Here is a 1,114,288-nt window from a genome sequence, read left to right as displayed (position 1 = left end):
GGTCACTGTCTGTGTGGAGTCTGCACGTCCTCCCCCTGTGTGCGTGGGTTTCCTCCGGGTGCTCCGGTTTCCTCCCACAGTCCAAAGATGTGCGGGTTAGGTGGATTGGCCATGCTAAATTGCCCGTAGTGTCCTAAAAAGTAAGGTTAAGGGGGGAGTTGTTGGGTTACGGGTATAGGGTGGATACGTGGGTTTGAGTAGGGTGATCATGGCTCGGCACAACATTGAGGGCCGAAGGGCCTGTTCTGTGCTGTACTGTTCTATGTTCTATGTTCTATTCTCATGTGGAGCTTTTTTTCAATGCATTTTATTCAAACTTGTATCAAAGTAGGTTGCAGCAAATAAACACCCCGGGAAACATTCTTCCCAACAGTCAACTATATAGTGTGTACAGATTTTTCTCCTTTTTCACCCGCCCCCACCCCCATCACCCACACCCCCTCACCCCCTGCGACGAACAACTCCTCAAACACAGTCACAAACATCCCCCACCTTTTCTCAAACTCCCCTGCTGAGCCCCTGAACTCATACTTTATCTTCTCTAGCCGCAGAAAGTCATACAGGTCACCCCACCATGATGCTACCCCCGGTGGCGATGCCGACCGCCACTCCAGCAAAATTTGTCGCCATGTAATCAGAGAGGCGAAGGCCATGACATCGGCCTTCCTCCTCTCCATGAGCTCTGGCTTCTCTGAGGCCCCAAATATCGCCACCAAAGGGTCCGGGTCCACCTCCTCCTCCACTATTCTGGCTAAGACACTCCCGCCCAGAATCTTCCCAATTTGTCGCAATCCCAAAACCTGTGCGTGTGATTCGCTGGCCCCATCCACACCTCTCACACTCATCTGCTACCCTCTGAAAGAACCCACTCATTCTCACCCGAGTCATATGCACCCTGTGCACCACCTTAAACTGTATCAGGCTCATCCTTGCACAAGAGGAGGTCCCGTTTACCCTACACAGTGCCTCACTCCATACTCCCCAATTGATCTCCATTCCCAACTCCGCATCCCATTTCTCCTTGATCTTCACCAGCCGCTTGCCTCCCTGCTCCCCCAGCCACTTATATATATCCCCAATTGTTCCCTCCCCTTTCACATCCGGAAGCAGCAGTCGCTCCAGCAGGGTGTATCCCGGCAATCTAGAGAACCCCTTCCAGACCTTTCGTGCAAAGTCCCTAACCTGTAGATACCTGAACTCACTACCCCTCGGCAGCTCTACCCTCTCCCTTAGCTCCTCCAGACTGGCAAACCCTTCCTCCAAATACAAATCCCTCACTTTGACCAGCCCCACTTCCCTCCACCTCCTGTATACACTATCCACCTCCCCCCAGCTCAAACTCATGATTCTCACACAGTGGCGTTAGCAGCAACATCCACCCTAAAATGCCTCCTCAGCTGATTCCATATCTGCATCGTGGACTGCACCACTGGGCTCCCTGAATACCTACTCGGAGCCATTGGCAATGCTGCCGTCACCATAGCTCTCTAACTAGACCCCTTACAAGATTCCTCCTCCACCCTAACCCACCCTTCTCCTTCCCACCACCGCCGCACCTTGTCCACATTCGCCGCCCAATAATAAGAAGCAAGTTTGGCAACGCCAACACCCCCCCTTGCTGCCTCTGCCTCTGTAGCAGGACCCTCCCCACCCTCGGCACCTTCCCTGACCATACAAAGTCAGAGATGATCGTGTCCACTTTCCGAAAAAAGGCCTTTGGTATAATGATTGGGAGAGCCTGAAAGATAAACAAGAACCTCGGCATAATATTTATTTTCACCACTTGGACCCTCCCCGCTAACGTTAAGTGCAGTGTATCCCACCTCTTGAGATCTTCCCTGGCCTCCTCCTCCAGCTTCGTTAAGTTCCGCTTATGGAGATCCATCCATTCCCTAGCTACCTGAATCCCCAAGTACCTAAACCTATCCCTCGCTACCGTAAATGGCATCCCCCCTAAATTAGCCCGCTGTGCCAGCTCATTCACTGGAATACCTCACTTTTCCCTACATACAGCTTGTATCCCAAGAAGCCTCCAAACCTCCCCAACAGGCTCATAATCCTTACCATACTCTGCAACGGATCTGAAACATGCAGCAAGTGGTCATCGACATAGAGCGACACCTGAAGCTCCCTCTGTCCCCTCATTATCCCCCGCCACTCTACCGACCCCCTGAGAGCCATTGCCAATGGCTCTATGGCCAGTGCAAACAGCAGCGGCGACAGCGGGCACCCCTGCCTTTGTACCTCTGTGTAACTCAAAGCTTCGTGAGCTCATATCATTCGTCCTCACCCTCGCACTTAGCGCCACATACAGCAACTGCACCCATGCCACAAATCTTGGCCCAAACCCAAACCTTCCCAAAACTTTGAACAAGTACCGCCACTCCACCTGATCAAATGCTTTCTGCGCGTCCATGGACACCACCATCTCTGGTACCAGAGCCCTCGACGGATTAATCACCACATTCAACAGCCGTCTTATATTATTCGCAAGCTGCCTGCCCTTCAGGAAGCCTGTTTGATCTTCTGCAACCACCCCCGGAATACATCCTCCATCCTCCCCACCAACAACTTAGCCAATACTTTCACATCCACGTTCACTAGTGATATGGGTCTATACGACTCACATTCCACCGGAGCCTTCCCTTTTTTGGGAATTAGTATGATTACTGCCTGCTTCATCGTCTCCGGAAACTCCCTCTTCTCCAGTGCTTCATTAAATGCCCCCAACAGATGTGGTGCCAGGTCGGCCGCAAATTCCTTATAAAATTCTGCCAGGTACCCATCCAGCCCAGGGGCCTTCCCCCAACTTCATCCCCCTGATACCTACAGCACCTTCCTGAGCCTCAGGGGCTCTTCCAACGGCTGCCTCCAGGGCCGGCTCAAGGCACCGGCAACTCGGGCAGTCGCCCGGGGCGCCATGTGCTTGGGGGCGCCAGAGACTCGGGTCCCGCGCATGCGCAGTTGGGGCGGTGCCAACCAGCGCATGCGCGGTGGCTGCCCTCCCCCAGGGCGGCCCCCCCCCCTCGGTCCGCCAACCCCTCGGTCCGCCGCCCCCTCGGTCCGCCCCCCGCTCGGTCTGCTCCCCCCGCCCCCCCCCTCGGTCCGCTCCCCCCGCCCCCCCCCCTCGGTCCCCCCCACCCCCCCCTCGGGTCCGCCCCCCCCCGCCCCCCCCCCCTCGGGTCCCCCCCACCCCCCCCCCTCGGGTCCGCCCCCCCTCGGGTCCGCCCCCCCGCCCCCCCTCGGGTCCGCCCCCCCTGCCCCCCCTCGGCCCCGCCCCCCTCCCTCGCCGCCCCCCCCCCCCAAGGGCGCCGAAGTTCAGCTTGCCCGGGGTGCCAGCAACCCTAGGGCCGGCGCTGGCTGCCTCTTTCCTTCCTCCACCTGGGGAAATTCCAGCTCATCCAGAAACCACCCCTCTCCCCCCGGGTCTGCCTCATTACGTCCCTGGTAATACTCTCTAAATGCCTCCTTTATCTTCCCTGGCTCCGACACCTTCCCCAACCCCAGTTATCTTTAATATTTCCCTGAATGCAGCCTCCCTCCGCAGCTGGTACACCAGCATGCGGCTTGCATTCTCCCCATACTCGTATTGCACCCCTCTTGCCCTACGCAGTTGCCCTACCGCCCTCCCCATTGTCAGCCTATCAAATTGCCCCTGCAACATTTTCTCCTCGCCAATCCCTCCACGGTGGGCACCCTCGAATATTCCCTGTCCACCTCCACTATCTCGCTCATTAGAAGGTCATGTTCCGCCCTCCTTTCCTTATTCGCACGAACCGTAAATGAGATAATTTCTCCCGGACCACTGCCTTCAGTGCTTCCCAAAAAATGCCTGCTGACACCTCTCCATTCTGATTGAACTCCACATAATCCCTAATCGCCAACCACACCTTATCACAAAAACCTCCATCCGCCAACAACCCCGAGTCAAACCTCCACCCCGGCCTCTACTCTCGTCCCGTACTGAACCGAATATCCAGCCAGTGGGGTACATGGTCCGAGATAACTATCCCCTCATACTCTGCCCCCTCCACCCCAACCAAAATCTCTCAACTCACTACAAAGTAATCCAGCCCTGAATACACCTATAGACGTGTGAAAAGAAGGAATACTCCCTTCCCCCTGGGTTCTGAAAGCGCTATGGATCCACCATACCCATCCTCTCCATAACCCCCCCCCCCCCCCCAGCTCCCTTGCCATTCGTACCCTGCCCATCGACCTGGGCTCAATCTATCTACCCTCGGCTCTAGGGCATAGTTAAAATCTCCTCCCATGATCAACTGGTACGTGGCCAAATCCGGGGTTGCTGCCAGCAACCCCCTCATAAAATGTACATCATCCCAATTTGGGGCATACACATTTACCAACACTACCGGTGCCCCTTCCAATACCCCACTCGCAATCACATATTTCCCACCTGGATCTCTCACCTTCTTCGCACTCACAAATCCCATTTTTTTGCTCATTAAAATCGCCACACCCCTCGATTTCAAATCAAACCCCGAGTAAAAAACCTGCGGGACACATCCCTGGTCCTTCACATGGAGGTGTGTCTCCGCTTTCAAGCTCCTGAGGGGCACGAACACCTGCGACCTTTTAACCGGCCCATTCAGTCCCCGGACGTTCCACGTTACAAACCTTAACGTGGCTTGCGCCTCCAATCCCCTCTACCATCCGTCATCTTCCCCACTTAACTCCTGCCCCTTTAATTCCACTCTGTACCTAGCCCATCCCAGATGGCCCCTTTCTTCGCCCTTGACCATGTCATCTCACACCCCCTGCCGCATCGCAGAAACTCCCCCCCCCCCCGGCTTTTCCCCTTCCCCTTTTTCTCCCCCCACTGCCCCTTTCCCCCCTCCCCCCGGCCACCTCCTTGGCCTTCTCCCCCACCACCTCACTTCAGTTCACCAGCATAACCTGCTAGCGTGGCTGCCCCTGCCCAAAGGCACATCCTAATGACCTTGCCCTCCCTCTCCCTCCCCTCACTTCTCAGCTCCAAGAAGAAGGCCTCCTGCTGGCCTTACCCTCCCCCACCCAAACAAGGACTTCTCCTGAACTCCAGGTAGCCTTCTCCAAAAGCAAACAAACAGATGTTAAACACAAACAGTCCCATAAAACAAGAGGGGGGATGGGAACATCCATCCCCCCATAAACGTTTCACTCCTACAACTCCTTACAATCTCAACATTGACCCCCCCCACCCACAAAAAAGGCGAAAATCCCCCAATCCCTGCACCCACTTCAAACATGCTCCCGATCATTACATAGTACCAGCACCCCGGTTCCCAGGCATTGTCCGCTCAGTTCACCCCCAGTTTATGCTCCTTAATGAAGTCTGCTGCCACTTCTGGGGTCTCGAAATAATACTCGTGGCCTCCGAACGTCACCCATAATATTGCCAGGTAGTGCACCCCAAACCTGATCTGCTGCCGGTACGGCACATCCTTCACCTTGTTGAAACCTGCCCACCGTTTTGCCAACTCGGCTCCAATGTCCTGATAAATCTGGACGTTATTTCCCTCCCAGTCGCAGTTACGCTTCTCCCGGGCCCACTGTAGGATTTTCTCTTTCTCCACAGGTTTATGGAGTCTCACGATCACCGCCCGCGGTGTCTCCCCACCCCGAGGCTTTTGCCTCAGAGACCTTGTGCTCGGTCCACTTCAGGTGCCTTACCCAGTACCCCTTCTGTTACCAGACCCTCCAGCATCTTCAAGACGTACCTCGTGGCACTCACACCTTCCCCTCCTTCACGCAGGCCCACTATTCGCAGGTTCTGCCTTCTCAAGGTATTCTCCTGCTCCTCCACCTTTGCCCTCAGCGTTCTACAATGGTCTCCTAGGAGCCCCACCTCTGCCTCCAGAGCCACCACACGATCGCTGTGGTCCGAGATCACTCCTTCAATCTCCCAAATCTGTGACCCCTGCACCTCCAAACACCTCTCCATCCGATCCAATGTACCCTTCAAGGGTGCCACAGCTTCTGCAATGGCCTTTGCATGATCCTCATGCATTTCTTTCCTCTGTTTATGGAATTCCTCCTTGTTCAAAGTAATCAGTTCCTGTATCTGGGGCCTTACAGCTTGCCTCTCCCCCGCCTGCATGCTGGAAGAGACTGTCTGTGAAGCACAAAACTGTTTCAACTTTCCCGCCAAACTTCTCACTGTTTTCTGCCGGGTCCGGTGATCAGAAGACATACCATTCCAGGGGTAAAGAACTCCTCTAACATTCACCTCCGCCTTTTCATCAAAATCCCACCCAGATCTGGGTAAAAAGAGCCCTTTTCTATGACTTTGAACAGGAACAGCCCTTTATGCGACCAATCACTCCGTGGTCAGAAGCAGAAGTTCCATGTGGAGCTTAAATGTCAACATGAAGCAGTTAGGTCAAATGCCCTGGTTCTGTGCGGCAAGTTCTCTGTGACTGAAGCGTCGGAGAGCTGATTTTTGGCTGCAGCTGAATTGTTTGACTTTGTTAACTGCAGGAGTTCTGGAATGATGGATATGTTACTGTGTTTACCATTGAGGTTACAAAAGTGTTATGGGCCAGGGTTTAGATAACCCCACAGTGTATCATGGAGTTCACCTGACCCACAACTTTTAATAGATTGTGGTATTGGGCGCACACGGCCCGATCTACAGGTGTAGTACAGCAGAAATGGAAAAGTATTAGCTCAGTATTAGCTCAGTATTAGCTGGTTTAGCTCACTGGGCTAAATCGCTGGCTTTTAAAGCAGACCAAGCAGGCCAGCAGCACGGTTCGATTCCCGTACCAGCCTCCCCGGTTCAGGCGCCGGAATGTGGCGACTAGAGGCTTTTCACAGTAACTTCATTGAAGCCTACTCGTGACAATAAGCGATTTTCATTTTCATTTTTCATTTCATTTCATAAAGCAAAACAATGTTTATTCTCTGAACTCAAGTTAACCTTTTTAAAACGTACAGTGAACATCTTAGCAACCATCAATTCTAATATAACCCCCAAAGAATACAATGCTAAGTAATCCTTAAGCTGTCCTTTTAACATACATAAGTCTTTAAAAAAACCTTTAAACAGAAGCATATCAGGTTAAAGTCACTACTGAGAGCAGTTATTAGTTTTAAATCACCAAAGGATCGATTTACAGTTTTTAGATTACAGAGAAAGAGACTAATACCCCTTCTGGCTGTGACTGCAGCTACCCAACTCTGAAAACAAAACTGAAACACACCCTGCAGCAAACAACCTAAAATGAAAGTAAAAAGCTGACAGACAGCTCAGCTCCACCCACTCTCTGACTTCACTGCAGTAATAAACACCCATTTCTTAAAGGTACTCATACTACAGATATTTATATACACACCCATTTATAAGCACCCATTTCTTAAAGGTACCCTCATATGACAAAAGTAACAGCAAGCCGTTAGCAAAGACCTGTGGAAAGATAAAAATATGGCAAAGGAGGTAAGGGTCAAGGGAGTGCTGCAGATTGTGGGTATTCCAGAATGAGATGTCATACCTCAGTGTGATTGAAGTGGAGTATGTAGGGAGGCTACAGTTCAGTAGGTAGTGTTACGACACCCTGGGCTAGTGCGTGGTCAATGCCAGCCTCACATGACCTGGAGTCACAACACAATTGAATTAACCAATAATTCTTCGAAAAATACCCAAAGTCTTTGGCCCTTGGCTGCCCAATGATTACAGTCACCAGGTTTGTAAATGTAAACAATGACCTTTTATTGATAACAAAAACGATAATGAAATATGCAACGAATACAACTGGTTATCTAATTCCTAATTCCCCACTTTAACTTGGCCTGTGGTAAAGGCGGGGAATCTTATAGAGCCCAGTCTTTGGCCCCCGAGGGAGTCGTAACAAATTGTATATTGATTAAGTGTTTAATTGTATTTAGGTGGGGGTCATTAACTGGAGAGTCCCCTGTGTACATAGATATTGGGACAGGCTGAAAATTGGATGTTGGATCTTGAGGCATAAAATATGTAATTGTATCTCTGTAGGTAAAAGCTTATGATGTATAAAGGGTAGGCTTCACTTGTATTATTCGCTGCCTAGTTATATCCTTTATTACAATTGAGACACTAAGGAATGAATACTCCAGGTCTTTGTCCATTTTCCTCAATGATGCCTTCATTCTGCAACAATTCTCAATTTCTCCATTTTTAACCCAGAACAAAAAGTGTCAGACTGACTGTTTGGAGTCATTAGGCATCACTCTGCACTGGTTCACAGTTCCTATAATGAACCCAGGCACAGATGCTGAGCACCGATTCAGTGAAAAGACATTTAGATATCAGAGTTCCCATAAGCACACCAGAGACATGTTCAAACAAAGCTTCAGAGGCTGAGACCAATCTGGTGGTCCCCTGCAGTATAGTTCTACAGTAAATCTCCATACTTGTATTGGTGTACTGCAATGCTACATTGCGATACCAGTCATAGGGCCAAGCCATGCAGGAAGAACCCCAGGAGCAAGATGAAGAAGTAATGAAGAAGATAAAGTCTGAGCTATACTGCCATAACTGTCAGGGCAAAAATTATTGAGATTCTTCGAAGCAAGCCCTCTCCCATCCCAGCGTGATACTTTCCCAATATTTAACACAGCTTCTGAATGGCCTTCAAGTCTATCATCTCACTATAGCCGGTTCAAAGTTGACTCTGCAGAGGTTTTGCCTCAATGCGAGTGGAGTTTGTTTCAAGACCAATGTCAGCGTTTATGAGATGGTCCTTCCATTGAACCCAGAGGATGTAACAGAGGGATTGCTGATGGAATCTCTCTTGCACCCTAAGTTGCCACTGATGCACACAAGCATACAAGTTAGGAGAAGGAGTAGGCCTCACTACACCTCAAGGATTCTCTGTGGTTCAATAAGACCATGGCTGATCTAATTTTAACCCCAACTTCATATTCCAACTACCACCAATAACCTTTCACCTCTTGCTTATCAAAAATCTATCTACTTCTGCCTTAAAGATATTCAAAGATTCTGCCTCAACCACCTTTTAAGGAAGAGAATTCTAAATCCCCACAACAGTCTGAGAGAAAATAAATGTCCTCATCTCTGTCTTAAATGGGCGAACTGTTATTTATAAACAATGGCCTCGGTTCTAGATTTTCCCACAAGAAGAAAAGCCATTTCCGTATCAATGCTGTCAAGGATCATATATGTTTCAATTATTTCACCTCTTACTCTTCTAAACTCCAACAATACAAGCCTAGCCTGTCCAACGTTTGCTCAAAAGACAACCTGCTCATTCGTGTCCACGTCTCAATGAAGCACAGGTACATGATGCTGACAACTGCTCTGTATACTAGGACTTTTGTTTACTTGTTGTCAAATACTTGCTGCATATTTTGTAGATGGCTGAAATGGTGCACTGATCCAGTTTTGAATCGCCTTTTGAGAGTGGTAGCTCCCAACATATTCAAGGTCTCTCTTTCAACATATATGAGAGGTGGATATTTGGTTGACCAGGTGTGCAGTGATATATGAGTTTTGTTTTGGTAGCAGTCAAGGCAGGCTGCGTTTCCTGTATGCAGAATTGAAGAGATCGAGAGTATCTTGCAAATACGGTGCAGAGTGAGACTTGACACTGCAATCATCCTCAAACTGAGGTAGGGAGATAATTCTTGAATGTAGGCCACACCCTTGAGATCCTTCACTCTCCAGCAGGGCAAAGATGTAAGCTCTCCCTTCGGCCAGTAGTTTCTTGGGCCGTCTTATAGAATTTACAGTGTAGAAGGAGGCGATTCGGCCCATCAAGTCTGCACCGGCCCTTGGAAAGAGCACCCTACTCAAGCCCACACCTCCACCCAATTCCTGTAACCCAGTAACCCCACCCCACCTTTTGGACACCAAGTGCAATTGATCATGGCCAATCCACCTAACCTACACATCTTTGGGCTGTGGGAGGAAACCGGAGCACCCGGAAGAATCCCACGCAGACACAGGGAGAACATGCAGACTCCACACAGACAGTGACCCAAGCCGGGAATTGAACCTGGGACCCTGGGGCTGTGAAACAACTGTGCTAACCACAATGCTATCGTGCTGCCCATCTGTTATTCATGCTCCTGTCCTCTTATGCTCGCTGATTCCCTTTAGCCCACCCTTTGCTGTATCTATAGTGTCAGACTCTGAGTTGGTGCCTCCTATGGTAGGTTTGGGTGGTACTGTGCTACCAAATGTGATGCCTACTGCTAAATCTTCTTCTGTATTTTGTTGACTTGAAAGATAAAGAAAAGAAAGAAAGGCATTACATAATGGGCGGGATTCTCTGTTGGCTGACACCGGAATTGGGAAACGCGATTGGGCAGCGAATGAGTTCTGACGCCAAAATTACAGCTGATGAGGGAGAGGAGGTGGGATACGGGGAGATGCAACCATGGGCTGTTGGTCCTGACATTGACTAGGCTGGCTAACTGGGGGGGAAGGGAACCCTGCCAGGGCAGGGGGGGGGGGGGGCGGCAGGGGTGCCGTTGGGCCGTGATGACCCCCCCCGGCTCTTGGTTGGTGTCGTGGCACGGACCGCCATTGCTTTTGCTGCAAGGCAGCCATCTTGCTTCATACCCCACTGAGCACCCACCTTGGCTCCTGGTTCCGCAGAGTGTCACTAGTGTATAGGTGCTTCCATGCACGCACTCCAGGCCCCACTCTCCCACCCCCACCAACCCCTCACTCCACCCTCCCTCCGCTCTACCACCAACCCAAGCGGCCGCCACCCACCAGGGGGGCCACACATGGCCCACCCAAGGGCAACACTCACAACAGCCTCTACAGGGGGGCAGCGGACAGGGCCACGGAGCATACCAGCGGCATGATCGAGCAGTACTTCGGCATCATGAAGATGCAGTTCAAGTGCCTGGACTGCTCTGGTGGGTACCGCCAGTATGGTGTTGGGAGTGTCGCCCACATTGTGGTGGCCTGCTGCATCGCACAGCAGAGGGGCAATATGCTAGCGGAGGATGAATGCCAGACCTTGTCCATCAAGGAAGATGGGGGGGGAGGACGAGGATGGGCAGGACATGGGACCCAGGCAGGCTCGGGAGGCCGCACAACATGTTCGCCAAGCCAACACGCACGTGACGCTCTGATCGCCTCCAGGTTCACCGCAACTGGACGGGGTGGGGGCAGGGGACCTGGCCAGGGGTACGGACACTGCATCCCAGCCCCACTTCCCACCCCTTATCCCGACAACTCCCCTGCCTGCAACCCCCTCCGTGATTCCTACCTGTCTCACTACAGGGTGTGGGCCCTGGTTTGGCAGTATCTGCACGTCTGGTCGTTGGGATGGAGATGGAGGATAATGACAACCCGCTCTGCGTTGAGCTCTGGTGCTCCGAATTCTTCAACAACGTGTAACTGCTGTCCACGGTAGCACTTTCCACCGTCCACCTGGGTGATCCCTGCACATGAGCTGGCCATTCCATCACAACGTCCCTTCAATTCCCAGGGGTGGCGGAGGTGGGGACAGTGGGGGGGGGGGGGGGGGGGGGGGGACCAGAGCAGTGAGCAGTGGCTGAACTGTGGACCCTGAACCAAGCCCACCCCCAAGGTCTGACAGTTTCTCCCCTCCTCCCCACACCAGTGCCTCCTATGTGGCCAGCCGAGACCAGCGAACCACTCGCACCCTTCTGACAGAGCACCAAGGGAGGTTGTAACATTGTGTATAGGTGTTTAATATGAAAACATACATACAGATTCATGTCCTAGCCCCAACAAATAACTGCCCTGCACCTGTGCCAACTTAACTAGCTTTGCAGGCCCTAATGCTACACCTAGGTGGATCCCCAGACGGTACATCAGGAGTAAAGGTGTGCTGTGATTCCCGCCCGTGACCTGGGTCTCCTTTGGAGGTATACTTTTGACGAAAAGATGTAGTTGAAGGTCAGAGGTGTAGTTTCCACCAGGAGTGGTATGTCCGCTGGTTACCAAACCCGGCAGAAGACGGTGAGAGAGCTGGCCAAAGAGTTGGAGGAAACCTGTGCTGCAGTAACCAGTGGAAGGATGGCAGAGGGGGAATCATAGAATCTACAGTGCAGAAGGAGGCCATTTGGCACATCAAATCTGCACCAGCCTTTGGAAAGAGCACCCTACGCCTCTATCGTAGCCCCATAATCCCACCTAACCTTTTCGACATTAAGGGGCAATTTAGCAGGGCCAATCCACGTAATGTGCACATCTCTGGACTGTGGTAGGAAACAGGAGCACCCAGAGGAACCCCATGCACACACGGGAAGAATGTGCAAACTCCACACAGTCACCTGAGGCCGGAATTGAACCCGGGACCCTGGAGCTGTGAGGCAGCAGTGCTAATCACTGTGCCATCGTGCAGCAGGAAGGACTGGTGCAAGGTGGAAAGCCCCAGATGGAGCAGTTGATGGCTTTTATTAAAGAGGAATTCCACCAGCAGAGGAAGGAGATGTGGGAGGACCGCTCGAAGGCCATCGAAGGAGCTGTGGTACCCCTGAAGAGTTCGGTGGAGCGGGTGGAGAAATGTTTGGAGGTGCAGGGGTCGCAGATCCGAGAGATCAAAGGAGTGATCTCAGATCACAGTGATCGTGTGGTGGCACTGGAGGTGGAGGTGGGGATCTTAGGAGACCTTTGCAAAACATTTAGGGCAAAGGTGGAGGACCAGGAGAACACCTCGAGAAAGCAGAACCTGTGAATAGTGGGCCTGTCTGAAGGAGTAGAAGGTGTGAGTGCCACGAGGTATGGCTCGAAGATGCTGGCAGGTCTGGTGGCAGAGGGGATGCTAGATAAGGCCCCTGAAGTGGTCAGATTGCACAGGTCCCTGAGGCAGAAGCCTAGAGCTGGGGAGCCGCCATGGGCCGTGATCGTGAGACTCTACAAATTTGTGGTGAAAGAGAAGATTTTGCGTTGGGCCAGGGCGAAGTGCACTTGCGAATGGGAGGGGAACAAGGTCCAAATATATCAGGACATTGGGGCCGAGATGACAAAACGGCAGGCAGGGTTCAACAAGGCCACGGTGGTGCTGTATCGGTGTCAGATCAGATTTGGGGTGCTCTAGCCGGTGAAATTATGGGTGAACTTTGAAGGCCAGGAAATTACTTTGGGGGGGGGGGGCAAGGTGGATGCGACGTGGCGGGGGGGGAGAGATGATATGGTCAGGGGCGACGTAGGGGGCCATCTGGGTTGGGCTAGGTACAGAGTGGAATTAACAGGGCTGGAGTCAAGTGGGGAAGATGACGGACAGTAGAGGGGAATAGAGGCCTAAGCCTCCAGTCAGGGTCGTGGTGTGGAACGTTCAGGGACTTAATGGACCAGTTAAAAGATCACGGGTGTTTGCACACCTGAGGAGCTTGAAAGCAGAGGTGATCTTTTTGCAGGAGATGCACCTCCGCTTGAAGGACCAGTTGAGGTCAAGGAAGGGGAGGACTGGGCAGGTTTTCCACTTGGGGTTTGATTCAAAATCAGGGGCTGTGGCAATTTTAATGAGCAAGAAAATTGGATTTGTGAGTGCGAGGAAGTGAGGGATCCGGGTGGGGGATATGTGATTGTGAGTGAGGTATTGAAGGGGCACTGGTGGTATTGGTAAACGTGAATGCACCAAATTGGGATGATGTGGGTTTTATAAGGGGTTGCTGGCAACAATCCCGGACTTGGCCATGCACCAGTTGATTATGGGAGGAGATTTTTACAAGGAGCTGGGTGGGTTTATGGAAAGGTTGGGTATAGTGGATCCATAAAAAAATTTACAAACTGTATAGTTGATTATTGGGAAGTATGTTCCCAGGGTGTTTATATAGGCTTTAATCTACTTACTACAGAGCCAGCCTGTTACCCATTGATGAACTTTCAGTGAACTGCAGGCTGACTCTGGACAAGGGTATTTATACAGCAGCACTAGGGGGAGGAGTCGTGGGCAGAGCCAAAGGTGGAGCCCTGTACAAGCTCCTGAGCATTCCCAGAGCTACTCCCCCTAGTGGTCGGATAACGCAACTGCGCTTACAAAGATATAGTGTGAATTATCATGTCACATTCACCACATTCACCCCCTGCAAGAAGTCCGGCGTGGGTGGTGGTCTACAAAGTCAGTCGGTCGGTGGTCGAATTGTCTGCTGTGATCTGCGGAGCACCGGGGTTGCAGCCTCTTGCGGCGGCTGGATGGGTGTTGTGTGCTGGGGTACGATGGCGGACTCCACGGAGGGTTGTATCCGAGCTTCATACTCTCCTGGTTCGACCGGGGACTGGGGGCGCTGGGAGCTGGCCGGCGCGGGTGCGTGGAACTGGTGGAGCGAGCTCGCGGGCTCGGGAGCGCAAGGGGGCGGCAGCATTGGGTGTAGGGTGAGAGGTTCTTCTGTGGGGTTAGAGGGGGCACTGTATCCAGCGGGTGCCAGATCCCGGAGGGATACAGTGTCCTGACGGCCGTCAGGGAACTCGACGAATGCGTACTGGGGGTTGGAGTGGAGCAGGCGCACCTTCTCAACAATGGGGTCGGTTTTGTGCGCCCTGACGTGTTTCCTCAGAGGTACGGGGCACGGTGTCCTCAGCCATGCCGGAAGTGAGACCCCCGTGGTAGTGCCCCTGGAAAAAATGAAGAGCCTCTCGTGAGGGGTCTGATTGGTTGCTGTGCACAAAAGGGACCTAATAGCGTGAAGCGCGCCTGGGAGGGCTTCCTGCCACTGGGAGACTTGGAGCTTTCTAGACCGGAGGGTCAGTAGGACGGTCTTCCAGACCGTCACGTTCTCCCTCTCCACCTGCCCGTTCCCCCTGGGGTTGTAGCTGGTAGTCCTGCTCGAGGCAATGCCCTTGTCGAGCAGGTACTGACGCAGCTCGTCGCTCATGAAGGACGAATCCCGGTCGCTGTGTACGTAGCTGGGGAAACCAAACAGGGTGAAGATGCTATGCAGGGCCCTAATGACTGTGTGGGAGGTCATGTCGGGGCACGGGATAGCGAATGGGAAACGGGAGAACTCGTCTACGACGTTTAAAAAGTAAGCGTTCTTGTTAGTTGAGGGGAGTGGCCCTTTGAAATCAATCACGAGACGTTCAAAGGGCCTAGAAGCCTTGACCAGGTGGGCCCTGTCTGGTCTATAGAAGTGCGGTTTGCACTCCGCACAGATCGGGCAGTCCCTGGTGACCGCTTTTACCTCCTCGTTGGAGAAAGGCAGGTTTCGGGCTCTGATGTAGTGGGCGAGCCAGGTGACCCCCGGGTGGCAGAGGTCATTGTGGATGACTTTCAATCGGTCAATCTGCGCGCTGCCGCATGTCCCGCGGGATAGGGCATCCGGAGGCTCGTTGAGCTTCCCGTGTCGATACTTAATGTCGTAATTGTAGGCGGAGAGTTCGATCCTCCACCTCAGAATTTTGTCGTTTTTAGTTTTGCCCCTTTGCGAGTTGTCGAACATTAAGGCAACCGATCTTTGGTCGGTGATGAGGGTGAACCGCCTACCTGCGAGGTAGTGCCTCCAGTAACGGATAGCCTCCACAATGGCTTGTGCTTCTTTCTCGACTGAGGAGAGTCGGAGTTCTGAAGCGGAGAGGGTACGGGAGAAAAATGCGACTGGTCTCCCTGCCTGATTTAAAGTGGCTGCAAGAGCTACCTCTGAGGCGTCGCTGTCTACCTGAAATGGAGTGGATTCATCCACTGCCCGCATGACCGCTTTGGCGATGTCCTCCTTGATGCCATCGAAGGCCTGGCGTGTCTCGGCTGACAGGGGAAATCGTGTGGCCCTAAAGAGTGGGCGGGCTTTGTCCGCATATTGAGGGACTCACTGGGCGTAGTAGGAAAAGAAACCCAAGCACCGTTTGAGGGCCTTGGGGCAATGGGGGAGGGGGAGTTCTAAGAGCATACGGTCCGGGTCTGGGCCCAGGACTCCGTTTTCCACAACATAGCCGAGGATGGCTAGTCTGGTTGTGCGGAAAACGCATTTCTCCTTGTTATACATGAGATTCAGTTTCTGTGCCGTCTGGAGAAAACGGTGGAGGTTGGCGTCGTGGTCCTGCTGGTCATAGCCGCAGATGGTGACATTGTCCAAGTACGGAAACGTGGCCCGCAGCCCGTACTGGTCCACCATTCGGTCCATTGCTCGTTGGAACACCGAGACCCAATTAGTGACACCGAAAGGGACCCGGAGGAAATGGAAGAGGCGGCCATCGGCCTCGAATGCCGTGTAGTGACGGTCCTCCGGGCGGATTGGGAGCTGGTGGTATGCAAACTTCAGATCCACCGTGGAAAAGAGCCGGTACTGGGCGATCTGGTTTACCATGTCTGCAATCCTGGGGAGGGGATACGCGTCGAGGAGCGTAAATCTATTTATGGTCTGACTATAGTCGACAACCATGCAGAATTTTTCCCCGGTCTTAACGACCACCACCTGAGCTCTCCAGGGACTATTGCTGGCCTCTATAACCCCATCACTGAGTAGCCTTCGGACCTCTGCTCTGATAAATACCCTATCCTGCAGGCTGTACCGCCTGCTACGAGTGGCTACGGGTTTACAGTCCTTTGTGAGATTGGCAAAGAGAGGAGGGGGGGGATTCGCAGCGTAGCGAGGCTGCAGATAGTGAGTGGGGGCAGGGGCCCGCCGAAGCTGAGGGTGAGGCTCTTGAGGTTACATTGAAAGTCTAGGCCTAATAAGAGTGGCGTGCAGAGGTCGGGCAAAACGTAGAGTTTGAATTTTTAGTAGCTAGCGCCTCGGATTGTGAGTGTCGCGGCGGTGCGCCCCTGGATCTGGACCGAATGGTAGCCTGAAGCGAGCGAGATAGTTTGCTGCATGGGGAAAACGGGGAGCGAACAGCGTCTTACCAGGTCTGGATGTATGAAGCTCTCAGTGCTCCCGGAGTCGAAGAGGCATGGCGTTTTGTACCCGTCGATTTGGACCTCTGCCATCGAATTTCGCAGATGCTTCGGGCGTGGTTGGTCCAGAGTGACTGCACTGAGTTGCGGGTAGTCGGCGGCTCAATCAGCTGTGCTGGAGTGGCCCCGTGATGACTGCCCTCTGAGTTCATAGTCGAATTCTTCCGCAGAGTTGTCCGAGCGTGGAGATTCAGGTCGGGCCCGTGGATCGCACATGGCGGGCGGCGAGGAAGATGGCGTCCAAGATGGTGGCCCCATGAGTCGCACGTGGCCGGCCGCGTGGTGGAAGTTTGCCAAGATGGCGGCCCCCATGGATCGCACGTGGCGGGAGGGGGCGGAGTCGGGGCATAGGCCGCAGTGTTTTGAGCCCCGCGGGCCTGCGGGTGTGGGGAGCGATTACTTCGTGCCGCTGGGGAGTTGGAAGCTGGGGCCCTTTTAGCGAGGCACACTCTTGCGTAATGGCCTTTCCGCCCGCAGCTGCTGCAGGTTGCATTGCGGGCCGGGCAGTGCTGCCGCGGGTGCTGATTCTGGCCGCAGAAATGGCAGGCTGGAGCAGCATAGTGGCTGGCTGGAGCAGCATAGTGGCTGGGCTGCCACGTAGCACAGGCCTGGGGGAGTCGCTGGTCGGGGGCCCATGATTGGGTCGCGTGGTCCGCGGGGAACGCGTTAAGGCTGCGGAAGGAGACCTCCATCGTGGTAGCAGCTTCTACAGTTGTTTCTAAGTCTTGGGCCCCCTTTTCCAGGAGTCGTTGGTGCACATAATTAGACCTGAGGCCCGCTACAAAAACATCGCGTACAGCAAGTTCTCTGTGTTCAGCCGCAGTAACCGCTTGATAGTTACAGTCATTGGACAAATTATTGAGTTCCCTTGGAAATTCGGCGAGTGATTCTGTAGGCCGCTGGCGGCAAGTCGTGAATGCATGGCGTGCGTAAACTTCGTTAATGGGCCTTACATATATCTTATCGAGTACTGCTAGCGCTGCAGTATATGAACCGGCTGAGTTTAGTTGCGTAGAGATACTGTGGCTCACCCTCGCGTGCAGTAGACTTAACTTCTGTTCCTCTGTCGTTTCGGCTGTGCTCGCTTCTGCCAGATAGGCCTTAAAGCACCGCATCCAGTGGGAGAAGATTTCTTTAGCCTCTGCATCCTGCAGGTCGAGTTCCAGGCGTCCAGGCTTGAGGGCTGATTCCATGATCGATCTTGACTGTTCTTAAGTAGACTAAATTGATGGAACCATCAATTCACCAGACACGTGTTTCCGATATGAATATAGGCTTTAATCTACTTACTACAGAGCCAGCCTGTTACCTGTTGATGAACTCTCAGTGAACTGCAGGCTGACTCTGGACAAGGGTATTTATACAGCAGCACTAGGGGGAGGAGTCGTGGGCGGAGCCAAGGGTGGAGCCCTGTACAAGCTCCTGAGCAGTCCCAGAGCTACTCCCCCTTGTGGTCGGATAACGCTACTGCGCTTACAAAGATATAGTGTGAATTACCATGTTACATTCACCACACCTGCGAAGCCTCCCCCACTCCAGGGCAACCTGCACCCCCAGATACCTAAAGTGAGTCCCTGCCCTACGGAATGGCAGTCCCCCTACCCCTACCCCCACCCCCCACCGAGACACCACAAAATATTCACTCTTGTCTAGGTTCAGCTTGTACCCCGAGAAAGACCCAAATACCCGCAGTAGCTCCAATATTCCCCCTATCAACATACTCGGTTCCGACACATATAACAGCAGTCGTCGGCATATAAGGACACCCTATACTCTATCCCCCCCCGCGACTATTCCTTGCCATGCTCCCGAACTTCTTAATGCGATGGACAACGGCTCAATCGCAAGTGCAAACAGCAGGGGGGACATAGGACATCCCTGCCTCATCCCACGGTGGAGAGAAAAGTATCTCGAGCTGATGCTGTTTGTGTGGACACTTGCCCTTGGCTCCTTATATCATAGCTTTACCCAGTTCACAAATCTTGGTCCAATCCCAAACCGCTCAAGAACTGCCATCAAGTACCCCCATTCTACCCGGTCAAACGCCTTCTCGGCATCCAATGCCACAACCACTTCTGTTTCCTTCCCTTCCGCCGGTGCCATAACCACGTTCAAAACCCTCCTAATGTTCGATAAAAACTGCCTCCCTCTCACAAACCCCGTCTGATCCTCACCTCTCACCTTTGAGAGGCACTCCTCCAGCCTAACAGTGACCATCTCTCTGAAGTAGACGATAAACGGTTACAATCTCCAGTAGAACCCTTCAATTGACCCAATTAACCCAGAAGGATGTAGAGTCTTTGGAGAGGGTGCAGAGGAGATTTACCAGGATGTTGCCTGGTCTGGACGGTGTTAGCAATGTGGAGAGGCTGACTAGACTCGAACTGTTTTCATTAGAATGACGGAGGTTGAGAGGTGACCTGTTAAAGGTCTACAAGATTATGAGGGGCATGGATAGAGTGGATGGGCAGGCACTCTTTCCCAGGGTGGGGAGGTCAGTCACCAAGGGGGCATAGGTTTAAGGCCTGTGGGCAAAGTTTAAAGGAGATGTGCGAGGCAGATTTTTTACACAGAGGGTAGTGAGTGCCTGGAACGCGCTGCAGAGGAGGTTGTGGATGCAGATACATTAACGACGCTCAAAAAGCATCTTGACAAATACATGGATAGGATGGATATGGAGGGATACGGCACAAAGAAGTGCAGAGGGTTTTGGCCAAGGTTGGTATCATGACCGGTACAGGCTTGGAGGGCCAAAGGGCCTGTTCCTGTGCTGTATTGTTCTTTGTTCTCTTCCAACCCCCACATTCAAAAGGATCCTCTCTATCAAGGAAGATGGTGGTGCCACAGGGAATGCCTGGAACGTTTGTCCAACAAAATTTTGTACCTGAAAGTACCTAACCAAATCCGAGCCCGATAGCCCAAACCTCCCTTCAATTCCTCCAGGCTGGCAAAGCGCCCCACCAGGAATGGATCATATAATCTCTCCAGTCACTTCCCCTTCCACATCTCAAATATGGCATCCAATCTCACCAGCTCAAACAGGTGGTTAGCACAAATGGGGGCCAGCCTTGATACTGACCCCAATTTAAAATGTTGACAGAGTTGCCTCCACATTTTTAAAGTGGAGACAACCACCGGGTTCGATGAATACTTTGCCGGTGAGAACAGAAGAGAAACCATTGCACCCAAACTGGATTCTCTGCACAACCCAGACTCCATCTGCACCTGGGTAGACCCCGGGTTCCCACACCATCCCAACACCTTCTCTGCATTAGCTGCCAGCAATAAAATATCTGGTTCGGCCGTGCAAGACCACCCTCCAACCTGGCTTTCCTTCCCTCTGTAGAACAGCCCTCCAAATCCTCAGGGATTTGCCCGCCCATGTGAAGACCGTTATTAACTGTTCCACCCCCTGAAAGAATGATTTGGGGACAAAGACTGAAGACACTAAAATAGAAACTGAAATCATGGTAAAATGTTCATTTTAATTGACTGGATCCTACCCACCAGGGACAAAAGAAGGTTACCCCACCTTTGTAGGTCAGATTTGACCTTACTCACCAGGTGGTGTAATTCAGTTACGGAGTAGGGCTCAATCCCAAGCCACATAGGGCCCCAAATGCCTGTAGCTAGATCTGGCCAAGCGAAAAGGAATAACCCCCAGACTGGCTCCATGCCCCGGGATGCTGACTGGAAAATACTCGCTCTTCTCCCGATTTAATTGAAAAGGAACTGAAGCGCTTCAATATCCTCATGATGCACCTCGTGGTTGACACTAGGTCCTTCAAGGGACCCACAAAGCAATGCAGCATCAAGGATATTTTAAGGTGGGGAAAATGAGCTGGAGAATTCGGTTGCAGTTTCAGCATGAGAGGGAATTAAAAAGAACAGAAAAAGAAATGAGAATGCAGAAAAAATAAATGGAGGCACAGTAAAAAGGCAAAGAAATGGAGATTGATATGAGCAGGCTGGAATTACAGAGAGAGGAAAAAGCATTAGCGAGAGAGGAAAAGGTAAGAGAGAGTTCCAGGTGAAGGAACTGGAAATTAGAAGGAAGCTGCCAGGAATTAGAGGGGAGTTTACATCTTAGAATGGAACCCAATGATGATATGTTCAAATTTATACAGGTGCTCCCAAAATGTGAAGACAAGGGGATAGATACCTTTTTTTAGGGCCTTTGAGAAAATAACAACCCAAATGGAGTGGCCAAAAGAAAAGTGGATATTACCCATCTAGAGTAAATTGAACCTGTCAGAGAATTGTGACAAGGTAAAAGAGTCTATTCTGGGTGCATATGAATTGGTTCCCAAAGCATATAGGCAAAAGTTTCTGAATTTAAGCGGAAACAAATGTATGTCAAATTTGAAAGGGTTAAGCAGTACAAGTTTGATAGATGGGTATGAGCATTGGGAGTTGCAACTACCTGTGGGAAGCACGGTAGCATAGTGGTTAGCACTATGGCTTCACAGGTCCACGGTCCCAGGTTCGATTCCCGGCTTGTCTATGCGGAGTCTGCACGTTCTCCCCGTGTCTGCGTGTGTTTCCTCCGGGTGCTCCAGTTTCCTCCCACTAGTCCCGAAAGACGTGCTGTTAGGTAATTTGGACATTTTGAATTCTCCCTCTGTGAACCCAAACAGGTGCCGGAATGTGGCGACTAGGGGTTTTTCACAGTAACTTCAGTGGAGTGTTAATGTAAGCCTACTTGTGACAATAGAGATTATTATTATTATTATTATTATTACTATGAAGCCCAGTGAAAGGTCATTCTCTTAGAAGAATTTAAGAATTTCGTACCTTCTATAATAAGCCATGATGTGGAGATACCAGCATTGGACTGGGGTGGGCACAGTAAGAAGTATTTAAACACCAGATTAAAGTCTAACACAGCTCCTTCATCAGGTGAGGATTCCAAATAAACCTGTTAGTCTTTGACCTGGTGTTGTAAGACTTCTTACTGTTCTATAATAAGAACCCATGTTGAAAACCAGAGGGTGACAACTGCTAGCCAGGCAGCAATTATGGCTGACAATTGTGAGCTTATCCATCAATTTAAACCTTTGTTTCATCTCCCCCGTAATTTTAAAAACATTAGGAAGTGAGGGAGTGAAAGGAAGGCAGGTAGCCAAGGTAAAGAATGGATAGCTGGGAATGCTCCGAGACCTCCTCCTCAGACCAGGAAGGAAGCTACTGAGGGTCAAGGTGAGACTCAAAAGCTCAGATATTACCATTGTAATAAGTTGGGACATGTTCGTTCAGCATGTTGGAAGTTGCAAGGAGAGCCCATTGGATTTGTGAGAGTTCATAAGGAGAATTCTGAAAAGGGAACAACAATTGAGAATACTACAGGGCTAACTGTAGCTTTAACTGGACTTAGGAGACCTGAGGTAAACACTGGTGTGGGAGCAGGTTTGATGAATGAGGTAGGTGACAGATGTGCAGGGGTTTTCTCTAAGGGGAAGGTTACCCCATTTTCATCATTTGAGGTAGCCAAACCCATAACTCTCTTAAGGGACTGTTCTTGAAAATACAGAAAAATGTGTCATTTGAAACATGGAAGTCTGGCAATATCTGGTTTGAGAGGATATAGGGAAAGATCCCACAAAAGTTTAATAGCAGCTGCAAAGAGCAGGGTTGTAAAATGCAGATTCTTGCTCACAAACAAGCTTTAGCAAACACACAGGTCTCATGTGGTAAGCTAAAACAATGGCTCACACCTTCATGGAATGTAACTATGTCAGGAAGCATCTGAAAAAGCATGGATGAGAGTTTCAATTGCATTAAGTGACGAATGTTTAAAACAGGCAAGTCTTTCAAGTCATAACCAAGTTAAATTTTAGCATACAGCTAAAAGCAAAGTTTCACACCCTAATTGAAATAAACTCTCTTAGTAAACAGCTGGAAAGGATGGAAGATGCCCAGTCGAATTTGGTGTCAATTTTAAAGTGTAAAATTCTACGAACATCAAGTCAATTAAAAGAAAATTGGAGACGACCTGTCTACGAGAAACATCATTTAAGTCAAAATCAAAGGCAAAGTTATGAGCTGGGGACAATTGGAAAATTAAACGATTCGGAATCACAGAAATAAAAGTTAACTATTGAAACCAAAGCATTTTTTAATCAGATCTGAGAGGAGACGATATGCCCAAAATGAATAATTAGTTGTAGTAAGATGTTTACATCAAAGATACTTTTAAACTATCAAAGTGAAACAAGCCCATTTACAATAAAGTCGTTAAAACTTAATAACTCTCAGAAAGAGAATATAAACCCAGGGAGCAGCAGCAACAAGGACAGAGGACAGAGGACAGAGGAAACCAGCAACAGGAGAGAAGGGGAGGAGAACTCATAGAGAGAGAGAGAGCTCGGTCATGGGAAAGACAAGGCAAGCAGCCGAGTTTAAACAGTTATACATCTAAGGAAGGCTAGAATTTAAACAGGAGTCAGAGTCAGCTTAGAGATAGCTAGCAGAGCCAGCTCTCACAGCTCGGTGCATGGGAAGAACAGGACACAGCAACCAAGTTCACCAGCGAATACAACTCAAGAAGAGCAGATTTTAAGAAGATCGATTGCCAAGGTGGGCCTGAAGCAACCAGCAGCAGCATCCAGAAGCAAGATCTTTTTACCTTTCTGTAAAGAAAGTGTTTGCAGCTTTTAAAAGAAAAAATATAATAATAAAAATAACTTAACCTGAAAAAGTGGTTATTAGCTTACTTCACTTCCTTAATAACGCAGGACCCAGGACATCAATGCTATTAAGGGGTAAGTAGGTAAAATTCTTCGGTGAAGGTATGGGTTATACCGGGGGATAACTTGAAAAGATAGTTTGACCTGAATAGCACCCACGGAAGCCTGCATTGGAGTCAGGGAGTGAGAATCCCTGTTCACCATTTAGAATATCAACCTTTTTTTTGGTATAGGGGGAATTCTAAGAATAGTGGTGAGTTTTAAATTCATGGCGCCCAGCGTGGAGGCCTAGAATATTAGAAGTTTCTAGGTAAAGTGAGCCTAGAATATTAGAAGTTTCTAGGTAAAGCGAGGCTAGAATATTAGAAGTTTCTAGTTAAGCAGAGTAGGGGCTAGAATATTAGAAGTTTCTAGTTCCCAAGAAACGGTTGGAATATTAGAAGTTTCTAACCGGCACAAAGGCTAGAATATTAGAAGTTTCTAGTCTATGTGTGAGTCAGACTTTACCTGCCGAGTTTAGTCTGGAAAGTCATGTGTGATTGGCTTTTGTAAGGATATTCTGTGGATCGAGGGGACTGAAGCTCAGGGTGGGTGTGAAAATCAGTAGACTAGAAGATACTGACCCTGAGAAAAAGTCTGCAAGACATTTTGGTGATAGCACTAAAATCTTGCATCCGTTACTGGTAAAAGAGGCCAAAGAATAAATCATCCTCAGAGTAAGGCAGATTGTGCGGATATTTTCTGGAAAATAGGGACGCTTAGAATCTTCAGAAACCAATAACCAATCGACCCTTAACTAAAACAGGAAGATAGTGCCTTAGTCAGCCTTGGATAGGGCCCAGAAAGGGTACTTATCCTTAATTTCAGAGTGCACCTGAAAGGGACAACCAGGAACAGAAAAAAAAATCCAAAAAATGGCAATGAGAATAATCCTCTTGCTCTGAAACATGGTCAAGAGAGTTGAAACAACGAAACAAGAGTAGAAAAGCTTAACAGAGGCAAAAAAAAAACTCCTGCTGAAGTGAAACTTGTCAGCATGGAGGGGTCTCAAATTTTTGTTAAGAGTAACTGAAACCCTACAGAATAGAGGTCCAAGATCTCAGTGGATAAATGTGTGTTTAATAAGGATTTGGGAAATCCTGCAGAGTAAAGATCCAAGATCTGAGTGGATGAATGAGTGTGTGTATGTCTAATAAGGAATTGTGAATTTCTTTAAATGTTTGTACTTTTAAAAAATGTTGTGTTTTACTAAGCCGATTTTCACATAAATTGGAAGTTATAAATGGCAGGCAGAAATGTGATCGATATTATGGGATAAGTAAATCGGTATGTTCAGAACTAAATTGGTCTCAGAATAAACAGATAAAGAGTTTGTGCTGGGCAGCAGTCAGCTGCTGCAGACTTTCAAATTGCTGCGTTGAAATTGACACTGCATGGCTCCGCAGGGTCCTAGTGCCCGCCGATCACATACAGTCACTAGCAGAGATAATGATGTTTAGAATGTTAAATACATTGAAGAAGGAGCTTTAGAGAATAAAGATATTGGACCAGAATTTAGATTAGGAGAATTAATTGCAGTACCAGGAAATTAGTATCTGATTGCCGGAAAAGATTTAATACAAATTGATGCAGAAAAATAAAAATATTAAAACCAATTGATAATACAGAGGAAGTTTGGGTGAAGCTACCAACTAAGACTGCGGGGAAAATCATTTGTGAAACTGTAAAATGTAAAGACAAGATTGTTCAGATTCTGGGTACACATACAGTTGAATTAGAGAAGCATGGTGTCTGGAGCAAAAGAAATTGTATCACAATTAAAACACATAACCCAGTGAGCAAAAGAGGAGGAGTTTGAGATTCTTCGAATCTCACTCAGGGGTGCAATCACAGAGTGAGGCTTAACAGGCTTTAATTGCATGATGTACATCAATGATAAGGAAAATAAACCAGTTCAAAAAGAAATGGTGGCAAAAGAAATCCGGAAGTCCTGGAGAGGGCACTTCTGGGATAATCCAAATGAAAATAGAAAGTACAAATTAAAGAATAGGGCCCTCTCCACCATTGATCTGTTCATTTGATTTTTCAGATAAATAACAAACCAGTTCACAAGAAGGAAGAGAACTACGCTCCAGAGAAGAATCTTTTAGACAGGATTGGGGGGAAACTAATGATACAATTGGCTACATATTTGAGGGAATTAAATGACAGAACCCGGAGGAAAACGTTACGGGTTAGAAACAAATCAAAATATCAAATTATTACTGGACAGTGAAACCTCCGGTCAGACATCTCTAACTGGACATTAGCTGATGGATGATCTGTGGTTTCCACGGGGTATGTACTACACGGTGGAGTTATTAAGGGTCTCGGCAGACAGCAGCGACTGACGAGGAACCCCAACATGATAAATGACAATCATTTAAGAATTTTTGTAGCTTGATACCACGGCGGGAAAATTGTTACCAATGCGGCAAAACAATATTGCATTGAAGAGCTGTAATCGTTATAAAAATAAAAAAAAATTCATGTAAATTGATAGGGACTGCTATATATATATATATATATATATATATATATGATAAGGGGGGTAGGTGTGCCATTAAAGAACTTGATCCGCATTTCTAAACTGTGTGAATGTTTTAATAGAGGGGTAGTTTAGTGTGTTTTCTTGATTTAACTACATAGAACAATACAAATAATATTGCTGTTGTTTATATGCCATATTTAGTATGTAATGACTATTGGTCCCAAAGCCAAGAAGGGATGTTTCAATATTGTACTTTATTTCTAGTATTAAAATTGTGATAACAGTTGCAAATATGTAAAGTTGTAGCACACAGTCTATTTGTGTGGTTAGGTAATGAGTAATATGTTAAGATAAGACTTAATTTTTTTTACTGTGTATTTAACAATAGGGAGAATTTATTTGGAAAAGTGACAGTTCAATGTGGTTTTACAAATGCTGTAATGGAAAATATACACTTTCATGGTGTAAGGGAAATGATGACAGATGAAAGGGATTTGAAGGAAATTTGTCAGAAAGATATTCTCTCATGTAAACCAGGGGTTGGCAGACATACATGGTTCACGACAATGTTAGACATTAATGGGGAAGTTAGGAATACAAGCAGGATCAATTGAACCTTTTAAATTAATGAAACAAGGGAATCAGTGGGTGGTACATGATATCATAATTTACCATTCCAATCAGCGATGGAAAAGCAATTTGGATGACGGAAAAATGAGACACGTAACAGCCAGTGATGGACAAAAGACCTTTGTGGTTACTGATGGACTGAGTTGTGTGCTGTTTCTAAGGGACATGAGGAAGCTTCTACGGTGCTGCTATCCCAAGGAAGTAAAATGCTTTGGAGGTAGTGGAACACACGGAAAGCGATTATGTTACCTTCCTGAGCAACAACGGCTATGGTTCACGGTAATTGGACTTGAGGAAAAGAAAAGACTCTTATCGACACTGGTCTGAGATATGGATGCATTTACGTGTTGATTTTGGTGCACAATTTGAAATTCCAACACATGCATACAAATGACAAAGATCGGGGATATATGTTAGTACAATTGGATGGGGGGACAATTAACCAAATTATATAGTTATGTTTCAAATGTCAAGACGGGGTGTTCTTGAAAATACAGAAAAATGTGTCATTTGAAACATGGAAGTCTGGCAATATCTGGTTTGAGAGGATATAGGGAAAGATCCCACAAAAGGTTCATAGCAGCTTCAAAGAGCAGGGTTGTAAAATGCAGATTCTTGCTCACAAACAGGCTTAGCAAACACACCGGTCACATGTGGTAAGCTAAAACAATGGCTCACACCTTCATGGAATGTAACTATGTCAGGAAGCATCTGAAAAAGCATGGATGAGAGTTTCAATTGCATTAAGTGACGAATGTTTAAAACAGGCAAGTCTTTCAAGTCATAACCAAGTTAAATTTTAGCATACAGCTAAAAGCAAAGTTTCACACCCTAATTGAAATAAACTCTCTTAGTAAACAGCTGGAAAGGATGGAAGATGCCCAGTCGAATTTGGTGTCAATTTTAAAGTGTAAAATTCTACGAACATCAAGTCAATTAAAAGAAAATTGGAGACGACCTGTCTACGAGAAACATCATTTAAGTCAAAATCAAAGGCAAAGTTATGAGCTGGGGACAATTGGAAAATTAAACGATTCGGAATCACAGAAATAAAAGTTAACTATTGAAACCAAAGCATTTTTTAATCAGATCTGAGAGGAGACGATATGCCCAAAATGAATAATTAGTTGTAGTAAGATGTTTACATCAAAGATACTTTTAAACTATCAAAGTGAAACAAGCCCATTTACAATAAAGTCGTTAAAACTTAATAACTCTCAGAAAGAGAATATAAACCCAGGGAGCAGCAGCAACAAGGACAGAGGACAGAGGACAGAGGAAACCAGCAACAGGAGAGAAGGGGAGGAGAACTCATAGAGAGAGAGAGAGCTCGGTCATGGGAAAGACAAGGCAAGCAGCCAAGTTTAAACAGCTATACATCTAAGGAAGGCTAGAATTTAAACAGGAGTCAGAGTCAGCTTAGAGATAGCTAGCAGAGCCAGCTCTCACAGCTCGGTGCATGGGAAGAACAGGACACAGCAACCAAGTTCACCAGCGAATACAACTCAAGAAGAGCAGATTTTAAGAAGATCGATTGCCAAGGTGGGCCTGAAGCAACCAGCAGCAGCATCCAGAAGCAAGATCTTTTTACCTTTCTGTAAAGAAAGTGTTTGCAGCTTTTAAAAGAAAAAATATAATAATAAAAATAACTTAACCTGAAAAAGTGGTTATTAGCTTACTTCACTTCCTTAATAACGCAGGACCCAGGACATCAATGCTATTAAGGGGTAAGTAGGTAAAATTCTTCGGTGAAGGTATGGGTTATACCGGGGGATAACTTGAAAAGATAGTTTGACCTGAATAGCACCCACGGAAGCCTGCATTGGAGTCAGGGAGTGAGAATCCCTGTTCACCATTTAGAATATCAACCTTTTTTTTGGTATAGGGGGAATTCTAAGAATAGTGGTGAGTTTTAACTTCAGGACACAGGTGCTACTCAAACCCTTTGTTCCATTCATCTTAGCTTACATTGAGCTCTCTGGAGGGACTTTGTTTTCCCTCCAGAGAGCTCAATGAAAGCTAAGCTGAATGGAATAGCTGGAGATTATATCCCAGTTCCATTGTATAAAGTACAATTGGAGTGTGATTTAGTGTCAGGTCCAGTAGTTTTTGGGTGATTAAGAAATTCCCAGTGGACAGAGTACTCTTACATTTCGGGAAAGATTTGGCAGGAGTGAAGGTAGTAGCTTCACTCATGATTACAGAGACTCCGAGGGAAGTACTGCAGGTCGTACATGAGATACCAACAGTAGGGCATGTGGGAATTAGAAAAACTCATTGTTCATTAAATGACTCAAAGAATGGAATGTTGACAGACGTTGATCACAAATCAAATGAGAAGGGTAATGAATCTGATTCTGCTGATACTGATGAACCTATCTCTATGAGAGTGATTCCTCACAGAGATTTGTCAAAGATAAAATCTAGTGGAGAGCCAGGTTCTGAGAATGCCAAGACCGAAGGTGCCCCTAAGAAAGAGGAATCCAAATCTAATAGTGATAATAATGATGAAGAATCAGATGAGAGTTATGAATCTGATTTTGGTTCTGATTATGAAGTAATGATGAACTACTTAATGACCTCTCACCAACTGATCTTAAACAAATCACAGAATCAAGAAACACAGAATACTACAGTGCAGAAAAGGCAATTCAGCTCATCGAGTCTGCACCGACGCACAAAAGGCCCTGACCTGCCCATCTAATCCCACTTGCCAGCACTTGGCCCATAGCATTGAATGCAATGGCGTATCAAGCACTCATCCAGGTATGTTTTATGGGATGTGAGGCATCCTACCTCTACTACCCTCCCAGGCAGTGCATTCCAGACTTTCACCACTCTCTGGGTAAAAAAGTTTTTCCTCAAATCCTCCAACAGCAAATAAGTTTTCCAAAGTGAGGAAAGAAGACCATGAACCGGAAGAAGAAAGTGACTTGGACTTTCCTAAAAGTGATTTGTTACCACCTCTTGAAGTAAATCTATTGCCATTCACTTCAGGTGCAAATATTTTCCAGAAAATTCCTGTTGTGATGGGAAATATACCCAGTAGCATGGCACCAGTTACTCAGGATGAGGGCAACAAGGACTGTGAAGCAATACAAAGCAACCCACATCCTTTTAAAGGTCCGCAGTGCCTCTTCAAGGTAAAGGAAGCAAATAGCAAAGAGGTTGAAATAATCAGTAATTGATTCCTTTTGAAAATTAAGAGGAAGGTGGAGGAGGAACCACGCAGCGATTCGGCAACCGCACCTGTAACAAAAACCACAAAGTTCATGGAGCCAATAATGAGCAATCCTTTGATTCTGAAAGTAAAGAGGAACAGTTGAAATCTGGAAAGTACAAATTGTTTCAGTCTGTATTACTAAATGGATATAAGGGTCTGGGTTCTCCGCAGCCCCGTGCCAAAATCGCGACCAGCGCAGGGGCTGAGAATCCACTTTCCCGCCGTAATTGAGCCCGGCGCCGATCTGACGATTCTCCGGGCCCCGAAAATAGGCGTGACCACGCGGCCAGGGGCCCATTGCCAGAGGCCCGCCCAGCAAACCTCCGTTCCCAACCAGCCGGGTTCCCGACGCCGAGGAACTAACCACCTATTGCCGGTCGGGATGCTGGCTTGGCGGCTGCAGACTCAGCCGCCGTGCACATGTGCGAACTCCGAACCGGAAGTGCAGGGGCCCGTATCCGCAGCTAAAGCTGAAAGATTTACTCCAGCAGGGCATTAGCCCTTGGCAGGGCATGAATTAGATCAACCATTTTATCGGAATTTCGGGAGTAAAGCTCCACCGTTTTGACGCTGGCGTGGGGACAGAGTCTCATTTTGGGAGAATCCAATCCAGCCCAAGGACTGTGATTACAAAGAGTCCAATGAAGAGGTAAAGCCTGTAAAAGAAATAATTTTGCATATAAAGCCAACCAGCTCTATGAAAATCGACCCCTCCGCTTTACTTGTCGCTGAAAGTAACCATGTGAAGGAAAAGAGAGAATGTAAACAGTGTAGACAGAATGTAAAGCTGGAGGAGTTGAAAAATGTTTATTGGTCAAAAATGAACCAAATCGTTCCCTCAGCATTTACAATACTGCTTGTAATTTGGCTGCAGAAGATCCTCAAAATATGGATACACATTCATTGGACAATAAGAAAAGACTGACTACATTACACAAGAGACAGAAAGGCAGAAGAAACTCATTCAGGGGATCTTCTCTAATTTGGACAGTCAGAAACCTAACACAGGGAAGCACATTGTCTTTGGTTTTGAAGAGGAGAGTGAAAATAAGGCACTGTTTGACGATATCAGAGTGAGTTCTAAAACCAAAGATGCACTTTTCTGTCTTTTTGTTGAGATTGAATGCAGCTGAGTGGCTTGCTGGGCCATTTTGGAGGGCATTTAGGAGTCAACCGCATTGTTGCAGGTCTGGAGTCATATGTAGGCCAGACCAGGTAAGGATGGCAGATTTCCTTCCCTAGTGGGCATGTGGTGAGCTGGGTGGGTTTTTACAATGGTTGGCAGTAGTTTCATAGTCATCATTAGACTTTTAGTTCCAGATATTTTGTTGAGTTTAGGTTCCATCACCATGGTGGGATTCGATCCCGAGTCCCCAGATCATTATCCTGGATCCCTGGATTACTAGTCCAGCAACAGTGCCACTGTGCCACTACCTCCCCATAGGATGGGAATAGAGGGATATGGACCCTGGTAGTTTGAAAGGTTTTAGGTTCGACGGGCAGCATGGTCAGCGCAGGCTTGGAAGGCCGAAGACTCTGCTCTTGTGCTGTACTTTTCTTTGCTCTTTGTTCAAATCTATCAGCAGAAGAGTACAGAGAGAAGATACAATAAAGATACTGAGAGTGTAGACAGAGGTGGAGGGAAACACCAGTGGGCATTCTGTTAACTAATTATGATGTAGATATAAGAAAGTCTGAACCAATAAAGCCACATCCGTCTCGACTAAAACCATAGAGACTGAAATACAGTGCATGTTAGACATGTTCTGAAACAAGCAAAAATGCTGCAGTCCACAGAACATCATGTAGAATTTGAAAGATTGAAGGCCATATTAGTCGGTGAACCGATGCTGACCACCCAGGACATTTCAGACCATTTAAAATGACCATAGATTCCAGTGACCTGGGGGTAGGGCAGTGCTACTAGCCCTTCAGAATTTTGAAGTATATGTCCGCCATGACATTATCCAGTTGCGATTATAGAGAAGTTTAAAAACCAGAACGCAAGATTATTCTGTGGGAGTTTATTATTACAACAGTTCATTGTCAAAATGTAACATTTTTCTGGAAACGATAATGGCGTTGCGAGTGCTCTGTCATGGGTTTAAGTACTGACTAGTTACCAATGTAAATTTTGGGAAGGGAACTTATATAATGGGCTGGATTGGATGGATATGCGTTTGAGATTTTGCCTTGCATAACATATAATGATACGTCCGTGCTCTGACATTTCATTATTTTAGGTAGGGAGGTGTATAAGGCTCCTTCCTGATTATTCCCTTATTTCCCCATTCTTTTATTTTGCCATTATCATTTCTGACCCATGAATGATTAAGGGACAGGCATATTATGTCAAGCAGCAGAGAGAAGTGAGGAATTCAGAAGTTACAGGAGAGAACACTCTGCTAATCTCTGCTAATCTGAAGAGGAGCTTTAGACTTTTCGGCACCAGAGAGAGATGGGGTGAGACTCAGTTCAATTGATTAGCTAGTGGTCAATGAATTGGCCAAAAGGCCGTACCCTGCCCGGTAACAGTAGGTGGTTGGACCCAATCCCAGTGGGATGGTTCTCGGAGACCTGAGAGAACAGTTGAATCCTAGACACACAAATACAAGGACATGCTTTCTCCCCCTTTTCGGAAATGCTGTGAGTGAGTGCTGTATTTCTGAATCTGCAGAGAACCTGAATGAGTGAATCTACAGGGAAACCACTACAGGCTTCACCTGAAACAAAGACTCTTTTTTCCTTTTACTTATGATTTTTACCCCTTTTCTTTCCTCTGCATTTGTCTGTCTTAAATGTGCGTGTTTAGAAAGTTAAAGAGCGGAATTAGTTAATAAGTAACCAGTTGTATTTGCTGCATAGTTTATTGCCAGCCTGGTACCTTGACACTGCCACCCAGGCACCCTTTATATTAATAAAATATAATTGTGCTAATATTTAGAAACCTGGGTCACGATTCTCCGACCCCCCCCCCCCCCCCCCCCCCCCGGCCAGGCCAGAGAATCACAGGGCGGCGGCGTGAATCCCACCCCGCCGCTCTGCTGCTGGCGGCCGGATTCTCCGGCGCCGGTTTTTTGGTGGGGTGGGAATCGTGCCACGCCGGTCGGGGGCCGTTGGCAGCGGCCCCCCCGGCAATTCTCTGGCCCACGATGGGCCGAGTGGCCACCCGTTTTCGGCGGATCCCGCCGGTGTGAAATACTCCAGGTCCTTACTGGCGGGAACAGGCTCTGCAAGTGGCCTGCGGAGTCCTCGGGGGGGCGCAGGGGGATTTGGCCCCTGGGGGGGGGGGGGGGGGAGCCCCTACCATGGCCTGGCCCGTGATTAGGGCACACTGTTCCGCAGGCGGGCCTTTGCCGTGGGGGCACTCTTTCCCTCCGCGCCGGCCGCTGAAACGGTCCACCATGGCTGGCGCGGAGAAGAACCCCCTGCGTATCGGCGCTGGCTGGCGCGGCGCCAACCCCACCAGTGCCGGCCTAGCCCCTGAAGGTGAGGAGGATTCCGCACCTTCCGGGTGGCCTGATGCCGGAGTGGTTCCCGCCACTCCTCGGTGCCGGAACGGCCCGCCCCGCCGGGTAGGGGAGAATCTTGCCGCTGGTGACTGTAGAAATTGGACAGCCAAGGGCCAAAGACTTGGGTATTTTTCTAAGAATTATTGGTTAATTCACTTGTGCTGTGGTTCCAGGTCAAGTGGGGTTGGAATTGACCGCACACTCGCCCAGGGTGTTGTAACAACATGTTAATATTTCTGAAAAAAGTATTGAAGTGCCAGCTCAATTCAAGTATTTCTTAGTGATTTTATTGCATTTTTATTTGTTTATGTTGATATACTCTGTGCCTGATTTTTGTATCAGCCTTTGTATCTGCTTCACTGTAAATTATAAGTTTCCTTGCTTTATGATTTGGTTATTTTCAAACACATCATTATTAGCACAGGGATGACTATTTTAAGATACATTCATGTGTAAATGTTGATCTTCAATGTGAAAACTTAAACACATATTTTGGCCAGGCTTAATGAAATATAAATTCTTATTGGATAAGTAAATTGTTAAGTGACATGATCCCAACATATGGAATATATTTATGGTTAAGAATATTTTCCAATTGATGTGAGTTTCACAAGTTATACGATCAGGGAATTAGTTGGCAACAAGTAACAGGTGCATACTTTTAACTTAGTTACTGTAAATTTCTACTCTATTTTCTACTAGACAAGGGGCACGATTTAATGGGACAAAAACAGAATCCTGTTCAGGGCGCATTTAGCGGGGTGTTTCTCAGCACCTGCAATGCCGAGAATAACACCACTATTTAATGAAACTTTGACCTTTTTTTAAGCCTCGGTGAGGAACACACCATCGGGGCCGCATTTGTCTAATTTCCAGGAAGAGGATTCACGGCACGGTGGCACAGTGGTTAACACTGCCGCCTCACAGTGCCGAAGACCCGGATTCAATCCTGGCCCAGGTCACCATCCATGTGGCGTTTGCACATTCTTCCCGTGTTTGCGTGGGTCTCACCCCCACAACCCAAAGATATGCAGGGTAGGTGGATTGGCCACGCTAAATTGCCCCTTAATTGAAAAAGATTTTTTAAAAAAGAGTATTCACGGATTAGAGCGCCATTTTAAAATGCCGCCCTGATCTTTCGACCCCCCTCAGCCAGTCCACCAAGGCTCCTGGACCTCCCCATTGCACCCAACTACCTCTTAGTGGGTCCTCTAGCTCCTACTCATACCATCTCTTAAGGGCAAGGTACCTGATTCCTGGCACGGGCAACCTGGCACTGGGCACCTTAACCCTGCCAGAGTGGCACTGCCACGGGGCCAGGCTGGCAGTACCAAAGTGCCTGAGTGCCAGCAGGAGTGCCAGGGTACGACCATGCCCAGAGCCCGACCACCCAGAAGGTCTCTAATGCCCTGGGAGACCCCCACCCCAGGTGCCGTTACCCCTAGTCAATGTTTGTGGAAACCAGCAGTAAACGGCGCCCTGGTTGTTTCCCAGGCCCCAGGGGAATACAGCGCAGACATATCAAAATGAGCCTAATGACTCATTTAAATATGTTAATCTCGTTCTCGTTAAATCTCGCAAGATATTTTGAGTGTTGCAAATCTCATGAGCGGCTTCTTGCGTGATTCAACCACCTCATTGGATCGCCAAGTTGGGCACGACAGGGCCAATAAATCACGTCCAAGAACTCTAATTGTAATTACTGCAGTAAAAAAACAGTATATATTGTAGAGAGGGATCTGGTTAAAGAAATGGATAGCTTTCTTGCACGCAACATTAAACATATTGCACCAGACATTCAGCAGTCCTGTCTGCATTAAGTGTCAAAGCTTTGAACATATTCACATTGCCCTAATCAGATCAAAGTCTTCATTTTAAATGGAAGTCTCTAGGAAAGGGTTTGCTACAGTCTCCTGCAAAATTATTCTGCGTAATAGAATTAACCAATGATAATAAACATGAGGCATAGTTTTGCTTTGACAATCAGCTGCAGATCATTTCTGATATCTCTGCATGATTATTTCACTGTAGATAGTTGTCCATAGTAAATGGCATCATGGATCAAGAGCATGGAGAACAATGGCAGTTGGCGTCTACACTCAAGGTCTGTGCAGACACAGAAACTAAATAAAACCGTCACCAGAAATCAAAACAGTATATTTTCTAAACAGTAGGAGATACCACAAAGTGATTTCAAGGATGTAATCAAATCCCAGAATTGGATGACAGCTATTAACCTTTGGAGATTTCTTGTGGTTTGTGATGTCATCCGAACCACTTGATTAGATTACTTCCTCGTAATCACTATATTTAAAAGGCTCTCTAATTGTAAAGTGGGTCCCAGGACACTCATAGTTCCTGAAATCCTGTCTACCCCTCTGACAAGCAAGCAGGCTTGACAAAAGTTTGAGTGTTCTTAATAAAAATGTTTTGATCTTTTTAAAAACAAATCCATCAGATAAATACAAAGGGGTATGTTACTATTCAGCATAACAAGATTGAGCAGGGCTTGCTTCATCTTTTAATCCTTTTTTAAAATTCTGCTGCACAACCCATAATTATTTGATCCTGATGTCTATGATCTATGCTACGTTCCTGGAAGATCCTTGCTGAAGTTTGGCGTTGGGGAGCCAAGTTAAATCAAGAAAATCTTTGTATGATTGAGGCAGTCTGAGGCAGCCGACTGGGGCCTGGCTTGCAGTGGCTGTTTCACCGGTGAGTGGGCCACCGCTTCGGCGATGTCATTGGCATCCAGATGATGGCTGCCATTGTGAGTGAAGTTGTGAACCTTGATTTTGGCTTCATTGGTGCTCACGTTGATCCTTGGCAAGATATCTTAAAAAGAATGGAAGAAGTGAAGAAAAAAATCATGTCAGTTGAGAGGGCAGTCTCCTCGTTGGGGGTTCACCGGCTCGCCATCAGTTCTGGGAAATCCTGCTGTCTGGTATGTTGAACATCCAGCTTAATTGTGGGAGATAGGGCCAGTGAAGGAGTATCCCTGCATCTAGTCCCTCAAGGGGAGTTGGACATGAGTTCTTGGCCAAATTTGAGGACCATTAACATGCTTTCTGAATCTCGATTTGAAGGCTTAGCATTTCAAGTTCGATGGAGCACATCGTATGTAGTCTTCCAGGTTTGGGGTCGGTCAACGGTTCCGACCACTGGTCTTACGTTTTCTTCTCCTTGCTGTTTGTTGAGAAGGGTTGAAGGCAGCTGAACACAACAGGCCCTCATCACCTATCGGGTCCTAGGTTTCTTGTTACCGGCGCTTCACAATGACGACATGGTGAAGGTGCAGGGGCTTCATGAAACACTGGATGGATCCTGGATGTTCTTCAATGATCCTGTCATAAATTTGGCCTTTCCAAGCTCTGTGGATGGTTACATTATCCCGCAGTTCATCATTAATCCTGAACTTTGTTCCCTTGTGATTATACCCCTGGTTCTGTATTATTGCCTTTTATCCTTGCAAGGGTGTAGGGTCTTTGAGCACAGAGCCATTTGATGCCTGTTATCCTATTATATTGCGAAAATCATGCTGAGTTGGTTGTATGACATGAAGATTGTGCAATATTTACCTAGTTTTTGTAAATGTCCCATAATTCTGGCTTTTACACAGAGAGAGTACATTTTTTCTGTATTCTTCGCTTTATTTGTAGAAAAGATGAGTGGCGCAACAGCAGAATGCTGGGTGGATGGTTTGGTATAGAGGTGGTTGGCATGGATGTAGAAGCCCTCATTGCGGGTGAGGAAAACCCCCATTAGAACTATTCATGCCATGTTTTTCTTTTGCACTTTTGTTATTTTGGGACCATGGAATCCTTCGGAGAAGGTACGGAGAGATCATGTATCCTGGAGAAGACGGGGATCCTATATTTATGTAGTTGGCACCTCTACTGTTATTGGAATAGGAGGAAATATGTGTTGCTGCATGCCCGGGCCTGGTCGGCTAATCCTTGGATATCAGGCCTTTCTTGGGTTAGTCTTCTATATTTACTTGACTGCGCGGTGGGAATAATTTCATTTTTCACTTGATTGCGAAGGTTAGGGCAATGGCAACTGTGTTTACCTGGTTCAAATGCAGGGTGTGGTGGGTAGTGGAGTAGGTCATCCTCCCCCAAATTGACCCCTTTTGGGGGGCTCCTGGACTGCTCTCCTTCTTGAGATTTGGTTCTCCTGGGGAAGGTTGTATTTTGTTGGCTGCAGGGTGCGAGTGTAGGTCTGGGTGTTTCGGTTCAGCATTGTTAGAGCCTCTCTTTAGTCAGAGATTAGACTGAAAGGAGGAGTAGGGTGCTCTCCTCCAAGTGATCTTATATAGGGACTTCCAGACTGTACTCCACCTTGAGGTTTGGGCTCCCTGGGAGGCTACCCCTAGTATCCTTTTTGCAAAAGTGCAGATTGTTAGACCTTGCCTGAAGTCTATTGGCTAATCCTGATATTCCTCTCTTTCTGGGCTTTATCCTGGTGTCCTGTTATCCTGAGATCCTCCACTCTCTTTGGTATACTTTCATTGTTTCATTTTCCATATGAAGGGAGATGCCAACTACGCTGATTACTATGTTTGAATATTTGCTGGTCTTCTCTGTATATTTATGTGGAATAATGATCACTCTGTACTGTACCAGTCTTTGGGGATGTGTTATGTCTTGTGGTTATATGTAAAGTATTTCCCTTACAACTAATGTCTTTATGGATTTTTTCTTTATTTCTTTATTTTGGCGTTAAAGAATCCTTAACTGGCTCCCCTGATATAGTTGGAGTTGGGTGTGTTTTGGTGCATGCCCGAATATGACAGGAAAATCTTATCCTATATTTTATTTTGCTATATGAGCAATTGTTACATCTGAAGATGTGCACCGTTCTACCATGGGTTCACAGCTTTATCTTCTTCTCCCCCATCTGCATTCATGTACACTGAGGTACTTATGCTGCACTGTCCAAGTTTTGAGGGTTTGTTCCGTTATTTGTAAAATTGGAAAAACACTAATAAAGATATATATTAAAAAAAGATTCACTTGTGAAACAAAGTTGCCAGAAACAAGGGGTACAAACAGAGCCAATATCGTTGAAACCCAAGGTTTGTTGCATTATCAGGGTTGTATTACAGACCTCCAAATGGTAGGAAGAAAATGGAAGAAGAATTTTGCAGTCTGATTAGAGAACTGAATAACCAAATTTTGTGCTTGAAGTTATTAATTATCCATTTAGCGATTGGGACAGAGAGAACACAAATAGAGAAAAGGGAATTGAATGGCTAGAATATGGGCAGAATTCCCAAAGCAGTGCTAAAAAGTAGGCCTCCAAGGGTGGTACTGTTGCTAAATCTGGTTATAAATAGTAAAATAGATCAGGTAGATTTGCTTTTTGTGGGTCAGCACCATGGGAGTAGTGAAAATTATATGAAGCTTAAGATTTAAAAGCCAACCTGATGAGGGAAAACTCAATGCCAAAAAACTAGAGCACCAGGTTAGATTGACGGAGAACATAGAAAGATGAGGAGAAAACAAGATGAGGTGAGGTGGAGGGAGAAATCGACACCTCGTACTGTAGAACAACACAGGATGTGTTTTTAAAAAACTGATTGCCAAGCTTCCAAATATGCTTTTCCATCAAAAAAGAAGTAAACTACTATTAGTTTCAGAATGCAATGAATAAATGAAGAGGTTAGAACCCAATTAAACTTGAAAACGAAGCCTTTGAGGACCAAAGAATAATAATAATGAAAAATGGAAGAAGTTAAGAAAATAAGATGAGGTTAAAAATAGGAAAAGAAAAAGTAGATGGGATAAATGATAAGCATCAAAAATAATATTTTACAAGAATATCAATATAAATTTAATAGTTAAAAGTAAGGTAGGACAATTGAGAGGTAAGGATGTCAATTTGTTGATGGGCAAAAACTTGTAGAGGTACCAAACAAGTACTTTGTATCAGATTTTACCAAAAAGAAGGATATCAGACAGGATGTAAATTCTGAAGTGGTTGAGAGCAGGCTGAAAAACAGAATGATGGATAAAAAGAAAATTATTATGTCAGTTAGTAAAGCTAAAGGAAGCCAAAGTGCCAGGGCCTGACAAGGTATATCATTGAGATCAGGGAAACAATTGCAGAGGCTCTGGAAATTATGGGCTAAAATTTGTCAGAAGTCGAGAAGTTCTGCCGTAGGTATCAAAAGTGGGAGCTGATTTCTTGCCAGTAGGCAGCAGGACCGAGGGCAATAGGTTGGCAGGGGGACTGTCATCCAATTTAGGATGGCAGCCCACATCCAAGAGCTGCCAGCCCAATCAGAAGATCAACAGCTTGGCAGCTTCAATAGCATCATCATCATTAAGGCTGCAGGATGAAGGAAGGGGAACGGTCATGCTGCAGGACCATTGAAGCACAGTGTTAGCCATTGCCGCCAGGGAGACACTTCATTGGCCATGGAGGAACCATTCAGGAGGATTCTATCCCCAGATGCTACAATGGTGTATGTGGGAGTCTCCCCACACATCAGTGGTGCCTCATGGTGTGGGAAAACTGCAGGCAGGGGAGGAAACAGCCCCTTAATTGGGCAATTAAGAGGCTCAATTAGCCACCTGATGCTCTGCCACGCTGCTAACATTCCTGCTGCCGGTAATATTCCATGGCAGTAGAAAGATGTTGTGTACCTTCACCATATGACCAGCCCTCCTGCCTCCTAGCCCATCACCACAGAGCTGGTAAAATTCAGCCTTATGTTTCAGAGCTCTGTTGAGTGTGATTACTGTAGAATGGCCATTTAAAAAAATACAAAGTTAAACCACATAACAGAAACTAAACAGCAACATTAATTGGGAACATTTTAGAGTTTTTAATTAGGATAAAATGACCTTATCGCAATCTAACAAAAAGGTTTCTGAGTGCCTTTTGTGGTGGATTTTGCAGGGAGCTTCCTGTCAGCTCTGTCGGTTCCCCACCCCTATCTAACCACACCGAGTCACTTTTTCGGGCCCTGGGGAGTTTCTCCCCGGTCAAGCCCACACTTAGAATTATTTTCATTACTGGGAGCTGAACTCACTGGCCAGACCGGCTCCTCAGAGATCGAGCCGCCATTTTAAAAGGGTGCCCTGATCTCTAAGTGAGCTTGTGGATCCCCAACAACCCCCACCCATGGGCAATGTCACAGCCCACACATATGGGCAGTATCCAACACTGCTCCAATTGATGACACCCCACTATGGGGTTGCTGAGGGCCCCCTTTCCAGAACCCCCATCCTTCACCCCCCAACCATCCAGAGGCCCCTTCATATCCATACTGCGCCCCTAACTTTCATAACCCCTTTCCACCCTCCTTTCATGGGCAGAGCCCTGCTCAGGCTCTGACCTTAGGCAGTTCCACCCTGGCACCTTGGCACTGCCGCCACGACTGCAAAGTCGACAGGAGCACTGCCAGGGTGGCAGTGCCAAGGTGCCAAGCTGGCAATGCAAGGTGTCCGCATTCCAGGGAGAGGGCCAGGGGCCACCCTGCCCAGTCCCTGACCGCCTAGGCGCTTCCGATAGCTCAGGAGACCCCTTCTCCCCTGGTACCGTTCCACCTGGTCTATGTTTGTGTGGACCAGTACTGAACAGCACCCGGCTGGGGACGTCCGGCATTGCACTCCCATTCAGGCACAACGCGGGTGGCAGATAGCGCCCTTTGTCTAACCTGCATGGATTTGAAAAGGAAGAATAATGCTCATCAAGCCTTATAGGAATCTTTGGGTATATCAAACATGGTTACGAGAGTAGCAATGGACTCAGTTACAGCTTCTAGTCCCCTTTATTGGCATGGAGCCTCTGGTTCTTGTAGTCATTCAGCCTGCCAGTAGAAGACCACATTGATTGAGCTGGCAGCCTCCATATACTGCAGGAAAGTGCTCTGACAGTGAAAAAACACCAGCACCAGAATTAAATTGACCCTAAGTGGGGCTTTGATTGTCCTAATTGGCTGTTTTACTCCACGGAGCAGCAAACATTTTTTCTGGTCTTCCCTGGGAAAGGCAGCAGAGGAAGCATCCCGATATGACTGCCCCTATTTCCCACCAACCCTGTCTCCATGGGGCCACGAAAATGTAGCCCTTTACATCATTATTGTGGCTATTGTCCACCAGGCAGTGGTGCTAAAAATTTTATATTAAATTAAAATAGGAGGTATAGTTAATTCCTTCGAAGATGAAAGGAAACTTCAAAGGTGGAGAAATAGACAAAAAAGCGGCAGGTGGAATTAAATATTCGCAAATGTGAGCAGATGCATTTTGCTAAAAATAAAAACAGTAATTATACTTCAAATGGAAGTAGACTCAGTGATAGGGAAGAGCAAACAATTTTTTGGCATATGGGTTCACAGGGCATTAGAGGTAATGGGGGGGATTCTCTGCCACCTGCCACCCGTAATGGAGTTCCTGATGCGGCAGGGATCTCATGTCGGGGGAAAAAACGGGATCAGCACCCAATCTGTTTCTAATGTTCTGGGCCCCCCATTGGCAACAACATCAAGATTCGCGCCCCTTGCCAGCAGGAGGATGTAAATGGGACAACGGATTCCCCAGCGCCTCGGCCGGGATTCACACGGATGTGGACTGGTGCAAGTATTTGCCGGTGTGGTCCTGATATGGTGGACCTTGCAGTGGGCCAAGGGGATAGGTATGTTGCCATGGCCTGAAGCCTACTGGGAAATATGGCCAAGTTAAAAGAGACACTATGGCCTGATGGTATTCGTAGCAGCACCAGCAAAGTGAAGACATCAGCAAAGCCAGATGGTTAAAAAGGCTAACTCTGTATCAGCAGGAACAGCAGAAACAGTGAGGGTCTGCAGGATATGAAGTCAGGGAGTGCGCACAAGAACTGATTGGACAATGGCTGTTGCTATGCTTTAGACAGTGATTAAACGCAGACCCCTGTCTGTCATATTCCTGAGATGAAATAGGACCCCTGAGTGAGTCACAACTCTTTGAACATTCGTGACCAGAAAAGACATTGATTGATTAGTGCTGTCCTGTGAGCACATGACTGGAAGCATGAGGTCAGTGCCAGCGAGATCGGTATAAGGAGAGACAAAGATATCTCATCAGTGAAACTTTAAGAAACAGAAGAAAGAATACGGATTCCGATTCCCACTTGTGTCCGGCCAAGTGCGATTGGGTAGTGACGTCCTCCACAAATCCACTACTAGAAGTTAGATAAGTATTAACAGTTTAACCTATGCTTGTGAACTTGTAGTGGCATAAAAGAAATGTCGAATCATTTATGTGTTTTTCGATGCATTTTATGATAGAACCTCTCTTGTAGAAGTGCTAAGCATTGGGATCTTATGGCCGCAGTCTAACGGGGACAAAACAGAATCTCATTCTGGGCGGGATTAACAGAAACGGCGGGAATGATCACCCTATTGAACGGCACTATTTCTTTGGGCCTCAGCGGGGAATTCCCGCCGAGGCCAGACTCAGTTGCATTTCCTGCAGCTCTGCTCACTAGTGCTGGAAGAGATCGAGGAATCTCACAAACCCTCGACGTGACCTCCAGACCACCCAACACCCCAACTCACCTGTTGGGGAGACCTCGAGCTGCCCCGCACTCCACCTCATACAGGCCTGAACCCCTTTGTGAGCAAAATGCCACCTGGCCACCTTAGCACTGACAGACTGGCACCCATCAGGGTGCCCAGGTAGCACTGACAGGATTCCAGGCTGGCAGTGCCACAGTGCCCAAGTGGCATCAAAAGTGTCAGAGTGCCATTCTGTCCCGATTCCAACCACCTGGGGGCCTCCAATCACCTGGGAGACTCCCCCAAGTGTTGTTCCACCTGGTCTCCCCTTGTGGAGACTTGTGCTAAAGGGCGCCCAGCTGGGGTCTCCATGGCGAGGCTGATAGATCCCAGCGGTCGGTTAGATTTGGCAGAAGTATAGTTAAGCGAGCAGTTAAGCTCACTTAACTATGCATGCGTCCGAGGGATTAGGGTCAGTTAAGCCAAACCTCAACCAGCATATGTTTGCGTTAAGAAGGAGGTGGTCAAAGACAGGTACCGACCACTCCAAGCCTCAGCCAAGAGGAGGCTGTGTTGGGTTTGAACATGTTTAGATGAAATGTGAAATGGGGGTGTTGGGGTCACGGATGGTGCAATATGATAGAACGAATGCAGACATTAAGCGTGCAGTAAGAACAGAAACTATGCTTGGTCCCCCAAGACGCCCAGAGACAGCAACGCCAGGATGTCACCCGACAGATGCAAAATGCAAGGCCAGAACTTGGCGGGTTGATTCCTGGGATTGGGTCTCTAACCTTCAGAGACACACAATTGTTCGACTCTGTCCCCACATGGCTGTCATGCTGATCCTGTTTCCCTCAATCTCCCTCATCATCCTCATGGTCCAATTCTGTAGGTGGACATCAGAAATCACAAAGCCCCAGCACATGGAATCCATATTTACTGCACAGGCTTCTTTAATTCAGCCAAACAAATGATCCCCAACAATGGTGATACCGTCACCAGCCAGGGAGGGGACCATCCACGCCATCCACAGAGGGAACAGAGCTGGGGACATGGACGGCCAGCGACAGACATCCAGCTCTGCCAGATGATGGGTTCCAGATAAGGCCATATCTGCTCTGTATTTGCCAGTCACTTGATCGTGAAGTTAGGGTTGTTCTTATGTATTAGTTTAGAGTGCAACATGTATGTGTGTGTTCACTTTGTGCGAGTGTAATAAACTATTACCATATCAAACAACTTGTGTGGTCATTTGTCCACCTTATACGGGTTAAAGACTGTGGCTTACACACACACTGTGGCTTAGAAGGTAAAACAGGGGTGAGGGGGGTGTGGGTCGAGGGGGTGTGGGTCAAGGGGGTGTGGGCCGAGGGGGGTGTGGGTCAAGGAGGGTGTGGGCCAAGGGGGGTGTGGGTCAAGGGGGGGTGTGGGTGAGAAGGGTGTGGGTCGAGGGGGATGTGGGTCAAGGGGGGTGTGGGTCAAGGGGGTGTGGGTGAGAGGGGTGTGGGTCGAGGGGGGTGTGGGTCGAGGGGGATGTGGGCCAAGGGGGGTGTGGGTGAGAGGGGTGTGGGTCAAGGGGGGTGTGGGTCGAAGTGGGTGTGGGTCGAGGGGGGTGTGGGTCAAGGGAGGTGTGGGTGAGAGGGGTATGGGTTGAGGGGGATGTGGGCCAAGGGGGGTGTGGGTGAGAGGGGTGTGGGTCGAGGGGTATGTGGGCCAAGGGGGGTGTGGGTCAAGGGTGGGTGTGGGTGAGAGGGGTGTGGGTCGAGGGGGGTGTGGGTCGAGGGGGGTGTGGGTCAAGGGGGGTGTGGGTGAGAGGGGTATGGGTTGAGGGGGTGTGGGTCAAGGTGGGTGTGGGTCAAGGGGATGTGGGTCAAGGGGGTGTGGGGGAGGGGGATATGGGTCAAGGGGGGTGTGGGTCAAGGGGGGTGTGGGGGAGGGGGGTGTGGGTCAAGGGGGGTGTGGGGGAGGGTGATAACACATGTGAAATGGTGATCCACAACTACATAGGGTCTCACTTGCTCGCCCGCCGTCGACCTCCACCTCAGTGACCTTCCAGTCCTCTGGGCTGCTGACCATGTCCAGTACCCTCTGCTCAGGCATGGTGAGGAGCCGCAGGTCTGGTTGTCCCCCTCCGGTCATCTCCCACTCCTGGAGGTTGTGCGTGGCCTTTTCCTGCTTGGGGGGGGGGTGCGAGACACATACGACGACGCTGTTTGACGTTCTGACGCATGCAGCCCAGGGGTCGGGTAGGTGATAGCCTCAGTGGCCAGGGCACCCGGCCATTTTGGCTGGCATGGGTGTTGGCATGTGGGGCAGGGTGGGGGTTTGGCCATCCCCCGGGGGGGGGGGGGGGGGGGGGGGGGGAGGTGGGTAGGGTTACAGGTGTGTGGGATGGGTGTTGCCAACTCACCTTGGCCGCCCTGAGGGGGTCGTGGAGTTTCTTCTGGCACTGCTGGCCAGTCCGGAAGGCGTTGCCCACGGCGCTGACTGCATCTGCCACCTGTGGCCAGGCCATGGCAAACAGTGGCGCCTGGTGTCCCCCCTTCCTCCCAGGCCAGGGTACAGGGCCATCCTTCACTCCTCCATAGTGTCTGATGTGTTATCTGAGTTGGTCTAACATCGACTGCAACTGGATGCAGTGAAACGAGAAAAAGGCTTCCAACACAGGAGATGGTCCAACACTGTTTTATTGAACTTGCTGATTGCTGTACATAATCTGCTGTGGGTTGACACTCGATCAACCTAACTGATAACCTCCTACTGGCTTGACCAGACTAGCTCTCGACCACATGGTGATGATGTTCACTGGCTTGTGTACTGTGACTATCTCCTTAGCCGTGTCCTGTGAGAAAGGGAGAGTCTTAATGCCCTGTGGGCTTTATAGTGGTGGTGCCCTGTCTGGTGATTGGTTGTTCTGTGTCATGTGTGTTCATTGGTTATCCTGTGTGTCAATCACTGCCTGTCTGCATCTCATGATATACATGAGTGGATATTATGACAGTGTCCATGAGGGCGGATCTGGCCCCGGGGGGGGGGGGAGGGGGGGGGGAGGAGGGGGGGGGGGGGGGAGGGGGGGGTGCCCCTACGGTAGCCTGGTCAGTGATCAGGGCCCACCGATCCGCGGGCGGGCCTGTGCTGTGGGGGCACTCTTTCCCTTCGCGCCGGCTGCTGTCAACCTCTGCGATGGCCAGCGCGGAGAAGAACCCCCCTACGCATGCGCTGGGATGATGCCAGCACATGCTGGCGCTCCTGCGCATGCGCCAACTCGTGCCGGCCGGCGGAGGCCCTTGGCATGGCGCCAAGCCCTTCTGTGCCGGCTGACGCGACGCCAATCCCGCCAGCGCCAGCCTAGCCCCTGAAAGTGCGGAGGATTCTACACCTTCCGGGCGGCCCGATGCCGGAGTGATTCACGCCACTCCTCGGTGCCGGTACGGCCCACCCTGTCAGGTAGGGGAGAATCCCGCTCCTGATATTTAGATGATATCTCAGCGGAGTTTGGAATCTGCCACCTTCTGAAACTGGGACTGTTGGGCAGTAACGTCCTGAGGCCATCCCAACTGCGGGCTGCGGGCTCCTCAATGACACTCTTTTGGAGGGGGCAGATCATCCGAAAACAGGCGCTGCCCCCGATTCGATCGTAAACAGTGATTCTCCGCCCGATCGGCAATTACAATATCGGCGTCAGTCAACAGAGAATCTGGCCCTACATCTCAGTGGAGTTTGGACATCTGGCAGCTTCTGAAACTGGGACTGTTGGGCAGTAATTGCATCCAAATGTAATCCATGTGTTTGAATCTGAAACAAGGATCTTTATGTAAGATAACGTTTATATTACCGCTGCAACACTTCCTTTCTGAGACAACATTGTTATGATATCAGCAGAGACCAATAACCTTTCTATTATTTTTTGAAATCCAAATGCCCAGCACTGGTATTTACTAAAAGAATGAAGCCACAAGGCTCGCTGTTTAAAACAAACAATTGTGAGGGGACTTCCGGTGACGGCAGACAGGAGGCAGCCGCGCGTTGGAGGGCTCCCGTTCGGGAACGGCATTGTCGGGGATTGACGCCTGGTCCTAGGGGCAGCGAAGGCGGTAAAGGTCAGGAGAAAGCACAGGGAAGGGATATGTCGAGGACCAGTAAAAAAACGGCTGTGAAAACAGCTGAAAGTCGGTCGGGGAGTAGAAAGGTAGAAAGTAGAAAGGGTCACCAAGGAAAATGGAGGCTGGAGCACCAGGGGAGGCCGCATTGCTTATGGCTGAAGAAATAACTAAGGTGATGGCTGCGGAATTCGAAAGGCAGTTTACAAAATCCATGGAGACAATGAGGAAGGAGATGAGGGAGGTTTTGAGTGTGCTGGTGGAGGAGGCGATTTCCCCGGGGACGACGGCTGTGGCGAGAGCAGTGGCGGAGGTGCGGAAGCAAGGGGAGACGCTGAAGGAAGTGGAGGAGACAGTCATTGCAGCACGATGATCAACTTACCTCGATGGGGAAGGAGATGCAGAAGGTGATGGAGATTAACAAGGATCTGCGAGGAAAAATGGAAGACCTGGAAAACAGATCCAGGCAACAGAATTTGAGGATTGTGGGGCTGCCCGAAGGAGTTGAAGGGCCGAGGCCGACTGAGTATTTTGCCGCGATGCTGGCGAAACTATTGGGGGATGGGATCGTTGTTATTGTTAAGGGGATTGATTTTGTATTTGTTAGCGTTTACTGTCTGTGGGTGGGGTGTAAATTTTGAAGGAAAATGTGAAAATGGAGAATAAAAACATTTATAAAAAAAAACAATTGTTACTGCACAAAATTCAAAGAGCACTAATACCAATAACTACACTCTATCTTAAATAGTCAGTTGCATCAAAGATATTGAACAGAGTTACTAAGGGCGGATGTTTGGGACCGCAGCGCAGTAGGGGTGGGGCTGTAAAACAGGGCGAGCCGTTCAAAGGTCCATGGACTTTGATGGGACCATAAAACCCAGCTGGAGTAAAATTCCGTCCTTAGCCTCTAAACCAAACTTTTAAACACACATTTCCTTCCACACCCATTTAATTTACACCCCCAAAAAACTCAATCTTTAGCAAAATTTGGAGGATTAACCACTTGGTCTGAGTACTGTTTCAAAGATTGGCTTAAGCATTGAGATGCCTATGTCTCCTGCTTACTCCCAACAAGGTTGCACATTCAAACCTCCCGTAAACGCCCCATGGTTATAGATTCCTAGCTCAACATTGATATCACTAATAGAATCTACACCCCCCCCCCCCCCCCCACCCCCTGTAATTAACTTATTGTTTACCCTATTTTAAATACTGTTTATCACCCAAGCAACTTGGTCACAGAGGAAATAGGAGCAGGAGTAATTCATTCGGCCCTTTTTGTCTGCTCCGCCATTCATTACGATTATGGGCGATCTTCTATCTCAATGTCATGCGTTTGTTCTCTCCCTATATTCTTGATGCTTTTAGAGTCTAGAAATCTAATTCCTTCTTAAATATATTTAGTGACTTGGCCTCCATAGCCTTTCGTGGTAGAGATTTCCACAGGTTTATCACCCTCTGAATGAAGAGGTTTCTCCCTATCAAAATCCTAAATGGCTTACCCCATCTCCTGAGACTGTGACCCCCTTGTATGAAATACCCCAGCCAAAAGAAACAACATCCCTGTTAGGGTTTTATGGTTCAATTTAAAGTTATCTAACAGAATGGCAGAATATTATTTAAATGCTAGGCCAGCATTTGTTGTGCATTTCTTGTTGTCCTTGAGAAGGTGGTGGTGAGCTGCCTTCTTGAACCACTGTAGTCCTGAAGGTGTAGGTACACTCACAGTGCTGTTAGGGAGGAAGTTCCAGGATTTTGACCCAATGACAAAGAAGAAATGGTGATATATTTCCAATTCAGGATAGTGAGTGCCTTGCAGGGGAGCCTCCAGGCGGTGGTATTCCAAGTATTTGCTGCCCATATCCTTCCAGATGGTAGAGATTGTGGATTTGGAAGGTGCTGCCCGGGAAGCCTTGCTGAGTTCCTGCTGTGCATCATGTAGATGGTAGACACGGCTGCCACAATTCGAGGTGGCAGAGGGTTTGACTGTTTTTGGAAGGGGTACCAATCAAGCAGGCTGCCATGTATTTGTCCATTCAATTTGTCTAAATCAACTTGAAGCCTTTTAACATCCTCCTCACATTCCCACCAAGTTTTTTCGGCAAATTAGGAAATATCGTATTTAATTCCCCCATCCAAATCATTGATGTATATTCTGAGTAGCTGGTGCCCAAGAACAGATGCCAGCGGGAGCCCACCAGTCACTGTCTGCGGGACTCTCCGGTCTCCAATGACGAAGCCACATTCGGCAATCAGCCACACAATCCCCGTTGACACTGAAATGGGGGTGCGGCACTGCTTTTGCGATGCTCCGCCATCTCCAAAATGACATACTCGCAGAGTACACCGCACACCGTATGGAAGGCCTGCTGCCTTTTTTACCTACTATAAATATGGCAGTCAACAAGGCTGCCCTTCTTTCTTTAGATATTGATATTATATTGCTTTCAGAGTCGCCAGGTATCAAATGATACCGCCACAAGGTTCAACCAGGTATCAATCAAAGAGCTAAACAAGTTAGTTAGTTCAAGATCAATGGTACTTTATTTACACACAATATTAACTTACACATACAACATAAACACTACTAGTTAAGCTACTCCTAACAACTATAACAACCTGTACTTAACTTCAGACACCCAGCTTAGGTCAGAGGAACAGTGGCCTTTGTTCGAATCTACTGGGTCTGGAGAAGTAACTGCTGCTCAGCTGGGCTCATCCGTCTGGTAGCGGGCGTTGAACTTGGACTTGCTTCTTGTGATGCTCTGATTAGAGATGGGTGTTGCCAGAGTGCCAGGTCCAAAAGAGGAGGAGGGTGAACATTAGGCCTCGTCTGATGAGGGGGTTGGAGGGGGTAGGCTGAGGATGGGCAGGACTAGGGGCCCAGGTAGACATGGGAGGTCGCACAATGCATGCGCCAAGGCCAATGCACACGGGGCGCTCCAATCGCCCCCAGGTTCACCAACTGGAGGGGGACTAGCCCGGGGCATAGACACCACATCCAATCTTCACACCCCACAATCCCCAGGCCACTCCCCACTTGCAACCGCCTCTGTGATTCATACCTGCCTCACTATGGGGTACGGGCCCCAGGTTGGCAGTTAACAGCGTGTTTGGCCCATGTGATCGAGGATGATGACAACTCACTCTGGGATGAGCTCTGATGCTCCACATCATTAGACAACGTCTGACTCCTGCCAACGGTAGCACTTATCACCATCCACCTGAATGATCTCTGTGTGCGAGCTGTCCATCCCATCACACGGTCCCATCGAATTCCTGGGCTGGCGGGGTGGGGAGGGGGGGGCGGTTGGGGAGGTCATGGTGGGACACCGGTGGGGTGAGTGCTGGCTGAACTGCGAACCATGGGCCAAGCCCATCCACAACCTCCACCCATTCCCCCGCCACCCCTCCGCCCTCTCTGCAGTCAGCCCAGATCAGCACATTCCTCACACCCTCCTGACAGAGCACCAAGGCAGGTTGTAATGTTGTGCACAGGTGTTTGCATTGGATTGGATTTGTTTATTGTCACGTGTACCGAGGTACAGTGAAAAGCATTTTTTTGCGAGCAGCTCAACAGATCATTAAGTACATGGGAAGAAAAGGGAATAAAAGAAAATACATAATAGGGCAACACAAGATATACAGTGTAACTACATAAGCACCGGCATCGGATGAAGCATACACGGTGTAGTGTTAATGAGGTCAGTCCATGAGAGGGTCATTTAGGAGTCTGGTAGCAGCGGGGAAGAAGCTGTTTTTGAGTCTGTTCGTGCGTGTTCTCAGACTTCTGTATCTCCTGCCCGATGGAAGAAGTTGGAAGAGTGAGTAAGCCAGGTGGGGGGGTCTTTGATTATGCTGCCCGTTTTCCCCAGGCAGCAGGTGGTGTAGATGGAGTCAATGGATGGGAGGCAGGTTTGTGTGATGGACTGGGCGGTATTCACGGCTCTCTAAAGTTTTTTGCGGTCCTGGGCCAAGCAGTTGCCATACCAGGCTGTGATGCAGGCCGATAGGATGCTCTCTATAGTTCATCTGTAATGTTTTAATGTGAACAAATATATACATGTTTGTGCCCTAGCCCCTAACGCTAAACTGTGCCCTGCGCCCATGCCAACTTAACTGTTGTTTTTTTTTTCTGGCCTTATGTGCCCTAACGCTACACCCAGGTGGATCCCCAGATGGTAAATCCGGAGTGGAGGTGGCCTGCTGCAATTCCTGCCCTGCGACCTGTCCATTGGTGGACGTCTTCTAGGGCAGTCGGGCCTGGAGTGGCTCAGCTACTGTTTAGGTGTCCCAGGTGGCATGGTGACATCCTGTTTTGCCCATATGATGCGTCAAGGACAGGAGGGGGTAGTCTGAGGCACTGCAGTGTTCTGGTCAGGTCCCATCACCTCCTGCTGCTGGGTAGACCCCGGGCTACTCCATGGGCCTGGGATGCAAGCAGAGCCATCCCCTAAAGCTCCCTCGCCATCTGGTGTTGCCCATCCTGGAGGCCTGCTCTCATCTCGCGGGTCTGCGTGCTCATGGCTATGGAGCACAGGGAGTGGACCACCTCCTTCTGGGACTGCGCCACATCACGCTGCGACTGTCACCATCTTCTGGGTCTGTGCCACATCAGCCAATGACTGCGCCATCTCCCACTGAACTGGGCCACCTCCCTCTGTGTTTGTGCCACGTCAGCCAGCGCCTGGGCAATGTAGCCTGTGATAGGGGAGCACTGAACCGGGCCTTGGCCACCACCTGTACAGATTGCCGCAGGCTTTGGACATCCTCACCCATGGCCTTTGCCTCCAAGGCCTTCATTCCGGATGCCACCTGTGTGATGTTCACACAGGTGGCACGCATGGTCGGTACTACCTCCTGCTCCTGCACACGGTCTGACTCATCCAACTACACCTGCAGGCGCTGGGTGCTCGCCAACAACCCATGTAGTCCCTGGCTCTGCAACTGCATCTCTACTATAGATGGACAGGCTGTATCAGAAACCTGAAACCCATCTGAATGGCAGCTCTTCCCTGGGGCCGGCCCACCCTCCAACCGTCCACCCCCTCGGGGGTTTCTACCACCACCTTCTGTGGTGCCCTAGGAGCCTCTTCACTAGTGCCCAGCCGAGGTGAATATCTCTGGGATGGTGCAGGTTGTTGGAGACAGCTGTGACAGGAAGTCAGTGTCATACCAGGAATCGAGCTCCGGGGTATGTTGGGATGCGGGTCGAGGGCTCCCATCAGTGTCAATCGTTGTTGGTTGATACCTGGGTTCTGGCTGTTGTTGGGGCAGGGGGCAGGGGACACTAGGACCATCAACAGCAGCTCCTGCAAAATACATGTTGCATCGCTGGTCGGGGTTAGTGGGAGTGGTGGAAGGGGGTGTGGGGGTGTGTGGGGTGTCAGGGAGAGGGGAGGGGGTCTAGGGGTGATGGTGGCGTCGGAGAGGGGGTGTGGGGGTGGCGATGGGGTGGGCATGTAGGTGGTGGTGGAGAGGGGGCATAGGGGTGGTGGTAGAGCTGGTGTGGGTACGGGCATGGAGGTGGATGTGGAGGTGTGGGTGGTGTGGAGGTTGTGATGGGTGTGGGGGTGGTGGGGGTGTGGGGTGGTGGTGGAGGGGTTGACACACATGTCACTGGGCACTGCAACTCAGTGGGGTCTCACTTCTTCGTCCGATGCCGAACTCCATCCCGGCAGCTGCCCTTTCTTCAGGCCCACCGACCACATCATGTGCCCTATATTCTGCTGCGGTAAGGGGCCATGGGTTCGGCGGTCCCCCTCCAGCCGTCTCCTGTTCCCGCCGGTTGTACCCTTTTCCTGGGAGCAGGGAAAACAGAAAACGCACAATGTTAGTTAGACGATCTGACACATGCAGCCCAAAGGGTGGATAGCTGGTGGCTTCAGTGGCCAGGGCACCTGGTCATGGCGGACAGCATGGGTTCCGGCATGTGGTGCAGGTTGGGGGTTCGGTACCCTCTGGGTGGGGAGGGGGTTGTGTGGGGGTTACAGGTGTGTGGAATGAGGGGGGGTTGGTGCTCGGGGCACAGTGCTGCCTACTCACGGTGGCCATCCTGAGGAGGTCACGCAGTTTTTTCTGGCTCTGCTGACCGGTCTGGAGGCACTGGCCACCTCCGCCACCTGCACACAGGCCCGGCGAACAGCAGCAGCTGGCAGCCTTTTTCTCACCCGGGGTAGGGTTGCCAACCTCTCCTCCACGGTGTCCAGCTTGGTGAATCTCATGGCTCAGTATCTCACTGCCATCTTGTTGGCTGGGATGGTGTGTGTGGGGAGTGCAGCTTGTGTGGGAGTGTATATATAGATGTGGCTGCAGCTTGTCAGTCTCCTGAGTGCCAATCCCGAGCCTGGCGAATCCAGCTCCAATTCCCATTGGATTCGATCATGTTCCACGTGATGCCATGCTAGCCCCTTTACGGTCATTGAATAGGTTCAGGTGCAGCGCCAGTTTTACAATCATAGAGGGCAGCACGATGGCATAGTGGCTAGCACTGCTACCTCACAGCGCCGAGGCCCCAGGTTCGATCAATCACCCCATCACGCCCACACCCACCAATACCCCACACCATCCGCACCCCCACATCCATCTCCATGCCCGTACCCACACCAGCTCCACCACCACCCCTCCACCCCCTCTCCACCACCACCACCACCCTTACACGCCCACCCCATCGCCACCCCCACACCCCCTCTCCGCCACCACCATTACTCCTTGACCCCCTCGCGTTTGCACGTTCTCCCCGTGTTTGCATGGGTTTCGCATCTACAACCCAAAGATGGGCAGGGTAGGTTGATTGGCCATGCTAAATTTCCCCTTAATTGGAAAAAATGAATTGGATACTCTAAATTTTTTTTTTAAGTTTTACAATCGTAGAACTCTACTAACCCTGCCCCAGAAGCAACACATAGGCGGCATTCTCCACTTACTGACGCTGTAGAATCGCTGTAGGTACCAGATTGACATCAAATCGGGATGTACCGGCACCCTTAAAACGGCATAAATGCGATGCCCGCCGCGTGGGGTAAAGTACAATAGGCACATCATTAACAGCCCGACACCCTATTCTCCGGGGCCTCCGAGATTCATTGCCTCCGATGGGCCTAGTTCCCGACGGCACGGTTCACTTGTAGTTTCAAAAGTCGTGAACCTGGCGTCGTGGCTGTTGAGCTAGAGAGAGGAGGTAGGGAATGGCATGGAGTGACTGTGGGCTGCCGGCCCGGACACGGCCGTTCAGGCTGCAGAAAGCGGGCCCCTGCCGGGGCCGGGAGAGGGGGGGGGGGGGGAACAGGCCGAGCAGCTGGGGTGCCCCCCTACAGGACTGGGGCAATGCCCAGACACCAACTGCCATTATCCCCCCCCCCCCAGCTGAGGCGTTGGCTCCTGGGTGACAGGGGTTACCCGCTGCGGCCGTGGCTCGTACAGGCGCCTGTTAGCTTCATGCAGATGATGTGCCCACTCTGGTGGGATCAGTGCTGGAAGTCACCGTTGGGGCGATCGTTGGGGCACCGTAAGGCCAGAATGCCTGATCTGTAAATTCAGGGTAAAGTATCTGATCATTCTTTATTTTCACTTGGCTGCAAGCTCTAGAAGATGACATGGTAGCTTTATTTTACACACATTCAAAGTTTAATTACTGCAAACGGGTAATAAAAAATAAACTAGAAAATAATCCCATTTCTTACTTTGGTGAAATAAAAGAGAACTTGACCTTGAATTCACTGACTGATACATATTCAAAAATGTGTTGAAGCAGACAGCCAGATATTATTAGGAGGAGACTGGTAAATCCATTCGTACTTGGCAACTTTCCATTCAGAGGCCCATCGTGATGAATTAGCTGAAAGGTCAAAGAGCAGAAGGCTGGGTAAGTAGAGTTGATTTTTGATTTAGTACAATTTCCAGGTCCTTTACAGGAAACTCAGTAACTTTCTAAGAATGCCAATCTTAATAATCTGGGTGAATAATTAAATTAAAATTAAAATAAAATACTGCAGATGCTGGAAATACGAAATAAAAGCAGAAGTGCTGGAAAAACTCAGCAGGTCTGGCAGCATCTGTGGGGAGAGAAACAGAGTTCATGTTTCAAGTCTGAATGACTCTTCACCTTGTGCCTTCTCCTTGTAACCCCGCTCATACTTCCATTTCAGGGAACAACAAATTAACTTTTGAATGCCTCGATTGAACATGCCTCTATCATGCTCTCTGACTCTTGTTGATCAAAAATCCATCTAACTCAGCCTTGAATATATCCATGACCCAACCATGACCCGCATGATCACATACGGACTGGAAACGGTTAACTCTATTTCTCTCTTCACAGATGCTACCAGACCTGCTGAGGTTTGTCAGCATTTTCTGTTTTTAATTAAATTCATAAAGCAGGACTACATGTCCAGAACACAAGAAACTTCCAGTTAGCTTAGTGATGAAGGCAACTAAGCACATAGAGGTTAAACTTCTTGCAGTGACCTACTTGCCCGATCAGGCCACAATTTAAACTGGTACCATGTGGTCAGCCTTTAATCTATGTGCATTCAGTGAAATTCAAAATTTGGGTTCTGATGACATAATTCTGATCTAGACCTCAGATTGAAACTGCTAACAGCTGCATTTTGCACCTGGTGCCAGCCTTGCTTGGAGCACTGGGTGCAAAAGAGTAGTTATACCAATGAAGGGTCAAAAGGTAAATTGAAAATGAAATGAAAATTGCTTATTGTCATGAGTAGGCTTCAAATGAAGTTACTGTGAAAAGCCCCTAGTCCAGTCATTCCAGCGCCTGTTACTTTTTACTTTAAAAGTTTTCTTGAGGGTTGAGCAGGAACAGGAGTGCTTCTCTGGGCTTCACCAGGAAAGCTAGCACTTTCTTCCCGTAACCATAACCATAGAAGAGTCTGCGCTTAAATGAATAAATATGTGAAGTCCAACCCTAAACATTCTGCAATGTACTTGCGGTTTAAACAAGGTGAGGGTGGGGTGTCTGAAAATCCCACTCTGGAGAGGTGGATCTGTGATCATAATATTTTAATGAAATTCTATTCCCCAGTTTTTGACAGCCATTTAAATTTAATGCTGGAAAGTCAAGTTTCCCAGGCTTTGGATGGGCAACAGCTGAAGGGAAATTGGGAAGGCTGGATCAAGAAACTGTTTTTTTACAGCCCCACTTTTGGACCAGGAGGAGCAGAAGTGCTCATGTGCACACAATGCCATAATCAGCCTCCCTCCCAACTTTCTTCAGACACTCATCTCACTTTTCAGAGTCCTCCTCACCACGCTTCAATCTTGTCCATCCATCTGCCCTCCTCACCAATGCATTCTGAGACCCCATTATCCATGCCCAAATATTTTATGATTGGCAGCGACTGCCCTCATCCGCTCCTTGCTGCAGTTTTCTATAGCGCTCTTTCCTGCCTGGCAGAGACCAGACCCTCAAGCTAGCCAACTGCTGGGCAGGATTTTGAATTATAAGAATACCAGGAGTTGAGCTCCTGTCGCAAATTTCATCTAGATATCAGCATTCCCAGAATTTCCAGGATCCCTCCCCCCCCCCCCCACACTTTCCCCAACACAAACACATGCCTTCACCCCCCCCCCCCCCCCCCCCCCCCCCAGGGCCAAATGGACCCCATTAAACAGTATGCACTTCAGACGAATTAATGTATTGGTGTTCGAAGTCCATACCTTGCAAAGTCCTTTGACTATCTGGTCTGAGCTGATGATTATTCTGTTGGATGGTATTCTGTCTAACTTTGCCATATTAACTCCTTACATTCTAGAAAGCAAAATGCAAGTTAAAATTAAACATAGGCAAAAATACATCCCTGATCGGTTTCTGATCATTTATATTAAAAAAGCAAGAGATTCTTTAGCTATCAACTGACAATGGAACTTCAAGAGAATAAGATACAATTAGCAAATACTTACACATTTAGAATACTAATAGTGGGAAATTACTGGTTATTTGACATAAATTTTTTGTAAATTTGGAACTGGTCAAATAAATACTATTGAAAGGTAGAAATAGGTCAAAAGTTCCTAGAAAAGTTATGAAATCATGAGGAGAAAAGCCCAAATGATATGATTTCCAAGTAAACAAACTAATTGTAGGACAAATTGCACAGAAGAATCTTATCGCTTTTTTACTATTTTATCACCATTGAGTACATTAGGCTAAATGTGTCAGACACTAGATAAAATTGTCTGATATGGTAAATATTCCAGAACATCTCGTGAGCTGTAACTTTTCCCCAGGTACTGTGTAGTTTCACAACATCCCCACAAGTTTTCCTTATTGAGCATCTCTTATTTATAATAAGTGTTAACAACTCAAAGCAGTAGTCTTCACGTTTTGTATTCTAAGGTATATTTGATTAGATTGGAGTTTATAAACAACTCTGATTTGATTAGTTACCAAGCATCACATGTAGAATTGATGGATTACTTTGGTGGCAAACGCTTTTGATTATGGTGTTGTGCTGAGAAACTATTTGCTTGTGTGGATAGAGCACAGAATTATCTGGATTGAATTGTTTTAAATTGGATAACAAGAAGAAAAACCTTAATATACATTGTTGAGGATTTCAAACTGCAGAGATTTTGTTGGAACTGTTTCTTGCAGTTTTTTTTTAGTTTCTTCAAAACGGTCGGATAGGTCCTGTTTATTTCGTTATGCTATTGATATAATTGAAAAATGCAAAACTTGTTTCTACTATGGCCTGATAAATGGTACAACATTGTCTCAAAAGGAAAGAACTTCTAGGTTACCATGGGATTGATCAATCATTTAATTCCTTTGGAAAGTGGAACTTTTGGACTTTTTGTTGATTGTATTTTGGTTAATGCTAATACCATTAACCATCATCTATGAAGCTCTGGACCCTCTTAGTGCATCTTTCTGCACTGGAGCTAAATAGTAACTATTGGCAGATGAAAATGGATCCAATAAGTAAGGTAGAGTCCGCCCTTGTAGAAAAGTACGACTTGTATCAATTTAAGGTCATGTCATTTGAGCTTAAAATGCCTTGGGTAGATTTGAAATATTAATGGAATAGTCTTAATGGGTCTTAGAGGGGAAAACTCTTTACTCAGTTTGCTATTATTTTCTCCAAATTTTGAACAGCAGGATTTAAAACAAATCCCTGCGACAGTAAAATATACTGGCAGCTTTTTCTTAAAAGCTATATAAAAATTGCTATGTCATGTTTTACAGTTGCAGCATTTACTCTTATTTTTCCTGAAGCCTCTGAAAATGCAGTAATAAAAAGAGATTCTTGGATAATAGGATGATATTACAGCTTTGTGCCAGACACCTTGGTAATTGTACAAGCTTTGAATGTACTGCAGAAAAATGTCTGTCTTGAAAGTGGACCCAAGGGGATAACAATACTTTCAAGGTCCTTGAAAGTGAATTAATTGAGAACTTCAATAATCGGACATCCTGATTATAACCAGTCTTTTGTCATTCAGATTGATGCTAGTATATGTGATTTGGGAGATGTCCTCCGACAGGATCAGAATAATTAGGAGATTTTAACTTATGTTAGTAGGGCATTAACCAGCTCAGAATTAAATTACAACATATCAATAGCAATGCCATTTCTGTTACTGTGAGCATTAGGAAAGTGTATAGAGTCAGTGGCTGGGATTTCCTGGCCCACCAGCTCTACAAATATTCCCATTCCACACATAACAATGCCCGGAGCTGGTACGGCCGGAATATTCCACCCAGTGCCTTTCATTGGTCACACACAAATTTATTGTTTTGCAATAACCAACATGGATCAAATATGCTGTACTTTGTGGGATAAATTTCTACTGAGCTTTTCCAACTTATCCATTGCAATTTTAGCAGTAACAATACAGAAACCCTGGAGAGACTGTAAACGGCAAGTAAGCCATTTTCTAGAGGTTTTTGTAACTTTTCTGATGAGTTTGAGGCAAGTGAGCAAGAGAACCCCTGTGGAAATCACCTCCCACATCTACTCGAATTTTAACCTCTGATGGATCTCAAAAACCGTTGCTCGGCTAATAATGTACTGGCTAGATTATTTTTCATTCATTTTACAGGTGTACCAAGGTTTTGTTTGTAATGCCATTGGGTCAGAATGAGCCTTTTGGGCGCAATTATGTGGCTGAATTTTTCCCATGGGCATCCTGAAACTGATGTTGGGACTGTCTCCGGGTCCCAAGGATGTGGTTTTCTGTCATGGGACTGCCGTCTTAATTTTATACGAAGTGATCAAATAAGAAGGCACCTAAGCTTCATTGTCTGATTAGAGAAAGCTGATGAGTTCCATAGGAGGGAGCTCAGGTCGGGACAGCCCACTGCAAGGGAGGCTGTCAGCCCTCACTGTGTGACCAATGTGAGCCCTGTTGAGGCCCAGGTGACAGGAGCAATAGGGAAGCATTATAGCTGCCATTAACATCAGGGGAGTGAGACATTATGCTCAAGACAATTGGGGACATTCTTCTCCATGGATTCCGCACTCAATGGCAAGGTTTCCTGTCGTTAACGGTTAAACCGCAATCATATGTAACGTAGCCTCCACTTTCCACTGTGCAGGCATCTTCTCTTACTTGCCAGGGTATGGACAAAGTGGGATCCTGCACAATGCTGGCGGGTTTGGAGTATGTTTATGAAATGCCATCTAACTACCTCACTAATTGGCTTAACTATCTGCCAGACAAATTGCTGTTGCCAGTGCTCTGCGACCTCCAGGAAGAGTATGAGGAGGTAGGATCCCATTTGGCAGCAAGTCCGACTCTTTCATTTCAAAAATGCAATGTGCCTCTCTCCTCCAAAGCTGCATTCATAAGGCTAGGAAATTTCTGGCCATCATTTTCCTAGGATAAGACAAGATTTGTTGTTCGCAAAAGAAAGATATCCAAGCATCTATTTTAGTTAGAATTGTGCAGGCATTTTAATAAGAGTTTCTCCAGGTATTTAAATAGGAAAAGAGTTACTAAAGCAAGTGTTGGTCCTCTGGAGAGTGAGACTGGAAAATTGTTAATGTAAAAAAAGGTAAAAGTGGAAGTGCTGAACAGGTATTTTGTGGCTGTCTTCACTGTCGAAGACTTAGAAAACTCCTTGAAGATACTTGAAAATCAAGAGGTGAAGAGGACAGGGGAACCAAAAACAACTGTCAACATCTGGGAAAAGATATTGAGAAAGCCAATTGGACTAAGAGCCAACAAGTCTCCAGCACCAGGTGGCTCCATCCTAAGCTCTTAAAAGAAGAGCCTGCAGAGATAGCAGAGGGGTTGGTTATAATCTTCCAAAATTCCTCAGATTCTGGAAGGGTCCCAGTAGATTGGAAAATAGCAAATGTATCCTATTTATTCAAGAAAAGAGAGAGACGGAAAGCAGGAAACTGTAGGAAATTAGCCTAACATCTGTCATAGGCGAAGTGCTAGAGTTCATTATTGAGGAGGTTTTAGCAGGATACTTAAACAATCGTAATGGGATCAGGCTTGGTGAACATGGTTTTGTGAAAGGAGAATCATATTTAACTAATTTATTAAAGTTCTTCGAGGAAGTAATAAGCAACGTAGATAAAGGGGAACCTGTATATATGGTGTACTTGGGATTTCCAAAAGCAATTGATAAAGTGTCATTTAAAGATTAATACACAAGATAAGGTAAGAACTCATGGTATTGGGTGCAACATCTTAGGATGGGTAAAATATTGATCAGGTAAAGAGAGCGGAGAGTCTGGATAAGTGGGTCTTTTTCAGGTTGGCAAGCTAGTAGAGTTCAATAGTGATCAGTGCTGGGGCTTCAACTATTTATAATCTAATTCAATGATTTGGATGAAGGGGCCAAATATGCAGTAGCTAAATTTGTTCACGACATCATGATAGGTAGGAAATAAATTGTCAAGAGGTAAAGTGTCCACAAGTAAACATGGATAGGTTGAGTGATTAGGCAAATAATTGGCAGAGGGAGCAAACTGTGGGAAACTATGAACTTGTCCCATTTTGGCAGGAAGAATCAAAAAGCAGTATGCTATGTAAATGGTGTGAGATTGCAGAACCCAGAACAGAGGGATTTGGGTGTCCTGGCACATGAATGACAAAACGTTTGAATGCAGGCACAGCATGTGATTAGGAAGGGAAAATTGCATGTTGATGCTTATTGCATTGGAACATAAACAGTGGGAATTTTTACTGCACTGTACAGGGCATTGGTGAGACCACATCTGGAATACTATGTATAGTTTTGGTCTCCTTATTTAAAAAGGATACAATTGTGAGAAGCAGTTTAAAGAAGGTTCACTGGACTCATTCCTGGAAGAAGGGATTATCTTAAGAAAACAGGTTGAACAGGTTGGGCCTTTATCCACTGGAGTTTAGAAGAATGGCAGGCGATCAAATTGAAACATAAGATCCTGGGGAGACTTGATCGGGTGGATACCCAGAGGATGTTTCCACTTGCGGGGGAGACGAGGTGACACAGTTTAGAAATAAGTGTTATAACCTACACGAGACCCACGGGGCCAGGCCGGGCTGGGCCAATTAGGCTCCCCATGAGTCTTGTGAAATACGAGCTTCCCCGCTGAGGGGCGGAGCTCTCTCATTAGCGGGAGAGCAGATCAGGAGATAAATACCCCAGCCAGGGTGTGGGCTGGGTGCAGGTAGTCCCTTTTGTGACCAGCGTACATCTTTGTGTCACTGTTAATAAATCTTTCACGCCTTACGCTTCCTGTGTGGCGGCTCTTTGAACTTAACACTGGCGACGAGGATAGGATCCAACCCACATGTGCAAAACAGTTCGGATGCAGACCGACCCCACCTGTTATCCAAGGTTAGTAATATCATCTTGTATGTGTCCCAGAAACGCGCCCTTTTCAGCTAACTGAAGACATTTACATCAAAGATCATCAAGTTCAGCGTGGAAGATGGTATACTCCTTTGGCAGATGCGCATCATGTTTACATAGAAAGGGCAAGCCCCATCTTAGCGGACCTCTACAATGGGCATCCTAGCATGTGAAAGATAAAGATGTTCACCCGCAGTTACATGTGGTAGCCAAGTTTGGATGCGGAGATTGACCGGCTCACCCAGCAATTCAGAGTATGCCAAGATAAGCAGACCCTCCTGCCTGCAGCACCGCTTCACCCGGGGAGTGGCTGGGCTGCCCGTGGGTATGCCTCCATGCCAATTTTACCGGCCCTTTTCAGGGGCCCATGTTTCTCCTCCAAAGCTCAAAGCTCACTCCAAAGTGGCTCGCGTCCGCATAATAATAATATTCGCTTATTGTCATAAGTAGGCTTCAATTAAGTTACTGTGAAAAGCCCCTAGGCGCCACATTCCGGTGCCTGTTCGGGGAGACCGGTATGGGGATTGAACCCGCACTGCTGGCCTTGTTCTGTATTACAAGCCAGCTGTTTAGTCCACTGTGCTGAACCAGCCCCTATAACATGATGTTATAGACAACTTTGCGGATGGTGGTCGAGAAGCTTCGGTTCTCATTTAGTATTCACGGCATTCCAAAGGTACTGGTCTCTGAAATTTCATGAGGACCAATGGAGTGCACCACATATGCACTGCCCCATATCACCCCCATATCCAATGGTTTGGCCAAGCGGGCAGTCCAGACGTTCAACCATGGAATGAGCAAGCAGACCATGGGGGTCCCTCGACATACTACCACACCACACTGCATGCCGCTACCAGCATGACGCCAGCGGAACTTCCTTGGGGTTGTCGACAATATCGGGCTCGCCTTAGCCTAGCATTGCCCCATATTGCCTCAGAAAGTAGCAGCTGGGGCATTGCCCTGCCGAGCATGCCCCGCTTGAGCAGTTCATGCCAGGTGACACAGTCCATGTGAGCAATTTTGATGACGGTGCCAAGTGGATTCTAGGCACTATTATTCAGCAGATCGGGCAGGTGTTGTACCTAGTTCGTAAGAGGGATCATGAATCAAACAGGCACTTTGATCATCTCTGCAATAAGAGCTCCATAATGTGCGATGTCATTTTGGTGGGCCCGGCTCGGCCCCTGGACACCTCGGTGCCGCCGATATCACAAGCACTATCCCACGAGGGCCTCGATGCCCAGATGCCGGTTGCCGAGGATTTGGACCCCGAGATTGAGGTGCAACCACTGGATGTGGGGAGGCGGTGGTGTAGTGGTCTTGTCAGCGGACTAGTGATCCAGAGGCCCAGGGTGATTCTTTGGGCACCCTGATTCAAATCCCACCAGATGGCAAAATTTGAATTCAATAAAAATCTGGGATTAAACGTCGACTGATGACCATAAAACCATTATCGATTGTCATAAAAACCGATCTGGTTCCCTGATGTCCTTTAGCGAAGGGAATGTGCCTTCCTTGTTTAGTCCAACTCCAGACCCACAGCAACGTTCTTGACTCTTAAGTGTCCCTCTGAAAAACCTAGCAAACCACTTAGTTCAAGGGTAAATAGTGATGCCCTCTTCCCATGAATGAATATAAAAAATAAAAATATACATTGCCTTTTGACAACTCTCCTGATAACCAGCCAGTGATGGTAGTACCACCGTGACAGTCAATGATGAAAGATTGGTCACCTGACTGCTATACACCACCTGGCTCTGCACCAACGAAGCCTGAGTGGCAACCATGGGCAAAGAGTGGGGGGAATGTTGTCACCTACACGAGACCCACGGGGCCGGGCCGATCAGGCTCCCCATGAGTCTCGTGGAATACAAGCTTCCCTGTTGAGGGGGCGGAGCTCCCTCATCAGCGCGACAGCAAATCAGGATATAAAAACCCCGGCCAGAGTGTGGGCTGGGAGCGGGTCGTCCTTCTGGGACCACTGAACATAGAGTCTGCATTTCATTGTTAATGAATCATTTGCCCTTATGCTTCCCATGTGGCTGTTCCTTGAACTTAACATAAGATTTCTCCATTTTGTTACGTCTGGGCTAGTGCATGGTCAATTCCAGTTCCACATGCCCCAGAAACACAACACAAGTAATAATTTCTAGAAAAATACCCTAATTTACAGGCCATGTCAGTTTCATGACTGAGCGCGACGCGGCCGTTAGATCGCGGGAGAGGCCAAAATTAGACACCGCGCCGTGTACCGATCGGGTTGCGATCTAATCGGCCCGCTCCCATTGGTGAGAAACAAATAATCACCAATTAAAGCCAATTTCCTGACCACTAATGGCTTCCCATGATCAGCGCCGGCTCTAGGGTTGCTGGCGCCCCGGGCAAGCTGAACTTCGGTGCCCTTGGGGGGGGGGGCTGAGAGGGGGGGGCGGGGCCGAGAGGGGGGGCCGAGAGGGGGGGGCCGAAAGGGGGGGGGTCGAGGGGGGGGGGCCGAGAGGGGGGGGGGCCGAGAAGGGGGGGCCGAGAGGGGGGGGGGCGAGAGGGGGGGCGGGGCCGAGGGGGGGGGCGGGGGGGAGCGGGCCTGAGGGGGGGGCGGGGCAGGGGGAGCGGACCCGAGGGGGGGCGGGGCGGGGGGGCGGACCCGAGGGGGGGGGCGGGGTGGGGGGTGCGGACCCGAGGGGGGGGCGGGGGGACGGACCCGAGGCGGGGGGGGGGAGCGGACCGAGCGGGGGGGGCGGACCGGGGGGGGCGGACCGAGGGGACAGACCGGGGGGAGTGCGGCCACCCTGGGGGAGTGCGGCCACCGCGCATGCGCTGGTTGGCGCCGGCCCAACTGCGCATGCGCGGGACCCGAGTCTGGCGCCCCCTAGCACATGGCGCCCCGGGCGACTGCCCGAGTTGCCGGTGCCTTGAGCCAGCCCTGGGAATGTGAGTAGGGAGGGGGAACCATGGGAGACTGGAGGCTGATTGACTGTCACTCACTCTCATCAATCCCTTACAGATATTGCACAAAATGGATGATACCTTGGACTCCGCGGAAGCTGCCATCGCAGTACTGGTGGCAGACCAGGCAGCCAGATACCAGAGAAGGTGGTGGCAGCAATGTTGTCCGAGGCTCAAGGCAGAGTGTTTTTCCAGCATATTCTGTTCTCGTTTCAGATTGCAGAATCCGCAGAATTTTGTTTATTTAAAAGCTGTGCCTGCTCAATGTCAACAAAAGGCTTAATTCTTTCTTTATGATGTTCCATAATATCAGTCTTCTTTTATATTGTACTAAGTATGGGGTTAAAGATCAAATTCTGCTTTAGACAATGGCTCAGTTTGATAGGTCCGGAGTACAGATCCTATGGGGTTAATTTGGTTACCATTCAAAAACAAGCATTGAGATCACAGTGTGCACCATTTGAGTTGAATGCAGCCAGTACACAAACTTTATTTTGCTTGCTCATTATAATGATTTCTGTGTGCAACAAACACTCCCTGTGCTTTTCAATGACTGCATAAATCAGTAGGGAGACAAATATTGTATGTCGGTAGTTCTGGCCTGCAACTCTTAAAGAGGAGGAGCACTGTGGTTGCAATAAGTGCCAGAAGTTGTTCTACAAGTGAGAAGAGAACAGGCCCTATTCCACTGACAGCCTTGTTTGAAGAAAGAGAAATATCTTGTACCTTCACCAGTGGCCCTCCAGGCACATGTTCAGAGACAGTGGCTAGTGGAAGATGTCAATATAACATCTTATAACATTAATATAACTAGATTCAGTGCAGAATGAACTTCCATTAATTGTCAAGGTCGGGAAGGTGGCAGGATCAGATGGATTCCGAGTAGAGCATTACAAGAAATTTATGGACAAATTGGTGCGGCTGATGGTGGAAAGGTTTGAGGAGGCGATGGGGAAGGGGGTGCTACCAAAAACATTGGGACAGGCCTCAATCTGTTGTTAAAGAAAGTTGTTAAAGAAAGATAAGGAGCCAATGGAGTGTGGGTCATACAGGCCTATATCGCTAATGAATGTTGACGCAAATTTATTGGCGAAAGTATGGCGGCTAGGGTGGAGGGGTGCCTCCCGAAGGTGATAGGGGAGGACCACATGGGGTTCGTGAAAGGAAGGCAGCTGTTCTCAAATATTAGGAGGGTATTAAATGTAATCCTGACGTTGGCTGAAGGAAAGTAGTTGGAGGTGTGGTTGTGCTGGACAGGGAAAAGGCATTTGATCGAGTAGAATGGGGTATTTGATGGCAATTCTTGAGAGGTTTGGGATTGGGCTGAGATTCATGGAGTGGAAACAGTTATTATATAAGGAGCTGAGGGTGAGTGTCCGCAAAAATAATATGAATTTGGGTACTTTGCCCTGCACCGGTGGGCCAGGCAGGGGTGTCCTATGTCCCCTCTGTTGTTTTCATTAGCGATAGAGCCTTTGGCCATCGCTTTAAGGAGCTCAAGGCTGCGGTAGGGAACATAGGGTGTCTCTGTACGCAGATGATTTCTTGTTGTACATATCAGAGCCGAGTGCGTCGAGGGGGAACATAATGGAACTTCTCCAAAATTTGGGGTCTTTTTCAGGATTTAAATTAAACCTGGAAAAGAGTGTAGTGTCCTGGCTGGGAGTGGGGGAGGGTGTGGGAGGGCTGCCATTTCACAGGGCAGCAACCCATTACAGGGGCGCGGTTCTCCGCCCCCCCACGCCGGGTGGGAGAATAGTGGGAGGGCCTCCCGACATTTTTCACGCCCTCCCGTTATCCCCCCCCCCCCCCCCCACGCCCGCCCCACGCCACGAATCGGCGTTCGCCGTTTTTTACGGCGAGCGGTGATTCTCCAGGCCAATGGGCCGAGCAGCCGGGCCTTCACACCCGTTTCAAAACAGCAGCAACCACACCTGGTCGCTGCCATCGTGAAACGGGCGCCAGATGCCCGTTTGGGGCATCTAGGGGCCCGATTGGCACGGCAGTACCACGGCTGTGCCAAGGGGGGCACAGGCCCGCGATCGGTGCCCACCGATCGCAGGCCTTGCGTCCGTAATGGACGCACTCTTTTCCCTCCGCCGCCCGGCAAGATCAAGCCGCCACGTCTTGCGGGGCGGCTGAGGGAAAAGACGGCAACCGCGCATGCGCGTGTTGCCGCTGTCCAACCTGCGCATGCGCGGCTGACGTCACCGTGCGCGTCAGCTGGCGTGACGCTTGTCGTGCGGCCTTGACGATGGTCGTCAAGGCCGCGCCGACGGGACGCCCGGGGCCCCGCTGCTAGCCCCGCCCAGGGGGGGAGAATCGGGTCCCGGAAGTGGGCGCGGAGGCTGCCGTGGGTGACGGCCTGTCCCACGGCAGCCTTTACGATTCTCCGCATTTGCGGAGAATCTCGCCCCAGATATTTGGGGGTACAGGTGGCACGGTACAATTTTACTAGCTTGGTGGGGAGGGTGAAAGCGGATTTGGCAAGGTGGGATAGTATCTCTCTGTTACTGGCAGGTCAGGTGCAGGCGATTAAAACGAACGTGTTGCCACGATTTCTGTTTCTATTTCAGAGCTTGCTGGCCTTTTGGCCAAAGTCAATTTTTTAAGGAAGTGGACAACTCGATCACCTCATTTATTTGGAGGGGGGGGAGATAGTCAGGGTGGTCCTGCAGAGAGGGCAGCGGGAGCGGTGGTGGGGGGGGGGGGGGGCTGGGGTTGGGGTACAGCCCCCTGAATTAATTATATTACTATTGGGCGGCGAATGCTGAAAAGATGAGGAGTTGGGATGGAAGGAAGGAGTCCCAGTGGGTTAGAATGGAGGAGGGTCTGCGCAGGAAGACGGGGTGGAGGGCGTTGGTAACAGTGCCACTCCCGATGGCCCCGGGTAAATACTTTGGGAGTCCAGTGTTGTGTTATGCTTCTTCAAGTAGCATAAGCTGATTCCTTGATGTATACTCTGACAAAGGAAGGTTCAGACTTGGAGATAGGTTTAACACATTTATTGAACAGTTAACAATTCTCCTACTTGAGTTCGACTCTCTTGCTGATCTTACTGCAGTAACTCAATCTAACTAACCAGTGGATGTGATGCTTCTTGATCTGCATCTGTCTTTCTGAGTGTCACCTATGGAAAGAGAAAGAGCATGTGTGCCCTGTCCTTTTATATGGGTAGCCCCCTTGTGGTAGTGTCACCTCTGGGTGTGTCTTGACTGCCCATTGGCAGTGTCCTAGCTTACTGCCCTATTGGTTGAATGTCTGTGTGTCATGATGTCTCTGGTGCTCCCTCTAGCGTTTACTCAGTCCTAGTGTATCTATATTAACCCCTTGTGTATCTACAGTGATGCATATCAACACATCCGGAGGTGGTGGCAAAACTGAAGAGTTGGAGGCAGTTGAGGCAGCATTTTAAGCTGGCGGCTGGGTCCGGGGAGATGCCGATCAGGGGGAACTATAGGTTTGAGCCAGGGAGGCTTGACAGGAGGTTTCGGAGATAGCAGGAGAGGGGAATCAGGGTATTATAAGACTTGTTACTGGGGGGATTTTTGCGAAGTTGGAAGTGTTGGGGGAGAAACATGGACTGGGGCAAGGGGAAGGATTTAGTTACCTGTAGCTCCAAAACTTTGCTCGCATCGACCCCTTCATTATTGGAAGAGGTATTGACGGCATGGGGAATGGGGAAGGGTGGTGGTGTTGGCGATCTGTGGGTGGATTTTGGGGGAGAACGGGGTGTCTGTGGAGGGGACTAAAGCCAAGTGGGAGGAAGAGTTAGGGGAGGTCTGGAAAACGGTCTGTGGTGTGAGGTGCTCCGGAGGGTAAATGCCTCAGCCTCATGCGTAAGGTTGGATGCAGCTAAAGGTTGTATATAGGGTGCACTTCACGAGGGTGAGGATGAGTCGATTCTTCGATGGAGTGGAGGACATATGTGAACACTGTGGGAGGAGCCCCGCAAACCATGTACATATGATTCCGTCCTGTCCGAAGCTGGAGAGGTATTGGAGGGAGACTTTCAATATAATCCCGGGGGTACTGTACATGAACTTGGAACCAGGGCCCCTCAAAGCCATTTTTGGGGTGTCGGACCGGCTTGGGCTGCAGGCGGGTGAGGGGGCAGATGGTTTTTCCTTTGCATCGCTGATTGCCCAGAGGCAGGTCCTGCTGGGTGGTGGTCAGTTTCTCGCCCTGTGCCCTGGCTTGGTGGGGGGAATCCACTGGAATTTCTGACTCTCTAGAAGGTGAAGTTTAAGCTGAGGGGTGTGAAGGAACAGTTCTACAATTCATGGGGACTGTTTATTAAACACTTCCGAAAATTGGTTGCCATCGACCATTGCGGGGTTAATTGTTGTCCTTGATTACACTGTTTACTGATTGACTGTTAATTTTCATTTTTACTTGGAATATATGGGTGATGTTTGGGTTTGTAAATTGAATGGGATGCTGTTTGGGGGATTGGTATTGTATTTGTTTTTGTTTGTTTTCTTTTGTTGTTTATTTGATGAAAATGTTGAAAATTAGGAGAATAAAAAGATTTTATAAAAAATAGTCAAGGTCAATGAATGCATTTTCACATGCCATATCCTGCCAACATCACCAGTAGCCTCAGCCACTGTTCACACAATCAGGAAAAGATGGCATAAAGCCCTCCAAACCTATCTTCAGTCCTCTCCACTGAAATACATCAGCCTTCCACCAGACAAGTGTCAGCATTGGGGAGGACGCCCATCGCACTAGAAGAGACAAAGGCACACAGAAGAGGCAAGCAGAGAATGCACAAGGGAGATTGGTTTATTTTTATATGCACTTTGACATGATTTAATTTATAAACTTGGAATGTGTATTTTCTAGTGCCTTTGATCCCTACATTGCGGAAATGAAGATGGTGTGATGGTCAGAGTCGGGGCAGGGGTAAGGAGTGTGGGATTGCCGCTAACTGACAAATTGGAGCTGAGGTAAATAGAACCATTCATTCATCATTTGGTCATTCGAGCCCAGGCAGAACTGGGTTGTCTATTGCAAGCTGGCTTCTTTTTCCTCCTCCCCCTCCTGCTCCTCCTCCTCTTCCTCCACCTCCACCTCCTCCTCATCCATCTTCTTTTCCTCTCTTCCTCTCTAGCCTCTCTCGGTAACATATCAGGGAAAGGAACTGTGATGAATGGTATCAGTAGCTGCTGTAACTGTACCTTACCTTTAATACATTGGCCTTTTAAGACCGGGCTTGGAACCCTGGGGGACTCCGCCTCTGGCTCCGCCCCCAGGAAACGGTATATAAGTAGAGGCTCACTCGGCAGCATGTGGTGAGCACACCTCTCGGCTGCTGTTCAGTTCTCCGATGACTAAAGTCTTTGAATTACCAATCTTCTCTCCTGTGTCGTAATTGAGGATATCTCAATTTAATCATCAGACGCATCAAGATGGATGTGGTGGTATGATTAGCATAGCTGCCTGCCATTGGTGCAGAACACCGGCTTACCATTGGCCCTGGTCGGTCATGTGCCTTTCGACCGGTTGGTTGAGACCAGTCATGTGACGACTCCCCGATTGGTCGAGAGGCTGAGTTACACCCGCCTCCAGGGCGGAGTATAAATACCCAGTACTCCCGGCGGTCGTCCTTCTACTGTAATCCACCGCAGGGCTGACATCTAGTAGATTAAAGCCATACTTTTGTTCAGCAACTCGTCTCGCGTTCAATTGATGGTACATCAATTTAATCTACTAGAAATTTGAAGATGGATCTCCGGATCAAGCCCGAATGCCTCCACATCAGCCCGCAAACTCCGAACGCATCGGAAATCTTCAAGCATTGGCTGGCGTGTTTCGATAGCTATCTGGCAACCGCAAGCAGCTCACCCACCATGGCACAGAAGCTTCATATTCTCCATTCAAGCGTGGGCATGGCGGCCTACGCGATGATAGGGGAAGAAAAAGAACACGACGTGGCCATGGACAAGCTAAAAGGACAATTTCTTAAGCCGGTAAACCGAGTGTTCGCCCAACATCTGCTGGCTACCAGACAACAGTTCCCCGGTGAGTCCTTAGACGATTTTTACCGGGCCCTCGCTGTCCTAGGGAGGAATTGTGCCTGCCTCGAAGTTTCAGCCACTGAGCACATGGAACTTTTAATCAGAGATGCTTACGTGGCTGGGATGCAGTCCGCCGCTATCCGCCAGCGGATGCTGGAAAAAAAACGACCTCAGCCTAACTGAGGCACGGACTCTCTCCACCTCACTGGAGGTCGCCGACTTAAACGCCCGCGCCTATGTCCCCAGCCACGCTGCAGCGCCCTGGGCCTCCTGGCATGCTCCCCCCCCCCCCCCCCCCCCCGCCGCTCCCGACCCCCCTCAGGCCTGCGCCGCGGGACGCTCCGACAAGTCTGCGGGGCCCCGCTGCTATTTCTGTGGGCTTGCCAAACACCCCCGCCCGCGCTGCCCGGCCCGGTCCGCCCTTTGTAAGAGCTGTGGGAAGAAGGGTCATTTTTCGTTGGTCTGCCAGGTCAAATCGGTCGCTGCTGTGCCGCGCAGCGACCGGGGATCTCCTCCTCCGGGCCCTTCTGGGCCCTTCCAGCGCACCGTACCAATCTCCCCCCCCCCCCGCTCCCGGGCCCCTGCGCCCGGCCTGCGCGCCTCTTTGCCCCCGCTCCGATCGGCCCGCCGGCACCGCTATCCCTACCCCCAGCAACCGTGAGGGCCCTGCGGGCGCCGCCATCTTGGGCCCCGACTCCACGTGCGAGTCTTGGGCGCCGCCATCTTGGGGCCCCGACTCCACATGCGGGTCCTGGGTGCCGCCATCTTGGGGCCCCGACCCCACGTGCGGGTCCTGGGCGCTGCCATCTTGGGGCCCCCACTCCACATGCGGGTTCTGGGCGCTGCCATCTTGGGGCCCCGACTCCACGTGCGGGTCCTGGGCGCCGCCATCTTGAGGCCCCGACTCCACGTGCGGGTCCTGGGCGCCGCCATCCTGGACTGGCACACTAGGGCCTGCCAGCACCCACTCGGACGACGACTATGGATCTTCTCCACGGCTCGCGGCCATTCAGCTCGACCAGTCACGTCCACGCACGCTCGCCAAGACGACGACGCAAATCCACCTGAACGGGCACGAGACGGGCTGCCTGCTGGACTCCGGGAGCACGGAAAGCTTCGTACACCCTGACACGGTAAGACGCTGCGCGCTCCCTGTCCACCCTGTAAAACACGAAATCGAGTTAGCCTCAGGTTCGCACTCCGTCCGCATCACCGGGTGCTGCATCGCAGACCTCACGGTCCAGGGGAAGGTTTTAAAAAATTATAAACTCCTTATCTTCCCCGACCTTTGCGCACCGGCACTCCTAGGACTGGACTTCCAGTGCAACCTGCAGAGCTTGACCTTCCAATTCGGCGGCCCTATAACCCCCCTCACTGTCTGCAGCCTCGCGTCGCTCAAAGTGGACCCCCCCTCCTTGTTTGCTAATCTCACCCCCGATTGCAAACCCGTCGCGTCCCGGAGCAGACGGTATAGCGCCCAGGACCGGACATTCGTCAGGTCCGAGGTCCAGAGGTTGCTGAAGGAAGGGGTCATCGAGGCCAGCAACAGTCCCTGGCGAGCCCAAGTGCTGGTGGTCCAGACTGGGGAGAAAAACCGGATGGTCATCGATTATAGCCAGACCATCAACCGGTTTACTCAACTGGATGCGTATCCTCTCCCCCGTATTTCCGCCATGGTAAACGAGATTGCGAAATACAAAGTCTTCTCCACTGTGGACCTCAAGTCTGCCTATCACCAGCTCCCCATCCGCGCGAGGCAGATGGGCGCCTCTACCACTTCCTCAGGGTTCCATTCGGTGTCACAAACGGGGTCTCGGTCTTCCAACAGGAGATGGACCGAATGGTCGACAAGTACGGATTACGGGCTACCTCCCCGTATCTTGATAACGTCACCATCTGCGGCCATGACCAGCAGGACCATGACACCAACCTCCGAAAATTCCTCCAAACTGCAAAACTCCTTAACCTAACTTACAATAAGGATAAGTGCGTGTTTAGCACCGACCGTCTAGCCATCCTCGGCTACATAGTGCATAACGGAGTGATAGGCCCCGATCCAGAACGCATGCGCTCCCTGATGGAACTCCCTCTCCCCAATACCCTCAAATCCCTTAACCGCTGCCTGGGTTTCTTCGCTTACTATGCCCAATGGGTTCCCAATTACGCCGACAAGGCCCGTCCCCTCATTCAGTCCACGACCTTCCCGCTGTCGTCAGAGGCCTGCCAGGCCTTTAGCTGCATCAAAGCGGACATCGCAAAGGCCATGATGCGCGCCATCGACGAGTCCCTCCCCTTCCAGGTCAAGAGCGACGCATCAGAAGTTGCTCTGGCGGCCACCCTGAACCAAGCGGGCAGACCCGTGGCCTTCTTCTCCAGAACCCTCCAGGCTTCCGAACTCCGCCACGCCTCAGGGGAAAAGGAAGCCCAGGCCATAGTCGAAGCTGTGCGACATTGGAGGCACTATTTGGCTGGCAGGAGGTTTACCCTCCTCACTGACCAACGGTCAGTAGCCTTCATGTTCGATAATGCACAGAGGGGCAAGATTAAGAACGACAAGATTTACGGTGGCGGATCGAGTTGTCCACGTACAACTATGATATCTTGTATCGTCCTGGGAAGCTCAATGAGCCTCCTGATGCCCTGTCCCGCGGTACCTGCACCAGCGCGCAGATAGACCGCCTCCGCCCCCTCCACGTGGACCTCTGCCATCCAGGGGTGACCCGTTTCTATCATTTCATAAAGACCCGCAACCTGCCCTACTCCATCGAGGAAGCCAGGACAGTAACCCATGACTGCCACATCTGCGCAGAGTGCAAACCGCACTTCTACCGCCCCGAGCGCGCGCATCTGATCAAAGCATCCCGCCCCTTCGAAAGTCTCAGCATAGACTTCAAGGGGCCCCTTCCCTCTAGCAGCCGCAACATTTACTTCCTGACGGTGATCGATGAATACTCCCGCTTCCCCTTCCCATTCTCTGCCCCGACATGACCACATCGACCGTCATTAAGGCCCTCCTCTCCATCTTCTCCCTGTTCGGCTACCTCGCGTACATCCACAGCGACCGGGGGTCCTCCTTTATGAGCGACGAGCTGCGTCAATTCCTGCTCAGCAGGGGCATAGCCTCTAGCAGGATGACCAGCTATAACCCCCGGGGTAACGGTCAGGTCAAGCGGGAGAATGGTACCATCTGGAAGACCATACTACTGGCCCTCCGGTCCAGAGATCTCCCTATTTCCCGATGGAAAGAGGTTATCCCCGATGCCCTACATTCTATCCGCTCACTCCTCTGTACCACAACTAATCAGACACCTCATGAACGCCTTCTTGTTTTCCCCAGGAAGTCGTCCTCCAGATCCCCTCTCCTGACATGGCTGGCCGCCCCCGGACCCATCTTGCTCCGGAAGTATGTGCGGGTGCACAAGTCCGACCCGTTGGTGGAACAAGTCCAGTTACTCCACGCTAACCCGCAGTTTGCGTATGTGGAGTACCCAGATGGTCGGCAGGACACAGTCTCCCTCCGGGACCTGGCACCCGCCGGCGTGCGGACCAACCCCCCTTCACCACAGACCCCCCCCTGTCCTTTTTCCCCCAGCACCCCACCCAGGCCACCCCTCCCCCATCTATGGCGTCTCCCCCACCAGCCCGGGGTACGGAGACAGTTCAAGGACCATCGCTCCCGGAGTCCAGGATATCAGCTGAACCACCACCATCGGCTGAACCAACGTCACCAACTCCACTGCGGCGGTCTGCCAGGACATCACGGGCAACGAAAAGGCTGATCGAGTCCATTTAACTTCAACATCACCATGGACCTTGTACGGACACTAAGTACTGTTGCTAAATGTCTGGGCCAGTGGGAAGCCAAGGATGCATTTTTTTTCATTCTCTCCTTACTACCAGTTCTCCCCCCCCCCCCCCCCCCCCCCCCGGCTTCTTTGCTTCTTTCTCCGCAAGGGGTGAATGTGGTGGTATGATTAGCATAGCTGCCTGCCATTGGTGCAGAACACCGGCTTACCATTGGCCCTGGCCGGTCATGTGCCTCTCGACCGGTTGGTTGAGACCAGTCATGTGACGGCTCCCCGATTGGTCGAGAGGCTGAGTTAACTCTGCCTCCAGGTCGGGGTATAAATACCCAGTACTCCCGGCGGTCGTCCTTCTACTGTATCGACCGCAGGGCTAACATCTAGTAGATTAAAGCCATACGTTTGTTCAGCAACTCGTCTCGCGTTCAATTGATGGTACATCAATTTAATCTACTAGAAATTTGAAGATGGATCTCCGGATCAAGCCCGAATGCCTCCGCATCAGCCCGCAGGGCTAACATCTAGTAGATTAAAAATACTTTTGTTCAGCAACTCGTCTCGCGTTCAATTGATGGTACATCAATGGATAGCGCTCTAAAGCCGGAGAAACTCAACCTGGACACTCGGTCGCCGGAAGACCCAGAAATGTTTAAATATTGTCTCCGGTGCTTTGAGGACTATCTTGACTCCCCAGCGACTGATGTCGACGGCGCTCGCAAGCTGAGATTACTACATGCCCGGGTGGGCCACTGACTCTCCTCCGTGATCAAGAACGCTACGATCTACGAAACTGCGGTCGAGATACTGAAGAAACGCTTCATAAAGCCGATTAACGAGGTACACGCCAGACATTTGCTCTCAACCTGCAGCCAGCATTCTGGGGAAACTCTGGACGAGTACGTGGAGAAACTCACTGCGCTCGCGAGGAACTGCAACCATAAAGCAGTGACGGCAGAAACCCACATGAACTTGCATATTCGCGATGCCTTTGTGTCCGGTATCAGGTCCTCGTACATCCGGCAGCGGCTCCAAGAAGACGGGGCAAAGGATCTCCAAGGCATGATAACGCTCGCCTCTTCTCTAGAAACGGCCCACCGTAACCTCCGTACATACTCCGCGGACCCCTTCTTGATCCTCTCCAGACTTGGCCATGCTACAGGCCTGCGCGTGCGGTGATCCGCTCACTCCGGGGGTTCCCCATGCTACTTCTGTGGGCAAGGCCAGCACCCACGTCAACGTTGCCCGGCCTGCTCCGCGATCTGCAACGGCTGCGGGAAGAAAGGGCACTTCGCTAAAGTCTGCCTGGCTGGGTCCAAATGCCACAAACAAAATCCTCACCAGGCCCAGAAATCAAGCTCCCAGCCTCACAGGCCCCGCAACGCAGACGCGCGGTGGCCGGACACGCCCACTTCCAACGCGTCATCGACCTCGTACGAGTCATGGGAGTGCCATCTTGGCGGCAGCCATCTTTGAACCCCGATACGTGCGACCGACAGTGGCGGCCATTTTGTGACTCCAAGCGGCCATTTTGTGAGTCCGACTTAACCGAGGACTCTGACTACCGGCAACTAGGAGCGATCACCCTCGATCAATCGCGGCCAAAGCACCTGCGGAACTCAATGATGCGGGTGCAGATCAACGGCCACGACACTCCCTGCCTATTCGACTCCGGGTGCACGGAGAGCTTTATCCATCCAGACACGGTAACACGCTGCTCTCTGCGTACCCACCCCACCTCCCAAACTATCGCCCTCGTCTCTGGGTACCATTTGGTTCAAATCACAGGGTATTGTGTCGCTGACCTCACAATTCAAGGCGCTGAATACACCCGTTTTAAACTCTACATCCTCCCTCAACTCTGCGCCCCCCTGCTGCTCGGTCTGGACTTTCAGTGCAGCCACCGGAGCCTGACACTGAAGTTCGGCGGACCCCTGCCCCCACTCACGGTCTGCAGCCTGGCGACATTCAAAGTTGCGCCACCCCACCTCTTCGCGAACCTCACTCCCGACTGTAAGCCCGTCGCCACTAGGAGCCGCCGGTACAGTACCCAAAACATGACTTTTATCAAGTCAGAGATTCAGCGGCTACTAAAAGAGGGGGTCATAGAGGCCAGCAACAGCCCTTGGAGGGCTCAAGTATTGGTAGTCCGCTCCGGGGAAAAGCAACGAATAGTAGTAGATTATAGCTAGACCATAAACCGCTTTACGCAACTCGATGCGTATCCACTTCCCCGCATAGCAGAAATGGTGACTCAATTCGCCCAGTATCGGGTATTCTCCACGGTCGACCTAAAATCAGCCTATCATCAACTCCCTATCCGCCCAGAGGTCCGCCCCTACACGGCTTTCGAAGCAGCCGGTCGGCTGTTTCACTTCCTCAGGGTCCCTTTTGGTGTCACAAACAGAGTCTCCGTTTTCCAGAGGGCGATGAATCAAATGGTGGACCAGTCCGGCTTATGGGCTACCTTCCCGTACTTGGACAACATCACCATCTGCGGCCATGACCAGCAGGGCCACGACGCAAACCTGAGGAGGTTCCTCCAGACTGCCCGGGCCCTCAACATCACCTACAACAAAGAGAAATGCGTGTTCCACACAACCCGGCTAGTCATCCTCGGCTACGTCGTGGAAAACGGGGTCCTAGGCTCAGACCCCGACCGCGTGCATCCCCTTAAGGAACTCCCCCTCCCCCGTAGCCTCAAGGCACTCAAACGGTGCTTGGGGCTTTTCTCCTATTGTGCCCAGTGGGTCCCCAGATATGCGGACAAAGCCCGACCACTCATTAAGACCATGGTTTTTCCCCTGACGGCTGAGGCCCAGTCGGCTTTCAGCCGTATCAACGCCGACATCATCAAGGCCGCCATGTACGCGGTGGACGAAGCCATTCCCTTCCAAGTAGAAAGCGATGCATCAGACGTCACCCTGGCTGCCACCCTCAACCAGGCGGGCAGACCAGTAGCGTTCTTCTCCCGAACCCTCAACGCCTCGGAAATCCGGCACTCTGCAGTCGAGAAGGAGGCACAAGCCATAGTGGAGGCCGTGAGGCACTGGAGGCACTACCTAGCCGGTAGGAGGTTCACCCTCGTCACCGACCAACGGTCGGTCGCCTTTATGTTCGATAACGCACAACGGGGCAAAATAAAGAATGACAACATTCTGAGGTGGTGAATAGAGCTCTCCACCTATACGTACGATATTAAATATCACCCGGGGAAGCTCAACGAGCCCCCGGATGCCCTGTCCCGCAGCACGTGCGCCAACGCGCAAAAAGACCGCCTGAGAGCCATCCACGATGACCTCTGCCACCCGGGGGTCACCCGGCTTGCCCACTTCATCAAGTCCCGCAACCTATCCTACTCCACAGAGGAGGTCAAGGCCATGACTAAGGCATGCCAGATCTGTGCGGAGTGCAAACCGCAATTCTATCGACCAGACAAGGCCCGCCTGATAAAGGCCTCTGGGCCCTTTGAGCGACTAAGTGTGGACTTCAAAGGGCCTCTCCCATCCAACAACCGCAACATCTATTTCCTCACCGTTATCGATAAGTTCTCCCGCTTCCCTTTTGCTGTCCCCTGCCCCGATATGACCTCGGCCTCCGTGATCAAGGCACTGCGCAGCATCTTCACACTGTTTGGTTTCCCCGCTTATATCCACAGCGACCGGGGTACATCATTCATGAGCGATGAGCTGCGTCGGTATCTGCTCAGCAAGGGCATCGCCTCGAGCAGAACGACGAGCTATAACCCGCGGGGAAACGGGCAAGTGGAGAGGGAAAACGCGACAGTTTGGAATGCTGTCCTTCTAGCCCTACGGTCAAGGAGTCTCCCAATCGCCCGCTGGCAGGAGGTCCTACCCGATGCCCTACATTCCATTAGGTCGCTCCTCTGTACGGCCACGAATGAGACCCCTCACAATCGTTTGTTTGTCTTCCCCAGGAAGTCCACCTCTGGGGTCTCCCTTCCACCCTGGCTGACGACTCCGGGACCAGTCCTACTCCGGAGACACGTGAGGAGCCATCAAACAGATCCAATAGTCGAGAGAGTCCAACTGCTACACACGAACCCTCAATACGCCTATGTCGAGCACCCCAACGGCAGGCAGGATACCGTCTCCCTGCGAGATCTGGCACCCGCTGGCTCGCCCACCGACCACGCCGGTTTCCCCACCGACCCCCCCCCCCCCCTCCTACCGATGCTCCCCTCCCCGCACTGATTGCCGACCCCGACAGCACCCCCCCCCCCTCCCAGCCGGCGCCGGCACCGATCACCCTAGTCACCCCAGATACCCTCCCCACTCCAAGGCGGTCAAAGGCTCAGTCAACCGTGCTCTCGGATATACCACCATCGAAACCAACCGTATCCACGGCACCACCACCGAAGCGGAGAAGGTCAGCACGGACGGTCAGACCACCCACAAGACTGAACTTATAACTCCACTTCACCCCCGATGGACTATGTGTTTTTTTTAAACAGGGGGTGAATGTGATGAATGGTAACAGTAGCTGCTGTAACTGTACCTTACCTTAAATATATTGGCCCTTTAAGACCCCAGGAAACGGTATATAAGATGAGGCTCACTCGGCAGCATGTGGTGAGCACACTTCTCGGCTGCTGTTCAGTTCTCTGATGATTAAAGCCTTTGAATTACCAATCTTATCTCCTGTATCGTAATTGAGGGTATCGCAGGAACATCATTTTACTGCCTCTGCAGAGGCGGACATGTTCGCCTGTAAGAACGGTTTGGACAGGCAGCAAGAGAGGCAGTGATGAGGAAGGCACTGAGAAGGTGGAGGACACCAATGGACAACTTTGCGCGGGACTGCATCGCCTCGCTATGAACAGGGGAACCAGCTCATAGAAAGGATTGGAGAAGGCGAGTGCAGCAGAGCACAGGACAGGGTGAGGAAGAGATAGTGAGGACACTAGCAGAGCGGGCACAGGAGGGAGTCAGATTGACCCTGGGAGGGGGGGGGGTCACCACACCAGCAGGAAAGTTAACGGCAGGAGGTACGAGTGAGAAGGGTCCCCGGCGCATCTCCCACCTGGGGGAAGGCAGAGGGGTAGACAGAAGATGGAAGGGTACTGGGGGGGTGGGGGCAATGAAGGTTTGGGGGAGAACAAAACCACAGTTCGCTCTTGGAAATGTGGAACAAGGTGGTACCATAAGCAGCAACTTTGGAGGGTCCCTAAACAAAGGTAAACCGCGAAGCGGTGGGGCCCGGCTTCATGGTGAGAACAATGACTGCAGCCATTTTGGATGGTGCCCGAACAAAGGGAAACTCTGGAGTGCAGGGGTGCATCCACAATGTAAGTATGCTTGATCCTGCAAGAGGGGGGTACAGAAACCCCCCATTAGAATAATCACCTGGAACATCAGGGCACTGAGTGGCCCAGTGAAAAGATCCAGAGTCTCTACCCACCTGGAAAGTATGAAAGCTGACATTGTCTTCCTCAAGAGACGCACCTGAGGGAGAAGGACCGACCGTGAATAATGAAGGGCTGGCTGGGATACATCTACCATTTCTGCTACGGGCCGAGAGCCATGGGGTAGTCATAGTGATAAGTAAGAGGATGGTGTTTACATTGGCGAGGACAGTTACAGACCAAGGGGGATAGTATGTCATGATCAGCAGTGTCCTGGATGGGCACCAGTGGGCCAGGTGAACGTGTACACACACAACTGGGACAACATGAAATTTATAAAGAAGACCATGGCGGAAATCCCCTACATAGACGATCACTGACTGATCATGGGGGGAGGCAGGATCCATTGATTGTCAGATCAAACCCCGGAACCGGGAAAAAGGTAGGCATGGCCAGAGAACTGGGAATATTTATGGAACAGATGGGGGCAATAGATCCATGGCGGTTCATGAACACAGGTGAGAATGAATTCTCATTTTTCTTGCCAGTACACAGGTTCTACACCCATATTGACTTTGTTGTAGTGGGGTAATCGGTGCTTCCAGAGATAGAGCGGAATACTCTGCAAGAGTAATCCCGACAACACTCCATGTTACATGGACGTGGGGTTGGAGACTGGCCGTGTGATGTACCATCGATTGTACGCGAGGCGAGTGATTTACCAAAGTCTGGCTTTAATTGACTAGAACACAGCTCTGCGATCGTCTACAGTGGAAAGGGACGATCGTCAGGCGTCTGAGCATTTATATCTCGTTAATAGAGGCGTGGTTAACTCAGCCTCTCGCCCAATCGGTCGACAGGCACATGACCGACCAGGGCCAATGGTAAGCCGACGTTCTGGCCCAATGGAAGACGAGTATGCAGATCATATCACCACACCGTGCCCAAAGCCCCACATGGAGGATGGACATGGACCTCGTGGCCGACAAGGTCTTCTGCTAGAAAGTATCATAGGCCATTGGAGAGTATGTTACTAACAACCGGAATGGGGAAGTCTCAAGGTGGTACTGAAGCCTGTGATTAGAGGGGAAATTAAGGTACACAGGGACAGGGAAGAGAGGATGGCTAGGCAACAACTGATTGACTCCATCCTGGAGGTCGATAGGAGATACTTCAAGACCCTAACAATAAAGCTTCTGGTGGAGAGGAAAAAGCTACAAATGGACTTGACCTGCTATCCACTGGGAAAGCAGTGCACCAACTCCATCAGACACAGGGGACCTCCTACGAACACAAAGACAAGGCTAGCCGCCTGCTGGCTCACCAGCTGAGAAAGCAACCACCCACGAGGGCAATACTACAGGTAAAGGATAGCAGAGACAGACAGGTAGCCGAAGCAAAAAGATCAGCAAAGCGTTTGAGCCTTCTTCCAGGAACTGTTTTCCTCCGAGCCCCCCAATGGGGGCTCTGGCATGAAACAGTTCCTCGACGGACTGGACATCCCAGTCGTGGGAGACGATAGATGGAGGGGGCTGGAAGCACCACTCGGACTGGGAGAGGTAATGGAGAGCATCAACTCCATGCAGGCCGGGAAGGCGGCGGGGCCCGACAGGTTCCTGGCAGATTTCTCCAAAACGTTTGTGACGGCACTGGCGCCGCACCTGCGGGAGATGTTTGCAGACCCGCTAGTGAGGGACACCCTGCCTCCAACACTAACACAAGCCACCATATTGCTGATACCCAAAAAAGACAAAGGCCCAACGGAATGCGGATCGTACAGACCCTTTCACTGCTCAACGTAGACATGAAAATGAGGACTTCCGGTGGCGGCTATGAAGGATTAAGTCGCACATTTGGTGGCTCCCGCTCGGGTCGGAATTTTGGACCTTTTCCCCTGATATTTTATAAATTTGTTAATTTGAAAAATTGATGACAGAGGCAAATGTGAACTGAATTCCCACATCGGTGCATGGAGAGGAGGACTAGAAGCGCTCGTATAGGCAGAAACAGAAAGACAGAGAAGGCTTGGGCTGAAGCTGCACCAGGAGGAAGTATGGCAGAGGACCTGACCTCTGGTTTGTCGACGCAGCGGTCAACGGAGCAGCTGATGCAAGTTATCCAGGAGGGTTTTGCCAAGCAGAGGCAGGACTGCTTGGACCCGATTAAAGAGGCAATTTTGCGGCTGGAACTTAGATTGGATGCCCAAGATCGGGCGATCCAGAAAGTAGAGAAGGCGCTGGCTCACCAGGAGGAACATCAAACAGCGGTGGAGTTGGAGGTGGGGATGTTAAGAAACCAGCAGAAAAGGCTCCTGGAGAAGGTGGAGGACCTAGAGAACAGGTCCCGCCGGCAGAGCCTGAGGATCGTTGGGCTCCCGGAGGGAGCTCCCAAACCAGACTGATCACCTGGAATGTAAGAGGGCTCAATGGGCCGTCAAGAGGGCTCAATGGGCCGTCAGGAGGGCATGTGTGTTCGCGCATCTGAGGGGACTGAAGGCGGACGCAGGAGACGCACCATAGAGTAGCTGATCAGATTAGGTTACTAAACGGTTGGGTCAGACAGGTTTTCCACTCAGGACTGGACTCAAATACCAGAGGGGTCGTGATCCTGATCAACAAGCGAGTGGTGTTAGAGACGGGTAGAATAGCTTCCGATGGGCGAGGCCGGTACATTATGGTCAGTGGGAAATTGGAAGGGCTGCAGGTGGTATTAGTAAATGTATACGTGCCAAATTGAGACGATGTGGAGTTTATAAAGAGGATGCTGGGGAAGGTACCGGACCTAGATTCGCATAAGCTGGTCATGGGAGGAAACTTCAATACAGTTACTGACCTTGGTTTAGACCGGTCAAGCGCAAAAATGGGCAGGGTGCCAGCAATGGCTAAGGAGCTAAAAGGGAGAAGGTAGATAGGATGGAGATGGAACGACTGGTAAAGGAGATACTACAGGTCAACAGGAGGTATGTGCAGACCTCAGAGGCAGGGCTTCGAAGGGAACGTGGAGGCTACAGGCGGAGTTCAGCTTGTTAGCCACAGGGAGGGCAGTGGAGCAGCTGAGAAAGGCGAGCAGAATGCTTGCACAGCAGCTTAGAAAGAGGGAGGCAGCCAGGGAGATAGGGAAAGTAAAGGATGGAGACGGGAACCTGGTGGGAGACTCAGCAGTGGTGAATAAGGCGGTTAAGGATTTCTATAGTAGGCTGTATGGGTCGGAACCCCCGCCGGGGCCAGTGGGGTTGAGGCACTTCCTACGGGGGCTGAATTTCCTGAAGGTGGACGGGGTGCTGGTAGAAGGGCTGAGGGCCCCGATCGGGATCAAAGAGATAGTGGAGGGTCTGAAGGCTATGCAGTCGGGTAAAGTCCTGGGGCCGGACGGGTACCCAGAGGAGTTCTACAAAAAGTTCTCTGGGATATTGGGGCCGCCGTTGATGAGGACATTCAATGAGGCAAGGGAGAGAGAGCTGCTTCCCCCGACGATGTCACAGGCCACAATCTCGTTGATTCTGAAGCGGGATAAGGATCCGGAGCTGTGTGGTTCCTACAGGGTGATATCCCTATTGAATGTGGACGCCAAACTGCTGGCCAAAATTTTGCCCTCTCGGATTGAATATTGTGTTCCATACGTGATTGAGGAGGACCAGACGGGTTTGTTAAGGGAAGGCAGTTGGTGTCCAATGTAAGAAGGTTGTTAAATGCGATCATGATGTCCCCAGAAGGTAGGGAGGTGGAGGTGGTGGTCGCAATGGACGCAAACAAGGCTTTTGATTGAGTAGAATGGGAATATTTGGTTCGGATTTGGACGGGGCTTTATTGACTGGGTCAGATTACTGTATCAGGCTCCTGTGGCGAGCCAACGGACGAATAGTATGATATCGGCTATTTTAGGCTACACTGGGGGACGAGGCAGGGGTGCTCCCTCTCCTCACTGTTATTCACGCCAGCTATAGAGCCGCTGGCAATTGCGCTGAGCCTCAAGGAGCTGGAAGGAGTTGGTCTGGGGGTGGGGGACTGGAACACAGAGTCTCACTTTGCGCAGAAGACCTGCTCCTATATGTATCGGACCCAGTGGGGGGATGGATGAAATCATGAGGATTCTGGGGGAATTTGGCCGGTTCTCAGGGTACAAACTGAATATGGGGAAAAGCGAGATGTTTGTGATCCAGGCAAGGGGACAGGAGAGGCGATTGGGGGAACCTGCCTTTAGAGTGGTAGGGTGAAGTTTTAGGTATCTAGGTATCCAAGTGGTGCGGGAATAGGAACGGCTGCACAAACTTAATCTGGCCCATCTGGTGGACCAAACGAAGGACGATTTTCAGATGTGGGACGCGCTCCAACTGTCAATAGCTGGGAGGGTCCAGACGGTGAAGATGACGGTCCTTCCGAGATTCATGTTTGTGTTCCAGTGTCTCCCCATCTTTATTCCGAACTCCTTCTTTAAAAGGGTTAACAAAGTTATCGCGGGCTTTGTATGGGCGGGCAAGGCGAGTAAAAAAGGGGATGATTGAGCGGAGCCGGGAGAGGGCGGGCTGGCGCTGCCAAACTTCAGTAACTATTATTGGGCGACGAATATAGCCATGATCAGGAAGTTGGTGGTGGGGGAGGGGTTGGCATGGGAGCATGTGGAGGCACTTCATGTAAGGGCACCAGTTTGGGGGCGCTGATAATGGCACCTCTGCCGTTCCCGCCGGCACAGTACTCCACCAGCCCCGTGGTGGTGGCAGCCCTGAGAGTCTGGGGGCAAAGGAGGAGACATGTGGGAGCGGAGACTGCATAGGTCTGGTCCCCAATCTGTAATAACCACCGGTTTGCCCCGGGAAAGGTGGATGGGGTGTTTCGGAGATGGCAGAGGGCAGGAATTGAGAGGATGGGGCCTATGTTTATAGAAGGGAGCTTTCCTAGCTTGAGGGAGCTAGAGGAGAAATTCGGATTGGCGAGGGGAAACAAATTTAGGTACCTGCAGGTGCGGGACTTCCTACGTAGACAGGTCTCAACCTTCCCGCTCCTACCACCAAAGGGGATTCAGGATCGGGTAGTTTCCAGAGTGAGGGTGGGAGAAGGGAAGGTCTCCAACATCTATAAGGAGCTCATGGGGTCAGAGGGCATGCAGACTGAGGAGCTGAAGCACAAATGGGAGGAGGAGTTAGGAGGAGAGATAGAGGATGGTATCTGGGCAGATGCGTTGAGTAGAATCAACGCGTCCACAACATGTGCCAGGCTCAGCTTGATACAGTTCAAGGTCGTTCACCAGGCTCACATGACAGTGGCCCGGATGAGCAGGTTATCTGGTGTAGAAGACAGGTGTGCAAGGTGTGCAGGGGGGCAGCGAACCATGTCCATATGTTCTGGGCATGCCTGAAGCTTAGGAGATTCTGGCAGGGGTTTGCAGACGTCATGTCCATGGTGTTAAAAACAAGGGTGGCACCGATCCGGTGGTGGCGATTTTCAGGGTGTCGGACGATCCGGGAATCCAGGAGGAGAAAGAGGCAGACGTTCTGGCCTTTTCTTCCCTGGTAGCCCGGAGACGGATACTATTAGCTTGGAGGGACTCAAAGCCCCTGAAGCCGGAGACCTGGCTCACTGGCGTGGCTAGCTTTCTCTGTCTGGAGAAAATCAAGTTCACCTTGACAGAGTCACTGTTGGGGTTCGCCCAGAGGTGGCAGCCGTTCGTCGACTTCTTTGCGTGAAATTAATCATCAGCAGAAGGGGTGGGGGTTAGTTTGGTTTAGAGTAGGGGGTTAATAAAGGTGGCACCTGCAAGGGAGGTAGCAGGCTCTTTTTTCACTATGTTTATAGACATGTATATTGTTTATTTTGTCGTTGTTGCAAAACCAAAAAATACCTCAATAAAATGTTTATTAAAAAAAAATGTAGACATAAAAAAACTCGCAAAAGCCCTGGTTAAGCGACTGGAGAACTGTGTATTTGAGGTGGTCGCAGAGGACCAGACGGGCTTTGTTAAGGGTAGACAGCTAACAGCGAAAATCAGACACCCACTGCCCGTGGCCCTTAAAATTACCACACTCTGAATTTGTAAGCAAGCAACTCATTTCAGGGCAGCACTGATGATCTGTGTGGCATCTTCCAGTCAGCCACACACAAATGCATTAGAGAGGTAAAAGGGCCAACATGTATATTAATGTGGACTGGGAACAGAGAGCCAAGCACCTGGGCCATGGGCCTCTCTTGTTTAGCAGACATGCCCCCAGTGCAGGGTTTGATAGACTGCACCCACATGGCCTTACGGTCTCCATGGCATCATGCAGCACCATCTGTGAGCAGACAATGCAAATTACATAGGTGTGTGCCCATTTCCCAGTGAGCGTCCATGATAGTTACATCTTGGAGTGCTTACAGATCCCAGACTTCTTTGAATGAGAGCAGCATCTGGAGGGATGGCTCCTCGGGGATCAGGGGTACCCAATAAGGAGGTGGTTAATGGCACCAAGCAGAGGCCATAAACTGAGGTGGAGACTCACTACAATGAGACTCATGCTTCAATGCACGTGTTGGTGGAGCAGTCAATCGGACAGTTGAAGATGTGGTTCTGGTGCTTGGACCGGTCAGAGGCTGCCCTCCAATAGAGCCCCCAGGGAGGCTTCCACATTATTGTGGTCTGCTGTGCCCTCCAGAATTTGGCGCTGCAGAGGGGAGGCCACTTGGACACGGAGGAGATGGAGGAGCGCCACATCTCCTCAGATGAGGAGGAGGTTGAGGAAGGTGACGAAGGACCAACCTGCAGAGAAGCGAAGGAGGAAGGACCTTGGGCCTTGGGCAAGGCCCACATGAGCCATCAGGCTAGGATGTCTGCATAGGCTCCAGGTTTGGGGACCAGCAGAACTAGGAGTGAGAATATCTCCAACCGTGGGGACTGCTATCTACGTGTTAATGGGGTGTCAGCTGTAGGTTTCCATGATGGTGTCCTATACCACGAGCAGGGTGCTAAAGCCATTGGCTGGACTCTGCAGTAGAATGATGATAGCTTTCATTGAGGACAGAGCAATGCTCCTCCCCTCCTCAGCATTATGGCTAACTCATTCGTGATACAGAGCTGAACACATCCTGCCAAGTAAAGAGCTTAGAGCATATCATGAGGTTTAGAGCTACAGGATGAGTTCTCATTTGCTGCAGCCCCTTTTGAGGTCAGGGGTCCAGATGTCTTCCTCCAACTCACCTCCAGTGTGGGTCCGTCTTTCTATACTTTGTCAGCCCATGGCCTCCTCATCACTGCAGAAGACTGGCTGCAATAAGAGGCCTGAGTGTTGATGCTGGGGAGTGGGTTTGCCCGCAGTAATTTGTTTTCATCGGTGTGGGAGCTGGCAGCCACATAACGCTGCCACTCCCACACTGCACAGGAATGAAGCACCGAGTATGCGCAGGGGTTTGCAGAGCATGGCACCATGAAATGACAGGGTGGAGGGCAGTCTGGTAATGAACAAAGAGATGTTTATTTACAAGCGCCTATTTACAGCGGTGAGCTATCTTAACTAGTGCCTATGTTCACCCGTACCCACTTGGTGCCTCCAGTTTCCTATTCTTCCTCACTCTCACACTACACCTAGGTGTCTGCCCAGGACCACAGCTGATGCTGTGGTGGTCTGCTGCCTTCCACATCCTGTTGCCTGAGATTACCTTGGCACGTGTCCCCGGGGGTCATGGACCTTGAGAGTCTGGGCGTACTCACAAGCAGCACATGTGTTGCAGTGCTGCTCTCCACAGTGTGCGGGTCTGGAGGGGAATGTCAGATGGACTGGACAGCCCAGGGTCCCCTGGGTTGAGGGCCCCAGGCTGCGGCCCTGCCGATCCTCTTCCCTTTGGGTGCTCAGCAGCCCTAGTGCTCTTCCATGGGATAGAGGGGCAGTTGAAGTGATATCCAGAAGCCCCACTAGCCTCTGGCACAGACACTTGTGGATTCACACCAGTGCCTGCACCATGTTGGTGAAGCCCTCAACCATGGTGGTCATTAACTGAACCATGGAGCGGACATGCCCCCATCATAGAGTGCATGCCCTGGACTAAGGTCGCCACTATGGACCCCACCCTCATAGTGTTGGCTTCATTGCATTGGAGTGGCAGCACCAACTCCTGCGATAGAAGGCAATTGGACTCCTCCAGCCAGCCTTGCAGTCCCAGGAGGGATGCTGTCATCCTTTCTTGATTCTCACAATTTTGCCTTTGCAGTTTCATCAGCTCCGAGACAGAAGTTCTCAGGGGCACGTCATCAGCTGGGGTTCAGCAGTGTCCAGAGCACCAGCATCCTGCCGAGTGTGGGATCCCTCGGACATACCCGCCTCCACCTGCTGTGGATCATCAACAGTGAGGAGCTCACCATTAAGAACATAAGAACTAGGAGCAGGAGTAGGCCATCTGGCCCCTCGAGCCTGCTCCACCATTCAATGAGATCATGGCTGATCTTTTGTGGACTCAGCTCCACTTTCCAGCCCGAACACCATAACCCTTAATCCCTTTATTCTTCAAAAAACTATCTATCTTTACCTTAAAAACATGTAATGAAGGGGCCTCAACTGCTTCACTGGGCAAGGAATTCCATAGATTCACAACCCTTTGGGTGAAGAAGTTCCTCCTAAATTCAGTCCTAAATCTACTTCCCCTTATTTTGAGGCTATGCCCCCTAGTTCTGCTTTCACCTGCCAGTGGAAACAACCTGCCCGCATCTATCCTATCTATTCCCTTCATAATTTTAATGTTTCTATAAGATCCCCCCTCATCCTTCTAAATTTTAACGAGTACAGTCCCAGTCTACTCAACCTCTCCTCGTAATCCAGAAGTGACCCAGAAGCCTGTCTACTAGGTAATTCCACCGAAGTATGGGTATCTGCACTGGTGGAGGGGCAGGTGACAGATGTGGCACTTCTTCAATGGTCATATCCGAGAAGTCTCCCCCAGAGCTGCTCGGGTCTGGTGATTTCAGGGGGCACGAGGATGGCTCTGGCTGCTCGTCTAATAATAATAAGAAGAATCTTTCTTGGTGTCACAAGTAGGCTTACATTAACACTGCAATGAAGTTACTGTGAAAATCCCCAAGTCGCTGTTTTGTTACCTGTGTGGTTTGTAACATGTGCTACTCAATCCTTGGTTAGTGATGAGGTATTCTGAATCTCGATGAAGACGATTCAAACTCGTCCAGTAGTAACAAAAGGTTTATTGAGTAACTACAACAATAATTGCATGAGTTCTTTCCTTTAACTTTGATACTAGTGATAAGGTTAACAAGATCTAACTACAGGAACTATACGTAACTCCACTAGCCATCTGAACTAGTCTGCTATTGCCCTGGTCACAGTGCACCCAAGAGAGAGAAAGAGAGACCCAATGTTGTTGCCTTTTATACCCTGTTGGTCCGTCCCTCTTGTGATCATGTGGTGTTACTGATTACACATTAACCCCTTGTGTACATGCACATATAGAGATCACTACAGTCGCCACACAATGGCGCCTGTTCGGGTACACAGAGGGAGAATTCAGAATGTCCAAATTACCTAACAGCACGTCTTTTGGGACTTGCGGAATTAAACCGGAGCGCCCGGAGGAAATCCAGGCGTTCATGGGGAGAACGTGCAGACTTCGCACAGACAATGATCCAAGTCGGGAATCGAACCCGGTTTTAACCACTGTGCTATCGTACCGCCCCTGTGGGGCCACTTCTTGGATAGCAAGTACAGGACTTCCGGCTTCTGCTCCACACCATCAGGAGTCTGGCCACGGCTCATAGAACATAGAACAGTACAGCACAGAACAGGCCCTTCGGCCCTCAATGTTGTGCCGAGCCATGATCACCCTACTCAAACCCACATATCCACCCTATACCCGTAACCCAACAACCCCCCCCCCCCCCTTAAACCTTACATTTTTATTAGGACACTACGGGCAATTTAGCATGGCCAATCCACCTAACCCGCACATCTTTGGACTGTGGGAGGAAACCGGAGCACCCGGAGGAAACCCACGCACACAGGGGGAGGACGTGCAGACTCCACACAGACAGTGACCCAGCCGGGAATCGAACCTGGGACCCTGGAGCTGTGAAGCATTTATGCTAACCACCATGCTACCGTGCTGCCCCATTCTATTCTGCTCCATTCGGCTCCATTCATGAAACGTGATGCTGGGTCTCATGCTGCCATCCTCTCTCATAGATCTGGAGCAAGTGCTGGTCATTGCTGGGGAAGCGTTTATATGGAGCTCCCCAGTGATTGCAGTGATTCAGGCTCCCTGGGGCGAGCGAATCAGCGGGAGGGCGCCAAGAGCACAGGCTGATTCTTGTGAGGAGAAGAACTATTTTTTAAAAGAGGCGTAAAAGTCCGTGAGAAATCGCTCCGTTGTTCACACCGGGACTGACACGTTGCTGTTTTTGGCAAAATTCCGCCCAATGCATTTGAAATCAGGTAGACTTACAGTAATCAATGAATGAAATGGGCAGAATAAGAAAGAAATGCATCAGTTTATGACATGGTGTGAACTAGCCTTGAAATAGACTGTACAACACTATCCTTTGTTTTAAATTAAAACTAATAAATGTGTTCTGTTTCGAGGTAGAACCAGCATGAACAGGTGCTGCCTTGCTGTTGAGTGGGTCTTTTATTCCCCTTTTCTGCAGAATGTGGGCGGAGTTTCCAAAGAACAAATATCAATCCCCCATGAAAGCTGTCACTGCACTTTATCCATCATTGTAATGTTGCTTTAGGAGGGTGCTTTTTTGCAAATGTTCCAGCGATATGATTTATGGGTTCACAATGCTGTTTCTGACATTTATGTGGTGAACTACCCTTATACTTATTGCATATCAATTTGCGTACTGGAGCAAGGGTGCAGTGCATACACCGTTTTTAAAATGACTCCGATATGAATATCTAATAAACTGCTGCATAATGATCAAGTTAATTGCACAAAATATGCCTGCAGTCAAATGAGCAATTTTAGTTATTAAATTGAATAGGTAAACAACCAGTTCTAATTGACCCCATGTTTAGATGCTTCTCTAATTATTGTATTATATCTGTCACAATTCAGCTGATTGTGGGCTCCCCATATTTTAAAGACATCCGGACTCAAAGTCCACCAACACCCGCAGTTTAATTCACGGTCAGCGTGAAAAAGACATTTATAATTTCTTGTACGTAAGATATGTAATGAATGTTTTAAATATTTTTGCAAAGATAATGAAATGAAAGAAACCATAATACAGGCTAGAACACGTAACTATGGCCAAGAGATTAATTTTAAATGTGTCTTTGAAGGATTGGCCCCTGTGTTTGGTTCATTAATCCGCACATCTGATCAGATGTTTTGTGAAAAATACTTCATAACTGTATCTTTTATGGAGAATGAGGGCCTGCCCTAATCATCCTCAGTCAGCTAGATGTTTCACTTCCCCGAACCTCTGTGCCAGATTTCAGGCCATTTGTAGATTATGAGGGCACTGATTTCTCTAGAATGAAGTAACATAGGCATCGATAATCCTCCAGTGCTTCACCAAACCAAGCAAGTAAACTATTTTCAGAGGATATCAGAGACAAGGAAAATGCTATCTGTTTCTAATATGGGGATATGGTAGTACAGTGGTTATGTTACTGGACTAGTTACCCCCAAACTTTGTGTAAAAATGCCTGTGAATGGGTGTTTTATTCCATTAAAGGCACTATGTAAATACAGCTTGTTGTTGTTATGACAGCAAGGGAATTCAAATTCAATTAATTAGTGAAACATCTGGAAGACTCAGTAATGGTAAATGCGAAATGACCAGATTAATGTAAAAAAAAATCTGGTTCACTAATGCCCTCGAAGGAAGGAAATCTGCTGTATGAACCTGGTCAGGCCCACGGGGATTCAAGTCCACAGTAAAGCTGTTGACACGGAACTGCTGTCTGAAGTGGCCTAGTCAGCCACTAGGTTATATTCCTGAAGGTGGTCAACACCACCTTCCTAAGAACAATTAGAGTTGAGCAGAAAATGCTGGCCTTGTCATGATGCCTATGTCACAGTAATGAATTAAGAACAGTTGGAAGCTGTAACCAATCACTCTCGATGTCCCATTTCTCAATGTTCTCTTTCGATTATTCTCTTTGTCTACTATGTACGTACTGTGTACGTTTCCTCAGCCGCAGAAAAATATTTTTCACTGTACTTCAGTTCATGCGACAATAAATCAAATCAAATCAAAGCTTTTCTTCCCTTCCCTTTGGCAGGAATTTTTAATTCAAAAATAGACATTAATTGTACTGCAATGTAACTTTACAAATTTTAAGAATAAAGTGTGACAATTCTCAAATTGCAGGGTAGATGAGGGCAGTCATAACACAAAAGTTACTGGATTAGCTGAGAGCAGCAAACATGAGAAGGACCGGTACTGAAACTGAGATCTTCTGGTCACTATGGTCTTTGGGTCACTCAGTAGTCCCTTTACCCACAGATCCATTGAGCTATTGGGATGCTTTGTTATTTGGAAACTCATTTCATAGCTGAGCGACTTTTCTTCATTATAATATCTAATTAACATAAATTATTAGCATTGAACTCCCCAATTGGTTTAGCATGTAATTGCAATGTTCAGTTTTGTACAATGCAACACAGGCTAGGAGGTTTCTCAGTTTGATTCCACATGTGTTGAGTATCTAAATATTTTTACATATATATATAATGCACATGCATATACAATAGATAGAACTAAGCAATCCAAAAATGAATGGATAAGATCTAAGCTCTGCAGTCTTATCCAGTTATGAAGCGTGGTGCACAATTAAACAACTAACCGAGCGAGGCATATCCACAAATAACCCCATCCTCAAAGATGGGGGAGCCCAGAAGAAAAGTGCAAAAGACTAGCCTGCTGTATGTGCAACCCTCATCATCCTCATTGTCCATCTCAGTCTCCTCCTGAGGTCCTCAACATCACAGATTCCAGTCTTCAGCCAATTTGATTTACTCAATGTGACATCAAAAAATGGCTGAAGTCATTGGATTCGGAAAAGGCAATAGGTCCTGATAACATTCAGGTTCCATCTGGAAAACCTGTGGTTCAGAAACAGGCCTTTAACTACACCACTGGCCAAATAGTTCCAGTAAAGCTACAACACAGGCATCTATCTGACAATGTGAAAAATTGCTCACGTATGTCCTGTCCACTAAGAGCAAGACAAATCTAATTTGGTCAACTATGGTACCATCAGTCTGAATTATCAGGAAAGAGTGATGGCCCATATGCTTTTGTCATATGTTGGATCAATGGTCCTTTTAGGAACTAAGGGATGGATTCTCCGTTTGAGAGATTACGTGCTGACGCTGGGACTGAATGGTGGGTGTTCCAATGTCCCGACAGACTGCCGGAGCCATTCAGGACATGCGAATGGGCCAGCTGGGGTCTGTAACGACACTCGAGAGCCTAACAAGCTGCAGCTGCATATAAGCACGCCACTCTCCACACACTGTCATTCCAGCCAGGAAGATGCCACACCGGAGAGTGTGCCCGAGATTTGTGGATACAGAGCTAGAGATATTGCTGCATGCCGTGGGGGGAGTGTGGGACACCCAGTTCCCAGGGGTGGGAAGGAGACTGGCATCTGCTGACTTCAACCAGGCCTGAGCAGAATTGGCAAAGGCTGTGAAATCCATGGGCCCCACCACGAGGATCGGACAGCAGTGCAGGAAGACACTGCATGACACCCTCAGGGCAGCCGGAGTGAGTCACCAGCTCTGTGCCCCTGGCACCACCCACGACCCACAGTCCCCACTTCCATCAAGCCCCCACACCTACATGTAGCCCCCACCAGGTGGATCAGTGGGCAGTGCTGGGTGAGGGTCGGCAAATCCCAGGCCAACCAGGGTGAATCACCAGCTCCTTGCCCCTGGCACCACCCCTTCCCACACTCCCGTAACACACCCCCTCCGAGAGAGCAACCGAACCACACCCGCCAGCAGTCCATGCGCACCCCACCCTGCACCCCATGCTAACACCCATATCGCCTGTTATGGCCTGATGCCTGCACCAGGCCACCAGCTGCGGAACCCCTGTGCTGCCCTCATCTGAGTGTCTCATACTGTGCATTATCTGTCCCCCAGGAGAAGGTGGCTCACAACCGCCTGAGGTAGAAGACCGGAGGTGGCCTGCGACTCCACACTGTTGCAGAGCAGAGGGTGATGGACCTGGCAGGCAGGATGGGAGAACAGGCAGTCGTAGAGGCTGATGTTGGCTTGGGACAATCAAGTGAGTCCCCAATGCGTTGCAGTATCCCTATGGCATATGAGTCACCCCCCCTCCCCACACCATGCTGACCCGATCTCACCATGCATCTTAGGGCCTCACGGTAGCATGGTGGTTAGCATCAATGCTTCACAGCTCCAGGGTCCCAGGTTCGATTCCCGGCTGGGTCACTGTCTGTGTAGAGTCTGCACGTCCTCCCCGTGTGCGCGTGGGTTTCCTCCGGGTGCTCCGGTTTCCTCCCACAGTCCAAAGATGTGCGGGTTAGGTGGATTGGCCATGCTAAATTGCCCGCAGTGTAAGGTTAATGGGGGGATTGTTGGGTTACGGGTATACGGGTTACGTGGGTTTAAGTGGGGTGATCATTGTTCGGCACAACATCGAGGGCCGAAGGGCCTGTTCTGTGCTGTACTGTTCTATGTTCTATGTTCTATGTCTTGAGTGTTGCAGGGTCACCCCCGACACAGTAGGATCATTTGGGATCCCTTGCTCCCCACCGCAACCCTGCAACACCGGGGAGCACATGTCTGGGTTCAACACTGACTTCACGTTATTGCTGTTACTGACACCAGAGACACCTCGGTTGGGTACTTTAGTGAAGAGACTCCTGGGGCATTATTTGAAGCACATGACACACATGAAGTGGGAAATTAGGTGGAGGTAAGAACGCCCGAGGGGGTGGACAGTCGGAGGGCAGCCCAGCCCCAGGGAGTAGCTGTCCAGACGAGTCTAGCGCTTCTGGAAAGGGTGGTCCCATCTATGTTGGAGATGCAGGTGCAAAGCCAGGGTTTTATTTGGGGGGTATCAGCAACCATCTAGCATCTGAAGGTGCAGATGGAGCAGTCCAACCACCTGCAGGAGCAGGAAACGCTGGCGTCAATGTGTGCCACCCAGGTCAACACTGAAAAGGTGGCGTCCGCGTTGGAGGTCTTGGGTGCGAGGGTCAAAGCCATGTGTCAGAATGTCCAAGGCCTGGGGCACAGTGTGTGGGCAGTGGCTGAGGCACAGAACAGGGCAGCCATGTCACAGGCAGCCATGTACCAGGGCCACATGGACATTGCTGCGGCACTTCAAAGCATGGCGCAATCACAACGGTCCTTGGCTGTGGGCGTCGGGAGCATTGGTGGGGTGCTGGCAGACCTGAGACAGAAAAAGAGAGACCTGACATGATAGCCGAGTGATGTGGTACATCCCAGAGGGATGTGCTCCATGGCCATGAGACTCTGGTTGAGACGAGAGCATGCCTCCCGTACTGGCACGCTCGCTCCAGCCACACCTCTGTCCTACGGAGTAGCCCGGGGCCATTGGGAACTCCAAGGGAGGAGGAGGCGATGGGACCCTTGCTGGTGACTCCTGCAGGGATGGTGCTGGAACACTGCAACGCCTCTGAATCCCCCAAAACTGTCCCTGGCACACCCAATGGGCAGCAAGAAGAATAGAGTGGCACCAAATTACCTGTGACAGCATCCAGGCTCAGTCCCTCCAGAGGATAGGTGCCAAAGGGGACCCAGATCACAGTGCGGGGAATGCAGCAGGCTGCCTCCACATCTGATGCCCCGTCTGGGGACCCATATTGACAGAGCATTAGACATGTAAGATTAGAAAGGTAGACAACAGTTAAGTTGGCATGGGTGAATCACATAGGATATCGTTAGGGGCTAGGGCACAGTTATCGTACATAGCACTGTCACAAATAAACACCTGTTCACCGACATTCCGAACTGCCTCGGTCTTCTATTCGAAGGGTGGGCTGGGCTGTGTGCAGAGGGTGTGCTTGGTGGGGTGTGGGGATGGAGGGGGTGTGGATGGGAGGCCAGTGACGTGGGATCACTATGTGATAGGACCTACCTGTGAGTGACCCATCACCGATCATTACCCCAATAACCAACCTCCCCCAGACCCCCCACGACCCCACCCCCGGACCCCATCCTGCCTCCCCTGAATGTCTGGGGCCCATGTGATGGAATGGTCAGCACACATGCAGGGATCACCCTGACGACAAGGGAATGAGACACGCGGGCAGGAATCAGAGTCTGTCAAACGATGCAGGGCATCAGATCTCATCATGGAGCAGGACATCATCAAGCTCCGCCCCATGTACCAGACTCGCTGTTACTGCAGGCCCAGGGCCAACACCCTATGGTAAAGCTGGCGGGAAGCATGGAGGGGGTTGGAGGTACATGTGGGGGTGGGACAGGTCGGTGGAGCTGTTAGTGACCAGCCCCCCTAGTAGACGAACCTGGAGGCAATCAGGCTGTCCCGTGTGCAGCGGCCCTGATGCATACATCGTGCGGCCTCTTGTGCCTGCCCGAGCCACATGTCCTGCCCATCCCGGCCATGCTCCACATCCTCCTCATCGAACGGGTCCTGCCGTTCCTCTTCTTCCTCCTCCAGCAAGTCGCTCCTCTGTTGCACAATTTTGTGGAGGACGTAGCAGGCCACCATGATGTGGGAGACCCTCCTGGGACTATACTGGAGGGCCTCACCAGAACATTCCAGATACCTGACCGGCAGCTTGAGGACACCGATGCTCCGCTCGATGAAGCACCTGGTCGTTGCATGGGCATCATTATAGCGGTTCTCCACGTCGGTCTGGGACCTCCTAATAAGCGTTATCAGTCCCGACTGCAGCGGGTAACCCCTGTCACCCAAGAGTCAACCCCTCACCTGGGATGGGGCGCTTCGAAGATGTTGGCACCTAAGGGCCAGCTAGGAGACTGGAGATGGAGATCAGATGGCGGTCACCGCCGTGGGGCGGATCAAGTGAGGTGCGGAACACGGGTTAGCAGCTGGCCTAGGAAAGGTCATGGCTGATCGACAGGGGAGGGGAGGGGCAAGAGCCTCCCCCCCCCGACCAGACTGGTTACGTGGAATGTTTGTGGACTGGACGGGCCAGTTAAGAGAGCCCATGTGTGACAGAGGAGGTATCAATTTTGGGGCACCAATTGAGGGTGGGGGGCGGTGGCTCCCTGTGGGGGCGCTAGAGAAAACGAAGGGCGCGGGCTCGAGGTAGGCCAAAAAAGGGCGATGGCTAGTCAGCAGGGGGGGGGGGGGGGGTAGTGGGGGTTAGTCCCCCATCCAGGCTGATCACGTTAAATGTGAGGGGATTGATTGGGCCAGTCAAAAGAGCGGACGCGTTCGCGCATCTAAAGGGGTTAAAGGCAGATGTAGCAATGCTTCAGGAGACACATTTAAAGCTCGCAGATCACACGAGATTCAGAAAGGGATGGGTAGGCCAGGTGTTCCATTCAGGGCTGGATGCGAAGGCGATGGGGTAGCAATTCTGATCAGTAAGGGTGTGGCATTCGAGGCTGGGAGAATAGTGGCAGATAAAGGGGGCAGGTATATAATGGTGAGTGGAAAGTGGGAGGGGGTTCAGGTGGTGTTTGTGAACGTCTACGCTCCGAATTGGGATGATGTGGAATTTATGAGACGCATGCAAGGCAAAATCCCAGACTTAGAATCACACAACCTGATCATGGGGGGAGACTTTAACACAGTCACCGACCCCGAGCTGGACCGGTTGAAGTCCAGGACAGGGAAGCCACCAGCAGTGACTAAGGAACTGAAGGGTTTTATGGAGCAGATTTAGGGGGGGGGGGGTGGATCCCTGGAGGTTCGCGCGGCCCCCTGGAGGTTCGCGCGGCCGAGAGCGAAGGAGTTCTCTTTTTTCTCCCACGTTCATGTGGTTTATTCCGCATAGACTTCTTTGTCTTGAGCAGGGCGTTAATCCCAAAGGTGGCGGGGACAGAATACTCAGCAATCACAGTCTCGGACCATGCCCCGCACTGGGTGGATCTGCGGCTTAGTGAGGAGAGAGGGCAGCACCCACTCTGGAGACTGGATATGGGGCTGCTGGCGGATAAAGAGGTTTGTGGGTGGATAGCAGAAACGTCCAGGATTACCTGGAAACAAACGACACGGGTGAGGTAGCAGCGGCAAAAGTCTGGGAGGCTCTGAAGGCAGTTGTAAGAGGGGAACTCGATCCCATAGGGAAAAGAGAGAAAAAGCGGAGAGGGAGAAACTGGTGGAGGAGATACCCCGAGTGGACAGGAGATACGCAGAGGCCCCCGAGGCGGGGCTAGTGAGCGAGCGGCAGAGTCTGCAGGTGGAGTTTGAACTGCTGACCACAGGGAAAGCAGTAGCACAGCTGAGGAAGGCAAGGGGGGAAGTCTGTGAGTATGGGGAGAAAGCGAGTAGAATGCTGGCACACCAACTGCGAAAGAGGGAGCCGGCCCGGAAAATCAGGGGAGTAAAGAACAAGGAGGGTAACACGGTCTTGGATCCGGGGGGGGGGGGTGAACAGAGTCTTTAAGGAGTTCTATAGTAAACTATAGGAGTTGGAGCCCCCAACAGGAGCGGAAGGGATGAGGCAATTTTTGGACCAGTTGAGGTTTCCAAAGGTGGAAGAGGACCTGGTGGAGGGGCTGGGGGCCCCAATTGAATTGGAGGAGATTGTCAAGGGTATAGAGGGCATGCAATCGGGTAAAGCCCCGGGGCCGGATGATTAGCAGGTAGAATTCTATGAGAAATTTTCGGAAATATTGAGCCCACTCCTGATGAGGACCTTCAATGAGGCTAGAGAGAAAGGATCCCTCCCCCCAACAATGTCACCGGCCTTGATCTCACTCATTCTTAAATGAGGGAAGGACCCAGAACATTGCGGGTCATACAGGCCGATTTCGCTTTTAAACATGGATGCCAAATTGCTAGCTAAGATTCTGGCCACAAGAATTGAGGATTGCGTCCCAGGGGTGATAGAGAGGAAGACCGGACTGGGTTTGTTAAAGGCAGAGAACTCAATACCAATGCCCGGAGACATTTGAATAATACTATGATGCACTCAGAGGGAGGGGAGGCAGAGGTGGTAACAGCGATGGACGCAGAGAAAGCCTTTGACCAGGCGGAGTGGGAGTACCTGTGGGAAATGCTGGGGAGGTTCAGGTTTGGTGAGCGCTTTATTGGCTGGGTGAAATAGCTGTACCAGGCGCCTGTAGCAAGTGTATACACAAACCGGCTGAGGTCGGGGTACTTCGAGCTTCACCGGGGAACGAGGCAGGGATGTCCCCTCTCCCCATTACTATTTGCCCTAGCTATAGAACCACTAGCTATGGCGCTGAGAGCCTCGAGGAACTGGTGGGGTCTGGTTCGGGGGAGGGGGTGGAACATTGGATTGCCTATACACGGATGATATAAGCGGACCCCCTCCCCTCCACAACCTCCCCCAGCTCTCCCCCCCACCCCGCCCTGACCCCCTCCAGCGGTGCCCCATCCTCCTCCAAAACAGCTCTGTACACCGCTGACACCTCCCCCCCCCCCACCCCCCCAGTCCCCCCCCCCCCCCCCCCCCCCACCGTCAGCACCCCACCCAGCAATGCTGAGGCCGCCCCCTCCCGGGAAGCCCTACAGCCCCCTCCCGGCAAAATCCCGAATCCGCATGCATCCAAACACCCCTCCCCGCTCCAGCCCACACCCCGCCCCCAACCCCGCAAACCGACCCCGAAGAAACAAATCCCCCAGTGCCTCAATCCCCCTCTCCCCCCACCTCCGAAAACCTCCATCCCACCTCTCCGGCCCAAATCCGCAGCTCCCCAGAATCGGCACCCCCCCCCCCCCCCCCCCCGACCCCGCCCCCAACCCAATGCCTCCAGACTCCCAATGAAGCTATTACCACCAGAATCCCCGAGCACCTCCCTGGAGCCGGATGTTATGTCGGAAATCCTGGAAGGTAGGGTAACTCCGAGTTCAGAATTGGCAATATTTGGGGTGTCGGAAGATCCGGGGGCAAAAGGGGAGTGAGGCCGATATCCTGGCCTTCTCCTCCCTGCTGGCCCGGAGACGGATCTTGCTGAGATGGAGGGACTCGGAGCCCCCGAAGTCAGGAATGTGGGTCAGCGATATGGTCGGGTTTCTCAGTCTGGAGAAAATCAAGTTCTCTCCGAGAGGATTTGCCCGGAGTTGGCAGCCATTCATCGATTTAACAACAAAAATTGAACGTCAGCAGTAAGAGGGGAGGGGAAAGGAAAGGGCGGGGGGGGGGGGGGGGGGGGGGGGGGGGGGGAAGGAAACAGGAGGCATGGTAATGTTAAATAAGGACAGGGAACATAGTATACGAGTAATTGGGGACAGTGCGGGAGAAATGGGGGCGTGGTTTATTGTTTGTTGTTCCTTTAGGGGGTATTATGCTCATCAACCCGTGCAGTTGTTTTAGAAATGTGAACATGTTAAATTTCAAATGCTTCATTAAAATATTTTCTAAAAAAAAAGATGCTGGCACTGACAAGTGTGCCAGGTCGAAAGTGCCGTACACGCTGCCTGGTGATCAAGCGCAGGTGTGCACGACGTCACAACAAATTGAACATTCAAGTGAAAGCCAGTGCCTTTCGGGAGACGTGTATCCCATCTATCATGCCTGCGATGGTGGCGAATCCTGCTGCCCAGGCAACCTGGTGAGCTCAATCCAGACTGAAGTTGGTGATTTGTGCGCGGATGAACCTGTGAATGGACGTCTGCGAGATCCCAGACAGGATCACACAGCACCTGGAAGGATCCCGGGGCAGAAACCTTCAAGATTACCATCACTTTGACAGCCACGAGGAGCAGGTATCCTCCCCCGTACCCCGCGGATCCAGTGTGTCGTCACCTAGCACAGATGTCTCTCGGTCTCCCTGCTCAGCTGCATGCTCGGGCTGGCAGGTCCTCAAAGCACAGACACTGCCGATATACACAGGGCCTGAGGCATTGCTTCCTTCCTACATCCTCCTTGGCCTGCTGGACAGCTGGCTCTCCAGCCTCGCCTTTTGGCCCCTGCTCCTCTGGGACAGGCTCCTGTTCTGCAGGATTCTCCTCGCGCAGTCACTGCTTGTGTAGCCTCAGTGCATCTGCAAAGGCCGCCGCAGCCAGGCAGGTGCCAACCATTCCTGGATGGACTCCGAAATCCACAGCTTACAGGGAGCAGACATGTAAGCATGGTGAGCACTCCTATGCCCATGCAGGTCCAAAGAGCTACACAGTGGCCCTGGCCTGCACTGCAGCCATCTTCCATCACATGTCCTTGTCCCCTCCCCCTCCCCACTCCCACCACCACCACCTCCTGCCGTTCACCACAACACTCTGCCTTGCGTACCATGCCCCTAGCCCTGTCGGTACCTTACACTGGGAGGCCTCTAGCCTTGCCACCCATCCCTGCCGTCAGGGGTACCGGTGGCTGGCACTACCGATGCCAGCGCAATGCTCTGTGTCCTTGTCCTGCACCTTCCTGTGTGGTCTACTGAGGGTATCCTCCTTGGGTTGGCCGTGCGCTACCCTGATAGCAGCATGGCACCTGGTTGTGTGGTCAGGGGGGTGGGTGGTCACAATGTTTCACTGACCAGTGGCATGCTTGGTGGTTTGCATGCGGGTAGGACCAAAGGATGGGCTTGGGGAGGGGGCAGATACCCATTTGGTCCATAGCTGCGGTGTGCCATGGGCCCTCTTTGCGATGCACGGGTTGTGCCTACCTGACTGGGGTAGGATGGTTGGGAGCAGGGTCAAGTGGGCAGGCAGGGCTTGATAATGGCCGGGGGTCCTACAGGGTGGGCCAGCTGATAGTACCACTCACTGGTGGGGCATCCACCTGGGGGGGCAGCGTGCCAGGGTGGGTGGCAAAAGCCACGGTGCACACGCCCACTGTTCAGGATGCATTATGCTCTTCCGCTGTCCCCCTTCAATGAGGGGAAATATACAAGAAATGGCAAAACTCTTAGGAAAATAGAAAGTCAGAGAGATCTGCGCATACAGGTCCACAGATCTTTGAAAGTGGCAACACAAATAGACAAGGTAGTCAAGAAAGCATATGGAATGCTTGCCTTCATTGAATGGGACATCGAATATAAAAATTGTCTACAGTCATGTTACAGTTGTATCGAACCTTGGGACAGCTGCACTTGGAATATTGCGCACAATTCTGGTCGCCACACTACTAGAAGGATGAGGAGGCTTTGGAGATGGTGCAGAGGAGGTTTACCAGGATGTTGCCTGGTCTGGAGGGTGTTAGCTATGCAGAGAGGCTAAATAGACCCAGACTGTTTTCATTGGAATGACGGAGGTTGAGGGGCAACCTGATAGAGGTCGACAAGATTATGAGGGGCATGGATAGAGTGGATGGGCAGGCACTCTTTCCCAGGGTGGAGGTATCAGTTACCAGGGGGCATAGGTCTAAGGTCCTTGGGGCAAAGTTTAGAGGAGATGTGCGAGGCAGGTTTTTCACACAGGGTGGTGAGTGCCTGGAATGCGCTGCCAGGGGAGGTTCTGGAAGCAGATACATTCAAAAGGCATCTTGACAAATACATGGATAGGATGGGTGAATGTACCAGCAGCCAGAGACTGGAACAATGGTAGAACTTATTTAAATGCGTGACTGCAGGTACATTTGGGGAAAGACAGCAGATGCGTATACAAATTGTGTCTGTACTTCTCGCGGGTTCAGGTATTGTTTATAATATGAAATAAAGATGTATAGTGTTTTAAGTAAGGTTGTTATGAAGCAGGCTGCCAATGACACAGATGCCACAAGATTTTGAGGGCATGGCCACCTACACAGGGTTAGAAGAGGCATAATCAATGATGCAGTGACATGACTTACACAGAAAGTTCTGTGGTAAAGTCACTAGATATACAAAGGTTAAATGCAAAGATGGAACAACTTACAGGAATAAGGAAGCGAATATTAGAGAAAGCAGAGAAAGGTCTATTCTACGAGTCCAGTAGTGGTGGCTTCCCTCAAAATATGGGGGCAGTGGAGGCGGCATAATGGGGAAGTGAAGGCCTCAGTTTGGACCCCGATACGGGGCAACAACCGGTTTGCACCAGGGAGAATAGATGGTGGTTTTTTGAGTTGGCATAGGGCAGGCATCAGGCGGATGGGGGACCTTTTCCCCGACGGGAAGTTTGCGACCTTAGAGGAGTTGGAGGGGAAGTGGGGTCTCCCCCCTGGGAATACTTTCAGGTATATGCAGATTAGGGCGTTTGTTAAGCGGCAGGTGGTGAAGTTCCCGCTACTGCCGCCTAGGGGGGTGCAGGATAGGGTGCTCTCGGGGACGTGGGTCGGTGAGGGTGGGATCTCGGCAATTTATCAGGTGATGCAGGAGGGGGAGGAGGCCTCGGTGGAGGAGCTGAAAGCGAAGTGCGAGGAGGAGCTAGGGGAGGGGATCGATGAGGGGACGTGGGCGGACGCCCTGGGGAGGGTGAATTTGTCCTCTTCTTGCGCATGGCTCAGCTTAATTCAGCTGAAGGTGCTGCATAAGGCGCACATGACTGGGGCCAGGCTGAGCCGGTTCTTTGGAGGTGAGGACAGGTGTGGGAGGTGTTCGGGAGGCCCGGCGAATCACACCCACATGTTCTGGGCGTGTCCGGCATTGGAGGGGTTCTGGAAGGAGGTGGTGGGGACCTTGTCCAAGGTGGTTTGTTCCAGGGTGGAACCAGGCTGGGGGCTCGCGATCTTTGGGGTAGCATCGGAGCCGGGAGTGCAGGAGGCGAGAGAGGCCGGTACCCTGGCCTTTGCGCCTCTAGTAGCCTGGCGCAGGATTCTTTTACAGTGGAGGGACGCGAAGCCCCCGAGCCCGGAATCCTGGATTAACGACATGGCCGGGTTCATCAGGCTGGAGAGGGTCAAAAAGGGGTCGGTACAAGGGTTCTTCCGGTGGTGGCAGACTTTTCTTGATTTCCTGGTGGAGTGTTAGAGGGTGGTCAGTCTCAGCAGCAACCCGGGGGGGGGGGGGGGTTTATGGGACTGTTAAGGGGGTTTGTTTTTGCGACTATATGTTTGCTACTTTTTTTTTGTTATTACTTTATTGCTTTGTATTGGGGGGGGCTTTTCTTTGTTTTTTTTTCTATGCCTTGTTTATTTTATTGTTGGGAGAAAATTTGTTGTTGAAAAATTTGAATAAAAATTATTTTTAGAAAAAGACATTCAACAATAATTAACAAACTCATCGACCAAGAAACGGAGAAAGCCGGAAGGCTCTGACAGGGGCAGCTAAGCCACAACCTTGATCTGATCTAAAGAGAGGAGGTGCCTGCTTGAATAGACAGCCCACAACTGGCTAAGTTAGCCAAATGGCAAGGGAGGCTGGACAACTGTACTGTCAAGGGACCAGAGTATACTCAGCAATCCCCAACTGCTGGGCGAGAATGGGGTAGAGATGGTCCTGATGATCCCTATCATCACACCGGACTCAGGGCCATTCCCTCACAACCAACTGGAGAACATTGGAATCGTACGGGCTAACACCTCCCTCAGGTACTATCTCATCGAGACCTCTGCTATACGCAGGAATAATATATGGGATCTCCCTCACGGGGTGTAAACACAAAGGGGACATTACTGTGTGCCCCCACCCAGTGGGACAGGGAGCGTTGGACGAATGTGGGTTAATCAGAACTCATGGTTGTGTCTTAGAGATTACACCTGCCCCCATGCATATTAAATTTTCAGAGGAAAAGGAAAATACTGCCACTGTAACCTCCTATCGCTATAACTTTTGTACCTCTTAGGCCCACCACTATAAGCCTAGCAAGGATCATTTGAGTTAGGATTATAAAGAGCAAGAGATGGTCTGACATCTTGCAGAAACTCTGAGGGAATGAAGACTCAAGATCGGTCAATGAGTTAAGCTTTACCACGATTTAATGAAAAATCCATGCTTTAAAAAAAAGCACACAGAGGAACTACTTCAGAGTGAAAGTTGGTGGCAGAGAGTGTGGGACTGTTAGATGAGCTTACTTGAAAACTGCAGTGAATAATATCATTTAATGACAGACAGCAGAGTTAGTCAGGGAGGCAGGAATGATTGATATAAAGGCATTAAATGTGACAAAATGGGTTCGTTTGAGGGGTGATGTACGTACGGAACATCTGGGAGGTTACATGCCCCAAAGGTTGTATTAAAATGCACCCTGCAGCCCTCATATCGAATCATTATGGTCATCTGGGATTCAGTAAACTTCTTCCAGGACCAAAAGGAGGAATTGTTGGGGACATTTTCTGATACTGGACTATGATATAAATCATAGGTGGCTCTGTAACTACATTTTTGCTCCTATATTACTTTTGAATAGTTCTGCTGAGACAAAAGGTACTCATTGGGTTAGATGCCTGTTTAGAAGAGGCAATTTGTAGAAATAGATAGTGTGTACACAATGCTTGTTAATATCAGAAAGGACACAAAATGGCTGAACTAGCCACATTCCTGAACAATAAGTTACAAACTGTGTAAACTACTTCATGAGAACCAGGCGTAGGTATGTATAGAGCAGGGGTGGGCAAACTTTTGCGTGCAAGGGCCGCATTCAGAAATTCACAATTCACAAAGGGCCGCATAGTATATTAAGTAAAATAATTACTTCACCCGGTTATGATTCTGGGCGCCTCATATAGAACATAGAACAGTACAGCACAGAACAGGCCTTTCGGCCCTCGACGTTGTGCCAAGCAATGATCACCCTACTCAAGTCAACGTATCCACCCTATACCAGTAAGTAACCCAACAGCCCCCCCACCCATTAACCTTTAAAAAAAAATTAAAAAAAAAAAAAAAAAAATTTTTTTTTAAAAAATTTTTTTTTTTTTTTTTTTTTAATGACTTGGTGGGCCGCAGAAATACCTTTGGCGGGCCGCATGCGGCCCGCGGGCCGTAGTTTGCCCACCCCTGGTATAGAGAGTATTTTAACAGCCGTTGATAACAGCTTCACAGAACAAGGAATGCAATGTATTCTTAATAAGCTCAAGGTCCCCAGCTGGAGACAGGAGATATCCTTATGTTAGTCTTGAGTGACTTTTGCATGAAGTTAGGGGCGGGTAAGCCAACACCCACTTTAACTATATATATGATAACTGGGATGCTAAGAAAATTGATTAACTGCATGTAATGAATTGTGACACGAATATAGTTGATTGATTGTATGTACATGAGAATGCAACTAATTCCACCCCTTGAATCTGTATATTAACCCAATGCAAACCTTAGAGAGTATTGAGAGACTGTGTAGTTTCCAAACCTTTCTCCCAGATCTGATATAATAAACTGCTTCTTTACTCACTTAAAAAGGCCTACGTGTGAATATTTTCACCTCTAACAATGGGCATAGAGGGAGACGGCACTTGGAAGCGCTGAGTGTTGTGGCCAAGGGTGGTATCATGACCGGTATAGGCTTGGAGGGCCGAAGGGCCTGTTCCTGTGCTGTATTGTTCTTTGTTTCTGGAGATAGCACTGGCATTGCGTGCCTGCAAGGCCAATACTGCGACGACCGCAGTGGAGAGCATGGTGCACAATGTCAGCATTATGAGTGATGGTGTCCAAGGCGTGGCTCAGTGAGTGACGGCCATGGCTGAGCGCCTGAACAGCATGTCCCAATTGCTGGGGATGTGTGCCAGTCCCAGATGGACCTTGTTGAAGCGCAGCGGAGCATGTCCCAGTCTTAATTGGGCATTGCTGAGTTCCTCTGGAGCATGTCCCAATCACGGGGGGAGGTGCTCCAGTCTCAAGTGGGCACCATGCTGCAGACATTGAGGAGCCACCAGGGCTGGCAGAGCCAGATGACACAGGGGCAGCCGGGGCTAGATTCGGTTGCCCCTCCGTCCAGAGGTGAACCTCAGGGTCCTATGGGCACCAACTGGGAGGAAAGGTGCTGGGTGCCAAGCCAGAGTCACTCTACGGAGCGGCGACAGAGGCCACCAGCTCCCCTGAGACCTACCACCACGGACAATGGTGCATCTCCAAGCCAGCACCCGAAACAGGGTGGCACAGCGGGGCATGTGCCACCGACATGTGGGTCGGAGTCTTCCGGCTCCAGGGCTTTCAAAAGACGCCCGCCAGGGAAATCGAATGCCATGGGACAGGGTAAGCATCAGGCTGCCTCCACCTCTGATGTGCATCGTGGGGACACACGCTGGTCTGAATGGCCTCCTTCTGCACTGTCAGGATTCTATGAATCTTAGCTTTGTGAGAGGGGATGTGGCGTTGCCAGGATCGTTCTGATGGTGCAGGGTACCATCGACTGTACCCATGTGGCTCTGTGGGTCCCCATATCAAAGAGGAAATATTCCAAACTGCATCAAAGGACCACTGATTCCCCCTCTCTCTGCCCTGGTGTTCCAGTTCCCAGTGCTGTCAGTGAGCAGGAACCTCCTGTGATTAAGTGCAGCATCCCTTTAAGAAGACTGCCAGTAAGAGCTGGAGCTAAAAAAAACCTTGCATTTATAAAGCATTTTTCAAGATCACAGGATGTCTCAAAGCACGATTCAGTCAAACAAGTAAAGCATTGTCACTGTTGTAATGTAGGAAATACAGCAGGCAGTTTCTACAAACAAGCTCCGACAAACAGCAACATGATAATGACCAAGTAATCAGTTTTAGTGACACTGATTGAGGGAACAGTATTGGCCAAGACACAATGAAAATTTCAACTCTACTTTGTAATAGTGCCATATAGGATTGTTTAAATTTACCTGAGGCTGTTAGGGCCTCAGTTTATCATCTCACGTGAAACACTCCCTCAGTACGACACAGGAGTGTCAGCATTGATTTTGAACTTGAACCCACAACCTTCAGACTCAGAGGTAAAATTGTTGTTACCTATTGATCTACCTGCTGTAGTGATGTGTATATATAGAGATATATAAAGGGTTAATGACTACATCATAGTGTAAGACAACCACTAGATGGCAGCACTAGATTCATGTATAAATATGTGAACTCAAAGTATCTTGGGTCTCTTTGAACCAGGAGTGACTAGACAGCAGTGTGTTAGAGAGATAGATAATAGCATAGTTAGCACGTGCAGTTCAATATAGTTAATACTTTATTCTGAATTGCTTTATCACCAGTTATAGTTCTGTAAGAGTGAACAAACTCAACATTATTCAATTCTTTATTCATTAAACCTATTTGCTTTAAGTTGAAGATTGGTAGTTTCTTTAGAATCTAACCATCCAAAGAGTAACGACATATTACAAACAAGTAATATAACATGGTACCAGGCTTTGGCATCAGTAAACTAGCTGGAGTAATATAGTAAGATCAAAAACAGAAGAAAACTTTAGCAGCTATTCGACTCAAGAAGCATCACAGCAAACAAAACCTTTGAAGACAAACGACTCGATGGACAAAGCTCAGGCTCCTCGACACCTAAGGATAACTGGTAATTTGTATACAAACTGGAAGCTGTTTAAACAGCAATTTCAAATTTATCTGGAAGCATCTGATTTAACTAATGCAACCGATGCTCGCAAAATAGCATTGCTTTTAACTACGGCTGGTCAACAAGCAATAGAAATTTACAACTGTTTTCAATATTTTGCTGGTTTGATGTTATTTTTAACAAATTCGACGAGCACTGTAAGATCCAGACTACTGAGACTTTTGAATGCTTCATTTTTCATAAAAGATAAAACAAAGGGGGATCGTTTAACAGCTTTGTAACAGATCTAAGACTGCTAGCACAATTCTGTAACTTTTCAGCACTCCATGATTCTTTAATTCAGGATCAAATATTGTTTGATATCAATGATGAGCATGTCAGAGGAAGATTACTGAAACAAAAGGATTTAGCAGCCTGTAGACTGAAGGACTATGACAAAAATATAATTTCACCGATTGGGTCATGCCATTTAAAAGTCCCCAATAAGAAAACAGGAACAACACTAAGATTTGAGATTGTCAAGACAGATAAATCATCACTCTTAGAAGCCTGCAAGGAGTGACACCTAATACAGCGAATTTATACTGCAACTTTGTCTCAACGCATACTGAAAGATGATATCCAGAACATTTTAAATCATAATCCAGATGTTTTTAAAGGTATGGGTACACTGCCATTCAAGTATAAAATCATGTTAAGGGCCGATGCCAAACCTGTGGTACATCCTCCTAGGAGATTTCCTGCTCTATTAAGAGAAAGATTGAAGCAAGAATTAGAGCGACTTCAAAACCAAGGGATAATCGCATGAGTCACTAAACTGACTGATTGGGTCAGTTCGTTGGTTTGCGTGAAGAAACCGTCAGGTGATCTACGCATCTGTATTGATCCCAAGAACCTCAATAAAAACATCAGGAGGGAACACTATCCCACTCCGAAAAGAGAGATCACCAGCGAGATGGCAAATGCGCGCATCTTCACAAAAGTAGATGCATCGCAAGTTTCTGGCAAATGCAACGCAATGACTCAAGCAGACATCTCTGCACATTTAATACAACCTTTGGAAGATATTTCAATCATCTACCTTTCGGAATAATATCTGCATCTGAAATATTCCACAGAATCATGGGATAAATGACGGAAGGAATAGAAGGTGTGAGGGTATACGTAGATGACATCATAATCTGGTCATCAACAAAAGAAGAGCATATTGAGCGACTAAAACTAGCGCATAAACAAAGATGACCTTAAATTAAACCAATCCAAATGCACTTTTGGAACAAAAGGTTTTGAGCGGCAAGGGGCGGAATTCACACGCAATTGGCCGGATGGCCTGACGCCGGCGCCAAGAGCGGTGTGAACCGCTCCGGCGTCGGGCTGTACGGAAGTTGCGAAATCCTCCACACTTCCGGGGGCTAAGCCAGTGCCGGAGTGGTTGGCGCTGCGCCAACCGGCACCAAAGGGCCACCGCGATCCCACACATGCGCAGAACCACCGGCATGTTCTGATGCATGCGCAGAACCGCCGGCATGTTCTGATGCATGCGCAGAACCGCCGGCATGTTCTGATGCATGCGCAGAACCGCCGGCATGTTCTGATGCATGCGCAGAACCGCCGGCATGTTCTGGCGCATGCGCATGGGGTTTCTTCTCCGCGCCGGCCATGGCGGAGCCCTACAGAGGCCGGAGCGGAGGGAACGAGTGTACCACAGCACAGGCCCATCCGCAGATCGGTGGGCCCGATCGCAGCCAGGCCACCGTGGGGGTCCCCCCCCCCCCCGGGGCCGGATCCTCCTGCGCCCCCCCAAGGACTCCGATAGACGGCTTTCTAGCCAGGTCCCGCCGTGATGGACCATGTCCATTTCATGCCAGCAGGACTGGCCGAAAACGGCTGGCCGCTCGGCCCATCAGGGCCCAGAGAATTGCCAGGGGGGCCGCTGCCAACGGCCCCTGACCGGCGCGGCGTGATCCCCACGCCTGCCCAAAAGCCAGAGAATTCAGCCGGCATCGGAGCGGTGGGGCGGGATTCACGCCGCCCCCTGCCGATTCTCCGACCCGGCGGGAGGTCGGAGAATCCCGCCCAAGATATCTGAATGTGGTGTGCAACCAGATGATGAGAAAATTTCAGCCATTTAAGGCATGAAAGTACCAGAAGATAAGAAACAGTACGAAGATTTCTAAGCTTTGTCAACTTCTTTGGCAAATTCATCTCCAATTTGTCAACGAGGACAACAGCTCTAAGGCACTTAATCAGGAAGTCTACCCCTTTCAAGTGGGCAGAGGACCATCAGAATGAGTGGCAAGATTCACAAGTTCAACAAATGACTGCACCTAAAATAGCCTTTTTTGATCCTACCAGGGAGACAAAAATATCCACTGGTTCAAGTCAGGATGGGATAGGAGCAGTACTCCTGCAGAGAGACGACAGCTCATCTTGGGTTCCTGATGCGTATTCATCCAGAGCAATGACACCGACAGAATGTCGATATGCCCAAATCGAGAAAGAATGTCTGGAACTATTAACAGGAATATTGAAGTTCCATGACTATGTCTATGGACTTCCCACTTTCACTGTTGAGACGGATTACAGATTGTTGGTGCATATAATTGACAAGGGTTTCAGCAGGATGTTAATTGGCAAAAGATGAAACGGTCACTGCCATCTGGAGAGGAAATCCCACCTTAGAGAACTGCAGGCCAATCGGATTGGCCAGCAGGTCGGTGGTCCCAATAGTACCAGGTTCAAGCAATGACAACTGCTGGGACTACAGGGGAGGGGGTGGAGGGGTAAAGGGTTAAAGGTAGGGTACGACCTTGCGGGGAGGTGGTTCCTCTGATGGCCTCAGCAGAATACCCCACACCTCTGCCCCTCCAAGGATGGTTTTCCTCCACCTCGCCTGACAGCAGCTTGTCCAGTAAAAGCTGTTGGGCTATCCACTTGGTGTGGGTTTCACTCAATCACAGGGTGGGATGGGATGAGGCACTTAAGTTATGTTAACTTGGAAGACAGGTGGGTAGATGGGCAATGAGCAGGCCAACAGTTGCATTTACAAAGCCCTCCAACCTTCAAACCCACTGGTAGAGGGCTGTAAAATTCTGCCCAATTTAAAAGTAGCTCAAAAGTTTTTCAGCAACAATACTGCCCAGGATTAGGATCTGATCTATGGAGATTCAGTACAATATTTGACAGTAATTTTGATTTGAAAGTTAATGGCAAATGTGGCATTATCTCCCTCCAGAACTCTGCCAGCAGTCTGGTTTTATCCTGTTAATTATGCTGGCAAGCTCTACAAAGAACAAAGAAAAATTCAGCACAGGAACAGGCCCTTCGGCCCTCCAAACCTGCGCCGACCATGCTGTCCGTCTAAACTAAAATCTTCTACACTTCCGGGGTCCGTATCCCTCTATTCCCATCCTATTCATGTATTGTCAAGATGGCCCTTAAACGTCACTATTGTCCCTGCTTCCACCACCTCCTCCGGCAGCAAGTTCCAGGCACCCACTACCCTCCGTGTAAAAAACTTACCTCGTACATTTCCTCTAAACCTTGCCCCTCGCACCTTAAACCTATGTCTCCCAGTAATTGACCCCTCTACCCTGGGAAAAAGTCTCTAACTATCCACTCTGTCTATGCCCCTCATAATTTTGTAGACCTCTATCAGGTCGACCCTCAATCTCCTTCGTTCCAGTGAGAACAAACCAAGTTTATTCAACCTCTCCTCATAGCTAATGCCCTCCATACCAGGCAGCATCCTGGTAAATCTCTTCTGCACCCTCTCTAAAGCCTCCACATCCTTCTGGTAGTGTGGCAACCAGGATTGGACACTATACTCCAAGTGTAGCCTAACTAAGATTCTATACAGCTGCAACATGACTTGCCGATTTTTATACTCAATGCCCCGGCCAATGAAGGCAAGCATGCCATATGCCTTCTTGACTACCTTTTCGACCTGTGTTGCCCCTTTCAGTGACCTGTGAACCTTGATCTCTCTGATTCTCAATACTCTTGAGGGTTCTACCATTCACTGTATATTCCCTACCTGTATTAGACCTTCCAAATGCATTACCTCACATTTGTCCAGATTAAACTCCATCTGCTATCTCACCACCCAAGTCTCCAAGTGATATAAATCCTGCTGTATCCTCTGACAGTCCTCATCGCTATCCGCAATTCCACCAATCTTTGTGTCATCCGCAAACTTACTAATCAGGCCAGTTACATTTTCCTCCAAATCATTTATATATACTACAAACAGCAAAGGTCCCAGCACTGATCCTTGCAGAACACCACTAGTCACAGCCCTCCAATCAGAAAAGCACCCTTCCATTGCTATTCTCTGCCTTCTATGACCTGGCCAGTTCTGTATCCATCTTGCCAGCTCACCCCTGATCCCGTGTGACTTCACCTTTTGTACCAGTCTGCCATGAGGGACCATGTCAAAGACCTTACTGAAGTCCATATAGACAACATCCATTGCCCTACCTGCATCAATCATCTTTGTGACCTCGTCGGAAAACTCTATCAAGTTAGTGAGACACCCTTCCCCTTCACAAAACCGTGCTGCCTCTCGCTAATACGTCCATTTGCTTCCAAATGGGAGTAGATCCTGTCTCAAAGAATTCTCTCCGATAATTTCCCTACCACTGACGTAAGGCTCACAGACCTGTAGTTCCCTGGATTATCCCTCTGCCCTTCTTAAACAAAGGAACAGCATTGGATATTCTCCAGTCCTCTGGGACATCACCTGACAACAGTGAGGATCCAAAGATTTCTAGTTTTTGGTTTGAGTTCAGACATTACGGATAAATACTAATGCTGGTTCGGAACTTGCTCTTTTCTGTTTGTCATCATTTACAACAGAATGCCAAAATGCATCAGGCAGTAAAAGCAAAGACCTTGCTGTCTGACATTTAAAGACATGGGGCGGGATTCTCCGCCCTCCCGACGGGTAGGAGAATCGCCGGGGGGCTGCGTGAATCCCGCCCTGCTGGCTGCCGAATTCTCCGGCGCCGGAGTTTTGGCGGTGGCAGGAATCGTGCCGCGCCAGTCGGCAGTCGCTGGCAGTGGCCCCCCGGCGATTCTCCGGCCCGTGACGGGCCGAGTGGCCGCCCGGTTTTTTTGCCAGTCCCGCCGGCGTAAATTAGAGTAGGTCCTTACCGGCGGGACCTGGCGGCCTCCAGAGTCCTCGGCGGGGCGCGGGGGGGGGGGGGGGGGGGGGGGGGGGGGGGGGGGGGGGGGGATCTGGCCCCAGGAGGTGCTCCCACTGTGGCCTGGCCCATGATCGGGGCCCACCAATCCGTGGGCGGGCCTGTGCCATGGGGGCACTCTATTCCTCCGCATGGGCTGCTGTGGTCCTCTGCCATGGCTGACGTGGAGACGAACTCTCCTGCGCATGCGCTGGGATGACGGCAGCACACGATAGCGCTCCCGCACATGCACCAACTCGCATCGGCCGGCGGAGGCCCTTCGGCGCCGGTTGGCATGGTGCGAAGCCCCTTCCCCGCCGGCCGGCATGGCGCAAACCACTCCGGGGCCAGCCTAGCCACTGAAGGTGCGGAGGATTCTCATGTTTTATTAAAAAGCATAGAAGACCTATAACAAGTTGGATACTTATGCTGTGTGCTTTAAGTATTAATTGTTGCTGTCTGCAGGCCATCAAACCCACCATCAGGGGACTGTAAAATTCCACCCTATGTCTCAATGTTCAAGAGAAAATCATGCACACAGGAGACTTTACTGCTGGCCCACTGTGTAGTCACTCAAATGAAGAAAATATGGCAAAACTAAATGCAGGAAAGTGTGCGCGGCTAAATGGTGGGTTGTGTTCAATCCGCAGTAAACAGGACACATAGACGAAAGGTAGAAATTAACAAACAAGGTTTATTCCGATACAAATCCAAACACCTCCATGCCCCTAAGGGTCTCCTTTCCCGGCCTGCACCCAGGCTGGGGTTTTTACATACGTTGGGACTCTCCCTGTTAAGGGGAAGCCCCGCCCCCTTAAAGGGACGTTTCATATTCTGGGGAGGTCATGGGAAATGCTATGGTCCTGATCCAAGGATCTCCACTGGGGTTATAACAGTGAGATTCCGCAAAGTCAATAAAACAGGTCAATACTCAGTCAGAATTCTAATAGGAAGAATAATTATTTGTGTAAGGTGCTCAGCTGACACCCAAAGTACTGTAATATATAAAAAAGAGAAGAAAAACAAATATTTGCCTTCCTTATGAAGAATGACTCGGAGTTTTGAAAAAATAGGCAAAATGGGGCATTTTAACACAAATCAACTCTCGTGTTTTTTAATAATATGTTCTAATGACCGGAATTCTCTAGCCATTGCGATTCACTTTCACCACCAGTAGTGCACCCCCGCCTGTGGGTTTCATGGTGCGTGGGTTGGCTTCAATGGGAAATCAGATTGACAACTGACGAGAGTATAGAATCCTGCCACCAGCGAATGGCGCATCTCCAAGAAGCACTCAGCTGGGGGACTGGAGAATCCAACCCAATATATATTTAAGACATGAAAATTCCTGAGTTTACATTAATTATTCTTGCATGGCAGACATCTTGAATTTAACACTGAGAACCTGATGACTTGTAGAATAGTAGGAGCTATTGGAATGTACTCTTAAGTACAGGACGAGAAGAGTAAAAGTACTGTGACCTGAAACATCATTTACATTTTCATTGACAATTTAAAAAAAGCAAGCAAGCCCTATCTTTGAGTTGTAGCTGTTGAACCCATTACAATTGAAATGATAATATTTGAATAGTTATATTTGATCAAATTGGGTGAGAATCAATACACACAGTCTGATTATACAAAAGGCAGCATTACCGTTGCAAGATATCCCTCTCCTTCAACTAGGATTAGCAATTCTTCCATTTTTTAAAACCATTTTACCACTGTTAAAGTTTGATGAACTGCATATCTAAAGACGTTTTTCTTTTTTTGATAAACATGATTAGAGAGTAGGCGAGGTCCATTAGTACCTTATACCAGAAACCATTTGAATCAATAAAGACAGAGATTTTGGCAATGTGTTGGAAATGCTAGGCAGGTAATAAATGCATTAATATCATGAGTGTAACATATAGACACTCAAATGAATAATGCTACAACCTGTGATTATTTAAGTTATTATGGATGAGCATCTGTACAGCTCTGGAGAATTGAAGACAGGCAGTAGCCTCAATTCTCCATTACAAAGATGGCACAATTATTAGTATTAAATCTTGCCACTTAAGTGAGAAAACATTGCCACGGTTGCTGTCTTGCTGAACCCCAACGGAGTTTGATAGAGAAACCAATATATTGAATTAAACCTACTAAAGCAATGGTTTGAACTACGTACTGAGTGGGGGCATGGCTTTTTGTGTCTCTTTACTGTGAACAATCATTAGTTAAGAGCAACAGTGGCTCATTTTATGATACTTAGAAAAATAAAAGTGCTGCCTTTGTTATTTTTTTGAAAGGGTACATGCTCTTCTATGAAACATGAAACATGAAACAGTCCAAAGATGTGCGGGTTAGGTGGATTGGCCATGCTAAATTGCCCGTAGTGTCCTAAAAAAAAAGTAAGGTTAATGGGGGGGGTAGTTGGGTTACGGGTATAGGGTGGATACGTGGGTTTGAGTAGAGTGATCATGGCTCGGCACAACATTGAGGGCCGAAGGGCCTGTTCTGTGCTGTACTGTTCTATGTTCTATGTTCTATGGGCGGCTCCCAGATCACTGCCAATACGGCCAAAGGCCACTCAATATGTGGTGTGTTATGATTGCAACTGATGTTAGTATTGCACAAGTCAAATTCCAACATGGAATCTGGTTTGACAGATTCCCTGCCGGATTCTCCGCCGGCAGGATCCTCCGCTTCGCCGGCAGCACACCCACGGCCACAGATTTCCTGATGGCGTGGGGGCGGCCACAATGGGAAACCCCATTGGCCGGCTGTGGGAACTGAGAGTCCCGGTGCCGGGGGTGCACCGCGCTGGAAAACGGGGCTGGCAGGATGGAGAATCCCACCCCTTGGCTTGTTTTTTTGTTTAGAAATGTGGAGTGTGGCAGCTGACCAGATTCACAGATGTCTGCTGATTTACTTTTAACAGCAGAATAAAACATTTATTAAACAAGAAAAAAGAACTAGGGCAGGATTCTCCGGCCACGTTTGCCCGGCAACTGGACAATCCCACCTGAGATCAATGGAGCTCTTTATTGTCCGCCTCTCACCCGTGGCGTTCTTGCGGTGAGCGGTGCGGAAGGATCCAGCCCAATGTTGTACTACTCCTTCACCCACAACTATACCTTGACAGCATATTATTATTATTATGCCCCCACTGCCGGATACCATCTGACATCAAATGGCTTGGCAGAGAGGGCCATGCAGACGGTTAATTAGGGACTAAAGAAGCAGACTCCATGCTCCATGGACACCAGGTTGGCACATTTTTTCGTTCTTGTACAGGACCACGCCGCACACAGTAACTGGGGTGGCTCCCGCTGATATGCTCATGGGTCATCGGCTCTGCACCGACTTAGTTTGCTTCTTCCAGACATGGGGCGAAGATGCGCTGCAAAATGGAGTTGCAAGGGCATTGCCCGGTTCAGTGTCAACTTCTTTGACACTTCACACCAAGCACTGTTGCTTCACAACTCCAGGGCCCCAGGTTCGATTCCTGACTTGGGTCCCTGTCAGCACTGACGCTGCATGTTATCCTTGTGTCTGCGTGGGTTTCTTCCAGGTGTTCCAGTTTCCTCCCACAAGTCCTGAAAGACGTGCTGTTAAGTAATTTGGACAAATTGAATTCTCCCTCTGTGTACCCGAACAGATGCCGGAATGTGGCGACTCGGGGCTTTTCACAGTAATTTCATTGCAGTGTTAATGTAAGCCTACTTGTCATAATAAAGATTATAATTATCACCTGGCTCTCTGGGATTGTCGTCCGTCAAGCGGGACCAATCACTTAACAAGTTCGGGTCCAGGGACAACTGATGAGGTGACATTTTAAAAAACAATGGGCGCGGTTCTCCGCTCTCACGCCGGTTCGGAGAATAGCGGGCTGCGCCGATTTTCACGCCGAAGCCGGTCCGACACCCTCCCGCTATTCTCCGAATCCCGCACAAACTACACGTCGGCATTCCCGGCAAAGGCCTCGACAGACCCCCCCGACACGAGCAGAAGCCCGACTTTTTGGCCCCCCACTATTCTCCGGCCCGGATGGGCCGAAGTCCCGACGTCATCACGCAATGTTTTCATGCCGGCCAACACACCTGCTTTTGAAGTTCGTCAACCAGTCGTGCTGGCTGACGAGGGCTTCGAAGAGGTGAGCGCACCGCTCAGCGCACAGCTCAGCGCACTGCTGGAGTCTGGCCACAACGGGGAAGGCATCCCCGAGAACGGGAGGGGGGTCCAGAGCGGGGGGGGGGGGGGGAGGCGGAGGGGGGGAGTGTGGGAGACTGAGGGGGGAGTGTGGGATACTGAGGGGGGAAGTGGGAGACGTAGGGGGGAAGTGGGAGACGGAGGAGGGGAGTGTGGTAGACGGAGGAGGGGAGTGTGGGAGACTGAGGGGGGGGAGTGGTAGACGGAGGGGGGGAGTGTGAGAGACTGAGGGGGGAGTGTGGTAGACGGAGGGGGGGAGTGTGGGAGACTGAGGGGGGAGTGTGGGAGGCTGAGGGGGGAGTGTGGGAGACTGAGGGGGGAATGTGGGAGACGGAGGGGGGGAGTGTGGGAGACTGAGGGGGGAAATGGGAGACTGAGGGGGGGGAGTGTGGGAGACTGAGGGGGGAAGTGGGAGACGGAGGGGGGAAGTGGGAGACGGAGGGGGGGAGTGGGAGTGGGGGGGTAGGGAGAGAGTGAGCGAGTGACTCGCCCAACCCCGGTTACAAAATGTCTGCCCCCATGCCATGGCGTGCCGGTCATGAGGACACGGCCGCTGGTTGCCCTGTGGCATACGACCACAGGCCACTGACGCACCGGTGAAGAGGACGTAGTTAACTGCCCGTTGGATGCAGAAAGTGACCAGGGGTTAGGCTGCCCGCGTGTCAGCAACGCGACCAGGTCACCGGGACACACAGGTATCCCGTGGCAGGCGGCTGCCGAGGTGTCGACTAACCTCCGTCTAACATGTCCGTCTAACATGTGCCGTTTCTCTTCCTCCCACCACCCTTCTGTAGGTTAGCACAATGTCTGCGAACAGAACGGCTATGTTCTGCGCAGTGGTTGGGGCCGCTGCACTGCATTTGGAGATGCAGCAGCATCCACACCCACAACCCGCAGTGGATGCAGGGCCAGCTGCAGCAGCAGAGGGAAGGGCCGAGGAGTTGCCAGTCGTCGAGCAGCATGGGGAGGAGGAGGAGGGGGAGGAGGAGAGAGTGAGGGTGCAGCCACGGCGCCAGAGGCGACGACCAAGGCCGAGGGTGTACCGTGCCCGGATCTCTTTCCTAACAATGACGGACATCACCTGCAGGAGGAGACTCCGGCTGAGTAGGCGGACGGTGATACATACCTGTCACCTCGTGGCGCACCTCGCCCCACGTGGAACGGGGGAGGACACGCGATCCCGGTTGCCATCAAGATGACGGTCGCTCTTAACTTCTATGCAACCGGCTCCTTCCAGTCTCCGAGTGGGGACCTCTCTGGGATCTCCCAGTCATCGGTGCACAGGTGCATCTGGGATGTGACCGACGCCCTCTATGCCATCGCCGATCGCTACGTCACCTTTCCCAAGGACCGAGCAACTCAAGATTCACAAGCTCGTGGATTTGCCAGCGTGGCCGGGATACCGATGGTGCAGGGTGCAATCGATTGTGTTCACGTCCCCATGCGCCCGCCTGCAGGGGATAGGGAGGTCTTCACAAACAGGAGGGGGTCATACTCCATGAATATCCAGGTGGTATGCGACCCCCACATGAGGTTCATGAACGTCTGTGCAAGGTTCCCAGGGAGTGTGCATGACTCCTACATACTGGCGCAGTCGTACATCCCTGCGATGTTTGAGGGACGGCCACCCCGGCTAAAGGGCTGGTTTCTGGGCGACAGGAGTTATCCGCTGAGGTCTTGGCTGATAATGCCTATACGGAGGCCTCAGACCAATGCAGAAACCCGATACAACGAGGCCCATGCAGCAACCAGGGGTGTGGTGGAGCGCTGCCTTGGGCTCCTGAAGATGAGATTCAGGTGCCTGGACCGCTCCGGAGGGGCCCTGCAGTACCAGGCCGAAAGGGTCGCTCGCATTGTTGTGGTCTGCTGTGCGCTGCACAACATCGCTATGCAGAGGGGAGATGCCCTGCTGCAGGAGGCGGAGGGAGAAGCCAGTGGCCGTGGTGCCAGCACAGAGGAGGAGGAGGAGGAGGAGAGGGAGGAGGAGGAGGCTGGCGGAGTGGCGGGCGCAGCACGCAGACACGACCCAGGTGCTGGTGATGCCCAGGAGGCGGCACGACGGACCGAGCGAGGACGGCGGGCACGCGACGCCTTGGTGGCAGCATGGTTCACGCGTCACATGTGACGTCCCCGCTGAACACCAAACCACCATCTGCATCGCCAGTTGCGCAGAGAGTTAACATGCAACTGCCACCACCACAAACCCCCCCCCCCCCCCCCCCACCCCCAACCCACACCCCCATTCCGTGTACACTGCTCCACTTCGACATCACCCTTACCACTGGGTCCAGACGGTATAGCACAACATTGATGGCTGTGTCAGCGGGTGTGATCAGTGCCATGTGGAATGATGACAGCCCGCTCTGCAATGAGCTGTGAGCTCAGAATCGTTAGAGAGAGTCTGACCCATGGCAATAACTGAACCATCCACCTTGGTGGCCGCTGAGTTCGCCACGGACACTCCATCATGTGCCCGCGTGGGCTAGCTGTGGGAGGGGGTGGGGGGAGGGGAAGGGACTGCACACCCAGCACCAAAGTTCCACCGCTCATCAACCCCAGCGACACTCGGTCACCATCACGATCCCTGTGGCTGTGGAACAATCACACGGTATTACAAGTAAGGTGGAACAGTGCGTTTAATGTTAACAATAATTTACAGATGCCCTAGCCCCTACAACTAAACTGTGCCCTTCACCCGTGCCAACTTACTCTGTGTCTCTCTTTGTTGCCTTACGGGCCCTACCACTACGTCTAAGTGATACCACTACGTCTAAGTGATTCCCCAGATGATACAGCAGGAGTGGAGGAGGACTGCTGCGAATCGCCCCCTTCGACTTGTTTCTCCTTCGGCAAGCGTTTCCTGGGGCGACCCAGCCTTGATGGGCCAGGCTGCTCTGCGGGCGTCTCTGGTGACGTTGTGCCACCCTGCTCTGCCTGCTGCCCACCCGATGCACCAGGGATGGGACGGGGGAGGCTGAGAATTCCGGGACGTCCCGTGATGGAGTTAATGGGACGGGCCCCAAAACCTCCTCCTCCCTCAGGTACCCCGGTGGCCTCTGGGCCTCACTGTGGGACAGAGGTGCGAGCGGGGAGGTGCCCCGTCGCGCCACCGACACCTGGTGCTGCCAGTCCTGGAGGCCTGCAACAGTATTCACCAGGATCCGAAGGTTTGCAGAGACGGAGTCCAGGGAGTTAGATATTACCGCCAGGGACTGTGCGATCTCAACCTGTGAGTGCACAACGCCATCCATCACGTGTGTCAGGCGGTTGATGCTCTCCGCGACTGACTGCTGGGACTGTGCCATCGACTGCTGTGACTGTGCCATGGCATGCTGCGACTGGGCCATGACCTGCTGAGACTCGGCCAAGGCCCGCAGCGCGCCGGCAATATCACGTTGGCTCTGGCGCATTGCTGCCTGTGAGAGGGCAACCCTGTCCAGGGCCGAGGATGACGCGTGCACATTAAGCCCAATGCCTTGCATAACCTGACCCATTGCCTCCACCGCGGCTGCCACCCGTGCGGTGTCGGCCTGGGTTGCTGCCATGAGCGTCACCACTCCCTGCTCATGGACGCGGTTCGACTCCTCTAACAGCGTCTGCAGAGTCTGGAAGACAGCCCTCATCCCGTCATTGTGTCCCTGGGTTTCTTGATGCATCGGCTGTGCGGGTGGGTTGAGAAACTCCAGGAACTCGGAAAACGTCTGGGAGCCAGCTGGATGTTGGGCCTGGCCTGCCCTCCGCCAGTCTTGGCCCTCGGCTGCTCCGACCTCCACCTGCTGTACCTGCTCAGCTGTGATGTGCGACCCAGACTGTGACCCAGGAGCCTCATCACTAAATAGCCCAATCGGGGTGAGTGTCTCTGGGATGGTGGATGGTGTGGGAGATAGCTGTGCCGCAAGCTCGAGGTCGTCTTGGGTGCACGCCTCCTCTATGTCATCAGCCCAATGAGAGGCCGCAGGGCGTTCGCGGGCCATTTCTCTCTCTTGCTCTTTCGGCGCCCTCTGGGCGTCCTTCTCCACAGATTTGATGGGGGAGGATGGGACTCCCCGCTGATCGGGCACCCTCTGTCGTGCGGCCCTGGGTGCGGTGGGGGCAGATGCCTGTCTCCGCCTGGAGGCAGACAGCCCTGGTCGTTCGGCATCACGTCCTAAGGAAGAGAATGAAACGGGTTATTTAGATACGCTCGGCCGGGCGCTGGCCGGCCCTAGTGGGCAGAGTGTGAAGGGACAGAGGATGGGGGAGGTGTCCCAGTGGGCAGAGTGTGAAGGGACAGAGGATGGGGGAGGTGTCCCAGTGGGCAGAGTGTGAAGGGACAGAGGATGGGGGAGGTGTCCCAGTGGGCAGGGTGTGAAGGGACAGAGGATGGGGGAGGTGTCCCAGTGGGCAGAGTGTGAAGGTACAGAGGATGGGGGAGGTGTCCCAGTGGGCAGAGTGTGAAGGGACAGAGGATGGGGGAGGTGTCCCAGTGGGCAGAGTGTGAAGGGACAGAGGATGGGGGAGGTGCCCCAGTGGGCAGGGTGTGGAGGGACAGAGGATAGGGGAGGTATCCCAGTGGGCAGGGTTTGTGAAGGGACAGAGGATGGGGGAGGTGTCCCAGTGGGCAGGGTGTGTGAAGGGACAGAGGATGGGGGAGGTGTCCCAGTGGGCAGAGTGTGAAGGGACAGAGGATGGGGGAGGTGTCCCAGTGAGCAGAGTGTGAAGGGACAGAGGATGGGGGAGGTGCCCCAGTGGGCAGGGTGTGGAGGGACAGAGGATAGGGGAGGTGTCACAGTGGGCAGAGTGTGTGAAGGGACAGAGGATGGGGGAGGTGTCCCAGTGGGCAGGGTGTGTGAAGGGACAGAGGATGGGGGAGGTGTCCCAGTGGGCAGGGTGTGTGAAGGGACAGAGGATGGGGGAGGTGTCCCAGTGGGCAGGGTGTGTGAAGGGACAGAGGATGGGGGAGGTGTCCAAGTGGGCAGGGTGTGTGAAGGGACAGAGGATGGGGGAGGTGTGCCAGTGGGCAGAGTGTGAAGGGACAGAGGATGGGGGAGGGGGGGGGGGGGGGGGGGGGGTGTTTGTCATGCAGGGTTGTCTCACTTGGTGCAGCTCCACCAACCTCGCATTGCGCGACCTCCCAGGTGGCAGATCCCCCAACAAGGTCCAGTGCCATCTGCTCGAACGTGGTGAGGGGGTGCAGAATGGGCGAACTCCCTCCAGTCTTGTTCCGCTCACGAGTGTTGTGAGCGGTCTTGTCCTGTTGGGGGAGGGAGCACAGGTAGATCATTACAATACGGCACGTATCAGCAGGCCATTCAGATACTGGCACAGGCTGGGGGTCAAGTTGTAACAAGACCATTGCATCTCTCCAGGGGGGCCAGAGCGCTGGGTCTGTGACTACTTAGTGAACCACCCTCCACTCACTCTGCCCCAATCCCCCTCCACCCCCCGTGCCAAGGGGGGAGGTGGGTGATTAAGTAAAGGGGGGGGAGGGATGGTTGTGACCCGGGGGCACTCTCTTGGCACTTACCCTGGCAGCCCTGGTGAGGTCGTGCAGCTTTTTACGGCACTGCTCCCCAGAGCGAGAGGTCTGCCCCACAGCACTCACGGCAGCAGCCACCTCTCGCCAGGCCTGGCGCACCACGCTTGCAGGGTGGCGATGCCCTCTTCTCGGGCAGATGATGCCCCTCCTCTGCTCCACCTCATTGAGGAGCGTTTCTATGTCGGCCTCAGCAAACCTCGGCGCTGCCCTGCGTGGCTCCGACATGTTTCCCGTCCCGTTCCTGTGCTCGCCCGCGCCTTTTTACGATGTTGGGCGGCGTCACGTGGCCGTGTTCGTGGCGTCGCCGCGTTCCGACGTCATCTGGAACGTAATTGCCGCGGCCCCGTTCCTAGCCAATTTCCCGGGCGTGAATACCTCGGGAATGGGGCCGTGTCAGGCCGTCAGCAAATTCGGCTGTTTTCACGGCCGACTTCGCGATTTTCCGCGGGTGCGGAGAATCGCGCCCAATAAATTTAGAGTGTCCAATTAATTTTTTTCCAATTAAGGGGCAATTTAGCGTGGCCAATCCACCTACCCAGCACATCTTTGGGTTGTGGGGGTGAAACCCACGCAAACACGGGGAGAATGTGCAAACTCCACACGGACAGTGACCCAGAGCCGGGATCGAACCTGGGACCTCGGCGCCGTGAGGCGGCAGTGTTAATCACTGCGTCACTGTGCTGCCCTGAGATAACATTTTAATCATATTTGTTCGCGGAGATTGGTCCTTTGTGAGTTTCCTCGGAAGAATCCTGGGCTGGATTCTTCATCCCGCCACACCAGATTTCTGGTTCAGCACGCCGGCGGGATGCTCCGTTTCGGCGGCTGGTCAATGGGGTTTCCCATTGTGGGGCAGCCCCACGCTGTCGGGAAAACCCGGGCTGCCGGCAAAATGGAGCATCCCGACGGCAGAGAATCCAACCCCCTGTCTTGGATTCTCCAATTCCATTGCTGAACCAACCCTCCAGTCTGTGTTGATGCTGATATGCCCAACATTGTATCTTTGGATTCGGACATGGAGCCGCAGACGTCTGAGGTCTCGGATGCAGATTCAGTAGTTCAACCGCCTCCTGCTGATCATTCTCCATGAGGTTCCTGCCGCAGACAATGTTCCCCTTTGAGGTATCCCCTGCCTGATCCGGCGCTTTGGGGGCTCAACGTTTCACTGGAGCCGAAGAGATTCCAACGTCCTCCACCTGCTCCTCCTTCCTCCTCATCGGCTGGCAAGGGCATATTCGGACATGGGGGGAGGAATGTCATACCCTACGTGGGACTTACTTTTTAAAAAAATATTTTTATTTATGTTTTATATTTTTACACTGTTTATTTGTTAAAGATAGATGAGACGGTTACAGTTTACATGCTATTCCATTTCGGTATCACCCCACCTCCCTTCTTTCGCTGTTTCAGGGTCTTATACTTGGCCCTTTACTTCACCGTGGGTGGTTGTTCAGTGTTTATCTGTGGGCAATACCCTCCTTTTCCCTTCCCTCTCCCTATCGCTTGGCCTCCCCTCCCTTTATTTCTCCTTTTCCCATCCTGTTGTCAGCCCGCTTTTGAGAGTTCTCTTTTGTGTGGCCTTGTGTTGGCCCCTCTGGTCCCTGCGTCAGGCACTTTCTGGCCTCCACTTTATTGTTTCCTCTGTCCCTCCTCCGCCGCCCACCATTCCCTCCCCCCTCCCCATTTCTGGTGCCCTCTGTGATTCCAGTGGCTCCCGTGCATTCCCTGCTCCCCCCCCCCCACCCACCCCCGCTTTGTCAATTGTTCGCTTTGAACAGGTCTTGGAACAGGTTGGTGAATGGCCCCCACACTCTGTGGAAGCCATTTTCAGACCCTCGGATGGTGAACTTAATCTTCTCCAGGTGGAGAAATTCCGATAGGTCTGCCAGCCAGTCTGCAGCTATGGGTGGTGCTGTTGAGCTGCTGACCGACAACTGAGCAGGATTCACTGGCGGGCAATTAGGGGAGCAAAGGCAAGGACATCAGCTCCCTTCCACATAGGTAGTTTGGGCGGGTCCGATATCCCAAATACTGGGCGGGATTCTCCCCTACCCGGCGTGACGGAGGGTGCCGGCGTAGGGGAGTGGCGCCAACCACTCAGGGGTCGCGCCTCCACCAAAGGTGGGGAATTCTCCCCACCTTTGGGGGCCAGCCCCGCGCCGGAGCAGTTTGCACCGGTAGACTGGCGCAAACACCCGGCGCAGTCGGAAGCGGGGCTGGCCGAAAGGCTTTCGGCGGTCGGCGCATGCGCCGGCAGTGACGTCAGCGGCAGCTGGCCGCTGACCTCACTGCCGGCGCATGCGCGATGCGGGGTTCTCCTCCGCGTCCGCCATGGCGGAGGCCGTGGCGGCGCGGAAGGAGAAAGAGTGCCCCCACGGCACTGCCCCGCGGAGTGAGCGGGGGGCCCCGATCGCGGGCCAGGCCTCCGTGGGGGCACCCCCCCGGGTCCGATCGCCCCCCCGCCCCCCCCAGGACCCCGGGGGCCCGCTCGCGCCGCTGAGTCCGCCGTTTCCGAGGTGGTGTACACCTCGGCGGCGGGAGAAGGCCTCCCAGCGGCGGGACTTCGGCCCATCCGGGCCGGAGATTTAAGGTTAGTTGTTAAAAAAAGAAATCCCGCCGGCGCCAGCTGTTTTCACAGGCTGCCGGCGGGATTTGCACAACGCCGGTTTTTTACCGGCGGGAGAATTAGGAGACCTGCGGGAGCGGAAATCACGCCGCTTCCCGCCAATTCTCCGACCCTGCGTGGGGTCGGAGAATCCCGCCCACTGTCACTCTCGGGCGCGGCTCCACCCTCACCCGCACCACCTTGGACATTACCTCGAAGATGGCTGTCGAAAGCTGGACAAGTCTGGGACAGGCCCAGAACATGTGGGCATGGTTGACCGGGCCTCCCTGGCACAGTTCATATTTATCCTTCACCTCCAGGAAGAACCTGTTCGTTCGGCTTCTTGTCAGGTGTTCTTGGTGCACCATTTTTAGCTGCATGGGGTGGGGGGGGGGGGGGGCACAAGAGCACAGTGGTTAGCACTGTTGCTTCAGAGCGCCAGGGTACCAGGTTTGTTTCCCGGCTTGGGTCACTGTCTGTGTGGCTGTGGCTGCGTGTGTTTCCTCTGGGTGCTCCGGTTTCCTCCCACAAGCCCTGAAAGATGTGCTTGTTAGGTGAATTGGACATTCTGAATTCTCCCTCCGTTTACCCGAGCAGGTGCTGGACTGTGGCGACTAGGGAATTTTCACAAGAGCTTCATTACAGTGTTAGTGCAAGCCTACTTGTGACAATAATAAAGAATATTATTATGAGGCTTAGCCTTGCAGAGGGGGAATGTGGTGTTGGACCTGTTCAGTGCTTCGCTCCAGAGTACCCACCTTATTTCCGTCCCTAGCCCTTTCTCCCATTTTTCCCTGGTTTCATTCAGTGGGGAGCGTGTCCTTTCTAAAATTTGTCAGTAAATGTCCCCGCAGTTTCCCTTTCCCAGACTGTCTGCGTCCAGTAACTCCTCCAACATTGTGTATCTTTGGGCCTTGGGCACGTTATCGTCTCCTTACAGGGAAAGTTTTAGACTTGCAGATGTCTGGGTTCCTGACCGTTTGCCAGTTCCAGTCTCTCCATCAGTTCCTCGAGGGTCGCTAGTCTGTCCCCCGTATAAAAATCCCTAACCGTCAGTGTGTCCCCCGTCCTGTCACACCTCTTCGAGGTGACATCAAGCATGGCTGGTGGAAACCTATGGTTGCTGCAGATGGGGGCCATGGTGACACCTCGGTCAGACCGAAGTGCTGCCTCATCTGGCTCCAGGTTCTCAGGGTTGCTACCACCACTGGGTTTGTTGAGTGTTTTGCTGGCAGGGATGGGAGTGCTGCTGTGGCGAGGGCCGGGAGGATCGTTCCTGTACAGGAGGTCTCCTCCATCCTCACCCATTCCATATTTGGTTCCTTTACCCATCCCCTCATTCCCTCAGCCATGGCTGCCCTGCCCAGTGATAATATTGCAGGTTCAGGAGAGCCAGGCCTCCCGGACCTGAAATAGATTTTAACAAAATAAGGCAGACTTTGGCTGAGGTAGACTAGAAAGAGTTACTTGTGGGGAAACCTACAGAAGAACAGTGGGGGGAATTCAAAGACGAACGGGGAAGGTACAGGCCCAATATTTTCCTGCCAGGGTAATAGGAAGGTGTAACAAATCTAGAGAACCATGGACGACCAGATGCATTCAGGTTGCGATGAGAAGAAAGAGGGGCTTTTACCAAGTATAAGGGGAGCAAGTCTGCAGAGTCATTAGTGGAGCACAGAAAGTGCAGGATGGAGCTTAAGAAATCAATTAGGAGAGCAAAGAGGGCATATGAGAAAGCTCTGGTTGGTAAAAGTAGGGAAAATCCCAAGATATTCTATAAGTATATCAATGGGAAGAGGATAACCAGGGAAAGTGTAGGACCCATTAATCATAGAATTTACTGTGCAGAAGGAGGCCATTCGGCCCATCGAGTCTGCACCGGTCCTTGGAAAGAGCACCCTACTGAAGCTCACGCCTCCACCCTATCCCCGTAACCCATTAATCCCACTTAATCTTTTTGAACATTAAGGGCAATTTAACACGGCCAATCCACCTAACCTACACATCTTTGGACTGTGGAAGGAAACCGGAGCACCCGGAGGAAACCCACGCACACATGGGGAGAATGTGCAGACTCCGCACAGACAGTGACCCAAGCCAGGAATCAAACCTGGAACCCTGGAGCTGTGAAGCTTCAATGAAGTTACTGTGAAAAGCCCCTAGTCGTCACATTCTGGCGCCTGTTCGGGGAGGCTGGTACGGGAATTGAACCCACGCTGCTGCCTTGCTCTGCATTACAAGCCAGCTATTTTTTTTTTTATAAATTTAGATTACCCAATTATATTTTCCATTAAGGGGCAATTTAGCATGGCCAATACACCTACTCTGCACATTTTTGGGTTGTGGGGGCGAAACCCACGCAGACACGGGGAGAATGTGCAAACTCCACACGGACAGTGACCCAGAGCCGGGATCGAACCTGGTACCTCAGCGCCGTGAGGCGGTTGTGCTAACCACTAGGCCACCGTGCTGCCCGTCAAGCCAGCTATTTAGCCTAGTGTGCTAAAGAAGGCAAACAGGGTGATTTGATAAAGTGGATTAATAATTGACATAGTGGTAGGAAACAGAAGGTGATGATAGACGGCTGCTTGAGTCTCTGGAAGCCAGTGTCCAATGATGTACCACAGGGATTCATGCTGGGCCCCCTATTGTTTGTCATATATATGAACAACATAGATGATATTGTGGGGGGCAGGATCAGTAAGTTTGCGGATGACATAAAGATTGGCTGGGTGCTTAACAGTGAAGATTGAGTGTCTTGGATTACAGATAGATATAGGCGGGATGGTCAAATGGGCAGATAATTGGTAGATAGAATTTAACCCTGAATATTGTGAGGTAACACACTTTGGAAGGAGTAATTTAGCAAGGAAGTATACTATGAAAGGTCTGACACTGGGAAGTTCCGAAGAACAAAGGGACCTTGGTGTCTTTGCCCATAGATCACTGATGGCAGAAGGGCAGGTTAATAGGGTAGTGAAAAAGGCATATGGGACACTCGCTTTAATCAATCGGGGCATAGATTACAAAAGCGGGAGGCCTTGGGCGGAATTCTCCGCAACGGCGTCAGAGGCCGCACCTCGTTTCGTGCAACTCGGCCGCTCAAGGCGCGCCAAGAATGACGCGGCCGGCGGTGCCTAATGACGTCAGCCTCGCATGTGCAGGTTGGCCGGAGCCAACCCGCGCATGCACGGTTGCCGGCTTCCCTTCCGCTGCCCCGCAAGATGTGGTGGCTTGATCTTGCGGGGCAGCGGAGGGGAAAGAGTGCGTCTCTTGGAGATGCCGGCCCGACGATTGGTGGGCACCGATCGTGGGCCAGTCCCCTCCCGAGCACGGCCGTGGTGCTCGATCCCCTCTCCGCCCCCCACAGGCCCCAAACTCACCTTTTGCGCTATGTTCACGCCGGCAGTGACCAGGTGTGGTTGCCGCCGGCGTGAACAGGTCGGGAACGGCAGGCCGCTCAGCCCATCCGGGCCGGAGAATCACGGGTCGCCGTGAAAAACGGTGAGCGGCGATTCTCCGAGCGGCGTGTCGCCATTTTGGGGGGGGGGGGTGGTGGGAGAATCGCGGGGGGTGCCAGAGTGGCCCTCCCGCAATTCTCCCACCTGGCCTGGGCAGCGGAGAATCGCGCCCCATATTGGTGTTGTATAGAACTTTGGTGAGGCCACAGGTGGAGTACTGTGTGCAATTCTGATCGCCACATTATAGAAAGGATGTAATTGCACTGGAGGGGGTGCAGAGAAGATTCACCAGAATGTTGTCTGGGTGGAACATTTAAGTTATAAAGAGAGATTGGATAGGTTTGGGTTGTTTTTTCTGGAGCAGAGAAGACTTGGGTGACCTGATTGAGGTGTACAAGATTATGAGAGGCATGGACAGTGTGGATAGGGAGCAGCTGTTCCCCTTAGTTGAAGGGTCAGTTGCGAGGGGACACAAGTTCAAAGTGAGGGGCAGGAGGTTTAGGGGGAATTTGAGGAAAACATTTTTACCCAGAGAGTGGTGATGGTCTGGAATGTACTGCCTGGGAGGGTAGTAGAGGTAGGATGCCTCACATCCTTTAAAAAGTACCTAGATGAGTACTTGGCACGCCATAACGCCATAAGATGGAAAATTATAGGCCAATTAGCCTAACCTCGGTTGTTGGTAAAATTCTAGAATCGATCGTTAAGGATGAGATTTCTAATTTCTTGGAAGAGCAGGGTCGGATTAGAACAAGTCAACATGGATTTAGTAAGGGGAGGTCGTGCCTGACGAACCTGTTAGAATTCTTTGAGGAGGTGACAAGTAGGTTAGACCAGGGAAACCCAGTGGATGTGGTCTATCTGGATTTCCAAAAGGCCTTTGATAAGGTGCCACACAGGAGGCTGCTGAGTAAGGTGAGGGCCCATGGTGTTCGAGGTGAGCTACTGGCATGGGTTGAGGATTGGCTGTCTGACAGAAGGCAGAGAGTTGGGATAAAAGGTTCTTTTTCGGAATGGCAGCCGGTGACCAGCGGTGTCCCACAGGGTTCAGTGTTGGGGCCGCAGCTGTTCACCATATATATTAATGATCTGGATGAAGGGACTGGGGGCATTCTAGCGAAGTTTGCTGATGATACGAAGTTAGGTGGTCAGGCAGGTAGTGCTGAGGAAGTGGGGAGGCTGCAGAAGGATCTAGACAGTTTGGGAGAGTGGTGCAGGAAATGGCTGATGCATTTCAACGTGAGAAAATGTGAGGTCTTGCACTTTGGAAAAAAGAATCCAAGCATAGACTACTTTCTAAACGGTGAGAAAATTCATAATGCCAAAGTACAAAGGGATCTGGGAGTGCTAGTCGAGGATTCCCTAAAGGTAAACATGCAGGTTGAATCCGTGATTAAGAAAGCGAATGCTATGTTGTCATTTATCTCAAGAGGGTTGGAATATAAAAGCAGCGATGTGCTACTGAGCCTTTATAAGGCTCTGGTTAGGCCCCATTTGGAGTACTGTGTCCAGTTTTGGGCCCCACATCTCAGGAAGGACATACTGGCACTGGAGCGTGTCCAGCGGAGATTCACACGGATGATCCCTGGAATGGCGGGGTCTAGCATATGAGGAACGGCTGGCGTTCCTGGGATTGTATTCATTGGAGTTCAGAAGGTTAAGGGGAGATCTAATAGAAACTTACAAGATAATACATGGCTTAGAAAGGATGGACGCAAAGAAACTGTTTCCGTTAGGCGAGGAGTCGAGGACCCGTGGGCACAGCCTTAGAATTAGAGGGGGTAAATTCAAAACAGAAATGCGGAGACATTTCTTCAGCCAGAGAGTGGTGGGCCTGTGGAATTCATTGCCGCAGAGTGCAGTGGAGGCCGGGACGCTAAATGGCTTCAAGGCAGAGATAGATAAATTCTTGATGTCGCGAGGAATTAAGGGCTATGGGGAGAATGCTGGGAGGTGGAGTTGAAATGCCCATCAGCCATGATTGAATGGCGGAGTGGACTCGATGGGCCGAATGGCCTTACTTCCACTCCTATGTCTTATGGTCTTATGGTCTTATAACATTAAAGGCTATGGGCCAAGTGCTGGCAATTGGGATTAAATGGGCAGGTCAGGACCTTTCAAGCGTCAGTGCAGACTCGATGGGCTGAATTGCCTCCTCTGCACTGAAATATTCTGTGATTCTTGATTCTGTGATTTGTTCAAGATAAGTTGGTGACAGGTCAATTCAGTAATAGTTGTTTATCATTACTTCATAATCAGAACCAAAATCAGATTCAGAACTCTCATCTGGCTCTTCAACATTATTATCACTATTAGATTTGGATTCCTCTTTCTTCGGGTCACCTTCGGTCTTGGCATTCTCAGAACCTGGCTCTCCACTAGATTTTATCTTTGAAAAATCTCTTTGAGGAATCACTCTTGTATTCTGTGATTCTGTATGATTCTATGTTACTTCTCCTTTGTAGTACTGTTTTGGGGACCCAATTCTTCATGTTTTCTCTCCCCACGCAAATGCCATAATTATTTTGTCTATTGCTTGGAAAATAGCCTTGGGGATGTAGATCGGTGTAGATCTGAAGAGGAAGAGGAACCTGGGCAGTACGTTCATCTTAATTGTCTGCACTCTTGCCACCAGGGTAAGTGGCAGTATATCATATCTCAGTAGGTCCTTTTTTACTTCCTCAGCCAGACTGGTCAGATTCCACTTATGGATCAGTGTCCAGTCATGGGCTATCTGGATCCCCAGATTGCAGAATTTGCTTTGGACTATTTTAAATATGAGACCATCCAGCTCTGTCCCTTCCCCCCTCGGATTCACCAGGAATACGTTGCTCTTGCTCAGGTTGAGATTGTAGCCCAAGAAGGCTCTGACCTTTCCCAGGAGCTTTGTGATTTATTTCTTGCAGTTTTGCCAGTCCGAGATGTAGAGGAGCAGGTTATCCGCATAGACTGTGACTTTATGCTCTCTGCCCCCACTCAGATTCCCCTCCAGCGTCTCACAGGGTGATCGCCAGCGGCTGAACTGCCAGGACGAAAAAGAGCAGGGACAGCGGGCATCCCTGCCTTGTGCCCTCTCCTGCGGCCCCCCTCTCTCATACTTCCTGCTGCTAGCTTTCCCCGCTAGTATGGTTGCCCCCCTTCCAGGGTTGCTCTGACTCCCTCCTATGCCCATTCCGTTATTGTCCTCTCTGTCTCCTTCTCACCCTCCCCTGTGCTCTGCTGCACTTGCACCTTCCTTCCTATGAGCTAGTTCCTTTACTCATAGCGAGGCAGTGCAGTCCCGTGCAAAATTGGCCATCTCCTTTTTTTCTCTCTTCGTCTTCCTCACTGCTGCTTCATTTGCCTTTTGTCCAGTCCATTCATACAGATGAACTCATCCGCCTCATCCACCTTATTCTGGTACGTCATCCAGAGCCTGGCTGGGAACTACATCTTGAATTTAACATTGTTTTTGTACAGAGCCAACTTTGCATGTTTCAATTTGGCACAGCACTTTGCCTGGTCTGCCCCAATGTCCTGGCATACCCTTATCCTGTGTCCCTCCCAACTACTTACCTTCGTGTACCAAGCACAATGCAGGATCCTCTCCCGATCCTGGTATCTGTGCAGCTTGGCTATTATCGCCCTTGGCTTTTCCCCGGCCTTGGGCTTTGGTCGGAGCGACCTGTGGGCCCTGTCGATCTCCGGCAGCTTAGGGAAGCTGTCCCTTCCAACTAGGTTGCCCAGCATCCGGGCCACTATTTGGTTGGGTCTCTGCCCTCAATTCCCTCTGACAGACCCACTGTTCAAATATTTTGTCGCCTGGATTGGTTCCCTTGGTCCTTGACCTTGCCTTTCAGACTCCCCTGGGCCACCACCAACATTTTTATCTTGGTCTCCAGGGTGATGATCCAATCGCTCATGTCTGTCGATGCCGTTTCAAGTTCTTGAATCTTTCTCCCTTGGGCTACCAGCCTGCTTCCCATCCCATCGAGCGCTGTCTGCATGGTGGCCAGGGCCTTCATCACCACCATCCTGACTGCTGTTTGGATTTCCACCTTGATCTTGTTCTTCATTGCGGTCAGCTCCTTAGTTACGAACGTCTTCCAACCATCTCCAGGTTGTGGGGGAGTGTGGATTGGCCACACTTAATTGGAAAAAATGAATTGGGTATTCTAAATTCATAAAGTAAAAGCGGGATTGGCCATTTAGGACTAAGGTGAGGAGTCATTTCTTTACTCAGAGGGTTGTGAATCTTTGGAGTTGTGGATGCTCAGCCACTGAGTGTATTCAAGGCTGAGATTAATAGATTTTGGGCATTGAGAAATCCAGGGATATGAAGATAGGGCATAAAAATGGAATTGATGTGGAAAATCAGCCATAATCTTATTGAATTGAAGCGTAGGCTTGAGAAGCCGTATGGTCCATACTTGCTGCTATTTCTTACGTTCGGAATGTCAGATAAATTGCTAAATGTAAAAAAAATCTCGATACAAATTTAAGAGTGGAAATTTAGCCTGGATGTGACAAAGAACACTTGCCCCAAATCATAATCGTGAAAGTGGTGTGAAAAGAATCTTAGAAGTCGCAACTGAAATTTGGAAGGTATCAGTACGTAGAACATAGAACATAGAACATACAGTGCAGAAGTAGTCATTTTTTTTATCAGTAAACATCCAATCAAAGGCCAGCACTTTGACAGGTAAAATATTCTGACGGCAATTTTCAAGTTGTTGATTAAGATATGAGTAGCTTAGTTTGACTTGTGAGTGACTCAGCAATACAGGCCAGTAGACGGCTTTATCCCTTTTTTTCTTTATTCGTTCATGGGACGTTTGTGTCACTGGCCGGGCCAGGATTTATTGCCCATCCCTGAGGGCATTTACAAGTCAACCACATTGCCAAGGATCAGGAGTCACATGTAGGCCAGACCGGGTAAGGAACGTAGATTTCCTTCCGGAAAGGACATTAGGGAACCAGATCAGTTTTTACGACAATTAACGGTTTCATGGTCAATTATTCATTCGACTTTTGTTTCCAGATTTTTGTTGAATTTAAATTCCACCAACTGCCCTTGTGAGATTTGCACCCAGGTCCCCAGAGCTTACCCTGGGTCTCTGGATTACTAGCCCAGTGATAATACCGCTATGCCACTGCCTCCCATGAACATGGCATAAACCTCCCAGCACCAATATTAAAATTTTCAGTAACTGTTAAGAATAATAGCTCAGAAAATGATTTGTTGCAGCGTATATAATCCTGATGACTATCTATTGAACTGCTCTAGTTTTCTTTGTTGGTTGAAGATGACATCAATTATTTTTCTGATGTGTGATGATGTGCGTTTTTTGCTAATATAAATCAATGTGCCAAGGAATTTATCTTTCCATTGTCGTTCATGCTCAAAAGGGCTGGACAAGAGTGGGAGTCTCAGATGAGAATGAATGGTGAAATATGGTGGATTTTAACCTCAAGGATTTGAGTTTAAATCCAGACTGATGCAGATTTTCCCTCTCTGTAGCTCTGACATGAATGGGTTTGGACAGCCTCAATCAAGGATTTAATGAGTGTGACTGCACAGGACAAAACTACTATAATCCTGCACTAATTTCAAGGCCAAGAAGTTGGCTGGTGTGAGAAATAGAAATGTCACACTGGTAATGTAGCAGGTGCTCTTCTGAGGTTGCAGATAAGATGCTGTGTTCAGACGAAGCAGATGCAGCTTTATTCACATCTCACTATTCTGTGCTGCAATCTTTTATGTTGACACTTATTTATGTTGTCACATTGTAAAATGTTCTACTCCGCCAAGACTGACATTATTAAGCCCAAATAAATTATCTTGGCCAATGCACATACCCAATTTGTGGAATCAAAATATGCACAATAGTACTGGGAAGAAACGGGGGTAAAAGCAGATAATGATTAGAAGACCAAACAGAAGTTAATATTCCATACATTTGAATTCAGAACTGTGAGAAGGATTGCTTTCCGCTTTTATTTGTTGTCCTGCTTCTCCTCCCAAAAATAAGCCTAAAATAATGTCACTGGCAGCATTACTTCTCCAATCTTAGTGTACTGTGTCGGACCAAATACCTCTTCTAATAGTGAACTGAAATTTCCACTTAAAACTTGTCCAACTGTATTTGCACTGACGTTCCCAGAAGCAAACTGATTTTCATCTAAACGGTTTACAAGATATTGTATTTAAAAACGTCTGTGTAGATGTACAAAAACCCTAAAACCTATTAGATCAACTGCTTTAAGCAATAAAACCAATGCACATTTGTGGTTAATCATATTGCACTTATTACAGATATGTGCACACAAAGTTATAATTTTAAGGAAGATTTGGATTGATGTAGCTCCTTTCACAGCCTGGGGATGTCCCAAAGCAGATTACAGCCACTATTCACCTTGGCTGTCACTCAATGTTACCTCAACTGCAACTATTTTATCCTCAGCCCGGGACACAATAAACATTTCAATCAAATCATAACTCAAACATTTATGTTCCTCTCAAAGTTGCATTCTTTCAAGAGAAATATTTATTATTCACAACCACATTATTTGCAGCAACTTGCATTCTACTAAGAGGGGAGGCAATGGCGTAGTGGTATTATCGCTGGACTAGCAATCCAGAGATCCAAGGGAATGATCTGGGGGCCCGGGTTCAAATCCCACCACAGCAGATGGTGAAATTTGAATTCAATAAACATCTGGAATTAAATGTCTATTGATGACCATGAAACCATTACCTGGTCTGGCCTCCATGTGACTCCAGACCCACAGCAATGTGGTTGACTCTTAACTGCCCTCTGAAATGGCCCAGCAAGACATTCAGTTATATTCAACCACTATGAAAACACAGAAAAAGAATGAAACTGGACAGACCGAAACGTCAATGGCAACCCCAGACCTGTTGACCCTGCAAACTCCTCCTTATTAACATCTGGGGGCTTGTGCCAAAGTTGGGAGAGCTATCTCACAGATTAGTTAAGCAACATGCAGAAGTGGTGACACAGTGCTATACAGTCAGGAGGGAAATGCCCTGGGAGTCCTCAACATCGACTCTGGACACCATGAAGGCTCTCAGGTTTCACATGGTTGATGACCATGTACTGTCCACCATGGACTCCACCAGTTGAACACCACTTGGAGGAAGCACTGAGGCCGCAGAATATGCTCGTCAATGTCCATCAGTTGTATCACCACAGACCGAACTGGCTGGCTAGGTCATAAAGGACATAGTTGCTGGACTGGGTGGTGAGGGAACCAACAAGAGGCACACTTTCCCTCAAACTCACCAATCTGCCTGCTGCAGATGCATCTGTCCAAGACAGCAATAGGAGGACCACCGCACACTCCTTATGGAGACAACGTCCCACATTGAGGATACCTTCCATTGTGTTGTGTGGCACTAACGCCGTGCTAAATAGGACTTCGAGCAGATCTAGCACATGAAGAATGTGCTATGGGCCATCAGCAACAGCAGAATTATATTCAACCACAATCCGCAACCTCATGGCCCGGCATATCCCCCACTCTACCCTTACCACCAAGCCAGGGGATCAACCCTGGTTCAATGAAGAGTGCAGGAGCAACATCAGGCCTGAAAATGAGGTGTCAGTCTGGTGAAGCTACAACATAGGACTGCTTGTGTGCCAATCAGCATAAGCAGCAAGTAATAGACAGAGCTAATCATTTCCACAACAAATGCATCACATCTAATCTCTGTAGCCCTGCCACATCCAGCCATGAATGGTGGTGGACAATTAAATAACAGACTGGGAGGTGAAGGCTCCACAAATATCCCCATCCTCAATGATGGAAGAGAACATCTGTACAAAAGACAAGACTGAAGAATTTGCAACAATCTTCAGCCAGAAGTGCTGAGTGGATGACCCATCTCGGTCTCATCCGGAGGTCACCAGCAGCACAGAGGTCAGTCTTCAGCCAATACAATTCACTCCCCATGATATCAAGAAATGGCTGAAGCACTGGATCCTACAAAGGTTATGGGCCCTGACAATATTCCGGCAATAGTAGTGAAGACTTGTGCTCCAGAACTTTCCGGACCACTAACCAGTACAGTACAGCAAAACACTGGTCTCTACCTGGCAATGTGGAAAATTGCCTACGTGTGTCTTGTACACATGAAACAGGACAAATCCAACCCAACCAATTACCGCCCTACTCCCCATCATCAGCAAAGTGATAGAAGGAGTCATCAACAGTGCTATCAAGCGGCACTTACACAGTAATAACCTGCTCATGGACGTTCAATTTGGGTTCTGGCAGGTTCACTCAGCTCCTGACCTCATTACAGCTTGGTTCAAACATGGATAAAAGAGCTGAATGTCAGAGGTGAGGTGAGAGTGACTGCCCTTGACATAAAAACAGCATTTGACCGAGTATGGCATCAAGGGGCCCTGGCAAAATTGGAATCAATGGAATCAGTGAAAAAAATCTCCGCTGGTTGGAGTCATACCTGGTACAAAGGAAGATGGCCGTGGGGGCGATAGCTGACACATCTTCAGGATGCTGAATCACCGCCACTGGCCGCAATTTCAGCGTCGCTGTAGTGGGTCTCCGCGTCTGTCTGTGGCCACCAGACAGGTATCATCAGCCACAACCACAGTGGATAACCCCTGTTCTCCAGGAGCCAACCCATCCACCGGGGGTGCACCTCGAAGAGGCCAGGAAATGTCGAGTGTGCCAGGATGAATGCTTCATGCACACTGCCTGGCTATCGGGCGCAGACGTGCATGATGTGCATCTCATGGTCACACCAGCTGCATGTTCATGGAGTGCAGTGTCTTTCAGTTTGTAAAGACCAGCCTACGATGGGCCAGTGCTGGTAGGGCAATCACCCCTTGGACCCACGGCATTTCAGCGATGATGGCGAACCCCGCTGCCCAGGCATTCTGGTGGGCTCGGTACACATTGAATTTGATATATTGTGCACGTGATAGCACGGATGCACATGCGCACTGCGGTCGGAGAGATTCCGGACACGTCTCCCACCGCCTGGAAGGACCCTGTGGCGTAAAGGTTCAGGATGGCCATAACCTTGATGGTCACTGGGAAGGGGTGTCTACCCCCATACCACTGAGGTGCCAGGTGTGTTATGATCTGGCAGATATGTCACACTGTCCCCCTGCTCAGCCGGAGTCTCTGACGGCATGCCCAGTCCGGTAGGTCATCGAATGTCTGCTGCTGCCGATACTCACGAGGCCTGATGTAGTGTGTCCTTCCCACCTCCTCCTCAGCCTGTTAGGGGCCAGCTCCCCATCCTCACCAGCTGCCTCCTGTTCCTCTGGAGCTGGCTCTGTCACTGCCGGGTCCTCCTTGAGCAGCTCCCTCTCGTACAGCCGCAGTGCATTCCCCAGAGCTATGGCAGCCAGGATGAAACACCATTCCTGGTTGGATTCCAATAGCCATTGTCTGCAGAGGCTGAAAGTTAGACATGTTAGCATGGTGTGTACCCCCGTGCCCAACCAGGTGCAACAGACTGCACAGTGGTCCCGGTCTGCACTGCAGCCCCTGCCCCCACTCCTCCCCCCACTCCTCTGTCATCCTCACGCCCACCCCTAGCCCACCCATTCCCCTTGGCACTGCTGTCTGCACCCCTGGCCCTGTCGATGGCCCACACCATTGGGGCCTCTGGGCCCTGGCACTCGTCCCTCCTGCTAGGGGTACCATTGGCTGGCGCTACACATGCCAGCGATATGCTCTGTGGTTCCCGAATGGCAGGGGCTACTGTGGCCATTGCCCTTGGGTGGGTTGCTTGCTGCTCTGCTGCCGACGGCCAGTTGGTGGTGGGGGGGTCCGTGGGGTGTTGGGTTGGAGGTGGAGTGTGGGGTGGGGGTCACCCATATGGCCAGTGACACTCTGTATAACCACAGGTCACGGTCGGTGGTTAGTCGGGTGACCAGCAAGTTGGCTGTCTTGCCCCTTAATTGGAAGAAATAATTGGATACTCTAATACTCTAAATTTATTTTTTAGAAAATAGTTATAGCTGGTCTGATAACCCAACGACTGCCACTTTCGGGTTTTGCTCCACCCTCACCGTCAAAACATTGAACAGTACTTCAAAGAATGCTCTCCAGAACCCAACCAGTCTGGGGAATGTCCAGAACATGTGAGTGTGGATGGCCGGGCCTCCCCGGCACGGTTCACATTTGTCCTCCACCTTCGAGAAAAACCTGCTCATATCAGTTCTAGTTATGTATGGTCTTTGCATCACTTTCAGTTTCATGAGGCTTAGCCTTGCGCATGTGGAGGAGGAGTTCAGTGCTTCGCTCCAGAGTCTCCACCCTATTTCAATCCCTAGTTCTTTCCCCCCATTTTTCCCATGTCATGTCCAGTGGGGAGCCTTCTCCTTCTAGCAGTCGGCCATAAAGGTCCCCGCAGCTCCCCACACCCAAATTTCCCGCATCCAATAGTTCCTCTAACATTGAATGTTTCGCCTTCCGTGGGTATGATGTCATCTCCTTGCAGAGAAAGCTCTTTGTCTGTAGCTGTTTCAGTTCATTCCTGTTGGGTATTTGTAGTTTTACTGTCAGCTCCTCTAACGTCACTAGTATAGAACGTCCTCTGTATAGAAGTCCTTAACTGTCACCGTCATCTCCCGCATCCTGTCTCCACCTCTTAAAGGAGGCATCCATCATGGCTGGCAGAAACATATGGTTGTCACAGATGAAGGCCATAGTGGACATTGCTGTCTCATTTGGTTCCAGGATCAGAATGTAGCTACCACCACTGGGCTTGTTGAGTTTATGGCTGACGGGGATGGGGGTGCCGTAGTGTCGAGGACTCAGAAGGTAATCCCTGTGTATGAATCCTACTCCATCCTCTTCCATTCGGTTTCCGGTTCTTTCACCCATCCCCTAACTCTTTCTGCTGTGACTGCCCAGTTTTAGTATTGTACGTTTGGGAACGCCAGACTTGCTTCTTTTCTCTGAACGACCTTCTTGGGAATCCTTGGGCCCCCGCCCAACGCACACACACACACACACACACACACACACACACGTACACATACATACACAAATGCCATGATCATTTTGGCGCTGTGTTAAAGAAGGCCTTGGGATGTAGATCAGTATGGGTCTGAACAGGAAGAGGAACCTGGGTAGCATATTCATCATGATCATCTGCACCCTCCCCGCTAGGGAGAGTGGGAGTGTGTCCCAAGTCTGTTAGTCCTTTATAACTTCCTCCGTCAGACTGGTCAGGCTCCACTTGTAAATCCATGTCCTGTCGTGAGCCATTTGAATCTCCAGATAGCGGAATTTGCATTGGGCTTGTTTGAATAGTAGTCCCGTCAGCTCTGCCCCCCCCCCCCCCCCCCCCCTTTGGGTTCAATGGGAAGACTTCACTTTTGCTCATGTTGAGTTTGTAGCCCGAGAAGGCTCCAAACTCTTTGAGGAGCTCAATGATCCCTTCCATGCCCCCTTGCGGGTCCGCAGAGGAGCACGTCACCCATATAGAGTGAGACTCTGTGCTCTCTGTCTCCTCGCTGGAGTCCCTTCCAGTTTTTCACCGTTCAGAGGGCGATCGCCAGCGGCTCAACTGCCAGGGTGAGTTGGAGTGGGGCAGGGGGTATCCCTGCCTTGAGCCTCTGTGCAACTGGAAGTATTCAGAGTTGTTGGCATTGGTCCATACGTTCGCCTTGGGGCATTGTACAGGAGCTTCACCCAGGAAGTGAACCCTGTTCCAAGTCCAAACCGCTCTAGTACCTCAATGAAGTACTTCGACTCAACTCTGTCGAACGCCTTTTCTGTGTCCAGAGAGATGATCACCTCAGGTATCTCTCCTCGGATGGGGTCATTATCACGCTCAGCAGGCGTCTGATGTTTGCTGTTAGCAGTCTACCCTTAACAAAGGCCGGTACGGTCCTCTGCGACCACCTCTGGCACATAGTTCTCCAGTTGCCTGGCCAGGATGTTTGGTTGTATTTTCACATCTGCATTGGTGGATAGCAGGTTAAAGTCTTCTTGTAGCTTTTTCCTCTCCACCAGAAGCTCCACAGTCGGGGCCTCAGAGTACCGTCAGTCTAATTCCAGTGTGGAGGCAACCAGTTATTGCCTAGCCGTCTCTCTTCCCTATCCCTGCCCATTTTTTAGGTGATAATTTCTTCTCTGACCACAGGGTTCAGTCTGTGGCCTGTGATATTTTCTGGCAGAAGACCTTGTCAGCCAGGAGGGTTGTGTCCAATCTCCATTGGGGTGTGAAGTAAAAAAACTCACCACTATTCTTAGAATTCCCCCTATATCAAAAATGGTCAATAAGACATTCTAAATGGTGAACAGGGATTCTCACTCCCTGACTCCTATGCAGACGTAGGTGGGTGCTATTCGGGTCAAACTATATTTTCAAGTTATCCCCTGGTATAACCCATATCTTCATAGAAGAATGTTATCTACTTACCACTTAGTAGCATCAATCCTGGGTCCCGCGTTGCTAAGTAAGTAAAGTAGACTTTGTAATAACCACTGTTTCAGGTTAAAACTTTAAGTAATTTTTTTATTATATTTTTTATTTTAATAGATGCAATCACCGTCTTTGCAGAAATGTAAAAAGAGCTTGCTTCTGGATTCCCCTGGTTGGTTGAAAAGACCTTCAGGTCCACCTTGACAATCTTTCTTCTTTAGCTTTTGGCCTTCCTCAGATGGATTCGTTGTTCTGCTCAGTTGCTATGTTCTATTCTTCCCATGAACGAGGTATGAGAGCTGACTCTCTGGCTGTCCCCTTTTTTAGGGTTTATATTCCCCTTCGATCAGTTGTTAACTTTATATGACATTATCGTAAAGTAAATTTATTTTACTCTTTATTGTACAAGGTACCTTTAATCTGATTTAATATTACTACAACTATGTATTCATATTGAGCATGACCTCAGCTCATCAAACTCTTGATTACATTGTTTCCCTTGTGATATTCAAAAGTGCTTTGATCCCAGAGGGGTGTTACATCTGGTTTCTGTCATTTCTAAAGTTGCTTTATGATCAAATAGTGCCCTCAGCTCAGAACTCTGACTCTGATTTGGGGCTAACATGTGTTCCCGTTGTCACATGGTCTCCAGCTTCCCACATTCACCTGGTGTCAGCAGAATTTCACACCTAAACATTTGTCACCCAATTCAACTGAAGATCCTAGCAATTCTTTTTTAGCTGCTTACTAAAATAATTAACTTCAAAGAAGGTGCAAAATATTGCTTTTTTCTATTTAACTAAAAGTTTAATCTGCTGTGACTTAAAAGACGTGTCAGTTTTACAACATGAATAGTCACAAGCTGTTTTCTTAAAACCTGTTTGATAAAGACTATCTGCATCTCAAAACCTTCTTTTGCAGCTGCTGTTAACCCTTCATGGGATTTTTCCCTACATTCTGTCATATAGCCTTACCCAGGTATTGCTAGACTTCGATGTTTCAAATGACATATTTTCCCATTTTTACTTTTACACGCCGTCTTGGCTCTTAAAACATAACTATATCTTTTAGTCAATTATCCCCCCATCCAATTGTACTGACTAACATATAGCCCCAATCTTTGTCATTTGTATGTACATGTCGTGATTTTAAATTGTGCACCATAATCATTTTTAATTTTATCCATATCTCAGACCAGTGTCGACAGACTCTTTCTTCGTTCTTTCCTTAAGTCCAATCACCATGACCCATAGATGTAACTGCTCAAGAGGGTAACACAATGGCTATATCCATATGTTCCATTACCTCCAAAGCATTTTACTTCCTTGGGGTAGCAGTACCATAGAAGCTTCCTTATGTCCCTTAGAAACAGCACCCAACTCAATCTATCAGTAACCAAAAAGGTCTTTTGTCCATCACTGGCTGTCTAGTGTCCCACTTTTCTGTCATCCAAATTGCTTTCCGTTTCTCACTGGAATGGTAAATTATTATATCATGTACTATCCACTGATTCCCTTGCTTCATTAATTTATAAGGTTCAATCGATCCTGTTTCTATTCCTGACTTCCTCACATTATTGTCTCGCATTGTCCTGAACCATGTACGTCTGCCAGCCCCTGGTTTGCGTGAGATAATAACTTTCTGCCAAGCTTCCTTCAAATCCCTTTCTTCTGTTATCATTTCCCTTACCACATGAAGTGCATATTTGCCATTATAACATTTGCAACATAATAAGCCAACAGTAGTCGCAAAAACACCCCTAGGACATCAGTAGGCACATTTATACATTCAACTTTTGGGAGTACAACCCAATTGAATCCTCTTTCGTCATATCGAACTATCACTTTTTCTTCGTCCAACTAAATTCTCCCTATTGTTAAATACACAGTCAAAAAAAAAATCTTATCTTAACACATTGCTCATTACCTAACCACACAAATAGTTTGTGTGTTACAACTTTATATATTTTCAGCAGTTATCACAATTTCAACACTAAAAGATAAAGTACAATATCCACATATCCCTTTGTGGGTTTGGGACAAATAGTTATTACATACAAAATATGGCATGTTAACATCAATTTTATTCGTGATGTTGCGTGCAGTTAAATCAAGAAAGCACACTAAACTACCTCTATTATACTTTGTTGATTTATCCCATGTCTGTCCCTCTATTAAAACATTCACACAGTTTAGAAAAATCCTCACCCTTGGTGATTGCTGATCAAGTTCTTGAATGGCACACATATTCCCATTATCATACATACATAAATCCTCGTGCTGGTTCATCTGATGCTACGGCTTGCCTTCTTTCTCAATCTCTATTTAACTCTGTCAAATTCTGTTCTACTGCTTTTGGCTAGACGCTTACCAATTGTTTCTATAGACCTCACTTTTCTCTTTATGGTCCAACATCACCCAATCCTATCCTAATTGTTTTATTACTCAACTATCTGCCACCTATTTTAATTTAGTGTGCTTTAAACCTCCTTCTTATTAAAATAAACTATAAAATTCCAGCATTCTTTCCTTATCGATTGGCCATCTCTATGCCAAGCCATAGTCCCTTTCTCATACATATATAACAATCTCTAACAATATACATGACATTTCTTCCTTAATAACTATTACAGCTCTCCAATGTAATATTGTTTGCTGCATTGGTTACAATTTTCCCGCCATGGCATTAAGCTGCAAAAATTGTTAAACTATTGTCAGTTAACATGTGGGGGCTCCCCATCAGTCGCTGCTCTCTGCCAAGACCCTTAATAACTCCACTGCGTAGTACTTGGCCAATGGAGACCGCAGACCATCCATCAGCTGATGTCCAAGACACATGTCCATCAGCGATGTGTGACCGAAGGTTTCACTGCTCAGTTATAATTTGATATTTTGATTTGTTTCTAACCTGTAAAGTTTTCCTCAGGGCTCTGTCATTTGATTTTCTCAAATATATAGCCAATTGTATAATTTTTCATTCTTTCCGTTGAGTAATTTTATTGCTATGTTTGCAACATAAGTTTTGACTTTATTTAAAAATTCCCAATTTCCGGAGTAATGCAACGACTATTACTCCTACTTGTGGTTTTGTTTTGTAACGCTTTTCCTATCTTAACTTGCCCTTTCTCAGGGTCTCATTGAGTATCATTAGTTTACCCCGAATACTGTCTAAAAATCTTTAATTTATCTGATAAGTTTAGTATGTATCCCAGGTAGCTTGTAAGTGCGCCCCACATTTTAACTCATCTAACCTACTCTTAGTCCTAGCTTTTTCCCTTCCTTCTTCAAACTTGATCCTTATTTTTCTCTGGAGTGTAGTCCTCTTTCTTCGTCCGAACAAGTATGTCTGTATTATTTTTTTCCATCTGAAAAATCAAATGAACAGGTCAAGGGTGGAGAGGGCCCTATTCTTTAATTTGTATTTTCTATTTTTGTTTGGATACTCCAAAGGACTTCCGGATTTCCTTTGCCATCATTTTGTTCCTTTTTCTTTTTTGACTGGTTTGTTTTCCTTATCATTTATGTACATCATACAATTAAGGCCTGTTAAGCCTCCTCCTTCTGTCATTGCACCCCTGAGTGAAATTCGAAGAATCTCAAACTCCTCCTCTTTTGCTCGCTCAGTGATCCAATCTGGTCGAAACCTTACCCTGATACATTTCGGGTATTGCTACTGCTTTTACTTCAATTTCTTTATTTTTTTATTATGACCAGATCTTTATGAAAGGTAAGTTCCAAACATGACATTTTAACTTTATCATCTGTCCTATCAATGCTGCTAACAGGTTTTAATTCACTGTCTTCCCACTCTACATCATCACATAATACTAATAAGTGCAGTAATCCCCTGACACTCATAACCAAACATTCCTTTTTCCCTTGTCCAATTGGTTTGGGGATATGATCCATCCCATGGCACGACATCATTGCGGTGATACAGTCGCTAAACACTGTTAAGCTAATTTTTTTGTCCCCTGGTCATCCTAACATCTTTTAAACTATGTACTCCCTCACTAATTGTGACTATAAGTTTGTTACTTCTCCACAATCCTGCACATCCTTTCAGAATTACTTTGTCGTCAGCTAGGTTTTCTCTGCAGTAATTACAATCTTTCATTATCGCACCATGTACAATTACACCTCCCAGGGTCAAAATCTTATCTTGTGGTCACAAACTTTAATCATTAGTGTTGCCTGATATTTTACAAAACAATCGTGGCAAATCTGAATTCCCCAAATTTCCCTGGGAGCCGCAGCATTTCCCCATTTCTGTTGTTCCAAATGCAGTATTAAATTGCTTGAATACTCGTTATCTGCCATTCTCCTAGGTTTCATATGACTACTCCCTGTCCAAACAATTGGGCTACAAAATGCACTACATCCTTGACACAATGTTTCCTGATGTTCACAATGAATCATTTTAAACCGAGGTCCATTAATAACAGCCCTTGATCTATCATCCCATATTCTCAATTCCTTACTGATTACGTTTCTTCGTTTGCTGCCGATAGGTTGCCTATGGATTATCATAATCCCTCTATTATTATTCAATTGTGTCAGATGTTTTAATTCCGATACAATCTCTTTTGCTCCAGACAGCATACTTCTCCAATTCAACGGTATGTTTACCCAGATTTTGAACGATCTTGTCTTTACCTTTTACAGCGTCACTGATTACTTTGCCTGTGGTTTTAGTTGATAGCTTCACCCAAACGTCCTCTGTGTTATCAATTGGTTTTAACATCTTAATTTTTCCTGCATCTATTTTTATTAAATCTTTCCCTGCCATCAGATTCTCATTTCCTGATACTGCAAGTAATTCTCTTAATCTAACTTTTGGTCTAATATCTTTATTCCCTAAAGCTCCTTCTACCATGTATTTAACATTCTAAACATCATTTTTCCTGCTACTGAATATCTTGTGATGATCGGGCACTCAGACCCTGGTCGAGCTGTGCCATGTCAATTTCAACACATTAGTTTCAAAGTAATTTCCTGATACAGCTCTGGCTGCTCTCGAGTTAACTTCTTTATGTGTTTATGCTGAGACCAATTTAGTTCTGAACGTACTGATTTACTACCTCATAATACTGATCACATTTCTGCCTGCCATTTGAAATGAAAAATTATTGTCACAAGCAGGCTTCAAATAAAGTTACTGTGAAAAGCCCCTTTTCGCCTCATTCCGGCACCTGTTCGGGGAGGCTGGTACGGCAACTTCTAATTGATGTGAAACTCGGTTTTGCAAAATACAACATTTTAAAAACTCCAAACACCAAAGGAAATTCACAAATCCTTATTAAACACACACTCATTTATCCACTGAGATCTTGGACCTATATTCTGTAGGGTTTTAGGCACTCTTTTAAAATTTGAGACTCGGCTGTTCTGAAAAGTCTCTCTTATCCAGGAGTTTTTTGCCTCTGTTAATTTCTTCCACCATTGTTTCATTTCTTCAACTCTCTTGGCCGTGTTTCACAGCAAGAAGATTATTCTAACTGCCATTTTTTTGATTTCTAACTTCTGTTCCTGGTTGCCCTTTCAGGTCGACTCTGAAATTAAGGATAAGTACCCTTCCTGGGCCCAATCCAAGGGTACTAAGGCACTATCTTCCTGTTATAGTTAAGGGTCGATTGGTTATTGGTCTCTAAAGGTTTCTAGGCTTTTCCTCACAATCTGCCTCACTCCAAGGATGATTTGTTTTTTGGCCTCCTTTTACCAGTAATGGATGCAAGATTCTTAGTGCTGTCACCAATTGTCTTGCAGACTTTTTCTCAGGGTCAGTATCTTCTAGTCTACTGGTTTTCACACCCAACCTGAGTTTTATGCCCCCCCCCCCCCCCCCCACCCGATCCACAGAATCTCCTTACAAAAGTCAATCACACTTGATTTTCCAAACTAAACTCGGCAGGTAAAGTTTGACTCACACATAGACTAGAAACTTCTAATATTCTAGCCTTTGCGCCGGTTAGAAACTTCTAATATTCTAACCATTGTTTGGGAACTAGAATCTTCTAATATTCTAGCCCCTGTGTCGGTTAGAAACTTCTAATATTCTAGCCTCCACTCTGCTTAACTAGAAACTTCTAATATTCTAGCCTCGCTTTACCTAGTAACCTCTAATATTCTAGCCTCCACGCTGGGCGCCATGAAGTAAAAAACTCACCACTATTCTTAGAATTCCCCCTATACCAAAAAGGGTCGATATTCTAAATGATGAACAGGGAGTCTCACTCCCCGACCCCTATGCAGGCTTAGGTGGGTGCTATTCGGGTCAAACTATATTTTCACGTTATCCCCCGTTATAACCCATATCTTCACAGAAGAATTTTATCTACTGACCACTTAGTGGCATTGATCCTGTATCCCACATTGCTAAGTAAGTAAAGTAGAATTTGTAATAACCACTGTTTCAGGTTAAAACTTAAAGTTATTGTATTATTATATTTTTTCTTTTAAAAGAAAAAATTGTCTTTGCAGAAAAGTAAAAAGATCTTGCTTCTGGATTCCCCTGGTTGGTTGAAAAGACCTCCAGGTCCACCTTGACAATCTCTCTTCTTTAACATTTGGCCTTCCTCAGATAGATTCGCTGTTCTGCTTGGTTGCTATGTTCTATTCTTCCCATGACCGAGCTTTGAGAGCTGACTCTGCTGGCTTTCCCCTTTTTTAGGGTTTATATTCCCCTTCTAGCAGTTATTAAGTTTATATGACATTATCGTAAAGTAAATTTATTTTACTCTTGATTGTACAAGGTACCTTTAATCTGAATTATTCCTCACTTGACTATGTATTCATATTGAGCATGACTTCAGCTCATCAAACTGTTGATTACATTGTTTCGCTTGTGATGTTCAAAAGTGCTTTGATCCCAGTGGGGTTCTACGTCTGGTTTCTGTCATTTCTAAAATTGCTTGATGATCAAATAGTGCCCCCAGCTCAGAATTCTGACTCTGATTCGGGGCTAACATGTGTTCCCGTTGTCACGTCATCTACAGCTTCCCACATTCACCTGGTGTCAGCAGAATTTCACACCTAAACATTTGTCACCCAATTCAACTGAAGATCCCAGCAATTCTTTTTTAGCTGCTTACTAAAATAATTAACTTCAAAGAAGGTGCAAAATATTGTTTTTTTCTACTTAACTAAAAGTTCAATCTGTTGTGACTTAAAAGACATGTGTCAGTTTTACAGCTTGAATAGTCACAAGCTGTTTTCTTAAAGCCTGTTTGATAAAGGCTATGTACATTTCAAAACCTTCTTTTGCAGCTGCTGTTAACCCTTTGTGGGATTTTTCCCTACATTCTGTCATGTAGCCGTATCCAGGTATTGCCAGACTTCCATGTTTCAAATGACATATTTTCCCATTTTTACTTTTACAGGTATTGGGCACAGCCCTTCTTCAACCTCACATCCATGTAGTGTGGAGCGTGGTCAGAGATTACGATTGTGAAGTATTCCATTCTTATGATCCCTGGAAGCGCCAATTTCCCCACTACGAAGAAGTCAATATGGGTATAGATCCTGTGTACCTGTGAGAAGAATGAGAACTCCTTCTCTCCCAGGTGCAAGAACTTCCATGGATCCGCTGCCCCCATCTGCTCCATAAATGTCCTTTGTTCTCTTGCCATGTTAGTTGTTTTCCCCATTTTGGGGTTTGACCTGCCATTCAGCGGATCATGTACACAGTAAAAATACCCCCCCCACCCCCATGATTGGATGTGGATTTCTTTGTCGGGAATTTCCATCCTGGTCTGCTTTATAAATTCCATGCCTTCCCAGTTGGGGGTGAACATGTTCACCAGGACTTACCGGCGCCCTGTCCAGGACACCGCTGACTCTGACTTACCATTCCCTGGATCCGTAACCATCCTCATCACCGTAAACACCATCCTCTTATTTAACAGCATGGCTACCGCCTGGTTCTCATCCAGTAGCAGTCATTTTTTTTTTAAATAACCATTTTATTGAGGTTATTTTTGGCTTTGTAACAGCAGCAATATAAACAATGTACATGAAAAATAAACATAGTGCAAATACCACCTCCAACCCCAACAGGTCCGACCATTAATTAACCCCCTCAGGGGACACCCTGAGGGGGTTAATTAAGGCAAACTTAATTTTCTCCAGACAGAGAAAGCTAGCCATGTCCAATAGCCAGGTCTCTGACTTTGGGGGTTTTGAGTCCCTCCATCTAGTAATATCCACCTCCGGGCTACCAGGGATGCAAAGGCCAGAATGTCTGCCTCTTTTTCCTCCTGGATTCCCGGATCCTGCGATACCCCAAAAATCGCCACCTCTGGACTCAATGTTTTTAATACCTTGGACATGACGTCAGCAAAAAAATCCCCTGCCAAAATCCCCTCAGCTTTGGACATGCCCAGAACATGATGCCCAGATCCTCCTGCACATTTTGCGCACCTATCTTCCACCCCAAAGAATCTGCTCATCCAGGCCACTGTCATATGTGCCCAGTCAACGACCTTGAATTGAATCAGTCTGAGTCCACTCAAAGGCCCTCCTCCAGCTCTCCCCCCAGCTCCTCCTCCCACTTTCACTTCAGCTCCTCAGTCTGCATCTCCTCTGATCCCGTAAGTTCCTTATAAATGCTCCCCTCCCCTATCCATCCTCTGGAAACTACACTGTCCTGCATCCCCCTTAGCGGCAGGACTGGGAAGGTTGGTACCTGCTACACAGAAAGTCCCGCACCTGCAGATATCGAAATTTGTTTCCCCTCGCCAATGCAAACTTCTCCTCCAGCGCCCTCATACTCAGAAAGCTCCCCTCTATAAACAAGTCCCCCATCCTCTCAATCCCCGCTCTCCGCCATACGCCAGGACAGAGTGGATGGTAAGGGAGGTGGTGTTGCTCTGTTATTTAAGGATAACATCCGGGCAATAGTAAGGGATGACATTGGTGCTATGGAGGATAAGGTTGAATCCATTTGGGTGGAAATCAGGAATAGTAAGGCGAAAAAGTCACTGATAGGAGTAGTCTATCGGCCACCAAATAATAACTTATGGTGGGGCAGGCAATAAACAAAGAAATAACTGATGAATGTAGAAATGGTACAGCAGTTATCATGGGAGATTTTAATCTACATGTCGATTGGTTTAACCAGGTCGGTCAAGGTAACCTTGAGGAGGAGTTTATAGAATGTATCTGCGATAGTTTCTGAGAACAGTATGTAATGGAACCTACGAGGGAACAAGCGGTCCTAGATCTTGTCCTGTGTAATGAGACAGGATTGATTCATGATCTCATAGTTAGGGATCCTCTCGGAAGGAGCGATCACAATATGGTGGAATTTAAAATACAGATGGAGGGTGAGAAAGTAAAATCAAATACTAGTGTTTTGTGTTTAAACAAAGGAGATTACAAGGGGATGAGAGAAGAACTAGCTAAGGTAGACTGGGAGCAAAGACTTTATGGTGGAACAGTTGGGGAACAGTGGAGAACCTTCCAAGCGATTTTTCACAGTGCTCATCAAAGGTTTATACCAACAAAAAGGAAGGACGGTAGAAAAAGGGAAAATCGACCGTGGATATCTAAGGAAATAAGGGAGAGCATCAAATTGAAGGAGAAAGCATATAAAGTGGCAAAGATTGCTGGGAGATTAGAGGACTGGGAAATATTTAGGGGGCAACAGAAAGCTACCAAAAAAGCAATAAAGAAGAGTAAGATAGAGTATGAGAGTAAACTTGCTCAGAATATAAAAACAGACAGTAAAAGTTTTTACAAATATATAAAACAAAAAAGAGTGGCTAAGGTAAATATTGGTCCTTTAGAGGATGAGAAGGGAGTTTTAATAATGGGAAATGAGGAAATGGCTGAGGAACTGAACAGGTTTTTTGGGTCGGTCTTCACAGTGGAAGACACAAATAACATGCCAGCGACTGATAGAAATGAGGCTATGACAGGTGAGGACCTTGAGAGGATTGTTATCACTAAGGAGGTAGTGATGGGCAAGCTAATGGGGCTAAAGATAGACAAGTCTCCTGGCCCCGATGGAATGCATCCCAGAGTGCTAAAAGAGGTGGCTAGGGAAATTGCAGATGCACTAGTGATAATTTACCGAAATTCACTAGACTCTGGGGTGGTCCCGGTGGATTGGAAATTAGCAAACGTGACACCACTGTTTAAAAAAGGAGATAGGCAGAAAGCAGGAAATTATAGGCCAGTGAGCTTAACTTTGGTAGTAGGGAAGATGCTGGAATCTATCATCAAGGAAGAAATAGCGAGGCATCTGGATAGAAATTGTCCCATTGGGCAGACGCAGCATGGGTTCATAAAGGGCAGGTCATGCCTAACTAATTTAGTGGAATTTTTTGAGGACATTACCAGTGCAGTAGATAACGGGGAGCCGATGGATGTGGTATATCTGGATTTCCAGAAAGCCTTTGACAAGGTGCCACACAAAAGGTTGCTGCATAAGATAAAGATGCATGGCATTAAGGGTAAAGTAGTAGCATGGATAGAGGATTGGTTAATTAATAGAAAGCAAAGAGTGGGGATTAATGGGTGTTTCTCTGGTTGGCAATCAGTAGCTAGTGGTGTCCCTCAGGGATCCGTGTTGGGCCCACAATTGTTCATAATTTACATAGATGATTTGGAGTTGGGGACGAAGGGCAATGTGTCCAAGTTTGCAGATGATACTAAGATGAGTGGTAAAGCGAAAAGTGCAGAGGATACTGGAAGTCTGCAGAGGGATTTGGATAGGTTAAGTGAATGGGCTAGGGTCTGGCAGATGGAATACAATGTTGACAAATGTGAGGTTATCCATTTTGGTAGGAATAACAGCAAATGGGATTATTATTTAAACGATAAAATATTAAAGCATGCCGCTGTGCAGAGAGACTTGGGTGTGCTAGTGCATGAACGGAAGTCACAGAAGGTGCTAGTCACAGAAGGTTGGTTTACAGGTGCAACAGGTGATTAAGAAAGCAAATGGAATTTTGTCCTTCATTGCTAGAGGGATGGAGTTTAAGACGAGGGAGGTTATGTTGCAATTGTATAAGGTGTTAGTGAGGCCACACCTGGAGTATTGTGTTCAGTTTTGGTCTCCTTACTTGAGAAAGGACGTACTGGCACTAGAGGGTGTGCAGAGGAGATTCACTAGGTTAATCCCAGAGCTGAAGGGGTTGGATTATGAGGAGAGGTTGAGTAGACTGGGACTGTACTCGTTGGAATTTAGAAGGATGAGGGGGGATCTTATAGAAACATTTAAAATTATGAAGGGAATAGATAGGATAGATGCGGGCAGGTTGTTTCCACTGGCGGGTGAAAGCAGAACTAGGGGACATAGCCTCAAAATAAGGGGAAGTAGATTTAGGACTGAGTTTAGGAGGAACTTCTTCACCCAAAGGGTTGTGAATCTATGGAATTCCTTGCCCAGTGAAGCAGTTGAGGCTCCTTCATTATATGTTTTTAAGGTAAAGATAGATAGTTTTTTGAAGAATAAAGGGATTAAGGGTTATGGTGTTCGGGCCGGAAAGTGGAGCTGAGTCCACAAAAGATCAGCCATGATCTCATTGAATGGTGGAGCAGGCTCGAGGGGCCAGATGGCCTACTCCTGCTCCTAGTTCTTATGTTCTTATACTCGGAACCCCCCGTCCATCCTCTCCGTGCCAGACCGGTGATTATCGCAGATTGGGGACTAGACCGATGCTCGCACTGCTCCCACATATCTACTCCATTGCCTGTAGACTCTCAAGGCCGCCACCACCACGGGGCTAGTGGAGTACCTCACCAGCGGGAAAGGCAGAGGCACAGTTGCCAGCGCCCCAAAACTTGTGCCCTTGCAAGAAGCCGCCTCCATACGCACCCATGACGAACCACCCCCCCACCAGCCACTTCCTGCTCATAGCTATGTTAACCGCCCAGTAATAATTTCTAAAGTTCGGCAGCGCCAGCCCTCCCTCTCCCCGACTCCGCTCCAGCATCACCCTCCCCACTCGCGGGGACTTGCCCCCCCATACAAAGCCCGCTATAACTCTATTGACCTGCTTAACAAAGGACCGTGGAAAGAAGATGGGGAGACATTGAAATACAAACAGGAATCTCGGGAGGACCGTCATTTTCACCGTTTGGACTCGACCAGCTTGAGACAATGGGAGCACATCCTATCTCCGGAAGTCATCTTTCGTATGATCCACCAACCGGACCAAGTCAATTTGTGTTGCCGGCCCCAATCCCGCGCCACTTGGATACCTAGGTACCTGAAACTTTCCCCTACCAATCTAAACGGCAGTTCCCCCAGTCACCTCTCCTGACCCCCTCGTCTGGATCACAAACATCTCGCTCTTCCAGTAACAGTAATGATAGGTCTGTCCCACCCAGCCCTTCCTTACCTACAGTAGGTCCTTCTCTCTCAGGTGTGTCACTTGGAGGAAGACTACATCAGCTTTCATATTTGAAAAAATGAAATAAATGAAAATCGCTTATTGTCACGAGTAGGCTTTAATAAAGTTACTGTGAAAAGCCCCTAGTCGCCACATTCCAGTGCCTGTTCAGGGAGGCTGGTACGGGAATTGAACCGTGCTGCTGGCCTGCCTTGGTCTGCTTTAAAAGCCAGCGATTTAGCCCACTGTGCTAAACCAGGTGGGCGAAGATTCTGGATCTTTTCATTGGACCATTAAGTCCCCTGATGTTCCAGGTCTCTATTCTGATGGGTTCTTTTTGCCCCCCCCCCCCACCCCCCTCTCCTGCTGGATCAACCATACGAGGCATTGAGGGACATGACTCACTCGCTGAGGTATGTGGTGCAGTCTCATTACTCCATGGTCGAGGGCATCGAGACCCTGGTTCAGACAAGGGTGGGCCTCCAGGACTGGCAACTCCAGGTGATGGTGGAGCCTCCAGAGCTCATTCCGGCTTCACCTCTATCCCCTGGAGTAGACAGGGGAGCATCGGGCAGCCCGAGGGAGGAGAAAGTGATGGGTCCTTGCCGGTGCCTCCTGCAGGAGAAGTGCTGGAACACCTCAGTGCTACTGAATTCCCCCTACTTGACAATGGCACATTTGATGGGTAGCAGGCAGAACAGGGTGGCACCTCATCACCTGTAACACCCAAAAATCGGCTGTGTCCGTCTCTAGAGCCAGCCCTCCAGAGGACTGCCGCCAAACGCATCTCAGGTCAGGGGGTGAGATGCAGCTGATATGCTGTCTGGGGCCGCACCTGGAAGCTAGGCCCCGTAAGATAAAGAAGTTAGACACCAGTTAACTTGGCATGGGTGCAGCACATAGGTAAGGGGTCAGGGCACAATAATATAGTCACTATTAAACATCTTTTTACCAATATTCTGCCTCAATCCTGTCTGAAGGGTGTGAGGGACGGGATGGGTTGGGCATAGAGGGAATGCCGGGTGGGGGTGTGGGAGGTTGGTGATGTGATGTGTGGGTGTTGGAGGAGGCAAAGGGCGGGGCCCCAAGGACAATTGAATGTTCCACCTGAGGTCACCCTCAGAGGCAGCAGAGAACAGGGCCAGAAGTAAGAGGCCGCCTTGTAGGACTACTTACCCAGTGAGTGACCCATCACCGCTCACCAACTCCATAACCACACCCCCAACTCTCCCAAATAATATATGGGCCTGTGAGATGGAATGGCCAGCACACATGCAGCGATCACCTGGGCAGCAGTGGAATGTGGTCCTGAAGGCAGGAATCAGACTTTGTCAAATGTTGAGGAGCACCAGAGCTCATCTCACAGTGAGCCATCATCATCCTCCATCCCGTGGACAAGACCCCCTGATACTGCCTGCCAAGATCCAACACTCTGTAGTGTTGCTGGTAGGATGCTCGTAGAGGGGAGGGGTAAGGTTGGTGGTACGAAATGAAGGGAGGAGGGACAGGGCTGGTGCAGTGAAGGGAAAAATGTATGCGGCTATGGGGAAGTGGGAACCACTTGGAAGTGGGTGGGGGGTCGGAGAGTATGGAGAGGTGGGACAGAGTGTCAGAGCTTCCACTGGCCAGACATCCCAGTAAGCAAATCTGGGGCTGTTAAGGATGTCCCGTGTGCAACGGCCCTGGAGTACTCATTGGGATGCTTGCTATGCCAGGCTGGGCTCTATGCCCGGTTCTTCCTGGCCATCCTCATCCTCTTTGTCAGATGAGGCCTGGCGTTCTTCCTCCTCTGCTGCGGGATGTTGTGCAGGACACAGCAGGCCTAAACGATGAAAGAGACCCTCCTGGCGCTATATTGGAGAGCCCCACTGGAGCCATCCAGGCATCGGAAGCGTATCTTCAGGATGCCGATGCACCGTTCAATACCGCTCCTGGTTGCTGCATGAGTGACATTATAGAAATGTTCAGTATACAAAGAGTTCATGTCATGTTACAATTAACCACTAGATGGAGCTAGATGCAGTACTATATAAAGCACTGACTCTCCGACTTCGGTGGGAGAGAGTCAAGGCTGGAGTAGAGTGCATGGGAGAGATCTAGAGAGGATAGAGTACAGTTAGAGTTAGAGTGTAGAGACTAGTGTCAGTAGAGTGTAGATTACTATAATTATTGTTTACTATAGGAGTAAGTGGTCGAGCTTAATTTAAGTAGTGTAAAAAATAGTTAGCTTTGTTAATGAACTTAGCTTCTGTGGTCTTTGTGAACACTATGACATCCATCCTGATAAGAGCAGCATGAAGAATACCGCTGCAGAGCATATCCCAGTCACTGAGTAGCATCACCGAGGGCGTCGACATCTCGGTGCAGATATCAGGGAGCTGCCAGGGTTGGCAGAGCCCGATGATGCAAGGGCAGCTGGGACTCGAACCCGCTGCCCTTCCGTCCCAAGGTGAACCACAAGGCCCAATGGGCACCGACTGGGAGGGGCGCCAACCCGGACCCGTCCTCTGGAGTGGCGGCAGTGGCCACCAGCTCCCTTGAGATCCACCTCTTTGATGAGAGGTGCTCACATGCTCTGGTCCCCTTCTGGCGGAGGCATTGATGTTCGCACCCGTGCCAGCAGGAAGATACAAAGGCGTTCAAATTAATTCTCCAGGTCAGTATATGGGACAGGGCAGCAGGGCTGTGCATGTGCCATTGACAAATGAGCCAGGGCCCTCCGGCCCCAGAGTCCCCAGAGGACACCCGTCAGGGGCATCAAAGACCACGGTACGAGGTAAGCAGCTGACTGCCTCCACCTCAGATGTACATCCTGGGGATACACCTAGACACAGTGGTAGAGCTAGGAAAATCAAACATATCAAAGATCACTGAGGGCACCGGGGGAGGGAGGAGAAGGTGTGGAGGTAGGTAGGGGGTGAGGGGGAGTGAGAGTGTGGCAGGGGGAATGGGGCAGCACCATCGGGAGTGGGGAATTGTGTGACACCTGAGACACATTAAAAACCCTTGAGCACAACCAGTATGACGCCTGTCACTTTCTTCCGCTATCTGGGCCGACCTCCGAACCTTTGGCCCATCTATCCAGGAATCTCCCCTTCCCCATAGCACTCACCCACCCTCCAACCATGGACATATCCACAGAGCTGTGTCCCATCCCCTGGCTGTTTGGATGTTGCCCACCCCACTCCCTCCCTTTCGCCAGTGCCTCCCCCTCTCCCCTTCCCATGGCAGCCCACCACTCCGGAGGATTCCCCCCCAACCCAGCTGAGTGTCCCCCACTCCTACCCAGCTGAGCATTGAAGTGGCAAGTCCAGCGCACCTGGGCTCTTTGCCTGTGAAGGAAGATGGCTACTCACTTCCACGGCTCCCCGCAGAAGCCCTTCCGCCAGGTTCATGTTTTTCAAAAGGAGTACGAATTGATGCCAGCGTGACCATTTGCTGGGGAGACCATGAATCGTGGGAGGCCAATGGAAATGGCTCGCTCCCATTAATTGTATGGAAATAGGATTTTAGTGGTGATAATTGGTTTCTCGTCACGCTATGGCAAGACCCCGATTCCACCTACGTGAGCGGGCTGGTTGCAGTGCAAACTGTTTGGCACCTGACACGGTTCTCGAGCGAGAGCGCAACAAGGCCTATGTCTTGGCCAACATCAGGCTGAACCAGATTATTTTCAATATCAGTATCCTACATGACCCAGAGTTTAATTCCAACCCCTAATCCCTCTCCATTACAAAGAAAGTCTTCCATCTCCATAACATTGTCTGTCTCTGCCCTGGAATCTGCCTTCTGCTGCTGAAACCACCATCAATTCTTTGGTTTCCTCCAGAATCGCCTACAGCAACGTTCTCTTGCTGGGCCTCCTATTTTTCAACATTGTAACCTTGTGCTCATCCACAACTCAACTGCCCATCTCATAACTCATCAATCCTGTTCATCCATCACCTCTGCGTTCGCTGACCTATACGAGTTCCTGATCTACCAGTGCCTTTGCTTTAAATTGCCCATTTTTTTCAATGATCTCCATGACATTTCCCCTCCCTATCTCCTTTAACCCTCAGAGCTTTGGTGGACCTGAACTCAATCTCAATCCTCAATCGGCTGAGAGGGCCGACCACAGCTGTTACTCCCTCTGTTACCTGCTCTGGCAAATTTATTACCTGTTCTAATATCTCCATCTAGTATTGAGGTTTGTCTGATTACACACCCATCTACCTTTGGAACTTTCACAGCGAGTGGAATCTAATCTCCCTTGAATTTCTTGTGGGTGATCTTGGAGATGGTCTTCCACTAAAAGCCATCTCCAGTGGACTTCCACTCAGCAATCTCTCTCGAGGTCCCAGCCTCCCAATCTTTGGCCTGAACCTTCCTGCTTGTAAACACAGCAGAATGCAACAGCTGCTGGTTACAACTAATATGCGGCTTAGTGGTGCTATAGGTTTCTCGGAGTTAATGAAAATTGGTAAACAAAGTAGTCAAAATACTTGTTAATGTTTTAATTCAAAGACCCATTAAATAGTGTACAGTGGATAATTAAACATGTCTTCCTCAACTGTTTTTTTAAAGTTCTGATGTTAGAGACATGGGGAGATTCTCCGCCACCTGCCGCAGGTGGAGGAGTTCCTCATGCCACAGAGAATCTCGTGTCAGACATAAAACGGAATTGGTGCCATTGCAATGCTCTGGTCCCCTGCTGACGGAGGCATCGAGGTTCGAGCCCCGCGCCAGTGAGAGGATGCAAATGGGTTCAAATGAATGGGCTGGACACTGGATTCTCCATGCTTCTGGGATGCTCTGGCCCCGTCAGCCGAGATTCATGTGGTTGTGGATTTGCCAGCTTGACCCTCATGTGATGGACCATGTGGTAGACCAAGTATTTGAGCAGGTGCCCCCAAAATCCATCGGAGGGCTATCCTCCTCCCCATAATGCAAATCCTACGCATCTCACACCCATCAGGTTCCCCCACCACGCTCTCCTCTAAAAACCTCCATATCAGAGACTCCCCATTTCGGAGACCCAGATGTCTGGATTGTTTATTTTAATTTCCCTTCACGCTTGGATGCAGCTCAAGTGCCCTACTTTGAACCTAACCTCAATGTTTATAAATATCTATCTATGATTGACAGCTCCTGACGACATTAAAAGCAGTTAATTGTTTTTTGCTGAGAAAAACAGGAATTGAAAACACTTAACTTGTTTATAAACATTGATCTAAGGTTCAAAGCAGGCTACTTGAGATGCATTCAAGTGTGAAGGGGAATGAAAATAAACAATCCAGATACCTGGCACAGTCATTACACTGTGAATTGCAGCCTACTAGAAGCTTTTTCTCCTTGAAACTGAATGTGTTCTGAGGCAGCAGATGTCAGGAACAAGTAAGAGAAAAAGCAGTGTATATTCACCATTTCTCCATGGACTGCTCTTCAGCTTCTAGGTACGGGTGACTGATGTGTGTGTGTGTGGGGGGGGGGGGGGGGGGGGGGGGAGGGTGATCCTCTGATATGGGGGAGTTCTGATATGGGGGCCTCTGATGGAGGGGTCTCTGATGGAGGTGTCTCTGGTATGGGGGTGTCTGATATGGAGGGCTTTTAGTGGGTGGCTCTCTGATACGGGGTCATCTGAAGGGTGTGTCTCTGATATGAGGGGCCTTTCATGGGGGTCTCAGATATCAGGGGTCTCTAATATGGGGGTCTGGTGGGGGACCAGTGGAGGGGGTCGGGTCATGAGGGGTGGTGACCCAGCAATTCTCATAATGGGGGGTAAGGATGCCCTTATTTGTCAGCGGGGTGGGGGCAGGATTTGCATTGTGGGGTAGGGGGGCCAGTTATCGGACTCAGTAGCAGGTCACCCACTCAAAATGGCAGCCTGATAGTGCGAGTCGGAATGGAATCCCTTGCATCTTCTGTCATGCATACATTTGCATGGCAAGGGACAATGAATCGCTCCTGGCGCCAGTGCAAACGAGACGCGATTCAGTTCTGGCGAGAGAACATACTCTGCAAACAGAGAATCCAGCATATAAACTATAAATCACTGGTCATTACCACGTGACATTTATGTGGAGATTAGATTATTTTGCTCCAGTCATTGAAGTCTGAAAAATTCTGCTTGAACGTAAAATGATTTTCCACTTTACACTCCAACAAGCTTTCTTGCTAGTAATAACAACTCGATGAAACTGTGGATCAGTTATTCTAGATTTCTCTGATATGTATCGGTTTTAAGGACGTCTCAATTAATTGCCAATGGTGCATTTTCAGCTTCATAAAGGCCTGTCCTAATCCTTGTTTAAAATATCTCAACTTCTAATGGTAACCATTCTGGTGTATGGTAAGATTGCAATGACATCTTTCAGTGTTAAGTTGTCTAATTTTTTTCAGCATGATTCAACTTGACTTGGAAAAACATCAAATAACTTTTAAGACACAGTACTGCTACTACAACAGTCACAGTGTGGGAGCAGGCTGGCTGTACACTGGGTTAATATGCCTTTCTTTCATTGACAAGCATGAATCCAACCAGTTGTACCACCTTAAGGTCTTCTCTCTCCATTTTCTGTAAATATTCTGCAAGAAATAAGTTTGTGCAGTCTCAAGTGAATGCAAAGTGATTCCATAAACTCTGGGGGTGACTCTCTGGCCGCATTATGCCCAGCACAAATCCCGCTCTGTCGGGAGAATTGCTGTAGAGCCATGAAATAGGATTTGCGCTGGGTGCAAAACAGTTTGAAAATTGAAAATCGCTTATTGTCACGAGTACGCTTCAATGCAGTTACTGTGAAAATCCCCTAGTCGCCACATTCCGGCGCCTGTTCAGGGAGGCCAGTACAGGAAGTTTCCATTTCTCCCAGCCTGCATCAGTTGGCCAGAAAAGGCGAGAAACTAATCACAGTTAATTTGCATTAATTTTAATCTCATTAGTGAGATTAAAATTGAATGCAGTCACCTCCCAGTATTCTCCCACCCCACTGCTGGAAGTCACCCACGACGAATCACTACTGGTCCTTAAAAACGGGGACCAGGTGCTATGGACTCTGAGGGGGAGCAAGGAGGTGAGTACCGTTCTCCACTTACATCCAGGGAGCACAAGGGCACAGTGACCTTGGGGGAGGCCCTTCAAGCGAGCTGGAGGGGACCAGGCCAGGGGTTTGTGAAGCCTTGAAGCCTGCTTTCTCTCATGTTTAACAGCCCATGACAGGGCAAAGCACAGCTGCGGCCTGTCTGTCCTAAAATCTTCTCACAGGACAGAGACATTCTGCACCTTGTTTCTTGGAGAAGCATTTCACTCCCCTTGAAGTTTCAATAGACTCTGTGGTTTCACTGTTACAGAATGCCTGTTTATATCCCTTTGTACTTAAATACACTATGAAGGATGCATTTGTATCACCGACTTGTGGGCAGAACAAAGTAAGAGCATGACTATAATCTGCACCTATTGATGCAAGTGACACACAATGAAGTATTGGTGTTTAATAGACTAAAATGTGCCAATGTGCAACAGATCAATTTCTTTGCTTCTATTTATGCCGGTATTGGCATCCGTCCCAAGTAAAGCCGATGATATTAAAGCCATGCCAACTCTGCAAGGATGATCTTCAAAGATGTCTAGTTCTCTTTAATTTCCTGTCTCCAATTCCACTCAAAAATCTTCATCACAGAGGGCATTGTTGAGAAAGGATGTGCCTTTCCTGTGGCATGATAACCACCATTATCAAGCATCGACATTGTAATTTTATGATCAGAGGGACGAAACTACCCTGGAAATAGATATCTCGCAGAAAGATCTTGGAGCATGCATATTACAAAAAGGTAAACTGATTTATTTTGCTTCAAACTTTGTCTGGTAATGCAATCCAACTATTCCAAAATAGAGTGGCTTTAGTGTTTGGAATCATATGTTTTCATACAATCTTTTTGGAAAATGATTTGTGTTGCAGACTGGCCATAAGCCACTGGAGGTGATTTGACGAAAACCTTTGATCAGTTACTGCCAAGATTGCTATGTTTCTTGATAAAGATTGTAGGTTACGATTGTGATATCAGGTATATTGATGATCAGATACACTGAGCAGATTGCACTTGAACTTGAATATGTCCTCCAAATTGATGTGGTACATTTTTTACAATGCAAATGCCAACAGATACAAGAAGAAATGGCAAAAGATTCTATCCGTCAGAAATGATTGAGAAACATCACTGAAGGATGGACTGATTCAATTCAGTATGTCCATGAAACGGTGCGACCATTTTGACCTTACTAGGACAAGCTAGGCATTTCTCGGTGAGTTAGTTTTAATGGCAGGCAGATCATCACACGAGAATCTAAAATAACTAACCAACGCTCCAACACCCTATTGCCCTCCTCCATCCTGCCTTCTCCATTTTAATCCCTGTAGCCACCCCCGTTCCCCCTGCTGACACCCTAATTTTCCTTGAAGGAATCGATGAACGGCTTCCATCTCCAGGCAAACCCATCAACTGACCCGCTTAAGGTGAACCTGATTTTCTCCAGCCTTAGGGACTCCGCCAGGTCGCTCACCCACAACCCGAGTGGCGGCTGAGTCCCTCTATTCCAGCAAGATCCGTCTCCAGGCTACCAGGGCAGCAAAGGCCAAAACATCATCATTTCTCGCCCCCTGCACTCCTGGGTCTTCTGACACACCAAATATCACCACTCCTGGACTTGGGACCACCTTCGCCTTCAGCACCTCGGACATTATGTCGGCGAACTCCTGCCAGAACACCTTCAGTTTCGGACATGCCCAAAACATGTGAACATGGTTCGCGGGCCGCCCCACATATCACCCACACCTGACCTTAACCCCCTCAAAGAACCTACTCATCCTGGCCACCATCATGTATGCCCTACGAACTACCTTAAGTTGAACCTTGCGCACGATGAGGAGTCTGCACGTTCTTCCCGTGACTCATGGTTTCCTCCGGGTGCTCCGGTTTCCTCCCACAAGTCTCAAAAGACTTGTTAGGTAATTTGGACTTTCTGAATTCTCCCTCTGTGTACCTGAACAGGCGTCAGAATGTGGCAATAAGGGGCTTTTCACAGCAACTTCATTGCAGTGTTAATGTAAGCCTACATGTGACAATAAAGATTATTATTACTACACCTGCAAAAGGTCGCCTCCATCTGCCCTCACGCTGACCCCTTCCCCAGTACCTCACCATAGCAATGTTCGCTTCCCAATAATAATTCATTATGTTTGGCAAGGCCAGCCCACTCCCCTCCCCTGCTCCAACAGAACCATCTTAGCCTGTGGGGGTTTCCCCTGTTCACACAACCCGAGATCAAAGCATTAACTTTCCTGAAGAATGACGTTGGAACGAAGATCGGGGGGTTTGAAAGGTAAATAGAAGCCTTGGCAGCACCGTCATTTTCACTGTCCCACCAGCGACAGCAGCAGCACATCCCAACTCTTTAAATCCCCTACTCATCTGTTCCACCAACAATGCCAGATTCAATCTGTGCAGCTGTTCCCATCCCCACACCATCTGGATACCCAAATATCTGAAGCTCGCCCCCACACCTTAAACGTCAGCTCGCCTAACCTCTTCTCCTGCCCCCCGGCCTCGATCGGGAAGACCTCACTTTTCCCTTATACCCAGAAAACCGGCCAAACTCCTCCAAAATACTCATAATTCCCCTGATACCTCCCAGTGGGCCCGAGATACAAAGCATATAGCGAGACCCTGTGCTCGACCTCCCCACCTCGCCCCCCCCTCGCACTATACCTTTCTAGCTCCTTGATGCTCTAAGTGCCATTGCCAATGGTTCTACTGCCAAGGCAAAAAGCAACGGGGAAAGTGGACACCCCTGCCTTGTCCCACGGTGTAGCCCGAAGTACCCTGGGCTCACCTGATTCGTCCACATGCTCGCTACTGGCTCCAACAATCAGACCCAAACCACAAACCCCTGCCCGAACCTGAACCATCCTAACATTTAATAATTATCTTTATTATTGCCACAAGTAGCAATTAACATTACATTAACACTGCAATGACGTTACTGTGAAAATCCCCGAGTCGCCACATTCCGGCACCTGTTCGGGCACACAGAGGGAGAATTCAGAATGTCCAATTCACCTAACAAGTCCCATTCCACCCGATCAAAAGCCTTCTCTGCATCCCTTGAAACCGCCGCCTTCATGTCCTGTTCCTCTTGGGGCATCATTATCACATTTAGTAATCTTCTGACGTTCGCCAACAGTTGCCTCCCCTTTATGAACCCCGTCTGATCTTCCCCCATCACACAATTCGAGAGGCCAAGATCTTTGGCAGCAATTTGGTGTCCACATTTAGCAATGATATCGGGCGATAGGACCCACACTGCTCCGGATCTTTATATTTTTTTAGTATTAGGGAAAAGGATGCCTGCGATAATGTGTGTGTGTGGGTGGGGGGGGGGGGGGGGGGGGGCTCATTATATGCCCTCACCAGCAGGGGATCCAGGTGTCCACTGGACTTCTTTTAACATTCTACAGTAAACCCATCTGGAGCCTTCCCTGCTTGCATGTCCCCACTCGCCCAATGGGGTCTCCAGCCCCTCCACCAGGTCCTCCTCCACCGTGGGGAACTGCAACCCATCTCGGAATTGCTATATTCTCCCCCCACCCCCCCCAGGCTTGGGGCTCCAATTCGTAAAGCCTCTTGTAAAACTCCTCAAATATCCATTCACCCCCACCGGATCTTCCCTCCTGTCTCGCTCGCCACCTCCTGCTTCCTGAGTTGGCGGGCCAGCATCCTACTTGCCTTCTCCCGGTACCTGTACACTACACTCCACAACTACCCTACTGCATTCCCTGTGGACACTAACCCAAACTCCATCTGGAGCTTCTACCTCCTTCAACAATCCTGCCTCTGGGGCCTCTGACTACCTCCTGTCCAACCTTGTCACCTCTACTCATTCCACCTTTTCCATATGTGCCCAGATTGACATGAACTTACCACTGCCATGAGCGCATCCCATGTGGCGGCTAAGGCCTCACCCATATAATTCAGTTCCATGAACCTTCGAATAGCAGCCCTCATCTGCTGCACACACGCCTCATCCACTAAATATACTACATCCAGTCTCCACTGCGCGTGCCATGTCCACCTCCCCCTTCCCAGTCCACTTGCAAGTCCGCCCTGTGTGATGTTGAATACCCTGAGTCGACCCTTGCCAGCAGGGCCTTGTCCATCACAAAAATATCAATCCGAGAATACACCTTGTGTACATGGGAGAAGTACCTTCGTCCTTGGCCTCCCAAACCTCCAGAGGTCCACCCACCCACGTGCTTCATGAACCCCTTCAGCTCCTTCGCCACCATTGACAACCCCCCGACCTCGGGTTCGACCTTTCCAAACCTGGTTCAATGACCATGATCACCCGGTGCGAATTCAAGTCCGGGATCCTCCCCCAGCATTCGCCTCAGGAACTCCACATCACTCCAGTTTGGGGCATAGACATTTACCAAAACCACTGGCATCCCCTCCAGCTTCCCACTCACCATCGCGAACCTCCCTCCGGAATCTGCCACAATGTTCCCCACCTCGAACGCCACCCGTTTATCAGCACTGCTAATCCCGAATCCCTTTCCTTAGCCTAGTCTGATCTCCAATCTTCAAGTGTGTTTCTTGCAAAACGCCTTTAAGCTCCTCAAATGCGCGAACACACACAACCGTTTGACTGGCCCATTCAGCCCCCTCACGTTCCATGTGACCAACCTGGTCGGAGGGGCAACCCCCCCCCCCCCCCCCCCCCGCCGATCAATATCCTTCCTTGGGCCAGCCCCTGGCCCTTGTCACACGACCTTCCATGCCCACCCTCGGATGCCCACTGTCACCGTTCCCTTTCTTGTTGAGGCACAGCAACCACACCTTTGTCAGCAGCCTCCCCTCAACCAAACAACAGTCCCATCCCCCTCTATTACACTAACCACTGCGCTCCCATTAACTAGCCTGCCCAGCTAGCCTGGCAGCCCCTGCTCAAGGCACCTGAGCCTCCTACCCCCCCCCCCCCCCCGGATTCTCCTCTTCCCTCCCCCACTTGCATACCTCCATACCAACAATGGAATAAGAAAAAAGGTGCACTCACCCTCCAACAAAACATCTAAAAGGAGAGTTCTCCAACAAACAGAAAGCAATAAAAATAATAGGCAGAGAACCAACATCTCCTTACACCTCCGCCACAGTTCAATGTCCACCTTTTCTTGCCAGTCTATTGGCTCTGAAAAGCTCCACTGCCTCCTCCTTTACCCTCCACCATCTTCACCTGTGGTGCACCAAGAATTTCTTACTCCAACAGCTCCCTTCTTCTCAACCCACTTCTGGTCTGGGAATCCATCCACCAGCCCCACCAGCGTAGTTTAACTTTCCTCAATTACCCCTACACCTTTTTTACTGACACATTCGGCCAGAAAATGGGGAAAAGGACCCTAAGAACAGCCTCGAGCGGGAGCTGCCAAGTGTGCAACCACTCACTCCTTTGCCGCCACCGGAAGTCCAATGGGTAATAGACCTTTAATAGCATGCCATCACTTTAAGAGAATGTGATTCAGCCTCAGTTGCACTTCAGCCTGGAGCAGAGCAAACACAGCCCTGCTGATGATCTTAAGGTTTCTATCCACGTGTATATATATTGACATGTGCCAGTTTTTAATGTAAATGAACACATAGTGTGTTTGCAAATCCCTTATGAATGACTGGTGCTTTCATATTATTATAACACACATGACAAATGCAATATAATGTAAGATGACATTGGAAATTTGCAGAATGGGCAGTTAAGTGGCAAATTATAGATAAATGTTATGTGACAAAATCTGGTAACAGAAACAGAAACATCACCTATCCTTTTTAGTACCTTCATAGGCTATGGATATTATTGAAAAGACCTGCATTTATTGTCAATCCCTAACTATCCTTGAGAAGGTCTTCTTGAACTACTGAAGTCTGTGAAGTTTGATCTGTGTTGTTAGAGAGGGAGCTCCTCAATTTTGAATCAATGGCAATGAAGAATGTGTGATACATTTCCAAGTTAGAATGGTGTATGATTGGAGAGGAACATGCAGGGGGTGGTGTTCCCACATATTTGCCACCTTTGTCCCAGGCAGATGTTGTAGATCCGAAAGCACAGAGGCTGAAGAAATATAGAGTGTAGCTTTGAGACCATTTGCTGAGACTGAGAATTGGAAAATTGACCATTCACAGTCATTAGAAGATTGAGGGCAGAAGGTATCAAAGGTTTAAGATTTGCCCCAATGGGAAATGCATTCAATTGCCTCCAATAATTTCAGCAGTCAGCAATACAAACCCAACAGTTACTATTTATAGACCATGCCGTGAAATAAACACACGAGTCTGATCCAAGCCAGCCAGACTGTCAAAATTGCAACAATATCCTGGTAGAGATGGTTTTTGAAATGGTGTTTATTGGACAATCTTTAGGTAATAAATTCCATTTGTTATTTCCAACATTTTATTTTCTCACCTTATATCACTGTGATTTTGCAAGAGACAGTTTACAGTTTATTTTCATTGAATAGCTCCCTGGCAAAATAAATCAAATTTACACACATAGGAAATAAAAACTTCTATGGTAAGAAAATGCACCAAATCACTTGGAAATTCAATATTTGTTGAGAATCAAAGAAAGCACAAATTGAGCAGAGGCCAGTCACCCATCGAGCATTCCTTCCACAAATCATGTACAACTTGCTCTATTAAAGATCACACAAAAACCACCTGAACGGAAGTTCTGTAAAGTTTCTCCCTTCGTTTCCCCCAAAAGTAAATGAAATGAAACCTCAGAGTACTTGACAGTAAACCCAATATTATTTATCCTTGTCCAGTTGCCATGGCATTCCAATGTTTCAGCAGAACATGTCCTATTAATCATCTCTGTCAGTACTCATCATTATAACTCTCCATCTCATTCCTAACCGGATACTTACACAGCTCTTTTCTTTAAAAAAAAGTATTAAGAACACTTCATCATTTGAGAATCTAGTCCAGATACCCACTAATTAGTTGGGAAATACTTCTAATCTCAAACCTTGCTTGAGGCTTTGTTAAAATTAACTTATGGGAATGAAAATTGTTGGTGTACCTATTCCAGTCAGCATCAATTTGCCACACAAGTAACATAAATCTTTTATTGAATTACTTGGACATTATGTGCACAAGTTGCTATTGTAAGCTTGCATATATGTGTGTGTATAACATATATATAAATGCAAGACACTATTGTGCTTACTCTGTAGTGCCAACTGATATAAAACAAAGAGGAGGAAAGAAAACACAAAACAGTCAAAAGAACAGGGGATGCTTTTTGTCAATTAAACCGGGTAAGAAAGTTCAGACAAGATGTCTGACCTGCCATTTAGAGTCTATATTTTCTGAGAAAAATCATCCACTTTTAATGGAAAGGTGGGCATTTCACGTATTTCTTTCATTGTGGGTACACATTATTCTGGCATCATTAAAATGTAAGATTTTGAGATTAGGTATAAAACTTCATCATACAGTTCCAAAACTGTTTTTAACTCATCAGTATTAGAAAAATGTATGAAATCTAGAAACATTCAAAACTCTAAACAGGAAAAATGTGCAGGGTGCTTTCGGTTGAAAGGACTTTCACAGCTCATTTTGAAAATAATACAGCTACAAATAGAATACAGCACCTACATTGCAATACCATCAAACCCATTGCCCGGTAGAGACTGTTTCTTATTGTTATCTTCCCTCTGGAGCTGCTCTGTTTGGTTACAGAGGAGAGTCACTTGCACTCAAGATGCTCCATTCAGCAAAGTTCGGCATTTCAGTTTGATCTGAGGGACCGTGGACTCAGTCAAAAATGGATGGTACTAGAATGGAGAGATAACGGAGATCTAGAACTGAACAGGTTGTGGCTTTTTTCTTTAGAAACTGAGTACACTTAGTGGTGTCCTGGTAGTGAATTTTTCAAAATAATGAATGGGTTGGATAAGGGTATTTGTGGAGAGTGTGCATTCAGTTGTGGCAGAATACAAAACTAGGGGTCATAAATACAAGCTAGTTATTAATGGTGGAGAAATAAGGAGACATTTCCTTGCTCAGAAAATGTTTTGAGTGTAAAACTAGCTATCACAGAATGTGGTTGAGTAAAATACTTCTGATACATTCAAAACAAATTGGAATAGTACATGAAACAAAAGGGTATGGTGAAAAGGGAAAGGTATGGTGAAAAGGGAAAGTTATGGTGAATAGGGAAAGGTATGGTGAAAAGGGAAAGTTATGGTGAAAAGGGAAAGGTATGCTGAAAAGGGAAAGGTATGCTGAAAAGGGAAAGGTATGGTGAAAAGGGAACGTTATGGTGAATAGGGAAAGGTATGGTGAAAAGGGAAAGTTATGGTGAAAAGGGAAAGGTATGGTGAAAAGGGAAAGGTATGGTGAAAAGGGAAAGTTATGGTGAAAAGGGAAAGGTATGGTGAAAAGGGAAAGGTATGGTGAAAAGGGAACGGTATGGTGAAAAGGGAACGTTATGGTGAATAGGGAAAGGTATGGTGAAAAGGGAACGTTATGGTGAAAAGGGAAAGGTATGGTGAAAAGGGAACGTTATTGTGAATAGGGAAAGGTATGGTGAAAAGGGAAAGTTATGGTGAAAAGGGAAAGATATGGTGAAAAGGGAAAGGTATGGTGAAAAGGGAACGTTATTGTGAATAGGGAAAGGTATGGTGAAAAGGGAAAGTTATGGTGAAAAGGGAAAGGTATGGTGAAAAGGGAAAGGTATGGTGAAAAGGGAAAGTTATGGTGAAAAGGGAAAGGTATGGTGAAAAGCTGAGATGAAAGTAATGGAATATGAGGATACTTGTGCAGAGCACAAATATCAACACATGGTGGGCTGAATGGCCTATTTCTGTGCAGTATATTTTATGTAATTCGGTCTAAAGAGGGAGTTTACTGAGCTCAGCTTACTCTGAACTGACTCACTCCCAGGCGATTCCAGTGAAATGGGCAGGTACTCCTAGACGGAAAAGAATGCTCCATACAACTGAAAGTATAGGTGCAACAAGGAAAAAAGGGAAATCCATGATGATGAGATTCCCAACAGCAACAAATCATAGTGCAAGAACCAGATAAATTTATAATTATCATTTGTATACAGAGAGCAGGGAAATACTTTGAATAGTAAGTATTGCTTCCCTTTAATCAGCAGCATTTAGTGATTGACCTAAAGATGTGTAATGTTGGTTGCTATGTAGCTTATCAGGACAAAGATTAACTGAAGGGTTAAAGCCCCTTTCACAAAAAATTGCAAAGCGCTTTACTTTTAAATCATCCTCATCAGCTGGGAATTCCAAAATTATTCAACACATTCTAACGCAGAATTAAACAGAATTATACAATATTGGGAAAATTGTTGTATCTCAGAGAGAAAATGAGACAACCCTTCTACACTTGAGAAAAATCAATCTAATGGAAAATTGACAAACTTGTTTAATGTGTCAGCATAGGATCTGAGACACGACCCACAGAGACCTGCAGTTAGACACACTATGCAGTTACTGTCAGTTATCTTAATCTGCTCAATTACTGCATTGGCTCTCAAAGACGGCATTTACCAAATATCACTTAAATTGGCTTTTCTTTTCCTTTTGTGCTGTCTCCATATTTTTAGCATGGCCATGGAACCTTAATGCAGATTCTCTAGCTGCCCTATACAATTTATATTCCAGAACAACTATACATATTTTAAATGCACACATCCTCTTTTAGGTTCCTAGGTTCTCCTGTAAAATGGCTTACACCTTGTTGAACCCTTTGTTTTAAAACATAAATAGGTTCACACACTGCATACTACTTTTTCTTATGATAACATAAGAACTGCTAGGACATAATTATCATGTGTGAGCAAGAAAGAGTTGTACACTTATTCTCGATTCTCAAGTTTGATCACTTTTCAGAAACCTAACGTCAAAGCACTGAACTTCTTGGCTTCTGAATTTGAAAACACAACATAATGTGTACAGTCTTTTTCACAGACTAAGTTCATTTAATGACAAATATTAAGTAATAGAACAATCCAGTGTTATTCCATCAACTTTAACTATTACCTTTTGGAACACTTTTTTTGACTAAATAATTAATAAAGTGTTCAGGCATGATATTTACAACAATCGTATAACTGACAAAAGTTAGTTTTATTGTACTTTGACCATGTTATAAAAAGTATGTCTTGCACAAGCTAGTTCTGAACTTGGTGTATGTAGAAAAAGAATATACAAACAGTAATAAAATACGTCAGTCATTATTGTACATCCTGGCCACAGTTAAAGTTTGGATCTAGGGGAAAAACACTCCATTGATTCTTCTGTCTACACTGAAACCTTAACAGAGCTGTGCTAGTTTTTATCATCAGTCGTAATTGATTATTTCAAGGATGAATGAAGCTTAATAAAATGGAATTCAGATTTTTAACCAAGCTTATAATAAGATGAAATGTAATTTTAACAGAGAATATCTGAGAGAGGATTTGTTGAACAAGAGTATAACTAGATGAATTTAGTAGATGACTGTCACACCTGAAAAATCCCATTACATCTATTAGGGGCTCAGAGGTAGCAATGAGCACAAAAGCGGTTGGGGAGAAGAAATCTCTTTCACTTTAAACTTTCTGAATGCGCATTTCAGCAAATTTGATTACAGCTGCTTCAAAGAAATGTTTTTAAAAGGCAGCTGGTATCAAATTATTCACAAGACAAACTACTTTGGGCTAGAATCCATACCTGCCCCCAATTATTTTGACTTGAAGTCCATCCATGGATGTTTGCAAAATCCATGATTTCCAACTTCAAAGGGTAAAGATTGTCAGAACAGGAACATAAAGGTACTGTCTTTTGTGATTATAAGTTCAGTTCAGCAGAGTCAACTGCTTGTGATTTTCTCTTGCACTTACTGTTTACATTACTGTATTTAAGAATTACAAGAACCACAAAGTGATATTATAGAAGATTCTTCATAGCGTTATGATGCCGTTGATGTATTGGGAATCCACCCCATCTGATAGGCTCGTTCTAGTGTCCGCTTGCAGTCTTGCATCACAGTGCTGAATGTGATATGTGGGTATTCTTGAACTAGACGTTCCACTGTGTCTTCATTCACCTACAAAACATGAATTTCAAAACAGAAAAATTAAAAAAATTGAAGTCTAGCTTTTCCCCTCACATTGCACCTCGACACTACATATTCAACAGCTAATATCAGCTATCCAATATCTCATCTAGGTGGTCATTCTTCAATTATAGACCAGTCAGTGACTGTCAGCAGCTCCTGTAGTGCAACACCATGGCCTAGTCCAATACTAGCCACATCTATGTATGCGCATTTTCAATTAAGATCACTGGATAGAAGATTAGAATGATAATCCTGGCTCACTTTTCCCTTGGCATGTGAGTCATGAAGCAACTCGCACCTCCCCTCTCGGTCCATCGAATATCAGCTAACACAGCTCAGGCGGAGAATTAAGCCTTGGTGCTATGTTATGCAATGCAGATAACAACTGAGCAATCAGGATATTCTATCAAGCATATTCAAACAATGTTATGAAGCAGTAAATTAATCGATTTGACAGGACTGTAAAGATGGAAATATAATCAAGCCCGTTTAAATGTCCTAAAATGTTTTATAAATCAAACATTCCATGCAACCAAACGGAGAGCACTTAAGTATCAGGGTCAGGAAGCCAGTTGACATGAAAATAAAATGAAAAAATGAAATGAGAATCACTTATTGTCACAAGTAGGCTTCAAATTAAGTTATTGTGGAAAGCCCCTAGTCGCTAAATTCCGGAGCCTGTTCGGGGAGGCTGGTATGGGAATTGTACCCGCGCTGCTGGCCTGCCTTGGTCTGCTTTAAAAGCCAGCTATTTCGCCCTATGCTAAACCAGCCCTGTTGATTATTATCGTAATCATTTTGTTGTAAAAGACTGAAAAATCACTGCTTGGTGGCCATGTTTACTGGTACCAGCTTTTCATTCCCAGATTTTCTCGGCACGGTAGCTGCCTCAAAGCCCCAGAACCCAGTTCAATTCAAATCATGGGTGACTGTCTGTGTTGAGTTTGCACACACTGTAGATTCTATGATTCTTCCCGTGTCTGTGTGGGTTTTCTCTGGGTGCTCCGGTTTACTCCCACATAGCAATGATGAGCAGGTTAGTGGATCAGCCATGATAAATTGCCCTTAGTGTCCAAAAAGGTTAGGTGGGGTTACTGAGATATGGTGGATGTGTGGGCTTAAGTGGGGTGCTCTTTCCAAGGGCCGGTGCAGACTCGATGAGCCGAGTGGCCTCCTTCTGCACTGTAAATTCTATGAAATTGCCCCTTAGTGTCCAAAGATTAGGTGGGATTAGAGGCCAGGGGAGTGAGCCGATGTTTGGTGCTCTTTCTGAGGGTTGGTTTGGACTCGATGGGCCGAATGGGCTCCTTCTGCACTGCAGGGATTCAATGAGTCTATGATTCGATGATTTTCAAAACTGAACTCAAATTCTTAGACAACCATTTGAACTCTCATTCTTAGGAAAATTATTCCAGGCCTCTAGATTACTACTCCAGGAACATAATGACTGCACTATTATACCTCACATTGGGTTTTAGACAATTCAGGAGTCATCCACTTATTTTCTATACCACATGTTTCATGTTTACCTGCCTATTAGCATATAATTTTAATATCAAGACATTAACCTATTTTTCCTATTTTAAACAATTTACATGTTAATGCATAATTTGAATCCTCTGCCCTCATTTGCACCTTGGAGATGTTAAACTATTAATTGTTCACCTAAACTGGGCCATCTTAACACCTCATTATTCAATGTCTACAATAGTTTTCCCAATGTCATTAAAATAATCAAAGCACTAAACCTGTGCTATTATTTAAAATATAAAAACTAATTTCTTACAAAACCATATGGAATTATATAGGGTGCATGGTCCAGGTAAATGTAGAAACATCGAAACATATAAAATAGGAGCAGGAGAGGGCCATTCAGCCCTTCGAGCCTGCGCCACCATTCATTATGATCATGGCTGATCATGCAACTCAATAGTCTGCTTTCCCAAATTTTTCCTTTGATTCCCTAAGTGCTATACCTAACTGCTTCTTGAAAACATGCAATGTTTTAGCCTCAACTACTTCCTGTGGTAACAAATTCCACAGGCCGACCACTCTCTGGGTGAAGAAATTTCTCCTCATCTCTGTCCTAAATGGTCTCCCCCATATGCTTAGACTGTGACCCCTGGTTTTGGGCACATCCATCATCAGGAACATCGTTCTTGCATCTACCCTGTCTAGTCCAGTTAGAATTTTATAGGTTTCTATGAGATCCCTCATATTCTTCTGAACACCAGCGAATACAATCGTAACTGATTCAATCTCTCCTCATACGTCAGTCCTAACATCCCAGTAATCAGTCTGGTAAACCTTCTCTGTACTCCCTCTAGAGCAAGAACATCCTTCCTCAGATAAAGAGACCAAAATGGCACACAATGTTCCAGACATGGCCTCACCAAGGCCCTGTCTAATTGCAGCAAGACATCCCTGTCCCTGTACTCGACATGTAAAGTTAGTTACGTATGTCACAGGAACATGTTATGCAAATGCTCTTAAAAATCATTCGCTAAAATCCTGACTGGGAATGCTCTTACATATAATTTCAAGTTTTAGCACTTACACTTATCTTTATTAACCATCAGTCAATGTATCCAACTGCACCTGTCTTTTTTGGGAGGGGGTGCTAACGTTCATGCAAATTTTGTCACACCTTTCTATGATAGGAACAATGGACAGGCAGTGGCCAGATGTTCCAGTTAGCGGAAATGTGTCCAGCATTGTTGCTGTCTGCAAAGCTTTCTGCATCCTGACGTAACTGACTTTGATCCCAGCTGCAGTAGAAATTGGTAAGCCCAGTGATTGCAGGAGAATCACAGGAAGGAGAGATAATGCCCTCTTTATGATAATAATAATCTTCATTATTGTCACAAGTCGGCTTACATTAACACTACAATGAAGTTACTGTGAAAATACTAAGTATTTTATACACAATAGTTACCATATTTAGGTAAGGAGTGTGGGTTAATACGTGAGCGAGTGAGTGAACGGGCAGCAGATGAGAGAGTGGATAGATGTATGAGTGAGCGGGTGGGTGTGAAGGGGTGAGTGAGTGAATGATGGGCAGTCAGGCCAGGTAGGCAGTTGGGTCGGGTGGGCCTCGGTTCGGAGGGTGCTCAGGTCAGTGGTTGTCGGGTTGCGAGGTGGTCAGTTTGGGTGTACAGTCGGGTTGTGCGGTTGGGTCGGGGGCAGTCGAGTTGGGGGGCTGGGGGGCGGTGAGGGGGGGGGGGGGTGAGGAGGGGGGATGGGAGAGTCAGGTCAGGTCAGGTCGGAGGGTGATTGGGGGGTTTGGTTGTGGTGCTCAGTTCAGTTATGCTGGCTAATTTCTGAGTTACCATGTATTAACCAGCATAACATTTTCTGGGTAAGTATCCAGGCAAGTCCCACGCATCTGCGCAAGTCTCTGACTCTGGGCGGCATTCTCCCCTACCCGGCGTGACGGAGGGTCTCGGAGTAGGGGAGTGGCGCCAACCACTCAGGGGTCGCGCCTCCCCAAAGGTGGGGAATTCTCCCCACCTTTGGGGGCCAGCCCCGCGCCGGAGCGGTTGCCACCAGAAGACCGGCGCAAAAAACCGGCGCCCCCGGCAGCGGGGCTGGCTGAAAGGCTTTCGCCGGTCCGCGCATGCGCCGGCAGTGACGTCAGCGGCCAGCTGGCCGCTGACGTGACTGCCGGCGCATGCGCAATGTGGGGTTCTCTTCCACTTCCACCATGGCGGAGGCGTGGCGGACGCGGAATAAACTAGTGCAGCCAGGGCACTGGCCCGGACTCTGAGGGGGGGGCCCCGATCACGGGCCAAGCCACCGTGGGGGCACCCCCCCCCGGGGTTCGATCGCCCTCCCAGGACCCCGGGGGCCTGCTCGTGCCGCTGAGCCCGCCGTTCCAGAGGTGGTTTAAACCTCGGCGGCGGGAGAGGCCTCCCAGCGGCGGGACTTCGGCCCATCCGGGCCGGAGACTCGCCGCAGGGGCCTCTCCGATCGGAGAAGCGGAGAATCTCTGCCACGGCGGGGGCGGGATTTTAGGCGCCCCCAGGCGATTCTCCGACCCTGCTGGGGGTCGGAGAATTTCGCCCCTGATGTATAATGGAGTGAAATTATATTGAACCACTTCCTATAATGGATTTGTAGTGCCGGTGCACCTGTTCTTGTAAAAATCCTATTTATAAAACATTTGTTGAAGAGTTGCAAAACGTTTGTTGTCAAAATGGCTGGGAAAGTTAAACCTCTTCACTGTCAGGATGAGCCAGGAATTAAGACTTTTGTAATTGGCAAAAAAGGCGTAATCTGGCATTAATCTGCTCGATGTTGATGCTGACTGGCTAAAGAATTAAAAGAAACAGCAGGCGTTAGTGACTGGCTGGAGATTGGGAATGCTGAGTAAAGTTGGTATTGGATCACGGCAGTTAATAATTTACGTAAATTACTTGAATTCAGAATCTCAGGTGCTTGATGGCCGATGGAGACACAATGGCCGAAGGGCCTCTTTCTGTGCAGTAAAACTCAGACTGGCAAAATTTGCAATGACACCAAAACAGGAAGGGCAGAGTTGAGGATGCCTACCACAAAATAAAAAGGAGTTGAAAAAACATGCAAGTAGGCAGAACAATAGCAAATAAAATGCAATGTGGACAAGAGTAAAGTACTGCACAATGGAAGGTAAAACAGACTGGACACAGTGAAATTGAAAGAGATCGATGGGTCCTCACGAACCTGACACTCAACATGGTCAGTCAGCCAGAAGCACAAATCAATAATGCAAATAAAAGGTCGACCTACATAGCCAAAACAGTAGAAAGAAGTGAAATAAGTTATGATGACACTGTATAATACTCTGGTCAGACTTCACCTTAAATATTGTGTTCAGTTCTGACTACTCAAAGATAAGGGAGACTTGCAATACTAGAGACAGTGCAGTAAACAATTATGAGGCAGATTCCAAGTGTTAGGCCTGAGATGAGAGCTTGGAAAAATTGGGATCTGTCAACTTTGAAAAGGGATGACTGAGAAGTGATCTTAATAGATATAATATATATATAATATGAATATAATAAAACAGGAACAATTTACATTTACATCTCAAGGTACTTTATTAGAAATAGGGGAAAGAAGCTGAAAAATGTCAGGAACAAAGTAACAGATAGTGAGGCCAGAAAGGTAGGTTTACGTATTGTGGGTGGGATCTACCGGATACCTTATTCCCGAATGGGAGCATGATACGGACAGTAGATGCCGGGAGAGATCACTGTGGGCTTACCGACAGCCAGTACGCCTCACACAATCTACTCAGATCTCGCGAGGCATCGCGATCAGGATCCTACCCACAAGGGGCAGGACCAAACCTCGCGCACCTAATTAGGTTTAACACCCACTTAGGTGCGCTAACCGGGATCCATAGGGCTCCTAGACTCTACTGGCCTTACCAGGGAGTCCCCAGCTGTGTGTCGTTCAGGACTGGTCCACACAAACAGGCAGAATGCCACTCAGGGGTCTCCCGGGCCATCGGAGGACCCTGGATGATCAGGGATGGGCAGGGTGGGCCCCCTGCATCCCTTGAACATGGGCAGCTTGGCACTGCCAGACTGGCACCATGACACTGTCATCCTGGCACTGCAAAGGTGCCTGGGTGGCACTGAAAAACTGGTAGGAGCACTGCCAGATTGCCAGTGTGCCAAGGTGCACGGTCAAGGGTCGGGGCCTGAGGGTGGCCATGTCCATGAAAGGAGGGTGAGGGGGTTGAATGGTGGGGTCTTGGAAGGGGGGCGAAAGTGAGCATGGGACAGCCTGAAAAATGGGCCCTCAGCGACCCTATAGCAGAGGTGTCATCACTTGTGGGGGGTGGTGGTAGTGCCCATGTGTGTGGTGGTGGCATTTCCCATGGGTGGGGGACCCACAAGCCCATTTAGAGATCAGGATGCTCTTTCAAAACGGTAGCCCGATCTCGGAGGAGCCGGTCTGGCCAGTGAGTTCAGCTTCCCAGTGTTGAAAATAATTCCAAGCGGGCTCGCCTGATGAAAAACTTCACAGGGGCCAGAAAAGTGACTAAGTGTGGTTAGATAGCAGTGGGGAACTCGCCGACAGAGCTTTGGAGAAAGTCCCAGCAAAACCCGCCACAAATAACGTTTCGGGCGCGATTTAACGGAAATGTTTCGAAGTGCAGTAGTGAGCGGGACATGCCGTGAGCTTCCTCACGATTGACCCAGTGAGCCCAGCTATGAAATGTTAATTGATCCACTGAACGAGGTCACACGGGGTTCAAAATGACCACAAATGACTGACCTGCTGGCTGATTTGCTAGCATCACATGGGAGGGTTTGAACAAGTGTAGCAGAGGGATGGGAACTGGATTAATAGGTGAAATAACTAAGGGGGAACTAAAGAATAGGGCCAGTAAGTCTTAAGAGGAAGAGAAGGCAGGTGGATGTTGCTGAACACAGGGGGACTGGTGGTTTGAAATGCAGTATAACAGATGAACTTAAGAGCTTGGATTAGTATTTGGAACTATGATGTTGTTGCTATGACAGAGATTTGGTTGAGAGAGGGACAGGATTGGCAGCTAAACCTTCCAGGATTTAGATGTTCCAGATGGGATGGGGGGGGGGGGGGGGGGGGGGAAGGTTGGGTGTAAAAGGGGTGGGGGAGTTGCACTACTGGTTCAGGAGAATATCACAGCTGTACTGAGGGAGGACACCTCAGAGGGCTCATGCAGCGAGGCAATACGGGGAGAGCTCAGGAATAGGAAGGGTGCAGTCACAATGTAGGGGATTTACTACAGGTTTCTCTACAGACAGCGGGAGATAGAGGAGCAGACATGTAGGCAGATTTTAGATATGTAGGCAGATTTTAGATATGTAGGCAGATTTTGAAAAGTTGTAAAAGCAACAGGATTGTTGTGGTGGGTGATTTTAACTTCCTCTATATTGACTGGGACACACTTAGTACTAACACAGTGCTAGCTGTGTCACTTAGTACTAGCTGGTTTAGCACAGTGGGCTAATTAGCTGGCTAGTAATGCAGAACAAGGCAGCAGTGCGGGTTCAATTCCCGTACCAGCCTCCCCGAACAGGTGCCGGAATGTGGCGACTCGGGACTTTTCACAGTAACTTCATTGAAGCCTACTTGTGACAATAAGTGATTATTATTATTATTTTCTTCTGGGGGCTTGGATGGGGCAGTTTGTAAGGAGCATCCAGAAGGGCTTCTTGAAACAGTATGTAGATACTCCAACTAGGGAATACTACTCATACTAGATCTGGTATTGGGAAATGGGTCCGGCTAGGTGGTTAACGTTTCAGGAGAGGAGCATTTCGGGAAGAGTGACCATAATGAGTTTTAAAGTGGGGGAAGGCTAATTATAACAATATTCGGCAGGAACTGAAGAATCTAGATTGGGGGTGGACGTTTGAGGGTAAATCAACATCTGGCTTTCAAATGCCATTTGATAGGAATTCAGGACCACCATGTTCCTGTGAGAAAGAAGGATAAATATGGCAATTTTTCAGGAATGAGGCATATTGTGAGCCTAGTCCAAAAGAAAAAGGAAGCATTTGTAAGGGTTAGAAGACTGGGAACAGACGAAGCCTGTGAGGTACATAAGGAAAGTAGGAAGGAACTTAAGCAAGGAGACAGGAGTGTTAAAAGGAATCACGAAAACTAATTGGCAAACAGAATTAAGGAAAATCCCAAGACTTTTTTACACGTATAAAAAGAGCAAGAGGTTAGTCAGGGAAAGGGTTGACCCACTCAAAGACAGGGGCGGGAATCTATGCATAGAACCAGAGGAAATGGGTGAGGTACTGAATGAGTACTTTGCATCAGCATTCACCAAAGTGAAGGACTTGATGGATGATGAGTCTGGGGAAGGGTGTGTAGATAGTTTGGGTCACACTGAGATCAAAAACTGGGAGATGTTGGGCATCTTAAAAAACATTAAGGTAGATAAATCCCCAGATCCTGATGGAATCTACCCCAGAATACTGAGGGAGGCAAAGGAGGAAATTGCTGGACCTTGACAGAAATCGTTGTCTCCTCAGTGGCTACAGGTGAGATCCCAAAGTACTGGAGAATAGCTAAAGTTATTTCTTCATTTAAGAAGGGTAGCGATTATGATCCAGGAAATTACAGGCCAGTGAGCCGTACGTCAGTGATAGGGAAATTATTGGAGAGGATTCTTTGAGACCTGGCACTGGGACATGTCACTGGAGGACATGTCCCAGTGCCAGGTGGACCTTAATGAGATACTGCGCAATCTCAGGTGGGCATAGCCGAGGCGCTGCGTAGCACATCTCAGTCACAGGTTGGCATTGCTGGGGCACTCCAGAGAATGTTCCATCACTGAGCAGCATCGCCCAGTGTAACGGCACCGTGGTGCTGACATTGGGGAGCCACCAGGGCTGGCAGAGCCAGATGATGCAGGGGTAGCCGGGGTGCGATCCAGCTGCCCCTCCATCCTGAGGTAAACCCTAGGGCCCAATGGGGGAGGGGCACTAAGTTCCAACCTTCAGCCACCCTACGGAGTGGCGATGGTGGCCACTAACACGCCCCAAGACCACCCCCTGATAATGGCTCATCTTGGGTGGGTGGCACTCGGAACAGGGTGGCACAGCGGTGCATGTGCTGCCAGTAAGTGGACTGGAGCCCTCCGGCACCCGGCCCCCCAGAGGACATCTACCAAGGGCATTGAAGGCCACGGGATGCAGAAGGCAGCAGGCTGCCTCCAACTCTGATGTGCATCCTGGGGGATACATCTAGGTGCAGCGGTACAGCAAGAAAGGCTAAGCAGGTCAAGAATCACTGAGAAAGGGCAGCATGGCGACGCAGTGGTTAGCACTGCTGCCTCACGGCGCCAAGGTCCCAGGTTCAATCCTGGCTCTGGGTCACTGTCCGTGTGGAGTTTGCACATTCTCCCCGTGTCTGCGTGGGTTTTACGCCCACAACCCAAAGATGTGCTGGTTAGGTGGATTGGCCATGCTAAATTGCCCCTTAATTGAAAAAAAAATTAATTGGGTACTCTAAAATTTATTTAAAAAAAAGAATTACTGAGAGGGCACCTTGGGGGAAGGGGGTTTGGGGGGGGTGGTGCAATTGCAGGGGAAAGTGGTTGATGGAGGCGTTGGGAGGGGAAGGTGGGGCAGAACCATCGGGGGATTGGGACAATTGGGGACGAATATATATAGAATTTTAAAAAGGTTCCATTCCAGAAATATGACACTTCTGGCACTTTATTCCTCAATGTGGGCCAAGCACCATCCCCTGCCCCAGCTCTGGCATGGACCCACAGATGCCTGTACCTCCCCCCCCCCCCCCCCCCCCCCCCCGCCACCCCAAGGGCAAGGCACACTACGTGCAGGCGATAGGTGTGAGCAAGCACTCAGCGGACAGGCAGGGGTCAGACTATGACGTAGATTGAGGAGCACCTGCGCTCAGCTCACAGAGGGTTATCATCACCCCTTGACCTCGACAGTGACCTGCTGACAGTGCTGTCACAGTCCCATCACTCTGGAGAGATGCAACGCAGACCCTGGGAAGAAAGGAGGGAGGGGAGAAGGGAGGGAGAGGGGAATGACGGATGAGGCCACGACCTATGTGAAGCAGGTGAGGATAAGGGCCTCACTGGTCCACTAGGCTTGTTGGAGCCTCGCCGCTGCTGCCTGTCCTCCAGCTGGTCCTGTGGGTCTTCCCCGGGCTTGTCCATCAGCCCCTCCTAGTCCAGTGCTTCATCGTCCTCTGAGGTGACCACGTGTTCCTCCTCCTCCGCCTTCAGCATGGCACCTCACTGCTGTGCCAGGTTGTTGAGGGCACAGCAGACCACCACAGAACGGGTAATCCTTTGGGGGTGTACAGCAGTACAGCACCAGAGTAGTCAAGGCATTGGAACTGCATTTTGAAGAGCCCGATGCAGTGCTCAATGCAGCCTGAGTGGCCACATGGGCCTCTTCGTATTAAGTCTCAGCATCGGTCACCGGCCATCCTGGGGTGGTCCTCAAAGAGGTCAGGGAGGTCCGATTGCCCCAGGATATAGCTGTTGTGCACACTCCCTGGGAAGCGTACACACATGTGCATGATCTTCATGTGGTGGTCGCACATGAGCTCGACATTCAGAGGGTGGAACCCCTTCCTGTTGATGTAGGGCACTCTCCGATGGCCAGGTGAGTGCAAGGCGACATGCGTGCCATCCACTGCCCCTGGACCTTAAGCATCCCGGCGATGGCGGAGAGTCCTGCTACCCGGGCATCTTAGTGGGCCTGGTTCATGTCAAAATTTATATAGTTGGCTGCCCAGGCAGGCAGGGCATCCATGACCTCACGGATGCACTTGTGGGCTGTAGTTTGTGAGAGGCTGCACATGTCCCCTCTTGATCCCTGGAATAATCCTGAGACGTAAAAGGTCAGGTCTGTGGTGATCTTGAGGACCACAGGGAGCAGATATCCTCCCCGTCCATGTGGTGCCAAGTCCGCGGGATCATAGCACAGGTGCCGCACCATCTACGTATTGAGGCGGAGCCTCCTGCACCTCACGCTGTCCTTTATCTCTTCAAAAGACCAGCGACGCATGTACACCTTGGAGGGTTGCCACCTGGGTCTCTCTTTGGCCTGATGGATGGCAGGCCCCCCGGGGCTCGCTTTCTCCCCCCACTCCGAACACCGGAGCAGCAACCCCAGTGCCCTGGGATCATTCCCCAGGAGTGAAGATGGCTATTCATTTCCTCGGATCCCCATAGCAGCCATTCCGCCAGCTTCATGTTTTTAAAAAGGTGTACTGATTGGTGCCCGTGTGACCACTTGCTGGAGAGGTGGTTAGATCAAGGGAGGCCATTAGATAGGTGGGGGGGGGGGGGGGGCGCTCCCGTTAATTGTATGGAGATAGGCCGTAAGGGATGATTATTGGATTCTCGTCATGCTATGGCGGGTTCCTCATTACGCCAAGGGCACCAGTCAGTTAGATCGCAAACCAATCGGCACCCGGAGCATTTCTGGTTTTCGGCTTCTCTCGCGATCGAATGCCCTCGTTGTGCTCTCGCTTAATCGCACCGCGGCCATTAAATCATGCCCTTGGAAACTTTTCCCATTAGATTGCCCCCTGTGTCTTTTAAAAGGTTGTGAAATTGAATAATGAAGCACAGGGACAGGAGATAGTCAACCGCCAGAATTAGTGCACCTAAGTATACAGCTTTGGGCATGAAGGTGAGAAGTAGTTTCAGAAATAGGGGACTGAGGGGGGCCACACCCATGAAAGTGGGGATGAGGGTGTTTGAAGGGTGGAATTGGTGAAGGGTAGATATGAGGGGGCCTCCTAAACATTGGGAGGGGGGATGAAGGGTTGGGGTCCTGAAAGGTGGGGGGAGGGGGGCGCAAAAGGGAGAGTTGGGGAGGCCCTCAGCAGCTCATAGCGTAGTGTCTTCACTTGGGCTGATGTGGGGTAATGCCCATGAGTGTGGAGGGTGACATTACCTGTGGGTGGGGTGTGTGGGGGATCCTCAAGTTCACTTGGAGATCAGGGCACCCTTTCAAAATGGCGGCTCGATCTCTGAGGAGTGAAAATTACGTAAATGTAGGTAAATACCGGATGTAGGTAAATACTGAAAAGGCCGGCAGAAATACCCCACCGAACCCATCCAAAATGACACTTTTCCGTTAAATTGTGCCCAAGATTGGCTATTTAGTCCCTTGGACCTGTTATACCATCCATTTAGATCATAGTATCTCAGCTCCTATTTGATTCATAAACTAGGATATCTTCATCTGACATAAACACACTGATTTCAGGCTTGAAAATTTCACTTGACCCAATATCCTCAGCCTTTTGGCAGACAAAATTCCAGATTAGCACCACACTTTGCATAAGAAAATGCCTGCTGATTTCACTCGAAAATGGACTTGTTGCGATTTTAAAATTGTGTTGCCGTGTACTGAATTCCTCCGCTATTGGAAATGCCTTCTCTGTACCCTGTGTTATTTTAAACAAACCAACTAGATCATTACTCAATAATCCAAACTCCAGGGAACATAAACCAGTTTAGGTAACCTGAGGTCATCATTTAATCCTTTAAAATCTGTCATTGTTCTAATGTATTGTTGCTCCTCCAAAGCCAATAAATTTGCACTGCAGGGATTCTATGAAATCCTTTCTAAGGTCCAGTGCCCAAAATGCAATGCAGTATTTGAGATGGGGTCTGACCAAGACTCATTCGAACTGAAATATAACCATTCACTCCATTGTTCCTCCTGCTTTTCAGTGGAAAGAAGTAGTGCCTTATTAATGATTCTAGTCAGGCAGTCTGAACAATAGGGTCATGGAATATCCTGGAAAAGTCGAATTAAATGTCATTAGCATACATGTGGAAGCTGACATCAGGCCCATGGATAATATTACTGAGGGACCAAATTTAAATGCAAAAGTGGACGGGCCAAGGATAGATCAATGAGGAATTCAGCAGGTGATGGTGCAAGACATAAAAATAATTGTGGTGGATACATTTGGATATGTAGGAATGGGACTATAAAATGGAAGCCGCATGTTTGAGGACCATGAAGTAGAAATGAAGGTTAGAGTTGGAGGGCACAGTCGAATCCAATAAGCAAACAAACTGGAATATTTGGGGATGAAGCTAGTTAACTGACATTCATGTAAAATGTAAAAGAAAATCAAGCAAATTGCAAAATGGGTTGACGATTCACTGTCAGGTCATTTTACGGTCCTCAACACCGACGACTGACAATCTCCAGACGCAATTCTGCAACTCATCCGCTTCATTCTAGATCACAACGTCTTCACCTTTGACAACAAATTCTTCACCCAGATGCATGGAACAGCCATGGGGACCAAATTTGCACCTCAATATGCCAACATCTTCATGCACAAGTTTGAACAAGACTTCCTCACCACACAGGACCTGCAACCGATGTTATACACCAGATACATCGATGACATTTTTTTCCTTTGGACCCACAGCGAAGAATCACTGAAATGACTACACGATGAGATCAATAAATTCCATCCCACCATCAGACTCACCATGGACTATTCGCCAAATTCTGTTGCATTCTTGGACACACTCATCTCCATCAAGGACGGTCACCTTAGCACTTCGCTTTACCGCAAGCCCACGGATAACCTCACGATGCTCCACTTCTCCAGCTTTCACCCGAAACACATTAAAGAAGCCATCCCCTATGGACAAGCCCTCCGTATACACAGGATCTGCTCAGACGAGGAGGAGCGTAACAGACACCTACAGATGCTGAAAGATGCTCTCGTACGAACGGGATATGGCGCTCGACTCATCGATCGACAGTTCCAATGCGCCACGGCAAAAAACCGCACAGACCTCCTCAGAAGACACACACGGGACACCACTGACAGAGTACCCTTCGTCGTCCAGTACTTTCCTGGGGCGGAGAAACTACGACATCTTCTTCGCAGCCTTCAACACATCATCAATGAAGATGAACATCTTGCCAAGGTCATCCCCACACCCCCACTACTGGCCTTCAAACAACCGCGCAACCTCAAACAAACCATTGTTTGCAGCAAATTACCCAGCCTTCAGAACAGCGACCACAACATCACACAACCCTGCCAGGGCAATCTCTGCAAGACATGCCAGATCATCGACTCGGATACCACCATTACACGTGGTAACACCACCCACCAGGTACGCGGCACATACTCGTGCGACTCAACCAATGTAGTCTACCTCTTACGCTGCAGGAAAGGATGTCCCGAAGCGTGGTACATTGGCGAGACCATGCAGACACTGCGACAACGAATGAACGGGCATCGTGCAACAATCACCAGGCAGGAATGTTCCCTTCCAGTCGGGGAACACTTCAGCAGTCAAGGGCATTCAGCCTCTGATCTCCAGGTAAGCGTTCTCCAAGGCGGTCTTCAGGACACGCGACAACGCAGAATTGCCGAGCAAAAACTTATAGCTAAGTTCCGCACGCATGAGTGCGGCCTCAACAGGGATCTTGGATTCATGTCGCATTACATCCACCCCCCACCATCAGGCCTGGACTTGAAAAATCCTACCAACTGTTGGGGCTTGAGACAATTTACACCTCTTCAACCTGTGATTATCCCTCTCCCTGCATCTGTAATGATTTGATTACCTGCAAATGTCTGCATTCCAAGCATTGTCCAGCATCTCTGACTTTGTCTATATAAATGTTTCTGGAACATACCTCGCCATTCACCTGAGGAAGGAGCCGCGCTCCGAAAGCTCGTGTTTGAATCAAACCTGTTGGACTTTAACCTGGTGTTGTAAGACTTCTTACTGAGGTCATTTTAAGTTATTGCTGTGGACCCCATTTTATATAAAGCTGAAAAATTCCCCTTTCTGTTTCACGGTTTCCCCCCCATACATATTAGCTTGAGCTGGTACAGGAAACCCCAACAGAAAGAACTAGAAATATTACATCATATATGAAATCAATGCAGCAAATTACAAAAATGCATATTTTCCATTATGAACAAAGATACAATTATTCTGGACAACAAAAATTACCTTGGTTACAAATATCTGAAGTTCAAAATGAACATATTGAGCAGACTAGAAAAATAAATACTTAACATATCAACAAACATGGTTTATGATACAAGATCTCAACTTCTTAAATGTAGAAACTGGACACATAATAGAACATAGAACAGTACAGCACAGAACAGGCCCTTCGGCCCTCGATGTTGTGCCGAACAATGATCACCCTACTTAAACCCACGTAACCCGTATACCCATAACCCAACAATCCCCCCATTAACCTTACACTACGGGCAATTTAGCGCGGCCAATCCACCTAACCCGCACATCTTTGGACTGTGGGAGGAAACCGGAGCACCCGGAGGAAACCCACGCACACACGGGGAGGACGTGCAGACTCCACACAGACAGTGACCCAGCCGGGAATCGAACCTGGGACCCTGGAGCTGTGAAGCATTGATGCTAACCACCATGCTACCGTGAGGCCCCTTGAATAGAATGAGAAATTGACATGCACATACATTGACAAAATCAAAAAGATAAGATAAACCTTCTACACAATCAAACACTCATTAAATAAACTGTGGCGCGATTTAACGAGAAACAAAGTCCAGTTTTGGGTGTATTTAGCGGGGTATTTCTCGTTGCCTGCAGCGCCGGGAATGACCCTGCTTTCAAACGGGACTTTAATTTTTAGCCTAGCAGAGGAATGCCCTACCTCACTTCCTGCCAAGCTCATCAGTGCAGGAAGTGACCAGAGTGCCATTTTTAAATTCCGCCCTAATCTCTCGACACCCCCACGCCCTCGGTCCACACCCCAACCTACTTGTTCGGGGGTCCTCGAGTCAGAATACCGCTCTACCTACAGCCAAATCATCCCGGAGGCCTCCGATGGCCTGGGAGACCTCAGGTGTCATTACAGCTGGTCCACGTTTCTCTGGACCAATGCTAAATAGCGCCACGGCAAAGTCTCCCAAGTGCAAACATTTGATCCCGGGTTTTGGGAAACGACGGCACTGCCATATTTAAGTGAGTCTAACTGCTCATCCAAATATGCAAATCTGGATCATGCCCAGTGAGGCCTCTCGCGAGATTTAACAGTCTCGTTGCATCACCGAGTCGGGCACGACGAGGCCATTCTATGGCGCCATATGATATCAAATTAATTTTAAAATTGTTAACTACCTTTATCAAGAACAATGCTTGAACAGCTCAAAATGGACAACTGCAAAGGTCATTTTAAAATCAATTATGACATTTTTCTTGAATTTTCACTCACGTCATTTGCCAAATATTTGGTGTGTAAAGATTCTGATAAGACACCTGAAGCGAATGCACTCTTTGCTCAGCATATGTGCTCCATTATGTATGTGCTGGAAAGGAACTATGGATTGGGTTACTTTTGTCCAATGATATGCAAGACACATCTGGAGGTACAGTACATCATATTGAGTTATGGTAATGACCCTGGCACTATTGATTCTCTTTATTTTGGTTTAGACTTTCAAAATCTCAAAAAGCTACAGATGACGAATGCCATTTGACCTAGCCCAGTTTATCCATCCAAGTCAAACCTGCTGAACCCCTACTGCTTATTTAGCGGTAGGAATAGTTTAATCATCTTAGCATGTGCATGGGTAGTATTATAATTGTATTATAATAAACTCATTTGTTTGAACTTACTAATTGCTGTCTGGTTTATTGCTTTGAACTTGACCTTGAAACTTGTGGCGGTATCTTAACGATACCTGGCGACTCCAGAGCTAAGTAACGAAACAGAGCCAAATTGAGTGTTAAGCGCACTCACCCAGAACGTGCAACACCAGTTCCACCATTCACTAAGATCATGGCTGCTCTTCCACCTCAACTCATGTCCCATCTGATTCCCATATTTCTTGGTTCTCTTGGAGATCAAAAATTGATTGATCGTTGCCTTAAATATACCGAAGGATTAAACATCCACATTTCATCTCTAATGCTTGTTGAACGATGGAGAAATGATCTCTGTCAGTTGCAGAGGTTCTACATGAAATTAATTTAAAAGTCTTGACCTATTTGGAAATTTGGACAGTCATTTACTCAAGAGATGTCATTGTTATGAGGCTATGCCTCTTTATTTTTGAAAATATGATTTTTCAACTTTCAACTGACTGTAAATTTTGCAGTTTGAACTGAGACAGAGCAAACTGTTTAAAGATGCAAGAACACATTCCAAAGTGTAGGTAAAAAAAACACAAATCACCCTCAGCGGAGTGTGAAGAGAGAGTAATTTCCTCTAATCCAGACACCCATCAAAATTCGTAATTGTCTAAGAAAGAAACATTAAAAACGACAAGTACTGGATATTGAAACAATGGCTGCCATAGACAAACAAATCCGAAATCTCTTGGAAATACACAATGGATAAAGTCTTTTAAGACAGCGTTGGCAGTCACAACAGAGATTGCAAAGGTGTCAGAAAGGTCTTCAGCAGAAGAAACAAGCTGAGGGCTTTTTCTCTCTCCCTCTCTCTCTTTTGGAATAAGTGTGTCACCATTTCCAGAAGCCTACACTGCCAGAAACCTTCCAGTGAACTGAGGTCTCTTAATAATTGCAACATCTTCTACATCTGACCATATCCAAGAAACCAGCTAACTTAAATTGGCCAGAACATTTAAAATCTATGCCTCAAATGCAACCAAAGGACACTTAACGTAACGGCATATTATTTTACCTACTTTTTATTAGACTCTAACTCCCCTTATTTCTGAAGCGAGTGTGTGAATGGACATTGCACTTTTTTTATTTTTCTCAGATTTAGCGGCGAATAAATTTGCTCTTTTTTTGTATCATGAAACACTTGTTTGATTGGCTCCTTATTGATAATGCCTTACATAGTTACATTTGGAATTTAAGGATTTGGAAAAGGAAGTAACTTAAACCGCAGCTGTGACCAAATGCGTGGGTTGCATAGAGGGAAACCACTTCACCCTTTCTCACCTGATCATAGCAGTCATAAAGGTGACTTGTATAAAATGGGAATAATCACACTGGTGCAGCATGGGACGCAGCTCTGCATAAAAGGCACACTGTTGGGCAGAGTTGCTAATATGTCTCTCAGCCTCTGATCTGTAGTACATCTGCCTTGGAAGAGTTTGATTTACATATTAAAAATACAGGCATTGTATGTCCATTGCCAGCATCGCTCACCAATCATTATTTATTTAAAATATGTCAGCAATGGATTACAAGTTACTTATATGTTGTACAGAAAGGCAGAAGTGTTTATTAACAAAAACTAGTGGTCTATCCCATCATAGTTAGTTCATAGAATTTCTTATGAATGAGAAAAGGCAATTTAAATTTCTGATCATCAGAGTTTCAAATTCTTCTGACATTCAGGCTATCAACCACTGTGTCAATCAATAAAATCAATAACCTGATTTATAATTTAATATTGGTGAAAAGCAAGTCTTGATACCTGTACTTCATAACATAGTTCAGCTTTAATTAACTCGCAATGTACAATCTGCTTTGCTCAAGCAAGGGTTTGGATTTTCATAACTATTGATGGTGCAATTTTAATTTCGTATATAAGCCCACAACAATAAAATAAATCTAAATAAACTGACAGATGTGCAAAACGCCCAATGTCCCACACACCTACTGAATAACAGTGAAAATTATTTCCATATTAAAATACCCACACCATGCTGAAAAAACCCACAGGGGACCAGATTTTGCTGCAGCAGGGATTTGCTGTTCGTTAGACTTGAACTTGTACATTTAGGTTTTTACAACTTTTGTGTAAAGAGTTGTTGAAGTGCGAGGTGATAATGTCACAGTGAGAGGGAAACGGGGACTTTGATTCTCCGTTCCTTCATGCCGGCGTGATTCTCCGTTCGGCTGCAGTGAGTGGAAATTTGACTGTGCGTCAAATGATCCGTCCTCATTGGCAGTGGTAATGAAGCGGACTCGCAAGGAAGAAGCCCAGGACATCTGAGACCTGAACGGACATCCATAACCAAATCGTAAGATAGTGAAATTAACAGTGGAAGGACAGAGAAGGAAGTGCAAATCAGAGTGTGTGAATTTGATGTTAAGTCAGGCACAGATCAAAAACAACTTGTATCTATATTCAACTTTAACATAATAAAACACTCCAAAAGCACTTCACAGGAGCATTCTGAAGCAAAGTTGAACACTGAGCCAGATAAGGTGATTTTATGGCAGTTGGTCAAAAGTTTGGTCAATAATGTAGGTTTCAAGGGGATTATCAAAGATTTACTGATTGGTTTATTTATTGTCATTGATTGATTGAAGGAAGTACAGTATAAGTGGAGAGTTAGAGAGGTTCAGGGAGCATTCCAGACTTAGAGCCTTGGCAGCTGAAGGTGCAGCTAATGATGGAGCAGTTAACATTTTGTCAAAGGGCCAGATTAGAGGAGTACAGAAGGATGTGGAGCTGGTGAAAATTACAATGGGGAGGGGTGAGGCCATGAGGAATTTGAAAACAAGCATTAGAATTTGAAAATCAAGGTATCGCATAACTCTGAGACCGAGCACAGGAGTTACAGGAGAACACAACTTGGCGTAAGTAAGAACCCGGCAGCAGAGGTTTGGATGTCCTCATATTTATGGAGGGTACAATGTGGGTCACCAGCTAGGAATATGTCGAAATAGTCAAGTCTAGAGGCAACAAAGGCATGGGCAAGTGTGTGGCCCTAAAATGGAGTCCGGGAAGGGATGCTGGGAACAGTGGCCAATATTAATGACAAGCAGGCTGCAGCTCAGAATAAACACTAAGGCTGCAGCCCAGACTCTTGCAAATACACAGGAAAAAGACAATTTCCCGGCCATCCTGGGACAATAGGACCTGCATGTTAATTTGTCTCAGCTAATGGAAAGTCGGTCAAGCAACCACTGACTACTCTAAGTGCCAGTTAGAAATTACTAAGTTAAAATCAATATTCTCGGTTCAAAATGGTTTTACATGTACCTTCGGGACAATTGAGGAAAAGGAGGAAGAGTGGACAATTGGGCAGAGGTACAAGAGAATGCAAAAATGTACGTTATGAGAACAGAGAGTTGGGACCCGCCATCATCACTCCCACAGAAAGCCACCAACCTCTACAGAGCAAGCCGTACCCATTGCATCCCCAGATCCACCCACAGTACCGATGCACCCAGTCACCACCGAGCGACGGGTAGGGAACTACCCAGGCTCGGCCATCATCTATACAACTCCACTTACAGTGACCCAACTGTGCAATGCTTGCAACAAAATCACTACCGTTGAGCCATCTGCTGACCCACATTGCTTCTTCGAAGACATCAGGCAGCAGAAAATTATGTTAGGGCTAGACGAAAGGGAGGAAGTCAAACTTATAGTCATGTGCCTTAGCCAGTCGGTCAGATCAGTACAGTCATCTTCTCAAAATGTATCCTCAGTATTTAGCTTTTACATTATGATTAAGGTATCCCTCCCATTCCACAGAAATTCTCCAGTTAGCAGGTGAAACTGACACCAGTGAGGGCAGGCAGCCTCCCAGCAGCAGACTGTGGGGGGGGGGGGGGGGGGGTCTGTGCTTCAGTAGGGTTTATAAACCTGCCCCTCCTGAACAGCCGCCATACTGTGATGCAGCCTGCTGCAGTTGCAAGTTGTCCTGCAGAGAGGTGGCCAAGCATAGGCTTGCCAACGCTATGTGGCCCGCAGAACGATGGTTGTAATGCTTGCAAGTCAGGTCAGCAAGTGCAAGGTTTTTGACAGGGGACGGCTCCTCCAATCACTGTCTGTTTCTCTCCCTGGGTTTGCTGCTGACATGCTCACTTTCGGCAAAGTGAGTATGTGAACACAGAGTCACAGGCACTGGAGTGCGTGGGATCGTCACTCACCACACTTTCCCATTAGTTCAGCCACATTCCCTCAGCTCTTAGTTCTCTGACCCAGCTCTGGTCACTTTCCTCCCAGCTCCCTGTGCTTTGCCTTGGCTCTGGGCGCTGTCCCCAGCTCCCTGTGCTTTGGCTTGGCTCTGGGCGCTGTCCCCAGCTCCCTGTGCTTTGGCTTGGCTCTGGGCGCTGTCCCCAGCTCCCTGTGCTTTGGCTTGGCTTTTGGTGCTGTCCCCTGCTCCCTGTGCTTTGGCTTGGCTCTGGGCGCTGTCCCCAGCTCCCTGTGCTTTGGCTTGACTCTGGGTGCTGTCCTTAGCTCCCTGTGCTTTGGCTTGGCTCTCGGCGCTGTCCCCATCTCCCTGTGCTTTGGCTTGGCTCTGGGCGCTGTCCCCAGCTCCCTGTGCTTTGGCTTGACTCTGGGCGCTGTCCCCAGCTCCCTGTGCTTTGGCTTGACTCTAGTCACTTTCCTCCCAGCTCCCTGTGCTTTGCCTTGGCTCTGGGCGCTGTCCCCATCTCCCTGTGCTTTGGCTTGACTCTGGGCGCTGTCCCCAGCTCCCTGTGCTTTGGCTTGACTCTGGTCACTTTCCTCCCAGCTCCCTGTGCTTTGCCTTGGCTCTGGGCGCTGTCCCCAGCTCCCTGTGCTTTGGCTTGGCTTTGGGTGCTGTCCCCAGCTCCCTGTGCTTTGGCTTGGCTCTGGGCGCTGCCCCAGCTCCCTGTGCTTTGGTTTCACTTCTGCTGTTTCCCCGACCCCCCGTTTGTCCCGGCATTCCCCTCGGCAGGCACATGCATTTGGGTGGCTTCAGGCCTTGCCTCAGGTCTCTCTTTTCCCACCACTCTAGCCAATTTAGTGAGAGTGAGTAATTGAGTGTGGAGGTGGCGAATAGGGTAAGGGAGGGTAACTGAGTGAGAGGGCAGGTGAATGAATGTGAGATGAGAGGGTAGGTGAGTGAGGGTGGTTTACTATGAGGCTCAGTGAGGCTAAGGGTGGGTGAAAGTGAGGCACTGTGAGGGCAGGTAAAGTGTGGGTCAGCATGAGGGTACGGGATTTGTGGGTGGGCGTGTCAGAGGGTTGGTGACTGAGTGTGAGGGTATGTGGGGAATGAATGAATGAGTAAAAGGGTGGGTGTGTGTGTGGATGTGGGGAGATCAGTGTATGTGTGGGGTAATTGTGTATGTGTGTTTGGGTGTGCGTTGGGAGGGGAATGGTGGAGGGTGTGTGGGGTATGTGTATGTGGGGGTGGGTGGTTTTGTGTATGTGTGTGTTAGAGAGATTGAGAGAGCGAGATAGAGAGCAAGAGAGAGAGAGAGAAGGGGTGATGAGAGGGAGGGACGCCTATGTGTCTGGCTCCCTCCTACTCTCAGGGTTCTCATTCACCCTCATCCGCACCCATCAACAGGCCCTTCCATCCACTCTTACCATGGGTGAGGGTGAGTAAGTGAGCATCTGAGTCTCACCCTTTATCACTCCAAATGGTCATCTGTATTTTGTTAAGATCCCAGACAAGATCCCAACATTTGTTAGGATACTGGACAAGAACCCCAAACACGGTTTTTAATTTTTAAAAGTGGGGGCAAGGAGACTTCGCTCCAGGTGTGATTCCACTGACCAATAGGTATCTCTTATATGAAAAAAAACGTTATTCTTAACACAAGATTAAACACATTATCACAGAAAATAGCTTTTCAATTAACGGGTAAACCATTCTTGAAATAAAAGGAAGCCATTTCTACTATTAACTTATATCTTCTCCATTTCTAATTAAGCAAAATCCATCAAAAGTCACTTATATACAAGGTTAGCTATACACTTATATAGAAATTCCTTGGAAAGACTGCTTGAAGAGAAAAAGTGATCCTTTCAGGAAACCGCCTACAGGTTCTTCTGTCTGTATCAGACTATTGCTTAACCTGACAGCCTTCGGCAAAAGCTACTGCTCAACTTAAGGATCCTAACAAAACTCCACTGTGCTGCCTGCAACAGATCCAGCTGCTCCCATCAGTGACATCATCTTTATCCCACTCAGATTTCCTGACCTGCTTACCTAAGTCTAAACACAATGTCTCATTTATCCACCCCAGGGAACCCTCTTTCTACAAACAAAATTCCATTAGCTTTATGTAGGCAAACAATAACATGGTTGGAAGGAATGATTGTCACTTTTGCGACACCTTAATTGCGCCTTTTGCAGCCACAGAGTCCATAAGACCATAAGACATAGGAGCAGAATTAGGCCACTCAGCCCATCGAGTCTGCTCCTCCATTCAATCATAGCTGATATTTTCTTATCTCCATTCTCCTGCCTTCTCCCCATAACCCCGATCCACTGATTAATCAAGAACCTATCTTTCTCTTAAAGACACTCGGTGATTTGGCCTCACAGCCTTCTGCGGCAAAGTGTTCCACAGATTCACCACCCTCTGGCTGAAGAAATTCCTCCTCGTCTCTGTTTTAAAGGATTGTCCCTTTAGTCTAAGACGGTGTCCTCTGCTTCTAGTTTTTCCAACAAGTGGAAACATTCTGTCCATGTCCACTCTATCCAGGCCTCGCAGTATCTTGTGTTTCAATAGGATCCCCTCTCATCCTTCTAAACTCCAATGAGTACAGACCCAGAGTCCTCAAACATTCCTCACGCGACAAATTCTTCATTCCAGGGATCGTTCTTGTGAACCTCCTCTGGACCCTTTCCAAGGCCAGCACATCCTTCCTTAGATACGGGGCCCAACACTGCTCACAGTGCTCCAAATAGGGTCTGACCAGAGCCGTATACAGCCCAGAAGTACATCCCTGGTCTTGTATTCTAGCCCTCTTGACATGAATGCTAACATTGCATTTGCCTTCTTAACTGCTGACTGAACCTGCACATTAACCTTAAGAGAATCATGAACAAGGACTCCCAAGTCCCTTTGTGCTTCTAATTTCCGAAGCATTTCCCCATTGAGAAAATAGTTTATGCCTAAATTCCTCCTTCCAAAGTGCATAACCTCACACTTTTCCACATTGTATTTCATTTGCCACTTCATTGTCCAGTCTCCTAGCTTGTCCAAATCCTTCTGCAGCCCCCTGCTTCCTCAATACTACCTGTCCCTCTACAGATCTTTGTATCATCTGCAAACTTAGTCTGGATACCTTAACCTAGATCCTTTAACAGTATTACTGCACCAGATATATATATATATATATACAAACTGTATAAAAATTTCCTACATTCATCAACATTTATTACTCAATATTTAATTGTCAATTTATTGTGACTTTTTTTGCTCAGCAAGTTCTTTCTGTCCTTGCACCAGCTTTTGTTTTGAAATTCATGTTTAACCTCGTGTCAAAATTGCCAAAATTTGTTTATCGGCCTTCCGAGTGTGAGAAAAATTTAATGTGGCCCCCACATGAAAAGGTTGGACAAGCCTGGCCTAGTGCCTGTGGCCTCCTTTAGTATTTATATTTTTAAGAAAAGTTCAGAGGGATCAAGATAGGGTCCCCTCTTGAAGAGTGGGGCTGCCAATGTTTCATTGCTGCAGTGCCTGGCCATTAATTAGTCTGCCACTGCATCAGACATCTACTTCTGGTTGGGATTTGGGTCGGGTTCCAGATTTTCTCTTTTTGGGTTCCTGACCCCAGAAGAAAAACGCAGCCCAGTGCTGCAGACTAGCATGATGTGAATTTACACTCAATTTTCCACAGGTTTCCATTCGCATCACTGTAATTGGGATGGTGCCCTGCGGAAGCTACGTTTTCCATGAGAGTGCATTTCACAAAATAATGCTGAACTACATGGCTCCCTCGCCATCATACACAAGGATAAAGTCAGCTTTCAAATGTAGGCTGACAACTCAATCTCTGCAACTGCTGTTGTACTATGCTGCCTGACAGCTTTATCAAGTCCTTGATGACTTTAAATGTGCAATAACTCTCTATAGCAAGGCAAAAGCCATCTAGTTCAGTGTGTGCTGGTACCTATGTGTCTCCAGTCCTGACTCCTTCAACTAACTTTCTTGCCAGTGCAAACTGAAACCAGTGCTAAATGACACTCAGCCATGTAACCGGAAACTCAGCTTTTATTCTCACACTCGATCTGTCACAAGAACAGCCTTTTCTATTGGAAATGCTCTTATCCCAAAGTGTGTAAAATCCTCATCCTACCTCGAGAAACAATAGCATTAATTATTTTCTTTAAAACCTCCCCTCCACAACCTTCAGCTAATCCAAAAGTATGCAGTCTGAACCTTCCTCCCTCTCGTCTCAAAACATCACTTTCATTCTTGCATAACTTTACTAACTCGCTACATCACAGTAATTTCAGGATAATAGTTTGAAAATACATATTTATAAATTGTATGGTCTTCAATTCTTCTGGTTTTGGATTATTGCGCATCTCCATCGCCACATATTTGAAAGGATGCAAAAAGTAAACCAACACTGGGCAATATTTCTGGAAGGATAAAATTCAAAACGAGGGATTATTTTCACAACATGTATCAAATCTTGGTTCATCCTCGCTTAGGCACTGTGTTATTAAAAGAATGTCGAGGCACTGGTAAGTGAGTAGAGAAAATTTACAAGGATTATGCATGACTTTGCTTTTAAAGAAAGAATGGATTTATAAGTGGGTGTTGAGGGAAAAATGTCTACATTTTCAGATGATACCAAGCTAGGGAGAATAGTGAATTGTGAGGATGGCACTGAGGGACTGACAAATTGGCCAAATGGGCAGACATCTGGCAGATGAACTTCAATGCAGTGAAATGCAAGGTAATGCATTTTGGTAGAAGAAACATGGGTAGACAATATAGGCTCTATGGTACAATTTTGAGGGCAATACAGGAGCAGAGGGACCTCGGGGTTCAAGTGCATAATTCTCTGAAGCTGGGACTTCCGGTGGCAGGAATGTGCTGAAAAGTCACACATCAGGCAGCTCTCCTATGAACCCGAAAATAGGCTCTTTCACCATGGTGGAAAATAGCCCACTAATACGAAGAGTAAAAATAACCCCGAGAGAGAGAATGCTGGAAAATGCTGAATGCTGAACAAAGAGGAAAAAACAACCCCGCACTTCAACCAACATCAACACGAAGGGAGATGCTGAACAACAGCCACTCCAGAGGCAGTGAGAATCAATCAGCGGAAAAAGTCAGGACAAGCAAAAGGATGAGCTGGCAGACACAAGCGCCATCGAAACTCGGGCCTCCCAGAGCGAGCAGGGCTGATCCACCACAAAAGGAGCTCCCCCTCACCAGGGATGGTTGGAGGATGTTTCTCTCAAGGGAACTGAGAACACAGAAAGGAGACAAAAACTGACATGCAGGCTGTGGTCAGGGTGGCAGTCGTGGAAGCTCTGGCGACCATGCATGTGGCCCTGGACAAGGAGGAGAGGTGACTGAAAACCCAAGAAAACACCATAAAGGAGCTAGAGTAGGCCTCAACAGGCCAGGATGACCGGATCGCCCTGGAAAGAGAAATATTAAGGTTGGTCACGACAGCAGGAGATTCAGGATCAGGAAAACCGATCGATGGGCCAAAGCTTGTGGATTGTGGGCCTGCCATTGGGGATCGCAGGGAGAAACCCCATGGACTATGTGGCCTAAATACTGGACAATCTGGTGGGAAGTGGTAGCTTCCCCAACACACCAGAAACAGATAAAGCCCACCGGTTGTTTCATCCAAAACCCAAAGCCGGGGAACAGCCGAGTGAGATAATCGCAAAAATGTACTGGTACCAAGACCGGGAAAGAATCCTGCGCTGGGCAAGGCAAATAAATAACTGTAACGAGGAAGGTCACCGAATCAGGATCTACCAGGACATTGGGGCTGACCTGGCCAAGAACCGGGCAGAGTTCAACATGGTGAAAGCAGCCTTGTACAAGAGCAGTGCAAATGTGGAATGCTCTGCCCAGCCAAACTCTGGGTCACATTCCAGGACAGGAAGCATTTCTTCATGGCCCCTGTGGGCGTGGACACATTTGTCCTGGAGAACGGACTGGAGAAAGGGCAGCAGGGACAGTGGTGAAAAGATTATCTGAAGAGACTGTATTTACTAAATGTTAACCAACTCGCTGAACACCTTGCCCGGGGCTGCACTGCCTTGTTCTGGGGACGAGACGGGAAATAGAGGAAAGAAAGAGAGAGGACAGCAGAGCGCAGGAAAGGGTGAGGAGAATGGCCGTAACCAGCCTCATCGCAGTAAACACCAACCTCTTATTTAGCAGTATGGCTACCCCCCCCCCCGCTCTTGTAATGATAGGTCTATTCCACCCAGCTCTTCCTTCCCGTCAGTTGGTCCTTCTCCCTCAGGTGTGTCTCTTGGAGAAAGACTATGTCGATTTTCATATTTTTCAGGTCGGCAGAAAGAGATCTTCCCGGTGAACCCGCAAGGGGCAGGGGCAGAGTTGGAGGAGCTGTCCTTTAACAAGCCCAACGCAAATTCCGCTACCTGGGGATACAAATCACTCATGACTGGTCAGGGATCTACAAACGGAACCTGACCAGTCTGATGGAGGATGTAAAAAAGGACCTGCAGAGATGGGACACACTCCCACTCTCCCTGGCACGGAGAGTACTGACAATGAAGATGAACGTACTGCTAAGGATCCTCTTTCTGTTCAGATCCATCCCGATCTACACCCCAAGGCCTTCTTCAACTCATTAGAAAAACTGATCATGCCGTTTGTGTGTGTATGTGCGTGCGTTCAGGAAGGGAGAGGGGGGGGGGGGGGGGGGGAGAATGCAAGGATCCCAAAAAAGGGTTGCAGAGAACGAGAGGTGGGGGAGGGGGGGCTAGCATTCCCAAACCTTCAATATTACCACTGGGCAGCAACTGCAGAGAAGGTAAAGGGGTGGATAAAAGAGCCAGAAGCAGAGTGGGTGCATATGGAGGAGGACTCCTTCAAGGGACCTCCCTCCGGTCCTGGCCACGATGGCACTCCCATCCCCTCCGAACAAACACTCAACAAGCCCAGTAGTGATAGCAACACTCCGGTTGTGGAACCAACTGCGACAGCACTTCGGGCTAACCAAAATATCCGTTAAGGCCCCCATCTGCAACAACCACAGGTTCATGCCCGCGGCAATGGACACCACCTTCAAAAGGTGGAGATAGGACAGAGGGATGCTGACAGTTATGGACTTCAACACTGACCATACTGACAACACTCGAGCCACTAACAGAGATGTTCCAGCTGACGGGGGTAACGAACTAAGATATATGCAGTCAAACACTTCCTACATAGGGAAACAAGGGCATACCAAAGTGTACCACAACAGTCGTTGCTAGAGGACCTACTCGACGTGGACATCTTAGAGAAGGGGAACTACGGCGACCTGTATGGTGACCACTGGGGAGGGCAAACACACAACTGGATGAGACAAGAGAAAAATGGGAGGAGGACCTAGCGTTTGAAGTAGGGTGGGGACTCTGGAGCGAAGCACTGCATAGGGTCAACAATACCTCCACGTGCGCAAGGCTAAGCCTAATGCAGCTGAAAGTGATGCACAGAGCCTATACAACCCAAATGAACAGATTCTTCCCGGAGGTGGAGGATAAATGTGAACGGTGTCAAGGAGGTCCGGCCAACCACACCCACTTGTTCTGGTCTTGCCCAAGACTCGTCGGGTTCTGGACAGCCTTCTTCGAGGCAATGTCCAAAGTGATGGGGATGAGGGTGGTGCTGTGCCTGAAAGCGGCGGTCTTCGGGGTCTCAGAACAGCTAGACCTATCCAAAGCCGACGCCCTTGCCTTTGCCTCCCTAATCGCCTGCAGGAGAATCCTGCTCAGTTGGCGATCGACAGCACCACCCAAATCTGCAGAATTTTTCCAGATGGATAAAATCAAATTCACCATTCGGGGGTTGGAAGAAGGCTTCCAAAAAAATGCGGGAGCCATTCACTCAGTTGTTCGAAGATCTGATTGCAGCCAACAGCCAGTAAACCAGAGGGAGCCGAAATCTACAATGCAATAACGAATGCCAATAAAGTGGGGGGGGGGGGGGGGGGGGGGGGGGGCGGGGGGGGGAGGAGGAGGAGGAGGAAAGTGGGTGACCCAGCAGGGAATAAGCACCACTGGAGAATGCAAAACAATAAGCCACAACTAATATTAATAATCTTTATTAGTGTCACAAGTAAGCTTCACTGCAATGAAGTTACTGTAAAAACCACTTAGTCGCCACATTCCGGCGCCTGTTCGGGCACACTGAGGGAGAATGCAGAATTCACCTAACAGCCCATCTTTCGGGACTTGTGGGAGGAAACCGGAGCACCTGGAGGAAGCCCACACAGACACGGGGAGAACGTGCAGACTCCGCAAAGACAGTGACCCAAGCCGGGAATCGAACCTGGGACCCTGGCGCTGAGAAGCAACAGTGCTAACCACTGTGCTACTGTGTCATCCAGCTGATGTAAAGAGCAAAGGACAACTGATGCATGCATAAGTTTTCTTTTTCTTCTGTTGTTTTTCAATGTATGCTCACAATTGCCTTTGTCTTGTATATCTTGAAAATCCTTAATAAAAACATTGATATAAAAAAAACTAAAGGTCGGCCAAGTTGGAACCTCAGACCTGGCCTGGATCTGAAGAGTATTGTATATACCGTTACTTTGTAACAAATTGAGTTTCTCTTTAAAAAAATTCTCTGAAGGTGGTCATGCAAGTTGAAACAGTTGTTAAGGCTTATATCATCATGGGTTTATAAATAGAGGCAAAGAGTATAAAGCAAGGAAGTGATGCGACACCTCTACGAATCATTGGTCAGACTACATTTGAAATATTGTGTTCAGTTCTGGGCACCTTATTTAAGGAAGGATGTTAAAGGCCTGGAGAGAGTGCAGAGGAGATTTACTGGAATGACACCAAGAATGAGGAATTTTAGATACAAGGAAAGATTGGAGAAATTGGGCTTGTTCTCCTTGGAGCAGAGAAGATTAAGAGGCGACCTGACTGAGGTGTTCAAAATTCTGAACAATTTTGATAGGGTAAGAAGGGTATTCTGTTTCCACTAGTTGGTATGTCAGTGACTACGGGTCACAATTTCAAGATGGTCAGCAAGAGAGCTAGGGGTGAGATGAGGAGAAACTTCTTTACTCAGAGTGTTGTTGGGGTTTGGAATGCGCTGCCTGGGAGATGGTGGATGTGGATTCCATAGGAGGTTTAAAAAGAGAGCTGGATATTTATTTGAAAGTGATGAATTTAGAAGGCCATGGAGATAGGGGCTGGTTAGGGGCTGGTTTAGCTCACAAGGCTAAATCGCTGGCTTTTAAAGCAGACCAAGCAGGCCAGCAGCACGGTTCGATTCCCGTACCAGCCTCCCCGGACAGGCGCCGGAATGTGGCGACTAGGGGCTTTTCACAGTAACTTCATTGAAGCCTACTCGTGACAATAAGCGATTTTCATTTCATTTTCGATAGGGCTGGAGATGTTAATATGTACTAGATGCTGTGGTATGAAGAGGCAAGAGTTCAGCTCCTTTTTCACCAACACACCTTTAATGGTTCAAACTCACTCTGCACAGAACTCTACAGATCATCACAAGCTCCAGAGTCCACCTGAAGCCCCTTTACATGTCAGTGTCAATCATTGAACACTTAACATAAATGAGACAATCATTGAAAACTTAACATAAATGAGACAACTAATTGCAATGTATCTTAACCCATTACTTAACAGGAGAATAGGACTAGCTAAGCTGCTCTTTTGTGAGCCGGTGCAGACACGATGGGCCGAATAGCCTCCTTCTGTGCTGCAAATCAAAAAGAAAAAGGAAAAAAGGCTAAGGGGCTGGTTTAGCACAGGGCTAAATAGCTGGCTTTTAAAGCAAACCAAGGCAGGCCAGCAGCGCGGGTTCAATTCCCATACCAGCCTCCCCGAACAGGCGCCGGAATGTGGTGACTCAGGGCTTTTCACAGTAACTTTATTTGAAGCCTACTTATGACAATAAGCGATTTTCATTTCATTTTGCATTTCATAAGGGGTGGCCTAATAGAGCTTAAAATGACGAATGGTTTTGATAAAGTGTGTACAGTGTTTCCATATGTGGGGAAAATAACTAGACGCCATCAATAGAAGAAAATCGCTATGCAATTCATGAGAGAATTGAGAAGAAACTTCTTCACCCAAAGAATGGTTAGAATGTGAAACCACAGGAGTGGTTAACACGACTAGTAGCATTTAAGGGAAAGCTATACAAGTATATGAGGGAGAAAGGAATAGAGGGTTATGCTGCTATATTTAGGTGAGCAAATACGAGAAGTGGAGCATAAACATTTGCTTGGATTGGTTAGACTGAATAACCTGTTTCTGTGCCAGATACCCCAAGTAATCCTTATGTAATTCACGATTATTCTTATTTTGGATTACCTCTCATCTCCCATTCTGCCTGTTACTCTGACTGTGGATTAATACTCATCTCCTACACTCTCCATTACTCTGAATTTGGATTCTTCCCGAACTTCCACTCCCTCGCATATTCTGACCCTCAATTACTGCTCATCTCCCAAACATTAAAGAACCACAAATTGGATTATTGGTCCTTTCCTTAATAAGGCTCCAGGAGATTTTGGATTCAGCAGTTGTACAACTGTGACTGAACATCTTCAGTTATTAGGAGGGAGAAGAAAGACAAGGCTTTGCTCTATAATGTGAATTTTAAGCTAATGGCAATACTTAATCATTGGAAGAAGGAATGCTTTAAATGGCTTTCAATGTTATCAGGTATAGAAACTACTTACACACAATTACCACAAACTGATTACTGTAAATATCTACAAGCTGTTGTCTTCACTACTTTGGGTGGACATGCTGCAAGCCAAGGGACATATTTCACCCACAAATTGCTAATTCTATTGCTCTCATGCCTTGACCACAATACAATTGACCCTTCAGGCATCCCGCTGTTGTTTCTGGGCTGCTCAGTGCCTTAAGCCCTTCTTACTCCATGCAATTAGATCAACTCCTCAGAGAAATCTCCCAAGAATTCAAAGCAATAATGTGGCAATTTCAACACTGCAGCTTGCACATAAATCATTTGAAATTTATATAAGTGTTGTATCCTTTTCCCAAATAACTGGGTTATATTTAAGTAATAGTTTAATTTCAAGTTAAGATAGAGAAATACAGCACAGAACAGGCCCTTCGGCCCACGATGTTGCGCCGAACTTTTGTCCTAGGTTAATCATAGAATTTTGGACAATTTGTCATGGCCAATCCACCCAACCTGCACATCTTTGGACTGTGGGAGGAAACCGGAGTACCCGGAGGAAACCCACGCAGTCACGGGGAGGATGTGCAGACTCCGCACAGACAGTGACCCAAGTCGAAATCGAACTTGGGACCCTGGAGCTGTGAAGCAATTGTGCTATCCACAATGCTACCGTGCTGCCCTTAAGAAGTTAACCTACACTCCCTTATTCTACCCTAATCCAAGTACCTATCCAATAGCCGCTTGAAGGTCCATAAATTTTCCGACTCAACTACTACCACAGGCAGTGCATTCCATGCCCCCACTACTCTCTGGGTAAAGAACCTACCTCTGACATCCCCTCTATATCTTCCACCATTTATCTTAAATTTATGTCCCCTTGTAATGGTGTGTTCCACCCGGGGAAAAGTCTCTGACTGTCTACTCTATCTATTCCCCTGATCATCTTATAAACCTCTATCAAGTCGCCCCTCATCCTTCTCCGTTCTAATGAGAAAAGGCCTAACACCCTCAATCTTTCCTCGTATGACCTACTCTCCATTCCAGGCAACATCCTGGTAAATCTCCTTTGCACCTTTTCCAAAGCTTCCACATCCTTCCTAAAATGAGGTGACCAGAACTGCACACAGTACTCCAAATGTGGCCTGACCAAGGTTTTGTACAGCTGCATCATCACCTCACGGCTCTTAAATTCAATCCCTCTGCTAATGAACGCTAGCACACCATAGGCCTTCTTCACAGCTCTATCCACTTGAGTGGCAACTTTCAAAGAACAATGAACATAGACCCCAAGATCTCTCTGCTCCTCCACATTGCCAAGAACCCTACCATTAACCCTGTATTCCGCATTCAGATTTGTCCTTCCAAAATGGACAACCTCACACTTGTCAGGGTTAAACTCCATCTGCCACTTCTCAGCCCAGCTCTGCATTCTATCTATGTCTCTTTGAAGCCGACAACAGCCCTCCTCACTATCCACAACTCCACCAATCTTCGTATCATCTGCAAATTTACTGACCCACCCTTCAACTCCCTCATCCAAGTCGTTAATGAAAATCACAAACAGCAGAGGACCCAGAACTGATCCCTGCGGTACGCCACTGATAACTGGGCTCCAGGCTGAATATTTGCCATCCACCACAACTCTCTGTCTTCTATCGGTTAGCCAGTTTGTTATCCAACTGGCCAAATTTCCCACTATCCCATGCCTCCTTACTTTCTGCATAAGCCTACCATGGGGAACCTTATCAAATGCCTTACTAAAATCCATGTACACTACATCCACTGCTTTACCTTCATCCACATGCTTGGTCACCTCCTCAAAGAATTCAATAAGACTTGTAAGGCAAATAAATACAAATAAATCAGGGTCATAAAATGCTACATTAACATCTGGGATGCACTTTTTCTGTTATGATTTTAAAAATAAATGTTCCCTTCTCCAAAAATATCTTATTTTACAGAAAAACTAAACAAATATGTACACATATAAAACACATATGTAGACACAGGAATAAAACTACTGTGAGAATAAGGAGAAAATGAGATAGGTATTGCAGTTTCAGAAACAAAGTAAAGCAATTTTAGAAAAGGGACAGAAGAAGATGCATGAAACAGAACAAGTTAAACATCTATGGAGTATCATAAAACACCACCAAACAAGCTATTTTCAAAACACGGTTCCTGCTGGGGAAATGATACGAGTGGGATAATGTCATAACCTTAACCAAGTCCAACTTTTCTATTTTCCTGTTATTTAGCATCCTAGTATATCAATGTGCTATTATGCAATCCATATTTTTCTCAGTACCAACTTTATTCTTGTAGGTATCCAAGAAGAAACAGTAGCATTGTGGCTGTAAAATACAGCAGGAAAAGAGCCAACTGGAGGTTTTATTCCTTCTTTAGGGAAAACAAAATAATTATCACATTTCTCGTGAATTAACACCTGCCAACAAAGTCACGAGAGCACGGGGCTATAAAACATGCTTTTTGGTGGTTGTTCATTACTTTAACAAAATTGGAAAATTCTGCGCATGATTGGAGAACATTATACATCAGAAATAGATTCATCACAACACTGTTGTCAACAGTGAGCAGATTACTAAGCATTTTTCTGATTCAAAAGTCTGCATTTACAAGGCATAATCAATGGGCTGAAATTACATCACGCTAGTTGCTGATGCAAAGCCCAAACTTTTCATTGCTGTCTTAGAATAAATATCAGACCATGCTGCTCTGCATTATACATAGGATGAGGGGTGGAAGGGAAAGAATTTTGTTTTTGTTACTGTAACATTAGGCTTGCCACTTTGGATGGTGAGAGATGCTGAGAGACTGTATTTTCCCTTGATCAAATTGGAACACAAATTCCTGACATTTATACTGTACCAAAGGTGCGGAAATTGGGATTAATTTTACATGTAATATAGGGCAATATCACCATTTCTATGTAATTATTAGTGCATATAAAAATACTTTATTCTTCAGTACTGACATTTACCATCTAGGATGTAAAAAGAGTGACATTTGTCTTTGACGCTTTTTTCTAAGATGGTTACTCTGACGAGCTGAAACGGAAATAAAGGTCACGCCAACACTAATTTGATTAATAATGAATTCTTTTGATGATTTGTTATGGTTCTGATCAATCCATTCTTCTTCTATTGTGGCACTCTTGCCTAGAGGCAAATGATAATCAATGGAGTCATACAACTGCATGGTTTCGTCTGGCCTTGAAAATGCTCTGATCTTTTACAGACAGGACAGTTAACAGTTCTGCAATTCTGATTTATGCGTACCGCAAATAACTCAAACTGAGAAAAGGCTCTGGCATGAAAAATAAAAATAATGGAGAAACTGAAGCAACCCAAGTAACGATTTTTTTTTAAGCACATACAGGGCCAAATGCTTAAACAATAGATTTTCAGTGTTAACTCTGACCAGTGAATGAGAAAAGATCAGTTGATGCCAGTCAAACACAAACCATAGGGCATGATTTAACGGAAAGATCTTAAAGTGTCATTTTGGGCATGATTGGCGGGGTGTATCTCGATGGCCATACTGGCAAGAATGCAGCCCATATTTAGTGGCACTTACTGTCTAAAATGAGCCCCCATGAGCGTCTCGCTATCACTGCCTGTCTTGCTGTCTGATTTGCCATACTCACACCTCAGCGTTTCACCGCTAACAAGGGGGAGCTGGTTTTAAACATTCCTTCACCACTCACTACCAGCCAACACACAAGCATGGCAGCACACAGACCTGCTCCTCGCTTTGGAGATGTCAACCTGGAGAAGCTTCTCAACGCTGTGAATGAGAGACAGGGCATCCTATTCCCTCAAGGGCATCGGAGGGCCAGCAGCAGGGCAAACCAAAACTGCCTGGGAAGCAGTGGTGAGCGGCTGTCAGTGCAGGCAACATGACCAGGAGCACCAGCACCAATGTCAGGAGAAGATCAAAGTCCTCCACCACGCTGCAAGGAAAGTTTCTAGCTCTCTCCTGGTTTCCGTCTCTCATATCCGCTTGCCATCCCTCAAATTCCCAACACCCCCTCCTACAAATCACTGACACCTCACAGCCTCCCCACATCCAATCTCCAGTACAACCCCTTCAAGTCCAGTTGCAGTGCCCACACATGCCACCTGCTATAGATCCCCCTGATCCATCATGAGCACAGCTGTCAAAGCCCTCTCTTTGTCCCTGCTCTTTGTCCCCCGCTGGAGAAGATAGCCCATAATAAACGGGAAGGGTCAATTTGGGTGGGTGGGTGGATGGGGGAGTACCAGAGGACCTGTCCTCGCCCCCAATGGGGAACGGGCCCTGGAAATCAGGGGATTATCCAAGGGTAAAGCAGTCACCGACAACAAGGTTGGCTTGCACCGCAGAGGTGAGGATCCACTGCCACTTCACTCAGATGACTTGTCTCAAGTGAGTTGTTCATGTCAGACAAAATGATCCCTCCCTCTCACTGACCACGTGTCCATCCTCTCGCAGGATCTCCATTTGATGGGGCAGGCCATCCGGAATCGTTCCCTGCCCTGCCACCCAAGGGACCATCATGGAGGAAAGCTCCAAGGAGACTACCATTGAGGCATCACAATTATCATCCCCACTTCCACCAGCGCAGAGCCACACAACTTGGTGGGCAACATTAGTGGATAAGGCTTCTGGGGCACAATCTGGTGAGCACCACACAGTTGCTGATGCATATTAGGGGGAGGCAGGAACATCCAAGGGAGTCAGCAGTCATCCAAGTGAAATGAAAATCACTTGTCACAAGTAGACTTCAAATGAAGTTACTGTGAAAAGCCCCTAGTCGCCACATTCCGGCGCCTGTTTGGGGAGGCTGCCTTGTATATTAATGTGTGGAGACAGGCCAGCACCCTGGGGTGATGTTACACAGACCGTGAGAGCGTGGAACAGAATAGTCGGGGTGGGCGGATGAGGGAGAAGGATGGGAATGGGGCGAGGAAGGAGGGGAGAAGCCTTGTCCTATGAGAATCGGAGGAGGATGAGGGCTTCCCTGTTCCCCCGGGCATGCCGGGCCCTCGTCAGCTGTCCTTCATCCTCCGGCTCCTTCTGTGGGTCCATCCCCTCAAGGTCCTATGCACCACTCAATGACAGCATGGGTGGCAACATGGGCCTTGTTATATTGGTTCTACGTGTCAGCCTCCAGCGTCATCAGCCAGGACCTTATCAGCGGGAACTCCAAAAGCCAACCTGTCATCTTGGGGTGGTCCTCGAAGACGCTAGGGATCTCCGAGTGACCCAGGATGTAGTTGTCATGCACACTCCCTGGGAAGCATGCACACACGTGCGGATCCAGAGGCAGTGGTCTCACATGAGCTGAATATTCAGGGAGTGGAATCCCTCCCTGCTAATGAAGGTCAGCCCCTGATGCCCCCTTGTGCGCGAGTCAACATGTGTGCCATCTATTACCTCCTGGACCTGGGGCACCCCGGCGAAGGCAGAAAATCTTTCAGCCCGGACATCTTGATGAGCTTGATCCAGCCCAAAGTTATACCGGGCACCAGTGACCTCATGGATGCACTTGTGAGCTGTAGCTTGTGAAATGTCACACAAGTCTCCACTCAAGCCTTGGAATGAATCAGTGCCATAGAAATTCTGGGCTGCATTGACCTTCACGTGTCCTTGTCCTTTACAGGATGCCAAGCCCACAAGGATATGGCACAGGTGCTACACTGTCTCGTTGTTGAAAGGTTGCCTTGGAAGAGCAACAACGGTTGGATACCTTGGGACGTCGCTGACATCCCCCTCTGGGTTCCTCCTCGGCCTGACAGGTAGCCGGGTCTTCAGGGTGTGTGGCGGTCCCCTGACATGGGGTGCTGCCTGCAGCCTGAGTCAATGCTGCTGCCTTCCCTGGCATCTGGCCGCCAGGGCGTCTTCTACGGGACCGACACATTCTGTAAAGAATTGGAGGAGAGAGACGGATATTCAGTTAGGGCTTCCACCCAGGGCCCTCAAATCCCCCAAGCCTCCCCTACCCTTACATGTCCTGTTGTCTCTCAGAGTACCATCCATTGAGCCAGTGCTGGAGAACACCGCTCTGCACACTCACCCCCGGCCACATAAGGAGCCCCTAGACCCCAGACTCCTGCCTGGAACATTAAGGAGACCGTGTTCAGGTACCCTCCTCTGATCCACACACTCACCCTTTGGTTGCGAGGATATTGCTAGTGCTCGAGCCCAACTATTGAGTGTTTGATTGTTGGCTTCTGCCTCTATGGTGCTGATTCTCTCAGAGGTCAGACAAATTGTTCAGGCTTTAAAGTTTGATTGAAATGCGATACAATAATCATCGTCTGAGACATGGCACGTGTATCCATGAGAATTCACTTCAGTATAGATGGAAATTAATGCAAATTTGGGTTAATGATATCCTGCCATATTTAGGTGAGATCCAGAACTTGCCATCAGGAGCGAGTTAGCCATCATAGCTTTTCCCGCTATTTAGCAGACACAAACAGATCCGCACTAGGTGCAACGCAGTGGTTAAATCGCGCCGAAAGTTTCTTCCAGTACGCTTCAGTCCTCCATTGATATCTGCTTCATTTGACAATGTACTCCTCTCCTGATCAGCTTTACTGGGGAAGATATAAAACCTTATCAGTCACTACCTCCCAAAGTCAAGATTAATTGATCTATTGTGGTTACTTACTTCATAAAAATATATCCCAAACAAAGGGGGAGTGTTTCACGGTCCCGATTGTGATGAAACAGAGGCAGCATCGGCAACACGATGGCACAGTGGTTAGCATTCAGCCTCACAGCACGAGGGACCCAGGTTCTCTTCTGTCCTGGGTTCTCCCAGTGTCTGTGTGAGTTTCCTTCGGGTGCTCCGGTTTCCTCCCACAGTCCAAAGATGTGCAGGTTAGGTGGGGTTACGAGGATAGGGCAAGGGAATTGGCCTAGGTTTGCTGCCCTTTCAGATAGTCAGTGCAGACTCGATGGGCCAAATGGCCTCCTTCTGCATTGTAGGGATTCTATGGAAAGAAAATGGCCCCCAAGCACTGCAGCTGGAGTAACATCTGTTACTTCCCAGTGCCATTTTGTGCAGTATGCGAAAGGGCTAGAAACTAAACCCATGCCTAACAATGACCCACTTATAACATTGTTACGGTTCTGTTAAGTGTTGAACTTTAGTGGCTGTCACGTTTTACACCAGTTACATAGAGGCATGATTACATAGAGGAAGGGTTTTAAAGGTAACTAACATATTTTGCCCCATTTACTGTTCAGCCTGAGATGCTGCAGTATCAATTATTGAACCTTTGCCAATTAAGGTGGTCATGATGGTGCTGTGATTGGAAGATGTAATTAGCCATTAAACAACATGCTTTTCCTGACCGTTACTTCTGCCAGTTGGCAGGTTGCCACAAACAAGGTCAACATTGTAACGGTTGAAAAGTCTTCAGATGAGTTAAAGTATTGATCCAACAGATTAACAAGGTAGAGCACATTTTACAGAAAAATATTGCCTAGTATGATAAAAATGTCTAATTGTTAAAGTTTTTCTCATTGCTTTTATGTATTCAGTCAAGATGTTAGTTGAAAAATCTGTTCTGAAGTCAGTTTATTTATTTGGGGAGATATATCGGCCCTTCGTTGTCATTTTATAAATGCTTGAATGTTTGCACATCTGGTTTCAATAGTTAGTTCAAAGTAAATTACTGCGGATGCTGGAATCTGAAACGGAACAGAAAATGCTGGAAAATCTCAGCAAGTCTGACAGCATCTGTAGGGAGAGAAAAGAGCTAACGTTTCGAGTCCGATGACTCTTTGTCAAAGCTTGTATGATATTACATGGAATGTATCAGGTTGATGCCGTTGTGGGCTCCGCCCCTTGAGGGGATGTATAAAGAGCAGCAGCCCTGTAGGCGCCCCTCACTAGCAGAGCAGTCGCAGGCAGGCACTGTTCCAGTCGATTAAAGCCACAGTTTACATCTACTCTCTGTTTCGTGTGAATTGGTGGTCGCATCAGTACCCTAGCTATCCAACGAATACACCATATTTAGGCCTTGGTCTGCTTTGTGCACTCTGAGATTCACACAAGTAGTGCTCAGAAGTCAGTGGAGGTAGTTGCTGATTTAAATGGCTAGCTGCTTCCACGAATTGCGCAAATTCACCTACAGCCTGACTCCAATCCAGTCCCTGTGAAGATGGGAAATGCCAGGTTTGGGGGCCGGATTTATAAATTTTGTTCGTTTCCAGGATTGTCGCCACAATGGTCAACCTCTCTGTCATGGCGAAGATCCAGGCCCAACTCTCTGCATATCTGCATAATTGAAAACTCACCAGTTGTTTGGCTTACAATATTTCCTTGACTCCAGTAACGCAGGAACAATTGTGTCATTAAGTATTCCATTATACCTTATCCCTATAACCTTCATTAAAGTATCAACTAACATTATGTGGCTAACAGCTTCTGCTTTTTGAATTAACGTAATGTATTCCTGAATGTGACCCAAACAAACTGGCAGAATGGGATCAGTAGAAAACCAATGATCAGTAGTTAAAGTCATCTGTCAAGAGTGCCGATGATTTCTGACACATCTGGAGTAACTAATAAATCTGCATGACGTTTTATACATTTTTATATAGAACATTTGTGATGGGATTGAGGTCCCCTTCTCATGTGCGCGTTTTCCATATGATAATAAAGAGAAAATCTGTATTCACTGTTGATATAATTGGTTTTATACCTTTCAAATTAAGTAGTTTTGTCTGTTCACCAAGGCATTACCCTTACCTCATGCAAGCATAGCAGTTACAATAATTACATCGGTAAGAAATTATGGGTTAAAATAATGTGGCTGAAAGATAGTGTAATTTATTACTTTTAATATTTTAATATTATGAAAAGTACAAACAAGACTTTAGTAAAAGATAAAGAAAAAAGAGGGCTGCAAATATTGGCTCCTTGGCACTGTATTTTCTGCACTAAGAATTTGATTTGATTTATTATTGTCACATGTATTAGTATACAGTGAAAAGTATTGTTTCTTGCATGCTAAACAAACAATGCATACAGTAAAGAGGGAAGGAAGGAGAGACTGCAGAATATAATGTTACAGTTATAGCAAGGTATGGAGAAAAGATCAACTTAATACGAGGTATGTCCACTCAAAAGTCTGATGGCAGTAGGGAAGAAGCTGTTCTCGAGTCGGTTGGTACATGACCTCAAACGTTTCCTGAAGGAAGAAGGTGGAAGAGAGTATGTCCAGGATGCGTAGGGTCCTTAATTATGCTGGCTGCCTTTCTGAGGCAGCGGGAATTGTAGACAGAGTCAATGGGTGGGAGGCTGGTTTGCGTGATGGATTGGGCTACATTCACAACCTTTTGTAATTTCCTGGGGTCTTGGGCAGAGCAGGATCCATACCAAGCTGTGATACAACCAGAAAGAATGCTTTCTATGGTGTATCTGTACAAGATGGTGAGAGTCGTAGGTGACATGCCAAATTTCCTTAGTCTTTTGAGAAAGTAGAATCGTTAGTGGGCTTTCTTAACTATAGTGTCAGCATGTGGGGACCAAGACAGGTTGTTGGTGATCTGGACACCTAAAAACTTGAAGCTCATAACCCTTTCTACTTCGTTCCCATTGATGTAGACAGGGGCATGTTCTCCACTATGCTTCCTGAAGTTGATGACAATCTCCTGCATTTTGTTGACATTGAGGGAGAGATTATTGTTGTTGCACCAGTTCACCAGATTCTCTATCTGGTGAATAAGAATTCTGTTAAGAAGAATGCTGTTTTGGCTCTAAAATGACATTCACAAACTCTGTTAGACACCATTTTGGTGAGTTTAACGAAAGGTCAGAGAGTGTAGACATTTCTTAAGTCATAGAATTTATCATGCAGAAGGAGGCCATTCGGCCCGTCGAGTCTGCATGGCCCATGGAAAGACCACCCTACCTAAGCCCACACCTCCACCCTATTCCTGTAACCCAGTAAACCCCATCTACCCTTTTTGGACACTAAGGGTAATTTAGCATCGCCAATCCACCTAACCTGCACATCTTTGGATGACCAGAAGAATTCAGAGGAGGCAGACTGTGATGTTAATGAATGCGATTTGACTCCAGCACTGCCATTTTGGAACTCAATGGCCCCAGCTAACATCCTCTCTTAAACACACGCAGCTGAAGTCATATTCAGCAGCAGGAAGGTCACTCCTCCAATCTGACCAGCTGTGGCTCAATTTGTAGCACTCGCACTGAGTTAGAACTATCTGAGTTATAGTCCTACTCTGGGACCTGAGCACAAAAATCAAGGCTGACACCAGTGCAGTACTGAGGGAGGCCTGCAGTGTTAGAGGTGTCGTCTTTTGGATGGGACTTTAAACCGAAGCTCCGGGTGAGATTCCCAGTTTGGGAGAATATGTTCTTCTGCTGGAACTGAACTGCAACTGATTTGCAATCCCACTGGGGAGAATACATGCATGCTGAAGACTGTGAGAGATTCGCAATCAGGCCGCCATTTTGAGCGGGCAGCCCGATTGTACAGTCCCGTGGCTGGCCACTCCCGCATCACAGTTCAGTCCACCATCCCAGAATAGCTGGGCTTCCCTCAAGTATGGGGATGATCCGACCCACTCCGCCCACAGAGTCCACCTAAATAAGACCCCTCAGAGACTCCCTAGATAAAGAGTTGCCCCCAAAGACACCCCCCAGATATCCCTTGAATAAGGAGTTCCCACCAGTGACCCCCCTGCATAAGAAGCTCCTCCAGAGAAGCCCAAAATAAAGCGTCCTCCACAGAGACCCCCTGAATAAAGGGACCCGCTAAATAAAGAAACCCCTCAGCTGACCACTTCAAAAGCACTCAAGCATGAAGGGGGGTGATTAGAAAGCACTTAACTCTCTTCGAAATGGTTGATGTTTATAAACATTGTGGTTGCAGCTTCAGAGTTACTTAACAGTGAAGGAAGATGAATGAAGCAAGGTTGACAAGCAGTATGTGTGTGGAAGGTGTCAATTGCAGCCTAATAAGGGAAATGGATGAATGGCTTGCAGCTCAATGATCGGAGGAATTTTAACACAGCTGCCTTGTTTCCAGGAATTCACATGTGGTGCTTTCTTTTTCTGAGCCAGCAGGTGGATGCCTAGGTGAGTGTTACAACAGTAACTTTTTTCGCTGTCTCTGTCTGGATTGCTCCCTAACTTCCGGAAGGGGATCTCTCTTCTGAAGGACTACATGACAGGGGCCTCTTTTCTAGGCGGCATCCTGGCAGAGGCCTTCTTTCTGTGGGGTCTCGGAGGGGGGGGGCTCTTTATTTAGGAGGTCTCTTGGGGAGTGTCTCTTTATTTAGGGGCTCTCAGGGTGTGGTGGGATGGTCTGGTGGGGGTGGGATGGGCAGGTCTTACATTGTGGGATGTGGGTGGCCCTTGAATGCACTTTGGGAGTGGGAGCAATTCCCTTAACGAGTTACCCGTTTTACCCATTAAGAAGTTACCCCCTTTTGTCCACTGAGAGGTCCACCACATCAGCGCTACGTTTGGCCATACCTGTTGTAATTCTTTCCCACGTGATTCCCAGCCCAGAGAATCACGGAGGCTCAGAAAATATGGCGCGCGGTCTGCTACATGGAGGGGTGCAAACCTCAATTCTGCCACCAGCGGGGAGCCGAAGCATCGGGGACAGTGGCACTAACGCGGGATTCTCTGCCTCACCGGCGGTGCAAGGTGGAGAATCTCTTCCCTGTCTTAAAAGATCCTATGTACTATTTTGAAGAGGAGGTATGTTATCACTAGTGTCCTGGTCAATAGTGATCCCTCATTCAACATCACTAAAACAGATTATCTGGTCATTATCATAGTGCTGCTTGGAAGTTTGCTGCATGCAAATTGGGTACTGGATTTCCAAAATTACAACACCGACTACACTTCAAAACAAAAGTAATTCATTGGCTGCAAAGAGCTTTGAAATGTTCAGTGGTTGTAAAGCACAATATGAACTGAAAGTGTTTATTTTTATTTACTATTCTAATTGAAATGTTCATCAACTAAATATGTGTTTGTTACTGGTTTATTTCTATTCATTGTGGATGTGATTTCAGAAGTATTTGGTGGTTTCTAAAGTTCTTAAAAATCGCTCAGTTCTAGAGGGAGCAGTGAAATGAAAATGAAATGAAATGAAAATCGCTTATTGTCACGAGTCGGCTTCAATGAAGTTACTGTGAAAAGCCCCTAGTTGCCACATTCCGGCGCCTGTCCGGGGAGGCTGGTACGGGAACGTGTGGTACACGTTGAAGGACACTGTCTTGACCTTAAGGACTCTGCCCAAACCACTTTCCCCCAGGCATAGTTGCAGCAGTATACTTCCCTCGGCTCTCAGTATGAGATGGAGAATGAGCAGATGTGACATAGGGTAGGACAAGCTGCTGGAAAAAAGAGGAGGAGGGGGAGAAAGACTTTCAGAAGGCCCGTATATCTGCCCAAGGTGTTAAGGAAGTAATTCTCTTACATGAACCTCAGTGCGGAATAGTGCGTGAGACATCAGAAATGGCATCCTCACCAAAATCTGATACATGTCGTGCTTACAACTGCAACTTCAGAGCAGGATGAGGACAGCATCAACAGAGACAGTGACCATTAACCTTTAAACATTGGGCTCCTTCCTGGACATTTGCAACATCCCCCAGCTCAGAAACCACTGTTGCATAAGGGAGGCCTTTGGGACTCTATATTCCAAGTGACATCGAACACATTTTGTTCTCTCCTGCAAGAGTGAATGGCTTCATATTGCACACTGTCATTGATGGCACATATTATTTTGCTTTGTGGGCACCACATATCAATCACGGGATGGACCGTAGCCAAAAGGAATTCAATTTCCTCAATATCAAACTGTTTTGGCTGATATTCTGACCTCACCAGCATAGCCCTAGTCACTGACAACCAGTTGTGGAAAAGCAGCATGAGGAACAGGGAAGAGGAAGAGGAAGGGGTGAGGTGACCAACACGACCCCTTTCTGCCTGGGTTGTCAATGAATGACAATTCTGATTGTGGCGCCAGTGAAGGCAACCCAATAGCTCATGTACCAATAGCACCACACCGTACCTTCCTTCTGATTATTATAACATCATCTTGGTTACAATGCAAAAAGAAAAGCCAACACAAAATAAACATTTCAATCCAAATTTATAAATGAGACCATGCCATACTGCACACAATGGGACCTCAGTTACACAGAGAGATTGAAAAATGCTGATGTTGTTTTCCTCAGAGTAGAGAAGTTGCAATAAAGATTGTCGAAATTACGAGGAGTTTTGATAGAGCCAGTAGGGAAATGCTTTCCTCTGGCAAGTGGGTCAGTAACCAGAGGTCAGAGATTTATAATAATTGCCAACAGAACTCAAGAGAAAATGAGGAGAATTTATTTCAAACATGGGGCAGAATTTTCCTCCCCTACTGCAGCGTGCTCTGCAACGGCAGAGAACGGCTCGCCAGTGCATAGTGGCAGGATCTTCTGGTCCTGCTGTTGTCAACAGGGTTTTCCGTTGAATGCAACACTTGCCATTAATAAACCGGGGGCGTGCCATCAGCGGGACCTAAGATCCCGCCAGTGTGAATGGTCAGAAAATCCCACCCACAGTGTTGTTCAGATCCGTAACACACTACCTGAAGAAATGATCGAAGTTCCACTCCAGAGATTGAGCATAAAATCTATGTGCTGACATTCCTGTGCAATATTGTGCGAGTGCTGCACTATTGGAGGTGCCTTCTTTCCAAAGAGATGTGAAAACAAGGTCCTGTCTGTCCTGCATGGTGGTTGTAAAAAATTTCATGGCACCATTTCCCAAATAGGATACTCCTGATGTCCTGGCAAATATGTAACCCTAAACTAACATCATAAACAGACGATTTGGTTGCTAACTCATTGCTGTTTGTGGGAGATTGCCATCAACAACTTGGAAATTTCCGACATTATAACACTTCAAGAATACTTCATTGCCTATGAAGCACATTTGATAGTTGTGCAAAGCACAATATAAATTCAGTTTTTAAATGAAGTGCTATGATACAAATGTACGTCGATCTTGGGAGAGTGATCTGAGGCCTAACCTCCAGCTGATGTGACAGAAGCAACTTGAGTAAGAGGTGTCTTCAAGAGCAGCATGAAGGCCAGTCATGTAAAAAGAAAAACCTCTCTCCTTGCCCATAGCATCAGGTGTAACTGACGCATTGAGACACAATATCCTTGCATAGACAGTAAACCCTCTCTCTCTCTCGCTACATACACTAAACTGGGCCTTGTACCCAGAGGATAATAAATCAGATATCAAAGAACGACTGGTATAAAAGACAGCGTTCTCTCCATAAGGCTGTGTGAATGTTGTGCCAACATTAGGCAACCTTCAATATCCTACAAAATAGACATTGTCTACACAGAATAAATATTTTAGGTTATTTCAAGCTCAAACTTAGCATAGTCAGGAGCAAAATTATTTTTCTGCTGTGGGGATTTTATTGTTGTATTAATCTAGGGCGGGATTTAACGACCACCCCGCTGCCTGTTGTCGGCAGTGGAGGTGGCTTGTCAGCAAGATCTACCGACCCAGCCACTGTCAATGGGATTTCCTCGTTGCCGGGAAACCCGTGCGCCGGCGAGGGACCAGAATTTCCCAGCAGCGTGAATAGCCGGTAAATTCCGCCACTACTATTTGCTCTGTTGAACAATTTAGTGGGACCAGCAATTGAAAATATTCTGCCTGACTCCAAAGGTGGGGGCAGAGTTTGGAGAAAGGATTGAACAAAATAATCCTCTATTTATAGGTACAATTGAAATCTGGCTATGTGGATGAATGTTCTGGCTACATTTCAGTTTCCAAAGAAACTAGACCAAATAGACTTTAATTTTAAACTCTAAATCAGTGGGCAGGGATAGAAAAACTAAGAAAAACCAGCACCATGTAATTTACTTTTTGAAAAATAAAAAATATTTATAAGCAATATCACGAGAAACAAGACTTGCAACAGAACAGAAATATTTTGCAAGAAAATGGATAATTAGCATTTATTGTATAAACTATTTGCATTATGGATATATGTGACAAGGTACACTAAAACATTGTTCCCACGTCTTCCACTTCTCAGACCAGGTTAAATTCTACCCAGTTGATGGGCTCCTGATATGAATCACAAGGGAAATAGGTTTTGCAGACACATTGAAGTTGTCAGTGAACACGAGTGCACAGTATAACGCTGCCTTTAATCTGGCACTAATTTGACAGTTTTCCCTCTGTGAGAGCAACAATAAAAAGATGCAAGGAATATGTGCAACAGATGGTGTTATTACAAGGTCGCGTTTGAGGAATAAACATTGGGAGAATACTGTTAGAGAGTTCAAATGGATCACTGATATGCAAATAAATTTACATTTTCATGTCTTGCAGCCTGTACTATACTATATAAGGCAGGGAAATGACAGAAAAGAGGATGCAATTTAAATATTCCTGTTTCATTAAATTCCATTACAAACAGAGGTGATACGGTTCAACATCAGACTGTTTTCCAGTTGATTTGTTTCATTGAAGTAATTTAATACCCGCATATTTAAGTTGCCTTCTTGCTACAACATGACTTGAATTTAGCCATAATTCAGCGAGCAAACCTGAATTTTAATCTACCTGATGTCAGAGTGTAGACATTGCACTTCAACAAGTGAGAATTGTTAAACTCAATGCCGCAATGCTTTTCTCCCCTGCCTAATAATTTAGTATTTGCCTGTTCACTTCCACTAGCTAAGGAGATAAACAGTTTAAAAATAATTTAGTTTTCTTTATTTTCTACATAAACATTTATTGTAACAACTAATTGGATGCGCCAAATAGTGTCATGCTGCAGAATGTAACATAATGAGCCTTGCTGAATGCTTCCTCAGTACAGAGGAGAGAGCACAAGTAGAGAGCCAGTGACACATTCACTGCTATATCCTGCATTACACTTAGCAATTTGTAGGAATACAAATTTCAAACTTTCAGACAAGCTGTGCTGAGCTGAACCCTATCCTTGTTTCCCTCATCTATGTTTGCCCCACTACAATGTTGCAAATGTTTAAAGTTTATTTTACATGGTATTGTGAATGGCTTATTGCTGCTTTTCATTTGTGATTAATATCTAAACTCTTTATATTCTTTTTTGTAGCGATATCTGATAAGGAGAATGCTGCCAAAGATGCGGTGCAAAAAGTTTCATTTGTACTTCCAGCACTTGGGGCATAATATGTATCTTGCGCAGCAGACGTATGGGTGGAGATGGACAATGTTGATATCCCCATCCATTTTATAGTACATGACCACTCATCCGGTCAGTTGTGTAGGCATTCTTCAGACGTTATGTTGAAAACTGACAAGTTGTTGAGTTAAAAGATGCACCGTAGTGATCTGCTGAGGGCAGCACTCATATGGAGCCTGTGTGAGGGAAATCCTCTACAACCAGAAGAAAACTCATAGGAACAGCGAATGACTGACTTGAGAATGAAGAACTTCTTTAGGCTTAACCACATTTTGCGCAGGCTCTACTAGCCCAATTACAACAAAGTATCTGATGGCCCCTAATACCCAGACAGTCATCTGTCCAGCACAATCCATTATTGGCCAATACTGTACCTGGCCTAATTTTTCTGCTTCCTTTCTCCTGATAAAGCAGTATCCAAGACAGAGCACAAACATCTTGAATATGAAGTTGCTACAGGGCTACCAAATATTTATTTAGTACAAGTGTTCGTGCATGTCACCCCCTTTTATACACATTCTTTCTTCTTTGAATAAATTTGATTTGTGTGCAACTGAATCAGCTTCTACGCGCCCCCTTTGGAGAAAGTGATATTTTAAAACTATTTTTGGGATCCACTATGGTATTCTGTGAAGCAGGTTTGTGGGGCTTCTGGTTGTCTGTATGTGCATTTCTGACTAATTTAATTAAGCTGGGGGCTGAGTGTCAACAAAGTTGAGGACATCAAAGGGGCTAAGTGTGAAAGGCAGGACTTGAAATGAATGTGCCCAAGTTAGATGCACTACAAGTAAATAAAATTTGCATTAGGAGATAAAGTAAGTTTGCTATGTTCAGTTGTTAAATTTAAAAGGGAAGTAAAACGGGTTTACAACTTGGGAAAGGACTTAAATAATTAAGGCAATGTTATTACATTTTATTTTAACAAAAAGTGGTGACCATAGAGAAAACATGAACAATTTTTATTTCATAGGAACGATAAATTTCAAAGGAGTGTCAAGAACAATGGACTCAAACATGAAGGAGGCAGAAATATACAAAAGGAGAATGTGAGAGTTATGTTGGGAGTGACCATGTAAGAACTCCTGGAGTGTATTCTGTGCTGGGGCAGAACTGTGAAGAGGAAAAGTGAAGCACTTGCTAGCCAACACAGAAAGGTGTCTGATTGTTTCTAGAAAACATGGTTTGGTTTGGTTTTAAGATTTCCACAGCTGAATGGGAGTAAGAGAAGCTCTTCGACACACCAGCAACTGTAGAATTTGCCTTGTGGTAATATCATTGGAGTTTGAATGTGTTAAATATCTATTGTTGTTTAAGGGGTGTTTATTTGTCCATCGAACTAAGAAGAATTCTTTTTGGGAGATGTTCTGTCAGACTTGTAGCCATCTGGGATGGCCACTTACAAAGGATCCCGGGAAATATGGCCACCTGCAAAGGACCATGGGAAATATGGTCAACCCAGGACTCAGACGCTCAGAGCTTATGTATATTGGCAACTCAGATAACTAGACGCTATCGAAACCCCAGCTACTTTGCATTCTAATGGCCCATTTCCCCAGAACAAAAGACCTGTACTCAGGTAACAGATACAGAAACAGACTCATCGCGCCGCTCCCTTTGCTCAGGGAGCCCAAAAAGCCAAGGTCAATGACCGCTCAGGACACGCCCAGCCATCAAGGCACCCGCCCCTTTACTAGTCAAAATCGAAGGCAGTAATTGAAGCCTGCCGAATTATTAGGTCCAAAGCTAAGGACCGCCCAAAAGAGCGCGAAACCCCAGAGGGATAAAGAGAGACACTGCCATATGTTCAGTCTCTCTTGGCCCCGGCGCCCGGTCTCTCTTGGCCCCGACCTACGCCTAAAACCAAGTGTAGCATCACAACCAGAAGACAAGTTGAAGACCAACAATCGCTACCAGACGGATGAGCCCAGCAGAAACGAAGTCACTTCTCCAGACTCAGCCACGCAAGATCTGAACAAAGGCCTTGTTCCTCTGCATAAAGCCGGGTGCCTGAAGTTAAGTACAGGTTGTTGTGGTGTTAGGTGTCATTTAGCTTGGAGTGTTTTATGTTGCATATCGAAGTAATTCTTGTGTGTAAATAAACTATCATTGAACTTGAACTAACTAACTGGTTGTTTGGTCTTTGATCGATATCCAGTAAAACCTTGTGGTGGTATCATTTGATACCTGGCGATTCTGAAAAGCAATATCATCATTAATAACTGTCATATTAGTATCCAGTTAAAAAGAGCAACAGACTAATTTTAACTGTATAAAATAAATCTTGTGTGTTTAAGCTTCATTTTTATTTTGTTTTAATTTAATACTTAAAATTTCCAAAAGTGCTACGGGAATTTGTGGCTCCTAACTTCAGTACACTTATCTCCTTGTGGTAAAATACAAATAGAAAACTGTTGTGGTCGCTTTCCAATTTTCCGTTTGTAATTTGGTTTACATGGCACTTACCACCTCCAAGAATATAACAGCCCCTAGTGACTGAAGTCATTGAGGTAGCTGCATTCAGAATGTCAGCTGTGGCCTCCTGGGGCTGAAGTGATTCTGTCATGTCAGCCTTGGCTCAGTTAGGAGCACTCTCGCCTCTGAGTTAAAAGATTATGGATTCAGGTCCTACTGCATAGATATCAGCACATAATCGACACAGACATTCCAGTGCACTACTGAGGGATTGTTGCACTAACGGAGTTAATTGTCATCTTTCTGATAAGGCATTAGCCCTCTAAGTTGGATATAAAAGATCCCAAGGCATCATTTCAAATAAGGGCAAGGAGAACACTATGGTTCCCGTGCCAATATTTATTCCCAACCAATTTCACAATTCCGAACATACGGTCATTTTCTCATTTGATCACTATGGGACATTGCTATACAAAGAACAATGCAGCACAGGAACAGGCCCTTCAGCCCTCCAAGCCTGTGTCGATCATGTGTCCTATCCAGATCAACCAACTGTATCCTTCTTAACCCATCTGTTCATGTGTCTATCTAGCTAAGTCTTAAAGGTCGCTAACGTATATGCCTCAACCACCTCACTTGGCAGTGCATTCCAGGCCACCACCACTTTGTGTAAAAGATTTTCCCCGCACATCTTCACTGAACCTATCCCCCCTCAACTTGAACTTGTGCTCCCTTGTCATTTCCTCCCTGGGAAAAGCCTCCAAAAGTTCACCCTATCCATATCCCTCATAATTTTATAAACTTCTATCAGGTTGCCCCTCAGCCTCCGTCTCTCTAGGGAGAATAATCCCAGTTTACTCAATCTCTCCTCATAGCTAATACCCTCCATACCAGGCAACATCCTGGTGAACCTTTTCTCTACTCATCTCCAAAGCCTCTACGTCCTTCTGGTAGTGTGGTGACCAGAATTGGGCACTGTATTCCAAATGTGGCCCAACTAATGTTCCATATAGAACATACATAGAATAGTACAGCACAGAACAGGCCCTTTGGCCCTCGATGTTGTGCCGAGCATTGTCCGAAACCAAGATCAAGCTATCCCACTCCCTGTCATTCTGGTATAACTGTAACAAAATTTGATACCCCTTCTGATGAAGGCAAGCATACCATATGCTTTTGTTACCACCACTTCCACCTGTGCTGCCACTTTAAGGATCTGTGAACCTGTATGCCCAGATCTCTGTGTGTCTCTATGCTCCTGATGGTTCTGACATTTATTTTATAGCTGAATTGGATCTACCAAAATGCATCACCTCGCATTTGTCCGGGTTAAATTTCGTCTGCCATTTCTCTGCCCAATTTTGCAGCCTTTCTATATCCTGCTGCATTATCTGTCAATCCTCATCACTATCCACAACTCTTGAAATCTTAGTATCATCTGCAAACTTGCTAATCAGACCAGCTACATTTTCTTCCAAGTCATTTGTATGTATTACAAACAGCAGAGGTCCCAGTACTGATCCCTGCGGAACACCACTAGTTACAGGCCTCCATTTGGAAAAACACCCTTCCACTGCTACGCTCTGTCTTCTATGGCCAAGCCAGTTATGAATCCATCTAGCTAGTTCACCCCTGACCCCATGTGATCTTTTGCATCAGCCTGCCATGAGGGACCTTGTCAAATGCTTTACTAAAGTCCATGTAGACAACATCCACAGCCCTTCCCTCGTCACTCATTTTTGTCACCTCCTCAAAAAACTCAATTAAATTAGTGAGACATGACCTCCGTCGTACAAAACCATGCTATCTGTTGCTAATAAGACCACTCACTTACAAATGTGCATAGATACTATCTCAGAATCTTTTCCAACAATTTCACTATCACTGACACCAAGATCACTGGCCTACAATTACCCGGGTTATCCTTGCTACCCTTCTTAACTAACAGGACAACATTGTCTATCCTCCAATCCTCTGGAATCTCACCTGTGGCCAACCAGGAAACAAAGATTTCTATTAGAGACCCAATGATTTACTCTCTTGTCTCTCTCAGTAATCTGGGATAGATACCACCTGATCCTGGGGATTTGTTGACCTTAATGTTTTTTAACACACCTAACACTTCCTCCCACGTAATAACGACCTGTTCCAAAGTGTTTTCACATTCCTCTGAGACATCACCAATCAACGTGTCCTTCATTTTTGTGAAAACGGATTAAAAATACTCATTTAGGATCTCACCTACTTCCTTTGGTTCTACGCATAATTTCCCTCCTTTGTCGTTGAGTGGACCAACACTTTCTCTAGCTACCCTGTTGTTCCTAACATATGTATAAAATGCCTTTGGATTCTCCTTAATCCTGTCGGCCAAGGACATTTTGTGACTCTATTTTGCCCTCCTAACTCCCTACTTGAGCTCTTTTCTACATTCCTTGTATTCTTCAAGTGCTTCATCTGTTTTTAATTGCCTAGACCTCACGTATGCATCTTTTTTCTTTTTGACTAGACTCGCAAATTCACTGGTCGTCCATGGTTCCCGAATTCTGCCTTTCCTTTTCATCGGCACATGCCTGTCCTGCACTCTCAACAACTGCTCCTTAAAAGACTCCCACATGCCAAATGTGGATTTACCCTCAAACTGCCTCTCCCAAACAACAGCCTTTAAATCCTGCTTAATATGGTTGTAGTTAGCCTTCCCTCAATGTAGCTCCTTAACCCTAGGACAACACTCGTCCTTTTCCATGAGTGTCCGAAAACTTACAAAATTGCGGCCACTGTTCATCACATGTTCCCCCACTGCAACTTTGATGACCTGGCCAGGCTCGTTCCCTAGTACGAGGTCCAGTATAGCCCCCTCTCTCGTAGCACTATCCACATATTGTTCCAAAGAACCTTCTTGGACACATTTAACAAATTCCTAGCCCTGAGGGGTTTCCAGTCAATATGACGAAAATTAAAATCTCCCACAACAACAACTCTATTATTTCTACATCTATCCAGAATCTGCTTACATATCTGTTCTTCAACTTCTCGTGGGCTGTTGGGAGGCCTGTAGTATATCCCCATCATAGTGACTACCCCCTTCCTGTTTCTGAGTTCTACCCACAGTGCCTCTTTACTTGAGTCTTCCAAGGTGTCCTTCCTCTGTACAGCTGCAATATGTTCTCAAACCAGTATTGCAACTCGCCCACCTCTTTTACCTTCCCCTCTGTCTCGCCTAAAACACCTATGTGCAAATTGGCTACCATGATTATACATTACAATAATGACTATAGTTCAGAAATACGTTATAAGTTATCAAGCACTTTGGGATAATGTGAGATCATGAAAGGTTCTATCTAAACAATTTCTCAAGTAATAGGAAAGAGTTCTATTGTGCAATCTGGATTCCTTTCCTATGCCTTTTAAGAAAAATCTGTTTTCAAAATGACAAATGATATTTTAAATATACAAATATCTTTGTCTTTGTATGGCAAATATTCCATTGAAGCTATTTAGTTCAACCACTTTCCTGGAATGAAGTCAATACAAGTTAATTGCATCAAAAGTTCCCTCATGTCTTTGAAATGCTAAATGTATGCTAAACTTGTTCCAGGAACCAAGTTATTTGATCTGCAAGGTAAGTGTCAAAAACAATCAACTCATTAGAACGACCAGAAGTCTGAGACTTACCTGAATGTTAAAACTGATTAATAACATGGTTGCCTGTCTAATGGGAAAAAAGTCCTTTAGTGTGAAATATCACAGCCTGCTTGGAATAAATGCTTCTGATTTTCCTCATTCACCAGTTCCCAGTTTGTCTGTTTTTATCTATGTTAAAGCACTGTGAGGAGGTTTTGTACAGCAGGAGCACTCACATTACATTTGTCAAAGGCTCAGTTAAAAGAATCTGGAAAAAGTCATTGAAGGCAGAAATACAAGACTCAGCTGCCAACATGGAGAACATAAAAAATCAGAGCAGGAGCAGGCCATAAAACCCCTTAAGCCTTCCATGCCGTTCAGTAAGAGCAGGACTGATCTTTGAACTCAACTCCATTTTCCTGCCCAAACGCTTTGATTTTCTTGGAATCCAAAAATCTACTGATTTCAACCTTCATTATATTCAACAACTGAGCTTCCAAATCCCTCTGGGGTAGAAAATTCAAAAGATTCACAACCCTCTGAGTGAAAAAATTCCTCTTTAACAGCAGGGTAGCATGGTGGTTAGCATACATGCTTCACAGCTTCAGGGTCCCAGGTTCGATTCCCAGCTGGGTCACTGTCTGTGTGGAGTCTGCACGTCCTCCCCCTGTGTGCGTGGGTTTCCTCCGGGTGCTCCGGTTTCCTCCCACAGTCCAAAGATGTGCGGGTTAGGTGGATTGGCCATGCTAAATTGCCCGTAGTGTCCTAATAAAAGTAAGGGGTTGTTGCGTTACGGGTATAGGGTGGATACGTGGGTTTGAGTAGGGTGATCATGGCTCGGCACAACATTGAGGGCCGAAGGGCCTGTTCTGTGCTGTACTGTTCTATGTTCTATGTTCTAACTCAGTCCAATATGGTCAATCCCTTTTCCAGAGACTCTGCCACCTAATTCTAGACTCCCGACCCAGGGGAAACAATACTTCAGCATTTACCCAATTGTATCCTCTCATAATCCTATATCATTCATTGAGAAAACTTCACATTTTCTAATTTTCAGGGCATAGACCCACTCAATTCAACTCTCTCACCCAAGAATCAATCTAGTGAACCTGCATTGCATCCCCTCAAAGTATGTTATTGCTTGGAGACAGAGATCAGACTGGGTTTTAAACAGAGTCTCACACTTCATATACTTGGGATTTTGGACTGGCTTGTTACTTTTTGAGACAATTTAAAGTATTGCGCATTGTATTATGTGATGTTGTTAATTACTTGCTGTATTTTTTTGCTGAGTGCAATTCGCATTCTTGTAAATTGTACTTCTGACAGTTTACGTACCCCGTTCTTTCGAATAGCCAGGACAACCCTAAGAAGCCCATCAATCTTATGCAAAGTATTGTGGTGATAGGGGAATTGTTGATCCAGTGGCATGTTGGTCCCATTCACAACATATAAAAGGATGCCAATTTCTGATCATAGGAGACATCAAATCGTAGCACCTTACTCTGACCTGATTCGACAATGTTAACACTGAGCACTGAAAGCACAAAACTGTTCCTTTCCTCAGCATCGTCAGCCCTCAATTTGACAACCCAAAATTTCACCAAAGAAAAGAAAAATGAATGATGAAGGACTGGTCAATGGCCTTTTCTACAGGTAGAGTTCATTCATCTCTAGTACCTTCCTGCATTGGAGAAAGGCAGTATATCAGTGGTATTTATTAATCTTTTCCCAAATTGCACAATTGAGTAACTCAAGGGTGACTCCAATAACCTCAGGAAATATTACAGGAAACCTCCTGTGAGAAAAAACATTGTTGCCTTCAACATGAATGCTGGTTTGAAAAAGATACTAGGTAATCATGGGAGAAGGATCAATGGGTAATGCAGTCATTTTCTAATTTTATATACACCACATTTTGATTTGATGAAAAAATATTGAGGGACTCCTTCTTTAAAGTGTTATTTAACTTCTGCAATAAAACATGCATGTTCTTATAAAATAGATACATCATGACATCCCAATCAATTTGCATTGGGTTTGTGACCATTACAAAAGTGAATGTACCAGACAGCTTGTTAAGCAAGTCAATCAAACATTAACATGGCAAAGTTGTACAAATCTTAAGTGCATTCAGTGAAGCCTCTTACCTTATCACACCTCATAAGTCCCAAGTATCTAAGGGACTTGCTGGTCTGTGAGATCTGGGTGGCTCCCTTATCTGTAATTTCTTTGCACCAGCCTACATCCACTGTTTCAATGGTTTTACTGTACTGTCCAATTGCTATCAGAGCTGCAACAAATAAAGAAATTGTCAATTTCATGATTGCATGCAATCATTATAATCACATTAATACAAAGTGATAATTATCAAAAGCTAGTATTTACCAACAGCTGTCTCTCACTATTCTTAACTTGACTACTGGGAAGGGTGTGAGTGGAGCTGGAGATGGCACACTCAATAAATCCCCATTTTTCTCAAAAAGTAGCAATCAGTTCAATTTTAAATCACCAAAGAGAAAGCAACAGTCAGCAAAGTGATTAGGAGACTCACTTTACACCATAAGTGATACCAAATCTATCCGAATCATCCCAAATTATTTGTCTACCTCCTCAGAAAGAAGTGATTGAGGGAAGGATGAAGTATGAAAAGCTTGAATCACATGTAAAAGGGAAAGGAGAATTCAAAAACTTGGTTATGAAGTAAAGGATCCAGTAAATTGGACAAGAGCAGATGTCTGAAAGCAAAGAAATAACTTACATTCATATAGCCCCTTACTACAATGGACTGAAATGCCTCTGGGAATGGAAGGTATTGTGAAGTATTAATTTGAGCTTTTCATGAATTAACCATTTTATGACTGTCATGCAGGGACTTCAAAATCTGCTTACATAAAAGTTGTTTTTTTCTTTCAGGCAGCTGTTCTGTGCATGCCTTCAATATTGTACTGAGTCCCAGCCTAGCTTACATTAATTGGTTTCTGATATGGGGTCTGAGCAGAAAGTCTGACACTAAAATTATAACCACCTCATTTGTTATTTCAAGAAATCCTTCCGGAAAGCTTGTGTGGCTTCCGACCGAAGCATGGAACAGTGGACATGATTTTGAGTGCTTGAGAACATTCAAGGTTGCACCACAGCTTGGTATGGCAACTGCTTGGGGCAAGATCGCAAGAAACTGCAGAATGTAGTGAACTCAGCCCAACGCATCACACAAGCTTGCCATCCTCCCATTGATACTGTCTACACCTCCCGCTGCCTCAGGAAGGCAGACAGCATTGTCAGAGACCCCTCACACCCAGGCTTTTTCCTCTTCCACACCCTTCCATCAGGCGGATGATACAGAAGTCTGAAGACCCACACATCCAGACATAGGAACAGCTTCTTCCCCACAGCTACAAGACTCCTCAATAATTCTCCCTCGGACTGATCTGTTCCCTGTAAGAACACTATTCACAACGCCCTATGTTGCTGTTGCTCATCTATTTGCTTTATTTGGCCCTTGTTCTGCACTGTAAGCAATCACTATCTGTCAATGTACTATTTGTCAATGTACGTTGTCGATTATCCTTTTTTTCTGCAATGTATGTACTGTGTATGGTTCCCTTGGCCGCACAAAAATATTTTGCACTGTACTTCGGCACATGTGACAACAAAGGTGACAATAAATCAATCAATCAATCAATAAAGAGAAATTACAGGAGCAACATCAAACACTCTACATGACCTTCATCAATCTGACAAAGGCTTTTGCATCTATCAATTGGGAAGTGCTGTGGAAGACCCTGTCAAAGGCTACCTGGCCAGCGAAATCATCAATATCCTCTGACTCTTCCGTGACAAGATGTTGGCAACAGTCCTTACCAATGGAAATAGGCCAGAAAACATCGAGGTCAAGGCTGAAGTCCAGCAGGGGTGTGTCATTGCCTCCACCCTTTTCTCCATCTTCATCGCCACCATCCTTCACCTTGTAAAGAACAAGCTTCCCAATAGAGTGGACTTCATCTACCGGACGGACAGAAAAGCTTTCAACCTCAACCAGTTGAAATCCAAGAAGAAAATAACACTGACATCACTCGTGGAGCTTCAGCATGCAGATGGCATTGCAATCCCAACTCTCTCAGATCTCCAAGCCATGCTGGACACCTTCGCGGAAGCATACCAAAGAACTGGTCTCAGCTTCAACCTCAAGAAGACTCATGTCCTTTACCAACCTGCCCCAGGGCAAGATCCGATCTCTCCCTCCATCAAGATCAATGGAGAAACCCTACCAAACATGGAGCATTTCCCATACCTGGGGAGCCACCTCTCCTCTAAGGCTGACATCGATGCGGAGATCCAACATTATATCCAATCCGTGGATGCCACTTTTGTACACCGAAGTACGGGAATCTTGATGACTGCAACATCCAAGCTGACGCCAAGATCCTCTTGAACAAGGCGGTCGTCCTCCCAATTCTTCCATATGGCTGAGAAACATGGACTACATAGAGACACCACCTCAAGGCATTGCCGAGGTACCATCAATGCTGTCTGAGACAGTTTGTCTGCATCAGCTGGGAGGACTGGCGCACTAACATCGGTGTCCTTGAAGGAGCCAAGAGCACTAGTAGCGGGGCCACGATCATCCAAAACCAGCTCCGCTGGGCCGACCATGAGCTTAGGATGTCAGAACCTGACTGCTATAACAAATCTTCTTTGCTCAGCTGAAGGACGGCTTCTGAACAAGAGGAGGATAAAGGAAGCACTTCAAAGACATCCCTAAGATTTACCTCAAGAAATGCAACATAGACATCAACGCCTGTGAGACCCTTGCTCAGAAGACACTTACTTGGAGGAACCTCTTGATTAAAGAACACAATTCATCAAGGTCACCCAGAGGCCTGAAAAAGCAGCCAGTGATCTAGAGTCCAAGGGTCAATACCACTTCCCGGAAAACTTGCCATGTGTGAGATGGAAGATACAGCTCTATGATTGGGCTCAGCAGCCATGGAAGAACGCACAGAACCCATGACCAGTAGAACAGAATTTCTTAGGTGGACAATCATACTTGTCAGCAAGTGATTGCCAAAGAAAGAGAACTTTAAAAGTTGTTTTTTTCCTCTCAGGCAGCTGTTCTTTGCACGTCTTCGGTATTGTACTGTATCTCAGCCTAGATTATATGTTTTAGTCTCTGTCATGGGATCTGACTTTGCAGAATGTCTGACACAAAAATTATGACCACCTAATTTTTGTGATGAATGTACGAATTTTAGATATATTGTTTTATATGTATTAGGTGCAGGAAGGATTAAAAGCCTGGATTAGTATATGACCCCTGCAATCACGTTTTTAAGAATCCTGGTTCGAAATGCAGCTAGACTTTTTGAATGATGTGGAGATGCCGGTGTTGGACTGGGGTGAGCACAGTAAGAAGTCTTACAACACCAAGTTAAAGTCCAACAGGTTTGTTTCAAATCACGAGCTTTTGGAACACAGCTCCTTCCGAGGCATGGTACTTTGGCGAGACCATGCAGACACTGCGATAACAGATGAACGGACATTGTGCGACAATCACCAGGCAGGAATGTTCCCTTCCAGTCGGGGGAACACTTCAGCAGTCAAGGTCATTCAGCCTCTGATCTTCGGGTAAGTGTTCTCCAAGGCGGCCTTCAAGACGCGTGACAATGCAGAATCGCCGAGCAGAAACTTGCAGCCAAGTTCTGCACACATGAGTACGGCCTCAACCGGGACCTTGGATTCATGTCACATTACATTCACCCCACCATCTGGTCTGGGCTTGTGAAATCCTACCAACTGTCCTGGCTTGAGAAAATTTACACCTCTTTAACCTGTGATTATCCCTCTCTCCAGTCGCTCCATCTGGGCCTGTAAAGACTTAATTACCTGCAAAGACTCATATTCAAAGTATTGTCTTGCATCATGGACTTTGTCTGTATATGTGTTTCTGGAACCCACGTCTTCATTCACCTGAGGAAGGAGCTGCGCTCTGAAAGCTAGTGATTCGAAACAAACCTGTTGGACTTTAACGTGGTGTTGTAAGACTTCCTATTGTGCCCACCCCAGTCCAACACCGGCATCTCCACATCATCTAATTGTTTTGGACTTGGTTAAGTTGGTTATATTCACCACAAATAATATACACGTCTCACATATATGATTCAGGTTTAAAAAATGCCAGGCAAACATTTTTTAGTGTCGTTTTTAGGTGGCGCTCCTGCTACTTTCCTGCCTGGCATTTTGAAGGATGAGCTGTTTGCAATAACATTGTAGAACCTCTTATATCTTATCTCCGTTCCTGTACACTATTTAATAAAGTGACCAGACACATTAAACTCACTACCACATCTGTCACTATACCAGATACAGAAGAGGAAGGTAGGTCTGACTGGGTAATGGCACACTGATAGTTTATAAAAATAATTTTCTGTGGGAGATGAACATCCATTGTGCTCACTTAAACCAATACCACCATTTTAATGAAAATGGAAAAGGACCATGTTTCTAGTAAAGCTTATTTAAATATAATAACTGAGTATAATTCTGGCATTCTACAGACTTTTTTCATATCTCCAAATTCATTGATTATAAGGTTACTTTCTTAAAGAACAAAAAATGAAAATTTCCAATTTCTAAATTATCAGATCATTTTCATTCATACTAACTTCAATATCTATAACTTTGTAGAATTCCATATTGCATCATTTTGTTTTTGCTATTAAAGAACCCTGATGAAACTTAAAAAAAATGATACACTGCCTGAAGAAGTCACTAATGGTCGAGCAGGCGAAAGGATGTATTCAAATTCCTATTTCTTGGTAAAATCTGCTACAGTTGAAATATCTTTACGACTGTAGCTGTTACTGCATGAGAACACTACTGGCCTCTAATCTGATCACCAAAAAAACTACACAATAATATTTTACAAGTGGTCACACAGCCAGATATTTGTTACATAATTATAAGGATCACTCTGAACATCTCTTGAATTAGTCCAATGGGGTGCAATAATTTATGGTCCCTGACAGAACGTTGTGCAGCTACTGTGGTTTACCAGCTCAACAGTTTCCACACAATCTTCAGTCAGAAGTTTTGAAAACCCCAGTTCCAATTATTAGCATATTATGCTTTAAAATCACCAAGTTGTACAAGTGTAGATTTCCATGCTCCCTGATATGCGGAGATATAAATCTAATTCCCTTTTGAACACTTCAGTTGAACCTGCCTCCACCACACTCTCAGGCACAGCATTCCAGACTCTGACCACTCACTGTGTGAAAATGTTTTTACTCCTGTCTACGTGTACGTACATTAACCTTTTGTGTATCTACAGTGATGCATATCACCACACTTCTTTTACCAAATACTTTTAATATGTGCCCTCTCATTCACGATCCTTTCATGGGTGGAAATGGTTTCTCTCTATTCTGTCCAGATCCCTCATGACTTTGAATACCTCTCAAATCTCCTCTCTGCCTTCTCTTCTTCCAAGGAAAACAGTCCTAAACTCTATAATCTAACTTCATAATTGAAGTTCCTCATTCCTGGAACCATTATTGTGAATCCTTCTGCACTGTCTCCAATGCTTTCAATCCTTACTGAAGTGCAGCACCCAGAACTGGATGTAATACTCCAGCTGAGGCCAAACTGGTGCCTTTTACAAGTTAAACATAAACTTCTTGTCCTGGTACTCTCTGCCACTATTAACAAAGCCTAGGATGTGAAGCATGGTGGTGCAGTGGTTAGCACTGCTGCCTCATGGCACCAAGGCCGCAGGTTCGATCCCGGCTCTGGGCCACTGTCCGTGTGAAGTTTGCACATTCTCCCTGTGTTTGCTCCCTACTACCCAAAGATGTGCAGGCTAGGTGGATTGGCCACACTAAATTGACCCTTAATTGGAAAAAATGAATTGGGTACTCTAAATTTATTTTTAAAAATCAATGCCTAGGATGCATTTTACTTTATTAACTGCTCTCTCAACTTGTTCTGTTTTAATGACTTATGCACATATACAGGCAGTTCTTCTGCTCCTGTATCCACTTTAGAATTGTGCCCTTTGTTTTATATCGTCTCTCCATGTTCTTTCTCCCAAAAATGTGCCACTTCACATTTCTCTGCATTGAACTTCAGCTCCACCTTTCCGCCCATACTCCCAAGTTATCGGTGTCTTTTGAAGTTCTATGCTATCTTCTCCACAGTTCTCAATGCTTCTACGGTTTGCATCATCTGCAAACTCTGACAATTGGGGATCTTAAATCTTCCCCTAGCTTGAGAAATATCCATGAACAGTTGCTCTCTGTTTCTTGTCACTCAGCCAATTATGTATCCACGTTGCTACTGTTCCTTTTATTCCAAGAACTATAATGTTTCTCATAAGTCTGTTGTGTGGCACTGTATCAAGCACCTTTTGAAAGTCTATGTACAATGCATTCTGGCATTCCTTAATTAACCTGCATTTGTCTACCTGGCTATTAATTCTGTCCTGAATTATTGTTTCTAGAAACTTACCAACCACCGAATTGCAGGAACAAACCACACATACCCAAGTTCAAACACCTCAAGTGCAGATTGGCAAGTATCCAGGCTCAGGCGTTGCCAAATATGCACCATTTAATAAACTAAAACCATAGTGCCGAAGGACACAGCACCAAGCTTCTTGTTTAGACAGCTTTAGTACAGATGTACGATGATGTTTTTCTAACATGTTGTTACTTGAAAAAGGTACAGAAATAATGAGGTATTCAGCTAAGCTTTAGAGAATTAGTTGGCAGGAAGAAATATTTGAAACCTAACAGAAAAGTCCTTACATATAAAAGCTATTATCTTCATAATGAATTTATGTTGGTAATTATATTTTAGGTACTTATTCAAATTAACAAAAAGATTTTTTTCTTGGTGGGACTGGGAGAACATCCTTGAAAACTGTTCAAGTCCCTGGTATCTAACATTCAGCCATCACTTAATGGTTGCTTAGATAGCCCTCACTTAAATTACATCAGTAAATTTAAAATGTAAGAAGAAAGATTAAAGGCATTGCTGGACTTTGTGTGACTCGAAGGCTAGTGGCTTCCGCCTGCCATATGACTATGTCACTAATGTGTTGGGTTTTCTCCGAGGACCTCACTGTCAAACAGAATGGCTTTGGACCAATAACACTGCTCCTCATTGGCTTACCAAGACGGAAAGGAAGAAAAATAGAATGTTGCTCAAAGGCTTCAGTGTCTGAGTCGCAACACTGTGCGTAACAATATCTCAAGATTAGGGGAAGGTGACTGATTAAACAGCAGGAAGGTCTCCAAGATTGAGGAAGCTTTCACGCCACTTGGGTGTTTATAACGTTGTCTTCGCTCCTTCCCAAGGAGAGGCTGGCCCACAACCAGCCCGAGAGAAATGTAGCCGAGGGGAAGGAACATCATCACTGAAAATGCTAAGTTTGTGTGACCAGGTAGTGCAGAAAATCACAGGCAGGCTGGCATGAGAGGCTGTAGGAGGTGACAAAGATGGGCAGGGGCTTGTTAAAATATAAGAAGTGTTTGTCATAGGCAGGACTAACAACAAAAGGTGACAAAAAAGATACTAAGAGCCATATAAAAGAAGTATGCAAAGAAACTTGCAACATATATCAAAGTCAAAACAAATGTTTTTGTACAATTAAATTGGGAAATGAGTATAGTCAAGAGCAATGTTGAAACTTCAGAACAGAATATTACACATGAAGAGGGCACTTCGTAGAGTGCATACCTCAGCCCTGTTGTGTTAACTCAAAAGTTATTACAATTATGCAGCTCTTCCTTGAGGCATTCCCCAGCCTTAGCTGATGATCCGTAACTTCAAAGCTGAGAAAATAAATATTTTTATTAAGAGCTTCCATCTCACTGAGGTGGTTTCAGGCCAATCCACATCCAAAAACCTGCTCTGAAAGCTCTGTTCACATTTTGACAGCTGTGTCAAATTCCACTGCAACGGCTGAGACAGCTCATAACATTCTAAAACTATCGATAACATTCCAAAATAAAAAGGCAATTCATTACATCTCCCAATGTTAACGGATCCTCGAAAAAAAAAATCGAGAATTCCGATCTGAAACCGTGCCAAAAACTAACTAGTTCTTCCTTGGGCCATACCCTACCTGTGTACCAAGTTGTGTTAAAATTTGAGATATATTGTTTATATATAACAAACGGTCTAACAAACAGGGGCAAAAGTATGATCTGCACCTACCTTCAGTGGCATAGGTAATAAAGAAAGAACTATGTTAAGTAATTACTTTCTGTCAGTATTGGCAAGAGAGGACTTTTGCTGATAGCCCAACAAGGTGAGCTCAAACGTATGACCGGGTGATCTGTGGCATTTGAGGCAAATGTCATACTTGGGGGAGCAAAATGTGAGTTTACCAAGCAACCTCTAAAACACAAGTCTGCATTGTCAAAGTGGTCCCTGCTTATTGAATATATCCAGTGCAGCCGAATCATCCACAGTGAAATAGGTTACAGGAAGGAACATTTAACTGTAGCAAGCATGGACCACGTAGAAGTAAACAGAAATCTGAAAACTTATCACAAGAGTGGAATGCATCCCAGATGCTTAGAAAACATCATAATTAATGAAGCTGCCTTCTGGGGATCACTGAGAGTGTTAGTAGGTTTTTAACATGTTTTTACTTGTCACTGAAAATATATAACCCCAGCAAACAAAAAGCCTGTATATATAACTTTTAAAAAGTCTGTCACAAACTTTAGTGATTATTTCTGGAAGAATATTATGTGGGACATGGTCATGTTTGCTGGTTTCTTTTACATTATTAGTGAATCTCAGAGGGGTGCTTTAACTACTAATGTGCAACTTCAAGTCCTATGGTGTCAGGAAATGCACAAGTGACTTAGTTTCCCTCTAATTAACATAGTTAACTAGCACATTGGGTCTCTCATGAGAATCACGTACAAAAGGTAATTGGGCGTTGCAAAAGGATTGAAGGAAGTCAGTACAATGTTTAGATGGTTCTAACTTTTAGGCTCGCTGCCCAACAAATGCTGGCAAATCACATCCAGTAGGATGTAATGGAAATGCTCACATTCAAAATCTAAGACCAACTGCAGAGGCCAGTAACATTGTGTTGTTCCTATCTTAATTCAGATATTCTAAACTTAATTACAGAAATGAAGCAAATGCATTACAATGAGCCCTACTTAACGCTCAAAAAACAGGGTCCCATATTTGGTGTGTATAGCGGGGTATTTATCGGCACCTGCAGTGCCAAGAGCAACCCCGCTATCAAACAGGCTCTTGTTTTTTCTGGCCTTTGTCGGGAACGCCCCACCGAGGCCGCACTTACCTCACTTCCTGCACTGATGAACTCAGCTCAGCCCACCAATGTAAGATGAGGTCAGGGCGCCATTTTTAAATGCCACCCCGATCTTTCAACCCACCTTGGATAACACACTGCGGCCTCCGGACCCCCCTCCCCCCCTACTGCCCCGAATTACCTTTTAGGGGATCTGCGAGGCCACCTCACCCCACCTCTTAAGGGTAGGACACTCCTGGGCCCGATCCCTGGCTCAGGCAACCTGGTGCCTGGGCATCTTGGCAGTGCCAATCTGGCACCCTGGCAATGCTCCTGCCAGTTTGGCAGTTCCACCTGGGCACGCTGGGTAGCAACGGGAGTGCCTGAGTGCCACCCTGCCCAGAATCCGACCACCTGGCGGCCTCCAATGGGCCATCTGGGGGCCTCCAATGCCATTGTGCTTGGCCCACATTTGTGTGAACCAGTGCTAACCAGCGCCATTGCAATATCTCCCAGGTGCGGGCATTTGTTCCTGGGCCTTGGAAGAATCGGGCACAGACATATTTAAATGAGCCTAATGGCTCACTTAAATATGTTCATCTGGGCAAGATCCAGATCGCGATGTGGTCCAGGTATTGCAAGTTTTGCGACTAGCCTCTCAGCCTCATCACGTCATTGAGTCAAGCGCAATGAGGTCATTCGATCACGCCCATTATCTTTCAATGTGGGCTTGATGATAAAAGTGGATGCAAATCTGAACACACGATATATATTGTTTCATATTATCTCCAAGAAAATAGAGTCAGACTGTCAATATTTATGGTTACAAGGATGGTTCGCTATCACGGTGCACATGAACCAGTGTACAGCAATTCAACTGTTTGCCACACTTGTTTTATTTTAGGGTCTTTGCTATTTGAAAGGCCAACTACTCTTCTCTTCCCAGCAGTAACGGATGAATTAAAACATTTATTTTTTTAATAAATAATATTCATTGTCATATCCTTCTGTAACTAAGAAGGTAAACAAGCAACCTGTTCCTGAAAGAGGATCTATCATTAACTGTTGGGAGGTCTGAAAGAATGACTTGCTCTTTGATTTTTCTCTCCTTACCTATGGAGGGAACCACCAGGTCTCATCACACCACAGTGCAGCTATTCCACGAGTAATATTTGCACTGTGGAATTTTGAACACTGTAAATCAATTGAGACAGATCACATTTATTTCATTAATAATTATTGGAGAGATAGTGCATTCATCTCATCAGGTTGGGCTGGATTCAAGGCTGAGTTCCAGATGATAAAGGGCTTCTTATAATGAATTAGGTTTCCAAACGTCCAGTCATTTTCAGATACAATATGTAATATTTTGATAAATCTACTAACTTTTAGGGTTTGTAATGACTATGGAATTTATTCCTTAACCATTTTTAAAATGATTTCATTTGAATTTCTGCTGGCTGGAATTCTTTACAGGAAGGCTGTTGCTTGTTAGAAACAACATTTCATTGGTTTATGGCACTCCTGAACAGAGCAGCTGTATGCTGTCTTAATTTCTTGCAAGACAATTTGGCGCTTTTTAAATCAGTTTGAAGGAATTACTATTTCCAAATCAGGGAGAAATAGCGAGAGACTGGAAGATGGAATTTGGAAAATCATAGTCTTTGTTGGCACAGTGATAACATGACCTCTGTGGTATGACTTTTCTGGACATAGTTAAGCATCACTTCAAAGACAAAGAAGAGAAGGACACTGCTTGTGCTGGCAACACCAAGAACTTCCAGGATCTTGAGAGATGAGAAAGCTTTACATTGTCTTCATCGTCTCTTGTTAAATATATGTAAGACCTTGCTTAACAAATTATACTTGATTCATAAATACTAGTTATTCGTATCTTTTAGATCAAGCACAACCTTGCGTTAAAAATTAAGAATTTTAATATTTTTAAATTAGGAGGCTTTTATACCTTGTGACCTTAAACCTTTCATATAGATATATTTTGACAAGATACTGTTAAAGCAATAAAATCATAGAATCCCTACAGTGCAGAAGGTCATTCGGCCGATCAAGTCTGCACCGAATCGCTGAAAGAGCACCCTACCTAGGCCCACTCCCCCACCCTATCCCTGTAGCCGCACTTAACCTGCAAATCCCTGGACACTAAGGGGCAATTTAGAGTGGCCAATCCACTTTACCTGCACATTTTTGGACTGTGGGAGGAAACCCGAGCACCCGGAGGAAACCCATGCAGACACGGAGAATGTGCAAACTCCACACAGGCTGGAATTGAACCCAGGTCCCTGACACTGTGAGGCAGTAATGTTTAACACTGTGCTACCTTTACAGCTACAATTTTAGTTTATTACTGTTTTCCTGAAAAATACAACACTATTATAAATCTAAATAAAAGCTGATTATATTTATTGTGGAGATTTGTATACAACCTATATAAGCAAAGCATTCCCAAAAAAGAAAAAAACATACAGCCTCTAGGAAAGGGAAGGTTCCTAGCAACGTGAATAAAGGAAGGCTTCGATTTCTAGCACCTCGTCAATAAAAATGTCTCACATAGAATTAATTACTTGAAGTGCAATGACTTAAAGTATAATACGATTTTACATGCAGCAAAACCCCACAAATATTTAAATGAATAATAAGTTAGTGTATTTTGAAGGGTGGCTTGGTTGAGGGAAGAATAGTATCTTGAATACTGAAATAACTCTTTGCTCTTCTTCAAACTGCTTTGAGATCTCAATATTAATCTACTGGTTTTGCACCTGATTCAAGCGACTGATTCGGTCCCTCTCCCTGGCAACAGTCCAAGAGTAAACTCAGTCTGTTCACAATCTTGGTCTTGCATTTGATCCCAAGATAAGCTTCTGACCACAATTTCATGCCATCCCTAAGATGCCCATTTCTCCTTCTTTTCGCCCAATTTTGCTTTTATCTCAGCTCTTTTGCTGCTGAACCCTCATTCTTGCTTTTGTTACCTCAAGATTTGATTATTCCTATGGACTCTTAGCTGGTCTCCCACATTCTACGCTCTGTAAAATTGAGGCCTTATGAATGTCTGCTGCCCATTCCTGACTCATACCAAGCCCTGTTCACCTATCATTCTTGTGCTCCCACGTCTAATTCTCACCTGTGTTTCAAAAGCTATCCACAGCCTCCCTCCTCCGTATCTCGGTAATGTCTACCAGCTCCATAACCCTGAGATATATGCAGTCATTTAATTCTGGTCTTTCGAGCATTTCTGATTTAAATTGCTCCACCATTGGTGACTGTACCTTCAGTTGCCTGCATCCAAAGTCCTTGATTCCCTTCCTAAATCCTTTCCATCTCTCTACTCCACTTTCTTCCTTTAAGATGCTTCATTCCTTAAAACCTACTTCTTTTGGCCAAGCTTTTGACCATTTTACCTAATATCTCCTTCAGTGGCATGGTGTCATATTTTGCTTCATAGTGCTCCAGTGAAGGCCTGAGGCATTTCAATTACTTATGACACTATATAAATTTAAGTTTCTGTTGTACTGATTGTAATATCTTATCCAAAGGAAACCTGCTCTTGCAACATCTGACAATATCAATGCTGCAGTCAGCCCAGACTAGGTGCTCAAATCCTGTTGTGGCCATTGAACTCAAAAGCTGACACTGAGCCAAAATGTAGAGCTGATAAAGGTGGCAATTCTTTCAAGCCTCATACTTGAGAATTTGTATTTTCAGCCTTGCATAGTTAGACTGAGCTCAGATAATTGTATCATACTGCACTCTTCTATGATTTTGTTTTCTCCTAAACGTCTCTTCATTTTCAACCATTCCTTGACCAAGGGAATACAGAGAACATGATTTGGTTCAGTCCCTACAAGGCGGCAGCCTCGATGCGGCAGAGGCTCAGTCTTGTTTGTCCTGATTTGTGTTCGGCCTTGAGAAGGGAGGGACTGGCACATGGCACAGAGCAGACAGGGTGTGGCCTCATGGTTTAATAATGCCTCCATGCAGTTTCTCTTCCAGGGAAGGTATACTCTTCTCACTGATGGCATCAAGAGACCTTCCTGCCTGACCAAGGAAGTCTGGATGGAGATTTCAGTGGCGATCAGCAGCCATGAGATCAACAAGTGGACTTGGGTGCAATGCAGAAAGAGAAAGAATGATCTCCCCCCGCACCACCAGGAAGAGTGGAACAGAGATGTTTGATCAATATGTCTCTCTCACGAGGGCAGCAAGCAATGTGTCTCAGAAGGAGTGGGCAAGCGGGTGAAAGAAGTGTAAGGCCCACCAGCAGTTGCATCATGAGGCTTGTATGCATATGAAAGAGAGGTTGCAGGCTCATGCTTCCATCATTTATAAGTGGCATGAGAGTGGGAGCACGAACGGTATGCCTGGGGCGATGTACAGTGGTGGACTAATGAGAGGGGGATGAGGCACCTGTACCTTTCTCCAGACGCCCGCATTCTCTCTTACTTTGGTAGTTAAGTGGGCACCATCGTAAACCGAGAGGAAGGAGCACCAGCCTGCCTCTTCTGGGCGCTCCTCGTACAGTACTCTGAGGGTGAATAGCCACTCCCCAACCCATCTTCCAGTGCCTCCAGCAGCAAAGCTCAAGGAGGATACACCTGCAACCATGCAGGAGCCCCTCAGTATGCCAGAGTCCTCCATGCCTCGGTCAACTAGAGGACAATTGTCAAAATCATCTCGGGAAACGGAAACTGCACTCAGCAGCTGCCTCCAGCTCAGCTACAAATGTCAGAGTCGCACTACATCACAGTGATCATAAGCAGAAAGAACATGTAGCTGCACGATTGTGGCACCGATGTTCAAAGATTAGATTTCACTCTACATTAGCATGTGATTAAATAGTCTTGTTCACTTTAGTCATGTGTGATGGATGGTCTTGTTGTTGGGATCTGGCCAGCAGTGCCATAGATTGCAGAATAAGAATCAAACATGTATGAGCAAACGTGAAATTATGGACATCCTCGTGATTACGGTGGCAAAGATGGAGTGTCTTTGTTGGGAGACATTGTTGAGCTGCTGTTGAGTGGAGGTCCATGGATTTAAGGCCTGAAGCTGATGGTTTCTCAAAGGCATCACACCTGCTGGAATTTACTGAGAACGAAGAATTCACAGGCCTCCCTTGTGCATCTCTTCATCGCGACATCTCTGATGTAATGATGTGTTGCTGCCTATGACATGCGACGCATATCTTCCAAGCCCTGGAAGGAGCTGCTGACGTACATGTTCGCTGACGCCATAACTTTTAACTCCACTGGCATTGGGTTCTCTCCAATTCAAGGGGCTGTCAGCAATTCTGTAGGGGAGTACACAGGTAACAGCCACCCTAGATATCCTAAGATATCTAAGACATTACCTCACTGACATCTTTGGCTAATTAAGGTAAGACTAGTAGACTCTGCAATGCGCCACTGATCTGCATCATGGTTTGTTCACTCCCGACCATCCTCAGTATTTGGTTGTGCGACAGGTTGTGCCACTTCTTTGCTTCCTGGCCATTATTTGTCTGGACCTTGTCACAAGCAGGTTCACCTATTCAATTCCCCACTTTTCTCTGGAAAGCATGAGGTCTTGTCTGATCTTTATGAGTCATCTGAGTTTTCTGAATTTTCTGACTACCATCATAGGTGAATTTTCTATATTCTATACTTTCACTGTGCAGATATTCACAGCCTTTTGAAATGTCTGCTCATCGTCTAGCGATAACAAAATTTAAGTTTGTAAACAGATCAGTTTTATGATGTCATCACTATTTACGTTGAGAATCCAGTGGATTGGAAGTGGGTTTAGACAGATTGATGATTAGTAGTCGAAGACAAGGCTTCCCAAACTGTGGGTTACGACCCAGGTGTGATTTTGGGATCGCAAGCTGAGTCAGCAATGGTTGCAGTGAAGCTTGGACTGATTTTTGACAGCTACAAGACTCCTTATTAAAAAATAGCCCAATTGCTATTGCTAAAAAGCCTGTGAAAAGGTAAATGTTCATTTCATCAACTCAACCAACTCATTAGTCACTGCTAAAACCACACAAATGCATATCCTGGGTGTTAGGATAGATACAACAACCTTGTGTCCGCTTCTGTCACTACAACAGACCAAGTTGTACAAATCAGTCTATATTTTAAAGATGCATATGTGCAGTTTTAAAAGTATGTATTCATATGTACTTAAGGTTTTAGTAGCCATAACATTTTTGATGGGGAGGAAAGCTCTTTCGAACTCCATATCACGTGGTTTTGTTTCTGTTGTATAAATAACTAAAGCCTTATTGTGGTGAAAATCGTTAAACCTGGTTCTACATATAATTTGCAGTCATGTATGTCAAATGTTCTGGACATGCAGAAATCAAATTTCAAGATTTTAAGAATAAAGGAGTTATAAAGATAATTATAAAGACTTAATTATGCACAAGTCCAATTTACAACACAGATCTTACGACATAACAGATTTTAATTGAGATTATTGCAAGTATTTAGGTGATTCAAGTGCTCTCTGCACAATAATGATTGTGCAAGCTGTCTGTCTGATGCCCTCATCCCCCACCACCACCACCACCCAATGCTCCAGGGTCACGTGAAGTCTGATGCATTAAAATTGGGTCACGTCTGTGATGAATATACAAAACTGACATACTGTATTGTTTCTATTTTTGCAGTAATATTATTAAAACGTAGGTTAAAATGCTTACAGCAAGTATGTCAGCTGGAACTGTGATTAAAAGCCACTTTACCTGTTTGCAGATTGAGAGCTAATGTAATGTTATAACAGTTTGAGCCTGGCTAAACAAATCAAGGCATAACTTGTAACAAGAGGCAACACAATGTTGTGTGCTTTGAGTGCAGCTTATGTAGCTATTAGGAAGGGCCAGGTTTATCCGGGAATGGTGTTGCTTCAAGGACTCTTAGCTGAGCAGAAGATTTTCAGCATGGTCCTGAAAAAAAAGATTTCTCTCTGCATGGACTCTTCACCAAGATAAGCAAGTAAAACTTGGTTGTTAACTTTATACATAAGTGGTATTTGAAATGTATGGGTTGCTTAATTGGAATGTAGAGGCAGGTTTCAGAAAGCAAGTTAAGATGTTGTACCCGTTAACTATTTCCTTGTTGTTAATGTGTTCAAATTAAAGCTTGTTTTAATATAAAACCTGTCTGCTGGTCAGTCTTATTACTCCTGTGGTAGAATAAATGTCTTCACAGTTTTACCAAATGCAAATAGTTTGGTTTTAATCTGGGATTTTAACTAAAATTGGGTTATGGTCCGGACCCATAATACACCAAAAATTTTTTGAGATGCACTCGTCTAAGAACTTAGATTTTCATTCCATCAGTCTGGCCTGAATTCAAACTTCCAATTGAAATGGTAATTGCGCTTGCCTACCTTTTCATCTAGTTCACTTGGCTATCTTAAAAGCTTCTTTAAAAAACAATAATCAGAACGCTAATACCATGTTACCAATCATATCTGTACTATTTGCATTACAGAACTGCCCGCTATATTTCAATGATAAGAAACTTCTGGAAGCTGTTTTCATTGTTCCAAATACTTGAATCTTTTTTTCTCCCAAATTTCCTCCCTTTTTCTTTAACTCAGCACAGACCAAAGAATGATTCATAGAGTAATACAGCACAGAAAAAGCCCGTGGGTCCATCAAATCTGCATCGGTCAAAAACTACCAGCTATTTTAATCCCGTTTCCCAGCACTTGATCCATAGTCTTGTATGCACATCTAAATACTTCTTTAAAAAATATATATTTTTTCCAAATAAGGGCCAATTTAGCGTGGCCAATCCACCTACCTGCACATCTTTGTGGGGGTGAGACCCACACAGACACGGGGAGTGCATGCAAACTCCACACGGACAGTGACCCGGGGCCGGGATCGAACCCAGGTCCTCAGCGCCGTGAGGCAGCAGGGCTAACCACTGTGCCACCCCACATCTACATACTTCGAAAATGTTATGAGGGTCTCTGCCTCCACCACCCTTTCAGGCAGCGAATTCTATACTCCCACCACCTCTAAACCTCGTGGCCCTTACCTTAAATCTATGTCCCTTGGTCACTGATCCCTCCACCAAGGGAAAATTTTCTTTGTGTCTACGCTATCTATTCCCCTCATAATTCTATACATCTTAATTATGTCCACCCTCAGTCTCTTCTGCTCCAGGAAAACAATCCAAGTCTATCCAATTTCTCTTCACAACTAAAACTCTCCAGCCTAGGGAACATCCTGGTAAATCTACTTTGCACTCTTTCCAGTGCTATAACATCCCTCCTATAATGTGGATCCCAGAACTGTACCCAATACTTTAGCTGTGGCCCAACAAACGTTTTAGACAGTTCCAGCATAACCTCCCTGCTTTAAATTCTATGCCTCGCCTAATAAAAGCTGGTATACCATATGCCTTCTTAACCACTGTATCCGTCTGCTCTGCTACCTTAAGGGACAGGTGTATATCCACACCAATGTCCCTCTGATCCTCGGTGCTTCCCAGGGTCCTGCCATTTATCATGTATTCCCATGCCTTGTTTGTCCTGTCCAAGAGCATCAGACAATTATCTGAATTGAATCTAATTTGCAACTGATCAGCTCATTTAACCAGCCTGTCTATATCCTCCTGTAATCAAAGGTTATCCTCCATACTATTTACCTCCCCACCAATTTTCATTTCATCCACAAACTTACCGATCAACCCTCCTATATTCATTTCTAAATCATGTATATAAACCACACACAGCAAGGTTTACACACACCCAACTCTGATCCCAAGGGACCCCACTGGACACAAGCTTCCAGTCAGAAAAATGCTCCCGCGACCATCACCCTATGCTTCCTCCCACTCAGCCAATTTTGGATCCAATATGCCAAATTTCCTTGGATCCCTTGGGCTTTTGCCTTCTCTATCAGTCTCCGATTTGGGAACTTATCAAAAGCCTTGGTGAAGTCCAAGTAGACTACGTCGAATGCATTTCCCTCATCTACACACGTGGTCACCTCTTCGAAAAATTCAAACAAGTTGGTCACACATGACCTTCCCTTAACAAAACCATGGCAACTGCTCTTGATTAATCCCTGTCTCTCCAAATACAGATGAATTCTGTTTCTCAAAATTACTTCCAATAGTTTCCCCACCACTGAGGTTAGATTGACTGGCCTGTAGTTTTGTGATTTATTCCTTCCTTCCTTCTTAAACAAAGGTACCACATTGGCTATCCTGCAGTCCTCCGGCACCTCTCCTGTGTCAAGTCTCAGACAAGTGTTATTGCCACGCATTCCAATCAAACTGTGAGGCCTGAACACTTTGCTTGAGAACTAAGGCATCAGCACCACAGAGGCAGCAGCCAACAATCAAACACTCTAGAGCTTGGCTTCAGCAGTGGGAATATCGCCAAGACCAGAGGGAATGTGCGTTGATCAGGAGAGTGCACCGGAGCACTGTCTCCCTAATGTTCCTAATGTCCTCCCTAATGCACACGGGGCTAAATCGCTGGCTTTTAAAGCAGATCAAAGCAGGCCAGCAGCACGGTTCAATTCCCGTACCAGCCTCCCCGAACAGGCGCCGGAATATGGCGACTAGGAGCTATTCACAGTAACTTCATTGAAGCCTACTTGTGACAATAAGCGATTATTATTATGCTATGTAGCCGGGCGTGAGTACAGAGCAAGGTTTTCCAGCACAACCGACTCCCCATGGACGCTGGCACTGTGAAGCAACCGTGCGAACCACTGTGCTACCATGCTGGTGAATCAGATAGTGAGACAGCCTATCTGTCTCATGAAAGTCGTGGGAGATCATTTTTTGTTCTAAGTGCCGTTTAATACGGGCCGCGGTCTCGCTGGGTCGGCAGTCGGAAAGCACCCGGGAAGTCGTGCTCAATGAGGCACTTAGTAGTTTTCCTGTTAAATCGCACTCAATTTCACCAATTGACTACTCTGCAGGGAACCCTCTTTATATAAACAAAAATCCATTAGTCCAAACTTTTACAATACTTTAATTGCACGTCTGGTTCCCAAAAAGCCTAGCTGTCTTGCAAGCCAGTATTTTAAAAAACACTACTGCCACAGTCACATACTAACCCAGGCTTTTAACCCTTACTGCACCGAATACATATAATACAATATATATGAAATTCCTACATTCATTACAAAAGAAATAATTTAGTTATGCAAGGCCACTTGGGGATGAGCGACCATAATATGATAGAATTCTTCATCAAAATGGAGAATAGCGTAGTTAATTCTGAGACTAGGATCCTGAATCTAAATAAAGGAAACCACAATGGTATGAGGCGCATGTTGGCTGTGATGGGTTGGGAAATGTTACTTGAAGGGATGACAGGTAATGGGCAATGGGTAACATTCAAAGGGCACATGCGCGAAGTGCACCAATTGTTCATTCCTATCTGGCACAAAATAGAGTGGGAAAAGTGGCCAAACCAAGGCTTACAAGAGAAATTGGAGACAGTATTAGATCCAAGGAAGAGACATACAAATTGGCAAGAAAAAACAACAGTCCTGAGGGTTGGAAGCAGTTTAGAATTCAGCAAAAGAGGACAAAGAGATTGATTAAGAAGGGGAAAAGAGAGTATGAGTGTAAGCTTGTGGGGAACATAAAAACTGCCTGTAAAAGTTTCTACAAGTATGTGAAGAGAGAAAGATTGGTGAAGACAAATTACAGTCAGAAACAGGGAAGGTTATAATGGGGAACAAAGAAATGGCTTAGAAACTAAGTACATACTTTGGTTTTGCCTTCACAAAGGCGAACACAAAAAAAATAACCTGCCAGAAATGTTGGGGAACAAAGGGTATAGTGACAGGATGGAACTGAAGGAAATCAGTATTAGTAGGGAAATGTTGTTGGGCAAATTGATGGGATTGAAGGCCAATAAATCCCCAGGGCCTGATAATCTACATCTCAGAGTACTTAAGCAAGAGGCCCTAAGAATAGTGGATGCATTGGTGGTCATCTTCCAAGAGTCTATAGGCTCTGGAACAGTTCCTACAGATTGGAGGGTAGCAAATGTAACCCCACTATTTAAAATGGGATGTAAAGAAAAAACAAGGAATTATCGACCAGTCAGCTTGATGTTGGTAAAAGATTTAATTGCAGGTCACTTGAAAAACAGTGGCAGGATCAGACAGGGTCAGCATGGGGCTATGAAAAGGAAATCAACTCTGCAGGAGTTATTTTAGGATGTAACTAATGGAGCTGATGAGGGGGAGCCAGTAGATGTGGTTTATTTGGACTAGCAGAAGGCTTTTGACAAAGTTCTATATGAGAGATTAGCATGTAAAATTAAAGTGCATGGGATTGGGTGTAGTGTATTAAGATAGATAAAATACTGGTTGGCAGACAGCAAACAGAGTAGTGGCAGGCAGTGAGTCGTGGGTACTGCAGGGATCGGTTCTGGGACCCAGCTATTCACAATATATATTAATGATTTAGATGTGGGAACTAAATTTAATATCACCAAATTTGCAGACGACACAAAGCTGGGTGCAAGGTTAAGTTGTGAGGAGAATGCAGAGATACTTCAGTGTGATTCGGACAAGTTGAGTGAGTGGGAAAATTCAGGCAGATGCAGTATAATGTGGATAAATGTGAGGTTACCCCCTTTGGTAGCAAAACCAGAAAGATAGGTTATTATCTGAATGGCTATAAATTATGAGAGGGGCAATTGCCACGAGACCTGGGCGTCCTTGTACACCAGTCACTGAAAGTAAGTGTGCAGGTACAGCAGGAGGTAAAGAAGGCAAATGGTATGTTGGCCTTCATAGTGAGATTTGAGTACAAGAGCAGGGATGTTTTTGCTGCAGTTATACAAGGCCTTGGTGAGACCACACCTGGAATATTGTGTGCAGGTTTGGTCTCCTTATCTGAGGAAGAATATTCTTGCTATGGAGGGAGTGCAGCGAAGGTTTACCGGACTGATTTCTGGGATTGTGGGACTGAATTATGAAGAGAGATTGTATTGGTTAAGATTATATTTGTTGGAGTTGAGAATGAGCGGGGATCTCATAGAAACTGATGAAATTCGAACAGCACGAGACAGGGTAGATGCAGGAAGGATGTTCCTGATGGCGGGGGAGTCCAGAATCAGGGGTCACAGTCTAAGGATACAGGTTAAACCACTTAGGACTGAGGTGAGGAGAAATTTCTACACCTAGAGAGTGGTGAGCCTATGGAATTTGCGACCACAAAAAGTAATTGAAGCCAAAACATGGTATGTTTTCAAGAAGGAGTTAGATATAGCTCTTGGGGATAAATAAATCAAAGGATATATGAGGGGAAAGCAGGATCAGGTTATAGAGTTGATCATAGTGAATGGCAGAGCAGGTTTGAAGGGCCGAATGGCCTAATCCTGATCCTATTTTCTATGTTTCTTAACAGCAAATAAGGGTCCAATTCCCATCATGTATTTCCAAGGGTTTCATCCCCAGTTCTCATTAACAGATATTTCTTTAATACCTATTATATATTTTCACATATTGTTTTTAGGCTAAGAACAGAAAACGTGCAGCAAGCAAGGCAGTGAATGAATGGTAATCATGGGTTCAAATTTATTTTCAGTAAGAGGGTAGATTCAAAGCAGGCAGAGAATAAAAGGGAGACAGAAGTTAAAATACAGAGGCAAGCCCTGCTACAGAGGCAGAGGCAGCAGGGGGGGTTGGCGTTGCCGAACTTGCTTCAATATTATTGGGCGGCGAATGTGGACAAGGCACGGTGTGCAGGAAGTCGTACAGGTCACCCAACCAAGCCGCTACCCCCGGTGGCGATGCCGACCGCCACTCCAGCAAAATTTGTCGCCTTGTAATCAGAGAGGCGAAGACCATGACATCAGCCTTCCTCCTCTCCATGAGCTCCAGCTTCTCTGAAACACCAAATATCACCACCAAGGATCCTGGTCCACCTCTTTCTCCACTATCCTGGCTAAGGAGAAAGGGTAGAGTGGGTCAGGATGGAGGAGGAACCTTGTTTAGTTTGAGGGCTATGGTGGCAGCAGCGTTGCCAATGGCTCCGAGTAGGTATTCAGGGAGCCCAGTGGTGCAGTCCACTGTGAAGATATAGAATCAGCAGAGGAGGCATTTTAGGGTGGAAAGGATGTCGGTGCTAACACCACTGTGCGAGAATCATGGATTTGAGCCGGCGGGGATGGATAGTGTATACAGGAGGTGGAGGGACGTGGAACTGGTCAAGGTGAGGGATCTGTATTTGGAGGAAGGGTTCGCCATTCTGGAGGAGCCAAGGGGTAGTGAGTTCGGGTATCTGCAGGTTAGAGACTTTGCGCAAAATGTCTGGTGGGGGTTCCCAAGGTTGCCGGGATACACCCTGGAGCAACTGCTGCTTCCGGATGTGGAAGAGGAGAGATGAATTGGGGATATATACAGGATAAGCCTGATACAGTTTAAGGTGGTGCACAGGGTGCATATGACGCCGGCAAGGATGAGTGGGTTCTTTCAGGGGGTAGCAGATGAGTGTGAGAGATATGGATGGGGGGCCAGCGAATCATGCGCATATGTTTTAGAGTTGTGAAAAATTGAGAAGATTCTGGGCGGGAATGTTTGCGGTCTTAGCCAGGATAGTGGAGAAAGAGGTGGACCAGGATCCTTGGTGGTGATATTTGGTGTTTCAGAGAAGCTGGAGCTCATGGAGAGGAGGAAGGCTGATGTCATGGTCTTCGCCTCTCTGATTACAAGGCGACAAATTTTGCTGGAGTGGCGGTCGGCATCGCCACCGGGGGTAGTGGCTTGGTTGGGTGACCTGTACGACTTCCTGCAGTTGGAGTAGATAAGGTATGAGTTAAGGGGCTCAGCAGGGGGGTTTGAGAAAAGGTGGGGGATGTTTGTGACCGTGTTTGAGGAGCTGTTTGTCGCAGGGGGTGGGGGAAGGGGGGAGGGTGAAAAAGGGGAAAAATCTGTACAGACTGTATAGTTGATCGTTGGGAAATATATTTCCCGGGGTGTATATTTCCTGTAACCTGCTTTGATACATGCTTGTAATAAAATACATTAAAAAAATACAGTAGCAAGCAGGGTGACAAAACGTGAATGGTATCCATCTGACAAGAAAGTAAAGTGGGAAGAATGAATGGCAGGTTGCCAAAACAGTTCCTCAGATTTGAAGTTCTCATTTATGAGTTTAATTTCCTCCATCACCTTGCCCCTCCTGATTTATGCAATCTTCTCCAATGCTATAATTCTTCCCAAACTCTCCATTCCTATGCCTCCATCTTCCTCCTCCTTCAGCATAGTGCTCATTCCCTTTAATTCCCACTTTAAACCATGCTGCTTCACTCCCTCTGTCCAAAAGAACCAGCTTCCCCCAAGGAATACCTTCCCCCAAAGAAGCACCTTCCCCTGAGGAGGTACCACCCCCCCAAAGGAGCGCCTCCCCGCAAAAGAAGCACCCCACCCCCCCTCCACCTCATCACTGCCTCCAATTTCCCCTCTGAAGGACAGAATAAATAATGAGGGAATGAGCCCTATGTACTAAGTCCAATTGCATGGATGGAGCCTGAAATCCATTGTAACATTATCTTCCGTGATATATTGGTTTTTGATGCATGCTGACAGGGGAATTTCCTTTGTAAGAAAACCAACTTGGAATTCAGTGACCTTACACTGGCACTCACGGATTAGCTTAAATCATCATTTAACCAAACGCAACCTCTGACCAAACTTAAGCTTGTCAAAAACCACAGATATAAGCAAGGAGCCAATTAAGCCACCATCATGGTTTTTCTCTAAAGCTTCTCTCCAGCCTCCTTTCAAAGGGATGATGCATAACATGGAGGTGAATCTCACATCAGGAATGTATTGATCCTGCACCAATATGCTTATCGTGGTCAGAGGTTACGTGTGGGGATGACATTTAGACAAGGGACACCGATTGCAAACTTTACTCTTGAATTTGTTACCCCAGTTGATTATCATCAAATTATTGAAAGGGTGTATTATATCCGGGCAGGAGTTCAGACATGGAAATTTTATCTGATGTGAAGTGATGTACAAGTCCATGGCGGTAGTTGCCCCAGTGTCAAGATTATTTGTACCAACAAAATTTGAAGTGATCCTGATTACCTCTGTAATACTCTAAGTGGTTTTTGCAGCTGACCATGAATGAGAGTTTGAGGACATGAACAAAATGAAGATTGGTAGCCAGCTGTGAAAAAGCAGTCAAAGGGCGTGAGGGACAGGTCCAGCTGCATCCAACCTATTACCTTTCAAATCCCTTGTAGGCACTTTAATCATTATTTTGAAAGGTTGCTTGGCTTTATGAATTAATTTAGAAATAATTTCTTCCAGGATTTAATGAGATAACATGAACACAGCTTCACAAACTAAGCGATTACACTCTATGACAGTGTAGACCCACTGCTGGGCCTTTAGGCCTTTTATTTTTAATAAAGAAAACTTTGCATTGAAAATGTTTTCTCTTCAGGACTTGATAAGAAATCAATCCCAGTGAATGATCAAAGTTCCAGCAGAGAGCCAAGATCCTTTTGTCTGGGAATTCATTTATTTAACTACAGACTCCCTATCAAGCCCTGTCACAGTTCCCAATCTTCAAATGCTATCACTACAAAGAGAAAAAAGCAGGCTGATTTCAGCTAAGGTACAGCAAGTGTAAGTAAATTAAAAGTAAGGAAAGGTAACTGTAGAGTGCACTCACATTTGGTGAATAGATTTTTAACAAAGAACCTAATGGAACGACAAAAAGATTCTTTTCAATAAGGGCCGCTAGAAAAATCAACACAAAACATTCTCAAACAGTTTTCTCAAATGAAACAAGTGTAAATTTCTTTACATGGAATTTATTGCTTCACCATATAGTAAATCAGAAAATCTTTTCATATTCAGAGTCACTGACTCTGACTGTAAGAGATTTTTACTTCAGCAGATGGAATAAGTCTCTTGCTCATCCAAAAGCTGAGATACTGAAACAGAACTACAGTATAGACATGATACTAGGTTTGCTTTTATGTTGTCCCCATCAAATTTCCATACATGCAAAACAATAAATTATAGTAATTAGTATAACTAATGCAGACACTTTTACTGCAAAGTGCCTCAGATGGTGTCATATTGCTGCAATACTATTATGCTGTTAATGTTGTTCTTTTTTGTGTGTCTGAGGCTGAAAACAGGATATAATCTGCATCAGGTAATTGCTATTATAAAACTGCTGCTAATTATAGTCCATCAATAGAGATAATAAGCTTTCAGTCCCAGAAACTGTGTGATGCTTATATTGAACCTTTAATCTCGCTGGTAGCAGCTAGAATATGAATTAATAGAATGGGGCTTTGTGATCTTTTCTGTTTAAGGTCTACTACACTTTTATAATTCTTGCAGTGATTTGGAAAACAAACATGCCCTTGGCAATACAAACAGGGTAACTGCTCATTAAGCACTACTGGGAATGGGGGTTTAGGGTGGTGGTGGTGCGGGGTGGGGGGGGGGGGGGGGGGATAGCGCTGGAGAGGTACTAATGCAGCAAAACACGTATCAAATGTTACAACAATTTCAGAGCTTACGTACTGAGTAAGTAATCATCTCTGGTCGTAGGGTGCAATCTTAATGTACATTTTCACGCAGCATAAGCCTGAAATGAACATCACAATCTATGCTGTTAAATAGCATAATGCTCAGTAACAGGGAGAATATTGCATACAAATTCATAAGCCTGTAAGGAGCTTTTAGGCTCATAGTGTAGGTGTACTTCAGTTATAACTGCGAGGATTGAAAGGTATGATCCACAATGGGAGGATTATATTGCATCATTCAGCCAACAGAATGCCTCTGTGTTCAATGTCAATTTTAGCTGTGTGGATTTAACACAGCCTCAATTTACGAGAAAAGACAAGCAATTTAACAAACTTTTCTCATGGGTAGAATATATCTGCTTTCCTGCTACCTGTGATCAACTTGTTTTGTGCTGTAAGTGTAAAGTCTCAGGAAAGCAACCACTTGAAAGCGCTGTCTGTAGAAACGTTTTGATTTATTTTCCTTACTATTTAAACCTCCTACTCCCTGAAGGTTCTCCCACACACCGGGCAGGGGTATTTATGCCCAGCAGTCCTAGGAAAAGAGGGGGGGGTGGTGGATGGGTAAATCGTACTCAGGTGAGGCCACAGGGACTCTGAGGTTGCATATCCCTAGACTTCCTGTAGGGTTACAGACAGAGGCTCTTCACACATTGGTCATCAAGCATCTATCTATTCTAATCCCATTTTGCAACACTTGGGGCGCGATTCTCCGCTCCCCACGCCGGGTGGGAGAATTGCGGGAGGGCTGGGTGACTAATTTCACGCCCCCTGCGATTCTCCCACCCCCCGCTTGGAAAAATCGGCGGTCGCCGTTTTTCACGGCGACCGCCGATTCTCCAACCCGGATGGGCCGAGCGGCCTGCCGTTCGCGACCGTTTCACGACGGCGGCAACCACACCGGGTCGCTGCCGTCGTGAACATGGGCGCCAAAGGCCCATTTGAAGCTTGTGGGGGGGCGGAGAGGGGAGTGAGCACCACGTACGTGCTCGGGAGGGGACTTGCCCGCGATCGGTGCCCACCGATCGTCGGGCTGGCGTCTCCAAGAGACGCACTCTTTCCCCTCCGCCGCCCCGCAAGATCAAGCCGCCACGTCTTGCGGGGCAGCGGAGGCGAAGACGGCCACCGTGCAAGCGTGGGTTTGAGCCGTCAGCTGTCGTGTCGTCAACCGCGAATGCACGGGTTGGAGCCGGCCAACCCGCGCATGCGCGGCTGACGTCACATAGGCGCCGCCGTCGCGTCATTCTCGGCGCGCCAAGCGTCAAGGCCCGGCGGCCGAGAATAACGGAGCGCCACTCCTAGCCCCCCGGGTGGGGGTGAATACGGTGAGAGGAGCGGCCTCCGAGGCCGTCGTGAAACTCGACCGAGTTCATGACGGCCTTCACGATTTTTCCCAGGAGCGGAGAATTCCGCCCTTGGTCTGGAATGGCATTTCAAATGTTCATCTAAATGCTTCTTAAACGTTGTGTGCGTTTCCGCCTCTACCACCCTTTCAGGCAATGAGTTCCAGATTCCCACCACCCTCTGGGTGAAAAGGTTTTCCCTCAAATCCTCTCTAAATCTCCCACTCCTTACCTTAAGTCAATGCCCCCTGATTATTGACCCTTCTACTAAGAGGAAACATTTCTCCCAATCTGTGTCCTTCATAATTTTGTACACCTCAGTCAGACTGCCTCTCACCCTTCTCTGTTCCAAGGAAATAGCTCTTTCCCTGGTTGGGGTCAGTATCGTGTTCAGCATGCACCTGATGTTAGCTGAGTTAGCTGAGTATCCTTGATAAAGCCTGTCTGGTCCTCTGCGACCAACTCTAACACGCAGTTCTCCAGTCGTTTGGCCAGGAATTCTGCCGGTAATTTTGAGTCAATATTGAACATAAAGATGCGTCTGTAGGACCCACATTCAGTCGTCTTTGTCTTTCTTGGGGTATCAGCAAAATTGTGGCTTGTGCTAGCGTCAAGTTAGGGTGACCTTTGCTAGCAAGTCTGCGCATATCTCCCTCAACATCTTCCCCCCCAACTCCATCTACAAGTTTGCTGATGACACGACCGCAGTCGGTCGGATCTCAAACAACGATGAGTCACAATACAGGAGGGAGATAGAGAACCTAGTGGAGTGGTGTAACAACAACAATCTCTTCCTCAATGTCAGCAAAACTAAAGAGCTGGTCATTGACTTCAGGAAGCAAAGAGCTGTACACAGCCCTGTCTGCATCAACGGGGCCGAGGTGGAGATGGTTGATAGCTTCAAATTCCTTGGGGTGCACATCTCCAAAAATCTGCCCTGGTTCACCCACGTCGAAGCTACGACCAAGAAAGCACAACAGCGCCTATATTTCCTCAGAAAACTAAGGAAATTCGGCATGTCCACAATGACTCTTACCAACCTTTATAGGTGCACCACAGAAAGCATCCTATCTGGCTGCATTACAGCCTCGTATGGCAACTGCTCGGCCTAAGACTGGAAGAAACTACAGAGTCGTCATCAACACCGCCCAGTCCATCGCATGAACCTACCTCCTATCCACTAACTCTGTCCATACCTCCCGCTGCCTTGGGAAAGCGGGCAGCATAATCAAAGACCCCTCCACCCGGCTTACTCACTCTTCCAACTTCATCCATCGTAGAAGGTTCCCCGTGTCTGGTGGTGTTGGCGCCCTGCTTTCCTGGTGGATAGCTGATTAAAATCCATTTGCAGCTTTTTCCTCTCCGCCAGAAGCTCTACGGTCAGGGCCTCGGAGTACCATCTGTCTACCTTCAGTGTGAAGTCCACAGGTTGTTGCCTGGTTACCCTCTCTTCCCTATCTCTTTGCGCTTTGTATGTGACGATCTCGCATCTGATCACAGCCTTCAGCTGTGGCGGGTGAGACCTCCCCATTCTGGTTGTCAGTAATATACCCGTGTATAGCCTGTGATGTATTCCTGCAGAAAGCCTTGTCGGCCAGGAGAACTGTCTCCAACCTTCATGGGGGCTTTGGGCATGGCCCGGTCTCCAACTTCACATCCATGTAGTTGTGAAGCGTGGTTGGAGATTACAATCTTCGGGATGCACCGAATTTCCCGAAGCCTAACATTATTGTTGGCTTTACTCAGTATTGTGGGAAGTGTGTGTTGTGTATTAATTTATATATTCAATAAATTATAATTGATCACCTGCAGACAGCTGCAATTCAGATTTCAAGCACACAACATAAATGTTGAACAAGCTATTGGTCTGCTCTGCTTTTTAATAAAACATTTCCTTAAAGGTCAGACAGCAAGGTGCTTTTGCGGTCTAATATATTTTGCATACTGTTTTAAATGGTGTCTAATATAAAATAATTCTTAACCAGCATTGGTATTTATTCATGATGTTGGGACTCCACCAACTGCCAGTTTAATTAGCAGAATAAAACCAGATTACTGGCAGAGTAATGGGGGAAGATGCTGCCACATTTGCCATTAACCTTTGAATCAAAATTCCTGCCAAGGAATTGCCAAGGTATTGACTCTCCATATATCACATCATAACCCTTAGCAGTAGTGTCACTGAAATACTGCACTCAGCCACTTTTACATTGCTTATTTTCCTTGCCTGTGTCTCGGGAGCTTAACCTCCATAAACTTACTTATCACTCAGGAGCTGAGGTCTCCTGAGCATTGCAGAGATCCAATTAATGTATACAGGGCACACTGGCTAGGTCAGCATTTGTTGCCCGTCCCTAATTGCCCTTGAACTGAGTGGCTTGTTCGGTCATTTCAGAGAGTAGTCAAATTGTAAGTTCCTTTGGATCTGAAATCACATTTAGACCAGGGAGGGGTATCAAATTTCCAGATGGTTGTATGATCACCAGTAGTATGACCAGCATTCAATTCCAGATTTTATTAATTGATTTGCAATTCCACCAGCTGAATCTGTGTCCCACAGCATTAGCTGGGGCCTTTGGATTACCAATATCCAGTGCCATTACCACCATGTCACACTCTTTTCCTCGGAGCAGGTTGGCTCAGTTGGCTAGCATTTGGTTCAGAACAATGTCAACAGCACAGATTCGATTCCTGCTCCAGCTGAGGTAGTTGGGACCTGACTCCTTTCTTTGCCCCCAAGAGTGAAAAGCAGAGACTTCCGGTGGCGGCGATGCGGAGCTAAGCCTCACATTCGGTGGCTCCTGCTTTTTTTGGACTTTCGGGCTCTTTTAAGAGCCCGCGACGGCGCTTTTTTGACTTTTCCCCGTGGGGAAACACAGCCAGTGTGCCCAGCGACTGGTGGATGGACTGGACTCGCAGTGGAGCGGTCCAAAGGTCGGCTCTACAGCAGAGGAAGGTGAGAGGCAGAAAAGGAAAGATGGCAGCGGGCGGGGAAGCAGCAGCAGTGTGGCAGCTGTGGGCACGGGAGCAGCAGGAGCTGCTTCAGCGCTCCTTCAAGGAACTTAAAGCTGAGATCTTGGAGCCGTTTAAGGCCTCGCTGGACAAGCTGGTGGCGACTCAGACGGCTCAGGCCGCGGAGATTCGGGAGCTGCGGCATAAGGCTTAGGAGAATGAGGATGAGCTTTTGGGCCTGGCAGTGAAAGTGGAGTATCACGAGGCGCTGCACAAGAAATGGCAGGCAAGGATGGAGGAGATGGAGAACCACTCCCGCCAGAAGAATCTGCGGATTATGGGCCTCTCGGAGGGGCTGGAAGGTTCGAATTTGGAGGCCTATGTGGTCCTAATGTTGAACTCGCTGATGGGTGCGGGGCCGTTTCGTGGTCCCCTGGAGCTGGAGGGCGCCCATCGAGTGCTGCAGCGGAAGCCGAGGCCGAACGAGCCGCCCAGGGCGGTACTGGTCCGTTCTCACCGACTGGTCGACCGGGAGTGCGTGTTGAGATGGGCGAAGAAGGAGAGAAGCAGCAGGTGGGAGAACACGGACGTTAGGATTTAGCAGGACTGGAGCGCGGAGATGGCGAAGAGAAGGGCTGGCTTCAATCGAGCGAAGGGAGTGCTTCATAGGAAGGGGGTGAGGTTTGGCATTCTACAGCCGGCTCGCCTCTTGGTCACTTACAAGGACCGCCAGCTTTATTTTGGCTCTCCGGTGGAGGCCTGGGCTTTTGTCCAGGCGGAGAACTTGGACTCGAACTGAGGAAAAATGTACTTTGTTTGGAGGCTTTGCCCTCCTGGGTATCCTGTCGTTTATATTGGCTGTGTTTGCTGATTGATGTTGCCTGTTTGTTTTCGCTATTTTGGTTTTTTCGGGGATGTTTTCTGGGCTGTTGTTTATTTACTGTGGTGTTTTTTTTTGTTTTGTCCACTGGTGGGTTGGGGAGTAGTTTGTGGTCCCGATGGGTCATGTGTCCGTCTTTTTCCCACGTGTTGGGTTGAGGAGCAGAGCTCGGGTTGGAAGCGCGGGCTTTCTTCCCGTGCCGGAGGAATTGGGGGCGGGGCCAGTGCTGGTAGGGAGGGATTGGTGGCTGTGTTGCGTGGGGCGGGGGGGGGGGGGGGTTCGTGGTTATGGTGGGAGTAGCTGGGGTCAGCAGAAGTCAGCTACTCACGGAAGCACAATGCTAGGGGTAACGCAGCTAGGGGGGCCCTAGCTTGGGGGGGGGGGGGGGACCGGGTTGTTGCTGCAGGGACTGTGAGGGAATGGATGGTGAGGGGGGAGGGGGGGGTGGGAAGGGGGTCAGCCGCCGTGGGGAGCGGGCTTGGGGGGTTCCCTGGGCGCGTGGCGGGTTGAGGAAGGGCTATGGATGATCGGCGTAGGGGGAAGGGGATGGCCCCCCGGGTTCGGCTGGTCACATGGAACATGAGGGGGCTGAATGGTCCAGTGAAGCGATCCCGGGTCTTGGCTCACTTGAGGGGGCTGGGAGTGGATGTGGCTATGCTCCAGGAGACGCACCTCAGGGTTACGGATCAGGTGAGGCTAAGAAAAAGTTGGGTGGGACAGGTGTTTCACTCGGGGCTTGATGCGAAGAACTGTGGGGTGGCAATGTTGGTGGGTAAGAGCCTGTCGTTTGTTGCGTCCAAAGTGGTGGCGGATAGTGCAGGTAGATATGTGATGGTGAGTGGGAGACTTGAGGGGGAGCGGGTGGTCTTGGTTAATGTTTATGCTCCCAACTGGGACGATGCGGGCTTCATGCGGCGAATGCTGGGCCTGATCCCGGACCTGGAGACAGGGGGATTGATCCTGGGTGGGGACTTTAACACGGTGCTGGATCCGGCTCTGGATCGCTCGGTCTAGGACGGGCAGGAGGTCGGCAGCGGCCTCGGTGCTGAGGGGATTCATGGATCAGATGGGGGGGGGGGGGGGGGGGGGGGGGGTGGACCCTTGGAGGTTTTTGAAGCTGGGGGGTAGGGAGTTCTCCTTTCTCTCCTACGTTCATAAGGCGTACTCCCGGATTGATTTTTTTGTGCTTAGCAGGGCGCTAATCCCGAGAGTGGTGGGGGCGGAGTATTCGGCGATAGCCATTTCTGATCATGCTCCACATTTAGTGGATTTGGAGCTGGGGGAGGGGAAGGATCAGCGCCTGCTGGATGTGGGGCTTTGGGCAGAGGAGGAAGTGTGTGGGCGGATCCGTAGAGGCATAGAGGGGTATCTAGAAACCAATGATTTTTTTTTTTTTTTAAATTTAGATTAGCCAATTATTTTTTCCAATTAAGGGGCAATTTAGCATGGCCAATCCACCTACTCTGCACATTTTTGGGTTGTGGGGGCGAAACCCACGCAGACACGGGGAGAATGTGCAAACTCCACACGGACAGTGACCCAGAGCCGGGATCGAACCTGGGACCTCAGCGCCGTGAGGCGGTTGTGCTAACCACTAGGCCACGTGCTGCCCTTAGAAACCAATGATAACGGGGAGGTGCAAGTTGGGGTGGTTTGGGAAGCGCTGAAGGCAGTAGTCAGAGGGGAGCTGATATTTATTCGGGTGCACAGGGAGAGGGGGGAGAGGGCGGAGAGGGAGAGGCTGGTGGAGGAAATGGTAAGGGTGGATAGGAGGTATGCCGACACCCCGGAGGAGGGGCTTTTGAGGAAGCGGCGCAATCTCCAAGCGGAATTTGACATTTTAATCACCCGGAAGGCGGAGGCGCAGTGGAGGAGGGCGCAGGGAGTGGTGTATGAGTACGGGGAGAAGGCAAGTCGGATGTTGGCTCACCAGCTCCGTAAGCAGGAGGCAGCTAGAGAAATTGGGGGAGCCATGATGCAGGAGGGAACTTGGTGCGGAGTGGAAGGGACATTAATGGGGTGTTCAGATCCTTTTACGAGGGGCTGTACCGGGCGGTGCCCCCCAGGGAAGCAGGTGGGATAGACTGCTTTTTGGATAGGCTGAAGTTCCCAAGAGTAAGGGACGAGCGGGTGGAGGGTTTGGGGGCCCCAATCGAGTTGGAGGAGCTGTTGGAGGCGTTGGGAAGTATGCAGACAGGGAAAGCACCAGGGCCTGACGGGTTCCCGGTGGAATTTTACAAGAAATATTCAGATTTGCTGGGCCTTCTGCTTGTGAGGACCCTGAATGAGGCTGGGGGGGGGGGGGGGGGGGGGGGGGGGGGGGCTCTGCCCTCAATGATGTCCAGGGCAATTATCTCTTTGCTCCTGAAGCGAGACAAGGACCCCCTTCAGTGTGGGTCTTACAGGCCGATCTCGCTCCTTAACGTAGATGTCAAGTTGTTGGCAAAGGTGCTGTCCAGGAGGGTGGAGGATGTGGTCCCAAGGGTGATTCATGAGGATCAAACGGGGTTTGTAAAGGGGAGACAACTGAATGCCAACGTGCGGAGGCTCCTTAATGTCATGATGATGGCGCCGGCGGCTGGAGAGTCAGAAATAGTGGCGTCCATGGATGCGGAGAAAGCTTTTGATAGGGTGGAGTGGAGTTACCTGTGGGAGGTGTTGCGGAGGTTTGGGTTTGGTGAGGGGTTCATCAGCTGGGTGAGGTTGCTGTACAGCTCCCCGGTGGCGAGTGTGGTGACGAATGGGAGGAGGTCGTCGGACTTTCGGCTTTCCAGGGGGATGAGGCAGGGCCCCTTGTCTCCCCTGCTCTTCGCGTTAGCGATTGAGCCCCTGGCCATGGCGCTGAGGGACCCGAAGAGTTGGAGGGGGATTGTGCGGGGGGGGGGGGGGGGAGCACCGGCTGTCGCTGTACGCAGATGATCTGCTGTTGTATGTCGTGATCCGGCTGAGGTGATGCCAGAGGTGCTGAAGGTACTTGAGGAGTTTGGGGACTTTTCGGGCTATAAGCTCAATGTGGGGAAAAGTGAGCTGTTTGTCCTGCACCCGGGGGATCAGGAGAGGGAGATAGGGGAACTCCCGTTGAAGAGGGCTGAGAGGAGCTTTAGGTATCTTGGGGTCCAGGTGGCTAGGACCTGGGGGGCCATGCATAGGCTTAACTTTGAGGCTGGTGGGGCAGATGGAGGAGGAGTTTAGGAGGTGCGACGCACTACCACTTTCGTTGGCGGGCAGGGTCCAATCGATTAAGATGACGGTGCTCCCAAGGTTTTTGTTTCTTTTCCAGTGCCTCCCCATATTGATCCCAAAGGCTTTTTTCAGAAGGGTGAATAAGTCGATTCTGGGGTTCGTCTGGCCCCGAGAGTAAGGAGGGTATTTTTGGAGCGAAGAAGGGAGGTAGGGGGCCTGACGCTGTCCAACCTGTGTGGATATTATTGGGCGGCGAACGTGGCGATGATTCGCAGGTGGGTGATGGAAGGGGAGCGTGACGCATGGAAGAGATTGGAGGTGGCGTCCTGTGCGGGTATGAGTCTGGAGGCTTTGGTAACGGCCCCACTTCCACTCCCCCGGCAAAGTACTGTACGAGTCCGGTGGTGGTTGCGTCCCTTAAAATCTGGGGACAGTGGAGGCGGCATAGGGGGGAAGTGAAGGCCTCAGTTTGGGCCCCGATACGGGGCAATCACCGTTTTGCGCCGGGGAGAACGGGTGGGGGATTTGGGAGTTGGCACAGGGCAGGCATCAGACAGTTTGGGGACCTCTTCCTGGATGGGAAGTTCGCGACTCTGGAGGAGCTGGTGGGGAAGTGGAACCTCCCCCCTGGGAACGCTTTTCGGTATATGCAGGTCAGGGCATTTGTTAAGAGGCAGGTGGCGGAGTTTCCGCAGCTGCCGCCAAGGGGGGTGCAAGATAGGGTGCTTTCGGGGTCGTGAAGGAAAGATCTCGGCTATTTACCAGCTGATGCAGGAGGAGGAGGAGGCCTCATTAGAAGAGCTCAAAGTGAAGTGGGAGGAAAAGCTAGGGGAAGAGATTGAAGATGGAACGTGGTCGGATGCCCTGGAGAGGGTGAATTCCTCCACGGCTCAGCCTAATTCAGCTGAAGGTGCTGCATAGGGCTCACATGATAGCGGCAAGGATGAGCCAGTTCTTCGGAGGGGAAGACAGGTGCGGGAGGTGTTCGGGAGGCCTGGCAAACCACACCCATATGTTCTGGGCTTGTCCAGCCTTGGAGAGGTTTTGGAAGGGGGTGGCGGGGATTTTGTCGGAAGTGGTCGGGTCTAGGGTCAGGCCGGGCTGGGGGCTCGCGATCTCTGGGGTAGCTTCGGAGCCGGGAGTGCAGGAGGCGAGAGAGGCCGGTATTCTGGCCTTTGCGTCTCTAGTAGCCCGGCGCAGGATTCTGTTACAGTGGAGGGATATGCGGCCCCCGAGTTTGGAGGCCTGGATCAACGACATGGCTGGGTTCTTCAAATTGGAGAGGATGAAATTTGCACTGAGGGGGTCGGTACAGGGGTTCTTTCGGCGGTGGCGGCCCTTTCTCGACTTCCTGGCGAAGGGGTAGAGAGTGGTCGGTCTTAGCAGCAACTTGGTGGGGGGGGAGGGGCTGTGGGTTTGGGGATGGTTAGGGGGTTTGTTTTTGCGGCGGTGGGTTTGCTATGTTGTTATTTTCTTCTTTCTTGTATTGCTGTTGGTTTTTTGTTATTATTTATTTTGTGGGGGTGAGTTCTTTTCTTGTGTTGGTGTGGAAACACGCCTTGTTTGTTTTAAATTGTGGGGAGAAAATTTGTTATTGAAAAACCTGAATAAAAATTATTTTTAAAAAAAGAGTGAAAAGCAATGGCCATCCACCACTGACAAAACAACGGCCGAGGAAGAAGAAAAATATACATCATCACCAGCAATGGCTTCTCTTCCCATCCCTGTACTAACTCCAAAGTCTCCAAACAATTCAACCTACAGAGATGGAGTGAACTTCCATATTTGTACTGATGATACCCAGCTTTCCCTTTCGCCAGTTGTCCATCTCTGAGTAATCTGATGTTGTGTCCAATAGTCCATGAAACCAAATTTCCTCCAGTTAAACAGTGAAACATATTTCAGCCCTTACCTCCATACCCTTACTACTAACACCAACCCCTTCCTTAGCCACTGCCTCAGGATGAACCAGACTGTTCGAAACAAAGAATAAAGAAAGCTACAGCACAGTATCAGGTCTTTCGGCCCTCCAAGCCTGCGCCGACCATGCTGCCTGTTTAACCCTAAAGCATTTTATACTTCCGAGGCCCGTATCCCTCTATTCTCATCCTATTCATGTATTTGTCAAGACGCCTCTTAAACGTCACTATTGTACCTGCTTCTACCACCACCTATGGCAGCAAGTTCCAGGTACCCACTATCCTCAGTGTAAAAAAACTTCCCTCGTACAACTCCTCTAAACTTTGCCCCTCATACCTTAAACCTATCTCCCCTAGTAATTGACTCCTCCACCCTGGGGAAAAAGCTTCTGACTCTCCACTCTGTCCATGCTCCTCATAATTGTGCAGACTTCTGTCAGGTCACTCCTCAACCTCTGTCATTCCATTAAGAACAAACCTCTCCTCATAGCTAATCCAACCTATCCTCATAACTAAAGCCCTTCATAGCAAGCAACATCCTGGTAAACCCCTTCTGTACCCTCTCGAAAGCCTATACATCCTTCTGGCACTGTGACAACCAGAATTGAACATTGTGTTCCAAGTGTGGCCTAACTCCGATTCTTTACTGCTGCAGCATGACTTTGCTAATTTTTATACTCAATGCCCTGGCATTTGAAGGCAAGCATGCTGTATGCCTTCGTGACAACCTTCTCCACCTGCGTTGCCACTTTCAGTGCTGTGAGGACCTGTACACCTAGATCCTTCTGCCTGTCAATATTCTTAAGGGTTCTGCCACTGACTGGATGTTTTCCACCTGTATTAGACCTCCCAAACTGCATTACTTCACATTTTTCCGGATTATACTCCATTTGCCATCTCTCCACCAACGTCTCCAAATTATCTATATCCTGCTGTATCCTCTGACAATCCTCAGACCAATTACATTTTCTTCCACATCATTTGTACATACTACAAACAGCAAAGTTCCCAGCACTAATCCCTGAGGAACGCCACTAATCACAGCCCTCCATTTAGAAAAACACCCTTCCACTGCTACACTCTGTCTTCTATGACCGAGCCAGTTCTATATCCATCTTGCCAGCTCACCTCTGATCCCCTGTAACTTCACCTTCTGTACTAGTCTGCATTGAGAAACCTTGTCAAAGGCCTTACTGAAATCCATCTTGACAAGATCCACTGCCCTATCTTCATCAATCATCTTCATCACTTCCTCAGAAAACCCGATTAAGTTAGAGACACAAAACCTTCCCTTCACAAAACCATGCTGCCTCTCGCTAATACATCCACTTGCTTCCAAATGGGAGTAAATCATGCCTCGCAGAATCCTCCCCAATAGTTTCCCGACCACTGACGTTAGGCTAACCGGCCTGTAATTTCCTGGATTATCCTTACTACCTATTTTAAACAAAGGAATAACATTACCTCTTCTCCAGTCCTCTGGGACCTCACCTGCAGCCGGTGACGATACAAAGATTTCTGTCAAGGCCCTAGCAATTTCCACCCTCGGCTCCCTCAGCATTCTGGGGTCGATCCCATCAGGCCCTAGGGACTTATTGACCTTAATGCTTTTCAAGACGTGCAACACCTCCTCCTTTTTTATCTCAATGTGACCCAGATTATCTACACATCCTCCCGGACTCATCATCCATCAAGTCCTTCTCTTTGATGAATACTAATACAAAGTACTGATTGAGTACTTTGCCCATTTCCACTGGCTCCAGACTTGTATTCCCTCCCCTATCCTTGAGTGGGCCAACCCTGGCTGCTCGACTGCTCTTTATACAGATAGAAAGCCTTGGGATTTTCCTTAATCCTGTTTGCCAATGACTTTTTGCGGCCCCTTTTAGCCCTCCTGATTCCTTGCTTAGGTTTCTTCCTACTTTTCTTATATTCTTCACGTCTGTTCGTCTGTTCCCAGCCTTCGAGCCCTTTCAAATGCTTCCTTTAGATGTCCTTTTCAAAATTAAGCTGCCCAACATGACAGGTTCTTAAAAAAACAATTGTTATTTGGTCGGGGCAGAGAACTTAGATTATGCATTAACATTAAATTGATTTTAACTTATCTTTCTAAAATATCTGTTGTTCCTTATAATGCAGTTTCATACTGACATTTGGGGTTAAATTCTCCGCCATCGGGATGCTCTGTTTTGCTGGAAGACTGAGGGTTTCTCGACGGCATGGGGCTGCCCCACAATGGGAACCCCATTGACCAGCCAGCGAAACGGAGAATCCCAACAGCGTACTGAACCAGAAATCTGGCGCGGTGGGACGGAGAAACAACCCCAGGAATTATGAGCAGAAGTATGCAATTCAGTCCTTTGAGCTTGCTCCGCCATTCAATCTCAGATCATGGCTGATATCTTCCTGTTTTCATAGATAATCAGTGAATTTACAGTACAGAAGGAGGCCCATCGAGTCTGCACCGGCTTTTGGAAAGAGCATCCCACTTAAGCCCACATCTCTACACTATCCCCATAAACCAGTAACCCCACCTAACCTAAGGGCAATTGATCACGGCCAATCCACCTAACCTGCACATCTTTGACTGTGGGAGGAAACCGGAGCACCCAGGAGGAAATCCACGCAAACACGGGGAGAACGTGCAGACTCCGCACAGGCAGTGACCTAAGCCGGGAATCGAACCTGGGACCCTGGAGCTGTGAAGCAACTGTGCTACCGTGCCCCTCAAATTCACCTCCCTACCTGCTCCCCATATCCTTTTTTTATCACCCTATCCCCGTAACCCAGTAAGCCCACCTAACCTTTGAACACTAAGAGGCAATTTAGCATGGCCAATCCACTTAACCAGCACATCATTGGACTGTGGGAGGAAACCGGAGCACCTGGAAGAAATCCACGTAGATATGGGGAGAAAGTGCAAACTCCACACAGTCACCAGAGGTCAGAATAGAACCCGGGTCCCTTGCGCTGTGAAGCAGAATTGCTAACCACTGTGCCACCGTGCGGCCCCCCCAAAAGTGTTTGCATCGACTGAGGTCCACGCTCCCATCCTAACCCAGTAACCCACCTAACCTTTTGGGCACAAAGGGACAATTTACACCAGATGCAATGGTGGGATTTGAAGCCATGTCGCCAGGATTACTAGCTCAGAGACAGTACCACTACTCTGCCATCTCCACATAAAGTGGAGAATGTGAGCCTTGATCCCACTACCTCTCACATGCGAAGCGAGTGCTCTACCACTTGAACTAATTGCCCTGAAACATCTCTTGCATCCTTGGCATCCTATTCATCCTGAACTGAACCTTCAACCAACCTTCCTCTCCGTTACCAATGCAACCTATTTCTACCTTTGTACCATCCCTGTCTCAACCGCTGCCTCAGCTGTGTGCTGCTGAAACCTCATCCATTCCTTTGTTATTTCAAGATTCATCTACTCCAATACTGTCCATCTTCTGTAAACTTATGCTTGTACAAAAGCTGGCCCTTTCCGAACTTGCATTTAATCCTGCTCACCCATCATTCATGTGCTTGTTGATTTACATTGGCCACAGTTCAGCAAAGCCTTGATGGTAACATTCCCACAATTGTTTTCAAATCTCTCCATAGCCTCGCCAATCCTTTCCATAATCTCCTCCAACCCTATAATCTTCTGAGGTTTGTGCATTCCTACAATTCTGGCCTTTTGTACAACTCCAACTTAAACTGCTCCACAATTGGCAGTCAAAGCCCGAAACTCCAGTGTTCTCTCCTTCTTGAATATGCTCCTTAAAACTCACCTCTTCAACCAAGCTTTTTAAATCACTATCCAAGTCAATCTTCTTTTGTGTATTTATGTTAAACTTCCATTGATAGTTACTCCTGTAATGTGTCTGGCGTTAGTTCACTATGTTAAATGTGTTATGGGCCAGAGTTCAGAGAACCCCAAAGTGTATCATGAAGTTCACCTGACCCACAACTTTTAATAGATTGTATGGGAAGCACACGGCCCACTCTACAGGTGTGGTACAGCAGAAATGGAAAAGTATTTTTTAAAGCAAAACAATGTTTATTCTATGAACTCAAGTTAACCTTTTTAAAACATACAGTGAACATCTTAGCAACCATTAATTCAAATGCAACCCCCAAAGAATACAACACTAAGTAATCCTTAAGCTGTCCTTTTAACATCCATAAGGCTTAAAACAAAACTTTTAACAGAAGCACATCAGGTTAAAGTCACTACTGAGAGCAGTTATTAGTTTTAAATCACCAAAGTATCGATTTACAGTCTTCAGATTACAGAAAGAGAGACCCATACACCTTCTGGCTGTGACTGCAGCTATCCAGCTCTGAAAATGAAACTAAAACACACCCTTAGCAAAACAGCATGAAACAAAAGTATAAAGCTGACAGACAGCCCAGTTCCACCCACACTCTGACCTCACTGATAAACACCCATTTCTTAAGGGTACATTTCTTAAACACATGACAGGTGTTATCTAAATTTATTTGTGCAAATCCAAGTTCTTTCCTGTTCAACACCACTAGAATTAGCACATCTATTTGTGCAGGAATCGGTTCATATCATATGCCTGACCTACCTAATTTACAAAGTGATCCAATTGTTACTTTACTTCCCCGAGGATTGAATGGGCAGAGTACTTGAGGATGTTATCTCTTTCAAGCATCTGTTTCCATTCGGATCGAGCTAGGACTTTTCATAATGTTCATTTCTCTCGGCATTTTAAAACTTAAATCATGCCTCCTCTCTGTAGTAATCCACGGGAGGCAGAAGTTCCGTCACCACACCAATATTTATTTACAATAACGATATTACAGGAGCAGCTACAAACAGTGCTGCTAGCAGTCCAGTCAACTTAAGACTGGTTCACAAAGCCTACACAGGTGATTATATGGTCCCCTCAATGAGCTATCATTGAGGGAGCTCATACTCCAATTGGCCAACCAATAAAGCCAATTGGAGTTCATTACACCCCTCCCCAAGGTCCAAGGAATTCCTGCCAGCTGGCATTCCTCTGAGCGTCTTCCTGCTCCTCATGTCTGGGTCTGTCACCTCTGTGTCGTCTGCGAAGTGGGCGGGGTGTACCTTATAGGTGCCCGTCTTTTCCTTGACGACCTCCTTGGAAGTTGTTCTTCCTCCTCCTCGGGGAGAGGTGTCGCGGCGGCCTCGTCGAGTGTGTCCATCTCCGACTCTGATGACTGGATGACGGGGTCTGGAGAAATTGCTCGGGGCTGGGGTGTGGGTATCCTTTCCGTCTGGGCTATCCCAGCTTGAGGCGGTCCTGCTTCGCCTGCCTCCAGGTGTGGTTCCGCTGCCCTTATTTGGTCTAGGTGTTTCTTGAGCACCTTACCTCCTATTGAAACCACAGAGGATATGGGCCCTGTTTGGAACTCTACCGTGCCTTTGACCCACGTTGGTCCATTCCCATAATTCTTGACCCAAACCAGTGCCCCCACCTGGAAATGTCTCTGCTGCCGACTATTATCATGCCCCCTGCGTTGGGCCTCCTGATGTTTCTCCACTTTCCCCGTTAAATTTGGGAAAAGGAGACTCAGCCTCGTTCGCAGCCGCCTTCCCATTAAGAGTTCAGCTGGCGGTATGCACGTTGTCGAATGCGGTGTGGTCCTGTAATCAAACAGCCAGCGGGAGAGCTTTGTGTCTATTGATGCTGCCGGCTGCTTCTTGAGTCCCGCTTTAAGTGTCTGGACTGCTCTCTCTGCCAGGCCGTTGGTCGATGGATGGTAAGGGGCCGTTTTGATGTGACGGACTCCGTTTTCCTTCAGGAATTTTCCAAATTCCCCACTTGTGAATGCCGTTCCGTTGTCCGACACCAATACCTCCGGAAGTCCATGTGTTGCAAACGAGGCCCTGAGCTTTTCAATTGTCGATGCTGTGCTTGCCGTGTTTACCCGGTGGACGTCCACCATTTGGAGTGGGCGTCCACTATCACCAAAAACATTGAGCCCATGAAAGGGCCGGCGTGGTCAATATGCAGGCGGGTCCACAGTCTGCCTGGCCATTCCCACGGGTGCAATGGCGCCGCTGGTGGCACTCTTTGCCCCTGTTGGCACTCCTGGCACCGACGTACCAAGGCTGCTATGTCTGTGTCCAAACCTGGCCACCAAACGTAGCTTCGAGCTAGCATCTTCATTTTAGACACCCCTGGGTGTCCGTGATGTAACTCAGTTAAGATTGCCTGACGGCCCTGAGCTGGGACAATTACCCGGGCTCCCCATAATAGGATACCGTCTTCAACGGTTATTTGGTCCCTTCTGCTCCAGTATGGGTGCATCTGGGGCTCCACTGGTCTTTCCAGTTCCCCTGTTAGCAGTAAATGCTTCACCTTGGCTAAAACTGGGTCTTTTTGCGCCCACAACTGAATATGTTGTGGTCTACTGGTAGGGTGTCCAAAAAATTTAGAGTCATTACTGTCTCCTCTACTTTTGGTATTTGCGGCGGAGTGTCCGGGAGGGGGAAGTCTGCTCAAAGCATCTGCATTTGCTACTCGCGTTCCCAGTCTGTGCTCCAGAACGTATCTATATGCCGCCAGTAGCAACGGCCGGCGTTGGATTCTAGCTGATGCAATCGGGGGTATTGACTTGTCTTCTTTTAATAACCCTAATAACGCCTTATGGTCCGTCACTATGGTGAATTTCCGCCCGTACAGATACTGGTGAAATTTTTTTACTGCGAATATCACCGCCAGCCCTTCCTTCTCGATTTGGGCGTACTTCCTCTCAGCCATCGCCAAGGTCCTCGAAGCATAGGCTATTGGCCGTTCTTCCCCATTCCTTCCTCTATGGGCTAAGACGGCTCCTACCCCGTATGGGGATGCATCACAAGTGACCACCAACTCCTTCCTTGGGTCATAATGCTCTAGGACATTTTTGGATGACAGCTGTTGCTTAATGTCCCTAAATGCTCGGTTTTGGCGGGTGGACCATTTCCATTCTTGCCCCTTTTTTAGTAGCTGGTGGAGGGGTTCCAGGATGGACGCCCTATTTTCAAAAAATTTTCCATAATAGGTTACCAACCCTAGAAATGATCGTAACTCCTGAATCGTGGTGGGAGCTGGGGCTTCTTTATTGGCCTTACTCTGTCTTCTAATGGATGTAAGCCTGACTCGTCTACTTTATATCCCAGGTACGGCACTTGTGAGGCCAGAAAAACACATTTTTCCCTTTTTAGCCGTACGCCTGCCTTTGCGAAACGCCTGAGCACTTCCTCCAGGTTCCTTAAGTGTCCCCTGTTTGTCCTACCCGTGATTAAGACATCGTCCAAATAAATCGCCACCTGCGGTAGTCCCTGCAGAATATTTTCCATCGTACGCTGGAATATAGCGCAGGCTGATGACACTCCAAAAGGTAGCCTAGTATAACGAAAAAGGCCCTTCAGGGTGTTGATCGTAGCGAACCTCTGGGAGCCCTTGTCCAGTTTTAACTGCAGGTAGGCGTGGCTCATGTCTAGTTTCGTGAACAAAAGCCCACCTGCCAATTTGGCATATAGGTCGTCTATTTTCGGGATTGGGTATTTGTCCAGCAGTGCGTATTTGTTTACTGTCTGTTTGAAATCTCCACAGAGACGGATCGAGCCGTCTGGCTTCAAAATTGCTACCAACAACGCTGCCCATTCCGAGAATTGTACTGGTCTGATAATGCCGTCACGCCGTAACCTTTCTATTTCGTCATCTACTTTCTTTCTTAATGCAAAAGGTACCGGCCTGGCCTTACAAAATTTCGGAAGGGTTTCTGGGTCTACGTGCAAAGTTGCTTTGGCGCCTATAATTTCCCCCAAACCTTCCTGGAAGACCTCCGGGTATTTTTGGAGTACTCCACTCAACTGCCCGCTTCCACTCTGGAAAATTTTCATCCAATCTAATTTTAGGTCTTTCAGCCAGTTCCGTCCAATTAAGCTCGGTCCGGAGCCCTCTACTATCGTCAACGGTAATCTGAGCAATTGTTTCTCATATTCCACAGGTACATGAGTCGTGCCTAGAACTTCCAGGGATTCCCCCGTGTAGGTTTTAAGTTTTGTCAATGGTTTTGTTAGGGTTAGTGGCTGGAGTCCATCTTTGATTTTTCTAAATGCTGCCGCTCCCATTACTGATACGGCCGCACCCGTGTCTATTTCCATTATTGTCGGCCGCCCTTTCACCCGTGGGGTAATCCTAATGGGTTCTGCTTTCTTCGTTGTAATATTATATAATTGTTCCCCTTCGGAGGAGGATGGGGCATCTAGGTTGTGTACTTCCCTGCGTCCCCACCTGCTATTCCTCTTTTGCCACCTCCTTCTAGGGTTTCTGTCGTTGTTACCCCACTCTGTCTGGTGCCAGAAACGGTCCTTCTCTGTTGGGGGAGCCTCAGCCGGTACTTCCCTCTGTCTCCAGTTAGTCCTGGCAGACTTGGGGGCAGTTCTGGGGTTTTCCTTTTTCCCTCGATTCCTCAGGTTTTTCCTGAGAGCGGCTATCTGGTAGCAGGACCCGTTATGGTAGTCCCTCTCACAGGTATCTACCTCCATTGGCGTGCCCTGTAGTTCCTGCGCCCCACTTGCTGCCTTTTCTAGGGACAGTGCGAGCTGTAACGCCTGCCTCAGGTCTAGCTCCGTTTCCGCCAACAGGCGTTTCTGTATTGTGAGGTCGTTTATACCACACACTAACCGGTCCCGAAGCATTTAATTTAGCGTCGGGCCGAACTCACATTTTTCCGCCAGCCTTCTCAGGCGGGTCAAGAAATTTGTGACTGACTCCCTGTCTTCCCGCTTCGCTGTGTAGAATCTGTACCTACGCAAAATGAGGGGTGGTTTTGGGTCATAGTGCTCTTTCAACAATTCCGTTACTTCTTGGAAAGTTTTTGTGTCCGGCGCATCAGGATAAGTCAGACTACGTATAATGGCGAAAGCGGAGGGTCCGCACGCCGACAGCAGGATAAACCGTCTCCTTTCGTCCGTCAGTATATAATTTGCCCGGAAGAAGTAACACATTCTCTCCACATACTGGGACCAGTCCTCAATAGCCGGGTCGAATGCCTCTAACCTCCCAAAAAACGGCATTTTTAAAACGGCAAGGGTTACCCTCTAAGTGCGGCAGCTGGTCTCCGCAAAATTCGTAGTTTACCTCGTCGCCACTGTAGTAATCCACGGGAGGCAGGAGTTCCGTCACCACACCAATATTTATTTACAATAACGATATTACAGGAGCAGCTACAAACAGTGCTGCTAGCAGTCCAGTCATCTTAAGACCGCTCACAAAGCCTAAACAGGTGACTATATGGGCCCCCTCAATGAGCTATCATTGAGGGAGCTCATACTACAATTGGCCAACCAATAAAGCCAATTGGAGTTCATTACACTCTCAATCTTCTTTTCTTTTCGCCAATGAACACAGATGTAATTATGTGAATTGCTCTTTCCAATGCAGCTCCTGAATCAATATGGTGACTCAACTCTAAACCTCTTTGAACACCAGCTGTCAGTATTTCCTCCAATACTAATATTCAGCTAATTGGTATGTAATTCCCAGGTGCATGTCTCATTTATTTTTTGAAGTTTGGCATAGCACTGATTTCCTCAAACCAACAGATGATGTTCCTGCAACATGGAATATTAAAGATACAAACTTTTCTCACTGTCAAAATTTAAAGCCATTATTTGCAGTAGCTCCTGCAAATGAGGGTTAAGGCAATGAGATGCAGAGCCAGACAGAGCAAGAAGGCCCAAGTGTGATTTCCTTTCTGTGCTAAATTAGTCAATCTCCAAAGATGCAGTAGTAATGATAGTGCAAATAGCCTCAGCTCCTCTAAATTAGGGAGGGCAAAATCATCCAAAATTCCAGTCCTGAATGCAATCCAGAATCCTAGTTGTTGAAATTTAAAAAAAGAATTACTTGTTCATGAGATGTGGGTGTCGCAGGCAAGGCCAGCATTTATTGCCCAACCCTATTTGCCTTTGAGAGGGTGTTGGCGAATTGGAGGCCTTCTAAGGTGGAGGTGGCATAGTGGTAAAGTCACTGGACTGGTAATCCTGAGGCCCAGGCTAATGAGCTGGGGGCAAAGGTTCAAATTAATAAATCAGGAATTAAAAGATAGCTTCGGTAATGATCATCATGAAACCACTGTCGATTGTCATGAAAAACCTACCTGGACCATTAATGCCTTTCAGGGAAAGATGTCTGTCATCCTTACCTAGGTTGGATTACATGTGACTCCAGACCTAAAGCAATTTGGTTAACTCTGAAATGATCTACCAAGCTACTCGGTTGTATTAAACTGCTACAAAGTCCTAAATAATTTGCATGTTTGCCTGTCAGATAAGTAGAGGACAAATTCCTCCCCGACAGTCACGGTTACCACTCACAAAACAACCGAATGAATGATGTCAACAAGTTGAACAGATACAGTATCTTCACAAAAAGTGCTATAATGCTCAAGTGGGTGAATAGACAAAAAAAAAGATATTATGAGGAGTGAACAAAATTTTAGTCAAAGATGAGCATTTACGGAAGGTCCTGCAGAAGGCAGAGGGGCTGAAGAAGGAAATTCCACAGTGCGGGGGTGTCTGAGTGGCTGAAAGCATAGCCACAATGTGGAGAGATGGATGGAAGGATGTACAAGAGTTTGAGGAGGAGAAATGGGGAAAGACCAAACCATAAAACACAACAATGAAAATTATATGTCATTGGTCTACCTCATACGCTGCAGGAAAGGATGTCCCTGGCAGGGTTTTGTGGTGTTGTGGTTGCTGTTCTGAAGGCTGGGTAATTTGCTGCAAACAATGGTTTGTTTGAGGTTGCGCGGTTGTTTGAAGGCCAGTAGTGGGGGTGTGGGGATGACCTTGGCAAGATGTCCATCCTCGTTGATGATGTGTTGGAGGCTGCGAAGAAGATGTCGTAGTTTCTCCACCCCAGGAAAGTACTGGACGACGAAGGGTACTCTGTCATACGTCTATATGTCATTGGTCTACCTCATACGCTGCAGGAAAGGATGTCCCGAAGCGTGGTACATTGGCGAGACCATGCAGACACTGCGACAACGAATAAACGGGCATCGTGCGACTATCAACAGGCAGGACTGTTCCCTTCCAGTTGGGGAACACTTCAGCAGTCAAGGACATTCAGCCTCTGATCTCCGGGTCAGCATTCTACAAGGAGGCCTTCAGGAGACGCGACAACGCAGAATTGCTGAGCAAAAACTTATAGCTAAGTTCCGCACGCATGAATGCGGACTCAACCGGGATCTGGGATTCATGTCGCATTACATTCGGCCCCCACCAACAAGCCTGGACTTGCAGAGGCCTACCGACTGAACTGGCTTGGGACAATTCACACCTCTTTAACCTGGAGTTACCTCTCTCTCTGCATCTTTGATGATTTGATTGCCTGCAGGTGCTCGCATTCCGGGGCATCTCTGACTGTGTCTATATAAACATTTCTGGAACAAGCCTTTCCATTCACCTGAAGAAGGAGCCGTGCTCCGAAAGCTCGTGTTTGAAACAAACCTGTTGGACTTTAACCTGGTGTTGTCAGACTTCTTAATATTTGTAGGATTGAAGATTAAATTTTAAAAATAAATAAAACCTTTCAACACACATATTTAAGGTCCCTGTAATAATTTCTGCCAGACTACAATAGAATTCCTCCGATGCAATCCAACATCTAAGAAGTAAAGAAAACGTCACACTGACAGAGGTTGTTTAAAGGTTCTGATCAACATATGAAATGTCTCCTTAACATGTTCTTTAAATGAATTGTTTCTCTCGATCCAATTTCGGCCTTTGTTCAAATGGTGGCTCAAGCTAGATCTCGTTGGAGTTGGCTTCCCTCCAGCATCTGCCCAGTGCCATTCACCAGGTGTGAAAGTAGGCAGTGCATTTTAAAACACTGTTCAACTGTGAGACATCTTATTGGATCCAATGGTGCTTACAATTATCATCAACGTTATCAACATATCAACAACTTGCATTTATAGTGCAAAATTTTGATTCTCCTCAGGAGCAGACTGGGAGGTGGGGAAGCCTTCCCTCCCTCACCAATTAAGCCAGGGTTGGGAAGGTCAAGAATGGCATTCTCAACCACAGGCCAATTGAGACCAATTCATTGCCACTTAAGGACCTCATCCCACCACCGTTGGCAAAAAGTATGTATTCATGTTGTGAGGCTGCCCAGTAAAACTGGCAGTCTTCCTGTGAGCTCATAGGATGTCGCATCTGTGAGGGCACTCTATGTGTGCCCATCTGACCAAGCAGCAAGGGCCAACCCTCCACCAAAAGATCCCCCACCGACCTTCACCACCGACCCTCCTGCACCCCCTCACTGGGGTGTTCCTGACAAGCGCCGGAGAAGCCCACAAGTACACCTTGGGCTCGATACAACGGTCAAGCTACACCAGAAAAGCAGCTCGATGTGGCACAGTGTGGCCATTGAAAGCCAAGGGTTAGGGATCTTCCGGGTTCGCCACGCCTCGCGAGATACAATGCGCTCTTACAAGACTGCGATGTGAATCCCGCCCAATGTGGGCAGGGTCACTTTTTGGCTGTAAGTCTCACTCTAATGTGCATATTCCCGAGATCCCTGAGGCTTTGGGGTCTCAGGCGAGCACCATTCAACACTGGTCCCCACAAACGGGAAGCAGACGAACCAGCACTCATGGAGGTCACCCAGGGGATTGGAGGCCCCCCAGCTGCATGCCCTTTTGGTAGGGTGATGCCCTTGCACTGCTGGTGCCACCTGGGCACCCTTCCAGCACCAGCATGGCATTCTAGCAGTGTCATTTGGGTGCCAGACTGGCAATGCTACAGTGCCCAGCAGGCACCGCCAGCTGGCAAGGGCAATGCCAGGTTGTCAAGCTGACATTTTCTGCGCATGCACGATCGGGCCTGGGATGCCCAGCGTGGGTGTTGGGAGGCGTGCAGGGGCACCCGGAGATCCTCCCATAGTGTGTTTGGGCTGCGGAGATGGTCGGGGATCGTTTCCGAGGCCTTGGATATCGGTTCGACATTTAAAAAGGTGTCCCAATTTCTCGCTACACTGGGGAGTTCCGGCGAGTGGAGCTCCCCACTGTACAAAATGGAGCTATGTGTGGCTTCGACCGAGTGGTTCCTGTTCACGCCCCTTATACAATGTGAGTCGAGTTGAATAGCCATGTGTTTCTCGGCACTGTGAGCGGCAAGAAACACATGGCTAAACGCGTTCACAAGGGGAATCTGTTCCCTTTTGGGAGAACTGCTCCCCTTAACTCTGAAGCATCCTCCATGCTGGTTGGTCTGGACCTGAAGTAGTACAACAATGACCACTTCTCTTGGTGCTGCTGCTGGAACTGAAGGGCTAGTTGCCATCTGATTTCCAGCAGCTCTTAAAGACAGGATCCCTAACTTCAATGGGCAGATAACAATTAACTGCATGTTTAACACTGATGTTGGGATGTGGTGGTGTAATGGTATTGCCGCTGGACTAGTAATCCAGAGACTCAGGGAAATGCTTTGGAGACCCGGTTTCGAATATCCCCACCATGGCAGATGGATGGAATTTGAATTCAATCAAAATATCTAGAATTTAAACTCAATGATGACCATGAAACATTTGGCGATTGTCGTAAAAACCCATCTGGTTCACTAAACTCCTTTAGGGAAGGAAATCTGCCATCTTTACCTTCTCTGGCCTACTTAATGATAATAATAATCGCTTATTGTCACACGCAGACTTCAGTGAAGTTACTGTGAAAAACCCCTGGTCGCCACATTCCGGCGCCTGTTCGGTGAGGCTGGTACGAGAACCTGCGCTGCTGCCTTTTTCTGCATTACAAGCCAGCTGTATAGCCCACTGTGCTAAACCAATTCCAAATTCACAACAATATGGTTGACTCTTAACTGTCTCTTGAAACAATTCAAGGGGAAGTTAGGGATGGGCAACAAATGCTGGCCCAGCCTGCGATGCCAACATCACATGAAAGAATTTTTTTTTAAATGCAGTGGGGTTTCCAAAAATGACCATGGCGGGGCGTGTCCACGGCTTTCCAGCTGGTGGACAAGGTCACAAAACCAGAGGTTCTATCACATTACCAATATTCCAATAACCAATAAAAGGTTATTATTATTCAATGGGTCACTGATTGGCAGCCATTTGTGCTGAATTCCGTCCCTTAGCCTGGAGAGAGTGCCATGGACTATGATGCCATCTCTTGCCTTGGCTGAGAGTGTGGTGATTTTTGTCTGGGGCCTTTCTCATCTATATAGCATAGCACACCACACGATGCACTCACACACTAAATCCCAGAGGATCACTTACAAAAACTGCATTGCAAAAACCTTGTGCTACTTGGACAACGTATAAACAGAAAAATAAATAACATTCCTGATAGCTTACAGAATTAATAAAATTCAAGTTTTATTAAGTGAATCCCAGTTGTGCCATGTGCATTGGTGATCTGTTTCTATGTGACTGAACATTTATTTATCTATTTAATAAGTACCAACTCTGTCACAGTTTGTGATTAATGACAGTCTTTAGATGAATGCTTTTGTCGTGGGCAACAGAAGATCCAGTAGTAAGTGGGAGCCTCATAGGGCAGCTTTTGATGTATTGACTTTGTTGTTGTTGTTAAGAAATCAAACTTTCTTTAGTAGTCGTGAGTTGCACACAGTTATGTGATAACAGGCTGATGGCAGTTTGAACTGAAAGCCACCAAACTGTAATCCATCACCCCTTGCAACATTGCCGTATGCATTATCTCTACAGCTCAATTTATACTGAAAGGACTAGAATTAAATAATTAAGGACAAAATTCAACAACGCTATGGCGGTACAGTGGTTAGCACTGATGCCTCACAGCGCCAGGGACAGGAATTCAATTCCAACCTTGGGTGACTGCCTTGTGCGGTTTGCACGTTCTCCCCGTGTCTGCGTAGATTTCCTTTGGGTGCTCCGGTTTCGTCCCGCCGTCCAAAGATGTTCAGGTTAGGAGGACTGGCCAAGCTAAATTGCAACTTAGTGTCCAAAGATGTGCAGGCTAGGTTGGGTTATGGTGTTACGGGATAGGATGGGGAGTGGGCCTAGATTGGGTGTTCTTTCAAGAGGGTTGGTGCAGACTCGATGGCCTGAATCACCTCCTGCACTGTAGGAATTTTATGAATTCCAAAGTCCAAATGCGTGCAGGTTAGGTGGATTGGCCAAGCTAAATTGCCCGCAGTGTCCAGAAATGTGTGGGTTAGGTGGGGTTATGGGGCTGAAGGGATAGGACGGGAGCCTGGGTAGGGCGCTCTTTCAGATGGTCGGTGCAGTCTCGATGGGCCAAATGGCCTCCTTCTGCACTGTATTGGTCCTATGATATGGTTCTATTCTATGGTTTGACGGATATTTCTTAGAATGTGGGCAGTGGAATTGGGTGACTGCATAAAACAACAGATTTAATTCAAATCATACGGTTACAATCAAGAAACAAGTGGCACCAATCTAAAAATTAAATGGTTGTCGAGAATCGTCATTGATTTTAACATCCTTTTGTTTACTTCTGTTGATTTAAAAAAAGATTACTACTTTTTCCTTGAACACTGAGTATAACATGATCAGCCTTGAAGGAGTGATTGAGCTGTCAAGAGTCAAGGATTACTGTTAGCAGTGAGTTGAGACATTAATTTGAATACAGTTCAGTTTTAAATCTACTTGTTATATCATATTCCGTACATCACTGAGCATGTAACACCTGCACAGTTGTGCCAAGAATGGGGTTTAATTTTTGTCAGTAATCCGCCATAAACTGCAGCGGGAGATCAGTGGAAACACTGGAGAAATGCCTTAAGTGGTGGAAGATCAGGAGAGCACTTGTGGAAATTCAACCCATTGAAACACAGAAACTAGAAGTGGCGATTTGGCCCTTCAAGCCTACTTTGCCATTCAGTATGATCATGGTTGGTCCTCTGTCTCATACTCACTGGCTCTCCCTATATCTCTTGACACTTTCAGAGTCTAGAAATCTATTTTGTTCTCAGATAAATTCAGTGACTTGGCCTTCATAACATTCTGTGGTGGACAATTCCATAGGTTCATCACCTTCTGACTGAAGGAATTTGTCTTCATCTCAGTCCTAAATTGCCTACCCTGAGACCATGACCCCTTGTTCTAGACCCTCCCAGGCAGAGGGAACAACATCCCTGAATCCAGTCTGTCCAGCCCTATCAGAACTTTACACATTTCAATGGGAACCCCTCTCATTCTTCTAAATTCCATGAATACAGGTCCAGTTGACCCAATCGCTCCTCATACGACAATCCTGCCATCCCAGAAATCTGGTGAACCTGTGCTGCACTCCCTCTGTGGCAAGTCTATCCTTTCTTGGGTAAGGAGACCAAAATGACATGCAATACTCCAGATGTGGTCTCACCAAGGGCCTGTACAGTTGCAATAAGACATTCATGCTCCTGTACTCAAGTCCTCTTGCAATGAAGACCAACATATCATTTGCCTTCCTAACTGCTTACTGTACCTGCATGCTTGCTTTCAGTGACTGGTGTACTAGGACAGCCAGACCGTTGCAGGTCAACATTTCCCAACCTATCACCATTTAAATAATACTCCACCATTCAGTTTCTCCATCTGAAGAGGATAAATGCACATTTTTCCACATTATACTGCATCTGCCATGTATTTGCCCACTCAGTCAACTTGCCTAAATCATCTTGAAGCCTCTTTGTATCCTCCTCACCACTCACATTCTGGCCAGTTTCATGTTATCAGCAAACTTGAGTTAAGAACCTCGCTGAGGGGGACAAGAGGATAGCGTACATCTACAGATGGCTGGTGGGCACAGGAAAGCACCAATAGAAGAGGTAAAGTGGAACTGGAAGGAGGAGCTGGGCATGATGTTGGGATAGGGGTGTGGAGTGATATTATGCATAGGGTCAACACGACATCATCCTGTGCCAGGATGAGCTTTGTACAGTTCTAGGTGGTGCATAGGGCTCACATGAGGCGGGTGCAGATCAGTGGGTTCTTTGCAGAGATAAAGGGTAAGTGTGAGAGATGCTTGGGGGTGGGGGGGGTGGGGGGGGGAGGGGGTGCAGACCGACAAATCATGTCTAGATGCTTTGGTCATGTCTGCACTTGGTGGGACTCTGTGGCCGATATTTGAAATTATATCAAAAATTGTGGGGGTGCAGTTGTCGCTAGACCCACTGTTGGCAATTTTTGGGGAGCCGGAATTGCCGGAGCTGTTGGAGGGGAAGGGGGCTGAGATAGTGGCCTTTGCCACGCTGATTGCCTGGCAGAGATTTCTACTGCAGGGGGAGGTCGATGGAGCCACCGGGGGGGTGGTTGGGGAGGTTGTAGTGGCCCTGAGAGCAGTGAATGGCAGGCGGGATATAGTGGTGGGGGGGGGGGGGGGGGGGGGGGGAAGAGAGAGAGAGAGAGAGAGAGAGAGAGAGAGAGAGAGAGAGAATGTGGAACACAGGGTCTCTCTATGTGGACGATTTCCTGCTTTATGTTACGGACACGGTGGGGGGGGGGGGGGGGGGATGACCGAAATCATGGAGGTAGCAGGAGAATTTGGTTGATTTTCAGGCTATAAGTTAAATACGAGAAAGAGCGAGATGTTCATGATCCAGGCGCACAGGGGCAGGAAAGGAGACCGAAGGAGCAACCTTTTATAGTGGTTGGGAGGAGTTTTAGGTATCTGGGGATTGAAGTGGCCACGGATTGGGATAGCTTCACAAGTTAAATTTGGGCAAAGCAGTGGATCAAATGAGAAGAGATTTCCGTACATGGTACATGCTCCCACTGACGCTGGCGGGGAGGGTTCAGACGGTGAAGTTGACGGTCCTTCCGAGGCTGTTTTTCTTTTTTCAACGTCTCCCGATTTTTGTCCCAAACGCTTTTTTCAGAAGTATGAATGTGGCGATATCGAGGCTATATGAGCGGGTAAAACCTGAGAGTAAGGAGGGCACTCCTGGAACGGACTCGCGGAGAAGGGGGTTTTGCTCTCCTGAGCTTTATTAATAATTACTGGGCTGCCAAATATCGATGGTCAGGAAGTGGGTAGTGGAGGAGGGGTTGGTCTGGGAGCGGATGCAAAGGTACGAGTCTGGAGGCTTTACTGACAGCGCCCCTGCCGTTCTCGCCGGCTCGGTACTCCACAAGTCCAGTGGTGGTGGCAGCCCAAAGAGTGTGGGGGCAATGGAGGCAGCATATGAGACTGGACGGGGTGTCGGTGTGGTCACCGATCTGTGACAATCACTGGTTTGTCCCGGGGGGGCTGGATGGGGGCTTTAAGGTATGGCAGAGGGCCGGGATTGAGAGGTTTGGTGATCAATTCATCCAGGAGGGCTTTCAGACGTTGGAAACACTAGAGGAGGAATCTGATTTGCCTGGTGGAAACAGATTTTGGTACCTTCAAGTGCGGGACTTTGGATGGAGAGGTCCCAAGCTTTCCTCGCCTCCCCCTGAGGGGACTACAGGATAAAGTGCGGTCAAAACAGGGGTTGTTGGTGGGAAGGTTTCGGAGATATACAAGGAATTGGGAAGGGGCCCCTATCAGAGAGATGAAGAGGAAGTGGAATGAGGGGCTAGGAGGGCAGCTGGAAACTGAACTGTGGGGAAAAGCCTCGAAAAGGGTAAATGCATCCTCGTCTTGTGCTAGACTTAGCTTGATTCAGTTAAAGGTAGTCCACAGGGCCCACATAATGGTAGCCCGGATGAGTAGGTTCTTCGAGGAGGTGGGGGACAGATGTGGACGGTGTGGGGGTAGCCCGGCCAATCATGTTCATTCGTTTTGGGCATGTCCGAAACTGAGGGAATTCTGGCAGGTATTTGTGGATGTTATGTCAGAAGTCCTGGAAGGTAGGGTAACTCCAAGTCCAGAATTGGCAATATTTGGGGTGTCGGAGGATCCGGGGGCAAAGGGAGGGGGAAGGAGGCCCATATTCTGGCCTTCTCCTCCCCGGTGGCCTGGAAATGGATCTTACTGAGATGGAGGGACTCGGAGCCCCCGAAGTCAGGAATGTGGGTCAGCGATATGGTCGGGTTTCTCAGTCTGGAGAAAATCAAGTTCGCTCTGAGAGGATTCGCCCGGAGTTGGCAGCCATTCATCGACTTCTTTACCAAGAATTGAACGTCAGCAGTAAGGGGGGAAAGGGAAAAAGTGGGGGGGGGGGGGGGAATAGGAGGCATGGCAATGTTAAATAAGGACAGGGAACTTAGTATACGGGTAATTGGGGACAGGGCGGGAGAAGTGGGGGACGTGGTTTATTGTTTGTTGTTTTTTTAGGGGTTATTTTGTGCGCGACCCGCACAGTTGTTTTAGAAATGTCAACATGTTAAATTGTGATAATTAGAAATGGTTCAATAAAATATTTTCTAAAGAAAAGGGGATGTTGTAGAATTCCTTAAGCTGGAGAAAAATAAATTTGCCCTTTGGGGCTGGAAGGAGTGGTTCTGGAATAGATGGAGGCTATTCATGGCCCTGTTTATTGCCAGTGGGTGGGGTGGGGGTGGGGGTGGGGAGGAGAAAACAGTCCAATTATGGGGAGCTATGTTTTGACTGATTATGTGTTTATGATTATGTATGCCCTGGTTTAAATAAAAATATTAAATAAAAAAACAAGTAAAAAATACCCGCTAATGTTAAATGCGAGGATGTCCCAAAACCCAGAAGCGTAACTTGGAACACCGGTTCTTAGTGATGAATATTTTCAATTTGATATACTGTGAGAAAAGATATGCAAACCAGGGAGAAACAGACGTTTTTTGATAAATTAATATTGAATATTTATTAACTAGAAAACACACAAGATAATAATACACCAGACACTACAACAGTATACTTAGCTGATGGCTACACAAAGTTGAAATACAAACACAGTATTTCATGAAGCTACCCCATGTTCCCAACTTTCTACATTTCCTGAACTCTCAGAACCATCTCGGGCTAGATTCTCCAACCCCCCGCCGGGTCTGAGAATCCCCGGGGGGGCGGCATGAATCCCGCCCCGCCGCTCCGAACTCGGCTGCCGTACTCTCTGTTTTTTGGGCGGGGGCGGGGTTTATTCCACACCGGTCGGGGGCTGTTGGTAGCGGCCCCCCCCGGCAATTCTCCGGGCCCCGATGGGCGGAGCAGCCGTCGGTTCCTGGCCAGTCCCGCAGGCGTGAAATGGACATGGTCCATCACGGCAGGGCCTGGCTTGTAGGCCGGCTACTGAAGGCCTTGGGGGAGCGCGGGAGGATCCGGTGGCCTGGCCCGCGATCAAGGCCCACTGATCTGCGGGCGGGCCTGTGCCATGGGGGCACTCCTTCCTTCTGCACCAGCCTCTGTAGGGCTCCGCCATGGCCGGCGTGGAGAAGAATCCACCTGCGCATGCGCAGGAAATATGCCGACCAGTCTGCGCATGCACAGAACCACGCCGGCGGTTCTGCCCATGCGCCTTCAACGCCGGTTGGCGTGGCACTAAGCCCTCCGGCACCGGCCTAGCCCCCAGAAGTGCGTAGGATTCCGCAACTTCTGGTTGGCCCGACGCCAGAGTGGTTCGCGCCGTTCTTGGTGCTGGCGTCGGGCCATCCCGCCAATTGCGGGAGAACCCCGCCCTTCTTTTCCCAAACAACATCCAATATTATATAACTCTTATGAGCTAGATCCACCAGATAGTTATCACCCACAGATTATTTGTCGACTTTTGGGGAAGCCGTTTTCAGTTTCAGCGAAATAATAATCTTCTCTGTTCAAGTTTTGGATTTAGAACTGCAGCCTTTCAGCAATAACTTATTTTTGGGAAAGCCTGCTTTCTACAGTGGGGTGTGGCTATTATGGTAGCTGTTTCAACTGTGTCCCTTTCTCCAGTTACTGTGCTATGGATATATCATCCTTTCCCTTTGATGTTACCTACCCAATGGACTCGACTTTTAGCATATGCGTGCTAATTCTCTTACAGCTCCACATTTCTATACACCACTGTTTTCTCCCTAGTCACATAGGTAAACACTTGTTTTTACCACTGGTATGCTAATTCACATATCAAACTACCTCTTCAAACAGCTGCACTCATCATTCCCCTTTTATTTATTTTTTTAAAAATTCATTTGCGGGATGTAGGCATCGCTGGTTAGGACACATTTATTGCCTATCTCTAGTTGTCCTTCAGAGGTGTTAGCAAGTTGTCTTCTTAAACCGCTGCAATCCTTGAGGTGTAGGTGCACCCACTGTGCTTTAGGGAGGGAGTTCCAGGATTTTGCCCCAGCGACTGTGAAGGAACTGTGATATATTTCCAAGTCAGTGTGGTGAGTGACTTGGAGGGGCACGTCCAGGTACTGGGTTTCTCAGGTATCTGCTGCTCTTGTCCTTCTAGATGGTAGTGGTCGTGGGTTTGGAAGGTGCTGTCTAAGAAACCTTCCTGAGTTACTGCAGTGCATCTTTGCGATAGTACACATGGCTGCCACTGTTCATCGGTGATGGAGGGAGTGAATGTTTGTGCAAGGGGGAGCAATCAAGTGGCCGCTTTGTCCTGGATCGTGTCGAGTGTCATTAATGTTGTTGGCGCTGCACTCTTACAGGCAAGTGGGAAGTATTCCATCACACTTCTGACTTGTGCCTTGTAGATGGTGGACAGACTTTTTTGGGGGGGGGGGGGTTCAGGAGGTGAGTTACTCGCTGTAGGATGCCTAGCCTTTGACCTGTCCTAGTAGCCACAGTATTAATATGGCTAGTCCAGTTCAGTTTCTGATCAAAAGTCAGGATGTTATTTTATTGCAATATCATTTTTTCAAATCTTAACTTTCTTTCATTCTTAACACTTGAAAATATTACATTTGATTCCCTCACCCAAATCATTTATGTATATTGTGACTAGCTGGGGCCCAAGCACTGATCCCTGCGACACCAGACTAGTCACTGTCTGCCACTTCAAAAACTACCCATTTAAACCTACTCTCTGTTTCTTGTCTGTTAACCAATTCTTAATTCATCCCAATATACTCACAATACCATTTTAATTTTGTACACTGACCTCTTATGTGGGACTTAATCAAAAGCTTTTTGAAAATCAAAATACATCATATCCACTTGTTCACTCTTATCTATTCTACTTGTTACATCCTCAAAAAAACCTGGGGCGGAATTCTCCGCAAGGCCCGACGCCGTCGTGAAACCCGGAGAGGTTCACAACGGCGTCGGAGGCCGCTCCTCGCCCCCTATTCTCTCTCCCCCCCCCGGGGGGCTAGGATGCCGTGCCGTAAATCTCGGCCGCGGGGCCTTATCGCTGGCGTCAAGGCCCGGCGTGCCGAGAATGACGCGGCCGGCGCGCCTAATGACGTCAGCCGTGCATGCGTGGTTGCTGTCTTCCCCTCCGCTGCCCCGCAAGACGTGGCGGCTTGATCTTGCGGGGCGGCGGAGGGGAAAGAATGCGTCCCTTTGAGACGCCAGCCCGACGATCGGTGGGCACCGATCGCGGGCCAGTCCTCTCCCGAGCACGGTCGTGGTGCTCACTCCTCTCTCCGCCCCCCACAAGCCACAAACCAGCTTTTGGTGCCATGTTCACGCCGGCAGCGACCAGTTGTGGTTGCTGCCACGTGAACCGGTCGGGAACGGCAGGCCGCTCGCCCCATCAGGGTCGGAGAATCGCGGGTCGCCGTGAAAAACGGCGGCCCGCGATTCTCCGAGCGGCGTGTCGCAAAACGCGACACGTCATTTTGGGGGGGGGGGGGGGGGTGGGAGAATCGCTGGGGGTGCCAGCGCGGCCCTCCTACGATTCTCCCACCCGGTGTGGGAGCGGAGAATCACGCCCCTGATTTGCCTGTTATAAATCCATGATGACTTTGTCTAATCGCATTAATAGTTTCTAAATGTTCTGTTAATGCATCTTTTTGAATAGATTAACATTTTTCTTACTACTAACGTTGGGCTAACTTGTTTGTAATTATGTTTTCTCTCTCCCTCTTATTCTAAATAGAGGGGTTTACATTTGCCAATCTGCCAAGACTGTTCCCGAATCTACAGAATTCTGGAAGATGACAACCAATGCATCCACTATTTCTATGACTACCTCCTTTAGTTCCCTGGGATGTAGATTATCAGACTGTAAGCATTTATTGGCTTTCAGTCCCATTAATTTCTCCAGCACTTTTTTAGTCCCGCTAATTTCCTTAACTCCTTCCTTCTCACTTGACCCTTGGGTCCTTAGCGCATTTGGGAAGTTATTTGTGTCTTCCTCCAGAAAAGCAGAACAAAAGTAGTTGTTTAATTGGTCTGTCACTTCCTTGATCTCGATTATAAATTCTCCCGTTTCAGACTGTAAAGGACCTCCAGTTGTCTTCACAAATCTTTTTCTTTTATATACTTATAGAAGTCTTTATACTCCGCTGTTATGTTACTTGCAAGTTTATTCTTACTTTTCCCTTCTTAGTCAATCTCTTAGTCCTCCTTTGCTGAATTCTGAACTTCTCCCAATCCTCAGGCTTGCTACTTTTTCTAGCAACTTTATATGACACTTCTTTGGATCATTAATTTGTTTTATTAACCATGGTGAGGCCACTTTTCTTGTTATGTTTTTGCACCAGAAAGGAATCTATAAATGTTACAAGGCATTTATTTGTTGCTTATCCACCATCATGTATTTTAATGAAATTCCCCAATCTACCTTAGCCAACTCATGCCTCATATCTTTGTAGATTCCTTTGTTTAGACTGAGGACCCTAGTTTAAGATTGGACTTCTTCACTTTCCATCCTAATGAAGAATTCTATGGTCATTGTTCGCTAAAGGACCACGCACAACAGGATTATTAATTCACCCCATCTCATTGCATAATACCAAATAACATGTTCCCTAGTTGGTTCTTCAACGCATTGGTCTAAAGAAACACCTCGTACACACTCCAGGAATTCATCTGCCACAGTATTGTTGCAATACTAATTAGTCTTATCTAATCTATATGTAGATTAAAGTAATTCATGATTATTGAAGTACCCTTGTTGTATGCATCACTAATTTCCTGTTTAATGTTGTCCCTTACCTTACCACTACTGTTTGTGGGCCTCTAGATAACTCCCACTAATGTCACCCCTTGTTGCTCCTTAGCTCTATCCTGACTGATTGTGCATGGAGATTTTCTGAGCCAATATCTTCTCAAGCTCCACGTGGACAGTGACCCGGGGCGGGATCAGATCCCGGTCCTCGCCGCCTTGAGGCAGCAGTGCTAACCACTGCATCACCGTATTGCCCCATGTTACTTTATTTTTGAAATGATGAAAACGTTGACCAGGATCGTATGCAAAACTGGTGGCCCTGCTCAGTGAGTGAAAAGTTGGGGTTTGGGGTGAGTCCACATCCACCATCCAAGGAAACCACAGTTATATTTTACTGTATCAGGCAGTTAACTTAATAATTTAATAATGGGAGATGAGGAAATGGCTGAGGAACTGAACAAGTTTTTTGGATCGGTCTTCACAGTGGAAGACACAAATAACATGCCAGTGACTGATAGAAATTAGGCTATGACAGATGAGGACCTTGAGATGATTGTTATCACTAAGGAGGTAGTGATGGGCAAGCTAATAGGGCTAAAGGTGGACAAGTCTCCTGGCCCTGATGGAATGCTAAAAGAGATGGCTAAGGAAATTGCAAATGCACTAGTGATAATTTACCAAAATTCACTAGACTCTGGGGTGGTCCCGGCGGATTGGAAATTGTCAAACGTGACACCACTGTTTAAAAAAGGAGGTAGGCAGAAAGCGGGTAATTATACGCCAGTGAGCTTAACTTCGGTAGTAGGGTAGATGCTGGAAACTATCATCAAGGAAGAAATAGCGAGGCATCTGGATAGAAATTGTCCCATTGGGCAGATGCAGCATGGGTTCATAAAGGGCAGGTCGTGCCTAACTAATTTAGTGGAATTTTTTGAGGACATTACCAGTGCAGTAGATAATGGGGAGCCAATGGATGTGGTATATCTGGATTTCCAGAAAACCTTTGACAAGGTGCCACACAAAAGGTTGCTGCATAAGATAAAGATGCATGGCATTAAGGGTGAAGTAGTAGCATATATAGAGGATCGGTTAAGTAATAGAAAGCAAAGAGTGGGGATTAATGGGTGTTTCTCTGGTTGGAAATCAGAAGCAAGTGGTGTCCCTCAGGGATCAGTGTTAGGCCCACAATTGTTCACAATTTACATAGATGATTTGGAGTTGGGGACCAAGTGAAATGTGTCCAAGTTTGCAGACGACACTAAGATGAGAGGTAAAGCAAAAAGTGCAGAGGATACCGGAAGTCTGCAGAGGGATTTGGATAGGTTAAGTGAATGGGCTAGGGTCTGGCAGATGGAATACAATGTTGACAAATGCGAGGTTATCCATTTTGGTAGGAATAACAGCAAAAGGGATTATTATTTAAATGATAAAATATTAAAACATGCTGCTGTGCAGAGAGACCTGGGTGTGCTAGTGCATAAGTCGCAAAAAGTTGGTTTACAGGTGCAACAGGTGATTAAGAAGGTGAACAAAATTTTGTCCTTCATTGCTAGAGGAATGGAGTTTAAGACTAGGGAGGTTATGCTGCAATTATATAAGGTGTTAGTGAGGCCACACCTGGAGTATTGTGTTCAGTTTTGGTCTCCTTACCTGAGAAAGGACGTACTGGTGCTGTAGGGTGTGCAGAGGAGATTCACTAGGTTAATCCCAGAGCTGAAGGGGTTGGATTACGAGGAGAGGTTGAGTAGACTGGGACTGTACTCGTTGGAATTGAGAAGGATGAGGGGAGATCTTATAGAAACATATAAAATTATGAAGGGAATAGATAGGATAGATGCGGGCAGGTTGTTTCCACTGGTGGGTGAAAGCAGAACCAGGGGGCATAGCCTCAAAATAAGGGGAAGTAGATTTAGGACTGAGCTTATGAGGAACTTCTTCACCCAAAGGGTTGTGAATCTATGGAATTCCTTGCCCAGTGAAGCAGTTCAGCTCCTTCATTAAATGTTTTTAAGATAGAGATAGATAGTTTTTTGAGGAATAAAGGGATTAAGGGTTATGGTGTTCGGACCAGAAAGTGGAGCTGAGTCCACAAAAGATCAGCCATAATCTCATTGAATGGCGGAGCAGGCTCGAGGGGCCAGATGGCCTCCTCCTGCTCCTAGTTCTTATTAACTGCCTGATGTTTGGTTTTATCTCCCAAGCAAAAGTGTGTTCTGCTCCCAAGAGCTGCCAGCCAATCAGATTGCTGATATCTCTCCAGTCCCAGCAGTACCAACAATAGGATGTTTGCCTGGCCCTCCAAGAGGAGGCCCTTGACTGGCCATTAATTGACCATTTAGGCCCTCAGCTGGCCTAACGGTTGGCTTGTAATATACCAACAGAGACAGGTAAGTGACGAGGGTGATGTGTCCCCTAACAAGAGAATGCCTTTGTGTGCTCAACAAATCACGGCCTGCAGCCATCTGGGATGGCCACGTCCCAATTACAAAATGGACACTTTGCAAAGAATGCAGTGAAAATGGACAATACTGAGAAAGCAAGCAGATGCAAGGTGTGTCTGTTGATTGGAGCTGTAGCTCCCAGACAAGACTGATACTGCAAAGCCATTACCATACTCATGAGCCATCTCCGGGGACAGAAGAGTAACATTTAAGTAAACTGATATTAAGGCAGACACCCCGGCGCCAGAGGAGACTAGAACAAAGCAGGCCAACGGCCACCTAGGACACACCCAGCAATCAGGGCATCCACCCCTTTATTGGAGGAAATCGATAGGAACGATCAGGAAACGGCCCAATTAACTGGGACCAAGTTCAATGCCCGCCCAAAAGCGTGCAAAGCCCCCTTCAGGTGTAAAAAGAAGCCCCCGAGAGAGAATCGCTCTCTTGGCCTTGGCTCTCAGCGAGGAGAGACCTGCCTAGCAGCTGCACCAGAACAAGTCAGTCCAAAGTCAACGCACGCTACGAGACAGACGCTCTTATCTGCTATTCCATACCAGCTCAACCCCAGCAGCCTCAGAAGCAGACAACGGCCATTGTTCCTCTGACTGGGTGGGCGCCCAAAGTTAAGTATAGGCTTTAGTAGTAGTGATAGTCTAGTTGGTAGAGTTTTGTGCATGAGTATATTTGACTATGTGTGTAAATAAATGAGCATTGATTTCAAACTTACTAACTGGTGTATCGAGTCTTTGATCGGTATTCGGTTTTGAACCTTGTGGCGGTATCGAAAGATACCTGGCGACTCTTGAGCAAACGTAATTAGAATTAAGGAAGGCAACCATATTAACCGCCACAAACAGAACCAATTAAAGAGAGAACACAATTAGCAACAGGCCACAGAGCAAGAGAGAAAAAAATGGGGAAAAATTGAAGCTGGGGAGAGGACACAATCAAAATGAAATATGGTAAAGCAACTTTTGAAAGTAGGGATAGAGGCGGAAAGATGGAGAGATTCATAGAGAAAGTTTCAGGTAGTGGCAAAAAGAGTGACTGCAATTGAAGGAACAAAGAGAATGGGTGCCAAGGAGTAGTTCAGTTAATCAACAGTGATAAAAGGAAATATCATGATTTCCAGAAATCTAAGTAAAAGAAAACATTGGAATGCACTGACCAGGAGCATGAGATAGAATCATAGAATGTACAGTGCAGGAGGCCATTCAGACCATCGAGTCTTCACCAGCCCTTGGAAAGAACACCCTGCTCAAGCCCATGCCTCCACCCAATCCCCGTAACCCAGTAACCCCACTTAACCTTTATGGATACTGAGGGCAATTTACCATGGCCAATCCACCTAACCTGCACATCTTTGGACTGTGGGAGGAAACCGGAGCACTCAGAGGAAACCCACGCAGACACAGGGAGGACGTGCAGACTCCACACAGTGACCCAACCGGGAATCGAACTGGGACCCTGGAGCTGTGAAGCGACTGTACTAACCACTGTGCTACCGTGCTGCCCATAGATAGTAAGCAATGGAAAGAAAAAGATAAAGATACGTAGGACCCTCCCATATTGTGTTCGGGCTGGGAGGGGCGGGGGGGGGGGGGGGGAAGGTCAGTAATTGTTTCGGGGGACTCGGAGATCGGGGTGCCATTTAAAAATGGCGACCCATCTCTCACTACAATCGGGAGTTCCGGTGAGCAGAGTTCCACATTATACAAAACGGGCCCGCCTTCCCCATTCAGGCCCTTTATTCAAAGAAAGTCGCATTGCATAGCCATGTGTTTCTCGGCACTGCGAGTACCAGGAAACACGCAGATAAATGCATTCGCTCGTGGACTTTGTTCTCTTTTGGGAGAAAAACACCCAAAGAATGAGCAGTAGGAAGAGGTTAGAGAGAGGAAGAGGAATAAAGGGAGAGAAAACAGAGAGTCAGGTATTGAGAAAAGCAGAGAAAGGAAGAGAGAGGGGGACAGAGCATGAGAGATGAATGAAAAGAGAGTGAAACAAAAAGAAATGGGCTGTAGTTTAGAACAAAGAACAAAGAAAATTACAGCACAGGAACAGGCCCTTCGGCCCTCCCAGCCTGCGCCGATCCAGATCCTTTATCTAAACCTGTCTCCTATTTTCCAAGGTCTACTTCCCTCTGTTCCCACCCGTTCATATACCTGTCTAGATGCCTCTTAAATGATGCTATCGTGCCCGCCTCTACCACCTCACTGGTAAAGCGTTCCAGGCACCCACCACCCTCTGCGTAAAAGGCTTTCCACGCACATCTCCCTTAAACTTTCCCCTTCTCACCTTGAAATCGTGACCCCTTGTAACTGACACCCCCACTCTTGGGAAAAGCTTGTTGCTATCCACCCTGTCCATACCTCTCATAATTTTGTACACCTCAATCAGGTCCCCCCTCAACCTCCGTCTTTCCAACGAAAACAATCCTAATCTACTCAACCTTTCTTCATAGCTAGCACCCTCCATACCAGGCAACATCCTGGTGAACCTCCTCTGCACCCTCTCCAAAGCATCCACATCCTTCTGGTAATGTGGCGACCAGAACTGCACGCAGTATTCCAAATGTGGCCGAACCAAAGTCCTATACAACTGTAACATGACCTGCCAACTCTTGTACTCAATACCCCGTCCGATGGAGGCAAGCATGCTGTATGCCTTCTTGACCACTCCATCGACCTGCGTTGCCACCTTCAGGGTACAATGGACCTGAACTCCCAGATCTCTCTGTACATCAATTTTACCCAAGACCTTTCCATTGACCATATAGTCCGCTCTTGAATTTGATCTTCCAAAATGCATCACCTCGCATTTGCCTGGATTGAACTCCATCTGCCATTTCTCTGCCCAACTCTCCAATCTATCTATATTTTGTTGTATTCTCTGACAGTCCTCCTCGCTATCTGCAACTCCACCAATCTTTGTATCATCTGCAAACTTGCTAATCAGACCACCTATACCTTCCTCCAGGTCATTTATGTAGATTACAAACAGCAGTGGTCCGAGCACGGATCCCTGTGGAACACCACTAGTCACCCTTCTCCATTTTGAGACACTCTCTTCCACCACTACTCTCGGTCTCCGGTTACCCAGCCAGTTCTTTATCCATCTAGCTAGTACACCCTGAACCCCATACGACTTCACTTTTTCCATCAACCTGTCATGGGAAACTTTATCAGACGCCTTACTAAAGTCCATGTATATGACATCTACAGCACTTCCCTAATCAATTAACTTTGTCACTTCCTCAAAGAATTCTATTAGGTTTGTAAGACATGACCTTCCCTGCACAAAACCATGCTGCCTATCACTGATAAGTCTATTTTCTTCCAGATGTGAATAGATCCTATCCCTCAGTATCTTCTCCAACAGTTTGCCTACCACTGACGTCAAGATCGCAGGTCTATAATTCCCTGGATTATCCCTGCTACCCTTCTTTAACAAAGGGACAACATTAGCAATTCTCCAGTCCCCCGGGACCTCACCCGTGCTCAAGGATGCTGCAAAGATGCCTGTTAAGGCCCGAGCTATTTCAACCCTCGCTTCCCTCAGTAACCTGGGATAGATCCCATCCGGTCCTGGGGACTTGTCCACCTTAATGCCTTTTAGAATACCCAAAACTTCCCCCTTCCTTATGACAACTTGACCTAGAGTATGTTATGTTATGAATGCTGACTTACAAACTGTGGACCTCTAGAATTTGCTCTGGTTAATCCATCTTTGCACACTTGTGCAAAGTTTGTCTCATATCAGAAAGTGTAAAGTGCCACCTTTAAAAGCCTGTAATTTGGTCATCAGAAGGTTCAGTCTCTTGAAACGTCCAAGATTTAGCTTTTAACGACTTTACTAGAGCTGCATTGTCTGTCTAAATGTGTGCAACTAGTCATACAAATCAAATGTGAAAAAAATCACTATGCCACAAGCTGTGAGCACATATCCCACATCCCTTTTCCAGGAAATCATAACTGCAGTGTGAGTAAAGAAAATGAATATTCTGCAAACTCCACAATGGGGATAAGCCAGCCACAATAGCACATCTTGGTCACAATTGGAAAACTCAAACCACCGGATATCTTTCATAGATATAATGTTGGCTGGGCACGATCCAAGTCTATTTAACAGCTCATGACATAATCAGAGCAAAAATACACCATCTACCAGTGAGGGATTGTTCTTTCAATACAGTATGATGTTACTATACTACATTCAACTAAAATGCCATGTTCCTTCTCGGTTTCAACTGGTTTGTTCAGGAAGAAACCAATGTGATTGCTAAAAAGAACCCAGTATTTTTCACTATTAATAAGGTTTTTCACAAGCCTTCTCAACATGAGATAGTGGAGTGAAATATTTACCATTTTGAATTTAAAATATATCTTTTAAATTCTCATCCATTTTTCCCTGACAGGATTGACTATTTTCTGGTATCTCGCAAAGCAGCCATTAATCATGTGTAAGTCTGACAGAATGCTGACAGGCGATTCAATGAGGGAGACATCCCAACTAAGCCCATTCTGAACACACATGCACAATTCTAACATGGATTACTGGCCTTTCATAACTGCTAACATTGTCCCAGTGAAGGCACTGGGCGGATGGTGGGACAGTGCTTAGCGCTGCTGCCTTACAGCGCCAGGGACCCGGGTTCAATTCCGGTCTTGGGTGACTGTGTGGAGTTTGCACTTTCTCCCTATGTCTGTCTGGGTTTCCTCCTGGTGCTCCCGTTTCCTCCCCCAAAGGTCGGAGGCGGTAGTGAGGTGGTATTGTCACTGTACCAGTAAACCAGAGATCCAGAGTAATGCTCTGGGGACCCGGGTTCAAATCCCACCACTGCAGATGGTAAAATTTGAATTCAATAAAAATCTGGAATTAAAAGTATGATGATCATGAAAAACCATTGGTGATTGTTGTAAAAACCCATCTGGTTCATTAATGTCCTTTAGGGAAGGAAATCTGCCATCCTTACCTGGTCTGGCTTACATGTGACTCCAGACCCACAGCAACGTGGTTGACTCTTAACTGTCCCCTCAAGGGCAATAAATAATGGCGCAGTCTGTGATGCACACATCCCATGAGCAAATAAAAGAAGTGTGTAGTTTATTGGCCATGATATATTGACACATGGTGTCCAAACGTTCAAGTGCAGTTCAGCTTCTGACGTGGCATCCTAGTTAGGGTGCTCTTTCGGAGGGATTAGGGTAGGGTGTGGGCCTCGGTAGGGTGCTTTTTTGGAGGGTCTGTGCAGACTTGGTGGGCTGAAAGGGCTCCTTCTGCACTTTAGAGATTCTACGATTTAGGGCGGCATGGTGACACAGTGGGTAGCACTGCTGCCTCAAAGCGCAAGGACCCGGTTCAATTCCGGCCTTGGGTGACTGCCTATTTGGAGTTTGTACTTTCTCTCTGTGTCTGCGTGGGTTTCCTCCTGGTGCTCCGGTTTCCTGCCACAGTCCAAAGATGTGCAGGTTAGGTAGATTGGCCATGCAAAATTTTGCTTTAGTGTCCAGGAATGTGCGGATTAGGTGGGGTTACGGGGTTGCAGGGATAGGGCGGGAGTCTGGGTAGGGTGCTCTTTCAGAGGGTCAGTGGGGGACACCCCCTTGAAATTAACTTACCCAGACAGCATCCCAGCGTAGAATTCGTACATTGTTCTTGGTTTACTCCAAACTCAGAATCAATGGATTTCCAGACTCCAAGGGTTGGATTTTTGTTGAGGTGAGATGACTCAGGAGCCCTTTAAAAATGGTGGGCTGATCCCAATTCTGGAATTTCTGACCCCTTCCTGGGTTTCTGATATTATTATGAGCTTCATTATGTACTCGTGGCTGACAGCCTAGAAATCCTTTAGTCTGCTAAAACACCTGTACTCCAGGGAAAACACTGATTGATTGACAGCTCTGGCTCTCTGATCTATGTTGTCGACTTCACAATGTTTATTCACTCAAAATAAAGAGGTTTCAAGTTCTTGCAGTTTCATTTATTGAGACGATTAAGAGTCTGGATGATTAACATTTTTATTGAGCTGTTGTAAAAAGATTTTTTTCAGGAAAGTGTAAAGTTATCAATGAATGAATTGATTTTTAAAGCTTTTTTTAAAAACACATCCCACTGCTGCTAAACTGTTAATTGATTTTATATGGTGTATGGTGTGTAAATGGATGTGAAATTGCCATAGCTTAGTATGTGCAGCTTGAGCAGGGATAGGTTTTGCTTGGAGGATGGGGCATGAGGAGCGTGGGGGTTGAGAGCGAGAGGGTCTTTCTCTTTATAATTGGGATGACTCCCACAGCACTGAAGTAGGCCTTTTAAACAGCCCGCCTCCTCACCTGGCAGACCCTGTGGCTGTCTCTGAACTTTTTCTTGGATTGGCTGACCTGGTTGCAGCTTGTATCTGTGCCTCCACAAAGTAAATCCTGCCCCTTGTGGACACATTCTCCCTCAGCGGGTGGGAATTTTTTTGACTCCCATTACCTGGCTTAAGGATGAAAATCCAGTCCCATGTCTCCAGGTTTACAATTCAACAAAAGGAGAACTGCTGGAAACATGTTATCCACAAGTGGGTGTTAAGAACTATCACCTATCTCCATTGTTTTGCAATATCTTTAAGCTTTTAAGCCATTCTAGGTGAACAATCGCAGTTAATCATATGACCAAAATTGGCTGACACCAAGATCCTTTATTGCCCAAAGATCCAGAAAGGCCTCGGCAGTTTGAAGAGAGAAGCTCTATAAAACAGTAGCTGCAGGAAAAGGCTGTATTATCTCTGGGGAGGCAAATGGAATGCTTTTATTTCAAGGAGGCTGGGGTATATGAGTAAAGTGATGTTGCTGCAACTGTGCAAGGTTCTAGTGAGGCCACATTTAGAATACTGTGCACAGTTTTGGTCCTCGTATTTAAGGAAAGATATATTATCATTGGAAGCAATACAGAGGGGGTTTATTCGGGTGATCCCAGATATTGAGGGCTAATAATTGGATGGGTTTTCCTTTAATTCATTCATGGGAAGTGGGTGTCACACGCTGGGCCAGCATTTGTTGCCCATCCTTAATTGCCCTCGAGGGGGCAGTTAAGAGTCAACCGCATTGCTGTGGATCTGGAGTCACATGTAGGCCAGACCAAGTAAGGAAGGCAGATTTCCTTCCCTAAAGGACATTCATGAACCAGATGTGTTTTTATGACAATCGGCAATGATTTCATGGTCATCATTAGACTTTTAATTCCAGATTTTTATTATATCTGCAGTGGTGGGATTTGAACCTGGGTCCCCAGAGCATTATCTGGGTCTCTGGTTTACTAGTCCAGAGACAATACCACAATGCCATCATCTCCCCAGTCTGTTCTCCTTGGGGTTCAGAAGAATGAGAGGAGATATGATTGACACATATAAGATTCTTAGGGGGTTAGACAGGATATATGTTGGAAGGATGGTTCCACTTGTGGGAGAGCATGGACCGGAGGGCATAGTCACAGAATATAGGGGAGCTCATTTAAACCAGATTTGAGGAAGAATTTCTTCTCTCAAAGAGTAGTGAAGCCCTGGAATTCCTTACCCCAGGAATCTGTGGAGGCCGAGTCGTTGAACATTTTCTAGGCTGAGATTAAAGAACAAAGAACAATACAGCACAGAAACAGGCCCTTCGTGCCCTCCAGGCCTGCACCAGACATGATACCAACATTAGCCAAAACCCTCAGCACTTCTTTGCTGTAAAAAATAAAGATCAATAGGTTTATAATCAGTAAGAGAATTAAGCATTACGGAGAGAAGGCAGGAAAGGGGACTTAGTAAGTATTAGATCAGCCATGATCTTATTAAATGGCAGAGCAGGCTGCAATGGCCTACTCCTGTTCCTATTTCTTATGGTCTGATGGTCTTATCTGGCTTCAGCTATTTGAACTTATTTAAACTGCATTTCAAAGAGTGGAGAATATTCCTTTCTTTACTGAGCCCACAATGACTGCCCTCCTAAAATGAGGCAGCTATAGAACATAGAACAGTACAGCACAGAACAGGCCCTTCGGCCCTCGATGTTGTGCCGAGCAATGATCACCCCTACTCAAACCCACGTATCCACCCTATACCCATAACCCAACCCCCCCCCCCCCCCCCCAAACCTTACTTTTTAGGACACTACGGGCAATTTAGCATGGCCAATCCACCTAACCCGCACATCTTTGGACTGTGGGAGGAAACCGGAGCACCCGGAGGAAACCCATGCACACACGGGGAGGACGTGCAGACTCCGCACAGACAGTGACCCAGCCTGGAATCGAACTTGGGACCCTGGAGCTGTGAAGCATTTATGCTAACCACCATGCTACCGTGCTGCCCTATTCCAAAAACTATTCCAAAAACTATGTGAAGTATAAACTTCTAAAAGTGCACAATCCTCTCTCACTGAATTTGTTCTTGAGCGTGTGTACGCGTGAGTGCCGAGTGATTGATGTAGCGTTTAGATCTTCGATGCAAATACATGAATAAATAGTCCTCTTTATTTAAACCCATTAAAGTTTTCTGCTGCTATTTAAATTGACCACACACTTTGTGGGCTAGCAAACACACACACATCTGTTGCTCCAAAAACCACACTGATTGCAGACAGTGAGGAAAAGGGTATAAGGGTTTCCGTTCACTCCCAACCATGTCCACAACACAGGTAAGTTCAGCTAACAATAGTTGAAACCTGTGCTCTTCCTTGTTTACTTGACTCAACTATTTATTGGAGAATCAAAAACTATTCCATAGAATCATATCCTAAAGACCAAGAAAATTCCAGGTTCAGTTTCTGGTCTGAGTTAGACGATCCACGATAAGGCTCTGAACAAATCCTGATTTGAGTTGGAAACCCACCAAGGCTCTTTCCTGGCCTATGTGCAATATCCTTTCCCTTATCCTCTCGCCTAGCAAGGACTATATATCTGAGTATTGAAGTTTTTGATTTGTTTTTGATGTTCTCCCAATCTCTCATTGTACCTTAGTTGGAAACCTCTGAGGAACAACTCTTTATATCTGTCCTCTGAGATTTGCTTCAAGTTCTGATGGGATTTTGGATTGTGGATCCCCCGTGGAAATTCTTCCTCTCAATGACTAGGCTACCACACTAAGAAAAGTCACTGGAGAACAGTAGTTCAGGGGTAACAGTGCATATGGTTCTACCCCAAGAACAAATCATTGTCTGCGGGAGAAAAACATGAGAGGAGAAAAGTTCAACTTTCTGCAGTTCATTAAATAACTGCACGTTTTCAGAGTTGAACCTTTAAAATGCGATTGCTGTAACATTTTCTAATCCCACAGTGGCACAAACTGGTATTAGAATGTCTTGGAATTAATTCAAGTAATTCCTGAGGTGCAAGTAGTAAGACAACAGCCTCATTCAGTTGTTTCAGCAGTAGTGATTTCATCTGTTTGATGCTGCTATCCTGACTGGAATATTTTCTCATTGAAGACAAAGTTGGAAGTGGGGAGGAATAAAGGAAGTTGGTTGGATAGGTACAAAAAGCACCCAAATCAGTAAAGGTAAGCACACAGGTACAAAATGTAATCAAAAGGCTGATGTATCTGTGCTTTTATGTTAAGTTATTAAAATACTATCATAATTATTTTCTGAATGAAAGGAATGCCACATGCATTTCTAGCATGAAATTAATGTTTATACGGATCATTGCATAGCAGCTCAAATTTACAACATGCTTGGCATTGGTCTCGGTTACAGCAATTCATGTAAAAATTAATTGTACACTCAAATTACCTTGTATTGTAATTGAACGTCATCCTTCATTCTCGTTTATGTTTAAAACAGAATATCGGCCCTACTCCAGCAGAAGCCCCTGCATCTCAATCAATGATGTTCTGCAACAGGATGGAGATAAATAGGGGCTGCTTGGATCACAGGAACAAGAGTACGCCATTCAGCCCCTCAAGCCTTCTGCTGATTGAGATCAGAGCTAATCTATACCTTCGCTCCATTTATCTGTCTTGATTAATAAGGGGGTCATGGGGTTATGGGGAGAAGGCAGGAGAATGGGGATGAGAAAATATCAGCCATGATTGAATGGCGGAGCAGACTCGATGGGTCGAGTTTCCTAATTCTGCTCCTATGTCTTATGGTCTTATCGCGTTTGATCTATATGCATCAAACCCCTTTCATAAAAATCCTGCCAAGCTCAGTCTTGAACATTTCAATTGAACTATCCTCAACAGCATTTGGGGGAGTAGGGATGGGAGGAGCAAGGGTGTAGGTTCCAGCCATCCACGACTCCTTCATTCTTTTTCATTAATTCAATAGCAGCAGGGTAGCATGAAATGAAATGAAATGAAAATCGCTTATTGTCACGAGTAGACTTCAATGAAGTTACTGTGAAAAGCCCCTAGTCACCACATTCCGGCGCCTCTTCGGGGAGGCTGTTACGGGAATCGAACCGTGCTGCTGGCCTTCTTTCAAAGCCAGCGATTTAGCCCAGTGTGCTAAACAGCCCCGGGTGGTGGTTAGCATAAATGCTTCACAGCTCCAGGGTCCCAGGTTCGATTCCCGGCTGGGTCACTGTCTGTGTGGCGTCTGCATGTCCTCCCCCTGTGTGCGTGGGTTTCCTCCGGGTGCTCCGGTTTCCTCCCACAGTCCAAAGATGTGCGGGTTAGGTGGATTGGCCATGTTAAATTGCCCGTAGTGTCCTAAAAAAAGTAAGGTTAATGGGGGGGGGGGGGGGGTTGTTGGGTTACGGGTATAGGGTGGATACGTGGGTTTGAGTAGGGTGATCATGGCTCGGCACAACATCGAGGGCCGAAGGGCCTGTTCTGTGCTGTACTGTTCTATGTTCTATGTTCTAATAGCTGTTGGCTTTGCTGACTAGAACAGCATTTGTTGTCCATCCTTAATTTCCCTTGAGAAGGTAGTGGCGAGCTGCCTTTTTGAGCTGCTTGCAGTCCCTGTGGTGTCGGTACCCCACAGCGTTGTTAGGAAAAGAGTTCCAGGATTTTGACCCAGAGACAGAGAAGAGACTGCGATATGTTTCCAAGTCAGGATGGTGAGTGGCTTGGAGGGGAACTTCCAGGTGGTCATGTTCCAATGTATCAGTTGCTTGTCCTTCTAGATGGTAGAGGTCGCAGGCTTGGTAAGTGCTGTTTAAGGTACCTTTTTTCCCCAACTAAGGAGAATGGGCAATCCACCCAGCCTGTACATCTTTGAGTTGTGGGGTGAGACATGGGGAGAATGTGCAAACTCCACATGAACAGTGACCCGGGGCCAGGATCGAACCTAGTTCCTCAGCACCGTAAGGCAGCAGTGCTAAGCACTCCGACACCGTGCCAGACAGTAAGGAGCCTTGGAGAGTTCCTGCAGTGCATCTTGTGGATGCAGCATTTGTGCGTCAGTGGTGAAGGGAGTGAATGTTTGTGGATGAGGTGCCCATCAAGTGGGCTACTTTTCCCCGTATGGTGTTGAGCTTCTCAGGCAGGCGGACAGTATTCCATTATGCTCCTGAATTGTGCTGTATAGAATGTTGACAGGCTTTGGGGAGTCAGGAGGTGATTTACCTGTTGCAGATTTCCCATCCTTTGACCTGTTATTGTAGCTACAGCATTTAAATGGCTAGTCCACTCGAATTTTTGGTCAATGATAACCCCCAGATTTTCTATTATGCTGTAATGGTAATGCCATTGTAAAAGTGTTTCCTGATTTCCTTTCTAAATGGCTTAACTCTAATTTTAAGATTGTGCCCCCTTGTTCCAAAATGTCTGACAATGGACTGAATTCTGAAGCATACCTGAAGAATGGTCACTTCGATGAAGTACCAGATGGTGCCTGACACTTGTGGAAACACAGCCAGCATATGTCATCCACCCTCGAAGTGAGAGAATTAAAGAAAAAAGAAAGAAGCAGCAAATGCCAAAGATGAGAAAATCAGAACATTATTTTTTGGAGTGGGGTGGTGATGGAACAATATTTTTTAATGAGTGAAAGACCGATTCTCTTACATCTCACTTGTATTCTAACAGCTGATGCAACACTCTAGTTGAACATGACGTTCAAAGCCTTTACAGCATAATAGAACATAGAACATACAGTGCAGAAAGAGGCCATTGGGCCCATCAAGTCTGCAATGACCCACTTAAGCCCTCACTTGCACCCTATCCCCCTAACCCAATAATCCCTCCTAACCTTTTTGGACATTAAGGGAAATTTACCATGGCCAATCCACCTAACCTGCACATCTTTGGACTGTGGGAGGAAACCGGAGAACCCGGAGGAAACCCACGCAGACATGGGGAGGACTTGCAGACTCCGCTCAGACAGTGACCCAGCAGGGAATCGAACCTGGGACGCTGGTGCTGTGAAGCCTCAGTGCTAACCACTATGCTACCATGCTGAAAAGGGAGCAACAATGCAAATTGATCTTTAAAAGACAGTAAAATGTTCCAATGCTAAGAGGCAGAAGTTACAAAGTGAAGCAACACAATGAAGCTGTGGCACCTGTCAGTTACAATTTTACTTGTTTTCTATTAATACACATATGCCAGTGACTTGCAACACTGCATTTTCTAGTAATTAATGTCATTGGTCTGCCCCATAGCGGACCATGGCATCAGCTTTTGTACTGCCCAACAGAAAGTGAAATTTAGAAAATGATGTGTACCACAAATGTTTATTTTGCTGGACTCATAATTACAGAAATGATTTATATTTTCTCATCCTTCTCTGTTTGATCAAAATTCGCAGCCCAAGAAAATCAGGCTCTAAGTGACTCTGCATCTGATTTTCTTTCCCCATTGCAGTTAGGTAGTGGTGTCGACTGAGCCCCATCCCACAATGATATAAGGTTAAAGTCAGTAACTCAGCACATAGGGAAATCGATGATCGGAAGCCATTTCTGAACTTTTAAAAAAAAATTTAGATTACCCAATTATTTTTTCCAATTAAGGGGCAATGTAGCGTGGCCAATCCACCTATCCTGCACATTTTTGGGTTGTGGGGGCAAAACCCACGCAGACACGGGGAGAATGTGCAAACTCCACATGGACAGTGACCCAGAGCCGGGTTCGAACCTGGGACCTCAGCGCCGTGAGGCGGTTGTGCTAACCACTAGGCCACCGTGCTGCCCTGCCATTTCTGAACTTTAAGAATATTATTTTTTGTTATAGACAGCCCACGAGAGACTGCCATGGGTTACTTTTGGCTACTTTCGAAGGAGATCCAACTCTGATACAGGCATTGCAATCTATGAAGATATTTGTAGATGAATTTAATTATGGAATAGATTAAAAATTCTCAATTGTCAGGTGTTGTAAGGATGTATTTTTTGAAGACTGCTTTAGCAAGCTATCAGCAGGAACTCTTTGCTCAACACACAAGTGGTCTTATTGTCTTCTGGTAACCATGTATGAATGATCTTTTTAAGAAATTAATTTACAGATGTGGGCGTTGCTGGTTGGGCCAGCATTTATTGCTCATCTCTCGATAAATGTGCTGTGCTGACATCATGAGTGTTAATCAGTGTGAAGGTCATTAAGCATCAATGATAGAGTGTACTGTCAGCTAACAGAAATAAAATGAAAACTGATACTGGTCTTAATAACCCTCCATTCCCACACCCCAATCAAATTAAATTAAGCTCCTTTTTACATTATTAGAGAATCATATCCTGCTGATATTTAGGGGTGGAAGCTTCCATTCTGAAGTATAAGTTTGTATGTGATAACAGAAGTCAGAGTATGCTCTTCTGTAGGATGGAATGAATGACCACGTGAGATCATGCTTTGCATAACTCATTACTTATACTTCCTTGCAGAACATGGCAAATCTTGTGTGGAGCGAACAGAAAGACTGTTCCTCTGTTATCCTCTGTTACCTCATGGGGCGAAGATCCATATGCCATTTTTAAAGGACACCCAGATAGCCTCCCTCTCCTCCCCCTTCAGCCTGTCTTCCAGGTCCACCCTCCGCTCCAACCTTCCACTCTACTTCTCCCTCCCACCCTTTGCGCAGCCTTGTGTTACTGGCACCAGATATGAGCCAAGTTGTGAGCAGTCCCCAAGAATGCAAAAGTAGCATACACATTTCTCAAAGTTGTGGAAGAGTTGGAAAAGCGAATGATCTGATTTCTCATTGGTGGGGCAATTAATTTAGAGGAGGAACTTAATTCTGGTGAGGTGGCCTTTTATGGGTCATGAATGTAGCCACCGAAGTTGGCCATTCCCTCAATACAAAATGGAGGAATGCAAAGCTTGCAGGTTAAAATGGACAAAGTTTGCAGCACAAGCAGGGTGCACCAAGCCAATGTGTATTCTGTCTGCTAAGAGAGCAGACAGCACCGAAACAAACATTCTGCATACTAATGAGGCAATCTCCGGGATAGTTAACATAATAATGGAACGATCCCAGGGACAATGGACACAAATAGGGAAGTGATTGCAACAGTGTATGGGAAACCAGACACCCCGGCACCAGCGGGGTTCGAAGACAAAGCACCTGAAAGCCCGCCCAGTAGCCGAGAAACAGCCTCGGTATTGGGGGGATTCAAACAAATCGATTGGGAAGATACCCAATCGATTCCCAGCAGGTAGAGGGACCGCCCAAAACGGCGCGAAGCCCTGGGACCTATAAAAGACAGGTCCCAAACGTAGTTCGTTCTTCTTGACCAGCCCTCCTCTCTGGACCAGCCCTTTACCGAAGAAGACCTTGACCGAGAGAGAGGAGAGGTTTGGGACAGCAGCCGCCAGCAAGTAAGTGTCTCACAACGATCGCTACCAGAGATAGACACTCCTGACTCCTTTTTAACCCGTACCAACCTGAAGTCTGCGGACCAGTGCAGAGAAAGAGGCCTTGTCCCCTGATCCGGCAGTTCCTTTAAGATAAGTATTGGTTTATATAGTGGTAGGAATATTTAGTCATCTTAGCGTGTGCATGAGTAAATTATAATTGTAGTATAATAAACTCATTGTTTGAACTTACTAATTGGTGTATGGTTTTATTGCTTTGAACTTGACCTTGAAACTTGTGGCGGTCTCTTAACGATACCTGGCGACTCCAGAGCTAAGTAACGTAACAGAGCCAAATCGAGTGTTAAGCACACTCACCTAGAACGAGCAACATGAAGGACATGTTAATGTATGCAAAATGGCTTTCCAACATTGCTTGTCGGATGCTCAACTCGCCTTGAACCCCTGTTTAAAGTCTAGAGAACATAATTCCTATAGTTCATCCCAACGTTGCGAAAACAATTTTTGCTTCCCACCAAATTAAGTTCCCCACCTGCCATGCTTCCCGCTGCTGGCGGGACCAGAAGATTCAACCCATAATCGCATGAATTTAGATGATTAGAAATGGTTTGAGCTGGACGGCATGGTGGGGCAGTGGTGAGCTGAGGACCCAGGTTCAATCCCAGCCCTGCGTCATTGTCCATGTAGATTTTTCACATTCTCCCCGTGTCTGCATGGGTCTCACCCCTAAAACCCAAATATGTGCATGGTAAGTGGATTGGCCACGCTACAATTGCCCCTTAATTGGAAAAAAATAATTGGGTACTCTGAATTTAAAAAAAAGAAATGGTTTGAGCTTTAGTCTCATGCTATATTTTGTCACTAAATGCCTGGGATTAGAATGCTGGCTTCAAATCACTTTGTGGTTTCTCTTAGGCTTTGTACAAAGTCGATGTAATTAATACAACTTGAAGACAGTCTTGATTAAGGATGGTTTTTTTATTCTCTCAGGAGATGCAGGTGTCGCCGGCAAGGCAAATATCTGTTGCCCATCCCTAATTCCCCTTGAACTGAGTGGCTTGCATGGCCATTTCAGAGCGCAGTTAAGAGTCAACAAATTGCTGGGGTCTGAAGGCATATGTAGGCCAGACAAGGTACAAATGGCACATTTACTTCCCTAAGAGACATGTGAACTAGATGGATTTTTATGGCATGGTCGTCATTACTGAGACTAGCGTTCAGTTCCAAATGCATTAATCAAATTTTAATTTTATTAGCTACTGTTGTAGGATTTGAAACCATTTCCCCAGTGTCTGGGACTTTGGATTACTAGTCCTCTGACATTACCCCTATGCCACCATTACCATCTTCTCCCATAAAATTTGAAAAGTTCTGATTTTCATTCATGTGACAAATGTTTATTTTAATGTCATATATGCCATTATGTTGTATGTGGGAAATAATTAGTTTAAATTACAATTTAGGGATACCACTTTACAGGAATTTAAAAGATATATCAGTGTCAGAGAGGTCTCTATCGTAAGTCAAGATAGCTAATTAACGGCATCTTTAGCGTTGAGGTGATGTTTGGGGGGGTGAGGGGGGGGGGGGGTGAAAGAGTGTGTCAACTGAACTTGATTAGAAACACATCTGTGGAAGAATAAGAAATATCAGGGAGTAGTGGGTGCTCACCACCAAGAGCAATGTGACCAAGGCAATTTGCTCAAACAAGGTATCAAATGAGGTTCAAAAGCTATAAGAACCAGATTTTGATGAAAATAGATTGAATACAACAGCACTTGCACGAAGTGTGAGTGAGTACACAATTCTGAGTGAGACAAATAAAAGTACATCGATTAGTGCTTGCTGAGGCAGCACAGCAGGAAGCCTGCAGTCTTCTGGAATCAAGGGTTGTTGACAAGCAGGAACTTAGCACTGATCACCACAAGTTGCATTAAAGCTATCACAACAATGTTCATTGGCAATGAGTAAAGCTGATTAGATATTGTGATGAGTTAATCGGTCCATATTGCGCTGAAATAATGAGGTAAGACTGCCACTTCAGAAATCATTGGTGTGACCTGTGCTTAGAATACAGTGTACAGCTATGGTTACTTCAGTACAAAAAGGACATTGAGTTATTGAGAGGAAAGTTGCTATAGGCTTCGAGGCCCATAGGCTGCTCTCCCCTTTTGAGATATTTAACTCGTGGTGATTTAACTTGAGGGTCACCACATCTCAGGTGAGGGGCAATGTTAAGAAGGCGGGGCCTTCATGGATAATCGCAACCAGTATGGGAATTGAACCCGCGCTGTTGGCATCGCTCTGCATCACAAACCAGCCGTCCGGTCAACTGAGCTAACCGACCCCCGGTGCTATAGAGAGGATACAGAAGAGAACACTAGAATGATTATGGGAATTTATTATGAAGATTATGAAAGCATTATGAGGAGCAACTACATAAATTGGGCATGTTCCCTCTGGAAAGGAGAAGCTGAGAATTGACATAATTGCAGTTTAAGGATTCTAAAGAGACTAGAAAAAGTAGGCAATGAGAAGCTGTTTCACCGAATCCAGAATAACAGAATCAGCTGTCAAGGTCTGTGACTGAACCTGGGTCATGGTGGGGCATTGTAACTTCAAAGTTAATTGATGGGAACAATGGATGGAATTTTATTAACTTTGAAAATAATCTTCCATTGGGGCCAAATGTATGTCTCAACCCTGATGGTCTGTGAATCCTGCCCCCGGGTGATCTTCCCAGAAGTGACCAATTATGAGGCCGGTTCTGGAGCCCTGTCCGCTTAAGGGGGGTGGGCTGGTGCACGAGGCTGGAAGCCAGGGCTTTGAAAAGCCGGTAGAACCACTAGGAGAGGTGGGTGCTACTCAAGCAGCAAGAGTGCCTCAAAATGAATGTGCCATAATGAGGGTTCAAGCTGGAAGGCTGCTTGGAACAGATGGTAATCCCCTCTGGTGGATTTGTTTGTTCCATGGATGCAGCCTTTACTGTCCATGCTCCGTCATTGGGGAATGGATTCTCTAGCTCTGATGTCACTTGTCCTGCTGCCAGGAGGCCACCTCAACTTGCACCGCTGGGTTTAGCACTCACAAAGTTTCTGCCAGCAGGAAATCCTGGTAGAGTCCTCACACCCCCCTAATTATCCTCATAATTGCTCATTATTATCTGTCTGTCCCTGCTGGACAGATAGCTGCTTCCATCAATAAAGCACCTTCAGGCAATTACTGACCAAATGCTTACGAGGAAGATCGAGGTGACTTTGGATCTGTGGTTCCCAAAGTTCTTCACTATTGGGGTTGTCCTTGCATTATGCGAGGGTGCTGCCGGCAAATTGATTAAGGTCAATTGCTGCGACAAGTCAACAACTCCATTCTTGATGGATCACATGACTACCGGGATGGTAGAAGACAAAGTAGATAAATCTTCATCTTTTTGGTCTAACAATTCTTGGGCGGGATTCTCCAATAATGGGGCTATGTCCCCACGCCAGCGTCAAAACGCAGGCATTTCACTCTGGACTTTCTCCAATTTGCAGTGGGCAAGCAGGGTCCCGGAGTGCTTCTTACAGCTCTGGCTGCGGATACGGGGCCCTGCGCTTCCAGTCGGGAGTCCGTGCATGCGCATGGCAGTTGCCTGCGGCAGCCACCCCATGCGACATGGCGAACTCAGCCTGCGGACCAGCACCAGGAATGTAGGCCCCCCCCCGGGAGATCACACGCGCCCGTGGATCGGTGCCACCCAATCGCCTGCCTGACTGTCTGTGAGGTTCCCCCCAGTGAAGGGTCCACCCGCCCCCCACCAGGGCGGCCACTCCGGACAGGCAAAATGTGGTTAGAACCACGCCATCGGGAACCCGGCCAGTTGTCCTCGCATAATCGTCGCGGGGGCCTCTTCAATGCCTCCCTACCCTACCCGCACAGCAAAGACCGGAGAATCGCGGGAGCGGCTTTGCGCCGGATTTCAACATCAATGCTCATTCTCCGCCCCCGCGCGATTTCAGCACGGAGGCTCGGAGAATTCCGCCCCCTATGATCTGCGAGGAAGAATTCTGTTCTCAACAAGTTGGGTACTATGCATCAAGCCGCTATATCTAACTTACTGAGAACAGAGTGAGCTCAGTCTCCAACATTCAGTAACGAAGTCTGACCAAATCTACACTGGCAAACTTTTATATCACTTTCACAAGAGCTGTTGACATGTGACATGAAATGCTCTTTGAAACAAACAAAAACATCAGAAATATTTCAGTGGTTTTATAATGGAATAGAATTTATAACCACACTGACCTCACTCCCCTTAAGTTACTTTTTCTCTCAGTTGCAACTAAGAACATAGGCAAGCTCATGATTCTCCTGTTGTGATCACAAAGTATTAAAGATGACATCTGGCAGTTAGATCGCTTGGTTATTATAAACCTGCTGCTGTGCTCATTCAATTTGTTTTACTGCAAATATTGTACTATATTCTGTGTGACTGTTGTTACCTTTAGTTTCACTTGATGCCCATGTTGCTGTGACAAATGGACCGACAAGAGGCTGAAGCAGGCATTTGGTTCAGCACCAACAGACTGCGAATAAAAATCAGTTTCGTTTTAGGCAGCCAGTTTCACTGAGATTGCCATCTGAAACAGATCCTGTGCTGTACTTGTGCATTCTTGTACAGCTGTATTTTCTGACAGGAGATCAGATATTTGACATTTTTCAATGAACAGGAGTGCAGGATATGTTCACAAATTTAATTCAATTGAAAACAATGTGTCAAATTGAAGGTCAATAATGCTAACTTAAAGGAACGCTCCAGGGAAGTTCAAACTTGTGAACCTCTCTCCAATATCTGCATTTCATGAAGTGTAAATTCATCAGACTTCTTAACTCGTGAAAATAGTTAATTTATGTACCTGGGATTCTTACATTCATAACAAGGGTTCTGCACTTATCTTTTGGGAGCAATTCAATCTAGCAATAACATAAGGTTACCTGACAGCCAGAGAGAAACTGTGGAACTATTTCAAATTCAGCACTGGAGGAAACAAAACTTGATTATTAAAGTACACTGCTCTCCCACCAGGCGATATTTAAACTTTATCAGATTTTATGACTATAAAGTATTATTGGCAAATCAGCCCAAGGCCTAATGCAGAAGACTTGACATCTCATGCTTTCACTTCATTCTGCCATGCTTTCAGGCACTTTAGCGCTCTGAAAATGAACAATGAGAATGGTATGATGGCCTCAAGCAGCCTCATAGGTGGGGAAAGCTGATTGTGGAATAAAAATACATGAGAAGCTAAAAAAGGAAGTTCGGAGATAGTGTTTCCTTTTTCCAAAAACTCCCACAATCTCGATGTGAGAAAAACATGAATCACAAAAATCTAGATGAAATTAAATGAAATGAAAATCGCTAATTGTCACAAGTAGGCTTCAAATGAAGTTACTATGAAAAGTCCCTAGTCGCCACATTCCGTCGCCTGTTTGGGGAGGCTGGTACGGGAATTGAACCATGCTGCTGGCCTGCCTCGGTCTGCTTTAAAAGCCTGCTATTTAGCCCTGTGCTAAACCAGCCCCTAGTTTTGTTGCCAGAGGAGATAGACCACATCGCATCACCCACAAAACGTTTCCGTTAGTATTGCAACGATTAATAAATATTTTCATTGTTTTTTTTTCCAGCCTGTTTCTGAATACTTTTGGTTTGAAAGTAAATGCTGATGAGACCATTACACGGGGAAGCTTGACTTGGAGCATTTGCCAAATCCAGCAGGGTGAGGAAACTGATTTAAGAATATTATACGTTGGGCATGATTCTCTGGCCTCGTTGCGCTCGGGCGAGAGCATGACGAGGCCGGTGAATAGTGGGGGAGGTCAAAAACGAGAACTGCTCCGTGCGCCGAACAGTTTGCGATGGAACCAGCCGGCCCCATAGGTGAAATCTGGTTGCCGCAGTAGCGTTGCAAGAAGCTAATAATGACCATTTAAGCCCCATTTCCAGACAATTAACGGGAGCTAGCCTATTTTCAACGATCTCCCGTAACTCAGCGACCTCCCCAGAAAGTGGTCACACTGGTGCCTATTAGAACTTCTTTTTAAAAACGTGAACCTGGCGGAAGGGCTTCTGCAGGGAACCAAGGAGGTGAGTAGCCATCTTCGCTGTGTTATGGACCAGAGTTGAGAGAACCCCAAAGTGTATCATGGAGTTCACCTGCCCCATAACTTTTAATAGATTGTGGTTATAGGGAGCACACAGGCCTAGTTTACAGGTGTGATGTAACAGAGATCTACAGTACTTTTAAATTAAAACACTGTTTATTTATGAAACCAGTTAACACTTTCTAAACCCACAGTAAACACCTTAACTATCAACGCCAATAAATCCCCCAAAGAATACAGTACTCTCTAAGTAACTCTAAATCCTTCCTTGCAACATCCATAAGACAAAAATACCCTTTTTACAGAAAGACATCAGGTTTAACTTCTCTACAGAAACAGGATCTAGAGACCGTGTTTAGATTGTAGAGAGAGACTAATACACCTTTGTGCTGTGACTGCTGCTATCCAGCTCTCAAAACAAAACTAAAATGTAGCTGCCTGCTCAAAAACAAAAGTGAAAGGCAGACAGCCCAGCTCCACGCACACTCTGACATCACTGCAACCATTCGATAAACACCCATTTCTTAATGGTACACACACTACAGCTATCTGATAAACACCCATTTCTTGAAGGTACACCCACTACAACTATCTGATAAACACCAATTTCTTAAAGGTACACCCACTACAGCTATCTGATAAACACCCATTTCTTAATGGTACACCCACTATAGCTATCTGATAAACACCCTTTTCTTAAAGGTACACACACTACAGCTATCTGATAAACACCAATTTCTTAAAGGTACACCCACTACAACTATCTGATAAACACCAATTTCTTAAAGGTACACCCACTACAGCTATCTGATAAACACCCATTTCTTAAAGGTACACCCACTACAGCTATCTGATAAACACCAATTTCTTAAAGGTGCACCCACTACAGCTATCTGATAAACACTCATTTCTTAAAGATACTCTCACATGACAGCTCACAGGCAAAGAGCCCGGGAGCAGTGGGCGGGGGTGCAACCTTGCGCAGCTCCACCATGCCAACCTCTAGATCATGTGTACCCATTCCCGGGGCAATCCTTAATCATAGAATTATCATAGAATTTACAGTGCAGGAGGCCATTCGGCCCATCGGGTCTGCACTGGCTCAGTGATTGGGCACCTGCACATCTGCAGTACCTTGGCAATGTCCACCTGTGACTGCACCTCGGCCTTTCCCATCTGAGACCGCGAGATGTACTGCAGCACCTCATCAAGGTCAGCATGTTACTGGGTCATGTCTCCCAATAAGTCGGACATTCTTCTGAGGCACTCAGCCATGGCCGTCACTGACTGCACCATGTCTTGGACACCTCCACTATTGCATCTGACGTCGTGCACCAGGCTCTCCACTGTGTTTGCCACCCGAGCAGTGTTGGCCTCGGTGCCATGCATTGCCGGTGACATCTCCTGTGCTCGTAGCCTTTGGGACAGCTCCAATCCGCTATGGACCTGCTGGAGTATCGCTGACATCTCCCTCCGAATGTCCTGGCCACTCCCTAAAGAATCCATCAGCTCCAGTATCGCCTAGTTCATAGGCTCAGCATCTGGCTCGGACACAGCTGGGTTCTGCAATCCAGCAGACTTCCAATTGCTGTCTCTGGGCATTACTGCCTCCACCAGATGTGCATCAGTAAGTATGTGGTGCCCACCAGATTGTGCCACAGAAACATGACCACTAACATTGCCCACTGAGATGTGTGTATCTGTGCTGGTGAAGGGTGGGGATGACAGCTGTGATGCATTGATTGTGGCATTCTTGGAGCTCTCCTCCGAGGTGGCCTCATGAGAGGCAGGGGATGGGGCCACCCCTGATGGGCCGGCGCCATTGGCTGGAGTACCTGCGGAAGTATGGACAGGTGGTTAGTGAGAGGGATGGGTCAGCCAACCTCTGCATTGCTGACTGCTCTATCCTTGGCCACCCTCATCACCTCCGTGGCGCGTTCTTCGAAGGTTGTGAGGATTCATATGTGCGGCACCCTTCCACCAATCTGGGCCCTCTCCCAGTGATTATGGGAGAGCTTCTCCTGCGGAGACACTGAGACGGGATCATTAGCCGCACGCGTGGTTTACATTGCTGTGGGGCTGATGAAAGAAGGGTTGGGGGTGTTGAACAGGAGGGGGAAGAAGGAGGGTGAATGGAGAGTTGGGGGTCACATGAAGGGTCGGTCCAGGATGGAAAGATCTTGAGGATGTCTACTCACCTGTGCTGCCCGGTGTAGGTCACTGACCTTCTTGCGGCATTGGAGGCCTGTCCTCCTGGTATCGTTGCCCGAGCTGATGGCCGCTGCCACTTCACCCCAGGTGACACTGATTGCCCTGTGGCTCAACCTCTGGGACCGTCATGGGAACAGGACATCCCTCTTGGTCTCCAGTGCATTTAGGAGCCTCCCCAGGTCCGTACCTCCAAAATGTGGGTCCGAGTGTCTTGGCGCCATAGCTGCAAGCTGATTGGGGTTGACTGTGCAAGTGCTGTTTAATTGCTGCTATACATTGTTAGTGGGGGGCTGGCATGTGTGGTCCCAGCAAATCGACTGGTGAGCCTCCATTTGCAGCGCGAAGCCCATGGGGCCTTTATAAGTGGACCAATTAACGTAGTATTGCATTGCGGCTTCACCAGACCGAGTGCCAGAAGGTTTGCAGCAGTTCCCACTCACTACCATATTTAGAAATATTTCAGGAACATACCTGCACCAATCCACACCCATGTAAATCCTGGCTGAGAGGCCTGGGGCATCATGGGGGCCTTAAGAGTCAGGCTTCCAGCCTGTTAATCGGATGCAAATGACCCATTTGCATCTACCCGTCGGCATGGGACATGTAGCTTGCTGCCGCCGCTGGCATCGGACCGGAGGATCAGAACGGGATAGGCGCCCGCCGTCGATCCCGTGCTTAGCCTGATGCTCGATTCTCCGCCAGATTGGGAACTCCGCTGTTCGTTAGTTTTGGGGGGAATTGCCCCCTTTATGTGAGAATTAGCACTCCTTCATCACTGACATCACATTGCCATTCTAAATGAATGGATTTAAAGTTGGAGATCTGAATGACTCCAGGAGGCACAGGATATTCTTGCTTTAAGGGATGGAAACTCCGTTAGAAAGCAGTTAACCGCCTGATTGCCTTGCAATTGCATTGTACTTTCTGAAAACAGCCACTGCCACACCATTAAATTCAGCCCTTTGTTTCACTCGGTGAATTATATCCTTTAAAAAAATATATATATGTCTGTCATTAATGGAAAGGTGTCTGCTCTCAAGTTTCTATTTGGCAATACAGAATTGTAAATCTGGCTATTTCCTTTTCATGACCATTTATAATGATGCAATTCGCATTCAGAACTTGGCAGATAGAACAGAATGTAGAAAAAATTTGAAGTTATGCATTTTGATAGGAAGAATAAAGGAGTTGAATATTGTGTAAATGGAGTAGACTGCCCAAGCTTCAGCACAGAGGGATTTAGGGTCCTCACGCATAAATCACAAAAAGCTAGCACTGAAGTTCAGCAGGTAATTGGGAAAGCAAAGGGAATGCTGGCCTTCATTTCAAAGCCAAGGGAATAGTGTGCACAGAGGGAATAGCGTGCACAGAGGGGAGTGCGTGTGCAGAGGGGAGTGCATGCAGTGCAGGGGTGACTGGGTAGAGGGAACAGTGTATGCAGAATGAATAGTGTGCGCAGAATGAATAGCGTGTGCAGAAAGAATAGCGTGCGCAGAGGGAATAGTGTACGTAGAGGGAATTGCGTGCGCAGAGGGAATAGCGTGCGCAGAGGGAATAGCGTGCACAGAGGGAATAATGTACGCAGCGGGAATAGTGCATGCAGAGGGAATAGTGAGCACAGAGGAAATAGTGAGCGCAGAGGGAATAGTGAGCGCAGAGGGAATAGTGAGCACCGAGGGAATAGTGAGCGCAGAGGGAATAGTATGCGCAGAAGGAAGAGTGTACGCAGAGGGAATAATGTACGCAGAGGGAATAGTGTATGCAGTGGGGAGATGACTGCGCAGAGAGAATGGCATACACAGAGGGAATAGCATGCGCAGAGGTAATAACGTGTGCCGAGGCAATATTGTGCGCAGAGGGTGGAAGACTGTGAAGAGGGAATAATGTGCATCGAAGAGATAGCTTGCGCAGAAGGAATAGCATGTACAGCGGGGATATTGTACGCAGAGGGGAGTGTATGGAGAGGTGGTGACTGCGCAGAGGGAATAGTGTGTGTAAAGGGAATATTGTGCGCAAAGGGAATACTGTGCGCAAAGGGAATACTGTGCGCGGAGGGAACAGTGTGTGCAAAGGGGAGTGCATGCAGTGAGGGCATAACTGTTAGAGGAGATAGTGTGCACATAAGGGATTGCAGATACAAAGGGGATTGCTTGAACAAATGGAATTGCGCACGCCGAGAGGATAATGTGTGCATGGAGGAATCCATGTGCAAACAGGGCTGCTTGCAGTGAGGATTCAAGTGTGTTGAGGGGATGGAGTTCTCTTAAGGGATGAATTGTGCAGAGAGTTACCTGTGCTGAGAGGATGGCATGTGCTGTGGGAACAGTGCACACTGAGGGCATAAAGTGCAATGAGAGGATGATGTGCCGTGAGGGGTGGCGTGCCATTAGGGGATAGCGTGCCGTGAGGGGATGGCATGCTGTGAGGGGATGGAGTGCCGTGATGGGATGGGGTCAGTGAGGGGATGGCGTCAGTGAGGGGATGGTGTGCCGTTAGGGGATAGCGTGCCGTGAGGGGATGGTGTGTAGTGAGGGGATGGCGTGCCGTGAGGGGATGGTGTGCCGTGAGGGGATGGCGTGCCGTGAGGGGATGGCGTGCCGTGAGGGGATGGAGTGCCGTGAGGGGATGGAGTGCTGTGAGGGGATGGTGTGTAGTGAGGGGATGGCGTGCAGTGAGGGGATGGTGTGCCGTGAGGGGATGGCATCAGTGAGGGCATGGTGTGCAGTGAGGGGATGGCGTCAGTGAGGGGGTGGCGTCAGTGAGGGGATGGTGTGCAGTGAGGGGATGGTGTGCAGTGAGGGGATGGTGTCAGTGAGGGGATGGTGTGCCGTGAGGGGATGGCGTGCAGTGAGGGGATGGCGTCAGTGAGGGGATGGTGTGCAGTGAGGGGATGGTGTCAGTGAGGGGAAGGCGTCAGTGAAGGGATGGCATGCAGTGAGGGGATGGCGTCAGTGAGGGGAAGGCGTCAGTGAAGGGATGGCGTCAGTGAGGGGATGGCGTCAGTGAGGGGATGGCGTGCAGTGAGGGGATGTCGTGCAGTGAGGGGATGGCGTCAGTGAAGGGATGGTGTGCAGTGAGGGGATGGCGTGCCGTGAGGGGATGGCGTGCCTTGAGGGGATGGCGTGCAGTGAGGGGATGGCGCGCAGTGAGGGGATGGCGTGCAGTGAAGGGATGGCGTGCAGTGAAGGGATGGTGTGCAGTGAGGGGATGGTGTGCCATTAGGGGATAGCGTGCAGTGAAGGGATGGCGTGCAGTGAGGGGATGGCGTGCAGTGAGGGGATGGCGTGCAGTGAAGGGATGGCGTGCAGTGAGGGGGTGGCGTGCATTGAGGGGATGGTGTGCAGTGAAGGGATGGCGTGCAGTGAGGGGGTGGCGTGCAGTGAGGGGGTGGTGTGCAGTGAAGGGATGGCGTGCAGTGAAGGGATGGTGTGCAGTGAGGGGGTGGTGTGCAGTGAGGGGATGGCGTCAGTGAGGGGATGACAAACAATGCAGGGATAGAGGATGCTGAAATGATTGCACATATAACGAGGTAGCATGTGCTGAGGGGATAGCCAGGGTGATCAACTGACCCTTATTTATACAATTGGCCTGTAATTGAGACAACTGTCCTGTGTTGCATGCATCCTCATGCGTGAGCAGTTTATGCTCTTTTATAGCTCTGAAAACTCACCCACCGCCATCCCCGCGCTCTAACCCATGCTCTAATGGAGCCCCATATATCAGAATGACTTATCATTTTCTTCCTGAGAGTTGATCACCCTGGTGATAAATTGCATTAAAGGGATTGCATATTCTCATAACCAGTGAAGGTAAGTCCTATTTAGAACATTAAACATGGATTGCACTCAGTATGTAATTTTCTGGAACGGTCTTTCATTTAAAATGACTGTTAAGTTGGCTGCTAAGGGCCAGGTGACTTTTGCAATTTCTACACAAATTCTAACTCATGTCTAAGAATGCTTCTAGAAGTTTTCAAATGTGAATAGCTTTCTCAGATGCAAAGGGACCATCCTCAGCAGCTCAGTGGAAGAGTTCTAACAAACAATGACTGCCAGACAAATTGGAGCTGTGAGGATGGAATATCAAATAAGTGAGCTAATCATAGCTGTTATGTTGATTAATTGCCAATGATATTTGCCATCATGTGATGGAAACTAGCTTCTGATAACAAATTGTTTATTATTCCAAGTATCACAGAGAAATTCAAGCAGTTTACACACCATCAGCAGCAGAAAAGGCCATCCACACACACCTGATAAACCTGACGCTTGTGACATCTAAAAAGTATTCCAGACTGAATCTGATTTCAAGCCTACCTGCAAATAAACTTAATTTTGTGGTGAAAGGAAACTACACGTGATTAACATCATGACTGCTGAACATTCATCTCACATGGTACTTAAACCTTCAGGGTGAATGCATTATCCTCTTCATTTAAACCCACAAAAGCTTGCTGCTGGTATTTAAATTGCCCATATACGGCAGGGGATAACAGACATGCGTCTTTCTCTCCAAAACCACTAATTGTGGACAGTAAATGGAAGGTGTAATGGTTTCAGAACTTTCCTGACCCTGTGCGTAAGAGTGTGTTGATGGATAGCTTGCAGAAAGGTGGAATCATGTGCTGAGGGATAGTGTGCAGTGAGATGATTGCATATGTGAAGGGATTGCATGAGCAGAGGGCTTTCTTGCAGTGAGGGGATAGTGTGCGCCGAGGGGATAGCTTGTGTTGAGGGGATGATATGCAGTAAGGAAATAGTTTTCACTGGCTGTGTTGCAGGTACAGGCTCCATCAACTGAAGGTTTTTGTCACTTTTGTCATCAAAACATCTCACTTTTATTTTAAAAATCTAATGAGATTGTAATGAAAAAATAGCTCCTTGAGCTTATTGCAATGAATCCTAAGCTAATTCTTGCAACTTTATTGACTTCATACAGCTGCCGGTGTAGCTCTTTCTCCTTCATGCTTAATGTCACCTGGACACAAAAGCTGATTGTCAGAAGCCACATTCATTTGTCTGAAATCAATGACTCTGATGTGGAATTGAACAGGAAGTACTTAGTTCAGAAAATTCACTGGACAGTCAGACAATGAGGCACTTTGGCTGCTTAATAGAATTATCAGAATGAAGATACAGAGGTTTAAGTGCCTACATTTCATAGAATTTACATTCTTAGAGAGGCCACAAGACAGCCAAATCAGGTATGATTTAGTTATCTCAACTGCCATTCCATTGCACTTGGTCGTGTCTGCCTATATTCTCTGTATCCATTGCTGAAATATCAGAAAAATATTAAAATTGCAGAATCAGAAAATTAATACTGGACAGCGCAGGCTGATGAACCCCAATATAATCTGTGGCTTTTACACAGCCCGTCATGAAGTGACCAAGAGAGCCATTGTCACTAAAACTCTCTCAGTCTGGAGTCAGGTTTGTACCTCTCTGACGATCCAACGAGGTCTATCAGACCTCATTCCAATATTATACTGTGGGTTGTTCCCAACTGGATTCACTTCAGCTTGATAGCAGCTACGTTTGAATAATAAATCATAATATTAAGACAGCTCCTCTCCTTTGGCCTTGCTGGACTCCTTAATCATGTATGTAATTCTACATTTTTATAAAATGTGTAACATTCTTCAACAATTTTCCCAATCTGTGAAAGTAACCGTAATCATGCAAAGGATAGAACAGAGCACTTTCCGTCTGGTGAAAAGCTAGGAATAGTGGCAGTTCAAAGAGACCTGGGTGTTCAGGTAAATATATTATTAAAATGTTATGAACAGAAACAGAAAATGATCAATAAGACCACAAGAGCTAGGAGCAGGAGTAGGAAATTCAACCCCTCAACTCCTTTCCGCCATTCAATATCATGTCTGATCTCATCTCAGCCTCAATTCCACTTTCCTGCCCGTTCTCCATAACCCTTGAACCCATTACTAATTAAAAATCTGTTTATCTCCTCCTCAATTTATTCAGTATACCGGCATCCCCCGCACTCTGGGAAGTGAATTCCACAGATTCACGACCCTTTGAGAGAATTAATTTGCTTCATTTCGGTTTTAAATCTGCTAGCTACCCCTTATCTGAAAACTATGACTTCTCGTTCTAGATTACCGCACAAGAGGCAACACCCTCTCTAGGTCTACTTTGTCAATACCTTTTATCATCTTATATACCTCAATTAAATCGCTTCTCACTCTTTTAAACTAGAGAGATTATAGGCTTAAACTGTTCAATCTCTCTTCATAAAACAGACCCCTCATCTCTGGAATCAATCTAGTGAATCTCCTCTGAACTGCCTCAAATGCAACTACATCACTTCTCATGTTCGAGCAGTGAAGTAACTTGAATTAAAAAAGAATATTGAATCAACTTAAATGTATGCTGCAGATGCTGGAAATCTGAAATGAAAACAGAAATGCTGGAGAAACCGAACAAGTCTGGCAGCATCGATGAGAGAGATGCAGATTTAATGGGCTGGATTCTTCCGCCCCACCCGCCACAAGATTACCACGGGCAAGAGGCAGTCCATTGTCCTCGGACGGGATTCGCTGGTCGCCGGGCGAGCACGGTCGGAGAATCCTGCCCAACATTTCAAATTCTAATGACTTTTCTTCGGAACTCAAAAATAATCATAAAGGCTAATTGAATGCTGGCCTCTACACCACAAGGGCTAGAATATAAGGAGTAGGAGTCATGCTTCAGCAATAAAAAGCTCTGGTTAGACCATACTTAGGGTTTTGTGAGGAGGTCTGGGCACCCAAATATGAAGGATATATTGGCCTTGGAGAGAATGGAGTGTAGATTTATCACAATGATGCCAAAACTCCAAGGACTAAATTACACGGAGGAACTGCACTAACTAGGATTGTATTCTTTGGAATTTAAAAGGTTAAGGGTGATTTTATCAAAGTTTTCAGGGGAACAGATAGGTGTTAAAATTAAGGTTTAATCATTGTTCCGTTTTTGGGGCAAGCAGGTAGAGGCCAAAAGTCTTTATACTGCACTGCACCAGGAATGTAGGCGGAAACGTGTTCTCAAATTTGATCAACCAAGTTCATGGGTAGTTCGAACAAGGCTGGAAGATTTGCCTAGCTTCAGCTAGGGGGACAGCTCTCCAGGAAAACTCACACCATGAAAGACAGTTTTGGAATTTAAGATTTCCAGTTCTGGAAAAGGAAAAGATCATTACCAAACCCATGGGTGCAAAGAATCATTTTGGACTGATTCTGTAAGAATTGAATATCTATTAAAAGGGTAGTGTGACATATACCTGATCGTGGATTTTTCAGTTATGTTAAGTTCTGTTCTGTGGTTTTAAAGTATAAATTGTCGACAAAGATAGTGTATAATCAGTAGAGCTTTTCTTCATTTGTGGCAGTAAGCATCGTAAAACGTGACATCATGTCATGTCATTCTTTTAGTTATTAACTGGAAGTTTTAACTTTTTTTCAAGCTATTGGTCTCTATAGAGATTGTAACATAGGCTAGATAGAAAGAGAAACCATTCCTGCTGTTTGAAAAGCCTTGGAAGGGACACAGTCTAAAATTAGAGACAGACCTTCAGGAGTCAAACATTCCTACACATAAAAGTGGTAGGGGTTTTTAATCCTATTCTGCATACAACAATTTATGCTGGAATAATAGTTCATTTTAAATTTGAGATTGATAAGATTGTGTTCACTAAAGGTATTAAAGGATAATGTTAAAGGATCATAGGTCAGCCATGATTTCATTGAATGGCGGGACAGGCTTGAGGGGATAAATTGCCTCTCCATGTTCTTATGTTCAATTTCGTTAAATCTACGTGAACGTACACATATATAATAGCTTCATGAAATAAATGAATAAATATAAATCTACATAATAGCTTCATAACATTCACATATATATGAACGCATATTTACGTGTGTAACAGCTCTATATTTTGCACATGGACATTCTTGTACAGCCAATTTAAAAGAAAATCTGGATCTTAACTGGCATTAGTATTATAAGGGTAACATCACCATTAGAAAATGATTGACTTTGCTTTCCAATGCTGTATAATCAACATAAAATATACATTTTTATTTGTGCTGCAGTTTTGCAATTTCTATTGGAAAAATCACTGCATCACAAAAATGTCATTGGAAGATTTATCTGCGACATTTTGACAAACAGATCTTCCATTTTCTTTCACTTTCTAAACTGCAGCTGCAACATCTTCCCCATACCTTCTCTTTTCTATTTTATTTTCCCCCAATTCAACACTGCTGTTTTGCATTTATGTTATTTGGTCTGATTTAACAATGTGAGGTACCAACTGTTTACTGGGCTCGCACTTGCCACTCATATTTCTGTGCAGTTTTGTTGTGCAATTTCCTGTCAGCCAACCAACCAAAGAGCACAGCGCTTTCTAGCAGGGTTTTCGGGCTTGTTTGAATAGGGAAAGTCACTGTGTATCTCCCGAACTAATCATATTAAACAACCCTTACTGAACAATGTAGAGTCTGAAGCAGGAAATGTAAGATGGAATATTGAATTCATTGTAAGATCAGGGACAGGAAGTAAAAGAAAAGAAAGAGAAAGAAAAATGGGGTCAAGAGGGAGAGAGATAAAAGAGATGGAAAAAGTTTTATCATAGAATTCACAGTGCAGAAGGAGGCCACTCGGCCCATCGAGTCTGCACCAGCTCTTGGAAAGAGCACCCTACCCAAGGTCAACACCTCCACCCTATCCCCATAACCCAGTAACCCCACCCAACACTAACGGCAATTTTGGACACTAAGGGCAATTTAGCATGGCTAATCCACCTAACCTGCACATCTTTGGACTGTGGGAGGAAACCAGAGCACCCGGAGGAAACCCACGCACATTCGGGGAGGATGTACAGACTCCGCACAGACAGTGACCCAAGCCGGAATCGAACCTGGAGCTGTGAAGCAATTGTGCTATCCACAATGCTACCATGCTGCCCAATACTTTTAAAAAGTATTGAGGTTATTTTTAATTTTCAATAATAATTAAAAACTTAAGGAATGAGACTCCACATTTATACAAGTATTTGTTTTAGTACCAGAGAGGTTATTTGGTAGCAATTAAGTTTTACATTATAAGGGAATACAACATCTTTGTGTTATCAACAAATTTGATATGTAGCTCTCTATTCCATCACCTAAGCTGTTAATGAATATAATTAAAATGTTTAATATACTTCTGTAGGTATGTACCCAAATCCTTGTGGGTCACCACTAAGTTACATTGTACCAATTGGAGTGTCTGCTCATTATTTTAACTCTGTGTCCTTCACACTCAGCCAATTTCCCAACTAGGTTAACAATTTGCCTTCAATTCCATGAGTTTGAACTTTAGCCAATGGTTTTATATGAGGAAATGTCTCCAATAGCTTCTGGAAATCCATATAAACAACATCCATGGATATTTCCCTGTCCACTACTTTAATCACAACTTTAAAAAAAATTAAATCAGGTTCATCAGGTACAAACTATACCAATGAGCTGAAAATTTTCAAGGTGTTCAGTCATTCATCCTTAATTATATACTTCAGTGATTTCTTGACAACAGATGTTAGGCTAACTGGTCTATTGCTTGTTTACCTATCATCATAGCCCTTTCACCCTTGGAGAATAGTTTGGAGTGTTGGAAGGATTTGGCAAGCTGATTAACAGCCTGCTTTGAGCTATATAAACCCTCCTTCCTTAGCCAACGAGTCCTGGAATGAGACTTGAACCTGGGACCTCTCAGCTCAGAGGCAGGAATGCTACCAACTGAGACACTCAGGCTTCTAACAACAGTCTATAATGCCTGATTTTCCTCTCTCACCTTACTTAACATTCAACACTGGTAGCTTTACCATTATTTTTACAGCAAAATTGTGTTTACACTGCCCTTTCAGCTCATTTCCAAAATTACAAACACGATTGTTGTAATGGTTGACAGCTGGCTTGAACCTTGGCCAGAAATTAAATAAATCACAGCTGTAAATCACATGAAAAATAAAATGAAGTTACTTGAAGTTTACTCTCAGAGGGACACAAACAAATCTAAGCAGCATTAGAAAAGAATGCTTCAAAAATATATCGAGTTTCATCATCATTTTTCCTAATGCTACTCAATCCATTTAGTGCTATTTTAGAATAAATAAGTACTTTATGAAGCATAATGCAGATTGTGGCTGTCTGCCTGACCCAGGGATAAAACATTAATAAGTACAAGTTATGGGTTAAACCTACAGAGGTATATTAAACAGGATGACAGTGCTCAGCATCATTTACAGAAAGCTTCAGTATCACTTTCCTAACAATATTCCTGTCAATTTCACAGGGCTCAGATCTAATTTTATTTGCCAGTTAAAATGGCGTCACTCCCCCTCCCACTCCAGTTTTGCCCATCAATTTCCCAACAGTAACAACATTTTGTGAGCAAAGCTCCCAGCTCAATGCCTTAGCTTCATAGTGCTGAATGTCCATTTTGTCACCACACTCATCAGTCTTGCTTTAATTTGGTTTCACTGGTGGAAAAGACAATGTGCAGTTGACAGATTATAGCCACCAGCAAATGCTTGGTGCCTATGAGAAATATATTAAATTTTAGCCTTGAATTTCATAAATACAAAAGTGGATCAACTAACGATTTCCATTTATTCATACTTATGTCAGAACAGAGCTGCTGCAAACACAATCAAAGTCTTAGATGACAAAATGTTGAACGTTTGCAAATGTTACTGGGGCAAAGAAACACTTCCATTGTCATATTTCAGTCTGAGCCAGATAGCCTTCCAATTGTCTCTGCAGTAGACACTGTCATTTCAAATTATGCAAAAACATGGAAAGATCTACACCTAAAGGCAATCTAGAAAATTACTATGATGTGTATCTGTCAAAACATAGTCTTCCAAAAAAATGATGATTTAAATTAATTCAATTTTGATGATATTAGATTTTGTAGCGTCTCCCCCTAAAGATTGAAGCAAATCAACAGTTCTTGCTGATAGCCAATCTAATGCACCTGCCAGACTCAGTAAGGGAGATAAAGGAACAGATAGATTGAGTGACATACATACCCAAGGCCAAATTTACACAATGTCGGGAGCCAGCCATTAAAAAAAGACAGGCGGGACCCAAATGAGGGAGTCCCATTTGCCACATATCCTATTTTTGCCAGCAAAATGGGTGGGGTATGACTCACACAGGATTGAAAGCCGAACTCAACAGGGCCATTTGAAATTTGAGCTGAGCTCAAACAGACAACATTTTGGCTGACAAGGGCCTTAACTTGCAGAGTGGGATTCACAAATTGATGGAATAGGGGTAAATGTTCTTGAAAGGTGGTTAAGGCCTATCTAAGTGTTACGATCTGAAATTTTATAAAACACCTATTCTTTAAATTTGAAATAAAAATTAAACTGTCAGTTAAAGTTTTTAAAAACCCTCTTCTGGACTGCTTTGATTTACAAACTATCTGCTGCAGGTTCGAAAATAAATTACTATCTGGTCATGCAGTTTCAATAGATTTCTTAATTAACATTTCCCCACGGATTATGATGATGTCATTATGAATGCGTGGCTGAGTTTCAAAAGCTTGACATTTATCAGCAGGGTTTTCAGAGTTCAAAGTTTGATTGACAGTTTAAAGAGGATATTCAGGAATAGCTTTCTTTGATATGGAGCCTGAATAGAAGTGTGTTTCTTTTTTAGGGATTAGTCACTTCAGGTGAACATTTAAAAGCTTTGAATTGATTTCTTGTATAAAACTTTTTTTCCACCTTCAACTCCTAATGTATTAGATTGATAAATCTTTCTGCTTTCATCGCCACATGACTCCCGAGGCCTGCCCATGGAGAATGCTGGGTGAATGGTTATGGAGATGAGGTAACAGGTGGGGTGAGAGGGACCATTGGGGATGGATGGAGGTTATAGGATGTGAGAGGTGAGGACTAGAGAGCCTACCAGTGTCTAAAAAAACTAGGATACAAAGTCCCAGAGAACCGAGACGGGCCTTCTAAATTGCCCATCTCCGCACTCACCTGTCACATTGCCACTTAGGACCAGGCTTTAGAATCGGCGGGCCTTATTCAATCCCGACACCACCTCCCCGCAATGAAAATTGGGTCTAATGGGGGTCCTTTTAACTGAGGTGGATACCAAATTGGGAAATTTCCTGACTCCGCCTTCGTATCAAAAATCTGACCCTCAGAATAATGGAATTTTACAGCACAGAGGAAAGCCATATGGCCCATTATGTGTGTGCCAGCTCTTTAAAACAGCAATCTAGTTAGTCCCACTCCCCTACTCTTTCCCTCTTTGGCACTCCTTGCCACAGAGAGCTGTGGGGACAGAGTCCTTCTACATATTTATGGCTGAGATAGATAGATTATTGATTCAATATGACAGTAAGGGAGTCAAGGGCTACAGGCTAAGGGCAGAAAGTGAATGTGAGGAATGTAGGAATTTAGGATCAGCCAGGACCCTATTGGATGATGGAGCAGGTTCGAGGGGCCGAACGGCCTACTCCTGTTTCTATTTGCCTGTAATCTTTTTTCTCCAGTTTCCTTTTGAAGCCTCCTCTTGAATTCACCACCCTATCAGACAGTACATTCCAAATTCTAACCACTCATTGTGTAAAAGCGTTTTTTGCCACATCGTCTCTGGTTCTTTTGTCAGTAGTGTTAAATTAGCGGTTTGGATGCCCATCCCTTGACCCACCAGAGTAAAACCTGGAATTCAGCCAGTGGAGCCAGCTTCCTGACATACTTGCTTTGTCCATTTAACAACCCCCCTGCAACTCCACCCACACCTAATCCCAGCCGCTCATCCATGTTAAAATTTACCCAATTATAAATTACGTGCAGCGGGATAGAATTGGAGTCATGGTGGAGAGGAGGAGAATTTATAAGTGGTAAATCAGGTAATATGCTAATTTTTAAAAAAATGCTGCACATTTTAAAAGCATTCCATCAGGAAATAAATAAGCAGTATCTGGCTTGGGGTTGGTGAAGCCAAAAATGGAAGATGGGAAGCATCAGTTTTTATAGGGTTTTATAGCATCAAGTATGTTCACAAAGGGAGAATTAAACAGCAGGGTCTTTTTTGGTGATTAAACCATCCATCTAAAATGCTTCAAGTGAAGAAATGTTGCAACAGATGGATGACAGGGAGTTGTAGTTCATTCGCCGTGACCACTTAACCCTACTGGGAGGATAAGTGTATGACTATATTAGTTAATTGTTCACTGTTGCTAATGCAACCTTTACTCAGAACAATGCTGCATTAAATTGGCACACCCATGTAAAGGGGAAAGAAGTAGATTTAAAGATCTTATAAAGTGCCTTTCCTGACTACTAGACATCCCAAAGTGTTCTGCAGCCAATGAAATATCTTTTGAAGTGTATTCACTGTTGTGTCGTCGGAATGATGGCCCTCATATGCGCACAGCAGCTCCAACAAACAATGTGGTAATTACCACATAATCTAATTTACGTGATGTGGGAGTCACTGGCCCGGCCAGCATTTATTGCCCAACCCTAGTTGCCCTTCAGAAGGTGATAATGAGCTGCTTTCTTGACCGCTGCAGTCCGAGGTGTAGGTACACCCACGGTTCTGTTAGGGAGGAAGTTGATTACGGGATGAAAATAGGCAAGAAGGCTGGGGATAACTCCCCTGCTCTCCTTAAAAATAGTGCGACAGAATCTTGCAGCGGGATTCTCCCATCTGGGGACTAAGCCCTTCTGCCGGGAGAACCGGCACCAACCACTCCGGCGTCAACAGTCCCCGAAAGTGCAGGATTCTCCGCGCTTCCGGGGGCTAGGTGGACGCCGGAGGGGTTGGCGCCTCTCCAGCTGGCGCCGAAGGGACTGCATGGGTTTGCGCATGCGCCAAATGGCCGGCGTGATCTCGCGCATGCACGGAACCGCCGGCGTGTTTTGGCACATGTGCGGGAGGGGGGGGGTTCCTCCTCTCTGTTCCGGCCATGGCGAAGCCCGAAAGGGGCCAGAGCGGAAGGAAGGAGTGCCCCTACGGCACTGGCCCGCCCGCAGATTGGTGGGCCTCGATCGCGGGCCAGGCCGCCGTGGGTACCCCACCCCCCCCAGGGTCGGATCCCCTACTGCACACCCCCCATCCCCCCCGAGGACCGCCCTAGCCGACTTACCATGTCGGACCCACGCTGGCGGGACTGGCCAAAAACGGACCGCCGCTTGGCCCATCAGGGCCCGGAGAATTGCCGGGGGGGGGGGGGGCCACTGCCAATGGCCCCTGACTGGCGTGGCCTGAACCCCGCTCCCACTCGAAAAACGGCGCCGGAGAATATGGCAGCTGGCGTCAGGGTGGGATTCGCGCCGCCCCCCCCCCCCCCCCCCCCCCCCCCCGGGGATTCTTCGACCCACCCTTCCACCTGAGAGGATAGATGGGGCCTCAGTTTAATATCCCATTCAAAATACAACACCTCTGATGACACTCATCAGTAGTGTTCTGGAATGCCAGCCTCGGTTTTCCACTCAAGTCCTGAAATGGGTCTTGAACTCTCAACCTTCTGATTCAGAAGTGAGAGTGCTACCATCTGAGCTATATATGTGTTTTTTCACTTTTCTTGCATCCTTACCGATTGATCAACCAACAAACATCGTGCTTAATTTGTACGGAAACTGTTTCGCTCCTAACATGTTTGGATATGAGGAGGTACTGTGAAACAAAATAGCCTAAAAGGCTTTGTCACAACAAAAAAACTTGTATTTACATAGCACCTTTAACATAGTAAAACATCCGGGGACTTCCGATAGCAGCATGTAGGTGGAGGTCGCAGGTCGGCTGGCTCCTGTTAAAGCTTTCATTATTTGGCCCTTTTCACCCAGGTTTGGTGGCGAAAAGTTTATGTGATCAATCTCTCTGAAAAGATGCGGCAACTAAAGGATGTTGAAAACCCAGAAGAATACGTATAAAAGGTGTGAGTGATAGTCCGCCTGAGAGCTCGAGTTAGGTGTGGAGTTCTGTGGGAGGAAAGATGGCGGGAGCTGGTTCGCCGGGAGCTCTGCGTCCATTACACTGGAACAGCTGACTGAAGTGATGGCGATGGAGATTGAGCGACAGTTCGCCAAATATTTTGATAGACATTGGAAGGAGATGATGGCCTCGCTCAAGTAGTTAGTGGATGATACTCTTGCCCTGATAAAGGAGGTTTTGGGAAAGACGTCAACGGCGGTGTGGCAGCAAGGAGAGGTGTTGAGGGGGATGGAGGAGGCATTGTCTCGGCATAGCGGCCAATTCACCTCGAGGGGTAAGGCTACGTGGCAGGTGCAGAGGAGTAACAAAGGGCTGAGAGCCACGGTGGAGGACTTGGAGAACAGGCCATGAAGGCCGAATCTGAGGATTGAGGGATTGCCCGAGGGGTTGGAGGGCCAGAAGCCGATGGGAGTATTTTGTGGAGACGTTCGCCAAGTTGTTGGGGGAGGTGGAGGACCCCACCATCTGTGAGCTGGATAGGGCTCACTGGTCACTCTGGCCTAACCGAAGGCGAATGAACTACCAAGAGCTGTGATAGTCAGCTTTCATCGTTATCAGGTGAAGGAGAAAGTGCTGAGTTGGGCGAAGCAGAATCAAGAGATGAGGTGGGAGGGCGTTGATATGTATATATACCAGGATCACATAACGGAGCTGGCAAGACGGCGGGCGGCCTTTGGTAGGGCGAAGGCAGCGTTGTACAAGACCAACATGCGGTTTGGGTTGGTCTACCCAGCGAAGCGAAGAGTTACACACAACTCCAGGGACTATTACTTTGAGACGGCGGAGGAGGCGGAGGCGTTCGTGAAGGCTGAAGGACTGGGAGTGAACTGTGTTTGGACTTTTTTTTCTTTATGGTGTGGTTAGGAGGGGATAGTATGGGGGGTTATATGTTGGGATTTGTTTCCCTTTGTTAAGGGGTCTATTTTGTTGGGATTTTCAGAGGGACTGGGTATGGGGGGCTCTTTATGTTGGTGTTTTTTGGTATTGGACCTGTGGGGGAGGGGGCTCTGGCAGGAGCCACGGCCGTTGGAACCTGTGTGGACAGGTTTTCAATGGGCCTGGGGGGGGGGGGGTGTTGGCTGGGCTTAAGAAGGAGATGGGAAGAACAGATGCATGGAAGTTTTTGCATCCGTGGAGTAGAGAATATTCCTTCTTTTCACCGGTGCATAATGTGTATTCAAGGATTGGCTTCTTCATTATGGGGAAGTCATTGTTGTCAGTGTTGAGGAAAGCAGAATACTCGGTGATTGTTATCTCAAACCATGCGCTGCATTTAGTGGATGTGGTCCTGGAGAAGAAGCCAGCACAGAGGCCAGGTTGGATATGGGGCTGCTGACAGATCCAAAGATTTTGTGCAAGGATTGGAAAGGTGGTTGATGACTTTGTGGGGTTCAACAGGAATGGGGAGGTTGTGCCGTCAGTGGTTTGGGAGGCGCTGAAGGCAGTAGGAAGGGGCAAGATCATCTTATTTAAGGCTCAGGTAGACAAGGAGGCAAGAGAAGAACGGCAGCGGCTGGTGAAGGAAATTCTGGAGGGAAGTATGCTGAGGACCCCCTCCAGAACTCTTGGTGAGGAGGAAGGAATTATAGGCATGGTTTGACCTCCTGGCCACAGGGAAGGCGGTTCGGCAGTTAACGCGGGCGAAAGGAGCAGTGTAAGAATAAGGGGAGAAGGTCAGTTGTTTGCGGGTGAGCTCCGCTGGCAAGCTGCTGCAGGAGAGATTGTTCGGGTCCGGGATGGGCCAGGGGAGTTGCCGATGGCGCTGGAGCAGGTGAACAAGGCATCTGAGGAGTTTAATAAAAAGTTGTATAGGTCAGAGCGCCCAGGGAATGAGTCGGATATGAGGGATTTTGGGGGGGGGGGGGGGGGGGGGGGGGGGGGGGGGGGGGGGTCGGAGTGTCCTAGGGATGGAGAGGGAGAGGAGGCAGGGCTGGAAGACATGTTGGGGACGGAAGAGGTTCTGGAAGCGATAGGGAAGATGAAAGCGGGCAAGGCACCGGGGCTGGATGGGTTCCTCGTGAAGATTTATGAAAAGCTACTGGACAGGCTGGTGCCACTGATGCTTGAAATGCTGGCAGATGCTGTGGCTAAGGGGGTACCTCCCGGGACAGGTATCCATCGTGTTGTTTAGAGCATGTTGGTAGAGCATGGATCGTAAAGGCCAATATCTCTGCTAATGTGGATGCCAAGATCCTGGCCAAGGTGTTGGCGCTTAGGTTGGAGGAATTCTTCCTGCAAGTGAATGGGGAAGATCAGACGGGGTTCGTAAAGAGTCGGCAGTTGTCTTCGACCGTGGGGTGTTTGTTAAATGTGGTGCTCTCCCCATCAGATGGGAGGGAGCCGGAGGTGGTGGTCGTGCTGGAAATGGAGAAAGCATTTGACCGTATAGAGTGGAACTATTTGTTTGCGCACGAATGAGGTAAATTCGGGGTATTTTCAGTTACATAGGGGAACATGGCAGAGATGCCCCACGTCCCCCCTCCTGCACAGGAGATTCAGGGCTTTTTCAGGTTATAAGTTGAATTTCGAAAAGAGTGAATGTTTCCTGGTGTCTTCTCCGGGGGCAGGTGCCGGTTTGTGGGTAGTTTCATTTGGCGACTACCCACTTTAGGTACCTTGGAGTGCGGGTGGCTCAAAACTTGGCTTGGCATCGTAAATTGAATTTCACGAGCCTGGTGGGTAGGGTCAAGGCAGATTTACTGAGGTGGGACAGCCTTCTCCTATTGTTGGCAGACCAGGTGCAGGCAGTCAAAATTAATATTTTGCCATGGTTTTTATTCTTTTATCAGTGCCTGCCAGTCTTTTTGCCGAAAACATTTTTTATCGGGGTGGATCAGTTGATTCTGTCGTCTGCTTTGGCAGGTAGGTAAGGTAGCAAGGATTAGGAAGGCGGTGGTTCAGAGAGGGCAGCAGTCAGGGGGTCTGGTCCTTACAAACCTGTTGTATTATTATTGGGCGGTGAATGCCAAGGTGCGGCATTGGGGTAAGGAGCCGGAGGCTTTGTGGGTGAAGATGGAGGCAGGCAAGGGGTCGGTGTTGCAGGCGCTGGTAATAGCGCTGTTCCCTTTCGCCCCAGGGAAATACCGTAGCACAGTGGTTAGCACTGTTGCTTCACAGCTCCAGGCTTGATTCAAGGCTTGGGCCACTGTCAGTGCGGAGTCTGCACGTTCTCCCCGTGTCTGCGTGGGTTTCCTCCGGGTGCTCCGGTTTCTTCCTACCGTCCAAAGGTGTGCAGGTTAGGCGGATTGGCCATGCTAAATTGCCCTTAGTGTCCAAAAAAGGTTAGATGGGGTTACTGGGTTATGGGGATAGGGTGGAGGTGTGGGCTTAAGTAGGGTGCTCTTTCCAAGGGCCGGTATGGACTCGAGGGGCCGAATGGCCTCCTGCGCGGTCTGTTCTAAGGTCAACCCCACACCCCCACTTCAAACTACCGCGCAACCTTAAACAAACCATAGTTTGCAGCAAACAACCCAGCCTTCAGAACTGCGACCACGACACCACATGGCAATCTCTGCAAGACATGCCAGATCATCGACATGGGTACCACCATTACACGTGAGAACACCATCCACCAGGTATGCGGTACATACTCGTGCGACTCGGCCAACGTTGTCTACCTCATACGCTGCAGGAAAGGATGTCCCGAAGTGTGATGCATTGGTGAGTTCATGCAGACGCTGCGACAATGGATGAACGGATATTGTGCGACAATCACCAGGCAGTAATGTTCCTTTCCAGTCCGGGAACACTTCAGCAGTCAAGGGCATTCAGCCTCTGATCTCCGGGTAAGCGTTCTCCAAGGCGGCCTTCAGGACGCGCGACAAACCAAAATCGCCAAGCAGAAACCTATAGCCACATTCCGCACACAAGTACGGCCTCAACCGGGACCTTGGATTCATGTCGCATTACATTCATCCCCCACCATCTGGCCTGGGCTTGCGAAATCGTACCAACTGTCCGGGCTTGAGACAATTCACACCTCTTTAACCTGGGGTTACCCCTATTTCTGGATCTGTAAAGACTTAATTACCTGCAAATGCTCGCATTCAAAGCATTGTCTTGCATCTTTGATTTGTCTATATAAATGTTTCTGGAACAAACCTCTTCATTCACCTGAGGAAGGAGCAGTGCTCCAAAAGCTAGAGATTTGAAACAAACCTGTTAGACTTTGACCTGGTGTTCTTACTGTGTTCTAAGATTCTATGACTCCTATGGTGGTGGCCACGTTAAAGATATAGAGGCAATTTCGGCAGGTTAGGAGCGGGGTCAATGTTGGTCAGCGGGAATCATGGGTTTGAGCCGGCGTGGTTGGATGCTAGGGTTCGAGGATAGGAGCAGCGGGGGGTGATGGAGATGAAGGACCTATTTCTGGAGGGGCAGTTCACGAGTTTGGAGGAGTTGATGGAGATACGTTTGGGATTCCACAGGGGTGGGGTAGGGGGGCTTTAGGTAAATGCAGGGGAGAGACTTTGCAAAGAAGGTTTTTCCGACTTTTCCGGTCGTGCCACGTTCCACGTTGTTGGAGGGGTGTTGACAGTGATGGGGCTGGGGAGGGGGGGGGGTTCACCGTGGCGATTTATGGCAGGATGCTGGAGGAGGTCAAGGCGAGGTGGGAGGAGGAGCTGCGGAGAGTGAACTCTTTAACCTCGTACGAAAGGCTGGGGATGATATAGCTAAAGGTGACACACCTGACAAAGTCGAGGATGAGTCAGTTATTTGAGGGGTTGGGGGCATTTGTGGGTGGTGTGCGGCCAATCATGCACATATGTTCTGGTACTGCCCAAAGTTGGAGAGATTTTGGAGGTCATTTGTCAGCGATCTTGCACATGGACTTGGAGCCCAGTCCCCGAGGGGCCATATTTGGGGTGTCGCACTTGCCGGAGTGGCAGATGGGAGCGGGGGTAGACGTTTTAGCCTTTGCCTCGTTGATTGCACGCAAGCAGGTCCTGTTGGCATGGATGTCAGCTTCTCTGCCCTGTTCCTTCGGTATGGCTGGGGGATTTTATGGAGTTCCTGTATTTGGAGAAGGTAGTTTATTTTGAGGGGTGCGATTGAGGGGTTCCACAAGAGATGGGGTTTGTGTACACTACATTCTAAAGAGTTGGCTACCATCAGCTGCTGGCTGGGCGGGTTGGGGGGGGGGGGGGGGGGGGGGGGGGGTGGAGAGGAGTGGGTCTTTTGCTGGGTGTTATTGGGGTGTTGGAGGATTGCAGGGGAGGTCGGGGATTTTTGTTGTTTTGCTTTGTTAGGTTGTATGCTAAACATGTAAAAAATAGAATTAAAATGTTTTTTTCTAAAAAGCATAGTAAAACATCCCAAGGCACTTCACAGGAACAGTGTAAGCAAATATGGCAACAGAGCCACAAAAGATGATATTAAGAGATAGGTTTAGGGAGTACAGTGAAATAGGAAAAAGAATCAGAGAGGTTTACAAAGCCAATATATGTCAGTGAGTACAATAGTGATGGATGAACATGACTTGGACAGTTCAAGGCAACAAGCTTATCAGTCTAAACATGTCATCAGAAATAGGAGCAGGAATAGACCATTTCGATCCTTAAACCTATTCTGTCATTCAATAAGATCATGGTTAATCTGAATGTGGCCTTTACTCCACTTTTATGCCTGCTCTTTATAATTCTTGACTCTCCTGCGAGTCAGAAATCTGTTTAATTCAGCCTTGAATGTATTCAGTCGCCCAGCTTCCACTGCTCTCTGGGGAAGGGAATTCCAAAGACCAATGACCCTGAGAGAACAAATGTCTTCCCATCTTTGTCTTGACGTAGAGAGGATGTTTCCACTTGGAGAAAAAAACTAGAACTGGAAGACGCCATCTCAGACTAAAGGGACGATCCTTTAAAACTGAGATGAAGAGGAATTTCTTCAGCCAGAGGGTGGTGAATCTGTAGAACTATTTGCCGCAGAAGGCTGTGGAGGACAAATCACTGAGTGTCTTTAAAACAGAGACAGATAGGTTCTTGATTAATAAGTCAATCAAGAGTTATGCGGAGAAGGCAGGAGAATGGGGATGAGAAAAATGTCAGCCATGATTGAATGGCGGAGCAGACTCGATGGGCTGAGTGGTTTAATTCTGCTCCCATGTCTTATGATCATATGGTCTAAATGAGCTTTGAAACTGTGTTCTCCAGTTCTATATTCGCCCATGAGGTCCTGGATGTCAAATCCCATGCCTGTCAGTAGTGTCAGGCATTGCTCAGGCTGCAGCAGAATGTAACTTTGTTGCATTCAAGCTATTGACCATACATAGCAAAACACTGATGAAATGGCCCATGGGTGAGGCTGCACTACAAGTGTTGGGTTATTGCTTGAAAAATGGCTCCATTCTTAAACTCAGATGATGAAAGAATAGAAACTGCTTTCACACTATTCCCAGAGAATACAATATTTTGGAAAATTTTCCAATGTTTTCCCGATCAAATAATTCTACAACTCAACAGCGTGAAGTGTTAGCAGTGAGTGCATTTGAAAAATGTAATAGCACATCAGAATAGTTGAATGGATTTCAATTCTACTTCATGAAACTGTAAACATTGATCATGTTGAGATCTACAAGTCGATCCACTTTTTCAATGTCAATCCAATAGTTGAAATATTGCATACTCTTTTTCCCAGAATGAACTGCAACTTGACAAATATCTGTATGAAACTCTGTTTACATGAAGTTACAAAAGATACCTGCACACAATTTCACTGTGCCTGGGTGGTATGCGATTAACGGGGGCAACCAGATAGGATTCATGAGGTAAATCTGTTACTTACACACTACTGCATTGCTCCATCAATTTGTTTATCATTTTAAACTTTGACAAGGTGATGACTGCTCGCCAAAGCAGTAAATGCAATTTATGATAAAACATTATTCCAACATTGACAGTTTAAGATTTAAGTACTGTATAAGAAGGTGAATCAGAGCATATTGATATCTGGCCATCCCCAATGCTCCCAATAGTTTTAGGTATTGGTCAGACTGGAGAAAGATTGAATGCACAGTGGGCTAAACAGCTGACTTGTAATGCAGAAGGCGGCCAGCAGCGCGGGTTCAATTCCTGTACCGGCCTCCCTAAATAGGCGCCGGAATGTGACGATTGGGGCTTTTCGGAGTAACTTCATTGAAGCCTACTTGTGACAATAAGCGATTATTATTATTATGTTATGTATCCTGGGAATCAATACTGGGTCCATTTCTGCTCTTGGGTATATGGAACACAATCTGTGAATTTTCCTATGACATAAAAATAAGATATTTGGCAAATATTAGATGAAAGCAAATTACTGCAGATGCTGGAATCTGAAACGAAAGAGAAAATGCTGGAAAATATCCGATCTGTGCGCATTCAGGATCCTGACCTTCCTGTTGCTTGCCATTTTAACAAAAGACCCTGCTCCCATGCCCACATGTCTGTTCTTGGCCTGCTGCAATGTTCCAGTGAAGCTCAACGTAAACTGGAGGAACATCTCATCTTTCGGTTAGGCACGCTACAGCCTTCCGGTCTAAACATCGAATTCAACAACTTCAGATGATCAGCTCTACCCCACCTCGACCCATTTGTTTTCATCCCATTTCATTTTAACTGTCTTTTACCATTTCTTTCTTTTTTAATATATATTTAATCCTCCCCTCAATCTTACCCACCTTTCCTTAACCTTTCTCCACTTTGCTTCCCCCTTCCTCTCCCCCCACATCTACAGTTCATCCTCTGATGGTAGTTTCTCTGTTGTTTGGCCTTTCACATCTTTTGTTCTCTCTGGGACAGCCATTAGCACTCTTTCCCCTTGGCTTCTGTGGCCATTCGCACCCGGTTTCCCTGGGTTTCTGTGGCCATGACTCATCTTTCATTCTCACTCCACAGTATAAATATCTTCCACTTACTCTGTCTGTTAGCTTTGACAAAGAGTCATCGGACTCGAAACGTTAGCTCTCTTCTCTCCCCATAGATGCTGCCAGACCTGCTGAGATTTTCCAGCATTTTCTCTTTCATTTGGCAAATATTGATGAGTACAGGCAGCCAAGTTAAAGGTTCTACTAAAATGTAGGCAGGTGTGAGGTATTTGCTAACAAATACAAGGATCTTACAGCTCGTGTCGCGGCTGTGGTGGCCGTCCTGGTGGGGGGTGGGCATCAATCTCCGGAGGGCGCCTCCACAATGGCCAAGCCAGCAATTGGGGGCCACCGATCGGCAGGTGCTGCGATCTGGGAGGGGGGGGGGGGCTACCTGCTTCCACGCCAGCCTGCTGTGTGGCTCCGCCATGTTGCGTGGCTCTGGCGCGCAAACGGCTGTCACGTGCATGCGCGGACCCACGGCTGGTCGCTTGCACGCAAGCATGGACCCAAGGCAAGCAGTGCAAGGCCGCGTACGGCAGCTGGAGCAGCAGGGAGCACACCAACGCCGTGCTGGCCCCCTGCAGGCAACATAATCGCTGGGCCAAGAGGGCCGTTGACACCGTCTTGAAGCACTCCGGTGTTTACGCCGGTGTCAACAGTTAGCCGTGTTTTCAGAGAATCCGGCCCATGTTTTTGCATGTACTTGGTGTATAACTCAAACCCCCATTTTCAGCCAATACATGTTATACTCATTAATAATCAGCCTCAATTTCTCACCCCACAAATGTTTTACTTAGCAATCCTTACAACTGGGCTCAAGGGATCAAGCAGGCAATATGGACTATGATGTGAAAATGGGCAGGAATATAAGACATGTCCTGTCTTTGCACTGAATGCAGATTACATTTCTAAATGGTGATCATCACCCACACTGGCAGTTCACTTTTATACACGGCACAGAATTCAAACTATTTTTGGAGGGATTTTTTGAGTTTTCAAAGGTCAATTTATACATCAGCATACACAGAATATGTTTTTGACCTTGAAATCAATGACAAGTTGGGGGTGCAGGATAAGTGAACACAAGTTTGAATGCACCATTCTTAAAGCAACAGAAATCTATCATGGATTCCTGCAACTGGCAACTTCAACTCAGAATTAAAACAAGATTCACTTAATGGGTGTGACTTTCTATACAATCGTCTTGTGACAGTCAAGTGTCTCCGCTGGGCAGAACTTGAATAGACAAAATCTAGTCTAATTACATGTAAGATTATCATTGCTGCCAACTGACCATACCTTACTCATCAGCCCCTAATGATTGGCAATTATATCAGTAATCCAGCCATAGTAGAAGCTCATCCATCTCTTTGCTTTGAGTCTGTCACAGGTAGGAAATATCAAAGCTGCTGGCATAGGAACCGTGAGGATCCGTAATCATTTCTGATGAGGGATGAAGGACTAATTGGAGAAAAAACACATGAAGGTGGCTTGCAATCCAATTAGCACTATAGTCGCAATTAAATGCGAAGGTCTTTTTATTCTGCAGAGATTCCCCTTTGATCACATTTGTTCAAATTGACTGATCTTAAATCAGCCATTATGATTTCTGTCTATAATTAGCACAGTTCATTATAAATATCCACCTGACTTGGTACAAATAGCCCTTTTGCCATTTTGGTGATTCTCCTTTGAGATGTAGTCACTTTGGTGACTATCACATCTTTTGGTCTTTTAAAGATTAAAACCAGTTAAACTAAATCACAGAGGAAATGAAGCTGACAATAACCCTTTGTGCAGAGTTATAATTCCCAAAACAAAGGAAGTGGGTCTTGTTTGTCAGAATGTAAGGTTAATCAGGGATCCAAAGATAACACTCTTAGTGAGTCTATTGTTAATTCAGATAAAATCTCCTTCTACCCATCTGAACACATTACAAAAATTACTTCATTTGATTGTTTCTTTAACTTTTGCACTGCCTTGGTTCTAATTATTTCTTAACCCCACCCTCCCCGCGACTAGACAAGTTACATTGCCTACTCAAGCTAAATTTGTTAAACAATCATTGAATGGCTCAACTGCTGACTGGATAGTATCATAGGATCCCCCACCAATATTAAAATGGGGTAAGCGAAGGGAGAAAGGTTTTGAGTGCATAGCATTACCTCAACTACTCAGCAAAATAAGCAATGTTTCCTTTTAGCCGAATTTGGTATTTCTCCCCCTGCTAACAGGCAAGAGCAATTTTCAGACTTCCAGAAAAATGTTCTTGGGGGTCAACCAGGAATGGCATTTGATCTTTCCTCTCACTTGCATAAAGAAATGATAACAACAGCTCAGTGTGGCACAGACTGGAAACACAACGTCATGGAATAATGAAAGCTGCAGCTTCTGACTTCATGGCACTACCTGTTAGGTCTTCACTGCAGCCAACCAGCAGTTCCCTTCGACAGAACTCATTCCAGTCTCCTGGAGATTGCCATTTCCACATTTCCGTAACTTTTTCCTCCACATTTCCCTTCTTCCTCAAGTACCTTCCTTAGAATTTTTTTAATTGAATAAATACTTAGAGAAGTCAGAAATGGCTGCCTGCTGCTCACCAAAAAATAAAGTTTACGAATTCCAGAAAATGTACTTTTGGTGGAATGATGCAGTGTGCAAAATGCTTATCGCACTGACACAACAAACTACGCAATTGTTAATTCTTTGGAAATTGTTCCAAGCTATTTCTGAGAGACGTGATTTTGTACTGCATACTTTTCTTTTTGCAACATATTGGTTATCACATTGAGGTTCAATATTACTTTGTAGGATTTGATGTTGCTATTCAGACAGATAGGGAAAGAGAAAGTCTGAGGGGGTGAGAGACTGGGGGCGCAATCCATCGGCTGTGTAGCGTTCTTGCTCAAGCAGCCCTTCTGAGGTCTAGGGAGGGTTCTGCCAAGAATTACTTTGTATCACGACTTTATTGATCCCATATACGAGCCGGTTGCTTGCATCTCAGTCCGGGATGGGCCAAACTTTAATCTAGCCAGGAATTCTGTCACGGGTTTTCCAGGCGTCCTCCCAGCCATTTTGAATCGGCAACACTGGAGGATTACAGATGGTTTGGGTCGTAATGGTTCTTTGCTACATCTACAAATTCATTGAACGTTTTAGTGTCAGGCGCCACAGAATAAGTTAAACTCTTAATAATGTTGAATGTCGGGGCCCCGAAGGCTGTCAAAATTATTACTTTATGTTTGTCATCCCTTTCTATGCTGTTGGCACGGAAGAAGTAGCGCATGCATTCAGCATACTGGGGCCAGTCCTCCACATCCACATCATAAGGCCTGAGCTTCCCAAAAACGGGCATTTCCGAGTTTTTCTTTTTTCTTTGTTTCTTATTGGGGAGTTTCGAAAAGGCTGCCCAAAATTCCAGGAGCCGCGGAGTGAAAGGCCAAACTGGTTTATTTTAAACTGAAAATAAATGTTCTATCCTAGGACTATTAGGAACTGCCGGTCTGGCTCGGGGAGCTATATTTAAATGTCCCGCTGACATGTCCTAGCTGGGTAAGTCTCCGCCCACTCACCAGAGATACTTGTATTCTACAAAGCCCGTGGGGAGATCAATCAGTGATCCCCCATGGTTCTTGTGAGGGTTATTGCAGTACTCAAGTTAAAGCCAAACATTGGTGGGTCCCTGCCGGCTTCCTGACTCAACAGCAGTTTCAAATGTTTTAACCTGCTACCTACATAGTAGCCAACACATTTTGACACAGCTAATAGCTCCTCCCTCAAGTTCAGTTTTCAATTCTCAGCGTTACATTTAGTTTAGTTAAAGTTACTTCAGTTGTAGAGAAGGGAGTCCCTAAATTTGGAAGTTCTTCTCCATTGCAGAAAAAAGTGATAGGAATTAAGATTGCATGACTTTACCAGCCAGGTACAGGCATTTGGAAGTGAATAGCTTTGATGTACTAGTGTACTTGAGACCAAGATGATTGATAGAGGTCAGCCAATTCAGGTACAGCTACAAGCGAGAAAGATGAATTTACCCAGGACTAGAGGATTCAAGAAGAATGGATAGCATCTCTATGAACAAAGAACAAAGAAAAGTACAGCACAGGAACAGGCCCTTCGGCCCTCCAAGCCAGTGCCGACCGTGCTGCCCGACTAAATAAAATCTTCTGCACTTCCTGGGACCGTATCCCTCGATTCCCATCCTATTCATGTATTTATCAAGATGCCCCTTAAATGTAAAGAACAAAGAAAAAAACCAGATATTTTCCACCTTGATGGTTCAAAATGGTATTCGGGCAAAGCGACTAGTTCAAACCATGCTCATGAAGATAAAGTAATAAAAGCTGTGGAAACATCACTAACAATAACATATAGACTTATATCTAATCAATAGACTGACTGTAATGCTGTTACTGTGTCAACTATCAAATAAGTCAATCCTTAATTAATCTCACTCGTCTCATACAGATCTAAACAGTAAACTCATAATCAATGAACAGTTAATGCTGAATAACTTTGACACTACATTTAAAAAAGTTACAAAGGCAGTCCAGTAATCAATTAATCGTATCCATTAATCAAAAGAGTGATCGCGACAGCAGGAAGCACATAATACTTAAATAAACAAATCTTCATAAAAATGTCAAACCTCTGCAGAAATTATAACATTTCTACAGAAGGCACTATGATATAACTAAAAGGCTACATCCAGTCTGTATGGATGTGAGACTGGATAATAAGATAATAGAAGATAAATTAAAGTCAACGGAGATGTGGGCCTATATTTTCATCTTTGAGGTGGGAATTGCAGGTTGGGCCATTTCCTAATTTTATGATCCCCACCTCAAAGTCATTTAGTGCAAGAGAGATGGAATATAAAAGTAGGGATGTTTTGTTGTACAGAGCATTGGCGTGACCACATCTGAAGTAATATAGACAGTTTTGGACTTCTTATTTAAGAAAGGACATAATTACATTAGAAACAGTTCACTAGATTGATACCCCTCATGTGGAAGGTTAGGCAGGTTGGGCCTGTATCTATTCGAGTTAAGAAGAATGAGGCGGTCTTAGTGAAACATGTACGATCCTGAGGGGGATTGAGAGGGTATATACTAAAAGAATGTTTTCCCTTGTGGCAGAGACCAGGACTAGGCGACCCAATTTAAAAATAAGGTATCTTCCATTTAAGATAGAAATGAGGAGAATGTTTTTCTCAGAGGGTCCTGAGTCTGCAGAACTATCTCTCCCAGAGATGATTGAGGCAGGGTCATCAAAATGTTGTCAGGCAGACATAGATAGGTTCTTGACTAACAAAGGAATCAAGGGGTATCATGTTAGCAGGAGAGTGACGTTTAAGCCAGAATTGGATCAGTCATGATCTTATTGAATAGTGGAGCAGGTTCAAGGGGCCAAATGGCCTATTCATGCTACTAATTTGTTTGTTGATATGGTTGTATCTCGACAATGTATAATAACATTGTGAATTCTTTAAGATGCTCATGAAACTATCAAAGTAAACAAAGTCATTCAATAAAAACCTTTAAAGTGATCAAAAAACTGCCAAGGTAAACAAACAACCATTCATAAATCATTTCAAAAAGTGATTATTCTGCTGACTGGTTATAACAGTGTTAAGATACATAAACGTACAGTCTCTTTGTTCATGAGGGGTTTGAAGCACAGCCAAGCATGCATAATAAGATTGTATTGAATGAGTGTATCAACAACTCCTGCTGAACTGAATCCATCAGTGAGGTTTGAAACTCAGTCAAGCATTCAGAATGAATACATTAAAACCTTTTAAGTCATTTTAAGAGCCTAGCCATCTGTAGGAGCTTAAAAGCAGACGAGTGTGTCTCTGAGCAGTTAATCAATGGGAAGATTAAATCTCAGTGAACCATTGACACAATCAAACCTGAACATCATTATTATTCAATGCAGAAGGCCACTTTATCCATTGAATAATGTACTCTTATGCACCGGAACACTTTTCCACTTACTCAATGCTGGTCAATTTATGGTCATGTACTTTTGAGAACAAAGTTCCATTATCAATCACTGCATTAAAAACATGTTTAACTTATCATTCAGCATTACATTATATCATGTGAAGTTGGCAACACGGTTATAACTTAGCAGTACAAAGGATCCCAACTCCAGACTCAGTTTCCTCATGGGTCACAACTTGTCTGAGCTCCGGTGAACCCATGTCTCCTTCAGAAGCCAGCTGGGCGGCACAGGGGTTAGCACTGCTGCCTCACAGCGCCAGGGACCCGGGTTCGATTCCAACCTCAGGTAACAGTTTGTGTGGAGTTTGCACATTCGCTCCCTATCTGCGTGGGTTTCCGGGTGCTCTGGTTTACTCCCACAGTCCAAAGATGTGCAGGTTAGGTGGATTGTCCATGCAAAATGCTCCTCAGGGTGGAGTTTCAGGAATAGGTTGGGGGATTGGGCCTAGGTAGGGTGGTCTTTTGAAGGGTTGGTGCAGACACGTTGGGCCTAATGGCCTCCTTCGGCATTATAGGGATTCTATGGCCGGGATTCTCCGACCCTGCGCCGTGTCGGTGAATCCCCGGGGGGAGGCACGAATCCCGCCCCGCCGCCCCAACGCCGGCTTCCCTATTCTCTGGTGCCGTTTTTCGGGGGCCGGCGGGATTCCCGCCACGTCAGTCGGAAGCCGTTGGCAGCAGCCCCCCCCCCCCCAGCGATTCTCCGGGCCCCGAGGGGCCGAGTGGTCATCAGGTTCTGCCCAGTTACACCGGCATGAATTACTCACCTCACACATGGCGGGACCTGGCAGGTAAGGGTGCGGGGCCATCCTGGGGATCCGAGCCCAGGGGGGCACCCCCGGTGGCCTGGCCCACCATCGGGGCCCACCGATCTGCGGACAGGCTGGTTTCGTGGGGGCCTCCTTTCCTCCGTGCCGGGGCCCTGTAGGGCTCCGCCATATTTCCCTGGGGCCGGCGCAGAGAAGGGAGCCCCCACGCATGCGCGGAAATACGCCGGCCATTCTGCGCATGCGCAAGATCACGCCGGCTGTTCCGCGCATGTGTGAACTTGCGACGGCCCTTTGGGGCCGGCTGGAGCTGCGGGAACCACTCCAGAGTCAACCTAGCCCCTACGAAAGTGGAGAATTCGTCACTTTCGGGGGCCGTTGACGCCAAAGTGGTTGGCGCCGGTTTTCACGCAGGCGTGGGGATATAGCCCAATTTTTTGAGAATCCCGCCCAATCATTCTATTCCATCAAAATTGCGAGGGGTCTGAATGCCTAACCCAACAATGGAGTCGGCATCGTCTGGTGTGTTGTTTGTGGTTTTGCTATCTGCATTCTTATCAAGCACCATTAAAAATTGCTGATGACGGAGGTGGGAACGGGAATGTGGGTATCAGGTCCGGCCAACTAATTTTAAAGCCTGCCCACTTCCATTTCAACAGCGAAGGTTCATGTAAATCCGGCCCGTGGTTTCTGGGACATTATAAGGATTATAATTGGACAATACACTCAACTAATGAAGAGGTTTTGAGGAAAGAGGCACACATCCAGGACAAAGCAGCCCGGTCATTGCCACTCCATCCACAAACATTCACACTCTCCACCACTGATGTACAATGGCCGCAATGTGTACCACCTACAAAATGCATTGCAGGAACTCACCTCTTTTTCTTAGGCATTCACTCGGAGCTGAGGATGTCTTAAATAACTCACCAAGACTCCTTAGACAGCACCTTCCAAACCTGCAACCGCTGCTATCTAGAAGGACAAGGGCAGCAGACACATTGAAACACCATCACCTGCAAGTTCCTCTCCAAGCCTCACACTGTCCAGACTTGGAAATGTATCACTGTTCCTTCACTGTTACTGTGTCAAAGTCCTGTAATTCTCTCCCTAACAGCACTATGGGTGTAAGTACACCACATGAACTGCAGCAGTTCAAGAAGGCAGCTCACCACCACCTTCGCAAGGGCAATTAGGGATGGGCAATAAATGTTGGCCTAACCAGCGCCGCCCACATCCCTGTAAAAAATTGAAAAAAAAAGACAAGGAAAACCTTTGCAAATGGTCACCAATGGGAAACTACAATTCTTTGGGCATGTACTCAGGAGAGAGAAACTAGAACATCAGGTTGACTGGTTAAATTGAGGGTCACAAGGTAAGAGGGAGGCATAGGAGGAAATACACCAACAGTCTGAAAAGAAGAACCCATCCTAGATTGGAGAACAACATCAAAATGTTGACTGCTATCAAGGACCGTGAAAGTAGAGAGGCATGGTCCCCTGCACCGTAAAACATGGCAACTGAAGAAAAAAAAGAATTATTGGCACGCTCAATATTTAAGTGTTGTTGCTAACTATGACTTCACGGCTAATGATCAGTTTGTACTTCGGATTTTCTCAATTGGTCATCTCAATGCAAACATAATTTGAACTGGTTGATGCAAGACTGTTTGAGCAAAGTAATTTTTGCTTCATTTACCCCTAGGCATAAACTGGGTGGTAAACACCTGATGGTTTCTTGACAATAAGTTAAGGTGAAGAATTAAATATGAGCTTGCTTCCACTGTATCTTGTTAGAATATTGATCCCGCTTTTCTCGCAACTCATTGTGTGGAGGATCACGGCCAAGATTTTGATGTTTTCTATTTTTTTTTTTTTACTTGCTGAGTCAAAGTTCCCGGTATGTTTTGTTTTGTAAATTAAAAATAAAATCTGTTACATCTAAGTCAGGAAGAAAGAGATACCAAAAAATACACAAAGACAAGAAAAACTACCAGCAAGGAAGAAAGGATAAGATAAAAGCCTCAGAGCTGGAATGGGAAAGCCAAATAGAAGGGTTTGGGTAAAACAGAGAGAAAGAAAGACTTAAATTATTTCCAGGAACAACGTCTCAAAACCGGCAATGTTGGGACTGCGGCTTCTCCAGATTTCAGCTCTTGCTGGAATTTGGGTCAGATGGTTCGGTCAAGCCAGGTCGCGTGGGGTCAAGGGTTACTTGGAATGTGGGAATAGACTGGCATGCAAGCAGCGAAGGGGATACCGAGTCAGGCACCACAACATGCCAATATAGCACCTGGATGAATTGTCCTGGAAAGTTACTTTTTAAAACATTTACTCAATTAAAATTGAGGTGTGGCACATTCTGAAAATGTCTCGTTTTTGGATATCTTTGGATTTTTGATAGCCAGACTTGTGACACTGTACTATAATTGTCATGTGAGAGTGGCTTTAAGAAATGGATGTTTAAGCAATGTACCTTTAAGAAATGCAGTGATGTCAGAGTGTGGGTGGACCTGGGCTTTAGCTCAGCCATTTTGCTGTTTTTAGTTTCAGTTTGAGGAGACAGCTGGGAGTGTCTGTGTGTTTTGCAAGAGCTGCAGGAAGAAAACACAGAGCGGGTCTGTGGATGTCTGCAAATCCAAAGACTATAAATATATTGAATGTAACCTCATGTCTATTGTTACAGGTGAAGTCTTTTGGATGTTTGAAGGAACTTTTGAGGGATTATTTAGTATTGTATTATTTTCGGAGTTATCTTTGAAGTAAGTGGTGTTAAGTGATCAAATGTTTATTTAAAAGGTTAAGTTGAGTTCATGGAATAAACATTGTTTTGTGTTAAAAACCACGTGTCCATAATTGTAATACCACACCTGGGGAACAAGCCGTGTGCTTTAAAAGCAACAATCCATTAAACATTGGTTGGACTCCATGATACATTTTGGGGTTCTGAAAACACCTCTCCCATAACATAATCTATGAAAAGTTCAGCATGATGGAGTCAGAACTCTGGCAGCCCTTTCACCTTTGCTCATTTCCCAATGTATTTGGCTAAAAAGAAAACATTTTCTACCCTCAAAGTATTATCTTTAAAACCATCAGCATGGCAGTATTTTCTCTGAAAACAAATATAAATGGTAATTTTGGTATGTTTGCCTGTCTGCATATTCAATTGCATCACTTGTATCTTATCACCAGGAAAGTAATAATGAAGTATATCACTATTTTTATAAATATAAGTATATAAATAGCTGCGATATTTTCACAAATTCCTATGTAAAATTCAAACAAAAAAATGTCAAAAGCTTTGGGAACTCACAAGGACCATATCAAATTGAACCAAAGGAAGAATACAGTGCAACCATAGATCATTTGGATATGCATTTCTAACAATTAAAGCTTTCAAAGCAAAGTCAAAGTGTTGTCATGAAATCAATCTACAGAGCCCATTCCATTTATCCTTCTGCAATATTTGATATTGAATTATATGCAAGAACAACTTGCCAAGAACAAAGTTGCTGACAAGTGGCACACTTTTGTTCCAATTCTCACAGCACTTTTAGTTCCTCTGTTCTATTCCCAGTCAAGGAGGTACCAATTACATGAGTCCCAGCTGATCAAAAGCCATGTTAATTACAATGGAATAAGACTTTCAAACTCTTTTTGTCCAACGTACAACTGTCTGAATCCCTCAATGTAGTATTTAAACAATCTGGGAGAGCTTAACCTTCGGTAAAAACAGCAATGTGGATGAACTAAGCAACTACATGCTTTTGGAAACCAGAAAATATGAAAAGCATAATAAATAAAAGCAAAATAGAAAGCTGTAAAGCTGAAATAAAAACAGAAAATGCTAGAAAAACTCAGCATCTGTGGAGAGAGAAGCAGTGTTAACGTTTTGAGACCGCAAGACTCTTCGTCAGAACTTCATAATATTTCATACAATTTACAGTGCAGAAGGAGGCCGTTCGGCCCATTGAGTCTGCACCGGCTCTTGGAAAGAGCACCCTACCCAAGGTCAGCACCTCCACCCTAGCCCCATAACCCAGTAACCCCACCCAACACTAAGGGCAATTTTGGACACTAAGGGCAATTTATCATGGCCAATCCACCTAACCAGCACATCTTTGGACTGTGGGAGGAAACCGGAGCACCCAGAGGAAACCCACGCACACACGGGGAGGATGTGCAGACTCCGCACAGACAGTGACCCAAGCCGGAATCGAACCTGGGACACTGGAGCTGTGAAGCAATTCTGCTATCCACAATGCTACCATAATGATATGAATATCATAAGGGCATGAGATATGAATAGTACTCTGAATTGGGAACACAAGTAAAATACACTAGAAACCTATTTCATTCCATTTTGAACATCTTTTAGTCCCTGGTAAAAGAAAATCTTCAGTGGAAAATGCCCATGCGAACACTTTCTAAGATACATGTATCCTCAAATCTTTCTATATTATCAGGTTAATTAAAGGCATTACATATTATAATTGAATTGCGATTTTAAAAATCTTGAATTCAGATAGTACTCTGAATTGGGAACACAAGTAAAATACACTAGAAACCTATTTCATTCCATTTTGAACATCTTTTAGTCCCTGGTAAAAGAAAATCTTCAGTGGAAAATGCCCATGCGAACACTTTCTAAGATACATGTATCCTCAAATCTTTCTATATTATCAGGTTAATTAAAGGCATTACATATTATAATTGAATTGCGATTTTAAAAATCTTGAATTCAGCTGTTTGCTAGCACTTTGCCAGCCTAGCATTCTGTCCTGCCTTATGCCGCAGAGAATTTAATCCACCTGCGTTAAGCTTTTCTTCTTACCGTGGCAACCTGACTACCCATTATATTTCTGAATGGACTGTAATAAAAGCTGTCATTTGCAGTAAAAAGATAACATATTGGCAGCGCACCAGTTGTAATTTTTTTAACTATTCAATAAATCAAAATGAAGGGAAAATGCCAATAATGCAGAATACCAACAAGATTGCAAAGATTATAGAGATAACGAGGTAAATGAAGAAGTAGTGAATAGAATTATGGGCTTTGTTTACTTAGCTGGTCTCCTAAGACACTGCTCAAGATACAAACAATACAAAACTGTGATCTTTCTAATATTTTATCAGCCTGTTCAATTTTGCCTCCAACTTCTTTTTCTTGTACTCTCTTCTAACAGTCTAAAAAATGTTCTTAATGCTTTTGTATTTTTTTTAAAGTCAAATACTCGATCTTGCTCCTTTACTCATGAGTCTCCTTTATTAGTTCAATTTTCTCCTGCATGCCTCTCACACACACTGGACTGCATTTTAAAGGACAGACAGACTATTTGCCCCTGCTCTCTCTCCCCCACAAGTAAAGTCAGCTGGAAGCTGACACTCACCAAGGAAGCCTGCCCGACAGCCATAACATGCTGTGGGTAGTTTAAATTGTTTCACAGTGGGATTTCTGCCTCTTAGTGGGAGGAAGACCTGCTCTTGGGAGCTGCCAGATAATCCGACTGGCAAGCAGCTCCATCAGTCCTGGCAGTGCCAGAGCTCAGTAGTGAGCACTGCCAGACTGCAGGTAGAAGCCTGAAAAGGATCATGGCTGCCCTCAAAAATAGTCTGTCCACTCCTGACGGACTACTAGTGGCAGCTGTCTTTTGGTGTCAGCAGTGTATTATTCAGGTCAATCGGCTTTTTTTTAATAAACATTTTATTGAGGTATTTTTTGGTATTTATAACAACAACACAATAAACAATGTACATGGAACTATAAACAAAGTGCAAAAGTCGTCTCTCTCACTTATCTCCCTACTCCAAGCTAAACTAAACCCCCCTTCTGCTGATGATTCATTTTCAGCGAAGAAGTCGACGAACGGTTGCGAACCCTAACAGTGACCCTCTCAAAGAAAACTTGATTTTCTCCACACAGAGAAAGCTCGGTCGCCATGTCCGATAGCCAGGTCTCCAACTTCGGGGGCTTTGAGTATCCATTTCCAGGCTATCAGGGAAGCAAAGGCCAGAACGTCTGCCTCTTTCTCTTCCTGGATTCCCAGATCTTCCTACACCCCGAAAATCGCCACCTCTGGACTCAATGCCACCCTTGTTTCTAACACCGTGGACATGGCATCTGCAAACCCCTGCCAAAATCCCTAAGCTTCGGACATGCCCAGAACATGTGGACATGGTTCGCTGGTCCTCCCACACATTTTGCTTACCTGTCCTCCACCCCAAAGAATCTGCTCATCCGGGCCACTGTCATGTGAGCCCGGTGAACGATGTGGAATTGAATCAGGCTGAGACTGGCACATGTTGCGGACGCATTGACTCTGCTCAACGCGTCCGCCCATAGACCATCCTCTATCTCTCCTCCCAGCTCCTCCTCCCACATGCGCTTCAGCTCCTCGGTCTGCGCCTCCTCTGACCCCATACGTTCCTTGTAAATGTCCGAGACGCTCCCTTCTCCTACCCACCCTCTGGAAACTACCCTGTCCTGAATCCCCTTCAGCGGTAGGAGCGGGAAGGTTGACACCCGTTTACGTAAGAAGTCCCGCACCTGCAGATACCCAAATTCGTTTCCCCTTGCCAACCCACACTTCTCCTCCAGCGCATACTCAGGAAGCTCCCCTCTATAAACATATTCCCCATCCTCTCAATCCCTGCTCTCCACCATATCCAGAACCCCCATCTATACTTCCCGGGGCAAACCGGTGATTATTAGAGATTGGGGACCAGAACGATGCTTCCTCTGCTCCCACATGTCTCCTCCACTGCCCCCAGACTCTCAGGGCTGCCACCATCACGGGGCTGGTAGAGTACCGTGCCGGCGGGAACGGCAGAGGCGCAGTTAACAACGCCCCCAAACTGGCACATGTTGCGGACGCATTGACTCCACTCAACGTGTCCGCCATGAAGCCGTCTCCATACGCTCCCAGGCCGACCCCTCCCCCACCACCCACTTCCTAATCATGCCTATATTCGCCGCCCAGTAATAGTTGTTAAAATTTGGCAGCGCCAGCCTGCTTGCTCCCCAACTCCGCTCAAGCCTTACCCGCAGGGTCTTGCCCACCCAAACAAAGCCAGAGATCACTTTGTTGACCCGTTTAAAAAAGGACCGCGGAATAAAGATGGGGAGACATAGAAACACAAACAGCAATCTCGGGAGGACCGTCAACTTCACCGTCTGCACCCTCCCAGCTAATGACAACGGGAGCGTATCCCATCTCCGAGAATCGTCTTCATTTGGTCTACTAGCCGGACCAGATTTAATTTATGCAGCCGGTCCCATTCCCGCGCCACTTGAATGCCTAGGTACCTAAAGCTTCCCCCTACTAATCTAAACGGCAGCTCCCCCAATCGCCTCTCCTGTCCCCTCACCTGGACCACAAACATCTCAATTTTCCCCATATTTAGCTTATACCCCGAAAATCGGCCAAATTCACCTAGAATCCTCATGATTTTTTCCATCCCCTCTAATGGGTCCGATACATACAGAAGCAGGTCATCTGCATAGAACGAGACTCTGAGATTCACCCCCCCCCCCCCCCCACCCACCCCCCCGACCAGCCCATTGAGGCTCTCAGAGCAATTGTCAATGGCTCTATAGCTAGCGTGAACAACAGTGGGGAGAGGGGGCATCCCTGTCTCATCCCCCGGTGCAGTCTAAAATAGTCCGATGTTGTCCTATTCATCCATACACTTGCCACAGGAGCCTGATACAGCAACCTGACACAGTCAATAAAGCCCCGCCCAAATCCGAACCGTCCCAGTACCTCCCACAGATAATCCCATTCTCCCCGATCAAAAGCCTTTTCAGCATCCATAGCAATCACTACCTCCGCCTCCCTACCTTCCGGGGGCATCATGATCACATTTAACAACCTTCTTACATTGGCCACCAACTGCCTAACCTTAACAAACCCCATTTGGTCCTCCCCAATAATGTTCGGAACACAATCCTCAATCCAATTTTGGCCAGCAGTTTGCCGTCCATATTCAACAGGGATATCGGTCTGTAGGGCCCACACAGCTCCGGGTTCTTGTCCCGCTTCAAAATCAGTGAAATTGTGGCCTGTGACATCGTCGGGGGCAGCACCACTCTTTCCCTTGCTTCATTGAACATCCTCAACAACACCGGCCCCAATATCCCAGAGGACATTTTATAAAACTCCACAACGATCAAGACGATATTTTACATGTGAGTATTTGCAGGTAATTCAGTCTTTACAGGTCCAGACGGAGCGACTGAAGAGAGGGATAATCACACGTTAAAGTATCGTCTTGCATCATTGACTTTGTCTATATATGGGGTTGTGGAATCCACCTCTTCACTCACCTGATGAAGGAGCTGTGCTCCGAAAGCTAGTGTTTGAAACAAACCTGTTGGACTTTAACCCGGTGTTGTAAGACTTCTTACCATGGTCACCCCAGTCCAAGCCGGCATCTCCACATCATGGTTAAAAATTACAGATATGGCCCTTGAATACCACGGGGTGAAATGACAGTAGCTTCTCAAATTTTTGTGGTTGTAGCACCCCTTCAACCAATTCTATATTTTCATATAAAGAGAGGAATAGATTTATATAACAACTTTTTTGATGGGATTTGGGCATCACTGGCAAGGCCAATTTTTGTTGTCCATCCCTAATTGCCCTTGAACTGAGTTGTTGAGCTACTTCAGAGGGCAGCTAAGAGTCAACCACATTACTGCGAGACTGGGTAAGGACAGACAATTTCCTTCCCTTCAGGACATTCGTGAACAGGTGGCCTTTCAGGACAACTGATGAAAGTTTCATAGCCATCCTTATTGCGACTAGTTTTCATTCAAAATTTTAGTAACTCAATTTAAATTCCACCAGCTGCATGGGGGGATTTGAACTTAGGTCCCTAGAACATTAACTTGGGTTTTTTGGATTACTAATTTAGTGACATTACCAGGACACCACTGTCTCCACAACCCCCCACCCCCCCATAATAAAGATCATAATAAATCTATACCTAATATAAGCACTGCTTGGAAGACGTTTAGAAAATTTTAACTTAATAACAAACATAGCAACTCAGTTCAGCTGAAAACATCCGCATGAAGGATTTCAAATTATTTGTTCCCAGGATATGGATGTCAATGATAAGGCAGGCATTTTATTTATGAAGTGCCATAAATGTAAGCTATTTAATAATAAATTTAGGAAAAAAATCTTTACCTACAGGGTGGTTAGAATGTGGAACTCACTACCAACATTGTGGTTAAGGCAAACAGCAATGATGCATTTAAAGGAAGTTGGAGAAACACACATGGGAGTAAGGAATAAAAGGAAATATCAGTCGGGTTAGATGAAGAGAGGTGGGATGGAATATAAACACTGGACCTGTTTGGCTGAATGCCTGTTTCTGTACCATACATCCAATGTAATTGAATGTGATTGCTCTTCTAGTCACTCGCATCACTTGACTTCAATGAAACTCCCTCTAGCATTGTAAGATATTCTGTTATTTTTCATACAATGAGTCAGGCACAGGTATGGAAAAAAGATTTTGAAGAATCAAACTAAGTGAATCTTTAGAATGTGTCACTTTAAGCATTTTGCTTAATTGATAGCCCTTTGAAGCAGTCGGTTCTTTCCATGCTTTTGCAATCCATTTTCATTTAGCAAGTCTACCGATTATCATCTCCCTTACAGGAATGGCGTCAATCCATCTTCTTGTCATATTCAATAAGTTCCTAGTAAATGGTGAACTGTTGCTTCCTTCCAGGTTGTAATGAATTATGAGAAACTATTCATTTTAATTTACAGTCAGTTGTATTTGAAGTGGTGAAAACCATTTCCAGCTGTACCGCAACACACATTAAATATAAATTAATAATGTTACCCTGTCCAACTTCTTCAGCTTTCTCTCTAATATAAATTGTCTTTAAGCTGCAATAAACTGGCGTGTGCTATTTTTATAGATGTCCCCCTGTTCAATCCATAGTCCCATCCTCTCATGCTCCTTTCTCTGTCTACAAAGACATTCGACTCATCGCCAATCCTTTACCAATTCGGTTACATTGCCTGCAATTAGGAGCATGCGACAGCACAGTTAGAATAACTCTTCAATTTGTTGCTATCCTGCCTCTGTTGCTGAAAGTGCAACAACAGACTGTATGATGACCTTACCAGATGTACTATTTATTTCTCTCTTCTTACTAAGAGATACTGGGTGGGATTCTCCGGCCTCCCAGACATATGAATCGCACCGGTGGGGGGTGGCACGCCATTCACTAGCATCCGGATTCTCTGTTCCCGCCGCTGTCAATGGGAATTTCCATTGAAGCCACTGCATGCCGCCAGGAAACCGCAGGCAGGGGTGCACTGCTGGCGGGACCAGATAATTCCTCAGCCAGCGAACAGCCTGAGAATTCTGGCCACTTTTCCAAACACAAACTGCTTCGATTTGCAAGAATAACTTCATTTACCTCTAATGTAATAAAATGGCTCAAGGAATTTCACAGGAGCATTCTGAACAAAATATGGCACTAAGTCACATAAGAGATGACCAGATGATGAAAATCCTGGTCAAAGGAGTGTTTTAAAAGAGAAAATTGAGGTAAGACAGCTATCAGATTTAACAACGATGGTACAAGATTGGGGCTCGAATGCAAAATTGGGGGAAGTTATGTTTCTGTTATGTACACCCTCTGTTCAATTTTAGGCATCGTACCTCAGAAAGATTGGCCGATATTCACTGTTGTCCGCAGCGGAGTTCCAACGCTGTGGAGAATCTTGCATCGGACAAAAGGGTGCCAGATTGGTTGCACTGCCCTGATCCCCGGCTAGCGGCGGCTTTGAGGTTCGCGGCCCATGCCGGCAGGAGGATGCAAATGGATCATTTGAACCCATTTTCATCCTATTAACAGGTTGAACACCGGATTCCCCATGCCTCCGTGATGCTCCGGCACTCTTGGCCGGGATTCACACATGCATGGATTGATGCAAATATTTGCCAGCATGGCCCTGATGTGGAAGTCTGATGGGGGGTCTCTGATGGGTGATCAGTGGGAGTGTTAGGTCACTCTCATGCCTGTGCGCTGTGGAGGGGTGGCACTGCAATTGCCGTGGTGTGTGTGCGTGGGGGGGGGGGGGTCCCCAGCTCCAACAACAAAAACAACTGGAGAATGACCGGGTCCGTGGCGACGGATGCGCAAAGCGACTATCTGCAGCGCTCGGCCCGTAAAACATGGCACTGGCCACCGCCCACCAGTCCCCTTGCGGGTACCCACCCCGGCTAGCAGCACAGCTCCTGGCTGACTGTGGCAGCGCTGGACACAGTCCGCAGCCGCCAAGCCGGTTGCTGAGACAACACATCTCCTGCGCGATTAGGAACTCGGCCCATTGGCAGCGGAGCATCGGGGCAGGCCTTCAGGTGATGCGCCAACGGCGTTCCAATGGCATGTGGTGCGCAACACGATGTGCCATTTTGTAGGGGACGAAGAATAGAAAACCTCGTCAAATTGACGCTGCCCCCGATTTGGGCGTCGGAATGGATTCTTCACCTGACCGCTGATTACGGTATCGGCGTCGGACGACGGTGAATCCTGCCATAGTCTCCCAAATGGAGAATCCTGCCCGATATATTGGTCTCAGAAGCGGATGCAGTAGTGATTCACCAGAATATACCAGGGTTTAGAGGGTTGACAGAATCATAGAAATTACAGTGCAGAAGGAAGCCATTTGGCCCATCGAGTCGAATTATGGGGAAACATTACATAAATATGGCTTTAGTCTATTTAATATAGAAGACTTTAATATAGAGGGCAGCAGGGTAGCATGGTGGTTAGCATAAATGCTTCACAGCTCCAGGGTCCCAGGTTCGATTCCCGGCTGGGTCACTGTCTGTGTGGAGTCTGCACGTCCTCCCCCTGTGTGCGTGGGTTTCCTCCGGGTGCTCTGGTTTCCTCCCACAGTCCAAAGATGTGCGGGTTAGGTGGATTGGCCATGCTAAATTGCCCGTAGTGTCCTAATAAAAGTAAGGTTAAGGGGGGGGGGTTGTTGGGTTACGGGTATAGGGTGGATACATGGGTTTGAGTAGGGTGATCATGGCTCGGCACAACATTGAGGGCCGAAAGGCCTGTTCTGGGCTGTACAGTTCTATGTTCTATGACTGAACAGTGATCTTATTGACAGATTTAAAATGTTCGATCAGGTATATACAGGGAAATCTTCCTCTGCTGGGGCCATCAAGAATGAGGGGATATAATTTTAAAAATAGAGCTTTCAAGATTGAGTTTAATTTTTATTAGGTGAGGCTATCAAGGTGGATAAATTAAATTAATTTTCAGGTGAGCCATGATCTCACTGAATGGAGGAGAAGGCTCGAGGGATTGCCTGATCGATCAATTCTGGTTCCTAATTTTTCTATGCTCCTGAGAAACTCTGATTTAAGGTTGTCATATCATCTGGTCATACTTAAAGTATGACAGAAATCACATATTTGCACAAATTTACTGAAAGGTAAAGATTGCCAAAGTTGACATGGAACACAGATTTAAATGTCAGATTTGATGGCTCGATGGATAGTGGTCCCAAAGCGAATAATGTAAGAGTTGAATAAGATGTGTCTTTTGTGTAACTGGTCGGCTGGAAAGGAATACAAGAAAGTTCACGAATGATGATTCTTTCTGAATCTGTTGTGCTTTTTATGCTTCAAGTTCGATTCCTCTCACTGAATGACCATACAATGCTTCTAAAGCAGGGGTGGGCAAACTACGGCCCGCGGGCCGCATGCGGCCCGCCAAAGGTCTTTATGCGGCCCACCAAGATCAAGTCATTAAAAATAAAAATTAAAAAATGATTTTATTTTTTTTAAATAATTTCTTTTTTAATTTTAAGGTTAATGGGGCTGTTGGGTTACTGGTATAGGGTGGATACGTTGACTTGAGTAGGGTGATCATTTCTCGGCACAACATGTGTTTCATGTGAAGTTTCTACTTTAAAATATTAATTAATAAAAATTAATTGCTTTTTTTTCCTTTAAAAACCTTTTATTTTGGCTATTTTAAATATTAATTATTTTACTTAATATACTATGCGGCCCTTTAAAATTGTGAATTTCTGAATGTGGCCCTTGCACGGAAAAGTTTGCCCACCCCTGTTCTAAAGCATTCTTTTTCCCCCAAACTCTGTCGATTTTGTCTGCATCTTATAAGTAAGACAGGGAGGAACAGAGAGAGCCAGCATTTTCCATTTGGTAGATTAAGAGCATGATTTTATGCCCATGTCGGGCTTGAGCGAGAGCGCAATCAGGCCGTTAGATTGTGGGAGAGGTCAAAATCATGAATCGCACCGGCCGCTGATTGGTTTTCAATCTAACCAGCCTGCCTCCGTTTGTGAAATCAAACTCCTGCCGTGGAGTGGCGGGAAACCAGTAATGACCACTTAAAACCATTCTCCATACAATTAACGGGAATGACCCCCTATGTAACGGCCTCCTGTGATCTAACGGCCTTCCCAGCAAGTCCTCAACCATCATGCCCGGGGTCTGGGGCAGAGGATTGGTGGTCAGCCCATGTTGTGTAAGAAATGGCCAGAGGCGTCATATTTCACTGGGAATACATTCTTGCTGGTTCTGCACCACGTGATGTGTAGTGACATGAGCAGAGTGTTTGCGTGGACTTTGAGCAGATCACCATCTTGATTGTATGAGCAACATCGTGTTTGACAAGAATACAGAGTGAAGGCTCCTCCATACCTTTTCTCTTTGCGGCAACAAAGAAATATAACAAAGGGATACTCAGAACTCAGTGGCTTCACATCACAGTCACTGCATCTGAAGAATAAGACATAGGAATATGGACTTTGCGAATGCATGCAAAAGTGAAGGAGGCACAACTGCATCATATATGACATTCTTCAATGAAGGCCAATCACGTTTTCACCAGAATTGGCATTGCTAATAGGCCAAAGGGCATCCACTCATTGACCATGAGCAACTGATTGGTCATTACTGTGTCACATCAGAGATTGGAGCACACTGTTTGTTTGGGTCATGCATCTCATTGACACCTTATCATCCCATACATGGCTCCAGATGTCACATTTCTGGTATGGCATCTTGGTCATCTCAATTTTAGTTTATTTTAAGACTGTGTGGAAAGGATGATTTTCTCCAGGAGTAATTGCATGAAAAAAATAGGGCTTTGGTATTTCTAAAACAAAACCTTTTTATAAATACAATATTAAACTTTAACTCCACACCCGAAAAAGAACAGCTTATAATTACCCCTTAACTCAACTATACAATCTCCCATTAAACAACAATAAAATAAACATACAGCTCTTAATCCATCTTAAAATTTGTAGGGCACAGAGTAATACTTGCAGTACAGAACTGATTCTGGCTCTTGTTAGAACCCATTCAGACTTTGGTTGACTATCTTCAAATAACTGCTTCAACTCAGTTATTTCAGTAGCTTTCTTGTCTTCAAACAAGATTTCTCTGTCTCAAAAATACCACCATTCCTCTGTTTTAAGCTATCCTACTGGATAGTTCAAACAATCCTACTGCTTTTTCTTGAAATCTAAAAAACAAGAGTTGTCAGATCAGACTTCACTTCTAAAAGCCTCTTCTCCAGAACCCTGTCTCTCTCCGCAGCTTTCTTCAAAACTGCCTCTCTCCACAGCTTCTCAAAATGTCGCTCTGCATTCCTTGGCTCCACCCAATAATGACTGCACCTCCCATAGCTAAAAAAATAGTTCTCCCTGCAGGCTACAGAGCCCTTTAATTCCTCCGGGACTTCCACAAGCAAACCACTAGACATTAGCCCAGACTGGTAAACACATTTCTTGGTCAATTTCACATGCTGGCTGCTAAAACACTGCACAACAGAACTCTCTTTTTTTTTCAAAAACATGACCATTGCAAAATAACACATTCTAACCTCAGGCTTTTAACCCTTAAATTGCCCAAAACATTTGTAATCCAATTTTCCTAAAATCTTTCAATACTCAGAGGCAAAAGGACAAATGGATCCAGGGATCAATACAGCCTTTGTCATGGTCCTAATGTAGTGGGGGAGCCAAAGGAAGGAGATGTGACACCTAGCACAGCTCCAGCAGGAGGCCCTTCCTGAGGGACATGGTCAAGGGGAGCATGAGCAGTACGGTCAGGAGGAGAGACCCAGACAACAGAGGCAACTACTCAGACCGAGGGTCTACTGAAAAAGTGTCTCTTATTTACAGATGAGTGAGAGGCAATGTCAGGCACGGCTGGTCTTGTTCCGCGACATGGTACATCACATTTGTCACATTCTCAATTCACCTCCCTCTCATCTCAGGGGACATCCACCCACTTGCAGTGAGAACAAGCCATGCATTCAAACTTGTGGGTTCTGGAGTCATGAATCACCTGGTCATAATCTCTGCTTTGGTCTGTGGTGTCCTGCTCTCTTGAGATTGAGAGTCCATTGAGGAGAAAGAGCAATGTGAAAGAAGACTTGAAGCTTTCGCCTCCATCGAATGATGCAAACAATGCTGCAACTGAGAAGAGGACATTCCCAGGAATCTCCTCCTCCTGTGCATACCTTGGCTTCTACCACTACCACTGAGGAAACACAGATGTCGCTGGAATGTCAATGCTGATGATCTGCCCTCGCTCATTAAGGAAGACACTTTTGTAACACTTAAATCACAAACTTCAAATAAAGTTTTGAACACATCTCCCTGACATTACACAAGGTGCAAGACTAGTTCACCTGAAGTTGACATCACATAAAGGTTAATCTCACAGTGGGACACTAGCACTAAATTGGAAGATGATTAAACCTCAACATAAGAGGATTCCAATGGACAAATGCACAACGCCTTCAGTTGACCAATCATTCACATAACCATTAAATGCATTCACAAAAGTGCAATTTCTTTACAGTGACAGCATACCCATGACCCAAAACTGACATCAAAATTCCTTAACTTTCCTAACCCTACTGCTATGCCTGGGACATCTGCAGCAGAGGTAGAGGCAACCTGCTGACTGTTATGTCCTAATGTCTGTGATGATCTTGGCAGACGTCTTCTAGTGGCCAAGGCCCGGAGGGCCCTGGCCTGATAAGGGTCTTCTGCATAGGGGCAGAAGCTCCTTTAGCATCCAGAGAAGCTCGCATGGATGGGGTCACAGGCAGAAGGACTGTGAATGGACACACACGCTTGGAATAGCTTCACACCATTAGAATATCACAAGAGGAGGCTCCTGGGGTGCCCGCATGCCACCCATCCTTACTGTGGGAGCCCGAGGAGATGCTGCACCTTGAGGGAGGTCACGTGGCATGGTAGGACAGTGGTTAGCACTGTTGCTTCACAGCGCCAGGGTCACAGTGGCTTGGGTCACTCTCTGTGCAGAATCTGCACGTTCTCCCCGTGTCTGCGTGGGTTTCCTCTGGGTGCTCCGGTTTCCTCTGAAAGACGTGCTGTTAGGTAATTTGAACATTCTGAATTCTCCCTCAGTGTACCTTAACAGGCACCAGAGTGTGGCAACTAGCGGCTTTTCACAGTAACTTTGTTGCAATGTTAATGTAAGCCTACTTGTGACAATAATAAAGATTATTATTAAAAGTTTAAAAATTTGCAAAAAAAGTTTCTCCAGAACAATCTTCAGGCTAATGACTAATCTACAGTATTTCATAGTGAACAAAATAACAGACTAATGTTGAATGCCAACAACAGGAAAAAAAGAATAATGGATGCATACACCAGCGAGCGTAATTGTCACCAGATTATGAAAGAAGTGCAATGACCCGAAGTTCTAAAGCTGACTTCATTATTTTTTAAAAACATATTTCTCTGGAATAATTGCAATTTGTAGAGTTTATAATTTAAGGAAAATAATTACTCCAATAACTAAAATGGGATCATCCTTTTCATTATAATAATACTCACTTAGAAATGTTTCTGCGCTGACAATGAGATAGAACTGAACAATATAATTCGTTGATACTAAATGAACTGAACAATATAAATAGTTGAAACTATAAGAATATTGGGTCGATAACTGCATTCCTACAAATATCAGCTGAGTTCCTTTCCACAGATTTGCTGCCTAAATAAAAATCAAGCAAACAGATGAAAACTAAGCTGATCATAATTCTTCATAACAGAAAGGACACTTATTCTGACAGCTCAGTAAGACAATACAGAAATGGTGTGATACTAACCCGAATATTCGTTGAAGGTCTTGAGTTTAGATACTAGTCTATAGCGATATCACACAGACCAGTTGAGGCTACTGCAATTGGTTTCATGGGTTTAAAAATGAAAAGAAAAGTTCGAGTTTGTAACCCTGTTCGCCATTCAGTAGGCTTTGTTCAAATGTTTATGCACTGGTGTTGAACAAAATGTTTATGCACTGGTGTTGAACGAGGAACGATTAACCCATCAACACTCAGACTGTGCAGCAGCTAGAAAGCTGTGGGCAAGCAAGAAACCAACTGGAATGAAAAACAATGTGCTGAAAATATGCATACATAATGAGGCTTGGATGAGAGCCGAGACAACCATTAGTGCTAAATCAGCTGCGGCCCAGAGAAAACATTGACAGTTCAGGGTCACTGATCTCTACTGTCCATTTCACAACGTTTGTATGCACAAGTGAAGTGGTTACAAGGGTTTGTGGTTTTATTACAGATATTTTAAAGGGTCTGGATGGTTGCCTCTTTTATTAGCTTGTCGTGAAATAACTTTATTTTTCAACATAGGAGAAAGCTATGAATGAATTGCTTGTTTTGAAAGCTTTTTTCAAATGCACACCATTATACACTAAAAGGTTCATGAGTTCTGAACTACGTATAGTGGGTCAATGGGAATGGTCGACATAGGAGTCTGAGGGGCCATTGGGGATGGGCGAATGGGCAAAGCTTGGCATAGGGGCATGATGAGGACATATTGAACTTACCTTTTAAAAAGTCCCCTCACGCAGACTAGGGTTCAGGACTCCTCCAAAGGGCCGTGAACCACGGCTCTTTAAAAAGTTGGCCTGACTCCATGAAAATTTCAGCGGTGTACTTACCGTAGCAATGCAGCCAACCAGGTTGGGAGGCAGGAAGCAGGCTATTGACAGGAACCAGCCTGCACTCTCTAAAGGCGCTACCAAAAACCAGACAGCCTGGGAATGGGGACAGGATTCCCAGAATTGGGACCTGTCTGTAATTTTGGAAGGACTCCCGAGTCATCTGACTCAGTAAAAACCCAGGCTATACAGTCCATGTTTTCGTATGAAAGTTCTGTTTGCATTTTTATTTAAAGTAATGCAAATATCTTTCATAAAAGCCAAACTAACAGGTCAGCATAGCAGTGTACAGTCACTCCTTTACAAATCTCATCACTTTCTACAACATGAGTGAAAGTTTGAGCAATTGGTAAACGCCAGTTCACAAAAAAAAAGGCAGTTCTCAGAGGATTACATTATTTCTTTGAGAACAAAAATAAAAGCTGACCTTGTCAAATTGATTGACAGCATGGCACAATATCTCAGGTGTTTCTGGCTCACCACTGGACCGTAAGTACTTCTTTAAAGACAAGGTAGATCAATTGTACAATCAGCAACAATGTGGGGTTTAAGTCAAAGATGTGAAAATTTTGAATTGCTACCATTCAAAATGTAGAACTAGGATACTGCAACAGTACCAGCTTTAAAGGATAATTTTAAACATTTTTTTATAAACAGATTCTTTGCAAGCAGTATTATTGGCAGGGCAAAACAACATGGTGAATTTCACTCCTACTTTGAGCTGTGGCATAACAGATACAATTTTTGACTCTGAATCCCACTTCAGAGACTTGAGTGCATAAACTAGGCTGGAACTCCTGGGCAGCAATTAAAAACACGATAAAAAATATATAGGAGCAGCAAAAGGTCAAACAGCTCATCAAGCCAGCTCTGTGATTTAATAAGATCATGGCTGAACTTCTACATCAACTTCACTTTTCCGCACTCTCTCCATATTCCTTGATTTCATCAACTCTCAAAAATCTACTGATCTTGGTTTCAAATATATTCAATGACTAAGGAGAAACCGCTCTCTGAGGTGGAGAATTCCAATAATCCGCAACACACCGAGTGATGAAGTCTCTCTTCATCTTAGCAATAAATGCACAACCACTTATCTGAGACTACGACCCCTAGCTTCAAGCAGGGAAAGGAGCCTGCCCTGACAAGTCTAAAAACAAGAGCACTATCAAAGAGTGCTGCATTGTCAGAGTTTCTATCTTTCAGATGATATATTAAATCAAGACCCAATCTGCTCTCAGGTGAATGGGAAAGACGTCATAGATTTGAAGATTTTATCTGTCATCAGCTTGTGGGACCTCACTGTGCAAAATTAGCTGCTGCATTTCTGAGATTACAACTGTAAATCCACTTCAAAAATACTTTATTGGCTATGTCATACTTTGGTTGCCCCAAGTTTTTCCCCTTTATTTTATGTGGACATCCGTTGTACAGTGTATCCTGCTATATTGTTATTATGTAATAAAGTAATTTAAAATTGTATTATACATAGTTCTGCAGCAGTAGTTCAATTATGTTAGAAGGTCCTTCTGTACTGTACTTGCATACCAATTTGGTTATATACCCCTGACATAGTAAGTCCTCTTATACGTCTATTTCGTTATGATCCTGGCAGTCAGTATTTGTGTTACAGTCCCATAACTGCTGCACAATTAATAACAATGTACATTTCATTTTGGAATATTGAAATATATTTTATAAAATGCAACATTTGAAGTAATTCAATTATGAATAGAAGAAATGACTGCAACGGCCAGTGCTGAGTATTTTCCACATGGTTCAATTAATCTGGACCTCAGAACTAGACAATGGCTGGCTCACCTCTCGCCAGCTTGAAGTTTATATGATAACAAGACTGATTTTTAATTTGGCAATAACCCATTTTATTTCCTTTCTGCTGCATTGCATGCTCCCTGTGAAACTACTTATCCAGGAAGTTCAGTGACAGCTTAAGGAAGGCATGGGGCCCCAGTGAGTAAATTAATTGCAGTGGAATGCTTTTGCCTCAAGTTCCAAAGGAATTACTTCCACTTCTCCCAGCACATGTCTAAATGAATTTTGGTTCAGGTTGTCTTACCCTCATTGAGCAGGTATGGATTTCTTTCAGGTGACTGTACATAGCGACAGCTATCAGTGTGGATCTGTGCAAGGGCACGTCCCTGATAGCCAAGTGTGACGGCTCTCTTCCATTTGTAAACCACTGATTGTGTTTTACTAAAGTTAACTATGCTGCGCATACTTATGCATGGGGGATTTTTTTAAAGCTTCTGACATTTCTTAATTTAGAATAATGTATTTCAGTGTGTGAAGTTAATGAATCAAAGCTGATGTTTGGGGAACGAAAGAGAATCATAAATTATCTGAATCCTATTTACTGTTTGGGTGCAAAGTTTCCAAACCTTTCTAAGTGAAGGCATATGATGAACAAACAAACAGGTAAGTTTGTTAAGATAAGCCAAGATAAGCCAGTTAAGTTTTGGTATTCAGCTTTATAAGTATAGGTCACATATTTCACTCAGCTTAGTCATCATCAGACAGTACAGGACAGAAGGCATGATAATGCAACATGCAGAAACTGCAGCTGCAGTACTGCTAGGAATCAAAAATTAAATAATTCCTTCTAAAAGTGTAAAAATTGGTTCCAGAACTCATTTGAAAAGCAGAGTCATAAACTGAGTTACTTATTTACTTATGCATATAAGTATAAGCATATGAGGATATAATGATTATAATTTACTTATAGGCGTAAGTAAATGAAATGGACGTGAACATACAATGCAATTGCAAGCTAAAGAGGAGTTATTCTCATACATTTAAGTGGTTAGTGGCAAAGTGACAGCACTTGTCGGTCACCTCAAAGAAAGTTACCCATAAAGATCATGCAAACTCCATGGCATGTTTTTCACCTTTCCAGATAGTAATTCCATTCTGGCACCAAGGGGCGAAATTCTCCGCAACGGCCGACGCCAGCGTGAAACCCGGAGTGTTTCACGCCGGAGTCGGAGGCTGCTCCTCGCCCCCTATTCCCCCCCACCCCACCCCGGGGGGCTAGGAGCGGCATTGGGAGAAACTGAGAAACTCGGCCGCCGGGCCTTGACGCTTGCGTCAAGGCGGCCGAGAATGATTCGGCCTGCGGCACCTAGGTGACGTCAGCCGCGCATGCGCAGGTTGGCCGGCGCCAACCCGCGCATGCGCGGTTGCCGTCTTCCCCTCCGCTGCCCCGCGGCGGCTTGATCTTGCGGGGCGGCGGAGGGGAAAGGGTGCGTCTCTTAGAGACGCCAGCCCAACGATCGGTGGGCACCATTCGCGGGCCAGTCCCCTCCCGAGCACGCCCGTGGTGCTCGTTCTTTTCTTCGCCCCCCACAGGCCCCACACTTACCTGTCGCGCGCTGTTCACGCCGGCAGCGACCAGGCGTGGTTGCCGCCGGCGTGAACAGGTCAGGATCGTCAGGTCGCTCGGCCCATCCGGGCCGGAGGATCGGCGGTCGCTGGGAAAAACAGAGACCGGCGATTCTCCGAGCGGCGTGTCGCACATTTGGGGGGGGGGGGGGGGGGTGGGAGAATCACGGGGGGTGCGAGAGCGGCCCTCCCGCGATTCTCCCACCCGGCCTGGGGAGCGGGGAATCGCGCCCAAGGAGTCCAGTAACATCCAACAAAAGTGACACCATTAAGTAGGGTAAGTAGCAAATCACATGGCAGAATTTTCACAGAAAACAAAGCAACTTGCAACAATCTAGTTTTATCATTCACTTTTTATAATTTTGCAGGAAATTAAATAAAGATTGGAGCATACACAAGGCATTTTGGTAGAATTTCAAACAGACATAATGATGGAATTTTAATCACAGAATGCAGAAATTTGACATTCCACAAGTAAAATATTTAGTTTTCTACGATCAGAGAAGTTGTTCTGTAGTAATTCTGATTAATATTTTTAAGATTAAGTCACTAGCTATACCTAATTTAACCCGGCATAACTCTTCCAAGCGGTTTTACAGGAAGAACCATAGTGCAAAAAGTGGAAGTCCATGTCAACTTAGTGATTTCTTTTGATTTTCATCTACAAAAACTTTAACAGCACACCCTATGGCAAAATGGAGAATTGTCTCTCACTATTTCTGGATTTTTGCATTTAACAGCGTTCCAGAGTAATAACAACAAATGCTGAAAGTTTCATTGTCATTATAACAGCAAATTCCAAATGTTAGTATCAAGATCAAACTGTCATCGACAGCCATCCAAACTCAGCACTGAGTTTCAGATCAGAACCACTGTTCCCACTTTTCTTTGGACAGCAGATGTTGGGAATGATTTTGTGTTGATGAAATCATCACTGCCTTCTAGACCTTCCCTTTTGTTCTTACCTCCCCTCCCTTTCCCTCTCACCCTACACCCATACTTGCTCACAACCTGTTGTATTTGTCATGCACTCCAGCTTTGACGAAAGGACATCAATCTGAAACATTAACTCTGCCTTCCTTTCCATAGATGTTCCCTGACCTGATGAATGCCCCCCAGCAGTTAGTGTTTATATTCCATTAATTGCAGCATGTGCAGTATGTTTGCCTTTTGTGATTGGCACTTTTAAACAAAATGTTTTATCTTAGCACCTAGAATATTTGAATATCAATTACCAAGACCTGGATTTTCACTGCCGAGGCAGATAAATCAGTAAATATCTAGACTCTCTGGACATGATTCATTAGAAAGGCCCCTGGAAAAGCACAATATTTGCTCTGGCGGTGAGGGATGTGGGATAGTTAGGCCCGCCCCCTGGAAGCAGATTGGAGGTAACCACCCTAATGCCGAGTTAGGCTGGTTAAAAGATCTGCCTTGACTCTCTGAGATTTAGTCCCAGTTGGTTGGTGACATTTTAGGTCCCCTAGTCCTCAAGCCTCACACCTCATCAACCACCCGACCCACACCCCATATCAACTCATGTCCCTCACCCACCAACATGGCCCCTACCACCCCCATGCCAACTCAATTCAAAATAATGACCCCAACCTCTCCAATGACTTCTCACACCTTCCATGGCCCTTCCATGCCCCTTCGTCCAGTACACTCTGTGCACAAAACCAATGACCCATATAGTAACAATGGAACATGTGAGGCTGTTGTGAAAAAAAGTACATATTTATAATTCTTGGGAAAAATCCTGGTGTTCCTGCAACCCTATAAAAGTGCAAATCAAAAAAGCCACTAGAGTATCAAAAACAGAAGCTTTAGTATCTTCTAATCTTTCACACTTCTTAATCTTCAGCAAATAACAATGAGACATTTATAAATTAGATCACAGAAAAAAATACTTATTATATCATCATAAAGATGTCAACCACGCAAAGTCAATAGTTTTCTTCAGCCAAGTGAACATGACTCCTACTGGCTGGACACTAATCTAAAAAGTTGGATTGCCCATCCTTTATATACCAGCATTATTTTAATGGAATGAAAAGGAGTGTTCTGTACAGAGTTTGAGGTCTGCCCTGCCAGATTACTGCACAGGCAACAAAGGTGAAACTTTACCATCAAAACTTGCATTTTTAGCATCTTTAACATAGAAAAATATTCTAAGGCATTCCTTAAGAACATCAGACATGAAGCTACATGAAGATACAGTAGGACGGCTGATCAAAAGTACAGATAAAGAAATGGGTTTTAATGACTGTGCCAAAACAGGAGACAAACACAAAGATGTTTAGGGAGGAAATGCGAGATCTTAGGGCCGAAGGCACAGTGGAACAATTGAAATTGGGGTTGAGCAAGCGGTCATAACTGAAGGAGCCCAAATATCTCTGAGGGCTGTAAGGCTGGCAGAGGCAACTGAAATAGGGAAGGGTGAGGCCATGGAAAGATTTGGAAACAAGGAAAATAATTTTTAAATTGTTACTTTGCCTATGTAAATCAGTGAGGAAAGTGTTATTGGTGATCAGAACTTAGTACAAGGAAGGTGCTGAATTTTGAATAGCTTTAGTATACTTAGGGTGGAAGATGGGAGGTCAGCAAGGAGCAGTGGAGTAGTGAAGTTTAGAGATCACAAAGGCAAACATGCAGAGGTACAGGTTACGTCTAACAAAGGAACAAGGTGAACCTTTTGCTATATTTGATAAAACTAAAATGATTGCGGGAGACAAGCAGTTTCAACGATGAACTGTTATCCATGTCTCGATGTATTGAAGATAGGGAGCTACATTTTTTATCAAAAGAAACTTGGAATGTTACAGGAAAGAAAGACTATCTGGCCAAATCCTGTGCTGCCATTGTTTCCACATTGAGCCCCTATCCTAATTCCACTTTCCTGCTTGTTCTAATATCCTTCCAGAACCCTCTTTTATAAACATTATAAAAAGATAAGTCGAATAATTAGTTAGGGACAAACTTTTGTATTGAATAATCTTCTGTGTCAAGACTTTTTTTTGCTAACCCCTTTTATTCTTGCGATTACCTAAAATGTTTACCCATTAGAAAACAGCAGAAATAATTTACTACTATTCGACTTACCATATAAAGCCCTTGAGTATCTTTAAGACCTCAAACAGGTCACTCCCCATTCATTTCAGCTTTAGAGGAAAAGCTTGAAAATCTCAAGTGTTAGTAACTGAAAATCCCTCTCTGCCTGCTGTTAACATCTATTGAATCTAAACGCCCATTTACACTCAATATTGGGTAAGAGCTTGAACAAGATAAACAATAGCTTCTCCTTTTTGCATTCTATGCCTCTAACTACAAATCCAAGAAGTAACCTGCACTTCACCAAATTCTCTTCTCCCTTTCCAAACTTTTGCTGAATACAGTTCCATAGATGACAGCAGCTTTCCAGTACTTCATCCAGGTTTCCATTCTTCATGGATAAGAATAGACAGTTAGAGTGAGTAAATTGTCCAACTGTAACAGGCATCACAGCCAAAACAATCCTGGATTATGATCAGCTTTCTCAATAGAGAATAGGGACCAAAATAAGAATTTTCTAGTTTGAGAAGTGTATTTCCATATTGGGCAGTGCATGATTTATCTAGTGATTAATTGCATCATAGAGTTCCAGCCACTGGGAAATAGACTGTGAATTTCAAACTCACTTCATGTAGATCCTTATAGCTGACAGATAGATTATGCTTCTTCACACCAGTTCAGGCTGTGATTCAAGTCCACATCCGAGAGGTATGACCATGGTTCGCTTCACTCCATTCCAGATCAGACATTTATGCCAAAAAATAAGTGGTTTATATATATTGGGCCATCATTTTCAATCAGCAGGGCAATGAATCGTTTCTGCCAATAGTTGGACTTGTCTGAGCTCTTTTATGCATGATGATATTTTGTTCACTTAGGTTTTGACAATGAGTGCTAATAAGATTCAGCAAGGAAAATGGGGCAAGTGCAACTTGAAGTATCAGGGTAAGCAATTGTGTATCTGCTTACTGAATTAGATTAATGGATCATGACATGAACAGTGAAAGAACTGAGAAATTAGTTTAAGTTAGAGTGAGGAATTCAATGCCAAATTTGTACAGAACGAGAAATTAAGAGAGGGAGAGATTGGATTAAGAGAGCCATAAAAGAGAGAAATTAAATATAAGTTAGTTTTATACTTTTTCGATCTCCAACAAATAAAACCTGAATGGATGAGATTCCATCTCAGCAATAAAGAATTTTCAGTACCAGTGAGTTTATTTGGTGGTGATTAACTCATCATTAAAATTGTATGTACATTGAAACAACTTGCTATGACACAAATACTTCATATTTAATCAGCAAATAAAGCGCCTTCCTGCCAAAACAAGATATTGTTTTCATAAAACTACTGGTGAAGTGGTGCATCACAGACAGCAACCTTTGGATTTCAGAAATAAACTCATCTGATTTTGCTGTGGTACGTGTGTAGAAATAACCGTCAATGCCATTATATCGACATTAAACTACGGCCTGTTGTCTTATGCAGGGATCTGTAACTGAATTTATCACAGTTGCGTCAGTCACAAATCAAGCAATGCAATTCACTCTTCTACTTCACCTCTTCCACCCTCAATATATGCTTTGGAAACATAATGCCCATGGAGATTTGTCTATACATGTCAGCTGATTGTCAAACCATGGTACTTAATTCAACTCCGAAAGATTAAATCATGCAATACTACTCTTAGCATAAAATTAAAAATAACATTTTTAAATTAATTCACGGGATGTGGGCATCACTGGCTAGGCCAACATTTATTTCCCACCCCAGTTACCCTTCAGAAGGTGGTGGTGTGGTGCCTTCATAAACCTCTGCAGTCCCTGAGGTATAGGTACACCCACAGTGCTATTAAGGAGAGAATTCCAGGGTTTTAAACCAACAAAAGTAAAGGAACAGGAATATATTCCCAAGTGACTTGGAGGGTAACCTCCAGGTTGTGGGGTGCTGCTCTTGTTCTTTTAAATGATAGTGGTTGTGGGTTTGGAAGGCGCTGCCTAAGACCCCTTGGTGAGTTACTGCAGTGCATCTTGTAGTCAGTACATGCGGCTGCCACTGTTGGTCGGCAGTGGATGGATTGAATGATTGTGGAAGGGGGAACAATCAAGTGAGCTGCTTTGCCTTGGATGGTGTGGAGCTTCTTGAGTGTTGTTGGAGCTGCACTCATCCAGGCAAGGGCAGAATATTCCATTATACTCCTGACTTGTGTTATTATAACAGAATCATTTTCTCCAAATGTTACTTTGGCATAAAGTTGTACCATTGTATTGGATAAAAACAGTTGTATATTTAGATATCTGCTTCCTTTGAACTAAACTGAAAACTCTGTTTCACCAGAAACAGAAAGTTTATGAATAAATTGGAACACACACCAGTTATAACTTACAAAAACAATTCATTTTTCCATTGAACAGGACTATTTGATTTTATCGTACACCTGTCTAAATAGTGTTGTGAATGTCTCGAGTGGAGCGTCTGCAGAAAAAATAAATTCAATCTTTTAATTCATTTCTCTAGCTTTGATTGACTAGGTCTGCCATTGCAGCACAGAATTGCTGGAATTCACATAGATGCTCACATTAAAATGCACAGGTAATACTTATCTTCATTGTTTGTACATCCAAATATTGGCACTCTAAATAGAACAAGATAATGCAGTTTGCATATTGGCAACCTCTTGACCCTGTAGTAATTACATGTCTATTCAGTTTTACCTGACTCCCTGCATCCTAATGTCTGTGATGCTGTGGCTTTGTTCTACCTGAACATGCTATTCCGCAGCAGAGCCACACTTAATTTATGCTCACAGTCTGAGGTCATTCTCAAACAGTATTGTATGCTTTGCAATTACAGTTAGCAGTGGATCGAAATGCTTCCCAGAATGTATTTCTCCAAAGGTTTGTCACTAAAGAAAAATATTATTTATTTGGATTAAATGAACCTAACAGCACAGGATGTAAAAGGCAACATGGACATGCCAACTGAATGAGAAAAACTGACAGGTAACGACACAGGACTTGACTGTAGAGTGAAAAGGCTCAAAGCTGGTCATTATCTCGCCTTTTTATTCACTTTACGTTTACTGCCTTTTTACCTTGAGTGGTGAAAATTGAATGATTAAAAAACTCAATCATTAACGAGAAAAATAAAAATTTTCAACCAAGTCAATAAATCAGGTTGCACCGCTTTGTTAGCCAGCTCACTTACAAAATGAAGACATTTATATCAGTCACCAACCAACAATTACACCATATGGTTAAATATGTGACAGTCTAAAGAGCTTAGACCTGCTTAAATACCGACTGTCTCAGATACTGCATTCACCCTACGAGCTCACCATCTGTGCCAAACTGTTTTTGCCTGGCTCTGATGATAAACTTCTGGAGTGTAAATCGTAAGTTAAGGCTCAAAATGACTGGTGAGGTGGAATGAGATTAATCCCTGATTTAGGATTCAGTCTGCATTTACATTACAGCTGCAGCCTCAGTGTGAGGTGAAACTGCTTTGCACCAAAGCCATGGTGCAGTATGAATGGGCTCAGAGAGAGAAGAGTTAAGAAGAGAACACACTCATCCCTATACATATCTTAACAATTATTCCTGTCCGGAACTCAAATTCTTTGCTTAGTTTAACCCAGGAGTGTAACAACAATCACACAGCACTGCACTTTGAAGAACGCTTGATATTTCAATCAAAATAAGGTAATCTCTATTTATTTTAAGTACACAAGAATCTTATAAAATCAGAACCTACTTGATTTAATGCTTTTTAGTTCTTGGTATTTCTTCAATTCGATCTTTTATCAATCTAAAAAGCAAGAAATATTGGGCGGGAGTCTCCATTCCCCAGCCACATGTTTCTCTGTGGCGGGAGGCAGCGTGCCATTCGCTGGCAGCAGGATTCTTAGTTCCCGCCATGACCGATGGAAATTCCCATTGAAGCCACCCCACGCTGCCGGGAAACTCGCAGGCAGGGGTGCGTTGCCAGTGGGAGCAGAGAATCCCGTTACCAGCATGGCAGGAGAATTCCCGCTGTTTTCTTAAAAGCTATGTATTTATGGGCGCAATCCAATGACCACACTGCACCTAAAAAGCAGCTGGCCATGGTGAGTAAGCCTCACTCTAAGGTGCAGATACCTGCGGTATCTGAGGCTTTGGGATTCAACCCCTTTGCCTCAGAGACCTCAGGCGAGCACCATTCAGTACTGGTCCCCACAAACGTGAACCAGATGGAACAGCACTTGTGTGGGTCTCTCAGGGGATCGGAGACCCCCAGCTGCATGCCATTTGGGGAGGGTGGTGCCCTGGCACTGCTGGTGCCACCTGGGTATCCTGACAATGCTAGCCTGGCACCCTGGCAGTGCCACCTGGGTTCCAGCCTGGCACTGCAAGATACCCAACTGGCATGGGCACAGTCAGGGTGCCAGGTTGGGCCAGAGTTGCCCAGCGTGGGTGTTGTGTTGTGTGGGGGGGGAGCTCACAAGTTTCCTTTGGTAAAATATTGTTGAGCAAAGTGCTGAGTATTGTCCTGGTTATTTGTAGAAATAAACCAGCCCCTTCCCTCAAGACACAAGGTTTTGATGCATTTGGACGAATGACAGCACCACAAATGCGAAGCAATTCTACTGCACCACATAAGAGTACAACATATGATGGGTCAGGCAATGTCAGCAAGAAATTATACAAGCACATTTTAGCAATGGTATTTATAATTTCTGACAAATATTCTCGGATAGAAGGTCAGAATATGAAATGACTAGCTGTCTTGTCTTATTGTGATAATGAAACGGTTTACTCAATGCTGATTCTGAAATTGACTGAAAGCCAATTATACTCACCTGGACCAAGTTCTAACTCAGTCCACGGACATGCGTGGGACCCAAAAGCTTTCCTAAAGGGAGGAAGGCAGAGTTATCCCAAGACTGCTCTTCTGCACCTGATAACATCGGAGAAGACCCGAGACGTGATTAATCCTAGAATTAAATTTAGAACAAAACAACTTCTGGGGGCAGCCATGAGCTGAGAGGTGGCACGGGAGGTGGCACTCTCCTGGAAATTTTTCATTGAATCTTTTTAACCTGTCGAACCGGCACCAAAATAAGTAAGAGTGAACCAACCGAACCCCCAGCTAACGTGCCCGACCCAGCAGAGTCACCAACACCGACCCAGTCGTTGACAGATAAACTATCTCCACAGAGCTCCAAAGATTCAGAGAGGCGGTAAAGAGGATCTCTTGGCAGCAATGAAGTCGGCAATAGAGGTTGCGCTGGCCCCCATAAAAGGAGCTATGGACAGAGTGGAGCGGTGATTGCAGGACCAAGAAGCGACAGTTCAGGACCGGGAGAAAGGGGCCAGCACGAGCGGATCACATAGCTCGAGGCTGAGTTTACAAGATTGGTGGCAACCAAAAGGTGTTAAAGGGCCCCAGTGGTATTAGTCAATATATACGTCTCTAACTTGTACAAGTTCATTAAAAGGACCATGGCAGTGATTCCTGCCCTCAACGCCCACCAATTGACCATGGGAGAGATTTTAACTGCATACAGGATCCAAGGGCAAATCAGTCCAGCCTCAGGCTGGGGACCAAACCAGGAATGGCAAGGGAATGAATCACCTTCAAGGAGAAGATGGGGGTGGTATGGACCCTTGCGAGGTTCAACTGCCCAAGGGAGAAGGAGTTTTCCTTCTTCTCCCATGTCTGCAAAGCCTACTCCTATATCGACGTCTTCATAGTGGGAAAGTCGGTGTTTCCAGGGGTAGTAGGAGTGGAATACTCCGCAATGGTAATCTCAGACCATGCACAACATTACGTGGATGTGACGTTGAAGGCTGAACACAGCCCTCCTCGTCAAGAAGACCTTCTGCGCAAAAATGACACAAGCGATCGACAGTTATATAACCTGCAACCAGAATGGGGAGGTCTTCACCTCCATATTCTGGGAGGCACTGAAGGAAGTGATCAGGGGGGAAATTACAGCCTCCAGGGTATTCAGGGCAAAGAAGGACAGGGCGGTCAAACAGCAGCTGATCGACTCCATATTGGAAGTGGATCGGTGGTACACCAAGACCCTGACGGTGGAGCTGCTGGTGGCGAGGAAAAAGTTACAGATGGAATTTAACCTGCTCTACACTGGGAAAGCAGTGAACCAATGCTGCGAGGCACGGGGCACCTTTTATGAGCACGGGAACAAAGCCAGCTGCTTATTGGCACACCAGCTGAGGAAGCCGGTGACCACAAGAGAGATAAAGCAGATTTGGGACGGGAATAGTAGGGTGGTCACGTCTCCAGAGAAAAAGAGACAGCACCACTAGGTCTAGAGAAGGTCATGGAATCCATCAATTCCATGCAGCCAGGAAGACACTGGGCGTGGAAAGGCTCCCGGTGGATTTTTACAAAAGGTTTTCAGCAGCACTGACTCCGCACCTGCTGCCCACGCTGGCAAAGGCCTCAATCTCATTGATCCCAAAGAAAGTCAAAGACCCTCCGGCATGTAGGCCCATCTCACTCCTGAACACTGACGCTATAGTCCTGGCAAAAGCTCTGGCGAGGTGACTGGAGAGTTGCTTGCCAGAAATAATCACAAAAGATCAGTCCGGCTTTGTCAAGGGCAGACAGCTGACGGTGCACATAAGACGCTTGCTGAACGCGGTCATGTCCCCACCCGGGGAGGAGACAACAGAAGTGATCATCATCCGAGATGCAGAGAAAGCCTTTGACCAAGTAGAATGGAAGTACCTCATGGAGGTACTGGAACGGTTTGGGTTTCAGCCAGTGTTCACCTCGTTGGTGAAACTGCTGTACAGCACTCCCATGGCGAGCCTATGGACGACCGCCACCAGTCTGACTATTTCCGGATGTACAGAGGCTTAAGGTTGGAATGCCTGTTGTACCTGCTGCTGTTTGCTCTGGCAATTGAGCCACTGGCCATCGCTCTTAGATCAGTGAATGGGTGGCGAGGCATTCAGATGGGAGACAGGAAGCACAAAGTTTCACTCTGTGTAGATGACCTGCTCCTCTGTGCCAGTATGGGCAAGATTATGGAATTCCTGAGGGAGTTTGAAGCTTTCTCGGGTTACAAACTAAACCCGAAAAAGAGCAAAGTCTTCCCGGTGAACCCCCAGAAGGGAGAAGCAGAGCTCGAATCGCTGCCGTTCAAATTGGCCCAAACCAGGTTCAGATAGCTGGGGATCCAGATAGCTCACAGCTGGGCACAGAACGCTGGAAGAGATGAAAAGGGACCTGCGGAACACGCTCCCACTTTTCTTGGCGGGAAGAGTGCAGATGGTAAAAATGAACGTGCTGCCAATGTTCCTCTTCATAATCAGATCATTTAGAATCTGAAAAGCTAATCACGGCATTTGTGTGGGCTGGAAAAAAGCCCAGGATCGTAAAGAGAAGGCAACGCAGAAGAGGCCTGACACTACTGAACCTCCTATTCTACTACTGGGCAGCAACTGTAGAAAGGGTGTGGGAGTGGCTGGGAGAGGTAGAATGGGTACAGATGGAAGAGACCTCTAGTATTGGAACATCCCTGCAGAAACTGGCCCCACTCCCATTCCTGCAGCCAAGTATTTGGTGAGCCCGGTCGTGGTAGCTACACTAAGAACCTGAAACCAGCTCAGACACCACTTCTAACTCAGAGACATGTCTGTTGCAGCCCCCATCTGCAGAAACCATAGGTTCATTCCGGCTAAAATAGACGCACTGAGAAGACCTGGAGAAAGGACGAAGGGGTGCTTTTAGTAAGGGACCTCTATGGAGACAGTAGAGCAGCAAACCTAGGGGAGCTAACGGAGAAATTCCAACACCCCAAAAGAACGAGCTCTGGTACCTGCAATTACAAGGCCGCAAAGTTCCCCCAGCTACCCAAACACACCCAACTGGAAGACTGTTAGCACAAGACAAATTAGGGGATGGTAGATGCATGGAGGAGGTATGTGTTGCACCCCTTCTCACACCCTGTTGGAAGAGGTAAGGGCCCCACTACAAGAGACAAGAGAGAGATGGGAGGAGAAGCTGGGCATCAAGATTGGGGGAAGGCTCGGGAGCAAAGTACTGTCTAGGGTAAACTCCGCCTCCTCATGCACTGGGCTAAGCCTAATACAACTGAAGGTGGTGCACAGGGTATACCTGACTAGGACATGCATGAGTTAGTTCTTCCTGGAGGTGCAGGACAACTGTGAACTGTGAACGGTGCCAGGCCAACCACTCCCACATGCTATGGGCCTGTTCCAAGCTGAGCGGGTTCTGGACCGTGTATTTTAAAGTCATGGCGGTGAGGGTGGAAGCATGGCCCTTAATGGCTTTCTTCAGGGTGTTGGAACAGCCAGAATTCTTTGAGGGGAAAGGGGTCGACACCCTGGCCTTCACTTCCCTGACTGCCTGGCGGAGACTCCTGCTCGGATTGAGGTCGACAGCGCCACCCAAGGCCGCAGACTGGCTGTCCGACCTAGAGCAATTCCCGAGACTCGAAAAAATAAAGTTTGCCATCAGAGGATCAGATGAAGGGTTCCACTGTCCGTGGAAGCAGTTCACCAACATCTTTCCAAGACCTGTTCATGACCACAAGGAGGAGGAGGTATGTGTTGCACCCCTGCCCACACCCTGTTGGAAGAGGTAAGAGCACAAGCTAAACGGGGAGGGAGGGAGCAACAGAGGGGGAGGAGGAAGGAACAACCAGAGGAGAGGGACTGGGGGAGAGGGGGGATAGCAACTATAACTCAGGGAAAGCAAAATGTTTGCACTACACCAGGGACACAGATGCCCACAAGCAGCACTACAGCAACACAGGCCTAAAAGAGGGCGAAGTGGGGTTGTACGCTGGGACCACCCCCCAGGTTGCAACAGGGTTTTTTTTAGGCTAGAGTGGTTACCACATCCGTTACAACGATGAGAACTGGTCACACTGTTACTATGGCTAGCACAAGTGTACATTTTAATCACATTTCTTGTATGTCCAGTCTAAGGATGTACTTTATTTATATCTGCTATTTTTGCAGATACAATTGTGTACTCAGCTTATGTATTTGATATGTTTGTCATAAATGAAAATGTTCAATAAAAATATTTTACAAAATTTTTTTAAAACAAAATGGAGAGGGGCACAAATGAGACTGAACTAGAATTTTTGGAAACTGTAAGGGGTAACCTGCAATTTCAAATCTCTAACGACAATGCATGCCTGTACCAAATATATAAGATGGAATTCTCCCCTGCCCCTGCCGGCAGGATCAATGGCAGGCAGAAGGATGTGGGAAGGAGACCCAAAAATTTGTTTCATGCTGGCATGAATTTCCAACGCTGCCCACCATGGTTGATCGGGGATTCCTCTGTGGGCCAACATGAAACCAATTTGCATCCTACTAATGGAATGCAGAAGGCCCAACCAGGTATGACAGCAAGATGCATGCCACCAAGCCTGCCCCACTGCAGAAGATTGCGCTAAACCCCCTGACACATAATTAATTATGTTGGGAACAGAAGATATGCCATGGTTTCCCATCAGCCTTCCCAGCGGGAAACATACCCTGCTCCCACCATAGGACTTAGTGCCAAATGGAAGAATTCCACCCAAAGTCGTGCAGGAAATGCATGTTCTCATGTTACATGTGTATATTTAAGCAATAGTGTCGTCTGCATTTAAAAACACCTGTAAAATAAGGAAGCCAAAATTTGAAATGACATTTTAAAGTAAACAATATTGGTATTGAAGATGGCACTGGAATCATTAATTTTTTTTCTTTTTTACATTACTGAACTATACACCTTTACTGTATGAATCTTGATGAGAACTAGTCTGAATCTCTCCTGTCCAACAATATATGACAGTTATCCCGGGATACGTTACAGGTTAAAACCAAGATGTTGGTGAACCAAATCAGAAAATGAAGAATAGAAATTGTCAAAATATTTCAATGTCATTGTGTGTACTGTATATATGACCCCACACAGACAAGAAAAAAGCCAAGTTCAATCCCTTAAGCGTGCTGAATTAGGCAATCTCAGCCTGATGCTACAAATAGTTCCTGATCTCCTTGTCTAGCTAAAGGCAAAACCAGTCAGGGTTCCAGATCCTGATTAATAAACAGAGGTCAATACCACATTTACACTGAAGAAAATCTTGTTTGCGTTACAAAAAAAAGTCCATCTCGGCATCAGAGCCTTGTACACTTGCTGTCTCAGGTTTTCAGTTTTAATTTCCACTACAATGATTCTCTTTTTGGAAACAAAAAGTTGGGGGAGCAGTGGGATACACCACAGCACTAACAAAGCATGAGCCCATTTTGTTATTTTGGATTTTAGCGAGGTTTCTGAATTAGAATCAAAAACTAAAGACAAAAAGTGACCTGCAACATTTGAGCAAAATCGCAGATTTCCACAGGCATTGGGGAAAGGATTAAAAAGCAAATGTTTCCAAATAATTGGCAGCATTTCAATGGCTCAGATGGAATAACTAATAGGAGGTGGTGCTCCACAATCGGTAATGTTCTCCTTCAAATAAAGTAGTCAATTAGTATTGAAAGTAAAATCCAGATGTAGCTCAGATTACAATCTATGTCAGAAAATTTGCCTGCGACTTAATGTGATTTTGTCAGGTTACTTTTTTGCCCCGTATTGGTGTTGCAAAATTGAATATTTACTATTAAGGCCTTGCAAAGTCATTTTGTTGAAGAAAGTATTCCCTTGCCTCGAAGGAGCAACCTTTACTGAACCAGTGAGTCATTCTTCCATTTTGTACATTAGTTATGCTGAGTAAGGGTGTTAATCTAGTATTGAATTAACAGTAGGTAATACATAACCACATAAGGAATAAGAGCAGGACGAGGCCATTCGCCCCTCAAGCCTGCACTACCATTTGGTAAGATCATGGCTGATTGGATTTTGGACTTAACTCCACTTTACTGCCTCCTCCCCATAACCCTCAATTTCCTTGTCAATTAAATGTCTGTCTACTCAACCTTGATTATATTCAATGAACCAGCGCCACTGCTCTCTGGGAAGGGAATTCCAAACATTAACGATCCTCTGAGAGAAGACATTCCTCCTCATCTGCATCTTCAGTGGCAGACCCCTTATTTTTAAACTGCCCCACCTTGTTCTTGATTCCCCCATAAGGAGAAACATCCTCTCACACTTTCAAACCTCTTCAGAATATTATGGGCAGAATTTTCTCATTTTCTGGAAGTGTGCCACAAATATGGCAAGTATTAGTTCTTACTACATACAAACCACTAAATGTATGAATCTGAAATTCCTTTTTAATTCCTGTTCAATCAGAATTCAAAGTAATATGAATGAATGATTTATGAATTCTTAATTGATAATGAGCAACATGAGAAATAACAGGAATACATGCAGCATGTCTGACATTCATTGTCTTTAGATTGGAGTCTGGAAGAAGCAGCAATTACCTCCATTTGACACATGAACATAACCTTCCTACGAGGCAATCTAGCCTAAAGAAGGGGGTGTGTTTGCAATAACTCAGAGCCAAGTTAAAACCCTCGTGGTGAATTAGTCCATCTCAGACAGAGCAACAATGCAAAACATCATACTTCTGAACTCTATCTAGTGGCACATTCAGGAATTATATTTGCAGGTATTTACTGAGGATCAATGTGTATGGGTGTGATATTGCAAGAGCCAACAGTCTACTGATGCTAATGAGGAGAGGAGGAGAAGTAGAAATGATCTTCAGGTAAACTGGAGAAATAATTTACACTTCATTAGCGGACCTGACCCTCTATTCTCCGGGGCCTCTGCGATTCACCGCCTCCAATGGGCTGAGTTCCCGCTGGCACGGTTCACTTGTGGTCTCAGTGGTCGCGTACCTGGCGTGGCGGCTGCAGGCTGTGTCCAGCGCTGCCACATCGGCCGGGGGCCTTGCTGCTGGCCGGGGGGGTTGGGGGGGGGGGGGGTGGGCTTCCACGAGGGCTGGGGGGACTTGTGGGAGGTGGCAAAGGGGTGACTATTTGGCAGGTCGGGTCTGTGCACGGCGGGCGCCATGTTTTTTGGTGGGACCGCTGCAGGTCGTTGCCGTGCGCATGTGCAGCCACGGACCTTGCCATTCTCCAGGCGTTTATATCGTGGGAGCCAGGAGTTTTACTCGGCGCAGTTGCTAGCCCCTCACCGGTTGCAGGATCGGTGATAGTTCCCATGCTGGCGTCGCACTTAGCCTCCAAAATGGGAAATCCAGCTCAATGTTCTCCTGCCGGAGCTGAACGCTTCTGGTTTGCACTGGCATTGGCACTGTTCGTAGCCATCGCAAAGGATTCAATTAGAAGTCCTGTTAAAGGGCTGCCATTTCAAGTGGGCCACCTGATAGCGAAATCCGGCGGCTGGCCCCCCCTCTCTCCTGCAACGCTAATGCTGTCCCCCCCTCCCCCCAACCTCGCTGACAAGTAGGGGCATCCACCCCCCCATCATGGGAAATGCTGGGTCACCACCCACCAAGTATGCCCGCATGAGGGTGACCCGAGTCTCGTCCCGTCCCCCCCCACCCCCGACTGACCCCCCCCCCCCCCCATCAGGGACCACCCATATCAGAGGATCCCCATTAACAGAGAAACCTCCCGTTTCAGAGATCCCTTCATAAAAGAGAACTGCCCCCAACAAGATACCTCCCCATATTGAAGAACCCATATCAGAGAATCCCAATAACAGAAAACCTCGATCAGAAAATCCCCTGTAACAGAGAACCCCCATATCAGAGACATTCCCGCATATCACAGATTCCTCCTTAAAAGACAACCCCATGTCAGACACTCCACATATCAGTGACCCCCATATTAAAGAATCCCCATAACAGAGAACTCCCCATAACAGAGCACCCCCCCATATTAAACAAACCCCCACCGAGACCCCACCCATATCAGAGACCCTCCCATATTAAATAATTCCCCATAACAGAGAATTTCCATAACAGAGAATCCCCCATATTAGAGACACCCCATATCAGGTACCCCCCTCATAACAGAGACCTACCATGACAGGGAACTCTGCATATCAGAGAGCCCTCATAATGGAGAATCACCCATATCAGATAACCCCCGCTGTCAGAGAGCCCCCATAACAGAGACCTTGCCCCCATCTGAAATGGGAGGTCTCTGAAGGGGGTCTGGTGAGGGTCTCTGATGGTGGGTGTGGCAGTGTTCTCTGATATGATCTATAATATGGGTTTTGAGGAGCCTCTGTCGGAGGGTCTGATGGGGCTCTCAGATGGGGGGTTCTGGTGGGAGTGTCTGATGGGGGGGATCTGGTGGGGGGAATTTGATGGGTGGGCTAGTATTAACATTGTGGGAGGGGGGCCCTCTGATGGACTTTGGGGGACAACCCTCCTGTCCCATAAGAACATAAGAACTAGATCAGGAGGAGGCCATCTGGCCCTTTGTGCCTGCTCTGCCATTCAATGAGATCATGGCTGATCTTTTGTGGACTCAGCTCCACTTTCCCGCCAGAACACCATAACCGTCTTCAAAAAACTATCTACCTTTATCTTGAAAACATTTAATGAAGGAGCCTCTACTGCTTCACTGGGCAGGGAATTCCATAGTTTCACAACCCTTTGGGCGAAGAAGTTCCTCCTAAACTCAGTCCTAAATCTACTTCCCCTTATTTTGACGCTATGCCCCCTAGTTCTGCTTTCACCCTCCAGTGGAAACAACCTCCCCGTATCTATCCTATTCCCTTCATAATTTTATATGTTTCTATAAGATCCCCCCCACATCCTTCTGAATTCTAACGAGTACAGTCCCAATCTACTCAACCTCTCCTTGTAATCCAACCCCCTCAACTCTGGGATTAACCTAGTGAATCTCCTCTGCACACCCTCCAGTGCCAGTGCGTCCTTTCTCAGGTAAGGACACCAAAACGGAACACAATACTGCAGGTGGCCTCACTAACACCTTATACAATTGTAGCATAACCTGCCTAGTCTTAAACTCCATCCCTCTAGCAATGAACGACTAAACTCCATTCGCCATTTTCATCACCTGTTGCACCTGTAAACCAACTTTTTGCGACGCATGCACTAGAACAACCAGATCTCTCTGCACAGCAGCATGTTTTAATATTATATCATTTAAATAATAATCCATTTTGCTGTTATTCCAACCAAAATGGATAACCTCACATTTGTCAACATTGTATTCCATCTACCAGAGCCTAGACCATTCACGTAAACTACCGCGAGGTCCACCGCCTCAGGGCCACGCTGGCAAAAACTTGCACCAATTCCCACCCGCGTAAATCCCAGTCCAGAGGGCCGAAACATCACTGAGGCATGGATAATCCAGTGTCCAGCCTGTTCATAGGATGCAAATGTGCCATTTTTACCCATTTGCATCCACCACCCATGTGGGACGTGAACCTTGATGCTGACGCCAGCGGGGGACCAGAGAATGAACATTTTTCTTTGACACGGATTCTCTGCTGCCTTGGGAACTCTGTTGCAGGAGGCGGAGAATCCAGTCCCAGATATCTAAAGGTATTTTGCACCAACATATGCACTCCCCTCAGGAACTAAACGCCCAAATTTGATGGAAACAAGCACGATAAATTTTTTGTTGAAAGCAGAATTTTAAAACGTGAAAAGGTCTCGACCCATTTTTCGTGAAAACGTGAAAATGCCTTTCCATTTTTGAGATTCACTATTCAGTCCTGCTTTTCTTCTTTCCTTTCATACTTTCTTACTATAGCAGAAGTGAGTTCTGTGTATACTTGACCTATATCCTATAGGTCAGAGCAATTTTGGTATTCTGTTTTGTCCATTCTTAACAGAATGAAAGAAATAAAGTATAAATAGAGAAATCATTTAGAGTTTCTCTGGAACTCAAGGACATACAGTCTCATGTGCAGCCAAACTGGCTTCATTTTTATTACTCAAAAGCAAATAATACATATAGTGCCTGCAGACAAATATCAAAACTAGGTTACGCAGCCAGCTGGCATTAAAGTATGCACTACTGCCCCATATCACATAATAATTAAAACATTGATAAGGACAATTTTATTGCCACATGTGCAAATTTTTTATTCAAGCAAATCCTGTTTAACCTCGGCCAGATCTTTGATGAGACGCCTATTTGAATGACACGCTTATGAACCACACCATTGCTTCATTTTAAATTTGCCTGCTCAAAATGCAAAATTAAATCAACCTATTATCAGTTCAGTTTTTACATAAACCCCAAAGGATGTGGATTTTAAAATATTGCAACTAAAAGGGCCACTTTTTCTTAACCAGAGAGTAATATGACAACAGCTTAAAATAGTTGACGCTTGGTTTGATCCAAGTGATTTGTAAATAAAAAGAAAAGTTCTTCACAACAGTGACGGCCCATCCAAGTAGCCAGCTGGCATTTCTCATACAATTTTATTTTTGAGGAGATGAGCGTAATGGTCAAACAGAAACTCTGGCATTAAGATTACCATATTTAAACTGTTTACGTAACATTATTGAAAAAAGATCGTTATTAGCATCAGAGAGTACAATCTTGAAATCATACAAATTAAGAGCACAGAAATTCCTAATGGGAAAGGTTTTATTTCTCTCCTTTCCATGATAGACAGGGTAACAGGATAGTATAATTTGCAGATAATGTCAAGAGCTTCATCAATGCCACACCTTAATTAGTGCACCATTTTGAGTATTTGCAACTTATAGACCATTTTTCTCTCATCCCCTACAAATTGTCACACCAGTCTCCTAATTGGGAACGCTGGCCAGAGGTTCTCCCTCAACTAGCACTATGGGGAGACAGTCATGTAGTGGTAGTGTCACCAGATGAGTAATCCAGAGGTTTAAATCCCATCACGGCAGCAAATCCCATAAAGGTGGAATTTAAATTCAATTAATACAGAAATCTAAAATTGAAAGCTAGGGCACGATTCACCCAAAAAGTGACTGTGTCATTTTGGCCGCGTTTTGCGGGGTGTTTTGCACTGGCTGCAATGGCGAGATCTCAACCTGTATTCATCCGGACTTAGTGAAAAACCGAGCCTAAGCTGAAACACATTGCACCCAACTCCCTCGCCATTTGATTCGCCCACTCACACCTCAGCTGCTCACCACTAACAAGGGGAAATGCTTTTAAATGCTCCTTCAGCACTCACTCCCAGCCAATAAATGTGGAGGCTTTGGGGATGCCGACCTGGCCAGGCTTCTCTACGCAGTGGATGAGAGGCGGCGCATGCTGTACCCTCGAGGGGGTCAGAGAACCAGTCGCAGAATGAGCAATTCCACCTGGGAGGCAGTGAAAGCTGCAGTGAGTGTAGGCACCATGATCAGGGGGACCCCAGTCCATGTAGGAAGAAGATGAATGACCGCCTATGAGCTGCAAGGATAAGTTACCGCCTCTTTCCTGGCATCAGTCTTGCCTGCTACCAATCAATTCCCCAACACCAACCCTGCCCAATCCATTAGCTGACACTTCACGCCTTCCCAACATCTGACCTCCACGCTTGTTCCTCAGAACACCTTGCACCCATTATACAAACTCTTCATATCTAGGCACACATGTTACCTGTTATAGACCCCTTGACCCATTAAGCGTGCAGCTCACCATGTCCTCTCTTTGTTCCCGCAGGAGATGATAAGAGGGAAAAGGTGAAGATGGGGGGCAGAATCCCAGAGATCAGGGTCCTCACCCCCTATGGGCGTTGGAGATCACGGGGCTGGCTGAGTAGAGAACAGTGACCGACAGTGAGGTTGACCTTCACCCGAGAAGTGAGGATCCACTGCACCTTCATCCAGATGACCTGTCTCCAGTCAGTTGTTGATGTCCCATACATTATCCTTCCCTTTCACTGAATCCATGTCCATGGTCTTGTCAGATCACCACATGCTGAGGCCGGACCACCTGGAGTTGTTGCCACCCAAGAGAACATCTAGGAGGAGAGTTCTGAGGGAAACACCGTCAATGTGACACAGCTATCATCCGCACCTTCCACCATTGCAGAGACACACACTTCGGTGGGCAACATTGGCAGTCAAGCTTCCAGGGTACTATCTAGTATGCAACACACATCTGCTGATGCACATCAGGTGGAGGCAACATCCAAGGGAGATGGCATTCAGAGGTCTGCTGGATCCCAGGACTCACCTGGGTCCTAGCCACATGCTGAACCTCTGGACAAGGTTCTCCCAGAGCTGACGCAGATGATAGTCCAAACCCGAGAGATGTGTCAACGATATTCCAGCAACTGTAAGACCGATTGGAGAAGTCCCAAATCCTTCAGGTGCAGGAGATGATTATGGCATTATGGCATGCAACCAGGCCAGTACTGCTAGGGTGGCGACTGCAGTGGAAAACCTATCACGATGTCCGGTTCTTGAGTGGTGGTGTCCAAGGCATTGCTCAGTCTGTGACAAGCATGGCTGAGGGCCTTGACATCATGTCCCATTCACTGAGGGACTTGTCCCAGAAACAGGTACACATTGCCGAGGCACTCCGGAGTGTGGCCCAGTCACTGAAGACCATCGCTGAGAGGATGACACCATTGTGTAGACAATGGGGGACCTCCAGGACTGACAGTGCCAGATGACTCAGAAATCACTCCAGCTGCCGCGCCATCCCATGGAATCATCCAGGGCCCTACAGGCACCCTCAGGGAGGTGCAAACGCGAAAGTCCATCCTGCGTCCTTCCACGAAGGAGATTATGGTGGTGTTTACTTCCAGGGTCCGGTTTAGCTCAATGGTTAAACAGCTGATATGTGATGCAGAATAAAACCAGCAGCGCGGGTCAATTCCCGTACCGGCTGAGGTTATTCATGAATAGCTTCTCAACCTTGCCCCTCACCTGAGGTGTCGTGATCCTCAGGTTAAACCACCACCAGTCAACTTCTCCTTCAAAGGGGAAAGGTGCCTATGATCATCTGGGACTATGGCTACATTACCCTCACATGTTTCTTCTGAATTTCGCCCCCCCCCCCCCCCCACCCCCTCCTGATAATGGTGCATCTCATGGGCAGTGGGCAGAAGAGGGTGCCCCGGTAATGCCTGTGACACCGGTAAGTCGGCCAGATCACCCCCCCCCCCCCCCACCAATTACAGAGCAGTTTCAAAGGAAGAACTTCCAAGAAGTGTGGCAATCTGACACAATTGCCACTTGATCGGTAGTTATGACCTGTTATGCAATGTGTAACGCCAAAATAACTAACAATCTAGAGTAGCCAAATGCACAGCACACCTTCTTTCTTATTTGGAGATATGATTTATGAACAGCTTTGTATGATCCAGGAGGTTACACAATATTAGTAGTATTATAAGTATCTTTGATGGATCCTGGAACTGAATATGCACTTGGTCATAGTCTGACTTGATTTTTCTGGTGTTGACAAGTGGAACATTTCTTATTGGGTCAGTTTACAAACATTCTTTAGGTCTAAAATTAAGAAACAGTGCAGGCATTGTTTCCTGTCAAATTGAAGGTGTGGTGGGCCCACAAATTTGTACTTAACAGGCCATTCAAGACAGACATAATTTTCCCCGGTGTGGGTAATGTGCCTGCTTCAAATGCAATTTACCCTGATACTTGTATTTTCATTGAGGCTGGTGGATTCTTGGAAGCTGGCGAAACTATGCACGGGGAGTCTTTTCATAAACCTTGGTTAAAGGCTGCTATGGAATCAGAAACCTGTTGACAGGTACGTTTAAAAGGTTATGCCAACTCCAAATCTCATGCTTTTTTCTAAGTTAAATGTGATTTTAATCCAGTAAATTATCATAATGTTCTGTTCTTAAAAGGTAAATCATCATCAGATACCAGCATTATAAGTATTTACATGCAGTAGAGTGCTTCATCTACTGGATAAAATGCTCTAATGCATTCAACTGGATTGAGAATCTGATTTAATATATCATCTGGACACTGTGCTTTGAATTTTACATTTATTTACAGTCCTGACATATGTAGAGAGCTTGATTAAAACTAAGCAGATGTCGGATTTCTTAGACAAAACTTCATTCTATGCGCCTTTGAAGAAAAGGATCATATGATTGGTTTCCGGTCAGGCAATGTATTGAGGTCTGCAGAGTTTGGCAATTGAGTTGCGGAATGGAATCCCATTATGAATGCATGGCTAACTTCCAAACCCAATTAATGTACTTAGCTCCGCAGGAATTGTTGACACATCTGTGGAGGGGGTTATGGGTTTCATTTGTTTGACAGTTTTGAAAGGAGATAATAGGATTAAATGTTTTGAAGATGTTTTTGAATGGCAATTGTTTGTTGTGACAGACTAACCAGCACTTGAGAGGAAATAATGAAGAATTTTTCAAGGGGAGTTCCAATGGTTGTGTATTTGTCTGATAGTTTTATAAGTATTTTAGGGAGCCTTTTTTGCAATTGGAGTCTGAATGGATGATTGTTTTTGTAATTTCATTAGCATTTCAAAGACTTCCTGGTGATATCGTATGGTTTTTAAGTTCTGTACATTGTGGATACTGGGTGAGTGAGACTTGAGGATACATGGGGAGCATGGAGGATATGGGGACATGGAGGATATGTGGATGGATGGGGTGAGGAGAGTTGAGGGCTATGGGTCCTACAACTATGTAGAGAACTGGGTCAATATCCCAGTGACTGGAGGCAGGCTTTCTTACCTCCTGGCCTTGGCATTCACCTGCCTGTTACTGCCTCGGGTCAGTGCCAGAAACATGCCAGTTACACACAGCCTGCTCTGTAAGATGAAAATCCTGTGGTTCATGGGCTGACTTTAGAAGGAAACAGCCCGATTTATTCTTCATGACTTGAAAGGGAAAATCCAATCCAATATGACAGACACAATTTCCCCATAATATATTTCAAAGGATCTGAAAGAGCACTGAAAAGAAACAAAATACTTTTCTTGCAGTGCTTTTCATAACCATTGGACATTTCAGAATGCTTTAGTCAATGAAGTACTTTTTGAAGTCTAGTCACTGCTGTAATCTAAGAAACGCGGCAGCCAATTTGCACACAGCAAACTTTCATAAATCGAACATTGTTTGTGAAGTTGATTGAGGGATAAATATTGGCCAGGACACCAGGGATAATTCCACTGCTCTTCAAAATAATGACAATATATTTTATACACACACACAAGTAGACAGATGTGGCCTCGATTTAACATCTAATCCAAAGATCGCACCTGTGACAGTGTAGCATTCCATCAACACTGCACTGAGGTGTCAGCTTTGATTTTTGTGATCAGGTCCTGGAACGTGACTTGAACCCAGAACTCTGCAGCGAGTGTTCTACTAACTGATTCTCATTGCGAATACGTTTTTGAAAAAGTGGTTCCATTATCCTTTCTTATTAACTATTGTTAATCAGCAGGAATCAAATAAATTGATCTGGCAAAATGTCATATTTTACATGTGCATTTTATTTTGTAATCAGACATAGATGGAGATCTATACATTGAAAATCATTTAGTCGGTATTTTTTGCAGGCAGCAAATGGTATTAATCAAGTATTCTAAACTGGAAGGTAATGATGCAAACGGTTGGCATTTTCTGCAATGTCCATTGTGATGAAGCATATTTTTTGTTCCCTGCTGATTTTAAAAAAAATCTTACATCTTGCATTATTAGAATCAGCTTGTGAGGGATTAAAACAGAGTCACGCAGGTCTTTGTCAAAGAAAAGCACATCAGTCGCAGATTAGCTGAATATGGCATTTTGCATAGGAACTAATTCATTAATAAGACTAAGGGCAACAGTAAATTCAGGATGACAATAGGCCAGTTGTTACAATCAATGACAAGTGATTTCGAAATTGTAAGAGATTGGCTTATTAATATAGATGAATAATTATTTCTTCTATTTTATTTGTGAAGGGTAGTTGTTTGTTGCTTTGTTCTAGGTTAAGTTCCAGCATGTGGCACTGATTTTGACTGATCCTTGTATCTGAGATCTTCTAAGATGAGAGAAAGGCCTTTGATTGGCTGGACAGTTGGTAGGACAGACACATTGCCTTACAGAATAATAATCATAATGCACAACTCACTGCAATTAGTCTTCAGGTGTGCAGTCAATCAATGAATCTTGCAACCGAAAGCTGGAGGATAGTCTGGGTGGCCAGTGTAGTTAAAAGAAGCAAATTTCAGTTTGGAGAAAAAGTAAGTTGCATCTTTGGACAGCACGATGGTACAGTGGATAGCACTGTTGCCTCAAAGTGCCAGGGATCCAGGTTCAATTACTGCCTTGGGTGACTGTCCATGTGGAGTTTGCACATTTTCCACATGTCAGTGTGGGTTTTCTCCAGATGCTCCAGTTTCCTCCCACAGTCCAAAGATGTGCAGGTTAGGTGGATTGGCCATGCTAAATTGCCCCTTAGTTTCCAAAGGAATGGCCTCGTTCTGCACCATAGTGATTTTGTGATATATGAATTAATGTAAATAAATGTATATTTCACTAAGTTTACTGTACACTTTTCATTCAAACATCATATGAATAAAACCACTACTTATCCACAGTCGGCGTCTAAATCTGGGAATTCTCATCCCTGGGTCTCACTATTGTTACCTACATATCGAGAGCGAAAGTATGCTCTGGATTGTAGGCAACACAAAATAAACTTCCAGGATTAACCTTTAAGCTGTACTCCAGAAGGTACCTAGCAGAATAACACAAAATGTGACAAGCACGTAACTTTTCTAACTTAGTTCAAAGCTTTAGCTTTTAAGCTGCTGTTATATTTCTTGAAATCTTCAGTAGAGTTGCTCTCTTAAAGATATTTGATACAGGGAGTATAGTAATGAACCTGAACATCAATCTTCAAGCACTACTATTCTTGATCATGACATGACATGGTTTATTTCCATTTGTCTATAACCGAGAGGGCGGTTTTGAGCCCATGTTAACCATGTGCGTAATCGCAGGCTCTGGCTTAAAATCCGGAGAGAATCAGGGAACTTGCTTCTCTCTAGAGAGATTGCGTTTCCTGATTTTCCATGCCCCTCGCCGGTGATGTCACAAGGTTCAGGCCTACAAAGGGCAAGAACTTAATTTTAATGTTTTTGAATATATTTCCCAGGCAGGTTGGCGCTGCCATGTTGGATCCACGTTGATCAAAACTTGCACGCTCATTCTTCCAGTACAGGGCATGAGGAGATGGTGGTGTCATGGTAATGTCACTGGACGGCAAATTCAGAGGCTCAAGCTACTGTCCCTTGGACATGGGTTTAAATACCACAACAGTAGCTAATAAATCTGGAATATAAAGCTAGTCTCAGCAATAATGATTATGAAACTATTGTTGATTTTTGTAAAAATCCATCTGGTTCACTAATGATCTATATGGAAGGAAATCTGCTATCCTTACCTGGTTGGACCTACATCACAAGAATGTGGTTGACTCTTTCCTGCCCCGTTAAATTATTGAGCAAGACACTCAGTTCATGGGCAATTAGGGATGGGCAGAAACATTGTGGAGACATATGCAGATGATGGAGGAGTCCATCCATGTCATTAGTTCTGCCATGTCTAGGGCGGCATGTGGCACAGTGGATAGTACTGGGACTGCGGCGCTGAGGACCCGGGTTTGAATCCCGGCCCTAGGTCACTGTCCGTGTGGAGTTTGCACATTCTCCCCACGTCTGCGTGGGTTTCACCCCCACAACCCAAAGATGTACAGGTTAGGTGGATTGGCCACGCTAAATTGCCCCTTAATTTGAAATAAATAAATAAATAAAATAATTGGGTACTCTAAATTTAAAATAAAAGTTCTGCCATTTCTCAGGTGAGCATGTGCTTGTTTTCATCCATGGAGAGATCGGCGACTGTCAAGGAGAGCCATGGTCAACAAACCACTCAGTGACTGCTAGATGTGCGCTCAGGTCTGCATGCCATTACTCTGGCCATGGGCAGGTGGAAAATGAGGCACCTGGACTTCCCTCCAGCTGTCCCTCCTGATCTGGGAGTCAGGAAGGTGCCATTGAAGGAGGAGGAGCGCCAGCCTGCCTCCTTTGAAAGCTCCTCATAGAACACTCTGAGGGGAGCAGCCACTCTTCAGCTCCCCTGCCAGTGACCCAAATGCCTCCAGCTGTCGGCCAAAAGGATGCACTTGCAGCCAAGCGGGAGCCTCTCAGCATGCCAGGATCCTCCAGGTTTCGAAGACAGTTGTCAACATCATCTCAGGTAATTGGGAAATGTACTCAGCGGCCTGACTCCTGCAGATGTCGGGGTCACACCACAACGTTGCGGTAATAACGAGAAAGAGAATGTAGGCACACCATGGTGACACGGATATTTAAATGTAAAATTACATTCTATGTTAGCTTGTGATTAAATAGTCTTGATCACTTTATTCATGTGTAATGGATGGTCTTGTTGTTGGGACCTGGGTTAGCGGTGGATTGAGTTGTAGAATAAATAGCAAACCTATATGAGTGAAGGTGGATTATGGACATCTTTGCAATTGGGATGAGTGTCTTTGTTAGCCAATATTGTTGAGGTTCTGTTGAGTGGAGATGCAGAGGTCCCATGGATTTAAGGCCTGGAGCAGATAACTTCTCAAAGGCATCATGCCTTCTGGAATCTATTGTGATTGAATGGCACAAGGGCTTCCCTCGTGCATCTGGTGCTGGGACCCCAACAGATGCTTCCAAATCTGCTGAGATTTTCCAGCATTTTCTCTTTAGTTCATCCTCATCTCAGTTCTAAATCTACCACGTCAAAAAGACAGACCTGCCTACTCTGCTCCCCCCCACCACAATCAGCAGAGGATCCTGGAGTCTCTCTGTGGAGCATATTGGAGAGTTCTGCTGGCCGACCCAGGCAGTGGAACCTAATTTTTAACAATCCAATGGTCATCTCTATAGTGGCCTTTGTGGAACCTTGGGATGCATTGTAGCATTTTCCATCTGGCATTCGGGGTTCCTGACTTGAAGAGATAACCCATCACCCAGAATCCATCCATACAGGCGTGTGGGGACCTCAAAAAGCTGTGACACCGAGGAGCAGTGTAAATGTGCCATCCTGAGAGTTGCCTAGGATGTGAGCATACACCTGGAGGATACATCATCTGTGGTTGCACACCAATTGCACAGTAATCGGACACAACGCTTTTCTGTTGAAAAGGGTTTACAGGCTGGTCCCAGGAGCTCTGATCACCACAGAAATACAGTCGATAACCCCCTGCATTTGTGAAGACCTTACAATTGCCCTGAAGCCCACAGATCTTCCAGCCTGGTATTCTGGATCAGTTCTGAAACGCATTAACTCTCCAGTCCTTTTAAGGAGAGCATTCAGCACCTCTTTAATGCAGTGATGTGCTGCTGTCTGTGGAACCTGGAATGAGCCGCTGACCTAAACGCTTAATGCCTCAGTGACTTTAAAAGCCATTGACATTGGGTGCTGTCCCAGTCTAAGGGACCGAAGATCATCTTGCAGAAGAGCACACAGATAAATAACTGCCTTCCTAGACATCCTGAGCTGTCTTTGGCATTCCCTATCCAATAGCTGCAGGTGGTTGAGGTAAGATAGACTGGATGCACAACTGATCAGTGGAGGACTGACTCTTCCTGAAAGCAATCAGTATTTAGTCCCGCCGCAGGTTGAGCCCCTCTTCTTGGGCTCCCCAGCACTGTTTTGTCTATTCTATCCTGCCTCTGCATGCTTCCTTCTCCTCCCGAAGCTTCAGAAGCACTGGGTGGACAAAACCCATTTTGCTTCGAGAAATTCAAGAGATCAAAACCTTGATAAGACTGTGTCCTCCAATAGCGACCTGGCTTTTAGCAAAGATTTTGTACCTGTGGATCCTCTTCCACAGTTATCATGCTCCTGAAACCTGAGCTCACCCTTGCCCTTCCTTCAGCGACCCTTGACCTCCCAGTGGCATTCCCTTGACTTCTCGGCCTCCTCTCCCCTCTTTCAATAAAATCCCTGAATAGTAACAGGTAGCCCCAACCAGCTCACCTCAACCTCAAGCAGTGCTGTACCAGGTCACTGATAGCATTAACTAGCCCTTCCAAGTTAATTGATATGTTAGCGATGAATCACAAAGGTTGTGGTTTAATGAGTAGTTATTATCTCCAAAGCCATTAAAATTATCTTCCCACAGTGTGCTGTTGGCATTGGCACGACAAGGATAATTTAGTGCTTCCCTCCTTACGTTGTGACTTGATATGGTGCTTCTCATGTGATTCAATGCCTCCCCCCCTCCTCTAATTCGCTACTCTCTTTTCCAGCATTAAATTCTGTCCAACATCTTTTGATTAGTGTCTGGAACAGCATATGAATGCAGCTCACAGAATGGATATGCAACTGACGTATTTGACATGGTTCCTTTATACTAATGTCATTGACATAACTATACACTAGTGACATTTGGTGACCATTTAAGGTCTGGCCATTGGCCATTTTTCTAAGAGACTTTGTTTGATCTCCCTGCTAAAGTTCCAGTAGGCTTTCTGCTTTGTTCCTTAATGCTTGCAGTCCTTTGTTAAAGTTCTAACGTGAATATTTTCCAACAACCGCTCAAACATACATGCATGTCAAAAATAGGCACACATCCTCAGGCAGCTGATTTTGTTTAATATTTTTAAGAATTCTGTCATGGTTTTTCCTAATAATTAACATGGTTATACTTGCAAGTCAGCCTAAATCAGAACATTGCGACTGGAATTCCACATTGAAATTCCTCATTCCATTATGAGAATCATCAGTGAGGGGAGAAGATATAACAGCATTCTTAGAGATTTAAAATCCTCTTGTCCTTACAATGGACAGTCTCTGTAATGCCGCAGACATATTTCCCGACAGATTAGGTCATGTTGAAACAGCTACATGCTTTGAAATCAGTCTCACTTACAACAGTGAACTAAAAAAATGTTGCTCACAAAACGTGTCTCCCTTGTGGTATGTCAGTGATGATAACTGCACCTCATAATAGTCTAATTACGATTTTTCCAGGATTCAGTCTTGTCTTAGATTCCATTTGCCATCCCAAGAATATTTATACTCTGGTTCCACTTGCTTTATATAGTTACCCTTTATCTTTTAAAATTACTGTCATTCAATAATTAGACAGCAGAGAAGGTCATTTGGTCCACCTTGCCAGTGCCGGCTTTTTCCAGGAGCTGCCCATTCATGACACTTCTCTGTTCATTCCCCGTAATCCTATTTTTACACCTTCAAATATCTATCCAATTGACTTTAGGAAGCTATTAGTGAATTTGCTTTCCAGCATACTTTCAAGCAGCACATTCCAGATCACAACAACCTGCTAGGTGAAAACAATTGTCCTCATCTCCCCTCTTCAAACTTTTGAAAACCCTCAATGATATCTCACATTAACCCCTTCGCTATAAGGATATTAATCCAATGTTCTCTTGTCCATCCACAAAACTGAAGTCCCTCATCCTTGGTACCACTCCAAAGTCTTGACATCATTCTGAAAGTGTTGTGCCCAAAATTGATCACAATACTCCAGCTGAGGCCTAAACAGTCAGTGATTTGTTGAAAATTGGTGTGAATTCCTTGCTTTTTGTACACCATGGGATGGACCTTCCCTGCAGGCTTCTGAATCACTGGCATGCTCAAATAGGGGTCAGAAGTCCACATCATGTGGGAAACCATTAGTCATTGTGAATTTCCGCAGAACAGCTTATTAATGGCCTTGCGGCAGGCTTGCTGTCCAATTAAGGAGGATGCTTGGACTCTCAAAGCTGGATGGCCATCAGAGGCTTTCCAGCTTGAAAATAGCAGGCTACAATAGAGGGTAAATAGAGTGAGAGCACTTCAAAATCGAGGAATACCGCCTCCAACATTTTTAAATTTGTACTAAAAAATGGCTTTTACACACTATAGCGCAGGTGGGGAAGAGTGTAGCCCCTCCACAGACTGGCCTCTAATTGTTGCTGCATCCAGACAGACAGGGAGGGCCTCTAAGCCGGCCTAAAGTTGAGGTCTCCCTGTCTACTATTGGGAGACCACCTCCAGGTAATTAAACGGCACCTGTGGGAACATGGAGGCAGAGACTGGAAAATCCCAATTGGCCTTATGGTCCTTAATTCGGTGGATCAGCTATGGATGAGTAGCCCTGCCGCAGCCACTCCTAGTCTGTGAAATGGTGAGATGGAGTTGGAGACCTAGCATGTTGTCCAATGTCGCTATTTGTAGCAGCCAGCCAGCTCAATTCTTGGCGACAGCAGTGTCTAAAAATCAGGCACACATCTGTACTTATAAAGCCAAGGATACCATCTGCTTTTTAAAATTGCCTTGTCCCATCACCATCAAAGATTTGTGTATGTAAAGCCCACAGGTCTTGCTATTCCTGCAGCACCACTGCAGCCCCTTTAAATTTGTAACATTTAGCCTATAATACTTCTCTTTATTACTATGTACATCATTTGCTTAAATAAACCACTCAGCAAAGAGTTAAACTTTGTGTTGTTTGATTGGCTACAAAGCTCTTGAGACCAATGGGAATGACAAGGTCCTATTCCATTTTGATATTCTGCTTACTGTGCTCATTCACTGCTGTGCCTTTCATAGATCATACCTTTAACGTAATCTGCGGTCTTCTTGATAGTCAGCCTTTCAAGTAGGTTTTCCAACCCTCCAGAGTTGGTCTGGAGTCTACAGGAATTGAAGATTAATCTCCCTGACACTACTAAGAGAAACTATGAAGCAAAATCACAGAGGCATACAGAAAAGATAAAAAAATACCTTAATTTTACTGAATGGGTTTGCTTATTATGTTTAAAAACATTGGAGATGGAGGAAAATAAGCTGTTTGACTGGACATCATGGGCAGGATCCTCCATTTGGGAGGATGTTGCTGCCTGGTCTGAATTGTGTGTGACTCGTATTTCCGTTGAGGCCGCCATTCGGTAAACGAGTCTGGACATGCAAATGAATCAGCACTCTGTTCGCGCAGATTCAGAGCAATTCTCATCCAGCGGGTGGTCAAACCGCTGGAGCTGGAGTTAGCCTGGCAGCTGGAACTGTTTTTAAGCGCTCCACTTACCACATCACTGCAGCCATGAAGATGGCTCACAGAAGACATGCCCCCGTGTTTGGGAGTCTGAGGTGGATCTACTGCTCCATGCCAGTGAGGAGCGGAAAGACACTCTCTTTCCCAGGGTGGGTTGCACACTCAAGCTGACCCTCCTGAACACTGCCTGGGAGGTGGTGGCAGAGGCTGTCAGTACTGCGAGCCTCACCTGGAGGAGACAACTGATGATCCTGCGGGGGGTCGCGGGGGAGGCCTCTGTGCTGAGAGCGGCAGAGAACTAGAGAAGGCTCCAAAGGCCACAGTACAGGTGTCCTTTGGTAGGGATGAGCTCTTCTAATCCCCTGCTTCCTCTGCAATGGGGCTGCGCCTCTGAGGAGTCCCAATACCTGGTGGGTCCCTGATTGAGTTGGCCATGTCATCCCCTTGATGATACATCCGGGTTTCCAGAGGGGTGGCCTGGATGCGCTCCCAGTTGGCCAGGGGCTCCCTGAGCATTCACAGGACACAGTGAGCAGTCAGCAGCGAGAGCAGTCAGGATCTTCTAAGTAGCACCAAAGGAGTATGTTTGAATACAATGCTGCAGCAATGGTGGTCTGAGCCAAGCCACCACAATCCCGAGGGGAACACCCAGAATCCACAGACTTGGCACCAAGTCGTTCCCCTCTACTGCGCCCGGACAGGGCAGCCACCTCACCCCCAGCAAGTCCGGCAATTTTTGAGGCTTTTTCAGAATTTTAATTAGCCTTCTGCTCCTCTTAAACAGTCATGGCACACAATCCCACTTGTAACTACGAGCAGCAATTCGTGTTTGCGTGACTTCCACCTAAGTGAGGTAGAGCATCGCGGGGGCTGAAGCATCAAGTTTACAAGCCAATATGCTAAAGATATTTAAATCCATGCCTGATCAAGAATCGCACTGCCGGCTTCGCGAAGGAGGCCAATTAGCCCACCATTGCATTGGCTACTTTGGTCAATTACTTTGAACTGTGCCCTCTTCCTCTCATGATTGGGAACATATATCTACTCTGTCCAGACCCCTCCTAAGTTTGCCTTCTCTTCCCCAAGGAAAACAGTCCTAACTTCTTCAATCTATCTTCACAACTCAAGTTCCTCATCCCTGGAACCATTCTCGTGAATCTTTATCAAACTCTTTCCAATGCCTTCATTCGTTCCAAAAGAACTGGATGCAATACTCCAGATTCGCGTAAGGTCGCGATGCTCCGAACAGCAGCAGGGCCCGAAGCAATTGCTGTGTTTAATAGGTTAATTTGGAAACAATGAAGATAGCAAAAATTGTAACAAAGTAATTTGAAGATTTGATGAACATTGCACCCCAGAAAGAATGACATTTATGAACGCTGTGCGTTTAGATCACGCTCATAGAAGATATTTGTAGAAATTTGGCCCGCAGTTAATGTTAATAGATCATTTATAGCTTTAACTCCAAGTGTTCTTGTAATATAAATCAGGCCATCTGCCAAGAACATTACATTAGGGAGCAGCCAGGACATTCAGAGCGTCACTCCAGCAGATCAATAGCACTTGGCGGAGTCCCAGAGGCTATGGGCATAGGAGATGTAGCCGGCAATGCGTGGCACCAAGACCAACACTGCTAGGGTGACGACCACAGTGGAGAGCCTGGTGCACGATGTCTGCACCATTAATGAAGGTGTCCAAGGCGTTGCGCAGTCAGTTACGGCCATGGCTGAAGGTCTCGACAGAATGTCTGCCTTGCTGGGAGGTGATCCAGTACCAGGCCAACCTTGATGAGGGTCTGTAGGACATGTCCCGCTCTCAGATGGGCATGGCCGTGGCACTGCAGAACTTGTCCCAGTCGCAGGTAGGCATTGCCGACGCGCTGCAGAGCATGTCCCATCAGGAGAGTGGGTGTTTGTACTACACATTAAACACCCTTTTGCACAACCAGTGTGATGCCTCCATCACTTTCTTCCGCAATGTGGGCTGAACTCCGAACCCCCCACGTGACACTCACCCGTCCTCTAGCCGTGGACATGTCCCCAGAGCTGTGTGCCATCCCCTGGGTGTTCAGATGTTGGCTGCTGCAAGTGTGGTGTTGCCTTCCGCAGTGTTCAGACACAGTGTTCAGACATCAAGGTGTGATTGGGATGCTAGGTAATTACTCCCACATGCTAGATGGCCCGCCTATCCACAGGAATCCACTTGGGATGTGTGAAGTGCTCACTTAACCACGATTGCCAATTCCCTATTAGCAGTAACCTTCAGCCCCACGGCCAGAGGCTTCAGCAGTTGGCGGGGGTTATGGGTGGTCGGTGGGGCAGGCAGGCCTCTCCCGCTATTTACTGGCCTTGTTTTGCTTGAGCGAGAGCTTAACGAGGCCGGAGAATCACGGCCACAGTTTTATTCGTCAGATCAGAATGACCTTCTGACTGCTGATGGATGTTTTATGAAAAAATGTTAGGCGCATGGTATCCTATTGGCCATGATACTGGATCAGCAAATCCAGAGGTCATGGGTTAATTCTTTTTGCATTATAAATTTTTATATCCACATTGTCTTGGGAAATGTGTATGCGGAGTTGGTGAAATAGTGGTAATATCATTGGCTCATAATCCAGAGACCAAGGTTAATGCTCTGGAATCATGAGTTTAAATTGAATTTAGTAAATAACCGGTCTCAGTAATGATGACCATGAAACTAACATCGATTGTCATAAAAACCCATCTGGTTCACTAATGTCCTATAGGGTAGGAAATCTACCATCCTTACCTGGTCTAGGTTATATGTAACTCTAGATCCATGGCAATTTGGGTGACTCTGAAATGCCCAATAAATAACCTTGAAAGCCACTCATTTCAAGGGCAATTAGGGATGAACAACAAATGTTAGTCTTGCCAGTTGCGCCTGCGTCACACTGATAGACTAAAAACAAATGACTGAGCAATGCTGCAAATTTTTTTAAATGTGCCCTCTCATGGGATTTGGGTATCAAAGGCAAGGCCAGCATTACACCTCCTGCCAGAAGCAACACTATAATACCTCCATTTTTCATTTTCCAGCTCCTTAACCTGCACTTAGAGAAAGTCTCGTATTAAAATCTTGTATTAAAATCTTCTTCACCTCCAAAAGTATGTCAAACGAAGAACAATCAATCTGCTGAATGTTGTATATGTGAAATTAATAATATGTAGAATCTTCAGTTAAGAAGAATTGGAATGTACAGGGGTAAGTTTAGGACAAGGGCAAGTAAATATAATTCAGTACCCATTTTATAAGTCATTCATTTAAAATCTGATTTGTTGTATTTCTTAGGTAAAAGCATTCTAGCCACAGCCAAATGTTTATGAACATATCTGTACAATGAAATTGAGTGTTTAAACTTGGATTTGGATATGTGTAGACTACTGATACAATTAGCTGATTTGTAATTGTAATTTGCTCATTCATTCTGCAAGCAAATCTAAATTAAAACACTTCATCATGTCAAAAATGATCCATGTATGAAAGTCAACCAGTTTCAGCATACTAAGCAATGAAAATATAGTCAAATCAAATAAAAAGCCAAATGACGTGTTATGGACAGGGATGAGATGCAAAACTGACCTCCTTTATTCTTTTGCCAGCTCTCTGTAAGCAGATGTTTTAATTTTGTAAATAGGCTGTGACGTATTTATATTTTTGCAAATGTATTTATCTTTATTGCCATACAACGCGAAGCACATAGGCACAGTATTAAAAACAAAAACATAAACAACAACATCAGACAATACACACAGATAAACCACATTTCCTCAAACCCTCTGGTTGTGAGCTCAATTTTTAAAGTTATTCGCAGTAAACACCCTTTAGGGTTAAGTAAGAAGTACAGTTTTTCAAACATTCAGACCTGGAGAACGATCACAACTTCACAACACATGCAGAAGCACATATTAAGAAGACAGGAAAGAGGACTTTTTGCTATATGAATAGCTTAAAAGAAAAAGAACTACAGACATGGATATAAAAAATGGCTGCCAATAATTCTGGTTACCAGGTTTGAAAGTACAAACATAATTCTTGTTTATTTACACCAAGCACTATCATGAAATATGCAGTGAATACAACTGCATTCAGTGTCCCCGCAGCTTTGAAAATGCAGTACTCACAGGCAGCAGGCTTTCTGGATAGACACCTTGGGCGGGATTCTCCGACCCCCCGCCGGGTCGGAGAATCGCCGGGGGACGGCGTGAATCCCGTCCCCGCCGTCCTCCGAATTCTCTGGCCCCCCAAAAGTCGGTGAGGCGTGAATCGCGCCGCCCGCCTCAGAGAATGGCAGGGACCAGCGTGACTCAATGGGCCCCAGGGCTGCCCGAATTCTCCGGCTCGCGATAGGCCGAAGTCCCGTCCGTTTTTTGCCACTCCCGCCGTAGATCAGACTAGGTTCCTTACCAGCGGGACCAGGCGGCGTGGACGGGCTCCGGGGTCCTGGGGGGGTGCGGGGCTATCTGGCCCAGGGGGGTGCCCCCACTGTGGCCTGGCCCGCGTTTGGGGCCCAGCGATCCATGGGCGGGCCTGTGCCATGGGGGCACACTTTTCCTACGTGTCGGCCGTGTCAGTCTCCGCGATGGCCGATGCGTAGGTGACCCCCCCCCCCCGCGGAGTTCTTCCGGCCCCAGCTGGCGTGGCGCCAAAGGCCTTCCACGCCAGCCGGCAGGGCGCAAACCACTCCGGCGCTGGCCTAGCCCATGAAGGTGAGGAGGATTCCGCACCTTTGGGGGGGCTGACGCCGGTGTGGTTCACGCCACTCTGTACCGCCGGGACCCCCCCACCCCGCCGGGTACGGGAGAATCCCGCCCCTTATTTCTCATCAAACTGGGCATTCAGCTCAAGGTTCACATTCAGGCCTCTATCTTTCAGGAAAGAGAGTTAGCCAGTTCTGCCTTTGTCTTTCAGAAGAGCGAGTTCGGGACTCTGCCTGTAAATAGATTAATCCAGGCTCTCTGCCATTTCTGAAACACAGCCTTTCCAGAGAAAAACAGAGAGAAGAGGATAGCAGGTCCTTTTGTGGACTGCCAAAATCAAAACTGAAGACCATACTCAACCCTTGGTGCTCTGAAAAACATTCCAGATCCAATCACCACCTGTTACTGGGCAGAGCACTGCCTTTTGGGCCAACTCACTGGCCACCAACCAAATCAATCAAAACGATCCCAACCAATCTGTCATTGGTGCTGGTCATAACTCCAATATGAACTAGTACAGACTAGGACAGTGATCTCTCCTGCTGTTGAAATCCTCTGCTTGAATTAAAAGCACAGGCCACGTGCCTCAAAGACACATGTTCATTAATCATCCATGAATCAAAATGTAAGTGCAAAAATAAAAGGGGAAATAAGGGAATAGACTAGGGGCTTGTCACAGTAACTTAATGAAATGAAATGAAAATCGCTTATTGTCACGAGTAGGCTTCAAATGAAGTTACTGTGAAAAGCCCCTAGTCGCCACATTCCGGCGACTGTTCGGGGAGGCTGTTATGGGAATCGAACTGTGCTGCTGGCCTGCTTGGTCTGCTTTCAAAGCCAGGGATTTAGCCCTGTGCTAAACAGCCCCTCATTGAAGAATACTTGTGACAATAAGCAATTATTATTATTATTATTAGACAGGGAATAAACAAGAAGGACCTTTCCAGAGTCCAGAACGTCCGGTGAGCGTTCCTTCATAGAAAGTTACAGTTTACGCGGTTTCACCTAGCTGATCCAGGAGTTGCACAATTCCTTTAAAGTTTGATGCAGTGAGATGAGGTTGGTCTGCTCGGCAGGAATATTCCAGAGGAACAGGCAGGCCTCAAGAAAGCTTAGATTAGATGCAGACTGTCGGTCAGCCTGGAGTACTGCTTTGATGTTTGGTCATGTGCTATTGTCCACGAATGAATCAGTTGTAGGCTAACAAGCAGTTTCACTGCCTCTGGTCAAAATCCAATTTTACCTTAGGAGACAGATGGTGGCTATTAGTGCATATTCAGGTATAATGAGGTTTGATGACTCTCCCTTTGTTCTAGGACCATTCTACGGAGACAGATTGTCTGCTGGTCTCAGACTTTATTGACTTTAATATGTCCTCACAATGATATGTGGGAGATTCCACAAGAATGAGGGTTGACCATCTGTCCTGTAACTGGTGTTGGATATTTCCAGAAACTGTGACCTGTAGCAGTCATTCTTTGGTTCAGAAAAGTCCACTTTTAAATAAACAAAAAAGTAAGGCTTGATCTGAATACATAATGATCTCTTTCACGTCTCAGGAACATGTCAGATGGAAATCTAAAACAGAAAATGTCAGTTCTGAAATGTAATTCCACCTAAAACATTAATAATAATAATTGCTTATTGTCACAAGTAGGCATCAATGCAGTTACTGTGAAAAGCCCCTAGTCGCTACATTCCGGCACCTGTTCAGGGAGGCTGGAACAGGAATTGAACCCGAGCTGCTGGTCTTGTTCTGCATGGTCTTCCACTGTGCTAAACATTAATCTTTAGAATCAGAGAATTATAGAGCACACAAGGAAGCTATTTAGCCAGTTGTGCATATGTCAGTTATTTTAAAAGAGGTTGACACCCTCACTTTCTCCCCATAGCCACACAGTTCACTCTCTTAAAATACAGGTCCCATTGCCTGTTCAAAGTTCAAGGGACCCAGAGTCATGTTCTGGGGCCCAGGTTCAAATCCCGTCTTGGCAGATGGTGAAACTTGAAACCAATAAATCTGGAAATAGATGTCTAAAGGTAACCATGAAACCATTGCCAGTTATCATTAAAAGCTATCTTGTTTAATAATGTCCTTTAGGGAAGGAAAACTGTCATCCACACATGCTCTGGCCTACATGTGACTCCAGATCCACAGCAATATGGCTCGCTCTTAAATGCCCTCAGAGATGGGAAATAAATGCTGGCCCAGCCAGAAACACCCAAATCCCATGAACAGATTAAAAAAGGGTCTTACCTTAACCCTCCCTGCTCTGAACATTTCCAATTACTCCACAATACTAAAGTCTGTTATCCTTGGTCATCCTGGTAAACCTCCTCTGTACAATCTCCAAGGCCTTGACATTCTGCCTAAAATGCATTGCCCAGAAGTGAACACAACAGGTCATCTGAAGCCTAATCGGAGGTTTATAAGCATTACTTCCTTGTGTTTATAAAAGGAGAACACTGAAATCAGAAAGTGCTGGAAATACCCCGTTTTCCAACCCTTGTTTTTCTACTGAGTGCCCCCATTTACAAGGTCAATATTCTGTCAATAATCTGAAAAATGAAAACATGAAATGAAAATCGCTTATTGTCACCAGTAGGCTTCAAATTAAGTTGCTGTGAAAAGCCCCAAGTCGCCACATTCCGGCGCCTGTTCAGGGAGGCTGGTACAGGAATTGAACCTGCGCTGCTGGCCTGCCTTGGTCTGCTTTAAAAGCCAGCTATTTAGACTGTGCTAAACCAGCCCTTCCAGTAGCTAAACCAGTGGCTAAAGCAGCTACTTCAGGACACGAGTATAAAGATCATGACCGCTGCTCCAGTGCAGTGCTGAAGAGTTGCTGCACTGTCGAAGATGTCAGTTTCCCGATGAGAGGTTAAACTGAGGCCCTGTCCGGCAAATGTAAAAACTTCTGTGGCTCTATTTCAAATAGTAAGGGGCATCCCTGGTGTTCCGTCCATTTATCCTTTAATTAACATCACAAAAACAGATTATCTGGTTATTGTCCCATTATTGTTTGAGGGAGCCTGCTGTGTGCTCTGCTTTTCCTCCATTACAACAGAGTTGTTTCAAAAGTACTTCATTGGCTGTAAAGCGCTTGAGACATCTGGTAGTCAGAAAAGGTGCTCTATAAACGCAAGTCTTTCTTTTTTAATTGCTTTATCAACTTGACCTAATAGCTTCAACAATCACTAGATTCCTCTAATCTTGCACCTCCTCAAAAAAAACCATGTCAATTATATTGCCTCGCCATGTTGTTTCTTTCAAAGAGCGTCACTTTGCACCAGCCTGCATTAATTTATATTTGCTATTTATTATACCAATTTCACCAGATTATATTTTCCTCAAGTCTGCTATTGGGCTAGATTCTTCCATCCCGCCCGTCGCAAGATCACCATGGGCGAGACACTGACAATGGAGAATTCGATCGACCTCGGGCGGGATTCTCCGGTCACCACTCAGTGGAAGATCTCAACGCTATGGCCTGTGGTTCGACTGCCAAGACGAACAGAAGTGGAGACAATGGACAACGCTGCCTTGTCCCTCTACCCAGCTTAAAATAACCCAAGCTCAAGTAATTTGTGCAAACGCTAGCGGTGAGAGCCTATAAAACAAACAAACCCAAGATATGATCCTTGGCCCGAAACCAAACCTCCCGAGGATATCAAATAAATACCCTCACTCGACCTATCAAACGGTTTTTCTGCATCAAATGAGATAGAAGCATAGAAAATAGATGCAGGAATAGGTCATTCAGCCCTTTGAGCCTGCAACACCATTCAATATGATCTTGGCTGATCATGCAAATCCAGTAATCCACTCCCGCTTTTTCTCCGTATCCCTGGTCCCTTTAGCCACTAGGGCCACATCCAGCTCCCTCTTGAATATATCCAACAGCGGCACAGTAGCACAGTGGCTGGTACTGTTGCTTCACAGCTCCAGGATCCCAGGTTTGTTTCCCGGCTTGAGTCACTGTCTGTGCGGCGTCTGCACGTTCTTCCCATGTCTGCGTGGGTTTCCTCCTGGTGCTCCGGTTTCCTCCCACAGTCCAAAGATGTGCAGGTTAGGTGGATTGGCCATGTTAAATTGCCCTTAGTGTCCAAAAGGGTTAGGTGGGCTTACGGGGATAGGGTGGAGGTGTGGGCTCTTTCCAAGGGCCGGTGCAGACTCGATGGGCCTCCTTCTGCCTTGTAAATTCTATGATTCTAAATTCTATGATCTGACCCGAATAGCTTTAGGTGGTAGAGAATTCCACAAGTTCACAACTCTCTGAGCGAATTTCTTCCTCATCTCAGTCCTGAATGACTTACCCCTTATTCTCAGGCTGTGACCCCTAGTTTTGGGCATCCCCATGATCAGGATCATTCTTCCCGCATCTAGCCTGTCCAGTCCCATCAGGATTTTATATGTTTCTTTGAGATCCCCTGCTGGTTTAGCACAGAGCTAAAGAGCTGGCTTTTAAAGCAGACCAAGGCAGGCCAGCAGCACGGTTCAATTCCTGTACCAGCCTCCCCGAACAGGTGCCAGAATGTGGTGACTAGGGTCTTTTCACAGTAACTTCATTTGAAGCCTACTTGTGACAGAAGCGATTTTCATTTCATTTCATTTCATTTTTTCTAAACTCCAGTGAGTACAAGCCCAGTCGATCTAGTCTTTCTTCATATGTTAGTCCTGCCATCCTGGGAATTAGTCTGGTGAACCTTCATTGGACACCCTCAACAGCAAGAATGTCCTTCTTCAAACTAGGAGACCAAAACTGGAGACAATACTCAAGGTGTGGCCTCACCAAGGCCCTGTATAACTGCAGCAAGACATCCCTACTCCTCTCCTCAAATCCTCTTGCTATGAAGGCCAGCATGCCATTTAGCTTTGCCCACCGCCTGCTGTACCTGCATGCCAACCTTCAGCGACTGTTCCACTATGACACACAGGTCTTGTTGCACTTCCCCTTTTCCTAAACTGCCGCCATTCAGATAATAATCTGCCTTCCTGTTTTTGCCACCAAAGTGGATAACCTCACTTTTACCCACATTATATTGCATTTGCCAAGTATTTGCCCACTCTGCCAGCCTGTCCAGGTCACCCTGTAGCGTCTTTACATCCTCCTCACAGCACACCCAGCTTAGTGCCGTCTGCAATTTGGAGATATTGCATGCAATTTATTTGTTCAAATCCTTAATGTATGTTGTGAACAGCTGGGGTCCCAGCACTGAACCCTGTGGTACCCCACTAGTCACTGCCTGCCACTCTAAAAAGGACCCGTTTGATCCCACTCTCAGCTTCCTGTCTGCCAACCAGTTCTCTATCCACATCAATACATTACCCCCAATACCATGAGCTTTAATTTCGCTCATTCATTTCGTGTGGGACTTTGTCAAAAGCCTTTTGAAAATCCAGATATGAAACATTCACTGGTTTACCCTGGTCTACTCTACTGGTCACATCCTCAAAACAATTACTGAATCCATGGTGACTTGGGGCCAATCCTGTCCCCGCTTTCCAAATGCTGAGTTATTTCATCCTCAATAATTGACTCCAGCATTTTCCCCACCACCGATGTCAGGCTAACGGGTCGAAAATTCCCCGTTTTCCCTCTCCCTTCTTTTTTTAAACAAGTGGAGTTACATTAGCTACCGTCCAATCTATTGGAACTCCTCCAGAGTCTATAGAATGCTGGAAAATGATCACCAATCCATCCATAATTTCTAGGGCCACTTCCTTCAGTACTTCCTTAAGTAAGATGGTCATCTCCGGCTTGGGCACTGGAGAGGGGAACAGTACGATAGTTAGTCATCGACGTATATTGGCAGATAGCAAAACCTGTCTGTTCCTATGAAATCACCCCCGGAAGGCAGGGCTCCAACTGCATTGCCAACACTTTCACCAACAACTTAGAATCAGCATTCGATACGAGATAGGTTGATATGACCTACATTCTGTGGGATCCTTGTCCTTTTTCCAATGAGGGAAAAGACCCCTGCGTCAGTGTAGCTGGCAACACCCCTGGGATGGGGAATCATTAAACATGTCTAAAATCATGCTCGCATATTTCGAATATAATTCAAGGGGAAACCCATCCGGACCTGGAGTCTTGCTCGACTGCATTGAATAAATACATTTCATAACCTTGTCAAGGCTCAAGTGAGCCTGCCCTCCTTTCCCTTTTTACCACCGGGAAGGACAACCCATCCAAAAACTGCATCATGGGCGACCTCACCTCTGGATTCTCCAATCTGTGCAAACTACATTAAAAAGCTTCAAATGCTGCATTAACCTTCGAGGGGGTGGAAAACAACTTGCCATCCGAGTCCCTTATCTGTATAATCTCACGGGAGGCAGCCTACAGCCTCAGCTCCTGCGCTAACAAGGTACTTCTCACCGTGCTTGTAAAAAGTCGAGTGTTGCATCTGACTCACCGTCTTATCGATTGAGACCTGTAATTGCATTTGTAATCTTTTCCTACTCGCCAATAATTCTGGTGTAGGGGTAAGCACGTACTGGAAGTCCACCTCTAGCATGGAAGAGAGCTTCCGCCGCTCTTCCCTCCCAGTCTTATCTTTGTGTGCCTTGTAGGAAGTTATCTCACCTAATGACCACCTTAAGTGTCTTCCACAACGTAAAATGAGAGATAGATCCCCCCTCACCATCTACTCCATAAAAGCTAACAATGCTTTTGCTACCCCTGATGGAATCAGAGATTTAGGCTAAATCAGTCAATTTGAGGGTAAAAATACAATTTAAGAACCCCTCTAAAAAAATTTGCTGGTGTGAGTACAACTCAGGAATAGAGCCCAGCAGCTTGTCAATAAAAGCCATATCATCCCAATTTGGAGCACACACATTAGGACCATCAAGGTGCCCAGCAAAAACTCACTAATCCTCACATGTTTTCTACTCGGGTCCACCATATTCTTAGCAGCCGAGAAATAAATTTATTAATCAGAATTGTAGCCTCCTGCGCCCTACCATCAACACCTAAGTGGAATACCTGCTCCACCCATCCTTTCCGTAACCATGTCTGGTCCCTGACCTGCAAATGGGTCTCCTGCAGAAACACCACATCAGCACTCATGCTCTTCAAATGAGCAAAAATCCTTGACCTTTTTACTGGGCCATTCAACCCTCTTACATTCCAAGTGACCAGCCAAATTGGGGGCCTCCCCATCTCCCCTCCTTATCCAAATAAGCCATTTCCACCAAGTGAGGCTTTCCAACAACACCTTAAAGAGATTGGGCATCAGGCCCACCCAAGATGGCCACCAACCACCCCCCCCCACCCCGGCCCATCAAGAAAGAACAAGCTGTAGTCACCATCAGAAAACCTTCCCTGCCCCCACTCTCCCTCCCCCGGCTTCTCCACCTTTCAACAGCATCACACCTAAATAACCAAACAAACTGAAAGGCAAGCAAAAACCACAACCCTGTACCACAACTACCCCCAACCTAAGCAAAATAAACGCTTAGCTCATGATCTAAACCTACCCTAAAATAAAGAGCTGCAGTTATCCCCACCACTCGGCTCCCGTTAGCGAACTTATTTAGCTAGTAGGGCAGCCCCAACCCGGAATAAAGGTAAATAAAAGCCTTAACAACCAGCCCCCTGCCACATTCAACTTTCATAACCATTGAAAAAGTAACACACCCATCCCATACATGAACAGTAAAAAATAAACTGGTACAACAAACCCCAACAAGTTCCTGTAACACATGTCCTTACCAATAATAACAAGACCACATACAAATAACAGTTAAATCGCCATCAGTCCTTGCTTCCTCACAAAAGCATCAGCCTCCTCCTCCTCTGTCAAAATAATAGTCTTGCGAGTCAAAAGTCACTCGGAGGCAAGCAGGGCAAACCACCCAAATCGAACTTTACCCCTGTGTAATGCAGCCTTGGTCTTTGTTAAACGCCGGCCGCATTTTAGCCAGCTCTGCTCCTATGTCCTGACAGAGCCTAATGATGTGTCCCTCCCATTTGTAGTCCCGGTGATTCTTCGTTCACCTCAGGACGCATTCCTTCTCTTGGTAGCTGTGGAACCTGACGATGATTGCCTGTGGTGGTTCATCTGAACGGGGCTTCTGCTGGAGTGACCGGTGGGCCCAATCCAATTTGGGAAGGGAACGACAATCCACCCTTCCACACCATCTTCCCAAGCATCTTCAAGATATAATCAGTCAGATTTGGGCCCTCTATCCCTCTGATAGCCCCCAGATTCTGAGGATCTACCTCTTGGAGCGATTCTCCAAATCATCCACCTTGGCATGCAGTGTTTAATTATCATCGGCCAACATTGCCATCTCAGTCTCCAACAAGACAATACAGCCTCCGCACCCTGTAGCACAGCGCCATGCGCCTTTACTATTTCATCCGTCTTTGCCAGCGCCGAATGAATTGGAAATAGGGCCACCTCTAAATGAACTGTGGATATCCTCAGAGATAGCCTACCGCTGTTTCTCGAATTCAGCAGCTAAGATGCCTGAAGCATCTTGATCGTCAATGAGGTGACCTGAGTCATGGCCATGGCCTCCCCCATTTTCTTCTAGGAAGAGGAACCTCGAGGGCCTTCCGAATCGGACCGCGTTTCTTTTTTCACTGACTTTTTGGACCGACAGCTTCTGGGCATTTTTCTCGTGTGGAACCATTATCTCATCAAATATTCATGTTTCACTCCAAACACCCCCCAGAAAACGGGCAAAAAGGGCCCAAAACCAAGTACCCGGGCAGGAGCCACTTTGTGTGCGGCTACTCCCTCATTCCGCCAGCGCAAGTCCACCAGCAGAGCGTGTTTTGATACATTTATGCAAAGACTTTACAATGCACTGGTCGAACCACATTATACAATGTTCGAACCGTCACAAATATTAAGGGAAAAACGTACAAGGAAAAAAACAGATATTTAAGCTTTATACTTTGCAAAGAAATAAAAGAGTACTGAATAATGGTATACGGTAAACATAGAATATTATCTGAGAATAAAACAGGGAATTTGAATCACAATAGAACAATTTAACTTTGCAAACAGGGCATTTAAAACACCCAGATATTAGGAAGAATTGATTTGCTCAGTGATAATATTTAAGAATAACCCAGCTGACGTGCACTGAAGGCAAAAGCAATGGATGAAAAGATGAGATTGAAACTGAAAGTTTGGAAAGGGAGTTTCATCCTTGATTTTTCTTATGTTTTATTTGCATATTGGTCGCAGCACAACATTCAATCAAAAGTCAATTCTGTACCTTTAACACCATTAATTCAAAAGCATATCTGATATAACACTATATGAAGCAAACATAAAAATGGTCTCAGAAGCTCAAATAGTCTTGTTTCCCCACGCTTCCAATCATCTCTGAGCTTTGGGATACTCCAAAACAGGAGAAAGGAGTGGTTTCATTTTAAATGCCAAGAACAGGATGCTATATTTAAAAGGAAAATAGTAAGCAAACCACAGCACTCTTTGGCTGTCTGAATGAAAACAGTGCACTGAATATGTTCAGATTTGCTTGCACTTAAAGGAAGGCAAAACTTGGGCAATAACAAGTTTGGTCTTTTCTAAACAAAGCACTTGATGGCATTATAACAAATAAGAAATCAGTGTACTTTTTTAGGTTAAAAACAGAAGCATTATATTTCAAACCCGATTTATTCAGAAAGGTAAATATGGGGAGCAGACCAGAGCAATGAGTCTAAAAGAAAAGCAAAATACTTCAGTGCTGGAGATCTGAAAAAAAACCAGAAAGTGCTGTGAAAAAGCAGCAGTCTGGTAGTATCTGTGGTGAGAGAAACAGAGATAATGTTTTGAGTCCAATATGACACTTCTTCAGAAGTTCTGGACTCAAAACGTTAACTCTATTTCTCCACACATGCTGGCATACTTGCTGAGTTTTACCAGCACTTTCTGTTTTCATATCAATGAGTTCCTCACTGAGATAATACTGTGGTATTGTGCGAAGCAAATAATGGCATGATGGGAAAACTAGTCAAGTTTTCTTGGTACAATTAAATTTAAACTGACTTCGCATAACCTAAGGCACAAATACAAGCAGCCAAGGTCAACTTGACCTGAGAACTGGCTGACTCTAAACTCGGATAAAGTTCGTTCGTCATAAGACCAGAGCAGTCTAAATACATACGATAAGCTAAAAACTTGTCTCTGTCGGGACATAAACAAGTTTGCTCCATTTCTTAAAACATGTACCAAAAGACAAGATAATGATATGTGACCCTGAGTCCTCCAAAGGTCAGCAAGGTGACGCCATTTTAATGATTATTACTTATGTTTTACTTTTGATCAAATTCCTGACCAAGCTGTATTCATGTTATCTTGATCCTATAATGTATAAAAATCGTCTTATTCTTTTGTGATATTGCAGACTTGGAAGGGAACCAGCAGTTTGTACTTGACTGCCTTCCGACTTCAAGTCTCAGCCATACTGCTAGCAGTTGTAGTCCGTAAATAAAGCTTAGTTTTGCTTACCTAACAATCATGTTTGAATCTTTCTATCACAGTCCAGAAGTGGGGAAAATATTGACTACGACAATACCAACTAAGAAATGACATCAGTGAGTCATGAAATTCAAACTGCAGCCACTTGTCTGTGGCAGTGGATATTGTGCTATCAAATGCTGAAAATATAAGTAAATCCCTGCCTGTCTTGATTTGAAATATAGATTACATTCAGTATTGTTGACCACATTTCCTGCTTTAATTAGCTGTCTACGCTGGTAATAATAATTGTGGGTACAATTCACTTTCCTCACGACTGTCAGCATCAATAGCTAAAAACAAACCCATTCCCTCATCAGGCTCACAAAGATTCAAGACAGTTTCCAACTATTTTTCACTCTGCACAGTTCTCATTGCCCCATTTATCAAAGGGTACACAATTTGCCCCTTTTTTGTATTTTAATCTTTTCTAAACCAAGGCTGTGATATATGCATCATGTGTTATGTTTAACTTATACACCAATAAGATCACTTTCCTTATCTTTGTTAATCTTGCTTATTTAAAATACCTCGACTTCCCTCTTTCATCCAAATGTGGATTATTTGAGGAAAGTCAGCACAATTTGTAAACGGCAAATTTTGCGTAACTGAAGCATCTTGATGAGGTAGCAGAGAGGGTTAATGAGGGTAATGTTAATTGATGTGGGGTACATGGGGCAGGATTCTCCGTTCCCCGACGCCGATTTTGTAATCGGCGATCAGGCGGAGAATCCCTTTTTACTTTGGAATCGGGGGCAGCGCCTGATGCAATCTGGTACAAGCCCTCACTGGGCTTGAAGCAGAAGAACATATTTAACTGAGTACTTAAATATGCTCAGCTCGTTTCACGATGGAGTCTCCAGGTGTCCAGGCTTCCCCACCTCGGCCAGCACAGTGTGAGGCCGGTGGGAATCACTATTAGTTTCCATCAACAGAGACCAGACATGATGACCATGCCAAGGGGTTCAGAGGCCTTTGGAGCCCTTGGGTGGTCGGGACATGGCACATAGGTAGTGCCAACCTGGCACTGGCAGGTTGCCACAACCAGAGTGCCAGGTTAACTCTGCTAGGGTGCCAAGTGGGACTGCCTAGGGACAGGGCCTGAAAGGGGCATGGCCATGTAAGGGGGGTTAAGGGGCAGGAGGGGGGAAGAGTGAGAGGGGGATTCTGGGGGTGGAAGGTGCTTGAGGGAGCATGAGGGGGATTGGGGGGCATGAAGTGGTGGGCATTTGATGACTCCATAGCGTGGTGTTGCTTAGCTGGAGGGGACGTTGGTGCTGACGATTGAGGAGTGGGGGTGGGGTTGATGCCAGCTGGAAGCTGATGGGGCCTGAAGGGAGACAATATAGTAGGCCCCAATGCCAGTGGCCATTGGGGTGTGATGGAACTGCACTCTCACTTTGTGATCAGGGCGCCATTGCCTACATCTTCGGGTCTCATACATAATTTTCTCAGCAGGTTTCATCCGAGTTCCAAAAAAATGACTAAGCATAAGAGAATAGCGATGGAAATTATGGCAGAACAGCCACACTATTCGCACCAGTTTTTCCATCTGATGTGTCACTTTTTGGGAGAAATGTGCCCACTGTGAATTGTAAGAAGGATGGTAATATACCTCAAGAGGGCATAGATAGATTACCAGACACATGGCAGATAAAACTTAATGCAGAAAGGTGTGAAGTAAATTATTTTGGTGGGACAACGGGGGAGAGGCAAAATAAAACCAACAATACAATTCTAGTGGGGGTTGCAAGAGCAAAGGGAACTCTGAATGGCATGAAAAACCATGCAGGTAAAATAAGGTCCTTCCTCAGAAACAAATAGTACAAAGATTGAGTATAATTTATTCATATGCACCAAAATAATTTATGAAAAGAACAGGCAATGCATAAAAGTCAGAAATATGTACATATGTATGAAAATAGAGTAATTGCACTGCTAGAGAGAGTAAACTGTAGGGCGCGTCACTAAGTCTACTCTTGCCTACCTTCTTTTAAAAAGTGGCTCACCAGCCAGTGCTGCTGACTGGAAGAATTCTGAGAGAAAAGCAAAATCAATTATATATATTTTTTAAATTACATGGACAATGTGGATGCTCTTGTTGATACAGGGAAGCAGTGGCTCAACATGAATAATCATTCTAAACCTTGGCATAATCAGAATCCAAGCTTTTTGCACGATTCTGCAAGGAGGCGATAGCTGAACAAACTGCAGCAATAGAGGATGAATCGGTTTACAAATCAGTATGTGCTACTAATTATCATGTCAATCATTGCTGCTGACTTCGAGAAAGGGAAGAGGGGCCTAATTTCAGACTTAGTTCCTAAATTATTGCAAAAATTAATAAGCATTGAAAATCTGTTGTCTGAATACATTATTCATAATTTATTTTAAATACCACTTCCAGTGTTTGAAACTACCACTAACATTCAGTGAATCAATTGAATAAAAATATATAATGCACAGCACAACAGACCAAATCCATTTTAACTTTGCCAAGGTAATGAAAAATGGAAAAGTTTAAAAACCCTAAAAAAGCAACACATCTTTTTCAATCAAAATGCATTCAATATGTTACGTCAGATGTACGCTTTTCAAATACATCTCCATGCGAATACAAAAAAAATTTTGTTGGAAGTATTTCTGAACAGAAAATCCTGGAATTCCATGGAAATGAATAAAAAAATGAATTAGAGTGGAAAATCAAAAAGACAGCAACACAATTACATGTGCGATTGCTATCCACTTTGTCAGCCGCACACGATGACTCCAAACTAATTCATTTGACACACTATCTCCCTAAAGCTGAAGTAAAGCTCACTTTCTTCCAAGTCCCTGTAAATGATAACATTCTTTCTGAAGGAGAGAAGTGGCATAATCAACTGCTAATCTCCATGCAATTTTCATCCTGTGAGCTGCATTCTTCTATCATCCAACCTTGCTAGGAATTGAGGTATCTCTTTCATTTTAGTTTTTTACAAACAAAAAGCCCGAGTATTCAGGGAATTTTATAATACAGACAGTCTTTTGTCGTATGCATCGACTTCCTCACAACAAGCATTCAAAATTTTGTTTCACAACAATATTTTGTACTTAAATAGCAACTTTAATGTAATAAAATATCCCGCGACAATTTACAAAACTGTTCCACAGGGATCCGTGCTCGGACCACTGTTGTTTGTGATATACCTAAATGATCTGGACGAAGGTATAGGTGGTCTGATTAGCAAGTTTGCAGATGATACTAAGATTGGTGGAGTTGCAGATAGCGAAGGGGACTGTCAGAGAATACAGCAAAATATAGATAGATTGGAGAGTTGGGCAGAGAAATGGCAGATGGAGTTCAATCCAGGCAAATGCGAGGTGATGCATTTTGGAAGATCCAATTCAAGAGCGGACTATATGGTCAATGGAAGAGACCTGGGGAAAATTGATGTACAGAGAGATCTGAGAGTTCAGGTCCATTGTACCCTGAAGGTGGCAAAGCAGGTCGATAGAGTGGTCAAGAAGGCATACAGCATGCTTGCCTTCATCGGACGGGGTATTGAGTCGGCAGGTCATGTTACAGTTGTATAGGACTTTGTTTAGGGCACATTTGGAATATTGCGTGCAGTTCTGGTTGCCACATTACCAGAAGGATGTGGATACTTTAGAAAGGCTGCAGAGGAGGTTCACCAGGATATTGCCTGGCATGGAGGGTGCTAGCTATGAAGAAAGGTTGAGTAGATTAGGATTGTTTTCATTGGAAAGACGGAGGTTGAGGGGGGACCTGATTGAGGTCTACAAAGGTATGGACAGGGTGGATCGCAACAAGCTTTTTCCAAGAGTGGGGGTGTCAGTTACACGGGGTCACAATTTCAAGGTGAGAGGGGGAAAGTTTAAGGGAGATGTGCGTGGAAAGTTTTTTACGCAGAGGGTGGTGGGTGCCTGGAACGCTTTGTCAGCGGAGGTGGTAGAGGCAAGCACTAATCATCACTTAAGATGCAGATATATGAACGGGCGGGGAACAGAGGGAAGTAGATCCTTGGGAAATAGGCGACAGGTTTAAATAAAGGATCTGGATCGGCGCAGGCTGGGAGGGCCGAAGGGCCTGTTCCTGTGCTGTAATTTCCTTTGTTCTAATGATGAAACATGCAGTAAAAACTGGATAGCAACAAGCTAACCTACTACAACCTTTAACTGTGCCACTCTCTACCCACGCCTACAGTAGATGGACAATCACATCGGGGGAAAGTAGGGAAAATAATAAGAAGGATGGTCAAAAGAAAAGCCATCGGCGGGTTCCTTCACTTCGCCGGCAGCGCACCCACGCCCAGGGGTTGCCAGGTGGATTGGAGGTGGCCACAATGGGGAAATGACCAGCTGAGTGAATGAAGAATCCCTCTGCCGGCGGAGGCACACTGCACCGGAAAATGGGGCTGGTGGGACGGAGAATCCTGCCCAAGTGTTTTTCCTTCCCATGGTGGTTCTTTAGCATGCTGGTTGATCAAAGTCCTTGGTTTGCAGCCTGTATTTAGAAGTGTATTAATCAAGCTTTTCCTGGAGAGGCCCCTTTATACTTCACATCAAACTCAGTTTCTGGTTTATTTCCAGGCTTCAGCCTTTTCTGGAGAGAGTTAGTCAGTTCACATCAGCCCTTTCTGCAGAGAGAGTTGGTTTGTTCTCCCCTGCTTGCACAGCCTGTAATGATTCTCCTATATGTAGACTCATCCAGGCTCCTTGAGAGTTCAGAAACACAGTCTTTCTGAAGAAAACAGATAGGGGAGAGGACAGCAGTCCTTCCTCAGATCTGCTGGGAGTCAAACTGAAAATAAAACTCAACACCTGAAGCTCTGAAATATTCCAGTGGAATTAGACCGATCACTACCTGTTACTTGGCAGAACCAGCCTTTTAGGTCAATTCATTGGTCGCCAACCAATCAATCAAACCGGGTCATCACTGATGCCGACCAATTCGCAATCACCAGAGTAAACCAGCAGTCTTAAGGAAATCTCTGTTTGAATTAAAGGTACAGGTTGCTTTTCCTTATAGTTATAGTTCTATTAAACATCCAATTGATCAAAAATTTAGCAGCAAAAATAAAAGGGGAAATAAGGGAATAAACAGGGAATAAGCAGGAAGAAACAGGAAGGACCTGAACAATTATGACAGTATTTATTCATCACCTGATCTAACTTCACCATCAAAACAGACATGTATTCAGCACACAAAAATAAATATATTTTAAAATCGATACATATCACCTCAAATAAATATAGCAAACACATTTTTTAATTGAACTCCTCATTAATATTAAATCTTTATTTTGAAATCACTGGCGATTGATTTACACCCAGCTTATGATCAAAATTACCTGTCAGATATCTGATAAATTGACTGTCAATTAATCTTTTTTTAAATTTAGAGTACCCAATTGTGTTTTTTTTTCAATTAAGGTCCTGGGATATGAGTGTCGCTGCCAAAGCTGCCGATCTCCAATTATTCTCGAGAAGGTTTTGGGCAGCCGCCTTCTTGAACCTCTGCAGTGCATGTGGTGTAGGTACACACAAGGTGTTGTTAAGGAGTTCTTGATCCACATGCAGTACTCTAAGAGCATTTATCCTTTCCAGTAAGCAGTACATGAATAAATCATGAAGGCCTGCCTTCTCAACCTTGCACCTTGCCTGAAGTGTGATGATCCGCAGGTTAAATCACCACTGGTCAGGTCTCCCTCTCAGAGGAAAACAGTCTGGGACCATGGTGACTTTACCTTACCTGAGCAGGGCACTCTTTCCTTTAGCTGCTTCTTTTTTAGGGATACCAGGAAACCTGGCTGACCAGGGTTTAACCTGTATACCGAAATTGCAATGTGGTCTTGACATATAAACAGTGCTCTATCCAAGTATTGCTTTACACACTATAAATGGACTATGATCAATAAAATCAGGGGTAGTGTAAATATATTGTCAGCATCCAGAAAGACAAACTGATTCTTCGTTGGCTGACGCCGGAATCAGGAAGCGCGATTGGGCGGAGAATCGACTTTGACACCAAAATTGTGCCGGGTGCCGGTTTCACACCAAATCACAATTCCCCAGTGCCTCGGCAACGGTGTCAATGCGTTCCACTCCGCATATCCAATAAACACCCTTGGCATATCATTAGTGGACCTGACACTGTAGTCTCCGAGGCCTCTGTGATTCTCCACCTCCACAGGGGCGAATTCCTGAAGGCGAGGTTCACTTATGCTTTTAAAAATCATGAAACAGGCGCCACGGCTGCTGAGGGAGAGAGCGGGGTTACAGTAAGTGTCCAACATTGTCATAATTTGCTGACATTTGTACCGCTGGCCGGGGGCTACTGCCAGGGCCAGAGGGAGTAACGGGGTGGGCTGTTGGGTCGGTGTGGATGGGCATGGAGCATCATTGCCACGGCCTGTAAGGCAGTCGCGCAGCTGCGTAGGCGGCTGACTACCCACTGTGATCTTAGGGCCACAGGTTACAATAATAATAATCTTTATTGTCACAAGTAGGCTTACATTAACACTGCAATGAAGTTACTGTGTAAAGCCTCTAGTTGCCACATTCCGGCGCCTGTTCAGGTACACAAAGGGAGAATTCAGTATGTCCAAATTACCTGACAGCATGGGCAGGATTCTTCAATCCCATGGTACTGTCCACGCCGTCGTAAATGCCGTTTCATTTTACGACGGCGTCAACGTGCTGCTGCCAGGATTAATTCTGGCTGCTACAGGGAGCAGTTCATGCCGCTCCAGCTGCCGATCCCGGCGCAAACTGTGTGCCGTGGGATTCGCGCATGCGGTGTGGCGCTGGCACCAACGCGCGCATGCGCAGTAGCCTCCTTCAACACGCCAGCCCCGACGCAACATGGCGCAGGGCTACAGGGGCCGGCGCGTAGGAAAGGAGGCCCCCAGCCAGAGAGGCCGCCCGCCGATTAATCGCTCTGCGGAGATTCATGTGCCGCCGTCGGGGTGGCGTGGCCCGGTCGCGGGGATTCTCCGGCCCGGCCCAGGGCTGGGAGAATCCCACCCCAGGTCTTTCGGGACATGGTGGGAGGAAACCGGAACACCCGGAGGAGACCCACACTGACACAGGGGGAACGGGCAACCTCCACACAGACAGTGACCCAAGCCGGGAATCGAAGCTGAGACCCTGGAGCTGTGATGCCATAGTGCTAACCACTGTGCAACCTAGCTGCCCAAACGGGTGACCTCCAGGCCACCTGCACTAAGTGCCCTCTGGCCCCAGCCGACCCATCAGCAGGATGAGTGCGCTCCAGCGCAACCAGTACCATCTTGTTGGCTGGGATGGTAGGTGTGGGGAGTGAAGTGTGTATATGCAGCTGCAGCTTATCAGCCTTCTGAGTGTCAATCACCAATCCAGCACCGTTTTTCATTGGAATTTATTGTGTTCCACGTGGCGTTGGTGCTAGCCCCTTAACAGTTGCTGAATCGGTCCAGGTGCGCCGCCAGTTTTGCTGCTGTGGAAGTCCACGAATCCTGTCCCATCCTGTCTCAGGAATGGAGAATCCCACCACCGGATTTATATAGAGCCCATAGTTTGAATTCAATGCTGAAAGATCTGTCCCCAAAACCTGTCTTGATTTCCTTTAGATGTTGATGAACCTGCTTTTGGGCTTCCAATATTTTTATTTTTATTTTATATTGCCAGCATTTGCAATCCTATATTGTGATTGCAGAGAATCTTTCCACAATTGATAAAAATAACTCAGTTAGACAGCAGATCCTATATCAGGAAACCAATATTCCTCCAGAGGCTCCGTTCTTCCACACAAGCGCCATAGCAACAGCAAAATGTATTTTAAAACAATAAGCCTCTGGGGCATTTCAAATATTTTCAACACTGGATACCTTTCAGTGAATTTATTCTTAGGTTTTAGATGATATTTAATTTGCTTGAGTGATGGCCAGTATGCATCTACAATTGTTGCACAAAGTTAAACTGTATCTGACCTTTTGCTTAATCTTTCCCTTTGTGTGAACCTCTCCTCATCTCGGTTTCATCTATTCTGTATGCCTTACCCCTTCTCTTCTTTTCATATGCCTGCCACTCCATGGTTCACACATTGCGGGCTGAATTTTCGATTTCCTTGAAGACAAGAGTGGAGGCGGGTGGAGTGTGGGACGGAAATTCTGGCGGCGCCAACCTGTTAGTATCAGAATGCTGTTCCTGCCACTGGCCATTTTGGGGGATGCAGAATTGGGGTCCAGAAAAACTGCTTGCCCGCACGAGACAGGCAGACAGTTAATCTTATGAAAGCTATGTTTAGAAGGCCAATTGGGATTTTCCCAACGTGATAGGGGGTGGGGGCAGATCAATGGGGGCTTGGAAGCAGATACTCAGAGACAGGAAAGTGTGCCATTGTACTTTCAGGAAGACCTCCAGGCCCGTCTTACCTAGTTAGGCAGGGGTACAGCCAAATATGATGCTGTGGAAGAGCCATTCATCCACCCCACCCCCGCATCTTCTCTCCCCACCTCCCTCCTCCCATCACAGTGGCTGTCTTGCTGCCTTTTTTGCTTTTTATTTAAAAAATGATCGAGAGGGCAGCTTCCTGTTGAGTGCTCCCCCAGTTACTTAACTGAAGCTGGCAGGTCTCCGAATAGCCCTCCAACTTTGAGAACGCATTGCCCGGAATTATACATGGAACTTTCTCTACACCAATTAAGGGCACAGCCATGTGAAAATCTTTAATTAGTTAATCCCTGGAGGCATGTTTCTGCCCCCAAAACAAATCCAGCTCCTGTTTCCCACCTATATGGCAAATATTCAGCCTGTCTCTTTGTTTTTATATCTGTCTTGCTGATTTTAAAAATATCTTTCATTTGCATTATTCCAGTCATGGAGGACTTGAGGTAGACCCAGACTCCAAGGGTTAAATTTTCAATGGTCTTTAGCAGCTGGACAGGAGGCAGCGGGGGCTGAACAGAAGAGTGAAATGCCGTTGGCTCATCTCCAGGACAGGTTCCTGACTTCACAAATTATGGAGGAGTCAAACTGACAGTGGGAATAAATTATCCACAAAGTCACAGTGAAATGTCAATTAAACGCTCTAAGGATTTCATTCGGGCACTCTCCTGAAGCTGCCCAAATATTCAATCTGGTGCATGGGTCCTATATAGCATCAGGAGTCCATCCATGAACCCGTAGCGGCCTCCTAGAGTCATGGCAGGCTGACATTGGAGCCGGAGGCTCCAATCTATTTGGAAGCCTCTACTCTGAAAATAGGCCACAACCGTGGCAGTGCCTGTTACTGGAGGGCCTTTCCCCCCGATTCATGACGGTTCTAATTCTTCTGGCCTTCTTACTTATCAGATCTATGGCTGGTGAGCAGGAATGGAGGCACGCATGTGCCTTCCTAAATACATCCACAACTCCCATCTCTGACAGTGGCTGCTGGAAAGGTTTCTATCGACCCATCATACTCAGGAGGCTGTCCTTGGCAATCTCACTGGTGAGATTGGTTGGAAAATCCTCCCCAAGGAGTGTCGAGGTCACAAAGGGATTTGAAATCAAGGTTGCGAAATTTAAAATTGACGTGTTGATTAACAATGTAGGCCAGCAAGCAAAAGGGCGATGGATGAATGGGACGCGTGAACGAGGACATGTGCAGCAGAATTTGGATGTATTCAAGTTTATGGAGGGTAAAATGTAGAAGGCTAGTCTGAAGTGCATTGGACGAGTCAAGGCCAGAGGTGAAAAAAACATGTGATGAGTGTTTAGGAAGCAAATGAACTGAGGTGCAGTGGAGTCAGTTGATTGTATAAAGGTGGAAACAGGCAGTCTTGCTGGGTGCTGGAGATATGCAATTGGAAGCTCTTTGGAGGGTCAAATATGACACCAAGCTTGGGAGAAAGATGGAACTGGCAGCTCTAAGGGAATTACGAACAGAGTTACTATTGCAATCCAAAGGCAGTGCTTCGATTTTTATAAATTAGAGACTAACAGAATAACAAAGGCCAAGGGCTGGATTCTCCGCTCCCCGACGCCGAAATCGCGTTTGGCGACGGGGTGGAGATTCCGTTTTGACGCCCATATCAGGAGCGGCGCCAGTTTTTGAATTCTCCGTCCCCAAAAAGCCGATTATCCACAGACCATTTTGCCTGAGGCCCGCCCTGCCATGCTCCGTCCCCGACCGGCCGTGTTCCCGACGGCATGGGACTCTCATGGTCTCAGCCATTCGGGAACCTTGCATGGCAGCTGCGGACTCAGTCCAGGGCCGCCACAGTCAGGGAAGGACCAATCCGCGGGCAGGGCGGGCTTCATTCGGGGCTGGAGGCACTGTGAGAGGGTCCGGGATGTGCGAGAGGCAGAAGGGGGGCACTACTTTAGCGGTCCAGGTCTGCGGGCTGAGTCTGCCATGGAGCACGGTGTAGCCGGTGGCGGCCTCGAAACCAGAAGTGCTCAGGGCCATGTCGGCAGCTAGAGCTGCGAGCTCTACTCTGCCTCCCGGCTAGCTGCCAGCAAAACGGGGAACCGGTGGCCGTTTTCCTGGCATAGAAGACCATCGTTTTCACGCCGGTGTGGGGCCTTAGTCTCCAAAACGGAGAATCCAGCCCCTTATTGCTGGAGATGCATTTATCACGACTTGCAAATAAATAAAGGCACTAAAAAAAGATATGAGGAGGAAAAATACGTTAGATTATGTATGTTTCTGTATATATGTATGCATATATATGTATGCATTCTTCCAAAATTCTTGTTAAATTGCAATACAATGCCAGCCATTTGCAGGATCTGGTGAAAAGTTGTTTTCCATAAAATTACAATGCTTCATCATTAGACTGAGGAAGATACAGAATTTGATTTAAATAACTAAAAATGTGTGCTGGATCTCACTGAAGGTCTAAAAATTGCTGCCACAAAATGACAAGCTTCTCATTTGGTGGTGGTGGTGGTTGAGGGGGAGGGGGGGGTGTGTAATAAGTCTATCTGAGTAATCCTTGGCTACATTTGACATTGTATTAGTTTTTTTTGCTGGTGCTTCATTTTTACTAAACATTGTGGAAATGAGAAATGAAAATTAATTTAATATTAAAGCTTTACTTAATCACTGGTGTAGCCAACTGCAAGTTGAAAAGACTGTAGTCAAAATATAATCTATTTTTCCAAAGAAAAAATAATGTAAAAACAATATTTTTAATCTACGGCATTTCAAATCTTGAAAGAGAAGCAAAATGGGCTGTGGTCTCCCACTGGACTGCTACTGCTTTACAGAGTGCTGTCAGAAGGAAGAATGCACAATCCAAAGGTACCAATCAAAATTAGTTAAAAGATTATGCTGCTTTAATTGGTCTTCATTAACTTCCAATTAATAAACCCCTGACTTAAATTAACTGCAGAATTATTCTTCAAAACAATAACTTGTAGGTTAACAGCGGAAAGGCTGGATGTTGACTAATGACTTTTTTAGACGACTATATGGTTGAACCAAAAAATTAGGGAATTTGATTGGGCTTAGACTAGAAAATCAGGATCAAGGAAATGCTGATGGAGTTATACATGTACATTGGCTGTGAGGCGTTGACAATAATTAGGCTCAGGGGCATCATTCATTGTTTATAATGAAAAACAGTTGGGAAACCAGCATAATTCTTAAAATCATATTATTGCAAAAATATTGGAGAAAAGTTACTATTTTAAAGGTAATACTATCATAACCTGCACGGGTCTTACATGGTAGGGATGATTAACTACCCCATGGATCTTGTAGAATACGAGCTCTCCCGATAAGGGGGCGGGGGACCTTTACAATGTCTGGCTATGTATAAATAGAATCGGCCAGTAAGGCATCAATTAGAGAAAACCCAGTACGGAACTACTGGAGCTGCATATAATAGTAATTGTAAAATAAAGTAAGTGTTTGCTTCAACGAACTCAGTGCGGACTCTTTGTGGCTTTTACAAAATTGCCGATAAGGATAAAACTGGATATCTATCAATGCGGAGAGCTACCTCTCCATCTCTATTGTACACAGGTTGGAAATTTTCTTTCACATGCCTCTTTACAGAAGTTTACTTATGTTTGATGCCAGACTGGAAGATTGTAATCAGTTCGCATGGAGGATGTGTTCTTTTCCGGGTCAATAATATTGCAGAGAACAACCGCCAGGTAGTCATTTTGCTAGCTGCCTGTGGCGCGCATATGTTCGGAGTGGAATGGAGCCTTACATACCCAACGACCCCAGACACTAATACTTTTGATGAGCTTCTGGCTTTAGTTGGCAGCACTTTAACCCAACCCCGTCAATTTAGTGGCCCCCCATTAAAGTTGCAGTGTGGGTGAATGGGCACCTGCTCGGTATGGTGTTGTACACTGGTGCAGTGATCTCTGTAGCCAGTCAGAGAACATTTTACTGCATTAAGCTGCAAATTCAGAGCTTAGGTTTGGCAGACACCCAGGCCAGGCTGGTCACCAATACGAGTTAACCATTGGATGTTGCAGGTACTGCGATGACTGCCGGTAATTTATAAGCACCAGTCAATGTGCCTCCCATTCACTTTGGTAAAGGGCCACAGTCCCAGCCTGTTGGACCGTGATTAGTTGCACCATCTGCAGCTGCATTGGCAGCACATCCTCCAGATGGGTTCCAGTAGTTTGGGTGAGGTGTTAGGAAAATACTCCAAAATGTTCCAACCCGGACTGGGGAAGATAAAAGAGGCCGAAGCCAACATACAGGTCGACCCAGAAGCCCAGCCAAGGTATTTCCGGGCGCGTTGGTTTCTCGATGACTTGCTGGAAAAGGTGGAAACAGAGCTCAGTCATTTGGAGTCCTTGGTTGTCATCAGGCCCGTCTGGTTCGCTGATGGACAGCACTGGTGGTACCTGTAATGAAGCTGGATGGTTTGTTTATGCGGGGGTTACAAATTGATGGTAAACATGGCTTCACGGTTGGGCCGTTTTACCATGCCCCGCCTTGAGGATCTCTACGTGAAGCTTGCTGTGGGCATTCGATCACGAAGCCCAGTATGAGCCCCGCCTATGTGCAACTCTAGTTGGATTCGGCCTCCCACAAATACATTATCATTAATACACACAGGGGCCTATATGAGTACACGCAACTGCCTTTTGATGTGTCCTCTGCCTGTGCTATTTTTCAGCACGTGATAAGTAATGTAGCCAACTGCAACTTGAATAGATTTTAACCAAAATATAATCTATTTTTCCAAAGAAAAAATAATGTAAAAACAATACGTTAAATGTACTGCATTTCAAATCTTGAAAGAGAAGTAAAATGGGCTGTGGTCTTCCACAGTACTGCTACTGCTTTTACAGAGTGCTGTCAGAAGGAAGAATGCGAGTCCTGCGAGGACTGCCAGCTGTAGTTGTTTATTTAGATGGCATGCTGGTCACATGAGCCTCTGAGCAAGAGCACTTGGACAACCTTATGGCTATATTAAAACAGTTCTCTGAGGCTGGTGTCTGCTTCTAGCATGCGAAGTGCATATTTGATGCAAGGGAGGTGGTCTACCTCGGCTATCTGTTGGACCGCGAAGGTTGCACCCCATTGCGGAGAAGGTATGCGCCATCCAGCAGCACCTAACCCCGGCGGACCCCTCGGAACTTAACTCTTTTTTTGGTCTCTAACTATTACGGAAAGTTTCTCTCGAACCTTGTAACCACATTAGCTTTCTTACACCTTCTTCTGAATAAAAATGATATATGGGCCTGGGGCCAACCGCAGGAAGCAGCTTTTCGGCAGGTGAATAAGCAGTTGTTGTCTTCCATTATGACCCCGCCAAACCTTTACTCATCACACGCGATGCTTCTCCCTATGGGTTTGGGGCATTTCTGTCCCACCAGATGGAGAATGGAAGGGAGCATTTGATCACCTATGCCTTCCGTACGTTGGCTGCAGTGGAAAGAAAATACACACAGATCGAGAAGTAAGGCCTAGCAGTGGTCTTCGCAGTGAAACGTTTTCACCAATATATCAATGGCTGCCACTTCACGGGCCTCATTACGGATTATAAGCCTTCGCTTTGCCTTTTCAAGAAGGATAAGGCAATTCCGATCATTTCCATTGCCCAAATCCAGCGTTGGATCCTGTTATTTATCGCCTCTGAGTATTCTTTTGAACATAGGCCAGGGACTCAAATCGTGATTGCCGACGGACTGAGTCGGTCAACTGGCCCCTTATCGACCTCCAGGCTGGTCAAGGTAGTCACGATTCTGAATTTCATGGATCCTTGCCTGTCACGGCGTCATAGATCCGTGAGTGGACCCAGACGGACGGGATCCTATGTAAAGTTCAGCATGTGGTCTCATACATTGGACAGCATCGACTCCTCCAAGGTGAGTTGAGGGTTTTTTACTCTAAGCTGTTTGAGTTCAATGTAGAGAATGGTATTTTGCTGTGGGGTATGCATGTAGTCATCCAGGCAGAAGACAGGAGTTAATCTTGAAAGATCTCCACAACGGTCATCCAGGCGTGTCCAATATGAAAATTCTGGCACGCAGTTACGTATTGTGGCCAGCCCTCGGCGTGGATGTTGAGAAGATGGCCCAACAATGCTCCATTTGCAAAGAGCATCAGAACCTCCCACTAGCCATGCCCCTGCATCATTGGGAATGGCCAGGCTGGCATGGTTGCAGTTGCATGCTGACTTTGCTGGACCGTTTCAGGGGTCCATGTTCCTCTTGTTGATTTAAGCCCAAACAAAGTGGTTTGAAGTGCACAAGATGGAACTACATCCCGGGCAACCATTGAGAAGTTATGTTTATCATTTTGCATGCACGTCTTCCCTGAAGTACTTATCACTAATAACGGCTTTCTTTTCACGAGTGAGGGGTTCTCCGGGTTTCTGAAGGCAAATGGGGTGCGGCATATTCGTACCGCCTTATGCCCCGGCTTCTAATAGTTTAGCGGAGCAAGTGGTGCAAAAATTTACACGGGTCCTCAAGAAACAGCCTTTGTGATCGATGAACACTAGGCTGGCTCCTTTCTTGTTTTGCCACAGGACCACTCCGCACATGGTGACTGGGGTAGCGTAGCCTCCGCAGAACTACTGATGGGCCGGTGACTTCGTACCCGCATTAATATGATTTTTCCTGACATAGGTGTGAAAGGTGTCCAGATGCCGAAATGACTGAGGCCCCGATAGGGGGACAGGGGGCCTTTAATAATGTTTGGCTATGTATAAATAGAGTCGGCCAGTAAGGAATCAACTAGAGAAGACCCAGTAGGGAACTATTGGAGCTGTATATAATAGTAATTGTAAAATAAATTAAATTTTTGTTTCGAACAACTCAGCGTAGACTATTCATGGCCCTTACAAAACATACTGTTACAGTGAACCTTCAGGAATGAGTTAAGTGAAGGAAATGATGATATTCACATTAGGGCATCTAGCTGCAGCCAACTGAGGTGTAAGCCTTTATATGCAGCCAGTAATGGTGGTAGAACTAGACACTAAAGATTGCCTTTCTTGGGTCCAGGCTGAAGAGAACCTAGATATGTGTGTGCCTCAGCTACCTGTCAGTTTAGTACTTATACTCTTCTTTTTACCACCAATTTGTAGAATGCTTGTATTGGACACCAATTTGTAGAAGCCTTTCCACCAGATGGTGTCAGTAACCTTGATTCCCAGGCTGACATAACTGCTGTCACAGTCAGGAAGTAAATGTGTGCCAGTGGATAACAAGATCGTTAACTGGAGCATTCTGTCCTGGGTAGATTACACTGACTTGATCAACTAAAACACATTGTTGGCATTATGTAAAGTTGGAGCTCAAGGAATTGAAGGTAAAATTTGATTTGTTAGGAAATCAGCAGTGTAGCAGGTAACAAAGTAGGGACAATGGTTAGGTACTCTAATGGACAAGAGGTGACTAATGGTGTTGCCCAGTGATATGCGTTGGGTCCTCAACTATTCACCATATCTGTTAAGAATTTAAATAACAGTCACATATCCAAGGTTCTGCTCAGCCCAGTGATAGGTGGCACTGTAATCAGTGTAGACTGAAACCTAACAGCAGAGAGATATTAATATAAAAGGGTAAAGTTTCATCAAATGGGGTTCAAAATAAGCATGAATGGGGTCGTTCACTTTGCACCTAAAAAGGATAGAATAAGGTATCCGCTGAATGTTTTAAAAAATGATTCATTCAAGAGATGTGGGCTTCGCTGGTATTCACTGCCTATTCCTAATTGTCCTTGAGAAGCTGCCTTCTTGAACTGCTGCAATCCAGGTGATGTAGGTACACCCACAGTGCTGTTAGGCAGGGAATTCCAGGATTTTGACCCAGAGGCAGTCAAAGAAGGATGATATATTCCCAACTCAGGATGGTGAGTGACTTGGAGGGTAACTTGCAGGTGGTGGTGTTCCCATGGATCAACAGCCCTTGTCCGAGTTCCTGCAGTGCATTTTGTAGAAGGTACACACTGCTGTCACTGTGCATCGGTCTATGAATGTTTGTGGAAGGGGGTGCCAATCGAACAAGCTGCATTGTCCTAGATTGCGTTGAGTTTCTTGAGTGTTGTTGGAGCTCTACTCATCCAGACAGGGAGAGTGTGTTCCATTACACGCCTGACTTGAGCCTTGTAGATTGTGGACATGCTTTAGGGAGTCAGAAGGTGAGTTACTTGCCACAGGATTCCTAGCCTCTGACCTGCTCTTGTAGTCATAGTACTTGTTATGGCTATTTCAGTTCAGTTTATGGTCAATGGTAACCCAAAGGATATTGATAGTGGGGGTTTCAGTAATAGCAATGCCATTGAATGTCAAAAGGTAATGATCAGATTCTCTCATGCTAGAGCTGGTCATTGCCTGGCATTTGTGCAACTCAAATATCATTTGCCACTTGTCAGCCCAAGCCTGGATATTGTCCACGACTTGTTGCATTTGGACATTGCTGCAGTATCTGAGGAGCAGCAAATAGTACTGGACAATGCTGCAAAGTTAGAAACAGTGAAGGTCCAAAGAAACCTGGATAAATCATGATACAAAATTACACAAACTGGCCTTGTACGCCCTAGAATTTAGAATGTCGAAAGGTGTTCTGATCAATGTTTTCATATTAATGAGAACAAATAGGGTGGCTTGAGCGTATGTATTTCTGCTAGTTGGAGAGTGCAGGTCCAGGAAACAAAACCTAAAAGATAGAAAGATTTTTCAGCCGTGAAGTTAGGATGCACTTCTACAGGTAAAGGATGGTAGAAGTTTGGAACTCTCCTATAAAGTCCAGAGAACCTTGGATGTCAAGGGATATCCAGGGTTGGACAAGGTAAAAAAGGAAAGTATATGGCAGATACCGAGGGCTCAAAACAGCGGAAGCCCTAGAGGAATTTAGAAATTGCAGCAGGTTACTTAAGAAAGAAATTACGAGAGTGAAGAAGGGGCATGAGAAAGCACTGGTGGGTAAAATAAAGGCAAATCCAAAGGTGTTTTATAAGTAGATTAAGGGCAAGAGATTGACCTGAGCAAGAGTGGGGCTCATTAGGGACCAATGTGGTAAAGTGTGTGAGGAACCGAATGATATAGGTGAGGTTTTAAATTAGTACTTTGTACGTGTGTTCACTCCAGAGAAGGATGATGTAGATATAGAAATCACGGAGGCACATTGTGGTGTACTTGAGAGACTTAGCCTTGAGAGGCAGGAGGTTTTAATGGGCCCAAAAGTGGATAAATCCCCAGGACCAGATGAGACGTATCCCAGATTGCAGTGGGAGGCAAGGGGGAGATTGCAGTGGGAGGCAAGGGGGAGATTGCAGTGGGAGGCAAGGGGGAGATTGCAGTGGGAGGCAAGGGGGAGATTGCAGCGGGAGGCAAGGGGGAGATTGCAGTGGGAAGCAAGGGGGAGATTGCAGTGGGAGGCAAGGGGGAGATTGCAGTGGGAGGCAAGGGGGAGATTGCAGTGGCTCTGACAAAAAAAAAATCACATTTTCTCTAGCCATAGGAGAGGTGTCAGACGACTGGAGGACAGCTAATGTGGTGCCATTATTCAAAAAGGGAAGTAGGGACAAACAAGGAAATTACAGGCCAGTGAGTCTAACTTCAGTGCTAGGGAAACTACATGAAAAAATTATGAGGAACAGAATTAATCTCCACTTAGAGAGGCAAGGATTAATCAAGGACAGTCAGCATGGTTTTGTCAAAGGGAGATAATGTCTTACAAATTTGATGGAATTTTTTGAGGAGGTGACTAGGTGTGTAGTGAGGGTAGAGTGGCTGATGTACTCAACATGGGCTTTCATGAAGCTTTTGACAAGGTCCCACATGGGAGGCTGATGAAGAAGGTAAGAGCCCATGGCATACAGGGCAATTTGGCAAACTGGATCCAAAACTGGCTTCGTGATGGGCGCAGTGGGTTAGCTCTGTTGCCTCACGGCGCCGAGGTCCCAGGTTCAATCCCGGCTCTGGGTCACTGTCCATGTGGAGTTTGCACATTCTCCCCGTGTTTGTGTGGGTTTCGCCCCCACAACCCAAAGATGTGCAGGGCAGGTGGATTGGCCACGCTAAATTACCCCTTAATTCAAAAAACAAAACAAAAACTGACTTTGTGATAGGATTATTAGTGGCAGGAGGCAGAGGGTGACGGCTGCAAGTTGTTTTTGTGACTGTAAGCCTGTGTCCAGTGGTGTTCCACAGAGATCGATGCTGGGTCCTTGTTGTTTGTAGCATACGTTAGTGATCTGGATGTGAATGTAGGAGTTATGATAAGTAAGTTTTCAGATGACATAAAAATTGTTGGTATGGTAAATAGTGAGGAGCAAGGCGTTAGATTACAGGAAAGCATAGATGGGCAGAAGAATGGCAAATGGAATTTAACCATGAAAAGCGTGAGGTAATGCATTTTGAGAGGACTAACAAGGCAAGGGAATATACAATGGATGCTCGAACCCCAGGAAGTACATAGGGTCAAAGGAACCTTGGTGTGCAGGTTCACAGATTTCTGAAGTCAGCAGTGAAGGTAGATCAGGTAATTAAGGCGGCCTTTGGAATTCTTGCAAGGCATTGGGAATAAGAGCAGGAAGGTTTTGGGAGAGTTAGAGAAAACATTGGTTCGGCCCAGCTGGAGTAGTGTGTGCAGTTCTGGTCACCACATTATAGAAAATAAATGATTGCACTGGAGAGGGTGTAGAGGAGATTCACCAGGATGTTGCTTGGGCTGAATTGTTTCAGCTATCAAGAGAGATTGGATAGGCTGCGGTTGTTTCTCCTGGAGTAGGAAGGCTGAGGGGGACCTGAGTGAGGTGTATAAAATTATGAGGTACATAGCTGGGATTGATAGGAAGGTATTTTTTCCCTCAGTGAAGGGGTCAATAACCAGGGTGCTTAGATTTAAGGTAATAGGCAGGAGGTTCAGAGGAGATGTGAGGAAAAACGTTTTCACCCAGAGGATGGTTGGAATCTGGAAGCCACTGCCTGTAATAGTGGTAGAGGTGGGAACCCTCACAACTTTTAAGAAGTATTTACATGAGCACTTGAAATGGCATTGCATAGAAGGCTATGAACCAAGTGCTGGAAAATGGGATCAGAATAGTTAGGTGCCAAGGGGCAGCATTGTGGTGCAGTGGTTAGCTTTGCTGTCTCACGGCGCCTGGGACCTGTGTTTGATCCCAGCTCCGGGTCACTGTCAATGTGGAGTTTGCACATTCTCCCCGTGTCTACATGGGTCTCACCCCCACAACCCAAAAAGACGTGCAGGATAGGTGAATTGGCCATGCTACATTGCCCCTTAATTGGGAAAGAAAAAATTGGATACTCTAAATTTCTTTAAAAAACGAAGTTAGATGCTTGATGGTGGGCGCGGAGGCGATGGGCCGAAGGGCCTCTTTCCGTGCTATAAAACTCGATGACTCTAAAAGGCAGTTGATTGTACATCAATTGCTGATTTTAAATACAAGATTTGCACAGTTTTGTTCACAAATGGTAAGGGGGATATGGGGCAAAAGCAAGTATATAGATGTGGGCCACAGATCAATCATGATCTCACTGAATAGTGAACAGGCTCAAGGAGTGAAATACTTTATCCTGTTTGTATGTTCCTAATAGCTGTATGAATAACTATCATAGATTGAGCATTCCAAGCACCATTTATTTTCCCTTCTGGGAAGCATGCCAGACCTGATCACACACACCTGATTCGCCAGTAAACACTTACAGACCGGAGAAATAAATGATTTTAAAAAATGATTACAAACTAAATCTAATAGAACTATTTGCACATGGATGCAGATGACAAAGAGGATACTGTAACTAAGATTTTTTTCACTCAATAAATTTCTGTCATCTAACTGCTTTTTGCTAAAATGTATTCAAAGGTCTTGTAAAATAAAATCATGAAAATTAATAGATGCAGAGAGATAAGTAGATAAAGGGGAATAGAAAAACTATTTTTATAATATTATGACAGGCTAACTGGTCTCCTTCTGTGCTGTAGCTATTCTATGATAATGCCCCTGTCCCTGGATTGTAGTATATCTGGCCCAGTAACGTATGTAATCTGCGTAGCTGAGAACCACAAATCACTCACCCAAAAGTAACAGTTTTGAAAACTAGTGCATTAGGGTCACAGCAGAGTTGGGAGGGAGAACTAAAATGGCGCCAGAACACAGATCCTTAAGCTTCACCCCATTTCATATGTTGAGCTGTGCGAGAAAGATTGTGGGTCAGGAATCTCACACACTGTTGCTTAGAAGTTGTCGGCACCATTTTAGAAGTGGGCGTTTCAGAATTTCTGCAATTTTCATGGAGATGGCCATGTTTTGAAAGCCTTTCTAAATCAAACTTGTTGAGCGAAGACATGAACAGTGGATTGGAGGAGGGAACAGTCTAAAAGGTGAGTAAAAATTATGTAGACCCCTTCACAATTCACCATGAAATGCTGTAGCCTGAATATCTATGTTTATTGAAATGTGTGATGACAGTGCTGTAATTGTGAAATGCATGCGACCAGTAAATAATTTTCAGACAACTGTCAAGTGAAAGAACTGCATTGTGAGAGTGGATGTTAAGATGCATTGAATAGATCATCAATTGGATTATTCTGCATTGTTCCAAGTTCAGACGCATGCATAAATCATTTGGGTATCTAATAAGTACTTTTGCAACACATCAAAAACACTCTGAGTAGGGTTCACATTATTGATAATAATTGTTAAGGATAGCAATGCCAAGATAACTTTGCAAACTAGATGGATTAAAAACAGTGGGCAATGTGTAGCAGAGTATCTCCTATGTGTTGGTTGTGGGTGAGGTCCACTGTAAAATTATCCCTGCATCTCAAATTTTCAATGATGTTTCCTTGCTTGCTTATATTACAATGTAGGGAAATAACTTTCCAAAGTTTGTTTCAAATAAATGTGAGGATCTGCAAATATTAAATCGATTGGTACCATTTAAAATTGTCCATTTTCAGTATCCTAGACTTTGGTAAATATGTACAAGTTAACATGCAGCCTAAATGGAACGTAAAATGATTGGATATTCTGAAGATTTGAAAAATCCTCTTCAGCAAAAGATGTCCCAGCTTTTTATGATTACTTTTGAGAGGCCTCAATGCCCCCGTACATTAGATGTCCTTATAATCTCAGGTTTGCAGACATAGACATATCCCAAAGGCAGCAGTGATAAACAGCAGTAGTAATACACACCGTAATCAGTAATCTTACAGGATACCAGGTACAGCTCCTTCAGGCTGTGTCCTTCCTTAGCTATGAATTCCACACATCTGCAAAAAACAAAACGACAAGATGCTCTGTTTAATACAAATTGGAGTCAAAGGTTTGAAATTGTTAAGTAAACGAGAACTGTCATCACAATATCTGCCTGCAACAGACAGGATAAACGCAATGCCAAATCTACTCACCCCATCACAAAACATTGTATCGATTTTAAGAAATCAGGGCATGGTGGTTTTATGTCACCAAGATATAAGATGTCATTTTTAGGCATGATTTCCCCACAGGGTATGTTTTCCAACATTGCCTCTCAATGGAAGGGTGTAAAAGAAAATAGAGTGAATTTGTATAAGTTACTCTTGCCTCTAACCTGGCCAATCAAGATTGCTAATGACAAGGGCTTTGGTGCTGGTTGCCTGTCCAACTCTGCAGCATAAATTGGGAGTTCATGAAGACTAAAACTGGTAGGATAGAGTAGAGCACATTTTAAAGAAAGACTTGCAATCTATTTAGTTCCTTTCACATCACTTAAACTTTATTCCAAGCAAGAATGATATCATAGAAAATTTGAGATGCAGTGAGTTTCACCCACAGCACAACACACTGGAGTATTCCAACACTGTGTTTGAGGTGACTCGAAGCACATTACAGCCAACCAAATACCTATCCCTGTTGCAAAATAGGAAATGCAGCGGATAATTCACGCTTATCAACTCACACAAAAAAATCTGTGTACTTATGTATCTTCCATATCCCCTTTCTATCATGAGCCCAGAACATATGTATGGCCCTTCACTGGTTTTTGGCATTAGCACAGCTTTTTTGGTTTTTGTTTTCTCGTTTATGGACCAAAAGCTGGAAAGTAGGAATAGGTTTTTTCAGCTGGCACAGGCACAACATTTCAGGGGAGGTGGTGGAATAATAGAATTGTCACTGGACTAGTGGCCCAGAGACCATAAGTAATGCTCTAAAGAGTTCTGGTGATTGGAGCTTCTCAGTGCCGAAAATGGGACTAAGAACTGTATAAAACACCTAGTTAGGTCACACCTAGAGTATTGTGTAAAGTTCTGGGGCGGGATTCTCCGACCCCCCCCCCCCCCCCCCCCCCCCCCAGCCGGCCGGGTCGGAGAATCGCCGGGGGGCAGCGTGAATCCCGCCTCCCGCCCCCACAGGCGGCCTGGCCCGTGATCGGGGTCCACCGATCCACGGGCGGGCACGTGCCGTGGGGGCACTCTTTTCCTACGCGCCGGCCGTGTAAGCCTACGCGATGGCGGGCGCAAAGGTGAACCCCCCCTGCACATGCGCAGGGATGACGTCAGCAGCCTCTGACGCTCCCGCGCATGCGCGGACTCGCGCCGGCTGGCAGAGTCCCTTCGGCCCCGGCTGGCGCGGCGCCAAAGGCCTTCCCCAACGGCCGGCGGGGCGCAAACCACTCCGGCGCCGGCCTAGCCCCTGAAGGTGCAGAGGATTCCGCACCTTTGGGGAGGCACAACGCCCGAGTGGTTCACGCCACACCATCCCGTCGGGACCCCCGCCCCGCCGGGTACGGGAGAATCCCACCCCTAGTCTCCACATTACAGGAAATATGTGATTGTACTAAAAAGATACAGAGGGGATTTATGAAGATGTTGCCATGACTGTGAAAATTTAGCTATAACGAAAGATTGGATAATCTGCATTTTGTTTCTTTGCAACAGAAGAGGATGAGGCAAAATTTAATTGAGTTATATAAAACTAAAGGGCCTGGACAGGGTTGATAGGAAGGACCTATTTCCCTTTGCAGAGAGGTCAATGGCCAGTGGGCCAAGATTTCAAATAATTGACATAAGGATTCGAGGGAAGTCAAGGGTGGTAGTAGTTTGCAGCTCACTGCTTTACAGAGTGGTAGAAGTAGAAACCCTCATGGCATTTTAAGAAGCACTTGGATTGTACTCGGAATGCAGTAACCTACATGGTTATGGACCAAAAGCTGAAAAGTAGGATTGTTTTTTTTTCAGTTGGCACAGGCACAACATTTTAGGGGAAGTGGTGGCATAATGGTATGTCACTAGACTAGTAGCCCTGAGGCCATTAGTAATGCTCGAAGGAAGATGGTGAAATTTGAATCCAATAAAAACTGGAATGAAACCATTGTCAATTATAGTCAAAACTATATGGTTCACTAATGATCTTTAGGGAAGGAAATCTGCCATCCTTACCTAGTCTGGCATACACGTGACTCCAGCGCCTCAGCAATGTGGTTGACTCTTAAATGTCCTCTGAAATTACCTAGGCCACCCAGTTCAAGGGCAGTTAGGAATGGGTAAGAAATGCTGGCCCATGAATTAATTTTTTTTAATTGTAAGATTCGGATCATACTAAGGATCCAAAAGCAGTGGATGTTTTACAGCAACAGAAAAAAGGGGAGGGTCACTTAACTCTTGCAACTCTCCCTAAGAAAGCCTAAATTTTTACAGCTTCAACAGTTCTTTGTTATTGGTGATAGTTTCAATGCCACATTATGTGACCTACTGTTACTATGAGTTCTGTATAGGACACCCCACATGATTATCACCCAGATGGTGAAGCCAAAAAATATGTTGATAGCTGGTGGTAGTTGGCAGGGGGGTGGGGGGAGGGGTGGATTCAACAATGGTAATTACATTGAATGTCAAGGGGTAATAGTTATATTCTCTCTGCTGGAGATGGTCATTGCTTGGCAATTGTGTGGCTTGAATGTAACTTGTCACTTATAAGTCCAAGCCTGAATATTTTCCAGGTCTTGCTGCATCTGGGCACAGATTCCTTCAATACCTGAGGAGCTGCGAATAGAGCTGAACATTGTGCAATCATCTGCAAACATCCCCACATCTGACCTTATGACAGAAGGAAGATTATTGATGAAGCAGCTGGAAATGATTGGGTCCAGTACATTACTCTGAAGAAGTCCTGCTGCAATGTCCTGGAACAGAGATGATTGACCTCCAACAACCATAACAACCTTCCTATGTGTGTTAGGTATGACTCCAATCAGTGGAGAGATTTCCCCTAATTCCCACTGGCTTCAGTTTTGCTGAGACTCTTTGATAGCACATTCAGTCAAATGCTGCCTTGATATCAAGAGCAATTACATAAACCTCACCTCTTGAATTCAGCTCTTTTGTCCATGTTTGGATCGAAGTTGTAATAAAGTCAGGAGCTGAGTGCCCCTGACGGAACCCAAAATGAGTGTCAGTGAGCAGGCTGCTGAGTAAGTTTGATGGCAGTGTCAATGGCCCCTTCCTTTATTTTGCTGACGACTTTGCTATCGACTCCATCCCTCTCCCTGGCCTGAGATTATATTAGTTTTGCCACAACTTTGATGTAACATTTGATCTCCAGATATGCTTCTGATCTCATATTTATGCCATCTCTAAGATCATCCATTTCCACTTCCATAATATTACTTGATTTTACCCATCTAAGCTCATTTGCTGGTGAAACTCACATTCTTTCCTTCATTACCTCTTGACTTGACTATTCAATGTTTGCCTGGCTGGACCCCATATTCTATCTACACCAATGAACTTAAGGTCATCCAAAGGTCTGATGTGCATGTCTTAACTTGCAGCTAGTCCCATTCCCTACCACCCTTTGCTCACTACATTGGCTCCCAACCGAGCAACATCTAGATTATAAAACTCTCGTTCTTGTTTTCACATCCCAATATGGTCTTGACTCTCCCGATCTCTGTATTCTGCTTCAGCCCCACAATCCTCCAAGATATCTGTGTTTCTCTAATTCTGGCCTCTTGCGCATCCCCATGACTGGTGGCCACACCTTCAGCTTCAAGGCCGATGCTCTGGAATTTCCCCCTCGAAATCTCTGTCTCTATCTCACTTTTCTCCTTTAAGACACTCCTTAAAACCTGCCTCTTTGACCGAGCTTTTGCTCACTTGATGTAATAGTCAGTATGAGGTTGGTGGCGCCAGGTGGAACAAAAGGGTAGGACAGGGATAAATTAGGGGCCAAGAGAGATTAAATAACAAAAATGTCATGGGACAAAAGGCATGGTAGTGGTGTAGTAAAGAAACAAAACATTGGTCCAGAGTAGGATTAATGAGCCTAATTGGCATCCTACTGGCAGAAGCTGGGAATCTTGTGGAATCCCCTTCCATCCACTGACTTAATCGAGGAGATTTCGCTGCCACCGCAAGACTCTCACTATTAAGCGTGCTGTTTATATCAGACAAAATGTGATAATCATCAGCCACTTCTATTAACGTGAATATCAAAGCTGCAGGTTATAGCATCTTAAGTGATCCATTTATTTCAGTCAGCAACAGCTATGCTTACTCAATGGCAAGAATTTACAGTCAGTTATCAGTACAGGGTTGATCAGATTCATCAAGGTTACTGCTAGAGCAACAGTTAGTACATCATCTGGGCAGTCATTACACATGGTAAACCTCATTTATGTACCATGTCAATAGTCTATACATACACACTACTAACTCCAGGTGATAACATGTAATAACCAAACAGATTAAAATAATAAACAATAATTTAATTCCTGGTGATTATACATCAATTTCTTCATCAGGTCAATACATTACATTATGTGTTATCAGAGATGATAATATTCTTAAAGGGGCCACCACAGTGCAAATGGCATTGAGGAAATTCCAGGTTTTCTGCTTGGACCATTCCACCTTTCTGACTCAGGAGGAATGGTGCAGCAATGAAGAGACCAACAAATGCAGGAACGTAAATGGCAATGAAATGAACATAAAAAAGGTTTTCCTCAAAAAACCTTTTTTATATTTTTGTATTTTTTTAAAGACCATTGGACAGACTACACAATACATAGAAGTAAAGTCTGAATCAGAGTACGAAGTCCATAAATCATAGTGTATCTAATAACATTCTCATAACAAGTAATGGACAACCAATAAATCATAGTGCGACCATGTTATACCACCCATTGAATACAAGAGGCAAACTGCATTTGCATGACCATGCCTGATATAAATGGTCTGTGTATGAGACTCTATACAGGACAGTATAGAACTTTGGTGAGGCCACAGCAGGGGTACTGTTTGCATTTCTGGTCGCCACATTATAGGAAGGATGTGAATGCACTGGAGGGGGTGAAGAGGTTGCCTGGGATGGATCATTTATGTTATTAAGAGAGATTGGATAGACTTGGGTTGTTTTTGCTGGAGCAGAGAAGATTGAGGGCAACTGATTGAGGTGCACAAGATTATGTGGAGCATGGGCAGGGTGGATAGGGAGCAGCTGTTCCCGAGTTGAAGGGTCATTTACAAGGGGACACAAGTTCAAGGTGAGGGGCAGGAGGTTTCGGGGGGATTTGAAGAAACATCTTATTGCCCAGACTGTGGTGACAGTCTAGAATGCACTGCCTGGGAGGGTGGTAGAGGCAAATTGCCTCACATCCTTTAAAAAGTACCTGGATGAGCACTTGGCACGTCATAACATTCAAGGCTATGGGCTAAGTGCTGGCAAATGGGATTAGGTAGGTAGGTCAGGTGTCATTCATGGGTCGGTGCAGACTCGATGGGCCGAAGGGCCTCTTCTGTATTATTCTTTGATTCTGTGATAGTAAATGCCATGGAAAAAATGTTAATCTGGAATACTGACTGAAATTAAACTGAGAGACTAGTCTAAAGGAACACATGTTCAAAAGTAATTTTGAGTAATTCACAAAGAAAGTAATCAATACTGGGAATAGACTTCCAGGTACAGGAGTAGCAGAGGCAAAAACCCTGGAATAATTTAAGCAATAAACAATTAGACACACCAAATGAGGAAAATGTAGCCTCAGTCTAGATTGGTGAATTAAGAAGGGGCAGATAATATCATATGAAGACCTGACAAAAAAAAGTTCCCTCATCACCCCCAACATTATGAAGACAAAATCCAAGGTACATCATATTGCAAAGGCTAGTGGCAGACTGGAAGATTGGAAACTTTCAAATATAAACAAAGGGATACGAAAAAAGTAATTAAAAAAGCTAAGATAAATTACAAGAAAACTAGCATAGAATATCAAAAAGGATAGCAAAAGCTTCTACAGGTACATAAAAGAGAAGAGAGTCGCTACAGTGAATGTTGGCCCCTTGGAAGATCAGTTTTCACAGTGGAGGACACGAGTACCATTCCTATAGGATCAGGCATTTCAGAGGTAATAGAAAGGGTGGAACTTGGAACAATCAGCATCAATAGGGAAACAGTACTCAACAAACGCTTGGGATTGAGGGCAAAAAGTACCCAGGGCCTGATGGCCTCCATCCTAGGGTGTTAAAGGAAAGGCCAGCAGAGATAGTGGATCCATTGGTTATGATATTCCAAAATTCTATAGAGATGGGGAAAGGTTCTCGTGGATTGGGAAAATGCTAACATAACACTCTTATTCAAAAAGGGAGGGAGGCAGAAGGTGGGAAATTACAGACCAGTTAGTTTAACATCTGTTATTGGAAAATTGTTAGAATCAATTATCAAGGACGTAATATCACGACATTTGGAAAGCCAAAACGCTAACCATCAGAGTCAGCATAGTTTTATGAAGGGTAAATCATGTTTGACTAATTTGCTGGAGTTCTTCAAAAATGTTCCAAGCAAAATGGATAATGGGGATCCTGTAGATGTAGTATATCTGGACTTCCGGAAGAAATTTGATAAGGTGCCACACAGAAGGTTAATTCACAAGATGAGATCATGTGGGATATGGGGTAATTTATCAGCTTGGATAGGAGACAGAGAATCGGGGTAAATGGGCCTTTTTCTGGATGGCAAGATGTAACTAGTAGGGTGCCACTAGGTTTGGTCCTTGGGCTCCAGTTATTTACAATCTATATTAACAACTTGGATACAGGCATAGAAGGATCTATAGCCAAATTTGCAGATTACATAAAAATAGGTGGGACAGTAAGTTGCAATGAGGAAATAAGAACCTTACAAATGGATATGGATAGGTTAAGAGTGGGCCAAAATGTGGCAGATGGAGTTTAATGTGGATAATTGTGAGGTCATGCATTTTGGTCGAAAAAATTGAAAGGCAACTTATTATCTAATTGGGGAGAGACTTCAGGGTGCTCTGATGCAGAGGGATCTGGGTGTCCTCGTGCATGAGTCACAGAAAACGAGCATGCAGGTGCAACCGATAATAAGGAATGCAAATGGAATGTTGGCATTTATAGCAAAAGGAATTGAGTATAAAGGTAAGGAAGTGTTGTTGCAACTATACAAGGCATTGGTGATACTGCACCTGGAGTATTGTGCACAGTTTTGGTCCCCTTATTTGAGGAAGGGTGGAGTGGCGTTGGAGGCAGTTCACAGGAGGCTTACCAGATTGATTCCAGAGATGATGGGTTTGTCGTATGAGGAGAGATTGAACAATTTAGGCCTATACTCTCTCGAGTTTAGAAGAATGAGGGGAGATCTAATTGAGATATACAAGATGCTAAAAGATATGGATAAAGTACATGTGGAGCTGATGCTTCCTCTTGTGGGGTATTCTAAAACGAGAGGTCATAATCTTAGAATAAAAGGTAGTAAATTTAAAATTACTTTTCCCAAAGGGTTGTGAATCTGTGGAATTTGCTACCCCAGAGTGCTGTGGGTGCAGGGACAGTGAGTAAATTTAAGGAGGAGTCAGACCGATTTTTATTTGGTAATGGGTTGAAGGGTAATGGGGAACGGGCAGTGGAGTTGAGGCCAGGATGGGATCAGCCATGATCAGATTGAGAGTGTTAGGCTCAAGAGGCTAAATTGCCTACTCCTGCTCCCAGGGAGAAGATGCTCTGGCTGATTTCACAATCCAGCTCTTGGCCTGTAACATTATAGGTAGCAGATGAGGAACATATAAGCCATGATAGAATGGCGGAGCAGTCTCGATGGGCTGAATGGCCTAATTCTGCTCCTACCTTATGAACTTATGGTACAAGAGTGGGAGGAAAAAACAAAGATGATGCACAAAACACAAGGAGGTTGATGCTGTTTGTGAAATTATACACTAACAAAAGGCAGCATCTCAGGAAAACATGGGGGAGGGAATGAAAGAGGATAAACTTGGGACAATAATATAGGAATATATAATTTCACTATGTACTCACTAAAAAGTATTTATGATTATAGAATCAGATAATTGGGAGTGTTAGACAGCCACTCATTTGAAAGTATATCAATGGATAGTTTTGTGATAATAAATTTAGAATTTGATGTTAGTGACAACCGATGGTAGTTAATTAGGAAATACAGCCATTGTTCTTGGCAGCAGATAGCAGTCCTAAGAGGCCTTGTTACTGTTTATGATGTACTCACGACCAAGGGAAAGCTAATTAGAACTGTCATATATTGGTTATCATTTCTCACTTTCCAGGTCTGGGGGCCTTAGATTACTCCAGAGTTTAAAGCAAATTGTACCTTATGTTCACTTAAATAACCAGATTCTGAATTGCCTCTGGCCACATTTTGTTATTAATTTTTATTTGTGTCTGTCAAATAAGCTAGTCAGACAAACAAGCATAGAGATAACAGGGCAATTTGCAGCCACTTTCCTGACAAAATTTACTTTTGCAGGCAGCATCATCTTACACCAATCAACAAGAACAAACATGCCTTTGTGGCCTGGTTTAAACAGTGTCTCATTCTGTTGAAAACAAAATAGAGTGGGGAAGAAATAAAATGAGGAATTTTAGCTTCCTGAATTCAAGGACATCATTTCAAACATGACATCCCATTATTATTGTGGTGATTGTCTCGTATTCTGCCTCCAACAAAGCCCCAGTGCATTGAAATGTTAGCTTTAGAATCTTAATCTAAACTCGGATCAACAAAAGTAAACACAATGGTCAAGGTCTGATTGGGCACACATTGATGAAAGAGCAAAATATTCATTTGCAGGAGACTATAAAATCTTAGACAGCTTTCAGAAAGCAATAACTATACAAGAATTTTTCTCAAATTCATTTATTGGCAATCGCTCACAATGTAACATATGTGATATAATTCAGGCTGATTTTGCAGTATTCTTCTTTAAAAAGCATCAGACAACCTTTTGATTATATTCAATCCTCACTTTTAAAAATTATACTCTGGAGTTGGAATGATAGGTGTGGTATGATAAATAAAATCATCCACTGAAAGCTAAATTTAATTCCAAAAATATTTGTTTCTGAACAATTCAGTATAATTACTTAAGCAACAACAAAAAACAACAGAATTGATGAACAGAAAGAGATGTATTTGTACTTGTACTTCTCCTCAATGTACAAATTAACAGAGTAGTTGGCTTTTGGACAAGGTCATTCCTGACAGAATCACTGAAATAACTTAAGCAAAATCAACAGAATTCAAGATAATTTTAAAATTCTTTTCTGCTTTCATAGAAACAAGAACATGGTACATTTAAATGAGTAAAATGAGCAAATGACCTCCACAGGAGCACGGTGAAACAATATTTGATGTCCAGCTGTGTGTGAAGATTTTACAACAGGGCTTGGTCCAAGAAGTAGGTTTAAAGGTGCTCTTATTAGGAGTAGAGATGTGGAGCAGTTTAAGGATGAAATTCCAGAACTTTGAGGCCTAAGTAGCTAATGGCATTGCAACTAATGGTGGAGCAAAGAAAGCGAGCGATACTCAACAGGCCAGAATTAGAGGAAGTGGAGATGCCAGAAGACAGAGATAATGAAGGATAAAGCTATGGAGCAAAAAGGATGAGGATTTAAAAATGGAGAACTTATTGGACTGGGGTTAATCTAGCCCAGTGAATAGAGGTGATGAATGATGTGAGTTAATGATGCGAGTGAAGATATAGGTACAAAATACAGGCAGCTCAAGTTTATGGGTGGGGGGGGGGGGGGGGGGGGGGGGGGGGGGGGGGGGGGGGCAGTAGGGGAGGCAGGTCAGGAGGAAATTTGAATAGTAAAGTCCAGAAGTAATAAAGGCGTGCAAATAGGCTGAAGCAATGTTGGCGCAGGTGTTATAGAACATAGAACAGTACAGCGCAGAACAGGCCCTTCGGCCCTCGATGTTGTGCCGAGCAATGATCACCCTACTCAAACCCACGTATCCACCCTATACCCGAAACCCAACAACCCCCCCCAACCTTACTTTTAAGGACACTACGGGCAATTTAGCATGGCCAATCCACCTAACCAGCACATCTTTGGACTGTGGGAGGAAACCGGAGCACCCGGAGGAAACCCACGCACACACAGGGAGGACGTGCAGACTCCACGCAGACAGTGACCCAGCCGGGAATCGAACCTGGAACCCTGGAGCTGTGAAGCATTTATGCTAACCACCATGCTGCCTCTAAGTGTTCTTAGGGATGTGGAATTAGGCAGTATTGTGGTCGAAAAGATACAATTCAGTGTGACGACTGGAAGACTATTGGAACATTGGGTTCTAAATATTGGATCAGTTAGAGTTAAAAGCCTGGGGTTAGAGTTATGTTCGACTGGAGTGGTCATGTTTCTAAAAAAATATATAATTGTTTTGCAGAGTCTAGGTGTTTTCAGCAGCCAGAAGGTGAAATTGACAAAGGAATGTGTTTTTCAGACTGGGTTAATGGACTGTGGTTTGACTAGGAAAGGTTCTGGGGAGTTAATGTGCTTATCAGCTGCAGAGATAATTTGCTGTTAAACTTGGGGAGATTGCTGGGTGGAACCAAGGAAGGCATAGAGACATTTTGCCAGCATTAGAGAGTTAGATTTTTTTTAAAAAGCTTTGGAGAGAGGAGTTGAATTCTGAGTTGAATATTGATCCACCTGATATTGAGTCCTCAATTCACCCAGAGTAAGATTATATGAGAGATGTATGTTTCTTTTCTTGTTGTTAATGGGAAATTGAGTAGTACTGTTTAAAATATAATTGTATGCTGTTATTTTCAGGTGTGAATTTAAAAAGTTTAATTTGTAGTCATAATAAAGTTTTGTTTTAAAAATACTAAAGCTCTAGTTCTTCATGGAATCACTCCTGGAGCGAATCATTCTTTCCGCACAGCCTTACAAATAAACTAAAATATTGTGATTTTGGTTCAATACAGGGCCTTCTATCAGTAATGTTGTTTGCTGATTAAAAATACTTTTAAGAACGCCGTCAGACTCCCTTCGCTTTGCTAAATTCACGATGAGGGTGAAATCGTGCTATCCGCGTGCTTCCTGTTCGGCTGAGTCACCTCCCCGAAATTCTTTTTTGAGTGGAATAAGGTTAGTTCATTGCTGCAGTGCTTTTCCAGAGCCTGTGCGGACACGAAGGCGAGTGTTGGCCAAGGTTTTGCTGTCAGCTTGTGGAGCGTGTACGCTTGGAGAGGTCCAGGACCTGACGGCTCGTCTGACAGACTTCCGCTGCGGGTCGCACGTTTCTGTTCGTTTCCGTCTGCCATTGTTTTACGATGTGAGTTGCTGCGGCAGAGTGGTCCACCGGGGTGACCGTTCTAGAGTTTATTGACACAGATCACCTCAGGACTTCTATTCCATAACCATACGTTCCTCTCCTTCGCAGCCTGACTGTGTTTTCCTGGCAGCATTTAGTTTATAGTCTGTTAGTTTCAATTCAAAGTTGCTTCAGAGTACCCTGCACCTACAGGAGAGCAGATTCACATTTGACTGATGTTCCCATGATCACATATCAGTATCCCACCACAAGTCGTTGCCTCTAGGAAAGGAGAAATAAAACTGTAGTGCACCATTTCCCATTCTGTCTATGCTGCAATGATTCTTCAATCATGAGATGCAACCTATCTTAATGCCACCGCCGTGGTTACTTTAGAACTTGTATGCTACACATAAAAACAGTCAACAATCTAGCAGTGAAGATGTTGTCAATGAGAACCAACTTCATATGAAGCAGCACAGATATCTGCTGATAGAACAGCTTAGATATGGTCACAAGTTCAAACACCTGAGCTTTACAGACACAGTACTTCTGCTCTCACCACCTGCTACAGTCACACAGGATGTCTAAGATAATTGACTTCCCCTTTGACATGGATACTTTTTTTTTACAGATATTCAGCATCAAAATTACACTGATCACAATCATTTAAACTTCTATCTTTCCACTGAATGGCATCTTCTATTCTAGTGAGCATACTGAGATAAACAAGAAATCTCACCAAATATTCATTTTCAACAATAAAAGCTTAAATGAATCACGGTCAATGCTAAGTTGATTTTTGATCACTTTAAGTCCCTTTCCTCGAATGAAGCCACTTGTTCCCTCGGGAACTTCAGTGTAAATTGAGGATCCAGCTGTGAAGAGTTGGAGACCATGGTGTGAGTGTGAGAAATCAGCCTCAGGCTAAACTCTTATTAAATCTCCAAACAAAATCCAGCATCCACAATTAGAGAGACAATGCTGAAGGAAAGAACCTGCATTTATTTTTGGGTTCAGCACACAGGGGACCATCTGTAGATGAGTTGAAAAACAGTTCTAAAGCTGCGATAAATACATTGAGTTCATTGCTAATATTGAAGTATACCTTTGTGTATATGTTTTCTGAGGCAGTGTCTGTGATTACGTGATGCAGAACAGTAAGTGGTTCAGAAGGAATTAAGGTGAAGGAGACAAAGCCATTTTAATTAGTTATCAGTTAATTAGTGCCCTGCTTTGCCCTTACCTGTAATCTAATTAGACAATAATAAATGAGATGGGTTAAAACGAAGAATCATTAATGTGGAAATGTGAAACAAGCAGACAATGCTGAAATACACAGAAGACCTATCGCTTAACATCTCGCATCCATATGATAAACAGAATACTGCTGAAGGTCCTCAAATTGACCTTTCTTTCATTTTAGATGTGGAAAACCTATAACATCAATGAAGTAAATATAGTAGGGGTGACATTCCACTTCAGTGCTTTGTGTGTTATAAGGCAAAGCTCAAATGAATCAAGTCCCATACTCCCTTCACTTATCAGTCAGTAAAAACACTATTTTGACATAATTATCAAAACTCTCATCACCTCTAACGAAAAGTATGTTGATATAATTTGAAGTTTAATCTATGATGTACTACGTAGGTGTGGTCCAGGCCATATATTTCAGATACTGAATTGGACTGCAGTCGAAATGGGATGCACCCTGGAAACACAACTGTGTGTTGTCTTTTTGTGTCTGGGTGGAAACTAGGCCACTGTACTGCAATTTTGCAAAATGATTTCCAGCAAATTCATGATGATTTTAATTCTTGCTGATCCCAGTGTTAGGAATGATTCTGTAGTCAATTAGTTCTTGTCATGGTAATTTTGTCTCAAATTTCAGCTTGGTGTACTCGTCACCAACATAGCTGTTTAATTAAATGGAGTGTTGACTGTCTCAATACCGTGAGCATCCATTAAACGTAGTAATCAGGTACTACAGGAATGTAGTCAAATGCTCCCCATCAACAAAATGTCCAATTTTGGTTAAGAATGAGGAAAAGCATCCAACTATCCATCATCCACCCAAAAAGACAGTAAAATCTACCAATTTCAAAATCCACTCATTTAATAGATTCTAGGATTTTCATCCAGATCACTATTTCTTTAAGTATATTCCACAATTTGCTCACTTCATGTGTAAATACAAAAATCTTTACATGGACAAGGTTTAGCCTACTGTCTTATTTTCGATCAGGGTTCTTGAGTAGGGCACAACCTTCAAGACTCAAAGACTAGAGTGCTGCTGCAGAGTTCCACTTACACAAAATTGGATCACAATGCTGAGTGCACAAATTACGTTCCCTCCACAAATAAGAACCCAAATGGGTAGCTCTCAGTTCTCAAGGTTAAAGCAATTGAAGAAAAATTGAAGCACTGGAGAGAAGTGCATCATTTTTCATGCTTTTTAAAATCTTTTACAATTGAAGAAAGGATGAAAATAGAGGAATTGTTCTGATCAAACTTTCATTTTTGATGAAAGTGATACAACAGGTCACCATAAGATGTTTCTGGAAGGCAGACAATTGGATGGAGTACATTGTGCTGAAATGCACCAGCACATCAAGTGCATAGTCCATGTGACAAAGATCTTTTATTTTCTCACCCATTACCGAATTCTCAGATTTTTCTCTCCTATTCTCCCTCTGGTGAAGGCAGTGACTCACACTCAGCAGCAGCACTGTAGCCCTTCAGCAAGCTGTCCAAATGACCGTTCTTCATGTGGGAGCATGGACTACTAAATCCTGGGAAGATTAGAGCGAAGCCCAAACCTAAGATGTCTCAGCAATCATGTCGAAGACGTTCCTGATCTGCAATGCCTAGTATCGCAGCAAATAATACATCTATGCAAGGAGTTGCTAAAGATTGGAGAGTTTTCTTTCTTGAAGTTAAAATGCCTTTTAAAATAACATATCTCTAATCAAGGTGTTGCGAGATTCCTTCTTAATAAATTATCACCCATCTTCACAGCTCTCTAAATCTAAAACTTGGATGATGCATATGACTGATGGCACTTCAAGCATGATTGAGAACTGAGCAGAAATGATAACTGAAAAAAAATCATACAATCGAGCAGACTGCTTTTCCTAAGTCTTGTTTAAAGTCCCTCCATAGATTCACTCTCTCATTTCAGATGATCTTTCATAATCATATATCCCAGTATGCACCATTCACTCCACTAACTCGAGTTTACAATTAATCCCTTGCTCCCTCTGCTCCAGCAATTCAGGCATAAAGACCCTATCACCTAAATCCTTCAATCACTGGACCTCAGCACTCCTCTCACTACTGCCAACATTTTCAAACATGTTTTTTTGATTGTAATATCACCCCATATCATCGGCTGCCATATTGTTAAACTTAAAATGCTCTTCTACATGATTCCCTCTCGATCTCGAGGTGTAGGAGATCTTGGCAAGGTCACATTTACTGGCCATCTCCAGCTGTCTGAGAAAGTGGTGTTAGCCAATACTATACGATATAGGAGCAGAATTAGACCGTTATGCCCATCGAGTCTGCTCCACCATTCGATCATGGCTGATATGTTCCTCATTCCTTTTTCCCATAACCCCATATCCCCTTATTCATCAAGAAATCCCCTTATTAATCAAGAACACTAGATTTGTGTTTGAGGTGCTGTTACCTACAGAGCTACAGACCAAGAGCTGAAAGGTGGAATTAGACAGAATAGTTGTTTCTTAGAACATAAGGACTAGGAGCAGTGGTAGGCAATTTAGCTTCTCGAGCCTGCTCTACCATTCAATACGATCATGGCTGATCTAACCTTGGCCTCATCTCTACCATCCTGCCCGTTCTCTGTAACCCTTCAACCCATTATTAATTAAAAATCTGTCTAACTGCTCCTTAAATTTACTCACTGTCCCAGCATCCACCCCACTCTGGGGTAACGAGTTCCGCAGCTTCCTGACCTATTGGGAGAAGTAGTTTTAAATTTGCTTTGCTACCCCTTATCCTGAGATTATGACCTCTCGTTCTAGAATGCCCCACAAGAGGGATGCATCCGCTCCACATCTACTTTATCCGTACCTTTTATCATTTTATATACCTCAATTTGATCTTCCCTCAATCCTGTAAACTCTCGAGAGTAAAGGCCTAATCTGCTCAGTCTCTCTTCATAAGACACAGATAGAGGTAATTGTTTTACTTTCTATGGTTGGGATGAATGCTTTTTTCAGTGACACACAGGACGATTTTAGGCCAAATCTCCTGGTCTCTGGATTGCCAGAGATCGGGGGCTGGATTTTCCGTCCCACCAGATTTCTGGTTCATCACGCCGGCGGAAATCCAGCCCCTCATGTACAACTAAAGATGCGTGTCGGGACCGAGTGCCGGTCGTGACATGCAGATCCATATGGGAATTGTGGCCATCCAGATAACTATACACAATACTCCAGGTGATGTCTCACCAAGGCTCGATACAACTGCAGCAAGTCAACTTTATTCCTATATTTAAATCCCTTTGTGTTGAAGGCAAGTATACTATTTGCCTTCCTAATGGTTTGCTTCACCTGCATGCTAGTTTTTAGTGATTCATGAACAAGGACACCCAGCACTTCCCAACCTCTCACTGTTAAAGAAATATCTGCTTTCTGTTTGTTCTACCAAAGTGAACAACTTACCACTTGTTCACATTATATTCCATGTGCCATTTTCTAACCCATTCCCTTAGCTTGTCAAAGTCACTTGAAGCATCATCACAACTAAACAATTCAAGCAACTGCATACAAGTGCAAAAGTGTTCCTCACAAATTATTTTCTGACATCTCTTCATTTTGTTTCCCAATAAATTATGGGTGGAATTTATTGGAGACAGCGGAGTAATTGCCTGCCGGTTAGAAAGCTGACGAGAGTCCCACATCACACTTAACTGGGTAGCGGTGGGCCTACCGATTTGACTGGTTTTCCAGCTTCCGCTGGTAGATCAGGGAAGGTAAAGCATGAGATGGATAGCAAAGCGAGTCAGGAACTATAACTAAATAATGACACCGTTATTCATAGAGATTACAGATGATTGGTATGGGCAATGGAAAAATGCAAAGCTTAAAATGTAAAATTTACCAAAATAAAAAAATTATTTTATTGTCGCACGTACATAAATGAAGACGATATGCTTGTGTCATAACTTTGACTGTGAACCTAATCTTTTGATTGAGAGGTGAGATTGCTACTCACTGCCCCAAACTGTCTTACTATTTAGTTACTGAGCCAAACATTAGTTTCCTAACTCCAAGATGAAAGTCAGGATACTTGGGACCCAAGACAGCTCATTAAATTAACATTTAATCCTGTTGGAGTAGACATTTGTCAAATGTGACATCATTAAATTTTTTCGGACACTTATTTTTTGAAGATGATGTTTGAAGTTTATTGTAAAATGCATTCAGTCAATCACTAATTTCAGTTCTGTGTGACCTAGAAATAGGATATTGTCTCCACAATTTAATAAACAAGAGTCATTGAGGTCAATGAGGTAACAGTAGTTTAGCTATGCCAGGACCACACTGAAATAACTATTTGTTTGTTTATATGAACCGACATGTGAGTCACACCAACATGTTATATGATCGAAATCAAGATCTTGTCAGTGTTGAGTGCAATATAATCAGTTCTGATTAGTACACTCAGGATATTAAATTTGCTTCCATTACTTTCAGTTCACAGCTAGGAACTCAAATTCTATCAAACTATTGAAGGAGTACACAAGATACATGACAATCCGTCACTCTGGGGTGATAGCGAGAAAAAGCCCAGCTCAGAACCAACTGAGGTCTGTAAATTAATATCCTTGAAAATAGCTAATTCTTTGCTAATATTCATGCAATAAATTCACCTTTTATGGTGATGAAGAATTGGATTTGAAGAAAGTGCGAACAATTAGCTTGTTAATGAATTATGTTCAAATTGTGACAGTAAAAGAATGTTAAAGATGGGAATAGTACGATGGAATTTTATGTGAGTAGCGATATTGTTTCATGTCTGTTAAGCATGTGCCTATCACCTAAATTGTAAAGCATCACCAAACAACTTCTAACAAAATACATTGAATTGTAACAAATTCCATTTCATTTGGTCTTTATAAACAAATAAACTACAGTCACAGCAAAAAACCCTGCTAACAAGCAAACCTCTGATAATTCCAATTTAAAATTTGCAACGCTTTGCCTGATGAGACGAAGCCTTTCTTTAATATCTGGGGCGCGATTCTCCGATGCCGTGCCGCATCGGGAAATCCGTCGTGAACTCGGTCGAGTTTAACGACGGCGCGAAACGGCCCCGATTGCGACCTATTCTGGCCTCGGGAACGGGCTAGCATCGGGGCCGCGCGAATCACGGGGGGGGGGTGACGTCGAAAGCGCGCGATGCCCAAATGACGCCGCTCCGCATCGTAAAAGGGCGTGATCTACAATTACATTCACCTGAAGAAGGAGCCGTGCTCCGAAAGCTCGTGTTTGAAACAAACCTGTTGGACTTTAACCTGGTGTTGTAAGACTTCTTACTGTACAATAACAAAGGAGGGGGGGGGGAGAAATGTTGGAGCCACGGAAGCCCGCCCCGAGGTTCCGTGATACGGACCTAGAGACCCTCCTCGATGAGGTGGAGCAGCGCAGGGGCATCATCTGCCCAAAACGAGGGCTTCGCCACCCTTCCAGCGTTGTGCGACGGGCCTGGCGTGAGGTGGGCACGGCAGTCAGTGCTGTGGGGCAGACCCCTCGGTTTGGGGAGCAGTGCCGCAAGAAGCTCCACGACCTCACCAGGGCTGCTAGGGTAAGTGCCACAAGGGTGCTCCCGGGTCACAACCACCCCCCCCCCCCCCAATGTCCCTCATCACCGACCCCCCCCCCAGGCATGGGGGGGGGGGGGGGGGGGGCGAGAGTGAGTGGAGGGTGGTTAACAAAGTTGTCACAGACCCACATGAGCGCTGCGACCCCCTGGAGAGATGCCATGGTGTAGCTGCAACTTTGCCCCCAACCTGTGCCAATATCTGAACGCCCTGATACCTGCCGAATTGTGATGATCTATCTCTGCCCCCCCAAACAGGACACGACTGCTCACAACAGCTGGGAGCGCAACAGAACCGGAGGGGGTTCACCCGTTATGCACCCCCTGACAGTGTTCGAGCAGAGGGCACTGGACCTCGCTGGGGGATCTGCCACCCGGGAGGTCGCACAATGCGAGGTTGGAGGTGCAGAACCAAGTGAGACAACCCTGCATGACAACCCCCCCCCCCCCCCAGCCCATCCTCTGTCCCCTCACACTCTACCCACTGGACACCCCATCCTCTGTCCCCTCACAATCTACCCACTGGACACCCCATCTTCTGTCCCCTCACACTCTACCCACTGGACCCCCCATCCTCTGTCCCCTCACACTCTACCCACTGGACCATCCTACGCCCGGCTGAGCGTGTCTAACTAACCCCGTATTATTCTGTTCTCTAGGACATGCTGCCAAACGTCCAGGGCCGTCTGGTGCCACACACAGGCGACCATCCACGACAACCACCGCACACAGGGCCGCACGCCAGAGGGTGGCAGGAGATCGACCAGAAGTGCCATTCTCCAAATCCGGGACTCTCGAGCAGGACGTACAGAGGATGGACAGTGACGACTTTCATGGCTGTGCGTTGCCCGAAGGTCGGGTCGTGAGACAGGACAGGACGGGGTCAGTGGACCCAGACGCACAGAGGACGGCGACACAGTCAACGGACTCACCTGACGCTGAACCATACATGGGCCACGTGCACCCTGCGCTGGGATATGACTGGGACCAGGGCCATCCTGAATTTCTGACGTACGAGGACCTCGAGCTTGCAGCACTGCTGTCTCCCACACCATCCACCATCCCAGAGACACTCACCTCGGTTGGGCAATTAAGTGATGAGGCTCCTGGGTCACTGTCTGGTGTGCACCACACAACTAAGCCGGTACAGCAGGTGGAGGTCGGAGCAGCCGAGGGGCTGGACGGTCGGAGGACAGCCCAGGCCCAGCATCCAGCTGGCGGCCAGACGTTTCCCGGGTTCCTGGATCTACTCGACCCACCTGGATAGCCGATGCATTTGGAAACCCAGGGACACGATGACGGGATGAGGGCCGTCTTCCAGCAGCTGCAGACGCAGTTAGAGGAGTCAAACCGCGTCCAGGAGCAGGAAGGGTTGCCGCTCATGGCAGCCACCCAGGCCGATACCACACGGATGGCGTCCGTGGTCGAGGCAATGGGTGAAACGGTATCGGCCATGGGTCAGGTTCTGCAAGGCGTTGGGCTTCATGTGCACTCGTCATCCATGGCCCTGGAGAGGGTTGCCCTCTCACAGGTAGCAATGCGCCAGAACCAACATGACCCATGGCCCAGTCCCAGCAGTCAGTCGTGGAGAGCATCGACCGCCTGACGCACGTGCTGGATGGCGTCGCGCACTCACAGGTTGAGTTCGCACAGACCCTGGCGGGAATGTCTCACTCCCTGGACTCCGTCTCTGCTAACGTTCGGACCCTGGTTGATAGCATTGCAGGCCTCCAGGACTGGCAGCGCCAGGTGTCGGTGGGGCGACGGGGCACGTCCCCGCTCGCACCGCTGTCCCACAGTGAGGCCCGGGGGCCACTGGGCTCCCCGAGGGAGGAGGTGGTTCTGGGGCCCGTCCCATTAACTTCATCACGGGACGTCCCTGAACGCTCGGCCTCCCCACGTCCCATCCCTGGTGCATCGGGTGGGCAGTGGGCAGAGCAGGGTGGCACCACGTCACCCGAAACGCCCGCGGGGCAGCCTGGCCCATCAAGGCCGGGTCGCCCCAGGAAACGAGTGCCGACGGAGAGACATGTCGCGGGGCATGATTTTCAGCAGTCTCCCTCCACTCCTGCTGTACCATCTGGGGATTCATTTAGACGTAGTGGTAGGGCCCGTAAGGCAATGAAGAGGGACACATAGTAAGTTGACACGGGTGAAGGGCACAGTTTAGTTGTAGGGGCTAGGGCATCTGTACATAATATTCACCATTAAACTCACTGTTGCACCTAACCTGTAAGACTGTGTGCTTTTTCCGTTGCCACGGCGATCGTGATGGTGACCGAGTGTTGCTGGGGTTGACGAGCGGTGAAACTTCGGTGCCGGGTGTGCAGTCTCCCCCCCCCCCCCCCCCCCCCCCACATTCGGACACCGTAGTCGTCGGCACTCCGACGCCAGCTACCCCACGCGGGCACGTGATGGAGTGTCCCTGACGAACTCAGCGACCACCGAAATGGATGGTTCAGCTATTGCCACGGGTCAGACTTTGTCTAACGATTCTGAGCTCACAGCTCATCGCAGAGCGGGCTGTCACCATTCAACATGGCACTGATCACACCCGCTGACACAGCCATCAATGTTGTGCCATACCGTTTTGCTGCAGTGCTAAGGGTGATCTCGAAGTGCAGCAGTGTACACGGAGCGGGGGTGCGGGGGGAGGGGGGTGTTGGTGGGACTTGTGTGCTGTCCGTCTGCACGACCGGCGATGCAGGTGGTAATGGTAGTGTTCACCGATGCCGTCGCACGCAACGCGTGAATCTTGCAGCCACCAACGCGTTGCGTGCCCGCTGTCCTCGCCGGTGCCGTCGTGCAGCCTCCTAGACATTACCAGCACCCAGGTCGTGTCTGTGTGCTGCGCCCGACGCACCACCAACCTCCTCCTCCTCCGTGTTGGCACCACTGCCAGTGGCTTCTCTCTCCGACCCCTCTGCATTGCCATGTTGTTCAGCGCACAGCATACCACAATGCGAGCGACCCTGTCGGGCTGGTACTGCAGGGCCCCTCCGGAGCGGTCCAGGCACTTGAATCTCATTTTCAGAAGACCAAAGCAGCGCTCCACCACACCCCTGGTTGCTGCATGGGCCTCATTGTAAAGGGTGTCCGCGTTGGTCCGAGGACTCCGTATGGGCGTCATCAGCCAAGACCTCAGTGGATAACCCCTGTTGCCCAGCAACCAGCCCCTCAGCCGGAGGGGACGTCCCTCAAACATAGTAGGGATGAATGACTGCGCAAGAATGTACGCATCATGCACACTCCCAGGGAACCTTGCGCACATGTGCATGATCTTCATGTGGGGGTCGCATACCACCTGGATGTTCATGTAGTATGTCCCCCTCCAGTTTGTGAACACTTCCCCGTTGTCTGCAGGCGGGCGCATGGGGACGTGAACACCATCAATCACTCCCTGGACCATCGGTAACCCGGCCACGTTGGCAAATGCACGGGCTCGTGCTTCTTGATTTGCTCGGTCCTCGGGAAAGGTGATGTAGCGATCGGCGATGGCAAACAGGGCGTCGGTCACATCCCGGATGCACCTGCGGACCGATGCCTGCGATATCCAGGATAGGTCCCCACTCGGAGACTGGAAGGAGCCGGTAGCATAAAAGTTAAGTGCCACCGTCACCTTGACGGCAACCGGTATCGCGTGTCCTCCTCCTGTTCCACGTGGGGCGAGGTGAGACACGAGGTGGCAGATATATGCGACCGTCTCTCTGCTGAACCGGAGTCTCCTCCTGCAGGTGATGTCCGGCAGTGTCTCGAAAGAGATCCGGCACGGTACACCCTAGGCCTCGATTGTCGCCTCTGGCTCCACCATCAGTGTCTCCTCCTCCTCCTCCTCCCCCCCATGCCTCCTCCTCCCCCCCCATGCTGCTCGACATCAGTGCCCGCATCTGTGCCGTCCTATGCGTTTGGGGGTCAATGTTCCCCTCCGCCTCCCCCTGAACATACCGACCATGAGCGCCTGCGGCCTGTACGGCAACGACGGGCCACTCCACGGCCATTCCCTCTGCTGCTGCACCTGCCCCTGCATCCACTGTGGGATGTCGCTGTGGACGCTGCTGGATGTCCAACTGCAGTGCAGGGGCCCCAACCACTGCGCAGAACATAGCCGTTCGGTTCGAATACATTATGGTCACCTACAGAAGTGTGGTGGGGGACAGAGGTTTCTCTGTTAGACAGAGCTAATTCGACATCTTGGCAGACGCCTGTCATGGGATACCTGTGCCCCCCGGGCCTGGTCGCGCTGCTGACACGCCAACCTAACCCCTGGTCACTTTCTGCATCCAACAGTCAGTTAAGAACATCCTCCTCACCGGTGCGTCAGTGGGCTGTGCCTATCAGCCACAGGGCAACCAGCGGCCATGACCTCATCACCGTCCTGCCATGGCAGGGCGGCTGAGATGTTGCATCCGGGGGTCGACGACCCACCACACTCACTCCCTCTCCGCCCCCCCCACCACACTACTCTCTCCCCCCTCCCACTACTCCCATCCCCCCCCACTACTCCCTCCCCCCCCTCCCACTACTCCCCTCTCCTCCCCCTCCCCCTCCTCCCTCTCTCCCCCCACTACTCCCTCTCCCCCCACTACTCCCTCTCCCCCCTCCCACTACTCCCTCTCCCCCCTCCCACTACTCCCTCTCTCCCCCCCTCCCACTACTCCCTCTCTCCCCCCTCCCACTACTCCCTCTCTCCCCCCTCCCACTACTCCCTCTCTCCCCCCCTCCCACTACTCCCTCTCTCCCCCCCTCCCACTACTCCCTCTCTCCCCCCCTCCCACTACTCCCTCTCTCCCCCCCACTACTCCCTCTCCCCCCTCCCACTACTTCCCTCTCCCCCCCACTACTCCCTCTCTCCCCCCACTACTCCCTCTCTCCCCCCTCCCACTACTCCCTCTCCCCCTCCCGCTGCTCCCTCTCTCCCCCCCCCTCCCACTACTCCCTCTCCCCCCTCCACTACTCCCTCTCCCCCCTCCCACTACTCCCTCTTTCCCCCCCACTGCTCCCTCTCTCCCCCCCACTACTCCCTCTCGCCACTACTCCCTCTCTCCCCCCCACTACTCCCTCTCTCCCCCACACTACTCCCTCTCTCCCCCACACTACTCCCTCTCTCCCCCCCACTACTCCCTCTCCCCCCCACTACTCCCTCTCTCCCCCCCACTACTACTCCCTCACCCCCTCCCACTACTCCCTCTCCCCCCACTACTCCCTCTCCCCCCCACTACTCGCTCTCCCCCCACTTCTCCCTCTCCCCTCCCACTACTCCCTCTCTCCCCTCCTACTACTCGCTCCCCCCCACTACTCGCTCCCCCCTCCCACTATTCGCTCTCCCCCTCCCACTACTCGCTCTCCCCCCTCCCACTACTCGCTCTCCCCCCCCACCCACTACTCGCTCTCTCCCCCTCCTCCCACTACTCGCTCTCTCCCCCCTCCCACTACTCCCTCTCTCCCCCCTCCCACTACTCGCTCTTCCCCCCTCCCACTACTCGCTCTCTCCCCCTCCCACTACTCGCTCTCCCCCCCTCCCACTACTCGCTCTCCCCCCCTCCCACTACTCGCTCTCCCCCCTCCCACTACTCGCTCTCTCCCCCCTCCTCGCTCTCTCTCCCCCCCTCCCACTACTCGCTCTCTCTCCCCCCTCCCACTACTCGCTCTCTCTCCCCCCTCCCACTACTCGCTCTCTGCCCCTCCCACTACTCGCTCTCCCCCCCCACTACTCGCTCTCTCCCCCCTCCCACTACTCGCTCTCCCCCCCTACCACTACTCACTCTCCCACCCCTCCCACTACTCGCTCTCCGCCCCCCCCACTACTCGCTCTCCCCCCCTCCCACTACTCGCTCTCCCCCCTCCCACTACTCGCTCTCTCCCCCCTCCCACTACTCGCTCTCCCCCCCCCACTACTCACTCTCCCCCCTCCCACTACTCGCTCTCCCCCCCTCCCACTACTCGCTCTCCCCCCCCTCCCACTACTCGCTCTCCCCCCCCCCCACTACTCGCTCTTCCCCCCCCCACTGGCCGCTGCGTTCTCGGGGATGCCTTCCCCAGTTTGCGAAGACTCCGGGACGGTCCGCTCACCTCCTCACTTTAAAAAGCAGGTGTGGACGGCGACAGCGTGAACTGGGGTCACGCCGTCAGGACTTCGGCCCATCCGGGCCGGAGAATAGCGGAGGTTCCGGAGAATAGGCATTTTGGGTGCATCGGGCGATTCTCCGAGTTTTTTGCGCGCGGAACACGACGGAACAGATTTGGCCGTTTCGGAGAATAGCTGGAGCGCGTCGGACCGGCGTCACGTGAAAAACTGGCGCAGCCCGCTATTCTCCCAATCAGCGTGACATCGGAGAATCGCGCCACTGGTGTTCACATTTACTAGAACTATAAAATCAGTGATGTGAAGTCATGAAGTTTCAGGGAAAAAGCTTATGTTCAGCGATTGGTACACTATACATACCATCTCAAACTGAAGAGTGTAACAATTTATTTTCACACTAGATTTTAAGTATTTATTGCTTCTTCGCAACATCTCAGTAATTTTTGCACCAGTTTGTTATATACATTCAAGAAAGAAATAGGGAGAGCACAGAGCCAACATGTTTGAATAAAGAAAAAGTGTGGGACCTACAAATGTAGTGAGCCCTGGGTATCGAAGGATATACGGCATTGGTTCAAGAGAAAAAGGAAGGCAGATATCGAGGGCTCAAATCAGCAGATGTCCTAGAGCAGTATAAAATGTGCAAGAGGGGACTTGAAAAGGAAATTAGGAGAGCAAAAAGCAGACATGAAAGAATGCTGGCGGGTTGTTTTACAAGTACATTAAGGATAAAGGGATAACGAGGGGAAAAAACAGGGCCGATTAAGGACCGCAGAATGTAGGAAGGGTACTAAATGAATATGTTGTGTTGGTGTTCACAAGTGAAAGGAATGATGTGGGTATAGAAATCAGGGAGAACGACTGTGATAAAATTAAAGAAATTAACATAGAGAAGAGGTTCTGAGTGGTCTGACATGCTTAAAAGTAGGGTCAGATGAAATATATCCCAGGCTGTTGAGTGAGGCAAGGGAGGAAATAGCCGGGGTATGGGCACTCATTTTAAATTCCTTTCTAGCCACAGGAGAGGTGCCGGATGACTGGAAGACAGCCAATGAGGTACTATTATTTCCAGAAGGGAGGAGGGGATAAACCAGGAAACTACAGGTCAGTCAGTATAACCTCAGTGATGGGGAAACTATTGGAAGCAATTCTGAGAGACAGAATTAATCTGCATTTGCAGAGAGAGGGATTAATCAAGAAGTCAGTATGGGTTTGGTAAGCGGAGGACATGTCTGACTAATTTGATTACATTATTTTGAAGAGGTGACCAGGTGTGTAGATGAGGGCAATGCATTTGACGTAGTCTTCTTGGGCTTCAGCAAGGCTTTCGATAAGGTCCCGTATGGGAGATTGATAGCAAAGGTAAGAGTCCATGGGATCCAAGGAAATTTGGCAAATTGGATCCAGAATTGGCTGAGTTACAGGAAGCAGAGGGCGATTGTCAAGGGCTGTTTTGCTGACTGAAAGCCTGTGTCCAGTGGGGTCCCGCATGGATCAGTCTTGGGGCCCTTGCTGTTTGTGGTCTATATAAATGATTTACACTTGAATGTACGAGGGTTGATCAGTAAAATTCGCACATGATACGAAAACTGGTGGGGTGGTCCATAGTGAGGATGATAGTCTTTGATTACAGGAGGAAATAGACAGCCTGGCCAGACGGGCTGATCAGTGACAAGTGCAATTCAATCTGGATAAGTATAAGTTATGCACCCAGGCAGGAAAACACAATAAGGGAATATATGATGAGCAGCAAGACTCTGGTAGGTCAGAGGCTGAGGAGAACTTTGGTATGCATGTACACTGGTGGCTTAAGGTAGCAGAGCGGGTGGATACAGTGGTTAAGAAGGCATCTGGTACATTTTCTTTATTAGCCAAAGCATAGAGTTTAAGAGCGGGGACGTTATGCTGGAACTATATAAAACCTTGGTTCAGCCACAGCTAGAGTATTGTGCACAGTTCTGGAGTCCATATTATTGGAGGGATGTCAAAGCAGTGGAAAAGGTGCAAAGTAGATTTACCAGGATGTTGCTTGGGTTGGAGAGTTTCAGTCATGAAGAGAGATTAGATCGACTGGGTTATTTTCCTTGGAGCAGAGGAGACTGAGGGTGGACATGATTGACATGTATAAAATTATGAGGAGCATAGATAGAGTAGACAGGAAGAAACTTTTCTCCTTGATGACGGGATCAATAACCAGGGGACATAGATTTAAGGTAAGAGGCAGCAGGTTTAGAAGGGATGTGAGGAAAGCATTTCACTCAGAGGGTGATGGGAGTCTTGAACTCAGTGCTTGAAAGGGTGGTGGAGGCAGAGACCCTCATAACATTTAAGTAGTATTTAGATGCCAAGACAAACAAGGCTCTGGGACAAGTGCTAGAAAATAGAGTGAAATATTTAAGTCGATTGTTTTTGACGGTGCAGTTACAATAGGTCAAAGGGCCTTTTCTGTGCTGAAGAGCTCCATGACTCTATAAAGATAAGAGACCAAGGCCAGTAATGCAGATAACCACTGAGATTGGAAAAAATAAGAACACAATGTACATCAAAAAGCAGTATTTGAAAGTCTAAGTTATATGTCTGCAAACTGAAGGAGGATGAAAATGATAAGGAGGCAAGAACTGCCATAGTTTCACTGTGGCATGGAAGGAGGAGTTCTTGTAGGAGACTGTGTATTAAGTTTTAACAACAGCAAATTGAAGGTTTAGGGAATAGGAAAAGTATGGAGTATGACGTTTTTGAGATCAAAAAGAACAAAGGAGGAAAGTTGAACGTCTCAAATTGCTTTACAGCCAATTAAATGCTTTCAAAATGTAATCATTGTCATGATGTCGGAAACACAGCAGACAATTTGAACACAGTGAATTCCCACAAACAGCAATCACAGAATTTTAAAGTGCAAAAGGAGGCCATTCAGCCCATCGAGTCTGCACCAGCCCTTGGAAAGAGCACCCTAATTAAGCCCCCCGCCTCCAGCCCATCCTCTTTATCCCCGTAAGCCAGTAACCCCACCTAATATTTTTGGCCACTAAGGGCACTTTAGAATGGCCAATTTACCTAACCTGCACATCTTTGGATTGTGGGAGGAAACCGGAGCACCCGGAGGAAACCCACGCACACATGGGGAGAACATGCAGACTCCACACAGACAGTGACCCAAGCCATTGGGCAGACGCAGCATGGGTTCATAAAGGGCAGGTCGTGCCTAACTAATTTAGTGGAATTTTTTGAGGACATTACCAGTACAGTAGATAACAGGGAGCCAATGGATGTGGTATATCTGGATTTCCAGAACACCTTTGACAAGGTGCCACACAAAAGGTTGCTGCATATTCATGATAGTCAGCATGGTTTTGTGAAGGGTAGGACATGCCTCACAAACCTTATCGAGTTCTTTGAGAAGGTGACTGAACAGGTAGACGAGGGTAGAGCCGTTGATGTGGTGTATATGGATTTCAGTAAAGCGTTTGATAAGGTTCCCCACGGTCGGCTATTGCAGAAAATATGGAGGCTGGGGATTGAGGGTGATTTAGAGATGTGGATCAGAAATTGGCTAGTTGAAAGAAGACAGAGAGTGGTAGTTGATGGGAAATGTTCAGAATGGAGTTCAGTTACGAGTGGCGTACCACAAGGATCTGTTCTGGGGCCGTTGCTGTTTGTCATTTTTATAAATGACCTAGAGGAGGGCGCAGAAGGATGGGTGAGTAAATTTGCAGACGACACTAAAGTCGGTGGAGTTGTAGACAGTGCGGAAGGATGTTGCAGGTTACAGAGGGACATAGATAAGCTGCAGAGCTGGGCTGAGAGGTGGCAAATGGAGTTTAATGTGGAGAAGTGTGAGGTGATTCACTTTGGAAAGAATAACAGGAATGCGGAATATTTGGCTAATGGTAAAATTCTTGGTAGTGTGGATGAGCAGAGGGATCTCGGTGTCCATGTACATAGATCCCTGAAAGTTGCCACCCAGGTTGATAGGGTTGTGAAGAAGGCCTATGGGGTGTCGGCCTTTATTGGTAGAGGGATTGAGTTCCGGAGCCATGAGGTCATGTTGCAGTTGTACAAAACTCTAGTACGGCCGCATTTGGAGTATTGCGTACAGTTCTGGTCGCCTCATTATAGGAAGGACGTGGAAGCTTTGGAACGGGTGCAGAGGAGATTTACCAGGATGTTACCTGGTATGGAGGGAAAATCTTATGAGGAAAGGCTGATGGACTTGAGGTTGTTTTCGTTAGAGAGAAGAAGGTTAAGAGGTGACTTAATAGAGGCATACAAAATGATCAGAGGGTTAGATAGGGTGGACAGCGAGAGCCTTCTCCCGCGGATGGAGGTGGCTAGCACGAGGGGACATAGCCTTAAATTGAGGGGTAATAGATATAGGACAGAGGTCAGAGGTGGGTTTTTTACGCAAAGAGTGGTGAGGCCGTGGAATACCCTACCTGCAACAGTAGTGAACTCGCCAACATTGAGGGCATTTAAAAGTTTATTGGATAAGCATATGGATGATAAGGGCATAGTGTAGGTTAGATGGCCTTTAGTTTTTTTCCATGTCGGTGCAATATCGAGGGCCGAAGGGCCTGTACTGCGCTGTATCATTCTATGTTCTATAAGATAATGATGCATGGCATTAAGGGTAAAGTAGTAGCATGGATCGAGGATTGGTTAATTAATAGAAAGCAAAGAGTGGTGATTAATGGGTGTTTCTCTGGTTGGCAATCAGTAGCTAGTGGTGTCCCTCAGGGATCCGTGTTGGGCCCACAATTGTTCACAATTTACATAGATGATTTGGAGTTGGGGACCAAGGGCAATGTGTCCAAGTTTGCAGATGACATTGAGATGAGTGGTAAAGCGAAAAGTGCAGAGGATACTGGAAGTCTGCAGAGGGATTTGGATAGGTTAAGTGAATGGGCTAGGGTCTGGCAGATGGAATACAATGTTGACAAATGTGAGGTTATCCATTTTGATACGAATAACAGCAGATGGGATTATTATTTAAATGATAAAATATTAAAGCATGCTGCTGTGCAGAGAGACCTGGGTGTGCTAGCGCATGAGTCACAGAAAGTTGGTTTACAGGTGCAACAGGTGATTAAGAAGGCGAATGGAATGTTGTCCTTCATTGCTAGAGGGATGGAGTTTAAGACTAGGGAGGTTATGCTGCAATTGTATAAGGTGTTAGTGAGGCCACACCTGGAGTATTGTGTTCAGTTTTGGTCTCCTTACTTGAGAAAGGACGTACTGGCACTGGAGGGTGTGTAGAGGAGATTCACTAGGTTAATCCCAGAGCTGAAGGGGTTGGATTACGAGGAGAGGTTGAGTAGACTGGGACTGTACTCGTTGGAATTTAGAAGGATGAGGGGGGATCTTATAGAAACATATAAAATTATGAAGGGAATAGATAGGATAGATGCGGGCAGGTTGTTTCCACTGGCGGGTGAAAGCAGAACTAGGGGGCGTAGCCTCAAAATAAGGGGAAGTAGATTTAGGACTGAGTTTAGGAGGAACTTCTTCACCCAAAGGATTGTGAATCTATGGAATTCCTTGCCCAGTGAAGCAGTTGAGGCTCCTTCATTAAATATTTTTAAGGTAAAGATAGATAGTTTTTTGAAGAATAAAGGGATTAAGGGTTATGGTGTTCGGGCCGGAAAGTGGAGCTGAGTCCACAAAAGATCAGTCATGATCTCATTGAATGGTGGAGCAGGCTCGAGGGGCCAGATGGCCTACTCCTAGTTCTTATTGTTCTTATGAACCTGGGACCCTGGAGCTGTGAAGCTACTGTGCTACCGTGTGCAACGCTGACAAATTGATGTTCATATACTTTTAAAACATTTCAAGTCCATCTAGTTCAAAGAAAGTTAACACGCGTTATGCAAATTCTTGCAGTCCACAAAGATTTCAGTCTCATTCAAACCAAAATAGTCAGAAACCTATTGATAAGGTGCTGAGGACGAGGAAATTTTGTGATGTTGAGCTAGGGATAAATACTGACCAGGTCACCACAAATAACCCTTCTGCTCTTCTTTGAAATAGTGCCATCCGCTGAGAGCGTAGACAAATCCTTGATTATCATCTCACCCGAAAGACGGCACCTCTGACAGGGCGACATTCCTCCCCCCACCCCCCCCCCCTCGCCCCTCCCGTGCTACACTGGAGGGTCAGCCTTGATTTTCGTGCTCAGATCCTGGGCTTCAACCTGGAACCTTCTGGCTTCGAGATAAGAGTGCTGCCAACTGAACCATGGCTGTTTCACCAAGATACACAAAATGGGAGCAGAATTCAAGACTGCTGAGCATTTTGCATCAACTACAGATTTTTAAAATATAAAATCAAGCTAATTTAAATGCTTTAAGTATAAATTCAGTGATCTAAATAAAAGGTCAGCAGAGTAACGAGATACAATTTTTTGTCTGTCAGTGTAATATATCATAAGCAAAGATTAAATAAACCAAACTACCCAAAGTAACATGCATAATTTAATGTAAAAGAGCACGTATTATTGTGCTTTTTAAATTGATACGAATTGAACATAGATGAAAACACAGTTCCGATTTTCTTCAGGACTCGTCTATTTCATAGACATTCTCGATTATCGCAAGAGAAAAACAAAATGATGGAGTGACTCATGTCATTATTTATAGAACTTCATATTTCCTGTGATATTTGTGCTTCTCCGCAATAAAACTCGTGAAAACATTTAGAAAGTAATTATCATAGACCAACCTTCATTAACATCAATGGTGATGACGATTTTCCGACATTTAATTCAGCTTTCACACCACTGTCACTTGGACTGAAAAGCAGTGGTCTAAGTGGAATGATTTATTGCTCCAAGATGGAGTTTAAACTCCCAGTTGTTAAAAATGTATTACAGCTGCAATGATTAAACAACTAGGATATTTGAGTACCAACTTCCTGCATCTGGGAATTCCAATTTTAATACTGCCACTCCATACGTTCATATGAACTTGTTCAAATTATGAGATTGTTTGCAGAATTTAAATGACTCACTAGAGCCACTGATACAACCCAGCATATTTTTTCTAACAACTCTAATTTGCTTATTAATCACTATTTATACGGACAATCTCTTTTCATCTATGGGATGCGGGGCACTGTCCCCATCCCTAGGTGTCCTGAATCATGTGATTTGCTAGACCATTTTAGAGGGCAGCTAACTGTTAACCACATTGCTGTGGGTCTGGAGTCACATGGAGGCCAGAACAGATACTGACAGCAGATTCCCTTCCTGAAAGGATGCAAGTGAAATAGATGGATTTTATGACAATTCAGTATTTACATGGTCAGCATTACTGATACAATAGCTTTTTATTCTAGACTGATTTATTTACTATCATAGTGGGATCTGAATAACGATTCCAAATAATTTATCTAAGTCCCTGGATTACACAACCACTGTACTTTCCTATGCAACACCTACAAATTGATCCACATATACTTCAAAAGCATATCATTTTTTCATTTAATTTAATTTAATTTCATTTCATTTCACGCACATCTAGTTAGTGGGAAGTCAGCATGTACATTTTGCAGTCCACAAAGATTTCAGTCTCATTTGCATCAAAATAGTCAGAATTCTTTTGATTTACAAGGGAGTCCAGGCTTAAAAGGGATGCCTGGAAAGTGGAGTTAAGGCTACAAGATAAACTATGCTCTCATTGAATGGCACAGCAGGCTGAATGGCCTAATTCTGCTTCTATTTTTTTATGATCTTTCTTTCAGCAAGATACAAATTCAAGGTTTGTTTGTTCAACTCAATTTCTGCCCATGCAACCGAGAAAGTAGAAGTCAATACTTGTTTTATTCTTAAATTGTAAAGAACTTTACAATGGATCAATCTGAAGTGGTCTGAGTGCAGGGCAATGAAACTGACAGAAATCTAAAACCTCAAAAAGGGACATTACCACTTTGAGTAAGATCAAAGTTTATTTAAGAAGATAGGCATGCCATTTGAGAGGTCCTGGGGTTATGAAAGGCACTTTATAAATGAAAATCTTCTCTTTAAAAAAGTATTTGACTACAAATATTCAGTCATGTCAAAAGGATTTCACAACCCAGCTGCTGCTTAATTTAATTGCAATTACTTTATTTAGTTCAGGACTTCATTATGAAAGATCAAAAATACCAATTGTAAATTTCACTTGAAAACGTCTAGGGCCATGGGCATTCCTCTTCCTAATGTTATGTATTTAAACCAACAAAGTCTTAAACTGTGATCTAACCTCTTGTCTCGATAAGTTAGATCCAGTGCCAAACAGAATGGTTTATCTTAAACCATTATTTGCAGCACAACATAAAAGTAAACCCAGCTGTAGCAGCACCATCAACCACAAGTGACTGAATACAATTTCATTTTTATTGCAAGCAGATGATGTGACAGCATTTTGCATAATACTGCACAGTGTCAAGGTTATCCTTAGTCAGACAGAGCAAGATTAAAAGCTAAGAGTATAGTGTGGGTCCTAGTATCAGTCATATTGAAATATAGTATGGTGTTCAGTAGCAGTGCAAACAGTGGCTTTAATTTAGGTAATCCATTTAGCATTAAATGTGTCTTCCTCTCAGGTGTAAATAACTGTGTATTTGTCACCAATAATACATTCAATTTTGCTTGATCTTGTTCAAGAATACCTGAAAACTGAATTAAAAAACATGCAGGCTATAATAATAATAATCTTTATTTGTGTCACAAGTAGGCTTACATTAAAACTGCAATTAAGTTACTGTGAAAATCCCCTAGTCGCCACACGGGTTTGATTCCCGGTTTGGGTCACTGTCTGTGGGGAGTCTGCATGTTCTCCCCTGTCTGTGTCGGTTTCCTCCCAGAAGTCCTGAAAGACGGGCTTGTTAGGTGAATTGGACATTCTGAATTCTCCCTCAGTGTACCCGAACATGCCAGAATCGACACAGACAGCGACCCAAGCCGGGAATCGAACCTGGGCCCCTGGTGCTGTGAAGCAACAGTGTAACCACTGTGCTATTGTGCCGCCCTAAACAACTAGACCGGCCATACTGAAATAGGTGCTGAGGTAAGACAAGCAAAAAACAAGTCAAAAGCAAATTACTCAATGCCGTAATCTGAAACAAAACCAGAAAATGCGAGACAATCGCAGCTTTGACAAAGAGTCACCCAGACTCGAAATGTTAGCAAAAACAAGTCACATAGTAATACATTTACACACCCTGAAGCACTGGAGCCGAAATCTTTTGACAGCTTCTTCCAAAGCAAATAAGATTTGATAGAGTTTTTCTCCAAATCTATTTAAAACTAGTGCATTGCTTTTGAAATAGGCTGACCAGTCAATAGGACCATTTTCTGAATGACAAACCACACACAAAACAACCATGTCCACATATGGGAATCTCTGCCACACTCCCAAAAATTCAGTAAGTTAATCCAGCACTTGCTTTAAGATAAACCAAGGAAGGCATCAAATTCAATCCTAGTTATTGTAATTAGTTTTCCTCAGCTGATCCTGTAGTAAATTGCTAAAAGTGCCCTAAAAGAAACCTCGGCAGGGTGGAGAAAACCAGCTAGAGCCGGCACTTCGTATCGCTATCCAGCAATCCCGGCTGAAAGCGCACATATGTGGGTGTCCGGTAAAGGAGAATGAAAGCTCAGTTATAATAATACATTTGATTAAATGTCCCACTGACATGAATTATCCAAGATCACAAATGGAGGAATGATCTACGAGATTAAGTTAAGAGGGCCGTGGCTATTGTTTGTTGATTTTATTCAAGCATGCATCAGAAGAGGAGCAGGGGAAACAATTCAGAGTAAAAGGGTAACTCTATCACAAGGATTTTAATTGGAAAGAAAAACTGCACCTTCAGTTTTTTCCCCAACCTATTTACCCAAAAGACTAAGAAGTGTCTACCAGATGTTTTAGTTTACTACAAAACTCACTACAGTATTTGCATGAGCCTGCAGAGATATTATAGTAATGCGAACTTCCAGAGACAGTTCATAGCCTGAAAGCAAGTTTCATTTGTCACAACGGATGAATTGTAAACTGCCGTGTATGTGAAGTGCAGGCGAGAACATTTCTGTACGAACATGTTTCTTTAAAGTAAAAACAAATCATCTTATATTTATATGAAATGAAATAGCAAATTGAAAGAAATATATTTTACAAGGAGTTTACAAGGTATTTGATCTTTAGCACACTATTAAGAAATTCCAGCTTTCCTATTTTCAAACAATGGTGAAATAGAGGGCTTTTCTCGTGCAATATTCCCCACCTTTAACGAAAATTATTCTTCACAGGAAATGAGTAAATACATGGGGCTGCATTCTCTGATTTTGAGGCTATGTCCCCACACCGGCGTGGGAATGGTGACGTTTTACGACAGAAAAAATGGCGTAAAATGGCCATTTGGCTGGGAGCTAGCACCAAGGCAGCGTAGAGCACCCGGCTCTAGCTGCCGATACGGCCCGGAAAATTGCCGGGTTTGTGGCTGACCAACGGGCGCCGGCCGCTCGTGGACCCGGCCTGCAAAATAGTGCCCTCTCTTGGCCGGTCTCATGCACCCCAGACCACCCTCCAACAGTGTCCCCAGCCCCTGGGAAAGTCCCCCCCGCCGCGGATCGACTCTGCCCCGACTGTGGTGGCGCTGGACTGAGTCCGCAGCCGCCACGTCGATTTCCCGACAGATGAGACCACACGCGACCGACGCCGTCAGAAACTCGGCTGTTCGGGGGCGAAGCATCGGAGGTGTGCTTTGGAGGGGGCAGAGAATCGAGAAAGCGGCGCCGCCCACAAATTGGTTGTGAATGGGGATTCTCCGGCCGATCGACAAATGCGCTTTAGCCGTTGGCGAGTGGAGAATCCTGCCCATGCTTCTTTTAAAAGAGATTTTTATGTGGCCTATTTGAATCCCTATGAGCAAAGATCGGAGACTTTTGGAACCTTGTTAATGTCAGTTTCCTTCACTGATCCTCTGATGAGGTTGCCAGGGCATGGGTCCAAGGAACTATTATTCATGTTGATGATGGATGGAGGGTGCCAGGAAGTTATTTAACAATAGGAGGCATCACAACTAAGTCGAATTTTGTTCTCATCCAATTTCCGTTGATACACAACTGTTCTGTTCATTGGAGGTATCAACAACAGAAACTAGGCTGATATTTTCTCCTTTCCAGTATTAAGTGTAATTATAAAATGCGTACTGTTGACATCAGCTAACGTGGTATAAACTATAAATAGTAAAATTTCATGGCCTGCCTAAATGGCATGGTACCCATCTTCGTGGCATCGTTACTCACTGGACTCTGGGACGAATCTCAATTTCACCTTTTTAATTCATATATTTTCAGTGCCAGAGAGGAGACAAAATAAACGGTTTCGAACCAGTTACTTTAAACAAAACTATGTGGTGGAAATTTGTAAGAAATTGCTTTGTACCTGGACTATCCTGAATACCCAGAGTATACCAGAAAAATATGTAAACTGGAATTCTCTGCCAGTTCACTGGTGGCGGAATTCTCTGGTCCCGCCGGCAGAGCACCCCGGCCCATGGGTTTCCCAGCGACGTGGAGTGGCTTCAATGGGAAATCCCACTGATAGCACGAGGAGCAGAAAATATCTTGACAGCTTTTGAAATGCAAACCTTATATTCAATTTCACACAGCAACATATTGCATCATCAGCAGTGATTGACAGTTTTATTACTCCAGAGACAGGTGCTTGGTGGATTATTGATTTATGTTTCTCTTCATGCTCGAATACATCTCAAGTACCCTGCTTTGATGCTAACCACAAAGTTTGTAAACACATTAATTATGATTGACAGTTCGTCATCACATCTAAAGCAGCTAAGTGCTATCTCTTCCTCTTTCTCACAACAGGAAGCTCTTTGCTGCTTTTGATGTGGTGATGAGCAGTCAATCATACCAAGAGTGTCTTTAAATTAATGGAAGATTTTCACTTCAAAGGCTATCAAGGGATTTGAAGCCTTTTGAAGTGTACTTGGCTTTTATGAAGCCACTGACATTTTTAACAGCAGCTGCTTTAAACAATTTTGTGTCAGGTAGCCGATATTAGGGAAAGATAAGTGAAAATGCAGTGATTTTTCACTCTACTACCAAGACTGGTCTTCAGCTTTCAGGCAGAGGTCTCTGATGGGGGGCGGGAGCAGGCAGGATTTGCATTGTGGGGAGAAGGGGAGCCTTCCAAAAGACTTTTGGGGAACACCCCAGTTATGCACTGACCCCCTTGACCCACCGGAGGGTCCACCATGTCAGGGATACTCTTGCGAAAGCTGGCACCAAATTCCACTCGGAGGATTGGTGGGGGTTGGTGCATAACGGCAGGATGGAAACTTGTGCTTCCAGCTTGCTGATGAGTCGCAAATGGGTGCAAATCACCTAGTTGCATATTTTGGTTAACGTGGGGTGTTGGCCATTGCAGGGGGGGGACTGGACTGGAGCATTGGAATGGGATTGGCACACGGCACCAATCCTATTTTTTGGGTCGACGCTCCATTCTCCGCCCGATCAGGAAACTTTCTACCTGCATCTGTCAATGGAGAATTCACCCCTTCATGTTCCTAAACTGAAGTCCTGAACAGAGAAGGCAAAGAAAAACTGGACTGTGGAGAGTACCGGAATTGGAAGGGTGACAAATACTGCTGATTTTCAGAGATAATGTAAGCCTACTTGTGACACTAATAAAGATTATTATAAAAAAAAGAAAGATTATTGTGCTAAATGTTGGCTAACTATTCATCTTTATACATCCCAATAAAATTAGGTTGTTTGAAAATAATAGGGGTTGAAATTGGTCTTAGTCAGCAGAGTGAAATGCACTCAAATCGAATCGGCAGCTTGTTTAACACCCCACTTGATTCTCTTTTCCGCTGAAGTCAACAGAAAAGAAAATTGGGTGGTGTGTTAAGACTAAGCTGTTGACTCCCTCTGAGCGTTTCACCCTACTGGTAAAGACTAATGTTTAACTAAAAGACAGACCAATCTGTTTAAGACCCATGGCAAAGATTAACATGGCACTGACAAGCTGCCTAGATAAACAAATAAAACAATGATCAGTACAAATTATTCCATGTGACCAACTTGCAAATCTTCATTTAGGTAAAGATTATGGACAACGGCAAGTAAACCTACACATTGAATTAAATAAATTAGAATAGTGGTATTTTAATTTCAGTGACAGCATGTGGAAGTTTGTGAAGAGGCCCAGAAAAAAAGATAGTATTTTTCCAATGGTCCTGTTCTCCAAATGAGAATGAAATACTAGAAATATTCTCACCCAAATGCATAACTCCTAAGAACTGGCATCAGGATAACATTTCTAAATATACCAGATAAATTAAAATTCTAACACCAATACAAATCTTAAAGAATGGTTTTGAAGATTATAGTATCTATTTTATTATTTGAAACCATATGCGTGCGCTCTTAATATGTTGTTACGGACAGAGTCTCAAAGAGAGTTTTGATGGCGTAAATCCTCAGAAGTTTGGAAAAAGTCATTCAAAATAAAGAAAATAGTGGGACATTTTGTTTCATTAAAGGCACTATATAAATGCAAGTTTTTGTTATTGATCTGATTCCAGTTGGTGGACAGAAAGTTGGTGGCCAAGACTTTCAGAGAAATTCTTAATTTTCTTCAAAATGCCATGGAATCTTTAATCAATTTGAGTTCCGGAAATAGGCAGGCAGCACTTTGGTTTGACTTTTTTTGTGTGCACACTGATCTTTTAGTAAAATTAACAACCATTTCACCCCTCTCGATTGTTACTCTGAGCATGTCTCTTTTGTGCTATCCCATCGACATTATAGTTTCACATCTACTGATATAAAAAATGCTCTGCATTGATTAAATAGATAATTTCTCCAGACATTCACATATATTTTCTGTGATCCAATTATTGAGAAATCACTGGTGAGCTTGTTTACTTGGCTTCTCGTCTTGGGTTTGCAAATTGCAAGTCAGGCCACGTTGCAGCTTGACAAATGCACACCAGACTCATGTTTGACCTTTCCCTAGATGTGTGAAGTTGGGTCATTTAGCAGGCCCACCTCAGATCTCAAGGAAGACCAGCTTTCAACATCTTTCTTATGTATGATAAACATCGCAGCTGCTCATGATGCCCCCCTATGTCCTATCATATCCACATGGCACACAATGCTTCCTTCTTATATCTCATGCATCCTCCCTGGTCCCTCATCTCCCCCGTTTGAGTTCCATGCCATTAAGGTATCATCCATAGCCACTCAGTTTCCATTATGTATAGTCCGCAGGAGCCTTTCAATAGCAATGGGCACAGGTGCAACAAATTAAACCTGTAACACTGTAAAGCGCTCTCTCAAATTAACATAATTGATCCTGCAAAAAACTGTTGCAGGCCCACAGTAAGAAAGTTTAATCTGATAAGTGGCCACTAACTTGTGTAAACAAACAGCCATGTATTCCAAAACCATGTCAAAGGAAGAATATTTTATCACAACCCTCTTTAAAACTATTAAACATCGACCAAGCAGCTGTCACCAGAGCTAAGTACTTTCCATAGGTTTTACAACTTAGCCAAGCATTCAGAATAGCTACAGCTGTCAAAAACCATTACAGTTCCTGACAATGAAACTGAAAGATGAGATGGTGATACATTTCCATTTCAAAGATTTCCGAACAATCAATAGAGTAGACCAGGACATCTTTAATTTGTAGGGAAATATTTTCAAAGTAAATATATCTAGACACTTAAATATCAGTTGAAAAAGTGATGGGAGAGTTTTCCAGTGTATCTTCTGACAATTTTGAATGCATTATGTCACTTTTAGCTTTGGGAAAAGGATTGTATTGCATGTCAACACTAACACAATGATGGGAAATGCAATAGTCAACTTACCTTCACGGAAATGCCCTATGAACAATTACTTCATTAAAACTTATCTACCTTACAATACAAGACACCAATCATGACAAAGTGCCAAAGCACTTGCCACTGATCTGTCAGAATGTTCCAGACTCCTCAGAAGGCTTCTCCCAGTGTCCAAGAACTCTCCAAGGAGCTGCTTCAAAAACCTGCACCAGAACACAAAATAGGGTGGGGAAGAAAATTCCAATTTCCTATCGTCCTATCCGAACACCAACACCTCCTCCACAATAGTCCTCAATACCGGTGCCCCGCAAGGCTGCGTACTTAGCCCCCTACTCTACTCCCTGTACACACACGACTGCATGGCAAAACTTGGTTCCAACTCCATCTACAAGTTTGCTGACGATACGACCATAGTGGGCCGGATCTCGAATAACGACGAGTCAGAATACAGGAGGGAGATGGAGAACCTAGTGGAGTGGTGCAGCGACAACAATCTCTCCCTTAATGCCAGCAAAACTAAAGAGCTGGTCATCGACTTCAGGAAGCAAAGTACTGTGCACACCCCTGTCAGCATCAACGGAGCCGAGGTAGAGATGGTGAGCAGTTTCAAATTCCTAGGGGTGAACATCACCAAAAATCTATCCTGGTCCACTCATGTCGATGCTATCACCAAGAAAGCAGAACAGCGCCTTTACTTCCTCAGGAAACTAAGGAAATTCGGCATGTCCACATTAACCCTTACCAACTTTTACAGATGCACTATAGAGAGCATCCTATCAGGCTGCATCACAGCCTGGTATGGCAACTGCTCGGCCCAGGACCGCAAGGAACTTCAGAGAGTCGTGAATACCACCCAGTCCATCACACAAACCTGCCTCCCATCCATTGATTCCATCTACACCTCCCGCTGCCGGGGGAAAGCAGGCAGCATAATCAAGGATCCCTCCCACCCGGCTTACTCACTTTTCCAACTTCCATCGGGCAGGAGATTCAGAAGTCTGAGAACACGGACGAACAGTTCCAAAAACAGCTTCTTCCCCACTGTCACCAGACTCCTAAATGACCCTCTTATGGACTGACCTCATTAACACTACACCCGTGTCTGCTTCATCCGATGCCAATGCTTATGTAGTACATTGTATATATTGTGGTGCCCTGTTATGTATTCTCATGTATTTTCTTGAATTCTGTTTAATTCCCTTTTCTTCCCATGTACTGAATGATCTGTTGAGCTGCTTGCAGAAAAATACTTTTCACTGTACCTCGGTACACGTGACAATAAACAAATCCAATCCAATCCAATCCAGTCTTCAAAATGCCAACTCAATCTCAGAAAAGGTGCACGTACATTTTGCACCCAAGGCTTTCCACCAGCGAAAACCTTCACCAGCAGACAAAAGTGATATGAAGATGCAATATGATTGAGAACATACTCGCTGGTTATAAATCTATCTTCTCAGTCTGTAGCTTGCATAATCATGACTCTTCTGCACTGCATTATAGTGTGTTCATTATAGCTCACATCCAAATTATTTCAAATTGCTCAGCAACCAAAGAATGTACTATATCAAGGCCAAATATATTTGGAGGAAGCTTATTCGGTGTTTGTAGATGTTGAAAACAGTCCGAAAATAATTGCAAAAAACATGGGATTGGAGGAGCACGGTTCAAAAGATGATCTAAAAACTCCATACACCATTGTCATTTCTTTTGTTGTTACTACTCAAAAAGCTCAAAGACTCAACAGTCACTGCTAAAATGTGGAAAAACCAGTTCCAAACAGTTAAATTTAACTGGAAGACTGAATAAACCTTGCGCAACCCATAAAGTTGTGAGTTGTTCATTTTGTCAAGTCTCGAGAGGTCAATCATTTGGAGAATTTGGTTAACTGCTGGAATACCAGGCATAGTACTTAATTAAAACTGCAATTGCCTTTAGTCAGCCATACATCTGATATACTACTGGTTGACAGAAGAATTATAACAATGAAGTAACTATGCATTGGATTTAAAGCTCCCCACCAACAGACTTGAAGGCAAGGGGGGCTCGTTAAATGCATAGGGTGCCTGCCACCGTCCTACCCCCACTGAAATTTTATCAGCATTGCGGGTGGTGTTGGGTGTCCCGCCTACTAATGGGCCAATTGAGGCCCTTAGGTAGGCAATTAATGCCCACCTAAGAGCCTCACCCCACCATCAACAGACAGCAGGGGAGGTTTACACCAAGCATCCAGTCTGGCAGGATTCTCTGCATGGACTTGTGGCTGGCAAGGGGAGCACATTGGGGGATGGCCTCCTGGACTCATTGGAGGGCACGACTCAAGGCGTTAGTCCTCAAAGGCTGTTATCATCATTGCCTCTCAAACTGCAGCCAATATACCCCTCGCTCCTCTTGCCAGGTCCTGCCATTTTAGCATCCAGCAAGATATCCAAAACATATTCAAAATAATCCAACACCACACAGCCATAGCGCTGGAAATCAGACATTTTGTATAATTCGGCCCAATATTTCCACGACAGATTATAAATGTTTCCAAGGTTAATTACAAAAAAATGTGGCCTCTAAAGCAAAATAAATCAGTTTGCCACTCCGTACACTATTCAATTAAATTCAAATGTACACTTCAAATAAAAATTACAATGAGTTGGCAGGAGTGGACATCAAGTTCAGGAGATGAACTTGAACTGCGAGCTTCTGGTTCAGAGGCAGGAATGCTATCTACTGCGCCAAAAGACCTTCAAAGTCACCAACAAACAAGGAAAAAAGTTCCCCAGTAAGAAATTGAATTTGTAAAAATTACCATTTACATATATGTCAAACGTTAATGTTTTGTGAGAGTCGAACTTACCACTATTCCAGCACTTACTTATATATCAAGTGACTTGATTTTATGAAAATAACTCGCTGACTTATTAATAAGACTTGTTGCAAAAAGTTTATCACTAATTTTAACATCATGGACAGTTTCCTTATTTCTTCAACGAGTTGAAATATCAAAATGTCAATGAAATGTGGGCTCATATGTATGTAAAAGTGAAGGAAAATCTAATAAAGCACTGAATTATTCATGCATAAATAAAACTCAGAAGAAGCACAGAGTAATTAATGTTCTGCTAAATGTCAGCATAGATCAAACTGGCCCATTATCCAGACATCTGCTTCGACTTTCTTTGCTATTCACTTTCACAGAATCTAATCATCAAAAAATACAGACAGATTGTCAATCTCTGAAGCTCATCATTACCTGTGGAAACTGTCAATAAAGAGCAACAAAAATAAGGAAGGCCGTTGTCTTTGCACGTACAAAATTACAGTTATTAAGTTTGTATTTTTTATTCCACAATACTCTCAATGTTTTTCACCACAGGGGACATAGGCAAAAGTATTTAAGCAAGGTTTTCTTCAATAGCTCGAAAGCTGTTAAATTCTGGAGGTTCCAAAGTAATTCCTTGCCAAATTCATTCAAATAGTTCAGTGGGCAAATGTGTCATGCTCTGAGTTCTTTGATCAAAAAAGCCCCACTACCAGTGGTTTCAGCAGGGTTAACTGATCTTTGCCAAGACTTTTGTGGGGTGGCTGCAAGTTGTCTTGCTTTCTAGTTCAGCAACAGAAGCTACAGGGATTTCCACTCCCAACAGTTATCCAGCCTACCTCTCCAACTCAAAAGATTGCTAATAATTTGTAAAAGGAAGGATTTATGGGTAAGATACCGGAGTGCTGTTTACACCTGTGGCATCTGGATCTAATAGTTATCAAAATATCCAGGATAGTACAGGCAATGGAAAGTAACCATAAAACAACATTTAACTTTCTGATCTCTGTTAAATTGAGGATTGAAAGTCGGTGTTCACACATCTGATGTTAATGCAGGCTGGCAAAGCAGCCTTGTTTTTTTGTTCTACAAAGCTGGTGAGCAACTTGCCCGAGGCTGATGGGTGAGTAGTGCCACTTGCGTTTAACTGGGATAATTATTGATTTGCCAGTAAATATCACCTTGGAAGAGCAAAGCTACTTTCTTAACATGCCTGAACATTAGACGTGCAATACTGATTTATTGTCAGATGAATTATGTCATGTTGTACTGGACACCACCTGAAAACGTTTTTGGCAAATCCATTATTGCAGTTGATTAAGAAGGGATATCACAGGCTAAATGTTAATTGCGGGATCCAGGTCCTGAGTGCACTATAACTCCTTTGCAACACCATGGTGCATTGATATAATAATCTTTTCTTATTTTTTTTATTATCACAAGTAGGTTTACACTGCAATGAAGTTAGTGTGAAAAGTCCCTAGTAGCCACATTCTGCCGCCTGTTCGGGTACATGTAGAGAGAATTCAGAAAGTCCAAATTACTTAACAGCAAGTCTTTTGGGACTTGTGAGAGGAAAACGGAGCAACTGGAGGAAACCCATGCAGACACAGGGAGAATGTGCAGACTCCACACAAACAGTGACCCAAGCCGAGGTTCGAACCTGGGACCCTGGCGTTGTGAAGCAACAGTGCTAACTACTGTGCTTCCGTGCCTTTAGGGTAGTAAAATGCTAAAGTGCTTTACAGGAGCATTATAAAACAACATTGGACATTAAGCTACCTAAGGTATTATTGGAACAAGTCACCAAATGGGCCTAAATGGATGAAAGTGGTGCTGGAAAACTCCATTCATCAAATGGATTCATCAATTAACTGGCAACGTTTTTGAACAAAATGTTTACCAGATGCTATTCTGCCCCCAATCCTTCAATGTTGTTTTGGATTGCCCGTTAATTCTGATTCTTTATAGCTTCCTGTCACTTTTCCCTTCCTCTCCATAATTAAAGTGTATTTAATATTTAAGTTCGAATTCTACTGGTTACACTTCTGATCAAGTTTTCAGTCAGTGGGAATTGTAATGAGTAACTTAAAAAAAAGTTCCATCTGTGAATTAAACTATCTCACGTCCCTTGTGGTTTTCAAACCCCCCAAGTAAAATGGGTTAGGGTAGTCTCAAATCAATTCTAAGAGGACATAACTTCACAGTAAAATTGGCCATAATTCAATACTAATTGATTCTAAATGGGTAATTTTAATCTAAAGTGTCAGAAGAGTGGCTAGGGGATACAAATGTTATGCACATACATTAGGAGCCTTCTTCTGAGTTTGGGATTGAAGCAGAATGCTGAGATTCTCACTTGGTTGGCAGTAATAGTTAATCATTTTAGTATAGTTTCACAGAACTATCATGTCCTCTTCTGGTCTGAGGAAATTTATCATTTGCCGTTTAAACTGTTAGTAGAACTTCCACTGGGAAGTTGCAAAAGAATTTAAGTTTGCTGAAGTAAGTATATTCACAACTGGCAAAGTTGTGTTCATGAAAAACTAGAATTCCAAACTATTTTTTAAGTATCTGACAGAGACATTGTGTCAAAAGAAAAAGACAACTAAAAAATGTGGCTTTTTCATTAGAGTGGTGGAGATTGAGAAGTAATTTATTGGAGATACTAAAGCTACTCTTCGACAACACAAATTGCTGATCTTACACAGAAACAGCTTATAAATGTACTTTCCAAGTATATTTACTTCACAAATAATATCAGCATCCAGTGCAAAACTTTTCAGAGTCAACACGGATTTATGAAGGGGAAATCATGCTTGACAAATCTACTAGAATTCTTTGAGAAGGTAAGAATTAGAATTAGAACAGTACAGCACAGAACTAGTAGAGTTGACGAGGGGTAGCCAGTGGATGCAGTATATTTGGACTTTCAGAAGGCTTTTGGCAAAGTCCTGCGTAAGAGATTAGCATATAAAATAAAAAGCATATGGGATTAGGGGTAGTGTTTTGAGATGGATAGAAAACTGGTTGGCAGACAGGAAACAAAGTGGAGGAATTAAAGGGTCTTTTTCAAATGGGCAGGCAGTGACTAGTGGGGTACTGCAGGGATTGGTGTTAGGACCCCAGCTACTCATATATATTATATATATATATAAAATATATAATACATATATTTTTGATTTAGATGAGGGAACAAAATGTTATATCTCCAAATTTGCAGATGACACCAAGTTGGGTGGGAGGGTGAGCTGTGTGACAGATGCAGAGATCTTTCAGTGTGATTTGGGCAAGTTGAATGAATGGGCAAATGAATGCAGTATAATTTGGAGAAATGCGAGGTTATCCACTTTGGTAGCAAAAATGAGAAGGCAGACTATTATCTGAATGGCCATAAATTAGGAGAGGGGAATGTGCAACGAGACCTGGGGTCCTCATACACCAGTCACTGAAGGTAAGCATGCAGGTACAGCAAGCGGTAAAGAAGGCAAATGGTATGTTGGACTTCAAAGAGAGACGATTCGAGTACAGGAGGAGGGATGTCTTGCTGCACTTATACAGTGTCACTGGCTTTGGTGAGGCCACACCTGAAATTGTGTGTGCAGTTTTGGTCTCCTTATCTGAGGAAGTATGTTCTGGCTTGAGAGGGAGCGCAGCAAAGATTTATCAGACTGATTGCTGGGATGGCACAACTTATTTATAAGGAGAGATTGAATCGGTTAGAATTGTATTCACTGGAGTTCAGAAGAATGAGGGGGGATCTCATAGAAACCTATAAAATTCTTGCAGGACTACACAGGGTAGATGCAGGAAGGATGTTACCGATGGCAGGTGTGACCAGAACCAGGGGTCACTGTCTAAGGATACGGGGTAGGCCGTTTCGGACAGAGATGAAAAGAAATTTCTTCCCCCAGAGAGTGGTCCGCCTGTGGAATTTGTTACCACAGGAAGTAGTTGAGGCCAAAACATTGCACGTTTTCAAGAAGCAGTTAGATCGAGCACCGAGGCAAAGGTGATTAAAGGATATGGGGGTAAAGCGGGATTAGGGTATTGAGTTTGATGATCAGCCATGATGATAATGAATGGCGGAACAGACTCGAAGAACCGAATGGCCCTCGCCTGCTCTTATTTTCAATGTTTTCATGTTTCTATCATCAAAGTTTGGAATTCTGATTTTTAAAATGTATTAGTTCGTGGTTCTGGGTGTCACTGGCTAGGCCAACATTTATTATCCATTCCTAACTATCCTTGAGAACATGGTGATGAGCCGCCTTAACATAGAATATAGAACAGTACAGCACAGAACAGGCCCTTCGGCCCTCAATGTTGTGCCGAGCCATGATCACCCTACTCAAACTCACGTATCCACCCTATACCCATAACCCAACAACCCCCCCCCCCCCCTGAACCTTACTTTTATTAGGACACTACGGGCAATTTAGCATGGCCAATCCACCTAACCCGCACATCTTTGGACTGTGGGAGGAAACCGGAGCACCCGGAGGAAACCCACGCACACAGGGGGAGGACGTGCAGACTCCACACAGACAGTGACCCAGCCGGGAATCGAACCTGGGACCCTGGAGCTGTGAAGCATTTATGCTAACCACCATGCTACCCTGCTGCCCCATCTTGAACTACAGCAGTCCATGTTGGGTAGGTACACCCACAGTGCTGTTAGGAAGGTAGTTCCAGGATTTTGACCCAGCGACAGCGAAGGAATGATGGCAGTTTTAAGTCAGGATGGTGTGTGGCTTGGAGAGGAACTTGCAGACGGTGGTGTTTCCATGTATTTGCTACACTTGTTCTTCTAGGTATGATGTGGAGATGCGGCGTTGGACTGGGGTGAGCACAGTAAGAAGTCTTACAACACCAGGTTAAAGTCCAACAGGTTTGATTCAAACACGAGCTTTCGGAGCACGGCTCCGAAGGGATCTTGGATTCATGTCGCATTACATCCACCCCCCCCACCATCAGGCCTGGACTTGCAAAATCCTACCAACTGTTGGGGCTTGAGACAATTTACACCTCTTCAACCTGTGATTATCCCTCTCCCTGCATCTGTAATGATTTGATTACCTGCAAATGCCTGCATTCCAAGCATTGTCCAGCATCTCTGACTTTGTCTATATAAATGTTTCTGGAACATACCTCGCCATTCACCTGAGGAAGGAGCCGCGCTCCGAAAGCTTGTGTTTGAATCAAACCTGTTGGACTTTAACCTGGTGTTGTAAGACTTCTTACTGTTCTTCTAGGTGGTAGAGGTTGCAGGTTTATGAAGGTGCTGTTGAAGGAGTGTTGGTGAGTTGCCTTGATTAACTGACAAGTTACATTCGCCACACAAGTGCCAGGCATGGACCGTCTCCTACAAGAGAGGCTATAACGACCATCCCTTGACATTCAATGGCATTACCATCGCGGAATCCCTCACAATCAACATCCTGGGGGGAGGGGTTATCATTGATCAGAAACTAAACTGGACTAGCCACATTAATACTGTGGCTACCAGGGCAGGTTAAAGGCTAGGAATCCTACGGCAAGTAACTCACCTCCTGACCCTCCCAAAGCCTGTCCACCATCTCCAAGGCACAAATCAGGAGTGTAATGAATACTCTCCACTTGCCTGGATGATTGCAACTCCAACAACACTCAAGAAGCTTGGCACCATCCAGGACAAAGCTCACTCTCCACCACTGACGAACAGTGGCAGCCATGTGTATCATCTACAAGATGCACTGCAGTAACTCACCATGGTTACTTAGACAGCACCTTCCAAACCCACAACCATCTAGAAGGACAAAAGCAGCAGACACCTGGGAACCCTACCACCTGGAGGTTTCCCTCCACGTCACTCACCACCCTGAGTTGGAAATATATCACCGCTCCGTCACTGTCGCTGGGGCAACATCCTGGAACTCTCTTCCTAACAGCACAGCGAGTGTACCTACACCTGAAGAACTGCAACGGTTCAAGAAGGAGACTCACCGCCACCTTCTGAAGGGCAACTAGGGATGGGCAATAAATGCTGACTAACATGCCCACATCCCATAAATGAATAAAATAAAAAAGAAACAGCATACCTTAATGCAGCTTCCAGAATTCTGTCCAGTTGTTGAGTGGTGCTTTGTTTCCATCAAAGTGATTGCTGAGAATGTTTACTCGCGCATTGGGTCAGGAAAATTTTCCCTTATAAAAAATACTTGTAGCTATATATGACCTTTCACAACCTCAATATTTCCCTAGGCATTTTAGAGCAAATGAAGTACATCTAAGCATAGTCACATGGAAATTTTGGAAATGCGGCAGCCAAACTGTGCACAGCTAGTTCCATTTGAATGTGATTCGATGCTTCTTATAGCTTGCTACGGCAGGCTGTTACTTCAACTAATGCTGCTGTGTCCATGGTAATGAATACTGGTGTTTTCACCCACATTGTGCAGTATTTCAGTAGATAACCAATAAAAAGCAACCAATAAAGTAAAGCACACATCGACAAAACATTCACCATCTACTTTTCAAATGACCATTTTATAAACAAGCCCACAAAAAGGTAAAAGTGAATATAGCAAAGTTGCGTGAAGAAGTATTTTGACCACATAGCGTGGGATATGTGGGGAATTCTTTGTTCGAATCCTATTCATTTCCTCTCCCACACCTCATTTTCTAATACACTGATAATTGTATTTATGCCATTTCTTGCTCACGCCCTGAAAATCTGAATCAATTTTGCTTCCCACGCATCTCACATGGTCTATTCTTGACTCTTCCTTCCCTTCTATGGATTTCCTGGGCGGGATTCTCTCATGCCGCGCCGTATGGGAGAATCGCCGTTTGCGCCATTTTTTTCCCATGGCGCCGGTCCGACGCCGGCAGGTGATTCTCCGAGGAGCAGAGAATCGGCGCCATTTGGATTAGGAGGACACCTGCTCCCGGTGGTCATGAAGGTCACCGCAGCCCGGATTCTTTATGCCACTGATCATTCCAGGGTGGGAACCTGTGCAGCATATCACAAGCTACAAGTGGATCAGTGAGGTCACGGATGCCCTGTATGCCCAGGTTATACAGATTATCTAAACTTTAAGTTGGACCAAGTCCATAAAGATGCCTGGACTGCAAGATTCTCTGCCATGGGCGGGATGCCCCAGGTCCAGAGGTTAATAGTAGGCACCCATGTCACTGTGTGTGCACCAGGGCATCAGGGAGAGCCCTTCATGACCAGGAAGGGATTCCACTCCCTGAATGTTCAACATGTGTGCGACCACCTCCTCCGGATTATGCACGTGTGCACACGTTTCCCAGGAGTGTGAATGACAGCTACATCCTGGGACATTCAAGAGATCCTCGGCATCTTCAAGGACCACCCCAAGATGACGGGTTGGCTTGTGGGGAATAAGGGGTACCTGCTCAGGTCCTGGCTGATGACACCAGTGTGGAGGCCGGAGACCAATGCGGAGACCTGATATAATGAGGCCCATGCTGCCATCCATGCTGTCATTGAGCGGTGCATCGGACTGCTCAAAATGCAGTTCCAATGCCCGGACTACTCTGGTGATGCACTACGCCCCTACAGGGTCTCCCACTTTGTGGTAGTCAGCTGTGCCCTCCATAACCTGGCACAGCAGTGGGGTGACAAACAGGAGGAGGAGGAGGGACAAATGGCCTTGTCTGACGAGGAGCCCAACCAGGAAGGGCTGGAGGACGAGTGTGGGGAGGACCCACAGGAACAACCAGAGGATGGAGGACAGGCAGTGGCGACGGTCGGACATGCGCCGCAGGCCAGGATCACCCTCATCCTTGCCCGCTTCTCATTGGATGAGGCTTTGTCCATCAGTTCATCCACTTCCCTCCCCAACTCGCCCATCACCATTCCTCTCCTTCCCAACCTTTTCCCTCCTTGCTCCCCCTATTCCGTGACCCTCCTACACAGCCCGCAACTCTCCAATTCATCTCTTCCCCAATGGCCACCACATCCCCGTTCTCCTCCTTCCCACCCATTTCCCTCCTTCCTCTCCTCCCCCCCACCAATTCTCTGCCCCTCCGACACCACTCCCCGACTACCGAATTACACAGACCCTGGGAGAGTGGAACATCACTCCAGGGTGATGGACCTGTGTCAGCACTGTCAGCGGGTCAATATCCAAGGCAAAGAGTGGTGATAACCCGCCGTGAGGGTAGCTCTGGTACTCCTTACGTTTATGCCAAAGCTTTACTGCTATCTTTTTACTGACAGCGCACTCACACCCTTCACCTGACCGAGGTCTGCATCGGGGGCTCCTGATCTAGAACCACTGTCTCTGGGAGGGAGGGAGGGAGGGGGTGGTGGTGGGGGGAGTGGAGGGCAACAGTGGGTGGGGTTGCAGACAGGCCTGCTGTGGAAAATAACATGACAGAGGCTGCAGATGTATCAGGTGTTAGATGTTCAATGGTGAACATTTGAACCTTCCATTGTCCCTAGCTACAGATAGTGCACCACACCCCAAGCTCCCCAGTGCACACTCAGTGATCTTCAATCTTCTTAATCTTTCATGATCTGCCGCTACATATACGTGTGTCCGCAGGATGCATATCAGAGGTGGAGGCAGTCTGCTGCTTTTCGCACCCTATGGCTTTGATGCCCTTGGCGACGTCCTCTGGAGTGCCTGGAGTGGGCCCCGGCCAACCTACCGGTATCACTGGCATCGCCGTGCCACCCTGTTCTGCTTGCTGTTCTTGAGAGCCGCCTGTGTCTGGAGAGGGGGATTTGGTAGAGGTGGGGCCGCCGTCGTCTTCTCCAGTTCGGCCTCCAGCACTCTCTCCTCCCAGACAGTGTCTGTAGGGCCCGGGGGTCCATATGAGACGGAGGGCAGCTGCGGTGAGATCTAGAGGCCTCTGTGTTATCCGCCTCTGGTGGTCCTGGTGCCTCCCTGTTGTGTGCACCATAGTGTTGATGCCCTCTATGACTGGGACACGCTCCGGAGTGCCTCGCCAATGTCCACCTGCGTCTGGGACATGTCGCCTGAGCGACTAGGACATGGTCCTCAGGCATGGTTGTGGACTAAACCATGCCTTGGCTCCACCACTCAAGGCGCAGAAGTCATGTTCCAGGCTTTCCACTGCACTCTGCACCATAGCAGTGTTGGTCTCAGTGCATGCATTTCCTGCACCCGTAGCTTTGGGATTGCTCCAATCAGCTATGCACTCCCCGGCGTGTCACTGGCATCTCCTCCTGAATTGCCCAGCCGTGTCCTAGCGCCTGCATCAGATCCAGGATAACCTTCATTTTAGGAAGGATGTGGAAGCTTTGGAAAAGGTGCAAAGGAGATTTACCAGGATGTTGCCTGGAATGGAGAGTAGGTCATACGAGGAAAGGTTGAGGGTGCTAGGCCTTTTCTCATTAGAACGGAGAAGGATGAGGGGCGACTTGATAGAGGTTTATAAGATGATTAGGGGAATAGAGAGAGTAGACAGTCAGAGACTTTTTCCCCGGGTGGAACACACCATTACAAGGGGACATAAATTTAAGATAAATGGTGGAAGATATAGGGGGGATGTCAGAGGTAGGTTCTTTACCCAGAGAGTAGTGGGGGCATGGAATGCACTGCCTGTGGAAGTAGTTGAGTCGGAAAAGTTAGGGACCTTCAAGCGGCTATTGGATAGGTACTTGGATTAGGGTAGAATAATGGAGTGTAGGTTAACTTCTTAAGGGCAGCACGGTAGCATTGTGGATAGCACAATTGCTTCACAGCTCCAGGGTCCCAAGTTCGATTTCGACTTGGGTCACTGTCTGTGTGGAGTCTGCACATCCTCCCCGTGACTGCGTGGGTTTCCTCCGGGTACTCCGGTTTCCTCCCACAGTCCAAAGATGTGCAGGTTGGGTGGATTGGCCATGAAAAATTGTCCAAAATTCTATGATTAACCTAGGACAAAAGTTCGGCGCAACATCGTGGGCCAAAGGGCCTGTTCTGTGCTGTATTTCTCTACTACTCAACCATGCCAGAGACTTGACATCTAACTGGGACTCAGCTGAGTCCTGAGGTCCAGCAGTCCTCTGACTGTGTCCCTTGGGCGTTCCTGCCTAAACCTGCTGTGTATCAGCAACTGTGTGGTGCTCACCAGATTCTGCCCCAGAAATCTGTCCACGAGTGTCACCCACCGAGGTGTGTGCCGCTGTGCTGGTGGAGAGTGAGGATAACAGCTGTGATGCCTCAATGGTCTCCAAGATGTTCTCTTGGGAGGCGGGGGAGCGTCGCCGGATGGCCCTGCCCCATCAGGTGGACATCGTGCGGAAGAAGGGACATGTGGTCAGTGGGAAGGAAGAACTCACTTGAGGTAGGTCATCTAGTTGAAGGGACAGTGGATCCTCACCTCTCCTCAGTCAATCTCGTGACTGCTCTCTCCTCAGCCAACCCCTTGATCTCCAGGGCTAATTTCTCATAGGAGTTGAGGACTCTTGATGTCTGAAACTTTGCCGCATCCCTGGGCCCCGTCACACCTAAAATGGGCTAACTTTACTTGTCGGGACAGAGAGGGGTCATTGTGAGTCATGCGCTTTGTGCATCAGGGATGGCAGGTGGCATGTGTGGGCACGGCACTAGACATGGAGGGGATGTGCTGGTGGGTGCCAGGTTGTGCTGGGGTACAAGCATGGTTTTCGGATGTGGGGAGGGTACACGGTGCCAGCCACTGACCTGTTGGGGGGGCCCTGAGGTCAGGGGGTGGCAGGAAGAAATGATGCCAGTGGGCCAGTGTTAACTTATCCATGTGGTCCAATGGAGGTCGTTGGTCGTCTTCGCAGTGTACTGCTGACCTCCTGGTCACACTGCCCGAACTGACGGCCACTGCAACTGCCTCCCAGGCGGCATTGATGGCCCTGCAGCTCATCCTCTAACTCCCTCGGGGAGACAGTCTCCCCAGTGTCCAGATGCTTGGCTAGATCAGCATCTCTGAAGCGTGGAGCAAGTCTAAGTGATATCATGCTTCTGTGCTGACTTTTTAGCGGGGAGTTGCCAGGCGCAAGTCTGGCGAATCAGCTGGCGGGACAGTCAATACTGACGTGAAGCTCATGGGGGCGTCATTTTCTGCACAAAGTGCTTTTAAATACGAGCCGTGGTCTCGTCAGGTCGGCCGTCGGGAAACTCCCAGGAAGCCATGCCCAATATGACACTTAGAACATTTTCCATTAAATTGCGCCCCTTTGTGCATCAATTCAGATACTTAAGTTAAATCATTTAAATTGTCAACTAGTTTTGTAAACATAAATCCCTGAACTTGGCTGGTTTTCGATTTCATTCCTATCTGCTACTTCTGAAACCACCTTGAGATTTTTTCCTTGAACGTTTAAGTCTGAATTGATCTCTGCCCTGGAAAGGTTATAGGGAAAATACATTCAGATCAATTTGGTTTCATTTCAAAGCAAGGGTAATCCAGAGCATTAAAAGTTCCAGGAAAGGATAACCCAGAGAGAAGGCTGTTGCACGTAACTGCTCTGATGTCAATCATGTTCCAGTCAGACCTTGAAAATGAAGGATTTATATTCTCTGGAAAAGATTAAGAGACTGAAAAAATTATTAACAGCTTAGTGAGTTAATTTACAAAGTTTGTCAAATCTTCATCACCAGTGGTATTCAACTCAAATGCTGACTAATTGTCAGAAGCTCTTTTATTCAGAATCTAATATAATCACTGTATAAAGAACTCAACTCCTTGCTCACCCTTTGATCAACAATTGATTATGTTAATACAAAACCTGTCATGGAATATATACTTTTAGAGAGTAAACTGGTTGGACAGCATTTTTTTCTTTGAAATTGTTTTTGAGGCGCATTATCACTGTCGTAATATAGGGAACACAACGGCCAATTTGTATATGAACATAAACAGCAATGAAACAACAGAGTAGATCATCTGCTTTTTGGTAATGTGTGTTGAGGGATAAATTTTAATCAAGAACGAAAATAATTTCTATTCTCTTTATCGAAAGTGCCAAGGGACTTTTTAAGGGAATGCTTCCATCCGCATGAAGCAACAAGTGAATGGAGCAGTAAATGTCCATGAAATATGTTTTTCTAATTAGGCAGATCCTTGGGATTGAAAATGACTTGCTTCCCATCCAGTTTGATGGGTTCCAAGAAGACTGATAAGTCCAATGTGTGATCTGCAGATTCTGCCACTTGCGGGGCAGGTGGTGCTTGAAAGGTTGGGTAGATGGATTGTATGGAGGTTTGTGCGCTCCCTCTGATGTGTCGACCTCGCCTGTGCATGTTCCCAACCACATCTCTTGATGTCCTTGGTATCTTCCCGAATGAGCCTTCTTGATTCTGAGCAGTCACAAGCCAGGGTGTCCAATGAATTGGTGGGTCTGTTTGACCCCTTATATTAGATTCTGAATAAAATCCCAAAAGCGGTTCCCCAACCACTGGGAGTCTCCTGCTGTGGTCGTGTTCCAAGTATAAAAGATACACCAAGAAAATGAGAAGACACACAGGAGGAAATCCAGCATTCACACCCCTGTCAACATCAACGGGGCTGAGGTGGAGATGGTTAACAGCTTCAAATTCCTAGGGGTACGCATCTCCAAAAATCTATCCTGGTCCACCCACATCGATGCAACCGCTAAGAAAGCATAACAGCGCCTGTACTTCCTCAGAAAACTAAGGAAATTCAGCATGCCCACATTAACTCTGACCAACTTTTACAGATGCATCATAGAAAACATCCCATCTGGCTGCATCACAGCCTGGTATGGCAACTGCTCAGCCCAAGACCGCAAAAAACTTCAGAGAGTCGTGAACACAGCCCAGTCCATCACACAAACCTGCCTCTCATCCACTGACGGCATCTATACCTCCCGCTGCCTGGGGAAAGCGGGCAGCATAATCAAAGACCCCTCCCACCCTGCTTACTCACTCTTCCAACTTCTTGCATTGGGCAGGAGATACAAAAATCTGAGAACACACACGAACGGACTCAAAAACAGCTCCTTCCCTATTGTTACCAGATTCCTAAACGATCCTCTTATGGACTGACCTCATTAACGCTACACCCCTGTATGCTTCACCAGATGCCGGTGTTTATGTACTTACATTGTGTGCCCTATTATGTATTTATTTTATTTTATTTTATTTTCATGTACTTAATGATCTGTTGAGCTGCTTGCAGAAAAATACTTTTATACTGTACCTCGGTACACGTGACAATAAACAAAATCCAATCCAGTAGCATGTTACAAGAAATAAAGGATTGCTAAGGGGCAGTATAACAAGGATTAGCTCTGAACTTGCTTCTAATTCAAATTTTACTTTTCGTTTTCTCATAACCATGAACAACACTTTTAAAAATCAAACAGCAGCCTTTTATTTGAACAATGGACAATGCTGAGGACCTTCAGTCCAATCATTTGATTAAAAATTCAAGTCCAGTTCCTCATTCACCTAGATTATCTTCAAATCATCTCGTAAACCCTGAAGTCCATTTTTTTTCACTTACATTTCACATGTATATTTTTATCTCCTCCTGACAATTTCAATTCAGGATTCAAGCCTCTTTTACTATTTCACAGGTGCCACTATAAAATGGCAAGCATCCACCTGACCCTTCTGTTATCAAACAGCCACATTTTTAAACAAAGGGCTACAAAAGACAGAACTTGCTTTTATAAGCACCTTATCACATCCTCAAAGACATCCCAAAGTGCTCCACATCTAATGAATTTCTTTTGAAAATTCATTCACTGTTGTGATATACGCAAAAGGGGAAGACAATGACAATTATTCTGTTCCCTTGCTTGAGCAAGTAAATGTCACAACAGTCACAAATGCTCCAGGACACCTGCTCCCACCAAATTACAATTCAGCAGCTTCCACCTTATCTCAGCACACTGCATCTTATTAGCTAAGGGGGGGTGGGGTGGGGGGGGAAGAAATCAGGACATGCCAACAGCCGACGGCAGGCATTTAATCTATTCATATTGATGTGTATTTTATTAAAAGAAGTCATGGCTGGTAAAATACTTATTGTAACTTAGTGCGGTAACAGGAAAGTCAGGTCCAGCACCCTTATGCCTATGGCACTAAAGAATTAATTAGATCTGATACCTTATGGCTTAATCCTCTAAACTACTGCTTCTATCATGTATCCTGTGCCAGCTAAGCACTTAACAATTATCTTTGCATCTAAGTTTTATTCATTTTGAGAATTACTCCCTTTTACCCAAGATTTCTCTATTTGTATTTATTTGGATTTCAATCTAACACCTTCCAAACGCAGCCAAGCAAACAGCCAGCTGAATTCCATTTGCCAGTAACAACATGAATTAGTGGAGTGCCTTCAATGTAGCAAAATAGGGCGGCATGGTGGCACAGTGATTAATACTGCTGCCTCACAGTACCAGGGAACCGGGTTCAATTCCAGCCACACTGTCTGCTTGGAGTTTGCAAATTCTCTCCATGTCTGCGTTGGTTTCTTCCGGGTTCTCCAGTTTCCTGTCACAGTCCAAAGAAGTGCAGGTTAGGTGGATTGGCCATGCTAAAATTGCCCCAAAGGTTTGGTGAAGTTATGGGATGGGGTGGGGGTTCTAGTCTAGGTAGGGTGCTCTTTTGGAGGGTGCAGACACGTTGGGCTGAATAGCCTCCTTCTACAATGTAAGGATCGATGAATGAAAGACACTTCACAATTGCATTATCAAGCAAATCACATAAGGAGACATTAAGGCAAATGACAAAAAACTTGGTCAGAGGTAGTTTTTAAGAAGCATTTAAAAAAAGAGAGAAATAAGACGGCAGCCAAATTTTGGAAGGGGTTCTACAGCTTAGGACCCAGGCAGCTGAAAATACAGCCATCAATGGTAGAGCAAATGAAATAAGGGATGCAGAAGAGGCATTATTTGAGGAGCACAGAGATAATAGGTCTGGAGGAGAATATAGAGATAAGGAAGGTTGAGACATTGAAGAGATTTCAAAATAACGCATGAAAATTTAATACAAAAACTGAAAATACTGGGAAATTGCTTCAAGTCTGACAGTATCTGTGGATAAAGAACAGATCTAGTGTTTAGAATCTGGGTGGTTCTTCGCCAGAGATAGAGAGAACTGGAAATAGGATGAGATTTATACTGATGTGGTGAGTGGGGATGGAGCTGAAAAGAGTCAGCGATAGGTGGAGGCTGGGGAGTGATTGACAGGTGTCGTGGGCAAAAAGACAAAGGGAATGTAAATAGTGGTGATCATGGCTAAGAAGGGTGCTCATACTGGCACCTTGAGAGATCAGAATGTGTTCATAGCAGAACAAAGGTAAGCAGTGTGTCAAAGAATAACCTGGAACAGGGAACAGATGGCCCTAATGGGGTGGGGAGAGGGGGAACGGTGGTAAGGAAATCCAAGATGACAAAAGGAATCAATGGAAGAAATTAAATAATAATAAAATTTAAAAACAGACGCTGCTGGAATGGGACTCAGTGTAAGTGAATGTGCATAGTGGTGTTGGGCAAATGGGACTTGGTGTGGGTTCGGATAGGAGCATCAGTTTTGGATTAGTTGCAGTTTAAGAAAAGTGAAAAATGGGAGGTTGTCCAGAAGGCAAATATAAAGGTAAGAGATGCATGGATGAGCGTTACAGCAGTAGATGAACTGAGGCAGAGGCGCAGTTAGTCTTTGTTGCAGAGATTGAAGTTGGTGGTCTCAGTAATTAATCAGATATGTAGTTAGAAGCTCATCTCAGAGACAAATACAACACCAAGGCTATGAATGGTTTGGTTCAGTTTCAGCGTTACCAGGGAGAGGGATGGAGCCAGTGGCAAGGGAACCAAATAATGTTTTGAAAATGGTTGACTTAGATAGCTTCTCCCTCCAAATTACCCCCCGTGAGAAAATTCTTGGCCTCTGTTTATCATCTCTCCATTGAGGTATATTTAGTGGCAAAAGCTTTACTTGACGGGAACTGTTTATGTAAGCATGTTGCCCAAATGTAGGAACAATGTATAACTTTAAATTAATTTATATGTATGTGTATTTATGTGCGAGAGTTAAGAGATGAGGAACATGATTTCAGTTTCATTTAGTTTCATTTTGTGAGCTTAGAGTTGGAAATTCAGGTGGGTCTCCAAGGAAAAGAGGTGAGGTTTTCTGGATATGTTTGTACACGTGTATTTTTAATGAGAACAATAGAACATTACAGCACAGTACAGGCCCTTCGGCCCTCGATGTTACACCGACCTGTGAAACCATCTAAAGCCCATCTACACTATTCCATTATCATCCATATGTTTATCCAATGACCATTTAAATGCCCTTAATGTTGGCGTGTCCACTACTGTTGCAGGCAGGGCATTCCACGCCCTTACTACTCTCTGAGTAAAGAACCTACCTCTGACATCTGTCCTATATCTATCTCCCCTCAATTTAAAGCTATGTCCCCTCGTGCTAGCCATCACCATCCGAGGAAAAAGGCTCTCACAGTCCACCCTATCTCATCCTCTGATCATCTTGTATGCCTCAATTAAATCACCTATTAACCTTCTTCTCTCTAACGAAAACAGCCTCAAGTCCTTCAGCCTTTCCTCATAAGATTGTCCCTCCATACCAGGCAACATCCTGGTAAATCTCCTCTGCACTCTTTCCAATGCTTCCACATCCTTCCTATAATGCGGCAACCAGAACTGCACGCAATACTCCAAATGCGGCCGCACCAGAGTTTTGTACAGTTGCAACATGACCTCATGGCTCCTAAACTCAATCCCTCTACCAATAAAAGCTAACACACCGTACGCCTTCTTAACAGCCCTAGGTGGCAACTTTCAGGGATCTATGATGATGGACACCGAGATCTCTCTGCTCACCCACACTGCCAAGAATCTTACCATTAGCCCAGTACTCTGTATTCCTGTTACTCCTTCCAAAATGAATCACCTCACATTTTTCTGCATTAAACTCCATTTGCCACTTCTCAGCCCAGCTCTGCAGCTTATCTATGTCCCTCTATAACCTGCAACATCCTTCCGCACTGTCCACAACACCAACTTTAGTGTAATCTGCAAATTCACTCACCCATCCTTCTACACCCTCCTCCAGGTCATTTATAAAAATGACAAACAGCAGTGCCCCAATACAGATCCTTGTGGTGCACCACTGGTAACTGAACTCCAGGCTGAACATTTCCCATCAACCACCACCCTCTGTCTTCTTACAGCTAGCCAATTTCTGATCCAAACCGCTAAATCACCCTCAATCCCATGCCTCCATATTTTCTGCAATAGCCTACCGTGGGGAACCTTATCAAACGCTTTACTGAAATCCATAAACACCACATCAACTGCTTTACCCCCGTCCACCTTTTTGGTCACCTTCTCAAAGAACTCAATAAGGTTTCACATTTTCCAGACTTGCTAACACCTCCTCCTTATGAACCTCAATCCCGTCTAGTCTAGTAGCCTGCATCTCAGTATTCTCCTCGACAACATTCTCTTTTTCCTGTGTGAATACTGACAAAAAATATTCATTTAGCGCCTCTCCTATCTCCTCAGACTCCATGCACAACTTCCTACTGCTGTCCTTGACTGGCCCTACTCTTACCCTAGTCATTCTTTTATTCCTAACATACCTGTAGAAAGCTTTAGGGTTTTCCTTGATCCTACCTGCCAAGGATTTCTCATGTCCCCTGCTGGCTCTTCTTAGCTCTCTCTTTAGGTCCTTCCTGGCTAACTTGTAACTCAAGCATCCCTAACTGAACCTTCATGTCTCATCTTTACATAAGCCTCCTTCTTTCTCTTGACAAGTGATTCAACTACTTTAGTAAACCAACTACTTTAGTTCCCTCGCTCAACCTCTTCCTCCCTGCCTGACAGTTACATACTTATCAAGGACACGCAGTAGCTGTTCCTTGAACAAGCTCCACATTTCAATCGTGCCCAGCTCCTGCAGTTTCCTTCCCTATCCGATGCATCCTAAGTCTTGCCTAATTGCATCATACTTGCCTTTCCCCCAGCTATAACTCTTGCCCTGCGGTATATACCTATCCCTTTCCATCGCTAAAGTAAACGTAACCAAATTGTGGTCACTATCACCAAAGTGTTCACCTACCTCCAAATCTAACACCTGTCCTAGTTCATTACCCAGTATCAAATCCAATGTGGCCTCGCCTCTTGTTGGCCTATCTACATACTGTGTCAGGAAACACTCCTGCACACATTGGACAAAAACCCAATGAGGTTTCACAACCCTTGAATTGAAGAGATGAGTTACAAAGAGGTCAGTAGTTTAGTGATTTTGGGGAAAAATATGTCAAGATATTTGCTGTGATGAAAAGAACAGTGCGAGTCTGAATTATTTTATTGTATTTGTACTGAAATCTTTCTAACCTTGTTCTCTGGTGTAATATAGTTCATTTTTTCCCTTGTTTAATAAATGTTTTATTCTTTATGTTAAACATTCATCAGTAAACTCTGAATTTTTTGTTGAATCCATACATTGCAGAAGAGACTCTTTGGCCCATCGAGTCGACACCATCCCTTTGAAAGAGCACTCTATTATATCCACTCCCCCGTCCACTCCGCCCTCTCCCTGTAACATAACCTGTACATCCGTCGACACGAAGAAGCAATTTAGCATGGCCAATGCACCTAACCTGCACTACTTTGGACTGTGGAGGAAACCAGAGCACCCAAAGGAAACCCATGCAGACAGCCAAACGAAGCAAACTTGAACTCGGGTCCCTGGTGCTGTGAGGCAGCAGTGCTAACCACTGTGCCACCAATGCCGCCCTTCAGTAACCGTTTGCAAACAAGTTAGGATCTATCAGGTCAGATTTCACTCAGGTATCTGACTTGTCCAGTATCAACATCATCCGGGGTCATAACTCAAGTCTATGCCGAGGTGGGTTGGGGCTCCAATACAAAGAGTCACTCTACCATCTCCCAGTTTTGTCTTTTCATTTCCTTTTTGCACAGATCCCGTGTAATCCATACATATAACATCACATAGAAAGACCCCTGCCACAATTATGTTCACAATTCCTCAATTCACAACCAAAGACATCAAATCAGGTTTCAGTATTTAAAATTATGGAAATTAGATTTTAATTTATTCATGAGAGAAACTCATAATAGTAAGAATCTCTATTATTGTCACAAGTAGGCTTACATTAACAATGCAATCTTTTTTTTTATAAATTAAGAGTAGCCAATTATTTTTTCCAATTAAGGGGCAATTTAGCATGGCCAATCCACCTATCCTGCACATCTTTCGGGTTGTGTGGGGCGAAACCCACGCAGACACAGGGAGAATGTGCAAACTTCACACGGACAGTGACCCAGGGCCGGGATTCGAACCCGGGTCCTCAGCGTCGTAGGCAACAATGCTAACCACTGTGCCACCATGCTGCCCCTACAATGCAATCATTAACTAACTCACAAAGGTAGGAAATGACTGAAGTAACTAGAACAATTTTACTGGTCTTCGATTTGTGAAAATATAAGTAAAATTTTAAAAATGTATCCAAGAAAAAACAAAAAAATGAATAATGAGGCTTCACATAGTTGTTCACAAAGAATTATACAAGCATTGCAATTCAAAAGTCAACTGTAATCTTCATATATTTCAGGAATATCTGCACAGGTCATGCCGTCTGACGAATTCAAGTTCGGTGAAGAACTTTTAGCCTTGAAGGCTAAAGCCCCCTCAAAATTGATCACCTTAGAACTTTTCTTTGTGGTGATTTTTTGAATAGATTACTGAAAAAGAATTATTTCAGCAATACACAACAATATTGGCTGGTTCCTGTTCAACATGCCATCTCATTCATGCCAAATTACATTTTGCAACAGCCGACTAACTACCTTGTATAATTTCTTCAACCTACAGTTTGCCGGATGTGGCAATCTAACAAACCATGGCATAAAAGCCCAAGATACTGCACAGTTACCATTTGTTTGCAGGCTACAAATGAGATTAAACATAATTTCAATATTTCTAGCCAAGAGATTCAAACTGAACTAAGTCAAGACATGTCCTTGTGGCAGGACTGATTTGGAAGCAAGAATTCTGGGTTTTATTTCCATTGCCAAAGAGCGCTGTTTGACTGGAAAAAGTAAATTAATATTGCTGAATGTCTCCTGTTACAGTGCACACACAACGTACAGATGGTAAACTCTGATTTCTGCAAGGAATATGGCACTTCTGGCACCATTACCTTATCCAAGTAGCTACTTTTCATGCAAGGATCCAGAAAGGACATCAGCAATTTATTTTGTCATAGATGCAACACTGCCAAGTGTAGTCTCACACAACTATTTTAATTATGTTGCTAACAGAATAAAGCTCAGGGGACTTGTATTTTTAAAAATGTATTCTTCTATGAGATATGAGCGTTTCTATAGGAAGGCCAACATTTCTTACTCATCTGTAACTAACCTCGAGAAGATGGTGGTGAGCTGCCTTCCAGAACCACTGCAATCCATATAGTGTAGGCACAACCACAGTGCTGTTAGAAAGAGAGTTCCAGGATTTTGACCCAGCAACAATGAAGGAATAACAATTTGGTTCCAAATTTGGGGCAGCACGGTAGCATAGTGGTTAGCACAATTGCTTCACAGCTCCAGAGTCCCAGGTTCAATTCCCGGCTTGGGTCACTGTCTGTGCGGAGTCTGCACGTTCTCCCCGTGTGTGCGTGGGTTTCCTCCGGGTGCTCCGGTTTCCTCCCACAGTCCAAAGATGTGCAGGTTAGGTTGATTGGCCATGCTAAATTGCCCTTAGTGTCCAAAATTGCCCTTAGTATTGGGTGGGGTTACTGGGTTATGGGGATAGGGTGGAGGTGTGGTGTTGGGTAGGGTGCTCTTTCCAACAGCCGGTGCAGACTCAATCGGCTGAATGGCCTCCTTCTGCACTGTAAATTCTATGTAAATTTGAAAGGTGTGTGATTTGAAAACTAACTTGCAAATTATAGTGTTTCCATCTGTCTGCTGCCCTTGTTTTGGTGATAGAGATTATGGGTTTGGAAGCTATTAATGAAGAAGCATTGCTGAGTTTCTGCAATACATCATTTAGATGGTACACACTGCTGCCACTGTGCATTAGTGGTGAGCGAAGTCAATGTTTAAGGTGGTGAATAAGATGCCAAAAAGTGGGCTGCTTTGCCTTGGATGGTATCGAGCTTCTTGCGTGCCATTGGAACTGCACTCAATCTTTTGCCTTCTATAGGATGGACAGGCTTCTGGAGTCAGGAGCCGAGTTTACTCACCACAGGATTCTCAGCTTCTGACCCACTCTTGGAGCCACAGTATTCATATTTCTAGCCTACTTACTTTTTGGGTCAATGCTAAGTCCCAGAATGTTGATAGTGTAGTGTTCAGCAATGGGATGTTGCTGAATGTAAAGGGGACATAGTTGGATTCTCTCTTGTTGGAATTGGCCATTGTTTGATACTTGTGCAGCATGAAAGTTACTTGCCACTTATCAGCTCAAGCTTGAATGTTGTTCAGGTCTTGCTGGAAGTGGATATGGACTGCTTCAGTATCTTGAGAAGATGCGAATGGGGCTGAGCATTGTGCAAACTTAAGTGAACAATCATCAGTTAACATCTCCACTTCTGAACTCACGACGGTGAAAAGTTCATTGATGAAGCAGCTGGAGATGGTTGCGCATAGGACATCACGCAAAATAATTCTTGCTGTGATGTTCTGAGACAGGGGTGATAGGTCTCCCTGATGCGGGGGTTACTTGGGAGAATCCAGCGTAGACATATTTAAGTGAACCTGACTGCTCAGTTAAATATGTAAATCTGGATCCCACCCAGCAAGAGTGAGATCTAGATTGTGACATATCACGAGATCCTGTTAGATCTCACGAGACATCACAAGCCTCTCAAATCATGGCCTCATCGTGTCACCGGGTCGGGCGCGACAAGGCCGCTCGATTGCTCCCAGTATCTCTAGTGTTAATGGTTGGTTGATTACATTGTTAACGATACACGGGTAAAGACAGAAAACTCATATAAAAAGAGTCAGCAGTGAACTCTCACTGAGCTGACCCCTGTTCGCATGGAACTTCACATTCGTCCTGCATCCTGACACATCCCGCTGGAGCTGCAGCCCCACAATTTGAGCTGTCTCATGGAGGTTTCAATTCAGCATGGAGGGATTTCCTGAATGGCCTGCTGCTGCACAACCTCCACTTTCCTTTCTTGCCTTCCTCCATTGTCAGGACATGTCTTGGCATTCTGTTCTACTGCCTGGCAGTGGGTGAGGTTCCTAGTGGAGGGCTCTCTAATTGGGAGTGGGAGTTCTCCCTTTTTCCATCGTCGGGGGTGTTGTAGGCAGCAGGGCCATGCAACCATAGAATAAGGTGGTTCACAGATTCCACGGCCTCATGTCTTCTCTGCGGCCAAGGAAAACCTGTTTTCCATGTTTATGTAGATTGCCCGAAATTGCAGTCCCTTTTTCATTATTTGAAGGGGCTGTGGGGAGGAGTGGCGTGAGAAGCTCTTCGTTAGCCTGCTCCTGGTCAAGGTGGCCATTAACAGGTCCAGGAAGTGACCATTTGATTGGGGGGGGTCACCGACCCGACTATCTGCCCTCCACCATGACTACGTTGATGTTTGGATGGCCTTGGAGAGGGAGCTTGTGACGGCCACTGGTACCCTTCAGGCATACCTCGACTGGTGGGCTCTGTGGGAAAATTATATTTTGATTTAATTAGTTAAGTTTCCTTTTGATGTTTTATTTTAGTTGTAATTCCTCAGCAGGGACGGTCACTCCTGTCATTTTTGTTTAATATATTTGATTCTCTTAAAAGAGTATAAAAAGAGTCAGATGGGTCACTGGGTGGGTATTTAGATGGCAGAAATCTGTACTACTGCATCCTGTCAATAACCCTACTTGCAAAGAAAAGATCTATGTCTTGTTTTTGTACTTCATCACACCTAGCTTGGATCCATTTAACTTGGTTGCAGAGGATGATTGCCAAAGGCTGAACATTGGAAACTAAAGAAAAACATTTTCTGACCAAAGATTTGAATCAAAATTACTTTTAAGAAGAGTGGTGAAACCAAGTATGAAGTGTCAGGTTATCATTTCTCAGTGATGTTCTCTGAATCTGAACCTTATGACCCAAGGTCTTGGCACCGTCACTTCCTAACAAAAGCAGGATCAGGTGAAAGGTATTTCCGGAGCTAGAGACTCATCAGTGAGACATTGAGAGCTTTGGATATTCTATTAAAATTTATGGATAAAATTTATAAGAAAGCTGATCTAATAAATGCATACAAGCCATGGTCAGGCTTTGATAAATTTAAAAAGACACATAATAGTGTCTTTCGAGGGATACATCAAGGAATTTTATAGACTTTATTTAAGATTGTTGAAATTTTATTTGGAAATTCCTGGTTCAGTGCTTGTTGTATTGTGTTTAAATGTCACACATGGACAAGCTCCTGATCTTAACTGCAGTTAGATTCTCAGAAAGAGGCATGCTTTTGGATCATATATCTGAGGCTTTAAACAAAATCTGGGAAAACAGTTATTTCCAGCTGCCTTCATGGCACAAATGGGACATTTGGCAACGTCACAAAAAATGGAGGATTCAATGCTCGTAGCATTATGAGTCTACTGAGATATGGGATGGATGTGTCAACACAAGAGAAGAATTATAGACAAAAAATTCTGACTGTGCCAGAGGTTGGGTAAATTAAAAATCTGCTGACTTTCCAAAGTCAATTCCTTCATCAGGCTCCAAGTCCAGTTTAATTTAGGCCTTTTTCATGGATACCTTTCTCAGCGGCAAAGGTATCTCACTCGATACTACATTTGTACTCATAAAATGGTTTACATCTATTTTACATGGAATCACCACTTTTTTCAGTGTCTATTCTGAAGTAGCAGATAGGGGACAGCTGGCCCTGTCACACAGGTGCATATGTATGGAGAAAGTACTAGCTGATGGGAAATCTCAAGTAAGACTCGTGGTTCGAGATTTCAAAGAGAGACTCGATGATCAAAATGCCCCTCAGAGCAGAAAAGATGATCGTGAAGATTTTCTTGGTTCTTTTAGCCACATTTATGGGGATATGTATGATTGATATGAAAGCCACATTTTTGCAGGGTGAAAGATTTCAAAGAGAAATTTTCCAAAACCACCTAAAGAAACAAATGATGAAGAAAGGAAGCTGTGTGTTGAGGCTATGGTATTTCTCAATTGGGGCTGTCTTGGTTTGATTCAGCTGAAAACAGTCCCAGCAATGTATCACGAAGAGAAACTTGCAGGCATCTTTATGATGCATGTTGATGACTTGTTTTGGGTACGTTCTTTGGTGGCTGAGCAATTTGTTACAGGTAAGATAAAAGGGGAATTTAAGATGACAAGTCAGGCTTTAGGGGTCTTTAATAGATCAGCCCAGAACCTCTGATTTCCAGAGAGTCGTACCCTAAAGGTATCCCAGATGATGTGCTGGGGCGGCCCTGGAAGACCCCATGCAAGGACTGCATGGTAATTGTTCAATATGTTTAAACTTCTGAAGGCCAATTACTCTGCACTGGGAACATCCACTACTCTAATCTAAATCTGAGAATTTGGAATGTTCTGACCCAGGAAAAGTGAGAAGGATTAAAATAACTCTATCTCCTGGGTAACTATGGTACTGACAAGCTATCTGTGATTTCCACTCCTCAGAAGTTCTGGTCCCAATAAAATTAGATATTAAGAATCGGTTGAGAATAATCTTGAATCAATGTTCATATCTAAATTATTAATTGTATTACAGGTCCTCATAGAAAGATGATATTGCATCCAAAGACGAAACAGAGCAGTTAAGAAACTTGATGGGTCAGTTAAACTGACTATGTATGAAGAAAAGACCTGGTGCCAGCTATGATGATTGGAACTTAGTACTATCATGAAACACACTACAGTTGAGGAGATTTTAAGGGCAATAAAATATTAAAGAAATTAAATTTGGAGAAATGGTCACTCAAGCTCCCAATCTTGGATGACTCAAAAGATATAAAGCTGGTTCTTTTTTAGTGATGCTTTCCATGTCAATCTTCCAGATAGGTATTTATTTCAATAAGCTTAATTTAATGTCAGCTGATTGTCAGCTGACATTTAAAAAGAAATAAACTAGAACCCGAAGGCACAGCCTCAGACTGAAGGGACGCTACTTTAAAACAGAGATGAGGAGGAATTTCTTCAGCCAGAGGATGGTGAATCTGTGGAACTTATTACCGCAGAAAGCTGTGGAGGACAACTCACTGAGTGTCTTTAAGACAGAGATAGGTTCTTGATTAATATGGGGATCGGGGTTATGGGGAGAAGGTAGCAGAATGGGGATGAGAAACATGAAATTAAAATTGCTTATTGTCACAAGTAGGCTTCAAATGGAGTTACTCTGAAAAGCCCCTCGTCGCCACATTCCGGCGCCTATTTGGGGAGGCTGGTACGGGAATTGAACCGTGCTGCTGGCCTGCCTTGGTCTGCTTTAAAAGGCAGCTCTTCAGCCCTGTGCTAAACCAGCCCCTGTGGCTGCCCCATATCAGCCATGATTGAATGGCAGAGCAGAATCGATGGGCCGAGTAGCCTAATTCTTCTCCGCTGTCTTATATCAGCCAATTACAATTCTTATTCATTTAAGCTGGGTTTAGTAAATTCTTGGTGGGTCAGAACAGAAAATGTTGTGCTTCGGCCTCAGAAGCCAAGAAAATAAGAAGGGTTAAAAATACCATACCAACTGAAACACTGGCAATAACATATGCAATAGATAGATCAGAGTGCATGGTGGCACAGTGGTTAGCACTACTGCCTCACAGTGCCAGGGATCTGTGTTCAATTCTGACCTTGGGTGACTGTCTCTGTAGAGTTTGCATATTTTCCCCGTGCCTGTGTGAGTTCTGTCTGGGTGCTCCGGTTTCCTCCCACAGCCAAGGATGTTCGAGTTAGGTGGATTGGCCAAACATTGGGTGGGGCTATGGGGATAGGGCAGGGGGTTTGGGCCTCGGTACTGTATTTTTTAGAGGGTTGATGCAGACTCGATGGACCAAATGGCCTCCTTTTACATTGTAGGGATTCTATGATAGATATGGAACTATATTTATCTATCTATAACATCTTTTAGAAGAGGCATTCTGATAAACATTGTCTATTGAACACTCAAAAAATGTAAAATTGCCATAGTCCCAGATGGCCATAGGCTGCTTTCCCCTTTGAGGGAAGAGAACTGCAGCAGAGCTGGAGCCTGGGGTGACAGAGTGCGGTGGGGCTGGAGCCCAGGGATACAAACTGTGGTGGGGCTGGAGCCCAGGGATACAAACTGTGGTGGGGCCGGAACCCAGGGATACAAACTGCGGTGGGGCTGGAGCCCAGGGAGACAAACTGTGGTGGGGCTGGAGCCCAGGGATACAAACAGTGGTGGGGCTGGAGCCCAGGGATACAAACAGTGGTGGGGCTGGAGCCCGAAGGAACAAACTACTGTGGTGGGGTAGAACCCAGGGGGCCAGGCACAGCAGTGCTGAGGGCACGAACTGGGGCTAGGCACGGAGAGGGGGCGGGGGGCAGGCATGGCGATGCTGGAGCCTGGGGGGGACAAACTGTGGCGGAATGGTGCCTAGGCATGCCTGGTGTGGTGGAGCTGGAGCCCAGGGCTGGGGAGGGTGAGATTTTGGTGGGCCAAGAAGGGCAAAGTCAAAACAGGCCTGGGAAAGTTAAGATTTTTTTTCATTTTGACCTGACCAGATGGAGACTGTGACTGAACGGGTGTGTGGGAGTGATTAACTGACTGAGTGGGTGTCTGGGAGTGAGTGAGTCTGCGTATGGAAAAGAGTGAGTGACTGTGTGTCAAAAAGAGTGAGTGACTGAGTATGGGTGTGTGAAAGAGTGAATGACTGAATGGGTGTGTGGGAATGAGTGAGTGGGTGTGTGAGAGCATGAATAAGTGATTGAGTGGATATGTCGGAGTGAGTGAGTGTGTGTATGGAAAAGAGTGAGTGACTGAGTATGGGTGTGGAAAAGAGTGAGTGATTGAGTGGGCGTGTGGGAGCGTAAGTGATTGAGTGGATATGTCGGAGTGAGTATGTGAGTGACTGTGTATGGAAAAGAGTGAGTGACTGAGTATGGGTGTGTGGAAAAGAGTTGAGTGAGTGATTAACTGGGTGAGTTGGAAAGAGTGAGTGACTGATTGAGTATGTGGATGTGAGTGAATGTGTGAGTATATGGAAAAGAGTAAGTGAGTGACTGAGTGGATATCTGGGAGAGTGACTGAGTGGGTGAGTGGAGTGAGTAAGCGATTGATTGGGTGTGTGGGAAAGAATGAGTGACTCGGTATGCGAGGGAAAGAGTGAGTGACTGAGTGGGTGTGTGGAGAAGTTAGTGACTGAGTGGGTGTGTGAAGAAGTTAGTGACTGAGTGGGTGTGTGGAGAAGTTGTGGTGGGGGTGTGTGTGAGTCTGCCTTACAACCAGTCTCAGTTTTTCCACTCACCACACACACCCACATACTCTCATTCATATACACTAACCCTTCAACATTCTGGTCATTTTTATGGCTTACTCTTTGGCACAACATCGAGGGCCGAAGGGCCTGTTCTGTGCTGTACTGTTCTATGTCTTTCTTAATTCAACAGTTTATTGCTGCGAAAACGCTTTACATTTGTTCAGCAATTATTTCTTCCTTAAAACCTCAACTTTTTTTGAAATTCAGTTTAGTCTTCCACCAAACGTTATATTTTCAAAATTTGCTTATCGGCCCCTTGAGTAAGAAATATATACAAGGATGGCCCCCCGAGTGAAGAGGTTAGACAAGACTCCCTTAGGGGCTCTCAATTGGTTTAGTTGTTTTTCTTTTTAATTGGTTATTTGGTTCATTAGGTAAATCGGTACTAAAGGGTATAGAATCAGCCCACACATTGGGAAGGTAGGTAGGAGACAGAGAACTGTAATGCTGCATCCTGTGAATAAACCTATTCTCAAGGGAACAATCTGTATCTTGTTTTTACCTTACCATCTGGCTTGATCCATCTAAAATCTAGTGCCATCCTGGATGAAATCTGTTGCCTCAGTTTGAGGATCAAATACAAGGTTTTTTTATTTTGCATGGTCATAAGTAAATGAGCCACAGAGCCACATCGGCAACTCACAAGGTCTCCAAAGTATTTCATTGGCTGTAAAGGGGTCCAGGTGGTCAGGAAAAGCATAAGATAAATGCAAGTCTTTCATTTCGTTCAAAGCATTGCTTTAATTAATTAAAATAAAGGAATAAAATGCAAATCTCAGTCCTTCCCACTCTTACATTAGTGCGATTTACCTACAATAAGCAGAAGCCGGTTTAACCATCATAGATTGCACTGTAGATCAATGTCTAGTTTAAAGCCTCTTCATTCTGTTTCTATGCACCACCGCACTGTTGATCTAACAAACTGAAGCTAACTAACACATTCTCCAGCACCAGCCGAGTAATTATTGTTAAGGCTGATATCAAACAATAGTCATGTGTTAAGAATTAAATGCCAGACCATGAATTCACGAGGTATTCTCTCTTCCTTTCCCAGCCCTTATTGCACAATTTTGACACCTTTGAAGAAGGGGAGTCTGACTGGAATTTGTTTCATCAGCTTAAATTCAATTAGACAAAAGACTGGTTCACAAACACAGCTGTTGAAAGGGATACATTCCAATAGTCTTTTATATACATCAGCTTGTAGAACAGGGATTAATGAGTCTAAATTTAATGAAGATATTGGTGTGCTTAATGTAATAAACGGCACCTTCAATGGTCATGATAGTGGCAAATGGTTAGAGCGATTTGCCCTACATAGGTACCTGTCTGTGATCAGCATGAATTGTATAAACGATGGATTGTATTAACATTACTATTAATGAACTGAACATAAATGTACAAGGAATACCTTTTCAGCACATACATGTTTAAATGAGGTGGGAATAAATAACTGGGTTGTATTTACACACCACCAATATTTGTGAACTTGGATCTCATCCCCCTCACTGTGTAATAGGGAGGAAAGCACTATTTGATTTGAAAGCCCAACTTAATAATAATAATAATAATAATCTTTATTGTCACAAGTAGGCTAACATTAACACTGCAATGAAGTTATTGTGCAAAGCCCCTAGTCGCCACTCTCTGGCGCCTGTTCGGGTACACTGAGGGAGAATGCAGAATGTCCAAATTACCTAACAGCACGTCTTTCGGGACATATGGGAGGAATCCGAAACACCCGGAGGAAACCCACGCAGACACAGGGAGAACGTGCAGACTCCGCACAGACAGTGACCCAAGCCGGGAATCGAACCTGGGACCCTGGAGCTGTGAAGCAACAGTGCTATCCACTATGCTACCGTGCAGCCGTTAAAGCATAAGCAACAAATTTCCAATCGGGCCAAATGACCAAAGATGGCGAAGAAATTTAATTACTAGATTTTGTTTGAACAAAAGAAAGATTTTACACATTTCTAAATATACGCAATAACCATACGCCTTGATGGAAAACTACTTTAGCTGAGTACAGAGGCTGGAGAGTACAATACATCTAAAAATGACAAGGCAATTTAACAAAAGATTTTCGGCTTCATTGTAGCTAATTGCTGTTTCAAAAAAATGTTTCATACTCCTGGGAACTGGTAATTAAAATGAACTAAGCTCTCGAAGATGTTAAATTAAGTGGTGTTTTTTTGGCTCAGCTGTAAGTCAGTAGGGCACTCAGGTATGGTAAAATGGCAGGGGCTCTATTTTCCACAAGATCTTTAAACCTTAAAATGTGTTTATTTGTTAGCTATATTCATCTCTTTGTCTTTGCACTTGGCAAACAGGCTCAATTTCTCAAATATATTGGTGTATATTTTCCAAGTTTCACCTATTTGCCGAAAACCTCCGATCAGAGTTGAAACCTTGTTCAACACTGATCAGACAGAAAACTATCCATGTACCCACATGCATTGAAAAGGCTCCAACTTCTGGTGGAAGACCTTTCAGAACTTTCTCGGCACAGGAATCCTCGCAGAGAACAGCAAAGAGTATCGGCGCAGAAGCCACGCCCCACTTCCACTGCACTAGCTGCCGTATTCTGTTAAGTATTTAAAGGTCCTCAAGTTTCTCCGTGTGCTAGAGAATGGGTGAGTGGGAAAGTAGGTAGGGCGGCAACAGAATAAGGCAGCAGATAGGTGTGGTGAATGTGTAACCACTATAATTCACACTGTACATTACTGTGTCCCTGTGAGCTCCATCTGTGAGCCGTTGCGCGGCTCTGCCCACAGGGGGAGATGAGGAGCATATACAGGGCTCTGCCCCCTTCAGGAAGTATAAGTGCTGCGGTCCTGTGAGTCCACCCTCAGTTCAGCACAGTCGCAGGCAGGCTCAGTTGTAAGCCGATTAAAGCCACAGTTTACTCCAACTCGCATCTCAGAGTGAATTGATGGTCGCATCAATAGGTATAGTGGTAGGTGGTGTGGGTGGAGGAGTGTAGGGGGGTTGAGGGGAAATTAGTGGCTCAGGGAGTTGTCGGGGTTCGAGGGGGAAATTGGGGGCTGGTCCGTGTGAGTGATTGGCAGGTCAGTTGTAGTTACACAGGAGTTTGACCAGTATTTTGCTGTCCAACATTTCATGGATAACAGTTCAGCAAAGTCGGAAATGCCCAACGTCACCAATCATAACTCGGAGTCGGAGCCTTTTTGGAGGGTCCCGAGTGTAGGGGAATTGCCCATCAGAGATTCGAATTTCGTGGGCAATTTGCATGGAGTCCTTGCATTGGAATTCAAAGATGTCTCAATGCGCATCTTGGAGGGCAGTAAGAAGTCTTACAACACCAGGTTAAAGTCCAACAGGTTTGTTTCAAACACGAGCTTTCGGAGCACGGCTCCTTCTTCAGGTGAATGGAAAGGCTTGTTCCAGAAATGTTTATATAGACACAGTCAGAGATGCCCCGGAATGCGAGCACCTGCAGGCAATCAAATCATCAAAGATGCAGAGAGAGAGGTAACTCCAGGTTAAAGAGGTGTGAATTGTCCCAAGCCAGTTCAGTCGGTAGGCCTCTGCAAGTCCAGGCTTGTTGGTGGGGGCCGAATGTAATGCGACATGAATCCCAGATCCCGGTTGAGTCCGCATTCATGCGTGCGGAACTTAGCTATAAGTTTTTGCTCAGCAATTTTGCGTTGTCGCGTCTCCTGAAGGCCTCCTTGTAGAATGCTGACCCGGAGATCAGAGGCTGAATGTCCTTGACTGCTGAAGTGTTCCCCAACTGGAAGGGAACAGTCCTGCCTGTTGATAGTCGCACGATGCCCGTTTATTCGTTGTCGCAGTGTCTGCATGGTCTCGCCAATGTACCATGCTTCGGGACATCCTTTCCTGCAGCGGGAAAGGATGTCCCGAAGCGTGGTACATTGGCGAGACCATGCAGACACTGCGACAACGAATAAACGGGCATCGTGCGACTATCAACAGGCAGGACTGTTCCCTTCCAGTTGGGGAACACTTCAGCAGTCAAGGACATTCAGCCTCTGATCTCCGGGTCAGCATTCTACAAGGAGGCCTTCAGGAGACGCGACAACGCAAAATTGCTGAGCAAAAACTTATAGCTAAGTTCCGCACGCATGAATGCGGACTCAACCGGGATCTGGGATTCATGTCGCATTACATTCGGCCCCCACCAACAAGCCTGGACTTGCAGAGGCCTACCGACTGAACTGGCTTGGGACAATTCACACCTCTTTAACCTGGAGTTACCTCTCTCTCTGCATCTTTGATGATTTGATTGGCTGCAGGTGCTCGCATTCCGGGGCATCTCTGACTGTGTCTATATAAACATTTCTGGAACAAGCCTTTCCATTCACCTGAAGAAGGAGCCGTGCTCCGAAAGCTCGTGTTTGAAACAAACCTGTTGGACTTTAACCTGGTGTTGTAAGACTTCTTACTGTGCTCACCCCAGTCCAACGCCGGCATCTCCACATCATCTTGGAGGGGTTAGTGAGGCAGTGCTATGTCCATCTGGTCTTCAGCGATCAGGAGACTGGAAGTTCCGGACCAATTTAACAGATCTTATTATCCAATCAGGATCAAACAGGTTTAAATGAAACATGGGCCGGGATTCTCGGACCCCCCGCCGGGTCGGAGAATCGCCGGGGAGCGGCGTGAATCCCGCCCCTGCTGGCTGCCAAATTCTCCTGCACCGGAGATTTGGCGGGGACGGGAATTGCGCCGCGCCATTCGGCGGGCTCCCCTCGAGACTGGAGAATCGCGGAACGGCGCCGGGCCCGATTCTGAATAACTAAAATATCAGTTGTTTTCAGTTACTATTAGTTTGAAAACTAGGAATAAAATACTGTGACTCCACTGAGAGGTGAGCAGGTTTACCAAGCAACTAGTTGAGTCATACTGACCTGAGAGATTGAATTGGACCTCAGCTCTGAGCACATAGCTTATCTCAGCAGAAGCAATTGGCCTTTATGTTTCAAAATTAAGAATAGGAATAAAGAGGCAGTGGGCCCTGTAGAAAGTAAGCATTTGTAGATGTTGGACGAAGATAGGATCAGGTTTGGCTGAGATGTCTGCAACTAACCATCGTGATGATAGTCAATCCAAAAGCATGGGCTGGATTCTCCAAAAATGGGGCTACGTCCCCAGGCCAGCATAAAAAAGCTGGTGTTTCACTCCAGACATTCCTAAAAAAAATACAGACCAATTCACCTCCATGCAGGGGGCTGGCAGGGACCCGTTGTGCCCCCGCACTTCTGGTTCCGAGTCCGCGCACTCGCACAGCAGCAGCCTCGCCGAATGTGATGGTGGACTCAGCCGGCGGACCTCGACCAACAAACAAGGTTCAAACGATCTGCCCCGCTGCCCAGAAGGCGTCCCCCCGCCAGTGCTTGATTTCCCCCCCCGCTCCCTACAGGGCGGCCGCGGACTGAGACTGCAGCCACCGAGCATGAGCCCCGACCGGCCAGACGTGGTTAGAACCACGGCGTCAGGAATTTGGCCGATCGGGACCGGAGTATCGCTGTGAAGACCTCTGGCAAAGGACTGGGGAATCGTGGGAGCGGCGCCGGGCCCAATTCTCGCGTAAACTTCAATTCTCCGCACTCGTACCAAATGCAATTTCGGCACGGGGCTGTGGAGAATCCAGCCCCAAGTATACAACGTAGCAAGGGTCCAGAAAGATCGTGGAGCCATATACAGCAAGGAATCAGATAATTACAGAGATATATTTGCAATTATTTTGCATTTATTTAGGATTTTATTACATTCTCGGCATGTCGCAACACACTGCACTTCAGAGTTGTTATGTTAAATCTGTTGTGCAGGCAAATGTTTATCGATGAGAGAAGAGAAAATTTGAGACAATCTTTTTTCAAATATATTTTATTAGAATTTTCAATTTTTTACAGTAAGAAGTCTAACAACACCAGGTTAAAGTCCAACAGGTTTGTTTCAAACATTAGCTTTCAGAGCACTGCTCCACTTCTCCAGCTATCACCCTAAACACATTAAAGAAGCTATCCCCTATGGACAGCCCTCCGATCTGCTCAGACGAGGAGGAGCGTAACAAACATCTACAGATGCTTAAAGATGCCCTCACACGAACAGGATATGGTGCTCAACTTATCGATCGACAGTTCCAACGCACCACAACAAAAAACTGCACCGACCTCCTCAGAAGACAAACACAGAACACAACCGACAGAGTACCCTTCGTCGTCCAGTACTTTCCCGGAGCGGAGAAACTACAACATCTTCTTTGCAGCCTTCAACACGTCATCGATGAAGATGAACATCTTGCCAAGGTCATCCCCACACCCCCACTACTTGCCTTCGAACAACTGCGCAACCTCAAACAAACCATTGTTTGCAGCAAATTACCCAGCCTTCAGAACAGCGACCACGACACAACACAACCCTGCCATGGCAATCTCTGCAAAACATGCCAGATCATCAACATGGATACTACCATTACACGTGAGAACACCACCCACCAGGTACGCAGTACATACTCGTGCAACTCGGCCAACGTTGTCTACCTCATACGCTGCAGGAAAGGATGTCCCGAAGCGTGGTACATTGGCGAGACCATGCAGACGCTGCAACAACGAATGAACGGACATCGCGCGACAATCACCAGGCAGGAATGTTCCCTTCCAGTCGGGGAACACTTGAGCAGTCAAGGGCATTCAGCCTCTGATCTCCGGGTAAGCGTTCTCCAAGGCGGCCTTCAGGACGCGCGACAATGCAGAATCGCCGAGCAGAAACGTATAGCCAAGTTCCGCACACGAGTGCGGCCTCAACCGGGACCTGGAATTCATGTCTCATTACGTTCATCCCTCACCATCTGGCCTGGGCTTGCGAAATCCTACCAACTGTCCTGGCTTGAGACAATTCACACCTCGTTAACCTGGGGTAACCCCTATCTCTGGATCTGTAAAGACTTAATTACCTGCAAATGCTCACATTCTAAGCAGTGTCTTGCATCTTTGAATTTGCCTATATATATGTTTCTGGAACATATCTCTTCATTCACCTGAGGAAGGAGCAGTGCTCCGAAAGCTCGTGTTTGAAACAAACCTGTTGGACTTTAACCTGATGTTGTAAGACTTCTTACTGTGCTCACACCAGTCCAACGCCGGCATCTCCACATCAATTTTTTACAAACAAACAACAAATGACGCAACAAAACAACAATGCAAAACTGGTATGGAACTGAACAAGAATTATTGCAAATATAGAAAGAAAGCAAACAACTTATACCCAAAATTCCTAACTGCTGACAGTGTCTAGATATTTTCAAAAGGAGCAAAACAGTTGCCATCTCAGGTAGAATCTTTCATCAGAATTCCTGATAATAATTTTAGTTTTTCTCCAAATGCAAAAAGGACATTATATTCCCTAACCAGCCAGAAGGACTGGGTGGGGCCGGAGACCTCCAACCAAGCAGTATCTACCTCCAGGCAAAGGCGACAACGACCACCTCTATCCCAGGTTGAATTGCTGGAGAATCCAAAACCCCAAATATGGCCACCAGCAGGCAGGCATGGCTGTAAGTCTAATAGGCAAATATTAGACATTGTGTCAAAAAAGGAACCTCAGAAGCTGGTGAGTTTGGGGCAGGATCAAACCATATGTATGTGATCTGCTGGGGCAAGCAAACAGCAATCATATCTGTTCTCAACATTTGGGAGAATCCCGCTCATCCTTGCCTTGGTCAAGTGTGTCCTTGTAGCACTTAGAACTGAATTAGGCTCAACCAGGCACACAAGGACGTGGTGTTGACCTTGTAATATGTCCCCTCTCCAGACCTCGCCAATGAGGGTAGGGCCCAGTTCACTCTCCCATTTCACCCTTACCCTGTCTGGTGGAAAGGGATCAGATGAGCGAATGTGGCCATACAGGACTGAGATAGACCCCTTGCCCGGCTGAGCGAGGATAGAATCCTCTCCAGTAAGATGGAAAGTAGAGCCAAAGAATAGGAAGGGAAGGCCATAAGGGTTAGGTTGATCACTTGATAGTAACAAAAAAGATTAGAGTGGGGCAGCTGAAATTCGTCCGCCAACTCTCTTAAGCTGGCAAACCTCCCCTTCATGAACAGGTTAACCAAAGTGCCCGAGTCCCTTCAATTTCCATAAGTTAAAGGTTGAGTCCAGCCCTGAAGGTAAGAAAAGGTGGTTGTTACAGATAGAGGCCAGTGAGGACAAAGACAGGAGTTTAAAATGTTGTCGGACCGGTTTCCAGATCCTAAGAGAGGAGACTACCAACCAGGTTTGAGGAAAATCTAGCAGGAGAAAAGGGCAATGGTGCAGGGACTATGGCTTGGAGAGTGCAAAAACGAGCCTCCATTTGACCCCAGATTGAATCGGGATCACTGATCCACAGCAAGATTGTTTGGATATTGGTGGCCCAGTAATAATACAATAAGTTTGGGAGAGCCAAGTCCCCTGTCTGTCTCTCCCTCTGGAGTGGAACATGGCGGATTCTGGGACTCTTACCCACCCAGATAAAAGCGGAGATTAAATTATTAACCTTGATAAAAAAGGGTTTGGTCAAGAAAATGGGGAGACATTGTAAAAGAAAAATCCAAGGAGCATGTTCATTTTTATTGTTTGAATCCTGCCAGCCAAAGGTAGAGGAAGATTGTTCCATCTTTGAAGGTACGTTCTAAAATTATTCATCAGGCTGGAATAATTCAATTTGTAGAGTAAAGCCCAATTGTGGGCCACCCTGACCCACAAGTAGCGAAAACTTGAACTGGTGAAAGGGTAACATGCCTAAATGGGCCTGTCTACCAGGGGGGTTGACCGGAAAACATTCACTCTTACCTAGATTTAATTTATAGCCAGAGGAGGAGTTGAAAGTATTAAATGTCTTCATTGTGCATTGATGGAGGGAATTGGGTTTGTAATGTATAAAGGTAGGTCATCTGCATAAATGGATACATGATGTTGCATTCCTCCCGATTAATACCCCCCATTGGTTGTAATATCTCTAGGCTATAGAGATACAGGGCAAATAAAAGTGGACAGAGTGGGCAACCCTGCCTAGTGCTCCTATTCAAGGAGAAGTAGTCTGAATATAAATTATTTGTGTAAACGCTGGCAGTGGGGGCATTGTATAACAAAAGGATCCATGGGGGAAATCTTTGGCCGAATCCAAATCTTATAAGAATATCAAAGAAATAGTCCCACTCTACCCTGTCAAACCTTTTTTCTTTTTTAAAAAAATGTTAGAGTATCCAATTCTGTTTTTCTAATTAAGGGACAATTTAGCGTGGACAATTCTTCTTTTTTCAAATGCATTTTATTACAAACATGTATCATAACAGGTTACAGCAAATAAACATCCCGGGAAGCATACTTCCCAACAATAAACTATACAGTCTGTATAGATTTTTCCCCCTTTTCACCCCCCGCCCCCCCCCCCCCCCCAGCGAACAGCCCCTCAAACACGGTTTAGCGTGGCCAATTCACCTATGCTGCACATCTTTTTAGATTGTGAGGGTGAGATCAGGGGCTCCAGATAATCATTCGGATTCAAGGTCTCCCACCATCACACAAACTGGAGTTACCCATAGATTAAATTACACGGAGGAATTTTAAACAAGGGGCATTGCGGAGACAAAGCAAGATGACAAACCCAAGATGGCCACCGAGCCAAGTCAGGTGACTCGCCGAAGCGAGATTGGCAGACACAAACAGCAAGCTATAACTCAAATGAAAACCCATCCCATCTCCTTCTCCCCGCCCCATCCCAAGTACGGCTTCACAGTCAAGCATAACCACACTCAAAAGCAAATGGAACGGCGGAAAACAAAAACTGAACCGCAAACTTACAACTTAACAGAACATAACTCAACACAAACTCCAAGCTCATTTTAAAAACTATTATGAGCTGCACCTTGCGATTACTGCATGAGGTGGATCACCAGAGTGAGGCTTGGGTTGGAACGGACAGTGGGCCCAGTCTAATTCTGGGGGGGAATGGAAGTATATTCTCACCCACCATTTTGTGGAAAAAGACTCAGAAATACTGAGTTGGGATGCGACCTTTGATCCCTCCGGTAACCACAACATGAATATTTTGCCTTCCGGATCTGTTCTCCAGCTTGGATGTGAGTGTTTTTCTATCTTTGATCACAGCGGCAAGGTCAGACTCCAAGGAGGTGATCCTATCACTCTGGTCACTCAGTGTAGACTCCATGTCCTTGACTGTGGCTCCTTGTGCTTCAACGGTCTGGCTGGTGATCTCGACAACTGAATGAATAGAGGTAAAGGCCTCCTTGATTGATCTTTTAAGATCCAAAGTCAAGCTTTGTCGATACTTTTCGAATTCAACAACCAAGATCTTGCTGAGCAATTCGGCGGTTAGAGGAGTGGCTAGAAAAGAAGCTGTAGCTGCCACCTTACCTCCTGTTGAACCGTGAGTGGCTTTAGAGTCTGAGTCTGTAATCGAAATACGTGCCAATAGTTATCCGGCTTTACCTCTCCTCGGCATCACATCGATGAAGAACTCTCGCCAGATAATTTCAGGGATTTTTCGGTAAGTTAAAGACCCGTGTGCCGGGAAAAAGGATAGAAAGGTCAGCTCTTCAGAGGGAGCCACCATATGCGTGCTTCACCTCAAATTGCGCCACCAGAAGTTGGAAATTTGAGACAAAAATAGACGGTGCGATATAATACATATCAATAACTTTCAACTACATAATGCATACATGATCAGTTGTTTCAATGTTTGTGGGAAGTGATAATTATTGAATAAATTCCATAATTATATGATAATCTATGGAGAGTAAGAGGGGTCAGAGACAATTTGCCCATTAATATCCTTATATAATCTAACATGTCATAATAAAATGAAGAGGCCTCCAGTGCCGTCAGAACGGGCAAAATGGACCTTTCAAGGTTATGAACAAAATGTTATTTACTTGTTAGACATGCATTGCCATTCATAGTGTGATACATCGCCATGTACCACAGCATAATTGCAACATTATACCTAAACTTACAAAAGTGTGCAGTGGTAAAAGCATAATAAAATTTCAACTTCAGAAAAACTTGGCTTTTGTCTTAGTTTTTACATTTAATAAATCTTGAACAAATACACACCCGTTTTCAGCATTATTTGCCTCTTAACTTGTCAATGATGTGTCTGTCACAAGTCATGGTTCAAGTTAAATGGCTATGAATACATTCAAAATGTAGCTTTCGATCTTCACAGCTTCGAAAGATGTCTCTTGCATTGTTCAAGTCACAGAATAGCTGCAACACAGAAGGAGGCTTGTTGTGTTCGTGTCAATTCTCTGCAAGAGCAACTCACCTAGTCTTACTCCACTGCCATTTTTCTGTAGCCTTGCAAGTCTATTTTCTTCAGATGATCCAACTTCCTTCGGAAAACCATGATGAATCTACATCCACCACACTCTAAGGTTAATTAATTCTCGACCTTAACCACTCAGTGTGTAAAAAGAACTTTTTTGTCACCTCTGGTTGTTTTGCCATTCACCTTAAATCAGTGACCTCTGATTCTCAATCCTTCTGTCACTGGGAATATTTACTGTCTATCTACACTCTCCAAACCTCTCATGAATTTGAAAACTGTATCAAATTTGCTCTCGGAAAGCTATTCCAGCTTCTCTGATCTATCCACAAAACTGAAGTCTCACATCCCCAGAACCATTCTCATAAATCTCTGCATTCGCTCCAATGCCTTCACTCCTTTCTAAAGTGTTGTGCTCAGAATTCAACATAATTCTCAAATCTACTTTAAGCAGAGTCAGAAACCCCATTTTCCAAGTTCCAGGATTGAAGTAAACTAAAGCAAATATGCAAGAAATATCAACATGCCTGAAACCCCAAACTAGAGCCATCAGAATCACTGAATTGATATGGCGCAGAAGGGAGACTATTTGGACCACTGTGTCTGCACACACTTGCAAATAAGCAACTCACTTAGTTCCATTCTCCTGCTTTCTCCCCACACCCTGCACATTCTTTGTTTTCAAATAGCAGTCCAATTCCCTTTGAAATAGTTCCACTGAACCTGTCTCCACCACACATAGGCAGGACATTTCAGACCCTTACCACTCACTGTATGAAAAGGTTCTTCCTCATGTCACTATTGCTTCTTTTACGAATTACTTTAAATCAGTGCCCTCTCGTTCGCCATCCTTTCAAGAGTGGAAACTGTTTCTCACTATCTATATAGTATTTTCAGTACCTGTATCAAATCTCCTTTCAACCTTCTTTTCCCGAAGGAAAACAGTCCTAACTTAGAATCATAGAATTTACAATGCGGAAGGAGGCATTTGGCCCATTGAGTCTGCTCCGGTCCTTGGAAAGAGCACCCTACTTAAGCCCACGCCTCCACTCTATCCCCATAACTCCATAGCCCCACATAACCTTTTGGACACTAAGGGGAAGATTAGCATGGCCAATCCACCTAACCTGCACATCTTTGGACTGAGAGAGAAAACTGGAGCACCCGGAAAAAACTCACGCAGACACGGGGAGCAAGTGCAAACTCCACACAGTCACCCGATGCAGGAATTGATCCCAAGTTCCTGGAGCTGTGAGGCAGTAGTGCTAACTATTGTGCCACCGTGCCGTCCAAACTTCTCCAATCTATCTTCATAACAAAAGTTCCTTATGCCAGGAACCATCCTTGTGAATCTTTTCTGTACTTTCTCCAATGCTTTCAAGCTTTTCCTAAAGCACAGCACCCAAAACTGGGCACAATAGTCCAGCTGACACCGAATTATTGACTTGTACAAGTTCAACATTGACTCCTTGCTCTTGTAATCTATGCTCCTGTAAATAAAGCACAGAGTACTATATGCTTTATTAACTGCTCTCCCAACCTGTCCAGCCAAATCCAATGACTTATGCACAAAAACGCCCAGGTCCCTCTGCTACTGCACCTCCAATATAGTTATAAGGTTGTACCCTATATTTTATAGTGTCTCTCCATGTTCTTTCAACCAAAAATAATCACTTTGCATTTCTCTGCATTGAACTTCTTCTGCCACTTGTCATTCATTAACCACTACTCTGTTTCCTGCCACTCAGTCAAATCTGTATCCATGGATTTTATGAGCTATAACTTTTGTCACAAGTCTGTTGTGTGGCATTGCACTGAAGGTCTTTTGAAAGTCCATGTACAATGCATCAACTTCATTGCCCTCATCAACCCTCTTGAAAAAACTCCTGCAAGTTAGTTAATCATGAGTTTCCCTTTAGAAATCCAGGCTGGCTTTCTTTAATTAAGTCACATTTGTTCCTGTCACTATTTGACCTGAATTAGTTTCCAGATGTTTCCCCAGCACTGAAATTAAACTAACTTGGCCTGTAGTTGCTGGGTTTATCCTCACATTCTATGTGTTTTGGGGTTCCTCTCTGATATTATCTCCTGGTTTCCTTACCCTGCTGAGTTAGTTTCAAATCTCCTCAACAGCACGAGTATGATGCCCCTGAAGAAACTCAGAGCGAGCTCTGTTCAGGTGCAACATGTCCGGCCTGTATATGTCCCATCTCCTCCAAAGCCAGTTCCAATGTCCCAAGAATCTAAAGCCCTCCCCATTTCCATCTTTACAGCTACACATTCATATCATTTTTCCTTATTTATGTATCCACTTGCACATGATGCTGGGAGTAATGGGAATTAATAGCTCCCCTAACACAGCTAGAAGCGGTATGCATAAATATTCCAGGAATGATCTCATTAGACTCCAGGCTCCATCTACAGCTTGCAAACCCTTTGCATTCAAAGAAGCATAACCATGCCTGCAGATTTGAGGTCACTCTGCAAGATGGGCAGCACGGTAGCATTATGGATAGCACAATTGCTTCACAGCTCCAGGGTCCCGGGTTCAATTCTGGCATGGGTCACTGTCTGTGCGGAGTCTGCACATCCTCCCCGGTTTCCTCCGGGTGTTCCGGTTTCCTCCCACAGTCCAAAGATGTGCAGGTTAGGTGGATTGACCATGATAAATTGCCCTTAGTGTACAACATTGCCCTTAGTGTTGGGTGGGGTTACTGGGTTATGGGGATAGAGTGGAGGTGTTGACCTAGGATGGGGTGCTCTTTCTGGGAGCCGGTGCAGACTCGATGGGCCGAATGGCCTCCTTCTGCACTGTAAATTCTATGATAATCTATGATAATCTATGATATTTCAACTTCCTCAGATCTTAAACAGAAGATTCAATTGAACATCCGACCAAAAAGTGGATTTACTTATCTTCCTTTAAATGTGTCAACAAATATTTTAGAGGATTGTTACACTGCAGGCACTGGTCTAGCAAAAGTCAGTGTTAGGAAAATCAAGGTCCATCTTGTTTGCCTTCCAGCATCCTGGCACACACACGGCATAACTGCGTAATTGTGACTAATTGATCTCGATCAAAATGGTCCATCATGGACCCATATGTGAGGCAAGGAAATCACCAAACTTGGGAGAGCTTTAGCACTCATAGTTCTAAAGTCTCCTGCTCATCACAAGCATGTTACACTTGTACATAAGTTAATCATATGTTTAGAAAAAACATTAGGCTGAGAGACTCAGCTTAGACTTTTATGTCTTATTCTCTAGGGACCATGCCATTTTGGGCATGAGTAGCTGAACCATGCATAAAGCAAGCTTTACTCATGTTAGGAAAACAAAGATAGTTTTAAGCTTTTATATTTATATTGATAAACGTTAGAAATAAGGTACAGTTTTAGGTGTGTTTAATTGAATGTTGCTGTGCCTGGAAGGATAAAACTTAGATTCATTTCATGCTGGTCAAGGTTGTTTGTATTTGTAGGGGTTCGTTAAGTTCCAACTGTACTTCTATTGTGCTTAAAGAGGGCTGGGTCATGAAGAGTAAATAGTAGTTGCAGGGGTGTTGCTAAGGGGGTTACCTTTCTTTGTTCTTAGCTTTTATTGGAAGTCAGAGCAGTTGAAGATATGTAGAGAGTGAGAAAGAAGCTTTCACTAGTTCTGCTGGAAGCAATTGATTTAGAAGGCTAGAGAGGGAACATCTCTCTCAGCTTTGCTTTAGGAAAAACCATACCATGAAATAATGAGCAGCTAGTTAAGGAGACTAGCGAAATTAAGAGAAGTTTCCAAGAAGTCTGGAGCTTAACAGAACGGAGTAAACTGGGAACAAGAACAATTCAGTAAGGTCACAGAGAGTTGAAAAGGCACTGGATCATGAGAGACCAGAAAGATATCTGCAGTGAATGCTAAGGTTTGTGAGACATCACTACAGTTTGTGAGACATTGTTTGAAATAATTGAGGAAATCAGTGGTTCGAACTCAAGTGTTTGCGTAGAAGCCTTTAAGACAAATATATCCTAACGGGGTTGGTGTAAAATCCTGGTCTGTATTCACTGTTAGAAGTGGAGCGGAAGCTTTGTTTGAAAGTGTCATTTGTAGAACCTGGACTGCACTTTCCAATGCAAACCACTAAGAGAAGGTTTTAAAGTGTGTTTTTGAGAGTGGAGTTTGGAAACTCTCATGTGACAATCATAGAGGGAATTCTGAGGAGAAATCCACAGACACTAACTTGGGTTTAGAAAGAGTGTGTATATGACCAGAGCCAATCTGTGTGCTTAAAAGTGACTTTGTGTGAATGAGACCATGGTAGATCAAGATGTACTTTGTAATACATGTTAATCCTAAAACACAGGTGGAAATGTTCAGATAAGGGGAGAGTAAATGGGTATTGTATTATATTCCAATTTTTGTTGTTAAACCTAATTAGCATCCCATGACTGTTTCTCCACATTTAATAAAAAAAAGAGTAAAAGCAATGGTCTTGAGCCAGAGTTCCATTCTGGGAACTTCCCATCCAGTTATAACATCAACTGGAATCGTAACACTTACCGCCAGTAGAATATCCAGCACATTTTAATGATCAAACGGATAAGCTTTCTACCAAGATTTAATTACTATGTTTGAAGCTGGAAAAGTTGTTTCTGAGCTTTATAAACTTCACCATACTGACGTTAAGCAAGTTTGCAGAACAAGTTCAGACAATCTGCACAAATTTAGTTCAGGAAACTTCACAACAAAATTTTACTATGTCATTTGTATCCATGTGAAATTAATGGAATGTATCTTTGTAATCTGGGGGACTACAGTTTGAAATAGAACAGAACTTGGCTGGAATTCTCCATTTAGGAGGCTTGGCCCACGATTCTCCCAAAAGTCCCCGAACGAGCACGTTTTGCCACGTGTTTCCTGGCCCTAGCAGTGTCGAGAAACACATGGCTATTCAAAGAAAATGTGCAAATGTACAAATGTTTTATGATGCTTGAAGTCAAACAATGAGGGTCTGATATATCATATCAACATCAGTGTGTATTGCTGGAATTTGGAACAAGCTTCAGAATATATTGATAACCAAAATATTTAACTTCCTCCGCCCAATTTCTATTTTCTTCTCCTGAAGACAGCAGCCCAGGTTGAGGTATGGTTGCACTGGGTGCCAGATGTCCATCATAACCATTCTTAATGCCTGAATCAAAACAGTGCCATTTTACATATTGGGCTCCGTTGGAAGGGTTGGGGTGGAGAGGGTTAAGGATGTGGGAAGACTATCATTGTTGGGTCCAACCTTCTTCTTTCCCTCTCTACTTAAGCTCATGCCTTCACCCTATCCCCATAACCCAGTAAACCCAACTCACCTTTTTTTTGGAAACTAAGGGCAATTTATCATGGCCAATCCACCTAACCTGCACATCTTTGGACTGTGGGACGAAACCGGAGCACCCAGAGGAAACCCACACAGACACGGGGAGAACATGCAGACTCCGCACAGACAGTGACCCAAGTCGGGAATCGAATCTGGGACTCCTGGAGCTGTGAAGCAAATACGTTAACCACTGTGCTACTGTGCTGTGCATTAGCTGTACCCCAATAGCAAAAAACAGAGCTATCCTTAGAAATATTTGCTTTATATGGTTCGCAAGCACAAGTGGGGCCTTCCATTTCTGAAATGTTATGAATCAACTGACGACACAGAAGTGAACGATTGCCAAACGGGAGGAAATAAATTGTCCCTATTCTCCCAGCACTTGCATAATCATTCTGGTTATGGAATAAGCAGCACAAAATAATGGAAATTACTACATAAGGACAGCATTTAACTCACTACAGTGATGCTATCGGTTCAGCTTCTCTGCTTTTTCCTTGTCACCTTTAGTATCTTTCCTTCTAAAATACTTATCCAATACCCTTTTATATATTAGCTATTCTGTATACTTTTAATTTGAAATTGTTTAATTCATATTACCTGATAATTAAATTTCTCTTCGCACTACGTATTTACTTTCCTCCATTATTTGTCTTGTTTAATTTGAATTATAGGATACAGGACTTTTTTTAGGTGCAAAAAAAATTCTTTGAATTATCAGGACTTAACAAACTGTCCACCATAACAGTCACTTTGATTAAACATTTCATGTTCTAGGAACCACCTGCCCGAGTGTAAAAAAAATTCCTTGTTCAGACTTCTAGAGACAGACCTCAATTTATGCTTTCTTGTTGCAGACTCGCTAACCACTGGGGAAATAAAACAGTTTACCCTTTAATATCTTTAGTAATTTGGAAACAATTTTCAAACTCTCTGCTCCTCAGAAAAGCACCGATTTTTCTGGACTTAATTTTACGATCATAACCTCACATGAATTTCTGCATGGATGGAGCGAGAGAATAAGGGGAATTGGGGAATGGGGGTGTGGTGGAGAGGGAGCATGGATGATTGAATTGGGAAGAGGGAGTAGGGAGTTTGGATGATGTTTGAGGAGGACATTTTGGCTGATGTTCCAGCTAGTGAAAAAGATCATTAGAGCAGGGAAGATGATATTTGCTCAGAAGGTCCAGGGAATGAGGGCTGAGTGGAGAAGGGAACGTTGGCTTAATAGGGACTGGGCAAATTGTGGCTAAGTGGAAAAAATGAACTAATGTAATACCTGTAATACCTGTATCATTTTAACACCATAAACCACTCTGCTGTGGCTCTATTGAAACCTTTGATGATAAGTATTTCTACTAAGTTCTGCAAGTACTTATTACTCACTGCACGATAAATGTGCAGAATCAATATCTTTTCAAATTGTATTCAAAATTATTTACAAAACAACTTTGGCACCAATTGGATTGGATATGTAGTTATATCTAGCTGGCAGTTATTGCCTTTTAATAAATGACTTCATGGAATGAATTAATGCATACTGAGGTAACTTTGAAAAATACATCAAGGATTGTAAATATTTCATGCTCAGTCTGTCCGTAACTATAATAAATTGTTCACTATCTTCGCATGACAGACCCTCCCTCCTCCGCTCAGTTACTACACCAATAAGCATCTTGACTTGGAAACTATGAGTGAGAACAAACTCACCTGACCACGTCATTCAAATCTTAATAGTTATTCAATTTATTAGGACTAAAATCAGAATCTTTTTCAATGTAATGTTGCTTTTTCGGTGGCCATGTTATTTTAATAATATTTTATTAAGGTGTTTGAAAATGTTTACGGATCTGTTTGTTGCCATGAGGTAGGGAGAGGGAGGGGATGGGGGTGGGGGCCATTTAGGGGAGAAAAAGGGGAAAAGTGTCAAATTAGGGGGATTGTATTTTGTTACTGAATGATTGTTGTACGTTGTTATGTATGTCCAGATTTGAATAAAAAAATATATTTTTAAAAAGTTATAAGGTCTCCACTGTCAGGTTAAACAACTATAGGATATGGTGAGCAGCCTTTCAGAACCGCATGTTTCTGCTATCAGATGTGAATAAGACTCCATTACTACTGTTATTCTTTGTTGACCAGTGACTGGTGGCAACCATCAAGCTGTCTGTGTACTAGTTCATGCATTAAAAAGCAATTCAAAATGTAACCTTGCAAGTGGCCATTATCTGTTTGCCAGGTCTATCCTTTCTACATTTCCATCCATTCAGTCTCAATTGTTTGCAAAACAAGGAACCACAGGATGAAATCCAAACTAGCAAACACAGAATTAAGCCCTTCCAAAACTCTATGTTATCCCCTGCAGTAATCTTTAGAGTCCTTGTTAAAACATGAGTCTTTTGCTCTCAGGTTCGATTTTCATTAGATATAGCAAGTCTCAGCCTCTTTATTTTTGATAAGGACATGTGATGTTCAGACAATTCTTGAGTTAAAGCTGTAGTGTCACACAGTTATACTGAATTTTTTCCCTAGTGCATGGGTTGATTGGACCCAATGGAGCCTTTTCTGTAGTAATAATCAGTGTTGGGAAGACATCTTTCAAAGTATTGGAATGCAGTTTTGTGTGCTTACAGTATTGACCTCTGCTCTTTGCCTCTAGCTAACCACCAACCTCAGAGATAGGAAATGCGCAGCTGCAGAATATTCAGAAAAACCTCTGTTTGAATGAACTGTCATTGCTTTAACGTCCAACACATGTCATTCTCGTTTTACATTTCTGTTAGCTACAGTTAGGCATTACAAGGTATCCTTGTTAGACAGCTTCTGTTAGGTATGTCAGTCATGCTTCAAGTTTGTAAGTAGATGCATTGGTTACACAATTTGGAAAATATTTGGGTGACATTTTAATGCTAATTTGCTACACTGTTAATTAAGTATCTCAAACTAAGATCTGATTCCCTGCCATCATGATGTCTGTGGTTGCAAGTCAGAGTGAAATGTAGGTTCATTTTTTTTATTGGGAAGGATTTGGACAAAATTATGCTTCATAAGAACATAAGAACATACGAACTAGGAGCAGGAGTAGGCCATCTGGCCTCTCGAGCCTGCTCCGCCATTCAATGAGATCATGGCTGATCTTTTGTGGACTCAGCTCCACTTTCCGGCCTGAACACCATAACTCTTAATCCCTTTATTCTTCAAAAAACTATCTATCTTTACCTTAAAAACATGTAATGAAGGTGCCTCAACTGCTTCACTGGGCAAGGAATTCCATAGATTCACAACCCTTTTGAGTGAAGAAGTTCCTCCTAAACTCAGTCCTAAATCTACTTCCCCTTATTTTGAGGCTATGTCCCCTAGTTCTGCTTTCACCCGCCAGTGGAAACAACCTGCCCGCATCTATCCTATCTATTCCCTTCATAATTTTAAATGTTTCTATAAGATCCCCCCTCATCCTTCTAAATTCCAACGAGTACAGTCCAAGTCTACTCAACCTCTCCTCATAATCCAACCCCTTCAGCTCTGGGATTAACCTAGTGAATCTCCTCTGCACACCCTCCAGTGCCAGTATGTCCTTTCTCAAGTAGGGAGACCAAAACTGAACACAATACTCCAGGTGTGGCCTCACTAACACCTTATACAGTTGCAACATAACCTCCCTAGTCTTAAACTCCATCCCTCTAGCAATGAGGGACAAAATTCCATTTGCCTTCTTAATCACCTGTTGCACCTGTAAACCAACTTTCTGTGACTCATGCACTAGCACACCCAGATCTCTCTGCACAGCGGCATGCTTTAATATTTTATCGTTTAAATAATAATCCCGTTTGCTGTTATTCCTACCAAAATGGATAACCTCACATTTGTCAACATTGTATTCCATCTGCCAGACCCTAGCCCATTCACTTAACCTATCCAAATCCCTCTGCACTTTTCGCTTTACCACTCATCTTAGTGTAATCTGCAAACTTGGACACATTGCCCTTGGTCCCCAACTCCAAATCATCTATGTAAATTGTGAACAATTGTGGGCCCAACACGGATTCCTGAGGGACACCACTAGCTACTGATTGCCAACCAGAGAAACACCCATTAATCACCACTCTTTGCTTTCTATTAATTAACCAATCCTCTATCCATGCTACTACTTTACCCTTAATGCCATGCATCTTTATCTTATGCAGCAACCTTTTGTGTGGCACCTTGTCAAAGGCTTTCTGGAAATCCAGGTATACCACATCCATTGGCTCCCCGTTATCTACTGCACTGGTAATGTCCTCAAAAAATTCCACTAAATTAGTTAGGCATGACCTGCCCTTTATGAACCCATGCTGCGTCTGCCCAATGGGACAATTTCTATCCAGATGCCTCGCTATTTCTTCCTTGATGATAGATTCCAGCATCTTCCCTACTACCGAAGTTAAGCTCACTGGCCTATAATTACCTGCTCGCTGCCTACCTCCTTTTTGTTCAGTGAATGTTTCTTGGGAAGCACAGAATTGAAGTTTGGATCCAATCAATTAAATGGGGCAATACGGTTGAACCAAGGATAATTTCAGTTTATTAATATTAAGAATACATGAGAATAAGACATAGGCTAAGATAAAGCATGATAACATCTCTCATGGTCCAAACTGCCCATTTTGAATTAATTGCTCATAGATCAATTACAAGGGGTCACGATTTCAAGGTGAGAGGGGGAAAGTTTAAGGGAGATGTGCGTGGAAAGTTTTTACGCAGAGGGTGATGGGTGCCTGGAACGCTTTACCAGCGGAGGTGGTAGAGGCGGGCACGATAGCATCATTTAAGATGCATCTAGACAGATATATGAACGAGCAGGGAACAGAGAGAAGTAGACCTTGGAAAATAGGGGACAGGTTTAGATAAAGGATCTGGATTGGCGCAGGCTGGGAGGGCCGAAGGGCCTGTTCCTGTGCTGTAATTTTCTTTATTCTTTGTTCTAGATCAGTTGGCAGCCCACTTCACCCCCTCGGGGACCTCCCCACCCATTTTCACTATTGAAGGCAAGTTCCTAACTTTATGTTCCTGCTTTAATGTATTTAAGCACAAATAAATTGCTTCATAAATGATGACAAATCGTGGGCTGGCATGAACAATTTTTTGCTGTGGACTCCTGGTATGCTTCTGGAGAGTGGCAGCAGAAAATGGAGTACAATATCTGTGAGTTTGCAGAATTATACAGTATTAAAAATAAATTCTCATAAATAAAATTCATTGTCTATGCCTTTTCCAAATTTTTAATACATAAAAATCACTATAAGCCTCAAAATGGTTCAGAAGTGTAGCTTTTTTAATTGAACTTTCAATAGCATTAAATGATGGCCAGTTGGTTCTCGTGTCAAGTTATATTCTTTAACAAGTTTTTAAAAATCTGACAGATCGAACCAGCCCTGAATCGTGGTCTTATTATGCACAATGTTTTGAGCTGTCAATTTTCCTGAGGTTGTCATTCAGCTTTTGTCAGGCTTCTAGGTTCAATTGGTTTGGATTTAAAGTCTCCCTTCAGGAACAGCAACATTGCCAATGAGGCACTCACTTCTGTACCTGACCTGAAATATAGATCTTTATTTCTCAGCCTAGACGAGATGGGGAGAAGGAAAGAATAGAACCAAGTCTAATGGGTTTGCATTACCTCATCAGATAACCACAGACACATCATTGTTCTGCAACAGTCCCTGTGTGACTTTCAGAGATAGGATGTTGTTCTTTCCCCCCACCCAATATGAGGAAAACTCAAACTTCAACACATTCATTTTGTTTCAATCAGCACAATTTAACCCAGGGGTGGGGAAACTTTTCCGTGCAAGGGCCACATTCAGAAATTCACAATTTTAAAGGGCCGCATAGTATATTAATTAATAGTCCCGGTTGTAACCAATTAGCGTGCGGCATATACCTCAGCGCTTCCCCCGGCGGCATCCTGCCTTTAGCCCTCTTTATCTCTACTTTTCAAAAATGGCGCTTCACTCGGTTATGATTCTGGGCGCCTCATGTAGAACATAGAACAGTACAGCACAGAACAGGCCCTTCGGCCCTCGATGTTGTGCTGAGCAATGATCACCCGACTCAAGTCAACGTATCCACCCTATACCAGTAACCCAACAGCCCCCCCATTAACCTTATTAAAAAAAAATTATTAAAAAAAAAAAAAAATTTCTTTAAAAAAATTATTTTTGTTTTGATGACTTGATCTTGGTGGGCCGCATAAAGACCTTTGGCGGGCCGTAGTTTGCCCACCCCTGATTTAACCATTGAATCGGTACAATTTCCAATGAAGGCATGGGAACACTCCTCAAATTACTGACAGCAGATGTTTATTTTTATTGAACAAGGGATCCACAACCAGTTTATTAATCATTTCCTTTAACTCACTGCTTAAAGCACAGTGTTACAATGTTAGTCTCTGTTCTCTATTTAGAAGGAACTAAAGCTGATTAGAGCGTGTGAATCACAAGATTGCTAGATAATTACAGATGATGTAAGGTCATTTTCCCCATCTTAATTCAACTATCCAAAGAAAACTTGGTTTGCCTTCATCACACATCAATGTCCAGGGCCCAAAACATTCCTTCCAGATGAGGCAGCAATTAACATATAGTGCGGGATTCCTGGCCGTGCCTTCCCGGCGACCGGAAATTCCCACCCAAGGTCAATGGACCACTACATGGTCTGTGTCCTGCCCGTAGCGATCTTGCGGCGGGCAAGGCAGAAGAATCCAGCCCATAGTTTGTTCTGTCTAGTTAGTATACTGCATCATGACACCTCTATTACCAAAATACCCAAAGGCTGGTTTGATGATGACTTCTCAAAACATCTCTGTTCTGTCTTACATCCCACACCACTGCCACTATTCTCACATGCTCTTAAAAGTCTATAGCTTCTTTTATTATGATTCTTCCTATTGTGTCATTTTAATACACTCTTTTTTTAACCATAAATGGTCATTGGATCGGCATATGGACGATAACGGAATAGTGTAGAGGGACTTTAGAGGGGTTTCACAGGATGGCGCAACATCGTGAGCCGAAGGGCCTGTACTGCGCTGTAATGTTCAAAGTTCTATCTCCTATTTGATTTCAAATTTAAGTATTGTACTCCTTTATGCATTGAACAGGTAATTTAGTTCGTTGTGAGTGCGTATGAGTGCTTGCATTTTTTCCCTTACTCCTAGTTCTGTTTTTAAAATAAGGTTTACTTTTAATTTATTCCAGGTTTGATAAGGGGATAACTTGTCTTTGTTCTCGGCTGATGGGAATTGACAAAGTGTCTATGGTACTTGCTGTGCAGATGACAGATAACAAACTTCTGAGAAATAACAACTGAGCAGTGCGCAGTGATACATTTTGGCAGGAAGAACAAAGAGAAAAAATATAACGTAAAGGATATAATTTTAAAAGGGGTGCAAGAGCAGAAGGACTTGATGTACAAAGCGTTCAAGGTGGGCAGGGCAAGTTGAGACAGAAATTAATAAGGAATGTGACTCAAATGGATGTGCTATTCAAAATGGGATTTGGGGAGAGGATCCACAATTGGATCCAACTGCTCTACACAACATCAGCAGAGCAGTTTCAGAAGAACATAAGAACTCGGTCAGGAGGAGGCCACTTGGCCCCTCGAGCCTGCTCTGCCATTCAATGAGATCATGGCTGATCTTTTGTGGACTCAGCTCCACTTTCCCACGTAAACAGCATAACCCTTTATTCTACAAAAAACTATCTATCTTTATCTTGAAAATATTTAATGAAGGAGCCTCAACTGCTTCACTGGGCAGGGAATTCCATAGATTCACAACCCTTTGGGCGAAGATGTTCCTCATAAACTCAGTCCTAAATCTACTTCCCCTTATTTTGAGGCTATGCCCCCCTAGTTCTGCTTTCACCCGCCAGTGGAAACAATCTCCCTGCATCTATCCTACCTATCCCTTCATAATTTTATATGTTTCTATAAGATCCCCCCGCATCCTTCTGAATTCAAATGAGTACAGTCCAGTCTACTCAACCTCTCCTTGTAATCCAACCCCCTCAACTCTGGGATTAACCTACTGAATCTCCAGCGCCATCACGTCCTTTCTCAGGTAAGGAGACCAAAACTAACACCGTTTACAGTTGAGGCTTAACCTCCCCAGTCTTAAACTCCATCCCTCTAGCAATCAAGGACAACACTCCAGTCGCCTTCTTAATCACCTCTTGCACCTGTAAACCAACTTTTTGCAACTCATGCACTATAACACCCAGGTCCCTCTGTACAGCAGCATGTTTTAATATTTTATCATTTAAATAATAATCCCTTTTGCTGTTATTCCTACCAAATCAATGTATGGGAATCAGACAGCTTTCTAATTAAATCTGGAGTCAGGCAGTGCTACCCTCTCTCTCCCATCCTGTTTATGTATTGTATAAGAACCCTTTGCTGCACATGAGAGAAGTATGAAAATTCCCTGGCCCTCGGCCATGGATCCACCCCTCCCATCTGGTCCATAAACTCCCTCAGCACCTTAGCCGCCGCAGGCCTCCTACCCGTCCTGGAACAGGATCGATCCAGTGGCGGATCCAGCACCGTGTTGAAATCCCCCCCCATTACCAGGCCTCCCCGCCTCCAAATCTGGAATCCGGCCCAACATGCGGCGCATGAAACCTGCACCATCCCAATTCGGGGCTTATACATTGACCAGCACCACCCGCTCCCTTTGTAGCTTGCCGCTCACAATCACGTGCCTCCCGCCGCTGTCTGTCACCACACTCGACGCCTCAAACGACACCCTCTTCCCCACCAGGATCGCCACCCCTCGGTTTTTTGCATCCAGCCCCGAATGAAACACTTGGCCCACCCACCCCTTCCTCAACCTAACCTGATCCGCCACCTTCAGGTGCGTCTCCTGAAGCATAGCCATGTCCGCCTTCAGCCCCCTCAGGTGCGCGAACACGCGGGACCGTTTAACCGGCCCATTCAGTCCCCTCACATTCCAAGTGATCAGCCGGATCGGAGGGCCACCTGCCCCCCTCCCCCGTCGACTAGCCATCACCCTTCTGTAATCTGCCACGTGCCTGCGCCCCACGCTCAGCCCGTTCCCCACAGCGACAGACCCCCATCCCGACCCCCTCTGCACGCTCCAGCTCCTTCTTGGCCATTCCAGCAGCAACCCGGTATCCCCCCCCTCTTCCCCCACCCCCCAAACCTCCCCACCCCCTCATAGCTAGGGCCCCCCCTAGCTGCGTAACTCCAGTCATTGTACTTCCGTAAGTCAGCCGACTCCTGCTGCTCACACCACCCCAATTACCCTCCCCAGTGACACACACCCATTCCCCCAATGCCGACACCGCACCCTTCATCTCCAACGCGGGAGAAAAGCCCGTGCCCCCATCCCAAACCCCGCCCCCCGACCCAAAACGCAGAAAGACAGGCTCATGACCCAACAGGGCCGCGAACCCCACCCAAACCCGCAACCAGTGAAATAATAAAAATACCAACATGATATGATAAAACACCCAAGTAAACAGATAACAGTCCCGAAAAGCAGACAAGAAAAACCAGAACAGCAAAAAAACATCGTCCAATAGAACCAAAAAGAAAAAAGCGAAAGGATATCAAGGAGGACAAAGCCTCCGGGCTGTGTACAATGTTCCCCAGCCCCCAGTCTTCAGTTCAAGTCCAGCTTCTCTGCCTGGACAAAAGTCCAGGCTTCCTCCGGGGAGTCAAAGTAAAGTTGGTGGTCTTTATAGGTGACCCACAGGCATGCTAGCTGCAACAGGCCAAACTTAACCCCCTTCTTGTGGAGCACTGCCTTTGCCCGGTTAAACCCAGCCCTTCTCTTCGCCACCTCCGCACTCCAGTCCTGGTAGATCCTGATCTCTGTATTCTCCCACTTGCTACTCCTCTCCCTCTTCGCCCAACGAGGCACACACTCACGGTCGACCAAGCGTTGAAAGCGGACCAGCACCGCCCTGGACGGCTCATTCGGCCTGGGCTTCCGCAGCATCACCCGATGGGCACCCTCCAGCTCCAGGGGTCCCCGGAACGGCCCCGCGCCCATCAGCAAGTTCAGCATCAGGACCACGTAGACCCCAAATCCGAACCTTCCAGCCACTCCGGGAGGCCCAAAATCCGCAGATTCTTCCGGCGGGAGCGATTCTCCATCCTTGCCAACCATTTCTTGTGAAGCGCCTCGTGCGATTCCACCTTCACCGTCAGGCCCAGGAGTTCGTCCTCATTCTCCAAAGCCTTCTGCTGCAGCTCCTGAATCTCCGCAGCCTGAGCTGTCTGAGTCGCCCCGAGCCTGTCCAGCGATGCCCTCAATGGCTCCAGGATCTCAGCCTTTAGTTCCTGGAAGGGGCGCAGCAGCAGCTCCTGCTGCTCCCTCGCCCACTGCTGCCACGCTGCCGGTTCCCCGCCCGCCGCCATCTTGTCCTTTCTGCCTCGCACATTCTTCTGCTGCAAAGTTGATTTTCTGGTCGCTCCACTTCTAGTCCAGCCCATCCACCGGCCGCCAAGCACAGAGGCTGCATTCCCACCCGGGGAAAAGTCAAAACAGTGCCGTTGCGGGCCCTTAAAAGAGCCCGAAAGTCCAAAAATAGCGGGAGCCACCGAACGTGCGGCTTAGCTCCGCATCGCCGCAACAGGAAGTCTCAAGTGAGAAATTCAAGCTTCAGTCTTACACTTCATGTAAGTTTCATTACTCCAAGTGACTTATTTTCCAGAAGAGAACATAAAATCTCAATGACAAAAAGAAAGACAAGTGCCGAAAGTAAAGACTGAAAATTCACAACAGGTTCAAAAATGTGATAAAGGAACATCTACTTTCTCCTCCTGAACTGCTGTACATTTGCAGCGTTTTTTTATTGTTATTCAAAATCATAGCAACAGTCACACAGTTGCTTTTACTTGTCCCCAAAGGCCAGGTCAGGAACAGCATTAGCAAAGTAATTTGCAATACTCAGCCAGGGGCACTGTCTTTGTAAATGTGCAGTTAATAACGTGAGACTATAAATGACCACAGCCATTAGGAGATTATAATCTGCCTCTGGTCACCAAAGAGCATCACGTTATTGGTTAAATAATGCGAGAGATTAGAAATGTTTGCATAACGGGGTCGGAATTAAATTTCAAAAATTACACTTCTGCTGACAGACAAATATTTTATTGCATGTTATGAGCATCCAACAAACTTAGAGAAAATAATAATAATAGGAATAATGTAAAAAAAACAGCTTCCTATTATCAGCCAACAGCAGCTGCTTGCTATCAGCTGGAGACAAAAGGAAGTTAATGATATCCACATGACTTGAAGTAACACAATTTTTGCTATTGACATGTATTCTTTGTTTTTTTCCCCTGATCAGTGTGGGGAAGATAGCGCTGGAGAATGGAATCATTTCCATTCAAAACTTTCTACATCATCGTCTCGGACTTGCTGCTGGAATAAAACATGGACCAAGGTTTTGTTTCTGAGGTGACTACGCAGTCAGGAATGCAAGCTTGGCGCACTGGCTTCAAGGTAATCATCCCTGAATGGCCAGATATTCATTCTGGGGGGGCAGGTGTGGATGGAGCCAGACCCACTGGCTCCTCCGAAACAGTTTGGAGACAATCATAGGGGCTGCCAAGTGCAAGGCAGGCTGTTAAAAGGCCTGCTTCGGTTTTCTGGGACTTTGTTCCAGTTGTAATAAAAGTAATTAGGCCCTCACACACCCCTCAGCCTACCACCCACTCCCCATGCCAAATCATGGCAACACCCACCTGCCCATGGCTCCTCATAGCCACCTATGCCCCTCTACTGATTCTGTGACCCCATGCCAACGTTGTGGCAATTTATGCCAAACCAAGCCCTTCATCTATCAGCTTTTGCCCTTACACATTCTATGCCAACTCAACCAATATCCACCATGTCCAGGGTTGTGAGTGTGAGGGTGGAGGCCATGCCCAAAACTGATGGTCTTCAGGGCATCAGAGCAGACAGAGCTAATCATCGCTCTTCAGACATTCCTGCTCAGCTGACCATCGGCATCAGCACCCAAGGCTGCAGAATGACTGTCCGACCTGGTGAAATGTTTCAGGCTGGAGAAAATAAAATTAAGCACCAGCAGATTGGAAGAAGGCTTCCATAGTACGTGTTCATAGTCAGTAACTAGTTGAGCATGGGAGGTGGAGGTTGAAGGCAAACAGAAAGGAACGCGAGGTATGAGCAGTAGGGGTAAAGCCACAAGGAACTGGTCTGGTTGCAAGCTAAGGCCCAAAAAAATTGTATATAAATGCCTGTATATGTGTGTCTTGGCCATATTGGGGAACGTAAAATATAGCAGTTGAAGGAGGGTCACAGCCACAGTTGTTGTTATGAAGATGCTCACTTGTAAATATATGTACTGGTGTTGCATGTTCTTTTTCTGATAATGTATAATTTATACTTAATTGTATATAAAATATGAAAACTCAATAAAAAACATTATTACAAAAAAATAATATCTACCATGGGAAGACCCTCAGGAGCCATTCTCAAAAAATAACATTATTACAGACCTCATTGTATAAATAACACTCTTGTTTATTAAAGCACATTCAATACATTTAAATCCCTTCAAGTACATATTCCACTATAAAAACAAACACTTGTATTCAAGCCCCACATCAAAGACAGCTTGACAGTAGTGCCACGGACATTTTAAGCTGTCTCATGTTTATTCTTAACAATTGTAAGTCACACACTGTGCAAACCGAAAGTCGCCCCAGCAAGAAATGAAAATCCTTATTGTCACAAGTAGGCTTCAAATAAAGTTACTGTAAAAATCACCTCTTCGCCACAATCCGCCGCCTGTTCGGGGAGGCTGGTACGGGAATTGAACCCGCACTGCTGGCCTTGTTCTGCTTTACAGGCCAGCAGTTTAGCCCACTGTGTTAAACCAGCTCCTGGGTCTCTGTGAACTATGCACCGAGTTCAAGTGGCTCTGCTGGGCTTAAGTATCTCCCATGTGTGAATCACATCACACCTCCATTCCCCTGCCTGATAGGATAAAGTCATTTGGGCTTGGGACTTCTGGATCCGGGGTCCCAGGGCATGGTGTCTCCAACTATTTTTATGGAAAACAGTTAAACTAAATTAAATAAACTGAGGGACAAAGGAAAATGAGCATCCCATTAAAGGGATACTGCCTTAAATAAAAACAAAGAGCAACAGAAACTTAAAACATCAACCAAAATGTGACTAAACGGCCCAATAAAGCACCCCAGGCCCTGCGAAGCCCATCGGGCACGGAAGGCCTCGGTGGTGCCCATGGCCACTGCATACTCCCTCTCCAGGCACCCGGCCGCGAATGTAGTCATGATATAGGGGCAGGCAGCCCCACCGGATGACCCCCTCTGTCGCCTGCTGGACCTATTTATGGCAAGTTTGGCCAGGCCCACGAGCAGGTTCATGAGGACCTTTTCCCACACACCCCCTCCACACCAGGTACCCACAGATCAGGAGCATGGGGCTGAAGTGCAAACAAAACTGCAACAAAAGGCTTTGTCTGAAAAAAAATCCCGGCCATAGTCTATTTCTCTATTGCTCCTCAATCTCAGAAGTGCATCTTTTACTGCATGAATACAAAGTTTACATTTCCTTTACAAACCACCATTCAGGTTTTCTGAGTGAGATTGTCAATTTTGTTCCAATTGGTTCTGTATACATTTGTTTACCAGGAATTATGTTGATGTTGCATTAAACAATTTATCACTTAAGATAGAGAGGAAAGCATTTCACCGCATTCAGACGCAAGCTCCAGAGGTGAATTGAAAGTGTGCTAGCTCAATCTGATTTACATTTTAATTCATACGTGTTGTCTAATATTAAACGTAATACTATAAACTATTTTACATGACTGAACTATGATAACGTCTGATGATTCTGGCTCTTTTCACTCCCAAATTTGGTGAATGCAGTTAGAAATGTAGGGAAATGTGACCACTTCAGACGAATCAGACGAAACATGCTTTTATTCTGTAACTATTGATCACTGTACGCAGAACTAAATAATCAGATTTTTCCTCAGCAGTACAGCATACATCAGTGAAATAACTACTTGAAGTTGATCATGCAACTTTTACGAAGCACTCTATTAAGAACAATGTCAGGATGGAAAGTCATCAATCTGAAATATTAACTTGGTTTCTCTCTGTACAGATGCCGCCTGACCTGCTGAGCATATTCAACATTTTCTGTTTTTAATACTGTTCCAAACATGAGTGCTTTAAAGCAAATATCAAAATCTAACATTTAAAATATTGGGCAGATTTTCAGTGTCTTGCAGTGGTGGAGATGGCCCCCCATTTGCCAGGGCAGGATCTTCTGGTCCCGCCGGTCAACGGGGTTTCCTATAGTATGCAGCCCCTGCTGTCAGGAAACCCACGATGCTGGCTTGTCATGGCGTGACTAGAAGACCCCGCCAGCGGGAATGGGCAGAAAATTCCAGCCGTTGCTGGAATGAGTGTTAAAACTCATTGCAGTTTAGAAGAGGATTTTCAAACTTATTTGATGAACGGAACTAAAAAATGCACCACAAATCCGAGAAAATATACACATGTTTCCAGCACTTGCTACAACCATGGAAATCTCAAGTCATTTGTAATGATAGGTTTGAGCATTGGTAAGCCACTGGTTCTCTGCAATGTCGAGCATGGTTGTTAAACAGTCATTGGCGTACACTATACTGAAGAGTATTAATTCTGGCACCCCATCTTTTTCTCCTGCAACGCAGAAACAATGCCACCAGCTACTGCTTGATTTGTTGCATATTCAGTGGATCCAGCTGAGCAAGGAGAATCACTCTAAATTCAGGAGCAGTACTTCACTCACTGTGTTAATCTGACTTTTCATCTTGCCCTAATTCAAATCACTTTTGATTCACAGACTATTAACCCTTTACAACTCTTATTGAGGTATGAGAATGGAAAGTAAGATTATAAGCACATAGAAAATAAAAGCAGTAGTAGTCCATTTAGCCCAGGGGTGGGCAAACTACGGCCCGCGGGCCGCATGCGACCATTATTTTTTTTAAGCTTAATGGGGGGGGGGGCTGTTGGGTTACTTACTGGTATAGGGTGGATACGTTGACTTGAGTAGGGTGATCATTGCTCGGCACAACGTCGAGGGCCGAAGGGCCTGTTCTGTGCTGTACTGTTCTATGTTCTATATGAGGCGCCCAGAATCATAACCGGGTGAAGTAATTATTTTACTTAATATACTATGCGGCCCTTTAAAATTGTGTATTTCTGAATGTGGCCCTTGCACGGAAAAGTTTGCCCACCCCTGATTTAGCCCTTGAAGCCTGCTCCACCAATCTACAAAGTCATGATTGATCTGATTTTTGGTTTAACTCCACTTTCCCCTCCTGGCCCTCAATAACACTCGATTCCCTTGTAGATGAAAACTCTGTCTAACTCATAGAATCATTTCAATACAGAAGGAAGCCATTCGGCCCATCGGGTCTGCACCGACCCTCTGAAAGAGCATCCTACCTATATCAACTTGCTAGCTCTATCCCCGTAACCTACTGAACTTCCACATCCCTGGACACTCAGGGGTAATTTATATCATGGCCAACCACTTAACCTGCACATCTTTGGACAGTGGGAGGAAATCAGAGCACCCGGAGGAAACCCACGCAGACATGGGGAGAAAGTGTAGACTCCACGCAGACAGTCACTGTTGGTGACACCATCCATCATTTTGCGAGTAGATTGATGGGGTAGTTATTGGCCACATTGGACTTGTACTGTTTTTTGTGGACAGGATTTGCCTAGGCAAATTTCTACATTGCCGGGTAGATGCCAGTGTTGTAGCTGTGTTAAAACTGCTTGACAAGAGGTGTGGCTAGTTCTGAAGCACAAATTTTCAGTAGTACCGCCAGTAATGTTCTCGGGGCCCATAGCTTTTCTCGCATGCTTTGCCATCAGCCCCTTTTTGTATCAGGTGGAGTGAATCAACTTGGCTTAACTTGGGGAGCACAGTAGCACAGCGGTTAGCACAGTTGCTTTACAGCTCCATAGTCCCAGGTTCGATTCCCGGCTTGGGTCACTGTCTGTGCCGAGTCTGCACGTTCTCTCCGTGTCTGGGTGGGTTTCCTCCGGGTGTTCCCGTTTCCTCCCACAGTTCAAAGATGTGCGGCTTAGGTGGATTGGCCATGATAAATTGCTCTTAGTGTCCAAAAACGTTAAGTGGGGTTACTGGGTTACGGCGATAGGGTGGAGGTATGGGCTTAAGGAGGGTGCTCTTTTCAAGGGCCGGTGCAGACTCGATGGGTTGAATGGCCTTCTGTAAATTCTATGATTCTATGAAGACTGATATCTGTGATGTTGGGGATGTCAGGAAGAGGTTAAAATGGATTATCCACAGCACTTCTGGCTGAAAATGATTGCAAATACTTCAGCCTTGTCTTCCGCGCATGGATGTGATGGGCTCCTCCATCGTTAAAGATGAGTATGTTTGTGGAGCCTCCTCCTCTGGTTAGTTGTGGCAGCTAACTACCCACCACCATTCGTGACTGCATGAGGCAGGACTGCAGAGCTTTTATCTGATTGTTGGCTGTGGGATTGTTTAGCTCTGTCTATCATAGGCTGCTTCCATTGTGTCGCATGCAAGTAGTCCTGCGCTGTAGATTTGCCAGATTGACACTTCATTTTGAGGAATACATGGTGCTACTTCTGGCTTGCTCTCCTTCATTGAACCAGAGTTGATCCTTTGATTTGAAGGTAATGGCTGAGTAAGGGATATGCCAAGGTTACAAATTGAGGTTGAATATAATTCTGGTTAGCACTGAAGGCAGTGGTCCGGGGGTAAATTATCTTGTTTAAGGCTCGTGCTGATAGGGAAAGGAGGGATGAACATGACCGTCTCATGAGCAGGATAGTGGTGGTGGACAGGGAATATTCAAGGGGGTCCACCATGGTGGGACCATGGGATTGGTGAGGACGAAAACATTGCAGGGGAAATTTGACAGGTTGACAACAGGGAGGGCGGAGGGGCAACTGCGTAGGGCAAGGAGGTTGTAATATGAGTATGGGGAGAAGGCGAGCCGCATTCTGGCGCATCAGTTGTGGAGGCAGGCTGCGTCCAGGGAAATATTGAAGATACGGACTGGGGCTGGGGATGTGGTTTCAAAGCCAGGGAAGATAAATGAGGCATTTGGGGAGTACTACCAGGAACGTTATGAGGCAGACCCGGGGGGGGAGAGGAGCGGGACATGGGGTGGTTTCTGGACAAGCTGGAATTTCCCCAGGTGGAGGAAGGAAAGAGGCACCCGTTGGATGAGCCCCTGAGGCTGAGGGAGGTGCTGGATAATATCAGGGATATGAAGTTGGGGGAAGGCCCGTGGGCCGGATGGGTACCCGGCGGAATTTTATAAGGAATTTGCAACGGACTTGGCACCACATCTTTTGGGGGCGTTTAATGAAGTATTGGAGAAAGGGGAGTTGCCGGAGACGATGACGCAGGCAGTAATCACACTAATCCCGAAAAAGGGGAAGGACCCAGTGGAATGTGGGTCGTATAGACCCATATCACTATTGAACACAAATGTGAAAGTATTGGATAAGTTGTTGGCAGGGAGAACGGAGGAGTGTGTCCCTGAGGTGGTGGCAGAAATCAAACAGGCTTCGTGAAGGGCAGGCAGCTCGTGAGTAATATAAGAAGGCTGTTGAATGTGGTGATGAATCTGTCAGGGGCTCTGGTACCGGAGGTGGCGGTGTCCATGGACGCGGAGAAGGCATTTGGAAATTGGAGTGGTGGTACTTGTTCGAGGTTTTGGGAAGGTTTGGGTTTGGGCCAAGATTTGTGGTATGGATACGGGTGCTATATGTGACACCAAGAGCGAGGGTGAGGACGAATGATATGTGCGCTCAAAACCTTTGAATCGCACAGGGTAACGAGCCAGGGGTGCCTGCTGTCACCGCTGCTGCTTGCGGTGGCCATAGAGTCATTGCCGACGTCTCTCAGGGGGTCGGCAGAGTGGCAAGGGATTATGAGCAGACAGAGGGAGCATCTGGTGTTGCTCTATGCCGATGACCTCTTGTTGTATGTTTCGGATCCATTGGAGAGTATGGGAAGGATTATGGGCCTCCTGGGGAGGTTTGGAGGGTTCTCAGGGTACAAGCTGAATGTAGGGAAAAGCGAGGTATTCCCAGTGAATGAGTTGGCACAGGAGGCTAATTTGGAGGGGCGAGGGGTGCCATTTACGGTAGCGAGGGATAGGTTTAGGTATTTGGGGATTCAGGTAGCGAGGGAATGGACGGGGCTCCATAAGTAGTACTTAACAAAGTTAGTGGAGGAGGCTAGGGAGGATCTTAAGAGGTGGGATTCACTGCTCTTAACGCTGGCGGGGAGGGTCCATGTGATGGATAGTGTATGCAAGAAGTGGAGGAAAGTGGGGCTGGTCAAGGTGAGGAATCTGTATTTGGAGGAAGGCTTCGCCAGTCTGGAGGAGCTAAGGGAGAGGGTAGAACTGCCGAGGGGGAGTGGGTTCAGGTATTTGTAGGTTAGAGACTTTGCGTAAAAGGTCTGGAGGGGGGTTCCCTAGGTCTACTTCTGGATGTGGAAGGGGAGAGAAGAATTGGGGATATATATAAAGTGGCTCAGGGAGCAGGGAGGTGAGTTGGTGGTGAAGATCAAGGAGAAGGGGGAAGCGTAGGTGGGTGAGGAGATCAATTGGGGCGTATGGAGTGTGGCACTGCCGAGGGTAAAAGAGACCTCCTCTTGTACAAGGATGAGCCTGATACAATTTAAGGTGGTGTACAGGGTGCATATGGCTCGGGCAAGAATGAGTGGGTTCTTTCAGGGGGTAGCAGATGCATCTGAGAGGTGTGGGCCGGGGCCAGTGAATCACGCGCACATGTTTTGGGGTTGCGAAAAACTGGGAAGATTCTGGGCGGGAGTGTTCATGGCCTTAGCCAGGATAGTGGAGGAGGAAGTGGACCCGGAACCTTTGGTGCGATATTTGGGGTTTCAGAGAAGCCAGAGCTCATGGAGAGGAGGAAGGCCGATATCTTGGCCTTCGCCTCTCTGATTGCACGGCGTCAAATTTTGCTGGAATGGTGATCTGCATCGCCACCAGGGGTAGCACCTTGGTTGGGTGACCTGCACGGCTTCCTGCGATTAGAGAAGATAAAGTATGAATTAAGGAGCATTGCAGGGATGTTTGAGGAAAGGTGGGGGGTGTTTATGACCGTATTTGTTCGTCGCGGGCGAGAGGGGGGTGAAAAAAGGGAAAAATCTGTACAGACTGTATAGTTGATTGTTGGGAAGTATGTTTCCCGGGGTGTTTATTCGCTGTAATCTGTTTTGATACATGTTTGTAATAAATTACATTTTTTTTTTAAATAATATAATTCCGCTTCTGCTCCCCCACAACCCCTCATGGATGTCCAGTTTTGAATCGCTAGATCTATCCTGAATCTATCATATTTATCTATCCGTTTAGTTTGCCCAACAATCTTTGATTCCAATTTACCTCAGATAGATCCATTCTTAACTCACTGAAATTAATATATCTCCAGTTATTTTTTTTTACTCTTGATTATTCCATGTCGTTTTCCATAGCTAATCTAAACATTATAATACAATTATTTTTCTTCCCTAAATGCTACCCCGGTGACATTTAATCCACTTGACTGATTTCATTCCCATGAATCAGATCCAACATTGTCTTCTTCCTCATTGTGCTGGAAACATAGTGGTCAAGAAAATTTGTTGAACAAACTTCAGAAAGTTTTCTCCCTCTCTACCCTTTGTACTATTACCATCCCAGTTTAGATTAAGATAATTCAAGTTCCCCATTACCACTGACCGTTAGAGAGACAGAGACAGTTGGTTATTTATATAGCTTGGAGGGCATCACTCTGCACCAACCACAGGACAGAGCAAAGAGATAAAGATTTACTCCCTGAGCCTGTATGGGGACTGAACCAGCACTGCTAGTGTTATTCTGCACCACGCTCTAATCATCCTGCACCTGAATTAACCAACTCCCAGAGCAATAAAATTTGCAAAGGGCAGGGATGTAACTTACTTGAATTTTCAGAAGGCATTCGATAAAATGTCACATAAGAAGGCATTACACAAGGTTAGGGCTCATGGGGTTTCGGTAATATATCTGCATGGACTGAAGACTGGTTAACAGTAGAAAACAGTCAAAATAAATGGGTCATTTTCAGGATGGCAAGGTTTAACCAGTGGAGTGCTTCAAGGATCAAACCCTGAGCCTCAGCTATTTACAATCTAAGACTTAGATGAGGGGACTGAGTGTAATATATTTAAGTGCACTAATTATATAAAGGCTAGATGGGGAGATAAACTGTGAGGAAGATGCAAAGGGTTATAGACCTTTAAGTGATTAGGAAAAAAAGTGGCAGATGGATTTTAAATGTGGGAAGTGTGAAATTATCCACGTTGGTAGGAATAATGGAAAACCATAATATTTTTAAACAGCAAGAGACAAGCCAATGCTGGCATTCAAAGAAATTTGAGGGGGTCTATGAATAACGGAACATTAACTTGCAAATTAATTTACAAACAATGAAAAAGGCAAAAGATATGCCCACATTTATTGGCAGTGGGATAAAGTTTAAGATTAAAGCAATGTTGCTGCAATCATATAGAGCACTGATGAGACCATCCCTGAAATTATCAACACTACAATCTTTTGATAATCTCTGTGTAAAAGACTGAAATTAAAAGCAAAGGTAATTTAACACAGTTTTGACTTTTCTGTCATTTGATTCCCGGTGACTACTGGTGTGGCCGGTGTCATTGGTTTCAAAACTAGGATCAGTGAAGACTTTGAAGGGGTTCTTGAAATAAAGTGCAAGTGTTTAGCAAGTAAGGTGGCCCTCATGGATGAGCAACATGGGCCACCAACAAAACCCCATGGTCAAGGGGAGGCACTGTGATCAAGAGTAAGTGAATGAGTAGTGAGTGACCTGATGCAGGCTTGGAATAGCTCCTACACGAGCGGTGCTGAATGAACTGGCTGTCTCATCTACCTGGTGAGCACACATGATGAAGCACTGAGCGGGCACTCTATGTGGGCTCATAATTATCAAGGCAGGAGGTTTTTCAAATATTTAATAAATAAAACAAAATACAAGTTCATCCAGGATGCTCGTCCCCTAATTTAGATAGGGGTGAGGGGAGTGAGAAAGTCTGTGATTACTAATCCATCCAAAAAGGGGTCTTTCAACCAAAAGCGTTTGAGGAACACTGGGCTGTTTCACGTAGTAGTTTCAGATGACAGTTCAAGTCTTTTAATTAAATGCATTACCTCACATCATCCACAATCTTGGGCCTTCCACAGCATTGAAAACAGTGATGTTATGAATGATCACCTTCGGTTGTACAATATAATCAACTTGCAATTACTTATCTGGCCAAGGGTTATTGAGTAGTGCAGTTAATATGCCAGCCTTTGAAATGAAATGCTGTATCATTCCATTTTCAGATTGCTTGCCCATTTTAAGGAAAAAAATAATTCTAAGCTGAAAAGAATGAGTGTAAAGTTTGCAAACTGATCACAATAGGAGCTGCATTGTGCAAAGTAGAAAACACAAATATTATTGGCCAGAAATAAGAGAATGGCAGCGGTTCTCTGGCCGCGTTGCACTCAAGTGAGAGCACAACGCAGCCGGAGAATCCAGGGAGAGGCCTCCTGCAGGCTTCCCGGCAGCCTCAGCATCCCGCGGGATTCACCCAAGTCCCACGAGGTGTCAGAATCGGAACTCTGCCCAAAAGGGGCGGGACAAAATGACACTCGTGGAAGTAGGCCTTAAACCTACTTAAGACATACTCACCCGGGATACACTGGCCTCCCCAGATTCTCCAACCTCCCCAGCGAGGCTGCAGCCAGCCACCAATCAGTACTGGTCCACAAGAATGTGTATCAGGTGGAACGGCAACTGGAGAGAGGTGGGGGGAGAGAGAGAGAGAGTCTCCTGGACCATTAGAGGACCCGAGGTGTCCGAAGTCAGTGCATGGTGGCCCCCTGGCCCTCCCCTTGTAATGTGATCACACAGCCAAGTTGGCTGGAGTACTGCCTGGGTACCAGTGCAAGGGTGCCAAAGGTCAGGGTTGAGGGGGACCATGCCCATGAAAGAAGGGTGGGCTTGGAAGGGTGGGGTGTGCAGGGCAAGTAAGGAGGGGCCTCTGGGAGATTGTGGGGTGGTGGGTGCGGTCTGCTGTACAGGGGTTTGGGGGGGCTTGAAGATGGGGGCCTCCAGGAACCCCACAGCGGGGTGCCTTCCCTTGGGGGTTGTGAGATAGTGCCCATGTGTGTGCAGGGGTGACATTGCTCATGGATGGGGAGGATGTGGGGGACCCACAAGCTCACTTGTAGATCGGGGCACCCTTTCAAAATGGTGGCCTGATCTCGGAGTTCAGCTCCCCAGTGTGGACTAAACCAGTGAGAAACTCCCCAGGGTCCCAAAAAAGTGCCAAAGATAGCTGTGAGGAACTCGCCAGCAGAGCCGGCAGGAAACTCCCTGAAACACCTGTCACAAGATGAACTTTTTCGTAGAATTGCGCCCAATGAAGGAACATAAACCCATTAAAATCTAAGATTAAACCAGAATTTCAAGATCTGCATTTCCAAGGTTTCACCAGAACTCCATTTTAAGATTTGCAGTCCACCCAACAGATTAAGACAACAGAATTGCAAATTAAGTTCTCTGGTACAGGGGAAACATTGATTTCTTGACAATATTGCTTACGCATGTCTTTATTTGGTCCTGAGCTTGCATTTGAGTTTCCTCTGACCAGGGCTACATATAAATAAATATAATGCCAACTCATCAAACCCTTCCCACAACCAATATTCCTCCCCATTACTGATCAAGATTTAATTAAGTAAGATCTGGAAGATTGGGAACCATAAAGACACAACTCTCCTGCTTCATATCACAAAACAAACAATTCAGGCCGAAGGGAAACAGTTGAGATGATACCAACTCTTTGATTTGTGGACATATCTTTCAAATGGTTTCAATTAAAAAGTGTCATGCAGGAGTTACTTTGGGCGCGATTCTCCGCCCCCCACGACGGGTCGAAGAATAGCGGGAGGGCCTTCCCGACACTTTTCCCGACCTCCCGCTATTCTCTCCCCCCCAAGGCCGCCCCACGACACGAATGCTGCTCGCCGTTTTTTTACGGCGAGCAGCGATTCTCCCCTATCCGATGGGCCGATTTCCCAGGCCTTTACGGCCGTTTTCACGAACTCCAACACACCTGCTCTCACCGTACGTGAAAACGGCCGCAAAGTGCCGTTCTGGAGAACAATGGCACCGATTGGTACGGCCGCACCACGGCCGTGCCAAGGGTGGCATGGGCCCGCGATCGGTGGGCACCGAGCGGGTCTGAACCCCGCGCACTCTTTGTTCCTCCGCCGCCCCGCTGGATCAGTCCGCGGGGCGGCTGAGGGGCATGACGGCCCGCGCATGCGTGGGTTTCACGCATATGCGTGATGACGTCATCCACACATGCGCGGGTTGGAGCCGTCCAATCCGCGCATGCGCGGCTGACGTCATTGTGCGCGTCAGCCGCCGTTACCCTTGGTGTGCGGGCTTAGCGAAGTTCGTTAAGCCTGCGATGCCGTGGTTCACGGGGCCCCGCTGCTAGCCCCGACCGGGGAGCAGGATCGGGTCCTGGGAGGGGGCGCGGAGGCTGCCGTGAAACACGGCCAGTTTCACGGCAGCCTTCACGACTCTCCGCATTTGCGGAGAATCGCGCCCTTAATATTTACATAAATCTAAACAGCTAATTTTCCCAATTGCAGGTATTCCTAGAATTAGGTTAAACAATAGTACCTGATAAAACTAAGTATTTTCCGCCATCAGCAAGCAGATAAATATTTCTGATGCCCTTGAGTCTCTGTGATAACTGCTGTAAATCCATTGAGCTTTTTCATATACAAACATAGAATATTAAAATAAGTACAAAATCTTCAGACTTAAGTGAAATATCCAGTTCCTCAGATTTTAATGGAGCAACAAATTAACTAATCAGAAACACACAGATTGATAAAGGATACACAAACTAAAGAGTTTATAATCATAGTGCCAGTTTTGTAAGCTATCAGTGATAGTGATACATAGACTTATTTTATTTTTGGTTGATAGCTGTAAGATTTCTTTCTTTCTGATATATGCTCTGCCGCATTCATGTAGGTCGATTGAAATTGATAGATGACACATGACATGTAAAAGGATGATGCACTTCAGGGTGAGAAGCATAAGCTACTGTCACTGCATACAGATGAGCTATTTCAGGTGAAACAGAGGAGGGAGCTATCCCAAATAAATGTTACAAAATCCACTCCTGGCATGTTAATTTTTTGCCTTATGTTTGAATGAGAAATGAAGGAAATACGGTTTTCACAATAATAAACTCTGCTTTAAGACAGGATTCATATACTGCAGATTAACAATTTTTTTTAACTAGGTGTACGATGTCGGGGGGGGGGGGTGGAATGAAGACGCAAGTATCGGTGTTCACTGGACTGAGGGCATCCAAGAATTGTGAATTTCTACTGCATTTCCATTTCAATTGAAGGGATTAATTTCAACTGAAACACCGAAACCTTTAATAAGTGAGCATATTACTGGGGCAATGGTGGAGTTCCATCTATTTTTTGCAGCTGTTACCAGCTGTATGAGTATTTCAAAAATACAAATAACTTTAAATACCAGCTGGTTTGAGAGCTGCTATTGCAAAATACTGTCCTGTGTATTATTGTGGCAAATAACAATGTGCTATTACATCTACAATCAAACAAAAAAGCCTTTATTCAGGGATGTTCCATCATTATAACAGTAATATTTTAATATTCATAGTTTGAAATCTGTGAATAGTGCATGTTTTATTACAACTGTTGGTGGTATTTTATATATATAGCTTTAACTGCAATTGATATTCCAAAAGAAAGCACAAGAAGATACATTTCCAGGCAGTTTACAATTTCAGGTTTTTTGACCAAACGAAAATACGCCTTCAATTTTGCTTTTTTCACTCAAAGGTACAAACTTGCTTAATGTGAACTGAGTTGTTCGCAGTGTAACTTCCAGAGTATGACTCAAATTCAGCAAGTTACAGCAAAAACAGCTTTTCACCCAATTTCAATCCCATGATGCTACAAATCTGCCTTCCTACTACACAGAACTCCAACTCTCACCAAGAGTTGACAAATCATCTGAGGCAAATGGGGCATCAAGCCTGAAGCTCGACACGTGAACGAAGTAGCTACCTTCCAGTTTCTACTGCCATTCAATGCATCCACTGGGCAGGAAATGGGAAATAGGAAAGGAGACTAAAGGTGTGTCAAAACTGTTTTTTTTATGGGTTACTTTATTACCTAAATTAAACCTCAAAGATTATGAAGGGAGGGACAATTCACTTTTGAACAAATCACCAGAACCTCAATTATTGCTTCATTCCAATAAAAATACAAAGAAGTTATAAATAGAAACAGTCTATTCTGCTCATTCAGCCCATGTCAGTGTTTCCACACAAGCAAATACCGCTCTCCATATTTGCAGAGGTGGGGAGAGATGAGGCCATGGAGGGATTAATTAGCTGGGAGCCAATGTAGGCCAGCGAGAACTGGGGTGATGGGCGAGTGTGACTTGGTGCAGGAATATATACTGGCACCAAAGTTATCAGCTCAATCACAGGTATTGAGAATAAATACACATTTCAATTCTTCCGGAGCAATCTTTGGCACCGGGCACAATGAAAATATCTGGCCTACAAATGAAACTCATATATTATTGAAGATTTCACTAATTATCCATTTTGACATTATACATTCAATGATCACAATGACATATTCAGTTATTTTGTGAAGCATCGCAAAACATAAACAATCTATAAAATATCGTTTTTTTAAATTCTGAAGAATATTAGAGAAATAAAAGTTAAATGAAAATACTGAAATTCAGAGTTGAAGCACAACATTAAATGAATCTCTATCAAAACTATTGATGAATCACTCCTGTGACCGTCTGAAGATTCCATTTTTATTCCAACATTACTCTCAGATAACAGTCAATGAATTTGGTTGAGTAGGGGTAAGCAGGTTGCCCTTCTCAAACCAGCCAAATATTTCTGTAAATATTGCAAAGCTTTTGACATTATCCAGCATGATGCCCCATGGAAGACATGTATAGACACTTGTGCACCCAAACATCTTGAGTAGCTAATACAAAAACTATACAGACATGCTTCAGGAGTCAGAGTTGGTGATGGACATACAAGTAAATTCCAGTTGAGCAGTCCGGCAAGAATCTTGTCTGTCAACCATGCTGTTTAATGCTGTGGAAGAGAAGATAATGAAGATTGTGCAGGAAGTGTTACAAAGGAGGTGTGTCTGCATTACAGGAGGTCATACATGTGGAATGTCAGGTACGCAAATGGCATCACACTGGGGCAGCACGGTAGCACAGCGGGTAGCACTGTGGCTTCACAGCACCAGGGTCCCAGGTTTCATTCCCACTGGATCACTGTCTGTGCGGAGTCTGCACGTTCTCCGCATGCCTGCGTGGGTTTCCTCCAGGTGCTCCAGTTTCCTCCCACAGTCCAAATATGTTCAGGTTAGGTGGACTGGCCATGCTAAATTGCCCTTAGTGGCCAAAAAGGTTAGAAGGGGTCATTGGGTGACGATGATAGGGTGGAAGTGAGGGCTTAAGTGGGTCAGTGCAGACTTGATGGGCCTAATGGCCTCCTTCTGCACTGTATGTTCTATGTTCAGTCAAAATGAAGGATGAGATGGAGGCTATGGCAGACCTATTCTAAAACACATCAAGTCTTTTGGATTGATTATAAATTAGGCAAAAGATCAAAGTTATGGCTCTAAATGGAAATGCAAATTTCAAGATTGGAAGCGCTGGAAAATTTCAAGTTCCTTTCTTGATGATAAACACTCAACTTATATCCAAGAATGAATTGCAGGTTATATTATCTATGGCAGGAGGTGTGACCAGTGTAGCATTTAGAAGTCCAAAATCATCAGCATGAAGGTGAAAACAGTTACTAGTGTGATGTGTTGCACGTCAATGGATGCAAGAGTTACGCTCTGACGAAAGAGGGTGAGCGGAGCTTTTGAAATGTGACTATAGTAGAGGATGCTGAGATTCAGCTGGATGGACAGAAGAGTAGAAGTTCAGGAATCAAAAGGGTTATAAGTACAGTTAGTGAGAAAGATAGCCAAGTACAGACATTGGAAATAAAGACCCAATTGCCTTGTCCTGGTAACAACCGAAGGAGAAATTGGGGGTAAAAACAGAAGAGGAAGAAGAAAACTCAGCTGGTGAGATAACAATGAAACAGGGACTGAAGAAGACTTGAAGAGAGACAGAGAAAAGGCAAGACAATGCCAACTAAGACTAGGGTTAAAATAAACAATTTCTGTAAAATTAATTTGATTTTGTTTCTATTGTATTGCCATAAAAGCTGCCTGAGATCCACCAAAATTATAAATAACTTATTAAATACACTTGCATGTTGAAAAAAAAACCTTTGTAAAGATACATAAATTAGTGTACTGAAATCATAAATCAACAGTCAATAGCGTTTAATGTTTAGCGGCAGCTCTCAAGTATTCCACTGTCCCCAAGCTGACTTTTTCTAAAATAGATTTTAGCTCATCATTGTGATATTGAAAAATGCCAAAGTATTGCAGTAATAGTGCAATTCAGATGCCAAAAACATCTTTGTAATATGTAATATTCTTTTCATTGAATTTACAGTGCAGGAGGCCATTTGGCCCATTGGGTCTGCACCAGCCCTTGGAAAAAGCACCCTCCCAAGCCTCCACCCTATTCCCATAACCCAGTAACCCCACTTATCCGTTTTGGACACTAAGGGGCAATTTATCACGGTCAATCCAATCTAACCTGCACATCTTTGTACTGTGGGAGGAAATCGGAGCACCTGGAGAAAACCCACGCAGACACGGGGAGAACATGCAGACTCCACATAGATAGTGACCCAAGCTAGGATTTGAACCTGGGACCCTGGAGCTGTGAATCAACAGTTCTAACTCCTGTACTACCGTGCCGCTCTCTAATGCTGCACGCCATTTTATTCTCATAGTTACGCTTTGCATTCACTTTTTACTCCATTTTCAAAATTTTTGAATCGACTATTTAACTGTCTATTTTGCATTATCGTCAATGACAAAAAGCCAATTTGGGCATTTTCTTTTTTCTCCTCGCCATTATTTCTCTTATTTAAAGTTTTGCAACATTCTTTCACTTTCGATGGCTCAGCAGGTCTAACCAATAATTGAGCTTGAAAACTGCAGGTTCAATAGCCGTGTGAACTGAGGTAGTTGATCTCAGCCAGGGTAGTGGGAAGAGAACTATGATCAACTACAGCACTGCATTTAGAGGAGGATAATTGCCCAAAGGTCTTGCTCCTGGTCACTATCCAGTGACCTTGTTGGAATTATCCATGCATGGATAGCTGTCCTGTGCTGTACTGAGTTTGGCTGTGATGCTCTCTGGTAACCTGCCAACATTCATTGACAAGGTTCACACATAAATAATTTGGATTGCACAAGGTACCAGAGGGCACATGGTCTGCCTGGAACAGTACCCCAGTAAAGTGTCAGCGTCTTGAGGGCATGGGAGAAAAATAAAACTATTCAGGAATATAAATAAAAACTAATAATTGAACAAACTTACCTGATTCCCTCTGCTAATGGAACATAGGAACAGGAGTAGGTCGTTTAGCCCCTTGAGCCTATTCCACCTTCATTACGGTCCTGCTGATCTGTGACCTAATTTTATATCCCTTTACTACCTTTTCTTAACAAAAATATATTAATGCCAAATTTAAAATGAACAGTTAATCTCGCATCAACTAATGTTTGCGGATCTGGGGTGAAATTCTCCGACCCCACGCAGGGTCGGAGAATTGGCCGGCGGCGGCGTTATTCCCGCTCCCGCCGGGTTTTTAAATCTCCGACCGGCCAAAAACCGGCGTTGTGCAAATCCCGCCGGCAGCCTCTGAGAACAGCTGGCGCCGGCAGGATTTCATTGTATTTTTACTTTCACCAAATCTCCGGCCCGGATGGGCCGAAGTCCCGTCGACGTGGCCACGGGTCACGTCGGCGAAAAACAGAGTAGCTTTAAAACGGCGTCAACCATTGATGATGCGGCGTTGGGGGGGGGGGGGGGGGGGTTTGTGGCGTTGAGGGGGGGGTTTCGGCGTTGGGGGGCGGTTGCTGCAGCGTTGAGAGGGGGTGTTGCGGCGATGAGAGGGGGGGTTGCGCCGTTGTAGGGGGGGGGGTACCGGCGTGTGAGAGAGATGGGGGGGGCAGGGGTTGGAGGGGGGTAGGGGTGGTGCGGGAGGGGGTAGGGGTGGTGGGGAAGGGAATAGAGAGTGGTGGGGGAGGGGGGTAGGGGTGGTGGGGAGGGGGGTGGGGTGGTGGGGAGGGGGGGTAGGTTCGTTGGTGGTGGAGGTGGGTAGGGGTGGTGGGGAGGGGGGTAGGGAGGGGGAGGGTAGGGGTAGTGGGGAGGGGGGTGGTTAGGGGTGGTGGGGAGGGGGGTAGGGGTGGTGGGGAGGGGGGTAGGGGTGTTGTGGTGACGGTGGGAGGGGGGTAGGGGGTGGTGGGAGTTGGTGGGACGGCGGTGGTGGGAAGGTGGGGTAGGGGTGGTGGCGAGTGGGGGGTAGGGGTGGTTTGGTGGTGGGGGTGGTTAGGGGTGGTAGTAGGGTGGGGGGGGTAGGGGTGGGGCTAGTGGGTGATAGAGGTGGGGGGTAGGGGTGGGCGGTGGTAGGGGTGGGGGGGATGGGGTGGGGGGAATAGGGGTGGGGGGATTAGGGTGGGGGATCGGGAGACTGGTGGGGGGCTAGGGTTGGGGGATAGGGGTGGGGGTTGGGGGCCCCCAGCACGTGTGTCACCCCCCCCTCTGCCCCCACCCACCTCCCCAACCCCTACCCCCCTCACCATCGCCCCCCCTACCCCCCGTCCAACGCCGACGCCCCCTCTCTCTCAACGCCGGTACCCCCACCCCCCTCCCTCTGAAGGCCGGTTTCACACACACCCCTCCCTCTGAAGGCCGGTACCCACACCCTCCTCCCCCTCCCTCTGAAGGCAGGTACCCACACCCCTCTCCCCCCTCTCTCCTCCGCTCCCCCCTCTCTCTCCTCCGCTCCCCCCCTCTCCTCCGCTCCCCCCCTCTCCTCCGCTCCCCCCTCTCTCCTCCGCTCCCCCCTCTCTCCTCCGCTCCCCCTCTCTCCTCCGCTCCCCCCTCCCCCCTCTCTCCTCTCTCCGCTCCCCCCTCTCTCCTCCGCTCCCCCTCTCTCCTCCGCTCCCCCCTCTCTCCTCCGCTCCCCTCTCTCCTCCTCCGCTCCCCCCCTCTCTCCTCCGCCCCCCCTCCTCTCTCCTCCGCTCCCCCTCCCCCCCCTCTCCTCCGCTCCCCCCCTCTCTCCTCCGCTCCCCCCTCCGCTCCCCTCCTCCGCTCCCCCCCTCTCTCCTCCGCTCCCCCCCCTCTCTCCTCCGCTCCCCCCTCTCTCCTCCGCTCCCCCCCTCCCTCTCTCCTCCGCTCCCCCCTCTCTCCTCCTCTCCCCCCCTCTCTCCTCCTCTCCCCCCCTCTCTCCTCCTCTCTCCCACGCCGGTACCCGTCCTCTCTCTCTCAACGCGCCACTTCTGCAGCGCATTAAAATGACGCGTATCGCGTCGGTCCAATGCTGGCCCCTCCGGGAACGGAGATTAGCGGCCTAAAAGAAGGCCCCGACGCCGGAGTCATCTGCACCGCTTTTGCTCGCCGGAAATCGGCGTCACGACGGTCCGCGGAGAATTTCGCCCCTGATTTCTAAATATTTCCCACCCTTCATGTGTAAAACTGTTTCCTAATTTCATGCCGAAGACTTTAATTTTAGACTATGCCCCCAAACAGATTTGTCCTTCGACATGAAACTCAGCTTGTGCCTCAGCCACGTTCGGGTAAAGTAAAGGATCCAAGGTTGTCTTGAGACTGGAGTAACCAGTTCCCACTGGTGTTCCAGAATTCAAGTGACCAATTCAGGTGATGAACAAACAGGGAGCAGAGTACTTGTGAAATGAGTAATCTGAGCACATTGTTCAAAGAATGAAAAAATACTGACAGAACACAGTGGGCGGGATTCTCTCAGCCCGGGGCCGGGCCGGAGAATCCCCACGACCGGCACGAAATGCACCACGCAGAGCGGAGAATCGGCGCCGTGCCGGTCAGGAGCCGCTCTACGGGGCAACCCTGCCGCCGATTCTCGGCCTGTGGGGGGCCTCCGATGTGGACCTGGCCCGCGATTGCGTCCCACCGATTAGCAGGCTGGCCACACTGGCTGGGGGCCTCCTTTCTTCCACGCTGGCTCCTGTAGCCCTGCGCCATGTTGCATCGGGGCCGGCGCATTGAAGGGAGCCACTGCGCATGCGCGCATTCGCACCGGTGCCACTGCGCATGTGCGCTATGGCGCCGGTGCCACTGCACATGCGCGAACCCATGCCGCTCAGTTCACGCCAGGATCAGCAGCTGGAGTGGCCTGGATCGCTCTAGCACCATGCTGGCCCCCTGTAGGGGCCAGAAGTGCTGATCCTGAGGCCGTGCTGACGCCATCGAGAAGCGCGACGGCGTTTCCGACGGTGTCAACACTTAGCCTAGGATCACAAAATCCTGCCCAGTATCTGACACCATAAAGGTGAGGTGGTGTTACTGGGTTAAGGGGATAGGGTTGAGGTGTGGGCTTAAGTAGGGTGCTCTTTCCAAGAGCCGGTGCAGACTCGATGGGCCAAATGGCCATCTTCTGCACTGTAAATTCTATGATATTAATCCTGTGTAACAGCATAAACAGTCCTAGCAGCACTCGTTGTTCGATTGTATGCTATTATAATGCAAAGCAGTATTACTACTTTGCACAAATCGAGTGGAAATTTCATTCTGAACTGTGGGTGGCACGATGGCACAGTACTGGCACTGCTAACTCACAGCTCCAGGGACCCAGGTTCATATCCTGCCTTGGGTGACTGCCTGTGTGAAGTTTGCACCCTCTTCCTGTGTCTGCGTGGGTTTCCTCCGGGTACTCCAGTTTCCTCCCACAGTCCGAGTGTAGGTTAGATGGATTGACCATGCTAAATTGCCCTTTAGTATCCAAAAGTTTAGGTGGGGCTACTGGGATAGGGTGGACATGTGGGCTCAAGTAAGATGCTCTTTCCAAAGGCTGGTGTAGACCCGTTGGGCCGAATGGCCTCTTTCGGCACTGTAGGGATTCTATGAAAACCGATGTTTACCCTGTTTCTATTCTATGAAGTCATAGATCCATAGAATACGTAGAATCCCTACAGTGCAGAAGGAGGCCACTTGGCCCATCAGGTCTGCATTGACCCTCTGAAAGAGCACCCTCCTAGGCCCACTCCTCCGCCCTATCCTGGTAACCCCACCTAACCTGCTCACTTGAGACAACGGGGTAATTGTAACATGGCCAATCAACCTAAGCTGCACATTTTTGGACTATGGGAGGAAGCGGGTACATCCGGAAGAAGCCCATGCAAATACGAGGAGAATGTGCAAATTCCACACAGTTACCCAAGGCTGGAATTGTGATATATAATGAGTATCAAAAGTAGGCTGACATTAACACTGCAATGAAGTTACTATGAAAATCCCCTGGTCGCCACATTCCGGCGCCTGTTCGGGTACACAGAGGGAGAATTCAGAATGTCCAATTCACCTAACAAGCACATCTTTTGGGATTTGTTGGAATAAACCGGAGCACCCGGAGGAAACCCACGCAAACACGGGGAAAACGTGCGGACTCCGTACAGACAGTGAACCAAGTCGGAATCGAACCTGGGACGCTGTCACTGTGAAGCAACACTGCTAACCACTGTCTACCGTGCCGCCAATGTACCTGGGTTTCTAGCGCTGTGAAGTAGCAGTGCTAACCACTGTGCTACCATACCACCCATGATCCTTGATGGTGGATTTCTTTGTTACTTCATTCACAAATAAAACAAAAAAATCAATTTTTGTTACCTCTACTCCTGATAGTGTTGGCTCATACTGGGACACTGTTGCACCTGTGCTCATATTCTCCAGTAACTTTGTCATTCATATTCAATGTGGGAGCCGGAATTTCAGCTGATGATATTGGGGCAGGGGTAAACACAACCAAATTGATTCTGTCCTGGCTCAAAATTCACAAGCACAATCCAGTTGGAGTCACAAGGTAGCATTTTGGAATAGCAACTCTGGTCTATGTTCCCGCCCCAGCTCACCAATCCCAAAGATACTTTGGGTAGAATTTTATAATCCCTCCCCACTGGCAGATTTGCGGATAGGGAGCCTGTAAAATTTCCCAGGAAGCATTCTCACCACCCTCCTGCCCACTCCTGACCTGTTCGCAAGTTTACAGGGGCCGCTGAAGGGACACTTCCATATATCAGTAATTGTTAGGCTGGCAGGAACAGTTCAGGTGTGATGGGGGTGAAACAATGATGATTTACCTGATTGGGCATCGGGAGGGGGTGAAGGAATGAGTGGAGTGCCTTTAGTTCCCTTTCCAAATTGGGCATCTCCCAAACCTTGCCCTTCACAGGGTCTACTTCCCCTTGCCTAATTTCTTCCTCCGTTCCTCCTCATCTGGCCTTGCCATCAAAACACAGCACCCGCCAAAGACCCCGCACTTACCTGGTTCTGTAGGCTCTGACACTTCTGGGAATTGCCTGTCATCCCAGCAATGGCCACTGCTCCCCTGGTCAGCAGCCTTCTGAGGCGGAGCCTCCACCTCTGCAGCAATTAACGCTCCTTGAAGCATTAAGTGCATTCGGGATTATCACAATTAGTGGGGTTGCGTATCCAACCGACTCTTCAGCCGGTGGGCTGGGAAACACCATCATTTGAAAAATCCTTCCTTCTATAACACCCCAAATGCAGTCACAACTCAGCTGAGATTCACTAATCTAGCCAACCTATCAGAGATCCAATCTAGGCTCTCTTATATGATACAATACCATCCAGAGACACATGTACCTGCAATAGAACATAGAACATACAGTGCAGAAGGAGGCCATTCGGCCCATCGAGTCTGCACCGACCCACTTAAGCCCTCACTTCCTCCCTATCCCCGTAACCCAACAACCCCTCCTCACCTTTTTGGACACTAAGGGCAATTTAGCATGGCCAATCCACCTAACCTGCACGTCTTTGAACTGTGGGAAGAAACCGGAGTACCCGGAGGAAACCCACGCAGACACAGGGAGAACATGCAGACTCCGCACGGTGTCCCAGCAGGGAATCGAACCTGGGACCCTGGTGCTGTGAAGCCACAGTGCTAGCCACTTGTGCTGCCGTGCTGCCTTAGGTTCTGTATTCTTCCACAACAGGGTATAGTATATGGACTAACTTTATTCGTTTCCACATGGCATCTCGTGTCATTTCTGGAACCGCAAATTAACATTGTCTTTCTACCTGTGAAACAGCATCATCATTCAGGGAGACTGAATTCTAACTTGCTAGCAATGTGACAATTCAAAAGAAGAATTCTGCAGGTATTACAAGTGACACAGTCTAAAGTAATGAGTTTCAAGTGAAGGGGTTAACATTACTGTAGTTGAAGCATTCCACCTTATTATAAATTGCCCTAAGGGTAGTGATGCTGCAGGATATAAATCCCAGATAGCTGTCAGCTATTCTGCTCAGATTTTAAATGTTATGCAGCACTTTAAAGTACAGCACAAAAGAGCTCAAGTTCCACCGAGCAATTTGAATTTTATTTCTTGCTATTTTTAAAAGACTAATTGGATAGTGGTAGCTTTCACCACTGGGGGAAACCACATGTGTGCAGTATTATTCTCAGACACAGTAGTTAGCTGCCATGAAATGTGGTTATCAGCAGAGATGGCAAAATAAATCAGGGATCAATATCTTGACACAGGCTGAAAATGCATCTCACTGTGAAATCAAAAGCACTGTCCTCGATCCTCCAGCAGATCAGATGAGCTTAGTTAGAGTCGGGGGGAGTATTCATGTTTTGGTGTTCATGTCATATACACAATTAAACACTCATTATATTTCCAACATGTTCTTGAACAGATTACTGTGAAATGACCCACTCATCATACGTCTCATATTGGAAAAAACTAAAAAGGAAATAAAAGAAAGATACACGGAAAATTTTGATTTGATTTACTTTTATCCCCAGAAACAGTATCCAACTTGCATGATTTTACTGCTGCATAGTGCTTTGCTGAACTGGGCAAAAGAACATTGCTGAGCAAGTGTCGACAAAATATTACTCAGAACTGAGCTATGCTAACACTAATGACTTCAGAATGTTTGATACCAATTCAGAGTACCTGAATCAGAACCTGCCCCATTCTCCTGAATTAAAATTTATCATCTTGTTGACCATGAAATATATGTTAAAAAGTCAAATGGTCCAGAATTAGGCTAACACGGTACAACTATTGTATCTGACAATTGAGAAAACACACTCTCCTGAAATGGAACCACAATATTTGGTACTGACTCTTCTCTGTATCACTCCCAGGAAGTCAGATTTTGTCAAAGATGAGATAAGCTGCCAGTCTCTCCCAATAGGGCACCTGCTCTCCATCTCTCACCACAAAATGCTTGTCTGAGGACAAACATAGTTACTAACTTCATTAGCCTATAACTCTGGAAATACTTACGCTACTCACTGGGATTATCAGTGACCTCATGTAACCCAGACATCCCACTAGTAACTGGTAAACTTCAGGTTATGCGCCAGTCATGATAGGGAGGTATGAGGGATCTGGGTCCAGAAATGGGGTCCAAGATGTAGCAGGCAATTTAGGGCTTAAACAGACTGAAGGAAATGACTGCTAAAAGCAGAGTAAGAGGGATATGCCCATAACCTGAGTTACCTTATCCTATTCAGACTTAACCTCGTTAATGGGAATACACAGGATGTCCTGATTCAACTAGGATGATCTTCTCAAGATCCATTGTCATTCCAGACAATCTTTGACCAGCTATTAGCCCGTCATAGAGTGTGATTACCTATTTGTCCATCAGAGAATCATAGAATCCTAGAATTTACGGTGCAGAAGGAGGCCATTCGGCCCATCGAGTCTGCACCGGCTCTTGGAAAGAGCACCCTACCCAAGGTCAACACCCCCACCCTATCCCCATAACCTAGTAACCCCACCCAACACTAAGGGCAATTTTGGACACTAAGGGCAATTTATCATGGCCAATCCACCTAACCTGCACATCTTTGGACTGTGGGAGGAAACCAGAGCACCCGGAGGAAACCCACGCACACATGGGGAGGATGTGCAGACTCTGCACAGACAGTGACCCAAGCCTGAATCGAACCTGGGACCCTGGAGCTGTGAAGCAATTGTGCTATCCACAATGCTACCATGCTGCGGAAGTTACATATAAATGACGTCGTTCTGTTCATTTGTGTAAACGGGAGTGGACAATCAGTCAAGATAATGAGAATAGATTGAAATCTGGTCACCTCAGGGGAGAACCTTTGTTTGAGGGAGTGGGTGAAGCTTAGAGAGAGAGATGTCACCAGGGCAGGCTGGGGAGAAAAGATTCTGAACAAATGTCTCGAACAGAAGAAAAGTGCTTCATAAATGCAAGTATTGCCTTTATCTGGTTGTGTAAGTGGAAGAAGAGCTACATTTTCATGGGCAGTGTGGTTTAATGGGAACTTGTGTGTTAAGGTTAAGAAACTACATGTAATATATTAGAGTTAGCTGAAGTAAAAGTTTAAATAGTTTGTTTTTCTTGTTTTAATGGAGTTTGTTTATAAAGTAACCAAGCCCTATTTCTTATATTATCACTCCTAGAACAAATCAATCTTTCTGTACAACATTAAAGCTTTGGAAAAAAATCATGGCATCTGGTCCACCTCTTAACCTCTGTTGAGAGCTGACCACGTGCCCGTAACAGCACAACACAGGATCTTGAAAATTACAACCAACCACTCAATTAAAAACACATAGCTCCCAGATTCAACCTCAGCCAGCATAAGCTCTCCTACTAGCTACAAATCTTGTCTACTACAATGCTTGAAACCATTCCAACCTCCCACAAAGATACAAAAGGACCAGTTTCATGTTTGTACAAGTTCTTGTTTGGAAAACACACAATAGAGCCATGCTATGGTATGGTATTACAGATAATCAAGAGCAGTATTTTGAGAAACCTTCCCACTCCCAGGAAACAGCTGTTATGATCTACTGGACTATGTCAATTGCCACTCAGATGTGATCAGCTCAGGCTGGAGGTCAATTGTCAGACATGTTCAGTACCATGCTTAATTGTATATTTACTAACTGAGCTGTGGGCACAACACAAGCAACATTCAGCCTCAGAAATTGCTTGGAGCCTCAGAAATTTCTGGAGTGATACAGCTTGTAGTGAACATCATGAATTGGATTTTTTCCATCACCCTTCAGATGTATTTGTTCTACAACGTACATTTCCGGAATTGCAACTGAATAATGGCTTGGCAACATTAATGGGGCATCTGGGACCTCACGAATAGCACCTAATGGCCTAACTCACTAAGCAATGAAATTTTAGGATATTGAAAGACCGAGCAAATGAAAGAAATAGGATAAATTAAAGTCAAATTAGATACAGAAATATAAACAAGGGGCGGGGGCAGGTGGGGTGGGTGGAGTATGGAGGTGTGGAGAGCAAAAGTAGATTAAGAGAATGGTAGCAAAGTGTCAAAAGAAAAGTTAGGAACGCTAAAATTCTGCAAACATTTACTACCTGTGGGACTGATGGTCCACATTTACACTGTTCCTTTTCTGGGTCTCGGTGATTAAGAGGGATGTTTAGACCATAAATCGCAAACTATCAGTTGCTGCACCTAAAAGCTTGCACTAAGATGGATTTGTATTTACAGTGCAAGTCCAGCAATCTTTTGATAATTGCTGAACGTCAATGAACAGATCTCTGGTGATCTATTGTTTTCACAAGCCAAACAAATTGTGTAGCAATTTTGTTTTTTAATGCACTAATAATAGCAGTACTGATATTTTATCAGAAACTTGCAGGCCCTTATATTCGCATTGGGATAATCCTTGATCCAAATTGTTAATATAAGGAAGTTTTCTTCTGATCCCCAGACAGATATTTTTGAAGTGCTGAAAATTTGACAATTTTGTTTTTTTAAAGACGTCTTTTGATTACGCACAATGTATTCTATCCATTATTAAATATTTAGGTTTAAATTGCTTCGCTGAACAGTACGACCTGTTCCCAAGCAATAAAACAGACAAAGATTTAACAAATTAACAAAACTAAAGAGACATACCCTAGTATGCAACACTGGGCGCGATCTACCGGCCACATCCTACTGGAATCGGAGCGGGACATGGCTCAATGATACAAGTAGCATGATGGCACAGTGGTGAGAACTGCTGTCTCACAGCGCCAGGGATCTGGGTTCGATTCCGGCCTCGGGTGACTGTCTGTGTGGAGTTTGCACGTTAGTTAAGGTAGTTAAGACAGTTAAAATGCAATTTTATGTTTTTAATTGTATTTCTGTAGATTCTGGGTTCTTGAATCAGCTGGATAAGCAACTGTTATCTGTATATCTAGTAACTGGGTGGATATATAATTCATCAACATTTAGCTTCAGGTCGGGGGAACAGAGGAAATCAAGGTTTTGAGATGGAGAAAGAATTCACAGGAAGACCGGCTCTTCTCTGAGTATACTCATCAGCTCAGTTTATTTTGCTGATCAGCAGTTTCTATTCAAACAGAGAAAATTATTTTATGCAGTTTGCAGTTTATTCAGGAAACAGAAGCACATAATTTGCTTCATATCTCAGAGCATTCTCCAGCTTCTGTCCTTTAAATGATCAGATTAATAAATTACTTGAAGCTAGGGTGGATTTGGGCTGTATTTTGAGGCTAATTTGGTCATAGTGCAGAAAACAGAGCTCTGGTGTCATTGTATCTGGTTTAATTGACAGCTTTGGGCATGAGCATCCAAATGCACAGTTCTTGTTACCAGAATCAATGGCAAGTTAAAATTCTACGGTTATGATAACCCAGCCATTACAGCTTACAACTTTCATATTTTGTTGAGTTTCACAGTTAAAAAAAAATCTTGGGCTGGATTCTCCGTTTTGGAGACTAAGTCCCTACCCTGGCGAGCAAACGGTGTTCTTTTATGCCCGGAAAACTGGCATCAAAAGGCCACCGATTCCCCGTTTTACTGGGGGCTAGCAGGGAACCAGCGTAGAGCTTGCAGCTCTAGCAGCTGATACGGCCCCCAGCACTTTGGGTTCAGAGGCCGCACATGTGCATGGTGGCGGCCTGCAGCGGCCGCGCCATGCTCCATGGTGGACTCAGCCCACGCGCCGACCTGGACCATCAAAGTAGTGCCCCACCCCATCTGCCGCTTGAGCGCCCCGGACCACCCGCCCACGTTACCCCCAGCCCCAAATAAAGCCCGCCCTGCCTGCCGATCGGCCCTCCCCCGACTTTGGTGGCCCCGAATCCGCAACCGCCACGCGAGCTTCCCGGACGATGTGAGCACATGTAACCCACGCTGTCGGGAATTCGGCCAGTCGGGGACGGCGCATCATGGGGCAGCATCAGGCAAAGGCCTAAGGTGGTGGATAATCGACGTGGTTTACTCCTAGATTACGCCGCTTTTCGGGGGCGGAGAATTAAGAAACCCGATTTGCGATTTTGGTGGCAGGGAGTGGAGAATCTAGCCCCTTATATCTGAACATAAAGTAACATTTGCCATTGTGTCTCCATGCGGACATTAGCAAGAACTTTGAGAAATAGTGGCGTTGTGGTAATGTTACTGGACTAATAATTCAGAGGTCCAGGTAAATGCTCTTGAGGATCACCAGTGCAAATCTTACCACGGCAGTTGATGGAATTTAAATTCAATTCAATTAATAAAATCTAGAATTAGAAACTGGTCTCAGTAATGGTGACCACAAAACCATTGTCAATTGTCGTAAAAATCCAATCTGCTTCACTCTACTAATATTATTTAGGGAAGGAAGTCAACCATTCTTACCTGGTCTGGCCTACATGTGACTCCTGACCTACAGCAATGTGGTTGGCTCTCAACTGCTCTCTGAAAGCAAGCCACTCAGTTCAAGGGCAATCAGAGAAGTGCAACAATTGCTGGCCCTGTCTATGACGTCCTCATTGCACGAAAGAAGAAATTTTTTAAAAGCAGTATGAATGGGAAAATTTTAAATGTATCACTCCTCTTTTCCTTGAGGCAAGGACTAAATTACGAAGCTGAGCCTAAAGACGAATGTAATTGATTTAAGAGTTAATAAACCCAGCATTTTCTGATGGCATTCATGTCCTAGAGTGTCCCAAATGCTTTACATCAAAGAATTGTTTTTTCAAGTGCAGTCACTGCTATTTTCTTCAGAGAAGCACAGCAGCCAATTTGTGTACTACATCAAAGAAATAGCAATTGCATCACTGATTGGATAATCAGTTTTGTGGATGTCAGTTTAAGGATAAATATTGGCCAGGTTACTGAACTACCTGTCCTTATCCTCGTAGTGTTCTGAGATATTCTAGATCCACCCAGGAATAAGAAGGAACCTTAGTTGAATGTCTCACCCATAATGTACCTGCAACAATGCAGCATTTCTTCAGTACTGCACTGAAATGTCAATATAGATTGTCTACTCTGTGATCAACCCTGCAATACAGGACACCTGTAGTTAGACGCTTGCAGTATGTTTTGAAAAGGTTAGGGAAAAATATTTTGCCTCAAAGCTATTATGGACTTCACCAAGGTATCATCTGGACTGTGAATAGTTCTTTGGAGTTCAAATGAATCTTATTAAAGCTGTTAGTAGTGTAATGCCAACACCCAACTTAAAGCATGTATCTCAAAGTACCATACTCGTTTTTGCAGCAGTTATTATAGATGTTGGGATTTTGTGTAAAGTTGAAAAATTTACCGTAGCCACCAATATGAACATGCAACCAATGCCTATGGTAGGAGATGTAACAGTGAGACTATATGTACACGTGCAATGCTAAAATAGCATGTGCACCTCAAGAATCATCATTTAAAGTATCAATTTCCATATTTCTGTCCTTAGAGAAAAACTTTCAACCACACAATTTGGCCTACTAAAGGTTCCCTTATCTTGATGCTTGGGCAGGTTACTCAAATCTGAGCCCCATCAGAAAAGAGTAATTTGTAATGCCTAAAGTGAATTTTCACGACTAAATTGTAATACTATTTCTAACTACAGTTCCCAGTATGAGATGCAGTGTGTTTCACAGGTAAAATGATCTGGGCTTCATCCTTCGAGTTCTTATATATTTTATCTCTACAATAGCAAAAACAGAGATTAAACATTGGAATATAGTGATTCTGCAAAATCAAGATTGTCAGCTGAATTTATACGGAATTAAAAATAAATCTTTCGAATGAGAGACACACACCCAACACACATACACACATTTGTGTCCTTACGTTAAAGTAGAAATGACTTAGAATTCCAGTTATTTGTGGAATCATTATACTCTCGGTTATCTATATAGAACAGTTCTCAAACACACAAGAGCTTTTCATAGACTGAATACGTTCTTTTCACAGCTTGCACAGATAGGATTTAATATTGGAGAGGGGGCTGAAAAGTCCGTTTCCACAGCTCCTTATTTTATTCAAGGACAATTTGCAGCACTGCGTGAATGTCTAAGACTGATAACTAGGATGTCTGCCTTATATCATCTTCATTACTTAATCTTCACATCAGAGGGTCAAGTAAAACCTTAATCACCTTAGACAGCACAGATATTAAAAAGAGGTCCCTCTCTCACATACCGTACAGACGATTATAAACCAGCGAACTTAATCCTTTCAGGATATTGGACATATTTAGCTCAAAAGATAAAAAAGGAACAAGTTAATTCTTATTGCAGCAATTCTACCCCTAGTTTTCTTCTCTTCCTTGTTGAAAATTATGCCATATTCTTCCACAGGGGTTTCATCAAATAGTCACGGTTATAGAAGTGTTCTGGATAAATACACATGGTTGGTTAAGAGTGTGTTAGCACACTGAGATAACACAGGCTGCAACTGGATGCAGATTTAACTGAAAGATACTCCAGACCTTGGAAGTTAGTTCAATCTGGTTTATTGAACCTGTCACACAGTTAGCACAGTTCTCTGTGAGTTTGACTCTCTGCTAACCTAAGTGTGATTACTCTGTCTGACTGAACCAGACTAGCTCTTAGCCACGTGCTGGAGGTGTTATGTGATATATACACCCTGACTCACTCTGTAGATGTCACCAGTGGAAAGAGGCGGAGTGTGTGTGCCTCGTGCCTGTTATAGTGGAAAACCATGCTGATTGGTTATGTCCTGTTCTCTGTGTACATTAGTTGCCTGTCTGACCAAGGCAGGCCAGCAGCACGGTTCAATTCCCGTACCAGCCTTCCCGAACAGGCGGCGGAATGTGGCGACTAGGGGCTTTTCACAGTAACTTAATTGAAGCCTACTCGTGACAAGAAGCGATTTTCATTTCAGCATGGTAGCATTGTGGATAGCATAATTGCTTCACAGCTCCAGGGTCCCAGGTTCGATTCCAGCTTGGGTCACTGTCTGTGCGGAGTCTGACATCCTCCCCATGTGTGTGTGGGTTTCCTCCGGGTGCTCCGGTTTCCTCCCACAGTCCAAAGATGTGCGGGTTAGGTGGATTGGCCATGATAAATTGCCCTTAGTGTCCAAAATTGCCCTTAGTGTTGGGTGGGGTTATGGGGATAGGGTGGAGGTGTTGACCTTGGGTAGGGTGCTCTTTCCAAGAGCTGGTGCAGATTCGATGGGCCGAATGGCCTCCTTCTGCACTGTAAATTCTATGATGATCTATGATTTCATTTCATTTCATTCTGAAAATAGACACAGTTGCAACAAGACCACTGAAGCATACTGTGTTACGGAGATCTCCAACCAGTGTCAATTCAAATCTCTCACAATGTTGGATTCAGTTATTGTCCCAGACTTTTTCCCCAATGAGGACATCAAGGCACAGATTTACATGTGGGCTTGGGAATCATAGAATCCCTACAGTGCAGACGGAGTCCACTCGGCCCATTGAGACTGTACCAACCCTTCGAATGAGCACTCTGCCCATTTACGAGTGTGCACCCTGCCCCATCTCTATCCTTGTAATCCCATAACATGACCTGCACATGCCAGGACATTAAGAGGCAATTTAGCATGGTCAATCCACCTAACCCGCACATCTTTCAACTGTGGGAAGAAACCAGAGCACCCGGAGAAATCCCATGCAGACAGGGGACAGGGAGAAAATGTACAAACTCCACACTGACAGTCATCTGAAGTCGGAATTGAACCTGGGTCCGTGGTGCTATGAGGCAGCAGTGCTAAGCACTGTGCCAACATGCCACCCCATGTGTGCACTTTTGTACTTTGTGAAATACACAGAAGACCTATTTGCAACTTTGCCTGGGAATTTCGTCTTTTCACACATGGGTTGGGATTACAATGCATTTTGTGAACCACAATGGAGTGTTTGAGGAGTATAGGTGCAGAGGTAGGCCACCTCCCAACATCATTTAAACACCCCCTAAACCTCAATCCTCACCCTTCTCAGCCCTCCCAACCATGCCACCCCATAGTCCCCTGAGATTGCCCATACCACTCCATACACCCTCACTCTCCACTCCTCCCCCATGTTACTTGCATGCCCTCCACTAGTATTCTCCACATCCACTCACCCAGTATACCCAATGTACAATTCACAGAAGCCATACAATAGAAATAGGAATTATTTTAAAATCATTGAAAAAAATTAAACCTCTTTTTTTTATCATATGTCCAATGTTTTTCCATGTATGGAACAACCTACCTGGACTGTATGCAGAACAATATTTTTCACTGTACTCTGTACACGTGACACTTACTCCAAATCTAAAAGCTCTGAATTCAAATACATTATCATAGATACTTAAGAAAAATATCTTAGAACTGGCAACCCTGGGACGGAAACATTGCCAGACTTCAGATATTGCTAGTTTTCAGATTGGGTAGTTTGGGTCAAGTCAGACAGCGTCAAGGGTTGTACAGACCACTTGAAGCGAAGCAAAAGGCCCACGCACAAAGCCAATAACTAGTCGGCATGCACAACGCCAATGCTGCACCGAGCTTAACAATTCAGTAAGTTATTTCATGCATTTAATAAGGATTAACATTGATGCATTGAATATTATTAAAATGTCTGGTTTTCTGACAACTCCAGCTTTCGGATAGCCAGATTTGACACATTGTACCTGTACTTCTGTGCAAAAAAATGTAATCCTTTAAGTGCATATTAAGTTTGTAAAGAAATAAAAAAAACCACAACGGCTTATTCTTCTATTACAGCCTGTTAAAACTTTTCACCATACTTGGATCCATAGACTACCTGCTGTGCTGAAGATATTTCTGTTTTTGAAATTCAGCCAAGCATTCACAATAGGTGAAATTTCCCGGCCCCCCTCAATGTGTTTTATTGCTGCAGAGGCGGCTTGCTATTGGTTGGTGCTAGGATCTTCTGAAAATTCTGCTATTATTTCCAAATTTGGCCTTTACCAATTATTCATTTTTAATTACAATATATTGAAATGTACCAAAGGCATTGTTTTAATGTCTCAGGTAAAGACCAATAAAGATCTGGGCAGGTTTCAGTTAGTGGTCTTTCTGCCCCACCACCCAAACAATTGGGGGAAATGCTTCCCCACTGATCACAGCAACCCACATCCAAGAGCGTTAATTGGCTTGAAGCAAGACTTCTAGCCTCACTACAGCCTTCCACCTGCCCAGTAAAATTGTGAACATGTAGAGATGGGTATCATAGAATCATAGAATTTATAGTGCAGAAGGAGGCCATTCATCCCATCGTGTCTGCATTGGTCCTTGGAAAGAGGACCCTACTTAAGACCTTGCCTCCACCCTATCTCTGTACCCAGTAACCCCACCTATCCCTTTTGGACACTAGGGGCAATTTATCATGGCCAATCCACCTAACCTGCACACCTTTGGACTGTGGGAGGAAACCGGAGCACCCAGAGGAAACCCACGCACACATGGGGAGAACGTGCAGACTCTGCACAGACATTGACCCAAGCCAGGAATCGAACCTGGGACCCTGGAGCTGTGAAGCAACTGTGCTAACCACTGTGCTACCATGCTACCCCATAGCAGGGTTATGGGTATAGGTCCAACCTGCTCAGCCTTTCTTCATAAAATAAGTCCTTCATCCCAGGAATGAGTTGAGTGAACCTTCTTTGAACAGCTTCTAACACGTTCCCTTTCAAATAAAGAGATCAAAACCGTACACACCACTCCAGATGTGGTCTCATCAAGGCCCTGTAGAACTTCAGGAAAACTTCCCTATACCATTGTAACCCATTCCCTTTGAAATAAACACCACATTAATCTGCCTTCTTAAACACTTGTGGTACCAAAATATCAACTTTGTGTGATTCATGTGTCAGGACACCCAGACCCTTCTGTACCACCATGTTCTGCATTATCTATTCAAATAGTATACTGCTTTTCTACTCTTCCTGCCAAAATGGACATTTTCACATTTTCCCACGTTATACTCCATCTGCCATTTTATTTGCCCACTCACTTAACTATTTACATCGCTTCATAGACTCTTTATCTCCTCTTGCCAACTTACTGTCCAACCATCTTGGTTCCTTCGGAAAATTTAGCGATTATAAATTTGGTCTCTTAGTCCAAGTAATTTACATAGATTATTAACAATTGAGGCCCGAACACTGATCCCTGTTGTACTCCAAAAGTTACAGCTTGCCAATCTGAAAAAGACCCGTTTATCCTATTTCTTGCTCCGTTAGCTAACTAATCCTTTATCCATGCTGATATGTTAGCCCCTACAATATGAGTTCTGATTTTGTGTAGTAACTGCTGATGCCTTTTGGAAATCCCAGTGCTCCACATCTACAGGCTCCTTTTTATTCACCTTATTTTTTCAAAGAACTCTGATAAATTAGAAACATAGAAAATAGGTGTAGGAGTAGGCCATTTGGCCCTTCCTGCTGCACCAAATTCAATATAATCATGGCTGATCATTCAAATTCAGAAGCCCACTCCTGCTTTCTTTCCATACCCCTTGATCTCTTTAGCGGCAAGGGCCACATCCAGTTCCCTCTTGAATATATCCAACAAACTGGCCCCTGTAGTTTTCTGTGGTAGCAAATTCCACAAGTTCACAACTGTCTAAGAGCAGAAGTTCTTCCATATCTCAGTCCTGAATTGCTTATCCTTTATTTTAGGCTGTGACCCCTAATTCTAGACGCCCCCAACATCGGGAACATTCTTCCCGCATCTAGCCTGTCCCTCCCATCAGGATTTTATATGTTTGTGTGAGATCCCCTCTCATTCTTCTAAACTCCAGTGAGCACAAGCCCAGTGACCTTATAACCTAGTTAGCCAGTCCACTTTGGCCAACCCTTAGTTCATATCCTTACGATTATCATTATTTGTGTATAGAACATTAGTCTTAGACCCACATTCTCACTTTTAAAATTAAAGTGAAACTCTCCCATGTCATGATTGCAATCCCCTGAGGGCTTCATGGCTTCATGCCATGGTCTAATCGGTTGCACACAAGGTGGCTGGCTCCTGCTTGGAGGTGTTGAGTGAGGTTATTTCTGCCCACCTAATGGGTGATTCTTGTGGATAAAGTAAAACGAAAGTAGAAGCTGAGAACAGACAAAGCCTGTGTGGAATATAATTAAAGTAGGAAGGAACTTAGGCAAGGAGTCAGGAGGGCTAAAAGGGGTCACAAAAAGTCATTGCCAAATAGGGTTAAGGAAAATCACAAGGCTTTTTACACGTACATAAAAAGCAAGAGGGTAGGCAGGGAAAGAGTTGGCCCACTGAAGGACAGGGGAGGGAATCTATGTGTGGAGCCAAAGGAAATGGGCGCGGTGGATGTTGGGGACGTCTAGAATTTTGGGTCACAGCCTAAGAATAAAGGATAAGCAATTCAGGACTGAGATATGCTGCCCTTAGACAGTTGTGAACTTGTGGAATTTGCTACCGCAGAAAACTACAGGGGCCAGTTCGTTGGATATATTCAAGAGGGAGCTGGATGTGGCCAGCTGATGATACTTTGCATCAGTATTCACCATAGAGAAGGAATTGGTGGATGTTGAATCTGGAGGAGGGTGTGTAGATAGCCTGGCTCACATTGAGATCCAAAAAGATGAGGTGTTAGGCGTCTTGGAAAATATTTAGATAGGTCCCCAGGGCCTGATGCGATCTACCCCAGAATACTGAAGGAGGCTAGAGAGGAAATTGCTGAGGCCTTGACAGAAATCTTTGGATACTCACCGTCATCAGGTGATGTCCCGGAGGACTGGAAAACAGCCAATGTTCTTCCTTTGTTTAAGAAGGGTAGCAAGGATAATCCAGGCAACTACAGGCCGGTGAGCCTTACGTCAGTGGTAGGGAAATTACTGGAGAGAATTCTTTGAGACGGGTTCTACTCCCATTTGGAAGAAAATGGACATATTCGCGAGAGGCAGCATGGTTTTGTGAAGGGGAAGTCGTGTCTCACTAACTTGATAAGAGTTTTCCGACGAGGTCACAAAGATGACTGATGCTGGTAGGGCAGTGGATGTTATTTATATGGACTTCAGTAAGGCCTTTGACAAGGGCCCTCATGGCAGACTGGTACAAAAGATGAAGCCACACGGGATCAGGGGTGAGCTGGAAAGATGAATACAGAACTGGCTAGGTCTTAGAAGGCAGAGAGTAGCAATGGAAGGGTGCTTTTCTGATTGGAGGGCTGTGACGAGTGTTGTTCCCAGTGCTGGGACCTTTGCTGTTCGTAGTATATATAAATGATTTGGAGGGAAATATAACTGGTCTGATTAGTAAGTGTGCAGATGACACAAAGGTTGGTGGAATTGCGGATAGCGATGAGGACTGTCAGAGGATACAGCAGGATTTAGATCGTTTGGAGAATTGGGCGGAGAGATGGCAGATGGAGTTTAATCCGGACAAATGTGAAGTAATGCATTTTGGAAGGTCTAATGCAGGTAGGGAATATACAGTGAATGGTAGAACCCTCAAGAGTATTGACAGTCAGAAATATCGAGGTTCACAGGTCCACAGGTCACTGAAAGGGGCAACATAGGTGGAGAAGGTAGTCAAAAAGGCATACGGCATGCTTGCCTTCATTGGCCGGAGCATTGAGTATAAAAATTGGCAAGTCATATTGCAGCTGTATAGAACCTTAGTTAGGCCACACTTGGAGTACAGTGTTCAATTCTGGTCGCCACACTACCGGAAGGATGTGGAGGCTTAGAGAGGGTGCAAAAGAGATTTATCAGGATGTTGCCTGGTATGGAGGGCTTTAGCTATGAGGAGAGGTTGAATAAACTTGGTTTGTTCTCACTGGAACGAAGGAGATTGAGGGGCGACCTGATAGAGGTCTACAAAATTAGGAGGGGCATAGACAGTGTGTATAGACAGAGGCTTTTTACCAGGGTAGAGGGGTCAATTACGAGGGAGCATAGGTTTAAGGTACGAGGGGCAAGGTTTAGAGGACATGTACGAGGTACGTTTTTTTACACAGAGGGTAGTTGGGTGCCTGGAACTCGCTGCCGGAGGAGTTGGTGGAAGCAGGGACGAAAGTGACGTTTAAGGGACATCTTGACAAATACATGAAAAGGATGGGAATAGAAGGATACGGACCCCGGAAGTGCAGAAGATTTTAATTTAGACGGGCAGCATGGTCGGCACAGGCTTGGAGGGCCAAAGGGCCTGTTCCTGTGCTGTACTTTTCTGTGTTCTTTGGAGGGTGATTGTTTCTCCCCCAGATTGGAATGATAGCGGGGTATTTGACCTATTTAAAGTCGATGAAATCCCTGTGCCAGGAGATGGTGGGGAAGCGCTTGGAAATGCAAGGAACAACGATCCAAGAGAAGAAAAGGGTGGTGTCGGAGTAGTGAGCATTGGAGGCAGAGATGGCGATCTTGGGTGAGACCTGTAAGGTGCTGCTTGCGAGAATGGGTGGCCATGAGAACCAGTCTAGGCGACAGAATCTGTTTATAGTGGGCATGCCGGAGGGAGTGGAGGGAATGAGTGCCACGGACTACTTCATGAAGATGTTCAGGAAGTTGGTGGAGGAAAGGTTTTTTGACAAGGCCCCAGAGGTGGACTGTGCCCACAGGTCCTTGAGGCAGAGGCAGAGGCCGAGGGCTGCCTCGGGCGCTGATTGCGCGTATGCACAAATTTCAGGACAAAGAAAAGATTCTGATGTAGGCCAAGGGAACTCGGGACTGCAGTTGGGAAGGGAATCAGATACGCATCTATCAGGACATTGGGGCTGACATGGCCAAGAGACTGGCGGGGTTCAATAAGGCAAAAGCAGCCCTTTTCCGGGGCAAGTTTCAGTTTGGGTTGCTGCACCTACCAAAATGTCGGGTAACTTTCAGGGGCAGGGAACATTATTTCTTGACGGCGGAGGAGACAAATGACTTTGTTAAAGAGTATGGGTTGGGGGGAAGACTGAATAGGGGACTTTTGTACCATTTGGACTTGTTGTATGGTTTATGACTTGCCATGTTTTTGTTTGCTCTGCTTCCTGACTGTAATTGATAATTTTATGTATGAGTTTTTTCTGTTGTTGGGATGATGTGTTATGTACATGGGATATGGAGCTTGCGGTTGATTGTCTGGTTTGCATGGTGGGGGGCATTGGGGTAGGCATAAAAGGGGGTGTTACGATGCTATAAGAGTAGAGGGCGGCTAAGTAGGTTGGAAGGCTTAGCTGGGGTCCTTTGTTTGGGCTTCCAGGTGGGAGTTGCCTTGTTAGCAGGATATGCAAGTGAACGGAAGCAGTGTGGGGGTGGGGGGATGGGGTGGGAAGAGGAATTATGATGCAGTTGGTTGAGTTAAGGTGAGGGTGGAGGGATGTCCATTTTAGATGGGCCCAGGTTAATGAGGGGATGGAGGTTGTGCAGGGTTTGGGTTAGGAGATGATGGTGGACCTTAGTAAAGGGGAGATCAGAAACCCCCAGTGAGGATTGTAACATGGAATGTATGTGGATTAAATGGTCTCAAGTGTTCGCCACCTAAAGAGTCTGAGAGCAGATGTAATTTTTCTGCAGGAAACATATCTATGGGTGAAGGATCATATGCGGCTATGGAAGGGATGGGTGGGGAAATGTGCCACTCGGGGTTTGATTCAAAGTCGAGGGAGGTCGCGATCTTGTTCAGCGACAAGTGGGAGATGGTGACAGAGCCAGAGAGAATAAATGAGGTGTTTGAGGCCTTTTATCAGGAGCTCTTTAGGGCCGGACCTAGGGGGGAGGAGGCAGACACGGGACTGTCCTTGGATGGGTTGATGTTTCGGAGGAGGAAGAGGGGAAGCGGCAGGGATTGCAGGAGCCACTCAGGCTGCAGGAGGTAATGGAATGTGTGGGTATGATGCAGTCGGGGGAGGCATCTGGGCCGGACGGCTTTCCAGCAGACTTTTATAAGCAGTTTTAGGTGGAGTTAGCTCCTCATCTCATGCTCATGAATGAATCGAAGGGCCTGTTCTTGCACTGTATTGTTCTTTGGACAGTGACCCAGAGCCGGGATCAAACCTGGGACCTTGGTGCTGTGAGGCAGCTGTGCTAACCACTGCGCTACGGTGCTGTCCCGAGACTGGTGTATTGTTTTTTGTTTTTATAAATTTCGAGTACCCAATTCATTTTTTCCAATTAAGGGCCTTTAATGAGGCCAAAGAGAGAGGGACCCTCCCCCCAACAATGTCACAGGCTTCGATTTCACTCATCTTCAAACGAGAGAACACATACGCTACAGCGTGGATCTTCTAGACCGATATCGCTCCTGAACGTAGACGCCAAACTGCTGGCCAAGATCTTAGCTGCTAGGATTGAGGACTGTGTCCCTGGGGTGTTAGGGGAGGATCAGACAGGCTTTGTCAAGGGCAGGCAATTCAATTCCAATGTACGGAGGCTCCTAAACATCATCATGATGCCCTCAGAGGGAGGGGAGTCAGAAGTGGTGGCGGCAATGGATGCGGAGAGAGCCTTTGACCGGGTGGAATAGGAGTACCTGTGGGAAGCGCTAAGAATGTTCAGATTCGGTGAGGGGTTCACAGGCTGAGTCCAGCTACTCTACCAGGCCCCCGTGGCAAGTGTGTGCACGAACAGGGCGAGGACGGAATACTTTAGGCTCCACTGGGGGACGAGGCAGGGGTGCCCCCTCTCCCCGTTATTATTTGCCCTTGCGATAGAGCTGCTGGCTATAGCGCTGTGGACTTCAAAGAACTGACAGGGGTAGGTTTTGAGGGGCGGGGGAACATCGGGTCTCGTTTTATGTGGATCTGCTCCTATACATCTCGGACCCACTAGAGGGGATGGGGGAGGTCATGCCGATTCTGAGGGACATTGGCAATTTCTCGGGGTACAAACTAAACGAGAAGAAAAGCGAGATGTTCGTGATCCAAGCTCAGGAGCAGGAAAAGAGACTGGGAGAGCTTCCACTGAAGTTGGTCGAGAAGAGCTTTCAGTACCTCGGGATACGGGTGGCTCGAAAGTGGGATGCCCTCCACAAGCTTAATCTATCTTGGCTAGTGGAGCAGATGGAGGGGGACTTCAAAAGGTACGACATGCTCCCACTATCTTTAGCGGGGAGGGTGCAGACCTTTAAGATGAAGGGTTCTCCCCAGATTCCTGTTCATCTTCCAGTGCCTAGTTCCTTCACATCTTCATCCCCAAGTCCTTCTTTAAGCAGGTGAACAAGATCATCTCAGGATTCGTATGAGCAAATCAGACCCCGAGAGTAAAGAGACTGTACCTGGATCGCAATCCGGGGGGTGGGGGTGGGGGTGGGGGGGGGGGGTGCTGGCGTTGCCGAACCTTTGCAGCTACTATTGGGCGGCTAACATAGCCATGATTAGGAAATGGGTATTGGGGGAGGGGTCGACGTGGGAGCGGTTAGAGGCGGCCTCATGCAAAGGTACCAGCCTAGGGGCACTTGTAACGGCACCTCTGCCGTTTTTGCCCACCCGCTACTCCTGTAATCCGGTAGTGGTGGCGGCATTGAAGATCTGGGGTCAATGGAGAAGACACGGGGGGTGGAGGGAGCCTCAGTCTGACCCCGATACGCAACAATCACAGATTTGGCCCGGGCAATATAGAGGGAGGGTTTCATCAGGCAGGCATAAAAAAGATGGGGGACCTGTTCATAGACGGGACCTTCCCCAGCCTGAAAGCGGTGGAGGAGAAATTCAGTTTGCCTCCTGGAAACACTTTCAGATACCTTCAGGTACGCGCCTTTCTGAAAAATCAGGTGGTATAATTTCCGCTGCTACCCCCACGAAGGATGCAGGATAGGTTGATTTCCAGCACCTGGGTAGGGGAGGGGAAGGTGTCGGACATTTACCAGGATCTTCAGAAGGCGGAGGAAGCCCCAGTGGAGGAGCTTAAGGGCAAATGGGAGGACAGCTAGGCGGGGAGCTGGATGCGGGCCTGTGGGCAGATGCCCTAAACAGGGTCAATTCCTCCTCATCATGTGCCAGGCTTAGCTTAATCCAGTTTAAGGTGGTCCACTGGGCACACATGACGGCAACCAGGATGAGCAAGCTCTTTGGGGTTGAGGATAAATGTGCGAGGTGTGCGGGAAGCCCTGCAGATTATGTCCATATGTTCTGGGCATGCCCGGCTCTTAAGTGATTCTGGAAGGGTTTTGCTAAGGCAATGTCCAAGATCTTAGACACGCGGGTGGTGCCGAGTCCAGTGGTAGCGATCTTTGGTGTGTCAGACGATCCGGGAGTTCAGGAAACAAAAAAGGCCGACGTCTTGGCCTTTGCCTCCTTGGTAGCCCGGAGACGGATCCTTCTAATGTGGAGGGACTCGAAGCCCCCGAGTGTAGAGACCTGAGTTAGTGACATGGCTGGGTTTCTCAGTCTCGAGAAAATAAAGTTTGCCTTGAGAGGGTCCATGGCGGGGTTCTCTCGGAGGTGGCATCCGTTCCTCGACTTTCTAGGAGCGCAGTAAAGGTCAGCAGCAGCATCATTCCCGGAGGGGGGGGGGGGGGGATCGTTATGTTGTATTGTTCCTTTCTTTGTATATATGGTTAACATTTATTTTGTTCTGTTAACTGTTGTGTACGGTTCTGCAAATAATTATATATTTGACAAAAATTTGAATAAAAATAATTTTTTAAAAAATACACCAGTCTCCGAAATCAGCTGAATTATTCTGTTCGCTCCATCATTGAGAAGATGTCACATTAAAACAAATGCACTACAAAGGCAAAGACCAATGAACAGTAAAATTGTAATTTGTTCATACAAAATCATACCATTCTTGATAACATTTACTATTGTTATTAGGATAGCAGTCAAGTGATGAATATCATCACACTACCAGTCAAGTAATGTTACATAGCTAATATCTTGTGCCATTTTATATTGCAAACATTACCTGCATCATTCTCAGACTTCAATTATTAACAACTAATGACATGAACAGAAAAAACAGCAGCCAAAGTTAGTAAACAAATCTACCAATCCTTTGCACTGAACAGAAATGCTTTGAATCATCACAGAATCATAAAATTCCTACAGTGAAGAAGGAGGCCATTTGGCTCACCGAGTCTGCACCGACCATTTGAAAGACCACCAAACATAGATTCAATGCCCACCCGATTCCTGTAATCCCAACAAACCTTTGGACACTAAGGGACAATTTATCATGGCCAATCCACCTAACCTGCACATCTTTGGACAGTGGGAGGAAACTGGAGTACCCGGAGGAAACCCACGCAGACACAGGGAGAACGTGCAAACTCCACACAGTCACCCGAGTTCGGAATCGAACCCTGGTCCCCGGTAGTGCTAACCACTGTGCCGCCAAAGACTGAAAAATTCTCAAGAATAAGCCAAGGCTATTTGACATGACAGTATTTTTACTTTGATTTCATACATCTTTTGGAATAAATTATTGTCCTCAAAATTGGATAGCAGCTTACAATAGGTGCAAGGATCATAATGCACGATTAACCTGCATCTGTTCAACATAACACAAGAAGCATGGCAACTTTGTGCTGCCTGTTCAACTTAATGATTGCTGCGTGCAGCCAGCACTAGTCACACTGTTCAATAATTGCACCCATCAACAGGGGTCCCAAAATCTGAACTTTCCAGCTAAAGGTAGCCTGCACCTCTTAATCAGTAGGTGCATTGTGGTTGGAGCAGCTGTTTGCAATCATGCAGCAAGTGAATCTAACTTGAGAAACAGTGAAGAATGGGATAACAGGGTAAGAACAGGCTCCAAGACTTTCCAGTGCTGCAATGAAGGCTTAGGCGGAGAAGATGTGAAGTAGGAGAGCTGAGGGGTCAGCAGAGATTTCAGAGAATTGACAGGTCATCAGAGAGAGTTCGGAGAACAGAGGAACCAGCTGAGAAAGTTCAGAGAATTGAGAGGCCAGCGGAGACTTTAGAGTACCGAGGGGCCAGCGGAGGGAACTTCGAGAGCAGAGTGAGCAGTGGAGAAAGATCCAGCAGAGGGGCCAGTGGAGAGAGTTCTGAGAGCAGAGAGAGCAGTGGATAGAGTTTTGAGTGCAACGGGATTACCACAGAGTTCCAAGCGCAGACGGACTAGCGAACAGATTCTGGAGAGCAGAGGGACCAGCAGAGAGAGTTCTAATGTCAGAGGGAGCAGCAGAGAGAGTTCCGAGAGCAGAGGAAGTAGCGGGGAAGAGTTCTGAGAACAGAGGGATTGGCAAAGACAGTTCCAACAGCAGAGGGGCCAGTAGAGAGAATTCAGAGAGCAGAGACAGCAGCAGACATTTCTGATAGCAGAGACACGTGGACAATGTTCCGACAGTAGAGGGAGCAGTAGACAGAGTTCTGAGGGCAGAGGGACCAGAGAAGAGAGTTCTGAGAGAAGAGAGTTCCGAGAGCAGAGCGAGAATAGAAGTATTGGCGGGGAGAAAGTTCGGAGAGTAGAGAGATTAAAAGAGGGAGTTCAGAGAGCTGAGGGAGCAGCGGAGAGTTCGAAACATAGAAAATAGGAGCAGGAGTAGACAATTTGGCCCTTCGAGGCTGCTCCGCCATTCAATATGACCATGGCTGATCCTCTATCTCAATGCTCTATTTCCGCTGTCTCCCACCGTTCCCTTGATGCCGTTTGAGAAATCTATCTATTTCTTTCTTAAATATACCCAGTGACTTGGTCTCCACAACCTTCTGTGGTAGAGAATTCCACAGGTTCACCACCCTCCGAGTGAAGAACATTCTCCTCATCTGAGTCCTAAATTGCCTACTTGGGACTGTGACCCCTTGTTCTCGATCCTCCAGCCAGAGGAAACAACATTCCCACAGTCTGTCGAAACCTGCCAGAACCGTATACATTTCAATGGGATTCCGTCTCATTCTTCTAAATTCCAGTGAACATGGCCCAGTCGACCCAACCTCACCTCATATGACAATATTGCCATCCAAAAATCACCGGTAAACCTTCGTTGCACTTCCTCAATGGCAAGTAAATCCTTGCTTGGATATAAAACTGCACATAATACTCCAGGTGTGATCTCATTAAGGCCCCGTACAGCTGCAGTAAGATATCCCTGCTCCTGCATGCAAGTTCTCTTGAAATGAAGGCCAACATACCATTTGCCTTCCTGACTGCTCGCTGTACCTGCATGCTTTCTTTCAGTGACTGGTGTACAAGGACACCCAGGTCCTTTTGGATGTCAACATTTTCCAATCTATCACCATTTAAATAATACTCTGCCATTCTATTTCTATGTCCTAAGTGGATAACTCCACATTTATCCACGTTGTACCCATCTGCCATGTATTTATCCACTCACTCAAACTTGCATAAATCACCTTGAAGCCTAACATCCTGATCACCATTCACATTCCCACCAAGGTTCATGTCATCAGCAAACTTTTGGTTTTCTCTTTCAAACCATTGATGCATATTGTGAATAGCTGGAGACCAAGCACTGATTTCTGTGGGACCCCACTAGTCACTGCCTGCCACTCTATAAAAAGACCCATTTATTTCTACTCTCTGTTTCCTGCCTGTAAACCCACTCCCAATCCATGCTAATGTATTACCCCCAATCCCATGCGCTTTAATTTTGCATGTTAACCTCTGATATGAGACTTTATGAAAAGCTTTCTGAAAATCCAAAGACACCACATGCTCTGGTTCACCTTTACCGATTCTGCCAGTTACGTCCTCAAAACACTCCTGGAGGTTGGTCAAATATGACTTCCCTTTCATAGATGCATGTTCACTTTGTCTAATCCTGTCCTGTTATCGCATCCTTTATAATATAATTTTTTCTACTACTGGGGTTAGGCTAACCAGTCTGTAATTCCACTTTCTTCCTCCCTCCTTTTTTAAATAGGTGTGTTACATGGTCACCCTCCAATCTGCTGGGTAGCAAGAGCACATGGACAAAGGCGGGTTAATTAAGGAGAGCCAGCAGAGATTTCTTCTGGGAAAATTGAGTTTAACAAAGTTGTTCGAGCTTTTCGAAGTGGCAACAGAAAGAGCTGATAAGGGTAATGCTGTTGATGTAAGATACATGGACTTCCAAAAGGCATTTGATACAGTACCGCACAACAGACTTGTAAGCATTGAATAAAAGGGACATTAACAACATAGATACAAAATTGGCTGAATAATAGGAAGCAATGGGAAGTGGATGTTTTTTGGGTGGAAGAAGATTTGCAGTAGAGTTCCCGAGGGATTGGTATTGGGACCCTTGCTTTTCCTGATATACTTGAATGATCTAGACTTCGGTGTGCAGGAACCAATTAAAAAATTTGAAGATGATACAAAAGTTGGAAGCATTGTAAACTGTGAGCAGTGTAGAACATCAATGGACAAGTTGTTGAAATGGGTGGATAGGTGGCAGATGAAGTTCAATGCGGAGAAATACGAGGTGATACATTTTGGTAGGAAGAACATGGAGAGACAGTATAAGATGAAGGGTACTACTCTTAAGACAGGACAGGAGTAGAGGGACTGGACCTATATGTGTAGAAATCATTAAAGGTGGCGGACCAGGTTAAGAGAGAGCAGTTAATAAAGCTTATACTATCCAAGGTTTTATTAATAGGAGATAGATTACAAGAGTAAGAACATAATTCTGAACTTATATAAGACACTAGTTATACCTCAGCTGGCGTATTGTGTACAGCTCTGCATACTGCATTATAGGAAGGATGGAAAGGCATTGGAGAGTGTAACAGAGTTTATGAGAATACCCCCAGGGTGAGAAACTTCAATCATGAAGTAAGATTGAAGAAGTTGGGATTCTTATCCTTGGAGAAAAGAAGGCTGACAGGAAATTTGATAGAGGTGACCAAAATCATGAGGAATATGAACGGAGCAGATTGGAAGAAACTGCTCCCATTTGCAAAAGGATCGAGAACATGATGGCACAGATTTAAAGTTATTGGCAAAATAAGCAAAAAATTGATACACGATAAAACTTTTTCACACAGCGAGTTGGCAGGGTCTGGAATGCACTAGCTGAGTGTGGCAGAGGCAGGTTCAGTTAAGGCAGTGCCACATAGGAGACTGTTAAATAAATTAAGAGCCCATGGTGTTAAGGGTAAGATCCTGGCAGGGATAGAGGATTGGCTGGCAGGAGGCAGAGAGTGGAGATAAAGGGATCTTTTTCAGGATGGCAGCCGGTGACTAGTGGTGTGCCTCAGGGGTCTATGCCGGGGCCACAACTTTTCACAATATACATTAATGATCTGGAAGAAGGAACTGAAGGCACTGTTGCTAAGTTTGCAGATGATACAAAGATCTGTACAGGGACAAGTAGTATTGATGAAGCAAGGAGGCTGCAGAAGGAATTGGACGAGCTAGGGGGATCAGGTATTATGGGGAGAATGAGGATGAGAAAATATCAGCCATGATTGAATGGCGGAGAAAACTCGATGGGCCGAGTGGCCTAACTCTGCTCCTATGTCTTATGGTCTTATTCATGAGGGAATTATTTGAAAAGAAACAATCTGCAGGGTTACGATGTGAAGGCACGAGGGGATATGTTTATTCAGAAAGCTGGTTATGTTTAGCAAATGTGACTCCACTATTCAAGAAAGTAGCAAGAGGAAAAACAGAAATTTAGGCCACTTAACTGACATGAGTCATCAGGAAAATTGTGGAATCTGTTATGAAGAAAGTCTCAATAACCTGCTTAGAAAATAATATGATTATACAAAGTCAAGATGGTTTTATGAAAGGGATTTATTTGACAAATTTATTAAGAGTTTTTTGAGAATGTAACTAGTGGGGTAGATCAAGGGGGGGGGCAGTAGATACAGTATATCTGGATTTCCAAAAACATTCGATAAGGTGCTACACAAAAGGTTACTATGCAAGATATAGGCTCATAATGGTAATTTATTAGCATGGACGGAGGATTGGTAATGGACAAGTAGCGGAGAGCAGAGATAACAAGGCACTTTAAGTTGGCAGATTGTAATTAATGGAGTGTTGCAAGGATCAGCAGTGCTGTAACCTCAGCTAATTACAATCATTATTAACGAATGAAACAAGGAGATTGAGAGTAATATTTTTAACTTTGCTGATGACACAAAGCCAGGTGGGACTGGAAACTGTGAAAAGGGCACACAAGGTTGCAAAAGAGATAGACCAGTTAAGCAAGTGGGCAACAATATGGCAGGTGGAGCATAATTATTCATTTTGATAGTAAGAATAGAAAAGCAGATTTTTTTTTTAAAGGTAGGAAACTTCTAAAAATGATGTTCAGAAAGAATTGGGTTTGTTCATACAAGGCACATAAAGTTGGTATGGAGGTACAGCTAACAATTAGGAAGGCGAATGGCATGCTGGTCTTTATTGCAAGTGATTTAGAAAACAAGAATAACAAAGCCTTGTCACAATTGTACAGGGCTCAGGTGAGACTGCATCTGGAATACTGCACAGTTTTGCTCTCCATATTTAAGATATATTTACATATGTTCTGGAGGCATTGGAGGCATTACAGTAAAAGTTCGCTAGTTCCTGGGATGAGGGGGCTGTCCTATAAATGAGGAGCTGAGGAAATTTTGCTATTCCTCTCAGACATTTAAAAGATTGGGAGGTAATCTCATTGAAACAGAAAGATTCAGAAGGGGTTTGACAAGATCTAACGAATCTTTAGAATTCTCTACCCCAGTTACAGTTGTTCCGTCATTGAATATACTCAAGGCTGAGATAGATATATTTTTGATCTCTACCGTATCAAGGGATATAGGGAAATTGAGGCAGAAGATTAACCTCGATCATATTGAATGGCAAGGCAGTCTCAAGAGGTCATATGGTCTACTGCTGCTTCTATTTCTTATGTTCTTCTGTTTCACAGCATAGATGGTTTGTAGGTGTTTGAGCAACTGGTTTGCGCAGAAGTCTTTTAAGTAGAGAACAAAAAGGTCCTTCAGCATCTCGCACAACACTCCCTGCAGACTTTGGCTACCTTCAACAACTATAGAAAGCACTAAACATATCTATAATTGGACTAAAAGCCAGAATAGGTCAACCATCAACTGGAAGTAATTAATTATTTAGATTTGGATTAGTTTAATTGTCGCTTGTACAGTAAAAGGTATTGTTCTGCGTATTGTCCAGACAGATCATTCCATACATGAAAAAAAGCTTAGGACACACATAAATAAACAATGTAAATACATAGACACAGGCATCGGGTGAAGCGTACAGAAGTGCAGTACTACTCACTCGTAGAAGATGTGTGAAGAGATCAGATCAGTCCATAAGAGGGTCATGGTGCCAGATGGGGGCATGGGGTGAGGAGGGCCCTCACTGATAAAAAGTGTGTGTTCAGCTAAGAGAAGATGGGAGATTGTGAGAGCACTAAACTCAGAATGGCACCATTGGTATTCATGCTGATTTTCATCTTAATCTGCCAGTGCTGCATGATTCTCGGTGTACAAGGGCTCTTGCTAATATGGCATTCATCGCAATTTGACCCACAAGTGTGCGTAGCCACCACAGATGCCATTTTGGAGCTCAAAGTACTTGCAGAAACCCAAAAAGGGGACCAATGAGCCCAGCTTCTCACTCACAGTCTCAGAAGGGAGCTTAGTGAGGTGGATTACATTCTCATCAAAATGAGAGATGCCACAACTGAGGAATTGAAAATTTCAGCTATCATTTGTGATATAGATTCCTGACTGCCAGAACAGAAAATAAACTGTTATCCACAGTAATCTGGGCAGGATTTAAACTAAGGTCTCACAAGAAAGTACAGCATGTTAGGTCAGTCAGTGACTACTTAGTCCAATGAAGCAGTAGTTCAATCTCAGGAGCTTGATTTGTTTTGAAAATTGTCAAGCTTCACTCGTATCTACCTTTCATTCAACTGCTGCTTCCTATCTCACAGCCAGCAAGATTTTATTCTAGCTGCATGCAATAGCCTGCATTTCCATGTATCGAAATGAAGTTGCCAAGTAAACACTAAAAGATGCAACAAGAATGCATAAAAAAGCTGAAGCTCAAAAGCAAATTACAATCTGATAGATATTCTAATGTAGGCAGTGTATTCCCCTGCCTTCAGTGATTGTATCTGTGAAGCATTAAACTAAATTTCAAAATTCTGGAAAGCATCAGAGGTACTTTGTTGCAACGTTGTATTAAAACAACATATGAAGCCAAGAAAAGTTACACATTACTCGTTACTTACAACACTTAAAAATATACTTTATCATTTATGTGGAGGACAGTGACATTTCTCTGTAATTCATTGTCTAAATCAGCGTTTTTCAAACTTTTTTGCCCGGGACCCATTTTTACCAATCGGACAACCTTCGGGACCCATGCCGGCCGACCTTTGCGCCGACCATCGCGACCCATGCCTCCCAAGCTTCGTGACCCACCATTTTCGCTTATCTTTAATGTGACAAGCTAGCCTGCTTGCTCCTCACGATCTCACTTGCTTTGTCATTCAACGTTATATTTTCGCTGAGGACTTCAGCTGATTATTTAAGTTCTCGCTGCATCCCTGAACTCGTCACGCTTAGTCTTCAAATGCCTTTGAAGTTTTGAGGGTTTTAATCTTTCATTTGCCAGTACTTCCCTGCATATAACACAAATGGGCGTGGCATCATGATTTGCATTGGCACAATTAATAAAGTCATCCCTCAAGAAATCATCTTTGTACTGCTTTATTCCCAATTTGAGCTTTGTTTTAATGGGTTTTTCACCAGAGGCCCTGGAACTCACGTCAGCATTGCTTTGTCCTGCCGTGGACTCTCCAGCAGATTTATGTGAAAGATCATGGCCCATTTGTGTCTCTGGCCCTCTCTTCCTTATTAGAAACTGATCCATCTTCAGTTCTTCAAATACTCCTGTTGCTTGATTGCTGACAGCTACAAAATAAAGGAATCTCTCCTTCATGATTTTGCGGCCGAAGCGCAGATCATGTGATATCAGTGTATATTCCAGGCGCATGACCTGCTCTCTGCCACCGCTTCTGGTGGGAAGGCTTTGCTGTTTTCAAAAATAATTTTTGTCCTGCGACAGCACGTTGAAATCAGGAGGTGACGGTACTGGAGGTGACAGTGTGTCACGCTGGGCATCGGGCCTGCGCACTGCCACATCCACCTGAGGAGACATGCATGTGGACGGCATTCTCATTTTTTAAAAACACCACATGGAGTCCCATGAGTTTTATTTGTGACGACTGATAACTTCTAATACACCATTAGAGTGACACACTTGCAGAGGTTTCAAACATTCACAAAGATTTCACACGCTGGTCCTTAAATTCCACTTGTCCTGTACCAGAGGAGAACCACACATCATTTATTTTCTGGGATTGCTGCTGGTGCCTTCTTCTTGGTCTCAGTTTGAAGATCAAACAAATTGCTGCGATCCCTGTATATGTAGCTGTCACATAATTCCTTCTCTCTGCAATGGTATAGCCATAGAAGTACTTGTGGAAGCCAGTGAACTGGTGCTGACTGCCAACATCATGTCTCGTCATTCTCACCCCTCACAAAAACTTCACTTGGCCACTCTCCCCGTGTCCTTCACAGGCCCCAAGCTCCAACAGTCCCACCGCCGGAGGTACCGCCCCGCCTCCTCCTATTGGTCAGCGGAACAATGGGGCGCCAGATGTGATGTTAGGAAAGCTAATGGTGGGCAGCACGGTGGCCTAGTGGTTAGCACAACCGCCTCACGGCGCTGAGGTCCCAGGTTCGATCCCGGCTCTGGGTCACTGTCCGTGTGGAGTTTGCACATTCTCCCCGTGTCTGCGTGGGTTTCACCCCCCACAACCCAAAGATGTGCAGAGTAGGTGGATTGGCCACGCTAAATTGCCCATTAATTGGAAAAATAATTGGCTAATCTAAATTTATAAAAAAAAAGGAAAGCTAATGGTCCATTGGAAAATCTGGGTGCCAATCGGATGGAGCAAGGCAAAATGCGGCGGCTGCTGGGGGGGGGGGGGGGGGGGGGGGGGGGTTGCAGCCAGCTTTCTCAACCTAAAAGACAGTCGCGGACGCCATTTTAAAAAGACAGTTGTGGCTGTTGGCCGCATCTACCATGATCTGGAATGACATAACCGATCCTCTGCATCCCTCCCGACACCTCCTCAGGGTCGCGACCCTGAGTTTGAACAACCATGGTCTAAATTGACTCCGTCCTGTGTTTAATATGATGGTACGTAATGCCTTTTTAAAAAAATATTTTTATTTAGATATTTGAAAATTTTTATAAAAATAACATAGAAAATGACATCCCCCCCCATCTCAAACTTCACACACCCAAACCATACAACAACAATCCCCCCCCCCCCACCCCCGGAACACTGCATCTGCTGACATTTTAATTTTCCCCGAGAAAGTTGACGAACCCGACCATTGACCCTCTTAAGGCGAACTTTATTTTCTCGAGACTCAGAAACCCAGCTATGTCACTAACCCAGGTCTCTACACTCAGGGGCTTCGATCCGTCTCGGGGCTATCAGGGAGGCAAAGGCCAAGACGTCAGCCTCTTTCGCCCCTGAACTCCCAGCTCTTCCGACACTCCAAAGATCGCTACCTCCGGACTCGGCACCACTCGTGTTTTTTGCACCGTGGACATTGCCTCAGCAAAACCCTGCCAAAACCCTCTAAGCTTTGGGCATGCCCAAAACATGTGGACATGATTTGCTGGGCTTCCCCGCGCACCTCGCACACCTATCTTCTACCCCGAAAAACCTGCTCATCCTAGCCGCCGTCATGAGTGCCTGGTGGACTACCTTAAATTGTATCAGGCTGAGCCTGGCACATGATGAGGAGGTATTAACCCTGCTTAGAGCATATGCCCACAGACCCGCCTCTATCTCTCCTCCTAGCTCGTCCTCCCACTTGCCTTTAAGCTCCTCCACTGGAGTTTCCTCCACCTCCGAAAGCTCCTGGTAAATATCTCAAACCTTCCCCTCTCCCACGCAGATACTGGAGACTACTCTATCCTGTGGCGGCAGCAGCGGAAAGGCCGGCACCTGTTTTCTCAGGAAGTCTCGCACCTGCAAATACCTAAACCCATTCCCTGCTGGCAATTCAAATTTATCCTGCAAGGCATTCAAGCTGGGAAAGCTCCCGTCTATAAATAGATGCCCCATCCTTCTGATTCCTGCCCTTTGATAACTCCGGAACACACCATCTAGCCTACCCGGTACAAACCGATGATTATTATATATCGGGGTCCAAACCGATGCTCCCTCCACTCTCTTATATCTCCTCCATTGCCCCCAGATTCTCAGAGCTGCCACCACCACCAGACTTGTGGAGTATCAGGCCGGCAAGAATGGAAGAGGTGCCGTTATCAGTTCTCCCAAACTGCTGTCTTTGCATGACGCCGCCTCCATCCGCTCCCATGCCGACCTCTCCCCCACGAACCACTTCCTAATCATGGCTATATTAGCCGCCAAGTAGTAATTACAGAAATTCGGCAGCGCTAACCCACCCTTCCCCGACTGTGCTCCAGCAACCCTTTCTTCACTTGCAGGGTTTTACCTGCCCACACAAATCCCAAAATAACCTTATTCATGCGTTTGAAAAAGGCCTTTGGGATGAAGATGGGGAGGCACTGAAAGACAAACAGAATTCTGGGGAGGACCATCATTTTCACAGCATGTACCCTTCCTGCCAGTGATAGTGGGAGCATGTCCCATCTCTTAAAGTCCCCTTCCATTTGTTCTACCAAACGGGATAGGTTTACCTTGTGCAGTGCCTCCCAATCCCGGGCCACCTGGATTCCTAGATATCAAAAACTCTTCCCTACCATTCTAAGCGGCAGCTCTCCCAGTCTCTTCTCCTGTCCTCTTCCCTGCATCGCGAACATCTCGCTTTTCTCCATGTTCAATTTATACCCTGAAAAATTGCCAAATCCCCCCAAGATTCGCATTACTTCCCCCATCCCCTCCAACGCGTCTGAAATATACAAAAGCAGGTTACCTGCGTAGAGCGAGACCCGGTGACCAACCCCCCCACCCCGAACCAGCACTTTACAGTTCCGAGAGGCTCTTAACGCCATGGCCAATGGCTCTATGGCCAGAGCAAAGAGTAACGGGGAGGGAAAGGGGGCACCCTTGCCTCATCCCTCGATGTAGTTTAAAGTACCCCGACCTCAGCCGATTCGTACGCACACTCGCTACTGGTGACTGATGGAGCAACCGCACCCAGTCAATAAAGCCCTCACCAAACCCTTACCTTCCCAGCGCCTCACACAGGTAATTCCACTCCACCCAATCAAAAGCCTTCTCAGCATCCATCACTGCCACCACCTCCACCTCCTCTCCTTCTGAGGGCATCATAATAACATTGAGAAGCCTTCGAACATTGACTTTGAGTTACCTGCCCTTTACAAATCCTGTCTGGTTTTCCCCTATCAGGGACACAGTCCTCTATCCTTGTGGCCAGTACCTTAGCCAGCAGTTTGGCGCCCACATTCAGTAGAGAATTTGGCCTGTATGACCCACGTTGCTCTGGATCCTTCTCCCGTTTCAGGATCAATGAAATCGAAGCCTGTGACATTGTTGGGGGAGGACTCCCTTCTCTCTTGCTTCATTAAATGTCCTCACCAGCAGTGGGCTCAATATTTCTGAAAACGTCCTATAGAATTCCACCGGGTAGCCATCAGGCCCCAGGGCCTTGCCCGACTGCATGCCATTGAGCTCATTGATTATTTCCTCAATCTCAATTGGGGCTCCGAGCTCTTCCACCAGATCCTCATCTACCCTCGGGAACCTTAACTGAGCCAAAAACTGCCTCATCCTCTCCACCCCAGCTGGGGGTTCCGACTCTTATAATTTACTATAGAAGTCCTTAAACACCTTGTTCTCCCCTGCTGGGTCCAGGACAGTATTCCCGCCTCCAATCTTTACTTTACCTATCTCCCTGGCCGCATTCCGTTTCTTGAGCTGGTGCGCCAACATTCTGCTTGCCTTTTCCCCATACTCATAAATCACCCCCCTTGCTTTCCTCAACTGTTCCACCACTTTCCCTGTGGTTAACAGCCCAAACTCCGCCTGTAACCTCCTTCGCTCCCTCAGTAGCCCGCGTCTGGGGCCTCATTGTATCTCCTGTCCACCTGGAGTATCTCCTCCACTAATCTATCCTTCTCAGCCTGTCCGCCTTTTCTCTGTGGGCCCATCTCCTCCTATGATCAGGTTATGTAACATTAAGTCTGGGATATTACCTAAAACCCCCCCCCCTCATAAATTCCACATTGTCCTACTTTGGAGCATATATGTTCACGAGTACCACCCACACCCCCTCCAACTTCCCACGCACCATTATGTACCTATCCCCCTTGTCTGACGTGATTCTCCCTGCCTCAAATGCCACTCATTTGCTGATCAAGATCACAACCCCCCTGGTCTTTGAGTCCCGCCTGAGTAGAATACTTCGCTGACCCACCCCTTTCTCAATCTTGTCTGGTCTGTAACCTTTAGGTGTGTCTCTTGTAGCATTGCCACATCCACCTTCAGCCCCCTCAAATGCGCAAACACGCTAGCCGTCTTGACCGGCCCATTCAGCCCTGCTGCCGGCTAGCCATCACCATTTTTAGGCCAGCCTCTAGCTCATGCCCTTCGCCTCCTCGAGCACCCCCCCCCCCCCCCCGCAGTCGCCGTTCCCGACCTCCCATTTGTCCCCCAGTAACAGTTCCTCCCCTGTCAGCAAAGCAGCTCGCCCCCTTCTTCCCCCCCCCCCCCAGCAACAACACTAGAAACCCAACCTCCCCAAGTTAAGCTCCAGCTTAACACCTGCTCATCCCCCACTGCGCTTCTGAGTCAGCTGACCAATGCTGACTTGATAGCGCCCACCCCTGGCACCAAGCAGTCTGTCTCCCCATTGTTCTCTCCCCACTCCCCCCCCACATGGACAAACATTTTAAAAGCATCACATTCCCAAGTAAACAAACATCAGAAAAAAGTGAAGAAACAGCCACTTTAGAAAAATAATCACCCAACAAGCAAAACCAACCCCAAAGCCCATCCCCCCCCAACCAGCTCCCTGCAAGACAAAGTTATCTTTAGCCATCCAAACAGCCCCTTATTACACATTGCAGTACTTATATACAACCCAGCACAACAAATCGCCACCACAGTACTTCTCCAAGGCTTCAGTGTCTTTTAATTAGCCTCCAGCCTCTTTTCTTTAATAAAAGTCCAGACTTCGACTGGTGTTTCAAAGTAGAAATCCCGTTCCTCATGTGTGACCTACAGACGGGCTGGATACAGCATCCCAAACTTCACTCCTTCTTAAAGAGGGCCGTTTTTGCCCGATTAAACCTAGCTCGCCTCTTGGCCAGGTCCGCGCCCAGGTCTTGATATATGCACAGCTCACAGTTCTCCTATTTGCTGCTCCGTTCTTTCTTGGCCCACCGCAAAACGCGTTGCTTGTCCAGGAAACGGTGAAAGCGTACCACCATGGCCCTCGGCAGCTCGTTTGCTTGGGGCTGCTTCGCGAGGGCTCTGTGCGCTCTATCCACTTCCTGGGGCCGAGGGAACACCTCAGCCCCCATCAACTTCTCCAGCATGTCCATCACATAAGTCCTCGCATCTGATATGCTACGTAATGCCTTGACACACTTTCACACCCTGGGCAGGATTTTTCCCCTGGGGTTAGGATCACAAATGTTTGCCAAATTGGCTAATTAGTAGGAAGAGTGTGAGCTCACTGTCCAATTAAGGATGGTGAACACCATTAAAAAATGGGAGAGCAACATGAGCACTTAAGAAGCAGTCGGCTGCCTTTTGAGATAGATGAGAGGGCACCTCAAGATACCTTTGTGGAGGTAAAATCCCTCCACTGGGCATCAGCGACTGCAGCTGAAGCAAAGCAGGCTGTGAGGGCCTGAAAGGCTGTCTGAAGTGCTGGTACTCTCTGCGGGGTGCTACCAAGAGACAACCTCCATGGAGATAACCAAGAACCTGATGCCCCCTATGGTCTGAAAGTGCAGTAGAACATTCCTGCCACCATCTCGCAATAGGGCTTAATAGGTTTTAAATAGCCTTAATTGGAAACAATAACCAGGATTGGGATGGTGCCAGGAAACAGTCACATTGACTAACTGTATGAATTTCCCACCCACCTCTGTGCTCACCCCAACAGGGCTAAAAATCTTGCTCACCTTGTCAGATGGTCACTCAGATCCCATAACAATGTCTTTGAGCGGAAAAGAAAAGACAATACTGAGGAGTAGGATCTAGTGCTCCCAGTGAGTGCATCATTTGGCTCATCCCAGGAAATCACTGCTCTTCAGCCCATGACTGTCTGATCATTTGAATGAGACACATCAATCTAATACTTCCAGAATGCCTTGATCCACTGCAATTCGCATACCACCACAATCGGTCCACAGCAGACGTAAGCCTACTGGTGACAACAATAAAGATGATATCTCCATGGCCCTACACTCATCCCTGGGGCATCTCGATAATAAGGGCTCCTACGTCAGCCTCCTGTTCATTGACTATACTCCGCCTTTAACACCATAATCTCAGCCAAGCAGCTATCCAAACTCCAAAACCTAGGATTTGGCTCCTCCCTCTGCAACTGGATCTGCAACTGGATCCTCCACTTCCTGACCCATAGTGCACAATCAGTAAGGATCAACAACAACACCTCCTCCACGATAATCCTCAATTCCGGGGCTCCGCAAGACTGCGTACTCAGCCCCCTACTATACTCTTTTTACACTCACGACTGTGTGGAAAAACTGTGACCAATTTTTACAGATGCACCATAGAACCATTCTACCTCAATTGCTCGCGCCAAGACTGTAGGAAACTACAGAAAGTCATGAGCACAGCCTAATCCATCACGTGAATCCATCTCCCATCCATTGACTCTGTCTGCATTTCCTGCTGCCTTGGGAAAGTGGGCAGCATAATCAAAGACCCCTCCCACCCAGGCTATTCTCTCCTCCATCCTTTTCCATCAGGCAGAAGATACAAAAGTCTGAGAACACGGACTAACAGAATCAAACACAGCTTCTTCCTCACTATTACCAGACTCCTGAATGACCATCTTATGGACTGAACAGATCCCTCTACACATCTTCTCTATTGTTGTTAGCACTATACTCTGTATGCTTCATCTGAGGTCTATGTATTTACATTGTGTATTTATCATATGTCCTCTATTTTTTCATGCATTGAACCATCTGCCTGGATTGTACGCAGAACAATACTTTTCAATGTACCTCAGTACACATGACAATAAATCTAAATCAAGTATAATGTATTTATAATGCAGAATCACCCACAATGTCTGTCGGTTGCTTGCAGGCAGCAGTGGAATCGAAGGGTCTCGCAGTTAGACAAATCATTGGAGCTTCGATCTATTTGTCTCTGCATCATAGAAGCCTCTCCACCAGTTAATCACAGTTGATAGACAATGAATATCATGCATTGTTGAAGCAGTCAATTTATAAGCCAGAACTTAATTGTTACCACTTTACTGAGTCACACTGCTCATTATAATTGATGCTTTATAGGAAAGAAAATCGCCTATATTGGCTTGCAGTTTAGTTATTTTCTGTTCACAATGGTTTTGATATCTTCTTAAACATATCCAGCAACACAAAATGGAAAATCCTTGGATACATCTGTGAACCAACATTCTTAGATGAAAAAAACATTTTCCAACTTTTTAAAGCAGCAATGAATTTAAAACTTTGTTTTGTCTGAACATAGAACATACAGTACAGAAGGAGGCCATTAGGCCCATCGAGTCTGCACCGACACACTTAAGCCCTCACTTCCACCCTATCCCCATAACCCCATCTAACCAAACCATTTTGGACACTAAGGACAATTTAGCATAGCCAATCCACCTAACCTGCACATCTTTGGACTGTGGGAAGAAACCCACGCAGACACGGGGAGAGCGTGCAGGCTCCAACAGACAGTGACCCAAGCCGGGAATCGAACCTGGGACACTGGAGCTGTGAAGCAACTGTGCTAACCACTCTACTACCGTGCAGCCCTACCGTGATGGTGTTCCCAGGTATCTGCTGCTCTTGTCCTTCTAGATGGCTGTGGGTTTGGAAGGTGATGTATCAGGAACCTTGGCGAGTTCCTGCAGTGCATCTTGTAAATGGCTGCCACTGTTCGTTGGCGGTAGAGGGTTTGAATGTTTGTGAAGGGGAGACAATCAAGCGGGCTGCTCTGTCCTGGATGGTGTCTTGATAGCTTCTTGATGGCTAATTGGATAGTTCTTTGAGTCAGCACAGGATGATGATCTAAATGGTCACCTTCTGTGCTGTATCATTCTATGATGCTACAATTAAGTCAGGGCTTTCTAAAATAAGCTCACAATCACAATGATTGGAGTTCCCCCAACCCTCCAATATGGTATGTTTTCCTTGGTATTTCCCCCTAATTCTCTTGAGTGCTTCATGAATGCAAATTGTTACTTCTTACCCTCACAGGTCTGAGCTAAGCTAAGATATGAAGTGGTTACAGATGATAAAGCAGGAGTAAAAATTTTGAACTGCTGGGGGGGGGGGAGGGGGGAGGCAAATTTTGCAGAATTCGAAGGAACTTTGGTGAGGTGGACTGGCCAGCATTGCTAGACAATAAATCAGTGGAAAACCAGTGGGAAGCACTAAAAATCAAAATCCTAAATGTACAAAGTAGACATGTCCGCTCCAAAAATAAGAGTGGTAATGCCAAATATAGACCCCACTGGTTGTCTCGAGGAATACAGAGAAAGATCAAACAGAAAAAGCATACAATAGGCACAAAGAACTAAGCACTGCAGATAGCCGAGACGAATATAGAAAGTGCAGAGAAGACGTCAAAAAGGAAATAAGGAAATCAAAGAAAGAGCATGACAAAAGATTAGAAAGTAGAGTTAAAGAAAACCAAAAGATGTTTTACCAATGTATTAATGATAAAAGGTTAGTTAAGGAAAAAGTGCGACCTATCAGAGATGAAGAAGGGAACTTGTGTAGATGTACAGACTGTGGGAATTGTCTCTGTGTTTACAAAGCAAATGGATGATGCAGATACAGTATTCCAGGAGGAGCACTGTGAGATATTGGATGGGATAATCATAAAGAGAGAGGAAATATTCGAAGGGTTGAAATCTTTGAAAGTTTGAAAGTCGCCAGGGCCAGATGGATTGTTTCCAAACGAGATGAGGGAGGAGATAGCAGATGCTCTGATGATGATATTCCAATCCTCACCAGATACACGGACTGGAAAAATGCAAAAGCGGTTCCATTGTTTAAAAAGGGGTCAAAGGAAATGCCAAACAATTATAGGCCAGTTAGTTTTACATCAGTGGTGGGCAAACTTGTTGGGTCAATCCTGAGAGATAGGATTAACTATCACATAGAAAGGCATGGACTAGTTAGGGATAGTCAGCATGGATTTATTAAAGGAAGGTCTTGCCTCACAAATTTGATTGAATTCTTCAAGGAAATGACAAGGAGGGCTGATGAAGGTGGTGCAGTGGCGTTTGACAAAGAACCACATGGCAGATTGGTCAAGAAAGTGAAAGCCCATGGGATACAGGGAAATGTGGCAAGCGGAATAAAAGTTGGCTTAGTAACAAGAAAAAAAGGGTAATGGTCGATGGCTGTCCTCCTTGAAGTTGGAAAGTTGTTTCAAGTGGTGTTCCACAGGGCTTGGTATTGGGACGTTTACTGACTGTTACAAATTAACGATTTGGACAAGCACATGGGGAGCAAATTGGGAAATCTGCAGATGACACAAAGATTGGCGGAGTGGGGGACAGTGTAGAGGATATCCAAAATTATATAGATAAGTTGGTAGAGTGGGTTGTAAAATGGCTGATGGAATTCAACACAGAGAAGTGTGAAGTCACGCATTCAGGGAGGTCAAACAAACGTAGGGAGTACAGAATAAATGGGAACATACTAAGAGGTAGATGAAGTAAGAGATCTTAGTGTACAAGTACACAGTCCCTAATGGAGAAATTCAAGGAGACAAGGTTGTAAAGAAAGCAGATGGAATGCTCTCCTTCATTGGTAGAGGTATAGAATATAAAAGTAGGAATATAATGTTGGAATTGTGTAAAACACTGGTGAAGCCACAACTGAGTATTATGTGTAGTTCTGGTCACCACATTACAGGAAAGACGTTATTGCTCTGGAGAGAGTGCAGAGGATGTTTACAAGAATGTTGCCAGGGTTAGAAAAGTGTAGCTACGAGGCGAGACTGGATAGGTTGGGGTTATTTTCCTTGGAATAAAGAAGACTGAGGGGGTGACTTAATTGAGGTGTACAAAATTATGAGGGGAAGAGATAGAGTGGACAAGATCAATTGTTTCCCTTGGTGCAGAATTTCTAGAGCCGGGGACATAGATTCAACAGGGGCGGCATGTTGGTACAGTGGTTAGCACTGCTGCCTCACAGCACCAGGGACCCAGGTTCAATTCCGACCTTGAGTGACTGTCTGGTGGAGTTTGGACATTCTCCACGTGACTGTGTGGGTTTCCTCCGGGTGCTCTGGTTTCTTCCCACAGTCCAACGATGTGTACATTAGATATTCTAAATTGTCCCTTCGTGTCCAAAAGATTATGATGTGGAGATGCCGGTGTTGGACTGGGGTGAGCACATTAAGAAGTCTTACAACACCAGGTTAAAGTCCAACAGGTTTGTTTCCAATCACTAGCTTTCGGAGCACTGCTCCTTCCTCAGGTGAATTGGGCATTCTGAATTCTCCCTCTGTGTACCCGAACAGGCGCCGGAATGTGGCGGCTAGGGTCTTTTCACAGCAACCTGAGGAAGGAGCAGTGCTCCGAAAGCTGGTGATTTGAAACAAACCTGTTAGACTTTAACCTGGTGTTGTAAGACTCTTACTGTCCAAAAGATTAGGTAGGGTAACAGGGGAGTGGGCCTGGGTGGGGACTCTTTCAGAGGGTAGGTGCAGACTTGATGGGATGAATAGCTTCCTCCTGCACTGTAGGGATTCTATGATGATGATTCTATGATAAGTGGCAGAAGGTGCAGAGGGGACATGATGAACACACCTTTTACGCAGAGGGTAGTGGCAGTCAGCCCAAGTTGATGGTGGAAGCAGAGACCCTCAACTCTAAGTACTTGGATAAGTGCTGCAATATACAGGGCTATGGACTGGGTGCAGGAAGGTGTGATGAGAAAGGGCACCTGGGTGTCCTTGGACTGGCAATGACAAGATGGGTCAAATTGCTCCTTCTGTGCTGTAACTTTTCTGTGATACTCTGTGATGCACTGCTTTTTTTGGAATTTACTGATCTCAGTTGGTATGCACTGGCGGAAAGGCAGTGTCTAAAATTCACCACAATACTACTCGGCTAAAGAGATAATTTTTCCAGGGATTTCAACAGCTCCGTCCCCACCGTTCCTAGTCCCTGCTGGAAAGGTGCAGGCCTGTGGATGTTAGATAAAGACATGATCATACCTAGCTTTGATGATCCTCTCAATCATACAGGCTGCCGGCACACATTGTGGGTTCATAAGTTAAAAATTGATTTTAGGTCCAGCATTGGCAATGCCTTGTCACAGCATTGGGAATTGCTTACAGGATAGAAGGGCGGAAAGATTAACAAAATAAAAAGTTACTGCGACAAAAAGTCGCCACGTGTTGTTTTGGAAAAAAAACATAAGACTGAGCAGTTCTGTTCATTGCAGTGTGGACCATGTTTCAAGGTCACCAGTGGAGAAATTCGGGAAGCCAAACATTCCCTGCTTTGATAAAAAAATGGAAAACATAGCAGTTCGTGTTTTTGCTTGGGCTTTCCAACAGGATTCTGGGTTTTTGTTGCCCAATATGTCATCAGATCACAAACACTGGGGAGTACGCAGGACAAAGAAAGTACTCAGAAAATAAAGTACTCTCCCTGGATTTTCCTTTCACTTTGTACAATGTCTTCCATTATAGGCAGCATCAATTCACTTCAGGAAATTTTTGTCCACGTTTGACAACGGCTAATTATAAGAATGACACTAGTACATTGTTTGTTTTTAACCATCAAGATTAAAGCACTCATGACTTTCAGTACAACAGACCTGTTAATTTATTCCATCCTGAACCGTGAAACAAAAATAAATCCCATTTCAGACTCCAATTTCTATTCGAGCTTTGAGTCCATTAGCCGAACGATGCAGTGTTGTGGTACACAGCTGCAAAAAGTGACTCTCTATTTTGTAGCTTCTTCTGGAATAATTTTATTATTTACCAGATGTGTTAAGTGTAGCTACTCAGTGGGTTGCTGCACCGACCCAAAACAAATATTTCAGATCCATTTATTAAACTATTTGTAAATGTGACTCTTGATGAACTGGAGTATGCTCTTTTAAATCAGTTTTCTGAGAATTATCAGCCGACAAAATGCTTTTTTTCGTCCAGCTAGTTACACTGCTACCTAAGCCCGTGGCAAAGTAAGTAAGTCAGAATCCCAACTTTTAAAAAAAATTATGGGATGTGGGCGTTATTGGCTAGGCTAACATTTATTACCCATCTCATGTTGCCCTTGAGAAGGTGGAGGTGAGTGCCTCATTGAACCGCTGTAGTCTCTGAGGTGTTGATGCACCCATGGTGCTGTTGGGCAGGGAGTTCCAGGGGTTTGACCCACGACAGTGAAGGAACAGCAATATATTTCCAAGTCAGGGGGACCTCCATATAGTGGTGTTCTCCGGTATATGCTGCTCTTGTCCTTATGCCATTGGTCGTGGGTTTGAAAGTGCTGGCTAAGGAGCTTTGGTGAGTTCCGGCAATGAATCTTGTAGATAGTACACACTGCTCACACTGTTTGTCAATTGTGGTGTGATTGATAATAATAATAATCTTTATTGTCACAAGTAGGCTTACATTAACACTGCAATGAGGTTAATGTGAAAAGGCCTGAGTGGCACATTCCAGCGCCTGTTCGGGTACACAGAGGGAGAATTCAAACTGCCCAATTCACCTAACAGCACATCTTTCAGGACTTGTGGGAGGAAACCGGAGAACCCGGAGGAAACACACACAGATATGGGGAGAACATGCAGACTCGGCACAGACAGTGACCCAAGCTGGGAATCGAACCTGGGACCCTGGAGCTGTGAAGCAACAGTGCTACCCACTGAATGTTTATGGAAGGGATAGCAATCAAGCGGGCTGCTTTGCCCTGGATGGTGTCAAGCTTCTTGAGTGTTGTTGCTGCACTCACCCAGGCAAGCAGAGAGCATTCCATTCCATTCCTGACCTACGTCTTGTACAACATCATATGGCATACATGGTTGGGCTAGTCTCTAATCACAAGTGCTCCAGTTTCAAGGTGGGGGAGTAAGGTCACAAAGGCATGGATAAAGCTGAGGAAGGGCCATCTGTGGAAAATATTCATAACAGTACTTCTTCAAAAGTTAATCTTCCTCAACAAAAACACAAAACTTACATTATTCCTGGAAACAAAACATGAAACCCATTTTAAATGCACCAGAACAACTGGAGTAGAAATAAAATTTAAATTAGACAGAGGGTTTATTGAAAGTACTGATTTATCCTGCACGTTCAATGGAATGGCCAGCAATAACACTCTTGTTACACAATAGTCAGTTTTGGTAATCTGCAGAGTTAGTCAATGTGAAGGGTGCTTTACAGGTTGGTGAGTAATTACAAATGCAGATTGAATTGCCTCTTTATAATGCACATTCATGTTCAAGACCACATTGTCTACATGCAGATATTTTGTTCCATTTATCTTTGGCAGCAGTAGGATCAGTTAAAATCAGAACCTTCAGAGAACGTAAACAGCTCTTACTGTTACTGTGATAATGACAATCATTATTGATGTACCGCTGAGGTAAACCATTCTGCACAAGTGTTTGAGACACAAAATGTCTAAAGATGGCCAATTAATAAACATAAAATCAAATGAAAAACATTGATACAAATGTTCAAAGTTACATGGAATACAAAATTATTACATAAATTGCCAAATTCTCCCTTCCTTTGTAAACATGAAAGACACATTTCACAGAAGCGGCATCACAATTTTTTAGTATGAGACTCATCAATGAGACACCGATAGAGGTTGTTGTGTGATGTCTCGCATCATTTTGGGGGAGGCAACTAATTAGTGGTTCACCTCTATGATAGTTGTCCAATTTGGGAAGTTAGACACCTTCATGACGGGGGTGTTAGACGGGGCTTCATTTAAAAAGTGGCTATCAGCCATTAATGTGGCGGCAGGCAGACTGTATTATTGCAGATTGTGCAATAGAGGAAAACAGCAACATGGAAAGGCAGCTCTACAATTCAGCACCGCCTCCCTAAATGTTCCGGTGGAGGCACTGAAAAGCTGCAGGAAAATTTTAGGTCCTGAGAGTGACAAAGCATGGCTGGAGGTTTGGAAAGATTTAGATTTATTGTTACGTGTACCGAGGTACTGTGCAACGTACTGTTCTGTGTACAATCCAGGCAGATCGTTCCCATGCATGAAAAAACATAGGACATACGATAAAATACACAATGTAAATACGTAGACATAGGGTGAATCAAACGGAGTATAGTGCTAACAACAGTAGAGAAGATGCGTGGAGAGATCAGTTCAGTCTATAACAGAGTCATTCAGGAATCTGGTAACAGAGGGGAGAAGCTGTTTTTGAATCTGTTGCTGCGTGTTCTCAGACTTTTGTACCTTCTGCCCGATGGAAGAGGGGGGAGGAGAGAATAACCCGGGTGGAAGGTGTCTTTGATTATGTTGTCCTCTTTCCCAATGCAGCAGGAGTGGTAGACAGAGTCAATGGATGGGAGGCGGGTTCGCATGATGGACTGGGCTGTGTTCATGACTCTGTAGTTTCTTACGATCTTGGGCCCAGCAATTGCCATACCATGCTGTGATGCACCCACATAGGATGCTTTCTATGGTGCATCTGTAATAATCTGCAAAAAGAGGCCTGTAGCTACAATGTAATGAGCAGAACATGGGTGCAGGAAGTGCTTCAACGGCCTTCTGAGGTCTGGTTAGGTGGGTAAGATGCAACACTCAGCTGACAGACATGAATTAAAAAAGAGCAGAAGCACCTCAATGCAGATAGTGTCCGGAAATACTTATTACGTGTCTTCCCATGTTAACTCCTCACCTGACTGAAGGGTTCAAATCACTGTAGCTTTTGGAGGATGTACAGTTAAACCCATGGACAGTAAATTATCATGATCATTACATGTGAATGTGACTATGATCTTTTGATGAAATGTCGCACAGTCTTTGATAAAATAGTAGCCATGATGTGGAGATGCCGGCGTTGGACTGGGGTGAGCACAGTAAGAAGTCTTACAACACCAGGTTAAAGTCCAACAGGTTTGTTTCAAACACGAGCTTTCGGAGCCGTGCTCCGAAAGCTCGTGTTTGAAACAAACCTGTTGGACTTTAACCTGGTGTTGTAAGACTTCTTACTTTGATAAAATAAACAGTGGTCAAAAAGAGGGAGTGGGAGGTGGAGTGACCCGAGAGTTCATCTCGAGGCATTAAGTAGGTAACCAATTAAGTAATTAGTTAATGGGATTTAGGGTTTTCTTTTCTAAACTAGGACAGTAGTTTAAACTAGAACCAGAAATGTATAACTACCTTATTAAATTCATAGCTTAAAATTTAATATAACTGAAACTAATTGCTGAATAAAGACATTAATTGATGAATTCAATAAAATGAAGCTAGTCTAAGGTATGGCAGTGCAGGTGGCACAGTAGCACAGTAGTTGCTTCACAGCTTCACAGGGCCAGGTACCTGGATTCAATTCCCGGCTTGGGTCACTGACTGTGCGGAGTCTGCATGTTCTCCCCCTGTCTGCGTGGGTTTCCTCCGGGTGCTCCGGTTTCCTCCCACGAGTCCCGAAAGACATGCTTGCTGGGTGAATTGGACATTCTGAATTCTCCCTCAGTGTAACCGAACAGGCGCTGGAATGTGGTAACTAGGGGATTTTCACAATAACTTCAGTGCAGTGTTAATGTAAGCCTACATGTGACACTAATTTAGATTATTATTATTATAGGTGTGTGACCAGAAACTGAAGCATATGCCAGCTAATGGTTTGTGACAGTTTCGCCATGCACTGTCTGCAGATATCTCCACAGTGAATCTCTCCAGCTCACTGACATTGAGCTCAAGCTTGAGTTGGGAAGACTCCGACACAAAAGAGGGATGAATTTCTGGCAGGTTTTATCAAGAATACAGCCACATTCCGGAGGAAAATCCGGGTTCAGGACATGAAGGTTGTGACTAATAGGGAGCTTGGCAGTGGGGTTTAAGTGAGTTTGAGAAGGAGGTCCTACAGACACTGTTCCTGTCCAACAGATATAATGTTCTTGCTATCTTTAAGGACAAGGTGAAGAACTGAGAGAGGACAGCCAGAATGCAGACCAAGGCATCGTGGTTCACAAAGCTGCAATTGGGGTTGGACGTGAAGCTGGACGTGAAGAGTAAAATAGAAAAATGGCACTCCATAATTAGGGGGATAAGAAAAGGGAGAAGGTCCAAGTGAAACGGTATCATGAGTTCAGCTATAAATTAAAATGCAGGAACTTGAGAGTAATATTCTCGCGATCAAATCAGGAAAGTTAACACATGCAGAAAGGGGTGGTGTGAGAAAGGGGAGTTCCTTTTCATATAACTTGACACCTATTCAGAATGGAACCAGAAGCAGAAAGGATAAATAGGGAGGTGTGCAAAGGCTTTGAACTAGTAAGATTGTTGGAAAAGTTACAAGAACTGTAAACAGCCTAAATATCAACAGAATAGGGATAGAGAGCATGGGAAAAATAAAATAAGGGAGGGCACTGATGCAAAGGGAATACATAGAGTTCAAGAACAGGAATCTGAAAAGATGATTAAACATAAAATAAGAGAAAACCTTATTTAAGAAAAAGTTAAAATGTCTGTCCAGCAATGTACATGGTGTCCTATAAAACAGGGGAATGGGAGGCATTCATACATTGGAAGTAAGCAGACATAGTAATGTTCCAGACAGGAGGGGTGTAAACAGCCCTGATTTCCCCTCCCACAACCTGTCCACAAACATGAAAGACGTTTTTGATTTGCTTCCCTTATAGAAAGGGTGTTGCATTTCCCAACCTCTCAGTTTTGCTGTGATCCAATTTTCTATTAATAACCCCATAGCAAACTAGAGATGGAGCGATTTCAAAGGTTGAGTTTATTGCACACACTTAAATGTGGGAGGAAGGTTAAACATAACCTCCTTTGCACTCATACAATAAAATATATAGTAAAAGAGGAATTGAGAAAGAATTGTAGGGAAAAAATCACATGAATCCAGAAGCAAAGTCCAGTGAGGTATTCCTTCAAGGAAGTCAGCAGGCTAAACCTTGATGCTGTTTAATACATTTTGCAGTAAAACTTACTTCACACAAGGAATAATAATAATAATAATAATCTTTATTGTCACAGGTAGGCTTACATTAACACTGCAATGAAGCTACTGTGAAATGCCCCAGTCGCCACTCTCTGGCGCCTGTTCGGGTACACTGAGGGAGAATGCAAAATGTCAAAATTACCTAACAGCACTTTCAGGACATGTGGCAGGAAACCGGAGCACCCGGAGGAAACCTAACAGCACGTCTCATAGAGATGAATCAGTCTTGGAAAGCAATGGATTAGAAGTTCCAGCAGCAACAATGTAAATGTAGCCAGCATATTCAATCTGAGCCCCTTTTATGTGCTGCTGTTTGTAGGTGGTAAAATTGCAGACTGAGTTTTTAGTACAGCAGGACAATTTAACTGGTTCTACCAGCCAGAGGGTCACAGCACATGACTCCCACCTCTCCACTCTGGCTTTGACAAACAACGTGTATCCCTTTTTCTGGGTCCATGAGATTTTTTTTTCTTCTTTTTAAAAATATTTAATTCCTTTCTCAGAGTTACAAACCAATGCGCAGAGTGGACAGGGGCAAACCCCTAATCCATCTCCTTGCCTGCTCCAGAAACCGATTCAAATTCAAACTGAATCCAATTCTTGGTCCCCACAAGAGAGACATACCAGATCCAGACATTGCACCTGATCTCACGCTCAATCTCAGCCAAAAGGCCGAAAAGCGATTCTGGGTCAGTGGGATTGTTAAGTATTCCAACATTAAGATTAAAAGGAAGGTTACTGTTCCTTTGTCCTAACACACTAACACACTTCAGTTGGCCAGGTTTGATTTATGAAATGTAGATAGTCTTTGTATATTTCTCTTTGAATTTGGTGTCTGCAGCTTACCAGGGTCATTTGTAACCCTTCAGAGATAAAGAGGCACAAGTTTCTGCGATACTGCCATGGTAGCTCCTTTTGTTCAAGGTTGCAGAGATAGACATAGCTTCAGCCATTTTAAAAGGTCATTGCCCAGTTTTTAAAAATTATAGAAATCAGTCATGGGGAAGTCAATATATATATATAAAATATACATATACATATATATATAGATTATAAAAATATATGCCGTGAGATCTTAGTCCCCTGACAGTCGGAATTACTGAGACATGGCAAGAGAAAAACCAGGAATCTAAATTTTGTTTTAGAAAAGATAGAGGGTGAAAATGGGAAGTGGAGTAGCTGTACTTACCAGTGCTAAATAAAGGCAATAGAAAAAAGGAACATAACTATCAGTATGACACAGATAAATCCATATGGATCGCGATAAAATATAATTAATCAATAAATTATAATAAAGGATCAATCACACTAATAGGTGGAGTCTTCGGACCAGCTAATAGTGAAAAGGTTGTGGGGGAAGAAGCATGCAGATAAATTAAGAAATTTAGTAAAGGACATAATATAATCATGATGCAAGATGTCAAATTCCCTGATAGTAGCTGGACAGGAGAGCGGATAAGGGAATGGAGTTCCTGGAATGTGTAGAGGACTCCTTTCTAACCCAATACAGGGAGTGTCTCAAAACCAGCAATCACAGGATTTGTCCAGCTGAGCTTTTTTACTATTTTATTCAATTAAAATAGATGCACAACACATTCTTTAAAATTTTCGGTTTTTAGACAGCTGAATTTGAGACATTCGGCTTGGTGACAGTCAATACTGAGGAGAAGTGCAACAACATTAATATGCTGCAGAACGGGCAAATTAGTTTCAACACATAAATACGAGGTGGATAAAAGCAAATTACTGTGGATGCTGGAATCTCAAACAAAAGCAGAAAATATTGGACAATCGCAGCAGATCTGGCAGCTTCTGTGGACTGAGAAGGGAGCTAACGTTTCGAGTCTGGATGACTCTGTCAAATATTACATAAATCAATCACTAAAAGATCAGGTTAGTAAAGCCAGGAAAACTGCAAACCGAGCACAAGGGTTTATTTCAAAAGGAATAAATCAGAAAAGATGGAAGCTATGTTAAATCTGTATTGAACCGTAGCTAGACCACATTTATACGGCTGCATGTAGTTCTGGTTGGCATTTTATAAAAAGGATATAGTTGCACCGGAGAGGGTACAGAGATGATTTAGAACATAGAAAAATACAGCACAGAACAGGCCCTTCATCCCACAAATTAATCTACACCCCATCATTCTACCGTAATCCATGAATCTCTCCAATAGCCGCTTGAAGGTCCCTAATGTTTCCGACTCAACTACATCCACAGGCAGTGCATTCAATGCCCCCACTACTCTCTGGGTAAAGAACCTACCTCTGACATCCCACCTATATCTTCCACCATTCACCTTCAATTTATGTCCCCTTGTAATGGTTTGTTCCACCCGGGGAAAAAGTCTCTGACTGTCTACTCTATCTATTCCCTTGATCATCTTATAAACCTCTATCAAGTCACCCCTCATCCTTCTCCGTTCTAATGAGAAAAGGCCTAGCACCCTCAACCTTTCCTCGTAAGACCTACTCTCCATTCCAGGCAACATCCTGGTAAATCTCCTTTACACCTTTTCCAAAGCTTCCACATCCTTCCTAAAATGAGGCGACCAGAACTGCACACAGTACTCCAAATGTGGCCTTACCAAGGTTTCGTACAGCTGCATCATCACCTCACAGCTCTTAAATTCAACCCCTCTGCGAATGAACGCTAGCACACCATAGGCCTTCTTCACAGCTCTATCCACTTGAGTGGCAACTTTCAAAGATCTATGAACATAGACCCCAAGATCTTTCTGCTCCTCCACATTGCCAAGAACCCGACCATTAACCCTGTATTCCGCATTCATATTTGTCCTTCCGAAATGGACAACCTCACACTTTTCAGGGTTAAACTCCATCTGCCACTTCTCAGCCCAGCTCTGCATCCGATCTATGTCTCTTTGCAGCCGACAACAGCCCTCCTCACTATCCACAACTCCACCAAACTTTGTATCGTCTGCAAATTTACTGACCCACCCTCCAACTCCCGCATCCAAGTCATTAATGAAAATCACAAACAGATGAATTGTCAGGAACTATGTTTGATCAGATAGTTTTTTAAACATATTTTTATTAAAGGTTTTTTAAATATCAGAACACCAGAACATCAACCTGAACAAACAGCCACAAATCCCCACCTTCGGTAGCTCCGGTTCCCGGCAACACAACAAATGCTGGTCTCCGGGCTATCAGGGAGGCAAAGGCCAATACATCGGCCCACTGACTTATCCTTTTTTACCAAGTCCTACACAGTACTTGTGGTGAATGAGAATTCACACGGTATTATAATCTGTATATATGCATCAATATTGTAAGTGCAGTTGCACTACCTGACCACCAGGGGGAGTAGCTCTGGGAGTACTCGAGAGTTTGTACTGGGCTCCTCCCTTGACTCCGCCCAGGACTCCTCCCCCTGGAGCTGCTGTATAAAGATCCGTGCCACAGGGTCAGCCAGCCAGTTCACCGAAAGTTCAACGGCTAACAGGCTGGCTTTGTTGTAAGTATATTAAAACCGCTATTCTAATCCTACAAGCACGTGTCCGTAGAATTGTTGGTTCCAACAGTACTATCAATGCTTATGCCACCAACACTGACTTCACATTTACAAGGATGATATCAGAAATGCAAGTATAAAAATCGGGAAAGAATTAACTATTTTAAATAAATGGAATGGCAATGATAAAGAAAATTCAGAATGCCCAATTCACCTAACAGCATTTCTTTCAGGACTTTTGGGAGGAAACCGGAGCACCCGGAGGAAACCCATGCAGACACGGGGTGAATATACCGACTCCATACAGACAGTGATCAAGCCGGGAATCTAACCTGGCGCTGCGAAACAACAGTGCTAACCACTGTGCTACCGTGCCACCCCATTAAAGGTGAGCGAACATGGTGTGTGTTGCGAAAGTCGGCCAGCGTGAGTCACGAAGGTCGCTGATTGACAAAAGTGGATCCAGGGAAAAAAAGTTTGAAAAACACTGATCTAGCAGAAACATAGGGTTAAGGGAATTTTTTAAAATGGTATGTCTTAAAGTTAATAGGGGGTAAATTCTAAAATATATATTTAAATAAAATTAAATGCTCCTTTAAAATTCAAACAAGAAAATAGACTTCAACCTGTAGAACGGTTTCATTTAGAACTGTGAATATGGAATAATCAACCTGACAACTGGGAAAGTAGAACAAAACATGCTTGGATTAGCTGGCACAGAAATGTGATGGTTTTCGTTCCCTTCATTGGAGCAAGTCATTGATGAGAATATTCATGTTTATTGTGAATGCCAGATTAGCCACAATTGATAGTAACACAGTTTTTGAAAGGAGTTCACGACAAAAATGACATCCCTGACTTAAATGGTGATTTTATTTTGGAAAAGAACAATGTCCTTGAGTGATTCTCAAAATCATCCCAACCACAGATTAGGTCAAATTCTAATTTAAAAGTTGCAAAGAGTCGAACACTAAAGAATTAATATTATTTCTTCCCTGTGTCAGTGCTAACCTTTGTTATTTATGAAGGAAATTTTCAGAACTCACTTTTTAATTACTAAAATAGGGCATTATTTGGAACTAAAAATGAAGGCAATGCAAATAATTATTATGTTAAATAATAGTTATTATAAGCTTGGTAACATTCAAAATTGATGATTATATTGTTTCTTTTGGGTAAGAAAATTGGAATTACTTATGATTTTTAAAGTTATAAAACCCAAAGTACACAAAATACCATATTATGCTTTACCAAAAAGTATATTACTGACATTCAGCAGAAAAACATACAATCCACTTGTGTATATCATCAATATAATTTATTCACTCTTCTGACTCGTCAAGGTCCGCAAGCACTGAATGATGAGATATGTAATGCCCACTGGAGATGAAGTCAAGTAGAACTAATTGAAGAACAGTAATTGCACCTCATTTTAAAAGACCACATTGTTGGAGAAATCTTGTTTAACAACGTTCTCATACATGCACCAAAAAAATTGTGAGGTGCACCAACAAAAGCAGAGAGAACACTTCAATGCAAAATGATCACAATATAAACATCTGATTTCTGCACTGCCATCATTTTAAGTAAAGTAATTTGCAAGTGTTTTCTATTATATGTCATATATGCAGGGTGAAAGTTTCCCATAATTTGTGTCAGGCGCTGATTGAAAACTGGCGTGTGTCATTCTAGATGCACTGCTGAGTTTTCAGACCAGATCTTGAGCCACTCATGAGATTTTAAGTCTGTGTCAGTGTTTACACTGATGGTGGCACAGTGGTTAGCACTGCTGCCTCACAGCTCCAGGGACCCGGGTTCAATTCCAGCTTCAGGTGACTGTCTGTGTGGAGTTTGTACTTCCTCCCAGTGTCTGCGTGGGTTTCCTGCGGGGGCTCGAATTTCCCCCCACAATCCAAAGATGCGCAAGTTAGGTGGATTGACCATGCTAAATTGCCCCTTAGTGTCCAAAAGGTTAGGTGGGGTGGGTTATGGGGATAGGGTGGAGGCATGGGCTTATGTAGGATACTCTCTCTAAGGGCTGGTGCAGACTCGATGGGCCGAATAGTCTCGTATTGCACTGTAAATTCTAGGTTTCAACGCAGGCTCAAAATCTCCCCATAATATGGGGTCAGGGTGAATGATCAGGGCTGGGTCTGAAGGGTGTCTGACACCTATTTGGCTACACGATTTCTGAATTACAGTATCAGTTGGATTTGCAAATCGTATAAATATTATCTATGCCATGCAATAGATTTCTGAAATCATCCTGTAATAACCCTTACAAGGCCCAAAAGGATACACGAATCAATCTCCCCATGGGACTCATAGAATACCAGCTTCCCCATGATTCAACAGAGCCCCGCCCAGCTGGGCATCATTACCAATCTCTGTAACAGCCAACCCGGACTGGAACCAGCATTCTCCCAGTCCCGGCTAGGACCTATAGTGTTTTATGCCGTTGTCTCCATGACCTTGAATAAACTTCAGTTAATTTGACTTTTGGTCTTCATACTGGTGACAAGGTATAAAACAACGACTGTGATTCTGGACATCCCAGCCGCACCATAATGCTGCTATATAGGAACAAGGTCAAAGGAGTTTTGATAATTTCAAGCTTTGGGAAATTAGAGGCCTTTGATGCAGGCTTGGAGGATTGGGCTCAATATGCCAAGTGAATGCAGTATTTCTTCCGGGCGAATGGTATCAGTGGAGACGAATAAAATGAAATGAAATGAAATTCACTTATTGTCACAAGTAGGCTTCAAATGAAGTTACTGTGAAAAGCCCCTAGTTGCCACATTCCGGCACCTGTTCGGGAAGGCTGGTACGGGAATTGAACTGCGCTGCTGGCCTGCCTTGGTCTGCTTTAAAAGCCAGCTCTTTAGCCCTGTGCTAAACCAGCCCAGATAATGAATGATAACGAATGACGGAAGGTAATCCTGGCTGCCTGCGGGGCCCCAACCTTAGACATAATCAAGAGCCCCACTTACTCAGCAGCCCCGGACTCAAAGTCATTGATAAACTCATGGAGTTGGTGAAGAATCATTATGACCCAAAACGATCAGTGATAATGCAAAGGTATCAATTAACACGACTGGGGAGCTGGTGACAATATTCCTAACTCGGCTCCAAAAGCTGGCAGAACATTGTGAATTTGGTCCTTCCCGCTCCAAAATGTTAGGAGACCGTTTGGTGTGTGGGATCAACAACGTGATAACCCAGAGGAAGTTATTGGCAGAGCCAACCTTGGACCCGAGGGCAGAACGGCGGCACAGTGTTTAGTGCTGCTGCCTCACAGCGCCGAGGTCCCATGTTCGATCCCGGTATTGGGTCAATGACCGTTTGGAGTTGGCACATTCGTCCTGTGTTTGTGTGGGTTTCACCGCCACAACCCAAAGATGTGCAGGGTAGGTGAATTGGCCACGCTAAATTACCCCTCAATTGGAAAAAATTAATTGGGTACTCAAAATTTTTTTTTTTTTTTTTTAAATCCTTGGACTTGAAAGGAGCCACTGAACTGGCCCAGTCATGCGCAAATGCTGAGGAGTGGGTCAAGGGTTCCGTGGATTACAGCGTCCATAGCGTTGGACGGCCCCCAGACAACAGTGCAGTGCCCTCTAAAACAGTGCTCATGTGGCTTGATCGCAAAAGTGCACAGCATAACGTCCAGACTCAGTGATCAAAGGCCACCGAGACCAAGGGGGACACTTCCCCAGAGGATGACAGAGAGTACCTGAAGCATAGCTGCTCTTGCGGTCGCAGAACAGCCAAGGCCGCCAGAATCCACAGAGAATGTGCCACCCTGTCCAGACAAGAAGGTCACCCCGATGCACGTAACCCAGCCTGAGAAGGACGACCTGATGCAGCTGAATTGCATCACAGCCCCTAGAGTAGCACCAATTCAGATTAAGCTTCAGGTTAACGGTCACCCCCTGATCCAGTAGAGACTCGGAAAAATAAGAGGCCAGGGTAAGAACTTACATCGATCGGTCCCCTAAGCCTTACTTGCGAAGGTAGAAACCAAACTGCAATGATTGGAAAGCTTGGGTATTATACGACCTGCCTGATTTGCAGAATGGGCTGCACTGGTGGTCCTGGTGTTGAATCCGGATAATTGAGTCCGCCTCTGTGGCAATTACAAGTTGACAGGGCCTCTTGCCTGACCGGTATCCCATGCCAGGTGTTGAAGCACTTGTTCACAACCTCAACATGAGCTATGCGCATCTTCAACTGGAGCTGGACGGAGTATTGCGGAGGTACCTTACCATCAATACCCACACAGGGGTTTGTATGAATATACTCAGCTCCTTTTGGGTTTCATCCACATGTGCGATCTTTCAAAGAATAATGGAAGGCATCCTCCAGGGACTGCCCGAATTAGCTGCATACCTGGACGATGTGCTCATTTCAGGAGCCACTGAGAAGGAATAACCTGGACAACTTGGTAGAGGTCCTCAGCCGGCTCTCCAAAGTGGGTGCCCAGTGGGTACCTGGAGTTGATTGAGAAAACGGGGTGGGTTTTGTACAAAGTCAGAACCAGGGAGAAGACCATACAGAAGTATGGGGACCACCTTAAGGGCGGGGAACCTGTCTCGCAGAAATCATGCCAGACCTATTAGTGCCTCCACCGCTTCTCATACCATCCTACAGATACGAAGCACAGCCCTCCATGAATCATAGAATTTACTGTGCAGAAGGAGGCCATTCTGCCCATCGAGTCTGCAGTGGAGCTTGGAAAGAGAATCCTACTTAACCCATGCCTCTACCCTATCCCCATAAGCCAGTACCCCCATCCTAACTTTTTAGACAAAGGTTTATACCAACAAAAAGGAAGGACGGTAGAAAGAGCGAAAATTGACCGTGGATATCTGAGGAAATGAGGAAGAGTAACAAATTGAAGGAAAAAGTAGGAGACTAGAGGACTGGGAAATATTTAGGGGGCAACAGAAAGCTACTAAAAAAGCTATAAAGAAGAGTAAGATAGATTATGAGAGTAAACTTGCTTAGAATATAAAAACAGACAGTAAAAGTTTCGACAAATATATAAACAAAGAAGAGTGGCTAAGGTAAATATTGGTCCTTCAGAGGATGAGAAGGGAGGTGTAATAAAGGGAGATGAGGAAATGGCTGAGGAACTGAACAGGTTTTTTGGGTCGGTCTTCACAGTGGAAGTCACAAATAACATGCCAGTGACTGATGGAAATGAGGCTATGACAGCTGAGGACCTTGAGATGATTGTTGTCACTAAGGAAGCAGTGATGGGCAAGCTAATGGGGCTGAAGGTAGACACGTCTCTGGGCCCTGATGGAATGCATCCCAGAGTGCTAAAAGAGATGGCTAGGGAAATTACAAAAGCACTAGTGATAATTTACCAAAATTCACTAGACTCTGGGGTGGTCCCAGGCGGATTGGAAATTAGCAAACGTGACACCACGGTTTAAAAAAAGGAGGTAGGCAGAAAGCGGGTAATTATAGGCCAGTGAGCTTAACTTCGGTAGTAGGGAAGATGCTGTAATCTATCATCAAGGAAGAAATAGCAAGGCATTTGGATAGAAATTGTCCCATTGGGCAGACGCAGCATGGGTTCGTAAAGGGTAGGTCGTGCCTAACTAATTTAGTGGAATTTTTTGAGGACATTACCAGTGCAGTAGATAACAGGGAACCAATGAATGTGGTATATCTCGATTTCCAGAAAGCCTTTGACAAGGTGCCACACAAAAGGTTGCTGCATAAGATAAAGATGCATGCATTAAGGGTAAAGTAGTAGCATGGATAGAGGATTGGTTAATTAATAGAAAGCAAAGAGTGGTGATTAATGGGTGTTTCTCTGGTTGGCAATCAGTAGCTAGTGGTGTCCCTCAGGGATCAGTGTTGGGCCCACAATTGTTCACAATTTACATAGATGATTTGGAGTTGGGGACCAAGTGCAATGTGTCCAAGTTTGCAAACGACACTAAGGTGAGTGGTGAAGCAAAAAGTGCAGAGGATACCGGAAGTCTGCAGAGGGATTTGGATAGGTTAAGTGAATGGGCTAGAGTCTGGCAGATGGAATACAATGTTGACTAATGTGAGGTCATCCATTTTGTTAGGAATAATAGTAAAAGGGATTATTATTTAAATGATAATATATTAAAACATGCCGCTGTGCAGATAGACCTGGGTGTGCTATTGCATGAGTCGCAAAAAGTTGGTTTACAGGTGCAATAGGTAGTTAAGAAGGCAAATGGAATTTTGTCCTTCATAGGGACTAGGGAGGTTATGCTGCAATTGTATAAGGTGTTAGTGAGGCCACACCTGGAGTATCGAGTTCAGTTTTGGTCTCCTTACCTGAGAAAGGACGTACTGGCGCTGGAGAGTGTGCAGCGGAGATTCACTAAGTTAATCCCAGAGCTCAAGGGGTTGGATGCGGGGTGATCTTATAGAAATGCATAAAATGATGCAAGGTATAGATAGGATAGATGCGGGCAGGTTGTTTCAACTGGCGGGTGAAAGCAGAACTAGGGGGCATAGCCTCAAAATAATTGGAAGTAGATTTAGGACTGAGTTTAGGAGGAACTCCTTGCCCAGTGAAGCAGTTGAGGCTCCTTCATTAAATGTTTTTAAGATAAAGATAGATAGTTTTTTGATGAATAAAGGGATTAAAGGTTATGGTATTCGGGCTGGAAAGTGGAGCTGAGTCCAAAAAAGATCAGCCAAGATCTCATTGAATGGCGGAGCAGGCTCGAGGGACCAGATGGCCTACTCCTGCTCCTAGTTCTTAAGTTTTATGACATTAAGGAGCAATTTATCATAGCCAATCCACCTAATCTGCACATCTTTGGGCTGTGGGAGGAAACCAGAGCACCCGGCGGAAACCCACGCAGACACGAGGAGGAAGTGCAAACTCCACACAGACAGTCATCCGAAGATGTCATTGAACCTGGGACCATGGAGCTGTGAGGGAGCAGTGCCACCGTGCTGCCCTGCCACATCTGGGCCAACAGTACGACGACGATGACTCGGCCTTCGACATGGGGGTTGTGTGAGTGTGTGTACAATAACTCCTACAAGGCCCACAGGGTGATACACTAATCAATCTCCTCATGGGGCTTGCAAAATGTCAGCTTCCACCCAGAAGGGGCTTAATAACTTGCTCTGTTAAAGCCGGCCCAGACTGGGAGCGACATCCTTTTTCTGACTGGGATCTCTTGTGTTGCATGCTGCCGTAGCAGCCGTCTCGTTGACCTTAAATAAACTCCAAATAAATTACTTTCTCTGGTCCACTGTACTTACATTTGTGTTTTATAAATTTGTGTTTTATACATTCAGTAGTGAACTAAAACTCTTTTGCAAAGATAGGTGAAATTGAATCTGTTTTTTTTCCTGGAGGGGCTATTCCAAGGCAAAATTAACTGCCATTTAAAAAATGACAAAATAAGTGAAAAAAAAGGAACGCCATGATGAGTTTGTGGAAGGAGAATAGCATTTTTAATTTGATTGTGTTCTTTGATAAAGTAACAGAGGGTTGATGAGGGTAGTGTAGTTGATGTTATGCATATAGACTTTCAAAAGGTATTTGGTAAGGTACCACATAATACCCTTGATAGCAGAAATGAAGTCTATGACAGTACACTTTCAAAATTAGTTAAGGGGCAGAAAGCTTGAGTGGTTGTTTTTCCAGACTGAAGGAAAGTGTGCACTGAGGTTTCCTAAAACTCAGTGTTAGTACCACTGCTCTTTTAGATATATATCAATAATCTTTGAGTGTCACAAGGTTTTATTTCAAAGTCTGCAAAATTACATTAAATTTATAAATGTGTTAAACAATAAGGAAGATGGTAACAAATTTCAGAATGACAGACTGGCAAAACAGACAGGCATATGCCAGATTAAATTTAACACAGGAAAGTGTGAAGTAACACATTTTACAGGGGTAATGAGGAGAGGCAATATGAACAAAATGGTACAGTTTTAAATGGGGTGCAGGATCTGTGCTTGCACATACACAAGTCTTTGAAGGTGGCAGAACAAATTAAAAATTTGTTAAAAAGGCATACGGGATCCTTGCTTAATAAATAGAAGCAGAGTGCAAAAAAAATGTATGCCAAATATTTATATAACATTGGTCAGGCCTCAGCTGAAGTATTGCAGCCACTTCTGAGCACTTCAGGAAGAATGTCATGGCCTTGAAGAGGGTGCAGAAGAGTTCGACTAGAATTGGACCAAGGATTACATTTTTCAGGAACATGGACAGACAAACAAGGTTGTTATCTGTACATCAGAGAAGTTTAAAGGAAGATTTGATAGACTTGTTCAAAATCATGATGAAATGTTTTGATAATATAAATAAGGAGAAACTGTTTCCAGTGGAAACGTGTCCACAACCAGATGACACACACCTCAAATAATTGACAAAAGAACCAGTGGCAATGTGAGGATTTCTTTTTATGCACAGCGAGTTGATATGATCTTAAATGCACTACCTGAAAGGGTGGTTAAGACAAATTCAATAATAACTTTAAAAAGGAAATTGATTAATACTTGAAGGGAGAAAATACACAAGGCTATGTATGTATGAGTACTCGGACTAATTGGACAGCACTTTGAAAAACCAAGCACAGGGGCAATGGTTCGAATTAGCCTTTTTCTGTGTTATATTTATTCACTGATCCTCAGATACAAACTTATTAAAGAACTGCTGAAGAAATGTTACCAATTTAGCAGTTCCTGCTGTGAGGTGTGAATACCTCACCTCAGAAAGGTGGACGTATGGTTGGGGCAATATCAAAGGGGTGGCTCAAGACCAATGCTAGTATATATTTTTGTTGCTATTTGGCATTTGTGTACCAATAGTAACTTCTTGGTCAGCAAGGGGTGAAAGTTACCCCATCAATTGTAGAAAGTGGCATTGGCATGATGGCATGCTGGCATGATGCAGTTTTACCACCTATCTGCACATGGTAAAAATCCCTCCAGCAAACAGATCAACTGAAACATTTGATTTGCCACAAATGCACAAGCATAAAATAAAAGCGTCTATTCCGAGCAGGAACATCAATGGCGCAGCCTCAGTAGATTCAGCTTTTATCGACTTCTAGTGACAATGAACATACTAGGATAGAGAAGCTGGAGTTGATTAAAGTGCTCAGTTGCACCTCATGCTTTAATCAACTCTTTATATCCATTCCAGCATAAAACATGCTGGAACATTTATTAGAACCACACTGGATGGATTGATAACCTTTTACAGATCTGCCTGGGTAACCTTTCCCTCGCTATTAATCAATCTGAAATTCTACAACTAAAATTGTTAGGCAATTACTGTGAGAGAAAAGCACATTCAAACACATCTTGCTTCCACAAGTTTGCAATGAATTATCGTTTTATTCCCTCAGAGTTGTTCATAACAGTAACCACTCAACCCATGAACAAGTTCCTCATTCCAGAATCCAGAAAGCCACTGACAAAGACAGAGAAATAAAGAACGAAGGAAGAGAGCTGGGATGTTCTGCTTTGTTACCCCTTGTGCAAGGAAACGACTTTTTGATTGTAGCTCTCAAATTCACCTGTGCGATAACTAAATGTCCAACACCTGCATGAGGTGCAGGTTTAGCAGCTCAGTCTGACCCTCAATCATAATACTTCACAAATCTTCTCAGTCGCTGCTATCAAATATGGCAATTACAAGTCAAATGGAAATTAATATTTCTGTTTAGACAGTGCTTCCTATCTGCAAATGCTGCCTTTTGGATTAGAGTGTATAACACTCAGATGAATAGGGGATAAATAGTCATTTAGTGAGGTTCAATTTTGGTTTACTCATGGAGGGATTCAGGGATTAACCAGTACAATTTGGTAGATATTAAAGTGTGCTGTGTTGTCAAATACTCAACTATCAAGCATTTTTTTCCCTCTGCACTTTGACCATAATTCAGTGAATTTCTAGCACATTCCATTTTGACATTTTGCATTGCCATTTCAAAGTGGCCCTGGCAGCTAAAATCAGAGTATGTATAAATGCTGCAAGTTAGGTAGGTTGCAAGTTCCACTTCTACAGGCTGGGTGCTAGGAGCTGCATAATGTTTTTTCTTACATGCATTTTTTCTTTTAATCTACTTTGCTTGTTTCCTATTTCTGAAACCTTTATTTTGTTTACCTTTTTTTCTCTCAATATCGGTTGATGGTGGCTAGCAGTTTTTTTATACCAAGCATTAAACAGCGTTTCCTTTAAAATGCTAATTTGAATGGCAGAATTAGAATGGTATCAAGCCATTTTGTGCTGCCACTTTCTGACGAGGTGGTCTCATGTATTGCGTGGAAAACCAAAGTAAACCCACCAGGTGTGTTTTGGTCAACAATCAGGAAGAAACGTGCCACAGTACTAAAGAATAGCTACTTTGAATGCACAGAAATGCAAACTTGAATATGCATTGCAGAACTTATACTGAAATGTGACCTGCAACCAGGGTCAATAAGTTAACAAGATGACAGTGTTAGAAGTCAAAGTTCAAATCCTAAAGGACCAGGAGTGGATAGTTAGCTATTTCGGGGATTAGATTAATAATTGCAGCAAAAGAAAAATTTGACTGGCATTTTGTGTATAATCAGTAGGATCAAATTCTGTGTATTCTAGCATCACTTCATTTCACTCCATCCGTCAATGATTTGGTTACAGAGCCAAAGGAAGTGTTTTTTCACATTTGCAGACCAAACTACAATAGGAGGCAAAGTAAATCATTCTGAAAACCAAAGGCAGCTATCAGAGGATATTGATAAGATTCTAAGAATGGGCAAAAGAAAATGACAGATCAAACTCAATTTCAGTAAATGTTAGTTAGTACATATTGGTAAAACTATAAAGGATTAACTTTATGCAAAATGTGGAATACTTTCTTATTGTATAGTATCAAAGCATTTGACTGAGTGCAACATAATAATTGTAGGTCATTAGTCAAAATTTAAGAGATTTCCTTGGATCCAGTGTTGAGGAGTGACGATGAAATATAAAAATAGTTAGCTCTTTGATACGTGTGTGGGACACTGAATGAAGTAGTTTGGGTGCACATGTCCATGTTTATCCATTTCTGCATCAGAAAACACACATCAGTATCCAAGATTCAGAAAGAGGGGATACCAGAACACAAATACTTCACCTGTACTTTCAGAATTACAATTTATTGAAACACGGTTCAAAATACATAGCTTCCCGTGCAAAGTATGACATGCAGCAAATAGACTGACGGCAGTGGGAATGTTTCAATTACCATATCATCCTTTCAATCGAAAACAATAAGCTACAGCATCTGCCAAGTAATGTTAATTAAAGCAGTTGCTTTACATATGACTGAGATCTTTGTGGGAACAATGGTAATTTTCCAAAGATTGCTTTTCAATTTTCCTCCCAGTAGTAAACTATTCTTTAATTGTATCTGATGACAAGCATCTATAATAGTTACAGCCACTGTTAAGGACACTAAGGTAGAGCGTTGGTTAGGTGATTTGTGACAGAATTTACCAGATATTCTCCATTTCAAAACAGAAGGTATTTGCATGCAGTAAAGGACCAAGATACAAGATTTGATTACAAATGCTGTTAGTAAATGAGTGACAAGAATTATGGACAATAATGGCACATTCATTAACAGTGCGCAGTCTGTTCATCACTAGCTAAGCTCTCACTGATGGAAATTCAGGGTAATCATAAAATATTAATGAGGTGAGAAAGCAACAAGTATTTATTATGGAGTACTGTTGTTTTATGATGGTATGGATACATTGCTAAGTGGTGCACCCAAGGGATTTCTATTTCACATCAACAACCTTGACCTCTATCAACTCACAAATCAGGCTCCTCTTTTCTAAAAAAGAAGACAAGCCTATTTAGCCTTGACTCAAAAGTATGACTTTTCAGTTCTTATATCATCCTTGTAAATATTTTGAACCTTCTCTTGTTGCCTACAAATCCTTCTTATAGCATGGAGATAGAACTGCACAATAATCCAAGTATGGTCTAACTAAAGACCGAATGAAGTTCTTTGTTTAGCATGTTTCTACTTACCAACTTATTTCCTCTTGAAATAAACCCAGTTATTGCTTTATTTTTTAAAACGGCCTTATTCACCATCACTACTTTTTGTGATTTGCACTCCTGTGTCCCTTTGATCCTCTGCCCCATTTAGACTTATTATCCAATGTGGTTTCCTTCTTCATCCAACAAAATGTACCTCCTCACACTTGTCTACACTCAAATAATTTTTCAAGTTACACATCCATTTTTCAAATCTGTTGGTGTTTTCTTGTTTTTTGTCACAGATATTAAATTAGATGAGACAACCGAATTGGAGGCGGCGGCTCCGGAATTACAAACTAAGTCAGACAAAATATATAAATGGTTGGAACAACGGTTAATTAATAACTGTGAAGTAAGTAAGAGACAGAGTAGAAAACATTGACAACATAAGTATTCCAACTTGAAGTTGAAAGAAATTTTGAGGTTGTAATCGACTCTACGGTCAATTTGTTCATCCACTGCTGAACCAGAATCACCAAAACAATTAGAATTCTTAATCATGTAAGCAAAACTGTAGAGTATAAGCCAGAAGAAACTGGAAATGTTCCAATTCTGCACCAGGTACTCCTAATAATTAAAATACATTTTGCTCCAATATATTTTTACATTGTCCAATAATTGAAAATAAACAATGTAAATAACACAATAGAATGGAAAATGGAAAATTTATGCAAAAAAGACGACAGTTAATGTGAATTAAACATCACAGGTTGCAGCGCTCTGATTATACCTTGATGGTTGTCCCTAATTCTGGACATCAGTCACAAGGAAGACTTTCAAAGAAGAGTCACAAGACTAATTGCTAACAGTGGGATCATGAATGTACAGAGGTCCATCGCCCCAAGTTACCAAGCACATACAGGGTCCACGGGAGAGGAAAAATAATTCTACCCCGCCCCCACTTACCAATTCTTTCACTGAGATACACTCAAAAACTTCAGTTTTTTTCATACTCTCCAATTTAACTTAATGCAAATTATAGTAACATATTAAAAAGACAACATATAAAGTTTGAAAAACTACTTGTACCTAAAGTGGCCAACTTTTTGAATTATGTAGGAAATGTTGGTTTTGGAGCATCTAACTTGTAACATTAAAATTGGCAATGTCACTGTTTTTAGCTGACATTTGTCAATTTATTTTACTTTGTGTATATTTGTTTTGCTTTACACAATCGCTTCACCAATTTCTCCTACTGTTTATGACCTATTACATCTCTTTTAGTTCCACTTGTCCCCTTTCCTTTCTTCTCTTATTTCCTGATGTCTCCCAGTCTGAAAGGTTGCGGAGATACAGCAGTGGTATGTAGTTATACAAGAAACAAACCAGGCTTGAGTCAGGAACGGTGCCAACCCAAGAGAGCTTCCTGTTCGTGCCAATGTTTTTCTAAATTGCCGTGAAGTAAAATTAGAAAACTACTTCAGTGCTCTCCAGCATGGTTTTGTTTTTGATTTGTTGTTTTAATCATGCAACCAAGTTCTGCCATAAGGATATAAAACAGAGGAACTGGCTAGGACATCAGCAAAACTTCTGATCAGAATCATTGACCTGGTCAAAGATATGGAGCCCTATTTATTTCCAAGAGCAACATTAAAATGGGTCAACATTTTAAAACTAAACTGTCACTCTTCATGAAAGAAACAAGGCAGATCTAGTACTGCATTTTATTTATAATTTTCTTAGCCGTGGGACTAAGCAGTGTGATGATAGGGAACCATTCACACTATAGTCGTATTGCATTGAGACTGTTCTGTGCACAGAATTGTTTCCTTGGTAATAATATAACACTCCCACCAGGAAGAACATGGTGTTTTCACTGCTCTAAGTGAATACTCAATTTACATTAGAAAAAGAAAACGGCTGCAGTACATACATATCAACCATTTGTGTTTTATGTGGACAGTTTTTGCAACCTGGTTTTCATGTTTTCTCATGCTAGGGCTCGAAATCGATAGAAATTCAAATGTCCTATGCTCCCCCAAGGTCAGCTTACAAGACATCAAAACTATTGTTCTGCACATACATCATCCACTTGGTAGAATAGAATAAAACATTTATTTCCCAATAAGAAAGTAGGACAGTGAAAAGTCACTCCTATGGTTTTGCTAAATAGTTCTTTTTGCAAAACAAACACCATGCTGAAGGCATGAACCAGAGAATATAAAACATCAGTCTTCCTAGTGTTGCGCAAAGGGTCAGTGCCTCAAGCTGGATGTCAGTGGACACAGACAATGGAGATTCAAACACCCAATGTACAGTAGTGGATGTCTTTGACCCCAGTACTTATTGACGATTTCCAATGACTCGTGCACGCAGCAGAACAGACTGAAACGCAGATAGAATTGGACTTCCCCTGCTGCATGGCTATAGGTAAGACAAGCACTACAATTTAAATACTACATTGTAGTTTGACTTAATGCTGCATCAGTTTTTGGGGCTTAAGGAAATGTTTAATTCATAAAAACACACTTGCACGTAATTTGTAAATTTTGCTTGCAGCCTGGAATTTGGCTTGTATATTGTTTCAAACCACCAAGTGGTGGGAACGGAGGACACCACTAGGCAGAATTAAAGCAGAGATAGAAGCCATAACTCTGGACAGTGTCTTTGAGGTACAAAAGAAGGGGCAAATACTTGCTTATGCTGCACGGGGCTTTGTAGCTTGTAGCTTGTCACTGAGCAAAATACAGAGAGCAGTCCACAGCAGGTAATGGTTATAGGGAGATGAATGGAGTACCTACAGACCAACTCTTCTCTGGAGCACTTCCAAGTTTTAAAGAAATGCCCAATTTTCTGTGGGTACTAAGCACAGACAGGATGAAAGGGAGGGAATAATTCCACCTCTCTGGCAACCCTTTCAGTCAGATCACGCTAAAATAATTTTCCCCGATTTCTCACAACCTCTAATTGGACTTGTAGAAGTATCTAGGTTGTATAGACTGACAACATGGCACTGACAAGCAGAAGGGTTCAATAATAATAATAATTGCTTATTGTCACAAGTAGGCTTCAATGAAGTTACTGTGAAAAGCCCCTAGTCGCCACATTCTGGCGCCTGTTCAGGGAGGCCGGTACGGGAATTGAACCCGCGCTGCTGGCATTGTTCTGCATTACAAGCCAGCTATTTAGCCCACTGTGCTAAACCATCCATGAAATCATTCAACAATCTTAACAGCTCTTACATATGCAATGTGTCTGCCCTTGCTGGGGGAGAACTGCCAAGCTACTGATCCGTCCACGTCATCCCCATATATACATGGTCTACAGTAATGTAATTCATTAATTTTAAAATTATTTCATTTGTTTTATTTATTTTATTCTTGCAGCGTTAGCATTTATTGATTGTCCCTCATTTCCCTTGAGAAAGTGGTTATGAGGCAGTTCCTTGAATACAACTGTCTGATTTGCTAAACTAGTGAACAGTTAAGAGTCAACCATGTTTCTGTGGATCTACAGTCACTTACAGGCTGGCTACATAAGGATGACAGATTTTTTTACCCCGAAAGGACATTGATGAATCAAATACATTTTGTTTTATAAATTTAGAGTACCCAATTCATTTTTTTCAATTAAGTGGCAATTTAGCGTGGCCAATCCACCTACATTGCACATCTTTGGGTTGTGGGGGCGAAACCGACGCAAACACGGGGAGAATGTGCAAACTCCACAGGGACAGTGACCCAGAGCTGGGATCGAACCTGGGACCGCGGTGCCATGAGGCAGCAGGACAAACTCACTGTGCCACTATGCCGCCCTCATCAAATACATTTTTAAGACGATTGTACGGTTTAATGGGTCAGAGTTTTATGACCCCACTGGGGACTGGATGGCAGGTGAGGGGAGGGGTTACAAAACTGGGTGCCATGGTAGTGACCCGTCTCTGACCCTGCTGGAATTGCGTCAGTGACGGAGGTGGCGCCAGGTGCCCCGTTAATCTGTGAGCATATTGAGGTCTTTAACTGACAAATTATTGGCTACCACTAGGATTTTACCTTCGGTGGGACGTCAGTGCCAAGTATCCTGGCAGACTGGTGGCTGGGCGAGGAAGGGGCAGGCCTCAAGTTGTGGATTATCAAAGCCTCCCCAAAGGTATTCCTCCCATTTGATGTACCTTTTCCTCCCCCTGCTCTGTCCACCCCAGCCCCTGTGCACCCTGCAAACCTCTGCCAGGCAAGACCGCAGACTTATTTTTGCTCCATTACGGCAAGCTTCTCTCTGGGATTCACTGCAATCCCAGCAGTGATCATTGCCTTCAGTGGCACTGCTGAGACTAGAGAGCTGCCAGCCAATCCAGAGGCGTGCAAGTTTTACCTCCAGCCATTTAACGGCCACTGGTGCAAAATTCAGCTCACGGTAGCCATCACTGTTGCATTTTCTTCCACGTTTCTTTAACTGAACTAAAATTCCCCAGATACTGGGATGGACTTGAACCCATCCTCGCAGGTCTTCGATCCAGATCTCCATATGACCAGACCAGTAACAAAACCACTGTGCTGTTATAACTGATTAGTTCCATTCAGTTATCTTCAATAACTGAAAGGAACTAAATTTTAAACTTTTAATTTAACTTTATCTTTAAGAAAACATATTTAATTAAATCACCTGCGAATGTAACAGATATTGAAAGTAAAGCAATTGTAGAGAATGATAGATTGTTAATTAATTCATGTTTCACGACTTCCGGCGCGGCCATGGAGTGAGTGGTCGCACATGTGGTAGCTCCCACTCATGGCAGTCTATTTGTGGCCTTTTCACCGGTTTGCAGTTGGAATTGTGAAGGTAAAAGGTGTCGGAGTGTGAGCAGAGGAGATTGGCCCCTTAGTTTAAGGAGCTGTGGACCAGTAGTGCCCACAAAAGAGGAAATCAGTTGGTTAGAGTGGGTGTGGTGCTGGCTTCGCACACGGAGATGGAGATGGGGCAGGGGTCAGCCCTGTCGGCTCAGTGGTCGATGGAACAGCTGGTGAGCTTCTTGAATGAGAAGTTCACCCAGCAACGGAAGGAAAGTTTGGACGACCTGGCAAGGGCGGTGGACACGATCAAGGCAGTGGTTGACAACGTTAAGACGAGACTGACAGCCCAGGGGTAGGCGATCCAGAAGTTGGAGGAGCTGGCGAGGGAGCATGAAGATCAGTTTTCCTCGATGGCAGCAGAGACGGGACTGATGTGGAAACAGCAGAAGCGGCTGCAGGAGAAGGTGGAGGATTTGGAGAACCAGTCACGCAGACAGAACATTCGGATTGTGGGTCTGCCGTGGGGTTGCGAAGGAGCGGATGCTGGTGCACATGTGGGGAAGATGCTTGAGAAGCTGCTTGGGAAAGATGCGTTTGACTGGCCATTGGAGGTGGATCTAGTCCACAGGGCACTGATGCTCAAGCCCCAGAGGGGCAAGCCGCCGATAGCGATGGTGGTGCGGTTACATCAGTTCCTTGATAAGGAGTGTATCATGAGGTGGGCCAGGCAGACGAGGCATTGTGCCTGGGAAGGTGGCGAGATCTGTGTTTAGCAGGACCTGGGTGTAGAGCTGGCAAAGAGGAGGGCGAGCTTCATCAAGGTCAAGGATGATCTATACAAGAAGGGCGTACAATTCGGATTACTGTACCTGGCTCGCCTATGGGTGACCTATTAGGCTGGGAGCTGTATTTTGGCTCGGCGGAAGAGATAGTGGAGTTCATGAGACACAGTGGACTGGCAGAAGAAAGACTTTGAATTTTGGTGGAGATGTGAAGCTATTGTACTGTACTGTGCGGGGTGGGGGGGGGGGGGGGGGGTTTGGTGTTCGAGGCCATGTCCTTTTCCCCCTTTTGTTTTCTTCTTTTCTCTCTTTTTTGGCTGCAGGTTTGTTTATCGTTCTTTGTTAAAGGATGGGGGTAGGTTCCTGTGTTCGGGCTTGGGGAGGGGTTGTTTGTTTCTTTTCTATCTTCTTTTTATGATTTGCACGGTTGTTTTGAATGGGAGAAGGAGAATCAGCAGGGGGGAGTGTAGGATGCTAGGTGCCGGGGCAGGGGCTGCCAGGCTAGTTGGGCAGGCTAGTTCATGGAAGCACAGTTGGGGGTGAGCTGAAGGTCAGTGGGGGAGGGGGTGGGGAGAGAGTTCAAGGGGTAGGGAAACAGTACTGCTGAATGGGGTGCGGCCTTTAAAGTGGAGGAGAAGAAGGGTTGATGATGGTGGACGCCTGAGGGCAGGTGCAGGAGGTGGGGGACATGGGCTGAAGACTGGCCTCGGAAAGCCTATGGCTGATCGGCAGGGGGGAGCAGGGTGCCCCCTGACCAGGCTGGTCACGTTGAATGTTCGGGGACTGAATGGGCCAGTCGAAAGGGCCCGTGTGTTCACACATTTGAGGCAACTGAAGGCAGATGTGGCCATGCTGCAGAAGACACATTTGCAGGTGGGGAACCAGATTAGGCTCAGGAAGGGATGGGTTGGGCATGTGTTTCATTCGGGGTTAGACTTTAAAATGATGGGGGTGGCGATTTTGGTCAATAAGTGGGCGGCATTCGAGGTGGGGAATATAGAGGTGGACTCGGGAGGGGGGGGAGGGGGGGGGTATATGTTATGCTTAGTGGGAAACTGGAGGGAATGTCAGTGGTGTTGGTGAATATATATGCCCCAAACTGGGATGACGTGGAATTTATGAGACAGGTGCTGGGGACGATTTCGGACCAAGATTCTCATTGACTGGTTATGGGGGGAGATTTCAACACCTGGGAGGCGCTGAAGGCAGTTATCAGAGGGGAATTTATTTCTATTCGGGTGCACAAGGAGAAGGCGGAGCAGGTGGAGTTAGAAAGGTTGGTGGAAGAAATCTTACAGGTGGACAGGAGATATGCAGAGACTCTGGAGGATGGGCTTTTGAAAGAACGCCAGAGGCTGCAGCTGGAATTTCGGATTCTGTCCACAGGTAAGGCGGTGGGGCAGCTGATGAGGGTAAGGGGGCGGTCTATGAATATGGGGAGAAAGCTAGTAGGATGCTGGTGCAACAGTTCAGGAAGCAGGAGGCGGCAAGAAAGATTGGGAAGAGAAGGACGCAGGTGGGAAGGTGGCTTTGGACCCGGCGGGGGTGAATGGTGTGTTTCGATATTTTTATAGTAAGCTGTATAAATCAGAACCCCCAGCAGGGGGGGAGGGGACGAGACGATTTCTGGAGGGTGATGGAGTTCCCGAAGGTGAATGAGGAGCTGGTGGAGGGTCTGGGGACCTCAATCGGGCTTGGGGAGGTAATAGAGAGGCTGGAGACGATTCAATTGGGTAAAGCCCCAGGGCCAGACGGATACCTGGTGGAATTTTATAAGACTTTTGCGGGGTGCAGGGGCCGCTTTTGGTAAAGGCATTTAATGTGTCAAAGGATTTGGGAGTGCTCCCCCGACATTATCACAGGCATGGATTTCTCTCATATTGAAACGGGACAAAGATCCGTAAAGCTGTGGGTCATATAGACCAATCCCCTTATTAAATGTGGATGCTAAACTTTTGCCAAAGATCCTGGCCACACGGATCGAGGACTGTGTCCCAGGGTAATAGGGGAGGATCAGACAGGGTTTGTTAAGGGCCGACACCTGGCGACCAATATTAGGTGACTCTTAAATGTAATAATGATGCCTACAGAGGGGTGCGAGGTCAAGGTGGTGGTGGCCATGGATGCACAGAAGGCCTTTGACCAGGTGGAGTGGAAATATTCGGGGAAGGTCCTGGGACTGTTTGGGTTCGGGCAGAGATTTGGCACCGGTGGCAAATGCAAAGATGAATCGGCTGTGGTTAGAGTATTTTAGCTTGTATGGGGGGACGAGGCAGGGGTGTCCACTCTCCCCACTACTGTTTGCCCTGGCAATAGATCCTTTGGCAACGGCGATACGAGTGTCAAACATTTGGTGGGGGATAGTACGAGGCGGTGTGGAATGCAGGGTTTTGCTCTATGCAGACAATTTGCACCGATGTTTAGTAGGCCCATTGGGGGGATTGGAGGGATTATGGGGATACTGGAGGAATTTGGGCAGTTCTCGAGTTATAAATTGAATATGGGCAAGTGCAGGTTTTTTCCATCCAGGCAAGGGGGCAGGAAAAGAGATTAGGGGAGATGCCGTTCATGGTGGTAGGAGGGAGCTTTAGGTGCCTGGGCATTCAAATGGCACAGGAATGGGGTCAGCTTCACAAATTGAATTTGGGTAGAGAAATAGAACAAATGAAAGGGGACTTCCGAATTTGGGACATGCTCCTGCTGTCACTGGTGGGGAGGGTACAGACTGTGAAAATGACAGTCCTCCCGAGATTGCTGTTTGTATTTCAGTGTCTCCCAATTTTTATCCCGAAGGCGTTTTTTAGGAAGATGAATGCTGCGATCTCGGGTTTTATTTGGGCCGGGAAAATCCCGCAGGTGAGGAAGGTTCTGCTGGGGTGGGGGGAGGAGGGGCTGGCTGTTCCGAGCTTTATCAATTACTACTGGGCAGCTAATATATCAATGGTCATGAAGTGGGCAGTGGAAGAGAGATCGGTGTGGGAGCGGGTGGACACAGCATCTTGTAAGGGCACGAGCCTGAGTGCTTTGTTGACTGGACTGGGGCTTTCCGAGGTGGCAGCGGGCAGGGATCGAGAGATTTCGAGATCTTTTTAATGAGGAGGGCTTTCCGAGTTTGGAGGAGCTAGAGGAGGAGTTTAAGCTACTAGGTGGGAATGGGTTCCTGTACCTGCAAGTACGGATTTTGTTCGGAGGCAGGTTTCAAGCTTTCCGCGCCTTCCACAAAGGGGCTACAGGACAAGGTGATGTCAAAAACAGGAGTTGGGGAGAGGACGGTCTCGGAGGTATACAAGGAGCTGATGGAGAGGGAAGGAGTTCCAATAGGGGAGGTGAAGAGGAAGTGGGAAGACGAGTTGGGAGGAGAGTTGGAGGTTGGGCTATGGGAGGCGGCCCTACGGAGAGTTTTTAAAAAAAATTTAGAGTACGCAATTATTTTTTCCAATTAAGGGGCAATTTAGCGTGGCCAATCCATCTATCCTGCACATCTTTTTTGGGTTGTGGGGGTGAAACCCACGCAGACACAGGGAGAACGTGCAAACTCCACATGGATAGTGACCCAGGGCTGGGATTCGAACCAGGGTCCTCATGCTAGAGGGGGAACATTTTGGCCTTTGCTTCCCTGGTGGCCTGGAGACGGATCCTGCTGGGGTTTAGGGACTCGGAGCCCCCGAAGTCCTGGGTAAACATGGTGGGGTTTCTCAGGTTGCAGAAAATCAAATTTGCCTTAAGGGGTTCGTTACAGGAGTTCGCTCGGAGGCGGCAGCCGTTCATTGACTTCTTTAAGGAAAATGAGTCTGTCAGCGGGTGGGGGGATGGGCAATGGTGAGAGGCAGGAAAGCGACGAATAAGGGTAGGAAAACCAATGAAGGGAGGGTCATGAGACGGAGTGTTTATATGGACCATGTTTGGCCTGTGTTTTGGGGAATAGCTATGTCACTGTGGGTTTTTTGTCTTTGTTGGATTTTTTCTGTTCAAAAGTGTTAAACTTATAAATGCCTTAATAAAATATTTTCTAAAGAAAAATTCATGTTTCACATAACTTTCAAAAATACAATTTTAAAAGAAGGGAATAATTTATCTTTACTTCCATCAGGAACTTCTTCACCCAAAGTGTTGTGAATCTATGGAATTCCCTGCCCAGTGAAGCAGTTGAGGCTCCTTCATTAAATGTATTCAAGATAAAGATGATAGTTTTTTGAAGTATAAAGGAATAAAGGGTTAAGGTGTTCGGGCGGGAAAGTGGAGCTGAGTTCACAAAAGATCAGCCATGATCTCATTGAATGGCGGAGCAGGCTCTAAGGGCCAGATGGCCTACTCCTGCTCCTAGTTCTTATGTTCTTAACTCACTGCCTATGCAAGATGACTTGTCAGAGGTGAGACAGTCCATTTATATTCACATATTTTATGTTTTTTAATGCCAATTTGGATATTCAGCATTATAGACTTTGAGTATTGTAATGTGTTTTCATTGCAGCTGAAAAACAATTTTGCCCAAGTTATCATTTTTCACCTGACAGTATCTGTGTAACCTCTGTAATATTGTATTGTCCTCATCTAAACACCAGTGTAATTAGGTCCCATTGGTTTTTAGAAGCTAATAAAACATTATAAAAATAATTATTCAAATTACTAGAAATCAAATGACATCTTTAGAACTGTTTAAAAGCTCTGTTGGCTTCCAGAACCAGCCTGTGTCATGGTGTGCTAATGAATGAGACACCTGACCATCTCACCCCCGGGTCATTTTTACTTTCAGGCCAAACCTGAGTGTTTCTTTCAGCCTTTTAAGATTCAACTTAGAAAATTCAACAGCCCTGCACAATACTAATCTGCCAAATTCAGTTTCCTAGCACCAATTATCCAAAAAGTACCTTTCTTTCATTCTTTCAAAGCTTTCATACAAAGTCTCTCAGCTGACAAGTGCACTTGATAACTATCTACTTCACACAAACAAAAGCCCGTTCGAAAAGTTTGAAGAATAAAATAAGAGTAACATAAAAATGCAATAGTCTAGAAAACCTCTACCAAATAATGTCATTGAGGTACTTTTAGCAAACTAAAAGCTTACTTCGGTTTTGCTTGGTTTTAATACTTCTCCCACTAGATTTCTCATTCTCATTCATTCTCTTTCTTTGTCTCCCTGAACTGTAAGGGTTCTAATTAGAATACATTTGAGAACTCCCAATCCAATCCAGTATGAGATTGAACTAGCAAACCAAAACTGGCACTGAACTCAAGATTGCACTCAGAAAGAACACAAAGATTTCAAGTGGAAAATGTGCCAGTGGGATTTTTCTCAAATGCAAATATTCAATCAAGAATAAACCTAAACAATTTGATTAATTGAATGGTGTATGAAAATTGCAACCCAGCAACTACTCAAGAAGTGAACTAAAGTAAATTTAATATATAAAATCTTGATTGTGAAACAAAGACCGCTTCCCACAGTGTCAGCTGCGACACAGTTTGTAGCACACTCTCATCTGGGGTCACAGGGCTCTGGGTTCAAGTCCCACCCACAGGCTTGAGCACAAAAGTCAAGGCTGACCTAGTGCAGTGTTCAGGGAATCTTTCAGAAGAGATGTTTATTTAGACGGCATATCTCTGCTTAAGTGGATATGAAAGATTCCATTGTGCTATCTCGATGAAAAGAGGGGTGTTATCCCTAAAATTCTGGCCAATATTTATCCATCAATCAACATCCCTAAACAGTACATCCATCCGTTCATTATCACATTGCTGTTGTGTGTTTGCTATGCACAAATTGACTGGTGCATTTTGTACAGTCCAATAGTAACTACATTTCATTGGCTTTGAGCACTCGAAGATGACTGGGATCATGAAAAGTGCCATATGGATGTTTCTAAAAATATTTCAAATATGATTATTCACACATCTTCATAACATGTCCATTTTCACATTGCAAAGTCATGAAGTCTTCACCACTATTTAAAAAAAAATCTATCAGCCTTTATTCAATTGGGGACTCAATCGTAAGAGGAATAGACAGACATTTCTGTGGCCGCAAGAGAGATTCCAGGTTGGTATGTTGCCTCCCTGGTGCTAGGGTCAGGCATGTCATTGAATGGCTGCAGGGCATACTTAAAGGGGAGGGCAAACAGTCAGATATCATGATACATATCGGTACCTATGATATAGGCAGAAAAAGGGATAAGGTCCTGCAAGCAGAATTCAGGGAGCTAGGAAGGAGATCAAAAACAGGACCCAGAAGGTAGTAATCTCTAGATTACTTCTGGTGCCATAGAAATAGGAAGTTAGTCCAGATGAATGCATGGCTGCAGATGGTGCAGGAGGGAGAACTTAAATTTCTGGGACATTGCGACCGGTTTTGGAGATGGTGAGACCTGTACAGGTTTTGCACCTGATAGGAAATGGGACCAGTGCTGTTGGGGAAGAGTGTAAACTAACTTGGCAGAGGGCTGGGATCTTGAGTAGGTTCAGCAAGGATCGATGCACAGCCAAAATTAGAAGACGTCAAGTGAGTCAAGAAGGTACAGAAGTTCTGGACCATTTAAGTCACAAGGGAGTTTGGCAAGATTGGATGGTATTTATTGTAATGCAAGGAGTCTGACGGACTAGAAGATGAATTGAGGGCTTAAATTAAAACATCTCAGTGACAGCAATTACATCATACCCCCTAGATATGGTTGAGAGAGGGGCAGGATTGGCAGTTCAATATTCTAGGATATAAGATCTGCAGGCGAGACAGGGAAGGAGGTAAAAGAGGGGAGGTTGTTGCTATTTTAGTCATGGAATCAATTACAGATCTAAGAAGGTCCAACATCTCAGAAGGCTGTTCAAATTAAGCCATATGGGTAGAACCTAAAAGTCAAAAAGGAGCAATCACATTGCTGGGAGCGATCTATAATCCTCTAACAGTACGAGAGAAATAGAAGAGCAGATATGTAGACAAATTTCAGAGAAGTGTAAATGTAATAGAATCGGGATAGTGGTAGATTTTAACTTCACCAACCTTTCCCCAACTTTTTCCCACGGTAGAGGGGTCAATTACTAGGGGGCATAGGTTTCAGCTGCGAGGGGCAAGGTTTGGAGGAGATGTACGAGGCAAGTTTTTTACACAGAAGGTAGTGGATGCCTGGAACTCGCTGCCGGAGGAGGTGGTTGAAGCAGGGACGATAGTGGTGTTTAAGGGGCATCTTGACAAATACATGAATAGGATGGGAATAGTGGGATACGGACCCCGGAAGTGTAGAAGGTTTTAGTTTAGACGGGCAGCATGGTCGGCGCAGGTTTGGAGGGCCGAAGGGCCTGTTCCTGTGCTGTACTTTTCTTTGTTCTTTGTATTGGGAGAGTCATGGTGGAAAAGGTTTAGAGGGAGTGGAGTTCCTAAAATGCATCCTGGGGAATCTTAAGCAGTGCATAGTAGGTCCTACAAGAGGGGGTGGTCTTGGACTTAACTTTAGGTGACAAAACTGCGCAAGTAGTTGATGTATCAGTGGGGGAGCATTTTGTAGACAGTGATCATAATTCCGTTAGATTTAAGATTGTTATGGAGAAGTTCAGGGATGGGCTTAAACTTAAGTTTTAAACTTAGGGAAGGCCGATTTTAATAAGATGAGATATGATTTGGCCAGAGTGGACTGGGAGCAAACACTTTAGGTAAATCTGTGACAGAACAGAGGAACACATTCAAGAAGGAAATAGGGAAAATACATGGCCATGATTTTCCAATCAAGAAAAAGGGTGGGACCAACAAATCCATTGAACCCTGGATATGGAGGGCTATATCCCTCCATGTCCAGGGTTCAATGGATTTGTTGGTCCCACCCTTTTTCTTGATTGGAACATCATGGCCATGTATTTTCCCTATTTCCTTCTTGAATGTGTATATGGAGTGTAATATGGAGTGTATATTGTATGTGTAAAGGAGTATGTATACAGCATTGTGTAAGGAGAAAAAGGGAGGCTTATTATTGAGAGTTTAAAAAAGCAGAAGCCCAAGAGGCGTATAAAATGTACAAAAGGGAACTTAAAAAGGAAATTAGGAGAGCAAATAGGGGACAGAGAAGGATGCTGGCAGGTGAAATAAAGGAAAATCCTAAATTGTTTTACAAGTACATTAAGGGTAAAAGGATAACGAGGCTGAAGAAGTAGTAATAGGGAACAAAGAAATGGCAGAGGAACTGAATAGGCACTTTGCATCTGTCTCCACAGTGTAAGACACCAGTGGCATATCAGAACTTCAAGAGGGTCAGGGAGCAGAGGCGAGTGTAGTAGCCATCACTAAGGAGGTGGTGCTGGTTTAAAGGTCTGATGATGGATGAATCACCCAAACTGGAAGGACTACACACCAGGGTTCTGAAGGAGTTAGCTGAGATTGTGGAGGCATGGGTGGTGATCTTTCAGGAATCACTGGAGACAGGGAGGGTGCAGAGTACTGGAAAATAGCTAATGTAACACCCCTGTTCAAGAATGGAGGGAAGCAGAAGATGTGAAATTGCGGAGTACTTGGAAGTGCATGGCAAAATAGGACTGAGTCAGCACGGCTTTGTCAAGTTCAGGTCATGCCGCACAAATCTATTAAAATTCTTTGAGGAGGTAAGGAGGAAGTTCGACAAAGGAGAACCAGTAGACGTGATCTATTTGTATTTCCAGAAGGCCTTTGACAAGGTGACACATAGGAGGCTACGACATAAGATAAGAGTGCATGGTGTTAGCTGCAAGGTACTGGCATGGATAGAGGATTGGCTGACTGGCAGAAGGCAGAGAGTATGGATAAAGGGTTATTTTTCAGGGTTTAGAATCATAGAATGTAAAGGGAGAAGGAGGCCATATGCCCATCGAATCTGCACTGGCCCCTGGAAAGAGTACTCCACTTAAGCCCACACCTCCACCCATCCCCGCAACCCAACAACCCCATCCAACTCTTTTGGACACTAAGGGCAATTTAGCATGGCCAATCCACCTAACCTGCACATCTTTGGACTGTGGGAGGAAACCGGAGCGCTCAGTGGAAACCCATGCAGACACGAGGAGAATGTGCAGACTCCACACACACAGTGACCCAAGCCAGGAATCGAACCTGGGACCCTGGAGCTGTGAAGCGACAGTGCTAACCACTGTGCTACCGTGCCACTCACTGGTTGCCTTGGCAGCCAGTGACTAGTGGTGTTCCGCAGGAGTCGGTGTTGGAACCACAACTGGTCACGATATACATTAACGACCTGGAAGAAGGAACTGAGGGCATTGTTGCTAAGTTTGCAGATGATACAAAGATATGTGGAGGAACAGATAATGTTGAGGAAAAGGGGAGGCTGCAGAAGGATTTGGACAGGCTAGGAAAGTGGGCAAAGAAGTGGCACATGGAATGCAATGTGGAAAAGTGTGAGGTTATGCATTTTGGTAGGAAGAATATAGGCATTGACTACTTTCTAAATGGGAAAAGGCTTCAGGAATCAGAAGCACAAAGGGACTTAGGAATCGTAGTTCAGGAATCTCTTACGGTTAACATGCAGGTTCAGTTTGCAGTTAGGAAGGCAAATGCAATGTTAGCATTCATGTCGAGAGGGCTAGAATACAACAGCAGGAGAACCAGTGGACGTGATTTATTTAGATTTCCAGAAGGCATTTGACAAGGTGTCGCGTAGGAGACTGTTAAATAAGTTAAAAGCCCATAGTGTTAAGGGTAAGATCCTGGCATGGATAGAGGATTGGCTGATTGGCAGAAGGCAAAGAGTAGGGATAAAGGGATATTTTTCAGGATGGCAGCCGGTGACTAGTGGTGTGCCAGAGGGGTCTGTGCTGGGACCACAACTTTTTACAACATACATTAATTATCTGGAAGAAGGTACTGAAGGCACTGTTGCTAAGTTTGCAGATGATACAAAGCTCTGTAGAGGGACAGGTAGTTTTGAGAAAGCAAAGGGGCTGCAGAAGGACTTGGACAAGCTAGGAAAGGGCAATGAAGTGGCAAATGAAATACAATGTGAAAAAGGTGAGGTTATGCACTTTGGAAGGAGGAATCTAGGCATAGACTATTTTCTAAATGGGGAAATGCTTCGGAAAGCAGAAGCACAAAGGGACTTGGGAGTCCTTGTTCACGATTCTCTTAAGGTTAATGTGCAGGTTCATTCGGCAGTTAAGAAGGCAATGCAATGTTAGCATTCATGTCAAGAGGGCTAGAATAAAAGACCAGGGATGTACTTCTGAGGCTGTATAAGGCTCTGGTCAGACCCCATTTGGAGTAGTGTGAGCAGTTTTGGACCCCGTATCTAAGGAAGGATGTGCTGACCTTGGAAAGGGTCCAGAGGAGGTCACAAGAATTATTCCTGGAATGAAGAACTTGTCGTATGAGGAACATTTGAGGACTCTGGGTCTGTACTCGTTGGAGTTTAGAAGGATGAGAGGGGATCTTATTAAAATGTACAAGATACTGCGAAGCCTGGATAGAGTGGACGTGGAGAGGATGTTTCCACTTGTAGGAAAAACTAGAACCAGAGGACACCGTCTCAGATTAAAGGGACGATCCTTTAAAACAGAGATGAGGAGGAATATTTTCAGCCAGAGGGTGGTGAATCTGTGGAACTCTTTGCCGCAGAAGGTTGTGGAGGCCAATTCACTGAGTGTCTATAAGAGAGAAATAGATAGGTTCTTGATTAATAAGGGGATCAGGGGTTATGGGGATAAGGCAGTAGAGTGGGGATAAGAAAATATCAGCCATAATTGAATGGCTGAGGAGACTCGATGGACCAAGTGGCCTAATTCTGCTCCTATGTCTTATGGTCTTATGTACTGCTGAGGCTATAGAAGACTCTGGACAGACCCCATTTGGAATATTGTGAGCAGCTTTGGGCCCCATATCTAAGGAAGGATGTGCTGGCCTTGGAGAGGATCCCGAAGAGGTTCACAAGAATGATCCCTGGAATGAAGGACTTGTCATATGAGGAGCAGTTGAGGACACTGGGTCTGTACTCAATGGAGTTTAGAAGGATAAAGGGAGATCCCATTGAAATTTAGAGAATACTGAGAGGCCTAGATAGAGTGGACATGTAGAGGATGTTACCATCCTAGAAACTAGAACCAGAGGGCCCAGCCTCAGACTGAAAATTGATGAGGAGAAATTTCTGCAGCCTGAGAGTGGTGAATCTGTGAAACTCATTGCCGCAGAAGGCTGTGGAGGCCAAGTCACTGAGTGTCTTTAAGACAGAGATGGATAAGCATAGGATGTCTCTGTATGCTGATGACTTGTTTCTGTACGTCTCGGACTCGGTCCCTACAATAGCGAGCATAATGGCGTTGCTGAAGCAGTTTGGTGCGTTTTCTGCGGATAAGTAAAATTTTGAGAAGAGTTAGTGCTTTTTGGTCACCCTGCCGGAGATGGGAATTAATCTGGGGCGGGGGGGGCTTGGGATTGGGCTTGGCTTCGGAACATAACCTACAGAGAAAGCGGGGAACTCCCCCCGACATTGTCGCAGGCTTCTATCTCCCTGATTCTTAAAAAGAATAAGGACTCGGAGCAGTGTGGGTCATACTGCCAGATATTATTATTGAATGTCGATGCCAAGATATTGCCGAAAGTGCTTGCATCGAGGACTGAGGATCGTGTGCCAGGGTCGATTGGGGAACATCAGGCTGGTTTTGTGAAAGGAAGGCAGTTGTCGGCAAATGTCCGGAGGCTACTTAACGTGATTATGATGTCCTCGGATGGGAGGAGTTTGAGGTTGTGGTGGCGATGGACTCCTTGTGGGCAGGAAAAGGAAGTTAGGGCAGTTTCCGTTTAGGCTGGTGGGAACGAGCATTAGAGTATCCAGGTAGCGAGGAGCTGGGCCCAGCTGAAGGAATCGGGTTGAACTTGGCCCGAGTGGTTATGGGGATGACGGCAGATCTTAGGAGGTGGGATGTTTTGCCGTTGTTGGCAGGATGGGTGCAGACAGTAAAAATGACGATGCTGCCCCGGTTTCTGTTTGCGATTCAGAACAGCCCTATCTTTGTCCCCAAGTCATTTTTCAGGAAAGTTAATGTTAATGTGTTAATGTGGCAGTTTGTGTAGGCGAGGAAGGTCCCGCGTGTGCCGCGGGCTTTTTTGGAGCGAGGGCGAGGGGGTGGGGGCTGGTGTTCCCGAATTTGATAAATTGCAATGGAGTGGAAATAAGCCTGAGGGGAGAGGTTGGCTTGGGGATGGGCGGAGGTGGCATCGTGTAGAGGAATGATCTTGAGGGCTTTGTTGTTAGCGCCACTGCTGCTCTTGCCAGCCAAGTATTCCGTTAGTCAAGTGGTGATGTCAGCATTAAAGGTGTGGGGGCAGTGTAGGCAGCACTGGAGGTTAGAGGGTATATCGTTGTCCACGCCTATTTGTGATAACTATAGATTCGTGCCGGCGAGACTGGATGAAAATGAAAAAATGAATGAAATGAAATGAAAATCATTTATTGTCACAAGTAGGTTTCAATGGAGTTACTGTGAAAAGCCCCTAGTCGCCACATTCCGGCGCCTGTTCGGGGAGACTGGTATGGGAATTGAACCGTGCTGCTGGCCTGCCTTGGTCTGCTTTCAAAGCCAACTATTTAGCCCAGTGCTAAACCAGCCCCATGTGAGGTTCCTGGGGTGGCGGCAGGCAGGAATTGAGTATTTCAGAGACTTGTTTATTGGGGACAAATTTGCAGGGCGAGAGGAGTTGGAGGAATTGTTTGAGTTGCCTAAGGGAATGCGTTCGGGATTTTGTTCGGAGAGAGGTGCCTCCTTTCCTGGGGTTGCCGTCTTTGGTGCTGCAAGATAAGGTCTGATGGAGTGAGTGGGTGCCCCGACGCAGGATGTTATGCGCAAATGAGGGCAGGAGTTGGGGCAGGGACATGGGCTGAGATTTTGTGGAAGGTGAATGCGCCCTCGTCATGTGCGAGGTTAAGCCTCATCCAGTTTAAAGTGGTGCATAGGGCCCACACATGACGGTGGCAAGGATGAGAAGGTTTTTTGAAGGAGTGGAAGATAGATGTGGGCAGCACTTTGGGGGGGGGGGGGGGGGGGCAAATCACGTCCACAGGTTTTAGTGTGTACAAGATTGAGGGGGTCCTGGCAGGGGTTCTTGGATGTCATGTCCGAGGTTCTGGGATGAGGGTGGCACTGAGTCCAGAGGTGGCGATATTTGGGGTGTCGGAAGACCCTGAGTGCAGGGGGCAGAGAGAAAGAGAGGTCGATGTCTTGGCCTTTGACTCCCTGATAGCCCAGGGACGGATTTTGCTGTGTTGGAAGACTCGGGGCCGCCAAAGGCAGGAGTGTGGATGCGGGAAGAATTCCTGCAGTTACAGAAGATTAAGTTTGCGCTGTGGGGGTCGATAGTAGGGTTCACTCGTCGGTGGAAATGATTCATTGATTTCTTCAAGGTAGGATTGAGGGTTCAGCGAGGGGGGGGCTTTCGGGGGTAAAGGGGTTAAAACGAGGAAGGCAGGAAGTGGTTAAGAGTCGATGTCAGGGGGGCTGGAGGGTTGGGGTTGTTTGCTGGGTTGATGTGATGTTCCTTTGATGCTCTTTGGTTGTTCTTTTAATATTTTGTGTATTTATATTATGTTGAAAAACCTTGAATAAAAATATTTAAAACAAAAGGCTAACCTACAGAGAGGGAATAGCTTCCCACTGTCTTTGGCAGGCTGAGCGCAGTCTGTGAAGGTGAACATTCTGCCATGGTTTTTGTTCCTATTTCAATGCTTGCCGGTTTCTTTTTATCAAATTAGTTACTTGGGGTAGAGAGACTGAGTTTGTCCTTTATTTGGGCAGGTAAAGTTGCTAAGGTTCGGCGTATGGTCCCGGTGGTGGTCGCGGCATTGAAAATATGGCAGCAATTCCGGCAGCATTTTAAATTAGATAGGATGTCGACTCTGCCGTCAGTCTGTGATAACCACGCGTTTGAGCTGGCAAGATTGATGCCAGATTTCGATGCTGGGTGGACAAGGGGGTGGAAGGTTTGGGGGACTTGTTTCTGGAGGGGTGGCTCGCAGTCCAGAGGACTCATGAGAGAAGTTAGGGCTTTCACAGATGGACAAATTTAGATATCTGCAGTTGAGGGATTTTGCGTGAAGGTCTTCCCGTCCCTTCCGGTAGTGCCGCCAGTTTGATTGTTGGAGAGCGTTCTGTCGCTCGCGGGGATCAAGGAGGGGAGGAGGGAATTTACAGGAGGATAATGGCGGAGGATACTGCATCCTTGGTGGGGACTAAGGCTAAGTGTGAGGAAGAGTTGGAGGTGGAATTAGATGAGGGTATGTGGTGTGAGGCCTTGCATAGGGAGAATGCTTTTTCGTCAAGAACAAGACTGGTGCTGATACAATTGAAGATGGTACACCAGGCGCACTTAACTAAGGTGAGTCAGGTGTTTGAGGGGGTGGAAGATAAATGTGAGCTTTGTGCGAGGGACACGGCAAATCATGTGCATATGTTCTGGGCATGTCCTGAGCTGGTGAGATTTTGCGTTTCCTTCTTTAGCATCATGACGGCGATTCTACAGATGAAATTAGAGCCCACTACCATGGTGGCCATATTTGGAGTGTCAGACCTGCCGAAGCTGCAAACAGGTGCAGGGGTAGATATCTTAGCCTTTGCCTCGCTGAACGCTCGTAGGCGGGTATTGTTGGATGGAGTAGAGCGGAGATCAGCTTCTGGACTCAATGCTTTGGTTTGGTCAGGGGATCTGAAGGAGTTTTTGCATCTTGAGAAAATTAAGTATTTTCTAAGTTTTAGGCTGGCCTAAAACTCATTTGCCTCCCATCAATGGACCCCCCCCCCCACAGTACATTCTCTGCGATGCCTGTGGGAAAACACATTTAAGACAACGTGGCGTGCAGATGTTGGGACTCACCTGAACAAAGCCTCTGGCTGCCTCCGGAATACAGGATGGAGGCCCCCCATAACCCTGGACCTTGGAACACCACAGCAGTGAGTCGGGGGAAGCATCTGCAGGTGGATCTTCCGGATTCGTTGTCCTGTAGGGGTTCCATCTTCCAGCCCCAGAATGTTTCTGGAGATCCAACTTCCTTCTCGGGAAGTCCATCTACTGGTCTCAAGAATACCCCCGGAGATCCAGCTTCATTTTCAGGAGGTCCACCTTCTTCCTTCAATAGTAGGTCAGTGATGTTGGTCATCTTTTCAATATAGATTTATATAGCACATTCTGGATAGGACGGCGGACTATGTGCCATCAGGCTTGCCCCACCAGGGAATATGCTACAAAGCACCCAGGTACATAATAAATTAGGTCAGTGCTGGAAGATTGTGGTGTGTTTTCCCATCGGCCTACACAGCGTGAAACACTCCCAAGTCCTGCCCCCACCACGGGACGTAGTCCCAAAATGGGAGAATTCCAACCTGAGTGTTTGCTCAATCAGAATTTGTATGCAATCACATTTCAGATGGAAGCAAAATGAGCTTAAAATGATATTTAACATTTTTTGTAAGTCTCGCCACAGTCCCAGAGGACGATAGGCTGCTCTCTCATTTTGAGTGAGAGCTGACTGGTGGTGATTTAACTTGAGAGTTACCACACCTTAAGCAAGGGGCAAGTTTGAGAAGGCAGGGCCTTCATGAATAATCTCAAGCAGTACAGGAATTGAACGCGTCACTCTGCATCACGAACCAGCCATCCAGCCAACTGAACTAACTAACCCTCCCTTTTTATAGTCGTTTTAAAACACTGAACTGGAATTTTGTGTGAGCTGAGTGCCCCAGTGTGGGTCAGGTACTGCAAAATGAAGTATTGCTGATTTGTTCAGGGCTACGATTTATAGGTTGAACTAATTTGAATATGATATATAAGTGTGAGGAAGGAATGCTGTTCTGACTTGGGTTCACAGATTAGAGGGTGAGAATTTGTGTGCTGCTGCAAATCTTAGCGGTCTTCTGCAGCAGTTTAAAGAGGTCATGGACTTTGAATCCTTTAAAATTTCAGTGACAGAGCATCACACTTCAAATAAAAAAAGCGACAGAAACTGCATCAAGTTTTATTTTCCCCTCCCTCTCCTTTCCACATGACTGGCAGATCAGCCAAAGGACGGGTCAATGTAATTAGCAAGAGATAATTGTTCTTGTGAATGCCAGCGGCACTCTGCAGAGGACCTGGATACAATGAAACCAAAACAAAATGTATTCTCATCAGGAATAGTACGGTAAAAACCTAACCTGTGACCTCTTGGTTATGCAGTGCACTAATTATTATTGCCGTAACGAGCTTCCGCCTTGACATTTTCTTTTGTCACCTAACTTCCTATGGTTTCCATTGGACTGCGCTATGCACTGCCCAACATCTTTTTCCAGTACCATTTCAATGACAAGGACTCCTGGCTTTCATTCCATGTCCAACACCTGTATGATATGTGTTCCTGTCTCTCAAATAGATATGAATATCACTCTGATAGACTGCTCTTCAAGTATAGGATGCTATCGGTATCAAGTCCTCAATGGATTCCTTTGATTTTAGTGTGAATATAGAGTGCGTAACAAGAGGAGGAAGAGGAAGAGGACAAGACTGGTCGAGTTTCACGAAGCAGATCTTCTAAATACAACAACTACCGACATTTAGATAAATCTTTGACGCAGGTGGAGTAAAGGAGGAGGCATGGCCCCAAATCAAGATTAGTGCCGACATTTATCAGATTAATGCCCTGTTTTTCTTTCTTTTAGTCTCCATCATATTGAATCATACACAGTGACACACAATGACATCTCGGGCCAGGAAAGAACTTTGGAATGGGAGGGGGGAGGATCCGACTGTCGTGGTCCATATGGGTACCAACGAAATCAGTGGTTCAGCTGAGGGATTATGAGCAGAAAATAGCAAAACGAAAAATCAGAGCCACCAGCAAATTGACAAAGTGTAAATAAGACCTGAAAGTCAAATTTGCAGCTCAAAGATTGATGTGGGAGAAATAAGTTGATTCATGAGCAACTTGCATCAGTACTGAGGAAAGAGGGAGCTGTACAGTTGAGACAGCTTTCACCTGAACTTTGAAAATCCTGGCAAATCATACAACTAGGGCTGTAGTGAGGTCTCTAAGTAGTTGGGGGAGGGGGGGAAAGAGGGGTTTCATATGGGGGACATTTTAGAAAGAGAGAGGACAAGGCAATAGTATAGGGTGGTGATATGGGTAGTGATAACCAGTGTGACAGGAACGGATAGAATGTGCAAGCATCGGAGCACACTAGAAAATGGGGTAAGAGCAGGGAAAATGCTAATAGGGTAGAATTAAATGCATTTTATTTGAATGCACGTAGCATGCATGAATTGATAGCAGATATAAAAATCAAAGTATAATATGATGTCCATTATAGAGGCTCAGTTACAAGGTGACCATGGCTGGGGACTGAATATTTGACATTTCGGAAAGATAGAAAGAAAGGACAAGAACAGTACATTGGTGAGAAGTGGTCTTGGCATCAAGAAGTATAATCAATTTGGGCAAAGATAAACATAGAAGTTCATAGTATGTATTTGGGATAATTTCTGAGAAAAACATCTTCTGAATCAAACCAAAGAAAAGCATATTGTGGACCTCGCAATGTGTAATAAGACAGGATTAATGAATGGTCTCATGATAACATTTCACATTCAATTTGAGGGTATGAAACCTGGGTCTGAAACTACTTGTCTTAAATTTAAAGGCAATTACAAGGGTATTGTTATGTATCAGAGAATACACCCCTGCTGTTGAAACATCACGTGATCTGTAGTGACGTCAGCAGTGAGTGTTTGCGCGGATTTTGGTTCACCATCTTAGATTGTATGAGCAACATCCCAAAAAAAACCTCTAATAATATAATAAGAATCTTCATTGTCACAAGTAGGCTTACATTAACACTGCACTCCCCAAACAGGCGCCGGAATGTGGCAACTAGGGGCTTTTCACAGTAACTTCATTTGAAGCTAACTTGTGACAATAAGCGATTTTCATTTCATTTCATTTCAACAAAGTTACTGTGAAAAGCCCCTTGTCGCCACATTCCGGCACCTGTTTGGGTACACAGAGGGAGAATTCAGAATGTCCAACTCATTGTGTGTGTAAGACTTCAGAGTGTGGGCATTTCCATACCTTTTCGCTTGGGGACAAAGATATAATAGGTATGGAGACAGAGTTGGCGAAAGTGGACTGAGAAAATAGATTAAAAGGTAAGACGATAGAGAAGCAGTGGCAGACATTTGAAGAGACATTTCAGAACTCTCAACAATGATCTATCCTATTGAGAAACAAAGACTCCATGAGAAAGATATATCAGCCATGGCTAACTAAGGAAGTTAAGGATGGTATGAAGATAAGTGATAGGCCAGAGGATTTCTAAAATTTGAGAAACCAGCAAAGGATGCACTTGTTAGTAGCGAAGGATAGGTTTAGGTATTTGGGGATTCAGGTAGCGAGGGAATGGACAGGGCTCTATAAGTGGAACTTAACAAAGCTGGTGAAGGAGGCCAGGGAGGATCTTAAGAGGTGGGTTACACTGCACTTGACGTTGGCGGGAAGGGTCCAAGTGGTGAAAATGATTATCCTGTCGAGGGTCTTGTTTATCTTTCAGGCTCTCGCGATCTTTATACCAAAGGCCTTTTTTCAGAAAGTGGACACAATCATCTCTGACTTTGTATGGTGAGGAAGGTGCCGAGGGTGGGGAAGATCCTGCTACAGAGGCAGAGGCGGAGGGGGGGTGGGGGGGGGGGGGGGGGGGGGGGCGTTGCCCAACTTGCTTCATTATTATTTATTGGGCGGCGAATGTGGACACAGTGTGGCGTTGGTGGGAAGGAGAAGGGGTAGAGTGGGTTAGGATGGAGGAGGAATCTTGTAACGGGTCTAGTTTGAGGGCTATGCTGACGGCAGCATTGGCAATGGCTCAGAGTAGGTATTCAGGGAGCCCAGTGGTGCAGTCCACGGTGAAGATATGGGATCAGCTGAGGAGGCATTTTAGGGTGGAAGGGATGTTGGTGCTAACGCCACTGTGCGAGAATCATGGGTTTGAGCCGGAGGGGATGGATAGTGTAAACAGGAGGTGGAGGGAAGTGAGGGATCAAGGTGAGGGATTTGTATTTGGAGGAAGGGTTCGCCAGTCTGGAGGAGCTCAGGAGAGGGTAGAGCTGCCGAGGGGTAGTGAGTTCAGGTATCTTCAGGTTAGGGACTTTGCATGAAAGGTCCGAAAGGGGTTCCCTACACTGCCGGGATACACCCTGCTGGAGCGACTGATGCTTCCGGATGTGGAAGGGGAGGGAAGAATTCGGGATATATAAGTGGCTGGGGGAGCAGGGTGGCGAGCGGGTGGTGAAGATCAAGGAGAAATGGGAAGCGAACTTGGGAATGGAGATCAATTGGGGAGTATGGAGTGAGGCACTGCGTAGGGTAAACGGGACCTCCTCTTGTGCAAGGATGAGCCTGATACAGTTCAAGGTGGTGCACAGGGTGCATATTACTTGGGCAAGAATGAATGGCTTCTTTCAGGGGATAGCAGATGAGTGTGAGAGGTGTGGGTGGGGCCAGCCAGCGAATCACACGCACATATTTTGGGGTTGCAAAAAATTGGGAAGCTTCTGGGCGGGAGTGTTTGTGGTCTAAGCCAGGATAGTGGAGGAGGAGGTGGACCCGGACTCTTTGGCGGCAGTATTTAGGGTTTCGGAGAAGCCAGAGCTCATGGAGAGGAGGAAGGCCGATGTCATGGCCTTCGCCTCTCTGATTGCATGGCGACGAATTTTGCTTGAGTGGCGGTCGGCATCACCACTGGGGGTAGCAGCATGGTTGCGTGACCTGTATGGCTTCCTGCGGCTAGAGAAGATAAAGTATGAGTTAAGGGTCTCAGCAGGGGAGTTTGAGAAAAGGTGGAGGATATTTGTGACCGTGTTTGAGGAGCTTTTCGTCACAGGGGGGTGGGGGTTGAAAAAGGAGAAAAATCTATACAAACTGTATAGCTGATTGTTGGGAAGTATGTTTCCCGGGGTGTTTATTTGCTGTAACCTTTGATACGAGTTTGCAATAAAATGCATTTTAAAAGAAAGGATGCACTTGCTCAAAATCTATCACATTTCTATCTTCACATTTATTCTGATGAAGGGTCATTGACTTGCAATGTTAATTCTGTATTTCTTCACAGATGCTGTCTAACCTTCTGGTTCTTACATTTTCTGTTTTTATTTCTGTTTCAGCATCTGCCTGTACCTGGTTTTTGGAATATAAGATTTGGTACACTGTTGTCTGTTAGATCATTGCCATCCTTAACTGCCTCTACCTATGGCTGAAGAGCTTGTCCCAGAGTCCCAGTGTGGATTCCACCTTATAGGGGGCAAAACAGACAAGATCTTCGCCATGCATCAACTACAAAAGAAATTAGCAGGGAACAACATCATCCCTTGGACTTGATCTCCTTTGACTTCACAAATGTCTCCAACACTGTCAACAACAAGGGAATAGGGAACTTCCTCCACCCTTTCGGGTGCCCCAAAAAGTTTGTCAACATCTTTGGCCTGCTCCATGATGACAAGCAAACCATGATCCTGACCAATGGATCCACCACAGACCCAATTCACATTCGGACTAGCATCCAGCAAGGCTGTGTCGTTGCTCCGACACACTTCTTGATTTTCCTTGCTGCAATGCTCCATCTCACCCTTGGCATGCTCCCTGTTGGAATGGAGCTAAACTAATGAACAAACGTGAATTTGTTCAACCGCCACCACCTGTATGTCAGATCCAAGGTCATCCCATCTTCTATCATTGAACTACACTATGCAGACGATGTTTGTGTCTGCACACATTCGGAAGCTGAGCTGCAAGCCATTGTCAACACCTTCTCAGAGGCGTACAACAGCCTTACACAAAACATCTGTATGGCAAAGGTCCTCTACCAAACTGTCCCTGCCTCCCACCTGCACACCGGTTATCAAAATCCACGGCGAGGCTTTGGAGAGCATATGTGACTTTCCACACCTTGAGAGTCTACTGTCAACAAGGGCAGACATTGACGATGCGGTTCAACACTGCCTTTAGTGAGTCAGCACAACTTTCTGTCGCCTGAGAAAAAGACATTTTGAAAACCCGGCATGAAGCTCATGGTCTACAGAGCAGTAGTATTACCGATCCTCCTACATGGCTCAGGGACATGGACTCTGAACAACAGGCACCTCAAACCCAGGAGAAGTACTACCAACGCTACCTCCACAAGATCCTGAACATCCATTGGCAGGATTGGCACGCTAGCATCAGTGTCCTCACTTAGGTTAACATCGCTGCATTGAAGCACTGACCATGCTCAATCAGTTCCGTTGGGCATGCCACATAGTCCATATGCCTGACATGAGACTTCCGAAACAAGCACTCTATTCAGAGCTTCGAAACAGCCAATCATCAGGAGGACAAAGAAAATGGTTCAAGGACACCCTCAAAACCTCTTTGAAAAAGTTCAACATCCCCACTGACACCTGGGAATCCCTGACCCAAGACTGCCCGAAGTGGAAGAAAAGCATCTGGGAAGGAGTTGAACACTTAGTTCCATTGCCGAGAGCAAGCTGAAGCCAAGCACAGACAGCGAAAGGAGCGCCTGGCAACCAGGGCACCCCATCCATCTGTTCCTCCAACCAGCAGCTGCCCCACCTATGACAGGGGCTGTAAGTGACTCCTTAGTCACCTGAGAACTCATTTTTAGTGTGGAAGCAAGTTATCCTCAACTCCGAGGGACTGTCTAATAAGAACCCGGGCCATGGGAAGTCTTCAACAGGTGTGCTAACTGATTTTGAAGTGAAGTCGCCTTAATCCCAGATGACCATAGGCTGCTTGCCTCTTTGAGGAGGAGAGCTGACTAGTGGTGATTTTAACCTGAGGATCTGAGGTGTGAGGGGCAAGATTGAGAAGAAGGCCTTCATGAATAGAGTGAATAAAGAACCACCGATGAGGGCCTCACAATAATGCTACTGTTATGGGCCAGGGTTTAGAGAACCCCAAAGTGTATCATGGAGTTCCCCTGACCCACAACTTTTAATAGATTGTGGTATGGGGAGCACACGGCCCACTCTACAGGTGTGGTAGAGCAGAAATTGAAAAGTATTTTTAAAAACAAAATAATGTTTATTCTAGGAACTCAAGTTAACCTTTTAAAAACATAGTGAACATCTCAGCAACCATCAATTCAAATACAACCCCCAAAGAATACAACACTAAGTAATCCTTAATTACTTCCCAAACAACATCCAGAAGACAAAATAAACACCTTTTACAGAAGCACATTAGGTTTACATTCACTACTGAGAACATTTATAATTCTGAATTCACCCAATGATCAAGAGATAGTCTTTTGATGGCAGAGAGAACAGCAGCACACCTGCTTTGTCTGGCTTCAGCCCCAACACTGAAAACAAAACTAAAACACACCCTGCAGCAAACAGCCTAAAACAAAAGTAAAAAGCTGAGACAGCCCAGCTCCGCCCACTCTCTGACATCAGTGCAGTTGTAAACACCCATTTCTTAAAGATACATTTCTTAAACACCCATTTCTTCAAGGTACTCTCACATGACACTACCGGTATTAGAGGTGTGTTTGTCTACACAAGAATAATGACAGGCATGAATGGGTAATGCATGTGACTCTCAAAAATAACACGTATCATAACATCTGTCTAAGCTTTACGTAGACACACAACTACCAGTTTCAGCCTTGGGAGTTGCAGCAAGAAACAACAAAGGTTGTAAACCATTAACACATAATTAAACATGGAGAGGCCAACAGTAATAAGTGTCACTAGAGCTGCACCATATTTTGAATAAAAAAGCAGGTTGCCACTTGATTTGCACCTGATTCATGGGTGTGGATGTGAAGACTTGCAGTACATGCATGAGTAGTTACATCCTGGACTGTGAGAAAGGACGTGATGTGGGAAAATGATATAAAGGTTCCCTCCTGTTCTCTGTCACTCATGGAGAAAGTGAAAAATTATTCAGTCCAGAAAATCAGACTGCGGACACCTGCACCGTCATTCGCACTGTAGCCCTGGATAAAGCACCATTTCCTGCAATGCTTCCCTTGTATTTACATGCCCCACCCCCACCTCATTCATCAAAGACCACATATGTGAAGCAGACATCCATTAAGAGGTACAGCAGGAGCTCAAAATATTAATTCGTAAGCTAACATTTCCTCTCATTCACACATTCCAGAATAAAAAGCTGAAATTACAAATAAGCAGTGGCAAAAGCTACCACATAAGCCATTGTTTATGACTCTGAACACCCAATTTATAGGAGCCACATTTCAAAGCGGCATACATCCAGTATAAACACCGTAAATGAAATGGCGGACATTAATGTGTCACTTGCATGCTATTTCCATATAATTTGCAGACTCCCTCCTATTTCAGTATGTGCTGCCTGTGCCAACTGTTCCCCTGCTAGAATGTTGACCAAATACAAAACGGTAGAGAGTTGACATTATGGGCATTAGTTGCTTATTCCTGTGAATTGGCAAACACGAGGGACTGTGGGAGGGAACAAGACAATCAGACCCACTGGCCATTGGTCATGCTGACCAATGAGGCCTCACTTGTGGAGGTAGTTGGCATATCTCAATACACGTTATGAGAAAACCTTTGTTTACAGAGAGAAAGGTAAATGTAAACAACTTGCTTGGTCTGTCAATATAGGCTGATTAATTTAATTGAAAGAATACTCCAATACTTCAGTGGTTTGCTTTGGTAGAGACAGTTGCCGGTCGACAGAAATCTGCATAAAACACATCTGTAATTTCCTTGGGAGTGGCAATCTGCAATAGATTACCACCCTGTACCAGCATACCTGCGCTTAAATTGTAAAGCAGCTGTCTCGCCTGATCTTCCTGAATCAAACTGGGTGAGACTGGACAATTGAAGCGCATCCACGGCTCCTGCGGCAAAGTCCAAAAGGAGCAGAGCAAAGGAGGCCTTGCCCCCTTCTAACAACAGCATAGACCGGGGGGGGGGGGGGATTCGGATATGGCGGGGGAGGAGTTGGTCATATGGGAGGGGGGAAACAAACATCAGTGTGTGGAGCGAGGGGTGGTGTCAGACATCAGGGGGATGGGTTGGGGATAATCGGATATCGAGGGAGGTTTGTGGGGTGGGGCGCGTGAGATGTGGGGACGGGGGGTGCGTTGGGGATATCGGACATCAAGGGGGGTTGTGGGTGAGATGTGAGGACGGACTGATGTAGGGTCGGGTTGGTCAGTTTGAGAGAGGGATGGGGAATCTCATGTGGGTGAGGTGTACTGTGGGAGGTGTGGGCAATCACCTAGGGAGGGGACGGGGTTTGCGTGGATGATGTCCTGCGCAGGGCTTGGTCTGGGTCTTTAAAAATACTCTGAAGTTAGAAGTGTTTTTTTTTTCCAACTCTTTCAGAGTAACTATGAATGTAAAACTGGCAGAATCATCTGAAGTTAACAATTTAAATAGCTTTGTTAGATGGTTCCTAGCCCAGCGCAATTATCCAGGGGAAGTTAGCACTTCTAGACAATTGCCAGGTAAATCCTTACCTGGGAACTTCCAAGAGGGATTACCCAGCACATCTTTGAGGTACCCCCCCAAATCCAACAGTTGAGAGCCATGAAGTAACAGCCTAACTGTCAAAAGCAAATTGTACTCACATAAGTAACATTTGTATTTTACAAATGAAATAGTCCAACAGGGGTATCTTTTTACAAGCTGAGAATTGCATCAGATTTTTAGTAAGTGAACAATATTATATCCAAGCAACAGGTGCGGAGTACCGAGGGGTTTAATTAAAAAATGTTGACTGCAAATAAAGAGATTAGTCTCCAACTAATGTAATCATCAGTGAAAATTTATTACATCTGCAAGATTATGCAAAAGCAGCCTATAGCATGAATATTTTACATATTTAAAGGACACTCATAGGTACTGAACTGTCTACAGTATTGTGTCGCAGCCTCACAAATCTAGGTCATAGAGGAGACTCGCCATTCACTGAAAGCTGTCTGCCTAGCTGAAACTGTAATACGGTACAGATAGAATATTATTTGTTTTATCAGCAAGGTGGGAGTTCCCACGTATTGTCTGCAGCTTAAAACTGCTGTGATATTTGCATCATTTGTGGCTCTTAGTAACTCCCAAATCTCTAAATTGAAAAGTCAAGGATTCAAGTCTTATCCCAGCAGCTTGAGCACCAAAATCTGGGCTAGCACTCCAGAGCAATATTGACAAGAGTGCTGCATTGCTGGAAGTGCTGTCTTTCGAATGAGACATTAAACCCTGGCCCAGATTTCTTTACAGCTGGGAATAAAATATCTGTTATAACCCCCATGAGAATCATGAGAAAACAATCACTGATCTCCCAATAGGGCTCAATGAATACGAGTTCCCCAGATAGGGGACAGAGACCCACCATCTTCAGGCTCATCAAATCAGACGATAAAAGCAGGCCCAAGTCAAGGACTGGTGAGACTTATCCTTCCCAGAGGATCTACACTGGGAGTGGAGTACAAGTTCAACTTGTACATATATATATAAATAAACTGACCTATATTTATGACAGTTTCCTTAGGAGCTATTATACTGGCGATGAGGATTTACACAAGCCCCGGACTCGCCTGTTTTTTCACCTTGGCCGGCGGATGTTCGTTTTGATCCATGCATCTAGTCATATAAAATGCCGTTGTTTGGCAAATTGGATGCATTCGATGTGTAGCTGGAGACTTGGAATCAGTATGCAGAGCGCTTACGATACTTGTTCCTAGCAGATGGTATATTGGGGGTAGACCTGCAAAAAGTTCTCCTTCTAATCACCTGCGGAGCCCAGACATTTGAGATCATCAAATGCTTGATCTATCCAGCCGCACCAGATTCCAGGTTGTTCGATAAACTCGTGGCAATGGTTTTGGACCACTATGACCCCAAACCGTCGGTGTTAATATGCGATACCAGTTTAACACAGTGATACGCTCCTCTGGTGAATCAGTGAAGGACATTTTGACTCATTTGCGGTGCTTGGCTGAGCACCACAAATTTGGGAGGCCCGTTTCAGAAATGTTACGGGGCAGACTAGTGTGTGGTATAAATAATTCCAGAAACTGTTAGTAGAAACAACGCTAGGTTTAAAGCGAGCCATTGAATGTTCCCTCTCTTGCGAACACACACAGTGAAGTGTGTACAGGGGCTACAAGAGGCTGTTGATTATGGTATGCATAGCTTGGGTCTCCCTTCCATTTGGACTCCATATCAGTTATGGGATGGTGTGGGTCCAGGCAGAATTCCTCCGACGGAACAACCCGCGAGGCAAACTCATGGCGGAGTTCGGTTTTCGGGCGCTGCCACAGGCTGGAGCGATGTCTCGCCAGAGGATAATGGTGTGAGCCTGCCATTGTGGTCAAGAGTCTCAGGAGGGCACGCCACCCATGAGAGCAGCTGAGGTCACCCCCGACAAGGGCTACACACGTGATGCAGTTGTACTGTTGTTTTGACTCCGAGGGTTGTGCCGATCTGGATTACTTTGCTGGTTAATGGGCACCTGTACCCATGGAGATAGATGCAGGAGCTGCCATCTCCATTGCTGACCTCGGCACATTTCGGCAGCTGCATATAGGAACCATATCGCTTTCTTTACGGGATACCAATGCTCAATTGGCCACCGATATGAGGGAACTGTTAAAAATTGTGCAGGCCACTGTTACGTTTCATTAGATTTTTTGTCACATGTATTAGTATACAGTGAAAAGTATTGTTTCTTGCATGCTGTACAGACAAGGCATACCGTAGTTAGGGAAGGCAGGCGAGACTGCAGAATATAATGTTACAGTCATAGCTATGGTGTAGAGAAAAGATCAACTCAACTCAATGTCGGTGGATTATGGACACCAGGAAGTCCGCTTGGAGCCGCTGGTGGTTGTGAATGGTCCAGGTCCAAATTTGCTGGGCAGAGACTGGCTGAAGATCCTTCGGTTCGATTGGCAACAAATCTTTCGAATGGGCTCAGGCGATCTGTAAGATGTGTTGAATTAAGTATCCAGAGCTTATCCAGGAACATCTGGGCAGGATTAAGGGTGCCAGAGCCCACATCTATGTCAATCCTATTACTCAGCCCTGGTCGTTCCTGGTGAGACTGGTTCTGTATGTGTCATTTCCTAAGGTGGTTGCAGAAATGCAACGTTTACAAGGTCTGGGGGGGGTCATTTAGCCCATACAGTTTGAGGAATAGGCTGCGCCTGTGGTGCCAGTGATGAAACCTGATAAAACCACCTGGCTGTGTGAGGATCTATATGTTCAGTTGGCAGGTAGCTGTTCGTTTACAAAATTAGACATGAGCCATGCAAACCTGCAGGTAGAGCTTGGCCCACAGGCTAGGAAGTGTGCCAGGTTAATTACACCTTCCATGTGGAGTTTTGTTGGCCTCGGCGGTATTTTATACAGATCGGAGAACATTGTACAGGGCTTTCCAAAAGTGGTTGTTTATCCAGATGACGTCGTCATCACTAGTTCCATGGATCAGGAGCACGTGGTAAATCTCCAGGAGGTGCTCCACCATTTTGCCCATGTGGGCGCCTGCCTGAAATCAAGAAAATGTGTTTTTCATGCCAAGGCAGTGACCTACCATGGATACCGTGTGGATCGTGATGGGCTGCACTCAGTCAAGGAAAAATTCCAGACGAATGGGTCGGCAAGAATCCAGCAGTGGGCACTCTTGCCTGCCGCTTATGAATGCACTTTCCAACACCATTCGGGACCAGGATTGCCCATGTGGAGTGGATGCCTTCAGCCGCTTGCTGTTAGCCGTGAGCGCCATGTCCCCGACAAGTATGCGCATGGACACAGGGTGACCCGATGTTGGTGATGCTTCGCCTTCTGTTACTCAACGGTGGTAGGAAGGAAGCTTTTCCTGAGTCCCTCAACCCTTAGCTCAAACGTTCTCTGAACTGAGTTTAAAAGATGGAGTGATTTTGTGGGCTGCTCAGGTTGTTATTCCCCCTCAAGGACAGTGAGCCCTGTTACAAGACTTGACGCTATCCTGGGATTCAGATCTGGTGGTCAGGTATCATCGAGGGCATTGTTACTGCTCAGTGTGCCGAGAGCTTCAAAATCTTCCGTCATCAGCTCCTCTCCACCCTTGGGAATGGTGGGTGTCTGTGGATTCATCTCCACGCACATTTCGCTGGACTATTCATGGGCTCCATGTTCCTCATACTAGTGGATGCCCACTCCGAATGGATGGAGGTTTACAAGCTGACTACCACAATATCCGGCCACCATTGAGAAGCTCCGGGGTGTTTTTAGTACGCATGGACTACCCGAAGTGCTGATGACAAATAATGGCACTCTTTTGACCAGCGATGAACATGTGGCGTAATGGCATTTGCCACATCCACACCACGCCTTATCATCCTTCGTCTCATGGATTGGCTGAGTGGGCAGTCCAAATTTTTCAGCGTGATTTAAAAAAAAAACAATTGACTGGATATCTGGACACATGTTGGGCATATTTTTTTGTTCAATTATCGCACAACACTACACATGACTGCCGGGATTGCTCCCGCTGAAAGTTTAATGGGATGATGGCTCCGGACTCAGTTGAGTCTTACTCTTCTTACCCCAGGAACCAAGGTCAAGCAGCGCCAGGAAGTGCTGAAGAGATGCCGTGGTCCCGGGACGTCAGGACGAACGTTCTGCACCAGAGACACCATATTTTCCCGATATTCTGGAGGTGGCGCAATGTGGCTCCAAGGCGGGATGCTGGACCAGACGGGTCCGGTCTCCTACGTGGTCTGCGTTGACGGAAAGGCCCTTAAAAACACGTCAACCACTTGACCAGGCGTGAGGTCGCCTGTCGGGACGTTCCACCGATGGTAGTACTGCTGTCACCTGAAAATGAACCACTCCTGGGGTTGTGGGCTGTGGTGAGATAACCACTGTAGTTATGTGTACTGCAGTAGGGGGATGTATGCCTGTACCTGTAATACAGGTTCCTCCGGTCAGCCCCTGCCGGCTAGCTCCGCCCACAGGGAGCTTGTGTATAAATATGTATGAGAGCTGCTCAGACCCTCAGTCTACAGTTGCGGATGGAGGGACAACATCGTACAGCAATAAAGCCTCTATTGTACTAGTCTCTCGGCTTTGAGTATAATTGTTAGCGCTAGCGCCACATGGGCCAAATCAGACATGTTGTCGCAAATGACACAGCATGATTACTATGAGTCAGGTTCTTAAATGGACACAAAGGTTTCCATACCGGCAGACAACAGTGCGTCCAGCAACATGGTTCTGAGGTTCCCCTTTGGCCATCTATCCGGAAGGGGAATGAAACAGCTTGTTACACTCCACCCAACCCAGAACACCACAAGTGGAGGCACAGCCGTGGGCCAAATGACGCAGAAGGCCACCACCAGAGGCTGATAAGGAAGTTTCGATTCTGGGGGAGAAGGGTGTTTACAACCAATGAGAAGGGTCTCCTTCCCCAACCTGCACGTAGGCCGGAGTTTTCATACAGCTGGGGCTCTCCTTGTTGAGGGGAAGCCCCACCCCTTAAAGAGAAAGTTCATATTCCGGGGAGGTAATGGGGCCTCCACTGGGGTTACAACAAATATTATGCCTGTCATATTTTCCCACTACAGTCAATGTAAAAGCTGTAGTTCGGTTGTGTAGGATCAGAATTTTTATTTTGTAATTTCAAATATTGTACATTCCTAAATATGTAACTGTTAGAATAAAATAAAGTTAAAAAATGTAAAAGAAATATGCTAACTGTTTCAACTTACCACCCGACTCACTGCCTCTCCCACTTGTCGATCATTCTGCTCTCCAACCCTCCCCCGCTCACTGACTTTCTTGCTCCCTGGACCTCCTCATTCCTGCTCCCCAGACCTCCAGCTCACTGTTTCCCGCTTCCCCTTGTTTTCTGCAACCCTCTGCAGGATAGTGAGCAAGGGCTTGGGAAAGGGGTGGCATGAGTGTGGAAGCGAGCAAGGGAATGTGAGGAGCAGTGGGTGAAGCAGTGAGTGCGTGGGTCGGGGAATGAAACAGCAATCAGGAGAGAGACTGCGAGTGGGAGGGTCAGGGAGGTTACAAGAGGGAGAGAGAGAGAGAGAGAGAAAGTGGGAGGCTATGGGAAACAGCGAGCAGCAGAGAGATTACGAGAGGGAGGGTTAGGGAGGGAAGCAGCACATGAGAGACAGAGAGCAAGTGGGAGGGTCAAGGAGAGAGCAGCGAGTGGGAGAGAGGCCGTGACTGGGAGGGTGGAGTAGGAAAGCAGCAAGCGGGAGAGAGGTTGCAAGTGGGAAGGAGGGGGATGGAAGCAGCAAGCGGCAGAGAGGCAGCGAGTGGGAAGGATCAAGAAACAAACAACGAATACAGCACAGGAACAGGCCCTTCAGCCCTCCAAGCCTGCGCCGATCATGTGTCCTATCTAGACCAACAGCCTGTACCCTTCTGTATCCCATCTGTTCATGTGCCTATCCAGGTAAGTTTTAACGGTCGCTAACATATCTGCCGCAACCACCTCACTTGGCAGTGCATTCCAGGCCACCACCACCCTCTGTGTAAAAAGCTTTCCCCGCACATCTCCACTGAATGTGTCCCCCCTCACCTTGAACTTGTGCCCCCTTGTAATTTTAAATTCTGCCCTGGGAAAAAGCCTCCAACTGTCCACCCAATCTATACCCCGAATAAGTTTATAAACGTTTGTCGGGCCGCCCCTCAGCCTCCATCTCTCTTGGGAGAACAATCCCTCCTCATAGCCTAGGGGGAAAACAGCGAGCGGGAAGCTTGGGGTGCAGGATAGGGCAGCAAGAGGAAAGGGTGGCGAGTGGAACGAGCGCGGAGCAGGAGGTGTGGGTAGCAGGAGAAGTGGTGAGTGAGAGGGGTGTTGAGTGACAGGGTCAAGCGACTGGATGGGCAGTGAGCGGGAGGAGGCGGCGAGCAGGAGGAGACGGCGTGTGGGAAAGGCAGCAAGCGGGAAGAGGTCACTTCTCATGAACTTCAAATAATGTTTGCTGGAGACTTGCATCTTGTGCATAGTTGTTAATTATTAATTGTGGAAACCACCTGTTTCAATTTATAATATTAAAGCATCAATTTCACTCTGCAACACATCCTATTAAACTGCAATGTTAGCATTGGAAACGAATAGTGCATGAAACATTTACAACCATAACATAAAGACCTAACCCTGCTACTACAAGCAGCAAGATTACAAGATAAACAAGGGTCTTACCTCAAGAAGTTATTTCTCCCCGTAACACACTGTCACAGGTACCCAACATTAATGACCGATGGGACTAGACTCCTTGAAATGTCATTTTGCTCTGGACTCAGGAGGTATGCACTGCAAACCCACATCAAAAGTCAACAATGCAGTCATTACCTTGCTAGTTTGAACAGACTTTCACTAACTTCAAGCAACCTCAACCTAAAACTCATAAGCAGTAAAGGAATGTGCGCGGTACAGTGGTTAGCACTGCTGCCTATCAGCCCGAGGGACCCGGGTTCAATTATGACCTTGAGTGACTTTCTGTGTGGAGTTTGCACATTCTCCCAGTGTCTGCGTGTGTTTCCTCCAGGTGATCCGGTTTCCTCCCACAATCTAAAGATGTGCAGCCATTCATTGCTGTGGTGACACCAAGGGAGGAGGAATCAATGGATGAGTTTCAGAGCAATTATACCATGAAAAGAACTTAAATAACCATTATACTTGGCAAACAAATCTGCCCAACTATTGGCCTTTTTCATGGGATGGAGGTGAGGGAATACTAGAATAACAATAATCTTTATTAATGTCACAAGTAGGCTTACATGAAGATACTGTGAAAATCCCCTAGTCACCACACTCCGGCGTCTATGGGCCAAGATATGCTGTGTAAATTTGCTCAAGAATACTTTAAAACATTGTTGCTTTGTACTCTCTCCAAGTCGTGAGAAAAATGTAACAGAAATATAATGCTTATGGTATTTTTTACTCCAGAATAAATTTAAATAGGAGTACAAAATGTCACCCTCATCTGCCGACTGTGCCTGCTCACCATTGAATTGTCAACATCATGTTTTTTTTACCATTAAACTGTCATTTCAACTGGTACTTAGCAAAATAAATGAGACATGTGTCAGAGGCACATCAGAAGATGCAATATACTGTGTAGATGAAAAGGCTACACTTGTAATCAAATAAAAAATCTTGAAAAAGACAGCCCACACGAGGACTGCAATTGTTCAGTTAAAACTCTGCTCATTTCTATGCAGAAAGAATTTTTTTCGCAAAAACAAAATAAGAACCTCCTAGATAAACATCTCAGGAAGAATTCTGTTCAAAATATAAAATTGTCTTCTTTCATTATAGATGCTGAATGATCATCTGTACATTTCCAACATTTCTGTTTGTATTTCAGATTACCAAACGCTGCAGTTCTTTTCAACCTTGAAAAGAAAGACAAGGGGCGCGATTCTCCGCCCCCCATGCCGGGTGGGAGAATAGCGGGAGGGCCACCCGACAGTTTTCACGCCCTCCCGCTATTCTCTCCCCCCCCCCCGCCACGAATCGCCGCTCGCCGTTTATTACGGCGAGCGGCCATTCTCCGAGGCTGATGGGCCGAGCGGCCGGGCCTTCACGCCCGTTTCAACACAGCAGCAAACACACCTGCTCGCTGCCGTCTTGAAATGGGTGCCAGATGCCCTTTTGGGGCATCTAGGGGCCCGATTGGCACGGCAGTACCACGGCCGTGCCAATGGGGGCATAGGCCCACGATTGGTGCCCACCGCCGCCCCGCAAGATCAAGTCGCCACGTCCTCGGCCGCGTCAGCCGGCGTGACGCTTGACGTGCGGCCTTGACGACCGTCGTCAAGGCCGCGCCGCCGTGACGCACGGGGCCGCGCTCCTAGCCCTGCCCGAGGGGGGGAGAATCGGCCCCAGAAGTGGGCGTGAAGGCTGCCGTGGGTCACAGCCTGTCCCACGGCAGCCTTTACGATTCTCCGCATTTGTGGAGAATCTCGCCCAAGGTTCATGTTTGAAGCATGGCGGGGCAGCACTGTGGTGTAGTGGGTTAGCACTGCGGCCCCACGGCGCTGAGGTCCCAGGTTCGATCCCGGCTCTGGGTCACTGTCCGTGTGGTGTTTGCACATTCTCCCCGTGTTTGCGTGGGTTTCGCCTCCACAACCCAAAAATGTGTAAGCTAGGTGGATTGACCACGCTAAATTGCCCCTTAATTGGAAAAAATGAATTGGGTACTCTAAATGTATTTTTTTTTAAATGTTTGAAGCGTGGCGCTGCATTCACTTAAAAGTCTTACATGAAACACTGACGACCTGTCTTGCCCATTTTGGCACTGATCAACCTGCCGTATGTTTCCATTAAAACAAATTTTCAGATTTACATTAATAATATTTTTTAATCAAAATTACATTCTGGGTTGGCTCCATTCCCAGCCCAGGGGCGACCCCCAACTGATTGCACCCAGACACTTGACAAGCCCAAGCCCCGCTGCGGCCACCCCGCCCCCGCCACCCCGCCCTCCGAAGCACTGGTGCAACAGGCCTATTGCCTCTGATGTGCATGCCCGAAAATGAAGATGGCTACTTGCTCCTCCAATCTCCTTCGTAGCTATTGCGCTCGGTTCACATGTTTAAATAGGAGTGTTAAACAGCATCCGCAAGACCGCTCGCCAGGGAGCTGATTAGATCGGACTTCCATCTTGCTAATGAGATTGCCCTTCATTGGCCTCAATTGGCTTTGCGCCACCTCTAGTCAGGATCCAGATCCCACCAACGGAGTGGGCCTTTTAGATCATGGAATGATCCGTGACCGGCGCAATCCCGATTTTGGCCTCTCCAGTGAATTAACTGCCTTGCACAGATCAGCGCCGGGCACAACGTGGCCATTATACAGCGCCAATTCTGTGTTGGCATGACTTTTCATCTAATATTTATTTTCTGGTATTTGCAGTTTCCTGGTTGTTTCCAATTGATCATCTTGTCTCTATACAGTCTAGTTTTTTTATAATGTCTTAATTTCTGCTCCTTTTCTTGTTCTACAATTTCTGAGATTCTCTTATAAGCTTCTTTTTTGAGATTCAGCCACTCTTTTCCCTTAGTTACTCTGAATACAGACTTAAATCTCAAGATTTTTAAAATGCCATTCACTGTGGGCACGATTTAATGGAATAGTTACCAAGTGTAGTGGTGAGCAGGAAATGCCGCAAACTCCCAGATGCTTAGCCCGGCGATGCCGTCATCATTATAAAACATTTAGTTGCCCACTTAATGAGGCCCCCATGGGATTCACGCCCCAAATCATGGTTTGCCAGCTGATCGCCCAGGAGCGTGCTCGACAGCCCCGCTGCTAACAAGGGACAGTAGCACTTAAACACTTCTGCTGCCACGAAGACCAACTCCACGCTTTGGTAACACCGACCTTGGACGATTGTTGGACACGGTGGAGGCCAGGAGGGATGCCCTGTTCGCCCGGTTGTTCAGGAGGGCCAGTAACAGGACAGCCACTGCCTTCTGGGAGGAAGTGGCAGTGGCCATCAGCTCCTGGAGCGTGGCCAGGAAGACTAGCACCCAGTGCTGCAAGAAGGTCAACGACCTCCAACGGGCGAGTTTGCACCGGACCCCCGCCTCCCCACATACTCTCCCCACCCTCCATACATCCCATAACCCACCATACGGCCCATCGCCCAAACCCTTCCCACAACCCCCAAGCACCGCCCCCCGTGAGTAACGACGCGTGTGGCTAACGATGCCCCTTCTGTGTCCCTGCAGGAGAATATGGCCCACAACTGATGGTGTAGAGATTGGATGGGGGGTGGGGTGCCGGACATCACAGTCCTCACTCCCAATGAGGAACAGGCCCTGGAGTTTATGGGGGTGGCCAAGCACAGATCGGTCACCAACATGGAGGTCAGCGCACGGCGCAGTGGTGAGGATTCACTGCCCATCTCTCTGATGGCCTGTCAGACATGAGGCCACATTTCATAGAATTATTGAATCATAGAATTTACAGTGCAGGAGGCCATTCAGCCCATCGAGTCTGTAGCGGCCCTTAGAAAGAGCATCCTACTTAAGCCTATGCCTCCACCCTATCCCCATAACCCAGTAACCACACCTAAACCTTTTGGACACTAAAGGACCAATCCATGTACCCTGCACACCGTTGGACTGAGAGGGGAAACTGGAGCACCCGGAGGAAACCCACGCAGACACGGGGAGAAAGTGCAAACTCCACAAAGACAGTCACCTGAGGCTGGAATTGAATCCAGGTCCCTGGAGCTGTGGTGCAGCAGTGCTAACCACTGTGCCACCATGCCACCCTTAAATGTAAAGTCACCATAGTCTGCTTTATAGGCTGCTTTCCCTTTTGAGGGGGGAGAGCTGACTGGTGGTGATTTAACCTGAGGATCACCACACCTCAGGCAAAGTTGAGAAGGTGGGCCTTCATAAATAAGCCCAGCTGGTATGGGAATTGAACATTGAACCTGCACTGTTGGCCTTGCTCTGCATCACAAACCAACAGTCCAACGATCTGAGCTAAACTGCTCTGCTAGCACGTCATTGTCGGGGGTGGGGGGTGATGATGACCCAGAGAGCGGAGCACTGGTGCTCCTCAATCTATGCCATAGTCTGACCCCTGCCTGTCTGCTCAGTGCTCGCTCACACACATGGTGTTGCCGGGGTGGGGGAAGCAGATAGGGGTGGCAGCAGGAGTTGTCAATGCCATAGAATGGCCGACCACAGGATGGCCCATCCCTCCCACTGACCACGTGTTCATTCACCCACAGGACCTCCAGCCGATGGTGCCAGCGTATTCGGGGCAGCACACCCCCGTCACCCACGAGAACACCACAGAGGTGTGCTCCGAGGATCCACCATAGACACAGCACAGCTGTCGTACCTAACCTCCCCCAGCGCAGACACACACCTGTGGGCAACGATAGTGGTTGGGCCTCCGGGGCACATTCTGGTGAGCACCAAACAGTTGCAGATGCACATGAGGTGGAGGCAGGAATGCCCAGGCAAGCGTGCAGTCAGAGGCTGAGGGCCACGGTAGAATGGCCGACGCTGGGTGAGGTAACCCAGTTCCTGGCAGACCTTGCTGAGGCTCTCTAGGTCATGTCCTAGTCTCAAATGGGAATAGCTGAGGCATTGCAGAAGTTGTCCCAGTTGCAGGGACAATTGCCGGGGATACAACAGAGTATGTCCCAATAACTGAGGAGCATCACCGAGGGAGACAACACAATGTAGGGCTGGTAGAGCCAGATGATGCAGGGGCAGCCAGAGCTTGAACCAGCTGCCCCTCTGTCCCGAGGTGACCTATCTGGGGGCATGGACCAGGAGGAGGGGCACTGGGTGCCAACCCAGACGCATCCTACAGAGTTGCGATGGCGGCCACCAGCTCCCCTGAGTTCCACCCCTCGGAAAACGGCACGTCTCGCAGTCAGCACCTTGTACGGGGTGGCAGAGCGTGGTTTGCCACTGCAAGTGGGCCGGGGCCCTCCGCCATCAGAGGACGACCGCCAGGTGTATCGAAGGCCACTGGATGTGGTAAGCAGCTGGCTGCCCCCACCTCTGGTGTGCATCCTAGGGAAACACAGAGACACAGTGGTCGAGCACGAAAGGCACTTCGAGAATCACTCAGAGGGCACTGGGGGAGGGGAGGAAAATGGGGTATGTCGGGGGTAAGGGGAGGCGAGTGTGTGTTGGGGGAGGGATGGGGAGGGTGTGGGATGGATTGGGAGAGTGGGGCTACACCATCGGGATAGTGGTGGACACTCTGTTAAACCCATGAAAATATCTGCATCTCTATCAGTATAACGCCTATGGCACTTTCTTCCGCTACGCGAGCTGACCACCAATCCCATATCCCATTTCCCCGGACATGGGGTCCATGACTCCTGGTGCCATGCTCCTGCCCCCCCCCCCCCCCCCCCCCCCCCCACCCCCCCACCCCTAACCTCAGCACACCACATGCAGGTGCTGTGTGTGAGCGACACTCGGCAGACAGGCAGGGGTCATGCTATGGCACAGATGGAGGAGCACCAGTGTTCCACTCTCTGCGTGATATCACCACCCCCTCTGCCCTCGATAGTGACCCGCTGACAGTGTCGAAACAGTCCCATCACCCTGGATGGATGTTACACAGACCATGAGAAGGTAGGAAATGGCCCAGGGAGGGGGGGGGGGGGACAGTCTGGGTCATGTCCTATGTGAAGCGGGTAAGGATACGGGCCTCCCTGGCTTTACAGGTTTGCCCAACCCTCACCGCTTCCTCCAACCTCTGCTGGTCCTGCAATTCCTCCCCGAGCTTGTCCTCCACCTCGTCCTGGTCCGGAACCTTCTTGTCCTCCTCTCCTTCCAATTCCAGAACGTCGCCCAGCCGCTGTGCCAGGTTCAGGAGGACGTAGCAGACCACGACAAATCAGGGGACTCTCTTGGAGGTGTACTGGAGGGCACCATCAGAGCGTTACGGCATCGGATCCACATTTTGAGGAGTCCGATGCACTGCTCAATGAAAGTCCTGGTGGCCGCTTGGGCTTCGTTGCATCAAGTCTCCACATTGGTCACCGGCCTCCGTACTGGCGTTATTAGCCAGGTCCTCAGCAGGTACCCCTTATCCCCCAAGAGTCAACCAGCCAGCCTTTGGTGGTCCTAAAAGAGGCCGGAGATGTGTGACTGCCCCAGGAAGTAGCTACCATGCACACTCCATGGGATGCGTGCAGACACGTGCATGATCTTCATGTGGTGGTCGCACACGATATGGATGTTCAGGGAGTGGAACCCCTTTCTATTGATGTAGGGCACCCCCAGATGTCCCGGTAAGCGCAAGGCCACATGCACGCCATCTATTATCCCGTGAATCCTGTCAATGGCATTGAATCCTGCTGCCTGAGCATCTTATTGTCCTGGCCCATGTCCAAGTTTATATGGTTTTCTGCAAGGGCAAAAGGGCATCCATGACTTCACAGATGCACTTGTGGGCTGTAGCATGTGAGATACCACACAAGTCCGACTCGAGCCCTGGAATGATTCTGAGGCGTAGATGTTCAGGGCTGCGGTAACCTTGACGGCCACTGGGAGCTGGTATCCTCCTCCACCATATGCTGCCAAGTTCACAAGGACATGGCACAGGTGCCGCGCCATCACATTGTTGAGGTGGTGCCTCCTGCGGCATGCGTTGTCGGCCATCTGCTCGAAGGACCAGCGACGCTTGTAAACCTTGGGTCATCGGCAGTCTCCCCCTCTGGGTCCCTCCCTGGCCTAATGGGCAGCTAGATCCGCAGGGCGTGGCCCAACACATGGACCGCCGCCTTGAACCTCTGTTGACGCTCCTGCTGTGACCACCAGCTTCTCTGACTGCCTGGCCTGCCAGCAGCATCACTCGGCAAAGCTCCAGTGGGTCCAAAATATCGTCCATACCATTAAATATCTGGAAGGAATTGGAGGGCGTGAGAGTGACAACCAGCAATGTCTTCCACTCCGGGGCCCTCCATTCTACCATTGCCAACTTCAGGAAGTCTCTGCAGAGGACGGTAGCACAAGTGGCTAGCACTGTGGCTTCACAGCGCCAGGGTCCCAGGTTCGATTCCCCGTTGGGTCACTGTCTGTGCGGAGTCTGCACGTTCTCCCCGTGTCTGCGTGGGTTTCCTCCGGGTGCTCCGGTTTCCTCCCACAGTCCAAAGACGTGCAGGTTAGGTGGATTGATCATGCTCAATTGCCCTTAGTGTGCAAAAAGGTTAGCTGGGGTTATTGGGTTACGGGGATAGGGTGGAAGTGAGGGCTTAAGTGGGGCTGTGAAGACTCAATGGGCCGAATGGCCTCCTTCTGTACTCTATGTTCATTCAGGACATATCTCCAAACTCTTTAACCAGATCCAAGGTGGCAGTGGCATATCTCCAAATTCTTTAACCAAAATCCGGGCGGCATGATGGCATAGTGGTTAGCACTGCTGCCTCATAGCATCAGGGGCCCGGGTTCAATTCTAGCCTTGGGTGATAGCGTGGAGTTTGTACATTCTCTCCCCGTTTCTGTGGGTTTCCTCCAAGTGCTCCTGTTTCCTCCCACAGTTCAAAGAATGTGCACGTTAGGCGGATTAGCCATGCTAAATTGCCCTTTAGTGTCTAGAATGTGCAGGTTAAGTGGATTGGCCAGGCTAAATTGCCCCTTAGTGTGCAGGGATGTGTGGGCTGGATAGGGTTATGGGGTTGCAGGGAATAGGGTGGCGGCCAGAGGATCATGCTCTTTCAGAGGGTCAGTGCAGACTCGATGACCTCCCTCTGCACTGTAGGGATTCTATGATTCAATGTACTGAGACTCCTGCTGACCGTGTAATGGCCTCAGACCAACACCGTTTTGCGTCAGGGTTCTGATGACAGAAAATACTTGGTACGCTGCTTGAGTTAACAAGCAACTTTTCAAGTCTTAGTACTATAAATATGCATCTCACAACCAGAATTATTGCACAAAACATGGAGACCTCATACTGTTCTGCTTTAGTGATACTCTGATATCCCGAATCATTTAATTTTCATCATGGTTAGTGTCTGGTTGCTTTCACTTTCTATAATAAGATATTACAAAACCATGTACTTTTTCACAAACAAATCACTGTCAATATTATTGGTACTTAATCTCCCTGAGGCTATAATTACAAACCACAACGTGAAACAGAATTTATGAAATCAGTTGAAACCAAGCTTGTCTTGAAGCATACATTTAAAAGAATACTTTCATTACGAAGGAAAAATAAGCTTTTCAACAAATCCCATTGTTTTAAACCAGGGGCTGGTTTAGCTCACCAAGCAGGCCAGCAGCACGATTCGATTCCCGTACCAGCCTCCCCGGACAGGCGCCGGAATATGGCGACTAGGGGCTTTTCACAGTAACTTCATTGAAGCCTACTCGTGACAATAAGTGATTTTCATTTTCATTTTGTTTTAAACAATCAGCTGCATATTTGCTGAATTCAAATAATTATTTGGAGTACAAAAGCAATAGTTGCTTTAATGACGTACCCGTCCATAACTCCCAATAAATCTATTACAAACAGTCCATTCTCACTGATTAAATTACAAAATGAATATTGTACGTTGTGTTATTTGTTTTTCTCATATACCATCAGAGAATTAGAAACAAGTTAAATGTTGATTCTTAATACCAGCGTTCCATAATACCAGAGTTCCAACTTGGAACTTGAGGAAAGGGTGCAATTCAATTCAATCTAGTTTCTATGCTGTTTGAAATGTTAAAGGCCTTGCAGCACACAGATGGTCTGATAAGTTCATCCCATATCTCAGAAATTGTGCTGGCAAGGTGTTATTATCTCAGGTCACCAGTGAGCAGGATGGTCTCCAACATTTGAAATTATAGGGCTGATTCGAGAAAATGCGTACTTGTACAGGACTCGGGTCAGGAAATCAGATGCCCACATTCTGTGATTTTCTGTCCATTCACTTTAATGGACAGAAAATGACAGGTTACAGGCCTGTGATTACTGACCTGCACTACCGCTGGAACCTCTCAGCCAGAATGTATTTTAATTTTATGCAAACTGGCTCTAATAACGGGCTGTTTAGCACAGGGCTAAATCGCTGGCTTTGAAAGCAGACCAAGCAGGCCAGCAGCACAGTTTGATTCCCGTAACAGCCTCCCCGAACAGGCGCCGGAATGTGGCGACTAGGGGCTTTTCACAGTAACTTCATTTGAAGCCTACTCGTGACAATAAGCAATTTCATTTTTTCATTTCTAATTTGGAAATTTGATATCGGCACAGTTGCGTATCAGTCATGGTGCTGGGCTAACATACCCTAACAAACATTGAACGTTTGCATTACTAATTGTGAAAATAAATTCAATAAATCTAATAATTAGTGAGTTGAGACCCTCAGAGAATGAAGCCTACTTCCTTATCGAGTCTGGCTTGTCCCCACTGCATGGTTCACTCGGAATATCCACTGAAATGGCTGCGTAAATCAATCAGTTGTACAATCACTATTAAAGAAAACTTGCTACTTTCTCGGGATAACTAGCAATGGGCAAAAAAAAAAATGCCCACATCCCAACTTAAAAAAAATCCATCTTCAGTGACCATAGAATGGCGAAAATGGAAAACAGAACTATTTCAGCAAGGTACTGATCTTCTGATGTTGCCCAAGATATTTTGTTGTGTCAAAGCCATTTGATTGACCTGTATCTGAACTTGAATTTCTTGTTTCTGGAATGAAAAATAGTCCATTTTTCAGCACTACAACTCTGAAACAAAAAGCTCAAAATTAGCAAAAAAAAATTTGTTTTTACAAATGTTAAACATTTTACTGTGTCTTTTCTATGACTTACTGTTATACAAAGATCAGGGGCTGGATTCTCTGCTTCACGCTGCCAGAAGCAAGGAACTCGATTGGACAGAGAATCACACAAATGGAAAAAAAATTGTTTTGTGCCTGGTGCCGATGCTGATACCATGCTCCAGTCCCTTGCTGGCTGCGATATCTAGCTTTGCACCCCACACCGGCATTTCTGTGCAAAAGTGTCATTTGCATGGATTTTAATATCACTAGTGGCTTGGACAGTTCATGCTCCATCCCTGCACAATGCTCTGCCCCTCTTAAACAGAGAGCTCGCTTGTGCGAATTAATGAAGCATTTACTATGGCCGCGGAGAGGGAGTGGGTGTTTAAAGAAACACTGAAAAAGCTTCAAACGTTGTTGGGCGTGCTGGGGGTGGCTATCTGGGCCGGGGCAGTAGTGGGGAACAACTTGGTGCCAAGTCTGCCATTGCTGCAGTATGTGTTTTAAACAAACCCCTCTGGTGCTACTTAGAGGCTCCTGGCTGCGCACACCACTGAGTTCTTTGAATGCTCCTCTGGTCATCTGAGTGCCTCTGGTCATCTGAGTGCGTCTCTGGTCATCTGGGAGCACCCAGGCTGCCCCTCTAGAATCTTCATACCTCAGCTGTTTCACCAAGTGGATGGACATGGCCAAGCTCACTAAGTGGCCCATCAATTGCTGGCACTCCTCAGAACTGCTGTCCCACTGCAGAGAAAGCAGGTGATCAGCAGAGCTCACCCCAACCAGAGAACACCTGCAGCATGGCCTTTGAAACCCACCCCTTGCTTAGCTGCCCCTCTCAGGACAGAGGTTTCACTGGTGACACGGATCACCAGCTGTTTCCTCCTGGTGAGGCTGGCAAAGCTGACTGCCTCTGCCACCACCTCCCTGGCACTGTTCAGGAGGTCAGGCTTGAGTCTGCAGCCCTGCCTAGGGAAGAGGATGTCTCACCTCTCCTCACTGGCATGGAGCTGTGAGTCCAGCTCGGACCCGCCAATGTAGGGGGCGGTCTTCTGTGAGCCATCTTGGTGAGAGTGTGTGGTAAAAACAGCTTGAGGTGTCAGGCTCTTTGGCCCTCAGTAGAGTGTAAAGAGATAGATATATTTCCTATAATCTAGACAACCATTAAAATTCACAACTATCTAAAGAGAATTTAAAAGGTCAAAGTACTGGATATTGAAACAATGGCTGCCACAGACCCAAAACCTCCTGAAAATACACAATAGGTGAAGCATTTTAAGGCAAGGCAAATATTTTAAGGCACTTGAGAGAGACTGCAAGTGACAATGGGTGTCAAGAAGCGATTATTTTAAAAAAAAAACAAGCTGAAGGCTGCTCTCTCTCCCCCCTCTCTGTTTTTGAATAAATATCACCTAGTTCGAGAAGCCAACTCTACCAGAAACCTATTGGAACTCCAATAACTTAGCCAATATGATTTAACTGCCCCACTGTAAACCTCCTTAATAGATTGCCAGCAGTTTCCCTACTGATATTAAGCAAACTGGCCTGTAGTTTCCTGCTTTTTGTCTCCCTCATTTCTTGAATAGAAGTCACATTTGCTATTTTGTGAACGAATGCAACCTTTCCAAAATCTAGTGAAAAATTAAAATCAAGGCACCTATTATCTTAGCCCGTAACATGAATATGTAACTAGCTTTGACTTATTTAGTTAGCCACGGATGATACGACCTTCCCTCAGAGTTTTTCTTTTTCACTAGAAGAGATATTTTCTAAGTTTTCTGAAATATCTCCTGAAATGACTGCCATTGCATGTCTACTTATCCCTTTCTAATTTCCCAGTTAACTTTTGCCAGCTCTGCCATCATGCCCTCACAATTGCCTTTACTTAAGTTGATTACCAGTCTTTGATCCACTCCTCTCTCCCTCAAATTGAATGTGAAATTCAATATTAACACTGTTACTTAGGTGCATTTTCACTATGAGACCATTAATTAATTCCACGTTGTTGCACATTACCAAATTCAGTACAGCCGACTCTCTGGTTGATGTTGCTCCAAGAAACTGTACCGAAAACATTCCATTAACTCATTACCCAGGTTACCTTTGACAATCTGATTTGTCTGATCTAAATGATCATCACCATACCTTTTTCACAAGTCCCGATTACTTCTTACTGTATACCCTGTTCAACATATGGTTGTTATGAGGGACCTATAAACCACTCCCACAAGTTACTTCTTACCTTTACTACTTCTCACCCCTACCTAACCTGATTCCATGGGTGGGATTTTCAGGTTCCCCCACAACATGTTTTTCAGCGACAGAGGCAGCACACCAATGACTGCCAATGGGATTTTCTGGTCCCACCAATGTCCAGAACATTTTGTGTGATCATCTGCCAGGCCACAGGGGGCCCCGCTGCCAGCATCACATTCAGCGGAATCAGAAGATTCCACTGGTAGAAGGCCTAAAGTCCCGCCCTATATCTTAATCTCCTGAACCAGGGTCATCTCTCTCTCTATTGTAACAATGACATCTTGAATTAACAGGGCTACCCATCGGCTTAGCGTCCTGTGCTTCCTGAATGATATGTAGCGTTGATTATTCAGGTCTCATTTAAATGGAGAAACACTGCAGAAAGCTGCAACACAAAGGGACTTGGTGGTACTTGTGCATGAAACACAGAAAGCTAGCACACATGTGCAGCAAGCAATCAGGGCCCTTATTTCAAGGGGGTTGGAGTATAGGAGTAGAGCAAACTTGAAATCTTGCTGCAACTGTACAAGGTATTGGTGAGACCACATCTGGAGTTATGTGAGTTTGGTCCCCTTTTTTAAAGAAATATATCAGATAATTGGAGGCGGTTCAGAAAGGTTCACTAGGATGATCCCCGGTGTGGAGGGATTGTCTCGTGAGCATAGGTTAAACAGGTTGAGACTCTATCTCATTGCAATTTAGAAGAATGAGAGGTGATCTTTGAAACATATAGGAGTCATAGAATTTACAGTGCAGAAGGAGGTCATTCGGCCCATCGAGTCTGCATCGGCCCTTGGAAAGAGCACCCAACTTAAGCCCTCGCCTCCATCCTATCCCCATAACCCAGTAACCCCAACTAACCTTTTGGACACTAAGGGGCAATTTAGCATGACCAATCCACCTAACCTGCACATCTTTGGACTGTGGGAGGAAACCGGAGCGCCCAGAGGAAACCCACGCAGACACAGGGAGGAAGTGCAAATTCCACACAGTCACCCGAAGCCAGAATTGAACCCAGGTCCCTGGAGTTGTGAGGCAGCAGTGCTAATCACTGTACCACCATGCTGCCCTTAAGGGGAATCTTAAAAGGTTTGACATAGTAAATGCTGAGAGGATGTTTCCCGTTATGGTGGACTCTCGGACCAGAGGGCATAGACTCAGAATAAAGGGTGTCAATTTAAGACTGAGATGAGGAGGAATTTCTTCTCTCAGAGGATTGAGTGTCTTTGGAACTTATTGCCACAGACAGCTGTGGGGACTGAGTACTTGTGTATATCTAAGGTTGGGATAGATAGCTTCTTGATCAGTCAGGGAATCAAGGGTTATGGGGAAAGGGCAGGAAAGTGGACATGAGGAATGCCGATCAACCATGATCCCATTGAATGGCGGGGCAGGCTCCAGGGGCCGAATGGTCTACTCCTGTTCCTATTTCTTATAGAATCATACCTCTATAATGGCTATCAGATTATATATACTTATTTATTTTTACTTGTGCTGTCAATTCATCTGTTTTGTTACAATTTCTACATGCATTCAAAAACAGAGTCCTTAGTTTTGTCTTTTTACTGTTTTTGTAACCTTTAGCCTTATCTGCTGGTGCACACTTTGGTTTTTACACTCTGTCCCTTCCTGCTATGCTCTCTGATCATCATTTCCCAGATAGCTACCTTGCTCTCTTGTCTTGTCTTCTCTATTTAATTTATCACATCGTTCCAAACTTGATTCCTCGCGCCCTATTTTGTTTAAAGCCCTCTCTGTCATCCTAGTAACACTGACTCACCAGAACACTCAACAAATAACAGTCCAGGTGAAGACTGTCCCAACAGAACAGCTCTCACTTTCCCCAGTACTGGTGCCAGTGCCCCATGAATCAAAACCCATTTCTCCCACATAAATCTTTGAGCCACACATTCAACTCTCTAATCTGGGGTGGGATTCTCCGCCAGCGTGATTCTCCGTTATGCCTTTCCCCGGGGTTTCCCGACGGCGTGGGGCTGCCCCACAATGGGAAACCCCATTGACCGGCTGGCGTAACGAAGCAACCCGCCGGCCGACAGGGGCAGAAATGTGGCGCGGCGGGGTGGAGAATCCCGCCCCTGATTTCCGATTGGTGGTGTGTTATGTATTTCCTCCTCGATCCCAAAGCCTTCAAACACCTTGGCTCCTTTCCTAAACCACTCCGGCCTTCATACATCTCTACCTATCTGAAAACATCTCCTTCGAATCTATCTCTTACACTGCACCTTTAATCTGACATGCTCGACTGCAAAGTGCCTTGGGGCATTTTACAACATTAAAGGCGCTACATAAATTTCCATTCTTATGAATGTTGGAATTAAATTTCATCACAAGCAATGTGGATTATTCGCCGTCCGTTTGTACAACCAATCCAATGTGAATATGTCAATTCCAATCAGAATTCCAAAAACTGAAAACAATCACTCAAGGATTTAACAAATGTGTGGTCCAGGAGGTATTAAATCGCAAATCCAATGCAAGTGTCTTGCCAGATTAAATCAGATTCGTAGTATGCTATTATTACCTATCTGATGTGAGTGTCTGATTTAACAATCCAAAGGCCAACCTGGGAATGCACCGAAAGTGAAACTTAGTTCCAGAATGTATTTTTTTTAAAGTGCTCTAAACAACAAGGACATACTTTAGCAGGGTGTAGGGCTTCATACTTTAAATAGTAGGAAACCAATCATTTGTATTTATCAGAGGAGCACTATTTAATAGTGTGGGCAATAGGGAGAACAAGTTCATATTTTGCAATTAGGGAGTTGTATATTTTTGATAGAAAAATACAATACTGCACTTAATTAGTATGAGAACACTTATTCAATATTTTGGATAGAGCAATGCTATCATGCTTCAGTCAGAGGTATGATATTTCCTATTTTACTCAACAAGAGTGACATTTCTTACTTTAAATAGTAGTATGTTGAGTACTGTTGAATACATTAGGCAACAAAGTGGTACTGTGTAGGACACAGATAATATTACAAAACTGTTCTAATAATTGAAATACTATTTCACATCCATTTATCTTTATGCAATGCTCTAAATTTATTTTCCATCATGCACACTCATTTAAACATTAGTTGTGGAAGGGCTGATGGGCTGGAAGGCTGATGAGCCTGTGAACATCACGGCCAGAATAAAATGGTTTCCCAATGCTACAATACATATTTGGCATTTGCAAAGGCATATAAATTCCCATATAAAACTAATATATATTACATTTGAGTAAGCAAGACAATTAAAGAAAGAAACTTTTGCATTTCACAAACCCAGAATTCCCAAAGTGCCTTTGAGCCATTTTAGGTATAGTCACTGTTTTAATGGAGGCAAGGTGGCAGCCAATTAGTACACAGCAATTTTTCGCAAACAGCAATGTGATAATGTCCATTGTTATTGATGTTGATTGAGGGATAAATATTGGTCAGGATATAGAGGATTTGAATTCCGGTGATGGGGATGTGCTCAGCGGATGCACTTTAATCGAAAATAGACCGATAAAACCAGGAGAAACCATCCCCTCACGCTCCTCCAACATCATCAGGACAAGACATGCCAGTCGGCAGCAATTCCAGGGGTCGAATAGACAGCAAAGGCAACAAAAGCCGAGAAATAAAAAATGAGTGGATGGCAAGCACACGGGCAGAGGCGTCCTGGCCACACTTAAATGAGATGGACCGCCAGGCTATGCACAGAGCACCCCACACCCGACAAACGGATGGAGAGAGTTCCTTACACAGGATCCCAGGGGCTCAATGCCATTAAGATGGAGTGGGGTAACGATCAAAGTGGCGGTGGCGGAGCCACTAATTACAGTGCAGGCGGCTCTCGAAAAGGCAGAAAGGCCACTGAGGACTCAAGACTCAACGATCAGGGAGCTAAAGAAGGCCTCGACAGACCAGAGCAACCGAATCACCGCATTAAAGATGCAAATGGCAAGATTCGTGGCAACGCAAGGAACATTAAGGGGGAAGGTCGAGGATCAGGAAAATTGGTTGCAATGCCAGAACCTCCGCATTGTGGGCATACCGGAGGGAACCAAGGGCAGGAATATATGGCACAAATGCTGGGAAACCTGGTGGGAAGAGACGTCTTCCCCAAGCTACCAGAAGTAGACAGAGCCCACAGGTCACACCGGCCAGTGGAAGGGATGAAAGCAGCAGAGCGCAGAAGTGGGTGAGGAGGAGGAAGGGGGAACAATAACGTAGCAGTTGGGCGGGGGTGGCTTATAGATTGACCCCCAGGTGGGGCGCCACCACACTAGAAGGTAAGTTAGCATCAGGAAATATGAGTGGGGGGGGGGGGGGGGGGGGGGTGCGCTTGGCACACCTCTCCAGTAGGGGAGAAGGTGCATGGTGACATGGACAGGGAAGAACACTACAAATTGGGGGGTGGGGGGGTAATCGAGGAGTAAACGGGTGAGGGGAACACTTGAAAGGGCAATGGTGGCGGCGGGGCAGGGGGGAGAGACCGGCTCAGGGGAATAGCAGAGGGGCGGGGCAGGGGGGTGCTCTAGGCTGGCTACGACAGATCGCATATCGCAGAGGCACACAAAGGCACCGCAAACAGTCACTTTGGAGAGTCCCCTAAACAAACCAAACCCCATCGGAGTAGTCAGCTGGAATGGCAGGGCACTTAACGGCCCAGTGAAACGATCCAGAGTCTTCGCCCATCTGAAAAGTATGAAAGCCGACACAGTCTTCCCTCAAGAGACCCACCTGAGCAAGAAGGGCCGACTGCAGGTAAAAAAAGGGCTGGAAGAGCGTACCATTTGTGCTACGGGACAAGGGCTAGGGGGATTATCACACTGCTTAGTAAGAGGACAAGATTTCACATCAACGAGGACGGTTACGGACCAAGGGAGACGGTACGTCATGGTCAGTGGTGTCCTGGGCGGCACGGTGGTACATGATTAGCACTGCTGCCTCACAGCTCCAGGGACCGGGGATCAATTACGGCCTTGGGTGACTGTGTGGAGTTGCACATTCTCCCGTGTCTACGTGGGCTTCCTACGGGTGCTCCGCTTTCCTCCCACAGTTCAAAAATGTGCAGGTCAGGTCGATTGGCCATGCTAAATTGCCCTTAGTGTCCAAAAAGGTGAGGTGGAGTCACTGGGTTACAAGGATAGGGTGGAGGCATGGGCTTAAGTAGGGTGCTCTTTCCAAGGGCCGTGCAGACTCGATGGGCTGAACGTCCTCCTTCTGCACTGTAAATTCTATGATTCTATGATTGTAAAGGGTCCTTGTTAACGTGTATGCCCCAAATTGGGAGAACGCAAATTCATGAAAAAGACAGTGGCAGAAATCCCCGACATAGACACACACCGACTCATCATGGGGGAGGGAGGGTTTAAACTGTGTACAGGACCCAACGACAGACAGGTCAAATCCCAAATAGGGGTAAAGAAATCTAACATGGCGAAGGAGCTAGGCACGTTCATGGAACAGATGGGGGCAGTGGGCCCATGGAGGTTCACTCACCCAGAGGAGTAGTTCCCCTTCAGGGTGCACAGGAGCTACACCTGGATCGACGTCTTTGTAGTAGGAAAGTCAGTGCTTCCAGGAGTAGTCAGAGCCGAATACTCCACAATCGTAGACTCCGACCACGCTCCACACTACATGGATGTGAGGTTGGACATGGCTCTCCTTGCTTATAAAGCATTTTGTGAAACAATATCACAGGCCATAGACGATTACCAACAAGAAGAATGGGGAGGTCTCACCCTCCACAATCCAGGTGTCGCTAAAGCCAGTGATTAGAGAAATTATTGTGTATAAAGCGTGCAGGGATAGGAAGGAGACTTTGGCTTGGGAACAACTAGTCAACTACACACTGGAGGTGGAGCAGTGGTACCCCATGGCCCACCATAGAGCTACAGGCAGAGAGGAAAAAGCTACAAATGGACTTTGATTGGCTCTCCAGGAGGAAAGCAGTGCACCAACTCCGCCAGACACAAGGGACCTTTTAGTGGATGGAGACAAAGCCTGCTGCCTCCTGCCTCATCAGCTGACAAGGCAGGCAGCCACGAGGGAAATATCCCAAGCTAGGCTACTCGCCGCGCCGGAAAGGGTCAATTAGGCCATCTACCGGGGCTGTACACCTCCGAGGTGGTCTCGGGAATGAACATTTACTCGTCAGACTGGATATGTTAGTCGTGGGGGAAGATAGAAGACAAGGCCAGGAAGCACCATTAGAACTGGGGGGAAGTCATGGAGAGTATCAACTCCATGCAAGCGGGGAAGGCGTGAGGCCAGATAGATTCCTCGCAGATCTGTACAAACATTTTGCGTCAGCACTGGCCCTGCTCTTGCAGGAACTGTTTACAGACTCGCTGGTAAAGGCCGCCCTGCCACCAACACTGGTATAAGCCTCAATATCACTGATACCCAAAAAGGAAAAAGAGCTGACTTGAGTGTGGGTCCTACAGGCCCATATCATTGCTTAATGTCTGGCAAAAACCCTCGCAAGGCGGCTCGAGAGCTGCGTACCAGAGCTAGTCGTGGACGACCAGGCAGGCCTCAAGGGCAGGAAGCTAACATCGAACATCAGTCGCCTGCTGAATGTGACAATGAACCCATGCAGGGAGAGAACACCAGAAGTGAACATCTCTCTGGACGCAGAAAAGACATTCGACAGAGTATCAGAGGGGTACTGGAGTGGTTTGGGCTGAGAACAGGTTTCGCCGCCTGGGTAAAACTACTGTACAGTGCTCCCATGGCGAGCACACTGACAAACACCACCAACTCTAAATACATCCAGCTGCACAGAGGCACGAGACAGGGATGCACGTTGTCCCCGTTGCTGTTCACAATCAAGCACTGGCGATCGCCCTCATAACAGCGAAAAGCTGGAGAGGTATCCAGAGTGGGGACAGAAAGCATAGAGTCTCACACTATGCAGATGATCTACTCCTCTACATCTCGGATCACCAAGCGAACAGGGAAGGGATCATGAATCTCTTAAAGGAGTTTAGAGCTTTTTCAGGATACAAACTCAACCTGAGCAAGAGTGAAGTCTTCCCGGTGAAACCGGAAGGGAGGGACAGAGTTGGAGGGACTACCATTCAAACAAGCCCAAAACAAATTCTGCTACCTGGGGATCCAAATAGCCCATGACTTGAAATGGATCCACAAATGGAACCTGGTGGAAGAATTAAAAATAGACCTGCAGAGGTGGGACACACTCTCACTCTCGCTGGCAGGGAGATGCAGACAATCAAAATGAATGTTCTGCCCAGGGTACTCTTCCTGTTTTGATCCCTCCCGATCTACATCCCCAAGCCTAGTGGTAGTAGCCGTGCTACGAAGGTGATATCAAATGAGACAACACTTCGGCCTAATCGAAATATCCACTATGGCCCGCATCTGTAACAACCACAGGTTCACGTGAGCAACAGTCAAAGCCACCTTCAAAAGATGGAAACAGTGGTACACTAACGTTTAGTGACATGTACACAGATGGCACATTAGCCACCCTGGAAGAACTCAGGAGAGGTTCCAACTACCTAAAGAAATCAAAATGAGGTATATACACGTCAATAATTTCCTCCATCAGGAAACAACTACGCACCCCCAGGCATCAGGAAATTCGGTAGTTGAGGACCTGTTGGACACAGGTGACCAAGGAAAGAGGAACTGTGGGGACAACTGTTGGAATAAATGAGAGAAAAGTGCGAGGAAGAACTGGGCACAGAAGTAGAGGGGCGGGGTGGGGGGATGGGACTCTGGATCGAAACATTACACAGGGCGAACTCCACATGCACATAACTGAGTCTAAGGCAACTAATGGTGGTGCACAGAGCGCACCTAACCAGAACTCGGATGAGCAGGTTGTTCCGGGAGGTGAAGGACAAGTGCAAACAGTGCTAGGATGGACCGGCCAACCACACCTACATGTGCTGGGCCTGTCCAGAATATGTAACATAAAAATGTGAAAACCAATAAAAACATTTTATAAAAACAAGGATACAGAGGATTTCTCCCCAGTTCTCCATCTGCTGAGAGGGCAAACAGGTTTACCATCTCATCTTAAAGCTGACACCTTCAACAATGCAGCACTTGACTATCAATCTCAATTTTTATGTTCCTGTTGTGGGACTAGAATCAGCCACCTTCAGTGATATATGTCATAGCTGACAAAAGTCTGTACTTTTAACATTTTGTTTTAAAACTGTTTAAATAATTCCTGTTACGATCCACGTTAATGTTATAACTGGACTGGAAAATCCCAGAAAGGAACCTTGACTCAAAAGACTGTAACTTTAACATTTTTTTGATAAAACAAGGATAAAAGACGTATAGGGTTGTTAATTAGTTTTAACAACAAGAAAAAAACAAGGGTAGAGTAGAGTAGAGTAGGGGGATATTGAGGCAGGTCCGTGCGTGAACAGAGCCGTGGTTTGCACTATGTTTATTTTGTAATTTGTGTCTTGACTTCTTTTTTTTTTGTACTGTACAATGTCACTTTTTCTATATGCTTAAAATACCTCAATAAAATTGTTTGTTAAAAAAACAAGAAAAAAACATTAAACCTGAAAAAATTGGATTATGATACAATACGTCATTATCTTAACAATTACACAATGGTTTCAAAATTAACATGGATTACAAAGTACATCTTAACCTACAATGGTCTCATTAACATAAAATCCCTTTTGAGCACACATTATGATTCTGGGCAAATATACTCTCCACTCTAAACTCCTTGTGAATGATTCTGAATGTCTCCTCAGAATTTCCCCAGATGATTGTTACATGAGAGTTTCCAAACTCCAATCCCCAAATCACACTTTAAAATCTTTTCTCATAATAATACTTTTCCTCAACGGTGTTCCAAAATTGAGTCCGGGCTTTCCAAATGACAACACCAAGCTTCGGCTCCACGTTTAACAGTGAATCCAGTCCAGGATTTTATCCCAACTCCTTTATGATTTCTTTGTCCAGAATGCTGTGCAAACTGCTTTAACTCTCACTTCCCAGACTAGTAAAATGGAATCAGATGTTTGATTTATCTTTGAAGGCTGCTGTCCTACTTTATTTCTGGTCACTGAAATAAGTCTCTTTAACTCTGAACACTTGTTTACTCTTGCTTCAATTCGTCTGAACAATATCTTGACCTCTGTTCACTTAACTCCAGTCGTCTTCAACATTCTTTCTGTCTCACTTCCCTGATTATCTGGACTGTAACTTGTGCTTGAGGAAGCCTGCTTCCTTGCAGCTCCCGTCCTGTTGAGTCTTTCTTCTGGCAGAGTTGAGAGTTGTTGACTCCCTGAGGTCCTGTCTCCCTGAGGTCCTGTCTCCAACTGCAATCAAATTAACTAAACTAAGACTTAAAAGCTTCTCTAACTTACAAGGCCCTATTTGATAAGCAATGCCCCATGTACCACTGCTGGCCGATTTACTCTTCATGCCATTGATCTCTCTAAGCACAATTGAAACACAGTTGAAATTTAACCAATCCCCAAACATACAAACACCATTATCCAGCATGAATCCAACTATAGGTTTTGCCCTTCCAGGCAAAGAAACGGGAAATTAAACCCACTTAAAACAATGCATTATTTCTAATACCTCTAAACTACCTTTATTTTCCAAACATTCCTAACGGAGAGATTTAAGACTGACTTTACAAAAGATGTTCTGCTTACCCTTCCACATAGATGTTGCAAATTAATACAAATGGCTCAATGCTAAATCACAACATACATAAGCATTAAGGGCTTCCTAAAAGTGTAACTATATTTAACACTATGAATTTGTAGCAATCGGGGTTATTTTCAATTGCAAGCACAGACTGTGGTAATATCAAGGTGATGTCTCATTAGTATATAAGTGTTTATTAGAGTCAGGTGACCTCAAGCTGACAGGCGAGCAGGGAAGAGAGAGGTTGCTTGTGCATGATCATACTGTTATTCATCTGATGTTTTGTGTATAGTTGACCCACAATTAATGTTAATAAATTGTTTATAGCTTTAGCTACAAATGTTCTTATAAAATAAATCAGGCCACCCGACAAGACTTAACACAGACTTTTCACTCTTTCATCAAATTACTTGAAAGCATGATTTGTAAGCAAGTTTAGTTTATACAGCATATCATTCTGTACTACTGAATGGACCAAACTCTGTCATGCATCGACAGCAAATAGGCCACTATATATTAGTCAGCAGGGCACAATCTTGTCAGTGGCCTATAGGCACTTTCAAGGCACCAAATAAACTAACATTACACATATGTGCAAGATGCGATGATAATTTTCAGCATACTGTGTCATGATGACAGAGGAGGTTATGAAAACTTGTTATTATTTTTTAAAATTTAGAGTACCCAATTCATTTTTCCAATTAAGGGGCAATTTAACGTGGCCAATCCACCTACCCTGCACATCTTTTGGGTTGTAGGGGGCGAAACCCACGCAAACACAGGGAGAATGTGCAAATGAAAACTGTTTTAACCTTGAATGGGGCAGCATAAGGATCGACGCAAGTGGCCATCAGACTTCCTTCCTGAAGGGAACCTTCTCCAGAACCAATGGACAAGGAACCGCGTCAGTGTAGGTCTTATGGGCGCTGACCCCATCGCGGATGGCGGTCCTGTGGGGCGTCAGAGGCGCCGTCGCTCTAACAGGAGCTGGGGCCAGCCGAGGGGCCGTACTTTTCATTTGGATGAGCCTGAGGGTTCTACTCCCGTGGATGTGGAGACGGAGGATGACTGTCTGCAGCTGCATTGTGTGGCAGCTGCCCAAGTGGCCCCCATTAAGGTGAGGGTACGGGTCAATGGTCACCCGCTTGAGATGGAGTTGGACACTGGCGCAGCGGTCTCTGTGATTGGCTGGAAGACATTTGACCACATCAATCAGAGTATGCAGCCTGATGCACAGGCCAGGTTAGCCACCTACACGGGGGGAACCATTGGACATTGCTGGGACTACGATGACCCCTGTTGCTTATGGATGCCAGGTGGGGCGTTTCCCGCTTATCTTGGTGCCCAGCCTGTTGGGTCAGGACTAGTTGCACCATTTGCGGCTGCAATGGCAGCACATTCTTCAAATGGGTTCTGGAGGTTTGACAGAAGTACTCGGACGATACCCAAAAGTATTCCAGCCCGTTTGGGGAAGATAAAAGGGGCCATAGCTCATATTCACATTGACCCAGAAGCCATTCTGAGCTATTTCCGGACGTGCCCGGTGCCTTATCTCTTCCTCAAGACAGTAGAAGCGGAGCTCATTCGTTTGGAGTCCCTGGGTATTATCAGTGCCGCCGACTGGGCAGCACCAGCTGTACCGGTAATGAAGCCAGATACCATGGTTCATTTATGTGGTGACTATAAATGTACAGAGAACACGGCTTCCCGGCTCGACCGATATCCCATGCCCCGCGTAGAAGATCTCTCTGCAAAGCTTGCAGGCGGACTCTCGTGCACGAAATTGGATACGAGTCACGCCTACCTGCAGCTGCTGTCCTCTCAGCCATATGTTACTATCAATACACACAGGAGCCTGTATGAGTGTGCATGGTTGCCCTTTGGAGTGTCCTCTGCCCGTGCTATTTTTCAATGCATCATGGAGAGCATATTGAGAGATTTGCCACGTGTCGCTGTTTACTTAAACAACGTTTTGATTACAGGAGCTTCGGAGCAAGAACATTTGGATAATTTGGAGGTTGTGCTTACATGCTTCTCGGAGGTTGGAATCTGTTTACACCGTGCAAAGTATCTTTCAGGTGAAGGAAGTGATCTACCAAGATTATAGGGTGGACCGCGGAAAAGGTGGGATTGGATTGGATTGGATTTGTTTATTGCCACGTGTACCGAGGTACAGTGAAAAGTATTTTTCTGCGAGCAGCTGAACAGATCGTCAAGTACATGGGAAGATAAGGGAATAAAAGAAAATACATAATAGGGCAACACAAGGTATACAATGTAGCCTGCAAGAAAAGATAAAAGAGAGAGTTTAGTAATAATGTTAGTCTTAGATTTAAATTTTAAAAGATTAGAACGAGTACAAGTTAAGTAAAAAGTGGATCTGCTGGGGAGAGCTCGCAGAGAGTCGCCTCGCTCCAGCACCATCACCGGCTTGGGCGCAATCCAACACCGCTTCGGGTCTTCATTCCTTTCTCGGTCTCGTAAACTATTATGGGACGTTTCTCCCCAATCTGGCAACTGTACAGGCCCCGCTACACCTTCCACTGAAGAACAATCAAGCCTGGGTATGGGGTCAGACGCAAAAAAACTGCTTTTCAACTGGTGAAGCAACAATTGTCATCATCCGGGTTATGTGGGCGGCACGGTAGCACAGTAGTTAGCAATGTTGCTTCACAGTGCCAGGTTCCAGGTTCGATTCCCGGCTTGGGTTACTGTCGGTGCGGAGTCTGCACGTTTTCCCTGTGTCTGCATGGGTTTCCTCCGGGTGCTCTGATTTCCTCCCACAGGTCCCGATAAACACATTCAGTAATTTGCACATTCTGAATTCTCCCTGTGTACCCAAACAGGCGCTGGAATGTGGCGACTAGGAGCTTTACACAGTAACTTCATTGCAGTGTTAAAATAAGCCTACTTGTGACAATAAAGGTTATTATTATTAACCCATCCTACAAAGCCTTTGCTCATCATATGTGATCCATCCCCATATGGTATTGGGGCCATCCTGTCCCACAAGATGGAGAATGGAGCTGAGCGGCCGATAATTTCCGTCTCCCACACGTTGACTGCACCAGAAAGGAAGTATGTGCAGATTAAAAAGGAAGGCCTGGCTGTGGTATTTGCTGTGAAATGCTTCCACCAATATGTTTATGGCCGCCACTTCACTATCGTGACCGATCATAAACCTCTGCTTGGACTTTTCAGAGAGGATATGCCAATTCCGCCCATTGCTTCCAGCACTGGGCTTTGTTGCTCGCTGCCTCCAGGTATTCTTTGGAGCACAAACCAGGGGCCCAGATAGCGAATGCAGATGCACTGAGCTGATTGCCTTTGTCGACTAGTCACTTGTCAACCCCCATGACAGGTGAGATGATCACAACTCTAAATTTTATTGACTCCTTGCCTGTCATGGCATTGCGGATCTGTGAATGGATCCAGACGGATCCGGTCCTATACACGGTTCGGCACATAGCCCTGTATGGTGGGCAGCATGGGCAGTCTCAGGCGACCTACGGGCATTTTCCTCCAAGCTGTCAGAATTTAGCGTGTAAGATGGTCTCCTCGTGTGGGAGACGCGTGTGGTCATCCGGATGAAGGGCAGCAGCTGATACTAAAGAACGTCCATAATGGTCATCCGGGTGTGACCAAAATGAAGATGTTGGCCCGGAGTTATGTCTGGTGGCCAGGCCTCGACACCGACATGGAGAAGGTGGCCCAAAACTGCTCCTTTTGCCAAGAGCATCAGAAGCTTCCGCCGGCCGCACTCCTACATCACTGGGATTGGCCAGGGTGGCCTTGTGGGCGTTTGCATGCAGATTGCACCGGCCCTTTCCAAGGATCCATGTTTCTTTTATTGATCGATGCCCAATCGAAATGACTAGAGCTGCATAGAATGGTAGGCACAACGTACCGCGCAATGAACGAGAAGATGCGTTTGTCTTTCAGCTCACATGGACTTCCAGAGGTGCTTGTCACAGACAATGGCACTCCTTTCACAAGTGAGGAGTTTGCAGGGTTCAAGGAGATGAACGGCATACGCCATATCAGCACCGCTCCATACCACCTGACTTTCAATGGGCTGGCAATGCGAGCAGTGCAGACGTTCAAACGGGGCATCAAGAAACAGTCTTCCGGGTCCATGGACACTAGACTGACTCATTTTTTGTTTTCTTATACGACCACTCCATGCGGTGACTGGGGGAGGTCCCTGGAAATCCTATTGGGCCGCATACTTCGTACCCGCCTCAGCATGGTTTTCCCAGACATTGGCGCAAAAGTACACTAAACTCAGGAACGGCAGGGGCATGGCCCTTCTCGGTATAGGTAGTTTGCATCCGGAGACCTGGTGGTTGTTCGGAATTTTGCTGGTGGTGCCCAGTGGGTCCTCGCCGTTATCTTTCGACGAATGGGCCCAATCTCTTACCAGGTGTAAGCCCCGGGTCATATTCAACGCAAGCATTTAGACCACACTCAGTCTAGAAGGCTGCCGCTTCCACAGGTTCCCCTTCCACAAGATCACTTCTCCAGCCGCAGTGGAGGTTCACCCTCGTGATCACCCTCTGGCGCCGCACTCTCAACATTGCAGAACCCCATGGATATACGGACACGGTTCCGTGGCCTGCGGACGTAAAGCCGTTATGCAGTTCATCTTGGAAGCGCAGATTGCCTTCTCGTTACACGCCGCTCGATCCAGCGCCTCATGTGACTCACGCCCAACCTGCTGTAAAATGATTCCAATGCCCTCCTTTGCCGGGATCTTCGGTGGATTCCTTGAGTTTTAGTGGGGAGGGATGTTATAACCTGCCTGAATACTATTGGCTGGGGACTACTGGGTGGTATTTTAGTGAAGAAACATTATTAAAATACAGAAAACAATATATCAAGGACACCAAACACATGGTACCCCAGAAAACACTTACCACCTCCACCCCACCCCCCGACCTACATCGGCGGAAAGGCACACCAGCCCAACCCACCAGAATAGGCCACTCCAACACGGAGCACGGCAGAGGACAGAAAGAAGGAACAGTCCACCCCTCTCAAGAGGGGCATAATTCAGCCCGGAATAATCCCGGCACATCATACCAAAACCACATAGAGCAGATCAATAGACAAGGAACAATGCCAGCAGCTGCTGAGGCAGTGCCTCCTGGCCTCCTGGCCGCAAAGACCCACATCGGTGGAAGGGTGATCCGAGCAGCCCAACTCACCAGAATAGGTCTCGCTGACACAGGGCAACAGAAGGAAAGGGAATCTCCCCACCCCGACCAGCATCAGTAGCATGCACCAAAAGAAAACACAAAAAACGTGCAGAAACATAGCGAAGACACCAGCCCAGGCAGTAGACAAAAAAAAAGCACCAATACAATAACAAGCATAGGAGCAAATATTAAACAACAATATGCAACAGTACAAAGACACCAGCCATTAACATGGCCTACCAAACGTGAACTAGAAACAGCCATTCCCGTAACAGCCTCCCCGAACAGGCGCCGGAATGTGGCGACTAGGGGCTTTTCACGGTAACTTCATTTGAAGCCTACTCGTGACAATAAGAGATTTTCATTTTTCATTTCATTATTACTCGGAGGTGGCCAACAGCCTTCAAAGATGCGTCATTATGGCCTCCAAGGTGTCCAGTTGAGGTGAGCCACCACCGCCCTCCTCCTGTAGTCCCAATATTTGGTTACCTGCTCCAGCCAGCCCCCGGTTCAGGCCACAATAACAGGAGCGGCAGGAACAACACATGGCTTCAAACACAGAAATGGTAAAGAGACAGCAGTCCATTCAAAAGCAGCAACAGATGGTAAATCAGTCCTCCAAACCTCCAGCATATTGCAGTTGACTGGGGCGACCACCCTTCCTCACTGGCAGCAGGACATCTGACATACATAGAACAGACAGTGCAGAAGAAGGCCATTCGGCCCATCGAGTCTGTACCGACGCACTTAAGCCCTCGCTTCCACCCGATCCCTGAAACCCAATAACCCCTCCTTACCTTTTTGGACAGTAAGAAGTCTTACAACACCAGGTTAAAGTCCAACAGGTTTTTTTAAAACCCTGCTTTCGGAGCACTGCTCCTTTCTCAGGTGAATTCACCTGTTGGACTTTAACCTGGTGTTGTAAGATTTCTTACTGTGCTCACCCCAGTCCAACCCCGGCATCTCCACGTCATACCTTTTTGGACATAAAGGGCAATTTAGCATGGCCAATCCACCTAACCTGCACGTCTTTGGACTGTGGGAGAAAACCTGAGCACCTGGAGGAAAACCCACGCAGACACGGGGAGAACGGGCAGACTCCACACAGACAGTGACCCAGCAGAGAATCAAACCTGGGACCCCGGTGCTATGAAGCCACAGTGCTATCCACTTGGGCTACCATGCTGCCTGAGGAGAAGGACTTCCTCCCTCTCCTGGAACAAGGCATTCAGATGAACCAGCCACCACCCTTCTCTCCTCCTTCCTCCAAGAGTCAGCAGCAGTAAGTCCATCAAACAAGCAGAAAGGGGGGCAGGCAGTTGTTAAATCCAGCCTCAGGCTGAACTCCAGGCTAGGCCTTACCAGCAGAATGTCCTAACTCTCTCTCTCTCTCATGTTTGCAAATGCCTGTCGCAATCTCTCAGCAATGGATTAAGAGCCTCCACAGCCTATGTGTGCTCTTTCCACAATCCTTAGTGAATATGAGCTCCCCAATGAGGAGGGTGGGGCAATCATTAGCAGTTTCACCTTTATAAATAGAGCTGGCCAGTGTGATACCAGCCACAGGAGCAAAGCAGTGGTGAAGTACTACTGTTGCAGTATACTCCCTGTACACACACGACTGCGTGGCAAAATTTGCTTCCAACCTCACCTCCAAGTTTGTTGACTGTCCGACCACAGTTGGCCGGATCTCGAATAACGACGAGTCAGAATACAGGAGGGAGATAGAGAACCTGGTGGAGTGGTGCAGTGACAACAATCTCTCCCTCAATGCCAGCAAAACTAAAGAGCTGGTCATTGACTTCAGGAAGCAAAGTACTGTTCACACCCCTGTCAGCAGCAACGGGGTCGAGGTGGAGATGGTTAGCAGTTTCAAATTCCTAGGGGTGCACATCTCCAAAAATCTGTCCTGGTCCACCCACATCGATGCTACCACCACGAAAGCACAAAAAAGCGCTTATACTTCCTCAGGAAACTAAGGAAATTCGGCATGTCCACATTAACCTTTACCTACTTTTATAGATGCACCACAGAAAGCATCCTATCTGGCTGCATCACAGCCTGGTATGGCAACTGCTCGGCCCAGGACCGCAAGAAACTTCAGAGAGTCGTGAACACAGCCCAGCCCATCACACAAACCTGCCTCCCATCCATTGACTCCATCTACACCCCCTGCTGCCTGGGGAAAGTGGACAGCATAATCAAAGACCCCTACCACCCGGCTTACTCACTCTACCAACTTCTTCCATCGGGCAGGAGGTACAAAAGTCTGAGAACACGCACAAACTGACTCAAAAACAGCTTTTTCCCCGCTGTTACCAGACTCCTAAATGACCCACTTATGGACTGACCTCATTAACACTACACCCCTGCATGCTTCACCCGATGCCGGTGTTTATGTAGTTACATTGTGTACCTTGTGTTGCCCTATTATGTATTTTCTTTTATTTTCTTTTTTTTCATGTACTTAATGATCTCTTGAGCTGCTCGCAGAAAAATATGTTTCACTGTACCTCGGGACACGTGACAATAAACAAAATCCAATTAGAAAATTGTAAATAAAGTTATGTTCTTTTGACTCTACAATCTCGTGCTGGATTCTTCGTGGCCCTCACAAAAAAAACATTGCTCAGTTCTGTAACTATGTTATCATGACATCACCAAACATGTTATTGCCACCTTTTTAGCAATGTTTTTATTAGTCCAAGCATGGCTACCAAAAGCCAAGTAGACTCATGATAAAATGTCTTTAATATCACTGGTGTAAAATGTGGCCATCAGCTGCTACATGAGCCGATAGCCAAAGAATATATCAGCAGTTCAAACTGTCACAAAAGAGTCTGATCCTATCCTCCCTTAATATCCATGTGTACTTTCCAGCTGGAGTGACTGGATACCAATCAAGGGCAGGATACCCAGCCAACCTTTCCTCCCATTAACCCAGAACCAAAGTAGCTGGAATGAGATCAGCCTGTAGTCAGCATTTTATAGACAACCTTAAGGAGATTTAAAGAAACATCAGCGTGTAATACAATTGGTTTATTTATTTATTCATTGCAGGCAATTCAATTCAAAGGCACTGGTTCTGAAGAAAAATTAAAGCATTTTCAGTCTGAAAATGCATCATACCTCAGATAATCTTCATATCTTAGGAAGCACAGTAGATTGCTTTTAGTATTATTGCAACCTAGGAAGTCTGACCGACAAAGACCTGAACTAGCAGCACTTGCCTAAATGCCTGGATCTTTACAACTCGAAAGAAAACTAACCAGAATTTGGAAGACGGATGACAGGAAGGCTGACTTTGGGCAGGTGCCAGAACCTCCCAAGTTGTTTTTAGCACTATAGCAAATAAACTTTAAATGGTTCAGCATTTAGAATTAAAAAATAACAATAAACCACGTCCAAAAATATCATGTTTTTAACGACCAGGTCAGGCCAGCAGTATGTCCAAACCGTAATGCAATAAAGCTGAACAACTGAACAACCTTTAATTGTAAACCATGACTGATCACGTTCCCTAGAGTTATCCGCAGAATATATTAATGTTATGAATTTCTCAGACTGACCTGGATATCTTTCCCCTCAATCTTTATTGTAATTACCATTAATTTTCTCAGTACTTTTATGAATATTATACATTTTATTGTTTTCTTGTGCTGTGATAAGGCTCAAAAATTACAAAACAAAATTTAAAAATACACAACATATCCTTGGTAAAGCTTGTTTTTTTCCTCTCTATTCACTGAATTGGAGTGTAGTATATCTTTAAAGAATACATAGACTATAAATTGCGCCCCCAGTTACTCTGTTGGCAAATTTACTGTCCAATCTGGAATTGAGTCACATAGACCAGGAGGATCACAGATTTGATTTACACTCAGAGCTAACAACAAGAATGACGACTGGGAGATTTACAGTTGACTTTATACTTCTCGGCTCAGGCCAAAAAAAATGCCAACTTGGATTCCTGTTTCTCGTGGAAAACAAGGATGAGTGACAGGATCTCCCTGCATAGAATGGATTTTGCAGCAAAATCTGCTATTAATGTCAAATCTGACACATTAAGAACAACTATTTGGGTCAAGACTCAGGATCTCAACATTCAGAAAACCCTGACAGGCAAAATGTCAGCACCTTCAAGGGAAAATATTTCAATATTTAAAACAACTGATAGGATATACTTTACTAAGTGAGAAAACAGGGTAGATCAAAGTTAATAATAAACTGAAACAGTGGGAGGAATTCTTCCATTTTGAGAATAAGTGCCGTGGTCTGTACAGGAATGTGGGGCGGGATTCTCTGACCCTGCGCCGGGTCTGAGAATCGCCGGGAGGGGCTGCGCGAATCGTGCCACGCCGCCCCGACGTGATTCTCCGCAGAGCGCCATTGGGGCTGGCGTGATCGGCGCGGCGCCGATCGCGGCCCCCCCGCGATTCTCCGGCCCGAATGGGCCGAGCGGCCGTAAATAAAAACCCAAGTCCCGCCAGCGCCGTGTCCCGCCAGCGCCGTTCTAACCTGTTCTCAGCCGGCAGGACCTCGGCGTTGACGGATCCGGGGACGGCCTGCGGGGGGGGGGGGGGGGGGGGGGGGGGGGGGTCTGACTCCGGTGGGGACCTCCGATGTGGCCTGGCCCGCAATCGGGACCCACCGATCGGCGGGCCGGCTTCTCTGTCTCCCGGCCTCCTTTCTTCCGCGCCGACGCCTGTACTCCTGCGCCATGTTGAGTCGGGGCCAGTGCGGACAAGGGAAACACCGCGCATGCGCGGGTTTGCGCCGGACCCACTGCGCATGCGCGCATCTCCCGGCGCCCATTCCATGGCCGGATCAGCAGCTGGCGCGGCGTGAACCACTCCAGCGCCCTGCTGGCCCCTGTTTGGGACAGAATTGCTGATCCTTGGGTCTGTGGTGATGCCGTCGAGGAACGAATCGGCTTTTCCGACTGCGTCAACACTTAGCCTCAGGATCAGAGAATCCTGCCCGTGGAGTGTTTTCCGCTGCAGTGGCCAGCAAGAAAACGCGGCAAATCGTCCAGCCCCAAAATCATTAATTATGCACCTGGGAGTTTCACGCTGTATGCAGTGGCAGGGAATGTCTGGATAAAACAGTTGAAAAGGCGGTCAATTGACCCACTTTGAATAAAGAAAGTGAACCTCTTGAGAATGAAGGTGAATCTCCAGGAACATTCTGAGGCTGCAAGATGGACCCCTTCCTGGACACATAATCTGGAAGGTCCACCTGCAAATGCTCCCTCACTCACTGCTGTGGTGTTCCAGGGTACAGGATTGCTAGTAACCCCAGGAATCGTTCAGATGAGTCCCAACATCTCCACTGCACGTAATACGAATTTGCTTCACGACGGTTCTCCCATCAACGGCGGAGGGAGGGAGGGGGGTGGGGGGTGAGGGGTTGGGCCTTCATCTTCATTCCATTAATCCCATTAACAGAATATAAATGGGATTTAAGTCATCATCTAACCCTATATTGTCTCCATGGGAACTGGCAATTTCCATATCATACTATAGCCGGGATTTTGCATCCGCAACAAACATGGACACAAATGAGGATGAGGGCGTAAAGAGTCAGAAAATGAGAATCTTGCCAGCGAGATCTCATTTTAAGATTTTCCCAATTATCCCGTCGCTAATGTATCAAAGTTAATTCCCAAAAAGGTCGGGTGCCTCATTTAAATAAATTTTAATGCAATTAAAGGGCTTTCCCGCCGTATCAGCTCCCCCACTGGGACCTCCTCATTCGCTGACGTCACAAAACATTGGCGAGGTTTACAACAGGTTTTTAAAAACGGGAACCAGGCTGCGGGAACCCGCTGGAAGGCACACAGAAGAGCACCAGGTGCAGAGGGATACAGTCGGGCAATACCCTAACACTGGCACCTAGGACTGTGACGGAGCTGCCCCACTGAAGATCTCTATTTGGGGCTTGTGGTAATCCACTGTGTAATTGTGTGTGTGCTTGTATTAGGGGATGTACAGCAGTACCTATACTACAGGTTCGCCGGTAGCCCCTGCCGGCTAGCTCCGCCCACAATGAGCCGTATAAATATGTATGAGTTCTCCTGATTAGTTATCTACCAGCTGCAGTCGGAGGATAAACATCTAACTGTAATAAAGCCTCTCTTGTACACATTTGAGTCTTTAGTACAATTGATAGCGCATCAGGGCTCTCTTATGTGTGGGGGTGGGGTTGCCCGTCTATGTGGGGGTCCTCCATGTGCATGTTAGGGGAGGGGTTCCTGTTTTCAGGATCTCAGGATTCTTGGTGTTGCTGGCTTTTTTCAGCTCTGCCCAGCTAGCCTTAAGGTGGGGGCTTTGTTCCATTTTTCTTTCCACAGAATGCTGCACAACGTGACAATAAAAGCCACTTGTGTAGCCGGTGAGCTGCCCACCGGTTTTCTTATCTCAGCCAGCACTTTGTGCAAAAAAGAGAACATCCCGCCTCATATCATTGCTCCAACCTCAGTCCACCTGTCACAGAATGTCGTATTCATGTGTTTATCACTTTAAGACTAGAGTATTCCAAAGTGCCCCTGGCTAATCTCCTGCTTTCCATTCTCCATAAACTTGGACTAATCCAAAATCTCTGTTGCCTACATCCTAACATGAATCTAGTTCCATTCACACGGTTTTAGTCTTATCTGAGAAAGCAAATACTTGCCACAGAGGGAGCGTAACAAGAGTTCACCAGGCTAATCCCTGGGTTGGTGGGACTGTTTTATGAGGAGAAATTGAGGAATCTGGATCTATATTTTCTAAAGTTTTGAAGAATGAGAGGTGATCTCACTGAAACTTGCAAAATTCTTACATTGCATTGTATGTTAGATGTCAATAGGATGTTTCCAGTGGTTGGTGAGTCTGTTTGGGCAGTCCCGCAGGGTCGAGATGACTTGGGAGATTGGGTTTGTGGTGCCCGAATAGTGCAGTCCTGGATCCGCAGGCTCTGCCACAGGTTTGACAGGCAATGTTTGATGAGGGGTGGGTGAGACGCTCTGGATTCTGCGCTCTCCTTCGTTGTTTACGCTTGGCTTCCGTGTGCTCCACCCTATGACGCTTGAGGTAATTGGCACCTTCAAGGATGCTTCTTCTCTAGTTTGTGCATTCTAAGGCAAGTGATTCCCACGTGTCAATGGGGATGTTGCATTTGTTTAGGGAGGCGTCAGAGTGTCCCTGTACCGTGTCCTCTGCCCTCTTTGTGATCGCTTACCATTATGGAGCACGGAGTAGAGCACTTGTTTCAGGAATATTGTGTCAGGCATGCGGACAATGTGGCTCACCCACTGCAGTGCCTCGATACTGGGGATATTGGCCTGGGAGAGAACACTCACGTTGGTCCACCTATCCTGCCAGTGGATTTTCAGGATTTTGTGGAGGCAACATTGATACCTCTCCAGGGATTTGAAGTGTATTCTGTCCATTATACCATGAGGTATGGGAAACGATCCACATTTTCCAAGGACTCACCATGGATGTTGATAGTCAGGGAGAAGTTTGACATGAGTGGGCTGATAGAGAACCTTTGTTTTCCGAGGAGCATAATCTCAATTACTCACCGAATGCTTCGATGGTGGCTTGTAGCTCAGCCTCTCAAGTCTGTGTACTGCAGCTCGATGACAGAAGTTAGTCTTGGTTCTGGCTTGGAGGCACCAGAGGTTGAACAGTTTTCCACTTGTCCAGTAGGTTAGCTCCACTCCAGCAGGGAGCTTCAAGGTGATGGGGTGAAGTGTTGCTGCAAGTAAGATGGAGGAGAGTGTTGGTGCGTCAACACAGCTCTGTTTGAGTCCAGTTTACACACGCATTGGGTCTGAGGTGGTTCCGTTGTTGAGAATCACGGCTTGCATGGCATCGTGGAGCTGGCGGATAGCAATGACGAATTTTTGCAGGCAGCCGAATTTGAGGAGGATGTTCCACAATCCCTCATGGTTGACAGAGTCAAAGGCCTTTGAAGATCTAAAAAAGGCCATGTACTCAGGTTGGTGCACTTTTCCTGGATTTGCCGCACACTGAAAATCATGTCCATTGTGCTTCTTCACGGGCGGAAACCGCACTGAGGCTTACTGGGGAGCTACTCAGCCTCTGGGAGGAGGCGGTCAAGGAGGATTCTCACAATGATTTTTCCTGTGGCAGAGAAGGGAAATCCCTCTGTAATTTCCTCAGTCAGACCTGTCTCCTTTCTTGAAGATGCTCACAATTAAGGAGTTTCTGAGAACACCTAACATGGGTGATGTCATTTTCCCTTTCTCTCATGCCTTGCAGTCTCACCCATGCTTGCACTGCTCCCCTCGCCCCGCTGCTGCTTCTCTCACCCATGCTTGTACTGCTCCTCTCGCCCCACTGCTGCTTCTCTCGCCCATGCTTGTACTGCTCCCCTCGTCCCGCTGCTGCTTCTCTTGCCCATGCTTGTACTGCTCCTCTCGTCCCGCTGCTGCTTCTCACGCCCATGCTTTTACTGCTCCCCTCGTCCCGCTGCTGCTTCTCTCTCCCCTGCTTGTACTGCTCCCCTCGTCCCGCTGCTGCTTCTCTCTCCCCTGCTTGTACTGCTCCCCTCGTCCCGCTGCTGCTTCTCTCGCCCATGCTTGTACTGCTCCCCTCGCCCCGCTGCTGCTTCTCTCGCCCATGCTTGTAGTGCTCCTCTCGCCCCACTGCTGCTTCTCTCGCCCCTGCTTGTACTGCTCCCCTCGTCCCGCTGCTGCTTCTCTCTCCCCTGCTTGTACTGCTCCCCTCGTCCCGCTGCTGCTTCTCTCGCCCCTGCTTGTACTGCTCCCCTCGCCCCGCTGCTGCTTCTCTCGCCCATGCTTGCACTGCTCCCCTCGCCCCGCTGCTGCTTCTCTCTCCCCTGCTTGTACTGCTCCCCTCGTCCCGCTGCTGCTTCTCTCGCCCATGCTTGCACTGCTCCCCTCGTCCCGCTGCTGCTTCTCTCGCCCATGCTTGTACTCCTCCCCTCGTCCCACTGCTGCTTCTCTCGGCCCTGCTTGTACTGCTCCCCTCGTCCCACTGCTGCTTCGCACGCCCATGCTTGTACTCCTCCCCTCGTCCCACTGCTGCTTCTCTCGGCCCTGCTTGTACTGCTCCCCTCGCCCCACTGCTGCTTCTCTCGCCCCTGCTTGTACTCCTCCCCTCGCCCCACTGCTGCTTCTCTCACCCCTGCTTGTACTGCTCCCCTCGCCCAGCTGCTGCTTCTCTCGCCCATGCTTGCACTGTTCCTCTCGCCCCACTGCTCTCCTTCCATACCACTGCATCTCCTCTCACCTCGTTGCTGCTCCTCTTGCCCCTGCTTGCACTGCTCCTCTCGCCCCTGCTTGCACTGCTCCTCTCGCCTCGCTGCAGGCTGCCCTGCCACACTGCTTCATTGTGATGCTGATTGCTGGACACTCTTCCCAGATGGATTCACTGCAATAATGACTGCCCAGACTAGTTGGTGAGTGTTGAACCAGGGTACACAGTCTCAGATAAGAGGCAGGCCATTTAAGACTGAGATGAGCATGCAATTCTTTACTCAGAAAATGAAGAACCTTTGGAATTCTCTACCCCTGAAGTCTGTGGAAGCTGAATCACTGGGCATGTTCAAGACAGAAACAATAGTTTTCTGGATACTGATGACATCAAGAACTACAGGAAGCTGGTGTTAAGGTATAAGATCAGCCATGAACGAAGTCGATGGTGGAGCAGGCAGGATAGGACAAATGACCTACTCCTGCTCTATTGTTTGTCCATCACCCTTATGCTCACTGATCGACACTGTTCCCAATGCAACAAAATGTTAAAATATCACCCTGGTGAGTTCCTCACATTCTGTTTCTTACTGTTTCTCTAACTTTTCTAAAAATAAATTTAGAGTACCCAATTAATTTTTTCCAATTAAGGGGCAATTTAATGTGGCGAATCCACCTAACCTCACATCTTTGGGTTGTGGGGACGACACCCACGCAAACACAGGGAGAAAGTGAAAACTCCACACGGACAGTGACCCAGAGCCAGGATCGAACCTTGGACCTCGGCGCGTGAGGCTGCAGGCCTAACCCACTGCGCCACCGTGTTGCCCCTGTGGTCTCTCTAACTTACTATAGCTCTTGAATACCTGCCATACAAATTCAAACAAATTATAAGTGCTTGAGCAAGACTCCCAACATTACCTACGATCCACAATAATATTTCTATGAGCTTTGTTGCTACAGCTGCATGCATGAGAGAAATTCTTCAAATGAAATGAAGCAACGACGATGTAGGTTGTACTGGATTGATTCGAATGGGCCAAAAGGCATTCCTTCTCTTCAAATACATTGCAATTAGAGTTTGCTTCAAGTTTCTTTGCAACAGCAAGGATTTCTGCAGATTTGGGAGCATTGCATTTGCAAGGTCAATTTCAGAACAAGCTACAAATTACGTTTGCCACACAAATGTAACCAACTCTTATGTGAAAATGGGTCTAGGTAATGAGAAAATAGGTGTGTAGGCTGAAATGTTCTTAAGATAACAGTTTGACTGTCACAGTGAATTGTGTGTGGGGGGGGGGGGGGGGGTGGCTTCATACACACAGTTTGCACCCTTATTATTGTGCAGAGCGTTTGCAGCAGCTAAAGTCGAGCTATAATGTCACATATCTGCATTGTAAATTGGAGCATTTGAAATGCCGTAGCATACAAGGCATACCAAGTACTGAAAAATGGGATTAGTCTAGAGATGTGCTTGATGGCTGACACAAACACTGGACCGAAGGGCCTATTTTTGTGCTGTAAAACTCTATGGACTCTTGGATGATTAATTTTTTATAATCCTCTTTATAAAATTGTAGGGCAGCCTGGTAGCACAGTGGTTAGCACTGTTGTTTCACAGCTCCAGGGTCCCACATTCGATTCCCGGCTTGGGTCACTGTCTGCAGCGCCTGCACATTCTCCCCGTGTCTGTGTGGGTTTGCTCCGGGTGCTCCGGTTTCCTCCCACAGTCCAAAGGGTACAGGTTAGGTGGATTGGCCATGCTAACTTGCCCTTTGTGTCCAAAAAGGATTAGGTGGGGTTACGGGGATAGGGTGGAGGTGTAGGATTAAGTAGGGTGCTCTTTCCAAGGGCCGGTGCAGACTCGATGGACCAAATGCCCTCCTTCTGCACTGTAAATTCTCTGATCTATGAAAACTATACGGAGGATTTTGCACCCTCGTTTGCTGTGGACGTAGATGGTGATGGGGGTGCAAAAGGCCAAGCCTGCTAAAGGCAAAAGGTCTGCGCTAGCGAGATCTCTCAATGTGATCATCCACCCCCTCCCCTCCCCTCCGTCAGTGAAGTAATGGGGTTCCTGCCATGCATGGAGAGGTGGTGCATAGTGGTATTATCACAAGACTAGTAATCCAGAGATCCAGATAATGATTCAAATCTCACTAAAACAGATGATGAAATTTGATTTAAAAAAAACTTTATATCAACCGTAAAACCAATGTTGATTGTTGTTAAAAAAAAACATTTGGTTTACTAAAGACCTTTAGGGAAAGAAATCTGCCATCCTTACCTAGTCTGGTCTACATGTGACTCTTAAATGCCCTCTGAAATGGCCTCAGTTCAAGGGCAATTAGAGGCGGGCAATAAATGCTGGCCCAACCAGCGACACCCACATCCCAGTAATTAATGTTGAAAAAATGCAATAACAGGAATCCCATTTAAATGCATTTTACTATCATTAGCGGGCTCACTTAGAGATTTTAGAACTCAAAACTTTTAGCAGCATGAATATATACTTTTTAAAACTGTGTATGTATGGCTCTCAAATTTGTATTGATTTTCACAGACCTTAACGGTTGCAATGACAAAAGCAATCATAAGATTGCTGCGTCTATCTTAGCAGTGACTCATGCTTTGGGGGAGTTGATGAAAAGGCAGGGATTTTACGATAAAAACCTACCTTTTTGCAGGCTTTTTTGCAGCAGCAAATGAGCCTCAGAGAGCAGTCCATTAGGCCACACCTTCCAACAGAAAAGAACATGAAGATCTAAAGCGGCCTCACTGTCATTAATCAGTCCAAGCTTCAAGACAACCATTGGTGCCTCTGAGCTTGCACCCACAAAATTTTGTCTCACCACACCAACAGTTGTGTCCAACAGTTTGGGAAGCACTGCAGTAACTGATAGACACACAGACTTTTATAGCACTGAAGGAGGCCATTTGGCCCACCTTGTCCACGCTGGCCAACAAAGATTCATTAGAAAAGAACATTGTGTCCTGTATATACTGAGGGCGTTGCTGAAAATTAATACTCAAGGTGAAATTGCTGCACAACTGCAGTGGCGGGTCAAATTACAGAAGGCTATTGATTCTGTTTGGATTTGGGATAAAAAAGAGAGAATGCTCAAGAATACAAATTCCCTCCCCCCCCCCCCCCCCAACCCCTCACCCCCACAGCTTTGGGGAATTTGCAGTAGAAGACTTGCATGAACATAGTACAAAAGTGATTGATTTATATCAAACCTCAGCACGTGGATCAGCCAGACAATTTTATACATTCTGTGCCGACCTCATTATAAATCACCACAAACGAAGCACAGTTTAGATCATTCAAACCCAATGTGATCTTTGTGAAACTGAAAGTAAAAATGCAACCTCATACAATTGTTAACCAATAGCATGTTGTTTGTACAACTGAATACACTGAAGATTTTGTTGTCAATGACAAAAAATCTTGTGAAGGAACATAAATTAATTACACCATGTGACTAGCTGTATGCAGCAAAAATAATTAATTTTCTTTTGGACACCTTATCACAGTAAAGCTTGTCTGAACGCACTTTACATTGATTGAGTTCATTCCCAATATCCACCCAACTAAATGCCATAAAACCAGGTTGTTGTGATTTCTATTTTGCTGTACCTGAAATACTTGGATATGTAGTGTTGAATAAAGAACACAAAGTGTCGTTAACAAACAAAACTATATATTTATTACATCCGATCACATCGTAAAGTAGAAGGTTTCTCTATTAAACTATGCTATCTCTAACTAGCAGACTTTCTCAAGTACAGCTGCTCTCCCACTCTCTCTCTCATGCCTCACTATCCTATCCAGCTCTCTCCTAACTTGTAACTCCCAGAACCCCCAAATTCACATGATATATATATATATATGACTGTTCTGTGTTTCCCTCTAGTGGGAAGAAGCATCATCATTAACTTGTTAACTCTTTACATCCCAGTCAATATACATATCATTACATCCCCTTTATTTCCAAAGATGTTTGGAGATTTCTACAAACATGTGTATAGGAAGAGCATTGTATGTTCTTTACATGTAATTGGGTACTGATATTGCACAGTAGTTAACAAACTTTTAAAAACTTTTTACAGTCCACAAATTGAGTCTGTACTCAGCCTTCACTCTGGTAGTGTGGTACATAACTAACAAGTCATCAGCTCAAATCGATCAGGTGTTCGACTGGTTGAACCACTTTTGTTGTCTGACCTGGACTTTATTCTGTGCTTGTGGTGTCGATTTTGTATGTCCTTTTCCTTAAAAACCGGTTTGATTTCTGGTTGTGAGCAAATAACAACTTGTTAAATTTGTTAGAATGACTTTTTTTTGTCTAATCAATGTTTTGTTCTTCCTGGCATTGGTGCCATCATGCGTGAACTTTGCATTGTCTACACATGCATTTGCCCATGTTACATCGACCGGTAGCTGTTTTTCACACACTGTCCTGCAGTACATTGCTCAGTTACCATCTGGATTGCTTTCTATACTGTATGGTCTGTCAAGTGTGACTGCGAGTTCAAACACTTTCTTGTCATTGCTTTGGAAAGTTGTCCTTCGGTTCACAGCCATACCTGTGTGTACAGTCTGTTGTTCCATAGTGACTTTTTGTACGCTCAAGATCGGATTCATTTTCACCCATTATACCATCAGTGTCCTTTATATTTTTTTTTTAGAACAGTACAGCACAGAACAGGCCCTTCGGCCCTCGATGTTGTGCCGAGCAATGATCACCCCACTTAAACCCACATACCCGTAAACCAACAATCCCCCCATTAACCTTACACTACGGGCAATTTAGCATGGCCAATCCACCTAACCCGCACATCTTTGGACTGTGGGAGGAAACCAGAGCACCCGGAGGAAACCCACGCACACACGGGGAGGACGTGCAGACTCCACACAGACAGTGACCCAGCCGGGAATCGAACCTGGGACCCTGGAGCTGTGAAGCATTGATGCTAACCACCATGCTACCGTGAGGCCCATTACCTCAAGATATTATCTCATGTTTTGCTGCACTTTATGATCTCAGATTCCTGTGGATGATCTGATGTATCATTCAGCTTTGTGACATCAGTCCCTTCTGGATGATCTGATTTATCTTTGATCTCTTGGTGCTCCTCTTCTGGAGTCAACTTCTCCAAGATGTCACTTTCTTGTGCTCTCACTTGATTTGTTCATTGTTGCACTCTGATTGTCAGCCTTTGTACAGTCCAGCTGAGATCTGTCAGTCTTGCTTTTGTCCTGCACAGCTTGTATGTTACTTATGATCACTTTGTCACTATTCGCAAATAAAGTGGGTAGACCTTCATAGTCTTCATTTTGTTACTCATTATCCGTTTCTTCACTGTTGTCCTTACAAGCAAATGCAGTGGATAGACTTTCAGAGTCTTCTTTTTCTGGCTCAGCAAATATACGAGAGAGCCTTCAAAGTCTGCTTCTTCTGGCTCAGGAACTAAACTAGATAGACTTTCATAGGTTTCTTTTTCTTCTTGTTCATTTGTCAGATTACTATCGTCCGATGTTGCAACGATCTGCAATTCCATCAATGTATTGGATTCATCTACCTTTAGTAGTGCGCTATTTAGACTTTCAATCATGTTACTAACGGAATAATCAGTTAAACCGAATATTTCTACCATATCTGCGTAATACTCTTCAATGTAGAAGTTATCTTCTTTATTTTTAGATTTGTTAACATTTTCTTCTTATTGTTTGCTGCAAACATTTTGTTCCATGGTGCTACAAAAGTTTTCTTCAGTTGTTTGTTCAAATTTAGGCAATGTTCTGCCTTGGGAGGCAAAATTCTGTTGTTTGGTGCCTTTTAGACGTTGTTTTTCGATTGCCAGGCACTTTGTTCCTAAGTGGGCGTGGACACAATGTCCTGACGTATGTCATGCGCAATCTTCTGTGTATGCGTAGAACGGTATTCTTCTGGATCTCGTCATTTTTCAATGTGCGCACATGCGAACTGGTCCCGCACATGCGCAGAACATTCAACATACAAATCATGTTTTTTCTTTAGGTTCGCCTGCGCGAATCGGCCATTTTTGTGAGCGTGCTGAATTTCAAGCTGCGCCACAGCTTCAACGAAGTTGAGAATTTTGACGCCACGTTCCCTATTCAACATTTTGGAACATCTACTTTTAGTTACTTTACTCACATGGCACATTTTAATTGAATCTTCCAGCATTACTTTTTGTTTCTTTTGCAGTTGTTTATGGAGCTTTTCATTTCTTTTAAGCTCACAATAGTTATCAAATTTTTCAATGACCACTTCAAACTTATTTTTTTTCAACTTCATTCTCAAAGTGGAATGAGTTATACACTTCTATAGCCTGTAGTCCAGCCAAAACGAGTAACAGCGCAATCTTTCGCTTCTCACTGACTGCTTGGAGATTTAAGGCCGAGAGGTATTGTTCAAACACTTGTTTGAAAACTTTCCAGTTCGCATCTATATTACCCAATGTCCTGAATGACTTTGGAACCTGCAGACCTTCCATGAAGCTTCGGCTGGGTATTTCTTTTTGTGATGTTACTGGTTGTTGCTGGAGTTTGATTGTTGCTACTGGAGGCTGGTTGAGATTTCTCTTTCAAACTTTTTTTCTTTCTTAGATCGGAGACTCTTTCTTTCTCCCTGAACCTGACTATTCTACTCCAAGACCAATCCTGATACCATGTTGGAACTGCCCATTCCTTGAACCATGTTGTGTTCTCTATTTTGCGTTAACTGGATGGCTTGGATGCATAGTGTTGAATAAAGAACTCAAAGCTTTGTTAACAAACAAAACGATTAATTTATTACAATACTAAGATTTGATCACATCCCTAAAGTTGAAGGTTTCTCTATGAAACTATGCTGTCTCTAACAATCAGACTTTCTCAAGTACAATTACTCTCTCTCTCATGCCTCACCATCTTATCCAGCTCTCTCTTAACTCGTGATTCCCAGAATCCCCGAAGTCACATGATATATATATGGCTGTTCTGTGTTTCCCTCCAGTGGTAAGAAGCATTATCGTTAACTTGTTAACTCTTTACATTCCAGTCAATATACATATAATTGCATAGGTAGAATTGAAAGAGCAAAACTTAGAACCATAAACAACATATGTCTATCTCCACTAGTTCTTCAATAGAGAAACCTGCAAGGACACAAGGGGGTGTAAAAAATAGGGAGAAACAGCTTTGTCCCATAGCTAAAGAAGCAAATCATATGCGAGTTAAATTGGCCCCATCACTTTACTTAAATAACTTCAACAAGCTTCTTTCATAACTACAACAGCATCTAAATACAAAATTCCTCAGGAGTGAGGAGGAGGTTGTCATGTCATCACTTTCCGTAACCAAATATTTTATGCAGGTTTGTGCTAGGTTCAAACTGAGCTCTTAAATCTGCCTGGAAGCAAAATGGAAGCAATTCAAGTCTGGTTTTGTGGAGTACAGAATGCCTTTGAAGTACAACAATCCACAGTCAGTAGGGTTCACTGGCTGCAAAGACTCAAGTCACATTCTCTCCTGACAAGCGAGCGACAGCAGGAAGTGCCAGCAGGAGAACCAATGTTTTTCAATTGCTCTAATAGACTGCTAAAAGTGCTCTGAAGTGTTCACAGTGTTACAGCTGACTCAGGATAAGCAACAATAATGAATTCCATGCGGAAGGAGGATGAAACATTAAATTTCCTACGGCCATCACTCACATTAATTATCTCCCAAAACTATGTAATGTCGTCCATTGTACACCGAATGAAGAAAATTACAGGTTCGAAAGTCAATTTTATATAATAGACTTAAAAAGCATTTGGTACAGGAACATAAAAGCTGGGTGCTAACTACTATTAAGACGTGAAGATGTTTTTTCAAAATCTCATAGCGGCTGATTATTTGTTAATTTTAACACTAGTTGTATATGATGGTAGGGTGAGGCTGAGAACTGGGAATGTTGTAGTAAATCAGCAATGTATTCCATCTACAATACTTTGCTTCCTATGTAACTTACGTAAATGCCTTTTAAACAGGATTTATCCATAGGTAACAGCAGCCTCTTTTGTATCCAGTAGGTTTACAATAGGATTGCTGTGTGCACATTTAGGGAACCAGCAGCATAACACACTCCACAGACACTAATTTAAACACATCTATTTTTTCTGGCTCGAGTGCTTCCGTGATGTAATAAACTGAATAAAACTAACACATGTTCCACTGCAAGCAGCCATTATTTTTTTTTTAATAAACAATTTTATTGAGGTAGTTTTTGGTTTTGTAAAGTTACAGACATTAACAGAAAGAAAGCAAAAAAGGCAAAAATGTGCAAACATCCACGTACATTCCATACTTCAGTCGTAACCTACTGCACAAGCCCGCTCTTCTCCCACCGGTACTACCCGCCAATTTATCCCTCCTACTCTACTCTACTACCCCCCCCCCCCCACCCCCCCCCCCCATTCCCTCCCCCTGCTGACGCTCACTCTCCCGCAAAGAAGTCAATAAATGGTTGCCACCTTCGGGCGAACCCCTGTACAGATCCCCTTAAGGCGAACTTAATTTTTTCCATACCCAGGAAACTCGACATGTCCGGAAGCCACAACTCAGTCTTCGGGGGCTTTGAGTCCCTCCATGTCAATAATATTCGTCGCCGGGCTATCAGGGAAGCAAAGGCCAAAACATCAACCTCTTTCTCACCCTGGACTCCCGGGTCTTCCGAAACCCCAAAAATTGCCACCCCTGGACCCATCGCCGCCCTTGTTTTTAGCACCCGGGACATGACTCCCGCAAATCCCTCCCAGTACCCCCTAAGCTTAGGGCATGCCCAAAACATGTGAACGTGGTTCGCTGGTCCTCCCGCGCACTTAGCGCATTTGTCCTTTATCCCAAAGAATTTGCTCATCCGAGCCACCGTCATGAGGGCCCGGTGAACGACCTTAAATTGAATCAGCCCGAGCCTGGCACATGTTGCGGTCGAATTTACCCTACTCAGGGCCTCTGCCCACAGCCCGTCCTCCATTTCCCTGCCTAGCTCCTCCTCCCATTTGAGTTTCGGTTCCTCCGTCTAGGACCCTTCCTCCCTCATGGCAAGCAGCCATTATTGAACAAACATTATTTACACATTTCCAACAGAGAGAGCAGCAAAGAGAGAAGTTTAAGACAATGCTCAGATCTTGCATTATATCACACTCTTCAGTTGCCCTTAATCATTCATTCTAATCATTAGTCCTTTGACAACAGCTTTTCAATGAATGGTCAATAATCATATCCAAAGTGAGGTAGCAGCCATTAGTATGGGCGATCAAGGTTATGTCAAAGGTGAAAATACTGAAGGCCAGGACAAAACTGTCAGACTGGTCTAAGGGAGATTAAACATAGGTTGTGTCGTGTTTTCATCATGATATAAGCACCAATCACTCAAAAGGGATTGTGTAAACACGTTAAGGGTTCATTTATTTAGAATAGGCACATGGGAACATTAAGAGACCAGCAGCAGCCTGTGGATATGTGCTCTGCTCAGGGCTAAAAGTGAAACTAAGACTGGATTGCACGATGCACTTCCGTTCTAGTGGCGCCATGCTGCCATCCCTTAAAGGGTCATTACAGTACCCCCTTATTTTTTAAAGATACCTTCTTCATTAGAAGTATAACAAGTTACAATACATGTCATATTTAGTTACCATAACATAAATGTATGGAACAAATGAATCTGAGTCTCTAAAGCACATGGCTAATCCGCTTAAATCCCCAGAACCTGTACTGATAGTTTTGTCTGAAGGTTTCTTTAATTGTTCACAATAGTCTGTGGAACTGCCAATCTTGAATGTGTTCCTGGTTGCACTTGGGATCATTTTTTTTTTAAACAAACCATTTTATTGAGGTATTTTTTGGCATTGTAAACAGTTACAGATTACAGAAATGTGCAAACATCAACAGAAAACCAACACTTCAACCAAACCATAATGCACATACCCGCTCCTCTCCCATAGACACTACCCGTCTATTTATCCCTCCGACTCTACTCTAATCTTTCCCCACCCACCCCCCAAACCCTTGCTGACATTCACTCTCCCGCAAAGAAGTCGATGAATGGTTGCCACCTTCGGGCGAACCCCAGATGCCCTCAAGGCGAACTTGATTTTTTCCATACCCAGAAAACTTGACATGTCCGAAAGCCATAGCTCGGTCTTCGGTGGTTTTGAGTCCCTCCATGCCAGCAGTATTCGTCGCTGGGCTATCAGGGAAGCAAAGGCCAGAAACCCCGAAAATTGCCACCTCTGGACTCATCACCACCCTCGTTTTCAGCACCCGAGACATGACCCCCACAAATTCCACCCAGTACCCCTTGAGCTTAGGGCATGCCCAGAACATGTGAACGTGGTTCGCTGGCCCTCCCACGCATCTAGTGCACTTGTCCTCTACCCCAAAGAATTTGCTCATCCGAGCCACCATCATGTGGGCCCGGTGAACGATCTTAAGCTGAATCAGGCTGAGCCTGGCACATGTTGCGGTTGAGTTTACCCTACTCGGGGCTTCCGCTCATACCCTGTCCTCCATCTCCCCGCCGAGTTCCTCCTCCCATTTGAGTTTCAGCTCCTCCGTCTGGGACTCTTCCCCCTTCATGAGCACTTTGTAAATATCTGAGACTCTACCCTCTCCTCCTTCTCCTCTAGAGACTATTCTGTCCTGAATCCCTATTGGATGGAGGCGTGGGAAGGATGGGACCTGACTGCGTACAAAGTCTCGCACCTGTAAGCACCTAAAGTCATTTCCTCTTTCCAGCCCAGCTTTCTCCTCCAACTCCCTCAAACTCGCAAAGTTCCCCTCCAGGAACATATCGCCCACCCGCCTCACCCCCGCCCGCCACCATGTACGAAACCCTCCATCCATGTTCCCGGGGGCGAATCGATGGTTATCACAAATTGGAGCCCAGACCGATGCACCCACCTCCCCTACATGGTTTCTCCACTGGCCCCAAATCCGCAGGGCCGTCCCCGGGCTGGTGGAGTACCTGTCTGGCGCAAGTGGTAGGGGAGCCGTGACCAGGGCTGCCAAACTGGTGCCCCTGCACGAAGCCACCTCCACCCGCTCCCAGATAGATCCCGTACCCACCATCCATTTCCTTATCATGGCTATGTTAGCCGCCCAGTAGTAGTTGATCAGATTCAGCAATGCCAGTCACCCCTCAATGCGACTCCTTTCAAGCATCGCCTTCCTCACCCGCGGGAATTTTCCCGCCCAGACAAAGCTCATGATAATTTTGCCGGTCCTTTACAAGAAGGACCGTGGGATAAAGATCGGGAGGCTGCACTTGGGATGATTGTCCACTATTTTCTAGATAAGAGGGCGAGATGGTGGTCGAGGAGCGGGTCTGATTTGTCCTTGGTTATGTTTCACCATTGCACCTTTGTGTATTATGACTTCATAGGCCCTTGGTTCTGAACTAAACCTAGTTACCTCGGCTGGTTGCCACATGCCTTCTGTGGATCCTGGATGCAAACCTGTGTCCAATAGGTTTATACTGGAATTGCTGTGTGCTGCATCAGGATACATTGAGGAAACTAGCTGCAGAACACTCCACTGAAACAACTTAACTGCACCTTGTTTTCCTGGCTCCAGTGCCTCTGTGATGTAATAAACTGAGTAAAACTAGCACATGCTCAACTGCAAGCAGCAATTATTGAACACACATTAATTACACATTTCTAACAGAGAGGGCAGCAAAGTCAGCAATTCTGTGTCCACACTTTTATCACACACATTAGTCATGTTCTCTTCCAGTTTTAAAAGTTGCTCTCTAGTTTCTGATAGAGTAGAATAGGTAAGAATAGGTAAATTGATACAAACTGCTCTGACAAATATGAGTGGTGCTGGAATAGTTGCAATCAAAGATGTCGCTCTCAGATGTAATATTGAAATGCAGAGATATTGCTTGGTCTGTCTACATTTTTGAATTCGGGATTTAACCATGTAAATCATTAATTCAGCTGAACTGTTAGATCTAAGGTAATGAGGAGATGCAGTCGTGTGACCGATATTCCACTTCTCACACAAATATTAAATGGCTTACCAATAAATTGCGGACCATCTATTCTAGGCACACCAAACAAATTGAAAATAGCTGTGCACCACAGAGGTGTTTGTTGTATTGTGCAATTATCGAGTAATGGGGTGCTTATTAAGGTAGTCAACAATGACAATGAAATCAGTGCCAAAGACATGAAAGTGGTTGGACTGTATAGGAACTTCAAGTGGGATCAGTGGTTCTTGGCATGCTTTGCACTCCTTGATGATAACTTCAATGCCAGGTTCCTATCTGGCCAATAGACGGTCTCTCTTGCGAATCTTCACATCTAATCTATGTCCATGTGTGAGTGAAGGAGTTGTTGGAGAATATCAAATAACAACGGTGCCAGTAGGCTGACACACCTGCCTTTAAAAATGACTGACTGGGGTGCCTATCTTGCCCTGTAAAGCCAAAATGGTCTTGCATGTTCACAGATGTGCTGAATTGAATCAATCCATCCTTCAATGATGGTTTTCCACAGTTTCTCTAGTGTAGATTCTTTTGCCATTTCTTCTTGCAGCTGTTGGCATTTGTATTTCACAAAATATATCAGACCAATTGTCGGACTTGCATTCTCCTGCAAGTGTAGTAATAATAATAACTGTTTATTGTCACAAGTATGAAGTTACTGTGAAAAACCCCTAGTCGCCACATTCCGGCGCCTGTTCGGGTAAGCTGGTACGGGAATTGAACCCGCGCTGCTGGCCTTGTTCTGCATCACAAACCAGCTATCTAGCCCACTGAGCTAAACCAGCCATTGTTCTTGTCGTTGTTCACTTCAAATTACCAATTTTGCCGAAACATTCTGGATATTTCGATGTTAGGTTGTAAACTGAGATGATAGGAGCAATTTCTGAGGTTGATCTGCCTTGTGGTCCAAGTAATTCCATGGATTGTTTCTAATACGAGGTCCCAGCATGATGATACACCTACAATCGCTGGGACTTCAGTCTCCGCCATATAGAACATATGAGACGCACAGAAGGATTGATTGCACTTGTATTCCAGGGCTACGGATCCTGCACATGGAATTAATGCAACTTTGTGCGTCGAAGGTTGTGCAAGAGTAGGTTTTGCCCCAGCCTCCAATGACTGTGGGTACATGTCTTTTAGAATCCACAGAGGCAAGATATTGGCACTTACTCCAATCTTGGGCAAGAACAAACATCGACCAACTTCCTTAGGACAGATCATTTGAATCTTGGCATAAAACTTGGAATGTGTGTCGGCATTTATCTTTTCCACAATGTTGATGATGTGAAATGTGTTTACTGCTCTTCATATCATCGTGCAGATCATTGTTACGCTTTGGCTTGTTAATCGTATTATGTATATATTCCTGACGGGATGCTGGATGCTTATTCTTACTGTTTGAAGGTACCGGTTATATATTTTAAAATTCATTTACGGGACTTGGGCGTCACTAGCTAGACCAGCATTTACTGCCCATCTCTAGTTGCCCTTGAGAAGATGGAGCTGAGCTGCCATCTTGAACCTCTGCATTACCTCAGGTGCAGGTACACCCACAGTGTTATTAACAAGGGAGTTCCAGGATTTTGACCTAGCCTTCTCACAAACTTCTGCAGATGTGCCATAGAGAGCATCCTATCCAGCTGCATCACAGCTTTGTATGGTAACTGCTCGGCTCAAGATCGCAAGAAACTGTGTGGTGAACTCAGCCCAATGCGTCATTCAAGCTTGCCGCTCTCCCATCGATTCTAGATACATCTCCCGCTGCCTCATGAAGGCAAACAGCATTGCCAGATACCCCTCACACCCAGATTTTGCCCTCCTCCAGACCCTTCCATCAGGTAGAAGATACAAAGTCTGAAGACCTCTACATCCAGACATAGGAACAGCTACTTCCCCACAGCTACTAACTAGACTCCTCAATGACTCTCCCTCGAGCTGATCTGTTCCCTGCAAGAACACTATTCACGATGCCCTATGCTGCTCTTGCTCATGTATTTGCTTTATTTGGCCCTTGCTCTGCACTGTAACCAATCACTATTTATCGATGTACTTTGTCGTTTACTCTTTTTATTTACTGTGTACGTACTGTGTATGTTCCCTTGGCCGCAGAAAAATACTTTTCACTTCGGTACATTTGACAATAAATCAATCAATCAAGTCACAGTTAAAGAATGGCGATACATTTCCAAGTCAGGACGGTGAGTGACTTGGAAGAGAGCCTCCAGGTGGTAAAATTCCTTGGTATTTTGTGCTGCTGTCTGCTCGATGGTAGTGGTCAGAGATTTGGAGGGTGCGGCCCAAGGAACCTTGGTGCAATGCATCTTGTGGATGGCACACACAGCGACCACTATTCGCCAATGGTGGAAGTATTGAATGTTTGTACAAAGTGTAGCAATCAACCTGGCTGCTTTCTCCGGGATTGTGTTCAGCTTCTGGAGTGTTGGAGCTGCACTCAGCCAGGCAGGTGATTTATTCCATTACACTCTTGATTTGTGCCTTGTAGATGGTGAACAAGCTTTGGAGAGTCAGGAGGTGAGATACCCGCTAGATTCCTAGCCATTGACCTGCTCTGATAGCCACAGCATTTATTTGGCTAGTCCAGTTAAATTTCTAGTCAATGGTAATGTCCAGAACATTGATTGTGAGTGATTCAGCAATCGCAATGCCTTGAATGTCAAGGGCAGATAGCTAGATCCTCTCTTGTTGAAGATGGTCATTACCTGGCTCTTTTGTGGCGCAAATGTTACTTGCCACTTTCAGCCCAAGCCTGGATACCATCCAGGTCTTGCTGTATATGGACATGGACTGCTTCAGTTTCTGAGGAGTTGTGAATGGTATTGAAGATTGTGTAGTCATCAACAAACATCCTCAGCTCTGACCGGAAGGAAGGTCATTGAAGCAGCTGAAGATGGTTGGGTCCAGGACACTATCCTGAGGAATTCCTGCAGTGATGTCTGGAGCTGAGACAACTTCCAACCTCCATAACCATCTTCCTTTGTGTCAGATATGACTTCAACCAGCGGAGGGTTTTCTCCCGATTCCCATTGACTCCAGTTTTGTAAGGGCTCCATGATACCATTCTCGGTCAAATGCTGCCCTGATGCCAAAGACAGTCACTCTCACAGTCAGCTCTTTTGTCCATGTTTGAACCAAGGTTGTAATGAGGTCAGGGAATGAGTCATCCTGGTGGAGCACAAACTGAGCATCTGTGAGCAGGTTATTGTTGAGTAAGTGCAGCTTGATAGCGCTGCTGATGACCCGTTGGATCACTTTACGGATGATCGAGAGTCCGTTGGTGGAGTAGTAATTGGCTGGGTTGCATTTGTCCTATTTTTTGTATACAGGACATAACTAGGAAATTATCCACATTGCAGGGTAAATGCCAGTGTTGTAACTGTACTGAATAGCTTGGCTAGGGACACAATAAGTTCTGGAGCACAAGTCTTCAGTACTATTGCCGGAATCTTGTCAAGGCCCATACCCTTTGAAGTATCCAGTGCCTTCAGCCAATTCTTGAAATCACATGCAGTGAGTCAAATTGGCTGAAAACTGATATCTGTGCTGCTGGGGACTTGAGAGGAGGCCGAGATGGATCATCCACTCAGTACTTTTGGCTGAGGATCGTTGCAAATGCTTCAGCCTTATCTTTTAGTAATGATATTCTGGGCTCTTCCATCTTTGAAGGTGGGGCAATTTATGGAGCTTCCTACACCAGTGAGTTGTTAAATGCCCACCACCATTCAAGGTTGGATGTGGTAGGATTGCAAAGCTTAGATCTTATATTGTGGCTGTGGGATCAATTAGTTCTGTCTCTTATTTGCTGCTTATACTGATTGGCATGCAAGTAGTCCTGTGTTGTAGTTTTACCAGGTTGACACCTCAATTTTTAGATATGCCTGGTGTTGAACATAAGAACTAGGAGTAAGCAATTCAACCCTTCGAGCTTGCACCATCATTCAATATGATCATGGTTGATCTCATCTTTGTCTCATCTCCACTTTCCTGCCCACTCCCCACAACCCTTCACCCGCTACTAATTAGAAACCTAGTTATCTCCTCCTTAAATTGTTTAGCGTTCCAGAGTCCACTGCACTCTGGGTGGAGAATTCCACAGATTCACGACTCTTTCGAGTGAACTAATTCCTCATCATTTATGTTTTAAATCTGCCATCCCTTAGCCTAAAACTATACCTCTTGTTCTAGAACGTCCAACAAGGGGAAACATTCACTTTACATCAACCCTGTCAATCCCCTTTTGCATCTTATTGTACCTTCATTGGATCTTCTTTCATTCTTCCGAACTCCAGCGAGTATAGGCCTAACTTGTACAATCTCTCTTCATAAGACAAGCCCTTCATCCCAGGTTGCTTCTGGTATGCTCCCCTGCACTCTTCACTAAACCAGGGTTGATCCCCTGGCTTCATGCTACTGGTAGAGTGGGGGATATGCCAGTCCATGAGGTTACAAATTGTGGTTGAATACAATTCTGCTGTTGCTGATTGCCCACAGTGCCTCATGGATGTACAGTCTTCATTATTAGATCTGTTTGAAGTATATTCCATTTAGCACAGCGGTACTGCCACACAACACAGTGGAGGTTATCCTCAATTTGAAGGTGGGACTTTGTCTCCACAAGGACTGCATTGTGGTCAGATGCATCTGAGGCAGGCAGGTTGTTGAGGACGAGGTCAAGTTTGTTTTTCCCTCTCACTGGTCCCTCACACTTGCCACAATCCTAGTCTAGTAACTATGTCCTATAGGACCCACCCAGCTCAGTCGTGGCAGTTCTTGGGATGGCCATTGAAGTCACCCACCCACAGTACATTCTGTGCCCTTGCCACTTGCAGGGCTTCCTCTAAGTGGTGTTTAACATGGAAGAATACTGATTCGTCAGATGATGGGGGGTGAATTGTGGTAATCAGCCGAAGGTTTCCATGTATGAGCTGCTGCCATGAGACTTCATGGAGTCCGGAGTTGATTTGGGCAATCTCAGGGCAACTCCATCCTAATCGTATACCACTGTGGTATACCCCTGTTTGTCGCGTACCCCTGCTTGTTGGTCTTGCATATACAGCAATGGTGATAGTGGTTTCTAGGACATTATATGTTAGGTATGATTCCGTGAGTATGACTACATCAGGCTGTTGCTTAACTAGTCTGTGAGACAGCTCTCCCAATTTTGGCACCGATGTTGATAAAGAGGACTTTGCGGGAACGACTGGGCTGGGTTTGCCATTGTCATTCCCGGTGCCTAGGTAAATATCAGGTGGTCCATCCGGTTTAATTTCCTTTGTAGCAATTGCAGACAACTGAGTGCCTTGCTGGACCACTTAAGAGTCAACCACATTGCTGTGGGCCAAGTAAGGATGGCGGGTTTGGTTCCCTCAAGGACAGTAGTGAACCAGTTAGGTTTTTACGACAATGATCACTTCTTAATTCCAGATGTTTTATTGAGTTTAAATTCCACCATCCGCCTTGGTGGGATTTGATCCCAGAGCTATTACCCTGGATCTCTGGATTACCAGTCAAGTGACAATACCAGAGCGCCACTGCCTCCCCTTGGTTCGTTGAGTTGATGCATAGCTCTTTGTCATTGTTTTAGATACATTCCAGAATTTCTGGAAATCTGGGCATTTCCTTAGTGCATGCAGAAGACAGCATCTTCCATATGACTCCACTAGCTCCACATTTTAAAAAAAAAATCACAGTATGTACCCTTTTCTATACACCTACTGACAAAATAGCCTATGCATTCTGTAGACTATTGCCAAAATGATGTGAACTCTAATTGATGAGTACGGAAGTTTAATCTTATTCTGAAGTGGTCTCCTAATGTAGTCTATGTTTTTGGGGGATCCTTTTGCTCTTCTGTTGTTAAATCCTGCTGTGTTCAGCCTGTGTAGACCTTCATTCCCAATTGCTAGGCAAAATTTTATGGCTTGTTTATCTGTTTCAGATACACCCAAATCAAGAAACAATAGCTCTGTACAGTATTTTTAAAATTTCAAATTGATCAGTAGGTTAACTGCATCCCAATTCAAACTGGGGAATTTTGTGGACATTCTGACAATATCCCTTTGACCTGCGTTCTTCCATAGTACCTGGGATGAGTGTCGCTGTAGCAACATTCCCACTCTTCTGAAGCTCTCCCTGCTATAATCGCAACCTTCTCTCGCCCAATTTCTATGGGCAGTTCATTTTTTGTTTTTTATGTTTGATTTTCTCTTGCTCGCTATTGATCGGGACCACACCATGGTCACTCATCTTTTCCAACTGAGCTAACCCGGTGATGGTCCTCTCAACACACTGTTCCATTCTCTGAACTGCACAGTAATCACACCACATGGGATCCTTCTATTTGCCAACTTTTTATTTGAGCACTATCTTTGCACCGAGTCCTCAAAGCTTTTCTGTCCCACCACCATGATTAAGTATCTGCACTCTCTAACGCTGCGGCTTCGCTGCAGTCTGATCAGAGGGTCATCTCATGCCATGTAGCATGATCCAAGGCTGTTCCCGATATCATACATGTACTTAATCTTGCTGCCAGAGTATTTGACTACCACTGAGCACCATGTTACGTTTGTAAAATCATACAGCCCAAATCACTCATAAGGGATTGTGCAAACATGTTGTGGGTTCATTTATTTAGAATAGGCACATGGGAACATTTACACTTTATAGAAAGCTAGAAGACACCAGCAGCAGAGCTGTGTGTGTGCTCTGCTCAGGACCAAAAGTGAAACTTCTACTGATGCCATGCTGCTAACCTTTAAAGTCATATTACAACAGATTGATGTAATGAGGATGGCTTATCACACAATGCACACAAGGAGGAGATTTTTAAGGATTGTGCGCAGGGTTTGGAATGGCAATACAATGATTCGAAGATAAGAAATATGAAATGGGTGAGGTGTTCAAATAAGGCTAACATGTAAAAAACATAGGAAGGAGGCAAAGACAGGGTCTGATGATGCACCACAGTGGTGTGGAAATGGCAGGTAATGGAACCTACAACCAGGTAGGGAAGCTTCAGTTTTTATTGAGCAGGAGGTACAAAACAAACAAGAGGATAAAAACAAATCGGGTCCAAATATTTCTAAAAATAAGTAAACCAAGGTTCCTCCTCCTGATCATCCTCCACTGACATCAGCTAGAACCACCTGGTTGTGACAATTGCACAAAAACAGAAACAGGCCAAGCATGAACTTTGGTCATATTTAGATTTAGATTTGTCTAGTGTACTGAGGTACAGTGAAAAGTATTGTTCCACGTTATTGTTCCATAGATCGTTCCATGCATGAAAAACATAGGACTTACAATAAATACACAATGCAAATGCATAGGGGCAGCACGGTAGCACAAGTGGATAGCACTGTGGCTTCACAGCACCAGGGTCCCAGGTTCAATTCCAGGCTGGGTCACTATGCGGAGTCTGCATGTTCTCCCAGTGTCTGCGTGGGTTTCCTCCGGGTGCTCCGGTTTCCTCCCACAGTCCAAAGACTTGTAGGTTAGGTGAATTGGCCATGCTAAATTACCCTTAGTGACCAAAAACGTTAGGATGGGGTTATTGGGTTACAGGGATAGGGTGGAAGTGAGGGCTTAAGTGGGTCGGTGCAGATTCGATGCAGCCAAATGGCCTCCCTCAGCACTGTATTTCTATGTAAATATGTACAGACACAGATATTGGGTGAAGCATACGGAGTGTAGTGCTACAACAGTAGAGAAGATGCGTAGAGAGATCAGTTCAGACTCATTCACGAGTCTGGTAACAGCGGGGAAGAAGCGGTTTTTGAACCTGTTAATTCGTGTTCTCAGACTTTTGCATCTTCTGCCCGATGGTGGAGGTTAGAAGCAAGAATAACCTGGGTGGGCGGGGTCTTTGATTATGCTGCCCACTTTCTCAAGGCTGCGGGAGGTTTCACAGTTTAGTGTCCCATTAAAAAAATGGCAAGTACCTGTAAACCGCAAACTTGCTTCAGGATACGATAGGGTAAAAGCAATAGAGGAAATTTCTAAGAGCACAGAGATAGTTGCAAGCTCTTTTCAGAGCAATTCTAAATAAGCTGCAAAAAAGCTCTTAATATAAAGGAACTAATTGTCCTGTAAGATAAGTCATACAATCACTTGATTGCAATCACACAGATGACAACATATTTTCCTCTAAGAATGGATGTTGAAAAGCTGAGAGGAAGTTTAACTTTAGAGTCTCGCTTTAGGCAGGGATAGCGTAGTGGCATTTTGAAGGGAATAGAGAAACAGCTGTTCTTTAAAATGTACGAGTAGCCTTCTGTCATTGCCTCAGTGTTCAACATGAGAGACCATCTGTTACACAGTTACTCATCCAAAGAATTAATAGAACTCAGTATAGATTTTCACCTGTAAAATCAGGTTCCACAAAAAATTCAATTAAAAAAGCATTGAGACACGATAGTCGCATCCCAACACAGAGCATAATTTAAAAAAGAAAATAAGTTTAAAACTACCAAAAAAAATTGTGAACAGGTGCCAGATCTTTTGAAAGAGGACTCCAAGCACCTATTCCATCACATGATTTAGCAACTTATATTTATGTAGCATCTTTTGATAAGGTTCTGAACCAGTGATATTGCAGGAAATTGGGGGTAGAGTACTAGATTGGACTGAGGATTGGCTGACTGACAGAAAGGAGAGGGTCGGGATAAATGAGTCCTTCTCAGTCTGGTGGTCTGTAACTAGCCGGGGGGGGGGGGGGGGGGGGGGGGGGGCACAGGGGTCAGTCCTCGGATCTGAACTGTTAAAAATTTATCTGAACTGTTAAACATTTATATAAATGATCTGCAAGCACGAACAGAACGTAACATGAAAAAATACGTGGATGATATTAAAATAAGTGGGAAAGTAGACAATGAAGAGGAGATAAAGATGTTACAGATGGATATAGATAGGCTAGGAGATTGGACCAAAATTTGGCAGATGGAGTTTACTGTAGATAAGTGTGAGGTTATCCATTTTGGCCAAAAAAGCAGAAAGGCAAATTATTATCTGAATGGAAAGCAGATTCAAGATGTGTCTGGGCTGAGGGATCTGGGTGTCTTTATTCATGAATTGCAGAAAGTTGGTATGCAGGTACATGTAATTAAAAAGGTAAACGGAATGTTAGCGTTTATTGCAAAAGGACTGATGTATAAAAGTAGAGAGGTGTTGTTGCAATTGTATAGGGTATTGGTGAGACCACATCTGGAGTATCGTGTCCAGTTTTGCTCTCCTCATTTGAGAAAGGGTGTGGTGGCATTGGAGGCAGGTCAGAGGTAGTTAATCAGATTGATTGCAGGGATGAAGAATTGACATATGAGGAGAGATTAAATAGTTTGGGCTTATACTTTTTGGAGTTTGGCGGAGCAGGCTCAAAGGGCTGAATTGCTGACTTCTGCTCCAAATTCCTATGTTCCTATGATATAAAAGATTACATGGCACTTCAAATAAACCAAAAAACAGCCAGCCTTAAACTCCCTTAGACCACGCTCTCTGACTGCTTTGTTTTATTCTTATTCCAATACTTTTGTAAAGCATTCTGCAAACACAACACAATTTGGAAGTTATATTTGTATTTCCAAACTAACAGAAGTGATGATGCTATATTATAGTTTTTAAGGAGAGCAACCCTTAAAAAGTTATATCCAAATGTCTCCTGCACAAACCCAAACACAACCGACCTTGGTTGGTTACAAGTAGGTGTTGTCAAATAATATTTTTCTGTAATAACATTTAGAAATCTAAGAGGCTTAAGGAGCAAATTCCAGAGTTTGTGGCCTTAGCAAGGAAGCACAACCACCAAAGCTGAAACAAATGAAATCAGGGATGATTAAGAGGCTAGAATTAGGAAGAGAAGAACCATAAGTGTTTTTATAAAAATTGATGATAGTTACATAGTCCGATCAGTTGAATACTCAAGATTTAATAGCTGAATTTAAATTCCAGAAGCTGCCATGGTAGGATTTGAACTCACCTCTTCAGAGCATTAGCTTGGGCCTCTAGATTACTAGTCCAGTGGTGTTACCAATACCTCTTTATCTCCACTGATGACTGATACAAGGTCAGATTCATTTTATAAAGGGCTAGTTCCCGGAGATATACAAGCCATTTAGAATGTTAATTACGATCATTCTGTGTGGAATATATATCTCTCTCTCTCCAGAGATGCTCCAAGCGTAAGTATGAAAACACACAGCCTCCAAATAAACCAGTTTGTTCGTATTCAATCAGCCTAATCTTATAATGCTTTTACTAATTATGGAGAATGCATTTGTTAGTACAACTAATATCAAAATTACCAGTGTACATAAACAAAAAACTTGCATTCATATCGCACCTTTCACAACCTCAGATGTTTGAAAGTACTTTACAGCCAATCAAGTATTTTAGATGTGAAGTCACTGTGGTAATGTAGGAAATGCGCACCAATTTGTGCACAGCATGGCCCCACAAACAGCAATGTGATAACCTGTGTTTTGTGGTGTTAATGGAGGTATAAATATTGATCAGAAAACCAGGGGTTAATTTCCTACTCTTCTTCAAATTGGTACCACAGAATATTTTACGTCCACCTGATTGTGCTGTCGGGGCCATATTTAACACCTCAATGAAAAAAGGAAACTCCAAAGAAAGCTTTAGGTTGAAACCTTGTGTCACACCTTTAATTGACAAGATATTTGGCAGTAAAAGCACATGCTTGATCAGACGAAGAATGAATTCTACTTATAAAAGTGACCAGTGGTGCTGAGCCCAAAAGAACATGAAAAATTGCAATTTGTAACAGCTATTCCACCTGAAACACAGTGAGGGGTCCAACATCACATCTCCTTTACTGAATACCCAAACAACTCAGAAATAACAGAGAGGGTTGAGTATATTTTAGGTTGATAAAATTCATCTTTTTTATGAACTCCTGCAATTACATCTGTCTCCCTCTTCTTCTGAATGCAACGCTTCCAATGGTACACACAAAGCATACACCCATCTGGCTCATTTATTCACCTTTGTCATAGTTGATAAGTGGCACATAAATTCTTAACAAGGTGATCAGTCATGATGGGAGATTTTAGCAATTAGCAGAAGGCGCTTATGGTTATCTACTTTTTACAGCAACCATTGAGCATGGTGTACTAGGAAGGCAGATTAGACTTACATACCTTCTCAAATGTGTTAAAGTCTGATGAGAGCAGTATAAAAATTGACATAATTGTTCTTCAGGGCCATATATGTAGCTTTTCCTTCTCTAATTGGTGACAATCAGATTGACCTTTTCTGGTGTAATTGTAACTTTGGTATAGTAATTGGACCAATCCACCACCTCACTTATTTATGTCAAATACAAGTCCAACCTCCATCCCAAGTGATTTTTGCATTAACATTCATTAATCAGCTTTGTCCATTTGGTTAATTGGGGGGAGGGGAATGGAAATAGGAGTTCAATATTAACACATGGGTTTTGCATAAGCTATAAAAATCAATTTTTAATGAATATTTAATGCATTTTTAACTCATCTGGCTATAGGTCTTGGGATTGTAAGAGTTGCCCATGTCAGGGAACAAGTTTGACTGAAAGCATTTTCTATCAATTAAGAGGTCTAACCACATAAATAATTGATCAGAGATTGACTATTTCTGCATCGAAGTCACACAATGTAAATGTCAACAGGTTTATTTCTGTGATATGGATTGTAAGTCGGTGAACTTCAAATATTTTGCGTACCTGAACTGCTTTTCTCGAAGATATCAGAACGGTAAAATTGTTAAAATAACACCATTCAAAATGTGCAACGACTTCAGTCACTGTGAATCTGCAAGTACGGACCGGTAGAGAAGATCAGACTGAATATTGGCTGATATGTCTATTCATTGCTTCATGAGGCCGAGAGTATTGTACAGTATGATGCACAACATATTATACTCAAGTATTAATCTCTTTAAGGGTCCAAGATTTAAGCGCTTTGCATTTTTGAAATCGATTCGAATCAGTTTCAAGTCAGACTGTTTTTTTCTTTCTTCTTAAAAAAAATAGTTAAGGCTATCAAATTGGCTAATTGTAAATATAGAGAAGCTGAAAGATTTAACTTATCCAGGGAATTTACAGACTACGAAGCACTCATTATTTTTCAGATGCAGGCCAGAAGCAGGCAGCATAAAGTCACGGTAGCCATTTCAGTACATTCCCTTCATAACTCCCAACATAGCATATGAAATATATTAGATCAAGTATTCGGTCAGCATTGAGATTAGTCAGGTCTTGGCCCCACATCAGGATCATAATGGAAAGAGCCTCAGCAAGACTGCACATTGACAGTGGGGTAAAAGGGAAATGGGGGGCAAGGAGGGAAGGGCGACGGGCCGACAGGGCTGGAGACACTTAATGTCAGAAGTTCTTACATCCATGTGGGAACAGGTATGGAGTCAGTAGCAATGCAGCCAAGAACTAATGACATCAAAAAGTGGAAATGGGCCTACATGGGCCCAAAGAGGGTTACAAAGACATTCTCAGTTTGTTTTGGAACGAGTTCCCTCTCCCCACCACCTCCACCCCCTCCCTGCGGGCACATTCCCACCCCTGCAATGATCACTGCAATTGTGATTTCTTCAGTGGACAGGTGCTCCTTGGGACATGGGCACCTATCATCCAAATTGAATTAGCAGTGGAGATCCTGGGCAGGCAAATCTCAGAAAGTAAATAGACTGCACCCTAAAAAACTAGGGTTTTTCTGATCTCCCATGTCGTTTGATGGAACCACTGGAGAAACTGCATAAACAGTTAGAAAATAGCCATTTAGACAGTTTCTCTGGGAGATCACTGATGTCTCACTCAATCTGAGCAGAATTGTGGAGTATCTCCAATACATGGATTGGAGCAATTCAAATATGCAACCGCTATCAGCTAGGAGGGCAACGGCAGCTGCAATGCGAACAGCACTACTACCTCCAACTCTCATTTTCGGCTGGCTTGGACATATTATATGTATGTATGAGAATCAGTATGGATTTCTTAAAGGTAGGTAAATGCCTGATTAACCCAAATGAACTTTTCACAAGGTCACTGGAGTAGAGGACAAGGAAAAACTTGCAATTCGACCCCACTGAGCTCAGTTCTGGGTTCTCTCACTCTCCACTTGGAGTATCTTTTCCCTGTGCTCTACCTCACTCCCGAGTGGCTTTCTGCTCTTCATCAGCCCCACCCATCTCCAATCCGACCCATTCAACAGAGTACCAGCTCCTGTTGCTCTCCAAAGATCCCATTCCTCTCCCTCAGGAGTGCAAGGTCCTGCTTTCATAGAACATAGAACATTACAGCGCAGTACAGGCCCTTCGGCCCTCGATGTTGCGCCGACCTGTGAAACCCCTCTAAAGCCCATCTACACTATTCCCTTATCGTCCATATGCCTATCCAATGACCATTTGAATGCATTTAGTGTTGGCGAGTCCACTACTGTTGCAGGCAGGCCATTCCACGCCCTTACTACGCTCGGAGTAAAGAATCTACCTCTGACATCTGTCCTATATCTATCTCCCCTCAATTTAAAGCTATGTCCCCTCGTGCTGGACATCACCATCCGAGGAAAAAGGCTCTCATGATCAGAATGAATGGTAGAGAATGCTTGAAGGGTCGAATGGCCTCCTCCTGCTCCTATTTTCTATTTCAGTAGCAATACTAACCACTATGCCACTGTGCTGTGGAAAGCAGACATATTACTGGCATTAACTCTTGTTTTAAGTGTTGTAGATCTGATTAGTGGGAGATAGGAAAGTGCACACACAGTAATGTACAATCTTTCAGTGCACGATTTATCATTTGGCAAAAAATCATTAGCACAACAGCATTTCTGTCAGTCTTCATAAAAGGCCCAGAGGTTTCTCAGGCAGCCAGTATTTAAGTAAACATAAAGCATATTTAGCCTTTGTAATTCACATGTAATCTACTGAGTATTTCATTTTTGATTCCTTGCAATCTAGGTATTGATAGATTTTGCATTAAAAAAGCATTATCTGTACATGCATACATGTTGAACTCCCATCGATCTCTGTATAATTCATTAATTAATTCTGGTTTCAGACAATAGTCTCTATTGTAAGGTATGCATAATACCAAAGCCATTCGATTGTCATTCGTAGAAGTGCAAAAATATGCAACAGGTCTTTTTGAGATATCTGAAACCCTAAGGGAAACCGTACTGAAATAAAAGAATTCAGTAATATTCAAAGATTATTTGTTTTCATTTTGGAATATCTAATTGAGGGCCGAGTATCTGGAAAACTGTTTAAAATAACTATGACCTTGGCACTGTTGTTGCTGTCGAACAGCCAGACAGACCAAGAATTGACTGTGCAAATATTCGCATACCAGCAGACAAGCCTGTCCTCTGCTATCTGCTCTTCAACTTACTAAGCACGGTAGATTTGACTGATGGACGGTTGCCAAATACATGTCTTTATTCATCACACACAACAGACCTACACTGAATGATGATGACCTACCCATGTGAATGAACATCACCCAGGGACTTCTATACAAATAGGAGATATTCAATGGAATGCAAATTCCTTATTAAGTAGAATTCAATTTCAGTCTGTTTAATATCCAAGAACAAAGTACTACGTGCATTAAGTTAAAAAGGAAAGTCCAAGGGAGTATTTTTATCAGACGTATCACAAAAAAGATTAAGAGAATTTTGATAGACTATTAAAAAATATATAACTGCCACTGATTTCTCACATTGGGTCTCCATTCTCAAATGGCCATTTCAAAGATGTCACCAACAGTCAGCACCTCCATGATAAACAGGGTCGCTGTCATATAAACAGCCTTAGATTTATACTGCTTGAAAGGTTTCTAGACTTGAAAAACCACACCAAAAGACCGAGACAGCAGATTCCCATGCCCCCAAGGGCTCCTGTGATCTCAAGGCTCTCAAGTGGTCTCAAGGCACATATCCTGCTGTTTCCTATCAAGCATTTCCAGGACATTACCAATCAACATTAAATGAGCTAGCCAAACTGGTAGGGAGATCTGACTTGAGGGTTTCAATGTCAGCAGTAAAAATGGCACTTTTTCAAAAAATGTCAATCAAAATTCTCCTGGGGTTAATTATTTTCTCCTTTTACAAAAACGGGCAGAGTAGTTCAAGAAACTGTGTACTTTCGACCCAGCTTCCCCCTTCAATCAATTGTTCTGAAAGTGTTAAGAAACAAAACTTTTTATCTCAAGCACATGCACAGCATCACTTATTTACATTTTCAAAAACTCATTGGCCAACTTGTATATGATTCTGAGCATTTAATTAATCAAAAACAGATGCAGAAAAAAATGAATGGGAATTGAGGTAGTTACAATTAAGAATTTAGGATTTCACAAGCTGTGAGGTCACAAGATTAAATTTAAGGGTGGCAAGCTCTGATGCAGCAATTATTGCCATGGAGCTCAGATTGAATGCTAACAGCCTCGAGGTCGCTTTAAATATTCTCCATTTATTTCAGGTGGTCATGGCCTACCTGATCAATTGTTGAAGTTTGATACCTACTCCAAAAATAGCCAATGGAAAGGTAAAGGGCCTGCAATTTAATACTTCACTATCACAAATCTCTTTCCCCATCTCAGAATCTCCCCACCCTCCCAATCCAATCTCATAACTGTCGAATCCCACCCCTCAAACTGGCTCTCACTCTGGAGTCATGGAAATTTTCAAGCTTCAAAATGGGTTCTGTTTCACATTTAAACACTGCAGAGCTTCATCAGTGTCTTCTCAGTGAGAGATCTTTATTGAACTGCCTTAAGTCATCTGCCTCCTGAGAGACAGTCTCATGGCATAGTCACATGACAACAGGAATCCAGATGTATCATATTGATTACATTTCAAAACCCAAACACTCCCTTTTCATCCTGAAAAAAATACAATCATCCCCTTTTCCTTGCGAACAGAAGTCACATTTGCACGCAACATCCTTTGTGACTGAGTTACCCAACTTACCCATCATACACCCACTGTTCTCATGCATTAACAGCTGTTTGTTTTATTTGTCAAACAATGTACATGCATTGCACACATAGCCTTTAAATTGTGCAGGTCTCTTAATGGTATATGTGTGGGTTGGCATTGGTTGTTTATCTGAGTGATGTTCCTTGTCCGGTGAGTGTTGTTCCTGTGGCCCTTATTGTATAGACTGTTACTCTATTGCGGTTGTTGGGAACACATGGACCTCTGATAGTTCTGTACTCGGTATGGTGACTTTTAGGGTTGCAACGTCTTTGCGTGCCTTTTCTGCATGCCCCTGCCTGGTTGGATATCTGGTTGAGTTTTTTTTAACCCCCGCTTTGAGTTGCCAATTGTGGAATTGAGGGTTATTATTTCTTCTTGGTATCTTTGTGACATTTTTTGGTTCAGATCTCGCAATGAAGTCTTAATTCATTGAAGACTTCAATTTACCGTGTTTATTCAAAGGTATATACTCAGATCATCTTGTGCTTATAATAATACTAATAATTGCTTATTACCACAAGTAGATTTCAATGAAGATACTGTGAAAAGACCCTAGTCGCCACATTCCGGCGCCTGTTCGGGGAGGCCAGCACGGTAATTGGACCCGCGCTGCTGCCTTGTTCTGCATTACAAACCAGCTGTTTAGCCCACTGTGCTAAACCAGCCCCTAATCTTCCAGTTCAACTCTGATGTGAACAATGCTTCATTTACCTTCGGCTCATGCATTTCATTGTACTGAGTGATCGACAACCATCTTGTGGTCAAGTTGAATATTGTCTCCCTTGCTCTGGAGTCTTGTTTCCTTCTGCCTTGGGTTTTCTGTTGTCTTCCTTCTGGAGTTTTTAATTGTCTTTTCCTTGTTGCTATATTTAGGGTTATCAGCCCAAGATTTAAGTTTTCTTCAGCAGAGATGAGTGGCCATTGCATCCCATCAATAATCTAATCTGGAACTCCAGATCTTCTTTCTTGCCATTGCATTGGGCTCTCGGACTAATTTGTTCTCTCGGTGTGTGTCGTGCCAAAATATAGCCTCAACCTCACTTTCGAGGGTTTCATTATCGGATCGCCATGTTGCATCACTTCTGGTCTGTGAAGATTATCAGTTTCCATTTGACATTTCTTGTTCACTTGATACTGCGGTCATCACTGTAACAGTCACAAACTACAGACTTGATGGGGCCAAGTCGTTGTATCATGTGTCGTTCTTAATCAGTTTTCTATTGATATCTCTCCAGTGGCTATCTGTATAGGTTAGTTTTGTTTCTTTCTGGCCAAACACATATACAAAATGATTCTGCTTCTTGTAGTTGAAACACTGCTTTCCCCATTCTGGACATCCTTTTTCTTTGTATGCAGTCTTTCACACCATTTGCATCTTCCCCTCTGACTGGGATTGCTCTACTATTTTAGCCTGGTATGTCTCTCAGCACAACGCCTATCCTGGTCTGTTCTGCCCAACATATGCTTTAGCAGACAGTTCACAAGTTCTGCATTTTGACACACATCTAGCGCGTTCCTTAACGTCAGTTTTGCATCTCTCAATGGACTTGCACTCACTGAGCGGTCTCGTACGCCTAAAACGAATCCATCGTTATTCAGGTCTGCTTTAAGCTATCCAAATTCACATGATTCTACAAACTGTTACTATGATCAAATGTTGATCAATAGTTTCTGTCTCTCGTTGAGCTCCAGTGTTCAATACATAGCATCCAAATGTAACATTCACTCAGGGATCAAAATGTGCATTCAAAGTGTTCAAAATCTCTGCTGTCCATTTTATTTGCTTGTCTAAGGTAGGTTTAGGGTTGTATACAATATGTAGCAGTCCCTCCCAGCAATGTTAGTAGCAAGGCTACTCTTATCAATTCAGGCTTAATTAAGGCTGTTGTAATCTCATAGTTTTGCCATTGCAAGTGGAAAAACAGCCATATTTGACAAATATCGCTTTCATTTCTACTGGAACTGGGATTGGAATGTTTACAAAATTATACTCACTCAGTATTGATTCATGTTTAAAGACAACAGAACTTCATTAGTATCTTCTCAATTACATAGTCACATGACTATGGAAAGCCAGATGTGACATCAAACTGTTTACATTTCAAAACCTAAATAGTATCACAGTGGGAAAAAGTTTGGGAAGCACTTGGGAGTGGAGCCTAAGGAGTTTTAAGGGTGTTTGGGCTTCAATAACAAAAATACACAATTAGTAAGAATTGAGGAAAATTATAAATTTGAATAAAATAAAATAAAAAGGGAAATTGATAAGGGCAGCAGTCTGAAAGGGTTTTGATATGTGAATTAGCACACCAGTGAGAAAAGCAATATTTATCTATGTGACTATAATAATAATCTTTATTGTCACAAGTAGGATTACATAAACACTGCAATGAAGTTACTGTGAAAAGCCCCTAGTCGCCACATTCCGGCGCCTGTTCGGGTACACTTAGGGAGAATTCAGAATGTCTAAATTACCTAATAGCACATCATTCGGGAATTGTGGGAGGAAACCAGAGCACCCGGAGGAAACCCACGCACACACGGGGAGAACGTGCAGACTCCGCATAGACAGTGACCCAAGCCAGAAATCGAACCTGGGGCCCTGGCGCTGTGAAGCCATAGTGCTAACCACTATGCTACCGTGCTGCCCAACAATGGAGCACAGGAGAGGTAACTTCAAAGTGGAGGGATAATGAAATTGGCACAATACATGGAGAAAGAGACACAGTAGCAACAGCTACCATCATAGCCACACCCAGCTGCAGAGATCAGTCTCCCCGAAAGCAAGTTATAGTTAAAATCCCGAAACGGAACCTACAAGATTACTCTTCACTGAAAGTAGACTTATTTTCCCAAATGTGGACAAATAACCTGTATGTGGTAATTATTGGATTCAGCGCATGGAGTTATATAATATTGGATGATGTTGTTTGGGAACAACAGAACAGCTGTTGATGTCACAAAGTTCAGAAAACGTAGGTAGTTGAGAACAAAGTGGTAACCTCATATAACACCGTGTGTGTATAGCCATCAGTATAATTGTACTGTTGTAGTGTATTAAAGTCCTTCTTGTGTGTTTTTCTTTTCAGTTAATAAATATTCTTTATTAATTGATTATAAAACTGGACTATCCCTCCCTGGTTTGCACATCTTTTCTCACAGTATACCAAATATCCTTCTGGGTTATCACAGAATTTACAGTGCAGAAGGAGGCCATTCGGTCCATCGAGTCCGCACCGGCTCCTGGAAAGAGCACCCCACCCAAGCCCACACCTCCACCATATCCCCATAACCCAGTACCCCACCCAACACTAAGGGCAATTTTGGACACAAAGGGCAATTTAGCATGGCCAATCCACCTAACCTGCACATCTTTGGACTCTGGGAGGAAACCGGAGCACCCGGAGGAAGCCCACGCACACATGGGGAGAACGTGCAGACTCCACACAGACAGTGACTCAAGCCAGGAATCTGGGGTACCCTTGCATTTAACATTTAAGCTTAGTGAGCTAAACCACCCCCTTTATTACATTTTTTTTTTAAATTTTACAAATTACAAAAAAAACTGTTTGGGGTTCTCGTCCGGTGTCCTAACAAAAATTGGGGTCTGGTCCGGTGTCCTAACACTACCTTTACATTCACCCATTCACTCATGCACTCATAATAGTAACGTTGAATCGCTGTTTAAATAATAATAATAATAATCACTTATTGTCACTGGTAGGCTTCAATTAAGTTATTGTGAAAAGCCCCTAGTCGCCACATTCCGGCACCTGTTCAGGGAGGCTGGTATGGGAAATGAACCCGCGCTGCTGGTCTTGCTCTGCATTACAAGCCAATGTCCCATCTTTTTAGTGTGTTGGTGAACACTTATCAGAATATAAAAGTGATATAAAAGCAATATGTGGCTTGTGTTCCCCCGGCGATCCAGCGTCATGAGGAAGCAGTTGTATTGGAGGCAGTCGCCACATTTCTTAGAAGCCAGGATTGCAGAGCTGACATGGCACAGCAAAGGGGCTGGTCCAGGGGCTGGTTTAGCTCACTGGGCTAAATCGCTGGCTTTTAAAGCAGACCAAGCAGGCCAGGAGCACGGTTCGATTCCCATACCAGCCTCCCCGGACAGGCGCCGGAATATGGCGACTAGGAGCTTTTCACAGTAACTTCATTGAAGCCTACTCGTGACAATAAGTGATTTTCATTTCATTTCAGGAGGAGCGGCGTTACAATCCAACAGTGATTGCCGCTCCTTGGAAGATGCAAGCAATTCTTTAGACCAAGTATGCCACAGTGTTACCACTGTAAAACATTATATTTGTTGAAATCGGAACATAAACTTGTGTCCATCCCACTATCAAACTTAAGTTGTGCATCCACTCAAGTATATTTAACTCCTCATGCATATGTAATGGAAATATTATGCCATTTTGCAGATTACAAGTACAACTTAGTCAGTGATTATGCTGATTGGAACTCTATATGACTTGTCATACCTTTAGAAACTCAGGTTGAAATTGTAAAGTATTTTGAAATTAATGACAATTACCTAGAAAATAGAAGGAGGTCCTACCAGCCTGCTCCGCCATTCAGCATGACCATGGCTGATCATCAAATTCAATATCCTGATCCCGCCTTCCCCCCATATTCCTTGATCCCTTTAACCCCAAGAACTATATCTACTTCTTTCTTGAAATCACACAATGTTTTGGCCTCAACCACTTTCTGTGGTAGTGAATTCCACAGTCACCACTCTCTGGGTGAAGAACTATCTCCTCACCTCAGTCCTAAAAGGTTTACCCCTTATCTTCAAACTATGACCCCTAGTTCTGGACACTCCCACCATCGGGAACATTATTTCTGAATCTACCCTGTCTAATCCTGGTAGATTTTTATTTCTGAATCTACCCTATCTAATCCTGATAGATTTTTATAAGTTTCTATGAAATCCCTTCTCACTCTTCTAAACTCCAATGAATGTAATCCTAACCCAATTAGTCGCTCCTCATATGACAGTCCCACTATGCCAGGAATCAGCCTGGTAAACCCTCGCTGCACACCCACCATAGCAAGCACATCCTTCCTCAGATAAGGACACCAAAACTGCACACAATACTCCAAGTGTGGCCTCACTAAAGCCCTATACACTTGGGAGTAAAATATTCCTATTCCTATACTCAAATCCTCTCGCTATGAAGGCCAACATACCATTTGCGTTTTTTACAGCCTGCTGTACCTGCGCACTTACTTTCAGTGATTCATGCACGAGGAAACCAAAGTCTCACTGAGTATCCACCTTGCTCAATTATTTGTGATGACAATTATTTCCTATCACATGATTACACCATCATTAAATATCACAAAGTTAGGCTTCTATATCTTACCAAAATAATATGTAACTTTGGATCAAACCACCTCAAATGTATTTTGTTACTCATCTCAGAATCTGGTACTTAGAACCTTAAATAGTGATGCACTTATTCTGGTTAAATTAGGCTATTCCATTTTACCTCATTTTAAAACAGAAGATTTATTTATTTTAATTCACTTTTACCTTGTTCAATAACTTCCAACATAAACTAAATGACAAAAAGTCATTGGTTTTAAGGGAGAAGTTGGTAGCTCTTTAAAGACAAATCATGAAATTAGCGTTACTGTGAATTCTTGTGCAAGGTTTAGTGATGTTAACTCAGCAACCAGACATTAATTCACTGCAAAAAGGAAAAGGCTGCAATTGAAATCATAGTATTGCAGTGCATATTATGGGAAGTTAAGGCACCTCGAGCAAAGTCCATAATTGTTCTGTGTTTATAATTCTTTTCAACCAAGGTTTTCAAATGTAGAAAATGCCACACGTTCCAATGTGAAAGTTAGAAAGTGTCAAAACTAACCCTATTTGGTGCAAAATCTGCAATTTCTCGCTGCCGCCACGTTAAAATGGTAACAGACACATCACCAGCCACAACAGATGTGTGCAGTTAACTGTGTACTTCTGCATGTTTAATAGGACATATGGGTAATATTTAAAAAGGTTAGTGGAGTAATATAAAAGAATAATGAATGATTTAATGGTTCCAAAAATAATGACAGACCCTGTTCTATGCACTGGAGCTGTTCGGAGGAGAGGAAAAATGGCAGTTTATACCTTTGCTGTTGGAGATAATCTTTTGAGTTTAATTCCCAAGTGAAAATAATCAGACCATATTTTTCTGTCACACCTCCCAAACTCCAGTACGATGTGACATTCAAAATATAAAGCCGATTATGCTCTGACAGAATCACTCACCGAATGTACATTGCTGAGAAATATGACTATTCTATGAGAGTTTGGAAATGACAGCACTGTGACAGACAAATGGATACTTTGCACACATAATGTTTGCATTCATCCCTATGTGGCTATAAAAGTTGTAATATTTTAAAAGGATCAAAACTGGAGGGTGGCAGAAAGCCATTCTGTTGCTGCCTGGAGATATTTAAATGCTGGAGAAAGAGGAAAAGCTGGTGCAAGACTTGAATGCTCCTGAATTATTTTTCCAGCAGGACACCCCATGCAAGGATACAAGGGCTAAATTACAATGTCAGGATGCAGCTAATTGCAGCCAGGACACCTAAAAAGAAATCTGTTACTAATTTTGAAGTTTGGTGGTTATTACTGTACGATTATATAGAAATATCTACAGTAGTGACATGGGGCTTTAATTTAACAGTTTCTTCCTGTTCCTTGCTAATTTGCTGGGATGTCAGTTCTGCACATTTACAGCATCCATTGTTTTTAATACTAATTTCCAGTATTTAAAGATTTTCTTTTTGCTTTTTATATAATTTCACCAATACTTATCTGAATGTGGTCATTGTCAGACTTTTCAACTGCCTGTTTTTTCTGAACCTGAAATCAGTGACGCAAACTAGAGTACCCATAACACACTAGATGGAATAATCTAGCTCCATTTGAACAGGAATCAAACCTGACTGACTGCCGTTCCATGTAACACACATCCCCACTGCCCTAAATGCCCTTTTCAGCTGAATGAAATTACTTCTGCATTTCACATATATAAAAGCTCAGGAGTCCCTAGAAGGTTACACAAACAAAGGTTTATTTGGAAAACAAAAGTAAAGGCCGCAATGTGGCATACAATACATAGGTCCCAGTGGGGACCACCGATTATGCCGGTCCCAATCTGGGCTGGCATTTATTAGATTCATGAGTCCCAACTGCTGGGCCCCCACCCCTCAGTCCATTCCACGAGCCCCCATGGGTTGATTAATGGGTCATCCTCATTGGTCTCGTGAAGGTTATTACATCTCCCCCCCCCCCCCCCCCCCCCCCCCCCCCCCCCCAAGTCCTCCATCCTCTGTCGTTGGAGGAGGTCTCCTTCGCCGCTCTGCCCGCGGATGGGCTTTCAATGGCTGTGGGGCTCCCGGGGAATGTGTAACACGTCAGGAAGCGTCGCGTCCACACCAATCGTCTGGGGAGGGCCTGTCGACAGTCTCTCCCTGACCAAACTGTCATCCGAGATTATGGATGATTCCGACCCCATGTCTGAACCAGAATCTTCCATCTCATGCAGACCGTGTTCTGGACTTAGGGAAGTATTGCTCCCTAGCTCATGGATGATGGGCAAGAGGGACGAGGGACTGACTCATCTGGCAGAGCTAGCTCAGGTGCATGTTCCCTGCCTTTGAGATGGTCCACATGTTTGCATACCGTCCGCTCCCTGGTTTTGACCGTGTAAGAGACTAGTCCTGTCTTCTCTACGACAGTCTCCGGCATCCAATGGGCACCGTCCCCAAAATTCCGGATGTACACAGTGTCAAATGACCCTGTGGCTTGTTTCTTCATGCCCTTCTTGAAAATCTGTTCGACCTGCTTAGCAAAGAAGTTTGAAGATGGGTGGTGCAGAGCCGTTCGAATGTGTTTCACTCCATTTGCCTGCATGAACTTTGAGAATTCCTCACTAGTGAAAGGAGAGTCAATCTCGGTGATGAGCACCTCCGGGATGTCATGGACACTAAACGACTGCCGTAACTTCTCTGGTCAGAATCTGGCAGACATCCATCCATTTCAAGTGGGCCCGGCAAAGTCAGCATATAACTGCACCCATGGCCGGCCTAGCCACTCACAGGGGTGGAGTGAGCCTGATGATAGATTCTTTTGATGCTCTTGGCACGCTGTACACTGCTGCACAAACATCTCAATGTCATCATCGGCTTCTGGCCACCACATGTAGCCCTGGTGAGCATCTTCATTTTGGACACCCCCGGATGTTCGTTCTGCAGGTCCTGTAGGATGGCTTTCCTGCCTGGCCTCAGAACTAGTACTCAGGCTCCCAACAGGAGAATGCAGACTTCAACACTAAATTCCTGTAGTTTAGTTGTGAAAACCCGCAATTCTTCAGGCAATTTTCCCTGTAGTCCCCCATGTAGGACAACGTAGCGCAACTTTGCCAACGTCAGATCATTTTGCATCCACAAATGTATTTGCAAGGCTGTGACAGGCAACGTGTCCATAAAATGTAACGGCAACACAGCGTCATCCGCTACTGACGGGGATTGGGGGTGGGGGGAGGGGGGTCAGCAATGAGAGTTGGCTAAGGGCAACCATGTGCACAATCTCGGTGTTTGGGAAATATTCAACGGTATACTCATATGATGCTAACAATAATGCCCATCACTGGATCCGAGCCAACGTTATCAGTGGTATCACGTTGGCTTCTTTGAAAAGGCAAATAAAGGTCCGTGATGATTGCAAAGTGTCAACCACAGAGGTAGTGATGTAAGTTTCTGACAGCAAAAATCATAGGCAGTCCTTTCTTTTCAACTGTGGGTACCTGCGCTCTGCATCAGCCAAAGTTCTCAATGAATAGTCTGTCGGCCTCTCTGTCCCGTCATCCATCAGATGGAACAACATCGCCCCAATGCCATTTGGGAGGCATTGCACTGGATTATCAGTGGTGTAGAGGGGTCATAATGTGTTCGGAGCTCAGAGGACAACAGTTGTCATTTTAGTTTGGCAAATGCTTCCTCTTGTTGTGCCTTCCATGCCCATTTCTGATTCTTATTTAAGAGTGCATTTAACGGTGCCAGTACGGTCACCCGATGTGGAGTGAACTTTGCATAATAATTCATAAGCCCTAGGAATTACCTTAGCTCCATTGTGTTCTCTGACGTGGAGGCCCGCTTGATAGCTCGAACCTTCTTTTCCATCGGGTGTAAACCATCCTTATCTACCCCAGTACACCAGATACATGGGGCAGGATTCTCCAATCCGGCGGCAGAGTGTCCACGCCGTCGTAATCGCCGTTGCGTTTTACGACGGCGTAAACGGACCGCTCCCACGTCTAATTCTGGCCCCTACATGGCGCTGGAGCGGTTCGCGGCGCTCCAGCTGCAGATCCCAGCGCAAACTGGGCGCTGTGGAATCCGCGCATGCGCATTTGCGCCGGCGCCAACGAGGACATGTACAGTGGCACAGGCACAAATGCGCGCATGCGCAATGGCCTCCTTCAATGCGCCGGCCCCGACGCAACATGGCACAGGGCTACAGGGGCCGGCACGTAGGAAAGGAGGCCCCCAGCCATAGAGGCCGGCCCGCCGATAAGTGGGTCCCAATCGTGGGCCAGGCCATATCCGAGCCCCCCCCCCCCCTCAGGCTGCCATCCAACCCTTACACACTGAGGTCCAGCCGGCCCAGAGCAGGTTAGAACGGTGCCGGTGGGACTCAGCTCTTTTCCAACGGCCAATCGGCCCATCTGGGCCAGAGAATCGGCAAGCCAGCTGCGTAGAGTAGCCCGCGACCGGGGCATGCCAACCATGCTGGCGCCGATTCTCTGTACTGCACAGGGTCGGAGAGTCCCACCCATGACCTCTCTCGCCTGGAAGATGCACTTGCCCTTTTCAGGCAGACAACTGCCTCCGAGCAACGACACAGGACTTCATCTAAATTGTCTAGGTGTTCCTTCTCGGTGTCTTCAGTAATCATAATGTTGCCAAGTAGACTACCACCCTTGGGAGCCCTTGAAGAATGCACTCCATAACCCGCTGCAAGATTGCACAGGCGGACGACACTCCAAAAGGGAGCCTGGTGTATTCATACAATTCCTGTGGGTATTGATGGTCACACATGTCCTGGTTGCATCCAACTCCAATTGGAGGTATGTGTGGCTCATATCCAACTTGGAGAAAGAATGACCCCCCCCCCCCCACCCCCTCAGCCAACTTCGCGTAAAAGGTCCTCCACGCACAATATTGGGTACCCATCCAGCAGGGACACCTTGTCCACCACCATTTTATAATTGCCGCACAAGCGGACGATCTTGTCTGGCTTCATCACGAGGACTATTGGTGCTGTCCACTCCGCGAATTGATGGGGGCTACTTCTGGTACCATGATGCAATTTAGCTGTATGCAATATTTCTCATCAGGTTGTACTAAGTGTAAAGCCCTGGCTTTGGGTAGACATGTCACCTGACAAAGACGACACGCTCGCTGATGTTTCTGGCATTCCTGGCCCCCATAGTTCCTGCCACCACAAGTTCAGCACCGTTGTGAGTCTGCCTTCTGAAGCTCAGGAGAGATGTCTCGTCAGGCTGCTGTAGCTCATGGCCAGTGAGTCTGACCACGACATTACTAAGGTTGCAATTGGGTCCCATTGGCTCTATTCTTGGGGGGCTTTATTCACCAGAATGTGGCACAGCCAATGCTATGTACATCTATATCCATGGGGCCCTGGAGATCCTGGACTCCTTTTTCCGTGTTTTCATGCGAGAGGGATAAGTCTATGGCCTTTTTCAAGTCCAAAGAAGGTTCTGCCAGCAATTTACAGTGGGTCGTCATGTTGTTTATGCCACAAAAAGGGCAGCCTCGCAACATCTCTGGAAGGGATGGCCCGTAGTTGCAATGCTCGGCCAGCTTGCGTAGGCAGGTCAGGAATCCTGTGACTGACTCCCCTGGGGTTCGCCTGACCGTGTTGATCCGGTACCTCTGCACTATCACCGACGGTTTTGGGTCGTAATGGTCTGCAACAAGTGCTACCAGCTCATCAGAGGTCTTTGAATCTCGGGCCGCTGGGGAGCTAAGGCTCTTGATCAGACTAAAGGTCAAGGCTCTGCAGTTATTCATGAGTATTACCTTTTCTCGATTATCTCCTATAATTGTATTTGCCTGAAAGAAATGCTGCATCCGTTCTGCCATACTGGGCCCAATCTTGCACACCTGTGTCAAAAGCCTCAAGACTCCAAAAAGTAGAATTTTTATTTCAAGTGCTGAGGAGATCAAATGCAGTCTGGACGCCCAGAATTGCTGCCTTAGTTTTTCCTCACCGGCAGTATAAAATCTTCAGGAGTCCCGAGAAGGTTACACAAATGAAGGTTTACAAAAGTAAAGGCTACTACGCGGCACCCAGCACATAGGTCCCAACCAGGGCTACCGATCATGCCAGTCCCAATCTGGCCTGGCGTTTAAGTACTGAGACCAGCTGCTCGGGGCCCGTCGCTCAGAGGGGGAGCTGATATTCCATGAGTCCCAGAGGGAGATCATTTGGGTCATCCCCGTTAGTTTTGTCGAAGTTATTACAACATGAGTAATCAAATTACCTACTCAGAAACTGTGTTCAAGAATTACATTAACCACAGTGATTCTGCAATACGAGAGGGAAAAAGAGGTGCTCCCCTCCAAATAACCCACCATCCGGACTTGGAAATATATCACTGTTCCTTCACTGTTGCTGCGTCAAAGTTCTGGAACCCCCTACCTAAGCAGCAATGCGGGAATATCTTCACCACATGGACTGCAAGAAGGCAGCTCACAACCAACTTCTCAAGGGGATGGGCGATAAATGCTGGCCTTACTTGTGATGCTCATATCCTGTGACTGAATTTTTAAAAATTTGCAACTTGCAACTTCTGCCAAGATTAGGCGAAGCATGGAACGTGCAGAAGGTTCTTCTCTAACATCTCGATAGTGAATTACATTGTTGCTCTGTTCCGGGTGCAGCTGAAAATCTGCAGATCTATTACTACACAGACTGAAAATAATCAGTTTGAGTCAAAAGTCCCATCAGGACTTTAAAAATTCATTCACAGGTTGTGGGCGTTGCTGGTTGGGCCAGCATTGGTCACCTATCCTTCCCTAACTATCCTCCATATCAGAGGGCATCTAAGTCAACTGCATTGCTGTGGGTCTGGAGTCACATGCAGGCAAATCTCCTGCCCTAATGGACATTAATGGACCAGATGATTTTTTACGACAATGGTTTCATAGTCATCATTAATTCCAGATTCTTAGTAAATTCAAATTTCACAATTACGCTGAGAGTCTGGATTACTAGTCAAGTGACCACACGACTACGCCACCACCTCCCCGGAATCTGAAATAATCTTTCTCTGCTGCAATATACTTCCTCTCATCCTGCAAAATTCCCTCCAACACTTCCACCATTACTAAAATCTTTCATCAGATAGTGTAGGAAATACGGCCTCTTTCAGATAATGGATTCTAATTTTATATAATAACTGCAATATTAGCTAAAGATGTATCTTCTGCGAAAACAAAACATTTTTCACTCACTATACAATTAAAAACATCCTCATAACTTACTGAAACAAATTACGTTGAAAGAATTTGTGATTGAAATATATAAATTTCCCCCAATTGCCCATAAATGTAGTCCTCCTAGTTTAAAAATCCATCGCACTTCAATTTTCACCATCAGGAGGGCATTTATAGCAATGTGCAGTGTATCCTGGGAAACATGTATATTTGTCATAGTTTGCACGCTTTGTACCACATTCGCTGTAAGCGAGAATGACAATGCAGCGCCAAATATCACGGGAATCGGGAAACGAGATCCGCACTGGCGATATCTCGTTTCCTGATTTTCCATGCCCCTCACCAGTGGCGCAATGAGGTTCACGTCCACAAAGGACCAGAGCCTCATTTTAATAGATTTACATGAATTTTAATCTCATTCCTGAGCTCCCACCCCCATCATATGATTCCCCCTGACTGAATAATCAAACCTCACTGATGTGACGTCCAACAGGTTTAGAACCCCCCGCCATGATTGCATAAACCACACCCTCTGAATTTTCTTTTCCCCAGAGTGGCTCAAAATCTGTAGTAAAAACATGGCTGTGTAGCTGGAGAGTTACAGGCCGGGTTTCAGTTACAGCCTGTCACTCTGGAAAAAATTTGGAACTATTCCGCCATATGGTTGCAGTATTAAAGCTTCAGAAATTTTAAACTATTTTTAAAGCAGCGCTTTTCACTGTTTATGTATCAAAATTCTACAAAAAAATTATAGTGGAGCTACAGACTACAAAAGAGCCAGAAAGATGCAAAAGAAGCACAGAATGTTAGCGTCCCTAAAATTAACTCTAATAAGGCTGACCGGTGCCACAGAGATCAGGGTGCCCTTTATAATGGACTGTCGATCATCACAGAAAATAAACGCCCGCAAGCCCCCCTTCCCCAACAAGCATTGGGGGTTCTTCCTCCATCCCCATCAACATTATGGGCTCTTAGCCCCCAACAAACAGAACATGAGTCGTCCCCCAATTAGGCTGATTTCACCACATTTCACTCGCTCAAGTAATGTATTGAACCATTATGATTTAACTCTGTGTTTTTGACCATCAATTTTTCATGCGAGGAACTTGATGGAAAGCACACAACTCCTTTCACACAAGGCCTTTAAAATTAGCTGTGCAGTATGAGGGTCTGGAACATAAAGAATGAATATGGGACTGAGTACAGTACCACTGTATATCAATGATACAAGAGAACACATGACCCACACCTAGGGGCCAGTGATATGTTGGGCAGACCCGTGTGTAGAAGCTAACATGGAGACAGTTCCTCGATTGGACCTTGACTGTCCCTTTGTATACAGTTTCTAATAGGTAATATATGCTTATTGCTGACCCAGCTAAGACTACAAATATCTTAATAAGACAGACTGAACTATGCCCAACACCTTACATCAAGCAACACCACCTTCACGAGCTCGGCAAATGTAGTCAGTTAACAGCTGAGCCATAACGAATAGGTCAGTACCAGTCTCTGTGAAGTTAGTGGATGGTAGTCAAGATGGCAGTCTAAATGCTTTAACTGGCTTTCGTCTCAATGAGCTAGGGAGGGGAAAATGAGCTACGATCATTGCTCCTTACTGTTAACATGTGAATCCTCGCATGAGGAATTTGTGTGCTAAATGAGAATAACTCCAGTGTTCTCATTCCATCTGCTTCTCACCAAATATTTTGTACAGAAATATACGCACAGAAAGAATGGACACTTGAAAATGGACACTTCTGTTCCCAAACTTTAGCCCAGGATGAAGTCATCATGAGTGGAAGAGAAATGTTTATCCTATTCATCTGAGCTAGACCTGAACCATGATCCGAGTTGGAAGCATATAACCTGTTACATTACCCTGATTACCGCCTTGAAGCATATTTTCACAGTTCCTTTTTCAAGGTTTTTTAAGTTGCTGTTTTATATGTATAAATCTACAAAATATCCTTTCAAAAAGTCCTGTGTACCTGAGGGATGAAAGTCAAGAACTACTGAAAGAGCAATTACAGAATGCCTCAAAATCAGATGAAAGGTGAGCATGCTTAGTTGGAAATCTATTTGAACAAACCAGGTCTCATTTTTTAAAGGATGGGTAAATTAATGAAAGCAGCACATAAAAATTTATCAACTATGGATGCTTCGCTGGAAAATAAAGGCGATCAATTTCACCCCCACAGTATTTATAAACCAATGAAAGTATTTCCTGGTTATTTCACAGACCGCCAGCAAAATAACTCATACATAATGCAATCTCACAAAAATCAAATGGTTCACATAACTTTGTGCAATAAACATCCAAATTAATTCAAAATGCAAGCCATTACAGCCAGTAGAAAAAATAAATGATACGGAATTTACTTAATAATCTCAGCTAATTTGAAGCAGTTGATGTGTCGCTTTCACTCATGATCTAGCAAATATTTCTTTTGACAACGACTTTGTGAATTAAAAATTATAAATGATTGATTCATCAAATACTCAAGACTATTTTTTAAATGCAGATGCTCACACTGTGACTTTGGAAAGGAAACTATTGGAATGGCATGAGAATTCATTTGGCTGCAGAGGGTAATGCCTAAATATGTGGCAAAACAATAAAAATTGTTACTTTTTTTGTTGGAGTTTGCATTTTTTATATTAAACTAATGCACGCACTAAATAGTACAGTTGTACCTGTCATTAATGCTCCAGTTCAAACATAGATTCAGTGAGCTTAGGTTTTTGCATCTCTTCACCACCTCCATTACGGTTTCGTTATTCAGTTCAGTTATGTGGCGCAGGTCCAAACTGGCGAGCTCCTTCAGCTTAGGAAGGAAAAGAAAATAATGATGAAAACACATCACTACAGACTCATTTTGTAAAACATAATAAAGTAACTGTATCAGGTAATCTCAAAGGATTTACATGACATTTTTTCATGCAACAACTGAGGCAAACAGCTTGGTGCATCTGAAGAGTATTTGAGGAGGAAAGAAAGTAGAATAGGGTTAGATGAAGTAAATTAGAAGGTAACTTGTGTGGATCATCAACAACAGCACAGACCAGCTGGGCTAAATAGCCCATTTCTGTGTTATAAATACAATATAATATGTATTTCTAAGCTCCCATTTACTGATGTCATAAATGGGTGTTTAATAAAGTCAACAGCTCTTTCTTGCCATCATGCATCTTTTCAGCACTCCCCTCTCAGTCCTCTACCTTCTCTAGGCCCTTCCCCAAACCTTCAGTGCTCAGCAAGCTTCCTCCCCTCCTGCCGACAGCTCAGACCCAATTCTCTCTTAGATAAGACTGCAGAATCGCGCTCTGCCTCTCAGCATTCTCTGAGAGGCCCATTGAGGTATGAATCACTGCCTCCTTACAAGCAGTAATTTCAACTACCCCATCCCACTCCCTTGCAAACTTGGCCAACCTCCACTCCATTCAACTTGCCCCTCCCATTGTTGGTCCTATGGACTCTGCCAGTTCAGCTATTTGTACATCTCTTCACATCTCCCTCCAGAATGTCCATTCACTCATGAACAAGCTTCTTGAATCCATGAGCTTATTCTGTATGATTGTGTCAATATCGTGATCTTGATGGAAACCTGGCGAAGGGATGATCGCATCTTTCCCCGAATTGCATCCTCTCCATCTGGCTGTATTTTTCACTCCTTGCCTCACCCAGACCATTGCCATGGTGGGGTGTGGTTCTTATCAACAAATCACACCTTGTCCTCTTCCAGCTTTGGCACTTCATCCCACTTTCAGCATGTCCCCTTGTTCCTTCACAAGACTTTCCTTAGTTTGTTCAAGTGACTGTTAGTTTTGTCCCAGATTATTATAACCTTTCCTATCACTGATGTTAAACTTGACTGGTCTGTAGTGATGGGTTTACTACTTAAATTCATGTTTTCTGCAGTTGATCTTCTTCTTGATCAAAATAAGTTTTAGATGTAAAGTGGGATTTACATTCTGTACACTGTAGTTATTTATTTTATAAGGGCGGAATCTGGTCACCTGATGACAACAGACACAATCTGTAAATGGTAGCATTTCACCTATGTGGGAACTACAACATTATATTCTGAGGTGGAGAGAGCAATGAAGAGAAAAGAAGGGATAAAAGTAAATTAAATAAACTTGTACTAATGTTATGATATAGTCATATTGTCCTCTTGTTTTCAATGAGAAAAGGATACTCAAGTCGTCAATAATGGTCAACAATTAAGCAAATAACCACAGGTGGCGGCTCCACAAAGATCCCCATCCTCAATGCTGATGGAGCCTAGCACATCAGTGCAAAAGACAAGGATGAAGCATTTGTAACCCACCTTCACCTAAAAATGTAGAGTAAATCATCCATCTTGGCCTCCTGCTGATGTCCTCAACATCAAAGATGCCTGACATCTGCCAATTGGATTTACTCCATGTAATAATTAGACATCTAAAAGCACTAGATACAGCATAAGCTATTGTCTCTGACAACATTCCAGGTGTAGTACTGAAGACGTCCTCCAGACCAAGTCACATTCCTAGCCGAGCTATTCCAGTTCAGCCACCACACTGTCATCCATCTGACAATTTGGAAAATTGCCCAAGTATTTCCTGTCCGAATCAAATCTGGCTAATTACCCCAACAATAATTCTACTCTCAATCACCAGCAAAGTGATGGAAGGTATTGTCGATGGCGCGATCATGTGGCACTTACTCAGTAACAACCTGCTCAATAGTCAGTTTAGGTTCCACAAGGAAATTAAGTTCCAGGCCTCACGATAGCCTGGTCCAAGTATGGACAAAAGAGATGAGATGCCCTGACATCAAGGCAACATTTGACTAATTGTAAAAATAGGTCAGATGTTCAGAATTATGTGGCGAGCAACTCATCTCCTGACTCCCCAAAGTCTATTCAAAATCTACAAGGCATAATTCAGGAGTGTTATGGAATAATTTCCTCTTGCCCAGGTGAGTGCAACTCCAAGAACACTCAAGAAGCTCAATGTCATCCAGGACAAAGCAGCCCTCATCCCTAATTTTAAACATTCACTCCCTCCACCACTGAAGCATCATTGCTGCAGCATATTCCATCTTTTAGATACATTGCAGCAACTTACCAAGCTTCCTTTAACAATAGCTTTCAAATCAGTGATCTCTGCCATCAAAAAATAGGACTGCATGCACATGAGACCACTTCCTGCAAGGTCCTTTCCAAGTCATACACCGTGTTGATTTGGAGCCATTCACTATTCCTCTGTTGCTGGGTCAAAATCCTGGAACCTCGCCTCCCTGTTAGTACAGTGAGTGCATCTACATCATACGGACTGCAGCAGTTCCAGAAGGCAGTTCACCACCTTCTCAGGGGCAAACTGGTCTAGACAGGGTGGTTAGCACTGTTGCCTCACAGCACCAGGGACTTGGGTTCGATCCCTGCCTTGTGTGACTGCCTGTGTGCAGTACTCACATTCTCCCCATTGTCTGCGTGAGTTTCTTCCAGGTTCTCTGGTTTTCTCCCACAGTCCAAAGTTGTGCAGGTTAGATGGATTGGTCATGATCAATGCATGGGGTAACGGGGATGGGAGTGGGGGTGGCCTAGGCTGAGTGCTCTTCAGGACAGTCGGTGCAGACTCGATGGGCCGAATGGCTTCTTTATGCACTGTTAGGATTCTAAACTATTTGACAATAAATGCTACCCTTCCCAGTGATGCTCACATTCTGAGAACAAATAAAAAAATGGCACCTCAGTATCCTCATATAGACTATGATAATAACAGTGTAAGCTAGGTAAAGAGGGAAGAGTTTCTGAAATGTGTTCTGGAGAGTTTTCTTGACCAGTATGTTTCTGACCCGATGAGGAAGGAGGCATTATTGAATCTGTTCTGGGAAATGAGATAGATCAAGTGGATCATGTGTCTTTTAGAGAATAATGATCATAGTATAAGAAGGTTTATATGAGACATGGAAAAGGGCAAGGAGCGATCTAAAGAAAAAAATCTAAATTTGAGGAGTGCCAACTTCAGTGGGACAGAAATGATTCCAATTTAGCAGAAAAACTATAATGGAACAATGAAGTGCCGTTAGAGGAGATGCTTTAGATATAATCGAGATGCATTCCCATGAGGGGGACAGGTAGGACAAACATAATCAAAACTCCTGGGATTATGAGAAAAGGTAGGAAGTAAAATGAAACAGGAAAATGTGGTATGGGACAGATTTAGATTTATTGTCACGTGTACCGAGTTACAGTGAAAATATTGTTCTGTGTACAGTCCAGGCAGATCGCCTCATACATAAAAAACAGGATGTACGATAAATACACAATGTAAACACATAGACATTGGGTGAAGCACATGGATTATAGTGCTACACAGTAGAAAAGATGCCCAGGAAGATCAGTTCCGTCTATAAGAGGGCTATTCAGGAGTCTGGTAACAGCGGGGAAGAAACTGTTTTTGAACCTGTTTGTGTGTGTTCTCAAACTTTTGTATCCTCTGCCCGATGGAAGAGGTTGGAAGAGAGAATAATCCAGATGGGAGGGGTCTTGATTATTCTGCCTGCTTAACAAGGCAGCATGAGGTGTAGACAGGGTCAATGGATGGGATGGACTGGACTGCATTCATGGCTTTCGGTATTTTCTTATGTCTTGGGCTGAGCATTTAACATACCAGGCTGTGATGCAGTCAGATAGGATGCTTTGTATGGTGCACCCATAAAAATTGGTAAGAGTCATTGTGAACATGCCAAATGTACTTATTTTCCTGAGGAAGTAAAGGTGCTCTTGTGCTTTCTTCGTCATAGCGTTGACATGGGTGGGACCAGGCCAGATTGTTGGTGATGTTTACATCTAGGTTGATAATCCAAATGGGAAACAGATTAAATATGGAAAGTTCAGAGGGAAAGTGAAAAATTAAATCCGAAAGGCAGAGACAGACAGAGTATAAGAAGAGTCTGGCAGCTTGAATAACAGTGGATTCAAAAGTCTTCTACCAGCATCTGAATACTAAAAAGATAGCAAATGTTGGGTGATGGTGGTGGTTGATTCAAGACAGAAAAGGAGATCATTGAATGAATACAGAAAGCATGGCTGAGATACTAAATCAATACTTTGCATCTGTCTTTGCCAAGGAAGAACTTGCAGCCAAAGGCATTATGAAAGAGGAGGCCAGTCAATTTAACCTCAATGATGGAAAGTTTTTGGAGAAATAATCAAAGACAAAATTTGGACATTCTGAATTCTCCCTCTGTGTACACGAACAGGCGCCGGAATGTGATGACTAGGGGTTTTTCACAGTAACTTAATTGCAGTGTTAATGTAAGCCTACTTGTGACAATAAAGATAATAAAAAAAGGATTGAAATTATTTAGAGACAAATATTTGTGAATTACATTATCAATCAAAATTGGGAACAAATAAAGATTGGGGAACATAAAGTGATAACCAAGATGTTGTGTGGAATGGGGGATGACTCATGAGACTCACATTTACAGGCAAAGAAGAATGGAATTTGGGGACCTGGGACCATAACACGTGGTGTTAATAAGGATAAGAGTATTTGACTGGACTATTCAGGCCACTTGAAAAACAATCACTAAGACATATTGAGAGAGAGGGAGATCAATACTCAGAAGTAAAAAGAAAATCTCTGAATGTTGGAAATCTGAACTAAAAAGCAGAAAATGATGTAAATAGACATAAGGTGAGTCAGTATTTGAAAGAGAATGATACATCAGGCTACATCTGAAATATTAATTCCTTCTCATCTTCGACTATTGACTGGCCTGCTGTGCCTGGCCAACACTAGTGTTTCTTTTATTATAAATATTCAATAACTCCACCCAAAGCAGATTCCTCTTCCCTCAAGCCTTGACCTTCTTTGTCTGTCGAACACAATCTATTTTCACAGCTCTTACAGCCTTTTGCTTTGGTATGTTTTCAAGTTTGTAGACAAATAAAATGCTGAAATAAGGCCAGTTGAGCATGAGCCATTAGTATTTATTAAAGCCGAATCAATGACACTAAATCTAGGATGAAACAGATTAATCATTCTCTGATCCAAGAGTAAATATGTTTATTCTCTTAAGTCTCCATTAAAAAAAGACTTACATGAACATTTCACATTGATCCCTTGGTGGAGAAAACAGCAATTTACTTAGCATTTAAGGAAATTGCACTGCACAGCATGTTCCAAGAGGACCCCAACTGACTAGAACTGTTCTCTGACGAGCGATATTTAAATATGCACAGTTAGACAGACCAATATCGCATTTCCTTTTTCAAAGCCAAGAAAAGCTCTCCTGCTTCACACAGCAAAGCGTTGAAAAGTGCAGCTTAAATTGATATTTTGTACTTGACAACATATAATTTATCCTGTTATACCAAAAGAAAATTACCTACAGGAAATTGGTTTGCTAAATAATTGTGATGCTTAGCAACTGTAGCCCTTTACCCGCAGAGCACATTAAAACAGAACAGCTTTCTTTCAGTATGCAGTAATAGATTTTGAATACACAGCTACTGTGGTTGGAGACTTTATTCTGCTACTTACAAATGTAGCATAACCTTAGACGAAAAGGAGGTCTATAAGACATTGGGCGCGATTCTCTAGCCACGATGCCCTTGAGCGAGAGCACAATGCGGCTGGAGAATCTCGGGAGAGCCCACTCGCAGACATCCCAGCAGCCTCCGCGCCTCGCGGGATTCATCCAAGTCCTGTGAGGCGTCCAATTCGGAACTCCACCCGAAACGGACGGCGAACGGAACTGAACGACGCTCGCAGAAGTAGGTTGTAAACCTACTCAAGGCCTCCTCACCCGGGATACACCGGCCTCCCTCGATTCACCGGCCTCCCCAGGCAGGCAGCAGTCGAGCGCCGATCAATGCTGATCCACAAGAACATGGACCAGGCGGAACGGCACCAATGGGTCTCCCAGGCCAATGGAAGCCCCTGGGGATCAGGGTCAGTGCAGGGTAGCCCCCTGGCCTTCCCCCTGGAACATGAGCACTTTGGTTTTGACTAGCTGGCACAGTGACACTGCCAAGATGCCCGGGTGGCACTGCCAAGCCAGCTGGAATACTGCCTAGGTGCCAGCGTGGCACTGCCAAGGGTAAGGGCCCAATGGGGGGGCCATGCCGATGAAAGGAGGGAGTGGGAAAGAATACGAAGGGTGGGGGTCTGCAGGGCAGGTAAGTAGGGGCCTCCAGGAGGTTGGGGGGGTGACAGGTGGAGTGGCCTGGAAGGAATGGGGTACTATAAGAGAGCTTGGGGGGGGGGGGGGCAGCCACCCCATAGCTGGGTGTCCTCAATTGGGGGGCGTGGGGTAGTGCCCATGTGTGTGGGGGTGACATTGCCCATGGGTGGGGTGGGGAGGGGACCCACAAGCTCAATTAGAGATTGGGGCACCGTTTCGAAATGGTGGCTCGATCTCGGAGTTTAGCTCCTCATTAACTTACAATTTTTGGGGGAGAATCGTGCCCATACTATCCATTAAAATTTTTAATGAACCATAATAGCTAACAACAGAAAGGAAAATATTGGGATGGTGATGATAGCAAACACCATTCTGACATACTGGGATGTACTAGTTCTTGGGCAGTCCATAAGGCCATAAGATATGTTTTGTGAGGGCCACGAAGAATCCAGCACAAGTTTTCAGGATACAAAGAAATAACATTTATTTACAATAACATATATATACAACAGCAGCAGCAACGTCCCTTGCTGCTCACTCCTCTCTCTCTCTGGTTCCAAACTGGCCAACTCTATTTATGCAAGAAGTCTACCAATGATTTCTCCGCCCCCCTCATTGGGGAAGCTCATACTCCCATAGGATTGTGGGATTGTCATTTGTCCCCAGCTAATGGTAAGTAGGCAGGTTATAACATCTCTCCCCCCCCCCCCAAAGTCCAAGGAGTCCACTGAAGACCCTGGCGAAGGAGGGTGTTGGACTTGTTTTGCCGCAGGCCCGACACCATTTGCACGCGGCGCTGGATCGGGCGGTGTGTAACGAGATGGAGACCAGCGTTTCCGTGATGAACGGCCTAATGGTTGTACATCCACGGCCGTGGGCCCGAGGATTCCCCCTCTGAGGTGTCTTGTGTCTCCATCTCGGAGACAGAGTCTGCTGCCTCCGTCATCTCGGCGTCTTTATCTCCACACGGTTCTGTCAAGACCTGCGCAGGCTTTGAGTGAGGCACCAGAGGAAGATTGTGAGGAATACTTTCCATTGTGTCTGGTCTTTGTAGCTGTAGAAATGAGCTCCTGGGGCGGGGAATCTTTGGAAGCGATAGTCTTCTGGACCGAACATGGTCTACATGTTTGCGCTGGAGACGACCCTGGGTTTGCACCTGCTAAGAGATAGGGCCCGTTTGGCGAAAGATTATGCCAGGGACCCACTGGGCACCACCAGCAAAATTCCAAACGACCACTGGGTCACCAGGCGTAAACTGCCGAATCGGCCAATGCCGAGAAAAACCATGTCCCTGCCGTTCTTCATGAACCTCGCAAACTCCTCACTTGTGAACGGAGTGCCATTGTCCGTGACCAGCACCTCAGGGAGGCCATGCGTGCTGTAAGACAAACGCATCTTCTCGATTGTTGCGCAAGATGTTGTGCCTCCCATCCTATGCACCTGTAGTCATTGAGACTGCACGTCGATTAATAGAAGGAACGTGGATCCTTGAAAAGGGCCAGCGAAATCCGCATGCAAGCACGCCCAAGCCATTCCCAATGATGTAAGGGCGCGGCTGGCGGAAGCTTCTGATGCTCCTGGCAAATGGAGCAGTTTTGGGCCACCTTCTCAATGTTGGTTTCTAGGCCTGGCCACCAGACATAACTCCGGGCCAACATTTTCATTTTGGTCACACCTGGATGCCCATTGTGCAAGTCTCTCAGTATCAGCTCCTGTCCTTTTTCCGGGACAATCACACGCGTCCCCCACAAAAGGATGCCGTCTTCCACGCTGAATTCGGGCAGCTTGGAGGAAAATGCCCGCAACTCGCCTGGGAGCTGTCTATGCTGCCCACCATACAGGACTACGTGCCGAACCTTTGACAGGACTGGCTCCGTCTGGGTCCACTCACGGATCTGTGATGCCGTAATAGGCAAGGTGTCCATAAAATTTAGGGTTGCAACCACCTCACCGGTCGTGGGGGTCGACATGGGGCCAGTCGATAAAGGCAGTCGGCTATTGCGTCGGCATTCCCTATCTGGGTTCCTGGTTTGTGCTCCAGAGAATACTCGTATGCAGCTAGCAACAAAGCCCAGCGCTGGATCCGTGCGGAAGCAATGGGCGGTATTGGCTTATCCTCTCTCAAAAGTCCGCCCATGATCTGTGAAGGATGGGACAGTGTTAAGTGCGTGTCTCTTGACTGTTTGCTAGAAACAGCATTTTTCTTTCTAGTTGGAAGTTTTAGGACGCTCTTTGCCAGCCTTCTGCTTAGCAAAGTACTGCCCCTCATATTTCTGGGGGATGATTGTTTCCCCTCTGTTAATCACTTGTTTGAGTACTTCTGGCCAATGGCCAGAGGACATGAACCCAAGGTGTTACGCTTCCCGTCCATCTCTTTAGCTGAGGTCATCTTTTAACTTAGATCATGTTGGGTGCCATTTGTTAACTTCTGCCAGATAGCGATATAGGTAAAAGGGTACACAATGCACCACAGGAATCCCTCAGTGCATAATCTCTGTGGCCATTACCTGGATCCCGAACTTCTGGAGACTGTTGGATGTGTTTTTCCAAATAAGAGAGAGAAAACAGATTTTTTGTTAGATAGCCTGTTGCTATGCCTACTAACTCCATAAATTTTTTAGAATATCCAGAAAAGTACCACATTGAAATACATTGCTGTTCCCTCATAGCCAGGGAGTCAAAATCTTGGCATTCCCTTCCTAATGGCACTGTGGGAGTACACCGACAACACATGGGCAACTGTGGTTCAAGGACAAGTAGGGACGGACAATAAATGCCCATCTTGCAAGCAAGTCCATAGCCCATGAATGAATGAATGAATAAATAAATAAATAAATAAAGGATGAAAAAAGAGAAGTAATTTTGAAATGCAGGCAACAGATAGATAAACCCCCTGAAGTACAAGTGGTGTAAAATTGCCTTTTACTTTCAAAGCCGATAATGAAGTTGAGACTCTGAGCAAAACATTGATGTGGTTCACAGTCAAAATTCACCCTTCCTGGAGAGTTTGAAATTTCAGCTTGGTGAGGAAAATTACCAAGTTAGATAAAGAAAGGTAAAATAGAGTGACAAATCATTGCAGACTGTCTGCATAAACTGCTTAGAGCCTGGCTCCGAAGTAGTACTGGAACTGATTTCACATGCGAACTGAGGAATATGGTCAGTGAAGTTCACAGAAATAACTGTACAAACAGCCCAGTGTCAGCTGCATTTTATTTTCATTTTCAGGTTCTGCGGTATGAGCCAGTGTGAGAAGTCAGGTGGGTGACGTAGTCCCAGCGTTCGTAGGGCGGAATTTAATCAGTAGTTCACCGTTTCTGTGTGGAACTGTAATTTCCACTCCCTTACATTTTTCCCCATTTCCCACATGACTGTAATTAAAATTTAAAGCATCGGCGGCATGAACAAGAGACATGTCCGATGCTGAGCATAAAGGTGACACTGGTGTTTTGTTCAAAATTATTTTTCACATTCCATTGTTTTCACTATATTTATGTTTGCATTGTTATTTTTTTCAGACTAGCTTAGTCAGAGTTCTAAATGCACTGACATGTCTCACAGTTGGCACGCATTGATGGGGACAGGTACCACGGGGTTCTCGTGCATTGCTGACTTTATCTTGAAGATACGACGTAATTTTTAAAAGTTTTGCTCGAATGAGTATTCATTGCATGCAAATATATTACAAGTAGACCTGTTACACAGGTTGGCAGTGAAAACCGTTCCTATGGATTCTCACACTGCCGGTATTATGCTCTGCAATCCAATTTCTATGGAACCGGTTTCTTGATTTCATCTTGTCTTTTGATTTCAACAAAGTTGAGGGCATTGGGGTTTGGGGATGGGGCGGTTTGATGCGCCGCAAACACACTGCTGACCTAATCTCTCAATCTCAACCCACTGTCGGGAAATCAAAATCACATCCCGCCTAATTCAGTCATACCACACATCACGCTTCCTGCTCTTGACGGACTTCATAAAATTCCTCGACGTAAGACACAGACGTCCCAGCCCAGGGCCATTGGGAACACCAGCCCGGGTCATAGTATTTAAAGACACGCCTCTGCCCACTCAATACGGAAACTCATACTCCACAAACCCCATGGGGCGATTAGATGATGATTCCCCCGTGGTCTTCGTGTGAGTTATAATAATTGTCGACATGGACACGATACCCAAAGGAGGAAGAGGTCTGGTTCATTCACCTGAAGAGAGTCTGGAGAAGGGTGTGTAGATAGCCTGGGTCACATTGAGATCCAAAAGACAAGGTGTTGGGTGTCTTGAAAAATATTAAGGTGGATAAGTCCCCAGGGCCTGATGGGATCGACCCCAGAATACTGAAGGAGGGAAGAGAGGAATTGACAGAAATCTTTGGATCCTCACTGTCTTCAGGTGATGTCCCACATAGAAGTTATTAGTTTAGACGGGCGGCATAGTTGGTGCAGGCTTGGAGGGCCGAAGGGCCTGTTCCTTTGCTGTACTTTCTTTGTTCCACAACTACGAAGGCCCAAATACCATCAAAAGACAATTAAATCAAGAAACCAGTTACATGGAAATTGCTTTCAGTCAGTGCATAGCATAATATTGGCAGTGTGACAATCCACGATGACCATTTCTAAATGTAATTCTGTTTGTAAGGCCACCATGTAAAAAGTAAAAACCCAGCAAGCCAATCTGTATGAACAGGCTACAAAAGGGAAGAGGAGGGGAACGTAAACTCGCAGAGGTTTCAAGCAGGTAATACAAAATTGCAAGTCGATTTTACACAAGTCAGCAGCAGAGGCCACAATGATTTTAACAAGGCCATATGGGCAGCGGCTGCTTGCCTGAGGAATATCAGGTAACCCTTGGTCATGAACTGGTTTGTTGTTGCATCATTTTCTGGATAAAGAGAAGATTCTGCGGTGGGCAAAGGAGATGGGAGAGTGTACCTGGGAAGGAAACGTGGTGCGTATCTACCAGGACTTAGGTGCAGAGTTAGCTAAGCGGCGGGCTAGGTTCAATAGGGTCAAAGCGGTCCTCTACAAGAAAAGAGTGAAGTTTGGGGTGCTATATCCTGCTTGTCTGTGGATCAAGCACCAGAATCAGGAATCTATTCTGATACACCGGAGCAGGCGAGTAAATTTTTGATAGACCTTGGGCTGGGGATTAGTGAGGACATTGAACTTTGGAGATGCCAGTATGGGGAATGTGGGTGTGGATACTGGGCGGATTGTTGTATTTACTATGTTTGGACACGGGTTGGGTAAGTGTGTTAAACTGTTCTTGGGGAATTGCGGTTGAGGGATGGTCAGGGGGAAGTGGGAGTCACCATACCAGTAAGTAAGCTGGAATGAAGTGGGGATCCGTGGACAGATTTTTTGGGGGGGAGAGGGCATGTTGGTTTTCTGCTTTATTTATGGTAGGAGGGGATGCTGACATGAATGGAATTGGTTGGTTAAGAAGGGATGGTGGCAAACATCTTGGGAAGGCCCCGAGGGTGCGCAAGGTGTGGACCTGGGGGAGCTGGATATAGAGGGGCTGTGACTAATCAGGGGGAGCTTTCCGACCTAGCTGATTACATGGAACGACTGTGGATTAAATGGGCTGATTAAGAGATCTTGCGTTTTAGCGCATTTAAGGAGTTTGAAGGTGGATGTGGTGTTTCTACAGGAGACGCATTTGAAGATGGGGGACCAGACGAAGTTGAGAAAGGGATGGGTGCGGCAGATATTTCATTCAGGGTTGGATATGAAGACCAGGGGTGTGGCAGTGTTGATCAATAAGAGGGTTGCTTTTGAGGTGGGGAATATAGTGACAGACCCTGTGGGGAAATTTGTAATCGTGAGCGGAGGTTGGTGAATGTGTATGTCCCAAATTGGGACGATATAGAGTTTTTGAGGTGGGTTTTGGCGAAGATCCCTGAAGGTGTCAGCCATGGCAAAGTAACTTTAGGGTTTATGGACCAGATGGGAGGGGCAGACCCTTGCCAGTTTGAGGCGCCGAGGATGAAGGAATATTCACATTTTTCGCACATTCACCAGGTGTACTCCTGGATTGATTTATTTGTCCTGGACAAGGCACTGTTGACGGGGATGGCTGGATCTGAGTATTCAGCAATTAGAGTGTCTGACCATGTGCCATATAGGCTGGATTTGCGGGTCAAAGGGGAGTCCCGATGGCCGCAGTGGAGATTGGATGTGGGGTTATTGGTGAAAAGATAGGGGTGGCTAACCAGAACCACGTGGAGCAGAATATGTTTGGGGGAGAAAGCCAGCAGGATGCTTGCGCATCAGCGGAGGAGGCAGGCAGGGGCAAGGGGATTGGGAGGATGAGATATGGCATAGGTACGATGGTAATGGAGGAGGAGGAGGCGAATGGGGTATTTGAGGCTTTTTACTGGAAATTGTGTAGCTCAGAGTCTCCGGTCGAGGATGAAGGTTTTTGGATGGGCCGAGGTTCCCGAGGGTGGCGAAGGCAAAGGTGCAAGGATTTGGGGTCCTGATCAGGCTGAGGGAGGTAATGGATTGCAGGTGGAGAAGGCCTCGGGCCTGGATAGGTTCCCAGAGGTTTGGGTCAGAGCTGGGGCCCCTGTTGGTCGAGATGTATAATGAGTCGATTGACAGGGGAGAGATCCACCTCACGCCTCGAAATGTCTCATTTTAAAGAAAAACAAGGACCCAGAGCCGAGTGGGTCGTACCGCCCGATTTTGCTGTTGAACGTATAGGCGAAGCTGTTGGTGAAGGTACTGGCGACGTGGATAGAGGATTTTGTACCTAGGGTGATAGGTGTGGATGAGATGGGATTTGTGAAGGAGCAGCAGCTGTTGACGAATGTCCTGAGGTTACTGAATGTAATTATGATGCCCCCAGAGGGATGGGATTGAAGTGGTTGCGGTGATGGACCCGAAAAAAGTTTTCGATCACACTTACTCGAGGTCCTGGGAAGGTTTGGGCAGGGATCCATAGACTGGGTTCAGCTGTTGTGTAAGGCGAGTGTTCGAACCAACAAAGTCAGCCCAGGGTATTTTGGGTTCCATCAGGGGACGAGGCAGGGGTGTCCGCTCTTCCCGCTGCTCTTTGCCCTAGCGCTTGAGCCGCTGGCAATGGCGATTAAGGTCTTGAGGGGGTGAAGGGGGATTGAGCGGGTGATATGGGGGGGGGGGGGCGGTTTCTTTGTATGCAGATGATCTCCTGCTGTATAGTTCAGACCCGGTTGGAATCTTCGACAGGATCACGGGGATTTGGGGGGACTTCAGCCTCTTTTCGGGGTATAAGTTCAACATGGCAAGAACAGCACAGTGATGCAGTGGGTTAATCCTGCTGCCTCACGGCGCCGAGGCCCCAGGTTCGATCCCGGCTCTGGGTCACAGTCCATGTGGAGTTTGCACATTCTCCCCGTGTTTGTATGTGTTTCGCCCCCACAACCCAAAGATGTGCAGGCTAGGTGGATTGGCCATGCTAAATTGCCCCTTAATTGGAAAAAATGAATTGGGTACTCTAAATTTATTTTAAAAATAGGTTCAACATGGTGAAAGTGAGATATTCCCAATCAATGCCCAGGGACAGGGAGGGGTTTGGAGAGGCTGCCACTTCGGCTGATTTGTTTTTGTTACCTTGTGAAGTGGTGCTGGGTTGGGCCGAGTTGCATATGTTGAATGTGGTGCGGTTGGTGGACGGAATGGAGGCGGACTTTCAGAGGTGGGATGTGCTGCCACTGTCTTTGGTTGGTCAGGTCCAGATGGTAAAGGTGAGTGTTGTCGAAGTTTTTGTTTCTGTTTCAGAACATCCCGATCTCTGTGCCCAAAACTTTTGTGGAAGGTTACTGGGATGATTTTGAGGTTCATGTGGGCAGGTAAGGGTCTGCAGGCTAGCAGGGTGTGCTTGGTGAGGGATCAACGGTGGGAGGGGAGGACCACTTTGAGGGCACATTTGATGGCGTCCCTTCAGTTCTCGCCAGCCAGATACTTCACTGGCTCGGTGGTGGCATCAGCATTGAGGGCGTGGAACCAGTGCTGGCAGCATTTTAGTGTGAATTTTCCTGTGGGCGCCAATTTGCGACAATCATAGGTTTCCCCCTGCAGGGTTGGGTGTGAGGTTCCAGCGGTGGCAGGAGGTGGGGATGAATATGTTAGGGATCTGTTGATGGAGGGAAGTTTGCAGACTTGGAGGAGCTGGAGAGGTTATACCAGTTGCCAAAGGGGAATGGGTTCAGGGATCTGCAGGTTACGGACTTCATAAAGTAGGCAGTGCCTTTGTTTCTGCCGCTGACGCCCTCAGTGCTGCAGGACAAACTCCTGTCTGAGGAGGAAATAGGAGGGCTTGGTTATATATGGGGAGCTGTTGAAGAGAGAGTGCCCCGGTGGAGGAGGTTAGGCGTAAGTAGGAGGAGGAGTTGGATAGGGCTTGGTGGGGCTTTGTGGGCTGGAGTATGGAATGAGGCTTTGCAGGGGGTCAATGGATCGTCAAGACTAAGTCTCATCCAGTTCAAGGCGGTGCACAGGGCCCACATGACGGTATCCAGGGTGATTCAGTTCTTTCCAGGAGTAGAGGATAGGTGCGGGCTATGTGTGAGGAGACCGGCAAACCATGTCCACATGTTTTGGGCATGTCCGAGGTTTTTGGGGGGGGGGGGGGTGCGCGCGCGCGGTTTGGACAAGATTTGCAGATATAATGCCGAAGATTTTGGAGGTAACAGTAGCTCCAGATCCGGAGGTGGAAATATTTGGAGTGTCGGAGGATCCGTGAGCGCAGTGGAGACAGAGGCTTCTGTGTTGGCCTTTGCTTCCCTGATACCCCAGAAAATGATTTTGTTGTGCTGGCCAGGAAACCATTGTTGATTGTTGGAAACGCCCTTCTGGTTCACTAATGCCCTTTAGGGAAGGAAATCTGTCATCCTTACCTGGCCTGGCCCACATGTGACTCCAGATCTACAGCAATGTGGTTGACTCTTAAATGCCCTCAGGGTTGGGCAATAAATGCTGGCCCAGCCAGCAACGGCCACATCCAATGAATGAATTAAAAAAAACACCCCAGGAAGTGTGGCTCATGTCTCCATGGAGCCATCTTCTTAGCTGGAATGAGAGTGTATGGGGTGTTGAGTGCTTATAAGCAGCTCTAGTGGTCAGGCTCTTCAGTACTAATTTCAGTCACAGTGAACATAGAACATACAGTGCAGAAGAAGCCATTCGGCCCATCGAGTGTGCACCGATCCAGGTAAGCCCTCACTTCGTTCCAACCTATCCCCGTAACCTAATAACCCCTCCTAACCTTTTTGGTCACTATGGGAAATTTATCATGGCCAATCCACCTAACCTGCACGTCTTTGGACTGTGGGAGGAAACCGGAGCACCAGGAGGAAACCCACGCAGACACGGGGAGAACGTGCAGACTCCGCACAGACAGTGACCCAGCGGGGAATCGAATCTGGGACCCTGGCGCTGTGAAGCCACAGTGCTATCCACTTGTGCTACCGTGCTGCCCAGTGAATCAGAAGCCAGCGGGAATTGGAATTGCTCTGAATTCACGTGAACAGAGTGCTGGCCTATTTGCATGTCCTGACTTGCTTTCCGAATAGCATCCCCAATGGGAACACTAAACGCATGCAATTCATTCCCGACGCCAAAACGCAGTCTCTCAAATGTAGAATTCCCGCCTTTCACTCAAGAGGGTCAAAGGCGTAATTCTCATTTCATCACAGTGACAACTTTAAATGACTGCCTCTCTTGCTTGTCTGACGATCCCAGTGTTTCTTTGTAATTCTATACTGAAGTCACTTTCTGCATTACAACATTTAATGTTTGAACTGGCAATTTGATTATTTTTTTCACCAATATCCACTATCCTCCAAAATATCTACAATCCCACAGGGTGTTTGTAACATATCAAAGAAAGTTAGAAACACGATTGTTTTTCTCAGTCTCATCAGCAGTCACCTTTTACCAACAATCTTGTAAAAGCATTGGAATTTTTCTCCACACTCTGTACCAGTTTGTTACTGCGATCCCACCTATGTTTGCTGTGATTCTCTCCAGTGACAAATGCCTTTTATGCATTAGAGCAGTTGCTTTATTTCCAAGAGTTTTCAAAATGTGTCATTTTAATAAGTCTAATCAATTCGATGGTGATGGGAATGCTAAAAGGGTTAAGGTACACTGGACTGGGAAATTGCAATTAATATCAAGTGTGAAAATCAGTCAAATGAAATAAAGTTAAAAATAGACTCAGCAAAGATACTTAAAATTAACTCGAAGCAATGCTCTCTTACAATTTGTACATGACCAGCTCTAACTCTTTAAATTATGTTTCCGTATTAAAGAAAGCATATAGGCACAGTAAGGATGTGGATTCTCAGTCTGGAGAGACTGGGCCCACCAAATACCAGTTATGCATAAGAGACTGAGCAAGTGACTAATCCAAGCTTGTGTTCTGCCCTGCACAAATGGGAGCATGTTTAATAGGCAAAATTGAAAAGGAAACATTTGCAGCGCTATAGTGAGTTGCATGAATTGGATAGTTCTTTCAAAGAGTTGACAGACACAATGGACTGAACCACATCGTATTCTAAGATTTCATAATAATAGTCTCTTCAAGAAAGGCATTTTATATTAGGAGTGATTTCCTCTGTAACACATTTGCTTCTTCCCTTTAAAGATAAAACAATCGTTAATTTTTTCATGTGTATTACAACAACTGCCATTTGTACAGCTCCTTGAACACAGAAAACTATCAGAAGGAGCTGCATCAGCACAAAAGGGAAATTAATGTTCTGCAAGAGAAGACAATATTAGAAAGAGAGACCACAAACTTGTTCTGAGAAGAGTCATGAATATGGAGGGGCAGAAGAGTGAGTTACATAGCATGGGCCCAGATAGCGGGCAGCGTGGCCATGAATGCTGTGCTAAAGAAAAACAATACACAGCAATTCCAGAGTCAGAGGAACAGAGAGTTGAAGGTTGGACTGTAGTCAGAAAACCTTTGGACTAATCAAGCCCAGAAGTAGGGGCGGGATTCTCTAATCCCGTGGTAAGTGCCCACACCACCGTAAACGGCGTCATGTTTTACGATGGCGTGAACGGGCCGATCCGACGACTAATTCAGGCCTGCGAAGGGGCCAGCAAGAAGTGCGGGAGGGCATGGCGCCAGACCGGTGTCATTCACTCGACGCCCCGATGACACGGCACTGCATGGCATAAAATGTGCACGAGCGGCGCACAGCCCTAAGACTGGCGAGATGGACGCCCCCCGCCGTGCCGCACCGAGGTTCAGGGACCGTGACCTCGAGACGCTGATGGACGCGGTCAAGGAGAGGAGGGCGATCCTGTGCCGTAGATGTGGCCACCAGCACCCGACCAGCATAGTTGGCAGAATTGCCGTGAGGTGGGCAATGCTGTTAGCGCGGTGGGGCACACTCCACGGACTGGCGGGCAGTGCCACAAGAAGATGCACGACCTGACGAGGGCAGCCAGCGTGAGTACAGCGAGATGTGTCCCTGGCACCACCAAACCCCTACCACCCACACATGACAGTAACACCCGCCCTGCCCCAAAGGAGGGGTGCCAAACCCCCCCACCAGACCCACATGGGCTGCACACACCCCTGAGAGCCGCCGTGGCCGGGTGCGCAGTGCTCCCATGCCATCATCTAGCCAACATCTGCGCGGGATTCTGCGGACCGCCTCACTCTGATGCTTTGCCACCCCCCCCCCAGGAGAAGACCGCCCACAACCACAGGGAGCGTGCGAGAACTGGAGGGGGTTCACCTGTACTGCACCCCCTCATATTACACGAGCAGAGGGCACTGGACCTCGCTGGTGGAACCAGGGACCAGGAGGCTGCCCCTTGCCCGATCGGAAGCACACCAGCAAGTGAGACTCCCCTGCCTGGCTCCACCCCCTCACCCCATTCCCCCCCACTCCACCCTCTCACCCCATTCCCCCCACCACTACACCCCTCCCCCCATCACCCCACACCCCCTCCATCCCCGCACTCCGTTCCTCCCCCACTCCACCCCCTCACCCCATTCCCCCCACCCCATTCCCTCACCTCATTCACCCCGCACTCCAACCCCTCACCCCTCCCCCCCCTCACTCCATTCCTCCACCCCCTCACCCCATTTCCCCCACTCCATCCCCTCACCACTACACCCCCTTACCTCATTCACCCCGCACTCCAACCCCTCACCCCCTCACTCTATTTCCCCCCAACACTACACCAACTCCCCCATAACCCCACACCCCCTCACCTCATTCTCCCCCACTCCACCCCCTCACCCCATCATCCCACACCCTCTCCATTCCTCCTCCACCCCCTCACCCCATTCCTCCCCCACTCCACCCCCTCACCCCATTCCTCCCCCACTCCACCCCCTCACCCCATTCCCCCCACTCCACCCCCGCACCACTACACCTCCTTACCTCATTCACCCCACACTCCAACCCCTCACCACTACACCCCCTTACCCCATTTACCCCCACCACTACACCCCCTCCCCCCATCATCCCACACTCCCTCCACCCCCTCACTCTATTCCCCCCCACTACTACACCACCTCCCCCCATCATCCCACACCCCTTCCGCCCCCTCACCTCATCCCCCCCCCCCCACTCCACCTCCTCGCCCCATTCCCCCCCCCCCACCATGACACCCCCCTCTCCCATCACCCCACACACCCTCACCCCAGTCCGCTTGTCTATCGATACATGCTGTATTGTGTCTTCCAGGAACTGCCGCCGATCATCCCGGCCCGTCTGGCGCTCCTCGCCCACGACAAGTGCCAGGTCCAGGTGCCCTAGGGACGCATGCCACGGCGGGGAGGGCAGATGGCAAGGAAGGCCTTCCTCCGTCACTGGGACACAGGAACTGGACGCACAGAGGGCTGAGATTTAGGACAGTGATGATCAGAGGATGGACCCAGGACAGCAACCGCCAGGAAACAGAGTCGATGGACACTGACGTGCACGACAGCCAGGACAGTGACGCACAGACAGATGACGGACAGACCGGACAGTGCACCTCAGATGGGGGCGACACAAAAAACAGGGCTCCACACAGGAGCCCCCAGACTTTGGGTCCAATGAGAACATAGACTTGGCGTCACTGCAGTCACCCCCCCCCCCCCCCCCCCCCCCTCCCCTCCCCCCCCCCTCACCATCGCAGAGATTCGCACCTTGGTTGGGCATTTTAGCGATGAGGCTTCTGGGACACTGACTGGTGCGCACCGCCCAGCCGTACCGGTACAGCAGGTGGAGGTAGGAGCAGCCGAGGGGCCAGATTGGTCGGAGGGCAGACCGGCCCCAACAACCAGCTGCCGCCTAGACGGTCGTGAGTTCCTGGACTTTCCAAACCCACCCATAGACCCGATGCAGTTAGAAACCCAGGGAGTACACAACAGGAGGACGGCCAGCTTCCAGCAGCTGCAGACGCAGGTGGAGGAGTCCATTCGTGTCCAGTAGCAGGGAGTGGTACTGGTCATGGCTGCCACCCAGGCCGACACCACACGGGTGGCGTCCGCGATGGAGGCAATGGGTGCAACGGTTTCGGCCATGGGTCAGGTTATGCAAGGTGTGGGGCTTCATGTGCACGCATCATCCATGGCCCAGGACAGAGCTGCCCACTCACAGGCAGCCGTGTGCCAGAGCCAGCTGGACATCTCAGCCGCCCTACGCAGTCTGGCCGAGTCTCAGCAGGCCATCGCTGAGAGCATCGGTGGCATTGCCCAGGCGATGGCTCAGTCTCAACAGGCCATCGCTGAGAGCATTGGCGGCCTCGCCCACATGCTGAATGCATCGCAGAGGCCCAGAGGGAGGTGGCGCAGACCCCGACAGGGATGGCCCACTCCGAGCTCCATCGTTGCTAACATTCAGATCATGGTCGATACCACAGCGGGCCTCCATGACTGGCAGCGCCAGGTGTTGGTGGTGCCTCGGGGCTTGTCTCTGTTCGCACCCCCCGTCTCATAGAGAAGCCCGGGGGCCACCGGGCACCCAGAGGGAGGAGGTGGTCCTGGGGCCCATCCCGGTGACTCCTGCAAGGGAAGTCCAGGAACACCATGGTTCCTCGGACTCCCCCCGTTCCATCCCTGGTACATCTAGTGGGCAGCGGGCAGAACAGGGTGGCACCAAGCCATCCAGCACGCCCAGGGAGCAGCCTGGCCCATCCAAGCTGGGCCGCCCCAGGAAATGCGCACCAATGGAGAGCCAAGTTGCAGGGCAGGAGACTCAGCAGTCCGCCTCCACTCTTGCTGTACCATCTGGGGAAACACCGAGACGTAGTGGTAGGGCCCGTAAGGCCAAGACGTTTGACACCTAGTAAGTTGTCACGGGTGCAGGTCACAGTATTGTTATAGGGGCTAGGGCACTTGTATGTGAATGTCATGATTAAACTCACTCTTACACCAATGCAAGATGCTTCTGTTCTTTGTCCGGTGCCTGCGGGGTGGTGAAGAGGACTGAGTGGCACTGTGCTCGAAGGTCAGTGGAAGCCGCCAGCTACTCAACATGTGATGGAGTGTCAGTAACGCATACAGGAACCACCCAGGTGGAGGGTGAAGCTGTGGCCATGAGTCAGATATTGGCTAACGATTTGGAGCTCTCAGCATATCGTAGAGCGGGTTGTCATCATTCACCATGGCATTGAACACACCTGCTTCCACAGGCAATCGTGTGAGACCAGCCTGTTGTGCTGCAGTTGGAGGGTGCTGTGCATGTGGTGGTGTGGGAGGTAAGGTTGTCGGGTGGGGTGGGGTGGCGCCAGTGCCCCTGCTCACGTACCAGTCCACGATGTCATACAGGGCGTCAGTCACTGCACGGATGCACCTGTGCATTGATGGCTGGGAGATGCTGGACATGTCCCCACTCGGCGACTGGAACGACCTGTCACATAAAGGTTCAGGGCTACCGTTACCTTGACGGCCACCGGGAGAGCGTACCTCACCCAGTCCCATGCGGTGCCAGGTGTGCCATCAGGTGGCAGATATGGGCAACTGTTTCCCGACTCATCCGGAGTCTCCTCCTGCATGCCCTGTCCGGCAGGACATGCGGAGCGGTAGACATGTGGCCTCATGGAGCGCCTCCGGCACCTTGGCACCACCACCACCTGCTCCTCCTCCTCCTCCCCCTGCTCCTCATCCACATCGGTATCGTCATCCTTTGCAGCCCCCTCGTTCTTCTGGTCATCGTCCACCTCCGCCTCCTCCTGCACCCGTCAGGCGGGCGGCCCTGCAGCCTGAGCGGGTGTCACCTGGCCTGCTGCAGCCCGTCCCTCAGCTGCAGCCGGTCCCTGCTGCAGCCCATCCCTCTGATGTAGCCGCTGCTGCCGCAGCCGCTCTGAGCTGCCTGCACCGACGCTGCCACAGGGCCACATGCAGGGCATCGGCTCCCGCCACTGCGCCCAACATCACTGGCTGGTGCCCAAACATTATGATCTGCAGGGGATGGGGGGTATACAACATATTTAGGGATAGCACATGGTCCCCTTTACAGCCACGTGCCATGGGTTACATGTCTGCCCCGGTTGGCTGATTGCACCACAGCCACGCATGCACCCAGACCCCTGCCCACACCCTCCGTGCTCCGCCCAGCATTGCTCGTCCCTCTTGATAGCGCCATCATTGCTTGGCTATGCCCTCACGGGGGACTGCCATGGGTGCGGACCCGCCCCTTCCCGCCGATAGTTGCCGGCTGCTGGGAGGTCTGCCCCTGGGGTGTCCGGCACCAATGGGTAAGGACCGGGGCTGTGTGGGCAGCCAGCGCCCGGGGCCGGTGCACATCAGCCTGGCCGCCGTGGTTTTGGTAACGCCCTGCCCTGGCAGGCCGGCATGTCGTCTCCATGCCCCCCCACCACCGAGGCCCCCTCCCCAACCCCCCACCCCGAACATGGAAGCACCCTCCCCACACCCCCCCCCCAACATGCAGGACGCCCCCGAACATGGAGGCCCCCCCCGCCCTCACCCCCAGCCCCAGCCGACCCGAGAGACTCAGAAGCACAATACGCCAGCTGCTCACTTCTTCCTCTCCCGCTGGCTGACTATTTTTATTTGCATGTGTGAACGGCGCTGGCGTGGGACTTCGGCCCATCCGGGCCGCAGAATCCACGGGAGCCCAGAGAAGGACTTGCCCCCTCGGCCAATTCTCCGGGTGGCGCGGCGCCGTTCACAATGACGCCGTTCACGCCGGTTGAGAGAATGGCAGAAGGCCGTCGCGTAAAAAAACCAGCCGATCGCCAATTCTCTGTCCTGGCATGGTCTGAGGGGATCCTGCCCTAGGGCGTTTCAGAAGCAGATGAGTCATGGTTGGGCAGGTGGGGACAATGTTAATGGCTGGAGTGAACAGATACACCAAGCAGGGCCCCAAAATACTACCTGTGCATGCATGTTTTTCCCTCTAACTTTCTTCCCTGTTCCCAGGACGGTGATTCATGCTGCTTTATATATCATAGTTATGAAATTTACTCCCAAACATGTTTGCAGTGATTATAGCTTTTAGCACTTTCAAGAGAATTGCATCAATATTGATTAAACTCTCCATCATCAGGTACAAAGCAAATTAATGTGTTTTTTTCTCTTTGAATCGCAAGATGCTTTGACGATAACAAAACTTTAACTTTAGTTATATAATCTACCTATGCACATGTCTGTCCTGACAACATTGGTTTGGGCTGGTTTAGCTCACTGAGCTAAATTGCTGGCTTTGAAAGCAGACCAAGCAGGCCAGCAGCACGGTTGATTCCCGTACCAGCCTCCCTGGACAGGCGCTGGAATGTGGCGACTAGGGACTTTTCACAGTAACTTCATTGAAACCTACTCGTGACAATAAGCGATTTTCATTTCATTTTTTTCCATTTCATTGGTAGGACAGTCCACTGCACAGTATATGAGGAGATGCAGGCCTGTCTTCACACTGGGGACACTCTCCATCATGCCATGGCCCAACCTCATGGTGCTAATAGCAATAGATTCAGAACAGATATGGCAGTTCACTCACTCAGTCATTTCTCCACCATCATCAAGTCGGATACCCAATTCTGGTTCAAAGAGGAGTGCAGAAGTATGATCTGTAATACTCTGCCGCAAGGTTAGTGGAGGCAGATTCAACAAGGAAAATATTTGAAGGGAAAACAATTGCAGGGTTATAGAGAAAGAACAGGGCAATTGGTCGAGCTGGATTGCACTTGCAGAGAATAGGCTTGATAGGCTGAATGACCTGCTTCTGTGCTGAAGCATTCTATGATAGGTCATCGATGAAGCAGCTTGAAGGTAGCCCTGCTGCAGACTCTGTCCTGAGGAAATCCTGCACTATTATCCTGGGGCTGAAAAGACTGGCATGCAGCAACCAGAGTAATAGTCCTTTGTTCCAGATAAGGTGCCAGCTTATAGGGAACTTGGAGATCTTGTGGTACAGTGCCCTTCCTCTGAGCCAGAAGCTCCAGGTCCCACTCTCAGACTTGTTGGCCACAGAAGAAGCACTCATGATGCAGCTCAACGGACTCATAATCAATCGGGAATCCTTCCACCACTTCCCTACTACCACAAAGGGGAAAATATTGAGTGAGATACGCTCAGAAACTGGAAAGCTTTCCCCGCCCCGATCACTTTCAATTTCAGCATTTCCAGATGTCATTAGTGCCACACTCGGTCGGATGCTGCTTTGAATCATAGAATCTCTACAGTGCAGAAGGAGGCCATTCAGCCCATCAAATCTGCACCGAGCCTCTGAAAGAGTACCCTACCCAGGCCCAATCCTCCGCATTATCCCTGTAACCCCAGCTAACTCTTGGACAATAAGGGCAATAAGGGACAATTTAGTTGGTCAATTTACCTAACCTGCACATCTCTGGACTGTGGGAGGAAACCGGAACACTCAGAGGAAACCCACGCAGATACGGGAAGAATGTGCAAACTCCACACAGACAATGACCCGAGGTCGGAATCGAACCCGGGTCCCTGGTGCTGTGAGGCAGCAAAACTAACTACTGTGCTGCCCATAATGCTAAGGAAAGTCACTCTCACTTCAGATTCCAGCTGGATATGAATCATTCCAGCAGAATTCAAATTGACCATCAGTAAGCAAGTTATTGTGAGTAGTTTAAGTGGATGACACTGTTGATGATATCTTCCATCACTTGACTGATAATTGGTAGTATATTAATGCCGCAGTATTTGGCTGAGATGAATTTATCCTGCTTTTAATGAGCAGGACCTGACTGGGCATTTTGCACATTGTTGGGTAGATGCCAATGTTGTAGCCAAATTGAAAAAGTTTAGTTAGGCTCATGGCAAGTACCTGGGCACCACAGGACTTTCAGCACTACAACTAGAATGTTGTCAGAGCCTACTACCTGTTTAGTGCACCAAACCATTTCCTGATGTCACATGGAGCGTATCGGATTTCCTAAACACTGGCATCTCTGATGCTGGGGATTGCAGGAGGAGGCTAAGTAAAATCATCCACCAGCACTTCTAACATAGATGGTTATAAACACTTCAGTCTTGTCTTTTGCATTTATGTGCTGGGTTCCACCATTGTTGAGAATAAGGTGGCCCAGGATGCGTTTCCTGATCTTCATTTGCTGAACTGCCCACTTAATATTGACTGGATTCTTGCCCGATTCATCACTTGCGGGGTCACTTTGCAGTGTCTATGTGCACCGATGCTGCTGTTGGCCATAAATGTAATCCTGCATTGTCACCACCAATTTTTAGGCATGCCTGGTGCTGCCCCTAGGATTCGCCCCAAATGTTCCTCACTGAACCAGTGTTCGTTCTTGAATTGATAGTAATAATTGATTGAGAGACCTGATAGGCCATGAGGGTTACAGATTCTGGTAGAATACCACTTCTGCTGATGGCCCACAGTGCTTCATGGATGCCCAGTTTTGAGCTACCAGACCTCTTCTGAATTTATTCCATTTCGCACAGTGCTAGTGTTACACAACATAATGGAGTGTCTACAGTCTGAAGATGGGACTTGGTTTCAACAAGGTCTGTATGGTGGTCAATATTGTCACGGACAGATGCATCTGTGAAAGTTAGAGGGCACGATCTAACGGAAAAGTTTCTGTGTGTCACTTGTGGCGAGTTTTGTTGGAAGTTTCACCCCAGTTCTATTGGCGAGTTCCCCACCACTATCTAACCACACTTAGTCACTTTTGTGGGTTATGGGGAGTTTCTGCCCAGTCAAGTCCACACTTCGAATTATTTTCATCATTGGGGAGCTGAACTCACTGGCCAATCCGGCTCCTCAGAGATCGGGCCACCATTTTGAAAGGATGCCCTGATCTCTAAGTGGGCTTTTCTATGCTCACACCAACCACTCATGGGCAATGTCACTCCACCCCCCTCCCCACTGCTTCCCCTCCCCCACCACTCCACAAGTGATATCCCACTATGGGGTCGCTGAAGGCCCCCCCCTTTCTGCCGTCCCACCCTGATCTCTAAGTGGGCTTGTCGATGCCCACACCACCCACGCATGGTGAATGTCACAGCCCCAACACCCCCTCTCCCCCCCGCAAATGATGACATCCCGCTATGGGGTCGCTGAGGAACCCTCCTTCTGAGGCCTTCCCACACCCCCTTTTGGGTCCCCCCTTCCAGGACCCCCACCCTTCACCCCCCCTCCAACCTTCTGGATGCTCCTTCGTACACACCCTGCACTCCCCCACCCTTCATGCACCCCCTCCACCCTCCTTTCACAGGCATGGCCCCCTCAGGCCCTGAGCCTTGGCCACACCTATGTAGCAACGTGTCAGTGCTCCTGCCAGGTTTGCAGTGCACCTGGGCACGATGGCAGTGCCATGGTGGCAGCACCAAGTTGCCCACATTCAAGGGGGCGGGCCAGAGTGCCACCCTGCCCAGGCACCTCCAATGGCGAGAGAGAGCACCCAGGTGCCGTCCCACCTGGTCCACGTTTGTGTGGACCAGCACTGAATGATGCCTGGCTGTGGACTCCCTGGAGTGGCCAGTAGATGCTGCAGCCTGATAGGTCCCGGGAGCCCAATAGATCCTCGGTCAGCATGCCTTAGCGGTTTTAAACTTACTGAGGTATGTGGGGCTTGGTCCCACCCATTGTGGGGGGTCCTGATCGCGACGCCTCGTGAGACCTGGGTAGATCTTGCGAGGCGTACTGGCTGTCAGGAAAGCCACAGGAGGCCCCTCCCAGTAGTGTCGCACTCCCATTCGGGCGCAACGAGACCAGTAGAGCATGCCGAGAGAATGCCGATGTACAGGGGAAGTAGGATTTTCCCTCTTGTTGGATATCTCACCACCTGTCACAAGCCCAGTCTGGCAGTTACTTCCTTCAGGACCAAATCAGTCATGCTACCGAGCATCCAACTAGCGTGCACTCTGTGTCCTTATTACCCTCAGTGCCTCTTCAAAGTGGGGTTCACTAATGTAGAAATTCGGAGACATCAGCTGAGAAATGGTGGTCGGTGGTAATGAGCAGGTGGTTACTTACCCATGTTGAGGCTGTGCCATGACTATTCATGGTGTCTAGATACAATGTGAAAAATCCCAGGGCCTTCCCTCCCCACTGTACCATCACTTTACCATCACCTCTGGTGCTTCGGTTTTGCCATTAGAAGAGGACATGTTGAGAAATAGTCATGGGGGGGGGGTCTGGGACATTAGCTGAAGGTTTGATTTCATGAAACCTTTTTGCTTTATTAGTCTGTGGGACAGCTCTTTCAATTTTGGCACGTGTCCCATTTGATATTTAGCAGGATTCTTCAAAGTCAGCTCAGCTGGCTGTGCCTTTGTAGAGTCCAGTGCCTCGGCCAATGCCAGGTCACCATCCTGTCGGAACATCTTTGTGAGAGTATAATGCACAGACGATAGCAGTTCATGTTCAAGGTGCATCACTCACATCTCAGCAGCAAATAGGAATGTGGAGTAAATATTGTGTTTGACAGTGATGAGAATAAATATAAAAATATAATTTTTTTTAAATGCTGTAAATGGTCATGGCATATCAGTTCTGTGGCACCATTTGGTCTGCAAAGACCACTGCATTCAAATATTTTTAAAGTTTATTCCAATCATTATGCACAAAACCCTCTTCCAGTAAAAAAAACTTTATATTTTATTCAATGACTTCAGCCAAATTCCAAATCATGCGACTGGGGAGCAGTGGCATAGTGGTAACGTCACCAGACTAGTGATCCAGTGACCCAGGGTAATGCTCTGAGGACCTGGATAGAAGGTGGCATTTGAATTCAATAAAATCTGGAATTAAAAGTCTAATGACGAAACCATTGTCAGTGTTGTTGGAAACCCATCTGGTACACTAATGGAAATTACCTGGCCTGGCCTACACGTGATGCCCCAGCAAGTTACTAAGTTGCACCAAACTAATTTTAAAAATCAATAAATAATGAAACCAGACAGGCCTTCTGGCATTGACCAACCCTGCAAAATCTTTCTCACTAACATCTGGGGGCTTGTGTCAAAATTGGGAGAGCCGTTTCACAGACTACTCAAGCAACAGCTTGATATAGTCATGTCAACGGAATCATAACATTAAAGATAATGTGCAAGACACCACTATCACCATCCCAACAGAGGTAGGAGGGGCACGGGGAAACAGTCGGCAGGGAGTTGCTTTGGCAGTTCCCAACATCAACTCTCGAACCCAGGAAGTCATGGCATCAGGTCAAACAATGGCAAGGAAACCTCATGCTGATTAACACACACTGCCCCTTTTAGCTGATGAAAGAACATGTTGAACACCATTTGGAGAAACACTGAGGGTGACAAGGACGCAAAATGTACTCTAGGTGGGAGACTTCAGGACCAAGAGTATCTTGATAGCACCACTACAGAGCAGTCAAGTGGCCAAGTTATACTAGAGTGGTTCTGCTGAAGGTAGTGAGGGAACCAACAAGAGGAAAAACATACTTGACCTCAACCTCACTAACCTGCCTTTCGCAGATATATCTGTCCATGACAGTATTAGTCAAAGTGACCACCATCACTACCATTATGCTAAATGGGATAAATTTAAAACAGATCAAGCAATTCAAAATTGGGCAACCACAGGGCACTGTGGGCCATCAGCAGAATTCTACAGACCAAAATCTGTAACCTCATAGCCCAGCAGATCTCTACCTTTACTATTACCATCAAGCCAAGAGGTCAACCCTGCTTCATTGAAGAGTGCCAGATCATGCCAGCAGCAGCAGCGCTGGGCATACCTAAAAATGAGGTGTCAAGCTGGTAAAGCTACAACGTGGGACTACTTGCATGGCAAGCAACAGATAAGGTTTAAGCTCTGTAGTCCCCCCATATCAAGTTGTGAATGGTGGTCGACAATTAAACAGCTCACTGGAGGGGATTCCACAAATATCCACATCCTCAATGGTGGGAGATCCCAGCGCATCAATGCAAAACACAACGCTGAAGCATTTGCAAGAATCTTCAGCCAGAAATGCTGATCCATCTTGGCCTCTCCCGGGTTTGCCAGAATTACAGATGCCAAGCTTCAGACAATTAAATTCACTCCATGTGATATCAAGAAATGGTTGAAGGCACTGGGCACTGCATGGGCCCTGACAATATTCCTGCAATAGTACTGAAAATGTGTTCAAAGGAAGATGATTGTGGTGGTTGGAGGTCAATCATCTCAGCTCCACATCACTGCAGGAGTTCCTCAGGGTTGTGTCCTAGGCTGAACCATCTTCAGTTGCTTCATCAATGACTTTCCTTCCATCATTTGGTCAGAAGTGGGATCTTCACTGGTGACCGCTCAAAGGTCACCGGATTCATTACTCCTCAGGTACTAAGTCCTTAAGTCCATGTCCAAATGCAGCAAGAGTTGGACAATACCCACTCTTGGGCTGCTGAGTGATAAAGTAGGACAAAGCAGCCAGCTTGATTGGCACCCATGTATAAACATTTACCTCCTCCAGCACTGAAGCACAGTAGTAGCAGTGGGTACCATCTACAATCTACAAGATGCCAAACAGGAATTTACAAAACCTTCTTAAGGCAGCACGTTCCAAAACCCTGACCACAATCATCTGGAAGGACAACGGCAGCAGATACATGGGAACACCATCACCTGGAAGTTCCCCTCCAAGCCACTCGCCATCTTGTCTTGCAAATATATCGTTGTTCCTTAACTGTTGCTGGGTCAAAATCCTGAAACTACCTCCCTAAAATCACTGTGGGTGTACCTACACCACATGGACTTCAGCGGTTCAAGAAGGTAGCTCACCACCATCTTTGCCAGTGCAATTAGTGATGGGCAATGATTGCTGGCCTCGCCAGCGAAGCCCACATACTTTAACTGAATACAAAAACACTGAGGCCTTTCAATGACAGAAAGAGATGAATTACAAGTCAAAGTCTAGTAGCTCACATGGTACTCTTCTTTATTAAAAATAGCTGGACATAATGCCACATGCCAACAGGAATTTAAATAACTGGTGTAAACAGGACAAAATCCTGGTAGAACTGGGTTTCAAATCATACTGAAGGTGGAAATTGGACTTTATATTCTCCCCCAATGTAAAAATTTGGGGTCTTAAGTTCAAATAATCTGAACATGGAGTTTTGTGTTGTTGTTCAGAGCAGTAGTTTAACAGATTTATATGGCATTCTTCTGTCCATGATTTCAACTGTGGAAGAATGCATTTCTTTCAAATGGGCCTATGCCTCATTCAGAAAATGCAATAAATACTGTTAAAAACTTGTACAAAACAATCAGAAAAGACTAATTTCTTCAAACTAAAGCAATTTAACCAATAATTAATAATTCTACCATAATATTTGGGGCAGCACGGTAGCATTAGGGGCAGCACGGTAGCATGGTGGTTAACATAAATGCTTCACAGCTCCAGGGTCCCAGGTTCAGTTCCCGGCTGGGTCACTGTCTGTGCGGAGTCTGCACGTCCTCCCCGTGTGTGCGTGGGTTTCCTCCGGGTGCTCCGGTTTCCTCCCACAGTCCAAAGATGTGCGGGTTAGGTGGATTGGCCATGCTAAATTGCCCGTAGTGTCCTAAAAAGTAAGGTTAAGGGGGGGGGGTTGTTGGGTTACGGGTATAGGGTAGATACGTGGGTTTCAGTAGGGTGATCATTGCTCGGCACAACATCGAGGGCCGAAGGGCCTGTTCTGTGCTGTACTGTTCTATGTTCTATAGGAGGCGCCCAGAATCATAACCAGAAGTGCCAGGGCACCGCCCTGCCCAATGGACATGCAGCTGGGGGCCTCTGATTCCCTTGGAGACCTCCACAAGTGCCATTCCATCCAGCCCCTGTTTATGGGGTCAGTCCCAAATGGCGCTCGCCCAAGGTCTCTAAGGCAGAGGGATTGAATCCCAAAGCCTCAGGTACTTTGGGAATCTGCACATTAGTATGAAGCTTACTGCCTCGCCCTGATATGCAAATTTGCCAAAAAAGGGACCCCAGACATTGTGGGCGGGATTCACCTTGCAACATCTCGCGAAATTGACTTGCATTTTATGAGGCTGTGCGGGCACGCTAGAACCCGGGAGCGGGGTCTCCCAGCTTACAACAGCCACGCTGCACCGCGGTGAGCTGCTTTTCCAGTACAGCCAGGCCATAGGATTGCGCCTTACATCTTGTTGATAGAGTCATCACTCCCAAGTTCTTTTTACGTTTCCAATACATCCAAGCTGATTGGGTGGTTACTTTGTTTTGCAATAAGACACTATGAGGCGTACAGCAGGTTCTCCCACCAGCTTCAGACCAGCCTTTCACTCATTTTGGTTAACGTCTCTCAGTGAACTGCAAACCACACGAGGTCCAAACTACAACTTCAAAACCTTGCTCAGTGAACACCCAGTTAAGTTGAAACCCGAGAGCCTTTCTAAGCTCCAACCATCTCCTTGGTGACATTGTCTGCTCCAGGCTATCCTCAAACCCATCTTTAAGCTAATTATCCATCAATTACAAGTTCTCCAGCGAAGTAAGCCCACCTTCTGTTTTGTAGCTCCATCTCTACTACTTTAACTGAATTACCACACGTGGGTAACCTTCTAAACTGTAATTTATTTCAGTGATCATCATTTCCCTTTATTATAATATTATTCCCAGAACTAAACATCATCTCTCCATTGACATGAATTTTCAGCAGCCCCTGGATTGAATTCTAGCCTATACTTTTAACATAAGCGGCAATAATTTATGACAGTGGCTGGAATTTTACACCCCATTCGCCAAAAGCAAGCTGGTAGGCAGGGGCTTAAAATTGGGTGGCATGGCAGCAGGTCTCATACCCGTCACCTAAAGGCTTCTCTTGGTATTTTACCAGAAATGGACTTGGCATCAGGTGACCTGCCCAATCTTGCGCCAACTGAAGTCCATAAGGAGACGATTAATGGTTAAGGGCCTCCTCCTGCCATTGCTGGTATTTTACCAGCAGCAAGGGTGAACACACCACGTGGTGAGGCCATCAGTTAAAGCTTGACGAGCTGCCTGCGGGTTTTGGGTGGGGGCCTGTTCGAATGCTTGTGCCCAACAGAGGGAATCCCGCCACCTCTTGATTGCAGACCTCGCTTCCCTCGCCAGAGCCTGCCTTACTGACCTCAGCAGAACCGCTCCATCTCATCACTCAATCCAGCCTCTTGCAAGACTCCTTGTGGGGTTCTGGCTACAGTCCCAGGAGTGGCCACTGCTCCCAGTGGCACTGCTAGAACAGGAGGTGGAGGACAGTCTGATTGGCCAGCAGCACTGGATGGCAAGACATCCTCCCAGCGGCGGGCCAAGGCCACAATCCAAACATTAATGAAGTCCAATAATGGCTTCCCAGCCCTGCAAAGACAGACTCACGCCCTCATTTTCTGCCAGTGAAGCGGGGCAAATGCCTCCGTGGAAAATCCATCCAGTATTTCTCGAAGATGAGAAATATTTTCAGCACAATGCAATAATTGCCACATTGGTTTCACACAATATATTCCCATTTCAAGCACTGAACTTGTTCTTATGCTTCTGCCCTCGCAGCATTCCTTGACCTAATTGGTACAAAGCAGAAGGCAGAAAATTGCTTCAAACTTGCCCATTTTCCTTCCAGCACAAGGACATCCAAAATCTATTATGCCCGGCTCTGCTCCCATACCGTGCACATGATTCTGTGAATTATGACACCCACAACAGGCAGGCAACTGATCACACTGTAGATAGAAGTTAGTTTTTAAACTTAGCCTACATTCCTACAGCATATGGACAGCAGATTGAAGAAGAATAATATTTTTGCATATGTCAATAATGTGCCTTTTTTCTGATAGGTCTCATAGCTAGATATGTCAGCATGAACTTTTGAAATCACATTCTACAATGAGCACAAACTATTGCCATTCTGTGGCAGAAAATGAAAATGTAAGTCAGCCAAAATAGTAAAAAGTTGTAAATGAAAACTCAAGGATATTGAATACCTGAGAACTTGGGGAAAAACAGTGAATCAGTTTTTGAGCAAGTCAAGTCACAGCTGCCACAGGAAATGCATTTGTACATTAAATATTTCAACAATGATTTTTCATCAAATACTTCACCCAAACCAATATCCAAAATTGTTAACCAAAAACATTCCATTGCAGGCAATACTGCTCTATTTCCATATGGTCTGCTTCCACGAATGCTCGCTACTTTCACCAAAAGGTCCACTGACACCATGGGCGTGATCTACTGACTGTTCACGCCAGCGGGATATTCCGGTCCCATGCAGGCGATATGGGGTGCAGTCACAGGGAAATTCTGTTAACAATGGCAGGGTCAGTAAATCTCGTTGGCGGGTCACCTCCACTGCCGAAAACACGCGGCGGGTTGGTTGGTAAATCCCGCCCCATATTTCATCAGTTTCCAGTACACATTGGGAAAATTTGTGAGACTTCACACATTTGCAAACTGTGTGTATATATTAATAGTTTATAAGATTTATGTCTCGAGATATAATTAATATATAGATAGTGTGTATATATGTTATATTGGGTGAGCGGACACAACAAAAATGTAATCCTTGGAATGCAAGCAGAGATTAAAACCTGAAATAAAATCACAATTTTCTCAGTGCTGCTTGTAACATTTTCACTTATTTTGGAAAATAATAGTAATAATCGCTTATTGTCACAAGTAGGCTTCAGTGAAATTACTGCAAAAAGCCCCTTGTCACCACATTCTGGCGCCTGTTCGGGCAGACCGGTACGGGAATTGAACCCGCACTGCTGGCCTTGTTCTGCATTGCAAGCCAGCTGTTTAGTCCACTGTGCTAAACCAGCCCCTAAAAGGCAAACTTTTAATAAGTTTCATTTTCAACACAGTGATTCCCCTACTAATCTCATGCCACTGAAACAAATTCCCCACATGGGAAACTTTCATCTAGAGAAAGCACACCACAGCGAAGTAATCTGGATGCAACAGTTTAACATGGAACTCTGTCCGGAACTTGGCAACAGATGAATGCCAGTCTTCTAAATTGATTGCAAAGTCCATGAGAGAAAAGACATGTCTGATATTTTTAAGTCAGATATTTCAGTTACATTTCACACCTCGATTTTTGAAATTATATTTTATAATATAATAAAGTGCACATTGTTAACTTCAAGGTTACTTTCATGGTGGGCATCGGCAAAAGATGCATTTAAGTGGGAAAAACTGCTTTGTGATAGCAGATTTATTAAGTACAAGAAATAATGAATGAATAGGCATTTGCCTTAGCATATGGCCTTTGGAACCAAAATTTCCCTAAATGGAAACTAAAAGCAGCAACCTCCTAGCATAATTATGGAAGATTAGGGTTAGAAAGGTCTAATTTTTAAAAACAATATTTCATTGGCAAGGCATTGATTTCAGAGGAAACAAGGCACTTTCCTGATTTGCAATAAAAGACTGTCATGCCACCCAATGTCCTTTGCCTCTGCTTGCTATTTTTTATTTGTCTCTTTTTACTCCATCATTTAATGCAAAATCATTCCTATTCTTTATTCCTTAATTTACCAATTTTTTGTTCTGAAGTTTGATGATTGCAACTGAAATTTATCACAAGAAAATAAACATTTGTAATTATAGTGTCACCCACTACCTGAGAGTAACCAGGTTTAAACATCTAAAAACGACTTTAAAAAAATATACAACTGTATTGACAATTATAGTTTTCCCTGATGCTAGTACAGTAATATCATGTACAGTAGTCAGTCACTTAGTAAGTTAAATGGAAAATATTATCCAGAAGTTCTTAAAATGTTATTAATAGAGTCCTTGTGACCAATAAAACCATCTTAATTTGTCGGCCAGTTTTGTAGGTGGGGTCCACTTCAGGCACCATGGTTTTAAATTAACAGCAACGTTCTTGGTAACTTGAGTTGCACTGAATATAATTTATTTTTAAAATTCTTTGACGTTTATATATATTTTAAAACACAGCTCAATTGCCATATTTCATAATATGTGAGAGCTTGAGTGAAAAGTCAACAAAAATACTTTTTGAAATGGATGTAATTTGCACCAGTATTGACAAAGGTGACCAGGTCAGAAACCAGATCATAATGCTTCCATGCATGGCTGAAGCAAATATTACCACCACTTTCAAAATGTTTCTGACACAGGCTTCATCACAGTTTTATGTCAATATGCATCTGACAGCCTACAAATTGGTGTTAACAATTCAGCAAAAAAATGAAAATCATTCAAGGTACAGGGTGTTTTCAAATCTACAAACAAAAAATGAAAATTCTTGTCTCATCAGAGAAATCTACAATTGTCAATACAGATTAGTCATATCCTTCAAATTCTTAAAATCAGATGACATGCTGCTCACATTTTTTGCAAACCAACAATTTTGTCTTGCATTATTGCTGTATCCCAAGAATGTGTATGCATTAATATATATTTAATAAATGATTTCTGCAGGAGCTCTTTGTAGTGGAGGTAGGAAGCAGAAAACTAAATGACTTGAACGGTTTCAAGCAGCATTTTTTAAAATGGTTTTCATCTCAAATTCGTTTCACCCCCATCCTCTTGACAGGTCTGTAAAAGATCACCCATGATCCCACTGGATGACAGAGAGGGTTTCAAGTGCAGTATCAGCTATGGCTCAGTTGGTAGCATACTTGCCTGAGTCAGAAAATAGTGAGCTCAAGTTACGCTCGAGCAATTGAGCTCACAAATCAAGAGTGCCTCTCCAGTGCAGTATGGAGGGAGTTCTACACTGTCTGAGATGCTATCTTCCAGCTGAGTTAAATTGTGACCATAGCTGTATTTTCAAGCGAACAAAACAAAATCCTATGGTACTATTCTGAAGAAAAGATGAGTTCTCTCTGGTGCCCTGGCCAGCATTTGTCTGTCAAACACATTGATATTTGTGGGAGCTTGCTGTGCAAAACTATTTCAACATTACAACACTGACTACAGATCAAAAGTACTTCATTGATTGTGCTTTGGGAAATCTTAAGGTTGTGATTGATGCTATTTAAACATAAGCCTTTCTGGCTCAAAGTGGCGAATGGCCTATTTCTGTTTTTATTATTTTTTTCAGAAGACCTCATATCAATTTTATGTCAATTGTATATGTAGTTCTTTAATTAAACGAATAAGAATATAGTTTTTAAAAACTAACTGGGGTCGGTTTAGCTCAGTTGACTGGACAGCTGGTCTGTGATGCAGAGCGAGGACAAAAGCGTGGGTTCAATTCCCATACTGGCTGAGGTTATTCATGAAGGTCTGCCTTCTCAATCTTGCCCTCGCTTGAGGTGTGATCATCCTCTGGTTAAATACCGGCCAGTCAGCTCTCTCTTTCCAAGGGCAAAGCAGCCTATGGTCATCTAGGACAATGGTGACTTTACTTTTTACTTTATTCTTTAACTCACTGATGGAAGGTGTAGAAGGGAAAGACCAAGTGCAGCAGTTTTATGATCACCGCCACTTCATAAAACATAATGGACTGAAGAGAGTTCTTAATTGTAATTTTTTTTTAATGGCAATATTAGTGTTCTTCTCACCACTGAGATAGTCAAGTTGGATCTCCCTCCTTGCTCGTCATTGATGAGCACAAACAGGTCAACTGGAAACAGCACATGATACAAAAGATCGGTGAGAGAGCCATTAGACATCAGTAAATCAAGCTAAAGGTTAAGAAATCTGAAGAGACTGGGTAGTACAAGAGCAATCCCTTACACTGGTCTGAGCCACCAATACTGCTAACGAATAACTGCATTTTACCTGAGGAGCATTCTCTGTCCTCAGGTAATGGTCATGAGACAGGTGACCAGAATGGAAAGACAAATGGTCAGTGCTGTACTGTTCTATGCTTCCTCCAGATCTTCCTGCACCTTTGTTTCTACAATTTGCCATCCGCCAGCCTTCTGACTGACAATTGCCCAAATTCCCCCAAATTTACAAATGACAGAATCGAAGCAGACCCCTACCATTCCTAAGTAAAGAGCACTAAAAAGTCCCACAAAAATTGGGCATTTGCTCAGTTCCTCTCGAGCTCCGCCACTTCTAATTTCTTACTAAGAAGCTTGTCACCGTTCTCTGGTTCCAGTTTAATTTCAAGCACTTCAATAAACCCACTGTTACACACAATTTTTCATACATTCTTTTATGCTAGAGTCAGAATTTCATTGTCAGTGGAAATACAGCAGCTAGTTATTCACTCTGATTTTCCCATCCTGTGCTGACAGATCTATCATGCTTTGAATCTGTACACTAGAAAATTTTAAATCATGGTTATTCGCCAAAGTTTTGTCGTGGGCCTCCACCTATCGAACTTCATTCTATTATTGTACCAACTTGACTCAGTTACAAGTACTCTCAGAATCACTAAATCAGAAGATTGTGAATTGAAGCCCTTTGCTTGTGCATATGTCCACAACATAAGCGGACAGATTCCCTGAGAATGCTGCTTTCTGGGTTATGGGGTAGCACAGTGGTTAGCACAGTTGCTTCACAGCTCAGGATTCCAGGTTCGATTCCCAGCTTGGGTCACTATCTGTGTGGAGTCTACATGTTCTCCCCGTGTCTGCGTGGGTTTCCTCCGGGTGCTCCGGTTTCCTTCCACAGTCCAAAGATGTGCAGGTGAGGTGGATTAGCCATGCTAAATTGCCCTTGGTGTCTAAAACAAAGGCTAGGCGGGGTTACTGGGTTACGGGTATAGGGTGGCGGCGTGGGACTAAGTAAGGTGCTCTTTCCAAGAGCCGGTGCAGACCTGCTGGGCCGAATGGCCTCCTTCTACACTGTGTGCAATTTCAAATAGGCAGCAAATTGAGATCAAGACTGCCTCTTCCAACAATTGAAGTAGAATCCTATGGCTAACATCCCTACCTTAAAACATTGCCTGGCCAGTCATTGGCTTAGTAGGATCGTAATTAAGATGTGCTCTACTACAGCAATCAATCAAATTCAAAGTAATTTACAATAAATTAAGATTTTTTTGGCATTTCTAAGAGACATGATAAGGTGCAAGTAGTTTTTGCACTCAAAGGCCAGTTCCAACAATATTTCAGAATTGGCAGATTGTGGGCCACAGGTGGCCGGCTTTCTTCATCGAGTATCACTGATCGAAATGTTCTTCCTCAATACTTCCTGCAGTTCTTTGAATTGCAGAAGTTGCACTCTGTTGGACATCTTCCAAAGACCAAACTCTAGCAACTAGGGAAATAATTGTTACTGGATTATACTGGGTTATATATTGCTCCACATGTGTTATAAAATGTAATTACGCATGTTATTGCTTCCTCTCGATTTAAACCATATTTAATTCCAAGACATTCTAATTATGTCGTTGACAATGTAGGCATTTATTCTTTGTGAGACTGAACATATGTGACATAAGGTTGCTGAACATTACACTCTAACCTGGCTGAACACAAAGCAACTTAATTTGAACAAATTTATTTTGGATTGAATCCAGCAGCATGTTTGAACAGTACACCAACACCATGCATACATAAAATCCAAATACATAGGATCCACTGACTGTGGAGATCTCTGTTACTATTAAACTTCTAACAAATGATCAGGTAAAATTTAAAAGTCGTGAGCTACAGGCTCATATAATCCTACACAGGTCCACATTCCATAGAAACAGACACATAAACTAAGTCAAATATAAAATGATTGATATGATATAAACACTTACCTATGATGGTTTTAAAAATATAGGACCGCATTGCGCTCAAGTGACGAGGTCTCAAAAACAGAATCCAGCCCAAAGGCGGCGTGACCAAATAGCACGCGCCTAAGGTTTTAACCTACTTAGGCAAGCTGACCTCGGATCTATCGGCCTTCTGGGATCTACCAGCCTCGCCAACGAAGCCGCAGCCGGGGATGACAGTACTGGCCCACACAGACATGGACCAGGCAGAATGGCACAACGATTCTTCGGAAAGATTTCTAAGTGTTGTAGCGAGCTTCCCGGTGCTCGGTCCAACGAGGCCGGCAATGCTATTCATCGTTAATTGGTCCACTTAAGGAGGCCTCACGGTTTCTCGCCACAAATGGAGACTCGCCAGCCGATTCCCAAGCACTGCATCCGCACTTAAGCTGCATTTGCTCAGCCAACCCCAGCCAGCTTGCAACATTGGCGCGCAGGAGACCAGCTCCAAGATTTAGGGACGCTGACCTAGGCAGGCTCCTCAATACCATGGAGGCCAGAAGGAACCCCAGGCTAGACTGCAGTTGGAGGGCTGCTGGATCCCAGGACCCAGCTGGGTCCCAGCTTGATGTTGAGCCGATGGAACAGGGTTACCTGAAGCTGATGGAGACGATAGGGAGCAGCCGGGAAATTCAGAGGGAGATGCCAACATCACTCGAGAGATCCATTGCCGCTTGGAGGATTCCAAGAGGATACGTGCGCTGGAGATGTAGCCGGCAATGCGTGGCACAGAGACCAACACTGCTCTCCAGCAGTGGAGAGCCTGGTGCACAACATTAGCACCATTAATGAAGGTGTCCAAGGCACTGCCCAGTCAGTGACGGCCATGGCTGAGGATCTCGACAGAATGTCTGCCTCCCTGTGGGGTGTCACCCAGTACCAGGCTGACCTTGATGAGGTTCTGCAGGACATGTCCTGCTCTCAGATGGGAATTGCCGAGACGCTGCAGAACATGTCCCAGTTACTGAGGAGCATCACCGAGGGCATGACACAATGCTGCGGACAATGGAGAACTGCCATGGCTGGCAGAACCAGAAGATACAGGGGCAGCCGGCGCTCGAACCAGCTGTTCCTTTGTTCCAAAGTGAACCCCAGGGCCCTATGGGCATCGACCAGGAGGAAGGGGCGCTGGGTGCCATGGACCCATCCTATGGAGTGAGGATGGTGGGCTACAGCTCTCCCGAGTTTCACCCCTCTGATGAGCCGCATATCACAGTCAGCACACGGGACAGGGCAGCATGGCTGTGGATGGGCCGGGATCCTCCGGCCTCCAGCCCCAGAGGACGACTGCCAGGGGCAGCAAAGGTCACAGGACAAGGTAAGCAGCTGGCTGTCTCCATCTCTGATGTGCATCCTGGGGAGACAGCTACACGTAGTGGTAGAGCTAGCAAGGCCAAGCACATCGGGGATCACTGAGGGCACAGGGGATCGGTAGGGAATGAGGGGAGGTGACTGGGGTGGCACCATTGGGTGAGTAGGAAATTGTATTGTACATTAAACACCCTTATGCACAACCATTGTGGTACCTCTGTCACTTTCTTCTGCAATGCAGGCTGACCACCAAACCCTTGGACCATCTCTCCAGGCATCTCCCCCTCCCCGTGGCACTCACCCACCCTGGACATGTCCGCGGAGCCGTGTGCCATCCCTTGAGTGTTTGGATGTTGGCTGCTGCATATGTGGTGTTGACTCCCGCAGTGTTCAGGCATTGCGGTCTGATTGGGATGCTTGGCAATAACTCCCACATGCTACATGGCCCACCTAACCATGGGAATCCACTTGGGTTGTGTGCGTTGCTCACTTAACCACAATTGCCAATTCCCTATTAACAATAGCCTTCAGCCGCACAGCCAGGGGCCTCAGCAGTCGGCGGGAGTAATGGGTGGTCGCTGGGGCAGATGGGCAGGGACAGGAGTTGCCCACAGAACGGGTGCACACGATCCAGGGGTGGCATGGTGGTTGCCTCCCAGAACCTCCCCCCCACTGTCCCATAGAACATAGAACATTGCAGCGCAGTACAGGCCCTTCGGCCCTCGATGTTGCGCCGTCCTGTGATACCCTTCTAAAGTCCCTTTACACTATTCCCTTATCGTCCATATGTCTATCCAATGACCATTTGAATGCGTTTAGTGTTGGCGAGTCCACTACTGTTGCAGGCAGGGCATACCACGCCCTTACTATTCTCTGAGTAAAGAACCTACCTCTGATATCTGTCCTATATCTATCTCCCCTCAATTTAAAGCTATGTCCCCTCGTGCTGGACGTCACCATCCGAGGAAAAAGGCTCTCGATGTCCACCCTATCTAATCCTCTGATCATCTTGTATGCCTCAATTAAGTCCCCTCTAACCTTCTTCTCTCTAACGAAAACAGCCTCAAGTCCTTCAGCCTTTCCTCATATAATTTTCCCTCCATACCAGGCAACATTCTTGTAAATCTCCTCTGTACCCTTTCCAATGCTTCCACATCCTTCCTATAATGTGGCGACCAGAACTGCACACAATACTCCAAATGCGGCCGCACCAGAGTTTTGTACAACTGCAACATGACCTCATGGCTCCGAAACTCAATTCCTCTACCAATAAAAGCTAACACACCGTACGCCTTCTTAACAACCCTCTCAACCTGGGTGGCAACTTTCAGGGATCTATGATGATGGACACCGAGATCTCTCTGCTCACCCACACTGCCAAGAATCTTACCATTAGCCCAGTACTCTGCCTTCCTGTTATTCCTTCCAAAATGAATCACCTCACACTTTTCTGCATTAAACTCCATTTGCCACCTGTCAGCCCAGCTCTGCAGCTTATCTATGTCCCTCTGTAACTTGTAACATCCTTCTGCACTGTCCACAACTCCACCGACTTTAGTGTCATCTGCAAATTTACTCACCCATCCTTCTACGCCCTCCTCCAGGTCATTTATAAGAATGACAAACAGCAACGGCCCCAAAACAGATCCTTGTGGCACACTAGTAACTGGACACCAGTCAGAGCATTTCCCATCAACCACCATTCTTTGTCAACTAGCCAATTTCTGATCCAAACAGCTAAAGCACCCTGAATCCCATGCCTCTGTATTTTCTGCAATAGCCTACCGTGGGGAACCTTATCAAACGCTTTACTGAAATCCATATACACCACATCAACTGCTTTACCCTCATCCACCTGTTTGGTTACCTTCTCGAAGAACTCAATGAGGTTTGTGAGGCACGACCTACCCTTCACAAAACCATGTTGACTATCTCTAATCAAATTATTCCTTTCCAGATGATTATACATCCTATCTCTTATAAATCTTTCCAAGAATTTTCCCACAACAGAAGTAAGGCTCACTGGTCTATAGTTACCGGGGTTATCTCTACTCCCCTTCTTGTACAAGGGGACAACATTTGCTATCCTCCAGTCCTCTGGCACTATTCCTGTAGACAAAGATGACTTAAAGATCAAAGCCAAAGGCTCAACAATCTCCTCCCAAGCTTCCCAAAGAATCCTAGGATAAATCCCATCCGGCCCAGGGGACTTATCTATTTTCACACTTTCCAGAATCGCTAACACCTCCGCCTTATGAACCTCAAGCCCTTCTAGTCTAGTAGCCTGTATCTCAGTATTCTCCTCAACAACTTTGTCTTTTTCCTGTGTGAATACTGACGAAAAATACTCATTTAGCACCTCTCCTATCTCCTCGGACTCTACGCTCAACTTCCCGCTACTGTCCTTGAACGGCCCTACTCTTACCTTAGTCATTCTTTTATTCCTGACATACCTATAGAAAGCTTTAGGGTTATCCTTGATCCTACCTGCCAAAGACTCCTCATGTCCTCGCTTGGCTCTTCTTAGCTCACTCTTTAGAGCCTTCCTAGCTAACTTGTAATTCTCAAGCAACCCAACTGAACCATCACGTCTCATCTTCACATAAGCCTCCTTCTTCCTCTTGGCAAGTGTTTCAACTGCTTTAGTAACCCATGGTTCCCTCACTCGACCACTTCCTCCCTGCCTAACAGGTACATACTTATCAAGGACACGCAGTAGCTGTTCCTTGAACATGCTCCATATTTCCATTGTGTCCATCCCCTGCAGTTTTCCTCTCCAGGCGATGCATCCTAAGTCTTGCCTCATCGCATCATAATTGCCTTTCCCCCAGCAATAACTCTTGCCCTACGGTTTATACCTATCCCTTTCCATCGCTAAAGTAAAGGCCCACCTCCAGCCATGGTCCCCCACACCCCGCCGAGCACAGGGGCAACAAGTCTAGCGTCCCCAAGCTCTTGTGATCAAAGATGGCTACTCCCCTTCTCGGCTCCCCACAGAAGCCCTTCCCCGCCAGGTTAATGTTTTTCAAAAGAAGTACTAATCGGCACCAATGTGACCACTTGCTGGCGAGGCCGCTAAATGACAGGAGGCCTTTAGATATGGGGTGGCTCCCGTTAATTGTATGGAAATAGGGCGTAAATGGTGATAATTGGTTTCTCACCATGCTCTGGCGAGATCCCGATTTTGCCGACAGGAATGGGCCGATTGCATCACAAACTGTTTGGCGCCTGACGCAGTTCTAATTTTTGGCTTCTCCCACTATTCACCAGCCTCGTTCCGCTATAGTGAGAGTGTAACGAGGCTGGAGAATCAGGCCCAGGGGGTCTCCCAGACAATCAGGGTCAGGGCAGGACGGCCCCTAGCCCTCCCGCTGGAACTCAGGCACCTTGGCACTGCTCGGCTGGCACCTTGGCACTGCCACCCTGGCGCTCCCAAGGTGCCCAAGTGGCACTGCCAAAGTGCGCAAGTGGCAGTGTAAGGTCGCATTGCAGGGATGTCCGGGTGCCAGGGTGGCACTGCCAAGGGTCAGGGCCTGAGGGGGGCCATATCTCTGAAAGGAGGGTGGAGAGGTGTTTGAAGGGTGGGAGGGGTGGGAGGTAAGTAGGGGCCTCTGGGAGGTTGAGGGTGGTGAAGGGTGGGGATCAGGAGTGGGTTGGTCTGCATGTGGGGCTCCCAGGGACCCCATAGGGGTGTCCTCACTTGGGGGGTTGTGGGGTAATGCCCATGTGCGTGGGGGTGACATTGCCCATGGGTGGGGGTGTCTGCTACCCACAAACCCACTTAAGAAAGCAGGGTACCCTTTCAAAATGGGACCCGATCTCGGAGTTCAGCTCCCAGTGCTGAAAATAAATTCTGAGAGGTGCTAAACCGGAGAGAATCTACCCAAGGTGCAAAACAATTTACTCTACAAAACATGCCACAAATGAAATTTGAAATTATTTTATTACATTCTACCCATAATTGGTGGCTAGCACAATAATGGATCACATGACACACCTCCCTTCTATTGATGGCATGCTGCTATCCCTTAAAGGCACATTAGAAGATCTCCCTTTCTTTTTACAGATTCCAGGCGGGATTCTCCGATCGCACTCTGAAATCGTGTTCAGCAATCAGCCGGAGAATCCGGTTTATGCCGGAATTGGGTGCAGCGCAGTTTTTCTGATGCTCCGCCCCTGATGGGCCGAGTCCCCGATGGTGTGGGACATTTGTGCTCACACCGTTCGGAAACCTCGCATGGCAGCTGCGGGCTGAGTCCAGCGCCGCCACAGTCCGGGGTGGGCAGGGGGGTGCTTTGGCGGGGGCTGGAGGCACTGGTGGGGGGTGATCCGGGGGTAGTAAGGCTGGCTACAGAGGGGCAGTTTCTGGCAGGCCGGGTCCGTGCGAGACCGGCTGCATGCTGTGTGGCGCGACCACTGCAGGCCACCGCCATCCGTATGCGTGGCCACGGACCTGGCCATTCTGCGGCCATATCCGCAGGTGAAGCCGGGGCTTTACTCTGCGCAGCTGCTACCCCCCACCAGACGGAGGATCGGAGAATAGCCCCCCACCAGACATAGCCGCAGGATCGGAGAATCCAACTCGCTTTCTCCCCTTCCAAAGAAATAGAACTATTTACAATACATGCTCATGTTTGTTACTATTACATAAGCATAGCACTGATGAATCTATAAGTCTCTGAAGCACAATGGTAATCTGCTGCTGCGTCCATATCTTGCCATGGTAACCGTGCATAGAGGTGTTCTGATTTATTCCCAGAGAACTGTGAGATTATCACTCTTGGATGCTGGTCCTGATTGCATTTTGGATCTTGTCCGAGATGCAATTGGACTTATGGTGACTGAGACGCAGGAATGGATCTGATTTGGCCTCAGCTCACCACTGAGCCTTTGTGTATAATGACTTGGTTCCAAACAAAGCCATGTAACTTCGACTGGTTTCTATTATATTCTAAGAACTTTGATTGCGGATCTGTTTTCCCAAATGTAAGCTTGCCAATTCTGTACCCTCATTTTTAGCGTGTACTTTAATAATCTTTTCTTGCAGTTTTAAAAGTTGGTCTCTACATTCTGAGAAAGTACAATGGAGAGGAGTAAATAAATTTGTACGCACTGGTCTACCAAGCATGAGTTCTGCTAGTGATGCAAGGTGTGGCTCTCAGAGGTAGCACTGCAATATGTAGATCTTGCTTGGTCTGTCTCCATTTGAGAAGTAGGGATTTCACTGTGCAAATCATTTGTTCAGCCAGATTTAGATTTGCGGTAATCAAGAGAAGAAGAAGTGTGATCGATATTCTACTTCTAAAATGGCTTGTCAATATATTGCGAACCATCACATGTGATGATCTCTCTCGGTAAACCAAATGAACTGAAAATAGCACTTATAATTTGCACAGCAGTAGTGCTTGACACGTTGTGTTGGGTGGTGGGGTACTTACTGACGATGATCTCAGTACCAAGGACAAGATGGGTCGGAACTTTATGTGGAATCAACTGTTCTTTGTGCTGACTTGGCAGGTGCTCTTGACATGCCTTCCACTTCTTGATGACAACTTCAATGTCATTGTTCATGCCTGACCAATATTACTGTCCCTCTTACAGTCATTTCATCCGAGTTAGGCCCACGTGTAAGTGATCAAGTTGTTGAAGAATATCAGATCACAAAGAATGGGAATGATGACCTGCCCGCCTTCAACAATTACTTCCCGGGAAATACTTAAAAGGCAAAAGAGTAACTAGGGAGAGAGTCGGGTCTCTTCAGGGTCTACAAGTCATCTATATGTGGATCCACAAGAGATGGGTGAAATCCTAAATGAATATTTCTCATCAGTATTTACTGTTGAGAAAGGCATGGATATTAGGGAACTTGGGGAAATAAATGGTGATGTCTTGAGGAGTGTAAATATTACAGAGGAGGTGGTTCTGGAAGTCTTAAAGCGCATCACGGTAGATTAGTCCCAGGGACCTGATGAAATGTATCCTAGGACGTTGTGGGAAGCTAAGGATGAAATTGCGGTTGCCCTGGCAGAGATATTTGAATTATCGACAGCCACAGGTGAGATACCTGCAGATTGGAGGGTAGCAAATGCTGTGCCTTTGTTTAAGAAGGGCTGCAGGGAAAAGCCTGAGAACAAGAGAACGGTGAGCCGAACGTCTGTGGTGGGTAAGTTGTCAGAAGGTAGTCTGAGAGACCGGGGACTGGATTCTCCGCACTGCCACATTTCTGTTTCACCCCGCAGGCGGGATGCTCCGTTACGCCAGCTGGTCAATGGGGTTTCCCATTGTGGGGCTGGCCCACGCCATCGGGAAACCCCCAGGCTGCCGGCAAAACGGAGCAACCTGCCGGCGGAGAATCTAGCCCAGGATCTACATACATTTAAAGAGGCAAGGCAGTGGGCCGATGAATGGCAGATGGGGGTTTAATTTAGATAAATATGAGATGATGCATTTTGGCAGATCAAATCAGGGCCCCAGGCAGGACCTACTCAGTTAATGGTAGGATGTTGGGGAAAGTTAAAGAACAAAGAGATGTAGGAATACTTGTTCATAGCTCCTTGAAAGTGGAGTGACAGGTGGACAGGCAGTGAAGAAGGCATCCGGCATGCTTGGTTTCATTGGTCAGAACATTGAATACAGGAGTTGAGACGTCTTGCTGAAGTTGTGCATTAGTAAGGCCACACTTGGAATACTGTGCACAGTTCTGGTCACCCTATTATAGAAAGGTTATTATTAAACTAGGAAGAGTGCAGAAACTATTTATAAGGTCGCTATCGGGGCTTGATGGTTTGAGTTATAAGGAGAGGCTGGATAGACTGGGACTTTATTTCCTGAAGCTTAGGAGGCTGAGGTCTTATTGAGGTCTATATAATAATGATGGACATAGATAAGGTAGATAGTCGACATCTTTTCCCAAAGGTAGGGACTTCTCCAAAACCATCACAGACACGGAGGTATGTCCTCAATCTACAAAGGGGCCGAAAGGAGAATAAGATCAGCAAGATTGCAAGGATAATCCAGGGTACTTCAGGCCGATGAGCCTTATGTCAGTGGTAGTAAATTACTGGAGAGCATTCTTCAAGACAGGATCTACTCCCATTTGGAAGCAAATGGACCTATTAGTGAGAGGCAGCATAGTTTTGTGAAGGGGAGGTCGTGTCTCATTAACTTGATAGAGTTTTTCGAAGAGGTCACAAAGATGATTGATGCAGGTAGGGCAGTGGATGTTGTCTATGTGGACTTCAGTAAGGCCTTTGACAAGGTCCCTCATGGTAGACTGGTACAAAAGGTGAAGTCACACGGGATCAGGGGTGAGCTGGCAAGATGGACACAGAACTGGCTAGGTCACAGAAGGCAGAGAGTAGCAATGGAAGGGTGCTTTTCTAATTGGAGGGCTGTGACTAGTGGTGTTCCGCAAGGATCAGTGCTGGGACCTTTGCTGTTCGTAGTATACATAAATGATTTGGAGGAAAATGTAACTGGTCTGATTAGTAAGTTTGCAGATGACACAAAGGTTGGTGGAATTGCGGATAGCGATCAGGACTGTCAGGGGATACAGCAGGATTTAGATCATTTGGAGACTTGGGCGGAGAAATGGCAGATGGAGTTTAATCCGGACAAATGCGAGGTAATGCATTTTGGAAGGTCTAATGCAGGTAGGGAATGTACAGTGAATGGTAGAACCCTCAAGAGTATTGAAAGTCAGAGAGATCTAGGTGTACAGGTCCACAGGTCACTGAAAGGGGCAACATAGGTGGAGAAGGTAGTCAAGAAGGCATACGGCATGCTTGCCTTCATTGGCCGGGGCATTGAGTATAAGAATTGGCAAGTCATGTTACAGCTGTATAGACCCTTAAGTTAGGCCACACTTGGAGTCTAGTGTTCAATTCTGGTCGCCACACTACCAGAAGGATGTGGAGGCTGTAGAGAGGGTGCAGAAGAGATTTACCAGGCTGTTGCCTGGTATGGAGGGCATTAGCTATGAGGAGCGGTTGAATAAACTCGGTTTGTTCTCACTAGGAACGACGGAGGTTGAGGGGCGACCTGATAGAGGTCTACAAAATTATGAGGGGCATAGATAGAGTGGATAGTCAGAGGCTTTTCCCCAGGGTAGAGGGGTCAATTACTCGGGGACATAGGTTTAAGGTGCGAGGGGTAAGGTTTAGAGGAGATGTACGAGGTAAGTTTTTTTACCCAGAGGGTAGCGGGTGCCTGGAACTCGCTGCCGGAGGAGATGGTGGAAGCAGGGACGATAGTGACATTTAAGGGGCATCTTGACAAATACATGAATAGGATGGGAATAGAGGGATACGGACCCAAGAAGTGTAGAAGGTTTTAGTTGAGACGGGCAGCATGGTCGGTGCAGGCTTGGAGGGCCGAAGGGTCTGTTCCTGTGCTGTACTTTTCTTTGTTCTTTGTTCTAAGAGCCAGGCAAGTAAGGCCGAGGTGGTGGACACGCGGAAGGAGGTGGAACAGGACATGGCAAAACCAGCCAGATCACCAACACTAACACCGGACTACCCGCCAATAGGCAAATGGATGGACCCCAAATGCACAAGCTCCTTAAACATAAAGACTTTATAAAAAAAGGGGATCATGGAGACAGTGAAGTCGGTGCTAGCAGATGCCTTGTTCCCTTCAAGGAGGCGATGGAGTGGACGAAATGGTGATTGCAGGCGCAAGAGGGAATGCTGCGGGAGCTCAAGAAGGCAGCTAGTGGCCAAGGTGACTGAATCACCTCATTGGAAGTGGAGGTGACAAGGTTGGTTGCGGCACAGGGAACACTCAAGGGAAAAGTGGAGCTCCAAGAGAACTGGTCACACCATCAGAAACTCAGAATTGTGGGTCTACCGGAGGGCAGAAACTCCACTGAATAGGTGGCAAAAATGCTGGATAATCTGATTGGGGCGAAAGATTCCCCAACACCCCAGATGTAGCAAAGGCCCACAGGTCACTCCGCCAGAGGCCAAAATCAGGAGAACACCATGAGCCATCATTGAACACTGTGTCTTCAAAGCTTTTCTGTGCAGTCACCAAGCTGTAATTTGAACACTCTATGCAATTCCATTGCAGTCTGTCCAAAACGTCGAAGGTCATGAGACCATTAGACATAGGAGCAGAATTAGGCCACTCGGTCTATTGAGACTGCTGTGCCTTTCAATCATGGCTGATATTTTTCTCATCCCCATTCTCCTGCCTTCTCCCCATAACCCCTGATCCCCGTATTAATCAAGAACCTATCTATCTCTGTCTTAAAGACACTCAGTGATTTGACCTCCACAGCCTTCTGTGGCAAAGAGTTCCACAGATTCACCACCCTCTGGCTGAAGAAATTCCTGCTCATCTCCGTTTTAAAGGATCATCCCTTTAGTCTGAGATTGTGTCCTCTGCTTCTAGTTTTTCCTACAAATGGAAAAATCCCCTCCCTGTCCACTCTGTCCATGCCTCGCAGTATCCTGTAAGTTTCAATAAGATCCCCCTCATCCTTCTAAACTCCAACAAGTACAGACCAAGAGTCCTCAACCGTTCTTCATACGGCAAACTCTTCATTCCAGAGATCATTCTTGTGAACCTCCTCTGGACCCTTTCCAAGGCCAGCACATCCTTCCTTAGATATGGGGCCCTAAACTGCTCACAATACTCCAAATGGGGTCTGACCAGGTCCCAGCACCGACCCCTGAGGCACACCACTGGTCACTGCCTTCCATCCTGAAAAAGACCTCTTTATCCCCACTCTCTGCCTTCTGCCAGTCAGCCATGTAACACGATACAAGGCTTTCATCATTTCATGCCTGTACTTAATTTTGTTGCCACTGCTGAAAACAATATTGTGTTTTAATAATGATATAACGGCACCAACCACTCAAAGCATTGGACAAACACGTTGGGTGAGATCTTACAGCTGTTCATGCCAGCGGGATCTTCCGGTTGAATTGAATTAAATTAAATTAAATGGGAAATTTCAGAAAAACCCCTCCACCGAGAAACATGCCGCAGGAAGACCAGAGAATCTCGTCCGTTATGTGGTCACTTATTTAAATTAGTCACATGATAAAATACATAGATGGAAAGAAAACTTGATGTCATTAGCAGCAGAGATGTATGTGTTGTGTTCTGCTCACAGGCCAAAGTGAAACTGAGACTGGATCACATGACACACATCCCTTCTAGTGATGGCATGCTTCTATCCCTTAAAGGCATATTGCAACATAATAGCTGAACATCTATAGTCCATTTCTGCATCATCCAAGGGGGACTTATTTGTGTGTAAGCTCAGTGTCAGCAGGACAGTTTCAATTGCTGACCAATATCACGGGTCAGACATCATGAAAGCCAATTGTAAATTTTGTAAATCAGAATTTGGGAGTTAATTTCAAAGTTTGAAACAGATTCCTTGGGAAGCCTTATTACCATAGATCATTCTATTGTTGAGTTAACACTTGTGGCTGCACGGGTGAGTCACATTGCAGAGCTCAGCGTAGCTCAGGTCATTGCTAGTGACTACTCCTTCAGATCACAGAGTCTAACACTATGCTTTTTAATTATTAAATACTTTTTTCAGGAGGGATATTTAACATTTATACAAGAGTGACAACCAAATCCATTACTTTGTTTACTATAAAGCTAAATTTTGCTTCAAAAGACTGTTCCAGGGCAGAGTACAATTTGTCAAGCAATTGAATGATTGGGTTTCCACAAATATTTAAATAAAAATAGAATTAAACAATAAAATAAACAAAGCTGAATAAATTAAACTGAAAAGTAAATTTAAATTATAATTTGTTTGAAGGACAACAAAAATTGGTAAAATTGATTTTTTTTTCCCACCTTCAATAAGTGTTTGTGCATAAGGTTTGTTAGATATTATGTTACACATGTCTAAATGTGCAACACTGTGTATATCCACAACAAATCTTAACAAAATCAAATTTACCATTATTGAATTCTGTATATTTCATAAAATTTTGATTTGTGAGGAAATTAAGTTTTAATACCTTTAATCTAAAGGCAATAGAGATAAATCCCAAAGTAATCATTTGGAATTGATAGTCAGGACTGCTTTGAAAACCCAATAATTAGCAGTTGATAGATTTTGAGCAGGGATTTTTAATTAGAATGTTAACAGAGCTCACAAGCATCTGTTCACATAGCCAAGGCTGAATGAACAGTAAGTGCAGACATACACTTAGCATATATGGATCACATACACAAGAAAATAGTCGATGATTTGAAACACTAGAAAAGGAGAAGATTTTTTTTGGCCCTTCTCGCATGCTTTGCACTAAAAGAAACTTTTCAGGATCTTCTTTCACTCATGAATCCGACCAGGGTATCACAGCGTGAGAAAAACCTTTAAACAATCCAATTTTGGGAAACTTATCCTCAAGCAGAGATTTAAAAATAGCGGGAGCCGCAAGTCAAGAGTGGAGAGTAAAAAAGAGTGGGAGCTGAGTGTCAAAATGGAAATTTAAAAAGAGCAGGAACTGAAAATCAGAGCAGAGATTTTAAAAGAGTGGGAGTGGAGAATCAAAATGGACATTTAAAAAGAGCTGGAGCGGAGAGTCAATACAGATTTGAACAGAGCAGGAGCTCTCAGGAGTAGACTGAGAAAGGAGTATAATAATTTCAGGACTATCCAACAAAAATATTTTTAACAATAAATAAAATCAAATTAACTATATTAGAAATGGCAGTAAGGGGAATGCATATAATGAGAGAACGGGTGGATCCGATTGTGAGCCACAGTGATCCTATCTGCAGCAAGTGTCTGCAGCTCGAGGAACTTTGGCTCAGAATGGATGAGCTGGAATCAGATGTAACAGTATTACAATTGAGTAAAGGTAACTACAAAGACCTGAGGGAAGAGCTGGACAGAGTTGATTGGAAGGGGAGCCTAGCAGGCAAGACGGTGGAACAGCAATGGCAGGGGTTTTGGGGGGTTAATCGGGGTTTTAGGAGGAGAAATTCCTCCTAAGGAGGATGAAACATGCTACAGGGAGGACGAGCAAACCATGGCTGACAAGGGAAATCAGGGATAGCATAAAAGCAAAAGAAAAAACATACAATGTGGCAAAGATTAGTGGGAAGCCAGAGAATTGGGAAGCCTTTTAAAAACAAGCAGAAGACAACAAAAAAGCAAAAGGGGGGAGAAAATGAAATATCAGTGTCAGCTGGCTAGCAATATAAAAGAAGATTGCAAGAGGTTTTATCAATATATAAAACGTAAGAGAGGTTAAGAATGGACTTGAAGTGACTAAGATAATTTTCTTGCTGAAGATGGCGAAATTATCATTTTCAGAATTTGTTTTCAGACTCAAGTTATGCCAGGTGGACTTCAGTGTGAGGTCTATTTGGGATCCTAGAAAGGCAAACTAGAACATTTTCTTAAGAATCAGACCACTGGAAAATGAGGCTGGAGAAGGAGCAATGGGGAACAAAGAAATGGCAGAGTAACTGAATAGATACTTTGTATCAGTCTTCACAGTATAAGACACCAGTGGCATACCAGAATTTCAAGAGAAACAAGGGACAGAGGTGAGTGTAGTGGCTATCACTAAAGATAATGTGTTGTGGAAGCTGAAAGGTCTGAAGGTGAATAAATCACCCAGACTGGATGGACTACACCCCAAGGATTCTAAAGGAGTTAGCTGAGGAGATTGTGAGGCATTTGAGTGAAAGTGGTCTTTCAGGAATCGCTGGAGTCAGGGAGGGTCCCAGAGGACTGGAAAATGGTGAATGTAACACCCCTGTTTAAAAAGTGAGGGAGGCATAAGACGGGAAATTATAGGCCTGTTAGTCCGACATTGGTAAGATTTTAGGGTCCATTATTAAGGATGACATTGCAGAATACTTGGAGGTGCATGGTAAAATGCGGCTTCGTCAAGGGGAGGTCATTCTTGACAAATCCGTTAGAATTCTTTGAGGAGCTAATGAGGAAGTTAGACAAAGGAGAACCAGTGGATGTGATCTATTTGGATTTCCAGAAGGCCTTTGACAAGGTGGCATACAGGAGGCTGCAAAATAAGATAAGAGAATATGGTGTTAGGTGCAAGGTACTGGCATGGATAGAGGATTGGCTGACAGGAAAAAGGCAGAGAGCGGGATAAAGGAGTCTCCTTCAGGATGGCAGCCGGTTACTAGTGGTGTTCCGTAGGGGTCAACTTTACACAATATACATTAACGATCTGTAAGAAGGAATTGAGGGCATTGTTGTTAAGTTTGCAGATAATACAAAGATATGGAGAGATACAGACAGTTTTGAGGAAGTGGGGAGGCTGCAGAAGGACTTGGACAGGCTAGCAGAATGAGCAAAGACGTGGCAGATGGAATACAATGTGGAAAAGTGTGAGGTTATGTACTTTGGTAGGAAGAATTGAGGTATAGACTATTTTATAAATGGAGAAAGGCTTCGGAAATCAGAAGCACAAAGGGACTTAGGAGTCCTCGTTCAGGATTCTCTTAAGGTTAACATGCAGGTTCAATTTGCAGTCAGTTGGGAAGGAAAATGCGATCTTCGCATTCATTTTGAGAGGGCCAGAATACAAGTGCACGGAAAGAATGATAAGGCTGTATAAGGCTCTAGTCAGACCCCTTTGGAATATTGTGAGCAGTTTTGGGCCCCGTATCCAAGGAAGGATGTGCTGGCCTTGGGAAGGGGTCCAGAGGAAGTTCACAAGAATGATCCCAGGAATATGAGGAGCTGTTGAGGACTCTGGGTTGGTACACGGTGAAGTTTAGAAGGATGAGGGGATCTCTTTGAAACTTACAGAATACCGAGAGACCTAGACAGAGTGGACGTGGAGAAGAAGTTTCCACTAGTTGGAAAAATTAGAACACGAGGGCACAGTCTCAGGCTGAAGAGACGATTCTTCAAAACTGACATGAGACGGGCAGCATGGTGGAACAGTGGGTTCGTCCTGCTGCCTCTCAGCGCCGAGGTCACAGGTTCGATCCCAGCTCTGGGTCACCGTCCATGTGGAGTTTGCACATTCTCCCCGTGTTTGCGTGGGTTTTGCCCGCACAACCCAAAGGTGTGCAGGCTAGGTGGATTGGCCACACTAAATTGCCCCTTAATTGGAAAAAATGATTTGGATACTCTAAATTTACTGAAAAAAAACTGACATGAGGAGGAATTTCTTCAGCCAGTGGGCAGTGAATCTGTGGAACTCATTGCCGCAGAAGGTGTGGAGACCAAGTCAATGCATGCCTTTAAGGCAGAAATATATAGGTTCTTGATTAATAAGAGAATCAGGGTTATGGGGAGAAGGCAGGAGAATGGGGGTGAGAAACATATCAGCCATGATCGAGTGGCGGAGCAAACTCAATAGGCTGAATGGCCTACTGCTGCTCCTACATCATTACGGTGATATGGTCTAAGTAGGCTATTGTGTTAGACCATGTAGGTACAGTATAGCACCTTCATGCAACATAATAGGTTTCATTTCTTCAATAACCTAAGGTTGCCTTTCTGAATGCTTATAAGACAATGAATGCCATGTGGTGGCAAGCAGAAAAAAAAAGGAAATAAAAAAAACACTGTGCACCGAACATTTATAATAAACAGCCTGGAGGGAAACTGTGGAGCTAATGGTATCCTGAAGAAGCAATTTCCAACTGCCTGCTAAAGCCAGATAGCTGATCAGCAATCAAGTCATTAAAATCATGATATATTGGCATTTGTTGCACTCACATCCACACAGAAGTGATGTTCTCCTCTGTGAAATTTTCATTATGATCAAGAGCAGCATGATGTCTACGTATCCCATCAACTTGTGAAAAAACTTAATGCCGGAACTGGTCGATGGGTTTACTCAACTCTGGCTTGGCTTTTCCACAAATGCGCCAGAGACACATCATTGCTTTGCAACAACAGCGATAAACCAAAATCAAGAATCTGAAATCCAGTGCTTTTTCTTAACCAATTTAATTTCTTCATTCTTCCTTCCTGCCTCACGGTAAAAGAAAAATCATAAGAATCCTGAAGTGACTGAGATAATTTTCTTGCAGAAGATCGCAAAATGATCATTTTCAGAATTCGTTTTCAGACTCAAGTTATGTCAAGTGGACTTTAGTGTGAGGTCTATTTGGGATCCTAGAAAGGCAAACTAGAACATTTTCTTAACAGTGAGAGATTAAGCTGTGAATGAACAAAGAATTTAAGTACCCAAGTGCACAAATCACTAAAAAGTAATGGACAAGTCTAAAAATAATCAATGGTAAATGAAATTTTTGCCTTTATCCAAGTCAAAGGGGGTTGGGATACAAGGGGAGGAATGAATACTTCAGTCACCCAGAGCATTGGTCAGATCCTATTCGGAACACTGTTTTCAGCTTTAGACACCTGGCCTCAGGAATTACATACGAGCAAAATACCACAAATGCTAAAAATCTGAAATAAAAGCAGAAAATGTTGGAAGTGCTCAGCAAATTAGAAAGTTTCTGTAGAGAGATAAATTAAAGTTAATGTTACAGGTAAATTACCCTTCATCAGAAGTTTGGGTTCACTCCGTGTTCTTCAAATAGAACATAGATCATAGAACATACAGTGCAGAAGGAGGCTATTTGGCCCATCGAGTCTGTACCGACCCACTTAAGCCCTCACTTCCACCCTATCCCAGTAACCCAATAACCCCTCCACACCTTTTTTGGTCACTAAGGGCAATTCATCATGGCCAATCCACCTAACCTGCACATCTTTGGGCTGTGGGAGGAAACCAGAGCACCCGGAGGAAACCCACGCAACGTGCCGACAGTGACCCAGCGGTGAATCAAACCTGGGACCCTGGCGCGGTGAAGCCACAGTGCTATCCACTTGTGCGACCGTGCTCCCCATTATCTCTCTTGCATTCAGATGTATGCTTAATTTGTGTCATGAAAAGTGCAACTTGATTACAAGAAGACAGTAGCAAACAATTAGTGTTAGACGATACAAAAATCACCATCTCTTTTTTTTATAAATTTAGAGGACCCAATTAATTTCTTCCAATTAAGGGGCAATTTAGCATGGCCAATGCACCTAGCCTGCACGCACCTAGCCTGCACATCTTTGGGTTGTGGGGATGAAACCCACACAAACAAGGGGAGAATGTGCAAACCCCACACGGACAGTGACCCAGAGCCGGGATCGAACCTGGGACCTCGGCGCCGTGAGGCAGCAGGGCCACAGTACTGCCCTAAATCGCCATCTCTTTAATTTTAAAACCTTAGTTCCAGAGTATTCACAGTTATAGATCTTCTCTATAGTTTATTGATTGCAATTATTGATCGAGGCAATTGTGAGTGAACCCATCACCTTGTGATACACATTCCATGCAATTAGCATGAGTGGAATCAGTTTTTCCAGGAAAGGTCTATTAAAAACTCTCTCCTGGTGTCGTTTGAGGCGGGAAATGTGGTGGCAGACAGCGGCGGGAGTTACGTGATGGTAAGCGGCAAGCTGCAGGGGGAGCGGGTGGTGCTGGTCAATGTATACGCCCCGAAGTGGGACAATGCGGGTTTCATGCGGCGCATGTTGGGCCAGATTCCAGATTTAGAGGCGGGGGGCCTGATAATTGGGGGGGATTTTAACACGGTGCTGGATCCGGCACTGGATCAATCCAGATCCAGGACGGGTAGGAGGCCAGCGACGGCTACGGTGTTGAGAGGGTTTATGGACCAGATGGGAGGGGTGGATCCATGGAGGTTTGCGAGGCCCAGGGCCAGAGAATTTTCATACTTTTCCCATGTGCATAAGGCCTATTCCCGGATTGATTTTTTCGTTGAGTAGGGCGCTGATTGCGAGGGTGGAGGATGCAGAGTATTCGGCGATAGCCATTTCTGACCATGCCCCGCACTGGGTGGACCTCGAGCTGGGGGAGGAGAGAGACCAGCGCCCGCTTGGCGCTTGGAGGTGGGGCTGCTGGCGGACGAGGAGGTGGGCAGGCGGGTTCGAGGATGTTTCGAGAGGTACCTGGAGGCCAATGACAATGGGGAGGTCCGAATGGGGACGGTCTGGGAGGCGCTGAAGGCGGTGGTCAGGGGGGAGTTGATCTCCATTCGAGCCCATAGGGAGAGGAGAGAGCAGAGAGAGAGGGAGAGACTGGTGGGGGAGATGGTGAGGGTGGACAGGAGATACGCGGAGGCTCCGCAGGAGGGATAGCTAAGGGAGCGGCGTAGTCTCCAGGCTGAGTTCGACTTGTTGACCACCAGAAAGGCGGAAACTCAGTGGAGGAAGGCACAGGGTACGGTGTATGAATGTGGGGAGAAGGCGAGCAGGATGCTGGCGCACCAGCTCCGTAAGCTGGATGCGGCCAGGGAGATTGGTGGAGTTAAGGATAGGGAAGGGAATGTGGTCCAAAGGGGGGTAGACATTAATAGGGTCTTCAGGGACTTTTATGAGGAACTGTATCGGTCCGAACCCCCAGCGGAGGAGGGGGGGATGGGGCGCTTTTTGGACCGGCTGAGATTCTCGAGGGTGGAGGAGGGACAGGTGGAGGGACTGGGGACGCCAGTTGAGCTGGAGGAGCTGGTCAAAGGGATAGGGGGCATGCAGTCGGGGAAGGCGCCGGGGCCGGATGGGTTCCCGGTCGAATTCTAGAAGATGTATGCAGACCTGTTGGGCCCACTGTTGGTTAGGACCTTCAACGAGGCAAGGGAAGGGGGGGCTCTGCCTCCGACGATGTGTCGGGCGCCGATTTCCTTGATCCTTAAGCAGGACAAGGATCCCCTGCAGTGTGGGTATACAGGCCGATCTCACTCTTAAATGTGGACGCCAAGCAGCTGGCAAAGATTTTAGCCACGAGGATAGAAGACTGTGTGCCGCAGGTTATCCACGAGGATCAAACGGGATTCGTGAAAGGGAGGCAGCTGAATACTAACATACGGAGGCTCTTGAATGTTATAATGATGCCGGCTGTAGAAGGGGAGGCTGAGAAGGCCTTTGATAGGGTTGAGTGGGGGTACTTGTGGGAGGTGCTGGAAAGATTTAGGTTTGGGGAGGGGTTTGTCAGTTGGGTGAGGCTGTTATATGAGGCCCCGATGGCGAGCGTAGCCACGAATAGGAGGAGGTCGGAGTATTTTCGGTTATACCGAGGGACGAGGCAGGGGTGTCCCTTGTCCCCCCTGCTTTTTGCGCTGGCAATTGAACCCCTGGCCATGGCGCTGAGGGAGTTGAGGAACTGGAGGGGGCTGGTGCGGGGTCGGGAGGAACACCGAGTGTCGCTTTATGCGGATGACCTATTGCTGTATGTGGCGGACCCGGTGGGGGGAATGCTGGAGGTGCTGAGGATTCTCAGGGAATTTGGGGATTTCTCAGGGTACAAGCTCAACTTGGGGAAGAGTGAGCTGTTCGTTGTACACCCGGGGGACCAGGAGGGGGGGGATTGGTAGGCTCCCACTAAAAAGGGCGGAGAGGAGCTTCAGGAACTTGGAAATTCAGGTGGCCAGGAGCTGGGAGGCCTTGCATAAGCTTAACCTCACAAGGCTGGTGGAGAAAATGGAGGAGTTTAAGAGATGGGACATGCTGCCGCTGTCTTTGGCGGGTAGGGTGCAATCAGTCAAGATGACGATGCTCCCGAGATTTCTGTTCCTGTTCCAGTGCCTCTCCATCCTTATCCCAAAGGCCTTTTTCAGGCGGGTTGACAGGAACATTACGGGGTTTGTGTGGGCACACGGGACCCCGAGGGTGAGAAGGGTGTTCCTGGAGCGCGGCAGGGATGGGGGGGCTGGCGCTGCCCAACCTCTGTGGGTATTATTGGGCTGCCAACGCAGCGATGGTGGGTAAGTGGGTGATGGACGGGGAAGGGGCAGCATGGAAGAGGATGGATATGGCGTCGTGTGTGGGCACGAGCCTGGAGGCGCTGGTAACGGCGCCGCGGCCGCTCCCTCCAACGAGGTATACCACGAGCCCGGTGGTGGTGGCTACCCTCAGAATCTGGGGGCAATGGAGACGGCACAGGGGGGAGGTGGGGGCCTCGATGGGGTCCCCGATATGGGAGAACCACCGGTTTGTCCCAGGGAGAATTGACAACGGGTTCCTGAGTTGGCACAGGGCAGGTGTTAGGAGGTTGAGGGACCTGTTTGTAGACGGGAGGTTTGCGAGCCTGGGTGAGCTGGAAGGGAAGTTCGGGCTCCCCCCGGGGAACACCTTTAGGTACATGCAGGTAAGGGCGTTTGTCAGGCGGCAGATGGCGGAGTTCCCTCTGTTGCCGCCGCGGGGGGTCCAGGACAGGGTGTTCTCGGGGGTGTGGGTTGGATAGGGGAGGATCTCGGCAACGAACCAAGTGATGTAGGAGGTAGACGAGGCCTCGGTGGAGAAGCTGAAGGGAAAATGGGAGGAGGAGCTGGGTGAGGAGACTGAGGAGGGGACGTGGGCGGACGCCCTAAGAAGGGTGAACTCCTCTTCTTGTGCGAGGCTTAGCCTCATACAGTTTAAGGTGCTGCATAGGGCTCACATGACCGGGACAAGGATGAGCCGGTTCTTTGGGAGCGAGGCAGGTGTATTAGGTGCTCAGGGAGCCCAGCAAACCATGCCCATGTGTTCTGGGCATGCCCAGCACTGGGGAAATTTTGGAAGGGCATAGCAAGGACAGTGTCGAGGGTGATAGGATCTGGGGTCAAACCGGGCTGGGGGCTCACAATATTTGGGGTTGCAGAGGAGAAGGGACTGAAGGAGGCGAAAGAGGCCGGCATTCTGGCCTTTGCGTCCCTAGTAGCCCGGCGGAAGATTCTTCTTCAGTGGAAGGATGCGAGGCCCCCAAGCGTGGAGGCCTGGATCAACGATATGGCGGGGTTTATTAAATTGGAGAGGGTGAAATTTGCCCCAAGGGGATTAGTGCAGGGGTTCTTCAGGAGGTGGCAACCATTCCTAGATTTCCTGGCAGAACGGTAGAAAAAGGCCAGCAGCAGCAGCAACCCGGGGGGAGGGGTCGTCTCTTTGTTTTGGGTTGAAGGGACGTGTATATTTGTACTTTGCTAATGACGGGCGTTAATTTATTTCTTCCTTTTTGTATACACCGAGGGGGGGGGGTTGTTCTTTCTTTTCTTAGTATTTTTTGTTATTGATATTTTAATAAAATATATTTTATTAAAAAAAACTCTCCCCTGATATTCTAAACAAGCACATGCAAGAAAACTGATTTAAGTACTCAGGTGCAAAGCAAAGACATATTCAATTCCTCATTTGCTTAGTCTCTGATCTAACCCACATCCAGCTGGCAGCATTGGACTGAAGCTGCTATCTGGTCCAATGCTAAATAGATAAGATTTCAGGAAGAGATTGAATCCGATTAAGTCAGGAAAGTCACATGGAGAGCATCGGTGAAAATGATCTTCTTGGCATAAGGGGTTGACAGGAGGAAACTACAGTGTTTCCACACGTGAAATGAGAAACCTACAGAAGTATGCTAATGTATTTTGCTTGAGGAGAGGTAGCTGGGAAAGAATGCCCTGCTGTAGCAGAACCCCGCACCTTTCATCAGCTATCTGAAGAGAGTACTGGCAGAGCCTTGAGGCTCGACAGCATGCGCCTTGAGTATTGAAGGATACACCTTGAGTATTTTTCGAAATACATAGTTTTCCCTTCACAGATCAAAGACATTTAAGCCATCGCTACTGCCCATAAAGCAGTCTTGGAGGATTCATGTTGAACACTTTTTCAAAATAATACGTGGCCATTGATTTAATGTGACTTGAGGACATTATTGATTAAAATGCAAGCCCTCTGAAGTCAGAAGGTGGCATGTTGGTTCTATAATAACTGCTCAAAGTATATAAACTGCTTCAGGTAGCAGCTTTACATATTGTACCAGCTCAGCTGAAACTATAACAGTTCTGCTCCAGAATATGTAACAACTTTCATAGAAAATAGAATCATAGAATACCTGCAGTACAGAAGATTCTTTATACTCAATAGTTTTGACTATCCCCACCGTTCTAGACCGTACAAATGCCTCCTTTTTCTTCCCATACTTCTCCTTTGTTCTCTCAAGAAAGTCACTTCCCTGAATCCTAATCAACTGTTGTCGCTTGAAAGACTCCCACATGTCCGATGTTGATTTATCCTCCAATTAACACACCCATTCCAAATTCTTCAATTCCTGTCTAATGTTATTGTAATTTGCCTTTCCCCAGTTTAGCACCTTACCTCCATTCCTATCCAAAAGTACCCTAAAACTTACAGAATTGTGGTCACTACTCCCAAAATGTTCCCCTACTGAAACCTCAACCACCTGTCCAGGCCCATTCCCCAATACCAGGTCCAGTACTGCCTTTCCTCATTGGACGTTTTACATATTGCATCAAGAAGCCTTCCTGGGTACACCTAACAAACTATGCTCCATCCAAGCCACTAAGCCAGGGGCTGGTTTAGCTCACTCAGCTAAATCGTTGGCTTTTAAAGCAGGCCAGCAGCACGGTTCGATTCCGTACCAGCCTCCCCGGACAGGGGCCGGAATGTGGCGACTAGGGGCTTTTCACAGTAACTTAATTGAAGCATACTCGTGACAATAAGCGATTTTCATTTTTTTCATTTCAAGTGAGTTCCAGTCAATATAAGGGAAAGTGAAATCCCTACCACAACAACCCTGTTACTTTTGCATCCATCCAAAATCTCTTCACCTATCTGCTCCTCTATCTCTCACTGGCAGTTGGGAGGTCTGTAATAAACCCCCAACATTGCGATTGCTCCATTCCTGTTCTTATGCTCTACCTAGATTGCCTCATTGTATGAGCCTTCCGAGGTGCCCTCCCACAGTATGGCTATAATATTCTCTTTAGCCATAAATGCTACTCCCCATCCCTTTTACATCCCTCTCTATCTCTCCTGAAGCATCTATATCCTTCAATGTTCAGCTGTCAATCCTGCCCTCCTTTAACCACGTTTCTGTGATCCACAACATCCTAGTTCCAAATACTAATAGGTGCTCTAAGTTCATCTGCCTTAACTACTATTCATCTGGCGTTAAAACAAATACACTTCAAACCATTGCATTTGAGCAGACAGGATAAGTTGTTCTCTTATTTTTGTTCTCTTTTTCCCCTTCTGTTGTTACACCTTCTAAGCTAATGCTCTGGTTCCCACCCCCTGCCATACTAGTTTAAATCCTCCTGAGTGACTAGCAAATCTCCCAGCCAGGATATTGTTGCCCCTCCAATTTAGATGCAACCGTCCACATCCGGGGTATCGCTCCCAACTTGGCTCGCAGCTCCTGGACCGGTCCTGCTCCGTAGGCACGTCTGACTCCACAAGCCGGACCCCTTGGTGGACAGGGTACACTTGCTCCACGCCAACCCCAGTATGCCTACGTGGAGTTCCCCGATAGCCACCAAGATACCGTCTCTCCCTCAGGGACCTGGTTCCATCAGGCTCCACTCCAACACACTCCCCCACCCAGGCGCCACCCTCCCCTCCCCCGACGCTCCCAACATTAACCCCACCAGGTCCATCCCTCCTTCTCCTGCCCACGCAAGAGGACGATGAACATTTCGGCACACCCCTGGGGTCATCCGACTACTGGCCAGCACCAACACCACCTGCACCGACGTCGGCGACACCAGCACCGACATCTCCGCCACCGTTACGTCGCTCCCAGTGAACCGTCAAAGCACCGGATCGACTGAACCTCTGATGGGCACCGGACCATTAAAATGGACATTTTTTCCCCTCCCCACTGTAAATTATTTGCAACATTGTATATAGTTCCACGCCACCCCCACCGGACTCATTTTTAACTGGGGGTGAATGTGGTGAATCACTGTGGGCACCTGTATTAGTGGATGTAAGGTAGGATCTCCACTACAGGTTCGGCGGTAGCCCCTGCCGGATAGCTCCGCCCACAAGGAGGCGTATAAATATGCGTGTCCTCCTCTGATCTGCCATTTCGCCAGCTGCAGTAGGAGGCCACGCATCTGACTGCAATAAAGCCACAGTTGTACCAATCTGAGTCTTTTGTGCAATTGATCGTGCATCACTGGTACCTATGTGTGCTACGATCTCTGGCTGTTCACCCTCTACAGGATGTCATGTGTTCGTTCAGAGACATCCTTGATCCGAGCACCAGGGAGGCAACATACCATCCTGGAGTCTCTTTCACGTCCACAGAAGCACCCATCTGTGCCCCTTATTATAGAACATAGAACATAGAACAGTACAGCACAGAACAGGCCCTTCGGCCCTCAATGTTGTGCCAAGCCATGATCACCCTACTCAAACCCACGTATCCACCCTATACCCGTAACCCAACAACCCCCCCCTTAACCTTACTTTTATTAGGACACTACGGGCAATTTAGCATGGCCAATCCACCTAACCCGCACATCTTTGGACTGTGGGAGGAAACCGGAGCACCCGGAGGAAACCCACGCACACAGGGGGAGGACGTGCAGACTCCACACAGACAGTGACCCAGCCGGGAATCGAACCTGGGACCCTGGAGCTGTGAAGCATTTATGCTAACCACCATGCTACCCTGTTGCCCCTAAAGTCCCCTCTCACTATCGCCCCCCTGCATTTTGCCCTCCCCTGCTGAGCAACAGAGCCAGTTGTGGTGCCACTATTCTGGCTGCTGATGTTTTCCCCTCACAGGCTATCTCCCCCCCCCCCCCCAACAGTATCCAAAACAGTATACTTGTCAGAGAAGGGGACAGCCAGACAGAATTCCTGCACTGACTGCCTGCCCTTTCCAGCATCACCAATCTGGCTGCCTGCACATTGTGTGTGACCATGTCTTTATAACTCCTATCTCTAACACTTTCCCCCATCAGCATGCTCCTAAGTGCATCCAATTAGAGTGGCACTGTAGCACATGTTGCTTCACACACCAGGGTCCCATGTTCAATTCTCGCTTGGGTCACTGTCTGTGCGGAGTCTGCACATTCTCCCAGTGCTCCGGTTTCCTCCCAAAAGTCCCAAAAGAGCTGCTTGTTAGGTGAATTGGACATTCTAAATTCTCCCTCAGTGTACCCGAATAGGCGCCGGAATGTGGCGCCTAGGGGCTTTTCACAGCAACTTCATTTCAGTGTTAATGTAAACTACTTGTGACAATAATAAGGATTATTATTATTTACTATTACTCCAACCAAACCACGCAGCTTGTGAGGAGCTGCCATTGGTTACACTTCCTGCAGATGTCGTCGACCGGAACAGTGGAAGCATCACAGATCTCCCACATCTCACAGTTAGAGCATGGCACCCCACTGAGTGACATTTAAGCACCAGTTAATTAATTCAACATAAATACTCAAATAGTTATTAGATTAAGATACAATTAACCAGATGGTCCCTGGCGCTAGATTTTTACTATAAAATTAAATGCTAAATACTAATCTCAGGTTTAGGTACTCCCAAACCTCATAAATTAATTAACTTTTTAATGTTTTTTTTTCAAATTTAACACCAATTCACAACCAGCCAATCAGGTCACAGCTTTACTGTGACATAATTTCTCCCCAATTTGAAAACACAGAGAGACACAGACACAAATATAACTTGCCTTCCCAGACTGCACTCTGGATTTCTGAAGGACTTACCTGCCACTCACCAATCAGCTCTCTCCCTTACCATCACCTACAGCAAGGCAAGGCCACCGACTGGAAATTTGTGCAACAAATCAAGGGATAAGAAGCACTTCCTCCCACCAAGCCTCGAATTCCCACCTAGCTTCAAATTCCCAGCTCCCAAACTCATTCTTGTCTCACTCTGAATGTGTCTTGCTGTCTCACTGTGAATGCTCACTGGGAGTGAGCTTCAAAACCCCTTCTTAAATAAGCCTGAGATGACTCCCACACCTGGTAACCTTACTTACTCCGGCCTTCTTGAATCTCTTTAAGATTTGTTCGAGATTTGCTAGATGCTCCTCTTTAGACTCTCCTGTAATTAGTACATTTACTAGACAGATGACCACCTCGGATATGCTTACACCATATAAAAACATAAGAAATAGTAGAAGTATGCCATACAGCCCTGTGAACCTGCTCCACAAATCAATATGATAATGGCTGCCCGCTCAAAAAAAAACTCCACTTTCCCATTTCCCTTGATTCCCTGAGACACAAAAATCTATCTCAACAATGGAGTATCCACAACCCTCTGAGGTGGACAATTCCAAATGATTCACAACCTTTTGAGAAAATAAATTTATCTTCTCATTCCCAAATGATTGGCCCCTTATACTGAGATTGTGCCTCTTTTATTACGCTCCTGTATTATCTTTCATTAGACTTCTCTGTGTGTCTTGATATACTACGGAGTGTAATATGTGTTACTCAAACCTTGGTTACAGATGAGGTCTTCTGAATCTCGATGAAGAAGACTCGAACTCGTCCAGTGGTAACAAAAGGTTTATTGAGTAACTATAACAATAATTGCATGAGGTCTTTACTTTAACATTGATACTAGTTTTAAGGTTAACAAGATCTAACTACAGTAACTATACGTAACTCCATTAACCATCTGAACTAATCTGATACTGCCTTGGTCACAGTATACCCACAAGAGAGAGCGAGAGAGAGAGAGAGACCCAATGTGGTTGCCTTTATACCTCTGTTGGTCCGGCCCTCTAGTGATCATGTGGTGCTACTGATTCCACATTAACCCCACAGAGGTCACGACAGTGCCCATGTGTTCTAGATTCAGAACCAGAGAAAATAACCTCTCAGCATCCACCCACTCAAGCCCCTTCAGAATCTTATATCTTTCCTTCTCTTTAAATATATTTTATTCTGTTTCTTTCCCCTTTTTTTAAACCAATAAACACAACAAATAACAGAAAAAGCAGTGCAAAACCAGTACAGACAAAACTAGAGTTGCCTTGGGATGCCAAATTGCAGACATAGCTACTCATGTGTGACAAGGAAGCATCTCTGAACATGTCTCCCAGCCTACAAATGTCGCTCCCTCTCTCCAGGTATCGAATCCACGGTCAATTGGATAGGAGAAAGAGCAGGTGTCAACTTAGATCCCCCTTCTAGTTGGTGGACTAACATCCACGCTCTAAGAGTATGAAAAATAACAAGATTCTCACACTTAGCAAAGCCCACCTTAATGTCACCATAAAACAACAAAGCCGGTAGAGGGAAAACTGACTGCTCTACTTCAATGTTGAGCCATATGGATGCCAGATCCATTCTAACCCAGTCTCTGATGAGTTTAAGATGAGAGGTCATTTGACGTAGCCTAATATTCGGGAGACCCAACCAACCCACAGCTCCTGGTAACTGGGGCTTAACAAATCTAAGGTGAGGTTTTTGTTTGTTCCAAATAAATGTACTAATCATTCCATTAATATCTTTAACGACTCTTATGAGCAGCATTAGCAAAGCACATAAAAATTGAGGCAATACGTTCATTTTAATTAGGGCGATCCTCCCAAGCCATGAAATCGGGAGCGCCAACCACCAAGCAAGATCCTATTTACTAGCCACCATCAATTGGGGAAATTGGCCCCCGGGGGGGGGGGGGGGGGGGGGGGGGGGGGGGGCTGGATCTCACCCAAAATGCTGGTGGTAAACACCCCTCCTTGGGGAAGCAGGGTAGCATGGTGGTTAGCATAAATGCTTCACAGCTCCAGGGTCCCAGGTTCGATTCCAGGCTGGGTCACTGTCTGTGTGGAGTCTGCACGTCCTCCCCCTGTGTGCGTGGGTTTCCTCCGGGTGCTCCGGTTTCCTCCCACAGTCCAAAGATGTGCGGGTTAGGTGGATTGGCCATGCTAAATTGCCCGTAGTGTCCTAATAAAAGTAAGGTTAATGGGGGTGGGGGTTGTTGGGTTACGGGTATAGGGTGGATATGTGGGTTTGAGTGGGGTGATCATTGCTCGGCACAACATTGAGGGCCGAAGGGCCTGTTCTGTGCTGTACTGTTCTATGTTCTATGTTCTAAAGATGCTCAAAATAACGTTCAAGACATTTTTTGGGAAGAATCGTGCCCGATTTCTAATATCTAGTCCCCAGAGAACCTTCTTTACATGAACAAAATTCCATTAGTCCAACTTTTACGATGCTTTAATTATCCCTTGTTGGCAAACTGTTTGCTTATCTTGAAAACCATACAGTCATACACACACTAACCCAGGCGTTTAGCCCTTACTGCGCTGAATACATATAAGGAATACATATAAGCTGAAGCTCCTTAAAAAGAGCATTAAGAGCCCCAAAGAGCTTCAAAGGCGAAAAGAAATTCTTCATACCCACCACACATCACTAGACTGTCCAGTCTTGTATACTCCTGCATAAAATTCCCTGAAAACTCCATTTATCTCCTCTGTCTTCTTTACCCTTTTCCCTCCCGCAAGCCGCACAGAGGGGATTACCGAACCTCCTTCAACTGCCTTTTTTCAAAATTCATTTACGGGATATGGGCATCGCTGGTTCACCAGCGTTTATTGCCCATCCCAAGCTGTGCTCCAGAAGATGGTGGTGAGCTGCCTTCTTGAACTGCTGCAGTGCCTGAGATGTAGGTACACCCACAGTGCTGTTAGGGAGGGAGTTCTGGGATTTTGACCCAGTGACAGTGAAGGAGCTGCGATATTTTTCCAAGTCAGGATGGCAAGTGACTTGGAGGGGAATCTCAAAGATATGGGGTTTCCAGGTATCTGCTGCTCTTGTCCTTCTAGCTGGTACTGGTCGTGGGTTTGGAAGATGTTGCCTCAGGAACTTTGGCGAGTTACTGCAGTGCATCTTGAGAGTTTCTTGAGTGTTGCTGGAGCTGCACTTATCCAGGCAAGTGGAGAGTAATCCATTACGCTCCTAACTTGTGCCTTGCAGATGGTGGACAAGCTTTGGGGGTGGTCTGGAGGTGAGTTACTCGCTGTAGGATTCCTAGACTTTGACCTGCCCTGGTAGTCACAGTATTGATATAGCTAGTCCAGTTTCTGATCAATGGTAACACCCAGGATGTTAATTGTGGGGGATTCAGCGATGGTAATGCCATTGAATGTCAAGGATGATGGCTAGATCCTCTCTTATCGGAGATGGTTATTGCCTGGCACTTGTGTGGCTTGAATGTAACTTGCCTTTGTCAGCCCAAGCTTGGATATTCCCCAGGCCTTGTTGCATTTGGACATGGTCTTCTTCATTATCTAAGGAGTTGCGAATGCTGCTGAACATTGTGCAATCATCTACGAACATTCCCACTTCCAACTCTATGATGGAAGGAAGGTCATTGATGAAACAGCTGAAAATGGTTGGGCCTGAGGAACTCCTGCAATGATGTCCTACAGCTGCTCTTGTCCTTCTAGCTGGTACTGGTCGTGGGTTTGGAAGATGTTGCCTCAGGAACTTTGGCGAGTTACTGCAGTGCATCTTGAGAGTTTCTTGAGTGTTGTTGGAGCTGCACTTATCCAGGCAAGTGGAGAGTATTCCATTACGCTCCTAACTTGTGCCTTGCAGATGGTGGATAAGCTTTGGGGGTGGTCAGGAGGTGAGTTCAATGTGTCTCAATAAGGTTACCTCACATTGTTCTAAAAGAGTGAGAACCATCTTCCTTTGTGCCAGACTCTAACCAGCGGAGAGTTTTCCCACTGATTCCCATTGACTCATTTTGCTAGGGCTCCTTGATGCCATACACAGTCCTATTGGGAGCCTTCATATACCTCTCCTCTGCCTTCATCAAATAGCCCTCCAGCCTTAGCTGACTCTCCAGCATCTTGCATCTATTATTAGCTTTATTAGAAATAACCAGCCCCCCGATCATAAACCTGACATGTCTCCCAAAAAATGGAAGAAGAAATACCTGGGCTCAAATTAATTGACAGGAAGAATGCAAACTTTTTTCTAAAGTGCATATTGAATGATGCATCTCTTATCAGGGAGGCAATAAACCTCCATGTTCTTGACCAGGGAATGGAGAGCCTATAAGCAAAAATTCTAAGAAGACAGGGGCATGGTCCAAGATTATAATACTACCTATGCAGCAAGAGAACACACCTATGCAGCAAGTGGACACCAAGTGCAAGATCGTCCATTCTAGTATGACGTTGAGAGATCATAGAATTTACAGTGCAGAAGGAGGCCATTCGGCCCATCGAGTCTGCACCGGCTCTTAGAAACAGCACTCCACTTAAGCCCACACCTCCACCCTATCCCCGTAAACCAGTAACCCCACCGAATTTAAGGGCAATTTAGCGTGCCGAAATCCACCTAACCTACACGTCTTTGGACTATGGGAGGAAACCAAAGCACCCAGAGGAAACCCACGCAGACGCGGGGAAAACGTGCAGACTCCGCACAGACAGTGACAGATGCTGGACTGAAAAAGTAAAGTCCCGTTAGTGTGTAAAATCCTCCAAATGTCTACATAACCAACCTCCTCACAAGCAGAGGCCAACGTCCTAGCCTGCAACGTGGGGTGTTATTAATGACCGGGAGCTTATCGACCAGGGAGTTCAGATGGCAGTTAAAGTTGCCAACCACGAACGAATTAGCCAAGGTCAACTCAGCAAAATGCAAAAAAGCTTAGTACTGAACTCCAGAGAATAATTCAGGGATGCGTAAATATTCATTAATGAAATAACATCCCCATGCACTGTGCCTCTAATAATTGAATATCTACCTCCGTTGTCCTTCATGAAAGTTTTAACGTTAAAAGGGATATTCTTACTGATAAGGATTGCCACCCGCCTGCGACACGGTAACACAGTAGTTAGCACCGTTGCCTCACAGCGCCAGGGACCTGGGTTTGATTCCCGGATTGGGTCACTGTCTGTGCGGAGACTGCACGTTCTCCTTGTGTCTGCACGTTTTCCCTGTGTCTGCATGGGTTTCCTACAGGTCCCGCCACAAGTCATGTTCGGTGAATTGGACATTTTGAATTCTCCCTCAATGGACCCAAACAGGCGCCCGAATGTGGCACTAGGGAATGTTCACAGTAACTTAAATGAAGTGTTAATGTAAGCCTACTTATGACAATAATGAAAAGTTATTATAAGATTATTATACTTGATGAAAAGGATACAAAGAACACCTGCCCCATCCAATCTCACTTCAATTTTAAATGTTCCTGATGATCCAAATTAGTTTTGTGCAGTGAGGCTATGTTGAGCTTCTCTTTCTTCAGAAAGGAGGGAATCTTTTTCCTTCTGAAATAATGATGGATGCCCCATACATTCCATGAGCAAATTTTAACATTAACTGCAGCCATTAGTTAGGCCACAGAAAAAAGAAGACATATTTTCGTACCACAATCAGGTGTTCACTATTACTCCTTCCTCTGACCCATTTTAGACCAGAGCATCCCCAAATCATTCCTTTCCAAGGGTAGAACACCTGTATGCACCAAAGTAGGATATAGAGTCAACAAATACAGAAACTCTCTTTTAGTAATAAAAATGAGATAAAAGAATCACAACCACAATAGATCTAAGGGGACATTCCTCATTAAAACTGAGGACCCATAGAATTAACCCCATGGCCATACTTTCATTACCACCTGGATACCCTCTCCAGAACAAGGGGAAGGAAAGAAAGGCCAATAAGGAAATGGGAATCGAATGCACATCCTGCATTTTAATCCACCCATGAAGATATGTATCCACCACCACCCACCCTTCGACAATGGCGCATCTCGATCTGCCATGATTAACACTTGGAAAGTAGAAGAAAGACGATGGACAATAAACACAAGGCATATCTACCATGACTAAGGTTAGATAATACTAGTCCCGCAAAACTCCAGAAGCAGAAGACATTCAATCAGTGCACATGTAATAGCAACTCCCTATAACAGGATAAAAGATAATAAAATCAGACAACACTGCCATGATATTGATTGGAGGAGCTTGAGTTAGTCCGAGATTCAAAACATATCCTTTGCCTCATGGATTAAATGAAGGCCAAGGCAATAGTTGGATTACTGAACGATTTGAAAGAGTCATCAGATAGAATCTTCATGGATGCAGGATAAAGCATAGCAGAATTCCCTCAAGCAGCCTGGAGTTCTCGTCAGACATCATCAAAGCCTCGGCACTTGGTCTGTGTCACCATGGAAAAGTCCTGGAAGAAGGAAATCCTCATTCCCTCATGAAGCCAAGTCCCACCATGCCTTGACATCTCCAGGACCTTCTAGGGATCTTTAAGGTTGTGGAAGCGGATGATTAAGGGCCTGGAATGAAAACCATCCCTTGGCCTCAAAGATAGGGATGCACTCTTTCCAATTTAAAATGCCCAGCCTTCACTTCCAGCTTGAGAAAATGTGAGAGCAAGTCCTCGAAGAACAGGGGTCTTCCCCTCCACGCCTTCCAGCATACCGCTGATTCGGATATTCTTTCTCCGACATGCGGTCTCAGTCCAGGGCCACCACAGTCGGGGGAGGGCCTGTCGGCAGGCAGGTGGGGCGCACGAACGGCCAATGCGGGACACTAATTTGCCGGTCCAGGTCCACGGGCTGAGCCCGCCATGGAGCACAGCGTGGCCACTGGAGGCCACCGCCATGTGCATGCGCGGCCTCTGACCCCGGAAGTGATAGGGGCCGTACCGGCAGCTGGAGCTGCGAGCTCTACGATGGCTGCCTGCTAGCCCCCAGCAAAACGGTGAATCTGTGCCATTTTGATGCCAGTTTTCCTGGCGTAAAAGACCACAGTTTTCACGATGGCATGGGGACTTAGTCCAAAAACAGAGATTCCAGCCCCATATCTTTATTCTTATCACTGTTCAAAATGAATGTTGAATCAAAAAGATGGTTGCTGCAAGTCACATGACCAATGAGTTAGCCCTTTGTCTGGGAGCTGCTCCCAGGAGTTACAAAAACAAAATAATTCTTTTCTCAGCTGGAGGCATCCCACACTTCATTGTACAGACCTCTTGTAATCACAAAAATGTGGAGCCTTGCACGTTAAAACTCATTATGATTACAGAGCTGCGAACAGATTTGTATCACACTTGGAATTGTCCAAGGCCATTTCAAAAGGATATCATTTGCATCTGATAAGCTCACCTTGCACGCAAAGTCAGAGGATCTGCCTAGACAATGGCTTCACACACCAGACCCTCAATATGGATGGTACTCTTCTAACAACTAATGACTGGGGTATTATCAGTCCTGAAATCAAAGCCAATTCCAGACACTGGAGAAACATCCCTTTTGAAGCCACTGCAGCAAAAGAAGGTCACATTACTCGACTGACCATTTTGAAATCTCTATGCGCCTTTGGGAACTGAGAAAGAGTCTGCTGTTTTGACATGAAACAGTAAAGGACTCCAGCTGCCTGGCTCAGCGTGCATGCGGGGTACCATCTCTCAGCTCCTCCAAGCCCATTCTCTGCTGGACGATTACTGACCATAACCTGCCGGATCGATTCAGTCATCTGCAATATGCATACCATCTGCACAATGAATCCTAAAACTCCTATCTTCAGTCAGTCGAACTTGAATTCCTGCGTGAAAGAATTCCTCGTTGGACTTTGGAAATCACATGAACTAATCTTCATTTCTGTGGTCCTTGTACCATTAATTTTTTCTCTCTCCTCTCCTGTGTATGTTTTTCTGAATTTGTGTGTGTACATGTGCATATGTGTGTGTGTCCATGTGGTGTGCGTATGTGTCCATGTGGTGTGCGTATGCGTCCATGCGGTGTGCGTATGTGTCCATGTGGTGTGCGTATGTGTCCATGTGGTGTGCGTATGTGTCCATGTGGTGTGCGTATGTGTCCATGTGGTGTGCATATGTGTGCGCGCATGTGGTATGTGTGTGAGCATGTGGTATGTGTGTGCGTGGCGTGCACATGTGGCGTTTGTGTACCCGTGCACATGTGGTCTGTGTGTGGTGTGTGCGCGCGCAGACACATGTGTCCCAGGTTTCAAATTTAAAACAAACTAACATTATGAATTAATCATAACACAAATTTACTGTGGGGTGTTAACAAATTGAATTACACAAACCAGGGGTTTGGGAGAAGACGCTACCAGCTACTTTAAAAAATAATTCACAAAACCTTCTGCTTACAGACTAGGTGGTAAGACAAAATAAGTACAATTTGCCAGTCTTTCTCCTGTCAGTAACAACTTGGCCAGAACTTTCCGGCCATTCATGCCAGTGGGAATATTCGGTCCTGCCAACGGCGCACCCCAGCCACTTGTTTCCAGGCAGCACTGGGTGCATTTAATGAGAAACCCCATTGACAACGGGGGGATCATAAGATCCTGCCACTGTCCAATGGCGGGTCATCGCAGTTGCTGAACGGAAATTATTGCCCCTTATTCTTGTTGAACGGACAAAATAATAGTGGAATTTATCTCATGTAACTTTTTCAAACCAAACTTAGTTTTTTATCTCGCAATCAGCTTGAAACTCCCATTTACATCTATTGTGTTAAAATATTTGAGGTAGCTAATGGGTATTTCTCTTTCCATTTCAACACAAGAAACATCTGTATGGAATACATTTTAACAGTGATAAAATGTATTAAGAAGCAGTCATGACCTGAAATGTTACCTCTGCTTCTCTCTCCACAGATGCTGTCAAGCCTGCATTTTATGCTTTTATTCTTGAGAAGTGGTATTTGGTCCATAACAGTCCTTACCAGACATGGAGCTCAACTAATGTCTGAACTTTTAAATTATGCCAAGGTGTTGGTGGCGCAGCAGCAGAATCAATAATTCTTTCATGTTCCACTTCATTCCATACCTCTTCAAAATTATTGTCATGGATCACAGGTCTGACAGTAATTACAGACAGTTAAGACAAGTGGTTACCAGCAAGTACTTACCCTAGTGAGGTGGATGACCCCTTGGGATGTAACTGAGCAACCCATAAAGCCCACATATTGCAGCAGAGGACAATGTTCTGCAAATGCTTTCACCGATTTATCTGTCACCTACACAGAAAGAAGTGTGAAAAACAAATTAGTTCAACATTCAAGGAACTGCAAAACGACATGTACATCACCAGAAAAGTTTCACCCAACTGCATTGCACAACTCACACTTAAGAACATTTCAGTAAAAAAGTCGTTATACTGCATTCAAAATGGGCGGCATAGTAGCACAGTGGTTAGCATTGTTACTTCACAGCGCCAGGGACCCGGGTTTGATTCCCGGCTTGGGTCACTGTCTGTGCGGAGTCTGCACGTTCTCCCTGTGTCTGTGTGGATTTCTTCCCGGTGCTCCTGTCCCACAAAAGTCCCGAAAGATTTGATTGTTAGGTGAATTGGACATTGTTGCCCTGAGAATGTTTTATAAAACTGAGTGGATTGCTAGGTCACACCAGTAGTCCAGTTCATAGTTAAACACATTAGTGTGGGACTGGAGGCCAGGCCAGGTTTCCTCCAATATTAATAAACCAGCTGGGGTTTATCAAAGAGCATATTTGTCACTTTTACCATTAACAGCTTTTATTTCCATGTTTTTCAAGACAAAATTAATATTCTCAATTGCATTTTGGGATTTGAACTCCCATTCTCTGGACTTTTAGTCCAAGGCTCTGAAATACTGATCCAGTAACCATTACTCTTCTGCACCCAATGACATTGCTGGTGAATTTAATTGCAGCAGATACATGTACATGTGGGGATAAGGGAATAGGGCAGAAAGTTCCTGAAAAAAATAAAAACAGCTGAACATTTCAGCAGATTGTGCTTTCACAAAACCTTCGATTTCTCTAAAATACACAATCTCTTTCAAAACAAATCACTGAAATCATAACCACCATTGCCTACCTGTTGAAGGAGACAGACTGCTTCTGTTTTTTTTCTGCTCACACCCTTGCTCTTTACCATTCTCTATTAGCTTTCTTTCTTCCCCTGCACTTATACTTCAGTAAACATCTTAGCTTCTCTTTCTTCTAGTTTTAGCAAACAAGAAGCATCGCTCAAATCAATCAGAAAATAAAAGTAGTCACCAAGTATGCAAGACTCGGTCATCTGATTTAAATCAGAAATTCATGAAATCAACTTCCCCAAAGAAACTTCGGGCGGTTGCAATAACCCACGTTTGACTGTTTTGAGCAACAGAGACTAGATGCTCCCATATTTGATCCCTGGTCTGTACGCAAATAGTCCATGTATGTGGGCTAGGGAAGGGGAAAATCAATCAGGATGCCCTCTCCTGGTAGAAATAAAATAAAATTAAATACAGTATTGGGCTTGGCTGCAAATACCAAAGTTGAGGTGACAGTGACTGTCCTTGACGTCATGGCTGCATGTGACAGAATACACCATCAAGGAGCCCTCGTAAAACTGGAGTCAATGAGAATCTGAGGTCAGGTCTCCAATCGTTGGAATCATTCCTAGCATAAAGAAAGCTGGTGGTAGTTGTTGGAGATTAATCGTCTCAGTCCCGGGACATCACTTCCTCAGAACAGTGTCCAAGGCCCAACCATCTTCAGCTGTTTCATCAATGACCTTCTCCCCATCATAAGGTCAGAAGCAAAGATATTCACTGATGATTGCACGATGTTCAGCATTTGTGATTCTTCAGAAACTGAAGTAGCCCATGTCCATATGCAGCAAGACCTGAATAACATTTCAGCTTGGGCTGACAAGTGGCAAGTAGCATTTAAGCCACACAAATGTCAGGGAAAGACCATCTCCGACAAGAAAAAATCTAACCATCTCCCCTTGACATTCAAAGGCATGGTCATCACTGAATCGCATACCATCAATATCCAGAGAATTACCATTGATCAGAAACTGAGCCATACCAATCATATAAATACTGTTGTTCCAAGAGCTGGTCAGAGGCTAGGAATGCTGATGAGAGTAACTCACCTCCAAACCCACCAAACCCCATTGACCATTCACAATGCACAAGTCAGGGGTGTGATGGAATATTCTTCACTTGCTGGATGACTGCAGCTCCAACAACAGTCAAGAGGTTTTGACACCATTTAGGTCAAAGCAGATCGCTTGACATTCAGCGGCAGGATTGTCTATCATACATAAAATAAACTGCAGCAACTCGCCAAGGCTCCTTCGACAAGACCATCCAAACCCACAACTTCTACTGCCTAGAGGATAAAGGCAGCAGATGCATGGGAACATCCCAACCTGCACGTTCCCTTCCAAGCCACACACCTTCTTGATTTAGAAGTGTATTGCTGTTCCTTCACTAGCACGGGTGAAAGTCCTGAAACTCCCTCCCTAACAGCACTGGCAATGTACCGACACCACATGGTCTGCAGCGGTTCAAGAAAAAAACTCACCACCACTTTCTCAAGGGCACTTTGGGCTAACAATGCCCATATCCCATGAAAGAATGCATATTTTTTGAAAAATTAGCTGATAGGTTAGGCACTATCTGAACTCACAAATGAACAATGAACCAGAAGCCAGTTCGCACCTGTGAGATTGTAGCACAGTACGAATTGCAACTGTAGGTGTGCAGCACAACAAAATGCTTTTTACTTATGTTGTCATCTTTTAATATCGGGGCAGTTGCTCCTCCTTTTCCATTTGACATATCTCTTCTTAAAGTCAAGGATTCCGAAATATGTAATTTCAAACCTTTATCATTCTGCAACCATATCGCTATAATGGTTATTAGATGAAACATATTAATTTGTGTTATTAATTCATCTATTTTGTTTCGAATAATGTTCACAATTATCACCCAATTTTGACATCCTGTTACCTTTGTTAAGCTCTCTGTACCATTCAGGCTCACTCTGCTTATTTTCTTTACTCTACAGCCTTGACATTTTTCTTACTGTTTTTGAATTTACTCTTTCCTAAATCCTCACCGCTATCCTTCATTACATTGATGCTCCATCTAGCCATCTTCTCATTTCAAGAGAATAAACAAGGCAAAGGAATATACAATAAATGGTAGGATTCTGAAAAAGGTAGAGGAACAGAGGGACCTTGGAGTGTATGGCTGATCAAGAAGACATAAGGAATACTAGGCATTCAATGGCATGAGGCCTAGAGTGGAAGAGCAGGGAATTTCTGTGAAAATTGTATAAATTGCATAAAGCACTGGTCAAAGTGGGAAGAATACAGATGAGATTCACAAGGGTAATAAGAGGAATGGAGAATTTTAACAATTAGCAATGACAAATTGGGGTGGAGGTGTGGCCTTAGATAAGGTGCTCTTTCTGGGGCTGGTGTAGACTTGATGAGTCAAATGGCCTCCTTCTGCACTGTAAATTCTATGATTCTATGACTGGGTAGGATAGGGGGGTTTTCATAGCAACAGATTAAGGGCAAATTTAATCAATTTGTATAAAATGTTGAGAGGCCTTATAAACTGGATAGGAAGAGTTTATTTCCATTAGTAGAGAAATTAATAACCAGGGGACTTGGAATTAGGATGGCACGGTGGCACAGTGGGTCGCATTGCTGCTGCCTCACAGCGTCAGGGACCTGGGTTCAATTCCAGCTTTGGGTGACTATCCATGTGGAGGCTACTCATTTTCCCAGTGTCTGCATGGGTTTCCTCCCACAGTCCAAAGTTGTGCAGGTTAGGTGGATTGCCCATGATAAATTGCTCCATGGTGTTGAAAGATGTAGAGATTGGGTGGGGTTGTAGGGGTAGGGTAGGGGAGTGGCCGTGGTAGGGTGCTCTTTCAGAGGCTCAGTCCAGAATGGATGGGCCAAATGGCCTCCTTCTACACTGTATGGATTCTATGAAGCAATTGTTGGAAGGATTGGAAGGGTTTTGAGGGGGATATTTTTTACCCAGAGAGTTGTGGGGGACAAATCTCAATGCCTAAAAGTGTGATAGGAATAGAAACCCTAAGCATCTTAAAAAAAATTATACTTGGATCTGCATTTGAGGTGCCATAAAATACAGAACTACAGACTGAGAGCTGGAAGGTGGGAGGAGGCTAGATAGCTCTTGTTTTGTTCAATGCGCACACAATGGGCCAAATGTTGCCCTACCATGCTACTGTTTAAATACATGGGATTATTGCCATGGTGCTGCCCGATCTCTTGACACTCTGCTCACCATTAATTCTGACACCGCAAGCTCATTTATCCATTGGCAGAATGATTAACCAACAACAAACTGGGTTAGCATCCAGGGAAGCAGAGAACATCCTGGAGCTATCTCATGGATTCCTCTCAAAATTGCAACCAAAATCACAGCAGTATAAAAGTGACTTGCGGGAAGTTATCTGATAGCTCTGGTATAAGGAGATGCATTTTTGTTTCATTATCTTTGTGTCCTGACAAAACCCAAAAACTGTCATGACCTTTAAAAATGTCTTATTTAGATACAAGGGACTTCAGGGTGGGCAATGAATGAGGATCATGAGGAATCACTCCTTGAACTCCCTGTGGGGCTCGTTGAATATAAGTTCCCATCGTAATGGGCAGAGACCCATCCAGCTGGGGCTCGTTATCAAACCTTTTAAATATTGTCCCAGGCCCGGACTGCGACAGTAGTGTTGTATGTCGCTGGTGCGGCTTTACTTTTCAGTTAAAATAAATTTGGTTTAACCTTTATCTTAGTGTTTCCTGGATTACTACATAATAATGTTTGTTGTCACAAGTAGGCTTACATTAACACTGCAATGAAGTTACTATGAAAAGCCCCTAGTCGCCACATTCCGGCACCTGTTCGGGTACACGGAGGGAGAATTCAGAATGTCCAAATTACCTAACATCACGTCTTTCGGGACTTGTGGGAGGAAACCGGTGCACCCGGAGGAAACCCGCGCAGACACAGGGAGAATATGCAGACTCCGCACAGACAGTGACCCAAGCCAGGAATCGAACCTGGGACCCTGGCGCTGTGAACTAACAGTGCTAACCACTGTGCTACCGTGCATGGCACCACTATCATAAAATACATTTAAAATTCTCTTTACATCAGGTGGTTGCCCAATTTTAGGCTGTGCTGCATTAAGTGTTTTTATTGTTGGTTCAACAATGGTAAATTAATACAGAAAATTCCAATCCTCTGAAACTGGCTTTCTTACCATCAACTCACAGACAATATAAAGGAAGACTTATTCATTTCTTGGACAGAGATGTAAAATAAACACAAATATAGAATCCCTACAGAGCAGAAGGAAGTCATTCGGTCCATGAGTCTGCACTGACCCTCAGAAAGAGCACTCTACCTAGGTCCAATTCCCATTACCTCGTAGTCCCACCTAACCTTTGGACACAAAGGGGCAATTTAACACAGCAATCCACCTAACCTGCACATCTTTGCACTGTGGGTGGAAACTGGAGCACCCAGAGGAAACCCACGAAGACACGGCGAGAACGGGCAAACTCCACACAGTCACCCAAGGTCAGAGTTGAACCCGGGTCTCTTGCGCTGTGACGCAGCTATGCTAACCACTGTGCCCACTGTGCTGCCCACATTCTAACACAAATATGTATTTGCCAGGAGTAGGTTTAATCTTGCCTCCTTTACTTCTGAGATATAAAATAACTCCCTACATGTTATATTATTCCAATATGATATTACGATCCCGGACCAGGTGCCAACAGTGGCTAGGATACTCAATATTCTGGACAGAAACCTCAATATTTTATTCTAATTTTCTATGCGAGGAAAGGATACCTTGCTCTAAGAGTGATTTCACACAAAATAGAGATATGGCATTTTAAAACAAACTTTATTACACACACAGTGTGAAAATATCTTGAACACCACACAAGAAAAACAGCTTAAAATTACCCCTTAAACAATGCTCATCAATACAATGCAGTAATCCTTAACTGCTATCTTTATTCCATTCAAACTATGTCAGCTCTCAATCCACTTTCAAATCCAGTTAGCACTCAGGAATACCTGCTGTACAGAGTTATCTGGATACTCCACTTTGAGAAAGTAAGGCATTTGCACTGCTTTAAAGAAAAGACCTGAATCCTGTCAGAACCATGCAGGACCTGTAGCTGAAGTCTTTTTTTTTTAAATGTAGTTATTCTACTCATTTTCAACATTTTCATCAATAAACAACCAAAGAAAAGACAAACAAAAACAAATGGAATAACAATCCCCCACACACAACCGCACCCATCTCAATATACAGAACAAAACATCCAGCCATACATTCCAGGTAAAAAAACACGAATTAACAATCAATCCGTAAACAGTGTAACCAAAGACAACAATACCGCCGACCCCCCCGACCCGTCCTAATGTTCAATGGCAACTAATTCTTGCAGGTGCATAATCAACAACCCCATGAATTGTGAAACCCTTCCTTCATCCCCTTCAGCTGAGACTTCACCTTTCCGATAGTCAAAGAAATTCAAGAAGATCCACCCGCCCGCCAAGCCGTGTCACAGGATGGAGATGCTAATGTCCACCCCAACAGGACCCGCCTCCAGGCAATCAGCGAGGTAAAGGTTAACATCTATCCCCGCACTCGCCCGCCGGCCAAGCCGGTCCGACCCTCCTGAAGAAAGCTTCTAGGCATCCTGGTTCCAAGTACACGAGCACTACCCCCGAGCTGACCCTGAAAAGCCTCCCTCCAATAAACCCCTCACATTCACGTAACAATCCTAATCATGGGTCTCTCTCTCTCCCCCCACCCATCCACATGACTCCAGGCCCTGCCCACTGGGCTTGGCCCGCCCCGTCCCATTGTTACCATGAGCTCCCCCACTCCCAGAATCCTCCCATCCACTTCCTCTCAAAACCACCTCACCTAGTATTGGTCCCCTTCCCCAACTTTTCACACTTCCTCAGCCCTTTTCGCACCTGTTCTACCAGGCTCTGATGAACGCTGCCCCTCCCCCCACCAGCTGGAGCTAGCCAGTGTGGAGGCCCCTGTCCATGCCTCACTCCGCTCCAATCCCCTCCCCCTTGCCCGGTCCCAAGAAGACAAAGAAATCCCCTTCAACACACAAACCCCAAAGAACCATCACTGCAAAAGAAAATCCCAATCTTACCTTGTCCAAATAGGCAAGTTCAACTCAATTAACACATATAACATGCAGTGAAAAATAGAGCTACAAACACTCCTCCACCCCCACTACCCTCACTCCAACACCAATCCTCAGTCCCATTTCTCACTTCTGCCCCAGTCCTCTCCTTCACAAACGCCTCCGCCACTTCCACCATCTCAAAATAAGTCTTTAAAGTTGTAGGTCACCCTCAACTTAGCTGGGTACACTATGCCGTTCGCACAATGCTGTTGTGCAGTGCTGTCTTCACTGGGCTGAAGGCCACCCGCCCCCTCGCCAATTCCACAGTAGCCCGCCCCCTTGTCAGTTCCATAGTAAAGTCCTGGTATATACATATACCAGCTCCAGTGCACTGTACCTACCGCTTCTGCTTTGCCCAACACAAGACCTTCTCCTTCACGCTGTACCTCAGGAAACAAATAATCACTGCTCTTGGCAGCCCATTCACCTTTGGTATAGGCCTCCATGCCCTATGAGCCCGATCCAGTTCACACCAAGAGGGATCTTCCCCCTCCCCCAACATCTTGCCAAATACTCCATCAGCCTTGGGTCCTCCACTCCTCGGGGAAGGCCACGATCCTCAGATTTTGCCGTTTAGATCAGCTTTCCTGGTCCTCCACTTTGGCTCGCAGAACCTTGTTGGCCTTCACCATCCTCTGCTGTTCCTCACCCATCGAGGTGAGTTGATCACTGTGTTGCGACAAGACCTCTTCCACTCCCTTCAGTTTCTCAAACTGCTCCCGTACCTCAGCCGATGTCCTCGACACCGCCGCCTTCACCGGGGCAATTGGCTCCTCCACCAGTACCTTCAATGCTGCCATCATCTCCTTCCTCATCACCTCTATGTGCTTTGAGACTGTTTTTCAAATTCTACAACCATCACCTCGGTTATCTTTTCTACCTTGAACAGTGCGTCCCCACCCAGCGGCCCAGCCTCCACCCTGGGACCGGGCATTAAATTCTAAAAAATCAAGTCTCGAGCAGGAGCCACCAATGTGTGACCTCCGCCTAAATGCCGCCACTGGAAGTCACCCTGTAGCTGAAGTCTTCAGAAACTCTGGCTGTATTTCTTCGAAAGTTGCTTCTCAGCTTGTTTCAGATCACCTTCCAACCACACAAATCTGAACTGCAGCAAAAGAAACTGCTAATCTGCCTACATACATATCTTTGACTGAACTGCTGTGAGAGCAGAAGTTTGACTTCGACTCGCATCCCAATCTAAAACTCAGTTAAACAGCTTTCCTTCAAAATGTCTGGTACCTTAGCTCCTCCCATGAATTACATAATTTTACCAAGCTGAAATACAATGTTTCTAATTATCTCCACAGGGAACTCACAGTACTCAATTCATTTTTCCAATTAAGTTTTAGTTAATTTAGTTAAAGGCAATTTAGTTGTGGGGGTGAAACACACACAAACACGGGGAGAATATGCAAACTCCACACGGACAGTGATCCAGAGCCAGGATCGAACCTGGGACCGTGAGGCTGCAATGCTAACCACTCTGCCATCATGCTGCTGCCTTTAACACAGGATTTTTACCCTTACTGCACCCCATATCTATAATACAATGTATCTGAAATTCCTACATTCATCACAATTATTAAGTACCCATATGTTCATACATATGGATGCAAATGTAGCAAGAGGACCACACCATTCACTAATACACTGCAGTCAGAACCAAGCAACAATTTATCAGTCTGCCGCACATGTGTTCTGAGAACTGCATTCAAATAAGTTCCAATATTTAAATTTGAAAGTGTGATTATTTCAAAACTCTGGGAATCACAAGACATAAAATAGTGGCAGCATGTGCCTGTGAGTCAAATCAAAGCATTATAAACAATATAAATGCTGAGTTAAATTGAGAAAAATCAACCCAAATTAGTGCCAGAGAGGGAGAGAAAAATACTGAGTGAATTGTGTGAAAACAAAATGGCCATCGCCGCAGCAATGAATGCACAGATACAGCACAGGATTAATTGGGAGACTGATGATGTCAGAGACATTTGAGAAGTTTAAACAAATCTGCAGATTGACATTTGGCAGTTTTCTAAAAGGCACAAGTGAAAAGAAATGATCAGTCTTTTGTGGGCAGGAGAGAAAAGATTAGATCTTTTTATAGCTGGGAGATCAGTCAGGACAACAGTAAAAACTCAGACAAATCTTGTGAGAAATTCAGCACACATCTCCAGCCAAAGTCAAACTATCTGATCCATCAATATGAATTTTAAAGCCTGAGGCAGGAACCATGTGAGCCTGTTGATAATTTCTCACTGAGATTGAGGAATGTAGCCAGCAAGCGTAAATTCAAGGAAACGGATAAAATGCTGCTATCAGCTCTGCATAACCTGATGCACCAAAGGCTCTGATTGGAAAAGACAAGCTCACAATATCATTGCTGGGCACGTGAAGCTACGAGTGGACAGATGAAGATGCTGCTAAATGGTCGCCTTCAATTAAATCAAGAGAATGTCAGCAGGGTTGATGCAGTGAAAAAGCAAAAAAAAAACATACCCAAGACGGAGAAAGATGTGCAAGAGCTCTGGACAACCACAAGTTCACAGACAGAAGGAAATGTCCCAAATGTGGATCAAACCATAGAGCTTGAGGAAATCTCAATCACTGAAGAAAGGAGATTGGAAAGGAGATACCAGGCACACAACAACAGGACGAATGACAACAAACACACTTGTGCACAACCCGTATGATGCTTTTGTCACACTCTTCAGCAATGTGGCCAAACCTCCAAACACTTGGCTCATCTCTCTAGCCACCCACCCTCCGGCCATGGACATGTCCCCGAGCTGTGTCCCATCCCTTGTGTGTTCAGATGTTGGCTGCTACGTTTGTGGTGTTGCCTCCCACGTGTACAAGCACAATGTCAAAGAACAAAGAACAAAACAGCACAGGAACAGGCCCTTCGGCCCTTCAAGCCTGTACCGGTCATGATACCAACCTTTACCAAAACCTTCCTTTTGCCTAATCCCTCGAAACCCATCCTATCCATGTGTTTGTCGAGATGCCTTTTGAACACCGTCAATGTATCTGCTTCCACAACCTCCCCTGGCAATGTATTCCAGGCACTCACCATAAAAACCCTGCCTCGCACATCTCCTCTAAGCTTTGCTCCATAGACCTTAAACCTTAAACCTATGCCCCCTGGTGACTGACCCCTTTACCCTGGGAAAGAGTACCAGCCCATCCATTCTATCCATGATCCTCATAATCTTGTAGACCTTTATCAAGTCATCCCCCAACCTTCGTCTTTCCAATGAAAACAGTCCGAGTCTATTCAGCCTCTCCACATAACTAACACCCTCCAGACCAATGTCCAGGCATCAAGGTGTGATTGGGATGCTAGGCAATGACGTGCCACATGGCCCACCTACCCACAGGATGCCACTTAGGTTGTGTGAAGTGCTCACTTAACCATGATTGCCAATTCCCTATTCGCAGTAGCCTTCCACCGCACAGCTTGAGGCCTCGGCAGTCAGTTGGGGTTATGGGTGGTCGTTAGGGCAGACGGGCAGGGACAGCAGATGCCCCCGGAACAGGTGCACATGATCCAGGGGTTAGTATGGTGGTGCCACGTTCAGTTGCCCCCCCCCCCAGCAACTCCCTCCCCACCCCCCCAACCCACCCATGGCGGCCCCCCTGTGGAGGGTTCCCCACCCCAAGCCAAGGACCGTGGTGGCAAGCCCAGCACCACTGGGTTCTTTGCCTGTGAGCACAGATGGCTACTCGACCGCCTCGGCTCCTCACAGAAGTCTTTCCGCCAGGTTTACATTATTCAAAAGGTGTACTAATTGGCGCCAGCGTGACCACTTGCTGGGGAGGCCGCTGAATGAAGGGAAGTTTTGGATATGGGGTGGCTCTCGTCAATTGTACGGAAATAGGGATTAAGTGGTAATAATTGATTTCTCACCACACTACGGCGATTTTGTCTCTGGGAGCGGGTCAACTGCATCACAAACTGTTTGGCATCTGGCTCGGTTCTCATTTTCTACTTTTCCCGCTATTCACCGGGCTCGTTTCGCTTGAGCGAGAGTGCAACGAGGCCGGAGAATCGCACACATACTATCAATCCACAGCACACGGTGTGATCGAAGGAGTACATTCAATGAAGCACCAACATTTGAGTTTAGAAGTGTGATTATTTCATACTTCACGGAACTACAAGATATAATACTAGCCAATTGAGCAGTGGATCGAGCTGTGACCAACATGTGACAGCAGCTAGACATTTCCCTACATCTGGACAAAAAATGTACAAAAGGTGTAAGAAACCACAATTCCTGCACAATGTCCTCCATTTCAGTAACAAAAAGAAAATCCGTTTGTAGCAAGGCGTAAAAGTCAGTTTGACCTTTTCAATTACAAAGCGAAAGAGCATTTACAATGAAGTTAGAGTTCCAAGTATGGTGCTAGGGTACAAATACTGTGGAGAGATTGAAACTTGAGGTGTTGGAATATATTAGCTGAGCACCAGGTTTCCTGAATTAGTTCATATTAATCCCAATGGCAAATTGAGCAATGAACCTTAGCGACCTTCTTAATTTTTCTGAAAATTTAACAACTCTCCTTGAGTCAACCCCTTGGGGTGTTCATTTGAACTTCTAGGCAATGGACACATTCCAAATCAGGTTTATTCATGACAGTCTTTAACCATGGGCACATTCCACAGAAGCAACTGTTTTAATTGCAAAAACTGAACACAAACTCGTATTTGATCTAATATTTATAAACCTTACTGAGCATACATAATCCTCCAGTCAGTCTCAGAGGAAGCGTTTCACTTTGCACTCTAAATAATCTTTTTTATTCGCACAATAATATTGTGAATAATATGGAAGAGCAAGTTTAATAAAAAAGCAGTAAGCAATGGAAATAAACAATTTCCTCAGTTCCTATGATGTTTAAAGATTGTGAGTATGGAAATAACTCGGTCTGAATATATATGATTACTCCAACTCATAAACACTTCATAGTCAAACATTGAAATGAAATGAAATGAAAATCGCTTACTGTCACGAGTAGGCTTCAATGAAGTTACTGTGAAAAGCCCCTAGTCGTCACATTCCGGCGCCTGTTCGGGGAGGCTGGTATGGGAATTGAACCGTGCTGCTGGCCTGCTTTGGTCTGCTTTAAAAGCTAACGATTTAGCCCAGTGTCCTAAACCAGCCCCTTATTAATTATTATTACTGGGTTGCTTAGGTGAATGACTAAGCCCATTGCGCTAAATTGAAAACAGTTGGAAGGGAAGGGCAACATGGTGACACAATTGTTAGCGTGGCTGCCTCACAGCGCCAGGGACCCCAACTAGTGGACAATGAGTCGGTGGGCAAGGGGAGGGGCTTCCGCCCAAACTGATAGGGGAGGACAGGATCTTCGATATTTATGGAAACTGATGGATAGAGGGAGGTCCTTGTTGGAGGAAATAAAGCAGAAATGGGAAGAGGAGCTAGAAAGGCATTAGAAGCTGAACTATGGAGTACGTCCGCCTCGTGTGCAAGACTGAATCTCATTCAGTTTTAGGTAGTGCATAGAGCACATATGATGGTGTCAAGGGTGCGCCAGCTATTTTTGGGGGTGGAGGACAGATGCGGACGTTGTGCAGGTGAGCTGGTTCGGCAAATCATATCCACATGTGCTGGGCATCCCCGAAGTTGGAGGAGTTCTGGGAGGCCTTTGCGGGAACCATGTTGGTGGCACCAAGCCCTGAGGTGGCAATATTCGGGGTGTCAGAGGATCCAAAAGTGCAGGTGAGGGGAGAGGCTGACGTGTTGCCTTTGCTCCTTGATAGCCCGGAGGGGCGGATATTGTTAGGGTGGGATGGGCGAGTGATCTGGTGGAATTTCTGCACCTGGATAAGATAAAGTTTGTTCTGAGGAGGGGTTGGGATATAGGGATCCCTTTGGTATTCGGAATTTGGTTTGAGAGCGACAGTTATTGGTGTTGTGTGTTTTTAAATAACCGATAATGCCTCGAATAAAAAATTTTTTTTTTTAAAGAGAGAAAAGGTTTTACTTGTTGTGAACTGGTCATGAATACGGAGTGTGAGACTGAGTGGCAGGATGATTCATAGGCCCCACTACAAGACAACAAATTGCAACGTCATCTTGAATCACGACAATCATCACAATGATATACAGAGAGGCAAAAAAGACTTAACACGTATCCAGCTTGCTCGGATCACAAATTTAGTAGAATATATATGACGGTAATTGCACCCATATACTGATAAGAAATTTGCTATTATACTAAATTCAACCAGACATCTGGATTGAGATCTGGTCAAAGAAAAGAACACTTATTCACAGCTAATTTTCTCTTTAGTGATTCAATTGGTGCATATTATATATCAAATCTGGGATGCGAGATATGAGTTTCACTCAGGATCTTTAAATGGCACTACAGTATAGCAGATATTTTCAATGTTAAAGATAGAATTGTGTGACACGCACAGCTGCTATTTAATTGTCAGAGTCCATGGATTGGATTTTTACTGAGTCAGGGTGACTCAGGAGCCCTTTAGAACTGATGGGTGGGTACTGATTCCGGAATTCCCAGCCTCATTCCTGGGCTGAATGATTCTCCTGAGTATCTTTGAAGGATGCGGGCTCATTCCAGTCATAAGCCTGCAACCTTCACTTCCAACTGGCTAGCTCCATTGCGGAGATAGGCATGCCCTACTCCTCTACAATTTTCATGGAATCAGAAAGGGTTTTATAAAGAGTTGTGGTTCACAGCACATCAGAAGAATTGTGAATTTTACTCTGCACGAGGGACTCTTTCACAAGGTGAGTTCTTCCTACCCTTGTACCAAGGTAGGCACTCCCCACCCAACGTCATGCCAGGCTATGGCACTCCCTTGCCCATTGACTCTGTATTCAATGCATAGAACCAATGAGCCCTGTAGTAACAGTAGGATGTGTAAAAAAGCTTTTATTTTTAATTTAGAGTACCCAATTAATTTTTTCCAATTAAGGGGGAATTTAGCATGGCCAATCCACCTACCCTGCATATCCTTGGGTTATGGGGAGAAACCCCGCAAACACAGGGAGAATGTGCAAACTCCACAGACAGTGACCCAGAGCCAGGATCGGACCTCGGCGCACTGAGGCAGCAGTGCGAACCACTGTGCCGCCGTGCTGCCCCCAGTAAAAAAGCTTTGAACAAAGTCTCACATTCATTACTTTCAGAAATATTAAAAATTCATTTCATTCCAGGGCACTAAAACTGTCATCATTGAGACCATTTAAAGTACCAATAACAGAAAATAGAAACCTTTGATACAACGTAACCTTGTGTAAATTAACATTGTGAAATTGATTACAGAGATCAGAGAGCCAGAACTGTCAATCCAGCGACATTTTATCTGGTGTACAGCTGTTTCAACAAGGGTTTCTCCGTTCCCAGCTCGTTGAGGGAGTTATGGGAAGAGGCCAGAAAGTGGAGTTAAGTTCACAATCAGATCAGTTATGATCTTATTCAATGATAGCCATGATGCGGAGATGTCAGAACTGGACTTGGGTGGGCACAGTCATTCACTAAGTAAGAAGTCTCACAACACCAGGTTAAAATCCAACAGGTTTGTTTCGAATCACTAGCTGCGCTCCGAAAGCTAGTGATTCGAAACAAACCTGTTGGATTTTAACCTGGTGTTGTAAGACTTCTTACTTAGTGAATGACGCAGCAGACTTAATGGGCCGTCTTGTCTACACTTGCTCCTATTTCTTAAGATCTTATGCAAAGGAGCAGGGAGTTTTGAGAATGATGGAGAGTCTGGGTCTCCCCTCTTGGGGAATATGAGCGGTGATAGGCGAAAATGAATGGATAGTTCGAAACATAGGAACATGTATAAACAATTTAATTCCTCAAAACCTGTTCCACCATTCCATTAGATGATGGCTGGTTTATGCATTGCTCTCCCACATTGCACATACAGTTGCTAACGTTTCGGTTTCTTTTCAGAAATTTCAAATTGGACAGCATAAAGTCTCTTGACAAAATTTTACAATAAGATATTTGCAAGGTTCCATTAGGATCATTGTCTAATGGAACCAGATATCTAAGATAATTTCAGCAAGTCTGGTGAAAATCCAATAAAATATTTTTAAATTATTGAGGTAACAAATTGTTGTACAAGGATGGACTGTTTATTAGAGATTCACGGCTGGCTGCACTAATATTTACCAGCTTGTCTTTTTTCAAAAGGATCCCAGAGGCTGACAAGAGGAAATAATTTATCGAGGTTGACAGAATCCAATAAAGGTGAGACTTGACTGTTTACAGGCATTTAGATGAGATTAGTACTGTGCTAACTGATTATTTTGGGAATCAAATATCCTTTGAATTATTAAACAGATGATTCAGCTGTTGGTATATGTTAAACCATAATAAAAATAGTGCAACTTCTTCATTAAAGATGGTACTGTTTTACAAAATTTGTGAATGAAATTCAACTTACTCAGACGACAGTCCCAAGGCAAATATTTTTCCACAAATATTGATATGTGCATCACCCGGGGCAGAGAGCAAAAGACCCAAAGCACTTTGTGTGTTGGTCATTCAAGAACATTGGTTGTTTTCAGTGGAATAGAGTCTGAATGATTGGCTCAAGTCCCTCAGCAGAATTGAACTGAGGTCATCTATATGGTAGAAATTAATTTAGAACTTGCACTGGCATGTTTGAGTGTTTGGCATTTTTGATGTCACCAGCAGGTCTGTTTCTCCCACGATATTCACCATTTCAGGGTCTGGTCTGTTCATCAAGACTTGGAGTAAAAGGACAAACGCAAGTTTGAAATGTCCACCCTGCAGAGTTTGTGCTATGAGTAACTGAAGTCCAATTGTAAGGTACATCTGCTGTTGCACCACACGTCTAAGATTGTAGGAAGGTTGAAGTCAAGATGGAGGTTCTGCTCTCCAAAGCCTTTATGCTTTGGATGAATTACTGGTGTATAATTAGCACAATACGTATAAGATTTGTTAATGTTCAATGTTAAATTATTTGAATGGTAATTGCTGAACTTTATTTTAACAAGATTTGGATTTGGTCCCAAATTTTGAAAGAATTTTCAACACCTTGTAATAATTCTAATCCTGCAGCGTTGCTGACTTTCTTTCGCATTTATCTCTGACTTCCAGAAGTGCATAAAATAAAATTGTGCAGAAAATAAAATTGTGCATTATATCTACTATATATGTATATTTGACATTGGATCATGGCCGATACTGGCATTCATGAAAGCTATTGCACTCATTGTCAATGTTGTACAGTAGGTACCCATATGAATGCACATTGCTATCCTTACATTTGAAGCAAAGGAAGAATTAAGATGAAATGGCATGGGAAAAAAGAAAGGTTTTCACAACCATGTAACGTCCCAAAATACTTTCCAGCCAATGAGGTACTTTTGAAGTATCACTGTTATAATGTAAGAAATAAAGCACCCAACTTGGGCATCACAACCCCTCTCAAACAACGTTACAATTAAGACCAGATTTTGCGATGCTGATTGAGGGATAATTAATTACAATTACACTGGGGTTAACTCCACTCCTCTTTTTTGGAAGAATGCCATGGGTTTTTGAGATCGCAAAGGAGCCTCAGTTTAACATATTATCCAAAAGACGATGAGCGGGATGCTCCGATTCTGAGACGAAGTTGATGCCGGCGCAGAATTCATGGACTTGCACGACAACGAAACTAGCCCTGCACCTGATCAATTCAGCAACTGTGAAGGAGCTAACACCGGAACCACCTGGAACACAATTGATTCCAATGAACAACAGCGTGGGATTCGCCGGGTCCGTGATTAACACTCGGAAGATTGGCAAGCTGCAACCGCATATACACATCACAATCCCCGCACATACTCATCCCAGCTGACAAGATGGCACTGGCTGTGCTGGAGCGGCCCATACAGCTGATCAGTCGGCTGGGGCCAGAGGGCACCTGGGGGATGGCCTGGGGGGACCAAAGTTCACAGTGGGCTGTTAGCGTCATGTGCAGCTGCAGGGCTGCCTTGCCGGCTGTGGCAATGGTGTCCTGAGCCCATCCACCTGGCCCCACAGCCCACCTCCTGGTCACCCCCCCGCTACTTCCCCCAGCCCTGGTGAAAGCCCTGCAGCCAGCGGCACAACTGTCAGAAAACTATGGCAATGTTGGACACTTTCTGTACCCCCTCTCTCTCCCTCAGCAGCCACAATGCCGGTTCCACAATTTTTAAAAGCATAAGTGAACCTCGCCATTAGAAACTTGGCCCATCGGAGGCGGAGCATCGCGGAGGCTCCCAAGAATACCAGGTCGGGCCCGCTAATGACATGCAAACGGTGTTTGCTGTATATGCGTTCCAGACCGCATTGACACAGCTGTCGAGGTGACGGAGAACTACAACTGGACGTCAAATCGGTGCCCACCATGACTTTAGCATCGGAAACTATTCTCCGCCGAATCGCATTTCCGGTGTCAGCCAACAGAGAATCCCACCTGATATCTCCAACATGCAGTACTGCTCCAGTACTGCACTGGAGAGTCAGCTTTGATTTTTGTGCTCCAGTCCTGGAGTGGGACTTGAACCAACAACTTTCTCACTCGTAGGTGAGACTGCTACTTACTGAGTGACAACTGAACCAATATTCTGCAATGGATCAGCTTTGAATTGCTTCAATGATAAGTCAGCACATACATGACGGACTGAAGGAATTTAAAGAGAGACACCGAAAGGTCACAAATTTTAAGAGCAATGTTCAGACTTGGATAGGGGCAGCCAGGTAATATAGTTTGAAAGAAAATTCCAACAGTTAAGTGTTTAATGATTAATATAGCCTACAAACAATAGTTATCACAAATGTATATACAAGTACTGTTTCTAATTAAACTTTCCCTCAATTATAGTCAATAGCACAGGAATTCTTTCATTGAAATACCAGTTAAATCTGGAGATGTCATACACACTCCTAGTCAACAATTAGTCTGAAAAGACTACTAGTGGCGGCCATGGAATGATTAATTGGACATAAGATGGCTCCTGCCTGTGAATGGACGATATGGCCCTTTCTGCCCATTTTACGAGGCTGTCGCAGGTGAAGGGCAGCACAGTAGCACAGTGGTTAGCACTGTTGCTTCACAACGCCAGGGACCCAGGTTCGATTTCCACTTGGCTCACTGTGTGCGGAGTCTGCACGTTCTGTCAGTGTCTGCATGGGTTTCCTCCGGATGCTCCGGTTTCCTTCCATAAGTCCCGAAAGACATGCTTGTTAGATGAATTAGACATTCTGCATTCTCCCGAACAGGCGCTGCAGTGTGGCGACGAGGGGATTTTCACAGTAACTTCATTGCAGTGTTAATGTAAGCCTACTTGTAGCAATAATAAAGATTATTATTATTAGTAGTATTAGTAGTATTATTATTATTATTATTATTAAGGATGTACTCCCTGTTCAGAACAACGTATTCTCCTTCAGTTGGTGATGTCGGGGAGTTATCAAACAAGGAGTGTGTCGAACATGGGGCAGTCTTCAGAGCAGGACGACAGGTGGCATAGCAAGGAAATGATGAAGGAGGGACCTATGGTGTCGTTGCCCACACAGTGGTCAACAGAGCAGTTAGTCAAATTTGTGTTTCAAACAGCATAAGCAGCAAGCAAGAGGCAAAGCTAAGAAATTCCACAATGACCAGTTCAGATCTAAGTTCTATAGTTCTGTCACATCCATTTGTGAATAGTGGTGGACAATTAAACAGCTCACGGCAGGAGGAGGCTCCACAAATATCTTCATCCTCAATGAATAAGAGCCCAGCACATCAATGTAAAAGATAGGTCTGAAACATTTTCAACAATCTTCAGAGGTCCCCAGCATCATATATGCCCACCTTCAGTCCATTTGATTCACTCCATGTAACATTCCCAATAAAAGTTAACTAATCGGTCTGTGATGTCCTGAAAAGAAGTGACATACACTCATGTGATCTGAGGCTGAAAGAGAGCAAGACTGGTCAGAAGCTAGTGTAAGGAGTGCTGTCATAACTGTAAATATGTCACAATGAAGTCAGAATGTTTTTCAGGTAGCGGTCTTTGAGAATTTATTGAAACTACTCCAACCCAACAACACAACAATATACTCACAAACACTTTCCTAATTCTGTCAGTTCTCTCAAAAAATCAATCACAAGCAGCTGTTAAAATTTCTTTCTCTATTTACCCGTGGTGAAGTGCTGGGTCAGCACTGTCAACGTCCCATGGATCACAGTGGAGAAACCTAATTATCAGACTGACTGAGCCACACGCATAAATGGTGCTGTTTCATTGAAAAAACCCTTCAGTTTTTAACTCATGGATTATCAGTCAGTATTGTCATTAGGATTTTGCAAAGGACAAGAGCAAACATGCGAAATGTGTCCACTTGATCTGTGAAAAACACCCAGTCGCAAGTATTCCACTGGAAATCCCCGAGGTTGGGGAAATGTCAAAATAAAGAACAAAGAAAAGTACAGCACAGGAACAGGCCCTTTGGCCCTCCGAGCCCGTGCCAATCACACTGCCTATCTGAACTAAAATCTTCTACACTTCCAGGGTAAGTATCCCTCTATTCTCATCCTATTCATGTATTTGTCAAGATGCCCCTTAAATGTCACTATCGTCCCTGCTTCCACCACCTCCTCCGGCAGCGAGTTCCAGGCACCCACTACCCTCTGTGTAAAGAAACTTGCATCGTACATCTCCTCTAAACCTTGCCCCTCGCACCTTAAACCTATGCCCCCTAGTAATTGACCACTCTACCCTGGGAAAAAGCCTCTGACTATCCACTCTGTCTATGCTCCTCATAATTTTGTAGACCTCTATCAGGTCACCCCTCAACCTTCGTCGTTCCAGTGAGAACAAACTGAGTTTATTCAACCGCTCCTCATAGCAAATGCCCTCCATACCAGGCAACATCCGGGTAAATCTCTTCTGCACCCCCTCTAAAGCCTCCACATCCTTCTGGTAGTGTGGCGACCAGAATTGAACACTATACTCCAAGTGTGGCCTAACTAAGGTTCTGAAATATAGCACAGGTGTAATTTTGCACAACCCGAAAATATATTTTCCTACTGGGTCATTGCACCCATATAGAAAATGAGTCTAGTAGCAACAATCTGTATTTGTCAGCACATCACTGTTCCCATGAATATGTGTAACTGCACAGCCTAGAATTGGTATTGAGCCATGCAGACAAGGAATGTCTCATCTGATCTCCGACTGACTGATCTCTGGAACAATGGTGAGGATGCGACAAGTTCATCTCAAATTTGTGGTGGAGCCTTACCCCAACAGGAAACAGCACCTCCAAGAAAGGAGAGTAGAAAATTGGGGGAAGAGAGGAGATCAAAATGGCTCAAACTGTAAAGTTTGCCTTTGATTTTTCTAGAAAGCTGGTGGAAAAATGTTACTTTGATACTTGACCAAACATTATCTCCTTTCCACCCTATCAGCACATTCTTATGACTTGTGCTAACTTTTCCTCATGCTTATATTGCTTTTGAAATAAAAGTTAGAACATAGAACATAGAACAGTACAGCACAGAACAGGCCCTTCGGCCCTCGATGTTGTGCCGAGCAATGATCACCCCACTCAAACCCACCTTTGTATCCACCCTATACCCGTAACCCAACAACCCCCCCTTAACCTTACTTTTTAGGACACTATGGGCAATTTAGCATGGCCAATCCACCTAACCCGCACATCTTTGGACTGCGGGAGGAAACCGGAGCACCCGGAGGAAACCCACGCACACACGGGGAGGACGTGCAGACTCCACACAGACAGTGACCCAGCTGGGAATCGAACCTGGGACCCTGGAGCTGTGAAGCATTTATGCTAACCACCATGCTACCGTGCTGCCCTTATGAAGTTTTGAATGCTTCAAATGTTTCAGCCATGGCAGAAAACCAAAGTGCCCAGCATTAGGCATACCCTGTGACACCTTGCAGTGTATGTTCACGGGTGTCATTAACAAAGGACTGATGGTAGTAATCAAGGCTCCATGAAGGGATGGTAAATTTTTTAAAACTGAAAAAATGGAAAAGAGAAAAAACTCATCGTTTTTGTGCACAGAAAAGTCTTGCTTCTAATTTTATGAGCTACCACTGTTTCTAGGAGAATATTCCATGTCTCAACAATCCTCTGCATTAAAGAATCTCCTAATATTTCCTATTGCTCTTTTGATGATCTTCAATCTATGCCTACTGGTTATTAACTCAGTGCATAGTCAAAACTGTTTTAGCATTTTAGCTTATCAAACCCACTCCCAACTTTTATTACAGTTTTAACGCTTCAGTATAAAATTAGTAATAAGATTATTTTCCTCATATTGCAATAAGCATTGCACTCTTACTTTTAAATACTTCTCCAACAGACATGGACTTGGGAAGGAAGCATGACAACGCACACTGGTCTATATTTTGTTCAAGGTGAAACTTCAGAAGTTCCTGTCAGTTTGCACTGCTCCTCCACAGATTGTACTGTTTATGTCTTTACAAATGGAAACTACAACAAATCACTATTACGACAAGATCTTAGGGTTAATTGTCCACTGTAATTTCATTGAAAATTAACTTTGTTCTCAGGAACTGAGTTTTCAAATTGTGCACAAAATTAAAAATAGTGATAAATAACCTCTCTGGCCCTGAAAATCTAACTTTGTCAGTGTGCAATCTCATTCCCTCTGATGACATTTAATGTTGCAGGTTTTTAGAAATTGAAATTAAAACAATTTTTATGTAGTTTATGCGCTTTGCTCTTTTATGTCTTTCCCTTAATTCCACTCGTATGATCCAATCTTTATTTTACTTCCCAAACAATGATTCACATGTAATTTCATTTCTTGATTTTTAAAATCCAGAAAGGCTGTCTGGAAGGCTTTCCCAATCAGATTGGTTGAAAAGCCTCGCTGCTACTTTTCTTGCTCGCAAAAACCAACAATTCTCTGTGCAGAGCAGCACATTCAAATAGAAGCGAACACTGTAGAAATCTCTACTGGCAAGCCCACTGCAAGTCTGTGCGCACCATATCTGAGCTGAATGACAGATGCCATTCCTTTTCAGCTGACAGAAATATCTGGCCCAAGTATACTTGAATCACCCATCGATTTAAAACCAAACTATTTTCAGCTTCTGTGGAATTATACTTCAAGCCTCAGATCTGGAAGAGCTGTTTTCCATGTGCTTTGATTTCTTCCAAAATGTGTGCATAAAGGTATGGGAGTCACTGTCCATTGGACTGTCATATAAGAAATTAGAGATAATGCACAAGATTTGTAACATGCTGGGACCACATTGAAATTAGCAAACAATAACGTTATTTCATCAGCAGTATTTCAGAATATTCACAAAAGTAAAACAATATGTGTGATTCACTAAGGAAGGTCTATATTTATTGTTTGATTCTCATCAGAGGAGTACTTATAATAATAATCTTTATTGTCACAAGTAGGCTTACATTAACACTGCAATGAAGTGACTATGAAAAGCCCCCAGTCACTACACTCCGGCACCTTCGGGTACACAGAGAGAAAATTCAGAATGTCCAATTCACCTAACAGCACGTCTTTCGGGACTTATGGGAGGAAACCGGAGCAGTGGGAGGAAACCCACGCAGACAGAGGGAGAATGTGCAGACTCCGCACAGACAGTGCCCCAAGCTGGGAATCAAACCTGGGACCATGGCGCTGTGAAGCAACAGGGCTAACCACTGTGCTACCGTTTCGGTAATGAACTCAAAATGAGAAAAAAGTATTTGAATATATCCAACATTGTTATAAACTGGCTGCTTACCACTGGCTGGGGACTAATGATAATCCCACAATCATTTGGGAGTATGAGCTTCCCCAATGAGGAGGGCAGAGAAATAATTAGCAGATTCCGTGCATAAATAAAGCTGGCCAGTTTGGAACCGGCTAGAGGAGAGTGACCAGCAACGGTGTTGCTGTTGTATATATATGTTATTGTAAATAAATGTTATTTCTTTCTATCCTTCAACTCATGCTGAATTCTTCGTAGCCCTTACAAAACTGACGACGAGGGTTAAAGTGAATAGCTGTCTACACTGCTGAAGCCACCTCCCTGGATTTTTGTTGGATCCAGGTTGGAAGTTGTTTTCTATTGCACCATGCCTGTGTATGGACGTTTGGATGTTTTTGACGCTGCGCTGGAAAGCAGAAACCAGTACGCACAACGGATGCGTTACTATTTCCGGGCAAACAACATCACCGAAAACGAGCGCCAGGTGGTCATATTTCTCACTGCCTGCGGCCCGCATACATTTGGGGTGATTACATACCCAGCTGCGCCGGACACCAAAACGTTTGATGAACTTGTGAACTTATTGGGGCAACATTTCAACTCAACCCCGTCCACGATAGTCCAGCGTTACTGGTTTAATACCGCTGAGAGAACCCCAGGAGAATCCCTTGCCAAGTTTCTATCCAGGCTACGCAGGATTGCGGAGTACTGTGACTATGGTGAGACCTTATCAGAAATGATACGTGACCGCTTGGTTTGTGGTATTAACAATGCGGCCACCCAGAGAAAGTTGTTAGCTGAGCCAACATTGACTTTTCAACAGGCCATTCAAATAGAATTTTCCCGAGATAGCGCAGAACGGGGAATGCGGGAGCTACAGGGAATGGAGGTGCATGCCTTGGTGCGCAACCCCTTCCATCCAAAAGCATCCCCTCACACCCCTACAATACCTTAGGCGAGGCGACATCCGGATCGACGCCAGTGGCCGTTCGGCATTCCTCCCCGAAGGGAGCCTTCTCCAGAACCAATGGATGAGGAGCCATGTCCATGTCAGACTTGTGGGCGCCGACCCTGTCGCGGACGCCAGTCCTGGGGGCGCCAGAGGCGCCGTCATACTGAACGAAACTGGGGCCAGTCCAGGGGCCATACCTTCCATTTGGATGAACCTGCGGCGACTACTCCCGAGGACGTGGAGATGGAGGACGACTGCGTGCAGCTGCATTGTATGGCAGCACCCCGTGTGGCCCCCATTAAGGTGACAGTTCGGGTCAATGATCACCCGCTTGAGATGGAGTTGGACACTGCGCAGCGGTCTCTGTGATCACCTAGAAGACATTCAACCACATCAAGCAGGGTATACCGACCCTTACATTAACTGACACACAGGCCAAGTTGGCTACCTACACGGGAGAACCATTCAACATTGCAGGAACTACGATGACCCCTGTTGTTTATGGACGCCAGGAGGGACGTTTCCCACTTATCATGGTGTGCGGCCACAGGCCCAGCCTGTTGAGTCGGGACTGGTTGCGCTATTTGCGGCTGCAGTGGCAGCACATCCTCCAAACAGTTTCTGGAGGGTTGACTGAGGTGCTAGGACGGTACCCAGATGTATTCCAGCCCGGTTTGGGGAAAATAAAAGGGGCCGTAGCTCGTATCCAAGTCGAACCAGGAGCACGCCGTGCTATTTCCGGGCGTGCCCTGTGTCTTACGCCTTGTTCGAAAAGATAGAAGGGGAGCTCACACGTTTGGAGACTTTGGGCATTATCAGGCCCGTCCATTTCGCTGACTGGGCAGCACCAATTGTACCTGTAATTAAGCCAGATGCCACAGTTCGCTTGTGCGGCGACTATAAACTTACAGTGAATACGGCTTCCCGGCTCGACCGATATCCAATGCCTCGCATACAGGATCTCTACGCGAAGCTTTCAGGCGGACTCTCGTTCACAAAATTAGATATGAGCCACGCCTACCTACAGTTGTAGCTGGATCCTGCCTCCCGGCCATATGTAACAATTAATACACACCGGGGCCTGTATGAATATGCACAGTTGCCCTTTGGGGTATCCTCTGCCAGCGCTATTTTTCAACGCCTCAGGGAGGGCATTTAGTGAGGTTTACCGCGTGTCGCTGTTGACGTGGGTGGCGTTTTGATTACAGGGACGTCGGAGCAGGAACATTTGGAAAATTTGGAGGCTGTCCTTAGATGCTTTTCGGAGGCTGAAGTCTGTTTACGTCGCATGAAATGCGTCTTCCAGGTGAAGGAAGTAGTCGACCTGAGTTATCAGGTGGACCGCGAAGGTTTGCACCCCGTCACAGAGAAGGTACGCGCAATTCAACAGGCCCCCGCCCCGACTGACACTTCGCATCTTTGTTCTTTTCTCGGCCTCGTAAACTATTACGGGAAGTTCCTCCCTAATCTGGCAACTACGCTGGCCCCGTTGCACCTTCTGCTAAAGAAGAATCACGCCTGGGTTTGGGGTCAGCCGCAAGAAACCACTTTCCGGTGGGTAAAACAACAATTGTCACCGTCTGGGTTACTAACCCATTATGATCCTGGAAAGCCTTTGCTCATCACATGTGATGCATCCCCGTATGGTATTGGGGCTGTCCTGTCCCACAAGATGGAGAACGGGGCCGAGCGGCCGATAGCTTTCAATTCCCGCACATTGACTGCAGCGGAAAAGAAGGATGCGCAGATCGAGAAGGAGGGCCTGGCGGTGGTCTTTGCGGTGAAATGCTTCCACCAGTACGTGTATGGCTGCCACTTCACTATCGTGACTGATCATAAGCCTCTGCTGGGACTTTTCCGAGAGGATAAGCCAATACCATCCATTGCTTCCGCACGGATCCATTGCTGGGCTTTGTTGCTCGCTGCCTACGCGTATTCTCTGGAGCACAAACCAGGAACCCAGATAGCGAATGCCGACGCACTGAGCCGATTGCCTTTATCGACCGGCCCCATGTCGATCCCCACGACCGGCGAGGTGGTTGCAACCCTACATTTTATGGACACCTTGCCTGTCATGGCATCACAGATCCGTGAGTGGACCCAGACGGAGCCTGTCCTGTCAAAGGTTCGGCACATAGTCCTGCATGGTGGGCAGCATAGACAGCTCCCAGGCAAGATGCGGACATTTTCCTCCAAGCTGTCAGAATTTAGCGTGGAAGACTGTATCTTCTTGTGGGGGACGCGTGTGATTGTCCCGGAAAAAGGAGAGGAGCTGATACTAAGAGACGTGCACAATGGCCATCCGGGTGTGACCAAAATGAAAATGTTGGCCCGGAGTTATGTCGACACCGACATTGAGAAGGTGGCCCAAAATTGCTCCATTTGCCAGGAGCATCAGAAGCTTCCGCCGGCCGCCCCCCTACATCACTGGGAATGGCCAGGGCGACCTTGAGCGCGCTTGCATGCGGATTTCGCCGGCCCTTTTCAAGGATCCATGTTCCTTCTATTAATCAATGCCCAGTCTAAATTGTTAAATGTGCGTAAGATGGTTGGCACAACGCCCTGAGCAACAATCGAGAAGATGCGTTTGTCTTTCAGTACACATGGCCTCCCCGAGGTGCTGGTCATGGACAACGGCACTCCGTTCACAAGCGAGGAGTTTGCGAGGTTCATGAAGGTGAACGGCATACGCCATATCAGCACTGCCCCCATACCATCCAGCTTCAAATGGGTTGGCGCAGTGCGCAGTGCAGACATTCAAACGAGGCCTAAAGAAGCAGTCTTCCGGGTCGACGGACACGAGACTGGCTCGTTTTTTGTTTCCATATAGGACCACCCCACATGCGGTGACTGGGGTAGCTCCCGCGGAACTCCTAATGGGCTGAAGACTTTGCATCTGCCTTAGCATGGTTTTCCCGGACATTGGCACAAAAGTACGCCACACAAGAACGGCAGGGACATGGTTTTTCTCGGCATCGGCCGATTCGGCAGTTTTCGCCCGGTGACCCAGTGTTCGTTCAGAATTTTGCAGGTGGTGCCCAGTGGGTCCCTGGCGTAATCTTTCGCCAAACTGCTCCTATCTCTTACCAGGTGCAAGCCCAGGGTCGTCTCCAGAGCAAACATGCACACTACGTTCGGTCCAGAAAACCATCCCTTCCAAAGATTCCCCACCCCCGGAGCTCATTTCTGCAGCCACAGAGACCAGACACAGTGGAAAGTATTCCTCACAATCTTCCTCTCGTGCCGCATTCTAAGCCTGCGCAGATCATTGCAGAACCGCGTGGCGATAGAGACGCCGAAGGCAGCGGACTCCGACTCCAAGGCGGAGACACAGGACGCCCCAGAGAGGGAATCCTCGGACCCATGGGCCGTGGATGTACAACTGTTACGCTGTTCATCACGGAAGCGCAGTTCTCCGTCTCGTTACATGCCGCCCGATCCAGCGCCTCGTACAAATGGTATCCGGCTTGCGGCAAAACGAGTCCGACGCCCTCCTTCGTCAGGGTCTTCGGTGGGTTCCTTGGACTTTTGGGGGGGGGGGGGTGAGATGTTATAACCTGCCTGCTTACCACTGGCTGGGGACTAATGGCAATACCAAAACCCTTTGGGAGTATGAGCTTCCCCAATGAGGAGGGCGGAGAAAACATTAGCAGATTCCCTGCATAAATAAAGCTGGCCAGTTTGGAACCGGCTAGAGGAGAGTGAGCAGCAAAGGAGTTGCTGCTGCTGTTGTGTATATATATGTTATTGTAAATAAATGTTATTTCTTTTTATCCTTCAACTCGTGCTGGATTCTTCGTGGCCCTCACAATAAACATAAAACACTGAAAATGCCTCTTCATGTTTAGAATTAAGCTGCAGACAAACCAAAGAAGGAATAGCTGTATATTTGGTTAAAAACAATGAATTTCCCATGGAATTTCTCAAGTCAGACACTACATCAAGAGCAGTATGCACAGAACAGCTGATTAAATGTACAGTCGCTTTAGCTAAAGGGGCAGCCTTGAGAACAAGATGTGTGTTGCTAAAATCCTGCTCTGCTGATTCCTTTCAGACCACCAAGGCCAGCAAACTAGCATAAAAGATTTGCACTGCAGCTACTCAACAATTCAATGTGACAAAGTGGCATGAGATGCTGCCTGATGTTAGTTCGTCAAATTTCTCTGAAATATTTATTTTTATTATTGTATTTGTTTGCCAGTTTCTCCTCCTATTCTGTAGTGACTTACAAATTATTTGCACATATGGCATAATTTGATATTTGGGACACCTCGTGATGTAACACAAACATGAGACTTCTAATCTACATATGAAAGGGAAACACACCCTGTTATAATGTTCTGTTTTATTTTCGGAGCCTGAAAAATATTACATTAATTTACATTTAGAATCTAAGAAGAAGCTTCACGTTGTTAATGTTTTGTTATTTTGTTATGTAATAAGATACAAATTTAAAGAAACAGAACTTGAGTCGGTATTCCAGGCCTTCAGATATGTAAATGAATGTTACCCAAAAAATTATATCATCAAAAAACTTTGGGAGAAAAGAAATGTACATTGAATAAGGAAAAGGTTAATTGCCGACTTAATAGAAAAAATAAAATTAACTTCAGCTCTTTTAGACATACTAAGTGTGCCCAATGACACAAGGGCACTGAAAATAACAGCTGATCACATTATCCAAGTCAATTAGCTTTCACTCACGAATTTGTAATAATTTGATTGCCTATTCCACCTTCACTGACATTCACTCATTGGGCATTGCTTCACGTTGGACTTGCTCAAAGCAAGTCATACAGCTGATGAAAGGAGATTTATAAGCTATGCACTAAAGCTTTGAGAATGGGAAAAGGGACTGGTCTGGAACTAATGGCATTGATATTTTTTCCACCCATTAAAAAAGATCTATGACAGGTCTTGGTTAATATATTTTCCTTATTCAGTGCACCAGATTGCATCATCAAATTACAACCTTCCATCAAGGATTAAAACTTGTGTTTTTTTAAGCAGCATTTACTCCCCTGTTCCGACTATTGAACGTCATCATGAACTAAAAAAACAATTAGTTTTTTAATGCAATCCATTTCACTAATAAACAGTATTTCTTATGAAGCAATTTAGAATTAATTACTGAACAAGTTAAAGGTACTTAAACATTTTATTGATTTACCAGATTAGAAACATGCTCATCAAAAAGCAAACTGTATTTTCAGCACTATTAGTTTTAGCAACATGTTTCCATAACTACGACCCAGATTTTGCAGTGGTAATTCAGAGAAACTGTCAGTATTTTCAGTCATTATTCCACTGAAATTGACAGAAACTTCCACAGTCCACACGTACACAGAATAACGTGGAGATAAAGAACTTGCTGTCAATGATCCCACACCTACAGAGGGTGGGCTTGAGATCTACCAGATCGCAATCACTAAGTAATCAGTGAATTGTGGAAAGCCTCTGCTTTAATATTATTAGTCTCACTGTAAAAATCATGTGCTAACTTCAAATTTACTGTTAAACACCTTCACCAGCCCTGAAAAGTAAATTGTGTTTTGGAAGGTCAAATCTCTCCGTTATGCTACAATTTGTTCATTTTAATTTTTAACATTAAAATTGTTCATCTGCACTTAATTAAATAATTTTTTTTTACATATTTCTTTATTCTCCTTTTTCGCATTTTCTCCCAAATTCACACCCACCAAAATAAACAATAATCGGCAACAAATATGTCAATCCCCAGGGGCTGGCATAGCACACAGGGCTAAATCGCTGGCTTTTAAAGCAGACCAAGGCAGGCCAGCAGCACGGTTCAATTCCCGTACCAGCCTCCCCAAACAGGCGCCGGAATGTGGCGACTAGGGGCTTTTCACAGTAACTTCATTTGAAGTCTACTTGTGACAATAAACGATTTTAATTTCATTTCATCAATAACAATGATCCCATCCTCCCACGAAACCCAAAACATTCGCCCACATGTTCACATAAACAACCGACAAAAAGGAATCAGGATTCCCCCTTAGCCCCCATTAACACCCATCGTCCCCCTCCCCCCCCCCAGACCTACCACCCACCCCCCCCCAACTAATGTTCAATGTTATCCAGTTCTTGAAAGTGCATAATGAATAATGCCCATGAATTGTAGAACCCCTCTGTCCTTCCCCTCAGTTCAAACGTAACCTTCTCAAGAGTCAAGAATTCCAACAGATCCCCCGCCACGTCAGGGCACAGGTTGGAGAGGCTGCTCTCCACCCCGAATATGGCCTCCCGGGGGCCCGGGTCCAGTTTCACGTGCACCACTTTAGAAGTTACTCCAAAAACCTTCCAGTAATCCTCTAGCTTTGGACAGGACCAAAACATATGAACGTGATTAGCAGTGCCCCCACCACAATGTTCACACACACCTTCAACTCCTTCAAAGAATCGGCTCATCCACGCCCTCGTGAGGTGTGTTCTGTATACCACCTTCAGCTGTATCAGCCCCAACCTCACGCACGAGGTGGAGGCATTCACTCTCCAGAGCACCTCACACCAGTACCCCTCCTCCATATCATCTCCCAATTCTTCCTCCCACTTTGCTTTGATCCCCTCCAGTGGTGCCTTCTCCTCTTCCAAAATAGCTCCGTAGACCGCTGATACTACCTACCCCCTTCTCCAGTACCCCTGTCGTCAGCACCTCCTCCAGCAATGCGGAGGCCGGCTCCTCCGGGAAGTTCTATACCTCCTTTCTGGCAAAATCTCGAGCATGTATCTAAACATTTCCCCCTGCTCCAGCCCATACTTCGCTTCCAGCTCCTTCAATCCTGCAAACCGACCCCTAAGAAACAAATCTTTTAGTGTCTTAATCCCCTTCTCCTCCCGTTTCCGAAAATTTCCATCCCACCTGCCTGGCTCAAATCTGTGGTTCCCCCGAATCGGCATTTCCCTTGACCCTGCCCCCAAAGCTTAATCCAATCATAATCACTCATTTTGTTGTCATAAATTTTAAATTAAAAGTGAGGGGATACAATTCTTTTAGATTCCCGGTTTGCTACTTCAATGTGACTGGCTACTTATAATACTTGCTGACATAGTTGTTGTTGAAACCCTGTAGCTCCCCTTAACTTGGCTCCAAATTTAAACTGCCAGGGGGGAAAAACCAGATCACAAACCTAAATCTTTGTAGACAGCTTTCTTTGACAACAGAGGTGAGCGATGTTGCTTCACCACTGATAGAAAACCAGGCCCTATAGCAGTAGTGCACAACTGATCACGCATTCTAACCATGTCACCATGGACCTTCAGCTGGGGAGCGTGTCTGTACATGTTTGATGTGTGTGCATGTATGTATATGCCTCCGTGTGTACCTGTACATGTCTCTATGTGTGAGTGTATTCACATGTGTGAAATGTCCCTGTTAGACAATATCTTTTCCGGATAACAGATCCTGTAATGTCACAGCGACAACTTCAATTCATAGAAATTAACTGATATACTTTTTAAAAATATAATTATTTTAATTTTCTCTCTTTTTCAGCTTTCAACATTTTCTACTGATAATAGCTGCATGAACCTCTTTGGCCACTGGCTGGATATGCAATTTGTTTGAATGACTGGTGTTATGGGCCAGGGTCTAGAGAACCCCAAAGTGTATCATGGAGTTCACCTGACCCACAACTTTTAATAGATTGTGGTATGGGGAACACACAGCCCACTCTACAGGTGTGGTACAGCAGAAATCAAAAAGTATTTCTTAAAGCAAAACAATGTTTATTCTATGAACTCAAGTTAACCTTTTTAGAACATACAGTCAACATCTTAGCAACCATCAATTCAAATACAATCCCCAAAGAATACAACAGTAATTAATCATAGAACATAGAACAGTACAGCACAGAACAGGCCCTTCGGCCCTCAATGTTGTGCCGAGCCATGATCACCCTACTCAAACCCACGTATCCACCCTATACCCGTAACCCAACAACCCCCCCTTAACCTTACTTTTATTAGGACTCTACGGGCAATTTAGCATGGCCAATCCACCTAACCCGCACATCTTTGGACTGTGGGAGGAAACCGGAGCACCCGGAGGAAACCCACGCACACAGGGGGAGGACGTGCAGACTCCACACAGACAGTGACCCAGCCGGGAATCGAACCTGGGACCCTGGAGCTGTGAAGCATTTATGCTAACCACCATGCTACCCTGCTGCCCCAAGTTATCCTTAATAACTTCCCAAACAACATCCAGAAGACAAAAGAGACACCGTTAAACAGAAGCACATGAGGCTTACATTCACTACTGAGAACATTTATAATTCTGAATTCACCAAATGATCAAGAGATAGTCTTTTCATGGCAGAGAGAACAACAGTACACCTGCTCTGTCTGGCTTCAGCTCCAACGCTGAAAACAAAACTAAAACACACCCTGCAGCAAACAGCCTAAAACAAAAGTAAAAAGTTGACAGACAGACCAGCTCCACCCACACTCTGACATCACTGATAAACACCCACTTCTTAAAGGTACTCTCACATGACACTGGGACTAGCATTAATTCTGAGTCAAACTCATTGGATAAATATCATACCTCACCTATACCAGACATGCTTTCTCCATTTTTTCCAAGTACACCATTAAGTACCGCAATTAAGTTGTTAAAAACTCTTGTACAACTGGAATATTCCTATTTAAACAGAATCACCGAGGAGGCAGTAACCAGGCCAGAAAGTTTCAGGTTCATCTGTGTGTTTTGGGAGGGCTGACAAAGAAAAAAGTGCAGTGGGTTTATGTTTCTACTCACTGCACAATGATCTCATATTGACGTATGTGTTCAAAATTAAGATGATAGGGAGGTGTCAGTGGACATTAAAAAAAAGGATCATACTCAGTGACAACTGGACACCCCTACCCTAAGAGTTGACACTTGTCGTTCAGCATTATGAAGGAGCAGCAACTACGCAAATGAAGTTCCAAAGTCAACAACATCTGTGGAAATGTTTGTTCATTTCCTTCCATCTCTGCAAAATGCCTTGGACCTGGTAGATAAATGCAAATTTCTGCAATTTATTCACCGGAATAGAAAGATATGGTTTTCATCTGGAAAACATCATATGCTGAGCTCTGGATCTTCATCATATAAAAGCTTCATGTAGAAGTTAAATATCATCCACATGGTAGGGAAAGGAAAACAAAAAGCTACATAGCTCTTCTGCTTTCAGGTTTCAGTTCATCCACAGGGAGGGGCCTTCAGGACAGGTTTGCCATTCAATCAGAAATTGTGGAGAAAAAAAAAAGGGACTTCTTGTCACCAAAAAAGTGTTATTCACAGCTGTGATCTGCACTTCATAATGACATTTTCAACAATTTCCAAGTTGCATCTCTGAAACTTTATGGTTGCATCTCTGAAACTTTATGATTTGGCATCAGCTGTGGTTCAGTGGTTAGCTCTCTCCCTTCTGAATCAGAAAGTTGTAGGTTAAAGTCCCACTCCAGTTGACCTCAAGCACTGACGCAGTGCTAAATTGCCAAAGTACTATCTTTTGAATTAGAGGTTCAACAGAGCCTTTCTGTCTGTCCTCTCAGGCAGACAAAAGATCTCATGGCTCTATTTCGAAAAGCAGGAAAGTTAACCCCAGTGTCCTGGCCAATATTTATCCCTCAATCAACAGCACACAAACAGACTGCCTGGTTATCGTATTATTGCTTGTGGGAGCTTGTTGTGTGCACATTGGCTGCCACACTTCCTACATTATAACATTGACTACACTTCAAAAGTACTTTATTAGTGTTAAGTACTTTTAGACATCCTGTAGTCATGAAAGGCCCAATCTAAATCCAAGTCTTCCGTTAGCTAACTGTATTAAGAAATGAAACTTAAATAACATTATTTGGAACTATGATCATAGACCCCAGTCAAAAAAAATGATGTTTTACTGGCTACACATGTCATGATGAAAATTGGGTCATTGCAGAAGTAATGCCAATATTTTTGTAATTTAGACATTATTCACCGGAAAATGGAGAAAGAAACCTGACCAACCATTACAGTTCACCTTTGTTACAGTTTATGATGTATCCTGAAGAAATCTGGTTAGCAATCCTCACACAGCTTGATAAAACTGGAAGGAAGAAGTATCCACTACTGTACTGACTTCATTGGTAAGAAATATTTGGTGAAACCGTTTTTACTTTGGGAGAGGAAAGGACAACAAAGACAGTCCTTTTTCTTTTGAAACATTGGCAATATGCACATGTGACACAACAATAAGATTTCATAACGTTGCCGGTGAATTAATGAATAAACATTTGCCAAACCTTTCTCTCTTTATTCTGTCACAAAATCTTTCAGTGAAAGATGGCAATTCAAATGTGTCATTCGATGAAAGTACAACCCAAGCATTTTGCCTTGAAAATAATTAACTAGATCAGGAATATAGGCCACTCTCCAAAATATTTTGGAAAACTGGCAAACGTTAGACTGTATTTTACTGATGAGAATAATTAATGGCAGAAAAAATTGTGAATTTTACTTTTCCTCAGGTTACCAGACAAAGGCCAGAAGAACATGGTGTATAATTACACAGAGGGTAGTGGGTGCCTGAACTCGCTGTCAGTAGTGGTAGTGGAAGCAGGAATGACAGTGACATTCAAGGGGCGTCTTGTCAATACATGAATAGGATAGGAATAGAGGGCTATGGACCCTGGAAGTGCAGAAGGTTTTAGATTAGACAGGTAGCATGGTCAGCGCAGGCTTGGAGGGCCGAAGGGCCTGTTCCTGTGCTGTACCTTTCTTCTTTCGTTCTTTGTTGTTCTGTGATGACATCAGGGCAAGTGGATAAGCAACCATTTTAACTTTGCTACATTGTACATTCAGCAAAGGAATAAGCATCTACAGACATAATGTAAATCAAAAAGTATGCCCATACTTAACAAATATATGATACCAATCAGCAACTAAGGCAGAGCAGTAGACGATCAAAAGATTTGCTTTATCGGGCACCACAACCACTCAAATTAAACCACTAAGGTTCTACCATTTGTAAATATGGATTATACTACACTAATTTAATTGTGGATTCCAATCTGAAAGTACTTTTACACAGTACTGGTGGCAGACACAATGTACCTCCTACCATTATCAGCAGCAGGATCAAAAATTGCAATTTTCTGGGCTTCGTGAGTTGCCACAAGAACCTAGACCCCTTACAGGGAGATAGTTTTGGGGAACAATGAAATGGCAGAGGAATTAAACAGATATTTTGCATCGATCTTTACGGTGGAAGATACTTCGAAAATCAGATTACTATTATCGAATACAGGGAACCAATTAAATACCATTGCCATCACCAGAGAAGTATCATTAAACAAACTAATGGGGATAAAGGCAGATAAGTCCCGAGGACATGATGGGTTCCATCCTAGGATCTGAAAAGAAGTAGCTACAGAAATAGTGGATGCATTGGTTATAATTTTACAAAAATCCTTGGATTCTGAAGAAGTACCGGAGGATTGTAAAACTGCTGATGAATGAAATGAAAATCGCTTATTGTCACGAGTAGGCTTCAATGAAGTTACTGTGAAAAGCCCCTAGTCGCCACATTCCGGTGCCTGTCCGGGGAAGCTGGTACGGGAATCAAACCGTGCTGCTGGCCTGCCTTTGTCTGCTTTAAAAGCCAGCGATTTAATCCAGTGAGCTAAACCAGCCCATTGTGGCATACCTATTCAAAAAGGGAGGGGGGGCAAGAAGCGGGCAGCTACAGAACAATTAGCCTAACATCCATTGTTGGAAAAATGTTGGAATCAATGAAGGAAGTCATAGCAGCACATTTGGAAAATCATAATCTAATCCAGCAGAGTCAGCATGGCTTCATGAAAGGGAAATCGTGTCTGACAAATTTGTTAGTTTTTCGAGTAAGTCTCAAGCAGAGTGGAACCAGTAGATGTGTTGTGTCTGGATTTCCAGAAGGCACTCAGCAAGGTACTTCACAAAAGGTTAAGTCATAAAATAAGAGAACATGGTGTTGAAGGTTGTATATTGGCATGAATAGAGAATTGGTTAAAGGGCAGGAAACAGCGAGTGGGGATATGGGGTTATTTTTCAGATTAACGACATATAACCAGTGGGTTTCCTCTGGGATCAGTGAAGGGACCGCAACCGTTGACAAAATATGTTAATGACTTGATGAAAGGAAGTGAATGTACAGTAGGCAAATTTGCAAATGACACAAAGATAACTGGAAAGGTAAGCTGAGAGAGGGATACAAACAGTTTGCAAAGAGACATTGATAGCTTAAGTAAGTAGGCAAAAAGTTGGTAAATGGAGTATAGTGTGGGAAAATGTAAAGTTGTTCATTTTTGGGAGAACAAAAGAACTGAGTGTTATTTAAATGAAGAAAAACTGCAGAAAGCTGCAACACAGTGGGGTACTTGTACATGAAACACAGAAAGCTAGCACACAGGTGCAGCAAGTAATCAGGAAGGCTAATGGAATGTTGACTCTGATTTCAAGGGGGATGGAGTATAAGAGTAGAGATGTCTTGCAGGAACTGCACAAGGTACTGTTGAGGGCACATCTGGAGTGCAGTGAGTAGTTTTGGTCCCTTTATTTAAGGAAATATCTGATTTAATTGGAAGCGCATCAGAGAAGGTTCACTTGGACAATCCCCGGTATGGAGGGATTGATTTATAAGTGAAGGTTAAACAGATTGGAACTCTACGCATTGGAATTCAGAAGAATGAGAGGTGATCTCATTGAAACATATAGGATTCTTAAGGGCTTGACAAGGTAAATGCTGAGAGGATATCTCCCCTCATGGAAGAGTCCAGGACCAGAGGGCAGAGTCTCAGAATAAAGTGGTACCCATTTAAGACTGAGATTAGGAGGGATTTATTCTCTCAATTAGGGTTGTGAGCCTTTGGAGCCCCTTGCTACAAAGAGCTGTGGGAGAGGAGTTCTTCTGCATATTTAAGTATAAGTTAGATAGATTCTTGATCAGTAAGGGAATCAAGGGTTACAGGGAAAGAGTAGGAAAGTGGACATGAAGTCATGATCCTATTGAATGGCGGGGAAGACCAGAGGGACTGAACGGCCTACTCCTGTCCCTATTTCTTATGGTGTTATGGTCCTAACTTGATCTACTCAATCCTAAAATGCACAGTTCATCCCATGAGCAATGGGAGGTGCAGCAATGACCAGGAATTACTAATCTGTTTGACTGCATTCCTCCCTGGACAGCACTTGCAAAACTCGACTCTCTGGAATTCATAAACAATATTTTACCCCAACAAGCAAGATATTGGCTGCATAAGCAAACATGCACAATAAAAATACCTCAGCAGATAAAGTAAAAAGAAGAAAAAATGGCAATAAATTTAGTTCAACTTGGAAAAGCAGTTCCATCCGGGCACCAAATATTACAGTAACATCTGGAAATCAGAACTCAAATTTATTCCACATTGCAAATGGACTGGATTAAGCAGCCTGTTGCAATGGTAAATCCTTGCAGCCAGGTCCACTTAATCATGGGAGAGGCCATGCCTCAGTCTCCGAGCAAAATGGACAGCATTGTGGCACAGTGGTTCGTACTGCTGCCTCACAGAGTCAGGGACCCAGGTTCAATCCCAGCCTTGGGTGACTGGCTCAGTGGAGTTTGCATGTTCTCCCCCTATCTGCATGGGTTTCCTTTGGGTGCTCCAGTTTCCCCCCACAGTCCAAAGGTGTGCAGGTTATGTGGATTGGCCATGCTAAAATTGTCCCTTAGTATTCAAGGATGTGCATGTTAAATGGGGTTGCTTGTGATTACAGGGGTAGGCTGGGGAAGAGAGCCTAGGAAGGGTGCTCTTTCAGAACCAATGAGCCGAATAGTCTCCTCCTGCACTGTCGGGATTCTCTTCCCCCAATTCCAGTTGGGCAGAAAGTGACTGACAGGCCTTCAGCAGGGGAGGAACCCCCACCCTGCCCTCACTCATTTATTGGCGCCTCTGCAATCCAATGCCTCAGGTAGGTGCAGTGCTGGTGGCAAAGGGAAAATGCAACCGATTCACCAATGATATTGAGATTAAAATGGGGTGTCAATTTGCTACTGCTCACAACAAATTTCAGTTTCAATATCTCACACGCAAGTTTTTAATAATTTCCTGAAGTTGCATTTTTCTGACTAATTTTCAAAATATCAGGAAATACCAAACACCATTTAATTTCACAGTGCATGATCATTATTGTGGGATGATAAAATATTGCAGCCCAAAAGAACAAAGAGATTTTATACTAATGGACTACATGGTGAAGTATGGGGAAATTCGGTGAAATCACAGGCATTTTATTAGAAAGAAGCACAAAGTGTGGACCTGATATTTCCCAACATGAGTACAGACAAAATTAGTGAACCAGTCATCCTTCATCAGTCTTTAACCAAGGTGGTACTGATCTGCCTAAGGACAGGCCTCTCTACTCAATTCTCTGGTCTACTCCTTGTGCTCTTCCAGTATCCGCTTCAGTTGTTTGTAACAGCTCCCACTCTCAATTTCAAATTGTCCATAATATAATTATAATTTCACAACTTTGGATGCCCATTTTTCTCAAGATACACTTTTCTGGCCCGTGCAAGACAGTCCAAATCACAATCTTGCCAATTCTTATTCAGATCTCTATTCATTGCCTTGCTATCCAGCAAGGCAACAACTGATCAAAAGGCAGCATTACTCATCCTCTCAACAAGAGAACAAAGGGTTACTTAGTTAAACAAATAGATTATAGATAGATAGAATTTACAGTGCAGAACAAAGAACAAAGAAAATTACAGCACAGGAACAGGCCCTTCGGCTCTCCCAGCCTGCGCCGATCCAGATCCTTTATCTAAACCTGTTGCCTATTTTCCAAGGTCTACTTCTCTCTGTTCCCCAACCTTTCATATATCTGTCCAGATGCATCTTAAATGATGCTATCGTGCCCGCCTCTACCACCTCCGCTGGCAAAGCGTTCTAGGCACCCACCACCCTCTGCGTAAAAAACTTTCCACGCACATCTCCCTTAAACTTTCCCCCTCTCACCTTGAAATCGTGACCCCTTGTAACTGACACCCCCACTCTTGGAAAAAGCTTGTTGCTATCCACCCTGTCCATACCTCTCATAATTTTGTATGCCTCAATCAGGTCCCCCCTCAACCTCCGTCTTTCCAACGAAAACAATCCTAATCTACTCAACCTTTCTTCATAGCTAGCACCCTCCATACCAGGCAACATCCTGGTGAACGTCCTCTGCACCCTCTCTAAAGCAACCACATCCTTCTGGTAATGTGGCGACCAGAACTGGATGCAGTATTCCAAATGTGGCCTAACCAAAGTCCTATACAACTGTAACATGACCTGCCGACTCTTGTACTCAAGACCCCATCCGATGAAGGCAAGCATGCTGAATGCCTTCTTGACCACTCAGAAGGAGGCCATTGGGCCCATCGAGTCTGCACCAGCCCTTAGAAAGAGCATCCTACTTAAGCCCACGCCTCCACCCTATCCCCGTAACCTCACCTAACCTTTTGGACACTAAGAGACAATTTAGCATTGCCAATCCACCTAATCGGCACATCGTTGGACAATGGGAGGAAACCGCAGCACCCAGCGGAAACCTACGTAGACACGGGAGAAAGTTCAAACTCCACACAGACAGTGACCTGAGGCCGGAATTGAACCTGGGACCCTGGAGCTGTGAAGCAGCAGTGCTAACCAGTGAGCCACCGTACCACCAAGGCTGAGGTCTTGACAAAAATCTTTGGATTCTCACCGTCTTCAGGTGATGTCCTGGAGCACTGGAGAATAGCCAATGTTGTTCCTTTGTTTTAGAAGGGTAGCAAGGATAATCCAGGGAACTACAGGCTGGTGAGCCTTACGTCAGTGGTAGGGAAATTACTGGAGAGAATTCTTCGTGACAGGATCTACTCGCATTTGGAAGCAAATGAACGTGTTAGTGAGAGGCAGCATGGTTTTGTGAAGGGGAGGTCATGTCTCACTAACTTAACAGAGTTTTTCGAATAGGTCACAAAGATGATTGATGCAGGTAGGGCAGTGGATGTTGTCTATATGGACTTCAGTAAGGCCTTTGACAAGGTCCCTCATGGTAGACTGGTACAAAAGGTGAAGTCACACGGGATCAGGGGTGAGCTGGCAAGGTGGATGCAGAAATGGCTAGGTCATAGAAGGCAGAGAGTAGCAATGGAAGGGTGCTTTTTTAATTGGAGGGCTGTGACTAGTGGTGTTCCGCAGGGATCAGTGTTGGGACCTTTGCTGTTCGTAGTATATATAAATGATTTGGGGGAAAATGTAACTAATCTGATTAGTAAGTTTGCAGACGACACAAAGGTTGGTGGAATTGCGGATAGCGATCAGGACTGTTAGAGGATACAGCAGGATTTAGATCGTTTGGAGACTTGGGCGGAGAGATGGCAGATGGAGTTTAATCCAGACAAACGTGAGGTAATGCATTTTGGAAGGTCTCATGCAGGACGGGAATATACAGTGAATGGTAGAATTCTCAAGAGTATTGAAAGTCAGAGAGATCTAGGTGTACAGGTCCACAGGTCACTGAAAGGGGCAACACAGGTGAAGAATGTAGTCAAGAAGGCATACGGCATGCTTGCCTTCATTGGCCGGGGCATTGAGTATAAGAATTGGCAAGTCATGTTGCAGCTGTATGGAACCTTAGTTAGGCCACACTTGGAGTATAGTGTTCAATTCTGGACGCCACACTACCAGAAGGATGTGGAGGCTTTAGAGAGGGTGCAGAAGAGATTTACCAGGATGTTGCCTGGTATGGAGGGCATTAGCTATGAGGAGCGGTTGAATAAACTCGGTTTGTTCTCACTGGAATGACGGAGGTTGAGGGGCAACCTGATAGAGGTCTACAAAATTATGAGGGGCATAGACAGAGTGGATAGAGGGGTCAATTACTAGGGGGCATAGGTTTAAGGTGCGAGGGGCAAGGTTTAGAGTAGATGTACGAGGCAAGTATTTTTACACAGAGGGTAGTGGGTGCCTGGAACTCGCTGCCGGAGGGGGTGGTGGAAGCAGGGACGATAGTGACATTTAAGGGGCATCTTGACAAATACATGAATAGGTTGGGAATAGAGAGATACGGGCCCAGGAAATGTAGAAGATTGTAGTTTAGTCCGGCAGCATGGTCAGCACAGGCTTGGAGGGCCGAAGGGCCTGTTCCTGTGCTGTACTTTTCTTTGTTCTTTGTTCACTTTCAGTGAAGTAACGATGATGACATTGACAGTTTCATTGTTATTACCAGGACAAATTTTGGGTCCTGCGACAGCCCATCATACACAATACTAACATTCATTTCCTATGCTCCAGAATTTCTGATGCAATCTGGTATGTCAAAAAGCCCGATAACTAATCAAACAATTTTCTCTATTAAATTTAAACACATTAGATTGTTGATCAGCCTCCATTTGAAAACTATAAACTGTCAATGCACATATTTTTTTGGCACATCCACGCACATGAGGTGCATAATTCGGTAACACCACAGCAATGTGCAGACCAAACATCAAGGTCAGGAGAGACATAAATGCAATAGAGGCTCAGATCAGGAATTGAAAAGGGGCCAGTCACATCTTATAAAGCAGCAGCAGCAACAATGGAATTTCATGATCCTGAAGCCAATACAAACTTAGCAAATAATGTGTTTTGTAGTTTAATTTATTCATTTTCTGCTATTTTCTTTGGCTAAGAATATTCTCTCATACTTCCAAAGTAATAATTCTACAAGTTAAATCGTTTTTGAATTCCCTTGGGGTAACTTAGTTAGCAAAGACAGAAAACATCTGAGTTTTACAGACCAAGGCCCATGTTCAGTCTCTTGTCTGTCTTAGTTACCTGATTAAGGCTGGGCCAGTTGTAGGACAGAACACCGGCCTCAGCACTCAAGTACGAACAAGTTGATTGGTCATGGAAACAGGTTCTGTTTGTTATCCAACAGCTCCACCTCATGCACAATGGTAAGCAACAAGGGCCTCAATTCTTTGCCTGGTGGGATCTCGCTACCGAATGTCCCGCAGCCATTTTATGCTCGATTGAGAATTCTGAGTCTGCAGGGGGGACCTTCCACCCCTCCACAGGCGGAAGTTACACATTAGAGGACTACCGCCAATCAGATTGCCCAACTGCTCTCCCATCCCGGCAGCAACAAGAGCTGCAATGGACTGATGAGGAATCGCATGAGGATGCCTGGGATTAAATCTAGCTGCAAAGGCCAAGATAAATTGAAAGAGAATCAGGGTGTGGAGGGGGCAATTGGAATCTTGGGGAAAAGGTCCAGTTAGTTTGCTGGGGGCCGGGGCACAACTGCAAGAGCTTCTGATGGAGGCGGCCATAATCCTCACTTCCCATCTGAGCTCTAGGTCCACAGATTTTTGGGCTTCTCCCATACAGTCATAGAGATCTACGGCTCATCGCATCTGTACCAGTCAAAAGCAAGCACCTAACCATTCTAACCTAGCTTTCCAGCATTTGGTCCAAAGCTTATATGTCTTGGCATTGCATGTGGACATCTAAATACTTCTTCAATGTTATGAGAGTCTCTGTTTTCACTGCCTTTTCAGGCAGCGAGTTCCAGACTCTCACCACCCTCTGGATGAAATAATTTTTCCTCACATCCCCTATAAGCCTCCGACCCTTTACCTCAAATCTATGCCTCCTGATCATCAATCTCTCCACCAGGGGGAAAAGTTTCTTCCTGTCAACTTTATTTATGCCCCTCATAATTTTACACATCTCAATCATGTCCCCCCTCAGTCTTCCCTGCTCTAAAGAAAGCAACCCCAGTCTATCCACTTTCTTCATAGCTAAAACTCTCCAACCCAGACAACAGCCTGGTAAATCTCTTCTGCACCCTTTCCAGTGTTATCACATCCCATCTATAATGTGAATTCCAGAAATGCATTTAATACTCCAGCTGTGGTCCAACCAACATTTTATATTGGTCCAACATGACCTCCCTGATCTTAACTCTATGCATCAACTACTACAGGCAAGTATACCTAATGCCTTCTTAACCACTCTATTCACCTGCTCGTCTAACTTTAGGGACAAGTGTGCATGCACAACCAAGGATCCTCTGATTCTCAGTGCTTCTCAGGGTCCAGCCGTTTATCATATATTACCTTGCCTTGTTTGTCCTGCCCAAGTGCATCACCTCACACTTATCCAGATTAAATTCCATTTGCCTCTTATCAACCCATCTGACTAGCCCGTCTATATCCTCCTATAATCTAAGGTTATCCTCCTCACTAGCATGGTAGCACAGTGGTTAGCACTGTTGCTTCACAGCGGCAGGGTCCCAGGTTTGATTCTCGGCTTGGGTCACTGACTGTGCGGAGTCTGTACGTTCCCCAAGTGTCTGCGTGGATTTCCTCCGGGTGCTCCGTATTCCTCTTACAAGTCCTGAAAGACGTGCTTGTTAGGTCAATTGGACATTCTGAATTCTCCCTCAGTATACCCGAACAGGCGCCAGAATGTGGCGATGAGGGGATTTTCACAGTAACTTCATTGCAGTGTGAATGTAAGCCGACTTGTGACCCCAATAAAGATTATTATTACCCTGATAATTTCCGTATCATCTGCAAACTTACTGATCAACTTCCTGCATTAATATCTAAATCATTTATATAAATCACAAACAGCAAGCCCAACACTGATCCTTGCGGGACCCCACTAGACACCGGCTCCCAGTTAGAAAAAAAAAACCTCAACCATCACCCTCTGCTTCCTGCCACTCACCCAATTTTGGACAATTTGACAAATGTCCTTGGATCCCTGGGCTCTTATCTTTACTCTCAGTCGCCCATGTGGGATCTTATCAAAAGCCTTGCTGAAGTCCAAGTAGACTAACGCCAAATGTATTTCCCTCATCTACACATCTGGTCACCTCTTCAAAAAATTCAAATAAGTCGGACAGGCATGACCGCCCCTTAACACACGGTGTTGACTGTTTTTGATTAATCTCTGCCTCTCCAAATGTAGATTAATTCTGTATCTCAGAATTACTTCCATAAAGTTCCCACCACTGAGGTTAGACTGACTGGCCTGTAGTTATCTGGTTTATCAATTCCTCACTTCTTGAATAATGGTACCACATTGGCTATCCTCCAGTCCTCCATCACCTCTCATGGGGCCAGAGAGGAATTAAAAAAGTATGGCCAGATCCCCTGCTATTTCCTCCCTTGCCTCACTCAACAACCTGGGATACATTTCATCTGGCCCTGGAAATTTGTCTACTTTTCAGCATGACAGACCAATTAGAACCTCCTCTCTGTCTATGTTAATATCTTTAATTTTCTTACAGTCCTTCTCCCTGATTTATATACCCACACTATCCCTCTCAAGAGTGAACATCAACACAAAGTATTAATTTGGAACTCTACCCACATTATCCGGCTTCACACACACATTGCCATTATGATCCTTAATGGGCCATGCTCTTTTGCTAGTTATCCTTTACCCCTTAATTTACTTGTAAAACAACTTAAGTTTGTCCTTTATTTTACCTGCCAGTATCCTTTATTGTCCCCTTTTTCCTCTCCTCATTTCAAGTTCCCTCTTGCACATTCTATAGTTCTCTCGGGCTTCTGCTGTTTTGAGCCCTCGATATCTGCCATAAGCCTTCCTTTTTCTCCTTGTCCCATGGTGTACATCTCCTGATATCCAGGATTCACTGGATTTGTTGGTCCCAGCCTTTTTATTGATTGGAACACGTTAGCCCTATACTCGCTGTATTTCCTTTTTGAATGTGTCGCACCGTTCCGTTACACATTTACCTAAAAGTTGCTGTTCCTTGTCCACTCAAGCCAAATCATATCTGAACGTATTAAAATCAGCCTTCCCCCAGTTTTGAACTTTGGTCTCAGGCCCATCCTTGACCTTTTCCATAACAATCTTGAATCTAACTGAGTTATGATCACTGTCTGAAAAATGCTCCCCCATTGATACTTCAACCACTTGTCAGGCTGCGTTACCTTAAATTAAGTCCAGGAGCGAGGGACGGGTTTGGGTATTTGGAGATTCAGGGAGCGAGGGGCTGGACGGGGCTCCATAAGTGGAACTTAACAAAGTTGACGGAGGTCCAAATGGTGAAAATTAATATTCTGCCGAGGTTCTTATGTATTTTTCAGGCTCTCCCGATTTTTACACCAAAGGCCGTTTTTCGGAAATTGGACACGATCATTTCAGACTTTGTATGGGTGGGGATGGTGCCGAGGGTTGGGAGGACCCTGCTACAGAGGCAGAGGCAGCAGGGGGGAATGGCGTTGCCGAACCTGCTTCAATATTATTGGGTGGCGAATGTGGATAAGGTGCAGCAATGGTGGGAAGGAGAAGGGGCAGAGTGGGTTAGGATGGAGGTGGAATCTTGTAAGGGGTCCAGTTTGAGGGCTATGGTGACGGCAGCGTTGCCAATGGCTCAGAGTAGGTATTGAGAGAGCCCGGTGGTGCAGTCCAAAGTGAAGATATGGAATCAGTTGAGACGGCATTTTAGGATGAAAGGGATGTCGGTGTTAACGCCACTGTGCGAGAATCAGGTTTGAGCAGGGGGTGGGTGGGGGGGATGAATACAGGAGGTGGACGAAAGTGGGGCTGGCCAAGGTGAGGAATTTGTATTTGGCGGAAGGGTTCGCAGTCGAGAGGAGCTAAGGGAAAGGGTATAGGTGCGGAGGGGTAGTGAGTTCGGGTATCTGCAGGTTAGGGACTTTGCACAAAAGGTCTGGAGGGGGTTCCCTAGGTTGCTGGGATACACCCTGCTGGACCGCCTGCTGCTTCCGGATGTGGAAGGGGAGGGAAGAATTGGGGATATATATAAGTGGCTGGGGGATCAGGGAGGCGAGCGGGTGGTGAAGATCAAGGAGAAATGGGAAGGGGAGTTGGGAAGGGAAATCAATTGGGGAATACGGAGTGAGGCACAGTGTAGAGTAAACGGCACCTCCTCTTGTGCAAGGATGAGCCTGATACAGTTTCAGGTGGTGCACGAGCAGCACAGCGGTGCAGTGGGTTAGCCCTGCTGCCTCACAGTGCTGAGGTCCCAGGTTCGATCCCGGCTCTGGGTCACCGTCCATGTGGAGTTTGCACATCCTCCCCGTGTTTGCGTTGGTTTCGTCCCCACAACCCAAAGATGTGCAGCGTAGGTTAATTGGCCACACTAAATTGCCCTTAATTGGAAAAAATTAATTGGGTAGTGCATATTACTCAGGCGAGAATGAGTGGGTTCTTTCAGTTGGCAGCAGACGAGTGTGAGAGGTGTGGGTGGGGGCCAGCGAATCACATGCACATGTTTTCGGGTTGCGAAAAATTGGGAAGATTCGGGGCGGGTGTGTTTGCGGTCTTAGCCAGGATAGTGGAGGAGGGAGTGGACCCGGACCCTTTGGTGGCGATATTTGGGGTTTCAGAGAAGCCGGAGCTCATGGAGAAGGGGAAGGCCGATGTCGTGGCCTGCGTCTCTCTGATTGCACGGTGGCAAATTTTACTGGAGTGCCGGTCGGCATCGCCACTTCGGGTAGCAGCTTGGTTGGGTGATCTGTACGACTTCGTGCAGTTGGAGAAGATAAAATATGAGTTATGGGGCTCTGCAGAGGGGTTTGAGAAAAGGGTGGGGATGTTTGTGATTGCGTTTGAGGAGCTGTTCGCCGCCGGGTGGGGGAGGGGGGTGAAAAAGGGATTAACATTTGTACAGACTGCATAGTTGATTGCTGGGAAGTTTGTAATAAAATACATTTTTTTTTAAACTGATATTAAGTCCAGTTCCTCCCCCTATCTTGTAGGACCTTCTACATACTGGCTGAAATGATTCTCCTGGATACATTTGATACATCTAAACATTTTACAAGGTCAATCCTCATGTAAGTGACCACTGAAGGGCCTCAATTGGGACAAGGGATTCCCATCCAAACTTTGGCCCGCCTCAGCGTAAAATTGTTGCATGGTCGGGGCGGACAGGAACTTTCAATTTCACGCTCCCTCCCCCTCACCTAAAAACCAGCCAAGCATTCTGGCCAAAGTCGCATGTAGATTAATTCCATGAGACCATGTTCTGGAATTACCTCCCTAAATCCTCTTCCACCCCACCTATCCCCTACTTGGCATACTGCCTTAAAATCCATCTCTTGGACCAAGCCTTTGAATACAGCTTTTTTTGCACCTCTGTGAAGGACCTTGAGATGTATATTTTCTGAGGAACAGCAAAGTAAATGTTTTTGCATGTGCTAAATTTGAAACCTTCTCAAGCGGACTGGATTTTACTCTATCCCATTTTCCAGTTTTCTTTCCCACCCTTTACATTCATCTTTACCATTACTATCTCATGATGAATGTATTTAGCATCTTTACATAAGTGTAGCTTAAGCTTCACAGGTAAGTGACACTGAGAGAGGCATTTACCGTCCTTTCTTTTAGAAAAACCTGTGTACCCTGAAAGCATTATGTGTCTGCCCTGCTGGTTCCCTTTGTTACTCCACTGCGTTAAGAAAATTGCCATTTGATGCATTTTTTATCCCAAAAGGTATGTATAGAGTCTCTCACATATATCTAGAATAAACTGCGTTTGCCACTTAACTGCATCTGTTTACAGCCCCCTGGTTCATTTTTCAACATTTAATATGCAAACACGTTTTGTTTTTTCATATATTAGTTGATCGTCCATGACATTGTAGCCAGTGATTCAAAACTGAACACAATATTCAGTGTAAGCAGGGGAAAGGCTTGATCACTAGCTGGACTATGTTACATGGAAGAAACAGAGAGATGGAGGATAGCCGGAAACAAAGAGGAGAGGTTGGTAAATGAGGGAAAACAGGTAAAGGAGGGAGAACGAAGTGTTTTAATAGGAGGTTTAGACTTTGTTTCTCAGTTTGGAGGATCACCAACACTGATTAATACTCAGATGGGAGGGCGCCATACATTAATGGGGATAGCAAGAAACTTGTCAACATGCATGATCTCATTAAGTAGGAACACTGACAGGTTGATTTTAGAAGAAATATTACATTCGCTCCTTCCTTGTGGTTTCAATTCAGAACAGACAGCACAATTTGCATAGGCTCCATGACTGAATGCTATTACCGAAGTATAGAACCGGACACAATTAGTGCTGATGTACATTTGGTAACTCAGAACATAGGTAGTAGGTTAAGGGATGGATCATGGAAGAGAAAGTGAAATTGCAGTGTTCACTCATTTGGGGGGTGGGGGGGGGGGGGGGGCAGGGAGCAAGGTTTGCAAGCAGAGAAAACATCTTTTGGATATCTTTGCCATGCTTTTCATGAACTTCAGCAACTGAGGCAGATCTGAAAACTGACTTGTATGCTTCACACCTGAGAAAAAAATGCTGGATCTCATTTCTTCTCTTGGAGCCGAAATGAAAATTTCCTGTTACAGGTAGGTCAAGATGCTGAGATAAAGGTGACTACTAACTTTTGTGAATAAGTTTTCAAGTAAGATGTTCCACTCTCAGGGACCTAACTTTTATAAGGACGGTCATCATCACATTATTATTTTTAAGTGTTCGTTGCTGCAGTGACACCCAGTGGTCAGGATGTACAATTACATTTCAATAATGACAATAATCTTTATTGTCACAAGCAGGCTTACATTAACACTGCAATCAGGTTACTGTGAAAAGCCCCAAGTCGCAACATTCCGGCACCTGTTCGGGAACACTGAGGGAGAATTCAGAATGTCCAAGTTACCGAACAGCACATCGTTCGGGACTTATGGGAGGAAACCGGAGCACCCAGAGGAAACCCACACAGACACGGGAGAATGTGCAGACTCCACACAGACAGTGACCCAAGCTGGGAATTGAACCTGGGACCCTGGAGCTATGAAGCAACAGTGCTACCCACTGTGCAAGCGAGCTGCCCTCCTTTCAATTGCTTGAATAAAAAACTATGTGCATTTTTATGGTGTCTGGGACAACTCTATGACCTAAGCACTTTATTGTTAACTAAGTGTATGTCTCAGACAAGCAACCACTGCCGAAAAAGGTAACATTTATTTCCTTGTATATTTACACCTCCTACTCCCCAAAAGATCTCTCGTGCCCGTCCCACACTTGAGCCGGATTATTTATGTCCCAGCAGTCTCTGGTTTAAGGGGGTAGCTCTGCCCCCCTAACCTGGGTAGACCCTATTCTGGTGAGGCTACAGGGACAGCTGCCCTGACCTTCAGTAGGGTTATAACACTAAGCACATTTTCAGTGTTGTCATGTAGAAAATAGAATTTATGCTCATATCTCTGCAGAGGGACTTGATTCCACAACTTTCTGACTCAAGTGGTGAGAATGCACGCACTGAGAGATAGAACATGTAATGTTTCATGATTACTGCAATTAGCTACCAAGGTGCCACCCACAAGCATAAAAGGTACTGCATGAAATGCTGTGACTCCTATCGTATTTTATATAATACGTGTTGTACATGTACATACAGATAAATTAACAGACATAAATTGGTGAGTTTTGGTGCTCGATATTCTTTTGGAATTAACTCCACCCATCATGCCCCTCAAGTAGACTTTCCATCTTCTCGAATCAGGATTGCAATGTTTTCTGCCCAAGACTAAGCTAAATAATCGCCGAACTTTCAAGTTGTAATGGAAGGGCCTTTACTCCTTATACTAGCTATTGAAATAATACATGTACCCATCTACTGAATTCACCAAGATGTACAGAAGATAGGCAACGCGTGGCACAGTGGTTAGCATTGCTGACTTACAGCGCCGAGGTACCAGGTTCGATCCCAGCTCTGAGTCACTGTCCTTGTCGAGTTTGCACATTTTCCCTGGCGTTAGTTTCGCCCCCACAATCCAAAGATGTGCAGGGTAGGTGGATTGGCCATGCTAAATTGCCCCTTAATTGGAAAAAATTAATTAGGTACTCTAAATTTATTTTTAAAAAGTTTTACAGAAGATGGGCTTGATCAACTGATTTATTTAACACAAGATAATGTTCAAAATTCCAACTTAAATGATACCTGAGTGGAGGCCAGGTGGTGCATGCACTGTCCAACGTTTTAAAGATCTTCAGGCGAGAGAGAGAGAAACTGAGAGAAAGAGGTGGCAGTTGTGCTTGTGAGTTGGTGCAGGAGTGCAAACACAGGAATCCAGGAAAATATAGTCTTGGCAGACAAGCTTGAAACCCTGGGAGGTGAGCAGTTGTTGAAGCAGTCCAAATTGGAGCAGCTTTGAGGGAACAGAGATTATTTGGAAATTCCTCGTGAGGGAGAGTTTTAACAAGATTCTGTAACTCAAGTGGATATTGACATTGGGATGGTTTGCTGAGAAATCTTTGGGAACTGTCTTGGTCAAATTTGCTATTTATTGTGCAGTGTTGTGTATTTGACTGCACTTTCCCTGTTAATTCACATGTACCTCATGTTAGTCCTGAAAGTAAGAGAAAAAGATAGATATTGTAAATGGTTTTACGTCTCTGACTTTGTAAATTAAAATGCATTTTGTTTGTTCAAACACGGTTGAATCTTGTGGCTTTATATTCTTCGTAAGTAACAGGGATTTCAAACTTTCTCTACTTTAAACAAAAAGTTACTCGTCCCTAATCAGATCATATAAAAACCTTGGGGGCCTGGTCCAAGATCACAATATATAAACAAACAGCTGAGAAAAATATGTTGTGAAAATAATGACACAATTTACAAGTCGAGTGAATTATACTTACTTTTTAAAAACATGTTGGTTGCAAGTTTCTTTTTCTCTCCTCCTCCTCTTACATTACCCTCTTATTTTTATTTATGGATTGCAGTAATTCTCCCAGTTTTTGTTCTGTTGTTTGCTTTTCTTTGACTTTTTTTTTAGCCTAAGCAAATAGCTCATCCTTGGACCAATGAAGCTGGATTTTTCCCTATATCCCCTCATTATTAAGTCAGCACAATATTGGGTTTGACTGTAATAACTCTATCACCAAAATGCTTTCCAAAACTCTCCTGTTAAGAACTTCCAACTGGTACCCCTGAAACTATAGATGTGAAGAGAAGACCAAAATATTTATATTTTAGCATTAATTGTTATTTCACCCAATTTAACAGTTACAAAACTATGTTCAAGAATGTAAATCATTGAATGAAGGTAATAACATTACAATCAAGTTCGAAAAATGAGAATATTCTCCTAATTCCAAAAGGTTTAAGATCATACTTTGGCATATTTTCCCCCAGAGAGAGGCAAATACAGTTAATTTTTTAACCAATGCAAACTTTCCCTTTGTTCTGATTCAATGACTCTTGCACAATAATCTTGATCCATCAGACAGCAACTAATGTACCTTCTCTGGCAGGAATCCAGCTCTTACTCCATACCCTGACAGCCTGAACACCAGCTTATCTGAAGGGGGAGACAATCCCAATATAAACACTTTCCCCATTTTAACATGTATAAAAGCATTTCAGTAATGCACAACAGTATCTTGAGGAAGTAATGCGAGTGCAGTGAGAGTGGGAGCGGGCTGGAAATGTTTTCCTGCTGAAACTTACTTTCTTAAAAAATGGGGGGGTCACATGATGTGAGCACGGGCGAGGTTGCATTTTTGTCATCTTCTAATCCTTTATTTTATCATGTGCACATTCCACATGTGTCCTTTCTTGCGCTATGTCTCTGGAGGATTCTGATTGATGTTTTGTGAAGAGGAGTTGAGATAGATTTAAGGAAATACTCCTTTGACTGTGGCAGTTGGAGTGGCATGGGCCAGCATGCAGTGGCATTGTTGCTGCTGAGCGGGCTTTCACTGCAGCAGTGTTGTGTGCATCCAGATGATGGTTCCCATTAAGAATGTTCTTCTGGATGAAGATCTTGGCTCTGTGGTTTTTTTGTTATTTGTTCTTGGGATGTCGGCATCGCTGACTGCATTTGTTGCCCATCCCTAATTGCCCTTAAACTAAATTGCTTGCTGGGCCATTTCAGAGGGGGGCAGTGAAGGATCGCTGTGTGGATCTAGAGTCACATGTAGGCCAGACTGGGTAGGGTCCTTGAAGGCATTAGTGAACCTGATTGGTTTTTACATTAATCGGCAATGGTTTCATGGTCATCATTAGACTTTTAGTTCCAGATTTTTATTGAATTCAAATTTCACCATCTGCTGTGGTGGGATTCGAACCCGGGACCCCAGAGCATTAACCTGGTCTCTGGATTACTTGACCAGGGACAATACCATTACCCCAACACCTCTCCTTTAAGAGCTCACTTGCAAGATTTGTGAGGTATCCTTGGAAGAATGGTGGAGGCACATGCGAGAGTCCCTGCATTCGAAAGAGCACTTTCCCTGGTCAAGACCCCATCTTCGAGACATTGAGATCCTGCTGCACAGTGTGTCATTTATTTTGACAGATGCAGGAGGTAGGGGCCATGCAAGGTGTGTCTGTGAGACCGGTCCCTGGCAAGAGGTGGGAGGAGAGTTCCTGATTGAGTTTCAAAATTGAAACTAGGGCCTAGGCTCTGAGTTGCTTGGGCACCAGAGTGGCAGCATGATGGATGTGAAGGTCCTTCATTCATTGGAATCCTTGAGATCCTGTTCATTGAACGTTGACGCGGCCTTTTCAAGCCACTTGATGGTGTTATTATCCTGCAATTCTTCTATAATACATTACTCCCTTGTGATTATATGTTGATTGTTTGCCTTTTCCTCTGCAAAGGCATGCAAGATGTGAGCACAAGGACAAGTGTCATCTGCGATCCTGTTCTATTTATTGCATTGATTTTGTGCAAAGTGGTCCATGCACAGTTTTATTCCTTTTTATCATTATGTGTTTTACCCTTGTGGCAAAGGGAAGGGGGTGCTTTATTTGACACCTCTTATCTCATTGGTAATGAAGATAAGTGGAGCAAAGGCAGGGTGATGGGTTGATAGGGGGTGAAGTTGAATGACAGGGTTAGTTAAGTCCTCACTGAGCTTAAGGATAGCTCCCCAGTTAGCAATAACCATATCGAATCTTTATTTTTTTTTGTTATTTTGAATTTAAGAAGCCTTGCCTTTCTCCTTTTATGGCCTGGACAGATTAAATATCGTGCGGACAACTGGGTACATTCAGACTCTTCCTTCAGGTTGGGGTTTTTCTTCTGAGTCTATTTTTTTTAAGGGCTTTAAAACGAGAGGATATGAGCGGTGGCGCACGCTGAGGTGGGTTTTGTTAATCCTCGGCTCGTCCTTTGAAGAGAGAGATTGTTCTCAGTATCCTTCCTGTGATGGCGGAGTGTAATAGTTGATACCTTCAGATCAGCTCAGCCGTTCTTCCCCGAGAGGGTTTTTTTGTCTTACTCTCTTCATTCGGGTGAGAAAGATACTGTTACTAATCCTGGTCTGGTGGCTCAAGGGAGGTACCGAGGAGGAGGGAATTCTCTCTCTTCCTCTCCCCCCCCCCCCCCCCCCTCTCCCAGGATGCCCAATTATTGGGTGCCTTGACAATTCTTCTTCTCTTTGGTGATGGGGTCTCCCCGACTTGGGTTGGCATGATCATCCTTTTTTTATTTCAGTATAAATGGGGGTGATGCACTGGCCTGGATGCAGTTGGAGAGGTGCAGCTCCGGCTGGGATGTGTGTTGGGGTGTATTGGAGGTCCTGGAGGTATTGGTGCTGGCGATAAAGAGTGGCACAGTGGCAAGCACTGCAGCCTCACAGTGCCAGAGACCCGACATCAGGTGACGGTGTGGAGTTTGCACTTCCTGTGTCTGCGTGGGTTTTCTCCGGGTGCTCCAGTTTCCTCTCACATTCCAAAGATGTGCAGGCAAGGTGGATTGGATACGCTAAATTGCTCCTAGATTGGGTCTCAAGGATAGGGTCGGGGATTGCGTCTGGATTTGGGTGCACTTTCAAAGGGTCGGTGCAGACTCGATGGGCTGAATGGCCTCCTTCGGCACAGTTGGGATTCTATGAGTCTATAATTGATTCAGTTTTGGCGGGAGGTGCTGGATTAGGTCAGGTCCTGAGCTGTGGCTGGTATCCTGTTGCACGCTGGAGCTTGGGTTGTCCAGAAAGCCTGGGTATTGCTTCTGCAGTGCACCGGGGCCTGGGGTTGAGCGGAGTCCTGTATTTTGGTTAACATCTGTTTTCCTCTTGAAGGTGGGACACTTTTTTATTTCAAACGGCAGTTTGTTCTCTTCCTCATTAATGAGTGATTGGTGTGCGCCAGGAAAATATGGAACCAGGCTGGGACCTGACCTTTTGTTATCCTGTAATTTACTTCTGGTAGCTCTAGCTCTTTTTCCTCTCTGTTTTTCTTGGGAGGCCCTGAAGGCTTGATTATAATCCAAACATGTTGTTGCCGGTCCGCTCTGTACAAATGTATGGAATGATGTTGGTTCTGTCCAGGGCCTGGTGCTGGGGTTAAGTTGCGTTCTGTGGTAAATCGGTAACTCCCCATTAAAACTGGAGCTTTTGCGTATTTTCTTCTGTAAGGGTGGGTATAAGGAATCTTTGATTGTTCCTTCATAGGTGCAGAACGTTTTGATATCCAAGGAGAAGCTGTAGTGTCTCAATGGTGCCTTTGGTACTGCTAGAGTTGAGGGCGATATATATTGCTGCAGGCCCAAACATGGCATGGAAAATTTATCCTGAACTCTCATGGCAATTGCGAGCAGACATGTCGTGGGGGGGTGAGCACCATTTTACCACATTATCATGGCTTCATCCTGTTTCTCCCTTGGTCTCCGGTGGGCTTACAGTCCAACGATTGTATTGAACCAGTTATAATGTTGCTCTCCTGTTCCCCTCATTACTGCAATGTATTAATTTTGTAATTTAACTGCATTGTTTGCAAAAATGTAAAATGTACCAAGCATATTTTGTTAAAAAAAGGCAAAAATAATGTACAAAGAACAAAGAAAAGTACAGCACAGAAACAGGCCCTTCGGCCCTCCAAGCCTGCGCCAACCATGCTGCCCATCTAAACTAAAATCTTCCACACTTCCGGGGTCTGTATCCCTCAATTCCCATCCTATTCATGTATTTGTCAAGATGCCCTTTAAACGTCACAATCATCCCTGCTTCCACCACCTCCTCCGGCAGCGAGTTCCATGTAGTTCGATGCTTGAGTAATGTGAATCAACATTCCACAACCAGCATCTCAAAACAGTTTTCAAAAACAGATTCTGAAGCTGAATATCAGAAATGCACAGAATCAAAACAATGCTGAAATCACAGTGTCCTGGGAATAAACTAAAACAAAATGGATTTCAGTGTGGAAACAAGTACTCCCCTTCATAAAGAGTTAATATTATAGCTCGCTAGACCTGTCAGCAAACTGACATGGCTTCATAATATGAGATCACGAGTTAAAGAATCTTATTTGACTTGGGGAAAAAACTCTATTGTGAAATGCTCATATTCTGTATGTTGCACGTTTGTCTGTAAATGAGCAAAGAAGAATAGATCAATGATGCTTCAGAAAGTCAATAACGCTAATTAAGAAATGCTTCAAGCAAAACAAATTAAGCTGAATTCATGTTAACAGATCTTATGTAGATGGTAAGATTCACACCATTGACTTGAAACTTACTGATGTGCACATTCCTATGATTTGTTCATGACGGGTCGGACAATGTGGAAGCCCTTAAATTGTGACTTCATTTCACAGAGGTGGAATTTGTGCCTATGACGATGGATTTGTGAATGACAAAAGGTTCCAAATATAAATGTGTTTGGGAAGGGAGGAGGGCACTATACTCGAGAACCTCGAGCGGCACGTGCACAGTGGTTAGCACTGCAGCCTACGGTGCTGAGGACCCGGGTTCGAATCCCGGCCCTGGGTCACTGTCTATGTGGAGTTTGCAACTTTCTCCCCGTGTCTGTGTGGGTTTCACCCTCACAACCCAAAGATGTGCAGGATAAGTGGATTGGCCACACTAAATTGCCCCTTAATTGGAAAAAAAATAATTGGATACTCTAAATTTATTTTAAAAAGTTAAAGAACCTCTGGGCAATATTACAAAATCTCTGGACAATATTTCAAATTTCAAAATTACCTGTAAGCTATAAATCGTTGAAGTGCATTATAAACAGTGGCTATTTAACAGTCGATAATCATTACATGTAGGCCACATAACATTTTACCGAGGACAAAATGTCTTCGAGGAAAGATAATAGCTTAAGAGCTCATAATGATAAGTAGCAGTGCTCCGCACACACTAATGGTAAATTGTTATTAAAAAAAAGAGAGACAGAAGTATATAACAGTGTTCTTCCAGCCAGAATAAAGTAAACCAGTTACACTCAGTCTTCAATCTGCATTAATTTGCGTTAATTGCTGACCAGTAGTCGAGGCATGACTATGCAACCGACATAATTCATTTTAATGGGCGGAAATCTCTCAGCAGCTTTCCTGCTGGAGCCCATATTGTCTTTTTACATATTTAAAGATCATTTTGAGTTTTGCATATTAAACGGACAATGCGTATTGGGAGGGGTTACATCAAAATGAAAAGATAAAAAATGAAATATTTAACAGCATCATTTTCTAGTCTTATAGTTTAATTATCTGTGGACTTCTTTTCTCATGTTTTCTCAAGACACCAAACCTGAATTGGATTAGAACTGTGTAGAAAATAATATGAAGAATTATCACCAGATATGTCAGCAGTCTATTGTGGAGGTCCATTTATTTCTAGCATTCTTCCCAGAAAGCTTGCGTACTAAAAAGTAACAATTAAAATGCATTTGAAGTGCAGCAAGTGTAACACACACTCCCTAACTATCAAGTAAAGACAATACGTGCTACCAAACCAGCAAATAATAAGCCTGATTTTGCTGAAAAATGCCATCTGAATGACAAACATCATTAGTTTGTAAATCAGCATATAGGTTGCAGCAAAGTGGAAACATCCTGTGAATTACGATGACATGTTGCTGGTCGATTTGTGACATTCTTCTGTCAGCTTTACAAAAACGCTTGTGTTTAACTTCCTGATGAGGTTCATGCACCAGAATTTTCCTGCCTGCCACTATCAGGCATCATCAAGGGTAGGATGTGAAAATTTTGAAAGGTATTAAAAGTCAACTGCTGTCCAAATGTTCCCATCCCACCCATGACAATGATCACCTGTGACGGAGCCAGAAAATCCTGCCCATTAAGTTGCACATGCTGATTGTCCACTAAATCCACCAGTGAAAGTGAGGTCATCCAATTAAGAGCATAAGGACCCTTTTAACAATGTGTTAATTATCAATGACTGTCGATCAACCTTACTTGCTCAGAAACTAAACAATTGAAAGAATAGAGTCTGATGTTTTTGGGCTGAGAATTGTTACAGGAAAATTTTAAAACTGTATTGCCATTCGTTCTTGGCTGATCTCATCCTGGCTTTAACTCCACTCTCCTGCCTGTTCTCCATAACTCTTCAATCCATTACCAATTAAAAATCTGTCTAACTCCTTCTTAAATTTACTCACTGTCCCAGCATCCACCCCACTCTGGGGTAGCGAATTCCACAGATAACAACCTTTTGGGAGAAGTAGTTTCTCCTCAACTCCATTTGAAATTTGCTAACTCTTATCCTAATACTATGACCTCTCGTTCTAGAATGCCCACAAGAGGAAGCATCCGCTCCACATCTACTTTATCCATACCTTTTATCATCTTATATACTTCAATTTGATCTCCCCTCATTCATCTAAACTCAAGAGAGTATTGGCCTAAACTGTTCAATCTCTCTTCATTTGACAAACCCCTCATCTCTGGAATCAACCCAATGAACCTCCTCTGAACTGCCTCTGTATTTCTTCAATAAGGGGACCAAAACTATGCACAATACTCCAGGTATGGTCTCACCAATGCCTTGCATAGTTGCAACAACACTTCCTTACCTTTATACTCTATTCCTTTAGTTATAAATGCCAACATTACATTTGCTTTCTTTATTGTCTGCTGTTCCTGCATGCTAGTTTTCTGTGACTCATAAACGAGGGCCCCTCAGATCCCTCTGCAATGGAGTCTTTCCTCATTTAGATAAGAAGTTGCCTCCCCATTTTTCCAACCAAAATGCATGACCTCATACTTACCACGTTAAACTCCATACATTCCTATTGGGTGAGAGTCTCCATTGAAGTCATGCAGTCAGAAAATGAGTACAAAAATGTCAAATGGTATTAGGTTCTATGCATTCTGGAGCCCAGTCAGGCACATGAGTGTTGATAGCACAAGGAAAAGAACAGGGGAAAGTGCGTTCCAATACACAGAGGAAAGTTCTGTCAAAGGAAGAAATGTTTGCTTTTGCGCACAAGAAAATGAGAAATGCTGATTTTCATTACTCCAGTATTCTGCTACCCAACCTTGAAATGCACAAACAATAAGTACATGATTCAACTTAGGTGACAATTTATTAAATCGCTTTCCTGGCTGCTCATTGAATAAGAAATATGTCTGAAAATTTCAGTGGTAACTTTAGTGAGGTTCCGGCCGAGCAAAGTCAAAGACAATTCATATTTCTAGTTTCTATTGAGCTGTTTGAAAGTATGCCCATCCCATGTTGCCTGTTCACCATGCATGTCTGTTTTATCCTTGCTGCTACAGAAATGCACTCAAGACGAGGCACATCTAAGCCAAGGAGTATCGCCAACGTGAACCAAATGTACTAAATAAAATTAATTTCAAAGTGACTTTCTTCACTGAACGCTGGAAGAAAATAAGATAACCATATTTTTCAATGCGACTATCCTACAATATGAACAGGGAACTCCACCGTTAAAATCAGTGAATTAAATTTAACTTGCACGAATGGGGAGATAATAGCACCATACTGCTATTTCCTGTTGCCTAGAAACAAGAATTCAGATCAAAGGCAGCATCAGAATGTCACCCCAGGGCTGTATCAAGTGCAAACACCAGAGTCACTAACAAACTCATGGTAGGAGAGCTCAGTGGTTAAACCAATATTTCACTCACACAACCTGTACAAAATTCAGCCAAACTCATATAGATCCTTCTAAAATATAGCAGTTCAAAGCATTGATAATTATTTTGTTTGCAATATCAGTGGCAATACCAGTTCACCAACATTGCAGGAAGGAACATTTTCTATATAAATTATGCTCACCCACACCTAATGCAACACTGGAAAACAGTGTGACTATCTTTCACCCAGAAATAAATAGTTTGAATTGATTATTACCTCAAATTAGTTGCATGTCAATAATTTCCACAACACAGAATCATACAAGTTTACAGCGCAGGAGGCCATTTGACCCATGGCCATTTGCTGAAGCAATTCATTATTAATCCCACTGCTCTGCTCTCCACAGCATCTTTCTTGCTTCAAGTACTTAAACCTTCTGTAAAATTGAAATGGCTTCCAACTGTTTCTCATTGCAAAACTATCCATCTTTCAATCATCCTCCGTATCTTGATTCTCCTGATCACCTCTTCCATTCTCCAGTGACAATAGTGATCATTTTAAATTAGTGATCCTTTAACAATTTTCCTTACTCACTCCCTATCGAAACCTTTCAATAATTTTTGCAATCTTTTCAATCTATTCTGAACCTTCTTTGCTCAAGTTACGCCTCAAAACTAGTTTGCTGTCTTAGACATCATGGCCGGGATTTATCGCAACGGTGGTGGTCCCACCCACTGGTGCTGGAAAGTCAGGAGTGAGTCCACCTCCACCAGACCTGCGGCAAGAGGTTTCATCTCTGAAAGCTGCCGGCCAAACACAGAGGAGAGCCAGCATCTCCATCAGGAGTGGCAGCAACTGCAATTGAGCCTGAAAAAGAAGGTGAATGTCCAGGGCCAGTCAGCAAGATAAGCTCTGACGAAGTGGGTAGGGAGGGGCAATCAAGAGGTCAAGGGGAGGAGGTGTTCAGGCAGGAATGGTAAAATACAGCCACGGCAGCAAGTGGGGGGCTGGGGATGTAATATTAGATCATAAGACGCAGGTCATTGAGACTGCTCCACCATTCAATAACATCAGAGAACATAGAACATTACAGCGCAGTACGGGCCCTTCGGCCCTCGATGTTGCGCCGACCTGTGAAACCATCTGAAGCCTATCTGACCTACACTATTCCATTTTCATCCATATGTCTATCCAGCGACCACTTAAATGCCCTTAAAGTTGGCGAGTCTACTACTGTTGCAGGCAGGGCGTTCCACACCCCTACTACTCTCTGAGTAAAGAAACTGCCTCTGACACCTGTCCTATATCTACCACCCCTCAATTTAAAGCTATGTCCCCTAGTGTTGGTCATCACCATCCGAGGAAAAAGACTCTCACTGTCCACCCTATCTAACCCTCTGACTATCTTATATGTCTCGATTAAGTCACCTCTCAGCCTTCTCCTCTCTAACGAAAACAACCTCAAGTCCCTGAGCCTTTCCTCGTAAGATCTTCCCTCCATACCAGGCAACATCCTAGTAAATCTCCTCTGAACCCTTTCCAAAGCTGCAGCATGACCTTGTGGCTCCAAAACTCAATCCCCCTACTGATAAAGGCTAGCACACCATATGCCTTCTTAACAGCCCTATTAACCTGGGTGGCAACTTTCAGGGATTTATGTACCTGGATGCCGAGATCTCTCTGTTCATCTACACTACCAAGAATCTTGCCATTAGCCCAGTACTCTGCATTCCTGTTACTCCTTCCAAAGTGAACCACCTCACACTTTTCCGCATTAAACTCCATCTGCCACCTCTCAGCCCAGCTCTGCAGCTTATCTATGCCCTCTGTATCCTATAACATCCTTCAGCACTATCCACAACTCCACCGACCTTCGTGTCATCTGCAAAGTTACTAACCCATCCTTCTACACCCTCTTCCAGGTCATTTATAAAAATGACAAACAGCAGTGGCACCAAAACAGATCCTTGCGGTACACCACTAGTAACTAAACTCCAGGATGAACATTTGCCATCAACCACCACCCTCTGTCTTCTTTCAGCTAGCCAATTACTGATCCAAACCGCTAAATCACCTTCAATCCCATACTTCCTTATTTTCTGCAATAGCCAACCGTGTGGAACCTTATCAAACGCCTTACTGAAATCCATATACACCACATCAACCTCATCCACCTGTTTGGTCACCTTCTCAAAAAACTCAATAAGGTTTGTGAGGCATGACCTACCCTTCACAAAACCGTGTTGACTATCGCTAATCAACTTGTTCTTTTCAAGATGATTATACACCCTATCTCTTATAACCTTTTCCAACATTTTACCCACAACCGAAGTAAGGCTCACAGGTCTATAATTACCAGGGTTGGCTCTACTCCCCTTCTTGAACAATGGGACAACATTTGCTATCCTCCAGTCTTCCGCCACTATTCCTGTCGACAAAGACGACATAAAGATCAAGGACAAAGGCTCTGCAATCTCCTCCCTGGCTTCCCAGAGAATCCTAAAATAAATCCCATCTGGCCCAGGGGACTTATCTATTTTTACATTTTCCAAAATTGCTAACACCTCCTCCTTGTGAACCTCAATTCCACCTAGCCTGGTCGACTGAACCTGAGTATTCTCCTCGACAACATTGTCTTTCTCCAGTGTAAACACTGACGAAAAATATCCATTTAACGCTTCCCCTATCTCCTCTGATTCCACACTATCCTTGATTGGCCCTAATCTAACTCTAGTCATTCTTTTGTTCCTGATATACCTATAGAAAGCCTTAGGGTTTTCCTTGATCCTATCCGCCAACGACTTTTCGTGTCCTCTCCTCGCTCTTCTTAACTCTCCCTTTAGGTCCTTCCTGGCTAACTTGTAACTCTCAAGTGCCCTAACTGAGCCTTCATGTCTCATCCTAACATAAGCCTTCTTCTTCCTCTTGACAAGTGCTTCAACTTCCTTAGTAAACCACGGTTCCCTTGCTCGACAACTTCCTCCCTGCCTGACAGGTACATACTTATCAAGGACACGCAGTAGCTGTTCCTTGAAAAAGCTCCACATTTCGATTGTACCCATCCCCTGCAGTTTCCTTCCCCATCCTATACATCCTAAATCTTGCCGAATAGCATCATAATTGCCTTTCCCCCAGCTATAATTCTTGCCTTGCGGTATATACCTATCCCTGCCCATTGCTAAAGTAAACATAACCGAATTGTGATCACGATCACCAAAATGCTCACCTACATCTAAATCTAACACCTGGCTGGGTTCATTACCCAGTACCAAATCCAATGTGGCCTTGCCCCTTGTTGGCCTGTCTACATACTGTGTCATAAAACCCTCCTGCACACACTGCACAAAAACTGACCCATCTATAGTACTCGAACTATAGTATTTCCAGTCAATATTTGGAAAGTTAAAGTCCCCCATAACAACTACCCTGTTACTCTCGCTCCTGTCGAGAATCATCTTTGCAATCCTTTCCTCTACATCTCTGGAACTATTCGGAGGTCTATAGACAACTCCCAACAGGGTGACCTCTTCTCTCTTGTTCCTAACCTCGGCCCATACTACCTCAGTAGACGAGTCCTCAAACGTCCTTTCTACCGCCGTAATACTTTCCTTGATTAACAATGCCACACCCCTCCCTCTTTTACCATCTTCTCTGTTTTTACAGAAACATCTAAATCCTGGAACCTGCAACAACCATTCCTGTCCCTGCTCTACCCATGTCTCTGAAATCGCCACATCGAGATCCCAGGTACCAACCCATGCTGCAAGCTCACCCACCTTATTCCGGATGCTCCTGGCGTTGAAGTAGACACACTTCAAACCAGCGTCTTGCTTGCCGGTGCCCTCTTTCGAACTGTTAACCCTATCCCTGACCTTACTAATCTCAACATCCTGTACACTGGGACTACAATTTAGGTTCCCATCCCCCTGCTGAATTAGTTTAAACCCCCCCGAAGAGCACTAGCAAATCTCCCCCCCAGGATATTGGTACCCCTCTGGTTCAGGTGAAGACCATCCTGTTTGTAGAGGTCCCACCTACCCCAGAATGAGCCCCAATTATCCAGGAAACCAAAACCCTCCCTCCTGCACCATCCCTGTAGCCACGTGTTCAACTCCTCTCTCTCCTTATTTCTCACTTCGCTAGCACGTGGCACGGGTAACAACCCAGAGATAACAACTCTGTTTGTTCTAGCTCTCAGCTTCCACCCTAGCTCCCTGAATTTCTGTCTCAAATCCCCATCTCTCTTCCTACCTATGTTGTTGGTACCTATGTGGACCACGACTTGAGGCTGCTCCCCCTCCCCCTTAAGGATCCCAAAAACACGATCAGAGACATCACGAACTCTGGCACCTGGGAGGCAACACACCAACCGTGAGTCTCTTTCGTTCCCACAGAACCTCCTGTCTGTTCCTCTAACTATGGAGTCCCCAATGATAAGTGCTCTGTTCCTCTTCTCCCTTCCCTTCTGAGCAACAGGGACAGACTCTGTGCCAGAGACCTGCGCCCTATTGCTTACCCCTGGGAAGTTGTCCCCCGCAACAGTATCCAAAAAGGTATACTTGTTATAGAGGGGAACGACCACAGGGGATCCCTGCACTGCCTGCCGGTTCCCTCTCCCTCCCCTGACGGTAACCCATCTACTTTCTTCTTTTACCTGAGGTGTGACTACCTCCCTGTAACTCCTCTCAATAACCTCCTCCGCCTCCCGAATGATCCGAAGTTCATCCAGCTCCAGGTCCCTAATGCGGTTCTCGAGGAGCTGGAGTTGGGTGCACTTCCCGCAGATGTAGTCAGCAGGGACACTCGAGGTGACCCTTTCCTCCCATATTCTTCAGGAGGAACATTCAACTGCCCTAGCCTCCATTCCCACTGAACTAACTTCCTAACTACTGAAAACTAAAAACTGAAAAAAAAAAACTTGTTAGTTTAGCAATCCGACGGACGGAACTTTTTTATGGTTAGAGGAGGATGGGTAGGAGACACTACATAAGTAGTGTTTCAGGTAAAGCTGTCACTCGAGAACAGCCCCTTCACAAACCACCTTCAACTTACGCTGACCGTACTGCACGTATGCAAATCTCCCCGGAACAGCCAATCAGAAGCTCTGCTCTGCTGCCCTCTGCTGGATGCTTGCCTTCCCTCGAACTCCTCGGGTCACTTGCGCAGGTACACCCTCAACTTACGCTGACCGCACTGCATGTATAGATGATCTGATTGTGGGCTTAACTTTGTTTTCCTGCTGGACCACTATAATAGCATACATGTGACATGCATGAGGTTCATCCAGCTGGGGATGATTGTTCTTTTGTCCTGATTGGACCGGGAATTAACAAGCATTTGTACAATAGGTCAGCCTCTGTAGTAGCTGACAGAAAGGAGCAAGGACCTGGCAATGTGCAGCTGGGCCCTAGGTATGTGCCGCTGTAAAACTGAATAAACGTTTCTCTTGCTGGACTCCCCTTGTTGTTACTATAACCTCACAACCCTTGAAGATCAAAAATCTGCTAAGCCCAGCCTTGAATAAATTCAATAATGCAGCCTTAACTGCTCTTTGGGGAAGAGAATTTCAAAGAATAATGTCCCTCTGAGAGATGAAATTCCTCCTTGTGTGCCAAATGGGAGACCCGGGGTGGAATTTTCTGGTGGCTGATGCCAAAATCGGAAAACGTGATTGGGCGGAGAATAGGTTCTGACGGCAAAATCACCGCGGGCGCCGATTTGACGCCAAATTGCAATTCTCCGTTTCTTCGATAGCGGCATCAGTGTGGTCCGGAATACATGCAGAGTAACCATTGTTTGCATATCATTAGCAGGCCTGACCCGGTATTCTCCGGGGACTCTGCGATTATCCACCTCCAATGGGCCGAGTTCCTAATGGTGCAGTTCACTTGTGCTTTTAAAAAATCATGAAACTAGTGTTGTGGCTGCTGAGGGAGAGAGAGGGGTTGGATCGAACCCATGACCTCAGTGCAGTGATGCAGTGTTCTAACCACTGCACCCCACGCTTCGGAATTATTGAGCACCTTTTCCGGCACATGGGCTATTTCTATAACCTGTTTTTAAAATCTAGCTCTGATTACGCTAGCTCTAAATTGTGAGTTTAAAAAGATTCTTGAAGTACACTGCCAAAATGGCTTTTTCCTTCTTTGTTATTAATATGTAATTTTCCAAGATTCTCCACATTAATGCTGCTTTAGAATTAACTCCGGTGCTGGCATCATGAGTGTCAGAGTCAACAGACTGATTTTCTTCTAAATGTTGGATACAATTTAATACTTTCACAAGATCACACGTGCCTAATTATCTTTCATCGAATATCGTTATAGTGAATGAATATTCCTCACAATTGGTTTCCCTTTTTCAAATAATTACTGCCTGTAGTTATCCGTTTGTTTAAACATTGGCTTAATTGTTCACTTCACTATTACTTAAAATTCTCTCGCTGACACAGAAAACTGGAAAGCTGGAGATGCAATAAAGGTAAATATCTTGGAGCCCCTCCAACTAATGGACCTGAACAACAGAAAATGAAATATCCACTGCCAGCGGCAGGCATTCCCAGCTCATGTATAGCATAGTAATGTTTCTTCTAACTTTCTCCCTCTATACTGTGTTACAAATCCCCTATTTTGTTTCTTTTTCCTACTTGTTGCCCTTCTGAATATAACTTCCAACTTGCACCAGTTTATCAGCATGATCCATAATTTAGCTCAGGTATGAGGAAAGCAGATACACAATTCTGAACTGGATTCAAAGATAAATTAAGGTGGTGATAGGAAAATCTGCTAATTCGCCTCATTGTCCAGCTCCGTATATTAGGAAAATAATGTGAGTTGGTAAATGAGAAATAAGGTATAGTTTTAAGTGTGTTTAATTCAATGTATCGGTGCCTGGAAGGGTAACACCTACAGTTAGATTCATGCTGCATAAAGGTGTTCGGATATGTGGAGATTGATTATGTTCCAATTGTGTTTCTGTAGCACTTAGAGAGGGCTATGGCCTGAAGAATAAATAGAAGTTACAAGCATGTGGGTGTTACTTAACAATTGGGCTCCTGTAAGGATAAAAACAGCTTTAAAGTTTTAGTTTAGCTGAATTTATGGGAAGTTAGAGACAGGACACTGAAGAGTGAACCTATACTAATCCAGATAACCAGGGATTTGGGACAGAAAATCTGAATTTAACACAACAGAGACCACGGTATTATTCAGAAGAGTTCAAGGAAGAGTAAACAAAGTGTTTTAGACAAAGTGGCAATTGCAGTAATTAGATTTAAAGTAGGTCAGGAAACTTTAGAAGTGGATGAAACATTTGATGTCATTTTAATACAGTCTGGGAATCGAGGGTTAAAAAAATGGTGAGCAATTTGCACAGCAGTCAAGACGAAGGAAACCTAAAAGGGTTCGTGTGAAATTCTGGACTGGATTCACTTTTAAAAGTGGAGCACAAGCTTTGTTTAAAAATGTCATTTGGAAAACCATGTCTGCATTTCAGAATTCAAACAGCTAAAGAAAAGCATCATTATGGGGAAAGATTTTAAAGCGTGTTTTTGGAAGTGGAGTTTGGAAACACTCACATGACAATCGTCTGGGGGGAATTCTGAGGAGACATCCGCAAACATTCACTTGGGGTTCAGAGTAGAGAATGTATTTGCCCGCAGTCGCCTTGTATGCTTGAAAAGGACTTGAGTTGGGACTTCCGGTTGCGGCTATGCGGAGCTAAGCCGCACGTTCGGCAGCTCCCGCCAGGAACGGACCTTTGGGCTCTTTTTAGGGCCCCCAGCGACACCTTTTCAATGGCTCCCGACGTGGGAAGGTGTTAACAACATTCCCCCAGCGGTATATGGCCTGGACCAGGAGTGGGGCGAGTAAAATAGCGGTGGCAGCGCCAAAGCAAAAGCGGGGGAAGAGGCACAAGATGGCGACCGGCGGAGACCAGGAGGCATGGAGGCATGGAGGCATGGAGGCAGTGGGCGCAGGAGCAGCAGGAGACTCTCCAGTGCTGCTTCCGGGAGCTCAAAACGGAGCTGCTATAGCCGCTGAAGCCTTCCATCGACAAGCTGCTGGAGACTCAGACTGCCCAGGGGGTGGCAATTCGGGAGATCCGACAACAGGCCTCTGAAAGAGAGGATGAGGCCTCAGCCCTCGTGGCAAAGGTGGAGATGCATGGGGCGCTCCATAAAAAGTGGCAGGAGCGGTTCGAGGAGCTGGAGAACCGGTCGAGGTGGAAAAATTTGCGGGCCTCCTGGAGGGGCTGGAGGGGTCAGACTTGGGGGCCTACGTGGTCGTCATGCTGAACTCGCTGATGGGAGCTGGGTCCTTCCAGGGGCCCCTGGAGATGGAGGGGGCCCACAAAATTCTGGCAAGAAGGCCCAAGCCGAATGAACCGCCACGGGCGGTGCTGGTGCGGTTCCATCGGTTCGCTGACCCGGAGCGTGTGCTCAGGTGGGCCAAGAAGGAGCGGAGCAGCAGGTGGGAGAACGCGGTGGTACGGATCTACCAGGACTGGAGTGCGGAGGTGACTAAGCGGAGGGCCGGGTACAACCGGACGAAGGTGGTGCTACATCGAAAAGGAGTAAAGTTCGGCATGCTGCAGCCGGCGCGTTTGTGGGTCACCTACAGAGACTGGCAATTCTACTTCGAGTCCCCGGAGGAGGCGTGGGCCTTCGTGCAGGCTGAGAAGTTGGACTCAAACTGAGTAACTGTGTTATCTTTTGAGGGGGGGTTTTCTGTTTAATGTTGGTTTTATGTTGTTTTCAGGGTGAGTGGGGCACTGTCTTTTTGCTTGGGTTCGGTGGATGGGCTCGAGGAGGGTCGCAGACTGGCTGTGTGCGGAGCTGATGGTGGGAATGGGGGCTGGGGCCCCGCGGGGGGATGGGGCCTACAATGGGTGTTGTTTTAGAGGTGGCGGGGCCGGACAGGAGGAAAGCGTGGGCTTTTTCCCGCGCTGAGGGCTATGGGGGGGCGGAGTCAGAGCTGGTAGCGCGGGCTTTTTTTCCCGCGTGAGAGCGGGAGGGGGAGGAGGAGAGCCTGCTCGTGGGCACTGGGGAGGAGGGGCAGCCCCACATTAGGAGGGGTCGGAGGAGTGGCGGGAGTTGCCGGGGTCAGCAGGAGTCAGCTGGCTTACGGGCGTACTATGGAGGGAGTAACGCGGCTAGGGGGGCTCTAGCTGGAGGGGGGGCCCTAGCGGGGGGGCCCTAGCGGGGAGGGGGTACCAGGCTGCTGCTGGAATGGCCAGGGAGGAGCTGAAGTATACAGAGGGGGTCGAGTCGCGGGTTTGCCGCCGTAGGAAACGGTCCGAGTGGGAGGCACGGGCCTGTGGCGGGCAGAGGAAGGGTTATGACTAGTCGGCGGGGGAGGGGGGCAGGGAGCCCCCTGATCCGGCTGATAACCTGGAATGTGAGGGGACTGAATGGGCCGGTCAAACGGGCCCGCGTGTTCGCGCACCTGAAGGGGCTGAAGGCGGACGTGGCCATGCTCCAGGAGACACACCTGAAGGTGGCGGACCAGGTTAGATTGAGGAAAGGATGGGTAGGCCAAGTGTTTCATTCAGGGCTGGATGCAAAAAAAATCGAGGGGTGGCAATTCTGGTGGGAAAGAGGGTGTTGTTTGAGGCGTTGAATGTGGTGGCGGACAGCGGCGGGAGGTATGTGATGGTGAGCGGCAGGCTGCAGGGGGAGCAGGTGGTATTGGTCAACGTGCACGCCCCGAATTGGGACGATGCGGCTTTTATGCGGCGCATGTTGGGCCGCATTCCAGATCTGGAGACCGAGGGCCTGATATGGGGGGGGGATTTTAATACAGTGTTGGACCCTCCACTGGATCGATCCAGGTCCAGGACGGGTAGGAGGCCAGCGGTGGCCAAGGTGTTGAGGGGGTTCATGGTTCAGATGGGAGGGGTGGATCCTTGGAGGTTTGCGAGGCCAAGGGCCAGGGAGTTTTCATACTTCTCCCATGTGCACAAGGCCTATTCCCGGATTGACTTTTTCATTATGAGTAGGGCGCTGATTCCGAGGGTGGAGGACGGCGAATATTCGGCGATAGCCATTTCAGATCATGCCCCGCATTGGGTGGACCTCGAGCTGGGGGAGGAGAGACCAGCGCCCGCTCTGGAACTTGGAGGTGGGGCTGTTGGAGCCGAGAGTGCAGGAGGCGAAAGAGGCCGGTGTTCTGGCCTTTGCGTCCCTAGTAGCCCGGCGGAGGATTCTTCTTCAGTGGAAGGATGCGAGGCCCCCAAGCATGGAGGCCTGGATCAATGATATGGCGGGTGTTTATCAAATTGGAAAGGATGAAATTTGCCCTAAAGGGATCAGTTCAGGGGTTTTTCACGCGGTGGCAGCCTTTTCTATATTTCCTAGCAGAACGATAGGGAAAGAGGCCAGCAGCAGGCCGGGGTGGGGGGGGGTCGTCTCGGTGGTTAGGGTTGATGGGACGTGTACATATGTTCTTTATTTACGACGGGCGTTAATCTATTTTTTCTTATTTGTATTTAGGGGGGGGGGTTTGTTCTCTTTGGTTCTTCTCAGTTGTTAATATATAATTTGTTGTTATTAATATTTTGTAAAAATTTGAATAAAAATTATTTCAAAAAAAAGAAAATGACTTGAGTTATTGAAACCACTGTAGAGTAAGATATACTTTGTAATCCATGTTAATCCTAAAACCTGTATGTAGTTGTAAAAATAAGGGGGGAGTAAAGGAGCACTGTAACATAATCCTATCTTTTCAACTTTAATAAAAACATTTCTTGTTAAAACTCATTAGCAGTCCCCTGACTCTTTCCTCCACATTTTATAAAAAAAATATAAATTATGGTCATTTGAGCCAGGGTTTCATTCTGGAATCTTCCCATCCAGTTATATCAACTGAGATAGTAACATGTATCTCGTATTCTAAAACAAATGCCAAGAAAAATAATCAGTAATTATTTTCTGAAATAATCAGAAACAGAAATTGGTCATGCAGTTCCTCACTATTTAAAGTAACTTGACTAAGAGTAAGAATGTGCTCAGCAAAACACTCATACTGCAACACAATTTTAAATTAGTTAGCAGGCCATCCAATCTGCAACGTCTGATTAAATAAACTTAACATTCGTAAATCCCCAATCCTGACCACCATTCAAGTACTGCTAATCAAGATAAAATAATGAGAATTTGCATCTGAGCTATACTCTTAAAAAAAAAACACATTCACTTCGATACCAGTTCCACTGATGAGCAGAATTACACACACACTTCGTACTTATTATACACTGGGTCCAAGTTTGAACAAATTCAGCAAGCGACCTGGCAGCTCAACATTAGGTTGTTTAAAGCACCTTTAGCAACCTCAGGTTTTACAATATTCTGTTAATCAAGACAAACGCTCAATTTTACTGCGCCTGAAATCTCGGTCATGCTTGAAACTAGAAATTATTTGGCATAAATGCAAACAAACTGCCCACATGCACATTTCCTTCATAGATGCAAGAAAACAGGATGAGAAAATTTTCTACATCGGAATGGTAAATGTAGGCGCAGTCACCTGCAATTTCCCATTCAATGGGTTGAGTATTATGAAGGTAGGGGGAGGGAAAGGGGAAAAGGAGGATTGTGGGTGTGTTGATAATGGAAAGCACAGTGGGAGGAAGGGATGGTGGGCAAAAGGGGGCAAGAGGACAGGAAAGGGAACTTGATATTAGGATACCGGACCAGACCCCAACTTTTGTGAGGATGCCAGACGAGAACTCCAAGCATTTTATTATTTATTTGCAAAGCTATGAAAAAAGGATACTTCACCCCATGACTGCTGACTCAGCCCAAATAGGTATCTCTTATGTTAAAAAAACATGAATTTAAACACAGAATTAACCACATTCACTTCAAAGAACTTGCTTTACAATTAATAGATCTTAAGTAAATGGAAAAGCTTGAACTTACTATTTACAACTGCCACTAATTCCAATTGAGCAAACCAATACAGTTCAAATGCCAGTTATAAATAAAGTTAAACAAATAACTTTGTTGCTTAACGGTGCAGATAGTTTTAAAGAGATCCTTTCAAGAGCAGATCCAGTATACTTCGGCTCAACCTAACAGCATTTGGCAAAACTGCTATTTAACTTAAAAACAGATGTAAAACAATTCAGACAGACCAGGCTCCTCCCATTAATTATACCATCTGTATCCCACTAAGTTCCATGACCTGCTCAGATAGGACTAAACAAACTCCTTAGTAAATTATCTACACTCCAGGGAATATCCAGTAATCAAAACACTATTCCATCAACCCTTTTTCCATAATCAAGTGATTAAAATCAATAATCTCACCTTTATGACTTCTTAATTACAGCTTTAGCAGACATACTACCTGTATTCTTTTAAACCAGGGTTTTAATACCATTACTGCATCAGAATATAAAAGTTTATGAATAATATTTTATTGAAAGTTTCATATTTAACAAGTACGAACTGAATTACACCACAATAACTGTGAAAATTATTTGAACATGGTACAATTGTCACATTAACAACACAATACATTAGGAGATATTGAAAAACAAACAAGAGCTACATTCAAATCTCCCTGTATCCACCCTAACCCCAGCCATAAACCCAACATCCCCACCCAACAGCTGATGGGGGCGGGATGAGGTTGGGCGGGGTGAGGGGGGGCAGGGGCAAGGTGAGGGGGCGGGGTGAGGGGGGCAGGGTGAGGGGGGGGTGAGGGGGCGGGGTGAGGGGGGCATGGTGAGGGGGGGCATGGTGAGGGGGGGCATGGTGAGGGGGGCGGGGTGAGGGGGCGGGGTGAGGGGGCGGGGTGAGGGGCGGGGTGAGGGGGCAGGGTGAGGGGGCAGGGTGAGGGGGGGGCAGGGTGAGGGGGGCGGGGTGAGGGGGCGGGATGAGGGGGGCAGGTGAGGGGGGCAGGGTGAGGGGGCAGGGTGAGGGGGCAGGGTGAGGGGGCAGGGTGAGGGGGCAGGGTGAGGGGGCAGGGTGAGGGGGCAGGGTGAGGGGGCAGGGTGAGGGGGCAGGGTGAGGGGGCAGGGTGAGGGGGCAGGGTGAGAGGGGGCAGGGTGAGAGGGGCAGGGTGAGAGGGGGCAGGGTGAGAGGGGGCAGGGTGAGAGGGGGCAGGGTGAGAGGGGGCAGGGTGAGAGGGGGCAGGGTGAGGGGGAGCAGGGTGAGGGGGCAGGGTGAGGGGGCGGGGTGAGGGGGCGGGGTGAACGGGGGCAGGGGGAGTGGGGCGGAGGGGGGAAGGGGAAGGATAAATGGCAAGAATGGAAAGGGGGAATGGAGGTCTACGGCAAGGCTTCCCCATCCCCCCTTCCTAATACTGGATCCCTCAATCAGGGTTTGCTTATATGATCCCCCACAAGCCATAGGGCTGATGCCAGCAGAAGTGGGGTGAGACACTGAAATGGTTATGAAAATAAAAACTTCTCAAAATACTCAGTATTTCAGACAGTATCAGTCAAGGACAACAGAGTTCACTTTTTAGGCCCAAGGTGACCTTTCATCAGAACAAGTGGCTGTCCACTTAAGGGTAAAAGCAAACTACTGCGGATGCTGGAATCTGAAACCAAAAGGTAAAATGCTGGATAAGTTCAACTTAAGAGCCTCAATTAGCGACAAGGTTATCCACGGGTCTTCCCAACATGGATTTAATCAGGGCAGAGGTGGGAAGGTTGTAGAATCTCCGCCAGCCATTCTTCCAATAGATTAAATGTCCGTTCACCACTAAACGTGCTACAGGAAAGGGTACACGATTTGTTACCCTTTAGAAGGTGATGATGAGCCACCTTCTTGAACTGTTGTAGCCTATCTGATGTGTGTTATTTCCACAGTGTTAGGAGGATTCTGCCCAATAAGTACCCATTTCACACAAGCTGACAAGAAAGTGTTGTATCCTATCACATTAAAAGTGCCGAATAACTTTCTTGACTGCAAGCATTTTACCTTTTTGATTTCCATCACGCTGAACTTACAGGGCAGACCAGAGCCAGGATGATTCCCCATTAAGGTAAACAAATCAGCCATTTATTTTTCAGTCAGCTGAAAAATTTCCGAAAGCAAGACTCTAAAACAGTGTTGGTGAAAAGCAAAAAGCAATCTACCCGAGGGACTGCTACCCACCAGCCTTGTCTAGCCCTGGGGCACAGCCACCAAAACCCCTTGTCCAGCTCTGAGGCACTGCTACCCACATACCTTGTCTAACCTGAAGGAGCTCCAAGCCTCCCGCCTTCTCTAGCCCTAAGGAACAGCTAACCATCCACCTTGTCTAACCCCAAAGAATGACTACCCAGATGGCTTATGAAGCCCTGAGGGGTACTCTAGAGCTGACCGGTTTAACCCTGAGAGACTGCTACTCAATACCTTGTCTAGTCTTGAGGGGTTGTTAGTCACCCACCTTGTCGAGCCCTGAGGAACTACCCACCTGCCTTGCCTAACCCTGAAGGACTGCTTGGAAAGAATTTTAAAAATATATTTTATTGAATTTTACATCTGTATACCATGCAGCAGGTGATTAAGACACGTATTATGTACAATTTACATGTTTTTCTTTCATCGGCCTTCCTCTTCTCCCTTGCTTCCCCCTTCCCCAGCTTCCCTTTTTGTTATTTGGGCCCCACCTTAGGCCCGTTCTACCATCATAGATGTTATAGTCTATCTTTCATCTTGCATTTATTGTGGTGCCCCTATGGCTTTGTTGGGGGAGCCGTCTGGCTCCCTCTTCATCTTATCCCGTGTCCCCTCCTGATATTCCTGAGTTTCTCCCTTGCTGCCCGACCCCCCTTGTTCCTGTCTGCTCTGTGTGGTCCTATCTGTCCCATTGGTCCCCCGCCCCCTCCCTTCCTATCCACTATTGGCCTCGAACAGGTCTTGGAACAGGCTGATGAATAGCCCCCACACTTTGTGGAAGCCCTCGTTTCCAGATGGAGAAATCCCGACAGGTCTGCCAGCCAGTCCGCAGTTGTGGGTGGTGCTGCTGATCGCCAGTCAAGCAGGATTCCCTGACGTGCGATCAAGGAAGCAAAAGTAAGGGTATCGGCCCTCTTCCCCAGATGTAATTCTATATCCCAAGGATTGCCACTCTTCGGGCCCGGCTCCATCCTCACTCCCACAACCTTGGACATTGCCTCAAAAAAGACTGTCCAGAACCCGACAAGTCTGGGACAGGCCCAGAACATGTGGGCGTGGTTGGCCAAGCCTTCCTGGCACTGTTCACATTTATCCTCCACCTGCGGGAAGAACCTGTTCATTCGGTTTATGGTTAGCTATGCCCTGTGCACCAGATTAAACTGTATGAGGCTTAGCCTTGCGCAGGAGGTGGAGTTGGCCCTACTTAGCGCTTCGCTCCAGAGTCCCCACCCTACTTCCGTAGTTCGTCTTCGCATTTCTGTCTTGATCTGTCGAACGGTGTTCTCACCGTTTCTAAACGTTGTCCGTAAATATCCCCAAAGTTCCATACTGTCCATGTCCAGCAGTTCCTCCAGCATTGTGTCTCTCGGTACCCTAGGATACCTCGTTGTTTCCTTGCAGAGAAAGCTTTCGATTTGTAAATGTCAGAGCTCCTGTCAGTTCAGTCGCTCCAGTCTCTCTGTCAGCACGTCCAGGGTTGCGAGTTGTCCTCCATGCAGAAGTCCCTGATTGCCAACGTCCTCCCGTCCTGTCTGCACTTCTAAAAAGTGGCTTCTAGCATGGCTGGTGGGAATTTGTGGTTACCGCAGATGGGGGGCCATGGTGGACACCTCAGATAAGCTGAAGTGTTGTCTCATCTGGCTCTAAGTTTTTAGTATAGGTACCACAACTGGGCTGGACATGTACTTTGCCGGGGTGGGGGGGGGGGAAGAGAAAGAGTAATGCCGTGGCTGAGATTCGGAGGGTCGTTCTCGTTCAGGAACAGTCATCTATCTTCACCCATTCCTTGCTCAGCTCCCTTACCCACCCCCACCCCTCACTCTATCCGCTCCCCCCCTCCCCCGGCCCCCACAAACAGCATAATCATTTTATCTAATCCGAGCCATAAGGCCTTGGGGATGAAGATCGGTATGGATCTAAACGGGACGAGGAACCTTGGCAGTACATTCATCTTGATAATAATCTTTATTGTCACAAGTAGGCTTACATTAACACTGCAATGGAGTTACCGCTAAAAGCCCCTCGTCGCCATATTCCAGCGCCTGTTCGGGTACACAGAGGGAGAATTCAGAATGTCCAAATTACCTAATGGCATGTCTTTCGGGATTGTGGGAGTAAACCGGAGCACCGAGAGGAAATCCACACAGGCACGGGGAGAACGTGCAGACTCCACACAGGCAGTGACCCAAGCCGGGAATTGGACCTGGGACACTGGCGCTGCGAAGCAACAGTGCTATCCACTATGCTACCGTGCCGCCTTCCCTGCACCCTCCCTGCCAGGGAGAGCAGCAGTGCATCCCATCTCTATAGGCCTTTTTAACTTCCTCCGCCAGACTGGTCAGATTCCACTTGTGGATCCGTGTCCATTTGTGAGCTAACTGGATCCTCAGGTAGCGAATTTTGTTTTGGGCCAATTTGAATGGTAGACCCTCCAGCTCCATTCCTCCCCCACTCGGGTTGACCGGGAATATCTCGCTTTTCCCCACATAGCCTGAGAAAGCCCCAAACTCTTCCAGGAGCTTCATGATTACCTTCAAAGACAGGCATGGTTAGGGAACTGGAACATTCATGGAGCAGATGGGGGCTGTGGACCCATGGCAATTCCTCCACCCTGATGAGAAAGAATTATTGTTCTTAACCGATACACAAGATATATTCCCATATAGACTTCTTTGCATTGGGGAAATCAGTGCTTCAAGAAATAGTAAGAGTGGAATACTCCGCGATAGTCATCTCCGACCATTCTCCACGTCTTTGGCCAGAAAACATCACAGGCCATTGGCGACTACAGTACCAACAACCAGAATGGGGACGTCCCACATACCACGTTCTGAGAGGCCCTGAAGACGGTGATTAGGGGAGAGATTATAGCCTGCAAGGCTCATGGAGACAGGGAAGAGTGTGGTGAAGCAGCAACTGATCGATTCCATCCTAGAGGTCGATAGAAGGTACTCTAAGGGTCCGATCATAGAGCCTCTCTCAGAGAGAAAAAAGTGACGAATGGACTCCACCAGGAAGGCAGTGCACCAACTCCGACAGACACAGGGGACCTTTAATGAACACGGAGAGAAGGCTGGCTGCCTGTTGGCTCACCAATTGAGAAAGCAGGCAGCATGAGGGAGATAGCCCAGGTAAAGGACAGCAGAGGCGATCTGGCAGCCGAACAAAAAAAGGTCAACCAAGCACTTGAGGCCTTCAACCGGGGACTGTACACCTCTGAGCCCCCGACAGAGACTTGGGGAATGAAACGGTTCCTCAATGGATTAAACATGCCAGTAATGGGGGGGGGCGATAGACGGGGGGAGCTGGAAGTACGAATAGGACTGGGAGAGGTCATGGAGGGCATCAACACCATGCAGGCGGGGAAGGCAGCGGGACCCGATGGGTTCCCGGCGGACGTCTATAAAGAATTCGCACCAGCTCAGGCCCGCACCTACGGAAGGTGTTCGCAGATTCGCGAGCAAGGGGCACTTTGCCTCCTACGTTAACACAGGTCACCATATCACTGGTACCCAAGAAAGACAAAGACCGGATGGAATGAGGATCATATAGACCCATTTTGCTGTTAAAGGTAGATGCAAAAATATGCATATCCAGTCACAAATTGTTCCACTGTCCTAAGGACAGGGCAGGTCCTAGGGCAGCGCAGTAGTATAGTGGTTAGCATTGTCGCTTCACAGCTCCAGGGTCCCAGGTTTGATTCCCGGCTGGTCACTGTCTGTGCGGAGTCTGCATGTTCTCCCCATGTCTGCGTGGGTTTCCTCCGGGTGCTCCGGTTTCCTACCACAGTCCAAAGATGTGCTGGTTAGGTGGATTGGCCACACTAAATTGCCCTTAGTGTCCAAAAAAATGTGAAGTGGGGATTACTGGGTTATGGGGATAGGGTAGATGCATGGGCTTCAGTAGGGTGCTCTTTGTCAGGGCCGGTGCAGACTCGATGGGCCGAATGGCCTCCTTCTGTACTGTAAATTCTATGATTCTATGATTCTGATAAGGCTTTAAAAAAAAACGAAGTCTAGAATTTCAGGACCCAATCAAAACAACATTTTTCCAAAATCTTTTTGACAAAAATCTATTTTTTAAAACTTGTTTTGAGTGTTCTCCTTGTGTTAAATTTAGCTTCTTATAAACTATTTGCTTATACTTTAATTCTACGTCTTAAATATTTCAATAGGTTTTCTCCTTCCTTCATAAAACCAGAAAATTATTTGTATGACACTATTCATCTTCCCTCAGTCATAATCCAATAGACTGAACTTTGACATTCATAAGCAAATCAGCTTGCTAAATAGAGATTATAGTATCTTCTGCTATCTGTCACCAAATCTGACTGAGAATATGTTAGGCTGCAATTTGCCACTGATCAGAACGTTTACTTGAAAAATTGCTTTCATTCTAATATATCAATCTTTCGGGATAGTTGCAGCTTTATAAATTTCAATTTTCCCCATCAGAGGAACCTGAACAGGAGGATAATAAGCTTATGGAGAATATCTCCTTCGAAATACCACACCTGAATCAGAAAGATACCTGTAACAGTTCATTGAACAGGTTTGCCTATTGCTGAAAATTCTTGCTTAATACTTAAAAGAAGTTTTAATTCTCTCCTTCGTTACACATTTTCACAAACCCTTTTTCCTTCTCCTGAAGTCTCCCTGTGTGCATCTGAGCATTGCCTGACTGAGAAAAGAGGCAGTGGTCTTCCAGTGGTTTTCAGCTACAATGTTCACTGCCGAAAATATCTGCTATTGGCCTGCCAATTCCTCTGGCAACTTCAACTGAAATCAGAAGCTCACCATGCCGGAAAACTGTCATGTAGAACCTAGCCCTCACCAACTAGAATACATACATAGATACATGGAAGATAGGAGCAGGAAGGGGCCTTTTGGCCCTTTGAGCCTGCTCCACTATTCATCACAAACATGGCTGATCATCCAAATCAATAGCCTAATCCTGCTTTCTCCCCATAGTCTTTGATCCCATTCTACCCAAATGCTATATCCAGCCGTCTCTTGAATTTATTTACAGAATGTCACTGTACCAAATTCTATAAACAACTGATCAGATATGCTAGTTTTGTTCGGAACCAAAAAGCAGAAGGATGCAGGTTAAAATCACATGCCAACAAGAGATGGCAGATGTTTTCCCATCTGGAAATTGGAGAGAGGCAATACTCATTTGTGAAGAGATGTCTTCAGCAGACTGGTGTATCTATCGGCAGACTGCTGATGTGGATATGCAGAAAGTGGAAGTGACTTGGGATGTATTAAATATCTAAGAAAATGCCACCAGACAGAATGAAATATTGTGTGAGATCCATTAGTCGTTACAGCTACAGGATTTCTGATCCTAACTATTGAAGAAATATTACACTTCGAGATCATCGTGCATTTCTAAATTTATTTTCTGATTACTGTAATTGAAAATGGATGGTTGTTTAAAGGTATCCTATTTCTCCTCTCAAAATGTAATTGCTTCCAGTTCAGCTGAAAACCAAGCCATTGTACTGTTGAAAATCACTTGTTAACAAGCAAAAGAAAGGTTTAAGCATGTAAAGTAGCAGGAAGAGCAGTCATTCAGAATAATCTCCGAAATTCAGGAAATCATACTCATACTGGTCCATTGGTAAAGGTATTGATGGACAAATCAATCCACATAACTAAGTCTGAGCCAAATGCCACATCTTCCAATAGTTATTCTTACTAATAATTTATACAGATACCGAATTATTGTATTAGCTTACTCTGACAACAGTTGTCTTTTCATTAACCAAGCTGATCAATATTACAGTCTACAGGTTACTGCAATCAACTGCAGAGTTTCAACTTTGAGGACTGAATAACCTTTCTTTCAGCTTGCAAAAAAATAACTCAATAAACATATATAACACCGATTATCTGTAAAAATACACAATCTTACAGGAGAGAATGAAGTAATTGTTCTTCTACCACGATTTCTAGGAGGGAACGTGTCCAACCAAAGCTCTGTAAAGTTAGTGCTCCTAACTTTCATCATTATTTTGATAATGATTTCAAATTATGTCCTTCAGTTACTAAATTAGCGATGAGGAGAGGTTAAATGCTTTTATGTGGATAGCATAAATGCTTCACAGCTCCAGGGTCCCAGGTTCGATTCCCGGCTTGGGTCACTGTCTGTGTGGAGTCTGCACATCCTCCCCGTGTGTGTGTGGGTTTCCTCCGGGTGCTCCGGTTTCCTCCCACAGTCCAAAGATGTGCAGGTTAGGTGGATGATAAATTGCCCTTTGTGTCCAAAATTGCCCTTAGTGTTGGGTGGGGTTACTGGGTTATGGGGATAGGGTGGAGGTGTTGACCTCGGGTAGGGTGCTCATTCCAAGAGCCGGTGCAGTCTCGATGGGCCGAATGGCCTCCTTCGGCACTGTAAATTCTATGAAATAAACCTGGTTTGTTCTCACTGGAACAAAGGCAGTTGAGAGGCGGCCTGATCGAGGTCTACAAAATTATGAGGGGCGTAGACTGAGTGGATAGTCAGAGACTTTTTCCGAGGGTAGAGGGGTCAATTACTAGGGGGCATAGGTTTAAGGTGCGAGGGGCAAGGTTTAGAGGAGTAAGTACGAGGTAAGTTTTTTTACACAGAGGGTAGTGGGTGCCAGGAACTCACTGCCGGAAGAGGTGGTGGAAGCAGGGACGATAGTGAGGTTTAAGGGGCATGTTGACAGATACATGAATAGGATGGGAATAGAGGGATACGGCCCCGGATGTGTAGAAGATTTTAGTTTAGATGGGCAGCATGGTCGGCGCTGGCTTGGAGGGCCGAAGGGCCTGTTCCTGTGCAGTACTTTTCTTTGTTCTTTGTTCTATTACCAACCAGTGGAAAAAGTTTATGAGATGAGGAGTAGAGATGCATTTTAGGGAAGTTAGTTAAATATATGAGGGAGAAGTGAATCGAGGATTGTGCTGATAAGGAAGGATGGAAGATGTTCTTTCCTGAATTTTATCTATGATCTTGACCCCTTCCTCAAATAAGGCCTTTAAAACTGAAAAATATGCTCTAACGGCAGCCTAATGAACAAATTGTATGAGTCTAGCTGTACTTCTTTACTTTTACACTTTGTCTCCATGAATAAAACTTTGGGAGAGCACTATTTTACACCTCTCCGGTCTGAAAACCATACATCAATTACCACTTTTCTATTTTCTTCAATCATTTAACTAACTTACTTTCCAAGAACATTACTTCGTGTAATATCACGTGACTTAATTTTACCAACACTCCTTCATATCAAACATTTTTTGAAAATATATAACCCCCATCTGCCATTTCCTCACGAGTTTTACTAAACGTGTTAGACGCACATACATCGGTACAAATCCATACTGGCTGTTTTTAATTAACCGGTATCTTTTTAGGCTGGTACAAGTTTTATTCAATATCACGATCTCTTACGAAATTTACATACAAAGATGGAACAAGTTTCAAAAAAAAATTTCCTTTTCTTATTATTGCACATTATTCAGCTACTGAGCAAAGCAAAATGCACAAAGAGAAATATGAGTATTATTTGTCAACAGCTGTACGCCATGACTTTGAATTAAACCCTGACATCAGGTGTGCCCTGGGTTTGTTTTTTGGTTAAAACTGTTAAATTAGAGGATTTGCTGTTCCATTCAATTCAATGAAGTCTAAAATCATTGCCAGAGATACTGTGATCGGCCTTCACAAAAACTTTTTAATTATAAAAAAATTATTAAAAAAGCAGCAGGGAGGATTTTGACTGCCGTAATTAGCCACTAGACTAATAATTTTCTGATGTGAGTAATGCTTTGAAGTCTCCAATGATTTCTTACTCCATTAGAAGGTACTGAACCAGCAGCAGTACTGCTGATTAGCAGCACTGAGAAATTTTAAAATCACTGAAAATGTTTTTATTTAATACAATTGTGAAAAAATCTAAAAGGGAACAAAGTGAGCTGTAAAGAAAAGGAAAATAAGCTTGCTCTGCTCCTTTTCTCACTTTAAAATAAACATTTTTCTCATTTCTATACTTCTGAATGGAACAAATTTTTCCAACATTAAACTAATGTGGCAGGGGGATGGGAACCAGATTAGGAAGTTAGAGGTCAGTAAAGAAGCAGCAACTAAAGCCGATAAGGTACGAGATAATAAACTCCATGTGACTAAGGGGCAGAGTCGACAGGGAAGAGATGATGAACGCAAAGGGACAGGTGGTCTGTCATGCATTTGTTTTAATGCGAGAAGTGTAGCAGGTAAGGCAGATGACCTCAGGGCTTGGATCAGTACCTGGGAATATGATGTTATTGGTATTACTGAGACTTGGTTGAGGGAACAGCAGGATTGGCAACTGAATATCCCAGGGTATAGATGCTTCAGGAGGGATAGAGAGGGAGGTAGAAGGGGTGGAGGAGTTGCATTACTCGTCAGAGATGATATCACAGCTGTGATTAAGGAGGGCACGATGGAGGATTCGAGCACGGAGGCAATATGGGTGGAGCTAAGAAATAGGAAGGGTGCAGTAACATTGGGACTTTACTACAGGCCTCCCAAAAGTGAGCATGAAGTAGAGGTACAAATATGCAGACAGATTATAGAAAAATGTAGGAGCAATAGGGTAGTTGTGATGGGAGATTTTAACTTCCCCAACATCGAATGGGATTCGTGTAGTGTTGGAGGCGTAGATGGAGCAGAGTTTGTAAGGAGCATCCAGGAGAGTTTTTTAGAGCAGTATGTAAATAGTCCAACTCGGGAAGGGGCCATACTGGACCTGGTATTGGGGAATGATCCCGGCCAGGTGGTTGATGTTTCAGTCGGTGATTACTTTGGGAATAGCGATCACAATTCCGTAAGTTTTAGAATACTCATGGACAAGGACAAGAGTGGTCCGAAAGGAAGAGTGCTAAATTGGGGAAAGGCAGAGTATAACAAAATTCGGCAGGAGCTAGGGAATGTGGATTGGGAGCAGCTGTTTAAGGGTAAATCCACATTTGAAATGTGGGAGTCTTTTAAGGAAAGGTTGATTAGAGAGCAGGACAGACATGTTCCTGTGAAAATGAGAGATAGAAATGGCAAGATTAGGGAACCATGGATGACGGGTGAAATTGTGAGACTTGCTAAGATGAAAAAGGAAGCATATGTAAGATCGAGGCGACTCAGAACTGATGAAGCTTAGGAGGAATATCGGGAAAGTAGGACGAATCTCAAACGCGCCATAAAAAGGGCTAAAAGGGGTCATGAAATATCTTTGGCTAACAGGGTTAAGGAAAATCCCAAAGCCTTTTATTCGTATGTAAGGAGCAAGAGGGTAACTAGGGAAAGGATTGGCCCACTCAAAGACAAGAGAGGGAATTTATGCGTGGACCCGGAGGAAATGGGTGAGATTCTTAATGAGTACTTGCATCGGTATTCACAAAGGAGAGGGACAAGACGGATGTTGAGGCTAGGGATGGATGTTTAAATACTCTAGGTCAAGTTGTCATACGGAAAGGGGAAGTTTTGGGTATTCTAAAAGACATTAAGGTGGACAAATCCCCAGGACCGGATGGGATCTATCCCAGGTTACTGAGGGAAGCGAGGGTCAAAATAGCTGGGGCCTTAACAGATATCTTTGCAGCATCCTTGAGCACGGGTGAGGTCCCGGAGGACTGGAGAATTGCTAATGTTGTCCCTTTGTTTAAGAAGGGTAGCAGGGATAATCCACGGAATTATAGACCTGTGAGCTTGACGTCAGTGGTAGGCAAACTGTTGGAGAAGATACTGAGGGATAGGATCTATTCACATCTGGAAGAAAATAGACTTATCAGTGATAGGCAGCATGGTTTTGTGCAAGGAAGGTCATATCTTACAAACCTAATAGAATTCTTTGAGGAAGTGACAAAGTTAATTGATGAGGGAAGGGCTGTAGATGTCATATACATGGACTTTAGTAAGGCGTTTGATAAGGTTTCCCATGGCAAGTTGATGGCAAAAGTGAAGTCGTATGGGGTTCAGGGTGTACTAGCTAGATGGATAAAGAACTGGCTGGGCAACAGGAGACAGAGAGTAGTGGTGGAAGGGAGTGTCTCAAAATGGAGAAGGGTGACTAGTGGTGTTCCACAAGGATCCGTGCTCGGACCACTGTTGTTTGTGATCTACATAAATGACCTGGAGGAAGGTATAGGTGGTCTGATTAGCAAGTTTGCAGATGATACTAAGATTGGTGGAGTTGCAGATAGCGAGGAGGACTGTCAGAGAATACAACAAAATATAGATAGATTGGAGAGTTGGGCAGAGAAATGGCAGATGGAATTCAATCCAGGCAAATGAGAGGTGATGCATTTTGGAAGATCAAATTCAAGAGCAGACTATATGGTCAATGGAAGGGTCCTGGGGAAAATTAATGTAGAGAGAGATCTGGGAGTTCAGGTCCATTGTACCCTGAAGGTGGCAACGCAGGTTGATAGAGTGGTCAAGAAGGCATACAGCATGCTTGCCTTCATCGGACGGGGTATTGAGTACAAGAGTAGGCAGGTCATGTTACAGTTGTATAGGACTTTGGTTAGGCCACATTTGGAATACTGCGTGCAGTTCTGGTCACCACATTACCAGAAGGATGTGGATGCTTTGGAGAGGGTGCAGAGGAGGTTCACCAGGATGTTGCCTGGTATGGAGGGTGCTAGCTATGAAGAAAGGTTGAGTAGATTAGGATTGTTTTCGTTGGAAAGACGGAGGTTGAGGGGGGACCTGATTGAGGCATACAAAATTATGAGAGGTATGGACAGGGTGGATAGCAACAAGCTTTTTCCAAGAGTGGGGGTGTCAGTTACAAGGGGTCACGATTTCAAGGTGAGAGGGGGAAAGTTTAAGGGAGATGTGCGTGGAAAGTTTTTTACGCAGAGGGTGGTGGGTGCCTGGAACGCTTTACAAGCGGAGGTGGTAGAGGCGGGCACGATAGCATCATTTAAGAGGCATCTAGACAGGTATATGAACGGGCGGCAACAGAGGAAAGTAGACTTTGGAAAATAGGAGACAGGTTTAGATAAAGGATCTGGATCGGCGCAGGCTGGGGGTGCTGAAGGGCCTGTTCCTGTGCTGTAATTTTCTTTGTTCTGTTCTTTATCACCCACCATCAAATTCACTAGGCAAATCAGAGGTAGCGTGGATAGATTCTAAACACCGCGCCAATTCATTTTGTCGCAATGAGCTTTTATCTCACTCTTAAAGCAGCACCTTTAATATACTAGTATTCATCTTCCACACAGTCATCCTTATAGCTTCGGAGTCTTTTTTGCGAAGAATAGAGAAGCAAGGATTCAATTACAATGTTCTAACCCAGCAGGAATTTGGCCTTAAATCACCGACAACTTTAGATCAATCGCTGTTCAAAATTATAGTCATATTTGATTTTATATTCTGTAAAATAACTTGAGTAAAAGTACAATTGATCACTTGTCGATTTCTACTTCAGAAGCTTCTCAACCCAAAGTGCACAATGAACAAATGCCTCCTGAAGCAAATCCTCAAAGGGAGGCAGTCAGTGTTGAGGGAAAAATGAATCTGGGAATTCAGATTTTTAAACTTGCTTTTATAACTAGTCTGTCATGTGGGACCTTGTCAAAAGCCTTTCAAAACTCCATGCACACGACATCAAACATTCTAACCTGATCGATCCTCCTTGTTACCCCTTCAAAAAATTCATTCAAAACATGACATGAACTTTCCCTTAACTAACCCTTGTTGACTGTCCTTCATAATCAGTGCCTTTCTAAATCTCAATTTATACTGTCCCTAAGGATTTTTTCCAATAATTTGTTCATCACTGAGCTATGGCTGATTGGACATTTATTTAATACTTTGCACAGGAAAAGGGCTTTGCTGGCTATGCCAGTATTTACTGCCCAGCCCTAACTGCTGCTGGAAAAGTGGCAGTAGGCCATCGTGTTGAACCGCTGCAGTCCACGTGGTGTAGGCCCACAGGAAGGGAGCGCCAGGATTTTGTCCAGAGACAGCGAAGGAATGGCAATGTAGTTCCAAGTCAGGATGGTATGTGGCTTGGAGGCGAACTTGTATCTGCTACCCTTGTCCTTATTGGTAGAGGTTTCAGGTTTAGAATGTGCTGTCGAAGGAGAGGGCCGCAATGTGGATACTACAAATTGCTGCCGCTCTGTATTGGGAGTGGAGAAGGTGAACAACACATGAGGTTGTGGATGAGGTGCCAATCAAGCAAGCCACTTTGTCCTGGATGGTGTTGAGCTTCTTGTCTGTTGTTGGAAATGCACTCATCTGGACAAGTGGAAGGTACTCCATTGCATTTCTTACATGTGCCTTGTAAATGGCGGACAGGCTTTGAGGAGTCAAGATGTGAGTTACTCTCTGCAGAATCCCTGGCTTCTAACCTGCTCATGTAGCCACAGTATTTATAAGGCTGGATCCCTTCCACTTTTTAGGAACAACAGCACATTGTTGGCAGTTAGGTATCCATAATGCAAAATCAACTGTCCAATAATCAGCAATATTTGAAGACATCCATAGAAAGCCTACAGTGCAGAAGGAGGCCATTCGGCTTATCGAGTTTGCACCGACCCAAAGAGCACCCTACCCAGATCCATTCCTTACCCTTTCCCCATAACCCCACTTAACCTGCTGATTATAAGAGGCAAGTTAGCATAGTCATTCCATCTAACCTGCAAATTTTTGGATGATTTCAATTGGTGATCTCAGGCATATCCCATAATTCATAATTAAAAATTGAATAATGTATTTGATGGAAATGTTTACATCTATTTTGTAAACGGAAATAAAAATAATAAAATATTCCATTGGAATGCAATTATCCAATTTCAATATTTGAATGCGAGTAATTTATATATTAAATATTTAAAGGAAAATTGTAGTTATCTTATCTACCACACAAACGGGGAGGTGGCAGTGCAATGGGAATGTCATTGGGGTACTAATACAGAGGGCCAGGCTAATACTCAGGGAACATGAGTTCAAATCCCACTATGGCAGCTGGTGGAATTTTAATTTAATTAATTAAAAATTCTGGAATTAAAAGCTAGCCTACGTGATGGTGACCATGAAACCATTGTCGTAAAAACCCACCTGGCTCCTTTTGAGGAAGGAAATCTGCTGGTTTTACCTGGCCTGGCCTACATGTGACTCCAGCCCCAGCAATGTGCTCAACACTTAGCTACCCTCTAAAAGACCTAGGAAGTCACTCAGTTGTATCAAACTCCTACAAAGTTTAAAAGAAGTGAAACTGGACAGACCACCCGGCATCGACCCAGGCAACAACATCACACACAGCCCTATCAACCCTGCAAAGTCCTCCTTATTAATACCTGAGACTTGTGCCAAGATAAGAAGAGCTGTCCCACAGACTCGTCAAGCAGCAACTCAACATTATCATGCTTACCGAATCATACCTTAGAGACAATGTCCCAGAAACCACTGCCACCATCCCACAGACAGGACAAACACACCGATGTGGCTGTACAATGGTATATAGTTGGGAGGGAGTTGCCCTGGGAGTTCTCAACATTGACTCCTGACCCCATGAAGTCTCATGTCATCAAATCAAACATGGACAAGTAAACCTCCCGCTGGTTGCCACTACCCACCCTGCCCCCCTCAGCTGATGAATCAGTATTCCTCCACTTGAAAGAAGGATGGTAGATGGCAACGGCACACAATGTACTCTGGTTGGGGGACTTCAATGTCCATCACAAAGAGTGGCTCGGTAGAACCACTACTGATCGAGCTGGCCAAGGCCCAAAGATCATAGTTGCTGGAATTGGTCTGTAGTAGGTGGTGAGGGAACTGACCTACATGACCTTGTGCTCACCAACCTACCTGTCCATGAGAGTATCGGTAGGAATGACAAGCTCATAGTCCTTGTGGAGATGAATCCCAAATTCACATTGAGAATACTCTCCATCGTGTTGCGTGACACTACCACTTCCCTAACTGAAATAGATATCAAACAGATCTAGCAACTCAAGACTGTGCAAGCATGAGGTGATATGCACCATCAACAGCAACAGAATTATATTCAACCACAACCTGTAACTTCATGGCTCAGCATATCCATCCATTCTACCATTGCCATCAAGCTTGGGGATCAATTAAGAGTGCAGGAGGTCATGCCAGGAGCTGCACCAGGCATTCCTAAAAATGAGGTGTTAACCCGGTGAAGCTACAACACAGGACTACTTGCATGTCAAACAGTGGATGCAGCGTCTAATAGATTGAGCTAAGCAATGATACAACTAACAGATCAGTTCTACTCTCTGCAGTTCTGTCACATCCAGACGTGAAAGGTGGTGGACAAATAAACAACTAACTAGAGGAGGAGGTTTCACAAATATCCCCATCTTCAATGACAGGTGAGCAAGGTACTTAAAAGACAAGACTAAAGGACGTGTAACCATATTCAGCCAGAAGACCTGGGTGGGTGTTCCATCTCAGCCTCCCTGAAGTTCCCAGAATCAGAGATGCTCGTCTTCATCCAATTTAATTCATTCCATGTAACATCTTTAAATGGTCGAAGATATTGGATACTACAAATTTTATGGGCCCTGCCAACATTCTGGCAATAGAACTGAAGACTTGGGCTCCAGAACTAGTCATGCCCCTAGTCAAGCTGTTCAGTACAGTTACAACATTGGAATGTACCTGGCAATGTGCAAAATTGGCCTGCCATGTCCTGTCCATGAAAAGGCAAAGGACAAAGCCAACCCAGGCAATTAACGCCCCATCAGTGTACTCTCATTATCAACAAAGTGATGAAATGTTGACAATGCTGTCAAGCAGCTCTTATTCAGTGTAACTCAGCAAGGAGCCCTAACAAAACTGAATTCAATGGGAATCAGGGGGGAAACTTTCCAAGGTTTGTAATTATACCTGGCACAAAGAAAGATGGTTGTGGTTATTGGAGGCCAATCGTATCAGTTCCAGGATTTTACTGCAGGAGTTCCTCAGGGTAGTGTCCTCGGTCCAACCATCTTCAGCTACTTCATTAATGGCATTCCTGCCATAGTAAGGTTAGAAGTGGGATATTCTCTGATGATTGCACAATGTTCAGCACCAGCTGCAAGTGCTCAGATACTGAAGAAGTCTGTATCCATAGGTAGCAAGACCGGGACAATATTCCAGTCTGGCTTGTTTTCTAAAAATTGTTTTAGCAGTGATCTGATGAATGTGAGTGGTGTTCACTTAGGAGGCTGTTAGGCAGTCAGTTCCAGGATTTTGACCCACCGACATTAAACCAGTGCGATATAGTTGTACGTCAAGATGCTGTGTGTCTTGGAGGAAAACTTGCAGGTCATACATCGACCACCCTTGTATTTCTTGGTGATAGAGGTTGTGAGTTTCAAAGGTGCTGTGGAAGGATGCTTGGCTTTTGCTGAAATGCATCTTGTGCATGGCACACACTGCAGCCACTCTGCATTGATGGTAGAGGAAGTAAATGTTTAAAATGGCAGATGGTGTGCTGATCAAGTGGGCTTCTTTGCCCTGGATGGTGTCAAGCTCCTTATTAAAGCTGCACTCATTCAGAGAAATGGAACATATCCCATCACACTTATGACCTGTGACTTGTGCAGACACACTTCAGGGAGTCAGGAGGCAAGCTGCTCACCACAGAATTCCTTGCCTCTTACCTGCTCCTTTAGCCATAGTACTTATATGGCTGGTCCAGTAAAATTTCTGGCCAACAATAATCCCAATTTCTTTTTTGCTTGAGGGATAAATGACCTTCAAGGGGGATGGTTTGATTCTCTTTTATTGGAAACGGTCTTTGGCAAGCACATGTGTTACATGTTACTTCTTAGCCCAGGGAAGGTCACTGATGAAGCAGTTGAGATGTTTGGGCCGAGGACGCTACCCTTATGAACTCTTGCAGAGACACAAAAGCAAAATATTGCGGATGCTGGAAAACCGAAAAACACAAAGTCCTGGAAATGTTCAGCAGGTGTGATAGCAACTGTGGAGAGAGGAACAGATTTAACGGTTAAAGTTGAACATGACTTCAGAGCTGAAGAAGGGTAGAAAAATTAAGGGTAATGTGCTCTCAAAAGTGGGGTTGGGGAGGAAGAGGAAAAGGGAAGGTCTTGGAAAGGGTAGAGGGCAGGAGAGAGTAAACAAAAAAGATGTCATGGAACAAGAGGTAAGGGAGTGGTAATGGTTATATCAAAGTGACAAAGCATTTGTCCAAAGTGAGTGTAAATACCAGAATAATGAACAGCTCTGTCCAAAAGCAAAATCATCGAAAACAGGATTTAAACCACATGACAAAAAAACAGAATCAAACAGCATTGATGATTTGAATTCAATGTTGATTTCAGTGGGCTGCAAAGTGCCTAATTGGAAGATGAGGTGCTGTCTCTCAAGCTTGCATTATGCTTAACTGGAACACTTCAGCAGGCCAAGGACAAAAATGTGAGCATGAGAAGGGTGATGAATTAAAATAACATGTAACTGAAAGGTTGGGATCATGTTTGCGGACTGAGCGGATGTGTTTCGTAAAGCAGTCACCCAGGCTGCGTTTGGCTTCCTAGTATAGTGGAAACCACACTGTGAGCAACAAATACAAGTAAACTAAGTGAAAAAAGTTGCTTCATGTGGTTGATGAGGAGGGAGGAGAAAAAATACAGTTGTTCCACCTCTGCAATTGCATGGGAAGGTGCCATGAAGAGGATGAGGTGTTGGGAGGTGACTGATGAATGGACCAGGGTGTCATAGAAGAAATTGTCTTTTTTAAATGCTGACATGGGAGGCTCTTGATGGTGGGACCATGCTGCAGATGATGAATTTGAATTTGAAGATTTGAAGGCTGGTGGGTGGACGATGATGACAATGGAAACCCGATCATCGTTCTGGAGGGAGGGAAGAGGTGACAGCAGAAGTGCAGTAAATGGGTGGGACACAGTTGAGGGACCTGACAGCCATGGGAGGTGGATATCCTCATTTGAGGGAAAAGGGATGAGATTATCAGAAGTGCTTTGTGGAAGCTAGTATCATAAGAAGTGATGGTAATGGAAAAACTGGTAAAACGGAATTAAGTCTTTACCGGTGGTGGGTGTGAGGAAGTGTAGTCCATGTAGCTGTAGGAGCCATTGGGCTTATAATGAATATTAGTGGGCAGCCTATCCCCAGAAATGGAGACAAATAAGTTGAGGACGCGAAGGCAAGACAATTTGGAATTACTGCATGCACAGAAATCATAATTTTAATTGGCAATGCATTGCTTGTGATCACCAATGTATCTTTGCCAAGCGATTCGTTCTGATGAATATCGGCAAAATTTACTTGCTGCAAAAAAATTATTTCACATGGCTTAATGGAACAGTAGTATGCAATATAATAATATTCGCTTACTGTCACAAGTAGGCTTCAATGAAGTTACTGTGAAAAGCCCCTAGTCGCCACATTCCGGCGCCTTTTCAGGGAGGTCGATACGGGAAATGAACTGCTGGCCTTGTTCTGCATTACAAGACAGCTGTTTAGCCCATTGTGCTAAACCAGCCCCTAATACTTGTAATAACTAATAGATTTGTGTTTCCTATCATATATCTCATGGTCTGACTCACTTATTGTAATAGTTTAAGAATTATGTACCTGATTTACCAGACTGATTCCTGGGATGTTCCTGGGTTTACCAGACTGATTCCTGGGATGGCAAGACTAATATACGAGGAGAGATTGAATTAGTTAGGATTGTATTCACTAGAGGTCAGAAAAATGAGGGGGGAATCTCATGGAAACCTATAAAATTCTACCAGGGCTAGACGGGGTAGGTACAGGAAGGATGCTCCCGATGGTGAGTGCATCTAGAACCATGGCTCACAGTCTGAGCAAACGGGGTAGGCCATTTAGGACAGAGGTGAGGAGAAATGTCTTCACCCAGAGAGTAGTGAGCTTGTGGAATTCGTCATCACATGAAGTAGTTGAGGTCAAAACATTGTATGTTTCAAAGAAGCAGTTAGATGTAGCACTTATGATGAAGGGGATCAAAGGATATTGGGGGGGAAAGCTGGATTAAGCTTTTGAATTGGATGATCATAATAAATGGCGGAGCAGGCTCGACGGTCCAAATGACCACCTCCTGTTCTATTTTCTATGTATGTAACATCTTTGCCAACAACACAAATTTCTAAATGAGTGCAACATTTTTTGGGAAGACACGAAAAACATCTCCATGCTAGCACTGTTGATTGATCAGTGTTAGCATTTGCTGCTGTTATCCAATCGTCCAAAATGTCTGTCATCAAAATGATAACTTCTGTCAGCAGAGTTTCTTAATTCTTCATCTTCTCCTGAATGCTCTGCAATTTCAGGATAATACATTTCAGTCCTTGTGGATCAATAATGTGCAAGGATGGTAAACTTCAATCAAATTCCTATTTCTATGTCAGTCCGTTTATGATGTCTTCTGAGTAACCAACTGGCAGCATAATTTGATGGTAAAAATGCAGGAAAGAAAATGGGGCTCCAACAATATCCACTACATATTGAAACAACCTTGAGGGATAATGAGCACGCGAGAAGAAACAGCTTCTCACAAATTGTTTGGCTACTCATTGTGATGTTGAAAAGCACTGAATTTTGAAGACTATGAACGACAAAGCTTGAATTCACATAATTTACTGAACGACAGCACTGTAAATTATTCACTATACAATAATAAAATAACAAGAAGATTAAAAAGTATTAAACACAGCAGAACACAAAGATGGCTTTCAGGACAACATTGACTGCCAAGACAACAGTTTCTGACTTTGACACTAGTATTCTTTTTATGTAGACAATAAAAGGTGCATGGATTTCAAATTGATTTTCTCTCAATGAGAAAATACCCTCTCATCATTGGCCTCTTTTCCCTCAAAGATCTTATCGCATTAATCACTCAATGGTAATTAGTTGCTTCACAGCTCCAGGGTCCCAGGTTCAATTCCCGGCTTGGGTCACTGTCTGTGTGGAGTCTGCACATTCTCCCTGTGTCTGCGTGGGTTTCCTCGGGGTGCTCCAGTTTCCTCCCAGAGTCCAAAGATGTGCAGGTTAGGTGTATTGGCCATGATAAATTCCCTTAATGTCCAAAAAAGGTTGGGTGCATTTACAGGTGCTCTTTCCAAGGGCTGGTGCAGACTGATAGGCCGAATTGCCTCCTTCTGCACTATAAATTCTATGATAGTTGAATCTCACACACTACTAACTGCACATTGTAGTCGCATTCCTGATCCAATCAAACTTTTTTTTAAAAATTCCAATTCAGGGGCAATGTGGCGTGGCCAATTCACCTACCCTGGACCTTTTGCGGGTTGAGACCCACACAGACACGTTCAGAATGCCGCATGGACAGTGACCCGAGGCCAGGATCAGACCCAGGTCCTCGAGGCCGTGAGGCAGCAGTCCTAATCACTGCGCCACCATGCCGCCCTAGAACCACGTCAAACTTATTAGTAGCTTTTACTGGGCTCAGTTAATGCTCTTGCCTGTTTCAAAAACCTCAACAAGTTTATAAGAAACAAACTGCAAGATAGTATTTTAGCTTGGGCTTTTCTGCAGAGGGGTTCAATAACATTCATCTAATATGATGCGACTGATGTTCAGATGTTATCAAGGTAACGTAAAATCGCTGAATCAAAAGTTCATAGGAACAGGAGTATGTCATTCAACACCTTACAATTTTTTGAATTCCTTTTGTAGCTGTTCACTAGTTTTTAGTGGTTTCTGTACATGGACCCCTAAATCTCTCTGCTCTTCCACAGTTCCTAGCTTCTCATCATGCACATAGGAATAATCCGTTAGTTCAGCCAGCCAGCACAACTGTTCAGGATCATCAGTCTAATGCATTGCATCGATCATCTCAATTAATGTTCAACCATAAAATACTGCACTCCCTCAAAATCCACAGAAATATATACAATGCAGAAATATATTAAGCAAGCACCAAAGAATAGGCAGAATTTTGATATACAAGATCAAATTTCAGTTCTGCGTTTTGTCAAAATTTACTTTGGCTCTTTTACTAATTCTTTTTCAATCACTTCCAACTCCCAATAAATAGGAAAATTACAAGTTAAACAGTGGATTCAGGAAGGCCCGATCTGCGCACTTCTATGTCTTTTGAAATGGACACACCAATCCAACTGTGATTTTGCTCAGAATTTTTGTCCTTTCACAAAGGCATTAAGTTTGCAGCCCTGATGGAGTGGATGAGGAATGTGGGCGCAACGGTGGTCTGGTTGCCAACATAGCAGCCCAACTCTCAAAATTGTTTGGAAGTCCATTAAACCTCCTCCCTCAGCCATCCCCATGTCCCTCAGAGCCCCCATGCCACCTGCCCCCAGGTAACATAGCAAGTCACCTAACATCCACTCTATGCAGTTCTAATGAGCCATTCAATAGCAACGGGAATTATTTTAAAATCATTGGGAGGGGGAAAAACCTCCTAATATCAAATAAAACCCTGAATTCAGACGTGATGCAAGTGGGGGGCCAGTAGCTTTTCTGCGGTTCTGGCACTATTCTTTATGTAATCCTTATTTTATCCTGTTTGTGCGGCACATGTTTCCAGGAGTTTATATTCCATGGTATGTCCCTAGATTTTTGGATGAGTGTTGGGATAAAATTGCCGAGTAATTCTAAGAAATCTAGTGATAAAAGGAAGCAGTCGGAAGCAACAGGGGTGGAGCCGACTTCTCAATATGGCAACCTGATCCTCAAGCAGCCTCTTGACCCGGCACTTTCCAGGTCAGCCATTTTATAATACAGGGTCGTGACCCTGGGTGGGGCGCAGGCAGGTGTTGGGTGGGTTGTAGAGCGATCTGTCGCAGCATTCCCGATCACAGAGTTCGAGGCGAAAAATTTGGCTTGTTGACACAGAATAGAAGTGCTCATGAGACTGAGCTGCAGAATACTAATAAAAGGTTCAAGAAAATGGAGGAAAGAATCCTGAACATCAGAAATGTTAATTCCTTGGCTGAAGCTCGCATTCAATCCTTGGACAACCAGCCATGTGGTCTGTCAAAAATCCTGGAAGATTTGAAGAACCGAAGCCTGAGGAAGGATATCCACGTCATCGGTCTGCTAGGACTGGGTGGCACGGTAGCACAATGGTTAGCACTGTTGCTTCACAGTGCCAGGGTCCCAGGTTCGATTCTCGGCTTGGGTCACTGTCTATACGGAGTCTGCACGTTCTCCCCGTGTCTGCATCGGTTTCCTCCCACAAGTCCCGAAAGACATGCTTGTTAGATGAATTAGACATTCTGAACCTATCCTATTTTTCTTCTGGTGGTCTGTCCAATGGCAGGAGCTAATCTTAAACTATGGGCTGGATTCTGCGTTTGGCTGACTCAGTTCTCCCGGTGGAATTACACCTGATTTGCAATCCCAATCTGGAAGCGATTCCCAATTCTTAGCCATGCAAATTTTTGCGTGATGAGAATTGAGAGGCATTCTCCAGGGAATTCTGCTATCAGACCATAATTTTGAGGACCAAGCAGGCTCATCTGTTACATTAAACGTAAATGAAAATGGTGGGTCGCGAAGCTCGGCCGGCATGGATCACAAAGGTCAGCCAGCCTGGGTCATACAAAGGACGGCCGGATTATGTCGCGAAGGTCGGCTGGTATGGGTTCCAAAGGATGGCTGGTTGGTAAAAATGGGTCCCGGGCAAAAATGTTGGAAAAACACTGGACGAGAGGACTCGAAAACAAACTGGCACGGACTCGATGGGTTGTAATGACTTTTTATTCTGGCTTAGTTTCTTGGATATATCACCAGCTTATCTGACCTACCTCCTTCCAGAAACTCAAAGTGAGAAACCCAAATAAATGATTGTAAATGAACATTATCCATAATGTGTTGAGAGATTCATATTTCACATAAAACTTACAAAATAAAAGTCCACGCATTGACCTGATTTAATCTGTAGATCTAATGATATGGGTGCCAGAATAATAAATATCTTGTCATTCAGTAAGTCAGACGCATAATGAACTGGTGGCAAGTTGCCCATGTTCATTAATACAAAGGTCAAGGAGTCATTTATTTTAAAGGAAAAGAAAATTGTTCAAGGATTTTTTTTTAAGCATAAAGCATCTTTGAACTCTTGCCAATCAGGTATCCAGTGTCAGTCAGGTAAAACAGTTAGAGTTAGAGGGCAATTTGATTTACTCTTTCCCAATAATATGCCTCAGCCTCTGAAGAGCATTCCGATCCAGTTTTTACCACTTCCTAATCCAGCTATTTTGCAGTACCCTGAACTAATACCTTCAATTTATTAAGTTATAAGAAGTTTGTTTTCTTCTGTCGGCTCACCCTCACAAGGAACTGGTTGAGACTGCCAAATCAGATTTCAAAAAGAATTTTAGAATTACATAAGCTCAGATGCACATAAAGTTCAGACTTTAGGACGGATACCTTAAGCGCCATTTCCATTCCAAAGTCACTGAACAATATTCAGCAGTCAACTGCCTCACTTACTCGTCCCCCAAGGATAACACCCAAAAGAGGCAATAGATTAGGTAATAGAATACACTTACTTTTTAGAGTTCCAAGGGGAAACACTAAGGGGATAAACACTAATTAATAACAGACCCAGCACTATTAGAGTAATTAATTTTTGAAATTGGATTTCCTCTTTGTGCAGAAAGCTAATTTGTACTCAGGCAGATCTCTGTAGCATGAGACTGGACAGAGATCCATGATCACTGAGATAACGGAAGACTTGCACTTATATAGTGCCTTTATGACCTCCGGATGTCCCAAAGCATTTACAGTCAATGATGTACTTTAGAAGTTTAGTCACTGTTGTATTCTAGAAAACATAGCAGCTAAGATGTACATAGCAATGTCCCACAAACACCAACGCAATAACGACCAGATAATCTGTTTTAGTGATGGTGGTTGAGGGTAGCTATTGGCTGGGAAACTGTGGATGATACCCCCATTTTTAGTCTATAAGATGGAGGAGCAGAAGTAGGCCATTCGGCCCATCGAATCTACTCTGCCAGTCAATGAGATCATGACTAATTTAATATGATAATTCTCAACTCCATTTTCCCGCCTTATCTACTGAACCACTGATTCCCTAACTGATTATTGTTCAGCAAGGATGGTGGTGGTGGTGTTTGGGGGGGGGGGGGGGGGGGGGGGGGGGGGGGGAGTGATGTGTAGGAACTCGGCTCAGAGTTAAAAAGGATGCTATGGATCTGATCAGTTAGATTCAGCTCAAGAAAGTGGCTGGATAAGGGATTGGGCATTGTGGCAAGGTAGAGCCTGAAAATTATGATTTTACTGTTCCAGTGTTCCGCTGGAAGTTATGGCTCACGCAGGTATAATACAAGGTGCTGGATGACCTGCTTTTCTTTTTAAACCAAGCTCCAAGAGACCAACCGTTTTTATATTTCCCTTTCGATCTGCCCACCCCCTTTCTTTTATGCCCTGTGATGTTTGTGTTTTTTTCATTTCTTTCAATGCCTATTATCTCCTGTCAATATCACCTACATTTTAATCTTTACCTGTTTACCACCTGAGCAGGCTATACTATTTATTTTCTGTGGTTACATTCGTCAGACTATTACATTTTCTGGAGTCTTAAAGAAAGACAGCAGAATTTGGAGGGCAGCCAAGTTAAAATTTTAATTTCACAGCATTAAGCCTAGGTACTAAAGATATGGATGGGGTTAGGGGATGGCAGGCTATAAAAGAGGCCAGAGTATTAGATATTGAGAGTTCCAGAGGTATTGGTCGTTGGCTTAGAGATGATTGCTGAAGTAGTGAAGAATGATAACATGGAGTGATTTAGACACAGAAATAACAATTTTACATTTGAGGTGCTAGGAAAGAAGTAACCAATACAAAGCAACAGTGTTAAGAGTAATGTGTCCAGGAATTTATGCAGTAAAGCACAGAAAACAGAATCCAGGATGAGGTGAAGTTTATGCAAGGCAGGGATGGCTAGTAGAACATGAAGAAATTGAGTGCAAAGATTAAGGAAATATGATGTTATAAAGCTGAATGGAGGCACTCTTCATGGTGGAGAGGAATGGGAAGACGGCAGCTCAGCTTAGGGTTAGTTGACACACCGAGGTTTGATTATTCTATGATTTTATGATCACCATCTTGAAAAAGTTTGTAATTATCTCAAAACAAATTGATATTAATCTACGACCTTATTTTAGCCGAATTTTAGTGCAATACAAACTAAAACAATTACTGCTAATTGAGAAACAAATCAATCTCAGTGATAAGTCCATGTATATAATTAAGTGCACTGTGCATTACATGAAGAACCATTATCGGGATTAATAAATTGTGCTCCACAAGCAAAGATTCAAATTTTGAATGAGCAGGCTCAACTTACTGCATTAGGAGGATGATACTCAATGAACACAAGTAAAAAGGCGCCTGAATCAATTCTTCTCTGATTAGTCACTTTTCTGGATTAAAACTGGAGACTATTGCCATCACTCACAACAATGGATGGCCAAAGCTTAGAGGCCACCAGTGTAAGTTGCTAAAATGTTACAGTCAAGGTTATCCAGAGGTCTCAGCAATACATTAAATAACTTGAAGATGGAATTGAAATGTATTAACCACTTGAGTGATCAGGATAAAGTACAAAATGATAAGATTTTAATTCAAAGTCTGATGATACTCATAACCCAGCTATTAATTTTAGAACCTGTCAAGAATCCTGGTCATCTCTTCCACAGGCACAAGAAGAGAAAGTAGGTTACTCCGCATCTACTAAATGTACCCCTCAGAATGCAGTGCTGTCCTTAAACACCTTTATTTCACTGTTAATTTCAAGACTAGTTACCAATGCATGACAGTTAAAATCAATGTCAGTGCTAACTCAGGTAATAAGATAGTTTAAAGACTTTTATTATGTTTAGTAACGTTTCTCATAGCTATACGACACATTACCAACAAAAATTAGCTGTTTAAATAAACTCAATTGTATTCCTCCCATCCATATGCAATGATAATGTGTGTGCATATGCAGTGATGGATGGGTGGGCTGAAGAGAGAGACAATAAAAGCATTTGTGAAGAAAATTACTTTTACATACATGAATCAAACCTAGGGTTACGCCTCAGTTAATTTACACCGCCAGATATTTTTTCAAATAATTTGATATTTATAAATTGTCAAAACAAAGCACAACATTTTTCACAAATTCATTCATTCCAATTTTAGCTCCAGTAAGTATTATGTCTCATCATCGTTTCTTCTCTGCTTTGTTCAAATTATTATCTCGAACGCTTTAATAAGGTGATCATTTCACCAATGAATGTTTTGAATTTTTCACAGTTTTTTCATCTTGAATAGAGACTTGCTCATATTTGTTTTGTAGGAAGGTACCCTGTGACAAAATACATCTGATGGGAAAGATAATAATCCCAAGTGAGAAAATCCAATCTCTCCCAGAGACCCTCCGGAGCACTGATACATATATTTATATATACTATGCATTACTAATTTATGGGGGTTAAGGCTTTGATATGGCTCTGGTGCTCAGTAAAATCACTGAACTACTATTTCTTTCACTTTGAAGTATGTAGAAAAAAAATCAGACTCTTAAGCAGCACTCTTGAAACCATTCCTCTACTTGGTAGATGGTTACGAAGGAATTCAGTTACCAATTAAAATGGAAACAACTACCATAGCAATTAATCTTTTTTTTTTACTGTCCACTGAGTATATGACAACTTGTAATAGTAATAGTAATAGCCAATCGGCACCGGAGTCACCAATAATGTTGCTCTTTTTAATGAGTGGAATACTATCCCACCAGCGTCACCAATAATGTTGCCAAATTAACTAGATATGGCAGTTATTAATGATAATATTGCTTTTCAGAGTCGCCAGGTATCAAATGATACCACCACAAGGCTTTACCGCATATCGATCAAAGAATAAACAACCAGTTAGTCAGTTCAAGTTCAAAGATAGTTTATTCACACAAGGATTACTTCGACATGCAACATAAAACACTACAAGTTAAACTAAGCCTAACAACTACAATAACCTATACTTAACTTCAGGACAACCGGCTCTTTGCAGATGAACAAGGCCTTTGTTCGGATCTTGCGTGGCTGGGTAGAAGAAGTGGCTTAGTTTCTGCTGCGCTCATCGGTCTGGTAGCGATCGTTGGTCTTGAACTTGTCTTCCGGTCGTAATGCTACACTTGGTCTTAGGCGTTGGCCGGGGCCAAGAGAGACCGAACACATGGCTGTGTCTCTTTTTATTCCTCTGGGATTTCGCGCTCTCTGGGCGGTCCTTAGCTTTGGACCCAATAATTCGACTTCGATCACTACCTTTGATTTTGGCCAATAAAGGGGCGCGTGCCTTGATGGTGGTGAGTGTCCTGAGCGGTTATTGACCTTGGCTGTTTGGGCTTTCTTAGAAAAGGGAGTGGCGCCGGTTAATCTGCATCTGTATCGGTTACCTGAGTACAGTCCTTTTGTTCTTGGGAAATGGGCCATTAGAATGCAAACGAGCGGGGGTTTTGATCACGTCTCGCTATCTGGGTTGCAAATACACACACAAGCTCTGAATGTGTCTGAGTCCTGGGTTGGCCATAATTCCCATGGTCCTTTGCAGATGCCCATCTGAGATGGCTACATATGTGCATTAAAATTTACAGTACATAATCAGTTACATAATGTTGATGGTAGGAACGGAACAATAATGGAATCTTTATTCAAAGGTGTACTTGAAAATTTTTCAGCAACCAAAAATACAATAAAGAGCATTCTGTTGAATTCCAGAATGATAGAACTGTAGCTAATCTTTTACACCTGTCATAATATACACATCAGTATATGATGGTGCAGGGACATACACTGACTGACACACTGCAAGACCAACCAACACACACAACACAGCAGCCAATCACCAGTTAGGTCACGGTCACTATAAAGCCAGAGGGCAATGGTTTTCCCGCTCATTCGGGATGCAGCCTCTGAGACAGACAGAGCCCACAGTCAGTAGCGCAATCATCTACCATGTGCTAGCAGTATAGGCTGGTCAGGTTAGGCATAGGTCTTCAGTCAATCTAACATAGTGTTGACCCACAGTGCAAGTATGTTTAACAGCTCTTAGTTAAGTAAAATAGAGTTGTACTATTACAAGTGTTGGTAGCCTGTCTATGTTACTGCTAAGGTAAACGCAGTCTCCACAGATCCAGAGTACCCAACACATCAACGCCCTTTTATAGATTTTTACAAACAGAGATTCACATGACAAACATGCACATCCCAAACCAACCACCATAATTTTCTTTCCTGTTCCTTTATATGGCAGCACAAAGGATTCCCCAGTTAAAGTCTATCACCTGCACAGAGTTAAACACATAGAATTTATCACAGAATTTACAGTGCAGAGGAGGCCATTCGGCCCATCGAGTCTGCACCGGCTCCTGGAAAGAGCACCCTACCCAAGGTCAACACCTCCACCCTATCCCCATAACCCAACCCAACACTAAGGGCAATTTTGGACACTAAGGGCAATTTAGCATGGCCAATCCACCTAACCTGCACATCTTTGGACTCTGGGAGGAAACCGGAGCACCCGGAGGAAACCCACGCACACACGGGGAGGATGTGCAGACTCCGCACAGACAGTGACCCAGCCGGGAATCGAACCTGGGACCCTGGAGCTGTGAAGCAATTGTGCTATCCACAATGCTACCATGCTGCCCAATATACATCAATACACAATTAACACAGTCAGGATCTATTTCAAAAGGATTGGTTATTTGACCTGCCATATTGAATCCTGTGTTAAGGGCAACTGCACAAACTGACAAAATGTGGAAAATGGGTGTTCCACAACTATCAGTATGGGGACTACTGTTTAGAATTTATGTTTTAACTTCGGAATCATTTCTAAATTTGCCACCAAACACCAACACCAAAGTGGGACTAGTTGATACAAAGGAATAATGAGACCAAATAAAAGACAACATAATAAACTTCCAGAAAGGGCTTTAATTTGCATATAAATTACAATGTTGCTGACTGAGATGGTGTACTTTTGTAGGAAGAAGGAAGTCAAAAACTACTTAGAAAAGGCTAAATGGAGAAGGGGATCAAAAGAATAAACAAGTACAGAGACATTAATCACAAAAGGTTGGGGTGGAGGTGAATAAGGCTACTTAAAAAAATCAAAACTGGGGTTAATTTCTCAAGAAATAGAATTGAAAAGTCGGAGTTAGGTAAGGAATTTTGGATAGACCACATTTGGAGTATAGCAAGTCCTCACTTTGTGTCCCTGAAAATCACAACTTTAAAAGAAACAACTTTAAGTGGGTCATAGGTTCCTTCAGGAATCCATGTTAAAACCAGAGTTAGGTTCCATCGCACATTTCTCACTGAGAAAAAAAATGTAAAAGAGAAATACTGTACCATACATATGTAGCCCTGTGCATTTCTAGCTGAGATAAGTTGTAAAATAAAATCACTACATCACTAAACATAAAAGAAATATACAAATTAAATTATTTTTAAAAATTGCAGTACACCCCTCACTGCACAGTACCTTTAGATTGACGAGGCTCCATGCAGTGGCTGAAATTAGTTGGTGCAGTTAGCAGCTACCTGCATTGGCCAACCTTTGCCACCAGAAGGAGCCCAAAACTTGGTGCGAGTTCAGGAGTGAAGCCAGGAACAAAGCCAGAAACAGGAGTAGGGAGGCACTGAAGAACAACCCTGAGGACACTGTGAACAGGGGTCAGGTGGGAGAGGCAATTAAGGCCTGAAGTTCTTGGGGTAAGGGTGGTGGGAAGACAAGGGTGGTGGGAAGGCCAGGTTGGAAGTCAGCAAGGCAATAGAGGGAAGAAAAGGGACTGAGTAAAGGGGGAACCATTATGGGAAAAGTCACTTGAGGAGACAGGCCACAAAAGAGGAAGCATGTGACAATATACTGACACAGTTTTTTTCAATTACGTTAATGAGTCGACATTAAGGGATAACTTACAGTACTGTGCAAAGTTAGTCTCATAGTATAAAAGGGGCATTGGAGAAAACGCAAAAAGAATTAGGACACCAGAAACGAGAGGCGATAGCTTAAGGAAAGGCTTGGTTGTGGTAAACTGATGGAGGTCTTCAGGATGAGTAGAGGGTTTGATAGAGTAAGCATGGAGAAAATGTTTCCACTTTCCAAAACTATAAGCCTTAAATATCAAATAGTTATTTACAAATCCAATAGGGAATTCAGAACAACATTAGGAACGTAGAAGAACTAGTTGAGATAAAGAACACTAAAGAATTTAAGAGGATGCCGAGGAAGTACAAGGGAAAAACGGGTTAGACGATGAAAGGTGGGAGGAGGAGCCTCAAGTGGCATACAAGTGGCAATGCAGACCAAATGGACCAAATAGCCAGTATCTATGCTGTAGATATGATGTAACTCACATCTCAATGGAGTACATCAAACAACGTGCCCAGAAATTGCAAAAGCATTTTTCTGTTTCCAATAATTGGCGCACAAACACAAAGTTAAATGGAACGTTTAGCGTGTCAATATTTTTCCTGCACATAGTGACTTACTAAATCTAGCTGGGGAACAACATAGAACAGGATGCAGACTTCATATATGGTGTTAGAATTGAATGATGAGCCAACCTACTTCACTCATTTATCATGTACAGTTGTCTCAACAATAGCATGGGACAGCACCTAGGAGTAGGATTTTGATAAAGGGTTAACATACTTCCTATACCAACAGCAAAATACTGCATTTGCTGGAAAGCTAGAACCTCATCAGGCAGCATCTGCGGAGAGATATACAGAGTTAACATTTCAAGAACTGAGGAAAGTTAGAAATGTAATAAATTTTGTATTTATGGAGGATGAGGTGATGAGACCAAAAGGGAAGATGTGAAACAGGGAGGAAGTGAGTAGACATTGAATGACAAAAGATTTCATGGGACAAAAGTTAAGTGGAATGCTAAAAGATGAATTGTTCAATAGAATCAAAATAAGAAACAAATGATATGTCGAGATGAGGTGTGAATGGTGAATAGCAGCCATCCAAATGCAGGGCAAAGGGATTAAGAAAGAAACAAGAGGGGAAACGAAAACAAACAAAAAAAGGCAATCAACAAAACAAACACACAAAACAAAATGGAGGCAGAGGTTGTGATCTAAAATTGTTGAACTCAATGTTAATTCCAAAAGGTTGTAAAGCGTTCTGTTGAAACGTGAGGTATTGTTCCTCGAGTTTGTGTTGAGCTTCACTGGTGCACTGTAGCAGGTCAAGGACAGAAATCATGGGAGCAAGATGGAGAATTGAAATGACAAACAACAGTGAGCTCCAGGTCATGCTGTTTTCTTTCTTGTGTGCGTGGAAGGAGTTTAATTAATCCATGATTACTTAACTATAAAGTGGAAAAATAAGACGTACGTTTGCTTTCCTTGTTCACTCTCAATATATCGAAAATAAATTCTCTTTGTAAATCTCTGATTAATGCTGTCAACTGTATTGCTTATTAAATTGCATGTTACTTCATGGTTAGAGTCTTGGTCAGAAAGAGCATATGAATTATGTGCCAGTCCTTGATACATTCCAATGAGTCACAGATCTGAAATGTTAAGTCAGTTTCTCCCTCCCCAGATGCTGCTAGACCTGCTGAGTGTTTGCAGCGTATTCAGTTTTATCTCAGATTTCTCTCAACAGCAGTATTTTGCTTTTGAATGGAATGGCAATTGCTTGCTTATCAAATTTCAATATCACTTACTTGATATAAGAAAAGACACTCTTTAAATCTCAGGAGGTGAAAGAACCAATAATAGGAATGGTTGACAACCCAAGCAAATTGTTTAATCAAAATATATGCTGCAGCTTGAGAAATTATCACATTTTCAGCTATGGACCAAAGAAAGCTGTAGACGTAAGAAAGCAGATTTTAAAAATGAATTAAGTTGAACAGTAGCAAACTGCAGAACTGTTAAGGTTGATGAAGCACTCAAGATACTTGGAGATAGTTAGCTTAGCTGGCTGCAAAGATAAAGGCAAGGAGTATAGCAGTTAAAAGTTCAGAAATTAGCGGTCGTGAAAGAATAGTTTAAGCCAGAGCGGGAAAAAAGTAGAGGCACTATGTAAGTACAAGGGAAGATGTTATGAAGAAATAGCAATAAATGGATTAGGACAAAAAGAGGAGAATCCAACATACACTTGAAATATCTGAAAGAAACACAATGGGCTGAACTTTCACCAAGTCAGGAGAGCTTTGACAAAGAGTCATCCAGACTTGAAACATTAGCTCCCTTCTCTCTCCACGTATGCTGTCAGACCTGCTGAGATTGTCCAGTTTTTCTGTTTTTATTAGCATCTAACCAGGTTCTGGCTGGAAAGTAAGGGCAGGTGCCTTGTGAAAGTCAACATTCTCAACAATCACACTGGTGATGTCAAAAACAACTTTTGCAAAAGCCAAATATTGAAGCCACAGTAAAATGAGAGACTTTCATTTATATGGCACCTTTCACAACTACCAGATTGCCCAAATAACTTTACAATGAAGTCTCTGATAATTCATGCCAGAATTTCAGACTTTGGTAAAAAGAGAATCACTGCAATGTTTTACAGTGAATAGGGGTAGTAGAAAAACTTTCCGTATCACCACAGCAACGCTTATCAGCAACTTCTTAGGGGCAGCAGGGTAGCATGGTGGTTAGCATAAATGCTTCACAGCTCCAGGGTCCCAGGTTCGATTCCCGGCTGGGTCACTGTCTGTGTGGAGTCTGCACGTCCTCCCCCTGTGTGCGTGGGTTTCCTCCGGGTGCTCCGGTTTCCTCCCACAGTCCAAAGATGTGCGGGTTAGGTGGATTGGCCATGCTAAATTGCCCGTAGTGTCCTAATAAAAGTAAGGTTAAGGGGGGGGGGGGTTGTTGGGTTACGGGTATAGGGTGGATACGTGGGTTTGAGTTGGGTGATCATTGCTCGGCACAACATTGAGGGCCGAAGGGCCTGTTCTGTGCTGTACTGTTCTATGTTCTATGTTCTATGGGGCTTCATTTCCGCAGCCAAACAGGACAACCAAATGCACACAATAAAGTCACACATTCAAATGAGATGAATTACCAATTAATCTGTGTCAATGGTGTTAGTTGAGGGATAAATGGTGGACAGAAGACCAAAAAAACTTCCAACCCTTCTTTTTAAAGGATGCCAAACAAAAAGCTGAAGCTATATGCACGTCTGCAGGTGCAGCAGGCGGTTAAGGCAGCAAATGGTATGTTGCCCTTCGTAGCAAGGGGATTAGAGTCAGGAACAGGGATGTCTTGCTGCAAAATTGGGCAGCACGGTAGCATAGTGGTTAGCAGAGTTGTTTCACAGCTCCAGGGGACCCAGGTTCGATTCCCGACTTGGGTCACTGTCTGTGTGGAGTCTGCACGTTCTCCCTGTGTCCACGTGGCTTTCCTCCGGGTGCTCCAGTTTCCTCCCACAGTCCAAAGATGTGCAGGTTAGGTGGCTTGGCTATGCTAAATTGCTCTTAGCGTCCAAAAAGGTTGGATGGGGTTACTGGGTTAGGGGATAGAGTTTTTGTGGGGGTTTGGGTAGGGTGCTCTTTCCAAGGGCTGTTGCAGACTCAATGGGTCGAATGGCCTCCTTCTGCACTGTAAATTCTATGATTCTATTAACTATACAAGGCCTTGGTGAGGCCACACCTAGAATACTGTGTGCAGTTTTGGGCTCCTTATCTGAGGAAGGATGTTGTTGCTATAAAGGGAGTGCACAGAAAGTTCACCAGACTGATTCCTGGGATGGCGAAACTGACGTATGAAGAGAGACTGAGTCATTTAGGATTATATTGGCTGGAGTTTCAAAGAATGGGGGTGGATCTCACAGAAACCTATAACAGGGTCCAAGAGACAGGATAGATGCAGAAAATATGTTGTCGATAGTGGGGAGTCCAGAACCAGGGGTCACAGTCTGTGGATAAGTGGTAGACATTTAGGACTCAGATGAAGGGAAATTTCTTCACCCAGAGAGTAGTGACCATGTGGAATTCGCTCCCACAGAAAGCTGTTGAGGCCAAAACATTGTATGTTTTCAAGGAGGTAGACACAGATATTGGGACATTTGTGATCAAAGGAAATTAGGGGAAAGCGGGAGCAGGGGTACTGAGTTGGTTGATCAGCCGTGGCCATAATGAATGGCGGGGCAAGCTTGAAGGGTAGAATGGCCCCCTCCCGCTCCTATTTTCTATGTTTCTGACGAGACAGCAGAACCATCTGGCATAATAATAGTGATCCAGCCATTGTGTAATCTGGATAGATTACGTCAAAGTATTATGTTTGCACACAAGGTTGAAATCTAAGAGACAAAATACCTGATGCTTGTTACTGCATGCATTTCATTCAATGTGCTGTCAGTCAATCTAATCTCAAAGGCACTCCAAAAATTTGTGAAAGTCTAAAAGTAGATCAAGACAAAATATGAAAGAGTAATTTTATCCCAACCAGACAATTTAAATTCTCAAATGAGATATGCCCTGTTTCCTCTGATGTTTTCAATGACCTTCCCTCCAACATCAGGTCAGAAGTGGGTTGTTTGTTGATGACTGCAGTGTTTAGCATCATTTACAAATTCTTAGATACTGAAGCAATCTTTGATCATATGCAGCAAGACTTGGACAACATTAAGGCTTGGGTTGATAAGTAATAAGTAACATTCACAACACACAAATGTAAGGCCAGAAGTTCCTACACTGTGGGTCACACCAAGACTTTGGAGTCACGAGCTCCGAGGCCACACTGGCTGCCTTGGAGCTCGGACTGAGTTTCGACGGCTGTGTTAAATGTTTGTGTTTTCTTTTTGTCAGTGGGTGTGGTTTAATTTTGTGTTTCCTGAGGCCCGATTGATGGCACAGCCTCCAAAATGGTGGATTTTTGCATTTTTCAGAGCAAACCCCAGTAGTTTTAAACCTCACAACCCCTACTGAACAGCTCTCACTCACTCCGACCCCCCGAATTATCACTCTGGGGGTCACACAAAGTCTGAACTGTTAAAATGGGGTCACATCAGGAAACATATTAGGAAACACATCCTAAGCAATGACCATCTCCAACAAAAGAGAATCTAACCATTGCCCCATGACATTCAATGGCATAACCTTTACTGAATCCCCCACTATCAACATCCTGGAGATTACCATTGACCAGTACTAAACAGGACCAGCCATATAAATACTGTTTCCAACCAAGAGCAGTAAGAGGCTGAGAACGCTACAGCAATTAACTCCTACCTCTCAAGAGACTGTCCACTATCTATGTGGCACAAGTCAGGAGTGTAATGAAATACTCTCCACTTGCCTGAAACAATACAATTTCAACAACTCTCAAAATGCTCAACGCTACACAGAACAACAGTATGCTTGTTCAGCACTCTATTCACCATCTTAAGCATTCACTCCCTCCATGACCGGTGAACAGTGACAACAATATGTACCATATACAAGATGCAATGACTCGCCAAGGTTCTTTGACCAGCACCTCTCTAACCCGTGACCTCTACCACCTCTAAGGTCAAATGTATCAGATGCATGGGAACACTGTGAGAATGGACTTGTTTTTCCAAATATTTGAGGGGAATATTATGATATTCTGTGAAGAAGGCGGTTTGCTAGTGTGTGTATAAATTATTTAATGGATCTGCAGAAAGGTCACTAGAGATAGGTTATCTGGGAGGTTTAAGGCATGAAAGGATAGAGGTGATCGGTTTGTGCACTTGCAATGAGATATTATGGTGGGTTTGAGGTACAAATAAATAGGATGAATTAACATTTGCATTTTAGAGAAGATGAGAATTTGTTTCAATATGAAAAGGAAATCAGACGTGACAAGGAACATTTTGTATCGTACAGGAGTTCTATGAGTAAATAAAAGAGGGTATATTGTATTTTATTGACCCAAAAGCAGAGACAAAATAAAAACATGAAAGATTTTACTTTGGAAGGATTTGAATTTCAAAGAGCAGTGGAAACAATGGAATCTGAGATGAAAGGGAGGAAAGGTGTTTTAGAGTTACTATGGAGAGCTTAGGTGCAGGCTCTGAGCAAGAGCTCCCAGAGGAACAGCTCTTCGGGTGGAAGACAGTGTGCAGTTTCAATCATTCATCCAGTCAAGCTAGTGAAATCTTGGACTGCAAAATGCATTCTAGTTTCTGAAGGTTTCTTAGATTTCCATGGCAAAGTGGAATAGAATTTGAGAGGTCCTGTGGAAAACAACAGCAGAATTGCCTGAAGTAATATTACCTGGTTATATTTGAACATTTATAAGGGAGTGCTGTCCAGAAGGTGTTCACTTGTGGGTCTGATCAAGGAGGGAGTCTTTTGAGGGGGAATTATTTTCTAAAACTAATTTTAACTCTGTAACTGTAATATTGTGTGCTTAAGTTTTCTTTTCTTCTGGTCAGTAATTCTTTTACTTTTAATATAAAACTCCCAAAAGTGTTACTGGACTTTTTGCTGCTGAGATCAGTACGGTGTGGCCCATAAGCCACGTTTCTCTGTGGGATTTGGTTTGCTCAGCAATTAATATCTGCTGTAGTCAAAACAACACCAACATCTGCAAGTTATCCTTCAATCCACACACCATCCTGACTTGAAACCATATCACTGTTCCTTCACTATTGCTGGGTCAAAATTCTGGAACTCCCTTCCAAACAGGAGTATGCATGTACCTACATTTAGATTTAGATTTATTGTCACATGTACCGAGGCACAGTGAAAAGTATTGTTCTGTGTACAGTCCAGGCAATTGTTCATACATGAAAAACGTGGGACATATGATAAATATAGAATGTAAATACATAGACATAGACATCGGGTGAAATATATGGAGTGTAGTACTGCACAGGAGAGAAGATATGTAAATTCCTGTCCTCCTCCTCCAGCAGATGTCAAATTTCAAGAAATAATTTTTACCTTAAAATATCTTCGGAAAACCTGAATACGTTGTCCAAAGCAGCCTGAAGCTGAACATTTGGGAGGATTAACCAAAATCAAAAGTTAATTGGAATGGCTCACCACCACCTTCTCAAGGGCAATTAGGGATGAGCCTTGTTTTTGATTCTTTCAGGAGTTGTGGTGAGGCCAGCATTTATTGCCCTCGAGAAGGCGAGCTGCGAGTGGTGGCGGTGACGGCAAGGCTCACACCCCATGAAAGAATTGAAAAATAAATTCCTGTCCTCCTCCTCCAGCAGATTGTCAATATTTCAAGAAATAAATGTAATTTTAAGAAGAACATAGAACATAGAACAGTACAGCACAGAACAGGCCCTTCGGCCCTCAATGTTGTGCCGAGCCATGATCACCCTACTCAAACCCACATATCCACCCTATACACGTAACCCAACAACCCCCCCTTAACCTTACATTTATTAGGACACTACAGGCAATTTAGCATGGCCAATCCACCTAACCCGCACATCTTTGGACTGTGGGAGGAAACCGGAGCACCCGGAGGAAACCCACGCACGCAGGAGGAGGACGTGCAGACTCCACACAGACAGTGACCCAGGAATCGAACCTGGAACCCTGGAGCTGTGAAGCATTTATGCTAACCACCATGCTACCCTGCTGCCCCATGTGGGAGAGTTAACCAAAACCAAAAGTAAGGGAAACATTTGTACACCAACAGAAGTGAAGAATTATGACACACAAAAACATCTATATTAAAACCTAACCATCGTCAATATCCACAATAGGGAGATGATGTTCTGGGGCTGGGTGGGGTATAGAGAGGTTAATTCATTAAAATCACAACATCCAATCCCAACCCACTGGGACTGCACCTGTTTCAATTTTAATCGCTGCAGATATCTGAGCATCAAAATAACTTGCTGTGGAGAGGTGAGTTTGTAATCTTAATTATATTCTTTTTCTGAGATTTTGACAGTTTTTAAATCAACACCAGATACACATGTTTGGCACGACTTTGGAAACTCAAAAGCTAATGGGAGACGGGGGGGGGGTGCAGCTGGATCCAAGAGTTAAGTGGGCCAGGAGGAATAAGAGTGTTTCCCCCACCAACCCCTCCTAACTCCTCACGTAAATCTTCAAACACTGCCCCAAATCCACGACCTCTCCCAGCCCCCCAGCTTCTTCACTGTCAGTGCAACAGACCCCACAGCATCCAATTTTCCCTGATTGGAACCTTCTTCTGCTGGCATTCTCACCCAATAAGTCCGTCATTCCGTCAATCTGGCCAGCTACCAGGTGGGAAATGGAATTTTTTTGGAACCATAATGAAGTCAAATTTTCGGCTGAAAGGTGGGTGGGGTGGGGGAAGGGAGGTGTAATGAAATAGGAACTAGTCTGCAGCAATTTTAACTTAACAGTATGGGTGCAATTTAATGGAAATATTTCTCAGTTCATTTGTGGTGCGATTTGCAGGGAGTTTTCTGCTGGCTATCCCAGTGAGTTTCCGATCGCTTAGGGCATGATCGTCCCAAAAGTGAACAAAGTTGCCGAGCTGGGCCGTGTAGCTGCGTGTTTCCCAGCACTCACAGTGCCAAGAAACACATGGCTATTCAATGCAACTCGCTCTGAATAAGGGACTTGAACAGGGAGCATGTGGCCGAGGGCACACGTAGCCCCATTTTTTACAATGGGGGGCTCCACTCACCAGACCTCCCCCCGGCAAACACCGGCCCGATCATGCGTGGGCAAAACAATTCCAGCTTGGCACCTTGGCAGTGCCAACCTGGCACCTTGGTAGTGTCAGGGTACCCAGGTAACATCAGCAGTGCCAGGGCACCACCCTAATTAAAGGGCATGCAGCTGGGGGCCTGCAAGCACCTTGGAGACCCCCACGAGTGACGTTCCGTCTGGTCCCATTTGTGGAGGCCAGTACCAAGCAGTGCTCACCCAAGGTCCCCGAGGCGAAGGGATTGAATCCCAAAGCCTCAGGTACCTTGGTAATCTATACATTAGAGTAAGACTTACTGCCTTGCTCTAATATGCAGATTTGCTAAAATTGATCCTGACCATCATGGGCGGGATTCACCTTGTAATGTCTCGCGAGATTGCGTTGCAAGCCGGGTAGATCCCAGGAGCATCGTCTCCAGGCTTTCACTGGCCATGCTGCGCTGTGGCAAGCTGCTTTTCCGGCGCAGAGTGTCCGGAGGATCGCGTCCTTCGTCACTTTTTTGGGCCCTGGGGTGTTTTTCACCGGTTTATCCCACACTTAGAATGTATTTCAGCACTGGGGAGCTGAACCCCAAGATCGGGCCGCCATCTTGAAAGGGTGGCGTAATCTCTAAGTGAGCTTGCTTGTGAGTTCCCCATGTCCCCACCCTGGGCAATGTCACCACTACCCCCCTCCCCCACACACACCTATGGGCACTACCTCCCCTCAAAGTGAGGACAACCGCTTTGGGGGTCCCCACTCTTACAGGCCCCTGCCATTCCAGGACCTCTAACTGTCACCCCCCAACCTCCCAGAGGACCCCACCTACCTACCCTGCACCCCCACCCTTCAATTCCGCCCCCACCCTCCTTTCACGCACATGGCCCCCTCGAGCCCTGACCCTTGGCAGTGCCACTGGTACCTGGGCACCCTTGCACTGCCACCTTGGAACTTTGGCAGTGCTCCTGTCAGCTTGGCAGTGCCACCCTGGCAGTGCACCTGCCATCTGAGCAGTGCCACTTGGGCACCTTGGCAGTGCTAAAGTGCCAGCTGGGCAGTGCCAAGGTGTCCGTTTTCCAGGGGAGGTCCAGGGAGCCACCCTTCACTACCAGTATTGAACGATGCCCGGCTGCAGCCTCACTGGGGCGACTGGTAGATCCCAGAAGGCCAGTAGATTCCGGGTAAGCGTGTCCTATGTAGGTTTAAACCCTACATAGGCGCGCACCGTTCGGTCATACCCCTTTTGGGCGTGATTCCAATTTTGACGCCTCAGGGGACTTGGGTAGATCCCATGAGGCAGAAAGGTTGCAGGCAAGTCCGTGAGAGGTCTCTACCGGCATCTACTCGAGCTAGAGCGCAACAAGGCTGACTGATCGCGCCTGATCTGACACTTGCGTGGCAACAACTTGCTGTTCGAAAGAGCTGTTAAAATATAACCCATTAATGACAAATTAACCTTGATAGGCGGCAGAACAAAATAGAAGGAAGAATGCAACTTTCAGTGATCATAGGTGGAATTTTACAACCTCATCGAAGAGGGACGAGGCCAGAAAATGCAGCGAGCCGTTCAAAACTCCATTGACTTTGGCAGGATTAGTAGGTCCAGTCGGCAGGAGAGGCCATGAAATTCTGTGTTCTAACATACAGTCTAGCTTTAACTGAATACATTAACTGTTAAGACCACAATTCGCTCTGCACTAATCCTAACATTCCAATATTTTTATTCTTTGAAGGATGTAGACTTCACTGATAAGGTCAGCATGTGTTGCCTATTCCTAATTACCCTTGAACTGAGTGGCTAACCGGGACATTGCAGAGGGCAGTTAAGAGTCAACCACATTGCTGTCGATCTGGAGTTATATGTAGGCCAGGCCAGGCAAGGATAACAGATTTCTCTCCTTAAAGGACATTCGTGAAGCAGGTGGGTTTTTATGCTTCATGGTCACAATTACTGAGACTAGTTTTCAATTCCGGAGTTAATTAACTAATTTACTTTCAATTAAATTATTTGAACTGTGTCCCCACATTTTCAAGGGTCCTGGATTAAAAGTACAGGAATATTACCACTACACCACCATCTCTCATAATTGATGCACTGTACTGCTTTATTTTCAAAGAACAATGCTTATTTTTGGCAGCATGCGTGGTTTTGAAAAACGCATACAATCAAGCAGAATAACTTGTTTCCTGCTGCTTTATACTTCTGGCTTTGCATTGTCACAATATGACCTGCCAATCATCTTAAGGATTCAAAGCTGTTCCTGGAGCATTACGTTTACCAGCTCCTCCTTCTAACTTTTACCACACAGTTAATGCTGTAGTGATGATCATCGATTTCCATCATATTCCTTACCTTCCAAAACAATTACTAATCCTTACTATATGGTTCCAAAATATATAATACAAACAACAACATGAACACAAGTCGGAGAAATACACAGCAAGTCAATCAGTACCGAATAGAGGAAGTCATGTTATTTTCCTATGCCTTTTATCCACTGTGCCTTATATACATTTTGAATTTCTTTTGTGAAAGATTTTAAAACGCAATGCATAATGAAGTCATTCTTTACGGAACTCATGGTATGAAGCAGGTCAAAAAAGTTTTTTTGCTGATGGTAGAAACGAAATGCTACAACTTTGCATTCTCCAGATTTCATCAGCATGGTTCACTATGCTTGCCAAAAATTTGTGAGCAAATGACAAAATTGATCATTATTACAATACAATTACACTAATACCACTTTTAAAATCTCTCTCATTGCTTCATTGTGTTCAATTTTTGTAAGAACATTCTAGCACCAATGCTTAAAAACCTATTTCCATCATTCATAAGTAGGGCACTAGCTAATTCAGGCCTCCAGCTACGTGCACTGAAACTGATTTAGTTCAGTTCCCAAGAAAACAGTATTTTAAAGAATATTAGGGATTGGATGAAATTAAATGTTTACAAATGACAACTTTACATTCCATTTATTTAGCCCTTGGGCATGATATCCACCAGGATACTGAACTGTCCTCAATTCAAATTAAGTCATTATTAAATACATGGATTTATCACCAAGTATCCTTTAACAGCACCTTCCAAACCTGCAAACTGCCACTCAGAAGGACAAGGGGAGCAGATACTTGGGAAAACCACTACCTGCAGATTCCCCTCTAATCCACACACCATCCTGATTTAGAACCATGTTGCTATTCCTTTACTGTCACTGGATCAAAATCCTGGCACTCCCTTCCTAATAGCATTGCAGGTGTACCTACACCACATGGACTGCAGCAGTTCAAGAAGGTAACTCACCACGACCTTTTATGTGTGTAGTTACTGACTGGGTGAATGAACAAAAGAGCTGTTTCCCCATTTTCTAGAACCTTCGGCTTAGGTTTTGTTCTCCGATCGCCCATCCTCACCTTGGAACATTTCGACTTCGGTTTTGATCCGCAGCGGCCAGGAATAAAATTAGTGCAGCTCAACTTGGTCATTTTAAGGATGAAACAACCTAACATGAGTGAGTCCAGGGGAAATTGATCTCATAAAAATATTTTGACTATATCTTGGGGGGTCTATTTTTCAGCTTTATTTCAGAGCAATCAGGTAATGCAGAACCTGCTCACTTTGGTTCTTTGCCATATCATTGGGAATGTAGGATAATTATTTACAATGAGTTTCATTTATTTCATGTTTACGTTACACACTGGAGCCAAATGTTTTGCATTATGACTGCATCTCCTGATATTACATGTCAAAGCAAGTTTTCCCATATAATTAGTTTCAATTTAAGTAGTGGTTTTCACTTCTTCCTGCAGTCTGCTCTGTACAGATAGCACCTGGCTGCTGTTGGAAGATGAGAGCTCAGGCTAATGCCAGAACTTGGGCCATGTCAACTGCCCTTCCACTGGAGTCTTGATGGCTGGCATGATGTCAGCTATCAGATCCCTGCCAAGCATCAGTAAGAGACTGGAAGCTACAAGTCATTATGCCCTCCAGTCTGTCATGAGCATAGGTTCTCCTGTTGCATCAGTTCTCACAGCTCTAAAATATTGGCATTGAAGATTACAGCAGGTTTGAAGGCCACGAATCTCCATGGTACTGCTGTTGAATCCCAGGATCCTCACACTCCTCTGATACTCCATCAGCAGGCACCTCCTCAGGACTGCAGTTGTCAAAATACACCCCATTGACTCACTAGTCTGTGGCTGCGTTCTCGCCACTCTCACAATTTCTCAGTTTCCTCAAAATGGCATCTGATACAGCAGTGTGTACTGAAAAGTGGAAGAATGATCGGGTGGTTATAATAGGAACTGTAATTATCCAAATATAGGCTGGGATAATTATAGCATTGATCGTAGCATTGCGGGCAAAGAGGGGCAAGAGTTCCTAGAATGTGTTCAGGAGAATTTTCTATACCAGTATGGTCCAAGTTAAGCGAGAAAAGGGTAATTCCTACAACTGGGCTTGGGAATGAGGTTAGTCAAGTGTCATCAGGAGAACATTTCGGGGGCAGTGATCATTGTATCAATAAGTTAGGTTGGCTATGGAAAGGAATAAGGAGCAATTCAGAATAAGAATAATTATTCAGGGGAAGCTAAATTCAATGATGTAAGAATGGATGTGATCCAGATCAATTGGAATCCAAGATTAGCAGTCAAAACTGTCACTGAACAAATGGGTGTCTTTAAAGAAGACATTGGGCAGGATTCTCCCATACCCGGCGGGGCGGGGGGTCCCGGCGGGACGGAGTGGCATGAACCACTTTGGCGTCAGGCCGCCCCAAAGTTGCGAAATCCTCCGCACCTTCAGGGGCTAGGCTGGCGCCGGAGTGGTTTGCGCCCCGCCGGCCGGTGTAGAAGGCTTTTGGCGCTGCACCAGCCGGGGCCGAAGGGACTCCGCCGGCCGGCGCGGGTCCGCGCATGCGCGGGAGCGTCAGCGGCTGCTTACGTCATCCCCGCGCATGCGCAGGGTGGGGGTTCATCACCGCGCCGGCCATCGCGGAGGGCCACAGCGGGCGCGTAGGAAAAGAGTGCCCCCACGGCACAGGCCCGCCCGTGGATCGGTGGGCACGATCGTGGGCCAGGCCACCGTGGGGGCAACCCCGGGGCCAGATCGCCCTGCGCCCCCCTCCCCCAGGACCCCGGCCGCGCCGCCAGGTCCCGCCGGTAAGGGACCTAGTCGAATTTACGCCATAGAACGAGCGGGATTTCGGCCCATAGCGGGTCGGAGAATCGCCGGGGGGGGGGGGGGGGGGGGGGGAGAGAGCTGCGAGCAGCCGCCGACTGGTGCGGCGTGATTCCCGCCCCCGCCAAATCTCCAGCGCAGGAGAATTCGGCAGCCGGCGGGGGCGGGATTCACGCCGTCCCCCGGCGATTCTCTGACCTGGCGGGGGGAACAAGGAACATGAAGAGAAAAAATAGGGCAAAGAACTCCAGAGCTCCCCAAATGAAAGGGATAGATGTGAAAATGAAAAAGAAAAAGTGTGCTTTTGACAGATGTCAGGTGAATTATACAATTGAAAACCGGGCTGAATATAGAAATTTCAGAAGGGAATTGAAAAAGCAAACAAGAGGAGCAAAGAGAGAGTATGAGAAGAGACTGGCAGCTAACATAAAAGGAATTCAAAAGTCTTCAATAAGCATATAAATAGAAAAAGAAAGCAAATGAAAAGACTGGGGCCTATTAAACATCAAAAAAAGGATTTATGCAAGGGGCATAGATGAATTACTAAATACCAGGTAAGAAGATGCTGCGCAGGTCATCATGAAACATACTTGACGAGTTTAAAATTGGTAAGGAGTTATTGCCTGAGCTATCTGCATTTAAATTGACAAGAAAGATGAAATCCATCCATGGATACTGAAGGAAGTGAGTGTTGAAATTGCGGAAGCACAGCCCAGTCTTCTTTAGACTCATGGGTGGTTCCAGAGGACTGGAGAATTTCAAATGTTACATCCTTGTTCAAGAAAAAGTGTAAGATTAGTTCAGCAACGACAGGCCAGTCCGTTTAACTTCCGTGCTGGTAAAGTTTTCATAACGATAATTTGGGACAAACTTAATAGTCATTTGAGCAATTCCAAATTAATTAAGGAAAGTCAGCATTGATTTGTTAAATCATGATGAATTAACTTGATTGAGCTTTTTTGATAAGGTAACAGAGAGATTGGTGAGGGTCATGGTGCTAATGGTGTACATGGATTTCAAAAAAAAATTTGGTGAAGTGACTCACAACAGCAGAATCAAGAGTCCAGTGATCACTTATGTTATGTTTTACACTGAGATTCCTCAAGAAGCTTCACATGGCGATTCTGGAATAATCATCTTTAATTGTGGCTTTTCTTCTCACTTTAGGTTTAGATTTTCAGTAAAAAGCTTACTACATTCTGGAACTGCAGAGCCAACCCCAGTTCGGTATATTTCATTAATAAAATTTTCAGTTGATAATCAATTGTCAAGTACATGGGTCTAATGATCAGCATCAACTGGTACTTAACATGCTTATAATTAAACCTGCTGAAATATCTTGCGCTCCAGGCAATCAAGCTATATCCTGAGACCAGAATAAAATGAAAAATAGTAAAGATAGTTAAAGATGCTGCTCGACTATTAAAAACTGGCTCAAATGCATTGAGCATTCAACCATGTAGCAGCTTCTAATGAAAACTGCAGGCTGATAAAACTTTAACACATCAAACCATTTCAGTCCAACTGTGACATTACCATTCCATCACTCTGACTTGTCTTTGGACATTCCTTTTTGATTAAATTACCCTAAGTCCCAAAATAGAAAATGGAGAAAAAAATACCATAAATTTTGTGATCTTGTATTTAATTAAAGCATAAAGAAAAAGAGCTTTGAGTAGCCTATTCTTCCTCTCGTCAGCCACAGAGAGTAACGCCATGGACACGACAGGCTGAATGACCTCCTGTGTCATAAATCTTCTATGAAAAAATATTTCTATGATGAACGTGCTTAGGTCTCAACCATGAAAGTGCTGTATAAAATAGTACAACATTGCTGTTCAGAAGGACTGACTAATAGTCACCTTTCTATCCATTTGGCAAGTACCAAACAAGATCACTGAAAATTGGAGTTTTGCTTTTTTTAAAAAAAATCTAAGTTCTATATACAATCCCTTTTATTCTGGAATAGGATGCTAGCTGATCACTGTATTGGTTAAAGGCTATTTTTTGAAATACAAGGATGACAACAGTGGCAAGTCCAGAAGTCAGTGTTAAGACAATTGTTCTTCTCAAAAACCGTTAACAAAAACCTGGGTCAAAACGTACAAGGCAAAACATGAATAACATAAAAATAGGCAATGCTTAATTGTGAATTCAGGAAAATGCAGTCAAGTAAATAAATTGGGTAGCTAGATGCAGCATGAAATTTAATACAGAGAAATATGAGGTATGCATTTCAGAGTAACATTAAAAGAATGGGAAATATAATGGGCAGATATATAGCAGAATTTAACCAGTCATGCATTTTTTAACATGCGGGCACATGACAATAATATTTGGCAGATTTGGAGATGGACGGTGACTGCTACAGAACTTCACAGGCATTAATATGTATACGGTAATCTTTTGATCTTAAAGATCCCAGGGCTAGTGGCTGTAGGGATCCTTAAAGCTCCAATTCATTTGCATTCATTTCAGAGTATAAAGGTTAATTGGATGTAATCAAAAGTGTTAATACTGAACAAATTTTGTACTCAAGATCTTCTGTCGGGTTTCCATTCATTTAGAAGCCAATGGGAATTAATTATTTGGGATTATAATCTCCCTCGAGTTAAAAAAAACATCCCAAATGTAAAGTAGGAGCAGATAGGATCAAAGACAGAATTTGATCCCGAGAGATGGCATCTGGTACCCTCTATCTTTTGGCTAGAATAAATATACAGAATATTTTAGGATTTAACTATCCATTTGCATTAATTTCTCAATCACATTCTAGAAATAGTTTCAAAAGAATAAATAAATTAGAAAAATTACAGGTTAAAAAACAATGAAATTGACTGAGCTTCCCAAGGCAGAAAGGCCAAATCATTGACTGTTTTACACAAGAGTTTAGGACATCACATTCCCAATTCAGACATTAGGCAATATGAAAATGAGATCAAGTTTAACTTATTGAGGGCAGCACGGTGGCGCAGTGGTTAGCAGGCTGCCTCACGGCGCCGAGGTCCCAGGTTCGATCCCGACTCTGGGTCACTGTCCGTGTGGAGTTTGCACATTCTCCCCGTGTTTGCGTGGGTTTCGCCCCCACAATCCAAAGATGTGCAGGCTAGGTGGATTGGCCTCGCTAAATTGCCCCTTAATTAGAAAAAATGAATTGGGTACTCTTAAATTTATTTTAAAAAAATAAAAAATAAAAAGTTGAACTTATTGGAAACATCAACAGAGTTGTCCCAATGTCAATCTGATGTATCTTAGATGAGGTTGGAGCAGCTAAGAAACAGGTCAGCAGGTTCAAAGTAGACAAAGGGATGGATTCTCCACCGCCCACCGCTGGAAGCGGAGTTCACGATGTGGTGGAGAATCTGGTTTCAGACAAAAACCTGAATCGGCGCGATGCTCCAGTCCTCTGCTGGCTGCGGCATCGAAGTTCATACCCCAGCTCAGCGGGAGGATGAAAATAGCTCACTAAATCAATTTGCATCCTATCAACAGGCTGGATACCGGATTCTCCATGCCTCCGTGATGCTCCGGTCCAGAACTCTTAAGGATGGAGCTAAATAAACTGGTAATGTTTTAGAGAATATATTTGGACAACTTTTCAAACCTGTAACACCATGGTGATTTCGATGACCATGGATAGGAGGTAACTATGACTCTTAGGGATAAAGCAGAGTTAAGATCGTCTGTGTGATACATGTGATGACCGGTTTGAGATTCTGGTCAGATATGTCAACGTCCAGGCCTTCTCCGCCAGTTTCCACAGGAGCAAATTTGATCAGGGCATTTTGTACAAGGGATTTTAATGCAGAGTTCAAAATAAAAATTTCCAGAAAACGTGCTTACTCATTCTCTAAATTTAAGTAATAAGGCTTATTAGAATAAACAATGTTCTTCAGTTTCACATATAATATTCTATTCACCAAAATGGAGTTTTCCTAATATTCCGAGGGCCAAGAAAATGTGAAGATTATTGACTAGCAAGAATGAATGCACATGCAAAGTTTTGTTCACTTCCTAACAAGGCTGACACACTCCGAACACTGGGGCGCGATCCTCCAGCCATGCTGCACTGGAAAAACATCTCGCCATGAAGCAGCATGGCCAGTGAAAGCCGGGTGACCTCACTCGAGAGAGGTTGCAAGGGCAATCCTGCCATTAGAGTGAGGCAGTAAGCCTTACTCTAATGTGAAGATTCCCAAGATAACTTAGGCTTTGGGATTCAATCGCTCCGCCTCGGGGACCTCGGGCGAGCCCCGTTTGGTACTGGTCCCCACACACAGGGACCAGATAGAACAGAAATCTTGAGGGTCTCCAAAGGGATCGGAGGCCCTCAGCTACATGCCCTTTGGACAGAGTGGTCCCTGGCACTGCTGATGCCACTTGGGTACCCTGACAGTGCCAGCCTGTCACCCTGGCAGTGCCACATGTGTGCCAGAATGGCACTGTCAAGGTGCCCAGGTGGCATGCCAGATGGCAGGGGCACTGCCATGGTGCCAGATTGGCACTGTCAGGGTACCCAAGTGGCATCAGCAGTGTTGTAGCGAGCGGGAATTGACGCAGATTTCCCAATGCTTGGTCCAGCAAAACCGGCAACACAATCCAATATTAATTGGCCCACTCAAGGAGCCCTCACAGGCTTCTCGCCGCCAATAACGCCTCGCCAACCGATTCACCAGGACCACGGTGAGGGATGTCACCTAGTACCAGGCCAACCTTGATGAGCTTCTGCGGGACATGTCCCAGTCGCAGGTGGGCATGGACGGACCTGGAGAGCATGTCAGAGTTACTGAGGAGCATCACTGAGGGCGTCGACACCATGGTGCGGACCATGGGGGCCCATCAGGGCTGGCAGAGGCAGACAATGCAGGGGTAGCTGGGGCTTGAACCAATTGCCCCTCCATCCCAAGGTGAACAGCCAGTGCTCTATGAGCACCGATCGGGAGGAGGGGCGCTGGGTGCCAACCCAGACCCATCCCATGAAGTGGCGACAGTGGCCATCAACTCCCCCGTGTTCCACCCCTCTGATGAGGCCGCATTTCGCAGGCGGCACATGGGACAGGGCGGCATGGCTGTGCATGTACCCCACACCCTGCCCAGCATGCCCGGGCTCTTTGCCTGTGAGCAAAGGTTGCTACTCACCTCCTCGGCTCCCCACAGAAGCCTTTTTGCCAGGTTCACGTTTTTAAAAAGGAGTACTAATTGGCGCCAGAGTAAGCACTTGCTGGGGAGGCCGATGAATGATGGGAGGCCGGTGGATCGGGAGCCACTCTTGTTGATTGTATGGAAATGGGACTTATGTGGTGATAATTGGTTTTTCGCCATGCTACGGCGAGATCCCGATTTTGCCTACAGGAGCGGGCTGGATGCATCGCAAACTGTTTGCCGACCGCCACAGATCTCGTTTTTGGCCTCTCCCGCTATTCACCAGACTCGTTACACTTGTTTGTGAGTGTAAAAAGCCAGTACATTGCGCCCAGGGCATCCGAAGCTGGAACTCTCTGGATGGCACGGTAGCTTAGTGGTTAGCTCTGTTGCTTCACAGTGCCAGGGTCCCAGGTTCAATTCCCGGCTTGGGTCAATGTCTGTGTGAAGTCTCCACGTTCTCCCAGTGTCTGCGTGGGTTTCCTCCGGGTGCTCAGTTTCCTCCCACAAGTCTTGAAAGATGTGCTTGTTCGGTGAATTGGACATTGTGAATTCTCCCTCTGTACCCGAACAGGCGCCGGAGTATGGCGACTAGGGGCTTTTCACAGTAACTTCATTGCAGTGTTAATGTAATCCTACTTGTGACAATAATAAAGATTATTATTTTACAAATTGTTATTATTATGGCTAAAGATGTAGAGGAAAAGAAAGGAGACTTATGGGGCACAATTCTCTGGCCTTGTTGTGCTCAAGTGAGAGCACAACGCAGACGGAGAATCTCGGTAGAGCCCTCTCATGGACCTCCTGGCAGCCTCCGCGCCTTGTGGGATTCAGCCAAGGCCCGAGGGACACCTGAGTCGGAACTCCACCCAAAAGAGATGGGACCAAACAGCGCTCCTGGAAGTAGATCTTAAACCTACTTAAGACCTACTTACCGAGGATACACCGGCCTTCCTTGATTCTCCGGACTCCCCAGGTAGGTTGCAGCCGGGCGCCGATCGGTGCTGGTCCACACAAACGTGGATCAGACGGAACGGCACTCCGATGGTCTCGCGGACATCGGCGACCAATGGGTGGTCAAGGTCCGTGCAGGGTGGGGTCCTGGCCCTCTCCAGAACATGGGCACCTTGGCACTGCCAAGATGTCCAGCTGGCACTGCCAAGCTGACTGGAACACTGCCTGGAGGGGGACCATGCCCATGAAAGGAGGGTCGAGGGAGGGTTTGAAGGGTGAGGGAGTTAAGGGCAGGTAAGTAGGGGCCTCTGGAAGGGAGGGAGTGCTGAAACGGGGCTTGGGCGGGCCTGAAGATTCCCCCCTCCCCCCCCCCTCCCCCAGGACCCAAAAGTGGCTTGTTCTCACTTGGGGGGGGGGGGGGGGGGTAGTGTCCATGTGTGTGGGGGTCACATTGCACATGGGTGGGGGGTGTGGGGACCCATGAGCTCGCTTGGGAGATCAGGGCATCCTTTCAAAATGGCAGCCCACTCTCGGTTCAGCTCTCCAGTGCGAATAAAAATTTTAAGTGTGGGCTAAACAGGTGAGAAACTCCCCAGGGCCCAAAAAACTAACTCAGTGTCATTGAATAGCGGTGGGAACTCACCCACAGGGCCGCGGGAAACTCCCTGAAATACCCGCCACAAATTAACTTAGAAATGTTTGGGGAGAATCGAGCCCATGATAAATGTCAGGTTCAGAATTCAGTGAAGAATCAAGCTGAATATTGAAAGTACAAAGCAAAGTTGGAAAAGGAAATGAGAGGGGCAAAGGAAGACAATGAGAATAGATTAGCAGTCATTATAATGTCATGGGTGCTCTGCCTGATGGCAATCATTGGTTCATTTTTTGCTTGTGTTTCACTCTGAGCCGTTTACTTGGCAATTTGTGTCAGTGGTGGTTTGCCATTGTCTTCACTCTCAGGTAAGGACACAAATCTGAAATCTACCTCAGAGCCCACATTTTAAGCATTAATCAGGACCGTACAATAACCATCTAGCCAAATGAACAAACCACCGACCGGCCAATCTAAAAAGAGCCATAAAGTCTTCAATAAAATGATATATACTAAAATGGGAGACAAAGGATTGGGGTTATTAGTGATCAAAAAGGAAATCATCTGAAAGCAGACAGCATGGTTGAGGTATTAAATGAGTACTTTGAATCAGTCTTCACTGAACAGGAGGATGCTGTCAACAGTACAGGGAGTAATTCAACAGGATGTCAGCCTTGGTTCATTTGTAGCATCCTAATCTCTGAGTCAGAAGATTGTGGATTCAGCTCCAATTTCAGCCAGTGCTACACTATCGGATATGCCATCTTTCAGATGCTGCAAATGTAGCAATAAAAAGTAAAGGTAAAGTCTCCAGAGTCCCAGATGATCATCGACTGCTTTGCCCTTTGAAGGGGAGAGCTGACTAGTGGTGATTTAACCTGATGATCACCACACCTCAAGGAGGAGCAAGGTTGAGCAGACGGGCCTTCATGAGTAACCTCAGCCGGTACGGGGTCAGTTTAGCTCAGATGGCTGGACCCTTGATGCAGAGCGAGGTCAGCAGCATGTAGCAGTGAGGGAGAGGCCAATAGACATATAGGATAGGATAAAAATAGATATAGAGGATATACTTAAAAGGTTGGCAGCCCTCAAAGTACAACAGTCACCTAGTCCAGGTGAGATGCATCCCAGATGACTGAGAGAAATCAGGTTGGAAATTCTGGCGGCTCTATCTGCAAACTGTCAATGTTCCTTGAATATTACAGTTGTACCAGAGAATTGTAAATATTACCCTACTGTTTTAAATTAATAGGGAGCGACAACTTGTGCCAGTCAGTCTATTGTTGCTGGTGGGAAATTTTTGAGGCAATAAATAAGGACAAAATCAATTGGCACAGAGGGAAAATGTGCATTACTAACTGCAAACCAGCATCGATTTTCTAATGTCATGAGAATGTCACTTTAAGAAATGTTTGGCTGCTCATATTACTGCAGTGATGTCAGAGTGTGGGTGGAGCTGGGCTGTCTGTCAGCTTTTTACTTTCGTTTTAGGCTGTTTGTTGCAGGGTTTGTTTTAGTTTCGTTTTCAGAGCTGGATAGCTGCAGTCACATCCAGAAGGTGTACGTGTTTCTCTCTATAATCTAAAGACTATAAATTGATCCTGGTGATTTAAAACTAATAACAGTAGTGACTTTGACCTGATGTGCTTCTAGTAAACAGTGTTTTAAGTCTCATGGATGTTAAAAGGAAAGCTTAAAGGATTACTTAGTGTTGTATTCGTTGGGGGTTGTATTTGAATGAATGGTTGCTAAGATGTTCACTGTATGTTTTAAAAAGGTTAACTTGAGTTCATAGAATAAACATTGTTTTGCTTTAAAAACTACTTTTCCATTCCTGCTCTACCACACCTGTAGAGTGGGCAGTGTGCCCCCCCATACCACAATCTATTAAAAGTTGTGGGTCAGGCGAACTCCATGATACACTTTAGGGTCTCTAAACACTGGCCTATAACACTAAAGGCAAATCATGTTTGGTTAACCTGATTGAGTTTTTTTAATGAGAGTAGTGGGGTTGAACTTTCAAAATAAATTTTCTGAAGCACATTTTAGCAAAATTAAAGTTAATGGGATTAAGGAAACATGGATGTAAAATTAACCACAGGCAGAAAGCAGAGAGCAGTTGTTTTTCAGGCTGAAGGGTAATGCGCAGCAATGTCCTCCAAGGGTCAGAATTGGGACCACTCCTCTTTCTCAGACATATTCATAACCTAGATTTAGGTATGCAGGGTATAATTTAAAAGATTGCAGATGGCATGAAAATTGGTCAGAAGTGAGAAGAATAGTACCAATTTCAGGAGAACAGTCACAAGAAATGGGCAACTCATTACAGATTAAATTTAATGGGGGAGGGAAGAGCAAAATTGTACATTTTGGTCGGAAGAATGAGAAGCGGGGAAACAAAATAAATGGAAAAAAAATTAAATGTGGGTGGAGGAACAGGGAGACCTTCCGATATATGTAAACAAATGTGTGAAGATGTAGTGTAAGTTGAGAAGGCTATTCAGAAGACAGTTGGACTCCTTTCTTGGCTTTTAAAACTGAGGCATAGAGTACATAAGAACTAGGAGCAGGAGTAGGCCATCTGGCCCCTCGAGTACAAATGCAAAGAGTTTATGGTAAAGATTTAAAAGATGATTGTTAGACCCCAGATGGAGGATTGTGGTTGGGCACCACATTCGGAACAGAACCCATAAAAGGTTTGCTAACTTCATTATGTGGAGAGATTAGGGAAACTGGATTGACCTCGTGAAGAGCAGAAATCTTATAAAGATGTTCCAAGTCAGAAAGGTTTTGGCCAGAGTAAATAAGGAGAAGTTGTTTCCAGTGGCAGAAGGCTCAGTAATCAGATGACACAGATTAAAGACTTTTTTTTAAACTCTTCCTCTTCCCACAGAAACAGCACATTAGATACAACATCTGTCCTTTAACCTCCTCCCTTCCCATAGTCCAGGACCTGGCTGGAAAATATTGGCGAGATGAAAATATTCAGGAAATCCAAGAAATTGGAATATTTTCTGCTGGTTACATTTATTTAAACTGTGGAAAATCGAAGTTAATTAAGGCAGGGGCTATGATAGCACCTTGATAAATTGATGGGTTTAGCAACACTGCAAACAAATGTTCACTTGAAACATTTTAGTAAAAATGGAACCCATAAAATCCCTACAGTGCAGAAGGACATCATTCGGCCCATCGAGTCTGCACCAACCTGCTGAAAGAACATCCTACCTCGGCTCACCCATCCTCCCTATTCCCCTACACCAACCTAACTTGCACATCTTTGGACTGTGGGAGGAAACCACAGCACCCGGAAGAAACCCACTCATTCCAATACCCACTTTCCTCTGAGCCCCAAGAGTACATTGCTTTTACATTCTAAAAGCTAAAATCAATAAATGAAGGGAATTAAGTCTGAGTTCTAAAGAGATTCTGTCAGATAAGAGATGATCAAAGGGAAATTTGTATTTTTAAAACTATGAAGGGACCTTTCGACCTCAGCCAATAGGAGGAAGAGTCGTTTAGCTCACAGCAAGAAGTGTCTGGAAAGAAAGTCTGCCTTGAATAGCAAGCTGCTTGTTTTACCTCAGAAATACCCCAAGAGATGTAATGTAGCTGCCTGGTGTGGTACCTATTACTGGATCTTTATAGATTTTTAAATCTATACGGTCTTGTGGAACAATTTGGGGAGGGTTAGATCTGAAGGTAGGTAAAATTGTTTGGAACTGTTCAAATTAGTGATACTGTGTACAGTCATTGTCGTAGTGTACTTCTAGTTTACTTTATTGTTGTTTATTTCATTTCTTAATAAACATTTATTTTGTTTAAAATCACCACAAAATCTCTGGGATGCAATTCTCTGAATTTCAAACCCTTCCTCACATTATAGCATATTGCAAAAATATAGTTCATAGAATTTACAGTGCAGAAGGAGGCCATTTGGCCCATCGAGTCTGCACCGGCTCCTGGAAAGAGCACCCTACCCAAGGTTAACACCTCCACCCTATCCCCATAACCCAGTAACCCCACTCAACACTAATTTTGGACACTAAGGGCAATTTATCATGGCCAATCCACCTAACCTGCACATCTTTGGACTGTGGGAGGAAACCGGAGCACCCGGAGGAAACCCACGCACACACGGGGAGGATGTGCAGACTCCGCACAGACAGTGACCCAAGCCGGAATCGAACCTGGGACCCTGGAGCTGTGACGCGATTGTGCTATCCACAATGCTACCGTGCTGCCATAAATTGAGGGCAGTTGTTTCAAGTTTCCCTTCTGGCATTTGGAACAACTCAGCATTTACCATTAGCCGTGTCCTTAACAGACCCAAAACACTTCCTCCTGGTGAAACAGCTACTTGTACTTTTTTTCAATTTAGCTAATCCCATTCCACAGCCCTATCTTCATATCCCTCTAAATTCATTACTCTCTGATGGAATCCACCTCCACCACTCTCCTCGGCAATGCATTCCAAACCCCAACAGCTCTCTTAGTAGACGTTTCTCCTCATCTCACTCCTAGCTCTCTTGCTGACCATCTTGAAATTGTGACCCCTAGTCACTGACATACCAACTAGTGGAAACAGAATATCCTTCTTTATCCTGTCAAAATTGTTCAGAATTTTGAATACCTCAGTAAGGTCGCCTCTTAATCTCCTCTGCTTCAAAGAGAGCAAGCCCAATTTTTTCAATCATTCCTTGTATCTAAAGTTCCTCAATCCTGGCATCATTCCAGTAAATCTCCTCTGCACTCTCTCCACGGCTTTAATATCCTTCCTTAAATAAGGTGCCCAGAACTGAACACAATACTCCAAATGTGGTCTGACCAATGATTTGTAGAGGTGCAGCATCACTTCCTTACTTTTATACTCTATGACTCTATTTAAAAACCCAAGGATGCTAGAAGCCTTCTTAACAACTGTTTCCTCTTGCCTGCCCACCTTCAGATAATTATGCAATTGAACCCAAAGATCCTTTTGCTCCAGTACTCCCCATAAAGTTGCATCATTGAGCCTATATTATCTCCCCATGTTTCTTCTATCATTATGCATTACCTCACATCTCGCTGCATTGAAGTTCTTCTGCCAGGTATCTGCCCATTTGGCCCTCTGAAGTCACTCAGTGTCATCCTCACAATTCACTTTTCCCCTCAGCTTAGTATCATCTGTACATTTAGAGATCTTTGCCCTCAACAACCATTTTCTGTGTCCATACTTCTCCCATTACCATCCCTTTTTGTCTTGCATTGTCATTTAATCGCTCCTGCTCAGCACTCTATCACAGACTGCCTTTTCATTCTTTCTCTCTGACTTTCTCTGCTTTACTTAAAAACTATTGAATCCTTAAGCATTCCCATTTGTACCAAAGGTTCATCAATCTGAAACATAGAAAACATAGGAGCAGAATGAGGCCATTTGGTCCTTCACGCCCACTCTGCCATTCATTATGATCATGGCTGATCATCTAACTCATTAGCCTAATCCCACTTTCCCCACTTTCCTTTGATCCCCTTCGCCTAAGTGCGATATCTTACTGCTTCTGTTTTGGACTAACAACTTCCTGTGGTAACAAATTCCACAGGCTCACTACTCTCTAGGTAAATAAATTTCTCCTCATCTCTTTCCTAAATGGTCTACCCCGTATCCTCAGGTTGTGACCCCTGGTTCTGGACACACCCATCATCAAAAACATCCTTCCTCCATCAACCCTGTCCAGGCCTGTTAGAATTTTATACGTTTCTATGAGATGCCCCCTTCATTCTGAACTCCAGCGAATACAATCCTAACCGCTTCAATCTCTCCTCGTGCGTTAATACTACCATCCCAGGAATCAGTCTGGTAAACCTTCGCTGCATTCCCTCTATAGCTAGAACATCCATATTCAGATAAGGAGACCAAAACTGTGCACAGTACTCCAGGTGTGGCCTCACCAAGGCCCTGTATAATTGCAGCAAGGCATCCCTGCTCCTGTACTCAAATCCTCTGGCAATGAAGGCCAACATCCATTTGCCTTCTTTACCGCCAGCTGCACCTTCAGTGACTGGTGTACGAGGACATCCAAGTCTCGTTGCACGTTCCCCTCTCCTAATTCATGATCATTCAGATAATAGTCTGTCTTCTTATTTTTGCTACCAAACCTCGCCATTTATCCAAATTATACAGCATCTGCCATTCATTTGCCCACTCACTCAACTTGTCCAAATCACACTTAAGGATCTTTGTATCGTTCTCATAGATCACCCTCCCACCCAACTTGGTGTAATCTGCAATTTTGGAGACTAAGGGACCTACATTTGTCTTCACCAATCGTTTTCTCTTCACGTACCTATAGAAACATCTACAGTCAGTTTTTATGTTCCCTGCAAGCTTATATTTGTACAATACTTTCCCCTTCTTACGGCACGGTGGCACAGCGGATAGCACTGCTGCCTTACGGCGCTGAGGACCTGTTATTCGATCCTGGCCACCAGTCACTGTCGTGTGGAGTTTGCACATTCTCCCCATGTCTGGGTGGGTCTCACCCCCACAACCGAAAAATATGTGAAGCGTAGGTGAATTGGCCATGCTAAATTGCCCCTTAATTGGTGAAAAATAATTTTTTTTTTTAATTTAAAAATCAATAAAAGAATGGAAGCCACTGAGCCACAGGGGACACATTACACCCTCAGGTATATAATAATTGTTTTATATTTTATCTGCGCAAGTGGAGTAATAGAAGAACTAATTTATTTGGAAGAGAAGGTTTTACAAGTTGTATACTAGTGTTAGATCCAATTGCAGAAGCAAACAATTAACAGATGACAGTTTCAGTGGTGATGATGAATGCATGGATCGCAAAATCAAAATCCAGTTAAAACACTCAAAAGAACAGGCTATTAAAAGACATTAATGTGCAGAAATATTGATTTTAAAATATCATGTGTACAGATTTAACAGATAAAAACTTGAGTAAATGGAAAGAAATACTTTTAATGATAGGTCCTGCCCCTACCATGCACCACCATCTCTCCTCACAACACCCACCCCCCACCCCCGCAACTGCTTCCCCAACCCCCCTGTTAAAACCGCAGTTCAAGCCTTGTGCAAGAGAAGTTAAATTGAAAAGAAGTTAAATTAAATTTCATATAAACCTGCTATTTCATACCACCAAGAGAGCCACTGCACTGACAGGAGATATAGGTCCAGTTCATGACTATCCATAAAGCGCAAGTCAGATTGGTTTCATGGTGGAAGCAGCTGGATACACCAGGAAGATGATCCACATTTTCCCAATGGAATCATTCTAATGAAGCCTATAGCGTACTCCAGCTGTGCAACTACTTGCAGATTGTGGAAGTTGAAAACACGAGTCTATACAGGAGGCAGGAAATAATCTTAAACTTGTTATCTCACACAAAATGGGTTTCTCTTCTGTGATTTCTTTCACTCGATAGGGAATAGGAGAAAAACCTGACATGTTAGGTTTCCAGTTTCTTTCAAACTGTTGATAAAACAACAATATTTTCAGACAAGAACAAGGAGGAAAATTAAAACAGCAAATTTTGAGAACATGAATTTTGAATTTCCATAAATTGAAAAGTTTGATTTACTTTAACAGGACTGCCAGGCATAAATTGTCAAGATCTTGCAACATTTCTAGTTATTAAGCTTAAATATTTGGTTCATCTTTTCTCTTGCACAGATCTAGATCTTGTACATATATAGCTGTTTCCTATTTGCAAAGATATCTCAGAAGTGTGTCATTAGCTATCCCACAGTAATAAACAATTATAAATAAATAAATAAATAATTATAGATCGGTTTATTATATTTTTGATATTCAAAAGCATTTCAAGTTACTTTGCAGTACTGCAACTGTTGTGCTGGAATGCACACTTCAGCTATGTGCCCACAGCAATGAATTGAATGACTACTTCTTTGGAGGTACTGGTGAGAAGGGATTGTTAGTCAAAGCACTTGGAGAACTCTCTGCTCTTCTTCAAATCATCTCCAACTCGAGCCTTAGACAGGTACAGGACCTCATCTTAATGCCTCTTCAAATGTAGGCAATACTGCACTCTCACAATATCTAGATAGCAACTTGAACCATTAAAATGGATGTGGAGATGCTGGTGTTGGACTGGGGTGAGCACAGTAAGAAGTCTTACAACACCAGGTTAAAGTCCAACAGGTTTGTTTCAAATCACTAGCTTTCGGAGCACTGCTCGTTCCTCAGGTGAAATGGAAATTAAATTGGAGGTTGTGATGCCCCATGTGCTTTTGGGGAAAAGCTATGTCCAATTCTGAGGCAATGATTCCTTTAAGAACAAGGTTTCTTTTCAAAATTTCTTGTGAAGCACCCGGTTTCCAGTAACTGATCGTCTGAACAAGGAGCGAAGTCGACCATTCAGCCCTTGAACCAGCTCCGCCATTTTATAAGATAATGACTGATGTGACACTGACCTGAAATCTGCATTCCCGATTCTTGGTAAGCAAGGTTATCCCTGATAACCTTGCTTACCAAGAATCTATCCATCTCTTGCCTTAAAAATATTCACAGGTTCTGTTTCTACCAACTTTTCAGGAAGAGCCTCCAAAGGCTCACGACCCCCAGAAAAATATTTTCACCTCACCTCTGCTTTAACTAGGTTACCCTTATTTTTAGACAGTGACCCCTCATTCTAGATTCTGCCACAAAATGAAACATCCTCTTCACATCCAATCTGTCAGGATCCTACAGGATCTTATATGTTTTAATCAAGTTGACTCTTTCTCTTCTAAACTCCATCAGATACAAGCCTAGCCTGTCCAATCTTTCCTCACAAGATGACTCGCCGATTCCAGATATTATGGTGAACCTTCCCTGCACTGCCTCCAACATAGACATCCTTCTGTAAATAAGGTGATCAATACTGTACACAGAACTCCAGATGTGGTCTCTTACGATCCCAGTTGGTATTATAACTGGACAGGAAGATCCCAGAGTGGAACCCTGGCTCAAAGACCGTAACATTTACTTTTCAATATTAAAACGTGGAGGAACAGGGTCACAGGATTGCTGATTAGTTTTAAGTACAAGAAAAAAACTTTTATTAAACATGGAAAGTTGAATTATTGTCTCAAAAGACGTGCTGTTAGGTGAATTAGACATTCTGAATTCTCCCTCTGTGTACCCGAACAGGCGCCGGAATATGGCGACAAGGGGCTTTTCACAGTAACTTCATTGCAGTATTAATGTAAGCCTACTTGTGACAATAAAGATTATTATTGTTACTACTCTCCTCCTAGCTCAACAAATATACACAGATTAACATGGATTACAAAGTCCATTTTAAGATACAATGGTCTCATTAACACAAACAGTTCCTTTTCCGCACAGAAGATGATTGTGTTCCAATACCCACTCTCCTCTGAGCCCAAGACAATGTTTGTGGCTGTCTCCTCAGGACCCCCGCCGCCAGATGATTGTCACTTGATAGTTTCCAAGCTCCAATCCCAAATCCACACTTTAAAATTTTCTCTCATATTAATGCTTTGCCTTGGCAGTTTGCATTCTGAAATCCAGTCGAGGGGCGGGATTCTCTGACTCCCACCGGGTCGGAGAATCGCCCGGGGCCGGCGTCAATCCCGCCCCCGCCCTGTCCCGAATTCTCCGCCCCCCCAAGATTCAGCGGGGGCGGTAATCGTGCCACGCCGGTCGGCGGCCCCGCCGTGGCGATTCTCCAGCCCACGATGGGCCGAAGTCCTTCAGCTGACAAGCCTCACCCGGCGGCGTGGACTAAACCACCTACCTTACCGGCGGGAGCAGGCGGCACAGGCGGGCGCCGGGGTCCTGGGGGGGGGGGGGGGGGGGGGGGGGGGGGCAGGGTGATCTGACCCCGAGGAGTGCCCCCACGGTGGCTTTGCCCGCGATTGGCGCCCACCAATCGGCGGGCGGGCCTGTGCCGTGGGGCACTCTTTTTCTTCCGTCTTCGCCATGGTCTTCACCATGGCGGAGGCGGAAGAGACCCCCTCCCCTGCGCATGCGCCGGTATGATGTCAGCAGCCGCTGACGCTCCGGCGCATGCGCAGATTTACATCGGCCGGCGAAGTCCTTTCGTCCCCAGCTGGCGTGGCGCCAAAGGTCATTCGCGCCAGCTGGCGGAGTGGGAACCACTTCGGCGCGGGCCTAGCCCCTCAATGTGAGGGCTTGGCCCCTGAAGGTGCGGAGACTTCCGCACCTTTGGGGCGGCCCGTCGCCGGAGTGGTTCACGCCACTCCAACACACCGAGATCCCCCGCCCCGCCGGTAGGGAAGAATCCCGGCCCAGATTCTACAAATGACACTTTCAAATTAAGCTTCCACTCCACATTTAACAGCAAATCCAGCCCAGGATTTCATGTCAACCCCTTTAGAGTTTCTTGATCTTGACCGTTGTGCAAACTGCTCAAATTGCTTTGAGTCTTTGCCAAAGGGTTTGGCAAAGGGTCATCTGGTCAAAGTGTCAGCTTTGACAAAGGGTCATCTGGACTTGAAACTTTAGCTCTTTTCTCTCCTTACAGATGCTGCCAGACCTGCTGAGATTTTCCAGCTTTTTCAAAGGGCAAAGGGTCATCTGGTCAAAGTGTCAGCTTTGACAAAGGGTCATCTGGACTTGAAACTTTAGCTCTTTTCTCTCCTTACAGATGCTGCCAGACCTGCTGAGATTTTCCAGCTTTTTCTCGTTTGCTTTTCATCTTGATTCCCTATATTAAAGTGACATCAAACATTGTATTTACCTCTGAAGTCTGCTATCCCACTTGAAATCTAGTTACTTTGATTGTCTCTAACTCAGAAAAATTTGTTTAAGCTTCCTTGAATTCTTAGGAACAATACGTTGGTCTCTGTTCACTTAACTCCAGACATCTTAGACACTCTTTCTGTCCCAATTTCATGGTTATCTTGACTGCATCTTGTTTATTAGAAAGCCTGTATCCTTGTCCTGTCCTAGCAGAGTTGAGAACTCCTCAGTCACCTGGCTCCAACTGATGTGGCTTCCAGTTAAAACTAAAAACAAATGAAAGTCCTTCCCTCTGGAAGTGGCCTCCTGTTGTGAAGCACTGACTACCTTCTATTTATTCGTCATACTATAGTTCTTTCCAAGCAGAATAGAAACACAATGGAAAGTTAACCAACTCCCACACATACAAACACCTTTGACCAGCATGAATTTAACTATAGGTTTTATCCTTCCAGGCACAGAGCATTAAATTAAATACAACTAAAACTATGCCTTATTTCTAATGTATACCAATACAAATATAAATCTCTTAAAACTATCTTTGTTTTCCTAACATGGTCTAAAACTGAAGCTTAATCTCCATACTTTTGTATTCAATTCCTCTCACAATAAACAATAACATTCTGTTAGCTTTCCTAATTTCTTGCTGTATCTGCAGACTAGCCTTTAGCGATTCATCTACGTAAACACCCAGATTCTTCCACATCACAGAGCTCTGCAATCTCAGAGCAATGCACTGAACAGAGTCACACAGCCTGATTTTAAAAAATTTTAAATGCCTGCCAGTTCACCATAAACTGGTGCATTCTCCATGGCAATGCTTCTACCAATCAGAAGAAAATAATAACACAAGACCTATGAGCATCAATAAGTAATTCAGTCCTTCGAGCCTGCTCTGCCATTCAATAAGATCATGGCTGATCTCATCGCGACCTCAACTTCACTTTCCTGCCTGCTCTCCATAACCATTCAACCCATTACTAATTAAAAATATGTCTATCTCCTCCTTAAATATGCTCAAGGGGCTGGTTTAGCTCACTGAGCTAAATTGCTGGCTTTTAAAGCAGACCAAGCAGGCCAGCAGCACGGTTCGATTCCCGTACCAGCTTCCCCGGACAGGCGCCGGAATGTGGCGACTAGGGGCTTTTCACAGTAACTTCATTGAAGCCTACTCGTGACAATAAGCGATTTTCATTTCATTTTTCATTTCATTTCATTCATTTCAATGTCCCAGCATCTGCCACATTCTGGGGTCGTGAATTCTACAGTTTCGCGACTCTTTGAGATGGCTAATTTCTCCTCACCTTTGCTCCCATTTATCCTAAAACAATGACCTCTCATCTACATTACCCCACAAGAGGAAGAATCCGCTCCACGTCTACCTTTTCAATACATTTGATACCTAAATTAGATCTCCTCTCATTCTTCTAAACTTGAATGAGTAGAGGCCTAAATTTCTCAATCTCTCTTCACAAGACAAACCCCTCATCTCTGGAATCAATCTAGTGAACCTCTAACCCTCTCATGCAACTACATCCCTCCCCAAATAAGGGGCCAAAACTGTACGTAGTACTCACCAATGCTTTGTACAGTTGCAGCAATACTTTCCTGCTTTTATATTCTATTCTTTTAGCTATAAAGGCCAAAATTCCATTTACGTCCCTTATTACCTGGTGTACCTGCATACTAGTTTGCTGTGATTCATGCATTAGCACTGAAATTTCTCTTCAGTAGATACGAAGCTGCCTTTCTATTTTTCCGACCGAAATGGATAACCTCACACTTATCCATGTTAAACTCCATCTGCCAAAGTTTGGCCCACTGACCGAACCAATGTATATCCATTTGTATGTTTCTTACTTACTCATTGCAACTTGCTATCCCACCTAATTTAGTGTCATCTGCAAATTTGACTATAGTACTTTTTATCCCTGCATCCAACTCATTAATATATATTGTAAATAGTTGGCGGCTAAGAACCGAACCCTGTGGCACCCCACTAGTTACATTTTGCCAACCAGAAAGAGGCCCACTTATCCCGACTCTCTACCTTCTGTCGGTTAGCCAGTCTTCTATCCATGCTAATAAATTACCCTTAATCCCATGTGCTCTTACCTTGTGTATTTATTAACCTTTTGTGCGTTCCTTGTCAAATGCCTTCGAGAAGGCATCTTCAAAGATGCCTTCTAGCAAATTAGTCAAATCAGAGTCCACTTGCCAAACAATCAGCACTCCCTTGTCATACAATATAGATTTCTTGATTTCCCTTGCATTGTATTCTTGTGAATGTTCTGATGAGTGCAAAATGAAACGATTTTACAAAACCCCATTTCTGTACTACCACCAAATGACTTGCGTTATTGGGAATATAAGTCAAATGAGTGTATAAAGAAAGTTGAATTAAGAAGTTTGGTTCAAAGTATAAGTATCTGGGTGGCACGGTGGCTAGCACTTCTGCCTCACAGTGTCAAGGACCCAGGTTCAATCCCGCCCCCGGGTCACTATCCGTGTGAAGTTTGCACACTCTCCCCGTCTCTGCGTGGATCTCACCCCCACAATCCAATGATGTGCAGGGTCGATGAATTGCCCCTTAATTGGAAAAAAATAATTGGGTCCTCTACATTTACAAAATAAATAAATAAAAACAAAGTATAAGTATCTGTGTTTATTGTGCTTTCAATATCTTTAAAATAACTGGCTATTTAAGGTGAAGTGTAGTTAGTATTCATGTTCTTTGACTTTTTTGTTGTAAAATTCTTGACTTAAACTGTGAACCTTGTTGTTTCATCATTCCTGGGTTTTATTCAAAACAAATAAATAGGCAGGTTATTGATCTCTACCAAGATCATAACAAAGCAAATACTAAGACCTCCCAACTTAAAGATAAAAGTTTTATTAACAGTGTAAGATGACGGTTAAGATAAAAGAACTAGAGCAGAAAATACACCTGTATTACAAATTAAAGCTTGCAATAAAGATCATTGGTTCATTACAAAGTACATTTATGTTTTAATGGCTGTGATCCAAATCATTTAACTGTTATACTAATTTGCTGCTCATTATTACTATGATTATGTTCAAGAGAAAGAATCCATAATGGTTTACAATGGTTGTGTCAAAAAGAGTACAAGTACAAATCTCTTTCAATCACCCTGTATATAACTGGTTTTACCATAAAACCAGTGCAATTAAAATATGATCAGCTCATTGTATGTCTCACATTAAAATGAAACTATCATATAAGCTGGCTGCTGAAGCTTCACAAGCTCCCATCTCATCCTCCCCGTGTGTGCGTGGGTTTCCTCCGGGTGCTCCGGTTTCCTCCCACAGTCCAAAGATGTGCAAGTTAGGTGGATTGGACATGATAAATTGCCCTTAGTGTCCAAAATTTCCCTTGGTGTTGGGTGGGGCTATTGGGTTGTGGGGATAGGGTGGATGTGTTGGCCTTGGGTAGGGTGCTCTTTCCAGGAACTGGTGCAGACTCGATGGGCCGAATGGCCTCCTTCTGCACTGTAAATTCTATGATCTATAAGCCACAATGAGCAAATAAATACACTCTTTCCCACCACTTATTTCTTAACTTTCCTTTAAGCAGCATTCTGTCATTGGTAATCTCTCACCAATGCCACTGTCACATTTTTGTTGCATATCTTATTCTAATGAAGCAGTTCAGTATTAAAACACCTTGTAAATGATAATTCTGCACTGTGAACTGATAGTATATCAATCTGGAATTAGTCTGAGCTGATTTCAATGGGATGAGACAGAAACTGCCCACAGCAAACTGAACAAATCTGTCGATGGGTAAAATAATGGAAGATCAGTAGGGGCCACTGAAAAATAATTTAATGCGATATCAAACCAGTTTATACCCCGAAGGAGCAAGAGCTCTACTTGCCAAAAAAAATGTCATGAACGATCAAAGAGGTAAGAGACAACATTAAACTAAAAGAACAAGCATACAAAAATACAAAAAAAGCACACATCCTGGAAACTAGGAGAGCTACAAAGAGCAGCAAAGGTGAATAAACAAATAGAGCTACAAAAAGGGAGTATGAAAAGAAACATACAAGAGAGATCAAAATCAAAAAGAAATATATGGGGTGATTGAAGGAAATGATTGCACTAAAGAGGGTGCAGCGAAGATTCAGCAGGATGTTGCATGGGCTGGAGCGTTTCAGCTATCAAGAGAGATTGGATAGCCTGCGGTTGTTTTTTTTGGAGCAGAGACAGCTAAGGGCGACCTGATTGTGGTGTGTGAAATTATGAGGGGCATAGATAGGATGGACAGAGAGGAACTTTTCCCCTATCAGAAGGGTCAATAACCAGGGGGCATAAATTTAAGGTAAGGGGCAGAAGATTTAGAGGGGATTTGAGGAAAAACATTTCACCCAGAGGATGGTGAGAATCTGGAACTCACTACCTGAAAAGGTGGTGGAGGTGGGAACCCTCACAACTTTTAAGAAACATTTAGATGAGCATTTGAAACACCATAGTATACAAAGCAATGGGCCAAAAGCTGGAAAATGGGATTAGATTAGATAGGTGCTTGATGGCTAGCACGGATATGATGGGCCAAAGGGCCTCTTCCCATGCTTCAAAAGCTCTGTGACACTCAATGACTCTAAATTAGTGTACATTAAAGTTTAAGATCAAGAAATTGGAAGCAAACTATAGACTTGGTGAGGAAACTGGCCGAGTCAAAGATGACAGGGATTGGGGTAGTGGGGAAGTACTCTAATTGGCATGACGTGATGAGGATTTCTGTTGGAGCCGCAACTATTCACTGTACTTTTAAAGATTTAAGATAGAATGCCAAATATAGTCATTTGGTAGCACATAATTTGAGTAATGCTGAATAAAGAGACATGTTCTCCAAGCTTTTCGTCTTGCATTCATCAGGACAATTTACAAGCCAAACCAACAAAGGGAACAACAATTTATAATGCAAAAGAAGAGAGTGCTGATTGGTTGGCAAGTGGACTTTGATTGGTAGAGCTATTTCCATGGAGAATGCAGCAGAAAACTATTAACTGCACAGCTTTTGTGCCTGGGGCTGCTAGTTTTGGTCCTGAAAAGTGCCCAATCTACCTCAAATTACCCTGGAAGGGTCAGGTCTCTCACAAATCTGAGGAATAGGTGAAGCTAGCTATTGCACAATGTTACTGTGCTGCAGCAACAGGATGCCGACGTCAAATCAAAAGCTTGTTCCGCCTATCACACGTGAGTGCTGTAGCATCTGAAATTCAGTGCCGGTGTGATGCCAGCTACGTCAACCATACCTCCCAGCAAATGGTGGATTATATCAAATAGCACATCCCTTTGGCTGTCTGTAACAGGCAGGTGCCGACTGTACCAGCCAGCCTATGCTTGCAAAACTCAAAACATAGGCTGGAATTCTATAGCCTAGCCGGGTCGGATCCATCGGAAGATCAGTTGGGATCGCACCTATGCATTCTAGAAACCACATATATTCGCACACAGGCTCCTTCCTGTCCTTTACAGGCAGACAGAACATGACCACACATTACGCCTTTTTCAATGAAACAAAAGCTTGGGGAACAGCAATTCCCTAATTCATTCCCCATGAGAATGCCTTGAATAATCAAAATCGACTGCCTGGTTTGAAGTTGAAGAAAAACTTGGCAATTAACAGTTCTCTGCTGTATTCTCCATGGCAATGACTCTACCAATCAGAGTCCAAGAAACAAGTTTGCCCATAAAGGAAAGACAGATGACATAGTAGCAGCACAGAAGGAAGCATTACATTACAAAGAAGTATTAATAGATTGATTGAATGCACAAAACTATGGCAAATAGATTTCAATATAAGCAAATGTGAGGTCATCTAATATGGACTTAAAAAGAAGAGAACAGAGTACTTTCCATGTGGCAAAAAGCCAAAATAGTGTAAAAAGACCATTAAATTGTCATGGACAGGCACAGAAATTAGTCGAAAGGCCACTGGAAATCTGGCCATTATATTGAGGTGCCTGGGGTATAGGGGGTAGAAATTTTGATACAACTATACAAAACCCTGGGTTAGCCCACACCTGGAGAACTGCAAGCAGGTCCGGGCACCGAGAAGAGGTATATTGGTCTCAGAAGGGATGCAGCATAAGTTCACCAGAATGTTACCTGGGCTCCAAAGGGTAAGTTATGAAGAGAGACTACATAACTAAGTCTGTATTCCCTGAAATTAGGAGGTTAAGGAGTGATTTGATTAAAGTTTTCAAGATATTAAGGGGAATATGTAAAGAAGATAAAAAGAAAGAAATTCCACTCGTTCGTAACTCTAGTACTAGGAAGAATAGTATAATAATCGAACCTAAACCTTTCTGGGCTGAAGTTAGGAAACATGTCTCCATGCACAGGGTGAAAGAAGTTTTAAACTCTCTTCTGTAAACTACAGCTGATGCTGCGTCAATTGTTGATTTTAAATCTGAAACAATTCCTTTGATTAGCAAAGATCTAAGAGTTACGAGGCAAAGATAGGTAGATGGAGTTAGTTGACAGATCAGCCATGACCTAATTGAATGGCAAAACAGGCTTAAGGGATTAAATGTCCAACTCTTGTTTTAATGTTCATAACTGTATTTCTAAAATATTTTTCAGTGAAGTATTCTGCAATCTTGACAAACAAATAAGATGGCTGGATAACAGGGCTCATTGAGACAACCCCATTTGGCTGCCTTCTCTCAAATTCTTTCACCAACCCCAGTTCTTCATGAGTCCATTGGCACAGATACTGTTGAGATATCAAATCAACTGCTAGTACATCGAATTCTGTATTATGTAGAGTACATCAAACTGTGCAAGAGATAACTGCGAATGACCAAGATTATATTCTGCTTAATATGTACAAAGTCAGTTTTCTCACAAAGCCAAGTTAACCACTCCAGACAGCACAGGACAATTGAGCAAGAAAAGCTTGGTCGTGATTTCTGCAGGTCAGATTGGCAAGAACACAACATCCTCCATCAGGTTAAAGATTATTTTACGAAAATATCTCATTATAATGTGACAATACAGCTTTTATGTAACATGGAAATGAAATGGTCGTGGAAACCCGGTAATGCTTTCAAAAAAAAAGTAGCAGCTATACCGGAGCCATTCTGCAAGTCGTTTAGTTTGAGATTTAAAATGATGTCTAATTCACCTATCTAAACTTTATGAGAAACATAAAAATGAATAGTTTCTGTTTGGTATGAATGATATCTCACTTACGGCAGAATAATTTACCTCTGCCATGGCAAGTTTGGTTGGGGGGGGGATTTAATTTGATGGGAGGGTTGCTTGTGGGGACCCTGCCACCTCTATCTAGAAGTTTGGGGTGGAAAGGCCCATGGATTACCTTACTTCCCCACTGCCAATTGAGACCCTGAAGTGGGAAATTAAAGCCCACTTCAGGGACTCATCCAACTGTTGTTGGTATTAATTCAGTGGCAGGCAGGGCTTGCCATGCGAGGAGCACAACAAGCAAACCCGGTTGTCTGTTTGCTGGCTGCTGAGAGATTTCTCATTCAAAGACATTCGAGGGAATGTCATCAAGAAGCAAGAGGCCTGCTGGAAACCAACCGTACCCTTGCTGCTGACTATCGTTCCCCTTCTCCCACAATCATAACCCTTGACCCCTTCCTGCCATCATTCATTTGTGAAAAACTCCCCTCTCAATTTGAGTACAGCATTAGCAGCAGCCACTGTTTCCCCAGTGGTGCTGTTGAGTACAGAAGAGCTGGCTTGCCCCCAATTGGCCAGCAGCTCTTGGCAAGAGGGGCCTGAGTGTCCTTGGATCCCAGGGGAATGGCCTGAACTGGCCTGTTATATGGCAGTGGGAGGCAGTGGTGTAGTGGTATTCTCGCTGGACTACACAATTCCAGGGACCTGGGTTCAATTCTAGTCTTGGGTGACTGCCTGTGTGGATTTTGCACCTTCCCATGTCTGTGTGGGTTTCCTCCGGTTACCTCCCACAGTCCAAAGATGTGCATGTTAGGTGGATTGGCCATGTTAAATTGCCCTTCGTGTCCAAAAAGGTTAGGTGGGGTTACTGGGCTACGGGGATAGGGTGGAGGCGTGGGCTTAAGTAGGGTGCTCTTTCCAAGGGCCGGTGCAGACTCGATGGGCTGAATGCCTCCTTCTGCACTGTAGATTCTATGATTCGATGACCATGAAATCACTGTCGATTGTCGTAAAATCTGATCTGATTCACTAATGTCCTTGAGGGAAGGAAATCTATCATCCTTACCTGGTCTGGCCTACATGTGACTCCAGACCCACAGCAGTGTGGCTGGCACTTAAATGTCCTCAGAGATAGAACATAGAACATAGAACAGTACAGCACAGAACAGGCCCTTCGGCCCTCGATGTTGTGCCGAGCAATGATCACCCCACTTAAACCCACATACCCCTAACCCAACAATTCCCCCAATAACCTTTACACTACAGGCAATTTAGCATGGCCAATCCACCTAACCTGCACATCTTTGGACTGTGGGAGGAAACCGGAGCACCCGGAGGAAACCCACGCACACACGGGGAGGACGTGCAGACTCCACACAGACAGTGACCCAGCCGGGAATCGAACCTGGGACCCTGGAGCTGTGAAGCATTGATGCTAACCACCATGCTACCGTGAGGCCCCTAATGGGCAATAAATACTGGACCAGCATCGCCCACATGAACAAATTAAAAAAAGATACAGTGGGCCCCCTTGAAACAAGGTGATCCCCCACCCCCACCCGGTGATCCCCCTCTCCCCCTACACAGGATTCTGCCAAAAATGTTGAGCTCAATTCATGTAGGGCTTCAATGTTAGCACAGTCCATGATGCCACAAACCTCCCGTGGCTCAGTACCAATCCTTTACAAAACTCCACTCAAACATCAGGGAAATGTGATAAGTGACATTTGTTATTAGCAAGAATGAAATAAATTTAAAAATTTGTCAGCACTGATGGAATTATGTTGACATTTAAGAATTAGATGCACCAAAGCATGTGGCACTTTCAAAACCAAGGTGAGAGATCATTCTCCTCATGACCAATACTTGGAATATCTGCAGCTGTGTCTATCTATGCCACCAAACTGTTGTGAAACCAGAATTGTTGACAGGTATAAAGAAATATTATTTAACATTTTCTGAGGTGAAAAGAATGGCATATCCCTTCTATTCAATTCAAATAATACTTCACAGCACTAAATGGAGCCTGATATATAGCATTGTTATGTCATGTCAGTGCGCTCCAATTTCAAAACATGGCCTTTATAATGTCAACTTGCAAATGGCATTATATTTGGTGCATACTTTCAATTCTATTTAGAGCTATGTGCATGAAAAACAGTGCAATGGCCTAAATATAGATATGTTAGGATTCTGAAAGTTGACTAAAATCAAAATGGGGTCATATGAAAACAGTTAATGGAGGAAATAAATTTTAGCACTGTTTTATCATTTTTCCCTTTGCTCCATAAGAATATCACATCACTGTATTGTATTCGATCAGCTATAATTGTACATGCAACGTGAAATGGGTCCTTCACAGACTAACCACACCAGTGCTTACGCTCCAAATAAATTTCTCACATTCTACATCACAGAACCCTATCAGCATGCCCTTCAAATCATTTCCATATCATGTACTAATAGTTTCCCCTTGACTGTATGTGCACTCAAATTTTCCCACACAGCAAGTTCCACATTCGAACAATTTTTTAGGGAAAGTATTTTCTCCTGAATTCCTTATTGAATGTATAGGTGACTATTTTACATTAATGACCCCCAGGTTTAGGACTTCATCAAATTAAAACATCATCTCCACGTCTGCTTTATCAAATCCTTTCATTAGCTTAAAAACCATTCAATTAGCACTTATCCATGCCTTTTCGAGTGCAAAGACCCAGAACTGTTATCTCTTCCAGATTCTAACCTCCCAGTTCTGGTATCATTCTTTGTGCTGTGGAAGTTCTTTTTTTTTTTAAATTCCAATGAAAGGGTAATTTAGTATGGCCAATCCACCTACCCTGCATATCTTTGGGTTGTGAGGGTGAGACCCATGCAGACAGAGGGAGAATGTGCAAACTCCACACGGACAATGACCTGGGGCCGGAATCAAACCTGGCTCCTCGGCGCCGTGAGTAATTCTTTTAAATCTGTTTTGCGTTTTCTTCCTCAATACCATTTTGTAATATATAGACCAGAATTCTGCATTGTACTGAAAGTGTGATCGAACAAAGGTTCATTGTAAATTTTAGACTTTTAATACAAGTGTAAAACGTTTCTGACTTCTGTACATCGCATCTTGCTTTTTTTTCAGGAACCTAAAATAACGGAACCATCAGTTAGATTGCACTAAAAGTGCACCCGCGTTATCAGTGACTTTTCAGTGTTCCAGCACAACATATGCTGAATTCTTACACTGCAGGAATCCATGAAGATACTTCATAAGTACAAACCATGAATACTGAACTAAGATGCAATCAGAGTTAAAGTAGCTGGCAAATGAGCTATTAAATGTGCGATTATCTCTTCATGGTTTGTAATTATTTTTGTTGCTGCCATCTAATGTCAGCCTTGCAGAACTGTAAAAAAAGGGTCTCTCAATGTTCTTTTCAAATAGGTTTGCTTGACCAAGGAGAAAACACGTAATGCTCAATTAAACTTTTCATCTGCTCCTACAATGACAAAAGTGGGATATTTATAAAATTGGGAACTTCAAGAAAACCTAAAGACTTGTGACTTCAAATCCTCGTCTGAGATGATACTCAAGCTCAATCATGCACATCTCTCTATTGTAAACTGAAATGCATGATGTGAGAAAAGAAAATACAACTTTGAAAGCCTGACAGAGAGGAAAAAAGAAAAAAAAATCCATTGACGTTGCCTTACCTTCTTGTATATTTCCAGCATTTTTTTGTTTTCAGTCCTGATAGTTAAGAAGGTCCTCAGCCATGTATGCCACCTTTCCCTCCCTCTCTTGTCCTCACCTTACATCTCACCAGCTTCTTTATTCAAGAGATCATTGTCCACCAATTCTACCGTCTCCAGTATGTCATTAACAAATACATATTTCTCCTCTTTCTGCATTACAAAAGGTCAATGCCCTCCCCAAAAACATGACCCTATATTCAGTCATCCTCAACATTCTCCAGATTCCTGTGGCACCTTCACAAGCAAATGCACAAAATGCAAAATCTATCCTTTCACATCCTACCTTCCCTACCATCAAAGGCATTCTCTGCAAATAAAACTGATTTACTTGTACTTCTTTCAAGTTAGTGGACATTATTGTCATGATATGCAGACATGCAGATAATGATATACAGACAGGCACAGACAGGCAGCTAATGAACACAGAGAACAGGACATGACCAATGAGCAGGCAGGGCACTCAGGGGTGGTATCTCACTATAAAAGGCACAGGGCACTCACACTCGCCTCTTTCCACTGATGAACATCTACAGAGTGAGTCAGGGTGTATGTACAGTATCACACCTCCAGCATGTGGCTAAGAGCTAGTCTGGTTCAGTCAGACAGAGTAACCACACTTAGGTTAGCAGAGAGTCAAACTCATAGAAAACTGTGCTAACTGTGCTACTGGTTCAATAAATCAGATTGAACTAACTTCAAGGTTTGGAGTATCCCAGAGTACATAACACGGCAATAATTTGTTGCTCATGTCGTGACCTCTTCTACATGTGGAAACTAAACGCAGATTAGTTGATTATTTTGTTGAATACTTTGCTTTAAATCTGCATAAGTAATTTTTAGCTTCCCGTTGCTAGTCTTTTTAATTCATAACCCTACTCTCAATCTGGCCCCACTGTCCTGAACCTCCAATTATTATTCCAAAGCAGTTCAATAGAGAAGCAATCATCTCCCAATTAGGGGTTTTGCATCATGGACTCAACGTGGAGCTCAGTAATTCGTCTTTTTTGGACTGCAAGTCCTGATAACAATTCTGCTGTTGCGATTTACAGAGCCTCTGGACCCATTTTTCTAAACGTATCCCATGACCATCTCTTTTGTTTTGTACTATTACGAGTTTTGTCATTTAATCACTCCAACTCCCACTCTATTACAGACCTTTCCTTTTGTCTTTCCTCCTGCCACCCGCTTCCTTGTCTCTGTATTTACTCAAAAATGCACAGCTCTAAGGTTTTTGAGTTCTGAAACAAGGATGTCAGCCTGAAACATTAACAGTTTCTTTCTCCACAAATATTGCCTGACTTTCTGAATTTTTTCAGCAGTTTCGGTTTTAATTTTTATTTCAGCTTTCCAGCAGTATTTTGCTGTTTAACAAAATAACAATATGATTGAAACACTCAAACTTAATTTTACAATACTTGGCTTTCCATAGAAAAGCTCAATGTTTAAATTATATGCAGGTGATTTCTTAGAACTGAAACGCACACGTAAAAGACAAAGAACATGAGTACAATTAAAATTTGAAATTATTAAATACAAAGTCCATGAGTACTGTAAAGATCTTCAATTTCCAATGCTAACCCACTTCTGCATAATTGAGTGGGAAAGCATAAAAAAGGAGAAAATATGCACTTTAAGATACCAGCCGGAATACTGGCAAACGAGACAAATACTATAGGGAAGCATTGATGTATTTAACTGAACAGTTAACATAGGCAAGCCATTTATTTCCTCAATATTCTCCACACTGCCTTTTCCATGATTTGTCGTTTTTGCCATAGAAATATGCTGTCTGTTACCAAAAAGTACATAGAGTAATTTCCGACACAGGAAGAGGTGACTCAGACCATTCTGTGCTGGCTGTGCACAGAGCAATCCAGTCAGCCCCCCTGCTTGATCCCCACAGCCCTTCCTTCAAGAGTCCATTGAATTTCTTTTTGAAAGAGCTTCAAATGCAACAAGTTTGGGTATTCAACAACATTTCATAAAAATTAGGATGACAAAATTAATTTGCTTTATTAGATAGGCTGACACCTACAACAAGTTTTTATACAATGAGTTTTGCTGAAAATGTGATAGCAGCATGCAATTCTTATCATTTTCAACTCATGCAAATAAAGTAGGATGGCAAATGTTATTTGTTGTATTTCTAAGTTTACATTAATAATACAAATTTATCAATCTCACACAGGACTGGTAAACTAAAACTAGGTTTGGTTTATTTTCTGAAGTAGTGCAAGATTGCTTAGCAGTCAGACTTAGGCTGAAGATTCAATAGCCATTGTTGACATTAAAGTACAGCTGTAACTCCCATCATCTCACATGCTGCCATCTAAATTGAAAGCTGCTCTTGAACAATGTCTGCTGATCACATGGTTTACAGCCTGGCTACTTACTCATTAGCACATTATCTCTTAAAGAGATATCAAAATACCATTGATCCTGCATCATGTGTATGGCTGCAAAGGGAGTGGAGCTGAATAAACAGGCACAATGTGCAAAAGAATGGACTGGGGAAACTCACTCAGTCTAAAAGGAGCAATTGAATTTTAATGATCCAAGAATCCTAAACTATGCTTGATTAGTACAAATAAAGAATGGAAATGTGACTGGCAATATATCTTTACAGAACATAAAATGAAATGAAATGAAAATCGCTTAATGTCACAAGTAGGCTTCAAATGAAGTTACTGTGAAAAGACCCTAGTCGCCACATTCCGGCACAATAAAGCAATGCAGAGTTTGAATAGCCAACAATGGTGTTTTTGTCAATTCATGTTTCAACCAAATACGTCGCAAATTATACATAAATTTGGAAAATAAAACCATGCTGTAAATCTGTCTTGACTATTTATTTAGATGCATCTGCTCCAGAGATAAATAGACGTATTTAAAATAACAACACATTTACATAAACAGCAAAATACCTTAATATTGGTATACCAATCGTTTATATAATTAAGACAATATGTTTTGTCATGATAATACAAGATTTAAGACCTTTGAAAATGTAATTTGCTACTTTCAGAAATTCGGATCTTGTCGAAGGTACCCAATCATGGAATGTCATTGAGGGTCAAAGTACCCCAGTAGCAAATGACCTCAGCAAATAACTTTTGCAAACCAGTAATGCTCATCATTGAAAAATATTAACAAATTCTCAAACCTAACAAAAACTGCATTACAATGTCAGAGTTTCAGATCAAATTACAACACCACATTGGCTAACTGCCCTCACATACAATACTGATACAAAAGGTTTAAATCTAAAAACCAGCCATACTTACCTTATTATCTTGCCTTTCAATGTTTTGTTACTTTTGCTTTCTTACCATATTTTGACCTGCTTCCTAATTTTAAAAATCGTTAACTTTACATTCTGCACTTCAAAGAAATTACAAACTTTTGAGTATAACTTTACTCAAAGCAGCAGTGACCAATGTGCAATGATGTTTTATTGACGAGTACTGTCTGATCCATCACCTTATAACAATTTGTAACTTCAATTAACACACACTACTTTAGAGTCCAGAGAGCAAAACATTTCAATGGTGCAATAGTAAACACTCTTCTGATTCGGGTGTTTAAGATTATTGTTTGCATAAATATCAACATAAGATGCTAAATCTGGCATGCAGAGTCAAAACAATGTCCTGTTGGCCAACAGCTGCACCCATCACCATTGTATACCCTCAGGCACAAAAGGACAGTTGCTCACTTTGAGAACATATGTTGAAAGTGAATACTACATTTGATTAAACCATTGAGCGTCTTTTTAAATTAACACTGAACTTCAAGTACATTTCTGTATTCAGTAGTATATAATTACAAACGTTTAATGTACTCAATATTTTTTCTTAAAAATTAAAGTTCTATAGTTTCTCTTAATTCTCCATTTCTATTTGGTAATATGAAGCAACCAGTATGTAGGTTCAATAAATTCTATGCCAGAAAACAGGCAACTCACAAAAGAATATCAAATCTTTCTATTACTTAAAAGAAACAAGAATGACTTCAGTAATTTACCAATTGCCGATGAATGGCTACAACTACTCACAGAAAGCTGAAAATATATATAAAATGCAAACAAACATTTACAGTCAGGTTAAAAAGTTCCAAGTCAACTTTCCCCAGAAGTGCAAGAATAATCTTAATAATATAACGGAATAATATAAATTGCATAATGCCTGGAAAATTACATTTAATTTCATTTTTCAAATAAAAGTCTTCAATTTTTTTTTTCTTTTTCATCAAATAAGTTACCTTAAAATTAGTGATAAAAATGGACATCTGCAGGTAATTATCAAGTTGCAACCTGAATCAGGGATGCACAGATTATATCCCAAATTGAAAATGAGACTGACACCGGAACCGCAAGTTAGGTTTCATCTTATCCATTAGTTTTATTATTTATGTACAATAGCTTTATTCTGTTTTCCTGTGACCATTATGAACAATCAATGCACTCCTTGTTACGAATGTGTGGCAGCATTCACACATGAATCTGATCTGATTACTGCAGGTACATGAGTAACCAGCAGCAGCTAATCGCTGGTCAGTCCTACGCAACATACATTATAAAGTAAGTGTAAAGTAATTATTAAACAATTCTCATTTCAGCATAATGTAGTCTCAAAACACTAATCTTCATAGTTTTCTACTTAAGTAAAATAAAGATTTTTAGGTTAACTTGAATCTTTTAGTGGAATTGTAACGTAAAATATGGAGCTAGTTATGAATTGCAGCACATCTCCAAACAACCATAATAGTGAAATATACTAAATAGAATTAATTTTCCTGCGGATTAAAACCAATAATAAACAAGAGACCATGTTAGGTGCTCAAATTAATGCTAAAACATATGATTAATTTCTGCATCTTCTCCAAATTCAGCCACACAGTATCAAAATTTATAATACATTTATCTTTTTGATTGAAAATCCAACTGTCGGTATTTTATACCCTAACCAAACCCTTCTGTATACTTAAATATCTTATAGTTCTGGAAAATACGCATATTTGCAAAATTTAGAAACTCGCTGTTACATGTCACCAGAGTGCCTCCGTATAAAATCCAAAACATTTACGCCTGAAATGTATTGTCTTGAGAGTTTTCATTGCATTAGTGAATTCCAGCATACTTCAGCAAAGAAAATCTATCAACCAAGAACGAATACAGAAGCTCTTTTTTAATAAGAAAAATTGTTTGCCCCGCTTTTACAATTTGATTAAAAAAGCTGAAGTTGGATGTTTCACTGACCTTGCTCAAGCCCAAGTGAAAATTCAGACCCAGTGGCTTTTTAAAACATGAATAGATAAGATTTATTAATACTTCTTTAGATGTAGCCACAGGAGGTAATGCATTCTAGTATTATGCTGACTGTGAGGAACAAAGTACTTTGAAACTCTAAACCCCCAATGTAACTTCCTGTTGGTTATAGCACCTCTGAAACCACCCAGTCACAGTTTGCACTCTTGCTCCATTTGACATGCACTGTACATCAAAGTACATCAAATCAACCTAATGTCTGAGGCCTTGTTCCCTTCAGTAATCAGCCAGGTGTTGAGGGAAGAAAGAAAAGCTTCCTCCACAGTCCTTTGCCTTGTTTGATCACTGGGTGCTTTTGATCTGTCGCTGGCCAAGATCATGTAATGACTTCCCTTCTCCAAACTTTTTCCGTATATGTCAGGTAGGATAAAGACCATCAAACAGACCCCGACATGGACTATAAGGCCATGACATGCAATTCAGCTCCCATCATTTCCAATTCAATTTTTGTTATGGGCCGTCAGGCCTGAGCACATACAGCAGAAAAAAGAATTATACTGACTATACAGCCAGGTCCTCTTTGTATTTGCCTCTTTTCAACACTTAAAGCTTTTAAAATCCTGTTAACCCAATCATGACTGCAGTTGGACTATTATTCTTCATGGTGGAATGCGTAATTTTCTGAAAAATTCTAATCAACAAAGACCATCTTACATCATGTGATACACAGCAAAGCTATCTAAAAGACTGCAAACTAGCAACAAAAGCTTTTCATGGAAGATTTCTGGCAGACACCATTCAAAGGGCAGAGGGGCAAGCCTTTTGGATCAATAGGTCAAGGACAATACTGTTTATCCATGGTAAGCTTTCAAAGGGCCATACAGCTAATTCAGCGTCGTTTCCTAATTTCCAAGTCTTAACAAAACATTGTTTTTAAATCTTAAAGATTTGACAATGGTTTGCATCGAATCACTAAGCATCCAACACTTCACGCCGCGTTTTTCCATGTTAAGCTAAATTTGACGTGCTTTATAGAAGTAGTGTTCAACCAGAAACATCAAGCTGTGATAAATATGTCAGATTATTCAACATGAGTGTTGTGGGAAGCAAGGGTCAACTACTTTAATCTGCTACACATTCCTGGAACAGCGTTTCAAACAATTCTATGATTATTACATAAATTGCTTCTAAAGGTTACTTTTTGAAAGGAAGCAACTAGAAACTGAGGGCGCGATCTACCCAAAAGAGAACAGAGTCCGATAGCGTGCTATTAGCTGTGTGTTTCCTGCCACTCAGAGCACTAAGAAACACCACACTATCGAACGGGCCGATCGGGGGCCTCAGCGGGGAACGCGGGGCTGCACTCTCAGTCCCATTTTCTGCACTGAGGAGATCAGGACAAAATGGCATCCCAATCTCTCGCCCCCCCCTCCCACCACGATGTGACCCCCAAACCCCCAACTCACATACCCGCACAGGGAAACCCCAGGCCGATCCCAGTCATGCAAAATTTTCACCTTGGCACCGGCAGCACCCTTGCCAGCTGGCGGTGCCAGCTGGACACATTGTCAGTGCCTGGCTGGCACCCAGGTGGAAGTGCCAGGTTGCCACCCTGCCCAGGTGGCAACCACCCAGGGGCCTCCTCCACGAAACTACCAGTCTCACTCTAATATGTGGATTTTCCAGAAAGCAATCCTGGAAGGGGCATCTCACGGCAGCTACTGGCCACGCCACACTGTTTTTTGGTGCAATGCGTCCGGTAAATCTCATCCTAAATGGCTAAATAAAAAGGATCCCAACTTATCAATACATTATCTTCCACTGAAGCACAATATTTACTATAGATCAAGGTGTTTTAGGATGATGCTGCCCCAAAAACCATGTTTTTTGGGTATGCACGACGTGTAACCTTTTTTATAAATTTAGTGTACCCAATTCATTTTTTTTTCCAATTAAGGGGCAATTTAGCGTGTTCAATCCACCGACCTTGCACATCGTTGGGTTGTGGGGACAAAACCCTCGCAAACACGGGGAGAATCTGCAAACTCTACACGGGCAGTGACCCAGAGCCGGGATCGAACCTGGGTCCTCTGCGCCGTGAAGCAACAGGGCTAACCCACTGCGCCACCGTGCTGCCCTTTCGGCGCGTAACTTGATGCCATGCCACCCCCCCCCCCGCCCCCCAATCAACTCATAATAACGTGTATTAGTATTCAGTTTCAAATCTTCCCCTGCTGCTCCACATGTTTTACTTAACAGTACCTTATAACTGGGCGCAAGCAATCTAACAGTTGATTGCTTTGTTGCAATTTTTAAAAATTAGATCATGGGATGTGGGCATCACTGGTTTTGCCATCCCTAATTTCCTGAGAGAATTTCAGAGTCAACCACATTGCTGTGGATCTGGAGTCACATGTAGCCAAACCAGATGAGGACACCAGATATCCTTCCTGAAAGAACATTGGTGAACGAGGTGGGTCTTTTTTTTTTTAATGACAATCGACAATGGTTTCATGGTCATCATTAGCCTTTTAATTCCAGGTTTTTTCTTGGTTCAAAATTTCACCATCTGCTGTGGTAGGATTCAAACCCAGAACCCTAGAGTATTACCCTGGGCCTCTGGATGACTAGTCTAGTGACAATACCACTACGCGACCTCCTCCCCTTGTTGCAAGGGGGTTTAAGATACACCCACACAGTGCAGATCACACAGGGCACACCCACACAGTGCAGTCCACACACGGCAAACAACAAAATAAATGAATATTCCAACAAAATGGAGGAAGTATGAAGTTGGTTTCAAGCTAAAATTTGTATGTTGTCCAACTCATCAAATAACTGTGCTGCAGCAAGGGAATTCGCTGTTAGTGGAAAAACTGGTGCGCAAATGGAAAAAGAATCTGGAAAAATAAGAGTGGTATATTTAGAACATAGAACATTACAGCGCAGTACGGGCCCTTCGGCCCTCAATGTTGCGCCGACCTGTGAAACCATCTGAAGCCTATCTGACCTACACTATTCCATTTTCATCCATATGTCTATCCAGTGACCACTTAAATGCCCTTAAAGTTGGCGAGTCTACTACTGTTGCAGGCAGGGCGTTCCACACCCCTACTACTCTCTGAGTAAAGAAACTGCCTCTGACATCTGTCCTATATCTATCACCCCTCAATTTAAAGCTATGTCCCCTCGTGTTGGTCATCACCATCCGAGGAAAAAGACTCTCACTGTCCACCCTATCTAACCCTCTGACTATCTTATATGTCTCTATTAAGTCACCTCTCAGCCTTCTCCTCTCTAACGAAAACAACCTCAAGTCCCTGAGCCTTTCCTCGTAAGACCTTCCCTCCATACCAGGCAACATCCTAGTAAATCTCCTCTGAACCCTTTCCAAAGCTTCCACATCCTTCCTATAATGTGGTGACCAGAACTGCATGCAGTACTCCAGGAGCGGCCGCACCAGAGTTATGTACAGCTGCAGCATGACCTTGTGGCTCCGAAACTCAATCCCCCTACTGATAAAGGCTAGCACACCATATGCCTTCTTAACAGCCCTATTAACCTGGGTGGCAACATTCAGGGATTTATGTACCTGGATGCCGAGATCTCTCTGTTCATCTACACTACCAAGAATCTTGCCATTAGCCCAGTACTCTGCATTCCTGTTACTCCTTCCAAAGTGAACCACCTCACACTTTTCCACATTAAACTCCATCTGCCACCTCTCAGCCCAGCTCTGCAGCTTATCTATGTCCCTCTGTATCCTATAACATCCTTCAGCACTATCCACAACTCCACCTACCTTCGTGTCATCTGCAAAATTACTAACCCATCCTTCTACACCCTCTTCCAGGTCATTTGTAAAAATGACAAACAGCAATGGCCCCAAAACAGATCCTTGCGGTACACCACTAGTAACTGAACTCCAGGATGAACATTTGCCATCAACCACCACCCTCTGTCTTCTTTCAGCTAGCCAATTACTGATCCAAACCGCTAAATCACCTTCAATCCCATACTTCCTTATTTTCTGCAAGAGCCTACCGTGGGGAACCTTATCAAACGCCTTACTGAAATCCATATACACCACATCAACCGCTTTGCCCTCATCCACCTGTTTGGTCACCTTCTGAAAAAACTCAATAAGGTTTGTGAGGCATGACCAACCCTTCACAAAACCGTGTTGACTATCGCTAATCAGCTTGTTCTTTTCAAGATGATTATAAACCCTATCTCTTATAACCTTTTCCAACATTTTACCCACAACCGAAGTAAGGCTCACAGGTCTATAATTACCAGGGTTGTCTCTACTCCCCTTCTTGAACAAGGGGACAACATTTGCTATCCTCCAGTCTTCCGCCACTATTCCTGTCGACAAAGATGACATAAAGATCAAGGACAAAGGCTCTGCAATCTCCTCCCTGGCTTCCCAGAGAATCCTAGGATAAATCCCATCTGGCCCAGGGGACTTATCTATTTTTACACTTTCCAAAATTGCTAACACCTCCTCCTTGTGAACCTCAATTCCATCTAGCCAGGTCGACTGAACCTGAGTATTCTCCTCGACAACATTGTCTTTCTCCAGTGTAAACACTGATGAAAAATATCCATTTAACGCTTCCCCTATCTCAGGGGTGGGCAAACTTTTCCGTGCAAGGGCCACATTCAGAAATTCACAATTTTAAAGGGCCGCATAGTATATTAAGTAAATAATTACTTCACCCGGTTATGATTCTGGGCGCCTCATATAGAACATAGAACAGTACAGCACAGAACAGGCCCTTCGGCCCTCGACGTTGTGCCGAGCAATGATCACCCTACTCAAGTCAACGTATCCACCCTATACTAGTAAGTAACCCAACAGGTTAACATTAACATTAACCCAACATTAACCTTAAAAAATAATTAAAAATTTTTAAAAACAATTTGTTTAAAAAAAATTTTATTTTTTTTTTTTAATGACTTGGTGGGCCGCATAAAGACCTTTGGCGGGCCGCATGCGGCCCGTGGGCCGTAGTTTGCCCACCCCTGCCCTATCTCCTCTGATTCCACACACAACTTTCCACTACTATCCTTGATTGGCCCTAATCTTACTCTAGTCATTCTTTTGTTCCTGATATACCTATAGAAAGCCTTAGGGTTTTCCTTGATCCTATCCGCCAACGACTTTTCGTGTCCTCTCCTCGCTCTTCTTAACTCTCCCTTTAGGTCCTTCCTGGCTAACCTGTAACTCTCAAGTGCCCTAACTGAGCCTTCATGTCTCATCCTAACATAAGCCTTCTTCTTCCTCTTGACAAGTGCTTCAACTTCCTTAGTAAACCACGGTTCCCTTGCTCGACAACTTCCTCTCTGCCTGACAGGTACATACTTATCAAGGACACGCAGTAGCTGTTCCCTGAAAAAGCTCCACATTTCGATTGTACCCATCCCCTGCAGTTTCCTTCCCCATCCTATACATCCTAAATCTTGCCGAATAGCATCATAATTGCCTTTCCCCCAGCTATAATTCTTGCCTTGCGGTATATACCTATCCCTGCCCATTGCTAAAGTAAACATAACCGAATTGTGATCACTATCACCAAAGTGCTCACCTACATCTAAATCTAACACCTGGCCGGGTTCATTACCCAGTACCAAATCCAATGTGGCCTCGCCCCTTATTGGCCTGTTTACATACTGTGTCATAAAACCCTCCTGCACACACTGCACAAAAACTGACCCATCTATAGTACTCGAACTATAGTATTTCCAGTCAATATTTGGAAAGTTAAAGTCCCCCATAACAACTACCCTGTTACACTCGCTCCTGTCAAGAATCATCTTTGCAATCCTTTCCTCTACATCTCTGGAACTATTCGGAGGTCTATAGACAACTCCCAACAGGGTGACCTCTCCTCTCCTGTTCCTAACCTCGGACAATACTACCTCAGTAGACGAGTCCTTAAACGTCCTTTCTACCGCCGTAATACTTTCCTTGATTAACAATGCCACACCCCTCCCTCTTTTACCATCTTCTCTGTTTTTACAGAAACATCTAAATCCTGGAACCTGCAACAACCATTCCTGTCCCTGCTCTACCCATGTCTCCGAAATCGCCACAACATCGAGATCCCAGGTACCAACCCATGCTGCAAGCTCACCCACCTTATTCCGGATGCTCCTGGCGTTGAAGTAGACACACTTCAAACCAGCGTCTTGCTTGCCGGTGCCCTCTTTCGAACTTTTAACCCTATCCCTGACCTCACTACTCTCAACATCCTGTACACTGGGACTACAATTTAGGTTCCCATCCCCCTGCTGAATTAGTTTAAACCCCCCCGAAGAGCACTAGCAAGTCTCCCCCCCAGGATATTGGTACCCCTCTGGTTCAGGTGAAGACCATCCTGTTTGTAGAGGTCCCATCTACCGCAGAATGAGCCCCAATTATCCAGGAAACCAAAACCCTCCCTCCTGCACCATCCCTGTAGCCACGTGTTCAACTCCTCTCTCTCCTTATTTCTCACTTCGCTAGCACGTGGCACGGGTAACAATCCAGAGATAACAACTCTGTTTGTTCTAGCTCTCAGCTTCCACCCTAGCTCCCTGAATTTCTGTCTCAAATCCCCATCTCTCTTCCTACCTATGTCGTTGGTACCTATGTGGACCACGACTTGGGGCTGCTCCCCCGCCCACTTAAGGATCCCAAAAACACGATCAGAGACATCACGAACCCTGGCACCTGGGAGGCAACACACCAACCGTGAGTCTCTTTCGTTCCCACAGAACCTCCTGTCTGTTCCTCTAACTATGGAGTCCCCAATGACAAGTGCTCTGTTCCTCTTCTCCCTTCCCTTCTGAGCAACAGGGACAGACTCTGTGCCAGAGACCTGTGCCCCATTGCTTACCCCTGGTAAGTCGTCCCCCGCAACAGTATCCAAAACGGTATACTTGTTATAGAGGGGAACGACCACAGGGGATCCCTGCACTGCCTGCCGGTTCCCTCTCCCTCCCCTGACTGGTAACCCATCTACCTTCTTCTTTTACCTGAGGTGTGACTACCTCCCTATAACTCCTCTCAATAACCCCCTCCGCCTCCCGAATGATCCGAAGTTCATCCAGCTCCAGGTCCCTAACGCGGTTCTCGAGGAGCTGGAGTTGGGTGCACTTCCCACAGATGTAGTCAGCAGGGAACACTCGAGGTGACCCTTTCCTCCCACATTCTGCAGGAGGAACATTCAACTGCCCTAGCCTCCATTCCCACTGAACTAACTTCTCAACTACTGACAACTAAAAATAAAAAACTTGTTAGTTTAGCAATCCAACGGACAGAACTTTTTTTTTTGGTTAGAGGAGGAGGATGAGTGGGAGACACTACGTAAGTAGTGTTTCGGGTAAAGCTGTCACTCGAGAACAGCCCCTTCACAAACCACCTTCAACTTACGCTGACCGCACTGCACGTATGCAAATCTCCCCGGAACAGCCAATCAGAAGCTCTGCTCTGCTGCCCTCTGCTGGATGCTTGCCTTCCGTCGAACTCCTCGGGTCACTTGTGCAGGTACACCTTCAACTTACGCTGACCGCACTGCACGTATGCAAATCTCCCCGGAACAGCCAATCAGAAGCTCTGCTCTGCTGCCCTCTGCTGGATGCTTGCCTTCCGTCGAACTCCTCGGGTCACTTGTGCAGGTACACCTTCAACTTACGCTGACCGCACTGCACGTATGAAAATCTCCCCAGAGCAGCCAATCAGAAGCTCTGCTCTGCTGCCCTCTGCTGGAGGTTCCTGCTTGAACCTTTCAGACTTGAGTATTGGGTTGGATTCCTTCCAGAGGGTGTTAATTAATAATCAGTGATAGATTCTGTTGTTATTTGAACATATTTGGTGTTCCAACACAAGTTCATGATTTCCCTTGTTTATTTTGCAAATACAGCAAATACAAGGCCCAGTTAGTCAGAGGCATTTTCCTATCTGTGCTCAACTGCTGACAAACATTCCTTGCATCTGACAGCAAGGCAGAGTAAAACTTTTAAGTGCTGTGAACTCTGTACTGCCAGCTTGAGAACATCAGAACACCAATTACACAAAAGGAAAGAAGGATGAGCAAACAAAGCAATGTTGATAAAATATTTATGCACATAAAGGAAATAAAAACACTGAAATAAATTGTGAAGAAACAGTACAAAAAAATGCAGAAGTAAAAACAGACAGTAACTTCCAGATTAAAAAAACATGCCAAGATGAAAGGCAAAAGTTTAGAAGTATGTACAATAATGAAATCAATTATATTCCACAATATAGGGCATGCCCATGAAAGGATGGTTGAGTTTGAAGGGTTGGGGTGTGTAGGGTATGTGTAGGGGCCTCTGGGAGGTTGGGGAGTGTGTGATGGGTGGGGGTCCTGGAATGGGAGGGGCCTATCAGTGGGTGTGGGGGGCCAGAAGAGGGAGGGCCTCAGGGACCCCAAAGCGGGGTGTCCTCACTTTTGGGGTGGGGTGGGGGGGGGGGGGGGTGAGGTAGTGCCCATGTGTGTGGGAGGCGACATTGCCCATGGGTGGAGATTGTGGGGGATCCACAGCTCACTTAGAGATCAGAGCACCCTTTCAAAATGGTGGACCGATCTCGGCGTTCAGCTCCCCAGTGCTAAAAATAAATTCTAACTGTGAGCTAAACCGGTGAGAAACACCCCCGGACCCAAAAAAATTGACGAAGTGTCATTGAATAGCAGTGGGGAACTCGCAGGAGAGAGGAATACCCTGGGCCAAGAGGAAACTTCTGAAAATAGTGTCATGGAGAGATGCATTTCCAACAGGTTATTAGAAATAGAAGAATTGTACCAGGGCAGAAATTTCTGAGGGCAAGCCTCATAGACATAGCTTTTAATTCTCTTGGAATTAGAAGACCGAGGACAACCAATTGAATATATTTAGAATGATTCAATTAATTGATGGGGTGGATACAGAGCCATGGAGTTGAATTCTCCCCTTCAAGCCACCGGGAGCAGAGTTCCCGGTGAGGCAGAGAATCCGCGCCGGGACGAAAACGGGAACGGGGAGAAAGCGGGATCGGGTTTCCGATGCTCCAGCCCCCCACCAGTGGCATGATCAAGGTTTGTGCCTGCGCATCAGCAGGAGGATGCAAATAGTTATTCAAGGCCAGATTTGCATCCAATGCCTGGCACCATTGTGAAGATTGCACAACGTTCAACACTATTCGCAAATCTTCAGATACTGAAGTATTCGTGTGGAAAAGCAGCAAGTCCTGGACAATATTCAGGTTTAGGCTGACAAGTGGCAAGTAACATTTGTACCACATAAGAGTCAGGTAACGACCATATTCAAAGAGAAAGAATCCAACCATCTTCCCTGTGTTTCTATTCTGCTTAGAGAGGGCTATGGCCTGAAGAATAAATAGGCCAGCAGAGATATTGGATGTTTCTAGCAATTGGGGCCTTGTACAGTAGAGAAGCTTTTATGTTTTATTTGGCTAATTTCATTGCACTTGGAGATAGGTAGTGAGGGAGAAGGCAGCTCTCACAGCTTTGCTAGAAGCAACTGGTTTAAAAGGCTAAAGAGGGAACATCTCTCAGCTTTATTGGAAGAAAAGACATACCATGAAGTAATCATCAAGAAAGCAAGTGCAGAGATCTGAAGTGCAACTAGTTGAGGAAACTAGTTTCCAAGAAGTCTGAAGTTAACGGCACAAGAACAGATCACTTTTCAATAAAAACAGAAGGAGCTGAGAAAAAGGCTGAGACACCAGAACGATGTCTGAAGTAATTTTCAGGTTCGTGATATTTTACTATAGCCTGTGGAAAGAGAGTTGAAATAATTTTGGAAATCGGTGGCTGGATCGTGGAGTTTGTATAAAGGCAGTTAAGACAAAGAAAACCTAAAAGGTGGGTGTAAAATCCTGGTCTGGATTCACTATTAAAAGTGGGCAGAAGATTTGTTTAAAAGTGTAATTTTGAAAACCTGGTCTGGATTTCGGAATGCAAACCACTAAGGAAAAGCATAATTATGAGAGAAGATTTTAAAGCGCGTTTTTGTCCGAGGAGACATCCACATTCACTTGGGGTTCAGAGCAGAGAGCGCATTTGCCCACAGTCACCTTATAAACTTAAAGGGGACAATGAGAACATTGTAGATTACAATGCATTTTGTGATTTGTGTTAATCCTAAATTCTGTCTGTAATTGTTAAGCTAAGGCGGGAGTAAAGGCATACTGTATCAAAATCCAATTTTGCATTTTCAATAATTGATTTTTTTCTTGTTAAAATCCAGTGACTGTTCCTCCACGTTTTATTTTTTAAAAGTTACGGTCATTTGAGCTAGCGTTCCATTCTGGGATCTTCCCATCCAGTTTTAACATCAACTAGGGTCATAACATGCCTTTAATTGCACAAAGATGGGTGGCAGATCAAAAGATTGGATAGAATATAAAAAACAACAAAGAATGACTAAAGAATAAAAAGGAGCAAAAAGGTAGAGGACAAGAGAAAGCTAGCTAGAAATATAAATACCTATAGTACGAGTTTCTATAGATCTTTTAAAAAGAAAAGAGTTAACAAAGTGAGCAGTGGTCTGATAGAAAGCAAGTCTGGGGAGTTAATAATGGAAAATAAAGAGATGGCAGATGAATTGAAGACGTATTTTGCATTGGTCTTCACTATAGAGGATACAAGTGACATCCCAGAAGTAGCTGTAGATCAGGGGTTGGATACTCCGTTTTTGGGACTATGTCCCGATGCCGTCGTGAAAACTGTGGTCTTTTACGTCAGGAAAACAGGTGTCAAAAGGCCACAGATTCACAGCCTTGCAGGGGGCTAGCAGGTGTAGCCACCGAAGTTGGTCACTTCCCGACCCAAAATGGCGATTTACAAAGCACGCAGGGAAAATTGGACACTTTAAGAAAGACAAGCAGGTTGCAGAATCTTCCTATGTATTCTGCCTGCAAAGAAAGCAGACAGCACCGAAACCAGCAGTTTGCATATTAATGAAGCGATCCCCGGGAACAATGGATACAACAATTAGCTACATTTGGGACATTCTATAGAAGGTCAGACTTCCCAGCACCAACGTTGTCTGAAACAAAGGAGACAAACAAGCCAGGAAGAACCGCCCGCGATCGAGGGACAGCCTCAGTATTGGGGGGATTCATACCAATCGATTGGTATGAGATCCAATTGATTGAAAGTACGCTCGGGGTCCGCCCAAAAGGGCGCGAATCCCCTGAGACCTATAAAAGTCAGGTCCCAAGTCCAGTTCGCTCTCTTAGCCGGCCCTCCCAGCAGAACACCTTTTCAGCAGCTCTCTAAGTACTTGACCCTGAGAAGGAGAGGCCTGGCCAACAGCTACACCGACAAGTAAGTGCCCAACCAACGCTCGCTACGAGAATAGACACTCCTGACCCCTTAGCCCGTACCAACTGGGAAGCCTGCAGTCTCAGGACAGAACAAGAGGCCATTGTTCCCTGATCCAGTGGGTTCCCTTATCGAAGTATTGGCTTATAGTGGTAGGAATAGTTTAGTCCGCTAGTATTAGTTGCATGAGTATCGATTTACTGTGTAAATAATAAATGTGTTTGATTGAACCTTACTAACTGGTGTATTGAGTCATTGATTTGAACTTGAACCTCGTGGCGGTGTCATAAGGATACCTGGCGACTCTAGAGCTAAGGAATAAAACAGAGCCAATTGAGTGTTAAGCACACTCACCAGAACGAGCAACACAGGGAAGCTGTCGAGGAGCTTGCAGTTCCAGCTGCCGATACGGCCCCCTGCACTTCCGGGTCAGAGGCCATGCATGTGCAAGGTGGCGGCCTCCAGTGGCCACGTCGTGCTCCAAGGCGACTCAGACCGGGTCCGCCCGCATATAAAAAACCCAGTCCCGAATGAGGCCCCCGCCTACGATCAGCCCACCCCCGACTGTGGCAGCCGCGGACAGAGTCCGCAGCTGACACATGGGTATCACAGACGGTGGGACCATGAGTGGTCCATGCTGTCAGGAATTCAGCCGGTCAGGGACAGGGCTGGCCTCAGGCAATGGCCTAAGGTGGAGGATACTCGGCGTGGCGTACTCCCCGAGTATGCCGGATTTCGGGGGTCGGAGAATTGCAGAACTGACGGCGGTCCCGATTTTATGCGTAAAACTATATTCTCCGCCCCCGTCACCGAACGCGATTACGGTGTCGGGGTGCGGAGAATCCAGCCCCAGGAATTATAAGGGAGCAAAGAACTCAGAAAAATTACAATCACCAGACAAATGGTACTGCGCAAATTGTTGGAACTGCAGAGTGGCAAGTCAACACGGTAGCATTGTGGACAGCACAATCGCTTCACAGCTCCAGGGTCCTAGGTTCGATTCCCGGCTTGGGTCACTGTCTGTGCGGAGTCTGCACATCCTCCCCGTGTGTGCGTGGGTTTCCTCCGGGTGCTCCAGCTTCCTCCCACAGTCCAAAGATGTGCAGGTTAGGTGGATTGGTCATGATAAATTGCCCTTAGTGTCCAAAATTGCCCTTAGTGTTGGGTGGGGTTACTGGGTTATGGGGATAGGGTAGAGGTGTTAACCTTGGGTAGGGTGCTCTTTCCAAGAGCCGGGGCAGACTCGATGGGCCGAATGGCCTCCTTCTGCACTGTAAAATTCTATGAGTCCCCGGGTCTTAAAATAAGAGGCTAGTGAGATAGTTGATGACTAGGTTTTAATTTTCCAAAATTCACTAAATTCATTAATTTGAAAATAGCGAATGCAGCTGCTTTATTCAAAAAAGGAGGGAGACAGAAAGCAGGAGACTACAGGCAGAGCCAACATGGTTTGTGAAAGGGAAATCATGTTGAACCAATTCATTGGAATTCATTGAAGGTGTCGCATGTGCCATGAATAAAGGGAACCAATGGATGAAATGTACTGAGATTGATTTCCAGAAGGTGTCTGTTAGGTCGTTGCAGAAAATAAAAGTTCATGGTGTGGGGATAGCATGGATAGAAGACTAGATAGCTAACAGAAAAGCATAAATAGGTCATTTTCCAGTTAGCAGGATGTGACAAATGATATGCCACAGTGCTGGGGCCTCAATTCCTAACAATTAATAAAAATGATGTGGATGAAGGAACCCATGGTATGATTGCTAAATTTGCAGATGACACAAAGATGCTAAGTTCTGATTAGAACACAAGCAGGCTACAAAATAAATTAGGTGAGGGGGCTAAGATCTGACAAACTGAGTATCATGTGGAAAATGAGGTTATCCATTTTGGCAGGATGAAGAAAAAGAGACAAATTATCTAAACAATGAGAGATTGCAGAGTTCTGCGATGCAGTGGTATCTGAGTGCATGAATCATAAAAAGTTATGATGCAGGTGCAGCAAGCAATTAGAAAAGTTAATAGAATGCTATTATTTTTCGCAAGGGGAATGGTATACAAGAGTAGGGAGATTATACTTCAGTTGTACTTCAGGGCATTGGTGAGACCCCCTCTGAAGTACAGTATTGGTCTCCTTAATTAAGGAAAGATGTAAATCCATTAGAAACAATTCAGAGAACATAGAACATAGAACAGTACAGCACAGAACAGGCCCTTCGGCCCGCGATGTTGTGCCGAACAATGATCACCCTACTTAAACCCACGTAACCCGTATACCCATAACCCAACAATCCCCCCATTAACCTTACACTACGGGCAATTTAGCATGGCCAATCCACCTAACCCGCACATCTTTGGACTGTGGGAGGAAACCGGAGCACCCGGAGGAAACCCACGCACACACGGGGAGGACGTGCAGACTCCACACAGACAGTGACCCAGCCGGGAATCGAATTAATACCTGGAATTGGCAGGTTGTCTTATGAGGAAAGGCTGCACTGGCCAGATTTATATTCGCTGGAATTTAGAAAAGTAAGAGGCAACTTACTCTTCTGAGGATGGATATTGAAAGGAAGTTTCCGCTTGTGGGAGAATCCAGAACTCGGGGCCACTCTTCACAAATATGACAGAGATTAAGACAAAACTTTTCTCTCAGAGGGTTGTGAGACTTTGGAACCCTCTTCTTCAAAAGCTGGTTGAGACAGAATCTTTGAATATCTTTGAAGCAGAAGTAAATAGATTTTTCATAAGCAAGGGAGTGAAAGGTTATTGAGGGCAAGCAGGGATGTAAAGTTGAGGTTAAAATTAGATCAGCCTCGATTTCATTGAATGGCGGAGAAGGCTCACGGAGCCTAGTGGCCTATTCCTAATTTGTATGTCGGTATGTGTATATAAATATCGTGGCTGTCACTTTCTCAAGGGCAAGTATGGATGGGCAATAAATGTTAGACTGTCCAGTGATGGGCACATTCTATGAACAAATACATTTTTTAAAATTGAAGTTCTGTTCCCTTGCGCAGGCCAATACATCTTTCCCGAAATATTATACCAAACAGTGAACAAAGTATTCCAGAACCATAACTCCTTCACTTTTGAACAATAATTCTGTTGAGGAACCAATCATATGACCATTTTTAATAACTTTGTCGTCGTGCTTGATCTTTTAGCGATTTGTCTATGTAGACAACTAAACCCCTTTTCTCTAGCCATGAAGTACTCCGATTATTGTATTTCAGATTCAAAGTGGGTGACCTCACACTTCAAGAGAGATTATTATTTAAATGATAAAATATTAAAACATGCCGCTGTGCAGAGAGACCTGGGTGTGCTAGTGCATGAGTCGCAAAAAGTTGGTTTACAGGTGCAATAGGTGATTAAGAAAGTGAATGGAATTCTGTCCTTCATTGCTGGAGGGATGGAGTTTAAGACTAGAGAGATAATGCTGCAATTGTATAAGGTGTTAGTGAGGCCACACCTGGAGTATTGTGTTCAGTTTTGGTCTCCTTACCTGAGAAAGGACGTACTGGCGCTGGAGGGTGTGCAGAGCAGATTCACTAGGTTAATGCCAGAGCTGACGGGGTTGGATTACGAGGCGAGGTTGAGTGGACTGGGACTGTACTCGTTGGAATTTAGAAGGATGCAGGGGGGATCTTATAGAAACGTATAAAATTATGATGGGAATAAATAGGATAGATAAGGGGAAGTAGATTTAGGACTGAGTTTAGGAGGAACTTCTTCACCCAAAGGGTTGAGAATCTATGGAATTCCTTGCCCAGTGAAGCAGTTGAGGCTCCTTCATTAAATGTTTTTAAGATAAAGATAGATAGTTTTTTGATGAATAAAGGGATTAAGGGTTATGGTGTTCGGGCCGGAAAGTGGAGCTGAGTCCAAAAAAGATCAGTCATGATCTCACTGAATGGCGGAGCAGGCTCGAGGGGCCAGATGGCCTACTCCTGCTCCTAGCTCTTATGTTCTGCTTGGAAATTTCCCGCATCTACATACACAATTCACTGTGCTGCCTAACTTTCTATGATCTGTTAACTTGGATATATCATTTCCTATTCCTTCCACTAAGTCATCAGTATATATGGTATAAAGCTAAAACCCCAGTACTGATCCCTGGAAAACATCATTCATCACATGCTGCTCACCAAAGAACATTTCCTTTACTCTGTCTTTGTTTCATGGTTTCAGAATGGACACATGGAGTGAATTTTACATTCGGAAATTGGGCACACTGCCCACACTTGCGTAAAATCCAGCACGATATTGGGTCATCAACTGTAGCCACCGAAGTTGGCCATTCCCTGAATACAAAATGGAAGAACGCAAAGCATATAGGATAAAATGGACAATGTTTGCAGCCCCAGCAGGCTGCACCTAGCAGGTGTGGATTCTGTCTGCTAAGAAAGCAGACAGCACCGAAACGAACGTTCCGCATACTAATGAGGCAATCACCGGGATAATTAGCATGTTAATGGAACGATTCCAGAGACAATGGACACAAATGGGGAAGTAACTGCAACATTGTAAAGGATACCAGACACTCAGGCACCAGCAAGGTTCGAAAACAAAGAGCCTGAAGGCCTGCCCAGTAGCTAAGGAACAGCCTCAGTATTGGGGGGATTCAAACATATCGATTGGGAAAAGATCCAATCGATTCCAAGCAGGTAAGGGAGTCCGCCCAAAGGGGCGCGGATCCCTGGGACCTATAAAAGACAGGTCCCACACATGGTTCAGCCTTCTCGTCCAGCCCTCCTCTCTCTTTGACCAGCACTCCTCCGTGGACCAGCACCTCGACCAGCTTTTGCCAAGAAGACCTTGAACGAGAGAGAGGAGGGGGTTCGGACAGCAGCCGCCAGCAAGTAAGTGCCTCACAACGATCGCTACCAGAGATAGACACTCCTGACCCCTTTTAACTTATACCAACCTGAAGTCTGCAGACCAGAGCAGAGCAAGAGGCCTTGTTCCCTGACCCGGCAGTTCCTTCGAGATAAGTATTAGTTTATTTAGCGGTAGGAATAAGTTTAATCCTTTTAGCGTGTGCATGGGTAGTTATTATAATTGTATTATAATAAACTCAGTTGTTTGAACTTACTAATTGGTGTATGGTTTTATTGCTTTGAACTTCACCTTGAACTTGTGGCGGTATCTTAATGATACCTGGCGACTCCAGAGCTAAGTAAAGAAACAGAGCCAAATTGAGTGTTAAGCACACTCACCCAGAACGACCAACATAACCCAACATCAGGGCTCAAATGATAGACGACAAGTGTATGCTGAAATCAGTAGTCTGCCTGTAATTTTTAAAATCTAATCAACAAGCCTGTTAAAAACCCAGTTGTCTGCAATTTTCCGTATCCCGCCGGATTATACATAAATCGGGTCGAATAGCGTTTGGGATATTTTTTTTAATGTCAACTAGAATGAGGCAGCGCAAAGGCGACAGGTGGCTGATGTGTCAAACCCTAAAATGAAAATCAAGTGCTGCACAGTGATTCAAATTAAAAATAAGACTCTTCTCAGTATAAAGTCAGATTTTTGCTCAAACACACTGTAATACTTGTTTAGGCTAAAACCCCATGTGAGCACAAGCAGCTTATTATGCGCCTTCAATTCATAACAAGCTGGAATGCTCCTTTAATCTTAGTTATGTGTTTCCAACCAACAGATAGTACGACTTAATAAAAGTCAGGATTATTTTTGATGTACAACTGACACTGATCCAAATAGAATTTTGCGCAGATGTCAGGTTCAAAATGTCACCCTAATTAATTTTCCCACTTGTTGCTCCAGACAGGGAGCCTTGCAGGTCATAAGCATTCACTTGTCTACGGAAATTCAGATCCATGGTGTGAACAATCTCGAACCATTTAATTATTGGGAACGCAACCAAAATCCACACCTGAATTTGCGGTATTTACTCAAAACGGGCACGGTTCCTGCCAGGGGAACACAGTCAAAAAGTTACTTCTGTGAAGCTGAGTGAAGTTTATTTAACTAGATGCCCATCTAAACAGGCCCTGGCATTATGTTGCGGAAAGCTATCAACATCAGTATGATACATTCAGAGCTTACAGCTCAACATATCTTGGTGGTCCTTGAACACTGAAGATGTGGTGCAAGAGTGTCAATAAAGACCTTCTTGATTCAACTGCCACACAATGGACTTGTCAGCTGTGGTTCAGGGGTAGCACTTTCATCTCTGAGACAGAAGGCTGGAGGTTCAAGTCTCACTCCAAGACCAGAGCACAAAATTAAGGCCAATGTTCTGTTCGGGAGAAAGTTCCAGGGTTTTGACCCAAAGACAGTGAAGGAACAGCGATATATTTCTCAGTCAGGATGGTGAGTGACTTGGAGGGGAACCTGCAGGTGGTGGGGTTCCAGGGTATCTGTTACTCTTGTTCTTCTAGATGGCAGTGGTCATGGGTTTGGAAGGTGCTGTGTAAAGAACTTTGGTCACTTACTGCAGTGCATCTTGTAGATGGTACACACGGCTGCCACTATTTGTTGGGTCCTGGTAGCTCAGTCGGTAGAGCATCAGACTTTTAATCCGAGGGCCCAGGGTTCAAGTCCCTCTCAGGGCTTTGATTTAGGGGCTGGTTTAGCACACTGGGCTAAATTGCTGGCTTTTAAAGCAGACCAAGCAGGCCCGCAGCACAGTTCAATTCCCGTACCAGCCTCCCCGAACAGGCGCCGGAATGTGGTGACTAGGGGCTTTTCACAGTAACTTCATTGAAGCAAACTTGTGACAATAAGCGATTTTCATTTTCATGGTAGTGGAGGGATTGAATGTCTGATGAAGAGGTAACATTCAAGAGGGCTTCTTTGCCCTGGATGGTGACGAGCTACTTGAGTGCTGTTGGAGCTGCACTCATCCAGGCAAGTGAAGATATTCTATTGCATTCCTGACTTGTGTATTGTAGATGCTGACATGATTTTTGCCCGGGGGGGGAATGTAATTTGTCATTCGTCAACCCAAGCCTGGATAGTGTCCAGATCTTGCTGCATTTAGACATGGACTACATCATTATCTGAGGAGTCACCTTCTGGTGGTGTTCAGCATGGAGGAGTCTGATTCATCAACTGATGGTGTACGACACGTATAAATCAGCAGGAGGTTTCCTTGTCAATGTATAACCTGAAGCCATGAGATTTCTTTGGGTTCGAAGTCGGTGTTGAGGACTCCCAGGGCAACTTTCTCCCGACTGTATACCACTGCGCCGTCATCTCTGCTGGGTTTGTCCTGCCGGTGAGACAGGACATACCCAGGAATGGCGATAGTGGTGTCTGGGACATTGTCTGTAAGGTATGATTCTGTGAATATGGCTGTGTCAGGCTGCTGCTTAACTAGTCTCCAAACCTTGGCACAAGCCCTCAGGTGTTAGTCTGGAGGCCGTTGCAGGATCAACTTCACTGGGATTGCCGTTGTCATTTCGGGTACCTGGGTCGATGCTGGGTGGCCTGACTAGCTTCATTCCTTTTTTGTGTTTTTGTAGCATTTGAATACAACTGAGTGGTTTGGTACACCATTTCAAAGGGAATTTAAGAGTCAATCGCATTGTTGTGGGTCTGGAGTGACATGTAGGCTAGACCAGGTAAGGATTGCAGATTTCCTTCCCTTAAGGACATCAAATGGGTTTTAATGACAATCAACAATGGTTTCATGCTCATGTCGTCAGAGAGCACAGAAATGTCTTTCAGCCCATCGTGTCTGCACCACCAAAAACAACCACCTAACCATTCTAATCCCATTTTCCACCATTTGGTCCACAGCCTTGTATGCCCCAGCATTACAAGTGTACATCTAAATACATCTCAAATGTTACGGGGGTGTCGGTCTCCACCATCCTTTCATCAGCGAATTCTAAACTCCCACCCCCCCTCTGGGTAAAAGTATTTTCCTCATATCCCCTCTAAACCTCCTGCCACTTACCTTAAATCTATGCGTCCTGGTCGTTGACCCATCCACTAAGGGGAAGCATTTCAACCTGTCCACTCAATTTGTGTCCACATAATTTTATACATCTCAATCATATCTCCTCTCAGTCTCCTCTGCTCCAAGGAAAACAATCAAAGTCTATCCAATGTCTCTTCATAACTAAAACTCTCCAGCCCAAGCAACAACATTGTAAATCTCCTCTGCACCCTTTCCAGTGCTATCACATCCCTCCGATAATGTGGATTCCAGAACTGCACACAATACTCCAGCTGTGGCTGAACCAACATTTAGAACAGTTCCAGCATAACTTCCCTGCTCTTAAACTCCATACCTTGGCTAATAAAGAAAGTATATCAGATGCCTTCTTAACCACTGTATCCACCTGCTCTGCTACCTTAAGGGACCGGTGTACGTGCAAACAAGATCCTTCTGATCCTCGGTGTTTCCCAGGGTCCTGCCGTTTATCATGTATTCCATCCCACCATCAGACTCACCATGGACTATTCTCCAAATTTAGTTGCATTCTTGGACGCACTCATCTCCATCAAGGACGGTCACCTCAGCACTTCGCTTTACCGCAAGCCCACAGATAACCTCACGATGCTCCACTTCTTCAGCTTTCACCCGAAACACATTAAAGAAGCCATCCCTTATGGACAAGCCCTCCGTATACACAGGATCTGCTCAGACGAGGAGGAGCGTAACAGACACCTACAGATGCTGAAAGATGCCCTCGTACGAACGGGATATGGCGCTTGACTCATCGGTCGACAGTTTCAACGCGCCACAGCAAAAACCGCACCCAACAATCACCAGGCAGGAATGTTCCCTTCCAGTCAGGGAACACTTCAGCAGTCAAGGGCATTCAGCCTCTGATCTCCGGGTAAGCGTTCTCCAAGGCAGTCTTCAGGAAACGCGACAGCGCAGAATTGCCGAGCAAAAACTTATAGCTAAGTTCCACACGCATGGGTGCGGCCTCAACCAGTATCTTGGATTCATGTCGCATTACATTCACCCCCCACCATCTGACCTGGACTTGCAAAATCCTACCAACTGTCCTGGCTTGAGACAATTCACACCTCTTTAACCTGGGATCATCCCCTATCTCTGGATCTGTGATGATTTGATTACCTGCAAATGCTCGCATTCCAAGCATTGTCTGGCATCTCTGACTTTGTCTATAAAATGTTTCTGGAACATATCTTTCCATTCACCTGAGGAAGGAGCAGTGCTCCGAAAGCTCGTGTTTGAAACACACCTGTTGGACTTTAACCTGGTGTTGTAAGACTTCTTACTGTGCTCACCCCAGTCCAACGCCGGCAGGGGGAGGGGAGGGGGGGAGGGGGAGAGGGGGGGGAGGGGGGGAGGGGGAGGGGGGGAGGGGGACGGGGGGAGGGAGGGGAGGGGGGGGAGGGGAGGGGGGGGAGGGGGAGGGGGGAGGAGAGGGGTGAGGGGGGGGGAGGGGGGAGGGGAGGGGGGAGGGGAGGGGGGAGGGGAGGGGGAGGGGAGGAGGGGAGGGGGGAGGGGAGGAGGGGAGGGGGGAGGGGAGGGGGGAGGGGAGGGGGAGGGGGGGAGGGGGGAGGGGGAGGGGGACGGGGGGAGGGGGAGGGGGAGGGGGGAGGGGAGGGGGAGGGGGAGGGGGGAGGGGGAGGGGGGAGGGGGGAGGGCAGAGGGGAGGGCAGAGGGGAGGGCAGAGGGGAGGGCAGAGGGGAGGGCAGAGGGGAGGGGCAGGGGCAGGGGGAGGGGAGGGGGAGGGGGGAGGGGGAGGGGGAGGGGGGAGGGGGGGAAGGGGGGAGGGGGAGGGGGGAGGGGGGGAAGGGTGAAGGGGGGAGGGTGAAGGGGGGAGGGTGAAGGGGGGAGGGTTGAAGGGGGAGGGTGAAGGGGGAGGGTGAAGGGGGAGGGTGAAGGGGGGAGGGTGAAGGGGGGGAGAGTGAAGGGGGGAGGGTGAAGGGTGAAGGGGGGAGGGTGAAGGGGGAGGGTGAAGGGGGGGAGGGTGAAGGAGGAGGGGAGGGTGAAGGGGGGAGGGTGAAGGGGGGAGGGTGAAGGGGGGAGGGTGAAGGGGGGAGGGTGAAAGGGGGGAGGGTGAAGGGGGAGGGTGAAGGGGGGAGGGTGAAGGGGGGAGGGTGAAGGGGGGAGGGTGAAGGGGGGAGGGTGAAGGGGGGGAGGGTGAAGGGGGGAGGGTGAAGGGGGAGGGTGAAGGGGGGAGGGTGAGGGGGGAGGGGGGGGAGGGAGGGGGGAGGGGAGGGGAGGGGGGGGAGGGGAGGGGGGGAGGGGAGGGGGGAGGGGAGGGGGGAGGGGGGGAGGGGAGGGGGGAGGGGAGGGGGGAGGGGAGGGGGGAGGGGAGGGGGGAGGGGGACGGGGGACGGGGGGAGGGGGGAGGGGGGAGGGGGGAGGGGAGGGGGAGGGGGGAGGGGGGAGGGGGGAGGGGAGGGGGAGGGGAGGGGGAGGGGAGGGGGAGGGGAGGGGAGGGGGAGGGGGAGGGGGAGGGAGGGGGAGGGGAGAGGGGGGAGGGGAGGGGAGGGGGAGGGGAGAGGGGGGAGTGGAGGGGGAGGGGGAGGGGGGAGGGGAGGGGGGAGGGGGGGAGGGGGGAGGGGGAGGGGAGGGGGAGGGGAGGGGGGGAGGGGAGGGGGAGGGGAGGGGAGGGGAGGGGAGGGGGGGAGGGGAGGGGGAGTGGGGGGAGGGGGGAGGTGGGGAGGGGGGAGGGGGGAGGGGGGGAGGGGGGGAGGGGGGAGGGGGGAGGTGGGGAGGGGGGAGGGGGGAGGTGGGGAGGGGGGAGGGGGAGGGTAAAGGGGGAGGGTGAATGGGGGGAGGGTGAATGGGGGAGGGTGAAGGGGGGAGGGTGAATGGGGGGAGGGTGAATGGGGGGAGGGTGAATGGGGGGAGGGTGAATGGGGGGAGGGTGAATGGGGGGAGGGTGAAGGGGGGGAGGGTGAAGGGGGGGAGGGTGAAGGGGGGGAGGGTGAAGGGGGGGAGGGTGAAGGGGGGGAGGGTGAAGGGGGAGGGTGAAGGGGGGGAGGGTGAAGGGGGGGAGGGTGAAGGGGGGGAGGGTGAATGGGGGGAGGGTGAAGGGGGGGAGGGTGAAGGGGGGAGGGTGAAGGGGGGAGGGTGAAGGGGGGGAGGGTGAAGGGGGGAGGGTGAAGGGGGGAGGGTGAAGGAGGAGGGGAGGGTGAAGGGGGGAGGGTGAAGGGGGGAGGGTGAAGGGGGGGAGGGTGAAGGGGGGGGAGGGTGAAGGGGGAGGGTGAAGGGGGGAGGGTGAAGGGGGGGAGGGTGAAGGGGGGAGGGAGAAGGGGGGAGGGAGAAGGGGGGAGGGTGAAGGGGGGAGGGTGAGGGGGGGGAGGGTGAAGGGGGGGAGGGTGAGGGAGTGTGAGGGGGGGAGGGTGAAGGGGGGAGGGTGAAGGGGGGGAGGGTGAAGGGGGGGAGGGTGAAGGGGGGAGGGTGAAGGGGGGAGTGTGAAGGGGGGAGGGTGAAGGGGGAGGGTGAAGGGGGGAGGGTGAAGGGGGGGAGGGTGAAGGGGGGGAGGGTGAAGGGGGGAGGGTGAAGGGGGGAGGGTGAAGGGGGGAGGGTGAAGGGGGGAGGGTGAAGGGGGGAGGGTGAAGGGGGGAGGGTGAAGGGGGGGCGGCAATGGCGATGTCTGGGGGGGGGGCAATGGCGATGTCTGGGGGGGCAATGGCGATTTCTGGGGGGGGCAATGGCGATGTGTGGGGGGGGCAATGGCGATGTCTGGGGGGGGGCAATGGCGATGTCTGGGGGGGGCAATGGCGATGTCTGGGGGGGGCAATGCCTATGTTTGGGGGGGGCAATGCCTATGTCTGGGGGGGGCAATGCCGATGTCTGGGGGGGGCAATGCCGATGTCTGGGGGGGGCAATGCCGATGTCTGGGGGGGGGGTGGGGGTGGGGGCAATGGCGATGTCTGGGGGGGGCAATGGCGATGTCTGGGGGGGGGCAATGGCGATGTCTGGGGGGGCAATGCCTATGTCTGGGGGGGGAAATGCCGATGTCTGGGGGGGTGGGGGTGGGGGCAATGGCGATGTGTGGGGGGTGGGGGCAATGGCGATGTCTTGTGGGGGGGGCAATGGCGATGTCTTGGGGGGGCAATGGCGATGTCTGCGGGGAAGGAGGGTAGCATTGTGCATGATTGGGGGGTATGGGAGACCCTCAAGCTCACTTAGATATCAGGTCACCTTTTCAAAATGGTGCCCTGATCTCCGAGTCGGTCTCGCTGGCATATTCAGCTCCCCGCTGCTGAAAACAGTTCCAAGCGCGGGCTACACCAGAAAGAAACTCTCCAAGGCCCTAAAAAATAACTTAAGTGTGGGTGAATCCAGGTCGGAATCTCACCCAAAAAGCTGGCGCGGTACACCCCACCAAACCCACCCTAAGTGACACATTAGAAATTCTTTGTCAGAATCCTGACATAATCTTAATTCACTCAAGTAGTGAAGTTAGATGGAAGAGTAGGAAAAATAAAGTGGGCGAGTGCCAGAGATGATTGTGTCAATGGACGCAGAGAAGACCTTTGACCGGGTAGAGTGGAGCTATTTGTCTGAAATCCAGGGAAGGTTTGGGTTCGGGCCTACGTTTGTGATGTGGTTTTGGTTGCTGTATGTTCCCCCATGGCACAGGGGTACAAGGCAGGGTTGTCCACTATCTCCTATTGTTCGTGTCGGTGATTGAGCCTTAAGCGATGGAACCTCGAGCCTCGGCTGAGTGGTGGGGGATTATGGGGGGGGGGGGGGGGGGTTGCACCAAATGTCATTGTATACCGATGACCTGCTACTGTTCGTGACGGACCCGTTAGGAAGCATGAGCAGTATCATGAGCTTACTGGTGAGGTTTGCAGCCTTTCAGGCTATAAATTGAATGTAGGGAAAAGCGAGGTTCTCCAGGTGAATGCAGCGGGGCGGGGTGGGGCCAATGCCATTTAGGGTGGCTCGGGGGCAGTTCCAGTACCTGGAGACTCAGGTACCGCATGAGTGGGCCACGATGCATAGGTGGAATTTGACGGGGTTAGTGGAGAAGGTTTAGTGGGTCTTTAAAAGGTGGGATGCGCTGCACCTGACATTGGTGGGGAGGATGGTGGGGAGGATGCAGGGGGTGAAGATGAACATGCTGTTAAGATTCCTGTTTGTGTTTCAGTCCCTCCTGATTTTCCTCCCCACGGCGTTTTTTCAAAAGGTACATGCGTTAATCACGGAATTTGTGTGGGGAGGGAAGGTGCCGAAGGTGAAATGGGCTCGACTGCAATGGCAGAGGCGGGATGGGGGTCTGGCACTCGAGTTTGTTGCATTACTGTTGGGCAGAAAATGTGAAGAAAGTGAGACGATGGAGGGAAGGAGAGGGGGCAGATTAGGTCTGGTTAGATGAGGAGTCTTGCAAGGGTATTAGCTTGAGGGCTCCGGTGACAGCCCTGCTGCCATTCACCTGGGGAAGAGTCCGGTGGTGGAGTCGTCTATAATAATTTGGATACAGCTGAGGAGACACTTTAAACTGGGTCGCATGTCAGTGATGACTCCATTGTGTGGGAATCATAGGTTTAGGCCGGGAGGGGGAAGAGAGGTGATGGATGGGATGTAAAGGAGATGGAGGGCGGAGGGGTTAGAGTGGGAGAGGGACGTTTGTGGAGGGGATGTTTGCTGGGCTACAGGAGCTGTGGGAGAGGTTCAGGCAACCAAGGGGAAGTGAGTTTAGATATTGGCACGTACGGGACTTTTCGCACAAGGAACTGCCTTTGTTTCCTCAGGTGCTGGAGTATATACTATTGGAGAAAATGTTGCTCTCAGATTGGGGGTAGGGGTTTAGGATTGGGGATATATATGGGTGGTTGCGAGAGCAGGGCACGGCCTTTGTGAAAAGGATCAAGCGGAAGTGGGAAGAGGAGTTGGGAAGGGAGACAGGATGGAGACTTTGATGCAAAGTAATGGGTCCAGTGAACTCAACCTTTTCTTGCGCAAGGATAAGTCTTATATGAGGGCAGCACGGTGGCGCAGTGGGTTAGCCCTGCTGCCTCACGGCACAGAGGTCCCAGGTTCGAATCCCAGCCCTGGGTTACTGTCCGTGTGGAGTTTGCACGTTCTCCCCGTGCCTGCGTGTGTTTCGCCCCCACAATCTAAAGATGTGCAGGCTAGGTGGATTGGCCACACTAAATTGCCCCTCAATTGGAAAAATTAATTAGGTACTCTAAATTTATTTTTTTTAAATTTAAAAACAAAAAGGATAAGTCTTATACAATTTACGGTGGTGCACAAGGTCCACAAGACTCGGGCCCCGGCTTTTACCAGAGGTAGCGGATGGGTGCAAGATGTGTGGGAGGGGGCCGGCGTACCGTGCCCATATGTTCTGGGCTGTGAGGATTTGGAGAACTGTGAGAGGTGGTGTTTGGGAACTTATCGAGGATTGTAGGGGTTGAGATGAAGCCAGAGCCTTTGGTAGCTCTCTTCAGGGTGTCAGAGGTGCCGGAGCTTCTGGAGGGGAAGGGGCCCGATGTCGTGGCCTTCACCTTTCTGATTGCCTAGCAACGGATACTTTTGAATAGGAGGTCGGCCACACCGCCAGGGTTGTGGCATAATTGGGAGACTTGTAAGAGTTTCTCAGGTTGGAGAAAATCAAATTTGCCCAAAGTGTGATGATAGAGTACTGAAACCACAAAAGAGAGTTATAATTCCATGTAAAATAGCTGGAGCAAGCCATTCTGTTAATTCTGATGAGTCTCGAATAAGATATCTATTCTGTTGAGTAAACTTTCCATGAAAAAGACACAAATGAAATATGAAATGGAGCATGATAAAACAATTACTTATGGAAAAGTCAATGGATCTGAGTTTACCCAGTCAGGACATTATAGTACCCCTTTGGCAAAACCTGGGGTGGGATTCTCCACTCTCTGGCGCCGAAATCGCGTTCGGCGATCAGCCGGAGACCCACATTGGTGCCAAAATCAGGGCGGCGCCGTTTGTGCGATGCTCGGACCCATCCAAAATGGCGTACTCTATGAGTACGCCACACGCCGTCAGGATGGTCTCAGAACGTTACCCGAGGCCCTCCCCCCGATGCTCCAACCCCGAGGGGCCTAGTTCCCAACAGCGTCGGTCAAGTGTGGTATTTTTTTTCGGGAACTCGGCGTGGCGGCTGCAGACTAAGTCCAGCGTCGCCTCAGTCTGGGGTGAGCCGATCTGTGGGCAGGGTGGGCTTTGGCGAGGGCTGCAGGCACTGGTGGGGGGTGGTCCAGGTGTGGCTTGCCTGGCCAAAGGGGGACACAATTTGGCAGTGCAGGTCCACTGGCGCCATGTTGCACGGTGACAGACCCGGCAATTCTCCGGCCATATCCGCAGCTAGAGCTGGGGGCTCTACATTGCGTGTCTGCTAGCCCCCCACCAGATGGAGGATCAGTGGCCATTTTGCACCATTTTTTCAGTCGTAAAACGCCACTGTTCCCACGCCGGGGTCAGCACTTAGTCTCTAAATCTGAGAATCCAACACCTGACGTTCAGACAAGTATTAACGGCATCAGATGATAAGAATTAATGGGGGGGGGGAGCAAATGATCTTAAAGTTACACAGGCAATTGGCTCGTCCTCTTTGTCAAATGTTAAAAATTCTGCTAAAAGATTCAAGTGTGGTTGATGAAGAGCATACAAGGCTAATTGAAAGAAATGAGAGAAATGTGAAATATGTACTTAACAAATATATATATCAGAGGACACTGCCACGTCCTAGGCTCAAATAACTGAATGGTGTACTGCAATTTCCATGTTGGTCAGCTGAGCACAAGAGGCTGAATTTACAGACAGGTCATTTACAAGTCCATCTCCTTCAGGAATGACAATACTGAAGAAACTTCAGGACATAAAACTAAAAAGATATACATTTGTGATCAAACTCGATTTTGATCAGTTCCTAGCAATGCGCACTACATTTGACAATTGGAATATAATATTCCCAAAGTGATTGATAGATTATATTGCTAAAAGAAGCATTATAAAACATTTACCTGAGTAGCGGTGGAATCAAGGTCAAGGCTATAATAACAAAGCTGAAAGCAGTTCTGTCCAACATTTGCTGCACACTCATAAGAGACATTGATTTCTTTCGAGCTTGTACTGTCATATGGCAAATTGATTTTCTTGAAAGTATAGCAGTGCCTGTCATTCATCAATCAAACAAGTAAGCCTTTCATGCAAAACAATAGTTTCAGGCATTGGCTTGTGCAGTGCTAGACAGATAAAAAAAATCTACTTCAACTGAAGGAAGGTTTTCCCCATTCTGCTTGGAAGAAATATGAACACATTCATAAATTTTACCATACATAATGTAAAACAAATGTTCCCAACTGATAGTTTATGGAAAAATTATCTTATTCACTGCATGTCACTAAATTTTCGGCGTGAGCAGTGAAAATGTCCTTCTATGCCCACCGGAACAATTTAACAAAATAAAAACTAGTAGAGTTCAGAATTGAAAAGATAAAATCTGTCTGAAAGAACATGTAACACATTGAAGTACAAGTGACTACAACTCTGTCCTTGGTAGTGGTGGGAGCTAATTGCTCTTTTGAATTATCAACAGCACACAAGCAACAAACATCCTTCAGGACGCGGGACAACACAGAATTGCCGAGCAGAAACTTATAGCCAAGTTCCGCACACATGAGTGCGGCCTCAAACGGGATCTGGGATTCATGTCGCATTACATTCACCCCCCACCATCTGGCCTGGGCTTGCGAAATCCTACCAACTGTCCTGGTTTGAGACAATTCACACCTCTTTAACCTGGCGTTACCCCTATATCTGGATCTGTAAAGACTTGATTACGTGCAAATGCTCGCATTCTAAGCATTGTCTGGCATCTTTGAATTTGTCAAAATATATGTTTCTGGAACATACCTCTTTATTCACCTGAGGAAGGAGCAGTGCTCCGAAAGCTAGTGTTTGAAACAAACCTGTTGGACTTTAACCTAGTGTTGTAAGACTTCTTACTGTGCTCGCCCCAGTCCAACACCGGCATCTTCACATCACACAAATTTAAAGCATTGTGACACGAATTTGCTTGTTCTTCTTGCAACCAGCAAAAAACTCAAATTCAAAGTTCTCAAATAATTCCAAAGAATTTCACAGATAACAAATTATTTTTAGTCTTTTCCTGGTTCTTAAAGTTGGATGCAGTAACCACTTTGCATACATCCAGATAATAGAAACATCAAATTAGGTGAACGGTCAAGTCATCTATTTTGAACGATGTTTAAGGGACAAATGTTGCCCAGAAAACTCCCTCTTCAAAAAAAAAGTGCCAGGTGATATTTTACATCCATCTGAACAAGCAGCTATACCTGCAGGTTTAACATTTCACCCAAAAGGCTGCATGTCCAGCAAGGCAGCACATCCTCAGTCTCCTTCAACGATCATAAGAACATAAGAGCATAAGAAGTAGGAGCATCAGTAAACCATCTGGCCCCTCGAGCCTGCTCCGCCATTCAATGAGATCATGGCTGATCTTTTGTGGACTCAGCTCCACTTTCCGGCTCGAACACCATAACCCAGGCGTTGACATCTATGTTGCATCACTCACTGTTGAGTATGATTGTCCACCTAAGAAACTCTGCGTCATTGGTTACGGGTTCTGTGTGTCCTTGCATGGCTGACAAGCCCGATTCGAGAGCCACATCTCTGATCGCACACTTGGCAGGTTTTTCTAAGAGGTGGGATTGGTCCTCCTTGAACTTGAGATCGTGGGTATTTCTTTCTCATGCTTCTTTTCCAGGCCTCCTCATGTCATCGGATGTGCCTGAAAAATTCTGTCCATTTACTCAGGAGATTCCCCCACATAGGTCTCTTCTGAGCAGACATTGACATTTATGTTGCATTTCTTGAGGTCGGCCTTCAGGGTATCCTTGAAGCACTTGTCCGCCTTTTATTTGGGATCCTTCGTTGAGCTAGGTGAATAAGATTTGCTTTGGCAGTCAGGACTCTGGCATCCTAAGCACGTGGCCAGCCCAGCAGAGTAAGCTTTGGAAGATCATGCCCTCGATGCTGGTGGTCTTCGCTCCTTCAAGACACCTATCCTCCCAGCAGATGCGGACAATCAATCTCAGAGAGCGTTGATGGTACCTCTCCAGTGCCTTGAGGTGGCATCTGTACACAATCCACATTTCTGAGCCGTGTAGAAGGGTTGGTAGGATAACTGCCGTGTATACAAGGATCTTGGTACCAGCACATATGATGCAGTCATTGATGACTCTCATCCTTAGGCGTTCGAAGACACTGCTCGCGAATGTTGGATCTGTGCATCAATCTTAGCCTTAGATGAGAGATGCCTCCCCAGGTAGAGGAAATGGTCCACACTTGGGAGACCGGATCATCCCCTGGGGCAGGTTAGTAAAGGACTTGAGTCTTCTTAAGGTTAAGGCTGTGATCAATTCTTCAGTGTGCTTCCACAAAGGTATCAAGCATGGCTTGGAGATTCTCACATGAGAGAGCGGTGATGGTGTTATCTTCCGCACACTGAAGTTCCACGAGCCGCCACAGAAACGCCTGTCTATTCCACTTTCAATTGAATCCCCTACCACTTTTGCTCCGACATTAGTCCTCCTCCCCTCTTTGGAAGCATGTCTAGGCATGGTACCACGAGGTTCGCTGCCACTGCTTTCCCCTGTGGGCAGCACGGTAGCACACGTGGATAGCACTGTGGCTTCACAGCGCCAGAGTCCCAGGTTAAATTCCCCGCTGGATCACTGTCTGTGCGGAGTCTGCATGTTCTCCCTGTGAATGCGTGGGCTTCCTCCGGATGCTCCGGTGTCCTCCCACAGTCCAAAGGCGTGCAGGTTAGGTAGATTGGCCATGCTAAATTGCCCTTAGTGTCCAAAAATGTTAGGAGGAGGTTACTGGGTTATGGGGATAGGGTAGAAATGAGGGCTTAAGTGGGTCGGTGCAGACTCAATGGGCCGAATGGCCTCCTTCTGCACTGTATGTTCTGTGTATCTGTGTACATAGTCACCTCCCCAACAGTAATGGGGTTGCATTACTCTACACATAAGATCAAGGTGTGGTATATCTTTATTCAAGCACAAGGATCCAAACTGACCCAACCCAAGAACAACTTTGCAAATTTACAATCTATTATTATCAGTAGTTTTTAAAATCTAATTCATTGTCTGAACACTGAAAGCGATTGGGTTTTAAAAAGATAAAGGGCGGGATCTACCGATCACGTTGCAACGCAGCGCAACGCTGGCCACTTCCGAAGAGATCCCACTTCCAGGATCTACCCAGCTCGCTACAACCCGCAAGATCACATTAGATCTTGCAAGACCTCGCAACCAATCATGGGTGGGATCACTTTCTGGCAAATCTGTATATTAGAGTGAGACAGCCCGTCTCACTCTAAATGCATTCTCGAGATCTAATCAAGGCATGGGATCCAAGCTGGCATTACTTTGTGCCACGGTGAATGGGTCGGGGTGTCACCTGGGGTTGCGGGGGTGCCGGGTTCCCCTTGTAGTGAGTTGGGGTTTTGGGATGTTTTGGGTTAAGTTGGGGGCTCTTGAGGTGGGAACGGCATTTAAAAATGGCGTCCCGATCTCTCGCTGCTCGGAGTATTTCCGGCGAGCGGAGTTCCTCAGCGCAGAAAACGGGGTTAAGTGCGGTCTCATCGGGGAGTTCCCCGCTGAGGCCCCATAACTACCCGGATGGGCTTTAGACAGCGGGATGTTTCCCGATGCTCCAAGCATCAGAAACATCCGGTTAATCTCTCGCGCTACAGGACTCTATCCCCAATCAGATAGATCATCCCCCAAGTTGTCAGAAATTCCAGTTACAAGAGAATTCGTTTGGAAGAGTGCCGCATAATACAAAGTTTACTGCACCAAGTGTTAAAAGGCAGATATTTGCAGCAATTGCACAAAACCTTTCAGCACAAATGGTTGGCTTCTGCTCATGAAATAGTGCTGGATTCATAAATCTCTGTGCTGAACCTCACTGGTACAGAAGAGTTACATCTCAAACACACAGGATCACAGTAGTTCGCTGTTCATATGGAGATAACAATTGAAGCTAATGCCAAAGACTGAAGGAATGGGACTACATTTTTAAATGTATATAAACTAGTCTCGTGTGGCATTGTTCATTAGCGAAACGGGAACTGTGGCATGGTTTACAGTTCTTCTGCTAACCTGTCTCGCTAAATCCACTGCTCAGGTGCTCATGGCCTGAAGGTTTAGGTCTTAGAAGTCAATTAGAGGCTAATTATTTTATGTTGGAACTGTTCCAGATGGACAGCTGCTTGGCTCCACTCCTTTGACAACAACCTCTCTGGGTCATCTCCAGGATAGAGAAAAGCAGGAGGAAATAAATGAATTGCCATCTATTTTAGTATATTTGTGGTCAAAATAGGGGCTGATTTAGCATAGTGGGCTAACCAGCTGGCTTGTAATGCAGAACAAGGCCAGCAGCGCAGGTTCAACTCCCGTACCAGCCTCCCCGAACAGGCGCCGGAATGTGGCAACTAGGGGCTTTTCACAATAACTTCATTTGAAGCCTACTTGTGACAAGAAGCGATTTTCATTTCAAAATAAAAAGATTGTTCAACTGAGTTTTATACAAAATTTGACCATTTGGGAATCATAGAATCATCAAATTTATAGTGCCATTCGGCCCATCGAGTCTGCACCAGTCCTTGGAAAGAGCACCCTACTTCCAGGATTCAACCCTATCCCTGTAACTCAGTAACCGATCTAACCTAGGTCACTGAGGTTAAATTTAGCGTGGCCAATCCACCTAACCTGCACATCTTTGGAGAGAAAACCGGAGCACCGGAGGAAACCCACGCAGACACGGCGAGAAAGTGCAAACTCAACACAGACAGTCACCCGAGGCCAGAATTGAACCTGGAGCTGTGAGGCAGCAGTGCTAACCACTGTGCCATCGTGCCACCCACGGGAATGTGATGATTCTTTTCAAAACTTTGATAAAAATAGATAGCCAGAGCGGAGAGGGTGGCAAGAATATCATAAATCAGCAAGTAATTCAAGCAAAAAAAGTCAATCAAAAGGGATGAAATAATCTAAAACAAAATTTAAAAACAGCAATGAGATTAAATTATCAGGCATGTCATAATATTAACTTTTGGTCAATGCTTGTAAAAATTGACACAAAGAAGTTGTTAAGATGGTGGCAAATCAAGTACATTTTGGTATTTGGTCTACAGACAGGATCACATCTCTAGGGAATGCTTAATTAAATACGGACTTAGTGAGGGTACTCACAGCCACTTATGGAATTCATACATCTCATTGTTTTAGTATGGGTTTCCAGACTGGGTTTCCAGGGGCTGGTTTAGCACAGTGGGCTAAACAGCTGGCTTGTAAAGGAGAATAAGGCAGCAGCGCAGGTTCAATTCCCGTAAAAACACCTCTGAATATGACAAAGTCAAAGAAAACAAGTCATCAAATGAAGTAAGAATTATATAATAGGAAAAGTTGTTTTGTATTGTTACGAATCAGAATTTCTGCAATTGCAGTGAAGCAACAGAATCAGTACAAGAAAATTAGCTGCTAAAAGGTTTTTTGAACCATTGGGTAAATTTTAAAGCCAGAAAAGCATGCGGCAAGAATTGAGCATATTGGACATCGCCACAATTACTGATAGTTCCATTCAGCAAATCTCTGCACTGGGAGCATCAATCCAATTGTGTTGTCTAATTATAATGCTAAGTTTACTTTAAAATATCGAGCAATCCAGTGAGAAATAATTCATATCTAGTCCTGTATGGATTGCCCTTGTTCTTGGAGTGAGTCATAATTTTGTCAGTCAATATAATTATTCTACCATGTGATAGGTGTGCATAAGCACAAGTTTGTGCTTGAAGACACAAAACAACGACAACACAGGATAAAGAAAAAAACAGGGCCAAGCCCTAAATAAGTTTCCACTTATGTATGGGTAATTTGATGAACAAAACAAATGCAGGTTTCAAGGATTAGGAACATTGTACTCAATGGTCAGTCATGTATCTTCCTGATTTATTATTCTCCATCTACCAACGATCACTGGTCTTGCTTGAAAATAATTTAAGGATGGACAACCTCTAGATTGTTCTATGCAGCATTTATTGAAAGTATGAATTTTGCTTCTTGTGTTGCTTTTCTCATTTATTTAACATAATGTGACGTGTTCAACCAAGGCAACTGAAATAAAGTTAAGATCTTGTGGCAAAAGTAAAATTCTGCCTGCTGGAAAAGAAAAACAGTCTGAATGTTTCAGGTCAATAGCCTTTCATCAATTTCAATGAAAGATCTTCAAGCTGAAACGTTAACTCTGTTTCTCTTCACAGATGTTGCCAGAACCCGGTTTCCTCCGGGTGCTCCGGTTTCCTCCCACAGTCCAAAGATGTGCGGGTTAGGTGGATTGGCCATGCTAAAATTGCCCGTAGTGTCCTAAAAAGTAAGGTTAAGGGGGGAGGGTTGTTGGGTTACGGGTATAGGGTGGATACGTGGGTTTGAGTGGGGTGATCATTGATCGGCACAACATCGAGGGCCGAAGGGCCTGTTCTGTGCTGTACTGTTCTATTTCTATTTCTATTTCCTAGAACTGCCGAGTGTTTCCAGCAATTTTTTAAATTAAAGATCTTGTGGCATTGAGTTTGGTTGGTGTCAGGGCAACAGAACTGTAGGAGAATTTTTGCTGTCAGTTAATACATTTCCTCACCTTAATTGCATTCCATAAACTCTGGCTATAAATGTTCTTAATTTTATCAAGAATTTTTTCCTGCACAATAGCAAGTGAAAAATAACTGGATGGGAATCAGTGATGGGTTGAAGCTGTAACACGCTTTGCCTGAATGCGAAGGACAGAAGGTTTGCCACACAATGAGTTCACCGGCTTAGCCATGACAATGTGGGAAGATGCTGAACAGAATCTAAGCACTTTCCCACAAGGAGGAAAGAGAATTAGAAATAGAATCACTCGGGATATAGCACAACATTGTCTCCTGGCGATCGTACTGGGTGGGAAGAGGACACAATGCAGCCAGAATATATCTTTTTCATAAATTTTTTAAAATGAAAGTTGTCATGTGTGAAGTGAATGAATCAAGATGAATCAAGTTGAAAAAAGAGAAAGCCTGTTCTTGTGATTTACCCTTTTGATTTGTTGACCTTTTACTGCATTTGGAGACCAACAAATGGAGAAGAAATTCATCACATTTAATCTAAAAAGTCACCTGTCATTTAAGCCTGTCCTAAAACTGAAGGACACTTGTTAAAATGTATGAAATATGCAATTTCTGAAATAACAAGATAATTAGTGCCAAAACCAAGTGTGAAACTAATTCAACCAGCCCAGATAATTCCCTTACACTGTGAAACAATATTCATTTATTTTCAAACACAATGGTACATCTCCCAACTATAATTCACTGAAAATGGACTGCAGGGGCTGGTTTAGCTCACTGGGCTAAATCGCTGGCTTTTAAAGCAGACCAAGCAGGTCAGCAGCACGGTTCGATTCCCGTACCAGCCTCCCTGGACAGGCGCCGGAATGTGGCGACTAGGGGCTTTTCACAGTAACTTCATTGAAGCCTACTTGTGACAATAAGCGATTTTCATTTCATTTTCATTTCATTTCAGTGCAAATTAAACACTTTTGAAACATAGCTCTTGATCTTCCTCCTGCAGATTAATTTGTCCGTCTTTGCAAACAAATATCAATTTGTATTGTCCTGTTTGTAATCCTTTTCATCATATAATGTTAAATTGTTTCCACAATCATTGTGGATGCAAATATAAAAGGATAAAAACTGCCAATGCCAGTAATCTGAATTAAAAACTCAAAATGCAGTAAGCAGCAGGTCATTGTGCCTGCAAAAAGAAAGGACAGGTTAATGTTACTGCTTTCAGAATTTTTCCAAGGAAGCTCTTAAAACGCAGCAAGCCATAATGTATTGTTTCAAATGTTGATTGCAATTTAGACCAAGAATTGAATGTGTAGCTGATTCAGTCCTCCATCACACACAAAAGTTCAGCAAGACAGACCACCTATTAAAAAATGGTTTCACATGCAAAATATTGCAATGAATTAATTCCAATGATAAATACTTGTTAATTTAAACAAATAAGTCGTTCAATTTGCTCAACATGTCCGAAAGCTATTTCTGTTAATTGCATCTCAATGTGCAGAGTTACACCTCTGAAAATAATAATCACTTTAGATATAAATATAAATTTGAGTTCCAATGAATAATATATATAAATCCAAACATTTAGCACCCTAAAGTAACACAAAAAAATACAAGATCAGACTTTAGCACTCAAATATCTGGACCAAAATTTGTATTGAATAAAATATACGGAATAATTTTGAACTAGCATTTTCAAATTTACCATCTTTATCAGGTTAACAAATCAAAGCCTAGCATTTCAAACACAGGAAGTGTGCATCTGAGTGAACTGATGCAATGTTTAATTCATATAAATTACATTAATATTTCCATTTGAACTACCTCTGTGCTATTCAGTAGAAAGACACTAGTTATAAAACGCATTAATATGTACAGCAGCTGCTGGTAAATCTGCCATAAAGTTGACTTCTCAAGAATTGGCTCCGAAACTACAGTATCATTCATCGCTAGTCTTCCAGACTAGAAAACCAGAATCTCTAACCAACAAGCCCAGCAGAATTAGACCTGACAGTTATCTTCTTTGGTAATTAATCAGGAATGGGAAAGCAACAATTTCCTGGTCAAAGGATCATGTCTCAGGCTAAACATCATCCAGCTACTGCAGTAATTTTTTCATGTTTCCAAGTTCACAAGGAACCACCTGTTGTGCCTTCAAATGTTTCCCAGTGGAATAATAACCTTTGACCTTGAATGTATAAAGGAATTGTTGGTAACTTTCACTTTGTGGCAAGACCTGATCTTACAGTAATTAAACATCCCCATATCATTGACTAATGCAAATTCACAATTAATATTTCATGCCCACGGTAACAGCTAACTGCTGATTTATCTATTACCCGCATTTGGCAAAATCAACAAGGTTTGAAATATCTTACTGCTTTTGATCTTAGTTTTTTAATCATTTTAATATTGGAACTATAACCAACACCACAGTCACTGAACATAATATGCTGAGAAATAGTTGGGACATAAAGAGTGACGCATATGCCAGAGGGAAACAACATACCAGGTGTTTCATGACATAATTCACAAGAACTGGTTATCAACATCATTCAAACTGAGACGCTGAGTATCTTTCAAAACAGATTTTGGCTGACATCATGTAGCATGTACTAACATAGAACATAGAACATAGAACGATACAGCGCAGTACAGGCCCTTCGGCCCTCGATGTTGCACCGACATGGAAAAAAAAACTAAAGGCCATCTAACCTACACTATGCCCTTATCATCCATATGCTTATCCAATAAATTTTTAAATGCCCTCAATGTTGGCGAGTTCACTACTGTTGCAGGTAGGGCATTCCACGGCCTCACCACTCTTTGCGTAAAAAACCCACCTCTGACCTCTGTCCTATATCTATTACCCCTCAATTTAAGGCTATGTCCCCTCGTGCTAGCCACCTCCATCCGCGGGAGAAGGCTCTCGCTGTCCACCCTATCTAACCCTCTGATCATTTTTGTATGCCTCTATTAAGTCACCTCTTAACCTTCTTCTCTCTAACGAAAACAACCTCAAGTCCATCAGCCTTTCCTCATAAGATTTTCCCTCCATACCAGGCAACATCCTGGTAAATCTCCTCTGCACCCTTTCCAAAGCTTCCACGTCCTTCCTATAATGAGGCGACCAGAACTGTACGCAATACTCCAAATGCGGCCGTACTAGAGTTTTGTACAACTGCAACATGACCTCATGGCTCCGGAACTCAATCCCTCTACCAATAAAGGCCAACACACCATAGGCCTTCTTCACAACCCTATCAACCTGGGTGGCAACTTTCAGGGATCTATGTACATGGACACCGAGATCCCTCTGCTCATCCACACTACCAAGAATTTTACCATTAGCCAAATATTCTGCATTCCTGTTATTCTTTCCAAAGTGAATCACCTCACACTTCTCCACATTAAACTCCATTTGCCACCTCTCAGCCCAGCTCTGCAGCTTATCTATGTCCCTCTGTAACCTGCAACATCCTTCCGCACTGTCTACAACTCCACCGACTTTAGTGTCGTCTGCAAATTTACTCACCCATCCTTCTGCGCCCTCCTCTAGGTCATTTATAAAAATGACAAACAGCAACGGCCCCAGAACAGATCCTTGTGGTACGCCACTCGTAACTGAACTCCATTCTGAACATTTCCCATCAACTACCACTCTCTGTCTTCTTTCAACTAGCCAATTTCTGATCCACATCTCGAAATCACCCTCAATCCCCAGCATCCGTATTTTCTGCAATAGCCGGCCGTGGGGAACCTTATCAAACGCTTTACTGAAATCCATATACACCACATCAACTGCTCTACCCTCGTCTACCTGTTCAGTCACCTTCTCAAAGAACTCGATAAGGTTTGTGAGGCATGACCTACCCTTCACAAAACCATGCTGACTATCCCTAATCATATTATTCCTATTTAGATGATTATAAATCGTATCTTTTATAATCCTCTCCAAGACCTTACCCACCACAGACGTTAGGCTCACCGGCCTATAGTTACCGGGGTTATCTCTACTCCCCTTCTTGAACAAAGGGACCACATTTGCTATCCTCCAGTCCTCTGGCACTATTCCTGTAGCCAATGATGACCTGAAAATCAAAGCCAAAGGCTCAGCAATCTCTTCCCTGGCTTCCCAGAGAATCCTAGGATAAATCCCATCCGGCCCCGGGGACTTATCTATTTTCACCTTGTCCAGAATTGCCAACACTTCTTCCCTACGCACCTCAATGCCATCTATTCTAATAGCCTGGGTCTCAGCATTCTCCTCCACAATATTATCTTTTTCTTGAGTGAATACTGACAAAAAGTATTCATTTAGTATCTCGCTTATCTCCTCAGCCTCCACACACAACTTCCCACCACTGTCCTTGACTGGCCCTACTCTTACCCTAGTCATTCTTTTATTCTTGACATACCTATAGAAAGCTTTTGGGTTTTCCTTGATTCTACCTGCCAAAGACTTCTCATGTCCCCTCCTTGCTCGTCTCAGCTCTCTTTTTAGATCCTTCCTCGCTTCCTTGTAACTATCAAGCGCCCCAACTGAAACTTCATGCCTCATCTTCACATAGGCCTCCTTCTTCCTCTTAACAAGAGATTCCACTTCTTTGGTAAACCACGGTTCCCTCGCTCGACCCCTTCCTCCCTGCCTGACTGGTACGTACTTATCAAGAACATGCAATAGCTGTTCCTTGAACAAGCTCCACATATCCAGTGTGCCCAACCCTTGCAGCCTACTTCTCCAACCAACACATCCTAAGTCATGTCTAATGGCATCATAATTGCCCTTCCCCCAGCTATAACTCTTGCCCTGCAGGGTATACTTATCCCTTTCCATCACTAATGTAAAGGTCACCGAATTGTGGTCACTGTTTCCAAAGTGCTCACCTACCTCCAGATCTAACACCTGGCCTGGTTCATTACCCAAAACCAAATCCAATGTGGCCTCGCCTCTTGTTGGCCTGTCAACATATTGTGTCAGGAAACCCTCCTGCACACATTGTACAAAGAACGACCCATCTAATGTACTCGAACTATATCTTTTCCAGTCAATATTTGGAAAGTTAAAGTCTCCCATAACAACTACCCTGTTACTTTCGCTCTTTTCCAGAATCATCTTCGCCATCCTTTCCTCTACATCCCTAGAACTATTAGGTGGCCTATAGAAAACTCCCAACAGGGTGACCTCTCCTTTCCTGTTTCTAACCTCAGCCCATACTACCTCAGAAGAAGAGTCCCCATCTAGCATCCTTTCCGCCACCGTAATACTGTCCTTGACTAGCAGCGCCACACCACCCCCTCTTTTGCCCCCTTCTCTGAGCTTACTAAAACACCTAAACCCCGGAACCTGCAACAACCATTCCTGTCCCTGCTCTATCCATGTCTCTGAAATGGCCACAACGTCGAAGTCCCAGGTACCAACCCATGCTGCCAGTTCCCCTACCTTATTTCGTATACTCCTGGCATTGAAGTAGACACACTTCAAACCACCTACCTGAACACTGGCACCCTCCTGCGAAGTCAAATCTGTGCTCCTGACCTCCATACTCTCAATCTCCCGTACCCCAAAACTACAATCCAGGTTCCCATGCCCCTGCTGAATTAGTTTAAACCCCCCCAAAGAGCACTAACAAATCTCCCCCCCAGGATATTGGTGCCCCTCAGGTTCAGATGTAGACCATCCTGTCTATAGAGGTCCCACCTTCCCCAGAAAGAGCCCCAGTTATCCAGAAATCTGAATCCCTCCCGCGTGCACCATCCCTGTAGCCACGTGTTTAATTGCTCTCTCTCCCTATTCCTCATCTCACTATCACGTGGCACGGGCAACAACCCAGAGATAACAACTCTGTTTGTTCTCGCTCTGAGCTTCCATCCTAGCTCCCTAAAGGCCTGCCTGACATCCTTGTCCCCTTTCCTACCTATGTCGTTAGTGCCAATGTGGACTACGACTTGGGGCTGCTCCCCCTCCCCCTTAAGGACCCGGAAAACACGATCCGAGACATCACTTACCCTTGCACCTGGGAGGCAACATACCAAACGTGAGTCTCTCTCGCTCCCACAAAATCTCCTATCTGTGCCCCTGACTATTGAGTCCCCAATTACTAATGTTCTACTCCTTTGCCCCCTTCCCTTCTGAGCAACAGGGACAGACTCCGTGCCAGAGGCCCGTACCCCATGGCTTACCCCTGGTAAGTCGTCCCCCCCACAAGTATCCAAAACGGTATACTTGTTACTCAGGGGAACGACTGCAGGGGGTCCCTGCACTGACTGCTTCTTCCCAGTCCCTCTTACAGTTACCCATCTATCTCCAGTCTTTGGTGTAACTACTTCCCTGAAGCTCCTATCTCTGACCCCCTCTGCCTCCCGAATGATCCGAAGTTCATCCAGCTCAAGCTCCAGGTCCCTAACACGGTTTTTCAGGAGCTGGAGTTGGGTGCACTTCCCACAGATGAAATCAGCAGGGACACTGACGGCGTCCCTCACCTCAAACATTCTGCAGGAGGAGCATTGTACTGCCTTCCCTGACATCACCTCTAGATTTAAAAAAAAAACAAGAAAAAGAAAAAGAAAGGAAGAGCTTACCTGATATTACCTCAAACCCTGCTCCCGCTGAAAGTTAAGCAAATTTAAAGGCACTCACTCACCTTCACGACAGGCCCCTGCTCCCGCTTCCCAACCACCGTGGGGTGGGGGGGGGTTGGTTAGAGGAGGAGGTAGGGTGGGAAACACTCACGAAGTGTTTCGGGTTTAACTGTCACTTGCCAACAGCCCCTCCACAAACCACCTTCAACTTAGGCTGACCGCACTGCACGTATGCAAATTCCCCCAGAACAGCTGATCAGTAGCTCTGCTCTGCTGCCCTCTGCTGGATGCCTGTCTTCACTCAAACTCCTTGGGTCTCCTTCGCCGGCTCCCCTTCAACTTAGGCTGACCGCACTGCACATATGCAAATTCCCCCAGAACAGCTGATCAGTAGCTCTGCTCTGCTGCCCTCTGCTGGATGCCTGTCTTCACTCAAACTCCTTGGGTCTCCTTCGCCGGCTCCCCTTCAACTTAGGCTGACCGCACTGCACGTATGCAAATTCCCCCAGAACAGCTGATCAGTAGCTCTGCTCTGCTGCCCTCTGCTGGATGCCTGTCTTCACTCAAACTCCTTGGGTCTCCTTCGCCGGCTCCCCTTCAACTTAGGCTGACCGCACTGCACATATGCAAATTCCCCCAGAACAGCTGATCAGTAGCTCTGCTCTGCTGCCCTCTGCTGGATGCCTGTCTTCACTCAAACTCCTTGGGTCTCCTTCGCCGGCTCCCCTTCAACTTAGGCTGACCGCACTGCACGTATGCAAATTCCCCCAGAACAGCTGATCAGTAGCTCTGCTCTGCTGCCCTCTGCTGGATCTAACCTCAGAACAGTATCGATATAGTGAAAGATGGAGCAGCTCAAATTGCACTACCAATGTCACCTCATCATTGGGCACTGAACACAATGATAATTGGACTCTTGAGCATCCATCCTTGAAGTCTAGAATCCCCCCCCCCCCAAACACTCTACATTGCTAAATGCATCACAAAATGCGAAGGGACATACAGGTTGAGCAAAGTATGCAATAATGTAGTCACCCCCTGACAGCAGAAAACTGGGATGGAATTTTGTACCACATAAAGGGTCAGTTAAGCAACAGAGATGGGACAGCTTGTTGTGGCTTGTCTTGATTAAATGTCAGTAATGACTCTGACCTTTGAACCACATCAATGCTTAATGTTTGAACTCATCATCCAGGTTCAAATCATACTGATCTTCAGTTCATCTAATAATCTTTATTAGTGTCACAAGTAGGCCTACATTAACAGCTCAAGGAAGTTACTGTGAAAATCCCCTCGTTGCCACACAATGGTGCCTGTTCAGGTTGTTATGGGCCAGGGTTCAGAGAACCCCAAAGTGTATCATGGAGTTCACCTGACCCACGACTGGTATAGAGAGTGCACGGCCCACTCTACAGGTGTGGTACAGCAGAAATGGAAAAGTATTGTTTAAAGCAAAACAATGTTTATTCTATGAACTCAAGTTAGCCTTTTCAAAACATACAGTGAACATCTTAGCAACCATCAATTCAAATACAACCCCGAAAGAATACAACACTAAGTAACCCTTAATAACTTCCTGAACAACATCCAGAAGACAAAAGAAACACCTTTTAACAGAAGCACATTAGGTTTACATTCACTACTGAGAACATTTATAATTCTGAATCCACCAAATGATCAAGAGATAGTCTTTTCATGGCAGAGAGAACAGCAGCACACCTGCTCTGTCTGGCTTCAGCTCCAACACTGAAAACAAAACTAAAACACACCCTGCAGCAAACATCCAAAAACATTCAGGTTTGGGCAGATTCACACCACACAAATGTCAGGCAACAACCATCTCTAAAAAGAGAAAGTCTAAACACCTCCTCTTGGAATTCAATGGCCTTACCATTTTCAAATTGCTAATCATTAACATCTTGAGGGTCACCATTGAGCAGAAACCTAACTGGACTAGCTATATAAATACAGCCAAATAAAGCTAGCTGAGGGGGGCGACTTGATGGCATAATGCTGCCTCACCATGCCGAGGACCCGGGTTCGATCCTGGCCCTGGGTCATTGTCTGTGTGGAGTTTTCACATTCTCCCATGTCTGCGTGGGTCTCACCCCCGCAACCAAAAAGATGTGCAGGGTAGGTGAATTGATCATGCTAAATTGTCCCATAATTGGAAACATTTTTTTAAAAATAAAGCTAGATGAGCAGTTAGAGGCTGGGTATTTTGGAGCAAATTACTCATCTCCCATCTACCCTCTATGAAGCACAAATCAATCGTGTGACAGAATAAAACCAATTTGCTTGGATCAGTGCGGCTCCAACAAAAAGCAGATCAACACCATTCTGAAAACAGGTTACTTGAATTGGCATCTCATCCACCACCTTTATTCCCTTCAGCGCTGCACACCATGTCCCCTGTGTAAAGCCATTAAAATCCACAGAATCTCAATAGTGCAGGCGGCCATTCAGCTCACCGACCCTCTAAAAGCATACCTTACCGAAACCTACTCCCCCACCCTATCCCTGTCTAACCTGCATACCTTTGCAGGAGGAAAAAAGTGCACCAGCAGGAAACCCACATAGACACAGGTAGAACGTGTAAACCCCACACAGCCAGCCACCCAAGGCTGGAATTGGACTCACTTCCCTGGCGCTGTGAGGCACTAGTTAGTACAAACCACTATGCCACCGTGCTGCCATCTGCAAGATGCAATACACCAACACTTCTTTGACAGTACCACCAAAACCCACAGCCTAGAAAGACATGAGCATCAAATTTCCCCACAAAGTCACAGGCCATCCTGACGTGGAAATGCCATATTGCCATTCCTTCACTGTTGTTACCTTAGGCCTTCCTATCTAACAGCATGGGAGGCATACCTCAACCATATGTACTGCCAAAACTAGGTTTACCACTATCTTCTCATGGGCAATTCGGAGTGAGCAAAATGTGTTGACCTTTCAACAATGCAGACATCCCATAAATGAATAAAGTAAATTCTATATGACATAACCTCGCATTGTGAAATTTTGTAATTGCAGATTTAAGCTGTTGTTAAGCTAATTGAAGTCATAAATCATTCTTCTTAGAGTATAATACACATGGTGATATTAACTCACAGACAGCTCAACTCAATTTTAAGCTTTCATGTGCTTGGCCTCTAAAGACTATCATTGGTAGCTTACTGTGAAACTTCGATGATACGTATGCTCCCTCTTCTGGTACATACATTTTTCTGCTTTACTGTCAGAATAAAAAATACACAGATGGTGATGGTAGTCTTCCATCTGCAACATTAGCCACTGACAAACATCAGCTTTCAGATTAACCCAAGATCAAAATCACTCACCGTTATCGAAAATCTCCAATCAACAGGTGCATTTTTTAACTGCTACATCAATTTTTCTCATGAACAAAGAACATAGAAAATTACAGCACAGGAACAGGTCATTCGGCCCTCCCAGCCTCCGCCGATCCAGATCCTTTATCTAAACCTGTTGCCTATTTTCCAAGGTCTACTTCTCTCTGTTCCCCGCCCGTTCATATGTCTGTCCAGATGCATCTTAAATTATGCTATCGTACCAGCCTCTACCACCTCCGCTAGCAAAGCGTTCCAGGCACCCACCACCCTCTGCGTAAAAAACTTTCCACGCACATCTCCCTTAAACTTTTCCCCTCTCACCTTGAAATCGTGACACCTTGTAATTGACACCCCCACTCTCAGAAGCACACACTTCAATAGTTCGACACTCCAAGAAGCTAGCTTTTCTTCAAATACAATATGATAAGACATGGAAAATGTTATGGTACCGGGACAAGGCCCTAATTTATATTAGAAAGCTGGACGAGCCTTCAACAATTTTACTGTTTGTTAACTGTGAGGAAAGGATACTTTGCTTCAGGAGTGATTCCACTGACTACTAGAGATCCTTTTTATTAAAACAAACATATTATTAATATAGGATTAATCCCATTCGCATCAAAGGAAAAACAGCTTTTCAATTGACAAGTTAACCAGTTCTTTAAAAAAAGATTAAGAAAGGTCTTTGAACTCTACTTCTAAACTTTCAATTAAGCAAAATCCACACACACAGGTCAAATGCTGCTTAGCGACACAATGGCACTCAGTGGTTTACAGATTTATTCACAAAGTCCTTGGGAAAGAAGCTTTCAGAAGTCAGTCTGAGAAACACACCTCCTTCCTTCAGAATCCAAAACAGAATTCCAAAAGTGAAACAAAAACCAACAGACACAGGACAGGGCTGTAAAACAAAACTAAGAACACACTCAGCTACGCCCATGAGTGATATCATAGCCTGTCACGCTGTTAAACCTTCAATCACAGCTTTAGAAGACCTTTAGAAGATAATCTGAATACCTTCGCCCAAGATCTTTAATAACATCACAGCAACAGACACAGAACATAGCATATATAAAAATTTCCTACATTTATCACAAAAGTTATCCTCACTATCTAAGGACAACATTTAAGACAGTAGTTCTGACTTCCAACGATTGACATTGAATAAAAGATCAACCTTGGGCTGGATTCTCCGTTCCGGAGACTAAGTGTTGATGTCAGGACTGAATCAGTGGACTTCTATGACCACTAAAGTGATGCCAGTCCCGGAGCAATTCACGATCCGTTATGAGCTAGCATCGGCACCATGTGGAACTCGAGCTATTCCAATGACAAAGGATGTCCGATTCGCCAGGGTCAGTATTGCCACTCGAGAGACTGACAAGTTGCAGCTGCATATCAGATCTCCACACTCCACACACACTCATCCCAGCCAACAAGATGGCACCATGGTTTGCAGATGCAGAGCTGGAGACCCTAGTGGATGCCGTGGAGGCGAAGCAGACCATCCTTTCCCCGGGGTGAGGAGGCGGCTGCTACCTGCTGCCGTACACCGCACCTGGGTGCAGGTGGCAGAGGTCATGAGAGCCGTGGGCCGGAAGAAGTTGCATAACCTCCTCAGGGTGGCCAGGGCGAGTAGCCAGCGCGTGCCTCTGGCACAAACCCCCATCCCACACACCCATAATCCAAATCTTACCATCGCCAAATCGTCTGAACCGGAGGTACAACTGAAGATGTAAGTTGCGACACTCTGGCCGTCTTGGAGTCTGGACGCAGGTAGGAACTGCCCAAGAAGTTTCAACTTCTGATGGGCAATACCCCTGTTCCCTGGGACCTTTTGTGAATGTCTCCAACTTAATCCAGAGTCAGAGTTTTGGGACAGGTAGTTACCCAGAAAATAATAGCTTAAAAGCTCATCTAATATCTGGGTCACCACACAACTGAGCCTCCAATCATCCCTCTGATGCCGAGCCACGCCTCCAACCCATGCCAAGTCTCCCCCCCCCCCCCCCCCCCGCCCCAACTCGATCTAATTATCCCCGAGTCAATTGCCACCTCACCCACGTGGCCTACCAACTCACTACTGTATCCCATTCACCCATCCATTAACATTCATTCTCTAACATTTAAACTGAACCATTGAACTTACCATGTGGCAACTAGTCCATAAAATGGGGGCTTTGTCCTGCCTTCCCCTGATTATACTCCATTTCAACTGATCTTTCAGAGGCCACCCTGAGGAGGTTGTGCAACTTCTTCCGGCCCACGGCTCTCACGACCTCTGCCACCTGCACCCAGGTGCGGTGTACGGCAGCAGGTAGCAGCCTCCTTCTCACCCCGGGGAAAGGGTGGTCTGCTTTTTTACACGTTTCTGGAAAAGTCAGGCTTTTAAGGTCCCTGTAGAAATATGCAGCAGCATAGCGTCAGGAGCATTTTCAATCGCAGCGGCAATTCGTGATCAGAGTTTTGGTCCCCTTATTTAAGGAAAGGTAAAGTCGCCATAGTCCCATGTTACCACAGGTTGCCTTCCCCTTTGAGGGGGAGGGCTGACTGGTGATGATTTTACCTGAGGATCACCACACCTCAGGCGAGGGACAAAGTTGAGCAGGCGGGCCTTCAAAGATATATTATTATTGGAGACAATGCAGAGATGGTTTATTGGGATGATCCTGGGTGTGGAGGGACTGCCATATGAGGAAAGATTAAACAGGTTGAGTCTGTACTCCTTAGAGTTCAGAAGAATGAGAGGGGATATGATTGAAACTTAAGATTCTTAGGGGGTTAGACAGGGTAAATATTGGAAGAATATTTCCACTCGTGGGGAGTGTCGAACCAGAGGGCATAGTCTCAGAATAAGGGGGCACCATTTAAGCCAGATTTTGAGGTAGAATTTCTTCTCTCAAAGAGTGGTGAATTGTTGGAATTCTTCACCCCAGGAATCTGTGGCCAGGTCCTTGAACATTTTCAAGGCTGAGATCGATAGGTTTTTAAATCGACACGGAAATTTAGAGTTATTGGGGTACGGCAGGATAGTGGGCTGAGTGAGTGTTAGGCTAGCCACTAGCACAGTGGTTACACTGTTGCTTCGCAGTGCCAGGGACCCGGGTTCGATTGCCGGCTCAGGTCATTGCCTGTGCCGGGCCTGCACGTTCTCCCCGTGTCTGCATGGGTTTCCTCCGGGTGCTCCGGTTTCCTCCCACATGTCCCAAAAGACGTGCGTCTTAGGTGATTGGACGTTCTGAATTCTCCCTCAGTGTACCCGAACAGGCGCCATTGTGTGGCGACTAGGGGATTTTCACAGTAACCTCATTGCAGTGTTAATGTGAGCATACTTGTCACACTAATAAAGATAAAGATTATTATGATTATTATTATATTATTAAATGGCTGGGCAGGCTCGTGGGGCTGAATGGCCTCATCCTGTCCCTATTTCTTCTGGTCTTATCATTGCCAATGCTCAGAAGACCCGGGCCAGTTTGTTTTAGTCATGTTATTTAAGGGATTGGCCAGAACGTCCTCACTATTCTTTGGATGCTGCTGTAGGAACCGTTGCACTGACAGCCTACTTGTCATTTTAATGCCTTATCATACAGATGTACCTCAGACAGTGCAGCATTCACTCAATAGCTGTTTAGCACACAGCTAAAATCGCTGGCTTTGAAAGCAGACCAACAGCACGGTTCGATTCCCGTAACAGCCTCCCCGAATAGGCGCCGGAATATGGCGACTAGGGGCTTTTCACAGTAACTTCACTTGAAGCCTACTTGTGACAATAAGCAATTTTCATTTCATTTCATTTCATAATGCACTGAAGCAGCAGCCAAGTTTCTGAGCTTATTTCTCTGGTATGAAGCTTGAAACTACAACTTTCCGACTCAGGGGCAAGAGTGGAAAAGTTTGGGACACCATGATGTCGTGAAATGTGCTACATAAATGCAAGTTCTTTATTTTTCTTCAACCACTTATCTAACCTATTCTTAAATGCTGACATTGTCTATACTTAAGTACCGACTCCAGCAGATCCATTGCCTCATCTTTCAGAGTTGGGGGAGAAGTATGGACCGAGGCAAAGGGAGGGATTTCGGCACCTGCAGCTCCGAGGCTGCAAGGAAGGAGGTTTTGAGCTTCCCGATGGTGCCTCTTCATTGTTGGAAGAGGAACTGATGGCAGGGGAATTGGAGAAGGGGATGGTGTTGACCATTTATGGGAAGATTCTTGTGGAGGACAAGTTGTCCGTGGAAAGGATTAAGGCTAAGTGGGAAGAAGAGTTGAGGGAGGTAATGGAAGAAGGTTTGAAGTGTGAGGTGCTAAGAAGAGTGAACGCCTCAGCCTCATGTAGGCTGAGGCATTCAGCTGTATCAGGCTGGGGCTGATACAGCTGATGGTCGTATATAGGGCACACCTCATGAGGGCGAGGATGAGCCGACTCTTCAAGGGAGTGGAGGCAAATGCCCACACCTGGTCTGAGCTATATTGTCCCATTCAGACTTAAACTCATGAATGGGAATAAACAGGATACTCCTGTTTAGTAGGGGTGATTCACTCAAGATCCATTGTCCTTCGGGACACTCTGATCTGACCAGTTATTAGCCCATTACTGAGTCTGATGGCCACCTTTCTCCGTAAATTGGAGGTTCATTGCATATTCATAGAACGGCCTTGTTCTTTTGTGCAAATGGGAATGGGTAATCAAAAGCTCAGAAAGCGATGATGCATTCAAGTCCGGGCTTCAAATGGCAGAGAAGCAGATAATATGAAAGTAGAGAAAAATGCCAAACTAAAGAATTTTGCTTTGTGTGATGCTTTGCATGGAACACTTACTGTATAAAACCAATGTGAATAATTTCATAATTACCCAGTGCACATGGTATGTCATTCTATTACCTAGTGTGCCACATTGGAAAAAAATGCCTTTTCTGAATAACTACAAAAAGGATGTTTAAATGATGTCTCAACTGTGTTTCTCTCCCAGTTTTGCAAACCCCCCCATTCTGAAACATGGTAGCATACAGTTCCACTTGAACTGGTCACCCTCTGGTACATAAGCCAAGTTGATAATTGCCATTTATTATCCTTTATATTTAATGTCTGCAGTTTATTTGACTGCAAGGCTTCTCACAACTAAGCCCGGCTTATATATCCACATAGCAGAAGGCACCTCTGGATAGCAATCATAGGAACAGGAGTAGGCCATTCAGTCCATCAAACCTGCTCCGCCATTCAGCATGATCATGACTGATCAGTAATCAAAATCTTGAACAGCCTCCTCTCTTGTTATTGTAATGCCTATAACATCTCCACACCTGCAATCGGCTCATTCTTTCAGAAGGCTTGGAATCTACCTGGCCCATTTATAAAAAGGTATTTGTATGATAAGCTCACTCATCCATGAAGGAAGGTCTCATTAAACTTCTTACACCAGACTTTATTACTGATATAAATTACAACATTGAAGTAAAACGTTTCAACCAATAAATATCCAATATAGTATAAGTAATCTACAAAATGTAAAGTAGGACTGAAAGAAACAAGCATTATCACTGTGAGCCAATGCTATGACAACACAAGATGGCAGCAGTGCTACAACTGGTAAAGAAACATCCCAATTATCATTCAATATTTCTATAGCAAAATATTGTTTAATTTTAGAAATAAGTAGGGTCTGATGCATTTTTATGCCAAAACTGAGCTCTCGTATAACAAGGAATCAGGAAAGTTGGCGAATAAGATTAAGGAAGTCATGTTGTAATTGTTATATGAAAGTCGCCATAGTCCCAGAGGACCATTGGCTGCTCGCCCCTTTTGAGAGAGCTGACTGGTGGTGATTTAACCTGAGGGTACTCACAATTCAGGCAAGGGGCACGGTTGAGAAAGCAGGACCTTCATGGTAACCTCAGCCAGCACTGAACCCACGTTGTTGAAGTTGCTCCACATCAGAAACCAGCCGTCCAGCCAACTGAGCTAACTGATCCCCATAAAAAGAAAGTCGCCCTTGTCCCCGAGGGCGACAGGCTGCTTTCCCCTTTGAGAGAGAGAGCGGACTGGTGGTGATTTAACGTGATGGTCACCACACCTCTGGTGAAGGATAAGGTTGAGAAGGCGGGATTTTCATGGTAATCTCAGCCAGTACAGTAATTGAACTCGCATTGGTTGCTCTGCATCACAAACCAGCCAACTGAGCAAACCAACCTCCCTGCAATTAGACAGAGCTTTGGTAGCAAGACAGAGGTGATTTCACTGAAACATAAAAGATTCTAAGTAGGCTTAACTGGACAGATGCTGATTACCTCTTTCCCTTGGCTGGAGAGTCTAGAATTAGGGATCACTGTCTCAGGATAAGGGATCAGTCATTTAGGTCTAAAATGAAAATAAATTTTTCACTCAAGAGGGTTCTGAACATTTCGAACTCTCTTGCCCAATGGGTTGCGGATGCTCAGTCAATGAACATATTCAAAGTGTTTGGACACCAATGGAATAGAATGAAATGGCGATTGGTTGGAAAAGTGGAGTTGATGGTTGGAAAAGTGGAGTTGATGGAGAAGTTCAGCCATAATCATATCGAATGGCAGAGGCAGTTCGCTGGATTTGATGGCCTACTCCTGCTCCTATTTCTTATGTTGTGATGGATTTGTCTGGCTTTGTGCCACAAATTTAACATGTGAACACATTCCTCTTGCTCGTTTTTAATATGGGATTAGGGAATTGAAACGGTGAGAGCAAAACTGAGAGACATATATACATGTGCCTTCTGCTTCTCTTTTCTTCCTGAATCTGGGTCAAAAATTAGGTGAAATCACTTGTGAGCAAAACTACTCCAAACTTGGATCAAAATACAGCCTAATATCCTTGAAGAGGAAAGATTCAGATTTAATCTGCAAAAGCATTTTTTAAAGAAGAATAAAATATTTAATCAAATGTTTATAACTTCCTCACAGACAAAGCCAAAATAAATCAGCAATTATCAATAACTACATCAGTGCCTCCTCCTTGAACTTTTGTGCAGTTGTTTCTACATGATTCAGGCAAGTGTACATATTGCCTATATTGAAGCTGCCTGTTAATGAACTGCTGTGGCAAACAGGGAAAGTGGTTGTTTGTGTTACACGACAAATGCAGAATGCTAACAGTGAGACCAGATCAATTTCAGGATTCGGGTTTAACTGTAATTTTAGAATTCATTTTTCATAGGCATTTATCAGAATTAAAATCATGCTGAAACCGAAAATATGCTGGCTTAACAAATATAGTGATCCTTTGCATGATTGAAACTAAAGTGTTACTCAAAATACCACTACATACTGGACCTTACATTTTCCTTCAAATTGATAAATTGTTAAAACAGGTGCCGGCCTTTCCGCTGCTGCCGCCATGGGGGATACAGGATAGAGTAGTTTGCAGTACCTGGGTGGGAGAGGGGAAAGTATCAGATATTTACCAGGAGCTTTTGGAGGCGGAGGAAACCTCAGTGGAGGAGCTTAAGGGCAAATGGGCGGACGAGCTAGGAGGAGAGATAGAGGAGGGTCTATGAGCGGATGCCCTAAGCAGGGTTAATACCTCCTTATCATGTGCCAGGCTCAGCCTGATACAATTTAAGGGAGTCCATCGGGCACACATGACAGCGGCTAGGATAAGCAAGTTCTTTGGAGTAGAGGATAGGTGTGCGGGAAGCCCAGCAAATCATGTCAACATGTTTTGGCAGGATTTTGCTAAGGCAATGTCCATGATGCTAAAAACACGGGTGGTGCCGAGTCCGGAGATGGCGATCTTTGGAATGTCGGAAGATCCGGGAGTTCAGGGGGCAGAAGAAGCCGACATCCTGGCCTTTGCGTCCCTGGTAGCCCGGAGACGGATCTTGTTAATGTGGAGGGACTTGAAGCCCCCGAGCACAGAGACCTGGGTTAGTGATATGGATGGGTTTCCCAGACTGGAGAAAATAAAGTTCACCATAAGAGGATCAATGTTCGGGTTCACCCGGAGGTGGCAGCCATTCATCGGCTTTCTCGTGGAAAATTAAAATGTCAGCAGGTGCAGTATTCCAAGGGGGGGGGGGATTGTTGTTGCATGGTTGAGGTGCGTGAAGATTGGGCTGGGGGGGGGGGGGGGGGGGTGTTTATTTTACCATGTTGATGGCATTGTTTATGTTACTGTTATAAAAAAATTCAAATACCTCAATAAAATATTTTTTAAAAATTGATAAATTGTCAGTTTAAATGAACAATCATGACAAATGTATACAAGTATGCAAAGTTCCAGCCTCCAGTTTATGAAAGAGAATAATAGTACAGCACAATTAAAACTGACGTAACAAAATCTGGCCAGCTGATGGAATCAGCTGTATTTGTATTAAATGGCGACAGGTGGTTCAAGGACAAATCCCACCAAGACCTTCTCAGGACAACTGGAAATGAATATAAAATGTCAGTTTTACAAGTGCCACCCAAAAAGAATTTCTGTAAAAAAACTGATTGCATTTTAACTCAGTGGGAACATGCTTTGTCAACAGTTAAAATAGCACCGAGAGAGGAATTAACCCGAATTTCACGAGGAAATGACAAACTCTCAGTGTACAAAAAAGTTAAATAAGGTTCAAATGTTTCAGAATAAAGGATTTATTTTATTCCTGCAAGGAATTGTTCACAAACAGATGTTGGCGTGATTAGATCTTGGATATAAATTTCTTCCTCTTCTACAGCATGGAACTACTAAAGATTAATTTTGCCATAAATGTCATACCTAATAACACAAAAATTAGTAAGTGCAATTCGGCTGCTTATTTTCCTTAAAAGAATAACCTGCCTAACCTCACTTCTGAAGTAAAAATCAATATCACACTTCTAATTATGTATTGTTCTCCATGTTCCCAACAGGCATCAGAATAATATTCAGGTTTCCGTCACATGAGTAGGGCTTCTGTTACCTTTTTAAAAAAATATTTTTATTCTCCTTTTTCACATTTTCTCCTAAATTTGCACCCACCAACAATAAACAATAATCTGTAACGAATATAAGGTCAATCCCCATATCAACAACAACAATCCCATCCTCCCACCAACCCCCAAACAACTGCCCGCATGTTAACAGAAACAAATAACAAATAGGAATCAGGAATCACCCATAGTCACTATTAACATATACAGTCCCCTCCCCCCAACCCTCCCAACCCACCCCGCACCTAATGTTTCGATGTTATCCAACTCTTGAAAGTGCATAATGAATAGAACATAGAACATAGAACATAGAACAGTACAGCACAGAACAGGCCCTTCGGCCCTCGATGTTGTGCCGAGCAATGATCACCCTACTTAAACCCACGTAACCCGTATACCCATAACCCAACAATCCCCCCATTAACCTTACACTACGGGCAATTTAGCATGGCCAATCCACCTAACCCGCACATCTTTGGACTGTGGGAGGAAACCGGAGCACCCGGAGGAAACCCACGCACACACGGGGAGGACGTGCAGACTCCACACAGACAGTGACCCAGCCGGGAATCGAACCTGGGACCGTGGAGCTGTGAAGCATTGATGCTAACCACCATGCTACCATGAGGCCCCTATCATGGGAATAATGCCCATGAATTGTAGAACCCCTCCATCCTTCCCTTCAGTTCAAACTTAACCTTCTCAAGAGTCAAGAATTCCAACAGGTTGTGGATCATACAGGCCTATCTCGCTCCTCAATGTTGACGCTAAGTTGCTGGCGAAGATCCTGGCCACCAGGATAGAGGACTGTATGCCAGGGGTGATACACGAGGATCAGACAGGATTTGTCAAGGGACGGCAGCTCAACACGAATGTGCGGAGACTGCTAAATGTTATTATGATGCCGGCAGTGGAGGGGGAGGCTGAGATAGTGGTGGCGCTGGATGCGGAGAAAGCGTTTGATAGAGTTGAGTGGGGGTACCTGTGGGAGGTGCTGGAGCGGTTCGGATTCGGGAAGGGATTCATCAAATGGGTGAGGCTGCTCTACGCGGCTCCGATGGCAAGTGTAGTTACCAATGGAAGGAGGTCGGAGTACTTTAGGCTCTACCGTGGGACCAGGCAGGGGTGCCCCCTGTCCCCCTTGCTCTTTGCACTGGCGATTGAACTTTTGGCTATGGTGTTGAGGGAGTCAGGGAGATGGAGGGGTCTGGTGCGGGGTGGGGAGGAACATCATGTATCGCTGTATGCGGACGACCTGCTGTTGTGTGTGGCGGATCCAGATGGGGGAATGCCGGGGGTGATGGAGCTGTTAGCGGAATTTGGGGGCCTCTCGGGCTATAAGTTAAATTTAGGCAAGAGTGAGGTATTTGTAGTACACCCGGGTGATCAGGAGGAGGGAATTGGGAGACTCCCATTTAAGAGGGCAGTAAAGAGTTTCAGATACCTGGGGGTGCAGGTGGCCAGGAGTTGGGGGACTCTCCATAAGCTTAATTTTACCAGGCTGGTGGAGCAGATGGAGGAGGAATTTAAAAGGTGGGACATGGTGCCGCTATCGTTGGCGGGTAGAGTGCAGTCCGTCAAAATGACGGTTCTCCCGAGGTTCTTGTTCCTTTTTCAGTGTTTGCCCATCTTTATCCCTAGGGCCTTTTTTAGAAGGGTGACTAGGAGCATCATGAGCTTTGTTTGGGCGCATGGGACCCCGAGGGTGAAGAGGGTCTTCTTGGTGCGGGGTAGAGATGGGGGGGCGGGGGGTGGGGGGGGGGGGGGGGGGGGGGGGGGGCTGGCGTTACCCAATCTCTCAGAGCACTACTGGGCGGCCAATGTGTCGATGGTGCGCAAGTGGGTAATGGAGGGGGAGGGGGCAGCATGGAAACAGATGGAGAGGGCGTCCTGTGGAGATACAAGCCTGGGGGCCCTGGTAACGGCGCCGTGGCCGCTCCCTCCTACGAGGTATACCACGAGTCCGGTGGTGGCGGCTACCCTCAAGATTTGGGGGCAGTGGAGGCGACATAGGGGAGAAGTGGGGGGCTCGATGGAGGCTCCGTTAAGAGGGAACCATAGGTTCGTCCCGGGGAACATTGATGGGGGATTTCAGGGTTGGCACAGAGCGGGCATCAGACAGCTGAGGGACCTGTTTATCGATGGGAGGTTTGCAAGCCTGGGGGAGTTGGAGGAGAAATTTGGGCTCCCCCCGGGAAACATGTTCAGGTATCTGCAGGTAAAGGCATTTGCTAGACGGCAGGTGGGGGGATTCCCTTCGCTTCCCGCGAGGGGGGTGAGTGACAGGGTGCTTTCGGGGGTCTGGGTCAGAGAGGGGAAGATATCTGATATCTACAAGGTTATGCAGGAGGTGGAAGAGGCGTCAGTAGAGGAGCTGAAAACGAAGTGGGAGGGGGAACTGGGAGAACAGATCGAAAACGGGACATGGGCTGATGCCCTGGAGAGGGTAAATTCTTCCTCCTCGTGTGCGCGGCTTAGCCTCATCCAATTCAAGGTGCTGCACCGGGCCCACATGACTGGGACGAGGATGAGTAGGTTCTTTGGGGGTGAAGACAGGTGTGTGAGGTGCTGGGGGAGTCCAGCGAACCATGCCCATATGTTCTGGGCATGCCCGGCACTGGAGGAGCTCTGGAAGGGGGTGGCGAGGACGGTGTCGAGGGTGGTGGGATCCAGGGTCAAGCCAGGATGGGGACTCGCGATTTTTGGGGTTGGGGTGGAGCCGGGAGTGCAGGAGGCGAAAGAGGCCGGTGTGCTGGCCTTTGCGTCCCTAGTAGCCCGGCGAAGGATCTTGCTACAATGGAAGGATGCGAGGCCCCCAAGCGTGGATCAATGACATGGCGGGTTTCATTAAGCTAGAGAAGGTCAAATTCGCCCTGAGAGGGTCGGTACAAGGGTTCTTTAGGCGGTGGCAACCTTTCCTCGACTTTCTGGCTCAACGATAGGGTACGGGGACAGTAGCAGCAGCAACCCGGGGGGGGGGATGGGGGGGGAGGGGTGGGAAGGGGGAGGGGAAGGGGGAGGGGAAGGGGAGGGGAAGAGGGAGGGAAAGGGGGGGGCGGGGAGACGGGGACGATGACTATGTTTGTTTATTTACTTTTAATTTATTTTTAAGTTCTTTTGTTGGTCATTGGGGTTGGGGGGGTGGGGGGGATGTGATACATGCGTCGATACGGTCTGGGGGGTGTTACAGTTATTATGGGTTATTTTGTTGCATTTCATTGTTTGTCGTTATGTTTTATATTTTCTGTAAAAAATTCCAATAAAAATTATTTTTAAAAAAAGAATTCCAACAGGTCCATCCCGCCACGCCAGGGCACAGGGTGGAGAGGTTGATGTCCATCCCAACAGGATCCACATTCGAGCAATTGACGAGGCAAAGGCTACAACACCTGCCTCGCATCCTTTTCCAACCCCTGCTGGTCAGACACCCCAAATATGGCCTCCCGAGGGCCCGGGTCCAGTTTTACGTGCACTATTTTAGAGATTACCCTAAAAACCTCCTTCCAGTAATCCTCCAGCTTTGGACAGGACCAAAGCATATGAACATGATTTGCGGGGCCTCCCCTGCAACGTTTACACACATCTTCTACTCCCTCAAAGAGCTGGCTCATCCTCGCCCTTGTGAGGTGTGCTCGAGATACCACCTTCAGCTGTATCAGCTCCAAACCCGCGCACGAGGTGGAGGTGTTCACTCTCCGGAGCACCTCACACCAGAACCCCTCTTCCATACCCTCTCCCAACTCTTCCTCCCACTTTGCTTTGATCCCTTCCAGTGGTGCCTTCTCCTCTTCCAAAATAGCCCCATACATTGCCACACTGCCCCTTTCTCCAGTCCCCCTGTCGTCAGCACCTCCTCCAGCAATGTGGAGGCCGGCTCCACTTGGAAGCTCTGTATTTCCTTCCTGGCAAAATCTAGAACCTGCATATATCTAAACATTTCCCCTGCTCCAGCCCATACTTCGCTCACAGCTCCTTCAATCCTGCAAACTGATCCCAAGAAACAAATCTTTTAGTGTCTTAATCCCCTTCTCCTCCCATTTCCAAAAATTTCCATCCCACTTTCCTGGCTCAAATCTGCAGTTCCCCCGAATCGACATTTCCCTTGACCCTGCCTCCAACCAAGTATTAACGAAACTCCCTCCAAATTCTCAAGCTATAATTACCGGACTCCCTGAGTATTTCCCCGGGGCTATCGGGAGCAGCGCTGTTGCTAGCACCTTCAAGCCCGACTCCCTACACAAACACTCCCCCATTCTACCACACTGCGAATCAACTCCTCTGACCCAGCTCCGCACCTTCTCCACATTCGCCACCCAGTAATAATACATCAGGTTCGGAAGATTCAAACCCCCCTGCTTGCCTTCCCTTGTGTAGCAGCACCTTTCTAACTCTGGCCACCTTCGCTCCCCATATGAACGAGGTTCATAATTCCTTCAATCTCTCTGAAAAATGCCTTTGGCAGGAAAATCGGCAGGCATTGAAAAATAAACAGAAATCGCGGCAACACGTTCATTTTAACCGCCTGTACTCGACCTGCCAGTGACAGAGGGAGACCATCCCACCTTGCCAGGTCAGCTTCCACTCTCCCCACCAAACGAGAGATGTTGTACCTGAGAAGCCTCCCCCCCCCCCCCCGCCCCACTCAAAGAACAAGGAACAAAGAAAGGTTTAGCACAAGAACAGGCCCTTTAGCCCTCCAAGCCTGCGCCAACCACGCTGCCCGTATAAACTAAAATCTTCTACACTCTCGGGGTACATATCCCTCTATTCCCATCCTATTCATGTATTTGTCAAGATGCCCCTTAAACGTCACTATTGTCCCTGCTTCCATCACCTCCTCCAGTAGCGAGTTCCAGGCACCCACTACCCTCTGTGTAAAACAACTTGCCTCGCACATCTCCTCTAAACTTTGCCTCTCGCACCTTAAACTTATGCCCCCTAGTAATTGACCCCTATACCCTGGGGAAAAGTATCTGACTATCCACTCTGTCCATGCCCCTCATAATTTTGTAGACCTCTATCAGGTCGCCCCTCAATCTCCTTCGTTCCAGTGAGAACAAACCAAATTTATTCAACCGCTCCTCATAGCTAATGCCCTCCATACCAGGCAACATCCTGGTAAATCTCTTCTGCACCCTCTCTAAAGCCTCCACATCCTTCTGGTAGTGTGGCAACCAGCATTGAACACTAGACTCCAAGTGTGGCCTAACTAAGGTTCCATACAGCTGCAACATGATTTGCCAATTTTTATACTCAATGCCCCGGCCAATGAAGGCAAGCATGCCTTATGCCTTCTTGACTACCTTCCCCACCTGCGTTGCCCCTTTCAGTGACCTGTGGACCTGTACACAAAGATCTCTCTGACAGTCAATACTCTTGCGGGTTCTACCATTCACTGTATATTCCCTACCTGTATTAGACCTTCCAAAATGCATCACCTCACATTTGTCCGAAGTAAACTCCAGCTGCCATCTCGCCTCCCAAGTCTCCAAACGATCTAAATCCTGCTGTATCGTCGGACAGTCCTCATCGCAATCCGCAATTCCACCAACCTTTGTGTCGTCCGCAAACCGACTAATCAGACCAGTTACATTTTCATCCAAATCATTTATATATATACTATGAACAGCAAAGGTCCCAGCACTGATCTCATGCAGAACATCACTAGTCACAGCCCTCCAATCAGAAAAGCACCCTTCCGTTGCTACTCTCTGCCTTCTATGACCTAGCCAGTTCTGTATCCATCTTCCAGCTAACCTCTGATCCTGTGTGACTTCACCTTTTGTACCAGTCTACCATGAGGGACCTTGTCAAAGGCCTTACTGAAGTCCATATAGAGAACATCCACTGCCCTACCTGCACCAATCATCTTTTGACCACCTCGAAAAACTCTATCAAGTTAGTGAGACACAACCTCCCCTTCACAAAACTGTGCTGCCTCTCGCTAATACGTCCATTTGCTTCCAAATGACAGTACATCCTGTCTCGAAGAATTCTCTACAGTAATTTCCCTACCACTGACGTAAGGCTCACCGGCCTGTAGTTCCCTAGATCATCCTTGGTACCCTTCTTAAACAAAGGAACAACATTGGCTATTCGCCAGTGCTCCGGGACATCATCTGAAGACAGTGAGGATCCAAAGATTTCTGTCAAGACCTCAGCAATTTCCTCTCTTGCCTCCTTCAGTATTCTGGGGTAGACCCCATCACGCCTTGGGAAAGTTAAAGTCTCCTGTCATGTGAGAATACCTTTAAGAAATGCATGTTTAAGCAATGTACCTTTAAGAAATGGCACAGCTCATATTACTGAAGTTATGTCAGAGGGGGGAGCTGAGCTGACATCACTTCTGCTTTTTGGGAGTTTTAGTTTCAGTTATGAAGAAAAGAGCCTGGGTGTGTCTGTGTTTGCAGTGAGCTGGATCTGCAGTGATCTCTGCTAGGAAAGACTATCTCTGAATCATTTGGGTGATTTAAACTCATAATAGTAATGTCTTTAACCTGATGTGTTTCTGTTTAAAGGTGTTAAGTCTTTTGGAGGTTTGAAGGAACATTTTGAGGGATTATTTAGTGTATTATTTTCGAGGTTATCTTTGAAGTAAGTGGTGTTAAGAGATCCAATGTTTATTTAAAAAGGTTAAGTTGAATTCACGGAATAAACATTGTTTTGTGCTTAAAAACCACGTGTCCATAATTGTAATACCACACCTGGAGACCACGCCGTGTGCTTCAAAAGCAACAATACATTAAAGGGAGAGGTTGGTTGAACTCCATGATACATTTTGGGGTTCTGAAAACACCGCTCCCATAACACTCCCATCACAACAACCCTGTTGCTTTTACTCCTTTCCAAAATCTGTCCACCTATCTGCTCCTCTATCTCCCCCTGGCTGTTGGGAGGCCTGTAGTAAACCCCCAACATTGTGACTGAACCCTTCTTATTCCTGATCTCTACCCATATAGCCTCGCTGCTCTCTGAGGTGTCCTCCCGCAGTACAGCTGTGATATTCTCCCTAACCAGTCACGCAACTCCTCCACCCCTTGAACCTCCCCCTCTATCCCGCCTGAAAAATCTAAATCCTGGAATGTTTAGCTGCCACTCCTGTACTTCCCTCAACCAGGTCTCTGTAATGGCAACAACATCATAGTTCCAAGTATTAATCCAAGCTCTAAGGTCATCTGCCTTACCTGTTATACTTCTTGCACTAAAACACATGCACTTCAGACCACCAGTCCCACTGTTTTCAGCAACATATCCCTGCCTGCTCTTCCTCAGAGCCATAGTGGCCCTATTTCCTAGTTCTCCCTTAATTTTTTCACCTTCTGACCTATTGCTCCGGTGCCCACCTCCCTGCAATACTAGTTTGAACCCTCTAATGTGACACTAGCAAACCTCGCACCCAGGATAGTTATGCCTCTCCAGTTTAGATGCAGCCCATCCCTCTTATACAGGTCACACCTGCCCCGGAAGAACTCCCAGTGGTCCAGATAACTGAAACCCACCGTCCTACACCAGCTGTTTAGCCACGTGTTACGATGCTCTATCTTCCTATTTCTAGCCTCACTGGCACGTGGCACAGGGAGTAATCCCGAGATTACAACCCTTGAGGTTCTGTCTTTTAACGTTCTGCCTAGCTCCCTGAACTCCTGCTGCAGGACCTCATCCCCCTTCCTGTCGTTAGTACCAATATGTACCACGGCTTCTGTCTATTTGCCCTCTCCCTTCAGGATCCCCACTGCCCGTTCTGAAACATCCTGGACCCTGGCACCAGGGAGGCAACATACCATCCTGGAGTCATTTCACATCCACAGAAGCGCGTAACGATGCCCCTGACTATAGAGTCCCCTATGTCCATTGCTCTTCTGCGCTTTGACCCTCCCTGCTGAACATCAGAGCCAGTCGTGGTGCCACTACTCTGGCTGCTGCTGTTTTCCCCTGATAGGCTGTTCCTCCCGACAGTAGCCAAAGGGGTATACCTGTTCGAGAGGGGAACAACCACAGGGGATTCCTGCACTGACTGCCTTCCCCTTCTGGTGGTCACCAATTTCTCTGCCTGCACCTTGGGTGACACCACATTTATGTAACTGCTATCTAAGACACTTTCCGCCACTTGCACTCGCGATTGAGCCCTTGGCCCACACAAAGTTGTGCTAAGTGCATCCAACTGCTGCTCCAACCGAACCATGCGGTCTGTGAGGAGCTCCAGTTGGGTGCTCTTTCTGCAAATGAAGCCATCCGGGACACTGGAAGCCTCCCGGACCTGCCACATCTCACAGTCAGAGCACTGCACCTCTCTAATTGACACTGCGTTAATTAATTAGTAAATTAAATTTTTAAATTATTTTTAAAAAGTTACTGTTAACTATATGTTTCCGAGCACTCGTTTTCTACTATAAATGTAAAAGCTGAATACAGTACTCTCCGATCTCTGGCTTAGACGCCCCTCTAAATTATGATTAAGCAATTAATTAATTATGTTTAATTAGTTTAACAATGTTTAATTTTTAAATTTAGTGCAGATTCCCTATCAGCCAAGCAGGTCACAGCTTTCCTGTAACATCACTTTCCTTCACTTACCTTATCTATCACTTACCTGTTCCCAAGCTGCTCCCCGGCTCTTTCTCTCTCTCTCTCCCGAAAATGAAGGCCGCTGGAACCTGGGAGTAAGATTTTATATCACCTACCTTCCCAGGGTGCTCCCTGGTTTTCTCTCTGCTTCCTGAATGAACTCTGGATCTCTCCCTGCTGATTACCAGTTACAAAGCCAAACGAACGAAACAGAAGAAAAAGGGAAACAACACCTCCTCCCACTCCGCGCCGAATTACCATACTGCCCAAATTATAAAGTTCCAATTCCCACTCTGGCTGTGCCTCACTCACTCAGGCTGTGTCTCCTTCACCTGCACAAAGCTCCCGAGCAATCTGCAGCCCCAGGTACCTAAAGTGAGTCCTTGCCCTACAGAATGGCAGTCCCCCCCAACCTGCCCCCACCCCCAGCCGAGATGAAGTGTTGGACAATGTAGATTTGCGAAGCTAACATATGCCACCAACACTGAAGAAGGTTCAACTCTATTTTATTAACTACTTAGAAAATAATAGACATACGAGAACTGTGGGTTTAAATGATGCTAATTTAACTAGAGACCTGTGCCTGTCCGAACCAGTTGAATCTCTCAGCACGTGGTGGGAGTCTGTACTAAACATGATGAGCTCTTGAGCTTCTGAGAGGCAGCATCCAGAATGAGCGGGAAACGTGATGCCCTCTGCCTTTATAGTGTGTGTATTCTAACTGGTGATTGGCTGCGGTGTTTGCGTATGTTGATTGGTCCGAGTGTATGTCCATCAGTAGGTGTCTGCACCATGATATACTGGTGTATATTATGACACGAGACACGACAAAATACTCACTCTTGTCTGGATTTAATTTGTACCCCGAGAAAGATACAAACACCCGAAGCAGCTCCAATATTCCCCCTATTGAAACCACTCGGCTCCGACACGTATAACAATAAGTCATCGGCATACAAGAACACCCTATGCTCTATTACCCTACCCCCCCCCCCCCGCACTATCCCTTTCCATACCCCCAAACTTTGTGTGGGCCAAGGGCTCAATCGCGAGTGCAAACACTAGGGGGGACATAGGACATTCCTGCCTAGTCCTACGTGGAGATTAAAGTATCTCGAGCTGATATTATTTGTGCGCACACTCTCCCTCAGCTCCTTATATAGTAGCTTTACCCAGTCCACAAACCTTGGTCCAATCCCAAATCGCTCCAGAGCTGCCATCAAGTACCCTCATTCTACCCGGTCAAACACTTTCTCGCCATCCAATGACACAACCACCTCTGTTTCCTTCCCCCACCAATGCCATCACCACATTCAACATCCTCTTTGCTGCCTCACTCTCATGAATCCCGTCTGATTTTCACCTCTCACCTTCAGTAGGCTTTCCTCCAGCCTACTGCCAGTACCTTTGCAAATACTTTTGCGTTCACGTTTAAAAGTGATATGGGCCTATACGACCCACACTCCGTTGGATCCTTATATTTTTTTCAGCAACAGGGAAATTGATGCCTGCCCCAAAGTTTGTGGTAATAGCCCCTTCCCTATCGCCTCCTCAAACATCCCCACCATCAGCGGTGCCAGCTATTCTTGAATTGTTTTATAATATTCCACCGGAAATCCATCCGGCCCTGCCACCTTCCCTGACTACATCCTCCCAGTCGCCTCTTTTATCTCCTGCTCCACTATCGCTCCTTCTAATGTAGCCCTGACCCCCTCCCCTAACCTCGGGTACTGCATCCCATCTAGAAATTCCTGCATCTCCCGGTCTCTCCCAGGTGGCTCTGACCTGAACAACCGCTCATAGAATTCCTCAAAGAACTTGTTAATCAGATCCGGAGCCACCGCCAACTCTTCCCTGCCCTGTCCCGCACCTGAACAATTTCCCTTGCTGCCGCCTCCCTCCGTAGCTGACCCGCTAAGATACGCCCTGCCTTCTCTCCATGCTCGTAAACTGCACCCCTTGCTCGCCTCAGTTGGTGCACCGCCTTCCAGGTAAAGAGTCGGTCAAAGTTCACCTATAGTTCCTTCCTCTTTTCCAACTTCGCTGGGTCCCCATCTTCTGCATAACTCCTATCTACCTCCAGCATCTCATCTATTACCCACTGCCGCTCCAACCTCTCCTCTTTGTCCACCCTGACTTTAAATGAGATTTTTGAGAAGGTGTCCCAATCTCTAAGTGAACGTGTGGGTTCCCCACAACCCCCACCCATGGGCAATGTCAGCGCGCGCACACATGGACACTAACCCACACCCCTCAAGTGAGGACATCCCACTATGGGGTCCATGGGGGTCTCCCTTCTTCAGGCCCCAAGCACTCGTACATCACCCCCTTCTAGGACCCCCACCCATCATCCCTCTAACTCCTAGAGGCCCCTACTTACCTGCCCTGCACTCCCCACCCTTGAAACACCCCTCCACCCTCATTTCATGGGCATGACTCCTCCCACCCCCGACCATTGGCAGTGCCACCCTGGCACTTGGACACCCTTGCATTACCACTCTAACACCTAGGCAGTGCTCCTTCTGGCTTGGCAGTGTCACCTGGGCACCTTGGCAGTGCCAGGGTGGCAGGGCCAACATGCCAGCTGGGCAATGCCAAGGTGCCCACGTTCCAGGGGGAGGTCCAGGGGGCCAAACTGCTTTTACCCTGGTCACCCAAGGGTCTCCGATGGCCCGGGAGACCCCCGGGTGCTATTCCGCCTGGTCCACGTTTGTGTGGACCAGCACTGATTGGCGCCCGGCTGCAGCCTCCCTGGGGAGGCTGAAGAATAGAAAGGAGGCCAGTGGATCCTGCGCAGGTAGATCATAAGTAGTTTTATGACCCACTTCCACGAGCATCAATCGGTCCCACCCATTTGGGGTAGGGTTCCGACTCCAACGTCCCGGGAGGAGGTTCGCTGGAGGGTTTTCCCGAGATTCTTCGGCCGCGTTGCGCTCTCCCTTGAATGCAACATGGCCGGATAATCGCGCTCCTTTCTCTATTATTTCCCCACTCCACGTGGTCCTCACTGCTGAGTAAATCCCTCATTAATATAAGGAAAGGTCACCACAATTGCAATAAATAGCACAGACAATATCTTGTTCATTCAACATGTGTATTATTTCACATTATTTGTCTAAATGCATTTCAAGTTTCAACTTTTTGAACTATTTAGCAACTTCAGATTGCCTCTTCTTTTCTTTAACTGAAAATCAATATTTGAAATGAATATTTAAATTGAATAAAAATGATAAATTAGTTACTGAGCAGATTACCATCTAATTATCAAAACAAATACGAAGCAAAAAGTCAGTCATAATGAAATCTGAAAGTAAACATCTTGAGGATATGTTTCAGATTATAAAACAGAGATTCTATTTCCTGCTTTGAATAAAAGAATGTCCAAATTATTTCTTCGCTAGTCTGCAAAACCCAGAAACCAGCCATCTAGAAATCATGCACCACAAAGTTTGAGTTTCTGCATCTGGCTTTCGAATAACAACAGCAACGCAACTGATAAGTTAAGACAGAAACCTTTACTTCACAACCCATATTGTTGCAAAAATAAAAATCCATTCAGTGCAGAATGTACGTGAATAAAATTTGCCATAACTACAAGCATTTTCCTCAAGAAAACTAAATTCTACAACAGAAATGCTATCTCAAAATATTGATCAATAGGTAAAACATAAAATTTGAAAGCAGAATAAATTAGATCAATGAAATGCTGATTTTGTAATTCAGCCAGACTTTAAATTTTGACATACCAGTTTGTTTTCTTGCATGTATATTCTCTGTAGCTTCGGGCAGCCCCGTGCCAATGCTATCATGCCTTCATCTGTGATCTTGTAACATTGACCAAAATGGATATCCAAGATATCTGGACATTTCTCTCCCAGCTGTAACAAAGAGTAAATACAAATTGTTTTTTTAAAATGATGTTTTCAAGCAAATAGCACTTGCAGATTGTACTCTTCTATTACCTCACACGTTAAATTATGTTCCTAAACTTGTCTGTACCTCCCTCACTCACTCTCCACCATTAAGACTCCATTTAAAACTCATCTTTTTGACCAAATTCTGGTGATCCTCCTTTTGACACAACACCCATTTTTGTCTAATCATATCACTGTGAAGCATCTTAGGACTATATTTTTAGGAATTGAAGGTATTTTACATTATAAATTAGATAACATTATATAAAGTTGTTCCTGAAAGGTAATACTGAACAATATTAAAGCCCTTTTTACATTTTTAATGCATATAAAAATAATAACTTTTAAAAGAGGAGTGTGATCAAGAAGCATTGTTAAAGCCCCAAAGATAAGCGCCTGCCCAATACAATGGGTTGGATTCTCCATCCCGCCGCACCAGCTCCTCCGGGATTCTCCATCTCGCCAGCCAGCTAATGGAATTTCCCATTGTGGGCAGCCCCATGCCGTTGTGAAATCCCCGGGTTGCCGGCACAACGGAAAATCCAGACAGCGGATCATCCAGCACAATATTTTGTGCTTGAATCGCTGGGCATGCTTAATTTCAAGGATTTACTTAGTTAATGACAAGAAGGATCTCTAAACTTCCTAAATGACAATATACATGTCTGTTTTACTAACATAAAATATATATCCAATTAAGTTCAGCATTCATGTCTTTTTGCTTCTTGAATTATATGACTAAATTAATACGGCAGCCAGAATTCTCCATTCTGGAGTCTAAGTGTACTGGTCTCCACGAGCTCTGGGCCCAGGTACGAGTCTCTCTTCTTAACCATTAAAATATACACATGGTGGAGAGATCGCCGGATTCCACTGGAATCCCATGGTGCAATTCACCCAAAAGATGACTGTGTAATTTTGGGTGAGTTTGGAGGGGTGTATCCCGCCGGCTTTTTGGGCGAGATCATTTTCTCACCGGTCAATCACACCACTTAGAGGGGAGGATTCAGGAAGCGATTCCCAACCCCGAGCCATGCATTTCGAGCGGGCCGCCTCATAGCGAGGTCCTGTGTCTGCAGGAAATCATTGAAAAGGATCCATGAAGCAGAATTTTTAAAAACTTCTCTTTCTCAGTTACAGTTCACATTTTTCTCAGAACACCATAAATAACTTACATTTATGTAGTATCTTTCATATAATTACCACTGGACTAGTGATCCAAAGATCTCAGATAATGCTCTGGGAGCCAAGTTTGAATCCCACCATAGCAAATACAAATCTGGAATTAAAAGTTTGCTGATGATCATGAAACCATTGCATGTCTGGATCACAAATGTACTTTTGTAAAAACATCTGCCATCCTTACCTGATCTAGTCTACATTCAATTCCAAGCCCACACAATGTGGTTGGCTCTTAAATTGTCTCTAAGATGGCCGAGCAAGTCACTCAGCTGTATTAAACAACCACAAAGTCTGTCAGGGATAAAATCAAACAGATCGGCCAGCATTGACTCAAGCACCAGAAATGACAATGGCAAATTCAGCCCTATTAACCCTACAAAATCCTCCTTCCCAACATTCTGGGGGCCTGTGCTAAAATTGGGAAAGCAGTCCCACAGATTAGTTAGCCTGACATCGTCATACTCACAGAATCATACCTGACAGATAATGTCCGAGGCACCAACAGCACCATCCCTGGATATGTCATGTCCCACCGGCAAGTCACACTTAACAGAGGTGGCAGCATAGAGGTATACAGTAGAGAGGGAGTTGACTTGAGAATCCTCAACACTGACCCTAGACCTCATGAAGTCTCATGGTATGAAGCCAAACATGGACAAGAAACTTGCTTGCTTAGTACCACATGCCGTGCCGCTGCCACTACCTCCCCCTCTGCCACTGCCAATGCCACCACCCCCTCAACTCAGTTGATGAATCAATGTTGAACGCCAACTAAAGAAGTACTGAGGTGGGAATGGCTGAGGTGGTGGACTTCAATGGCAAGCACCAAGAAGGACTCAGTAGCATCACTACTGAATGAGCTGGCAGACTCCTGATGGACATAGCTGCAGGACTGTGGTAGATGATAAGGGAACCAAGAGGGAAAAATATATTGACCTCATCCTCACCAATCTGGTTGCCACAGCTACAGCTGTCCATGACAGTATCAGTTGGAGTAACCACCACACAGTCTTGATGACATGAAGTTCCCTCTTCATATTGAGGATATTCTCCATTATGTTGTGTGGTTTTATCACCGTACTAAACGGGACAGGTTTCGATCAGATTTAGCAACTCTGTGGATCCGTGGCTGAAGGCACCGATTCCTGCAAAGGCTATGGGCCCTGACAATATTCCTACAACAGTACTGAAGACTTGAGCTCCAGAATTTACCACAACCCTAGCCAAGCTGTTCTCGCACAGCTACAACACTGGCGCCTACCTGGCAATGTGGAAAATTGCCCAGGTATGTTCTGCACACAAAAAGTAGGATAAATCCAACCCAGCCAATTACTGCCCCAACAGTTCACTCTCGATCAACCGTAAAGTGATGAAAGAGATTGTCAACAGTGCTATCAAGCAACACTTGCTCAGCAATCACCTGCTCACTGATCCTCAGTTTGGGTTCTGCCAGAATCATTCAGCTCAAGCCAGGCTCCCTCAGTTCCTGCGCTCAATACAGCCCTGGTTCAAACATGAACAAAAGAGCTGAATATCAGAGATGAGGTGAGAGTGACTGCCCTTAACATTAAGGCAGCATTAAGGGAAGTATGGTATCACTGAGCAAAACTGGAGTCCATGGGAATCAGGCAAAATTTCTCCACTGGCTAGAGTCATACCTGGCACAAAGGAAGATGGTTGCGGTGATTAGAGGTCAATTGTCTCAGTTCCAGGACATGACGCCACAAGTTCCTCAGGGTAGTGTTCTCGGCCCAAACATTTTCAGCTGCTTCATTAATAAAGACAGCACAGTGGCTAGCACTGGTACCTCACAGTGCCAGGGACCCAAGTTCAATTCCGACCTTGGGTCACTATCTGCATGGAATTTACACGTTCTCCCTGTATCTGCGTGGGTTCATAGAATCCCTACAGTGCAGAAGGAGGCCATTCGGCCCATCAAGTCTGCATCGGCCTTTGGAAAGAGCACCCTACCTAAGTCCACTCCTCCACCCTATCCCCGTAAACCAGTAACCCCACCTAACCTTTTGGACACTAAGGGGCATTTACCATGGCCAATCCACCTAACCTGCACATCTTTGGACTGTGGGAGGAAACCGGAACACCTGGAGGAAATCCACACAGAAAGTGCAAACTCCACACAGAGAGTGACCCGAGGCCAGAATTGAACCTGGGTCCATGGAGCTGGGAGGCAGCAGTGCTAACCACTGTGCCATTCCCTTTGGGCATTCCAGTTTCCGCCTACAGTCCAAAGATGTGCAGGTTAGGTGGATTGGCCTTGCTAAATTGCCCCTTAGTGTCCAAAAGATTATCGCCACCTTAGGGTTCAGCCCAGCTTCTACCCCCACAATCTTAGATAATGTCCCAAGCGTCCCTTCCCAGAGTCCCTCCAATTTCTCACAGCCCCAAAACATATGTGTGAGATTTGCTGGTTCTCGCCCACACTTCGCACACTCGTCTGCCATCCCCTGGAAGAACCCACTTATCCTCGCCCGAGTCATATGCACCCTCTCCATTGATGAATTCAGGGTTGCTACCACCCCCTCGATGTCCTTCAACCGACCTTCATGCATCTCCTTTCGCTGCTGGTGGAACTCCTCTTTAATAAACACCACCAACTGCTCCATCCGGGGTTTGCCACCTTGCGATAACCCTTCCCCCTCCGGCATCTTTCTAATTTCTACTGCACCACAGGTCTCCTCTAGTTCCTTGGCCAGGTCTTTAACCTTCTTCTGCTTGGTCTGATATCCAACAGACGTGCCACTCCCAGGGGGAACATCTCCTCCGCACCTGCAGCTACACTTTCCTGTCAAAATTACCCCGTTTTCGGATAAAAAGAGCTCAAACCAACATCTTCGAGCCAGAGCTGCCCTGTGTGTGACCACACACTCCATGGCCACCACCATTTTGGATATACCTGTACCATATGGACTGCAACGGTTCAAGAAGGCAGTTTACTCCCACCTTTTCAAGGGTAGTTGGGGATGGGCAATAATTGCTGGCCAAGCCAGTTAAGTCCATATCCAATGAATTATTTTTTTTAAATTCAAGAAGCATTATCAAACAAACTTTGACACCAAGCTACATAATGAGAAGATGGTGGTACTGTTCTAAAGCTTCTGGTCCATAAAGTGAGCTGAAAAATGACAATTGGATGGTGCCAAAAATTAATGAGATCTAAAATATTCAAGTTATATGAAACTGTTATCACCCACATGAGACCTACGGGGAAGAACCAACTAACCTCCCCGTGAGCCTCATAGAATACGAGCTTCACCACTAAGGAGCGGCGCCCATTAGCAGAGTAATGGACCCTCGCATAAAAGCAGGCCCAGATGGGAGAAGAGAAAGGTTAGTCCCAGCTGGGACTGGAGTGTGCTGTGTGTATAGTTTATGGTGCAACAAAATAAGTTTCATTATACCTCTCGTTTTGATTCCTCTGTAGCCACTACAGGAACATTTTCAATCCATGACTAAGAAAGAAACAGTTGAATTCCTAAACCTTTAATGTTTTTTAGTAAATTAATTAGTTGAAATTTTTCTGACAGTAATCAAGGGTTGACTACATACTCCATAAACCAATGGTCAGTTACAGTTGCCATAAGTCCCAATACTGAAGTTGAAAATCAGCTTTGTAATAGCTATATCCCAGTTTCCATCACCCAATTTTTTAGTGACAGGACATTATCTCACCACTTCCAGTTTGTAAACATGATTCTCTTATTCACTGGCAAACATCATAAAATATTTCCAAAAGGATATGGATATTCCCAAAGAAAAAATAATTCCAAATATACATTTTCAACCGGCTTTTGTGTCTCGAGTAGGGGATCAGAGTCACGATATTGTATCATAAAGGAGTAGGATAGCGTAGCAATTCTCATACTTGATGAACAACAAACAAGTTGAGAGTTCAAGCCCCATGATGACATGCTGTTGAGCAGAATTCAATAAATCTGATAAACGTGGTGACGCATATTTTTTTAAAAATAAATTTAGATTATCCAATTATTTTTTCCAATTAAGGGGCAATTTAGTGTGGCCAATCCACCTACTCTGCACACTTTTGGGTTGTGGGGGCGAAACCCACGCAGACACGGGGAGAATGTGTAAACTCCACACGGACAGTGACCCAGAGCCGGGATCGAACCTGGGACCTCAGCGCCATGAGGCAGCTGTGCTAACCACTAGGCCACCGTGCTGCCCTGGTGACGCATAATAAAACTAAGCTTGACAGTTGCTGGATTGTTATAGAATCTCAACTGGTTCACCATTTCAGTGTTAGAAATCTGACCTACACTTAACTCATGTTCACACTATGTGGTTGCCTTCAAGGCACCCAAGTATAAACAACAGATGCTGCCGTTCCAGAGTCGTCCTAAAATGAACTGGGAACAATCTTGTAGAATCAAGGAATCTGACAACACAGGAGGTTATTCAACAGGTGGAATTTTCCATTTTGTTTTCAATGTGCAGTGACGGGTTGTTCCAGCAGCGTCATTCCTGGTCAGAATAGTGTGAACTCCCCCCCCCCCCCCCCCCCCCCCCCCCCCCCAATTCTGCGCTTGCAGCCTCATTAATTATGCATGAATAAGCATCTCTCCTAATCACCTGGCGGGTCGGGAGCGTTTCACCAGCCGTCATCAGTCGGCAGGTTCAAAGGTCCAGGAACATAAGTAAATGCCATTTCAGCACATTCATATCATTCTCTCCGCCTACCAGCCTTAAAGAAATTGTGCAAGATGTCCAGAACTCACGGGCAAATGGCTAACGGCCACAAGGAGACGTCTGTATCCCAACTCAACCACCATGTCCTCAAGGCCTTGATTTCAGGAGTCTGGGTGCAGAGGCATGTTCTCTACCCAAGGGAAGGCTCCAGGAAGACTCCAACCTCACCTCTCCTGCCTAGAAGTCTGTTGTCCAGGAGGTCAGCGCACTGACAACCACGCAGAAGCATCAAGCAATGAAGGAAGAGGATGAATGATTTCATCCTCTCCATCAGGGTAAATCCTCTTTCAGTTCCCTCCACTATCAAACTCTCATCTTAACATTATGTACTCAAACAGCAAGACTTCATGGATCTCACACATTCATTAGCGGGGAACATCTTCTCTCATGGACCCTTTCACATCCCCACCATCCCATCTGACATATTGCTCAAACTCGATCCTCTGGTCCTTCTGGGGAGAGCTCACCTCTTTACCTAGCAAGATTGTGAAGGGCAAACTCTTATCATGCTGGAAACCCTCTTCGGTGCGTATTGCAGAGAGCCACCTGAGCAGTCCAGGCATCTGAATTGCATCTTCATATATCCTCTGGTCTGGTCCATGAGAGAACATGCAGGGCTATGAGTAGCGTTGTACCTCTCATCGACTTGAGTTTGAAGGCAATGCACTGGAGTCATCAGCTACTGTTTAAGTGGGTAATCCTTTCCCCGAGCAATCATCCCTGCAGACGTTCTGGACCCTGTCATTGTTGTGGTGGATATTGCCATCCTCCCCGCAAGCCTATCATATACGAGGCAACCAAGTCCACATGTGGACCTCCACCCACCCCATCTGGAGTCTGTATGCATCTACTTCCAGTAAACAATGTGGTATCCCTTTGACCCCCTTGTTTGTAAACATTTCATGCAGCCTTGTCAGCAACCAGCTTCCCTCCCGTTTGAAGGTTGTTCGTCATCCTTATCCACCTCCTGACACCTCTGCCTGCGATTGTGCACCCTCCCCCTTTCTCCCTCCCCGCCCTTTCATAGTCTTCTTTCCACATTTCCCCCTTGTCTTAGTTCCACTCTCGGACTTCAGCACAACAATCTAAGGTGACATTCCAGTGCAGCTCTCAGAATACCCAGAGATGCTTTCTTTCAGAGAGGATGTCAAATCGATAGTGGACTAGCCTCTCAGGTGGATGCAAAAGAACAAGAGCAGGGGAGTTAGCCTCAGTGCCCTGGTCAATATTTATCCTTAATCAACATCATAAAAAATAGATTATCTGCTCATTATCACATGACTGTGAAAGATTGCTTTGTGCAAATTAATTTCCCCATTCCAGCAGTGGCTCGACTTCAAAAGTACTTAATTGGGCGACGAGAGCTTCTGGACATCGAGTGGTCGAAAAAGGCAAGTCCTTAGGTTTTTTTGTAATTACCCCCACACTGCACACTTTTCTTCATAACCCTGCAAATTAGTCCTCTTAAAGTAAATGCCAATTGCTTTTTGAAAGTTCCCTTGGAAATTACTTCTTTCACTCTTTCATGCAATGGTACCAGAGCTTAACAATCTTTGTGTGAAAAAAATTATTTTTACGCTCGAGCACGTTTGCCAACTATTTTAAAACTATGACCTGTGGTTATCAACCCACTTGCCAGAGGAAACAATTACACCAGCTAACCCTTCATAATTTTGAAAACCTCTATTAGGTCTTCCAATAACCTTCTCTGTACAAAGGAGAAAAATTCCAGCTTCTCCCATCTCTCCACGTAATGTAACATCCTCATCCCTGCGATTATCCTAATAAACCTCCTCTACATCCTTTCCTATGCCTTGACATTCTTTCTGAAATGCAGTACCAGAATTGGATACAGTACTACTGTTGAACAGAAGAATATAAGAAATTGGAATAGGAGGAGACAATGTGGTTCATCGAAGCTGCCACACTAATTAATAGGAAGATGGCTGCTCTTGGATTTTAACTCCACTTTGCCACCTGCTCCCCCATCCCTCAATTGTCTAAGAGATCAATAATCTGTTTATCTCAGTTTTTAATATATTTAAAATGACACAAAATCCACAACCTTCTGGGGTAGAGAGTTCCGAAGACTCACAATGCTTCTAGTGAAGAAATTTCTCCTCCTTCGGGGTCCTAAATGATTGGTCCTTTACCCCGAGACTGTGCCCCATTGTTTTAGATTATGCAGCCAGGTAAACAACCTCTGTGTTGAACCTGTCAAGCCCCTTCAGAATCTTGAATGTTTCAACGTGATCACCGCTCATTCTTCTAAACTCCCAGAGAATATAAATCCATTTACTCAGTCTCTCAAGACAGGCCACCTTCGCAATTTTTCAAACACGATTTCCCTTTCGCAAAACTATGCAGGCTTTGTCTGATCATGCTATGAAGTGCATTGTTGTGCCTTCCTTAATCGTCTATTCCAGCATTTTCCAATCACTGATGTATGCTCCGCGCTGGATGATGTGGAGTTAATGAGGCGGGTGTTGGGGAAGATCCCTGATCTGTATTTGCACCGGTTGATAATGGGAGGGGATTTTAATATAGTTCTGGATCGACGGCTGGATTGGTCGAGTTTGAGGTCAGGGAGGGTGTCGGCGGTGGCGAAGGAGCTGAGGGGGTTTATGGAGCACATCCCGGGGGGGAGCAGGGACGTGGTCGGCGCGGAGCATTCAGCAATTGTTGTGTCAGATTGCTGGGTGCAGAAGAGATTTACCAGGAGATTGCCTGGTATGGAGGGCATTAGCTATGAGGAGAGGTTGAATAAACTCGGTTTGTTCTCACTGGAACGACGGAGATTGAGGAGCGACCCGATAGAGGTCGACAAAATTATGAGGGGCAGAGAAAGAGTGGATAGTCAGTGGCTTTTTCCCAGGGTAGAGGGGTCACTTACTCGGGGACATAGGTTTAAGGTGCGAGGGGCAAGATTTAGAGTCGATGTACAAGGCAAGTTTTTTTTACACAGAGGATAGTGGGTGCCTGGAACTCGCTGCCGGAGGAGGTGGTGGAAGCAGGGACGATAGTGACATTTAAGGGCATCTTGACAAATACATGAATAGGAAGGGAATAGTGGGATATGGACCCAGGAAGCGTACACGATTTTAGTTTAGACGGGAAGCATGGTCAGCACAGGCTTGGAGGGCTGAAGGGCCTGTTCCTGTGCTGTACTTTTCTTTGTTCTTTGATGTCAGAATGAAAGTTACTATAGTCCCCGAGGACCATAGGCTGCTCTCCTCTTTTTAAGTTAATTTATTGTTACGTGCACCGATGTACAGTGAAAAGTACTGTTCTGCTTACAGTCCAGACAGATCGCTCCATACCTGAAAAAACATAGATCATACATAATTACACAATGTAAATGCGTAGACATAGGCATCGGGTCTGAGAGAGAGCTGACAGGTGAAGTTTTAACCTGAGGGTCACCACACCTCAGGCTATGGGCAAGGTTGAGAAGGATGTTCATGGATGTCAGAATAAATGGCCTGTACTTCCCAATTTTTTAATCTCCCTTTTTTTTATTACATTTACCAACTATCAATCTGGTGAGACCATTTCAAAATCTAGGGAATTTTGGAGGTCCTGAGAGTTCGTCAGGTTTTGGTTCCTTAAGCTTCCCTAATATATTTTTTCTGTTGATATTAGTTACTTTATTTGCTCACTCTTTTTAGGCCCTAGATCTTCTCCTGTGATAACAGGCACAAAATGTTTGTTCAATGATTGCCATTTCCTCGTGATAATTTCCCCTTGTTCTGCTTCCAGGGTACCAATTGGATAAATGTGAGGTGATGTTTTTTGGTCGATCAAATCAGGCAGGACCTATTCAGTAATGGTAGGGAGTTGGGGAGAGTTACAGAACAAAGAGATCTAGGAGTACAGATTTATAGCGCCTCGAAGGTGGAGTCTCAGGTGGACAGGTTGGTGAAGAGGCATTCAACATGCCAGGATTTATTGGTCAGAATACTGAATACAGGAGTTGGGATGTCTTGTTGAAGTTGTACAAGACATTAGTCAGACCACACATGGAATATTGTGTTCAGTCCTGGTCACCCTATTATAGGAAGGATATTGTTAAACTAGAAAGAATGCAGAAGAGATTTACAAGGATATTACCAGGACTTAATGGGCTGAGCTATAAGTAGAGGCTGGATAGGCTGGGACTTTTTTGCCTGGAGCGTAGAAGGCTTAGGGGTGATCTTACAGAGGTCTATAAAATAATGAGGAGCATCGATAAGGTAGATAGTCAACATCTTTTCCCAAAGGTCGAGAAGTCCAGAACTAAAGGACATAGGTTCAAGATGAGTGGGGAGCGATACAAAAGAGACCAGAGGGGAAATTTCTTCACACAGAGGGTGGTGAGCATCTGGAATGAGCTGCCAGAGGCAGTGGTAGAGGCGGGTACAATTTTTTCCTTTAAAAAACAGCTGGACAGTTACATGGGCAGGGTGGGTATAGAGGGATATGGGCCAAATATGGGCAAGTGGGACTAGCTCAGTGACAGAAACTGGGCAGCATGGACAAGCTGGGCCAAAGGGCCTGTTTCCATTCTGTAAACATCTATGACTCTAAGTTTACTTCAGCTGATGTCTTCCTTTCCATATACTTGTAAAAGCTCTTTGAATCAGTTTTTATGGGCTGGATTTTACGTTTGGAAGACCATGTTCTCCCGCCGGAGTTAAATTGCAACCCTGGGAGTGCAAACCAGTAAATCAAATTCAGTGTTCCACACCATACACATTTATGAACAGCGAGGAATACAAGAGATTCCCAGGGAATCCCGCTAAAGGGTCACGATCTTGAGCAGGCAAACCAATAGCGAGGTCCCACGGCCAGCCACCGCACTGCCGCCACCCCCTCCCTCCCTCCCCTACCCCCCTGCACATGGCAAATAGGCCGCGGAACCCCTCCCAACCGCAAATCAGCCTCGAAACACCCCCCGGCCTACCACCACCAATACCTCCCTCCCCCTGCAAATTGGCCCCTCCTCCCAACTATGGATTCCCTGGGTTCCTCCCTCGACCCACCCAGTACGGGGTGACCCTCCCCCACTCCCCAGGGACCCCTGTAATGGGGAGACCCCTCCACATGGATTCCTGCATTAGGGTGACCCCAAAACAGGGACCTATGCAATAGGGAGACCCCTCCAACAGAGACCTCTATAATAGGGAGACACCCCCCCCCCCCCTTGCAGGGACTCCTGAAATAGGGAGACCCTCACTCAGGGGCCCCTGTAATAGGGAGACCCTCCACCCAGTAGCCCCTGTAATAGGGGGACCCCCAGTGGCCCCTGTAATAGGAGACCCTCCCCCCAGGGAATCCTGCAATCAGGGTCCCCCCAAAGGGACTCCCTGCCTAAAGAGACACCCCCAGTGAGCCATGCTTGGAAGCTAGAGAGCAGTTCACGGCGGTGAGAGGAATTACAGCTGTAACGCTCACCTTGAAGCTACATATGTCCAGTCCTCAGGAGAACAGCTGTGACCTGCCTCTGGTTCTCACAGATCAATTATTCCAAGTTCTAAGTGCATTCCAATCACTGATTTCACACTCTTGCCTCTCTTTGATGTGGTCAATGTTTACAAACATTGGGGTTTCACCACTTAGGCCACTGAACCCTGAATCACACAATCATACAATTTACAGTGCAGAAGGAGGCCATTTGGCCCATCGAGTCTGCACCAGCCCTTGGAAAGAGCACCCCACTTAAGCCCACACATCCCTATCCCCATAACCCAGCAACCCCCACCCAACCTTTTTTTTGGACACTAAGAGCAATAGATAAATGAATCAAAGCTGCAGGTGGTTTGAATAAGATGTCAATCACAGACCACGACAAGAATGCTACCATTGGCTTGCAGCTAATAGATTTGGGGGAACTAGATGCAGATCACAGCTGTTCTCCTTCGAGAAATGGCCATGTGGAAGCGTTACAGCTCTAATTCTTCTCACTGCCCCTGTCTGGACTGCTCTCCAGTTTCCACACAGGGGTCCCATAATAATAATAATCATGATAATAATCTTTATTGTCACAAGGAGGCTTACATTAACACTGCAATGAAGTTACTGTGAAAATCCCCTAGTCACCACACTCCAGCGCCTGTTTGGGTACAGAGGGAGAATTTAGAATGTCCAAATTACCTACCAGCACGTCTTTCGAGACTTGTGGAAGTAAATCGGAGCACCCGGAGGAAACCCACTCAGACACAGGGAGAACGTGCAGACTCCACACAGTGAGCCAAGCCAGGAATCGAACCTGGGATCCTGGCGCTGTGAAGCAACAGTGCTACCCACTGTGCTACCATGCCTTCGGCCCCCCCCCCCCCCTTTTTGGAGGGGTCTCTGGTAGAGGAGGCATGGACAGGCACTGCATTGTTGGGAGGGGTTGCGGATGGTCTCTATCAGCATGGCCCTGGCACGGTACACCTTGAGGTGCACGAAGGTGGCCCCTTGGCCTACTGCGAGGTCCACTACACCAGGGCCATGCTGGTACAGACCACAAGTGATCTGCACCCACGTGACTCCCAGCCGCAGGGACCACAGAATCACGGAAGGCTGGAGCATAGGGCACCAGGCCCACTAAATAGGTGCAAATGGGTCATTAAGACCCCCCCCCCCCTCACCGCCGCTCATCTTGGACCATGTTCACGCTGCCAGCGGGAGGTCGAAGCATCGCACTGGGGAGCGCAATCCGGGAGCCCCAGGCTGGAGAATCCCACCCCATATTCCTGGCCAGTTTACTCATTTTAATTCTTTCCTTTTCATCAAATTTTCGGTGGCCCTTTCCTGGTTTCTGAAGACACCCAATCCTCAGACTTACTCCCATTCTCTTCCTTTAATCAAATATCATCCTTCACCTTCGGAATAAACAATGGGTCAATTTTTTGTTCTTGATGGAATATATTTTTGTGCAAAATTTAGAATTTTTTTTCAACGTCTCCCACTGTCTCTGTACCCAAATCGAATCTGCGGCAGCTCTCCCTCTTTCTTAACTATCTGGCTTTGTTTCGGTTTCTTGTTTGTGATCACAGTCTGTCTCTTCCAAGCTCAAGATGGAGTATTTTGATCAACTTTTTCCAAGAAGATATTTTGCCATGACAAACAGAGAACAAGCAAAGAACAAACAAAGAACAATACAGCACAGGAACAGGCCATTCGGCCCTACAAGCCTGTACTGGTCATGATTTCAACCTTTGCCAAAACCCTCAGCAAGTCCTTGTGCCGTATCCCCCTATACCCATCCTATTCACGTATTAGTCAAGATGCCTTTTGAATGTTGTTAATGTATCTTCTTCCACAACCTCCCCTGGCAACATGTTCCAGACACTCACCACCCTGTGTAAAAGCCTGCCTTGCACATCTCTAAACCTTGCCCAAAGACCTTAAACATATGGAATCTAGTGCCTGCCCATCCACTCTATCCATGCCCCTCATAATCTTGTAGACCTCTATCAGGTCACCCCTCAACCTCCATCGTTCTAATGAAAACAGTCCAGGTCCATTCAGCCTTTCCTCATAACTAACACCCTCTAGACCAGGCAACATCCTGGTAAAACTCCTCTGCACTCCCTCCAAAATCTCCACATCCTTGTTGGTAGTCTGGCGACCAGAATTGTGTGCAATATTCCAAGTGCGGTCTTACCAAGGTTCTATACAACTGTAGCATGACTTGCCTGTTTTTATACTTGATGTCCCACCCAACGAAGGCAAGAATTCCGTGTGGTTTCTTGACTACATTGTCCACCTGTGTTGCCACTTTCAAAGATCTGTGGACCTGCACGCCCAGATCTCTCTGACTTTCTATGTTCCAAAGAGTTTGCCATTTACTGTATATTTCCCTCTATGTTAGACCTACCAAAATGCACTACCTCATATTTGTCCGGATTAAACTCCATATGCCATTTCTCTGCCCAAGTCTCCAACCTATCTGTATCTTGCTGGATCCTCTGACGATCCTCAACACTAACTGCAACTCCACCAACCTTGATGTCATCCGCGAACTTACTAATCAGACCAGTGACATTTTTCTCCAAATTGTTTATGTATACTACAAACAACAGAGGCCCAAGCACAGATCCCTGTGGAACACCACTAGTCACAACCTTCCATTCAGAAAAACACCCTTTCACTGCTCCCCTTTGCCTCCTGTGACCGAGCCAGTCATGTATCCATTTTACCACCTCACCTCTGATTCCGTGTGACTTCACCTTTTGTACCAGCCTGCCATGAGGCACCTTGTCAAAGACTTTACAGAAGCCCATGTAAACAACATCCACTGCCCTCCCCTCATCAATCATCTTTATCACCTCCTCAAAAAACCCAATCAACTTAATCAGGCATGACCTCCCTTTCACAAAACCATGAGTCCATTTGATCCCAAACTGGTATAATCCCTGAAAATTCTCGCCAATAATTTACCTACTACCGACGTGACACTCACCGGCCTATAGTTTCTTGGATTGACCCTGCGACCGTTTTTTAACAGCGGTACCATATTAGCTATTTTCCAGTCCTCTGGGATTTTACCTTTTGCCAATGAGGATACAAAGATATCAGTGAAGGCTCCAGCAATTTCCTCCCTTGTTTCCCTCAGTATTCCGGAGTAAATCCCATCCGACCCAGGAGACCTATCTGCCTTAATGTCTTTATAAACATCCAATACCTCCTCCTTTTTAATGTCAACGTGACCCAGACAGTCCACACACCTTACCCAAGAATCATTTTAGACAAAATCTTTTTCTTTGGTGAACACTGATGCAAAGTACTAATTTAGTACCTCGACCATATCCTCTGGCTCAATACATAGATTCCTCCCACTGTCTATCAGTGGTCCAATCCTTTCCCTGGCCACTCTCTTGCTTTTTACTCTCTTGCTTTGATATTCCACCTTAATCCTACTTGCCAAGGACTTTTCATGAACCCTCCCAGCCCTCCTAATTTCCCGCTTAAGGACCTTCCTACTGTCTTTATACTCAAGGGTTTTGACAAAAGCCTTCTTTTTTTAATAAATAAATTTAGAGTACCCAATTAATTTTAATTAAGGGGTAATTTAGCGTGGCCAATCCACCGAGCCTGCACATCTTTGGGTTGTAGGGGCGAAACCCACGCAAACACGGGAAGAATGTGCAAACTCCACATGGACAGTGACCCAGAGCCGGGATCGAACCTGGGACCTCATGGCCGTGAGTCAGCAGTGCTAACCACTGCGCCACTGTGCGACCCTTCCTTTTTCTTTTTGACGAGGTTCACAATATCCCTCATTATCCAAGGCTCTCTAAACTTACCATACTTATCCTTCATTCCCTCAGGAACGTGACTTTCCTGAATCCTAATCAACTGTTGCTTGAAAGAATCTCACATGTCCGAAGTTGATTTACCCTCCAACACCCGCACCCAATCCAAATTCGTCAATTCGTATCTAATGTTATCGTAATGTGGAGATGCCAGCGTTGGACTGGGGTGAGCTCAGTAAGAAGTCTTACAACACCAGGTCCAACAGATTTGTTTCGAATCATGCAGCACGGTAGCATTGTAGATAGCACAATTGCTTCACAGCTCCAGAGTCCCAGGTTCGATTCCGGCTTGGGTCACTGTCTGTGCGGAGTCTGCACATTCTCCCCGCGATTGTGTGGGTTTCCTCCGGGTGCTCCGGTTTCCTCCCACAGTCCAAAGATGTGCAGGTTAGATGGATTGGCCATGATAAATTGCCCATAGTGTCCAAAATTGCCCTTAGTGTTGGGTGGGGTTACTGGGTTTTGGGGATAGGGTGGAGGTGTTGACCTTGTGTAGGGTGCTCTTTCCATGAGCCGTTGCAGATTCGATGCGCCGAATGGCCTCCTTCTGCACTGTAAATTCTATGATAATAAATTCTATGAATCACCAGCTTTCGGAGCACTGCTCCTTCCTTAGGTGAATCATTCACATGAGAAAGGAGCTAAGCTCCAAAAGCTAGTGATTCAAAACACACCTGTTGGACTTTAACCTGGTGTTGTAAGACTTCTTACAATGTATCGCAATTTGCCTTTCCCCAGTTTAACGCCTTATTGTATGAGCCCTCCGAGGTATCCTCCCGGAGCATGGCTATAATATTCTCCTCAACTAGTAATGCTACTCTCCCACCCCCTTTATACCCCCCTCTATCTCTCCTGAAGCATCTGTATCCTCCAATATTCAGCTGCCAATCCTGCCCTTCCTTTCACCACATATCTGTGATCCACAACATCATCGTTCCAAATACTAATAAGAGCTCTAAGTTCATCTGGCTTTGAAACAAATATACTTCAAACAATTGCGTTTGAGTAGACAGGGTGGCGTTGTTCTCTTATTTTTGTTCTCTATTTCCCCTTCAGCTAACGCTCTGGTTCTCACCCTCCTGCCATAATAATTTAAATCCTCCCGAGTGACTCTAGCAAACCTCCCAGCCAGGATATTGGTGCCCCTCCAGTTTAGATGCAACCCGTCCTTCTTGTGCAGGTCACACCTGCCCCGGAAGAGATCCCAGTGGTCCAGAAATGTGAAACCCTCCCTCCTACACCACCAATTTAGTCACGTATTTAGCTACACCATCCTCCTATTTCTAGCCTCACTGTCACGTGGCACAGGGAATAATCCTGAGATTATAACCCTGGAGTCCTGCTTTTTAGCTTTCTGCCTAACCCCCTGAACTCTTTCTGCAGGACCTCATCACTCTTCCTGCCTATTTTGTTAGTACCTATGTGTACTACGACCTCTGGCTGGTTACCCTCCCCCTTCAGGATGTCCTGTGTTTGTTCAGAGACATCCTTGACCCTGGCACCAGGGAGGCGACATACTATCCTGGAGTCTCTTCCACGTCCACAGTGCCTATCTTTGCTCCTTACTATACAGTCCCCTATAACTATCACACTCCTGCATTTTGCCCTCCCCTGCTGAGCAACAGAGCCAGTTGTGGTGCCACTGTTTCCCCCTGACGGGCTATCCCCCCCAACAGTATCCAAAATGAATTGTTAGAGAGAAGGACAGCCACAGAGGACTCCTGCACTCACTACCTGCCAATTTCTAGCGGTCACCCATCTGTCTGCCTGCACCTTGGGTGTGACCATGTCTCTATAGCCCCTATCTCTGACGTTTTCCGCCACCTGCATGCTCCTAAGTGCATCCAACTGCTGCTCCAACCGAACCACGTGGTCTGTGAGGGGCTGCCATTGGTTACACTTCCTGCAGACGCAGTCGACCGGAACACTGGAAGCATCACACATCTCCCACATCTCACAGTTAGAGCACTGCAGCCCACTGAGTGACATTTAAGCACTAGTTCATTAATTCAAATAAATATTCAAATCATTATTTGATTAAGTTACAATTAACTATATGGTCCCTGGCGCTAGATTGATACTGTCAAATTAAATGCTAAACACTAATCACTGCCCTCAGGTTTAGTTACTCCTCTATCTAGTTAATTAATTAATTTTAATTAGTTTTTCAATGACTTACTAATTAATCCTGCTTCATTGGACAATACTGATCTAAAAAGAACTTTATCTCTAGTTGGTTCCACAACTTATTGCTGCAGGAAACATTCACGAAAGCATTCTACAGCCTTTGCCAATTTCTAACTAGGGGGAAGATGAATCATTTGAACAGGCCTTACTGCTGTTGGTCGATATAAGAAAGTCCCAAAGTGCCTGGAGACGGTCACGAGCAGTGTCTCCTCGGAAAAGAGGGGGATACAGAAACACATTGGAATCTAAGAATAACTGTGGGCTGTTTGCTAAAAAGATTCCAATTCCATGGAATGAATGCGATATGGGCAGCACAGTAGCACAGTGATTAGCACTGTTGCTTCACAGCATCGGGGACCCAGGTTCGATTCCCGGCTTGGGTCACTGTCTGTGCGGAGTCTGCACATTCGCCCTGTGTCTGCGTGGATTTCCTCCGGGTGCTCGCACAGGTCCCAAAAGACATGCTGTTAGGTAATTTGGACATTCTGAATTCTCCAGCCGTGTACCCGAACAGGCGCCGGAATGTGGCGACTAGGGGCTTTTCACCTGAATGCCGATACAAAGTACTCATTCAAGATTTCACCCACTTCTTGTGGTTCAACACATAACTTCCCTCCAATGTCCTCGAGTGGGCTTACTCTTTCTCTTGCTATCCTTTTGCTCCTAATATGTGCATTAAAAGCCTTGGGATTCTCCTTGATCATGTTTGCTAAAGGCATTTAATGGCCCCTTTTCGCCTCCCTAATTGCACGTTTAAGTTCCTTCCTACTTTCATTGTACTCCTCAAGAACTTTTTTTAGGTTCCTAGACCTATTTTGTGCTTCCTTTTGACTAAGTTTACAATTTCCCTGGTCATCCATGGTTCCCAAATTCTGCCATTTCGATCCTTAATTTTTGCGAGGACATATCTGTCCTGCACTTCAATCAACTGGCCTTTAACACGCTTGCACATGTAAGAAGTGGATTTGCCTTCAAATGGCCACCCCCAATCCACATTCCCCAGTTCCTGTCCAAATTGGATGCAATTGGTCCTCGTCCAATTAAGCACACTCACCCACTTATGGAATTATGGTTGCGAAACCTAAAATGCTTCACCACTGAAACATCAATCATCTGGCCTGGCTCATTCCCCAATAACAAGTCTAGTATGGCCTTCTCCCTCGTTGGATTGTCAACATACTGTACCAAAAAGCCCTCCTGGACACATTTAACAAATTGCTCTCCATCCGAGCCCTTGGCTGTAAAGGATTCCCAGTCAATATGGGGGAAGATATCATAACTACTCTGCTTTTTTCACACTTTTTCAGCATCTGACTACACAATTGCTCTTTAGTCTCCTGTGGACTATTGAGATTTCACCCTTCTTATTTCTGAGCTCTACTCATAATGCCTCACTACAATGTCTCTCCAATGTGTTCTCACTCAACACAGCTGTGATCCGCTCCCAAATCAGCAATGCAATTCCCCCACCTCTTTTGTTTCCCCTTCTGTCCCGTCTAAAACAACGGTATCCCGGAATGTTAAACTGCCAGTCCTGTCCATCCTTTAACCATGTCTCCGTAATTCAAATTACATCAAAGTTCCATGTAGTAATCCAGGCTCTCAGTCGATTCAAGTCAGAAAATACTGAAAACACAGGTCAGTCAGGCAGTATCTGTGGAGACAACAGAGTTGTTGATATTTTGGTTGTGGACCCTTTGGAGAGAAGTTAATGTTTGTGGTGAATGATGGAAATGTGCCATTTGATCTGATGAGCATTTCTTGAATCTTGTGTTTTTGCTTCTGATTGCTACTATAATAACCAAGGTCCAACACAAATGTAACATAACTTCTCGACTTTTCAATTCTATTCCTCCAGAAATAAACACATGTTTGGCTTGAGTTGGCCTATTCTCATCCTAACTTATCATTTTTAAACAATTCACCTGCCTGTAAAATATTACTCTATTTGATTGATATCCCTTGATAATTTAATTTTGTAGTTCCTCTCTGCCTTCCTGTTGTTTTCACTTCGTACATTTTATTACTCGTATTTCCCCTCATTCAATACACTTCAAATTGTTCCATCTCTTAATCACAGAATCCCTCCAGTGCAGAAGGAGGCCATTCGGCACATCGAGTCTGCACCGATCCCCCGAAAGTACACTTCACCCATGACCACTCCCCCATCCATCCCGCCCTATCCCCATAACCTAAACTGCACATCCCTGGACACTGAGAGTCAATTTAGCATGGCCAGTCCACCTAACCCGCACATTTTCAAACTATGAGAGGAAACCGGAGCACCGGATCTTGAATTTCTTCTTACATGCAGGAAATTAATCTATCAAAAGAAAAATCTCAAGCAACTTTTATTATTTTTTTTTAAAAAGAACCTGTGCCCCTCGAAGAATTTCTCTATTGCCCCCACTGAACATTTTCAAAATTGTAATCTCGTGTTCAGCAGATGACCAGCTCTGGCAATAAATGTGTACCACTGCCAAACTGATGTTTTTCCATCTCCAAAAGAATTCCTACTCGTCAGAAATCATACTGGTACATAATACTGCAGGAAAATTATATAAATTATGCTGCTTTATTTTTGTTTTGCAGCCTTTTAAGAAATAGCAGCTTGCTTTCCTCTTTCAGACAATGCAGTGTAGCTAATTAATAGTACAGTTATCTTGTCACAACATTAGGTTGCAGTTTCCAAAGTTATGAAGCAAGCAATCATTTTTAAAACACTATAAGTAAAAATGGAACATAATTTATCTATAAAGTGGCAACCTGCCTGTTCTGAAGTTGAGCTATTATCTCTTCCATTATCAACAAGCCCATCTTAATTCCAGAGATGTAGCACCACTTTTGACCTTCGAGTAGGTTCTGAACTCATTTATCACATCAATGAAAAAAGTTATAAGGCAGACACCAGTCTATAGGGAACTGATAATAAGAGTCACCGCAGAGACTATATGAATCATTAAGTGCAAGCATGGAAAAGCAGAACTCAGAAGAGGATACCAGCAAGAAATGTTTCAAAAACGCTACATTTGTTTATGGAAGTTATAAAGAAGAGAATACTTTATGGACAAGTTTTAACGGATTAATAAATAAGTATTTTTGGCTTGCCCAGTAATTTCCAGTATAAAATGTGCTTCTAGTATAAAGCAGAACAACATGGATCAACAAAAACAACACAAGATTCAACTGCAGTCTTTTCCAAGATAGATTATCCCAGTCAGTGCAATGACAGGGCCACAATTAGCCTCATTACAACGAGGAAAAGATTGGCTCAGCAAGAACATGTGCTCTTCAAGTGATCAAGTCAATGGAAATAAAAATCAAGAGTCTTGGCCAATGAGCAGGTAATCAATATCGCTTATTTAACGTTATATGTCAAAATCAAAATTACTCCCAAGATGTTTGCACAGAATTTTGATCAGTTACTGAGGCAGGGATTGTGAGAAAGCTCAAGAAAAATTATAAAAGTACATTACTGCCGATGCTGGAATCGGAAACAGAAACAGAAAATACTGGACAATCTCAGCAGGTCTGGTAACATCTGTGGAGAGAGAAGGGAGCTAATGTTTTGAGTCTGGATGACTCTTTGTCAAAGCTAGAGGGAACTGGAAATGGGGTGAAATGTATACTGCAGTAGGGGGGGGGACACGGAGCAAAGGGGCTGAATAGGGGACCAGAGTGGAGATAGACAAAGCTGACGAGGACAAAAAACAAAAGGGAAAAAAAGAGGAATGTAAATAGGGGGGGGGGGGGGATTAAGGCTAGGAAGGGTGCTGTTTGTGGCCCATAAAGAGATTAGCATATGTGAATGGCAGAACAAAGGTGAGCAGTGTGTCAAATCTGGCCCAAGTGGACTGGAGGGACAATGGTGAGGGGAAAACAGATCAATGGAAGAAATGAAAATAAATTGGTAGAAATAAAAATAGGGTGAAGGTGGAGGAGAGGTTATAAATTATGTTGTTTGTAGAAGAAATGCTAAATTTAGGAAAACTGAGAATATCTATGAACTCAAATAAATTTCACTCAACTCCTACAACAACTTGGGGATGTATGCCAATAAATTATTAAGATTTCTAAATCTCATCAATATTTTGCCCAGTTTACTTTGCCTTTATATCAGGGATGCTCCTGCATCCAATCTGTACAAGTGAAATTGCATATAATTATGTCAAATAAAATCTCTTTGGCTATATCCTGTTGGCAAGATACCTGGTTACACCAACATGCAAATCTCACCTTTAGCTATTTTAAATGATATCAGACTAGGTGATTGGCAGTTCTGTTATGATGCAGTTTACACATCCGACTCTCAGGTATTATTGAAGGAAAAAGAGTGCACAAACATTATTCTGATCTGCTCCACAATCTCTACTTTTATATTTAGCTATGAAAACATTAGTCGGCTGCAATACAACACAGGTGCTAAATCAGAATAAAATTTCATTCATCACATATCCAATCATATATTCACATTAAAAGTCAAGTGACTTCTTAATTAGGAGAAAATGGTTGGACTCCAGATTTAATTGCCTAAAAATTGTTTTCATACTCAAAGGAAAAATTATGGTTCATTGAAAATACCTACTAACTCTTCACTACATTGACAGACTGGGGATACAAGTTTGTCAAATTTACACAGCTATCTGGGAAGTAAACTAATCAGTCTCCTTACTTTGTTAAACAGCAAGCGCAAATAATTGTTGTGCTCCCGTAAAGTTTGTAAAGCAGCATTTATGCTGAACTGAGAATTCATCATTGTTATATATAGCAGTCACAGTCCAAACATTCGCCACCAAATAAAATGAAAATGTAACACCAACATGATCTGGAACAACAACACTGCAATCAATTCATAAAGATTTATATTTCTGAATATTTACTTTTCTTTCCTCAGAGTATAATGCTGCTTCCGTCACTGAAAAACAGAAAATCCCATTTAACATATACTTTTTAATCAATGCAGCTTTTTAAGGTGGCAAAGTTTCACGTCTTAGGTTTTGCAAAACATCAAATATTTAATATTTCAAGATGGTGGAATGTTAAATGAAAAAGCAAATGATACTACTTCATGAATGAGCCAAAATAAGGCTTCAACCCTTTTGACTGTTGCATAACCGTTTCGCCCATTTAGACAAGGAGGTAAAGAATAAAAAGGTTCCAGATTTGATCTTGTATGGTGGAAACTATTTCAGTCACAACATCGGATGGTGCACTCTACTTGGCCTCGGTTTGTGATGGAGCCAGAGTGGAGAAACAGTTCCAGTTCCATATCCAGCAAATGCTACAAGTAAATGCATTCTTCGATCAAGATTGATTTAGAATTTAATTTTCGGCGAGGCACGAGTGTTAAAACAATTCTGATATCAGAATGCATCTTGGTGTTTGGAATTAGCACTCAGCCTCACTGATATATAAATTCTCACCCTCAAATAAAACACAAGTTATTGGGACACATATTTATACTTTACATGCTCCTTTGGCACTGATAGAATACCTGCATACAAGGCAGCACAAAGCAAAACTAAGAATTAAGTCAACTGACAAAACTTTCTTCTTTGTTCATTCAAAATTATATTTCAAGCAATACGAGACCATATCAGCAAAGATTTTCCCTTTACGCCATATCTTATAAATTCAGAATAAACTTCAAAAATTGAGACTTGCAATGACCCCAGGGTCGTAACCAGAGCCCTACAAGCGTCACTGAGGCTTGAACAGAAACTGGGGCGCAAGGGAAATACAGAATTCGTCTTTCTAACCGGAATATAATGCTACTGCTGGGAAGCAATATGAGCACACATTAACAGCTACATTTACAATGCAATCAACTCAATGAGGTATCTTACCCTGTTTCTTTTCAACAGCCATATGTGTTGTTTCAAAAACCTGGTTCATAATTGATATGTTTTAGAATTTCACTTTTAATTTTAACTGTAGAAAAATGGGGGCACCTGGTTGAGAAACTGGTATAAACTCTCATGTAAATACAAAACAAACATGCCTGAGTTTATTGCACTTAAAAGGTAGCTTGAGTGTATCTGGCAAGGTTAGAGGCAATAGGAAAAAAAGGTGAACGCTGAATGATCCATCTCTAAGCTTGTAATGGAGCCAGACATCTGGAGAAGAAGTCGTAAAATTCCTTTAGCAGTATAAATTATTCATTTATTCATTATTACAGCAACGAAGAGTTGCACTATAAGTAAAATAACTTGTTTTGCGTTTTCATTTCCGATTCAAACTTGCCATGTTACCACAAAGGTAAGATTTAGGGTGGAGACTTGATTCAAAGGTTATTTGTATAATTTATTGGTGACTGTTCACGGACAGAAGCAAGCAATTTAGTTTGGGAACAGACAGAGGCAGTTGCAGATTTGGTCCATGTGTAGGTACAGCTCACTGAGTTGGGATAGCTAAAGAAAGAAAGTTGGTCAATTCACCTGCACTTCAAGCAGAGAAAATACTACATTCATCGCTCACCAGATGGAATGCAGGTGAGTCTCGATGTCATTTTGGATTTCATGAGGGAAAAGAATGTGGAGAATTTGCTCCAGCTCGCAGAATTCTACATTGGTCCTCAAGAGTGACTTATGGCAAAACTATCAAATGGCAGTTGGATAACTGCCAGCAACCAAACATGAAGCTAAGACAGTCACAATTCTTAAAGAAAAGATGGAAGTTCGCACAGCAAAAAGACTACGAAAGTTACACTCACCCCGCCATCGAATCTTACCTTGAAGGACAGCTGGAACACTGAAAAGTATTAAAGTGAATTCAGAGGGCTGTGGCATTCCTTTGGGTTGGTCCCAGGGAACTCTTTAGGATTGGGGGTGGGGTGGGAAGTAAAAACTTGAGTTGATAGCATAAATAATTCTAAAACTATAGTGTTAAGTTAACAATACTTAATTTGTATAATTAGTTTTTACATACAATAAAATTATTTTTTGCATAAAAATGTAAAATTGTGGTGGTTGACCTGTGTGTTAAGATTTCTCTTTGCACTTTAAGGGTCTCCATCAAGATCGCAACAGTGTAGATGCATTTATCCATATATAGACTTCCTACAGAATCATTAGATGTTGCATCCATGGAATGCATCACAGCCATCTGGGATAGTACCCCTTATTGGCCATCCATTCAGATTGTGATAAAGTCAACCAGAAAGGACTTCAAATCCAGGGGACTGCATTAATACTTTTAAAATGTAGCTTTGAGGCTACAGCCAACCAGTTCAAACTTAAACAATCGTAAGAAGGCCACTTGGTGGCAAATTAATACTGCTCAACTTGAATTCACACACATCAAAATGAAATATCAGGTTCAAGTGATGCTGTCCCTTTCTTGTCAATGATCACTTGAAACGACTTAACATCAATATAACAGAGGTTAAGTTTAAAGACAGGACAGATAGAACAAAAGACTTTGCACTCTACAAGCTATAACGACAAGATGTGTAATGAGTTTTAGAAGTCAACTTCAATACTGCCTTTTTTAAATTCATTTATGGGGTTTGGGCATAGCTGGTTAGGCCAGCATTTATCGCCCATCCCTAGTTGACTTCAGAAAATGGTGGTCAGCTGCCTTCTTGAACCATTGCAGTCCTAGATGTAGGTGCATTCACATCGCTGTTAGGGAGGGAATTCCAGGATTTTGACCCAGTGACAATGAAGGAACGGTGATATATTTCCAAGTCAGGATGGGAAGTGACTTGGAGCGGAACCTCCAGGTGGTGGGGTTCCAAGTATCTGCTGCTCTTGTCATTCTAGATGGTAGTGGTCATGGATTTGGAAGGTGCTGCCTGAGGAATCGTAGCTAGTTACTGCAGTGTATCTTGTAGATAGTACACATGTTTGCTGCTGTTTGTCGGTAGCCGAGGGATCGAATGTTTGTGGAATTTTTGACGCCAGTTTAGCTAGGGTTCCTTCATGCCATACTCGGTCAAATGCTGCCTTGATGTCAAGGGCAGTCACTCTCACCTAACCTCTGGCATTCAGCTCTTTTGTCTATGTTTAAACCAAGGCTGTAATGAGTCAGAAGCTGAGTAACCCTGGCGGAATCCAAACTGAGCGTCCGTGAGAAGGTTATTGCTGAGTAATTGTGGTGGCATAATGGTATTGTCACCGGGCTAGTAATCCAGAGACCCAGGAAAGCCACTGTAAATCCAAATTCAATCACTGCCACTGCAGATGGTGACATTTGGTAAATATCTGAAATTAAAATCTGCAGGTGTGCCTGGTGTTGCTCCTGGCATGCCCTCTGGCACTTTCATTGAACCAATAATACAATCTTGGTCAGAAGAGCCACAGGATGAGAATTTTAAAATGTCAGTTCAGTGCAAATCAGGGAAGATCTAAAGAAGTTATGGTTAAGGTGATTTATTGGAATGGTAAAGGGAATTTGTTTCTGCAGCCATTCATATTGTAACTTCTATATATTTACATGCTACAGCAGAGAAACACGTCTTCTTTCTTTTCATGTATGGAATGATCTGCCTGAGCTACACACACAACAATACTTTTCACTGTACCTCGCTACATGTGACAATAAACAAATCCAAATCGAAGGGATATGGGAATTGGGTGCGTAAAAGGGATTTGAACTGTTTGCTGATGTACTGGCTAAACTCTGCGATTAATGGGTTAGGCTATGAGACATTGGCCCTAATAGTGAGTGCCGGCTCGCTGTATAAGTGGATGGAGCAAGTGCTGGAGCCCACTGATGCCTGTCACTCTTCTCCAGTGATGAGGATGTCAAGGGCTGATGACGTGTTGACAGCCTGCCCATCTAGTACGCAAGATGGAGAAAAACACCAGGACACCTGACCTCATGGGGCTTGTAGTAGATTTATCATCCAACGTCAATGAACCAGCAAAATATGTCTATCCACCAACACGACTTACTCCCAATTCCCCTAGGCGCAAAGTCACGTGATAGGTTCACACTACTACCTGCTGGTCGGAGGCAGTGTACATTATTATATATAAGATTTCTTATGCATATCATCACACCTAGCCCTTCATCCCATGCGGGCTCTGGCATCACCAGAGGTCCTTCCTCCTCCTCCGTGTGTTGATCCACGCCACCCTCCATGATCTCCTCCTTATCGGAGGTCCTCCGCTATCTCCTCGCTGCAGTGTCAGGTAGTGCAGAGCGCAGCAGACCATTATAATGTGGGACACCTGCTGGGGGCTGTATTGGAGGGTTTCCCCCAACCGGTCTAGGCACCGGAACCGTATCTCGAGCAGCCCAATCACCAGCTCAGCCAGCGCGCGCGTTGATGCATGAGCCTTGTTTCAGCAAGTCTCAGAAGTTGTTTGTGGCTTCCTCACTGGCATCATTAGTCACCCTTTGAGGGGGTACCCACTGGCCCCAAGAAGCCACCCCTCCAGCCGCTGCTCACGCTCAAATATTGCTGGGGTTTGCATTCGCTGCAAGATGTAACTATCATGAGTAACTCCCCGGTGCATCGCATGGTCACAGACAAGCGGGACATTCATAGAATCATAGAATCTACAGTGCAGAAGGAGGCCATTCGGCCCATCGAGTCTGCACCAGCTCTTAGAAAGAGCACCCGACTCAAGCCCACGCTTCCAACCAATCCCAGTAACCCAGCAACCCCATCTAACCGAACGGCAATTTATCATGGCCAATCCACCTAACCTACACATCTTTGGACTGTGGAGGAAACCGGAGCACCCGGAGGAAACCCACGCAGACATGGGGAGAACGTGCAGACTCCGCACAGACAGTGACCCAAGCGGGAATCGAACCTGGGATCCTGGCGCTGTGAAGCCATAGTGCTAACCACTATGCTACCGTGCTGCCCCTGCAACACTGAGGGAATGGCACCCATTGTGTTTCAAAAATGGCACTTCATGCCATTATGGAGACGGCAGAGCCAGGACAGCACAGTGGCACAGTGGTTAGCACTGGGACTATGGCGCTGAGAACCCAGGTTCGAATCCTGGCCCTGGGTCACTGCCCGTGTGGAGTTTGCTCATTCTCCCCGTGTCTACGTGGGTTTCACCCCTACAATCTAAAGATGGGCTGGTTAGGTGGATTGGCCATGCTAAATTGCCCCTTAATTAGAAAAAAAATTGGTTACTCTAAATTTATAAATAAAAAAAGAGACTGCAGAGCCACGTGGGTGCAGTCAATGACACTCTGCACCTGTTGCATGTCTGCTATGTGGGTGTAGCCCATGGCCCTGGCGTCCTGGCTTGCTTGGTCCCGGTCCAAGTTGATGTATATGTAGGTCCTCGCAATAGCTGATCTGTAACCTCTCTTGTACACGGCTGACTGGAATATGCCACACAGGTTACCCGTGCTGCCCTGAAATGAGCCACTGGCGTAGAGTTCCGACCGGCAGTAACTTTAAGGGCCACAGGCAATGGGTGACCTCCCAATCCATGTGGTGTCAACTCTTGCATCATCTGGCACAGATGGCCCACCATCCCCCCAGACAAAGGCAGTCTTATCCAGCACTGGAACTCTGACATCTGGACGTAGCAAGTTCACCATTGGAATACCGTTGGCCAGTTGCGTCTCCTCCGAGGCATTGGCATCTATGGTCCTGATCCCAGAAGGGCAACAGGCCCAGCCTCCCCTTCTCTGCCGTGAGCAGTTCCTGTCTGCATACAGCAGCATATCAATGTCGCTTCTGCTAGCCGGTCGTAATCAATAGAATTGCCAACTCGGCAAGCTCCATGATTCTCCAGAGTCATAAACTGAAAGTAAGAGAACAAAGTGAGAACATAGAACATACAGTGCAGAATACTGAGAGTGCCATGATCTTCAGCCTTCTCACATCTGGGACATCCACTCATGCGCTTCCTCCCACGTGAATGTCTTTCCACCATGCCTCACTCCCGGAGAGAGGGCTCGCTAATGATATAATGTATGAAAATGAGGTTCCCAGTCTTCCGCGGTGGATTTCTGGTCACGTCACTGGCGAGGGGCCTAGAAAATCAGAAACCGCATATCACCATTCTCAGTGATGGCTAATGCAGGCTCAAAATCTCCCCATGGACCTCACACATCCAGAAGTGGTGGAAGTGGGGGGAAAAATGGCAACTGCAATTTAAAAAATGCGTTAAGCATCGTTCATATCGTCACCTCCTCAGGCAAGAGATTTGTAATTGCATTTATATTGGAAAACCAGCTTCTGGTTCCAATGCTGTCAAACGACTTTATTTATAATTGCAGGACAGTTTCTGCAAGAACCAGACAAATGTTCAAGACACAAATGTTGCATCAGTTTGACCCCATTAATTTCTACTTTGCCTACAAAAAACCTTGATCTGTTATCGAATTGCAGATTATTTCAGAAGAGGAAACTACAGAAGTGCATGCTGGAATTATTTAACGTTTCATTAAAACATTTTAAATGGTCTCTTCTACTCTGAATTTAGGATTTCCCCTCAGACTATACTAGTGCTCTAGTGGTACAAATCAAGCTCAGTCCAGCAACTAGTTAAATACAAGTTAATTTTGTCTCAGATAGGTGTTTTCTAACTGCACAGGGAAAGCTGCTTCAGTGCATATTTCAACTGACATATTCAGTAATATATGCTGAAAGCAACTATATTTTAAACCCCATCCCCAGAGGCCACAAGCAAAACCACATATCAACAATGTCATGACACATGGTTTCTCAAGACGTTATCAAGCTCGACCATTCTCCCATGATCTGTGAAAGATAGATAATGATGAGTTATAGTCATATTATCGTCTTAAACAGGCAAGGATTCAGTTTGCCCTCATGACCCACAATATCAATGGCTTTTTTACAGCTTTAGGACTGTGAGCAGTTTTTCCAATATAAACGCACTTCACAAATCTCTGTCAATGAAAATGAAAATATGAATATTTGTTCTGAATGTTGCCCAGTGCTTCAATGTGTCTGACCATTCCTAATCTAATATTGTTATCCAGTTTATTGTGTGGCCTAAATAGATCAATCATTTAGGTGTTCCAAATCCAAGAGGACAAGATCATTTCTCCAATTCATTGGCAAACGTTGGTTCAGTCCTTGCGCATTTTACTTGTGTCACCTTCACTGCTCAGAGATATTAAACTGTCAGTTACAGGCTATATTCCATTCTGCCAATCAAGTCAATATCAGCGCAGCTAAATTGGAGGATAAGTTCCTTCCGATGTTGAAAGTATACCAAATGTTGATCCTGATATCTTGTCCAGAAACAATTTTTACATTCACTGCACAATACTTGACCTGAATCCAAGCCAACTGCAAATGGCTGCTGTCGATGCATTTTGCGGACAAAATGTATACATACTGCAGATAAATACATTTCTCATCAAACCCAGGTGATCGTGTACCTGCCACAATCAATCTGTTCAGTAAAATATTAAAACCTTGTGATTTCAGTAAACAGTCAATATACATGCTGACATAATAATGCCTTCACCTTTTTCCCTTCACAAAATATTTTAGCAAGCTGCAGGAGCAGTAGACATAGATTCAATGGCAAAATCCAAGTTCCATAAAAACTATGGTCTACTTGGTAGGAGACCTCCTTAGTTAGGGCCTTAATTAGAGGCTAATCCTTTTACTTTTAGCAATGTAATCTATGGTGCAAATACCAGGATTTACAGTCAATTGCATCACACAAAGTTAAAAGCACTTTTAGCCAATGAACACTTACAAGACTAAAGTCTCAATTTTCCACAAGAGGCAACTGCCACTCATTTCAGTGTCATCCAAGTGCAAAACTATCAGCTCGTGCAACGTCAGAGGAGTATATTCGTACATGTCCATAGAAAAGGTCATCAAAATTCTTTGCATCATGGGCATGTAATAATAAAGCAACATTGGCAATGCTGAATTTGCACAAGTCCTTGGGCGACAGATGCAGTATCATGTGCAGTTTGGGGCATCTCATTATAAGGATATAAAGGCAATAAAAAATGGACTTTGGTGAGACCACATCTAGAGTACTATATACAGTGTTGATCTCCTTACTTAAGGAAAGTTGTAAATGCATTAGAAGTAGTTCAGAGTAGCTTTACTAGATTAATACCAGGGATGAGCGGGTTATCTTATTGGGAAAGATTGAACGGATTAAGTTTGTATCCACAAGATCAGTGTTTTTCAAACTGTTTTGCCCGTGATTCATTTTTACCAATCGGCCATCCTTCGGGACCCACACCGGCCGACCTTTGTAACCCACAATGGCCAATCTTTCTGAGCCATGCCGGCTGACCTTCACAACCCACCATTTTCACTTTGTGACAGGTGCGCTGCTTGGTCCTCACGATCTCACTTGCTTTGTTACATTTCTGATAATGACTTCAGTTGATGATTTAAGATCTCACTGCATCCATTGAAAAAAATAAAGAGGTTTGGCCTCAAACTCACCATGTTTAGTCTCCAAATGTCTTTGAAGTTTTGAGGGTTTTAAACTTTCCTGCACATAACACACATGAACATTGAATCTTGATTTACAGTGGAACAATGAATAACCCATACCTCAAGTAATCACCATTATGCTGCTTTGTTCCTGTTTTCAGCTTATTCTTCATGGGTTGTTCACCAGAGGCCCTAGAGTTCACACCAGCACTACTGGCAGCTGCAGAATGGAGGAATCTCTCTCGCGCTCAGAACACGTGACGTCAGTGTGCGGGGAATGTGACATGCTTTCTGCCGCCGCTTCCGGTGGGAGGACTCCAACCGAATTTCACTAGCTGAAAAAACTGGCCCTGGACAGCCCACTGACATCATGAGAAGGCGGCCCACCCCGCTGGGCTCCTGGCTAACGCACTGCTTGATCCAGCACGCATGCGCGGGAAGGCCGGCAATCTCAAATGTCCGTCACAGCTGGTATTTTTAAAAGCCGGTCACAGCCTTCGGGCATTCTTCCTGCGATCAGGAATGCCACAACCAATCGCGCCGGGACCCTCCCCAAACCTGACCACGACCCTGACTTTGAAAACTCCTGCACTTGAGCTTAAAAATAGTAAGAGGTGAATTGATTGAAACCTTGAAGACCCTGAATACTATTGACCGGATGGATGTGGAGAGGATGTTTCCTTTTGGCGGGGAATCTAGAACTACGGGTCACTGTTTAAAATTATGGGGTTGCTCATTTAAGACAGAGGTGAGGAGATATTTTGTTCTCTGAGGATCATGAGTCTTTGGAACTCTCTTTCTCAAAAGGCAGTGGAAGCAGAGTCTTTGAATATTTTTTAAAAGGAGCTGGCTAGATTATTTATTAACAAGAGGTTGAAAGGTTATCAGGGGTAGGCAGGAATGTGGGTTTGAGGTTACAATCAGATCAGCCAAGATCTTATTGAATGGCAGAGGTGGCTCAAGGGGCTGAGTGGCCTATTCCTGCCCAAATTCACATACAGCAAAGAGACTGATGCATTGCAGAAAAATGAGTGAGTAACTGGAGATGGGAAGAGAAACTTGAGAAACTCCTCTGGTATTGAGAAGTGATTGACCAAACAGAGTTCAAAGTACACTCCATCCTCATGCATCCTACAGTTGCTATGGACATGAACAAAAGCTCCAGGAACTTATATTTAGTATGGCTTTATATTTGAAAATTACTATTGGCTTTAAATTTGGTTCGTCAGCCAATGCAGGCTAGTACCATCACGAGTCTGGTCTTCTTGCGTCCTGTTGTTTTCTCTAGAACTGCTTTCAAAGCCTTCCACTCCACAGCTCAGTAGCAGGACACATTGAAATGCATGGTGTTTCATCTATGTTGCCAATGTGACACAATAGGTCCTCGTATTTACCGCTGCCTGATGATAAATCATTGGAAACAAGTAATTTTGGAATTCAGCACTTTTGGTCGTTTGAATAATCTTGATCTGCTCTTTCAATTCTTTGACAGGATGTGGGGGTCATTGGCTAGACCAACATTTATTGCCAATCCCTAATTACCCTCGAGAAAGATGATGAGCTGGCTTCTTGAACCACTGTAATCCATGTGGTATAAGTACACTCACAGTGCTGTTACGGAGGGATGGGCCCAGCGACAGTGAAGGAACGGCAATATAGTTCCAAGACAGGATGGTATGTGGCTTGGAAAGGAACTGGCAGGTGGTTATGTTCGCTCAAAGCTGATGCCCTCGTCTTTCTAGGAGGTAACGGTCATGGGTTTGGAAGGAGCTGTCAAAGGGGCTTTGATGAGTTACTACAGTTCATCTTGTGGACACATACATTCTGCTGTCACTATGCACCGGTGGTGGAGGGAGTAAATGTTTAAGGTGGGGAATGGGCTGCCAATTATGTCGGCTGCTTCATCCTGGATAGTAATAATAATCTTTATTGTCACAAGTATGCTTACATTAACACTGCAATGAAGTTACTGTGAAAAGCGCCAAGTCGCCACATTCCGGCGCCTGTTCAGATACACAGAGGGAGAATTTATAATATCCAATTCATCCAACAGCAAGTCTGTCAGGACTTGTGGGAGGAAACCGGAGCACCCGGAGGAAACAAACGCAGACACAGGGAGAACACGCAGACTTCACACAGACAGTGACCCGAACCTGGGACCCTGGAGCTGTGAAGCAACCATTGTGCTACCGTGTTGCCCTTAGTGTTGAGCTTCTTGGGTGTTGTTGGAGCTGCACTCATCCAGAAAATGGAGTGTCTTCCATCATACTCCTGATTTGTGCCTTGTAGATTGTGGACAGGCTTTGGTGTGTCTGGGGGTGAGTTACTCGCCACAGAATTTCCAGCCTCTGAACTTCTCTTCTTGCCACAGTATTTATATGGCTAGTCCAGTTTAATTTCTGATGAATGATAACTTTCAGGATGTTGATTCAGCAATGGTAATGCCATTGAAAGCCATGGGGAGATGGTTAGATTCTCTCTTGTTTGGAATAGTCATTGCCACTTAAATAGCAAATAACATTTGTACTCCACATTAACCCAAACCTGTCTGTTGTCCAGGTCTTTATGCATATGGACATGGACTCTTTCAGTATCTGAATTCTGTTCTGCTGCAACACGAGGCATTTCCATTCCATGAAGCTGCTATGTCAAGTAGCTGCTCCACTGAAATCTTGGCTGGACACGAGGTCTGATTTAGCCCATGTTAATTGTGTATATAAACGATGCATTTCTGGTGATGATGTGATAATTCTGATGATTCAAGGACCCATTATGATATATGTTTCTCAAGATCCAGCCAGTGGCTGGTCCCGTTTCTCATGGTGCATTTCGTCTTGGCCATCTTCTTCTGGGGAGATTCTTTCTTCTTCCATTTTCGCACCAGTTTTTCCACTGGCACCAAATTCCATCAATTATTTTATGATTCAGTAAATGTTATGATTTTGGGCCGGAAACCAGCATCGTACTTCTTCGTTTTGCTCAAGGACCCACTTTTGTCTTGATTCACCATGCTTTTTCAGCTCGGTGTGGGTGTGTTTTCAACTCCAATGCATCTGCTTGATAACATGACCAGTATTGCGTGCTTCATCCCGTGTACCAGCTCATAAGATGAGCAAAACATGCATTTCTCAGGTGAAAAATTAAGGCCACTCATAGCATGACTTTTAGTTGCATTTCTGAAAATCACAACTTTAAGTGAAACACCTTTACGCGAAACACGGGTTACCATAGGAATTAACGTTAAGTCACGGGTTTGGTTCCTCTGGACATTTCTCACCCGCAAAAAACAATGCACAAGTTTAAACACTGTACCACTCACGTATAGAACCATGCATTCCTAACTGAAATAACTTGGAAAATGAAATATATCGCTAAATATAAAAATAAATACAATACATTTAAAAGAATTATGCTCACCTGCAGGGTTTTTAGAGCAACTAGGCTTCATCTAACAGAAGTTGCTCAGTGCAGGTAGCAAGTCTCAGGATTACCAACACTGACTAATATTTGCCACTAGATGGAGCCCAGTGCTTCAGTGGGAGTTCAGAGTGAGAGACAGAAGCAGTGGTACTGAAGAACAGGGGACTAAAGTAAGAACAGTGAGTGGGAGGCAACGCCAGGGGGCAAAATAAGAGAGAGAAAAAGGCTGGAGTCAAGGCCAGGAGCTAGAGGAATAAGTGCTGAGGACAGGAACGGAAGCATTGTGGGTAAGATCATGTGAGCAGGCAGGCTAAAGACGAGGAAACAACTTGAAAGTGAAACCACGTTAAGTGAGTCAATGTTAAGTAGGGTCTTAGTGTATAGCATTTCTCAGTAGGAGTGAGAGGGGGTTTACTTAAATGGCAAGTATTGAGAGAAACATTAATTTTGGTGCCGAAAAGATGGGATAGTCTTGTGCCATAGCCTTGCCTCTTCCAATCCACTGACAATAATGTTCTCCTTTTAGGCCCTCCTAAAAATTCAACACCTTGGCCAAGAATTGTGCATTCTCACGCCTGAATCTCTCCTTTAGTTCTGCATTTACTTTTGTCTAGTAGTGAGATCAAATGTAGAGAATTTTATGAAGTCACTGAGAGTCCACACCGAGTTGTATCAAGGAAATGTAGGTTTATTTACAAGGCTATAATACACAGCTCGTGGTAGTTTCTAACTGGACGACCTTGTATACAATACTGATCGAGTTTCCCTGCCCCCTTAACAAGTAAGCTTGTTCTCCGCAAGTGGCACGGGGAAGAGAATCATTCCCACCCCTTATGTCCCGAGCAGCGGATTATGACATCCCTCCCTCCAAACATCGATGGCTGTGGATGAGGAGGACAACGACCCCGGACTCTCTTTGGTGCAGCAGAGTGTCGCATATCTGAGGCAGCAGGTCCGCTGGCGTATACTGTGAAGGGGAACGTCATTTCCGACTGGAACCCTGGGGCGGACACATCAGCTGGAGGAAGCTGCACAGTGCAATCCACATCACAGACTTCGGAAGCTTGCGTTTCAATGTCAGAATCCAAAGAGACGACATTTTGCATGTCGGCATCAAGATATCCTTGGGGTGCCACAACAGGCTGGTCCGGTAACAGGTCGGGATGATCCAGGACAGGTTGCACATAAGGAACCTCACGGAGGAGGGGTCTCCATAACTGAAGATGCCGTATCATCAGTTGACCGCAAACGTAAACCTGGTAGGAGGCATGCCTCATCTGACAGAAGACAGTCCCCGAGAGCCGTCAGCAAAATTGCGGATGAATACTGCGTCACCAGGTGTGAATTGCAGGGGTGGTTGACGTTGAACAGGATAATGCTGTGGCAATATGGCCCTGTTTGTGCTAAAATGACTGATTGCAGGCATGATGGAAAGGTTTTGGTCAATTGGAACATATTCAAGGACCTTTGGACCAATAACCAATTTATGGAAAGTTTGCAATGCACAGATGGAAAGTTTACAGAATACAAGGAAGAGGAACTTTGAGCTGATACCTGTGACCACAATGTCTGAATACTGAAGAACAATGTCTGGAACATGAACCAATGGTTAGAAGAAAGACGTCATTCGACAGTTCGAAATAGACCTATGACCCAGGTCAGGTAAGTATAGCGAATCAAGCATCGAAGGATTCTGCTTCAGCGACAGCCTAGGACCAACCTCGCACATGCAGCACCCTGAGTGAAGGCTCGGAGAACAGAACAGACCTCCGAGAAGAATTTGGCTAATTCAGTTCAAAGAGGTCATATCTACTTATGTCTGAAGCTTTGAACCTTGAGGCAAATAGTGATCAGTTGTATCGCCTAAGATTTGAATACATGGTGTGTCTAAGTTTAATGAATAAATCGTGTTGAATCATAAGTTCAGTGTAGAGTATTTGTTTGATACATGACTGTTTGACCTCCTGTCAGAATACAGTGATCAAGGATCAACAACGCCCTTGCATCCCTTGGTTATGGGGCACCTTTGCGCCGATATCAGGAAACAGCAAGCCAAGGTGGGGACAAGACGTCAGTCCATGAGCAGCTCAGCTGGGACAACCCCAGTCACCATGTGTGGTGTGGTCCAATAGGAGAATCGGAAAATAGTTAGCCTCGTATCCATCAAACCCGAAGTCTGCTTCCGGAGCCCCCCCTTTAAATGTCTGCATGGCTCACTCTGCCAACCCGTTTGACACCTGGTGGTGCAGGACAGTACGCACATGGAGAATCGAGTTGGACTTCAACAACTCGGAGAACTCCTCACTTCTGAAATAAGCACCACTGTCCATGACGAGGACCTCAGGAATGCCGTGCATCGAGAAAGAGATATGCAACCGCTCAAAGGTCACAGAGGAGGTAATCGCTGTCATTTTGAGGATCACTAACCACTTGGAATGGGAGTCTATTAAAAAAGCATCAAAGCCAGGAACAGACCAGCAACGGCAGCATGCACATGGGCCCACGGACAACCCGGCCACTCCAGGGGGGTGAAGTGGCGCTGCCGAAGGGAGAATTTGGTGCTCCTTGTAGACGGAACATTGCTGAGCCATCTTCTCGATGTCGGTATTCAGGCCTGGCCACCAGAAATAGCTCCACGCATGGGTGCTCATTGTGAAGGTCTTTCAAGACAGACTCTTGACCCTTTGACGGGATAACAACCCGCATGCCCCACAGTGGAACACCATCTTCCACACTTAGTTCAGACAACTTTGAGGAGAAGACCCGTACCTCGCTCGGCAGCTGTCAATGCTGGCCACTAGATGCCGCACCTTGGCAAAATGGGGCCTGTCTGTGTCCAGTCGTGGACATACAATGCGGTAACCAGCAGGAGGTCCATGTAATTCAATGTGGCGGCTACTTTGTCCGAAGGGGGAGGGACCTTCACATCGGCCGGCAAGGACGGCTCACGCATCGGCATACGCAATGTTGGTACTCGGCCGATGTTTGAATGTATATTCATAAGCAGCTAGCAACAGGGCCCAGCGCTGGATTCATGCAGAGGCAATGGGCAGGATTGCCTTGTCCTCATGGAAAAGATCTAGCAACGGATCATGGTCCGTAACAATGAAGAAATGACGGCTGTTGATGTATTGATGAAACCTTTTCATAGAATTTACAGTGTAGAAGGAGGCCATTCAGCCCATTGAGTCTGCACCGGCCATTGGAAAGAGCACCCCACCTAAGCCCCACGCCTCCACCCTATCCCCTTTATTCCCGTAACTCAGTAACCCCACCTAACCTTTTTTTGGACATTAAGGGCAATTTAGAATGGCCAATCCACCTAACCTGCACATCTTTGGACTGTGGGTGGAAACCAGAGCACCCGGAGGAAACCCACGAACTCACGGGGAGAACGTGCAGACTCCACACAGACAGTGACCCAAGCCGGGAATCGAACCTGGGACCCTGGAGCTGTAAAGCAACTGTGCTAACCACTATGCTACCGTGCTGCCCCTTTTCACCCCAAAGATCACAACCAGACCCTCATCAATCTGCACATATTTCATACGGCTGCCGTCAGTGTGTGAGAGGCAAAAGCAATCGGCCGCTCCCGGCCATCCAATGACCCAGAGCGAACCCAAATCCATTAGGTGATGCATCATACATGATAATCAAAGGTTGGCTGGATCATAGTGAGCTAGCACACCCAAGAACGACAATCGTCTTTTGGCATGCAGAAAAGCTGCTTCCTGGTCCTGGTGCTTTTCAAGGAGCAGATGCAAAGGAGCCAGTATGGCCGTGAGGTTCAGGATAAATTTCCCATAATAATTAATCAAATCCAAAAACAAGTGAAGTTCCACAGCATCATTTGGGGCGGGGGTCATCCGGATGGCCCACACTTTATAAATACTGTTTATTGTCACAAGTAGGCTTACATTAACACGGCAATTAAGTTACTGTGAAAAGCCCCTAGTCGCCACATTCCGGCACCTGTTCGGGTACACGGAGGGAGAATTCAGAATTCTAAGCTGGTACGGGAATTGAACCCACGCTGCTGGCCCTGTTCTGCATCACAAACTAGCTGTCTAACCCACTGATCTAAACCAACCCCTGAGCTAAACGAACCCCCTCGAGCTAAACCAATCCACTTGCTCAGCAACCGGGTGTAAGCCATCACGATCCACCAGATACCCTACGCTGACCACCTCCTTCACGTGGAACACACGCTTTGCACAGTGCAGACGGACATCATATTCCCAGGGGCTGGTTTAACACAGTGGGCAAAATAGCTGGCTTGTAAAACAGACCAAGGCCAGCAGTGCGAGTTCAATTCCCGTGCCAGCCTCTCCGAACAGGCGCCGGAATGTGGTGACCAGGGGCTTTCCACAGTAACTTCATTTGAAGCCTACTTGTGACAATAAGCAATTTTCATTTCATTTTTCACTTTCAGACGTGCAGCAACACCGCCTCATGGTTCTCCAAATGTATGCTGGTCGTGGCCAGAAGGTGATCCAAATACAGTGTGATGCGTGGTCAGCTCAGCCGGATATTTTCCATGACTCGCTGGAAGATCACACATGCCGATGACGGCCTGAAAGGCAGCTGGGTGACTTGTAGTGCGTATTTATTGTTCCATGCTTGCAGGTGGACCTGTTGAGCTTGAGCTGCAGATATGCAATCCTCACATCTAGCTTTGTGAATGAGCATCCAAGAGGTCCTAACTGCAGGTTTATGGGGTAGTAATCCAACCTGGAGGCTGTATTGACCGCCATTTATAATTCCCGCACACATGGACCATTCTGTCCAGTTTCATGACAGGGACCACCGCTGTCGCCCAATCTGCAAAGCGTAGAGACCGAATATACTCTCCAACCTGTTGAGTTTGGTTTCCACCTTCTCTACAAAGGCACAAGGAATCAGGCACGCCAGAAGTAGGGCGGCTGAGCCTACAGGTCAATCTCGATCTTGGCCACGGCCCCTTTTATGGTCCCCAAGCCGGGCTGGAAAACTTCAGGGTAGTTGCCGAGTTCCTCACACAATCCACCGGACTCCACTTGGAGAATGTGCTGCCAGTCCAAGAGCAAATGGTGTAACCAGTCACAACCCAACAGGCTGGAGCCATTTCCTTGAACAATAATGAGAGGGAGGCGAGCCAACTGGCGTCCATAAACCACCGGAGTCAATGTCGTCCCAACAATACGCAGCTGTTCCTCTTATACGTGGCCAACCGAGCCGTTATGTCTGCCAAAGGTCAAAGTCTGCCAGCCGCGCTTTATACAGTCAAAGATCTTGTGCCACAACAGAAACCGCTGCCCCAGTATCCAACCCCACATTAAACAAAAGGTCGCTCACCTGCACTGAAACCTGAATGGGAGCCATAGGGGGCTCCATTACCACCATGTAATTCAACTGCATCGCAGCCTCATCATCAGGCTCATCCGGATGAATAGTCCAGTCCAGAGGCAGAAGCCCACCCCTGCCGGGGCGCCGAGACTGCTGGGCCCTCACTGCCTGCGGTCACGCCTGGGCTGGCAGTCGCAAGTCACGTACGGACCGGAATCACCCTTAGCAGAATCCAGGGACGTTTCCGCCGTAACGGCTGGGCCAACAACCATAGGCCGAAGTTTGTTCAGCGGTTGGCATGCTCAGTACTCTCACTGGATAAGAAGAGTTAGGTGGATTGGCCATGCTAAATTGCCCGTAGTGTCCGAAAAAGTGATGTTAAGGGGGAGTTGTTGGGTTTCGGGTATAGGGTGGATATGTGAGGTTGAGTAGGGTGATCATTGCTCGGCACAACATCGAGGGCCGAAGGGCCTGTTCAGTGCTGTACTGTTCTAAATCTAAATCTAAAGTTGCAGTGCTTGTTGCAGGTTCAGCTGAAGTTTCGAGCCCAGGTGACTCTTTGTCAAAGCTTGACAAAGGGTCATCTGGACTCGAAAGTTAGCTCTTTTTTCTCCTTACAGATGCTGCCAGACCTGCTGAGATTTTCCAGCATTATCTCTTTTGGTGAAAGAAAAACATGATGGGGCACAAAATTAGCCCACTTCTAAACAAAGAAGCTCATCTCATCAGGTTGTATGAATTAATGTGGTTCCAGACAGTCTAAAGACCTGAAGTAAAGAATGAGGTAAAGGTCAGAATTCTCCAGCCGTTCGCTGGCGGTGGGATTCTCTGGTCCCACTGGCAGCGCACCCCCACCTGCGGTTTCCCGGCGGCATAGGGTAACTTCAATGGGAATTCCCATTGACAGAGGTGGGAGCAGAGAATCTCACCACGAGCAAATGGCACGCTGCCCAGAAACATGCGGGTGAAGGGCCAGAGAATCCCACACAAAAGCTCTGAGAGCAACTTATAATGTTAAATCACCCATGTCCTCTGCTCTCCTTGGGAGGGGAATTCAGCAGTTGGATCCCTTGCTCTAAAAATGAAATTCCATGGTGCAAATGAAACTATTAGCATTTATAGTTCCTTTTCAGGGAACTATCAGAAAGCCAAAAGGATCTCATGATTTCCATCTTGCAACATTCAGCGCTTGATGTCAGAGTAACCTCCCAAAAATTCCTTCTGTAATGCCTTAATCACACCACTTATGCACTCACCTACTGAACCACTGAGAAGTCTGCTGAAAAACCTTTTTAAAAATTGCATTCATTTTGAACTATATTTTTAGGTCATGAAGAACGAGCAACAAATAAATTAAAACATTCCATAATGAGTTGTAAGTTAAAACCTGTGATTTCTCAAACTATAAGAAGCCAAGTTAAGTCACATTGCTGCAGCACCAAACAGGAGTCGATTTACTGGAAAGATGAGGGGAATAAATACTAAACTTCAATGTGCATGCGCATCTCTTTCCATTGGTAGACTGAAGATCAGTGGACATCAACTTGCTTGCGAATTCAACTAATGCTTTCCTACCATAACAATTTACACCTTAAGTTTTCTAGTTCATGAAGCGGTTTGTCAGTCATATCTCCAAGGCCCAATAATGTTAACAAATAATGCAGCAAACTTTAAATAGGCTAACCCAATCCCAGGTGAATAAAGTGTTTTTTAATTTATATCAATGTGCCAGATGTTACAAGCACATTCTACTAATACCGTTCTCCTAACACTGCAGATCTGAAATGCCTGGCTACAATTGAAATATGATCACAGAAATATGGCTTCAAAGAAGTTCAAAAAACTGTAGAAAAGTAATTAAGTGAAAACCTGCTGTAAGGATTCATCTGTAAGCTTATCCTGGTTTCCCACATGAACTTTCTGAAGAAACGGGCAATGGCAAGCAATTGCAATGAGAGAAATGTCACTGAGCTGTTTGCATCGATATGCAATATATTTCTGCAGTCCTTGGCTGTGCGATGCTATGGAACTCACTCCTGAATCAGAAATACTTCGACAATCGGAAACATTAATTTGGATTGTGTTTCGATTTTTTGACGCAATTCTCTTAAGGATATCATCAGTGATCTGTCAAGAAATAAGAACACAAGTAAGTAATTTATTTGCAAATTTATGCATTCAAAAACGAATTCAATCAATATCAAATTATCAATGTCAAAACAATCTGTTTTGCAGGGCTGAAAGAAAACACTGTCTCGAAGGAGTGATCACTCAAAAGAAAGCCAATAAAATCTCTGATATACACCAACAGTTTCTGTTCTTAAGTATGATTTTATTTAAATGTTGCATCTTACAACCTATGTGTAATAAAATATTATTTCTCGGAACAAAAAGGACATCTGGCACCCGATGCCAACATTTAGCACTCAGAATCGGTGTAACACAGGCAAAGCAATATACCCAGAGTAAGGCCTCCTGCACTTTGGCGCATCGAAGTGTCTGAATGCAACAATTAGCACTTTTCCATGCCAGCTCCCCTCAGCTGATGCTTCAGACTTTGGCCTCATTTGTACGGTGGACCGACATCCAGGGGGAGGAATTGGGTTCAGAATGTTCAAACTCATCTGATATGTAGCTAAGAGAGACTTTTACCTCAGAAAACTGGGCTCAACATAATCTCAGGTCCCAGTGCTGGCTAAATACAATAATTAATCCCAGGGTTGCTGATTCTACAGATGGATTAAAATCTAAAACCTAATGAGAGTCGAGAGCTAGAAAACATCTTCCAAGATTTTAATTGAAAGGTAATTGGAGAACGTTTCTTCTGCTCAAAAGTACATTTTTGATGTTCAGACCCCATCCCGTTCTCTGCATTGATGCCTGATCCTCCACCAACCTCAATTCAGCATACACAATCCAGGTTACTTCATCATCAAAAAATTCAGGATATCAGCTAATCAAGACATTAAAGTTCTCAGTTCTTAACGGTGTTGTTCAACTGTGACAAAGAGACTTCCGGTTGCGGCATGCGGAGCTAAGTCGCACGTTCGGCAGCTCCCGCTAGAAACTGACTTTTGGACTCTTTTTAGGGCCCCCAACGGCACTTTTTCGACGATTCCCAGTGTGGGAAGGGGACAGCAATATTCCCCCGGCACTATATGGATTGGACCCGGAGTGGAGCGGTGAAAAAAGTGGAATTGGAGCAGAGAAAGGTGCAAGGGAGGAAGACCAAGATGGCGGCGGGTGGAGACCAGGCAGCGTGGGCCCAGTGGTAACAGGAGCAGCAGGAGTTTCTCCAGCACTGCTTCACGGAGCTGAAGGCAGAGCTGCTGGAGCCGATGAAAGCATCAATCGACAGGCTGCTTGAGATCCAGACGGCCCAAGGGGCTGCGATCCGGGAGGTCTGGCAAAAAGTCTCGGAGAATGAGGACGAGATCTTCGTCCTAGCAGTGAAGGTGGAGGCGCACGAGGCGCTCCATAAGAAATGGCAGGCGAAGCCCGAGGACAGGGAGAACCAGTTGAGAAGAAAGAACCTGCGGATTCTGGGCCTCCCGGAGGGGCTGAAAGGATCGGATATGGGTGCCTACGTGGTCACCATGCTGAACACGCTGATGGGCGCGGGGGCCTTCCAGGGGCCCCTGGAGCTGGAGGGGGCTCATCGAGTGCTGGCGAGGAGGCCCAAGCCCGGCGAGCCCGAAGGCGGTGCTGGTACGGTTCCACCGGTTCGCGGACAGAGAATGTGTTAAGGTGGGCCAAGAAAGAGCGAAGCAGCAGGTGGGAGAACACAGTGGTCCGGATTTATCAGGACTAGAGCGCGGAGGTGGCTAAGAAGCAGGCCGGGTACAATCGGGCTAAGGCGGTGCTGCATCGGAGAGGGGTGAAATTCGGCATGTTGCAGCCAGCACGACTGTGGGTCACCTACAGGGACCGTCACCACTATTTCGAGACGCCCGAGGAGGCGTGGACCTTTATTCAGGCCGAAACGCTGGACTCGGATTGAGGGCCGGGGACGAGGGGTCCCTGAGGGGGGTATCGGTGGGACTGTTATGTTGTGTTTTGGGTGGTTAGGTTGGGCAATGTTTCTTCTCTGTCTGTTGGATGGGTTCGTAGTGGGGGGGCAGGTATAGGCCTTTGGGCGTTGGTGGCTGGAAATGGGGATGGCGCCCCCGGACCGGGGGATTTGGGACTGGGCCTGGAAAGGGAGCTTTGCCAGAGGGGGCGGGATCAGGTGGGTGGAAAGCGCAGGCTTTTTTCCCACGCTAAGGGTGGAAAGGGGCGGGCCGGTGCTGGAAAGCGCGGGCTTTTTCCCGCACTGAGAGTGGAGGGGGCTGGGGTTGGGGAGGTGGGAAGAGCCCGTTGATGGACAGGAGGGCGATGGGGAGATTCCCACACTGGGGAGGTCGACGAAGCGGGGGAAGTGGCCAGGGTCAGCAGGAGTCGGCTGACTCACAGGAATGCAATGGGGGGAGCAATGCAGCCAGGGGGAGACCTAGCTGGAGGGGGGGAGGGGGGACCGGGGTGCTGCTGGAATGGCCAAGGGGGAGCTGGAGTCGGTAGAGGAGGTCGGGGCAGGAGTCTGCCACTGGGGGGGAACGGGAGGTGCGGGGGGGCGCGAGCACAGGCTGACCTAGAAAGGGTTATGGCTAGTCTGGCTTATAACCTGGAACTTAAGAGGCCTGAACGGGCCGGTCAAGCGGGCCTGTATGTTTGCGCACCTGAAGGGGCTGAAGGCAGATGTGGTCATGCTCCAGGAAACGCATCTGCAGGTGGTAGATCGGATAAGGCTGAGAAAGGGGTGGGTAGGGCAGGTGTTCCATTCGGGCTGGATGCAAAAATGTTCCACGAACACGCCTTCACTCGACCGATCCAACCTCGGATCTAAAACACAATATAAGTCCCTCCCCATAATTAACCAATGTGAATCAAGGTCTGGCATCGATGCCCACACCTTATTAATGAATGCCGTGTCATCCCAGTTCGGTGCACACACATTAACCAACACCACCTGACACGTGGGTCTGACAATATATTAACCAGAGAAAAAGCACCCTCTTATTAACAACACAATGGCCCCCTGAATCTTACAATCAAAACCCGAGTAATATACCTGCCCCACCCAACCCTTCCGCAACCTTGTTTGATCTTTGATTTTCCATCGGCCAAATTTTTGCCCACTTGCGTAACCAATCATGATCCCTTTGTCGGCTCCTCATGTGCTCTTCGCAACTTACTTTCCTATCTATCTTTGTGTCATCAGCAAATTAAGCTCCATCAATCCAAATCATTGATGTATATAGTAAATAGTTGAGGCCCCAGCATTGATCCATGTGACACTCCATCATAATATCATTCCAACCCAAAAATAACCCATTTAAGCCTATCTTCTTTCCTGTTAGTTAGTCAATCCTATGTGCTCAAATGTGATCCCCGACAATGAGTTCTTACTGAATACTAACCTTTGACATGGAACTTGTGAAATGCCTTCTGGAAATCTAAGTACACTGCACCACAGGCTCCCCATTATACACATTGCTAGTTACTTTCTCAAAAGAACTCCAGTAAGTTATTTAAACATTATTTCCAGTGCACCAAACAATGCTGACTCTGCCTGATTGCACTGAGATTTTCTACATGTCCTGCTAGAACATCTTTAACAATAATTTCTAGCATTTTCCCTGCAACAAATGGTAAGGTCGCTAACCTGTAGTTTCATGCTTTCTGTCTCCTTCCTTTCTCTTTTTAATTTAAATTTTAATTGATTTAGGGTAGCCAATTCATTTTGTCCAACTAAGGGACTATTTAGCGCGGCCAATCCACCTACCCTGCACATCTTTGGGTTGTGAGGGCGAAACCCACGCAAACACGGGAGAATGTGCAAACTCCACACAGACAGTGACCCATGGCCGAGATCGAACCTGGGACCTCGGCGCTGTGAGGCAGCAGTGCTAACCACTGCGCCACCATGCTGTCCATCCTTCTTTCTTGATTAGAGGAGCCATGTTTGGTATTTTCCAATCTGATTAGACCTTTCAAGCATCATGGGAATGTTGGAAAATTAAAAGCAATGCATCCCCAATCTCGGCAGCCACTTCTTTTAAGACCCTAGGATTAAGTCTATCAGGACCGGAGGACTTGTCACTTCAGTTCTAACAATTTTCTCAAGACACTTTCCCTGGTGATTATCATTGCTTTAAGTTACTCCTTCCTTTTCACCTTTTGATTCACAATTATTTCTGGGATGGTATTTGCATCATCTACAGTGAAGACATATGGTCAATTAATCCGATCTTTCCTTATCTTTCATTATGAATTCCCCAGACTTAGTTTCTAGAAGAACAATAATTACTTTACTTACTCACTTCCTTTTTAAATACCTGGAGATATCTATCTACATCCCTTTACAGTCTCTTTGTGTCCCCCTCACATTTGGTTTTCCAGTAACTGGGAAATTTTGGAAGGTTCCAATCAATATGTCCAATATCTCTGCAGCCACTTCCTCTAGGAATCAAGGATGCAGACAATCAGGCCCTGGGAATTTGTCAGCCTTCAGTCCCATTAGGTTGCCTAGTGCTTTTTTCTAGTGATATTGAGTTCCTTCCTCCATTTTGCCCCCTGATCTTCGAATATTATTGAGATGCTTTTCATGCCTTTGCCTGGGAATCCAGCTATACAATAGTTGTTCAATGTCCTCACCACTTAATAATCTTAATTAATATTGTCACAAGTAGGCTTACATTTGCAATGAAGTTACTGTGAAAAGCCCCTAGTCGCCACACTCCGACACCTGTTCAGGTACACAAGTGGGGAATTCAGAATGTCCAATTCTCCAAACAAGCACGTCTTTCGGGACTTGTGGGAAGAAACCGGAGCGCCCAGAGAAAAGCCACACAGACACGAGGAGAACGTGCAGACTCCGCACAGTGACCCAAGCCGGGAATCAAACCTGGGACCCAGGAGCTGTGAAGCAACAGTACTAACTGTGTTACCATGCTTTCCTTGTTTCCCATTATTTCTTCTCCCATCTCATCCTATAAGAAACCGACATTTACTTTGGCTACCCTCTTCCTTTTCAAAACGTATAGAAGCTCTTGCCATCTATTTCTATATTTCCTGCTAGTTTACTCTACATCTATTTTCTTTTCTCTTATTTTTACTAGTCATCCTTTGCTAGTTTCCATTCATTTTCCCACCCTTTTGGCCAGTTATAAATCTTTGCAAACGTTCTGTGGCTCAATTAAAGGTAATAGAAATAGCAACAGGGTTCTCAAGTGTTATAGAACAGCTTCAATCAAGATAATTTTAAAAACAGAATAGCAAGCACTCAATCCAAATGTTACTGATCCACAAAGATCAACAATCAGATCAGAGGGAAGAGTACTACTTCTTAACCAAGACTTAAGATGTTTCCGGTGTTGCTTTTAGAATCTACAGCTTTAGACATTACTTTTACCTAAAATATGCCTTCAGAACTTAGAAACTAATAATCTTTCAGAAATCAAGGCCAATTAATTAAGTTCAGCTTTCAGTAAGTGGCACTGGAGTATGACTAACTCAACGATTGATGAGACATAAAAAAATATCAGTAGGTTTAAAATCATGTTTACAATAATTGACAGAAGCAGCGACTTGGACTGAGCATTCAGGGGCAATACAGAAACAGGAGCAGGACATTTACATCACTCCTCACCACCACCGCCACCCTCCCCACCTCCAAGCCCAAGCCTCTTCAGTCATTCTATTAAAGCATAGCTAATCTGTATCTCAACTCCATTTACCCACCATGGTTCCAGATACCTTGATGTAACAACAATTCATCAATGTCAGTTTTTAAATTTTCAACTGATCAAACCGTAATTCCTTTTTAGGTAAAAGAGAACTGCAACTGAAACATCAATTCAAATTGATAGCCAAAAAAAATAACCGCAACAAATTCACAAAAGCTTTCAACTCATATGGATTATTGCTACATTAAAAGCAAAATACTGCAGATGCTGGAGTTCTGAATTAAAAACAAAGTGCTGGGGAATCTCAGCATGTCTGGCAGCACCTGTGGAGGGAGAAACAGAGCTATGGTTAAGTCTAATATGACTCTTCTTCATCAACGTCCCTCCCTCCATCATCAGTTCAGAAATTATTATACCAGTCTGTGGGTTTGGTGCTGCCGAACCTGATGTACTATTACCGGGTGGCGAACATGGAGAAGGTGTTAGGTTGGTGCGGGGATCATGAGGCAGTCGGGATGGGTAGCCCGGTGACGCAGTGGTTAGCACTGCTGCCTCACGGCGCCAAGGACCCGGGTTTGATTCTGGCCTGCGTCACTGTCCGCGTGGAGTTTGCACATTCTCCCCGTGTCTGCGTGGGTCTCACCCCCACAACCCAAAACGATCTGCAGGATAGATGGATTGGCTGCGATAAATTTCCTCTTAATTGGAAAAAAAATTGATAGTGTCCTCTAAATTTACTTTTTTTTTTAAAAAGAAAAGGAGGCAGTTGGTGGTCATGAGCTGAGCGATCGCGTGAAAGGTGGCTCTCGTCCAAGAAATTTGACTACGGCCCAAATCCCCCAAACTAACCCCCCATTGACCGCACTGCCAAGCAAGATGGCAAAGAATCAGCTGCCCAGCTGAAAATTCAGTGAAGACAAGGGTTGGGGAACCTCAGCCTCAGAGCAGGGAATCACACGTGGAGGCACAGAACCGGTGAGGGTCGATCCCGCAGAGCTCCCCGTGCAGACCCAGGCGTAATGGACAAACTGATGTGCTTCATCACCTCCAGAGACATAGGGAGGAGATGAGAAAAGACCTCCTGGCAGCTATCGAGGCAGTAGTGGAAGCTGCAATGGCCCCCATGTGGAAGGCAAAGGACAATATGGCGTGAAGGCGGGAGATCCAGGAGACGATGACAAAGAACCTCGAAAAGCTGACATGGACCACGTGGACAGGATCGCGGAACTAGAGGCCGAGGTAGCGAGCATGGTCAAGACCCAGAAGGGCTTGAAGGATTGAGTCGACGACCTGGGGAACCAATCGCATCAGACAAAAAACTGAAAATCATGGGGCTGCCGGAGTGACTGGAGGGGAGAACCCCCACGGAATTCGTAGCAGCGGTGCTTGGGAAGCTTCGGCAAGGAGGGATTAGCCAAGCCCCAGAGGTAGACTGCACCCACCGGTCGCTTTGGCAGCAGCACAGGACCGGGGAATCACCCTGGGTGATAATAGTGAGGCTTCACAGATATCAAGACAAAGAACGGATCCTGGAGGTGGGAAAAGAGCGCGAGAGGGTGCAAAGGGGAAGGACATTCCATCGCCTGTACCAGGACATTGGCACCAGGCTGAATTCAACGGTGCCAAATCCGCACTCTACAAATGTGGGGTATGGTTCGGCATGCTCTACCATGGGCCACGTACATTACTTTGATGGCCCGGAGGAAGCCAACACATTTGTCCAGAAAAATGGAGTGGGTAGCCAACGATAGAGGGCAATGGCCAGAATGCAACAGTAAGAATTTTAAAGGAGCAGGGACGACCACAAGCAGAGGCATGGAGAGGAGGGGTTGGGGAAGAGGTTGGTGTCGGTTAAATAGGGGAATCCGACTACTAGGGGAACTACTACACTAGCGAGCAGGCTGGTGTACGGAAGTACGAAGGAGGAGGCCGTGGCATGCCTACTGGGAGGAGGGAGTGCCTGGCAGAGAGGAAGGGAAAAACAGAACTTCAGGGGAAACAAAAGGCAAGGGGGGTAAAGAAGGGCTAAAGCCGGGGAGTGAGAGGGAGTGCTAGGAGGGGGGAGCACAGGGGAAGGAGTTACAGGGAGGGAAAAAGAGGGGGAGGGGAGGGAGCAGTTTCTCCCCCCCCCCCCCTCCGCAATCGGATAGTAACGTGGAACATGAGGGGCCTCAACGGGCTGGTGAAGCGATCCAGAGTCCTCACGGGGGGGGGAAAGAGGAGGATGAGATAAGTGATGGTCAATGGGATCCTGGAAGGGTCCCAGTAGACTGGGTAAATATACACATCCTGAACTTGGAGGCGTAGAGTTTGTCAAAAAAAGCCATAGCCTAAATCCCTGACCTAAACACTGACTCAACACTGATGGGAGGGGGGAGACTTTAACTGCGGACAGGACCGACAATGGACAGGTCCAACCACAGGACAGGAACCGTGACAGGTATGGCACCAGAGTTGAACACTTCTATGGAGCAGATGGGGGGTAGACCCATGAAGGTTCAATCACTCGAGAGAGAAAAAGTATTCTCCTTCTACTCCCACGTGCACAAGGCCTACTCATGTCTTGACTTCTTTGTCGGAGGGAAAACTAGTGCTTCCAGGGGTAACAAAGGCAGAATACTCTGTGATTGTAACCTCCAACCACACGCCACATTGGAGACGGGCCGGGCCCAATGGCCCCATGAAGGCTGGACTCAGCTTTCCTCGCCGATAAGGAATTCTGTACAAAGATATCCCAAGCCATCGACGGTTATGTAACCAACTAGAACGGGGAGGTCTCACTCTCCACATTCTGGGAGGCACTGACGGCTGTGACCAGAGGCAAAGTCATAGCTGATGCGGCCCTTAGGGGACAGGAAAGAAAGGGCAGCCAAGCAGCTGTTGAGCGACTCCATACTAGAAGTGGATTGGCAGTACTCCACGGCCTCAACTGTACTACTGCTGGTGAAGAGGAAAAAGCTGCAGATGGAATTTGATTTGCTCTCCACAAGGAAGAGAGTCCATCAGCTCCTCCAGGCATAGGGGGCCTGCTACGAACATGGATACAAGGCCAGCTGCATGCTGGCACACCAGCTAAGGAAGCAATCAGCCGCAGAAGAGATAGCACAAGTTAGGACAGAAATGGTAGGATAGTAGCAAACCCAAATGAGGTTAACGAGACCGTTGCAAACTTTTACCGAGGTAACTTGGAGGCGCAGAGGTGGACTTAGGTGATGGAACAGTTCCTCAACAGATTGGGTTTAGTGGTGCGGGCGGACAGGAAGCAAGGGGTGGAAGCACCACGAGAGGTAGGCAAAATTGTGCAATGCATTGGTTCCATGCGGCCAGGGAAAGCACCGGGAATGGCTGGATTACCAGGAGATTTTTATAAAGAATTTGCAGCAGCGCTGGTCCCGCACTTGCAGGAGATGTTTGATGACTCACGGTCAAAGGTGCCCTTCCCCCCATGCTGGTCCAGGCCTCGGTCACATTGATCCCCAAAAAGGACAAAGACCCGACAGAATGTGGAGCATACAGACCCCATCTTGCTCTTAAACACTGATGCAAAGGTCCTCACGAAAGCCCTGACGAGGCGCCTGGAGAGCTGTCTGCCAGAAGTGATATTGGAAAATCAGACCAGGTTTGTCAAAGGCAGACAACTAACAGCGAACATCAGACACCTGCTGAATGAATAAAGACCCCATCCGGGGAGAGGACGCCAGGGGTGATCATCTTCCTGGACGCTGAGAAAGCCTTCGATTGAGTAGAATGGTAGTACATCATGGAGTTGCTTGAACGGTGGGGTTTGGAGCAGGGATCACCGCGTGGGTGAAGATCCTGTACAGCTTTCCTATGGCGAACATACGACCGAACACCACTAGCTCCAAATTCTTTCGGCTGCACAGGGGTCCGAGGCGCGGTGCCCGTTATTCCTGCTCCTGTTCGCACTGGCAAGCGAACCACTGACCATCGCACTTAGATCATCAGAGTGGTGGACGAGCATTCAGAGAGGGGACAGGGAGAAGACTCTCGCTCTATGCGAATGACCTGCTTCTCTACAAGTCAAGCCCCCTAGGCAGCATGAGGAAGATAACAGAACTCCAGAAGGAATTTGGTACCTTCTCAGGTTACAAACTCAACCTGTGAATGAGCAAAATCTTCCCGGTGAACCCCCGAGAAGGAGGAGGGGAGCTAGAAGAACTACCGTTTAAAGTGACCCAAACCAAGTTCAGTTACCTGGGGATCCACGAGGCACCACACATGGAACCTCTCCAGCCTGGTGGAGGAGATGAAGAGGAACCTGCACAGATGGGACTCACTCCCTCTTTCGCTGGCGGGAAGGGTACAGACTTCTTCAGGATCTGGCGTTAAAAATGAACATGCTGTCGAGGTTCCACTTTGTATTCAGATCACTCCGGATCTTCATCCCCAAATTCTTCTTCACCAGGGTCGACTAGTTAATCATCACCGTCTTCTCGGGTAGGAAAGAGTCCCCAGGATACGGAAGACCATTGTACAGTGAGGGCGATACATGGGAAGCCTAGCCTTACCGAACCTCCTATTCTACAACTGGACAGCAAATGCGGAGAGGGTGAAGGGTGGCTAAGGGAACCAGAGGTGGACTGGGTCTGAATGGAGGAGGCATCCTGCATGGGGACATCTCTTCGAGCACTGGCCACTGCACCACTCCCGCGGGGCCCCACCACACACACACACTCCAGAAGCTCGGTGGCACTGGCCACACTAAGGACATAGAACCAATTCAGGCGCTATTTCAAGCTTGTGAGATGTCCATAGAGGACCCCATCTGTAACAACCATATCTTCACACTGGCGAGGCTAGACGTCACATTTGGGACATGGAGGGAGGACAGAACAAAACAGAGAGTGAAGGACATGTCTATGGACGACAGACTTGTGTCCCTAGGGAACTCTCAAAGAGGTTCCAACTCCCAAAAGGGGGACACATTTCTGGAAACAATGGTGTGGCTGGACTGGTTAGGGGGAATGACAAATGTGGCGCCATCTACGGACCACTCATAGAAAAGGTCAAGACCCCACTGGATGAGACCATACGGAAATGGGAGGAGGAGCTGGCCATGGAGAGGGGGTGAGAAATCTGGATTGAGGAGCTGCACAGGATCAACTCCACGTCCTCCTACACCAGTCTAATCCTGATGCAGCACAAGGTAGTGCACAGAGTGCACTTAAAAGATACACGAGCGGGTTATTCCTGAAGGTGCAAGATAGTTGCGCGAGGTGTCAAGGGCCAACCACACCCACATGTTCTGCCCTAGACTTCAGGTGTTCTGGACAGCCTTTACGGCTGCATTTTAAGGCAGGGGGAGGGCCGATGATGACTCCGATTAGGGACAATCACATGTTTGAACCGGCTAGATTGGATGCCAGGTTTAGAGATTGGAAGAAGGGGGTGGCAGTAATGGGGGATTATTCCTGGAAAAATTAGCAGAGAAATACAGGTTCGCGTAGTTGAAGGGGGTCAGATACTTGCAGGTTTGGAATTTTGCCAGGAAGATTTTTCCAACCTAACCGATGCTGCCGTCATCTTCATTGGTGGAGCCGGTGGTACTGTCGTTGGCAGTGTTGGAAGAGTTGAGTACTTACAGAATTTATGGGAAGATTCTGGCAGAAGACACAGTAACGCTGGAGGAGATTACGGCAAAGTGAAAGGAATAACTGGGCGGGGGGGAGGAGGTGTGGTGTGAGGCCTTGCGGAGGGCGAATGTAACCTCGTTGTACAGCAGATACATCAATGATATTTTTTTCCTTTGGACCCACGGCGAAGAATCACTGAAACAACTACACGATGACATCAACAAGTTCCATCCCACCATCAGACTCACAGTGGGCTACTCTCCAAAATCGGTTGCATTCTTGGACACACTCATCTCCATCAAGGACGGTCACCTCAGCACTTTGCTTTACCGCAAGCCCACGATAACCTCACAATGCTCCACTTCTCCAGCTTCCACCCTAAACACATTAAAGAAACCATCCCCTATGGACAAGCCCTCTGTATACACAGGATCTGCTCAGGCGAGGAGGAGCGTGACAGACATCTACAGACGCTGAAAGATGCCCTCGTACAAACGGGATATGGCGCTCGACTCATCAATCGACAGTTCCAACGCGCCACAGCAAAAAAACGCACCGACCTCCTCCGAAGACAAAAATGGGACACAACCGACAGAGTACCCTTCGTCATCCAGCACTTCCCCGGAGCGGAGAAAGTACGCATCTTCTTCGCAGCCTTCAGCACGTCATCGATGAAGATAAACATCTTGCCAAGGTCATCCCCACACCCCCAGTATCTGCCTTCAAACAACCGCGCAACCTCAAACAAACCATTGCTTGCAGCAAACTACCCAGCCTTCAGAACAACGACCACAACACCACACAACCCTGCCATGGCAATCTCTGCAAGACATGCCAGATCATCGACGTGGGTACCACCATTACATGTGAGAACACCACCCACCAGGTACGCGGTACATACTTGTGCGACTCGGCCAACGTTGTCTTCCTCATATGCTGCAGGAAAGAATGTCCCGAAGCGTGTTACATTGGTGAGGTCATGCAGACGCTGCGACAACTGATGAACGGACATCGCGCGACAATCGCCAGGCAGGAATGTTCCCTTCCAGTTCGCGGAACACTTCAGCAGTCAAGGGCATTCAGCCTCTGATCTCCAGGTAAGCATTCTCCAAGGCGGCCTTCAGGACACGCGACACGCCGAGAAGAAATTTATAGCCAAGTTCCACACATGAGTACGGCCTCAACTGGGACCTTGGATTCATGTCGCATTACATTCATTCCCCATCATCTGGCCTGAGCTTGCGCAATCATACCAACTGTCCTGGTTTGAGACAATTCACATCTCTTTAACCTGGGGTTACTCCTATCTCTGGATCTGTGAAGACTTAATTACCGGCAAATGCTCGCATTCAAAGCATTGTCTTGGACCTTTGGCTTTGTCTATATATATGTTTCTGGAACATACCTCTTCATTCACCTGAGGAAGGAGAAGTGCTCCGAAAGCTAGTGTTTGAAACAAACCTGTTGGACTTTAACCTGGTGTTATAAAACAAGACGTTCTCTAACCAATTATGAGCAACAACTTTGGAATCAGACAGTTACATTTTAATGAAGCTGTGTTCTGATTTGATGTTGTTAGAATGTTCTGCTCAGGTGTATAATGGGTATCGAAAATGCAAGAAGTTGTTTTACAAACATGAGAGTAGGTGCGGTGTAGAGTGTTTGATTTAAACAACAAAATCAAAATATTGACAATCCAAATGGTAGTAATCCATAATAACATTTTCAATGGAATAAGTAAATCACACATACAAAAAAAAAGTAGTGCAGGAATATTTCTTGTTCAGAAAATACTGTGTGGCAGATCAACTGCTGAAGGAAAAATACTCAACGTTAAAAATGCAACTACGCCAAGAATGAAAATAGCTCAAAACTTAATTTGTTGGAACAGAACCTTTGTTTATGAAGTTGCAGTGCAAGAATACAGAGAGAAAAGCCACAAAGTATTTTTGATTTAACAGCAGGGAATAAAGGAAAACCACATCTGACTATTCATTTTTTAGCTATAATGCAACAAACCATTGTTTAAAAGGAAACATACCAGACTCTTGTTTATGGAAAGGCTCTGTCAACAGACATCTGAAGCCTCAACTCACTAAGATTCTCGTACACTTCAATATGCAATGCCTCAAAAGTTTCTCAGTTCTCCAGGAGAAAAATCATTCAAACCTGAGTGGATCGTCATGTTTGGTCTTTCAGACTGTTGACGATCCCTTTCATTTCATACAGAAGTCACAATTGTTTTCTTGGTTATCCCTGATTAGGTAGGACAATATTTCCTGCGACTTTTTTGCGATGCTTTAAAACTTTATTATTCAAAATATCTATCATCATAGAATCCCTACAGTGCAGAAGGAGGCAATTCAGCCCGTCAAGTCTGCACCCATCCTCTGAAAGAGCACCTGACCCAGGCCCACTCCTTCACCCCATCTCCATAACCCCACCCAACCTGCGCATCCCTGGACACTAAGGGGCAATTTAGCATGGCCAATCCACTAACCTATACAGCTTTTGACTGTGGGAGGAAACCGGAGTACCCAAATGAAACTCACGTAGACACAGGTAAATGTGCAAACTCCACACAGTCCCCCAAGACCGGAATTGAACCCCAGTCCCTGGTGCTGCGAGGCAGCAGTGCTGACCACCCCCATGTTTTGGATAGGTTAAGTGAATGGGCTAGGGTCTGGCAGATGGAACATAGAACATCACAGCGCAGTACAGGCCCTTCGGCCCTCGATGTTGCGCCGACCTGTGAAACCACTCTAAAGCCCATCTACGCTATTCCCTTAACATCCATATGTTTATCCAACGACCATTTAAATGCCCTTAATGTTGCACGCCCTTACTACTCTCTGAGTAAAGAACTTACCTCTGACATCTGTCCTATATCTATCCCCCCTCAATTTAAGCTATATCCCCTCGTGCTAGACATCTCCATCCGAGGAAAAAGGCTCTCACTGTCCACCCTATCTAATCCTCTAATCATCTTGTATGCCTCAATTAAGTCATCTCTTAACCTTCTTCTCTCTAACGAAAACAGCCTCAAGTCCCTCAGCCTTCCCTCATAAGATCTTCCCTCTATACCAGATGGAATACAATGTTGACAATTGTGAGGTTATCCATTTTGGTAAGAATAACAGCAAAAGGGGTTATTATTTAAATTATAAAATATTAAAACATGCTGCTGTGCAGAGGGACCTGGGTGTGCTCATGCATGAGTCACAAAAAGTTGGTTTACAGGTGCAACTGGTGATTAAGGAAGCAAATGGAATTTTGTCCTTCGTTGCCAGAGGGATGGAGTTTAAGACTAGGGAGGTTATGCTGCAATTGTATACGGTGTTAGTGAGGCCACACCTGCAGTATTGTGTTCTGTTTTGGTGTCCTTACCTGAGAAAGGACATTCTGGCGCTGGAGGGTGTGCAGAGGAGATTCACTAGGTTAATCCCAGAGCTGAAGGGGTTGGATTACGAGGAGAGGTTGAGTAGACTGGGACTGTACTCGTTGGAATTTAGAAGGATGAGGGGGGAATCTTATAGAAAGATATAAAATTATGAAGGGAATAGATAGGATAGATGCGGGCAGGTTGTTTCCACTGGCGGGTGAAAGCAGAACTAGGGGGCATAGCCTCAAAATAAGGGGAAGTAGATTTAGGACTGAGTTTAGGAGGAACTTCTTCACCCAAAGGGTTGTGAATCTATGGAATTCCTTGCCCAGTGAAGCAGTTGAGGCTTCTTCATTAAATATTGTTAAGATAAGGATAGTTCTTTGAAGAGTAAAGGGATTAAGGGTTATGGTGTTCGGGCCAGAAAGTGGAGCTGAGTCCACAAAAGATCAGCCATGATCTCATTGAATGACGGAGCAGGCTCGAGGGGACATATGGCCTCCTCCTGCTCCTAGTTCTTATGTTCTTATGTTCGTTTCACCCTCATTTTGCAGTCTATTTATATATTTTGCTTATACGGTAATTGACAAACATACCAAAGACGAGATGAAGTCAACATTTAGTTGTAGGGTGGCACAGTAGCACAGTGGTTAGCATTGTTGCTTCACAGCGCCAGGGTCCCAGGTTCGATTCCCAGCTTGGGTCACTGTCTGTGCTGCGTCTGCATGTTCTCCTAGTGTCTGCCTGGGTTTCCTCCGGGCGCTCCAGTTTCCTCCACCAAGTCCCTAAAGATGTGCTTGTTAGGTGAATTTGACATTCTGAATTCTCTTTCAGTGTACCTGAACAGGCGCCGGAGTGTGGCGACTAGGGGATTTTCACAATAACTTCATTGCAGTGCTCATATAAGCCTACTTGTGACACTAATAAAGATTATTTAAAAATCTGTAATGCAGTACCTTACATTAGGAGTATTCAAACGGGAATTGAACAAATACTCCAAGGGAAGCAGGGGAATGGAAAAAAATGGACAGCTCTTAAAAGACATCATAGACCAAATGGCCTTGTGCCGTGGTTTAAGTTCTGTTAAGTTGGAAAAAATAATTTTTAAATTATAATGTTTACAACTGAAGAGATAAACAGCAATTGTAAGGTGACCTTTTGAACTGACACTGACCCTCGCAACATCAGCATATTTTAATATTAAGTAACTACCTGTTTAACAGAAAAGCCAATTGGGAACATGAGTTGACCTCAAACTTGACGTGGAGATGCCGGCGTTGGACTGGAGTAAGCACAGTAAGAAGTCTCACAACACCAGGTTAAAGACCAATCTGAATCCACCTGAGGAAGGAGCAGTGCTCCAAAAGCTAGTGATTTGAAACAAACCTGTTGGACTTTAACCTGGTGTTGTAAGACTTCTTACTGTGCTCAAACTTTACAACACTGATAGTACTGATGCTAAGGATAAACCATTGGAGTAAATCTCAACTTTAATTAAAGTTCAGAACCAAAGACCAGTGCGGAATGATACATAATCAAATACAGATCAGCAGTTTTCCTTGGTAGAATAATAATTATAGGTAACAGAGAAATATGCACTCAGATAAAATAGGGAATTATACTAATATCATGAGATGAACATAACATTTGTCAGTGACAAGATCAGTTTAACAGATATTAATACGGTTTAGATTATTAGTTTTGCTTTACATAAATTTAATTTGAAACTTTGGGCATCATCATGGAATGTGAAACCATACTAATGGTGATGTAGGAGGGAATAAATGAAAATATAGATAGGGTGGATGGGAAGGAAATTTTCCCCTTGGCAGAGGGGTCAATAACCAGGGGGCCAAGATTCAAAGTAAAGGGGAGGAGGTTTAGAGGGAATGGGAGGAAAAGGTTTTTCCTCCAATGGGTGATTGGAATCTGAAACTCACTGCCCGAAAATGTGGTAGAGGCAGGAACCTTCACAACATTTGGATGATTACTTGAAATGTCACAGCATGCAGTGCTGCAGGCCAAGTGCTGAAAAATGGGATGAGAGTAGACAGGTGTTTGATTGCAAGCATGGACACGATGGGCCAAAGGGCCTCTTTCTGTGTTGTAAAAACTCTATGACTCTAAAAATTATTGCAAGAATCAGACTTCAATCAGTCCAAATGCTGAGTGAAATGCTCAACATGTTTCCGCAACAACCAGATTTGGCTTTAAGTATTATATAGAATTAATTGTGTTATTCACAGGATTCACTCCACCAACTCACCAAGACTTCTACAACAATTCCTCTCAAATCAACGACCTTCACCACCTTAAGGTTACGGGCAGGAGGTGCACAAAAAACCATTACTTCCAAACCAGTGATTTGGAATATATCTCCACTCATTCACCATCTCTGGATCAAAATTCTGCAAGGCCCTGCCTAACAGCACTATGGGAGTGACGACACTACATGGGCTGCAGCTATTCAGGATGGCAGCTCACTACTACATTACCATGGGTAAAAAATGCTGGACTTGACGGCAATACCTATATCCCTTGAATGAATTTATAAAAAGACAATAACATTTGCAGCAAATTGCACATTTGACAATCCACTTTCCAAACTGAAGTGATAATCAACTCCGCTGAACAATTCTAGAATGCTTAAAGACATTTTAAAGTTTTATATAGCACCTTGTTTTTATTTTTTAATTATTTTAATTGATCTTCAAACCTGTTTGGAAGCACTTGGCAAACATCCAGGACCTGACATAATTTATCACAAACTGCATCAGCATGAAAACAGTGTACTTTAGAACTGTACAAGTATTCCTTTCTTCCCTCAAAAACAAATTTTACTTGCATAAGCAACCCATAAAAGACATTTAAAATGATAAAATTATTTCTCTTTCAGCATTAATTTTTCCAAATTTTATCATAAGACAGCGAAATCCATACCTGCTGTCTCCCACTGAGGTCCAGCTGCTTCCAAAATTGAAAATCTAAACTAAGATCACGCCAGTACTTGCAAACTAAAGATGCTGAAAGACATCTTTCCTTCAAAGTTAAATGAGCGAAGACCTAAAATTAAAAAAGGTTAATGATCAGAAGAACTGTAGACAACATTCAGCAATCAATTATATGCTGTGCATGATTTATGAAAATGTGCTTAATAACCACTGCAGGATAATTAATACTTTCAGACAAAAAGACATCACATCTGCAAGATGCACAATTGCACATCTATGTTGATCAGGAAGATTAAAACACGAGATGAGCAGAGCCTGAGATAGTGGCAATGATGGATAGAAGGGACGCGGTCAGAATGGTGATGTGGAACGTGCGAGGGTTGGGGAGGACCGGTGAAGAGAACCGGTTTTCTCGCACTTCAAAAGTTTGAAAGTCGATGTGGTGATGTTACAGGAGGCCCACTTGAGGGTGAAGGACCAGATGAGGCTTAGGAAGGGATGGATGAGCCTGGTGTTTCATTTGGGTTTTGATTGCGGGGCCCGAGGGTTGGCGATTTTGGTGGGCAAGCGATTGAGGTTTCAGAGGGAGAAGGTGGCAACAGATGCGGGGGGGGAAATACGTGATTTTTACAGGTACGCTGGAGGGGAGATTGGTTAGCCCCAATTGGAATGACGCAGGGTTTGTGAAGAAAATGCTGCCTGCCATTCCAAATCTGGATACCCATGAGATTTTTGCACCCAAGGGAGCGGGAATATTCTTCTTTTTAGCCAGTGCATTAGGTGTTCTCGAGGATTGATTTATTTGTGGTGGGTGAGGCGCTGATGGCTAGAGATTCTGACCACACTCCACATTGGATGGACGTGCTTATGGAGAGGGGGTTGGCTCAGAAGCCAGGGTGGAGGCTGGACGTGGGCTTGTTGGCAGACCAGAGTTTGCGCGTTAGAATGGGAAAGGTGATTGAGGAGTATGTAGGGTTCAAATGTACTGGAGAGGTCTCGCTGTCGGGGGTTTTGGAGGCTATGAAGGCAGTGGTGAGGAGGTCCAAAGTCGTGCAGGTTAGATGGATTGGTCATGCTAAGTTGCCCTTAGTGTGCAAAATGTTAGGAGGGGCTATTGGGTTACAGGGATAGAGTGGAAGTGAGAGCTTAAGTGGGTCGGTGCAGACTCGACAGGCCGAATGGCCTCCTTCTGCACTGTAAGTTCTATATTCTATTTTGTTTGAGGCTAAGATGGATAAGGAGGAGAGGGAGGATCGCCTGCAATCGACAGAAGAGATCCTGGAAGTCACGGGACCTGGGGCTCTTGGCGAAAAGGAAGGAGTTGCAGGCAAGGTTTGATCTGTTATCCACAGGGAAAGTGGTGAATCAGCTGAGAAAGGCAAAGGTAACCATTTATGAGTATGGGGAGAAGGCTGGCTGTATGTTGGCAGGACAGCAATGAGGGAGGTAGTTTGGGTTAGGACGGACGAACTGGTGTTGGCACCGAAACGGATTAATAAGGCGTTTCAGGAGTTTTATCGGGATCTGTACAAGTCAGAACCACCAGAGGATGAGCAGGAGGTGAGTGAGTTTTTGGGGAGGTTAGAGTGCCTAAAGGTGGGTGAAATGCAGAAGGCAGGGTTGGAGGAGTCGGTGGGGCTTGTTATGGGCCAGGGTTTAGAGAGCACCAAAGTATATCATGGAGTTCACCTGACCCACAACTTTTAGATTTTGGTTATGGGAAGCACAAAGGCCCACTCTGCAGGTGTGATGCAACAGAGATCTAATGTGTTTTTAAAACAAAACAATGTTTATTCTATGAATCCAGTTAACATTTTATAAACACACAGTAAACATCTTATCAGCTACCGACACTGATCACCCCCCCCCCCCAAAAGATACAATAGTATATAGGTAACCCTTAGTAACTTTCCTAAAAACATCCACAAGTCAAAAACCCTTTTTAACAAAGACAGTAGGTTTGAGTTCTCTATTCCTTTGAACTCATCAAGTGATCTGGAGACATTCTTTCGAGAGAGAGAGAGAGAGAGAGAGCTATATATTCACCTTCTTGTTTGAATGCAGCTCTCCAATTGAAAGCGAAACTAAAACACAGAGCCAAAAACACACTTTTCTTAAAGAGACTCTCACATGACAGCCCAGAAGAGGTGAAGGCGGCAATTGGGAAGATGCAGACGGGGAATGTGGCGGGGCCAATGGTTTCCCGGTGGAATTCTATAAGAAATTTAAAGGTAAGTTGGCACCATTGTTGGTGGAGATGTTCGAGGATTCGATGGCCAAGGGTTTTTTGCTGAAAACGATGGGACAGGCCTCCATCTCATTGAAGAAGGATAAGGACCTAGTGGAGTGTGGGTCCTACAGGGTCTTATCTCTGTTGAATGTAGACGGCAGGATACTGACTAAGGTGCTGGAGCTAAGATTGGAAGTGTGCCTACCGAGGGTGATTGGGGATCATTAAAGGAAGACAGCTGTCACTGAATGTGGAGCGGCTGCTGAATGCGGTGCTTTCTCCAACAGAGGGAAGAGCAGTAGTGGTGGAATTCGATGCGGTGAAGAAGTATGATCGGGTGGAGTGAAGCCACCTGATTGCGGTGTTGGAGAGGTTTGGGATTGAGCCTACGTTTGTGGCATGAGTGAATTGCTGTATGAGGAGCTGATGGTATGTGTGCGCACAAATGATATAAACTCAGGGTATTTTTCATTGCATCGGGGAACAGGGCAGAGCTGCCCCCTTTTGTTTGCATTAGCGATAGAGTCCATGGCCATTGCAGTGAGGAGCTTGGAGTTGTGGAAGGGGATAGGGGGCGGGGGGCATGGAGCATAGGATGTCCCTGAACGCGGTTGATTTGTCATTATACATTTCAGAGCCGGGCTCTTCGGTGAGGGACATAATGGGCGAAATTCACCCCTACCCGGCGGGACGGGGGGTCCTGGCGTAGCGGAGTGGTGCCAACCACTCCGGCATCGGGCCTCCCCAAAGGAGGAGCTAGGCCCGCGCCGGAGTGGCTCCCGCTCCGCCGATTCCCGGGTGGCGAGAATTCCGGCCACGGCGGGGGCGGGATTTACGCCGGCCCCGGGCGATTCCCCGACCCTGCGGGGGGTCGGAGAATTCTGCCCAATGGGTTTTCTACAAAGATTTTGGGCGTTTCCAGGTATAAGCTGAACCTGGGGAAAAATGAGTATTCTGTGGTATCCACCCCAGGGTCGGGGGTCAGGGTAGGGCAATTGCCATTTTGTGCGGCACCTCCTCATTTTAGGTATTTTGGGGCATAGGTGGCTCAGGATTGGGCAGGTCTTCGGAAATTGAATTTTTCAAGCCTGGTGGGAGGGTGAAGGCAGATTTTTTGAGGTGGGATGGTCTTCCTCAATCATTGGCAGGCTGGGTGCAGGTGTTGAAGATGATCATTTTGCCATGGTTTTTACTTCTGTTTAAGTGCCTGCCGGTCATTTTGCCCAAGGCATTTTTTAAGGGGTGGATAGGCTGATCTCCTTGTACATTTGGGCAGGGAAGATTGCTAGGATAAGGAAGTTGGTATTGCAGAGGAGAGGGCAATGAGGGGAGGGGGTAGAGGGGGTTTAGGCCTCCTGAAGTTTTATTACTTGGCGGCAAATGCGGAGAAGATGAGGTGGTAGAATAGGGAGGTGGAGGCTTTGTGGGTAAGGATGGATGCGGGTTCGTTAAGGGGTTGCGGATGCTGGCAACGGCCCCATTCCCATTGGCACCATTGAAGTATTCCGGAAGTCCAGTGGTGGTAGACACGCTGAGGATTTGGAGACAATTCCATCAGGATTTTAGGTTGGGAGCGGTGTTGAGGGTGATGCCAGTCAGGGGGAATCATGGATTCCAGCCAGGGAGGATGGATGTGAAATTCCGGAGATGGGAGGAGAGGGGGATTAAGGAAATGAAGGATCAGTTTCTGAGAGGACGGTTTGTGAGCTTGGAGGACTTGAATGAGAACTTTGGGCTTGCTCGGGAGGAATGTTTCCAGTGCGATGCGGGACTTTGCAAGGAAGGTTTTTCCGACATGTCCGATAGCGCCCACCTCCTCGTTGTTGGAGGAGGTGCTGTCAGTTGTGGTGGTGCTGGTGGTGGAGGAGGCGGGAGCTGGAGTGGCGAGTCATCTCAGCGATTTATGGGAGGATTCTGGAGGAGGATAAGATGCCTATGAAGGGGAATAAGGCTAAATGGGAAGGGTCCTGCTGATCATGTACGTATGTTCTGGTCTGCCCGAAGTTGGAAGGGTTCTGGAGGTCGACGTTTCGCACCATTTTGACGGTTTTGTACGTTGATGTGGAACCCAGCCCCTGGGGGCCATATTCGGGGTGTCGGACCTGCCGGAGTTGCAGGCGGGTGTGGGGACAGATGTTTTAGCCTTCACCTTGCTGATTGCTCGCAGGCAGATTCTGTTGGGGTGGAGGTCACTTTCTCCACCCTGTGCTCTTCGGCGTGGGGGGGGGGGACCAAATGGAATTCTTAACCCTGGAAAAGGTGAAACTTGCTCTGGGGATTTGGGGGGGGGGGGGGGGGGGGGGGGGGGGGGGGGGGGTAGGCTTGGCGCAAGAGTTGGGGTTTGTTCATTCTGCACTTTCGAGGTTACTGTCAACTGTTAAGGGGGGGATGCTTTTCTTGTGTAGGGGTTTACTATGTTGGAGGTGTTTTGTGTTATTGTAAAACGTTGAAAATTGGGAATGAAATTAGTTTTTTTGACAAAGGAAGATTAAAACAAACAGAAGAATGAAAAGGAAGCAAAGAAAGCATCAACAGAAGAGCACCATTTCTTCCTAGTCAGATAGACATGAGAAAGACTGGGCAGAGGTCAGTCTTCTTCACCAGAAAGTGTTTGTCCCAGCACCACCAAAGGGCAATAAAGGGAGAGAAGAAAGAGAGGGATTTGAAGCAACAGCTGTAACAACAACTTATATTTACATAGCGCCTTTAATGTAATGAAACATCCAAGGACACTCCACAGGAGCATTATAAAACCAAGTATGACACTGAGTCACATAAAGAGATATTTTAGGTCGGATGATCAAAAGCTAGATCAAAGAGGGTGGTTTTAAGAAGTTTCTTAAAAGACTAAAGTGAGGTGAAGCGGAGTTGCAAAAGGAAAGAAATTCCAGATTATAGGGCCCAGGCAACTTAAAGCACAGTCACCAATGGAGGAGCAATTATGATTGGGAATGTACAAGAAACCAGAATTAGAGGAGCACAGAAAACCCAGAGGGTTGTGGGATTGGAGAATTTTAAAATCAAGAAGTTGCTTGACTGGGAGCCATCGTAGGTTTGTGAACACAGGGGTGATTGGGGAATCAAACTTGCTGTCAATTAAGACACAAGCAATAGAGCTGTGGATGACCTAAAATTTGAAGTAAAAGAAATAACAGGGGCAAGACAACACAGAAGCAAACATAAAACAAGCACAGTCCCAGAAGACCCCAGCAGTGAAGGAAAGGCCGGAACCTGCAAATGAAGGGAAAAGGCTATCTAAAAGAAGGATGAGATGCCTGAAAAGATACCAAAGGCTAATAAAAAAGGATTTAAATTAAATTACAAGAATGCACACTGAGAAAGTTACAATTCGGAACAAAAAAAAATCTTACCTCAAGAGCAAGTTACATGGTGAATGGAATCTCAGCAACACCCAGTGGGCAGTTTATGAAATTACAGTGCTAAAGTTTAAAAAGGCATTTTTTATTCAAACACAGACATAGGGAATTGCTGGAAAAGGTTGACACAAAACTGACAAAAAAGCAGGAAATAAAGTTTTGCAGACAGGAAGTGCATAGTGAAATGGATACAACTCAATTTTTGTGGAATTCCAGATCAAATTAAATCTTCAGGTGATAAGAGGGCAGGGTGTATGCATATCAGTTCTTAAATCAGACAATTATAAAAAATATAAAATTACTTAAAACAGCAAGTTAGTAGGAATTTTTGACAGTTGGGATGAGTTGATCGGAACATAGAAATTTCTCTGCAGTAGAGATTGATGCACTGGAAAACAACTTGACCTGCTGCTGCACTCGCACTGCATACAATAAATATGGACTTAGGAATTTAGAATGGAACAATGTACAAATATAGGCACACATCCCGTGATACTTCAGTCATCCTGCACTTCGTTATTGTCAAACGTTAGCCAGTTTTATATAGAGGGTTGTTTATATAATATCTATGAATAAAACATTTAAAATCTTTTCCCAATTATATAAACAATATGAACTTTAAGTATTAATTTAGCAGTGCTTTATTGTCATTTATCACGCTCTTAAATATCATGATGAAAACTGAATTTCCTTTCTCGTGTAAAATGTACATTATTGAAGCAGTATGCCAAAGCAGCATTTCCAACAGGATTGCCTGTTGAAAGGACTGCCCACAAACACACCTGCACCACACTCCTCAGAAAGGCACTCATGCCGCAGATGTTTGATTTTGCCATACTCATCAACCTTGTCATATTTAAAGACAAAAAAGATTGCCCTTCTTCCTCTTACGCTAATTCCTCTTTGGTAATTGCAAGATTTTTGCTTCCTCGTGGCACCACAAGGGGCATATATCAATTTGGTCAATTAATCAATACATTGTTATAGAGAATCGACCACTTCAAAATTGAATTGCAAACAACAAACTTTCAAACAGTTTTGTTCCCCTAAAACCATCTTAAACATACTGAACTTTTAAAGTCATCAACCTGAAAGATTAAATCTGTTTCTCTCTCCACAGTCACATCCTGCCCAGCAAAGAATTCTAGCATTTTCTGTTTTAATTTCATGTTTAACTAACATGATGGAGTTTTTGATGAGGGAAGCACGGAAGCATAGTGATTAGCACCATTGCTTCTCAGCTCCAGGGTCCCAGGTTCAATTCCCAGCTGAGTCACTGTCTGTGCGAAGTCTGCACGTTCTCCCCGTGTCTGTGTGGGTTTCCTCCAGGTGCTCCGGTTTCCTCCCACAGTCCAAAGATGTGCGAGTTAGGTGGATTGGCCATGATAAATTGCCCTTAGCATCCAAAAAGTTTAAGTGGGGGTTGCTGGGTTACAGGGATAGGGTAGATACGTGGGCTTGAGTAGGGTGCTCTTTGTAAGGGCCGGTGCAGACTCGATGGGCCAAATGGCCTCCTTCTGCACTGTAATTTCTATGATTCTATGAATACAGAGGCTTGAAGGTCATGCAAAATGTAACGGTCATGTAGCTGATGTGAAGTACATAGACGTCCAGAAGGGACATGACAAAAGGCTTTCCAGAAAATTAGAAGCTCAGGTAATAATAGAACATAGAACATAGAACAGTACAGCACAGAACAGGCCCTTCGGCCCTCAATGTTGTGCCGAGCCATGATCACCCTACTCAAACCCACGTATCCACCCTATACCCATAACCCAACAACCCCCCCTTAACCTTACTTTTATTAGGACACTACGGGCAATTTAGCATGGCCAATCCACCTAACCCGCACATCTTTGGACTGTGGGAGGAAACCGGAGCACCCGGAGGAAACCCACGCACACAGGGGGAGGACGTGCAGACTCCACACAGACAGTGACCCAGCCGGGAATCGAACCTGGGACCCTGGAGCTGTGAAGCATTTATGCTAACCACCATGCTACCCTGCTGCCCCAAATAAGAGGGACAGTGCTAATTCGAAGATGGAATTGGCTAAGTGACAGCAAAGAGAGTAATCGCGAACGCTTGTATTTTGGATTGGATGAAGGTGTGCAGGGAACAGTGAGAAATTTGATAGACATGTTAAAAATCATTTGGGGCTTCTACAATTCATGGACGTTATTCATTATGCACTTTCGAGAATTAGATCCATCGAACATTAGGGGGGTTGGGGGCTGGGAGGTTTGGGGGAAGGGGGACTGTATGTGTTAATAGTGACTGTGGGCGATACCCGATTCCTTTTTGTCATTTGCTTATGTTAACATGCGGGCCGATGTCTGGGGTTTGGTGGGAGGATTGGATCGCTATTATTGATATGGGGATTGACATTACATTCGTTACGGATTATTGTTTATTGTTGGGCGTAAATTTGGGAGAAAATGTGAAAAAGGAGAATAAAAAAATATTTTTTTTTAAATCATTAGGGGCATCAATAATAGATGGGGAGAAACGTTCCCACTCGTTGAGGGTCAAAAACCAGAGGACGCAGATTTGAAGTGATTGGCGAACGAACCAAAGAGAACAGGAAGAAAAAGATTTTCAGGCAATGAGTGGTTACAATTTGGAATGCGCCGCTTGAAAGGATGATGCAATTATGACTTTCAGAGCACTTCAAGAGAAAAATTGCAAGACGATGAGGAAAGGCAGGGGAATGGGACTAGCTAAAGTTTCCTTTCAGAGTGTTGGCACGGGCTTAATGGGACCGAATGCCTCCTTCTGCCTGCAACCATTCTAGGATCAAAATTAACTAAAAAGAAAATACGTTTTTTGACTATTTTACTGGCAAGTTAAATTCAAAATCAAGAGTACTATACTTTGGCCAAAAAAGGAGAGATATGTACATTTGAAATCTTATTCAGTTTTAAGATAATACAAAATCATGGAGCTCTTAGGCTCAAAGTGCCAGGATTATTTGTAGAAGAGATGTAATTGAGACTTTTAAAATGATGGAATGATTAGTTCCAGGGGTGTTTTGAAATGCAGAGGGATGGTAAGAGTCTTATTATGTGCCATAATAAGTTGTTGTAGAACTAAAGAAATAATACAAAGATGCGAGCTAACATTTCTAAACGTACGGATATCAGATGTATTGATTCCTACCTCTCAAAAAAATAGATTTGCCTCCATGAACAGTTCAGTTTGTTCTTACTTCGAAAGAGGCAATATACATAGCAGTATGCAATAATACTACATTTCATTGTTTACGGTCATCTCAGGAATGCCATAGAACAAGATAGTTTATAATGTTCCAGCATTTCGCTGCAGAGCTAAGAACCTTATTAAAACTGAAATTAAGATTGTCCTGCAAGTGCAATATTACAGGAACATTAGTTATTTAGATACAGTCACCCGTGTTCCCTTGAATACCCACATTGTTAGCATGCTGTGGAAGGCTTAGCTTGCCTCCCTCAATGTCTATGGATGAAGCCAGAGCACTGAATATAAGTGAACCGGACAGCTATAAACATGGAGAGAACAGGGGTCAAGAAACCAAACAGAACCTTTTTTCTAAGATCCCTTCCAGCTTCTCTGAAACACATGCCTATTTTATATATTCTTAGTTTAAAATAATCCAAGTTTGTATTTGCACTCTTACAACTGATGGTGGCATATGAAACAAAATTCAAATCAAAAATATCACCTTGCTTCGCCAGAAGCCTCACCTTTAGAAGTATAGAGGAAGGAAGCTGATTTATATTCGGTGGTTCAGATTCCACTTTTAAGTCTTTAAAGTTGTCATGAGGGAGAAGTTCATTGTCTTCGGGCCCCAAAGGGGACACTGGACATTGCAGTAGAGAAGAGCAGTCACCCATGTTCCCCTGAATACCCACGTTAGTGCATTCTGCTGTGGAAGTAGGCAAAGTGCATACAGGTACCGGACGCTGTACTACGTCATTATTTAAACCAGTATCAGGAATTCCTTCAACTGCAGAACGAGGCAGTTTGCAAGGTGTACACGTTTGTACTCCAGCACATTTACGTTTGCAAACTGGCATCTCTGAATAGTCTGACGAGACTGTTCTAAACAAAGGTGGCCCAATCAGTTTTGCTGGGACACTGGAAAGTAAACTCTTGCCCTGTTCTTCCCAGATAGCAAGCTCCTTTGGAGAAAGAAGAAACTTAGCACATTCCTCTGTAGTGGTCAGCGTAGCGTATCGCTCAGCTGGTTTGGATGCACTTTCGAACTGATCCTCATCAAGAGAAGTATTGTGAACGATGAAGCACAACATACAAGGTCCACGAAGAAAGCAGTTCTTTCTAACTTTCCGTCTTCTCTTCTTCACACGCTTACCATTTTTTGAAAGAAAATGGCCCATATAGAAGCCTCAAACTTCTCTAATAGTATGTTTCTGCAAAAAAAAAAAAGTGAAAAGCAATAAAATTTCTCCGATACAGATAATGTGCACAACATAGTCATGATTGAACTCCCTTGTAACTTCAAATTATAAATATTAGAATTATGATCACAAGTTCCTTACATCAGATATACAACACAGAAATAGGCCATTCAGCCCAACCCATTAATGCTCAACTCAAACCTCTGCCTATCTTTCCTCATTGAAATTCAGTCTCATAACCTTCCATTCTTTTCTCCCTCATAAGCCTCCCCCAAAATGTATCTACACTATTCACTTCAACTACTCCCTGTGGTGAAAGAAACACAGGGAAAAGAAACGTAGCATATTTCTCTCGTGTGGTCAGCCTGGGTTATCATTCTGCCAATTTGATAACAAATCTCCAAATGCTTTTGCCATTGCATTTGTAGGTACAGTATTTTCTGCTGTGCACTTCGCAAATTTCTTTTTTTTTAAATAAATATAGAGTACCCAATTCCTTTTTTCCAATTATAGGGCAATTTAGCGTGGCCAATTCACCTACCCTGCACACCTTTTTGGGTTGAGGGGGTGAGACCCAAGTAGACAAGGGGAGAATGTGCAAACTCCATACAGAGAGTGACCCAGGGCCGGGATCGAACCCGGGTCCTTGGCGCTGTGAGAAAGCAGTGCTCACCACTGTGTTGCCCTTATTTCGCAAATTTCTGATTGTATTATGGCATTTGCTATTTCATGTCAACTAACTTCAGTGCAACTCCAAATTAAAAGCAGCATGCTGATTCAACTCCATGAAGGAGTTAGGGTGGCACAGTGGTTAGCACTGCTGCCTCACAGCACCAGGAACCCGGGTATAATTCCAGCCTGGGTGACTGTGTGTGGAGTTTGCACTTCCTCCCCATGCCTGGTGGGTTTTCTCCGGGTGCTCCAGTTTCTCCCGACAATCCAAAGATGTGTAGGTTAGGTGGGTTACGGGGTTGCGGGGATAGGGCGGGGTAGTTGGCCCAAGTAGGGTGCTCTTGCAGAGGGTCAGTGCAGACCCTATGGGCCGAATGGTTTCCTTCTGCACTGTAGGGATTCTATGGAAAGAAAGCTTTAAGCGCCCTGATTTACAAAACTGACTAGACAGAAGCTTCCTAAATTTTAATAAATTACAATCTTTCAAACTTGCCCCTTGTACTGTAGCTCATTATATTGTTAACTGCTGCTATTCAAAAGTTTAAAATTTGAGACACAAGCTTGATGCTGGTTTCCTTCGTACCTACCATCATAAATTATCTTAGAGCTCGTAAATAAAGTTAATGTCGCCACAGTCCCAGAGGACCTTAGGCTGTTCTCCCCTTTGAGAGTTGACTGGTGATGATTTAACCTGAGGGTTACCACACCTCAGGCGAGGGGCAAGGTTGAGAAGGCGAGGCCTACATGAATAACTTTAGCCAGTATGGGAATTGAACGTCGCTTTGTATCACAAACCAGCCGTCCAACCAATTGAGCAAACCGGCACACTTCCACTGTAACAGATTCAATGAACAACAAGGCTCGCAGATTTTACTTCATTCATGTTCTGATAAACAGATACAAAACATCCAAATGATTTGCATAAGTTTGGATGCAAAATAATTCAAACAGCTAATTTTTGGTGAAAGGTATAATGCCAGTGGTGGATGCGGTGGGAGGTAACAAGAATCGGGAAACAGCAAACCAACTGTTTATCAGACAAGCAAGGGAGAATAAAATGGAATAAATCTTTTCCGGTCACTTGCTCACCTCCTAGCATCAATACTATGGAGCAGCACCGACGGACACCTGAGAGAAGGTAAGGTACCCAGCCTTTCAGCTCAGAAATTAGGTAAATGATGCAAGGTAATGACCTAGAGGGGGAAGAAAAAATTAATTCAAATTTTAAATAAGAGATCTGTATAATTATTCAATAACATTTAGTCCAATTCAGGCTTGTTTCATTACCTGCACATCACATTATATAATACGTAATTAGCCACAAATCTATAACGCTTCTCAAACCTTCTTCAACTCATGATCCATTAGGTTTCCATTCTGTTTGAAAAAAGGTTGATCAATGAATCATTGCTCATCAAATGCTAGGTGATTGCTTGAATCACTTCACAGCATCATATCAACCTGGTCAAAGTCAGCACCATTATCTTGTGAAAAATGGTTCCCTTGCATTATTTTTGTGCTTACCACAGCACAACAGCTCTTATGGTTCAATCTGGCTTGTTCAAACATCGCCATCATATCTCCTTCCCATGTACATAATTCCCCTGTTTGCTACAAAATTCTGTCCTTGGCTCCCTCCTAATCCTTAAATATGAAGTCAATTTCTAAATTCACCGGACCTGGTCATGCACTAAGAGCCTGCGCGGACCAGCTGGCAGATGTTTTTGCGGATATCTTTAACCTGTCCCTACTCCGCTCCGAGGTGCCCACCTGTTTCAAGAAGACCACCATCATATCGGTGCCAAAGAAATACCAGGCAAAGTTCCTCAATGACGACCGTCCGGTGGCCCTGTATTCAGTCGTAATGAAGTGCTTCGAGAGGTTGGTCATGAAGCACATCAGCTCCATACTCCCAGAAAGCTTTGGTCCATTACAATTCGCATACCGCCGCAACCGGTCCACAGCAGACGCCATCTCCCTGGCCCTACACTCATCCCTAGAGCATCTCGACAACAAGGACTCCTACATCAGACTCTCATTTATTGATTACAGCTCCGCCTTCAATACCATAATCCCAGCCAAGCTCATATCAAAGCTCCGAAACCTAGGACTTGGCTCCTCACTCTGCAACTGGATCCTCGACTTTCTAACCCACAGACCATAATCAGTAAGAATAAACGACAACACCTCCTCCACAATAGTACTCACACCGGGTCCTGCAAGGCTGCGTACTTAGCCCCTTACTACACTCCCTGTACACACACGACTGCGTGACAAAATTTGGTTCCAACTCCAACTACAAGTTTGCTGACATTACGACCATAGTGGACCGGCTCTCGAATAATGACGAGTCAGAATACAGGAGGGAGATAGAGAACCTAGTGGCGTGCTGCAGCGACAACAATCTCTCCCTCAATGCCAGCAAAACTAAAGAGCTGGTCATTGGCTTCAGAAAGCAAAGTACTGTACACACCCCTGTCAGCATCAACAGGGCCGAGGTGGAGATGGTTAGCAGTTTCAAATTCCTTGGGGTACACATCTCCAAAAATCTATCCTGGTTCACCCACGTCGACGCTACCTCCAATAAAGCACAGCAGTGCCTCTACTTCCTCAGGAAACTAAGGAAATTCGGCATGTCCACATTAACTTTTACTAACGTTTACAGATGCACCATAAAAAGCATCCTATTGGGCTGCATCACAGCCTGGTGAGGCAACTGCTCAGCCCAGGACCGCAAAATAATTCAGAGTTGTGAACACAGCCAAGTCCATCACACAAACCTGCCTCCCATCCATTGACTCCATCTAACCTCCCGCTACCTGGGGAAAGCGGGCAGCATAATCAAAGACCCCTCCCACCTGGCTTACTCACTCTTCCAACTTCTTCCATCGGGCAGGAGATACAAAAGTCTGAGAACACGCATGAATAGACTCAAAAACAGCTTCTTCCCCACTGATTTCCCACCTACAGTTGTGGACAGGGCCCTCAACAGTGTGCGGTCCATCACCCACGCCACTACCCTCGTCCCCCTCCCAGAACAAGGATAGAGCCCCCCTCGTTCTGACATTTCATCCCACCAGCCTTTGTATGCAAAGCATAATCTTCCGCCATTTTCGGCAACTCCAGCGTGATGCCATCACCAAACACATCTTCCCTTCATTCCCTCTGTCAGCATTTCACAGAGACCGTTCATTCCGAGACAATCTAGTCCACTCATCCATCACACCCAGTACCTCTCACATCACCCATGGCACCTTCCCATGCAATCGCAGAAGGTGTAACACCTGCCCCTTTACCTCTTCCATGCTTAACATCCCAGGAAAACACTCATTCCAGGTTAAGCAGCGTTTCACTTGCATCTCTTCCAATTTGGTCTACTGCATTCGCTGCTCCCAATGTGGTCTCCTCTATATTGGAGAGACCAAACACAGACTGGGTGATCGCTTTGCTGAGCATCTTCGGTCTGTGCCTTCCTGTTACTTGCCATTTTAACAAAAGACCCTGCTCCCATGCCCACATGTCTGTTCTTGGCCTGCTGCAATGTTCCAGTGAAGTGCAACGTAAACTGGAGGAACAATATCTCATCTTCCGGTTAGGATGCTACAGCCCTCCGGCCTGAACATCGAATTCAACAACTTCAGATGATCAGCTCTACCCCACCTCGACCCATTTTCATTTTAACTGCCGTTTATTATTTCTTTCTTAATATACATTTAATTCCCCCCCCCCCCCCAATCTTATCCACCTTTCCTTCACCTTTCTCCTCTTTGCTTCGCCCCCCATCCCCCCCCCCCCCCCCCATCTACAGTTCATCCCCTGATGTTAGTTTCTCTGCTGTTTGACCTTTCCCATCTATTGTCCTCTCTGGGGACTGCCATTAACACTCTTTCCCCTTGGTTCTGTGGCCATTAGCACCCAATTTCCCTGGGTTTCTGTGGCTATGACTCATCTTTCATTCTCACTCCACACTATAAATATTTCCCACTTGCTCTGTCTGGTAGCTTTGACAAACAGTCATCGGACTCGAAACGTTAGCTCTTTTCTCTCTCTACAGATGCTGCCAGACTTGCTGAGATTTTCCAGCATTTTCTCTTTCATGTCAGATTCCAGCATCTGCTGTAATTTGCTTTCTTCCCCACGGTTACCAGACTCCTCAATGACCATCTTATGGACTGACCTGATTAACACTACACCCAATGCCGGTGTTATCTAGTTATATTCTGTAACTTGTGTTTCCCTATTATGTATTTTCTTTTATTTCCTTTTCTTTTTGTGTACTTAATGACCTGTTGAGCTGCTCGCAGAAAAATACTTTGCACTTGTACCTTGGTACATGTGTCAATAAACAAACAAACAAACCCAGGTCCTCAGCGCCATGAGGGAGAAGTGCTAACCACTGCACCATTGTGTGCTGCCCCACTAAGCTGGACATGAGTCACACATACTTGCAGCTGGTCCTCAAACCAAGTTTCCACAAATATGCGATGATCAATACCCATCGGGGTCTGTACGTGTATACGTGATTGCTATTTGGAGTCTCCTCGGCTTGTGCAATATTTCAGAGAGTTATGGAGAATATCTTATGAAGGTTACCAGGGTTGGCCGTCTACCTGGACGACATTCTCATCACCGGGACCTCACATCAGGAACACATGGGGAACTTAACCGAGGTCCTCGAGCGGTTTGCTTGGGCCGGGGTCCGCCTCCGGAGGGAGAAGTGCATTTTCCACGCTGGAGATCACACATCTAGGCTACCAAATAGACAGCTGGACCCTCCATCCAATGGAGGAAAAGGTGAGGGCAATTCGGCAAGCCCCCATCCCTCATGGCCAAATGGAGCTCTTTTCTAGGCGTGGTGAACCACTATGGGAAGTTCATACCCAGGATCGGCATAATGCTCAGCCCACTCCACCAGCTACTGAAGAAGGGGCAAAAGTGGGACTGGGGCCCCACGCACCAGAAGGCGTTTCAAGAGGTGATGCAGCGTCTCTCGTCAGATGGATTGCTGACCCACTTCAACCTGGACAAATCCCTGCTCCACACGTGCGATGCCTCACCATATGGCGTTGGGGCGGTCCTGGCACACCGCATGCCAGACAGCTTGGAGCTGCCTATAGCTTTTGCATCCCACAAGCTGGAAGACGCCGAGTGAAACTATGCACAGGTAGAAAAGGAAGTACCCAATTAATTTTTTCGAATTAAGGATCAATTTAGCATGGCAATCCACCTACCCAAGTCATTTTTTTTAGAAAGACCCAAGTCATTATCATTCCTCTATCTGCTTGTCTCACTTTAATTGTCCCACTTTAACTGCATAAAATTAACTTAAATCTAAATTAGTATGTTTGGAGTGAATAAAAGAAAATTTTTCACTCATGTTCAAGTGTCCATACTCTGTTTACTTGAGCAAAAAAAACATATTTTGAAGACAAGTCATCCTGCTCGCATCTCCCACTGAGGGCAATTTCAAAGCCTCGAATTGGAGTCCCAGTGGGAAAAGGTTTGGGGAGCACTGCTCTACATCCTTCATGCCTACCGATCCCCTGACAAGCCACTATTTTAGAATGAAACAGAATCTCCACACCTATGATGGTTTGTCTGACCCACAACTGACCTTTCAACTCCATATCCCATTAATCACAAAGACTGTATAGCTTTCTTCCTCCTCTGTAATCTTCAACTACAACTTATATATCACGTTGGAAGACACAAAAACCAGGAGGCAAAAGGGAGGAAAGAAATTAAAACAATCACTGAAGCAAAAGTACTTCAAAAACTCATGAAACTGAAGGCGAACAAATCCCCTGGATCCGAAGGCCTGCATGCTAAAGTTTTAAAAAGAAATGGCTGCTGAGATTTTGAATGCATCTTTAAAATTGCCTGCATTCTGGAACTGTCCCAGCGGATTAAAATAGCTCATGTAACACCTTTATTCAAGGAGGGCGATTGAAAGAAGGAATCTACAGGCTAGTTAGTCTAACATCTGTCATTGGGAAAATGCAAGAGTCCATTATTAAGGAGATAGCAGCAGGATATTTAGAAAATCATAAGACAATCAAATAGAGTCAGCATGATTTTGTGAAAGGGAAACGGTATTTGACTAATTTATCAGAGCACTTTGAGAATATGTAGTGTATTTGGATTTCCAAAAGGCATTTGCAAGGTGCAACATAAATTGTTTCAGCACAAGATGGTGATGGAGGTAATACATTAACATGGATAGAGGATTGGGTAACTAACAGGAAAGAGAGCGAGTTGGGATAAATGGGTCACTTTCAGGTTGGCAAAATGTAACGAATGGAGTGGCACAAGGATCAGTGTGGGGACCTCAACTATTTACATCAATGACCAACTGTATCAGAGCCAAATTTGCTGATGATAAAAGGGTAGGTAGAAAAGCATTTTGTGAGGGGATACAAAGAATCTGCAAAGGGATATGAATAGGTTAAGTGATTCGGCAAAAAACAAATCATAATAATCGGAAAACATGAGGTTGTCTACTTCACCAAGAAAAATAGAAAAACAGAATATTATTTGAATCGAGAGACTGCAGAATGCTGTGACACAAAGAGATTTGGTTGTCCCAGTATATGAGTCACAAAATGCAGGTACAGCAAGTAATTAGGAAAGTAAATAGAATGTTGTCCTTTATTTCAAAGGGATGGAGCATTGTGCAAAAAGAGACATGTTGTTCATGGTTTTTCATCTTGCATTCATCAGGAAAAATTTGCAAGACTTGCAAGAATAGCAAATCGAAAGGGAACACCAATTTATACTGCATGAGAGGAGGTTGCTAATAGGTTGGCGACAAGACTCTGGTTGGTCGGGGCATTGCAATGGAGAATGAACCAGGGAACAGGTAACTGCTAAGCTGTTGTTTATATTAAAATCTGACAGTTTGAGGCATTGCCATGGGGAATGAACCAAGGAATGGACATCCCGAAGCTTTTGTTCAGTTTCTTTTTAACTGCAAAGGACAGGGCCCTCTGTGTGAATATATGCAGTTTGTAGCATGTGCATGTGAGCCACACTGAATCCAACTGATAAGAGTTGAATAACAACCAATCAAAGATTAACACAAAAAACAAAAAAGAATACAGCTCAGGAACAGGCCCTTCGGCCCTCCAAGCCTGTACCGGGTGTCATAATACCATCTTTGGCCAAAACCCTCAGCACTTCCCAGTGCCGTATCCCTCTCCACCCATCCTATCCATGTATTTGTCGAGATGCCCCTCATAATCTTGTAGACCTCTATCCATCGCCCCTCAACCGCCGTCATTCTATGGAAAACAGTCCAAGTCTATTTAGCCACTCCACAAAGCTAACACCCTTCAGACCGGGCAACATCCTGGTAAACTTCCTCTGCACCCTCTCCAAAGCCTCCACATCCTTCTGGTAGTGTGGCAACCAGAATTGTGCGCAATATTCTAAGTGCGGCCTGACCAAGGTTCTAAACAACTGTAGCATGACTTGCCAGTTTTTATACTTGATGTGCTGCCCAATGAAGGCAAGAATTCCGTGTGCTTTCTTGACTACCTTGTCCACCTGTGCTGCCACTTTCAAAGATCTGTGGTGTAGCCATCTATGATGGCCACCTGCAAAGGACCATGGGAATTATGGCCAACCCAGGACTCAGGCAGATACACAGCCTATGTGTATCTGAAACACAGGTAACCAGGCCTGATCGAAACCTCCGCTCGTTTGCATTTTAATGGCCCATTTTCCCAGGACAATAGAACAACAATCAAGCAACCGGTACAGCCACAGACTAATCGGCGCCACTCCCCTTACTCAGAAAGCACAACTGCCAAGGTCAATGACCACTAAGGACCCGCCCAGCCACCAAGGCAGCCGCCCCTTCACTGGCTGAAATTGAAGACAGTGATCAGAGCCCTGTCGAACTACTGGGTCCAAGGTTAAGGACTGCCCCAAAGAGCACGAAATCCCAGAGGGATAAAAGAGAGCATAGCCATATGTTCTGTCTCTTATGGATCCGGCCTGTGCCAACCCAATTGCAGCAGGAACAGCCAACTAAGTTCAAGACCAATGATTGCTACCTGATGGATGAGCCCAGCAGAGACAGAGCCACTTTCTTCGAACCAGCCAAGTGAAATCCAGATAAAGGCCTTATCCATTTGCACAGTGCCAGTCGCCCTGAAGTTAAGTATTGTGGCTGATAGGTGTAGTTTAACTTGTAGTAGATAATGTGTTTGCATGTCGAGATAACTCTTGTGTATGTAAATAAACCATCTTTTGGACAAACCAACTGGTTGTGTGGTCATTTGCTCGATATAAGGGAAGGCTTGTGGTTCATCAACATTATTAATAGAGCAACAGGGGACCTGCACACCCAGATCTCTCTGACTTTCTACATTCCAAAGAGTTTGCCATTCACGGTATATTTCCCTCTATGTTAGACCTACCAAAATGCACTACCTCACATTTATCCGGATTAAACTCCATAAGCCGTTTTCCTGCCCAAGTCTCCAACCTATCAATATCTTGCTGTATCCCCTGACGATCCTCAACACTATCTGCAACGCCACCAACCTTGGTGTCATCCGCAAACATACTAATCAGACCAGGACATTTTCCTCCAAATTGTTTATGAAGACTACAGACAACAGAGGCCCAAGCACAGATCCGTGTGGAGCACCACTAGTCACAACCTTCAATTCAGAAAAACACCCTTCTACTGCTATCCTTCTGTGACCAAGCTAGTTCTGAATTCATCTTGCCACCTCACCTCTGATCCCTTGTGACTTCACCTTTTGTACCAAATGCCATGAGGCACCTTGTCAAAGGCTTTACTGAAGCCCATGTAAACAACATCCCTTCATCAATCATCTTTGTCACCTCCTAATAAACTCGATCAAGTTGGTGAGCCACGACCTCCCCTTCACAAAACCATGCTGTTTATTGCTGATGAGTCCATTTGTTTCCAAATGGGTATAAATCCTGTTCCTAAGAATTGTCTCCAATAATTTACCGACTACTGACTTGAAGCTCACCAGCCTATAGTTTCCTGGATTATCCATCCTACCTTCTTAAACAGCAGTACACATTAGCTATTTTCCAGTCCTCTGAGATCTCACCTGTAACCAATAAGGATACAAAGATGTCAGTCAAGGCCCCAGCAATTTCTTCCCTTGCTTCCCTCAGTATTCTGGGGTAAATCCCATCAGGCCCAGAAGATTTATCTATCTTAATGTATTTTAAAACACCCAATACCTCTTCAGTTTTGATGTCAATATGATCCAGACAGTCCACACACCATAGCCAAGAATAATCTTCCACAAAGTCCTTTTCTTTGGTGAACACTGATGCAACGTACTCATTTAGTACCTCGCCCATTTCCTCTGCCTCAACACACAGATTCCCCAACTGCCCTTAAGTGGTCCAATCCTTTCCCTGGCCACCCTCTTGCTTTTTATATGTGAATAAAAAGCTTTGGGATTTACCTTAATCATACTTGCCAAGGGCTTTTCATGACCCCCCTAGTACTCCTAATTTCCCACATAAGTACCTTCCTACTTTCTTTATACTTTTTTATATTTTATTCTCCTTTTTCACATTTTCTCCCAAATTTACACCCACCAACAATAAACAATAATCAGCAACAAATATGTCAATCTCCATAACAATAACAACGATCCCATCCTCCCACCAACCCCCAAACATCAGCCCGCATGTTTACATAAACAAACGACAAAAAGGAATCAGGGATTACCCAGTCACCCTTAATACATACAGCCCCCCTCCCCCTCCAACCCTCCCACCCATCCCCCCAACTAATGTTCGATGTTATCCAGTTCTTGAAAGTGCGTAATGAATAATGCCCATGACTTGTAGAACCCCTATGTCCTTCCCCTCAGTTCAAACTTAACCTTCTCAATGGTCAAGTATTTCAACAGGTTCCCCCGCCATGCCAGGGCACAGTGTGGAGGGGCTGCTCTCCATCCCAGCAGGATCCGCCCTCGGGCAATCAACGAGGCGAAGGCTACGATATCTGCCTCCGCACCCGTTTCCAACCCTGGCTGATCCGACACCCCAAATATGGCCTCCCGGGGACCCGGGTCCAGTTTCACATGCACCACCTTGGAAATTCCCCTAAGAACCTCCTTCCAGTACTCCTCTAGCTTTGGATAGGACCAAAACATATGAACGTGTTTAGCGGGGCCACCCCCGCAGCGCTCACACACATCTTCTACCCCTTCAAAGAATCAGCCCATCCTTGCCCTCGTGAGGTGCGCTCTGTATATCACCTTCAGCTGTATCAGCCCCAACATCACACATGAGGTGGAGGCATTTACTCTCCGGAGCACCTCACACCAGACCCCCTCCTCGATAACCTCTCCCAACTCTTCCTCCCACTTTGCTTTGATCCCTTCCAGGGGTACCTGATCCTCTTCCAAAATAGCTCCATACACCGCTGACACTACCCCCTTCTCCAGTCCCCTTGTCGTCAGCACCTCCTCCAGCAATGTGGAGGCCGGTTCCTCCGGGAAGCTCCTGGCAAAATCTCAAACCTGCATGTATCTAAACATTTCTCCCTGCTTCAGCCCATACTTCGCTTCCAGCTCCCTCAACCCTGCAAACCGACCCCTAACAAACAAATCTTTTAGCATCTTAATCCCCTTCTCTTCCCATTTCCGAAAACTTCCATCCCACCTCCCTGGCTCAAATCTCTGGTTCCCCCGAATCGGCATTTCCCTTGACCCTGCTCCCAACTCGAAGTGTTGGCGAAATTGCCTCCAGATTTTCAATGAAGCTATTATAACCGGACTCCCCGAGTATTTCCCGGAGCTATTGGGAGTGGCGCCGTTGCTGGTGCTTTCAGTTCCAACCCCCTGCACAGACTCTCATTCCGACCCACTCGGAATCAACCCCTCTGACCCAGCCCCGCACCTTCTCCACATTCGCCGCCCAGTAGTAGTACATCAGGTTCGGGAGGCCCAAACCCCCTGCCTGCCTTCCCCTCTGTAGCAGCACCTTTCTAACTCTGGCCACCTTCCCTCCCCATATGAACGAGGAAATCCTTCCCTCAATCTCCCTGAAAAAAGCCTTTGGCAGGAAAATCGGCAGGCATTGAAAAATAAACAAAAATCGCGGCAACACATTCATTTTAACCGCCTGCACCCGACCCACCACTGACAGAGGGAGACCACCTCACCTTGCCAGATCGACTTTCACTCTCCCCACCAAACTAGTGATATTGTACCTGCAAAGCCTCCGCCATCCCCAGGCAACCTCCACCCCCAGATACCTAAAGTGAGTCCCTGCCCTACGGAATGGCACCCCCCCCCCCCCCCCCCCCCACCCCTGCCCCCATCCCCGGCCGAGACACCACAAAATACTCACTCTTGTCCAGGTTCAGCTTGTACCCCGAGAAAGACCCAAATAATCGCAGAAGCTCCAATATTCCTCCTATCGACACACTCGGTTCCGACACATACAGCTGCAAGTGGTCGGCATATAAGGACCCCTTATGCTCTATCCCACCCCGCACTATTCCTTTCCATGCTCCCGAACTTCTTAATGCGATGGCCAACGGCTCAATCGCAAGTGCAAACAGCAGGGGGGGCATAGGACATCCCTGCCTTGTCCCACGGTGGAGAGAAAGGTATCTCAAGCTGATGTTGTTTGTGCGGACACTCGCCTTCGGCTCCTTGTATAATAGCTTTACCCAGTTCACAAATCTTGGTCCAATCCCAAATCGCTCCAGAACTGCCATCAAGTACCCCCATTCTACCCGGTCAAACGCCTTCTCGGCATCCAATGCCACAACCACCTCTGTTTCCTTCCCCTCTGCCGGTGCCATAACGACGTTCAAAACCCTCTAATGTTCGAAAAAAGCTGCCTCCCTCTCACGAACCCCGTCTGATCCTCACCAACACCTTCGGGAAGCGCTCCTCCAGCCTACCCGCCAATACCTTCGCCAATACTTTTGCGCCCACATTCAGAAGTAATATGGGCCTAAACGACCCACACTCCGTCGGATCCTTATCTTTTTTTAACAACAGTGAAATCGATGCCTGCCCCAATCGATGCCTGCCCCCTTCCCTATTGCCTCTTCAAACATCCCCACCATCAGGGGTGCCAGCTTATCCTTGAATTTTTTATAATATTCCACCGGAAACCCATCCGGCCCTGCCACCTTCCCCGACTGCATCCTCCCAATCGCATCCTTTATCTCCTGCTCCACTATTGCTTCTTCTAATGTAGCCCTGTCCCCCTCCCCGCGCCTCAGGTACATCTAGAAATTCCTGCACCTCACGGTCTCCCCCGGGTGGCTCTGACCTGTACAACATCTCATAAAACTCCTCAAAAACCTTGTTAATCAGCTCCGGGGCCACCACCAACTTCCCTGCCCTATTCGTCACCTGGAGAATTTCCCTAGCCACTGCTTCCCTCCGGAGCTGACCTGCTAACATACTTATCTCCATGTTCATAAACTGCACCCTTGCTCGTCTCAGTTAGCGCACTGCCTTCCTGGTGGGCAGACGGTCGAAGCTCGTCTGTAGTTCCTTCCTCTTTTCCAGCTTCGCTGGGTCCCCATCTTCTGCATAACTCCTATCTACCTCCAACATCTCATCTATTACCCTCTGCCGCTCCAACCTCTCCTCTTTGTCCACCCTGGCCTTAAACAAAATTACCTCACCCCTCACCACCGCCTTTGGAGCCTCCCAGACAACTGCCTTTGATACCTCACCCGTACAGTTGAAACCTACATATTCCTTAATTATCTTTTCAATTTTCTCACAGAACAATTGGTTCCCCAAATGCCCCACATCCAGTTTCCGCCCCGGCCTCTATGCTACCCCCTTCTCCAGTACCATATCCACCCAATGCAGAGCATGATCTGACACTGCAATTGCCGAGTATTCCGACCCCTTAATCCCAGCCAGCAAAGCCTTTCCCACCACAAAAAAGTCGATCCGCGAGTATACCTTATGGACTTCTGAGAAAAACGAGTACTCCCGTTCCCTTGGGTACAGAAACCTCCAAAGGTCCACCCCTCCCATTTCCACCATTAGCCCAGCCAGCGCCTTCGCGCCCCCCTGATGGGACCAGCCAGCGCGGCCGTGACCTGCCCAACCTTGGCTCCTGCACCAAGTTCCAGTCCCCCCCAGAATCAGTTTGTGTGTCCCCAAGTTGGGGATGGCCCTGAACACCTTCTTTGCGAATCCCACATCGTCCCAATTGGGACCGTATACACTTAACAGTGCCACTAACCTTCCCTCCAGTGCTCCTGTCACAAACACATATCTACCCCCCTGATCTGCCACCACCTTCTCCATCTGGAAGCGTACCCTTTTGCCGACCATTACCGCTACCCCTCGAACCCTTCCGTCAAATCCAGAGTGAAACACCTGACTAACCCAGCCCTTTTTAAGTCTCACCTGGTCCTTCACCCTCAAGTGAGTCTCCTGAAGCATTGCCACATCGGCTTTCACCCTTGACCGGTCCTCCTAACCCTCTCACGTTCCACATGACTGGGGGTCTCTCACCCCAACACCCTTCTTATCCACCATCATCATATCACCGGGCCCTGCCCCATGAGCCTGACCGGCCCCTCTTCATTATTAACATCTAAACCCTTCCCCCCCTCCCAAGAACCTCCCCCCCCCCCCCGCTACATTTCCTCTTGAAAAAACATCTCCCAGCATCAATTCTTTCCCCTCCCCTCGCTCGCCTCGTAGACCCATTAAAACCTGCTATCCAGGCTCCAATGCCTCCTTTTTCTTTTGACGAGGTTCACAATATTCTTCGTTATCCAAGGCTTCCTAAACTTCCCATATTTATCCTTCGTTCTCTCAGGAACTTGGCTTTCCTGAATCCTAATCAACTGTCGCTTGTACATTGACTCCGGTTTCCTCCCACAAGTCCCAAAAGACGTGCTTGTTCAGTGAATTCTCCTTCGGTGTACCCAAACAGGCGCCATAATGTGGCGACGGGGGAATTTTTACGGTAACTTCATTGCAGTGTTACTGTAAGCCTACTTGTGACACTAATAAAGATTATTATATTGTTATAAAGACTCCCACATGTCGATGTTGATTTGCCTTCCAACAGCCGTACCCAATCCAAATTCTTCAATTCCTGTCTAATGTTATCCTAATTTGCTTTTGCCCAGTTTCGCACCTTAACTCAAGGGTGACCCTCATACCTACCCAAAAGTACCCTAAAACTTCCAGAATTGTGTTCACTACTGCGAAGATTTCCCCTACTGAAACTTGAACCACCTGTCCAGGTTCATCCCCAATATTAGGCCCAGTACTGTCCCTTCCCTAGTTGGACTATCTCCATATTGCATCAAGAAGCCTTCCTGGATACACCTTATAAACGTTGCCCTATCCAAGCCCCTAGCACTAAGGGAGTCCCAGTCAATATAGGGGAAGTTAAAATCCCTTGCCACAGCAACCATGTTACTTTTGCACCTATCCAGAATCTCTATCTCCCACTGACAGTTGGGTAGCTTGTAATAAACCCCCAACATTGTGATTGCTCCCTTCCTGTTCCTAAGCTCTACTCAGATTGCCTCTTGTATGAGCCCTCCGAGGTGCCCTCCCATAGTACAGCTATAATATTTTCCTTCACCAGTAATGTTACTCCCCCACCCCTTTTACATCCCCCTCTATCTCTCCTGAAGCACCTGTATCCTCCAGTTCAGCTGCCAATCCTGCCGTTCCTGTAACCACGTTTCTGTGATAGCCGCAACATCATAGTTCAATATCATACAATCAGGATTGTTTAGCAAATGTTATCCAATCACAGAATCACATCCAATGTTGGACACTATGTTCTGAGTTTTGCAAGCACTGGCTGGTTGGGTACGTTCAGTACTTTGTTGTGAACAGCCGAAGGGATGTGCTGTTTGATATGATTCATCAGTCATTGGGAGGTACAGCTACATATCCGGCATCACACCAGCACTGAAATTCATACACCACGTTATTCTTTTGTGTGACAGGAGATGTCTTTTTGGCTCGACAGTATCATCTGTTTGTGGAGAATTCCACTTTTGTTGCTGCTGCATAATAGAAGCATGAAACGACTAGTTTCACCTGTTGACTAATCTTTGAGACACCTTACCATTCCATGGTAATCTGAGATGGAGTGGGCAGATTCAGAACTGAAAGTGGTGGCCTTGGGCACATTCATGAATTTGTGCAATATATAGCGAACAACGATTTGATCTCGATAGCCATTATCCTGCAGGATAACTTTGATAGAGCACTCCGTGCAGTTTTGGTCCTTTACTTGAGAAGCGATATACTTGTTCATCCTGGGATGAACAGGTTGCATTGTTAAGAAAAATTGAGCAAATATGCATTGGAGTTCAGAAGAACGAGACGTGATCTTTTGGAAACATACAAAAATCTGAGTAGATGCTGAGAGGATGTCTCCCATCCCAGGAATATGGAGAACTAGGAAACAGGCAGTTTAAAAATAAGGACACTCCCATTCAAGACAGAAATAAGGAAGAATTTATTCTCTCAGACGATCATTAATCTTTCGAATTCTCTTCCACAGAGAGATGTGGAGGCTGGGTCATTGAATACATTTTAGGCTGAGTTTGACAGGTTTCTGATCAAGGGAGTCAAGATTTAGCAGGAAAAGGCAACAAAGTGGAGTTAAGGCCACAATCAGGTCAGCCATGAATTGACATAGCCGGCTCAATGCACTGAGTCGCCAACTGCAACTCCTATTTATTATCTTATGGACTATCAGCTGCTGAAATGCTAATATGATCCCATCAACACCTCTAGACTCGGCTAAATGCTGGCCTCGACAGCCTCCCATCGTGCATCCTCCATAAATCAACACGCACCCAAAGATCTACTGCCCATACGCAATCTTGCACTCCTGGCCAACATTCCCATCCTCACTGCCCTACACTGACTCCACACCTGCCAATGTTTCAAATTTAACGTCCCAGCCTTAACTCTTCCAGTCCTATAAATCCCCAGTTTTCTGTTTCTCTGACTACAGCCTCCCTCCTCTATGTCACAAACATTCCCCTTCCTCCGTGAAGACCCAATGTCACTTTGACCGAGCATTTTGGTTCCCTTTCTATCTAAATATCTCCTCCTCGATTTGGCATCCATTCTTCCTCACAACGCTGAAATGCTTCAGAATGTTTTTCTCCATCAATAATGAATTCATGCAAATGGTATTTATCACCCCTGTCAAATGACAAGTCTTCTCAAAGAAATGTTGCAGCATCTGATTTGTCAGGGCATTAGTTCTCCAAACTCTTTCGAGCAATATACAGTACTTTTCAACAGTTTGATGGACATACTTATATAAAGTCACCTATGTAAACATATATGTATCAACTGAAAATGTAACACTGATTGACTCTATTCTGGCTCTGCTACTGCACACATCTTTCATAAAAAATAATTTCAATGAAAATAGTCATATCTGTTTTGCAATTGAGTGTGAAATTGCTGATTTTCAAACTGAACTGCAATACACATCATGAAATTTCAGTGCAAAGCAGTAACCTGTACTTCAAATGACACCTCTCACTCAATCAGAATGATAGTATTTCACCCCAAACAATCCTGAACCATTTTTAAACCCAACACTACATACATAAATAATACTGGAAAATACAGAGTTGTGTATCAATCATAACAGTCAATTGTAAGAGCTTTGTAGAAGTGCAATATACAGTTGTTTACAATTTAAAATGTAAATGTTGCACAAAATGATAATTGACACTGATCAACTCAGGTGGACTGTAACAGCATTTGAAATTGCACTTTTAACCATTGGCCCAAATCAATAACATATATGCTTTTTGAGTTTTGTGGTCTGAGGCTTTTTTCTCCATCTTGTAAATATATATATTCCTTGAGAATGTATTCCTTAAGAATATTTTAGCATTGAAATCACAATGGATTATTAATTGAAACCTTAAATTAATGTATCAGTCTGTAATTGTTGACTATGAACTGAACGTGATATTAAAAACACCCTTCATTATCAATTTTAATGTCCCCAAAATATTTCGGTACTCAAAACCACTGGCATTGAGTCCTGTTCAGAGTTTTCATCCTCTATTGTTCCCAATGTTGCACCCGGACTCTAACACTATTTCCGAGTTCTGAAATTCCAGCTCCAACATTCTGCTTCACACACACAATCATTTTTAAACAAGGCCTCAGCTGCCCAGTCAGTCAGTGTCTGTCTCTGAAACTGTAAATAACAGGAAGAAACGTGCTGCCTACCGGCGACTATTCCTCCCTAGCCTTCACCCATTTGCAACCTTGTACACAGAGAAGCCATCATTCTAAGTTTAAAAGAAAATATACAACGCTACTAATCGGGGGGGAGGGAGGGGGGGAGGGGGGAAAGAGGGGAAAAAAACAGTGAATACAAACTGCTTCGGACCTTACTGTACTGCAAGGCCTACTTCTTCAACTGAGCAAGCCGCAGCACGGCTCGAGCCTCCAGGCACAGCTCATTGGTGGCAGTGAATGAACGTCACTCGGTGAACCCGCCTTCAGGTCGGAATCCCACTCGCTCGGCTGCCAAGAACAGATGTCAGCGCGAGAAACCCGGTCGCTGGTCGTTGCTGAGGGAACAGAGGCAGGCAGGGAGAAAGAGAGAGAGAGAGTTTTAACTCCGGTCGGTTGCTTTCTTTATTGCAAAGCGACCAAAGTTTGCCGGCGCCGAGTCGGGTTGTGCAGGCCCCGGGCTTGTTTATTTTCTGAAATTGGGCATCTTTTGAGTGTGTTTTGGGCGAAAGTTTTGCGACGCCAGGTGGTCTTCACGAAATCCCTTCTCTGCCCATTATGTTGATGTATTTCTGCCATTTCGCTAATTCATCCAAATTAAATCCCTTTCCTCAGAATTTGTCTCTTCCCCCACCCCGTCCATTTTGAGCCGCATTTGCTTCTTGAATTGCAGTGCATCTTCTACATTCTCACATTCTCAGCACTGTGCCTTACACCATATTCCACTTATCCTTGGTTGAATTATTAAACAACTTTCTCTCTCTTTTCAGTCGTCGTCGTCCCCCCCCCCCCCCGCCAGCAATTTTAGCTCTTTACAATTATATGCCTGGGTCTTGGGTAATTCTGAATCCCAGATTATGTTAAACCGCGAAGTTTTGTCATCACTCACTGCTTTGATGCTACGAGTTCCATTTGTTGCACCTTATGTGGGTTATTTACAATGTGGGTAATACATTCCAGGTGCTTCTTTGCAGGTCTTTTAATTACCTTAAACCAGATGTTCTTTGCATAACTGGTGCAAAAACATTGATATGTGGTATAAGAGCTTCTGGAAGATATTACCCAGACATTAGGTATAAGAAGAAGTAACAATGTATCTTGGATTGCAAGGAGGCATGCTGAAGCCCTGGATAAGTGCCTGCAAATGATGGTGGGGGGGGGGGGCTTCAAGTTCCTGAAATTTAGGGACATTTTCATTGCAGATGTCTGTACCTTAATTATCTGCAAAGATCAGAGAGGAAAGCTCTAGAGATTTCATTCTAAATTGTCACAAATCTTTTCATATCATTTTCTTTTCTCTCTCCCCAGAAAACATGCCTGCCAGCAAGGTAGGAAGGGCAGGCTTTGGGATCGGTAGATCGGTTTCATGACAAACATTTCTCCAAACGCTTTCTACTTAGTGAGATTCACAAATAAACACCCCATTTTAAGCAACTGTCCTGATAGATACTTAGTTTATAAACATTCCAGTGACATGACGATAAGGCACCCACTGTTTAAAACAGAAAATCCTGGCAAGGTTCTGGAATGGATAGAGGATTGGCTGACTCGCAGAAGGCAGAGAGTGGGGACAAAGGGGTCTTTTTCAGGATGGCAGCTGGTGACTAGTGGTGTGCCTCAGGGGTCGGTGCTGGGACCACAACTTTACACAATATACATTAATGAACTGAAGGCACTGTTGCTAAGTTCGCAGATGATACAAAGATCTGTAGAAGGGCAGGTAGTACTGAGGAAGCAGGCAGCCTGTAGAAGGACTTGGACAGGCGAGAAGAGTGGACAAAGGAGTAGCAGATGGAACACAATGTGGAAAAGTGTGAGGTTATGCACTTTGGAAAGAGAAATGGAGGCATAGACTATTTGCTAAATGGGAAGATGCTTAGGAAATCAGAAGCACGAAGGGACTTGGGAGTCCTTGTTCAAGATTCTCTTAAGGTAAGGTGCAGGTTCAGTCGGCAGTTAGGAAGGCAAATGCAATGTTAGCATTCATGTTGAGAGGGCTAGAATACAAGACCAGGGATGTACTTCTGAGACTATATAAGGCTCTGGTCAGACCCCCTCGCTTGAGTCATGTGCACCCTATGCACCACGTTGAACTGAATCAAGCTCATCCTTGCGCAGGAGGAGGTTGAGTTCACCCGCCGCATCGCCTCGCACCGCAGTCCCCAATCTATTACCCTCCCATTAATTCAGTCTGGCCCGACTGATAGACCAAATGAAGGACGATTTCCGAAGGTAGGACGCGCTTCCGTTGTCACTGGTTGGGAGGGTGCAGACAGTGAAGATGACTGTCTTCCTGAGATTCCTGTTCGTGTTTCAATGTCTTCCCATCTTTGTTCGGCGGTCCTTTTTTTAACAGGTCAACAAAGTGATCACTGGCTTTGTTTGGGCGGGCAAGACCCTGCGAGTAAGGAAGATAATGCTTGAGCGGAGTTGGGGAGAGGGCTGGCTGGCGCTGCCAAATTTTAGTAACTATTACTGGGCGGCGAACATAGCCATGATCAGGTGGTGGGGGAGTGGTCAGCATGGGAGCGTCTGGAGGCGGCTTCATGCAAGGGCACCAGTCTGGGGGCATTGGTAACTGCGCCTCTGCCGTTCCTGCCAGCATGGTACTCCACCAGCCCCGTGGTGATGGTGGCCCTGAGAGTCTGGGGGCAATGGAGGAGACATGTGGGAGCATCGGTCTGGTCTCCAATCTGTAATAATCACCGGTTTGCCCCGGGAAGTATGGATGGGGGGGGTTCCGTATATGGCGGAGAGCAGAAATTGAGAGGATGGGGGATATGTTTATAGAGGGGAGCTTTCTGAGAATGAGGACGCTGGAGGAGAAGTTTGGGTTGGTGAGGGGAAACAAATTCAGGTATCTGCAGGTGCGATACTTCCTACGTAAACAGGTGTCAACCGTCCCGCTCCTACCGCTAAGGGGCATTCAGGAGAGGGTAGTTTCCAGAGGGTGGGTAGGAGAGGGGAGTGTCTCTGACATTTACAAGGAACATATGGGGTCAGAGCGAGGAGCTGAAGCGCAAGTGGGAGGAGGAGCTGGGAGGAGAGATAGAGGATGGTCTATGGGCGGATGCATTGAGTATAGTCAACGCATCCGCAACATGTGCCAGGCTCAGCCTGATACAATTCAAGGTCGTTCATCGGGCTCACATGACAGTGGCCCGGATGAGCAGATTCTTTGGGGTGGAAGACAGGTGTGCAAAATGTGTGGGAGGACCAGCGAACCATGTCCACATGTTCTGCACATGTCCGAAGCTTAGGGGATTTTGGCAGGGGTTTGCGAATGTCATGTCCACGGTGTTAAAAACAAGGGTGACGCTGAGTCCAGAGATGCCGATTTTCGGGGTGTCGGAAGACCCGGGAATCCAGGAGGAGAAAGAGGCAGACGTTCTGGCCTTTGCTTCTCTGGTAGCCTGGAGACGGATACTATTAGCTTGGAGGGACTCAAAGCCCCCGAAGTTGGAGACCTGGCTATCGGACATGGCGAGCTTTCTCTGTTTGGAGAAAATCAAGTTCGCCTTGAGAGGGTCACTGTTAGGGTTCTCCCGGAGGTTACCACCGTACGTCAACTTCTTTGCGGAAAATTAATCGTCAACTGAAGGGGGGGTTTAGTTTAGCTTAGAGTAGGGAGTTATTAAAGGTGGGACCTATAAGGGAGAGTGACGGCTTTTGCACTGTGTATAGTTTCATGTACATTGTTTATTTTGTTGTTGTTACAATACCAAAAATACCTCCATAAAATGTTTATTGAAAAAAACTTTGTCTCCCATTTATTCTTGATCCTCACCACTTGCTGCCCCAACCACCTGTATATATCTCCAATCCTGCCTTTCCCCAACTAATCCGGGAACTGCAGTTGCTCCATCAGTGTGCAATCCAAAACCTGGTGAACTCATTCCATTCGTGTGCACACTTGCCACCGGGGACACATACAGCAAATGAACCCACGCCACAAACTTCGGCCCAAACCCAACTCCAACTCGTCCAAGAACCATTCCACATCCCCTTCCTATCCGCCCGGCTTGGCCCTATCCAACTTCTCATAATATCCCCTGAACACCTTGTTTATCCTCCCCGGCTCCGACACCACCTCCCCATCTCTGTCCACACCCTTAGAATTTCCCTAGACACTGCCTGCCTCCGCAGCTGGTGGGGCAACATGCAGCTATCCTTCCCTCTGTACCTATACTGCAACCCCACCGCCTTACCTGTTGTCAACCTATCAAACTGCCCCTGCAACCTCTTCCTCTCCGCCAACAGCTCCTTAGTGTCCCCCCCGAGTATCTCTTGTTCACCTCAACTATCTCATCCAGCAGCCACCCATCGTCCTCCTTCTATCCCATGAGACACGATAATCGTCCCTCAAACCACCACCTTCAACGCCTCCCAGAATGTGCCGCCGACACCTCCCCATTCTGATTAAGCTCCACATAATCCCCAATCGCCAGCCTCACCTTTTTGCAAAACTCCATATCTGCCAAGAGACCCAAGTCTATCCTCCATCCTGGTCTCTGCACCTGCCCCAAGCTAAGCCTCACCTCCAGCTAATGTGACACATGATCTGAAATCACAATTCCCGCACACTCCATCCCCATCAGCAAATAAATCAATTTTAGAGTACACCGTCTACATGTACGAGAAGAAGTACTCTTTCTCTCCCCCCCCCCCCCCCCACCACCCCACTGCATCCCCGGGTTCCTAAACCGCCACAGATCCACCATTCCCAATAACCTCTTTATCTCGCGGATTGACCATTACTCCCATTAACCTCTTTACAAACCCAGTATTGTCCCAATTAGGTGCATATACATTGGCTAGCACCACCGGCATCCCCTCCAGCACCCCACTCACTGTCACGTACTTTCTCCTTGTCCATCGAATGTTACCCAAAGTCTCGTCAGGTACAACACCCAAAAACTAATCTTCTGTCGATGCAACGCAGCCTTGGCCATGTTGCATCCTACGTGCCTCTTCGCCAGCTCCGTGCCAACGTCCTGATAGATGAGGACACGAATCCCTTCCCATTCGCAGTCTCGCTTCTCCCTAGCCCACCTGTTGCTCATTGTGTTCTCTCTTTAATTGGCTCTGTTTATGGCGGTTAATATGGTCACCTTCCTTCCTTCATTCTAATTACGTTTGCTCAAGAGTCGCCGAGTATCTTTCAATACTGCCACAAGGTTCAAAACCGAATACTGATCAAAGACTCGATACACCAGTTAGTAAGTTCAAAATCAATGCTCATTTATTTACACACACAGTCAAATATACTCATGCACAAAACTCTAGCAAATAAACTATCACTACTACTAAAGCCTATACTTAGCTTCGGGTGCCCAATCAGTCAGAGGAACAATGGCCGTTGTCCGGTTATGAGGCTGCTGGGGTTGAGCTGGTACGGAATAGTAGCTAGGAGCGTCTGTTACGTAGCGTGCGTTGACTTTGGACTTACTTGTTCTGGTGCAGCTGCCAGGCAGGTGTCTCCTCGCTGAGAGCCAAAGCCAAGAGAGCGATTCTCTCTTGGGGGCTTCTTATACCCAAAGGGGGCTTCGCGCGCTTTTGGGCGGGACTTGAACTTGGTCCCAATTAATTGGACCGCATCTTGATCGTTCCTATCGATTTCCTCCAATAAAGGGGTGGGTGCCCTCATTGCTGGGCGTGTCCTAGGTGGCCGTTGGCCTGTTTTGTTCTAGTCTCCTCTGGCACCAGGGTGTCTGCCTTAGTATCGTTTACCTAAATGTTACTCTTTTGTCCCTGGAGATGGCTCATTAGTATGGTAATGGCTTTGCAGTATTGGTCTTGTCTGGGAACTACAGCTCCAATCAACAGACAAACCTTGGACCAACTTGCTTTCTCAGTATTGTCCATTTTCCCTGCATTCTTTGCAAAGTGTCTATTTTGTAATCGGGACGTGGCCATCCCAGATGGCTACACACCTCAGAATCTTCTCCTTCTCTACGAACTTGTGCAACTGCACAATTATTGCCCACGGCAGCTCCCCCACTCTTGACTTCTGCCTTAAGGACCTGTGAGCCTAATCCAGCTCTGGGGCCTTGTCTAACACCTTCTTCTCCACCAGCCGGCCAGCATCCTCGACGTGTACTTTGTGGCACTCGTTCCTTCCACACCCTCTGGCAGACCCACAATTCGCAAGTTCTGCTGCCTGGACTGTTCTCCTGCTCTTCCACCTTCATCTGCAGCATCCATCCCGCAAGATCTGCATCTCCAAGGACACAATTCGATTGCTCTGGTCAGACCACCTCCACCTCGCGTATTGTCGCCCCTTGGGCCTCGAGGCTCTTTTCCACCCGGTTCAACGACCCTCACCTTTGACCAGTCATTGTGCATCTCCTTCCTTTGCTGGCGAAATTCCTCCTTGATGAAGCTCACCAACTGCACCATTTGGGGCTTTCCCACTGATGACAACCCTCCCCTCTCAGCCATTTTCAAATTGTTGCTGTGCTGCAGGTCTCCTCCAACTCTTTAGCCAGGTTTTTAACTGTCTTTTGCTGGGTCTGGTAGCCAGTGGACAAACCAATATTGGGGAGAACCTCTTCTCCTACACCTGCCACACCACCTTTCTACCGGAACTACCCCACTAATGGGTATAATGTGCCCAAGCCAACTCCTTTGAGCCGGAGCTCCCCTGTATGCAAACACTCACTCCATGGTAGCCACTTTACGTCCTATGATGAAGACTTTCAAGGTCCAGGTGCAGGAACAGGGAACTGAATGAGATAAACAAAATAGGCAGTGAACTTATCAGAAGCTCAGCCCCACTGCAGGGGAATAGCAGAGCTCACCCCAAACAAAGGACACATGCGCCATGACCTTTGGCACCGTCCCTGGCAAACAGCATCTCTCAGGGCAGAGGGCCTCACCAGTGACACTATCAGCTAGCCCACCCTGCAAGACCACAAGCTGTCTCCAAACGCAGCCTGTCCATAGTGCCCCATCCATCCTGCCCCCAGTCAGGTTGACACAACTATTGGCTGACGGTGATGGGTACTGGGGATAAACAATCCCTACATCACATGCCCAGTGCCACTCACTGAAATGAACGGGTTCAGTGCAGATGGCAACATACCGAGCGGACCGGGGGGGTGGGGGGGGAGATGTTAGAGGGTAGCACAGCAGTGCAACTCAGGATGCAGGATGATCCTGCATGATCATCCTGCAGGATGTAACCTTGTGGCTTTTGAACTGAAATGAAAATGAAAATCGCTTATTGTCACAAGTAGGCTTCAAATGAAGTTACTGTGAAAAGCCGCTAGTCACCATATTGCAGCGCCTGTTCGGGGAGGCTGGGAATTGAACCGTGCTGCTGGCCTGCCTTGGTCTGTTTTCAAAGCCAGCAATTTAGCCCTGTGCTAAACCAGCTTTTGATGGGCAAGAGAATACTCATCTTTCTAACATTTGGGGTGAAGGTTGGAATTCTGTGGGAAGGTGATGGAAGAAGTATGTGAAGCTCAATCAGAATGAGGAGGTCCAGGCAGCCACGTTTTGGGAGGCTTTGAAAGCACTAGGCCAGGGGGAAATTATTTCTTTCAAGCTCCATAAGGATAGGATGAGGAGGGAGGAGCATCACTGACTATTGGACGAGATAGTGGAGGTGAATAGGAGGTATTCTGTGGCTCCCACAAAGGAGTTATTGGTGGAAAGAAAGATGTTGCAGGAGCAGTTTGACTGGTTGATGGTATGGTGGTGGGTCAGCTATGGTGGGCGAAGGGGATGCAGTATGAATATGGGGAGAAGGCAAGTCGCATGCTGGCCCACCAGCATTGAGGGAAATCCTTCAGGCGATGACGGAGGGGTGGTGGGAGGGGAGGAGGAGGAGGAAGCTGATATAGGTCGGTTTTTGGATGGGGTGGACTTCCCGGAGCTGGAGGATGGGAAGAGACAAGCGTTGGAGTATCCGTCAGGGCTAAAGGAGGTTATGATGTGTGTTGGTATGCTGTAGTCGAGGAAGGTGCTGGGACCATATGGCTTTCCGGCGGAACTTGATATGCAGTTTGCGACGGAGTTGACCCCTACCTGATGGGTATGTTTTGTGAAGCTGGCTACATTGGCACAGGCATCAATTTTGCTGATCCTGAAAAACGGGAAGGATCCATTGAGTGCGGACCTATAGGCCCACCTGATTGCTAAATAGGGACATGAAAGTCTTGGCAAAGGTATTGGTGAGAAGGTTGGAGGGGTGTGTGCCGGAGTTGGCTTCGGAGGGCCAAACTGGCTTTCTGAAGGGGAGGAATCTCTCTAGTAATATTAGGAGGTTGCTGAATGTAATTATGACCCCGTCAGGGGGGCGAGTGCCGGAAGTCCTAGGCCCAACTATCTTGAGCTGCTTCGTCAAATGGCCTTCCCTCCATCATAAGGTCAGTAGTGAGGATGTTTGCAGGTGATGCACAATGTTCAGCACCATTCACGGCTCCTCAGATATTGAAGCAGTCCATTTCCAAATGCAGCAAGACGTGGACAATGACAAGGCTTGGGCTGCCAAGTGGCAGCTTACATTCATGCCACACAAGTGCCAGGCAATGACCATCTGCGACCAAAGAGGATCTAACCATCTGCAAGACACAAGACAGGAGTGTAATGGAATACTCTCCGCTTGCCTGGATGAGTGCAGCTTCAGCAATACTCAAGAAGCTCGACACCATTCAGGACAAAGCAGCCCGTTGATTACTCTTCCTTCCACAAACATTCAAACCCACCCCTACATGAACAGTGCAGCCATGTGTATCATCTACAAGATGAACTGCAGTAACTCACCAAAGTTCCTTAGACAGCACTTTCCAAACCCACGACCACTACCATCTAGAACAGGGGTGGGCAAACTACGGCCCGCGGGCCGCAAGGTCTTTATGCGGCCCACCAAGATCAAGTCAATAAAAAAAATAATTTTAAGGTTAATGGGGGGGGGGCTGTTGGGTTATTGGTATAGGGTGGATACGTTGACTTGAGTAGGGTGATCATTGCTCGGCACAACATGTGTTTCATGTGAAGTTTCTACTTTAAAATATTAATTAATAAAAATTAATTGCTTTTTTTTCTTTAAACTGAGTTACTTTGTTTTTCAAATAAATGTGTTTCATGTAAAGTTTCTACTTTAAAATATTAATTAATAAAAATTAATTGCTTTTTTTTCTTTAAAAACCTTTTATTTTGGCTATTTTAAATATTAATTATTTTACTTAATATACTATGCGGCCCTTTAAAATTGTGAATTTCTGAATGTGGCCCTTGCACGAAAAAGTTTGCCCACCCCTGATCTAGAAGGACAAGAGCAGCAGATACCTGGGAACTCCACCACCTGCATGTTCCCCTCCAAGTCACTCACAACCCTGACTTCGAAATATATTGCCGTTCCTTAACTGTTGCTGGGACAAAACCCTGGTACTCCCTCCCTAACAGCATGGTGGATGTACCTACACCTCAAGGACTGCAGTGGTTCAAGTAGGCAACTCACCACCACCTTCTGAAGGGCAACTAGGGATGGGCAATAAACAGTGGTGGACTGGGTATAAAAATATTGGTTGCCAGGAGACAAAGGGGGCCCACCCACAACTACAATTCTATCATTTAATTTTCATAACGAATAAATAAAATTTTCAAAAAATACATATGGAAAAAAGGGTACAATTAAAATTTTTGTGGAAAAAATGTGTATTTCTTAGTAATTACAGTGTACATGTACTGCACATATTACTGGCAGTAGATACCAAATGTAAATACAGAATGTTATAATTGAATTTTTTTATTTTAAGTAATTGGTTGATATTTTTAAATAGTTTACTGCACAATTTACACATTAACAGATAGTTCAAAAGCACAATAGAGCATTGCATGCAGTCCACTATATTAAGAGCAATCGTTTGTGTTCGCTAGATGATTGTGCGAATCTGCCAATAATTGCTTCTGCATCCAATTCATCTAACAATTCCTTTTCAATGGATAGCAACATGTATGATTCCAAATTCTCCTCAGACAGCGAATTTCTTAACCTTGTCTTTATGATCTTTAGTACACACTAAATTTTTAGTACACACGATGGGCAAGTGCTGCAAATTTTACAATTGTTGCAACTGGAATCCATATTCTCACCATCATTAAGCAATAGCTTTAATACATCAAAGTTTGAAGCAAAAGAAAACAATTCCAATATTACTTGATCTTTGCTGATTTGTGGAAACAGCTTAATAATACCTTCCAATGCTTCATCTTCAAGGCCCTTCTCTGAAACTCAAAGGCTAAGCAGTATGAACAATATAAGCATCTATTTTCTTTGTTATATGTTAGCCATTTTCTTGGGACTGAGTCATTCATAATAGTTTTA

The 1,114,288-nt window shown here is 45.8% G+C and overlaps 1 protein-coding gene and 1 non-coding gene across 5 annotated transcripts; one reads left to right on the top strand and one right to left on the bottom strand.

Annotated features, from left to right (window-relative positions):
• Positions 1-167,443: 167,443 nt before the first annotated feature.
• fbxl17 (F-box and leucine-rich repeat protein 17) lies at positions 167,444-1,104,587 on the bottom strand. Of its 4 annotated transcripts, XM_038805144.1 has the most exons (12): positions 1,104,110-1,104,583; positions 1,095,747-1,095,798; positions 1,087,793-1,087,896; positions 1,085,357-1,086,043; positions 1,076,017-1,076,139; positions 1,058,246-1,058,503; positions 1,016,720-1,016,851; positions 802,371-802,478; positions 728,824-728,954; positions 431,911-431,987; positions 227,647-227,789; positions 167,444-172,171 (listed from the first exon to the last, which is right to left on the bottom strand). In XM_038805144.1, the coding sequence occupies exons 4-12, from the start codon at positions 1,086,008-1,086,010 to the stop codon at positions 172,034-172,036; spliced, it is 1,764 nt and encodes a 587-aa protein (XP_038661072.1). In that variant the 5' UTR covers positions 1,086,011-1,086,043; positions 1,087,793-1,087,896; positions 1,095,747-1,095,798; positions 1,104,110-1,104,583; the 3' UTR covers positions 167,444-172,033. The 4 variants fall into 4 exon arrangements, with proteins under 4 accessions (XP_038661072.1, XP_038661071.1, XP_038661073.1 ...); XM_038805143.1 differs by lacking the exon at positions 1,095,747-1,095,798; XM_038805145.1 differs by lacking the exons at positions 1,095,747-1,095,798; positions 1,104,110-1,104,583 and adding an exon at positions 1,103,947-1,103,965.
• On the top strand, positions 969,451-969,523 carry trnak-uuu. The gene has a single exon. It is a non-coding gene; the product is annotated as a tRNA-Lys (tRNA).
• Positions 1,104,588-1,114,288: the final 9,701 nt, after the last annotated feature.

The sequence above is a fragment of the Scyliorhinus canicula genome, chromosome 8 (assembly GCF_902713615.1).
Source record: "Scyliorhinus canicula chromosome 8, sScyCan1.1, whole genome shotgun sequence".
In the NCBI taxonomy this organism is placed as follows: Eukaryota; Metazoa; Chordata; class Chondrichthyes; order Carcharhiniformes; family Scyliorhinidae; genus Scyliorhinus; species Scyliorhinus canicula.
This window is presented reverse-complemented; position numbering and strand designations above follow the sequence as displayed.

What these genes read in the sequence shown, in the direction of transcription:
- fbxl17 (XM_038805144.1), bottom strand. Translation starts at nt 1,086,010, where the DNA reads ATGGGCCATTTTCTTTCAAAAAATGGTAAGCGTGTGAAGAAGAGAAGA. An exon ending in GGGTCATCCACCTCACTAGG is followed by an intron (nt 728,955 to 802,370) that starts GTAAGTACTTGC and finishes TTCCTTCCTAAG; the next exon opens with CTGAAGGAGCTCGCCAGTTT. An exon ending in AACTGGAGCATTAATGACAG is followed by an intron (nt 431,988 to 728,823) that starts GTACAACTGTAC and finishes TGTTTTTTGCAG; the next exon opens with ATGTGTGGAATTCATAGCTA.